Source organism: Lactuca virosa, chromosome 1 (genome assembly GCF_052849685.1).
Source record: "Lactuca virosa cultivar CGN04683 chromosome 1, Lactuca_virosa_CGN04683_v6, whole genome shotgun sequence".
Classification (NCBI taxonomy): domain Eukaryota; kingdom Viridiplantae; phylum Streptophyta; class Magnoliopsida; order Asterales; family Asteraceae; genus Lactuca; species Lactuca virosa.
Window position 1 is genome coordinate 296,148,419 of NC_136426.1, and position 1,153,433 is coordinate 297,301,851.

At 39.7% G+C, this 1,153,433-nt stretch overlaps 7 protein-coding genes and 1 non-coding gene across 8 annotated transcripts; 2 read left to right on the forward strand and 6 right to left on the reverse strand.

Annotated features, from left to right (window-relative positions):
• The first annotated feature begins 164,418 nt into the window (after nucleotides 1-164,418).
• On the forward strand, nucleotides 164,419-174,086 carry TPS04 (terpene synthase 04). Its single transcript, XM_079046924.1, has 11 exons — nucleotides 164,419-164,794; nucleotides 165,115-165,307; nucleotides 165,385-165,608; nucleotides 165,688-165,811; nucleotides 165,907-166,022; nucleotides 170,000-170,232; nucleotides 171,193-171,407; nucleotides 171,630-171,845; nucleotides 172,906-173,035; nucleotides 173,127-173,372; nucleotides 173,478-174,086. Exons 1-11 carry the CDS (start codon nucleotides 164,470-164,472, stop codon nucleotides 173,982-173,984), a joined length of 2,529 nt encoding a protein of 842 aa, XP_078903050.1. The 5' UTR covers nucleotides 164,419-164,469; the 3' UTR covers nucleotides 173,985-174,086.
• A 196,992-nt stretch (nucleotides 174,087-371,078) lies between these two features.
• Nucleotides 371,079-377,877, reverse strand: LOC145167363 (proline-rich spliceosome-associated (PSP) family protein). Its single transcript, XM_079086553.1, has 18 exons — nucleotides 377,535-377,877; nucleotides 376,658-376,777; nucleotides 376,421-376,549; nucleotides 376,270-376,332; nucleotides 375,510-375,617; nucleotides 375,020-375,097; nucleotides 374,394-374,486; nucleotides 374,224-374,310; nucleotides 374,033-374,134; nucleotides 373,836-373,955; nucleotides 373,697-373,756; nucleotides 372,867-373,003; nucleotides 372,653-372,734; nucleotides 372,437-372,495; nucleotides 372,279-372,324; nucleotides 372,101-372,192; nucleotides 371,901-371,970; nucleotides 371,079-371,317 (listed from the first exon to the last, which is right to left on the reverse strand). Exons 1-18 carry the CDS (start codon nucleotides 377,781-377,783, stop codon nucleotides 371,246-371,248), a joined length of 1,767 nt encoding a protein of 588 aa, XP_078942679.1. The 5' UTR covers nucleotides 377,784-377,877; the 3' UTR covers nucleotides 371,079-371,245.
• Nucleotides 377,878-431,327: 53,450 nt separating this feature from the next.
• On the reverse strand, nucleotides 431,328-433,153 carry LOC145167372 (epoxide hydrolase 2-like). The gene is made up of 4 exons (XM_079086560.1): nucleotides 432,832-433,153; nucleotides 432,326-432,493; nucleotides 431,998-432,233; nucleotides 431,328-431,724 (listed from the first exon to the last, which is right to left on the reverse strand). The coding sequence occupies exons 1-4, from the start codon at nucleotides 433,117-433,119 to the stop codon at nucleotides 431,460-431,462; spliced, it is 957 nt and encodes a 318-aa protein (XP_078942686.1). The 5' UTR covers nucleotides 433,120-433,153; the 3' UTR covers nucleotides 431,328-431,459.
• A 105,920-nt stretch (nucleotides 433,154-539,073) lies between these two features.
• On the reverse strand, nucleotides 539,074-540,565 carry LOC145109767 (epoxide hydrolase 1-like). The gene is made up of 4 exons (XM_079046935.1): nucleotides 540,256-540,565; nucleotides 540,005-540,172; nucleotides 539,674-539,909; nucleotides 539,074-539,594 (listed from the first exon to the last, which is right to left on the reverse strand). Exons 1-4 carry the CDS (start codon nucleotides 540,541-540,543, stop codon nucleotides 539,327-539,329), a joined length of 960 nt encoding a protein of 319 aa, XP_078903061.1. The 5' UTR covers nucleotides 540,544-540,565; the 3' UTR covers nucleotides 539,074-539,326.
• Nucleotides 540,566-720,475: 179,910 nt separating this feature from the next.
• Nucleotides 720,476-720,916, reverse strand: LOC145130623 (secreted RxLR effector protein 161-like). The gene has a single exon (XM_079065400.1). It carries the CDS (start codon nucleotides 720,914-720,916, stop codon nucleotides 720,476-720,478), a length of 441 nt encoding a protein of 146 aa, XP_078921526.1.
• A 149,795-nt stretch (nucleotides 720,917-870,711) lies between these two features.
• LOC145167378 (epoxide hydrolase 3-like) lies at nucleotides 870,712-873,770 on the reverse strand. The gene is made up of 4 exons (XM_079086573.1): nucleotides 873,369-873,770; nucleotides 872,858-873,022; nucleotides 872,422-872,657; nucleotides 870,712-871,046 (listed from the first exon to the last, which is right to left on the reverse strand). Exons 1-4 carry the CDS (start codon nucleotides 873,747-873,749, stop codon nucleotides 870,782-870,784), a joined length of 1,047 nt encoding a protein of 348 aa, XP_078942699.1. The 5' UTR covers nucleotides 873,750-873,770; the 3' UTR covers nucleotides 870,712-870,781.
• Nucleotides 873,771-926,190: 52,420 nt separating this feature from the next.
• LOC145151575 (small nucleolar RNA R71) lies at nucleotides 926,191-926,297 on the reverse strand. Its single transcript, XR_013732141.1, has one exon. It is a non-coding gene; the product is annotated as a small nucleolar RNA R71 (small nucleolar RNA).
• A 152,413-nt stretch (nucleotides 926,298-1,078,710) lies between these two features.
• LOC145130631 (uncharacterized) lies at nucleotides 1,078,711-1,081,113 on the forward strand. Its single transcript, XM_079065404.1, has 4 exons — nucleotides 1,078,711-1,079,608; nucleotides 1,079,696-1,079,714; nucleotides 1,079,868-1,080,420; nucleotides 1,080,739-1,081,113. Exons 1-4 carry the CDS (start codon nucleotides 1,078,711-1,078,713, stop codon nucleotides 1,081,111-1,081,113), a joined length of 1,845 nt encoding a protein of 614 aa, XP_078921530.1.
• The last annotated feature ends 72,320 nt before the right edge of the window (nucleotides 1,081,114-1,153,433 follow it).

Here is a 1,153,433-nt window from a genome sequence, read left to right on the forward strand (position 1 = left end):
ATAACAACAGTTATCACGCCAGCATTGATTGACCTCCTTTTGAGATGCTCTATGTGAGGAAATGCAAGACCCCAATATGTTAGGGTGAGGTCAGTTAGCAAGTCATGGGGAGTAACGAAGTGGTACTCAAGACTACCGAGTTGATTCAGCAGGTTGGGAGTAGACTCCATACAGCTCAGAGTTGGCTGAAGAGCTATGTTGACAAGCGCCGATCAGATCTAGAGTTCCAAGCTGGGGATATGGTTCTCCTGAAGTTGTCACCATGGAAATGTGTCATCCGATTCAGGAAGAGGGGAAAATTGGGCCCCAGGTACATCATTCCTTTTAGAGTTTTGGCCCAGGTTGGTCGGGTTGCTTATCGCTTGGATCTTCCCGAGGAGCTTAGTCATATCCATATCATGTTCCATGTCTCTCAGTTGCGGAAATATCTAGTGGATGATTTTGCGGTGGTTCCATTGTAGGATATTCAGGTGGATGATCTCCTGAATTATATCGAGAGACCGATGGTGATTCTTGACCAGAAGACAAAAGCCTTGAGGAACAAGGTTGTTGAGTTGGTGAAAGTTCAATGGCAGCATTGCAAGGGTTCAGAATGGACGTGGGAGCCAGAGGACGAGATGAGGGAGCACTACCCAAAGTTTTTTTGGGTAGTGGACTTCGAAGACGAAGTCTGATGCAAGTAGGGGAGAATTGTAACATTCTTAATTTGGTAAGTTTTCTTTTAGCCCCTTATTGTAAAATGTCTATATTTTTGGTCCCTAGCTATTATGCAAGGCGTAGTCTATGAGTACGCTTAGCGTACTATCTCATGTCTGCACGCGGGATTCACCCACGTACGCTCGGCGTACGTGGGAGTATGTTGGGCGTACGCTAAGCAGGGGCAAACCTTAATTTTGAGGGTTTGTGCCCTATTTAAGAAACTTATGTTGTGTTGGTTGTATCCTTTGGTCAACCTCTAGTCCCTAATACCCTACGATAGAAACCTTAGTCTCCCTTAGTGTGTTTTTGAGATTTGGAAGTAATTTGGTGTTTTTTGGTGTGCATTAAAGAAGGTGGTGCTTGGTGACCAAGCTTTGGTTTGATTTGAAGTTGTAGATCAAGAATCTTCATCAAGTTTGCTAGCTCCAGATGGTATAAAGTTATTATCTTAGAACATTTTTGTGTTAGTTTTAGATTAGGGCTTGCTTTTGATTTGATTATGGTCTTTTGGTTCTCTTTGAGAGTTTAAGTCCCTCCATGGGCTAGGATGCTAGATCCTATCCCCTATGATGTTCCTTGTGTAAAAAGGTCCCATCGTGATGAAGCATATTTGGTTCATGCACGAGTTTGAGCCCTTATTATGGGTCTTAATGGACAAAATCGGGTTTTAGGGTTCCATTAAGTCTTGCAAGATGATAAAGTTGCCAACTTTATGCGTTGATGCCTTGAAAAGAAGTAGATCTGAGGTTTTGACGTTAAGAGCTTAAGTGGTTAAGACAAAGTTAGCTAAATGGGACTCTGGCCAGGACGTGGGGCGTAACCCATGGTACAGTGTGCGTACTGGGTTAGCTGCCTCATTCCGAGCCAACACTCGTACGCCGAGCGTACTCGGTGTGTAACAACGTAAATTTTCAAAAAACAATTTTTCATTTCAAAACATACTTTCAACCACATGAAAATCACAAATCATAATAAATCTTTGTATTATCACAAAAACATGTCCCAAGATCTCATATAAATAAATCCTCTCTTGTGTGTACGAATCATGCTGGCGCCTTCCCGCGATCCTCACTAGTACCTGAAACACATCACACAACAACTGTAAGCATAAAAGCTTAGTGAGTTCCCCAAAATACCACATGCCACACATACGCCACTCGAGGCTACAATACGACCCTCCGGTCCGATGTGTCTCAGCGGGATCCTCCAGTCCCGTAGCTCGTTGGACCCTCCGGTCCGATCATAGCTCGTTGGACCCTCCGGTCCGGTCTGTATCATTGGACCCTTCGGTCCGGTCTATATCGTTGGACCCTTCGGTCCGGTCTATATCGTTGGACCCTCTGGTCCGGTCTGTACAACACATAGCATACATATAACACAATGCACATAATCTCATACATACACATAGCATACAAGACCCTCTGGTCTACAAATAAATACCACTCTAGGTAATGTATAGTGAGACGGCTCACCTCGGGTATCTCGGATGATCTCGCACACGAATCTACTATTCTAGCCCCCGCCTAATCACATACAAAATATCCTCAATAAGTAATGGCTCTCAAAGGCTAGATTAAACCCCCTTCTATGATCCCTCAGAAGGGTAAAAGACCATTTTACCCCTCCTTGACTCAAAAGTCCAACTGATGACCGAAACCCTAAAAGTCAACGAAAGTCAACGATCACAGTTGACCCTACTCGCCGAGTGCACTAAGGTGACTCGACGAGTACACGCCTGACCTCTTCGCCCCTGGTCCTCTCTTGACTCACCGAGTCAACCCTATACTCCACGGGTCGTCACAGATCGCGAGTCACGGGGCAACCCGACTCAACTCGTCGAGTCCTCTCATGGACTGGGCGAGTACATTCCATGCTCACACTCAAACGACCTTCTGAGGTCAGATCTGTTCCTCTAATCCATAGATCTGGCCTTTCCAACCCCTATAATCACGTAAAGTCTCGATCTTGATGCATATGCAACATCCATATGACCATATATGATGATTTAGCCCCAAATACCTTATCCCAAAGCCATGACCTCTATTGTTCTTCATAAAGCTTGATGAATAAGGCTCTCTGGACCTCTATGGATCCAGATCCAAAGCCTTATCACCAGAAGGGGCTATTTGGACATCAAATCAATCTAGAAAAGGGCTCAAAAAACCCTAAATCCACATATTCTTCATCAAACAGAAGAAGGGCCGAAGTAATACCTCAAATGCAATGATCTTAGCTTCAAATCGTCAGAATAGCAACCTCCTTTGCTTTCTCTTGGCTAGGATCTCCTTCTTCTTGCTAAACAACACTTCAATGGTCAAGAATGGCTTCCTTTCTCTCTCAAAACGCTCCAGCACTCTAGGGTTTCTCTCTATGGACTGGTGACCTCAAACGACGGCCACAAGGGCCTTTAAATAGTCCCCAAACCCGAGAAATTAGGGTTTCATTAAACAGCGTGGACTCGCCGAGTCCACGTATGGACTCGCCGAGTCCGGTCATTAACCCGGATGGAAATTCGCGACTCTACTCGGCGAGTCTAAGCATCAACTCGCCAAGTCCCTCCAAAATCTCCAAAAATAAATGAATAAATAATATACCTGGAAATCCGGATGTTACAATTCTCCCCCACTAGAATCATACTTCGCCCTCGAAGTCTTTCTACACAAATAACTCTAGATACTGCTCGCGCATCTCTAACTCCGGCTCCCAGGTCATTTCAGAACCCTTCCGATGTTGCCACTAGACCTGAACCAATGGCACCTCCTTGTTTCTCAAAGTCTTGATCCTTCTATCCCGAATCGCGATCAGCCTCTCCACATAGTTCAGGCTCGCATCCACCTGAATGTCCTCTAATGGAACCACTGCCGACTCATCAGCGATACACTTCCTCAACTGAGACACGTGGAAGGTATCGTGAATCTGGCTCAACTCCGCAGGTAGCTCCAAACGATACGCTACCCTGCCTACCCTAACAGTCACCCTGAAAGGACCAATATATCGAGGCCCCAAGTTACCCCTCTTCCTGAATCGGATCACTCCTTTCCACGGAGACACTTTCAGGAGTACGAGGTCCCCCACCTGGAACTCTAGCTCAGATCGTCGTCGATCCGCATAACTCTTCTGACGACTCTGAGCCGTCAGGCGTCTCTGTTTAACCTGTTATATCTGCTCTGTCGTCTGCAGCACTATCTCAGTGCTACCCATCACACGCTGTCCTACCTCTCCCCAGCTAACGGGAGTCCGACACCTCCTCCCATACAACAGCTCAAAGGGTGGCATACCAATGCTCGGATGATGGTTGTTTTTATAGGAAAACTCAGCCAAGGGTAAATACGTGTCCCAACTGGAGATCGACTCAACCCCGACCTCTACCATCTAATGCTCATCGTTGGACCCTTCGGTCCGGTCTATATCGTTGGACCCTTCGGTCCGGTCTGTTCAACACACCACCAGGACTCAACTCAACTCAAGAGTTTGGTCCGACCCGTGGTTGGAATCGCTCGTTCCAATGACCCATTCAACTCATAGCTTGTGACCCGCAACCCATGCGTACTTCACTTATCCACTCCCTTCGGATTGGATGTCCGTACTTACTCAGAATATAATGATTCCCAATCATTGAGGAGACCCCGGTCTCACCCCTGATCCGACCACCAGGCTCCCAAAACTCATGCGTAGGGCTTTTCAAGCCTAAAACCCTCCTGTGTCATACTCTAATTAAGAAGGCTTCCTCATAACAACCTCTCGCTAACTAGTGCGTATTACGGCTCCCCATAACATCACCACAACCTCTCACTGGCTAGTGAGTACTACGGCTCCCCGTAGCAGCACAATGCCCTGCTCTGACTAGTGAGTACCACGGATCCCCGTAGCATCACGACACCCTCTCTCTGACTGGTGAGTACTACGGCTCCCCGTAGCATCACAACACCCTCTCTCTGACTGGTGAGTACTACGGCTCCCCGTAGCATCACAACACTCTCTCTCTGACTAGTGAGTACTACGGCTCCCCATAGCATCACAACAACCTCTGAGTACTATGGCTTCCTGTAGTATCACTACACTCTCTCTCTGACTGGTGAGTACTACGGCTCCCCGTAGCATCACAACACCCTCTCTCTGACTAGTGAGTACTACGGCTCCCCATAGCATCACAACAACCTCTGAGTACTACGGCTTCCCGTAGTATTACTACACACTCTCTCTGACTGGTGAGTACTACGGCTCCCCGTAGCATCACAACACCCTTTCCCAGCAGCTCCTGAAGCTGCGAGGATAACTACTACGTCTCTGGCGGAGCAAGGCGATAAGGAGCCTTGGTGATAGGCCCTGCCCCCGGAACCAACTCGATGCGAAACTCTACTTGCCTCTCGGGAGGCACACCCGGCAACTCCTCGGGAAAAACATCCGGGAACTCACGCACTATCAGAACGTCATCCATTGAACTTGGCCTCCCAACGGCCTCTCGAGTGCCCATCACATAGGCTACAAACCCGCTGCAGCCCTGCTGTAAACTCTGTCTCACTCTGGCGGCTGAACAAAACGCCGACCCACATCGGGTAGCTTTGCCGTACACCGTGAGTACTCCCCCACTGGGGTCTCGTATCGTCGCCAACTGTAGCTCGCAATCTATGACAGTCCCAAATTGGCTCAACCAATCCATGCCCCCCTCATAACAAATGCGTCCCCCATTGCTATCGGGACCAGATCTATCGGGAGCTCAACACCGAAGATCTCGTGTACACATCCCCGAATCACCTCCGTAGCATACTCCGCTCGCTCGTCAGCTATGGAAACTCGTAGAGGTCGACTCAACGCCTCTCGTCGGCTACTGATGTGTCGACCAAACGCTATTGACACAAATGATCGACTCGCTCCTGGGTCAAATATCACCAAAGCAGGTAAAGAACCCACAAAAAGTACCAGCCACAACATCGGGCGATGCGCGGAACTCCTCCGCTGTCAACTATAAAGCTTTCCTGCGAGCCTTCGGTGCCTCGACCTTCGCTGGCCGAACCTCGGTAACTCTAGCAGGAGGTGCGGATTCCTCAAATAAAATACTCGGTTCTTCCCCGCTTGGGGTTCCAACCATCACCAATTGGTGCACCAACACTCTATCCCCCAGGCTGTCTCCACCGGTAACATCGCACCTAATCCTGCAAGGTGCTACTCAACGCTCGATGATCTCTCTGACAAGGATCAAACAACTCCAGATACCAGAGTCTCGTATGCAACCTTCAGAACTTACCATCGTGACTGCCTCTACTCATTCAGGATCTCACACTATACCCTCACCGGACCTCCCAACTGTCCCGTGTTAACACTAACTCTAGATCTGGAAATAATGAACCATCATACTCCTCATCCTTGACTCCTTGCCCAACGTTCCAACATGCCCTTTATAATAAGAGCAGAAACCACATTTCCACCCCCTTATTCCTCTCAAAAACAATAGGAGTCACTGTCCTGATACACCCTTCTTGGTCGCCCAACACTGCAGCCAACACCTGCCCTATTATACTCAAATAGGGTGTATCCTGATCCTTGACCATTTCAGTCTCCACTGTCAACCTGCTCAAGCTATATCACTCCCTCACTACAGACCTGCTGCCGGATACTTTGATTGAAAATTCACCATCAGTGCGATCCCACAGGGCTCTCCCCAACTCAGAAACTGAAATCTCAATACCCCTTACGTCTCCCGCAAGAAAAGGAAATGGCACCACTCGGATCACAGAAAGTGACATATCTACTATCGGTCGGCTCTCCAGCTCAGACCGTACCCCTCCATATCGCACCGTCCCTACACATCTCTTAGTCTTGTGACTCCACTGGCATATCACCAACAATCCCTTAGAGTTAACTCGTTTTCCCTATCAAGGGATGCTCCACTAAACTAGTTCTCCCTAGCCTTCTGGGCCCATACTCTTTCACATCCGACCTTGGACTAGATAATTGCTGCGGAATAACCGGCAAAACCGGAAGCACTCACCGCCACATTTCATGGTACTCGAACCATGTCCTCTCTTCTCAACCTGCCTCAAACCATGGTATTCGAACCACGAAATCACCCCTCGATCTGCCACCAATCATGGTACTCGAACCATGACGTCACCTCTCGATCTGCCACCAGTCATGGTACTCGAACCATGACATCACCTCTCAATCCGCTACTTATCATGGCACTCAAACCATGACATCACTCCGCAATCCGCTATTTATCATGGTACTCGAACCATGACATCACTCCTCAATTCGCTACTCAAAATCCTCCGGATAGCCTTCCGGATCACTGCGGTCATTTCGTCATAATCATACTGCGAATCTCATCATCGCTAATACCGCTGCCCTCCGGCGTGTGTGGTGTACCAACCATGATGTCTCTGAAACACAACGTGAAGATACTAGAGACTCGATCGAGTATACTCGCACTCGATAACTCAACCCTACTTGTTCCTGAGTACCCAATGGATTCTTACTTAGGGTGCGCGCTGCTCCGATGTCTTCAGTAGTACGGGCCCTATACTACCATCCATACCGCATCAGCATTCACTCTAAGTCCTCCTCCTTGGATCCCAGATCACAAGTACACTATATCTCACTGGCATAGGCTACCCTTCGGTAGGCCTCTCAACAGCTCCTCCCTGCTACCTATTCGCTCTCAAGCATCACATAGCAGCAAAATCATTCCTAGGCTAAGGCATCATAAATCAGGCCACTCTCGTCCTAATATGATTACCTAGCCTACTCTAGCATGCATATCATATCACATCATATCTCATAACACATAATGTAAGGGTATTTTGGGAAATCACCGTTCGGGCGCTGGCTGATCGTACACACTGCTCTGCTCTGCTCTTTCAAAAACTTTTTACTCTTGTGAAAAATTTGCAACTTTTATTTTGAAAATCTCTCAAATCCTCAGTTTGAGTTCAGATACGCCCGAAGGTGCACCCGAATCCCTCAAACCAAGGCTCTGATACCAACTTGTAACAACGTAAATTTTCAAAAAACAATTTTTCATTTCAAAACATACTTTCAACCACATGAAAATCACAAATCATAATAAATCTCTGTATTATCACAAAAACTGATGGGTTTTGAGCATTCTAACACTCCTAAGTGTACATGCAACCCTAAATACCTTGGATCTATGTTTTCTCTATTATACATGCAAATATGAACATCCAAGGTATTATCCTAATCTAGCATACAAAACAATGAATATAACAAGATAGAATACATACCTCTTTGATGTAGAATGTCATCATGAAGCTTGAGTGCCTAGTGCCCCAAGTGTGACACCTCAAATGGTTCACACAACACCAAATACACATGGAATGACTTGAGAGAAACTTGAACACTTCTTGAAATCGTGTAGCCCTCATATTCACACATACTCGTGCACGATTTCTTGAGCCATGGGATTCTTTTATATGGTGGCTATTAGGGTTACACTATGTAACTCCTAACTTTACCTATTCCTTATGCTCCATGGATTTTAACCTCCATGGAGTATCCATGGGTTACCCCATGGACTTAGTCCAACATAAGGAATCTTGGATCACAAGCCCACATATATAAGAATGAGTGATTTACACAATCAACCCATATATTTAATTAGTCTTCTTTTGATCACTTAATTAATCCTAGATTAATTCTTGATCAATACTAATTAAATAATCTTATTAATATATTAGAACTTATAATATATTCACAAACCTTAAGTGTTATTTCTCTCATTGTAGTCTATCCAAATGCATGATGCCATGCAACCCAAATGGACCATGCCGGGTCGGGTCAAGTCTTACCAATTATAGTTATGGACTTAGACATTAATCCAACAGTCTCCCACTTGGATAAGTCTAAAACTATTATTGCAAGTATGACTTCAAGAACCGACTGGCAATCGTAGCTCTCAAAAGCTTCCGTCGAACTCTGACCTTGCCGATGAACTCTGACCTTTGTCAATGACTTGTCCATTAGATAAGGGATCATATATTCCTCCATTCTAGATATCATATGGACTGAGACATGGATTATAATCATTCTCTCTGTCCATTTGTTGTTTCCCGATTTCCGATTTATGACGACTGACTAATTGAACAAATCAAATCAGTCCAGGCCCGGCCGAGCACTTATATTTGTCATCACAAAATCATCGAGGGGCCCATAGATATCGCTTTTATCCCGAAGGTAAAAGGAATGGATAAACTTCGACTCATATGGCTTGTTCTACTACTTGTTGAATCATACACAAAGGCACGTTTTATAACATCGAGTTACCAATGCTTTTTCGTGCAATCAATGTATAACCAACTCATAGTAACAACTCATATCTCTAGGTTTGAAGAATATAAGATATTATCGTCTCATGATCACTCGTGATAAAATCCATGAAGTGATTCCAATGAGCGCGGGTTGAATCCAATACTCATAACTTATGAGCATTCATGAGTGTTGTAGCCCTTTGTCCAACATCTTAGACCTCTACAAGCCAACCCATGATAGTCTTGATTCATATCTACTTCCAACATATGACCGACTGTGGATGGTTTGAATAACTTAGTCCATCAGAACAATGACCTAGTTATTCTGGAAGTCAAAACATGCAAAGTGAAACACAATAATAATCGAATCCAATATGGTCTCAGAACTTATGAATATAAATAAAACACCTTTTATTTATCACCATATGATTACATATTATTCATTGTATACTGTTTCAGCTATCAACTTTATTCTTGAATTTAAAACAATAGTTGTCCCATGCTCCAAGCATGTACACTATGTTTTTCTAAACACCAGTCATGCCATACACCAAGTATGCATACTATGTTTGTCTATGATCTTTACTTTGTGAAATAGATCAATTGAACATAACTCCAACGATTCTCATTTCATATTCCCAATTCCTTACTGCAAATGCAAGAATTCCAAATTCATGCCATTTACTAAAATCTGTTAGATTCTAAACTTATATGCATTGATCCTTTTGTAATGATTATGCACAAAGTCAGAAAGATTTGACAACAAACATTATAGAGCATTCCAAAGGAGATCAACTCCTTGGAAACATCCTTCTTGCATTAAGTTTCCTAATCTTACACAGATTTATTGAACAATTTCTAACTTGGAAACATTTCCATATTCCATTTTGACTATCACTTCTGAACAAGAGTTGCCTCCTTACAGATTATGTCAATATGGTCCTTCCATAATTAACATTATACTTCCAACTGTCCTTGAGCAACCAATCTTTGGTAAACCTTAGATTGTCCTCGACAATTGCTTAATCATTTTAGTCATATCCAATTCTAGACCTTTTCCCTTCATAATGCCCCAGGCATTTGGAAAATTTTAGAAAGGATAAATATAGCACATCTAATCGATCCCATATCCGAAGCATATGGGACACGATTCATGATGTCTCACATAAAGACTAAACCAGTCTTTTGCTATAATATTTCCATTTCAATTTGCCAAGTTCTCAAAATTCAGATTATGAAAAGGGATGCCGTAATCATAATCGAATTTTAGAACGCAAATAATGGACCCATATATAGAATTTCCTTATGTTGAGCCATTCCAACATGAAATTCATATATATATATCCTTGATTAAATACGATTAAAATCTCAATCTAAGCTTTTAGAATTGAAATGAAGTATAATTTCCTCTCCCTTAATTATAGCAAAACAACTTTTTCAACCCCTACAACCTCACGAATTGAAACTTTTGTTTTCTATAATTAACATTGCTAACTTGCAACCTTTGTCATAATTATCATGCTCCCACTAACATGATGATTATTAGCATAACACTTATGCTCCCACTAGCTTTGACATGTACTCAGAAATCAGCTGACTTTCTTACCAAAGTTCAGATTTCTGATACTAGATTGTTTTGATAAAACTTTATCAAAATCATACACCTCTCTTAGATAGCTCACATGTGTGTCTAAACAATTTTAAAACAATGAAAAGGGATTCCGTAATCATAGTCTCAATTGTTTAGACCTTTGCCACTTCTCACAAGTCCATGTTAGTGTGCCGGTAAACCACACACGCTCCACTAACGACTTTGAGAATGCAAATATCACAATTGCTATCTAGCTAAAATCTACTTAGTGAAAGTGTTTCCTCACCATCATTTTCATGAATCGGAGAGAAACCTGATGACACTTAGATTTAATAGTGTATGTGTTCTTATCCATGTGAATTTGTCAAAACCATAATCACAAGACAAGGTTAGTGACAAATCCAAACTCATATTGATTAAACTTGTGCAATCTTAAATTCTTGCCATTTGGCAGCTCAGGTGCCTGCCATTGCTTCCAAGTAGTTGTGCAACCAATTGAGAACTCTCAGAACTCCTATGCAAAGCCAACTTGAATAGGCACAAAAATTTCAACACGATAGGTTATAAACCTCAAGTCGTGTGCTAGTGAAGGACTTTAGGTTTTATTCTTGATTAAGTCTTGAAACTTTCAAGAGCTTTAAGACTCCCACTGTCCTCTTGACATATAAGACTCCCTTGTCAAATATTCAAAAGATAGTGTGGATTCTTTATCAAGACTAACACTTTACACAATTGGCCTAAGTTGGTCTCTGTTTTATCCAAAACATCACAACTTACCAATTTCAAATGTACAAGAGTAGATAACCTTTTACTCTTACATTTGACTAGTGTTAACAAACCCTCTTTAAGATATGTCACTCAAGTTACAATCTTGGAGTATGACTCTAAGAATTGTTTTGGAACGAAGTATGACTCATCTTTTTGATTTAACCATTTCAACAATTCATGACTCCTCTTCTTAGTCATAAGAATGCACTAAGATGACTTTAGAGGACCAATTGTGATATGGTATCTTAATCATTAAGATGATCATAAACATGATACTAAAGTACTCTCCCATCTTTTCAGATTTGAGAAACTTTTATCTTTCTGCCATACTTTGATTCTTCTTATTCGTTCTGTCTCACATTGAAACTTCTCCAATGCTACAGACTTATACTTAAACTTATAAGTATAACCATATTTACTGAACTTAAGTAAATCATGACGAATAGTCTTCTTGATCTTTTGTGGTGGACTTGACCAGTGCACAAGAATGTGTACTCGATCCCTTAGTCCTTTCCTTATTCACATAAGGAATTAGTCTTAATTTTCCAAGCTGAAAGTTCTCATTCATCATACTATACAACTTGTATGATTCCAAGTTTCGGTCCAATTGAACCTTGGGTGATGAGAATCTTTCCTTATTTGGTAATATTAGACACTACCACAACCGAAAGAATCAAATCCAATTTTTTCCAATATTGCTATCAATGGAATCTTATAAGCAACAACTTTTCACAAATGCCATTGTAAGGATACTTAAAACAAATAAAATCAAAACCTTTTTCTTTTATTTTAAAACTTTGCGGAAAAACTTATCCTTACAATCCATATGAAAACCTTGTTGTTATCTATTCCTAAGCAATATAAATATCATAACTCTTAAGTAATAGCCCAAAATTCTGATCACCGAACCATGCGATTGAAATCCATCTTCGCGATCAGAATCAGCATGTACTTAATAGAGTTAGACAATGGACTTTACCTGAAGTAGAGCCAAACTTATTGACTTTAACATCCTTAGGTAAATTTGGCAGCTTCGCAACCAATGCCCCTTTCTTTGGCAATAGTTACCTATGGACGCTTGATAATGGGACTATCTCAGACTTCGCCTCTCTCTTTACCATTGGGTCAACCGAGTTGACTATGGCCGATCCCTTTCCATTGGGAAGAGAGAGCTTTACTGGATATCCAATGTCATCATTGTCAATGTCCATAGCGTTTTTAGGAAGTTGATCTTAGCAAATAGATAAGATCATTAAGGGTCTTGTCTTAGTCTGTTTCATAGGATTCCCAAAAGAACTCACTATGTGACTTAGAAAGTAGTTGAGCCACCAACTTTCTCAAGACTTTGACACCCAACTCTCCCGGCTTGTCAATATGTGACTGCATCTCCAAGATGTGATCACACCTAGAACTTGCCTTGCCAATAGGGCTTGAGTGACCTTAAACTTTTTAGGAACTTGTGGGTTAGGGAGAATAATTGGAGGAGATGAAAGAAGTATAATATCCATGGGACATCATCTTCATTTAGGAAAGCTTGTTTCAAGAGATTTGGGAAGATCATAAATGTCTAGACCAGACATCTTTTTGGGAGATATTCAAGATAGTTGATTTAAAGTCCTTAATATGACACCCAATTTGAAATATTAAGGCTAGGACCCAACAAACTATTTTATAACTTAGAAGAGGGATGCCGTAATCCAAGCTATAAAATATTTGAAGGTAGGTGAATGACGATTCACCAATTTCCACCATGAAAAACGAAATAATTTATTAGGTTTTAATTGGATTTGAAATTCCTAGATCTTTGAGATTCATTGAACTGTTCAAAGGCATGTTTCAATCTCGAGTGTGCCCTTCAGGTTTTGTGAATGGGATGCCGAGGATCACAAAACAAGGTGTGAATAACCATGCAAATATACTTGGTACCCTTAATATTTACCCCTTAATCTGTGTGCCGGTTAACCACACACGCTCCACCGATACTATGATAAATATTAAGTTACCCTTTGCCTACCTTGTTAAGTCCAGGTTAGTGTGCCGGTTAACCACACACGCTCCACTAACGACTTAAGCAAAGTGCAAAGTGTAATTTCATGGGTTAGCACCAAATTCACATTTTCCTAAGTAACTAAGATTGGGTATTAATAAGAGTTTAGTTACTTAGTATTTATCATTAATACTTTTAATGAATGGAGAATTATAGTCCTTGTCCTACCCGTTCGGCTAACGACCCTCCACCAGTCAAGGAAGCGGTGGGTGAGAGTGGACACCCATTAAACTGCCATTTTATAGGCAGTAACCATATACCCCCCTTATAGACCGGCTTCGTGAATGAGGCCTACTAACGGTAAGACTGACTTTACTCTTATACATATATATATAAATATTATTAACTTATAATATTATAAAGTATAAGGGTTGAATTTTAACTTTTAAAATTCTAAGGGCTAACTTGGAATTAAAGTATTCATAAGTGAAAACTTTTCAAATTCCAAAACTTGAGGGCAAGTTTTGAAACTATTCAAAACTAATTAATTGCATAACTTATGAATTTAAAGTAGTTTTAATTTAAAAAAAAAAACTCTTCAAGTTACATAACTTGAGGACAAGTTATGGAAGACTTTAAACTAATTAATAAAAAAAACTTTTTTTTTATTGTAACTTATGGAACTAATTAAGGTTACACCTTTTTTTTTAATTTAATGAAGAGACTCTTGAACCTCCATAACTTGAGGACAAGTTATGGAGTCATAAAACCATTTAATTAGAACTAGACTCTTCATTTTGTAACCTTTGCCAACTTTTATGAGTTTTATGATTCTTAAATGTGAATTTTCATATAACTTGAGGACAAGTTACAAAAACACACTTTGGAATCAACTCTTAGATTAAAATGGATTGAAAACAACTATCTCATAATTTTTCCTATTAATCTAAACAAACTCATAAACATGAACATCCATAATCAACATTTTTCAAGCATCATATAAACATGTATAAAACTTGAAACTTTGATTATTATCCTTTATTTGGATGAGGATAAACATTACCATAGTATCAAAAAACAAATTTTAACAAAAACACTTTGCGGTAATGATTCTAATCCAAAACAGGCCAAAAAATAAAAAATAAAAAATAATTCGATTTTTTCCAGTTTTTTTCCAGCAACTTGCATCAAGTATAATTGAAAAATAACCAGGCTCCGATACCACTGATGGGTTATGAGCATTCTAACACTCCTAAGTGTACATGCAACCCTAAATACATTGGATCTATGTTTTCTCTATTATACATGCAAATATGAACATCCAAGGTATTATCCTAATCTAGCATACAAAACAATGAATATAACAAGATAGAATACATACCTCTTTGATGTAGAATGTCATCATGAAGCTTGAGTGCCTAGTGCCCCAAGTGTGACACCTCAAATGGTTCACACAACACCAAATACACATGGAATGACTCGAGAGAAACTTGAACACTTCTTGAAATCGTGTAGCCCTCATATTCACACACACTCGTGCACGATTTCTTGAGCCATGGGATTCTTTTATATGGTGGCTATTAGGGTTACACTATGTAACTCCTAACTTTACCCATTCCTTATGCTCCATGGATTTGAACCTCCATGGAGTATCCATGGGTTACCCCATGGACTTAGTCCAACATAAGGAATCTTGGATCACAAGCCCATATATATAAGAATGAGTGATTTACACAATCAACCCATATATATAATTAGTCTTCTTTTGATCCCTTAATTAATCCTAGATTAATTCTTGATCAATACTAATTAAATAATCTTATTAATATATTAGAACTTATAATATATTCATAAACCTTAAGTGTTATTTCTCTCATTGTAGTCTATCCAAATGCATAATTCCATGCAACCCAAATGGACCATGCCGGGTCGGGTCAAGTCTTACCAATTATAGTTATGGACTTAGACATTAATCCAACAAAAACATGTCCCAATATATCATATAAATAAATCCTCTCTTGTGTGTACGAATCATGCTGGCGCCTTCCCGCGATCCTCACTAGTACCTGAAACATATCACACAACAACTGTAAGCATAAAAGCTTAGTGAGTTCCCCAAAATACCACATGCCACACATACGCCACTCGAGGTTACAATACGACCCTCCGGTCCGATGTGTCTCAGCGGGACCCTCCAGTCCCGTAGCTCGTTGGACCCTCCGGTCCGGTCATAGCTCGTTGGACCCTCCGGTCCGGTCTGTATCATTGGACCCTTCGGTCCGGTCTATATCGTTCGACCCTTCGGTCCGGTCTATATCGTTGGACCCTCTGGTCCGGTCTGTACAACACATAGCATATATATAACACAATGCACATAATCTCATACATACACATAGCATATAAGACCCTCTGGTCTACAAATAAATACCACTCTAGGTAATGTATAGTGAGACGACTCACCTCGGGTATCTCGGATGATCTCGCACACGAATCTACTTTTCTAGCCCCCGCCTAATCACATACAAAATATCCTCAATAAGTAATGGCTCTCAAAGGCTAGATTAAACCCCCTTCTATGATCCCTCAGAAGGGTAAAAGACCATTTTACCCCTCCTTGACTCAAAAGTGATGACCGAAACCCTAAAAGTCAACGAAAGTCAACGGTCACAGTTGACCCTACTCGCCAAGTGCACTAAGGTGACTCGGCGAGTACACGCCTGACCTCTTCGCCCCTGGTCCTCTCTTGACTCATTGAGTCAACCCTATACTCCACGGGTCGTCACAGATCGCGAGTCACAGGGCAACCCGACTCAACTCGTCGAGTCCTCTCATGGACTCGGCGAGTACATTCCATGCTCACACTCAAACGACCTTCTGAGGTCAGATCTGTTCCTCTAATCCATAGATCTGGCCTTTCCAACCCCTATAATCACGTAAAGTCTCGATCTTGATGCACATGCAACATCTATATGACCATATATGATGATTTAGCCCCAAATACCTTATCCCAAAGCCATGACCTCTATTGTTCTTCATAAAGCTTGATGAATAAGGCTCTCTGGACCTCTATGGATCCAGATCCAAAGCCTTATCACCAGAAGGGGCTATTTGGACATCAAATCAATCTAGAAAAGGGCTCAAGAAACCCTAAATCCACATATTCTTCATAAAACAGAAGAAGGGCCGAAGTAATACCTCAAATGCAATGATCTTAGCTTCAAATCCTCAGAATAGCAACCTCTTTTGCTTTCTCTTGGCTAGGATCTCCTTCTTCTTGTTAAACAACATTTCAATGGTCAAGAATGGCTTCCTTTCTCTCTCAAAACGCTCTAGCACTCTAGGGTTTCTCTCGACGGACTAGTGACCTTAAATGACGGCCATAAGGGCCTTTAAATAGTCCCCAAACCTGAGAAATTAGGGTTTCATTAAACAGCGTGGACTCGCCGAGTCCACGTATGGACTGGCCGAGTCCGGTCATTAACCCGGATGGAAATTCGCGACTCTACTCGGCGAGTCTAAGCATCAACTCGCCGAGTCCCTCCAAAATCTCCAAAAATAAATGAATAAATAATGTACCTGGAAATCCAAATGTTACAATTCTCCCCCACTAGAATCAGACTTCGCCCTCGAAGTTTTTCTCCACAAAAAACTCTGGATACTGCTCGCGCATCTATAACTCCGGCTCCCAAGTCATTTCAGAACCCTTCCGATGTTGCCACTGGACCTGAACCAATGGCACCTCCTTGTTTCTCAAAGTCTTGATCCTTCTATCCCAAATCGCGATCGGCCTCTCCACATAGTTCAGGCTCGCATCCACCTGAATATCCACTAATGGAACCACTGCCGACTCATCAGCGATACACTTCCTCAACTGAGACACGTGGAAGGTATCGTGAATCTGGCTTAACTTCGCATGTAGCTCCAAACGATACGCTACCCTGCCTACCCTAGCAGTCACCCTGAAAGGACCAATATACCGAGGCCCCAACTTAACCCTCTTCCTGAATCGGATCACTCCTTTCCAAGGAGATACTTTCAGGAGTACGAGGTCCCCCACCTGGAACTCTAGCTCGGATCGTCGTCGATCCGCATAACTCTTCTGACGACTCTGAGCCGTCAGTCGTCTCTGTTTAACCTGCTATATCTGCTTTGTCTTCTGCAGCACTATCTCAGTGCTACCCATCACACGCTGTCCTGCCTCTCCCCAGCTAACGGGAGTCCGACACCTCCTCCCAAACAACAGCTCAAAGGGTGGCATACCAATTCTCGGATGATGGTTGTTTTTATAGGAAAACTCAGCCAAGGGTAAATACGTGTCCCAACTGGAGATCGACTCAACCCCGACCTCTACCATCTAATGCTCATCGTTGGACCCTTCGGTCCGGTCTATATCGTTGGACCCTTCGGTCCGGTCTGTTCAACACACCACCAGGACTCAACTCAACTCAAGAGTTTGGTCCGAACCGTGGTTGGAATCGCTCGTTCCAATGACCCATTCAACTCATAGCTTGTGACCCGCAACCCATGCGTACTTCACTTATCCACTCCCTTCGGATTGGATGTCCACACTTACTCAGAATATAATAATTCCCAATCATTGAGGAGACCCCGGTCTCACCCCTGATCTGACCACCAGGCTCCCAAAACTCATGCATAGGGCTTTTCAAGCCTAAAACCCTCCTGTGTCATACTCTGATTAAGAAGGCTTCCTCATAACAACCTCTCGCTAACTAGTGCGTATTACGGCTCCCCATAACATCACCACAACCTCCCACTGGCTAGTGAGTACTACGGCTCCCCGTAGCAGCACAATGCCCTGCTCTGACTAGTGAGTACCACGGCTCCCTGTAGCATCATGACACCCTCTCTCTGACTGGTGAGTACTACGGCTCCCCGTAGCATCACAACACCCTCTCTCTGACTGGTGAGTACTACGGCTCCCCGTAGCATCACAACACTCTCTCTCTGACTAGTGAGTACTACGGCTCCCCCATAGCATCACAACAACCTCTGAGTACTACGGCTTCCCGTAGTATCACTACACTCTCTCTCTGACTGGTGAGTACTACGGCTCCCCGTAGCATCACAACACCCTCTCTCTGACTAGTGAGTACTACAGCTCCCCATAGCATCACAACAACCTCTGAGTACTACGGCTTCCCGTAGTATCACTACACTCTCTCTCTGACTGGTGAGTACTACGGCTCCCCGTAGCGTCACAACACCCTTCCCCAGCAGCTCCTGAAGCTGCAAGGATAACTACTACGTCTCTGGCGGCGCAAGGCGATAAGGCGCCTTGGCGATAGGCGCTGCCCCCGGAACCAACTCGATGCGAAACTCTACTTGCCTCTCGGGAGGCACACCCGCCAACTCCTCGAGAAAAACATCCGGGAACTCACGCACTATCAGAACGTCATCCATTGAACTTGGCTTCCCAACGGCCTCTCGAGTGCCCATCATATAGGCTACAAACCCGATGCAGCCCTGCTGTAAACTCTGTCTCACTCTGGCGGCTGAACAAAACGCCGACCCACATCGGGTACCTTTGCCGTACACCGTGAGTACTCCCCCACTGGGGTCTCGTATCGTCGCCAACTGTCGCTCGCAATCTATGACAGTCCCAAATTTGCTCAACCAATCCATGCCCCCCTCATAACACATGCGTCCCCCATCGCTATCGGGACCAGATCTATTGGGAACTCAACACCGAAGATCTCGAGTACACATCCCCGAATCACCTTCGTAGCATACTCCGCTCGCTCGTCAGCTATGGAAACTCGTAGAGGTCGACTCAACGCCTCTCGTCGGCTACTGATGTGTCGACCAAACGCTATTGACACAAATCATCGACTCGCTCCTGGGTCAAATATCACCAAAGCAGGTACAGAACCCACAAAAAGTACCAGCCACAACATTGGGCGATGCGCGGAACTCCTCCGCTGTCAACTGTAAAGCTTTCCCGCGAGCCTTCGGTGCCTCGACCTTTGGTGGCCGAACCTCGGTAACTCTAGCAGCCGGTGCAGATTCCTCAAATAAAATACTCTATTCTTCCCCGCTTGGGGTTCGAACCATCACCAATTGGTGCACCAACACTCTATCCCCCAGGCTGTCTCCACCGGTAACATCGCACCTAATCCCGCAAGCTGCTACGCAACGCTCGATGATCTCTCTGACAAGGATCAAACAACTCCAGATACCAGGGTCTCGTATGCAACCTTCAGAACTTACCATCGTGACTGACACTATACCCTCACCGGACCTCCCAACTGTCCCGTGTTAACACTAACTCTGGATCTGGAAATAATGAACCATCATACTCCTCATCCTTGACTCCTTGCCCAACGTTCCAACATGCCCCTTATCATAAGAGCAGAAACCAAATTTCCACGCCCTTATTCCTCTCAAAAACAATAGGAGTCACTGTCCTGATACACCCTTCTTGATCGCCCAACACTGCAGCTAACACCTGCCCTATTTCACTCAAATAGGGTGTATCCTGATCCTTGACCATTTCAGTCTCCACTGTCAACCTGCTCAAGCTATATCACTCCCTCGCGACAGACCTGCTGCCGGATACTCTCATTGAAAAGTCACCATCAGTGCGATCCCACAGGGCTCTCCCCAACTCAGAAACTGAAATCTCAATACCCCTTACGTCTCCCGCAAGAAAAGGAAATGGCACCACTCGGATCACGGAAAGTGACATATCTACTATCGGCCGGCTCTCCAGCTCAGACCGTACCCCTCCATATCGCACCGTCCCTACACATCTCTTAGTCTTGTGACTCCCCTGGCATATCACCAACAATCCCTTAAAGTTAACTCGTTTTCCCTATCAAGGGATGCTCCACTAAACTAGTTCCCCCTGGCCTTCTGGGCTCATACTCTTTCACATCCGACCTTGGACTAGATAAATGCTGCGGAATAACCGGCAAAACCGGAAGCACTCACCGTCACATTTCATGGTACTCGAACCATGTCCTCTCTTCTCAACCTTCCTCAAACCATGGTATTCGAACCACGAAATCACCCCTCGATCTGCCACCAATCATGGTACTCGAACCATGACGTCACCTCTCGATCTGCCACCAGTCATGGTACTCGAACTATGACATCACCTCTCAATCCGCTACTTATCATGGCACTCAAACCATGACATCACTCCGCAATCCGCTATTTATCATGGTACTCGAACCATGACATCACTCCTCAATCCGCTACTCATAATCCTCCGGATAGCCTTCCGGATCGCTGCGGTCATTTCATCATAATCATACTGCGAATCTCATCATCGCTAATACCGCTGCCCTCCGGCGTGTGTGGTGTACCAACCATGATGTCTCTGAAACACAACGTGAAGATACCAGAGACTCGATCGAGTATACTAGCACTCGATAACTCAACCCTACTTGTTCCTGAGTACCCAATGGATTCTTAGTTAGGGTGCGCGCTGCTCCGGTGTCTTCAGTAGTACGGGCCCTATACTACCGTCCATACCGCATCAGCATTCACTCTAAGTCCTCCTCCTTGGATCCCAGATCACAAGTACACTATATCTCACTGGCATAGGCTACCCTTCGGTAGGCCTCTCAACAGCTCCTCCCTGCTACCTATTCGCTCTCAAGCATCACATAGCAGCAAAATCATTCCTAGGCTAAGGCATCATAAATCAGGCCACTCTAGTCCTAATATGATTACCTAGCCTACTCTAGCATGCATATCATATCACATCATATCTCATAACACATAATGTAAGGGTATTTTGGGAAATCACCGTTCGGGCGCTGGCTGATCGTACACACTGCTCTGCTCTGCTCTTTCAAAAACTTTTTACTCTTGTGAAAAATTTGCAACTTTTATTTTGAAAATCTCTCAAATCCTCAGTTTGAGTTCAGATACGCCCGAAGGTGCACCCGAATCCCTCAAACCAAGGCTCTGATACCAACTTGTAACAACGTAAATTTTCAAAAAACAATTTTTCATTTCAAAACATACTTTCAACCACATGAAAATCACAAATCATAATAAATCTCTGTATTATCACAAAAACATGTCCCAAGATCTCATATAAATAAATCCTCTCTTGTGTGTACGAATCATGCTGGCGCCTTCCCGCGATCCTCACTAGTACCTGAAACACATCACACAACAACTGTAACCTTAAAAGCTTAGTGAGTTCCTCAAAATACCACATGCCACACATACGCCACTCGAGGCTACAATACGACCCTCCGGTCCGATGTGTCTCAGCGGAACCCTCCAGTCCCGTAACTCGTTGGACCCTCCAGTCCGGTCATAGCTCGTTGGACCCTCCGGTCCGGTCTGTATCATTGGACCCTTCGGTCCGGTCTATATCGTTCGACCCTTCGGTCCGGTCTATATCGTTGGACCCTCCGGTCCGGTCTGTACAACACATAGCATACATATAACACAATGCACATAATCTCATACATACACATAGCATACAAGACCCTCTGGTCTACAAATAAATACCACTCTAGGTAATGTATAGTGAGACGACTCACCTCGGGTATCTCGGATGATCTCGCACACGAATCTACTGTTCTAGCCCCTGCCTAATCACATACAAAATATCCTCAATAAGTAATGGCTCTCAAAGGCTAGATTAAACCCCCTTCTATGATCCCTCAGAAGGGCAAATGTCACACCCTCAAAACCAAATGAACGGCGGAAACGTTCTGGGGTCGAGGACGTCATGTACAGTATCATAACAATGCAAGTAGTAAACAAGCAACAACATCATCCATTGCATTAATAATATAATTCATACAAGTGTGTTCTGTTATATTTTAAAGACACCAAAACAATATACATCAAAAATATAAGATGAGTCTTGAATAAGCTCCATCTTCTCAAAACCTGGCTCCGGTACCTGTCTACTGGTGACCTGAGAATACAAGTTATTTTGAAAGAGTTTATCAGCTTTAGAGCTGGTGAGTTCATAAGTATATTAGTGTCTGTGTTTGTATGAAAGCATTTGTAAGATGTTTTGTAAGATGTACTGTGTGTGTTTGTAAAAGTTTTGTATTTGTTTGAACTATCCTAGAAAACCCTATGTTTCCTACTAAAAGTAGCCTTCTACCAAGGCATCTAGTGTCTGTGTGTGTATCTTTTGTAAAAGTGAGTATTTTCCCAAATCCGACTATCATTAACCAAAAATATAGTTTTTACATTATTGTTTATTGTGTGAAATCACAAAGTAAAATGTAAAAGGGAAAATGTTATAGTACTTTAATGTAGTATTATGAAACTACTGCTGTACTAACTACCTTAAGCCAATTGTATATTTTAAGGTAACATGTGATCGGCCTGTATCTTGCTACCGACTCAATAGTAAAGTGACAATGTAAGATGCCACAAAAATGACGTTTGGCACCCGTAGACTTGCAAGTCCCACTGTAGCGATCAGCAAGGTGTAGGATAGTCAATCCAGTATAGATCTATACACAAACTCATACGCTCCCCAATTAAGGAGATTCTGATACAAAAACAATCATGGCAGGTAGTGCCATGCCCTGTTTAATGGCTCAGATAAATGTATTAATGTAAATGTTATGTGAATTGTGTGGTAGCTGTATTGTATGTTCTTTCTCTGTCTAGCCTGTATGTTTGTTTCTCATCACTCTGTTTCATGTTTGTTTCTCATCACTCTGTTCTATGTTTGTTTCTCATCACTCTGTTCTATGTTTGTTTCTCATTATAGTATGAATTGACTCATGTATGAACTGACTCATTGTATGTTTCATCGTTCTAGTAATAGTATCTTCCTAAACTACCCCTATGGTAGCTTACTAGCAATGTATGAACATGTTTGTATACCCTTGCTACCCAAGGGCATGGACTTGAATGAAGGAAAACCTTTTTTTATATCTATATACATATACATAATATATAACTAGGATTCAAACGACCTTCGGACAACTAACCTTCATACCCTAAGACCACAATCAAACAAGAACAGGAAGCATGGTAGACTAGCAGTCCTAAGTCCTTTCAATCCTACTTATATAACTATATCTATATAGATACACATAATATAAGTTTAAAGAGTTTGATAAAAGTATTTGACAATTAAAAGAGTTTGATAAATGTATTTGACAATAAAAGAGTTTGTAAAACAGTTTGAGGTAAAACAGTTTGATAAATAGTTTGAAAAGTAAGAAAATCATTTGCTTGGTAGTTATTAATCACATGTGATTGATATAACAACTATAATTGTTCAACTTGTATTCCCCCCATAAAAGCATTTAAAAACATTTAAAAGGTTAATTAAGGGGTATGAACTCACCTGTAGTGAGTGGTTCGAATGAACTGAAGAGATAGGATTGCTAGGTGTCAAGTGAAGACTTGTACACACACAATGATCCTATTTAACATATAAATACAACATATATGTATCCAATTAGACTTTAAACAACTAATTAGCAATGTTAAGACATCCTAAGACAAGTTAAACACTTTATATAAGTGTTATAAGTCCCAAGGAATGCATCTAAGTGTTGTAGAACAAGGCTATAGGGTTAAGGGTTCAAAAGAAACCCTAACTTGAGTTTACGGTTTTGTGACCTCAACCCAATGGGTTTACGGTCGTAAACACTAGAGTTTACGGCCGTAAACTCCCCCTCTTATGACCATTTGTTGATTTGAAGGTTTCTAAGTCCATTGAAGTGTTTCCACTTGAAGTATAAGCCTAAGGAAGAAGCTAGGGCACCATTTCACTCCTTAAAAGGAGTTTACGGTCCAAAGACCACTTCCCTTTGGGTTTACGGTCGTAAACCCTCATGGATGATGGTATTTTGATGATTTCAAGTCCTTAACACATCAAGGTAAGGATCTAAGTTAGTTACCTAGGCTTAGGAAGGGACTAGGGACATTTTGGTCCCTTAAGATGGGTTTACGGTTCAAGAATGTTCTTGGACCGTAAACACCATTTTCTTGGTTTTTCTTGGATGTTTTCATGTTATAAAGAAGTATAGCAAGCTTAAACACACTCTAGGATAGAAGTACTTACTATATGGAAGCTTGGAATGAGCCAAAATGCCAAGAACACTAGTATGTGTTCTTGGTGTTCTTGGTGAAAATGGAAGAATCAACCTTTTGGAATGATTTCACGGTTAGAAGGGTGTTAAAACACTAGATTAAGTGATCTACTAACTTGAAATGGTTGAAAACACTTACTAGATCGAGATTTGGAATAAATCCCGGGATGATACTTGAGAGGATTTGCTTTTGTTCTTGAGAATTTGGAAAAATGACATAAAATGACTAAGTGTCATATATATACTCCAAATTTCTGGGTTTTTGGCTGAAAATATTTTATTCCGGCTGTAAACTCCAATTTCTTGGAGTTTAGGAATAACAGTGTTGCACTATAACCCTAGGGCATCCTCTCTCCTGGTATCTCCTAAAGTGTAAAATCCTAAAATACTCAAACTTATTCCAGAAAGTCTGAAAATTTAACAGTAACTGATTTGACTTCTATTGAATTGACATGTTGTACAGAATAGAAATTTCGGGTTGTCACATCATCCCCTACTTAGAAGGAATTTCGTCCCGAAATTAGAATTTAAGCAAATAAGTAGTTACAAAGAACTAAGTAAAAAGACGAGGATATTTCAGTTTCATATGATCCTCTCGCTCCCAAGTGAATTCAGGTCCTCGCTTGGCGTTCCAGCGAACCTTCACTATCGGGATGCGGCTTTGTTTCGTTTGCTTGACCTCCCGGTCCATGATCTCTACTGGTTCTTCCACGAAGTTGAGGCTCTCGTTGATCTCTATCTCGTCGAGTGGGATTACAAGAGTCTCGTCGGACAGACACTTTTTCAAGTTCGATACGTGGAATGTAGAATGTACGTTTCTGAGTTCGCTCGCTAAGTTAAGTTTGTAAGCTACTGGGCCGATTCTTGCGAGAATCTCGAAAGGCCCTATGTACCTTGGATTTAGCTTTCCACGCTTTCCAAAGCGTATCAAGCCCTTCCAGGGTGAGACCTTCAATAGAACACGGTCGCCCACCTGGAATTCCAACGGTTTCATTCGTTTATCAGCGTAGCTTTTCTGTCGGTCTCTGGAGGCTTTCAGTCGTTCACGGATCTGAACGATCTTCTCCGTCGTTTCCCGTATGATCTCCGGACCTGTGAGAGTGCTTTCAGGAACTCGTCCCTTAGCTAACTGGGTATCACCCACCTCAGCCCAGCACAGAGGGGATCTGCACTTTCGGCCATAGAGGGCCTCGAATGGAGCAGCCTTTATGCTTGTGTGATAACTGTTGTTGTAGGAAAATTCTACAAGGGGTAAATGAGTATCCCATGCTTTCCCAAAGTCGATCACACAGGCTCGCAACATATCTTCCAAGGTTTGAATAGTCCTCTCACTTTGCCCGTCTGTCTGTGGATGGTAGGCTGTACTCATGTCCAGCCTAGTTCCTAAGGAACCTTGTAGCGACTGCCAGAACCTAGAAGTGAACCTACTATCTCTGTCCGAGATAATGGATATAGGAACACCGTGCAATCGTACAATTTCCCTTATGTATGTTCTGGTAAGCTTCTCCATCTTGTCTGTTTCCTTGATCGGTAGGAAGTGCGCGGACTTGGTCAATTTGTCGACGATGACCCATATGGTATCAAGTCCACCCGTTGTCTTGGGCAACTTGGTTATGAAGTCCATAGTGATCCGCTCCCACTTCCATTCTGGGATCTCAGGCTGTTGAAGAAGACCTGAGGGTTTCTGGTATTCGACCTTGACCTTTGCGCAAGTAAGGCATTTACTTACGAAGGTAGCAATCTCTGCTTTCATGTTAGGCCACCAGTATAACCTTTTAAGATCCAGATACATCTTATCTGAACCTGGGTGAACAGAATAACGAGTGTTGTGCGCCTCGTTCATGACCAAATCTCTGAAACCACCAAGTTTTGGGGTCCAGATCCGGTTCATTAAATAATAAGCTCCGCCACCCTTGACTTCCAAGTTCTTATCCATCCCTCGCAGGGATTCACTGGTCATATTTTCAGGTTTCAAAGCGTCGAGCTGAGCCGCCTGTATTTGTGTGGATAAGTGTGAATGGATAGTCATAGTCAAAGACTTGACTCTACGACCAGAATATTCTTTCCGACTTAGGGCGTCAGCTACTACATTGGCCTTGCCGGGATGATAACGAATTTCACATTCGTAGTCACTGAGTAGCTCGACCCACCGTCGTTGTCTCATGTTGAGCTCCTTCTGATCGAATATGTGTTGTAGGCTCTTGTGGTCTGTAAAGATTGTGCTCTTTGTACCGTACAGGTAGTGTCTCCAGATCTTCAAAGCAAATACAACTGCTCCTAGTTCAAGATCGTGCGTCGTATAGTTGACCTCATGTGTTTTCAGCTGTCTCAAGGCATAGGCGATGACCTTACCTCGCTGCATCAGAACACATCCGAGGCCTTGGTTCGATGCATCGCAATAGACAACGAAGTCTTCTATCCTTTCGGGGAGGGATAGTATTGGTGCAGTGCACAAGGTTCGTTTGAGCGTTTGGAACGCTCTCTCCTGCTTTTCTTCCCAGTCAAAGGATACGCCCTTCTGGGTAAGTGTTGTAAGAGGCTTCGCAATACGGGAGAAGTTCTGAATAAACCTGCGATAGTAGCCAGCGAGGCTTAGAAATTGACGAATTTATGTAGGCGTCTTCGGTGTTGACCAGCTCTCAATGGCTTTGATTTTGGATGGGTCCACGTGTATTCCCTCTTCGCTAACCACGTGCCCTAAGAATTCGACTCGTCGGATCCAAAATTCGCATTTCGAGAACTTCGCATAAAGCTTCTCCGCGCGCAGGGTTTCTAAAACTTGACGCAGATTTTGACTATGTTCCTCTTTACTTCGCGAGTAGATCAGTATGTCGTCGATGAAGATGATGACGAACTGATCCAAGTAAGGACGACACACCCTATTCATCAAATCCATGAATACTGCGGGCGCGTTTGTTAATCCGAATGGCATCACTACGAATTCGTAGTGCCCATAACGAGTTCGGAAGGCTGTCTTTGGAACATCCTCACCTAGTACTCGTAGCTGGTGATATCCGGATCTTAAGTCGATTTTGGAAAAGAAATTCGCCCCTTGAAGTTGATCGAATAACTCGTCTATCCGAGGCAAAGGATAACGATTTTTGAAGGTCAATTTGTTGAGTTCCCTGTAGTCGATGCACATACGAAATGATCCGTCTTTCTTCTTGACGAACAAGATTGGAGCTCCCCAGGGTGAGAAGCTCGGTCTTATAAAGCCCTTGCTGAGCAGTTCGTTAAGTTGACATGATAGTTCTTGCATCTCTGCAGGTGCTAGACGATAAGGCGATTTGGCTACGGGGGTAGCCCCTGGAACTAAGTCGATTCGAAACTCGACTTGGCGTTGCGGAGGTAATCCTGGAAGTTCTTCTGGAAAAATGTCGTGAAAGTCGCGTACTACGAGGATGTTCTTGATGTCTTTCGCTTCTTGGCTCACATCGACCACATGAGCAAGGAATGCATGACATTCCTTTCGCAAGAATTTCTGAGCTTGAATGCTCGAGATTATACGAAGGTTCGTGCCGGGTTTGTCGTCATATACTACTAGGGTTTCGCCAGACGAAAGATTAAGACGGACAGCCTTTTCGTAACACATGATGTCGGCACGATGAAGACTCAACCAATCCATGCCAATGATGACGTCGAAACTTTTAATTGAGACTGACATGAGATCGATCGAGAATGAATGGCTATCTAAAGTTAAGGTACACCCTATGTATATGCAGCGAGTGCTCTCTGTCTTCCCATTAGCCATTTCTACTGTGAATGGTTCCTTGAGTGCTCGTGATTTTTGCTTAAGTAAATGAGCAAACTTTTGGTTCACGAAGCTCCTCTCCGCTCCACTATCAAATAGTATACAAGCATAAGAGTTGTCGAGGAGAAACGTACCAGTGACCACTGTGGGGTCGGCAACCGCCTCCTCATGGCCTATAGCCAGAACTCTTCCTACTCCGCCGGCATTCCCTGCCTTGGGGCAGTTCCTTTTGTAGTGGCCCACATCGCCACAGTTGTAGCAAGCTTGGCCCACTCCAGCGCCGGGGACTTGGGTGATTGGCCTCGCCGGAGATTTGCAGAAACGGGCTGTGTGCCCCTTCCTGTTGCAGTTTGCACACTGCATTTCCCGACAGGCTCCCACATGGTGGTAGTTGCACTTGTTGCAGAGCGACAAACTTCCTGAGTACTGCTTTATTGGAGCAGCAGCAGTGGCAGATGCTGTCGCACTACGAACCGCCACGATCTGCTGTTTCTTGGCAATCTTCTTCTTTTTCTTGTCATCCCAGAATTTCCGCTTGGACTCTGCGGTTCTGGCGGGTTCTGAGATGGCCAGGGTGGTTGTTGCAGCCGGGGTACGGACCCCGTGGTCAATTAGCTGCTGTGCCAATCGCTTGGCACTATCAAATGTAGTAGGGCGTGATGACAAAACATTTCCCTGGTATGGTGGCATTAGCCCCCATATATATCTCTCGATCTTCTTTCCCTCTGTATGAATCATGTTGGGACAGAGGGCCACCAGTTCACAGAACCTGGCGGTATATGCGACGATGTTGGAGCCCTTCATGGTCAGGCTCCATAGTTCTTCCTCCAGCTTTTGGATCTCGCCCCTCGGGCAGTCCTCCTCAATCATGAAGTCTTTCATGGTATCCCAGCCCATAGCATTAGCCACCACTAGAGATAGTGACTTAACATGGCTATTCCACCATGTTAGGGCTTTTGATTCGAAGGTACAAGCGGCAAACTTGGCCTTACTTCCCTCCGGGCACGAGCATATTTCAAAGACCGACTCTGTCTTCTCGAACCATTGTGAGAGGACGAGTACTCCGCCAGTCCCTTTGAAGGACAATGGCTTGCAGTTTGTGAAGTCTTTGTAGGAGCACTCTCTCGAGCGCACATGGGTTTCAACCTGAATAGTCGGAATAGGAGTCCCTCCTCCAGTGGAACTTGAGGAATGAGATTCAGCCATGGCTGTTGCCACAGCCACAGCTACAGCAGCATTGAGGGCTGTTGTATCAAATTGAGGAATAGGTGGTGGTGGAGGATTACATCTTGTTGATTTATGTGGAGGCATCTTTTAGCTGAAAGTTTAGAATGAATAAGATATTGATAAGAATTTGACATGAACATTGATGAGAATGACTCATGGACTAACTCTCCATAGCCCAACAGCATAATTAAATGGAATACTTGAATGAAGATGAAAGCATTTGGATAATAATTTCCATTAGATTTTTAGATCTGTCAAAGATATTGGAATTACAGATGTAATGAGTTTCGGGAAAAATGACCTAGATGTAGGTCTTACATCAACCAAGATGGAAAAATGTTGACAGTATACTACCTAATCAAAACCTAGCAGGTCTAAGACTTATAAGGATAGGAAATTAGACTTAAGTTTTTACATAACTAAGTTATATCCAAAAGAGAAGTCGGTAAGATTCTAACGACGACGAGAATTGCTTGAGTGAGTCCTTGAATCCGAAAGCAGACGTTCAACGTCTCTTACGCGCCTATCAGTCCTAGCTTGCTGAGCTCGAAGTTCCCTGACTTCAGCTCGGGTCTCAGCAAGCTCCCTCTGAAGCATTGCATTGCTAACTTGAGCCCTTTCATGAGCGGACTCTAGCTGGCGAATGCGGACAGTGTTTACACCAGAATTGGCATCAGCTTCTACTACCCGGTCGATAGCCGCTCACCCTGCTCGGTGTTCTGAGCAATCCTACGAACCATGATAGGTAGGACCCTATCAGCTGAACCTCCCTCAGTGAGGTTGTAGAAACTTATGTCTCCATTGTAAGGAAAAGGTTGACCTTGTTCCTGACTCCACCTATTCAAGTTTGTGGCCCACAGAGGTGTGGGTCCTTGAAATGCGGGACGAGGGTTTGTGTTTTGAACAGCTGGGGGTTGGTTGTTGACTTCTGGCTCCGAGTCGGAACCATCAGAAAAACCTTCAGCTTCATAATCATCTAAAGGAATTGGGTGATTATCTTCTGGTTCTTCTTCCAGCCATCCTGCGTTGTCGTGGTTTGGGAAGTACGGGTCTCCGGGAAGATGAAATCCAGTCATTAAATCTACGCGAGAAAATGGATATAAGAAATAACTAAATTAGACTAACTAACTAAATAAATAATTATAATATGATCTTTATCAGTTGCCTCAATACTTGTTTAAAGCATACCAGTTATATGTCACGCAGACGGGATAGACCTTTGAATAAGTGACCCTAACCCTAAGCCCACAACCAAACAAGGAACAGGAAGTAAGGCAAAGATCACAAATTCTAAGTCTATGACATCCTAGTACATATAACTTTAGTGTATCCACTAAACAACCATTGATATACTAATAAAGACCTTTAGTTCTCGAATAAGTAATTATTGTAACACAAAATACTCCTATAGTATTTTAAGTTTAATGTTCTGTTCTACTGTTCTTGTTGTAGAAGTGTTGGTAAGTTTTTAGACTTGTTGCAACCTCACAACCACACTTAGGAACATGCTAATCACTCCTCAGATAATGTAGTTGATCAGGCTACATCTTCCCAGGGTTGACCATATGTCTCTAAGTCTGCTTGTGCTGTCCAACAATCGTAATACTTTTGTTCTATCCTAGTGACACTGATTTTAGTATGAATGCAGGTATGTATACTTTATTAAATATTTTATTATTTAAAGTATAAACTCTTCATCGGAGTATTTTAAATCCCACTTGTGTTTATAGTTCGTATATCTTTTATGGGTTGATACACTCGATTCACTATAAACAATGCTCTGATACCAATCTGTCACACCCTCAAAACCAAATGAACGGCGGAAACGTTCTGGGGTCGAGGACGTCATGTACAGTATCATAACAATGCAAGTAGTAACCAAGCAACAACATCATCCATTGCATTAATAATATAATTTCATACAAGTGTGTTCTGTTAAATTTTAAAGACACCAAAACAATATACATCAAAAATATAAGATGAGTCTTGAATAAGCTCCATCTTCTCAAAACCTGGCTCCGGTACCTGTCTACTGGTGACCTGAGAATACAAGTTATTTTGAAAGAGTTTATCAGCTTTAGAGCTGGTGAGTTCATAAGTATATTAGTGTCTGTGTTTGTATGAAAGCATTTGTAAGATGTTTTGTAAGATGTACTGTGTGTGTTTGTAAAAGTTTTGTATTTGTTTGAACTATCCTAGAAAACCCTATGTTTCCTACTAAAAGTAGCCTTCTACCAAGGCATCTAGTGTCTGTGTGTGTATCTTTTGTAAAAGTGAGTATTTTCCCAAATCCGACTATCATTAACCAAAAATATAGTTTTTACATTATTGTTTATTGTGTGAAATCACAAAGTAAAATGTAAAACATCTCGAAGGGAGGACGGTCGATACTCGCGTGATAAATGCTATTGTAGGAAAACTCCGCCAATGGAAGGTAAGTATCCCTGTAATGCCCCGACTCTTAGGTGATAATTTTATGGCTTTGATTTTCATAAGTTTCAAGGTCTACTCGACGAGTTGAATGCCCTGACTCGTCGAGTAGGAGCAGTTTGGGTCACGTGTTTAAGTGACCTACTCGCCGAGTCCAAGATAGGACTCGACGAGTAGGAGCTGAAGGATGAAACCCTAATTTTCGGGGTTTTCACCCTATTTAAAGGATCATAAGCCTCCTTTAGCCCCCTTACGGGTCTCCGGGAAGATGAAATCCAGTCATTAAATCTACGCGAGAAAATGGATATAAGAAATAACTAAATTAGACTAACTAACTAAATAAATAATTATAATATGATCTTTATCAGTTGCCTCAATACTTGTTTAAAGCATACCAGTTATATGTCACGCAGACGGGATAGACCTTTGAATAAGTGACCCTAACCCTAAGCCCACAACCAAACAAGGAACAGGAAGTAAGGCAAAGATCACAAATTCTAAGTCTATGACATCCTAGTACATATAACTTTAGTGTATCCACTAAACAACCATTGATATACTAATAAAGACCTTTAGTTCTCGAATAAGTAATTATTGTAACACAAAATACTCCTATAGTATTTTAAGTTTAATGTTCTGTTCTACTGTTCTTGTTGTAGAAGTGTTGGTAAGTTTTTAGACTTGTTGCAACCTCACAACCACACTTAGGAACATGCTAATCACTCCTCAGATAATGTAGTTGATCAGGCTACATCTTCCCAGGGTTGACCATATGTCTCTAAGTCTGCTTGTGCTGTCCAACAATCGTAATACTTTTGTTCTATCCTAGTGACACTGATTTTAGTATGAATGCAGGTATGTATACTTTATTAAATATTTTATTATTTAAAGTATAAACTCTTCATCGGAGTATTTTAAATCCCGCTTGTGTTTATAGTTCGTATATCTTTTATGGGTTGATACACTCGATTCACTATAAACAATGCTCTGATACCAATCTGTCACACCCTCAAAACCAAATGAACGGCGGAAACGTTCTGGGGTCGAGGACGTCATGTACAGTATCATAACAATGCAAGTAGTAACCAAGCAACAACATCATCCATTGCATTAATAATATAATTTCATACAAGTGTGTTCTGTTAAATTTTAAAGACACCAAAACAATATACATCAAAAATATAAGATGAGTCTTGAATAAGCTCCATCTTCTCAAAACCTGGCTCCGGTACCTGTCTACTGGTGACCTGAGAATACAAGTTATTTTGAAAGAGTTTATCAGCTTTAGAGCTGGTGAGTTCATAAGTATATTAGTGTCTGTGTTTGTATGAAAGCATTTGTAAGATGTTTTGTAAGATGTACTGTGTGTGTTTGTAAAAGTTTTGTATTTGTTTGAACTATCCTAGAAAACCCTATGTTTCCTACTAAAAGTAGCCTTCTACCAAGGCATCTAGTGTCTGTGTGTGTATCTTTTGTAAAAGTGAGTATTTTCCCAAATCCGACTATCATTAACCAAAAATATAGTTTTTACATTATTGTTTATTGTGTGAAATCACAAAGTAAAATGTAAAAGGGAAAATGTTATAGTACTTTAATGTAGTATTATGAAACTACTGCTGTACTAACTACCTTAAGCCAATTGTATATTTTAAGGTAACATGTGATCGGCCTGTATCTTGCTACCGACTCAATAGTAAAGTGACAATGTAAGATGCCACAAAAATGACGTTTGGCACCCGTAGACTTGCAAGTCCCAGTGTAGCGATCAGCAAGGTGTAGGATAGTCAATCCAGTATAGATCTATACACAAACTCATACGCTCCCCAATTAAGGAGATTCTGATACAAAAACATTCATGGCAGGTAGTGCCATGCCCTGTTTACTGGCTCACATAAATGTATTAATGTAAATGTTATGTGAATTGTGTGCCAGCTGTATTGTATGTTCTTTCTATGTCTAGCCTGTATGTTTGTTTCTCATCACTCTGTTTCATGTTTGTTTCTCATCACTCTGTTCTATGTTTGTTTCTCATCACTCTGTTCTATGTTTGTTTCTCATTATAGTATGTATTGACTCATGTATGAACTGACTCATTGTATGTTTCATCGTTCTAGTAATAGTATCTTCCTAAACTACCCCTATGGTAGGTTACTAGCAATGTATGAACATGTTTGTATACCCTTGCTACCCAAGGGCATGGAATTTAATGAAGGAAAACCTTTTTTATATCTATATACATATACATAATGTATAACTAGGATTCAAACGACCTTCAGACAACTAACCTTGATACCCTAAGACCACAATCAAACAAGAACAGGAAGCAGGGTAGACTAGCAGTCCTAAGTCCTTTCAATCCTACTTATATAACTATATCTATATAGATACACATAATATAAGTTAAAAGAGTTTGATAAAAGTATTTGACAATTAAAAGAGTTTGATAAATGTATTTGACAATAAAAGAGTTTGTAAAACAGTTTGAGGTAAAACAGTCTGATAAACAGTTTGAAAAGTAAGAAAATCATTTGCTTAGTAGTTATTAATCACATGTGATTGATATAATAACTATAATTGTTCAACTTGTATTCCCCCCCATAAAAGCATTTAAAAACATTTAAAAGGTTAATTAAGGGGTATGAACTCACCTGTAGTGAGTGGTTCGGATGAACTGAAGAGATAGGATTGCTAGGTGTCAAGTGAAGACTTGTACACACACAATGATCCTATTTAACATATAAATACAACATATATGTATCCAATTAGACTTTAAACAACTAATTAGCAATGTTAAGACATCCTAAGACAAGTTAAACACTTTATATAAGTGTTATAAGTCCCAAGGAATGCATCTAAGTGTTGTAGAACAAGGCTATAGGGTTAAGGGTTCAAAAGAAACCCTAACTTGAGTTTACGGTTTTGTGACCTCAACCCAATGGGTTTACGGTCGTAAACACTAGATTTTACGGCCGTAAACTCCCCCTCTTATGAACATTTGTTGATTTGAAGGTTTCTAAGTCCATTGAAGTGTTTCCACTTGAAGTATAAGCCTAATGAAGAAGCTAGGGCACCATTTCACTCCTTAGAAGGAGTTTACGGTCCAAAGACCACTTCCCTTTGGGTTTACGGTCGTAAACCCTCATGGATGATGGTATTTTGATGATTTCAAGTCCTTAACACATCAAGGTAAGGATCTAAGTTAGTTACCTAGGCTTAGGAAGGGACTAGGGACATTTTGGTCCCTTAAGATGGGTTTACGGTTCAAGAATATTCTTGGACCGTAAACACCATTTTCTTGGTGTTTCTTGGATGTTTTCATGTTATAAAGAAGTATAGCAAGCTTAAACACACTCTAGGATAGAAGTACTTACTATATGGAAGCTTGGAATGAGCCAAAATGCCAAGAACACTAGTGTGTGTTCTTGGTGTTCTTGGTGAAAATGGAAGAATCAACCTTTTGGAATGATTTCACGGTTAGAAGGGTGTTAAAACACTAGATTAAGTGATCTACTAACTTGAAATGGTTGAAAACACTTACTAGATCGAGATTTGGAATAAATCCCGGGATGATACTTGAGAGGATTTGCTTTTGTTCTTGAGAATTTGGAAAAATGACATAAAATGACTAAGTGTCATATATATACTCCAAATTTCTGGGTTTTTGGCTGAAAATATTTTATTCCGGCTGTAAACTCCAATTTCTTGGAGTTTAGGAATAACAGTGTTGCACTATAACCCTAGGGCATCCTCTCTCCTGGTATTTCCTAAAGTGTAAAATCCTAAAATACTCAAACTTATTCCAAAAAGTCTGAAAATTTAACAGTAACTGATTTGACTTCTATTGAATTGACATGTTGTACAGAATAGAAATTTCGGGTTGTCACCGTAAAAGACCATTTTACCCCTCCTTGACTCAAAAGTGATGACCGAAACCCTAAAAGTCAACGGTCACAGTTGACCCCACTCGCCGAGTGCACTAAGGTGACTCGGCGAGTACACGCCTGACCTCTTCGCCCCTGGTCCTCTCTTGACTCACTGAGTCAACCCTATACTCCACGGGTCGTCACAGATCACGAGTCACGGGGCAACCCGACTCAACTCGTCGAGTCCTCTCATGGACTCGGCGAGTACATTCCATGCTCACACTCAAACGACCTTCTGAGGTCAGATCTGTTCCTCTAATCCATAGATCTGGCCTTTCCAACCCCTATAATCACATAAAGTCTCGATCTTGATACACATGCAACATCTATATGACCATATATGATGATTTAGCCCCAAATACCTTATCCCAAAGCCATGAACTCTATTGTTCTTCATAAAGCTTGATGAATAAGGCGCTCTGGACCTCTATGGATCCAGATCCAAAGCCTTATCACCAGAAGGGGCTATTTGGACATCAAATCAATCTAGAAAAGGGCTCAAGAAACCCTAAATCCACATATTCTTCATAAAACAGAAGAAGGGCGAAGTAATACCTCAAATACAATGATCTTAGCTTCAAATCCTCATAATAGCAACCTCCTTTGCTTTCTCTTGGCTAGGATCTCCTTCTTCTTGCTAAACAACACTTCAATGGTCAAGAATGGCTTCATTTCTCTCTCAAAACGCTCCAGCACTCTAGGGTTTCTCTCTATGGACTGGTGACCTCAAATGACGGCCATAAGGGCCTTTATTAGTCCCCAAACCCGAGAAATTAGGGTTTCATTAAACAGCGTGGACTCGCCGAGTCCACGTATGGACTCGCCGAGTCCAGTCATTAACCCGGATGGAAATTCGCAACTCTACTCGGCGAGTCTAAGCATCAACTCGCCGAGTCCCTCCAAAATCTCCAAAAATAAATGAATAAATAATGTACCTGGAAATCCGGATGTTACACGGTGCAGTGGGCTTCTCCATTTGGGCCTTTGGACTCAGGACTATTTTGGACTTTTAGGATGTGGGCCTTGTTGGGCCACTGGACTTCTGACTTTAGGCTATAGATGGATATTGGACCTTCCTTGGGAGTAGGTCCAAGATGATTTTTGGGCTCAATTTGGAATTTGGGCCTTTTGAGTAGTTGGGTTGGGCCTTCATTTTGGGCCAAGTAAGGAAAAGGGAAAAATGGTCTTTTACCCTGGAAATTAGTCAAGTAGCTTAGATTCTTGAATATGGGTCGATATCAAATTATTAATTAGATATTATTTGATGATGATAGCATGGGGACTTTCCGGACCAGCTAACCGAGATTTATTTGAGAGATTCAGCAGCTAAAGATGAGTTTCCTCACTGTGTTTAGTGGGTCGAAGGCACCAATGCCAGCCCATGGTTTGATATGTTAGGATGTTAGTTGTTTGTGTGACTCTTGCATGTGTTATGTGTTTATATGTTTACCGGGCGGGGTCCGATGTTAGGCGGGGTGCGAAGACTATCCTGTATGCTATTTATCCTTGTGATTGTTGCATGTGTTTATATGTTTATATTTATACCTTGAGGGGCCCGATGCCAAGCGGGGCTCGATGTCGGGCGGGGCCCGATACCAGACGAGGCCCATTATATGTTTTATATGTATGGTATGTGGTATTTTGGGGAACTCACTAAGTTTTGTGCTCACGGTTTTCAGTTTATGTTTTCATGTACTTCTAGTTCGAAGGGGAAGAGCCCGGGATGATGGCAGTGCACACACCACCTCATTCCACATTTTATATTACTATGATGTATTGGGTTGTTATTGATACACTTTTATTCACCATGATTTCTATGATGATGTTTTGGATAATAATTTTATTAATTTAAAAACAAAAATTTTTAGTCTTAATTTTTGGGATGTTACAGTTAGTGTCTCTAAAGCTCATCATTCATCATCAACGTCCAAGCCTCCCAGGAGGATCCAAAGAAATACAAAGGTTGTTATTTGTTCTTCTTCTTCTTTGGTTGTGTTTAAATATTTGTACACTTTGCAAGATGATCCTTGGTGGGTTTAATTTGTTTATGTTAATCAAAATATGACCAAGTCTTCCGTTGCCAAATATTATGTTTTTGAAACTAGTTTTTGTATAAAAACCCAACATGGTGCCTGATAAATAACAAGCTAAACCAATCTGTAACACGGGTGTTACAAAAATTCTTACACCTGTAAAGACGCTGATTAGGTTATATGATACTTTTCTCAATGTTTGGAAAAAGTTGAAACTGATGTTGCTGAAATTAGACTGAGGATGCCTTCAATGTCTACCTATGATCAATTTCAACAACCTTCAAATCCACCACCACTGCCACCTCTGCCTTCCAGCAATGAAGCTCCTTCCGTTCCTTCTCCATCACATGATGATCATCACTCATCTCCTAATTCTCTTGTTGCTACTTATACTCCTATTAGTCCTTCATCTTCTACTACTCCTCTAGTGGATGATGTTGTAAAAAAGGGGATAATTCACCTGCTGATTTGCTTAATGAAGAAGAGACTTTATATGAATCTTTTGAAAAAGAAAATATTAAAGGTTTCTTCAAGCTTGAATTTTTGAATGACTCAGTTCAGGCTCATGTTATGCCTTTTCCCATCGCTAAAATTTTCCCATCTGAATTTTAGCCTGAGCGGGAGTCACGACCTCATGGGGAGAAACAATATCAACATTGACATTAAATCTGATGATGACTAGCACCTTTCAAAGAAAAGAAAGTCTTTTGTATCCTAGTCTATCCATGTTTCATTGAAGTGTAAGAATGTCCCCATGGTTACAAAGTTATCTGACATTATTGATGAATATGGAGTTTCTATTGAAGAAGCCAGAGCCGTTGTTGCAGAGCAAAATGCAGCCACTCACAACAACATCATGTTTAGGCGAGATATTTCCAAAATTACTCCAAAATTGGCATCTGTTGAAGGCAGCATGGCTGAGCACAGGTCTGTTATTAAAGATTTTAATGATGAGGTTGAAATGAAAAAGAAAGTTGAAGAAATACTCATAAAGATTAATCGATCCAAATGTTGATGTTTTACAAAGAAGATTTTCCCCTGAACAAATTGTGAAAGTTAGGTGCACCAACCCTAAAGGAGAGATGATTCTCACTGTTCACTAAATAGAAAAGATTCTAAAGGTGAATATCCTAAAAAGATTCACGTATCTGATCTTGTCAAATACGGATATAGTGAGTGGTTAGAAATTCAAGGTGTCATTAAAAACCACAAGGGTATTCATTATCAATACCTGAAGCTTGTTATTATTATTCTGATGATTAACAAAGTGAGAAATCTTAATCTATTTGTAACGACTCAAAAATCACAACAAATTTAAATTTTTCAAAACAACCCAAAATAATGACATGTTTACAAAATCATTGCTTCCAATGTGTTTATCCATATCTGAATATCCCAGAATCATAAAGCCATTAAACAAGAGGATGTATACAGTCAAGCCTTCTCCTTCCCGCGTTCATCAGAAGTACCAGAAACAATAAACTAAAATCTTAAGCCAAAGCTTAGTGAGTTTCCCCCAAAGTACCACCATATAAACACAAAAAACAACGGAATGCATAAATGAGCCTTCAGCCTGAATGGCCTCCTCGTAGGACCTATTGCGTATCTGGACCGCTCCCGAGCCTTCAACATGACTTGACCGCCTGGCAGGGACTGATGAACCAAAGAATCGAGTAACGAATTAATCAGATTATGAATTCAAGTAAGAGTGCGAGATTTGAACACGGAATGTAAATATGATCTGTTATGCTTTATTACGCTTTCGAATTCTTTACAGAGTGCAAGAGACAAGTCTGTAAAAGTTCTTATCTAACTCTAGTAAATAACCTTATTTATAGGGAACTGAAAGCGTACAAAAAATATACTAAGGCATAGACACTAAAGCTTCGAATATAAGTGCCCTAGTAAAATACATTACAAAATATTCGAAGAGTCCAAAACATACTTCGACTAATTACAACAATTCGACCCTTACAATCTCCCCCTTTGTAATCATAGTCGAAGTCTTCAATTTGTAAGAAGTGTGATAGAATACAGCAACACTCTTCGAATCTCCGTGTACCAGGAGATAATCTTTTTCAGCTCTTTCTTGTCACCTTCATTATTCTTCTTGCAATGATTCATACGAACAATTAAGTTCGTATAATGTGACATTGAGTACCTCTCCACTTCACTTGCTTGGAATAAGAACCGTTTAGACTTTCCAGCTTTGTCTTTTCCTGCGAAGACCAAACCAAAAGGTTTCAGGAAAATTTCACCATCAGCATACTTCTTCAAATCCGCCTGAGTCTTCGTAGGAGCCATAGGAGCTTTTATTTCCATTCCCTTGGCAGTAGCTAACTCCACATCTGTTAGTTCCAAGCACTCGTAATAATTTTCGATAAAAATCTTGATGTGAGCAACTCCAAGCTTGAATTCATCCGGTTTAGTGTTTTGAAGGAATGAAAATGATTTGTTTTTTAAGAGCAAAGCAACTTGTATGAGATCATACAAGTTCATCAAAGGAAAAACAGCAATCGTAAATTCGTAAATCTTTCCATTTGCCCTGGCAACCATATACTTAACATTCTGGACTGTGTTTTCGAAAATCACATCCTTCTTTATATTGATCACTTTCTTGATTTTAATCAATGACCATACTTCCTCAGGGGCTTTTCCAAGAACAACATGAAAACAAATTTTCATGTGTGTAGCTTCATCTTTATTTTTAAAATCCCTTCTGCTTTGAACTGAGGCATGATAAACATCATTTCGTTTATAGGAAAATCCAGCTGGCTTGCATCAATGTTTGTGACCAAATAGCTCTGCTTTGGTTTCTTTTCGAATGTATACATGTGATTGAATGCAACCTTGGCCTCGATTGTTTCGTAATTATAATGTTTGGCTGGATCACCTTTATCCATTCCCTTCGGACCACTAGCTCGTTGAGTCATAATGCTTTGGATAATCCTCAGTTTTTCAATTTCAGCTTCTGCTTCAGCCTTCTTTTCTTCTTTCGATTTTTCCACAAGAATTGATTTCCCTTTATCTTTCAAGGCTGGATTATTAATTGTTTCTTTTGGATTTGAACCACTCTCACCAGTCTCCGAAGATTTACCAATCACAATTCCTTTCGAAATTGATCTTGCAATTGGTATTGTTGTTACGACTGTTGACATTACTTGTTCAGCAGAAATAGTTATTGGTTTTGTTGTAGGGATTTTCGAAGAAAAACCTTTTCCCACCACTTTCGCATCCTCACCACTAGCCTTCGACTCAGTAGTTTTTCTTTCTCCCCCTTGCACCCCTGTGAAAACAGGCGGGGCATTTGTTGTTGGAAGAAGGCTTGATATGTGAAAGAGAGGAGCAAGTTGTTTGTTGAGAATGGCTTCGAATTGTACAAACTTCTGAGATAAGAATTCAGGAGTAATCAATGAAGAAAACATTGGGCGATCAGAAATCTCCTTTAACTCCTTGAGCAACTTATGCACCTCCTCAAAGCTTGCATTTTTGAATGTTGAAATTTGAGTAATTTGAGGACTCAAATTTTCATACAACTTAACAAACCTAGTGACTGCATCACAAATGATATCAACTTTTTGATGCAATGATGCATAGTCATGTTGAACTGTTGCTATTTCTCTTTTCATATCTTCACGAAGTTCGTGAATTTGCAAGTTTACATCCTCTCGAACTTTCTTCACATCTTGAATAAAAAGAACGTGTCTTTCCTTTGCAACATTCTTCAACTCTCTCAGATCACCAGTAAATTTCGAATTTTGAGAATTGATCCGAAGTTCATTGTTTTGATCATTATGATCAATCTTCTCCAAGACTCGAGATTCAGAATCTTTAAGCATCCCCGATACTTGACTGATGATTCTGGATTCAAACACCTTCAGCAATGAATCAACTTCAAGACTTGAAACAGACGAACCAACCCATAGATCTTCTTGGGATTGAATGACATAATTCAACTTTTGATTTAAAATCTTGAACTGCTTCATGGTCATCAGCATGTGATCTGGAAACTGCTCTTCTTCTTCATGAAACTCCAAATCTTCAAACATTCCGCCAAACCCCTCATTATCAGTCTCTGTCTCCATGCCAACGGTTTCTTCAACAGGTGAAGTTGGTTTGGGTGGCTCAGTAGATTGAGAAGAAAAAATAGAAGTAAAGGGTTGATCAAGAATGTGTTCGAATGTTGGGGAATCTGTTGTTGAAGTAGGAGGAGCAGAAGTAGATGGACCTGTAGCTTCATTCTTCGAACCTCCTTCACCCATATTAACATTTGCATCCGTATCAGATATGTGTGAAGGGATGCCTGAAGTTCGAACCTCCTCAGGAACTGATTTGGCAATCGAAACTTCGGGTGGTATGACAACTGTCTTCTCAGGAGTAGAACTTTCTGTGATAAGATTAAACTCGGGAGTTTCTGGAATTCTTTCACCTTCATCTTCGGTTGACTCAGTAGAAATCACAAGTTTGCGAGTCTTCTTCTTCTTCTTCTTCGAAAAACGTTTTGCCATATCTTCAGCCCTTCGTTTCTTTGACACAGGAGAAACAGGTGCTGGCACTTCCCTAATTAAAACGCCTTGATGACTGATTTGAGGCTTTCGAATCATTTGTTGTGTCGGAGACTTGCGTTTATGGGAAGACTTCATTTTAATTCTTCGAAACATTCCAGTCTTCGAAGGAATGATAACATTTTCTTGTGTTTCCTCAAGAATGGACTCAACCACTTGAGTCTCAGCAACATATACTTCAACAGTTTCAGACTTCTTCTTGGGAGATTTCGAAGATTTTGACTCAGTTTCATTCTTCTTCGTCTTCTTGGATTTCGTATCTTCTCTATCCAATATTACACCAGTTTCAATTGTAGTATCGATAGTCTGTATATATGCCACCAAGACTGAATTCGAAGGAGCAACCCTTTTAAGCATTGCATCGGGAATACGAGCCACTGATTAAAAATTTTCAGCACTGTCGGTGACATCCTTCGGATAGTGGTATGGTTGAAACATTGCTCTTTCTTCATCATTGGGTACTAAAATACCTTCCTTATTGTAAAAATGTTGCAAGATCAAGCTCTAGTATCTTGCACACGAAATGCCATGAATAGCATTCGTATGTTCTACACCCTTTTGAAATTCTTTCCATAACTGAGTAGAATAGTCCACTTGAATATCATAATATATGCCAGCAACCATGGCATAAACTTCCATCCTTCCTTTATCAAGACCAGCGGATCGCCCAGTCAAACATCTTAGAAAAATTCCAGATTCTTGGAAGTCCAGATTTCTTAAAATCACTAATCTTGGACAATGGTGGCTGATATCCCATCTCATTGAACATATGAACGATTTGTGGAAAAGTACATGAAACATATGGAGGCGAATTCGGAATATCAAGAATTTGACAGAATAGTTTCTTGGTTAGCCTGACCTTTTTATCGTTCACCAGATGAAATGTAATCATATTAGATGCTTTGTTATATGTTGCAGTCGATCCTGCTTGAGAAAGCCAGGACAATGGAACAGAGAAAGAGTTGAACATCGCTTTAGCCAAAACCGAGTTCTTCAAAGCAACAATGAGCATCTTTAATTCTTCCGGATACTGAGAAACTTCACCCTCCAAGTAGTAGTTTGTTGCTTGAATCTTCATTATTGGTAATGAAGAGACATCTTCAGTTGTATGAGAATCAACATGAGCAGAAGTCGCCATTGTTAGGGATTGAAGAAGATGATGAACAGAGAATTTTGGGAAATTTGCTTTTTGATCGCGTAAACGGACAATGAACCCTTGAATCCCCTTTTATATGTAACCCTAAAGTTTGAATTTGAAGCGGGATGTGTATTTAATGAAATCCGACGTGGCACCTTGAAAGTCGGACCATTACTGCTGAAAAGTAGCCATGCGTCAAAAAGTAGTTGTCACATCACCTTGAAAACCGGACAGAATACCATACGTCATTTAAAAACAGCCTGTCTTGTGATCACCAAGAGTATTGTAACCGTTAGAACCCTTCGAATGGAAGCAAGGCTCTTTCACTGTTGTGATGAAAAGCGAAGTCATACGACAGATGTTCGAAATCCTCAGCCTAAGTTGGTATTACTCAGAACCTCAAGGATTTCGTGAGTGATGTGTTCCAAAGAATAGAGATGTGAAACAAATATAAGAAAAATATGGAATATTGTGATGTCAAACTATTGACATAAAAGCAGATTAAATCCCGGGCAAAGATTACTTCATTAATCATTAAGAGAAATGATCAATAGCTTGTGTGGGTTCCCGTGAATTACAATCGAATACTTGTTGATAAGTATCGAAGGGCTTCTTTTATAATGCTTCGTGGGTAGTTTAAAAAACAAATTGTTACATGTCATCCCAAACATAAGGTGAGAAAATATAATAGAAATTACTTGTTTGACCAGTGTAGTCAGTGACAAGTTGGCTTTGATAAAGTTTGAAATGACAAGGATTTTCGAATGAAACTCACACTGAAATCATATTCATGAAAAAAAAATTGTGTTCTGGATCTTGTTAGGTAACAAACATCGTGGGTTTCGACTGTTTGATCAAGACCACTCATACGAAATGAATATGATTTGGAGTATCGAATCTTGGTACAGAAACAAAAGTTTCGTGAAAATCTGAAACTTAGTTCCCCGTCAATTCCTTAAAAAAGATAATGAAAATTGGGTTTCATTTTCATCACGGTCTCATGATGTCAGATCATAAACACAGAGTTTTGATATATCTAAGTGTCGATGGGTTTGATCAGAGACCTCTCGCACATATGTCTTCGTGTGTGATCGTGAAAGAATTTTATGGATAAAAAATTTGATGTAAGACACGAAAAATACCTCTGTTATGTTTGGACCAAACAGTAAACTCTTAACTCATTTTGAGAAGAGTAAGGTAGCTCAGAGACTAATGTGAATATATGACTTATTGGGAAGAAATCTTCGTATGAATAATTTCATTAAGGCTTTCGTACACACACATTGAGTCGTGGAGGCTTTGGTCAACATGTAGTAGCATGCTTCTAGGGACACCTTAACTAGTGCGAATGATGAAAAATTTATCAATTCATACGAAAAATGTTCCTTACCCTAGTAGTACAATCATAATTCCCTCTGAATATGCATGATAATCTGCAAGAACATACTAAAAAGAAATAAGAATCAAAATATTTTTGTTGTTTTGATTTTTCGAAAATAAAGACAAAACAAATGAAAATCTTTTTGTATTTTTGAATTTTCGAAAATAAAAGGACAAAAATAAAAGAAAATCTTTTTGGATTTTTGAATTTTCAAAAATAAAATGACAAAAATAAAAGAAAATCTTTTTGTATTTTTGAATTGTCGAAAATAAAATGACAAGAATAAAAGAAAATCTTTTTGTATTTTTGATTTTTCGAAAATAAACAGTACTTGTTGTAAAGATGTGAAATTTTATCATCCCCTTATAAGTAACAAATGTACGAATTCGAAGAGGTCGAAGCGTTGACTATGAACAGTAACAGCTGAATCAACCCTTAAAATAAGTAACAAATGTGCGAATTCGAAGGGGTCGAAGCGTTGACTATGAACAGTAACATCTGAATGCTGAATGACTTCGCCTTGTCTTTTATTAAGCGCCTCTGATTCATTCCTTATCATGCATCATTCTTCTTTTTCGCATGGAACAGAATTTCCATCGATCATTCCAAGTCCCTCTATAATTCTTACAAAGGATTTTTCATCTAAAGGTTTCGTGAAAATATCAGCTAACTGATCAGTTGTTTTCACGAAATATACTTCAATATTCCCATCCTCCACATGATCCTTGATAAAATGATAACGAAGAGCTATATGTTTAGTCTTCGAATGCTGCACAGGATTATGACAAATTCTTATAGCACTTTGAGAATCACAATATAATGGAATCTTTTTCATATTTATTGCATAATCACGCAATTGACTTTGGATCCATATTATTTGTGAAGTGCAAGCAGCAGCAGCCACATATTCTGCTTCAGCTGTTGAGATTGATACGCATGTTTGCTTTTTCGACTGCCAGCTCACCAATTTGCCATCGAGAAATTGACACCCACCACTTGTGCTTTTTCGATCAAGATTACAACCACCCAAGTCTGCATCCGAATATGCTTGTACAAAGAACCCAGTGTTCGAAGGATACCACAATCCTAACGAAATTGTTCCTTTAAGATAACAAAATATATTCTTCACAGCAGTGAGATGTGGTTCTCGTGGATTTGACTGATACCTTGCACAATTACACACAGAAAACATGATATCAGGTCTACTTGCAGTAAGATAAAGTAATGAACCAATCATGCTTCTGTAAAGAGTTAGGTCAACTGCAGGTTTATCTAACGAAGGTGTTAATTTTATGCCAGTTGCCATTGGAACTCGTAACTTCGTGCTATTCGTCAATCCAAACTTTTCCAGCAGATTCTTCGTATATTTTTCTTGATTGATAAAAATTCCTTCTCTGTTTTGACGAATATTCAAACCAAGAAAATTATTGATTTTTCCCATCATGCTCATTTGGAACTTACTCTTCATCAAATCTTCGAATTCTCTAGACAAAGCAGGGTCAGTTGAGCCAAAAATAATATCATCAACATAAATTTGAACAAGCATTAGATGATTCCCTACTTTCTTTCGAAATAATGTGGGATCAACTGATCCTTGTTTAAATTTAGATTGTTTTAAAAATGAGGTTAAAGTTGCATACCATGCTCGTGGTGCTTGTTTCAAACCATAAACTGCCTTATCTAAAATATAAACATGATTTGGAAATTCTTCGTTAATTAAACCTGGGGGTTGTTCCACGTATATTGTCTCTTCAAGCTCTCCATTTAGAAATGCACACTTCACGTCCATTTGTTAAACATCAAAGTCCTTGTGAGCTGCATAAGCCAGAAATATACGAACCGCCTCGAGTCTTGCGACAGGGGCAAAAGTTTCTTCATAGTCGATTCCTTCTTGTTGTGAATATCCTTTGACAACAAGTGTGGCTTTGTTTCGAACAATATTTCCATCTTTGTCGTTTTTATTTTTGTAAATCCATTTTAACCCGACAATCGAAACATTTTCAGGTTTAGGAATTAATCTCCAAACCTTGTTTCGTTCGAATTCAGACAATTCAGATTGCATTGCAACAACCCAATCTGAGTGTTCCATTGCAATCTTAACTGTTTTTTGTTCAATTTTAGAGATGAAAACATTGAACATGCAAAATTCTTGATGAGTATTCAATACCTCATTCTTTGCACGAATTTGAGCTCTTGTTAAGGCTCCCTCTTGTGGATTCCCAATTACTTGATCCTTCGGATGATCTCTTGTCCATTTTTCCATTGGTGGATATGCTAGATCAAATTCTAATGGTGCATCTTCGTACATATCATCATTCTCTGAACCTGCAATCGAACAAGCATCATCTAAATCAGTATTATTTTCAATATTCTCTAAATGCTCCCCCTCAACATTAGGCTCCCCCTCAACATCAGAATTCAATCTTTCTTTCTCCCCCTCGAAAGAATGTTGTTCGTCATCTAATGTATTCGAATCTAAATGCTCCCCCTCTACTGGATTATTTTGCACACTTTCGCCTTTCTCTGAAGAAGTGGATGTTGAATCATCAATAAGCTTTGTTTGTTCAGAGAGATGATTGTCGTTTACATTTATTTCAGCGTCAACAGCATGATCTGAAATTCCAAAAATTAAATCATAATCAATATCGAATGTTTGTGAGGATTCAGATTCATCTTGTATATCTTTCAGAATAGGATGATTTTCAAACTGTGATGTTGATTGTTTAATGTAGTAATCATCAAATGTAAGATTAAAAGTTTCTTCAACTTTTCGTGTTCTTTTATTCAACACACGATATGCGACTGAATTATGCGAATATCCCAAAAAAATCCCTTCATCTGCTTTAGCTTGAAATTTCGTAAGATGATCCTTGAGATTCATAATGAAGCACCTGCATCCGAAAACATGAAAAAAGTTTACATTAGGTTTTCGATTGTTGAGAATTTCATATGGAGTAATGTTGAAACGACGATGAATAAACGATCTGTTTTGAGTGAAACATGCGGTTGATACAGCTTCAACCCAAAGATATTGTGGAAGATTCGCATATGCCAACATAGTCCTTGCCGCTTCGCATAGAGACCTATTTCTTCGTTCAACAACACCGTTTTGTTGTGGTGTGTATGGAGATGAAAAATTATGCGAAATTCCTTTGTCCACCAAAAACGAATCAAGAACATTGTTCTTAAATTCAGTTCCATGATCACTCTTAATTTTTCGAACAATTTTCTTCAATGTTGTCTCCATCTTTTTGATAAAATCGATCATGATTTGTGCAACTTCGGATTTAAGCCTGAGAAAATAAACCCACGTAAATCTGGAAAAATCATCAAGAATAACTAAAATGTACCGTTTCTTGTTGAGAGTTGAAACAGTCGAAGGTCCACACAAATCAATATGTAAAAGCTCCAGTGGTGCAACAATTTTCGAATCTATTGTAATTGGATGACCTTGTTTATGTTGCTTGCCAACTTCACAAGCTGCACATAAAGAATCATTGTCAAATTTAAGTACAGGTAAACCTCTTACCAGATCTTGTACCACAAGTTTATTGATGTTTCGGAAATTGAGATGAGAAAGTCTTCGATGCCAAAGCCAACTTAGGTCTGATGTTGCCTTCGAAAGAAGACATATAGCAGGTTTCCCTATTATCGGATTGATGTCCAAAGTGAACATGTCACCTTTCCTTTTGGATTTCAGTAAAACTTCTTTTGTGTTGACATTCGAAATAACACTCCCTTCTTTGTTAAAAAGAACTTGATTGCCAGTGCCCACAACAAGTTGAGAAACACTTATCAAGTTATGTTGAAGACCTTCAACATATGCAACACGATTCACTGTGAATTGTCCATTCGTGATCTTTCCATATCCTTTGACTTGGCATTTTTATTGTTCCCAAACTTCACTACTCCAGCATTTTTGAGACTTCGAAAATCTCATAAATTCTCCTTCTTCCCAGTCGTGTGACGAGAGCAACCACTATCGATGTACCATTTGTTATCATATTGCTCGTCACATAGTACCTACATTCAATTGAAAATTTTAGGTACCCAAGGCTTTTTGGGTCCTTGGAAATTAGATTTCAATTTCGAATGCAATGAAGAACTTTTAACCCAATCACAAACTTTGGTTTTGAGACTATCAATTAAGTTTACTTCTTCATTAAAAGGAACCGAAACATAAGTTTTTGATGATTTCGAATGTTCACTGACATTACCCTTCGAATTCTGAGTTTGTGAATGAACATTCTTTGCTTTTATTACTGGTTTCCAAGCTTTGACTGAAATGTTCGAATCCTTAGAAGATGAACTGCCATTTGATGAAGTATTCACATATTTTTCATATGCATCATGAATTTGCTCCTTTGAATATTGATTTGACTGATACATCTTTCCTTTGCCTTCAAGCCAATGATCAATGTTTTTCCTTGAAGTCATTCCTTTTTCCCGTGAACTTTTCATTGTTTCTTTCTTCGTATGATTAGGAAAATTTGGCATTTGAGGAACAAAATCAACTTTTGGATTTGACAAAAATCATTGAGCGTGTGATGAATCAATAGTTGATTTAAAATGTTGACGTTGAAAGAATTGTTGATTTGATTTAGATTTATTTGAAAATGCTCTTGATTTATTAGTAGCTTGAACTTTCGAAAACCTTGTGTGTTTATTCACTTCAGAGCTTGAATGATTTGTATGAGATGATTGTTGAGGTTTTGTTGAAAAAGAGGAATTTTTAGCTTTGAAAAAACTTTTGGTTGATTGTGATTCAGACATCTTTTGAGACTCAACATTTTGCCAAAACATTTTCTTTCTTGCTTGTCTTTTTGAAATGTTGTGTTCCTTTAAAAAAATTTCAATTTGATCTTTAAATTCCTTAGAATTGAGTTTGACAGCCTTTTCATTTTCCTTTTCAACTTGATTTGAAAACACTTTTTCTATTATTGATTTTTCAACCCATTGTCTTTTTGGTTTTTGAAGTTGGAATTCATACGAATTCTTAGTTAAGTTGTTTTCAGTTGTGCTTTGATTTGAGAAAAAACCTTCTTCAGTTGTTTTTGAATTATCCTCCTCAACTAACTTCTTTAATTCTGGTTTTATATTCTCAACATTTCCAGTAGTTACGAAAACTTGATTTGGAAAAATGACATCATCTGTACATTTGAAATTTGGATAAACCACTGTATTCGTTTCAAGATAGTGTTCTCCTTTTTCATTCATAACTTTTTCGAACTTTTGTGTATCACCATACACTTGATCAACCACCATTCGAGGAGTTTCTTCTTCTTTTGTAAATTTCTTTTCTTTCAAAATTTTCTCTTTATCATCATCATCACTATCATCAGTTTGGCTGTCTTTGAGATCCACGAAGTTTATATCACAAACTTTCGAAGTTGAGGGTATATCAGTTTCATTTTCAATCATCAAATCCTTAACTTTTTCTTTCCCTTTAGATGTTAAAGCAACATTAACAACAGACAACTGAAAACAATCAACATCTTCTAGTTCACTAATTTCACTAATATTGTCAGAATTATCTTCAATAACAGCAAAATTAGATTGAGAATCAGATGTTGAATTCTCAGTCTTTTTCAAAATTTGAATTTGTTCAGATTTAGTCAAAGTATCATTCACGATGTTAACTAATTCTTTCGCATCAAGACATTCATCAATTTTGACAATTCCATATTTATATCTATCATCAGGAACTTTGTCAAAATCAGCTATTATTTGCTCACAATCATACGAAATATTATCTACCTTAGCTATTTCGAATGCTAGAAAAGGTAGTAATTTTCTATGTTGCTCTTTACTTATGTCACTTGAATGATGTAAATCAGTTAATTTGCCATATAGCCTTTTCGCAGAATTACAATAAATGTTTCTTTGTGCTAGTAAAAGTTTAACTTCACTCGTTAAAGAATCTCTATCACACATAATGTTTGTTATTTGTAATTCCATACATTCAATTTTGCTTATTTTCGAATCTAATCTCTTTTTGGTCTCTAACAACTCCATGGACAATTTGTTGGCCTCATTACTAGCAGACACAACAATTGAATCAAAATAAGTAACCGTCTCATCAAAAGATATTAGTTCAGAATCATAAGCATGAGTAGGAATATTAAAAGATTCGAGAATTTTACGTACCTTTGTAGTCATTGGAGATTTGTTAGCAGCTTTGGATACGAAGCATCGTCCCCTCACTTCGAATTTCTCATCCTCTGAGTTTTCCTCCATTTTCGCATACAATGCTCCATGTGTCGGATTTCGCATTTCTTCATCATCTGATCCAGATGACCAGATTTGATATGTTCCTTCTTCATCCTCATGCTCACCCTATGCAATCAATGATAAATTCTTGGCTTTAGCACGAACCACCTCAAGCTTCTCTGCATAGTATGCCTCATCCTTGACTTTATTCTTCCTCTCATCCTTCTTTCGAAGCATACAGTCATTTGCAAGATGATTCGCACCGTTGCAATAATGACAATCTATTCTAGCATCACCTTTCAGCTTCTTCTCACCCTTTCCTTCAGCTATCTTCGAATCTTGCTTCTCAACTTTCTTTTTCTCCTCAACAACATTTTTACTACCAGAACTTCCTTTCATCTCAGCAAGCTTAGTCTTTGAATTGAACGACTTTTTGAAAAATTTCTTGATACGATTATTCGAGTAAAATGCTATTGCTTCATCATCCGAATTCATGATGAATCCTTCTTCTTCCTCAGAATCACCATTCTCAGCTTCTTTCTCCGAAATCTTTGACACAAGAGCTAATGGACCTCCCAAATTCAACTTTGATTCCTCAGCAATTTCATTTACTTCAACTTCGTGTGTTTTCAACTGATTGTACAAATCATTGAGAGTTGACGTATCAAAACTTTGTTGATTCTTCACCATCATACTCACACTTCTCCATTCTTTTCGAAGCCCCATTACAAAGATGAGATTGAATTCCATTGAAGTTCTGGTAATTCCATAGCGATTGCATCGATAGATTAGCTCATTCAGACGATCATAGTAAACTTCAATTGTTTCTCCTTCCTTTTGTTTGAAGTCTTTTAGCTCAACCAAACACTGTTTAACTGAATTGATTTTTGTCTTCTCACTTCCTTGAAATTTATCTTTCATATTGTTCCCGATTTCATTTGCAGTTGTACAACTCCTAACGTAATTGTACACAACTGGAGGTAAAGCACCTCGTAATTCCCTTATACACATTTTCTCCAATTTCTTCAGACGATCACCTTGATTATCAACATCAGAACTTGTGGAAGAAGATCTGATTGGTTGAACATTCACTGGAACATTGATACTTCTAGTGATACATGTCCATAATTCTTCATCAAGACCATTCAGATAATCCTGCATCCGATCAGCCCACTGATCATAGTATTCAGGGATTAGCATTGGAATTTTGGTTGCTGAACCTAGCAGATGAGAAAACGAGGTCATCGAATTGAGATTGAAACTCGCCATTGTTGTACGGAAGAAGATTTTGAGAAGTTTGAAAAGATTTGAGAATTTGAAAACAAACTAGATGAATCAAATCGAATTGATGAGAATAACACTTGATTCAACAATTCAAATGCAGAATCGAATCACAGACTAAGATCTAGACAAATTTTCACTTTCAAAAAGTGCGGAAACTTTTGAATCAAAAATTGATTCAAAAACTTTTTGAACAGCGTGAAAATCAGATCAAAGATATGATTCCTGCTCTGATACCAATTGATGAACCAAATAATCGAGTAACGAATTAATCAGAGTATGAATTCAAGTAACAGTGCGAGATTTGAACACGGAATGTAAATATGATCTGTTATGCTCTATTACGCTTTCGAATTCTTTACAGAGTGCAAGAGACAAGTCTGTAAAAGTTCTTATCTAACTCTAGTAAATAACCCTATTTATAGGGAACTGAAAGCGTACAAAAAATATACTAAGGCATAGACACTAAAGCTTTGAATATAAGTGCCCTAGTAAAATACATTACAAAATATTCGAAGAGTCCAAAACATACTTCGACTAATTACAACAATTCGACCCTTACAGGGACTACAGCCCATCCGAACCAATCGTTGGGCCTTCGGCCTGACTGGACTGCCTCGCAGAACCTATAGCCTATCCGGACCGCCCTGGGTATCTTGGCCTTCAACACATAGCAGGACCGCCTCAACCCAACCAACCATAGCATGTTCACATATACATAAATAATAAACATATAACCAGACAACGGACAACAGGAAGATATACAGATCACTACCGCATGCTAACATCCTCTATACTACAATATCGATCTAACAGACCTCTACAGCATAATCACATATTATCATATAACAGGATATCCAATCCAATGGGCCAGCCTTGGTGCCTTCGACCTGCAAGTACAATGAGGAAGACACGCCTCTCAAACTGAACAATATTTGATGAGGTCCCAACTTCGAATCCCAGCTCTAACGAACACATATCCATCCAAATGACCAATTATCAAACATAATCCAAAATACCCAAAATACCCCTAGGTCAAACTTTGTCAAAATCAGGTAAAAGTCAAAATTCCCAAAAACTCAATCGATTCAACCCAGCTGAGTACGCCCAGCGTACTCAGCTGTACGCCTAACATACACGATGATTGACCAGGCACAGTCGTGTTGACCACGTACGCGCAGCGTACTCAGCTGTACGCCTAACATACACGATGATTGACCAGGCACAGTCGTGTTGACCACGTACGCGCAACGTACGCCTTGTACACCCAGTGTACGCAATTAGCTGCCAACTCAACTCATTAAGAGCTTAATTCTTAAGCCCTTAAGTCTATTTTCTAGTTCCAAGTACAAAATGATGTCTTTGACCATAAATTTTCCAACGTTATGGTCTTGCATGGCTATTAAGTGCCCAACACCAAGGATCCTAACCTGTTAATCCATTAATGCCATGCATGAGAAGAAACTAGTGTCCAAGATTACTTTTTTATGACACAAGAGACTCAAAACCTCTGAACGGACAATTTCTTTGGTCAAGATCACGCCATGCTCAATAATTATCATTTTTGCGACAAAAAGTGTCTTAAAGGAGGAAATGACTAGATCTACAATATGGATTGGTCAAGATGCAAACTTTATACCTCTTGGAGGTCGCTAAAAAGAAGGAAATCTCAGATCCAAGATGCTTCCAAGCTCAAAGCTCTTCTCACACTCTCTTCTTCTTCAAGAACACTTCTAAACACTCATAAGGCTCCAAAATTCACTCTTTCGCCTAGGGTTTGCTTGGGGTCGGTTCTCACAGAGGGTGGCTAAAGAAGAAATAAAGTGTGAGGCTATAATGAGGTTTAAATATGAACCAAACCCTAAAAATTAGGGTTTGCATGATCCTTACGTACGCCCCGCGTACGAGGTGTATGTCCAGCATACTAGGCAGTGCCCTAGTACGCCTGCCATACACAAGGTACGGTCAGCGTACTACACAATGGGCAAAATTACTATATATCCACTCTGGGCCATTTTGCAATCCTTTTTCAATCCCAAAGGCCAAGATGCCATATTATTCAATCCCAAAGTCTACCATCTCGAACAACTCCGGATAAGGCTCCCGCATCTCTGCCTCTGTTTCCCAGGTCCACTCGGAGCCTCTCTGATGTTGCCACTGAACCTTCACCAAAGTTATCTCCTTGTTGTGCAGAACCTTTATCTTTCTCTCCAATATAGTCACCGGCCTCTCAACATAATTCAGGTGCTCATCGACCGGAATATCATCTAAGAAAACCACTGTCTCAACGTCCAACATGCACTTCCGCAACTGCGTAACATGGAAAGTGTTCTGGATCTGACTGAACTCACTCGACAAATCCAACCAGTAGGTCACCCTGCCTACCCTGGCAATCACACGAAAAGGTCCAATATACCAGGGACCCACTTTACCCCTCTTCCTGAAGCGTATCACACCCTTCCAGGGTGAGACCTTCAGTAATACCATATCGCCGACCTAAAATTCCATCTCCGTTTGGCATAACTCCTCTACCGACTCTGAGCTATCTGCAATCTCTGCCTGATTTGCTGGATAAGTTCTTTGGTCTGAAGGATCACTTCAGTCCTCCCCATGACCCTATGACCAACCTCTCCCCAACATACCGAAGTACAACATCTCGAACCATACAATAGCTCAAAAGGTGGGGCACCATTGTTGGTGTGATAGTTGTTGTAGGAAAACTCGACAAGAGGTAGATAGGAATCCCAAATCCCACCGAAATCTACGACACAAGCCCGCAACATATCCTCAAGGGTCTGGATGGTCCGCTCATTCTGATTGTCGGTCTGTAAATGATAAGCAGTGCTGAAATATAGCCTCGTGCACAGTTCCTCATAGAACTTTGCCAAAATCGAGAAGTGAACCGAACATATCGGTTTGAAAAAGTGGAGACCAGAACCCCATGACGAGCAACAATCTCTTGAAAATATACATCGGCCAACATTTCAGTCGGAGAGCTCTCCCGGATGGCCAAAAAGTGGGCACTCTTGGTTAATCGATCCACGATGACCCATATAGCATCAAGACCCTTGGCAGTCTTCTGTAATTAGGTGATGAAATCCATGGTGATATGTTCCCACTTCTACATGGGAACCTCCAAAGGCTGCAACTTGCCATGTGGCCTCTGATGCTCTGCCTTGACTATCCTAGAGGTGAAGCAACTCTCAACGTACCAGGCTATCTCCCTATTCATACACGACCACCAATAACTCAATCGCAAATCCCGATACATCTTGGTGACTCTAGGATGTATAGAAAAGCGAGACTTATGAGACTCCTCCAACACTCTCTTCCTAGCCCACCAGAAGCAAGAACCCATACCCGACCACACCGGGTCAATAATCCCCGACTGTCGGTGACAAACATGTTAATCTCGCCCCTAATCCTTTCGTGTTTCAAGTTCTCATTCCTAACTCCCTCTGCATGTGACTCTCTAATCAAAACTAAAAAGTGGAGAATCAACATATATCCTCATACACATCTCTTCCACTGAAGATCCATCCGACTTGTGGCTCAAGGCATCCACTACCACATTCGCTTTACCCAGGTAGTAAAGGATCTCGCAGTCATACTTCTTAGTCAGAGTGTTTTAGCCCCATTGTATTTATAGTTGTATATATTACATGGTTTGATATACTTACTTCAATATAAACAATTCTCTGATACCAATCTGGCACACCCCCTAACCAAAACGGTGGAAATGTCTGGGGGTGGATGACTTTCATGTACAGTATCATAACAATTGAATAGTAGCGATCAAAGCATTACAACCATTGTATTGAATATTTAATGAGTTTAACTTGTAATCAAAAACATTTTCTACTAGACATCAAATATGAATAGTAAAATGAAGAACGTTATGCGGTGACACCTCATCCTCCAAAAACTCTTTGATTACCTGTTTACTGATTTCCAGAGAATACAAGTGATTTTGAAGAGTGTCAACAATTAAGTTGGTGAGTTCATAAGCGTTTTGTATGAGAATGATTTGTAACTGTTTCTTGTAAAATGATAGTGTATACATCCAGAAAATCCAATATTTTCTTTAAAAACGAGTTGTAAGTCTTAAACCCAAGACTAAAAGTGTAAGTAATGATGTACTGGAAAATAGTGTTATGAAGTTTTATCTCTATATAAAACTACTTGAATGTACGTTAACCCGGTAAACCAAATGTTTTTTTAATACCCCATGTGAGTTATCATAACCATACTAATGACTAGTTGGCCTGCTACGACGTTCTTCAGGCGTCAGAACTGTTACGACATTTGTCACCCCAGACCTGTCGGTCTAACTGTAGCTAACAGTTTAGGTGTGGGCTTGTTAATCCTGTATAGATCTATACCCAAGTGTCACGTTCTCCCTACAAGAGATTCTGGTTATAATGCAAGACTTAATGTGTACTCTGGTAGGTACGGTGAAGCCAAATGTCTCACAAAATTGTATCAACTTGTTTACGTGAACTGAAAACCCCCCTTTTCTTGTAAATGAAATAATTATACCTTTAAATATTTATATGTTTCTTCAAAAATGATAATGTAGTGCTTGTGACTCCCAAACTATACCAATTATAGTTTATTATGTTTGGTTGTTGAGACAATTTATATAATCATTTATATAAATACATAGTAGTTATCTTGTCTAGTTTCAAAATGTATGGTTAAAACATCATATTTTTGGGTTTTAATCCACCAAATGGTGAAATAACTAGAGTGTAACCCCTTTTTGTTAGAAAACTATATTTTGGTAAAAAGCTTCAAAAACCTTGTAGTTTTGTAAATCATAATTTTTCTTATGATTATATAACATAATTTATGTCTTGTTTTTATTAGTTTTGCGTCTCAAAATTATTATATCACAAATAATTGTCCAAAAGCTAATGATAATCATATTTCATGCAAATAATGTTTTATTTTTAGCATCGAGATGAAACATGCAAGCATTTGGGTGGTAAACCAAGTTTTTACTTGTATTCCCCCCTAAAACATGAAAAACTCGAAAATGTGGGGGTATAAACTCACCTCGAGTGTGGTGGTGGTTTGTTGAAGAGGTGATTGTGAATATTTCCAAGCCTAGATAACTTGAAAAGGGTTGATGAACTCTTTGAAGATGATATTACCCTAAGAGTTTTAACACATTATAATGTGCGTAAGTGAGATGAAATTGGCATGAAAGTGTGTAAGTATACTAGATTATGAAGAAAACACTTACCAAATTGTCAAGAACCACTTGGAAAAAGTCTATCTAAGAAGAGCTTGGACTTGTTCTTTGAGAGTATATGGGGTAAACTTTGAGAAAAATGGAGATGGTGGGGGTTTGTGGATGTTTTCTGTCTTGCTTAAAGAGGAAAAGACGAGGTGATGTTTGCCTAGTTATTTGTTGGATAATAGCATTGATACATGCTGGGTGAAAATTTGTGTTGGAAAAGATGAAATATCATATCACGAAGTCAAACCTTATTTCCTTATTCTTCCCATCGAAAACCCCAAAGATACCACCGAGATCACAATGTGGTTTCAGTCCATATGCAAACGGAAATCCTATGGTGATTTCGGTCCTAATGTTAACGGAAATCACATGGTTTTGGGGTCCTAGGCCGAAAACACTAATCGCAAGGGTTAATTCACGATTTGATCTAACTTGTTGACTTTTGAAGGCTCATTACAACTATGATTTTGAAAGCATATGTATTTACTTATACAAATGAAGCCCCCTTTTTCGCTTTCAAGAACTTATTATAACAAGGTTACGATGTGGTTTCACTTATACATGATACTTTTTAGACTTTGTTTGACTTAAAATTTGCTGGTTGTCACATCATCCTCCCGTTAGAAGGAAATTTGTCCCGAAATTTGCATTCTAGACGGGTTCTTGTAAACTAGAGGATGTTGGATAAAGTGTCTAAGTCTATAACTATATTTGGTATGTACTTGACCCGACTTGGAATGGTCCATTTGGGTTGCATGGCATCACAACAATTGGATAGACAAAATGAGAGAAAAGGACACTTATGATTTATTAACATATTATAAGTTCTAATATATTAATATGAAATCATATTATTTACTTTGTATTGATCAAGAATTAATTTGGAATTAATTTTGTGATCAAAAATAGACTAATTAAATGTATGGGGATTGATTGTGTAAATCATTCATTCTTATATAGTGGGCTTATGATCCATGGTTCATAAGATTCGGATAAAACCCATAGGGTGCTCCATGAATGCTCCATGGAGGTTAAAATGTCACACCCCCAAACCAAGGATGGCAGAAACGTCCGGAGATGGAGGACTTCATGTATAGTATCATAACAACGAGTATAATAGTGATTTGTAGTCTTAAGACCCAAAGACTGAAATGTACAAGTATTTTCCGTACTCATGATAGTATATGAAATTTTAAATAAATAAAACCCTTATTAATATAAGAATCCCGTAAACTATATGTGTCGTTATTTCCCTATGTGAGTTATTATAACCATACTATGACATAGTAGACCTGTTACGACGTTTTTCAGGTGTCAGAATGTTATGACATTTGTCACCCCTGACCTGCCGGCCGAGCTGTTGCAAGCAGCTTGGATGTGGGTTGTTAATCCCAATATAGATCTATATACAAGTATCACGCTCTTCCTACAATAGACTCTGGTTATAACTACAGGATTTTTGACCCGTACTCTACGAGTACACTGAAGTAGTGCCTCACAACCTGATTTAACGAGTTTACGTGTAGTGTAATTGAAAATCCTTTTGTAGTAGGAATAGAACATTCCTTAGTGAGTTCATAGTGTTAATGTACCATAAACTATACCTATTATAGTTTTTCAAATATGTTTGTAGTGAGTGAAAACCCTTTTTGTAATGTAAATGGAACTTTTCGAAGTGAGTTTGTAGTGTAATGAACCGTAAACTATACCTATTATAGTTTATCATATATGTTTGTAATAAATGAAACCTTTATGATGAATGATTATTTCTGTTTCATTAAAGTAACTTAACAGAAAACACAATCAATATATAATTATTAATGTTATACACTTTGCTCAACATGCTACAAAGTGTTAATAAACTAGTAAACTGTTTTTACTAGTTTAACATTTCTGTCACTGCTTTTATAAGAATCACAGAAACATTATCGAAGGACGAAAACTGAATCCGTAAACTCTGACAGTTTATAAAATGTGTCTAGTTTATTCATAATTTTTATTATGATTTTTAGTTTTCTCTAACTAGTGTGAAAATGTCCTTTTTCACAGACTAGTACGAAATCATTTCTGAAATGATAGGCAGTTTTGTAAAACTCGCCATAAATTGTAGAAAAATCGTATAAACATGTGCAAGTAGTCATTTGAAAGGTATAAACCAGGAGTATTTGCATACTGAACAATTTTGAAAAATATTAAGTTTAAGATGGTCAAAACAGCTTGAGAATGGAACCTAACTTTTATGTTGAAAGTTATTGGTTGAGTTTAGAATATGTTATGGTTGTTGTAACTTGTATCCCCCCCCCTTAAAACTTGAAGAAAACATGAAAATGTAGGGGTATGAACACACCTTGAGTGGTTCTCTGAGATGAATGTTGGAGAAAAGAGGTTTCCAAATCAAGAACACTTGGAGAAAGCTTGAGGATTTGAAGATTCTAAGAACAAATATGACGATATTTGTATAAGAAATTCGAGATTTGAATGAAAGAGGGTAGAATATTCAAGGGTGATAATGATGAACTTACCAAGAGTGAAGTGAAAGTTGAGAACTTCTTGGAGATCTTCGAGTTTCAGAGAGAAAATGGGAGGGAGCAAAATTGTGCTTTTGGAGGATATGGGTGGGGTTTTATAGGTGTAGGTTGAAGATCAAATGAGTGCATTTAGGATAGGGAAATATGATACAGTGTTTGGGGAATTGATTTGACCAGGTACAATGGGAATAGTAACATAAAGTTGTCATAGAGTGGGTATGGGGGATGGCTTGTTGTCATAGCTTTTATGAAAGGTCAACCACTCTTAGATAATATCTTGTACAAAAAATAATATATGTAGTAAACATTTCCTCAAAATATGATTAAAATATGAATTTATTGAGTTTAATATGTTAAAATATGAGTTTGGGTGAAAAGGTCTCGTGAAAATCATCAAAAACGAGCTTAACAAGCGAAAGTGGCCGAAAACCGAGAAGGAGAAGCGAAGCTGCGAAGTTCCGAGGCCAAAAGCGAAGGTTCGGTCATGAGGCTTAGGGACGAAAGTAGTTGGGACCGAATGTGGTCTGAACCGAAGCGAAGTGAACCGAATGAAGCTCAACCGAAGAGCGGCTAAACTGAATACAGTGTCTTGGACCGAAGGGTCTCTCGGACTGAAGGTAGTCTCGGTACTAAGGCAGGTTCAGTCCTAGGGCAGTCTCGGTTCCAAGGTAGGTTCGGTCCTTAAGAGGTTTCGGTTCTAGGAGGGGCTTCGGCCCTACATGGCTGTTTTTCAAATATTCTTCCCGTTTCGAGTGGTTTTTGATCAAGTTAAGGGCCGGGATGCCCATAATGATTATAAAAAGTTAAAAGAAATTTTGAGAGAGATTTGGGAGAGATTTGGGAGAGAGAGGGAGATAGAGCGAGAGAGATTTAGAGAGACTTTGTTTGTGGCCTTCGTTAATGTTTATCCTTGTAATGCAAGGTTTGTAAACCTCATTATGCCTCGCTATGGGTGTTATACGCCCCCGAAGGGTATCTAATAGTATTTTATCGAGTCGTTACACCACTTACCCTGTTTAGGGTTTAGATTTCCTGAACATATGAAACCTTTAAATGATACTTTGTATTAATATCAAGAATTGTTCACTAGAATTTTTAAAGTAAGCCCTGACATACAAGAGCTAGTTGAGTGAACCGGTTTGACCCGTTGACTTTATTTGACTTTAACTTGACCAGAAGTTGGCGGTTGTCACATCATCCCCCCGTTAGAAGGAATTACGTCCCGAAATTAGCATTTCGAATGTGGCTTCAAGAATTGGGGAAAAGATGCGGGTATTTTTGTTTCATCTGATCTTCGCGTTCCCAGATGTACTCGGGTTCGCGTTTAGCGTTCCATCGGACCATCACAATGGGAATACGACTTTGTTTCGTTCTTTTGATCTCACGATCCATGATTTCTACCGGTTCTTCTACGAAGTGGAGGCTCTCGTTGATTTCAATCTCGTCAAGAGGGATGACAAGAGTCTCATCGGACAAGAACTTCTTTAGGTTGGACACATGAAAGGTAGGATGTACATTATTGAGCTCTTGTGGTAATCGAAGCTTGTATGCTACCGGCACAATCCTAGCGAGGATCTCGAACGGCCCGATATACCTTGGATTTAGTTTCCCACGTTTTCCAAAACGTATTAATCCCTTCCAAGGTGAGACCTTTAACAGCACCCGGTCTCCGACCTGGAATTCCAAGGGCTTCTGTCTGTTATCGGTGTAGCTCTTTTTTCTGTCTCTAGAAACTTTTAATCGTTCTCAAATTTGAACAATCTTCTCAGTTGTTTCTCTTATGATTTTCGGGCCAGTGAGAGTGTTTTTAGGGACTTGTCCCTTAGCTAGTTGTGTGTCACCCACTTCAGCCCAGCACAGCGGTGATCTGCACTTGGGTCCATAAAGGGATTCGAATGGTGCGACCTTGATGCAAGTGTGGTAGATGTTAATGTAACAGAACTCGATAACTGGTAAATGGATATCCCAAGCTTTACCAAAATCTATCACACACGCTATTAGCATGTCTTCTAGCGGTTGTATAGTTCTCTCACTCTGCCCATCGGTTTGTGGGTGGTAGGCTGTACTCATGTCCAACCTAGTTCCCAGAGATTTCTGTAAGGAATGCCAGAATCGTGAAGTGAATCTACTATCCCTGTTGGAGATAATGGATATTGGTACGCAATGTAATCACACGATTTCCTTAATATATTTTCTGGTCAGTTTTTCCATCTTGTCGGTTTCCTTGATTGGTAGGAAGTGTGCGGATTTGGTCAACCTGTCAACGACCACCCAAATGGTATCGAGACCACCTGCTGTCTTGGGTAACTTGGTTATGAAATCCATCATGATCTGTTCCCAATTCTACTCGGGTATATTTGGTTGTTGCAACAAACCCAAGGGCTTTTGGTATTCTACCTTGACTTTAGCGCAAGTCAGGCACTTGCTCACAAAGGTAGCAATTTCGGCTTTCATGTTCGGCCACAAATAAAGCTTCTTAAGGTCCAGATACATCTTCTTTGAACTGGGATGTACTGAGTATCGAGTTTCGTGTGCTTCATTCATGAAGATGTCCCTAAATCCACCGAACTTCGGTGTCCAGATCCGATTCATGAGATAACGAACTCTGTCGTTCCTGACTTCGAGGTTCTTATCCATTCCTCTTAACGCCTCTCCTGTCACATTTTTGTTGGGTTTTTGGTATAAAACAACATCCTATGGTGCACATACAACCCTAAATACCTTGGATCTATGTTTTCTCTACTATACATGCAAATATGAAGTTTCCAAGGTATTACCCTATACTAGCATACAAATATCATATAATACACAAGAATCTAGTTAATATAACATACCTTATGGTGGAGCTTGAAGTCTTGATGTATCTAGCCTTAAGAGCTTAGCCCCAATAGTGTGGAAGCCTCAAGTGGAATCACAACACACCATGGACAAAGGATGAACTTGAGAGAGAATCTCCATGCACCCAAAAATACCCATGAACTCTAAGAACTTCATGTGTAACCACGAAGTGGCGTTTTTAGGTCATGATGCATGTAATTATATGTGTGGTATTTCAAGAGTCATGGGTATAACCAAAATCCATACCCATGGGTTTTATGATCCATGGTTCATGTGGCCCAACTCTTTACGTATCCATACATAAACTTGGTCCAACATGGATCATAAGCCCAACACATATAAATATAACTAATTAACATAATTAGTCCCCATAGATTTAATTAGTCTATTTTAATCACTAAATTAATTCCAATCTAATTCTTGATCAATACTAACTAAAACATATGATTTCATATTAATATATTATAACTTATAATATATTAATAAACCATAAATAACCTTCTCTCAAAAGTCCATCCAAACAAATTGTCCTGATGATATGCAACCCAAATGGATCATGCTACTCTCGGGTCAAGTACATACCAATAATAGTTATGGACTTAGACATCTAATCCAACAGTCTCCCACTTGGATAAGTCTAAAACTATTATTACAAGTACGACTTCATAACCCGACTAGCAATCGTAGCTCTTAAAGTTGTTGTCGAACTCTGAACAAATCAAATGACACGTCCATTAGATAATGGATCATATATTCCTCCATTCTAGATATCATATGGACTGAGACATGGATTATAATCATTCTCTTTGTCCATTTGTTGTTTCCCGATTTCCGATTTATGACGACTGACTAATTGAACAAATCAAATCAGTCCAGGCTTGGCCAAGCACTTAGGGGTGTCATCACTAAATCATCGAGGGGCCCACAGATATCGCTTTTATCCCGAAGGTAAAAGGAATGGATAAACTTCGACTCATATGGCTTGTTCTACTACTTGTTGAATCATACACAAAGGCACGTTTTATAACATCGAGTTACCAATGTGTTTTCGTGCAATCAATGTATAACCAACTCATAGTAACAACTCATATCTCTAGGTTTGAAAAATATAAGATATTATCGTCTCATGATCACTCGTGATAAAATCCATGAAGTCATTCAAATGAGCGTGGGTTGATTCCAATACTCAGAACTTATGAGTACTCATGAGTGTTGTAGCAACTCTTGCTATGTCCAACATCTTAGACATCTACAAGCCAACTCATGACAATCTTGATTCATATCTACTTCCAACATATGACCGACCGTAGATGGTTTGAATAACTTAGTCATCCGGGAAGAATGACCTAGTTTATTCTGGAAGTCAAAACATGCAAAGTGAAACACAAGAATAATACTAATCCTATATGGCCCCAACACTTTGAGTGTAAATAAAAACACCTTTTATCTAAGCACCATATTGATTACTCATTATTTATGTTTTGATTAATCAACTTAATACTTGAATAAAAACAATAGCCATGCCATGCTCCAAGCATGCACACTATGTTTCTAAATAACAATAGACATTGCATACTCCAAGTATGCACACTATGTTTGTCTATGGTCCTTACTTTGTGAAATAGATCAATTGAACATGATTCCAATGATGCTCATATCACAATCACAATACTTATTGTAAATGTAAGAATGCCAAACTCTTGCCATTACACTATACTTCCAATTGTCCATGAGCAACCAATCTTTGGTAGACCTCAGATTGTCCTCGATAATTGCTTAATCATTTTAGTCATATGGGACACGGGTTATGCTACAAAATTTGTATTTGCTATGTTCTCACAATTCGAACTATGAAGAGGTATGCCGTAATCATAATCGAATTTTAAGGACGCAACATATATAGAATTTCCTTATGTTGAACCATTCCAACATAACATTCATATATATCCTTGACTAAAGTTGATTAAAATCTCAATCTAAGCTTTTAGAATTGAAATGAAGTATATCCTCTCCCTTAATTATAGCAAAACAACTTTTCAAAACGAATCGAAATTTTTGTTTTCTATAATTAATATTGCTAACTTGCAACACTTAGCATAATAATCATGCTCCCACTAGCACAATGATTATTATCTTACTACCATAACACTTATGCTCCCACTAGCTTTGACATGTACCCAGAAATCAACTGGACTTCTAGAAATCAATACTTTATTGACTTCCTTACCAAAGTTCAGATTTCTGATACGAGATTGCTTTGACAAGACTTTATAAAAAATCATACACCTTACCTTAGATAGCTCAATTGTGTGTCTAAACAATTTCAGAACTATGAAAAGGGATGTCGTAATCATAGTCTCAATTGCTTAGACCTTTTTCATTTCTCATAAGTCCATGTTAGTGTGCCGGTTAACCACGCACGCTCCACTAACGACTTTGAGAATGCAAAGATCACAATTGCTACCTACTTAAAATATACTTTGTGAAAATGTTTCCTCACCTTCATTTTCATGAATCGGAGAGAAACCTTATGACACTTATATTTTTATGGTGTATGTGTTCCTATCCATGTGAATTTGTCAAAACCATAATCATAAGACTAGGTTAGTGACAAATCCTAACTCATATGGACTGAACTTGTGCAATCTTAACTTCTTGCCACTTGGTAGCACAAGACCTACAATTGCTTCCAAGTAGTTATGCAAACAAATGAGAACATGTAGAACTCAAATGCATAGCCAACTTTAACTGGAATGGGCACAGAAATAAGAATATGTCAACACGATAGGTTATAAACCTCTAGTCATGTGCTAGTGATGAAATACATGTTTTATTCTTGATTAGTTCTTGAAACTATTTCAGGATCTTTTAGACTCCCACTATCCTCTTGACATATAAGACTCTATTACCAAATATTTTAGAGATAGTGTGGATTCTAATCAAGACAAACACTTCACACAATTGGCATTAGTTGGTCTTTGTTTTATCCAAAACAACACAACTTACCAATTCCAAATGTACAAGAGTAAGAAACATCTTACTCTACATTTGAAAAGTGTTATAAATCTTTCATAAAATAATGTCACTCAAGTTACAATCTTAGAGTATGACTCTAAGACTTGTTTTTTTTTTTGGAACGAAGTATGATTTATCTTTTGATTTAACCATTTGAACAATTCATGATTCCTCTCCTTAGCCAAACAAATGCACTAAGATGTCTTTAGAGGATCAATTGTGATATGGTTTTATAATCATTAAGATAATCATAAACCAAGATACTTAATGTAACCTCCCATCTTTTCAGATTTGAGAAACTTTTATCCTTCTGCCTAATTTGATTCTTCTTATTCGCTCTGTCAATAATTGAAACTTTTCCAATATTTCAGAATTACACTTAAACTTGTAAGCATAACCGTATTTAATAAACTTTAGTAAATCATGACGAATAGTCTTATTGATATTCTGTGGTGGACTTTCACTAGTGCACAAGAATGTGTACTTGATCCCTTAGTCCTTCACTTGAGTCACATATACATGTAAACAAGGACATAGTCTTAATTTCCCAAAGATGACAATTCTTATTCATCACACAATACAACTTGCATGATTCCAAGTTTCTATCCAACTGAAACTTAGGTGATGAGAATATTTCCTTATTTGGTAAATTATGACACTACCACAAATGAAAGAATCAAATCCATTTTCCAATATTGCTATCAATGGAAATATGTAAACAACAATTTTTCACAAATGTCATTGTAAGGATACTTAAAATAAATAAATCAAAACTGTTTTTTTTTATTTTAAAACTTGCGGAAAAATCTTATCCTTACAATGCAAATACATATGAAAACTATGTTGATATCTATTCCTAAGCAATCTATCGTAACTCTTAAGCAGTTGCTCAAAATTCTGATCACCAAACCAACTTCGCGATCAGAATCAGCATACTCTTTCTTTAAGCTTCCTTTGATTCTCTAAAACATCAAAATGTAATTGGATTACATTATGTATTAGGAATATCAAAAAGATACTTAATAGAGTTAGATAATGGACTTTACCTGAAGTAGAGCCAAACTTTTGACTTTACCATATCTTTCAGGTAAATCTGACAGCTTCACAACCAATGCCCCTTTCTTTTGGCATTTTGGAAATGGTACATGAGACTATCTCAGACTTATCCTTTCTCTTTACCATTAGGTCAAATGACTTGCCCATGGCCGATCCCTTTCCATTGGGAAGAGAAAGCTTTTCTGGACTTCTAATGTTACCATTGTCAATGCCCATGGAAGTTTGGGAAGTTGATTTTACAATCAAATTTTGCTTTACCAATGCCGCAAATCATTGCTGATTTAGCAGCATCAAGCAAATAGTTAAGATCATTAAGGGTCATGTATTGATCTGTCATCAGGGTGTGACTGAAGAACCAAGTCAACAGCCAGCTACCTCGAGACTTCGACACCCGACTCTCCCGGCTTGCCAATAGGGATTGAGTGACCTTGAACTTTTCATGTATGTGAACTTGTGGGATAGGGAGAATAATTGGAGGAGGTGGAGGAAGTGAAGCATGATTTCCAGTCCCATTAATACACAACAAAGGGATTAATCTTTCACCTTGATTGCCATGTGGGATATCATCTTCATCAGGAAAGCTTTTTCCTAAAGATTTGGGAAGACCATAGTTGTCTTAACTAGACATCTATAATGGGATAAATTCAAGTTTAGTTGATTTAAAGTCCTTAATATAACACTCAATATGAAATATTAAGGCTAGGACCCAACAACCTATTTATAACTGGAAGAGGGATGCCGTAATCCAAGTTATAAAATAGTTGAAGGTAGGTAAACGACGATTTACCAATTTCCACCATGAAAAACGAAATATAATTAAGTTTTAATTGGATTTGAAACTCCTAGATATTTTGAGATACATTGAACTTTCAATGGCATGTTTGAATCTTGATTGTGCCCTCTCAAGTTTGTGACTGGGATGCCGAGGATCACAAACAAGGTGTGAATAACCATGCAAATTAACTTCGTACCCTTAACTTTATCACCTAATTGATGTGCCGGTTAACCACACACGCTCCACCAATCTATTATAAACTTAAGTTACCCTTTGCCACACATTGTCAGTCCCATGTTAGTGTGCTGGTTAACCACACACGCTCCACTAACGACTTAACAAAGGTGCAAAGTGTAATTTCATGGGTTAGCACCATTTCACATTTTCCTAAGTAACTAAGATTGGGAATTTATAAGTGTTTAGTTACTTAGTATTTATCATTATACTTTTAATGCAGGGAGAATTATAGTCTTTATCCTACCCGTTCGGCTAACGACCCTCCACCAGTCAAGGAAGCGGTGGGTGAGAGTGGACACCCATTAAACTGCCATTTTATAGGCAGTAACCTTATACCCCCCTTATAGACCGGCTTCGTGAATGAGGCCTACTAATGGTAAAATTGACTTTATCTTATACATATCTATATAATTAAAATTATAATAATAGTATAAGGGTGTATTTTAAACACTTAAAATACTTGGTGGTTTAATCTATTAATTAAACTATACTATTAATTTAATTAAACTTAAACCATGTCTTTATGAAATTATTAACTATTTTAATTAAACACTTTAATTAATTTAATGAAGTCCATAAAGTTTGAATTTTAACCTTTTAAAATTCTAGGGTTTGGAATTAAAGTGTACATGGGGGTGACTTTACAAATTCCAAAACTTGAGGACAAGTATTGAAACTTTTCAAAACTTTTCAATTTCATAACATATGAGTTTAATGTTACTTTAATGGAGTGACTCTTGAAAATCCATAACTTGAGGACAAGTTATGGAAGTTATAAAAAACAATTTATGGAGAAAAGACTCTTCAAGTTTTCTAACCTATGACTTTAATAACACATTTAAAGTAAAAACTCTTGGTTTTCCATAACTTCAGGACAAGTTACGGAGTTCATAAAAACCATTAAGATCAAATATTCTAATTAACACAATAATCAAATAATTTTTCTATGATCTAGATTAAACTCATAAGTAAGATAATTCACATCAACAATTTTCAAGAAATTAGCTAATCATATAAACTAATACAAATCTTGAAACTTTGACAATTATCCTTTGAAGACTCTGGGAATTCATAACCTAAAGAGTTAATGAATGAGACATTTCACATCCATAACTTATGGAAGTTTCAAAACTCTTAAGATCATTACTTTTAAAAAAAACTTTTGAGCTCCAAAATTTTATGACAAAATTTGTAACTCCTTAAAAACATTTAGATCAAACTTTTAAAACAAATAAAATAATCACATCATTCTATCTTTTAATAAATTGATCTAATTCAACTCTTGTAGTAAAGTGACTCAAATTTTACAAATAATTAGTATTTCATAAAATCAAGTAATTATCTTAAATTTTGACAAACTTCATGTTTTTTTCCTTTTTTTTCAACTTTGAAAAAAAATACATTTGCATCAAATATAATAGAAAACAACCCATGGCTCTGATACCACTGTTGGGTTTTTGGTATAAAACAACATCCCATGGTGCACATACAACCCTAAATACCTTGGATCTATGTTTTCTCTATTATACATGCAAATATGAAGTTTCCAAGGTATTACCCTATACTAGCATACAAATATCATATACTACACAAGAATCTAGTTAAGATAACATACCTTATGGTGGAGCTTGAAGTCTTGATGTATCTTGCCTTAAGAGCTTAGCCCCAATAGTGTGGAAGCCTCAAGTGGAATCACAACACACCATGTACAAAGGATGAACTTGAGAGAGAATCTCCATGCACCCAAAAACACCCATGAACTCCAAGAACTTCATGTGTAACCACAAAGTGGCGTTTTTAGGTCATGATGCATGTATTTATATGTGTGGTATTTCAAGAGTCATGGGTATAACCCAAATCCATACCCATGGGTTTTATGATACATGGTTCATGTGGCCCAACTCTTTATGTATCCATACATAAACTTGGTCTAACATGGATCATAAGCCCAACACATATAAATATAACTAATTAATAATTAGTCCCCATATATTTAATTAGTCTCTTTTGATCACTAAATTAATTCCAAGCTAATTCTTGATCAATACTAATTAAAACATATGATTTCATATTAATATATTATAACTTATAATATATTAATAAACCATAAATAACCTTCTCTCAAAAGTCCATCCTAACAAATTGTCCTGATGATATGCAACCCAAATGGATCATGCTACTCTCGGGTCAAGTACATACCAATAATAGTTATGGACTTAGAGAACTAATCCAACAATTTTCTGGTTTCAAAGCTTCCAGCTGGGCCTCTTTGATTTGTGTGGACAGGTACGAATTGATTGTCACAGTTAAGGACTTTACTCGGTGACCCGAGTATTCCTTTCGACTTAAGGCGTTAGCTACTACGTTGGCCTTACCTGGGTGATAACGAATCTTACACTCATAATTATTCAATAGTTCTACCCACCCTCTCTGCCTCATGTTGATCTCTTTTTGATTGAGGATGTGCTGAAGGCTTTTGTGATCGGTAAAGATAGTACACTTTGTTTCGTAAAGGTAGTGCCTCTAGATCTTTAGGGCGAATACTACTGCTCCCAATTCGAGGTCATGTGTGGCGTAGTTGACCTCGGGCCTTTTTAATTGCCTCGATGCGTAGCCAATGACCTTTCATCGTTGCATTAACAAACATCCAAGACCCTAGTTTGACGCGTCGCAGTAGACCACAAAGTCTTCGGTTCCTTCTGGTTGGGATAAAATCGGGGCGCTGCACAGGGCCTGCTTTAGTATTTGGAAAGCGGCTTCTTGCTTTTCTCCCCAGTTGAAAGTTACACCCTTATGAGTCAGGGTGGTAAGTGGTTTGGCAATCTTGGAGAAGTTTTGGATGAACCTCTGGTAGTAACCAGCGAGGCCTAAGAATTGACAGATTTCTGTAGGCGTCCTTGGTGCTGACCAGTTCTCGATCGCCTTGATTTTGGAGGGATCCACGTGTATCCCTTTCTCGCTAACCATAGGACCGAGTAAGTCTACTTCTCGGATCCAAAATTCGCACTTTGAGAATTTTGCATATAATTTCTCTGCCCTTAATGTCTCCAATACCTGTCGTAGGTGTTGGTTGTGCTCTTCCTCCCTCCTTAAATAGACCATAATGTCGTCTATGAAGACAATCACAAACTTGTCTATGTAAGGCCGACACACCCGGTTCATTAGATCCATAAACACTACATGTGCGTTTGTTAATCCAAAGGGCATTACTACAAACTGGTAGTGACCGTACCGAAACCTGAACGTCGTTTTAGGAACATCCTCCTCCTAGACTCGTAGTTGATGGTATCCCGACCTCAGATCGATATTTAAGAAGTAAGATGCTCCTTGGATTTGGTCAAATAGGTCGTCGATTCAGGGTAGAGGGTATCAGTTTTTGATGGTGAGCTTATTCAGTTCGCGGTAGTCGATGTACATGCCGAACGATCCATCCTTCTTTTTCACAAACAGTACCGGTGCTTCCCAAGGTGAGAAGCTTGGTCTAATGAACCCTTTGCTTAGCAGTTCATTTAGTTGGTTGGATAGTTCTTGCATCTCGGCTGGCGCTAGGTGGTAGGGCGCTTTGGCTACGGTGGTAGCTCCAGGAATTAGGTCGATTCAGAATTCGACTTGTCGTGCGGGTGGAACTCCGGGAAGGTCTTCCGGGAATACGTCAGGGAAATTACTGTAACATCCGGATTTACAGGTACATTATTTATTCATTTATTTTTGGAGATTTTGGAGGGACTCGGCGAGTTGATGCTTAGACTCGCCGAGTAGAGTCGCGAATTTCCATCCGGGTTAATGACCGGACTCGGCGAGTCCATACGTGGACTCGGCGAGTCCACGTTGTTTAATGAAACCCTAATTTCTCGGGTTTGGGGACTATTTAAAGGCCCTTATGGCCGTCATTTGAGGTCACAAGTCCATAGAGAGAAACCCTAGAGTGCTGGAGCGTTTTGAGAGAGAAAGGAAGCCATTCTTGACCATTGAAGTGTTGTTTAGCAAGAAGAAGGAGATCCTAGCCAAGAGAAAGCAAAGGAGGTTGCTATTCTGAGGATTTGAAGCTAAGATCATTGCATTTAAGGTATTACTTCGGCCCTTCTTCTGTTTTATGAAGAATATGTGGATTTAGGGTTTCTTGAGCCCTTTTCTAGATTGATTTGATGTCCAAATAGCCCCTTCTGGTGATAAGGCTTTGGATCTGGATCCATAGAGGTCCAGAGAGCCTTATTCATCAAGCTTTATGAAGAACAATAGAGGTCATGGCTTTGGGATAAGGTATTTGGGGCTAAATCATCATATATGGTCATATAGATGTTGCATGTGCATCAAGATCGAGACTTTACGTGATTATAGGGGTTGGAAAGGCCAGATATATGGATTAGAGGAACAGATCTGACCTCAGAAGGTCGTTTGAGTGTGAGCATGGAATGTACTCGCCGAGTCCATGAGAGGACTCGACGAGTTGAGTCGGGTTGCCCCGTGACTCGCGATCTGTGACGACCCGTGGAGTATAGGGTTGACTCAGTGAGTCAAGAGAGGACCAGGGGCGAAGAGATCAGGCGTGTACTCGCCGAGTCACCTTAGTGCACTTTTAGGGTTTCGGTCATCAATTGGACTTTTGAGTCAAGGAGGGGTAAAATGGTCTTTTACCCTTCTGAGGGATCATAGAAGGGGGTTTAATCTAGCCTTTGAGAGCCATTACTTATTGAGGATATTTTGTATGTGATTAGGCGGGGGCTAGAACAGTAGATTCGTGTGCGAGATCATCCGAGATACCCGAGGTGAGTCTTCTCACTATACATTACCTAGATTGGTATTTATTTGTAGACCAGAGGGTCTTGTATGCTATGTGTATGTATGAGATTATGTGCATTGTGTTATATGTATGCTATCTGTTGTACAGACCGGACCGGAGGGTCCAACGATATAGACCGGACCGAAGGGTCCAACGATATAGACAGGACCAAAGGGTCCAATGATACAGACCGGACCGGAGGGTCCAACGAGCTATGACCGGACCGGAGGGTCCAACTAGCTACAGCACTGGAGAGTCCCGCTGAGATACATCGGACAGGAGGGTCGTACTGTAGCCTCGAGTGGCGTATGTGTGGCATGTGGTATTTTGGGGAACTCACTAAGCTTTTATGCTTACAGTTGTTGTGTGATGTGTTTCAGGTACTAGTGAGGATCGCGGGAAGGCGCCAGCATGATTCGTACACACAAGAGAGGATTTATTTATATGACATCTTGGGACATGTTTTTGTGATAATACAGAGATTTATTATGATTTGTGATTTTCAAGTGGTTGAAAGTATGTTTTGAAATGAAAAATTGTTTTTTGAAAATTTACGTTGTTACAAGTTGGTATCAGAGCCTTGGTTTGAGGGATTCGGGTGCACCTTCGGGCGTATCTAAACTCAAACTGAGGATTTGAAAGATTTTCAAAATAAAAGTTGCAAATTGTTCACAAGAGTAAAAAGTTTTGGAAAGAGCAGAGCAGAGCAGTGTGTACGATCAGCCAGCGCCCGAATGGTGATTTCCCAAAATACCCTTGAATTATGTGTTATGAGAAATGATGTGATATGGTATGCGTGCTAGAGTAGGCTAGGTAATCATATTAGGACTAGAGTGGCCTGATTTATGATGCCTTAGCCTAGGAATGATTTTGCTGCTATGTGATGCTTGAGAGCGAATAGGTAGCAGGGAGGAGCTGTTGAGAGGCCTACCGAAGGGTAGCCTATGCCAGTGAGATATAGTGTACTTGTGATATGGGATCCAAGGAGGAGGACTTAGAGTGAATGCTGATGCGGTATGGACGGTAGTATAAGGCCCGTACTACTGAAGACACCGGAGCAGCGCGCACCCTAAGTAAGAATCCATTGGGTACTCAGGAACAAGTAGGGTTGAGTTATCGAGTGCGAGTATACTCGATCGAGTCTCTGGTATCTTCACGTTGTGTTTCAGAGACATCATGGTTGGTACACCACACACGCCGGAGGGCATTGGTATTAGCGATGATGAGATTCGCAGTATGATTATGACGAAATGACCGCAGCAATCCGGAAGGCTATCCGGAGGATTTTGAGTAGTGGATTGAGGAGTGATGTCATGGTTCGAGTACCATGATAAATAGCGGATTGCGGATTGATGTCATGGTTTGAGTGCCATGATAAGTAGCGGATTGAGAGGTGATGTCATGGTTCGAGTACCATGACTGGTGGCAGATCGAGAGGTGACGTCATGGTTCGAGTACCATGATTGGTGGCAGATCGAGGGGTGATTTCATGGTTCGAATACCATGGTTTGAGGCGGGTTGAGAAGAGAGGACATAGTTCGAGTACCATGAAATGTGGCGGTGAGTGCTTCCGGTTTTGCCGGTTATTCCGCAGCAATTATCTAGTCCAAGGTCGGATGTGAAAGAGTATGGGCCCAGAAGGCCAGGGAGAACGAGTTTAGTGGAGCATCCCTTGATAGGGAAAACGAGTTAACTCTAAGGGATTGTTGGTGATATGCCAGTGGAGTCACAAGACTAAGAGATGTGTAGGGACGGTACGATATGGAGGGGTACGGTCTGAGCTGGAGAGCCGACCGATAGTAGATATGTCACTTTCCGTGATCCGAGTGGTGCCATTTCCTTTTCTTGCGGGAGACGTAAGGGGTATTGAGATTTCGGTTTCTGAGTTGGGGTGAGCCCTGTGGGATCGCACTGATGGTGACTTTTCAATCAGAGTATCCGGCAGCAGGTCTCTCGCGAGGGAGTGATATAGCTTGAGCAGGTTGACAGTGGAGACTGAAATGGTCAAGGATCAGGATACACCCTATTTGAGTATAATAGGGCAGTTGTTAGCTGCAGTGTTGGGCGATCAAGAAGGGTGTATCAGGACAGTGACTCTTATTGTTTTTTAGAGGAATAAGGGGGTGGAAATGTGGTTTCTGCTCTTATGATAAGGGGCATGTTGGAACGTTGGGCAAGGAGTCAAGGATGAGGAGTATGATGGTTCATTATTTCCAGATCCAGAGTTAGTGTTAACACGGGACAGTTGGGAGGTCCGGTGAGGGTATAGTGTGAGATCCTGAATGACTAGAGGCAGTCACGATGGTAAGTTCTGAAGGTTGCATATGAGACCTTGGTATCTGGAGTTGTTTGATCCTTGTCAGAGAGATCATCGAGCGTTGCGTAGCACCTTGCGGGATTAGGTGCGATGTTACCGGTGGAGACAGCCTGGGGGATAGAGTGTTGGTGCACCAATTGGTGATGGTTCGAACCCCAAGCGGGGAAGAACCGAGTATTTTATTTGAGGAATCTGCACCTGCTGCTAGAGTTACCGAGGTTCGGCCACCGAAGGTCGAGGCACCGAAGGCTCGCGGGAAAGCTTTACAGTTGACAGCGGAGGAGTTCCGCGCATCGCCCGATGTTGTAGCTGGTACTTTTTGTGGGTTCTGTACCTGCTTTGGTGATATTTGACCCAGGAGCGAGTTGATCATTTGTGTCAATAGCGTTTGGTCGACACATCAGTAGCCGACGAGAGGCGTTGAGTCGACCTCTACGAGTTTCCATAGCTGACGAGGGAGCGGAGTATGCTACGGAGGTGATTCGGGGATGTGTACTCGAGATCTTCGGTGTTGAGTTCCCGATAGATCTGGTCCCGATAGCGATGTGGGACGCATGTGTTATGAGGGGGGCATGGTATGGTTGAGCCAATTTGGGACTGTCATAGATTGCGAGCAACAGTTGGCGACGATACGAGACCCCAGTGGGGGATTACTCACGGTGTACGGCAAAGGTACCCGATGTGAGTCGGCGTTTTGTTCAGCCGCCAGAGTGAGAAAAAGTTTACAGCAGGGCTGCAGCGGGTTTGTAGCCTATGTGATGGGCACTCGAGAGGCTGTTGGGAGGCCAAGTTCAATGGATAACGTTCTGATAGTGCGTGAGTTCCCGGATGTTTTTCCCGAGGAGTTGTCGGGTGTGCCTCCCGAGAGGCAAGTAGAGTTTCGCATCGAGTTGGTTCTGGGGGGCAGCGCCTATCGCCAAGGCTCCTTATCGCCTTGCGCCGCCAGAGACATAGTAGTTATCCTCGCAGCTTCAGGAGCTGCTGGGGAAGGGTGTTGTGATGCTACGGGGAGCCGTAGTACTCACCAGTCAGAGAGAGAGTGTAGTGATACTACGGGAAGCCGTAGTACTCAGAGGTTGTTGTAATGCTATGGGGAGTCGTAGTACTCACTAGTCAGAGAGAGGGTGTTGTGATGCTACGGGGAGCCGTAGTACTCACCACTCAGAGAGAGAGTGTAGTGATACTACGGGAAGTCGTAGTACTCAGAGGTTGTTGTGATGCTATGGGGAGCCGTAGTACTCACTAGTCAGAGAGAGAGTGTTGTGATTCTACGGGGAGCCGTAGTACTCACCAGTGAGAGAGAGGGTGTTGTGATGCTACGGGGAGCCGTAGTACTCACCAGTCACAGAGAGGGTGTCGTGATGCTACGGGGAGCCGTGGTACTCAGTAGTCAGAGCAGGGCATTGTGATGCTACGGGGAGCCGTAGTACTCACTAGCCAGTGGGAGGTTGTGGTGATGTTATGGGGAGCCGTAATACGCACTAGTTAGCGAGAGGTTGTTATGAGGAAGCCTTCTTAATCAGAGTATGACACAGGAGGGTTTTAGGCTTGAAAAGCCCTACACATGAGTTTTGGGAGCCTGGTGGTCGGATCAGGGGTGAGACCGGGGTCTCCTCAATGATTGGGAATCATTATATTCTGAGTAAGTGTGGACATCCAATTCGAAGGGATTGGATAAGTGAAGTACGCATGAGTTGCGGGTCACAAGCTATGAGTTGAATGGGTCATTAGAACGAGCGATTCTAACCACGGGTCGGACCAAACTCTTGAGTTGAGTTGAGTCCTGGTGGTGTGTTGAACAGACCGGACCGAAGGGTCCAACGATATAGACCGGACCGGAGGGTCCAACGATGAGCATTAGATGATAGAGGCCGGGGTTGAGTCGATCTCCAGTTGGGACACGTATTTACCCTTGGCTGAGTTTTCCTATAACAGCAGCCATCATCCGAGCATTGGTATGCCACCCTTTGAGATGTTGTATGGAAGGAGGTGTCGGGCTCCCGTTAGCTGGGGAGAGGTAGGACAACATGTGATGGGTAGCACTGAGATAGTGTTGCAGAAGACAGAGCTGATATAGGAGGTTAAACAGAGACGACTGACGGCTCAGAGTCGTCAGAAGAGTTATGCGGATCGACGACGATCCGAGCTGGAGTTCCAGGTGGGGGACCTCGTACTCCTGAAAGTGTCTCCGTGGAAAGGAGTGATCCGATTCAGGAAGAGGGGTAGGTTGGGGCCTCGGTATATTGGTCCTTTCAGGGTGACTGCCAGGGTGGGCAGGGTAGCGTATCGTTTGGAGCTACCTGCGGAGATGAACCAGATTCACGATACCTTCCACGTGTCTCAGTTGAGGAAGTGTATCGCTGATGAGTCGGCAGTGGTTCCATTAGAGGACATTCAGGTGGATGCGAGCCTGAACTATGTGGAGAGGCCGATCACGATTCGGGATAGAAGGATCAAGACTTTGAGAAACAAGGAGGTGTCATTGGTTCAGGTCCAGTGGCAACATCGGAAGGGTTCTGAAATGACCTGGGAGCCGGAGTTAGAGATGCGCGAGCAGTATCCAGAGTTATTTGTGGAGAAAGACTTCGAGGGCGAAGTCTGATTCTAGTGGGGGAGAATTGTAACATCCGGATTTCCAGGTACATTATTTATTCATTTATTTTGGAGATTTTGGAGGGACTCGGCGAGTTGATGCTTAGACTCGCCGAGTAGAGTCGCGAATTTCCATCCGGGTTAATGACCGGACTCGGCGAGTCCATACGTGGACTTGACGAGTCCATGCCGTTTAATGAAACCCTAATTTCTCGGGTTTGGGGACTATTTAAAGGCCCTTATGGCCGTCATTTGAGGTCACCAGTCCATAGAGAGAAACCCTAGAGTGCTGGAGCGTTTTGAGAGAGAAAGGAAGCCATTCTTGACCATTGAAGTGTTGTTTAGCAAGAAGAAGGAGATTCTAGCCAAGAGAAAGCAAAGGAGGTTGTTATTCTGAGGATTTGAAGCTAAGATCATTGCATTTGAGGTATTACTTCGGCCCTTCTTCTGTTTTATGAAGAATATGTGGATTTAGGGTTTCTTGAGCCCTTTTCTAGATTGATTTGATGTCCAAATCGCCCCTTCTGGTGATAAGGCTTTGGATCTGGATCCATAGAGGTCCAGAGAGCCTTATTCATCAAGCTTTATGAAGAACAATAGAGGTCATGGCTTTGGGATAAGGTATTTGGGGCTAAATCATCATATATGGTCATATAGATGTTGCATGTGCATCAAGATCGAGACTTTACGTGATTATAGGGGTTGGAAAGGCCAGATCTAGGGATTAGAGGAACAGATCTGACCTCAGAAGGTCGTTTGAGTGTGAGCATGGAATGTACTCGCCGAGTCCATGAGAGGACTCGACGAGTTGAGTCGGGTTGCCCCGTGACTCGCGATCTGTGACGACCCGTGGAGTATAGGGTTAACTCAGTGAGTCAAGAGAGGACCAGGGGCGAAGAGGTCAGGAGTGTACTCGCCGAGTCACCTTAGTGCACTCGGCGAGTAGGGTCAACTGCGACCGTTGACTTTCGTTGACTTTTAGGGTTTCGGTCATCAGTTGGACTTTTGAGTCAAGGAGGGGTAAAATGGTCTTTTACCCTTCTGAGGGATCATAGAAGGGGGTTTAATCTAGCCTTTGAGAGCCATTACTTATTGAGGATATTTTGTATGTGATTAGGCGGGGGCTAGAACAGTAGATTCGTTTGCGAGATCATCCGAGATACCCGAGGTGAGTCTTCTCACTATACATTACCTAGAGTGATATTTATTTGTAGACCAGAGGGTCTTGTATGCTATGTGTATGTATGAGATTATGTGCATTGTGTTATATGTATGCTATGTGTTGTACAGACCGGACCGGAGGGTCCAACGATATAGACCGGACCGAAGGGTCCAACGATATAGACCGGACCGAAGGGTCCAATGATACAGACCGGACCGGAGGGTCCAACGAGCTATGACCGGACCGGAGGGTCCAACTAGCTACAGGACTGGAGAGTCCCGCTGAGATACATCGGACCGGAGGGTCGTACTGTAGCCTCGAGTGGCGTATGTGTGGCATGTGGTATTTTGAGGAACTCACTAAGCTTTTATGCTTACAGTTGTTGTGTGATGTGTTTCAGGTACTATTGAGGATCGCGGGAAGGCGCCAGCATGATTCGTACACACAAGAGAGGATTTATTTATATGACATCTTGGGACATTTTTTGTGATAATACAAAGATTTATTATGATTTGTGATTTTCATGTGGTTGAAAGTATGTTTTGAAATGAAAAATTGTTTTTTGAAAATTTACGTTGTTACAAGTTGGTATCAGAGCCTTGGTTTGAGGGATTCGGGTGCACCTTCGGGCGTATCTGAACTCAAACTGAGGATTTGAGAGATTTTTAAAATAAAAGTTGCAAATTTTTCACAAGAGTAAAAAGTTTTAGAAAGAGCAGAGTAGAGCAGTGTGTACGATCAGCCAGCGCCCGAATGGTGATTTCCCAAAATACCCTTGCATTATGTGTTATGAGATATGATGTGATATGATATGCGTGCTAGAGTAGGCTAGGTAAGCATATTAGGACTAGAGTGGCCTGATTTATGATGCCTTAGCCTAGGAATGATTTTGCTGCTATGTGATGCTTGAGAGCGAATAGGTAGCAGGGAGGAGCTGTTGAGAGGCCTACCGAAGGGTAGCCTATGCCAGTGAGATATAGTGTACTTGTGATATGGGATCCAAGGAGGAGGACTTAGACTGAATGCTGATGCGGTATGGACGGTAGTATAGGGACCGTACTACTGAAGACACCGGAGGAGCGCACACCCTAAGTAAGAATCCATTGGGTACTCAGAAACAAGTAGGGTTGAGTTATCGAGTGCGAGTATACTCGATCGAGTCTCTGGTATCTTCACGTTGTGTTTCAGAGACATCGTGGTTGGTACACCACACACGCCGAAGGGCAGCGGTATTAGCGATGATGAGATTTGCAGTATGATTATGACGTAATGACCGCAGCGATCCGGAAGGCTATCCGGAGGATTTTGAGTAGCGGATTGAGGAGTGATGTCATGGTTCGAGTACCATGATAAATAGCGGATTGCGGAGTGATGTCATGGTTTGAGTGCCATGATAAGTAGCGGATTGAGAGGTGATGTCATGGTTCGAGTACCATGACTGGTGGCAGATCGAGAGGTGACGTCATGGTTCGAGTACCATGATTGGTGGCAGATCGAGGGGTGATTTCATAGTTCGAATACCATGGTTTGAGGCGGGTTGAGAAGAGAGGACATGGTTCGAGTACCATGAAATGTGGCGGTGAGTGCTTCCGGTTTTGCCGGTTATTCCGCAGCAATTATCTAATCCAAGGTCGGATGTGAAAGAGTATGGGCCCAGAAGGCCAGGGAGAACGAGTTTAGTGGAGCATCCCTTGATAGGGAAAACGAGTTAACTCTAAGGGATTGTTGGTGATATGCCAGTGGAGTCACAAGACTAAGAGATATGTAGGGACGGTGCGATATGGAGGGGTACGGTCTGAGCTGGAGAGCCGACCGATAGTAGATATGTCACTTTCCGTGATCCGAGTGGTGCCATTTCCTTTTCTTGCGGGAGACGTAAGGGGTATTGAGATTTCGGTTTCTGAGTTGGGGTGAGCCCTGTGGGATCGCACTGATGGTGACTTTTGAATCAGAGTATCCGGCAGCAGGTCTGTCGCGAGGGAGTGATATAGCTTGAGCAGGTTGACAGTGGAGACTGAAATGGTCAAGGATCAGGATACACCCTATTTGAGTATAATAGGGCAGTTGTTAGCTGCAGTGTTGGGCGATCAAGAAGGGTGTATCAGGACAGTGACTCCTATTTTTTTTTAGAGGAATAAGGGGGTGGATATGTGGTTTCTGCTCTTATGATAAGGGGCATGTTGGAACGTTGGGCAAGGAGTCAAGGATGAGGAGTATAATGGTTCATTATTTCCAGATCCAGAGTTAGTGTTAACACGGGACAGTTGGGAGGTCCGATGAGGGTATAGTGTGAGATCCTGAATGACTAGAGGCAGTCACGATGGTAAGTTCTGAAGGTTGCATACGAGACCCTGGTATCTAGAGTTGTTTGATCCTTGTCAGAGAGATCATCGAGCGTTGTGTAGCACCTTGCGGGATTAGGTGCGATGTTACCGGTGGAGACAGCCTGGGGGATAGAGTGTTGGTGCACCAATTGGTGATGGTTCGAACCCCAAGCGGGGAAGAACCGAGTATTTTATTTGAGGAATCCGCACCTGCTGCTAGAGTTACCGAGGTTCGGCCAGCGAAGGTCGAGGCACCGAAGGCTCGCGGGAAAGCTTTACAGTTGACAGCGGAGGAGTTCCGCGCATCGCCCGATGTTGTAGCTGGTACTTTTTGTGGGTTCTGTACCTGCTTTGGTGATATTTGACCCAGGAGCGAGTTGATCATTTGTGTCAATAGCGTTTGGTCGACACATCAGTAGCCGACGAGAGGCGTTGAGTCGACCTCTACGAGTTTCCATAGCTTACGAGGGAGCGGAGTATGCTACGGAGGTGATTCGGGGATGTGTACTCGAGATCTTCGGTGTTAAGTTCCCGATAGATCTGGTCCCGATAGCGATGTGGGACGCATGTGTTATGAGGGGGGCATGGTATGGTTGAGCCAATTTGGGACTGTCATAGATTGCGAGCAACAGTTGGCGACGATACGAGATCCCAGTGGGGGAGTACTCACGGTGTACGGCAAAGGTACCCGATGTGGGTCGGCATTTTGTTCAGCCGCCAGAGTGAGACAAAGTTTACAGCAGGGCTGCAGCGGGTTTGTAGCCTATGTGATGGGCACTCGAGAGGCTGTTGGGAGGCCAAGTTCAATGGATAACGTTCTGATAGTGCGTGAGTTCCCGGATGTTTTTCCCGAGGAGTTGTCGGGTGTGCCTCCCGAGAGGCAAGTAGAGTTTCGCATCGAGTTGGTTCTGGGGGGCAGCGCCTATCGCCAAGGCTCCTTATCGCCTTGCGCCGCCAGAGACATAGTAGTTATCCTCGCAGCTTCAGGAGCTGCTGGGGAAGGGTGTTGTGATGCTACGGGGAGCCGTAGTACTCACCAGTCAGAGAGAGAGTGTAGTGATACTACGGGAAGCCGTAGTACTCAGAGGTTGTTGTGATGCTATGGGGAGTCGTAGTACTCACTAGTCAGAGAGAGGGTGTTGTGATGCTACGGGGAGCCGTAGTACTCACCACTCAGAGAGAGAGTGTAGTGATACTACGGGAAGTCGTAGTACTCAGAGGTTGTTGTGATGCTATGGGGAGCCGTAGTACTCACTAGTCAGAGAGAGAGTGTTGTGATTCTACGGGGAGCCGTAGTACTCACCAGTGAGAGAGAGGGTGTTGTGATGCTACGGGGAGCCGTAGTACTCACCAGTCAGAGAGAGGGTGTCGTGATGCTACGGGGAGCCGTGGTACTCACTAGTCAGAGCAGGGCATTGTGATTCTACGGGGAGCCGTAGTACTCACTAGCCAGTGGGAGGTTGTGGTGATGTTATGGGGAGCCGTAATACGCACTAGTTAGCGAGAGGTTGTTATGAGGAAGCCTTCTTAATCAGAGTATGACACAGGAGGGTTTTAGGCTTGAAAAGCCCTACGCATGAGTTTTGGGAGCCTGGTGGTCGGATCAGGGGTGAGACCGGGGTCTCCTCAATGATTGGGAATCATTATATTCTGAGTAAGTGTGGACATCCAATCCGAAGGGATTGGATAAGTGAAGTACGCATGGGTTGCGGGTCACAAGCTATGAGTTGAATGGGTCATTGGAACGAGCGATTCCAACCACGGGTCGGACCAAACTCTTGAGTTGAGTTGAGTCTTGGGGGTGTGTTGAACAGACCGGACCGAAGGGTCCAACGATATAGACCGGACCGGAGGGTCCAACGATGAGCATTAGATGATAGAGGTCGGGGTTGAGTCGATCTCCAGTTGGGACACGTATTTACCCTTGGCTGAGTTTTCCTATAACAACAGCCATCATCCGAGCATTGGTATGCCACCCTTTGAGATGTTGTATGGGAGGAGGTGTCTGTAACATCCCGAAAAATACCAGCTAAAAATTTCATTTTTAAATTAGGTTAATTCATAAAAACATCGTTACAAAACATTCATAATATTAATTTATGTCTGAGAACCGGTAACATCATAGTAAAATATTCAGAGTACATCCCAGAAAATCCATAGTGCGGAAAATATGAGAGTGTGTGATATGCCGCTACCGCGCCAGCTCCTTTCCCCTAGCTGAAGAGATACCTGAAAACAAAACTATAAAACGTAAGCACGAAGCTTAGTGAGTTCCCCCATAATGCCACATACCATGCAATCATATAATGAGTAACTAAGGGATACGGCCTCGCCCACACCCATAGAGATACGGGCCTCGCCCACACTCTGCTATCCATGGAGATACGGGCCTCGCCCACACTCCGCTACTAAACCATAACATACAAGTATCACACAGACAACAAGTATAAGCAATTCTATCATACTGGCATATAACACAATCAAACTCGGCTATGAGATACGGGCTCCGCCCACACTCTAATACTAACATATCGTCTATACGGGCCGGCCTTGGTGCCTTAGACCCGTCCCTACTGGAAGGAAACTCACCTCGAGAGTAGCTGCCGAAAACCTGCTCAGACTACGCCTGGCTGCCGCACCGGTAATCCCTCCGGCTATAAATTCGTAAACGTGGATTAGGTACTCATTAATACCCCTAAGGTCAAATGACTGGTCAAAGTCAACTCCTTGGTCCAAGTCAACCTTCTGATTGACTGGACTCGCCGAGTCCATATGGCGACTCGCCGAGTCCTTCTGTGTCTAGCCCGACTCTGACTCATCGGGTCCCTGTTCCCACTCACTGAGTCAGCCCGACTCGCTAGACGGGGACAACTAACAACCCGCGACTGGACTCGCCGAGTCCAAGGGGGTGACTCGCCGAGTTCGACGAACAGATCTCACAAATCGCTCCAATCTTCCATCAGAACATCAACCTTGGAGATTTGGAGATTCTGGGACTATAGCTACACGTTAAATTGCTAATTCCACGTGCGACTACGGAGGGTTGGACTTCTTACACTTAAACCCTTCTTATACTAGTGACTGATCATATGACTCGCCGAGTTGGAAGAACAACTTGTCGAGTTCAAGGCTATAATCAAGGGACTCGCCGAGTTTGAGGAACGACTCGCCGAGTACCAGACAATCTTCATAGGACTCGCCGAGTTGTTTATCCAACTCGCCGAGTCTAAGGCCATCTTCATGGAACTCGCCGAGTGCACTTTGGCACTCGCCGAGTACCCTTTGAGTCTTCACCCATTCTGGCCAAATTTGAGACATGCAATGGTTCCAAACCATAAATCTAAGCTCCTAGGGCATAAACACACGGAGTTTGGGAGGTTTAAGGGCTTGCATTCAACATATAAGGGACAAAAAGGGAATCTATTTTACTAAGAATCAAGAAGGAGCTTTCTTACCTGGTTAGGAGCTTCTCCCAGGGTAGATTTCGGATCTATCACACTTCCTTGCACCCTCCAACTTCCTCCTTCTTCTTCTAAGCTTCAAACTTCCATGAACCCGGTGTTACAAATCTCCCCCACTTATTTTAGACTTCGTCCTCGAAGTCTGCCGCTCCCTTTCAGAACAGCTCCGGATAATGCTCCATCATCTCATCCGCGGGCTCCCAAGTCCATTCCAAGCCCTTCCGATGTTGCCATTGCACCTTCACCAGCTCCACCCTTTTGTTCCTCAGTTCCTTCGACTTCCGGTCTAGGATAGCCACAGGCCGCTCGATATAATTCAGGCTGTCATCAATCTGGATGTCCTCCAAAGGTACCACTGCTGAATCGTCCACCATGCACTTCCGCAGCTGGGAGATGTGGAAAGTGCTATGGATCTGACTGATTTCGGCTGGCAGGTCCAGCTGATATGCCACCTTGCCCACTCGGGCTGCAACCCTAAACGGTCCAATATACTTGGGACCCAACTTGCCCCGTTTCCTGAATCGGATGACGCCCTTCCACGGCGACACTTTCAGGAGAACCATATCCCCGACCTGGAACTCCAGGTCTGATCGGCGCCTATCGGCATAACTCTTCTGCCGACTCTGAGCAGTCTGAAGCCTGCTCCGGACCTGCTGAATCTTCTCTGTCGTCTTGAGCACTACTTCGGTGCTCCCCATGACTCTTTGTCCAACCTCGCCCCAACATATCGGGGTCCTGCACTTCCTCCCGTACAACATCTCGAAGGGAGGACAGTCAATACTCGTGTGATAGCTGTTATTGTATGAAAACTCGGCTAAAGGAAGATAGGTATCCCAACTACCACCGAAGTCTAAAACACACGCCCGCAGCATATCCTCCAGAGTCTGGATGGTCCGCTCGCTCTGGCCATCCGTCTGCGGGTGAAAGGCTGTACTAAAATGCAGACGAGTGCCCAACTCGTCATGAAACTTCTTCCAGAACCTGGAAGTGAACCGCACATCCCTATCTGAAATCACTGAAACTGGCACCTCGTGCCGTGCCACCACCTTTCTGATGTAGATATCGGCCAATTTCTCGGCCGAGATGCTCTCCTGAATCGGGATAAAGTGGGCGCTCTTGGTCAATCGATCGACGATGACCCATATCGAATCCACTCCCCGCGCGGTCCTGGGAAGCTTGGTGATGAAATCCATCGTGATGTCTTCCCATTTCCACAGCGGGATATCCAACGGCTGCATCTTGCCGTGCGGTCTCTGGTGTTCGGCCTTGACCTTCCTGCAGGTCAGGCACCGCTCAACGTACCATGCTACATCCCGCTTCATGCAGGGCCACCAATAGTCCAGACGAAGATCCCTATACATCTTCGTTGCCCCTGGATGAATGGAGAATCGGGATTTGTGCGCCTCCTCCATTAGAACCTGGCGCACGCCTCCGAGGTATGGAACCCACACCCTGCGGTGTAATGTCAATAATCCTCTGTTGTCATAGTCGAAGGAGGAAACCTGTCCCACAATCCGCTCACTCTTCCGATGTTCCTCCTTCATAGCCTCCTGCTGAGCCTCCCGGATCCGCTCCAAAAGCGGAGTCACCACTGTCATCCGCATGCAAATATCCCTGATCGGCGCCGCCTTGCGGCTAAGCGCATCGGCCACCACGTTGGCCTTCCCCGGGTGATAAAGGATTTCACAATCATAATCCTTTACCACATCAAGGCACCGACGCTGCCTCATATTCAGATTTGGCTGGTCCATGAGGTACCTCAAACTCTTGTGGTCCGTGTAAATCGTACAGCGAACCCCATAGAGGTAATGACGCCAAATCTTGAGGGCGAACACAACAGCCCCCAACTCCAAATCATGCGTCGGGTAGTTCGCCTCGTGAGGCTTCAGCTGCCTCGACACGTAGGCGATGACATGCCCTCTCTGCATCAATACCGCGCCCAAACCTGAGTTGGACGCATCGCAGTATACAACAAAATCCTCCATGCCCTTTGGCAAGGCTAAGATTGGCGCCTCGCACAATCTCTGTCTCAGTGTCTCGAATGCTGCCTGCTGCTCAGGCCCCCAACGAAAGACCACAGCCTTCCTCGTTAACCTGGTCAGGGGTAATGCTATCTTGGAGAAATCCTGGATGAATCTCCGATAGTAGCCAGCTAATCCCAGGAAACTCCGAATCTCAGATGGAGATTTCGGAACCTCCCATCTCATCACGGCCTCCACCTTGGCCGGATCCACCGAAATCCCGTTCTGGTTGACAAGGTGCCCAAGAAACTGCACCTCGCGCAACCAGAACTCACACTTGGAGAACTTAGCATACAAGTTCTCCCTTCTCAAGGTCTCCAAAATCTCCTGCAAGTGCTCCTCATGCTGCTCTCGCGTCTTGGAGTAAACCAAGATATCATCAATAAATACTATCACCGACCGGTCTAACATCGGTCTACACACGCGGTTCATGAGGTCCATGAACACGGCAGGAGCATTGGTGAGCCCGAAAGGCATCACCACGAACTCATAGTGGCCATAACGTGTCCGAAATGCCGTCTTCTGCACATCCTCCTCTCTGACCCTCACCTGGTGATACCCTGAATGCAAGTCTATCTTGGAGAACCAAGATGCTCCCTGAAGCTAGTCAAAGAGGTCGTCAATCCTCGGGAGTGGGTAGCGGTTCTTCACCGTTACCTTATTCAGCTCCCTATAATCGATACACATCCGATGCGACCCATCCTTCTTCTTCACAAACAGGATCGGGGCTCCCCAGGGTGAACTGCTCGGTCTAATGAAACCCTTGTCTAACAGCTCCTGAAGTTGTGTAGACAACTCCTGCATCTCAGGAGGAGCCAACCGATACGGTGCCTTGGCTATCGGAGCCGCACCAGGGACTAGGTCGATCCTGAACTCCACCTATCGCTCTGGAGGTATCCCAGGCAGCTCCTCGGGGAATACATCCGCGAACTCTCGTACTACGGGCACATCGCCCACCGTCGCCTTACCCGCCTCCCGGGTGTCCATGACATATGCGACATATCCTGCGCAACCCTGCTGAAGGTAACGCCTTGCCCTCGCTGCCGAACAGAAGGCTGGCCCTCGCTGTGATCTCTCACCCTGAATTACAAACTCTCCCCCACTTGGGGCTCTGACTCGTACTAACTGTTGCGCGCAATCTATCCCTGCCCCATTGGGACTCAGCCAATCCATACCAATAATGACCTTGTTTCCCCGCAATGGAATGGGAACTAGGTCAACCAAATACCCCTCTTCGAACAACCTCAATACACAATCTCCGAAGACCTCTGATGCTCGCACCGACCGGTCGTCCGCAATCTCGACCTCTAAAGGGCAATCCAACATGCCCGAGGACTCAGGAAACTTCTTGCTAAGTGCAAGAGAAACAAAGGATCGGGTAGCCCCCGAATCAAGCAACACCTGGACTGGAATACCGTTCACATGGAACGATCCTAAACGCATATACACAGAGCACATATCAATATCATAAATCTCATAAAAATAGGTCAGAGGGAAAGAATCATACCCGTCACCACATCGGGTGCAGCGCGTGCATCCTCGGCTGTCAGCTGAAATGCCCGGCTTCTCACCACCGGAGCCTCTGCCTTGCCCTGCCGGCCAAATGTAATCCGCAGGGTCGCTGGAGCTGGCGCCTGTACTGGCGCTGCTGCTGTCAACTGGGGGCAGTTGGCCCTCTTGTGGCCCTTCTGGTTGCAGTGGAAACACAACAACTCAGATGTCTGAATAACCGGAGCAGGGGCAGTACAATCCCTGCTGAAGTGTCCCGTCTTGCCGCACCTGTAGCAGCCTGTCGATCCTAATCTACACGCTCCCTCGTGCGACCTGCCGCACTTCCTGCAGCGGCCCGGTCCTTAATGGCCTTTCGGCCTACCATCTGATCCCTTGGGCTTCTTTCCCGAAGCCCCTATCGTCTGTCCCTCTTCTGCCTTCCTCTTCCGAATGTGTTCCAGATCTATCTCCCTCTCCCTCGCCCTAGCAATCATAGAATCCAGGGTAGGGCAAGCTGAAAAACTGACATGCTCCCGAATGTCGGCTCGCAGCATGTCATGGTAGCGGGTCCTCCTCATATCCTCGTCACCTGCATACTGGGGCACCAGTAACGCCCTCTCCCGGAACTTGGCAGTGATCTCCGCCACTGTCTCTGTCGTCTGCCTCATATCCAAGAACTCCCGTGCCAACTGCTGGAGCTCCACCGCAGGCGCGAACTCCGCCCTGAATCGTGTCACAAAGTCCGGCCATGTCATAGCCTCAATGGCCGCGTCTCCCAAAGAGTCACAAACCGACTCCCACCAATCTCTAGCTCTGTCTCGTAGACACCCTGCTGCAAATCGTACCTTCGACCCCTCGGGGCAGAAGCTGATTAGCTGTGCAGACTCAAGGTCTGCAATCCATCGTCTGGCAGCAATGGGGTCCTTCGCCCCATGGAAATCTGATACACCACTGCCCCTGAAGTCCTTAAAGGACAGTGTGCGTGGTCCTGACTGGCTAGCCGCCATATCACTCCTGAATGCCCTGAGATGATCCTCTATCAACTCTACAATACCCTCCTTGATCGACCCGAAGATGATGGGAGTCGACTCAAGGATGCCCCTGGTAATCTCTGACGCAATGAACTCGCGTAGACCCTCATCAACTGGTTCGGACCCTGAACCTGAACCCGATCCTGATCCTGAGCCTCCCGCTCCCTGTCGTGTGGTCACCATACTGCAAAACATAGCATAACCACCATCATACCATATTCCACTAACGGGGCTCACATTCATATCACAAGTCTCGGGTCTCGTCTTGGCCCTTTTTGAATCGAGTACGGATCCTCCGCTTTCAGTAGTACGGGCCCATACTACCTTCCACGTCTATCCGTGCTTTCCTCAAGAATTGCCTCAACTCAACCAAGTCCTTTCTACTAATACTGCGGTTCTCGTGCTACTCTCGCCCTAGGCTTGCCCTAAGTAATCGCCATCCCACTCTCTGCCATCAGCTGCACAAGAAGTCCCTGCTTTCTTTCCCTAACTAGCTCGCGAATACTATTACATATTACTCAGACTAGATAATTCTTCGAATGAGAGGTCCTACCCTACAACGGTTGGACTCAAACAAGAGCTGCGAAATAGGGCTAGACCCAACCTTCTGAAATTATTTAATCCTTGCAATATGTAACTTAGCATATTCGTTCACTAGTTAGTGAAAGATGACTAGAACTCCTAATAGCACAAAGCAGCATCATTCGGGCATTGAGTACACATAATCAAGTATATACTACTCTGGCTATCATACCGACTGATCTGTACTAACACGCAATTCTCAAAAAGCCGAAACACATAAAGCAGGCACATAAGGCATCATTCCTAGATCCTTAGTCCTATTCTAGCATGTTGTTCTACTGAAACTGAAATTGATAATCATAACGTAAACTTGTATGGGTACTTTGGGGAAAACTTACTTGAGCTCGGCCGGTCGCGCACATCACACACCTTTTTCTTTTTAAAAACCCCTTTTACTTAGTCTTTAGAAAATCATTTCTTTATAAAAATCTTTTAATCCCTCGATTTGAGTCCAGACACCCCCGAAGGTGTGTCTGAATCCCTCAAACCAGGGCTCTGATACCAACTTGTAACATCCCGAAAAATACCAGCTAAAAATTTCATTTTTAAATTAGGTTAATTCATAAAAACATCGTTACAAAACATTCATAATATTAATTTATGTCTGAGAACCGGTAACATCATAGTAAAATATTCAGAGTACATCCCAGAAAATCCATAGTGCGGAAAACATGAGAGTGTGTGATATGCCGCTACCGCGCCAGCTCCTTTCCCCTAGCTGAAGAGATACCTGAAAACAAAACTATAAAACGTAAGCACGAAGCTTAGTGAGTTCCCCCATAATGCCACATACCATGCAATCATATAATGAGTAACTAAGGGATACGGCCTCGCCCACACCCATAGAGATACGGGCCTCGCCCACACTCTGCTATCCATGGAGATACGGGCCTCGCCCACACTCCGCTACTAAACCATAACATACAATTATCACACAGACAACAAGTATAAGCAATTCTATCATACTGGCATATAACACAATCAAACTCGGCTATGAGATACGGGCTCCGCCCACACTCTGATACTAACATATCGTCTATACGGGCCGGCCTTGGTGCCTTAGACTCGTCCCTACTGGAAGGAAACTCACCTCGAGAGTAGCTGCCGAAAACCTGCTCAGACTACGCCTGACTGCCGCACCGGTAATCCCTCCAGCTATAAATTAGTAAACGTGGATTAGGTACTCATTAATACCCCTAAGGTCAAATGACTGGTCAAAGTCAACTCCTTGGTCCAAGTCAACCTTCTGATTGACTGGACTCGCCGAGTCCATATGGCGACTCGTCGAGTCCTTCTGTGTCTAGCCCGACTCTGACTCATCGGGTCCCTGTTCCCACTCACTGAGTCAGCCCGACTCGCTAGACGGGGACAACTAACAACCCGCGACTGGACTCGCCGAGTCCAAGGGGGTGACTCGCCGAGTCCGACGAACAGATCTCACAAATCGCTCCAATCTTCCATCAGAACATCAACCTTGGAGATTTGGAGATTCTGGGACTATAGCTACACGTTAAATTGCTAATTCCACGTGCGACTACGGAGGGTTGGACTTCTTACACTTAAACCCTTCTTATCCTAGTGACTGATCATATGACTCGCCGAGTTGGAAGAACAACTCGTCGAGTTCAAGGCTATAATCAAGGGACTCGCCGAGTTTGAGGAACGACTCGCCGAGTACCAGACAATCTTCATAGGACTCGCCGAGTTGTTTATCCAACTCGCCGAGTCTAAGTCCATCTTCATGGAAGTCGTCGAGTGCACTTTGGCACTCGCCGAGTACCCTTCGAGTCTTCACCCATTATGGCCAAATTTGAGACATGCAATGGTTCCAAACCATAAATCTAAGCTCCTAGGGCATAAACACACGGAGTTTGGGAGGTTTTAGGGCTTGCATTCCACATATAAGGGACAAAAAGGGAATCTATTTTACTAAGGATCAACAAGGAGCTTTCTTACCTGGTTAGGAGCTTCTCCCAGGGTAGATTTCGGATCTATCACACTTCCTTGCACCCTCCAACTTCCTCCTTCTTCTTCTAAGCTTCAAACTTCCATGAACCCGGTGTTACAGTGTCGGACTATTTGTTGTTTCTTGGCTGAATCCTGGGTCGGCTGGCTCTTCTTGTTGTTCCAGAAATTTCTTTTTTTTGTTTCCCCCTTTAGCTTGATCAGGGGTGGCCGCCACAGTGTCATGGCTGGCTTTATGGTCAATGAGTTATTGTGCTAGCTCCTTGGCATTGTCAAAGGTAGTTGGTCTTGAGGCCAACATGCTCCCTTGAATGTGGGGGTTTAGTCCCCAAATGTATTTCTCCACCTTCTTACTTTCCAGGGTGACCAACCCGGGACATAGTATGGCTAGATCGTTGAATCTGATAGTGTAAGAAGTGATGTCAGAGCCAATCATCTTGAGGCCCCAGAGTTCCTGTTCTAGTTTCTGAATCTCGCCCCTCGGGCAGTGCTCGGTCAGCATTAGGGCCTTCAAATCCTCCCAACCCATTGCATTCGCCACTGGAAGAGTCAATGACTTTACGTGACCGTTCCACCAGGTAAGGGCTCGGTCAGTAAAACTACAAGCTGCGAATTTGACTTTTTTAGCTTCCAGACAGGCACAAATCTTGAAGACTGATTCAGTCTTCTCGAACCATTGCATCAGAGTGATGATACCCCCGCTTCCATCAGAGGATTTGGGTTTGCCCTTAGTAAAATCCTTGTAGGAACATTCTTTTACGCGTCCCTGACTGTCTCCCTGGTTAGAGTTTGTGGCTCCACTTCCTGAACCACCAGCGCCATTTGTACCAATGTGTGACATTGCAGCTGCCACGGCTGCTGCTACGGCAACTTGGAACATTGCGGGATCAAACTGTGGTGGTGGCGGAGGTGGTGGTTGTGTGTTGCTGGAACGCCTGGGATTTCTCCGTGGTGGCAAAATTCTGCCACAAGTTTTTAAAGACGCAGTGATGGTAAGCCTTTAATAGTAGTGATAAGTCGGTTGTTATTTGTGTTGGATTAGTGTCTAATTCCATAACTATATTTGGTATGTACTTGACCCGATTGGCATGGTCCATTTGGGTTGCATGGCATCATGCATTTGGATAGACTAAAATGAGAGAAATAACACTTAAGGTTTATTAATATATTATAAGTTCTAATATATTAATAAGATTATTTAATTAGTTTTTATCAAGATTTAATTTGGAATTAATTAAGTGATCAAAAGGAGACTAATAGAATATATGGGCTGCTTGTGTAAATCATCCATACTTGTATAGTGGGCTAATGCTCCATGGATTATCAAGTTGGGCTAAAACCCATAGGATGCTCCATGGTGTTTTTGTACCCATGGATCATGGAAATGAAAGGCCGTGACAATTAGGGTTTACATGGTGTAACCCTAATTGTAACACACTATATAAGCATCTTATTCTTCCCAAAAATCGGCGACTATGAAGGAATGGTGAGGGCTAGCCGATTTCATGAAGTGTCTCATTTCTCTCAAGTTATTCTAAGTGTATTTGATGTTGTGTGAACCATTTGAGGTGTCACACTCGAGGCACTAGGCTCTTAAGCTCCATGGAATCAAGCTACAATAAAGAGGTATGTAATTCTACTATAATTTATATTATATGTTCTTCATATTATGCTAGTTAGAACAATACCTTGGAAAACATTGATATTTGCATGTATAATATAGAAAAAATAGATCCATGGTATTTAGGGTTGCATGTACACCTTAGGAGTGTTAGAATGCTCAAAACCCTTCAATTTGTACTATATTATCTGTATTATATCCCAACTTGAAAGTATTTGCAAGCAATTCATAGTCAAAGTCTATGTAAAATAAACTTATGAATTTAGTAATACTGTTTCAAATGAATTCTTGTAACTTGATCCATACTAGGCCCTTACTACAATTGCTCGGTGTATACTTAGTTATACACAATTTAGATTTAATAGATCTTTGAATCTAAAGGATCTGCCCTAAACCCACAACCAAACAAGGAACAGTATCTAAGGCGAACACACCATTTCTAAATCGATAGACTCATAACTATACATAACTTTATTATATACACTAAACAATCATAGATTTCACCAAGTAACGATATACACTATTATAAATATAGGAGTAGTGCTCCTAATGAAATAATATGCATGCTCATTTCATTGATATGATTTAGTACATAGTTTTTGGAAAATTTGACCCTGAAGCAGGTCTACATCACATCAATGCAAATAAGATTTTGACAGCAAATAAATCTTTCGGCTAGTGTAATCACTTAATCGCATGATTGCACCTACACATAGAGAAGAGTAGCACCAATGCATACTCATAAACCTAATCTATAAAGATTTTTGGGTGGTATGAACCCTACTCATGGCAACCAGTCTCTTGCGGTCCCTGAGACGAAGTCGAGGCACCCTGTAGTTCAGCTAACTAACCCTCGGCTGCGATTACCCTCTACTCGAGAGTCGAGTGTCTTTCCTGATACTCCCTTAACTCCACGCGAGCAGTGGTAAGCACCTCAATGAGTTGATCAATGGGATACTAGTCTCTCTCCAGGTCTCGAGTACGCACATATGTGGCTTCCGCAGCAGCGCTCAGCTCCTGAACTCGGTTTGTTGTTTCCCTATTTTGATCTCCGAGGTTCGTAATTTGTTGGATCACGACTGGGAGGGCTTTGTCAGCCGGTCCTCCATGGTTGAGGTAATAGTAACCTCGTTGTTCGCCAAATGGTGAACGCTGTCATTGGTGACTGTGACATCCCCTAATTTCTCGGCCAGAAAAGACCGATTTAATTTATGCTTTTAAAACAAAGTCAGAGAAATCTTTTTAAAAGATGTTGCAGAATTGGTCCCCAAAACAAAACATGATAAAAGTTTATCAAAACCTTTCTTTAAGAACGTATATATTTTCCATATATATATCAAAACCTCGGGATGTCATGTTCCGATACAGATCAAAAGCATACACAAGACATTATAAGCCTTTCAACAATTATTTACAACTACTGGCCTATAATCCAAAAATCTCTCGTTATCGTCCGACTATGCTCGGGGTCCACTACCTGTAACATAAAAAGCTGAGTGGGTCAGGCTTGGGAGCCTGGTGAGCATATAGGGTTTTCAACCCACAATAATAATAAACTTATTAAGATCACCAATCAATAATAACCCTGATTACCCATTCCCGTTGTCCTCACTTTACGTCCCTAAACACCTATCACAAGGGACCTATCCTAAGGAATATCACCGGGATGGACAGTACTGCTAAGGGGACTCCTCGGCCATACATGTCCTAAAGGCAACCATGAGGGGGACTGGAGTACACCAATGAACATTTAGTTCATCAACACCTACAAGTTGCGAACTTGCTAGTGTACCACTGGACTGTCTAGAAAGGTCCGTGATCGTCATCTGTACTCCGCTAGACGACTACAACAACAACAACAACAACAACAACAACAACAACAACATTGAGGCCTCTCATCATTTTAACACCCATCGACTATTTCGTCTACCCATGTTCTACCCAACATATTTGTAGATAAAATGCCTATACAGTTTAAAACTTGTATAAAACATATGTTCAACAGTCACCTCAAATAAACAATTAACATATTTACACATAGCACGTATTTTAAGGTAAATACTTCATATTTATGTGTAAAGTGAAAGTAACTACACACTCACATGATTTGATGATAATCGGGCAGTAATTCGTTTCCTAAAACAATCGTTTCTAATAAAACCGGGAGTTTTATTGAGAAACCGGGCTTTGCGAAGGTCGGGCTTGGAAACCAAAAAGAAAAATTTTTCGGGCTTCTCGGGCACTTCGTGGCGTATTCCGGGGGTTATAATTGATACCGGGGCTTTGGGGGATGTTAGAATGAAAGAAATATGGGTTTAGGGGCTAAAAGTGACAAGTTTTCAAAATATCCTCGGGAGGTCTCGCACCCTCCTATTTAAAGGGTCGAGGCTGCTGATCTAAGGGCTGAGAAGCCTCCACGCGTCAGCAGATCCAAAGGCTCGCAGGTGGCTCGCACGTGGGTTGCGCATGCGAGTGGCTCGCTGTCATCTTCTAAGTGGACCGAGGTCTAGTCCGAGGAGGGGGGGTCCGTGGCACCATGCGAAGCTCGGATGCACGAGGAAAGGGGCACGCGTCGCATTTCTACTGGACCACTTCGGATGGCTCTCCGGTTCGGATGACTCAGCAATATTTCAGACACGTGGCATGTTCTAAGCGAGGGTGAGGCGGCCTATGCGAAATTCCTCGGTTTTGGCAATTTTTCTCGATTTTCGCGCCAAAACTTTTAAAATCCATAACTTTCGCATACGAGCTCCGTTTTTGACGTTCTTTATGAGCACGCGTAGGTAAAATTACGCTCTACAACTTTCGTTTAGACTTCGTCGGCTAATTTTGACTTTATCTTTTATATTATTATTTTTAACAGACCGGGACTGGAAATCCGTTAAAAATTCATAACTTCTTCATCCGATGTCCGTTTTTGTCTGTCTTTTTACCATTGTGCTACTATTGACGAGACCTTCGATTCTCGTTTAGGTCGTGTCGGCTAAAAATCACTCGATCTAAAATTCGAGTTTTTAGCTGTCTACTGCTAAGATGAAACATCGAAAATCATAACTTCTTCATACGAAGTCAGATTTGGGCGTTCTTTTTATACCAAAAAGTAGTTTATCAAAAACTCACTTTTTACGACATTCGGCACCGTGCCGGTTTTGTCGTGAAACTTCGACAGGTCATAACTTCTTCGTTATAACTCGGATTTTGGTATTCTTTATATATCTGTAATCCTTGTTACGACCACTACAACTTTCTTAATAGATATCGGCTTTATCTAATATTTATTTTCGACGCTCATTTTTATTCTTAATTAATTAACTCCTAGTAATTAAGCATAAAACACATAAAACACATAATATTCACATAATACCTTTTTCATTTCTTCAAAATGAGTTACAAAGGTTAACCTAGACTATCACATCAATATTAATGCCTAGCCTATAAACACGAGTGTTACAGTGACGACTCCGCCTCTCGATCTCTGTTGCCCAACGGGGCGCAGTTCCGTTGTAGCCAAAACGGTTTGCGGGAACTCTAGCCACATAAGGAGGGTTGATAACCTCCGACTCTTCTTCTGACTCTTCTTCGTCTTCGACTTCCTCCATTTCCTCTTCAATTTCATCTTCTTCGTGTCCTTCCTCTTCGGCTTCTTCGGGGTCTTCTTCTGGTTCCTCCTCGAACACCTCCTCGGGATCTTCTTTTAGTTCCTCTTCTATCCATCCTCTGTTTCCCTGGTTCGGAGAGTAAGGGTCTCCTGGTAAGTGGAATCCTGTCATGATGTATGTACGAGAATAGGGGTGTAAGAGGCATATAATGAATCTAGAAATATTGCGCTTAAGCAACATAAAATACTCCTATAGTATTTTAAAGGTTATGTTTGGTTCTTAGCGCGTTTCTTATGGTGATGTTAGGTTATTAGACTTGTTGTCGATTACGACTATCACCGAGTATATGCGAGTCACTTGTAACACCGTAATTTTTCAAACAGATTTTTCATTCTAAAATCGCATACTTTCCATAACATATTGTATAGAAATCTCGTTTATTCAAATTACAAGCACAACTCCATTAATTATCCATGATCCTCAAAATATAACTCTTTCTCTAGTGTGTACAATCAAGCCGGTGCCGTCCCGCGATCCTGAGAAAAACCTGAAACATATAACACATAACACGGTAAGCACAATGCTTAGTGAGTTCCCCAGAATACCACATATAACACATGTTAGCCACTCGAGGGTATAACTATGTGGGCCCACTGGCCCTAACTCTGTGGACCCTCTGGTCCTAACTCTGTGGACCTTCCGGTCCTAACTCTGTAAACTCTGGAATACACACAGCATAAATCATATAGAAATAATGCAGTGCAACACATCACATATATAGCATACAAGATACTCTGTCACATAACTCTACTTACCACTCAAGGTAAAGTATAGTGAGAAGACTCACCTCGCATGATGTCGGATACCCTCTCGTGCTCGATAACCCGACCTATCTTCCTCCTTTAAAAAAGATAACATCTCTAATAAAAATTCTCTCATGTTCTCATCCCTAATATTGGGTAGAATACCATTCTACCCCTCTCTGACCTCTCTTGAATCAGCTTGGCCAAAACCCCAAGGTCAACTGAAGTCAACTCTAGTCAACGGTCAAACTTTGACTAGACTCGTCGAGTGCACATGGGTGACTCGGCGAGTCCAAGCGTGTCCCTTGAATCCTCCTATGGCCTCTCTCGGCTCGTCGAGTTAACCCTTCACTCGACAGGTTACCACGGGTCACGAATCGCGGGGCAGCCCGACTCGACTCGTCAAGTCCCCTTATGGACTCGGCGATTTTCCTCCATGGCAACACTCAAAAGACCTTCTAAGGTCAGATCTGTTTCTCAAACCTATAGATCTGACTTCCCAATGCTCAGTAATCACGTAAAGGTCCAATCTTTACACTCATGCAACACACATAAGGCTTCTTTTGGTGAAATAGCTTCTAAAATGTCAACCTAGGCTCACATCTCAAAGGGAACAGCATAAAGTCGAATGATTGGGACTCTCTGGACCTCTTAATGTCCAGATCTAATACTTTCTCCTCATTGGGACCTCATATGCATCATATACTATCCAAGAAAGGGTAAAGAAAACCCTAGATTCAAGGATTTTACACAAAAACAGAAGGAAGGGGCGAAATACTACCACACCAAAATTACTTGATTTCATCACAAGAACTCTTCCTTGGCTCCAATGGCGATTTAGGGTTTGTCACAGGAGATATGAGGCGCACCCAAGGTCATAAGTTCCTTTAAATAGGCTCCAACCCCGGAACTTAGGGTTTTCTTTGCACAGTACCTACTCGGCGAGTCCATCCTTGGACTCGTCGAGTCTGCTCGTTAAATCCACGCGGCAATCTCGACTAGACTCGGCGAGTTGGTCCCTCAACTCGTCGAGTCCCTCCTCAAATCTCAAGATTAACATACACAATAATGTCCCTGTAAATCCGGTTGTTACAATTCTCCCCCACTTGAATTAGATTTCTCCCTCGAAATCGCTCCTCCACAACATATAGATCTAATCCAATAACCAAACAGCACCATCGAAAGGGTCTCATACCACACAACTATCTTCCTCTCTGGAAACCTGAATCCAAACAGGAACTCCTCCCTGGAAAAGGACAGACCCATCTGCCACCATGCTACCCCTTCTGACTCTCAAGAATCTGGAACTCTAGTAGCCTGACACACAGCCCGACCGCCCTCTCCAGATGTCACCACGTTATTCGCTCCTTGAATAACAAACCCCGATAGCTCACTGCCCCTCTGATTCTCTAGTGGGAACCGATAAAACAAGTCCATGCCCAAAATTGGCTACCGATCACTCGTCCCAGACATGATAAACAATCCAGATCATATACCAAGGAGTGGAAGGATCACATCACACCAGGGACTCATCCACTGCACTGCAATCACAACCCTTCTGAACAACGAACCCTCAACACCCTGTCCCCAGACACGAACAATGACCATGCTTGTTCAGAAGCGTCCCCCGACATCTGACAAACATAACCCTCAGCTCCCTTCTCAATATCCCTTTCAAGACTGAGCACCAGGTCATCTCCCGACCCAGCAATTGAACCTCAAAGGGTTACCCATTGCATATCTCAACATGTCTCACTGACTTCCTTCCTACACTAGGTATCTCGGCCCAGTGTGACACACAAGTCACAAAGTTCGCTTTTCCCTAAGCGAATATGGAATTTGTTTCACCCTTGACCTCTGTCGTCTATTACTCATTAGTTCCCTGTGTTTCGCGATTTTCTCATACCTACGAATTGACCCACTCATGTCTAAAACACCAGATGGAACCAATACCCCCTTCCAAAGGAAATTCATATCTGAATCCGTAATCTCATTTTGCCTACTCAATACACCACTAGGATCGAACTCCACTCGAGAGTCTGGTCCGGCACAGAGTTGGAACCACTCATCCCAACGATCCACTCAACTCATGACTCATGACCCGCAACCCAAGCGTTCCTCACTTATCCACTTCCCTTTGGTTGCGACAACCACTACTCATTTCAGAATATAACGACTCCCAACAAATATGGAGACCCAAGTCTCGCCCCTGGTTTGACCCCAGGCTTCCACACACTCAAATATAAGGGCTACCCAAGCCTAAAACTCTTCTGTGTCAAGCTCTGATCAGAGAGCACTTCATCACAACATTCTCTCGCTGACTAGTGGGTACTACGGCTCCCCGCAGTATCACAACGACCTCTCACTGAATAGTGAGTACTACGGCTCCCCGTAGCATCACCACATCCCTCACTGAATAGTGAGTACTACGGCTCCCCGTAGTATCACCACAACCTCTCACTGAATAGTGAGTACTACGGCTTCCCGTAGCATCACCACAACCTCTCACTGAATAGTGAGTACTACGGTTCCCCGTAGCATCACCACAACCTCTCACTGAATAGTGAGTACTACGGCTCCCCGTAGCATCACCACACTTCTCTGCACTGACTCATTGAAACTGCAGCTCCCCGCAGTCTTACCGCACTTACTCTTACCACTTCACAATCTCATCATCAAGATGACACCATACTGCGATCATTCACTCATGCTCTGCGGCCCAGCATAGATAGGTACACACACACCCATCCGGGTTAAGCATCACTACTTCGGACGACCACCGTCGTGACAAAACCTATTTTTCTCGCTGCAATTCACATTCCCAAATAAATCCATTTGATGTCAATTAGCTTAAGGGCCCCCACCGGAACCATAGACACTTGATACACCACTTGTCATCTCAAACTCAAACTCAAAATAATCCGAGATTTTAGGACATCAAACTAGGATACCCCGGAACACCATCACAACGCCTCGCAGTGTCTTGACTCTACCACTGATCTCATACTCATAGCATCATACTCAGATACCACATTGCTTCCTCGGAACCTCGCAACCGGTCTTTCTCTCGTGCCACTTGTAACCCTGGAATACTCCATCCCCCAATTTAAAACACTGAGAAATTGCCAACGACTCAGAACACGAAGTTGACAATCTGAAACTTCCTTCTCTATTGCTCAAAACTCATGCAAGAATACTCATAACGACCCTGAAGTTGGTTGCCCAATCAACTTCTTTCCTTCCCATACTGCATATAATAGCCCATACTTTGAACCAGAAATTCTCAACCGCCGAAACTAACCTCACTAGCCAACCACCTCGAATTCACCATTTTAACTTTGAAGGATTCCTAACCACCATAAGGTCTCCGACCAACGGCTACTTGTCGTGGAGACACTCATCCTTTCTTAAACACGTACCACATGCACTATCTCACTCTCCACCTCTCATTGACCACCAATAACCCTGGTCTCAGGAATCCGTACCGCAGGCCTCTCTATCCAGTTCTCTAACCGCTCTTGAACAAATCTCTTATCTCCTCAAAAAGTACTCGGTGCTCCTCCACTCAGGGTTCGAACCATCAGCAATTGGTTCGCCAACAATCTAACCCACAGACTGTTTTTACCAATCACCTTGCACCTACTCTTGGAAGGTGATACGCAATGCTCGACGATCTCCCCGATGGAGGTCAAGCAATTCCAAATACCCCGAATCTCCGATGAAATCCTCAGAAACTTCTCATCATGACTACCTCTAGTCCTTCATAATCTCGTACCATCCCACTACCGGGCATCTCAACTGTCCAGTCGTAGCCCTGACTCCCAGTCTGAAAATAACGAACTATCATATTTTTCATCCTATACTCTTCAACCAACGTTCCATCACGTGGTTTGTAATAAGAGTGGAGTCCTCATTACTAATGGGTTTTGAGCAATACATCAATCCTATGGTGTACATGCAAACCCTAATAGCTTTGGATCTAGTTTGTCTAATGAACATGCAATTGATTATCCAAAGCTATAAACCCTAGATCTAATAAACTACAACTAAAAGTAGGGTTTAGATCTTACCTTTGATTGATATATAGCAATAACAATCAATCCTTGGCTTCAGAAAGCTTAGTGCCTCAAGTGTTGCACCTCTAATGGACTCACAAACACCACTAAGCAACTTGGATGAAGAGGGAGGAGAGAGGAGGCACCAAAAACGGTTGGAAACCCTAAAGGATTAGTTGTCCACGTTTTTGGGGCTTAGAGGCTCCTTAAATAGGTAGGCAATTAGGGTTATATAACAAGGAAACCCTAATTTGACTGCTTAAGCTCTAAGCAGCCCATGGACCCTTTCTGGAACATGTCTTGGACGATTTCTAATGGGCTTCACATAGAATTCGTCCAACCTATTATTCCAAGGTGATCCATAGCCCAATTATGTAATTATCTTATAATTACACAATAAGTCCCTTAAGTTTAATTAATCTCTTTTAGTCACAAAATTAATTCTTAATTAATTCTTGACTAATATTAATTAAACAATATGACTTCTCCTTTAATATATTATTCTTATAATATATTAATAAATCATAATTAAACCTTTCTCTCCTTAATTCATCCTACATATTGCTATGGTGAAGGCAACCCAAAAGGACCATGCTCACAATCGGGTCAAGTACATACCAAAATAGTTATGGACTTAGACACTAATCCAACAGTCTCCCACTTGGATAAGTCTAATAACTATTTTGCATAACTTCAGAACTTGATCAGCAATCGTAGCTTTCAAAATCCGCTGTCAACTCTGATCTTATCAGATACGCGTGTCCTTTAGATAAGGGATTATATATTCCTCCATTCTATAAGATATCGTATAGACATGAGACATGGATTTAAATCATTCTCTCTGTCTATGTATTGTTTCCCGACATCTGATTTATGACGACTGACAACAGACTACAATTGAACAGATCAACTTAGTCCCGGCTTGGCCAAGCGCTTAGGGTGTCATCACTAAATCATCGAGGGGCCCACAGATATCACTTTTATCCCACTTTGGGTAAAAGGAATGGATAAACTTTGACTCAAATGCTTGCTTGCACCTACTAATCGAATCACACACAACAATAAGTTTTATAACACCAAGTTACTGGTGTGTTTACTTATCGTCAATGTGCAACCGACCAGCAAATAACAACTCACACGTCTCGGTATCAAGAATATACAATGTTATCGTCTCACTAATCACCCGTGATAAATCGATGAAGTGATTCAAGTGAGCGTGGGTTTAATCCAATACTTTAATCTTATTAAGGCACTCATGAACTCTGCAGCAAACTTGTGCTATGTCTAAACACTTTAGACAATCTACAGACAGATTCATGACAGTCTTGCTTCATACCTACTTCCAACGTATGACCGACTGTGGAGGTTTGAATAACCCAGTTATTCTGGAAGTCAAAACATGCAAAGTGAAACGCAATAATAATATTAATCCTATATGGTCCCAAAACTTTTGAGCGTAAATAAAACACTTTTATTTAAACACCATATTGATCACTCATTATTCATTGCTTACTGTTTCAGAAAATCTACTTTATTACTCGAATTATAACCACAATTGTCCCATGCTCCAAGCATGCACACTTTGGTTTCCTATGGTCCATACTTTGTAAAATTAGATCAATTGAAAAACCTTTTCAATGAAACTCATTTCACAATCCCTAATCCTTATCATTAGTGTAAGAATACAAGGTTCTTGCCACTATTAGAATATGTTAGATTCTAACATTTTATGCAACGATCCTTTCATAAAGTAATAGCACAAAAGTCACCAGGACTTGGCTAATGAAATTACTAAGTTCTCTATCAGAAATTGTTACAAAACAATTCTATAGATGTGATGTCTCTCACTCAAAGTACATTCCTTTGAACATCCTTTTGCATAAAAGTTTCTAATCTACATAGATTCTTAATTTTCAACTCCCATTTATGGAAACATTTCCATATTTGCTATATGACAACTCATTCTTAAAAGAATCTTATCTATTCATAATAATGTCAATATAGTCCATCCAATACTATACTTCCAACTACTTATAAGTGACCAATCCTTGGCGAACCTTAGATCATCCTTTGATAGTTGTTTAATTATTTTAGTCAAATCCAGTTCTAGTCCTTTTTCCCTCTTAATGCCCTAGGCATTTGGAAAATTTTAGAATGGTCAAATATTATAGCATATGCAATCGATCCTATACCCGAAGCGTATTGGACACGATGCATAATGTCTCACATAAAGACGTGATACTTTATCAGCCTTCTGCCATAATATTTTATGTGCCCTGTTCTCACAATTCGAACTATGAAGAGGGATGCCGTAATCATAATCGAATTTTGAGAATGCACTATGTACCCTTGACTAAATTTATTAACGTTTCTCGATCTAAGCTTTAGAATTTTGAAACGAAGTATAATATTCTCTCCCTTAATTATAGCAAAACAACTTTTCAACCCTTGCAACTTTGCAAAGTGAATCTTTGTTTTCTATAATTAATATTGCTAACTTGCAATACTTACCATAATAAACATGCTCCCACTATCACGATGATTATTAGAATACAAGCATAACACTTATGCTCCCACTAGCTTTGACATGTATTCAGAAAACAGCTGAACTTCTAGAAGACAATGCTTATTGAATTCCTTAAGTTCATATTTCTAACACTTGATGCTTTGATAAGCCTTTATCTAAGCTTTTTAAGCTCATACATCTTTGCCTTAGATAGCTATCATGTGTATCTAAACAATTCAGAATTTATGTTACTAAGTCCCAAATGTTCAGACCAATTGCCAAATCTCACAATTCGAACTATGAAAAGGGATGCCGTAATCATAATCGAATTTGAGAATACAATTTTCACAATTGCTATCTTATTAAAATCTCTCTTAGTGAAAGCATTTCCTCACAATCATTTTCATGAATGAGGGAAACCTTATGACACTTAGATTTTATGATGTATGTGTCCCTATCCATGTGAATTTGTCAAAACGAAGGTTTGCGACAAATCCAAAACCATATGGATTGAACTTGCTCAATCTTGATTTCTTGCCTCATGGTAACACGAATGCCCACCATGTCTTCCAAGCAACTCACCCCTACATATCAATGTACTTTCCATTGATCAAGGTGCTTTGTCTTTATGCATTCAAATGAGAACTCATAGAACTCACATGCACAATTAACTCAACTGGAATGGCACAGAAACAACATAATGTCAACACGATAGGTTATATACCTTAAGTCGTGTGCTAGTTATGATCAATTAGTTTTATTCTTGATTTGTTCTTGAAACTTTTCAAGACCATTAAGACTCCCACTGACCCCTTGACATATGAGGTTCTCTTGTCAAGAAATATTTCTCGACAAACAAATATTCAAGAGTAAGTGTAGCTTCTTATCAAGTTTTAACACTTCACACAATTGGTCCTAGTTGGTCTTTGTCTTATCCAAGACATCACAACTTACCAATTTCAAATGTACAAGAATAAGAAACTTTCTTATTCTACATTTGATAAGTGTTACAAACCTACTTAAGACTTGTCACTCAATTCACAATCCTGGAATATAACTCTAAGACTTGATATTGGAACGAAGTATGATTGACTTATTGATTTAGCTATTTCCATAATTCTCGATTCCTCTTCTTAGACATACAAATGCACTAAGACTCACTTAGAGGACCAACTGAGAAATAGTTCTTAATCATTAAGGCTTATCATAAAACACAATAAAAGGTATTCTCCCTTCTTCTTAGAATAGAGAAACTTTTATCTTTCTGCCTACTTGATTCTTCTTATTCATTCTGCTATTGATTGAAACTCTTTCAAATAACTCAGAATTATACTTAATCTTATAAGTATAACCATATTTACTAAAGTTTAGTAAATCATAACGAATATCTTTATCACTCTTGTGGGGAACTAGATCAACGCAATACCTAGTGTACTCGATCTCCTAGTCCTTCTTTTCACACTTTGTCAAAGAATTAGTCTAAATTTCCCAAATGTGAAAGTTTTTCATTCATCATACAATACATGTTGCATGATTTCAAGTTTCTTTCCAATTGAAACTTGGGCGATGAGAAACTCTCCCTATTTGGTAAACTCTCGACACTTCCCCAAATAACCTAATTAAGAATCAAATCCATCATTGCTAATAATGGAAACATTCAAACATCAATTTTTCATACATGCCATCGCAAGGATAAATAAATAAGACAAAATCAAAATTTATTTTATTGCGGAAAAAATTTGTCCTTACAATGCAATTCAACTGAAAAACTATGCTATTACATATTTCTTAGCAATCTACCCTAACTCTAAAGTAGCAGCTCAAAAATCCGATCTTTGAATCCATGCAATCGAAATCCATTTCTTCGTGATCAGATTCAGCATGCTTCTTCCTTAAGTTTCCTTTCTTTTCTTCGATCCTGCAAAACATCAAAAATGTAATCTTATCACATCATGTATTAAGAATCAAAAATAGGAACTTATAGAGTTAGTTAATGGATTTTACCTGAAGTAGAGCCATACGTCATGACTCTCCCATCTCTTAGATCTCTCAGGTAGCTAGGGCAGCTTCGTCTGCAATGCCCCTTCTCTTGGCAGTAAAAGCAAATGGACTCCTTTGGTACATAGCAAGGGACAATCTCAGTCTTTTCTGGACTTCCAATGTAGCCAGTGTCCAATGAAGTATGGGAGTTTGATCGACCAATCAAGTTTGCTTGACCAGTGCGCCAAATCATCGCTGATTCAGCAGCAATAAGCAAATAGGTCAAATCAATGAGGGTCACGTCGTGAACCATCGTATAGTACTCTCTTACGAACTCACTATACGAATCAGGAAGTGACTGAAGAACCCAGTCAACAGCCAACATCTCTGAGATATCGACACCCAACATCCATAACCTATCAATGCGTGACTTCATCTCTGAGACGTGTGCACACACAGGTTTCCCATCTTCGTGCTTAATTGCCAATAGGGATTGAGTGAGCTTGAACTTTTCAAGCCTTTGAACTTGTGGGTCAGGGGGAACAATTGGAGGAGGTGGAGGAAGTGAAGCATGACTCTCATTTCCTTGATTGTATCTTGGAACGCCATCTTCATTTGGAAGGCTTGTTCCCATGGATTTGGGAAGACCATTGTTAGATTCAGACATCTACAAAACGGGAGAAATTCAAGTCAAGTTGATTAGAATCCTTGATGTAACACCCAAACGAAACATCAAGGCTAGGATCCAACACAATACTCAACAACCTAGAAAAGGGATGCCGTAATCTAGTTGCAGAATATTTGAAGGTAGGTAAATGACGATTTACCAATTTCCACCATGAAAAACGAAAAAGAAATTTATGTTTTAAATGAATTGAAACTCCTATATCTTTTGAGATTCATTGAACTTTTCAATGGCGCGTTTAATCTCGATTATGCCCTTCAGGTTTGCGACTGGGATGTCGAGGATCGCAAACAAGGTGTGAATAACCGTGTGAATCACGTGGTGCACCCAATGCTACTATCATCTAATCAATGTGCCGGTTAGCCACACACGCTCCATTGATCTACGATAAACACCGAGCCACCCTTCGCCACCAATGTCAATCCCAAATTAGTGTGTCGGTTAACCACACACGCTCCACTAACGTTTGACAAGGGTACGAAGTGTAATTCCATGGATTAGCATACAATTTCACAATTTTTCCTAAAGTAACTAGAATTTGGGAATTTGTAAAAGCATGTAGTTACTTTGTACTTCATTATACCTATAATGGAAGGTTTCGTCCTATCCTACCCGTTCGGCTAACGACCCTCCACTAGTCAAGAGTGCGGTGGGTAAGAGTGGATACCCATTCAATCGCTATTTTATAGGCAATTTCCTTAAACACCCCTTATAGAGCAGCTTCGTGAATGAGGCCTACTAACGATAAGACTGACTGTTTACTTATACATATATAATATTAGACTTTTAATGACATATATACATAGTATAGGGTGTATTTTACACTTTTAAAATACTAGGTGGTCTAATTTAATTAATTATACTTTTAATTTAATTAAATGTAAACCAAAAACTTTATGGATTTATTAACGCTCTTTTAATTATACACTTTAATTAATTAACAAAACCATAAGGGTGTAATTTGAACTTTTTCAAAATACGAGAGTTTTAGAATTTAACATTTCAAAATTAAAATTTTAATCAACTTTTAAATTCCAAAACTTGAGGGCAAGTTCTGAACTTTTTCAAAACATTAGGGTTTAGAATTTAAATCTTTCAAAATTAAACATTTAATCAAAAATTTAAATTCCAAAACTTGAGGACAAGTTTTGAAACTTTTCAAAACATTAGGGTTTAACTATTTAAATTTCAAAAAACAAAACTTTTAAGTTCAAATTTAAACTATAAAACCTAAAGGGGAATATTGAAATTTTTTCACAAGATAATTCAAATCTAAATTACAAATAATCAATCTTTATCTAATAAAACAAAAGATTATCTAAATTTTGACAATTATCTTCTATTTTGGCAAGGATAATCTCCAAATATTGATAAAAATCGGATTTTATTAATATAAAACGTTTTAGGTAATTATCCACAGTCAAAACAGGCAAGAAAATCGCAAAACAGGCTGCCAGATCCATGGACTCGCCAAGTCAGGGACTGGACTCGCCGAGTTCATCCATTGACTCGCCGAGTCAGTAAGGCAGAGGGCAAAAAAACTTCATTTTTCATGCAAAAATCGATCAATCAAGCATCAAATTCACTAACAAACAGCCCTAGGCTCTGATACCACTAATGGGTTTTGAGCAATACATCAATCCTATGGTGTACATGCAAACCCTAATAGCTTTAGATCTAGTTTGTCTAATGAACATGCAATTGATTATCCAAAGCTATAAACCCTAGATCTAATAAACTACAACTAAAATTAGGGTTTAGATCTTACCTTTGATTGATATATAGCAATAACAATCAATCCTTGGCTTCAGAAAGCTTAGTGCCTCAAGTGTTGCACCTCTAATGGAGTCACAAACACCACTAAGCAACTTGGATGAAGAGGGAGGAGAGAGGAGGCACCAAAAACGGCTGGAAACCCTAAAGGATTAGTTGTCCACGTTTTTGGGGCTTAGAGGCTCCTTAAATAGGTAGGCAATTTGGGTTATATAACAAGGAAACCCTAATTTGACTGCTTAAGCTCTAAGCAGCCCATGGACCCTTTCTGGAACATGTCTTGGACGATTTCTAATGGGCTTCACATAGAATTCGTCCAACCTATTATTCCAAGGTGATCCATAGCCCAATTATGTAATTATCTTATAATTACACAATAAGTCCCTTAAGTTTAATTAATCTCTTTTAGTCACAAAATTAATTCTTAATTAATTCTTGACTAATATTAATTAAACAATATGACTTCTCCTTTAATATATTATTCTTATAATATATTAATAAATCATAATTAAACCTTTCTCTCCTTAATTCATCCTACATATTGCTATGGTGAAGGCAACCCAAAAGGACCATGCTCACAATCGGGTCAAGTACATACCAAAATAGTTATGGACTTAGACACTAATCCAACAATTACCACACTCGATACTCATCATAGACAATAAGAGCCACCTCCCCAATATCCTCTTCTTGATCGTCTGTCGCTGCAGCTAATACATGCCCTACTATGCTCAAATAGGGTGTATCCTTGTCCTTAATCATCTCAGTCCCCGCTGACAACCTGCTCATGCTCTAATCATTATCTCTCGGCAGACATACTGTCCAAATACTCTGATGAAAGATCGTAACCAAAGCTACCCACACGGCTCACCCCCAACCTTGGAAACCGAAAATCTCAATACCTCTCCTGTTTCCCACAGGCACAGAAATAACACCGCTCAGGTCACAGAAAATGACATCTCCACCATCGGCTGATTGCTCAACTCATGTTGTAATCCTCCATAACCGCCATCTCTACTAATTCTTGAGTCTTGCGACTCCAATTGGCATCTCACCAGTAATCCCTCGGAGCTAACTCGATTTCCCTTTTAAGGGATGCTTCACAAAAACTCGTTCATCATGGCCCTCTAACCCCATACTCTTTCACCTCTAATCTCGGTCTAACCAATCACCATGGAATAACTGGTAGAACCAATAACACTAACAGCCATGGGTCATGGTACTCGAACCATGTGGCCACCTCTCGATCTGCTATGAATCATGGTACCCGAACCATGTTATCTCTTCTCAATCCGCTACGAATCATGGTACTCGAACCATGACATCACCTCTCAATCTGCTACAAATCATGGTACTCGAACCATGGGATCGCCTCTCGATCTGCTGCAAATCATGGTACTCGAACCATGGAATCACCTCTCGATCTGCTACAAATCATGGTACACGAACCATGAAATCACCTCTCGATCTGGTGCAAATCATGGTACACGAACCACGAAATCACCTCTCGATCTGCTGCAAATCTTGGTACATGAACCATGAAATCACCTCTCGATCTGCTGCAAATCATGGTACACGAACCATGAAATCACCTCTCGATCTGCTGCAAATCATGGTACACGAACCATGAAATCACCTCTCGATCTGCTGCAAATCATGGTACACGAACCATGAAATCACCTCTCGATCTGCTACTTAAAACCTCCGGAATGTTCCCTGTATCGAGTATGGGTCCTCTGCTTTCAGTAGTACGGGCCCATACTACCTGCCACATCTACCCATACTTTCCACACGGACCATCCCCGAGTTCCTAAGTAGTTGCTCGACCTTCTCAATCACCAACCCCGTCATGCGTGTTCGCTCCTCTACGAAATATCCTACTCTGTCAGCATACTCATCTGACTAGGCTCACCCTTTCTTAGGCTCTTCCTAGGTTCTCACACTTCTCCGCCATTAGCTACTGAAGAACTCCTTATGATGCCAGCCATCCACCTCCTGAATATCGTCATATTCACTTAGTAGCTGACTCTCATCATCAAGAGTTCCACAAAGCACGAAGCAAGCAGCATTCAGGCATCGAATAATCTCTACCAACATGCGAAACCACTCTAGGTCATTACCCACTTGCTCTCCTCATACTCAAAGGATACCACCGAACCCAAGCAACTATACCCCACGCGGGCATCTGACTACTCCCTCGGTAGACTCCTCAAATGCTTATGTAGCTATCTCTCCTAGATTACTCCTCTACTCAAATCCCTCTCTAGGGAATTCCTGTTGGATACTCTTACTCAGCACATCACAGATAACAGTAATTCCTAGGCTAAGGCATCACAAATCAGGCCTCTCTAGTCCTAACATATGAAATACCTAGCCTATCTCTAGCATGCATAATATCTCATAGCATATCTCGTAAATATCTCATAATACAAACGTAAGGGTATTTTGGGAAATCACCGTTCGGGCTCTGGCTGATTATACACACTGTTCCAACGCGTATTCTTTTAGAAACTCTTGCTCGCTTTAGAAAATCATTTCTTTGAAAATCTTTCTCAAATCCTCAGTTTGAGTCCGGATTTACCCGAAGGCGCATCCGAATCCCTCAAACCAAGGCTCTGATACCAACTTGTAACACTGTAATTTTTCAAACAGATTTTTCATTTTAAAATCGCATACTTTTCATAACATATTGTATAGAAATCTCGTTTATTCAAATTACAAGCACAACTCCATTAATTATCCAGGATCCTCAAAATATAACTCTTTCTCTGGTGTGTTCAATCAAACCGGTGCCGTCCCGCGATCCTGAGAAAAACCTGAAACATATAACACATAACACGGTAAGCACAAAGCTTAGTGAGTTCCCCAGAATACCACATATAACACATATTAGCCACTCGAGGCTATAACTTTGTGGGCCCACTGGCCCTAACTCTGTGGACCCTCTGGTCCTAACTCTGTGGACCTTCCGGTCCTAACTTTGTAAACTCTGGAATACACACAACATAAATCACATAGAAATAATGCAGTGCAACACATCACATACATAGCATACAAGATACTCTGTCACATAACTCTACTTACCACTCAAGGTAAAGTATAGTGAGAAGACTCACCTCGCATGATGTCGGATACCCTCTCGTGCTCGATAACCCGACCTAGCTTCCTCCTATAAAAAAGATAACATCTCTAATAAAAATCCTCTAATGTTCTCATCCCTAATATTGGGTAGAAGACCATTATACCCCTCTCTGACCTCTCTTGAATCAGCTTGACCAAAACCCCAAGGTCAACTGAAGTCAACTCTAGTCAACGGTCAAACTTTGACCAGACTCGTCGAGTGCACATGGGTGACTCGGCGAGTCCAAGCGTGTCCCTTGAATCTTCCTATGGCCTCTCTCGGCTCGTCGAGTTAACCCTTCACTCGACAGGTTACCACGGGGTCACGAATCGCGGGGCAGCCCGACTCGACTCGTCGAGTCCCCTTATGGACTCGGCGAGTTTCCTCCATGGCAACACTCAAAAGACCTTCTGAGGTCATATCTGTTTCTCTAACCTATAGATCTGACTTCCCAATGCTCAGTAATCACGTAAAGGTCCAATCTTTACACTCATGCAACACACATAAGGCTTCTTTTGGTGAAATAGCTTCTAAAATGGCAACCTAGGCTCACATCTCAAAGGGAACAGCATAAATCTGAATGATTGGGACTCTCTGGACCTCTTAAGGTCCATATCTAAGACTTTCTCCTCATTGGGACCTCATATGCATCATATACTATCCAAGAAAGGGTAAATAAAACCCTAGATTCAAGGATTTTACACAAAAAAAGAAGGAAGGGGCAAAATACTACCTCAAAATGGAGATCCTTGCTTAGATGTCTCAGAATCACAGCCTCCTTTGGTCCTTCAAGCTGAATCCCTTCACTTCATTTAAAAAACCACACCAAAATTACTTAATTTCATCACAAGAACTCTTCCTTGGCTCCAATGGTGATTTAGGGTTTCTTACAGGAGATATGAGGCACACCCAAGGTCATAAGTTCCTTTAAATAGGCTCCAACCCCGGAACTTAGGGTTTTCTCTGCACAGTACCTACTCGGCGAGTCCATCCTTGGACTCGTTGAGTCCGCTCATTAAATCCACGCGGCAATCTCGACTCGACTCGGCGAGTTGGTCCCTCAACTCGTCGAGTCCCTCCTCAAATCTCAAGATTAACATACACAATAATTTCCCTGTAAATTCGGTTGTTACATCACTTCTCGGAAAGATATAGTTGATCAAGCTATATTCATCCCAGACTTGAGTACATATTCCAAGGCATACTCGTAGCGTACAACTCATCTTCTTTTACTCTGCATTTTTCCTAGTCACGACACTATACTAGCATGTATGCATGTTCTTATACTTTTAAATAAAAAAATATATTTTTTATTTCTAAAAGTATAGTTTTATGAAAATGTTTAAATCAAAGGGTCTTAGTCCCAGTCTGTTTATAGTTGGTATATCTTATGTGGTTCGATATACTTAGTTCACTACAAACAATGCTCTGATACCAATCTGTCACACCCCCAAACCAAGGATGGCGGAAACGTCCGGGGGTGGAGGACTTCATGTATAGTATCATAACAACGAGTATAATAGTGATCATAGTACATACAACCAATCATAAATGTAATAATAAAGGTTACATGGTTTTATGTGTTATATGATTCAAAATCGATTACAATATCATGTCAAAAATAGTTTGTAAAACGTCGTAGCGTTCCATCCTCAAAAGCTGGTAGTTACTTGATTTCATTGATTACCTGAGAATACAAGTAATTTTGAAAGAGTGTCAACAATTAAGTTGGTGAGTTCATAATCTTTTGTATGAAGAGTTGAAATCCGTTATTAGTAAATGTAGTGTTTGTTCAAGAAAAATCCAATATTTTCCATATAAAATGATTTGTAGTCTTCAGACCCAAAGACTGAAATGTACAAGTATTTTCCGTACTCATGATAGTATATGAAATTTTAAATAAATAAAACCCTTATTAATATAAGAATCCCGTAGACTATACGTGTCGTTATTTCCCTATGTGAGTTATTATAACCATACTATGACATAGTAGACCTGTTACGACGTTCTTTAGGTGTCAGAATGTTATGACATTTGTCACCCCTGACCTGCCGGCCGAGCTGTTGCAAGCAGCTTGGATGTTGGTTGTCAATCCCAATATAGATCTATATACAAGTATCACGCTCTTCCTACAATAGACTCTGGTTATAACTACAGGATTTTTGACTCGTACTCTACGAGTACAATGAAGTAGTGCCTCACAACCTGATTTAACGAGTTTACGTGTAGTGTAATTGAAAATCCTTTTGTAGTAGGAATAGAACATTTCGTAGTGATTTCATAGTGTTAATGTACCATAAACTATATCTATTATAGTTTGTCAAATATGTTTGTAGTGAATGAAAACCCTTTTTGTAATGTAAATGGAACTTTTCGAAGTGAGTTTGTAGTGTAATGAACCATAAACTATACCTATTATAGTTTATCATATATGTTTGTAATAAATGAAACCCTTATGATGAATGATTATTTCTGTTTCATGAAAGTAACTTAACAAAAAACACAATCAAAATATAATTATTAATGTTATACACTTTGCTCAACATGCTACAAAGTGTTAATAAACTTATAAACTGTTTTTACTACTTTAACATTTTTGTCACTGCTTTTATAAGAATCATAGAAAATTTATCGATGGTCAAAAACTAAATCCATAAACTCTGAGAGTTTAGAATATGTGTCTAGTTTATTCATAATTTTTATTATAATTTTTAGCGTTCTCTAACTAGTATGAAAATGTCCTTTTTCACAGACTAGTCCGAAATCATTTCTGAAATGATAGACAATTTTGTAAAATACGCCATATTTTGTTGAAAACTCGTATGAACATGTGCAAGTATTCATTTGAAAGGTATAAACCTGAAGTATTAGCATATTGAACAGTTTTGAAAATTATTAAGTTTAAGATGGTCAAAACAGTTTGAGAATGGACCCTAACTTTTACGTTCGAAGCTGTTGGTTGAGTTTAGTATATGTTATGGTTGTTGTAACTTGTATCCCCCCCCCCCCTTAAAACTTGAAGAAAACATGAAAATGTAGGGGTATGAACTCACCTTGAGTGGTTCCCTGGGATGAATGTTGGAGAAAAGAGGTTTCCAAGTCAAGAACACTTGGAGAAAGCTTGAGGATTTGAAGATTCTAAGAACAAATATGACGAAATTTGCATAAGAAATCCGAGATTTGAATGAAAGAGTCTAGAATATTCAAGGGTGATAATGATTAACATACCAAGAGTGAAGTGAAAGTTGAGAACTTCTTGGAGATCTTCGAGTTCCAGAGAGAAAATGGGAAGGAGCAAAAGTGTGCTTTTGGAGGATATGGGTGGGGTTTTATAGGTGAAGGTTGAAGATCAGATGAGTGGATTTAGGATAGGGAAAACTGATGAAGTGTTTGGGGAATTGATTTGACCAGGTACAATGGGAATAGTGACATAAAGTTGTCATAGAGTGGGTACGGGGGATAGCTTTTTGTCATAGCTTTTAGGAAAGGTCAACCACTCTTAGATAATATCTTGTACAAAAGATATTATCTATAGTAAAGATTTCCCCAAAATATGATTAAAATATGAATTTATGGAGTTTAATATGTTAAAATATGAGTTTCGGTGAAAAATTCCCGTCAAAATCATCAAAAACGAGCTTAACAGGCAAAAGTGGCCGAAAACCAAGAAGGAGAAGCGAAGCTGCGAAGTTCCGAGGCCAGAAGCGAAGGTTTGGTCGTGAGGCTTAGGGACCGAAAGTAGTTGGGACCGAATGTGGTCTGAACCAAAGCGAAGTGAATCGAATGAAGCTGAACCGAAGAGAGGATGAACCGAATGCAATGTCTCGGACCGAAGGTAGTCTCGGTACTAAGGCAGGTTCGGTCCTAGGGCAGTCTCGGTTCCAAGGTAGGTTCGGTCCTTAAGAGGTTTCGGTTCTAGGAGGGGCTTCGGCCCTATATAGTTGTTTTTCAAATATTCTTCCCGTTTCGAGTGGTTTTTGATTAAGTTAAGGGTCGGGATGCCCAGAGTGATTATAAAAAGTTAAAAGATATTTTGAAAGAGATTTGGGAGAGAGAGATAGAGATACAGAGAGATAGATAGAGCGAGAGAGATTTAGAGAGACTTTGTTCGTGACCTTCGTTAATGTTTAGCCTTGTAATGCAAGGTTTGTAAACCTCATTATGACTCGTTATGAGTGTTATACGCCCCCAAATGGTATGTAATAGTGTTTTATCGAGTCGTTACACCACTTACCCTGTTTAGGGTTTAGATTTCCTGAACATATGAAACCTCTAAATGATACTTTTTATTAACATCAAGAATTGTTCACTAGAATTTTTAATGTAAGCCCAAACATACAAGAGCTAGTTGAGTGAACCGGTTTAACCCGTTGACTTTATTTGACTTTGAGTTGACCAGAAATTGGCCGTTGTCACATAAAACCTATGGATCATGGAGTAAGTGAAAGGTCATGCACATTATGGTTTCCATGGTGTAACCCTATTTGCATGACACTATATAAGCAGCCTCATATGGAGAAAAATCGGCACTTAGCAAAAGGAGAGAGGGCTAGCCAAAATTTTCATACAAGTGTTCAATTCTCAAGTTATTCCAAGAGTTTTGGTGTTGTGTGAAACATTTGAGGCATCACACTTCGGGTGCTAGGCTCACAATGTCTTAAGGAATCAAGCAACAAGAAAAAGGTATGTCATTCTACTAGTTTTATATTACATATACCTCATTATATGCTAGATAGGATGAAGCCTTGGAAAATTCAATATTTACATGTATAATAGAGTAAACATAGATCCAAGGTTTCTAGGGTTGCATGTACACAAAAGGAGTGTTAGAATGCTGAAAACCCAACAGTGGTTTCAGAGCCTAGGCTTTTTTTCTGTTATATTGTTGTTTATATGTGATTTTGCAAAGTTGGAATGCTGTCTGACAGATCAACTCACCGAGTCCATGAACATACTCAATGAGTTGATGGTTTTATTCATGGACTCGATGAGTCTGATGAACAGACAACATGTTGTTCGAGTTTTTTGACTAGAATTGGGTTAGGATCATTACCTGTAACTGTTTTCAATCATTTAATTGTTTTTTATGATATGGTAATGATTATCCTAATCTAACTACAAGGTAATTGTCATAATTTCAAGGATTGGATTAATATGATTATGCTAATGTCTTGAACTTTGATGATATGAATTGTCTTGCTTCTATGACTTTGAATATAATCATCCTTTCTTCTTTGATTATTATGATTAATTAAATCCATGATGCATATGTTTTAATGGAGTCCATAACTTTTCCTCAAGTTATGGGTAACCAAAAGTCTTTTTCCTTTAAAGAGCCATTAAGTAAAACTTATAGGTTATAAAATGAAGAGTCTTCATTTTATGAGCCATTAAACTCATAATTTATAGAAATGAAAGGTTTTGAATAGTTTCAAAACTTGCCCTCAAGTTTTGCAATTTGTAAAGCCGCTTAGAAAACTTTAATTCCAAATCACTAGAATTTTAAAAGGTAAAAATTCAACCCTTATACTGTATAATATTATAAGTTAATAGTATATATATAATGAGGCCTACTAACGGTAAGACTGACTTGATCTTATACATATATATATATATATATATATATATATATATATATATATATATATATATATATATATATATATATATATATATATGTATAAGATCAAGTCAATCTTACCGTTAGTAGGCCTCATTCACGAAGTCGGTCTATAAGGGGGGTATAAGGTTGTTGCCTATAAAATGGCAGCTTAATGGGTGTCCACTCTCACCCACCGTTTCCTTGACTGGTGGAGGGTCGTTAGCCGAACGGGTAGGACAAAGACTATAATTCTCAATAAAAGTATAATGATGAATATAAAGTAACTAAACCTTTATTAATTCCCAATCTTAGTTACTTTAGGAAAATGTGAAATAGGTGCTAACCCATGAAATTACACTTTGCACCTTACTAAGTCGTTAGTGGAGCGTTTGTGGTTAACCGGCACACTAACTGGGACTTAACAAGGGTGGCTTAAGATTTATCATAGATCGGTGGAGCGTGTGTGGCTAACTGACACATCGATTAGGTGAAAAAATTAAGAGTAACAGGTTAATTTTCATGGTTATTCACACCTTGTTTGTGATCCTCGGCATCCCAGTCACAAACTTGAAGGGCACAATCGAGATTTAAACATGTCATTGAATCGTTCAATGAATCTCAAAAGATATTGGAGTTTCAATCCAGTTAAAACTTAATAATTTATTCTGTTTTTCATGGTAGAAATTAGTAAATCGTCATTTGCCTACCCTCAAATATTTTGTAGCTTGGATTACGGCATCCCTCTTCCAAGTTATAAGATATTGTTTTGGGTCCTAGCCTTATTTCATTTGGGTGACTTATTAAGGACTCTTTATCTAATCTAGACTTGTCTTTCTTTCTTTTCAGATGTCTTCCAACACTTCCACTGGCTCAAACCCTACAGGCTCCTTTTCCCTCATGAACTTGTGTGGGAAAGTCACTTTTGATGGAACAAATTTCAATGATTGGATTAGGAACATCAGGATGATTACTCGCTATGAGGGCAAGGAGCATGTCCTTGATAAGGAACTGAAGGTTATTGATGATTCGTCTGCTACTCCTGAGGAGATTGCTGGGTACACTACCCATGAGAAAGATACCACTAAGGTGTCTTGCATCATGTTGGCTACCATCTCAGCAGAACTCCAGAAATCCTATGAAGATTTCTACCCTTTTGAGATGCACCAAGACCTGATGGAAAGGTACCATCAGAGCGCTCGTCAAGAGAGGTATTAAATCATCTCTTCCATGATAAAAGCCAAGATGAAGGATGGTGAACCCATCACCGGCCACTTGCAGAAAATGCAAAGGTTCGTGGACCGGTTGCTAAAGCTAAATGTGGACTTTCCTTAGGAGATGGCTATTGATACCATTCTACACTCCTTACCTCCAAGTTATGATCAGTAAAGCATGACTTATCATATGAACAAGGAGGAGGTCACACTTAGCAAACTTCAAGGACTTTTGAGGAGCGCTGAAAGTGGTCTCAAAAGTAAATCGGTTGTTACTTCTACTCCTACTACCCCTGTTCTGGAAATCGGGCAAGGTAAGGGGAGGAAGAGGAAAACCCCTTAGAAGGGTACCAAGGGAAAGTCTCTTGATGGTTCCTCTTCAAGTGGAATCAAAGGTGGTTCCATCACTCCTTCTTCAAACCCAAAGGAAGCAGAATGCTTCTACTGTCAGGAAAAAGGGCACTGGACGCGAAGCTGCCCCAAAATAATTGAAGGATGTTAGGGATGGGAAAGTAAAACCCACCCATGCAGGTATTTACTCTATATTGTCTAATAACTCATTGCATAGTAATTCTTGGGTTCTTGATACAGGTTGTGGTATTCACATTTCTACTGATTTGTAGGGCCTAAGAAGAAGTGAAGAAGTGGAGCACGGGAAGATAAACTTAATCATGGGCAATAGGAAAGCATCACCAGTTACCAAGATTGGAGTTTATTCTTTATTGCTTAGTAATGGGTTAAAATTAGATTTGAATAAATGTTGTTACTCGTCTGAAATGGCGAGAAATATTATTTACTTTCATAGCTTGTACAAGCAAGGATTTACCTTTTCATTTGATAATAAAATTGGTGTTATTGATGCTTTTTATAATGGTGTATTTTATTTTAAAGCATTACCTTGTGATGGTGTATATGAAACTATGTCGATTCTAGACAACTTAGGAAATAATGTATTACATATTGATTCTTCCATTAGTTTGGATAAAGCATCCTTGTGGCATTGTCACCTTGGACATGTTAACAAGAAGCGCATAGGCCAACTCCAAAAGGCTGGAGTTTTGGAATCATTTGACCTAAAATCAGATGATAGTTGTGAATCTTGTTTACTTGCAAAAATGGCAAAGTCACCCTTCACTGGTACTTATGCTAGGGGTGAAGGTTTGTTGGGCCTCATACACACTGATGTGTGTGGACCCTTCAGAACCGCCACAAGGGATGCTAGTCGCTTCTATGTGACTTCTACTAACAATTACAGCAGATATGGTTATATCCACTTAATCATGCATAAGTGAGAAACCTTTGAAAATTTCAAAGAGTTTAAGCAGGAAGTGAAGAATCAGCTGGGCAGGAAGATCAAGGTGCTCTGATCCGATCGGGGTGGTGAGTATCTTAGCATCGAGTTCCTTGACTATCTTAAGGAATGTGGAATTGTTTCACAATTGACACCTCCTAGGACACCACAGCTGAATGGTGTGGCTGAGAGGCGCAATCGAACCTTGTTGGACATGGTTCATTCCATGATGAGTTTACGGCCAAGAGCATCTCCCTTGGCCGTAAACCCTTATTAAAGGTGCAAATGTGGTCACAACTCTTCCTAGGGCTTGGACATAGGGCTAGAACACTTCGTAGTGGTTTGTAAGACCTTAAAACACCTTTTGGGCGCAAATCATCATGAGTTTATGGTCGTAAACTCATGAGGCCGTGAACACATGCCCGTAAACTCTTGTGGCTGTGAACACATGGCCGTAAACACCATGGTGTGGCCTTAAACTCCTTAGATGCAATCCTTTGTGATTATAACACTTCTATATAAGTGTTTCCTAGTTCCTAAGGTGTTTCCCTTACGTGATTAGTTGTATAAACACTAATTATATACATATATGTGTCATTATATGCTTATTAGGATCTTTGTGTGTGCTCAAGTCTTCACTTGACACCTAGCATCCTATACCACTCTTTCATCCAAACTACTCACTACAGGTGAGTTCATACCCCTTAACTTATCTTTTAAATGATTTAAATCCTTTTATGGGGGGGAATACAAGTTGAACTATTATAGTTATTATATCAATCACATGTGATTAATAACTACCAAACAAGTGGATTTCATACATTTCAAACTGGGTTATCAATCAAACTGCTTCAAATCGTTTTATAAACTCTTTTACATGTTAAATACTTTCTATTAAACTCTTTTAAACTTATACTTTGTCAAATCATGTCTATATGAATATAGTTATATAAGTAGGATTGAAAGGACTTATGACTGATAATTCGCCTTATTTCCGGTTCCTTGTTTAGTTGTGGACCTAGGGTATCGGTTGTTTGTCCGAAGGTCGTTTAAATCTTAGTTATATATTATGTATATGTATATAGATATAAAAGTTCTTCATTCAGTTCAATACATTTGGGTAGCAAAGGTATACAAACATGTTCATACGTACAAACAACATTGCTAGTAAACCATAATATGTATAGTTTAGGAAGTCACTAATACTATTACTAGACCAATGAAACATACAAAGAGTCAGTTCATACATGAGTCAATGCTCACTATAAAGAGAAATAGATAGAGAGAACACTATAACGAGAAACAATAGTCACTATAAAGAGAAACAGATAGAGAGAACACTATAACGAGTAACAATACATACTACACACTATACACTAGAGAACATACTACATACTAGACAGAGAGAACATACACTACACTAGTACATACTATACAAATACAAGAATACTATAACATTAATGTCAGACACTACTTCATGGCTCGGCATATACTATTGTGTCACGTTTTGTACCCAGAGTCTCCTGGAGGGAGAGCGTGAATTTGTGTATAGATCTATACGGGACTGACCCTCCTACACCTTGCGGCTAGCTACAGTGGGACCTGTAGGTCTGCGGGTGACGAATGTCATATAATTTCGACGTCTCGAACGTCGTGTTTTACTGGTCAATCGAGTATGGTTACAATCATATCACATTTTACCTCAATTAACTAACAAGGTAAACGTAGTTAGTACATTAGTAGTTACCTAGATAAAACTACAATACATCTTTATTTTTCCCAATTCATTCACATCGTGATCTTCTCACATAAACGGTAATGAGAAACTATATTTTGGTAATGATAGTCATACTTTGGGAAAACTCATACTTTTACAAAAGAACAAACATAAAGAACAGTTGGGTCTTGGTAGAAGACTGCTTTAGTAGAAAATATAGGATTTTCTTGGAAGGTTTCAAACATTTACATCAAATACTTACAAACTTTTACACCAAACATTTACAATTACATTCTTCAAACTTATACAAACAATGACACTAAAATACTTATGAACTCACCAGCTTTAATGCTGATCTACGCTTTCAAAATAACTTGTATTCTCAGGTCGCCAGTAGACAGGTACCGATGACCAGGTTTTGAGAAGATGGAGCATATTCAAGACTCATCTTTTATTTTGATTATACATTTTGGTGTCTTATAAACTTCATAACACACTTGTATTAAAATTATTACTATTAATGCAATGGATGATGTTGTTGCTTGTTTACTATTATGCACTGTTGTGATACTGTACATGACGTCCTCCGCCCCCGAACGTTTCCGCCGTTCCGGTTTTGGGGTGTGATAGATTGGTATCAGAGCCTTGTTTATAGTGAATTGAGTATCTCAACCCATAAAATATATACAACTATAAACACATCAGGATTAAAATAGTCTCACCAAGAGTTTATACTTTTAAATAATAAAATATTTAACCTAAGTATACATACATGCATTCATATTAAAATCAGTGTCACTAGGACAGAACAAAAGTATTACGATTGTTGAACAACGCGAGTAGTCTTGGGGACATATAATCAGATCTGGGAGTGATATAGCCTGATCAACTATATCTTTCCGAGAAGTGATTAGTGTTAGTCCCCAATTAAGGATCCAAATCAGTAATCAATGAAAGCAAATATCAATCAAATAGAGTGTAGAAGGAGTAGAAGAGAAATAACATCAAGCATGCACACATCTATTGCTCATAAATGTCAGGTACACCTTGAAAGTACACACACTACATTGTTCAGCATCTAGTACCCTCTGACACAACATCAGCCCATTTAAATAGGTCCCTCACCAGCACATGAGTGTGCACTGTGTGCGGCCGCACACACATGTGTGGCAGCACACATACATTAAATACAAGCTACACACACTCCCACCCTACACAAAATTGATGCCTAGGTCAAACCACAATATTATGGACTTTCAATCTCCCCCTTGGTTTGAGGCTAGCATAGTCTTGATCTTCACTCTGTTGGCTTTTCATACAGCCTCATGTCAGATCTTCCCATGGAGCCCATCCACATCCTTCCATTAATGATTGTTGCCACCATCGCAGTATATTCTTTAGCAACAGCCTTTTTGTTGATCTCGGACCTTGTAACCATCACACCCGCGGAGCTCATTTCAGTGGTTAATGTGATAAACCTTTGCAATTGATTTTCCAATGTTTCTCCTAACACGTAGTTGAACATGTTGAATTTTTGTCGGAGCATGTGTTGTCGACTTTGCTTCATGTCTTCATTTCCTTCGTAGACTTTGATGAGTGCTTCCCATAATGCCTTTGCTGATGTGTATTCACGAAATCCTTGAGCAATCTCAGGAGACAATGCCATGGTGAGTGTAGCAAGCGCCTTTTCTTGTTCCTCAACTCTTTCAAAGTCATCATCAGTGTAGTTTTCGACCTGTTTGTCAGTTACAGTACCATCTTCTAGAGTTGTTGTAATCCGAATCGGACCTCTTAAAATACTTCTCCAAATTTTGAAATCTTTCATCTTGATATACTTCTCAATTCGATATTTCCATTCAGGAAATCCTTCAGCTGAAAGCAATCGTGGAATTCGAGTAGTAGTTCCCATAATTGCATCCAATTCTTGATGAGCAATCATGCTTTGAGGTTCCATTTTGTTACCAAATTACACTTAACCGTACACGCAAGTCCAACCGCACACTAAGTAGCACTCTCAACACTACTCGAATTTAATTCAGTAAATTCAACCGCCCACACAGTTCTTGACAGCAAACACAATCGCAACCGCACACACAGTTCTTGACAGCAAACACAGTTGCAACCGCACACACAGTTCTTGACAGCAAACACAATTGCAACCGCACACACAGTTCTTGACAGCAAACAATTTAACCGCACACGTAACCGCACACACTTCAATTCAACCACACGCCCTTAAATCTTTGACCGCACACAAACCTTAACCGCACACAGACTTTAACCGTACACAAACAAGAACTCAACCGCACACACTTTTAACCACAAACCTTCAAACAATTTCAACAGCAAACCTTCAACAGTTCACCAGCAAACCTTCAACAGTCACCAGCAAACCTTCAACAGTCACGAGAAGAAAATACCGTTTTTCACTCTTTTTGCTCAAAAACTTGATCGAAAACTCGTTTTTAGGAAAAATTTAAAGAAGACACCCCCTTTGATTTGCCTCGATCTATCCAAAAACACGAAAAACCTTTCAAAATAAAATCGAATAAGCTCCAGATCTGGAAAAAATGATTGATATCATCTTCAAATTGATACTGAATTTGGCTTTGATACCAATTGTTAGTCCCCAATTAAGGATCCAAATCAGTAATCAATGAAAGCAAATATCAATCAAATAGAGTGTAGAAGGAGTAGAAGAGAAATAACATCAAGCATGCACACATCTATTGCTCATAAATGTCAGGTACACCTTGAAAGTACACACACTACATTTTTCAGCATCTAGTACCCTCTGACACAACATCAGCCCATTTAAATAGGTCCCTCACCAACACATGAGTGTGCTGCCGCACACGCGTGTGCGGCCGCATACACATGTGTGGCAGCATACATACATTAAATACAAGCTACACACACTCCCACCCTACACAAAATTGATGCCTAGCTCAAACCACAATATTATGGACTTTCAATTAGCATGTGTCCGGGATTGTTTGTGATGTTGCAGCAATTCTAAAAATTTACCAACACTACTACAATGAAAACATCAGAACAGATCATAAACTTAAAATACTATAAGAGTATTTCGTGTTACTATAATTACTTATGTGTAAACTAAAAAGGTCTTTATTAGTATGTCAATACTTGCTGAGTGGATACGTTAAAGTTATATATGACTAGGGTGTTATAGGCTTAGAATTTGTGATCTTTGTTTTACTTCCTATTCCATGTTTGGTTGTGGGCTTAGAGTTAGGGTCGCTTATTCGAAGGTCTATCCTGTCTTGGTTACATATGACTGGTATGCACTACGCAAATGTTGGAGTCACTATTACGGATCATCTTATAATTATCTTAATTAGTACGTCTATGAATTATTTCTTTTACCCCGTTTCTTGCTTAGATAACATGGCTGGATTCCATCTCCCCGGAGATCCGTACTTTCCTAACCAAGGCGATGGAGGATAGCTTGATGTTGAGCCTGAAGAGGAACTTACAATTCCACTAGATGATAACCTTGATGAGAACTTCCTGGAGGATTCTGACTCCGAGCCAAAAGTTAACGATCAACCCCTGGTAGCTCTAAACCCAAATCCAAACCCACGTCTGGCTTTTCAAGGCCCGACGCCTCTATGGGTGGAAAGTTTGGACACCTGGAGTCAGGAACAGGGCCAACCTATCCCGTACAATGGAGACCGAAGTTTTTACAATGTGAGTGAAGGAGGCTCAGCGGAGAGGGTCCTGCCTATCCTGGTCCGCAGGGTTGCTCGTAACGAAATCCAGGGAAGGACAGCCCTCCAACGCATTGCGGAACTTGATGCCAATACAGGGATCAACACTATCCGCATTCGTCGGTTGGAAGATGCTCGTGAGAGAGCTGAAAGAGACCGTGAGTCTCTACTTCAAGGACTAGCTGAGACTAGGGCTGAAGTCATAGAGCATCGCGTACGCCAGCGAGTGTACGAGCGACGCCTTCTTGAAATGGGTCGTCTGATGGATGAGCTAAGGGTTCGCCCAAGGGGTTCCCGATGTCAATAGGGGATGCTCTGCTCATCCCTTCTCTTTTGGATTAAGGATTAGCCTTCTTATCTATGCTCTAAGTAGCACTTTTACCTGTAAATTCCTGTTAGTGTAAGACCTTGAACTTTAGGTCGATAGGTCTCTATTCTGTCAAAATTTTCTCATCTTGGTTTGATGTAAGACCTACTTTTAGGTCGTTTTTCCCGAACTAATTGCATATGTAATACCAGTATTATTGACAGATATTAATCTTGTGAAAAATTTTATCCAAATGCTTTCATTTTTCTAGTACTAGAGCTCTATCTAATCATACCTTCATCTATGTTGTTGTGCTATGGAGAGTTAGTCCATGAGTCACTCTCATCATACTCTCTATTAAATTCTTATCAATATCTTCACGCTTGTGATTTTATAGCTTCAAGATGCCTCCACGTCGATCAGCGAGACGCACTACTCCAATCACTCCAATTCCAACTCCTCCTCCTCAATACAACCCAGCAGCTATCCAAGCTGCTGTGAATGCGGCTGTTACGGCAGCTCTAGCACAATTCAACTCAACCGATACTAGCGGGAGTAGGACTAATGTGCCTCCCACCCCATTTGAAACTCCAGTGCGCTCTAGAGAGTGCTCGTAAAAAGACTTCACCAGCTGCAACCCAGGGCCTTCAATGGAACTGGCGGAATCATTGCCCTCTCGCAATGGTTCGAGAAGACGGAGTCGATCTTTGAGATCTCTCCTGTCTGGAAGGGAGCAAGGTAAAATTTGTCGCTTGCACATTCGCGGACCAAGCTCTGACATGGTGGAACAGCCATGTCAAGTCACTATCCCTTATAGTGGAAAATGCCATCGGCTGGGAAGCTCTTAAGGAGCTGATGATCGAGGAGTACTGCCAAAGGGGCGAAGTACAAAAGTTAGAGAAGGAGCTCTGGAGCCTAACCATGAAGGGCTCCGACATAGTTTCCTACACTGCCAGATTCAGCGATCTGGTAGCGCTATGTCCAGGAATGGTCCCTTCTGAGGCCAAGAAGGTGGAGAGGTACATATGGGGGCTGGTACCTCCATTTCAGGGGAACGTCCTAGCTTCCAACCCCACTACCTTCGATAGTGCCAAGCGATTGGCACAGAGGCTCATTGACCATGGGGTCTGAACCCCGTCAGAAACAACAACCCTAGCCATATCAGAACCCTCCAAAGGCGCCAACAACAAGCGGAAATTTTGGGATGACAAGAAGAAGAAGAAGGCTGCCAAAAAGCAGCAGGTCGTAGCTGTCCACACTGCGATAGCACCTGCCGCAGCTGCACCGGTAAGTCAATAAGCAGGAAGCTTGCCGAAGTGCAACAAATGCAGCTTCCACCACAATGGACCCTGCCGCAAGATGCAGTGCTCTAACTGCAACAGGAAGGGGCACACTGCCCGTTTCTGTAAGGCTCCAACAAAGCCAATTACCCAAGTCCCCGGCTGGGCCAGGCTTGCTACGGTTGTGGCGAGGTGGGCCACTACACGAAGAACTGCCCAAAGGCAGGAAATGCCGGCGAAGTGGGAAGAGTTTTGGCTATAGGCTACGAGGAAGCAGATGCCGACGCCACAGTGGTCACTGGTACGTTTCTCCTAGATAACTCTTATGCATGCATTCTGTTTGATAGCCGAGCGGAGAGGAGTTTCGTGAACTAGAAATTTGCTCACGTACTTAAGAATAAATCGCATGCACTGAAAGAACCTTTTACAGTAGAAATGGCTAATGGAAAGACAGAGAGTACTAACTGCATGTACATAGGTTGTTCACTAACACTAGATAGCCATTCATTTCCAATCGACCTCACGCCGGTCTCAATTAAAAGTTTCGACGTCATTATCGGCATGGATTGGTTGAGTGCTCATCGTGCCGACATTATGTGTTACGAAAAGGCTGTTCGCCTTAATCTGCCGTCTAGCGAAACCCTAGTAATCTACGGCGACAAACCCGGCACCAACCTTCGCCTCATCTCGAGCATTCAAGCCCAGAAATTCTTGTGAAAGGAATGTCGCGCATTCCTTGCTCATGTTATCGATGTGAGCCAAGAGAAAAAGGACCCAAAGAACATTCCAGTAGTACGCAATTTTCCCGACATCTTTCCAGAAGAACTCCCAGGATTACCTCCGCAACGTCAAGTCGAGTTCAGAATCGACTTAGTTCCAGGGGCTACCCCTGTAGCCAAATCGCCCTATCGTCTAGCACCAGCTAAGATGCAGGAGCTATCCGGTCAACTTAACGAATTGCTCAGCAAGGGCTTCATTAGGCCAAGCTTCTCACCCTAGGGAGCATGGTCTTGTTCGTCAAGAAAAAAGACAGATCATTATGTATGTGCATCGACTACAGAGAACTTAACAAACTAACCATAAAGAATCGTTACCCTCTGCCTCGCATTGACGATTTGCTTGACCAACTTCAAGGGGCGAACTTCTTTTCAAAAATAGACATGAGATCTGGGTATCACCAATTACGAGTGCTAGGGGAGGATGTTCTGAAGACAGCCTTCCGAACTCGTTATGGACACTACGAGTTTGTAGTGATGCCGTTCGGATTGACCAATGCGCCCGCAGTATTCATTGACTTAATGAATAGGGTGTATCGTCCTTACTTGGATCAGTTCGTCATTGTCTTCATCGATGACATACTTATCTACTCTCATAGTAAGTAGGAGCATAGTCAACATCTGCGGCGGGTCTTGGAAACACTACGATCGGAGAAGCTCTATGTGAAGTTCTCGAAATGCGAATTTTGGATCCGAAGAGTCGAATTCTTAGGGCACGTGGTTAGCGAAGAGGGAATACACGTGGACTCTTCCAAAATCAAAGCCATTGAGAACTGGTCAGCACCGAAGACACCTGCAGAAATTCGTTAATTTCTAGGCCTCGCTGGCTACTATCGCAGGTTCATTCAGAACTTCTCTCGAATTGCGAAACCACTTACAACATTTACCCAGAAGGGCATGGCCTTTGACTGGGAAGAGAAGCAAGATAAAGCATTCCAAACGCTAAAGTGAGCCTTATGCACCACACCGATACGGTCCCTCCCCGAAGGGATAGAAGACTTCGTGGTCTATTGCGATGCGTCCAATCAAGGGCTCGACTGTGTTCTGATGCAACGAGGTAAGGTCATCGCCTATGCCTCAAGGCAACTGAAGACACACGAGGTCAACTGCACCACACACGTTCTTGAGTTAGGAGCAGTGGTGTTTGCTCTGAAGATCTGGAGACACTACCTGTATGGTACAAAAAGCACTATCTTTACAGACCACAAAAGACTACAACACCTATTTGACCAGAAGGAGCTCAACATGAGACAACGATGGTGGGTCGAGCTACTCAGTGATTACGAATGCGAAATTTGTTATCATCCTGGCAAGTCCAACGTAGTAGCCAACGCCCTAAGTCGGAAAGAATACTCTGGTCATAGAGTCAAATCATTGACTATGACTATCCATTCACACTTGTCCACATAAATTAAGGAAGCTCAGCTCGAAGCCTTGAAACCTAAAAATGTGGTGAGTGAATCCCTGAGAGGGGTGGACAAGAACTTGGTAGTCCAGAGTGGCGGAGCCTTATATCTCATCGATCGGATCTGGATACCGAAATACGGTGGTTTTAGAGACTTGGTCATGACCGAAGCTCACAACACTCGATATTCCGTCCACCCAGGTTCGGATAAGATGTATCTGGATCTTAAAAAGTTATACTGGCGGCCTAACATGAAAGCAGAGATTGCTACATTCGTGCGTAAATGCCTTACTTGCGCCAAGGTTAAGGTCGAATACTAGAATCCATCAAGGTTACTTCAGCAACCGGAGATACTTGAATGGAAGTGGGAGCGGATCACGATGGACTTCATAACCAAATTGCCCAAGACAACGGGTGGTCTCGATACCATTTGGGTGATCATAGACAGATTAACAAAGTCCGCACACTTCCTACCGATCAAAGGAACTAACAAGATGGAGAAGCTAACCAGAACATACATCAGGGAGATCGTACAACTGCATGGTGTTCCCATATCCATCATCTCTGATAGAGATAGTAGATTCACTTCAAGGTTCTGGCAGTCGCTACAAAGTTCCCTAGGAACTAGGCTGGACATGAGTACAGCCTACCATCCATAAACTGATGGACAAAGTGAGAGGACTATTCAGACTTTGGAAGATATGTTGCGAGCCTGCGTGATAGACTTTGGGAAGGCATGGGATACTCATTTACCCCTTGTCGAATTCTCCTACAACATAAGTTATCACATGAGCATAAAGGTTGCCCCATTTGAAGCCCTCTATGGCCGAAAGTGCAGATCCCCTCTGTGCTGGGCTGAGGTGGGTGACACTCAGTTAGCTAAAGGACGAGTTCCTGACAGCACTCTCACAGGTCCGTAGATTATTTGGGAAACGACAGAGAAGATCGTTCAGATTCGCGAACGATTGAAATCCTCTAGACACCGACAGAAAAGTTACGCAGACAAAAGAAGGAAATCGTTGGAATTCCAGGTGGGCGACCGTGTTCTATTGAAGGTCTCACCCTGGAAGGGGTTAATACGCTTCGGAAAGCGTGGAAAGCTAAATCCAAGATATGTAGGGCCTTTCAAGATTCTCGCTAGAATCGGCCCTGTAGCTTACAAACTCAAACTACCTCGCGAACTCAGTAACGTATATTCTACTTTCCACGTCTCGAACTTGAAAAAGTGTATGTCCGACGAGACTCTTGTAATCCCACTCGACAAGATCGAGATCAACGAGAGCCTCAACTTCGTGGAAGAACCTGTAGAGATAATGGACCGAGAGGTCAAGCAAATGAAGCAAAGTCGTATCCCGATAGTGAAGAATCTTCCATTACCTTGTGATGGTGTATATGAAACTATGTCGATTCTAGACAACTTAGGAAATAATGTATTACATATTGATTCTTCCATTATTTTGGATAAAGCATCCTTGTCGCATTGTCGTCTTGGACATGTTAACAAGAAGCGCATAGGCCAACTCCAAAAGGCTGGAGTTTTGGAATCATTTGACCTAAAATCAGATGATAGTTGCGAATCTTGTTTACTTGCAAAAATGACAAAGTCACCCTTCACTAGTACTTGTGCTAGGGGTGAACGTTTGTTGGGCCTCATACACACTGATATGTGTGGACCCTTCAGAACCGCCACAAGGTATGCTAATCGCTTCTATGTGACTTCTACTGACAATTACAGCAGATATGGTTATATCCACTTAATCATGCATAAGTCAGAAACCTTTGAAAAATTCAAAGAGTGTAAGCAGGAAGTGAAGAATCAACTGGGCAGGAAGATCAAGATGCTCCGATCCGATCGGGGTGGTGAGTATCTTAGCATCGAGTTCCTTGACTATCTTAAGGAATGTGGAATTGTTTCACAATTGACACCTCCTAGGACACCACAGCTGAATGGTGTGGCTGAGAGGCGCAATCAAACCTTGTTGGACATGGTTCATTCCATGATGAGTCGAGTTTCGTTACCAATCTCATTATGGGGGTATGCCTTAGAGACAGCCGCCCATATCCTTAATCTAGTCCCTACTAAAAAGGTTGCCAAAACACCTCACGAGATGTGGACTGGGAAAGTTCCTACCTTGGACCACATCAAGATTTGGGGTTGCGAGGCTTTCGTGAGGCGCGAGTCTCACGACAAGCTCGAACCTCGAAGTGAGAGGTGTATTGTGACAACCCGAAATTTCTGTCTTGTACAACACTTAAACTCAATCAAATTCAGACTTGTTCTTGCTATCTTCTATCACTATTTAGGGTCTGTTTGAGCATTCTAAACCTAGTACATCCAAAGAATGAGTGATAGGAAGTGTTTTTTGAAGTTCAAAACCATCAAACAAGCCATAAACCCCTTTCATGAGGAGTTTACGGCCAAGACACATGAGTTTACGACCGTAAACTCATGGTGGCCGTAAACTCCTGGCTATATATGTGATACTTGGCCATTTTTCCATCACTTCTACCATTTCCAAACCAAGAAATCAGGTTTTGCTCTCAACTATCATCAATGATCTTCATTTTTCTTCCAAAAATGTAAGTGATTTATCCCTTGACTAGTTACTACATCTTCTTATCTAGCATAACCCATTGATTCCATCCATTAACATCATCTTTTGGGTTAGATCTTCAAGAACACCAAGAACACACTAGTGTTTTGGTCCAAAATCAACCTTTCTAGCTTCTATATCGTAAGTATTACTTCCCTATACTTGATATCTAGTAACAACTCATGCTTAGCACCTTGAAATCATCCAATATCCATGATCAAAGAGAGTTTACGGCCAAGAGCATCTCCCTTGGCCGTAAACCCTTATTAATGGTGCAAATGTGGTCATAACTCTTCCTAGGGCTTGGACTTAGGGCTAGAACACTTCCTAGTGGTTTGTAAGACCTTAAAACACCGTTTGGGCACAAATCATCATGAGTTTACAGTCGTAAACTCATGAGGCCGTGAACACATGGCCGTAAACTCTTGTGGCTGTGAACACATGGTCGTAAACACCATGGTGTGGCCTTAAACTCCTTAGATGCAAACCTTTGTGATTATAACACTTCTATATAAGTGTTTCCTAGTTCCTAAGGTGTTTCCCTTACATGATTAGTTGTATAAACACTAATTATATACATATATGTGTCATTATATGCTTATTAGGATCCATGTGTGTGCTCAAGTCTTCACTTGACACCTAGCATCCTATACCACTCTTTCATCCAAACTACTCACTACAGGTGAGTGCATACCTGTTAACTTATCTTTTAAATGATTTAAATGCTTTTATGGGGGGAATACAAGTTGAACTATTATAGTTATTATATCAATCACATGTGATTAATAACTACCAAACAAGTGGATTTCATACATTTCAAACTGGGTTATCAATCAAACTGCTTCAAATCGTTTTATAAACTCTTTTACATGTTAAATACTTTCTATTAAACTCTTTTAAACTTATACTTTGTCAAATCATGTCTATATGAATATAGTTATATAAGTAGGATTCAAAGGACTTAGGACTGATAACTCCCCTTATTTACTGTTCCTTGTTTAGTTGTCGACCTAGGGTATCGGTTGTTTGTCCGAAGGTCGTTTGAATCTTAGTTATATATTATGTATATGTATATAGATATAAAAGTTCTTCATTCAGTTCAATATCGTTGGGTAGCAAAGGTATACAAACATGTTCATACGTACAAACAACATTGATAGTAAACTATAATAGGTATAGTTTAGGAAGTCACTAATACTATTACTAGAACAACGAAACATATAAAGAGTCAGTTCATACATGAGTCAATACTCACTATAAAGAGAAACAGATAGAGAGAACACTATAACGAGAAACAATAATCACTATAAAGAGAAACGGATAGAGAGAACACTATAACGAGAAACAATACATACTACACACTATACACTAGATAACATACTACATACTAGACAGAGAGAACATACACTACACTAGTACATACTATACAAATACAAGAATACTATAACATTAATGTGAGATACTACTTCATGGCTCGGCATATACTGTTGTGTCATATTTTGTACCAAGAGTCTCCTGGAGGGAGAGCGTGAATTTGTGTATAGATCTACACGGGACTGAACCTCCTACACCTTGTTGCTAGCTACAGTGGGACCTGCAGGTCTGCGGGTGACGAGTGTCATATCATTTCGACGTCTCGAACGTCGTGTTTTACTGGTCAATCGAGTATGGTTACAATCATATCACATTTTACCTTAATTAACTAACAAGTTAAAGGTAGTTAGTATATTAGTAGTTACCTAGATAAAACTACATTACATCTTTATTTTTCCCAATCCATTCACATTGTGATCTTCTCACATAAACGGTAATGAGAAACTATATTTTGGTAATGATAGTCATACTTTGGGAAAACTCATACTTTTACAAAAGAAAAAACATAAAGAACAGTTGGGTCTTAGTAGAAGACTGCTTTAGTAGAAAATATTGGATTTTCTAGGAAGGTTTCAAACATTTACATCAAATACTTACACACTTTTACACCAAACATTTACAATTACATTCTTCAAACTTATACAAACAATGACACTAAAATACTTATGAACTCACCAGCTTTAAACTTCAGAACACATTTGTATTAGAATTATTACTATTAATGCAATGGATGATGTTGTTTCTTGGTTACTATTATGCATTGTTGTGATACTGTACATGACGTCCTCCGCCCCCGAACGTTTCCGCCATTCCGGTTTTGGGGTGTGACATGTATTTTCATCGGCTACCCAAAAAAATCCTTTGGTTACCTCTTCTACAGACCCAGTGATAATGTGGTCTTTATGGCAAGGAGAGGAGTCTTTCGTGAGAGAGAGTTCATAAGCCAAGGAAACAATGGGAGGCAAATTGACCTTGAAGAGCTTCAAGAGTCAAGTGGTGAAGGAACCTCCAACACTAGCAATCAACGTGAGGAGGAAACTCATGTTGAGCCAATTGACGAGTATGTACCTCCGAGACGTTCGGAACACACCTGATTTTTATTATGGTTATCATATCACTGTAGAAGGTGATACATTTATCAGTGATAGTACACCGGTAGATTTGCATGAACCTAATAATTACAGGGAAGCCATGGCAGGCCCCGAGTCTGCTAAATGGAAGGAGGCTATGGACAGCGAGATTCAGTCCATATATGACAATCAAGTTTGGAACTTGGTTGACAATGAACTGGGTTGTAAGACAGTCGGGTATAAATGGATCTTCAAGAAGAAGACCGACATAGATGGGAAGGTACACACCTACAAAGCACGACTGGTTGCGAAGGGCTTTACTCAAACTCTAGGAGTTGACTACGATGAAACCTTCTCACCAGTAGCAAAGATTAAGTCTATTAGGGTGGTGCTATCCATAGCTGCATTTCATGACTATGAGATATGGAAAATGGATGTCAAAACCGCTTTCCTTAATGGAAATCTGGCTGAGGATGTTTACATGAATCAGCCAGAGGTTTTTGTCGATTCCAAGTACCCTAATAGAATGTGTAAGCTTGAGAAGTCCATCTATGGATTGAAACAATCATCTCGCTGATGGAATCTTTGTTTCGATGAGAAAGTCAAAGAGTTTGGCTTTTCGAGAAGCGAAGATGAGTCTTGTGTATATGTCAAAGCTAGTGGGAGCATAGTTAGCTTCTTGGTATTGTATGTGGATGACATACTACTCATAGGAAATGACATCCCAACCTTGCAGGAGGTAAAGTCCTGGTTTGGGAAGTGTTTCCCTATGAAGGACCTTGGAGAAGCTACCTATATCTTAGGGATAAGGATATTGAGAAAGAGAAGTAAGAGACTAATTGGACTTAGTTAGAGTACCTACTTGGATAAGGTGCTGAAAAGGTTCAGCATGCAGGATTCCAAGAAAAGAGACTTACCGATCGAGAGTAACGCCAAACTGAATAAGACTCAGAGTCCGAGTACAAAGGCTGAGATAGCTGAGATGAGTCACATACCATATGCTTCCTCTGTGGGCTCAATCATGTATGATATGACTTGTACTCGCCCTAATGTGGCCTTTGCTTTGAGCATGGTCAGCAGATATCAAGGGAACCCTGACAAGGCTCACTGAACTGTAGTGAAGAACATTCTCAAGTACCTGCGGAGGAGTAAGGACCGGTTCCTTACACTCGGTGGGAGTGATGACTTGAGAATGGTGGGGTATAGCGACGCCAGATTTCAGACTAATAGGGATAATTTTTGCTCTCAGTCGGGCTGGGTCTTTACCATGAATGGAGGAGCAATTACTTGGAAAACTTCCAAGCAGGAGACAGTAGCTAATTCTACTTGCGAATCAGAGTACATAGCAGCAAGCGACGCAGAAAAGTAGGCGATATGGCTGAAGAACTTCATTGGAGACCTTGGAGTTGTACCAGTTATAAAGGAGCCCATGGAGATTTTCTGTGATAACGAGAGTGCAGTTGCCTTAGCCAAGGAACCAAGGGATCACGGTAGATCTAGGCACATCGACAGAAAATACCATTTCATTAGACATCGTATAGAAGAATGACTCCTCGTGGCAAAGAGGATATCATCAGATGAGAATCCAGCAGATCCCCTCATGAAGGGACTAAGTAGGGTTAAGCATATACAGCATGTGAGGCGCATCAGGTTGAAGGATGATATTAGTTTTAGTAGTTAGATAGCTTTTAAAACTTGTAATAGTTTAAATGTAATTGACATTTTATGTTTAAATAAAAGGTGTTTTTTATTTACTAGTATGGTATTGTCTTGTGTCAATCATTGACTATTGTTTCATTTTGCATGTTTTGACTTCCAGAATAACTTTATTATTCAAACTATCCACAGTCGATCATACTTTAGAAGTAGGGATTGAAACAAGACTGTCATGAATTGGGTTTGTAGATTTGTCTAAATTATATTAGACATAACAATGGTTGCTGCAACATTCATGAGTGCTCATAAGGTCTGAGTATTGGATTCAACCCACGCTCATTTGTATCACGTCATGGAATTCATCTCGAGTGATCGTGAGATGGTAATATCATATGAGTCTTCAAGCCAAGAGATATAAGTTGTTGAACTGTGAGTTATTTGTACATTGATAGTACGAAAACGTATCAATAACTTGATTCTATAAAACGTGTTTTTATGTACAATTTGATGAATAGTTACTACAAACATATGATTCGAAGCTTATATGTTCCTTCTAGTCCTTGGACGATTAGAAGCGATATATTGGGCCCCTCAATGATTTTGTTTTGACTTATGTGTCGGGCCCGGTCAGAACTAAATTGATGTGTTCGATTAAGTTCTATGTCAAACAAATTGGAAATCGGGAAAAAAACTGGTAGACAATAAGTACGACGGTGTTCCATGTATTTGTCCAGCTGATATCTTGAGAACAGAGGATTGTATGATCATTTATCTTAAATGGCGCATCATCCTAGTTCTGCGAGACTTTGAAAGAGGTACGATTGCTGGTCAGATCCTAAAGTCATACCTGTAACTATAGTTATTAGACTTATCCAAATGGGAGACTGTTGGATAAAGTGTCTAAGTCCATAACTATATTTGGTATGTACTTGACCCGACTTGGCGTGGTCCATTTGGGTTGCATGGCATCACAACAATTGGATAGACAAAATGAGAAAAAAGGACACTTATGATTTATTAACATTTTATAAGTTCTAATATATTAATATGAAATCATATTATTTAATTAGTATTGATCAAGAATTAATTTGGAATTAATTTTGTGATCAAAAAGTGACTAATTAAATGTATGGGGATTGATTGTGTAAATCATTCATTCTTATATAGTGGGCTTATGACCCATGGTTCATAAGATTGGGCTAAAACCCATAGGGTGCTCCATGGATGCTCCATGGTGGTTAAAACCCATGGATCATGGAGTAAGTGAAAGGTCATTCACATTAGGGTTTGCATGGTGTAACCCTAATTGCATGACACTATATAAGGAGCCTCATATGGAGCAAAATCGGCACTTACACAAAAGGAGAGAGGTCTAGCCGAAATTTGCATACAAGTGTTTAATTCTCAAGTTATTCCAAGAGTTTTGGTGTTGTGTGAAACATTTGAGGCATCACACTTGGGGTGCTAGGCTCACAAGGTCTTAAGGAATCAAGCAACAAGAAAAAGGTATGTCATTCTACTAGTTTTATATTACATATACCTCATGATATGCTAGATAGGATGAAGCCTTGTAAAAATGAATATTTGCATGTATAATAGAAAAAACATAGATCCAAGGTTTCTAGGATTGCATGTACACCATAGGAGTGTTAGAATGCTAAAAACCCAAAAGAGGAAAAGTTGTGGGTATTTCTGTTTCATTTGGTTTTCTCGTTCCCAAGTAAATTTGGGCCCTAGGTTGGCGTTCCAACGGACCTTTACTATGGGTATGTGGCTTTGTTTTGTCCTTTTGACTTCCATGTCCATTATTTCCACAGGCTCTTCGACGAAGTGGAGGTTCTCATTTACTTCAATCTCATCAAAAGGAATGACGAGAGTTTCGCCACGCAGACACTTTTCAAGTTGAACACGGGGAAGGTGGGGTGTACGTTACTGAGTTCTTGTGGTAGTCAAATTTTGTAAGCCACTTGGCCGATTTTGGCAAGAATCTCAAATGGCCTGATATACCTTGGGTTCATATTTCCACGTTTTCCAAATCATATCATTCCCTTCCAGGGTGAGACCTTCAACAGCACGCGGTCACCAACCTGGAATTCCAAGGGTTTTCGTCGTTCATCCGCATAGCTCTTTTGCCGATCCCGGGAAGCCTTTAATCGTTCAAGGATCTGAACGATATTTTTCGTAGTTTCTCGTATGATCTCCGGTCCGGTGATTGTGCTATTGGGTACTCGTCCCTTTGCTAGCTGCGTGTCACCTACCTCATCCCAATACATAGGTGATTTGCACTTGCGTCCGTAGAGGGCTTCGAATGGCTTGACCTTGATGCTAGTGTGATAGCTGTTATTCTAGGATAATTCGACGAGTGGTAAGTGGGTATCCCAGGATTTACCAAAGTCTATCACACATGCTCTCAATATTTCTTCCAGTGCCTGAATGGTTCTCTTGCTTTGCCCGTCAGTTTGAGGGTGATAAGTTGTACTCATGCCGAGTTTGGTCCCCAAGGACTTCTGCAGTGACTGCCAGAACCGTGAGGTGAATCTACTATCTCGGTCAGAGATGATGGAAATTGGCACCATATGTAGTCGCACGATTTCTTTAATGTACGTCCTTGTTAGCTTCTCCATCTTGTCGGTCTCTTTATTGGTAGGAAGTGTGCGGATTTGGTTAACCTGTCAATGATCACCCAGATGGTGTCAAGTCCACCCGTCGTCTTGGGAAACTTGGGTATGAAGTCCATGGTTATCTGCTCCCACTTCCACTCGGGTATATCCAGTCCGAGGGCTTTTGATATTCTACCTTGACCTTGGCACAAGTCAGGCACTTGCCCATATAGGTAGCGATCTCTGCTTTCATGTTTGGCCACCAATAAAGTTTCTTGAGGTCCAGATACATCTTGTCTGAACCGGGATGAATGGAGTATTTGGTTTTGTGAGCCTCGTTCATGACAACGTCTCTGTACCCGCCGAATCTCGGTGTCCAGATTCAATCCATGAAGTAACGTGCTTTGTCATCCTTGACTTCAAGGTTTTTATCCATTCCCCGCAAGGCCTCGCTTGCAATGTTTTCGGGTTTCAAGGCTTCTAGTTGCGCCTCCTTGATGTACGTGGAAAAGTGTAAATGGATGGTCATGGTTATTGATTTTACTCGGCGGCCCGAGTACGCCTTTCGACTTAGGGCATTTGCTACTACGTTAGCCTTGCCCGGATGATAACGAATTTTGCATTCGTAGTCGTTTAGAAGTTCTACCCATCGTCGTTGTCTCATGTTGAGCTCCTTTTGTTTGAGAATGTGTTGAAGACTCCTATGACCTATGAAGATGGTGCACTTTGTGCCGTAAAGGTAGTGTCTCCAGATCTTCAAGGCAAACACCACTACCCTAATTTGTGGTCGTGCGTGGTGTAGTTGACCTCATGAGTCTTGAGTTGCCTTGAGGCATAGGCGATGACCTTTCCTTGTTGTATGAGCACACATCCTAGGCCCTGCTTGGATGCATCAGTAGACCACAAAGTCTTCGGTCCTTTCTCGGAGAGACAAGATTGGAGCACTGCACAGGGCTTGTTTAAGCGTTTGGAAGGCAGATTTTTGCTTATTCTCCCAGCTGAAAGTCACTACCTTTTGAGTCAAGGTAGTGAGCGGGTTTGCGATCTTAGAGAAGATTTGTATGAATCTTCGATAGTATCCATCAAGGCCCAAAAGCTGGTGTATCTCTGTCGGTGTTCTTGGTGTTTCCTAGTTTTCAATCGCCTTGACTTTGGAAGGGTCCACATGTATCCATTCCTCACTGACTACGTTCCCCAAGAAATCTACTCTTCGAATCTAGAATTCGCATTTCGAGAACTTTGTGTATAGCTTTTCTGCTCTTAATTTCTCCAAGACCTACTGTAGGTGCTGACTATGTTCTTCCTTAGTTTATGAATATATTAGTATGTCTTCGATGAATACTATCATGAATTTATCCATGTAAGGTCGGCACACACGGTTCATTAAGTCCATGAACACTGCTGGCGCATTAGTCAAACCAAAGGGCATCACTACAAACTCGTAGTGTTCATAGCAAGTTCTGAATGCCTTCTTAGGGATATCTTCCTCCTGAATTTGCAACTGATGGTACCCCGACCTTAGATCTTTCTTTGAGAAGTAGCTCGATCCTTGCATTTGATCAAATAAGTCGTTGATTTGAGGTAGGGGATAACGGTTCTTGATAGTGAGCATGTTCAGTTCTCGATAGTCTATGCACATGCGGAAAGATCCGTCCTTCTTTTTCACAAACAAGACCGGTTCTCCCCAAGCTGAGAAGCTCGGTCTGATAAATCCTTTGCTCAGCAGCTCATTCAGTTGACTGGACAGTTCCTGCATTTCAGTCGGTGCTAAGCAGTATGGGGATTTGGCTACGGGGGTGGCTCCAGGAATCAATTCGATTCTGAACTCGACTTCGCGTACCGGTGGTATTCCCAGAAGGTCTTCTGGAAATACATTGGGAAAGTTACAGACCTCGGGAATATCCTTGATGTCTGTCACTTCTTGTTTCTTATCTACCATGTGGGCTAAGAAGGCGTGGTATTCCTTGCATAGATACTTTCGAGCCTTGATGCAAGAGATGATTTGTAGATTCATGTCCGGTTTGTCGCCATAAATGACGAGGGTTTCGCTATTTGGTAGCGTAAGGCGAATGGCCTTTTCGTAACACAAGATATCGACATGGTGAGGAATTAACCAATCCATGCCAATGATAACGTCAAAGCTACTTATTGTGACCAGCATTAGGTCGATTCGGAAAGAATGACTGTTTAGAGTTAGTGTGCATCCTACGAATATATATTTAGTGCTTTCTGTTTTTCCATTGGCCATTTCTACGGTGAACGTTTCATTTAGCGATTGGGGTTTCCGTTTGAGTAAGTGTTTAAACTGGTGGCTCACGAGCTTCCTCCTCGCACTCCTATTGTAATATTTGCATGCATATGAGTTATTTGTGGAGGAAAACATACCAGTAATCGCAGCGGGGTTCCTTATCGCTTCCTCATGCCCTGTTGTTGGAGATCCTCCGACGCCTCTAACATTTTTGTTTCTAGCCTTTGGGCACTTCCTTTCGAAATGCCCCGCCTCCCTACATCTGTAGCAGGTCTGACCTATCCTAGCATTTGCGGATTGGGCGGTTTGTTATGTTGGCGCCTTACAAAAATGGTCGGTATGCCCCTTTCTGTTGCAATTATTGCAGTGCAAATCTCGGCAGATCCCAAAGTGATGGAAGTTACATTTGCTGCACTTAGGCAGGTTCCCAGCATATGGTTTCGTACGCACTGAGGCAGTAGGGACAGCAGTGGTATGGGCTGTCACAGTTTGTTGTCGTTTGGCAGGCTCCTAAGTCGAATGGCCCCTTTTCTTGCTCCAGGACTTTCATTTCTTGGACAATACTCCTCCATTGTCGTGGAAGTCCTTAGGTTTGTAATTTGAGTGTCCTTGCAGGAACACACCCGCTGGTGTCCCTGGTTGTCACTGTGATTGGAACTGTTGGCACCGTTCATGTTTTCGTTTGCGTTGTTAGTACTAAGTTGTACCATGACAGCTGTCACGACGGCTGTTACAGCGGCTTGGAATGTAGCGGGGTACATTTGTAGAACTAGTGTTGCACTGGTATGCCGGTTGCTTCCGCGTGGGGGCATGATTCTGTTGTAAGGTATGAAGCGGGTTCATAAGTAGCTATGGTCGTTGCTAGTTGTACCTCGTCTATACTTACATTTATATCCACATAGATTATGGATTTTTTTGTGAAAGAATAGGAGACACATAAAGAGTCTAGGTGTATGGTTCTATAGTATTCTAAAATACTCTTATAGTATTTTAATCTTTATGTTTAATTCTAGAGTTTCTTGGTATATAGGGTTGGTAAGTTTTAGATTCGTTGCCCAACACGACCATTCCTAAACACATGTTCGTCATATCTCATATAAATATAGTTGATCAGACTATATTCATCCCAGATATGATTACATAACTGTCTAGGCTTAATCGTAGTGTTTAACTCCTCTAAATACTTTTTTTATGGTTCTTATTATGACACTGTTTCTAGTATGTATGCATGTACATATACTTTTTATAAAAATACTATTATAATTTAAGAGTATACTTTTTATTCAGAGTGTTTAGCCCCATTTTATTTATATTTGTATATCTTACATGGTTTGATATATTTAGTTCACTATAAACATTGCTATGATTCCAATCTGTCACACCCCCAAACCAGAACGGCGGAAAGGGCTGGGGGTGGATGACTTTCATGTACAGTATCATAAGAATTGAATAGTAGCGATCAAATCATTACAACCGTTTTATTGAATATGTAATAAGTTTACCTTGTACTCAATAACATTGTCTACTTGACATCAAATATCAATAGTAAAATGAAAGACGTGATACGGCGATGCCTCATCCTCCAAAAACTCTTTGATTACCTGTTTACTGATTTCCTGAGAATACAAGTGATTTTGAAAAGTGTCAACAATTAAGTTGGTGAGTTCATAAGCATTTTGTATGAGAATGATTTGTAAATGTTTCGTGTAAAATGATAGTGTATACTTCCAGAAAATCCAATATTTTTTTTAAAAACGAGCTGTAAGTCTTAAACCCAAGACTAAAAGTGTAAGTAATGTTGTACTGGAAAATAGTGTTATGAAGTTTTATCTTCGTATAAAACTACTTGAATGTATGTTAACCCCGTAAACCAAATGTTTTGTTAATACCCCATGTGAGTTATCATAACCATACATATGACTAGTTAGCCTGCTACGACGTTCTTCAGGCGTCGGAACTGTTACGACATTTGTCACCCCAAACTCCTGGAGTTGACTATGACGAGACCTTCTCACCAGTAGTGAAGATCAAGTATATAAGGGTTATGCTAGCCATAGTTGCGTTTCATGATTATGAAATATGGCAGATGGATGTCAAAACCGCTTTCCTTAATGGGAAGTCAGTCAGAGGGTTTTGTAGATGCAAAGTACCCTAATAGAGTGTGTAAGATTGAGAAATCCATTTATGGACTAAAGCAAGCATCTCACAAATGGAATCTTTGTTTCGATGAGAAAGTCAAAGAGTTCAGATTTTCGAGAAGCGAGGATGAGTCCTGCGTATATGTCAAGGCTAGTGGGAGTATAGTTAGCTTTCTCGTATTTTATGTGGATGACATACTACTCATAGGAGACGATGTTCCAACCTTGCAGGAAGTTAAGTCCTAGCTTGGGAAGTGTTTCGCTATGAAGGACCCCGGGGAAGCTGCTTACATTCTAGGGATAAGGATATTGAGAAATAGGAGTAAAAGACTAATAGGACTTAGTCAAAGTACCTACTTGGACAAGGTGTTGAAACGTTTCAACATGGAGAATTCCAAGAAAGGATAATTGCATATCCAGATCAATACCAAACATAGTAAGACTCAGAGTCCGAGTACCATATGCTTCTGTCGTTGGCTCGATCATGTTTGCTATGACATGTACTCGACTTGATATGGCTTTTGCTTTGAGCATGGTTAGTCGATATCAAGGGAATCCTGGTAGAACTCACTTGATAGCAGTAAAGAACATTCTTAAGTACCTGCAGAGGACTAAGGATTGGGTCCTTACCCTCGGTGGGAGTGATGACTTGAGAGTGACAGGGTATAGTGATGCCAGCTTTCAGACCGACAGAGATAATTTTCGCTCTCAGTCGGGCTGGGTATTTACCCTAAATAGAGGAGCAGTAACATGGAAAAGTTCCAAACAGGAGACTGTAGTTGATTCAATGTGCGAATCAGAGTACATAGCAGCAAGTGAAGCGTCGAAGGAGGAAATATGGCTAAAGAACTTCATCGGAGACCGTGGAGTTATACCAGCTGTAAAGGAGCCTATGGAGATTTTCTCTGACAACGAGGGTGCGGTCGCCTTAACCAAGGAACCGAGGGATCATGGCAGATCTAGGCACATCGATAGAGAATATCACTTCATAAGACATCGAGTAGAAGAGGGACTCCTAGTAGTGAAGAGGGTATCGTCAGAGGATAACCCAGCATATCCCCTTACGAAGGGACTGAGTAGGGTTAAGCATTTTCAGCATACTAGGAGCATTGGCCTGAGGGACGATATTAGTTTCAGTGATTAGATAAACAGTTAGAAACTTGTAATAAATAAATGTAATTGACATTTGATGATTAAGTAATAAGAGTTTTATTTATAAGTAAAGTTTACTGTCTTTTGTCAATTGGTTATTTTGTGTTTCACTTTTGCATGTTTTGACTTCCAGAATAATATGATTATTCAAACCATTCACAGTCAATCATACTTTGGAAGTAATCTAGGAGGTTAGACTGTCATGAATTAGCTTGTAGATTGTTTAAGGTGTTTAGACATAGCAAAGGTTTGCTGCAACGTTCATGAGTACTCTTGAAATAAGAATTTGAGTATTAGATTAAACCCACACTCAAATGAATCACTTCATGGAATTTATCACGAGTGATTGTGAGACGATAATATCGTATAGTCTTCAAACCAAGATATATGAGTTGTTGATTACGAGTTGGTTGTGCATTGATAGTACGAAAACGCATTAGTAACCTGATGTTATAAAACGTGTTATTGTGTATAATTTAACAAGTAATTAATACAAGCATATAAGTCGAAGTTTATCTGTTCCTTTTATCCTAAGAGGATTAAAAGCGATATCTTAGGCCCCTCGATGATTTTGTTTTGACTTATGTGTCGGTCCCGATCAGGACTCAATTGATGTGTTCAATTAAGTTCTATGTCAAAGAAATCAGAAATCGGGAAACAAACTATTGGACAATGAGTATGAATTTATTCCATGTCTTTGTCCACACGATATCTTGAAGAACAGCGGATTATATGATCCCCTATCTAAAGGACGAGTCATTGACTAGATCAGAGTTGGAAAGCGGCTATTGGATTAGGTGTCTAAGCCCATAACTATTGCTAATCGGATTTTGAAGTTGCATTGGCAGTTATAATTATTAGACTTATCAAAGTGGGAGACTATTGGATTAGGTGTCTAAGCCCATAACTATAATTGGTATGTACTTGACCCGATAGTAGCATGGTCCTTTTGGGTTGCCTTCACCGGAGCAATTTGATAGGATAGATTTTTGAGAAAGATGTTATTTGTGATTTATTAATATATTATATGAATAATATATTAATTGAGAAATCGTATTATTTAATTGGTATTGATCAAGAATTAATATGGAATTAATTTAGTGATCAAAAGAGACTGATTAAATTTACAGGGACTGGTTAGGTAAATCAGTAATACTTATAGTTTGCGCTAATGATCCGTGTTGATTAGGGATGGACTAAATCTATATGAGAGTCCATGAAGGTTTAGTCCAAAGGGCCTATCAAATGTGAAGAGTCATGATGAATTATGGTTTACAAGTTAAAACCCTAGGAATTCCACACTATAAAAGTAACCCATAGCACCCCTAAAATCGGCCAATCATTCCAAGGTGAAACCATAGCCGATTTTGGTGCTTCCTAACCTCTCTCTCATAATCCTCCTTTTGCTTATGGTGTTTGTGACTTATTAGAAGTATCACATTTGGGGTACTAAGCTCTTGAAAGGCCAAGAGCTACAAGCTACAACAAAGAGGTATTCATCTAACTAGTTCTTATGTTGTATATCTCCAATTGCATGCTAGCTAGGGTTTATGCTTTGGATAAAATGAAATTTCATGTATAACTTGAGAAAACTTAGAATCAATGCTTTTAGGGTTGTATGTACACCATAGGATTGTTATAGTGCTCAAAACCCATCAAGTACCACCATATAAACACAACAAACAACAACATGCATAAATGAGCCTTCAGCCTGACTGGACCGCGTCGCATGGCCTACATCCTATTTGGACTGCTCCCAAGCCTTCGGCATGACTGGACTGCCTTGCAGGGCCTATAGCCTAACCGGACCACTCGTCTGGCCTTCGGCCTGACTGGACCGCGTCGCAGGGCCTATAGCCTATGCGGACCGCCTGGGTATCTTGGCCTTCAGCACATAGCAGGACCACCTCAACCCAACCAACCACAACATGTCGACATATACATAAATGATAAACATATAACCAGTCAACAGACCACAGGCAGATATACAGATCACTACCGCATGTTAATAGCCTATATACCAGGATGTTGATCTAACAGATATCGATAGCATAATCACGTACTATCATGTAACAGGATATCCAATCCAATGGGTTGGCCTTGGTGCCTTCGACCTGTAAGTACAGTGAGAAAGACTCACATCTCAAACTGAACAATAGTTGATGAGGTCTCGATTCCGAATCTCATCACTAACCAACACCTATCCATCCAAATGACTAATTGTCAAACATAATCCAAAATACCCAAAATACCCCTAGGTCTAACTTGGTCAAAATCAGGTAAAAGTCAAAATTCCCAAAAATTCAACCAAGTCAACCCAGCTGAGTATTCCCAGTGTACTCGGCTGTACGCCTAGTGTACACGATGATTGACCAGGCACGAGCCTGTTGACCACGTACGCGCACCGTATGCCTTGTACGCCCAGCGTACGTAGCTGGCTGCCAACTCAACTCATTAAGAGCTTAATCCTTAAGCCCTTAAGTCCATTTTCTAGATCCAAGTACAAAATGATGTATTTGACCATAAATGTTTAAACTTTATTCTTTTGCATGGCTATTAAGTGCCCAACACCAAGGATCACCTCTTAATCCATTAATATCATGCATGAGAAGAAACTAGTGTCCAAGATTACATTTTATGACTCAAGAGGCTCCAAAACCTCTGAAAAGGACAACTTATTGGGTCAAGAACATGTCATGCTCAAGAATCACCATTTTTGGGACAAAAAGTGTCTTAAAGGAGGAAATGACTATATCTACAAGACAGATTGGTCAATATGCAAACTTTATACCTCCTGTAGGTTGCTAACAAGAAGGAAATCCCATATCCAAGATGCTTCCAAGCTCAAAGCTCTTCTCACACTCTATTCTTCTTCAAGAACACTTCTAAACACTCAAAAGGACTCCAAAATCCAGTCTTTCGCTCAAGGTTTGCTTGGGATCGTTTCTTACAGAGGGTGGCTGAAGAAGAAATGAAGTATGAGGCTATAATGAGGTTTAAATATGAAACAAACCCTAAAAATTAGGGTTTTCATGATCCTTACGTACGCCCTGCGTATGAGATGTACGCCCAGCATACTAGGGCATGCCCTAGTACACCTAGCTTACACAACGTACGCTCAGTGTACTACACAATGAGAAAAATTACTATATTGCCACTATGGGCCATTTTGCAATCCTTTTTCAATCCCAAGGGCCAATATGCAATATTATTCAAACATAGGGTCAAAACTGGAAGTACCTCGTCATTGGGATGTTACACTATTTATGCTTTCGGCAGCTGCTCCTTCATCAACTACTCAAGACTATTCAGGAGTTAGAAGAAAGTCCAAGCATTACACTATTTACCTTAAGGAACTGTCTATATCGACAATACTCTGTATAAGGGAGTTGTTTGTGTTCAACATCATTTCATCCAACAACTTGAACATTGGATTGTCTATGTTGATGATTATGACCATGTGCGTTTCAATGGTCTGTTGTGTTGAATTATTATATTCTTGTAATTAGAAGCAAAGTCCTTTTTGGGTTGCCCTCATACCTAGAACTTGATTAGAATGACAATTATAGAGAAAGGATGATTCCATAGATTATTATATGATTAATAAACTAATTTGAAATTATGAAGAAATGATTTGTTAATATATTATATGTTTAATATATTAATTGGAAATAGATAGTTGATCTATTAATTATTATGTGATTAATAAATTAAAATGAGACCATTTGATAAAGTAAATTGATTTGTTAATTTATATGGTTGATAAATTAATAAGAAATCATTTATAATTAATTAATTATTAATCAAAATCAATCTGGAATTTATTTGGGATTAATTGAATTAATTAAAAATGCAATGGGTGAATTGTAATTGTTTAATAGTTGAACAAAAGAAGCAATTCTAGAACCATCCAATGGGTGGACGGTTCCTTGGGGTTTCAATAAGCCTCTTGGATGCATATAAGGAAAGGATTTAGATGGGGATTAAATCTATTCAAATATTGTTTGGTCCCTAAGTTACCTAAACTATAAATAGGACCCATTATGACCTTATTTTCAATAATTCATTTCCTATAAGTCTTAGGAACGAAAATTATATCCCGCCTCCTATCTTCTAAAGTTTCTTCTAGTCTTAGAGTTTGGGTGTGAGCCATTAGAGGCATCATACTTTTGGTGTTAGCTTTCCACGCACTTCAAAGGAAGGATTGAAGTGATTTGTTTACTACAACAAATCAAACGTATGTTACCCTAATTCTTGTGTTTTTGTGTATACTAGACTTTCAATTAGGGTTCCTGTTAGTTTTTGTTGTTCATGGTATGTTGCATTCAAAGTGTATGACATAAATCCTTTAGGTTGCATGTGTCCTTAAGCGTTAAGTGAAATTCTGGAAGCACATAGTTCTTGTAACCTATAATACCCATCATGTTGATCTCCACAACTCTCCTACTAAACACTTATTTCATCTAATGCTAGAGTGCAAAGGAAGAGATGAAAAATTTTGTGATGACTATTAGTGGATCAAGCCAGAGATTATATTGATTCTGGTAAACTGTGTGTTGAAGATCTACAACTTGAATAGGTTTTCACATCATCATATTGGAGGATATTGTAAGGTCAAACCTTATAATCTAATGAGTCAAACTTATGTCATGCTGACTTATTCATCAACGCCATCAACTGCTGGCCAAGCCTCACTACAATGTGGCATGTTACTTTTGCATCAAGTTTCTGATCTTTTATCTTTGTGATAGGATTATCTTTTGTATAGTATATATCTTTTTATTATGGTAGTTATCTTTGCATTCAAATCCCTGATATGTTGGGATTTGATTATAGAATAGTCTTTGACCTAGTATATAAGTTACACTATTTTTAATGTAAACCACCGCTTTGTGCATTCTCTCTTTGTAAGAGATTCTTAATCAAAATTGGTTTTGATTATTGGTTATGTATGATATTATTGCTAGATATTCTTTGTTTATTTTCGAACCTTCAGATTATCTTATTTGTAGTCACTAAGCTGTCGAATTTTAGTAGAAAAACAAACATACTTTTATTGTTTTATATCGTAGGTTAAAGTTGCAAATGAGTATAAGACAATGTTAGAGGACATTGGTGATGATAAATCATTGTTCGGTCAATTAGAATGCTTGTGGCGTGCACTTGAAGAAAGAAGAGGTCATATTTGGGGTGTTGGTCGAAAAGTGAAAAATATAGCACCTTATGGGTCAGCTCCTTCCGCAAAAACTGTGGACTTAAAAGCCTTTTCTCTTTAGTTGACTCGGTTATTGAGTTAATGATTTAATCAATAAGTGCAACAAATGTTTGACTTAAAATCCAAACTTCCAACCTCCATCGTCGGTTGAATTCAATTTTGAACCCTCACAAGTACAACCTCCAAACAACCAGTTGATCAATGAAGATGATCAAAGTGATTATGATCAAAGTAATGATTGGCAAACTTCTAGTAAATCCGCTATATATTAGGTAGTATGTGTAATTTGTACCAAACTTTTGAAAATTTACAAATTAGGTGATATGTTTTGGTTAACTTGTATAAGACTTTTTAAGTGTTTTGAGATTAAATTTACTATTTAGTTATTTTGTAAATTTACAATTTTAGCTATTTTGTGATTGAGAAAACTATGAAAATAAACAGAAAAAAGAGTAAGTTGTATACATGTATGCATACCTATAGAGACGACATGTCATTTCTATAGGCGCATCTATAGGAACGACATATCGTCTCTATAGGTGCATCTACAACAACGATACGTTGTTGCAATAGGTAGTGATATGTTAACGACATGTCAAGTCTATAGATATATCTATTGAGACATGTCGTCTCTAAAGTTTTATCTATGGAGAGACATGCCGTCTCTTCATACTTTGATTTTTTTTTATTCAACCGGGGACATATAGCGACGAACAAACAGAAACGATATGTCGCCTCTAAAGGTAACCTATTGCGACGATATTTATAGCGACGACATAGGGTCTAAAGACGAATGTCGTATGGATGAATTTTCATCTCCGTCATCAATAGGGGCGACTATAGAGACGACAAATGTCATCCCTATAAGTCCCCCTTTCTTGTAGTGTCTCTACAATTGCTTCAATTTGTTTTTAAAATTTATGTGTTCGTTTATTCGTTATTTCAGTTCATAAGTTTATAATTGACGGTGGATAGATCTACATTAATCATCATCTTTAACCTCCATCTTCATCAAGACAAGGATATTTGTTACTCTTTTTTCCGGGAGGAGGGGGGGTGAAGCTTTGAACTTCATTCTTTTTGGGTTTATTTAGTATTTTTTTTTTAGGTGTGTTCACGGTGGCTTGGAGGAAGATACCATTTCCCTTTCTCACTTGTTACCGAGTGGGTGGAGAGATGATGATGAACAAGACGTTGTTTAGATGGAGATGAAACTATTATAAATGCATCTACAACTCATCTAGTTGGCAATAAGATTAATGGCATGGAGTCAAACATGTTGACTAGGCATGAGTTTAACGAATCATCATTCATATTTCTTAAAATGAATTTTGAACATGTAAACATGGAGTTTAAACCCTTAGACCCCCCCCCCCCCCCCCCCCAAAAAAAAAAAAAAAAAAAAAAAAAAAAAAAAAAAAAAAACTTTTAAATCCAAACGACAAAGTTTATGGGTTTCAATGACATTAACTTATTAATAATATATTAATTCTGTTAACTCATGTTTAAACACTGACTTGTATTCTAGTTCTAACTAAGTAATACAATAAATAATAATAATATATGTATTAAATAAATTATATAATGTGCCAGTCCGTTTTACATATTGAGTCGGTTTCAATTTTGTTGTTCGGTGTTAAAAGTCCAAACTAAACATAAACCAAATTTTTCGTCTTTAAAAAAATCCAAACATAAACAGACACTTATGATTTGTTTTTTTATTTTTTGTTTTTCTGTTTCGATTTTATCGGTTTTTGTCGGATATTCAGCTTTTGGTTTCGGATTTGCTCATCCTTGTTAAGGGTTGCAATAAGAAACTTTAAATATAAAAAAAATTATCCAAGTAAACCCATTTTAAATATTAAAAATTTGAGGAAAAAAATACAAAAACAAAAACGAATAACAAATAATTAAAGTAAACCCACGTTGATTTGATGTACTTGGAATACTAAATCTAATCGGATTTGTTCACCTGTGTGTGGACAAAGCTACATATTCCACGTTATTTTTGCAATGTAGGCCATTCTAAATTAATTTCTTCTTCTTTTTTTTTTATTGGCAAATTTTATTAAGGCCCCAATTAGAAAGTGATCAGAAGGGAAACTAACAAACAACAAATATGAATATTCTTTTCTGCTTGTGAACGAAATAAATTAATTTCTACATTAATTTATTCTTTTTTAGTTGTGAATGAAATAAATTCTTTCCGGTGTGGGACCCATAAACGAGAAACATTGTACGATGCCAACGTAGTACTCTAAGAAAAGTCAATCATGAATTATCTTAGAATATTTAGTAAAACTTCAAATTAGGTCCCTTTGGTTTGATAAATAATGTAGACACTGAAATTGAAAAAGTTTTCAAGGATTTGTATTCCAAAATCTAAAATGTCTTATAGTTTTATTCCTAAAAAACTTGATACGTTCCGGAAAAAACTTGTAATATTAGTTTTACTCAAAGTTTTAAAAAGTTCGTCATGACTTCATCATGACGCGTCATGGCTCCAAAGCTTGTGCATGTCGTCAAACTTTACAAAAATGTCGCCCTAACTCATATATGTGTATAAAAATAAATAATAGTTGAAAATACATATAAAAATATTAAGGGTTTAGGTCATTTTTGGTCACTTAACTTTTGGTTTTATACTCATTTGGTCATTTAACTCTTTTTAAGTTTTAAAAGGTCATCAAACTTTCAGTTTTGTGCTCATTTAGTCACTTAACTTTTGGTTTGGTCACATTTAGTCACCTAACTTTTAAAATTGTGCTCATTTAATCACTAAACTTTTAATTTTTTTCAAAAGTTTAGTGACTAAATGAGTACAATTTTAAAAGTTAGGTGACTAAATGAGCACAAATCTAAAAGTTAAGTGACCAAACCAAAAGTTAAGTGACTAAATGAGCACAAAGTCAAAAGTTTGATGACATTTTAAAACTTAAAAAGAGTTAAGTGGCCAAATGAGAATAAAACCAAAAGTTAAGTGACCAAAAATGACCTAAACTCAAATATTAATTATATAGAAAATTGTCGTCTTACAAAGGACGTGGCTTGCCAAGGCTTTGAAAAGCTTGAGGCTTGACATTGTCGTCAAGTCATGTTTTACGTTATTTAGAACATTGGTTTTGCTTCTTTAATGTATTTTTAACATTATTTTAATATTTTCTAAAATTTAAATAGTTTATAATAAGTAGTTCTCTTACAGTAAAACTGACTGAAAACCTCTCTTTTTCCAAAATTACAACAAGCTCAGACCAAAAGCAAGGAGTCAACTAAATGACCAAAGCATCGATTGCTCAGCTACCTCCCCAAAGATGATTAATCCATTCCTTACTCCATCCATCCAAATCCCATTTTTGGAGGATGTGTTCTCATTAAACGTTGCGCTAAACCGCTGAACACCTCATTACTAGTATGTGTGGGATGAAATCCTTAATAGCTCACGGTGAGGGTGTAGCACCTGGTTCTTGGTACGTATCCTTTCATTTAATCTTTTAATAATTTGCATTTTTGGCCTTGGACTCGGCGAGTCGAAGGACTAACTCGCCGAGTAGAAGCGAGAAGGATCGCGGATCTTAAGTGATGGACTCGCCGAGTCGGTTACCGGACTCGGCGAGTAGACCCTGTTTGGACAAAAACCCTAATCCAGGGGTGTGCACCCTATTTAAACACCTTAACTCGGCCTCCTTCGTCCCATTTACTCCCAGAAGACACCCATAGCAAACCCTAGCCGTTATTGAAGAGTTTTAAGGCATTTGGAGTGATCTTGGTGATTTTGTGGTTCAAGGAAGAAGGAAAAGCTTGAAGGATCAAGAGGAGGCTAGAGGGATTCAGTTGTGAGCATCATTTGCAGTCTTCAGAAGGTATAAAGTCTATACCTTGCTCTTTCATTTGTTAGATCCCTCTTTGGGAAGATTTAGGGCTTTTATGAGCCATTTTGGTAGCCAACCATGTTTGCAAACGTGGTAGGGGGTTTTAGCTTCTGAATCACATCATTCAAAGAGTCCCTAAGCAAATGTGAGTGGCTTTTGCACCCATAAAAGGTCTCATGCACCCTAGGAGCTTGTTTTATGTCCTTTTGAACTCAAAGTCCCATGCAAGCACGTAAAGGTTGTAACTTTACGTGCTAGATCGATTGTAGAAGCATAGATCTATCTTTTGATCAAGGGTTGTACATCAGAAATCGAAGATTTAGTGAAAGGTGGTGACCAACTCGGCGAGTCCATTCATGGGACTCGGCGAGTGCATGGTCCTGTCCATATCAGTTGAGGGTCAAAAGGACCCAGTTGAGTGTAGAAAGATTTCAGGAAGGTCACAGGGGGTGACCCAACGTTCTGGATTAAGCCATTGTGCTGGAAATTCATGGGACTCGGCGAGTGCATGAACGTACTCGGCGAGTCCAAGGCAATCTCCTTAGAACTCGGCGAGTTGTTCATCAACTCGGCGAGTTGAGGACAGAAGTTGTTCATCAGATGAAGGTGAACTCGACGAGTTGTTCATCAACTCGGCGAGTCGGATGAGTTTTCATATGGAGTTCGAATGGGAGAGGAACTCGTCGAGTTGACGGCCCAAATCGACGAGTAGGTGCACGAATGAGGACGAGTAGAGAGTAGGGGACTCGGCGAGTTGACGGCCCAACTCGGCGAGTCGTGTCAACTGGAAGTTGACTTTGACCTTGACCTTGACCTTGACTTTGACTTTGACTTGACTTGGTTGGGGGTAAAATGGTCATTTTACCCTAAGTATAGATCAGTTCTAACTGAGTATTGTGGGGTTGTAGCCGGAGGATTTCCGGAGCAGCAGCGGACGGAGGTTTCCCGCACAGATTATCAGCGACTACTTGTACGAGGTAAGTTTCCTTCCAGTAGGAACGGGTCTAAGGAACCAAGGTCGGCCCGTTTAGACGATATGTTAGTATCGGAGTGTGGGCAGAGCCCGTATCTCATAGTTGAGTTTGATTATGATATATGCTAGTATGATAGAACTGTTTATACTCGTTGTCTTTGTGATACGTGTATGTTAAGGTTTAGTAGCGGAGTGTGGGCGAGGCCCGTATCTCTCAGATAGCGGAGTGTGGGCGAGGCCCGTATCTCTCAGATAGCGGAGTGTGGGCGAGGCCCGTATCTCCCAGATAGCGGAGTGTGGGCGAGGCCCGTATCTCCCAGCTAGCGGAGTGTGGGCGAGGCCCGTATCTCCATGGGTGTGGGCGAGGCCCGTATCCCCTAACTCTTCATTATATGATTGTATAGTATGTGGCATTATGGGGGAACTCACTAAGCTTCGTGCTTACGGTTTTCAGTTTTGGTTTCAGGTACATCTTTGTCGAAGGGGAAGGAGCTGGCACGGTAGCGGCACATCATACACACACACATTGGTTTTTCCGCGTTATGAGATGTTCTGGGATTGTTCTCTGACATGACTATTATTTTCATGCTTTGGTTTCCAGACACGTGATATGTTTTATGAAATTATATGGTTGGATGATGTTTTACTACAAATGTTTTGCAAACCACTTAATTTTAAATGAAATTTTTGGACTCGAAATTTGGGATGTTACAAGTTGGTATCAGAGCCCTGGTTTGAGGGATTCGGACACACCTTCGGGGGTGTCTGGACTCAAATCGAGGGGTTAAAAGAATTTTTATAAAGAAATGATTTTCTGAAGGCTAAGAGTTTCAAGAAAGAACAAGGTGTGTGATGTGTGCGACCGGCCGAACTCAAGTAAGTTTTCCCCAAAGTACCCATACGAGTTTATGGTATGATTATCAGTTTTAGCTTCAGTAGAACAGCATGCTAGAATAGGACTAAGGATCTAGGAATGATGCCTTATGTACCTGCTTTATGTGTTTCAGCTTATTGAGAACTGCATGCTAGTATTGAGTAGACAGTAGTAGGATAGCCTGTTTAGGTTATGCCTGATAGTATGAGCTTAGCATTGTATGCTAGTACAGATCAGTCAGTATGATAGCCAGAGTAGTATATACTTGATTATGTGTACTCAATGCCCGAATGTTGCTTGCTATGTGCTTTTAGGAGTTCCAGTTGTCTTTCACTAACTAGTAAACGAATATGTTAAGTTACATATCGCAAGGACTAAATAATTTCAAAAGGTTGGGTCTAGCCCTACTTCGCAGCTCTTGTCTGAGTCCAACCGTTGTAGGGTAGGACCCCTCATTCGAAGAATTATCTAGTCTGAGTAATATGTAATAGTATTCGCGAGCTAGTTAGGGGAAGAAAGCAGGGACTTCTTATACAGCTGATGGCAGAGAGCGGGATGGCGATTACCTAGGGCAAGCCTAGGGCGAGGGTAGCATGAGATCAGCAGTAGTAGTAGAAGGGACTTGGTGGAGTCGAGGCAGTTCTTGAGGAAAGTACGGATAGATGTGGAAGGTAGTATGGGCCCGTACTACTGAAAGCAGAGGATCCGTACTTCAATCGAGGAAGGCTGAGGCGAGACCAGGAACCTTGCAGTAGATGTACTCCCTCTAGATGTATCAGTACCACTGACAGTTGTCATTATGTATTGCAGAATGGTGGTACTACGTTCGAGGCCAGCAGTTGGCAGTTCGGGAGAGGGATCGGGTTCGGGTTCAGGTTCCGAACCAGTGGATGAGAGGCTACGCGAGTTCATCGCGTCAGAGATTACCAGAGGCATCCTTGAGTCGACCCCCATCATTTTCGGGTCGATCAAGGAAGGGATAGTTGAGCTGATGGAGGACCGCCTCAGGGCGTTCAGGAGTGACATGGCATCTGGCCAGTCAGGATCTCGCACACTGTCCTTTAAGGACTTCAGGGGCAGTGGTGCGCCAGATTTCCATGGGGCGAAGGGCCCCATTGCTGCCAGACGATGGATTGCAGACATTGAGTCTGCACAGCTGACCAGCTTCTGCCCTGAGGGGTCGAAGGTACGATTTGCAGCAGGATGCCTGAGGGACCGGGCTAGGGATTGGTGGGAGTCGGTTGGTGACTCTCTGGGAGCCTCGGGTGTTGAGGCTAAGACATGGTCAGACTTTGTGACACGGTTCAGGGCGGAGTTCGCACCTGCAGTGGAGCTCCAGCAGTTAGCCAGGGAGTTCTTGGATATGAGGCAGACCACGAAGACTGTGGCAGAGATCACCGCCAAGTTCTGGGAGAGGGCGTTACTGGTGCCCCAGTATGCGGGCGACGAGGACATGAGGAGGACCCGCTAACATGACATGCTACGAGCTGACATTCGTGAGCATGTTAGCTTTTCAGCTTGTCCTACCCTGGATTATATGATTGCCAGGGCAAGGGAGAGGGAGATAGATCTGGAGCACATCCGGAAGAGGAAGGCAGAGGATGGACAGACGATAGGGGCTTCGGGGAAGAAGCCCAAGGGATCAGATGGTAGGCCGAAAGGCCAGTCAGGACCGGGCCGCTGCAGGAAGTGTGGCAGGTCGCACGAGGGAGTGTGTAGATTGGGATCGTCGGGCTGCTACAAGTGTGGCAAGACGGGACACTTTAGCAGGGATTGTACTGCCCCTGCTCCGGTTGTTCAGACATCTGAGTTGCTGTGTTTCCACTGCAACCATAGGGGCCACAAGAGGGCCAACTGCCCCCAGTTGACAGCAGCAGCGCCAGTGAAGGCGCCAGCTCCAGCGACCCTGCGGATTACAGATGGCCGGCAGGGCAAGGCAGAGGCTCCGGTGGTGAGGAGCCGGGCATTTCAGCTGACAGCCGAGGAGGCACGCGCTGCACCCGATGTAGTGACGGGATCGTTCCATGTGAACGGTATCCCAGTGCAAGTGTTGTTTGACTCGGGTGCCACCCGATCGTTTGTTTCTCTTGCGCTTAGCAAGAAGTTTTCTGAGTCTGCGGGCATGTTGGATTGCCCTTTAGAGGTCGAGATTGCGGACGACCGGTCAGTGCGAGCATCTGAGGTCTTCCGAGATTGTGTGTTGAGGTTATTTGAGGAGCGTTATTTGGTGGATTTAGTTCCTATACCTTTGCAAAGGAACAAGGTCATTATTGGCATGGATTGGTTGAGCCCCAATGGGGCAGTGATCGACTGCGCGCAGCAGTTGGTACGGATCAGGACCCCAAGTGGGGGAGAGCGGGTGATTCAGGGCGAGAGGCCACAGCGAGGACCAGCTTTATGTTCAGCAGCGAGAGCTAGGCGTTACCTTCAGTAGGGTTGCGCAGGTTATGTCGCTTATGTTATGGATACCCGGGAGGCGGGTAGGACTACGGTGGACGATGTGCCCGTGGTACGAGAGTTTGCGGACGTATTCCCCGAGGAGTTGCCTGGGATACCTCCGGAGCGACAGGTGGAGTTCAGGATCGACCTAGTCCCTGGTGCGGCTCCGATAGCCAAGGCACCGTATCGGTTGGCACCTCCTAAGATGCAGGAGTTGTCTACACAGCTTCAGGAGCTGTTAGACAAGGGTTTCATTCGACCGAGCAGTTCACCCTGGGGAGCCCCGATTCTTTTTGTGAGAAAGAAAGACGGGTCACATCGGATGTGTATAGATTATCGGGAGCTGAATAAGGTAACGGTGAAGAACCGCTACCCACTCCCGAGGATTGATGACCTCTTTGACCAGCTACAGGGAGCATCTTGGTTCTCCAAGATTGATTTGCGTTCAGGGTATCATCAGATGAGGGTCAGAAAGGAGGATGTGCAGAAGACTGCGTTTCGGACGCGTTATGGCCACTATGAGTTTGTGGTGATGCCTTTCGGGCTCACCAATGCTCCTACCGTGTTCATGGACCTCATGAACCGCGTGTGTAGACTGATGTTAGACAGGTCTGTGATAGTATTTATTTACGATATCTTGGTTTACTCCAAGACGCGAGAGCAGTATGAGGAGCATTTGCGGGAGGTTCTGGAGACTTTGAGGAGGGAGAGCTTGTATGCTAAGTTCTCCAAGTGTGAGTTCTGGTTGCACGAGGTGCAGTTTCTGGGGCACCTTGTCAACCAGAACGGGATTTCGGTAGATCCGGCCAAAGTGGAGGTCGTGATGAGTTGGGAGGTTACGAAGTCTCCATCTGAGATTCGGAGCTTTCTAGGATTGGCAGGCTACTATCGAAGATTCATTCAGGACTTCTCCAAGATAGTAGTTCCGCTCACCCGACTGACTAAGAAGTCGGTGGTGTATCGCTGGGGGCCTGAGCAGCAGGCCGCATTCGAGACGCTGAGACAGAGATTGTGCGAGGCGCCAATCTTGGCCCTGCCAGAGGGCATGGATCATTTTGTGGTGTACTGCGATGCATCCATCACAGGTTTGGGCGCGGTATTGATGCAGAGAGGGCATGTCATCGCCTATGCGTCGAGGCAGCTGAAGCCTCATGAGGCGAATTACCCGACGCATGATTTGGAGTTGGGGGCTGTAGTATTCGCCCTCAAGATTTGGCGTCATTACCTCTATGGGGTTCGTTGTATGATTTACACGGACCATAAGAGTTTGAGGTATCTCATGGACCAGCCAAACCTGAATATGAGGCAGCGTCGGTGGCTTGATGTGGTAAAGGATTGCGATTGTGAGATCCTCTACCATCCGGGGAAGGCCAATCTCGTGGCCGATGCGCTTAGCCGGAAGGCAGCGCCGATCAGGGATGTTTGTCTGAGGATGACAGTGGTGACTCCGCTTCTGGAGCGGATCCGGGAGGCTCAGCAGGAGGCTATGAAGGAGGAGCATCGGAAGAGTGAGCGGATTGTGGGACAGGTTTCCTCCTTCGATTATAATAGTCGAGGGTTGTTGACCCTTCACCGTAGGGTGTGGGTCCCTTATCATGGAGGCGTGCGCCAGGTCCTGATGGAGGAGGCGCACAAATCCCGGTTTTCCATCCATCCCGGAGCGACGAAGATGTACAGGGATCTTCGTCCCGATTATTGGTGGCCATGCATGAAGCGAGACGTAGCATGGTATGTGGAGCGGTGCTTGACCTGCAGGAAGGTCAAGGCCGAGCACCAGAGACCGCACGGCAAGATGCAGCTGTTGGATATCCCGCTGTGGAAATAGGAAGACATCACGATGGATTTCATCACCAAGCTTCCTAGGACCGCACGGGGAGTGGATTCGATTTGGGTCATAGTCGATCGATTGACCAAGAGCGCCCACTTTATCCCGATTCAGGAGAGCATCTCGGCCGAGAAATTGGCCGATATCTACATCAGAAAGGTGGTGGCGCGGCACGGAGTGCCAGTTTCGGTGATTTCGGATAGGGATGTGCGGTTCACTTCCAGGTTCTGGAAGAAGTTTCATGACGAGCTGGGTACTCGTCTGCATTTTAGTACCGCCTTTCACCCGCAGACGGATGGTCAGAGCGAGCGGACCATCCAGACTCTGGAGGACATGCTGCGGGCGTATGTTTTAGATTTCGGAGGTAGCTGGGATACCTACCTTCTGTTGGCGGAATTCTCGTATAATAAGAGCTATCATGCGAGTATCGACCGTCCTCCCTTCGAGATGTTGTATGGGAGGAAGTGCAGGACCCCGATATGTTGGGGCGAGGTTGGACAGAGAGTGATGGGGAGCACCGAAGTGGTGCTCAAGACGACCGAGAGGATTCAGCAGGTCCGGAGCAGGCTTCAGGCTGCTCAGAGTCGGCAGAAAAGTTATGCCGACAAGCGTCGATCAGACCTGGAGTTCCAGGTCGGGGATATGGTTCTCCTGAAGGTGTCGCCTTGGAAAGGTGTCATCCGATTCAGGAAGCGGGGGAAGTTAGGCCCCAGGTACATTGGACCGTTCAGGGTATTAGCCCGAGTGGGCAAGGTGGCGTATAGGTTGGAATTGCCAGCCGAGCTCAGTCAGATACACAACACTTTCCATGTTTCGCAACTGAGGAAGTGCCTGGTGGACGACACCGCAGTGGTGCCCTTGGAGGACACATCGAGCGGCCTGTAGCGATCCTCGACCGGAAGTCGAAGGATCTGAGGAACAAGAGAGTGGAACTCGTGAAGGTGCAATGGCAGCACCGGAAAGGGTCGGAGTGGACTTGGGAGCCGATGGATGAGATGATGGAGCATTACCCTGAGCTGTTTCAGGAGCAAGCAGCAGACTTCGAGGACGAAGTCTAAAATAAGTGGGGGAGATTTGTAGCACCTGGTTCTTGGTACGTATCCTTTCATTTAATCTTTTAATAATTTGCATTTTTGGCCTTGGACTCGGCGAGTCGAAGGACTAACTCGCCGAGTAGAAGCGAGAAGGATCGCGGATCTTAAGTGATGTACTCGCCGAGTCGGTTACCGGACTCGGCGAGTAGACCCTGTTTGGACAAAAACCCTAATCCAGGGGTGTGCACCCTATTTAAACACCTTAACTCGGCCTCCTTCGTCCCATTTACTCCCAGAAGACCCCCATAGCAAACCCTAGCCGTTATTGAAGAGTTTTAAGGCATTTGGAGTGATCTTGGTGATTTTGTGGTTCAAGGAAGAAGGAAAAGCTTGAAGGATCAAGAGGAGGCTAGAGGGATTCAGTTGTGAGCATCATTTGCAGTCTTCAGAAGGTATAAAGTCTATACCTTGGTCTTTCATTTGTTAGATCCCTCTTTGGGAAGATTTAGGGCTTTTATGAGCCATTTTGGTAGCCAACCATGTTTGCAAACGTGGTAGGGGGTTTGAGCTTCTGAATCACATCATTCAAAGAGTCCCTAAGCAGATGTGAGTGGCTTTTGCACCCACAAAAGGTCTCATGCACCCTAGGAGCTTGTTTTATGTCCTTTTGAACTCAAAGTCCCATGCAAGCACGTAAAGGTTGTAACTTTACGTGCTAGATCGATTGTAGAAGCATAGATCTATCTTTTGATCAAGGGTTGTACATCAGAAATCGAAGATTTAGTGAAAGGAGGTGACCAACTCGGCGAGTCCATTCATGGGACTCGGCGAGTGCATGGTCCTGTCCATATCAGTTGAGGGTCAAAAGGACCCAGTTGAGTGTAGAAGATTTCAGGAAGGTCACAGGGGGTGACCCAACGTTCTGGATTAAGCCATTGTGCTGGAAATTCATGGGACTCGGCGAGTGCATGAACGTACTCGGCGAGTCCAAGGCAATCTCCTTAGAACTCGACGAGTTGTTCATCAACTCGGCGAGTTGAGGACAGAAGTTGTTCATCAGATGAAGGTGAACTCGACGAGTTGTTCATCAACTCGGCGAGTCGGATGAGTTTTCATATGGAGTTCGAATGGGAGAGGAACTCGTCGAGTTGACGGCCCAAATCGACGAGTAGGTGCACGAATGAGGACGAGTAGAGAGTGGGGGACTCGGCGAGTTGACGGCCCAACTCGGCGAGTCGTGTCAACTGGAAGTTGACTTTGACCTTGACCTTGACTTTGACTTTGACTTGACTTGGTTGGGGGTAAAATGGTCATTTTACCCTAAGTATAGATCAGTTCTAACTGAGTGTTGTGGGGTTGTAGCCGGAGGATTTCCGGAGCAGCAGTGGACGGAGGTTTCCCGCACAGATTATCAGCGACTACTTGTACGAGGTGAGTTTCCTTCCAATAGGAACGGGTCTAAGGCACCAAGGCCGGCCCGTTTAGACGATATGTTAGTATCAGAGTGTGGGCAGAGCCCGTATCTCATAGTTGAGTTTGATTATGATATATGCTAGTATGATAGAACTGTTTATACTCGTTGTCTGTGTGATACGTGTATGTTAAGGTTTAGTAGCGGAGTGTGGGCGAGGCCCGTATCTCTCAGATAGCGGAGTGTGGGCGAGGCCCGTATCTCTCAGATAGCGGAGTGTGGGCGAGGCCCGTATCTCTCAGATAACGGAGTGTGGGCGAGGCCCGTATCTCTCAGATAGCGGAGTGTGGGCGAGGCCCGTATCTCCCAACTAGCGGTGTGTGGGCGAGGCCCGTATCTCCATGGGTGTGGGCGAGGCCCGTATCCCCTAGCTCTTCATTATATGATTGTATCGTATGTGGCATTATGGGGGAACTCACTAAGCTTCGTGCTTACGGTTTTCAGTTTTGGTTTCAGGTACATCTTTGTCGAAGGGGAAGGAGCTGACACGGTAGCGACACATCATACACACACATTGGTTTTTCCGCGTTATGAGATGTTCTGGGATTGTTCTCTGACATGACTATTATTTTCATGCTTTGGTTTCCAGACACGTGATATGTTTTATGAAATTATATGGTTGGATGATGTTTTACTACAAATGTTTTGCAAACCACTTAATTTTAAATGAAATTTTTGGACTCGAAATTTGGGATGTTACAGAGGGGCACGAAAATGTTGTGGATACTTTGACACGACACAAGAGTGTGTGGCCAACACATACCTAAAGCATCGATTCTCTAAGAGAGGATTTGTTCATAGTCATCGTCAATGATTTCATGGACGTCATACAACTATCTCAACCTGAGTCGTCAACTTATTTGTATCTCTCTTCTACATTAGGAATTGTCTTAACTAAATTCAATATGAAAGTGAGCTCTTCTTCTTCGATTTAAGCCTAAACCAGAACCACGTTCCTTTTGCGTACGGGATGAACCACTCTGGTACAACAAGCTAAAGTGACTTCTAAACTTCATCTTCGGTGCATACTTTTCTCTAACCAACTTATAACCAAACAAAAAATGATTTAACTAATGGCCATATTTCCATCTCCTCAATCATTAAAAAAAAGGAATGTCATTAACACGGGGCCAACGCACTACAAGAAATATGGGTATTAGTGACGATACCAATAGGGACGACGCAAGAATTAGTGGCGACACCTGGGACTGTCTTCATTAATGCCCTTGTCGCCCCTATGGGTGTTGTCACTAATGCCGACGAGAAAAGACCGCGATATTTTCCCCCCACATTTTTCATGTCGTCGCCTCTAATGCTTTTGTCGTCACTATTGCTCACGATCCGTGTGCTCTCTTTTGTGTAATCCAGGCCCTCCATCTCGTTGACAATCCAACGGTCCACCTTTGTCCTCGTGATCTGATAAGCTAATCCACCACCATACTCTCTCTCTCTCTCTCTCTTAAAAGTTAACTACAACCACCACCACCACCAAACTTGGTCACCATCCACCACCACTAGAACCACCTCACCTCATCATCTACCACTATTTTCCATAATCAAACACCAACATAAAAACTACAACCGCACCATCTTCCATCATCAGCCATCATCAAACTACATCTCCGCCATCAGCCACCTTCAAGCATCACCTTCACTTGGTTTTCAATGTAAGAAACAGGGAGATAGAAAGTTGTTGAGAAAGAGAATCTTAGAGAGTTAAAGAAATAGATTTTTCATTACATAGAAAGTTACAGAGAAAGAGAATGTTAGAGAGTTCAAGAAATAGATTTTTCTTTGTAATATTAAAGTTAATAACTTTTGTGGATTTTGTTAGATATAAAAAAAGATGTAAACTTTGTTAGATTAATGTGAATATTTTTCTTTTTACTTTGTGTTTGCTATGTCTTTTTTTCTTTTTTTTTAATCTTCAACCATTTTAAGGAATATATGTAGAACATGGATGAACTCCATTCACAATGAACATCATAATCATATAGTAATATTGCAATCAATAATTTTTTTATTAAAAAAAATTATTAGTAATAGGGGCGGCACCAATAGGGACGGCATACATCAATAGAGGCGGCGCCAATAGGGACGATAACAACATTAGTTACGACTATTGAGCAATAGCTACGCGGCAATAGTGACGATGTATTAGAGACGACGTATCGTCGCTAAAGGCTTTAGGGACGATTTTTAAGGGCTTTAGGGACGACAAATGTCACCCCTATTGCATTGATTCCTTGTTGTGACGATCGTATGTGTTCGCAACGGTGTGTTGTCACCTTCATCTAAAGGATAAACCTTCGATTAAGGCACCACAAAGTTCAGTCGTTATGAAAGTCAATATTTCAGAGAGATAAAGAGAAACTCGCAAGAGAGTAAAAAGATAGAAACTATGAATAATTAGGATTTTCTTTTATTTATTAAATATTTAAATATTAAGAACGTATTAAAAAGTCAAAAAAGAAATTAAAAAGGAAAATTAATCCTTTCAATTTTTTTGCATAACCACAAAAAGTTTTAAGCTTTTGAACATTTGATACAAGTTTGAAAGCTTTGGACCATATGTAGAGTTTTTAGCAAACCGTAGGTACCAATTTTGCACTTTTACTCTAAAATATTTTAAGAAACTTGCCTATATAAGTAGGTTTGATGATTCATATTCCAGACCATCAGTGGTCCAAAACGTAATCAACTTTTAAAAATTTGTATCTTTTTTGTCCCTTATAAAATTATAATGGGGTCTTCTTTGGTATCAATCAACCTTTTAGTGACAAAGTTGAAGGAAGAGATATTTTCGAACACCAAAAATCACCATCTTCAGTCATTTGTTTCACCATCTGCATATGACACTGCTTGGTTAGCTATGATTCCTCACACATTGGAACACAATAGCCCTATGTTTAAGGGTTGCCTTGAATGGTTACTCAAGAACCAAAACGAAGAAGGATATTGGGGAGAATCCATTAATGGTCTTCCCACCATTGATACTCTTCCTGCTACTCTTACTTCCATGGCTGTGCTCCGAAAATGGGGTACGGGAACTCATAACATAGAAAACGGTATGTGTCACATGACTAATTATATAATATAATGATAGAATATTGAAATTGCGACTTGTTTCAACATGCATCCATGCACATAAACAAAAAAAGTAGATATATGAGATCAATGACTAAAAATTTAGTTACTCCCCTCGTCTACCTGTTTTTATAAACATCATGCATTGTTTCTTATTATAATATGAAGTTCATCAAACACGCAATAGATTCTGGAACCATTACGTTTCTTGTTCATATGTCTTGTAGTTTAAAAAGGTTTGTAAATTATTAATTTTTTATTACACAACTAAATTGTTTCCCACCTGGTATTTAATTTGTAGGTTTGAAATTTATGCATGCAAACACTGAGAATATGCTTCATCATCACCATCATGATCTTCCTAGATGGTTCTTCATTGTGTTCCCCGCAACCATAGAACTTGCTGAATCATATGGTCTTGACCTTATGTTCTCTGATGACGCAAAATCAATCATTTCTCAGATATACCATGTCAGGAAACAAATTTTCGGCATGTAAGCATACATTCAATTCACCTAATTAATTTGCTAACTATAAGTGTAAGTGAAATACTGATGAATGAAATTTTCAGGGAAGAGATGGTTGATAAATGGCAATACCCTCCATTGATGGCATACTTAGAGACATTTCCAATGACAAAACATAATGTTGATGAAGAAACTATAATCAAGCATTTGAGTGAAGATGGGTCACTTTTTCAATCACCCTCGGCTACTGCACAGGCGTACCTTTCTACCGGAAACCAAAAGTGTCTTGACTATCTGATTTCACTTGTTCAAAAGTATCCCAACGGAGGTACGCACGTAACTACAGATTCACTTGTTTAAGTAAAAACTTTGGTAGGTTTATTTGTTTATTTTCTTTGTATACACAGTTCCTGAAAACTATCCAATGGATGAAGAGCTAGTTGAGCTCAGCATGGTTAATCAAGTGCAGAAGCTAGGCTTATCTGAGTATTTTACGGAGGAGATTGACAACATCCTGAGAAAAGTTTACAGGTGATCGATATATCTCTTTTACATGGGTTACATCCATGAGACGTTTTCGTTAATGTTAATTCGCTTAACTTCCTCATGTAAAATTTGTTGTTCAGGAGTTACACGGACCAAGAATCACCGCAAGATAACAAGATATTTATAGCAACAAAATTATATAAGGATTCCTTAGCTTTTCGACTTTTTCGAATGCATGGGTATAATATATCTCCAAGTAAGTATCTTTAGGTTATGGTTCATACCTTCTTTCCACCATTTTCAACATAAACCACCTTCACTGTGCTAAAATCTACCCTCATAATATACAAAGCTAATTAAAGAATTGTTATGCATGCTGTCGAATAGGGATATATATATATATATATATATATATATATATATATATATATATATGTGTGTGTGTTTGTGTGTGCGCCCGCATTTAATAATGTAAATATAAGTGGCTAGTCATATGGGAAATAAAATTGTTGTCGGGTATTATTAAGAGAAAGAGACTGATCCTATTCATGTCTTACGTTAGGACTTTAAGCCCACACATCTATCCAACTTATCAACAATAATTTTGAAAGTAAATAGCCAAGAGAAAAAATCTAAAGTATATTTGGATTTGATTTAATTCAATGTCATTCACTCATTTGTTTTAAAAATCTAAAGAGAATAACATGGGAGAAACATCATATAATTTCCTCATGCATATATTTTTTAAGTTAAAAAGCAGTACAATGTTGATTTGACATAAAGTTCAACATTTACTAAATTTGAAAATTGAAAAAAAAAAGTGAATTATTTATGCATCCAAATTATTAGTATACCGGGATTTGAGTTTTTTAGTTGTTTTGACTTTTCTTCGTTACTTTTTGATATTTTTATTAAATTATTATTATTATTATTATTATTATTAATAGTGGTCGTTTTATTATAAAACTAAATAATAGTATTAAAAATATTTTTTAAAGTAAATTACTAGATTTCCTTTTTTGTTAAAACAACAATTGAAATGATCTATATTGTATCGATAATTTATAATCGTTGATTTCTACAATATATATATATATATATATATATATATATATATATATATATATATATATATATATATATATATAATGTAACCGTGCGTAAACAAAAATCACAAACAAACAATAAAAATTTTTGTAGCCTAGTCGAATGGTTGAAGAGTAAAATTCTAGTCGAATGGTTGAAGAGTAAAATTCTACAAGGGATGACAATGGATCAAACTGTGACACACAGAAAACACCGCTGTAATGTTCCGAGACTAACCTCCCAGGTGGACCCCAGTCGGAAAAACAATACAAATATATAATAAAACTTTTTTTAAGTGGTACAAATATATTAAAAACGTTTTTTAAAACACAAAAAAAAGACATTTTTTTTAAAACAATGCAATATATATATATATATATATATATATATATATATATATATATATATATATATATATATATAATTTGGATCTTTAAAGGAATTAAAAAATGGTGAAGACTGTTAAAGACAATTATCCACAATTATCCACAACCCACTTCGTCATGAGCACATACGTCAACCCTAATATTTAAATGTGATGTTTTTACATGTGACACAGGTTTGTCTGTATAACGTAATACGACATGAGGATATAATCACGTGCGACGAAAAACGTCCAAGGCATGTGATTTAAGTGAGTTTTTTTTCTTTATTTTATATTTTTTAAATATATTTTAAATAAAAAAATAACATAAATTAGCTTGGTTTTTGGTTTTTTTTATTTCATTTTCCATTTCTTTTTATATTTCATTTCTTTTTTTATTACTTTTTTAATGTTTTAGTCTATCTTTGAATTTATTTGTATTTTTATTGTTTTTTGTTTTTCTAACTAAATCGGTTGGAGTTTTTTTTATGTTTAACAATTGTTGAACAATACATAAGAAACAGTTGTCAGTGAGAATATATATATATATATATATATATATATATATATATATATATATATATATATATATATATATATATATATATATATATCAAGGTTGCAGAAATCGCTCGACGGTAGCTCGGCAGTGGACTGAGGTCAAGGGATTAATCGGCTAGGCGAGGATTAATCGGGGACCATTAATTATTAAAAAATTAATAAATAAAACATTAATCCTAAGAATATAACATTATATCTATTTAAAAGTTACTAAAAATTAATAAATATAACATTATAACATGATACTATGATTACAAAAAACCTTTTGATCCCTAATACATCAGATCTAAATAACCAACAATTGCATTTGGATCCAAGTCTGCATAAAATGGGGAGAAAAAAGTGTTATGAACAATGGGTTCCAATAGCATCAGGAAGAGATGTGGACCTGCAACCTGTTGTCTACTACATTTGGAACTTTGTGAATGTTGAGAGAATTCAATAGCAGGAGGCTGTGGATATGTGGGAATTCCATGATCGATGATTCCATCCTGATTATTGCTATATAACACACAGGAGGCGACAACTTTTGTAGAAGCTTCAGAAGGCGAAGACTGGTTTAGCTTCGAGGATGACAACTGACGGACTGCGACGACGTGAATGGAAGAGAAAGACAGTGTCGGAGGAGGGACAGATGGCATCGAAGAAGAAGATGGCGTCGTTTTAGAAGCTTCAGTTCATACTTTCTTTCTTTCCTTCAGACTACAGAGATAATTTCAAAAAAGAAAAGAAATGAATGTGATGGAGTGAGAAGAACCCTAGCAGCAATTCTAACAATTTGACACTTTTGCCCTTAATTTTTTTTACCGATTAGGGCGCCTAGGCCCGCCTAGACCCGATAATCTCCGTCTTTGACCGATTTTGACCACGTCCGATAATAGGGTCCGATTAGCTATAAACGTCGACGGTGGAGGACCGCCAAGCGCCTAGGCGCCGATTAATCGGCCGCCTAGGCCGATATTTACAACACTGATATATATATATATATATATATATATATATATATATATATATATATATATATATATATATATATATATATATATATATATATATATATAACATTTACTAAAACACAAACAATATAAAATTAATAAAATGTAAATAGATAAAAACTATAATAATAATAATAATAATAATAATAATATTATTATTATTATTATTATTATTATTATTATTATTATTATTGTTATAAAAATAATAAACAAAAGACAAAAAAATCAAATTGAAAAAGGTTTATGAGCTAAATAAATATTTGAAACAAAAAAATGTTATATATAAAGATTTAGAAAAATAGAAAAGGTATGTTTAATATCATCCAAAATAAAACATATCCGTTATATTTGCCAACCACATGTTAGGGAATTGGTCTACATAGAATATACGGATTTGGATTTGGATTGAAATGAGAATGCGTATGTTATTATTATTATTTTTTTTTGTCTTTTTTCTTTTTCTAGCTAGGATGCCAAGTAGCTGGATCAAAGTACTAATTACATAGTCTTAGCTGGATCAAAGTACTAATTACATAGTCTAATGGAATGTGGACTTTGGATGTAGATAATTTATAATATTTTTTTAGGGGTGAACAAAACCGAACCCGAAAATTGAAAAACTGATAAAAACCAACAAAACAAAAACCAAAGAATCGAAATCAAAACATAAACCCACGGCTTGAGTTTAGAATTTTCAAAAACCGAAATTTTCGGTTTGGGTTCGGTTTTTGGGTTTGGTAAAACCAAAAGAAACCGAACTAAACCGAATTTCATATATTATATGTATTATGTGAGTTATATATGTATATATACGTTGTCCTTGGGGTATAAACAAAATCTGAACCATGATCTAGTGGTTAATGCGTTGGGCAATCGTAGGAAATGGCGCAAATTCGAAACTTGTTAGCCTCATTTTTCTCGATTTACTTTGACAGCGAGTTAAATATATCCAACATCATTCCATTACTGAGACTTAGCCATTATATAGTTTGTGTGTTGAGGTGGACTAAGAAATAAGTTTGAGATTTGGTTTGAATTATAAAACCGAAACCGAACCCATTGGTTTGGGTTTCGATTTGAGTTTAAATTTTCAGAAACCGATCTTTATGGTTTGGGTTCGGTTTTAGTTCAAAACCGACTCAAATACACCGATGCACAACCCTAATATTATTTCCTTTTGATCTCATACATGGGTTTCACCTGATTTGTACCTTAACTTTATTTCAGGGACTTTTTGTTGGTTCTTATATGATAATGAAATATTGGATCATTTGGAAAACTACAGTAGACAATTCACAAGCTTATTGTATAACGTTTACCAGGCCACAGATCTTATGTTCTTTGAAGAAAGTGAAGTAGATGAGGCCAGGTCATTTTCTAAAAAAGTGCTTCAAAGAATCTCGGCCACAAAAAACATAGTCAATGATACAGTTGTAATGCTTCCCAATATATCCAAAATGGTAATCTCTCTCTCTCTCTCTCTCTCTCTCTCTCTCTATATATATATATATATATATATATATATATATATATATTGATAATTTGCATAAAGAGTAAATTACTGAAATCGTCGCTATGGTTTGGTCAAAATTACACGTTTGGTCCCTAACTTTTTTTTGCATTCGGATCGTCCATGTGGTTTGATTTTGTTGCGTTTTTCGTCCCTTACATACATAAAGTTAGGGACCAAATGTGCAAAGTTGACCAAACAATAGGGACGAAAAGCGTAACAAAATCAAACCACAGGGACGATCTGAGTGCAAAAAAAAAGGTTAGGGATCAAACGTGCAATTTTAACCAAACCATAGGGACGATTTCAGTAATTTACTCTTTCATAAATAATTTGTGAGAGTTTTATTATTATTTTGGGTTGCTACATATTTTAGAGCAAAATGTAAAATAAGTGTTTCTAAAAATAACGATTTAGTTTTTGGTTATTGCCGATTCCTCTTGATAAATTTTAATCTAATAATTTTCGAACCTTTATAATTATAAATTTAAATTATTTATATTTTATAAGTTGACATTTCGATTATTTACTATATTTTAAAGTTAGGTTTTTAGTCTCGTACATAATTTTTTTTATAGTTTTCATTTTTGTTAATATTATTTTTTATTTAAACGTTATAAACATTTATGTTGTTTGTATCGAAACTTTATTTTGATATGTTTGTAGTCCACTTGATATGGTATAATCGTCATTGTGCTATGAACTCTTGACATTTGTAAATCGCATTCTATATACGAATTGCAAAGAAGTTGTCATGCGTATTAAAGTTACGTTTTTGGTCCTTCAAATAATCTTTTATAGTTTTCAGTTTAAGTAATTGAAAACAAGTTATCCGCCGCAACGCGCAGGCGTTGCGGCATGACTTGAATAGTAGTTTGTGTAAATTTTATAAGTTTTCATACTTTCGTAGATTGAAGAAGAGCTAAGTATACCATGGATTGCAAGACTTGATCATCTTGATCATAGGATGTGGATTGAACAAAACAATGAAGGGCCTCTATGGGTTGGAAAGGCCTCCTTTTATAGGTTGTCATGCATACATAATTTTCAGCTTATGCAATTGGCTGTCGAAAATTACGCATTCCGACAATTAATCTACCAAAATGAACTTGCCGAATTAAAAAGGTAAAACTATTAATTGCTTTTAGTATGTTTTATTAATGCCAAAAGTATAGCACATTGGATAAACATCAATAATTTGTACACGAATATTTCCCCTCATTTAGTTACTTATTTTTTATTCAAGTTTACTTCACTATACGTTAGTTCATGGTGAATATGGTACAAACTTTGACACCCACTAGTGTCTATAATTTTTGTTTTATCATAGTTTATTTATTTTTGTAGGTGGTCCAAGAAGTGGGGGCTTACTGAAATGGGATTTGGCCGGGAGAAAACGGTGTATTGCTATTTTTCTGTTGCAGCCAGTACTTGTTTACCTCATGATTCTATTATACGGCTGCTTGTTGCAAAAACTGCCATATTGATTACAGTTGCAGATGACTTTTTTGATATGATAGGCACCCTCGAAGAATTGCACATCTTGATTGATGCGATTCATAGGTAGCATATACTCTTACTTCCATATTTCTTAATTATTGTGCTTCCATTCTATTTCTTCTTAGAGGATTATTGTTGTCTTTTTCGTTGGTAAAAGTTATATATTTTTAAGGAAATCTCCAGAAAAAACCTAAAATTTTACCCTAATTTACGAAAAAGTCTCAAACTAAATTTTGTTTACGAAAAAACATGAAATACCGGTAAAAATGGCGATTTGACCCCTTTTTTCCGGTTTACCGGTTTTATTACTTACCTGTTTCACTAAAGTCCCATTATTTTACCATAATTTGCGAATAAGTCCCACAATAAAATTTACCGATGATTTGACAATTTTCTCTATGTAACATACATTTTACCGGTTTCATTGCTGACCCGGACGCCTAGTCATTAAATGAGATGATGAGATAAATATGTTGAGTTATATAATGCTATGTTTAGCATAAAACTTGATATCCTGATGTATTGTATATCTTTTTGGAACATAAAATGCATCCAACGAAGACTATAATAATTACATAAACTAACAACAACTGCGTTATAATTTACGTTTATAAGAAATATCAAATTGTCTATCTAATCTTATGTAACCCAATATATTCATCTCATCAGACATCAACTCTTTTTTTGCTCTTTTTTCTTGGAAACACGTTTCATTGTTGACGTAGATACATAGTCATAAATGAGCCGATGAGATGAGTATCACATTTTACAGTAAATGTGACATTATATAACCCATCGTATTCATCTTATCAGCTAATTTAATGACTAGGTGTCTAAGTCAGCAATAAAACCGATAAAATGTATGTTACATGAAGAAAATGGTCAAATCATCAGTAAATTTTATTTTGGGACTTATTCGCAAATTAGGGTAAAATAATGAGACTTTAGTGAAACATGTAAGTAATAAAACCGGTAAACCGGAAAAAATGGGTCAAATCGTTATTTTTACCGGTAATTCATGCTTTTTCGTAAACAAATTTTAGTTTGGGACTTTTTCGTAAATTAGGGTAAAATTTTAGGACTTTTCTGGAGATTTTCCTATATTTTTATGTTTAAATGATAGATGGGATGGTAAAGGCTTAAGTGGACCAAGCAAGGTTATTTTCGATGTGTTGGATGATCTTGTGAGAGATACTACCGAAACCTTGGTCCTTCATGGAAACATTGATGTAATTGAAGATTTTAGAGACCTAGTAAGTGTATTAAAAGTTGAAAATATAATTTTCCAATGATTATTATCCTTATATAAACACTCTAGTAAATTTTCCATTTATCTATTTGAAGTGGCGGGAGACATTCAATTCGTGGTTGACTGAAACTACATGGGGAAAGAACGGTTACATACCTTCAGTGAATGAATACCTGGAAACCGGCATGATCTCCATTGCTACACATATCTTGGTCCTAACTTCTTCATGTTTCTTAAATTCAAGCTTACCACTGTTCAAAGTCAAGCCTCAAAAGTATGAAAACATCACACTGTCACTTATGGCTACTACTCGGTTGCTCAATGACATTCAAAGCTACGAGGTCATCACTTAAAACCATTTACCTTAGTACTCATTTTGATATAAATGAAACAAGTTAACTACTTTCTTTCATAGTACATATTCATTGACATAAATTTTGAAGCAGAAGGAACAAGAAGAAGGAAAAATGAACCTTGTGTTGCTTCATTTGAAAGAAAACCCAGATGCAAGCATGGATGATTCAATTTCTCTTGTGAAAACGTTTCTCGAGGGGAAGCGGAAAGAGTTGCTTAAACATGTTTTTACAGAGGATAACAGTGATTTTCCAAAACAATGGAAATCCCTTCACTTATCATGCTTCAAGGCATTTCAAATGTTATTTAATTCTAGCAACCTATATGATTCAGATGCAGATCTACAATTAGACATAGAGAAAGCAATTTACGTTCCTCCAAAACATGAACTTCCCAAATATTTGAAGCCCCAAACAACCATGCATCCATTTCCACAAAAACGGAACTTAATGATCACCGGTGAATACTTTCAAACACCAGCTCGACGCTTTGTTCATGGTTTTGTGGGCATTAAGTGTCATCAGCTTCCCAAGAAGTCCATGAGAAATGTCATCTATGAAGTGTTAAGTCCGCCGATGTTTAGATCATGTTTCATTTAAAGAAAATACATGATCCATTATATCCCATACGCTAGACAAGATCGCAATATCAATGAACTAAAGGGAAGAATGCGATATTACTACGTACGATGGAGATGATAACCATATATGATAAATTATTTAAATTTAATTGATAATTCTACATGTAAAAGCTTGTTTGTGAGTCATTTTTCTACATGTAAAAGATTGTTTTATAGAACATGTATTTGGCTTTTTTTGTCTGTTATTGTTGTACAACTTATCTTGTCATCTTTCTTCAAAAAAATACTATTTTTTGGATAAATAAAGTGGATGTAAAAATATATATGATTCCATTTTCTAGTGGAAGGTTTGGCATTGATGTTTTTTGAGCATCAAAAACTAAACAAATTGATTCAAAACGCTAGTGAGAAGCTAATCAAGCTAGCTATAAGAAAATGGAGGGAAGGAATCACGGTAATCTAGCTAACGTAAGGCTACTCTCTTCTTATTTTACAACTTTCATGTGGATTGGAATAGAGCATGCTTATGGAAATGCATACGACGGTTGATATTTACATCGCAAGTGGTGACGTACCATTCTAGAGTGAATCATGAGTAACCTAACAACCAAATGTAGATGTACGAATGATAGCTATCCTAAGCTGAAAGAACCCCTCTCTAAAATTACATCATATTACTCCAAAACATGCTACATACATATTCATAAACAATATGTTACATTAATACTTTAATTACAAAAGACTGGATACAAACCGACTAAGTTTTTGTATATTACATAACTACCCAGGAAATTATAATTTTATACATACACGATCACTAAAAACAAAAGTAATATTATTAACTATTCTAAATCTTCCAACAGTATGTGTTTATACTGAATCCTTATTACCTGCAATAGTTAAACACTGAGAGGGGTAAGCGGTGACGCTTAGTGAGTTCAAAAATAGATATAATATAACGTTATGCCATATATATACCAATATGACAGAAGCAAAGAGGAACAATGAACAACAAAGGCATATGTGAATCATGTGACATGCTTTCCATATCAACAAATGATCTGATTCAAAGATTTACAATCAATGAGATACAACAATTTCAACTTGATATACATCAATAAGTGTAACGTCCCAAAATTTAAGCCCAAAAAAAAAATTCATTTTCGTTTAATTAACTCATAAAACATTCATTAGAAAATATTGTATAAACACGTCATCTCAAATCCAAGTATCATGTTCGAAACCCACAATCATAAACAAATGTCATATCAGAGTACAATCCCAGAAAACACCATGCGGAAAATCATATGTGTGTGTGATGCCATGCTACGCCGTCGGCTCCTTCCCCTTAGACGAAGAAGTACCTAAAACCAAAAACTAAAACCGTAAGCACAAAGCTTAGTGAGTTCCCCCATCATACCACATACCATACAATATCATCGGTATCTTTCAACCGGTAACCATTCATCGGTATCTTTCAACCGGTAACCATTCATCGGTATCTTTCAACCGGTAACTGGGGACTATTCCACCCCTACCACTAGCATACAATACAAGATATAAGCATACAGCCAGGCATATCCGGGTACTGACCTACCCCTCGGTCCTAAGGACCACTATCAGGGAAACTATCCCTATCATGCACGTAACATATCATACAGATATAATTCATAACCAAACACATAACCAGACCAAGATAATTATCACAAAGACCATCATCTTCTAAATACTCCTCATTGGTGGGCCGGCATTGTGGCAGGTAGACCCACCCCTACTGGAAGGTAACTCACCTCGAAAAGTAGCTGCTGAAAACCCGCTTGCTAGACGTCCGTCTGCTGCCCCGGAAATCCTCCGGCTATAAATCCATAAACATAGATTAGCCACTCATCAATACCCTTAGGCCAAATGACTGACCTACCCCTGGCCCAAGGTCAACTCCTTGGTCAAAGTCAACTTCCAGTTGACTGGACTCGCCGAGTCCTGGCACAGACTCGCCGAGTCCCTTTCCCACCATTCCAGTCCTACTCATCAAGTCCCTTTTCCCACTCACTGAGTCATCCTAACTCGCTACTTGGGACGATTAGACTGACTCGCGATCCGACTCGCCGAGTCCCTACGAGCAGATCTCCTACTCGCCTCCAAATCCTCACCAGAGCATCCATTTTGAGGATTTGGGTTTCTGGGACTATTGCTACACGTTAAATTGCTAATTCCGCGTGCAGCTACGGAGGGTTGGACATTTCTCACTTAAACCCCTCTTAACTCAGTAACAGTTCATATGAATCGCCGAGTTTGAAGAACAACTCGTCGAGTACCAGGAAATCTTCATCGGACTCGCCGAGTTGTTCATCCAACTCGTCGAGTCTAAGACCATCTTCATAGAACTCGTCGAGTGCACCTTGGCACTCGGCGAGTCCCTTCAACTCTCCACCCATTCAAACCAATTTTAAGACATGCAACGGTTCCAAACCATAGATCTAAGCTCCTAGGGCATGCTTATTACGTAAAGTTGCAAACTTTACGTGCATGCATGGCCTTATGAGCTCCAAAAGGCAATTCCAAGCTCTTTATGAGGTCAAACACTCAAGAGGGACCTCAATCACTTCAACCACAGAGACTTTACTCCACTAAGATGTCCATAAAGTCCAGATCTGAAGTCCTTTCAGAACATAGAGCATAAACAGATGGAGTTTGAGGTTTTAGGGCTTAAAACCCACAAATTAGGGACAAAAAGGGGATCTAATGAACTAGAGATCAAGGTAGGAACTTTTCTAACTGAATGGAAGCCTTTCACAAAGTAGATTTCGGATCTACTTCCCCTCCTTGCACCCTTCAACCTTCTCCTTCTTCTTCTAAGCTCCAAACTTCCTTCACAAAGCCAAAATCACTCACAAGAACAATATGGGGGATAGGGTTTCGCTCTACAGCTCTTCTGGAAGTGTTACGGACAAGGGAGGCCGAGTTAGATTGTGTAAATAGGGTGCACACTCCTGGATTAGGGTTTTTGTCCAAACAGCAGCTTACTCGCCGAGTCCGGGACCCGACTCGGCGAGTCCACAACTTAAACCCCGTGCCCCTTCCCGCTCCTACTCGGCGAGTCGATCCTTTGACTCGCCGAGTCCAAGGCCAAAATGCAAAATGCTCAAAGAATTAAATAAAAGAATACGTACCAAGAACCAGGTGTTACAATCTCCCCCACTTATTTTAGACTTCGTCCTTGAAGTCTGCCGCTCGATCCTGGAACAGCTCTGGATAATGCTCCATCATCTCATCCATCGGCTCCCATGTCCATTCCGAGCCCTTCCGGTGCTGCCATTGCACCTTTACCAGCTCAACCCTCTTGTTCCTTAGATCCTTCGACTTCCGGTCGAGGATCGCTACAGGCCGCTCGATGTAATTCAGGCTGTCATCAACCTGAATGTCCTCCAAAGGTACCACTGCTAGGTCGTCCACCAAGCACTTCCGCAACTGAGAGACGTGGAAGGTGCTGTGGATCTGACTGAGCTCGGCTGGCAGATCCAACCGGTACGCCACCTTGCCCACCCGGGCTACAACCCTAAACGGTCCAATATACCTGGGACCCAACTTGCCCCGCTTCCTGAATCGGATGACGCCCTTCCAAGGCGACACTTTTAGGAGAACCATATCCCCGACCTGGAACTCCAGGTCTGATCGACGCTTGTCGGCATAACTTTTCTGCCGACTCTGAGCAGTCTGAAGCCTGCTCCGGACCTGCTGAATCTTCTCTGTCGTCTTGAGCACTACTTCGGTGCTCCCCATGACTCTCTGGCCAACCTCACCCCAGCATATCGGGGTCCTGCACCTCCTCCCATACAACATCTCGAAGGGAGGACGGTCGATACTCGCATGATAGCTATTATTGTATGAGAACTCCGCCAACGGAAGGTAGGTATCCCAGCTACCTCCGAAGTCTAAAACACATGCCCGCAGCATATCCTCCAGAGTTTGGATGGTCCGCTTGCTCTGGCCATCCGTCTGCGGGTGAAAGGCGGTGCTAAAATGCAGACGAGTAGCCAGCTCGTCATGAAACTTCTTCCAGAACCTGGAAGTGAATCGCACATCCCTATCCGAAATCACCGAAACTGGCACTCCGTGCCGCGCCACCACCTCTCTGATGTAGATATCGGCCAATTTCTCGGCCAAGATACCCTCCTGAATCGGGATAAAGTGGGCGCTCTTGGTCAATCGATCGACGATGACCCAAATCGAATCCACTCCCCGCGCGGTCCTGGGAAGCTTGGTGATGAAATCCATCGTGATGTCTTCCCATTTCCACAGCGCGATATCCAACGGCTGCATCTTGCCGTGCGGTCTCTGGTGCTCGGCCTTGACCTTCCTGCAGGTCAAGCACCGCTCCACATACCATGCCAGGTCCCGCTTCATGCAGGGCAACCAGTAATCGGGACGAAGATCCCTATACATCTTCGTCGCTCCGGGATGGATGGAAAATCGGGATTGTGCGCCTCCTCCATCAGGACCTGGTGCACGCCTCCATGATAAGGGAACCACACCCTACAGTGAAGGGTCAATAACCCTCGGCTATCATAATCGAAGGAGGAAACCTGTCCCACAATCCGCTCACTCTTCCGATGTTCCTCCTTCATAGCCTCCTGCTAAGCCTCCCGGATCCGCTCCAGAAGCGAAGTCACCACTGTCATCCTCAGACAGATATCCCTGATCGGTGCTGCCTTGCGGCTAAGCGCATCAGCCACGACATTGGCCTTCCCTGGGTGGTAGAGGATCTCACAATCGTAATCCTTTACCACATCAAGCCACCGACGCTGCCTCATATTCAGATTTGGCTGGTCCATGAGATACCTCAAACTCTTGTGGTCCATGTAAATCGTACAGCGAACCCCATAGAGGTAATGACGCCAAATATTGAGGGCAAACACAACAGCCCCCAACTCCAAATCATGCGTCGGGTAGTTCGCCTCGTGAGGCTTCAGCTGCCTCGACGCGTAGGCGATCACATGCCCTCTCTGCGTCAATACCGCGCCCAAACCTGCGATGGATGCATCGCAGTATACCACAAAATCCTCCATGCCCTCTGGCAGGGCTAAAATTGGCGCCTCGCACAATCTCTGTCTCAGCGTCTCGAATGCGGCCTGCTGCTCAGGCCCCTAGCGATACACCACCGACTTCTTAGTCAGTCGGGTGAGCGGAACTGCTATCTTGGAGAAGTCCTGAATGAATCTCCGATAGTAGCCTGCCAATCCTAGAAAGCTCCGAATCTCAGATGGAGACTTCGGATCCTCCCAACTCATCACGGCCTCCACTTTGGCCGGATCTACCGAAATCCCGTTCTGGTTGACAAGGTGCCCCAGAAACTGCACCTCGTGCAACCAGAACTCACACTTGGAGAACTTAGCATACAAGCTCTCCCTCCTCAAAGTCTCCAGAACCTCCCGCAAATGCTCCTCATGCTGCTCTCGCGTCTTGGAGTAAACCAAGATATCATCAATAAATACTATCACCGACCGGTCTAACATCGGTCTACACACGTGGTTCAAGAGGTCCATGAACGCGGCAGGAGCATTGGTGAGCCCGAATGGCATCACCACAAACTCATAATGGCCATAACGCGTCCGAAAGGCAGTCTTCTGCACATCCTCCTCTCTGACCCTCATTTGATGATACCCCGAACACAAATCAATCTTGGAGAACCAAGATGCTCCCTGTAGCTGGTCAAAGAGGTCATCAATCCTCGGGAGTGGGTAGCGGTTCTTCACCGTTACCTTATTCAGCTCCCGATAATCTATACACATCCGATGCGACCCGTCCTTCTTCTTCACAAACAGAATCGGGGCTCCCCAGGGTGAACTACTTGGTCAAATGAAATCCTTGTCTAACAGGTCCTGAAGCTGTGTAGACAACTCCTGCATCTCAGGAGGAGCCAACCGATACAGTGCCTTGGCTATCGGAGCCGCACCAGGGACTAGGTCGATCCTGAACTCCACCTGTCGCTCCGAAGGTATCCCAGGCAACTCCTCGGGGAATACGTCCGCAAACTCTCGTACCACGGGCACATCGTCCACCGTAGTCCTACCCGCCTCCTGGGTATCCATAACATAGGCGACATAACCTGCGCAACCCTGCTGAAGGTAACGCCTAGCTCTCGCTGCTGAACATAACGCTGGTCCTCGCGGTGGCCTCTCGCCCTGAATCACCAGCTCTCCCCCACTTGGGGTCCTGATCCGTACCAACTGCTGCGCGCAGTCGATCACTGCCCCATTGGGGCTCAACCAATCCATGCCAATAATGACCTTGTTCCCCCGCAAAGGTATGGGAACCAGGTCCACCAGGTAGCGCTCCTTGAATAATCTTAGCACACAATCTCGGAACACCGTCGATGCTCGCACCGAACGGACGTCTGCAATCTCTACCTCTAGAGGGCAATCCAACATACCCGAAGACTCGGAAAACCTCTTGCTGAGCGCAAGAGAAACAAACGATCGGGTAGCGCTCGAATCAAACAACACCTGAACCGGGATGCCGTTCACATGGAACGATCATAAACAGAGCAAATATCAATAACATAAACAACATAAAAATAAATCAGAGGAAAAGAATCATACCCGTCACCACATCGGGTGCAGCGCGTGCCTCCTCGGCTGTCAGCTGAAACGCTCGGCTCTGCACCACTGGAGCCTCTGCCTTGACCTTCCGACCATCTGCAACCCGCGCCGTCTCTGAGACCGGCGCCGCTGCTGGCGCTGCTGTCAATCTCGGGCAGTTGGCCCTTTTGTGGCCTCTCTGATTGCAGTGGAAGCAAATCAGGTCTGTCGTCTGTACTGTGGGGGCGGGGCAGTACAATCCCTGCTAAAATGCCCAACCTTGCCGCACTTATAGCAGCCCGAACCCGGCCCAGTGCGACCAACCCCCTCGTGTGATCGACCGCATTTCCCACAACGGTCCCGTCCTGCCTGGCCTTTCGGCCTACCATCAGATCCCTTGGGCTTCTTCCCCGAAGCCCCAGTCGTCAGCCCATCTACCGCCTTCCTCTTCTGGATATGCTCCAGATCAATCTCCCTCTCCCTAGCCCTGGCAACCATGGAATCCAAGGTAGGGCAAGCCGAAAAACTAATATGCTCCCGAATGTCATCTCGTAGCATGTCGTGGTAGCGGGTCCTCCTCATATCCTCGTCTCCCGCATACTGGGGCACCAGCAATGCCCTCTCCCGGAACTTAGCGGTGATCTCCGCCACAGTCTCCGTAGTCTGTCTCATATCCAAGAACTCCCTGGCCAGCCGCTGAAGCTCCACAGCTGGCGCAAACTCCGCCCTGAATCTGGTCACAAAGTCCGACCAGGTCATAGCCTCAAACGCCGAGGCTCCCAATGAGTCACTAACAGACTCCCACCAATCTCGGGCCCTGTCTCGCAAGCAACCTGCTGCATACCTCACCTTCGACCCCTCCGGGCAGAAGCTCGTCAGCTGCGCAGACTCAATGTCTGCGATCCATCTCCGGGCAGCAATAGGGTCTTTCACCCCATGGAAATCTGACGTACCACTCCCACGAAAGTCCTTGAAGGACAGTGTGCGCGTGCCCACCTGGCTAGACGCCATATCACTCCTGAATGCTCGGAGGCGATCCTCCATCAGCTCAACAATCCCCTCCTTGATCGACCCGAAGATGATAGGGGTCGACTAAAGGATGCCTCTCGTGATCTCAGACGCGAAGAACTCGCGCAACCCGTCATCAACCTGCTCGGATCCTGCACCCGAGCCTGATCCCGATCCTAATCCTGATCCGGAACCTCCTGCTCCATGTCGTGTGGTCACCATGCAGAAAATACACGCATAAATGTCAGGATCATACATATACTCGAGAGATCTAACACCCTCTCCAAGGTCCCTGGTTCCATCTAGGCCCTCCTTGATTCGAGTACGGGTCCTCTGCTTTCAGTAGTACGGGCCCATACTACCTTCCACATCTACCTGTACTTTCCTCAAGGATTGCTTCGACTTCACCAAGTCCCTTTACCGATATCCTTTCTACTGACCTCATCCTAGGCTTCTCTAGGGCACTCTCCGACCTACCCTCCGCCATCAGCTGCACTAGGAGTCCCTACTACCTCCCCCTAACTAACTTGCAGATACTGCTACATATCCACTCCTTAGTTAGTTGGAAATATTCAGGACCCCCAAAGCACAAAGCAAGCATCATTCGTGCATCGAGTAACCAAATCAGGCATAACCTATATAGGCCATCCTACTGCTGACTAAACAGTCCTAACATACAGCTCATACAACAGGCATTTAAGGCATCCTTCTAGATCCTTAGCCCTAACTAGCATGCAATTATCAGAATCATATATGAGGCACACAAGGCATCTTCCTAGATCCTTAGTCCTATTCTAGCATGCAATTCTGAATCAAAGACATATAGCATAACATGTATGGGTATCTTGGGGAAAACTTACTTGAGCCCGGCCGCCGCATGCATCACACACCTTGTCTTTCTTAAAATCCTTCCGTTTAGAATTTTTAGAAAACCATTTCATTATAAAAATCTTTTAGCCCCTCAGTTTGAGTCCAGACACCCCCGAGGGTGTGTCCGAATCCCTCAAACTAGGGCTCTGATACCAACTTGTAACGTCCCAAAATTTAAGCCCAAAAAAAAATTCATTTTCGTTTAATTAACTCATAAAACATTCATTAGAAAATATTGTATAAACACGTCATCTCAAATCCAAGTATCATGTTCGAAACCCACAATCATAAACAAATGTCATATCAGAGTACAATCCCAGAAAACACCATGCGGAAAATCATATGTGTGTGTGATGCCATGCTACGCCGCCGGCTCCTTCCCCTTAGACGAAGAGGTACCTGAAACCAAAAACTGAAACCGTAAGCACAAAGCTTAGTGAGTTCCCCCATCATACCACATACCATACAATATCATCGGTATCTTTTAACCGGTAACCATTCATCGGTATCTTTCAACCGGTAACCATTCATCGGTGTCTTTCAACCGGTAACCATTCATCGATATCTTTCAACCGGTAACTGGGGACTATTCCACCCCTACCACTAGCATACAATACAAGATATAAGCATACAGTCAGACATATCCGGGTACTGACCTACCCCTCGGTCCTAAGGACCACTATCAGGGAAACTATCCCTATCATGCACGTAACATATCATACAGATATAATTCATAACCAAACACATAACCAGACCAAGATAATTATCACAAAGACCATCGTCTTCTAAATACTCCTCATTGGTGGGCCGGCATTGTGGCCGTAGACCCACCCCTACTGGAAGGTAACTCACCTCGAAAAGTAGCTGCTGAAAACCCGCTTGCTAGACGTCCGTCTGCTGCCCCGGAAATCCTCTGGCTATAAATCCATAAACATAGATTAGCCACTCATCAATACCCTTAGGCCAAATGACTGACCTACCCCTGGCCCAAGGTCAACTCCTTGGTCAAAGTCAACTTCCAATTGACTGGACTTGCCGAGTCCTGGCACAGACTCGCCGAGTCCCTTTCCCACCATTCCAGTCCTACTCATCAAGTCCCTTTTCCCACTCATTGAGTCATCCTAACTCACTACTTGGGACGATTAGACTGACTCGCGATCCGACTCGCCGAGTCCGAGAACGACTCGCCGAGTCCCTACGAGCAGATCTCCTACTCGCCTCCAAACACTCACCAGAGCATCTATTTTGAGGATTTGGGTTTCTGGGACTATTGCTACACGTTAAATTGCTAATTCCGCGTGCAGCTACGGAGGGTTGGACGTTTCTCACTTAAACCCCTCTTAACTCAGTAACAGTTCATATGACTCGCCGAGTTTGAAGAACAACTCGTCGAGTACCAGGCAATCTTCATCGGACTCGCCGAGTTGTTCATCCAACTCGTCGAGTCTAAGACCATCTTCATAGAACTCGCCGAGTGCACCTTGGCACTCGGCGAGTCCCTTCAACTCTCCACCCATTCAGACCAATTTTAAGACATGCAACGGTTCCAAACCATAGATCTAAGCTCCTAGGGCATGCTTATCACGTAAAGTTGCAAACTTTACGTGCATGCATGGCCTTATGAGCTCCAAAAGGCAATTCCAAGCTCTTTATGAGGTCAAACACTCAAGAGGGACCTCAATCACTTCAACCACAGAGACTTTACTCCACTAAGATGTCCATAAAGTCCAGATCTGAAGTCCTTTCAGAACATAGAGCATAAACACATGGAGTTTGAGGTTTTAGGGCTTAAAACCCACAAATTAGGGACAAAAAGGGGATCTAATGAACTAGAGATCAAGGTAGGAACTTTTCTACCTGAATGGAAGCCTTTCACAGAGTAGATTTCAGATCTACTTCCCCTCCTTGCACCCTTCAACCTTCTCCTTCTTCTTCTAAGCTCCAAACTTCCTTCACAAAGCCAAAATCACTCACAAGAACAATATGGGGGCTAGGGTTTCGCTCTACATCTCTTCTGGAAGTGTTAGGGACAAGGGAGGCCGAGTTAGAGTGTTTAAATAGGGTGCACACTCCTGGATTAGGGTTTTTGTCCAAACAATAGCTTACTCGCGGAGTCCGGGACCCGACTCGGCGAGTCCACAACTTAAACCCCGTGCCCTTCCCGCTCCTACTCGGCGAGTCGATCCTTTGACTCGCCGAGTCCAAGGCCAAAATGCAAAATGCTCAAAGAATTAAATAAAAGAATACGTACCAAGAACCAGGTGTTACAATAAGACTCCATCCCAAGTGGCACAAAAAATAAGCAATTTCTAAGTTAACATTTTGCTAGAATTTAAAGGCTTTCAGCCCTATCTAGCATTCTGCCAATGCCAAAGTGACGCTTACTCATTCACTTCATGGTCAAAGGCTATATACCAATACCCAAGTGATGCTTAATTATTCACTTCATGGTCAAAGGTATAGCTCATTACCATAATAACATGGGAAAGCATATTGCACATATAACACATAACATACAATTGTTTCTATAATTTTAACTCACCGTGAAATAACCGGAGGTTAAAATAGTAATTTGGGCAACACTTCGTTTCTATAATTAACTTTCTTTGATGAAAACTAGAAGCTTTATTGAAAACTAGGAGCTTTGCGAGGGTTGGGTTTCAAACCGAAACGATAAATTTCTCAGGGTCTTTGGGCACTTCGGGACGTTCTTCGGATGTTGGGTATGATCCCAGGGCTTCGGAGGAAGTTGGAATAGCTTAAAAATAAGTTTAGGGGGTAAAAGTGTGAAAATTGCTAAAATAAACCAGGCGGGTTCGCACCTCCCTTATATAGGGTGCGAAGGACCTCAGACCGAAGAAGATAAGGGACACGCGGCTCGGTTCGCAGGCGGACACGGGTCCGAACTCGGATGCGCCACAGCGCTGAACACGCCTCACATTCTCGGTGGGCCGCACTTCGGATGCGATGGGGTGTGACGCGCGTCGGATGACTCACCAGATCAGAACACGGGGCAGGCTCGCGAAGAGGGGCGACGTGGCCTATTCCGAGCCATGCATGCGAGATTTCTCGGAAATTGAGCCCAAATCTTTAAAAATTCATAACTTCTTCATCAGACGTCCGTTTTCGTCTGTCCTTTTATCGTTGTACTACTATTGACGAGACCTTCGATTCTCGTTTACGTTGCATCGGCTAAAAATCACTCGATCTTTATTTCGAGTTTTTATCTATATATTATTATACTAAAACTTAGAAAAATTATAATTTCCTCATACGAAGTCAGATTTTGACGTTCTTTTTATGAAAATTCTCGGTTTAACGAATACTACGAATTTCATTTGGATCACTAAGGCTAAAAAGTAGTTTATTGAAAACTCACTTTTTACGCTAAATAATGTTTTGCCGGTTATGTCTTGGATCTTCGATTGGTCATAACTTCTTTGTTATAACTCGGATTTCGATGAGGTTTTCGCCTAAATGTTTCTAACGAGATAATCTACAACTTTCAATAACATTATTTTTATTTATTTCCAACTTTATATTTTCGTTAATTTCAATAGTTGACTTTTGATCGGAATCTCATAAGACATCCAATACTTTCCAAATGATTCTAAACATAGTTTTACTTCAATTCTTCATAAAACTATCTTGTTAGAACTCAACACTCAAAATCATATATAAATAATATTCATTTTTAAACAAAACACGATAAATGAACGTGTTTGTTACAAATACCTCCTCCTTTTGAGGATTTCGTCCCCGAAATCACAACGATTAAAACAAATGGGGATATTTCGTTCTTATCTCGTTCTTATTTTGCCAAGTATAATTTGGGCCTCTATGGTGTTTCCACTTGACAAGCACCAACTCCACTTCTTTATTACGTAGATTAGTCGTTCTTTCGTTTACGATCTCTTCAGGCTCTTCTACATATGTTAACTTATTATCTAGTTTGACCTCGGATAACGGAACCGTTTCATCATATATGCTTAAACATTTATGCAGATAACTGACATGAAACACATCATGAATACCTGCCAAATCTTCAGGCAATTCCAAGCGGTATGCTTGTTTACCAATTCTCTGGATGATTTGGAAAGGACCAACAAATCTAGGACTTAGTTTTCCTTTCTTCCCAAATCACACAATTCCTTTCCATGGCGATACCTTCATGTAACACCGTAAATTTTCAAACAAAATTTTCATTTAAAATCATATAATTCCCATAATCGCAACTCCATAATTGTTTGATTAAATCCAGGATCCTCAAAACATAGCTCTTTCACTGGTGTGTACAATCAAACCGGTGCCTTCCCGTGATCCTGAGAAAAACCTGAAACACATAACACACAACACGGTAAGCACGAAGCTTATTGAGTTCCCCAAAATACCACACACAACTCTGTAGCCACTCGAGGCTATAACACAATAAGACCCTCCGGTCAATGTGTCTCTATGGGACCCTCCGGTCCCATAACTCTGATGGACCCTCCGGTCCTAACTATGTAAGCTCTGAGTAATACACAACATAAATCATAAATAAATAATGTAGGATATCACAATAAACAGTGTAAGCACATAAGACATCTCAATCACACAAAGATACCACTCATGGTAAGTATAGTGAGAAGACTCACCTTGCAAGCTAGCAAGTAACAGTCTTGAACTCGGAAATCTCGAACTAGCCTCCGCCTAACACATAGGATGACATATCTAATTAATACTCTATTCATACTCAAATACACCAAATGTTATTCTTTTTCTCTGTCTAACTCTTGAAGTGGATAAAAGACCATTTTACCCCTCCATGGTCTCCATTACTCATGATTGACCCAACCCTAAGGTCAACAGAAGTCAAATTCGAGTCAACAGTCCATGTTTGACACGACTAGCCGAGTTCACCCATGTGACTCGTCGAGTCTACTCATTTCCTCAGAAGTCTCACGAAGGTCCAACTCAGCTCATTGAGTTGACCCCCAACTCGCCGAGTTATCGCAGGATCAAGCTCATCGGGACAAACCCTCACCAACTCGTCAAGTCACATAATTCCTTTCCATGGTATGCTTGTTTACCAATTCTCTGGATGATTTTGAAAGGACCAACAAATCTAGGACTTAGTTTTCCTTTCTTCCCAAATCACATAATTCCTTTCCATGGCGATACCTTCATGTAACACCGTAAATTTTCAAACAAAATTTTCATTTAAAATCATATAATTTCCATAATCGCAACTCCATAATTGTTGATTAAATCCAGGATCCTCAAAACATAGCTCTTTCACTGGTGTGTACAATCAAGCCGGTGTCTTCCCGTGATCCTGAGAAAAACCTGAAACACATAACACACTACATGGTAAGCACGATGCTTATTGAGTTCCCCAAAATACCACACATAGCTCTGTAGCCACTCGAGGCTATAACACAATAAGACCCTCTGGTCAATGTGTCTCTGTGGGACCCTCCGGTCCCATAACTCTGATGGACCCTCCGGTCCTAACTCTGTAAGCTCTGAGTAATACACAACATAAATCACAAATAAATAATGCAGGATATCACAATAAACAGTGTAAGCACATAATACATCTCAATCACACAAAGATACCACTCATGGTAAGTATAGTGAGAAGACTCACCTCGCAAGCTAGCAAGTAACAGTCTCGAACTCGGAAATCTCGAACTAGCCTCCGCCTAACACATAGGATAACATCTCTAATTAATACTCTATTCATACTCAAATACACCAAAGGTTATTCTTTTTCTCTGTCTAAATCTTTAAGTGGATAAAAGACCATTTTACCCCTTCATGGTCTCCATTACTCATGATTGACCCAACCCTAAGGTCAACAAAAGTCAAACTCGAGTCAACAGTCCATGTTTGACCCGACTTGCCGAGTGCACCCATGTGACTCGTCGAGTCTACTCATTTCCTCAGAAGTCTCGCGAAGGTCCAACTCAGCTCATTGAGTTGACCCCCAACTCGCCGAGTTATCGCAGGATCAAGCTCATCGGGACAAACCCTCACCAACTCGTCGAGTCAGGCCATGGACTCGGCGAGTATCTTCGATCTAATTTCTCATTCAGACGATTTAAGGCAGATCTATCACTCCAAACACTAGATCTACCATCCTAAGGCTCGATTGACACGTAAAGCTGCGATCTATACACTCATCCATGGTGGTTTTGCTCCAACCTACCAATACATGTTCTCATAAGGTGCTAAGCACCATAATCCTCATGTGGATGAATAAAGTTGGGAACTTTGGACTCTAGGGACCTCACAAGGTCCAGATCTGAGGTTTAAATCCCAAGACAACTCTATATGAAGTCCCATAAAAAGGTGGAAGAAACCCTAATCTTCCATAGCAATGAGATCTAGGCAAATAAATGGGAAAGATGCAAGCTTTTACCTCCCACTGAAGCCCTTGCATGAAGATACACCAGATCCAACCGATTCTCTTGCTTCCTTGATGGATAATCTCCTCTTCTCCTTAAGAGATGCACTAGGTTACTCCAAGATAGCTTCTAAGACTCTCATAGCTCACTACACACGTTTAGGGTTTTACACAGGAAGGTTAGGCAGCTGGTGAGGCAGAAATGGGGACATAAGTTCCCTTATATATGCCCCAACCCCGGGAAGATAGGGTTTCTCTGCCCAACACCTACTTGGTGAGTCGGCTCTCTGACTCGTCGAGTCCATTAATTAATTCCACGCGGACAAGTCGACCCTACTCGACGAGTTGGACTCACAACTCGCCGAGTCACTCCATAGATCTCAAAACTAATCACACAATAATATACCTGAAAGTCCGAATGTTACAATTCTCCCGCACTTGAATTAGATTTCACCCTCGAAATCGATCCCCAACAACACATAGATCGAACCCAATAACCCAAAAAGCACTACCTAAAGGATCTCATACCACACATCTGTCTTCCTCCATGGACACCTGAATCCAAACAGGAACTCCCAATTCCAGAAAAAGGACAGACCCTTCTGCCGCTACGAAACTCCTTCTGACTCTCCAGAATCTGGAAAATCTATTGGCCTGTCTCACTACCAGACCGCCCTCTCAAGATATCACCATGTTATTCGCTCCTCGAATAACAGACCCCGATAACTCACTGCCCGGCTGATTCTCTCGCTGTGACTGATAGAAGCAAGTTAATGCCCAAAAAATTGGCTACCGATCACTCATACCAGGCATATTAAACAATCCAGATCATACTCAAAGGAATGAAAGGATCACATCACACCAGGGACCCATCCACTGTACTGCCATTAAAACCCAATCTGAACAATGAACTCCTAACACCCTGTCCTCAGACACAAAAAAAGATCATGCTTGCTCGGAAGTATCCTCTGACATCTAACAATAATAAACCACAACTCCCTTCTCAAATATCCCTTTCAACACTGAGCACCAGGTCATCTCCCGACCCAACAGTTGAACCTCCAAAGGTTACCCATTGCATACCCCAAAACGTCTCACTGACTTCCTTCTCACACTAACTATCTCGGCCAATGTGGCACACAAGTCGAAGTTCGCTTTACCCCAAGCGAATACTACAACCCCAACTGAAATTGTCCTACACTCGACCTCTGTCGTGTACTGCACATTAGCTCCCTACGTCTCACGGTCCTTCGCATACCAACAAACTAACCCACACAGGTCTAAGGCATCAGATGACACACAATGCTTCTCAAAATGGAACCCACCTCTAAACCCAGAATCTCATTTCGCCTACTCAATACACCACTAGAGCCAAAATCAAACTCAAGAGTCTGATCCGACGCGAAATTGGAAGCACTCGTCCCAATGAAGCACTCAACGCATGACCCATGACCCACAATCCATGCGTACATCACTTCTCCAATTCCTTCTGATTATGATAACCACACCTTAACTCAAACTATAACGATTCCCGACCAATATGGAAACCTCAGTCTCACCCCTGGTCCGACCACCAGGTTCCCGAAAACTGAATTAATAAGGCTACCCAAGCCTAAAAACTCTTCTGCGTCATGCTCTGACTAGCGAATAATTACGGCTCCCCGTAGTATCATAACATTCCCTCTCACTAACCCGTGAAGGCTACGGCTCCCCGCAGGCCTACGACACTCTCTCACTGACTCATGATTACTACGGCTCCACGCAGTATCATAACACTCTCTCGCTGAATGGTGAATACTACGGCTCCCCGCAGTATCACAACACTCTCTCGCTGACTGGTGAACACTACGGCTCCCTACAGTATCACAACACACTCTCTCTCACTAACTCGCCATGGGCTCACTCCATGGTTTTCCCCTGGTAATCCGAAGTGATTACTCCCATTCGGATCCACTCACCCTCTTATCACCCCATAATCTCCTCCTCGAGTCATCACCCCACTTAGTTCACTATCGAATACTCCACGACTCAACATAGATAGGTACACACACCCACCCAGATTAAGCATCACCATGCCTGACGACAACCGTCGTGATCAACACTTTGTTTCGCTGCAATTTACATTCTTGGATACTCCCGCTTGATGACAATTAGTTGAAGGGCTCCCGCTGGAACCGTATTCACTTGATACTCCACTTTTCATCTCATAACTCAAGTCTCAAAATAATCTGAAATTCAGGGCATCGTACTCGGATACCTCGGTACGCCATCACATAACCTCACGATGTCTTGCCTCAGCCACTGATCTCCTAATTACGGAATCATACTCAGATACCGCAATGCATTCTTTCAGAATCTCACAAATCGTAACTTTGGAATATCCCAACTCTCATTTGAAACACGGAGGAATCGCCAATGACTCGGAACACATTGATGACAATCCGAAACTCCCTCCTCTATTGCTCAAAACCTATGCAAGAATACTCATACCGACCCTGAAGTTAGTTGCCCAATCAACTTCTACCCTTCCCAAAGTGCATATAACAACCCATACATTGAACCAGAAATTCTCAACCCCCGAAACAATCCTTTTGAGCCAACCACCTCGAATTTACCATTACGACCTTGAAGAATTTCTAATCCCCACAAGGTCTCTGACCAATGGCCACCTGTCGTGGAGACACTCGTCCTTTCCTAAACACGTACATCATGCATTACCTCACTCTGCACCTCACCTCGACCACCAATAACCCTGGTCTCATGTATTTATACCGCATGTCTCTATATCCAATTCTCTAACCGCCCCTGAACAAATCTCTGATCCTTTCAATAAAATACACGGATCTCCCCCACTCAGGGTTCGAACCATCACCGCAGGCATACCAACAATCTACTCCATGGACTGTTTCACCAGGTATATCACACTTGACACTTGAAACGAATCACGCAATCATTCAAAGATCTTCCCGATGGAAACCAAGCAACTCCAATTATCCCGCATCTCAGACAAAACCTCAGAATCCTCCCAACGTTACTACCTCTAGTCATCTTGAATGTCTCAGACCGACACACCATCGGATACCCCGACTGTTCCGAAACAGTCCTGACTCTCAATCTGGAAATAATGCACTATCACACACCTCGTCTCAGATTCCTCAACCAGCCTCCCAACGTGTCATTCAAATCTCATACTGACACACTACAGGACATCTCAACTGTCCCGTAGTAGCCACGATTCTCAATCTGAAAATAATGAACTATCACACTCCCCATCTTTTACTCCCCAACCAACGTCCCGTCATGAGAGCAGAGACCTCACTCCCACACTCGATATCCATCATAGACAATGAGGGCCACCGCCCTGATATACTCCTCTTGATCGCCCGACACTGTTGCTAGCATATGCCCTACTATACTCAAATAGGGTATATCCGTGACCATCTCAGTCCCCACTGATGCCTCTCTCATGCTATAATATTACCTTGCGGCAGACATACTGCCCAGATACTCTGGTGAAAGATCGAAACAATTGCTACCCCACAAGGTTTACCTTCAAACTCAGAAACTGGAAACACAATATCTCTTTTGCTTCTCACAAGAACGGAAATAACACAACTCTGGTCACAAAAAGTGACATCTCCACTATCAGCCGATTGCTCAACTCAGACTGCAATCCTCCATATATCACCATCTCTACTCATCCCTGACTCTTGCGACTCCAACTGGCATCTCACCAATAAAATCTCTCGGAAACCGACTCGATTTCTCTTCTTATGGTATGCTCCATTGAAACTCATTTGACATGGCCCTCAGGCCCCACACTCTATCATATATGTTCTCAGTCTACTCAATCACAACGGGATAACTGGTGAACTCTTAAGCACAAACCGCCACGAACCATGGTACTCGAACCAAGATATCTCCTCTCAATCTGCCACAAATCATGGTGCTCGAACCCTGTTATCTCCTCTCAATCTGCCACAAATCATGGTACTCGAACCATGTTATATCTTCTCAATCTGCTACTCGAGTATGGGTCCTTTGCTTTCAGTAGTACGGGCCCATACTACCTGCCACATCTACCCATACTTTCCACACGGATCGTCCCAGATTTTCTAAGTAGTTGCTCAACCTCCTCAATCACCAATCCCATCACGCGTATTCGCTCCCCAGCGAAACACTCTCCTCTAATAGCGTACTCATCTGACTAAGTTCACTCCCTAGGCTCTTCCTAGGTTCTCACACTTCTCTGCCATCAGCTGCTGAAGAACTCCTCATGATGCCAGCGATCTACCTCCTGAATATCGTCATATTCACTTAGTAGCTGTCTCCCATCATCAAAACTTCCACAAAGCACAAAGCAAGCAACATTCGGGCATCGAATCACCTCCACCAACACATAAAACCACTTGGCACACAACTCCACTCGCTCGATGCGCAACTCTAAAAGGCATCCCCGAACTCAGGCAACCCTATCTCTCGTGGGTATCTCAGTACTCTCTCAGTAGATTTCTCAAATGCTCATCAAGGTATCTCTCCTAAATTATCTCTTAACTCAGAACTCCCTCACTGAGTAATTCCTGGTAGATATTATTATTCATCATATACTCAACGCACATAACAGATAGCAATAACTCCTAGCTAAGGCATCACAAATCAGGCAACTCTAGACCTAAAATATGAAATACCTAGCCTACCCCTAGCATGCATAAATAATATCTCATAAGACAAAAGTAAGGGTATTTTGGGAAATCACTGTTCGGGCTCTGGCTGATTGTACACACTACTCCAACTCATTTTCTCTTAAAACTCTTTCTCATTTTAGAAAAACCATTTCTTTTGAATTTTTTTCTCAAATCCTCAGTTTGAGTTCAGACACACCCGGAGGTGCATCCGAATCCCTCAAACCAAGGCTATGATACCAACTTGTAACACCGTAAATTTTCAAACAAAATTTTCATTTAAAATCATATAATTCCCATAACACATTTAATAAAAACCTCATTTATTAAATTTACAAATCTAACTCCATAATTGTTTGATTAAATCCAGGATCCTCAAAACATAGCTCATGATTGACCCAACCCTAAGGTCAACAGAAGTCAAACTCGAGTCAACAGTCCATGTTTGACCCGACTCTCTGAGTGCACCCATGTGACTCGTCGAGTCTACTCATTTCCTCAAAAGTCTCGCGAAGGTCCAGCTTAGCTCGTTGAGTTGACCCCCAACTCGCCGAGTTATCGCATGATCAAGCTCATCGGGACAAACCCTCACCGACTCGTCGAGTCAGGCCATGGACTCGGCGACTACCTTCGATCTGATTTCTCATTCAGACGATTTAAGGTAGATCTATCACTCCAAACACTAGATCTACCATCCTAAGGCTCGATTGACACGTAAAGCTTCGATCTTTACACTCATGAATGGTGGTTTTGCTCCAACCTACCAATACATGTTCTCATAAGGTGCTAAGCACCATAATCCTCATGTGGATGAATAAAGTTGGGAACTTTGGACTCGAGGGACCTCACAAGGTCTAGATCTGAGGTTTAAATCCCAAGACAACTCTATATGCTTGAAGTCCTATAAAAAGGTGGAAGAAACCCTAATTTTCCATAGCAATGAGATCTAGGAAAATAAATGGGAAAGGTGTAAGCTTTTACCTCCCACTAAAGCCCTTGCATGAAGATACACCAGATCCAACCAATTCTCTTGCTTCCTTGATGGATAATCTCCTCTTCTCCTTAAGAGATGCACTTGGTTACTCCAAGATAGCTTCTAAGACTCTCATAGCTCCCTATACATGTTTAGGGTTTTACACAGGAAGGTTACGCAGCTGGTGAGGCAGAAATGGGGACATAAATTCCATTGTATAGGCCCCAACATCGGAAAATTAGGGTTTCTCTACCCAACACCTACTCGACGAGTCGGCTCTCTGACTCGTCGAGTCCATTCATTAATTCCACACGGACAACTCGATCCTAATCGACGAGTTGGACTCACAACTCGTCGAGTCACTCCATAGATCTCAAAACTAATCACAAAATAATATACTTGAAAGTCCGGATGTTACACTTCAACATTACGAAATCACCCAACTGGAATTTTATGGGTCGCCTCCTCTTTTCTACATAGGACTTATGTCGATCCTGGGCCGCTTTCATTCTTTCTCGTACAATTTGAATACTGTCAGTGGTTTCTTGAATCATTTCACGGCCACTAAGGACTTTCTGTCCTACATCATGCCAACATAATGGAGTATGACATTTACGCCCATATAATGCTTCATATACCTTCAGTATATTTTCTGCTGTTTGGATTGTTCTCTTCTTCTGACCGTCTGTCTGGGGATGATAAGTTGTGATAAGAGTAACACAAGATCCCAATTCACATTGCATACATGTCCGAGAATGAGAAGCGAAGCTACTATCACGATCGGAAGTAATCTTTAGCGGCACACCATGTCTCGCAACAGTTTCATCCAAGTATACTTATGCGTATTTCTCTATTGGATCTATCCGGGGTAGTCTAGGAAAATCATCGGGGAAAGCGTCAGGATATTCAGGAATATCATGTATAGTTTTCTTCTCCTCTTCTGAGGTATCAACTGTATAGGCTAGATAAGTAGAATACTACTTCGATGTAAGTTTATGAGTTTTTAGGAAAGAGATTATTTTTAAGACTTTAAGTCTTTCTTTACCAATGACATAAAATATAATTCTCTCCTTCAATAGGAATGTGTAATATCTTTTCGTAACATAAGAGTTCTACGTGGTTCTTTAATAATCAATCCATGCCGAGAATAATATCAAAATTGGGCAAGGAGATAGAAACCAGGTTAGCAAGAAAACTATAACCTTCAAATTCTATGACACAATCTCTATAGACTTTATCAGCAAGTAATGATACACTTCCCGCGGTATCTCCATGAAATAATTGGGCGAATTTATAACAAGCAATTTGAAAAGAATGCGCAATTTCATGAGACACAAAAGAATCTGAGGCATCAGAATCAAATAAGATGTGAGCAGGTCTAGAGTTGACGAGAAATGAACCAGTCATAACATTCGAGTCCTTGCGTTCCTTTAACTAAATGACTGTCAAACTCTACAAACTTCTTAATTGATGGCAGTGCTCAAATCTCCACTCGCTCATCGTTCTCTATTGGGCTTGTGGTCCTAATCTCTGAGTTAAAACTCAATTCTCATTGAAAACTTTTGCTCCTTCTTAAATTCGATTTATAGACTCAATCCAGGATCAGGTCTTCACTTTTGTTACAATAACAACTCAAATGGTCATATTCTAATGACCTTTGATTTCATAACGCAACAGACGGACAATGAACTATACTCTTATTTCTATTAGTCAAACACTATCATAGAAGAAGCTTTCCTTCATGTTCTAATGTGATATAATATCTTTATAACTAGTAGCATTTCTAGCTAATAGTTTCTTAATCCTTTAATGAAGGCTGTTAAAATTTTATTGACTACCTCGACCACCTCCTTCTTCAATCTTCCGACTGAAGTTTCGTCGCTACACAAAACATGGTTCTCTGAACCAATCAACTCACTTCGTAGATTTATATTAACCGGACTCGATTTTTTTTATGACCACTAAGGTCTGAACAAAAATCATCTTCTTAGTCATCATTGAAACAAAGGTAATGATATACTCGAACAAAAACGAAAATAAATTTCTAGCTTCTTGGTAACCTTGTGACTTTCCATGATCCAAGTGTGAGTCATGTGCTTCTAGTAGTATAGGCCTCTACTACTATTCACACCTACTCCTACTCTTCCCAAGTATTGTCTCGCAGTTCCCAAGTCACCATACAAAAGTTTTCATAAGGCAACTTATCACACCTAAGTGTGTTCAAACAAGCTCATAAAAAAATTTCTCCTAGACTCAATTAGGGATTTCGTGTTTCTATCAAACGTATCTTGGATTTCTTAAATTCTCCTTCTAGAATTCTTTTATGCATAAGCTCGATCTAGCATATCCTAATATTTTTCCTAGATCGATAGGAATTTCACTTCCAAATTCTTCATATAAATTCTTTATCAGGTAGTGTCTACTTTACAAGATATACTATACCAGAATTTACTCTAGTAGTGTGGAGACAAACGGTCTCTAACTATCTGTATCATCTTCTAACTCATGCAAATCACTATTCACATTTATTCATTTCATTATCCTTTCATGACATCGTCATTCCTTTATATGGGAAAATTTTCCTCTCATCGGTGTATCTTTTAAGTCTACTTTATAGGAATCTATCCTAGGAAGTCTGCATTTTAACTGCATCTCAACATGTTCTACTAGCTTCGACTTGGTTCTCTATCACTCCTAACAGCAACATCTCTTCTCATACAACACTATAAGTGTATATCTTCTTCAACTATATACTCTACCTTACTCTGACTAGTAAGTCATTCAGCCTAACTAAATGACTCATTTCACCATCCTAATCAAGTATGTTAAAGTCAGCTTAACACACTATGGAACTTTCATAAAGATGGGATAGAAGTCAATTATCACTCGATATTATTAAATACTAAGTCTGAGCATCTTGCATAGGGTTACATATCAGCTCTTACCATACTACTCGAACTGCATACTACATCACAATGTTAGGCAAGGTCTTGGTCTATTGAGTCTGAAAACTTTGTTAGCCTTTCCTTTGATCTTCATTGAATTCTTCTAAATCTTGCACAACATCAGTCTCGATATCATTGAAGTATTTATCACAATCTTCAGTTCTTCTAACTCTATAATCAATCACTGCTTTAATTTGGTCAGCGGTGGAATAACTTCAGGGATTACACCAAAACATTCATCTCGTCCGAATATAATTTGAACACACAACATTCCTCCAAAGGTGTTATTATTTTATCAACCATAGTTTGAATGTACAATACCACTCTATAGGTATTAATACACTATTTGCGGTATCACTTGATAGATTTTATTTTACGATATCCTTTGACTGTTTATCGATGTCAACTATCGTAAGTCTCCTTAGTACCTTGAAAAGTTTCATGCCGATGGAGTAGAAGAAACAGAAACAGTTCTATCGACACGTGGATGCTTCGGAAGAGAAAGAGTGTCACAACTAGGAATTTTGGTGCCTTGTAACTACAACAATTATATCAATTATGAAGCAACAATATGAAAGCATGTATGATGCTTATTCAATAACAACAAAACTTCATCAAATACTCCATTCAAACACTACAAATAGTCAACAAAGAATTGGAAACCCTTGAAATCCCGGTTTAAGTCCATTTTGGACTAGGATTTCCTTATTGGGCCTAATGGACCAATAAGCTTCCAATTTAACTATTTTGAACATAGAACTCTCAAATGGGCCCTAATTGCACCCATATACATGAAACTTAATATTTTGGGCCTTATAAGCCTAAAATAAACTAAGTTAACTTTAATGAGCCTTATTGGTTCACAACAAAATTTAAACTAGCCCTAGTAGGTCATAAAAATCATACTTTTATTTATTTGGGCCAAACATCATCTAAATGAACCATAATATGGACTTAAGCATGCAAGGCCCAATTTTCTTCCCTTCTCCTCTCCATTCTCGGCCCAACAACCCAAGAGAGAAAGGGTTGACTTTAGTATTGCCACCTCACTTTTACCCATAGGACTTCCATGCTTATAACTCATATTTCCATGCAACCATCTCATCAAAGTCTCTCTTCTCTCCTCTCTCTTTTGCTCTCGGCCGAAACAAGACACAGACACACTCACAAAATTCATCTCCACTCTCTCCAAATCCTCTCAAGAACACTTGCACTTATTCATCAAATTTTCGAGAATTTGAAGATTTTCAAGGAAATTAACCCACAAAATTCATCATCTAAGGTAATTTGATGTTTAATCCATGATCTAGCTACTTCATTTCATCAAAAATCTCTTCTAAATCTAATCAAACTCGTGATCTTGCACCTTAGAAACATCTAAGTTCGAGATCCTCCAAGAAAGCTTGCTAGGATCGAATTTTCTTCATCTCCTCTTCAAAAACCGAACACACAACTCAAGGTGAGCTTCATACCCTCTCTTTTCGGTTTTTATGTGTTTTATGGGGGAGAATACAAGAAAAATGTGTAGATCTATGTGTATGTGTATGCTATGTGTGATTTTATGCATGCTATGTGTGATTTTATGCATGTATGTGTGTTTTTATGTAACTAAAAAGGGGTGATACTCGAGATCTATGACATGAGAAAGGAAACAAACATGATCTAAGTTATTTTACACTAAACAAGTCAAGAATAATAACTTATAAGATTATGATGAACATATTTCTAACATAAAACCCATTTTTGGGCTTAAATTGTCAAAAATACAAAACTTGGGTTAAAAATTGTCAAGTCACGGTTTCTTAAGGGCCAAAAAAGTCAAAACAGTTTCCATAATTGTTTTTCTGAATATTAACATTTTCAAAGGACTTGAAATGTAAATTTTTAGCTTAATGGGCTAATTTTGGGCTTTTTGGCCCAATAAGCCCAAGATTGCGAAAAATGACAACCAAAGGGGCTGAAATGAAACTTTATTCAAAACAGGGGATAAGAAGTGTAACAAAACTATTTCAAGAGTCAAAAATGCTTTTCATATCCAAAAAGGATAAAAAATGTAAAGTTTTTGGATTTTGGGCCAAAACTGTAAAAATTGCGAAAAATAGGGTTTTGAACCGAGAAATACCATTCTGGAAGGGCTGAATCTGTTAACAAAATAACTTTTGGGTTAAAACTATCATTTCAATAAATTTGTGATGCAAAAGTGTCAAGAAAATGTTTTAAGGACTAAAAATGAAATTCTTTTATTTAAAAGACTAAAATTGTTATTTTTATAAAAAGAAAGGTAGTGAAAAGGTCAAATCCCCACTTTTAAACAAACTATTTCATTAAGTCAAAATACAAAATCACGACTACCGACAAATCGAAAGACGAATACACGTTTAACTCCGAATATCGTGATAAACGAATCGATCGGTCTCGAATCGATACCAAACCAACAAACGTTAAATCAAACCCTTCAATAGTTACGCGATACCTAAGATGAGTAGATATACAAACTTTGGGCTTGAAAGTTTCAAATCATGCTTGTTGGATCTTGCAAGTCCATCAACATGATCTTTGGGCCCAAAAGGATAACGCTTATATGTTATTGGGCCTCCTATGGCTCAATTCCATATAAAAGGACCTTCAATGGCTTTTATGTGCTATTGGGCCCAAGTGGTCCATTAGTATGGCTAGTAAGGTCAGAGTAATCAAATGCGAGTTGGGCCAACGTGTCCTTCGCATCCATGACAACCTAAGGTACTTACGATAAGTAGCAGGACTTCGTACTCCTCTTCTCTTCGTTCGCTAAGGCTCATGAGTAATCAAAGTAGACGGAATTAGGACGTTATTCAACAGTAATCAAGGTGGTGTGGATTAAGTGAGTAACGACGGACGACACCTCTATGGGACGTTTGTAGTTGGTTGTTATAACATTTCTTCACCGGACATCGTTACGACGTCTCACTTGGTTTATCCGACACCATCCGAGTATTCAAGGATGAGTAATCAAAAGCCATTCGTTGTGGCGGTATAATAATTTGTAATCACGTATACCTTTCGACATCGGAAAACATCGGGTTTTCCGGGGAAATCAATACTACTCGCTCGGAATTTCTATACTATAATACAAAACACCCTTATATATATATATATATATATATATATATATATATATATATATATGTCTTGAAATCATTCATGCATCAACTTATGGATCTTCACACTTTGATAAACTATTGTCTTTTCAGAAAATATCGGATTTTTTGGGTTTTACAAACTATACAAATCATTTTATTCACAACCTTGCTTATGAACTCACCAACATTTCATATGTTGACGTTTTTCCAAAATAACTTGTATTCTCAAGTAACAGATAAGCGGAAGGGTAATACCAAGTATGTTAGAATGTTTTGTTTTGAAAACTCTGAAACAATTTGTGTTATGAATGTGTAATATTTGAAACAATGTACGGGATGTAAACAATATCAGTTGTAATGTATTGATGCATGGTGATGTTTATGTTATGATTCATGTATATTCATTGTGATGGTATTCAATTTAAGTCACGCGAGCCCCCGGACGTTTCCGCCGTCTGGTTTCGGGGGTGTGACAAAGTGTGACACTACATATCTCCAAGTCGTGTTCGCGCTTTCGGGTATTTTATTTATCTTTTAGCACATATTAGCATATAAGGCATCTCCCTTAAAGTATGCTAGTGTACACTATAGAAAGTGAGGTATTCAACCTAAAGTATACTAGGCACACATCGTACCATCATTACTTAGGAATTTAAGTTTAAGCCTAGAAATCCTTACCATTTCTAGTTTGCTTAAACTAATGCTCTAAAAATTTTGAAGTAGCTTAGTACTTTAAAATATTAAGATTTATCATTATCTAATACTCCCCTTAATTCTTTCCTACGCTTTGTATCCATATACTCCTAATGAATCCGTTCATATATTGAACTTCCGGCGGTTTAAGTCTAAATACCAATCCGTGGTATTTAGTTCACTTAAACTACTGCTCTGATACCATGACTGAAAGAACCCCTCTCTAAAATTACATCATATTACTCCAAAACATGCTACACGCATATTCATAAACAATATGTTACATTAATAGTTTAATTACAAAAGACTGGATACAAACCGACTAAGTTTTTGTATATTACATAACTACCCAGAAATTATAATTTTATACATACACAAACACTAAAAACAAAAGTAATATTATTAACTATTCTAAATATTCCAATAGTATGTGTCTATACTGGATCCTTATTACCCGCAATAGTTAAACACTGAGAGGGATAAGCGGTGACGCTTAATGAGTTCAAAAATAGATACAATATAAAGTTATGCCATATATATACCAATATGACAGAAGCAAAGAGGAACAATGAACAACAAAGGCATATGTGAATCATGTGACAAGCTTTCCATATCAACAAATGATCCGATTCAAAGATTTACAATCAATAAGATAGAACAATTTCAACTTGATATACATCAATAAGACTTCAGCCCAAGTGTCACAGAAAATAAGCGATTTCTGAGTTAACATTTTGCTAGAATTTACAGGCTTTCAACCCTATCTAGCATTCTGCCAATGCCAAAGTGATGCTTACTCATTCACTTCATGGTCAAAGGCTACATACCATTACCCAAGTGATGCTTAATTATTCACTTCGTGGTCAAAGGTATAGCTCATTATCATAATAACAAGGGAAAGTATATTGCACATATAACACATAACATACAATTGTTTCTATAATTTGAACTCACCGTGAAATAACCGGAGGTTAAAATAGTAATTTGGGAAGCAATTCGTTTCTATAATTAATTTTCTTTGATGAAAACTGGGAGCTTTATTGAAAACCGCGAGCTTTGCGAGGGTCGGGTTTCAAACCGAAAGGATAAATTTCTCGGGGTCTTTGGGCACTTCGCGACGTTCTTCGGATGTTGGGTATGATCTCGGGGCTTCGGGGGAAGTTGGAATAGCTTAAAAATAAGTTGAGGGGGTAAAGTGTGAAAATTGCTAAAATAAACCGGGAGGGTTCGCACCTCCCTTATATAAGGTGCGAAGAACCTCGGACCGAAGAAGATAAGGGACACACGGCTCGGTTCGCAGGCGGACACGGGTCCGAACTCAGATGCGCCACAACGCTGAGCACGCGTCGCATTCTTGGTGGGCCGCGCTTCGGATGCGAGGGGGGTGTGACGCGCGTCGGATGACACACCAGATCGGAACACGGGGCAGGCTCGCGAAGAGGGGCGACGTGGCCTATTCCGAGCCATACATGCAAGATTTCTCGGAATTTGAGCCCAAATCTTTAAAAATTCATAACTTCTACATCCGACGTCCGTTTTCGTCTGTATTTTTATCGTTGTACTGCTATTGACGAGACCTTCGATTCTCGTTTAGGTTGCATCGGCTAAAAATCACTCGATCTTTATTTCGAGGTTTTAGCTGTATACTGCTATAGTGAAACTTAGAAAAATCATAACTTCATCATACGAAGTCAGATTTTGACGTTCTTTTTATGAAAATTATCGGTTTAACGAATACTACGACTTTCATTTGGATCACTAAGGCTAAAAATTAGTTTATTGAAAACTCACTTTTTACGCTAAATAGTGTTTTGACGGTTTTGTCGCGGATCTTCGATTGGTCATAACTTCTTCGTTATAACTCGGATTTCGATGAGGTTTTCGCCCAAATGTTTCTAATGAGATAATATACAACTTTCAATAACATTATTTTTATTTATTTCCAACTTTATATTTTCGTTAATTTCAATAGTTGACTTTTGATCGGAATCTCAGAAGACTTCCAATACTTTCCAAATGATTCTAAACATAGTTTTACTTCAATTCTTCATAAAACTATCTTGTTAGAACTCAACACTCAAAATCATATAGAAATAATATTCATTTTTAAACAAAACATGATAACTGAACGTGTATGTTACATAAGCACTGTGGCATTACATGAAGTTGACATCCTGTAATCGCCAAAGTAGGATGTATTGTGTCATAGGTTTTTTGTAACATCTTCATTTCCAGGAAATTTCATTTTCACCCTTGGTATGAGAATTATTTGCAAATTGGTCCTAAAAGGCATTTTGTATTTTTAGAGTTGCTTGCGTACGCTAGGCGTACCCAAGCGTACGTGTCTTGGATATAAAATCCTAATATTTAGGGTTTGTGCACTATTTATTCATCCTTAACTCTCAAGGCTCCTTTCATGCATCAGCCTCCAGCCCCATTTCGACCCCTATGCAAACTCTAATCCATTTGAGAGCATTTTTGAGCCTTAAGTGTACATTTTGGTGTTCTTGAAGGAGGAAGAAGGAAGGGGGAACCATCCTAAAAGAGTTGAGCATTTTGGATCCATAATCACGTCATAATTTGGCATCATTTGAAGGTAACCGGTTGAGATGATATTCAGAGCAGTGTCTTATTTTGCTATCTTTTCAGACTGACATGTGAGTTTTCCTCACTATACCCGTGGGTCAAAGGCACCAATGCCAGCCCACTAGATTGTGTATTCTGGTATATAGGATGTTGTTATGATGTATCGATATGTTAGGTTTGTATCTTGGTATCTAGGATGTTGCTATGCGATAGTAATCCGTAGATCTGTCTGTTTGTCTGCTGACTGGTTATATAATTATCTATTATTGGATATATATGTTATTTGTAGTGTATATGTCGACATGGTATGGTGGGGTTGAAACTGTACTGCTTCGTGCTGTCAGTCAATAGACCTGGGCATTCCAACCGAAAGGTTGTAGACCAGGGGTAATCCAACCAAGAGGTTGTGGAACTGTTATGTATTGGGCAAGCCAATCAGAAGGTTGTGGGCCAGGGCATTCCAACCGAAAGGTTGTGGGCCGGGGTTAATCTTACCAGGAGGTTGTGGACCCATTATATATTAAGCAAGCCATCTGAAAGGTTGTGGGCCGAGGCATTCCAACCAAAAGGTTGTTAGCCATGGGTAATCCAACAAGAAGGTTGTGGACCTGTTATGTACTAGGCATGCCAACATAAAGATTTTGGGCCAGGACATTCCAACCGGAAGGTTGTGGCCAGGTGTAATCCAACCAAGAGGTTGTAGACCCATTATGTGTTTAATTATATGTTTGTGTAGTGGTTTTGGGGGATCTCACTAAGCTTCGTGCTTACGGTTTAAGTTTTATGTTTCAGGTGCTTCAGATGATCGTGATGAAGCAAATGCATGATCGTACACATCCTTAGATGATATATATTTTACGTATTTATGATGATATTGATTTGGGACACTCTGATATACGATTTCTGTTTTTGAGAACAACATTTTGTAAACAACTGGTTTTTATTTGGGTTTGTCAGAAAATAATGATTTCTCTTGATTTAAAAATGAAAAATTTTATCGTGGTTTTTGGGATGTTACAAGTTGGTACCAGAGCCTTGGTTTGAATGAATTGGATGAACATTCGTGTAAATTGTGACAACCGTCAAAATTTGAGACAGTTCTAGATTTGAATAAACTTAGTTGCACATATAGGCATGGCAGATAGTAGACTTTGTAACTAGGAGCTATGTTATAACCTACTAGAAACTTGGAAACAAGTAGAATCGAAGGATGGTGTACTTAGATTTCACATTGGTATGTGAATTCTACAACTTCTTAACTGTAATGACTATACATATCCGAGTCATTCTTTGACTTGAACATCTTTGCAAGAATCATGTAGACACATCATGCACTTGACCTAGTGGTATAAATTAGGTCTGATTCTCGTAGGAACTTAAGTCAAAGTTGAAAACTAGGACTAGTATACTTGATTCTTCACTTTCGCGTGAATCTCGAAACCACTACATAGAATGCCAATAAACCGATAAAAATAAATTACAAACATTATTTCTAACTTGAATAAGAGTTATGAAACTCTAAAATAGTTTGAATTCTCAAAGATTCAACTTCTTTTGATATCCAAAGATTTACAAAATTCCTTAAAAACCCTAAAAGTCATAAAAACTCAAATTTATGAGGTTTTATATTAAAATCTCATAAAAAATTATAAATACTATAATATCAAATTAATATATTTAAAATGTTGAAATATAATCAAGGAAATTAATTTAATTCATTAACATTAACTTTACATTTATAAGTTAAAAATCCAAGAGTTATGAAATTTTTTTATATAAAATACACATTTTATATAAATTGAAAGAAAATTTATAAAAATTAAGGAATTAATATAAAATAAATAAATAAAATAAAATAAAATCTCCTCTCTCCACTTAAAAATCGGCCTCATCCCTCCCAATACCACTCTTCCCCAAAACTCAATCAATTCAGTCACTTATTCACTCCACGACTCTACTTCTCTCTCTAAATTTCCCTCTTCCTTCTCTCTAAAGAAAATCGGATTGTAGAAGCAACTTATGTGGGAGATTTTTTTCCAGTTCATTATTCATATGTTAATACACATCTCTATATTTTTGTGACCCATTTGAGTGGAGAGAAATGCTAAAGAGATGACGAGAGAGATTGGGTATCCAGAGAGGTGAAATCCTTCTTTTCACTCTTTTCTTCTCTCTAAAACCCCCATTCTTTCCCTCTATGAATCAGCCCCAAAAGCCACGAATTTTACAAGTTTAAATGGTGTTTTTAAAGGCACAAATCATAGAAAAGGTAAAGCATATACATCTTTTGAAGATCCATACTAATTTTTTATAAGTTTTCTTGTTATACCTCTTTATTTTCGACATATTTTTAGTATTTTCTTCATCTTCATATTTCTTCATGATAAAATCTTATGCATGTTCATCTACCCTTAGGATTTGATGATGATGGTGGTAGATTTTCACCAAAAACATCTTGCATGTTACTAAATGGTGAAGATCCATGACCTAAACCTAAGTCAAAATCAAGGAAATGCACTTTTCTACATGTTTAGGTGGAAAAACACCACATGCACCCTAAGTTTTCTTTCAAAAATGACTTTTAAACATTTCAAACTCATGAATGGTCTTCAAACCAACATGCATGTGAAGATCTTCAAGCTTAGATGCTAGATGATCAGAGGACGAGTGATTGGCGGATGGATTGGAATGTCACCATATATGGCGGGGGTTATGTCCTTCCAATTTACCGATTTCGAAGGAAGGAGTAAGTAGGCATGCGACTTTCAGAGTTGGTGTGTAAACCCAGCACGGGGATAGTTGGCTGCGGTTTTTGGCGGCAGTATTGCAGCGTGGGGAGGCATAGGAGGATTGTTGTGGTATGGATGCCTTATGATGAGACCAAGTGTCTGCTTCTTTGGATATAGGCAGGTCATGTGCTATTTGAGGGTTTCAGGTGATCAGGGAAGTGAATCGAAAGCGACAACTTTTGTTGTCTATGATGTATCCCGATTATGAGAGTGATGCCTCTTATATATATATATATATATATATATATATATATATATATATATATATATATATATATATATATATGATTCTCGTGATGAATTGATGGTTGGGGATTTGTTGATGAGGTAATTGGTAATCCATTGTTTCTAGATAGAGAATCGGTGCCATGAGTGGACTGTCAGAATTATTGCTTGTGCATTTGCATGGGATTCGTGATATTAGATGCCGTTATGATTAGAAGTTCTTGAGTTCTCCATCTGAGATTTGGAATCTCTTTGGGTGTGCTTGGTCTTTATCTAAAGAATCATCTTGTTTTTTGTTGTATATCCCAAGGGTCAGGGATGCTATCCATCTGGGTGAGCTAGTTTGAGTTTTGGTTTGTTTAAATTGTCAGTTAGTGGTGGTTCGAACCCTAGGTAGGGGAGAATTGGGTATTCTGCTTGGAAGATCATCGATCTGTTAGAGTTTATGGTTTTAGAAGAATGGGTCACAAGTATTTGTGGTTCGGGTATGTGAGATTTTGGTTCAAGATTTGGTGAAAACGGCGTGCAGGGCGAGTTGCCATCAGATATATGTGTACGGGTTGTCTTCATTGCAGGAAGATGATAGACAAGGAGATTGTTGTAGCCAGTGGTTCCATTCGGGATGCTGATGAATAGATCAAGAGGCGTTTGGGTCGATCAGGTTGAGTGTCGATTGTCGAGGGATTTGTCAGCTTGTTGTATAGATTGCTATCTTTAATCTAGGTTGGATGGTTGTTCAGCGGTAAATTATCATTGGAGTTGGGTATGTTTAGTCCCACATGGGTTTTGTTCTGTAGTGTATTGAGTTATATTAGTTTTAAATGCATCCTCAATTGTTGGTCATTCGTTCATCATCAATAGTTGAGTTTATTCGAAAGCTTCAAACTGTATCAGTGGAAGTCAATGGATGTGAAAACCATCATCAAATTTGTACATTATACCTTTAATTTCTACGTATGGGTACCCTCAAATGTTGATTATGGAATTATTGTTCGTAACCAACCTGGGGTTTTAACATCATTTCTGGATAACTATGGAAGTTTTATCGAGTTAGTTACGAAATGGTAGGATCTGTTCAGTTTAATTAAGGTGTGGGATCTTTGTTTGGGCCATTCATGAATACATTTATGTTAGTGGGTGAAGTTCGTCATTTCGGTCAGATCTACTGGTACCTCACCCTTTCGATAAGGTTGTGAGGAATTAGGGTAGCATGAGAACAATTCGCATGAAATTATTGGTATGGTTCTCATTTGGTTAAAATAAATTTCTTTGAAGAAAGATTACAACCGCCCATCTCATTATCGGGTTGTGTGCAACCATGTTCTTTTCTTGTCTTGTGTTGATAGCAACATGTGCTGTGAAGGGATTTGTACGACATAGGAAGGTGAGACTCGGATTGTGTTGAGAGGGGTGTGGAATGGGTTCCTACAAGTCGGTGGGCTAATGGTTGAGTATCTTTAGGCCCCTATGGTGTTGGTCGTTATTCTTCAAGCCGGTGATGGACCGTGATCTTACCGTTTAATGGTTAGAAGTTGTCACGATGTATCTGTTGGGTTAGTGTCTAAGCCTGTAACCATCTTTGGTAAGTACTTGATCCGGTTGTGCATGGTCCTTTTGGGTTGCCTTCACCAAAGCAACTTGACTGGAGAAATAATAGAGAAAGAGGTTATTATGCTTTACTAATATATTATAAGAATAATATATTAAGAGAGAAATAATATTTGTTTAATTAACATTGGTCAAGAATTAATTTTGTGATCAAAAGAAGTTAATTGAACTAGAGGGACTGAACTGTAATTATGTGATAGTTACAAAGTTGGGCAAGGAAGCCCTATATGATAGGGTGGACGAATTCAATGGGATAAGGCCTTAAAATTCGTCCAAGATAAGGGTTCTAGAATTATCCTTTGGGCTGCTTGGTGGCTAAGCAACCATATAAGGATAAGGACTGAAACTCTAATTCCTACACCTATATAATGGACCCTTGGCATATGAAATTCGGCCACTTGCTCCCTAGAGTTCCTAGAGCCAAATTTTACCACTCCCCTCTCTCTCTCTTGCATCTTCAATTGCTCTTGGTGTTTTTGAGCCATTAGAGGTACTACACTTGTGGTACTTGCTTTCAAAGATAAGAAGATTCAAGAAACTAGTTGTCATTACAATATAACAACAAGAGGTATGTAATTCATTCTTCCTTATAATTTTCGAAATTACTAGGAGCATGCTAGGTTTCCTTTTGTGTTCATAATGTTGTATGACTAATAGTAAAACATAGATCCATATCTAGGGTTGCATGCACACATAGGATTGTTTGTATAAAATCCATTAGTGGTATCAGAGGTTTTAGTTTTGTTTTTCAAATAGTTTTATACAAAAGTATGAATTTTGACATATTAGGGTTTATAGCCAATAAACCCTAAAGGCATGATTTTCGAAATTAGGGTTCATAAACCCTAGATTTCGAAATTTGATAGGGTTTCCCAAACCCTTTCCTTAGCCTCCAAGATTTCGAATCTTAGGGTTATCCAACCCTAGGGTTTTCGAAATTGCCTCCTCCCCAAGATAAGATTCCTAAATTTAAGGGATTTGGATAATGCCTTATCTTGTAATTATCCCTTTAATTGTTTTATATGGTAATTAAAGATTTTTGAATTATCCCATCCCAAATTTTCGAATTTTAGGGGATTTAAGGGATTAGGTTAAATTAATTGTTAATTTAATAGATAACCTTTCAAGATTTGATAATTCAAAATAATTGTTTAATTTTGGGATAATTATTAAATCAAAGTTTTAAATATTTAAGATTTTAAAATTAAAAGGTCATAATTTTCGAAAATTTTAAATATGATTAAAACCCTAGTATTTTGAAATGTTTAAAATACACCCTTATACTATTATAATATTATAAGATTAATAATTATATATATGTATAAGATTAAGCTAGCCTTACCGTTAGTAGGCCTCATTCATAAAGCCAATCTATAAGGGGGGTATAAGGTTATGGCCTATAAAATGGTCGTTTAATGGGTGTCCACTCTCACCCACCGCTTCCTTGATTGGTGGAGGGTCGTTAGCCGAACGGATAGGATATGGCAAATCTTTCTCATTAATAAGTATAATGAATTATAAAAGTAACTAAATGTTTTTCAAACAATTCCCAATCTTAGTTACTTTAGGCAAAAGTGAATTGATGCAATTCCATAAAATTACACTTTGTACCCTTGCTAAGACGTTAGTGGAGCGTGTGTGTTTAACCGGCACACTAATTGGGCTCTAAGCAAAGGTGGCAAAGTGTGACTCAATGTTTGTCATAGTTCGATGGAGCGTGTGTGGCTAACCGGCACATCGAATAGGTGACTGTAACAATGAGGGTACCATGTACATTTGCATGGTTATTCACACCCGCGTTGTGATCCTCGGCATCCCAGTCACAAACTAGAGGGGCATATTGAGATTTAAACATGCCATTGAAAAGTTCAATGAATCTCAAAAGATCTAGGAGTTTTCAACACATTTAAAACTTAATCTCTTTTTCGTTTTTCATGGTGGAGAATTAGTGAATTGTCATTCACTTACCATCAAATTATTTACTTGTTAGATTACGGCATCCCTCTTCTAATTTGTAAATAATGTTGTTGGATCCTAGCCCTAATTTCTTATATGGGTGTTTAATCAAACTTTGGTCTTTGTTCTTTTCAGATGTCGAACGTCAACAACAACGCTTCTGGTTCAACTTCCTCTGGCTCGTTCTCACTCATGAACTTGTGTGGGAGAGTGATCTTTGACGGGACCAATTTCAATGATTGGATCGGCAACATTCGAATGGTCACTCGTTACGAGGACAAAGAGTATGTCCTCGATGAGAAGCTGAAGGAGATTGACATCAACACTGCCTCTGCTGAAGAGATCGCGGCCTTTGAGGCCCACGAGCATGATGCCACGAAGGTCCATTGCATCATGCTGGCGACTATGACTGTAGAACTCCAAAAGTCCTATGAGGACATGTACCCCTATGAGATGCATCAAGATCTGCTGGACCGGTACCAGCAGAGTGCTAGGCAAGAAAGGTACGAGATCATCACTTCGATGATCACTACCAAAATGGGTAATGGAGAGTCCCTTACCGCTCATCTGCAAAAGATGCAGAGATATGTCGATCGCCTGCTAAAGTTGAATGTGAACTTTGATGAAGAGCTGGCAATTGATATCATCCTTCATTCCTTGCCTCCCTGCTATAGCCAGTTCCGCATGACCTACCACATGAACAAGGAGGAGGTCTCTTTGAGCAAGCTTCGAGTTTGTTGAGGACTGCTGAGAGCAACCTCAAGGACAAATCTATTGCATCAACTCCAACTCCCGCTGCTGGCCCTGTCGTGGCAATAGGGCAAGGGAAGGGTAAGAAGAGGAAGGCTCCCTCAAAGAGCCACCATAAGGGAAAGTCCCAAGATGGTACCTCTTCTAGTGGAACCAAAGTTGGTTCTGCTAAACCCAACTCTAACCCTAAAGAGGCAGAGTGCCACCGCCGCCACAAGATAGGGCATTGGAAGAGAAGCTGCCCAGAATATCTGCAAGCCATCAAGGATGGGAAGATCAAGCCATCTTTCGCAGGTATTTACACAATTAAATCTAATGATTCATCGCATGCTACTTCTTGGGTTCTTGATACAGGATGTGGTTTTCACATATGTTCTGATTTGCAGAGACTAAGAAGAAATAGGGATGTGGAGCATGTAAGGATAAATCTGATCATGGGAAGCAGAAGATCGTCGTCTGTCACCAAGATTGGAGTATATTCCTTAGTGCTTAGTAATGGATTAGGTTTAAATTTAAACAATTGTTGCTATTTGCCACATATGGCAAGAAACATCATTTCATTTCATGGTTTATATAGACAAGGATTTAGATATTCATTTGATAATGAAAAGGGTTCTATTTATGCTTATCTTAATAGTGTTTTATATTTTGAAGCATTGCCTTGTAATGGAATATATGAAACTGTGATGGTTATAGATAACTTAGGAAATGATGTGTTGTGTGTCGATTCTTCCAATAGTATGGATAAAGCATGCTTGTGGCATTGTCGTCTTGGACATGTCAACAAGAAACGCATAGCCCAACTCTAAAAGGATGGAGTATTGGAGTCATTCGACCTTAGGGACGATGACGTGTGCGAGTCTTGTTTACTTGGAAAGATGACCAAGTCACCCTTCACTGGCACTTGTGCGAGGGGTGAGGGTTTATTGGATCTCATACATACAGATGTATGTGGACCTCATAGATCCACCACAAGGGACACGTGCCGCTTCTACGTGACTTTTACCGACGATTATAACAGATATGGCTATATCTACTTAATCAGGCATAAGTCAGAAACCTTTGAAAAGTTCAAAGAATTTAAACAAGAAGCGGAGAATCAATTGGGCAGGAAAATCAAGATGCTTCGTTCTGATTGAGGTGGAGAATACCTAAGTCTTGAATTCCACGACTACCTCAAGGAATGTGGAATTGTTTCGCAATTAACGCCACCGAGGACACCACAGTTGAATGGTGTGGCTGAGAGGCGTAATCGAACCCTGGTAGACATGGTTCGTTCCATGATGAGTCGTGCTTCGCAACCTATCTCATTTTGGGGGTATGCCTTTGAAACTGCCGCCCATAACCTTAACTTAGTCCCTACGAAGAAGGTTGCCAAAACAACTCACGAGATGTGGACAGGGAAGGCTCCCTCATTAGCATATGTCAAGGTTTGGGGTTGCGAGGCTTTCGTAAGACGAGAGACTGACGACAAGCTCGAACCTCATAGTGAGCGATGTGTTTTCATCGGCTGCCGGCAGAAATCCTTTGGATGTCTCTTCTATAGACCGAGTGACAATGTTGTCTTCGTTACGAGGAGAGGGGTTTTCTGAGAGCGAGAACTTATAAACCAAGGAGATAGTGGGAGGCAAATCGATCTTGAAGAGCTTTAAGAGTCGAGCGATGAAGGAACATCTAACACTGGCGCTCAACCCGAGGAGGAAACTCCGGTTGAACCGATTGAAAAGTCCTTACCTCTTAGACGTTCCGAAAGGGTTAGTGTTCCACCCCAGTTTTATGGTTTTCATTTTACTACAGAAGGGGATACATTGATTAGTGATAGTACACTAGTGAATCTGGATGAACCTAATGGCTATAAGGAAGCCATGGCAGGCCCGGAGTCTGCGAAATGGAAAGTGGCTATGGACAGCGAGATTCAGTCCATGTATGACAACCAAGTTTGGAACTTGGTTGATCATGTACCAGGTCGTAAGACGGTCGGGTGAAAATGGATCTTCAAGAAGAAGACCGACATGGATGGGAATGTACACACCTATAAGGCCCGATTGGTTGCGAAGGGTTTCACTCAAACTCCTGGAGTTGACTATGATGAAACCTTCTCACCAGTTGCGAATATAAAGTCTATCAGGGTGATGCTGGCCATTGTTGCATTTCATGATTATGAAATATGGAATATGGATGTCAAAACCGCTTTCCTTAATGGGAAGTTGGTTGAGGATGTTTACATGGCTCAGCCAGAGGGTTTTGTCAATGCGAAGCATCCCAATAGAGTGTGTAAGCTTGAGAAGTCCATTTATGGACTTAAGCAAGCGTCTCGCAGATGGAATCTTTGTTTTAATGAGAAGGTCAAAGAGTTTGGTTTTCTGCGAAGCAAGGATGAATCATGTGTATATATCAAAGCCAATGGGAGTATAGTAAGCTTCCTCGTATTGTATGTCAATGACATACTGCTCATTGGAAATGACATCCCGACGCTGCAGGAAGTTAAGTCCTCGCTTGGGAAGTGCTTCGCTATGAAGGACCTCGGAGAGGCTACCTATATTTTAGGAATAAGGATAGTGAGAAACAAGAGTAAGAGACTAATATGACTTAGTCAGAATACTTACTTGGACAAGGTACTAAAACGTTTTAGTATGTAGAATTCAAAGAAGAGGGAGTTATCGATCCAAAGTAATGCCAAGTTGGGTAAGACTCAAAGCCCGAGTACTGAAGTCGAGATATCAGAAATGAGCTGAGTACCATACGCTTCCGCAGTTGGCTCAATCATGTACGCTATGACTTGTACTCGCCCTGAAGTGGCCTTAGCTTTGAGCATGGTCAACAGATATCAAGGGAACCCTGGCAAAGCACATTGGACCGCAGTCAAGAATATTCTTAAGTACCTTCGGAGGACCAAGGAATGGTTTCTAGTCCTCGGTGGGAGTGATGACTTAAAAGTGTGAGGGTACATTGACGCCAGTTTTCAGACCAACAGGGACAACTAACGTTCACAGTCAGGCTGGGTCTTTACCCTTAATGGAGGAGCAGTGACTTGGAAAAGTTCCAAACAGGAGATCATAGATGATTCAACGTGCGAATCGGAGTATATAGCGGCGAGCGAAGCGTCAAAGGAGGCGATATGGTTGAAGAACTTCATCGGAGACCTTGGAGTTGTGCCGGCCATACAAGAGCCTATGGAAATTTTCTGTGATAATGAAGGAGCGGTTGCCTTGACCAAGGAACTGAGGGATCATGGTAGATCTCGGCATATCGACAGAAAATATCACTTTATTCGACATTGGGTAGAAGAAGGACTCCTCATAGTAAAGAGGGTATCGTCAGAAGATAACGCAGTAGATCCGCTTACGAATGGACTGAGTGGGGTTAAGCACTTGCAGCACGCTAGGAGCATCGGGCTGAATGACGATATTAGTTTAGATTAGATATTTTAGAAACGTGTAATAGATAAATTGTACTTAACATTCGATGATTAAATAAAAGAGTATTATTTATTAGTAAAGTTACTGTCTTATGCTAATTGTTTACCTATTGGTTCATTTTGCATGTTTTGACTTCCTGAATAATAAATTTATTCGAACGGTCCACAGTCGTTCATATGTTGGAAGTAGGTATGAATGAAGACTGTCATGAATTGGTGTGTAGATTGTCTAAAGTGTATTAGACATAGCAAAAGCTTGCTACAACGTTCATGAGTACTTAGGAACAAGTTTTGAGCATTGGAATAAACCCATGCTTGCTGGAATCACTTCATGGAATTTATCACGAGTGATCGTAAGACGATAGTATCATATGGTCTTAAAACCTAGATATATGGTTTTTGTTTGCTAATTGGTTGTGCATTGATAATGCGTAAACACATCAGTAACTTGATGTTATAAAATGCATGGTTGTGTATAATTTAATTAGTGAATAGTAAATGCATATAAGTCGAAGTTTATCTGTTCCTTTTATCCTAAGAGGGTAAAAGCGATATCAGGTCCCCTCGATGATTTAGTTTGACTTATGTGTCGGGCCCGGTCAGGACTAAATTGATGTGTTCAATTAAGTTCTATGTCAAACGAATGTGAGATCGAGAAACAAATTGTTGGGCAATAAGTATGACTATGTTCCATGTGATTGTCCACATGATATCTAGAATAGAGGATTATATGGTCCCTTATCTAAAGGACATGTTACTGATAAGATCAGAGTTCGACAGCATCTTTGAGAGCTACGTTTGCTAATCGGGTTCTACTTGCATTTATGGTTACTAAACTTATCCAAGTGGGAGACTGTTGGATTAGTGTCTAAGCCCGTAACCATATTTGGTAAGTACTTGACCCAGTTGTGCATGGTCCTTTTGGGTTGCCTTCACCAAAGCAACTTGACAGGATAAATAATAGAGAAAGAGGTTATTATGGTTTACTAATATATTATAAGAATAATATATTAAGAGAGAAATCATATTTGTTTAATTAACATTGGTCAAGAATTAATTTTGTGATCAAAAGAAGTTAATTGAACTAGAGGGACTGAACTGTAATTATGTGATAGTTACAAAGTTGGGCAAGGAAGCCCTATATGATAGGGTGGACGAATTGAAGGGGATAAGGCCTTAGAATTCGTCTAAGATAAGGGTTATAGAATTATCCTTTGGGCTGCTTGGTGGCTAAGCAACCAAATAAGGTTAAGGACTGAAACCCTTATTCCTACACCTATATAATGGACCCTTGGCATATGAAATTCGGCCACTTGATCCGTAGAGTTCCTAGAGCCAAATTTTAACTCTCCCCCCCCTCTCTCTCTCTTTCTTCTTCAATTGCTCTTGGTGTTTGTGAGCCATTAGAGGTACTACACTTGTGGTACTTGCTTTCAAAGATAAGAAGATTCAAGAAACTAGTTGTTATTACAATATAACAACAAGTGGTATGTAATTCATTCTTCCTTATAATTTTCGAAATTACTAGGAGCATGCTAGGTTTCCTTTTGTGTTCATAATGTTGTATGACTAATAGTAAAACATAGATCCATATCTAGGGTTGCATGCACACATAGGATTGTTTGTATAAAGTCCATCAGTATCGTCAACCAACGGCTGTATAATTCATGTGGGTGGAACCTGGTAGTCATTTGATCGAGACTCTTAGGTTTCCGATCATTAGTCTTATTGGCCGGTTAGGGTGTAGTGCGGTGAATGCGAGCCGGGTGACTCAGTGACCAGCCGGTTTGGATGCAACGTGAAATTTTTTGAATTTCCATCCTTATGCTCGTGAGGGTAGCAGGTTGGTGATGACTTGTCAGGAATTCAAGTGTATATTTTACGGATTTTGGGCATAATTTCTGGATTTAAGGATTTGTTGTAAATTCACGATCGGTGTCTTCTAAGTATTCTTTATACATGAGTCGGTGGTGTTCTGTGACATCACGTTTATAAAATAAATAAATGGATTAAAAATTAATAAACGAATAGTGGCCCTAAAATCCATAATATTTAGCGGGGTGCTAGTTTCGGAGAGCTAAATGATATAATTTGGGTTTTCGGGGGTTAAAGTGTAATTCCGGGATTTATTTTGTAAAGATTTTCAGAGGTTAGGGAGTGTTTGGTAAATATTGGACCTAAATTTAAAAATTTTAGAGGCTGAGGGGCTGAATGGTAACATGGACTTCAGTTGTAAATAATATGTAGAGGAGGGGCTGTTTGGTAAAATATTAGGCTTGTTATGAAAGGATATTTAGCGGCTGGGGCTAAAAGGTTAAATTATGGACTTGATTTGAAAGAAAAGAATAAGGAGGGACTGATTTCGTCACTATGGAAGGAAGTTTTATGGGAATCGGGTTATATAACCCGTCATCCCCGGTAACCCTAACCCTAAAGCAATACATCCACTACCACCACCCTTATGCCTCCCTTCACCACCGGCACCGCCACAGTTGTTGGAGTCGGAAAAACAACCTGTTTCGCTCACCTTCCGATCATCCATGGCCGCCAAACGACTGCTGATCCCAGCCAACGTTGCTGCCGTCAATGGGAGCCATCAACCATCCAGTCTCATCGTTCCTTCTGCCGCCGCGCCGTTCTGGTTGAAGATGGAGCCGCCGACGAACGACCACTGTTCTGTTGCTGTCGTTGTTGGGCTGTTCCAACGAGATCGTGTCAACTCCAATCACTTCTTCTTCTTCTTCGATGTCCGTTCAGACCTGTCGTCCGCCGCCGCCTGTGAAATTCTTTTATTGCTCCGGTCAACATCCGCCACCCCAAGGGAGGCTGTTGTGTGTGTTTCATCCCGTGTGTTGCAATTATGTATGAGTATTTTGGTGTTGCTGTACGTTAAGGATGTGCTCGTTGGCCAAAAAACCGAGAACGACCACCACGGTGGCTGTCGCCATTTCTATGCTTATGTCGCCACCAACCGCCGTGTTGGGTGGTTGTGTATATGAGTTATTACGTGTGTGTGTGCGTGTGTCATATTGTGTGTGTGTTTATTTTGGGATATTATGTTATATAATCGGATTTTTGGCCGGAATAATCAAGAAGATCGCCACCACCAGCTGCCGTGTTGGGTGGCGGTGTGCATTTGCATGTGATTGGATTGCTTTTGGGATGCTTGGACATGATTGGACTAGAATCATAACCACCACCACGAGGTGGTGGCCGCCGCCGTGAGCCGCCGTTGACCACCAGTACCCGAGGCAGTAGTGGGTGGTGCCCGACTTAATTAACAATTAATTAACCTAAAAGCATAACAAATGGACTACTGGGTCGTGATGGGGTTGGAATCCCTAATTAGGAGTTAGAAAACCCTGATTATAGATATGTTAATTTGGAATTGTTGGGACCCGCATGTGTTGGACCACTGGATTGGAATTTTGAATTAAGCCCGATCACGTTGTATGTTTTGCCTAGTGGATTGATGGACTTAATGTATTAAGTCCTTTATGGGTTAAGTAGGAACATTTAACCCTAATCGCCATTTTATGTGAAAACCCTAATTTTCTTTGGGCCTTGAGTTGGGCCTTTCTGTTGGGATTTGGTGATTGGGCTATCGATGGGCCATCCAAGAACAAGTATATGGACTAGAATATCTGGATGGGCTTTAGGATAAGGCCCATTGGAAAGGCTTGGGCCCAATTTGGAAAATTAGGCCATGGATTGGCCATAAATGGGCCCTGATGATTATTTGATGTTGGACCATTGGAATTTCCAAATGTTTGGACTAGAATAAATGGTTGAGCCTTAGGGTAAGACCATGTAAAGGTTTGGGCCCAATTTGGAAAATTAGAACATATGTTGGGCTTTGGCTCATTCTTTAACTTTTGTGCCTTTGGATTGGGCCTTGGGCTTGAATCAAGCTAAGTTGGGGGTAAAGTAGTCTTTTACTCCAAGCATGGACTTATGCTTATGTGTTGCTATTTTGATGTTGACAGTTCGAGAATCTGTCATCCAGCAGCTAGAGTTTGTGCGCGGGACTTCAGCAGTGTGAGGTGAGTCTCCTCACTGTTTGTATGGGTCAAAGGCACCAATGTCGGCCCATTTTTTATATGCATAGTAGGAAGACCCAGGGGTTAGCCCTAAGCATTATGTATGAAAGACCAGAAGACGGCTCCTGGCACACTCTATGTTATTATGTATGGTAGGAAGACTTGGGGGTTAGCCCTAGGCATTATGTATGAAAGACCAGGAGGTGGCTCTTGGCAAACTGTATGCTAATTGGCTAAGTAGAGTAGTATGTATACTAGTTGTCTTTGTGATGCTTGCATGGAAGACCAGGAGGTGACTCTTGGAACTTGTCTGTAAGACTGAGGGGGTGGCCCCCGGCTTGGCAAGAAAGACCATGTGGCGGCCCGTGGCATAATGGAAAGACTATGTTCGAGACATAGCATCTTTATTGATTATGATATATGTATGGCTCATGGTTATGTATGACAGTATGTGATTTATGTGCTCATATGCTAGACAGTATCCAGTTGAAAGAGACCGAAGGGGTAGGCCAGCACCCAAATATGCTAGGCAGTATGTTGATATGTATGGTATGTGGTATTTGGGGAACTCACTAAGTTTCGTGCTTACGGTTTTCAGTTTTGGTTTCAGGTAATTCTTCTGCAAAAGGAAAGGAGTCGGCATGATCGCAACGCATCACACTGTGATTTCCGCATTATGAGATCTTTGGGAGTTGTATTCTGATAATACTTTTCTATGACATGTTTTAGTGATTTGAAATACCGATATTGATTATGAAATGAGTTATCACTATGGAGGTTTTTATACTATTGGTTTTATAATAACTTAATTAAAAATGAAATTTTTGGTCCTGAATTTTGGGATGTTACAAGCTGGTATCAGAGCCATGGTGTGAGGGATTCTGACACACTCTCGGGTGTATCTGGACTCAAATATAGGGTTTGTAAGATTTTTACAAGAAAATAATTTTTCTAAAAATTAAAATAATGACTTTTGATAAAGAACAAGGAGTGTGATGCGTGCAATCAACCGAGCTCCAGTAAGTGGTTCCCGAAATACCAATACATGTTGTTATGTGATATGATATGATTATGTGATTCGCATGCTAGATTAGGGCTAAGGATCTAGGAAGGATGCCTTGTATGCCTACTATATGAGCTTGTAGACCTACATGCTAGTACCGATCAGTCAGTGATATGATGACCTGTTTAGGTTATGCCTGATTGTATGAGCCTTCGAATTGCATGCTGGTACAGATTCCTGATTAGAGTATAAAATGGTTTGATTGGAGTATGTTGGTTAGATTTTCCATTGTCTGAATGCATCTTTCTTTGTGCTTTGTGGGACTCTTAGCAATGTGAGCTAGTTGCTAAGTGAATATGCTAAGTCACATGTGGCACGGGCTGGAAAATCTCAGAGTGATGGATTTGACCCTATTCTGCAGATCTCGTCTGAGTCTAACCGTTCTGGGGATGAAGCTTTTACTCGAAGGATTATTTGATCCCTGGTATATGTGGCTATATTCATGAGGTAGCTAGTTGACATTGATGGGAATCCTTCAGCAACTGAGGATTGGGTGGCTTCGGGAATCTAGGAAAGCCTATGATATGCTTCAGTGGGTTAGTAGTGAGGTTTAGTGAGTCTTGGGTGCATTAGTTTGAGGAAGTGACTTGGAGGATTCGGGAGGATTGCTGAGGAAAGTATGGATAGGTGTGGAAGGTAGTATTGGGCCCGTACTACTGAAAGCACATGATCCATACTCGAATCAGTGAGAGTCTTGGAGAATCTAAGAAGCTTATGGGAAGGAGAATTCTTGGTTATGCTCTGATCATGGGGATATCTGCCTTGCCAGATAAGGATGAGTACACATGGAGGAAGGACCAGGGTTTGGTTGTGGCTCCGGTGGCGAGCCAGTTAGTGGAAGGACTTCCATGGATTTAAGTTCTCGTTGGATTAAGGAGATGGGAAGTGTTTTCCGCACTATTTCCTACCCCTTAGGATCTAGGGTTCGGTTCGCCTTGGATCTCTTGTATCGGGCGGCAAGGATTGATTGTGCAACCTATTGCGCTTATGGGATTAGAGACTATGTCTTGGGAGTAGTGTGTTGCCCGGCTTAGGGCAGAGGTTGCTTCAGCTACTGCAGTTCAGCCATGGGCAATGGGGCCGGTAAGTGTGTTAGGGTACGAGACCCTGAATGATATGATTTTTAGAGCCCGAGAGCAGGAGACTGAGTTGGAGTGCTTAAGAATGGGGTCCAGATTCTGGCTCCAGCTCAGGAGCAGGACCTGGGCCAATCGATGCGCGATCGCGGAAGTTCATCTCATCGGGGATTACTCACAGAGTTTTGGAATGGACTTCGGTGGTTTTTTCGTTCAGGGAAGGAAAGGATTTTGCGAGCTCTCGATAGTCATCTCGGGGCCTTTAGGGCCAGATTTGTCGCGGGGGAGTTAGGGGCTCATCTGAAGCCCAAAGCCTGTGAATCCTTAGAATCCTTTAGAAAGGAGGATCCTATTGTTAGTTCCTGTCATCGAGATCGGAAGGGTGTTTTGCACCATGTCCTCAGGATGATCGAAGTAACTCAGGAGGAGGTAGTCAGGATTTCTTCAGATGTTTGCGAGTGTGTTATCCTTTGCTACTTCAAGGTGGGCAATGGGAAATTGTAGCACTTTGGATTTTTGATTGAGTTTAACCGAGTCGGATCTCGGGTCGGTTCTCCGCTATTGTCTGGGTCATCAATAATTGTTATATGCCATTCTACATGCCGAAAATTCCTTTGATGAACCTACAAATGGACATATCATGCGGAGTGGGTTCCGCGTATACCGTTATCGTTCCGGGTCTTTGTCAGGATCCGTTCAGGAGTATTGATTAGGGGATCTTTGGTCAGGAATTAGCAAGATAGTACTCCAGTGAAGTCAGAGTTCAGTGGTTCTATCATTAGTTCGGGTATGGTTGGCATTTGTCTATGGAAGAACTTTGGAGCTCAAGGCACTACTGTTGCTAGGAAAGGATTGGTAGCATGAGGATGGTGGTGTCAGATGCTGGTGTTAGATGCATAGGTGTTTGGTCATTAGATGTTCAAGATAATTGGGTGTTCGCATGGGTTGTGTTCGGCTAGAGTTAAGTGGTACTGCAAGAATGGAGGTGGGAACGAGGATTCGTCAGTCATGGTAAAGATTAAAGCTTCCAATCGCCAGCATGGGAGGTGGATTGAGGTGTCAGACTGGACCAGATTTCAAGAGTACTCTTCAAGATTTCAGAGGATGGGAGATCTTAGGGTTTGAATGGTAATTGATCACTAGCATTGGTACTATTGTCTGGGTCATCAAGCATTGTTATATGCCATTCTACATGCCGAAAAGTCCATTGATGAACCTACAAATGGACGTATCTTGCGGAGTGGGTTCCGCGTATACCGTTATTTGTTCCGGGTCTTTGTCAGGATCCGTTCAGGAGTATTGACTAGGGGATCTTTGGTCAGGAATTAGCACGATAGTACTCCAGTGAAGTCAGAGTTCAGTGGTTCTATCATTAGTTCGGGTATGGTTGACATTTGTCCATGGAAGGACTTTGGAGCTCAAGGCACTACTATTGCTAGGAAAGGATTGGTAGCATGAGGATGGTGGTGTCAGATGCGGGTGTTAGATGCATAGGTGTTTGGTCATTGGATGTTCAAGAGAATTGGGTTTTCGCATGGGTTGTGTTCGGCTAGAGTTCAGTGGTACTGTGAGAATGGAGGTGGGAACGGGGATTCGTCAGTCATGGTAAAGATTAAGGCTTCCAATCGCCAGCATGGGAGGTGGATTGAGGTGTCATACTGGACCATATTTCAAGAGTACTCTTCAATATTTCAAAGGATGGGATATCTTAGGGTTTGAATGGTAATTGATCACTAGCATTGGTAAGCACATGTTGTCAACAATGGATTATTAGAAAGCAGGAAGGATTGGGAATCCTTCAATTCTCACGTGTCGGGAAGACTTAGCCGAATCTAAGTGGGGGAGAATCGATCAGGTATTTAGGAGCATAAATAGGTGTGAAACTAGGATGAGTTTTCGCATCCCCGTCAAGGAGGAGGGCGGCCCAAGTGGCTGCTTGGTTTGAGGATTGTGTGAGTTGGGATTTCGGAAGACGTTCCAACATTTGGTTCATGTTTTCGTGGCATCGAATAGCAGGTTTCAGGGACAAGGTTAGAGCTCCAGTCAGGACTCAAGTTCAGTTGAGTGTTAGGTCAAGTGCGTGCTCGACTCTGAGTGCATTTTGAATTGATAGATTAGGGGTAAGGCTTTGGGCTGCAATTGTGTTAGGGAGAAAGTTTTGTAAGACTGCGGGGGTAGTCGTAGCATTCACAATCAGTTAGATGGTATAGAAAGTGTTGTAAGACTGCGGGTGTAGCCGTAGCATTCACGAGGTTGGCAGATAGTGTTAGAGTGTTATAAGTCTACGGGTATTGCCGTAGCATTCACAAGGTTGGCAGATAGTGCTAGAGTGTTGTAAGTCTGTGGGTGTAGTCGTAGCGTTCACAAGGTTGGTAGATAGTGCTAGAGTGTTGTAAGACTGCGGGTGTAGCCGTAGCATTCACTACGTTGGTAGATAGCATGGGAGTGTTGTTAGATCGAGTAAGGAACAGTAGTACCCACCAATTCGGGTGCATCGGTGAGGGCGTAGCAAATCCCCGGATTGGTCTATGGATTTACCCCGATTAATTAGACCTGGTTAAGCCAGTGATAAGACTGTAGGAACACCACTACAGTTATGAGATCAAGGAATCAATGGACTGCTTAAGGTCGTTTGTTATATAAGGCTACTATTGGTCATGTAGCAATCGCTTTCAGCCTTGGATTTGGCGACGTCAGGATTTGACGCATGGACCCGATCGGTTGGATCAGGAGGTCGTTAGAGCCATAGTGGTAGGATAACTAATGGTAATTATTGACAGAAGAGGATTTCGTTCGAAAGTCATGTGGGGGCAACTATGTGGGAGTCCTTTAAGCTCAGCGACCGGGCTGGAACCCGGTATTTCAAGATGATTGGCGAACGAATTGAGACCAGGGAGGTTGTCACACCCCAAAACCGGAACGGCAGAAACGTTCGGGGGTGGAGGACGTCATGTACAGTATCACAACAACGCATAATAGTAAACAAGCAACAACATCATCCATTGCATTCATAGTAATAATTTTAATACAAGTGTGTTCTGAAGTTTATAAGACACCGAAATGAATAATCAAAATAAAAGATGAGTCTTGAATGTGCCCCATCTTCTCAAAACCTGGCCATCGGTACCTGTCTACTGGCGACCTGAGAATACATGTTATTTTGAAAGCGTAGATCAGAATTAAAGCTGGTGAGTTCATAAGTATTTTAGTGTCTTTGTTTGTATAAGTTTGAAGAGTGTATTTGTAAATGTTTGATGTAAAAGTTTGTAAGTGTTCGATGTAAATGTTTGTAAACTTCCTAGAAAATCCTATATTTTCTACTAGTGTAGCCTTCTACCAAGACTCAACTGTTCTCTATGTTTGTTCTTTTGTAAAAGTGTGCATTTTCCCAAAGTATGACTATCATTACCAAAATATAGTTTTTCATTACTGTTTATGTGAGAAGATCACAATTTGAATGAATGTGGGAAACTAATGATGTACTGTAGTTTTATCTAGGTAACTACTAATGTACTAACTACCTTTAACTGGTTAGTTAATTAAGGTAAAATGTGATATGATTGTACCATACTAACTGACTAATACACGACGATGAAAGACGTCGGAAGAAATGACATTTGGCACCCGTAGACTTGCAAGTCCCACTGTAGCGAGCAGTAAGGTGTAGGATAGTCAATCCAGTATAGATCTATACGCAAATTCACGCTCTCCCTCCAGGAGATTCTGGTCACAAAACGAGCCATAGCAGTTATGCTATGCCCCGAAGTAGTATCTCACATAAATGTTATAGTATTCTTGTATTTGTATAGTATGTACTAGTGTAGTGTATGTTCTCTCTGTCTAGTATGTAGTATGTTCTCTAGTGTATAATGTGTAGTAAGTATTGATTCTTATTATGGTGTTCTCTATCTGTTTCTCTTTATAGTGAGTATTGATTCTCGTTATAGCGTTCTCTATCTGTTTCTCTTTATAGTGAGTATTAATTCTCATAATAGTGTTCTCTATCTGTTTCTCTTTATAGTGAGTATTGATTCTCATAATAGTGTTCTCTATCTGTTTCTCTTTATAGTGAGTATTGATTCTCATAATAGTATGTATTGACTCATGTATGAACTGACTCTTAGTATGTTTCATTGTTCTAGTAATAGTATTAGTAACTTCTTAAACTATACCTATTATAGTTTACTAGCAATGTTGTTTGTATGAATGAATATGTTTGTATACCTTTGCTACCCAAAGGTATTGAACTGAATGAAGGAACTTTTATATCTATACACATATACATAATATATAATTAAGACTCAAACGACCTTCGGACAAACAACCGATACGCTAAGTCCACATCCAAACAAGGCATAGGAAGTAAGGCGATCTATCAGTCCTAAGTCCTTTCAATCCTACTTATATAACTATATCTATATAGATATGCATTTGACAAAAAATAAGTTTAAAAGAGTTTAATGAAGAGTTTTTATCATGTAAAAGAGTTTATAGAACGATTCGAAGTAGTTTGTTTGATAACACCGTTTGAAAAGTAAGAAATCCACTTGTTTGGTAGTTATTAATCACATGTGATTGATATAATAACTATAATAGTTCAACTTGTATTCCCCCCATAAAAGCATTTAAAATCATTTAAAAGGTTGATTAAGGGGTATGAACTCACCTGTAGTGAGTAACTCGAATGTAAGATCGATAAAGGATGCTAGGTGTCAAGTGAAGGCTTGAGCACACACGGATCCTATTTAGCATATAATGACACATATATGTTTATAATTAGTGTTTAAACAACTAATTATAAGGGATAACACCCTAATAAACTAGGAAACTCTTAGATTGAAGGGATACAATCACATATGATTGCATAACTAGGGTGTATGGCCACCCTAAAGAGTTTACGGTCCAAATGACATGACCAAGTGAGTTTACGGTCAAAATGGTATGACCATTGGAGTTCACGGTCCAAGTGTTCACGGTTCAAATGGGTTTACGGTCCCATGTGTTTACGGTCATATGACCTTACAGTCAAGGAGTTCACGATTCAAAGGAGATTCAACCGTAAACTCATCAAATCTTGCACAAATGATGGTTTTCAAGGGCTTCATTCAAAGGCATCGGATTCTAGGGACCATGCTTAGCCTTAGGAAGGGTTTAAGGCCTCTAATGCACCTTTCATTAGAGTTTACGGTCTAAGGAGATACACTTAGACCGTAAACACCTTGTTCTTGGCTAATAATGATGTTTTCAAGGTGATTAACTAGTGATTTAAGAATATATCAAGTTAAGGGTAGTGTACTTACTTATTAGAAGCTTGTAAGGGTGATTAGGATCCAAGAACACTAGTGTGTGTTCTTGGTGAAATGAAGAACACTTGAAGATCTATGAAAATGAAGAGATTTCATGGATGAAATCATGTATAATCACTAGATATTGAAGGATATCCACAAATCAAGAGAAGAAATACTTACAATCTTGAAGATCCAAGAGAAAAGTTGGATGATAATTGAGAGAGTTTTCGATATTTTTGGCTTGTAAAGGAGAGAAATGATCAAAATGATCATGTATTATACATATAGGGAGTTTACGGTCACCATGACCGTAAGCTCTAAGCTTCCTGACCGTAAACTCCTTTTGAGGAGGTTTACAGTTTGCTAGATGGTTTGGAACATTAACTGATACATCCAAACACTGATTCCTTTGATGCACTAGGCTCAGAATGCTCAAACAGACTCTAAACAATGCTAAAAGTTAGCAGAAACGACTCTGACTTTGATTGAAATGAATGGTTTGTAGAAGATAGAAATTTCGGGTTGTCACATCATCCCCTCGTTAGAGAGAATTTCGTCCCGAAATTAGAATTTAAGCAATTAAGTTACAAATAACTAAGCGAAAGGATGAGGGTATTTCAGTTTCATTTGATCCTCGCGCTCCCAAGTGAATTCAGGTCCTCGCTTGGCATTCCAGCGAACCTTCACTATCGTGATACGACTTTGCTTCGTTTGCTTGACCTCTCGGTCCATGATCTCTACAGGTTCTTCCACGAAGTTGAGGCTCTCGTTGATCTCGATCTCGTCGAGTGGGATTACAAGAGTCTCGTCAGATAGACACTTTTTCAAGTTCGAGACGTGGAAAGTAGGATGTACGTTACTGAGTTCACGAGGTAGGTTGAGTTTGTATGCTACAGGGCCGATTCTAGCGAGAATCTCGAAAGGCCCTACGTACCTTGGGTTTAGCTTTCCACGCTTTCCGAAGCGTATCAAGCCCTTCCAGGGTGAGACTTTCAAAAGAACGCGGTCTCCCACCTGAAATTCCAACGGTTTCCTTCGTTTGTCTGCGTAGCTTTTCTGTCGGTCTCTAGAGGCTTTCAATCGTTCACGAATCTGAACGATCTTCTCTGTCGTTTCCCGAATGATCTCCGGACCTGTGAGAGTGCTGTCAGGAATTCGTCCTTTAGCTAACTGGGTGTCACCCACCTCAGCCCAGCACGAAGGGGATCTGCACTTTCGGCCATAGAGGGCTTCAAATGGAGCAGCCTTTATGCTCGTGTGATAACTGTTGTTGTAGGAAAATTCGAAAAGGGGAAAATGAGTATCCCATGCCTTCCCAAAGTCGATCACACAGGCTCACAACATATCTTCCAAGGTTTGGATAGTCCTTTCACTTTGTCCGTCGGTTTGTGGATGGTAGGCTGTACTCATGTCCAGCCTCGTTCCAAGGGAACTTTGTAGCGACTGCCAGATGCTCGAAGTGAATCTACTATCTCTATCAGAGATAATGGATATGGGAACACCGTGTAGTCGTACAATCTCCCGAATGTATGTTCTTGTGAGCTTCTCCATCTTGTCAGTCTCTTTGATGGGCAGGAAGTGTGCGGACTTGGTTAACCTGTCTACGATCACCCAAATGGTATCGAGGCCACCCGTTGTCTTGGGCAACTTGGTTATGAAGTCCATTCTGATCCGCTCCCACTTCTATTCCGGTATCTCTGGCTGCTGTAGTAAACCTGAGGGTTTCGGGTATTCGACCTTAACCTTGGCGCAAGTAAGACATTTACTTACGAAGGTAGCAATCTCTGCTTTCATGTTAGGCCACTAGTATAACTTTTTAAGATCCAGATACATCTTATCTGAACATGGGTGGACGGAATATCGAGTTTTGTGCGCTTCGGTCATGACCAAGTCTCTGAAGCCACCGTGTTTCGGTGTCCAGATCTGATCCATGAAATATAAGGCTCCGCCACCCTTGACTTCCAAGTTCTTATCCATCCCTCTCAGGGATTCACTTGCCACATTTTCAGGTTTCAAAGCGTCGAGTTGAGCCTCCTTAATTTGTATGGACAAGTGTGAATGGATAGTCATAGTCAATGATTTGACTCTACGACCAGAGTATTCTTTCCGACTTAGGGCGTCAGCTACTACGTTCGCCTTGCCGGGATGATAACGAATTTCGCATTCGTAATCACTGAGTAGCTCGACCCACCTTCGTTATCTCATGTTGAGCTCCTTCTGGTCAAATATATGTTGTAGGATTTTGTGGTCTTTAAATATAGTGCTCTTCGTACCGTATAGGTAGTGTCTCCAGATCTTCAGAGCAAACAAAACTGCTCCTAACTCAAGATCATGCGTGGTGTAGTTGACCTCGTGTGTCTTCAGTTGTCTTGAGGCGTAGGCAATGACCTTACCTCGTTGCATTAGAACACAACCGAGCCCTTGATTGGATGCATCGCAGTAGACCACAAAGTCTTCTATTCCTTCTGGGAGGGATAGTATCGGTGCGGTGCATAAGGCTCGCTTCAGCGTTTGGAACGCTTTTTCTTGTTTCTCTTCCCAGTCAAAGGCCATGCCCTTCTGGGTCAAAGTCCTAAGAGGTTTCGCAATTCGAGAGAAGTTCTGAATGAACCTACGATAGTAGCCAAGGAGGCCTAGAAATTGGCAAATTTATGTAGGCGTCTTCGGTGCTGACCAGTTCTCAATGGCTTTGATTTTGGTAGGGTCCACATGAATTCCTTCATCACTAACGTGACCCAGAAATTCGACTCTTCGGATCCAAAACTCGCATTTAGAGAACTTTGTGTAGAGCTTCTCTGATCGTAATGTTTCCAAGATCTGACTTAGATGCTTCTTATGCTCTTCCTTACTATGAGAGTAGATGAGTATGTCATCGATGAAGACAATGACGAATTGATCCAAGTAAGGACGACATACCCTATTCATTAAGTCCATGAATACTGCGGGCGCATTAGTCAATCCGAATGGCATCACCACAAACTCGTAGTGTCCATAACGAGTTCGGAAGGCTGTCTTCGGGACATCCTCCTCAAGCACTCGTAACTGGTGATACCCGGATCTCAGATCTATCTTCGAAAAGTAACTCGCCCCTTGTAGTTAGTCGAACAAATCATCTATGCGAGGCAGAGGGTAATGATTCTTAACGGTAAGCTTGTTGAGCTCCATGTAGTCGATGCACATACGAAACGATCCGTCTTTCTTCTTGACGAACAAGACCGGAGCTCCATAGGGTGAGAAGCTTGGTCTTATAAATCCCTTGTTGAGCAGTTCGTTAAGTTGACCGGACAGTTCTTGCATCTCTGCAGGTGCTAGTCGATTGGGCGATTTGGCTACTGGGGTAGCCGCTGGAACTAAGTCGATTCTGAACTCGACTTGACGTTGTGGAGGTAATCCTGGGAGTTCTTCTGGAAAGATGTCGGGAAAATCGCGTACTACTTGGATGTTCTTAATGTCCTTCATCTCTTGGCTCACATCAACAACATGAGCAAGGAATGCGCGACATTCCTTTCGCAAGTACTTCTGGGCTTGAATACTCGAGATGATACGAAGGTTAGTGTCGGGTTTGTCGCCATAGACTACTAGAGTTTCGCCAAACGGCAGATTAAGGCAAACAGCCTTTACATAACACATAATGTCGGCGTGATGTAGACTCAACCAATCCATGCCGATAATGATGTCGAAACTTTTAATTGAGACCGGCATGACTTCGATTGAAAATGAATGGCTATCTAGAGTTAGGGTACATCCTATGTATATACTGCTAGTGCTCTCAGTCTTCCCATTAGCCATTTCTACAGTGAACGGTTCTTTAAGTGCTCGTGATTTTTGCTTAAGTAAGTGAGCAAACTTTTAGTTCACGAAACTCCTCTCCGCTCCACTATCAAACAGAATGCATGCATAAGAGTTATCGAGGAGAAACGTACCAGTGACCACTGTAGGGTCGGCAACTGCCTCCTCGTGGCCTATCGCCAAAACTCTTCCCACGCAGTCGGCATTCCCTGCCTTCGGGCAGTTCCTCTTGTAGTGGCCCGCCTCGCCACAACCGTAGCAAGCCTGGCCCACACCAGCGCCGGGGACTTGGGTTATTGGCTTTGCCAGAGCCTTACAGAAACGGGCAGTGTGCCCCTTCCCGTTGCAGTTAGAACACTGCATTTCCCTGCAGGGTCCATTGTGGTGGAAGCTGCATTTGTTGCACTTCGGCAGGTTCCCTGCATACTGCTTTACCGGTGCAGCAGCGGCAGGTGCTATCGCAGCGTGGACAGCTACGACCTGCTGCTTTTTGGCAGCCTTCTTCTTTTTCTTGTCATCCCAGAATTTCCGCTTGTTGTCGGCGGCTTTGGAGGGTTCTGAGATGGCTAGGGTTGTTGTTGCTGATGGGGTACGGACCCTATGGTCAATGAGCCGTTCTGCCAATCGCTTGGCACTATCGAAGGTAGTGGGGTTGGAAGCTAGAACGTTCCCTTGAAATGGAGGCACCAGCCCCCAAATGTACCTCTCCACCTTCTTGGCCTCAGAGGGGACCATTCCCGGACATAGCGCTACCAGATCGCTAAAATGGCAGTGTAGGAGACTATGTCGGAGCCCTTCATGGTCAGGCTCCAGAGCTCCTGCTCTAACTTTTGTACTTCGCCCCTCGGGCAGTACTCCTCGATAATTAGCTCCTTAAGAGCTTCCCCGCCGATGGCATTAGCCACTATAAGAGATAGTGACTTGACGTGGCTGTTCCACCATGTCAGAGCTCGGTCCGCGAAGGTGCAAGCGGCAAATTTTACCTTGCTCCCTTCCGGACAGGAGCAAATCTCGAAGATCGACTCCTTCTTCTCGAACCATTGCGAGAGGGAAATGATTCCGCCAGTACCATTGAAGGACCGGGGTTTGCAGCTGGTGAAATGCTTGTATGAGCACTCCCTAGAGCGCACTGGAGTTTCAACTGGGGTGGGAGGCACATTAGTCCCACTCCCGCTAGTGCCAGTGGAGGTGAATTGTGCTAGAGCTGTAGTAACAGCTGCATTCACAACAGCTTGGATAGCTGCTGGGTTGTATTGAGGAGGAGGAGGAGGTGGTGGTGTTTGATCACGAGTAGTGCGCCTCGTTACTCGGCGCGGAGGCATCTTTTAGCTATAAGATCACAAAGATGAAGATTTTGATAAGAATTTAATAGAGAGTATGATGAGAGTGACTCATGGACTAACTCTCCATAGCCCAACAACACAGATGAAAGCAGATTGAATACTTAATTTCTAATAGATTAGATATTTGTCAATAATACTGGTATTACAGATGCAATTAGTTCGGGAAAAAGGACCTAAGAGAAGGTCTTACATCAAACCCAGATGAGAAAATTTGATAGAATTAAGACCTAGCTATCGAAAGTTCAAGGTCTTATCACACACAAGAAAACTAAAACTAGAGCTTTTACATAGTCCTAATTTATATCCAAAAGAGAAAGTTGAGTAGGCTCTATCTGTGACGAGAACCACTAGAGTGAGTTCTTGATTCTGACAGACGACGCTCCATGTCCCTCATGCGCCTTTCAGACATAGCCTGCCGAGCTCGAAGTTCCCTGACTTTGGCTTGGGTTTCAGTAAGTTCTCTCTGCAGGGCCGCATTCTGGTTCTAAGTTCTTGCATGAGCAGACTCCAACTGGCGGATGCGTACGGTATTGACCCCCGTATCGGCATCAACCTCCATGATTCAGTTGATGGCCGCCCTACCCTGCTCATCATTTCTAGCAATCCTGTGCACCAGAATAGGCAGGACTATATCCGCTGAGCCTCCCTCGCTCAGGTTATAGAAACTTCGATCCCCATTGTAGGGCATGGGTTGACCCTGTTCCTGACTCCATCTGTTCAAGTTTGTTGCCCACAGAGGTGTGAGGCCTTGAAATGCTGGACGAGGGTTCGGGTTTGGGTTTGGAGCTACTGGAGGTAGGTTGTTGACTTCTGGTTCGGAGTCAGAACCATCCGAAAAGCCTTCTGCGAGGTGATCATCCAATGGTATTGGATGATCCTCTTCTGGCTCTGCTTCAAGCCATCCAACATTGCCGTTGTTGGGAAAGTATGGGTCTCCGAGAAGATGGAATCCAGCCATGTTATCTACGCGAGAAAAGGGGTATAAGAAATAATTAATAGACGTACTAATTAGATAATTATAAGATGATCTTTATCAGTTACTTCAATACTTGCATAGTGCATACCAGTTACATGTAATCAAAACAGGATAGGCCTTCGTATAAGTGACCCTAACTCTAAATCCACAACCAAACAAGGAACAGGAAGTAAAGCAAAGATCACAGATTCTAAGTCTATGACATCCTAGTCACATATAACCTTAGTGTATCCACTTAGTAATTATTGACCTACTAATAAAGACCTTTAGTTCTAAGATAAGGGTTTTAGTAACACAAAATACTCCTATAGTATCTTAGGTTTATGTTATGTTCTAATGTTTTCATTGTAGTATTGTTGGTAAGTTTTTAAACTTGTTGCCACATCACAACCATTCTTGGGCATATGCTAAACACTTCTCGGACCAACGTAGTTGATCAGGCTATGTCGTTCTCAGAACTGATCATACATCCCCAAGCTTACTTGTGATGTTCAACAATCGTAATACTTTTGTTCTGTCCTAGTGACACTGATTTTAGTATGAATGCAGGTATGTATACTTAGTTAAATATTTTATTATTTAAAAGTATAAACTCTTGGTCAGAGTATTTTAATCCCGTTGTGTTTATAGTTGTATATATTTTATGGGTTGATATACTCAATTTACTATAAACAATGCTCTGATACCAATCTGTCACACCCCAAAACCGGAACGGTGGAAACGGTGGGGGCGGAGGACGTCATGTACAGTATCACAACAACGCATAATAGTAAACAAGCAACAACATCATCCATTGCATTAATAGTAATAATTTTAATACAAGTGTGTTCTGAAGTTTATAAGACACCAAAATGAATAATCAAAAGAAAAGATAAGTCTTGAATGTGCTCCATCTTCTCAAAACCTGGCCATCGGTACATGTCTACTGGCGACCTGAGAATACAAGTTATTTTGAAAGCGTAGATCAGAATTAAAGCTGGTGAGTTCATAGGTATTTTAGTGTCTTTGTTTGTATAAGTTTGAAGAGTGTATTTGTAAATGTTTGATGTAAAAGTTTGTAAGTGTTCGATGTAAATGTTTGTAAACTTCCTAGAAAATCCTATATTTTCTACTAGTATAGCCTTCTACCAAGACTCAACTGTTCTCTATGTTTGTTCTTTTGTAAAAGTGTGCGTTTTCCCAAAGTATGACTATCATTACCAAAATATAGTTTTTCATTACCGTTTATGTGAGAAGATCACAATTTGATTGAATGTGGGAAACTAATGATGTACTGTAGTTTTATCTAGGTAACTACTAATGTACTAACTACCTTTAACTTGTTAGTTAATTAAGGTAAAATGTGATATGATTGTACCATACTAACTGACAAATACACGACAATGAAAGACGTCGGAAGAAATGACATTCGACACCCGTAGACTTGCAAGTCCCACTGTAGCGAGCAACAAGGTGTAGGATAGTCAATCCAGTATAGATCTATACGCAAATTCACGTTCTCCCTCCAGGAGATTCTGGTTACAAAACGAACCATATCAGTTATGCTATGCCCCGAAGTAGTATCTCACATTAATGTTAGAGTATTCTTGTATTTGTATAGTATGTACTAGTGTAGTGTATGTTCTCTAGTGTATAATGTGTAATTGATTCTCGTTATAGTGTTCTCTATCTGTTTGTCTTTATAGTGAGTATTGATTCTCGTTATAGTGTTCTCTATTTGTTTCTCTTTATAGTGAGTATTAATTCTCATAATAGTGTTCTCTATTTGTTTCTCTTTATAGTGAGTATTGATTCTCATAATAGTGTTCTCTATCTGTTTCTCTTTATAGTGAGTATTGATTCTCATAATAGTATGTATTGACTCATGTATGAACTAACTCTTAGTATGTTTCATTGTTCTAGTAATAGTATTAGTAACTTCCTAAACTATACCTATTATAGTTTACTAGCAATGTTGTTTGTATGAATGAATATGTTTGTATACCTTTGCTACCCAAAGGTATTGAACTGAATGAAGGAACTTTTATATCTATACACATATACATAATATATAATTAAGACTCAAACGACCTTCGGACAAACCACCGATACCCTAAGTCCACAACCAAACAAGGAACAGGAAGTAAGGCGAGCTATCAATCCTAAGTCCTTTCAATCCTACTTATATAACTATATCTATATAGATATGCATTTGACAAAATATAAGTTTAAAAGAGTTTAATAAAGAGTTTTTATCATGTAAAAGAGTTTAAAAAACGATTCGAAGTAGTTTGTTTGATAACACCGTTTGAAAAGTAAGAAATCCACTTGTTTGGTAGTTATTAATCACATGTGATTGATATAATAACTATAATAGTTCAACTTGTATTCCCCCCCCCCCCCATAAAAGCATCTAAAATCATTTAAAAGGTTGATTAAGGGGTATAAACTCACCTGTAGTGAGTAACTCGAATGTAAGATCGATAAAGGATGCTAGGTGTCAAGTGAAGGCTTGAGCACACACGGATCCTATTTAGCATATAATGACACATATATGTTTACAATTAGTGTTTAAACAACTAATTATAAGGGATAACACCCTAATAGACTAGGAAACTCTTAGATTGAAGGGATACAATCACATATGATTGCATTGTTGGATTAATGTCTAAGTCCATAACTATAATTGGTAAGACTTGACCCGACCCGGCATGGTCCATTTGGGTTGCATGGCATCATGCATTTGGATAGACTACAATGAGAGAAATAACACTTAAGGTTTGTGAATATATTATAAGTTCTAATATATTAATAAGATTATTTAATTAGTATTGATCAAGAATTAATCTAGAATTAATTAAGTGATCAAAAGAAGACTAATTAAATATATGGGTTGATTGTGTAAATCACTCATTCTTATATATATGGGCTTGTGATCCAAGATTCCTTGTGTTGGACTAAGTCCATGGGGTAACCCATGGATACTCCATGGAGGTTAAAATCCATGGAGCATAAGGAATGGGTAAAGTTAGGAGTTACATAGTGTAACCCTAATAGCCACCATATAAAAGAATCCCATGGCTCAAGAAATCGTGCACTAGTGTGTGTGAATATGAGGGCTACACGATTTCAAGAAGTGTTCAAGTTTCTCTCAAGTCATTCCATGTGTATTTGGTGTTGTGTGAACCATTTGAGGTGTTACACTTGGGGCACTAGGCACTCAAGCTTCATGATGACATTCTACATCAAAGAGGTATGTATTCTATCTTGTTATATTCATTGTTTTGTATGCTAGATTAGGATAATACCTTGGATGTTCATATTTGCATGTATAATAGAGAAAACATAGATCCAAGGTATTTAGGGTTGCATGTACACTTAGGAGTGTTAGAATGCTCATAACCCATCAGTGGTGTCAGAGCCTGGTTATTTTTCAATTATACTTGATGCAAGATGCTGGAAAAAAAACTGGAAAAATCGAATTATTATTATTTTTTTTTTTGGCCTGTTTTGGATTAGAATCATTACCGCAAAGTGTTTTTGTTCATAAAATTTGTTTTTTGATACTATGGTAATGTTTATTCTCATCCAAATAAAGGATAATAATCAAAGTTTCAAGTTTTATACATGTTTATATGATGCTTGAAAAATGTTGATTATGGATGTTCATGTTTATGAGTTTGTTTAGATTAATAGGAAAAAATATGAGATAGTTGTTTTCAATCCATTTTAATCTAAGAGTTGATTCTAAAGTGTGTTTTTGTAACTTGTCCTCAAGTTATATGAAAAGTCACATTTAAGAATCATAAAACTCATAAAAGTTGGCAAAGGTTACAAAATGAAGAGTCTAGTTCTAATTAAATGGTTTTATGACTCCATAACTTGTCCTCAAGTTATGGAGGTTCAAGAGTCTCTTCATTAAATTAAAAAAAAAAGGTGTAACCTTAATTAGTTTCATAAGTTACAATAAAAAAAAGTTTTTTTTTATTAATTAGTTTAAAGTCTTCCATAACTTGTCCTCAAGTTATGGAACTTGAAGAGTTTTTTTGTTTTTTTTTTAAATTAAAACTACTTTAAATTCATAAGTTATGGAATTAATTAGTTTTGAATAGTTTCAAAACTTGCTCTCAAGTTTTGGAATTTGAAAAGTTTTCACTTATGAATACTTTAATTCCAAGTTAGCCCTTAGAATTTTAAAAGTTAAAATTCAATCCTTATACTTTATAATATTATAAGTTAATAATATTTATATATATATATATATATATATATATATATATATATATATATATATATATATGTATAAGAGTAAAGTCAGTCTTACCGTTAGTAGGCCTCATTCACGAAGCCGGTCTATAAGGGGGGTATAAGGTTACTGCCTATAAAATGGCAGTTTAATGGGTGTCCACTCTCACCCACCGCTTCCTTGACTGGTGGAGGGTCATTAGCCGAACGGGTAGGACAAGGACTATAATTCTCCATTCATTAAAAGTATTAATGATAAATACTAAGTAACTAAACTCTTATTAATACCCAATCTTAGTTACTTAGGAAAATGTGAATTTGGTGCTAACCCATGAAATTACACTTTGCACTTTGCTTAAGTCATTAGTGGAGCGTGTGTGGTTAACCGGCACACTAACCTGGACTTAACAAGGTATGCAAAGGGTAACTTAGTATTTATCATAGTATCGGAGAAGCGTGTGTGGTTAACCGGCACACAGATTAAGGGGTAAATATTAAGGGTACCAAGTATATTTGCATGGTTATTCACACCTTGTTTTGTGATCCTCGGCATCCCAGTCACAAAACCTGAAGGGCACACTCGAGATTGAAACATGCCTTTGAACAGTTCAATGAATCTCAAAGATCTAGAAATTTCAAATCCAATTAAAACCTAATAAATTATTTCGTTTTTCATGGTGGAAATTGGTGAATCGTCATTCACCTACCTTCAAATATTTTATAGCTTGGATTACGGCATCCCTCTTCTAAGTTATAAAATAGTTTGTTGGGTCCTAGCCTTAATATTTCAAATTGGGTGTCATATTAAGGACTTTAAATCAACTATCTTGAATATCTCCCAAAAAGATGTCTGGTCTAGACATTTATGATCTTCCCAAATCTCTTGAAACAAGCTTTCCTAAATGAAGATGATGTCCCATGGATATTATTCTTCTTTCACCTCCTCCAATTATTCTCCCTAACCCACAAGTTCCTAAAAAGTTTAAGGTCACTCAAGCCCTATTAGCAAGGCAAGGTCTAGGTGTGATCACATCTTGGAGATGCAGTCACATATTGACAAGCCGGGAGAGTTGGGTGTCAAAGTCTTGAGAAAGTTGGTGGCTCAACTACTTTCTAAGTCACATAGTGAGTTCTTTTGGGAATCCTATGAAACAGACTAAGACAAGACCCTTAATGATCTTATCTATTTACTAAGATCAACTTCCTAAAAACGCTATGGACATTGACAATGATGACATTGGATATCCAGTAAAGCTCTCTCTTCCCAATGGAAAGGGATTGGCCATAGTCAACTCGGTTGACCCAATGGTAAAGAGAGAGGCGAAGTCTGAGATAGTCCCATTATCAAGGGTCCATAGGTAACTATTGCCAAAGGAAGGGGCATAGGTTGCGAAGCTGCCAAATTTACCAAAGGATGTTAAAGTCAATAAGTTTGGCTCAACTTCAGGTAAAGTCCATTGTCTAACTCTATTAAGTACATGCTGATTCTGATCGCGAAGATGGACTTCAATCGCATGGTTCGGTGATCAGAATTTTGGGCTATTACTTAAGAGTTATGATATTTATATTGCTTAGGAATAGATAACAACAAGGTTTTCATATGGATTGTAAGGATAAGTTTTTCCGCAAAGTTTTAAAATAAAAGAAAAAGGTTTTGATTTTATTTATTTTAAGTATCCTTACAATGGCATTTGTGAAAAGTTGTTGCTTATAAGATTCCATTGATAGCAATATTGGAAAAAAATTGATTTGATTCTTTCGGTTGTGGTAGTGTCTAATATTACCAAATAAGGAAAGATTCTCATCACCCAAGGTTCAATTGGACCGAAACTTGGAATCATACAAGTTGTATAGTATGATGAATGAGAACTTTCAGCTTGGAAAATTAAGACTAATTCCTTATGTGAATAAGGAAAGGACTAAGGGATCGAGTTTACATTCTTGTGCACTGGTCAAGTCCACCACAAAAGATCAAGAAGACTATTCGTCATGATTTACTTAAGTTCAGTAAATATGGTTATACTTATAAGTTTAAGTATAAGTCTGTAGCATTGGAGAAGTTTCAATGTGAGACAGAACGAATAAGAAGAATCAAAGTATGGCAGAAAGATAAAAGTTTCTCAAATCTAAAAAGATGGGAGAGTACTTTAGTATCATGTTTATGATCATCTTAATGATTAAGATACCATATCACAATTGGTCCTCTAAAGTCATCTTAGTGCATTCTTATGACTAAGAAGAGGAGTCATGAATTGTTGAAATGGTTAAATCAAAAAGATGAGTCATACTTCGTTCCAAAACAATTCTTAGAGTCATACTCCAAGATTGTAACTTGAGTGACATATCTTAAAGAGGGTTTGTTAACACTAGTCAAATGTAAGAGTAAAAGGTTATCTACTCTTGTACATTTGAAATTGGTAAGTTGTGATGTTTTGGATAAAAGAGAGACCAACTTAGGCCAATTGTGTAAAGTGTTAGTCTTGATAAAGAATCCACACTATCTCTTGAATATTTGACAAGGGAGTCTTATATGTCAAGAGGACAGTGGGAGTCTTAAAGCTCTTGAAAGTTTCAAGACTTAATCAAGAATAAAACCTAAAGTCCTTCACTAGCACACGACTTGAGGTTTATAACCTAACGTGTTGAAATTTTTGTGCCTATTCAAGTTGGCTTTGCATAGGAGTTCTGAGAGTTCTCAATTGGTTGCACAACTACTTGGAAGCAATGACAGGCACCTGAGCTGCCAAATGGCAAGAATTTAAGATTGCACAAGTTTAATCAATATGAGTTTGGATTTGTCCTTAACCTTGTCTTGTGATTATGGTTTTGACAAATTCACATGGATAAGAACACATACACTATTAAATCTAAGTGTCATAAGGTTTCTCTCCGATTCATGAAAATGATGGTGAGGAAACACTTTCACTAAGTAGATTTTAGCTAGATAGCAATTGTGATATTTGCATTCTCAAAGTCGTTAGTGGAGCGTGTGTGGTTTACCGGCACACTAACATGGACTTGTGAGAAGTGGCAAAGGTCTAAACAATTGAGACTATGATTACGGCATCCCTTTTCATAGTTTTAAAATTGTTTAGACACACATGTGAGCTATCTAAGAGAGGTGTATGATTTTAATAAAGTTTTATCAAAACAATCTAGTATCAGAAATCTGAACTTTGGTAAGAAAGTCAGCTGATTTCTGAGTACATGTCAAAGCTAGTGAGAGCATAAGTGTTATGCTAATAATCATCATGTTAGTGGGAGCATGATAATTATGACAAAGGTTGCAAGTTAGCAATGTTAATTATAGAAAACAAAAGTTTCAATTCATGAGGCTGCAGGGGTTAAAAAAGTTGTTTTGCTATAATTAAGAGAGAGGAAATTATACTTCATTTCAATTCTAAAAGCTTAGATTGAGATTTTAATCGTATTTAATCAAGGATATATATATGAATTTCATGTTGGAATGGCTCAACATAAGGAAATTCTATATATGGGTCCATTATTTGCGTTCTAAAATTCGATCATGATTACGGCATCCCTTTTCATAATCTGAATTTTGAGAACTTGGCAAATTGAAATGGAAATATTATAGCAAAAGACTGGTTTAGTCTTTATGTGAGACATCATGAATCGTGTCCCATATGCTTCGGATATAGGATCGATTACATGTGTTATATTTATCCTTTCTAAAATTTTCCAAATGCCTGGGGCATTATGAAAGGAAAAGGTCTAGAATTGGATATGACTAAAATGATTAAGCAATTGTCGAGGACAATCTAAGGTTTACCAAAGATTGGTTGCTCAAGGAAAGTTGGAAGTATAATGTTAATTCTGGAAGGACCATATTGACATAATCTGTAAGGAGGCAACTCTTGTTCAGAAGTGATAGTCAAAATGGAATATGGAAATGTTTCAAAGTTAGAAATTGTTTAATAAATCTGTGTAAGATTAGGAAACTTAATGCAAGAACGATGTTTCCAAGGAGTTGATCTCCTTTGGAATGCTCTGTAATGTTTGTTGTCAAATCTTTCTGACTTTGTGCATAATCATTACAAGAGGATCAATGCATATAAGTTTAGAATCTAACAGATTTTAGTAAATGGCATGAATTTGGAATTCTTGCATTTTTGCAGTAAGGAATTGGGAATATGAAATGAGAATCGTTGGAGTTATGTTCAATTGATCTATTTCACAAAGTAAAGATCATAGACAAACATAGTATGCATACTTGGTGTATGGCATGACTGGTGTTTAGAAAAACATACTGTACATGCTTGGAGCATGGGACAACTATTGTTTTAAATTCAAGAATAAAGTTGATAGCTGAAACAGTATACAATGAATAATGTGTAATCATATGGTGATAAATAAAAGGGGTTTTATTTATATTCATAAGTTCTGAGACCATATTGGATTCGATTATTATTGTGTTTCACTTTGCATGTTTTGACTTCCAGAATAACTAGGTCATTGTTCTGATGGACTAAGTTATTCAAACCATCCACAGTCGGTTATATGTTGGAAGTAGATATGAATCAAGACTGTCATGGGTTGGCTTGTAGAGGTCTAAGATGTTGGACAAAGGGCTACAACACTCATGAGTGCTCATAAGTTCTGAGTATTGGATTCAACCCGCGCTCATTGGAATCACTTCATGGATTTTATCACGAGTGATCATGAGACGATAATATCTTATATTCTTCAAACCTAGAGATATGAGTTGTTACTATGAGTTGGTTATACATTGATTGCACGAAAAAGCATTGGTAACTCGATGTTATAAAACGTACCTTTGTGTATGATTCAACAAGTAGTAGAACAAGCCATATGAGTCGAAGTTTATCCATTCCTTTTACCTTCGGGATAAAAGCGATATCTGTGGGCCCGTCGATGATTTGGTGATGACAAATGTAAGTGCTCGGCCGGGCCTGGACTAATTTGATTTGTTCAATTAGTCAGTCGTCATAAATCGGAAATCGGGAAACAACAAATGGACAGAGAGAATGATTATAATCCATGTCTCAGTCCATATGATATCTAGAATGGAGGAATATATGATCCCTTATTTAATGGACAAGTCATTAACAAAGGTCAGAGATCATCTGCAAGGTCAGAGTTCGACGAAAGCTTTTGAGAGCTACGATTGCCAGTCGGTTCTTGAAGTCATACTTGCAATAATAGTTTTAGACTTATCCAAGTGGGAGACTGTTGGATTAATGTCTAAGTCCATAACTATAATTGGTAAGACTTGACCCGACCCGGCATGGTCCATTTGGGTTGCATGGCATCATGCATTTGGATAGACTACAATGAGAGAAATAACACTTAAGGTTTGTGAATATATTATAAGTTCTAATATATTAATAAGATTATTTAATTAGTATTGATCAAGAATTAATCTAGGATTAATTAAGTGATCAAAAGAAGATTAATTAAATATATGGGTTGATTGTGTAAATCACTCATTCTTATATATGTGGGCTTGTGATCCAAGATTCCTTATGTTGGAATAAGTCCATGGGGTAACCCATGGATACTCCATGGAGGTTAAAATCCATGGAGCATAAGGAATGGGTAAAGTTAGGAGTTACATAGTGTAACCCTAATAGCCACTATATAAAAGAATCCAATGGCTCAAGAAATCGTGCACTAGTATGTGTGAATATGAGGGCTACACGATTTCAAGAAGTGTTCAAGTTTCTCTCAAGTCATTCCATGTGTATTTGGTGTTGTGTGAACCATTTGAGGTGTCACACTTGGGGCACTAGGCACTCAAGCTTCATGATGACATTCTACATCAAAAAGGTATGTATTCTATCTTGTTATATTCATTGTTTTGTATGCTAGATTAGGATAATACCTTGGATGTTCATATTTGCATGTATAATAGAGAAAACATAGATCCAAGGTATTTAGGGTTGCATGTACACTTAGGAGTGTTAGAATGCTCATAACCCATCATGCATAACTAGGGTGTATGGCCACCCTAAAGAGTTTACGGTCCAAATGACATGACCAAGTGAGTTTACGGTCAAAATGGTATGACCATTGGAGTTCACGCTCCAAGTGTTCACGGTTCAAATGGGTTTACGGTGCCATGTGTTTACGGTCATATGACCTTACGGTTAAGGAGTTCACAGTTCAAAGGAGATTCAACCGTAAACTCATCAAATCTTGCAGAAATGATGGTTTTCAAGGGCTTCATTCAAAGGCATCGGATTCTAGGGACCATGCTTAGCCTTAGGAAGGATTTAAGGCCTCTAATGCACCTTTCATTAGAGTTTACGGTCTAAGGAGATACACTTAGACCGTAAACACCTTGTTCTTGGCTAATAATAATGTTTTCAAGGTGATTAACTAGTGATATAAGCATATATCAAGCTAAGGGTAGTGTACTTACTTATTAGAAGCTTGTAAGGGTGATTAGGATCCAAGAACACTAGTGTGTGTTCTTGGTGTTCTTGGTGAAATGAAGAACACTTGAAGATCTATGAAAATGAAGAGATTTCATTGATGAAATCATGTATAATCACTAGATATTGAAGGATATCCACAAATCAAGAGAAGAAATACTTACAATCTTGAAGATCCAAGAGAAAATTTGGATGATACTTGAGAGAGTTTTCGAGATTTTTGGCTTGTAAAGGAGAGAAATGTTCAAAATGATCATGTATTATGCATATAGGGAGTTTACGGTCACCATGACCGTAAGCTCTAAGCTTCCTAACTGTAAACTCCTTTTGAGGAGGTTTACAGTTTGCTAGATGGTTTGGAACATTAACTGATACATCCAAACACTGATTCCTTTGATGCACTAGGCTCAGAATGCTCAAACAGACTCTAAATAGTGCTAAAAGTTAGCAGAAACGAGTCTGACTTTGATTGAAATTAATGGTTTGTACAAGATACAAATTTCGGGTTGTCACAGAGGTCTCGGTGGATTTTGGAGAGTAGCCAGGAAGCAGCATACTGTTTCGAACAGTTTCCGTGTTTAGGGCAGTATTAGCGATTTGGGGTTTCGTATGGATGGAGTATCTGATTGCTTGGGTAATGCTCATTCACTCACAACGGGGCTGAATAATCTCAGAGTAATTGATTTGACCCTGTTGCACAGCTCTCGTCTGAGTCTAACCGTTGCAGGGATAAGTCTCCTACTCGAAGGATTATCTGAGCCTACTGTCAAGTATAAGGGTTCTGCAGGGATTCAACAATAATGACTCTATATGGTCGGTCTGTCAGGGAGTCAGACCATCTCGAGAATCCAAATTTATGATTGAGTAAAGGCGATCATGTTACAAGGAATTCGTTTATCTTTGGGTTTTAGAACCCTGTGAGGGTTGGTTACAGTTACCGTAGGAATACTAGGGTGTGTCCGGGATTGTGGCCATGTCACTTGAGTGGTTTGGCGTGACAGGAATGGTAAAGAATGATTTTAAGGACGAAATCTAATTTAAGTGGGGGAGAGTTGTAACATCCCGTTTATTAAATAAATAAATGGATAAAAATTTCATAAATGAATAGTGGCCCTAAAATCCATAATATTTACCGAGGTGCTGGTTTCAGGGAGCCAAATGATATAATTTGGGTTTTCAGGGGTTAAAGTGTAATTCCAAGATTTATTTTGTAAAGATTTTCAGAGGTCAGGGAGTGTTTGGTATATATTGGACCTAAATTTAAAGATTTTGGAGGATGAGGGGTTGAATGGTAATATATGGACTTCAGTTGAAAACAATTTGTAGAGGCGGGGCTGTTTGGTAAAATATTGGGCTTGTTATGAAAGGATTTTTAGAGGCTGGGGCTAAAAGGGTAAATTATGGATTTGATTTGAAAGAAAACAAGGAGGGACTAATTTCATCATTATGGAAGGAAGTTTTATAGGAGTCGGGGTATATAACCCGTCATCTCCGGTAAACCTAACCCTAAAGCAATACAGCCGCCGCCACCACCCTCATGCCTCCCTTCACCACCGATGTCGCCACAGTTGTTGGAGTCTGTAAAACCAATTGTTTCTTTCACCTTCCGATCATCCATGGCCGCCAAACGACTGCCAATCCCAGCCAACATCGTTGCCATCAATGGCAACCATCAACCATCCAGTCCCGTCGTTCTTTCTACCGCTGTGCCGTTTCTTGTTGATGACGAAGCCGCCGACGAACGACCATCATTTTGTGGTTGTCGTTGCTAGGCTGTTCCGATGAGATCGTGTCAGCTCCAATCGCTTCTTCTTTCTCGGTGTTCGTTCAGTCCTGTCTTCCGCCGCCGCCGCCTGTGAAATTTTTTTGCTGCTCCGGTCAACATCCGCCACCCCGAGGGAGGCTGTTGTGTGTGTTTCAGCCCATGGGTTGGAAGTATGTATGAGTATTTCGGTGTTGCTGTACGTTGAGGATGTGCTCGTTGGCTAGAAAAACCGAGAAAGGCTAGCATGGCAGCCAACAATGGTGGCTATCGCCATTTCTACGCTTCTGCCGCCTCCTGCCGCCACCAACCACCGTGTTGGTTGGTTGTGCACATGAGTTACTATGTGTGTGCGTGTGTCATATTGTGTGTGTGTGTATATTTTGCGATATTATGTTGTATAATCAGATTTTTGGCCAGAATAATCACGGAGATCGCCACCACCATTACCGTGAGGTGGTGGCTGCCACCTTCTGCCGCCACCACCCACCGTGTTAGGTGGCGGTGTGCATTTGCAGGTGATTGGATTGCTTTTGGGATGCTTGGACATGATTGGACTCGAATCATAACCACCACCATGAGCTGGTGGCCGCCGCCGTGAGCCGTCGTTGACCACCACTACCTGAGGCGGTAGTGGGTGGTGCCCGACTTAATTAACAATTAATTAACCTAAAAGCTTAACAAATGGACTACTGGGCGTGATGGGGTTGGAAACCCTAATTAGGGTTTAGAAAACCCTAATTTTAGATATGTTAATTTGGAATTGTCGGGACCCGCATGTTTGGACCACTGGATTAGAATTTTGAATTAAGCCCGATCACGTTGTATGTTTTGCCTAGTGGATTGATGAACTTAATAGATTATGTCGTTAATGGGTTAAGTAGGAACACTTAACCCTAATCGTCATTTTATGTGAAAACCCTAATTTTCTTTGGGCCTTGACTTGGGCCTTTCTATTGGGCTATTGATGGGCCATCCAAGAACAAGTCTATGGACTAGAATATTTCAATGGGCTTTAGGATAAGGCCCATTAGAAAGGCTTGTGCCTAATTTGGAAAACTGGGCCATAGATGGGCCATAACTGGGCCTTGATGATTATGAGATGTTGGACCATTCGAATTGCCAAATGTTTGGACTAGAATAAATGGTTGGGCCTTAGGGTAAGACCATGTAAAGGTTTGTGCCCAATTTGGAAAATTGGGCCATATGTTGGGCTTTGGCTCATTGTTTGACTTTTGGGCCTTTGGATTAGGCCTTGGGGTTTAATCGAGCTAAGTTGGGGGTAAAGTAGTCTTTTACCCCAAGCATGGACTTATGGTTATGTGTCGGAACCCAATTATTAATTGGGTGTTATTTTGATGTTGACAGTTCGAGAATCTGTCGTACAACAACTAGAGTTTTTCCGTGGGACTTCAACAATGTGAGGTGAGTCTCCTCACTGTTTGCATAGGTCGAAGGCACCAATGTCGGCCCATTTTTTTGATGCATGGTAGGAAGACCTAGAGGTTATCCCTAGGCATTGTGTATCAAAGACCAGGAAGCGGCTCCTGGCACACTCTATGTTATTTTGTATGGTAGGAAGACTTGGGGGTTAGCCCTAGGCATTATCTATGAAAGACCAGGAGGTGGCTCCTGGCATACTATATGCTAATTGGCTAAGTAGAGTAGTATGTATACTAGTTGTCTTTTTGATGCTTGCATGGAAGACCAGGAGGTGGCTCTTGGAACTTGTCTGTAAGACCGAGGTGGTGGCCCCCGGCTTGGCAAGAAAGACCACATGGCGGCCAGTAGCATAATGGCAAGACTATGTTCGGCACATAGCATCTTTATTGATTATGATATATGTATGGCTCATGGTTATGTATGACAGTATGTGATTTATGTGCTCATATGCTAGACAATATCCGGTTGAAAGAGACCGAAGGGGTAGGCCGGCACCCATATATGCCAAGCAGTATGTTGATATGTTTGGTATGTGGTATTTGGGGAACTCACTAAGCTTCGTGCTTACGGTTTTCAGTTTTGGTTTCAGGTACTTATTTTGCAAAAGAAAAGGAGTCGGCATGATCGCAGCGCATCACACTATGATTTCCGCATTATAAGATCTTTGGGAGTTATACTCTGATAATACTTTTCTATGACATGTTTTAGTTATTTGAAATACCGGCTTCGATTATGAAATAAGTTAGCACTATGGATGTTTTTATACTATTGGTTTTATAATAAGTTAATTAAAAATGAAATTTTTGGTCCTGAATTTTGGGATGTTACATGTTCCTAGTCAGGGACTAAGGTAGGTACGATATATGGATGGTTTGATTTGTGGTCGTAGTTTTGAGAGTTCCCGGTATGAGTGGTTCTCTATTGATGTTGGGTCTTACAATTCTGGTTGTTGTTGAGCATTTTCAAGTTATTGGGTTGTTGGTTGGCAGCTGTGGGTTTCCGAGTGTTTTCTCGAATTTTTTTTATATAAGGCCTTGACTTTGAAGTGGTTAAAGGGACATGTGGAATATGTCGACGTTGTCTATGTGTGTGTGTGTATCTATTCAACGGATTTTTAGCAGAGACTCGTGTTGGGAGTCGCTTTGTTTTCAAGTGGAGGGTTTAACAGCAGTTAATAGTCAGTAAAGGCTTTGGATTTCTGGATTTCGGGCAGATTAGTAATGATTATTATTCAAGGGTTAAAGATAGCCGGTCAAGGATTCATTATTATCTAGGGTATGTAGTTCTTCTAAGACTGGGTTTTGATTATTGTATGGGAAGGCAGTCGCTTGTAGGAGTCAAATTCTTAGTTCAGATCAGGGTCGTGGAAGAATTCTACAAATTGTCGGGCATGATTGAAGAGTAATAAGGAGTGACTTCGAGGACGAAGTCCGATTTAAGTGGGGGAAATCGTAACATATCGATTTCCAGGAATTTTCCTTTCCACCCTTGGTATGAGAATTATTTGCAAATGGGTCCTAAATTGCATTTTTGTAATTTTTGGAGCTGCTTGTGTACATTGGATGTACCCAAGCGTACATGGGGTATACGTGGCCTAGATCTAAATACCTAATATTTATGGGTTTTGCATTATTTATTCATCCTTAACTCACAATGCCCCTTTCATCCATCACTCTCCAGCCATACTTTGACCCTATGCAAACCCTAATCCATTTGAGAGCATTTTTGAGCCTTGAGTGTATATTTTTGTGTTCTTAAAGAAGGAAGAAGGAAGGGAAAATCATACTAGAACAGTGGAGCAATTTGGATCCATAATCACATCACCATTTGGTATCATTTCAATGTAACCGGTTGAGCTGATATTCCGAGCAGTGTCCTATTCAACTATCTTTTCAGACTCACCGGAACAGTGGAGCCTTGAGTGTATATTTTTGTGTTCTTAAAGAAGGAAGAAGGAAGGGAAAATCATACTGGAACAGTGGAGCAATTTGGATCCATAATCACATCACCATTTGGTATCATTTCAATGTAACCGGTTGAGCTGAGTTTTCCTCACTGTACCCATGGGTCGAAGGCACCAATTTCGGCTCACTATATTGTGTATCCTGGTATATAGGATGTTGTTATGACGTATCGATCTGTTAGGTCTATATCCTGCTATCTAGGATGTTGCTATGTTGTAGTGATCTTTAGATCTATATTTTTGTCTGGTGACTGGTTATATGATTATCTGTTGTTGGATATATGTTATTTGTAATGTATATGTCGACATGGTATGGTGGGGTTGAGACTGTACTACTTCGTGTTGTCAGTTAACAGACTGACTCATTCCAACCGGAAGGTTGTGGGCCAAGGGTAATCCAACCAGGAGGTTGTGGACCCGTTATGTGTTGGGCAAGCCAACCGGAAGGTTGTGGGCCAGTGCATTCTAAACGAAAGGTTATGGGCCATGGGTAATCCAACCAGGAGGTTGTGGACCCGTTATGTGTTGGGCAAGCCAACCGAAAGGTTGTGGGCCAGGGTTAATCCAACCAGAAGGTTGTGGATCCATTATGTATTGTGCAAGCCAACTAAAAGTTTGTAGGCCAGAGGTAATCCAACCAGGAGGTTGTGGACCTGCTATATGTTGGGCAAGCCAACCGGAAGATTGTAGGCCTATGCATTCTAACCGAAAGGTTATAAGCCAGGGATAATCCAACCAGGAGGTTGTGGACCCGTTATGTATTGGGCAAGCCAACCAGAAGGTTGTGGGCCGGGGCATTCCAACCAAATGGTTGTGGGCAAGGGTTAATCAAACCAGAAGGTTGTGGACCTATTATGTATTGGGCAAGCCAACTAAAAGGTTTTGGGTCGGGGCATTCCAATCAGGAGGTTATACGCCAGAGGTAATCCAACCAAGAGGTTGTGGACCCGTTATCTATTTAGCAATATGTTTGTGTGGTGGTACCTTGGGGGAGCTCACTAAGCTTCGTGCTTACGGTTCAAGTTTTATATTTCAGGTACTTTAGATGATTGTGATGAAGCAAAGGCATGATCGTACACATCCTTCGACAATATATTTTAGGTATTTATGATGATACTAATTTAGGACACTCTGATATACAATTTCTTTTTTTGAGAATAATGTTTTGTAAACGACTAGTTTTGATTTGGGTTTGTCAAAATACAATGATTTCTCTTGATTTAAAAAAGAAAATTTTTATCATGGTTTTTGGGATGTTACATTTTTATTCAAAATTAGTTTCATAAACTTGATTTTAGGCAACGGAAGACTTAATACTTTGAATAACATAAAATAAGTTTAAACCCACCAAGGATCATCTTTCAAGTTGTAGAAAGATTAAAACCCAACAAAAAAAAAGGATGAAGAAATAACAACCTTGGTAGTTCTTTGGGTCCTCTTAGGAGGCTTGGAAGTTGATAAAAAATGATGAACTTAAGAAACACCAACAATGACTCAACTTGATGTAGAATGCTAGTTCTTTTGTATAAAACTCTTAAGCTTTAAACTAACCCCGAGTATGGTTTAACGAGAGCATAAGCAAGTGTCTAAACCTCTAATACTTTGCATGAAACAATGATGGATAACAAAAGGAAGAATGCTACAACTTTCTATGCGTGGAATAGGATCAAGAATGCAAGCCTTAAGTATTTATGCATTAAGCAAGGTTCTTAACCATAAGGTCTTAAGACATTTGACCAAACCAGGTCCCTATGTCATGAACATGTCCAAGCTTGCCTTCGTAGGCTTGATTTATTTTGAATAAAGTAACGAAGAAGCCATTCCCTTGTCTCCTAGATCACTTTCAGCCGTAATACAAAGGAAGAAGACAAAACCTTTATATTTTATAAACCAATTTTATAAAATATAAACTTTAACCTTTTGGTAAAAGACAGAAAGTCCTTATGGTCCAAAATGTTGTTCATGACTTAATAAATCACATCATATGATATATTATGTTACTTGCTATTGAAAATTAATACTTCCATGAAATAAATAATTTCCAATTAATTATAAGACTTTAATGAATATTTATTAAAACGAATTTCTAATAAATATTCAATTATATCAATTTGTTGTTAGTGTGACCCATTAGTATCATATGTTAATTAGCAATATACATTTTAATATGATTCTTGAGCATACTAGATCTTTCATTATGGATATCACGCATACCTTCCCATGCTAGCTTATTCTTCTAAGCTAGCTTAATAACATCATCAAAGATCCTTTGCAATGGAAAATATCTTGTGTGACTAAAAAGAGAAGATTGACCATGATCCCACTCCACTCCAACCTATTAATTACAGCCCAATAATTTTTGAACTGAATCCTCTAAAACTACCCATCTTATTTTTCAAATTGATAAATATCTTAATTGAATAATATAGGTTTATCTAAAATTGGATACATATATCCATTTTGTATCCGTTACACCATATATCCATATCCAACCAAATATTTGGCTGAATTCGATCTGGATATGTCTGAAATATGGTATGTGAATATGTAATCGAATTTTTGATTCATCACATACTCTTTTCAAAGACATTTCAGCTTTAGTATTATGTAATTGGTTATTTGTTTTGTTGTTACTTTTGATTTTATGTTTAGGTGTTTTGAACCTATCTTTTATTTTCTATCCGTATCCATTAGAAAGAACCTATATATTAGAGCCTTTGGTTGTAAGCGTGGAGAGTTAATCTTGTTATTTGTAAAATTACTTTCAAAGCAAATCTTAAACCCTTGGATCTTAGTCTTCTTTTCATGATCAAACCTTTGAAGAGAGTTTTCTTACTCGGTATTCTTCGAATCAACGAACAAAGGGTTAAGCTACGGTCGCGCTACACTAGTTTTGGTATCAAAGCAGGTGGCGTTGCTATGAGAGGTTTGTTGCATTAAGATGTCTAAGGTCCTAAATATTGAAGAATAAAAGTAAAGTCATTTTTGGGTTGCCGTCATAACCAATGAATGGATTGGATTGATTAGAAGAGAGAGATATATGATTTATTAATATATTATGTTATTGATATATTAATTAGAAATACTAATAATTAATTAAGGATTAATCAAAATTAATTTAGAATGAATTTTGGGTTAAGTTAAATTAATTAAGGGTACAAGGACCAAGCTGTAATTTTTCAATAGTTGAACAATAGAGAGGTTCTAAAACCTCCTTGTCATGTCCAGTTTTATAAGGCTATGGATAGGGTTTTGGAAGCCTCAAAAAGATAAATAAGGAATTAAGATAATAACATGAATTAAAATATTATTATTTTAATTTCAAATTCAGGGTTTCTAGGGTTTCCTAGCAACTATAAATAGGAACTTAACCCTTGGATTTTCGACTAACCTATTCCAAGGAAGCTATAACATCCCAATGATGAGGTACTTCTAAATTTGACTCTATGTTTAATTTAATAATGCATCTTGCCCAAGTGTAGTACGTTGAGCGTACGTTGTGTACGCTAGGCGTACTAGGCCGCGCCCTAGTACATGGGTATACACCTCGTACGTGGGACGTACGTAAGGATTATGCAGACCTTAATTTTTAGGGTTTGGTTTATATTTAAACCCCATTATAGCTTCATGTCTCATTTCTTCAGCAGCCTCCCTCTGTGAAAACGACCCCAAGCAAAACCTAAATAAGAAGAGTGTTTTTTTGAGTCCATTGGAGTGCTTTGGAAGAGTTCTTTAAGAAGAAGAAGGTGGTGAGAAGAGCTTGGATCTTGGAAGCATCTTGGATCTGGGATTTCCTTCTTGTTAGCAACCTCTAGGATGTACAAAGTTTGCAACTTGATCACTCCATCTTGTAGATCTAGAAATTTCTTCATTTAAGACACTTTTTGGTCCCAAAATGGTGATTCTTGAGCATGGCATGTTCTTGACCCAATAAGTCGTCCTTTTAGACCTTAGGAGGGGTATTAAGTGTCACACCCCCAAAGCAGACGTCGGAAACGTCCGGGGGTGGAGGACTTCATTTGTAGTATCACAACACATGCATTATAGTAATCAGAGTACAAACAACCACTGTATTTAAAAAGTATAAATATTTACATGGGTTTCATCATTGTATACTGAAACTAAATAGTTGTACAAAAGAAGAAGACAAAACATAACTAGCACCATCTTCTCAAAAGCTCGGGGTGTACCTGTCTACTAGTTCCCTGAGAATACAAGTAATTTGAAAATAGAGTATCAACATAAAGTTGAGTGAGTGCATAAGTATTTATGTTTGAAAGAATGTTTTCTGTTTCTTGAATATGTAAACAGTATCTTGTAAACTATTACTTTGAAAATGTACATAAGTTTAGTTAATTATACACTAACGTATTGTTAATATCTTTAATGAGTTATTATAACCATACTGACTAGATGGCCTAACCCAACACTATGAGTGCTCTGAAACATGTTGATAATAATTTGTCACTCATACGCGTGTATGCCTGACTGTAGCTAGCAGTCTGAGTGCGGGGTTGTCAATCCCAATATAGATCTATACACACATTGTTTCGATCCCCGGCAGGAGATTCTGGTTATAATGTCAGGACTTTACTATATTGTTTAAATAAATTAAACAACCTGTACTACTTGACTCATAAAAGCATATAAACATTGCATGTATAATAGTTATGAAAAATCCATTCATTCTGAAATAAATGATTGATAGTATGTTCTTGAACTAGTATTCTTAACATGTATCTGAAAGAATGTATACTCTTGAATAGTTTTGAATCAAACCCTTGTTCTAATAAAACAATGTATTCTAGTATGCTTGAATCGTGAATTAATGTTTTGTGAATCTTAAATTATACCTATTATAATTTGTATGTACTTTCTGATTTGATAATGAGTATTCATGAATGTAACCCCTTGCTCAACATGTTACAAAGGGTAATTGAAACTTAATGAATAAACTTTTATACTTGTATACATATACTAATATATATATAAGTAAAATTTAAATGACACTCGAACAAATAACTGATACTTGTAATCCCACATCCAAACAAGGAAAAGGAACCAAAGTGGGTTATCAGTCCTTAGCCTTTTAAATCTTATTTATATAAATATATGTATACTAGTATGATTTTTGGGGAAAAATATAAGTTTATAAAAATATTTAAAAGAAATTTGATATTTTGAAATCCATTTTGGTGACTTGATGTCATTTTGAAACTATCATTTAAAACCATTTGATTTGACAATAACTGAAATCCATTTTGATAAGATATTTGAAAATCACTTGTTTATAACACAAAAACTTTGTATTAGAGTTGTATTCCCCCCCCCCCCCCCCCCTTAAACAGTAAAAACTATGGAAATAAAGGGGTATGAACTCACATGTAGTAAGTTATTCAAATGTACGACCGGTGTAGGATGCTAAGTGTCAAGTAAAATCTTGAGCACAAACGAATCCTAATAGCATATAATCACACATATATGAATATAATTACTGTTTATACATCTAAATATGCTAAGAAACCATCCTAGGGACTAGGAATCACTTGGACTAAGTGTTATAATCAAATGTGATTCATCTAAGGGGTGTTTAGTGTCCAACCATGGAGTGTACGACCATGGGTGTACGGCTAGGGAGTGTACGGCCGTACACTCATGGTGAAATATGCACAATAGAGTGTTTATACCATGAGGAAGCTTGTGGGTCTATTGCTCATCAAAGATATGAACTAGTTTCTCAATTTGGAGGCCCTTTAGGGGTGTTTTAAGGTGTGTACGACCACACCAGGTGTGTACGGCCGTACACCCTTGATGATCTTGAGTCAGATGTCGTTTTAAGGCTTTGAATCCAGTGTTTAACATGTATTACTAAATGATAGAAGGAATACTCACACTTTTGAGGGCTTCAAAGGAGTTCAAGACTCAAGAACAAGTGTGTGTTCTTGGTGTTCTTGGTGAAATGGATGAAGATTTGAAGATCTAATAAAAAGAGAAGTTTTCATGGATGAAAACATGGATCTTTACTAGATAAAGCAATGTATCAACAATTAAATGGAAGGAATACTTACTTATTTGAAGATCAAGGTATAAATCTTTATGAACTTTGTGAGAGAATAGGAATTTCTTGAGGTGAAAGTGTGAAAAGTGTGAGGAAATGAAGGAAAAATCTATATATACGTTTTGGTTCACGACCACACTTGGGTGTACGGTTGTACACTCATGTGTACAGTTGTACACTCATGTGTACGGATGTACACAAGTGTACGGCCGTACACTCCTCTAGTTGGAGTGTTTGGCCCGAATGCTATACGATGACTTAAGTTATCTCGTTCCTAAACTCAAATCTTGAATGTATTAGACTTAGAACATTCAAGCCGACCCTGAACAATGCTAAAAGATAGCAGAAACGAGTCCGATTGTGATTGAATTTGAAAGACTGTACAAGAAAGAAATTTCGGGTTGTCACAATAAGTCATAAAATTGTGGTCTTGATGTTTAGTTATGCTCCATGCATGCTATAGAAGGTCTTAATGCATTAAGATGTTGAGTTTTGTGTTTTAAGCCCTTAATGGACATGAAAAGTCATAAAGTTGGAAACTTTATGACTCTTGAGGATATTTTAGCCTTGGATCTGTAAATAGAAGCATTAAGTCGAAGAAATAAGGACTGAATAGGTTAAGAAAAGGGCATCTGCATCCACTGGGTGTACCGTAGGGTACGCTGTGCGTACACAGATATGGCCCTGATGCCTCGGACACCTATACGTCCCGTGTACCTCAGGAGTATGCCCCATAAACGAGGCCTGAGTCAACTCGGCCGAGTTGACTCGGCTATGTTGACTTGTTGACTTTGACTTTGAGTTTAACCAACTTTGAATTAAGAGTATTTTGGGTATTTTGAAGAATAGTTGAGTCTTGGTCTCTATCTGTTTAATAGGTGACCTGTAGAGCCGGTATTTGGAGTAGTTTACCATTTAGCTTTTTGTCAGACCGTGAGGTGATTTTTCTTCACTGTACTTTCGGGTCGAAGGCACCAAGGCCGACCCATTAGATTGATATCCTAGTTTACCATATGTTACTATGTTGTAGTGATCTATTAGCTCTATATCCTAGTTTATAGGATGTTGCTATGTGGTAGTGATCTGTAGATCTGCTTGTTGACTGTTGACTGATTATATGTTTATCTGTTATGTATGTGTTGACATATTGTGTTGGGTTGAGCTTGTATTGCTTTGTACTGTAGCCAACAAACCTGAGAGCATTCCAGATATGAGTTAAGGGCCGATTGGCATGCCAAACTGATATTAAGGGCTCGGGAGCATTCCAAATACGAGCTGAGGGTCGGTTAGTATGCCAGACTCATACTGAGGCCCCGAGGATATTCCAGCCCAATGACTGAGTGGACCCGTTGTATATTGGCATTCCAATCTGATGACTAATTAGGCCAGGGATAATCCAGACTGAAGGCGAAGGCATGAATGTACACATCCTGATTTTATATTGTTGATCTTGGGAGACTCTGTTCCAAATAATATTTTGGAAAAAATGATTTTGTAAACACTTTTACTACTAAATGGGTTGATTTGAAAAGTTTAAATTTGTTATGTGTAACACCCGAAATCCAGAAGACCCAGAAAAGAAAGAAAAACCCTAAGTCTAAGGGGTCAACTTGTCGAGTCTAAGGAAGAACTCGACGAGTCGGAGCGTGTCCTGTGTCGCGGATTAAGTAACCGACTCGGCGAGTCGGCAAGTGGACTCGGCGACTCTGGTCTGGGTTTGGAAACCCTAATTCCGGGACTTGGTACCCTATTTAAGCATCTTATTCTCTTCCCTAGGGATCATTTGCGGCCCCTATTGTCCAGAACTCGAAACCCTAGCCACCCAACTCCATTGTTGAGCTAGTTCTTGCCTTGAGAGTGAATTAAAGCTTGGAGAAGGAAAAAGGACCTTGGTGGTGCAAGAAGAAGCTATAGATCCATAGTTGGGGTAGCATTTCAGACCATTTGGAGGTAAAAAGCTTATACCTTGACTGTTAATCATCTAGATCCCCTTTCTAGCATAGATTTTGTCACATTTGGACCATTTCCAAGGTCAATCCGAACATTGAGCCATTGAGGACAAAAAGGACTTAAGCTCTAAGCATTTCTGAGCTTTAGAAGCTATGAGGGGGCAGCTTTACCCATCCATGGCTTCATTTCATTATCTAGACCTTCATTTTAGTTTGGGTTAAGAGTTTTAGCTTCATAGCACCTTGCATGCACGTAAAGTTAGCAACTTTACGTGTAATGCTAGCATTATAAGTCTAGATCTATGGGTTGAAGGTGTTGGAATGGACTGTAATCGACAGAATAGGGATGTCACAAGGTGGACTCGACGAGTCAGCTCATGGACTTGGCGAGTCGGGTCGCAAACCCAAACCCTTTTGTTTATGTTCTGGATCAGTGGGTGGAGTTAGTAAAGGATTCAACTAGACTGGGTCCGTAATGGACATGAAGATCATAGTACTCGACGAGTTCGAAGAGGAACTCGGCGAGTCCAAGACAATCTTCTTAGATATGAAGATGAACTCGACGAGTTTCTCATACAACTCGGTGAGTCATGGCCTAGATATTCATACGATGATGATGAACTCGACGAGTTCAAGGATGAACTCGGCGACTCGGTTGAAGATAGTACCGAAGTGTTAGACGAAGGAGAACTCGTCGAGTTCTCGCTAGACTCGACGAGTGGAGTCGGGGTTGTTTTGGGAGTTGAGGAGCATGGACTCGGCGAGTTGGCAGAACAAATCGATGAGTCGAGCCAACTGGAAGGTTGACTTTGACCGGGACTTTGACCTTGAGAAGGACTTTGACCAGAGTTGAATTAGTTGACTTCTTCAGAACAGTTAGGCTAAGTGTTTCTATTATTTGGTATTGGTAGCTCAGGGAGCTAGAGGTGCAGCAGTTCGGAGAGTTGTTGGATAGCAGCCAGAGGACCTGGGGGTTAGCCCTAGGAACAGTATGCTAGTATGATATTCCAGACCATGTAGTGATGAGTAGGAGGACCTGGGGGTTAGCCCTAGGCACAGTATGCTAGTATGATATTCCGGACCAAGGTCCGATGTCGGGTGGTACCCAAGGCAGTAGTGGATGTGTAGTTATACTTGTTGTCTTTGTGATACTTGTATGTGCCTAGTAGGGAGGTGAGTCGGGCGAGGTCCCGTATCTCACCATTAGCAGAGTATGGACGGGGTTCCATATCTCATTAGTAGCAGAGCAGGGGCGAGGCCCGAGAAGTAGTTCAGTATGCTTGATGTCTTTGTGAATCAGGCATGTCTATGTGTTGTGAGTTCCGGACTGCGGTCCAATGCAGTATGCAGTATATGTGTTTATGTTATATGTTATGATTATGTTATACTATTTTCAGTTAGTTCCAGACTTCGGTTCGATGCAGTGGGCAAGGCCCTAGTCAGTTCCGGACTTCGGTCTGATGTAGTGGGCAAGGCCCTAGTCAGTTCCGGACTTTGGTCTGATGTAGTGGGCGAGGCCCTAGTCTGTTCCGGACTTTGGTCCGATGCAGTGGGCGAGGCCCTAGTCAGTTCCGGATTTCGGTCTGATGCAGTGGGCGAGACCCTAGTCAGTTCTGGACTTTGGTCCGATGCAGTGGGCAAGGCCCAATATGTGCTTTATATTTTATGTGTATGGTATGTGGTAGGTTCGGGAACTCACTAAGCTTCATGCATACAATTTTCAGTTTTGGTTTCAGGTACTTCCGGTAGCGGAGGGAAGAGCTCGGGATGATCGCATGGCACACACCATAGTTAGTCAGCCTGGGATGTTTTTCTCTGATAAAATGAACAAGAGTTTTGAAAAGATACTCTTATTTGTTATATAACTCTTTTAGTATGTTTGAAATGATTTGATACTATGATCTAGTAATGTTTTAAAAAGAAATTTTTGGTCGTGATTTTTGGGATGTTACAAGTTGGTATCATAGCCTTGGTTTGAGGGATTCGGGCGCACTCCCAAGTGTGTATGAACTCAAACTAAGGAAGTGGTATAAAGTTTTCAAAAGAAAAGAGTTTTAGAAAAGCAAAAAGAAATTTCTGAAAGAAAAGAACTTTGAAAAGAGAAAAAGGGTGTGGTGCATGCAATCAGTCGAGCTCAAGTAAGTTCTCCCAAATTACCCATACAAGTTTATGTTATAATATGAGTATTAGAACTGCATGCTAGAATTAGGACTAAGGATCTAGGAGGATGCCTTATGTGTCTGTTATATGTGTATGAGCTTTATGAATTGCATGCTAGTACAGATTCCTGAGTAGCGGATAGAACAGCTTGATTGTGTTATGTGGTTATCTTCCCCAATGCCCGAATGCTGCTAGCTTTGTGCTATTAGGAGTTCTAGTTATCTCTAATTAACTAGTAAACGAATATGTTAAGTTACATATTGCCAGGACTAAATAATTTCAGAAGGTTAGGTCTAGCCCTATTTCACAGCTCTTGTCTGAGTCTAACCGTTGTAGGGTAGGACCTCTCATTCGAAGAATTATCTAGTCTAAGCAATATGTAATGGTATTCGCGAGTTAGTTAAGGGGAGACAACAGGGACTTCTTATGCAGCTGATGGCAAATAGTGAGTTGGAGGTTACCCTAGGGCAAGCCTAGGATGAGAGTAGTGCTGGGAGCAGTGTTAGTAGCAGTGAAAGGGACTTGGTGTAGTCGAGGCAATTCTTGAGAGAAGTACGGATAGATGTGGAAGGTAGTAGGGACCCATACTACTAAAACCAGAGGATCTGTACTCGATCTAAGAAGGGCTGAGACGAAACCAGGGAACTTGTAGTGTGAGTGTGATCCCTCGGTAAAGATGTGTATGTTAATGATAGTTATGATATGTTGCAGAATGGTGACACTGCGGGGTAGACCAGTTGGCAGATCTGGCACCGGAGAGGGATCAGGCTCGGGTTCAGGGACCGAGCAGCTCGAGGAGCGGATGAGGGAGTTTGTATCAGCCGAGGTTATGTGCAGCATTCTAGATCAGACTCCTATGATCTTTGGCACGGTCAAGGAGGGCATATTGGAGATATTGGATGAGAGGCTGGGAGCCTTCCGCGCAGAGATGGTGGCCATGATGGGAGCGAGTACTTTGACATTCCGAAAGTTTGGAGCTTGTGGCGCACCAGATTACCATGGGGCTAGGGACCCCATCGCTAGCAGTAGGTGTTTGGCCGATGTTGCCAACGCCTTTCGTACGAGTCGATGTCCTGAGTGGGACAAGGTCCGTCTTGCCTCCTGTCTTCTGAAGGACAGAGCACGGGATTGGTGGGAGGAGGTTGGACACGCCATTGGAGATGATGCCGCGTTGGACGCAATGACATGGACTGATTTCTCGGCTAGGTTCCGGGTCGAGTTTGCACCAGTGATCGAGGTGCAACAGCTAGCATGAGAGTTTCAGGATTTGAAGCAGACGACTGAGACTGTGGCGGAGATCACCGCCAAGTTCAGAGAGAAAGCCCTTCTCGTGCCGCAATATGTGGCGGACGAGGAGATGAAGAAGGCTCGATATCACGAGATGCTGAGATGTGACATCAGGCAGTTTGTGAGCAGGTCTAGCTGCAAGACACTGGAGGATATGATTGCACGTGCCAGGGAGAGAGAGATTGATTTGGAGTTAGAGAGGAAGAGGAAACCGGATGAGATACAGGTAGGCACAGGTTCAGGCAAGAGACACAAGGGGTCAGACTCGAGATCGAGGGATTTCCAGAGCCGCAGCCGATGCAGGAAGTGTGGCAGGACACACGAGGGTGCGTGCAAGAGTGGCAATGGTGGGGATTCAGGTTGCTTCAAGTGCGGCCGGACAGACCATTTCAGCATGGATTGTACAGCTACCACCACTCAGGGATCAAACTTGATATGTTTTCATTGTTGTCAGAGGGGCCACAAGAACGCCCAGTGTCCGAGTTTACTTTCAGCAGGTCAGGTGATAGCACCTGCCCCTGCGACTTTGAGGGTCACGGACGGTCGGCAGGGCCGAGCAGAGGCGCCTACGGCACGGAGCAGGGCATACCAGTTGGTTTCAGATGATATACGAGTAGCCCCGGATGCGGCAGGTGCGTATCCTTTAGCTTCATGACAGTTTTATTTATGATTTAAATTGCTATGGTACTACATTGGTATTAGTGATTGTACTTTGAATTCTGTTTCCTGCTTATGATTGAGTTATATGTCATCTGCATACCTTGGGTTTAGAGTAGTAGTCCATAGTGGTACCCCCTTTTTTAGCAGGTTACTCAGGATGTAGTCGCTGTAGCAAGCGTGAAATTTGGGACTCAAGAAGTATTTCGCCAGCTTTCAAGAATGGTGGCGTCATGGTATTGGTTAGCTTTGGAGCACTGGCAGCGGTAAACCTCAGTTTTTAGCAGAACGATTATGGAATGATAAGAAGGATTGGGAATCCTTCCCAGACAGAAAACTACAAGGAGCTAGTGGAGTCAAAGTGGGGGAGAGCCCTCCAAGTATTCAGGATGAGATGTAAGTAAGGAGTTTGAACGAGTTCGCAACTCTATTGAGCAGGGTAATAGTCCGAGTGGCTGTTCGGATAAGAAACACGTGAGTTGGGAGTTTGGGAAACTTCCCAGTGTTGAGTGTGTGTAATAGCGATCAGTAGATGATGGGTTTGGGAAACCATGTTGAAGATTTTCTCGGCAGGACGTGATTTTAGCGAGGATGTAAGACTACGGGACAGCCGTAACATTCACCAGCAGGTAGACAGTACAGGAAGTATAGTGAGGCCACGGGATGACCATAGTAATCCCATTAGACGATAGCTGATTCGGAAAACCAGGTTGGAAGATCGCCGGTAGGACTCGAGTGAGTTAAGATGCAGAATGAGTGAATGTCCGGCATGGGATGGTTTTAGATTAGTAGTCAGCGTAGAGTCAGCATGGGGAGTGTGGTAAGACTGCAGGATAGCCGCAACATTTATTAGTAGCCAGTTAGAGGAGTGTGGGCGAAGGCTCGTATCTCCTAGATAGGGGAGTATGGGCGAGGCCCGTATCTCCTAGTTAGTATGATCAGGATCAGGTAGACATAGTTCGTTAAGGTTCAGTATGGAGGCAGGCCTTCATAGCCCTAGATAGGTGAGACCTGAGGGAGAGGCCACTCCAAGATACAGTTGGGTGAGACCCATGGGCGAGGCCCGTATATTAGCAGCAGTATAGGTGAAACTAGGGGGGAGACCGCTCTAGATCTAGTTTGGGTGAGACCCGTGGGCGAGGCCCGTGAGATTTTAGCAGCATAGGTGGAACCTGGTAGAGACTTTAGAGTCAAGATAGGGGATCGAGGATCCCAGGAATTAGAGAGCCAGAGTGGCAAGGTAGAGAGAGCATTTTTAGTTAGCCGAAGTTTTCTTCGGAAGTCGTTGAGAGCGACTGAGAGATGGAGTTTGAGTTCAGAAACCGGTAGGAGTCCGGTGGTCAAGATGAGGGCAGATTAGTTGGGACCGGGGTGGTCTCGGTTCGTCCGGAGAGCGGATCAGAGACAGCAGAATCTTCGGACAGGGACAGCAATAAGGGGACCCGTGAGTAGAAGTAGTTAGTTGACTGAGAGGCGCTAGGCGACTAACAGCAGGATTAAATAATCTCAGAGTGAGTGATTTGACTTTGTTGCGCAGCTCTCGTTTGAGTCTAACCGTTGCAGGGATGACTCTACTACTCGAAGGATTATCTGGTCCATTCGCTAGGAGAGGTATCCAGCTTCAGGATATAGTAAGAGGAAGCATTCAGTAGGTATCAGTGAAGTGACCCACACTGGGAGTGGCTGGAGATGTAGATACAGCAAAGGGTATGTCCTTCACAAAGATAGGAGAAAGGGTTGATTGTGTACTGCTGCCTTGGGAAGGCCGTAGCGGCACAGAGTTAAGGGGTGAGCCCCTAAGATGTCCAGCATAAGTACTCAAGGAGTACTGAAAGAATTTTCAGTTAGGAAAGAGTTGTGTTCTCAGAATTGTTGGTGAGCAGAGTGCCCTCGGGGTTCTTATCTTCAATGTTTCATTTTGGCTGAATGATTGCGCGGCAGGTCAATGAAGGTGATCCCTCGAGGATCGGACACAGTAGGAGAGGAATTCACGGAGCATAAATGTTGTGAGCAGATTGCAAGAATGTTGGCTATAACGGATTTCGAGGACGAAGTCTAGTTTAAGTGGGGGAGAGTTGTAACACCCAAAATCCAGAAGACCCAGAAAGGAAAGAAAAACCCTAAGTCTAAGGGGTCAACTCGTCGAGTCTAAGGAAGAACTCGACGAGTCGGAGCGTGTCCCGTGTCGCAGATTAAGTGACCGACTCGGCGAGTCGGAAAGTGGACTCGGCGAGTCTGGTCTGGGTTTGGAAACCCTAATTCCGGGACTTGGTACCCTATTTAAGCATCTTATTCTCTTCCTTAGGGATCATTTGCGGCCCCTATTGTCCAGAACTCGAAACCCTAGCCACCCAACTCCATTGTTGAGCTAGTTCTTGCCTTGAGATTGAATTGAAGCTTGGAGAAGGAAGAAGGACCTTGGTGGTGCAAGAAGAAGCTATAGATCCATAGTTGGGGTAGCATTTCAGACCATTCGGAGGTAAAAAGCTTATACCTTGACTGTTAATCATCTAGATCCCCTTTCTAGCATAGATTTTGTCACATTTGGACCATTTCCAAGGTCAATCCGAACATTGAGCCATTGAGGACAAAAAGGACTTAAGATCTAAGCATTTTTTAGCTTTAGAAGCTCTGAGGGGGCAGCTTTACCTAGCCATGGCTTCATTTCATGACCTAGACCTTCATTTTAGTTTGGGTTAAGAGTTTTAGCTTCATAGCACCTTGAATGCACGTAAAGTTAGAAACTTTACGTGTAATGCTAGCATTAAAAGTCCAGATCTATGGGTTGAAGGTGTTGGAATGGACTGTAATCGACAGAATAGGGATGTCACAAGGTGGACTCGGCGAGTCAGCTCATGGACTTAGTGAGTCGGGTCGCAAACCCAAACCCTTCTGCTTATGTTTCGGATCAGTGGGTGGAGTTAGTAAAGGATTCAACTAGACTGGGTCTGTAATGGACATGAAGATCATAGTACTCGACGAGTTCAAAGAGGAACTCGGCGAGTCCAAGGCAATCTTCTTAGATATGAAGATGAACTCGACGAGTTGCTCATACAACTCAGCGAGTCATGGCCTAGATATTAATACGATGATAATGAACTCGACGAGTTCAAGGATGAACTCGGCGACTCGGTTGAAGATAGTACCGAAGTGTTAGACGAAGGAGAACTCGTCGAGTTCTCTCTAGACTCGACGAGTGGAGTCGGGGTTGTTTTGGGAATTGAGGAGCATGGACTCGACGAGTTGGTAGAACAACTCGACGAGTCGATTCAACTGGAAGGTTGACTTTGACCGGGACTTTGACCTTGAGAAGGACTTTGACCAGAGTTGACTTAGTTGACTTCTTGAGGACAGTTAGGCTAAGTGTTTCTATTATTTGGTATTCGTAGCTCGGGGAGCTAGAGGATCAGCAGTTCGGAGAGTTGTTGGATAGCAGCCAGAGGGTTATCAGCAGTTTCAGCAGTACGAGGTGAGTTTCCCTTTGTGTGAATGGGTCTACGGCCACAATGCCGACCCATGTAGTGATGAGTAGGAGGACCTGGGGGTTAGCCCTAGGCACAGTATGCTAGTATGATATTCCGGACCAAGGTCCGATGCCGGGTGGTACCCAAGGCAGTAGTGGATGTGTAGTTATACTTGTTGTCTTTGTGATACTTGTATGTGCCTAGTAGGGAGGTGAGTCGGGCGAGGTCCCGTATCTCACCATTAGCAGAGTATTGACGGGGTTCCATATCTCATTAGTAGCAGAGCAGGGGCGAGGCCCGAGAAGTAGTTCAGTATGCTTGATGTCTTTGTGAATCAGGCATGTCTATGTGTTGTGAGTTCCGGACTGCGGTCTGATGCAGTATGCAGTATATGTGTTTATGTTATATGTTATGATTATGTTATACTATTTTCAGTTAGTTCCAGACTTCGGTTCGATGCAGTGGGCAAGGCCCTAGTCAGTTCCGGACTTCGGTCTGATGCAGTGGGCAAGGCCCTAGTCAGTTTCGGACTTCGGTCTGATGCAGTGGGCGAGGCCCCAGTTTGTTCCGGACTTTGGTCCGATGCAGTGGGCGAGGCCCTAGTCAGTTCCGGATTTCGGTCCGATGCAGTGGGCGAGACCCTAGTCAGTTCCGGACTTTGGTCCGATGTAGTGGGCAAGGCCCAATATGTGCTTTATATGTTATGTGTATGGTATGTGGTAGGTTGGGGAACTCACTAAGCTTCATGCTTACAGTTTTCAGTTTTGGTTTCAGGTACTTCCGGTAGCGAAGGGAAGAGCTCGGGATGATCGCATGGCACACACCATAGTTAGTCAGCCTGGGATGTTTTGCTCTGATAGAATGAACAAGTGTTTTGAAAAGATACTCTGATTTGTTATACAACTCTTTTAGTATGTTTGAAATGATTTGATACTATGATCTAGTAATGTTTTAAAAAGAAATTTTTGGTCATGATTTTTGGGATGTTACAAGTTGGTATCATAGCCTTGGTTTGAGGGATTCGGGTGCACTCCCAAGTGTGTCTGAACTCAAACTAAGGAAGTGGTATAAAGTTTTCAAAAGAAAAGAGTTTTAGAAAAGTAAAAAGAAATTTCTGAAAGAAAAGAACTTTGAAAAGAGAAAAAGGGTGTGGTGCATGCAATCAGTCGAGCTCAAGTAAGTTCTCCCAAATTACCCATACAAGTTTATGTTATAATATGAGTATTAGAACTGCATGCTAGAATTAGGACTAAGGATATAGGAGGATGCCTTATGTGTCTGTTATATGTGTATGAGCTTTATGAATTGCATGCTAGAACAGATTCCTGAGTAGAGGATAGAACAGCTTGATTGTGTTATGTGGTTATCTTCCCCAATGCCCGAATGCTGCTAGCTTTGTGCTATTAGGAGTTCTAGTTATCTGTAATTAACTAGTAAACGAATATGTTAAGTTACATATTGCCAGGACTAAATAATTTCAGAAGGTTAGGTCTAGCCCTATTTCACAGCTCTTGTCTGAGTCTAACCGTTGTAGGGTAGGACCTCTCATTCGAAGAATTATCTAGTCTAAGCAATATGTAATGGTATTCGCGAGTTAGTTAAGGGGAGACAACAGGGACTTCTTATGCAGCTGATGGCAAATAATGAGTTGGAGGTTACCCTAGGGCAAGCCTAGGATGAGAGTAGTGCTGGGAGCAGTGTTAGTAGCAGTGAAAGGGACTTGGTGTAGTCGAGGCAATTCTTGAGGGAAGTACGAATAGATGTGGAAGGTAGTAGGGGCCCATACTACTAAAAGCAGAGGATCTGTACTCGATCCAAGAAGGGCTGAGACGAAACCGGGGAACTTGTAGTGTGAGTGTGATCCCTCGGTAAAGATGTGTATGTTAATGATAGTTATGATATGTTGTAGAATGGTGACACTGCGGGGTAGACCAGTTGGCGGATCTGGCGCCAGAGAGGGATCAGGCTCGGGTTCAGGGACCGAGCAGCTCGAGGAGCGGATGAGGGAGTTTGTATCAGCCGAGGTTATGTGCAGCATTCTAGATCAGACTCCTATGATCTTTGGCACGGTCAAGGAGGGCATACTGGAGATATTGGACGAGAGGCTGGGAGCCTTCCGCGCAGAGATGGTGGCCATGATGGGAGCGAGTACTTTGACATTCCGAGAGTTTAGAGCTTGTGGCGCACCAGATTACCATGGGGCTAGGGACCCTATCGCTAGCAGTAGGTGGTTGGCCGATGTTGCCAACGCCTTTCGTACGAGTCGATGTCCTGAGTGGGACAAGGTCCGTCTTGCCTCCTGTCTTCTGAAGGACAGAGCACGGGATTGGTGGGAGGAGGTTGGACACGCCATTGGAGATGATGCCGCGTTGGACGCGATGACATGGACTGATTTCTCGGCTAGGTTCCGGGTCGAGTTTGCACCAGTGATCGAGGTGCAGCAGCTAGCATGAGAGTTTTAGGATTTGAAGCAGACGACTGAGACTGTGGCGGAGATCATTGCCAAGTTCAGAGAGAGAGCCCTTCTCGTGCCGCAATATGTGGCGGACGAGGAGATGAAGAAGGCTCGATATCACGAGATGATGAGATGTGACATCAGGCAGTTTGTGAGCAGGTCCAGCTGCAAGACACTGGAGGATATGATTGCACGTGCCAGGGAGAGAGAGATTGATTTGGAGTTAGAGAGGAAGAGGAAACCGGATGAGATACAGGTAGGCACAGGTTCAGGCAAGAGACCCAAGGGGTCAGACTCGAGATCGAGGGATTTCCAGAGCCGCAGCCGATGCGGGAAGTGTGGCAGGACACACGAGGGTGCGTGCAAGAGTGGCAGTGGTGGGGATTCAGGTTGCTTCAAGTGCGGCCGGACAGGCCATTTCAGCATGGATTGTACAGCTACCGCCACTCAGGGATCAGACTTGATAAGTTTTCATTGTAGTCAGAGGGGCCACAAGAACGCCCAGTGTCCGAGTTTACTTTCAGCAGGTCAGGTGATAGCACCTGCCCCTGCGACTTTGAGGGTCACCGACGGTCGGCAGGGTCGGGCAGAGGCGCCTACGGCATGGAGCAGGGCGTACCAGTTGGTTTCAGATGATATACGAGCAGCCCCGGATGTGGCAGGTGCGTATCCTTTAGCTTCGTGACAGTTTTATTTATGATTTAAATTGCTATGGTACTGCATTGGTATTAGTGATTGTACTTTGAATTCTGTTTCCTGCTTATGATTGAGTTATATGTCATCTGCATACCTTGGGTTTAGAGTAGTAGTCCGTAGTTGTACCCCCTTTTTTAGCAGGTTACTTAGGATGTAGCCGATGTAGCAAGCGTGAAATTTGGGACTCAAGAAGTATTTCGCCAGCTTTCAAGAATGATGGCGTCATGGTATTGGTTAGCTTTGGAGCACTGGCAGCGGTAAACCTCAGTTTTTAGCAGAATGATTATGGAATGATAAGAGGGATTGGGAATCCTTCCCAGACAGAAAACTACAAGGAGCTAGTGGAGTCAAAGTGGGGGAGAGCCCTCCAAGTATTCAGGATGAGAAGTAAATAAGGAGTTGGAACGAGTTCGCAACTCTATTGAGCAGGGTAATAGTCCGAGTGGCTGTTCGGATAAGAAACACGTGAGTTGGGAGTTTGGGAAACTTCCCAGTGTTGAGTGTGTGTAATAGCGATCAGTAGATGATGGGTTTGGGAAACCATGTTGAAGATTTTCTCGGCAGGACGTGACTTTAGCTAGGATGTAAGACTATGGGACAGCCGTAGCATTCACCAGCAGGTAGACAGTACAGGAAGTATAGTGAGGCCACGGGATGACCATAGTAATCCCGTTAGATGATAGCTGGTTCGGAAAACCAGGTTGGAGGATCGCCGGCAGGACTCGAGTGAGTTAAGATGCAGAATGAGTGAATGTCCGGCATGGGATGGTTTTAGATTAGTAGTCAGCGTAGAGTCAGCATGGGGAGTGTGGTAAGACTACAGGATAGCCGCAACATTTATTAGTAGCCAGTTAGAGGAGTGTGGGCGAAGGCTCGTATCTCCTAGATAGGGGAGTATGGGCGAGGCCCGTATCTCCTAGTTAGTATGATCAGGATCAGGTAGACATAGTTCGTTGAGGTTCAGTATGGAGGCAGGCCTGCATAGCCCTAGATAGGTGAGACCTGAGGGAGAGGCCACTCCAAGATACAGTTGGGTGAGACCCATGGGCGAGGCCCATATATTAGCAGCAGTATAGGTGAAACTAGGGGGAGACCGCTCTAGATCTAGTTTGGGTGAGACCCGTGGGCGAGGCCCGTGAGATTTTAGCAGCATAGGTGGAACCTGGTAGAGACTTTAGAGTCATGATAGGGGATCGAGGATCCCATGAATTAGAGAGCCAGAGTGGCAAGGTAGACATAGCATTTTTAGTTAGCCGAAGTTTTCTTCGGAAGTCGCTGAGAGCGACTGAGAGATGGAGTTTGAGTTCAGAAACCGGTAGGAGTCCGGTGGTCAAGATGAGGGCAGATTAGTTGGGACCGGGGTGGTCTCGGTTCGTCCGGAGAGCGGATCAGAGACAGCAGAATCTTCGGACAGGGACAGCAATAAGGGGACCCGTGAGTAGAAGTAGTTAGTTGACTGAGAGGCGCTAGGCGACTAACAGCAGGATTAAATAATCTCAGAGTGAGTGATTTGACTCTGTTGCGTAGCTCTCGTTTGAGTCTAACCGTTGCAGGGATGACTCTACTACTCGAAGGATTATCTGGTCCATTCGCTAGGAGAGGTATCCAGCTTCAGGATATAGTAAGAGGAAGCATTCAGTAGGTATCAGTGAAGTGACCCACACTGGGAGTGGCTGGAGATGTAGATACAGCAAAGGGTATGTCCTTCACAGGGATAGGAGAAAGGGTTGATTGTGTACTGCTGCCTTGGGAAGGCCGTAGCGGCACAGAGTTAAGGGGTGAGCCCCTAAGATGTCCAGCATAAGTACTCAAGGAGTACTGAAAGAATTTTCAGTTAGGAAAGAGTCGTGTTCTCAGAATTGTTGGTGAGCAGAGTGCCCTCGGGGTTCTTATCTTCAATGTTTCATTTTGGCTGAATGATTGGGCGGAAGGTCAATGAAGGTGATCCCTCGAGGATCGGACACAGTAGGAGAGGAATTCACGGAGCATAAATGTTGTGAGCAGATTGCAAGAATGTTGGCTATAACGGATTTCAAGGACGAAGTCTAGTTTAAGTGGGGGAGAGTTGTAACACCCGAAATCCAGAAGACCCAGAAAGGAAAGAAAAACCCTAAGTCTAAGGGGTCAACTCGTCGAGTCTAAGGAAGAACTCGACGAGTCGGAGCGTGTCCCGTGTCGCAGATTAAGTGACCGACTCGGCGAGTCGGAAAGTGGACTCGGCGAGTCTGGTCTGGGTTTGGAAACCCTAATTCCGGGACTTGGTACCCTATTTAAGCATCTTATTCTCTTCCCTAGGGATCATTTGCAGCCCCTATTGTCCAGAACTCGAAACCCTAGCCACCCAACTCCATTGTTGAGCTAGTTCTTGTCTTGAGATTGAATTGAAGCTTGGAGAAGAAAGAAGGACCTTGGTGGTGCAAGAAGAAGCTATAGATCCATAGTTAGGGTAGCATTTCAGACCATTCGGAGGTAAAAAGCTTATACCTTGACTGTTAATCATCTAGATCCCCTTTCTAGCATAGATTTTGTCACATTTGGACCATTTCCAAGGTCAATCCGAACATTGAGCCATTGAGGACAAAAAGGACTTAAGATCTAAGCATTTTTTAGCTTTAGAAGCTCTGAGGGGGCAGCTTCACCCAGCCATGGCTTCATTTCATGACCTAGACCTTCATTTTAGTTTGGGTTAAGATTTTTAGCTTCATAGCACCTTGAATGCATGTAAAGTTAGAAACTTTACGTGTAATGCTAGCATTAAAAGTCCAGATCTATGGGTTGAAGGTGTTGGAATGGACTGTAATCGACAGAATAGGGATGTCACAAGGTGGACTCGGCGAGTCAGCTCACGGACTTGGCGAGTCGGGTCGCAAACCCAAACCCTTCTGTTTATGTTTCGGATCAGTGGGTGGAGTTAGTAAAGGATTCAACTATACTGGGTCCGTAATGGACATGAAGTACTCGACGAGTTCGAAGAGGAACTCGGCGAGTCCAAGGCAATCTTCTTAGATATGAAGATGAACTCGACGAGTTGCTCATACAACTCGGCGAGTCATGGCCTAGATATTAATACGATGATAATGAACTCGACGAGTTCAAGGATGAACTCGGCGAGTCGGTTGAAGATAGTACCGAAGTGTTAGACGAAGGAGAACTCGTCGAGTTCTCTCTAGACTCGACGAGTGGAGTCGGGGTTGGTTTGGGAATTGAGGAGCATGGACTCGACGAGTTGGTAGAACAACTCGACGAGTCGAGTCAACTGGAAGGTTGACTTTGACCGGGACTTTGACCTTGAGAAGGACTTTGACCAGAGTTGACTTAGTTGACTTCTTGAGGACAGTTGGGCTAAGTGTTTCTATTATTTGGTATTGGTAGCTCGGGGAGCTAGAGGAGCAGCAGTTCGGAGAGTTGTTGGATAGCAGCCAGAGGGTTATCAGCTGTTTTTGCAGTACGAAGTGAGTTTCCCTTTGTGTGAATGGGTCTACGGCCACAATGTCGGCCCATGTAGTGATGAGTAGGAGGACCTGGGGGTTAGCCCTAGGCACAGTATGCTAGTATGATATTCCGGACCAAGGTCCGATGTCGGGTGGTACCCAAGGCAGTAGTGGATGTGTAGTTATACTTTGTTGTCTTTGTGATACTTGTATGTGCCTAGTAGGGAGGTGAGTCGGGCGAGGTCCCGTATCTCACCATTAGCAGAGTATGGACGGGGTTCCATATCTCATTAGTAGCAGAGCAGGGGCGAGGCCCGAGAAGTAGTTCAGTATGCTTTATGTCTTTGTTAATCAGGCATGTCTATATGTTGTGAGTTCCGGACTGCGGTCCGCTGTACCATGCAGTATATGTGTTTATGTTATATGTTATGATTATGTTATACTATTTTCAGTTAGTTCCGGACTTTGGTTCGATGCAGTGGGCAAGGCCCTAGTCAGTTACGGACTTCGGTCCGATGTAGTGGGCAAGGCCCTAGTCAGTTCCGGACTTTGGTCCGATGTAGTGGGCGAGGCCCTAGTCAGTTCCAGACTTCGGTCTGATGCAATGGGCGAGGCCCTAGTCAGTTCCGGACTTCGGTCCGATGCAGTGGGCGAGGCCCTAGTCAGTTCCGGACTTTGGTCCGATGCAGTGGGCAAGGCCCAGTATGTGCTTTATATGCTATGTGTATGGTATGTGGTAGGTTGGGGAACTCACTAAGCTTCGTGCTTATAGTTCTCAGTTTTGGTTTCAGGTACTTCCGGTAGCGGAGGGAAGAGCTCGGGATGATCGCATGGCACACACCATAGTTAGTCAGCCTGGGATGTTTTGCTCTGATAAAATGAACAATAGTTTTGAAAAGATACTCTGATTTGTTATATAACTCTTTTAGTATGTTTGAAATGATTTGATACTATGATCTAGTAATGTTTTAAAAAGAAATTTTTGGTCATGATTTTTGGGATGTTACATTATGATTTCTAAGTTGTTATAGAAGCAAATCCGAAAATCCCTTCTCTCCCCCATCATTCCTCTCAATCTTAGGGTTTCTTGTGTTGTGGGTGTGAAACGTTAGAGGCTCGCATACGATTGGAGCTAGGTTTTCCAAGGAGACAACAAGATTTGATTAGCTTGTTTGGAATCTACAAAAGGTATTCTTTTCTTAACCATAAACTTCGATTCATAGGGGTTAATTTGTGGTTTCCATAAGTATGTTGTTATTAGATGTGAAAAAGACGTAGATCCATTTTAGGTTGCATGTACCCTTAAGTGTTAAGAGAATTTTTGCATATACGTTTGTTTTGTAACCTGAAATCCCCATTAGTGGTATCAGAGCCTTGATTTTCACATTAACGGTACATAAAAGATGAAACCAGAAAACACAAAAAATTCAACAATCTTTTTTGCCACGACATTGCAAGTCTTCTATCACGATGTGAGATCTATCTTGTCTTATTCAAAAGATAGGATAATTATTAGTTAATCCTTGTTATTTTAAATGTCTAAAATCTAAATATGTTAACTAGATAATTAAGAATCCCAAATTGAAGATGAAAGGAAGATTAAATAAGATAATTATCTATTATAAGATAATATAATTATCCTAATAAGATTTAAGAAATTAATTAAAAGTATAATTAGAAGATAATTCTTAAATCCCAATTAGTTCAAATATTAATTATTAAATGCCAATTGAAATAATATGATTTAAACCTTGTATTTTTCAAAAGTGTTAAAATACACCTTGTACATATGTATAAATGTTGATTACTATATGTATCATTAAATTCAGTTGAATCTCTAGTACATTTCATTCACGAAGTCATACTATAGGAAAAGTATAAGGAAACGGCCTATAAAATGACTGTTAAATGGGTGTTCTTTTCACTCACTACTTCTTTGTATGGTGGAGGGTCGTTAACCGAATGGATTTGATAGGACATAATCACATTAAAAGTATAATGTATAAAGTACTAGAACCTTCTATAAAATCTCACTCTAGTTAGTTTAGGTAAAATGTGAAATTGTATGCTAATCCATGAAAACGCACATCATTTCTTTCTGAGTCGTTAGTGGAGCGTGTGTGGTTAACCGGCACACTAATGTGGCACTACAAAGATGAAATGTTGTCACATATTCGAATTTATGGTTGTAGATGGAGCATGTGTGGTTTACCTACATGTCAATGCGAGACTATAAATGACCTCGAGCATGTCACGCAGGTTTGCGAGGTTATTCACATCTTATTTGTGGTCCTCGGCATCCCAGAAACCAATTTAAGAGCATCATCGAGATTAAACATGACATTGAAAAGTTCAATGAATCTCAAATGATCTAGGAATTTCATATTAGATTGAAATTGGTAAAATGCTTTGCCTACCTAAAATAAATTCGCAATTAGATTACGGCATCCCTCTTCATAAATTCGAATTGTATTTATGGATCCTAGCCTTGAATATTAATTTTGGTTAAAATATTAAGGAATTAAATCAACTAAATAAAATCTTGGCATGGCGAACTTCCTCCTCTTCCTCCATCCACTCACAACTTCACTCTCTTGTCTATCCTCTCAAAAGACAAACTCACTGGTCCCAACTACATGGATTGGTTGCGAAATTTGAAGATGAAGTTGAGATACAAGAAGAAAGAATATATTCTCGAGAATCTTATACTATAAATTAAGAAAGAATCTGTTACTCCTGAAGAAATGGTTAAATATAACCAGCACGTTGATGATGCAACAAATATCCCTTGCATTATGATTACAAACATGGCACCTGAGCTCCATAAGACCTATGAGGACTACTGGCCTTATGGCATGACCTTGGCTCTTTCCAAGATGTTTCTCAAGAAAGATAGTCAAGATCGTTATGAAGTCATCAAAGCTCTAACGTCCTGCGAGTTGAAAGATGAGGAGTTTGTGTGCACTCATGTGCAGAAAATGAAGAGGCACATAGAAAGATTAGAAAAGCTCAATATAATCTTTAATAAGGATCTTACCATTGATATGATGCTAAACTGCTTGCTCAGTAGTTATGATTAGTTCATTTTAACTTATACTTTGAACAATACTAAGACCACGTGGATTGAGCTTCATAATCTATTGCAAACGGCTGAGGCAGGAATGAAGATGTTCCATTGTAACAGTGTTGTTGTTGACATAGTCATGGTCATCCAACAAGGAAAGGGTAAGAAGACAAAGGACTATTCCCAACCCAAGTGGAAAGGGAAAGCCCACATTAGAGAGTCCAGTGGGTCAAAGGGAAAGCCCAACTTTGATATTCCTCCTATTGCGGACCCAACAGATGTTGTGTGCTTTTATTGTGTCCAAAAGAGCCATTGGATAAGAAGCATCCCCAAGTACCTACAAGAAATGAAAGGATTTATGGGCAAGGTATCTGGCTCTTCTGGTATGTAGTCTATCCAAATCAATGACACTTGTATTTCAAATTCTTAGGTCCTTGATATGGATTGTAGTTTCCATATTTTTCTGATATGTGGGGAGGGGTTAAAGAAAAGTGAAGAGATCGAGCATGGGAAGCTGAACTTGATCATGGGGAATAGATGAAGGTCGGCTGTTACCAAGATTAGGACTTATGAGCTTGTTTTTTATAGTGTTAGGATTGATTTAAACAATTGTTGTTATTTGCCAAAAGCATAATTTCTTTACATGCTTTATTTAGACAAGGATTGTGTTATGGTTTTGATCATAATGATGGTATAATTAATGTTTATCGTAATGATGCATTTATTTTCAAAACTTATCATTATGATGAGTGTATGAAACTATTGTTTGTGTGAATGAATTTAGAAATAATGTTTACGACATTGATTCTTCAAATATTTTTGACAAATGATGCTTATGGCATTGTCGTCTTGGGCACATCAACAAGAAATGCATCGCCCAACTCCAAAAGGATGGAGTGTTAGAATCATTTGACCTTAAATCAGACATGAATGTGAGTCTTGCTTGTTGGGAAAGATGACTAAATCACCTTTCACTGGTACTTGTGAAAGAGGTGAAGATTTGTTGGCACTCATCCATATTGATGTATGTGGTCCTTTCAGAACTACCACAAGGGATGCTAATCACTACTACATGACATTTATTGATGATTATAGTAGGTATGGCTATGTCTTCTCAATCAAGCATAAATCAGAAACTTTTGAAAAGCTCAAAGAGTTTAAGCACGAGGTAGAGAATCAATTCAATAAGCAGGTAAAGATGCTTCGATTTGATAGAGGTAGAGAGTATCTTAGTATCCAGTTCAATAACTATCTAAACGAATATGGAATTGTTTCATAATTGACACCTCCTAGGACACCACTACTTAATGGTGTAGTTGAGAGGCCTAATTAAGCCTTGCTAGACATAGTTCGTTCTATGATGACTCTGGATTCACTCCATATATCGTTTTGGGGTTATGCTTTAGAAATAGCAATCCATATTCTAAATCTTGTTCCTACCATGAAGGTTGCCAAATCACCTCATGAGATGTGGATGGGGAAACCTCCCTTGCTCACACATGTCAAGGTTTAGGTTTGTGAGGTTCTCATTAAGCACGAGACCCAAGATAAACTTTAACCTAGAGCCGAGAGATGTATTTTCATTGGCTATCTACAAAATTCCTTTGGATACTTGTTCTACAGACCTAGTGACAACGTGGTATTTGTAGCTTGAAGGGGAGTCTCTCATGAGAGAGCATTCATTTCTAAAGAGGGCGGTGGGAGTATGATTTATCTTGAAGAAATTCAAGATTCATCTAAGGAAGGAACCTTCCATGACACTAGCTCTGAACCTGAGGTAGAACCTGCTGAGCATATTGACAATTCGTTACCTCTTTGTATATCCAGTAGAGTTAGTGCACCACCTAAGTTCTATGGGTTCCATATAGCGGTATATGGGGATACATTTATCAATGATAACACATTGGTAAATTTAATGAGCCGACTAACTATAAGAAAGTGATGGCAGGCCCTGAGGCTACTAAATGGTAAGAGGCAATGGAGAGCGAGATCCAGTCCATGTATGATAACCAAGTGTGGACCTTTTTTGATCCATCACATGGAAAGAAAGATTGTAGGTTTCAAATGGATCTTCAAAAAGAAGAAGGACATGGATGGTAATGTATATACCTTCAAGGAAAGGTTGGTTGCAAAGGGATTTACTCAAACCCAAGGGATTGACTATGATGAGACATTTTCACCAATTGCTAAGATTAATTTAATTAGGGTAATGCTTGCCATAGTTTCTCATTATGACTATGAAGTATGGAAAATTGATTTGAAAACTGCTTTCCCTAATGGGAAATTATGTAACGTTTATTTTCCATAATGGATTGGTTTAGGGCATTAAGGAGTCAAAAGTGTAACATCCAAATTTTCAAACCAAATTTTTTTCATTTTTAATTCCATATAAAAACATTTTTCACCAAACCATATCAAGAAAACCAAAATGTCAAATACAAATCAACATCAAAATATCAGAGTGTTCCAAAATATCCAATAACAAAACTCCTCAGGCGAATGTGTACAATCAAGCATTCTCTTTCCCGTGATCCTTAGAGGTACCTGAAACACATTTAATCAAAAAATGTAAGCACAAAGCTTAGTGAGTTCCCCAAAATACCACATACAACACATCATAAAATAAGTAACTATGGGTTATAAGCAACCTTGGAGACTACCCAAAGTCTCAATGGGCAAGCGGCATGCCCAATGGGTTATCAGCAACCCTGGAGACTACCCAATGTCTCAGCACACAAAATAACACATATCATAGTAAATAACACATAGACCTAGTTGGTCATCACATATATAAACACAATTTACCACACAGGTAACAATAGTGAGGAGACTCACCTCACACTAATGACTGATAGAACTCACACCAAACTATCGGAATTAGACTCCTCCTAATTAAATACACTGGTTAACCTTAATTAATAATTAAGGAATTTCCCACACATATTACTAAGCTCATGACAAGACTAGTCCATCCGTAGAGTAAAAGTCCGTTTTTCCCTAAAAAATTCCCTCACAGTCCTCCTAATACACAAGTGGTCAAAGTCAACGAAAGTAGATGGAAGTCAACGGTCAACCCATGACCAGTACGCTCGGAGTACCCACTCTACGTTGGACATAGAGCGCAAGGCCGGAGGGACAGGATCGAATCTTACTACACTAGGTGTAGCTAGTCGTATGCTCAGCGTATGTAAGCAGATCTCAAAACTTCCTTATTAATGTCTTAATCATTAAGACATTCATTCTGAACTCAGATTTGGCACCTATAGGACATCCCAACCTATAAAGTCTCTGACGTTAAGCCTTTGCATGCCTATAAGGAGCTAAAACCCAAAACCCTAACCTTTAATTCAAAAAAGACCCCATAACTCTTACATGGGAGAAACGAAATGGCCAAGCTAACATTTTTATGACTATAGACATCTCAAAAATGTCTAAAAGGACGACTTAATAGCTTTGGAGTACTCAATACTCATAAAGATCAAAGCTTTGGGACAAAAAGAACCAAAATGCAAGGCTAAGCAAGATCTAACTAAATAAGCTCCAAGGTTTGAACTTTATACCTTGAAAAGGTGCACAAGGAGATGAAGTTTATGGATCTACAAGCTAGAATGCACCACCACCTCTTGAATGATCTTCCTTCTAAAACAAAACACTCAAGAATCACTTTTCAAGCTTCAAATCTATCATACACAAGATAGGGTTTGGAGGATATGGAGGGTAGTCATAAGAAGGTCCAAGAGGGTTTATGATGCTTAAATCGTTGTCACAACCCAAAAGATTAGGGTTTGGAGAAAACATGAGTACGCCCGGCGTACATATATGTACACTCAACGTACTCAAGTCTTGACCTACCAATTTTTTATTGACATACACCCGGCGCACGCTTTGTACGCCCCGTGTAAGGGACTTTTTGCAAACTTTAAAACATAAAGAACTGAAAAGCAAAATTACCTGACAACGGGTGTTACAACTCTCCCCCACTAGAATCAGACTTTGCGCTTGAAGTCGGCTATTGTGAACAGATCCGGATAATTCTCCCGCATCTCATCCTCGGGCTCCTAAGTCCATTTAAAGCCTCTCTAATGCTGCCACTAAACTTTGACAAAGTTCACTTGTAACGACGTAAACTTTAAAACAATTTTTCATTTTTCAACATAATAAAACTCATATAATATTCTCAAAATCTCATGTATCAAAGTCATCACAATAAAATATATCCCAGAATCTCAACACATAATCTCCTGCCAGTGTGTACGAATTATGTTGGCGCCTTCCCGCGACCCCCGCCGGTACCTGAAACACAATCACGATAAGCATAAATGCTTAGTGAGTTCCCCAAAATACCACACACAGCACATAAGCCACTCGAGGCTATAACTCGGTATGACCCTCCGGTCAATGTGTCTCAGTGGGACCCTCCAGTCCCGTAGCTCGTTGGACCCTCTAGTCCGGTCTAGCTCGTTGGACCCTCTGGTCCGGTCTAAATCGTTGGACCCTCTGGTCCGGTCTAAATCATTTGACCCTCCGGTCCGGTCTATATATCACATAGCATACATATATCACAATGTACATAAACTCAAACATACACATAACACATAAGACCCTTCGTTCTGCATATATTTACCACTCTAGGTAATGTATAGTGAGAAGACTCACCTCGATGATGTCTAGTAAACTCTCGTGCTCGATATCCCCGATCTAGCCTCCGCCTATCAAAATGATAATATCTCTAATCAATACTCTCTTATATCCTCATCTCTAAAGAATGGGTAGAAGACCATTCTACCCCTCTATAGCCTCTCTTGAATCAGTTTGACCAAACCCTAAGGTCAACTGAAATAAACTGCAGTCAACGGTCTAACTTTGACCAGACTCACCGAGTGCACTCAGGTGACTCGGCGAGTCCATGCGTGTCCTCAGACTCCTCCTAAGGCCCCACTCGACTCATCGAGTTAACCTCTCACTCGACGGGTTTCCACTGATCACGAATCGCGGGGCAACACGATCCGACTCGTCGAGTCCTCTCATGGACTCGGCGAGTTTCCTCCATGGCAACACTCATTTGACCTTCTAAGGTCAGATCTATTTCTCTAACTTATAGATCTGGCCTTCTAGCACCCAAAAGTCACGTAAAGGTCTGATCTTGATGTCCCTGCATGGCATATTTCGCTCAATATGCCATTTAGACTCCATTAAAGCTTCCTAACCTCCAAACCCCATGGTTGCACAACAATGGCTTTCTACTTTCTGACTTTCTGGACCTTACAAGGTCCAGATCTATGCTACCAGCTCCTAAGAGGGGTTTGATGCAATCAAAACCCCACCAAGAAGATAATACAAGCCCTAATCCTCAAAAGGAAGATCTACACAATTAGGGAAGAAAAGGGGTCCGAATTGATACCTCCAACTGATGCTCCTAGGTTGTAAATCGCGTATCTACAACCTCCTCTGGCCCCTTTATCTTGAAACCTCCTTCTTTCTTGCAAACCATCCACCAAGAAGCTCAAAATGGCTCTCTCTCTCTCTTGCCCAAAACACTAAGGACTCGCTTAGGGTTCTCTCTTCTGAAAGGTAGCTGCAATAGGAGGCCTTAAGAGCCTTTAAATAGGCCCAGGCCCGAGAGAATTAGGGTTTCTGTTAACAGCGCTGACTCGGCGAGTCATCTCTCCGACTCGTCGAGTCCATTCATTAACCACGTCACCAAGTCGCTACCCTACTCGACGAGTTGAGGTGCCGACTCGTCAAGTCCTTCCAAAGTCCTAGAATTAAATACTCAAAACAATATACCTGGTAAACCGGATGTTACAGTTCTCCCCCACTTAAATTAGATTTCGCCCTCGAAATCGCTCCTCAACAACATATAGATCTAATCCAATAACCGAACAGCACCATCGAAAGGATCTCATACCACACAGCTATCTTCCTCTCTGGGCACCTGAATCCAAACATGAACTCCTCCCTGGAAAAGGACAGACCCACCGCCACTACGCTACCCCTCCTGACTCTCAAGAATCTGGAAACTCTAGTAGCCTGACACACAGCCAGACCGCTCTCTCCAGATGTCACCACGCGATTCGCTCCTCGAATAACAAACCCCGATAGCTCACTGCACCTCTGATTCTCTTGTGGGGACCGATAAAAACAAGTCCATGCCCAAAACTGGCTACCGATCACTCGTCCCAGACATGATAAACAACCCATTTCATATACCAAGTAATGAAAGGATCACATCACACCAGGGACTCATCCACTGTACTGCAATCACAACCCTTCTGAACACGAACCCCCAAGATCTTGACCTCAGGCACGAAAAAAAAGATCATGTTTGTTCAGAAGCGTCCTCCAACATCTGACAAACATAACCTCGGCTCCCTTCTCAATATCCCTTTCAAGACTGAGCACCAGGTAATCTCTCGACCCAGCAATTGAACCTCCAAAGGTTACCCATTGCATGAACCAAAACGTCTCACTGACTTCCTTATCAATACAACTATCTCAGCCCAGTGTGACACACAAGTCGTGAAGTTCGCTTTACCTCAAGTGAATACGGAATTCGACTCACTCTCGATCTTTTTCGTCTACTACTCATTAGTTTCATGCGTTTTGCGGTTTTCTCATACCAACGAATTGACCCACTCTGGTCTAAGACACCAGATGGAACAATACCCCCTTCCAAATGAAATGCATCTCTGAATCTGTAATCTCATTCTGTCTACTCAATACACCACTAGAATCAAACTCAACTCCAGAGTCTGATCCGGCACAGAATTGGAACCACTCATTCCAACGAACCACTCAACTCATGACTCATGACCTGCAACTCATGCGTTCCTCACTTATCCACTTCCCTTTGGTTGTGACAACCATTACTCAATTCAGAATATAACGACTTCCGACAAATATGGAGACCCTAGTCTCGCCCCTGGTTCGACCACCAGACTCCCACAAACTCAAATATTAGGGCTACCCAAGCCTAAAATTCTTCTGCGTCACGCTCTGATCAGAGAGTACTTCGTCACAACATTCTCTTGCTGACAAGTGGGTACTACGGCTCCCCGCAGTATCACAACGACCTCTCACTGAATAGTGAGTACTACGGCTCCCCGCAGCATCACAGCAACCTCTCACTAATTAGTGAGTACTACGGCTCCCCGTAGCATCACCACAACCCCTCACTGAATAGTGAGTACTACGGCTCCCCGTAGCATCACCACAACCCCTCACTGAATAGTGAGTACTACTGCTCCTCGTAGCATCACCACAACCTCTCATTGAATAGTGAGTACTACGGCTCCCCGTAGCATCACCACAACCTCTCACTGAATAGTGAGTACTACGGATCCCCGTAGCATCACCACAACCTCTCACTGAATAGTGAGTACTACGGCTCCCCGTAGCATCACCACAACCTGTCACTGAATAGTGAGTACTATGGCTCCCCGTAGCATCACCGCCCTTGCTCTTACCACTTCACAATCTCATCCTCAGGTCGACGCCACACTACGATCATTAACTCATGCCCTGCGACCAACCATAGGTGTACACACTTACCCAAATTATGCATTGCTATTTCTGACGACATCCGCCATAAAAAACACCTTTCCTTGCTGCAATCCACATTCTCGAATAATCCCGCTTGATGTCAATTAGCTGAAAGGGCTCCCACTCGAACTGTAGGCACCTGATACACCACTCGTCATCCCATAACTCAAGTCTCAAAATAATCTGAAATTTAGAACATCATACTCGGATACCTCGGTACACCATCACAGAACCTCATGATGTCCTGTCTCAACCACTGATCTCCTACTTACCGCATCGTATACAGATACAACAATGCGTTCCTTCAGGATTCACCACTAATCTTCATACCACACACGGTCTTCGACCGACAACCACCTGCTGTGGAGACACTCATCCTTTCCTTAACACGTACAACATGCATTATCTCGATCTGCCCTCGCCTTGACCACCAGTAACTCTGGTCTCATGAATCCATAGTGCATGTCTCTATCCAGTTCCCTAACCGCTCTTGAACAAATCTCTGATCCTCTCAATAAAATACCCGGTTCTCCCCCACTCGGGGTTCGAACCATCACCAATTGGCGCACCAATAATCTATTCCACAGACTGTTTCCACCAGGAATATCACACTTACTCTTGGAAGGTACTACGCAATGCTCGGTGGTCTCCCCGATAGAGACCCCGCAACTCCAAATACCCCGAATCTTAGATGAAATCCTCAGAAACTTCTCATCAAGATTGCCTCTAGTCATACAGAATCTCATACCATCCCATTACCGGACATCTCAACTGTCCAGTAGTAACTCTGATTCTTAATCTGAAAATAATGAACTATCATACTCCTCATTCTCGACTCCTCAACTACGTTCCATCACGTGGGTTGTAATAAGAGCGGAGACCTCATTACCACACTCGATACTCATCATAGACAATAAGAGCCACCGCCCCAATATCCTCTTCTTGATCGTCTGCCTCTGCAGCTAATACATGCCCTACTATGCTCATATAGGGTGTATCCTTGTCCTTAACCATCTCAGTCCCCACTGACAACCTGCTCATGCTCTAACATTACCTCTTGGCAGACATACTGCCCAAATACTCTATTGGAGGGTCGCCATCAATGCTAACCCTCAGGGTTCTACCCCCAAGCTCAGAAACCGAAATATCAACACCTCTTACGTTTCCCACAGGAAACGGAAATAATACCACCCAGGTCACAGAAGGTGACATCTCCGCTATCGGCTGATTGCTCAACTCATGCCGCAATCTTCCATAAATGCCATCTTTACTCATCCTTGAGCCTTGCGACTTCGTCTGACATCTCACCAAAATACCTTGGAATCATCTCGGCTTCCCTCACAAGGGATGCTTCGTTGGAACTCATTCAACATGGACCTCTGGCCCCATATTCTTTCACATATGATCTCAGTCTAACCAATCACAACAGATTAACTGGTAAACCACAAGCACTAACCGCCACGAGTCATGGTACTCGAACCATGTGGCCACCTCTCGATCTGCTATGAATCATGGTACCTGAAACACGTTATCTCTCCTCAATCCGCTACAATCATGGTACTCGAACCATGTTCTCTCTTCTCAATCCACTACGAATCATGATACTCCAACCATGACATCACCTCTCGATCTGCTGCAAATCATGGTACTCAAACCATGAAATCACCTCTCGATCTGCTACAAATCATGGTACTCAAACCATGAAATCACCTCTCGATCTGCTACAAATCATGGTACTCGAACCATGAAATCACCTCTCGATCTGCTATGAATCATGGTACCCGAACCACGTTATCTCTCCTCAATCCGCTACAATCCTGGTACTCGAACCATGTTCTCTCTTCTCAATCCACTACGAATCATGATACTCGAACCATGACATCACCTCTCGATCTGCTGCAAATCATGGTACTCGAACCATGAAATCACCTCTCGATCTGCTACAAATCATGGTACTCGAACCATGAAATCACCTCTCGATCTGCTACAAATCACGGTACTCAAACCATGAAATTACCTCTCGATCTGCTACTTTAAACCTCCGGAATGTTCCCTGTATCGAGTATGGGTCCTCTGATTTCAGTAGTATGGGCCCATACTACCTGCCACATCTACCCATACTTTCTACATGGACCATCCCCGAGTTCCTAAGTAGCTGCTCAACCTTCTCGATAACCAATTTCCGTCACGCGTGTTTGCTCCTCTGTGAAATGCTCTACTCTGTCAGCGTACTCATCTGACTAGGGTCACCCTTTCCTAGGCTCTTCCTAGGTTCTCACACTTCTCTGCCATCAGCTGCTGAAGAACTCCTTATGATGCCAGCCATCTACCTCCTGAATATCATCATATTCACTTAGTAGCTGACTCTCATCATCAAGAGTTCCACAAAGCACGAAGCAAGCAGCATGTCACACCCCCAAACCAAGGATGGCGGAAACGTCCGGGGGTGGAGGACTTCATGTATAGTATCACAACAACGAATATAATAGTGCTCAAAGTAAATACAACCATCATAAATATAATTAAAAAGGTTACACCATGAAATAAGTTTACATTTTTCAAAATCAATTACATTATGATGACAAAATGAAACGTTTGACGATTTATCGTCCCATCCTCAAAATGCAGTTGGTTTTCCTGTTTCACTGATTTCCTGAGAATACAAGTAGTTTTGAAAAAGTGTCAACAATTAAGTTGGTGAGTTCATAAGAATTTTGTTTGAGAAAGAAACCGTTTTCCTTGTAAAAGCGACAAAGTATGTTTCCAGAAAATCTCATATTTTCTTTATTAAGTGATATGAATGCTTCTATGTTATGTGATAATGAACCCTAGAGGGACCCATAGATTTCTTCTATAATCGCCCAGCGTATATAAGTTGTACAAAATTTAAGTTAAATAAACCATTGAATATAATAGGTCTGCCCTAGGTCCACAACCAAACAAGGAACAGGAGATGAGGCGGGCCCACCAATTCTAAGTCGATTGTGACTAAATTCTTATATAACTCTATCATATACACTTAGCAATTATAGCTGAAGTCTAACAATTCTAGATGAAATAGTTTTGATAGAAATATGATCCAAAGAAAATCCTATATTTTCCTTATAAAAGTTACGTAGTCCTAAACCCCAGGACCGGAAGTAAACAAGTATTTTCCATACTTAAAGATATAAAAGTGATTTTAGATCGGTATAAAACCCCTTTTTAAAGTTAGGTGGTCCTAAATCCCAGGACCGAAAACAAGTATATTTCCATACTTAAAGATATAAAAGTGATTTTAGATCGGTATAAAACCCCTTTTTAAAGTTAGGTGGTCCTAAATCCCAGGACCGAAAACAAGTATATTTCCATACTTAAAGATATTTCCTGTGAGTTAAATCGATATAACTCGTTATTTTAAACAGAACCCGTAAATCTTATAATTTATTAATACCACATGTGAGCTATTATAACCATGCTAATACTAGTTTTGATGGCCTCGTAACACGACGTTCTTCAGGCGTCGTACGTTAAATGACACTTGTCACCACAGACCTGTCGGTCTAGCTGTTGCATGCAGCTCAGGTGTGGGTTTGTCAAACCCAATATAGATCTATACACAACTATCACGCTCTCCCTCCAAGAGACTCTGGTTATAATTTACAGGACTTTTTGATTTATTACCATGAAGGTAACACGAAGTGAATGACTCACAAGTTTATTTATCAATAGATTTACGTGAACTTAACTGAAAACCTTTGGTAAATGAGTTTGAAATGTAAATGATACATAGACTATACCTATTATAGTTTATCCAAAATGTTTGTACTGAAAAAGAACTCTTTTATGAAAATACATTAGTGCTATGAATCCATAAACCATGCTTATTATAGCTTATTATATGTGTTCGAAATGAATGAAAAATCTTATCATGAATGACTAAATTTCAGTTTATGATGATAAACTAACAAGAAATTACATTCAATATTTAGAACGTATCGTTATACAGTTTGCTCAACATAATACAAAGTGTTATGAAAGTTATAAGCTATTAACTAGTTTTTAAGCTTTCTGCACTGTTTTAGAAAAATCATACGAAGTCAAAAACTGAATCCATAAATTCTGAGAGTTCATAAAATGTGTATGGTTTATTCATAATTTTTATTATGATTTTTGAAAGTCTTTAACTTGTGTGAAAATGTTCATATTCACAGACTGGTTCGGATTTGGTGATGTGCAAATAGTCATTTTAAAGGTATGAACCTGAATTATTTGCACCTAATACAGTTTTGAAAATGAAAATGTTTAAGTTTACCAAAACAGTCCGTGAATGGAGTTGAACTTTTCTGATGAAGGCTGTTAAATGAGTTTAGTTGTGTTCTTGGTGTTTTAACTTGTATCCCCCCCCCCCTTAAAACTTAAGAAAAACATGAAAAGATATGGGTATGAACTCACCTTGAGTGATTTCAGTAGATGGATGATGGAGAAAGGTAGTGTTCAACTCAAGAACACTTGGAAGATGCTTGAAGATTCGAAGATCTAACACAAATATAACGATATTTGTGTAAGCAATCTATGATTGGAGTAGAAGGAAGTGTAATAACCATATGGATGATGAAGATACTTACCAAAAGTAGAAGCAAGGCCTTGGAAAATTCCTTGGAAATCTCAAAACTGAGAGAGAAGAGTTGAGAGAAAAGTGTTTGATCTTTTGGTGGGAATGAGAGAAAATGAGTGAAGTGAGGAGAGAGGGTGGATGTTCCAGCTCTAAGAACATGGGAAATGGCTGGAAATGATGATAAAGTACATTGACATGACCTAGGTATGGTGGAAGTACAAGGGGTTGTACCATGGAGGTATGGGGAGGTTGCTTGTGTCATACACTAAGGCAAAGTCAACACTCCACCCATAATATCTCACCCACTAGATTTTATTCTTAAATAAAGATTTCCATAAAAATATGTTTAACTTATGATTATTTAGGGTCTTAAATGTTAAAATATGATTTTTGGAGAAAATCCCGCGTTAAAATCACGAAAACCGGGCTTAAAATGCAAAACTAGTCGAAAACCGGGAAGAAATGGCCTACCTGCGAGACCTCTCGGTTTTGGGTCGAGGTTCGGTTGCTGGAGAGGAATCCGAGAGAAGGGGAAGAGGAACCAAGAGCGCGAGGAGAAGACAGAAGGCGAGGCTCGGTCTTGGCTGCGCAGGCTCGCTCCTCGGACAGAAACTCAAGCTCCTCGGACCGAAGGTGAGAAGGGTAGAGCCGAAAGTCAGTCTCGGTTCGAAATTGTTAGAGGACCAAAATAGACAGAGCACTCGGTCCATTTTGGTTGAGAGGGTCTCGGTTCTCAGGAGGTTCGGCTCTAAGAGGAGTTTCGGCTCCTAAGAGGGGTTTCGGCTCCTTAAGAGGGGTTTCGGCTCCTTAAGTCCGTTTTTCGCGTAGACTTCCGTTTTTGGGCTGTTTTCGTCAATTTCGAGGGCCGGGATGCCCCGAGTGATTTTAAGAAGTTGAGAGAGATTTCGAGAGAGATTTGGGAGAGATTTGACATACTGGGAGAGATTTGGGAGAGATTTCACATACTTGGAGAGATTTCTCATACAGAGAGATTTGGGAGAGGTTTCACATTCTTGGAGAGATATCTGTTACTTAGAGAGTTTTGGGAGAGTTAGAGTGAAAGAGATTTGGAGAGACTTTTTTTGTGACCTTTTTGAGTGTTTGGCTTTGCAACGCAAGGTTCTTACACTCTGTTAAGCCTTGTTATGAATGTCATACGCTCTCGAGGGGTATGGAATAATGTTTTATTGAGTAGATTCATCACTTAACCTAATTAGGGTTTAGAATTTCCGAACACGTGAAAACTCTAAGTGATACTTTATTTTAAGATTGTGAGTAGTACAATAAGGATCATGATGGAAACCCTAATATACAAGGGTTAGATGAGTTGACCGGTTTGACTTGTTGACTTTGGTTGACTTTGACTTGGCCAAAAATTGACGGTTGTCACATCATCCCCCTGTTAGAAAGAATTTCGTCCCGAAATTAGTGTTTCGACTGGGACTTCAAGAATTTGGGGGAAAGATGGGGGAAGTTTTCGTAGTATAAGAAATTGATTATGGTGGGGAATAACCCGCCTGATGTTAAATGACGACCTTGGAATTTCTTATTGTAACTTGAGCTGAGTCGATTTAAAGGAGTTATTGTTTTGGAATGATAGTGTATTCAATGTGTGCCTTTACGCTCTCCGCTCTATACTTGGTATTACCACTATGAATATTTTATAATGTAGTTAGCGAGTTCCAGTATTACGAATGTTTCAACAAATTGTGACGAGATTTGCATTATAAGTCCTACTAGTTCTTTTATAATCGCTTGGTGTAAACTAGTCGTATATCATTAAGATTGCAAGGGCATTCGGATGGGTGACCCCGCCTTAAGCCCACAACCAAACAAGGAACAGGGAATGAGGCGGAATCACACATCCTAAGTCCATAGAATCTTAATGAGACATGACCATAATGTTTACACTAGCCATCATAGATTCACTTGTAAAAACCCTGAGTTTTTATATAGAAGATAAGACTTATTCGTGTTTTGTCGTGCTCTCGAGGTGCTTTCAGCCTTTTTCGAATTTGTACTAAGTCATAAGCGATAACTTCTCCTCGGAGCGCTGCATAGGGTCTGCTTTAGTGTTTCTCGTTTGATTAGATCGGTAGGGAATATATGGGTTCGGTTTTCACGACTAGACTTATTCGGATGATAGGACGTTCACTCGCCCTCCTGTGCAGCCTGGTCCCGAAGTTCCTGACAGGACTCGTACCTGGTCCATCTATCATCAACTTGCGCATATAGGTCGTATGTAATTAAGGTTGGTGAGACAGTTGGATGGGTGACTCTGCCCCAAGTCCACAACCAGACAAGGAACAGGAAATAGGGCGGAAGCACACATCCAATGTCCGTAGAATCTTAATTATACATTATCCTTGCGTATACACGTAGTAGTGGTAGACTAACCGTACTCGTCCCAAGCTTCTGTGCTTGAACCTTATCTGCTGCATGTGTGACATTCCCTAAGGGTTTTCTGGAAATACTTGTGGTAAGGTTTCGAAAGGTATAATACTTCTCTGGTGAGTGTTTTGGGGTTTCACAGAGAGGGATGACCCGGAAGTCTGTGTCGAATTTGTGTTTATGGGAGACGAAGGTTTCGATATTCGGTGTGTTAGGTGAAGGGTCCTTTTGTCGCCGTTAAATCGGGAAGATGAGAATTATACCAATCGAAATCGAACGACGACAACAATATCTTTTTAGGTAAAATATGTGTTAAGCTGTATTCGCACGAAATGTTCGTTGGAGTGATAGAATATCGTGTGCTTCTTTTCAGTGTGTTCCGTTTTAGTCGATGTTATTGTTACTGAAACTGCTTCGTATTGATGTTACTAGTACTGATGGTGAGTGTGTTCTGATAGTTAGTAATGATACTCTATATCATGATTTCCGACCAGTCACTCTATGATCGAGTGGTATATGCAAGTCACTTGAAATTTGGTATTGGTGAAATCGTCGAGTGGGTGGCCATGAGTTGTTGTCTTTTAGCGAATCTTTGAGATTGGTTGCGCTCCTTTTTGTTCCAAAACTTTCGCTTCTTGTTCGTAGGTTTGTGGCCTGAGGCGCCTTCATTGGCAGACACCCGCCGGTGTTCCTAATTGTTACAACAATTTGTATCGTCGGTATCGCATCCATCTCTGCTGGCGTTGTTAGCATTGAGTTGCGCCATGACGGCTGTCACGGCTGTCGTGACTGCAGCTTGAAAGGTCGGAGGATCTATATGTAGGATTGCTGCCTTGCTTGTCGGCTGGTTACCTTCTTGTGAATACATACTCTTTACTGAACTATTCCCGGTGTTTCTGCTAACGTCCCTAAGACGGAGTTATGGTAGTGGGTAGAAGTAGGTTTTGTACGGACGTTAATATTTACCCATTATGTTGCTCGTGCGAGAATAGGGGTAGAAGAGATAATTAATAGACGTCTAATCCTGTAATTACTTATAGGGGGTGATCCTTATCAGTCACGTCTATAATCACATAGTGCATACCAGTTATATATAATCTGAGATAGAATAGACCTTCGAATAAATGACTCTACTCTAAGTCCACAACCAAACGAGGAACAGGAAGTAGAGCAATACTCATAGATTCTGAGTCTTTAATATCTTTAATTATATATAACCTTAGCGTATGCACTTAGTCATTATAGACCTACAAATAGGGGTCTTTAGTTTTCACATAAGTTGGTTATAGTACCACAAAATACTCCTATAGTATTTTAATGTTATGTTTGGTTCTTAACGATTTTCTTGTATGGGCGTTGGTAAGTTGATAGACTTGTTGTCCACCATGACTATCCCCCGGCACGTGTTAGTCATTTCTCAGACGAATATAGTTGATCAGGCTATATCCCTCCCAGACTTGATTGCGTATCCCAGGGCATATTCACATTGCACAACTTCTCTATTTTTAACTTTTGTGTTTTCCTTAGACATGACACTAAACCGGTATGCATGTATGTACTTTTAACAAGAAATTATTTATTTCTAAAAGTATAGTTATTTGAAAATGTTACATCAGAGACCTTAGTCCCAATGCATTTATAGTTAGTATATCTTATGTGTTTCGATATACTTAGTTCACTATAAACAATGCTCTGATACCAATCTGTCACACTCCCAAACCAAGGATGGCGGAAACGTCCGGGGGTGGAGGACTTCATGTATAGTATCACAACAACGAATATAATAGTGCTCAAAGTAAAATACAACCATCATAAATATAATTAAAAAGGTTACACCATGAAATAAGTTTACATGTTTCAAAATCAATTACATTATGATGACAAAATGAAATGTTTGACGATTCATCGTCCCATCCTCAAAATGCAGTTGGTTTTCCTGTTTCACTGATTTCCTGAGAATACAAGTAGTTTTGAAAAAGTGTCAACAATTAAGTTGGTGAGTTCATAAGAATTTTGTTTGAGAAAGAAACCGTTTTCCTTGTAAAAGCGACAAAGTATGTTTCCAGAAAATCTCATATTTTCTTTATTAAGTGAAATGAATGCTTCTATGTTATGTGATAATGAACCCTAGAGGGACCCATAGATTTCTTCTATAATCGCCCAGCGTATATAAGTTGTACAAAATTTAAGTTAAATAAACCATTGAATATAATGGGTCTGCCCTAGGTCCACAACCAAACAAGGAACAGGAGATGAGGCGGGCCCACCAATTCTAAGTCGATTGTGACTAAATTCTTATATAACTCTATCATATACACTTAGCAATTATAGCTGAAGTCTAACAATTCTAGATGAAATAGTTTTGATAGAAATATGATCCAAAGAAAATCCTATATTTTCCTTATAAAAGTTACGTAGTCCTAAACCCCAGGACCGGAAGTAAACAAGTATTTTCCATACTTAAAGATATAAAAGTGATTTTAGATCGGTATAAAACCCCTTTTTAAAGTTAGGTGGTCCTAAATCCCAGGACCGAAAACAAGTATATTTTCATACTTAAAGATATAAAAGTGATTTTAGATCGGTATAAAACCCCTTTTTAAAGTTAGGTGGTCCTAAATCCCAGGACCGAAAACAAGTATATTTCCATACTTAAAGATATTTCATGTGAGTTAAATCGATATAACTCGTTATTTTAAACAGAACCCGTAAATCTTATAATTTATTAATACCACATGTGAGCTATTATAACCATGCTAATACTAGTTTTGATGGCCTCGTAACACGACGTTCTTCAGGCGTCGTACGTTAAATGACACTTGTCACCACAGACCTGCCGGCCTAGCTGTTGCATGCAGCTCAGGTGTGGGTTTGTCAAACCCAATATAGATCTATACACAACTATCCCGCTCTCCCTCCAAGAGACTCTGGTTATAATTTACAGGACTTTTTGATTTATTACCATGAAGGTAACATGAAGTGAATGACTCACAAGTTTATTTATCAATAGATTTACGTGAACTTAACTGAAAACATTTGGTAAATGAGTTTGAAATGTAAATGATACATAAACTATACCTATTATAGTTTATCCAAAACGTTTGTACTGAAAAAGAACTCTTTTATGAAAATATATTAGTGCTATGAATCCATAAACTATGCTTATTATAGCTTATTATATATGTTCGAAATGAATGAAAAATCATATCATGAATGACTAAATTTCAGTTTATGATGATAAACTAACAAGAAATTACATTCAATATTTAGAACGTATCGTTATACACTTTGCTCAACATAATACAAAGTGGTATGAAAGTTATAAGCTGTTAACTAGTTTTTAAGCTTTCTGCACTCTTTTAGAAAAATCATAGAAAAATCATACGAAGTCAAAAACTGAATCCGTAAATTCTGAGAGTTCATAAAATGTGTCTGGTTTATTCATAATTTTTATTATGATTTTTGAAAGTCTTTAACTTGTGTGAAAATGTTCATATTCACAGACTGGTCCGGATTTGTTTCTGAAATGATATATAGTTTTGTAAAAATCACCATAAATCATAGAAAAATCGTATGGTGATGTGCAAGTAGTCATTTTAAAGGTATGAACCTGAACTATTTGCACCTAATACAGTTTTGAAAACTAAAATGTTTAAGTTTACCAAAACAGTCTGTGAATGGAGTTGAACTTTTCTGATGAAGGCTGTTAAATGAGTTTAGTTGTGTTCTTGGTGTTTTAACTTGTATTCCCCCCCTTAAAACTTAAGAAAAACATGAAAAGATAGGGGTATGAACTCACCTTGAGTGATTTCAGTAGATGGATGATGGAGAAAGGTAGTGTTCAACTCAAGAGCACTTGGAAGATGCTTGAAGATTCGAAGATCTAACACAAATATGACGATATTTGTGTAAGCAATCTATGATTGAAGTAGAAGGAAGTGTAATAATCATAAGGATGATGAAGATACTTACCAAAAGTAGAATCAAGGCCTTGGAAAATGCCTTGGAAATCTTGAAATTGAGAGAGAAGAGTTGAGAGAAAAGTGTTTGATCTTTTGGTGGGAATGAGAGAAAATGAGTGAAGTAAGGAGAGAGGGTGGATGTTCCAGCTCTAAGAACGTGGGAAATGGCTGGAAATGATGATAAAGTACATTGACATGACCTAGGTATGGTGGAAGGACAAGGTTTGTACCATGGAGGTATGGGGAGATTGCTTGTGTCATACACTAACGCAAAGTCAACACTCCACCCATAATATCTCACCCACTAGATTTTATTCTTAAATAAAGATTTCCATAAAAATATGTTTAACGTATGATTATTTAGGGTCTTAAATGTTAAAATATGATTTTTGGAGAAAATCCCGCGTTAAAATCACGAAAAACGGGCTTAAAATGCAAAACTAGTCGAAAACCGGGAAGAAATGGCCTACCTGCGAGACCTCTCGGTTCTGGGTCGAGGTTCGGTTACTGGAGAGGAATCCGAGAGAAGGGGTAGAGGAACCGAGAGTGCGAGGAGAAGACAGAAGGTGAGGCTCGGTCTTGGCTGCGCAGGCTCGCTCCTCGGACAGAAACTCAAGCTCCTCGGAACGAAGGTGAGAAGGGTAGAGCCGAAAGTCAGTCTCGGTTCGAAATTGTTAGAGGACCGAAATAGACAGAGCACTCGGTCCATTTCGGTTGAGAGGGTCTCGGTTCTCAGGAGGTTCGGCTCTAAGAGGGGTTTCGGCTCCTAAGAGGGGTTTCGGCTCCGTAAGAGGGGTTTCAACTCCTAAGAGGGGTTTCGGCTCCTTAAGTCCGTTTTTCGCGTAGACTTCCGTTTTTGGGCTGTTTTCGTCAAATTCGAGGGCCGGGATGCCCCGAGTGATTTTAAGAAATTGAGAGAGATTTCGAGAGAGATTTGGGAGAGATTTGACATACTGGGAGAGATTTGGGAGAGATTTCACATACTTGGAGAGATTTCTCATACAGAGAGAGATTTGGGAGAGGTTTCACATTCTTGGAGAGATTTCTCTTACTTAGAGAGTTTTGGGAGAGTTAGAGTGAAAGAGATTTGGAGAGACTTCTTTTGTGACCTTTTTGAGTGTTTGGCTTCGCAACGCAAGGTTCTTACACTCTGTTAAGCCTTGTTATGAATGTCATACGCTCTCGAGGGGTATGGAATAATGTTTTATCGAGTAGATTCATCACTTACCCTAATTAGGGTTTAGAATTTCCGAACACGTGAAAACTCTAAGTGATACTTTATTTTAAGATTGCGAGTAGTACAATAAGGATCATGATGGAAACCCTAATATACAAGGGTTAGATGAGTTGACCGGTTTGACTTGTTGACTTTGGTTGACTTTGACTTGGCCAAAAATTGACGGTTGTCACACAGCATCCGGGCGTCGAATAATCTCTACCAACATGTAAAACCACTCTAGGTTATTACCCACTTGCTCTCCTCATACTCAAAGGATATCACCGAACTCAAGCAACTTTACCCCACGCGGGCATCTGACTACTCTCTCAGTAGACTCCTCAAATGCTCATCTAGGTATCTCTCCTAGATTACTCCTCTACTCAGATCCCTCTCTAAAAGGATTCCTGCTGGATACTCATACTCAGATAAAACTCGAAGGAACATCGCATATAACAGCAACTCCTACGCTAAGGCATCACATATCAGGCCACTCTAGTCCTCAAATATGAAATACCTAGCCTATCTCTAGCATGCATAGCATATCACATAATATCTCATAACACATAATGTAAGGGTATTTTGGGAAATCACTGTTCGGGAGCTAGCTGATCGTACACACTGCTCCATTCTGATTTTCTCAAAAATCTTTTACTCTTTTAGAAAAATTGTTTCTTTTATGAAAATTTCCTCAAATCCTCAGTTTGAGTTCAGATAAGCCCAAAGGTGCATCCGAATCCCTCAGACCAACGCTCTGATACCAACTTGTAACGACGTAAATTTTAAAACAATTTTTCATTTTTCAACATAATAAAACTCATATAATATTCTCAAAATCTCATGTATCAAAGTCATCACAATAAAACATATCCCAGAATCTCAACACATAATCTTCTGCCAGTGTGTATAAATCATGCCGGCGCCTTCCCGCGACCCTCGCTGGTACCTGAAACACATATCACATAACACGGTAAGCATAAATGCTTAGTAAGTTCCCCAAAATACCACACACAGCACATAAGCCACTCGAGGCTATAACTCGGTATGACCCTCCGGTCAATGTGTCTCAGTGGGACCCTCCAGTCCCGTAGCTCGTTGGACCCTCCAGTCCGGTCTAGCTCGTTGGACCCTCCGATCCGGTCTAAATCGTTGGACCCTCTGGTCCGTTCTAAATCGTTTGACCCTCCGGTCCGGTCTATATATCACATAGCATACATATATCACAATGTACATAAACTCAAACATACACATAACACATAAGACCCTCCGGTCTGCACATATTTACCACTCTAGGTAATGTATAGTGAGAAGACTCACCTCGATGATGTCTAGTAAACTCTCGTGCTCGATATCCCCGATCTAGCCTCCGCCTATCAAAATGATAATATTTCTAATCAATACTCTCTTATATCCTCATCTCTAAAGAATGGGTAGAAGACCATTCTACCCCTCCATAGCCTCTCTTGAATCAGTTTGACCAAACCCTAAGGTCAACTGAAATCAACTCCAGTCAACGGTCTAACTTTGACCAGACTCGCCGAGTGCACTCAGGTGACTCGGCGAGTCCATGTGTGTCCTCAGACTCCTCCTAAGGCCCCACTCGACTCATCGAGTTAACCTCTCACTCGACGGGTTTCCACTGATCACGAATCGTAGGGTAACATGATCCCACTTGTCGAGTCCTCTCATGGACTCGACGAGTTTCCTCCATGGCAACACTCATTTGACCTTCTGAGGTCAGATCTGTTTCTCTAACTTATAGATCTGGCCTTCTAGCACCCAAAAGTCACTTAAAGGTCCGATCTTGATGTCCATGCATGGCATATTTTGCTCAATATGCCATTTAGAATCCATTAAAGCTTCCTAACTTCCAAACCCCATGGTTGCACAACAATGGCTTTCTACTTTCTGACTTTCTGGACCTTACAAGGTCCAGATCTATGCTACCAGCTCCCAAGAGGGGATTGATGCAATTAAAACCCCACCAAGAAGATAATACAAGCCCTAATCCTCAAAAGGAAGATCTACACAATTAGGGAAGAAAAGGGGTCTGAATTGATACCTCCAACTGATGCTCCTAGGTTGTAAATCACGGATCTACAACCTCCTCTGGCCCCTTTAGCTTGAAACCTCCTTCTTTCTTGCAAACCATCCACCAAGAAACTTAAAATGGCTCTCTCTCTTGCCCAAAACACTAAGGACTCTCTTAGGGTTCTCTCTTCTGAAAGGTAACCACAATAGGAGGCCTTAAGAGCCTTTAAATAGGCCCAGGCCCGAGAGAATTAGGGTTTCTGTCAACAGCGCTGACTCGGCGAGTCATCTCTCCGACTCGCCGAGTCTATTCATTAACCACGTCACCAAGTCGCGACCCTACTCGACGAGTTGAGGCACCGACTCGTCGAGTCCCTCCAAAGTCCTAGAATTAAATACTCAAAACAATATACCTGGTAAGTTGGATGTTACATCACTACCTTGTTCCTCAAGGTTTTCACTTTCCGATCCAAAACTGCCACCGGCCTCTCGATGTAATTCAGGAGAACATCGACCTGAATATCCTCCAAGGGAATTATAGTTGTATCATCCTCTATACACTTCCTCAACTAGGAAACATGGAAAGTGTCATGAATCTGGCTCAACTCCTCAGGTAGCTCTAACCGGTATGCCACCTTGCCCACTCGGGTTGTCACTCTGAAAGCGCTAATAAACCTTAGGGCCCAATTTTCCCTACTTCCTGAACCTGATAACACCCTTCCATGGTGATACCTTGAGGAGTACCAAATTTCCAACCTGAAACTCCAACTCAGAGCATCGCCGATCCGCATAACTCTTCTTGCGGCTCTGGGTCGTTAGCAATCTCTATCTGACTTGTTGAATAAGCTCGGTCGTCTTGAGCACTATTTCAGTGCTCCCCATGACTCTTTTTCCGACTTCACCCCATAAATTAGGAGCCTAACACCTCCTCCCATACAGAAGCTCAAATGGAGGCATGTCAATGCTGGCATGATGGCTGTTGTTGTAAGAAAACTCAGCCAAAGGGAGGTAGGAGTCCCAGTTCCCCCAAAAATCAATGATGCAAGCTCATAACATATCCTCAAGCGTCTAGATATTCCACTCGCTCTACTTGTCAGTCTGCGGATGATAGGCGGTACAGAAATGCAATCGGGTGCCTAACTCTTCGTGAAACATGTTCCAAAATCCGGAAGTAAAGAGAACATCCCTATCCGACACAATGGAAGTCGGTACCCCATGCCGAGCCACCACTTCGTGAACATAAATCTCAGACAGCTTCTCGACAGAGGAGCTCTCACTTATGGCTAAGTAGTGAGCACTCCTTGTCAAACGGTTAACGATCACCCACACAGCATCAAATCCCTTTGCAGTATTTGGCAATTTTACAATGTAATTCATTGTTATCTTCTCCCACTTCCACATTGAACCTCCAAAGGCTGCAACTTGCCATGAGGGTTCTAGCGCTCGGCCTTGACCTTCCTACAGGTCAGGCACTGCTCTACAAACCAGACCACATCCCTCTTCATACACGGCCACCAATAACTATTCTTGAGGTCAAGATACAAATTGGTTGCCCCCGGATGATTGGAGAATCTCGACTTGTAGACTTCCTCCATCAACACCTGTCGAGCCCCACCCGTATACGGTACCCAAACCCATCCATAAAGAGTCAATAGCTCCCTGTTGTCGATATCAAAGGCTAAAACCTAACTGACCACCAAATCACTCTTCTGATTTTCTTCCTTTATGGCCTCTAACTATGATTCTTTGATTGTTTCCAAGACTGGGGTCATCACATTCATCCTCAAACACACATCCTGAATCATGGTACTGACCGTCCTCCAGCTCAACGTGTTGGCCACAACATTGGGCTTGCCTAGGCGATCCAGAATCTCACAATCATAATCTTTCACTACATCAAGACACCTCCTCTGCCTCATGTTCAGGTTAAGTTGATCCATAAGACATCGCAGACTATTATGGTCTGTGTAGATAGTACACTGAACCCCATAAAGATAAAGACGCCAAATATTAAGGGAAAAATCACCGCACCCAACTCCAAATCATGGGTGGGATACTTCGCCTCATGAGGCTTCAGCTGTCTTGAAGTGTATGTAATCACATGCCCTCTCAGCATCAACACAACACCCAACCCTGAAATGGATGCATCGCATAAGACCACAAAATACTCAACTCCCTCAGGGGGTGCAAGTACCGACGCCTCATAAAGTTTCTGACGAAAAGTCTCGAATGATGCCTGCTGCTCGAGCTCCCAACTGAACAAAACATCCTTCCTCATAAAATTAGTGAGAGGAATAGCAATCTTGGAGAAGTCTCGAATGAATCTCCGATAATACCCCGCCAAATCGAGGAAGCTTCAAATCTATGATGGAGACTTCGGCACCTCCCATCCCATAGTTGCCTCAATCTTGTCTGGGTCCACCAAGATACCATTCTGATTGAGGAGGTGTCCCAGAAACTGAACCTCGCGCAACCAAAACTCACACTTAGAGAACCTGGCGTATAGCCTCTCCATCCTCAAAACCCCAAGAATATTATGCAAATGTTCCTCATGCTACTCTCTAGTCTTCTAATAGACCAAGATGTCATCGATGAGAACAATCACTGACCGGTCCAACATGGTCCAACACACCCGGTTCATGAGATCCAGGAACGTTGTCGACGCATTGGTGAGCCCAAAAGGCATCACCACGAACTCGTAATGCCCATAACGAGTTCAGAAGGTCATCTTATGAATATCCTCGTCTTGCACCCTCATCTGATGGTAACCATACCTCAAATAAATCTTGGAAAACCAAGAAGCCCCTTGTAATTGATCGAAAAGTCATATATCTTGGGCAACGGGTAACAGTTCTTCACTGTAAGTTTGTTCCATTCGCATTAGTCAATACACATCTGATGCGAATCGTACTTCTTAATGAAAAACAGGATCGATGCTCCCTATGGTGAACTACTTGGCCAAATAAAATCCTTTCCTAACAGCTCCTGAAGCTGAGAGGATAACTCTTGCATCTCGGGTGGTGCAAGGTGATACGGTGCCTTGGAAATAGGCGTCACACTAGGGATTAGATCGATCCAAAACTCTACTTGCCTCTCCGGAGGCACACCTGGTAACTCCTCTGGAAAAACATTAGGGAAATCACGCACAACAGGAACATCTGAAATGGAAACTGGTCTCTAATCATCAACCCAAGTATCCACCAAATATGCCAGATATCCCATGCACCCATGTTGTAAACACTGCCTCGCCCTGGCGGTAGAACCGAAAGTTAATTCTGACCTAGTACCCTCGTTTTATATGGTAAGCACTCCCCTACTAGGATCTTGAATCATCACTAACTGTCACTCACAGTTAATCAGATCCCCAAACCGACTCAACTAATTCATTCCCACGATAACACATACATTTCACATCGTAATAGGGATAAGATCGATCAGATACCCAACACCAAAGATCTCCAGTACACAGCCCCGATAGATATCCATAGCGGAGAAGGCATGCTCGTCAGCTATAGAAATTCTCAATGGTCTACTCAAGGCCTCCCGTGAAACACTAAAGTCACGAAAAAGGATGAAGACACAAAAGACCGACTTGCACCCGAGTCAAACAGCATTAGGGTAGGTACAAAGTTCACAAAACAATGTACCAGCCACAACGTCTGGTGCTGCTCTGGGCTCCTCTGCTATCAACTGAAATGATCTCCCTCGGGCCCTCGGAGCCTCGGCCTTCCCCTACCGGCCATCAGTAATACGCAAGGTCGTAGGGGCCAGATTCTGAACCCTCCTGAATGCAAGTTGAGGATACTTAGACCTCAAATTGCCTATCCGATTGATATTTAAGCAAACCTGAAATCCCTTGGGGCCATCCTTCACCATATGCCCCTCCTTGCCACACATGTAGCAAATAGTCCCCAACCAACATGGTCCCTCATGACCCTTGCCGCACTTGCTGCAAGTGGACCTTCTGGCCTCCAGCTCTCGAGTTAGCAGGCTTGAACCGCTTATTCGTTGATTGTGACTGCACTGGTCTCCTATTTCTCCCCTAAATCTCCCTCTCATCTCTCACCTGGGTCTTCAGCTCAATCTCATTCCTCCTGGATTTGTTCTGCAGCTCAGCCAATGTCCGATACAAATTTTTTACCATTAAGTTATGAATATCCCTCCTCCGAATTCTCAGATACCGACTCACACGTGCCTGTTCTGTCGACACGTGCTCAGGGAAAAACTGGGCCCTCTCATGCAAAATCTTGATGATCTCAGTCACCATCTCTGTCTTCTGCTTAAGAGACAGGAACTCATAGGACAACCTCTCTTTCTCTCTCAACCATTGGTATGAACTCATCTCTGAACATCTCAGTAAATCTCTCCCATGTCACTGAACAACGCTTTGCAAGAGAATACTCAGCCGTCACAAATTTCCACCAATCCTTTGCTCCCAAGCGAAGTAGGTTCAACGCGAAACGAACCATAAAATTCTCTAGATTGGAGCAAGTGTAAAAATAACCCTTAACATCATAAATGCATTTTATTGCAGCAATCGGGTCCTGGGTCCCATCAAACTCTGGTGGCTTCGTTTTGTTGAACGCCTAGTACCATAACGAATCACCCCCATGCGGTCTCGCAACAACAACAACTGCAATGGCTGTGGAAGCAGCAGCCTCAGTGACGGTGGCATACCGCTCGTTGAAAGTCTTAATCAGCATGGTATTAATAGACCCAAACATCTCTAGTATATCCCCTCTGGTTTTCGCGGCCACCTCAGTGGCAACCATCCTACAGATCTCCTCAACACTGGCACTTGGCCTCTCGGGGTCACTAGAGCCTGAACCTCGGGTAACCACCATACTGAAACACACAAGACACCATCAAAAAGTAGGCTAAAGCGCATACACAAACACTTACACACTCCTGCAAGTTCCTTAGTTCCCTAAGATTTCTCCTTGAGCCGCATACAGATACGGTGCTTTCAGTAGTACATGCCCAATACTACCTTCCACACCAACCCGTATTTGTCTCAAGTCGTCCTTTCAAGACCCTAAGTCACAAGAACTCTATTCCTCAAGAGCATCTATACACCCACCTTGCCGGTTCCTCAGAACCACTACTAAACATCTAGGTACTCATTCTAGACTGCTCCCCAGTACTGCTCCACCTCACAAGATCTCTGATATCCTCGCCATTTGCTTCGTGCATGCCGATCGTACACAATACAGGACTTGGTAGACAGTCGAATAAATGATTCCACCTCAAGTCGACAACCAAATGAAGAACAAAAAGAAAGGCTAAATTAGGCATTCTAAGGCTATAAAACCCTAACTATGTACAATTATACAGCATACACTAAGCAAATAGCAATGATAGGTTTAATCTTATAAATCAACCTCCTAGGCTAAAGGCATCACAATTCAGGCAAACCTATCACACTTTTCCTATAGAATAAATAGAGATATTTTGGGAAACTATTGCTCGAGCTCTGGTTGATTGTACACACTACTTCACCGGGTTTTCTCCTTTGAAATTCTTCGTTTGCCTTTGAAAAGTTTTTATAACAATCCTCATATCCTTATTTTGAGTTTGGAATTCCCTTAGAGTTCATCCAGATCCCTCAAACCAGGGCTCTAATACCAAATTGTAACATCCAAATTTTCAAACGAAAATCCTTTTTCTTTTTTAATTCCATATAAAAACATTTTTCACCAAACCATCTCAAGAAAACCAAAATGTCAAATACAAATCAACATCAAAATATCAGAGTGCTCCAAAATATCCAGTAACAAAAATCCTCAGGCAAATGTGTAGAATCAAGCATTCGCTTTACTAGATCCTCAAAAGTACCTGAAACACATTTAATCAACAACTGTAAGCACAAAGCTTAAAGAGTTCCTCAAAATACCACATACAATACAGCACAAAATAAGCAGCTATGGGTTATCAACAACCCTGGAGACTACTCAAAGTCTCAATGGACAAGTAGCATGTCTAGTGTCTTATCAGCAACCCTAGAGACTACCCGAAGTCTCAGCACACACAGTAACGCATATCATAGTAAATAACATATAGACCCAGTTGGTCATCACATATATAAACACAGTTTACCACACATGTAAGAATAGTAAGGATACTCACCTCGCACTGATGATTGATAGAACTCACACCCGAACTAGACTCCACCTAATTAAATACACCAATTAACCTGAATTAATAATTAAGGAATTTCTCACACACATTACTAATCTCTTGACAAGACTAGTCCATACTTAGAGTAAAAGAGTGTTTTGCCCCTACAAAACCCATCACAATCCTCCTAAGACACAAGTGATCAAAGTCAAAAATAGTCAATGGAATCCAATGGACTACCCATCACTAGTACGCTCGGCGTACCCACTCTATGTTAGGCATAGAGCGCAAGGCAGGAGGGACGGGCCCGAATCTGGCTATGCTGGGCGTAGCCAGGAGTATGCTCAATGTAAGTAAGCAGATATCAAAACTTCCTTATTTATGTCTTAATCATTAAGAAATTCATTCCAAACTTAGATATGGCCCGTAAAGAACATCCTAATCCATAAAGTCTCTGACTTTAAGCCTTTTCAAGGCTACAAGGAGCTAAAACCCAAAACCCTAACTTTTACTTCATTAAAGGCCCCATAACTCTTGCATGGGGGAAACGAAATGGCCAAGCTAGAACTTTTATGACTCTAGACATCTTAAAATGTCTGAAAGGACGGATTAATAGATATTGAATATTCTATACTCACGAAGATCAAAGCTTTGGGACAAAAATAACTAAAATGCATTGCTAAGCAAGATCTAACTAAATAAGCTCCAAGGTTTGAACTTTATACCTTGAAAAGGTGCACAAGGAGATGAAGTTTCTGGATCTACAAACTAGAATGCACCACGAGATCTTGAATGATCTTCCTTCTAACACAAAACACTCAAGAATCAATTTTCAAGCTTCAAATCTCTCATACACAATCTAGGGTTCGATTTTAGGGTTTAGAGGATATAGAGGTTGGTCATAAGAAGGTCCAAGAGGGTTTATAATTCTTAAATAGTGTTCACAACCCAAAAGATTAGGGTTTGGAGAAAACACGAGTACACCCGGTGTATATATATACGCTCAGCGTACTCAAGTCTTGACCCGCCAAAGGTTTGTTGACTTATGTCTGGTGTATGCTTTGTATGCCCAACGTAAGGGTCCTTTTTTCAAACTTTAAAACATAAATGATTGAAAAGTAAAATTACCTAACAATTGATGTTTTAAAAATCATGGTTTTGAAGAAAAACCGAGTCTCACGACATGACCATAGGTTTTTCACGACGTGACAAGGAAAAGTGAAGAACGTGTATCTGAACTATGGTCATGACGTGAGGAAAGCTACATCCCAAGCCCATGATCTTTTAAGGTTTCCTTCGTACATAAACTCAGTTTAGTCGATTTTAGGGTTCATCTATCACCCTCAAACCTCTTAAACCCTAACCCTAGCCTCTCTTTGTGGTTCTTGGCTCATTTTGGTAGTGTTGATTGTCTTTAAAGGATGTAGAAGGAGATTTGGTGTAAGTATCAATCAAGAAACATCTTCTCTTCTTTGATATCACCATCTGGACCATTGGTAAGGATTCAAGCTTCTACCTTTATGGTTTAGTCTCTTAAATCTAAGTTATTCTAGTCCCTTTTGATTCATGGTTTTGATTTGAGTGAATAGATGGAGTAAATTTGGTAACTTTATGGTCCTCCTACGTCCCTAGAGCATCATAGTTTATGGATCCAAGTATTGGTTATGGATTATGAGACTTGCATGAGTTTGAGGTCGTTTTCATTGCTTTTGACCTAGGTTGGGTAGAGAGCGTGCATGGAGCATGCATGTCAATAAAGTTGTCATTTTTATGAACCTTTGGAATCCCTTAAAGCTTTCTGTAAAGTGAGAGTTAAAGACTTATTGGATTAAGGATTCAAATCATTAAGTGTTTGTCTCAAACTATGGTCACGAGGTGACATTGAGGATGTCACGAAGTGACGATCGAAGTTTCCATGATTATCTTGTCATGTTGTGCCCACGACGTGACCAAGGAAGGTTCACGTCGTGATGCTCTCTTGTTGGATTATTCGTGACCAAGTTGGCTGAGTTGGAGCGAGATGAGCTGGAATCGGGTTGAGTGTATTCTCACGATGTGACCAAGGTATGGTCATGACGTGTGTCTCAATGGTTGATATTTTTGGCTATTAACATTAGGTTTGACCATTGACTTGTTAAACTGTGTTGACTTTTGGTCAACGTGTGTAAACTAAGGTTTTACCTTGTATGTCTTGATAGGAGTGTTGTAGCATCTGTTGTGGGGCATTGAGTTGTGGTTTAGCTTATTTCGTGAGTCAGGTGACTCTTCTCACTATACTGTGTAGGATGTTAGCTATTTTTCTGACTCTTGCAATGTGCGTTCGGTTGTGCCCATTGATATGTTGGGTTGGTCATATTTACATGTTGGGTTGGGCCTATTGGTATGCACATTGGGTTAGTCCCATTTTCATGTTGGGATGGGCCCATGGATATGTTGGGTTGAGCTCATTTGTATGTCGGGTTGCGCCCATTGTATGGCATGTGGTATTGTGGGGAACTGACTAAGCTTTGTGCTTACGATTTTTGGTTTAAACATTTTTCAGGTACTTCTAGCTCCAAAGGGAAGCGCTCGGTTTGACTGCACGGCATCCCTGATGGCTTTTCTGCACTGATTGTTATTGTACTAATCTGATGTTAGAAAAATACATTTTACTCTGATTGGTTTTAAACAAATGATTGTATGGACTTTATGTTTTAAAAATGAAAATTTTATTTCTATTTTTTGGACATTAAAAGTTAGTATCATAGCCTTGGTTTGATGGATTCGGGTACACTCTTGGGTGTGTCTGAACTCAAACTAAGGAAGTGGTAATATTTTTGAAAGAAAATAAAATTTTCTAAAAAGACTTTTTCAAGGAAAGTGGTGTGATGCAAGCAATCATCCGAGCTCAAGTAATTGATTCCCATATGTTGCATGCTCCACAAATTATGAGTGATAGTTAAGTTATTTTATTCCCTTTTATTGTTTGTAAGGTACCTCTCTCTACAAATAGAGAGGGAGTGGTGATTTGTAAGAGTGCACTAAAAATATAGTCTCTTTGTCTACTTCGAGAGAATTGGAGAGTTATCTCTCCTAACCCATGGGTTTTTCATTGTAATATTTTCTCTCTTTCTAGTAACTAATTGGATTACTCGTCTTCTTATTTTCTTCATATCTTTTATTATCGTTTAATCTCAATATTTCTTATTCCGTACAAGCCGATCATTCAAAATGGGATCCTAAAATTGGTATCATAGCGAGACCTTGAAGATCTAACTGGTTATTTCAAGGGAACGACTCCTGATCAGTTACATCTATCTTGAGGTTTTTCGATTTTTCTAAAAAAAATTCTTCTTTCGCAACTTGAAATTTTTAAGATGAGTTTTTGATTTTTGAAGTGTTGATTCAAGCTATCCAAGATTTAAAAAAAAGGTTGTTGATGTTTGCTACAAATTTCTACAAAAATCTAGTTCATCAAAGTGTTTATTTGCTGCTGAAAAAGAACAAGATGATATTTTTTGCATATACACATTTGAAGAATTTAACTCCATGCATCTTGATGTTGTGGAAATAGACAAAAATATCTTGGGAGATGATTTATTTTTTGAAGAATTGTCATCCTATCTTTTGAGACCATACTGCTCAAAATGAAAAATATTTAAGCTTCACTACCATTGATTGCGACGCACGGCCCCAGGTAGCCTTTGACACATCAGCATCTGGTCCCAACTGCATTTAGGATGAGTTGTTTGCTTTTTCTGGAAGTTAAGAAGTGTCAGACGCATGTACATACTTGATCATTTATTCTCCAACACTCCGCCATTCTTTTGACAGCTCGTACACAGTCAGTCGCCTGTGATCCAATACCCACCCTCCTGCCAAATCTATCACACGCCTCCATCCAATCACCATACCCCTGTCCACTGATCATCCGACAACCCCTTACCACCTTTTCTTTTCTTTTATTATTTTTTTTGTGTTTTACCCATTTAAAACCAAAGACACTGCTTTTTTAGCCAATACCGTAAATCATATTACACACTTGCGGTCCCACCTCACTTATGTGCATAACACCACCCTTGCAAAGTTTTCACGTTAGACACCTCATCCCTATAGAGTTTTCATCTTAATACTGCAGACTTATAAATTCTCCCCTTCGCCGATTCGTCTTTCTCACAAAATCAGCCCACCGCGGTTACATTTCAACCCCTCGCCTTTCCCCACCTGCGGTACTTGGCCCTTGTACTTCGGTTAATACTGTAGATCCAACCCCCTTGTACTGGAGTTACCACTTCCACCCTCCAAACTCCAAACTATACCGCAAATTATCCCCATCATTCACCGAAGTTACCCTTTTCACTCCTAAAACTTTGGTCCCCACTACAATCAGTCCCCCTCCTTGCGAATTTTACCCCTTTAACCCCCAACTTCGCAATTTTTTGCACCTTTTACCACTGCAATCTATTGCTTTGTTTAAAATTCAGCCATTTTTAACACTATTTTTTTAACACCCATTATTTTTTTAATACTCTTTTATTTACCAATTATTTTTTCATTAATACCAATTATTTTTTAACATCCATTTTTATCACCACAAGCCATGATCGGAAGCATTTTTGCGAAGAATAATTTTTACAAGAATCGATTTATTGTCTTCACAAAAGTGATTATTATTGGAGATTTATTCAAGCTTTGATTGTCACGATGGATTACTTCTTGCTGATTATATTAGAAGAATTTTATAATTCTTCGCATGAAGATTGCCCTTTAATCAAGGTCCGTTGACCAGCATTCCTTGGATCAGCGTCTTAGGACCAGTTATCCTCCATACCGTAGTTGGATATCATATTTTTCTTCCTGATGATTGCACTGAAGTTGCGTTTAATCAACAAAGTTGCTTCGCAACCTTCGCTCTATAGAGACTTTTTATGATTTGTCACTCTTGATCTTCGGCTGACGAACCATGTGTCTTGAGCAAGTGGACTTTATTTATTGAATACCACTTCCGGAGTTCCAACACCATAGTTTGGATACATCAGCATTTTTTCAGCAAAGCAGAGATTTTTCATGGAGAGTTCTTATTGTTACTTTGGTACTGGTTCAGACAGTGTTCAACGAGAGAATCAACCGACTACAGATGATCGGAGAGTATTTATTTTACTCTCATTCTCATGTTTTATCGATACCATTCTCACATCTAGGGAGAGCATGCAAAGCTCTGGGTATCCAACACTCTCCATCCAAATTTATTTATTTATTTTTGATATTCAAGCATTGGTTATCAAAAATAGGGAGAGAATATTATGTTATCATCCGGATCAGATTTTATGATTATTTGAGCTTGGTTTTTCGAGACTTCTGAAGACAATGATTTATTTAGTGATGCGAGGTGGCACTAATTTTTGGTGATCTTGATCAAATTTTTTGCTTCACTTGATGTTTCCCATATCCAGATCATTTATTATTCAGACTCTACTTCAGGTTGTTTAATATTTTTAGCAAGTTATTCCTTTGAAGAATTTTAGATGTATTATCATTCGATAACTAGAGATGTTTCAGACTTTTGAAGTTGAAGTATGACTTGATTACGGGATGTTCAGTTCAAGAGTTATCGATACACTTTTGAAGAAGATCAGCATGGTTCACTGATCACATATGTAAACTGGAATCTCACTCTTCAACATTGGAGATGAATGACTTCGTTGCTTATAAGGCTTTGACTATAGAGATTTCATCACCCGGTTTCAGAAATCACAGACGTTTCAGAGCATTTTAGCATTTGGTTCTCATTATTTGTCATTTTTATCGCCGCACTTGCTAGTTGGTTACTATGTATTTTATCATTTTATCATTGTATTTGTATCCCTCATCATTTGTGAGCATTTAGGGAGAGATTGTTGGAGCATGGAAATGCTCCACAACTTATAAGTAATAGTTATGTTATTTTATTCCCTTTTATTATTTGTAAGGTACCTCTCTCTATAAATAGAGAGGGGGTGGTCATTTGTAAGAGTGCACCATAAATATAGTCTCTTTGTCTACTTAGAGAGAATGGGAGAGTTGTCTCTCCCAACCCATGTGTTCTTCATTGTAATATTTTCTCTCTTTCTAGTAAAACATCGGATTACTCATCTTCTTATGTTCTTCATATCTTTTATTATCGTTTACTCTCAATATTTCTTATTCCGCACAAGCCGATCATTCAAAATAGGATCCTACACCAGAATACACATACATGTTGATAGGTTATATGCTATGGAATGGTTGCAAGCTAGGATAGGCTAAGGATACCTTCAAGAACTGCGTCATATAATGGCATGATTCGTGATACCTTGTAGCCTAGGAGGAATTGGATGATATGTCTTATTTGGAATCTATATTGTTGAATTTATTGCTAAGTGTATGTTTTAAAATTATATACGGTTGGGATCATATAGCCATAGAATGACTGGTTTATCCTTATTTCATGTTCCTCATTTGGTTGTGGGCTTAGGGTATAATCATTTATTAAACTGTCTATTTGATAATGTATTGTGTATAATTTACATGCATAAGGCAACCAGAATATTGGTAGAAGTTCCTAGCACCGCAGAAGCAAGTGAGTTGGAGGATACCCTTTTTATGTTTTGTGGCATATAGAGTGTTGTTGCTTGTTTAGTGCTTTATGGGACTCATATTGATGTGAGCTAACTATTAAATGAGTATGTTAAGTTACATGCTATGAAGGTTAAATAATATTAGAGTGATTGATTTTGGCCTATTACACAGCTCTCGTTTGAGTCTAACCGTTGTAGGGTTGAATCTTTTAGTCAAAGGATTATTTTAGTTTTCATGAATGCAATTATATTCATGAAGTAGTTACCTGACATTAGTAGGAGTTTTTCAGCAGCTGGTGGAAGGTGAGGTGGGAATCCTAGGAGATCCTATTAAGTGCTTTAGTGCGAGTGGTGTGTTGTTTTGCGGGTAAGGGAAGTAACAGTATGAGAATGTAACACTCCAAAAAAATTATAAAACTTTTAAAAATCACCATAAACCATAATTGTTTTAAAAAGGAACCATTGATTCAAAAGTATTATTCAAAATCAGAGTTTCCCAAGACCCAATAACACAAAATAGGAAGATGTGCACGATCAGGCCTTTGCTTTCCCACGATCATTAGAAGTACCTGAAACAATAAACTAAAATTGTAAGCCAAAGATTATTGAGTTCTCCCAAAGTACCATCACACAACATAACAAACAAAGCATGCAAATATGAGCCTTCAGCCTGACTGGACCGCCTCACAGGGCCTACAGCCTATCTGGACCGCTCTACGGGCCTTCAGCCTAACTGGACTACCTTGCAGGGCCTACAGCCTATTCGGACCGCCCCGGGTGTCTTGGCCTTTAGCACAAAGCAGGACTGCCTCAACCCAACCACAATATGTCTACATATGTAACAGATAAACATAAACACAAAACTAGTAAATACAGATAATCATACAGATCCACTAATCAGTTATATACTAGCATGGTACTATCCTATAACCAGGATACATAAACTAGTAGGCTTGCATTGGTGCCTTTGACCCACAGTACAGTGAGTAAAACTTACCTTTCAGTCTGAAAAGATCTTTGGCAGAACACAACTCCAAATGACAGCTCGACCGGTCACCTAAACACCAAATAATGACCAATCTCAAATACCACTTAAATTACCTAAAATACCCTAGGATTGAACGTGGTCAAACCTTGGTTAAAGTCAAAATCAATCCATACTCAAATGTCCCATATGGGCCCAAAGTCCGAAAAACTAGTGTCCCAAAAAGTCCCTAAAGCCCAAACATCGTGTCTCACGTCGTGACCAAGTCCATGGTCACGTCATGAGAGTCACTCGTTTCGATTCCAAAGACTCACTCTAGACTCAGACAACTCAGCAAGGGATGGGTTTTGTTTTCTCACGTCGTGAGACCTCATATCTCACATTGTAAGAACAATATGAAACCCAAACCAATGATTCAACATTCTTAATCCGTTCAGCCTTCAATTTCAACTCTTACAGAAGCCTAAGGGGACCCTAATGGTTCATAAAAATGCTTGCATTATGGACATGCATGCACCATGCATGTCCCTACACCATTTTAGGTCAAAAGTAGAAATATGGCCTCAAGTTTACATGCAAGCTTCTAATACTCTACCAACTTCCATATCTGAATGATATAAGACTCAAAAGACCAATTGAATCCATAAAATTTCTAACTTTATGGATCTTCTTCACTCCCACAAGCTATAACATAAGGAAATGGGACCAAAAATCTCAATCTAGCCATGAAATGAAATAAAGCTTGAGTCTCGATACCTACAATGGTCCAAACAAGAGAAGAGCTTATGAAAATGATACTTCCTTGCAACTCCCTACACAATGGTGCTTCTTCTCTTTCTTTCTTCTCCTTCAAACAAGAAAAACACTAAAGATCTCAAAGAGGGTCGAATTTAGGATTTTTAGAGGGCTTAGAGAGTGAAAGATGTTAAGGATGTGCAACCCTAGACTCTTATTCCTTTAAATACCCGAAATGTTAGGGCTTTGAGTCATCAGGTCGTCCTCACTTCATGAGACTTATGGCTCACGTCATGACACTCAAAAATGCAGTCAACTGGTCAACTAATACTCACGATGTGACCATCATATCACACGTCGTGACCCCCTCCAAAAGCTATAAATTCAAGGAATTATGTACCTCAAGGAGTTGGATGTTACAGAGAAGGTGACTAAGAGGATTTGGGATGATTATTGAGGAAAGTATGGGTAGGTGTGGAAGGTAGTATTGGGCTTGTACTACTGAAAGCACATGATCCATACTTGAATCAATGAAAGTCATGAGGATTCTAAGAAGGTTGCAGAATGAGGTTTCTTTGGGTATGTTCTGATCATTTTTATGGTTGCTTTTTAGTATGGTGATGAGCACTTGTGGAGGAGGTTCTGGTTCAGGTTCAGGCTCTGGTTCTAAGCCGGTTGATGAGAGGATTTGAGAGTTTGTTTTATCTGAGATTACTTTTGGTATTTTGGATGTGATTACTGTGATGTTTGGTACCATCAAGGAGGGGATCATGGAGCTACTGTATGAGTGGCTTGGGGAGTTTTTTCATAGATTATGTCTTGTCACATTGGGGCACAAACCCTTTCTTTTTTGGAGTTCAAGGCTTACGGAACCCCGGAGTTCTTCAGGAAGAAGGACCTTATTGCTAGTAGGTGGTGGATTGGTGACATAGAGAATGCTTAACAGACTATTTTCTACCTTGAGGGATCAAAGGTGGGATTTGTGTCTTGCCTTTGGAGGTATGGAGCTCGTGACCAGTGGGAGGAGGTCGGTCACTCTTTGGGAGATGAGGTTGTGGCGGTCATGTCTTGGTCAGAGTTCATGTCGAGATTCAGGGCAAAGTTTACACTAGTTATTAAGGTGCAGTAGTTGGCGAAGGATTTTCAGGGCCTTCGCCGCACGACTGAGACTATGGCAAAGATCACCACCATGTTCAAGGAGAGGACCTTGTTGGTTCCGCATTATGATGCAGATGAGGAGATGCATAAGACAAGGTACCATGATATGATGTGGGATGATATTCTGGACTTTGTGATCCTATCGAGCTGTAAGACTTTGGATGATATGATTTCTAGAGCCCGGGAGCGGGAGATTGAGTTGCATCTTTGGTAGAAGCATGGGTAGGAGTAGGTTCAAACTGTAGTGGGCCAGGAAAAGAGGACCAAGACTCAAGATTCACCATCGGGAGGCCATCAGGGCTAGGGCTATTGTTCCAAGTGTGGGAGGACTCACGATGGAAGCTATCATGAGAAATGAAGGGGCTACTTCAGTTGCGACTAGGCTGGTCATTTTAGCAGGGATTGTCCTCGAGGTTCGAGTCCGATTTGTTTTCACTATAACCAGGTGTACCACATGAAGGTCGAATGTCTGAGGTTGATGAGTGGAGTGGTGAGGGCACCTGCTCCAGCTACACTGAGGATTACTGATAGCCACGAGGGCAATATGGAGGCTCTAGTGGTAAGGATTTGAGAATTTGAGTTGCAGGTCGAGGAGACCCAAGTTCCATCAGATGTATTTGTAGGTATGTATCATATTCGCTTCCTTCATTAATTTACTTTTTATGCTTATGATCATGTGATTGTGTGTGTGAGACGTTATGTTCAGTTTAGTTAAGTCTCCACTTAAGAACCGAAGGTTCTTTATGACGGTTTAGTTATTTTTATTTAGGAGTTTGTCATATGCTATTTTGCATGTCGAGAATCATGTTTGAAGGGTATCCGGTTGAACCAGTTGTAAGCGTCGGCACAGGAGGTGACGATCATTGTTAACATAAGCCCTAGGTAGGAGTAAACTAAGTGTTCTTCTTAGAGTATCAGCAACTGGGTTGATTTTTCATGGTTTCAACACAATGGGTCAGAGGAAGTTGTAGTGTAAGTTCATTGGATTTTTCGAATTCAAGATGGTTGAGATTTTTCGTGGTTGACGAGTGCAGAGTGAGTTGCTATCAGATTCATGCTTTCAGGGATATACGTATAGTTCTCGGATCGAAAGCTTTTAGACAAAGATCTTGTGGTTGCCAATTGTCCCTTCTGGTACAATGAAGATAGAGTGCAGAAGTACTTGTGCCGCCCAGGTTGGAAGTCAGCTGAGGGGTTGGTTAGCTCGTTGAACTGTCTCCATCGTTAGTAAGGTAAGATTTACTGTTGGTTTATCAACTTAGGGCGTGGTTGATACATGATCACACGGGTTTTGACTTGTAGCTAGTGGGTCGTTGTGTAGGCTATCTATCAGTTCCGATAATGGGTTTATTCATTCTTTGTGATCAGTTGAGGTTGTTCAAGGATTTGAAATTGTATCAGGGGAAGGTGCTTTGGATATGACATTTTTTTGGCAAGAGTAGCAAAGTGTTTAATCTGGTTTTGGGGGTGTGTGTACCGTAGATTGTTTTGTCATGGAATCTTAAGTCTTGTAAGCTCGGGATGGTGGTGGTGGAGTAGTGGGATTGTGAGATAACTCGGGAACCCAATGATTATGAGGTTGACAGAGTGTATTTGAATCCAAGTAGCAAAGAATTGATGGGAATGGTTCTAAGTGTAAATAAATGTTGAATTCCATACCCTAAGACAAGTAGAGAACCAGTTCTTGATGCGGTATGAGTTGAGGTTTATGCAAGGAATAAGGATCTTTGGTCAGTTGTAATCAGGGAGGAAAATGTTGAGGGTGTTGAATCTACATGCCCAAGAATCATTATTGAGTGACATTGCTAATAATATATGATCCTATAGGGTCACACCTTTATCAATTTGGCACATTTTGTATATTTATTATTAACATGATTATTAATAAATAATATCAATTCTTGTATTTTAATTAGGGAATAATTATTGTTTTGTGAAAATAACAATTATAAGAGAGTATAACTAGTTATTATTTCATACGGTATGAACTAATAAGTCATGTACAACCTTTTGGACTAGTTGAATTCTTTTGTCTTTTACCAAAAGACGGTTTATATTTTATAAACTTAGAGTTTATAAAAATTAAATAATCCTCCTCTTTTCAAAAGGCATGGCCGAATCTATTAAACAAATATGAAGGTTGCTTGTCAACCTCCATGATTTGTCTCCCCATGCTTCTAAAGGCTAGTATTACTTGAGAGTATTTTAATGTAAAGACCTTACCTTTGCGTGGGTATATAAGAGAGTGTTTTGCAAGAGTTTTTGGATAGTTTTGCTAGTGAAATATCTTCTTTTCTCTCTATGGCTGAATCCTCTCTACTCTTCCTCTTCCTCTTGTCCTTTGAAGATTGTTGCAAGATTAGAAGCTCTCTTGCTTTGTCTCCTTTAGTTCTTATTTGAGTTAAGCACTTAAAGGCTTAAGACACTCAAGAATACAAGAAGGAACTAGCATTCCAAGTGTCTTACTCTTGATGGTGGATACACATAGAGAAATCATATTCTTTGATTTTTGCTATCTTCATCAATACCCCAAAACCAAGTGGGCTCAAAGGCTATCATTCTAAAAATTGTTTCGTTGCTTTTGTTTCATTCTAACCTCTATAAACGGATCCTTGATGGTTTGGTTTTTTTATAAACTAAAAAATAAATTTGTTATTTTTGACGCTTCCGTTGACTGGTTTTTATGAAAAACTAAGTTATATTTTGTATCAAACCCCATCAGAGGATTCAGGTTATCTCATCTGGGAACATGAATCATCGGTAGTGGTGCATTATGGATTTATGGCTAGGTTCAAGCGGAGGGTTGTGTTAGAACCTCTCTGCATGTTCTTGTCTGATGAATGATTTGAGGTTCGAAACATGACCCAAACGCTTTTTTGAAGTTCAGCAGGTTGGGGTTTCGGCCCATGTTGTTTTTGGCTCAGTTTTGTTAATAGTTGGAAATACCATGGGTTGGACCCATGGCTATAGTGGACGTATGGCAAGACTACAGGCTGACCCGTAGTCTTCGCTAGGATGTGTTTGGTCGTTGCAACAATGATTGTAAGACTATGATAGGATCACAACCTTCGTTCGGGTTGATTCGGATTTGTTGTGGTTATTTAGCTGCTCCGGTTGAGGGTGAGGCCCTCTTGGCCGTACTAGCTTGGTGAGACCTGTGGGCGAGGCCCGTTTGGTTATGCTAGCTTGGGTTAGACCTGTAGGTGAGGCCCATTTGGTTATCATATCTTGGGTGAACGTACCATTCAGAAGTTTGAGGTTATGCTCAGGATAGGTAGTATTTGTGGTGAGTCCCCAGGCCAGTAATGGAATGTTGGCAAGATGAGTGTGTGATGTGATCTTAGTGTTCAAGTGGATTAAATGGTGTCATGGTGTATCGTTAACCATCTAAACTTGTTAAAAATATAAATTTAAAAATAAAGTCAGAATTAGCCGACGAAGTCTAAAGGAAAGTTGTAGATCTCGTCAAGAGCTTTCCAAGGATATAAAAACGTCGAAAATGGAGTTCGTATGAAGGAGATACGAATTTTTAAAGATTTGGAAATTCACATGTGCACACAAGAGGCGCGACGCACACACCTTCTAGAAGGACCACACATCCCTAGCCAATGATCGACACGTGTCATGCTCTGATGGGAGGAGTGCCAACCAAGCCTGTACATGGCGTGCACTTCTACTATAAATAGAAGTTTGGGTGCTCATTTCCTTCTCACTCCTCCATCAATATCTCGCAGCTATCCCTCCTGTAAACCCCCTTTTTCTTTCATTTCTAGCCTGCGGAGAAGCCCTGCGACACCCCGGAGTACGCGTTCGAGTAGTAGCCTTCGAGTAGGAGACCCTGATTCAGAGTTCTTCCCACTTGGACCCTGTTTCTCATTCATAATAATCTGTAAGTGAGCTACACTTACACTACGCTCAGGTAATTTATAATTATAGTCATATTCGTTGTTATGAACCTATAATTAAGATTTATTAGTAACTCCAAGTTATGTACTGATTGATCTACTTATGGTAGAGGTGTCTAAAATGGTCGCTTCGGTTTGGTTGTTGGATTTCAGAAAGACTATATGTCGAAATGATCCTGCCTCCCGACTATCCTGTCTGGCTTATCCTTATTTGATAGAACTACCAGTATTCACTAAAATGATTGATAGGTCTAGATTCTCTCTAGTTGCATAGAATATTTGTCTAAGACTTAGTGATAATGATATTAGGTCACATCAAAGGAAATGTCAGTTACTAGAAGCGAAGCTCTGCCCGAATTTTGAGTCAACACTTTAACAAATGAGTGTATAGTTACTTTCAAGTTTATACATAGATACAAGTATTCTAAATGCTTAACTGCTATGTGCGCTATCTTTGTTGTGTTTAATGTAATTATACAAATATGATTATTACATGATCTATTGGTATGTTTAGCATACTTAATAATATGATTGGGTAGTGAGGGGCTGTGCAAAACAATAAATGAGGGGTTGTGATAGGGTTGTGTGAAATAGTGGTTGCGACAGGTTAGAGAAAGAGTCGTGTGAGATAATAAGTTGTGTATGGTGTATCTATCTCAAGTACATTTGTATATCCATGCTAAAGCCAAGTACTTTTGTATTGTCGTGCTAAACCCAAGTACTTTTGTACTGTCGTGCTAAATCCAAGTACTTCGTACTATTGTGCTAAACCCAAGTACTTTTGTATTTCCGTACTAAATCCAAGTACTTTGTACTGCCCTGCTAAACTCAAGTACTTTTGTACTGCCGTTCTAAATCCAAGTACTTTGTACAGTCGTGCTAAACCCAAGTACTCTTGTATTGACGTGCCTGCCGTGATTATCCAGAAGGTACTAATGTACTATCGTGTTGTCATGAGTATTACCATACCTTTGTGCCTAATCATCTAGGAATTATAGTTGTCTGTTGATAAATATCCTTTAGGAAAGATCCCTCAAGATCATCATAATAGGATTAGTAAGTTATAGTTATGGGAAATAGGGCAATTGAGTTAATTGTTTGGTGTGAATTATAAAAGAGGTAAATTATATTATTGTGGGGTGAAAATCCTATGTACTCACTAGGTTTCCCAACCTAACCCACTCATTTGATTGAATCACATGTAATTACATATATAATGATATATGTATCTGATAATAGATTCAAGGACATGTAGACCATTAGTATAAAGAGATGTTGTAAGTCTTCGTTTATGCTTATGTTTCTTGTATCGACGATGACATCCTGAGTTTTTAATAAATCAATGAAAAACATTCATTCGGGAATATTTTATGGGAAACATTCTGCATTTGTAAATTAAAACTCTGATTTTAAAATCATCATAAACTGGTCTTTTCTGGCCGTGAAAATGGAGATGTTGCAGTTAGTATCAGAGCATTTGTAACACCCTGTTTCGAATCGTTCCCATTGCAGAATGGTGAGCAAGGAGTGGGTATTAGCTGAGTTAGAACCTTCTAAGAATCGAGTTTGGGCATCATTTGGAGGTGGATGATTTAGTTTGGATGACCCAATTATCAGGTTTGTGTTTTGGAGCCCAAGAGTATCGGTAAAGGCGTTGGTCCGGGCCTTTTATGAATTTTGGATTTTTGTTTGGTTGAATTTCAGGATAAATAAAGTTGATAGAAGCGTAGGGCATCCCGACACCTTTTCGTGGATATAAAGTTCGTCGGAAACGGACTTAAAACGAAGAGGTTATAGCACTTTGGAGTTATTGGCAATATTGGTCCCTAGTGGAGAAAAGTGGCAAGAAGGTACCATGCATGCAAGGTGATAGGCGCAAAAGTACACCCAGTGTAAGTTGGGGTACGCCCAACATAAAGGAGTAAAATGGACGCGGGTGGTTTGTGAGTACGACGGGCGTACATAGAGGTACGCGGGGCGTACTCCATTTAGACTAAAACCCTAAATTTTAGGGTATGCCACTATAAAAGGAATAATTTCTGGATTAGGTGTCTAAGCGCATAACTATAATTGGTATGTACTTGACCCGATAGTAGCATGGTCCTTTTGGGTTGCATTCACCAGAGCAATTTGATAGGACGGCTATTTGAGAAAGAGCTTATTTATGATTTATTGATATATTATAAGAATAATATATTAATTGAGAAATCATATTATTTAATTAGTATTGATCAAGAATTAATTTGGAATTAATTTAGTGATCAAAAGAGACCTATTAAATTTGCAGGGACTGATTAGGTAAATCAGTAATACTTATAGTTACGGCTAATGATCCATATTGATTATGGATGGGCTAAATCTCTGTGAGATTCCATGAAGAGTTAGTCCAAAGGGCCTATCATATGGATCATTGTAATACCTAAAGGTTTAAGTAAATTAGGGTTTCATATATGAAACTCTAGGAACTCCACACTATAAAAGAAACCCTTGCACTCCCAAAACCGGAACTAGCATTCCAAGGTGAAACCCTAGCTGATTTTGGTGCCTCCTAACCTCTCTCTAATAAGCCTCCTCTTGCTTTTGGTGTTTTGTGAAACATTAGAGGTATTACACTTGAGGTACCAAGCTCTTAAAAGGCCAAGAACTACAAGCTTCAACAAAGAGGTATTCATCTAACTAGTTTTTATGTTGTATATCTCCAATTGCATGCTAGCTAGGGTATATGATTTGGATAAAATGAAATTGCATGTATAACTTGAGAAAACTTAGATCCAAAGCATTAGGGTTGTATGTGCACCATAGGATTGTTATAGTGCTCAAAACCCAACAGTGGTATCAGAGCCTCGGGTGTTTTCTGTTATACTGATGCAATGGTATTGTTTTCAAAGTTGGAAAATTTTCATTTTTGGTCTCTGACTGCTGGACTCGACGAGTCCCATGAAAGAACTCGACGAGTTGATCCCGAGTTGAGCCAACTCGACTAGTCCATTGCCTGGCTCGACGAGTTGGATCATCTGTTTGCAGGTTTTGGCCAGAATTGGATTAGGATCATTACCCAAACTGTTTTGTATCATAAAATTTGTTTTTTCTGATATGGTAGTGATTATCCTCATCCAATTAATATACAATTGTCAAATTTTAAGATAATTATTTGACTATATGATAAGTTGATTATTTGTATTATTTGATTTGAATTGTTTTGCTATATGAGTTGAACTAGGTCAAACTAGTAAAAGATAAAATTATATGATTATTTTATTAGTTTAAAATTTTGATCTAAAAGATTTTGAAGAATTTCAAAATTTGCCCTCAAGTTTTGGAATTTGAAAAGTCTTAATTATGAAATATTAAATTCTAAAACACTAGTAATTTGAAAAGGTTCAAAAGGGCATCTTTTGGTTTTGTAACTTAAAATTTAATTAAATAGCCTTAATTTTGAAATCTTAATTTTAGAACCTTGACTTTTTGAATAGTTCAAATCACACCCTTATGGAGTTTATTAAATTAATTAAGTGTTTAATTAAAAGAGAGAATTAATAAATCCATAATTATATGGTTTAAAATTTAATTAAATTAAAAGTCTAATTTATTAATAGATTAAACCACTTAGTATTTTAAAAGCGTAAAATAGACCCTTATACTATATAAAATTAAAAGTTTAATATATTATATATGTAAAAGTAAAAATTTCAGTCTTACCGTTAGTAGGTCTCATTCACGAAGCTGGTCTATAAGTGGTGTTTAAGGAAATTGTCTATAAAATGGCGATTGAATGGATGTCCACTCTCACCCACCGCACTTTTGACCAGTGGAGGGTCGTTAGCCGAACGGGTAGGATAGGACACAAACTTTAATTAATAATTATAATGAAATACAAGTAACTAAATCTTTTATAAATTCTCAATCTTACTTACTTAGGAAAAATGTGAATTTGGTGCTAATCCATGAAATTGCATATTGCACTTTATTGGTCGTTAGTGAAGCGTGTGTGGTTAACCGGCACACGAATATGGGACTAATAAAGGTTGGCAGTGGGTAGCTTGTAGGTTATCATAGATCAATGGAGTGTGTGTGGTTAACTGACACATTGATTAGGTGATAAATGACTTCGAGGGTACCAAGCTAATTTGCAGGGTTATTCGTAACATACACGTTCAGTTATCGTGTTTTGTTTAAAAATAAATATTATTTATATATGATTTTGAGTGTTGAGTTCTAACAAGATAGTTTTATGAAGAATTGAAGTAAAACTATGTTTAGAATCATTTGGAAAGTATTGGAAGTCTTCTGAGATTCCGATCAAAAGTCAACTATTGAAATTAATGAAAATATAAAGTTGGAAATAAATAAAAATAATGTTATTGAAAGTTGTAGATTATCTCGTTAGAAACATTTAGACGAAAACCTCATCGAAATCCGAGTTATAACGAAGAAGTTATGACCAATCGAAGATCCGCGACAAAACCGGCAAAATACTATTTAGCGTAAAAAATGAGTTTTCAATAAACTACTTTTTAGCCTTAGTGGTCCAAATGAAAGTCGTAGTATTCGTTAAACCGAGAATTTTCATAAAAAGAACGTCAAAATCTGACTTCGTATGAGGAAGTTATGATTTTTCTAAGTTTCAGTATAGCAGTATACAGCTAAAAACTCGAAATAAAGATCCAATGATTTTTAGCCTATGCAACCTAAACGAGAATCGAAGGTCTCGTGAATATTACTACACCGATAAAAAGACAGACGAAAACGAACGTCGGATGAAGAAGTTATGAATTTTTAAAGAATTGGGCTCAAATTCCGAGAAATCTCGCATGCATGGCTTGGAATAGGCCACGTCGCCCCTCTTCGCGAGTCTTCCCCGTGTTCCGATCTGGTGAGTCATCCGACGCGCGTCACACCCCCCTCGCATCCGAAGCGCGGCCCACCGAGAATGCGACGCGTGTTCAGCGTTGTGGCGCATCCGAGTTCGGACCCGTGTCCGCCTGCGAACCGAGTCGCGTGTCCCTTATCTTCTTCGGTCCGAGGTCCTTCGCACCCTATATAAGGGAGGTGCGAACCCCCCCCCCCGGTTTATTTTAGCAATTTTCACACTTTTACCCCCCTAAACTTATTTTTAAGCTATTCCAACTTCCCCCGAAACCCCGGGATCATACCCAACATCCGAAGAACGTCCCGAAGTGCCCAAACACCCCGAGATATTTATCCTTTCGGTTTGAAACCCGACCCTCGCAAAGCTCCCGGTTTTCAATAAAGCTCTCGGTTTTCATCAAAGAAAGTTAATTATAGAAACGAAGTGCTACCCAAATTACTATTTTAACCTCCAGTTATTTCACGGTGAGTTCAAATTATAGAAACAATTGTATGTTATGTGTTATATGTGCAATATGCTTTCCCGTGTTATTATGATAATGAGCTATACCTTTGACCACGAAGTGAATAATTAAGCGTCACTAGGGTATTGGTATGTAGCCTTTGACCATAAAGTTAATGAGTAAGCATCTCTTTGGCATTGGCAGAATGCTAGATAGGACTGAAAGCCTGTAAATTCTAGAAAAATGTTAACTCAGAAATCGCTTATTTTCTGTGCCACTTGGGCTGAAGTCTTATTGATGTATATCAAGTTGAAATTGTTGTATCTCATTGATTGTAAATCTTTGAATCAGATCATTTGTTGATATGGAAAGCTTGTCACATGATTCACATATGCCTTTGTTGTTCATTGTTCCTCTTTGCTTCTGTCATATTGGTATATATATGGCATAACGTTATATTGTATCTATTTTTGAACTCACTAAGCGTCACTGCTTATCCCTCTCAGTGTTTAACTATTGCAGGTAATAAGGATCCAGTATAGACACATATTGTTGGAAGATTTAGAATAGTTAATAATATTACTTTTGTTTTTAGTGATCGTGTATATATAAAATTATAATTTCCTGGGTAGTTATGTAATATACAAAAACTTAGTCAGTTTGTATCCAGTCTTTTGTAATTAAACTATTAATGTAACATATTGTTTATGAATATGCATGTAGCATGTTTTGGATTAATATGATGTAATTTTAGAGAGGGGTTCTTTCATTATTCACACCTTTTTTGTGATCCTCAGTATCCCAGTCACAAACTTGAAGGGCATAATCGAGATTAAACATGTCATTGAAAAGTTCAATGAGTCTCAAAAGATCTAGGAATTTCATTTAAAACCTAATGCGTTTAAAATTTTGTTTTCATGGTGGAATTGGTAAATCGTCATTTACCTACCTTCAAATAATTTACAATTGGATTATGGCATCCCTCTTCCGAATTGTGAATTATTGTGTTGGGTCCTAGCCTTCATATTTCGTTTGGGTGTTATATTAAGGACTAAATCAACTAACTTGAATTTCTCCTCCTTAGAGATGGCTAGCTTTGACAACTATGGTCTTCTCGAATCTTTTCGAAAAAGCTTTCCTCATGAAGATGATGTTTCACGTTTTGATCAAGGAATTGGAAATCATACATCACTTCCTCCACCTTCTCCAATTATTCTCCCTAACCCACGTGTTCGTCGACTTGAAAAGTTAAAGGTCACTCAAGCCCTATTGGCAAGCAAACACGAAGATGGAAAATTTGTATGTGCTCACATCTTGGAGATGAAGTTGCATATTGACAGGTTGGGAATGTTGGGTGTCATTTTCCCCAGGAAGTTAGCTGTTGACTTGGTTCTTCAATCACTTCCTGAGTCATATGGTCAGTTTGTTAAAGACTACTATATGACAGATCACGATGTGACCCTTATCGATCTTACATATTTGCTAATTGTTGTTGAATCAGCAATGATTTAGCACACTGGTCAAGCAAATTTGAATGAAAGATCTGCATCCCAAATTTCCATGGACCCTAAAAATAGCAAAGGTGATAGTCCAGAAATGGTTTCTTCTCCTAAGGAAGAGAAATCGGCCATGGTCGAAAAGTTTGATCATAAAAGAAAGGTCGAGTCTGAGATAATCCCATGCGTCATTCCAAAAGAGTCTATTTGTTTCTATTGTCAAGAGAAGGGGAATTGGATGCGAAGCTGCCATATCTACCTGAAGGATCGCAAGGATGATAAAGTCAAAATATATGACTTTGCTTCAAGTAAGTCCAGTATCTAACTCTATTAACTTCCTATTTATAGATTGTTAATACATGATGTGACAAGATTGCATTTTGATGTTCTGTAGGATTGAAGAAAAGAAAGGAAGCTTAAAGGAAGAGTGAGTTGAGTCTGGTCGCGAAGAGATGGATTTCGATTGCATGGTTCGATGATCAAATTTTTGAGTTGTTGTTTAGGAGTTATGATAGATTGCTTATGAATATTTATAAATATAGTTTTCATATGTATTTGCATTGTAAAGACAAGTTTTCCGCATTTTATAAATAAATAAAGTTTTGATTTTATCTTATTTATGTTTCCTTGCAATGACATTTGTGAAAATTGTTGTTTGTATGTTTCTACTAATAGCAATGTTGAAAATGGTTTGATTCTTAGTTATATCGATTGTGGTAGTGTCGTAATTTTCTAAGTAAGGAAAGATTCTCATCACCCAAGTTTCAATTGGACAGAAACCTGGAATCATGTGATTTGAATTATATGATGTATGAAAATCTTGGTACATGGGAAAATTGGGACTAATTCTTTGTTCACATATGTATATGAGTCAACTGAAGGAATAAAGGATCTAGTACACATTGATGTGCACTGGTCAGATCCACCACAAAGGATGATAAAGTCTATTCGTCATGATTTACTGAAAGTCCAGTAAATATGGTTATGCTTACAAGATTAAGTGTAATTCTAAATCATTGAAAAAGTTTCAATGTATAGCAGTAGGAATAAGAAGAATCAATTAGGCAGAAAGATAAAAGTTTCTCCAATCTGAAAGGAAAGGAGAGTACTTGAGTATCGTGTTTTATGGTCATCCTTATGATTATGGAACCATGTCACAATTGATCCTATAAGGACATCTTAGTGCATTTGTATGGCTAATATGAGGAATCGTGAATTGTTGAAATGGTTAAATCAAGAAGGTGAGACATACTTCGTTCCAAAATCAAGTCTTAGAGTCATACTCCAAGATTGTGTCTTGAGTGACATGTCCTAAGTAGGTTAATAACACATCATGAAATATGGAGTAGAAAAGTTTTCTTACTCATGCACATTTGAGATTAGTAGTTGTGATGTTTTGGATAAAACAAAGACCAACTAAGATTGATTGTATGAAGTGTTTTTCTTGATAAGAATCCACACTAACGCTTGAATATTTGTTTGTCAAGGAATGTTTCTTGACAAGAGAATCTTATATGTCATGAGGTCAGTGGGAGTCTTAATGATCTTGAATAGTTTCAAGAACTAATCAATAATAAAACCTATTGTTTATCACTAGCACACGACTTGAGGTTTGTAACCTATCATGTTGACACATTCTTGTTTCTATGCCATTCCAGTTAAGTTGACTATGCATGTGAGTTATATGAGTTCTCATTTGATTGCATAAGTCAAAGCAACTTGATCAATGAAAGTACATTGACCCGTAAGAGTGATCTGCTCAGCAATGGTAGGCCATTGTGCTATCAAATGGCAAGAAACTAAGATAAGAAAGTTCAGTCCATATGAGTTCTGATTTTTCATAAACATTGTCTTATGATAATGGTTGGAAATGACGACTTCACATGGATGGGGACACATACACCATAAAATCTAAGTGGTAAAGGTTTCTCTCCGCTTCATGAAAATGATTGTGAGGAAACACTTTCACTAAGTAGTTTTTTAAAGGATTAGAGTTAGCAGTTGTGATAATTGCGTTCTCAAATTCGAGTATGATTACGATATCCCTTTTTATAGTTCGAATTGTGAGAAATGGAAAATAGATTGAACATTCGGGACTTATTGTTATAAGTTTCTAAAAAGTTTAAACTCACACTTGTGCTATTGAATCTGAAAAGTGTATGAGCTTGAGAAGTCTAGGCAAAGACTTATTGAAGCACCACGTAGTAGAAATCTGAACTTTGGTATGAAAGTCAATAAGTATTGATTTCTAGAAGTCCAGCTAATTTCTGAGTACATGTCAAAGCTAGTGGGAGCATAATTGTTAAGAACATGATTGTCATGCTAGTAGGAGCATGATTATTATGTTGAGTGTTGCAAGTTAGCAATGTTATATGTATAGGAAACAAAGTTTTGACTTGCAAAGTTGCAGAGTTGGAAAAGTTGTTTCGCTATAGTAGGATTTAAGGGAGAGGAACTTATACTTCATTTCAAATCTAAAAGCTTAGATTGAGATTTTAATAGAATCTAGTCATATATGAATGTCATGTTGAAATGTTTCAACATAGAAAAGTCTATATATGGGAATATTTTAGCAAAAGACTGGTCAAGTATCATGTCTTTATGTAAGACATTATGAATCGTATCCCATATGGTTCGGATATAGGATCGATTGAATATGATATAATATTCACTTGTTCTTATTTTCCAAATTCCTATGGCATTAATAGGGAAAAGGAATAGAACTTGATATGATAAAAATTATTAAATAACTGTCAAGGAAAATCTAAGGTTCGCCAAAGATTGGTTGCTTGTGAACAGTTGGAGGTATAGTAACGGATGGACCATATTGATATAATTCTGAATAGATGGGAATCTATTTAGAATGGATAGTCATATAGAAATTATGGAAATGTTTCCATAATGGGAGTTGGATATTAAGATTCTATGTGTGAGTTAGAAACTTTAATGCAAGAAGGATGTTCAAGGAATGTTCTTTAAATGTGAGACTTCAATTCCAGGGAATTGTCTTGTAACATTCTCAAATGGAATGTTTTGTAAAATCATTGTCCAAGTATCCGTGACTTTGGTGCATTGACTTTACAAAAGGATCATTGCATGATAGTTTAGAATCTAACACATTCGGTTTTCTTACACTTAAGGATTTGGAATTGTGAAATGAGCATCATTGGAAATGTGTTCAATTGATCTATTTCACAAAGTAAGGACCATAGATAAACATAGTGTGCATGCTCGGAGCATGGGATAACTGTTGTTTTAGTTCAAGTATTAAGTTGATTGTTCGAAACATTATACAATGAATAAGTTCTAATCAATATGGTGATTAAATATAAGTGTTTTATTTATATTAAACGTTTTGAGACCATATGTGATTGTTTTATTCTTGTGTTTCACTTCACATGTTTTACTTCCCGAATAATAAGATTATTAAAACATCCACAGTCGATCATACTTTGGAAATAAGTAATGAGGCAAGACTGTCATGAATCCGACTGTAGATGTCTAAGTGCTTAGACATAGCAAAAGTTTGTTTGCAGTGTTCATGAGTGCTCCTGAAATAAGATTTGAGTATTGGATTAAAATCACGCTCATTTGAATCACTTCATGGATTTTATCACGAGTGATTGTGAGACGATAATATCTTATATTCTTGAAACAGAGACATATGAGTTGTAGTTTACAAGTTGGTTGCACATTGAGGATACGTAAACACACCAGTAACTTGGTGTTATAAAACGTATTGTTGTGTGTGATTTGATGAGTAAATTGAGCAAGCATATGAGTCGAAGTTTATCTGTTCCTTTTACCCTAATAGGATAAAAGCGATATATGTGGCCCCTCGATGGTTTAGTGATAACACCTAAGCGCTTGGCCAAGCCTGGACTAAATTGATGTGTTCAATTATAGTCAGTCGTCATAAATCAAAAATCGGGAAACAACACATGGACAGAGAGAATGATTATAAATCCATGTCTCATGTCTATACGATATCTTGTAGAATGGAGGAATATTTTATCACTTATCTAAAGGACACGTTGTTGATTAGATAAGAGTTCGACAGCGGCTTTTGAGAGCTATGATTGCTAATCGGATTTTGAAGTCGCATTGGCAGTTATAGTTATTAGACTTATCCAAGTTGGAGACTGTTGGATTAGGTGTCTAAGCCCATAACTATAATTTGTATGTACTTGACTCGATAGTAGCATGGTCCTTTTGGGTTGCATTCACCAGAGCAATTTGATAGGATTGATATTTGAGAAAGAGGTTATTTATGATTTATTGATATATTATAAGAATAATATATTAATTTAGAAATCATAGTATTTAATTAGTATTGATCAAGAATTAATTTGGAATTAATTTAGTGATCAAAAGAAACCAATTAAATTTGTAGGGACTGATTAGGTAAATCAATAATACTTATAGTTTCGGCAAATGATCCATATTGATTAGGGATGGGCTAAATCTCTGTGAGAGTCCATGAAGAGTTAGTCCAAAGGGCCTATCATATGGATCATTGGAATACTTAAAGGTTTAAGTAAATTTGGGTTTCATGTATGAAACTCTAGGAATTCCACACTATAAAAGAAACCCTTGCACTCTAAAAATCAGAACTAGCATTCCAAGGTAAAACCCTAGCTGATTATGGTGCCTCCTAACCTCTCTTTAATAGCCTCCTCTTTCTTTTGGTGTTTTGTGAAACATTAGAGGTATCACACTTGAGGCACTAAGATCTTAAAAGGCCAAGAACTACAAGCTACAATAAAGAGGTATCCATCTAACTAGTTTTTATGTTGTATATCTCCAATTGCATGCTAGCTAGGGTATATGCTTTTGATAAAATGAAATTGCATGTATAACCTGAGAAAACATAGATCCAAAGCATTAGGGTTGTATATGCACCACAGGATTGTTATAGTGCTCAAAACCCAACAATAACATGCCTCAATGGTTAGCCTCTATTTCAACCTTAGACAGCCACCACGAAACCCTAATCCTTCTTTGAGTGTTCTTGGAGCTTAGAAGGCCATTAGAGAGGATTTTGGTGTCGTGAATCCATTTTCCAAGCAAGTGAAGAGAAAATCAAGGTGGTGGTTCAAAGGAAAAGTTGTAGATTTGAGGTTGTTGTTTCATTTTAGATCATATTGAGGTATAAAGTCTTAAACTTGCCTCTTGAATGCTTAGATCTATCATGTTGAGTTTTTTTGGACCTTTTTGGTCCCAAGAATGGAGCTTTGTGGTTCAAATCTGTTTCCTAGGTTTAGAGTTGCCACTCTCAGTGCTAAATGAGTCCCTAAGGCAGAAAGTTGCCATCTTGGATGTCTTAATGGATTCATGCATGAGTTAAGATCGCTTTCATGGAAATAGAATACCATTTTTGGAGTTTGGGCTTATTTGGGTCATGTAAAATCACCAAGTCAATGATTTTATGGACTAAGACGTTGAAGAGGACTTGGATCTGTGATTATAGCCTTTAGAATAGAGTATTAAGTGCTTGATGGGAAAAGTGACTTAACAGAGCGGTATGTTGGTCGTACATGCATGTACGCGCAGCGTACAAGCCATACAGCCTATACGCTTAGCGTACAGAGGAGTACGCCCGCGTACTCGTCAGATGTGGGTTTTACGTGTTTTGGGCCTTGGTTTGGGCCATACATTGGACTTTGTTTCCTTGGGCCTTAGTGGGCCATCAGAAGTCAGATATTTGGGCCAAGGATATTTTTGGGTCTTAGGGCAAGGCCCGTTAAAGGGGTTGGGCCCAATTTAGCAAATTGGGCCATTAGTGGGCCACTAGTGGGCATGGGAAGTCTACCTAGTATTGGGCCTTTCATATGATAGTTTCGGGCCTTAGATATGGACCAAGTTGGATTAGGGGTAAAATGGTCATTTTACCCTATGAAGGATTATTGGTTTTGGACTAAGTGTTATTTTGGCAATGCTAGCTCGGGAAGTCAAGAGATCAGCAGTTCGAGGATCTTCCAACTAGCAGCCAAGGGTTTATCCGTGGGATTTCTGCATTCAGCTTTGTGAGGTGAGTTTTCTCCTGTAGGAACGGGTCGATGGCACCAATGTCGGCCTGTTTATGTATGTTAGCATATGTCGGGGCAATCCGAGGAATGTTAGCTTATATGTTATGTGTTATAGGTTCCTGGTTTCGGTCCGATGTCGGGGCAAGCCCAAGGATGTCACAACTAGGAATTTTGGTGCCTTGTAACTACAACAATTATGTCATTTATGAACCAACAATGTGAAAGCATGTATGATGCTTATTCAATAACAACAAAACTTCATCAAACACTTCATTCAAGCACTACAAATAGTCAACAAAGAATTGGAAACCTTTGAAATCCCGGTTTAAGTCCATTTTGGACTAGGATTTCCTTATTGGGCCTAATGGACCAATAAGCTTCCAATTTATCTATCTTGAACCTAGAACTCTCAAATGGGCCCTAATTGGACCCATATACATGAAACTTAATATTTTTGGGCCTTATGAGCCCAAAATAAACTAGGTTAACTTTAATGGGCCTTAATGGATCACAACCAAATTAATTTAGCCCTAATAGGTCATAAAAATCATTCTTTGATTTTTATTGGGCCAAAAATCATCTAACTTAACCACAAAATGGGCTTAAGCATACAAGGCCCAAACTTTCTCTTTTCCTTCTCCATTTTCGGCCCAATCCACAAAAGAAAGAGGAGTTGACTTTCTCATTGCCACCTCACTAATATTTGGTGGGTTTCCATGCAAATCCCATGCTTCCAAGTAAATATCTCATCAACCTTCTCTCTTCCCCTCACTCTTTTGCTCTCGGCCGAACACAACACAAACACACCCACACCTCACAAAAATTCTCTCTAAACCACTCTCAAGATCATCTTCTTCTCCTTTGAAGATCTCGAAATTTTGGCTTGAACTCTAAGGATTTTCATCAAGTAGTTCACATCTTTGGTAAGTTATTTCTTTGATTCATAACATATCCTTTTCATTTTACCAATAATCTCCCTTATCTCATACAAAACTCATGATCTTGCACCTTAGAAACATCTAAATTCGAGCTCCTCCAAGAAAGCTTGCAAGGATCGAATCTTCTTCATTTCTTCCTTCAAAAACCGAAACCACAACTCAATGTGAGCTTCATACCCCTCTCTTTTTGGTTTTTATATGTTTTATGGGGGAGAATACAAGAAAAATGTGTAGATCTATGTGTATGTGTATGCTATGTGTGATTTTATGCATGTATGTGTGTTTTTATGTGTTTTTATGATGAACATGTAACTAAAAAGGGGTGATACTCGAGATCTATGACATGAGAAAGGAAACAAACATGAACTAAGTTGTTTTACACTAAACAAGTCAAGAATAATAACTTATAAGATTATGATGAACATATTTCCAACATAAAACCCATTTTTGGGCTTAAATTGTCAAAAATACAAAACTTGGGTTAAAAATGGTCAAGTCACGGTTTCTTAAGGGCCAAAAGAGTCAAAACAGTTTCCATAGTTGTTTTTCTGAATAATAAAATTTTCAAAGGACTTGAAATGTAAATTTTTAGCTTAATGGGCTAATTTTGGGCTTTTTGGCCCAATAAGCCCAATATTGCGAAAAATGACAACCAAAGGGGCTGAAATGAAACTTTCTTCAAAACAGGGGATAAAAAGTGTAACAAAACTATTTCAAGAGTCAAAAATGCTTTTCATTTCCAAAAAGGATCAAAAATGTAAAGTTTTTGGATTTTGGGCCAAAACTGTAAAAATTGCGAAAAAGAGGGTTTTAACCAAGAAATACCATTCTAGAAGGGCTGAATCTGTTAACAAAATAAAATTTTGGGTTAAACTATCATTTCAACAAATTTATGATGCAAAAGTGTCAAGAAAATGTTTTAAGGACTAAAAATGAAATTCTTTTATATAAAGGACAAAAATTGTTATTTTTATAAAAAGAAAGGTAGTAACAAGGTCAAACCCCTACTTAGACAAACTATTTTATTAAGTCAAAATACAAAACTACGACTACCGACAAATCAAAAGACGAATACACATTTAACTCCAAATATCGTGATACACGAAATCGATCGGTCTCGAATCGATACAATATAACAAACGCTAAATCAAACCTCCAAATGATACACGATACCTACGATGAGTAAACTTACAAACTTTGGGCTTATGAGTTTCAAATCATGCTTGTTGGATCTTGCAAGTCCACTAACGTGATCTTTGGGCCCAAAGGGATAACGCTTATATGTTATTGGGCCTCCTATGGCTCGATTCCATATAAAAGGACTTTCAATGGCTTTTATGTGCTATTGGGCCCTAGTGGTCCATTAATATGGCTAGTAAGGTCAGAGTAATCAAATGTGAGTTGGGCCAACGTGTCCTTCGCATCCACGACAGCCTAAGGTACTTACGATAAATAGCAAGACTTCGTACTCCTCTTCTCTTCGTTCGCTAAGGCTCATGAGTAATCAAAGTAGACGGAATTAGGACGTTATTAAACAGTAATCAAGGTGGTGTGGATTAAGTGGGTAACAACGGACGACACCTCTATGGGATGTTTGTAGTTGGCTGTTATAACATGTCTTCACCGGACATCGTTACGACGACTCACTTGGTTTATCCGACACCATCCGAGTATTCAAGGACGAGTAATCAAAAGCCATTCGTTGTGGTGGAATAACAATTTGTAATCACGTATATCTTTCGACATCGGAAAACATCGGGTTTTTCGGGGAAATCAATACTACACGCTCGGAATTTCTATGCTATAATACAAAACACCCTTATATATATATATATATATATATATATATATATATATATATATATATATATATATATATATATATATATATATATATATATATGTCTTGAAATCATTCATGCATCAACTTATGGATCTTCACACTTTGATAAACTATTGTCTTTTCAGAAAATATCGGATTTTCTGAGTTTTACAAACTATACAAATCATTATATTCACAACCTTGCTGATGAACTCACCAACATTTCATATGTTGACGTTTTTCCAAAATATCTTGTATTCTCAGGTAACAGATAAGCGGAAGGGTAATACCAAGTATGTTAGAATGTTTTGTTTTGAAAACTCTGAAACAATGTGTGATATGAATGTGTAATATTTGAAATAATGTACGGGATGTAAACAATATCAGTTGTAATGTATTGATGCATGGTGATGTTTATGTTATGATTCATGTATATTCATTGTGATGGTATTCAATTTAAGTCACGCGAGCCCCCGGACGTTTCCGCCGTCTGGTTTCGGGGGTGTGACGGGTTGGTATCAGAGCTCTATTTATAGTGAACTAGCATATCTAACCACACATTGATATGCAACTATAAACCAAAAGAGGGACTAACACAACTCTGAACAAAACAAATAAAACACAACGATAAAACATCCTTACTTGTGTGATATAGGAAAGAGAACATAATACATAAATCAAACAAAATAACACTGACATCTCGGTTAAGTCGGGACTGTTCATGGTTGTAGTAAGGGGTGAGTGTAGCCTGATCAACTACATTTTCTCCGAAGTGCAACTATCACAGGCTCCGAGAAAGCCTCGATGGTCAGTAAACTTAAAAACATACCCTTGATTTCCAAGAAGAGAACATTAACTCAAATTACATAGTAACTAAAACATCTTAGAAATAATGAATAGTACATTTATATACTCTCGCAGACAGTATGGCCGGCTTCCATCACCCCGGAGATCCGTATTTCCCCAATCAGGGAAATAACGGATGGCTGGAGGAGGAGGAACCCGAGGAAGACCCCGAGGAAGGGTCTGAGGAGGAACCTGAGGAGGAAGTCGAGGGCGGACCTGCCGAGCCAGTAGAGGTCCAGGAAGAAGAAGAAGCCGGAGAAGACTTCGAGGAAGAACCTAGCGATGATGATTCGGACACAGAGTTCGAAGTCATCAACCCCCCTTACCCGACTAGGGTGCCCGCTCACCGGATGGGCCCGACTGGCCCTACACCCCCCTGCGGTATCGACCTTTGGAGATGGAGCAGACAGCAGGGACAGCGACCTCCATTCGTCATGTCACGCGAGTTCTACGACTTGAGGGAGGGAGGACCAGCGGATCGCGCACTTCCGGTCATGGTGAGACGACTGCGGAACACTGGCGACCTGGCGCAGAGCACCGCTGATCAGATACACCAGATGCGGACTAGGGTTGAGCGTGCAGAGCAGGAGACACGAGAGGTTATTCGGGAGTTCCACATGAGGCAGGTGAGATGGGAGACTCGCCTCCGAGATGCGGAACGACAGGTGGCTCACCTTCAGGGAGCGTCCACTTCATCGGCACCACCCCCTGGCGCATCCCACCATGACTAGGATTAGTCATAACTATCTTTAGTATTAGGTTTATGTGATCTATGCTATGTACCATCGACCCTATGTTTAAGTGATTACACTACTCATAGAGCCGTTATGCTGCCGAACTTGCACCACTTATGTATGCTCTTCTGAGCAAAATTTTCATGTATCAAAAATGCGGATAATATTAATGAAAAACTTTATGTGTTCTATTGTGATGTTGTGATCTGCTATGTGTTATATATATACGATTATATGTTAAATTGTGAAACCACTTAAGTTCATACGAAACACCTAGTCTATAGGACCACAATCTCACAAAAACTATAGGCACTCAACATCTTTCCGTTCCATGACAGAAAGATGCCTCGACGACCAACTCGTGGAAACCCTGGACCAACCCCACCCGAAGTCAACTCCGCTGCATTCCAAGCAGCTGTATCTGCTGCAGTTACTGCAGCCATGGCACAGATACAGCAAGGAAACAATGGTGGAGTCAATGGACAAGGGGCTGGGAGTTCGAACAATGGAACAAATCATGGACCTACCAGCGCATGTTCCTACAAGGACTTCACCAACGCCAAGCCCCGAACCATTAATGGCACGGGTGGAGTGATAACCCTAAAGAGATGGGTGGAAAAGGTGGAATCGGTGTTTGAAATGTGTGAATGCCCCGAGCAAGTGAAAGTGAAGTTTGCCGCATGCACATTTGTCGATCAGGCTCTCACCTGGTGGAATGGACATGTAGAGGCCGTGACTCTCCCCGTAGCCAACACTATGCCATGGACGGAGCTGAAGGAAAAGCTGATGGCTGAGTACTGCCCACGTGGTGAAATTCAGAAGATGGAACAAGAGTTGTGGAATCTCACCGACCGAAACTCTGATATAGATGCATACATATCTAGGTTTAGCGAGCTGTCATTGTTGTGCCCTGGCATGATTACGTCAGAAGGAAAGAAGATCGAACGATTCATCTGGGGATTGACCTCCCCAATTCAAGGAAATGTGATTGCTGCAAATCCTGAAACCTTCGACAGTGACAAGAGGTTGGCCAAGAGACTGTACGACCACAACAACAAGAAGGGCGAGAAGCCAGCGGAAACTGAAGGAAAGAAAGAGAGTGCCAACAAGAAAGGAAAGAACAACAAGAGAAAAGGACGACAAGGCTCGGAATCAACAAAGAAACAACAAACAGTGACAGTCAATGCTGCAACCACCCAAGTACCCTTCGCACCACATGCTCCAGCCTCAGCTAATCCAAACACTCCCAAGCAGTATTCTGGGAATCTCCCGAAGTGCAACAAGTGCAATTACCATCATAATGGCGAATGCAAGGAAATGCAATGCACTAGTTGCAATCGGAAGGGTCACACGGCAAGGTATTGCAGGACCTATCCTCCCCAGAACCAACCACAAGGAAACAACAACAACAATAACTGCAAAAACAACAACAACAACAACAACACCAACAATAACGGCAATAACACAGGATCAAGCCCCACCTGCTATGGATGTGGAAAGACTGGGCATATCCGTCGCAACTGCCCCAACATCAACAACCCTGCGAACGGAGGAACAGGAAGGGTGCTAGCAATGGGTCAGGGAGAAGTGGTTCAGGATCCCGCTGTCGTTACTGGTACATTTCTCCTAAACCACACTTATGCATGCATCCTATTTGATACCGGGGCGAAGCGAAGTTTCGTGAGTAATAAATTCAAACACTTATTAAAACAACAACCCCAGGAGCTTAATGAAACCTTCACGGTGGAAATGGCCAATGGGAAGATAGAATCCACTGGGGAAATCTACATCGGATGTACCCTGACCTTAAATCAGCACGTCTTTCAAATAAACTTAATGCCTTTTTCCATTAGGAGTTTTGATGTGATTATCGGCATGGATTGGTTAAGCCCCCACCATGCTGAAATTATGTGTCACAAGAAGGCCGTTCGCCTTCTTCTCCCAAATCACGAAACCCTAGTTATTTACGGAGACAAACCCAGCACGAACCTTCGCCTTATTTCGTGCATTAAGGCACAAAAGTACCTACGAAAGAAGGACTTGACGTTCCTAGCTCATATCGTGGATAAGTCCAAGGAAGAGATTAATATTCGAAACATCCCTGTGGCTTGCAATTTCCAGGATGTCTTTCCGGAGGATCTTCCGGGGATACCCCCAGAAAGACAAGTCGAGTTCCGAATTGATCTAGTGTCAGGAGCTACTCCCATTGCCAAATCACCCTACAGATTGGCTCCCGCGGAGATGCAAGAGTTGTCCAGTCAACTCAGCGAGCTTTTGGACAAAGGATTCATCCGACCTAGTTTCTCACCTTGGGGAGCTCCGGTTCTCTTTGTCAAAAAGAAAGACGGTACCTTCAGGATGTGTATCGACTACAGGGAACTTAATAAGCTTACCATCAAAAACCGCTATCCACTTCCGCGAATTGACGATCTATTTGACCAGCTCCAAGGAGCTAGTTACTTTTCAAAGATAGATCTGCGATCTGGATACCACCAACTCAAAGTCCGGGAGGAGGATATTCCAAAAACCGCCTTCCGAACTCGTTACGGACATTATGAATTTGTTGTAATGCCCTTCGGTCTAACGAATGCTCCTGCCGCATTCATGGACCTAATGAATCGAATATGCCGACCATTCCTCGATAACTTTGTCATCGTTTTCATCGACGACATCCTCGTCTATTCTCGAAGCGAGGAAGAACACGGCCGACATCTCCGACAAATCCTGGAAACCCTGCGAACCGAGAAGTTATACGCAAAACTCTCTAAGTGCGAGTTTTGGCTCCGAAGTGTGAACTTTTTGGGACATGTTGTTAGTCAGGAAGGAATTCATGTGGATCCTTCTAAGATCCAAGCCATCGAAGGATGGGCAATTCCAACAACACCCACGGAAATTTGCCAATTTCTAGGCCTCGCAGGCTACTACAGGAGATTCATTCAAAACTTCTCCAAAATGGCAAAGCCACTCACCTCGCTTACACAAAAGGGTGTACCCTTCGTATGGACGGACAAGCAAGAAGCTGCATTTCGAACTCTGAAGCAAGCACTCTGCAGTGCATCGGTGCTATCACTACCGGAAGGAACAGAAGACTTTATAGTTTACTGCGATGCGTCAAATCTGGGTTTAGGTTGTGTACTCATGCAGCGTGGAAAGGTGATAGCTTACACGTCCCGGCAACTAAAGACGCACGAGGTAAATTACACCACTCATGATCTGGAACTGGGAGCAGTGGTCTTCGCCCTGATGATTTGGAGGCATTACCTTTACGGTACCAAGTGCACCATCTTCACCGACCATAAGAGTCTCCAACACATTTTGAATCAAAAGGAGTTGAACATGAGATAACGAAGATGGGTCGAACTGCTGAATGATTTCGAGTGCGAAATCAAGTACCACCCAGGCAAGGCTAACGTGGTAGCTGATGCCTTGAGTCGGAAAGAATATCTGAATCGTCGTTTGAAGAGTCTCTCCATAACCATTCGATCTTACCTAACCTCTCAAATCAGGGCAGTCCAGTTCGATGCCATGAAGACAGAAAACAAAACAAGCGAAGCGCTGCGTGGAATGGAGAAGAACTTTGAAGTGAGGGAAGACGGAACTAATTACTTCATGAACCGTATATGGGTCCCTAAACTTGGGGGATTTAGAGAGGTAGTCATGAACGAAGCCCACAAGACGCGATACTCCATCCATCCAGGTTCAGGCAAAATGTACTTGGATGTTAAGCAACATTATTGGTGGCCTAATATGAAGGCAGAGATTGCCACTTACGTTAGCAAGTGCCTCACTTGTGCTAAAGTAAAGGTGGAATATCAGAAGCCCTCCGGATTACTACAGCAACCAGTAATTCCCGAGTGGAAATGGGAAAGGATTACCATGGATTTTGTGACCAAACTACCCAAGTCGACGGATGGTTTGGACACCATCTGGGTAATAGTTGATACATTAACGAAATCCGCCCATTTCCTACCAATAAAAGAATCGTACAAGATGGAGCACCTGACAAGAATCTACATCAAAGAAATAGTGAGACTCCACGGACTGAGGTAGGAGACACCCAGCTAGCAAGAGGGCAAACGCCAAACAATGCCTTAACGGGACCGGAAATCATACGTGAGACGACCAAGAAGATAGTTCAGATCAGGGCCCGACTGCAATCATCACGAGACAGACAAAAGAGCTACGCCGATAAACGACGAAAGCCCTTGGAATTCAGAGTCGGAGATAAGGTGTTACTAAAAGTCTCTCCTTGGAAAGGCGTGATTCGTTTTGGAAAGCGGGGCAAACTAAACCCTCGATACATTGGATCCTTCGAGATCCTTGCCCGAATCGGTCCAGTGGCTTATAGACTGCAGCTACCCGCTGAGCTCAGCAGTGTACACCCTGTGTTCCACATTTCCAATTTGAAAAAGTGCTTATCCGACGAGACTCTCGTCATTCCATTGGAAGAAATCGAAATCAACGAGAATTTTCTGTTCATCGAGGAACCAGTCGAAATCATGGACAAAGAGGTGAAGCGTACTAAGCAGAGCCGCATTCCGATTGTGAAAGTTCGATGGAACGCAAGACGCGGACCAAAATTCACATGGGAACGCGAAGATCAAATGAAGCAGAAGTACCCTCATCTATTCTCACATTCTCAAATCTAGCTTTCAAAAGAATTTCGGGACGAAATTCCCTCTAACGGGGGATGATGTCACAACTAGGAATTTTGGTGCCTTGTAACTACAACAATTATGTCATTTATGAACCAACAATGTGAAAGCATGTATGATGCTTATTCAATAACAACAAAACTTCATCAAAAACTTCATTCAAGCACTACAAATAGTCAACAAAGAATTAGAAACCTTTGAAATCCCGGTTTAAGTCCATTTTGGACTAGGATTTCCTTATTGGGCCTAATGGGCCAATAAGCTTCCAATTTATCTATCTTGAACCTAGAACTCTCAAATGGTCCCTAATTGGACCCATATACATGAAACTTAATATTTTTGGGCCTTATGAGCCCAAAATAAACTAGGTTAACTTTAATGGGCCTTAATGGATCACAACCAAATTAATTTAGCCCTAATAGGTCATAAAAATCATTCTTTGATTTTTATTGGGCCAAAAATCATCTAACTTAACCACAAAATGGGCTTAAGCATACAAGGCCCAAACTTTCTCTTTTCTCTCTCCATTTTCGGCCCAACCCACAAAAGAAAGAGGAGTTGACTTTCTCATTGCCACCTCACTAATATTTGGTGGGTTTCCATCCAAATCCCATGCTTCCAAGTAAATATCTCATCAACCTTCTCTCTTCCCCTCACTCTTTTGCTCTCGGCCGAACACAACACAAACACACCCACACCTCACAAAAATTCTCTCTAAACCACTCTCAAGATCATCTTCTTCTCCTTTGAAGATCTCGAAATTTTGGCTTGAACTCTAAGGATTTTCATCAAGTAGTTCACATCTTTGGTAAGTTATTTCTTTGGTTCATAACATATCCTCTTCATTTTACCAATAATCTCCCTTATCTCATACAAAACTCATGATCTTGCACCTTAGAAACATCTAAGTTCGAGATCCTCCAAGAAAGCTTGCAAGGATCGAATCTTCTTCATTTCTTCCTTCAAAAACCGAAACCACAACTCAAGGTGAGCTTCATGCCCCTCTCTTTTCGGTTTTTATATGTTTTATGGGGGAGAATATAAGAAAATTTTGTAGATCTATGTGTATGTGTATGTTATGTGTGATTTTATGCATGTATGTGTGTTTTTATGTGTTTTTATGATGAACATGTAACTAAAAAGGGGTGATACTCGAGATGTATGACATGAGAAAGGAAAGAAACATGATCTAAGTTGTATTACACTAAACAAGTCAAGAATAATAACTTATAAGATTATGATGAACATATTTCCAACATAAAACCCATTTTTGGGCTTAAATTGTCAAAAATACAAAACTTGGGTTAAAAATGGTCAAGTCATAGTTTCTTAAGGGCCAAAAGAGTCAAAACAGTTTCCATAGTTGTTTTTCTGAATAATAAAATTTTCAAAGGACTTGAAATGTAAATTTTTAGCTTAATGGGCTAATTTTGGGCTTTTCGGCCCAATAAGCCCAATATTGCGAAAAATGACAACCAAAGGGGCTGAAATGAAACTTTCTTCAAAACAGGGGATAAAAAGTGTAACAAAACTATTTCAAGAGTCAAAAATGCTTTTCATTTCCAAAAAGGATAAAAAATGTAAAGTTTTTAGATTTTGGGCCAAAACTGTAAAAATTGCGAAAAAGAGGGTTTTAACCGAGAAATACCATTCTAGAAGGGCTGAATCTGTTAACAAAATAAAAATTTGGGTTAAAATATCATTTCAACAAATTTATGATGCAAAAGTGTCAAGAAAATGTTTTAAGGACTAAAAATGAAATTCTTTTATATAAAGGACAAAAATTGTTATTTTTATAAAAAGAAAGGTAGTAACAAGGTCAAACCCCTACTTAGACAAACTATTTTATTAAGTCAAAATACAAAACTACGACTACCGACAAATCAAAAGACGAATACACATTTAACTCCAAATATCGTGATACACGAAATCGATCGGTCTCGAATCGATACAATATAACAAACGCTAAATCAAACCTCCAAATGTTACGCGATACCTACGATGAGTAAACTTACAAACTTTGGGCTTATGAGTTTCAAATCATGCTTGTTGGATCTTGCAAGTCCACTAACGTGATCTTTGGGCCCAAAGGGATAACGCTTATATGTTATTGGGCCTCCTATGGCTCGATTCCATATAAAAGGACTTTCAATGGCTTTTATGTGCTATTGGGCCCTAGTGGTCCATTAGTATGGCTAGTAAGGTCAGAGTAATCAAATGGGAGTTGGGCCAACGTGTCCTTCGCATCCACGACAGCCTAAGGTACTTACGATAAGTAGCAGGACTTCGTACTCCTCTTCTCTTCGTTCGCTAAGGCTCATGAGTAATCAAAGTAGACGGAATTAGGACGTTATTCAATAGTAATCAAGGTGGTGTGGATTAAGTGAGTAACAACGAACGACACCTCTATGGGACGTTTGTATTTCGCTGTTATAACATGTCTTCACCGGACATCGTTACGACGACTCACTTGGTTTATCCGACACCATCCGAGTATTCAAGGACGAGTAATCAAAAGCCATTCGTTGTGGTGGAATAACAATTTGTAATCACGTATATCTTTCGACATCGGAAAACATCGGGTTTTTCGGGGAAATCAATACTACACGCTCGGAATTTCTATGCTATAATACAAAACACCCTTATATATATATATATATATATATATATATATATATATATATATATATATATATATATATATATATATATATATATATATGTCTTGAAATCATTCATGCATCAACTTATGGATCTTCACACTTTGATAAACTATTGTCTTTTCAGAAAATATCGGATTTTCTGAGTTTTACAAACTATACAAATCATTATATTCACAACCTTGCTGATGAACTCACCAACATTTCATATGTTGACGTTTTTCCAAAATATCTTGTATTCTCAGGTAACAGATAAGCGGAAGGGTAATACCAAGTACGTTAGAATGTTTTGTTTTGAAAACTCTGAAACAATGTGTGATATGAATGTGTAATATTTGAAACAATGTACGGGATGTAAACAATATCAGTTGTAATGTATTGATGCATGGTGATGTTTATATTATGATTCATGTATATTCATTGTGATGGTATTCAATTTAAGTCACGTGAGCCCCCGGACGTTTCCGCCGTCTGGTTTCGGGGGTGTGACAGGTTGGTATCAGAGCTCTGTTTATAGTGAACTAGCATATCTAACCACACATTGATATGCAACTATAAACCAAAAGAGGGACTAACACAACTCTGAACAAAACAAATAAAACACAACGATAAAACATCCTTACTTGTGTGATATAGGAAAGAGAACATAATACATAAATCAAACAAAATAACACTGACATCTCGGTTAATTCGGGACTGTTCATGGTTGTAGTAAGGGGTGAGTGTAGCCTGATCAACTACATTTTCTCCGAAGTGCAACTATCACAGGCTCCGAGAAAGCCTCGATGGTCAGTAAACTTAAAAACATACCCTTGATTTCCAAGAAGAGAACATTAACTCAAATTACATAGTAACTAAAACATCTTAGAAATAATGAATAGTACATTTATATACTCTCGCAGACAGTATGGTCGGCTTCCATCACCCCGGAGATCCGTATTTCCCCAATCAGGGAAATAACGGATGGCTGGAGGAGGAGGAACCCGAGGAAGACCCCGAGGAAGGGTCTGAGGAGGAACCTGAGGAGGAAGTCGAGGGCGGACCTGCCGAGCCAGTAGTGGTCCAGGAAGAAGAAGAAGCCGAAGAGGACTTCGAGGAAGAACCTAGCGATGATGATTCGGACACAGAGTCCGAAGTCATCAACCCCCCTTACCCGACTAGGGTGCCCGCTCACCGGATGGGCCCGACCGGCCCTACACCCCCCTGGGGTATCGACCTTTGGAGATGGAGCAGACAGCAGGGACAGCGACCTCCATTCGTCATGTCACGCGAGTTCTACGACTTGAGGGAGGGAGGACCAGCGGATCGCGCACTTCCGGTCATGGTGAGACGACTGCAGAACACTGGCGACCTGGCGTAGAGCACCGCTGATCAGATACACCAGATGCGGACTAGGGTTGAGCGTGCAGAGCAGGAGACACGAGAGGTTATTCGGGAGTTCCACATGAGGCAGGTGAGATGGGAGACTCGCCTCCGAGATGCGGAACGACAGGTGGCTCACCTTCAGGGAGCGTCCACTTCATCGGCACCACCCCCTGGCGCATCCCACCATGACTAGGATTAGTCATAACTACCTTTAGTATTAGGTTTATGTGATCTATGTTATGTACCATCGACCCTATGTTTAAGTGATTACACTACTCATAGAGCCGTTATGTTGCCGAACTTGCACCACTTATGTATGCTCTTCTGAGCAAAATTTTCATGTATCAAAAATGCGGATAATATTAATGAAAAACTTTATGTGTTCTATTGTGATGTTATGATCTGCTATGTGTTATATATATACGATTATATGCTAAATTGCGAAACCGCTTAAGTTCATGCGAAACACCTAGTCTATAGGACCACAATCTCATAAAAACTATAGGCACTCAACATCTTTCCGTTCCATGATAGAAAGATGCCTCGACGACCAACTCGTGGAAACCCTGGACCAACCCCACCCGAAGTCAACTCAGCTGCATTCCAAGCAGCTGTATCTGCTGCAGTTACTGCAGCCATGGCACAGATCCAGCAAGGAAACAACGGTGGAGTCAATGGACAAGGGGCTGGGAGTTCGAACAAGGGAACAAATCACGGACCTACCAGGGCATGTTCCTACAAGGACTTCACCAACGCCAAGCCCCGAACCTTTAATGGCACGGGTGGAGTGATAACCCTAAAGAGATGGGTGGAAAAGGTGGAATCGGTGTTTGAAATATGTGAATGCCCCGAGGAGGTGAAAGTGAAGTTTGCCGCATGCTCATTTGTCGATCAGGCTCTCACCTAGTGGAATGGACATGTAGAGGCCATGACTCTCCCCGTAGCCAACGCTATGCCATGGACGGAGCTGAAGGAAATGATGATGGCTGAGTACTGCCCACGTGGTGAAATTCAGAAGATGGAACAAGAGCTGTGGAATCTCACCGACCGAAACTCTGATATAGATGCATACATATCTAGGTTTAGCGAGCTGTCATTGTTGTGCCCTGGCATGATTACGTCAGAAGGAAAGAAGATCGAACGATTCATCTGGGGATTGACCTCCCCAATTCAAGGAAATGTGATTGCTGCAAATCCTGAAACCTTCGACAGTGCCAAGAGGTTGGCCAAGAGACTGTACGACCACAACAACAAGAAGGGCGAGAAGCCAGCGGAAACTGAAGGAAAGAAAGAGAGTGACAACAAGAAAGGAAAGAACAACAAGAGAAAAGGACGACAAGGCTCGGAATCAACAAAGAAACAACAAACAGTGACAGTCAATGCTGCAACCACCCGAGTACCCTTCGCACCACATGCTCCAGCCTCAGCTAATCCAAGCACTCCCAAGCAGTATTCTGGGAATCTCCCGAAGTGCAACAAGTGCAATTACCATCATAATGGCGAATGCAAGGAAATGCAATGCACTAGTTGCAATCGGAAGGGTCACACGGCAAGGTATTGTAGGACCTATCCTCCCCAGAACCAACCACAAGGAAACAACAACAACAATAACCGCAAAAACAACAACAACAACAACAACACCAACAATAGCGGCAATAACATAGGATCAAGCCCCGCCTGCTATGGATGTGGAAAGACTGGGCATATCCGTCGTAACTGCCCCAACACCAACAACCCTGGGAACGGAGGAACAGGAAGGGTGCTAGCAATGGGTCAGGGAGAAGCGGTTCAGGATCCCGCTGTCGTTACTGGTACGTTTCTCCTAAACCACACTTATGCATGCATCCTATTTGATACCGGGGCGGAGCGAAGTTTCGTGAGTAATAAATTCAAACACTTATTAAAACAACAACCCCAGAAGCTTAATGAAACCTTCACGGTGGAAATGGCCAATGGGAAGACAGAATCCACTGGGGAAATCTACATCGGATGTACCCTGACCTTAAATCAGCACGTCTTTCAAATAAACTTAATGCCTGTTTCCATTAGGAGTTTTGATGTGATTATCGGCATGGATTGGTTAAGCCCCCACCATGCTGAAATTATGTGTCACGAGAAGGCCGTTCGCCTTCATCTCCCAAATCACGAAACCCTAGTTATTTACGGAGACAAACCCAACACGAACCTTCGCCTTATTTCGTGCTTTAAGGCACAAAAGTACCTACGAAAGAAGGACTTGACGTTCCTAGCTCATATCGTGGATAAGTCCAAGGAAGATATCAATATTCGAAACATCCCTGTGGCTTGCGATTTCCCGGATGTCTTTCCGGAGGATCTTCCGGGGATACCCCCAGAAAGACAAGTCGAGTTCCGAATTGATCTAGTGCCAGGAGCTACTCCCATTGCCAAATCACCCTACAGATTGGCTCCCGCGGAGATGCAAGAGTTGTCCAGTCAACTCAGCGAGCTTTTAGACAAAGGATTCATCCGACCCAGTTTCTCGTTCAAGACTCATCTTTTATTTTGATTTACCTTTTTGGTGTCTATTAAACTTCACAAAACACACTTGTATTAAATTATATTATTAATGCAATGGATGATGTTGTTGCTTTTTTACTACTATGCTTTGTTGTGATAGTGTACATGACGTCCTCCGCCCCCGAACGTTTCCGCCGTTCCGGTTTTGGGGTGTGACAGATTGGTATCATAGCATTGTTTATAGTGAATCGGGTATATCAACCCATAAAAGATATACAAACTATAAACACAATGGGATTGAAATACTCTGACTAAGAGTTTATACTTTTAAATAATAAAATATTTAACCAAGTATACATACCTGCATTCATGCTAAAATCAGTGTCACTAGGACAGAACAAAATTATTTCGACTGTTGGACAATACAATTAGACTTAGAGACATATAGTCAACCCTGGGAATGATATAGCCTGATCAACTATATTTTCCGAGGAGTGACTAGCATGTGCCTAAGAGTGGTTGTGAGGTTGCAACAAGTCTAAAAACTTACCAACACTACTACAATGACAACATTAGAACAGAACATAAACTTAAAATACTATAGGAGTATTTTGTGTTACTATAATTACTTATCTGAGAACTAAAAAGGTCTTTATTAGTATGTCAATAGTTGCAGAGTGGATACGCTAAGGCTATATGTAACTAGGATGTCATAGACTTAGAATCTGTGATCTTTGTTTTACTTCCTGTTCCTTGTTTGGTTGTGGGCTTAGAGTTAGGGTCACTTATTCGAAGGTCTATCCTGTCTTGGTTACATGTGACTGGTATGCACTATGCAAATGTTGAAGTAACTGATAAAGATCATCTTATAATTATCTAATTAGTATGACTATTAATTATTTCTTTACCCCTTTTCTCGCGTAGATAACATGGCTGGATTCCATCCCCACGGCGACCCGTACTTCCTTAACCAAGATAATGGAGGAGGGTTCGAAGCAAAGCCAGAAAATGATCACCCAATCCCTTTGGATGATCACCAGGCTGATGGCTTTTCTGATGGTTCGGACTCCGAGTCTGAGGTCAATAACCTACCCCCAGTGGCTCCTGTCCCAAATCCAAACCCTCGTCCGGCTTTTCAAGGCCCGACGCCTCCATGGGTGGAAAGCTTGGAGACATGGAGCCAAGAGCAGGATCAGCCCATGCTATTCAATGGGAACCGAAGCTTTTATGACCTGAGCGAAGGAGGCTCAACAGACAGAGTCTTGCCGATTCTGATCCGCAGAGTTGCTCGAAATGAAATTCAGGGCAGGACAGCTCTCCATCGAATCATGGAAGTTGACGCCAATGCGAGAATGTATACCATCCGTACCATTCATCTGGAAGATGCTCGTGAGAGATCTAGGGGAGACCACGAGGCCCTGCAACAAGAGCTAGCTGAAACTCGAGCTGAAGTCATAAAGCTCTGAGTATGCCAAAGGGTGTACGAAAGGCACCTGCTCGAGGTGGAGCGTCAGCTGGCTGAACTAAGGGCTCACCCGAGGGATAACCGTCACCAGTAGGAGATATTCTACCTTTCTTTCCTTGGTTGAAAGAATAGTCTTCCTATCTATGCTCCAAGTAGCACTTTTCTATCTAACCATCCCTGTACTTTAAGCACTTTCTAGTTAGGCCATATGCTGTTAAAACTTTTCTACTTCGGATATGATGTAAGACCTACTCCAAGGTCATTTTGTCCAAACTTATTACATCTTAAATATCAAGGATATTGACAGTCGGCTAATTTTTGTGCCAATCCTTGTTCAAATACTTTCATTCTACTATCATTAGAATTCTATCTAAACCTCACTTTCGTCAAATTATTGAGTTGTGGTAAATTAGCTCAAGGATCACTTCCAATTCTTGTCGAAGGTTGGATCATGTTATCCACCAACCAATGATAGCCTAGTTCAAAATAGCAATCGTCTAGTAACCATTCTACGAACTTACTTCAACTCTTTACCAGTACTGCATCATAGGGATGTAGGTCAAACCATCGAGAACAGTTTAACAAAACGAAAACTTTATCTTTACATGAATGAGTAGAATACATCTAGGACCGACCATAACCACTCACGAACTCCTTTTCTTGTCATAAAAGAGAATCATGTCGTCATCTAGAAATGGTCAGCCGAACGACAAAACCCCGATCCTTCGTATAGACGTTGCCACCTTCCAAGCAGCTGTCCTTGCACACTTCAACGCTGGTAACGCAACCATGGCTGTAAAAGGTGTTGACAGTTCAAATTGTTGTAACCATCCGGGAAATCAACAAAGGATAACTGTTACAAACACCCAAAGCCACAAATCTGAGGGTAAGAAACGAAGGCGTCAAGCCCAAAAGGAGCGCAAGCGATCTCAAAAATTTGCCACGCAACAGCAACAAGTGGCGACCCCTGCCACTTCAACACCGTTCAGACCGTATGAGGGAACACTCTCGAAGTGTAAAAAGTGTACTTTTCATCATAACGGAGTTTTCCGTGATTCGCAATGCATGAATTGCAAACGAATGGGGCACACTACTTGTGTCTGTATGGCGCCGGCACGAACCGCCTTCCAAGCCACTAGCATCGGGGTCAGCCCGGCTTGCTATGGTTGTGGTGAAATCGGACACTATAAAAGGAATTGTCCAAAAGAGAGGAACAACGAAAGCACTCACGTCCACATAACTCCGACCCGACACTTCCCTTCCACCACCGATGCTGGTGCAAGCCAGATTTCCCATTTATGCGGTGAGATAGGACATCTTAAGAAGGATTGTCCAATAACAAAGAACTCTGGCGCAGACGGGAAGATACTAAGGATCACTGCTGAAGGAGAGACTACTCCAGACCCACGTTGAAATTCTAGGGCGTTTCGTTATAATAGACTTATAAACTGTTAAAAACTAGTGCAACTCAAGTCATATCTTTTGCGAGATCCCGTCAGTCAAGGGACTCTCGTGCTGCGTGTACTTGCTTTTGTAGTATACCTTGTTCGCAGCAGCAGTCTTGTAAGATAAAACTAAAGTACTGAAACTCTGTCAAGTGCACCATTATGTTTTGTAACACCTTTATGATCTAGTCTAACGCCTTTTATTCCGAGTAGTCCGACATTATCATGTAACATGAGTCAATTCGATCCTCACAATGCCAGTCTCGTGCGAAAATCCTTTTCCCCGTAGTCGCCTTTCTAGCGAAGCCGTCATTCCAGAACTCCGAGATACTCATGCGAAGAGTATCTTATGTTTCGTATCCTTCCCGAAGAAACCTCCCCGGAATACTACTCGTACGGACGAAGACTGCTCAAGAATACGAGTGATCGCACTACTATGCGAATAAACTTAGGAACCAATCAAATGCCTTTCCCGCCGATCGAGACAAGAGATTCAGATAGAACAGAAGTACCTATCCTTTTTCCTTACTTTATGAGTAATCATAATTTCTTTTGGATCTTTCCGACATCTTTCCAGAAGAACTTTCAGGATTACCTCCATAACGTCAAGTCGAGTTCGGAATCGACTTAGTTCCAGGGGCTACCCCAGTAGCCAAATCGCCCTATCGTCTAGCACCTGTAGAGATGAAAGAACTGTCCGGTCAACTTAACGAACTGCTCAGCAAGGGCTTTATAAGACCAAGCTTTTCACCCTGGGGAGCTCCGGTCTTGTTCGTCAAGAAGAAAGACGGATCGTTTCGTATGTGCATCGACCACAGGGAGCTCAACAAGCTGACCGTCAAAAATCGTTACCCTCTGCCTCATATAGACAATTTGTTTGACCAACCTCAAGGGGCGAACTTCTTTTCAAAAATTGACCTAAGATTCGGGTATCACCAGTTACGGGTGTTAGGGGAGGATGTTCCGAAGATAGCCTTCCGAACTCGTTATGGACACTACGAATTCGTAGTGATGCCGTTCGGATTAACCAACGCGCCCGCAGTGTTCATAGATTTAATGAATAGGGTGTGTCGTCCTTACTTGGATCAGTTCGTCATCGTCTTCATCGATGACATACTTATCTACTCTCGTAGTAAGGAGGAGCATAGACAACATCTTCAACAAGTCTTGGAAACATTACGATCGGAGAAGCTCTATGCGAAGTTCTCGAAATGCGAATTTTGGATCCGAAGAGTCGAATTCCTAGGACACGTGGTTAGCGAAGAAGGAATACACGTGGACCCTTCCAAAATCAAAGCCATTGAGAGCTGGTCAGCACCGAAGACGCCTACAGAAATTCGTCAATTTCTAGGCCTCGCTGGCTACTATCGCAGGTTGATTCAGAACTTATCGCGGATTGCGAAACCTCTTACGACTTTGACCCAGAAGGGCGTGGCCTTTGACTGGAAAGAGAAGCAAAAGAAAGTGTTCCAAACGCGGAAACAAGCCTTATGCACCGCACCGATACTATCCCTCCCAGAAGGAATAGATGATTTTGTGGTCTATTGCGATGCATCCAAATAAAGGGCTCGGTTGCATTTTGATGCAACGAGGTAAGGTCATTGCCTATGCCTTCCGTCAACATAATACACTCGAACCCAACTATGTAACACACGATCTGGAGTTAGATATAGTGCAAATTGCTCCAAAGGTCCGGAGATCATTCGAGAAACGACAGAGAACATCGTTCAGATTCGTGAACGATTGAAAGCTACTAGAGATCGACAGAAACGCTACGCAGACAAACGAAGGAAACCGTTGGAATTCCAGGTGGGCGACCATGTTCTATTGAAGGTCTCACCCTGGAAGGGCTTGATACGCTTCGGGAAAGCGTGGAAAGCTAAATCCAAAGATACGTAGGGCCTTTCGAGATTCTCGCTAGAATCGGCCATGTAGCTTACAAACTCAACTTACCTCGCGAACTCAGTAGCATACATTCTACTTTCCACGTCTCAAACTTGAAAAAGTGTCTGTCCGACGAGACTCTTGTAATCCCACTCGACGAGATCGAGATCAACGAGAGCCTCAACTTCGTGGAAGAACCTGTAGGGATCATGGACCGAGAGGTCAAGCAAACGAATCAAAGTCGTACCCGATAGTGAAGGTTTGTTGGAACGACAAGCGAGGACCTGAATTCACTTGGGAGCGCGAGGATCAAATGAAATTGAAATATCCTCATCTTTTTACTTAGTTATTTGTAACTACTTATTTGCTTAAACTCTAATTTCGAGACGAAATTCTCTCTAACGGGGGGATGATGTGACATCCCGAAATTTCTATCTTGTACAGTCAATCAATTCAACCAAAGTCAGACTTGTTTGTGCTATCATTTAGCACTGTTTAGAGTCTATTTGAGTGTTCTAAGCCTAGTATATTCAAGAATCGGGTGTTAGGAAGTATCTGCTTGAATCCATTGTACCTAAATCAAGCTTAAACCCCATTATGAGGTGTTTATGGCCAAACCTTATGAGTTTGGGCCGTAAACTCATCCATGGCCATGAACTCATGCTTTAAGCATGATTTTACATCATTTTTCATCATTTCCTTCATTTCAAAGTCAAAGAACTCCCATTCTCTCTCAACTATCATCAAGATCTTCATCTTAATCTTCCAAAAATGTAAGAATTTCTTCCTTTGATTTGTTATTACAACACTTTATCTAGCACAACCCTTTGATTTCATCCATGAAATCATTCCATTTTGATAGATCTTCAAGTGTTCTTCATTTCACCAAGAACACACACTAGTGTTCTTGGACCTTAAACACCCTTACAAGCTTCTATATTGTAAGTACTCTTGCCTTATCTTGTTATATGCTTGAATCACTTAGTTTACACCTAGAAAACATCAAGAAAACAAGATCAAAAGGTGTTTACGGCCAAGGCAATCTCCTTGGGCCGTAAACCCTAATTAAGGGGGCAATATGAGCCCTAAACCCTTCCAAAGCCTTGGAACCAAGTCTAGAATACTTCCAAGAAAAGTATAGGACCTTAAACATCAAAAGAACCAAGAACAAATGGTGTTTACGGCCAAGGCAATCACCTTGAGCCGTAAACACTAGTTAGTGGTGCATATGTGCCACCATTCCTTCCTAAGGCTTAGACTTGAACATAGAACACTTCATTGTGATTTATAAGACCTTATACCAAAACTTGGTGCAAAATACCATGAGTTTACGGCCGTAAACTCATGAGTATTTACCCCTGGGCCGTAAACTCATGTGATGCCTCCATGTTGGCCATAAACTCTAAAGAGAGGTCATACTCCCCTTAGGTGCAACCCTTTAGTACTTATAGCATTTGAATTAAAGTTTTTTCCATGTCCTAGGGTGTCTTCACTTGCTTAATTAGTTGTTAATTGACTAATTAGATACATATATATGTCATTATATGTTAAATAGGATCCGTGTGTGTGCTCAAGTCTTCACTTGACACTTAGCATCCTATACCATCTGTTCATCCAAACCACTAACTACAGGTGAGTTCATACCCCTTAATCTATCTTTTAAATGATTTTAAATGCTTTTATGGGGGAATACAAGTTGAAACATTATAGTTATTATATCAATCACATGTGATTAATAACTATCAAACAAAGGATTTGCTATTCAATTAGCTGTTTTATCAAACAAAACTACTTCAAAATGTTTTTATCAAAGACTTTTACATGTTAAATACTTTCTATTCAAACTCTTTTAAACTTATATTTTGTCAAATGCATGTCTATATATATACAGTTATATAAGTAGGATTGAAAGGACTTAGGACTGATAGCTCGCCTTGCTTCCTGTTCCTTGTTTGGTTGTGGACTTAGGGTATCGGTTATTTGTCCAAAGGTTGTTTGAATCTTAGTTATATATTATGTGTATGTGTATAGATATAAAAGTTCCTTCATTCAGTTCGGTGCCTTTGAGTAGCAAAGATACACCAACATGTTCATATATACAACCAACATTACTAGTAAACTATAATAGGTATAGTTTAGGAAGTTACTAATACTATTACTAGAACAATGAAAAATACAATGAGTCAGTTCATACATGAGTCAATACATACTATAACGAGAAACAGATAGAGAATACTATGATGAGAAACAAACATAACATACTATGATGAGAAACAAACATAACATACTATGATGAGAAACAAACATAACATACTATGATGAGAAACAAACATAACATACTATAATGAGAAACAAACGTAACATACTATGATGAGAAACAAACAGAACATACTAGACATAGAGAACATACATTACACTAGTACATACAATACATATACAAGAACATTACAACATAAATGTGAGCCACGTAACGGGGCATGGCATCACCTGTCATGGCTCGTTTTGTATCCAGAGTCTCCTAGAAGGAGAGCGTTGAATTTGTGTATAGATCTATACTGGATTGACTATCCTACACCTTGCTACTCGCTACAGTGGGACTTGCAAGTCTATGGGTGCCAAAGTGCCAAATGTCATTTCTTCCGACGTCTTTCATCGTCGTGTTTTCAGTTGGTAGTATGGTACAGGCATATCACATGTTACTTTAAATAACAATTGGTTTAACGTAATTAGTACAGCAGTAGTTACTATAATACAACACTACAGTACTTTATTATTTCCCCATTGCATTCACATTATGATCTTTTCACATAAAAGGTAATGTAAAACTATATTTTTGGTTAATGATAGTCATACTTGGGAAAATACACTCTTTCACAAGAAACAATCATACAGGACATTTGATGCCTTGGTAGAAGGCTACGTTTAGTAGAAAATATAGGATTTTCTAGGAGATACAAACATTTACAAACTTATACATCAAACACTTATGATGAAACAAAGAATCGAGTATTGAATTAATCAGAGTATGAATTCAATTATGAATATGAAATTGAACACCAGATGTAAATATGATCTTGTTTCAGCTCAATTACGCTTTCGTATGTTTACAGAGTACAATAGACAAGTCTGTAAAAACTCTTATCTAACTCTAGTAAATATCCTTATTTATAGGGAACAGAAAGCGTACGAAAAATATACTAAGGCCTAGACACTTAAGCTTCGAATAAAAGTGCCCTAGTAAAATACATTACAAAACATTCGAAGAGTTCAAAATACATTTCGACTAATTACAACAATTCGACCCTTACAATCTCCCCCTTTGTAATCATAGTCGAAGTACTCAATTAGTAAGAAGCTGGATGGAATACAGCATCACTCTTCGAATCTCCGTGTACCAGGAGATAATCTTCTTCAGTTCTTTCTTATCTCCTTCATTGTTCTTCTTGCAATGATTCATACGAACAATTAAGTTTGTATATTGAGATGTTGAATATCTCTCCACTTCGCATGCCTGGAATAAGAACCGTTTAGCTTTTCCAGCTTTGTCTTTTCCTGCGAATACCATTCCAAAAGGCTTCAAGCAGATTTCACCATCAGCATAATTTTTCAATTCTGCTTGAGTCTTCGTCGGAGCCATCGGAGCTTTTACTTCCATTCCTTTGGCAGTAGCTAATTCCACATCTGTTAGTGCCAAGCACTCATAATAGTTTTCGATAAAAATCTTGATGTGAGCAACCCCAAGCTTGAATTCATCAGGTTCTGTGTTTTGAAGGTATGAAAATGATTTGTCTTTTAAAAGCAATGCAACTTGTATAAGATCATACAAGTTCATTAATGGAAAATCTGCAACAGTAAACTCACAAATATTTCCATTTGCCCTGGCAACCACATACTTGAAATTTTGGACTGTGTTTTCGAATACCACATCCTTTTTCATACTGATCACTTTCTTGATTTTAACCAATGACCACACTTCCTCAGGGGCTTTTGAAAGAACATCATGAAAACGAATTTTCATTTGTGTACCTTCATCCTTTTGTTTAAAATTTCCTTCAGCTTTGAACTGAGGCATGATGAACATCATTTCGTTTATTGGAAAATCCAGCTGGCTTGAATCAGTATTCGTAACCAAATAACTTTGTTTTGGTTTCTTCTCAAACGAATACATGTGATTATACGCTACCATAGCCTCGATTGTTTCGTAATTGTAGTGTTTGGATGGATCACCTTTGTTTATTCCCTTCGGATCACCAGCACGCTGAGCCATAATGCTTTGAATCATCCTTAGTTTTTCAATTTCAGCTTATGTTGCAGCCTTCTTTTCTTCTTTTGACTTTTCCACTACAATCGATTTCCCTTTATCTTTCAAAGATGGATTGTCAATTGCCTCTTTTGGTTTCGAACCACTCTCTCCAGTCTCTGTAGATTTACCAATTACAATTCCTTTCGAAATAGGTCTTGTAATAGGTAGCGTTGTAACGACTGTTGAAGTAACCATCCCAGCAGAAACCATAACTGGTTTTGTTGTTGGGATCTTTAAAGAAAAAACTTTTCCTACAACTTTCGCATCTTCACCACTAGTCTTCGATTCACTAGTTTTTCTTTCTCCTCCTTGCACCCCTGTGAAAACAGGTGGGGCATTTGTTGTTGGAAGAAGGCTTGATATGCGAAAGAGAGGAGCAAGTTGTTTGTTGAGAATGGCTTCGAATTGGATAAACTTTTGTGATAAAAATCCAGGAGTAATCAGGGAAGAAGAAACTGGCCTGTCAGAAATTTCTTTTAACTCCTTTAACAAAGTGATCACTTCCTGAAAGTTGTCACTTTCGGATGTTGAAAGTTGAGTTAGTTGTGGACTCAAATTTTCATACAACTTTACAAATCTTGTGATTGCATCACAAATGATATCAACCTTTTGATTCAGAGAAGCATAATCTTGTTGAAAATTTCCAATTTCCTTTTGCATGTCTTCGCGGAGTTCACGAATTTGCAAATTAACATCCTCCCTAACTTTCTTCACTTCCTGAACAAAAAGAACATGCCATTCTTTTGTGACATTCTTCAACTCTTTCACATCACTAGTAAACTTTGAATTTTGAGAATTGATCTGAAGTTCATTATTTTGATCATTATGATCAACTTTCTCCAAAATTCTTGATTCAGAGTCAGTAAGCATTCCAGATACTTTGCTCATAACTCTGGCTTCGAACATCTTCAACATAGTATCAACCTCCAAACTTGAAATAGATGAACCACCACCCAGATCAGCTTGAGATTGAATTATCGAATTCAACTTCTGATTCAGAATTTTAAATTGCTTCATGGTCATCAGCATATGATCTGGAAACTGCTCTTCTTCTTCATGAAATTCCAATTCTTCAAACGTGCCTCCAAACCCCTCAGTATCAGTTTCTGTCTCCATAAAAATGGGTTCTTGAACATTCGAAGTCGGTTTGGGTGTGTCAGTGGATTGAGAAGAAAAAATTGAAGTGAATGGTTGATTGATAATGTGTTCGAATGTAGGAGAATCAGTGGTTGATGTAATGGGAAAAGTGGATTGTGATAAAGAAACAATGCTTTCGAAAGGAGCAGAAGTAGATTGACTTTGATCTTCATTCTTCGCATCTCCATCACTCATATTGACATTTGCATCCGTATCAGATACGTTTGCAGGGATGCCTGAAGTTCGTACCGCCTCAGTAACTAACTTGGCAACCGAATCTTCGGGTGGTATGATGACTGTCTGCTCAGGAGTTGAACTTCCTGCGTGAGGAGTAAACTCTGGGGTTTCTAGAATTCTTTCCTCATCATCTTCTGTTGACTCAGTAGAAATCACGAGTTTTCGAGTCTTCTTCTTCTTCTTCTTGGACAAATGTTTTGCCATATCCTCAGCCCTTCGTTTCGTGGACACCGGAGAAACAGGTACTGGTACTTCTCTAATTAAAACACCTTGATGAGTGATTTGAGGTTTTCGAACCACTTTATGTATAGGAGACTTGATTTTATGGGTTGACTTCATTTTGATTCTTTGAAACATACCAGTCTTCGAAGGAATAACTACATTCTCTTGTGTTTCTTCAATAATAGGCTCAATCACTTGAGTTTCAGCAACAGACACTTCAACTGTTTCAGACTTCTTCTTTGGAGATTTCGAAGATTTTAACTCGGTTTCAGTCTTCTTCGTCTTCTTGGATTTCTTATCATCTCTTCCCAAGAGTATACATGTTTCGATTGTAGAATCAATGGTCTTCAAATATGCCACCAAGACAGAATTCGAAGGATCAACTCTTTTAAGCATTGCATCAGGAATACGAGCAACTGATGGAAAAACTTCAGCACTATCTGTGACATCCTTCGGATAGTGGTACGATTGAAAAATGGCTCTTTCTTCATCATTGGGTACCAAAATCCCTTCCTTGTTGTAAAAGTATTGCAAAATCAAGCTCCAGTATCTGGCACACGAAATACCATGAATAGCATTCGTGTGTTCTACACCCTTTTGGAATTCCTTCCATAATTGTGTAGAATAATCCACTTGAAGATCATAATAGATTCCAGCAACCATTGCATAAACTTCCATTCTTCCTTTATCAAGACCAACTGTTCTCCCAGTTAAACATCTTAGAAAGATTCCAAATAAGAAATTCCATAGTCGTGGAAGACCAGATTTCTTAAAATCACTGATCTTGGACAATGGAGGCTGATATCCCATCTCATTAAACATGTTAACGATTTGAGGGAATGTGAAAGCAACATATGGAGGTGAATTCTGAATTTCAAGAATTTGACAGAAGAGTTTCTTGGATAGCCTGACCTTTTTATCGTTCACCAGATGAAAAGTAATCGTATCAGAAGCTTTGTTGTAAGTAGCAGTTGATCCTGCTTGAGAAAGCCATGACATTGGAACAGAGAATGAACAGAACATCGCCTTAGACAAAACAGAGTTCTTCAAAGCAACGATTAGCATCTTCAATTCTTCCAGGTATTGAGAAACATCACCCTCCAAGTGATAGTTTGTTGCTTGAATCTTCATTATTGGTAATGAAGAGGCATCTTCAGTGGTATGAGAATCAACATGAACAGAAGTCGCCATTGTTAGGGTTTGAAGATTTTGATGATCAGAGAATTTGGGAATTTTGCTTTTTGATCGCGTAAACTGATAATGAACCCTTGAATCCCCTTTTATATGTAACCCTGAAGTTTGAATTTGAATCGAGATAGGTATTTAATGATATCCGACGTGGCACCTTGAAAATCGGACCATTACTTTGTAAAAGTAGCCATGCGTCAAAAAGTAGCTGTCACATCGCCTTGAAAAACGGACAGAATACCATACGTCATTTATAAACAGCCTGTCTTGTTATCCCCAAGAATATTGTAACCATCAGAACCCTTCGAATGGAAGCAAGGCTCTTTCACTTTTAGGATGAAAAGCGAAGTCATATGCCAGATGTTTGAAATCATCAGCCTGAGTTGGTATTACTCAGAACCTCAAGGATTTCGTGAGTGCAGTGTTCCAAAGAATGTAGACGAGAAACAAAGATAAGAAAATTTTGGTATATTGTGATGTCAAACAATTGACACAAAAGCAGATGAAATCCCGGGCAAAGATTACTTCACTAATCATTAAGAGAAATGATCAATAGCTTGTGTGGTTTCCCATGAATTACAATCGAATACTTGTTGATAAGTATCGAAGGGCTTCTTTTATAATGCTTCTTGGGTAGGAAAAAATTTTCGTTACATATCATCCTAAACATAAGGTGAGAAATTGTAACATAAATTACTTGTTTAACCAGTGTAGTCATTGACAAGTGTGTTTTGAAAAAATTTAAGTGACATGGATTTTCGAATGAAACTCACACGGAAATCATATTCAAGAAAAAAATTTATGCTGGATCTTGTTGGGTAACAAACATCATGGTTTTCGAATGTTTGATCAAGACCACTCATTTGAAATGAATATGATTTGGAGTTTCGAATTTTGGTACTGAAACAAATGTTTCGTGAAAATCTGGAACATTGTTCCCCGTCAATTCCTTAAAAGTGTAGTGAAAATTGGGTTTCACTTTCATCACGGTCTCATGATGTCAGATCATAAACACAGATTTTTGATATGTCTAAGTCTCGATGGGTTTGATCAGAGACCTCTCAGACATATGTCTTCGTGTGTGATCGTGTAAGAACTTTATGGGTGAAAAAGATTGATGTAAGACACGAAAAGTACCTCTGTTATTTTTGGACAAATCAGTAAACTCTTAACTCATTTTGAGAAGAGTCGGGTAGCTCAGAGACTAATGTGAATATAAGCCTGATTGGGAAGAAATTTTCGTATGAAAAATTTCATTAAGGCTTTCGTACACACACATTGAGTCATTTGAGGCTTTTGGACAACATGCAGCAGCATGCTTCTAGGGACAACTTAACTAGTTCAACTGATGAAAAATTTATCGATTCATACGAAAAATATACCTGACCCTAGAACTGCAAGCATAATCCACTCTGTATCTTCAAGATTATCTGCAACAAAATACTAAAAAGAAATAAAAACCAAAATATTTTTGTTGTTTTGAGTTTTCGAAAATAAAGACAGAACAAACGAAAATCTTTTTGGATTTTTGAATTTTCGAAAATTAAATGACAAAACAAATGAAAATCTTTTTGGATTTTTATATTTTCGAAAATTAAATGACAAAACAAACGAAAATCTTTTTGGATTTTTGTATTTTCGAAAATTAAATGACAAAACAAAAGAAAATCTTTTTGGATTTTTGAATTTTCGAAAATTGAAAATAAACTGTACTTATTGCAAAAATGCGAAATTTTATCATCCCCTTATAAGTAACAAATGTACGAATTCGAAGGGGTCGAAGCGTTGACTATGAACAGTAACCTCTGAATCAACCCTTAAAATAAGTGACAAATTTACGAATTCAAAGGGGTCGAAGCGTTGACTATGAACAGTAACCTCTGAATGCTGACGGATATTGCTTTGTCTTTCATTCAACGCCTCTGAATCATTCCTGATCATTCATCATTCTCCTTTTTCGCATGGAACAAAATTTCCATCGATCATTCCAAGTCCTTCTATTATTCTCACAAGGGATTTTTCATCTAAAGGTTTCGTGAAACTATCAGCTAACTGATCAGTTGTTTTCACGAAATGTACTTCAATATTCTCATCCTCCACGTGATCCTTGATGAAATGATAACGAAGTGCTATATGTTTAGTCTTCGAATACTGCACAGGATTATGACAAATTCTTATTGCACTTTGAGAATCACAATATAATGGAATCTTTTTCATATTGATTGCATAATCACGCAATTGACTTTGAATCCATATAATTTGTGAAGTGCAAGCAGCAGCAGCCACATATTCTGCTTTAGCTGTTGAAATGGATACACATGTTTGCTTTTTCGATTGCCAGCTCACCAATTTGCCATCTAAAAATTGACATCCACCACTTGTGCTTTTTCGATCAAGATTACACCCACCCAAGTCTGCATCCGAATATGCTTGTACAAAGAACCCAGTTTTCGAAGGATACCACAATCCTAACAAAATTGTTCCTTTAAGATAACGAAATATATTCTTCACAGCAGTGAGATGTGGTTCTCGTGGATTTGACTGATACCTAGCACAATTACACACAGAAAACATGATATCAGGTCTACTTGCTGTAAGATAAAGTAATGAACCAATCATGCTCCTATAAAGAGTAATGTCAACTGCAGGTTTATCTAACGAAGGAGTCAACTTTATGCCAGTCGCCATTGGAACTCGTAACTTTGTGCTATTCGTCAATCCAAACTTTTCTAGCAGATTCTTCGTATATTTTTCTTGATTAATAAAAATTCCTTCTCTGATTTGACGAATATTCAAACCAAGAAAATTATTGATTTTTCCCATCATGCTCATTTCGAACTTACTTTTCATCAAATCTTCGAATTCTCTAGATAAAGCAGGGTCAGTTGAGCCAAAAATAATATCATCAACATAAATTTGAACAAGCATTAGATGATTCCCAACTTTCTTTCGAAATAATGTGGGATCAACAGATCCTTGTTTAAATTTAAATTGTGTCAAAAATGAAGTAAGAGTTGCATACCATGATCGTGGTGCCTGTTTCAAACCATAAACTGCCTTATCTAAAATATAAACATGATCAGGAAATTCCTCATTAATAAAACCTGGGGGTTGTACCACATAAACAGTTTCTTCAAGCTCTCCATTTAGTAATGCATACTTCACGTCCATTTGATAAACATCAAAATCTTTGTGAGCTGCATAAGCCAGAAATATACGAAGAGCCTCAAGTCTTGCGACAGGGGCAAAAGTTTCTTCATAGTCGATTCCTTCTTGTTGTGAATATCCTTTTACAACAAGCTGGCTTTGTTTCGAACAATGTTTCCATCTTTGTCGGTTTTATTTTTGAAAATCCATTTTAACCCGACAATCGAAACATTTTCAGGTTTAGGAATTAATCTCCAAACCTTGTTTCGTTCAAATTCAGACAATTCAGATTGCATTGCAACAACCCAATCTGAGTGTTCCATTGCAACCTTGACTGTTTTTGGTTCAATTTTAGAGATGAAAACATTGAACATGCAAAATTCTTGATGAGTATTCAATACCTCATTCTTTGCACGAATTTGAGCTCTTGTTAAAACACCCTCTTGTGGATTCCCAATCACTTGATTCTTCGGATGATCTCTTGTCCATTTTTCCATTGGCGGATATGCTGGATCAAATTCCAAATGTGCATCTTCGTATATATCATCATTCTCTGAACCTGCAATCGAACAAACATCATCAAAATCATTATTATTCTCAATGTTTTCTAAATGCTCCCCTCAACAGTATGCTCCCCCTCAACATCAGCATTCACTCTTTCTTTCTCCCCCTCGAAAGAATGCTCTTCCTCATCTAAAGTATTCGAATCCAAGTGCTCCCCCTCCACTGGATTGTTTTGCATACTTTCGCCTTTCTCTGGAGAAGTTGATGTTGAATCGTCAGTAAGCTTCGTTAGGTCAGAAATATGATTATCATTTGCATTTATTTCAGCATTAACAGCATGATCTGAAATTCCAAAAATTAAATCATAATCAATATCTAAGGTTTGTGAGGATGCAAATTCATCTTGTATGTTTTTAAGAATAGGATGATTTTCAAACTGCAATGTAGTTTGTTTAGTGTAGTAATCATCAAATGTAAGATTAAAAGTTTCTTCAACTTTTCGTGTTCTTTTGTTCAACACACGATATGCGACTGAATTATGCGAATATCCCAAGAAAATCCCTTCATCTGCTTTATCTTGAAATTTCGTAAGATTATCCTTGAGATTCATAATGAAGCATCTGCATCCGAAAACATGAAAAAATTTGACGTTAGGTTTTCGATTGTTGAGAATTTCATATGGAGTAATGTTAAAACGACGATGAATGAAAGATCTGTTTTAAGTGAAACATGCGGTGGATACTGCTTCAGCCTAAAGGTATTGTGGAAGATTCGCATATGCCAACATAGTCATTGCCGCTTCGCATAGTGACCTATTTCTTCGTTCAACAACACCATTTTGTTGTGGTGTGTATGGAGATGAAAAGTTATGCGAAATTCCTTTGTCCACCAAAAATGAATCAAGGACATTGTTCTTAAATTCAGTTCCATGATAACTCTTAATTTTTCGAACAATCTTCTTCAATGTTGTTTCCATCTTTTTGATAAAGTCAATCATGATTTGTGCAACTTCGGATTTAAGCCTGAGAAAATAAACCCACGTAAATCTGGAAAAGTCATCAACAATAAATAGAATGTACCTTTTCTTGTTGAGAGTTGAAACAGTTGAAGGACCACACAAATCAATATGTAAGAGCTCCAAAGGTGCGATGATTTTCGAATCAATCGTAATTAGATGACCTTGTTTATGTTGCTTGCCAACTTCACAAGCTGCACATAAGGAATCATTGTCAAATTTAAGTACAAGTAAACCTCTGACCAAATCTTGTATCACTAGTTTATTGATGTTTCGAAAATTAAGATGAGAGAGTCTTCGATGCCAAAGCCAACTTAAGTCTGTTGTTGCTTTCGAAATAAGACATATAGCAGGTTTCCCTACTATCGGATTGATGTCCAAAGTGAACATGTCACCTTTCCTTTTGGATTTCAGTAACACTTCTTTTGTGTTGACATTCGAAATAACACTTCCTTCTTCGTTAAAAAGAACTTGATTGCCAGTGCCCACAACAAGTTGGGAAACACTTATCAAGTTATGTTGAAGACCTTCAACATATGCAACACGATTCACTGTGAATTGTCCATTCGTGATCTTCCCATATCCTTTGACTTGACATTTTTGATTGTTCCCAAACTTCACTACTCCAGCATTTTTGAGACTTCGAAAATCACGTAAATTTTCCTTCTTCCCAGTCATGTGACAAGAGCAACCACTATCAATGTACCACTTGTTATCATATTGCTCGTCACATAGTACCTACAATCAATGGAAAAATTTAGGTACCCAAGGGTTTTTGGGTCCTTGGAAATTAGATTTCAATTTCGAATGAAATGAAGAACTTTTAACCCAATCACAAACTTTGGTTTTGAGACTATCAATTAAGTTTACATCTTCATTTAAAGGAACTGAAACATAAGTTTTTGATGGTTTCGAATGTTTACTGACTTTACCCTTCGAATTCTGAGTTTGTGAATGAACATTCTTTGCTTTTATTACTGGTTTCCAAGCTTTGACTGAAATGTTCGAATCCTTAGAAGATGAATTGCCGTTTGATGAAGTATTCACATACTTCTCATATGCTTCGTGAATTTGCTCCTTTGAAAATGTATTCGACTGATACATCTTTCCTTTGCCTTCAAGCCAATGATCAATGTTCTTCCTTGAAGTCATTCCTTTTTCTCGTGAAATTTTCATAGTTTCTTTATTCGTTTGATTTGGAAATTTTGGCTTTTTAGGAACAAAATCAACTTTTGGATTTGTTATAAAAGATTGAGCATATGATGTATCAACTGTTGATTTAAAATGTTGACGTTGAAAGAATTTTTGATTTTGATTTGATTTATTTGAAAATGTTCTTGAATTGTTAGTTTCTGAAACTTTCGAAAACCTTGGTTGTTTATTTACTTCAGACCTTGAATGATTTGATTGTGATGAACGTTGATTATTTGTTGAAAAAGATGAATTTTTAGCTTTGAAAACATTTTTGGTTGATTGTGATTCAGACATCTTTTGAGACTCAACATTTTGCCAAAATATTTTCTTTCTTGCTTGTCTTTTTGAAATGTTGTTTTCCTTCGAAAATTTGTCAATTTGATCTTTGAATTCCTTGGAGTTTAGTTTGACAGCTTTTTCACTTTCCTTTTCAACTTGTTTTGAATTCTCTTTTTCAATTTTTGATTTTTCAACCTATTTTCTTTGTGGTTTCTGACGTTGGAACACATACGAATTCTTTGTTAAGTTGTTTTCAACTGTGCTTTGATTTGCGAAAAAACCTTCATCAGTTGTTTTTGAATTATCCTCTTCAACTAACTTCTTTAATTCTTGTTTGATTTTCTCAACATTTCCAGTAGTTACGAAAACTTTATTTGGAAAAATGACATCATCTGTACACTTGAAATTTGGATAAACCACTGTATTCGTTTCAAGATAGTGTTCACCTTTTTCATTCATCACTTTTTCGAACTTTTGTGTATCACCATACACTTGATCAACCACTATTCGAGGAGTTTCTTCTTCCTTTGAAGATTTCTTTTCCTTCGAAATTTTCTCTTCATCTTCATCATCACTATCATCAGTTTGACTGTCTTTGAGATCTATGAAGTTCATATCACAAACTTTCGAAGTTGAGGGTATATCAGTTTTATTTTCAACCATCAAATCCTTAACTTTTTCTTTCCCTTTAGATGTTGATGCAACATTAACAACAGACAACTAAGAACAATCAACATCTTCAAGCTCACTAATTTCACTAATATTGTCAGAATTATCTTCAATATCAGCAAAATTAGATTGAGAATCAGATGTTGAATTCTCAGTCTTTTTCAAAATTTGAATTTGTTCAGATTTAGTCAAAGTATCATTCACGATGTTAACTAATTCATTTGCATCAAGACATTCATCAATTTTGACAATTCCATATTTATATCTATCATCAGGAACTTTGTCAAAATCAGCTATTATTTGCTCACAATCATACGAAATATTATCTACCTTAGCTCTTTCGAATGCTAGAAAAGGTAGTAATTTTCTATGTTGCTCTTTACTTATGTCACATGAATGATGTAAATCAGTTAATTTGCCATAAAGTCTTTTCGCAGAATTACAATAAATGTTTATTTGTGCTAGCAAAAGTTTGACTTCACTCGTTAAAGTATCCCTATCACACATAATATTTGTTATTTGTAATTCCAAACATTCAATTTTGCTTATTTTCATATCTAATCACTTTTTGGTCTCTAACAACTCCATTAACAACTTGTTGGCCTCATTACTAGCAGACACAACAATTGAATCAAAATAAGTAACCGTCTCATCAAAAGATATTAGTTCAGAATCATAAGCATGTGTAGGAATATTGAAAGATTCGAGAATTTTACGTACATTTGTTGTCATTGGAGATTTGTCTGCTGCTTTGGATACGAAGCATCGTCCTTTCACTTCGAATTCCTCATCATCTGAGTCCTCCTCCATTTTCGCATACATCGCTCCATGTGTTGGATTTCTCATTTCTTCATCGTCTGATCCGGATGACCAGATTTGATAAGTTCCATCTTCATCCTCATGTGCACCCTTTGCAACCAATGACAAATTCTTGGCTTTCGCACGAACCTCCTCAAGCCTCTCTGCATAATACGCCTCATCCTTGACTTTATTTTTCCTCTCATCCTTCTTTCGAAGCATACAGTCATTCGCAAGATGATTCGCACTGTTGCAATAATGACAATCTATTCCAGCATCACCTTTCAGCTTTTTCTCAATTTTTCCTTCAGACACTTTCGAATCTTTCTTCTCAACTTTCTTTTTCTCCTCATCAGCAGTTTTACTCACAGCACTTCCTTTTACCTCAGCAAGCTTAGTTTTCGGATTGAACGGTTTTTTGAAAAACTTCTTAACACGATTATTCGAGTAAAAAGCTATTGCCTCATCATCCGAATTCATGATGAATCCTTCTTCTTCCTCAGAATCATCATTTTCTGCTTCTTTCTCAGATATCTTTGATACAAGTGTCATTGGACCTCCCAAATTCAGCCTCGTCTCCTCAGCAATTTCATTTACCTCATTTTCGTGTGTCTTCAACTGATTGTACAAATCATTGAGAGTTGATGTATCAAAACTTTGTTGATTCTTCACCATCATACTTACGCTTCTCCATTCTTTTCGAAGACCCATCACAAAATGGAGATTGAATTCCATTGAAGTCCTGGTAATTCCATAGCGATTACAACGATAGATTAGCTCATTCAGTCGATCATAGTAGACTTCGATTGTTTCACCTTCTTTTTGTCTGAAATCTTTCAGCTCAACCAAACACTGTTTGACTGAATTGATTTTCGTCTTCTCACTTCCTTGAAACTTATCTTTCAGATTGTTCCAGACCTCCTTTGCAGTTGTACAACTCCTAACGTAATTGTACACAACTAGAGGTAAAGCACCTCGCAGTTCCCTCATACACCTTTTCTCCAGTTTCTTCAGACGATCAGATTGATTATCAACTCCAGAATTTGTAGAAGATGATCCAATTGGTTGAACATTCACTGGAACATTGACATTTCCAGTGATACATGACCATAATTCTTCATCAAGACCATTCAGATAATCCTGCATACGATCAGCCCACTGATCATAATATTCAGGGATTAGCATTGAAATTTTGGTTAATGAACCTAACAGATGAGAAAATGAGGTCATCGAATTGAGATTGAAACTCGCTATTGTTGTACGGAAGATGATTTTGAGAAGTTTGAAAAGATTTGAGAATTTGAAAACAAACTAGATGAATCAAATCGAAATGATGAGAATAACACTTGATTCAACAATTCAAATGCAGAATCGAATCACAGACTAAGATCTAGACAAATTTTTTCACTTTCAAAAAGTGCGGAAACTTTTGAATTAAAAAGCTGATTCAAAAACCTTTTGAACAGCGTGAAAATCATATCAGAGATATGATTCCTGCTCTGATACCAATTGATGAAACAAAGAATCGAGTATTGAACTAATCAGAGTATGAATTCAAGTATGAATATGAAATTGAACACAGGATGTAAATATGATCTTGTTTCAGCTCAATTACACTTTCGTATGTTTACAGAGTACAATAGACAAGTCTGTAAAAACTCTTATCTAACTTTAGTAAATATCCCTATTTATAGGGAACAGAAAGCGTACAAAAAATATACTAAGGCCTAGACACTTAAGCTTCGAATAAAAGCGCCCTAGTAAAATACATTACAAACATTCGAAGAGTTCAAAATACATTTCGACTAATTACAACAATTCGACCCTTACAACTTAAAAACATTTTCATACAAAGAATGACACTAAAATACTTATGATCCCACCAGCTTTAAAGCTGATAAACTCTTTCAAAATAACTTGTATTCTCAGGTCATCAGTAGACAGGTACCGATGCCAGGTTTTGAGAAGATGGAGCTCGTTCAAGACTCATCTTTTATTTTGATTTACCTTTTTGGTGTCTATTAAACTTCACAAAACACACTTGTATTAAATTATATTATTAATGCAATGGATGATGTTGTTGCTTGTTTACTACTATGCTTTGTTGTGATACTGTACATGACGTCCTCCGCCCCCGAACGTTTCCGCCGTTCCGGTTTTGGGGTGTGACATGAAATTAGCATGAGAACAGCAGTAGCAGTAGAAGGGACTTGGTGGAGTCAAGGCAGTTCTTGAGGAAAGTACGGATAGATGTGGAAGGTATTATGGGCTCGTACTATTGAAAGCAGAGGAGTCGTAACCGAATCAAGGAAGGCTGAGATGAAACCAGGAAACTTGTAGTTTGTGTGTGATCCCTCGATAGTGATGAGTATTTTGATGGTTGTTATGATATGTTGCAGCATGGTGACGTTACGTGGTAGACCAGTTGGCTATTCAAGTGTTGGTGAGGGATCAGGCTTGGGATCTAGAGTCGGGCATCTGGATGAGCAGATGAGAGAGTTTATTTCAGCTGAGATTACGCGTAGTATTTTAGACTAGGCTCCTATGATCTTTGGTACGGTCAAGGAGGGCATTTTGGAGATTTTGGATGAGAGGTTGGGTGCGTTCCGCACCGAGATGGTGGCCAAGATGGGGGGTGCACATTGACATTCAGGGAGTTCAGAGCCTGTGAAGCTCCAGACTATCACGGGGCTAAGGACCCCATTGCTAGTAGCTGGTGGTTGGCAGATGTCGCCAACGCCTTTCGTTCGAGACGGTGTCCCGAGGGGGACAAGGTCCGACTCGCCTCCTGTCTTCTGATGAACAGAGCACGTGATTGGTGGGAGGAGGTTGGACATGCTATTTGGGATGATGTCGCGTTGAACGCGATGACATGGCTGACTTCTCAGCCAGGTTCAGGGCCGAGTTTGCACCAGTTATTGAGATGTAGCACTTAGCACGGAGTTCCATGACCTCCAGCAGACTACAGAGACGGTGGCGGAGATCACCGCTAAGTTCAGGGAGAGGGCCCTTCTTGTTCCGCAGTATGTAGCAGACAAGGAGATGAAGAAGGACCGATATCACGAGATGCTGAGAAGCAACATCAGGCAGTTTGTGAGCCGGTCCAGCTGCAGGACACTGGAGGATATGATCGCTCGAGCTAGGGAGAAGGAGATCGACTTAGAGGCGGACAGGAAAAGGAAGCTGGACGAGGTTCAGACATCAGCGGGATCGGGCAAGAGGCCCAAGACGTCAGATTCTAGATCGAGAGGTCATCGGGACCGTAGCCGATGTGGCAAGTGCGGCAGGACACACTAGGGTGCGTGTAGGAGCGGTAGTGCTGGTGATTTTGGTTGCTTCAAGTGCGGTTGGATCGGTCACTATAGCAGGGATTGTACTGCTACCACCACCCAGGGATCAGACCTGATCTGCTTTCATTGCAGTCAGAGGGGCCACAAGAAGGCCCAATGTCTGAGTTTGGATGCAACGGGACAGGTGATGGCACCTGCCCCTGGGACATTGAGGATCACCGACGGCTGTCAGGGTCGGGCATAGGCGCCTGTAGCGAGGAGCAGGGCTTTCCAGTTTACTACAGAGGAGACACGAGCAGCTTCCAATGTTGCAGGTGCGTATCTTTTGCTTTCCTATCAGTTTTTATGTATGATTTTATTGCTATTGTCTCGCATCCATATGAGTAATTGTATCTTGGAGTTATACTTCTTGCTTAGGTTCGGGTTATATGTCATTTGCATACCATGAGTCTTAGAGTAGTAGTGTGAAGCCGTCTCCTTATATAGTGGGTTATCAGGATGCGGTAGCTGTAGCAAGTGTGATTGGAACCCAGGAAGTGTTCTGACAGTCTTCAAAAGTCTTACTGCTTTAGTGTTGGTTAGTTTTGGGAACACTAACAGTGGTAAGCGTTGGTTGTCAGCAATATTGATCACGGGATAATACGAAGGATTGGGAATCCTTCCAGCCTAGTGTGTTGTAAGATGTTAGTTGAATCAAAGTCGGGGACAATTCTCCAAGGTTTCAGGAACAGAAGGAAGTGTGAATTTAGGATGAGTTCGCATTCTCGTCGGGAAGGAGGGCGGCCCAAGTGGCTGATTGGTTTGAAAGGTATGTGAGTTGGGAGTTTGGGAAACTTCCCAACATAGGGTTCGAGTCTTTTTGGTGTTCGATATTTGGCTTTGGGGACCAGGTTGAGGAAATTCCCATCAGGACGGGAGTTCAGCCAGGATGTTAGGTCGTGTGCATGAACGACGTGGAAAGTGCTGTAAGACTATGGGATATATGTAGCATTCACCAGCAGCCAGACAGTATGGAAAGTGTTGTAAGACTGAGGGATAGTCGTAGCATTCACTAGCAGCTAGACAGCGTAGAAATGTTATAAGACTGCGGGATAGTCACAGCATTCATTAACGGCCAGATAGCGGAGTGTGGGCGGGGGCCCGTATCTCCTAGTTAGCGAGGGTGGGCGAGGCCCGTATCTCCTAGTCAGCATGATCAAAATTAGGAAAGGGTATGTAGATAGGATTCGAGGTGGATTTATATCTGCGTAGCCCTAGATAGGTGAGACCTGGGGGCAAGGCCACTCCGTAGTATGGTTTGGGTGAGACCCGTGGGCGAGGCCTGTGCGATCATAGCTAGTTGTGCGGTGCAGTAAAAATCCAGCCTATAAAAGGCAGCAACCCGTCATTCGACATTCACACCTTCCCAACATTTCTCTCTCGATTTTGGCCGAAAATTTCCTTAGTTTTTAAGATTCTAACTAAGCTCTGGGGTCCCTAAGTGCCCCGCATTAGTAGCTATCAGGCCAAAGTTCTGCCGGTGCAATTTCCAGACTTTTGTCTGGAAAATCTTTGTAAGTTAAACTACACTTATATCGCTTTCAGTGTAACTTATATTTATATTCATAGTCGTTATGAATTTATAAATAAGATTTATCAGTGATTCCAAGTCAAAATGTTTATTGATCTACATACGGGGATGATGTCTAGGTTGGATTTAGTGAGGTGTTTAAAATGGGATTTCCAAACAGTATACTCTGTATACCAAACAAACCCTACTTTCGATATGATCCTACCGGGTTGTTCCTTACTTGATAGATCTTGATGTAGAAATTGGGATTAGTGAGGAATATAGACTATCATTAGTCGCCGGGAATATAGGACTAAGACATAATGATATGAACCTAGGTCACATCAAAGGAAAAGCTAAGTGTTGAAGCGAAGCGCTGCCCACATTTCCAATCATTCACTTTAACAAGTGAGTGCATACTTACTTTCATCTTACACATAGATATAAAGTATTTAGATAATTGAATGTTATATGTGCTTATATGCAAAGATGTTCTGTTTTAGATGAAATGTTATAAAGATAGATTTTATATGATTTATACTAGGTATTTTCATGAATATAATACATTGGGTAATGAAGGGTAATGAGATATTAGAATGATAAGATGCCATAGTATGATGAAAGTTAAGATGTCATAGTATGAAGAGAGACGAAACTGATAAGATGTCATAGTATGATGAAAATGACAATAGGATGTCATGACTTTAATAACACTAGTGCACTAATGATGTAGAAATGGTACTAGTATACCAACGATGTAGGAATGGTACTAGTGTACCAATGATGTAGTCATCTAACATAGTATAGATGACGACCGCTAGACTATTCAAGACAATCTCGTGGAACACAGGCAGGTTTATAACATGTAGGTGATGGGCTTTGTGCCCATTTGATGTACTATACTTCCTACTGACACGTATTGCGGAGAAATTCCTGAAACAGTACTGTCGGCAATGATGATTAAGATGATCGTTAGCACAAATCCTTAGGAATGAAAATAGAAAGAATCATACTGACATGTATTGCGGAGAAATTTCTGAAACAATATTGTCAACAACCTAGTGATGGCCCTTAGGATAAATCCTTATGGATGAAATAAGAAGAAAACGGGGATGGGTAATTGGGTTAATTGTTTGATATGAAATAGATAATTAAACAAATTAACTATATTATTATGGGTTGAAAACCCTATGTACTCATAAGGTTTCCCAACCTGACTTACTTAGTTTCTTTGTATCACAGGAAGCAGTACAAAGATAATGATGTTCGGACCTGATGAGAGATTAAAGGAAATGTAGACCATTAGATATTGTAAGTCCAGTAGTAATTATGTTTATGCTTATGCTTCTTGTATCAGTTATAACATCCCAAAGTTTTTAATAATCAATGAAAAACATTTCTCCGGAAATACTTTTATGGGACAAATTTCGCATTTATCAATAAACTTTGTTTTTAAAATAAGCATATATAAAAATGTTATTTTCTGACCGGGAAATGGGGATGTCACATTTCGCGACAAGCAACATGGATTGTGTTTCTCAAACAATTTACTTTCACCATACGACATAAATAGGGGAAATCAAACGAAGTAGCAAATGCTCTTAGTCAGTGTCATTGCCTTGTCACTACTATGCATGTAAGTGTGTCAAGGTTTGCTTCTTTTGTAGAATTGTACTCCACAAACCCATTTTTCACTTAGGTCCTTTGTGATATAGAACACCTTTGTTATGTAAAACAGGGTGTGCGCTCGGATTTTACTATGCACGATGGGCTTCTCTTTAAGGGTGTGCAGCTTTTGTGTTCCTGATTGTAGTCTACGGCTTTGTCTCATTCAAGAATTACATTCAAAGGGTCATATGGAGTGTGATCGGACCCTTCATTTTTTTTTTGCACATTCGTATTTTTTGTCGTCCTTGCGCAAAGATGTTGAACGCTTTGTGGGGTGATGTCGTGCTTGTCAATTGGCTAAGTGTCATCCTTCCAACGTTGGGTTGTATCTTCCTCTTCCTCTTCCGACACAACCTTGGACAATATGAGTGTGGATTTTCTTTTGGGCTTGCCAATAACACAAACAGGCTTTGATTCGATATTTGTGGTGGTCGATCATTTCTCGAAAATGGCTCACTTTATTCCTTGTAAGCGGACAACAAATGTAGTTACAGTGGCTTAGTTATTCTTCAAGGAATTTTGCTGTCTTCACAGCTACTTCCATTGTGTCTAACAGATATACATACCCATTTCCTAGGCCATATTTGGCGATTGGTGTGGAAACTGTTGCACACTAATCTCGATATGAGCACGACATATCATCCACATCAGACTCAAGGTTACTAACAAAGCTTTGGATAATATATTAAGCGGTCTAGTTAAGGATAACATCAACACATGGGAAATGAAACTAGCAGAAGTTGAGTTGTTCACAATCATGCTACTAACCAGAGTTTGGGAATATGTTTGTTTCAAGTGCTATACATGCTCATTCAACTTTGCTAGATCAGACCCGTATACATGGAACTACCATTGATTTCGTCTTTGCATTTCAAAATGTTCATTCGAGCATCGACTCATCTTCAACAATCGTCCCTAGCCTATGAAGTACAGTTCATAAGCACTGCAAAGAGACAAGTCCAAATTCAAAGGCGGAGCTTCTCTTACCCAAGGAGACATGATGCTATGTATTTTCTTGTCAAAGACGTTTCCAGTTTTTTTCTTATCTAATTGGTTATTAGTTTTATTGTTACTCCAAGTTTATCTTTGGGTGTTTTGAACTCAGTGTTTTTTTTTTCTATCCTTATCACTGAGAAGTTAGAACCTATATATTCAATCCTTAAGGTTTCCAGTTTTTTTCTTATCTAATTGGTTATTAGTTTTATTGTTACTCCAAGTTTATCTTTGGGTGTTTTGAACTCGTGTTTTTTTTTTCTATCCTTATCACTGAGAAGTTAGAACCTATATATTCAATCCTTAAGTTGTAAAGGTCGATAGTTACTTTCATCAAGTCTTTTCAAAGCAACTCTTAAACCCTTGGCTCTCAATCTTCTCTTGACAAACAGACCTCTGTGGAGAGTTTTCTTGCTCTATATTCTTCGAATCAGCAAGCACCAGGTTTGGCTACAATTAGGGGTGTTCGTTTGGATGGATCGGTTTGATCCGATCCAATAAAGTGAATCCAAATTAATTTCGGTATTCAAAACATGCATCCGAATAGTCCAAACTAAATTCAAATCCGATCCGATCCGATCCAATTACAATTCGGTTGGATCGGTTTTTATAATTCGGTTTTCAAAAACCAAAAATTTTAAAATGACATATAATTATAATATTACCCAATTTTACACAAGAAATAAAAACAAATTATTTAGTTGTGATTTGAAATTTACAAACAACTATTAAGAATATATATTGTAGTTAATTATTTTATAGATAGAAAACTTTTAAGAGAAAATGCATATTAATGTTTTTTTATCGGGTGAAATGTTTTTTAACCTATTTGAAAAAATAAATTACATAATTAATAAATAACTATAGATATAATAAATAATAAATGTTTATTCGGTTTTTTTGAACTATTCGGTTCTTATTTTATAAACCAAAACCAATCCGAAATCCAAAATAATAATTCGGTTTCGTTGAAAACCAATCCAAAAATCCAAAAATCTGAACCAAATAGTCCAATCCAAATTACCCAATTGGACAATTCGGTTTTATCCAAATAGTGAACAGTCCTGGCTACAATTGTACAACACCAATCCGGTTTAGCATTTATTCCGACTTTAATTCACCTCCAAATTGATTACTAGTTTTTTGAGCAAACACCCCAACTACATGACTTTTCTACACATGAATTTTCCTTACAAATTCATTCTTTTGGAATAATGTTATTCTTCTTATTCTTTAAGGCTTTGATATATGTTTTGTTAAAACCTTAAAACTAACTAAAACCCTTTTTCCTCGTTTGTCTGTTGATTCATCATTCAAGTTAAATCCAATCCTGTCCAACTAAATGCAACAAAAACACAGCCTGCCTAAACAAGGATTCAGAATAAAAAGTAAAAACAAGGATGAGATCCAACCTCGTTAAAAGTAATCATTATCAAACAACAATTAACCTACGAGTGTACAACATTCATCATATCTTCTCGCCCACGAAACCTCATACATTATGCCCCAAGTAAAAAGACAGAAAGACCCCTGTAGGGAGAAAATAAAACTAGAATTTGAAATCCTTTTTCTTCGATTTGCTGTCCTTTTCTTGCATCTTTCGCTTCCTCTTCTTTTCATTCTGCAATTTATATATTCATCCAAGTCAGAACAAGAAAGATGAAAAAAAAAAAAATTATGTATCCATGAAGGCATGAATAAATTAGAGTTAAAACTACATAAATCGTGCATGTAAAGTAACGCTTAAAATGACTATTTTGCCTTTATATGATTTCTTTTTAATGTTCCTTTTTGTTCTTTATAGTTTCATTACATATTGACTAAAATGCTTATGCTTACCCAATATATACATGAAAGCATAAAGAAGTAAAACCTACATAAATCATCCATGTGGCTATCTAAATATTACAAATTTGTCCCCAAGTATTTGTAACCCTTCTTGTCCCTGGCTGACCTAAAATGACAATTTTACCCTTTCCTGATTTTTAATAAACTTTTTGCTTTTGATAATTTCATTAAAATGAATAATAAGGTTAGGCACAAAAAGAGTACAAACTACATAGATTGCCCCTGTAGTTATCCAAAAACTATGGATTTGGTACTCATCTTTGAAATGACTATTCTACCCATAAACTATTTTATTTTAATGTTAAATAATTTATTAAAATGAGTATATATATATATATATATATATGGTTACACACCTCTGCAACCATATCACTGAAGTCCTCCTTTTGACTACGAAGCTTCTCTTCCTCTCGGGCTTCCTCGTATCTGACAACCACAACAAAAGCATTTTTTACATAATGATTCTCAATTTTATATATCGTCTTGTGAAAATGACGTAAATACCCTCCTCAATTGAAAAAAAAAAAAGTTGAGGCCATGAATATTCAACACTTACTTGGCAGGCAAAACGTTATCCATGAGCTCCAACTCTTCGGGCTGTAAAGAGACATCAACCCTATCTGTTTTCTGACCTCTAAGCAAATCAACCTGTTTTAAAAAAGAATGATTTTTAATTAATAAAAAAAATCATGAGCACCACAAAAATATAAAAGTAGAAATTAAAGTACACATACCCTTTTACCAGATGGCTTATCTTGAGGTGCACCTCCTATAACATACCTGCAACCAAAATCAAAAAGATCTTATTCCAAAAATTACCTTTGAACATATAAATGCATTATATTGATTATTGAAGTAGGAAAAAAAAAAAAAAAAGAAGTAGATTGCATACGTATGTGTAGTTCCAAGCAAAGTTCCTGGGGCTATCTTCTCTTCTTTTTCCTCCAGCACCTTTACCAAATCAAACAACATAAATGATAAAAGTAAAACCACTGGATATATATTATTTAAATATATATAAAAACATTTATATTATATATATATATATATATATATATATATATATATATATATATATATATATATAAGCATGAAAAGAGAAAGCTACCTGATACAGAGGTTTCTCGGGTTCTTTCCTTTGCTGTTTTCGGAGATCAATAACATCTGGAGTTTCAACACCAGTTGGGGTACTGAGGAGAAATAAAAAAAAATAAAAAAAAATAAAAAAATGAATCAGTTTAATTACACATCAAATGTAATTATTATAAATATAATAATGATGATAATAAAAAGGTAGTTAGAAAAGAAAGAGAAAATAAGACCTTGAAAGGCTATCAACTGACTGAATGCCATCTTCCAAATCCTCTTCCTCATATTGCTCTTCCACTTCCTCTTCTTCCTCTTCCTCCTCTTCTTCCTCTAAATCACCCCAATGTTTTGTCTTATCCACTGGCTCTTCCTATAATAATTTTATGATAATATATTATATTAACTTAATTTATTACAAAATACAAAATATACAGAATAGATTGCACCTTTTTACCTATATTCAACTTGTTATTGATATTATTTTATAAGAAAAGGTAAAAATGTTTTTGTGAAACAGATTTAATCATACACAGAAAACAAAAATGGTAACCAAATATTATTTGCAAGTTTTTCTTTTCATTTTAGGGTTTTATGCAGAAAAGTCCCATTATTTTGGGAAAAATTTTAATAAAGTCCTAACTTTTTTTTGAACAGAAAAGTCCCGATTATTTAAACTTACGCGATAATCTGTCATTTCCTGTAAAAATAAAAATAAGGACTTTTTCGTGCAAAATATTAAATAATCGGGACTTTTATGTTAAAAAAAACACATTTAGGATTTTATCAAAATAATGACTTTTCTGCATACATTTTAATTAAGATTCTAGAAAAAAAAAACTTTAGATGAAATTTTTATTTTCAGATTTTTCATTATAAACATAGGTAAATAATTGCTTCCCTTGTAAATACTTGTCTTGTGTTTATGATTTAATATAAAAATATACAGGTTAGGTGGGAGTGAGAGTGGGACCCATTCATAGTATATGAGTAGTGTAGATAGGTTTATAAATTTTAAAGGTTGTTTATGTGTTGCTGATGTGGCATGAGATGTGAGTAGGAGTACCTCATAGTTGGGCAATTCTTCTTGTTGTCCAAAAACATCACCATAAACAGGGCGCCCAAACTTAAACCAATAAAAAAAAAAGTTATATATAAAAAAAGAAGCTAAGAAAATGAATAAATAAATAAATAAATAAACCTACCTCATCAACAGGTGGCTTACCCCAGCCTCCAGGATGATAACCAAAGCTGGCTCCAGGTGGAATAGGAGCATTCAAACCAGGAATTTTTAAATGTGGATAAGAAGGTGGAGGGCCATATCTCTGCATATTATAAATTATGAAAAAGAAAAATAATAAAAAAAGAAAAGGCAAAAGAGGTTTATTTATAATTTATTTACCTGCATGTTAATAAGCCATGGAGGAGGAGCACCTTCTGGCATGCCTAAAGCTTCTTTTAGTTCATGTGATAAGGTTCCTGGTTTCATCTCTCTAAGTTTTACCTGTATAATTAATTAAACATGTGAGAAAATCAAATGGATAAAAACATTTTTTATAACTCAAGATATTATATTATTAATAATTATATTACCTCAAACTCTTTTCCTTCATGATAAAGGTCACCATGTGATGTCAACTTTGGTTTAGTTTGGTATTTGAAGAAAGCATCATGAAGTACCTGCATATTGTATAATAATTAGCAAAAGGAATCATTGAGGAAATTATAATTTTTAGTAATAATAAAAATAAAAAAATGAAAACCTGATAATCAATGTCCATTTTTCCCATTTTGGGTTGCATTCGCTCACGTTGCTTCTGTTTAAGCTTCTTATTGTCTTCCTTTTCAATGTAAGCCTGTCAAAAGATTCAAAGAAAGCAGTTGAGAAAATTCAAAAATTAACTAAATGAATAAAAAACACAAAGTATACTTTTGGCTCTAATCTAGAGATTTATTAGAATAAATGAGCTTTTATAAAATTAAAAATTAAACAAAACGAAGATCATTAAAATTCAAATAAGGTTAGGTTATAATAAAGAACACATATTCTACTTATGCTTAAAAAATAATACTGAAATCTAATAAAACCAAGATGGAATTGTTCTTTTTGCAAGTATATATATGTAACTGAGTTTTGTTTTTATATATTACAACATATACATAACGAGGGTACTTCGGAAATTTACTAAAAAAGAAAAAATGGAACTGAATTCCTTCCGCCATTCCCACAAAGGGTAAAATCAATCAAACACAAAATTCAAAGGATTCTGTCAACACGCAATGGAATGGTATCCCAAATTCCAATTCCATTGAATTCCATCAAAATCCACAAACCAGAGGAAGAAAAGATGTTACTAGAGTTAAAAAAAATTAAATAAATAAATCTTACTTGTCTAATTTTCTCAATCCCAGTGGCTGCAATGAAGTCAGGAAGTTGAAAAGGCTGTTTCTCAATACCTCGTTTCCCCTGCCACACGATTCAAAACATGATGAGATCCACTAAAAATATAATAATAAAACCATAAATTACAACATTTATAAACATATTCATCATTAATTATTTATTCATCACTATATATAGTAAGTGCTTAAAAGAGAAACCATGAAATGGTTCCCTTTGTAAAACACATACATGTCCAGCCTCCATCATTCTCACATCCGTTTTTACCCTGCAACAACCACATATATCCAATATAAGACAAAACCTCATCAACTTATCTTTCATCAGTCACCCATCTCTCTTAAACCTCAATTAAGTATTTAAGTATTTTCTCTTATAAGAACCTAATTTTAATTTTTAAACTTTAAATACACCTATCAATGCAACTTATGCTGACAATAGTAAAAATTTCTTGGAGGGTATTATGGTAATTACACACCTGTAAAAACTTCCTCTTCTGACACCAATGTCTTGGAACAGGAACTGTGTTGCGATATGATTTGAGGAAAACCAGTAGTTTAGGGTCAGCTGATGTGGCATCCCATACCTGAAACTCATAACAAAGTATCATATGATGATGTCAGCACAGAGCAGAAGATAATACGAGTGGATAAATGCAAGAGAGTGTGTTTGGGATTTCATTTTGATCCTCAAAATGACTTTTAGAAAAAAGGACTTATTGACTTATGGTGGGAAAAAGTCAATAAGTCAATAAATTGTTTTTTTAAAAGTGTTTTTCTTAGCTTAAGGGTATTTTAAGGTAATATTGACTTTTACAACTCAAAAAGTCATAAGGAGTTTAGAAAAGTTACAAATTCTAACTTCTTAAAATCTCCTTTTTGAAGGGTTAATGAGAAGTTGTTTTAAAAGTCCTTTTCTTTTTGCCAAACACTTTCTTTGAGTTATTGACTTTTCAAAAAGCCAATAAGTTAATAAGTTGTTTTGAGATGAAATCCCAAACACCCTCTAATTATTCAAGTCATATAGCATCCTACATTACACCTTGAAAACAATCCCATTACAGCAGTGAAAATTGCTTTTATTTCAATAATATTGCTATAATTGGGTAGATTTTTTATCTATAATGTTTTAATATGAAGAAATGAAAGTAGGATGCTATAATAAGCAAATCAATAAAAGCATGCTGCTGTTTCTTGCATTTAACCATACTAATGCATTAGAGAAAACTCGATCCCCACCTCAACTACATCTGGTCTTGTGCTTATCTGCTTCAGTTCAGCAATCTTCATCCTTCTTTGAAGCTGGATAAGCATGTAATAAATTAGCACCAAGTTGAGAAATAACAACAAAAATCCAGCCAAAAACAATAAAGAAAGCACAATGTTTAACCTTTTTCTTTTTATTAGAGACGCCACTTTTGTCCTTCTGTTGAACATCTTGTTCTTCTTCCTCTGAATCAGAACTAGCTTTCTTGTTTGATGCTGCATTTGCAGCAGTCTCTTCATTTTTATCGTTTTCCTGAATGAGTTATATCAAGAAACAAGGGATGACATCAGAATAACATGAACACAGCAATTAAGGCATTAAGGATTTGAAATGTAAGTTAAACATAGAGATTGCTTCTACCTCAGAGGCAGCAGTTTCTTTGAAAGTGAATTTCTCAAAGATCTTCCTGAATTCATCATCGAAATAGCCATCTAGTTCTGCTTTTTCTGGGATATACTCAATCTCAACTTGCTCCAAAACCTTTTATGAAAGCAGACAATTCTTGTAATTATTGACAAGTTTCTTTGACCAAAAACATTATTATTGTTATTATTAGATTGACTAATCATTATCTTTGAAACAATTATAAAGACTTATATAACTTTTTTGTCCCATTACTTGTCAATCCATCCAAACAAACACAAACTAACACATTGATTAGAAGTGAACAAGCCCAGAAAGATGTACTAGATTTTATAAGGTTATGTCCATTGTCAAACAATTTACATATCTCCATCAAGAGTCAAATCTCCAACAAGAACTAAATGATAGATCTGCCTCTTACTAGAGAACTGCAAGTTGTTTGACAATGGGCATAATCTTATGAAATCTAGTAGCACTTTTGCCCGTGCATAGATAGCAGCATATGTAATTGTTTAAGTGCATTATAGTACTACGTTACAAAATGAATAGAACCCAAACCAAATCCAAACCAAGTATAGCATTTGAGGTTGATTCTCGACTAATTTGTAGAATAAAACTTGGAAAAAAGTAGTATCCAGATTCAAGATTACAACTTCTAATTCACAGGCATTTAGTGCACATTAGTAATATGTACAGTCATCTAAAAAGTGAAACCGATCAAGCTATTGAGTAACTGAAAGGATGCATTAGTTAATCTATCGCAACGATGAACTCAAAACCCTAATTCGTGGCAGGTTCAAACATCCAAGCATAAGAAAACAAAACAAATTTACAATTTACGAAACCCTAAGACGAAAATGTAATGAGGTAATACCTTCTGAGGATCGGAGTTCTCTTTTGCGTTATCATCGCCGGTAAGGGCACCATCGTCCTTAGCGGAAGCATCGTTGTTGGTTTCTTCACCTCCAACGGACTTGTTTTTTTTCTGTTTACGCCGCCTCCGACGGCGGTCAGTTTCTCGTGATTTCTTCGACGCCTGATTCGTATTCGTATTGTTGTTAACGTCGCCCTTAGGGTAAGAGGACAGGGTCGCCACAGCGCCGTTGGCCACTTCAGCTGTCATCGGGGAATCGATGAGGGTGACGATGTCGCCGGTGTGGTTACTGAAGGATGACGGGGGGATATGAAGGATCGTATATAATTTATATCCGCTTCGAGTTGGGTTTTTGGTCGGTTGATAATCTGCTACCGGCGCAAACCCCTTAATTTTAGAAAACTTTGATTTTTAACTTCTTGTTTTTTAAATCTAAAGATAAACTTAATAAAATTTAGTTAGATAAACCATATAAAAGTACTAACTTTTATAGGAAATTAAATATCCTCCTACATTTTACATGATATTTACATGATATTTTTTCATGATATTTTTTCATTTTTCATTTAAATCATTGTCTTTTCAATTTCTTATAATTAGGATCAATTAACCAGTTCGTCTGATTACCTTCTAGTAGCCCTTCTCTCCTTAGCCAATGATCGAATCTCATTAAAACCTTTTGCCAGATAAGCCTCATTCAATTCCCATGCCTCCAAGATGGAAACGACGAAGAACATTAGGATTTGTTTATTGCTTACGATAAATTCAAGAAATATTCAATCTTACGGTATATTAAAGATTCACTCTGTGGTGGTAATAGAGAAAGGAAGACCATGAAATGGAAGTCTCATATATGAAGCAACATTGTCAAATGAAAACTCCATGAATGGAATATATGTTTGTGATTATTTAACTCGTTTCAGAAATTGGTTATTGGTATGTTTATGTTGACTTAGTTCATTGTGTTTACAAGTATTTGATTTGGTTTATAGATGTAGGTATGATTCTAATTTTGTAGAGAGAGTCAGAAGAACAAACTTTGAGTGATGAAGATGATAAAGCATTTTGGTAGATGAGGAATTAGGTGACGATGATATTGGTGAAGAATCGGGTTCTCGACATTTTAAGGTTCCTATTATGTTTTTCTTTATAATTTTGTCATGTCCCTTTGAATAAAGAAAAACAAGATGTGGATGATGAAGCAATTAATGGTGTTGGCTTTTATGATTATGAAAGGGATATGGATTATGAAACTAGAGAAGGTGGTAGTCAATTTGGTTTACATGACTGATGTGTAAAATTCACTCTATCTAGTCTTAAATTTATAGGGTTGAAATTACCGATGCTAGAATTTACTACACGACTTAGGCAAGTGTATCTAATTGTAATTGTAATATAGCAATGGTAAGAACGGATGTCGAACACTTGGGGAAACGAGTATGATTTACGTTTAGACTATTTGTCGCTAATTAACTTAAAAGATAAGAAACTTGTGGGAATTTTTAGTAACGAGACAAATAATGAGAATTTTAACGATTAAAGTGTAAAAACAAATATAGAACAAGAATTGGTTTTTAAGAATCAAGAATGATAAGGATGCTTTCACTTAGATTTAATTCCACCTTTTAGTAATGAATGATTTATATTAAGTGCAATGGATATTATTAGTTATTTACCGATTTCTAAAATTGGTTAAAAATCATGATCTAATTTTTTACCGTTTTGATAATAAAAATAATTAAAAACAATGGTCATGCAATTAACAATTTTATTAACAATAATTAATTCGTATCATGCAAACATTTGATCAAACTATTAATTTTAGTGGTCGTAAAACTAATAAGAATCGTAAGTTGGTCATACGATACAAAATATACATGTTAAATTTTTAGTATTTTATTTTACCTAATCCTAGGATTTTGTCCATCACTAGTCATAAATATCAATGGTCATGAAAAATTTATGATTCAAGATAATATATTTAAATTGATCCTTTAAAAATATTAACTTAGTTATAGGAAATAATTACAAAAATTCAACGTATAAAAATAAATGATCAAATATGCATGATAAAATAAATAACAATTAATATCCGAATAATATAAATCAAATCATATTTTCAAGGTTTCATTATCCAAGTGAAAGCAAAGGGAATTTTAGCCCATAATTAAAGTTACAACATACATAGAAAACATATTGAGAATGTTAAACATTTCGATAAAACAAACCCGATGTAGTCCCTAATGCCACTGCAATCTTCAATTCCTTAGCTCTTTGACTCTTGAATCCCCAATTGTAGAAAATTGGTTCAAAGGTTGGAAGAAATTTGTGTATCAAAATGCATAATTGCAATGTCTTCTCTTTTCTTTTTTTATTCTCTTGTGGTGAAAAATGGTGGTATTTATAGTAAAAATTGGGAGAATTAAATACCAAAAAGAAATAAATTGAGATTGGATCTAAGATCCAATCTAAATCTTATGAAAAAGAATTCAAAAGAAATAAAAAGATGGGAATAAAAGGTTGGAAAGTTTAAAGGTGGTGAATTATTGAGTATTGGTTGGAAAGGAATGGGTTTAAAATAGGAAAAAGTGGAGAAAAAATGGTTAAAAATGGAATGGAATCGGAATTGGCAAATCTGGAGCATAAAACGACGTCGTTTAGAAGCTGAATAGTTCCGGATCGAATTTGGGTCGGAATCCGGGTCGAGGCGCGGATCTTCTGTGAGGGAAAACGAATCGGAGCTCGGGTAGGTCGGGTCGAAGTTTGTTCATGGATCGGATCGATGACGTCATAAATGACGTCACCAACGAAGAAACACGCGGATCCAAAGCGGGTCGGAGTTCTGGGTCGGGTCGGAAACCAGGTTAAGGCGCGGATCTTCTGTGAGACGAAATGGTTGCGGGTCGGTTTTCGGATTCGGTTCGGGTTCTTCCGGATCTGGGCTGCGAATCGAGACTTGGGCTCCGGGTTTGGGCTCCAGGTTTTGGGCTCCGAATTTTGTTTCTTTTCTATTATTCTTTTTTTTCTTTTTCCAATTTAAATTAAATTAAATTAATTTAATTAATATAAATTATTTAGAAATTAAATAATTAATTCCCAATAATTTATTTTAATTAAACCTCATTAATTAATTTAAATTCTTTTTTTTTATATATTTTTATTTTGTTTTCTCGTCTTTCCAACGCGGCTATTTTTGAATTCTTTGACTTTTTGATCTCGTTTTTCTTCGTGTAATTTCTTTCACTTCTTTTTGCGGATTTTTGCACATTTTCTTCTCCTTTTTCTTCAGAAATGAATTTTAGCTGTAAAATGGAATTTCAAACTTTATAAGTACCTTTTATCTTAAATCATACCAAAATATAGCTAAAAATACATAAATATCGCTCGAAATATATGTATAATTATTGCGATATCAAAATACCCCACACTTGAACTTTGCTTGTCCTCAAGCAAAACTGACTTTAGCATGTCATCATATCAAAACTTTCATCACCAACATCGCACAAGACAATCCGTCTTGAACCCAGCCATTACATCGAAACCTCAATGCATACATTTGTGTCTGATGATTCCTAAAACTTCCCCAATCCTAAATAATCTTTAAAAACACTTGCTCACTTATTTTGAACAACATTCATTTTATGCATCCCTCCGAATATATCCTCAGAAATCTTTCTTAACCTCAAGGTAATTTTTGACTAAGTCCCCAAGCATACATATGGAAAAACAACCTAGAAATAAAAATTACAATAATAACTTGGCAAATTGCCTTTATTCTTGAATCTTCATTGATTTTTGGAACTTTTCTTCATGATATTTCTTGATCTTCATAGCTTTGTAGACTCTTATTCTCAAACTTTGTAATATATATATATATATATATATATATATATATATATATATATATATATATAATTTTTTTTTTTCAAACTAAAAATCCTAAAAAAATAAAAACATATGCTTAAGCAAGGGAACTTAACTTCAACTCTTATTGGTTAGAGATATTAGTCTAGAGTGCAATGACTACATAAGCTCTCCTGGATATATTTCTGGTACACGATGCTAAACATATTATGGCCCTCAAACTAAGCAAGGTTGTGTTTTTGTTCCATGATTTCACTATGATAGGGAAGCCACAAATGTACTATAACATACTATTGGTTCAATTAAACATTTGAGTTCGCATTGAATCATCCCACACAACGTTAACAACTTAAGTTTCAACACAATAAAACTTTTTAATTTTTATCAAAAATGCTTGGTTTCCTTATTCGACCCCCTACCCCACACTTAAATCATACAATGTCCCCATTGTATGTAAAATTAAAGCACATAAAAGTAAAAAGGGAGATAAAGGAACAGACTCCCCTGGGGTATTGCAGTGGCGAGGTCGAAATCCTGATTTGCGTAGGACAAGTGTTGAGTGCACTTTTCTGTTTGTAATGTTGAAGTGCATGTAAATCTTTTCTTTTTGAACCAGCTGGAGATTTAGGCAAGTGTGGCATCTAAATCTTTTTCCGCATAATTTCTCTGAACAGGTGCATTTACGTGTCGCGTATAAGATTTGGACACGTTGCGTAATGCAATTATTGGGATTCTCTACGCGATTCTTGAATTTAACGCTTTGTATACTGGCCAAGTACACATTGCGTTATTAGATCAATTACTCCTTTTCGCTGAGTGAGTTGGATTTGACTTGTGTCGGCCGAACACTTGCTTCATCCTTCGAATAATGCTCTCCCGTTGGTCAGTATCAGCTTCAGTTCTCCATCTTGCTCTTTGTGGGGAATCACCCCACACTTATGTGATGCCATTGCTCCAATTGTAATTTGCACTTCAGAAATTTACTTTACACCATTCTGACCATCACCTGTTTCTAAGCTGAAAAGTAACTTTCACAGAAAAATAAAACCATTAAAAAGCACTTTTATTGAAAACAAAAACACAAACTAAAAAGAAAATTCACACCAAACATACAGAAAATAAACACACCAAATTCAAAAATCAAAACAAACATCGGGTTGCCTCCCGCAAGCGCTTCTTTTTGAATGAGTCATGAGCTAGACTCTACCCCTCACTTAATTGTTTTCAGTGAGTTGGAGGGGTATATCCTCTTTCTCTTTTTTTCTTCTAAAGGTGGAACGACAGTGAAATTTGAACTTCGGGTCATATATTAGGGAATTTCTATCTTAAAGTGAATTGATTATATTGCATAAATTATTTATTTAATTTTTGTGTAATACTTTGACTATCAAATAGAGAACAGACAGAGAGAGGCAGCCGGGAGGCATGATCATTTCGGTGTATATTATAAATATAACTTTTCTGAAATCCAGCAACCAAAACCAACGTACCAATTCCAAACTCTGTTCTGATAAGTAGAATTACTCGTATTGCACGCGAATTAAATAAGGTTATTCATGCAATATAAACATGGCTCTGATACCATTTTTTTATTTTTTTTATTTTTAAAATTTTTTTTAATATTTTTTTTTAAATATATATATATTAGTTTTTTTTATAATATTTTTAAATTTTTAATTTTTTTTTAGGTAAATTTAACAATCTATAATTAACTAAAAAAATTTAACAACCTATAATTAACTTAACTAAGGAAATTTATGCAATACTAAATTAAAAGAAAAAAAATATAATTTTTTTTTTTTAATTTTTTTAATTTTTTTTTTTAATTTTTAGTAAGTAAGCTTTAGTATTTTAAATAAATTTCGTTCTTTTTTTTATTAATTTGTTTTTAATATATATTTTTTTTTCTTAAATTTAAATTTTTTTTTTTTTACGTTAACTAACAAACAATAAGACTAAACCAAATAAAACCGTTTCCCCGGCAACGGCGCCAAAAACTTGATGTGTGAAATTTATCTATCTAGTCTTAAATTTATAGGGTTGAAATTACCGATGCTAGAATTTACTACACGACTTAGGCAAGTGTATCTAATTGTAATTGTAATATAGCAATGGTAAGAACGGATGTCGAACACTTGGGGAAACGAGTATGATTTACGTTTAGACTATTTGTCGCTAATTAACTTAAAAGATAAGAAACTTGTGGGAATTTTTAGTAACGAGACAAATAATGAGAATTTTAACGATTAAAGTGTAAAAACAAATATAGAACAAGAATTGGTTTTTAAGAATCAAGAATGATAAGGATGCTTTCACTTAGATTTAATTCCACCTTTTAGTAATGAATGATTTATATTAAGTGCAATGGATATTATTAGTTATTTACCGATTTCTAAAATTGGTTAAAAATCATGATCTAATTTTTTACCGTTTTGATAATAAAAATAATTAAAAACAATGGTCATGCAATTAACAATTTTATTAACAATAATTAATTCGTATCATGCAAACATTTGATCAAACTATTAATTTTAGTGGTCGTAAAACTAATAAGAATCGTAAGTTGGTCATACGATACAAAATATACATGTTAAATTTTTAGTATTTTATTTTACCTAATCCTAGGATTTTGTCCATCACTAGTCATAAATATCAATGGTCATGAAAAATTTATGATTCAAGATAATATATTTAAATTGATCCTTTAAAAATATTAACTTAGTTATAGGAAATAATTACAAAAATTCAACGTATAAAAATAAATGATCAAATATGCATGATAAAATAAATAACAATTAATATCCGAATAATATAAATCAAATCATATTTTCAAGGTTTCATTATCCAAGTGAAAGCAAAGGGAATTTTAGCCCATAATTAAAGTTACAACATACATAGAAAACATATTGAAAATGTTAAACATTTCGATAAAACAAACCCGATGTAGTCCCTAATGCCACTGCAATCTTCAATTCCTTAGCTCTTTGACTCTTGAATCCCCAATTGTAGAAAATTGGTTCAAAGGTTGGAAGAAATTTGTGTATCAAAATGCATAATTGCAATGTCTTCTCTTTTCTTTTTTTATTCTCTTGTGGTGAAAAATGGTGGTATTTATAGTAAAAATTGGGAGAATTAAATACCAAAAAGAAATAAATTGAGATTGGATCTAAGATCCAATCTAAATCTTATGAAAAAGAATTCAAAAGAAATAAAAAGATGGGAATAAAAGGTTGGAAAGTTTAAAGGTGGTGAATTATTGAGTATTGGTTGGAAAGGAATGGGTTTAAAATAGGAAAAAGTGGAGAAAAAATGGTTAAAAATGGAATGGAATCGGAATTGGCAAATCTGGAGCATAAAACGACGTCGTTTAGAAGCTGAATAGTTCCGGATCGAATTTGGGTCGGAATCCGGGTCGAGGCGCGGATCTTCTGTGAGGGAAAACGAATCGGAGCTCGGGTAGGTCGGGTCGAAGTTTGTTCATGGATCGGATCGATGACGTCATAAATGACGTCACCAACGAAGAAACACGCGGATCCAAAGCAGGTCGGAGTTCTGGGTCGGGTCGGAAACCAGGTTAAGGCGCGGATCTTCTGTGAGACGAAATGGTTGCGGGTCGGTTTTCGGATTCGGTTCGGGTTCTTCCGGATCTGGGCTGCGAATCGAGACTTGGGCTCCGGGTTTGGGCTCCAGGTTTTGGGCTCCGAATTTTGTTTCTTTTCTATTATTCTTTTTTTTCTTTTTCCAATTTAAATTAAATTAAATTAATTTAATTAATATAAATTATTTAGAAATTAAATAATTAATTCCCAATAATTTATTTTAATTAAACCTCATTAATTAATTTAAATTCTTTTTTTTTTTATATATTTTTATTTTGTTTTCTCGTCTTTCCAACGCGGCTATTTTTGAATTCTTTGACTTTTTGATCTCGTTTTTCTTCGTGTAATTTCTTTCACTTCTTTTTGCGGATTTTTGCACATTTTCTTCTCCTTTTTCTTCAGAAATGAATTTTAGCTGTAAAATGGAATTTCAAACTTTATAAGTACCTTTTATCTTAAATCATTCCAAAATATAGCTGAAAATACATAAATATCGCTCGAAATATATGTATAATTATTGCGATATCAATGACACTTATGTTTCATGGAAGGACATAAAACCATATCTTGGGGAAATGTATGTGTCACACCCCCGACCGGCGGCAGAAACGTCGGGTGTTGGTTTTATTCATGGATCACAGTTATTGGACATACATTGAAAGGTACAAAAATAGCATCATAAACAAAATACATAGTTATATTTATATCAAATAGAAATTACAAGGTCTTCGTTTATCGAGTATATCGTTACATAATATCAAAGTACGATACGCGCCTTAACAGATAGGCATTAAATACAAAAATAAGGAACTATGATTGATATATAAAAAAACCTCGTAAGAAACCATGTATGTGTAACTTTCATGCGTTTATGTCCCTAAGAATACATGGGTTTGAAAATATGTCAACATAAAGTTTGTGAGTTCACAGGTTTTGACTATGTGTATTTTTTATAACTAAAAGTAAGTATATATAGTTGCTTTATTAGTTTATATATAAAAGATATTTTTTATGACCCAAAAGTATATAAATATATATATATATATATATATATATATATATATATAAGTGTTTTATACTTATATAAAATATTACTTTTTTTTATCCCAAAAGGTATACATATAGAGTGTGAGTCTAGTCTCTACCTGCCTAACTGTACAAGTGTGTGTGTCGAGTATAATTGTTTACTTATAGTATAAGTTTTATACCGACAAAAATCCGTGAACTTCGGGTTTAAGTGTTTATGATACTTATATACAACATAAATACTTGAATAAATTACAAGTATATATGTGTTGGAGTGTATTTGGCACTACATGAAACCATAATTGTTGTTATGTGACGTTTAGACCTCTGTTGGGTTGGTACTACAAAGGGTGAACTATAACATCCTGAAATTGGGCCTAGGAGTTTTGCCATATTTTGCGAGAAAATAAAAGTTTGGAAATAAAAATATTCTAATTTAAATAAATAATAATAAATTCAAAATGTTACACTCTAAATTTTCAAACAAAATTTTCATTTTTAAAACCACAAAAATACAATCTCACATTTCTCAAAAACCCAAATGTATAAGCTGTTCAAAACACAAGACCACAAAATGTTTGATAATATCCCAAAATCCTCAAAAATATAATCTCTAGCTGGTGTGTACAATCAAGTCGGCGCCTTCCCGCGATCCTGAGAAGTACCTGAAACACATATCATACAACACGGTAAGCACGAAGCTTAGTGAGTTCCCAAAATACCACATACACAAATAATAAGCCTCGCATGGCTATAGCTCGGCATGAACCCTCCAGTCATGTGTCTCGGTGAGGACCCTCCGGTCTTACGGCTCGGTGTGGACCCTCCGGTCATGTGTCTCAGTGAAGAACCTCCGGTCTCACAACTCAGGTTGGACCCTCCAGTCCTGTATCTCAGTAAAGACCCTCCAATCTCACAGCTCGGGTTGGACCCTCCAGCCCTGTATATCGGTGAAGACCCTCCGGTCTCATAACTCGGGTTGGACCCTCCGGTCTTACTCAGTAAGGCACAGAATAATATTGCATATATCACAAAGAAAAAATGCATAATATCACATAACTCAGTATAAGCACATAGGACCCTCTGGTCGATAACTCAAATAAGACCCTCCAGTTACACAGTATTACCGCTCAGGTAAGTATAGTGAGAAGACTCACCTCGTAAGTAAAGCATATATGTCTTGTACTAAAACTGCAGGTCTAGACTCCACCTACATATATCACAATCACCTCTAATTATCAATTTATCCATAACTTTAAACTGCTAAGCTAACTCCTTTGCTAGATCTCCAAAAAGGGTGAAGGACCATTTTACCTCTAAAAGTCCACGGGAGTCAACACTCAAGTCAACCATCCGTGTTGACTCAACTCGTCGAGTGCATCTATGCGACTCGTCGAGTTTCCTCTGTTCTCAGGAAAAATCGGGAAAACTCGGGTCAACTCGCCGAGTTGCCTCGCCAACTCATCGAGTCAACACAGTGTCCAGAAGACCAGTAAAACCCCATCTACTCGTCGAGTTGTCCCAATAACTCGTCGAGATCACTCTAAATCCACAGAAGGGTAAAACCCTCTCAACTTGTCGAGTTGGATGCCGAACTCGTCGAGTTCTCTAGCCAATTCTCATTTCAGTCAATTACAGCGCTCCAAACTCCAGATCTAACCTCCTAGCATGGAGTTACCACGTAAAGTTGCTAACTTTACGATCATGCAAGGCCTCACAAGGCTAGAATACCCAAAATTATACTCAAGAAGGGGTTTAGGACATGAAGAAGGGTCAAAGCTTCATAAAGCTTGAGACTTTATGTACATGAGGGCTTAGAGGAGTCCAGATCTGTAACTACTCCCCCTGGACAAGCTCAACCCAAAAATGGCCCTCATGTTGCACCAAAATACCCATAAACTCACACAATAAGAGATCTAAGAAAAGCAATTGTTTATGGTGTGTCAACACGGTAAAAGAACTCTGCTTTACAGTCCAAGAACAATAAAAAAATGAAAATCTTTAAACATTGGTTTACCTCCCATATAGACTGTGGTTCAATAACTTTTGCTGAATTCAAATTAAGAAGGATTATGTCCCCTTCCCATCACCTTCAATTTCCATTACCAGTGATAGACTCCAACCAACAAACCTTTACTCTGGATCCTTATAACATATACCAAACCCAAAATTAGAAAATTTCAAAAGATATATACAAACTCAGATTAGTTGAGCTCATTCAAGAACAGTCAAAACCAACAAAAAGAAAAAACCCAAAAAAATGTAATCCTCTTAAATAACACTAAAATCATATATGTTGTTACTTTGATGGTCACTGCTTGACCATCTTTAGCTGTTGTCCCATGCACATTCACTGAAAACCCCAACACACTGTCTGTTAAATAATCAACAATCGCATATCCCTGAAGAAAAACGAACTAATAAGCCATTTCATCTAAGCATATGTCTTTTTTGTTATAAAGAATCAAAAACAATCATTTTGTCTTTTAGATCTACGAAGTCATGGCATGTTCAAACAAAAATTTGTATGGCCTTAATCTTTTGTGATGTGAACCCCCAGATTACTTACGCCGGTGAATTACTAAACTTAGCATAACTTATTCCCAATATATGGTACCAATATTGTTTCACTAAATTTTTTTGGCAATCATGGCAGTAGAAGTGTATTCTTTACCAATTCAGTTTAGTGAAGTTATGATTCCCATCAATGGCATGCTGCAAAGCCACCTGCACCGCCACAACCACTGGTGGCATTGCTATTCATTATCAACCATGGGGGACCAGTTTGCACGTAGAGTCCACAACCCATGCTCCACTACCCCCACTACGATCAAGTTATCGCAAAAAGACATGAATACATAAATATATTCAATAGTTTTTAGATGGTAACAAAATTGATATTTAATGAGTGGAAAAAACCTTTTTGATAATCCATGAGGCTTAACATGATCCAAAACGAAAATTTTTTGAACCATTACTTCCATTACAACAGAAACTGGTTCATGTTAAAAAGATCTTAAAAAAAAACCACACATTGACTATAAGAAAAACCATGAGCAAACTAATGTTGCACCATAACACAGTTACAATCTTTTATCAATTTATGCCCTAATTGGTTTATGCATTACTTAACCAAATTGGTAACATAAACTGGTCTAAAAGTTATTAAAAACTCTTGTTAGAATCTAAATGAGAAAAAGATGTTCAACTTACTATATCATGCGTTCCAAGGCCGATTTTGATGTTTCTTTATTTGGGGTTGATGACTTGTTTATATTATTATCAATGGGTTGGTAAAATTGCTCTTTAACACAATCAGCTGCACCAAAGTTAGTAAGAACATGCACCAAATAAAACAGTGAAAAAAGTGCTTCAGTCTTTTTGACTTAAAAGAGCGAAATTGTGTGAAGGAGGTGGTGAGCCGATCATCTGAAGTTACTCTCACCAGTAGAGTGATAACGGAAGAGAAGAAATGGATCCGATAATGGAATCAAACCTGGATTGCAGAGTAGGGCAGCAATTCAAAGGCATGTTCAAGATCCTCAAGGCGAATTCCAACAATATCAAACGCTTCCTGTTCAAATATTTGTTAAAAAAATCATTTCTCAATTCTCAATCAATAAACAGAATCAGCCCATGAAGCTTAAAAACCCTAAATTCTGAAGTTACCATTAACTTTTCAAAGTTATGGGCATCATCAAGACCATTGATTTTCAAACACTCACTCTGATTCAGAAACTTATACTCACTCGCCAATTTCAAATTTAGTCTATCTGTGGAAAGAACAAAAGTAAACAGTATGGTCATTTCCTGGGAATTACTGTGAGTACAAATGTTTGAACAACGAAAATTAGAAACTTGATGCCGACGATGAGAAATCGAGGACTTAGGCCCTCCATCGACGAAGGGTGCGAGTAAAAAACGAAAGCAGACGAAGTTAAATCCCTAATCAAATTGAGAAGAAGTAGCAGAATCGAGAAGATGGAGAGGTGAAACACCCTAAAAATCGAGACCAATTTTTTTTTTTGTTTTTAATTATAATACTTGTAAAACTGTTTGAGTAAAACATTGTTGATATCACTTCAAACCACAAAAACATAGTTATATGTTTTAACAAAACATCATGTCTAATAGTATAGTGTCAGAGTACAATCCCATGGTTCTCAAATGCGGAATCATGTGTGATGCGTTGCTACCCTGCCGGCTCCTTCCCCTTAGATGAAGAGGTACCTGAAACCAAAACTAAAACTGTAAGCATAAAGCTTAGTGAGTTCCCCCAACATACTGATACCAAATAATGCATAATCCTCGGTATCTTTCAACCGGTAACTGTCAGGCATAGCCAGGAGTTGGACTCCTCTTCGGTATCTTTCAACCGGTAACCGGAAACTAACCTCCCCTTCGGTATCTTTCAACCGGTAACTGGGAACTACCCTCCCCTTCGGTATCTTTCAACCGGTAACCGGGGACTACTTCACCCCTGACTACTGCTAGCACGTGTCAAGCACAGTAAACATATCAAGCACAAATAATCATATCAGGCACAATAATCATATCAGACACATTAATCATATCACATATCAACACTAGATAATTATCACAAAGACAATCATCTATCTAACACTCTTACTTGTGGGCCGGCATTGTGGCCTTAGACCCACTCCTACTAGGAGGAAACTCACATCAATGTCGTGTAATGCCTGCACTGTACTCGGTGTGAAAATTGACTCTCCTCAACTCCTCAATCCCTATACGACAACTTATCTAAGTTATCAATTCATACTCATAACCCTTACAAGGGTCACTCATGTCCAAGTCAAAGTCAAGGTCAAACCTTGGTCAAAGTCAACATCTGGTTGACTCGACTCGCCGAGTTGGTGTAACACCCAGAATCAGAAAGACCAAGAAAAGAAAGGAAAGGCTCTAAATCAAGAGTCAACTCGTCGAGTCCAGGGAGGAACTCGACGAGTCGGAGCGGGATCCGGGGCATAGAGTAAGTGACCGACTCGGCGAGTCGGCGAGTGGACTCGGCGAGTGGACTCGGCGAGTCGGCGAGTGGACTCGGCGAGTCTGGTCTGGGCGAGAAAAACCCTAATCCCGGGGGTTGTGCCCTATTTAAAGAACATTACATCCCTTCCCCAGCCTCTTTACTCCCCTTTTGAGATCCAGAAACCCTAAATCATGAGTGAGAGTCCTTGGGAGCAATTTGGGCTTAGATAAGTGGTTTTTGTGAAGAGATCTTGAAGATCAAGAAGCTTGGATCAAGGTGATTTACAGAGATTTGGATTATCCTTCAGTGGGAGGTCATTTTGGAGGTATTAAGCTGTTACCTTCACCCTTTTTCATCTAGATCTATTCTTGAATGAGATTTTGGGGCTATTTTGGTAAGATGAAGATCTATTTCGGGTTTGAGGCTTAGATCTGAGGTTGCTACTTCAGATCTAGGGTTGTGATGGTCCAGAATGTCTTAAAGCAGCATTCAATGAGTCATTGATGAAGCCCCTTTGCCTTAAACCCTAGCCCTAGAGTGTTTTGGGCCTATATCTCCATCGCTTCACATAAAGTTTGCAACTTTATGTGGGGGATAGACTGTAGAAGAGTAGATCTATGGATTGGAGCCCCTGCATGGCTTGAAAAGCCACTGTATGGATTGAGAATTGGAGAGACTCGGCGAGTCACATGGGTGCACTCGACGAGTTGTATGAATATGTGCATGAACTCGGCGAGTTGGAAGAGCAACTCGGCGAGTCTGTTGAAGATTGCCTTGGACTCGGCGAGTCTGTTCTTGGACTCGAAGAGTTAGGCCGCAGAACCCCCAACCTCTTGTGGTTAAGACGCATATCAGTGAGTCGAGTGGTGACTCAGTGAGTTGGACAGGATGGGACTCAGAGATCGTTGAACTCGACGAGTCCTGGGGTGACTCGGCGAGTTGGATCGTATTTCGAGAGCTTCTGAGTTTAAGGACTCGGCGAGTCTTCGGGTTGACTCGGCGAGTCGAGTCAACTGGAAGGTTGACTTTGACCAGGACTTTGACTTTAACTAGAGTTGACTTAGTTGACTTCTAGAGTTCAGTTTGGAACTAAGTGTTTTATTGATATTAGTAGCTCGGAGAGCTAGTGGAGCAGCGGTTCAGAAAGTGGTCAGACGGCAACCAGAGGGTTATCAGCAAAGTTCAGCAGTGCGAGGTGAGTCTCCTCACTGTTTGTATGGGTCTACGGCCACAATGCCGACCCATTTAGTTTATGTATAGTAGGAAGACACGGGAGTTAGCCCTAGGCATTATGCATGGAAGACCAGGAGGAGGCTCCTAGTACACAGTATGTTATTATGTACGACAGGAAGACCCGGGGGTTAGCCCTAGGCATTATGCATGAAAGACCAGGAGGAGGCTCCTGGCACACAGTATGTTATTATGTATGATAGGAAGACCCGGGGGTTAGCCCTAGGCAATATGTATGAAAGACCAGGAGGTGGCTCCTGGCGCACTATATGCTATTGTATGAAAGACCAGGGGGTGGCTCCTGGCACAATATATGCAGAGTAGCCTAATAGAGTAGTCTGTATAGTTGTCTTTGTGATGCTTGCATGGAAGGCCAGGGGGTGGCCCTTGGCACCTGTCTGTAAGACCCAGGGAGTGGCCCCAGGCTTGACCAGGAAGACCACGTGCGGCCCGTGGCATAACCGCAAGACTATGTTTGGCACGTAGCACCTTGGCAAGACTATGTTTGGCACATAGCACCTTACTTGATTATGGATATGTTGGTTATGTATGGCCCTTGGCTATGTATGGCATGTATGGATCAGTTGGATTGTATGATATGTGGTATCTGGGGAACTCACTAAGCTTCGTGCTTAAGGTTTTCAGTTTTGGTTTCAGGTACTTTGTTTTCAAGAAAGGAGCCGGCTCGATCGCATCGCATCACACTATGTTTTCCGCACATGAGATCTTTGGGATCACACTCTGATATGGTTTTATGATAATATGTTTTGATTACTGACACTTTGGCTTAACACGAGATATTATTATGAATGTTTTTATATTGATGGTTATGTAATAACTTATTTAAAAATGAAATTTTTGGCCTCGAAAATTGGGACGTTACAAGTTGGTATCAGAGCCCTGGTTTGAGGGATTCGGACACACCCTCGGGGGTGTCTGGACTCAAATTGATGGATTAAAAGCTTTTTACAAGAAAATGGTTTTCTAAAATATGAGTTAAAGGAGTTTTGAGAAAGAACGAAGTGTGTGATGTGCGCGACCGGCCGAGCTCAAGTAAGTTTACCCCAAGATACCCATACAAGTTTATATCATGGTTACCAATTTCAGTAGAACAACATGCTAGAATAGGACTAAGGATCTAGGAATGATGCCTTATGTGCCTACTTTATGTGCTTCAGCTTATGATAATTGCATGCTAGTATTGAGTAGACAGCAGTAGGGTAGCATGTTTAGGTTATACCTGATAGTATGAGCTTAGCATTGTATGCTGGTGCAGTTTCCTGTTATGAGGATAGGATTGCTTGAGATCGTTCCCTTTGTCTGAATGCTGCTTGCTTTATGCTTTGTGGGACTCTGAGTGATGGGAGTTAGCCATTAGGTGAATACGTCACGTCACATGTGATCATGATTGAATAATCTCAGAGTGCTGGATTTGGCCCTATTGCGCAGCTCTCGTTTGAGTCTAACCGTTGTAGGGACGAGTCTTTTACTCGAAGGATTATCTGAGCCTCGTCACATGTGATGGTATTCAGGTGATAACTAATTGGCATTACAAGGAGGCCTTCAGCAGCTGAGGACTGGTTTGGGTAGAGCCAGAGATTTATCTAGGGCAAGCCTAGGATGAGAGTAACAGAGATCAGTAGTAGTGAAAGGGACTTGGTGAAGTTGAAGCAACCCTTGAGGAAAGTACGGATAGACGTGGAAGGTAGTATGGGCCCGTACTACTGGAAGCAGAGGATCCTTACTCGAGTCAAGGAGGGCCGAGATGGAACCAGGAATCTTGGATAATGTGTGAGACCTCTCGGGGTATGTTTTGATCCATACATTTATGTGATTATCTCCAGTATGGTGACCATGCGACATGGAGCAGGAGGCTCAGGATCTGGATCAGGATCGGGCTCGGGCGCGGGATCCGAGCAAGTTGATGATGGATTACGCGAGTTCATCGCATCTGAGATTACGAAAGGCATCCTTGAGGCAACCCCGGTCATTTTTGGGTCGATCAAGGAGGGGATCATTGAGCTGATGGAGGATCGCCTCCGAGCTTTCAGGAGTGATTTGGCGTCTGGCCAGGCGAGTACGCGCACACTGTCCTTCAAGGACTTCAGAGGGAGTGGTGCACCAGACTTCCACGGGGTGAAGGACCCCATTGTTGCCAGAAGATGGATTGCAAACATTGAGTCTGCACAGTTGACGAGCTTCTGTCCTGAGGGGTCGAAGGTTCGATTTGCTGCAGGGTGCTTGAGGGACAAAGCTAGAGCCTGGTGGGAGTCAGTTGGTGATTCCTTGGGAGCCTCAGCCATTGAGGCTATGACCTGGTCTGACTTTGTGACCAGGTTTAGGGCGGAGTTTGCGCCGGTTGTGGAGCTTCAGCAGCTGGCCAGGGACATACTCATCTCTGAACATAGTGGTAAACCTCTCCCAGGTCACCGCTGAAATCTCTGCAAGAGTGAAACTCGCCGTCACGAACTTCAACCAATCCTTCGCTCCCAAGCGGAGCTGGTTCAACGTGAACCGTACCCTCAGATGCTCCGGACATGAACACGTGTAGAAGCATCCCTCGATATCAGCAATCCATCTCATCGCAGCGATCGGATCCTGCGTCCCATCAAACTCTGGTGGCTTCGTGTTGCTGAACTCTCGAAGCAACAACGAGTCACCTCCCTGAGGTCTGGCAGTAGCCACAGCTGCAGTAGCTGCAGCAGCAGCAGCCTCAGTCACCGCGGCGTACCGCTCGTCGAAAGTCTCAATCAGCGTGGTCTTGATAGACCCAAACATCTCCGGAATTTCGGCCCGAATCGCCGCCGCCACCTCATCGTGAATCATCTGACGAAGCTCCTCGTCACTCACGCCGCTCGCCTCAGGTCTGTGGCGTGTCCCAACCATGATGTCTCTGAAATATAACACAATAATATCAGAGACTCGCTCGAGTATACTCGCACTCGATAACTCAACCCTACTTGTTCCTTAGTACCCAATGGATTCTTACTTAGGGTGCGCACTACTCCGGTGTCTTCAGTAGTACGGGCCCTATACTACCGTCCACACCGCATCAACATTCACTCTAAGTCGTCCTCCTTGGATCCCAGATCACAAGTACTCTATATCTCACTGGCATAGGCTACCCTTCGGTAGGCCTCTCATCAGCTCCTCACTGCTACCTACTCGCTCTCAAGCATCACATAGCAGCAAAATCCTTCCTAGGCTAAGGCATCATAAAATCAGGCCACTCTAGTCCTAATATGAATACCTAGCCAACTCTAGCATGCATATCATATCATATCTCATAACACATAATGTAAGGGTATTTTGGGAAATCACCATTCGGGCGCTGGCTGATCGTACACACTGCTTCCTTCTGCCTTTTAGAAAAATTGTTTATTTTATGAAAAACTTTCTCAATTCCTCAGTTTGAGTTCAGATCCATCCGAAGATGCACCCGAATCCCTCAAACCAAGGCTCTGATACCAACTTGTAATAACGTGGATTTTCAAAACAATTTTTCATTTCCAAAACATACTTTCATTCATCAAAAACAATATCCCAACAAAATATATCAAATGTCATCGTCACATAACAAATCCCAGAATCTCAAAACATAAACTCCTGAGTGTGTACGAATCATGTCGGCGCCTTCCCGCGATCCTCACTAGTACCTGAAACACATCACACAACAACTGTAAGCATAGAAGCTTAGTGAGTTCCCCAAAATACCACATACAACACATACGCCACTCGAGGCTACAATATGACCCTCCGGTCCGGTGTGTCTCAGCGGGACCCTCCAGTCCCGTAGCTCGTTGGACCCTCTGGTCCGGTCATAGCTCGTTGGACCCTTCGGACCGGTCTGTATCGTTGGACCCTTCGGTCCGGTCTATATCGTTGGACCCTTCGGTCTGGTCTATATCGTTGGACCCTCCGGTCCGGTCTATACAACACATAGCATACATATATCACAATGCACATAATCTCATACATACACATAGCACACAAGACCCTCCGGTCTGCACATAGATACCACTCTAGGTAATGTATAGTGAGAAGACTCACCTCGGGTATCTCGGATGATCTCGCACACGAATCTACTGATCTAGCCCCCGCCTAATCACATACAAAATGTCCTCAATAAGTAATGGCTCTCAAGTGCTAGATTAAACCCCCTTCTACGATCCCTCAGAAGGGTAAAAGACCATTTTACCCCTCCTTGACTCAAAAGTCCAACTGTTGACCGAAACCCTAAAAGTCAACGAAAGTCAACGACCACAGTTGACCCTACTCGCCGAGTGCACTAGGGTGACTCGGCGAGTACACTCCTGCCCTCTTCGCCCCTGGTCCTCTCTTGACTCACTGAGTCAGCCCTATACTCCACGGGTCGTCACAGATCGCGAGTCGTGGGGCAACCCGACTCAACTCGTCGAGTCCGTTCATGGACTCGGCGAAATCATTCCATGCTCACACTCAAATGACCTTCTGAGGTCAGATCTGTTCCTCTAATCCATAGATCTGGCCTTCTCAACCACTATAATCACGTAAAGGTCCGACCTTTACACTCATGCAATGACCATAAGGCTTTTTTGGGTGAAATAACCCCTAAAATGGCAACCTAGGGCCATATCTCTAATGGAATAGCAAAAAGCAAGATGGATAGGACTCTCTGGACCTCTTAAGGTCCAGATCTAATAAGAACTCCACCTTGGGACCTCACATACTCCGAATCCAAGCCAAAGAAGGCACAAGAAAACCCTAGATTCAACTAGAACACGAAATACACGAGTTTGAGCACAGATTAGTACCTCTAGTAGCCTCCTCTGATGAAATGGGTGATAGATCTGAGCTCCTCAACCTTCCTTGTTTGTCCTCCTTCCTTCTTTCTTGCAAAATTACACTTAGAATGATGAAATAGCCCTCCTCTTGCACCACAAGCCTTCTCTCTGCTCTCTAGGGTTTCTCAGGGGTATGATAGCCGCAAATGGTGGCTATAAAGGTCCTTAAATAGGGCTCAGGCCCCGAGAATTAGGGTTTCATTAAACATCGTGCACTCTCCGAGTCCACGTATGGACTCGCCGAGTCCGTCACTAAATCAGTCCAACCATGTGCGATCCTACTCGGCGAGTCTGTGCGCCTACTCGCCGAGTCCCTCTCCAGAACTCAATATAAATACTTAAAATGAAATACCTGGGAATCCGAATGTTACATATCAGTTGGATTGTATGGTATGTGGTATCTGGGGAACTCAGTAAGCTTCGTGCTTACGGTTTTCAGTTTTGGTTTCAGGTACTTTGTTTTCAAGAAAGGAGCCGGCTCGATCGCAGCGCATCACACTATGTTTTCCGCACATGAGATCTTTGGGATCACACTCTGATATGGTTTTATGATAATATGTTTTGATTACTAACACTTTGGCTTAACACGAGATATCATTATGAATGTTTTTATACTAATGGTTATGTAATAACTTATTTAAAAATGAAATTTCTGGCCTCGAAAATTGGGACGTTACAGTTGGTCCACCAACTCGCCGAGTCCCCATGTCCACAAAATGCCATAATCACGTCCCTACTCGTCGAGTCTAGCAAGAGCTTGACGAGTTCGCCTTTAAAAACACATTGAGCTATCTTCAACCGACTCGCCAAGTTCGTCCTTGAACTCGTCGAGTCCATATTCATCCATATGAAGGTGTTCAGTGTATGACTCGCCGAGTTCATCCTTGAACTCGTCGAGTCCGTTCATGTGGTTGGGACATTGCCTTGAACTCGTGGAGTTCCTCCTTGAACTCGTCGAGTCCTTCAATCTTCAAGTCCATAATGAACCCCTAACAGGCTGAGTGTTCCCTCCACTCAACCAAAACCACTTACAGAAGACATTGGGGAAAAAAAGAGACCCGACTCGCCGAGTCACCTAAGAGACCCATCAAGTACCTCTATGACCAAAACTGTACTGTCGATTATAATGGGTCTTAATGCATCAAGACCATAGATCTGACCTCCTAAGGTCCATTTCATATGTAAAGCTACAAACTTGATGTCCATGCATGGGGCCTTTGGCTCAAAAATCCATAAAAAGGGGTTTATAAGTTGCATGGGTCTCCCAAGGCCATAAAGTTGGCACCTTTATGCCATGGGAACCCCCAATGGTTCTAGATCTGAAGTGCAACTCCAAATATGCATACAAATCCGAGTATAGCCTCTCAAAAGCTTAGAAAAGGTAGAAAATAGCCCCAAAACAAGATCTAAGAGATAGATGGTCAAGGTTCAAGATTTTTAACTTGAATGAACTGAGAATGAAGCAAACCCTCTGAATCTACTAGCTTCCACTTGAACTCCCAAGCTTTCTTCTTCTCTTCCAACTTCAAATGCACATAAAAGGTACCAACAAGCTCAAGAACACATAATAGAGGCTTAGGGTTTCGAGTTAGGGTTTCTCTGGGTAGGGAGGGACGATTGGGGTTGGGTTGAGGCAAAATAAGACGTTTAAATAGGGTGTAAACCCTAACATTAGGGTTTCATCCAGACAGCTCCTACTCATCGAGTCGGTCCCCCGACTCGTCGAGTAGGTCACTAAACCTCCGGGTCCAAATTCGAGTCTACTCGACGAGTTGAGCCTCCAACTCACCGAGTCCTAGGGCAAAACATGAAAAATACTTGAATTTAAATACGTACCATGGACTGGGTGTTACAAATATCCCCCACTTATTTTAGACTTCGTCCTCGAAGTCTGCTGCTGAATCTGGAAAAAGCTCGGGGTAGTGTTCCCTCATCTCGTCTTCCGGCTCCCAGGTCCATTCCGAGCCCTTGCGGTGCTGCCAATGCACCTTCACCAACACTACCCTCTTGTTCCCCACGTCCTTCGACTTCCTGTCGAGGATCGCCACTGGCCGCTCGATGTAGTTCAGGCTGTCATCCACCCGAATATCCTCCAAAGGCACCACTGCTGAGTCGTCCACCAGACACTTCCGCAACTGGGAGACGTGAAAAGTAATGTGAATCTGACTAAGTTCGGCTGGCAGATCCAGCCTATATGCCACCTTGCCCACCCGGGCTACAACCCTGAAAGGTCCAATGTACCTGGGGCCCAACTTGCCCCACTTTCTGAACCGAATAACACCTTTCCAAGGCGACACCTTCATCAGCACCATATCCCCGACCTGGAACTCCAGGTCCGAACGACGCCTATCGGCATAAATTTTCTGCCGACTCTGAGCAGTCTGAAGCCTGCTCCGCACCTGTTGGATCCTCTCTGTAGTCTTGAGTACCACTTCGGTACTCCCCATGACCCTCTGTCCAACCTCACCCCAGCATATCAGAGTCATGCACTTCCTCCCGTACTACATCTCGAAGGGGGGACGGTCGATACTCGCGTGATAGCTGCTATTATAGGAAAACTCTGCCAAAGGAAGGTAAGTATCCCAACTACCTCCAAAGTCTAGAACGCACGCCTGCAGCATATGCTCCAGAGTTTGGATGGTTCGCTCACTCTGACCATCCGTATGTGGGTGAAAAGCGGTGCTAAAGTGCAGACGAGTACCCAGCTCGTCGTGAAACTTCTTCCGGAATCTGGAAGTGAAGCGCACATCTCTGTCGGAAATCACCGAAATTGGCACCCATGCCGAGCCACTACCTCTCTGATATAGATGTCGGCCAACTTCCCGGCCAAAATGATCTTCTGAATCAGAATGAAATGGGCGCTCTTGGTCAACCGATCCACGATGACCCACATCGAATCCACTCCCCGCACGGTCCTGGGAAGCTTCGTGATGAAATCCATAGTGATATCTTCCCGTTTCCACAATGGAATATCCAACGGCTGGGTCTTGCCATGAGGCCTCTGGTGCTCAGCCTTGACCTTTCTGCAGGTCAGGCATCTCTCAACAAACCAAGTTACATCCCTCTTCATGCAGGACCACCAATAATCAAGATGAAGATCCCTGTACATCTTCGTCGCCCCGGGATGGATAGAAAATCGGGATTTATGTGCCTCCTCCATCAATACCTAGCGCACACCTCCATGATATGGGACCCACACTCTACGATGCAGAGTCAACAATCCACGGCTGTCATAATCGAAGGAGGAAACCTGACCCACAATACGCTCACTCTTGCGATGTTCCTCCTTCATAGCCTCCTGCTGGGCCTCTCGAATCTGCTCCAACAGCAGGGTCACCACCGTCATCATGAAACAAATATATTTGATCGGCTCTTCCTTACGGCTAAGCGTATCGGCCACGATATTGGCCTTTCCCGGGTGGTAGAGGATCTCGCAATCGTAATCCTTCACCACATCAAGCCACCGACGCTACCTCATGTTCAGATTCGGCTGATCCATAAGGTACCTCAAACTCTTATGGTCTGTGTAAATAGTACAGTGGACCCCATAAAGGTAGTGACGCCAAATCTTGAGGGCGAAAACAACTGCCCCCAACTCCAAGTCATGCGTCGGATAATTCGCCTCATGAGGCTTCAGCTGCCTCGAAGCGTAGGCGATAACATGCCCCCTCTGCATCAATACCGCGCCTAAACCCGAGATGGACTCATCGCAATACACCACAAAATCATCCACGCCCTTCGGCAGGGCTAAGATTGGCGCCTCGCACAATCTCTGTCTCAGCGTCTCAAATGCGGCTTGCTGCTCAGGCCCCCAGCAAAAGACCACAAATTTCCTTGTCAACTGGGTCAAAGGCACGACTGATGGGTTATGAGCATTCTAACACTCCTAAGTGTACATGCAACCCTAAATACCTTGGATCTATGTTTTCTCTATTATACATGCAAATATGAACATCCAAGGTATTATCCTAATCTAGCATACAAAACAATGAATATAACAAGATATAATACATACCTCTTTGATGTAGAATGTCATCATGAAGCTTGAGTGCCTAGTGCCCCAAGTGTGACACCTCAAATGGTTCACACAACACCAAATACACATGGAATGACTTGAGAGAAACTTGAACACTTCTTGAAATCGTGTAGCCCTCATATTCACACACACTAGTCCACGATTTCTTGAGCCATGGGATTCTTTTATATGGTGGCTATTAGGGTTACACTATGTAATTCCTAACTTTACCCATTCCTTATGCTCCATGGATTTTAACCTCCATGGAGTATCCATGGGTTACCCCATGGACTTAGTCCAACATAAGGAATCTTGGATCACAAGCCCACATATATAAGAATGAGTGATTTACACAATCAACCCATATATTTAATTAGTCTTCTTTTGATCACTTAATTAATCCTAGATTAATTCTTGATCAATACTAATTAAATAATCTTATTAATATATTAGAACTTAAAATATATTCACAAACCTTAAGTGTTATTTCTCTCATTGTAGTCTATCCAAATGCATGATGCCATGCAACCCAAATGGACCATGCCGGGTCGGGTCAAGTCTTACCAATTATAGTTATGGACTTAGACATTAATCCAACAGTCTCCCACTTGGAAAAGTCTAAAACTATTATTGCAAGTATGACTTCAAGAACCGACTAGCAATCGTAGCTCTCAAAAGCTTCCGTCGAACTCTGACCTTGCCGATGATCTCTGACCTTTGTCAATGACTTGTCCATTAAATAAGGGATCATATATTCCTCCATTCTAGATATCATATGGACTGAGACATGGATTATAATCATTCTCTCTGTCCATTTGTTGTTTCCCGATTTCCGATTTATGACGACTGACTAATTGAACAAATCAAATCAGTCCAGGCCCGACCGAGCACTTACATTTGTCATCACCAAATCATCGAGGGGCCCACAGATATCGCTTTTATCCCGAAGGTAAAAGGAATGGATAAACTTCGACTCATATGGCTTGTTCTACTACTTGTTGAATCATACACAAATGCACGTTTTATAACATCGAGTTACCAATGCTTTTTCGTGCAATCAATGTATAACCAACTCATAGTAACAACTCACATCTCTAGGTTTGAAGAATATAAGATATTATCATCTCATGATCACTCGTGATAAAATCCATGAAGTGATTCCAATGAGCGCGGGTTGAATCCAATACTCAGAACTTATGAGCACTCATGAGTGTTGTAGCCCTTTGTCCAACATCTTAGACCTCTAAAAGCCAACCCATGACAGTCTTGATTCATATCTACTTCCAACATATGACCGGCTGTGGATGGTTTGAATAACTTAATCCATCAGAACAATGACCTAGTTATTCTGGAAGTCAAAACATGCAAAGTGAAACACAATAATAATCGAATCCAATATGGTCTCAGAACTTATGAATATAAATGAAACACCTTTTATTTATCACCATATGATTACACATTATTCATTGTATACTATTTCAGCTATCAACTTTATTCTTGAATTTAAAACAATAGTTGTCCCATGCTCCAAGCATGTACACTATGTTTTTCTAAACACCAGTCATGCCATACACCAAGTATGCATACTTTGTTTGTCTATGATCTTTACTTTGTGAAATAGATCAATTGAACATAACTCCAACGATTCTCATTTCATATTCCCAATTCCTTACTGCAAATGCAAGAATTCCAAATTCATGCCATTTACTAAAATCTGTTAGATTCTAAACTTATATGCATTGATCCTCTTGTAATGATTATGCATAAAGTCAGAAAGATTTGACAACAAACATTACAGAGCATTCCAAAGGAGATCAACTCCTTGGAAACATCCTTCTTGCATTAAGTTTCCTAATCTTACACATATTTATTGAACAATTTCTAACTTTGAAACATTTCCATATTCCATTATGACTATCACTTCTGAACAAGAGTTGCCTCCTTACAGATTATGTCAATATGGTCCTTCCAGAATTAACATTATACTTCCAACTGTCCTTGAGCAACCAATCTTTGGTAAACCTTAGATTGTCCTCGACAATTGCTTAATCATTTTAGTCATATCCAATTCTAGACCTTTTCCCTTCATAATGCCCCAGGCATTTGGAAAATTTTAGAAAGGATAAATATAGCACATGTAATCGATCCTATATCCGAAGCATATGGGACACGATTCATGATGTCTCACATAAAGACTAAACCAGTCTTTTGCTATAATATTTCCATTTCAATTTGCCAAGTTCTCAAAATTCAGATTATGAAAAGGGATGCCGTAATCATAATCGAATTTTAGAACGCAAATAATGGACCCATATATAGAATTTCCTTATGTTGAGCCATTCCAACATGAAATTCATATATATATATATATATATATATATATATATATATCCTTGATTAAATACGATTAAAATCTCAATCTAAGCTTTTAGAATTGAAATGAAGTATAATTTCCTCTCCCTTAATTATAGCAAAACAACTTTTTCAACCCCTGCAGCCTCACGAATTGAAACTTTTGTTTTCTATAATTAACATTGCTAACTTGCAACCTTTGTCATAATTATCATGCTCCCACTAACATGATGATTATTAGCATAACACTTATGCTCCCACTAGCTTTGACATGTACTCAGAAATCAGCTGACTTTCTTACCAAAGTTCAGATTTCTGATACTAGATTGTTTTGATAAAACTTTATGAAAATCATACACCTCTCTTAGATAGCTCACATGTGTGTCTAAACAATTTTAAAACTATGAAAAGGGATGCCGTAATCATAGTCTCAATTGTTTAGACCTTTGCCACTTCTCACAAGTCCATGTTAGTGTGCCGGTAAACCACACACGCTCCACTAACGACTTTGAGAATGCAAATATCACAATTGCTATCTAGCTAAAATCTACTTAGTGAAAGTGTTTCCTCACCATCATTTTCATGAATCGGAGAGAAACCTTATGACACTTAGATTTAATAGTGTATGTGTTCTTATCCATGTGAATTTGTCAAAACCATAATCACAAGACAAGGTTAGTGACAAATCCAAACTCATATTGATTAAACTTGTGTAATCTTAAATTCTTGCCATTTGGCAGCTCAGGTGCCTGCCATTGCTTCCAAGTAGTTGTGCAACCAATTGAGAACTCTCAGAACTCCTATGCAAAGCCAACTTGAATAGGCACAAAAATTTCAACACGATAGGTTATAAACCTCAAGTCGTGTGCTAGTGAAGGACTTTAGGTTTTATTCTTGATTAAGTCTTGAAACTTTCAAGAGCTTTAAGACTCCCACTGTCCTCTTGATATATAAGACTCCCTTGTCAAATATTCAAGAGATAGTGTGGATTCTTTATCAAGACTAACACTTTACACAATTGGCCTAAGTTGGTCTCTGTTTTATCCAAAACATCACAACTTACCAATTTCAAATGTACAAGAGTAGATAACCTTTTACTCTTACATATGACTAGTGTTAACAAACCCTCTTTAAGATATGTCACTCAAGTTACAATCTTGGAGTATGACTCTAAGAATTGTTTTGGAACGAAGTATGACTCATCTTTTTGATTTAACCATTTCAACAATTCATGACTCCTCTTCTTAGTCATAAGAATGCACTAAGATGACTTTAGAGGACCAATTGTGATATGGTATCTTAATCATTAAGATGATCATAAACATGATACTAAAGTACTCTCCCATCTTTTCAGATTTGAGAAACTTTTATCTTTCTGCCATACTTTGATTCTTCTTATTCGTTCTGTCTCACATTGAAACTTCTCCAATGCTACAGACTTATACTTAAACTTATAAGTATAACCATATTTACTGAACTTAAGTAAATCATGATGAATAGTCTTCTTGATCTTTTGTGGTGGACTTGACCAGTGCACAAGAATGTGTACTCGATCCCTTAGTCCTTTCCTTATTCACATAAGGAATTAGTCTTAATTTTCCAAGCTCAAAGTTCTCATTCATCATACTATACAACTTGCATGATTCCAAGTTTCGGTCCAATTGAACCTTGGGTGATGAGAATCTTTCCTTATTTGGTAATATTAGACACTACCACAACCGAAAGAATCAAATCCATTTTTCCAATATTGCTATCAATGGAATCTTATAAGCAACAACTTTTCACAAATGCCATTGTAAGGATACTTAAAATAAATAAAATCAAAACCTTTTTCTTTTATTTTAAAACTTTGCGGAAAAACTTATCCTTACAATCCATATGAAAACCTTGTTGTTATCTATTCCTAAGCAATATAAATATCATAACTCTTAAGTAATAGCCCAAAATTCTGATCACCGAACCATGCGATTGAAATCCATCTTCGCGATCAGAATCATCATGTACTTAATAGAGTTAGACAATGGACTTTACCTGAAGTAGAGCCAAACTTATTGACTTTAACATCCTTAGGTAAATTTGGCAGCTTCGCAACCAATGCCCCTTCCTTTGGCAATAGTTACCTATGGACCCTTGATAATGGGACTATCTCAGACTTCGCCTCTCTCTTTACCATTGGGTCAACCGAGTTGACTATGGCCGATCCCTTTCCATTGGGAAGAGAAAGCTTTACTGGATATCCAATGTCATCATTGTCAATGTCCATAGCGTTTTTAGGAAGTTGATCTTAGCAAATAGATAAGATCATTAAGGGTCTTGTCTTAGTCTGTTTCATAGGATTCCCAAAAGAACTCACTATGTGACTTAGAAAGTAGTTGAGCCACCAACTTTCTCAAGACTTTGACACCCAACTCTCCCGGCTTGTCAATATGTTACTGCATCTCCAAGATGTGATCACACTTAGACCTTGCCTTGCCAATAGGGCTTGAGTGACCTTAAACTTTTTAGGAACTTGTGGGTTAGGGAGAATAATTGGGGGAGGTGAAAGAAGTATAATATCCATGGGACATCATCTTCATTTAGGAAAGCTTGTTTCAAGAGATTTGGGAAGATCATAAATGTCTAGACCAGACATCTTTTTGGGAGATATTCAAGATAGTTGATTTAAAGTCCAAAATATGACACCCAATTTGAAATATTAAGGCTAGGACCCAACAAACTATTTTATAACTTAGAAGAGGGATGCCGTAATCCAAGCTATAAAATATTTGAAGGTAGGTGAATGACGATTCACCAATTTCCACCATGAAAAACGAAATAATTTATTAGGTTTTAATTGGGTTAGCACCAAATTCACATTTTCCTAAGTAACTAAGATTGGGAATTTTAAGTGTTTAGTTACTTAGTATTTATCATTAATACTTTTAATGAATGGAGAATTATAGTCCTTGTCCTACCCGTTCGGCTAACGACCCTCCACCAGTCAAGGAAGCGGTGGGTGAGAGTGGACACCCATTAAACTGCCATTTTATAGGCAGTAACCTTATACCCCCCTTATAGACCGGCTTCGTGAATGAGGCCTACTAACGGTAAGACTGACTTTACTCTTATACATATATATATATATATATATATATATATATTATTAACTTATAATATTATAAAGTATAAGGGTTGAATTTTAACTTTTAAAATTCTAAGGGCTAACTTGGAATTAAAGTATTCATAAGTGAAAACTTTTCAAATTCCAAAACTTGAGGGCAAGTTTTGAAACTATTCAAAACTAATTAATTTCATAAGTTATGAATTTAAAGTAGTTTTAATTTAAAAAAAAAAAACTCTTCAAGTTCCATAACTTGAGGACAAGTTATGGAAGACTTTGAACTAACTAATAAAAAAAAAACTTTTTTTTATTGTAACTTATGGAACTAATTAAGGTTACACCTTTTTTTTTAATTTAATGAAGAGACTCTTGAACCTCCATAACTTGAGGACAAGTTATGGAGTCATAAAACCATTTAATTAGAACTAGACTCTTCATTTTGTAACCTTTGCCAACTTTTATGAGTTTTATGATTCTTAAATGTGACTTTTCATATAACTTGAGGACAAGTTACAAAAACACACTTTGGAATCAACTCTTAGATTAAAATGGATTGAAAACAACTATCTCATAATTTTTCCTATTAATCTAAACAAACTCATAAACATGAACATCCATAATCAACATTTTTCAAGCATCATATAAACATGTATAAAACTTGAAACTTTGATTATTATCCTTTATTTGGATGAGAATAAACATTACCATAGTATCAAAAAACAAATTTTATGAACAAAAACACTTTGCGGTAATGATTCTAATCCAAAACAGGCCAAAAGAAAAAAATAATTTGATTTTTTCCAGTTTTTTTCCAGCAACTTGCATCAAGTATAATTGAAAAATAACCTGGCTCTGATACCACTGATGGGTTATGAGCATTCTAACACTCCTAAGTGTACATGCAACCCTAAATACCTTGGATCTATGTTTTCTCTATTATACATGCAAATATGAACATCCAAGGTATTATCCTAATCTAGCATACAAAACAATGAATATAACAAGAGAGAATACATACCTCTTTGATGTAGAATGTCATCATGAAGCTTGAGTGCCTAGTGCCCCAAGTGTGACACCTCAAATGGTTCACACAACACCAAATACACATGGAATGACTTGAGAGAAACTTGAACACTTCTTGAAATCGTGTAGCCCTCATATTCACACACACTAGTGCACGATTTCTTGAGCCATGGGATTCTTTTATATGGTGGCTATTAGGGTTACACTATGTAACTCCTAACTTTACCCATTCCTTATGCTCCATGGATTTTAACCTCCATGGAGTATCCATGGGTTACCCCATGGACTTAGTCCAACATAAGGAATCTTGGATCACAAGCCCACATATATAAGAATGAGTGATTTACACAATCAACCCATATATTTAATTAGTCTTCTTTTGATCACTTAATTAATCCTAGATTAATTATTGATCAATACTAATTAAATAATCTTATTAATATATTAGAACTTATAATATATTCACAAACCTTAAGTGTTATTTCTCTCATTGTAGTCTATCCAAATGCATGATGCCATGCAACCCAAATGGACCATGCCGGGTCGGGTCAAGTCTTACCAATTATAGTTATGGACTTAGACATTAATCCAACAACGACTATCTTGGAGAAGTCTTGAATGAATCTCCGATAGTAACCTGCCAATCCCAGGAAGTTCTGAATCTCAGATGGAGACCTCGGAACCTCCCACCTCATCACGGCCTCCACTTTGGCCGGGTCGACTGAAATCCCGTTCTGGTTGACAAGGTGCCCAAGAAACTGCTCCTCGCGCAACCAGAACTCACACTTGGAGAACTTGGCATACAAGCTCTCCCTCCTAAGAGTATCCAATACCTCCCGCAAGTGCTCCTCATGCTGTTCCTGTGTCTTGGAATAGACCAAGATGTCGTCAATGAAAACTATCATAGAACGATCCAACATCGGTCTACACACGCGGTTCATGAGATCCATGAACGTAGCAGGAGCGTTGGTGAGCCCAAAAGGCATCACCACGAACTCATAGTGGCCATATCGCGTCCGAAAAGTAGTCTTCTGCACATCCTCCTCTATGACCCTCATCTGATGATATCCAGGGTAAACTGCTCGGTCTGATGAATCCCTTGTCTAACAGCTCCTGTAGTTGTGTAGACAACTCCTACATCTCAGGAGGAGCCAACCGATACCGTGCCTTGGCTATCGAAGCCGCACCAGGGACTAGGTCGATCCTGAACTCCACCTGCCTCTCGGGAGGTATCCCAGGCAGCTCCTCTGGAAATACATCCTCGTACTCTCGTACCACCGGCATATCACTCACCGTCGCATGACCCGCCTCCCGGGTATCCAAGACATAGGCGACATACCCTGCGCACCCCTGCTGGAGATAGCGCCTAGCTCTCGCTGCCGAACATAAAGCTGGTCCATGTTGTGGACTCTCGCCCTGAATCACCAGCTCTCCCCCACATAGGGTCCTGACCCTGACCAACTGCTACGCACAGTCGATCACTGCCCCATTGGGACTCAACCAATCCATGCCTATAGTAACCTTGTTCCCCCGCAATGGTATGGGAACCAAATCTACCAAGTAGCGCTCCTCGAACAACCTCAAACGTAATCCCTGAAAACTTCTGATGCTCACACTGACCGGTCGTTTGCAATCTCGACCTCTAAAGGGCAATCCAACATGCCCGAAGACTCAGAAAACCTCTTGCTAAGCGCAAGAGAGACAAATGATCGCGTAGCACCCGAATCAAACAATACCTGAACTGGAATACCGTTCACGTGGATCGATCCTAAACAAAACATATAACATGGCATATCAATATCACAAGTGACATAGAATAAGAGTTAAAGAGAAGAAATCATACCCGTCACCACATCGGGCGCGACGCGTGCCTCCTCGGCTGTCAACTGAAAAGCTCGGCTCCTCACCACCGAAGGCTCCAACTTGACCTTCCGGCCATCCATAGCTCGTGCAGTCGCTGGAGTTGGCGCTACCACTGGCGATACTGCTGCTGCTGCTATCAACCTGGGGCAGTTGGCCGTTTTATGGCCCCTCTGATTGCAATGAAAGCAAATCAGGTCTGATGTCTGAACAGTGGGAGTGGGGGCAGTACAATCCCTACAAAAATGCCCGGTCTTGCCGCACTTATAGCAGCCTGATCCTGATCCAGTGCGACAAACTCCCTCATGTGACCTACCGCATTTACCACAGCGGTCCCCGCCCTGCTGGCCCTTCGACCTTGCGTCGAATCCCTTGGGTTTCTTCCTGAAACCCCAGCAACCTGCCCTGTCTCCGCCTTCCTCTTCCTGAGGTTCTCTAAATCAATCTCCCTCTCCCTCGCCCTGGCGATCATGGAATCCAGGGTCGGGCAAGCGGAATAGCTGACATTCTTCCGAATGTGAGCCCTCAACATATCATGGTAGCGGGTCTTCCGCATCTCCTCATCCCCGGCATACTGAGGTACTAACAAGGCCCTCTCCCGGAACTTAGAGGTGATCTCCGCCACAGACTCAGTAGTCTGCCTCATATCAAGAAACTCCCTAGCCACCTGCTGAAGCTCCACAGCTGGCGCAAACTCGGCCCTGAACCTGGTCATAAAATCTGACCAAGTCATAGCCTCAATGGCTGGCCCCCCAGTGAATCACCCACTAACTCCAACCAATCTTTGGCCCAATCCCTCAAACAACCCGCAGCAAAGCGTACCTTCGACCCCTCCGGGTTGAAGCTCGTCAACTGTGCAGACTCGATGTCTACAATCCATCTCCTGGCCACAATGGGGTCATTCACTCATGAAAGTCTGGTGCACCACTCCCCCTGAAGTCCTTGAAGGACAGTGTGCGCGTCCCAGACTGACTAGACGCCGAGTCACTCCTGAATGTCCGTAGGCGATCCTCCATCAGCTCAATGATCCCTTGATCGACTCGAAAATGACCGGGGTCGCCTCAAGGATACCTCTCGTGATCTCAGACGCAATGAACTCGCGTAGCCCGTCATCAACCTTCTCGGATTCCGCCCCCGCCCCCGAGCCTGATCCTAATCCTGATCCAGACCCTGAACCTCCTGCTCCATGTCGCATAATCGCCATACTGAAATAAAACACATAAACGTCAGGGTCATCCATACTCTCGAGAGGTCTCACACACTATCCAAGTTTCCGGGTTCCATCTTAGCCCTCCTCGAATCGGGTACGGATCCTCTTCTTCCAGTAGTACGGGCCCATACTACCTTCCACATCTATTCGTACTTTCCTCAAGGATTGCTTCGACTTCACCAATTCCCTTCTACTAATACTGCTTTCCAAGCTAATCTCATCCTAGGCTTGTCCTAGGGTACTCTCCGACCTACTCTCCGCCATCAGCTGCACAAGGAGTCCCTGCCATCTTCCCCTAACTAGTTTGCGAATACTACTACATATTCGCTTACTAGTTAGTTTAAGCTAGTTGGAACCCCTATCAGCACAAAGCAAGCAACATTCTTGCATTGAGTAACCATTACCAAGCATAGCCTAATCAGGCTACCATACTGCTGAATAACCAGCCCTAGCATATAGCTCAATAAACTCATACAACAGGCATGTAAGGCATCCTTCCTAGATCATTAGCCCTAATCTAGCATGCAGTTCATATAACAGGTATACAAGGCATCCTCCCTAGATCCTTAGCCCTAGTCTAGCATGCAGTTCTCATAATCATATCATATAACATAACATAACATGTATGGGTATCTTGGGGAAAACTTACTTGAGCTCGGCCGGTCTCACGCATCACACACCTTGTTCTTTCTCAAAACTCCTTATTTTTAAATCTTAGAAAACTATTTTTCTTGTAAAAATCCTTCAAGCCCTCAGTTTGAATCCAGACACCCTCGAAGGTGTGCCCGAATCCCTCAAACTAAGGCTCTGATACCAACTTGAAACACCCCAAAAATCGAGACCAATATTTTTTTTTGTTTTTAATTATAATACTTGTAAAATTGTTGATGGGTTTAAAAGTGTTGCGCCATTGGGCTCTTTTGTATGGTCTAGTTTTATCACGGGTTTGGGCCTGTCCAACCATGTTTATCTTTCTAGTGTTTATCTTTCTAGGGTTTAGTATATAAGGTGCATGCATGCATCCTTTGCCATTAACGCTTCTAATTATTATCTCATTGATTGTATTGTAAACCCTAGCACACCTCTACAGAGGAAGTTCGTAATCGAGCTCTTCTGAGGTGTGACTATATTTTAATCATTCGACATACGTATTGATTCATTGAGTGTTCCGGTATTTATTATTCTTATTGTTTTAACTGTTAAAGATCTAATCGATCTAAAGAGTTCTCAACTCATCAATTGGTATCAGAGCAGGAGACTGTATAATCCGTACGCATCTCTTCTGTTGAAGAAGGTTTTAGGGTTTTCCGCTATTATCTTTTTCTGCTAGAACCATCATTCTTCATTGACGCAGTTCTTAGACTTCGATCATACCCTAACTTTGTTTACTAGTCTGATCTTGAATAGGTTTCAAAACAAAAATCATCATGTCTCTTGACGATTCACACTCCAACAGTATCGGATCAACCACCAGGATTCCTATCCTGTATACTCAAGACTATGAAGTTTGGACGCATCACTTTGAAGACTATGTGATTGGTTCAAAAGATAATGGATACTTAATCTAGGAAGCAATTACTATAGGTCCGTTTGTTCACTCTGGCACAAACAGAACAATCAAGACGTAACAGGAGTACAACCAACTCGTGGTTGATGTAAAGGATGTTCCTCAAGTCGAAAAGGATAAGCTTGTGAGCAACATTAAAGCACTAAGAATGATCATATTTGCCCTACAATCTGACACATTCCGGTTGGTCAGTTCATGCACGACGGCAAAAGAGATATGGGATAGATTGAAGGAGCTATATTCCACAGATGAGGATCTTGAGCACTCTATCCAAACTTTGCTGCTTTCAGAGTTTGGAGACTTCAAGCAAAAACCTGAAGAGAAGCTCATTCAAGCCTTTGATCATTTCAATCGTCTTCTCAGCAAAATGATAAAGCATGGCATAGAAAGGAAGGTAATTGAGTAAAAGGTCACATTCATGAATGACCTAAGAACCGAATGGATGGCGGTAGTGTCTACAGTAAAAGCTCATGAACAATTCAAATCTTACTCTTTGCCGAAGCTAGTGGGGATTCTAAAATCACATGAAAGTGCATTGACCAAAGAAACGAATGTGGTTTCAAGCATGGGATCTTTAGGTCTCATATCAAAAGGAAAGAACGTGGCTGAAGAAGAAGAAGATTTAGATCTGTCAGAATTTGATCTAACCAATGAAGAATATGCTTTGATGGTCTCAAATCCAAAGAAGTTCGTGCGTAGAAAGTTTCCTATCTCCAAGAACCGAAACTGGCAAGGAAGCTACAGTTCGGATAAAGCAAAGGAGGAACCGAAGAACTCTCCTCAGCATGAAGAACCGAAGAAGGACAGTAAGCTTGTTAGTGACTCTGGATTTGATTGTCACTTCTGCAAAGGCAAAAATCACTTTGCCAAAGATTGTGTCTTGAGAAAGATGTCAGAAAAGAATGAGAGTGAAGATGATGAAGCCTACTACATGCGAAAGCTAGAAGAAATAAAGAAGAAGAAAGTTGCTGCTAACAACACTATGAATGCTTTAATTGTGCATGAAAATCTCTTGGATGATGAGTTTGGTGGTGTGGAAGTCTGGTCTACAGACTCAGAGGACGAAGAAGTTCGTAAGCCCACACATGGCAGGGCTTTCGTGGCGAAAGAAGCTGAAACTGAAGGTGCAGGGAAATGCTTGATGGTGACCGTTGGAGTGTCACAGATGAGAGGCTATACTACCGATGGAAGTTGTGATGAAGCAAGGGAGCGAGAAGACAGATGCTTCGCTACCAAACCTGTTGGTGAGCAGATCAACGAATGCGACCAGTTGATCAAGAAGGTACAATCGATTCTCGAATCATTAAAAATCCCTGTCACAAACTATGAAAAAGAACTGAACGGATTAAAATCTAAATTTTCTAGTTTAAGTGGTAGTTTAATACAGAATCGCTTAACAAACGCTAATCTAACTGATCAACTCAGCAGGGTGTCTTCGAAGAGTGATGGAGAGACGGATCTGGACAGAGCAAAAGGAGATCGAGTTAGTTAGGATTAAGGATGAGACAATTTATTTGCAAAGGGATAATTTAAAGCTTTTAAAACATAGAAATGTTTTTTGTTTAATTGCTAAACGTTTATATTCAAATATTACTCAATTGCATCTGAATTGTGAAATAGGCAAGAAAATTCATCGTATGATTTTGCCCTTCCTTGAATTTAAGGAGGATGAAATTGATGCTGATGCATATAATTGTGAAGCTATTATATCTTCCGATGAAATTTCACAAGCATACAAAATTGGTCTTGACAAAGTCGAGTCCTTCATCAAGTCCAAAGACCATAAGGACATGCTTAAGAACCTCTTGGACGAAAATGACAAATTAAAAATTAAAACCGAAACCATGCAGAAGTTTGACTCGTTGAATGCCAAGTTAAGTTCGGAAAACAAAATTGATGTTGAAAATACTTATGAATTTAATGAGGATGATGATATGAGTGAAATATCCGTAGAGGATGTGGTGGACTGTTCTGAATTTGTCAAAAGCGAACCTGAACCTATCAAAAATCTCATTTCTGAAAATTCTATTGAGTTCGCTCGTTTATCCCAAAATAAGTCCAGAATTCTGAAAGAAAAGGTTGTGGTATATCAAAAGGTGCAAACCACACCAAATCAGGTTTATGCAGTTACAAGTGTCACACAGCAACAAACAGCCGAACTGACAACTATAGTAAACGAAGACAATGCTGATGGTTGTGAGGAGTACTTCTGGTCAGCTCCAATTGACAATGCTGATGAAACAGTTGGTCTGTCTGAGAAAACATCATGGAAGGTCAAAGGCAGATATGTGGCAGAACCACTCAACAAGCCTACACATTTTGATGTGCCAAGCACAAGTGGTACCAAAAAGATTCCAAGAGAACCAGTCAAGGCGACTAGCGAAACCTCTTCGCTAGAGAGCGAAACTCATGTTGAAAGACCGAAACCCAAGGTTAATGTTCATAAAACTCCTGAGCAATGGTCAGAGAAGAAACATCAACGTAATAGAAGATATAAGAAGAATCTCTCTGAAAGGAAGCAGTTTTGGAAATCCCAAAACCCTATCTATGTTAACTCAGACAAATCTTCACTCGTTTCAGAAGAAGCAAAATCAAACTGAAACTCTACCTCTTGTACTCAACACTATTCCTGCAGTCAAGCGAACCGAAAGAGTAGTTTCGGCTCCCACAATGGAAGCAAACGAAACCAAAAGAGTGGTTTCGGTTCCCCATCTTCAGACGGAAAAATACCAAAGCTTGGTTTCGCTCCTAAATCTCATTCCACTCACTCAAAGCAAAATCCAAAAGTGGATATAAAGGGAAAAGGGAAGCTTGTCGTGGAAGACAAAATGAAGACAAAGAAAATGTCAGCTAACCCTAGGGATCATAAGACTAACACACCAACTAAAAATAAACCATGTGAATCATCTCAACCAAAACAAGAGATCAACAAAATTAAAGTTTTTACCATAAAAAGAAAAGATGAAACCACCTTAATAAAAAGAACATATATGGTCGATCTTTCTGTTGTAATTCCCTATTCTGTAAAAGACTCACGTGGGCCCAAGAAACTTTGGGTTCCTAAATCTGCTTATTTTGCAGGTTATTCGTGACGATCAGTTCGATGATGAATGGTATATTGACAGTGGCTGCTCACGTTACATGACAGGGAGAAGGGAATAACAAAGGGAGTTTCGGTCCATTAAGGATGGTGGATGTGTCAAATACGGGAACAATTCATATGGCACAATCAAAGGGTATGGTATGATAACAAATGGTGAATTCTCAATATGGAAGGTAGCATACGTGGAGGGATTACAACACAACCTCATCAGTGTCTCTAAACTAGTTGTGGGAACCTGTTTGGAAGTTTCGTTTGATGATGAAGGCTCTGAGATAGTTGAAAAGCAAACGAAGAAAGTTCTGTTGAAATCTGAGCGCAAAGGGGAAATGTATCCTCTAAATCTCAATCCAATTCGAGGAAAGCCAACAATATGCCTGATGTCGAAGGCTAAATCAGATGAAAGTTGGTTGTGGCACCGAAGGCTCTCGCACCGAAGGCTCTCGCACCTTAACTTCAAAGATATTAACAAACTGGTGCTTGGTGATCACATGCGAGGACTTCCAGTTCTCAAATTTGATAAGGAGCATTTATGTGCTACATGCAAAATGGGAAAGCAAAGCCGAAAGAGTCACCCTACTCGCATTAATACAAAGATCATCGAACCCCTTGAGCTTCTGCACATCGACTTATGTGGCCCTTCGGCAATCGAAAGCTTCGGTGGTAGTAAGTTCATACTTGTTATTGTAGATGATTTTTCATGTTTCACCTGGGTTTTCTTTCTTAAACAGAAATCAGAAGCGACTCCTAAGCTAAAGATTTTCATCAAGCAAGTGGAACTGCAACTGTTAAAGGTGGTGAGGAACATAAGAAGTGATAACGGGCTAGAGTTCAAAAACAAAGACCTTGAAGAATTTCTAACTGACAAGGGGGTGTCTCACAACTTCTCTGCTCCCTATACTCCACAACAGAATAGGATTGTCGAAAGGCGAAACCGTTCATTGTGTGAAGCCGCCCGAACCATGTTGAGTTTCGCTTCTCTACCGCTATATTTCTGGGCTGATGCTATAGCCGCTGCATGCTATACCCAGAACCGAACCTTCATCAACAAGCGATTTTCCATCACTCGATACGAAATTTTGAATAATCGCAAACCCAATGTAAAGTTTTTTCATGTGTTCAGTTCAAGATGCTTCATTTTCAATTCCAAAGAGCACCGAAACAAGTTTGATGTTAAGGCAGATGAAGGGATTTTTCTTGGTTATTCGCTTACTTCAAAGGCATATAGGGTTCTGAATAAACGCTCAAGGAAAATTGAGGAAACCTACTATGTGACTTTTGATGATAACTACATGAAGAAAATTCGAACAAGCGAAGGTCCAACGGAGGAAATCTTTCCTGAATCAGGTCAAGTCTCTGTTCCCATATCCAATCTGTTTGAAGAATACATGATGTTTTTTGATGAACCAGAGAAAGCAATTCACTCAGAAGCAAAAGCAGCAGATAATAAAATCTACAACTTGAAGAAGGTTATTGACGAATCTGGTAAAGATATGGAAAACGAACCTCAAGAACCAACCGAGAGGCTGACACAAAGTGAACCACTCGAATCAAGCAATCCTCCAACTTCAACTCAAACTCCAAAAGAAAACTCTAAATTCCAGGGGGAGAGTTCGTCAACACCAAAATCAACTGATTTGCCTTTCCAGGGGGAGAATCCAACCGAGGGGGAGAATTCTGAACCTAACTTGGAATTCGCTTCGCCATTTGAGGGGGAGAATGAAAATACAAATGACGAAGACGATCTATCAGAACAGGAAGAAGAAATAAATGTTGAGCTAGATCCTGCCTATGATCCAAATTACCCTCCTCTCACGAAATGGACAAAAGATCATCCTAAAACTCAAATCATTGGTGAATCATCTGAGAGAGTTCTCACACGCTCTCAATTGAAGGCGAAGCAAACTGCTTTATTCTCTCAAGTAGAATTATTCATGTTTAATTCGTTTGTCTCCAAAATTGAACCGAAGACGGTAAATGCTGCCCTTGATCACTCCGATTGGGTGCAAGCTATGCAAGACGAACTCCATGAATTTGAACAAAATCGAGTTTGGAGACTAATTCCCACTCCAAACGATGCATCCATTGTTGGATTAAAATGGGTCTTCAGGAATAAGATGGATAAAGAGGGTAATGTTATTCGCAACAAAACGAGCCTGGTGGTGAAAGGGTACTGTCAGGAAGAAGGGATAGACTATGAAGAGACCTTCGCTCCTGTAGCAAGTTTGGAATCAGTAAGAATCTTTCTGGCGTATCCTGCACACAAAAACTTCGAAGTTTTCCAAATGGATGTCAAGTGTGCTTTCTTGAATGGAGAACTTGAAGAAATGGTGTACGTTGAGCAGCCACCTAGATTTGTGAACGAGAACTATCCGGATCATTGCTACATTCTGGATAAAGCAGTCTACGGTTTGAAACAAGCCCCGAGAGCATGGTATGAAACTCTAACACGCTTTCTTAAGTTGTCCAAATTCAAACAAGGTTCGGTTGATCCAACCTTCTTTCGCAAGAAAGAAGGCGAACACTTAATGATAGTTCAAATTTATGTCGATGACATCATCTTCGGCTCCACGAATCCTAGCTTAACATCTGAATTCAGGAAGTTGATGGAGACTAAATTTGAGATGAGCGCCATGGGTCCGATTAACTTTTTCCTTGGACTGAATATTAGACAGGGACCAGAAGACATTTTTATTAATCAGGAGGCTTACACGAACACTCTGCTAGCAAAGTTTGGTATGATGGGAGACTCTAAAGTAAAGATTCCAATGGCATTCGACACAAAGTTAACACCATCTCTGGAGAAACCGGCTGTTGATGTGACACTCTATCGTCAGATGATAGGGTCCCTTATGTATCTAACAGCTAGTAGACCGGATATTATGTTCTCTGTCTGTTACTGTGCCAGGTTTCAAGCAAACCCAAGAGAACCTCATATGGTTGCAGTGAAAAACATCTTCCAGTATTTGAAGCGAACTTCGTCTCTCGGTCTCTGGTATCCTGCTAAATCTGGCTTCTTTGTTCAAGCTTTCTTTGACGCTGACCTTGGTGGATGTGGACTGGACCGAAAGAGTACAACTGGCGGGTGCCAATTGCTTGATGGTAAACTCGTCAGTTGGCAATCAAAGAAACAAACTTGCGTGTCTCTTTCTACAGCCGAAGCTGAATACATCGCCGCAACATCATGTACTTCACAAATCATATGGATACAAAGCTAACTTAGGGATTATGGCCTTAGCATGAAGAAGATTCCCCTCTACTGTGACTCTGAAAGTGCAATTAGAATTTGTCACAATCCAGTGCAACATTCCAAGACGAAACACATTGCACTAAGATACCATTTCATCAAGGACCATGTTGAAGATGGTAATGTCGAAGTCCATTTCGTTAAATCTGCTGATCAACTGGCTGACATATTCACCAAGGCCTTATCTGAAGCAAGCTTTAATAAGATTCTCCAAGGCTTGGGAATGATGGAAGTTGAGTCAGTACCGAAACCTCTTTCTTCTCACTAAAACGGTACAAGCGAAATAGAGCGAACGCTCGGTCTATTTCGGTTCCGGAATTTTCGGGAACCGAAATGAACCGAACGCTCGGTCTATTTCGGTTCTGGAATTTTCGGGAACCGAAATGAACCGACCGCTCGGCCCATTTCGCTTCATCTTATCTAAGGATTGATTTCGATTGTATATTTTTGTAAAACTTGTTTATCCTTTCGCCTGATTTATTTTGGTATTTATTTTATTTTCTGTTTTTATTATTTTTCAGAAATTACAAAAGTCCAAAAATATTTTATTTTATGTTTTTATCATTTTTCAGAAATTACAAAAATCCAAAAATATTTTATTTTCTGTTTTTATCATTTTTCAGAAATTACAAAAATCCAAAAATATTTTATTTTCTGTTTTTATCATTTTTCAGAAATTACAAAAATCCAAAAATATTTTATTTTCTGTTTTTATAATTTTTCAGAAAAATCCAAAACTACAAAAATATTTCTATTTGTTTTTAGTTTTTCTCTCAATTCTTATCCTGATTTAAGTTCACAGATGCGACACAAAATGATGTTGGGGCAGATATAACTTTCTTATCTTTGTACTAGCTAGGTGTCCCTAGAAGCATGTTGCTGCATGTAGACCGAAGCCTCCAAGACTCTGAGTGAAGCCTTAATGATTCGATAAACACCAATTGTTTCTTCCCAATCAGGCTGCTAAAATCACTCAAGTAATGAGCTACCTTACTATTCTCATATTGAGTTAAGAGTTGTCTGCTTTGTCATTTTTGTATAGCAGAGGTACTTTCGGTTCTTTAACCATCTCCATACTTTTCTCCATCTATTTTCATTTCAGGATCGTAACCCTCGAGACTCTCAGAAATTACCACTGAGGTTTATGGTTACACAACATCTGTGTTAATGATCTTAGTTTCGTTCACCACGTGCTAAGTGAAACCCAATATTCAATACCTTAAATGAATTGACGGTGAACGATCTGATGTTCAAGCTATTACTTGTTACCTCAAGAAATCTCTTTTTATTTTTGCATGATCTTTATGAAATTGTCTAACATCAAGACGTTTCTTCCCATAGGATCCAGTTTTGTTTTTTTTTTTGTTTTTTTTTTTGAGATTTCCATTATTCATCAAGTCACTGAATATTTTATCAAACCTACTTGTTTAATAGGCTACATTGATCTAACAAGTACTTCATCCACTTTCGGTCTTATGTCAATAATCAAAGTACAGATTGAAGCTCAACCACCATCAATAGCCTTATAATAAAAAGATGCATTTCAATACTTCTTAACAAGTATTTGATCGTATTTTAACGGGGAACCACACAAGCTCTTTGAAGTCTCTCTTGAATTTGAAGGAAGAGATTCGTGCCCGGGATCCACTACTTCATTTCTTATTTGACATCACTTATATCCCACATATAATTTGTTTTATTTCTTTATCTTTCACACTGTCTTGCACGAAAATCTTCACGATTTTTCCAAACTCTTGTTCGGTTACTAATAAGCTATTTTCAGACATATAGCTTCGGTCCTTTATGGTGGAGTCGTTTCATTTAAAAGGGAAAGGATGAGTCAGCATGAATTTGAATCGTTTCAGAATTGGAAAAGGAGATAAGGATGGAAAGGCGCGTGAATTTGTAACGGTTCCTAAACCCACGCTTGATGACGTATATCTGGGGAAACCAAGCTGTCAAATCGCGCTTTTTCAGGCGTCGTTTCAGGAGACCGTGTAATCATCACAACAGATTCTTTCTATCTCATGGAAACGGTATAAAAGGGTTTCTCACACCTCCTGTAAATCCTTACCACATCTAAAACCTTACGAATACAACATGCGATTTTCAACTGTTCATATTCTTCCTCACTACAACAATGGCATAATCATCATATGTTCAAGAGCAAACTGCTTCTTCTTCTCTTCTGGTCATCAAACCAAATCAGAATCTTATCATCGAACTGAATAAGGATTCTATGATTCATACATGCTTCATGTGGTCGAATGTCTCAAGTACTCCGCGCTGGTGATTGCTCTCACGCAGGTTGAATATGTTCCCATGTCACTGCTCTCACAGGTCTATTCATCTACTAAATACGAAAAACGCAAGGAAAGGATCTTCTTTGACATCTTCAATCACAAGACCTCTGTTTCAAAGGCTCGCTTTTGTTCTCTGCTACATCTTCCTTCAGACGCCTCTGTCATCTCTCCTGATTTCATCACCACTACGCAGTTGTTCACTATGTTCTATGACATGGGGTACAATGAGGTTCTAACCACGGTGACAAAGTTCAAGAAGTCTTGCTTACCACCTCAATGGAATGGTCTTTTCACTCTTATCTTCAAGGGATTAGCTGAACGGGTTGTTGGGTCTGATGGTGCCAGCAAAGGCTTCATGACCATTCTTTATGGTCTCTATCATGGAATTAATCTGGATTATGGCTCTCTTATTTGGTCTCAACTGGTGCAAAGTCTCAATTCATTGACCAGATACTCTGAAATTTCATGTGCACGCTTCTGGACGCTGATTACTCGAAGGGCCATTGAGCATTTTCAGATTCCAATCATGGCAGATGCTATGATGTCTTCAATTGCCACTTTACATACAACCAAAATCATTGTCACCGATCCAACCAAGTTCATGTTCATCGGGTCAGTTCCGGAATCAATGTACCGAAGTATGACTACCGTAAGCAAGGTCATGGCTGAATACAGAAAACTTCCTCCTACAGGACCAAGGCAATTGACTCCAGAGATGCAGAGTGCTCTGGACACGGTTGAGAAACCAACAAAACGGGGGAAGAAACCGGCTTCCAAGAAGAAAGAGACCGAAGGTCCTTCATCTCCAGCTGCAACGCCGAAAAAGCGTAAAGTTGAAAAGGAAGCTCCTTTTGCTCCAAAGAAGAAAAAGGTTAAGAATATGGAAAAGAAACCGAATGCATCCTCGCCTAATGATTCAGATTATGTTCCTTCTGATGATGATCAACAGAAATCAGCCGAAGGTGAAGATGTTCATCAAGAAGGCTCAGCGAGGGGAAACACGCCTCAACGTTCTCCAACTCCAGAGGTACAACTTAATGACTCGGTTCCAACTCCTCCACTTTCTCCATCTCATACTACCGTACCTATTTCCATTGCACCACTTCCACCACCTGTTTCTTCTGTATCCACTTCAACTATACTTCTACCTCCACCCATCATTTCTCAAGCAACTTCAACAACAACAGCTAAAACCGAACCTCCGGTTTGTGTCAACGTATCTGATACGGGGGCACTTACCTCAGGAACCGAAACCACTGTTACAAACCCACCTCCATCTCCGTCACCCTCAACCGAATCTGGTCATACTCTTGGTGGAGCTGACATGGACTTTGACTCATGCTACTATAGTCTTTATCGTGTTCAAAGCGAAGAAGATGATGATGCTCCAATCACTCAGCGTCACTTAAAGGATCTCAATGCCAAGCTTGATCAATTGCTTGATTCTTCTGCTACTCCATCCACTTCAGCATATTCTGATGCTGCTATGGAGGCTCTAATTGAAACTTTGATCAAACAGCATGATCAATCCATACTCAAAGCTACTCAAGCTGTGGATGCCTCCACTCTCTCTTGCACCAATGCTATTAGTTAGGTCAAAACGCTTATTTCAGATACAAAGCTTTTCATGGAATCTTTTCAAACCACTGTCGACAACAATACCAACAAAGCAAATGAAGCAATTGCCTCTCTTTCTAAATCTCTCAAGGCTGAGAGGGAAAATTTTGAAGTGATTCGCCAAAGTCTAAAAGCTGACAAAACTCTTCTTCTTTCTTCTGTTAAAACAAGTCTCACCAATTTAAAAACTGATATTGCCTTGGATAACAAGGTCAGGGAAGATCTCGCTCTATCCCAAACCCGAGTTACAACACTTTCCTTGGAGCTTTCCAAAGCGAATAAGGAAATTGAATCCCTCCGGACCGAACGCACGGTCATCAAAAGCTGTGTGAACGATGTGCACTCTCTTCTTTCTAATCTTTTAGAGGCACATGATTCGGTTCTTACCATTTCTGTTAGACGTCATCTAACGGATAAACTTCGTCCAGCTCTGGAGATGTTAAGTCGGATTGGGGGTGTTACAGAGCCAATTGCTACTCCGCAACAAGGGGGAGAAGTTACTCAAGATCCTCCTATTCAATCTTCTGCAAAAGAGTCTGCTGGCAATATAGCAAATCAATCGAAAGTCACCACAAAACCGAAGGATAATGAAGCTTTGGGTTCTAGTGTGTTGGAAAAAGAAAAAGGTATAATGGGTCAAGGTGATGAGGAAGAAAGACTGAGGAAGAGTTATTAAAAAGAAAGAAGAGAAATAAAGAGCGTGATGAAACACTCAAAGTGGCAAGAGAAGAAGAAGAAAGAGAGAAAAGGGAAAAAGAGGCTCACGATACGTTGGAGTGCAGGAAAGCTCTATTTCCTTTATGGACTCTGGAGAAGATGATCAAAGAAGCGATTGAGTTTCCTAGCACTCATTGGCTGGAACCAGTTGCCTCTTTTGATTGTGATAATACCAAGGACTCACAATTTGATATGCCTATCACCCGAAAGGCGTTTGTGTTTCACTGTTTTGATGTGGTAGTGAATATGCCTTCTCTAGACCCGAAGGTTGATCGGGATCTTATTGAATTTTATCTTAAATATTCTCAACCACAGTACTTGACATGGAGTGCACAGAAGATTACATCCGTCAAAGTATTGAAGACAACTTCGGCAGGGCCATTTGTCAATGTTAGTTTCAGAGTGACCCGAGGGTCAGATGATTCGGTTCATGTGTTTTCTCTGGGTGATCTACCGAACCTGAATCCTCATGATTGGATTCTTCCGAACAACATTCTGCTTTCCGATCCACAGCAGTACGAGCCCATCATTGATCATATCAAGAGAATGCTAGCTTCCTACATTCATGAGGTCGCTAAGATGGATCAGGAAATTGCTCTTGTTTTGAGAAAAAGGCCAACTGTTAAACCCATTGGGACATCATGCGATGCTTCCAAAATGCAGATGGGAAAGATTGATTCTAAGTATCGTGCTGTTATGTTTACACGAGCAGAAGGTCAGAAGTTCGTGTACTATCTTGATGATAAACACTTGTTCTCCACGACTTGCCTGGAGCATATTTTAGACATAATCCATAGGTGTAAGCAAAACAAAGAAGCAGATAAGAAGAATTTCACAGATATGCTTCAGTGGTACATTGCTTTCCGTTATACTCTTCTAGCTATCGTACCGAAGTTATTCAAGACTGTGAAGAATACCATTGTTGCTCAAACGAAGTAGTCTCTCGCCTCAGTTGGCGCAAAGGGGGAGATTGTTGGGTTTAAAAGTGTTACGCCATTGGGCTCTTTTGTATGGTCTAGTTTTATCACGGGTTTGGGCCTGTCCAACCGTGTTTATCTTTCTAGTGTTTATCTTTCTAGGGTTTAGTATATAAGGTGCATGCATGCATCCTTTGTCATTAACGCTTTTAATTATTATCTCATTGATTGTACTGTAAACCCTAGCACACCTCTACAGAGGAAGTTCTTAATCGAGCTCTTCTGAGGTGTGACTATATTTTAATCATTCAACATATGGATTGATTCATTGAGTGTTTCAGTATTTATTATTCTTATTGTTTTACCTGCTAAAGATCTAATCGATCTAAAGAGTTCTCAACTCATCAACTGTTTTAGTAAAACATTGTTGATATCACTTCAAACCACAAAACCATAATTATATGTTTTAACAAAACATCATGTCTAATAGTATAGTGTAAAAGTACAATCCCAGGGTTCTCAAATGCGGAATCATGTGTGCATGTGTGATGCACTGCTACCCTGCCGGCTCCTTCCCCTTAGATGAAGAGGTACCTGAAACCAAAAATAAAATTGTAAGCACAAAGCTTAGTGAGTTCCCTCAACATACTGATACCAAATAATGCATAATCCTCGGTATCTTTCAACCGGTAACTGTCGGGCATAGCCAGAAGCTGGACTCCTATTCGGTATCTTTCAAACGGTAACCAGGAACTAACCTCCCCTTCAGTATCTTTCAATTGGTAACTGGGAACTACCCTCCCCTTCGGTATCTTTCAACCGGTAACCGGGGACTACTTCATCCCCTACTACTGCTAGCACGTGTTAAGCACAATAAACATATCAAGCACAAATAATCATATTAGACACAATAATCATATCAGACACATTAATCATATCACATATCAACACTAGATAATTATCACAAAGACAATCATCTATCCAACACTCTTACTCGTCGAGTCTAGCAAGTGCTCGATGCGTTCGCCTTCAAAAACACATCGAGTTATCTTCAACCGACTCGCCGAGTTCGTCCTTGAACTCGTCGAGTCCATCTTCATCCACTATGACTCGCCGAGTTCATCCTTGAACTCGTCGAGTTCGTCTTCATGTAGTTGGGACATTGCCTTGAAGTAGCCGAGTTCCTCCTTGAACTCGTCGAGTCCTTCGATCTTCAAGTCCATAACAAACCCCCTAACAGGTGAGTGTTCCCTCCACTCAACCAAAACCACTTCCAGAAGACATTGGGGAAAAAAGAGGCCCGACTCGCTGAGTCACCCACGAGACTCGTCGAGTACCTCTATGACCAAAACTATATAGTCGATTATAATAGGTCTTAATGCATCAAAACCATAGATCTGACCTCCTAAGGTCCATCTCATACGTAAAGCTACAAACTTGATGTCCATGCATGGGGCCGTTGGCTCAAAAAGCCATAAAAAGGTGTTTATAAGTTGCATGAGTCTCCCAAGGCCATAAAGTTGACACTATTATGCCATGGGAACCCCCAATGGTTCCAGATCTGAAGTGCAACTCCAAATATGCATACAAATCCGATTATAGCCTCTCAAAAGCTTAGAAAAGGTAGAAAATAGCCCCAAAAAAAGATCTAAGAGATAGATGGTCAAGGTTCAAGCTTTTTTACCTTGAATGAACTGAGAATGAAGCAAAACCTTTGGATCTACTTGTTGGGTTTTAGTATACTACAACATCCTATGGTGCACATACAACCCTAAATACCTTGGATCTATGTTTTCTCTATTATACATGCAAATATGAATTTCCAAGATATTACCCTATACTAGCATACAAATATCATATACTTGGGTAATAAAATAGATAGAATACATACCTTTTTTTTGATGTAACTTGTCTTCATGAAGCTTGAGTGCCTAGTGCCCCAAGTGTGACACCTCAAATGGTTCACACAACACCATGAACACTTGGAATAACCTTGAGAATAAGGATACTTTGGTTCTCTCTAGTGAAATCGGCCTTGCCCTTTTGTGTACACACACTAGTGCCAATTTCACCAACCAAGGACATCTTTATATAGTGTCGAGATTAGGGTTAAACCCTAATACCCATGACCTTTCATTTCATATGATCCATGGGTTAAACACTCCATGGACTATACATGAAAGCTTAACCCAACCTAAATGAACTTGGCCCACCACACACATATATCTTAGAGTCCATATTTAATTAGTTCATTTTGATCACTTAATTAATTATAAATTAATTCTTGATCAATACTAATTAAATAATATGATTATATATTAATATATTAGAACTTATAATATATTAATATAAATCACTAGTATCCTTTTTCCTCATCTTGTCTATCCAATTGTCCCGATGCCATGCAACCCAAATGGACCATGCCGGGTCGGGTCAAGTCTTACCAATTATAGTTATGGACTTAGACATTAATCCAACACTACTTGCTTCCACTTGACTCCCAAGCTTTCTTCCTCTCTTCCAACTTCAAATGCACATAAAAGGTACCAACAAGCTCAAGAACACACAATAGAGGCTTAAGGTTTCGAGTTATGGTTTCTCTGGGTAGGGAGGGACGATGGGGGCTGGGTTGAGGCAGAATAAGACGTTTAAATAGGTTGTAAACCCTAACATTAGAGTTTCATCCAAACAGCTCCTACTCGTCGAGTCGGTCCCCCGACTCGTCGAGTAGGTCACTAAACCTTCGGGTCCAAAGTCGAGTCTACTCGACGAGTTGAGCCTCCAACTCGCCGAGTCCCAGGGCAAAACATGAAAAATACTTGAATTTAAATACGTACCATGCACCTGGTGTTACAAGAGGCGTAGAGAAGAAGCCATAATTCAGCGGAGACGATGAAGTACGAAAGATAAGGAGGTGAGAAGCAATGAGAGGTTTGTGGAATAACACAAAAGGAGGATAAATAAGAATTTAAGGAAAAAAAAGAGTCAATCACAGCCAAGTACTGTTGCCTAAGGAGTTCAAAATTAGTATATTATATAATAATGATTCAATTTCAACCACACTTTATTTTCCATTATATTTTTACACCCAAAAAATATTCAAACTTTATTTTTTTCTCTAAATTTTTACATTTTCATTAATATGTCTTCAATTTAAAAGGTTTTACAAGTTGTCTATAATCTTCTTTTCTTAACTTTAAAATTTATATTTTTAAATAAATATAACCAAACAAATATATCACTTTAAATAGTTGTAACAAAATTTTCATTAATTATACTATTAAATACAAATACCAAATAAATAAACTCAAGGCAAGAACAAATGAAATAAACTACATATATATAAAATCAAACCCAAGGACCAAATATCACATGTGAAAGTTGAACTCTATTTATAAAGTTTATGAATAGTATAACTTCAAATTTGAAGATTAGTATTCATATTTCTATATTTGGTGTAAAGTATAGAGTAGGGTTAGAGAACATCAATTCTATATTTTACATAAATTAATAGCGCTATAAATGAACTGAACGTTCAACGAACTGTTTGTAAACCGTTCAGTAGAAGTGCTGCCCAAATTATTATTTTGACCCCCGGTTAATTCACGCTGAGTTTAATATGTAGAAACAATTGTATGTTATGTGTTATATGTGCTATGTGCTTTTCCATGTTATCATCTCGAGTTGTTGTATCCGCTATTTTTATAGCAAGACTGTACCTCTGACTTGAAGTGTATGACATAGGCATCACTTGGGTATTGGTATGAACCGTTGACCATGAAGTGTATGACATAGGCATCACTTTGGCTTTGGTAGAATGTTATTCCTGATTATTTTCCCATGTTATTTTTATTTTTGCTATTTATGATAGCAAAGCTATACCTTTGACCATGTGATCAGTTTAAGAACTCAGATTCACAGTGGTACTGGTATGTAGCCTCTGGCCATGTAGAGCATGTCCCCCAGTAAGTGAATGACTTTATTCTATGGCATTGGCATATGGTTAGACAGGGCGTGAAAACCTGAAATCTACCTTAATGTTAATCAGAAATTGTTTGTCTTCAGTGCCATTTGGGCCGAAGCGTTATTGATGTTTATCAAGTATGGAAATTGTTATGTCTCAATGATTGTATATCTTTGAATCAAATCAATAATTGTTAGGGAAAACTTATCACATTATGCCTTTGTTGTTCCTTGCTCCTATTTGCTTCTGCCATATTGGTATATATATATGGCATAACGTTATATTGTATCTATTATTGAACTCACTAAGTGTTATCGCTTACCCATCCCAATGTTTTAACATAATGCAGACAATAAGCACCCAGTATAGTTGGAAGACTTAGAATAGTTGTAATATTATTTTTTGTATTTTGGTTTAGGTTTGTATAGATTTACAATATCCTGGGTAGTCATGTAAAATCTCAAAACATAGTCGGTTTGTATCCAATATTTTGTAATGACTTTATCAATGTAAAAATATTCTTTTATGAATATGCATGTGGCATGTTTTGGAGTAACTATATTGTCAAGTATGAAAGTTTCGGTCTTTCAGAAATATGAAAGTATAGAAAGGGGTCCTTTCAGTTTATTCATTTAAGTTTCTTTTATGTCCATATATGTTCAATTTTGTTTGATTACATTAGTATATTTTATGTTTGTTTATGTTCATGTATGTTCAATTATCTTTGTTTATCTCTGTTCATTTATATTTGTTCTGTTCGTTTAGCATGTTCACGAACATAAACGAACAAACATGAACAATGTAATTTTTTAAACGAACAAACATGAATAAGAAAACTCATTTGTTTATTCGTTCGTGTTCGTTCATTTATTCGGCTAACTTAAACGAACGAACATGAACAACCCTCGTTCGTATTCGTTCAGTTCGTTTCGTTTACAGCCCTACAAAATACAGAGTAACTCTATAAATTTGAGTGAGGTTGGAGATGCTCTAAGCTAATAGATTATATTTGTTTAAAATGACCTGCCCCTAACTAAAATAACAATATATTGGCCAATCGGCAATGTATGCGCTCACACCCACACCCACATCGTCCCGAGGCAACCCCACACTTAAGCAGTGTGGGTTTTCACCCCCTTTATAGTACGAGTAGTTTTAAAAAACATATAAGTTTTTTCATAATTTGTACCAAAAGAAAGAAAAAAACCCACCCATTTAACTTGATTAAAAAAATCATAGACAAATAAACGATACAAATGTATTCGGTGTACCTACGAATAACAACAAACACTTGTAAGGGTTCTTTTGTAATTTCACTTATGAAAATGAGCTAAACTACCACACGATGCTTGTTGTTATCAAGGAAAGTGAGGATGCATTCGTTCACGTGGTTGGGGAATTGCTCGTGAACAAAATGAGATCCACCGGGCACATATATTGTTTCTTGATTTGGTACATACTTCTTCACCTTGAATGAACTGAGAATGAAGCAAAACCTCTGGATCTGCTTGCTTCCACTTGAACTCCCAAGCTTTCTTCTTCTCTTCCAACTTCAAATGCACATAAAAGGTACCAACAAGCTCAAGAACACACAATAGAGGCTTAAGGTTTCGAGTTATGGTTTCTCTGGGTAGGGAGGGACGATAGGGGATGGGTTGAGGCAGAATAAGACGTTTAAATAGGTTGTAAACCCTAACATTAGGGTTTCATCCAGACAGCTCCTACTCGTCGAGTCGGTCCCTCGACTCGTCGAGTAGGTCACTAAACCTCCGGGTCCAAAGTCTAGTCTACTCGACGAGTTGAGCTTCCAACTCGCCGAGTCCCAGGGCAAAACATGAAAAATACTTGAATTTAAATACGTACCATGGACCGAGTGTTACAAGAGGCGTAGAGAAGAAGCCATAATTCAGCGGAGGCGATGAAGTACGAAAGATAAGGAGGTGAGAAGCAATGGGAGGTTTGTGGAATAACACAAAAGGAGGATAAATAAGAATTTAAGGAAAAAAAGAGTTAATCACAGCCAAGTACTATTGCGTAAGGAGTTCAAAATTAACATATTATATAATAATGATTCAATTTCAACCACACTTTATTTTCCATTATATTTTTTCACCCAAAAAATATTCAAACTATATTTTTTTTCTCTAAATTTTTACATTTTCATTAATATCTCTTCAATTTAAAAGGTTTTACAAGTTGTCTAAAATCTTCTTTTCTTAACTTTAAAATTTATATTTTTAAATAAATATAACCAAACAAATATATCACTTTAAATAGTTGTAACAAAATTTTCATTAATTATACTATTAAATACAAATACCAAATAAATAAACTCAAGGCTAGAACAAATGATATAAACTAGATATATATATAAAATCAAACCCAAGGACCAGATATCACATGTGAAAGTTGAATTCTATTTATAAAGTTTATGAATAGTATAACTTCAAATTTGAAGATTAGTATTCATATTTCTATATTTGGTGTAAAGTATAGAGTAGGGTTAGAGCACATTAATTCTATATTTTACATAAATTAATAGCGACATAAATGAACTGAACGTTCAACGAACTGTTTGTAAACCGTTCAGTAGAAGTCCGTTTATTTAATAAATAACGAACACGAACATGCATTCTCGTTCGTTTAGTTAAATGAACGAACATGAAAAATGGTCTTGTGAACGTTGGTTTATGTTTATTCATTTAAGTTTCTTTTATGTTCATATATGTTCAATTATGTTTGATTACATTAGTATATTTTATGTTTGTTTATGTTCATATATGTTCAATTATCTTTGTTTATCTCTGTTCATTTATATTTGTTCTGTTCGTTTAGCATGTTCACGAATATAAACGAACAAACATGAACAATGTAATTTTTTAAACGAACAAACATGAATAAGAAAACTCATTTGTTTATTCGTTCGTGTTCGTTCATTTATTCGGCTAACTTAAACGAACGAACATGAACAACTCTCGTTCGTATTCGTTCGGTTCGTTTCGTTTACAGCCCTACAAAATACAGAGTAACTCTATAAATTTGAGTGAGGTTGGAAATGCTCTAAGCTAATAGATTATATTTGTTTAAAATGACCTGCCCCTAACTAAAATAACAATATATTGGCCAATGGGCAATGTATGCGCTCACACCCACACCCACATCGCCCCGAGGCAACCCCACACTTAAGCAGTGTGGGTTTTCACCCCCTTTATAGTACGAGTAGTTTTAAAAAAACATATAAGTTTTTTCATAATTTGTACCAAAAGAAAGAAAAAAACCCACCCATTTAACTTGATTAAAAAAACCATAGACAAATAAACGATACAAATGTATTCGGTGTACCTACGAATAACAACAAACACTTGTAAGGGTTCTTTTGTAATTTCACTTATGCAAATGAGCTAAACTACCACACGATGCTTGTTGTTATCAAGGAAAGCGAGTATGCATTCGTTCACGTGGTCGGGGAATTGCTCGTGAACAAAATGAGATCCACCGGGCACATATATTGTTTCTTGATTCGGTACATACTTCTTCACCTCCCCACTCTTTACGTATTCATCCAATCCAGGAATTTTAAACGCATAATCTTCCTCACCTATAATTAACAGTGTTTGAGCTTCTATTTTAGGATCTTGTAATGTGGATCCAACCATTTGCAATAATCTGCAACAACGATTAACAAGAAATGGAACTAGGATATCATTTTCGTGCATTTATCTGCTAAATGCAAGAAATAACAACATACCTTTGTTTTCTTGTGTATTACAATATTACAAAATTGTACTTTCAATTTTCTTTTTGTTTAGGAATTGTAGTTTGTAAAAATTATTTTAACAATGAAATTTAAACTTTATTATTATTATTATTATTATTATTATTAGGATATTATACGTAGCTATTAATTGCAGTCACCCGTGGGTAGATCCAGTTAATTACCTATAGGGAACTTGGAGAGCGGTTCGAAATCCAGACTTTTCATACAAATCCACATAAACCGAAAGATCCTCTTCGGTCAACCAAGAGGGTAGAGGAGTCAAGGGTTTGACCAAATCCATTATCTCCTCGTTTTCATTGGCTATTGGCATTTCACTTTGGGAAAACAAAATATAAATGTTTCTCACTACTGTTTTGATATCAAATCGACCAAAATCAGCTTCAGCTCTTCCGGGTTCCTAAATGAAAATTGCAAAAACAGGCTCAAAATTTAAGGGAAAAATGGAATTCATAGTTTGATAGATGTTAATATAAAGGGCATAATGTTTACCTGCCATCTTCGGACATATAAGCCTTCTGGGAGGACAAAATGATGCGTGAAGGCACCTGGAGGCATAAAGGGCAAGCCAAGTGCTATAATTCCTGCTACTTTGTGTGGGTGGAGAAGGGCGAATGGGTAGGCAACCATTGCTCCAAAATCTTTAGCAATTACGAATACCTAACAATGTTCAAACAATTATGATCAATGTAAGTCAGTGTCATGTGAATTCTGTGAAAGTCAATTCCTTGGTACGTTTTTTCAATCAATTGCACAAAATTTAATCATTTCAAATGTTTAATCTGGTTTCAGTTGTAACGAGTCAACGCAGACATATGAACTTATATACAATGTACTAACAAACAATTTGACCTAGCCCCTTAAATTAAATCATATCAAATTATCGAAGAAATTAAATGCATCTGTGATTCTTTTTGGAGTTTAACATAAGATTAGAGCCGAGATTTTCTATCGATCAACTGTGTGTAGGTAGAATCATGAAGTTTGCAACAGCATACCTTAGAAATGGCGAGAGAATCAAGGATAGAGGCAGTATCGTTGATCAAGTCGTCGAAGGAGGCTTTCTCGGGTTCTGCAGGCGAATCGGACAGTCCGTATCCTCTGAAGTCGGGTGCAATGGCTCTGAAACCGGCGTTTGCGACGGCAATCATCTGGTGGCGCCAAGTGTACCATATCTCCGGGAATCCGTGAAGGAATATCACCGCCGGCGAGGACTCGGAGCCGAGCTCAGCCACGTGAAGCTTTAGCCCGTTGACTTGTAGGAATTTGTGTGCAATTTGATCCATCTCCAGAGTGTTTGTGTGTGTTCCATGTGATACTTCTTTTTATGCATCCAACAAGGCGGGTTGTTTTTATTTATTTATTTATATTTTTTATATATATTTTTTTTGTTATAAAGTTGGGTTTCAAAATTCTAAAAAAATTGTTTGTAGAAAATTTGAGTTCATAGTTATGTTGAAGGGTACCGTGATGGTTTTGCCAATAATAAAACTGTGCAATATAGGCTTCAAATTAGTTTTTATATATTTTTTTTACAATTTTTACCTATGAACTATGGTGTGGTGATGGTTTTACTTATGATTTTTTTTTTTAATTTCAATAAAAAATAATAACTTTTTAAATAACATAAAATTAAGATCAACACCTTCACCGCTTTAACCGCTTCCTCCCGATCTTCGCAGTCAAGGTGCCTCAAATCTTGCATTAACAACAAATATTTTGTGAGTCAGACGGTTTCAGCTATATGCTTCCGTTCCGACCGACGAATTTGACGATGTCACTTTTCCTTTATCCCTACCCATGGGACAAGGAGGCAAGACATATTTCTTCTATGTCGCCATTATCATCATTAAGATCAACTCCTATGGGACCATCCGATGACATTTGTTGTGAGCTCGAATATGAAGATGTTCGACTTCTTTTTGGTAGATAAGCAATGTCTTGATGTGTTGCAGACTCCTTCCACCTAATGCTTCTATTGACAACTTCCCACACATGAATGAACTTACAAGGCTTTAACACGTCATCCTGGAATGTCGCATGTGTTTTTTTCAACAAACTCGATTCACTTTCTCCGCTAGCCCATTGCTTTTCAAAGTTTGTGTAAAATTCGTTCCAATGTGACACGATGTAACACCCTGTTTAAAAGTACTCGGTTGGGGTCTCGGAAACCAAAGGGTAGGGGCGATTCGGTTTTTTATGGGTCTCAGGTTTCATCCGGAAGGTTTTGGACTTGGAGGTGTCGATGGGAGCGTAGGGCTTCCCGCCACCTTTTCGTGGAAATAAAGTTCGTCGGAAACGGACTTAGAATGAAGGATTTATGACTCTTTGACGTTATTGGCGAAAATGGCCCCTAATGGAAATAAATGACAAGGAAGGACCATGTATGCAAAGTGGAAGGCGCGTGGGTACGCCCAGCGTAAGCTGGGTTACACCCAACGTATAAGAGGAAATGATCGCGGGTGTTTTTGGCGTACGCCCAACGTACAGGATGTACGCCCATCGTACGTCCAGTGTCCAGAAACCCTAATTTTAGGGCCAACCACTATATAAAAAACTTAATGGCTCAAACCCTAGCCTCCTTAACTGTCCCCCAACCTCAGAGATACCCTAGGACGCCTCATCCCCTTATTCTTGTGTTGTTTTAACCTTAAGAAGCTCATTTTGGTGGTGTAAGCTTGGAAGAGGAAACGAAGAAGTTGGCAAGGAAGAACTTGGGAAGTTGGAGCTCATAGATCTGGGATAGCATCATCCTTTGGGACTCTTTGGAGGTATAAAGTTCATAACTTTACCTAAGAATGCTTAGATCTAGTGTAGTTTGGTTTTGGAGTCATTTTTGTCCCAAGAATGGACCTTTATGGTGAAATCTCGTTTGTGAGCTTAGGTTTGCCACCCTTAGAGAAAAGGGTCCCATAAGCAGTAAAGTCTCCATCTTGAATGTCTTAATGGGTTCATGCAAGAGATCTAGCCCTTTTCATGAAAGTAGAACATCATTTTTGGAGTTTGGGCTTGTTTGAGCCAAGTAAAGTCACCAAGTCAGTGACTTTATGGATTAAGACGTGGAAAAGGACCAGGATCTGTGATTGTAGCTTCTGAAGTGAAGTATTAAGCACTCAATGAGAAATGGACTTAACAGGGGGTTTACGCTGAGCGTACGTGAAGGTACGCCCATCGTACGCACCACTTAGTCAGTACGCTTAGCGTACGTGGATGTACGCCCCGCGTACTCTGTCAGTTGGGCCTTGTGCTATTGGGCCACAGTTTGGACCGTGCTTTGGGTCTTTGGGCCTTAGTGGGCCATCAGAAGTCAGATAATTTAGGCCAAGAATATGTTTGGGCTTAGGGTAAGGCTCATTAGAGGGATTAGGCCCAATTGAGCAACTTGAGCCATTAGTGGGCCACTAGTGGGCTTGGAAAGCCTACCTAGTGTTGGGCTTTTGTTTTGGGATTGGGCCTAGGTTTGGATCGTACTAGGCCAGGGGTAGAATGGTCATTTTACCCCATGCATGGATTAAGGATTATCGTATGGGATCCAATTGCTAATTGGGTATATTGATTGGTACTGGCAGCTCGGGAAGCTGGCAGGGCAGCAACTAAGGAATTCATGCGGGAAGCTTCTGCAGTGCGAGGTGAGTCTCATCACCATACCAATGGGTCTAAGGCACCAAGGCCGACCCATTATGCATTATGTGATATGCTAGTTGATTTCGTGTTATGTAGCATGCTAGTTGATTATGTGGTATGTGATATGCTAGTTGTCTTTGTGATGCTTGCAGGCAAGACCTCGGGGGGTTCCCGAGGCACTAGGGTGTAAGACCTTGGAGGGTTTCCATGGCATCCTTAGTCAAGACCATGTTAAGGTTTCCATGACATTGGGCTAAGTACATGTGGGGATTCCCATGGCACCCAGAGTAAGACCCTGGAGGGTTTCCAAGGCATCCTTATATGTATGGTTGGTATGACAGTGGGCTAAGACCATGTGGGGGTTCCCATGGAACCCGGAGTAAGACCCTGGAGGGTTTACATGGCATCCTTATATGTTTGTATGCATGGATTGCGTGATTGATATGGTTTATGTAGCTTTTATAGCTAATATGGATTATGTGATTATGTGGATTGTGTGGGGTATGATTTGGGGAACTCACTAAGCTTCGTGCTTTCAGTTTTGTTTATTGGTTTCAGGTATCATCGTTTTGGAAAGGAAGGGCTCGGATTGATCGCAGTGCACGCACCTATGTTTTCCGCGTTGAATGATTTTGGGATGAAATCTGATAAATGTTTTTAATTAACGATGTTTTAGATGTTTGGAATAAATGATATCTATATTTTCACTATATTAAAAATAAAATTTTTACCCTTGATTTTTAAGTCGTTACAAGTTAGTATCAGAGCCTTGGTTTGAGCGATTCGGACATACTTTCGGGTGTATCTTAACTCAGACTGAGGATCTGTAAAGCTTTCAAAAGAAAAATGTTTTAAGTAAAGAATTTCTAAGACAAGAAAGGGCGTGGTGCATGTAATAAGTCGAGCTCGAGTAAGTTTCCCCAGAATACCCGCATTTGTTATCTGTTATGATTTGATTATGAATCTGTGAATCACATGCTAGTTAGGGCTAGGGGAGATGCCTGTATATGTTATATGAGCTGGTAGACTTGCATGTTAGTGCTGAGTAGTCAGCAATAGGTTAGCCTGATATGTGGTGCTTGTAGCCATGAGGATATTGGATGTCATGCTGGAATGAGAATGATAATTGGTATTTGTAACTGCAATGTGTATGTTTTGAAAATTGTATATGGTTAGGATCTTATAGCCTTAGAATAGCTGATTTGGCCTTATTTCCTGTGGTCTTAGGGTAGAGTCTATTATTCAACAGTCTATTAGATCCTGTTCTGTGTATAATTTGCATGCATAAGGCAGCCGACAACGAGGGTGGATGTGGACAGCATGGGTTGTGGTATATGTGGCGAATGTTCTATGATAGTTTGTGGGTCGGAGATTAACCTAGGGTAAGCCCAAGATGAGATTAGTGACATGAGTCACCTGATTGTGAATTGTATGTATAGGTAGAATTGTTTGTTTGGAATATGTTGGTTAGTTTTCCGTTGTACGAATGCTGCTTGCTTTGTGCTTTGTGGGACTTCTAGCAATGTAAGCTAGCTACTAAGTGAATATGCTAGGTCACATGTGGCACAGGTTGGATAATCTCAGAGTGATGGATTTGGCCCTATTGCGCAGCTCTCGTCTGAGTCTAACCGTTCTAGGATTGAGTCTTTTACTTGAAGGATTATCTGATCTCTGCTACATGTGGCTATATGCATAAGGTAGCTAGTTGACATTACTGGGAATCTTTCAGCAGCTGAGGACTGGGTAGGTTGGGAACCTAGGGGGAGCCTAGGAGGTGCTTCGGTGGATATTGTCCTGCTGTTTAGCAGACATTTGGTACATCATGGGAGTAGGTGACTTAGAGGATTCGGGATGATTCCGGAGGAAAGTATGGATAGGTGTGGAAGGTAGTATTGAGACCGTACTACTGAAAGCACAAGATCCATAATCGAATTGGGGAAAGTCTTGGATAATCTAAGAAGCCTGGGAAGGAGAATTCTTGGTTATGATTGGACCGTGGGGATAGCTGCTATGCAGAATGCGGATGAGCACGCAAGGGGAAGGACCAGGGTTTGGTCCTGGCTCCGGTGGAGAGCCAGTTAGCGGAAGGACCGCCAGGGATTTGAGTTCGCATTGGACTAAGGATATGGAAAGTGTTCTCGCGCTAGCTCCTACTCCTCAGGGGCTAAGGTTTGGTATGCCTTGGTTCTCTTGTATCAGGGGGCAAGGATTGATTGTGTGATCTATTGCGCTTTTGGGATTTGGGACAATGTCTTGGGAGTAATTAGTAGCTGGGTTTAGAACAGAGGTGGCTCCAGCTATTGCAGTTCAGTCGTTGACGAGTGACCTGGTGAGTGAGTCATTGTGCGAGACCCTGAATGATATGGGTCCCGGAGCCCGGGAGCGGGAGATCGAGTTGGAGTACCTCGAGCAGAGAGGTTCGGGTTAGGTGAACTAATTGGAGGGTCTCGGGCGGAGACCCAGGAGTTTAGACCAGCCTTTGAGAGGCCAGCAGGGTCGGATCCAGTGCAACGCTCGCAGAAACTGCGCGGCGGAGTTTCGTTCCAAGGGTTTGGATTGTCATTGGGATCAGAATGAGGTGTTTCATCATGTTCTCAGGGTGGTCGAGGTAACCCATGACGAGGTGGTCAGGGTTCCTCCAGATGTTCGCGGATATGATATCTTCGGCCATTTCCGGTGGGTATCGGGTATTAGTATAGCTTGGGAATTGTGATAAGTTAGATCTCGGGTCGGTTTTCTGCTATTTTTTGGGTTAGCAAGGGTTGTCAGATGCCATTCAGCATGTCGAGGAATCTTTGAGAGATCTTCAGATGGATGTATCTCGCGGAGTGGATTCCGCGTGTACCGTGATTGCCCCGAGTCGTTGTCGGAATCTGTTCGGTGATCTAGGTTGCTACAGGTGTAGCAGGTTTAGCCACGCCATCATGGATTGGCCATAGGGAGCAAGCCCGTTGCATTTTCGTTGTGTTCAGGTGTACGACAAGGGGGTCGATTGTCTGACGATCAGGGAGGAGCAGTGAGTGTACCCGCTCCAGTCATTTTCGGGGTTGGTTCAAGGGCTTGAATGAGGGAGATATGACTAGTTTTCAGTAGCCTTAGTATTTATGTTTGGAAGAGCCATCGGGATTGCCGAGGGAAGAGAGAGTTTTCGCTGAGATTTCGGTTAGACTATCCATTGGCTGGACTCCGAGATCTGAGCCTGATATCACTTTTAAGAGATTGAAGTCATTGATGTAGTTGGGATGCAAGAAGTGTTAGTTGGTTTTCAGGAGGTGTGTTGTTTGGACAGGGGTATTTTTGGTGTTCTAGCTTTGGTAAGCACTGGTCGTCAGCAAGGTGAGCATTGGAACGTAAAGAGGATTGGGAATCCTTCAGTTTTCGTGTGCTGAGCGAACTGAGTTGAATCTGAGTGGGGGAGAACCGTCCATGTATCCAGGACAGAAGCAAGGGTGGAAGTGATGTAAGACTACGGGGGAGCCGTAGCATTCACTAATGGTCAGTTAGGGTATAGTGTTGTAAGACTGCGGAGGAACCGTAGCATTCACTAGCAGTAGAGAGTGTTATAAGACTGCGGGGGTGCCGTAGCATTCACGAATTCTTTCAGGTGATTTGGACTAGGGTAAGCTAGTTCGTAGGGTTGTGGGGGGAGCCACAACTTAGTTAGGATCAGGACCAGAGGAGATTGACCGATCAGTTATCCGGGGGCGAGCCCGGGTGGTTATGGGAATTTAGGATGGAACCGGTAGAGACTGATGAGCCAAGGGTTGGATCTTGTGATGCAGGATCATGTGGATGAGTAGTGCATGTCTCAGTAGGGATACGACTGGGTAGCCCTGATATTGGTTCTCATAAGAACCCGTTGGTTGGACCGGGTGCGGGATTGGTAGTCTCAGGGAATCGGGTAAGGGTATTTACTAATCGGTCGAGTAAAGGATGACGGGAAGTTGTGGTGCATTATGCAAATGCCGATTCAAGGATCTCTGGATAGGAGCAGGGTAACAATTCATATTTGGATAGGAACCCAAATCGAAATTCGTGCATGATTTTGTTTCAGTGAGTCGGGATGTGGGGCATTTATATGCCAAGGGCGTCGAGGGCAGAATTCCAGGGTGATGAACGGGTTGGTATGATGGTAGTTTAAGCATTTGTGATGTGTATCGGGTGGATCTATCCGTAATAGAGCCACAACATGTCAGAATCAGGAAACGGTAGGTCAAAGGAGACCGGGTATGAGGTAAGACTACAACTATTCTGGTAGTATCCACCTTTTTTCGGATTCAGTGGTGGCAGGTTGTCAGCCTATCACGATCAGGTTGGATCAAATGGATCGAAGGAGATAGGGCGGTTATGGTTAGACGAGGTATCCTTCGAAGGACGTAGGGGACTGCTACGTGTGTTTTTGGCTCAACAATCGGGTAGGTGTCTAATGTTCCGGACAGTGGGCATATAGGTTGGGACCAGGGAGGTCCCTGGTTGTTCTTCAGGAAAGCATCCATGTGGCTGCAAGAGGAGTGGGGGCGACTTCAGTGATTTGGGGTCTGTGTGTGGAATTGCTGTTATTCGATAGTCGCAGTTGATCGATGATTTTGTTCTTTAGGAAGCTTCAAGGTATTACGAGTGGGAGTATTCTATCTAGGCAGGTCTCTGGTGGAATCAGTTCAAGGATGATTCGATGTGGGCAGTCTATCAGGGAGACAGACCATCTCGAGACTTTAGGTTTCAGATTGAGAGGATGTGATCAGGTTGCAAGGAAATCGTCATCTTCGGATTCTAGAACCCTGCGAGGGTTGGTTTTGATTGTCTTGGGAAGACTGGGGTATTCCCGGGTTTGTGACCGTGATGCCCATGTAGCCTCGTATGCCGGGGATAGTGATGCATGACTTCGAGGACGAAGTATAGTTTAAGTGGGGGAGAGTTGTAACACACAGTTTAAAAGTACTCGGTTGGGGTCTCGGAAACCAAAGGGTAGGGTCGATTCAGTCTTTTATGGGTCCCAGGTATCATCTGGAAGGTTTTGGACTTGGAGGTGTTAATGGGGGCGTAGGGCTTCCCGCCACCTTTTCGTGGATATAAAGTTCGTCGGAAACGGACTTAAAATGAAGGATTTATGACTCTTTGAAGTTATTGGCGAAAATGGCCCCTAATGGAAATAAATGACAAGGATGGACCATGTATGCAAAGTGGAAGGCGCGTGGGTACGCCCAGCGTAAGCTGGATTACGCCCAGTGTATAAGAGGAAATGATCGCGGGTGTTTTTGGCGTACGCCCAACGTACAGGATGTACGCCCAGTGTCAAGAAACCCTAAGTTTAGGGCCAACCACTATATAAAGAACTTAATGGCTCAAACCCTAGCCTCCTTATCTGTCCCCTAACCTCAGAGATAACCTAGGACGCCTCATCCCCTTATTCTTGTGTGGTTTTAACCTTAAGAAGCTCATTTTGGTGGTGTAAGCTTGGAAGAGGAAAAGAAGAAGTTGGCAAGGAAGAACTTGGGAAGTTGGAGCTCATAGATCTGGGATAGCATCATCCTTTGGGACTATTTGGAGGTATAAAGTTCATAACTTTACCTAAGAATGCTTAGATCTAGTGTAGTTTGGTTTTGGAGTCATTTTGGTCCCAAGAATGGACCTTTATGGTGAAATCTCGTTTGTGAGCTTAGGATTGCCACCTCAGAGCTAAAAGGGTCCCATAAGCAGTAAAGTCTCCATCTTGAATGTCTTAATGGGTTCATGCAAGAGATCTAGCCCTTTTCATGAAAGTAGAACATCATTTTTGGAGTTTGGGCTTGTTTGGGCCAAGTAAAGTCACCAAGTGAGTGACTTTATGGATTAAGATGTGGAAAAGGACCAGGATCTGTGTTTGTAGCTTCTGAAGTGAACTATTAAGCACTTAATGAGAAATGGACTTAACAGGGGGTTTACGCTGAGCGTATGTGAAGGTACGCCCAGCGTACGCACCACTTAGTCAGTACGCTTAGCGTACGTGGATGTACGCCCCACGTACTCTGTCAGTTGGGCCTTGTGCTATTGGGCCACAGTTTGGATCGTGCTTTGGGTCTTTGGGCCTTAGTAGGCCATCAGAAGTTAGATAATTTAGGCCAAGAATATGTTTGGGCTTAGGGTAAGGCCCATTAGAGGGATTGGGCCCAATTGAGCAAATTGGGCCATCAGTGGGCCACTAGTGGGCTTGGAAAGCCTACCTAGTGTTGGGTTTTTGTTTTGGGATTGGGCCTAGGTTTGGATCGTACTGGGCCAAGGGTAGAATGGTCATTTTACCCCATGCATGGATTAAGGAGTATGGTATGGGACCCAATTGCTAATTGGGTATATTGATTGGTAGTGGCAGCTCGGGAAGCTGGTAGGGCAGCAACTAAGGAATTCATGCGGGAAGCTTCTGCAGTGCGAGGTGAGTCTCCTCACCATACCAATGGGTCTAACGCACCAAGGCCGACCTATTATGCATTATGTGATATGCTAGTTGATTTCTGTTATGTGGCATGCTAGTTGATTATGTGGTATGTGATATTCTAGTTGTCTTTGTGATGCTTGCAGGCAAGACCTCGGGGGGTTCCCGAGGCACTAGGGTGTAAGACCTTGGAGGGTTTCCATGACATCCTTAGTCAAGACCATGTGATTATGTGGATTGTGTGGGGTATGCTCTGGGGAACTAACTAAGCTTCGTGCTTACAGTTTTGTTTATTGGTTTCAGGTATCATCGTTTTAGAAAGGAAGGGCTCGGATTGATCGCAGTGCACGCACCAATGTTTTCCGTGTTGAATGATTTTGGGATGAACTCTGACAAATGTTTTTAATTAACGATGTTTTAGATGTTTGGAATAAATGATATCAATATTTTGACTATATTAAAAATGAAATTTTTACCCTTGATTTTTGGGTCGTTACACACGAGTTTGTTAATATGTTCAATTATGAGTTACATTGGTCAGAAGTCCGGTAATCTGGATCTCGACCCATACGCAAACAAAACCATTGTGTAACATGTAACCAAAATTGATCACGCGATTGGCACTTTCCCGTGTTCCTATCTTCAGATATGTCGACCCATGCCTTTGCTAATTCCGTGTCTTCTTTTTAAAATTGTCTTCTCGGATCGGCCTTTCCTTTTTTGTTGAGGTTATTCTTCAGTCTCGGAATCAGAAAGATTTTCGGTTGCGGGTGTGAAATGCGGTTGGGATTGAAATTGGAATTGGGTTGCGTTTGGGTTTGGGATGTTGTTCGGGGTGGTGGGGATTGGAATTGGAATTTATAACACCCGTTTTCCAGAATGGTATGAAAGTTAGGGCACTAGTCGATGTGTTCGACAGGGACTTAGAACCCTATAATAGGGGGGGGGGGGTGAAGGTGGGTTGCACGTAATCCCACGTCGGCTTGGAAGGAGAACGAAGCATTTCCTTATAAAGGGTTGTGGATACCTTCCTTGTCACAACACATTTTAAACTCGTGAGGGCAGCAGATGATGGGTTTTGAGCATCCTAACAACCTTAAGGTGCATATACAACCCTAGATGCTTTGGAACTATGTTTTCTCTATTATACATGCAAAATTGATTTCCAAAGCATTGTCCTATCTAGCATGCAATTGTAGGTTCTTATACAAAAACACTAAATAGAAATACATACCTTTTCTTGTAGTTGATTGCTTGGAGCTTTAAGAGCCTAGCACCAATAATGTGAATGCCTCAAGTGGAATCATAAATCACCACAACAACTTGGAAGTTCTTGAGAGAGGATACTAAGCTCACAAAATCGGCTATGCTTCAAGTCTCACACACTAGTGCCGATTTCTAGAGCCTTGGACTTCTTTATATAGTATGGAGGATTAGGGTTACATCCATGTAAACCCAAATAACCATGACCTTTCATTTCCATTGGATCCACAGGTTAGAAGCTCCATAGGCCCATACTATTAGAATCCATATTTAACTAGCCTCTTTTGATCACCAAATTAATTCCAAATTAATTCTTGATCAACACTAATTAAATAATGTGATTTCATATTAATATATTATAACATATAATATATTAATAAATCACAAATATACTATTCTCAAAAGACTATCCATACAAATTGTTCCGGTGAAGTGCAACCCAAATGGACAATGCCGGGTCGGGTCAAGTACATACCAAATATTGTTATGGACTTAGACACCTTATCCAACAGTCTCCCACTTGGATAAGTCTGATAACTATAGTTGCAAGTATGACTTCAGGAATCGACCAACAATCGTAGCTCTTAAAACTTCGTCGAACTATGAAGTGCCATATTAGATAAGTGATCACATAATCCTCTATACAAGATATCAGCCGGACATATACATGGACCAACGTCGTACTTATTGTCCAGCAGTTTATTTCCCGATTTCCGATTTGTTTGACATAGAACTAAATTGAACACATCAATTAGGTTCTGACTGTTAGGGTACAAAGTTTTCCATGAATGACTTTGTAATGTTTGACTTTTGTAAAACCCACTTTCATGTGCTGCATTAGCCTTTTGACTCATGAGATAGAGAGTGAGAGAGAGACATGTAAACACCTCTATATAAGGTGGGTTTAGTCTACTTGTAGAGGTGTAAAAGTTGAGTGTGTAAGTGTGTTACTAGATCTATGTCCTTTTTTGTAACACAATACATAATCAATACATCTATTGAACACCAAAATCACCATGTTCATTGTGCAATCTTTAATTCCACATGCCAAACCATGTTCTATAATCATTACAATTGGTATCAGAGCGGGTCTTCAAGATCAACGTGATTTTTGAAGAACGATTCTCGGTTTGGCAACTTTTGTCACAATTGAGGCATTTTTGGTGAGTCTCTCTTTATGATCTCTCTTAATTTCATTGAATCGTGCGTTACGTTTTTGATTTTTGATCATTTTGACTCAATTGGACCGAATTTGTTTCAAACCCCATTGGTGATCCAATAAATTTTTGCTTAGATCAAGCCCAGCCAAAAACAAAATCAGTTCTACTATTTATCCATTTATTCTTTGAGCACAAAGTTTTAATCTATTAAAGATGAATTAGTAATCCAATTCGTAACCCAAGTCAAAGATATGATACTATTCATCTTCACTTTTTATCCCATAAGTCATTGGATTCGATATACTCACTGTGTTGAGCCCAATGATTCATTAAATCCATTCAATTAAAGCGTTGTTGTTCGTTGTTCGTCATATGCATATTCACTTGTATCCTATGCTTTTGACTCGATTTTTTTTGATGTTCTTGAGTTCTGGTCTTGTTTCAATGTTTCTGATTAATTGATTAGAGTTTGTTCTTGAATCTAGACTTGTGAATCGGTTGGATAAGAGTTGCTCAATTATAAATCGATGATAATCAAGTAATTGTCGATCAATTCTTTGATTTGGATGAAATTGATCAAGAACAATCAATTATTCTCTGTTTGATATGAATATCGAGGATAGATTCATGGATTTGGGTTTGTCGATTGATGAATTGAAGAGTCAAAACAAACAGTCAAAATTGGTGTTTTTGGTTCAACTTGTACGCATGCTTTACTGAGTTGTACAATTGGTTCATCATCGTTTTGTTCTTCAGTTCCGATTTCACTTCATTGTTCTTAATAATCAATGATAAATTGAAATCAAGTTTTGATGGTGTTGAATTCATGTTCGTTGTATGACTTTCAATTTTGACCGGTCTTAGTTTGAATCGATTGAAAGTCAAATTTATCATGGTCCACTGGAAATCGGTTGGAATCGATGTCAACTGTACCATTTGGAATCGAAATGTTGATGTTAGATTGGAGTCGTCTGTGTAATCGAAAAGTCGATGGCCATTGTCTGTAAAACGAAGCTAACAGACAGATTGATTTGAAGTTGATGATTGCAAACTTGATTTCGAAATATTTGGAGTCAAAGAACGATCATTTGGGTATCGATGATTGATAGCGAACAGATGAAGAGATTTGATTGTTGATTTCGAAAGATTGGAGTCTATGTTCGTTAATTTGGAATCGATCATGAGTTAGGTCAAGAATCTTTGATTTTGAGACTTGTTGCTGAGTAATGAAGAACGAAGGGTCAATGTTCGTTTGTTTATGGGTATTGATTGGGAACGAGACAAATTGACGAACAGTTGGGTTGAGTTACAAAAATCGCAGGCTGTTTGATGTTGAGTTGATGATTGAACGAACGAAAGTTTTTGGTTTGGGAAGAACTGTAAGAACGAATTTTTGGGATCGATGGACTGGTTATAACAAAAATTTTTGATTCAGTGATTGAATTGAATGATTAAGACTTGATTCAGAGGCTTCGAACGCCTTCGATTTCGTTAAAATGGTGTTGGAAAAATTTCGTTAAAATGGCACTGAGGATTTCGTATGAAGGGAAGGAGAAAAAGTTTCATTCAAATGGTGCTCTGTGAAATTTTCGTTACCATATTCACGAAGTGGGAAAGGAATTTGGGGAAGAAGAAAGCAAAGTTTCGTAAATGACCCTTAAAGTTTCGTTAGTTTGGCACTTTTTCGTAAGTTCAACAAAATTTCGTATGTTTTGAAGGGAAATAAAGAATTTTCGAAAACAGCCCCTGCAACTTTCGAAAGATTGGCAACTTTTACCCATATTCGACAATTGGGCTGATTTTTGACATTTGGGGATAAAAGCAGAAATTTTCGAATGTAGTCCCTGATATTTCGTAAGTTTGGCAGTTTTTGACCAATTTCGAAAAAGGACTGATTTTGCTAAGAAATTGAAGAAAATGCATTTCAAGCCCCTGCAGTTTATGCAAATTGACGCTTTCTACCCAGCTTTGGAAAAGGGGGAGAGTTTTGCATTTTTGGTTGTTTTGGGCGCACCGGGTCACTGCAGAATTTTGAAATTGACAATTTCTACCCATTTTTGAGAAATTTTGTCAAAGGCAGTCCGTGAACGAAGCTAAAAATTGAAGATTTTTTGGATATTCCGGATTGATGCTAAAAGTTTATGCCACATGTTAAGGGGGAGTTTTGACACGAAAAGTTCCGAATAGAGCACGTTCTCTTTCCTTGAAGGTTTTATAATCAAATTTCGATTATAAAAAGGGGGATAAATTTATATGGAAATTCGAACTTGAATTTTTCATATTACGCGGATTTGACGACCGAAGTGACCTTGAATTTTTGAAGCATACGAAATGATGCAATTGGAAGTTCGAAAATGATTTATTTTCAAAATGGGTTTGGTTTTATTGAAGATTTTTGGGGTGTGTTTTTATGCTCAACTTTTGGTGATCAATTTGTAGTTTGAGAAGCTCGTGATCATTCGTTGATGCTCGGTTTGTATGGTCTCACATCCTAGAGCCCAAATTGAAGAATCATGGAAGAATTGAAGATTGAAGTTCGTTTCGACATGTGTCACCCTTGAGGCTCAGATCGCATAGTTTCTCGATTTTGGAAGATTTGAAGTGGGTCATTCATTCCTAACTTTGAGGGGGAGAATGTTAGGGTACAAAGTTTTCCATGAATGACTTTGTAATGTTTGACTTTTGTAAAACCCACTTGCATGTGGTGCATTAGCCTTTTGACTCATGAGATAGAGAGTGAGAGAGAGACATGTAAACACCTCTATATAAGGTGGGTTTAGTCCACTTGTAGAGGTGTGCTTGAAAGGTGTAAAAGTTGAGTGTGTAAGTGTGTGTTATTTATGTAGACTAGATCTATGTCCTTTTTTGTAACACAATACATAATCAATACATCTCTTGAACACCCAAATCACCATGTTCATTGTGCAATCTTTAATTCCGCATGCCAAACCATGTTCTATAATCACTACACTGACCGGGCCTGGTACATAGGTCAAAATAAAATCATCGAGGGGCCCAAGATATCACTTTTAATCCTCCAAGGACTAAAAGGAAGAGATAAACTTCAACTCATATGCTTGTACTAACTACTTGTTGAATCATACACAAAAGCATGTTTTATAACATCAAGTTACTGATGCATTTTCGTACAATCAATGTACAACAAACTCATAGTCAACAACTCATATCTCTAGGTTTGAAGACTTATATGATATTACCGTCTCACGAGCACTTGAGATAAATTCCATGAAGTGATACAATTGAGCATGGGTTTAATCCAATACTCAGAACTTATGAGCACTCATGAATGTTGCAGCAAAATTTGCTATGTCTAAACACCTTAGACATCTATAAGCCCAATTCATGACAGTCTTGATTCATACCTACTTCCAAAGTATGATTGACTGTGGAGAGTTTGAATAAAGTAATTATTCTGGAAGTCAAAACATGCAAAGTTGAAACAATAGTAAACGATCGACACAAGACAGTAACACTTTACTCATAAACAACTAACAACTTTTATTTAATCATCTAATGTCAATGATATTTTACAAGTTTCAGAAATAGCTATCTAATTATTAAAACTAATATCGTCCTTCAGCCCGATGCTCCTTGCATGCTGCAAATGCTTAACCCTAGTCAGTCCCTTCGTTAGGGGATCTGCTGGGTTATCTTCTGACGATACCCTCTTTGCCACGAGGATTCCTTCTTCTATCTTGTGTCTTATGAAGTGATATTTTCTATCAATGTGTCTGGATCTGCCATGATCTCTTGGTTCCTTGGCCAAGGCAACCACACTATTGCTGTCACAGAAAATCTCCATAGGCTCCTTTATAACTGGTACAACTCCAAGGTCTCCAATTAAGTTCTTCAGCCATATCGCCTCCTTCACCGCTTCACTTGCTGCTATGTACTCTGATTCGTAAGTTGAATCAGCTACTGTCTCCTGCTTGGAACTTTTCCAAGTAATTGCTCCTCCATTTAGGGTAAAGACCCACCCCAACTGAGAGCATAAATTATCCCTATCAGTCTGGAAGCTGGCGTCACTGGACCCTATGACTCTCAAGTCATCACTCCCACCGAAGTTAAGGACCCAGTCCTTAGTCCTTCGCAGGTACTTGAGAATATTCTTTACCGCAATCCAGTGGGCTTTGCCAGGGTTCCCCTGATATATGCTGACCATGCTCAAAGCAAAGGCCACATCAGGGCGAGTACAAGTCATAGCATACATGATCGAGCCAACATCAGAAGCATATGGTAATCGACTCATCTCAGCTATCTCAGCCTCTGTACTCGGACTCTGAGTCTTACTCAGTCTGGAATTGTGCTGGATCGATAAATCACCTTTCTTGGAATTCTGCATGTTGAACCTTTTCAACACCTTGTCCAAGTAAATGCTTTGACTAAGTCCAATTAGTCTTTTACTACTCTCTCTCAATATCCTTATACCTAGGATATAGGCAGCTTCTCCAAGGTCCTTCATAGTGAAACACTTCCCAAGCCATGACTTAACCTCCTGCAAGGTTGGGATGTCATTTCCTATGAGCAGTATGTCATCCACATACAGTACCAAAAAGCTAATTATACTCCCAATAGCTCTGACATATATACAGGAATCATCCTCACTTCTCGAAAAACCAAACTCTTTGACTATCTCATTAAAACAAAGATTCTAGCTGCGAGATGCTTGTTTCAATCCGTAAATGGATTTCTCAAGCTTACACACTTTATCAGGGCACTTTGCATTGACAAAACCTTCTGGCTGACTCATGTAAACATCCTCACCCAACTTTCCATTACGGAAAGCAGTTTTCACATCCATTTGCCATATTTCATAATCATGAAACGCAGCAATGGATAGCATAACCCTAATAGACTTAATTTTCGCTACTGGCGAGAAGGTTTCATCATAGTCAACTCCCGGAGTTTGAGTGAAGCCCTTCGCGACCAGTCGCGCCTTGTAAGTGTGTACCTTCCCATCCATGTCGGTCTTCTTCTTGAAGATCCATTTGCACCCAACTGTCTTACGACCCGATACATTTTCAAACTTGATTGTCATACATGGATTGGATCTCGCTGTCCATAGCCTCTTTCCATTTAGCAGACTCGGGGCCTGCATGGCTTCCCTATAGTTGTTAGGTTCATCCAGATTTACCAGTGTACTATCACTGATAAATGTATCACCTTCCGCAGTAATATGGAAACCATAATAATGCTCAGGTGGATTCCTAACTCTAGTGGAACGTCTCAGAGGTATGGGCTCGTTAGTTGATTCAATAAGAGTTTCATCCTCAGGTTGATTGCTAGGGTTTGAGGTTCCTTTACCGCTTGACTCTTGAATCTCTTCAAGGTCAATTTTCCACCCACTATTTCCTTGGCTTATGAATTTTCTCTCACGAAAGACTCCTCTCCTTGCCACAAAGACCACATTCTCACTGGGTCTGTAAAAGAGGTAACCAAAGGATTTCTGTGGGTAGCCGATGAAAATACACCGCTCACTTCGAGGTTCGAGCTTATCGTGAGTTTCGCGCCTCACAAAAGCCTTGCAAACCCAAATCTTGATGTGGTCTAAGGTGGGTACTTTGCCAGTCCACATCTCGTGAGGTGTTTTGGAAACCTTCTTGGTAGGGACTAGATTAAGGATATGGGCGGCAGTCTCTAAGGCATACCCCCAAAATGAGATTGGTAACGAAGCTCGATTCATCATGGAACGAACCATGTCCGACAAGGTTCGATTGCGCCTCTCAGCCACACCATTCAGCTGTGGTGTCCTGGGAGGTGTCAATTGTGAAACAATTCCACATTCCTTAAGATAGTCAAGGAACTCGATACTAAGATACTCACCACCTCGATCGGATCGGAGCATCTTTATCTTCCTGCCCAACTGATTCTCCACTTCTTGTTTAAACTCTTTGAATTTCTCAAAGGTTTCTGACTTATGCTTGATTAAGTAGACATAGCCATATCTACTATAATCATCAGTAAAAGTCACATAGAAGCGGTTAGCATCCCTTGTGGCGGTTCTGAAGGGTCCACACACATCTGTGTGTATGAGATCTAACAAACCTTCACCCCTAGCATAAGTACCAGTGAAGGGTGATTTTGTCATTTTTCCAAGTAAACAAGACTCGCAACTATCATCTGACTTTAAGTCAAATGACTCCAAGACTCCAGCCTTCTGGAGTTGGCTTACGCGCTTCTTGTTGACATGTCCAAGACGACAATGCCATAAGGATGCCTTATCAAATTTAGTGGAAGAATCAATATGCAATACATTATTTACTAAGCTGTCTACAATCGACACAGTTTCATATACACCATTACAAGGTAATGCTTTAAAATAAAGAACACCATCATAAAAAGCATTAATACCACCACATTCATTATCAAATGAAAAAGTAAATCCTTGTTTGTACAAACCATGAAAAGAAATAATATTAATCGCCATTTCAGACGAGTAACAGCATTTATTCAAATCTAATACTAATCCACTCCTAAGCAATAAAGAATAAACTCCAATCTTGGTGACAGGTGAAACTTTCCTATTCCCCATGATCAAGTTTATCTTCCCGTGCTCCACATCCTCACTTCTTTTTAGGCCCTGCAAATCAGAACAAATGTGAATTCTACACCCTGTATCAAGGACCCAAGAATTAGTATGTGGTGAGTTATTAGACAATATAGTGTAAATACCTGCATGAGTGGGGTTCACTTTCCCATCCTTAAGATCCTGCAAGTACTTGGGGCATCTTCGCTTCTAGTGCCCTTTTCCCTGACAGTAGAAGCATTGTGCATCCTTCGGGTTGGAAGAGGGAGTGGCAGATCCACCTTTGGTTCCACTCGAAGAGGAGCCATCAAGAGACTTTCCCTTGGTACCCTTCGAAGGGGTCTTCCTATTTTTCCCTTTACCTTGCCCGATTTACAGAACAGGGGCGGTGGTAGGAGTAGGAGTGGGAACAACCGACTTACCTTTGAGACCACTTTCGGCGGTCTTCAAAAGTCCTTGAAGCTTGCTGAGTGTGACCTCCTCCTTGTTCATATGATAGGTCATTCAAAACTGATCATAACAAGTAGGTAAGGAGTGCAGTATGATGTCAATAGCCAGCTCCTCAGGGAAGTTCACATTCAACTTCAGTAAACGGTCCATAAACCTTTGCATTTTCTGTATGTGGCCCGTGATGGGTTCACCATCCTTCATTCGGGTTGTTATCATGGAAGAGATGATTTCATACCTCTCTTGACGAGCACTCTGATGGTATCTATCCATCAGGTCCATGTGCATCTCAAAAGGGTAAAAGTAATCATAGGACTTTTGGAGTTCAGCTGTCATTGTGGCCAACATGATACATGCCACCGTGGTGGTATCTCTGTCATGAGTCCTAAAGTCAGCGATCTCCTGTGGAGTAGCAGAAGACTGCTCAATTTTCATCAGCTCCTTGTCGAGGACATATTCCTTGTCCTCGTAACGTGTGACCATCCTGATGTTCTTGATCCAATCATTAAAGTTTGAACCATCAAAGATGACTCTCCCATAAAGATTCATGAGAGAGAAGGAGCCGGTAGGGTTTGAGCCAAAAGCATTGTTGGAAGACATCTGAAAAGAAGAAAGACAAAGTTTAAATTAGATAAAGAATCCTTAATAAGACACCCAAATGTAATATTAAGGCTAGGACCCAACACAATATTTTACAACATGGAAGAGGGATGCCGTAATCCAAGCTACAAAATATTTGAAGGTAGGTGAATGACGATTCACCAATTTCCACCATGAAAAACGAAATAAATTATTAAGTTTTTGTAACACCGGGTTCATGGTATGATTTTATTTAAGTTTTATTCTTATTTTTACCACGAACTCGGCGAGTCTACGTCCCGACTCGCCGAGTAGCAGCAGGGTGGACACGGGATTTGAGCGGTGAACTCGGCGAATCGATGCATGGACTCGGCGAGTCCACCCGTCTGAATGAAACTCTATTTCCAGACATTGCACCCTATTTTACCCATTCTAAAACACCCTTTCGTCCCATTTTCCTCCCAGAGAGCAGTAGAGAACAACCCTAGCTCCTTTAGTGTTCTTGATTGATTTTGATCTTCCAAAGAAGGTTTTGGAGCTTAGAAGAAGAAGGAGGAAGTTGGAGTGGTCCAGAAGTGAAGGTAGAACCGAAATCTTCTCTGGGGAAGGCATCAAATCAGGTAATAAAACCCTCACTTTGCTCATTAGCTCTTAGGTTCGTTTTTGTCCCCAATGGTTGATCTTCAAGCCTTAAAACCCCCAGATTTCATGTGTATATGTGATAACCAGACCCTAGGAACTGAGACCCATGAGTTGGATCAGTTGCATGTCTCAAAATTGGCCAGAATGGGTGAAGAGTCGAAGGGTACTCGGCGAGTGCCAAAGTGCACTCGGCGAGTTCCATGAAGATGGCCTTAGACTCGGCGAGTTGGATAAGAAACTCGGCGAGTCCTATGAAGATTGCCTGGTACTCGGCGAGTCGTTGCTCAAACTCGGCGTGTCCTTTGAATATAGCCTTGAACTCAACGAGTTGTTCTTCCAACTCGGCGAGTCATATGATCAGTCACTAGGATAAGAAGGGTTTAAGCGTAGGAGGTCCAACCCACCGTAGTCGCACGTGGAATTAGCAATTTAACGTGTAGCTATAGTCCCAGAATCTCCAAATCTCCAGGGTTGATGTTTCGATGGAAGATTGGAGCGGATTGTGAGATCTGTTCGTCGGACTCGGCGAGTCACCCCCTTGGACTCGGCGAGTCCAGTCGCGGGTTTGTTAGTTGACCCCGTCTAGCGAGTCAGGCTGACTCAGTGAGTGGGTACAGGGACCCGATGAGTCAGAGTCGGGCTAGATAAAGAAGGACTCGGCGAGTCGCCATATGGACTCGGCGAGTCCAGTCAATCAGAAGGTTGACTTTGACCAAGGAGTTGACTTTGACCAGTCATTTGACCTTAGGGGTATTTATGAGTACCTAATCCATGTTTACGGATTTATAGCCGGAGGGATTACCGGTGCGGCAGCCAGGCGTAGTCTGAGCAGGTTTTTCAGCAGCTACTCTCGAGGTGAGTTTTCCTTCCAGTAGGGACGGGTCTAAGGCACCAAGGCCGGCCCGTATAGACGATATGTTAGTATCGGAGTGTGGGCCGAGCCCGTATCTCATAGCTGAGTTTGATTGTGTTATATGCCAGTATGATAGAATTGCTTATACTTGTTGTCTGTGTGATACTTGTATGTTATGGTTTAGTAGCGGAGTGTGGGCGAGGCCCGTATCTCCATGGATAGCAGAGTGTGGGCGAGGCCCGTACCTCTCAGAAAGTAAAGTGTGGGCGAGGCCCGTACCTCTAGGGGTGTGGGCGAGGCCCGTATCCCTTAGTTACTCATTATATGATTGCATGGTATGTGGCATTATAGGGGAACTCACTAAGCTTCGTGCTTACGTTTTATAGTTTGTTTTCAGGTACCTCTTCAGCTAGGGGAAAGGAGCTGGCGCGGTAGCGGCATATCACACACTCTCATGTTTTCCGCACTATGGATTTCTTGGGATGTACTCTGAATATTTTACTATGATGTTACCGGTTCTCAGACATAAATTAATATTATGAATGTTTTGTAACGATGTTTTTATGAATTAACCTAATTTAAAAATGAAATTTTTAGCTGGTATTTTTCGGGACGTTACAAGTTGGTATCAGAGCCCTGGTTTGAGGGATTCGGACACACCTTCGGGGGTGTCTGGACTCAAATCGAGGGATTAAAAGATTTTTATAAAGAAATGATTTTCTAAAGACTAAGTAAAAGGGGTTTCTAAAAAGAAAAAGGTGTGTGATGTGTGCGACCGGCCGAGCTCAAGTAAGTTTTCCCCAAAGTGCCCATACAAGTTTACGTTATGATTATCAGTTCAGTTTCAGTAGAACAGCATGCTAGAATAGGACTAAGGATCTAGGAATGATGCCTTATGTGTCTGCTTTATGTGTTTCGGCTTTTTGAGAATTGCATGCTAGTACAGATCAGTCAGTATGATAGCCAGAGTAGTATATACTTGATTATGTGTACTCAATGCCCGAATGCTGCTTGCTTTGTGCTATTAGGAGTTCCAGTTGTCTTTCACTAACTAGTGAACGAATATGCTAAGTTACATATTGCAAGGATTAAATAATTTCAGAAGGTTGGGTCTAGCCCTATTTCGCAGCTCTTGTTTGAGTCCAACCGTTGTAGGGTAGGACCTCTCATTCGAATAATTATCTAGTCTGAGTAATATGTAATAGTATTCGCGAGCTAGTTAGGGAAAGAAAGCAGGGACCTCTTGTGCAGCTGATGGCAGAGAGTGGGATGGCGATTACTTAGGGCGAGAGTAGCATGAGATTTCTCGTTATGAGGATAGATTTGCTTGAGTAGTTTACTGTGTCTGAATGCTGCTTGCTTCGTACTTGTAGGGCTCGGAGTGATGGGAGTTAACCATTAGGTGAATACGTCACGTCACATGCGATCAGGGTTGAATAATCTAAGAGTGCTGGATTTGGACCTATTGCGCAGCTCTCGTTTGAGTCTAACCGTTATAGGGACGAGTCTCTTACTCGAAGGATTATCTGAGCCTCGTCACATGTGATGGTATTCAGGTGATGGCTAATTGGCATTACAAGGAGGCCTTCAGCAGCTGAGGACTGGTTTGGGTAGAGTCAGAGATTTCCCTAGGGCAAGCCTAGGGCGAGAGTAGCACGAGAACCGCAGTATTAGTAGAAAGGTCTTGGTTGAGTTGAGGCAATTCTTGAGGAAAGTACGGATAGACGTGGAAGGTAGTATGGGCCCGTACTACTGAAAGCGGAGGATCCGTACTCGATTCAAAAAGGGCCTAGACGAGACTGGGAACTTGTGATATGAATGTGAGCCTCGTTAGTGGAATATAGTATAATGGTGGTTATGTTATGTTTTGCAGCATGGTGACCACACGACAGGGAGCGGGAGGCTCAGGATCAGGATCGGGTTCGGGTTCAGGGTCCGAACCAGTTGATGAGGGTCTACACGAGTTCATTGCGTCAGAGATTACCAGGGGCATCCTTGAGTCGACTCCCATCATCTTCGGGTCGATCAAGGAGGGTATTGTAGAGTTGATGGAGGATCGTCTCAGGGCGTTCAGGAATGATATGGCGGCTAGCCAGTCAGGACCACGCACACTGTCCTTTAAGGACTTCAGGGGCAGTGGTGCACCAGATTTCCATGGGGCGAAGGACCCCATTGCTGCCAGACGATGGATTGCAGACCTTGAGTCTGCACAGCTGATCAGCTTCTGCCCCGAGGGGTCGAAGGTACGATTTGCAGCAGGGTGTCTACGTGACAGAGCTAGAGATTGGTGGGAGTCGGTTTGTGACTCTTTGGGAGCCGCGGCCATTGAGGTTATGACATGGCCGGACTTTGTGACACGATTCAGGGCGGAGTTCGCGCCTACGGTGGAACTCCAGCAGTTGGCACGGGAGTTCTTGGATATGAGGCAGATGACAGAGACAGTGGCGGAGATCACTGCCAAGTTCCGGGAGAGGGCGTTACTGGTGCCTCAGTATGCAGGTGATGAGGATATGAGGAGAACCCGCTACCATGACATGTTGCGAACCGACATTCGGGAGCATGTCAGTTTTTTAGCTTGCCCTACCTTGGATTCTATGATTGCTAGGGCGAGGGAGAGGGAGATAGATCTGGAGCACATTCGGAAGAGGAAGGCAGAGGAGGGACAGACGATAGGGGCTTCGGGAAAGAAGCCCAAGGGATCAGATGGTAGGCCGAAAGCCCATTCAGGACCGGGCCGCTGCAGTAAGTGCGGCAGGTCGCACGAGGGAGCGTGTAGATCAGGATCGACAGGCTGCTACAGGTGCGGCAAGACGGGACATTTCAGCAGGGATTGTACTGCCCCTGCTCCGGTTATTCAGACATATGAGTTGTTGTGTTTCCACTGCAACCAGAGGGGCCACAAGAGGGCAAACTGCCCCCAGTTGATAGCAGCAGCGTCAGTACAGGCGCCAGCTCCAGCGACCCTGCGGATTACAGATGGCCGACAGGGCAAGGCAGAGGCTCCGGTGGTGAGGAGCCGGGCATTTCAGCTGACAGCCGAGGAGGCACGCGCTGCACCCGATGTAGTGATGGGTATGATTCTTTCCCTCTGACCTATTTATATGAGATTTACGATATTGACATGTGCTCTGTGTATATACGTTTAGGATCGTTCCATGTGAACGGTATTCCAGTCCAGGTGTTGTTTGATTCGGGGGCTACCCGATCCTTTGTTTCTCTTGCACTTAGCAAGAAGTTTCCTGAGTCCTCGGGAATGTTGGAATACCCTTTGGAGGTCGAGATTGCGGACGACCGGTCGGTGCGAGCATCAGAGGTCTTCCGAGATTGTGTGTTAAGGTTGTTCGAAGAGCGGTATTTGGTTGATCTAGTTCCCATTCCATTGCGGGGAAATAAGGTCATTATTGGTATGGATTGGCTGAGTCCCAATGGGGCAGTGATAGATTGCGCGCAACAGTTAGTACGAGTCAGAGCCCCAAGTGGGGGAGAGTTGGTAATTCAGGGTGAGAGATCATAGCGAGGGCCAACCTTCTGTTCGGCAGCGAGGGCAAGGCGTTACCTTCAGCAGGGTTGCGCAGGATATGTCGCATATGTCATGGACACCCGGGAGGCGGGTAAGGCGACGGTGGGCGATGTGCCCGTAGTACGAGAGTTCGCGGATGTATTCCCCGAGGAGCTGCCTGGGATACCTCCAGAGCGACAGGTGGAGTTCAGGATCGACCTAGTCCCTGGTGCGGCTCCGATAGCCAAGGCACCGTATCGGTTGGCTCCTCTTGAGATGCAGGAGTTGTCTACACAGCTTCAGGAGCTGTTAGACAAGGGTTTCATTAGACCGAGCAGTTCACCCTGGGGAGCCCCGATTCTGTTTGTGAAGAAGAAGGACGGGTCGCATCGGATGTGTATCGATTATAGGGAGCTGAATAAGGTAACGGTGAAGAACCGCTACCCACTCCCGAGGATTGACGATCTCTTTGACCAGCTTCAGGGAGCATCTTGGTTCTCCAAGATAGATTTGCGTTCAGGGTATCACCAGGCGAGGGTCAGAGAGGAGGATGTGTAGAAGACGGCATTTCGGACACGTTATGGCCACTATGAGTTCGTGGTGATGCCTTTCGGGCTCACCAATGCTCCTGCCGCGTTCATGGACCTCATGAACCGCGTGTGTAGACCGATGTTAGACCGTTCGGTGATAGTATTTATCGATGATATCTTGGTTTACTCCAAGACGCGAGAGCAGCATGAGGAGCATTTGCGGGAGGTTTTGGAGACCTTGAGAAGGGAGAACTTGTATGCTAAGTTCTCCAAGTGTGAGTTCTGGTTGCGCGAGGTGCATTTTCTTGGGCACCTTGTCAACCAGAACGGGATTTCGGTGGATCCGGCCAAGGTGGAGGCCGTGATGAGATGGGAGGTTCCGAAATCTCCATCTGAGATTCGGAGTTTCCTGGGATTAGCTGGCTACTATCGGAGATTCATCAAGGATTTCTCCAAGATAGCATTACCCCTGACCAGGTTAACGAGGAAGGCTGTGGTCTTTCGTTGGGGGCCTGAGCAGCAGACAACATTCGAGACACTGAGACAGAGACTGTGCGAGGCGCCAATCTTAGCCTTGCTAGAGGGCATGGAGGATTTTGTTGTATACTGCGATGCGTCCATCTCAGGTTTGGGCGCGGTATTGATGCAGAGAGGGCATGTCATCGCCTACGCGTCGAGGCAGCTGAAGCCTCACGAGGCGAACTACCCGACACATGATTTGGAGTTGGGGGCTGTTGTGTTCGCCCTCAAGATTTGGCGTCATTACCTCTATGGGGTTCGCTGTACGATTTACACGGACCACAAGAGTCTGAGGTACCTCATGGACCAGCCAAATCTGAATATGAGGCAGCGTCGGTGGCTTGATGTGGTAAAGGATTATGATTGTGAAATCCTTTATCACCCGGGGAAGGCCAACGTGGTGGCCGATGCGCTTAGCCGCAAGGAGGCGCCGATCAGGGATATTTGCATGCGGATGACAGTGGTGACTCCGCTTTTGGAGCGAATCCGGGAGGCTCAGCAGGAGGCTATGAAGGAGGAACATCGGAAGAGTGAGCGGATTGTGGGACAGGTTTCCTCCTTCGACTATGACAGCAGAGGATTATTGACATTACACCGCAGGGTGTGGGTTCCATACCTCGGAGGCGTGCGCCAGGTTCTGATGGAGGAGGCGCACAAATCCCGATTTTCCATTCATCCAGGGGCAACGAAGATGTATAGGGATCTTCGTCTGGACTATTGGTGGCCCTGCATGAAGCGGGATGTAGCATGGTACGTTGAGCGGTGCCTGACCTGCAGGAAGGTCAAGGCCGAACACCAGAGACCGCACGGCAAGATGCAGCCGTTGGATATCTCGCTGTGGAAATGGGAAGACATCACGATGGATTTCATCACCAAGCTTCCCAGGACCGCGCGGGGAGTGGATTCGATATGGGTCATCGTCGATCGATTGACCAAGAGCGCCCACTTTATCCCGATTCAGGAGAGCATCTCGGCTGAGAAATTGGCCGATATCTACATCAGAGAGGTGGTGGCACGGCACGGGGTGCCAGTTTCAGTGATTTCGGATAGGGATGTGCGGTTCACTTCCAGGTTTTGGAAGAAGTTTCATGACGAGCTGGGTACTCATCTGCATTTTAGTACAGCCTTTCACCCGCAGACGGATGGCCAGAGCGAGCGGACCATCCAGACTCTGGAGGACATGTTGCGGGCGTGTGTTTTAGACTTCGGTGGTAGCTGGGATACCTATCTTCCTTTAGCCGAGTTTTCATATAACAACAACTATCACGCGAGTATTGACCGTTCTCCCTTCGAGATGTTATACGGGAGGAAGTGCAGGACCCCGATATGTTGGGGCGAGGTTGGACAGAGAGTCATGGGGAGCACCGAAGTAGTGCTCAAGACGACAGAGAAGATTCAGCAGGTCCGGAGCGGGCTTCAGACTGCTCAGAGTCGGCAGAAGAGTTATGCCGATAGGCGCCGATCAGACCTGGAGTTCCAGGTCGGGGATATGGTTCTCCTGAAAGTGTCGCCGTGGAAGGGCGTCATCCGATTCAGGAAACGGGGCAAGTTGGGTCCCAGGTATATTGGAAAGTTTAGGGTTGCAGCCCTAGTGGGCAAGGTGGCATATCGGCTGGATCTGCCAGCCGAACTCAGTCAGATCCACAGCACTTTCCACCTCTCCCAGCTGCGGAAGTGCCTGGTGGACGATTCAGTAGTGGTACCTTTGGAGGACATCCAGATTGATGACAGCCTGAAATATATCGAGCGGCCTGTGGCTATCCTAGACCGGAAGACGAAGGAACTGAGGAACAAAAGGGTGGAGCTGGTGAAGGTGCAACGACAGCATCGGAAGGGCTCGGAATGGACTTGGGAGCCCGCGGATGAGATGATGGAGCATTATCCGGAGCTGTTCTGAAAGGGAGCGGCAGACTTCAAGGACGAAGTCTAAAATAAGTGGGGGAGAATTGTAACACCGGGTTCATGGTATGATTTTATTTAAGTTTTATTCTTATTTTTGCCACGAACTCGGCGAGTCTACGTCCCGACTCGCCGAGTAGCAGCAGGGTGGACACGGGATTTGAGCGGTGAACTCGGCGAGTCGATGCATGGACTCGGCGAGTCCACCCGTCTGAATGAAACTCTATTTCCAGACATTGCACCCTATTTTACCCATTCTAAAACACCCTTTCGTCCCATTTTCCTCCCAGAGAGCAGTAGAGAACAACCCTAGCCCCTTTAGTGTTCTTGAGTGATTTTGATCTTCCAAAGAAGGTTTTGGAGCTTAGAAGAAGAAGGAGGAAGTTGGAGTGGTCCAGAAGTGAAGGTAGAACCGAAATCTTCTCTGGGGAAGGCATCAAATCAGGTAATAAAACCCTCACTTTGCTCATTATCTCTTAGGTTCGTTTTTGTCCCCAATGGTTGATCTTCAAGCCTTAAAACCCCCAGATTTCGTGTGTATATGTGATAACCAGACCCTAGGAACTGAGACCCATGAGTTGGATCAGTTGCATGTCTCAAAATTGGCCAGAATGGGTGAAGAGTCGAAGGGTACTCGGCGAGTGCCAAAGTGCACTCGGCGAGTTCCATGAAGATGGCCTTAGACTCGGCGAGTTGGATAAGAAACTCGGCTAGTCCTATGAAGATTGCCTGGTACTCGGCGAGTCGTTGCTCAAACTCGACGTGTCCTTTGAATATAGCCTTGAACTCGACGAGTTATTCTTCCAACTCGGCGAGTCATATGATCAGTCACTAGGATAAGAAGGGTTTAAGCGTAGGAGGTCCAACCCACCGTAGTCGCACGTGGAATTAGCAATTTAACGTGTAGCTATAGTCCCAGAATCTCCAAATCTCCAGGGTTGATGTTCCGATGGAAGATTGGAGCGGATTGTGAGATCTGTTCGTCGGACTCGGCGAGTCACCCCTTGGACTCGGCGAGTCCAGTCGCGGGTTTGTTAGTTGACCCCGTCTAGCGAGTCAGGCTGACTCAGTGAGTGGGAACAGGGACCCGATGAGTCAGAGTCGGGCTAGATAAAGAAGGACTCGGCGAGTCGCCATATGGACTCGGCGAGTCCAGTCAATCAGAAGGTTGACTTTGACCAAGGAGTTGACTTTGACCAGTCATTTGACCTTAGGGGTATTTATGAGTACCTAATCCATGTTTACGGATTTATAGCCGGAGGGATTACCGGTGCGGCAGCCAGGCGTAGTCTGAGCAGGTTTTTCAGCAGCTACTCTCGAGGTGAGTTTTCCTTCCAGTAGGGACGGGTCTAAGGCACCAAGGCCGGCCCGTATAGACGATATGTTAGTATCGGAGTGTGGGCCGAGCCCGTATCTCATAGCTGAGTTTGATTGTGTTATATGCCAGTATGATAGAATTGCTTATACTTGTTGTCTGTGTGATACTTGTATGTTATGGTTTAGTAGCGGAGTGTGGGCGAGGCCCGTATCTCCATGGATAGCAGAGTGTGGGCGAGGCCCGTACCTCTCAGAAAGTAAAGTGTGGGCGAGGCCCGTACCTCTATGGGTGTGGGCGAGGCCCGTATCCCTTAGTTACTCATTATATGATTGCATGGTATGTGGCATTATGGGGGAACTCACTAAGCTTCGTGCTTACGTTTTATAGTTTGTTTTCAGGTACCTCTTCAGCTAGGGGAAAGGAGCCGGTGCGGTAGCGGCATATCACACACTCTCATGTTTTCCGCACTATGGATTTCCTGGGATGTACTCTGAATATTTTACTATGATGTTACCGGTTCTCAGACATAAATTAATATTATGAATGTTTTGTAACGATGTTTTTATGAATTAACCTAACTTAAAAATGAAATTTTTAGCTGGTATTTTTCGGGACGTTACAGTTTTAATGAATTGAAATTCCTAGATTCTTTTGAGATTCATTGAACTTTTCAATGGCATGTTTAAATCTCGATTGTGCCCTTCAGGTTTGTGACTGGGATGCCGAGGATCACAAAACAAGGTGTGAATAAACATGCAAATTAACTTGGTACCCTTAATTTTATCACCTAATCGATGTGCCGGTTAACCACACGCGCTCCACCAATCTATGATAAACATTAAGTTACCTTTTTCCACTCTTACTAGTCCATGTTAGTGTGCCGGTTAACCACACACACTCCATTAACGACTTGGTAAGGTACAAAGTGCAATTTCATGGGTTAGCACCAAATTCACATTTTCCTAAGTAACTAAGACCGGGAATTTATAAAAGGTTTAGTTACTTTATATTTATCATTATACTTTTAATGAGAATTATAGTCCTTGTCCTACCCGTTCGGCTAACGACCCTCCACCAGTCAAGGAAGCGGTGGGTGAAAGTGGACACCCATTAAGCTGCCATTTTATAGGCAACAACCTTATACCCCCTTATAGACCGACTTCGTGAATGAGGCCTACTAACGGTAAGACTGACTTGATCTTATACATATATATATATATATATATATATATATATATATATATATATATATATATATATATTATTAACTTATAATATTATAAAGTATAAGGGTTGAGTTTTAAACTTTTAAAACTCTAGGGATTGGAATTAAAGTTAGTGTGTGAGACTTTACAAATTCCAAAACTTGAGGGCAAGTTTTGAAACTCTTCAAAACTTTTCAACTCCATAACTTATGAGTTTAATGGCCTATTAAAATGAAGACTCTTCATTTCTATAACCTATGAGTTTTTTTAATGGTTCTTTTAAAGAAAACTTTTGGTAATCCATAACTTGAGGACAAGTTATGGAGTCCATTAAAACATATTCATCATGGATTCAATTAATCAAATAAGCATGCATGATCATATTCAAACTCATAGAAACAAGATAATTCATATCATCAATATTCAAGACATTAGCATAAACATATTAATACAATTCTTGAAATTATGACAATGACCTTGTAATTAGATTAGGATATTAATTACCATATCATAAAAAATAGTTTAAATGATTCAAACTAGTTAAAGGTAATGATCCTAACCCAATTCTAGCCAAAAAACTCGAACAACATGCTGTCTGGGCATCAGATTCGCCGAGTGCAGGAACAGACTCGTCGAGTCCATGCCTAAAAGCATCAACTCATCGAGTCTGTTCATGGACTCTCCGAGTTGAGCAGTTAGACAGCAAAAACAGCGTTGCAAAATCACAAATAAGCAACAATATAATAGAAAACAAGCCTAGGCTCTGATACCACTGATGGGTTTTAAGCATCCTAACAACCTTAAGGTGCACATACAACCCTAGATGCTTTGGAACTATGTTTTCTCTATTATACATGCAAAATTAATTTCCAAAGCATTATCCTATCTAGCATGAAATTGGAGGTTCTTATACAACAAAACTAGATAGAAATACATACCTTTTCTTGTAGTTGATTGCTTGGAGCTTTAAGAGCCTAACACCAATAATGTGAATGCCTCAAGTGGAATCACAAATCACCACAACAACTTGGAAGTTCTTGATAGAGTATACTAAGCTCACAAAATCGGCTATGCTTCAAGTCTCACACACTAGTGCCGATTTCTAGAGCCTTGGACTTCTTTATATAGTATGGAGGATTAGGGTTACATCCATGTAAACCCTAATACCCATGACCTTTCATTTCCATTGGATCCATGGGTTAAAAGCTCCATGAACTATCCATGGAATTCCATGCATGCTTAGCCCATTCTAAATAATCCATTGGCCCATACTATTAGAATCCATATTTAACTAGCCTCTTATGATCACCAAATTAATTCCAAATTAATTCTTGACCAACACTAATTAAATAATGTGATTTCATATTAATATATTATAACATATAATATAATAATAAATCACAAATATACTATTTTCAAAAGACTATCAATACAAATTGTTCCGGTGAAGTGCAACCCAAATGGACCATGCCGGGTCGGGTAAAGTACATACCAAATATAGTTATGGACTTAGACACCTTATCCAACAGCAGATCCCATAAGAACTCTGCCATTAAGCATATTAGCTCGAGAACAATTCCAAGATGGGTGACCCCCTGGGAAGTTTTCGTGTTGGGAGCCCAAAGCGGACAATATTGTGATACATGCCAGAGGGTGATGTTATAAGTTGGTATCAGAGCCTTGGTTGGAGGGAATGTGGCACACTCTCGGGTGTGTGTGAACTCAAACTGAGGAATTGGTAAAATTTTTGAAAGAAAATAAGTTTTCTAAAAAAAAATTACAAAGGGGTGTGATGCATGCAATTAGCCGAACTCAAGTAAGTGATTCCCAAAATATCCATACATGTTGATAGTTATATGTGTTATGCTAGAATTTAGAATAAGAATCCGCTCAGGGTTTCTTGTTAGGATGCCTGCTTAGGATAAATGCCTTTCATGCCTGATAGTGAGTAGGCCGAGGACCTTTAGGAATTGCATGATATAATGGCCTGATTTGTGATGCCTTGTAGCCTATGAGGAACGGGATGTTATGCCTGATTTGGAATCTATGTTAGTGGAATTATTTGCTAAGTGTATGTTTAAAAATTATACACGGTTAGGATCATATATCCATAGAATGACTAATTTAGCCTTATTTCTTATTCCTCGTGTGGTTATGGACTTTTGGTCGAATCATTTATCCGACAGTCTACTGGATCCCATATTTTGTATAATTTTCATGCATAAGGCAACCAACAATGTTGGTAGAAGTTCCTAGCATCGCAAAAGCAATTTAGTTGGAGGATGCCTTTTATGTTCTGTGGACTAGAGAGTGTTACTGCCCGAATGCTGCTTGATTTGTGCTTTGTGGGACCCATATTGATGTGAGTTAACTATTAAATGAATATGTTAAGTTACATGATGCAATGGTTAGATAATTCTAGAATGATTGATTTGGTCCTATTGTGCGGCTCTCGTCTGAGTCTAACCATTGTAGGGTTGGGTCTTTTATTCGAAAGATTATTTGCGTTTTGTTGCATGTAATTGTTTTCATGAAGTAGTTAGCTGACATTAGTAGGAGTTCTTTAGCAACTGATGGCAGGGTGAGGTGGGTATCGTAAGAAGTGCTTTAGTGTGAGCAGTACGCTGTTTAGCGGGTATTGGGAGTACCAGTATGAGAAGGTTCCTTAGAGGATTCAAGATGGTTCTTGAGGAAAGTATGGATAGGTGTGGAAGGTAGTATTGGGCCCGTACTACTGAAAGCACAGGATCCATACTCAAATCAAGGAAAGTCTGGAGGATGAGGATTCTTTGGGTATGTTCTAATCATTGTATGGTTGCTTTTTAGTATGTTGATGAGCATTTGTGGAGGAGGTTCTAGTTCTGGTTCAGGTTCAGGATTTGGTGCTGAGCCGATTGATGAGGGGATGTATGAGTTCATCACGTCACCCGCCGACATAGCTACATATCATCCTTCTATTGTTTGTGGGAGGAATGTCAGGGTTCTGAGTTCATGTTGGATTGAGGATATGGAGGGTGTCTTTCGCACCAGTCCCTATCTGTAACACCCGGTTTCCAGAATGGATAATTGTAGGACCTTAAGGAGTAAAATGCATGGGTTTTGGGGAAAACCATGGGTCACAACATGACCATAAGGTGGTCACGACATGACGAGTGAGGAATAAAAACGCGTATCTGAAGCATTGGTCACGACGTGACACATAAATGGTCACACCATGAAAAGGGATGCAACCCAAGCCCATGATCTTTTAGGGGTTCCTTCTTATTTAAGCACCCTAAACTCAGATTTAGTGTTCATTTCTCAGCCTCCATCTCTCTCAAACTTTAGAAACCCTAACCCTAGCTCATCTTGGTGGTTTTGGCTCATTTTGGGTGGTTTTAGATCCTTGTTGAAGTAGAAATCCCTTTGGTGCATTGTTTCAGCAATCAAGCCTCCTCCTCACCATCTTGTGGAATTTCTGGACCATTGTAATTCTTCAAGGTCTTTCCTTTCTCATTTGAGCATGCTAGATCTAAGTTTTACTCACTTTTCTCCATGTATGGGTTGAGTAGGATGCATGGAATCCATAAAGTTGGCAACTTTATGGATCTTTTAGGTCATTTGAGAAGCATAAGTCTCAGATCTTAAGTTTGGTGGTAGATTGGGCTCCAAGCATGAGTCTTGGTCTCATTTTCCTTTGTTTTGACCTAGTTAGTGTGCAAGTCATGCATCGGACATGCATGACTAAAAAGTTGTGATTTTTATGGTCCTTTGGGTTGTGGAAAGCCCTCTGGAAATTTGGAGTTGAAGAATTAATGGATTAAGGACTCAAACCATTAGAATTATGCTTCAGATTGTGGTTATGTCGTGACCTGGAGAGTGTCACGACGTGAGGATGGTGAATTCCCCTATTATCTTGTCTTATTATGTTCATGTAACATTTGGATCCCGAGGTAATTCAATTTCAATATTTTAAGAATTTAAGGTTGCCACGACGTGGGGAAAGGTGCCACGACGTTGCGCTTTAAGAAATCTCACGACTCATTTAAGGTTGCCATGGTGTGGCAGCTGGCAAAGGCCAAACCCTAAATTTTGGCGTTTGTGCCCCTATTTAAGGGAATGTGATGGATAGGATTGCTCACTCGCAGCCTCCATCACACTCTCTTAGCCTCCAAGCAAACCCTAACCTCCATTTTTGCTCTCTAAGCTTTTGTGTTGATTTTTGAGGATTAAAAGAAGAGGAAGTTGACTTTTAGACTTGGACTCAGCAAGCAACACTTCTCATCATATTGTTGTGCATCTTTTGGACTCTTATAAGTCCCCAAGTTCCAAGATTTTTGGTTTATTATGCATGGATCTTGGTTTTTATGCCTTATTCTTCATGTTGGGACATATTAGAGTGTTGGGATTTCATAAAGTTGCCAACTTTATAAATCCCCAGAGTCCCTTTGTGGTTAGGAGTGTTGGATCTGGAGTTTTATAGAGTTTTGAACTCTTGCATTGGACATGCATGTCTGGAAAGTATGGATTTTTATGTGGCTAAAAGATACTAGAAACATTCTGGAAGGATCTAGTAAGTATTCAAGGAAAAGATCTTAATCGGTTAAGCCAAGTCATGTTTTTTCCCTATTTAGACCTAGAAGGGAGATCTCTATCTCTTAGAGGGTCTAAAGGGATAAATTTGGAAACATTATCCACTTGGACCTTAGAAAGGACTAGATCTGAGCTTTGGAGCTCTTGAAATTGGAAAGAAAAATGACTTAATGGTTTAAGCTGCCCAGAGTAGTCCCCACGACGTGGCGACTTGGTCGAGACCCATTTATCTTTTCATTTAGTGGCCACGACGTGACCCAGGATAGCCTCGACATGGCCAAGGATGGCCACGACGTGGTGACCTACTGTAGTTGACTTTTACTTTTGACTGTTGACTTTGACCTAGAGGCATTTTGGGTATTTTGAGCTGTAGTTGAGTTTAGGTCAATGTTTTTCGTATAGGCAACCTGTGGAGGTGGTAGTTGGTGCATCATTCTTTTCTACTATCTTTTTAGATTGTAAGGTGAGTCTTCTCACCACACTAGTGGGTCGAAGGGACCAATGCCGGCCCATTGATTTGTATGTATAGGATGTATGTAACAATGTGATTATTACTGATATGATTGTATGATATATGCATGGAGCCAATCTGGGATCAGAGTCATTGTGGGTGTGGGTTGATACGGCCCAGACACAACTACTTTCTGTTACATGGGGTTGATACGGACCCGACACAACCACATGCTGTTATATTTATGTGTATGTTGTATGTGTTATTTTTGGGGGAAGCTCACTAAGCATTGTGCTTACAGTTATGTTTATGGTTTTAGGTAATTTTGGTGCGAAAGGGAAGGGCCCGGCATGATGGCACATTATTCTTCCCCCCATCATGTTTCCGAAATCATGACTTCTTTTACTATGATGTTTTGGATATTTTATATATTGGATGTATTTGAAACATTTGATGTGTGGGATTGATGAATTTAAAATTGAAAAATTTTATCACTATTTTTGGGATGTTACATGTTGGTATCAGAGCCTTGGTTTGAGGGATTTAGACACACTTTTGGGTGTGTAAGAACTCAAACTAAGGAAGAGAAAATATTTTCAAGAGGAAAATAAATTTCTAAAAAGGTTTTTATAAAATAAAGAGGGTGTGCGATGCGTGCAATCAACCGAGCTTAAGTAAGTAATTCCTAAAATACCCAAACTTATATGTTATGATTAGCATATCCGATATTTGAATTATATGCTAACATAGGGATAAAGATACCCTTAAGAATCGTATGATAGAATTTCCTGATTTGTGTGATGCCTTATAGCCTAAGGGATTTGGATGTCATGTATCATTTAGAATTGATATCAGCTCAGTTAATTGCTAAGTGTATGCTTTTAAAGTTGTATACGATTAGGATCATATAGCCCTAGAATGATTGATTTAGCATCATTTCTTGTTCCTTGTTTGGTTGTGGACTTAAGGTAGAATCATCATTTGACAATCTATGTGATCCCATTTTATGTATAACTTGCATGCATAATGCAACCAGCAGGTTGATTGAGGTTCTTTGTATTGTAGGGACAGTCAACATGAGAATTCCTCTGGGAGCCTAGCTAATGCCATAATAGATTTGTATGCTGGATAGTATCTAATTGGTATATAGATTTAGTGTGGTGACTTAGAGGAATCAGGACGGCTCTTAAGGAGGGTACATATAGGTGTGGAAGGTTGTATTGGGCCCGTACAACAGGAAGCACATGATCTGTACTCGAGACAAGGGCGGACCTAGGGGTTCTGAGGAGGTGTGCATAGTGAGAGTTCCCTCGAGTTTTATGTTGACCGTTTATATGTTTTATTTCAGTTTGACTATGGTGTTGATCACTCGAGGAGGAGGTTCTGGCTCAGGTTCAGGTTCAGGTTCTGGCTTAGGCACATAACCACTTGATGAGAGGTTGCACAAGTTCATTGCGGCCGAGGTCACTCGTGGTATCATTGATACTACTCCTGTGATTTTGGTACCATCAAGGAGGGGAATATGGAGCTTATGGATGAACGACTCAGTGCCTTTCGAGCCGAGATTGCTGTGGGTCAGTTAGGAGCATGAACTCCCTTGTTTCGGGAGTTTAAGGTTTAAGGAGCTCCATAGTTTTTCTGGGCTAAGGACCCCATCGCTATCCGACGCTGGATCTCTGACATTGAGAATTATCAACATATCTGTTTTTTCCCAAAGGGGGAAAAGGTAGGGCTTACATCATGCCTATTGAGGGACCGAACACGTGACTGGTGGGGTGAGGTCGGCTGAGCTGAGGGTACTACGTCGGTGGCAGCTGAAAGGTCTAGTATGCTCAAGAATCATATTAAAGTGATATTACTAATTAACATATAATACTAATGGGTCACACTAACAACAACTTGATATAATTGATTATTTATTATAAATTGATTTTAATAAATATTCAATAAAACTCTTATAATTAAATTGGAAATTATTTTATTTCTAGGAAATAACTAATTTTCATTAGCAAGTAACATATTATTTCATAATGTATGAATTAATAAGTCATGTACAACACTTTGGACTAGATAAGCCTTTTGTCTTTTAGCAAAAGACAAAGTTTATATCTTATAAACTTTAAGTATATAAAATATAAAATCTTTCCTCTTTTTCTTCTCATTATGGATGAAATTAAGTGAGTCAAAAGGAGGGATGGCTTTCCAATTTGTTTATTCAAAAGAAATGAAGCATGGTGCATGCATGGGAGACATGTAAGCTTTAGGGACATGCTTATCTAAAGTGGACGGACCTAATGGTTAAAGACTTCACTTTAAGACAATATAAATATAAGGCTTCCACTCTTGAATTGGGAGCTTCCTTATTGCTTCCCAAAACCATAACCTCCTTAGAGGAGGTTACTCTCTCTTTTTTTTCATCATTTCTTGAAGTTACTTGCATCTTTATGCCCTCTTTAAGTTCATATTGGGCTTAAGGGTTTAAGAGTTTATGGACTAGCATCTACATCAAGTTGAGTCATCGTTGGTGTCTAAAAGGTTCCACATTCTTCATCAACTTCCAAGCCTCCCAAGAGGATCCAAAGAACAACAAAGGTTGTTATTTCTTCATCCTTTCTATGGTTGGTGTTTTAATCTTTCTATAACTTGAAAGGAGATCCTTGGTGGATATAAAATGTTATGTTTCTATGGTTGGTGTTTTAATCTTCCATTGCCATAATTTTCTAGTTTATGAAACAATTTTTGAACTAAAACCCAACAATTGGTATCGGAGCCACCTTGCAAGTTTGGTTAGATTTTTTGATTTTTGGAAATCTTAGTTTTTGGAGAATATGGATAACTTGTTTTTTATATAAAAAATAAGTTCATACATATTTTCTATGACACATTTATATTTGTTATTATGTGAAAAAAGTTTCATGCATCATTTGTCATTTAAAGTTGTCTTAGAAAAACAAAGGTTATTCGCAAGGTTGTGGGGGAGCCACAACTTAGTTAGGATCAGGACCAGAGGTGATTGATCGATCAGTTATCCGGGGGCGAGCCCGGATGGTTATGGGAATTTAGGATGGAACCGGTAGAGACTGCTGAGCCAAGGGTTGGATCTTGAGATACAGGATCATGTGGATGAGTAGTGCATGCCACAGAAGGGCTACAACTGGGTAGCCCGGATATTGGATCTCATAGGAACCTGGTGCTTACTGGTCGTCTCAGGGAATCGGCTGAGGGTATTTATTAATCGGTCGAGTAAAAGATGATGGGAAGTCGTGGTGCATTATGCAAATGCCGATTCGAGGATCTCTGGATAGGAGAGGAGTATCAATTCAGTTTTGGATAGGAACTCAAATTGGAATTCACGCATGTTTGGTGCAGGGTTTTGTTTTAGTGAGATGGGATGTGGGGCATCTATATGCCAAGGGCATCGAGGGCAGAATTCCAGGGTGATGAACGGGTTGGTTTGATGGTAGTTTAAGCCATTGTGATGTGTATTGGGTGGCTCTATCCGTAATAGAGCCACGCCATGTCGGAATCAGGACACGGTAGGTCGAAGGAGACCATGTATGATGTAAGACTATAGTTATTCTGGTAGCATTCACCTTTTTGCGCCGGATTCAGTGGCGACAGGTTGTCAGCCTATCACGATCGGACGAATCAAATGGATTGAAGGAGCCAGGAGTGGCGGTATAGATAGGGCAGTTATTCTTAGACGATGTATCATTCGTAGGTTGCAGGGGACTGCTGCATGTGTTATAGCTCAGTATTCGGGTAGGTGTCTGGTGTTCCGGATAGTTGGCAGACAGGTTGGGACCAGGGAGGTCCCCGGTTGTTCTTCAGGAAAGCAGCTATGTGGCTGCAAAAGGCGTTGGAGAGACTTCAGTGATTTGAGGTCCGTATGTTGAATTACATGTTATTCGGTAGCCGAAGTTGACCGGTAATTTTGTCCTTTCGGAAGCCTCAAGGTATTATGGGTGGAAAGTATTCGATTTAGGCTGGTTTTCTTGTGGAATCAATTCGATGATGACTCGATGTGGGAAATCTGTCAGGGAGACTGACCATCTCGAAACTTCAGATTTCAGATGGAACAGATGTGATCAGGTTGCAAGGAATTCGTTCATCTTCGGGTTCTAGAACCCTACGAGGGTTGGTTTCGGTTGCCTAGGAAAGGTTGTGGTATGCTCAGGGCTGTGGCCATATTGCCCAAGTTATTTGGTGTAAGGAATAGCAAGGAATGATTTCGAGGATGAAATCTAATTTAAGTGGGGGAGAGTTATAACAGCCGGTTTTGAAAGTGTTCGATTGTGTCTTCGGAGGCCAAGGGTATAAGTGTAATCTGACGATTCGGTCTTTCATGGGTCTCAGGTTTTATTCGAAAGGTTTTAAGGCTTGGGGTGTAGCTAGGAGCGTAGGGCTTCTTGCCACCTTTTCGTGGATATAAAGTTCGTCGGAAACGGACTTAGAACGAAGAAGTTATAATACATTGAAGTTGTTGGCAGAATTGGTCCCTGAATGGAAAAGTTTGCATTTCAGCCCATGCATGCAAGGTGGCAGCCAGGTGAGTACGCCCAACATAGTGCTGGATAATGAATCGCGGGTTCTAAAGACATATGCCCAGCGTACGGGGATTACGCCCAGCGTACATCCAAGATCTCCAAAACCCTAATTTTTAGGGTTAGCTCACTATTTAAAGCACCTTAAGTCCAAGGGGGGTGCGCCTCCCTTTCATTCTCAGAGCCTTAAACCCTAATTTTGAGTGGTAGCTTCATCCAAGAGTGTTGTGAGCTTTGTGGGTGCATTTTGGGTGGTTTTGGTGCATTTCAAGAAGATGGAACTTGTTGCAAAGATGGGAATCAAGGAGGAGCTTATTGATCTGGCTTTTGGGACTCATTCTCAGCTTGATGAAGGAATAAAGCTTTGAACTTGATCATTCATCTCTTAGATCTACCATTGTAAGTTTTAGTTCATTTTGGTCCCAAGGATGAAACTTTATGGTTAAAATTCGATTCTTAGGCTTAGAGTTGCCACTCTCAGTGTTAAATGAGTCCCTAAGGCAGAAAGTTGCCATCATGGAGGTCTTAATGGGTTCATGCATGAGTTAAGACCATTTTCATTGAAGTAGATTATCATTTTTGGAGTTTGAGCTTATGTGGGACATGGAAAGTCACAAAGTCTGTGACTTTATGGATTTTGACGTTAGGCATAACTCAGATCTGTGGTTTGGACTTATGGCTTAAGGAATTAAGTGCTTAATGGCAGAACTGAGACTAGAGGGTAGTATGATGGGCGTACAATCCATTATGCGAGTATGCGCATCGTACTTCTGGGTACGCCCTACGTACTCAGCCAAGTTGGATTTCAGACTTTGGGCTTCGGGTTGGGGCTATCTGTTTGGGCCTAGATTCTTGGGCCCTAATGAACCATCAGAGTGATTGTGTTCTGGACTAATTGAAGAATTGGATCTTAGGTTAAGGCCCAATAAGGAGCATGGCCCCAATTTGGAAAATTGGGCCATTTATGGGCCTTTATGAATTTTAGGGTATTGGACTATGTGTTTTGGGCCCTGTTGGGCCATAACGTTTTGGGGTTGATATTTATTTGTGGAGGCCCATTATGGTTTTGAGCCCAATTTGGAAATTGGGCCATTAAAGGACTTATGGACATTATAGTGTCGGGCTTTTGTTTTGGGATTGGGCCTTAGTTTTGGATCATACTGGGCCAGGGGTAGAATGGTCATTTTACCCCATGCATGGCTTAAGGATTTTGGTATGGGACCCAATTGCTAATTGGGTATATTGATTGGTAGTGGCAGCTCGGGAAGCTGACGGGGTAGTAGCTAAGGAATTCATGCGGGAAGCTTCTGCAGTGCGAGGTGAGTCTTCTCACCATACCAATGGGTCTAAGGCACCAAGGCTGGCCCATTTTATGTGATGTGGTACATTAGCTGCAGTAGAGATATGTGGTATGATAGTTAGCTTTATGCTAAGTGGTATGCTAATGATTATGTGATATTTGCATGGAAGACCCCGGGGGAGCCCGTGGCAGTTGGATATAAGACCATGTGGGGAAGCCCATGGCATTCCTAGGTAAAGACCATGTGGGGGAGCCCATGGCATGATGGTATAAGACCCTGGGGGGAGCCCACGACATCCTTATATGTTTATGTATGTGTTATGCAGTATGATAGATACTTCTGTGATATATGATCTGCTAGTTGGTTATGTATGTTATTGCATGGAAGACCCTGGGGGAGCCCGTGGCAGTCGGATATAAGACCATGTGAGGGAGCCCATGGCATTCCTAGGTAAAGACCATGCGGGGAGCCCATGGCATGAAGGTATAAGTCCCTGGGGGGAGCCCACGTCATCCTTATATGTTGGTATGCATGGATTTTGTGGTAGAGATAGCTTGTATAGCTAATATGATATGTGGTATGTGGTAGAGATAGCTTTTATAGCTAATATGATATGTGTTATGTGGATTGTGTGTGAGGTATGCTCTGGGGGACTCACTAAGCTTTGTGCTTACGGTTTACAGTTTTGGTTTCAGGTATCATCGATTTGGAAAAGAAGGGATCGAATTGATCGCAGTGCACACACATATGATTTCCGCAATGAATGATTTTGGGATAAACTCTGATAAATGTTTTACTTAATGATGATTTGAGATGTTTGTAATAGGTCGTATCAATGTTTTAGCTATATTAAAAATGAAATTTTTACCCCTGATTTTTGGGTCATTACAAGTTGGTATCAAAGCCTTGGTTTGAGGGATTCAGACATATATCCGGGTGTGTCTGAACTCAAACTCAGGATCTGTAAAGTTTTTAAAGGAAAAATGTTTTCAAGGAAAAGTTTTCTAAGAAAAGGAAGGGTGTAGTGCATGTAATCAACCGAGCTCAAGTAAGTTTCCCCATAATACCCACATTTGTTATCTGTTATGATTTGATTATGAATCTGTGTATCGCATGCTAGTTAGGGCTAGGAGATATGCCTTTATATGTTGTATGAGCTGGTAGACTTGCATGCTAGTGCTGAGTAGTCAGCGATAGATTGTCCTGATATGTGATTCTTGTAGCCTTGGAATACTGGATGCTATGCTAGAATGAGAATGATTTTTGGTATTGATAACTACTAAGTGTATGTTTTAAAAATTGTATACGGTTAGGATCTTATAGCCTTAGAATAAGAGGTTTGGCTCGTTTCCTGTTCTATGTATAATTTGCATGCATAAGGTAGTCGGCAACGAGGATGGATGGATGAGGACAGCATGAGTGGTGGTATGGGGGCCGAACGTTTTATGATAGTTCATGGGTCGGAGACTACCCTAGGGTAAGCCTAGGATGAGGTTACCGATAGGTGTTACCTGCTTGCGGATTGTATGTGTGGATAGACTGACTTGTCTAGTGTATGCTGGTTAGATTCACCAATTACCTGAATGCTGCTTGCTTTGTGCTTTGTGGGATTCTTAGTGATGTGGATCAACTACTAAGTGAATATGTTAAGTCACATACAGTACATGTTAAATAATCTAAGAGGGATGGATTTGACCCTATTGCGCAGCTCTCGTTTGAGTCCAACCGTTCTAGGGTTGAATCTTTTACTCGAAGGATTATCTGACCTCTGTTGTATGTGACTATATTCATGAGGTAATTGGTCGAGATTGGTGTTTCAGCAGCTGAGGGCAGGATGAGGATGGGAACCTAGGAAAGCCTAGGATATGCTCTAGTGAGCTTAGTAGGATGATTTGGTGAAGTTGGGAACCTAGGGGGGAGCCTAGGAGGTGCTACGGTAGAGATCGTCTTGTTGTTTAGCAAACATTTAGTATACCGGAGGAGTAAGTGACTTAGAGGATTCAGGAGGATTGCTGAGGAAAGTATGGATAGGTGTGGAAGGTAGTATTGGGCCCGTACTACTGAAAGCACATGATCCATACTCGAATCGGTGAGAGTCTCGGAGAATCTGAGAAGCTTGTGGGAAGGAGAATTCTTGGTTATGCCTTGATCGTGGGAATAGCTGCTTTGTAGAATGAGGATGAGCATGTATGGGAAGGACCAGGGTTTGGTCCCGACTCCGGTGGTGAGTCAGTTAGTGGAAGGACTGCCAGGGTTTTGAGTTCGCCTTGGATCTCCTGTATCAGGCGGCAAGGATTGATTGTGCGATCTATTGCACTTTCGGGACTGGAGACTATGTCTTGGGGGTAATATGTAGCCCGACTTAGAGCAGAGGTTGCGCCAGCTATTACAGTTCAGCTGTTGACGATTGACCTGGTAAGTGTGTCAAGTGCGAGACCCTGAATGTTATGGATCCTCGAGCCCGAGGGCGGAAGATCGATTTGGAGTACCTCGAGAAGAGAGGTTCAGGTCAGGTGCATGTAGTGGAGGGTCTCGGGAAGAGACCCAAGACTTCAGAGCAGTGTTTGAGAGGCCAGCATATCGGGTTTAGTGCAACACTTGTGGAAACTGCATGATGGAGGTTCATTCCAAGAGTTTGGATTATCGTTGGGACTGGAAGGAAGTGTTACACCATGTCCTAGGGTGGTCGAGGTAACACAGGAGGAGGAAGTCAGGATTCCTTCAGATGTTTGCGGAAATGCTATCTTCTGCCATTTCCAATGGATATCGGGAATTTGAATTGCTTTAGAATTCTGATAAGTTAGATCTCGGGTCGGATATCTGCTTTTGTATGAGTTGGCAAGAGTTGTCAGATGCCAGTCAGCATGCCGAGGAATCCATGAGGAATCTTCAGACGGACGTATCTCGCAGAACGGGTTCCGCGGGTACCATGATTGCTCCGAGTCGCTGTCGGAATATGTTCAGTGATCTGGGTTGCTACAGGTGTAGAAGGTTTAGCCACGTCATCGGGGATTTCCCATAGGGGGCAAGTCCGTTCTATTTTCGTTATGATCAGGTCGGCAACAAGGAGGTCGATTGCTAACAATTAGGGAGGAGCAGTGAGTTCACCTACTCCAGTCATTTTTGGGGTTGGTTCAAGGGCTTGTACGAGGGAATTATGGTTAGTTTTCAGTAACCTTAGTACTTGTGCTTGGGAGAGTAATCAGGAGTGCTGAGGGAAGAGATAGTTGTTGCTATGGTTTTGGGTTTGAGCATCCGACCTTTGGGCGTTGAGATCTGAGCGTGACATTATTTTTTTAAGCATATGGAGTCACTGTTGTTGTTGGGATTTAACAAGTGTTAGCTGGTTTCAGGAAGTTTATTGTTTGGACAGGGATACTTTTGGGTGCGCTAGCTTTGGTAAGCACCGGTCGTCAGCAAAGTGAACATTGGAACGTAAGGAGGATGGGGAATCCTTCAATTTTCATATGCCGACTTAGTTGAATTTAAGTGGGGGAGAACCGTCCAGGTATCCAGGATAAAAGCAAGGATGAAAGTGTTGTAAGACTACGGGGGAGCCGTAGCATTCACTAATGTTCAGATAAGGTGGAAGTGTTGTAAGACTACGGGGGAGCCGTAATATTCATGAATGTTCAACTGGGGTGAAAGTGTTGTAAGACTACGGGGGAGCCGTAGCATTCACTAATGGTCAGTTAGGGTGAAAGTGTTGTAAGACTGCAGGGGAGCCGTAGCATTCACTGATGGACAGTTAGGGCATAATGTTGTAAGACTGCGGGGGAGCCGTGTATCGACCCAAAAATCAGGGGTAAAAATTTCATTTTTAATATGGCTAGAACATTGATACCATTTATTTCAAACATTCCAAATCATCATTAAGTAAAATAATTATCAGAGTTCGTCCCAAAACCATTCATTGCGGAAATCATAGGTGTGCGCACTGCGATCAATCCGAGCCCTTCATTTCCAAATCGATGCAACCTGAAACCAAAATTGTAAACCGTAAGCGCAAAGCTTAGTGAGTCCCCCAGAGCATACCCCACACATGATCCATATAACACATATCGTATTAGCTGTAAAAAGCTATCTTTACCGTTATCACATACCAATCAGCTATAAAAGCTACTCTACCACGTATCACATATCAAATAGCTATAAAATATCTCTCTACCATTAGCACATATCAATTAGCTATAAAAGCTACTTATGCCACATATCACATATCAAATAACTATAAAAGCTATCTCTACCATTGGCACATATCAATTAGCTATACAAGTTATCTCTACTGTTAGCCACAAAGGCTATCTCTACCATTAGCCACAAGGCTATCTCTACCATCAGCCATAAAGGCTGTCTCTACCATTAGCCACAAGGCTATCTCTACCATCAGCCATAAAGGCTGTCTCTACCATTAGCCACAAAGGCTATCTCTACCGCATATCACGCATACATACATATCACACAGCTCTACATAGAAAGTATACCAATTATCGTAAAATGGGCCGACCTTGGTGCCTTAGACCCATTGGTATGGTGAGAAGAATCACCTGACACTGTTGAAGTCCCGTGAATAAAACTCCAGCTGCTGGTTGACAGATTCCCGAACTGTCAACATCAAACAATACCCAATTAATAACTGGATACCAAGCCCAAGGTCCAAATCACACTCTAAAGTACCAAAAGCCAAGTAATGGACCAAAGCCCAACATATGGCCCAATTTTCCAAATTGGGCCCAAACCTCTATATGGACTTATTTTAAGGCCCAACCAATTATTATAGCCCAAACAATTAGCATTCTGATGGCCTAATAGCTAATAATCCTCAAGGCCCAATCATGGCCCACTTATCGCCCAATTTTCCAAATTGGGCCGAAGCCTTTCTAATGGGTATTATCCTGAAGCTCAATAATTTCCCTTATCCCATAAATGGGTTCCCAATTGGCCCAAAAAGGCCCACCACAGCTTAGTCCAATAAGTGGCCCAACAAGCATCCAAACCCAATTAGGGTTAAGTGTTCCTACTTAACCCATTAAGGACTTATTCTATTAAGTCCAATATTGTCTTTAGGTTAATTTGCCAATTATTGTTAATTAATAAATTAAGTTTATTAAATAATTCCCGAGCGTGTCCCGATCAATCCCAAAATTAGGGTTTCATGACATTAGGGTTTTCCAAACCCTAATTAGGGTTTCCAACCCATCTTAGCCCAATAGGCCCAATAGCTAGGTCATTTGATCAATTAGGGTTCATTAGGCCCATTAGGGTTTAGTCCCTTGTCCAAACATCCCACACGAGTCTCAATACCAACGAGGCACACCGCCACCCGATATAGCGGCCGGTGGCGGTAGGAGGCGGAAACCACCACCTCACGGTGGTGGTTAGGGTTTCTTTCCATTATTCCAATGCCTAATTACATTTTACAATACAATCTCTCAATTAACACACATACCACTTGCTAAACACACACACACACACACAACCACCTTGCGGTGGCCGGTGATGGTAAGTGGTGGTAGCCACCACCTCCCGGTGGTGGTGATGCCTTTTCTGAGAATTCCAGCCATACACACACGAAACTCGTCTAACAACAACGACCAACACCCACCCCTGATGGCGAATCCCAGAACCAGTCGTCTCATCACGACGGCTTGCGGCGGCACACGACATGTCCAACCGTAAACGGAAATGGAAGGGTGTTTACGGTGGGGAAAGTGATGGCAGTCATGTTGGATTAGTGTCTAAGTCCATAACTATATTTGGTATGTACTTGACCCGACCAGGCATGATCCATTTTGGTTGCATGGCATCATGCACTTGGATAGACTAAATGAGAGAAATAAGACACTTATGGTTATTAATATATTATAAGTTCTAATATATTAATAATAAGAATAATAATATTTAATTAGTATTGATCAAGAATTAATTTAGAATTAATTATGTGATCAAAAGAAGACTAATTAAATATATAGGTTGATTGTGTAAATCATCGATAACTTATATAGTGGGCCAAAGCTCTATGGATAATCAAGTTGGGTTAAACCCATAGGTTGCTCCATGGATGCTCCATGGAGGTTACTTAACCCATGGGTCATGGAAATGAAAGGTCATGACAATTAGGGTTTACATGGTGTAACCCTAATTGTAACATACTATATAAGCATCATATTATTCACCAAAATCGGCCACTAGTGTGTGAAAAAGAAGGGCTAGCCAATTTCTTGAAGTGTGGATTTCTCTCTAAGTTATTTCAAGAGAATTTGATGTTGTGTGAGCCATTTGAGGTGTCACATTTGAGGCACTAGGCACTCAAGCCCCATGGAGTCCAACTACACTACAAAAGGTATGTATTCTATCTATATTATTACCCAAGTATCTGTGATTGTATGCTAGATAGGGTAATACCTTGGAATATTAGCATTTGCATGTATATTAGACAAAACATAGATCCAAGGTATTTAGGGTTGCATGTACACTTAGGAGTGTTAGAATGCTCAAAACCCAACAGTGGTATCAGAGCCTAGGGCTGTTTTCAATTATACTTGATGCAACTTACTTTTCAAGGCTGAGAATCTGTCCAGACAGAAAACTCGACGAGTTCTGGCCATAAACTCGACGAGTTCATGTGTTAAGGCATGAACTCGACGAGTTTCCTATAAGAACTCGACGAGTTTGTGTCCCAGACAGCATATCTTCGACGATTTTGGCTGGAATTGGACTAGGAACATTACCATAAGTTGTTTTTGAACTTATAAACTTGTTTTTGATGTGGTAATGTTCATGCTAATCCAATTTCAAAGATAATTGTCAATAGATTCATGTTTTGTATTAGTTTAAGTGTTATGCTAATTACATGAAAAGGTTTGATTCCAATTATCTTGTTCATATGAGTTGCTTAGATTAATAGAAAAGTTAATTGATTATGTGTTTTCAATCCATTTTAATCTAAGAGTTGATTCTAAAATGTGTTTTTGTAACTTGTCCTCAAGTTATATGAAAAATCACATTTAAGTTTCATAAAACTCATAAAAGTTGGCAATGGTTACAAAAATGAAGAGTCTTGTCCTCAAGTTATGGAGATTCAAGAGTCACTTCATTAAGTAATAAAATATGTAACCTTAATTAATTCCATAAGTTACAAAATAAAGAAAAGTTACATTCTTTTATTAGTTTAAAGTCTTCCATAACTTGTCCTCAAGTTATGGAACTTGAAGAGTCTTTTAATTAAAACTACTTTAAACACATAAGTTATGGAATTAATTAGTTTTGAATAGTTTCAAAACTTGCCCTCAAGTTTTGGAATTTGAAAAAGTTTTCACTTATGAATACTTTAATTCCAAGTTAGCCCTTAGAATTTTAAAAGTTAAATTCAACCCTTATACTTTATAATATTATAAGTTAATAATATTTATATATATGTATAAGAGTAAAGTCAGTCTTACCATTAGTAGGCGTCATTCACGAAACCGGTCTATAAGGGAGGTATAAGGTTACTGCCTATAAAATGGCAGTTTAATGGGTGTCCACTCTCACCCACCGCTTCCTTGACTGGTGGAGGGTCGTTAGCCGAACGGGTAGGACAAAGACTATAATTCTCCCTTCATTAAAAGTATTAATGATAAATACTAAGTAACTAAACACTTATAAATTCCCAATCTTAGTTACTTAGGAAAATGTAAATAAGGTGCTAATCCATGAAATTACACTTTGCACTTTGTTTAAGCCGTTAGTGGAGCGTGTGTGGTTAACCGACACACTAACCTGGACTTAACAAGGTAGGCAAAGGGTAACTTAATGTTTATCATAGTATCGAAGGAGCGTGTGTGGTTAACCGGCACATCGATTGAGGGGTAAACACTTAAGGGTACCAAGTAATTTGCATGGTTACTTCACACCTTATTTTGCGATCCTCGGCATCCCAGTCACAAAACCTGAAGGGCACACTCGAGATTGAAACATGCCATTGAAAAGTTCAATGAATCTCAAATGATCTAGGAGTTTCAAATCCAATTAAAACCTAATAATACATTTTGTTTATCTTGGTGGAAATTGGTGAATCGTCATTCACCTACCTTCAAATATTTATAGCTTGGATTACGGCATCCCTCTTCTAAGTTAGAAAATAGTTTGTTGGGTCCTAGCCTTAATATTTCATATTGGGTGTCATATTAAGGACTTTAGATCAACTATCTTGAATATCACCCAAAAGATGTCTAAGTTTAGACATCTATGATCTTCCCAAATCTCTTGGAACTTTACTTCTTTCACCTCCTCCACTTATTCTCCGTAACCCACAAGTTCTTGAAAAGTTTAAGGTCACTCAATCCCTATTGGCAAGCAAGGTCTATGTGTGATCACATCTTGGAGATGAAGTTAAGTATTCACAAGCCGGGAGAGTTGGGTGTCAAAGTCTTGAGAAAGTTGGTGGTTCAATCACTTTCTAAGTCACATAGTGAGTTCCTTTGGGACTCCTATGATACAGACTATGACAAGACCCTTAATGATCTTATCTATTTGCTTGGTACTGCTGAATCAGCAATGATTTGGAAGGCTAGTAAAGCAAATCTGATTAGTAGATCAACTTCCAAAACCTTCAATGGACATTGACAATGGTAACATTGGATACCCAGAAAAAGCATTCTCTTCCTAATGGAAAGGGATTGGCCATAGTTAACCCGGTTGACCAAATGGTAAAGAGAAAGGCTAAGTCTGAGATAGTCCCATTACCAAAGAGTCCATATGTTTATCTTTCCATAGGAAGGGGCATTGATTGCGAAGCTGCCTATTTACCTGAAAGATCATAAGGTTGATCAAGTCAAGAAGTTTGACTCTTCTTCAGGTAAAAGTCCACTATCTAACTCTGTTAAGTTTCAATTATGAGATTCTCATTACATGATCTTACTGGGTCACATGTTGATGCTTTAAGAATCAAAGAAAAGTGAAGAAACTTAAAGGAAGTACATGCTGATTCTGATCACGAAGATGGATTTCGATCGCATGGTTTGGCGATCAGAATTTTTGAAGATGTTACTAAGGAGTTATGATATATTGCTTAGGAATAGATAACAACAAGTTTTCATATGGATTGTAAGGATAAGTTTTTCCGCAAAGTTTTAAAATAAAAGAAAAAATGTTTAATTTTATTTATTTTAAATATTCTTACAGTGGCATTTGTGAAAAATGGTTGTTTATATGATTCCATTGATAGCAATATTGGAAAAATGGACTTAATTCTTCCGTTTGTGGTAGTGTAATAATTTACCAAATAAGGAAAGATTCTCATCACCCAAGGTTTTAGTTGGATAGAAACTTGGAAATCATGCAAGTTGTATAGTATGATGAATGAGAACTTTCAGCTTTGTAAAATTAAGACTAATTCCTTGTTCACATGTATATGTGAGTCAAGTAAAGGACTAAAGGGATCGAGTACACATTCTTGTGCACAGGTCATGTCCACCACAAAGCTCGTTAAGGCTATTCGTCATGATTTACTAAAGTTTAGTAAATATGGTTATACTTATAAGTTTAAGTATAATTCTGAAGCATTGGAAAAGTCTCGATGTATGGCAGAACGAATGAGAAGAATCAAATTTGGCAGAAAGATAAAAGTTTCTCAAATCTGAAAAGATGGGAGAGTACTTTAGTATCATGTTTATGATCATATTAATGATTAAGATACCATATCACAATTGATCCTCTAAGGTCATCTTAGTGCATGAATTGTTGAAATGGTTAAATCAAAAAGATGAGTCATACTTCGTTCCAAAACAATTCTTAGAGTCATACTCCAAGATTGTAACTTGAGCGACATATCTTAAAGAAGGTTTATTAACACTAGTCAAATGTAAGAGTAAAAGGTTATCTACTCTTGTACATTTGAAATTGGTAAGTTGTGATGTTTTGGATAAAACAGAGACCAACTTAGACCAATTGTGTGAAGTGGTTGTCTTGATAAAGAATCCACACTATCTCTTGTATATTTGGCAAGTGAGTCTTATATGTCAAGAGGACAGTGGGAGTCCTAAAGCTCTTGAAAGTTTCAAGACCTAATCAAGAATAAAACCTGGAATTCTTCACTAGCACACGACTTGAGGTGTATAACCTATCGTGTTGACATTTCTGTGCCTATTCAAGTTGACTATGCATAGTAGTTCTGAGAGTTCTCAATTGGTTGCACAGCTACTTGGAAGCTATGGCAGGCCCTTGTGCTGCCAAGTGGCAAGAACTTAAGATTGCACAAGTTCAATCTATATGAGTTTGGATTTGTCACTAACCTTGTCTTGTGACTATGGTTTTCACAAATTCATATGGGTAGGAACTCATACACCATAAAAATCTAAGTGTTATAAGGCTTCTCTCCAATTCATGAAAATGATGGTGAGGAAACACTTTCACTAAGTAGATTTTTAAGTAGATAGTAATCTTTGCATTCTCAAAGTCGTTAGTAGAGCACACTAACATGGACTTATGAGAAATAGCAAAGGTCTAACCAATTGAGACTATGATTACGGCAACCTTTTTCATAGTTCTTAAATTGTTTAGACACACCAGTGAGCTATTTACAATAAGGTGTATGATTTTGATAAAGTCTTATCAAAGCAATCTAGTATCAGAAATTTGAACTTTGGTAAGAAAGTCAATAAAGTATTGATTTCTAGAAGTCCACTAATTTCTGAATACATGTCAAAGCTAGTTGGAGCATAAGTATTATGATGATAATCATCATGTTAGTGGGAGCATGATAATTATGATAAGTATTGCAAGTTAGCAATGTTAATTATAGAAAACAAAAGTTCAACTCGTGAGGTTGAAAGGGTTGAAAAAGTTGTTTTGCTATAATTAAGGGAGAGGAAATTATACTTTATTTCAATTCTAAAAGTCTTAGATTGAGATTTTAATCATTTTAGTCAAGAATATATATATGAATTTCATGTTGGATTGGTTCAACTTAAGGAAATTCTATATATTGCGTTCTCAAAATTCGGTTATGATTACGACATCCCTCTTCATAGTCAAATTTTGAAAACATGGCAAACAAAAATTATTGTAGGAAAAGACTGGTCTAGAATCATGTCTTTATGTGAGACATCATGAATCGTGTCCCGTTTGCTTTGGGTACAAGATCGATTGCATGTGCTATAATATTTATCCTTTCTAAATTTTCCAAATGCCTTGGGGCATTAAGGGGAAAAAAAGGTCTAGAATTAGATATGACTAAAGTGATTAAGCAATTGTCGAGGACAATATAAGGTTTTACCAAAGATTGGTTACTCAAGGACAGTTGGAAGTATACTGTTAATATTGGAAGGACCATATTAACATATTTTGGAAAAGAGACAACTCTTGTTTAGAAGTAGTAGTCAAAATAGGAATATGGAGTTGTCTCCATAGGTTGAAGGTATATGTGTAAGATTAGAAAACTTAATGCAAGAAGGATATTCAAAGCAATGTGCTTTGAGACTTCGTCTCCATGGAAATGATCTCCATTGGAATAACCTGTAATGACTGATGACAAGTCTTTGTGACTTTGTACATATTCATTACAAGAGGGTCTGTGCATATAAGTTTAAAATCTAAACATATTTTGGTAAATGTTAGGAATTTGGAATTCTTACATTTTTCGATAAGGATTTGGGAGTGTGAAAAGAGAATCATTGAAAGTACGTTCAATCGATTTATTTCACAAAGTGAGGATCATAGACAAACATAGAGTGCATACTTGATGTATTGCAAAGCTATTGCTTAGAAAGCATAGTGTACATGCTTGGAGCATGGGACAACTAGTGTTTTCTAAATTCAAGTATAAAGTTGATAAAACCGAAACAATGAATAATGAGTAATCAGTATGGTGATAAATAAAAAGTGTTTTATTTATATTCATAGTTTGATACCATATTAGATTCATTTATTCTTGTGTTTCATCTTGCATGTTTTGACTTCCAGAATAAACTAGGTTATTCTTCTGAATGTCTAAGTTATTCAAACCATCCACAGTCGGTCATATGTTGGAAGTAAATATGAATCAAGACTGTCATGGGTTGGCTTGTAGAGGTCCAAGTTGGTGGACAAAGTGGTGCTACAACACTCATGAGTGCTCATAAATCTGAGTATTGAATTCAACCCGCGCTCATTTGAATCACTTCATGGATTTTATCACGAGTGATCATGAGACGATAATATCGTATATTCTTCAAACCTAGAGATATGAGTTGTTACTATGAGTTGATAGTACATTGATTGCACGAAAACACATTGGTAACTCGATGTTATAAAACGTGCCTTTGTGTATGATTCAACAAGTAGTAGAACAAGCCATATGAGTCGAAGTTTATCCATTCCTTTTACCTTCGGGATAAAAGCGATATCTGTGGGCCCGTCGATGATTTAGCGATGACACATGTGAGTGCTTGGCCAAGCCAGGACTGATTTGATTTGTTCAATCAGTCAGTCATCATGAATCGGAAATCGGGAAACAACAGATGGACAGAGAGAATGATTTATAATCCATGTCTCAGTCCATATGATATCTAGAATGGAGGAATATATGATCACTTATCTAATGGACAAGTCATTGACAAAGGTCAGAGATTATCGGCAAGGTCAGAGTTCGACGGAGGCTTTTGAGAGCTACGATTGCCAGTTGGTTCTTGAAGTCATACGCAATAATAGTTTTAGACTTATCCAAGTGGGAGACTGTTGGATTAGTGTCTAAGTCCATAACTATATTTGGTATGTACTTGACCCGACCAGGCATGGTCCATTTGGGTTGCATGACATCATGCACTTGGATAGACTAAATGAGAGAAATAAGACACTTATGGTTATTAATATATTATAAGTTCTAATATATTAATAATAAGAATAATAATATTTAATTAGTATTGATCAAGAATTAATTTAGAATTAATTATGTGATCAAAAGAAGACTAATTAAATATATGGGTTGATTGTGTAAATCATCCATAACTTATATAGTGGGCCAAAGCTCCATGGATAATCAAGTTGGGTTAAACCCATAGGTTGCTCCATGGATGCTCCATGGAGGTTACTTAACGCATGGGTCATGAAAATGAAAGGTCATGACAATTAGGGTTTACATGGTGTAACCCTAATTGTAACATACTATATAAGCATCATATTATTCACCAAAATCGGCCACTAGTGTGTGAAAAAGAAGGGCTAGCCGATTTCTTGAAGTGTGGATTTCTCTCTAAGTTATTCCAAGAGCATTTGATGTTGTGTGAGCCATTTGAGGTGTCACATTTGAGGCACTAGGCACTCAAGCCCCATGGAGTCCAGCTACACTCCAAAAGGTATGTATTCTATCTATATTATTACCCAAGTATCTATGATTGTACGCTAGATAGGGTAATACCTTGGAATATTAGCATTTGCATGTATATTAGAGAAAACATAGATCCAAGGTATTTAGGGTTGCATGTACACTTAGGAGTGTTAGAATGCTCAAAACCCAACAAGTCCACCCCCGGAAACCACAACCACCGTAGCAACATAAGAAGAGAAGGGCACAACGGTTTTGCTTGACATCGGCGACGTGAGTGGCGACGAACCACACGAACAGAAGGAGAGAGGAAGGCGTGTCCGGTCATGGCGGCGGTCTTCGATGTTCTCGGCTTCACCGGCGGCAGTAACCATAGCGGTGGCATCTCGTTGGTCTTCCGGCTTCAACTGGCAAAGAAGCGATGACCGGTGATGGGGGTCTTGAGGATTACGGCCGCAATCAGGGGAAACGAGGGCTGTGCGGCTGAGGCTCTCTTAGGTTTAGGGTTCCATATGCTTATATGCCAGGCACACAAACATATTGCCATAATGGCAGGTCTGGTCCCTCCAACCAGAAATCATTTCAAAAAAAGTCTACAAATTACCATATAAACCCTGCCCCTTAAAATCCTTTACAAAATAAGTCTGAATTCCACTAAACAGCCCCCATCTTCTAAAATCTTTACAAAACTAACCCCAAATTTACCTTTTTAACCCTGCCTCCATAAATCCTTACATATGAAGTCCCAATAATACCAAACACTCCCTTGACTTCTAAAATCCTTTGCGAGACAAGTCCTAAACTTACACTTTAACCCCCGAATAATCCGATTTCTAACATCCGGCTCCCAAAACCAATAATCCCCTAAATCATATGAATTTATTACGACTATTTGTTCATCAAATTTTATCTATTTATTTATTAATTAAACAGGATGTTACAACTCTCCCCCACTTAATTTAGATTTCGTCCTTGAAATCATCCCTTACCATCCCTTACACGTCCGACAACTTGGGCGACATGGTTACAATCCTGGGCACACCCTAACCTTCCCAGGGTAACCGTGACTAGCCTTTTCAAGGCAACCATAAACCACTCTAACAGGGTTCTACAACTTGAAGATGAACGAATTCCCTACAACAAGATCACATCTACTCCATCTGAAATCCGTTGTTTTGAGATAGTCTGATTCCCTGACAGACCACTCATACTGAATCATTGTCGATGGAACCAGCCTGCTTATCCCTCAACTGACTACTCAACTTCTGATAACTCGAGGTTCCCACTATAAAACAAGGTCACAGACTCAATTATCCTTACAGAGGACTTATACTTGGCCAAGGCTCAGATACTCCCACTGTGAGTGACTTGTCACTCCCCAAATCATCTAGCTATTATGTCCGTACTTGCAACCTAAAGCACAAATGCTAACACTGCCCAAACGCTGAAACCGCTTGAACACTGAACTACCTGAAGCAGTATGCTGTTACATAGCTGCTTTCCAAAATCTATCGAGTCCTTCCTAGTCCTAATTCATCCATCAGTCATCTGAATTACCGGGTTCCAACTCGGCTACGGAGCCACAAGACTCACACACATTCGCTCTACACGACTTCTGAACAAAATCCTTACCTGGAACTAGTTATCATGCCACTATGGCTCTAACAACCTCTTGATCCAACCAATCGGGTTCATGCGTCGAATCCTGACGTTACTGCATCCAAGGCTAAAGGTGATTGCTACCCCGACCAATGGTAGCCTAATATACCAAATGACCTTACCCAGTCCATTACTTCCCTGCTCTCATAACTGTAGGGACTATCCTACAGGCTTATTGTTGTCTCAACCAAATCTAATCCATCCTGGAAATTCTGAAACCCAATTCGTGGATTTCCATATCCTCCCTGCTACACCCGACTGCTGGGTACTACCGTTCCTTCCGCGTCCTAACAACGTACTCATGCTATCTATTAGCCTAGTGAATGTTGTGGCTACACCCACAAACTTTCATCACTCTAGCATTAACTGCTAACCTTGTGAATGCTACGGATACACCCGTAGACTTACAACACTTCCCATACTACTTGTTCACTAGTGAATGCTACGGCTCCCCCCGTAGTCTTACAACACTTCCATACCAACTGACCATTAGTGAATGCTACGGCTCCCCCATAGTCTTACAACACCCTCATCCTAACACAACCATAGTCCAATACCTTACTCCTAATCTATTGATTCAAACGCATACAGGGTCAAATACGCACTCGACCGAACACCCGAACTGAAATCAATTCATAACTGGAGTTCCGACCTGCTTCCCCAGATTCTGCTATCAAGCCCCCTTGAAGACGCGATTCACATGCTAGGGAGTTTTACCGAACTCCAAACTCGCATAACCGTTAACCCAATAGCCACTTGGGCCGCCTTTTTCCTCGAGAAGTCCATCTCGGTCTCGTACCTGTCCCTGTCCTGAATACCTGCGTGATTCTCCCCCACTTAGATTCGAATAAGTCTTCGCAGTACATGAGCTTTGAAGGATTCCCGATCCTTATTACTCGTTAATAACCAACTACTGACAACCTGCTTCTTGTCCTTGCGAGTGTTCTATTACGACCCAAACCTCCAAGGACCACGCAACTCCTAAAGATCAGGCAAACACTTCCCGAGTCCCAGCAAGGCTAATAATCTCAGACACCTTGAAATGATGCCCCACATATATCTTAAAGCCCAAATAACCGATGTCTAGGCCAAGGCCTCAACAGAAAACCACTTCCCCTGGCGCTTCCAAAAGCCGACTCGAGCATAATGGTTGAGTCACCAATCCTGTCTGTAGGCCTTCCGTATCATGTCCCTAAACCGGTCTCGTCCCTAGACCCAGATAACATTGAACGCTCCAAACCAGCAAAGTGGGAAACAACTTTTCACTAACCACCCCGTAACTCACGATATGCAAATGGCATATAACAAATGTTTAAATGTATAGTCCAAACACAAACAAAGCAACACACCCAGAGATACACTTACTAATACCCTCGAAGCGAAAACTCCCTCGTGCAGTTTCCTGCAAGTACCGCCTAAAACCGGCCTTGCTGGTCTGTCACAATTGACTCGAACCCTTGGGTCCCTTTCTGGGACCCTCCAATGTATGTACTGTTAGATTAATGTCTAAGTCCATAACTATATTTGGTATGTACTTGACCCGACCCGGCATGGTCCATTTGGGTTGCACTTCACCGGCACAATTTATATGGATAGTCTTTTGAGAATAGTATATTTATGATTTATATTAATATATTATAAGTTCTAATATATTAATATGGAATCATATTATTTAATTTGTATTGATCAAGAATTAATTTAGAATTAATTAAGTGATAAAAAAAGAACTAATTAAATATGGACTCTTATATATATGGAATGGGCCAAGTTCATTTAGGTTGGGCTAAGCTTTCATGGATGGTCCATGGAGCTATTAACCCATGGATCCTATGTAAATGAAAGGTCATGGGTATTAGGGCTTACATGGATGTAACCCTAATCCTCCATAATATATAAAGGGGTCCTTGGCTCACAAAATTGGCACAAGTGTGTGAAAATAAGAGTGGGCCAATTTTAGTGTGCATATTCTCTCAAGTTCTTCCAAGGTGTTTTGGTGATTTGTGATTCCATTTGAGGCTTCCACACTATTGGGGCTAAGCTCTTAAAGCTTGAAGACATCAAGCTACATCAAAAGGCATGTTATCTAACTAGAACTTTGTAGTATAGGTGCTTCATAATATGCTAATTAGGATGAAACCTTGGAATAGTTAATATTTGCATGTATAATAGAGAAAACATAGATCCAAGGTTTATAGGGTTGCATGTACACCATAAGAGTATTAGAATGCTCAAAACCCATCAGTGGTATCAGAGCCTGGTTGTTTTCTGTTATATTGATGCAAATGTTTTATTTTCAAAGTTGGAAAAAAAAGAAAAAAAACATGACGTTTGTCAAATTTTAAGATAATTACTTGTTTTTGTGAAAAACTAATTATTTGTAAAATTCGAATCATTTGCTATATGAGTTGAATTAGGTCAAATTTAGTAAAAGATAAAATGATATGATTATTTTATTAGTTTTAAAAGTTTGATCTAAAGAGTTTTTTGAAACCTCCATAAGTTATGGATATGAAAAGGTTTTTAAAAAAAAATTGATTCAAAGTTTTTTATGGAGTTACAAAACTTGGTCTTAATGTTTTAAAGAATTCCATAACTTGTTCTTAAGTTATGGAACATGAAAAGTTTCATCATAAAACAAGTATTTAACTCCATAAGTTATGGAATCCAAAAGTTTTCAAGAGTTACAAAACTTGCCCTCAAGTTTTGGAATTTGGAAAAAGTTTTTTTTGATGATAAAAAAAAATTGAATTATAAAACTCTTGGGTTCATAACTTAAACAATTAATTAAATGGTTTTAATTTTGAATTTATTAATTGGAATTATGATGTTTTTATTGAATAATTCAATTAACTCTTATGGACTTTATTAATAGATAATTAAAGTGTTTAATTAAAAGAGAATTAACAATTCCATAATGACATGGTTTAAATTTAATTAAATTAAGAGTATAGTTTAATTAATAGATTAAACCACCAAGTATTTTAAATGTCTAAAATACACCCTTATACTATTATAATATTAAAAGTTTAATATATTATATGTATAAGAGCAAGTCGTCTTACCATTAGCAGGCCTCATTCATGAAGACGGTCTATAAGGGGGGTATAAGGTTACTGCCTATAAAATGACAGTTTAATGGGTGTCCACTCTCACTCACCGCTTCCTTGACCGGTGGAGGGTCGTTAGCCGAACAGGTAGGACAAGGACTATAATTCTCCCTTCATTATAAGTATAATGATAAATACTAAGTAACTAAACACTTATAAATTCCCAATCTTAGTTACTTAGGAAAATGTGAATAAGGTGCTAATCCATGAAATTACACTTTGCACTTTGTTTAAGCTGTTAGTGGAGCGTGTGTGGTTAACCGGCACACTAACCTGGACTTAACAAGGTAGGCAAAGGGTAACTTAATGTTTATCATAGTATCGTTGGAGCGTGTGTGGTTAACCGGCACATCGATTGAGGGGTAAATATTAAGGGTACCAAGTGTATTTGCATGGTTACTTCACACCTTGTTTTGTGATCCTCGGCATCCCAGTCACAAAACCTGAAGGGCACACTCGAGATTGAAACATGCCATTGAAAAGTTCAATGAATCTCAAAAGAATCTAGGAGTTTCAAAAACCAATTAAAACCTAATAATACATTTCGTTTATCTTGGTGGAAATTGGTGAATCGTCATTCACCTACCTTCAAATATTTTATAGCTTGGATTACGGCATCCCTCTTCCAATTTATAAAATAGTTTGTTGGGTCCTAGCCTTAATATATCATATTGGGTGTTATAGTAAGGACTTAAATCAACTTTACGTGAATTTCTCCCATTGTTGATGTCTGGTTTAGACAACAATGATCTTCCCAAACCAAGTTTTCCTAATGAATATGACTTCCTGAGTTTGGCTCATGGAAGTCGTACTTCTCTTCCTCCACCTCCTCCAATTATTCTCCCTAACTCACAAGTTCAAGGTCACTCAAGCCCTAATGGCAAGTAAGGTCTATGTGCGATCACATCTTAGAGATGAAGTCACATATTGACAAGCTGGGAGAGTTGGGTGTCAAAGTCTTGAGAAAGTTGGATGTTCAATCACTTTCTAAGTCACATAGTGAGTTCCTTTGGGACTACTATGAAACAGACTATGACATGAACCTTAATGATCATATCTATTTGCTTGGTGCTGCTGAATCAGCAATGATTTGGAACGATAGTAAAGCAAATTTGATTAGAAGATCAACTTCCCAAAAACTTTATGGACAGTGACAATGGTGACACTGGAAATCCAGAAAAAGCATTCTCTTCCCAATGGAAAGGGATTGGCCATAGTCAACCCGGTTGACCAAATGGTAAAGAGAAAGGCTAAGTCTGAGATAGTCCCATTACCAAAGGGTCCATATGTTTATTTTGCGAAAGGAAGGGGCGTTGATTGCAAAGCTGCCAAATTTACCTAAGGATGTTAAAGTCAATAAGTTTGACTCTACACCAGGTAGAGCCCATTATCTAACTCTGTTAAGTTCTATTCTGAGATCCTCATTACATGATGTGACTGGGTGACATGTTGATGTTTTAAGAATCAAAGAATAGAGAGAAATCTTAAAGGAAGTATATCCTGATTCTGATCGCGAAGGTGGATTTCGATCGCATCAGAATTTTGAGCAGTTGCTTAAGAAGTTATGATATATTGCTAAGGAATAGACAACAACAATTTTCCATGTGGATTGTAAGGATAAGGTTTTCCACAAAGTTTTAAAATAAAAGAAAATTATTTAATTTTATTTATTTGAAGTATCCTTACAATGGCATTTGTGGAAAATTGTTGCTTATATGATTCCACTGAAAGCAATATTGGAAAATGGATTTGATTCTTTCATTTGTGGTAGTGTCTAAATTTACCAAATCAGGAAAGTTCCTCATCACCCAAGTTTCAATTAGACCGAAACTTGGAATCATGCAAGTTGAATAGTATGATGAATGAGAACTTTCAAGCATTGGAAAATCAAGACTAATTACTTGTTCACATGGATGTGTGAGTCAAGTGAAGGACTAAAGGGATCGAGTACATATTCTTGTGCACTGGTCATGTCCACCACAAAGCTCGTTAAGACTATTTGATTTACTAAAATTTAGTAAATATGGTTATACTTACAAGTTTAAGTATAATTCTGAAACATTGGAAAAGTCTCAATGTATGGCAGAACGAATCGGAAGAATCAAATTAGGCAGAAAGATAAAAGTTTCTCAAATCTGAAAAGATGGGAGAGTACTTTAGTATCATGTTTGTGATCATATTAATGATTTAGAAATCATATCACAATTAGTCCTCTAAAGGTCATCTTAGTGCATTCTTATGACTAAGAAGAGGAGTCATGAATTGTTGAAATGGTTAGATCAGGAAGACGAGTCATACTTCGCTCCAAAACAATTCTTAGAGTCATACTCCAAGATTGTAACTTGAGTGACATATCTTAAAGAAAGGTTTAAAACACTTGTCAAATGTAAGAGTAAAAGTGTCCTACTCTTGTACATTTGAAATTGGTAAGTTGTGATGTTTTGGATAAAACAAAGACCAACTAAGGCCAATTGTGTGAAGTGTTTGTCTTGATAAAGAATCCGCACTATCTCTTGAATATTTGGCAAGATAGTCTTATATGTCAAGAGGATAGTGGGAGTCTTAAAGATCCTAAAAAGAATTTCAAGAACTAATCAAGAATAAAACCTGAGGTTTTTCACTAGCACACGACTTGAGGTTTATAACCTATCGTGTTGACATATTCTGTGCCCCTTCCAGTTAAAGTTGGCTTTGCATAGGAGTTCTGAAAGTTCTCAATTGGTTGCATAACAACTTGGAAGCAATGGCAGGCCCTGTACTGCCAGGTGGCAAGAAGTTAAGATTACATAAGTTCAGTCCATATGAGTTTGGATTTGTCATTATCCTTGTCTTATGACTATGGTTTTGACGATTCACATGGAAAAGAACACATACACCATAAAATCTAAGGGTCATAAGGTTTCTCTCCGATTCATGAAAATGATGGTGAGGAAACACTTCCACCAAGTAGATTTGAAGCAGATGGCAAAAGGTCTAAACAATTGAGACTATGATTACGACATCCCTTTTCATAGTTCTGAAATTGTTTAGACACACATGCATGCTATCTAAGGAAAGGTGTATGATTTTGATAAAGTTTTATCAAAGCATCTCGTATTAGAAATCTGAACTTTGGTAAGAAAGTCAATAAAGTATTGATTTCTAGAAGACCAGCTGATTTCTGAGTACATGTCAAAGCTAGTGGGAGCATAAGTGTTATGCTAATAATCATCATGTTAGTGGGAGCATGATAATTATTGTTAGTGTTGCAAGTTAGCAATGTTAATTATAGAAAACAAAAGTTTCAATTCGTGAGGCTGCAGGGATTGATAAAGTTGTTTTTCTATAATTAAGGGAGAGGATATACTTCATTTCAGTTCTAAAGGCTTAGATTGAGACCTTAATCATCTTTAGTCAAGAATATATATATGAATTTCATGTTGGATTGGTTCAACTTAAGGAAATTCTATATATTGCGTTCTCAAAATTCGATTATGATTACGGCATCCCTCTTCATAGTCAAATTTTGAAAACTTGGCAAATAAAAATATTGTAGCAAAAGAGTGGTCTAGAATCATGTCTTTATGTGAGACATCATGAATTGTGTACCATTTGCTTTGGGTACAGGATCGATTACATGTGCTATAATATTTGTCATTTCTAAATTTTTCCAAATGCCCAGAGGCATTAAGAAGGGAAAAGGTCTAGAATTGGATATGACTAAAATGATTAAGCAATTGTCGAGGACAATCTGAGGTTTACCAAAGATTGGTTGCTCAGGGACAGTTGGAAGTATAGTGCTAATTTTGGAAGGACCATATTGACATATTCTGAAAAGAGCCATCTCTTATTCAGAAGTGATAGTCAAAATAAGAATATGGAGTTGTCTCCATAGGTGGAAGTTATCTGTGTAAGATTAGAAAACTTAATGCAAGAAGCATGTCCAAAGCAATGTACTTTGAATATGATACTTAGTTTCCATGGAGTTGATCCCCATTGGAATACCTTATAATGACTGTTGACAAGTCTTTGTGACTTGGTACATATTCATTACAGGAGGGTCAGTGCATATAAGTTTAAAATCTAAACAGATTTCGATAAATGATAGGAATTTGAAATTCTCACATTTTTCGATAAGGATTTGGGAATGTGAAATTAGAATCATTGAAATTATGTTCAATTGGTTTATTTCACAAAGTAAGGATCACAGACAAACATAGAGTGCATACTTGGTGTATGGCAAAGCTATTGTTTAAGAAAAACATAGTGTACATGCTTGGAGCATGGGACAACTAGTGTTTTTAATTCAAGTATAAAGTTGATAAAACCGAAACAATGAATAATGAGTAATCAGTATGGTGATAAATAAAAGTGTTTATTTATATTCACAGGGTTTGATACCATATTTGATTCATTTATTCTTCTATTTCACTTTGCATGTTTTGACTTCCAGAATAACTAAGTCGCTCTTCCTGAATGATTAAGTTATTCAAACCATCCACAGTCGGTCATATGTTGGAAGTAGATATGAATCAAGACTATCATGGGTTGGTTTGTAGAGGTCCAAGTTGGTGGACAAAGTGGTGCTACAACACTCATGAGTACTCATAAGTTCTGAGTATTGGATTCAACCCGCATTCATTTGAATCACTTCATGGATTTTATCACGAGTGATCATGAGACGATAATATTTTATATTCTTCAAACCTAAAGATATGAGTTGTTACTATGAGTTGGTTATACATTGATTGCACGAAAACGCATTTGGTAACTCGATGTTATAAAACGTGCCTTTGTGTATGATTCAACAAGTAGTAGAACAAGCCATATGAGTCGAAGTTTATCCATTCCTTTTACCTTCGGGATAAAAGCGATATCTGTGGGCCCCTCGATGATTTAGCGATGACACATGTGAGTGCTTGGCCAAGCCAGGACTAATTTGATTTGTTCAATTAGTCAGTCATCATAAATTGAAAATCGGGAAACAACAAATGGACAGAGTGAATGATTATAATCCATGTCTCAGTCCATATGATATCTAGAATGGAGGAATATATGATCCCTTATCTAATGGACAAGTCATTGACAAGGTCAGAGTTCGACAACGGCTTTAAGAGCTACGATTGCCAGTTAGGTTTTGAAGTCATACTCAATAATAGTTTTAGACTTATCCAAGTGGGAGACTGTTGGATTAATGTCTAAATTCATAACTATATTTGGTATGTACTTGACCCGACCCGACATGGTCCATTTGGATTGCACTTCACCGACACAATTTATATGGATAGTCTTTTGAGAATAGTATATTTATGATTTATATTAATATATTATAAGTTCTAATATATTAATATGGAATCATATTGTTTAATTAGTATTGATCAAGAATTAATTTAGAATTAATTAAGTGATAAAAAAAAGAACTAATTAAATATGGACTCTTATATATATGGAATGGGCCAAGTTCATTTAGGTTGGGCTAAGCTTTCATGGATGGTCCATGGAGCTTTTAACCCATGGATCCTATGTAAATGAAAGGTCATGGGTATTAGGGTTTACATGGATGTAACCCTAATCCTCCATAATATATAAAGGGGTGCTTGGCTCACAAAATTGGCACAAGTGTGTGAAAATAAGAGTAGGCCGATTTTAGTGTGCATATTCTCTCAAGTTCTACCAAGGTGTTTTGGTGATTTGTGATTCCATTTGAGGCTTCCAAACTATTGGGGCTAAGCTCTTAAAGCTTGAAGACATCAAGCTACATCAAAAGGTATGTCATCTAACTAGAACTTTGTAGTATATGTGCTTCATAATATGCTAGTTAGGATGAAACCTTGGAATAGTTAATATTTGCATGTATAATAAAGAAAACATAGATCCAAGGTTTATAGGGTTGCATGTACACCATAAGAGTGTTAGAATGCTCAAAAACCATCATGTACCTGATATGCTGCCCACTTCCCAGTGTGCTCCAATCAATCCCTGCTCTCGAGCTCAAGAAATCGTATCGTTCAGGGTCTCGCACCCTGGCACACTCACCAGCTCAATCGTCAATGGCTGAATTGCAATAGTTGGAGCAACCTCTGACCTATACCGAGCTACAAACCATCCCCAAGACATAGTCTCCAATCCCGAAAGTGCAATAGAACGCACAATCAATATGTGCCATCCGGTACGAGAGATCCACGACGATCTCAAAATCCTGAGAGTCCTTCCGCTATCTGGCTCACTGCCGGAGTCGGGACCAAACCCTGGTCCTCCCTCATGTGTGCTCATCATCATCTGGCAAAGTAGCTATCCCCACTATCAAACATAACCAAGAATTCCCCTTCCTATCGGCTTCTTAGATTCTCTAAGACTCTCACTGATTCGAGTATGGATCCTTTGCTTTCAATAGTACGGGCCCATACTACCTTCCACACCTATCCATACTTTCCTCAACAATCCTCCTGGATCCTCTAAGTCAACAATCCCACTGATGCACCAAATATCCGCCAAACTGCAACACAATATCCACCAAAGCACCTACTAGGCTCCCCCTAAGCTCCCAACCTCACTGAACCGCCCCACTAACTCACTGGAGGCCTGGAGCATTTCCTAGGCTTTCCTAGGTTCCCAACCTCGCCCTGCCATCAGCTCCCGAGGAACTCCCCATGATGCCAGTCATCTACCTCCTGGGTATCGTCACATCCACTTAGTAGCTGACTCCCATCACTTAAGAGTTCCACAAAGCACAAAGCAAGCAACATTCGTGCAGACGCACTCCGACCCAAAGAACTGCCATAGAACATTCCACTCACATATCGCAACTCGCGCTATCCACATCCATCCATCCTCACTGTCAGCTGCCTTATGCACGCAAATTATACACATAATAGGATCTAATAGGCTGTCGAATAATAGACTCTACCCTAGGACCACAACCAAACAAGGAACATGAAATAAAGCCAAATCTATTATTCTAAGGCTATAAGATCCTAACCATGTACAATTTAAAAGCATACACGTAGCCGTTACTACTACCAATAATCATTCTCATACTAGCATCGAATCAAATATTCCCAAGGCTACAAATATCACATATCAGGCCAATCTATTGCTGACTACTCAGCACTAGCATGCAAGTCTACCAGCTCATACAACATATAAAGGCATCTCCCCTAGCCCTAACTATCATGCGATTCTCAGATTCATAAATCAATTCATAACAGATAACATATATGGGTATTCTGGGGAAACTTACTTGAGCTCGGCTGATTGCATGCACCACACCCTTTCTTGTCTTAGAAATTCTTTACTTAAAAACATTTTTCTTTTGAAAACTTTATAGATCCTCAGTTTGAGTTCAGAATCACCCGAAAGTATGTCCGAATCCCTCAAACCAAGGCTCTGATACCAACTTGTAACGACCCAAAAATCAGGGGTAAAAATTTCCTTTTTAATATGGCTAGAACATTGATACCATTTATTTCAAACATTCCAAATCATCATTAAGTAAAATAATTATCAGAGTTCGTCCCAAAACCATTCATTGTGGAAATCATAGGTGTGTGCACTTCAATCAATCCGAACCCTTCATTTCCAAATTGATGCAACCTGAAACCAAAACTGTAAACCGTAAGTGCAAAGCTTAGTGACTCCCCCAAAGCTTACCCCACACACGATCCACATAACACATATCGTATTAGCTGTAAAAAGCTATCTTTACCGTTATCACATACCAATCAGCTATAAAAGCTACTATACCACGTATCACATATCAAATAGCTATAAAAGCTCTCTCTACCATTAGCACATATCAATTAGCTATAAAAGCTACTTTTGCCACATATCACATATCAAATAACTATAAAAGCTATCTCTACCATTGGCGAATATCAATTAGCTGTACAAGCTATCTCTACCGTTAGCCACAAAGGCTATCTCTACCATTAGCCACAAGGCTATCTCTACCATCAGCCATAAAGGCTGTCTCTACCCTTAGCCACAAGGCTATCTCTACCATCAGCCATAAAGGCTATCTCTACCATTAGCCACAAAGGCTATCTCTACCGCATATCACGCATACATACATATCATACACCTCTACATAGCAAGTATACCGATTATCATAAAATGGGCCGGCATTGGTGCCTTAGACCCATTGGTATGGTGAGAAGACTCACCTGACACTACTGAAGTCCCGCGAATAAAACTCCAGCTGCTGGTTGACAGATTCCCAAACTGTCAACATCAAACAATACCTAATTAATAACTGGATACCAAGCCCAAGGTCCAAATCACACTCTAAAGTACCAAAAGCCAAGTAATGGGCCAAAGCCCAACATATGGCCCAATTTTCCAAATTGGGCCCAAACCTCTATATGGACTTATTTTAAGGCCCAACCAATTATTCTAGCCCAAACAATTAGCATTTTGATGGTCTAATAGCTAATAATCCTCAAGGCCCAATCATGGCCCACTTATCGCCCAATTTTCCAAATTGGGCCGAAGCCTTTCTAATGGGTATTATCCTGAAGCCCAATAATTTCCCTTAGCCCGTAAATGGGTTCCCAATTGGCCCACAAAGGCCTACCGCACCTTAGTCGAATAAGTGGCCCAACAAGCATCCAAACCCAATTAAGGTTTCTCACATAAAATATAGAGTAGGGTTAAGTGTTCCTACTTAACCCATTAAGGACTTAATCTATTAAGTCCAATATTGTCTTTAGGTTAATTTGCCACTTATTGTTAATTAATATTTTAAGTTTATTAAATAATTCCCGAGTGTGTCCCGATCAATCCCAAAATTAGGGTTTCATGACATTAGGTTTTTCCAAACCCTAATTAGGGTTTCCAACCCATCTTAGCCCAATAGGCCCAATAGCTAGGTCATTTGATCAATTAGGGTTCATTAGGCCCATTAGGGTTTAGTCCCTTGTCCAAACATCCCACACGAGTCTCAATACCAACGAGGTACACCGCCACCCGACACGGCGGCCGGTGGCAGCAGGAGGCGGCAGCCACCACCTCACGGTGGTGGTTAGGGTTTCTTTCCATTATTCCAATGCCTAATTACATTTTACAATATAATTTCTCAATTAACACACACACCACTTGCTAAACACACACGCACATACAACCACATTGCGCTGACCGGTGATGGTAAGTGGTGGCAGCCACCACCTCGCGGTGGTGGTGATGCCTTTTCTGAGAATTCCAGCCATACACACACACGAAACTCGACTAACAACAACGACCAACACCCACCCCTGATGGAAAATCCCAGAACCAGTCGTCTCATCATGGCGGCTTGTGGCGGCACACGACATGTCCAACCGTAAACGGAAATGGAAGGGCATTTACGGTGGGGAAAGTGGTGGCAGTCCACCCTCGGAAACCACAACCACCGTAGCAACATAAGAAGAGAAGGGAACAATGGTTTTGCTTGACATCGGCGACGTGAGTGGCGACGATCCACACGAACAGAAGGAGGGAGGGAGGCGCGTCCAGTCATGGAGGCGGTCTTCGATGTTCTCGGCTTCACCGGCGGCAGTAACCACAGTGGTAGCATCTCGGTGGTCTTCCGACTTCTACATGCAAAGAAGCGATGACCGGTGATGGGGGTCTTGAGGATTACGGACGCAATCAGGGGAAACGAGGGCTGTACGGCTGAGGCTCTCTTAGGTTTAGGGTTCCATTTGCTTATATACCAGGGACACAAACATATTGCCATAGTGGCAGGTCTGCACCCTCCAACCAGAAATCATTTCAAAATATGTCTACAAATTACCATATAAACCCTGCCCCTTAAAATCCTTTACAAAATAAGTCTGAATTTCACTAAACAGCCCCCATCTTCTAAAATCTTTACAAAACTAATCCCAAATTTACCTTTTTAACCCTGCCTCCATAAATCCTTACATATGAAGTCCCAATAATACCAAACACTCTCTTGACTTCTAAAATCCTTTGCGAGACAAGTCCTGAACTTACACTTTAACCCCCGAATAATCCGATTTCTAACATCCGGCTCCCCAAAACCAATAATCCCCTAAATCATATGAAATTATTAAGACTATTCGGTCATCAAATTTTATCTATTTATTTATTAATTAAACATGATGTTACAAGCTGTATCATTCACTAGCAGTAGAAAGTGTAGTAAGACTGCGGGGGTGCCGTAGCGTTCACAGATTCTTTCAGGTGATTTGGACTAGGGTAGTCTAGTTCGCAAGGTTGTGGGGGAGCGACAGCTTAGTTAGGATCAGGACCAGAGGTGATTGACCGAGCAGTTATCCGGGGGCGAGCCCGGATGGTTATGGGAAATTAGGATGGAACCGGTAGAGATTGCTGAGCTAAGGTTTGGATCTTGAGATACAGGATCATGTGGATGAGTAGTGCATGCCACAGTAGGGCTACGACTGGGTAGCCCTGATATTGGATCTCATAGGAACCTGGTGGTTACTGGTCGTCTCAGGGAATCAGCTAAGGGTATTTATTAATCGGTCGAGTAAAGGATGATGGGAAGTCGTGGTGCATTATGCAAATGCTGATTCGAGGATCTCTAGATAGGAGAGGAGTATCAATTCGGTTTTGGATAGGAACTCAAATCGGAATTCGTGCATGTTTGGTGCAGGGTTTTGTTTCAGTGAGATGGGATGTGGGGCATCTATATGCCAAGGGCATCGAGGGCAGAATTCTAGGGTGATGAACGGGTTGGTTTGATGGTAGTTTAAGCCATTGTGATGTGTATTGGGTGGCTCTATCCGTAATAGAGCCACACCATGTTGGAATCAGGAAATGGTAGGTCGAAGGAGACTGGGTGTGATGTAAGACTACAGTTATTCTGATAGCATTCACCTTTTTGCGCCGGATTCAGTGGCAATAGGTTGTTAGCCTATCACGACCGGATGGATCAAATGGATTGAAGGAGCCACGAGTGGAGGTATAGCTCGGGCAGTTATTCTTAGACGATGTATCCTTCGGAGGTCGTAGGGGACTGCTGCGTGTGTTTTGGCTCAGTATTCGGGTAGGTGTCCGGTGTTCCGGACAGTTGGCAGACAGGTTGGGACCAGGGAGGTCCCCGATTGTTCTTCAGGAAAGCAGCTATGTGGCCGCAAAAGGCGTTGGAGAGACTTCAGTGATTTGAGGTCCGTATGTTGAATTGCATGTTATTCGGTAGCCGCAGGTGACCGGTGATTTTGTCCTTTCGGAAGCCTCAAGGTATTACGGGTGGAAAGTATTCGATTTAGGTTGGTTTTCTTGTGGAATCAATTCGATGATGACTCGATGTGGGCAATCTGTCAGGGAGAGAGACCATCTCGAAACTTCAGATTTCAGATGGAACAGATGTGATCAGGTTGCAAGGAATTCGCTCATCTTCGGGTTCTAGAACCCTACGAGGGTTGGTTTCGGTTGCCTAGGAAAGGTTGTGGTATGCTCGGGGCTGTGACCATATTACCCAAGTTATTTGGTGTAAGGAATGGCAACGAATGATTTCAAGGATGAAATCTAATTTAAGTGGGGGAGAGTTGTAACACCCGGTTTTGAAAGTGTTTGATTGTGTCTTCGGAGGCCAAGGGTATAAGTGTAATATGACGATTCGTTCTTTTATGGGTCTCAGGTTTTATTCGAAAGGTTTTAAGGCTTGGGGTGTAGCTAGGAGCGTAGGGCTTCTTGCCACCTTTTCGTGGATATAAAGTTCGTCGGAAACGGACTTAGAACGAAGAAGTTATAGTACTTTGAAGTTGTTGGCAGAATTGGTCCCTGAATGGAAAAGTTTGCATTTCAGCCCATGCACGCAAGGTGGCAGCCAGGTTAGTACGCCCAACGTAGTGCTGGATAATGAATCGCGGGTTCTAAAGACGTATGCCCAACGTACGGGGATTACGCCCAGCGTACACCCAGGATCTCCAAAACCCTACTTTTTAGGGTTGGCTAACTATTTAAAGCACCTTAAGTCCAAGGGGGTGCGCCTCCCTTTCATTCTCAGAGCCTTAAACCCTAATTTCGAGTGGTAGCTTCATCCAAGAGTGTTGTGAGCTTTGTGGGTGCATTTTGGGTGGTTTTGGTGAATTTCAAGAAGATGGAACTTGTTGCAAAGATGGGAATCAAGGAGGAGCTTATGGATCTGGCTTTTGGGACTCATTCTCATCTTGATGAAGGAATAAAGCTTTGAACTTGATCATTCATCTCTTAGATCTACCATTGTGAGTTTTAGTTCATTTTGGTCCTAAGGATGAAACTTTATGAGTAAAATTCGATTCTTAGGCTTAGAGTTGCCACTCTTAGTGTTAAATGAGTCCCTAAGGCAGAAAGTTGCCATCATGGTGGTCTTAATGGGTTCATGCATGAGTTAAGACCATTTTCATGGAAGTAGATTATCATTTTTGGAGTTTGAGCTTATGTGGGACATGGAAAGTCACCAAGTCTGTGACTTTATGGATTTTGACGTTAGGCGGAACTCAGATCTGTGGTTTGGACTTATGGCTTAAGGCATTAAGTGCTTAATGGCAGAAGTAAGACTAGAGGGTAGTATGATGGGCGTACAATCCATTATGCGAGTACGCGCATCGTACTGCTGGGTACGCCCTACGTACTCAGCCAAGTTGGATTTCGGACTTTGGGCTTCGGGTTGGGGCTATCTGTTTGGGCCTAGATTCTTGGGCCCTAATGAACCATCAGAGTGATTGTGTTCTGGACTAATTGAAGAATTGGATCTTAGGTTAAGGCCCAATAAGGAGCGTGGCCCCAATTTGGAAAATTCGGCCATTTATGGGCCTTTATGGATTTTAGGGTATTGGACTTTGTGTTTTGGGCCCTGTTGGGCCATAACGTTTTGGGGTTGATATTTATTTGTGGAGGCCCATTATGGTTTTGAGCCCAATTTGGAAATTGGGCCATTAAAGGACTTATGGACATTATAGTGTCGGGCTTTTGTTTTGGGATTGGGCCTTAGTTTTGGATCATACTGGGCCAGGGGTAGAATGGTCATTTTACCCCATGCATGGCGTAAGGATTTTGGTATGGGACCCAATTGCTAATTGGGTATATTGATTGGTAGTGGCAGCTCGGGAAGCTAACGGGGTAGTAGCTAAGGAATTCATGCGGGAAGCTTCTGCAGTGCGAGGTGAGTCTTCTCACCATACCAATGGGTCTAAAGCACCAAGGCTGGCCCATTTTATGTGATGTGGTACATTAGCTGCAGTAGAGATATGTGGTATGATAGTTAGCTTTTTGCTAAGTGGTATGCTAGTGATTATGTGATATTTGCATGGAAGACCCTGGGGGGAGCCCGTGGCAGTTGGATATAAGACCATGTGGGGAAGCCTATGTCATTCCTAGGTAAAGACCATGTGGGGGAGCCCATGGCATGATGGTATAAGACCCTGGGGGAAGCCCACGAGATCCTTATATGTTTATGTATGTGTTATGCAGTATGATAGATACTTCTGTGATATATGATCTGCTAGTTGGTTATGTATGTTATTGCATGGAAGACCCCGGGGGAGCCCGTGACAGTCGGATATAAGACCATGTCGGGGAGCCCATGGCATTCCTAGGTAAAGACCATGCGGGGAGCCCATGAAATGAAGGTATAAGTCCCTGGGGGGAGCCCACGTCATCCTTATATGTTGGTATGCATGGCTTTTGTGGTAGAGATAGCTTGTATAGCTAATATGATATGTGGTATGTGGTAGAGATAGCTTTTATAGCTGATATGATATGTGTTATGTGGATTGTGTGTGAGGTATGCTCTGGGGGACTCACTAAGCTTTGTGCTTACGGTTTACAGTTTTGGTTTCAGGTATCATCGATTTGGAAAAGAAGGGCTCGGATTGATCGCAGTGCACACACATTTGATTTCCGCAATGAATGATTTTGGGATAAACTCTGATAAATGTTTTACTTAATGATGATTTGAGATGTTTGTAATAGATGGTATCAATGTTTTAGCTATATTAAAAATGAAATTTTTACCCGTGATTTTTGGGTCGTTACAACGGCGATCATGATACTTCTATTTCTTGCTTCGATTATCTTTTACTTCAATCTTCTGGCTTAAGTCGAATGCTACATTGAACTTGGTTATTTGAACCACGTACAATGCTTATCTTAGCCGAAATTGATTTGATATAACCAGTAGGGTCAGAATAATAATCATCCTCTTAGTCATTACCAAAACGATGGTAACGACATACATGAACAAAACGAAATCAATTACTAGCGCCTTGGTAACCTTGTGACTTTCCATGATCCAAGTGTGAGTCCTGTGCTTCCGGTAGTATAGGCCTCTACTACCATTCACACCTACTCATACTCATCCCATGTATTGTCTTGCATTCCTCCAAGTCACCATAAAAAATTTCACTTAGTCATTTAACACATTAGATAACATAACCAAGGTTTATATTATTGCTTGAAACGACTACATAGACGTTTAAGTTCAGCCTATACTATGCCTATAATAGGCTACACCACATGATACTATTTGCATGGCTACTTCATATCTTGATATTCGGATATAAAATCCTTACTCCTGATTCCTTGCATTGTCACCTGCTTCGTCAAGGATCATTTGGAATGCTCTTGCCTTTGGCTTTGGTGGCATATTCGGTCTTGCTGCTTTATTTTTCTTCGGGCGGTCCCTTGAAATATGACCTTCTTCAGTACATCCGTAACACACCCTCTTGTTAAATGTTCACTCATTGGCGTAATGCCCGACCTTCCCACACTTGAAACAAGTCACCTCCTCGCCGCATTTTCCAGAGTGTTTCTTTTTGCACTTCTCGCACCATCTTGCTTCACTTCCTCTTCCTCCTCCAGACTTTAGGAATTTGCTCTCATTGTTGGACCTTGAAGATCCTTCAAACATCCTCTTCTCGCCAACTTCAACCTTGTTGGTGGTTCTGCCCTTGATCATTTCTTTGACAGACTTAGCAACCCAGATGGCTGCCTCAAGGGTAGGTGGCTGGCGTACTGGAACGGTATACTGCCATGGTAGTCCCTTTGCATACTTATTGATTTTCGTCAGCTCGTCAGGTACAATGCGCAAAGAAAACTCCATCTTGTCTGTGAAGGAATTAGTGTATTCATCAATGGACATACCGCCCGTTTTCAACGTCAGAAACTGGTTTTCTAGTTCCATCATGTTTTGGGTTGAGCAGAACTCGCGTTTAAAGTGTACCAAGAATTCTGCTCACGTCAGCTGTAGTGGCTCATTGGGGCTCATGATCTTTCCCAAAGTGTTCCACCAACGAACAACACCACCTCTAAACTGACGCACTGCATTAGTGGTTTGCAGCTTGCCCTTGCAACCACACGTTATGAAAGCTAGCTCCATTTTAGAGATCCAGTCCATAACTCCGATTGGATCTTCTTTCCCAGTAAAAGTTGATGGTTTTCAAGTCATGAATTCTTTGTACTTGGATTCGTTTCTTTCAATCCCTTCGTCTTGGTTATTTCTCCTAACCATTGACGGTTCATTTGGACCAACGGTTCTACTATAGTTTCCTTCTTCTAATTGACCTTCATTCAGTTCAGGCTGTTCAACGGGCATAGTAGGTTCATCCATGTTAAGCAACATTTGCCTCATCTCCTCCCTTTGTTCAGCCATCATAGCCCGAATCATTGCTTGGACTCCTGCCATCGTGATTGGCTCAGGTGCAACTGCTATCTCTGGTGCACGCTCAATCACAGGCCCCTGATTAGCATTTCTGAGTCCGCTTCGAGTTCTTACCATGTCGATCTATACACCAAATTAAACGTTCAGTGTGTAGTGACGAGAATTTAGATATGAAAGCTTTATTTACGATAGACGTATAAATCTCCTTATCACTCCGAAAAGTTATATGCCAGTTCTAATACCGTAATTAAACGTTTAGAAATCTGAACACATAAAATTTCCAGATCCGGTCAGCAACAGACTATAGATCCTATCAAACGATAGCATCATAAAGCATGACAAATCATTTAGCACATAAAAGCATTTTAGGCATCTTTCCTAAATAAGTTAGTCTATTCAGGTGTACTACCTATAATATATTAGACACACTCTCACAATTATCGCTTAGCATTCTAAGTTTAAGTCTAGAAATAAATCCTTATTCCTAGTTCGTTTAAACTAATGCTCTGATACCAACTGTGACATCCCCTAATTCATGGTCATTTTGAAAATTTTATTTATGCTTATTTGAAAATCAGAGTTTCCATTTTAAAGAAATATATTATGAAATTTGTTCCCAGAAAAACATGATAAATATATTATCAAAGTATTTCCAAAGAAATGTATTTTATTCATTTTAAATCATTGGGATGCCATCGTTAATACATAATAATAAACATAAACAGACCTTACATTCATTTACACTAGTGATTTACATCTCTTTTAATCTCTCAGTGTAATGTAGCTTCATATCGACACATGTGATAAAAATAAACTGAATGGGTCAGGTTGACAAACCTGGTGAGTACATAGGGTTTTCAACCCACAATAATAATTATTATGTTTAATCATCAAACAATTAACTCGAATTCCCATCCCCATTATCTTCCTTATTATTAATAATCTTCCTAAGAATCATCTATTATTCATTCATTCCTAAGGATTGTCCTAAGGAATAGGCACAAAGTCCATCGTTTCCAGGGTTTATCCAACAAGCACTAAGTCCATAGCTGCGAATGTTATCTGTTAGGAACAACTGTCTATACTATCTATTAGGTACTAAGTCCATAGATACTGATGTCCTCTTATAAGGCACTAAGTCCATAGCTGCCGGGGTTTTTAGTATACATCTCGTGAACACGTATTTCAAAAGTTAGGCACAGCTGCCAATATCATCCTTTAGGCGCAACTGCCAGGATTATGATTTTCTCTATTAGGCACAACTTCCAATATTATCCTTTAGGCGCAGCTGCTAGGATTTCTGGAGTACATCTGATGAACACGTAGTTCAAAAAAACCTACGGGTTGTGGCGCATCTGCAAATGTTCATCTACAGGGCACTAAGTCCATACTTGCCATTGTTCATCTATTACATCTTTCATCTCTCATTATTTATTTACCCATCTTTACCCAATATTTTTATAAGTATAAAATACACATACAATTTAAATCAAATAAAACATGTATATTTGGTTCATCCAGCATAGATATCAAGAACATAGGTAATATGCACACATAGCACGTAATTTATATTAAATACTTCATATCTATGTGTAAGATGAAAGTAACTATGCACTCACTTGTTAAAGTGGGGATTCCAACTTGGACAACGCTTCGCTTCTTAACAATATAATTTCCTTCGACGAAACCTAGTATTATTACCATTAGATTTTAGTCTAATATTTATCGCGACTAATTACAGGCGTTATTATTTTATAATTGTTAAACAATTTTTTTCAACCACTATGTACAGACGGGGGCCAGACATGAAACACCGGAGGGCAGGACCATTTTGGTATTATAGCACTTCTGAAATCCAACAACCCTATGCGACCCTTCAAACCAGATTCCCCGTACCGCGAGTAGTTAAAAAATATTATAATAACACTCTATATATATATATATATATATATATATATATATATATATATATATATATATATATATATATATATATATATATATATATATATATATATATATATATATATATATATATATATATATATTATTTATAAGTTCATAATAACGATACTAAATTTAAATATAAGCTATACTTAAAGTATAGTAAGCATAACTCACTTACCATGAGGTTTGGCTAGAAACCGGGCTCTGCTGGGGCAGAACTTCATCGCTGAATCTTTCTAAAAAAGATTCTTGCAGCGCTTCAGCGCTCACCTTACTATACTAAAACTACAGAAAGAGAATTCGAATCACGAGGGATCGAAATGTTCGGGGAATAAGAAGAGAAAGACTCTTGAATCAAGAGAATGATGCAAGAAATATGAGAGCCTAGAGGCTCTTATTTATAGTAATTGAATTTTCAAAAACTAAACTCTATAGTTAGATAATGACTTTATAGTTATTTAAACGACTAAACACTCTTTTATAATACTATTTTAAATAGATTTAACGATATTTGTACTAAAGTAATGTTGAAAGTACTCAACAGTAGTCTTATAACGACCGCATCGTCGATACATTGTAATGATATATACATATGTATATATATGTATACGTATATATGATTTATACTTTATTTTAATACGTAAATATGCTATTATAAATTATAACTCGTTCATACGAACTCCGTTTTTGACGTTCTTTATATCAACGCGTATCTATCGACGAGATTTACAACTTTCGTTTAGACTCCGTCGGCTAATTTTTGACTTTATTTTTCATCCATATTTTTATAAAATTAAATGATTTTGCTAAAATCACAACTCTCACATACGGACTCCATTTTTGACATTCTTTTTCTCAAAATTCCTATTTTAAGGAGTACTACGATTTTTGTCACAACTGGCATTTTGCTAGGAAATTCTATTCTCATGTAAACATCATCCATTGTGAAAGCTTGTACTCTAAGTGAATACTATACTCTATGCTCGTTCAAATACATCTCATATGTTCAAATAAGGATTGGAAACCCTAGAAATCCCGACTCAAGTTCATTATGGACTAGGATTCTCTTATTGGGCCTAATGGACCATTAAACTTTCAAATTGTTCATTTTGGGCCAATTAAACCTAATTGGGCCTAAATTAGACCCACATTCATGAAATTAGGGTATTTTGGGGCATATGGGCTAAGAATGATCCATCTTATTTCTATTGGGCCATGATGGGCCATAACTAGTTTCATAAGCCCTAATGGGCCGTAAACTAACTCCTTGAGCACCATTGGGACAAGAACTCTCATAAGGGCCCAATGGGCCGAAAAATATTTATTTGGGCCTCATAAACTCGAACAAAGACAAGGAAGGGCCCAAATCTTCTCTTTTCCTTTCCTCTTTCCCCTCTCTCGGCCCAACAAAAAAAAGAGAAAAGGATGGATAATTAGAGGAGTGACACCTCACAATTCACCACCAAACAATAATGTTATTACATAACATACTTCCATGCAAGCTAGCTTGTGACGATCATGCAAAAACCACCACCCTCTCTCTTTTTCTTCCCTATTCTCGGCCAATGAACACACACACACACACTCTCACCTTCAAACTCTCCAAAAACTCTCTCAAGCAATCCCCTCATCTTCTCAAAATTTCGAGATTTTGGTTTGGGTTTCAAGAGTCTTCATCAAGTTTTTCAACCTCTTGGTAAGTTGTTATTAGGCATAAACATCTACTTTCCATCTTAAAGCTAAGAACTCTTTCTTACATAGTTTATTTCATGATCTAACCCCCTAGAACCCTTTAAGTTCGAAAACATCCTCAAGGAGTTTGCTAGGGCCGAGATCTACTCATCTCCTCACCAAAAACCGAATCCAACACCCCAAGGTGAGTTCATACCCTTTATTTTAGATTTTTACTTGGTTTTGGGGGAGAATACAAGTTGCTTTGTGTAGATCTATGTGTATATGCATGAATATGTGTGTTTTTCATGACTTATTTGTTGATTATGTGCTATTTACTTCATAAATCTAAAAACATGTTAAGAATATTAAGTTTATCACTTGGATCTACATGAAAACCTTGAGAAAAGTATTTGTTATCACATATAATACAAATAAACTAGCAGATCTAGGATTTATACACTTAGAATAGAAAAAATGAGTGTTGTGTTCAAAGATCTATAAACTAAACTCATAAATCAGCCCTTGACAGAAAAGTTTTGGTCCAACCTCGAATTGTTTTGACCACCTAAATGATAATATTTTTCAAAACTGTTTCACATACAAGAAGTTTAGGTTTATACCTTTAAAATGACTACTCTCACGTTTTCATATGAGCTTTCTACAGTTTTTGGCGAATGTTACAAAACTGCCTATCAGATTTGAAATAATTTCAGACCAGCCTGTGAAGGTGAGCAATTTCACACTTGTTAGAAGCCATTAAAAATTATGAGAAAAATTGTAAACAAAGTAGACGAAATTTCCAAACTTCCAAAATTTACGGATCCAAATTTCGACTAACAATGATTTTTCTACAAATTTTCCAACAACTAGGTCAGAAAAGCTCAAAACCAGAAAAATGTGTGTTTTCACAAAAATCAAGCCAAAAATGATATTTCTGACAAAAATGGGTTTAAAATGTTATTTTTACCACAAACTAGTCATAAACACAAGTTTTGAACAAAATGGGGACTAAAGTGTTATTCTTACAAAAATTGGGCCTTAATTGTAAATTTTTGGCTTATTGGGCCAACAATGTCATTTTTACAAAAAGTGGGCTTTTATGCTATTTTAGTGAATACTTGAACCAAACCAACAATAAACTAACAAACGGATTAATTTTGATCATTTCTAGGTTATTGGGCCTTAGTAGCCCATTTATATGTTTGATAGGTTTTGTATACTATTTGCGTGCTATTTGGGCATATAAATACCTTACATGTGAAATGTGCCTTAGTTGTCCTTTTGCATATATTTTAGGCCCATGTTATATAATCTCATTCATATTAGGTTTTGAAATGACTCACATGTTTAGCGATGCCCTAGCGGCTCACTTACATGGTTTGTTGGGCCTGGAATGAGTTTTATACGTTTATCTTCGCGTAAATTCGATTAAGGATCTAGTGAGTTTTATCGGTTGACACCTATTAAGTGTTCGATCGTAGCCTGTAGTTATAATCAAAGTCTCTTTGAGGGAGAGCGGGGTTTTGTGTATAGATCTATACGGGGGTGACACTCCACACCTGATCTGTTCGCTACAGTTAGACTACATCAGTCTAGGGTGACTATAACCTTATTCTATTTTTCAGTCGGCGTTCATAAACGCCAAGATAGGTGAAATTGTCATTATTTAGTATGGTTATGACAACTCACTTAGAGGAATTAACGTTAGGAAGTTTGCGGAAGACTATTTTCTTTTATGTTGGATTACTAGGAAACTTACTCACACTGGTACCCCACCTCGGTGTTGGTACGGAAGCATTATCTATTTTCTTTTATGATTGGATTACTCGGTAACTTACTCACACTGGTACCCCACCTCGGTGTTGGTTCGACAACATTAATTATTCTTCTTTTACGGGCAACATTGGGTTGTCCGGGGACATTCTATATACATTCTCATCAATCACTTTTGACATTATATTAAACAATAAGACACATGCATTAATACAAGATCAGACATAAACATACCAAACTATATTAAGAAAATACAGGATTTTCTTGTGGTTACAAAGTTATATAAATCATTTTCTCAAATATACTTATGAACTCACCAACATTATATATGTTGACCTTTTCAAAATAACTTGTATTCTCAGGGACTCGTTAAGCAAAAGAATCAACAAGAATAAGGGATTTTGTTTTGTGTACTGTCCAACATCATACATTGAATGTTTTGGTCATGTTATTTAAAAGATTGTATTTGATGTAAACAATGGCAATTGTATTATATTATGCATGCTAATGATGATGTTATGTTTCATTTATATTCACTGTAATGGTATTTCAAGATGAAGTCACGCACAAGCCCCCAGACGTTTCCGCCGTTTAGTTCGGGGGTGTGACAGATTGGTATCAGAGCATTGTTTATAGTGAACTGGCATATCTAACCATACAAGATATGCAACTATAAATACAATGGGACTAAACTACTCTGAACATAATAATTAAAATACGTACCTGTGTGTGCATTTTAGGGTAATAACACAACAAGAACAGTAAAAGTCTTTGGAGGATTTGAGCATCGCTATTAAACCCGGGCAGTTATGTAGTCGTATTGAGGGTGAATGTAGCCTGATCAACTACATTCATTCAAAATATGACCAACATGTGTTCGAGAGCAATTGTGATGGACAATGAATCGAAAACTTACCATTTAATTATCCAAAGAGCTTATAGAACCAAACCTAAACAAAATTAAAATACTATAGGAGTATTTGATGTGCTAATTGTTTCTAGTATTTATACCTTTTCGTGCAATACACTATGGACGTGCATCATTAGCCAGGAGACCCCTATCTCCCTAGTAAGGGGAATGCAGGGTGGCTTGACCCGGAAGAAGACTCAAAGGAAGAACCAGAGGTGGAACATGAAGTAGAACTTACAGATGAACCCGCCGAGTCAGTGGCGGACCTCAAAGAGGAAGAGCTGGAGGGCGATGATGATGATGACTCGGATGGAAATTCCTATGTCATCAATCCTCCATACATGGCCAGGGTACCGACTTATCGTATGGGCCCCGGTGGCCCCAAGCCTCATGGGCACTCGATATCGGAGATGGAGTCACCAGTAGGGGATACGACCACACTACGGTAGGAACCGAGGTCTCTTCGATCTTAGTCATAGAGGACCAGCTGAACGGGCCCTCCCAGTCATGGTCCGGCATACCCGGGACGTTGGCAACCAAGCTCAGGACACCCCAAATCAAACTGACCAAATGCGGTTGCTGTTGAGACAGATGAGGGACAAACACAGGAAGTGAACGGAGACTCCCGAGCAAGACAGTTAGTTTGGGAGGTACGACTACGAGATACCGAGCGACAAGTAGCTCGTCTCCGAGGTGTATCTACTTCATCAGCACCACCACCAGACACTTTCCGCCACAATTAGGATCAGCCTTTTCTTTTCTCCCCCTACTATCCGATATGACTCTCTTTCGAGTACTAAGACGGTACTTACCAATGAAACAATTATGTGCTATCTTTATTTCATGTTATTGCATAAATTCAATTATATGCACAACCGAACGCTCGAGACCGCTAGATACTTAAGGATCTCGGAACCAAAAACAACTCATATACTCTAAGGATAGACAAAACGATCGTGCCACACCGTAAATACATCATAGGGATGTAAATGGAAACAATGAGAATCATACGAGAAGACGCGAAATTTATATAGTACAACCAGGAATGACTATCAGTACTTACTGTTGGATTAATGTCTAAGTCCATAACTATATTTGGTATGTACTTGACCCGACGCGGCATGGTCCATTTGGGTTGCACTTCACCGGCACAATTTATATGGATAGTCTTTTGAGAATAGTATATTTATGATTTATATTAATATATTATAAGTTCTAATATATTAATATGGAATCATATTATTTAATTAGTATTGATCAAGAATTAATTTAGAATTAATTAAGTGATCAAAAAGAACTAATTAAATATGGACTCTTATATATATGGAATGGGCCAAGTTCATTTAGATTGGGCTAAGCTTTCATGGATGGTCCATGGAGCTTTTAACCCATGGATCCTATGTAAATGAAAGGTCATGGGTATTAGGGTTTACATGGATGTAACCCTAATCCTCCATAATATATAAAGGGGTCCTTGGCTCACAAAATTGGCACAAGTGTGTGAAAATAAGAGTGGGCCGATTTTAGTGTGCATACATATTCTCTCAAGTTCTTCCAAGGTGTTTTGGTGATTTGTGATTCCATTTCAGGCTTCCACACTATTGGGGCTAAGCTCTTAAAGCTTGAAGACATCAAGCTACATCAAAAGATATGTCATCTAACTAGAACTTTGTAGTATAGGTGCTTCATAATATGCTAGTTAGGATGAAACCTTGGAATAGTTAATATTTGCAAGTATAATAGAGAAAACATAGATCCAAGGTTTATAGGGTTGCATGTACACCATAGGAGTGTTAGAATGCTTAAAACCCAACAGTGGTATCAGAGCCATGAGTTGTTTTCCGTTATACTGATGCAAATGTTTTTTTTTTTTTTTTTTTTTTTTGTGTTTCGTTGATTTATGAGTTAGTTTAGATTAATGAAAAAAATTTTGTGTTTTTGTAACTTGTCCTCAAGTTACATAGAAGGTCACATTTATGAATCTTAAAACTCATAAAAGTGTCATAGGTTACATAAAAAAAACTGAAGAGTCTTTTTCAATACATAGTATTATGACTCCATAACTTGTCCTCAAGTTATGGATGTTTAAGACTCACTTCTTTAAAAGTGTTATTAAAGAATAAGAGGTTACATAAAAAATGAAGAGTCTTCATTTTAATGAATCCTTAAACTCATAAGTTATGAAATGAAAATTTTTTAATAGTTTCAAAAACTTGCCCTCAAGTTTTGGAATTTGTAAAGTTTTCCCATGAATACTTTAATTCGAAGTTAAGCCCTTAGAGTTTTAAAAGTTAAAATTCAACCCTTATACTTTATAATATTATAAGTTAATAATATTTATATATATGTATAAGAGCAAGTCGTCTTACCATTAGTAGGCCTCATTCACGAAGCCGGTCTATAAGGGGGGTATAAGGTTACTGCCTATAAAATGGCAGTTTAATGAGTGTCCACTCTCACCCACCGCTTCCTTGACCAGTGTAGGGTCGTTAGCCGAACAGATAGGACAAGGACTATAATTCTCCCTTCATTATAAGTATAATGATAAATACTAAGTAACTAAACACTTATAAATTCCCAATCTTAGTTACTTAGGAAATTGTGAATAAGGTGCTAATCCATGAAATTACACTTTGCACTTTGTTTAAGCTGTTAGTGGAACGTGTGTGGTTAACCGGCACACTAACCTGGACTTAACAAGGTAGGCAAAGGGTAACTTAATGTTTATCATAGTATCGTTGGAGCGTGTGTGGTTAACCGACACATCGATTGAGGGGTAAATATTAAGGGTACCAAGTATATTTGCATGGTTACTTCACACCTTGTTTTGTGATCCTCGGCATCCCAGTCACAAAACCTGAAGGGCACACTCGAGATTGAAACATGCCATTGAAAAGTTCAATGAATCTCAAAAGAATCTAGGAGTTTCAAAACCAATTAAAACCTAATAATACATTTCGTTTATCTTGGTGGAAATTGGTGAATCGTCATTCACCTACCTTCAAATATTTTATAGCTTGGATTACGGCATCCCTCTTCCAAGTTATAAAATAGTTTGTTGGGTCCTAGCCTTAATATATCATATTGGGTGTTATATTAAGGACTTAAATCAACTTTACGTGAATTACTCCCATTGTTGATGTCTGGTTAACAATGATATTCCCAAACCAAGCTTTCCTAATGAATATGACTTCCCGAGTTTGGCTCATGGAAGTCGTATTTCTCTTCCTCCACCTCCTCCAATTATTCTCCCTAACCCACAAGTTCAAGGTCACTCAAGCCCTAATGGAAAGCAAGGTCTATGTGTGATCACATCTTAGAGATGAAGTCACATATTGACAAGCCGGGAGAGTTGGGTGTCAAAGTCTTGAGAAAGTTGGATGTTCAATCACTTTCTAAGTCACATAGTGAGTTCCTTTGGGACTACTATGAAACAGACTATGACATGAACCTTAATGATCATATCTATTTGCTTGGTGCTGCTGAATCCGCAGTGATTTGGAACGATAGTAAAGCAAATTTGATTAGAAGATCAACTTCCCAAAAACTTTATGGACAGTGACAATGGTGACACTGGAAATCCAGAAAAAGCATTCTCTTCCCAATGGAAAGGGATTGGCCATAGTCAACCCGGTTGACCAAATGGTAAAGAGAAAGGCTAAGTCTGAGATAGTCCTATTACCAAAGGGTCCATATGTTTATTTTGCCAAAGGAAGGGGCGTTGATTGCAAAGCTGCCAAATTTACCTAAGGATGTTAAAGTCAATAAGTTTGACTCTACATCAGGTAGAGCCCATTATCTAACTCTGTTAAGTTCTATTCTGAGATCCTCATTACATGATGTGACTGGGTCATATGTTGATGTTTTAAGAATCAAAGAATAGAGTGAAATCTTAAAAGAAGTATATGCTGATTCTGATCGCGAAGGTGGATTTCGATCGCATCTGAATTTTGAGCAGTTGCTTAAGAAGTTATGATATATTGCTAAGGAATAGATAACAACAATTTTTCCATGTGGATTGTAAGGATAAGTTTTTCCGCAAAGTTTTAAAATAAAAGAAAATTGTTTAATTTTATTTATTTGAAGTATCCTTACAATGGCATTTGTGGAAAATTGTTGCTTATATGATTCCACTAGCAGCAATATTGGAAAATATATTTGATTCTTTCATTTGTGGTAGTGTCTAAATTTACCAAATCAAGAAAGTTCCTCATCGCCCAAGTTTCAATTGGACCGAATTTTGGAATCATGCAAGTTGAATAGTATGATGAATGAGAACTTTCAAGCATTGGAAAATCAAGACTAATTACTTGTTCACATGGATGTGTGAGTCAAGTGAAGGACTAAAGGGATCGAGTACACATTCTTGTGCACTGGTCATGTCCACCACAAAGCTCGTTAAGACTATTTGATTTACTAAAGTTTAGTAAATATGGTTATACTTACAAGTTTAAGTACAATTCTGAAACATTGGAAAAGTCTCAATGTACGGCAGAACGAATGGGAAGAATCAAATTAGGCAGAAAGATAATAGTTTCTCAAATCTGAAAAGATGGGAGAGTACTTTAGTATCATGTTTGTGATCATCTTAATGATTTAGAAATCATATCACAATTAGTCCTCTAAAGGTCATCTTAGTGCATTCTTATGACTAAGAAGAGGAGTCATGAATTGTTGAAATGGTTAGATCAGGAAGATGAGTCATAATTCGTTCCAAAACAATTCTTAGAGTCATACTCCAAGATTGTAACTTGAGTGACATATCTTAAAGAAAAGTTTAAAACACTTGTCAAATGTAAGAGTAAAAGTGTCCTACTCTTGTACATTTGAAATTGGTAAGTTGTGATGTTTTGGATAAAACAAAGACCAACTAAGGCCAATTGTGTGAAGTGTTTGTCTTGATAAAGAATCCGCACTATCTCTTGAATATTTGGCAAGATAGTCTTATATGTCAAGAGGATAGTGGGAGTCTTAAAGATCCTAAAAAGAATTTCATGAATAAAACCTGAGGTTCTTTACTAGCACACGACTTGAGGTTTATAACCTATCGTGTTGACATATTCTGTGCCCATTCCAGTTAAAGTTGGCTTTGCATAGGAGTTCTGAAAGTTCTCAATTGGTTGCATAACAACTTGGAAGCAATGGCAGGCCCTGTATTGCCAGGTGGCAAGAAGTTAAGATTGCATAAGTTCAGTCCATATGAGTTTGGATTTGTCATTATCCTTGTCTTATGACTATGGTTTTGACTATTCACATGGATAAGAACACATACACCATAAAATCTAAGGGTCATAAGGTTTCTCTCCGATTCATGAAAATGATGGTGAGGAAACACTTCCACCAAGTAGATTTGAAGCAGATGGCAAAAGGTCTAAACAATTGAGACTATGATTACGGCGTCCCTTTTCATAGTTCTGAAATTGTTTAGACACACATGCATACTATCTAAGGAAAGGTGTATGATTTTGATAAAGTTTTATCAAAGCATCTCGTATAAAAAATCTGAACTTTGGTAAGAAAGTCAATAAAGTATTGATTTCTAGAAGTCCAGCTGATTTCTGAGTACATGTCAAAGCTAGTGGGAGCATAAGTGTTATGCTAATAATCATCATGTTAGTGGGAGCATGATAATTATTGTTAGTGTTGCAAGTTAGCGATGTTAATTATAGAAAACAAAAGTTTCAATTCGTGAGGCTGCAGGGATTGAAAAAGTTGTTTTGCTATAATTAAGGGAGAGGATATACTTCATTTCAGTTCTATAGGCTTAGATTAAGACCTTAATCATCTTTAGTCAAGAATATATATATGAATTTCATGTTGGATTGATTCAACTTAAGGAAATTCTATATATTGCGTTCTCAAAATTCTATTATGATTACGACATCCCTCTTCATAGTCAAATTTTGAAAACATGGCAAATAAAAATATTGTAGCAAAAGACTGGTCTAGAATCATGTCTTTATGTGAGACATCATGAATCGTGTACCATTTGCTTTGGGTACAAGATCGATTGCATGTGCTATAATATTTGTCATTTCTAAATTTTTCCAAATGCCCAGAGGCATTAAGAAGGGAAAAGGTCTAGAATTGGATATGACTAAAATGATTAAGCAATTGTCGAGGACAATCTGAGGTTTACCAAAGATTGGTTGCTCAGGGACAGTTGGAAGTATAGTGCTAATTTTGGAAGTACCATATTGACATATTCTGAAAAGAGGCATCTCTTATTCAGAAGTGATAGTCAAAATGAGAATATGGAGTTGTCTCCATAGGTGGAAGTTATCTGTGTAAGATTAGAAAACTTAATGCAAGAAGTATGTCCAAAGCAATGTACTTTGAATATGAGACTTAGTTTCCATGGAGTTGATCTCCATTGGAATACCTTATAATGACCGTTGACAAGTCTTTGTGACTTTCTACATATTCATTACAGGAGGGTCAGTGCATATAAGTTTAAAATCTAAACAAATTTCGATAAATGATAGGAATTTGAAATTCTAACATTTTTCGATAAGGATTTGGGAGTGTGAAATTAGAATCATTGAAATTATGTTCAATTGGTTTATTTCACAAAGTAAGGATCATAGACAAATATAAAGTGCATACTTGGTGTATGGAAAAGCTATTGTTTAAGAAAAACATAGTGTACATGCTTGGAGCATGGGACAACTAGTGTTTTTAATTCAAGTATAAAGTTGATAAAACCGAAACAATGAATAATGAGTAATCAGTATGGTGATAAATAAAAGTGTTTATTTATATTCATAGGGTTTGATACCATATTTGATTCATTTATTCTTGTGTTTCACTTTGCATGTTTTGACTTCCAGAATAACTAAGTCGCTCTTCCTGAATGATTAAGTTATTCAAACCATCCACAGTCGGTCATATGTTGGAAGTAGATATGAATCAAGACTGTCATGGGTTGGTTTGTAGAGGTCCAAGTTGGTGGACAAAGTGGTGCTACAACACTCATGAGTGCTCATAAGTTCTGAGTATTGGATTCAACCCGCGCTCATTTGAATCACTTCATGGATTTTATCACGAGTGATCATGAGACGATAATATCTTATATTCTTCAAACCTAGAGATATGAGTTGTTACTATGAGTTGGTTATATATTGATTGCACGAAAACGCATTTGGTAACTCGATGTTATAAAACGTGCCTTTGTGTATGATTCAACAAGTAGTAGAACAAGCCATATGAGTCGAAGTTTATCCATTCCTTTTACCTTTGGGATAAAAGCGATATCTGTGGGCCCCTCGATGATTTAGCGATGACACATGTGAGTGCTTGGCCAAGCCATGACTGATTTGATTTGTTCAATCAGTCAGTCATCATAAATCGAAAATCGGGAAACAACAAATGGACAGAGATAATGATTATAATCCATGTCTCAGTCCATATGATATCTAGAATGGAGGAATATATGATCCCTTATCTAATGGACAAGTCATTGACAAGGTCAGAGTTCGACAGCGGCTTTACGAGTTACGATTGCCAGTTAGGTTTTGAAATCATACTCAATAATAGTTTTAGACTTATCCAAGTGGGAGACTGTTGGATTAATGTCTAAGTCCATAACTATATTTGGTATGTACTTGACCCGACCCGGCATGGTCCATTTGGGTTGCACTTCACCGGCACAATTTATATGGATAGTCTTTTGAGAATAGTATATTTATGATTTATATTAATATATTATAAGTTCTAATATATTAATATGGAATCATATTATTTAATTAGTATTGATCAAGAATTAATTTAGAATTAATTAAGTGATCAAAAAGAACTAATTAAATATGGACTCTTATATATATGGAATGGGCCAAGTTCATTTAGGTTGGGCTAAGCTTTCATGGATGGTCCATGGAGCTTTTAACCCATGGATCCTATGTAAATGAAAGGTCATGGGTATTAGGGTTTACATGGATGTAACCCTAATCCTCCATAATATATAAAGGGGTCCTTGGCTCACAAAATTGGCACAAGTGTGTGAAAATAAGAGTGGGGCGATTTTAGTGTGCATACATATTCTCTCAAGTTCTTCCAAGGTGTTTTGGTGATTTGTGATTCCATTTGAGGCTTCCACACTATTGGGGCTAAGCTCTTAAAGCTTGAAGACATCAAGCTACATCAAAAGGTATGTCATCTAACTAGAACTTTGAAGTATAGGTGCTTCATAATATGCTAGTTAGGATGAAACCTTGGAATAGTTAATATTTGCATGTATAATAGAGAAAACATAGATCCAAGGTTTATAGGGTTGCATGTACACCATAGGAGTGTTAGAATGCTTACAACCCAACACTTACGATCTGGCTTATCATCATGCAGCAGGGAAATGTCATCCCAAAGAAATAACAAGCACACCCACGAGACACCGCTCCTACAGATGGACTCTGCTACATTCCAAGCTGCTGTAACAGCGGCAGTAACCGCTGCTATGGCACAAATCAACGCAAACAACACCAATAGAGGTGGAAATAGCATCGAAAACTACAGCCGTAGGAACAAGCACGAAAACCAACAAGTACAACTTATCAATGCACTCCAAACCCCAAGCTTAAGAACAGGAAGCGGAAGTCTGGAAGTAAGAGAAAGGGACAGCCCACCCAAGGGTTCTCGAAGAAGCAACATGTTGTTGTTGTCCATGCGACCATGACCCCTACTACATCAACACCAGCGAGAGCATATGCTGGAAGTCTTCCAAAATGCAACCAGTGCAATTTCCATCATAAGGGAGCCTGCCGGGAGCCGCATTGTAAGAAATGCAACCGAAAGAGTCACACCACCAAATACTGTAGAACTTATCCACGACAGAATCGTCAGCCAAACAAAAACAACAACAATCGCAACAACCTTAACAACAACACCAATAATGAGACCAGTCACACCTGCTATGGGTGTGGAGGAACCGGTCACTTCAGACGCAATTTTCCCAGAGCTAACAATCAAGGAGCAGAAGGATCAGGAAGGGTCCTGACCTTGGGTCAAGGCGAAGCAGTCCAAGACCCGACAATTGTTACTGGTACGTTCCCGCTTAACAACTCTTTTGCTTGCATCTTACTCGATAGTGGAGCTGAGCGAAGCTTCGTTAATAACAAATTCGAGCACTTAATAAAACAACAACCCCAGAAGCTAAACGAAGCCTTCACGGTGGATATGGCTAATGGGAAAAACCGAATTAACCTAGGATATTTATGTAGGGTATACCTTAACACTAAACAACCATTCATTTCAAATAAATTTAATGCCAGTAAATATTAGGAGTTTTGATGTGATAATCGGCATGGTTGGGTTAAGCCCCCACCGTGCTGATACTATGTGTCGCAAGAAGGCCGTTTGCCTTCACCTCCCCAATCACGAAACTCTAATAACCTATGGTGATAAACCTGGCGCCAATCGCCGTCTTAACTCATGCACTAAGGCACAGAAGTGTGTGCACAAGAAGAACTACGTTTTCCTCGCTCACGTTGTGGACAAGGCCAAGGAAGTAGTAAGCATACAAGGTATTCCAGTAGCATGCGATTTTCCGGATGTATGTCCCGAGGAACTTCTAGGAATACCCAAGAGAGACAGGTCGAATTTCGAATCGACCTCATACCGGGAACCACATAAATTGCCAATTCATCCTACATGGTAGCTCCCGCCGAAATTCAGGAGTTATCCAGCCCATTGAGAGAATTGTTGCTCAAAGGATTCATCGGGCCAAGCTTCTCACCTTGGGGAGCTCCGGTCTGGTTCGTCAAAAAGACGGATCCTTCAAAATGTGCATCGATTTTAGGGAATTGAATAAGCTCACTATCAAAAACCGATACCCACTCCCTCGGGTTGACGTCCTATTTGACCATCTTTAAGGAGCTAGTTATTTCTCCAAATAGATCTAAGATTCGGTTATCATCAGCTCCGAGTCCGAGAAGAGGACATTCCAAAAACTACCTTTCGAACTCGATACGACCATTTCAAATTCGTTGAATGCTCCCACCGTATTCAAGGACCCTACGAACCGAGTTTTCCCAACCATTCCTAGTCAGCCTTTTTATTATTTTCATCAATAACATACTCGTCTGCTCACGAAGCAAGAACAAAACACTGTCAACACCTACGACCGGCCTTGGAAAGCATCAAAGCCGGAGAATATCGCGAAGGAAGCACTGCGTGGATCGAGATAACAGAATTACTTCAAGATTTTGACAGTCACTTTGGAAGGCTATAGGAATACAGCTAGTCATGAGCATTCCTTACCATCCTCAAACCAATAGCCAAAGCGAACAGACTATTCAACCACTCGAAGTCATGCTACAAGTCTGGGTGTCTGAATTCAGCGAGTCATGGGATACCCGGTTGCCCTTGATTGAATTCCCACTCAATAACAACTATTGCATGAGCATCAAGGTTGCTCCTTTCGAGGCTCTTTATGGTCGAAAATGCAGATCACTCGCCAGTACTCTCACGGGACCAGGAACCACTCGCGAAACGACAGAGAAAATAATCCAAATCAGAACTCGGCTTCAAGCATCACGAGACAGACATAAGAGTTATGCTGACAAATGACAAAAACCGTTGGAATTCCAAGTCAGAGATCGGGTGCTACTAAAGTCTCCCCCTGGAAAGGGATGATCCGTTTTGGAAAAAAAGGGAAAACTAAACCCGCGCTACATCGGACCGTTCGAGATTCTTGCCCGAATTGGTCCAGTAGCTTATAAACTACAACTACCTTTGGAGCTCAGCAACGTACACCCCGTGTTCCACGCCCCGAATTTGAAGAAGTGCTTATCAGATGAAACTCTTGTCATTCCTTTAGAAGGGATCGAAATAAACAAGAATCTCCTGTTCGTCGAGGAACCGCTGGAGATAGTGGATAAAGAAGTGAAGCATACGAAGCAGAGCCGCATTCCAATTGTGAAGGTTCGATGGAACGCCAAGCGTGGATCGGAATTCACATGGGAACGCGAAGACCAGTTGAAGCAGAAGTACCCTCACCTATTCTCTCATTCATGAACCTATCTTTCGAAAGAATTTCGGGACAAAATTCCCTCTAACGGGGGGATGATGTCACAACTGGCATTTTGCTTGGAAATTCTATTCTCATGTAAACATCATCCATTGTAAAAGCTTGTACTCTAAGTGAATACTATACTCTATGCTCGTTCAAATACATCTCATATGTTCTAATAAGGATTGGAAACCCTAGAAATCCCGACTCAAGTTCATTATGGACTAGGATTCTCTTATTAAGCCTAATGGACCATTAAACTTTCAAATTGTTCATTTTGGGCCAAGTAAACCTAATTCGGCCTAAATTAGACCAACATTCATGAAATTAAGGTATTTTGGGGCATATGGGCTAAGAATGATCCATCTTATTTCTATTGGGCCATGATGGGCCATAACTAGTTTCATAAGCCCTAATGGGCCGTAAACTACCTCCTTGAGCACCATTGGGACAAGAACTCTCATAAGGGCCCAATGCGCCGAAAAATATTTATTTGGGCCTCATAAACTCGAACAAAGACAAGGAAGGGCCCAAATCTTCTCTTTTCCTTTCCTATTTCCCCTCTCTCGGCCGAACAATACAAAAATAAAGAGAAAAGGATGGATAATTAGAGGAGTGACACCTCACAATTCACCACCAAACAATAATGTTATTACATAACATACTTCCATGCAAGCTAGCTTGTGACGATCATGCAAAAACCACCACCCTCTCTCTTTTTCTTCTCTATTCTCGGCCAAAGAACACACACACACACATTCTCACCTTCAAACTCTCCAAAAACTCTCTCAAGCAATCCCCTCATCTCCTCAAAATTTCGAGATTTTGGTTTGGGTTTCAAGAGTCTTCATCAAGTTTTTCAACCTCTTGGTAAGTTGTTATTAGGCATAAACATCTACTTTCCATCTTAAAGCTAAGAACTCTTTCTTACATAGTTTATTTCATGATCTAACTCCCTAGAACCCTTTAAGTTCGAAAACATCTTCAAGGAGTTTGCTAGGGCCGAGATCTACTCATCTCCTCACCAAAAACCAAATCCAATACCCCAAGGTGAGTTCATACCCCCTATTTTCGATTTTTACTTGGTTTTGGGGGAGAATACAAGTTGCTTTGTGTAGATCTATGTGTATATGCATGAATATGTGTGTTGTTCATGACTTATTTGTTGATTATGTGCTATTTACTTCATCAATATAAAAACATGTTAAGAATATTAAGTTTATCACTTGGATCTACATGAAAACCTTGAGAAAAGTATTTTTTATCACATATAATACATGTAAACTAGTAGATCTGGGATTTATACACTTAGAATAGCAAAAATGTGTGTTGTGTTCAAAGATCTATAAACAAGTTCAGGTTTATACCTTTAAAATGACTACTCTCACGTTTTCATACGAGTTTTCTACAATTTTTGGCGAATTTTACAAAACTGCCTATCATATTTGTAATAATTTCGGACCAGCCTGTGAAGGTGAGCAATTTCACACTTGTTAGAAGCCATTAAAAATTATGAGAAAAATTCTGAACAAATTAGACAAAATTTCCAAACTTCCAAAATTTACGGATCCAAATTTCGACTAACGATGATGTTTCTACAAATTTTCCAACAACTAGGTCAGAAAAGCCCAAAACCAGAAAAATGTGTGTTTTCACAAAAATCAAGCCAAAAATGATATTTCTGACAAAAATGGGTTTAAAATGTTATTTTTACCACAAACTAGTCATAAACACAAGTTTTGAACAAAATGGGGACCAAAGTGTTATTCTTACAAAAATTGGGCCTTAATTGTAAATTTTTGGCTTATTGGGCCAAGAACGTCATTTTTACAAAAAGTGGGCTTTTATGCTATTTTAGTGAATACTTGAACCAAAACCAACAATAAACTAACAAACGGATTAATTTTGATCATTTCTAGGTTATTGGGCCTTAGTGGCCCATTTATATGTTTGATAGGTTTTGTATACTATTTGCGTGCTATTTGGGCCTATAAATACCTTACATGTGAAATGAGCCTTAGTTGTCATTTTGCATATATTTTAGGCCCATGTTATATAATGTCATTCATATTAGGTTTTGAAATGACTCACATGTTTAGCGACGCCCTAGTGGCTCACTTACATGGTTCGTTGGGCCTGGACTGAGTTTTATACGTTTATCTTCGCGTAAATTCGATTAAGGATCTAGTGAGTTTTATCGGTTGACATCTATTAAATGTTCGATCGTAGCCTGTAGTTATAATCAGAGTCTCTTTGAGGGAGAGCGGGTTTTTGTGTATAGATCTATACGGGGGTGACACTTCACACCTGAGCTGTTCCCTACAGTTAGACTACATCAGTCTAGGGTGACTATAACCTTATTCTATTTTTCAGTCGGCGTTCACAAACGCCAAGACAGGTGAAATTGTCATTATTTAGTATGGTTATGACGGCTCACTTAGAGTAATTAACGTTATGAAGGTTGCGGAAGACTATTTTCTTTTATGTTGGATTACTAGGAAACTTACTCACACTGGTACCCCACCTCGGTGTTGGTATGACAGCATTATCTATTTTCTTTTATGATTGGATTACTCGGTAACTTACTCACACTGGTACCCCACCTCGGTGTTGGTACGACATCATTAACTATTCTTATTTTACGGGAAACATCGGGTTGTCGGGGGACATTCTATATACATTCTCATCAATCACTTTTGACATTCTATTAAACAATAACACACATGCATTAATACAAGATCAGACATAAACATACCAAACTATTTTAAGAAAATATAGGATTTTCTTGTGATTACAAATTTATACAAATCATTTTCTCAAATATACTTATGAACTCACCGACATTATATATGTTGAACTTTTCAAAATAACTTGTATTCCCAGGGACTCGTTAAGAATAAGAATCAACAAGAATAGGGGATTTTGTTTTGTGTACTGTCCAACATCATACATTGAATGTTTTGGTCATGTTATTTAAAAGATTGTACTTGATGTAGACAACGGCAGTTGTATTATATTATGCATGGTAATGATGATGTTATGTTTCATTTATATTCACTGTAATGATATTTCAAGATGAAGTCACGCACAAGCTCTCGGACGTTTCCGCCGTCTGGTTCGGGGGTGTGACAGATTGGTATCAGAGCATTGTTTATAGTGAACTGGCATATCTAACCATACAAGATGTGCAACTATAAATACAATAGGACTAAACTACTCTGAATAATTAAACTACGTACCTATGTGTGCATTTTAGGGTAATAACACAACAAGAACAGTAAAAGTCTTTGGAGGATTTGAGCATCGCTATTAAACCCGGGCAGTTATGTAGTCGTATTGGGGGTGAATGTAGCCTGATCAACTACATTCATTCAAAATACGACCAACATGTGTTCGGGAGCAATTGTGATGGACAATGAATCAAAAACTTACCATTTAATTATCCAAAGAGCTTATAGATCCAAACCTAAACAAAATTAAAATACTATAGGAGTATTTGGTGTGCTAATTGTTTCTAGTATTTATACCCCTTCGTGCAATACACTATGGACGCGCATCATTAGCCAGGAGACCCCTATCTCCCTAGTAAGGGGAATGCAGGGTGGCTTGACCCAGAAGAAGACTCAAAGGATGAACCAGAGGTGGAACATGAAGTAGAACTTACAGATGAACCCGCCGAGTCAGTGGTGGACCTCGAAGAGGAAGAGCTGGAGGGTGATGATGATGATGAATCGGATGCAAAATCCGATGTCATCAATCCTCCATACATGACCAGGGTACCGACTTATCTTATGGGCCCCGGTGGCCCCAAGCCTCATGGGCACTCGATATCGGAGATGGAGTCACCAGCAGGGTATACGACCACACTACGGTAGGAACCGAGGTCTCTTTCATCTTAGTCATAGAGGACCAGCTGACCGGGCCCTCCCAGTCATGGTCCGACGCACCCGGGACGTTGGCAACCAAGCTCAGGACACCCCAAATCAAACTGACCAAATGCGGTTGCTGTTGAGAGAGATGAAGGACAAACACAGGAAGTGAACGGAGACTCCCGAGCAAGACAGTTAGTTTGGGAGGTACGACTACGAGATACCGAGCGACAAGTAGCTTGTCTCCGAGGTGCATCTACTTCATCAGCACCACCACCAGACACTTTCCGCCCACAATTAGGATCAACCTTTTCTTTTCTCCCCCCTACTATCCGATATGAATCTCTTTCGAGTACTAAGATGGTACTTACCAATGAAACAATTATGTGCTATCTTTATTTCATGTTATTGCATAAATTCAATTATATGCACAACCGAACCCTCGAGACCGCTAGATACTTAAGGATCCCGGAACCAAAAACAACTCATATACTCTAAGGATAGACGTAACGATCGTGCCAAATTTGCGATTGCCTACTACCGTAAATACATCATAGGGATGTAAATGGAAACAATGAGAATCATACGACAAGACGTGAAATTTATAGAGTACAACCAGGAATGACTATCACTACTTACGATCTGGCTTATCATCATGCAGCAGGGAAGTGTCATCCCACAGAAATAACAAGCACACCCACGAGACACCGCTCCTGCAGATGGACTCTGCTACATTCCAAGCTGCTGTAACAGCGGCAGTAACCGCTGCTATGGCATAAATCAACGCAAACAACACCAATATAGGTGGAAATAGCATCGAAAACTACAGCCGTAGGAACGAGCACGGAAACCAACAAGTACAAATTATCAAGGCACTCCAAACCCCAAGCTTAAGAACAGGAAGCGGAAGTCTGGAAGTAAGAGAAAGGGACAGCCCACCTAAGTGTTCTCGAAGAAGCAACATGTTGTTATTGTCCATGCGACCATGACCCCTACTACATCAACACCAGCGAGAACATATGCTGGAAGTCTTCCAAAATGCAACCAGTGCAATTTCCATCATAATGGAGCCTGCCGGGAGCCGCATTGTAAGAAATGCAACCGAAAGGATCACACCACCAAATACTATAGAACTTATCCACGACAGAATCGTCAGCCAAACAAAAACAACAACAATTGCAACAACCTTAACAACAACACCTATGATGAGATCAGTCACACCTGTTATGGGTGTGGGGGAACCGGTCACTTCAGGCGCAATTGCCCCAAGGCTAACAATCAAGGAGCAACCTTCACGGTGGAGATGGCTAATGGGAAAACCCGAATTAACCTAGGATATTTATGTAGGGTATACCTTAACACTAAACAACCATTCATTTCAAATAAATTTAATGCCAGTAAATATTAGGAGTTTTGATGTGATAATCGGCATGGTTGGGTTAAGCCCCCACCGTGCTGATACTATGTGTCGCGAGAAGGCCGTTTGCCTTCACCTCCCCAATCACGAAACTCTAATAACCTATGGTGATAAACCTGACGCTAATCCTCGTCTTAACTCATGTATTAAGGCACAAAAGTGTCTGCACAAGAAGAACTACGTTTTCCTCGCTCACGTTGTGGACAAGGCCAAGGAAGAAGTAAGTATACAAGGAATTCCAGTAGCATGCGATTTTCCGGATGTATGTCCCGAGGAACTTCTGGGAATACCCTAGAGAGACAAGTCGAATTTCAAATCGACCTCATACCGGGAACCACATAAATTGCCAATTCATCCTACATGGTAGCTCCCGCCGAAATTCAGGAGTTATCCAGCCCATTGAGAGAATTGTTGCGCAAAGGATTCCTCGGGCCAAGATTCTCACCTGGGGAGCTCCGGTCTGGTTCGTCAAGAAGATGGATCCTTCAGAATGTGCATCGATTTTAGGGAATTGAATAAGCTCACTATCAAAAACCGATACCCACTCCCTCGGATTAACGTCCTATTTGACCAGCTTTAAGGAGCTAGTTATTTCTCCAAATAGATCTAAGATTCAGTTATCATCAGCTCCGAGTCCGAGAAGAGGACATTCCGAAAACTACCTTTCGAACTCGATACGGCCATTTCAAATTCGTTGTGATACCCTTCGGTCTAACGAATGCTCCCACCGTTTTCAAGGACCCTACGAACCGAGTTTTCCCAACCATTCCTAGTCAGCCTTTTTATTGTTTTCATCAATAACATACTCGTATGCTCACGAAGCAAGAACAAAACACTGTCAACACCTACGACCGGCCTTGGAAAGCATCAAAGCCGGAGAATATCGCGAAGGATACACTGCGTGGATCGAGATAACGGAATTACTTCAAGATTTTGACAGTCACTTCAGAAGGCTATAGGAATACAGCTAGTCATGAGCATTGCTTACCACCCTCAAACCAATACCCAAAGTGAACGGACCTTTCAACCATTCGAAATCATGCTACAAGTCTAGGTGTTTGAATTCAGCGAGTCATGGGATACCCGGTTGCCCTTGATTGAATTCTCACGCAATAACAGTTATTGCACGAGCATCAAGGTTGCTCCTTTCGAGGCTCTTTATGGTCGAAAATGCAGATCACTCTCCAGTACTCTCTCGGGACCAGGAACCACTCGCGAAACGACAGAGAAAATAATCCAAATCAGAACTCGACTTCAAGCATCACGAGACAGACAGAAGAGTTATGCTGACAAATGAAAAAAACCGTTGGAATTCCAAGTCGGAGATCGGGTGCTACTAAAAGTCTCCCCCTGGAAAGGGATGATCCGTTTTGGGAAAAAAAGGGGAAAACTAAACCCGCGCTACATCGAACCGTTCGAGATTCTTGCCCGAACTGGTCCAGTAGCTTATAAACTACAACTACCTTTGGAGCTCAGCAACGTACACCCCGTGTTCCACGCCCTGAATTTGAAGAAGTGCTTATCAGATGAAACTCTTGTCATTCCTTTAGAAGAGATCGAAATAACCAAGAATCTCCTATTCGTCGAGGAACCGCTGGAGATAACGGACCCTCACCTATTCTCTCATTCATGAACCTATGTTTCGAAAGAATTTCGGGACGAAATTGCCTCTAACGGGGGGGTGATGTCACAACTGGCATTTTGCTAGGAAATTCTATTCTCATGTAAACATCATCCATTGTGAAAGCTTGTACTCTAAGTGAATACTATACTCTATGCTCGTTAAAATATATCTCATATGTTCAAATAAGGATTGGAAACCCTAGAAATCCCGACTCAAGTTCATTATGGACTAGGATTCTCTTATTGGGCCTAATGGACCATTAAACTTTCAAATTGTTAATTTTGGGCCAAGTAAACCTAATTGGGCCAAAATTAGACTCATATTCATGAAATTAGGGTATTTTGGGGCATATGGGCTAAGAATGATCCATCTTATTTCTATTGGGCCATGATGGGCCATAACTAGTTTCATAAGCCCTAATGGGCCATAAACTACCTCCTTGAGCACCATTGGGACAGGAACTCTCATAAGGGCCCAATGGGCCGAAAAATATTTATTTGGGCCTCATAAGCTCGAACAAAGACAAGGAAGGGCCCAAATCTTCTCTTTTCCTTTCCTCTTTCCCCTCTCTCGGCCCAATAACAAAAAAAGAGAGAAGGATGGATAATTAGAGGAGTGACACCTCACAATTCACCACCAAACAATAATGTTATTACATAACATACTTCCATGCAAGCTAGCTTGTGACGATCATGCAAAAACCACCACCCTCTCTCTTTTTCTTCCCTATTCTCGGCCAAAGAACACACACACACACATTCTCACCGACAAACTCTCCAAAAACTCTCTCAAGCAATCCCCTCATCTCTTCAAAATTTCGAGATTTTGGTTTGGGTTTCAAGAGTCTTCATCAAGTTTTTCAACCTCTTGGTAAGTTGTTATTAGGCATAAACATCTACTTTCCATATTAAAGCTAAGAACTCTTTCTTACATAGTTTATTTCATGATCTAACCCCCTAGAACCCTTTAAGTTCGAAAACATCCTCAAGGAGTTTGCTAGGGCCGAGATCTACTCATCTCCTCACCAAAAACCGAATCCAACACCCCAAGGTGAGTTCATACCCCCTATTTTCGATTTTTACTTGGTTTTGGGGGAGAATAGAAGTTGCTTTGTGTAGATCTATGTGTATATGCATGAATATGTGTGTTTTTCATGACTTATTTGTTGATTATGTGCTATTTACTTCATAAATCTAAAAACATGTTAAGAATATTAAGTTTATCACTTGGATCTACATGAAAACCTTGAGAAAAGTATGTGTTATCACATATAATACATGTAAACTAGTAGATCTGGGATTTATACACTTAGAATAGCAAAAATGAGTGTTGTGTTCAAAGATCTATAAACTAAACTCATAAATCAGCCATTGACAGAAACGTTTTGGTCCAATATCGAACTGTTTTGACCACCTAAATGATAATATTTTTCAAAACTGTTTTCCATGCAACAAGTTCAGGTTTATACCTTTAAAATGACTACTCTCACGTTTTCATACGATTTTTCTACAATTTTTGGCGAATTTTACAAAACTGCCTATCAGATTTGAAATAATTTCGGACTAGCCTGTGAAGGTGAGAAATTTCACACTTGTTAGAAGCCATTAAAAATTATGAGAAAAATTATGAACAATATAGACAAAATTTACAAACTTTCAAAATTTATGGATCCAAATTTCGACTAACGATAATTTTTCTAGAAATTTTCCAACAACTAGGTCAGAAAAGTCCAAAACCAGAAAAATGTGTGTTTTCACAAAAATCAAGCCAAAAATGATATTTTTGACAAAAATGGGTTTAAAATGTTATTTTTACCACAAACTAGTAATAAACACAAGTTTTCAACAAAATGGGGACTAAAGTGTTATTCTTACAAAAATTGGGTCTTAATTGTAAATTTTTGGCTTATTGGGCCAAGAACGTCATTTTTACAAAAAGTGGGCTTTTATGCTATTTTAGTGAATACTTGAACCAAAACCAACAATAAACTAACAAAAGGATTAATTTTGATCATTTCTTGGTTATTGGGCCTTAGTGACCCATTTATATGTTTGCGTGCTATTTGGGCATATAAATACCTTACATGTGAAATGTGCCTTAGTTGTCCTTTTCATATATTTTGGGCCCATGTTATATAATCTCATTGATATTAGGTTTTGAAATGACTCACATGTTTAGCGATGCCCTAGGGGCTCACTTACATGGTTCGTTGGGCATGGAGTGAGTTTTATACGTTTATCTTCGCGTAAATTCGATTGAGGATCTAGTGAGTTTTATCGGTTGACACCTATTAAGTGTTCGATCGTAGCCTGTAGTTATAATCAGAGTCTCTTTGAGGGAGAGCGGGGTTTTGTGTATAGATCTATACGGGGGTGACACTCCGCACCTGAGCTGTTCGCTACAGTTAGACTACGTCAGTCTAGGGTGACTATAACCTTATTCTATTTTTCAGTCGGCGTTCACAAACGCCAAGACAGGTGAAATTGTCATTATTTAGTATGGTTACGGCGGCTAACTTAGAGGAATTAATGTTATGAAGTTTACGAAAGACTATTTTCTTTTATGTTGGATTACTAGGAAACTTACTCACACTGGTACCCCACCTCGGTGTTGGTACGACAACATTATCTATTTTCTTTTATGATTGGATTACTCGGTAACTTACTCACACTGGTACCCCACCTCGGTGTTGGTACGACAACGTTAACTATTCTTCTTTTACGGGCAACATCGGGTTGTCCGGGGACATTCTATATACATTCTCATCAATCACTTTTGACATTCTATTAAACAATAACACACATGCATTAATACAAGATCAGACATAAACATACCAAACTATTTTAAGAAAATACAGGATTTTCTTGTGATTACAAAGTTATACAAATCATTTTCTCAAATATACTTATGAACTCACCAACATTACATATGTTGACCTTTTCAAAATAACTTGTATTCACAGGGACTCGTTAAGTAGAAGAATCAACAAGAATAGGGGATTTTGTTTTGTGTACTGTCCAACATCATACATTGAATGTTTTGGTCAAGTTATTTAAAAGATTGTTCTTGATGTAAACAATGGCAGTTGTATTATATTATGAATGGTAATGATGATGTTATGTTTCATTTATATTCACTGTAATGATATTTCAAGATGAAGTCACGCACAAGCCCCCGGACGTTTCCGCCGTTTGGTTCGGGGGTGTGACAATTTTCATTTTGGTGGCATTAGCTAATAGTCAACCATTCTCTTCGTAGCTTTTTACGTCATACATTCGTTGTGCGCAGCTTATTTTTATATCTTATAAAAATCATATCTAATTCATATGGAGTCAGATTTCTACGAAATTTATATTTTCGGGATCGGGAAGACGTTTACTTTCTAAATATATATATATATATATATATATATATATATATATATATATATATGTGTGTGTGTGTGTGTGTGTGTGTGTGTGTGTGTTTTGGCGCACTTATTTTTACGATTTACGGTCGATTCGGCTGATTTTTTCCAATTTTATTATATTATAATAATCATGAAACACATAATATTCATATAATTCTTCTTTCTTACATCAAATAGGTTATAATTGTCGACCCTAACTATTACTTTGGTTAAGATTATTTATCCTAGATAATTTTCTATTAAAAATTATTTTTAACGCTTATTATATTTTAGTTGACTAGCCCGACATCTGCAAATGAAGTATCATGATTTTTAAAGCATAAAAAAAGTTCTTTTAGGTTCTGAATATTATAGGATGTTATAGTATGTTGTATTCTTGTGAATAGGAGAGTTGGCAAATCAGCACTAGCGCTGAGGTTTTTGCTTGTATACATTGTATGTAAGATGGAATATGTGCTATATTGGGGAACCCAGTAAGCTTTATGCTTACAGTTGTGGATTAGATGTTTTACAGGTTGTTCGTGAGAAGAGCTCGGTAGGACTGTACCCTCGCATTGAAGATTTTGTTTCCATTGTTTTGTAATTCAACTCTATTAATGTTATTATATTCAAACAAATGAATGTTACTTAATGGTTTTAAGTAAAAAGTTTTAATTGGTTAACTCGTTTTAAATGAGAAATCTATTTTGAAATTTTGTGACCTTACATGAGAAACAAACTACTTTACAAGAAAAAGAATATTGTACTCGTTTAAATGCTTCAATTGATTGTGTTAGGTTCTTTCTCCGACCATGATTAGCATTTCGTGGTCATAACAACAGGGAAGAATCAGATAATGAAGGTAACTTTCTTGAAATATTATAATGGTTAGCCGATCGAGTTGATGTATTTAAGGAGGTGAATGATATGCAACCTCAAGATCTGAACCATCCCTTTAATGAATTAAACACGAATTTACTTCTTTGCATCACTTGTTTGTGCCCTAGTGAGTCTTTCAAAGCCTTTATTGCAATACTTGAAGGTGCTGGGTGAGGATTAGTCTTGTTATCTGTTCTAGTTCTTATGCTTTTATGTTATCGAAGGCTAGTCATGGACAAATCATCAAGGGAACCAATTCCAATGAATCGAAGTATCCAAAGTTGTTATGCTCATTACTTCCATCATAACGTTGCCATAATTATACACTCAAAGATGTGAATTTTTCTACTGATTAATTTAATGAGAATTATGTCATATGTAATGGAGGGTTTGGTAAACTTTATAAAGGGTATTTGGAGAATATTAGAAATACTATGGAAACCAAACGGCTCAACCAATCATCGAGTCAAGGTTTTCATGAACTCTAAACAAAAATATCGATGTTGTTAATACCCATCAAGAACACGTGACCCAAAGGACACATGATTTTGAAGTTGGTTACCATTATCAAGACCTAATTGGGGAAGCCTCATCAGTGGAAGAACCAACTATGCTATGGGGAAGCCTCGTAGGTAGAGACGCGGGTTTAGAAGACAGGTGATGGGGATGAAGATAGCGTTAATTGAAGAAGTAAGGTGTTAAGGTATGAAGGCATAGGGTTACATGGAAGCTCATGTGGTAATGGGTTTAAAAGAGGGAGTCAGACGTGTCATAGGGTTACTGGGACCGACAAAACTTGTTAAATGGTTAACATTGAAACAAATTAGATAATTCAATATCAACATTGTAAAAGTTATTAAACCTTAATGTTTAAATTGTAAAAAAATAATGGAGTATCAAAATCGATTGTTTTTTAAAAACATTTGTTTTTGTAGATATTACTCTCATATATAGAGTTAAAGTTTTTTTTCCGCCAAAAACTCGATTATATTCCAACTTCTAATCTATCACCGATTAATTTGGTATATACCTTTTCCACTCCCTCTCACTAGAATCAACTAAAATTTGTTTTCTTTTATACACAAACACCCATTCCATTCGAGTGGTAATACATAGAAAGGATTGAAATAATGATCGTAAGAGAAGGAAAAAAGAGAGAAAAGTGAGAGACCGATAAAGGGGAAGAAATCGGGAAGGGGTGTTATAGGGAGAGATAAATACACATAGGAGAGATCGAGATTATAGAAAACATAAAAAGAGACGAGTGAAAAGAAAACTATTACACCCTCTGCAATCTAAGAGATTTGTCCTCTGTACTTCGTATCTCAGTTTCTCATTCAACTCTCATGATTTATGTTTCCCTTACTTTAGGTCTGATTTTTTATGTTTGTTTTTATATTCTCCTTTTGTGCCCCTCTCAGGCATTTGTATGTGTTTTGTTCTATATGAGATCATGAGTTCGGATTACAGTTTTAGCAAAACTTACAATATATCTGGATTACTTAGAGGTTAGATTGCAAGGAAGTTTAGGCGGGGATGCCTATGGTTGTGGTAGCAGATTGTTGCAGGTATAAATGTTTATTTTTTATTTTATACCATTAAATATGATAAATCTTAAATCTCTAACTTGTTGCTAAAAGGGTCTGACTAAGAGACTATTGATTGTATACATGCAAATCCTCTTGTTATGCCATTTCTAACAAAGACACAAACACACAAATAAGTCTGTTACATTTTACATTAGGCATTTAGCAATGTACTTTCAATAATTCATTTGTTTACTAGTTTTAACACTTTTTTGTTTGTGCCCCGACCCAAAATAACCTAAAACCGACCCAATGACCAAATATTCAACATGTGTATAGGATGAAGTAGTGGTTGTTTATCTATCTAATATTGTTCTCTGTTCTTTGGATCTTTAGATTCTTTTGTTTCTGTTGTAGCCGGTTGTTTTGTTTGATTTGTATGCTTTGTTTCCATCTCCGCCCCTGGTGTTTGTTGATTATTAAAGTCTTAGCTGTTAAAAAAAACTTGTCAGTTACCTACCGCCCTCTTTCCAGTAATAAAGTCTTTGGCCTTAAAATTAAGAAGTTTGTTTTTTTACAAAAACTTCTTCAGACCACTTTTTGTTGTGCCGCTCTGCATACGCGCAACACTGGCCCTCTCGTAAAAGTTTGTTTTTTGGAATACTTCAGACTACAAAACATCTGCGCGCGTCTTCTGTCTGATGCAACACTTGACTTGCATTTTCAAACCTATTCAGCTTTCATTTTTTCCAAGTAATTTTTTTTAGAAATTTGGTATAACTTGATTTTTCTTAACTTTGATTTTTGTTAACTTTGATTTTTGTTTTAAACTTTGATTTTTTTTTGTTAATCTTTGATTTACGGATTTGATACAATTTTTTTAATAGTTTCCATAGTTTTTTATAACATGATTTTTTTTTAAAAAAACTTTGATTTTTTTTAATTTTTTTTACCATTTCTTTTAATAATATTTTCAGTTTCGATTGCATCTTTTTTAACATGTGTGATTCTTTTATAAATTTTGCAGACATTGTTTGCAATATTTTCATAAATTTTTTTTTTATAATTTTGTTATGTTCTTTAGAATTAGTTTTTTCTAGAAAAAACTGATAGCTTCTTTCATATTTTTTTAGTTTTTGTTTTTAAAAAAATATATTTATGTTTTTTTACATGTTCATTTTAATATTCTTTTTAATGTTTTAAGACTAGAATTATTAAAATTTCGGTGTTGGGAACTATTTTCAGTTTGTGAAATCAATTTATTTAAATTTCAGTTTATTACAGCAGCCTGCAGATGTTAAAAAGACAAACATACTTCTTATTACAGGCTGCAACAATTTGGTCCATATCTTCTGCTACAGAGGGTTGCAGAGGCGGTCTGTAGACCTCATGAATTTTCGCTTTAAAAAACAAAAACACCTAAAACTTATAAGCCAATGGTTAATTTCAAAGTGTGATGTTACAAGTTGCGTACTTTGTGTATGTTCAATGTTACATGTGCCAAGTTACAAGACTATCTTAGGAAGAATATTCAGTTGTTTTGGTGTGGATTTAATAATTTAGTCTTGGATTTGCTATTTTCTACATTGCGGCTATGAAGTGCTATTTGTATATTTAAGCTCACTCATTAACTAAGCTACATTTATATTTTGTAAAAGAAGTCAAACATCCGAGTTGTTTAAAAATGGGTAATATAGCTACTTGAACCTATCTTTTCCAGTAATAGTAATAGAACCCGGTTTTTCTAGATGCTGGGTCACATTCCGTTCTAGCTAAAAGTCCCGGTTCTTAAGTTGGGAACCCCCGTTACTTAAGTATAATATATACCCTGTTCTTTCGGTTAAACCGGGTCATATAGTTTTTTCCTTTATAAATCCCAGTTTTTTCATAATATATCCCAATTTTTCAAAAAATTGGGTCCTATTTGGCGAGTCCTATAACATGTTTTGTAGTAGGGCTAGTACTGTTAATAGATGTTAATATGTCGAAATTCATTGGAATTTAACATGAGAATTTCTTTATCTAGTTTAGTTAAATGAAAAATTAGCAATGTAACAAAGTATGTTGGTACATAGATTACAAAGTTAATAAATGAACATTAAAAGAATTAAAACTAGTGAGAGTACCTGAGTACCTCGTTGGCGGTTGCATAGTACAAAACCATGATGGTACTCAAATTATAAATGTAATAAAAGAGTTTTAAAAAAATTGAAAGCACTAAAAAGACCCGCTGCAGAACCCTAAATAAAAACCAGGCCATAACCTTACTCATATAAAAGAACCATGTTGTTTCAGTATGACCACATAAAGGCAGTCCTCTTTAACATGAAAGTACCCGGTTTTATTTATAGGAACCAGACTATATTAAATTGTTATGACCCGATTGGTGAACCGATTTTTATTAGGTTTTTCATATATAACCCACCCTGCATAACCTAGTTGCAAACCCGGAGTTATTTTAAGCATTTAACCGGGTCTTTTTCATGGAAATGAATTAAGCCACCAAGCGATGCTTGTTCTGATCAAGGAAAGTGATGATAAGTTGGTTGACCTTGTCGGGGAATTGCTCATTAACAAAATGAGATCCATGAGGCACATGTATAGTTTCTAGGTTGGGTACATATTTCTTCACCTCCCCACTCCTAATATATTCATCCAATCCAGGATATTTGATCACACAATCCTCCTCACCAATGATCAACATTGAAGGAGCTTCTACTAGCGGATCATTTTCATGGGATCCATTATTATCACCAGCTGACCTACAATGGTTAAAATGAAAATGAATATACTTAAGAATCTCATATTCAACAATTATATTATGTTAGTAAATGAAATCACCTATAGGGAACTTGGAGTGCTGTTTGAAAACCAGATTTCTTATACAAAACACCATAAGTGGCAAGATCCTCCTCCGTGAACCAAAAGGGTAGAGGAGTCAACGGTTTAACCAAATCCATTATCTCCTGGTCTTCATTGGCTATCAGTATTTCATTTTTAGAAAACATGATATAGAGGTTTTTCACCACAGTTTTAGCATCAAAACGACTAAAATCAGCTTCAGCTCTTCCTGGTTCCTAATAAAAATTACAATAATAATCTCATAAACATTAGGTACGTACGAAGTATATTTATATTTCAATACAATTTAGCTATAACATGTAAAGTCTACCATCCATCTTCGAGCATAAAAGCCCTCCGAGAGAGGCAAATGATGATTGATAGCACCTGGAGGCATAAATGGCAGGACAAGCGTTACAATTCCTCCTACTTTCTCTGGGTACATAAGAGCGAATGTGTAGTCCACCATTGCTCCAAAATCTTTACCAATCATAAACGCCTGACAATGTTCATATTCATACAAACATAACACATCAATATCTAGTTCTTTTGAATCTACGTTAATGTGATAAAGTAACATACCTTAGAAATGGCAAGAGAATCAAGGATAGAGGCAATATTTTTGAGAAAGTCAGTGAAGGATGCCTTTTCGGGTTGTGGAGGTGGATCCGAAAGACCATATCCTCTGAGATCAGGTGCAATGGCTATGAAACCGGCATTTGATACATCAACCATCTGATGACGCCAACTGTACCATGTCCCCGGGAAACCGTGAAGGAAAACCACTGTGGGTGAGGACTTAGAGCAGATTTCAGCTACATGGAGGTTTAGCGCGTTAACTGGTATGAAATTGTGTGAAATCTTCTCCATTTTTAGGGAGTGAGTGGGTATGTTTTGGATGTTTAATGGTTTCTTTTCTTTTATAACAATCGTTGTATTTTTTCTATTGTATAAGTTGGCATGTATCACACAGTTTTGTTTATGAATAATTACAACTGATATAATATATTGATTTTATCTTTTAAATTCAGTAAATAAGCTAACATAAGGAGTCCTTAATCATCATTTTAAATTAATCTAAACTTGTGTGTTCATGTAGATGATTTAAATTAAACTTTTACAAGTATGTTGAAATCCTATAAAATTTTTATCAAATCTAAACAAAATCTAAATTAAATCTTATAAAATCTGGTGTACCTAACCATTGTCCAAAAGAAGCTTCGTAGCGATTTCTTAGAGGACATTAATAATTAATTTGTGCGTTTTTGGAGAAACATTATGTATAAGTTTACCGAATCACAAAAAAAAGGGTGAACTTAGTTAGTATATACCATAAAAATTGAGACATTAAAGACACTTTAAAAATTATGGTACAGGATTTATAATCTCAACTTCTCTTAAAATACTAGGTGTAAGACACATGTATTATATGATTTAATTAAAAAAAATTAAATATAAATGTCTAAATATTTAAGAACGTTAGATTTATAAAAAAATAAGAAAAATAATGAATTATAAAACATGATTTTTTTATCTTATAAATTTAAATAAATAAACAAAATAAACTAATGAGCTTTAATTTGTGAATTTTGAAATAAGAAGGTAAGTCTATTAATAAAATTGATATTTATTTATTATTACATTTATTGTAATTATTATATTAAAGTATTATGTGAAATTTATTAAAATAAAAAAAGCCATAAAATGACATGTGGAAAAAAATTAATTCAAAATAACCACAAAATGACATTTGGCAAATGGAATGAGTGCGTGACATGTGCCAAAAAACCCTTCATTTATTAGAGTAGATTGTATGGGGAAAAAAGTTCTAATCTCACACTAAGTTCAAAAATTCAGATATACAATGATCTTGATCGGAGAGACACCAAACCAATATATAATGAATTAAGCAAGTAAGTAAAACATAGCCTCTTAGTTTGTGAGAATGGAGATGTCAGAGTTCGATCCTTGGTACTAAAAGGAATTGGAGTATTAACATTAATACCTAACCAGACAAGCTGTCGTTCAAAAAGAGTAAAAGATAAAAAGATGGATACTGTTATGAATTATTATTTAGTGAATAACTATTAGATTCCCCTTATTCCCCAGTAACTCTACATAATTAGTGAGCATTATAACATACATTATTATAAGTTTTATGAGTGTAGTTATGCACTACCATAATGAGCATTCATAACATACCTCACATTTCATGTTCTTTGTCTACTATAAATAGTGAGTATTATGTATTGCAACGTTTGGTTTCTTTTACCACAAGAGATGAAAAAAACTTCTTTACAATCTCATTTCCTACATTGTTCTTTAATTTAGTTTCATATTTTATAACACGTTATCAGCACGACTCTACCATAGAACTCTAACTCCTTATCGCTTTTGTCTTTTTCAGATATGTATTTTTTTTATAAGTTCACATATACAATGCTTACAACTTATTTTATGGAATTTCTTAACTAACAATTCTTAAACATACAAGCCTTAATTTTGATTAGTATTTTTACTATGAAAAACCATGCTAGAGAAAACTTTTTCTACTTTTCATGCCACCAACATGCTCCTATAACAACAATGTTGTGAGAAAGATTTAAAATATATATATATATATATATATATATATATATATATATATATATATATATATATATATATATATATATATACATGAATTAATCTCATGTCTTCTTGTGGCTAAACAAAACAATGAACTGTTGATAAAAAATCACCAATCACGCTCGACCGGTTCTAGTCCATTTCCTGAAGTGAATGCAACATCAGATAATCATATTAGACATGAGTTTAACCAAGGTCGTGAAGGTCGTAATAATTATCATAACAACAATAACAAGATTGCAAGTAACCACTAGAAGTTGGAATGACCTATCATTGGTCTCATACATGCCACACTCCAAATCATTTTGTTGATCTTTATCAAGCTTCTCTAGAGTCTAAAGAAAAGTAAAATCTCGAAACAAATTTTATTCAAAATGATTTTCATGAAGATCAACCAGAAATGACATATTTTGATGTTTCCGATTTTCTTGCCTACCAAAAAGGGATAAGTGGCATTATGTATAGTGATAAAAGAATAATATGTAGTTTTGTTTAATGTACTTTATTAGGTTTTTATGTCATATTTGTTTCATGATTAATGATGTCATCATAATCTTCTTAAAGTAATAAAATATGACTTTATTTCTCTAAGTCAAATGTTTCTTATGTTTTATTTATTTATTGAAGAGAAATATGATTATTCGCAAAAGAATTGAGAAAGATATATGTCTTGCACACAGTGCAACAACACATAGCATTTTTAAGAATGAATAGTATTTTGCTTACTTATCAATTAGAGAAGCAAATGTTAATAGAATAATGGGTAATGCAAAAATGATTTAAGGCTCCGGAAGAGAGAATATAGTATTACCACAAGGGACAATAATTACAATTGGTGATACATTATTTTCATCTAAATCACCAAGAAATTTATTAAGTTTTAAGGATATTTCGTCTAACGGATATCATGTTGAAACAACTAATGATGGTACTAAAGAGTATCTCAAAATTACTAAAATGATATCGGGTAAGAAAAGTCTTTTGGAAAAATTACTCGTATTATCCTTCGGATTGTATTATACAAATATTAGAATGATTTGTAACGCCCGCAGATTCGGGCTAGTTAATTTAGAGAAAATAAGTGTCAAAAATGACTTTTTTATGGAAGATTATTTAGAATAAACAATCTTAACTAAGTTATAGTATATGTCACAAGGTTTCCGTACATATAAAGAACGCTGAAATCCGAGTTATAACGAAAGTTTGATAAATTACTTTTTAGCTATAGCAATCTAAACGAAAGTTGTAGTAGATGTTAAACCAAGAACGTACATAAAAAGAACGTCCAAATCGGACTTCATATGAGGAAGTTATGATTTTTCTAAGATTTAACCTAGCAGTGCACAGCCTGGAAATCGAATTTTTGATCGATCGATTTTTAGCTGACACAACCTAAATGAGAATTAAAGATCTCATTAATATGAGTTCAACGATAAAAAGACAGTTGAAAATGGAGTCCGTATGTAGAAGTTATGAATTTTAAATGGTCATTAAACAATATAATCTTCTCATACTGTTAAATTTAAAATTGGTCGAGAATTAGCAGATTGACTCAAAAGTAGAGTTGTAGATCTTGTCAATACCTACGCGTGGATATAGAGAACGTCAAAAATGGAGCTCGTATGTGAAAGTTACGGAATTTAGAAGTCGGGATGGGCTGATGCGAAGTGGGTGGCATGGCGAGATCTGAGCCATTACTTCCTCCCACACCTTGCCACCAGATGGTGACACCTGGCACCCAACTCGACGAGTTGGAGGCTCAGAACTCGCCGAGTTGAACCATTTTTCAGACTATAAATACCATGCGAGGCTTACTCATTTTCCTCACACCTTAACCCTTCTCTCTCTTTCAATTACTTCTCTAAACCCGTCCCAGTCCCTAGTAACTCCCAAGTGCTAGAGAAAGTCCCGGAGCGCCAGAAGGCTCTGAGAAGACGAGCTTTCGGCTCGGAAGTTCTAACCCCGCAGAGCCCGGTTCCTAGCCAAACCTCCCAGTAAGTGAGTTATGCTTACCCTACTTTAAGTATAGCTTATGTTTAAGTTCAATATCGTTATTATGAACTTATAAACAATAAATATATTATAAAATATAGAACAAAAAGTGTTATTATAATATATTTTAACTACTCGCGGAACAGGGAATCTGTTTTGAACGACCGCATAGGGTTGTTGGATTTCAGAAGTGCTATAATGCCAAAATGGTCATGCCCTCCGATGTTTCATGATTGCCCCCTGTCTGTACATAGTGGTTGAAAAATATTGTTTAACACTTATAAAACAATATTGCTCGTAAATAGTCCTTATAAATATTAGACTAAAATCTAGCAGTAATGATACTAGGTTTCGCCGAAGGAAAATAGAATTGTTAGAAGCGAAGCGCTGCCCGAGTTTGGAGTCCTCACTTTAACAAGTGAGTGCATAATTTGTTTCATCTTACACATAGATATGAAGTATTTAATATAAATTACGTGCTATGTGTACATATTATTTGTGTTCTTGATATCTACAATGGATGAACCGAATATACATATTTTATTTGATTTAAACTATATATGTATTTCATACCTATACAAATATTGGGTAAAGATGGGTAGATGAATGATGAAGGATGAAAGACGATATAGAAGAACATTGGCAGCTATGAACTTAGTGCCCTATAGATAAACATTGGCAGCTGCACCACAACCTGTAGATATTTTTTAACTACGATGTACCCTAAACATCCTAGCAGCTACGCCTAAAGGATAATATCGGCAGCTGCGCCTAATAAAGAACATCATAATCCTGGAAGTTGCGCCTAAATGATAATATCGGCAGCTGCGCCTAATAGAGAACATCATAATCCTGACAGCTGCACCTAAATGATAATATCGGCAGCTGTGCCTAATAGAGAACATCATAATCCTGATAGCTGCGCCTAAATGATAATATCGGCAGCTGCGCCTAATAGAGAACGTCATTATCCTGCCAGTTGCGCATAAATGATAATATCGTCAGCTGCGCCTAATAAAGAACATCATAATCCTGGCAGCTGCGCCTAAATGATAATATCCGTAGCTGCGCCTAATAGAGAACGTCATAATTCTGTCAGCTGTGCCTAAATGATAATATTGGCAGTTATGCCTAATAGATAACATTGGCAGCTGTGGCATAGGGAACGATGGACTTCGTGCCTATTCCTTAGGAGAATCCTTAGGAATGAATGTGTGAATTATAGATGATTTTAGGGTAGATCCATAAGAAATAAAGAAGCTAATGGGGATGGGTATTTGGGTTAATTGTGTGATGATGAAACATAATAACTTTATTATTATCGGTTGAAAACCCTATGTACTCACCAGGTTTCCCAACTCGACCCACTTAGTTTATTTGCATCACAGGTGTCGATACGAAGCTACATTACACTGAGAGATTAAAGGAGATGTAGATCAGTAGTGTAAGTGAATGTAATGTCTGTTTATGCTTATGTTTATGTATTGACGATGCCATCCCAAAGTTTTAATATAAACAAAATACATTTCTTCGGAAACGATTTGATAATATATTTATCATGTTTTTCTAAGAACAAATTCCGCAATATTATTCTTTAAGATGAATACTATGATTTTCAAATAAGCATAAATAAATTTTTTGAAATGACCATGAAAATGGGGATGTCACGGTTGGCATCAGAGCATTAGTTTAAGAGAACTAGGAATAAGGATTTATTTCTAGACTTAAACTTAGAATGCTAAGCGGTGATCGTGAGGAGTGTATCTAATATATTTTAGGTAGTACACTTGAATAGACACAAGAACTAGTTTATTTAAGGAAGATGACTAAATTGCTTTTATGTGCTAAATGATTTGTGATGCTTTATGCTATCGTTTGATCGGATCTATGGTCTGTTGCCGACCGGATCTAGAAACTTTATGTGTTCAGATTTCTAAACGTTCAATTACGGTATTAGAACTGGAATATAACTTTTCGGAGTGATAAGGAGATTTATATGTCTATAAAGCTTTCCTAATTCTCGTCACTGCACGCCGAACGTCTGATTTGGTGTATAGATCGACATGGTAAGAACTCGAAGTGGATTTTGGAAACGCTAATGGAAATGCTAATGCTAATCAGCGGCTTGTGATTGAGCGTGCACCAGAGGTAGCAGCTGCACCCGAGCCAATCACGATGGTAGGAGTCCAAGCAATGATTTGGCCTATGATGGTCTAACAAAGGGAGGATATGAGGCAAATGTTGCTTAATAGGGATGAACCTACTGTGCCTATTGTGCATCCCGAACTAAATGAAGAACTGTTAGAGGAAGGAAATTACAGCCGTACTGTGAGTCAAGTTGGACCCCACGTGGTCAGGAGGAACGAACCGGACAGAAGGATTGACAGGGATGGGCACATGTATAAGAACTTCTTGGGTGGCAAACCACCAAGTATTTCTTGAAGCCCAAAGCCAGTGGGAATTATGGAATGGATCTCCGAGATGGAAATGGTATTTGAAAGCTGCAACTGCAGTGATAAGCAAAAGACCGTCTTTGCAGTCAGACAACTAAAGACTAGAGTTTTAAGTTGGTGGAAGTTGTTGGCAGATACAATGTCATGGGGACAAGCCATGCGAATGTCTTGGGAAGCATTCATGGAGCAGTTGAAAATGCAATACTGCTCAGAGATAGATCTGATAGACCTATACAACAAGTTTCAAAACCTGAAGAAAGGGAAGATGAGTGTTGATGAGTATGCCACCGCATTCACCGAGAGGATGAAGTCATTCCCCTACTTGGTGCCTACTGAACTCTCCAATATAGATAGGTTTGCTAACGGATTGCCAACGGACTTTGGCCCAACGGTCAAAATGGCAACTACTTTGAAGACAGCCGTTAGAGCAGCTAAGAATGTAGAGACCCAGATAAGAGAAAAGGGTCTAGAAAAAGATAAAATGGTAGAAAAGAGGAAGATGGAGGTATCCTCAAGATCTGATAAGAAAGGAAGATTGACGAAGTCCAACGTGGACGACCAAAAGTATGGAGGTAGTGGTGGAACCAAGTGGTGTGAGAAGTGCAAGAAGAAGAACTTCAGAAGATGCGATTGAGAAGTGACTTGCTATAAGTCTGGTAGGATCGGTCACTATTCCAGGGATTGTACGCATAATGATAGGGTATGCCACGGATATGGAGAAAAGGGGCATATGTCAAAAGATTTCCTGAAGAAAAACGAAGCAGCAAGACCGAATATGCCACCAAAGCCAAAGGCAATAGCATTCTGGATGATCATTGATGAAGTAGGCGACGATGCAAGGGATTAGGAGAAAGGATCTATAAAGTATCCATACAAATAGTATCATGTGATGTAGCCTAATATAAGAGCCATAGTCTAGGGTGAACTTGAACACCTATGTAATCGTTTCAAGATATAATAAAACCCTTGGTTATGTTATCTGATGTGTTAAATGACTATGTGAAATTCTTGAATGGTGACTTGGAAAACTGCGAGACAATACTTGGGACAAGTATGAGTAGGTGTGAAAGGTAGTAGAGGCCTATACTACCGGAAGCACATGACTCACACTTGTATCAGGGAAAGTGACAAGGTTACCAAGGCACTAGTAAATGGTTCCATTTTTGTTCATGTATGTCGTTACCACTGTTTCAGTAATGACAAAAAAATGATTATTATTCCAACCCTAGTGGTCATATCAAATTGAATCCGACTAAGACGAGTATGTTACGTGGTTCAGAGAACTAAGATCGATGTAGCATTTGACTTAAGCCAGAAGAACGAAATGAAAGATAATCGAAGCGATCAACAGAAGTATCGCGATCGTTGTTTAAGTAAGAAGCTTGTATCTAGAAGTGTTTCATGCTAGAATGTGATTATATCACATTAGAACATGAAGGAAGGTATATCCCATTATGGAATTTGACTTTAAGAGACCTGAGTCTAAGCGTTGCATCATACGATGAGATGTCATTAGAACATGACCCATCTGTCGGTTACGATAATCGAAGTAAAGTCTATTTAAGAAAGATTCTCTAATAAAGATCGAGTTTGTAACTCAAAAGTTATGACTGAAGTTCCAACATAGTACGAAAAGCAGGTGTAAGAATTGAGCACCGCCAACAGTCAAGAAGTCCAAGAGTTAGAAACTCGTTAGAAAAGTCATAAGAGTTACGGTTGTTACCTAGGATGAAAAGATAACGTATAAAGTCATTATACAAGCCCTGTTTCGTTGATGATTCCGGGAAATAATCATCCTAAGGGGCAGATAATTGTAACACCCGCAGATTCGACTAGTCAATTTAGAGACAATAAGCGTCAAAAACAACTTTTTAATAGAAGATTATTTAGAGTGAATAAATTTAACTAGGTTATAGTATATGTCGCAAGGGTTCCGTACATATAAAGAACGTTGAAATCCGAGTTATAACGAAGAAGTTATGACCTGTCGAAGTTCTATGGCTAAACCGCCAAGACACCGCGTAACGTAAAAAGTTATTTTTTGATAAATTACTTTTTAGCCTTAGAAATCTAAACGAAAGTCATAGTGGACGTTAAACCGAGAACTTACATAAAGAGAACGTAAAAATCTGACTTCGTATGAGGAAGTTATAATTTTTCTATGATTTAGCAAAGGAGTGCACAACCTGGAAATCAAATTTTAGATCGATCGATTTTTAGCCGATACAACCTAAATGAGAATTGAATATCTCATTAATAGGAGTTCAATGATAAAAAGACAGTCGAAAACGGAGTCCGTATGTAGAAGTTATGAATTTTACACGGTCGTTAAACAGTATAATATTCTCATATTGTTAATACGTACGCATGGATATAAAAAATGTTGAAAACGGAGTTCGTATGCAAAAGTTACGAAATTTTGAAGTCGGGCTGGGCTGATGCAAAGTGGGTGACGCGGCGCAATCTGAGCCATTGCTTCCTCCCCACGCCATGCCACCAGATGGTGACACCTGGCACCCAAATCGACGAGTGGAAGGCTCAGAACTTGCCGATTTGAGCCATTTTTCAGCCTATAAATAACATGCAAGGCTTACTCATTTTCGTCACCCCTTAACCCTTCTCTCTCTCAATTACTTCTCTAAATCACTCCCAATCCCTAGTAACTCCCAAATTCTAGAAGAAAGTCCCGGAGCACCAGAATGCTCCGAGAAAAAGAGTTTTCGGCTTAAAGTTCTTCCCCCGCAGACCCCGGTTCCTAGCCAAACCTCCCGGTAAGTGAGTTATGCTTACCCTACTTTAAGTATAGCTTATGTTTAAGTTCAATATCGTTATTATGAACTTATAAACAATAAATAAATTGCAAAATATAATACAAAAGTGTTATTATAATATATTTTAACTACTCGCGGTACGGGGAATCTGGTTTGAACGACCGCATATGGTTGTTGGATTTCAGAAGTGTTATAATGCAAAAATGGTCCTACCCTCCGGTGTTTCATTTTTGCCCCCTGTCTGTACATAGTGGTTGAAAAGTATTGTTTAACACTTATAAAACAATATCGCTCGTAAATAGTCGTTATAAATATTAGACTAAAATCTAGCGGTAATGATACTAGGTTTCGACGAGGGAAAATAGAATTGTTAGAATCGAAGTGCTGCCCAAGGTTTGAGTCATCACTTTAACAAGTGAGGGCATAATTACTTTCATCTTACACATAAACATGAAGTATTTAAAATAAATTACGTGCTATGTGTGCATATTATCCGTGTTCTTGATATCTATGCTGGATGAACCGAATATACTTGTTTTGTTTGATTTAAACTATATATGTATTTCACAACTATACCAATATTGGGTAAAGATGGGTAGATGAATGATGAGGGATAAAAGACGATATAGATGAACATTGGCAGCTATGAACTTGGTGCCCTATAGATAAACATTGGCAGCTGCGCCACAACCTGTAGATGTTTTTTTAACTACGATGTACTCTAAACATCCCAGCAGCTACGCCTAAAGGATAATATCGGCAGCTGCGCTTAATAAATAACATCATAATCCTGGCAGTTGCGCCTAAATGATAATATCGGCAGGTGCGCCTAATAGAGAACATCATAATCCTGACAGCTGCACCTATATGATAATATCGGCAGCTGCGCCTAATAGAGAACATCATACTCCTGACAGCTGCGCCTAAATGATAATATCGGCAGCTGCGCCAAATAGAGAACGTCATAATCCTGACAGCTGCGCCTAAATGATAATATCGGCAGTTGCGCCTAATAGAGAACGTCATAATCTTGGCAGCTGCGCATAAATGATAATATCGGCAGCTGTGCCTAATAGAGAACATCATAATCTTGGCAACTGCGCCTAAATGATAATATCCGTAGCTACTCCTAATAGAGAACATCATAATCCTGTTAGCTGCGCCTAAATGATAATATTGGCAGTTGTGCCTAATAGATAACATTGACAGCTGTTCCATAGGCAACGATGGACTTCGTGCCTACTCCTTATAGAATCCTTAGGAATGAATGAGTGAATTATTGATGATTCTTAGGGTAGATCCTTAAGAAATAAAGAAGATAATGGGGATGGGTAATTGGGTTAATTGTGTGATGATGAAACATAATAACTTTATTATTGTGCGTTGAAAACCCTATTTACTCACCAAGGTTCCCAACCCGACCCACTCAGTATATTTGTATCACATATGTCGATACGAAGCTACATTACACTGAGAGATTAAAGGAGATGTAGATCACTAGTGTAAATGAATGTAAGGTTTGTTTATGCTTATGTTTATGTATTGACGATGACATCCCAAAGTTTTAATATAAACAAAATATATTTCTTCGGAAATGATTTGATAATATATTTATCATGTTTTTCTGGGAAAAAATTCCGCAATATTATTCTTTAAAATGAATACTTTGATTTTCAAATAAGCATAAATAAAATTTTTAAAATGACCGTGGAAATGGGGATGTCACATGATTGAATCTCATGCTATTGAAAGTAAAAGGTATGATAACACCATTAAAGTCTGGCATGACCAGTTGGGCCATCCCGAATCAATTATGATGCGCAAAATAATTTAAACTTCAAGTGATCATTCTTTGAAAAACTAGAAGATTTTTCAAGCTAATGAATTTTCTTGTGATATATGCTCTCAAGGAAAATTAATTTCTCGTCCATCATTGAAGAAAGTTGGGTATGAAAGTCCTAGTTCCTTCGAAATAATTCTAGGGGATATATGTGGACCAATTTATCCATTATGTGGACCATTAAGATATTTTATGGTTTTAATTGATGCGTCAACTAGATGGTCACACATGTGATTGTTATCTAGTTGTAAACTCGCTTTTTCAAGACTACTTGCACAAATAATCTGCCTAAAGGAACATTTTCCCGATTGCCCATTGAAAAGAATTCGACTTGACAATGCTAAAGAATTTACATCACAAGATTTTAATGACTATTGCATGCCGATTGGGATAACTATTGAACATCCTGTTGCCTATGTTCATACACAAAATGGTTTAGTTGAGTCGTTAATCAAACGACTTCAATTAATTGCAAGCCCATTACTAATGCATTCTAAACTTCCTACATCCACATGGGGACATGCAATTTTACATGCAACATCACTTATACGCATCACACCAAGTAGTTATTATAAGTTCTTTCATATCCAACTAGTTTGCGGTTAGGAACCAAATATTTCCCATATAAGGACGTTTGGGTGTACAATTTATGTACTCATTTCTCCACCTCACCACACAAAAATGGCTCCTCAAAGAAGAATTTGAATTTATCTTAGATACGAATCTCCATCTATAGTAAACTATTTAGAACCATCAAATGGAGATTTGTTTACAGCTAGATTTAACAATTGTCATTTTGATATCTCTTGGAATGAATTTTTACTTTCCGTTTTTGATCCTCGTTCAAGTTAATGTGAAATTGAGGTGAAAAAGATAATTCATTTACAAAATATAACAAATCAATTTCCAGATGCATTTACTGACCTTAAGAGAGTAACAAATTATCATATACTAGCTGTAAATGATACAATTAAAATTGATGTCCTAGAAGGAAAAAGCCAATATAACTGCAAATGAATCTAAGTCACGCTTGAAGTATCGATGACTAGCATGTTCCAGAGATAAAAATCCTCGAAAACGAAAGGGAGAAAATATAATTGATGGTCTATAAAGAAAAAACACAATCTATTGAAAAGATTAGCAAAGCTCTAGAAGAGCCTAATGCATAACAAAAGAAACTAAGGTACCTGAAAAAAAATGAAAATGAAGAGATCTCAATAAATTATGTCATAACAAGAATAATAGAACCGAAATAAGACGAACGTCGATGATAATTTTTCATATCATGTTGCTTGCGAGATTATGTAACAAAATTAGGATCTTGAACCTAAATCTATAGAGGAATGTAGAAATAGAAAAGGATTGGCCAAAATAGAAAGAGGCAATCATTAAAGAGCTTAATTTTCTTACTCAATGAAAAGTTTTTGGAGCTATAGTCCATACACCAAACAGGGTAAGATCAGTGGGACACAAATGAGCATATGTGCTTAAAAGAAACGATAAAGATGAAGTTGTGAGGTATTAAACAAGACTCGTTGTACAAGGTTTTACCCAATCATGAAAAATTGATTATGAAGTGACGTACTCTCCTGTGGTTGACACAATTACATGCAATTATCTAATAAGTCTGGCAACACATGCAAAACTAGATATGCATCTAGTGGATGTAGCTACCGCATATTTATATGGTTCTCTTGACATTAATACTTATATGAAAATCGCAGATGGGTTTAAGGTGCCAGAAGCACAAATGCTCAACAAGTATATTTGGTAAATTAAATAAATATTTTTTATGGATTGAAACAATATGTTATTACATGGTTTAATTGTTTAAGTACATTTTTGTTGAAAGAGGGCCAACAAAATGATCCTAAACATTCGGATCAGAATTTGTTATAATTGTTGTTTACATAGTTGATTTGAACATAAATGGAACTTCTGGAGAAATGGGAAAAGCCACTTCCTGTTTGAAAGAAAAATTTGAAATGAAAGATCTTGGTAAAATGAAATTTTGTTTAGGTCTTCAAATTGAGCACACCAAAAACAATGTTTTTGTACATCAATCCAATTATCTGGTAAGGGTGCTTAAGAGGTTTTATATGGACAACTCACATCCATTGAGTAACTCGGTGGTGGTAGGGCACTTAAATGCCAAAAAGGACCAATTTCGACCTTGTAAAAAAACATGAATAACTTCTAGGTCATGCAGTACCATATCATAGTGCTATTGGTGCACCAATATATCTTCCTATTAATAAAAGACCTGGTATATCGTTTTTTGTAAACTTATTAGCAAGATATAGTTTTTGTCCAACAAGAAGACATTGGAATGGACTCAATCATATTCTTTGGTATCTTCAAGCTACAATAGATATGAGCTTTTACTAATCAAATTCATCAAGTGCAGAGTTAATTGGTTATGTAGATACTGGATATTTATCCAGATCCACACAAAGCTCAATCCCAAACATGTTTCACTTGTGGAGGTACTGTAATTTCTTGGCTTTCTGTTAAACAAACTTTAGATGATGCTTCTTCTAACCATGCAGAGATTCTAGCAATTCATGAGCAAGCCGTGTTTGTATTTGGTTAAGAAATTTAACTTATCATATTCGTGAGAATTGTTGTCTAACTTCTAACAGGGACATTCCAACCATAATATATGAAGATCATGCAGCTTATATAGCCCAATTTAAGGAAGGGTTTATCAAAGGAGACATAACGAAGCACACATCACCAATTTTTTTTCACTCATGGTCTTCAAAAAGAGCATGGCATCAACATCCAAAAAATTCAATCAAGTAACAACTTGACCGATTTGTTCACTAAAGTGCTTCCTACATCCAAATTTGAACAGATGGTACGAAACATTAGCATGCCGCACTTTAAGGAAATAAAGTGATGTGATGATTAGGGGGATTTGGAAACATATTGTACTATTTTCCTTAGCTATATTTTTCCCACTGGGTTTTCTTAGCACGGTTTTTAGCGAGGCAATTATTCCTAATATCTATTATTAATCATGTACTCTTATTTCTTAATAAAGGGTTTTTCCCTGGAGGTTTTACGTATTAAGGTTTTAACGAGGCATGATACAATCGTCATTCAAAGGGGAGTGTTATGAATTATTATTTAGTGAATGACTATTGGATTCCCCTTATCCCCCCATCACTCTCCATAATTAGTGAACATTATAAAAAACATTATTATGAGTTTTATGAGTGTAGTTATGCATCACTATAATGAGCATTCATAACATACCTCACCTTTCATCTTCTTTATCTAGTATAAATAGTGAGTATTATGTATTGTAATGTTTGGTTGCTTTTACTACAAGTGATGAAAAAACGTTCTTTACAATCTCATTTCCTACATGTTTCTTTAATTTACCTTCATATTTTATAACAAATATTTAGTTTTGTGAAATTATTCTATAAAGCCAACAAGACACGACCTTCCTACAAAAAAAAACAGGATAAAACCCCCCCAACTATAATACTATTTTCAAGGAAAAACATCCCGACACAACATAAACCCTTTGATATGAAAATGGTGAGTTGTGTGAGGCTATGATTAGAAAAACGGTAGAAAAGAGACAAACGATGGTGGTGGGCACTTGATTACACCAACCTTTGATATAAAAAATTAGTATCTAAAACACAATAACATAAGAGGAGATTAATTTTTACAGAATATAATGAAATTTTTATTGGATTAGTGTCTAAGTCCATAACTATAATTGGTATGTACTTGACCCGATTTGGCATGGTCCATTTGGGTTGCATGGCATCGGAACAATTTGGATAACGTTTGTGAGAAAAGGATATTTATGATTTGTTAATATATTATAAGTTCTAATATATTACTATGAAATCATATTATTTAATTAGTATTGATCAAGAATTAATTTGGAATTAATATTGTATTCAAAAGGAGACTAATTAAATATATGAGGATTGATTGTGTAAATCATTCATTCTTATATATGTGGGCTTGTGATCCATAGTTCTTCATGTTGGGCTAAACCCGTGGAGTAACCCATGGATACTCCATGGAGGTTTTAACCCATGGAGCATGAAGAATATGGAAAGACATGAGTTACATGTTGTAACCCTAATAGCCACCATATATAAGGACCCCATGGCTCAAGAAATTGGCACTAGTGTGTGTACACATGAGGGCTAGCCAATTTGAGCATATAAACCTTTTCTCTCAAGTTATTCCAAGATGTTTGTGATGTTGTGTGAACCATTTGAGGTGTCACACTTGAGGCACTTGGCTCTTAAGCTCAATGGAATCAAGCTACAACAAAGAGGTATGTAATTCTAGTAGAAGTTATATTATATGTTCTTCATAATATGCTAGTTACAACAATACCTTGGAAAATTGATATTTGCATGTATAATAGAGAAAACATAGATCCAAGGTATTTAGGGTTGCATGTACACCTTAGGAGTGTTAGAATGCTCAAAACCCTTCAGTGGTATCCGAGCCTAGGCTTGTTTTCAATTATACTTGATGCAAATTGCTGAAAAAGCTAAAAAAATCGATTTTTTGGCTGTCTGGGCAGTGGACTCGCCGAGTCCACTGATGAACTCGCCGAGTCCATGAAGAAATTCATCCTAGTCGTTGAGTAGGTTCATGCACTCGACGAGTAGGAGCCCATGACAACATATTTTCGAGTTTTTTGGCTGGAATTGGACTAAGAACATTACCCTAAGCTGTTTTTGAACTTGTAAACCTGATTTGATGTGGTAATGTTCATGCTAATCCAATTTCAAAGATAATTGTCAATAGATTCATGTTTTGTATTAGTTTAATGATTAGGCTAATTACATGAAAATTGTTTGATTTGAATTATCTTGTTCTTATGAGTTTGCTTAGATTAATAGAAAAATTATGTGATAAATGTGTTTTCAATCCAAATTGATCTAAGAGTTATTCATAAAATGTGTTTTTGTAACTTGTCCTCAAGTTATATGAAAAGTCACATTTATGATTATTAAAACTCATAAGATTTCCATAAGCTTTGAAAAATGGAGAGTCTCATTTTTAAATGTTTTAAAGTCTTCCATAACTTGTCCTCAAGTTATGGAACTTGAAGAGTTTTCATTAAAACTACTTTAAACACATAAGTTATGGAACTGAAAAGTTCTTGAATAGTTCAAAACTTGTCCTCAAGTTTTGGAATTTGTAAAGTTTCCCCTCATGAATACTTTAATTCCAAGTTAAGCCCGCTTTTTAAGGTGTCACACTTGAGGCACTAGGCTCTTAAGCTCAATGGAATCAAGCTACAACAAAGAGGTATGTAATTCTACTAGAAGTTATATTATATGTTCTTCATAATATGCTAGTTAGAACAATACCTTGGAAAATTGATATTTGCATGTATAATAGAGAAAACATAGATCCAAGGTATTTAGGGTTGCATGTACACCTTAGGAGTGTTAGAATCCTCAAAACCCTTCAATTTTTTGAAATACCTTGATTATCTCTAACACTTCTTTGAGGATGAACCCTTGATACTCCAAATAACATTTTCTTAGAAGAAATATCCATTTGTATTGCAACATCAAACCCAACAAAAGTAGCTTCTATTCTCTACTGTTAATTTAAATAACTATTTTATAATAAGTCCCTTCTCCCTTTATGGGATCTAATTAATACTTGATACAATTAGTTTAATTAAGTGATTATAGTTTTATAAATTTTAATATAAGTGTCATTTGCAACACTATGACCTAACTACTCCAAAATTACTTAAAGGGAGATTTTGTTATATTTAGTTGTACAGTAATTTCATGGATCTAAATAAATTTGTGGAGTTTAGGTATATAAAGAGTTGATGGTATATTATAAATATAAAACCAAATTTATCAGATTGTTGTGAAGGATTAAGAGATATTTTAATTCTCAAGAAGATCTAAAACATATTGCAAATACTCGTAATCAATCAATGCTAACAATATATGAAATGTTTCAAAATTCCTACTAATGCACATGAAAATCCAAGTTAATTGGTACCTACTAACTTGTAAGAGTCGAAATTCATAGAATTTGTGCTTCTTCATACTCAGTGAATCGGAAAATCCAACACCTCATGCAATGCTTCAAAACCAGCTTCAAATGGATCTCATGAATCTGAAAAAAAATAAGTCATTTATAAAAATCTATAGGAATATAATCAAATAAACTTACATGAGTCTGGGTAGCAACTTGAACAACATTGCTAGGGTCTGAAAATTCAGCCACAAGTTTATCTGCAATCTGGAAGTCAACATTTCAATTTCAGTTTTTTAGTAATCTGGAATGTAATCATTGCTTTGTTTAATTTCAATTTGAGTTCATGGTTAACAAAAAACAGAAGAAAGAAAGTAGAAGAAGAAATAACCGAATATACTAACCTTACTATATGTGGTTCTTCCTTTCCTTTCAACTTTCTTGCACAATATGCATATCAAAATCAAAGTAAACCTTAATCTAAATGAAGAACTTTATAGATATGGGAATTGTGCCTTTTAAGCTTAAATGGGTTGAGTTGTCTACATTTTTATCTCGTCTAGTTGTAGTTGTTACAGGTTGACATTGTTTCTGCTTCTTATAACCGTAAGAAATAGCCATCAGTGAATGTCAAACCACATAAAATAAACATGGAATTTTCAATCTAGAAAAAGTAAAAGTGAAGAAAAAAGAACATACATTGAACCAACGATTCAACAGACTGGTAGATACAATCTAAATAAGAACATACTTGTTAAGTATACCAAGGACTATTGGTATTACCTTTTCATCATCTATAGTCTCCACCATGAACAGATTTGATGTTGCCCAACCGCAAACCAAATATAGCCAGATGAAAATGATAAAATGTTTTCCCTCTACAAATAAGCAAAAAAAGTAGTCACAAGTTTACATTTTTGTGTTGCTTCTACGTTGCAAGCCTGATTAAGAGGCATATAATAGCTATTGAAGAGAGGTGTCACTTTCTTGCTCTGTAGATTCTCAACAAAGTGGCAGTCAGAAATTTTGTTGTAGTATGTTCATCACTACCTAATAAAGGAAAAAATGTAAGTGTAGATGAATATCGGTTAGGGTTACCAATTATTTCACTCAAACTTTGACCAGGACCTTCAATGGTTGGTTTTGTGCCCCCGCCCCTCGTTTTCAAAATATCAACCATAACTTGGGTCATTTGAACATAAATTCCTCATAATAATTATCCTATATCTGAAATAGCTGTAACACCCTGTTCGTGATCATGTTGTGATTCAGGATCGTGGGCCGGAAGTCGATTGCGAAAAGGCTTTGATGGTTATGAGACCTAAACCCTTGAATTGTGTTTTGAAGTCAAATGGTAAAACGGGAAAAGTCATAGGCTGGGTTCTTGCATGAAATATGGATTTTTATTCGAGAATTATTTAGTCCAATATATTTAGATAGTATTTTAGAGCTCTTCAATACCTTTCTTTGGATATAAAGATCATCGAAAACAGATTTGGAACGAAGAAGTTATGACCATTTGAAGTTAGGGCGATTTTGGGGTTGAGTTGCCTATGCTGGGCGTACTCAACGTGTACGTTGGGGGTACTAGGGCATCCATAGTACGATGGGCATAATTTGAATACACTGGGCATACACGATCAGTTCCTAAATCCTATTTTCGTGGTTTTAGCCCTATTTAAGCTCTTTAACACCCCCAAACCCATTCCATTTTCAGCCTCCACCTCTCTAACACCCTCTCTTGTAACCCTAACCCTAGATTGAGCCTTGTGTGTAAAAAGAAGGTGTTTTAAGTGCTTTGGAGTGGTCTTGATGCACCTTCGAAAAGAAGGAACTCATTAAAGAAGTGTTGGTTTCATTGGAGCTTTTAGATCCAGACTTTGTTCACATTGTTTTTTGTTCTAGAGGTATAAAGTTTGAATCTTGATGCTGAAATTGTTAGATCTAGCTAGTTTTGGGTGTTATGAGCTTTTGGTCACTTTAAGTGCATAAAGTTTAGATCTTGAAAGTTTGTGACCTTGTTATGGATAAAGTTGGAAACCATATCCATTTAAACATCATTTTGATTTAGATCTGAAGATTAGAGACTTGGACTTAATGGATTAAGCTGAAAAAGATACACTTTTGGGCCCCTTTGAGACTTAAAGACTAGATCTTATTTGCTGGTACCATTCTAATGGATAAAGTGGGAAACTATATCCATTATGGAGCTATTATGAACCATAAAAATGTAATCTTGGCCCTTCTATCCCATCCATATAAGAGTTGTGGTGTCTTATTGGGTTAATAACTTAGGGTTTTGGACATTATGCACTTTATAGCCATGTAAAGTCATAAAGTTGGAAGCTTAATGACTTAGGACATCATTTTGGGCTCGGATCTGAGTTTGAAAGTAAGGGATTAATGAAATAAACTCTTAATGGAGTTTTGGGACTGGCTGCGTACACTGGGCGTACCTGGTGGTACGCTGTACGTACGCGGTCAGCGCCCTGCTTTTTGTTAACATCAGAGTACGTTGATAGTACTCTCTTGGTTGACTTTGAATTTGACCATGGTTGACCAAGTTTGACCTAATGGTGTGTTAGGTAATTTGATTTATATTTTGAGATTTGGATTCTTGTTAATTGTATTGGTGACCGGTAGAGATAGCTTTTACAACAGTGATCGGTGCAACTATTCTTTTAGACTGTGAGGTGAGTCTCCTCACTAGATCCATGGGTCGAAAGCACCAATGCCAACCCATTACTTTGTTATGTAGAATGCTCGAATCTGTGATACTTCGGTAGATCTGGCCCCTAGCAATTGTATGAAAGACTAGGATCCGACCCCTGGATCTTTTATGTAAGACCGAGATTTGGCCCTCGACATTGCAAGGAAAGACGATGATTTGGCCCATGGAAGGAGATGATTTTAAGATTATGATTTGGCCCATAGCATTCACTTTCTTACGTATGTTATGTGGTATTTTAGGAAACTCTCTAAGCTTTGTGCCTATGGTTTCATATTTATGGTTTCAAGTACTTTCGTTTCGAGAGGTAAGGGCCCGACGTGACCGCACAACATCCCCTAGAGTTTTCTGCATTGGCAATTAATGATATTACTCTGATGTTTAAATGACATATTCACTTTGATCGGTTTTGGAACAACTCTTTTGTATATTGTTTTAAAAATAGAAAACAATTTACCATGGATTTTCTGGACGTTACAAGTTGGTATCAGAGCCTTGGTTTGAGGGATTCGGACACACACTTGGGTATGTATGAACTCAAACTGAGGAATTGGTAATCTTTTGAAAGAAAATAAGTTTCTAAAAAGATTTTTGTAAAGAAAATAAGTTTCTGAAAAGATTTTTTTAAAAGAAAAAGGGGGTGTGATGCGTGCAATCAGCCGAACTCAAGTAAGTGATTCCAATAATACCCATACATTTTGATACGGTATATGATATGGTTGTTGACATGGTAGGATAAGGCTAGGGATATTTTCAGGAATTGTATGATAGATCGGCCTGATATGTGATGCCTTGTAGCCTAGTAATCATTGGATGCTATTCTAACGCCCGTGTTTCTGGGCCAGGCATTAATGATGATGTGATAGTCTAGGTTGACCTTTGTAACCCATTTTGAAATAATAGAAGTGTATTATTTGAGTATTATGTGTTATGTGCTTAATTGCGTGTCTTAATTTAATTAAGAATAATAATAAGCGTCAAAATGAAATATTACATAAAGCCGATATCTATAGATAATGTTGTAGTAGTTGGAACGAGGTTTCCGAATATATAAAGAATGCCGAAATCCGAGTTATAACGAAGAAGTTATGACCTGTCGAAGTTTCGCGACAGAACCGACACGACGTTGAATGACATAAAATACGAAATTAAGATAGAGCGATATTTAGCCCTAGTAATCTAAACGAAAGTCCTAGAGTTCGCTAAAACCGAGAGCGTGCATGAAAAGAATGCCCAAATCTGACTTCGTATGAGGAAGTTATGATTTTCTGAAGTTTCGACTTAGCAGTGTGCAGCCCGAATACTCGATTTGAGATCAAGCGGTTTTTTAGCTGAAACAATCTAAACGAGAATCGAAGATCTCATCAATAGTAGTCCAACGGTGAAAAGACAGACGAAAACGGACTTCGGATGAAGGAGTTATGAATTTCGAACGGAGTTTTCCTGTCCCGGCCTACTAAAAATAATATATAAGTAATATATTTATAATATATTAAAAATAAAGTCAAAATTAGCCAACAGAGTCTAAACGAGAGTTGTAGATCATAATCTCACCTACGCGTCGATATAAAGAACGTCGAAAACGGAGTTCGTATGCGAAAGTTATGAATTTCTGAAGTTCGGGGCGCGAAACCCCAAAACTGTCAGATACCACGACGTGGCAAGCAGTGACACGACGTGGCAAGTCTTCTGACACGTCCGGGAGTCCCCCAGACGCAACTTGCGATGACGCATGCAGTGACGACCAAGCCCACGACGTGGAAAAGGGTGCCACGACGTGGCAAGGGCAAATTTTGCCCTATAAATAGATTTGAAGGGCCAGCCGATTATGGTTGCTCCATATCTTCTCTCTCACTCCCGATACTCTCTCTAAACCCTATTTTAACCCCCGAAGCCCCGGTGTTCATCCCGAGACCCGAAGCGAGTCCCGAAGCCTGAAGATCCCGAGAAGAAAAGAGTTTCCGAGCCGAAGCTCTGCCAGCGAGAAGCTCGGTGTGTGAAGATCTTTCAGATCTACCGAAGAATACTACTTCTACAAGCCGTAGTGCTGTCCGATCATCTTCTGATCAAGTGAGTGTGTAGTTACTTTCTTCTAACGCATAATTATGAAGTATTTTTTACGAAATACGTGTTATGTGTATATTTTGTTGTTATGTGTGTGAATGTATATTCACTTTCTTCTATCTCATAGATATGATTTATTCTCTATGAAATACGTGCTATGTGTGTGCCTCATCTGTTGTTTGGAATATGTATTGAATGAGAATGATATACAAGTTTTAAACTATGTATAAAAATATATATTTTTATCTACTAATTATGTTGGGTAGAACATGGGTAGATAGTTGATGTGTGATAAACAAGTGAGAGGCCTCGATGTTGTTGTTGTTGATCTAGTTATTCAGCGGAGTATGGATAACGACCACAGACTCTTTCTAGACAGTCCTGTGGAACGCTAGCAGGTTCATAACCTGTAGGTGTTGTGAACGATGTGTTCACCGGTGTACTCTATCCCCCTCATGGTTGCTTTAGGACATCTACTGTTGAGGAAACCCCTTAGCAGTAATGTCCGTCCCGATGAAATTCCTAGATTAGGTCCCTTGAGATAGATGTTGTTTTAGGGACGTAAAGTGAGGATAACGGGAATGGGTAATCGGGTTATTCTTGGATTGTTGGTGAAATTAAATAAAATTATTTATTGTGGGTTGAAAACCCTATATGCTCACCAGGCTCCCAAGCCTGACCCACTCAGTTTATTTGTATTACAGGTAGTGGCGCGAGGGCATAAGATGGATGAATCATCAAGTTATTTTGTTTATTAGACCAGTTGTTATATGTAACTGTTGTTTGGTCTATCTTTTGTTGTTTATGCTTTTGGTCTGTTTATCGGAACATGACATCCCGAATATTGCTATATAATGAAAACGCATCTCTTGATGAAATGCTTTGATAAACTTTATTTTATCATATTTTGTTTTGGGAACAAATTCCGCAACTCTTTTAATCAAAGGATTACTCTGATTTTATTTAAAAGCATAAATTAAACCGGTCTTTTCTGGCCGTGATTTTAGGGATGTCACAGTTGGTATTAGAGCATTAGTTTAAGCGAACTAGGAATTTGTCGGATTTCTGGACTTAAACTTAGAATGCTAAGTGGAGATTGTGAGATATGTGTCTGTTATATTATAGACACGAGCACTAGTATATTTTAGGAAGTTGCCTAAAATGCCTTTATGTGCTAAATGTTATATGTTGCCATATATGATATTATTTGTTCGGATCTATGGTCTGTTGCCGACCAGATCTGGAAACCTTATGTGTTTAGGATTTTAAGCGTATGATGACGGTATTAGAACTAGCACGTAAACGTTTGGGGTGATAAGGACGATTTGAATATCTATCGTGAATGAGGATCTAAAAATTCACCTTATTCGGTGTATATATCAAAAATGGTGAGAACGAGGAGTGGAGTCGAAAATGCTGATGAAAACAGGAATCAAATACCAGTGATTGAGCAGATACCTGTTGTAGCAGCAGCACCTGAGCCAATGACAATGGCTGGTGTACAATTGATGATTCAGACAATGTTGGATCGTCAGATAGAAGAAACTAGACGTCTGCTGCAGCAGAATCGTGAAGAACCTTCGATGCCGATTGTACAGCCCGAATTTAGTGAAGGGCATTCGGAAGGAGGAAACTTTAGTGGGACTGTTGGTCAAGCCAACCCATCGATTGTTAGGCAAATCAACCAGGATGGAGGAAATGATGGGCGTGGGTGTAAGTACAAGGATTTCATGGCATCCAAACCACCATGTCTATCCGGAAGCCCGACGCCGGTGCAAGTTATGGATTGGATCTCCGAAATGGAGACAATGTTTGAAAGTTGCGAATGCAGCAACAAACAGAAGACCGCTCTTGCGATCCCTCTGTTAAAGTCTGGCGTGTTGAGTTGGTGGAAGCTGTTAGCTGACTCGATGCCCAAGGGAGAAGCGAGCAAAATGTCTTGGGAAGACTTTGTGGTGCAACTCAAATTGCAATACTGCTCCGAGCAGGACCTTCTGGAAATCAATAATGAGTTTCAGAATTTGAAGAAGGGAAAATTGAGCGTTAATGAATACGCTACAAGTTTCACGAAAAAGATGAAGCTTATCCCATACCTAGTACCAACAGAACTCTCTAAGGTCAACAAGTTTGCCCTCGGACTACCAGCGGATTATGGTCCAATGGTTAAGCAAGCAACCACATTGAAAGCCGACATCTGGGCTGCTAGAAATGTTGAGACCCAGATCAGGAAGAAAGGTCTGGAGAGGTCAGAGGTTGGTGAGAAGAGGAAGTTCGACGAACCCTCAGGGTCCAGCAAAAAGGGTAAATTCTCGAAATCTAGTTCGAAAGGAGGAGGAGGCGAAGCTAAATGGTGTGAGAAATGCAAGAAGAAGCATCTTGGAAAATGTGGCGGGGAAACCACATGCTTCAAATGTGGAAAGCCAGGGCATTTTGCCAACGAATGCACTCTCACCAAGAAAGTTTGTTATGGGTGTGGTGAGGAGGGGCACATCTCGAGAGATTGTTCGAAAAAGAAGGAGGCAGCAAGACCCAACATTTCGCCAAAGCCGAAGGCGAGAGCCTTCTAGATGACATTGGAAGCTGCAAAAGATGAAGTTGATGTCGCTTCAGGTACCTTTCTCGTTAACGAATTACCTGCCCAAATTTTATTTGATTCTGGAGCCAACTACTCCTTTATTTCGCATGAATTTGGTAGAAAACTAGCTTTGCCTGTTGATAGATTAGATAATGCTTTATTAGTCGAAGTTGCTAGTGGCAAGTTTGTACCTATTAGCCATCGTATGAAAAACATCTTAATTGACTTGAATGGGAATAAGTTTCACGAGGAATTATTGCCTATCGAACTAAACGGTTTCGACATCGTGCTTGGAAAGGATTGGCTTAGCGCCAACGATGCCGAGATTTTATGCAAGAAGAAGATAGTAAAAGTAAACCCTCCAGGGAAAGAGTCATTTATGGTGTACGGGGACAAACGTAGGGTAAATTCTGGAATCATTTCGCTAATGAAAACCAGAAAGTGTTTGGCCAAAGGATGTACATCGTATCTAGCATTCGTGATCGATGCTAAGAAGGAGAAAAAGGAGATGCGGAGCATTCCTGTCGTGTGTGATTATCCGGAAGTATTTCCCGAAGATCTTCCCGGATTACCGCCTGATAGACAAGTGGAGTTCAGAATAGACTTGTTACCAGGGACGACGCCAATAGCAAAAGCACCTTATCGATTAGCACCGACAGAGATGAAGGAGCTGATGATGCAACTTCAGGAGTTACTGGACAAAGGTTTCATTAGACCTAGTTCATCACCCTGGGGAGCTCCGGTGTTATTCGTGAAGAAGAAATATGGAAGTATGAGAATGTGCATCGATTACAGAGAGCTGAACAAGGCAACAATAAAGAATAGATATCCGTTGCCAAGGATTGATGACCTGTTTGATCAATTGCAAGGTTCGAGCTATTTCTCGAAGATCGATCTTAGGTCAGGATATCATCAGCTGAAAATAAGAGAGCAAGATATAGAGAAGACTGCATTCAGAACACGATATGGACACTACGAGTTTTTGGTTATGTCGTTTGGACTAACCAATGCTCCAGCAGCATTCATGGATTTAATGAACAGGGTTTGTAATCCGTTCCAAGATAAATCTGTGATAGTGTTCATAGATGACATTCTGATTTACTCGAAAAGCCAAGAGGAGCATGGCAGACACTTGCGAGAAGTGTTAGAAGTCTTGAAGAAGGAGAAGCTGTATGCTAAGTTCTCCAAATGTGATTTTTGGATTCGAGAAGTCCAATTCTTGGGTCACGTGGTCAACCAAGAAGGGATAATGGTTGATCCAGCAAAGATCGAAGCTATGATGAAGTGGGAACAACCGAAAAGTCCCACGGAGATCCGAAGCTTTTTAGGATTAGCCGGATATTACCGAAGGTTTATCCAAGGATTTTCTTCGATCGCTAGTCCATTAACAGCTTTGACCCACAAAGGAGCTACTTATGCTTGGAGTGATAAGCATAAAGAAGCATTCGAGAAGCTAAAGAAGAAGATATGCGAGGCACCGATACTTTCTCTACCCGATGGAGTTGAAGACTTCGCTATTTATAGCGATGCGTCAGGTGTTGGGTTGGGTTGTGTTTTGACCCAAAGAGATAAGGTGATCGCGTATGCATATCGACAGTTGAAAGAGCATGAAAAGAACTACCCGACTCATGACTTGGAGTTGGCGGCGGTAGTTTTCGCTCTGAAAATATGGAGGCATTACCTCAATGGCACGAAGTGCAAACTTTTCACTGATCATAAGAGTCTCCAGTATCTCTTTAATCATAAAGAATTGAATATGAGGCAACGACGCTGGCTAGAATTACTCAAGGACTACGACTGTGAGATACTTTACCACCCCGGTAAAGCAAATGTTGTGGCTAATGCTCTCAGTCGGAAAGTCAGTCTTGAAAGGAAGAGGCCAAGAGCGTTGAGAATTGAAGTTGTCTCGACAATAGTGGAAAGTATAAGGAAAGCTCAAGAGGAAGCTTCTGAGAAGAATGACCGAACGGAAGAACGTTTGGGCAAAACGTTGGTGTTCGGAATAAACAGTCATCGACTGAAGGTGTTCCAAGATCGGATTTGGGTACCTAAGTCCGGAGGAATAAGAGATCTTCTGATGGAAGAAGCTCACAAAACCATGTACTCAATTCATCCCGGTAGCACTAAAATGTATAGGGACCTGAAACCCTACTACTGGTGGCCGACGATGAAGCTTGATGTTGCAAAGTATGTTGCCGAGTGTGTGACTTGTGCGAGAGTCAAGACACAACATCAGAAACCATACGGGAGTTTAGAACCTTTACCTGTGCCTATGGGTAAATGGGAAGACATTGCTATGGATTTTGTCACTAAACTACCCAGAACAAAGAATGGTCACGACATGATTTGGGTAGTCGTTGATCGCTTCACTAAGAGTGCGCATTTCATAGCAGCCAAGGAGAAATGGTATATGGATAAGCTTGTGAATTCTTATGTGAAGGAAATTGTGAGGCTTCACGGTGTTCCGTTAACGATTGTGTCAGATCGTGACAGCCGTTTCACCTCACGATTTTGGAGAAGTCTACAAGAGGAATTGGGTACCAAATTGTGTTTGAGTACAGCTTACCATCCACAGACTGATGGTCAGAGCGAAAGAACAATACAAACACTTGAAGATATGCTGAGAGCATGTACCCTGGAATTCCAAGGTAACTGGGATGAACATTTACCTTTGGTAGAATTCTCCTACAATAATAGTTTCCACTCGAGCATAAAGATGGCACCTTATCAAGCTTTGTATGGACAGAAGTGTCGTACGCCGTCTTGTTGGCTTGAGGCTGGGGAAAAGCAGTTTATGGGACCGGAGATAGTCCATCAAACTGCTGAAAAGTTGAAAATAATTAGGGAGAGAATGTTAGCAGCTCAGGATCGTCAAAAGAGCTATGCTGACAACAAGCGAAGACCGATGACTTTTGAAGTTGGAGATTCGGTTTTGCTTAAAGTCTCACCGTGGAAGGGACTTATAAGATTTGGTAAAAGGGGAAAATTAAGTCCAAGGTTTATTGGACCGTTTAAAGTTCTTCAGAAGATTGGGAACCAAGCTTACAAGCTCGAATTACCCGAAGAACTGAATGGAATTCATAACACTTTCCATGTGTGTTATTTGAGGAGGTTCACGGGAGAAGTTCCCGACATGATTCCACTTTCGGAGTTGAGAATCGATGAGAACAAAAGGTTGATTGAAGAACCAGAGGCAATCGTTGATCGAAAGACTAAGAAGTTACGACGCAAGATGGTCGAATTAGTGCTTGTCCGATGGAAACACACGAATGGGCCGAATCTCATCTGGGAGACGGAGAGTGACATGATGGGTCGCTATCCGCATTTGTTTGTTGGTGTGTGATTCCGGGGACGGAATCATTCTAAGGTGGAGAGAATTGTAATGCTCGTGTTTCTGGGCCAGGCATTAATGATGATGTGATAGTCTAGGTTGACCTTTGTAACCCATTTTGAAATAATAGAAGTGTATTATTTGAGTATTATGTGTTATGTGCTTAATTGTGTGTCTTAATTTAATTAAGAATAATAATAAGCGTCAAAATGAAATATTAGATAAAGCCGATATCTATGGATAATGTTGTAGTAGTTGGAACGAGGTTTCCGAATATATAAAGAATGCCTAAATCCGAGCTATAACGAAGAAGTTATGACCTGTCGAAGTTTCGCGACAGAACCGACACGACGTTGAATGATGTAAAATACGAAATTAAGATAGAGCGATATTTAGCCCTAGTAATCTAAACGAAAGTCGTAGAGTTCATTAAACCGAGAGCGTGCATGAAAAGAATGCCCAAATCTGACTTCGTATGAAGAAGTTATGATTTTCCGAAGTTTCGACATAGCAGTGTGCAGCCCGAATACTCGATTTGAGATCGAGCGGTTTTTTAGCCGAAACAATCTAAACGAGAATCGAAGATCTCGTCAATAGTAGTCCAACGGTGAAAAGACAGACGAAAACGGACTTCGGTTGAAGGAGTTATGAATTTCGAACGGAGTTTTCCTGTCCCGGCCTACTAAAAATAATATATAAGTAATATATTTATAATATATTAAAAATAAATTCAAAATTAGCCAATGGAGTCTAAACGAGAGTTGTAGATCATAATCTCTCCTACGCGTCGATATAAAGAACTTCAAAAACGGAGTTCGTATGCGAAAGTTATGAATTTCTGAAGTTCGGGGCGTGAAACCCGAAAACTGTCAGATACCACGACGTGGCAAGCAGTGCCATGACGTGGCAAGTCTTCTGACACCTCCGGGAGTCCCCCAGACGCAACTTGCGATGACGCATGCAGTGACGACCAAGCCCACGACGTGGAAAAGGGTGCCACGACGTGGCAAGGGCAAATTTTGCCCTATAAATAGATTTGAAGGGCCAGCCGATTATGGTTGCTCCATATCTTCTCTCTCACTCCCGATACTCTCTCTAAGCCCTATTTTAACCCCCGAAGCCCCGGTGTTCATCCCGAGACCCGAAGTGAGTCCCGAAGCCCGAAGATCCTGAGAAGAAAAGAGTTTCCGAGCCGAAGCTCTGCCTGCGAGAAGCCCGGTGTGTGAAGATCTTCCAGATCTACCGAAGAATACTACTTCTACAAGCCGTAGTGCTGTCTGATCATCTTCTGATCAAGTGAGTGTGTAGTTACTTTCTTCTAATGCATAATTATGAAGTATTTTATACGAAATACGTGTTATGTGTATATTTTGTTGTTATGTGTGTGAATGTATATTCACTTTCTTCTATCTCATAGATATGATTTATTCTCTATTAAATACGTGTTATGTGTGTGTGCCTCATCTGTTGTTTGGAATATGTATTGAATGAGAATGCTATATAAGTTTTAAACTATGTATAAAAATATATATTTTTATCTACTAATTATGTTGGGTAGAACATGGGTAGATAGTTGATGTGTGATAAACAGGTGAGAGGCCTCGATGTTGTTGTTGTTGATCTAGTTATTCAGCGGAGTATGGATAACGACCACAGACTCTTTCTAGACAGTCCTGTGGAACGCTAGCAGGTTCATAACCTGTAGGTGTTGTGAACGATGTGTTCTCCGGTGTACTCTATCCCCCTCATGGTTGCCTTAGGACATCTACTGTTGAGGAAACCCCTTAGCAGTAATGTCTGTCCCGATGAAATTCCTAGATTAGGTCCATTGAGATAGATGTTGTTTTAGGGACGTAAAGTGAGGATAACGGGAATGGGTAATCGGGTTATTGTTGGATTGTTGGTGAAATTAAATATAATTATTTATTGTGGGTTGAAAATCCTATATGCTCACCAGGCTCCCAAGCCTGACCCACTCAGTTTATTTGTATTACAGGTAGTGGCGCGAGGGCATAAGATGGATGAATCATCAAGTTATTTTGTTTATTAGACCAGTTGTTATATGTAACTGTTGTTTGGTCTATCTTTTGTTGTTTATGCTTTTGGTCTATTTATCGGAACATGACATCCCGAATATTGTTATATAATGAAAACGCATCTCTTGATGAAATGCTTTGATAAATTTTATTTTATCATATTTTGTTTTTGGAACAAATTCCGCAACTCTTTTAATCAAAGGATTACTCTGATTTTATTTAAATGCATAAATTAAACCGGTCTTTTCTGGCCGTGATTTTGGGGATGTCACAGCTATGATTGGTATTATGTATTGGTAACAGTAATTGCTAAGTGTATGCTTTAAATATTGTATACTGTTACGATCATATAGACCTAGAATGATTGATTTGTCCTTATTTCCTGTTCCTTTTCTGGTGATGGTCCTAGGGTAGAATCTTTTATTCAATTGTCTATTTGATCCTGGATTGTGTATAATTTGCATGAATAAGGCAACCGGAAGTGAGAATAGAAGTTCCTAGCATGGTAGTAGCAAGTGAGTAGGGGATGCCCTTTTTGTTTTATGGCTTGGAGTGTTACTGCTTGAATTCTGCTTGCTTTGTGATTTGTGGAACTCTTAATGATGTGAGTTAACTATTAAGTGAATATGCTAAGCCACATGTTGCAAAGGTTAAATAATCTCAGAGTAATGGATTTGACTCTATTGCGCAACTCTTGTCTGAGTCTAATCGTTGTAGGGTTGAGTCTTTTACTCAAAGGATTATCTAAGCTTTGTTGCATGTGATTGTATTCATGAAGTGGTTAGTTGACATTATTGAGAGTTTTTTAGCAGCTGATGGTAGGGTGAGGTCGGGAACCTAGGAGAGCCTAGGAAGTGCTTTAGTGGCTTAGGCTGCACTGTTTTGTAGGTACTTGGAGTACCGATTTGATAAGGTGACTTGGAGGATTCCGGATTACTCTTGAGGAAAGTATGGGTAGATGTGGAAGGTAATATTTGGCTTGTACGACTGAAAGCACATGATCTATACTCAAATCAAGGGGAGTCACGGAGAATCTAGGAAGCCTGTGGGATGATGATTCTTTGAGTATGTTCCAATTGTTGTATAGTTACTTTTTAGTATGGTGATGAGCACTCATGTAGGAGGTTCATGCTCCGGTTCAAGCTCAGGTGCTGGCATTGAATCGATGGATGAGAAGACGCGGGACTTCATCTCGTCGAAGATCAACTGTAACATTTTGAAGCAGACTCATGTGATCTTTGGTTTGGTCAAGGAAGGGATTACAGAGATTCAGATGAGCGCTTGGGCACGTTACGCATGGAGATTTTGGCTATTTTTGGGCCCACACACTTTCGTTCTGCAAGTTTCATGCTTGTGGATCTCCCAAGTTCTTTGGGGAGAAAGACCCCATTGCTAGTAGGAGGTGGTTAGAAGACATGATGAATGCTTTTCATTCAAGCTTCTACCCCGAGGGGTCGAAGGTCAGATTGCTTCTTCTCTTATGAAGACATACCCCGAGATTGGTGGGAGGAGGTGGACTTCACTTTGGGGGGCGATGCCATTGAGACGATGACTCGGGAGGAGTTTGTGAGCCAGTTTAGGGCAAAGTTTTCACCAGCTATCAAGGTGCAGAAGTTGGCGAGGGAGTTTCAGGACCTTTTCCAGATGACTGAGACTATGGTAGAGATCACTACCAAGTTTAGGGAAAGGGCTCTTTTGGTTTCGCAGTACGCCACAGACGATGATATGAAGAAGACAAGGTACCATGATATGCTGTGAGATGGTATAAGGGAGTTTGTCAGCTTTTCAGCTTGTCAGACTTTGGAGGACATGATATGTAGAGCCCGAGAGCAGGAGATTGATTTGGAGCACCTATCGAAGATGAAACCAAAGCAGGTGCAGATAGTTTGGGGTCCTGCGAAGAGACCCAAGACTTTTGATCAGTAAGTGAGAGGCCAGCAGGGCCGAGGTCAGTGTAGCACATGCTGGAAGCAGTACAGTGGAGTTTTTCGATTTAGGGGTTCGGGTTGCTATAAGTGTGGCAGGCTTGGTTAGGTTAGCAGAGGTTGTTCTTGGGGGATGAGTCTGTTATGTTTCCACTGCAACCAGGTAGGCCAAAAGAAGACCGACTGTCCGATGTTGTGGGGTGGAGTAGTATGTATACCTGCTCTAGTTACATTGAGGATCATTGATGGTCGCGAGGGAGGAATGGATGTTCCCATGGTGATGAGTCGAGCATTGCATTCACAGGCTGAGGAGATCCGATTTCCACCTGTTGATGTCGCATATATTTTATTTTGAGAATCTTCATATGCCATTTTGCATACCAAGAGTCGTGCTTAGAAATATTCGGGTGAGTCAGTTTTGGATATCTATGTAAGAGGCATTGAACACCGTCAGAGAAAGCTTTAAGTGAGAGAAGACCAACATTCGCTTTAATCTTTGGTGGTATCAACTAGGAAATCAAGGAATCCACATGGTAAGCTTGTTAGGTTTGAATGCAAGAATTGTAGGGGTCATTCAGGAATACGAGGCAATGAGGAATTGGATTGATATTGGGTGTAAGATCGGTAATTATCAAGTTCATACCTTCGAAGTGTGCTCAGTTTCAAGTTCGCATGGGAATTACTCTAGTTCAAGTAGGTCGTTGAATTAGTTGGGTACCCGTTTCGATAGTTGAGATTTTGTTCTTTGTCATCCAATGAGGGCTTATAGTGGATTCAGTGGAAAGTGCTCGGGAATATTGAGATCATTGAGATTTAGGGGAGTTCTCATTCAATTTTGGAAGTTGTATGTTCGCTAGGATTGGCTAGTAATAGAACGCTAATACTTGTGGGCTCAAGTTGTCGGCATCTTTGAGTAGTCAGGTTGTGAGATAGATTAGAAATCTTCCAATTTTGTGGTTAGAAGAGTGCAGTTGAATCCAAGTAGGGGAGAACCGCTTAGACTATGAGATTGCATAAGGAATGCGATTTCAGGTTACCTTGCGCATTAGTGGTGGCGCATGGAGGTTATGTGATTAGTTTTAGGTGAAGGGTTTATTTTAGAGCCTCTTTTCCTGTTCTTATCTGATGAAGGCATTGGGGTTCGAAGTATAACCCAAACACCTGATTGGGGTATATCCGAATGAGGTTTTGACTAATGATGACTATGGTTAGTTTGGTAGATGCACGGTAAGACCATGGGTTAGGCCCATGGCAGTGTGGAAGTGTTGTAAGACTGCAGGGTGGCCATAACATTCACTAGGTTGGCAGATAGTGTGGAAGTGTTGTAAGACTGCGGGGTGTCCGGATCATTCACTACGTTGGCAGGTAGTGATAGAAGTGTTGTAAGTGTAACATCCCAATTTTATCACATCAAAAATTTTGTTTTTAATTAAGTGACTTGTAAAACAATTTACTGAAAAACATCATTGATTCATATCAATTCATAAAACATAGTCACGTTTCTCAAACTATATCATCAAATAGTAAAAATATGTCAGAATACAATCCCATGGATCTCAAAATGCGGAAATTGTATGTGTGCGATCCGCTGCTACCGCGCCGGCTCCATCCCCTTCGCTGAAGAGGTACCTGAAACAAAACTGAAAACTGTAAGCATGAAGCTTAGTGAGTTCTGTCACACCCCCAAACCAGAACCGCGGAAACGTTCGGGGGCGGAGGACGTCATGTACAGTATCATAACAATTGAATAGTAAAGAAAGTACACACCACCATAATATAAATATATTTGAAAAGTTTACATGATTGTATGTGTTACATGTTTAAATATCAAATACAATATGGTGATCCAAAATATGTTACTAACGCCAGCGCGTTAGTCTTCACAAGTAGTTGCTACCTGATTTAGTGTTTTCCTGAGAATACAAGTTATTTCAAAGAAAAAGTGTCAACAACAAAGTTGGTGAGTTCGTAAGTAGTGTTTTGATAAAATGTATGCCATTCGAAAGTTCGTGTATGTTTTCCAGAAAATCCGATATTTTCTAACATATGTATGTAATAAGTATGAAAGATTGTTGTATAAACTGTGTGTATTTGTACCAGGAAAATCCTATATTTTCCTAAATGAGATGCAGTCTTAAATGTCCAAGACCGTAACCTGTAAGCAAATATGACATGCTCAAAAGATGATGTATAGTCTTATTATAAAACAAAACTATAAGAAGATTTGTATTTGAATGTGAAAAGAACTGTATTTGTTACATTTCCCCATTAAAACATAATACCATAATAATTGTCTATCCAGTGAGTTTTTATAACCGTACTATCATAGTTTGCCTGTAGCGACGTTCTTCAGGCGTCGAAATGAGATGACACTTGTCACCCCGGGGACTGTAGCTAGCAGTCAGGGCGCATGATCATTTGTCCCGTATAGATCTATACACACTTCTCACGTTCTCCGGACGGGAGATTCTGGTTATAAACAGGACTTCTAGTGGTACCTTAAAAGGTATATTGAAGATGAATGCCTCACGAATTCTCAATTAAGTCACGTATTAAAATGTATATGTTTGTTTCCGTGACGATTATCCTTTTTCATAATGATAATAAAGGCATAAAATGATTTGTATGTTCTTGTATGTATAGAGAGGTTATAACGAAAGTGGTTACCCTAAATATGATGTAAACGTATAAATAGAGCTTATGATATTTATACTCATATTCCATTCCGTGAGGGTAAAGTAAAGTAAGATGTTTTGTATGTTAGACATGATCCATATGATAGTTATTAAAAACAATCTGAAATGTATAACGAAATATAGATGTTTTCACACAGGATTAACCGTGTGTTTACTTGTATTCTCCCTCGTAAAGTGTTCAAAAGCATTTAAATTCAGTTAAAAGCGTAGAAATGGGGGTATGAACTCACCTGGTAGTTTGAAGAAAGTGAGACAAAAGTCGAGCAGAACTTCGACTGGAGAAAGCTGAATTCTCGGGATCCTCGGGAATTTCTGGAACGTAAAACATCCTTCAGGACTTTGAATATGATAACTGGGGCTTCGGGATGGCTTCGAGAGGTTAAACGCAGAGCATAAGCACGACAAAGGGAAGAAGTGAGCAACTAAACTCGGAAAACCCTTGAGATCTTTTTATAGGACAACTTTTGGGGTCTCACGTCGTGAGCATGGGCTTGCTCACGTCGTGAGTTTTGATCATATCCTCCTCCAAGCACTCGACGTCTGCTGATAGCTCTGGAACCCATCAATCACAGACTCACGTCGTGAATCTTCTGGTCCACGTCGTGAGCTGTCTGACAGCTTCGATTTTCGTGTCTCGAACTTCATAAATTCATATCTCTCGCATACGAGCTCCGATTTTTACATTCTTTATATGCACGTGTAGGCGAGATTATGCTCTACAACTCTCGTTTAGACTTCGTTGGCTAATTTCGAATTTATTTTTAATATTACATTTTTAACAGGCCGGGACAGGAAAAGTCCGTTAAAAATCCCTAACCTCTTCATTCGATGTCCGTTTTCGTCAGACTTTTTACCGTTGCAATACCATTGATGAGATCTTCGATTCTCGTTTAGGTCATGTTGGCAAAAAGTCACTCGATCTCTAATTCGAGTTTTTAGGTGTCTACTGCTATGTTCGAAACTTCGAAAAATCATAACTTCCTCGTACAAAGTCAGATTTGGGCGTTCTTTTTATGTATCTTTACGGTTTAATGATATCTACGACTTTCATTTAGATACCTTAGGCTAAAAAGTATTTTATCGGAATTTCGTATTTTACGCTTAACAGTGTTTTGTCGGTTTTGTTGCGGATCTTCAATTGGTCATAACTCCTTCGTTATAACTCGGATTTTAGTGTTCTTTATGTTTTTGGAAACCTTATTACGATATCTACCACTTAGTACACTCAAAGTGAGACTCTGGAACATTTAATTTTGATGTTATTTCAATTAATTCAAAAAGGGATTAACACATTTGACTTTTAGTCAATACATTGACCTGAAATATCGGGTTGTTACATCATCCCCCCGTTAGAGCGACTTTCATCCCAAAATTGATTACAAAGAAAAAGTTTATGAACTAGGGAAAAGATGCGGGTACTTTTGTTGCATCTGATCTTCTCGCTCCCAAGTGAATTCGGGTCCCTGCTTAGCATTCCAGCGAACCTTCACTATTGGTATGCGACTCTGCTTAGTTCGTTTGATTTCCCTATCCATGATTTCGACGGGTTCTTCCACATAGTTAAGATTTTCATTCATCTCGATTTCCTCGAGTGGAATTACAAGTGTTTCGTCGGATAGACACCTCTTCAAGTTAGACACGTGAAACACCGGATGTACTTTGTTAAGTTCGATTGGAAGTTGAAGTCTATAAGCTACTGGACCAATCCTTGCAGTAATTTCGAAGGGTCCAATGTACCTTGGGTTTATCTTTCCACATTTCCCGAAGTGTATCATGCCCTTCCAGGGTGAGACCTTCAGTAGAACGCGGTCACCAACCTGAAATTCCAAGGTTTTTCGCCTTTTGTCGGCATAGTTCTTTTGTCTATCTCGTGAGGCTTTCAGTCGCTCTCGAATTTGAACGATCTTTTCAGTCGTTTCCCTTATTATTTCCGGACCAGTGAGAGTATTATCAGGGACTAGACCTTTCGCCAACTGCATGTCGCCCACCCCCGCCCAGCACAGAGGTGATCTGCACTTGCGGCCGTAAAGGTGTAACACCCAAAAATTTCGAACAAATTTAAACTTCCAAACCATGTCAAGTTCATCAAAACATTACAACTTTGTTTTCAAAATACATTTTTATCAGAGTATTCCTAGAAACATAAACATAATAGGAGGAGCTGTACGATCATGCCTTCGCCTTGCCTCGATCCCCTGATGTACCTGAAACACTAAACTGAAACTGTAAGCCCTAGAGCTTAGTGAGTTACGCCCAAAATACCAACCACATAACCATGCCATAAAAACATATAACCGAACAGCAAGCATAATGAGCCTTCAGCCTGACTAGACCGCCTCATAGGCCTTCAGTCTATCTGGACCGCTCTCCGAGCCTTCGGAACGTCTGGACCGCCTCACGGGGCCTTCAGCCTATCCGGACCGCTCACTGGGCCTTCGGTCTGACTATCATACCCTCTTGGGTTTTGTAGTCTATCCGGACCGCCCTGGGTATGTTGGCCTTCAGCACAAAGCAGGACCGCCTCAACCCAACACCCAAGTCAAACAACATGTGCATGTACATTCATAAGCTATCATAATAACAGACAAACCGATCTAACAGATCAAATAGCATAGCAACGTCCTAAACCAGGACTCCGACCTACCCAGGTCATACTATAGCATAATCCTGCAACTAGGATATCGACAGAACCTGATCACTAAACATAAGTATATCGCCATCCTAACTAGCAAGATGCGAAAAGATGCATATATTATGTAATAATCCAAATACAAATCCATAAGGGCCGTCCTTGGTGCCTTAGACCCTGTTGATATAGTGAGGATAACTCACCTTGCAAATGTTGACCTGGAAGATAAACCCAACTCTCGAATCACTTGGCACAGGCTCCACCACCTAATACCATAACATAATATACTCATAAGTCCTTAACCTTATAAGGTACTCCATAACCCACTAGCCAACCCCTGGTCAAAGTCAAAGTCCTCAGTCAAGGTCAACAGTCCATGTTGACCCCAACTCCTCGAGTACCTTCGGCTACTCGCCGAGTTCCTCAAAGCACATTCCACTCGCCGAGTCATCGGGGTGACTTGTCGAGTTCCTTCGATTCCCGTTTGAACTCTAAGGCCACCCGTCGAGTTCCCTCCTTGCCACTCGACGGGTACACACACATACACATACCAGGGAAAACTCATCCGACTCGCCGAGTTGTTCTTCAACTCGTCGAGTCTTATGGTGATATTCATCGGACTCGCTGAGTTGTTCATCCAACTCGTCGAGTTCACGGCCATCTTCATGTGACTCGCCGAGTCCATTCAGTCCTTTTTCCATACAGACTTGTTTTGAGCCATGCAGCGGCTCCAAATCATAGATCCAAGCTTCTAGGGCATGCTTTTCACGTAAAGTTGCAAACTTTACGTGCATGCATGACTAATAAGGCTCTTAATGCCAAAACTAAGTTCTTAATGGGGCTTTATGCACAAGGAGGGCCTCATTCTCGACCAAAATCAGAGCTTTATGACTCTAGAACCCAAGAAGATTACAGATCTGAAGTTACAACTTCAGATCTAGCTCATATCCCACATTACCATCACAACCAAACCATAAAAACCCTAGATCTCAACCCAAAAGAGGTCTAGAAAGAAAAAAGAGAAAAGGTGACGACTTGATACCTCAAAATGATGCTATTTGAGGTAGATTTCTGATTTCCCACACTTCCTTGCTCCTAGCCTTTGTTCCCCAAGCTCCTCTCCTCAAAAGATCTCCTCTCCAAAGCTTTACATACACAAGAATGACATACCACACGAATTAGGGTTTTCTGAGCTCTCAAAGGACTGCAAAGAGGCCAAAGGAGGCCTATGCTTCCTTAAATAGGGTATAAAACACCGGGATTTAGGGTTTCATATGCCAGCTCCTACTCGCCGAGTCCCAATATGGACTCGTCGAGTAGGTCACGTAACATGCGATCCCACCCCGCTGCTACTCGACGAGTAGGTCAACCGACTCGTCGAGTAGAGCTTCATCCAATAACTCTTATTTAAATGATACCTGAGAATCGGGGCGTTACAACTCTCCCCCACTTGAACTAGACTTTGCCCTCGAAGTCCGTCGGGATAAACAATGTCGGGTAATGCTCGCGCATCTCCGCTTCCGGCTCCCATGTCTACTCGGATCCCCTCCGATGTTCCCACTGTACCTTTACTAAAGGTATTTCCTTGTTCCGCAGAATCTTCTTCTTCCTTTCCAAAATAGCCACAGGTCTCTCCACATAGTTCAGGCGCTCATCGATTTGAATATCATCCAGCGATACTACTGCCTCCTGGTCCATGATTCACTTTCGCAGCTGCGAAACGTGGAAAGTGCTGTGTATCCGACGAAGCTCCTCCGGCAGCTCTAGCCTGTAAGCCACCTTGCCAACCCTGGCAATGATCCTGAACAGCCTAATATATCGGGGACCCAATTTTCCCCTCTTCCTGAAGCGAATCACGCCTTTCCAGGACGAGACCTTCAGGTGTACCATGTCACCCACCTGAAATTCCAACTCAGATCGGCGTCTGTCGGCATAACTCTTCTGCCGACTCTGAGCGGTCTGTAAACGCTGTCTAACCTGCTGGATCTTTCCGGTAGTCTGCAAGACTACCTCCGTACTACCCATCACTCTGTGCCCAACCTCACCCCAACAGACCGGGGTGCGACATCTCCGCCCGTACAACAGCTCGAATGGCGGGGCGCCAAGGCTAGAATGATAGCTGTTGTTGTAGGCGAACTCCGCAAGCGGTAGGTGAGAATCCCAACTCCCACCGAAATCAATGACACACGCCCTCAACATGTCGGCGAGGGTATGAATAGTCTGTTCGCTCTGGCCGTCTGTCTGTGGGTGGAATGCTGTGCTGAAGTGCAACCACGTGCCCAGCTCCTCGTGAAACTTTTGCCAGAAGCGTGAGGTAAACCTGACATCCCGATTAGAGACAATGGAAACAGGAACCCCATGGCGAGACATGATCTCGCGGACGTACCAAGCGATCTCTCTTGTATAGCCAAGAAGTGGGCACTCTTGGTTAATCGATCCACGATGACCCATATAGCATCAAACCCCTTTGCCGTCCTCGGCAACTTGGTAATAAAATCCATCGTGATCTGTTCCCATTTCCACATGGGAATCTTTAGGGGCTACAGCTTTCCATGCGGCCTCTGATGCTCGGCCTTGACCATCCTACAGGTCAAGCACCTCTCGACGTACCAAGCGATCTCTCGCTTCATGCACGACCACCAATAGCTCAAACTCAAATCCCGGTACATCTTGGTGGCCCTCGGGTGGATAGAGAAATGAGACTTATGAGCCTCCTCCATAACCGTCTGCCTAACCCCACCAGACATCGGCACCCAAACCCAACCGCATCGGGTCAATAGTCCCCGACTATCCTGTATGAACCGGGTATTCTCACCCTTGATTCTCTCCAGCTTCCAATTCTCCGGTCGCATGCCCTCTAACTGGGCATCTCTGATCAAACTCACAAGCGGAGAATCCACCGCTATCCTCATACATACCGCGGGGGTGGAAGACCCAGCTGACTTGCGGCTCAAAGCATCCGCAACCACATTCGCTTTACCGGGGTGGTAAAGGATCTCACAATCGTAGTCCTTGACTACATCCAGCCACCTGCGCTGCCTCATGTTCAGTTTTGGCTGATCCATGATATGTCTCAAGCTCTTGTGATCAGTGTAAATGGTACAATGGACCCCATAGAGGTAATGTCTCCATATCTTGAGGGCGAACACCACCACCCCCAGCTCCAAGTCATGCGTAGGGTATCTCGTCTCATGCGGCTTCAGCTGCTGCGATGCGTAGGCTATCACTCGTCCTCTCTGCATGAGGACCGCCCCTAAACCTATGATGGATGCATCACAGAACACTACAAAATCCTCAACTCCCTCCGGGAGTGTCAATACTGGTGCCTCACACAACCGCTGACGGAGGGTCTCAAACGCCCTCTGCTGCTCGGGACCCCACCGGAAATCCACCCCCTTCCTCGTCAGACGAGTGAGGGGTACTGCAATCTTGGAGAAATCCTGTATGAACCTCCGGTAGTACCCTGCCAATCCCAGAAAGCTCCTAATATCTGAGGGAGATTTTGGAATCTCCCACTGCATAGCCGCCTCGATTTTGGCCAGATCGACCAAAATCCCCTCCTGGTTAACGAGATGTCCGAGGAACTAGACCTCTCGTAACCAAAACTCACACTTCGAGAACTTGGCGTACAACCGTTCCCGTCTCAGAACTCCCAACAGCTCTCGCAGATGCTCCTCATGCTGCTCTCGGATCTTGGAATACACCAAGATATCATCTATAAATACTATGACCGAGCGATCAAGCATCGGTCTACAGACCCGATTCATCAGGTCCATGAACACTGCTGGCGCGTTGGTGAGCCCAAACGGCATCACCACGAACTCGTAATGTCCATAACGAGTTCGGAACGCGGTCTTCTCCACGTCCTCCTCTCTGACCCTGACCTGATGATACCCAGACCTCAAGTCTATCTTGGAAAACCAAGATGCGCCCTGTAACTGATCGAAGAGATCGTCTATCCTCGGGAGTGGGTAACGGTTCTTCACCGTCAACTTATTCAACTCCCGGTAATCGATACACATCCGGTGCGAACCATCCTTCTTTCGGATGAAAAGTATCGGTGCTCCCCATGGAGAACTGCTAGGCCGAATGAACTGCTTGTCCAGCAGTTCCTGTAGCTGCGACGACAGCTCCTGCATCTCTGGTGGTGCCAATCGGTACGACGCCTTAGCGATAGGGGCCACACCTGGCACCAGGTCGATCCTGAACTCGACCTGCCTCTCCAGAGGTATCCCTGGCAACTCCTCCGGAAACACATCTGCAAACTCCCTGACCACCGATACATCGGAAACCGAAATCAGATCCCTGACTCGCGTATCTACCACATACGCCAGATAACCCGCACACCCGTGCTGAATCTACTATCGAGCCCTGGCAGCTGAACAAAACCCTGATCCCACTCTGGTGCCCTCGCCATATACAATCAGTTCTCCCCCACTTGGGGTTCGAACTACCACTCGCAGGCCCTCGCAATCAATCATAGCACCGAACCGACTGAGCCAATCCATGCCTATAATCACGCACACCTCCCCCATGGGGATCAGAATCAAATCTATCGGAAAGGACACCCCGAAAATCTCCAAGTCACACCCTCGATACACTAAAGAAGCAGAAACCCCGTGTTCGTTGGCGGTTGACACTCGCAACGGACACTCTAACTCGCCCATTAGCACACTGAACTCCCTACTAAATGACTGAGATACGAAGGATCGACTCGCCCCCGAGTCAAATAAGACCAAAGCAGGCAGAGAGTTTGTCACGCCCCGAAACCGATGGCGGAAACGTCCCGGGGCGGAGTGACGTCATGTAGAGTATCACAACCAATGTACATAGCAAGCATAGTAAACACAACCATTACATTACATGAGAAAGTTTTACATTTGTTTGAAAATAAAGTACTACAAGTTTTCTTAGATACATTCGTTAGAACAAAAGTAAAGACGAGTCTTCTATATGCTCCGTCTTCTCCAAAAGTAAGTGGGAGTACCTGTCTATGGATGCCCTGAGAATACAAGCAGTTTTAAAATATCAGCATAAAGCTGGTGAGTTCATAAGCGTATTTTGTTAAGGAAAAATCGTTTATTTAATCCAGTGTTAAATAATTCATTTCCTTTTGTAAAGGTTTACTGTAATAATGAAAAGCCATCGTTACTGAGTTATGAAATACATAGGCATGTTTTTCCCCAGAAAATCCCATATTTTCTAACATGTAAGTTTATTTGAATAAGATATGAAAACCATAAGTTATGACCCTGGAATTACCATCCAGTACGAAAGTAGGTAGTGTGAAAGTAGATAGTTTTAATACATAAAACTATTAGATTAGATCCCTGGAATACCATCCAGTGTGAAAGTAGGTAGTTTTAATCCATAAAACTATTAGATTAGATTAGATCCCTGGAATACCGTCCAGTGTGAAAGTAGGTAGTTTTAATACATAAAACTATATATTAGATCCCTGGAATACCATCCAGTGTGAAAGTAGACAGTTTTAATACATAAAACTATTAGATTAGATCCCTGGAATACCATCCAGTGTGAAAGTAGGTAGTTTTAATACATAAAACTATATACTAGATCCCTGGAATACCATCCAGTGTGAAAGTAGATAGTTTTAATACATAAAACTATTAGATTAGATCCCTGGAATACCATCCAGTGTGAAAGTAGGTAGTTTTAATACATAAAACTATAGTTGAAATAAAGTAAGAAAAATCCGTAACCAAGTTGGTTTGTTAAATACGTATTGTGAGCCGTATAACCATACTGATATGACCCGTGACCTCCTTGACGTTCTTCAGGCGTCGTTCGATTTACAAAATTTGTCACCCCAGGCGTGCCCGCCTAACTGTAGCTAACATTTTAGGTGTGGGATTGTCAGTCCCGAATAGATCTATCCACAAATTTCACGTTCTCCCTCCAGGAGACTCTGGTTATACTTTCGGTGAGGATTTATTGGTATCCCGAAGGATATAACGAAGATAAGTCTCACAAGCTAGTATTTACAGATTTTCGGATAATTCAATCGTTTCCGAGTTTCGAATTAGTTTGGAACATAGTAGAGTATAAATAATTAAATACAACATACTTATGTAGCATGATACTCTAGATTAGACATAGATAAACTAAATCAGACATAGTTTATATTTTTGACTTTGCATGAAATCGAAATTCGTATAACAAGTGGTAAAGATTCCCAAATTATTCCCATATTAATTTGCACAGTTCGATAAGTTTTTTTTTTCCGTTTAGATTGGAAAGGTTTGATAAGTTCCATACAGTTTTAGGAAAACCATGTAATTATATTTAGAAAATATCCCTTATGCTCTGCCTATTACAAGAGGGATAAAGTAACATAAGTTCATCGGAGAATCGTATAATTACATCAGTTTCTTTCAAGTTATGAAAACCTTTATGATTTTGCTTGTATTCCCCCCCTGAAAACATGAAAAACTTGGAAAAGGTGTAGGGGTATGAACTCACCTGACGAGAATGTGCTGAGTAGGATGCTAGAAGACAAGTTAGGACTTGATCACACGCAAAGGTCCTAAGTAATATGAGGTGATACCCAATTGTATCCAATTAGTTATTAAACTACTAATTAAACAAGTAGACACACTCAATGCAAGAAAACACTTGATTCCAAGTGTTAGGAATGATGTGGGTTGCATTTAAGGAGTGTAGGGCCTAGATAAGGTGTTTACTCTATAAGTGTAAACCCTTAGGGGCGTTTACGGTTTAACGACCATATCCCCCATGAGTTTACGGCCGTAAACTCATGGGTGTGGTGGTTTGAGTGATCCAAGGTCTCATCTTGCACATAGGAAGGATCTAGGGTTGATTCGAGGGCTTAGGAAGTGATCGGGACATGAAATGGCCTAGGAATTAGGGTTTACGGTCCTTGGACCACCCTTGGGGAGTTTACGGTCGTAAACTCATGGGTTTACGGTCCTTGGACCACCCTTGGGGAGTTTACGGTCGTAAACTCATGGGTTTACGGCCGTAAACCTACCCTTGTCCATGTTTGTCCATTTTCCATGTGTTTTGGTGGTTTGTAGGCCATTCATGCAAGTTCTAGACTCAAATACAAGCCATGCAAAGTGTTTGGAGCATTAAAACACCCTTGGAAGGTGTTTACGGTTTTGGGAGACGTTCCCAAACCGTAAACTCATGTTTACGCTCATTTGGACATGTTTTAGGGTTCTAAGATCATCCAAGCAAGTTTCAAGGCCATTAGACATGCATTGGAAGGGTTAAGGAGCATCAAAACCCCATGAAAGGGTGTTTACGGTTCTTGAACATTCGAGAACCGTAAACTCATGTTCATGGCCAAAAATTCATGATCTTGTGGTTCTAACTCCATGCATGCAAGGATCTAAGCATTAGAAGAGGTTTGGAAGGGTTTTGGGGCTTCAAAACCCCCATTGAAGGAGTTTACGGTTTTTGGGAGGCTCCCCAAACCGTAAACACGAGTTTTTGATGCATTTGAGAGTTTAAGACATGGATTTGCATGCATGTTAGGATAAACAACTAGTTAGGAAGGATCACTTACCAAATTGGAGCTTGAAAGTGAAGATTCTTGAGAGAGTTCGATTTCTAGAGAGAGAGTAGAGAGAGAAAGTTCAAGTGTGGGAAAAGCTCAAATGGTGGTCACTCCACCCTTTTATGTGCCTAGAGTTAGTGACCCGGTGGGAATACACCCAATACGGACATTAAACGGAGCTTAATATTTTACCCGGGTAAATAACCATTACCCGTATTAGTCGTAGTCTAGAAATTCTCAAAAGATTATTAAGAGTGTTTTCACTCAAATAAATATTTCGTTCTGACGCATACGAAATTATAATAATAATTCTAAATGAATTAATAAATTTGAAAGTTAACGGAAAAACCCAAAATAAAATAAATTTTTATTAACGGCATGGGTTAAGTTAACGGAATATCTTTCGGGTTGTCACATTATCCCCCCCGTTAGAGGAAATTTCGTCCAGAAATTTAGAATTTAGATACAAATCATGGAATTGGAAAGAGATGCGGGTATTTCGTTTTCATCGAGTCTTCGCGTTCCCAAGTGAATTCAGGTCCCCACTTGGCATTCCAGCGAACCTTCACTATCGGGATGCGGCTTTTTTTCGTTCGTTTGATCTCTCTATCCATGATTTCGATGGGCTCTTCCACAAAGTTCAGGTTTTCATTGATTTCAATCTCATCGAGAGGAATCACAAGGGTCTCATCAGAAAGACACGTTTTAAGGTTTGAGACGTGGAAGACAGGGTGAATATTGCTAAGTTCATGAGGCAAATGGAGTTTGTAAGCTACGGGACCAATCCTGGCTAGGATTTTGAAAGGTCCTATGTACCTTGGGTTAAGTTTTCCACGCTTTCCGAAGCGTATCATGCCCTTCCAGGGTGAGACTTTCAACAAGACACGGTCTCCAACCTGGAATTCCAAGGGTTTTCGTCGTTTATCGGCGTAGCTCTTTTGTCTATCTCGGGAGGCCTTAAGTCGTTCTCGGATTTGTACGATCTTTTCGGTGGTTTCGCGGATGATTTCTGGACCAGTGAGAGTGCTGTCAAGAACTTGTCCCTTGACCAGCTGCGTGTCACCCACCTCAGCCCAGCACAGAGGGGATCTGCACTTGCGGCCATAGAGGGCTTCGAACGGCGCAGCCTTGATGCTGGTATGGTAGCTGTTGTTATAAGAAAATTCAACCAAAGGAAGATGAGTATCCCATAACGCGCCGAAGTCGATGACGCAGGCTCTCAACATGTCTTCCAAGGTTTGGATGGTTCTCTCACTCTGTCCATCTGTTTGAGGATGGTAAGCTGTGCTCATATCCAGCTTAGTTCCAAGAGCCTTCTGTAGTGACTGCCAGAACCTAGAAGTGAACCTGCTATCCCGATCGGAAATGATGGACACAGGTACACCGTGCAGTCCGACCACCTCTTGGATGTAGATTCGCGTGAGTCTTTCCATTTTGAAGTTTTTCTTGATAGGAAGGAAGTGAGCATATTTGGTTAGTCGGTCGACAAATACCCAAATGGTGTCGTACCCACTCGGAGATTTGGGTAACTTGGTAATGAAATCCATAGTAATCATTTTCCATTTCCATTCAGGTATTTCGGGTTGTTGGATTAGGCCGGAGGGTTTTTGATATTCGACCTTCACTTTGGCGCAAGTCTGGCACTTGCCCACGAAGGTAGCGATTTCGGCCTTCATATTTGGCCACCAGTAGAGTTTCTTGAGATCCAAGTACATCTTATCCGAACCTGGGTGTACGGAGTATTTAGTATTATGAGCTTCGTTCATGACAACCTCTCTGAGGCCTCCAAAATTTGGGGTCCAGATCCGGTCCATGAAACAGTAGACTCCGTCGTTTCTGATCTCAAGCTTCTTATCCATTCCTCTCAGGGCTTCGCCTGACATGTTTTCTGGTCTTAAGGCTTCCATCTGAGTCTCTTTGATTTGCGCGGATAAGTGGGAATGGATAGTCATAGTCAGTGCCTTCACTTTACGACCTGAGTACTCCTTCCGGCTGAGGGCATCTGCCACCACATTGGCCTTGCCGGGATGGTAGCGGATTTCACACTCGTAGTCGTTGAGTAGTTCAACCCATCGCCGTTGTCTCATGTTCAGCTCCTTTTGGTCGAGGATGTGCTGTAAACTTTTATGGTCAGTAAAGATGGTGCACTTAGTTCCGTAGAGATAATGTCTCCAGATTTTTAATGCGAAGACCACTGCTCCCAATTCTAGGTCATGAGTCGTGTAGTTAACTTCGTGTACTTTCAGTTGTCTGGAGGCATAGGTGATGACCTTGCCTCATTGCATTAGAACACAATCGAGACCTTGATTGGACGCATCGCAGTAGACAACGAAGCCTTCCGTCCCATCGGGAAGGGACAGGATAGGTGCGCTGCACAAGGCTCGCTTCAGCGTTTGGAACGCAGTGTCTTGCTTTTCGCTCCAACAAAAGGGTACACCTTTCTGAGTTAGAGTGGTTAAGGGTTTGGCAATTTTGGAGAAATTTTGGATAAATCTGCGATAGTAGCCAGCGAGACCCAAGAATTGACGGATTTCGGTGGGTGTCTTTGGTGCTGACCAGTTTTCTATCGCTTTGATCTTTGAAGGATCCACGTGAATGCCCTCCTTGCTTACCACGTGACCAAGGAAAGTAACCTTCCGGATCCAGAATTCACATTTGGAAAATTTCGCGTATAGTTGCTCCGATCTAAGAGTTTCCAACAGTAGCCTCAAGTGTTGTTTATGATCCTCTTCGCTTTTGGAATAGACAAGTATGTCGTCGATGAATACGATCACAAACTTGTCCAGAAATGGACGACACACCCGGTTCATCAAATCCATGAACACTGCCGGTGCGTTGGTTAGACCGAAGGGCATAACTACGAATTCATAGTGACCATATCGAGTCCGAAAGGCTGTTTTGGGAACGTCACCCTCATGGACTCGCAGCTGATGATACCCTGATCTTAAATCGATTTTGGAAAAGTAGCTAGCTCCTTGAAGTTGATCGAAGAGGTCGTCTATCCGAGGAAGGGGATAACGGTTTTTGATTGTGAGCTTGCTCAGCTCTCGGTAATCGATACACATTCGAAAAGATCCATCTTTCTTTTTCACGAATAAGATCGGGGCTCCCCACGGCGAGGAACTCGGTCTGATGAATCCTTTACTGAGCAGCTCATTGAGCTGACTAGATAACTCCTGCATTTCTGCTGGAGCTAATTGATAAGGAGATTTGGCTACGGGGGTAGTTCCGGGGATTAAGTCGATACGAAACTCCACTTGGCGTTCAGGAGGGATTCCTGGGAGATCTTCTGGAAAGACATCGGGAAAGTTGCAGACTTCGGGGATGCTCTCGAGGTCTTTAACTTCCTGCTTTTCGTTAACGACATGAGCTAAGAATGCATGACACTTCTTCCGCAGAAGTTTCTGGGCTTTGATGCACGAAATGATGCGAAGGTTTGAACTGAGTTTATCCCCGTAGATTACAAGAGTTTCATCCGAAGGAAGATTGAGACGGATAGCTTTTTCGAAACAGAGGATGTCTGCACGATTGGGGCTCAACCAATCCATGCCAACGATGACATCAAAGCTTTTTATGGAGACTGGCATAAGGTCAATGAGAAATGAACGGTCGTTTAAGGATAGGGTACACCCTACGTATATCTCGTTAGTGCTCTCTTTCTCACCGTTAGCCATTTCGACGGTAAACTTTTCGGTTAATGGTTGGGATTTTTATTTAAGAAATTGTTTGAATGCATGACTAACAAAGCTCCTTTCAGCACCAGAATCGAAAAGAATGCATGCATAAGAGTTGTCGAGGAGGAACGTACCCATGACAACGGTGGGGTCAACGACTGCCTCCTCTTGTCCCATAGTTAGAACTCTCCCGGTGTTGTTGGTTGTTGCTGCTTTGGGGCAGTCCCTCTTGAAATGCCCGACCTCTCCACAGTTGTAGCAGGCTCGACCAACACCTGCTCCAGAGGTTTGAGTAGTTTGCTGAACTGGCTTTCTGCAGTCTCGAGCCAGATGGCCCTTTTTACCACATTTGTTGCAGTGCTTTTCACGACAGGGCCCGGAAGCACGATGGTGGTAACTGCACTTATCGCACCAGGGAAGAGTACCAGTGTATGCACTGTTAGGGGTTTGAGTTGCAGGAGAGGCGACAGGAGTTGTAGCAGCGTGGACTGCCACAGTTTGCTGTCTTTTCGAGGGTCCTTGCGAACCCTGACCCTTTCGCTTGTTCCAGAATTTCTTCTTATTTTCACTACTCCCTTTAGCCGGCTCAGGAGTGGCTATCACTTCGTCGGGCTCGTCGCTATGATCAATCAGGGTTTGCGCCAAACACTTAGCGCTGTCGAAGGTTTCTGGCTTTGCAGCCAAAACATTTCCCTTGGTTGGCTGGGTCAGCCCCCAAATGAATCGTTCGATCTTTTTGCTTTCCGGGGATATCATTCCCGGACAAAGGAGTGCTAGATCTTCAAACCTAGAAGTGTAGGAAGCAATGTCGGAACCCTTCATCTTCAGTGTCCAGAGTTCGTGTTCGAGTTTCTGCATCTCGCCCCGTGGGCAGTACTGGGCTATCATGAGTTCCTTCAGTTTGTCCCAACACATGGCATTTGCCACTGGCAGGGTTAAGGACTTGACCCGGCCATTCCACCAGGTTAATGCTTTGTTGAGGAAAGTGCAAGCGGCGTACTTCACTTTGTTGGCCTCGGAGACTGCGCAAATTTCGAATATGGACTCAATCTTTTCGAACCATTGAGTCAGAACAATAACACCTCCTTTGCCGTCGAAGGATGTGGGTTTTGCGTTCATGAAATCTTTATAAGAGCATTCTTTCTGGTGTCCCTGACCACCTTCCTGAATTTGAGGATGCATACCACCTCCCTGACCACCAGATCCACCGGGATTCATTTGTGACATCGCAGCAGCCACGGCAGCAGTAACAGCTGCCTGAAACATGACAGGATCAAATTGGGGAGGAGGCGGTGGTGGAGGAGTGTCGTTGTTTCTCCTGGTAGATCTCCTTCGGGGAGGCATCTCGATCTGAAATGACCAAGAAATGGGAGGATGGAATTTAGAGATATGAAACAAGGATATATCTCATAATAATTTTTAGAGTGTTCTACTAAGCGATAGGACAGGAAAATTACTTAAAGTAAGTAAACTATCGCTAAGGGAGGAATGAGTAGTAACACTCGGAACGGATTTCCATGAGGTATTTGGTTCGGACTAAAATACTCCCATAGTATTTTATGCTGAATACATATTAGGTAAGTTATAGGTCTGCTGTACACCGCAGTCACTCCCAAGCACATGTTGGCCGTGTCTCGAATGAATATAGTTGATCAGGCTATATTGACCCTAGACATGACTACATAACTGCCCAGGTTTAACCACAATGCACAACACCCAAATTACTTATGCTTTGTTCTCTTCGCGATACGGATTTCGGTACTCGGGAATTACTGGTATACTTTTATAAAAATACTTATATTTTAAAAGCATACTTTTAGTTTAGAGCTCTTAGGCCCCTTAGTGTTTATAGTTGTATACCATGTAAGGTTCGGTATACTTAGTTCACTATAAACAAGGGCTCTGATACCAATCTGTCACGCCCCGAAACCGATGGCGGAAACGTCCCGGGCCGGAGTGACGTCATGTAGAGTATCACAACCAATGTACATAGCAAGCATAGTAAACACAACCATTACATTACATGAGAAAGTTTTACATTTGTTTGAAAATAAAGTACTACAAGTTTTCTTAGATACATTCGTTAGAACAAAAGTAAAGACGAGTCTTCTATATGCTCCGTCTTCTCTAAAAGTTAGTGGGAGTACCTGTCTATGGATGCCCTGAGAATACAAGCAGTTTTAAAATATCAGCATAAAGCTGGTGAGTTCATAAGCGTATTTTGTTAAGGAAAAATCGTTTATTTAATCCAGTGTTAAATAATTCATTTCCTTTTGTAAAGGTTTACTGTAATAATGAAAAGCCATCGTTACTGAGTTATGAAATACATAGGCATGTTTTTCCCCAGAAAATCCCATATTTTCTAACATGTAAGTTTATTTGAATAAGATATGAAAACCATAAGTTATGACCCTGGAATTACCATCCAGTACGAAAGTAGGTAGTGTGAAAGTAGATAGTTTTAATACATAAAACTATTAGATTAGATCCCTGGAATACCATCCAGTGTGAAAGTAGGTAGTTTTAATCCATAAAACTATTAGATTAGATTAGATCCCTGGAATACCGTCCAGTGTGAAAGTAGGTAGTTTTAATACATAAAACTATATATTAGATCCCTGGAATACCATCCAGTGTGAAAGTAGATAGTTTTAATACATAAAACTATTAGATTAGATCCCTGGAATACCATCCAGTGTGAAAGTAGGTAGTTTTAATACATAAAACTATATATTAGATCCCTGGAATACCATCCAGTGTGAAAGTAGATAGTTTTAATACATAAAACTATTAGATTAGATCCATGGATTACCATCCAGTGTGAAAGTAGGTAGTTTTAATACATAAAACTATAGTTGAAATAAAGTAAGAAAAATCCGTAACCAAGTTGGTTTGTTAAATACGTATTGTGAGCCGTATAACCATACTGATATGACCCGTGACCTCCTTGACGTTCTTCAGGCATCGTTCGATTTACAAAATTTGTCACCCCAGGCGTGCCTGCCTAACTGTAGCTAACAGTTTAGGTGTGGGTTTGTCAGTCCCGAATAGATCTATCCACAAATTTCACGTTCTCCCTCCAGGAGACTCTGGTTATACTTTCGGTGGGGATTTATTGTTATCCCGAAGGATATAACGAAGATAAGTCTCACAAGCTAGTATTTACAGATTTTCGGATAATTCAATCGTTTCCGAGTTTCGAATTAGTTTGGAACAAAGTAGAGTATAAATAATTAAATACAACATACTTATTTAGCATGATACTCTAGATTAGACATAGATAAACTAAATCAGACATAGTTTATATTTTTGACTTTGCATGAAATCGAAATTCGTATAACAAGTGGTAAAGATTCCCAAATTATTCCCATAATAATTTGCACAGTTCGATAAGTTTTTTTTTCCGTTTAGATTGGAAAGGTTTGATAAGTTCCATACAGTTTTAGGAAAACTATGTAATTATATTTAGAAAATATCCCTTATGCTCTGCCTATTACAAGAGGGATAAAGTAACATAAGTTCATCGGAGAATCGTATAATTACATCAGTTTCTTTCAAGTTATGAAAACCTTTATGATTTTGCTTGTATTCCCCCCCTGAAAACATGAAAAACTTGGAAAAGGTGTAGGGGTATGAACTCACCTGACGAGAATGTGCTGAGTAGGATGCTAGAAGACAACTTAGGACTTGATCACACGCAAAGGTCCTAAGTAATATGAGGTGATACCCAATTGTATCCAATTAGTTAATAAACTACTAATTAAACAAGTAGACACACTCAATGCAAGAAAACACTTGATTCCAAGTGTTAGGAATGATGCGGGTTGCATTTAAGGAGTGTAGGGCCTAGATAAGGTGTTTACTCTTCAAGTGTAAACCCTTAGGGGAGTTTACGGTTTAACGACCATATCCCCCATGAGTTTACGGCCGTAAACTCATGGGTGTGGTGGTTTGAGTGATCCAAGGTCTCATCTTGCACATAGGAAGGATCTAGGGTTGATTCGAGGGCTTAGGAAGTGATCGGGACATGAAATGGCCTAGGAATTAGGGTTTACGGTCCTTGGACCACCCTTGGGGAGTTTACGGTCGTAAACTCATGGGTTTACGGTCCTTGGACCACCCTTGGGGAGTTTACGGTCGTAAACTCATGGGTTTACGGCCGTAAACCTACCCTTGTCCATGTTTGTCCATTTTCCATGTGTTTTGGTGGTTTGTAGGCCATTCATGCAAGTTCTAGACTCAAATACAAGCCATGCAAAGTGTTTGGAGCATTAAAACACCCTTGGAAGGTGTTTACGGTTTTGGGAGACGTTCCCAAACCGTAAACTCATGTTTACGCTCATTTGGACATGTTTTAGGGTTCTAAGATCATCCAAGCAAGTTTCAAGGCCATTAGACATGCATTGGAAGGGTTTAGGAGCATCAAAACCCCATGAAAGGGTGTTTACGGTTCTTGAACCTTCGAGAACCGTAAACTCATGTTCATGGCCAAAAATTCATGATCTTGTGGTTCTAACTCCATGCATGCAAGGATCTAAGCATTAGAAGAGGTTTGGAAGGGTTTTGGGGCTTCAAACCCCCCATTGAAGGAGTTTACGGTTTTTGGGAGGCTCCCCAAACCGTAAACACGAGTTTTTGATGCATTTGAGAGTTTAAGACATGGATTTGCATGCATGTTAGGATAAACAACTAGTTAGGAAGGATCACTTACCAAATTGGAGCTTGAAAGTGAAGATTCTTGAGAGAGTTCGATTTCTAGAGAGAGAGTAGAGAGAGAAAGTTCAAGTGTGGGAAAAGCTCAAATGGTGGTCACTCCACCCTTTTATGTGCCTAGAGTTAGTGACCCGGTGGGAATACACCCAATACGGACATTAAACGGAGCTTAATATTTTACCCGGGTAAATAACCATTACAGCGAAAGAGATGCAGGTATTTCGTTTTCATCGAGTCTTCGCGTTCCCAAGTGAATTCAGGTCCCCACTTGGCATTCCAGCGAACCTTCACTATCGGGATGCGGCTTTGTTTCGTTCGTTTGATCTCTCTATCCATGATTTTGATGGGCTCTTCCACAAAGTTCAGGTTTTCGTTGATTTCAATCTCATCGAGAGGAATCACAAGGGTCTCATCAGAAAGACACTTTTTAAGGTTTGAGACATGGAAGACAGGGTGAATATTGCTAAGTTCATGAGGCAAATGGAGTTTGTAAGCTACGGGACCAATCCTGGCTAGGATTTCGAAAGGTCCTATGTACCTTGGGTTAAGTTTTCCACGCTTTCCGAAGCGTATCATGCCCTTCCAGGGTGAGACTTTCAACAAGACACGGTCTCCAACCTGGAATTCCAAGGGTTTTCGTCGTTTATCGGCGTAGCTCTTTTGTCTATCTCGGGAGGCCTTAAGTCGTTCTCGGATTTGTACGATCTTTTCGGTGGTTTCGCGGATGATTTCTGGACCAGTGAGAGTGCTATCAGGGACTTGTCCCTTGACCAGCTGCGTGTCACCCACCTCAGCCCAGCACAGAGGGGATCTGCACTTGCGGCCATAGAGGGCTTCGAACGGCGCAGCCTTGATGCTGGTATGGTAGCTGTTGTTATAAGAAAATTCAACCAAAGGAAGATGAGTATCCCATGACGCGCCGAAGTCGATGACGCAGTCTCTCAACATGTCTTCCAAGGTTTGGATGGTTCTCTCACTCTGTCCATCTGTTTGAGGATGGTAAGCTGTGCTCATATCCAGCTTAGTTCCAAGAGCCTTCTGTAGTGACTGCCAGAACCTAGAAGTGAACCTGCTATCCCGATCGGAAATGATGGACACAGGTACACCGTGCAGTCGGACCACCTCTTGGATGTAGATTCGTGTGAGTCTTTCCATTTTGAGGTTTTCCTTGATAGGAAGGAAGTGAGCAGATTTGGTTAGTCGGTCGACAATTACCCAAATGGTGTCGTACCCACTCGGAGATTTGGGTAACTTGGTAATGAAATCCATAGTAATCATTTCCCATTTCCATTCAGGTATTTCGGGTTGTTGGAGTAGGCCGGAGGGTTTTTGATATTCGACCTTCACTTTGGCGCAAGTCTGGCACTTGCCCACGAAGGTAGCGATTTCGGCCTTCATATTTGGCCACCAGTACAGTTTCTTGAGATCCAAGTACATCTTATCCGAACCTGGGTGTACGGAGTATTTAGTATTATGAGCTTCGTTCATGACAACCTCTCTGAAACCTCCGAAATTTGGGGTCCAGATCCGGTCCATGAAACAGTAGACTCCGTCGTTTCTGATCTCAAGCTTCTTATCCATTCCTCTCAGCGCTTCGCCTGACATGTTTTCTGGTCTTAAGGCTTCCAGCTGAGTCTCTTTGATTTGCGCGGATAAGTGGGAATGGATAGTCATAGTCAGTGCCTTCACTTTACGACCTGAGTACTCCTTCCGGCTGAGGGCATCTGCCACCACATTGGCCTTGCCGGGATGGTAGCGGATTTCACACTCGTAGTCGTTGAGTAGTTCAACCCATCGCCGTTGTCTCATGTTCAGCTCCTTTTGGTCGAGGATGTGCTGTAAACTTTTATGGTCAGTAAAGATGGTGCACTTATTTCCGTAGAGATAATGTCTCCAGATTTTTAATGCGAAGACCACTGCTCCCAATTCTAGGTCATGAGTCGTGTAGTTAACTTCGTGTACTTTCAGTTGTCTGGAGGCATAGGCGATGACCTTGCCTCGTTGCATTAGAACACAATCGAGACCTTGATTGGACGCATCGCAGTAGACAACGAAGCCTTCCGTCCCATCGGGAAGGGACAGGATAGGTGCGCTGCACAAGGCTCGCTTCAGCGTTTGGAACGCAGTGTCTTGCTTTTCGCTCCAACAAAAGGGTACACCTTTCTGAGTTAGAGTGGGTAAGGGTTTGGCAATTTTGGAGAAATTTTGGATAAATCTGCGATAGTAGCCAGCGAGACCCAAGAATTGACGGATTTCGGTGGGTGTCTTTGGTGCTGACCAGTTTTCTATCGCTTTGATCTTTGAAGGATCCACGTGAATGCCCTCCTTGCTTACCACGTGACCAAGGAAAGTAACCTTCCGGATCTAGAATTCACATTTGGAGAATTTCGCGTACTGTTGCTCCGATCAAAGAGTTTCCAACACTAGCCTCAAGTGTTGTTTGTGATCCTCTTCGCTTTTGGAATAGACAAGTATGTCGTCGATGAATACGATCACAAACTTGTCCAGAAATGGACGACACACCCGGTTCATCAAATCCATGAACACTGCCGGTGCGTTGGTTAGACCGAAGGGCATAACTACGAATTCATAGTGACCATATCGAGTCCGAAAGGCTGTTTTGGGAACGTCACCCTCATGGACTCGCAACTGATGATACCCTGATCTTAAATCGATTTTGGAAAAGTAGCTAGCTCCTTGAAGTTGATCGAAGAGGTAGTCTATCCGAGGAATGGGATAATGGTTTTTGATTGTGAGCTTGTTCAGCTCTCGGTAATCGATACACATTCGAAAAGATCCATCTTTCTTTTTCACGAATAAGATCGGGGCTCCCCACGGCGAGGAACTCGGTCTGATGAATCCTTTACTGAGCAGCTCATTGAGCTGACTAGATAACTCCTGCATTTCTGCCGGAGCTAATCGATAAGGAGATTTGGCTACGGGGGTAGCTCCGGGGATTAAGTCGATACGAAACTCCACTTGGCGTTCAGGAGGGATTCCTGGGAGATCTTCTGGAAAGACATTGGGAAAGTTGCAGACTTCGGGGATGCTCTCGAGGTCTTTAACTTCCTGCTTTTCGTTAACGACATGAGCTAAGAATGCATGACACTCCTTCCGCAGAAGTTTCTGGGCTTTGATGCACGAAATGATGCGAAGGTTTGAACTGAGTTTATCCCCGTAGATTACAAGAGTTTCATCCGAAGGAAGATTGAGACGGATAGCTTTTTCGAAACAGAGGATGTCTGCACGATTGGGGCTCAACCAATCCATGCCAACGATGACATCAAAGCTTTTTATGGAGACTGGCATAAGGTCAATGAGAAATGAACGGTCGTTTAAGGATAGGGTACACCCTACGTATATCTCGTTAGTGCTCTCTTTCTCACCGTTAGCCATTTCGACGGTAAACTTTTCGGTTAATGGTTGGGATTTTTGTTTAAGAAATTGTTTGAATGCATGACTAACAAAGCTCCTTTCAGCACCAGAATCGAAAAGAATGCATGCATAAGAGTTGTCGAGGAGGAACGTACCCGTGACAACGGTGGGGTCAACGACTGCCTCCTCTTGTCCCATAGTTAGAACTCTCCCGGTGTTGTTGGTTGTTGCTGCTTTGGGGCAGTCCCTCTTGAAATGCCCGACTTCTCCACAGTTGTAGCAGGCTCGACCAACACCTGCTCCAGAGGTTTGAGTAGTTTGCTGAACTGGCTTTCTGCAGTCTCGAGCCAGATGGCCCTTTTTATCACATTTGTTGCAGTGCTTTTCACGACAGGGCCCGGAAGCACGATGGTGGTAACTGCACTTATCGCACCAGGGAAGAGTACCAGTGTATGCACTGTTAGGGGTTTGAGTTGCAGGAGAGGCGACAGGAGTTGTAGCAGCGTGGACTGCCACAGTTTGCTGTCTTTTCGAGGGTCCTTGCGAACCCTGACCCTTTCGCTTGTTCCAGAATTTCTTCTTATTTTCACTACTCCCTTTAGCCGGCTCAGGAGTGGCTATCACTTCGTCGGGCTCGTCGCTATGATCAATCAGGGTTTGCGCCAAACACTTAGCGCTGTCGAAGGTTTCTGGCTTTGCAGCCAAAACATTTCCCTTGGTTGGCTGGGTCAGCCCCCAAATGAATCGTTCGATCTTTTTGCTTTCCGGGGATATCATTCCCGGACAAAGGAGTGCTAGATCTTCAAACCTAGAAGTGTAGGAAGCAATGTCGGAACCCTTCATCTTCAGTGTCCAGAGTTCGTGTTCGAGTTTCTGCATCTCGCCCCGTGGGCAGTACTGGGCTATCATAATTTCCTTCAGTTTGTCCCAACCCATGGCATTTGCCACTGGCAGGGTTAAGGACTTGACCCGGCCATTCCACCAGGTTAATGCTTTGTTGAGGAAAGTGCAAGCGGCGTACTTCACTTTGTTGGCCTCGGAGACTGCGCAAATTTCGAATATGGACTCAATCTTTTCGAACCATTGAGTCAGAACAATAACACCTCCTTTTCCGTCGAAGGATGTGGGTTTTGCGTTCATGAAATCTTTATAAGAGCATTCTTTCTGGTGTCCCTGACCACCTTCCTGAATTTGAGGATGCATACCACCTCCCTGACCACCAGATCCACCGGGATTCATTTGTGACATCGCAGCAGCCACGGCAGCAGTAACAGCTGCCTGAAACATGACAGGATCAAATTGGGGAGGAGGCGGTGGTGGAGGAGTGTCGTTGTTTCTCCTGGTAGATCTCCTTCGGGGAGGCATCTCGATCTGAAATGACCAAGAAATGGGAGGATGGAATTTAGAGATATGAAACAAGGATATATCTCATAATAATTTTTAGAGTGTTCTACTAAGCGATAGGACAGGAAAATTACTTAAAGTAAGTAAACTATCGCTAAGGGAGGAATGAGTAGTAACACTCGGAACGGATTTCCATGAGGTATTTGGTTCGGACTAAAATACTCCCATAGTATTTTATGCTGAATAGATATTAGGTAAGTTATAGGTCTGCTGTACACCGCAGTCACTCCCAAGCACATGTTGGTCGTGTCTCGAATGAATATAGTTGATCAGGCTATATTGACCCTAGACATGACTACATAACTGCCCAGGTTTAACCACAGTGCACAACACCCAAATTACTTATGCTTTGTTCTCTTCGCGATACGGATTTCGGTACTCGGGAATTACTTGTATACTTTTATAAAAATACTTATATTTTAAAAGCATACTTTTAGTTTAGAGCTCTTAGGCCCCTTAGTGTTTATAGTTGTATACCATGTAAGGTTCGGTATACTTAGTTCACTATAAACAAGGGCTCTGATACCAATCTGTCACGCCCCGAAACCGATGGCGGAAACGTCCCGGGGCGGAGTGATGTCATGTAGAGTATCACAACCAATGTACATAGCAAGCATAGTAAACACAACCATTACATTACATGAGAAAGTTTTACATTTGTTTGAAAATAAAGTACTACAAGTTTTCTTAGATACATTCGTTAGAACAAAAGTAAAGACGAGTCTTCTATATGCTCCGTCTTCTCTAAAAGTTAGTGGGAGTACCTGTCTATGGATGCCCTGAGAATACAAGCAGTTTTAAAATATCAGCATAAAGCTGGTGAGTTCATAAGCGTATTTTGTTAAGGAAAAATCGTTTATTTAATCCAGTGTTAAATAATTCATTTCCTTTTGTAAAGGTTTACTGTAATAATGAAAAGCCATCGTTACTGAGTTATGAAATACATAGGCATGTTTTTCCCCAGAAAATCCCATATTTTCTAACATGTAAGTTTATTTGAATAAGATATGAAAACCATAAGTTATGACCCTGGAATTACCATCCAGTACGAAAGTAGGTAGTGTGAAAGTAGATAGTTTTAATACATAAAACTATTAGATTAGATCCCTGGAATACCATCCAGTGTGAAAGTAGGTAGTTTTAATCCATAAAACTATTAGATTAGATTAGATCCCTGGAATACCATCCAGTGTGAAAGTAGGTAGTTTTAATACATAAAACTATAGTTGAAATAAAGTAAGAAAAATCCGTAACCAAGTTGGTTTGTTAAATACGTATTGTGAGCCGTATAACCATACTGATATGACACGTGACCTCCTTGACGTTCTTCAGGCGTCGTTCGATTTACAAAATTTGTCACCCCAGGCGTGTCTGCCTAACTGTAGCTAACAGTTTAGGTGTGGGATTGTCAGTCCCGAATAGATCTATCCACAAATTTCACGTTCTCCCTCCAGGAGACTCTGGTTATACTTTCGGTGAGGATTTATTGGTATCCCGAAGGATATAACGAAGATAAGTCTCACAAGCTAGTATTTACAGATTTTCGGATAATTCAATCGTTTCCGAGTTTCGAATTAGTTTGGAACAAAGTAGAGTATAAATAATTAAATACAACATACTTATTTAGCATGATACTCTAGATTAGACATAGATAAACTAAATCAGACATAGTTTATATTTTTGACTTTGGATGAAATCGAAATTCGTATAACAAGTGGTAAAGATTCCCAAATTATTCCCATAATAATTTGCACAGTTCGATAAGTTTTTTTTTTTCCGTTTAGATTGGAAAGGTTTGATAAGTTCCATACAGTTTTAGGAAAACTATGTAATTATATTTAGAAAATATCCCTTATGCTCTGCCTATTACAAGAGGGATAAAGTAACATAAGTTCATCGGAGAATCGTATAATTACATCAGTTTCTTTCAAGTTATGAAAACCTTTATGATTTTGCTTGTATTCCCCCCCTGAAAACAAGAAAAACTTGGAAAAGGTGTAGGGGTATGAACTCACCTGACGAGAATGTGCTGAGTAGGATGCTAGAAGACAACTTAGGACTTGATCACACGCAAAGGTCCTAAGTAATATGAGGTGATACCCAATTGTATCCAATTAGTTATTAAACTACTAATTAAACAAGTAGACACACTCAATGCAAGAAAACACTTGATTCCAAGTGTTAGGAATGATGCGGGTTGCATTTAAGGAGTGTAGGGCCTAGATAAGGTGTTTACTCTTCAAGTGTAAACCCTTAGGGGAGTTTACGGTTTAACGACCATATCCCCCATGAGTTTACGGCCGTAAACTCATGGGTGTGGTGGTTTGAGTGATCCAAGGTCTCATCTTGCACATAGGAAGGATCTAGGGTTGATTCGAGGGCTTAGGAAGTGATCGGGACATGAAATGGCCTAGGAATTAGGGTTTACGGTCCTTGGACCACCCTTGGGGAGTTTACGGTCGTAAACTCATGGGTTTACGGTCCTTGGACCACCCTTGGGGAGTTTACGGTCGTAAACTCATGGGTTTACGGCCGTAAACCTACCCTTGTCCATGTTTGTCCATTTTCCATGTGTTTTGGTGGTTTGTAGGCCATTCATGCAAGTTCTAGACTCAAATACAAGCCATGCAAAGTGTTTGGAGCATTAAAACACCCTTGGAAGGTGTTTACGGTTTTGGGAGACGTTCCCAAACCGTAAACTCATGTTTACGCTCATTTGGACATGTTTTAGGGTTCTAAGATCATCCAAGCAAGTTTCAAGGCCATTAGACATGCATTGGAAGGGTTAAGGAGCATCAAAACCCCATGAAAGGGTGTTTACGGTTCTTGAACATTCGAGAACCGTAAACTCATGTTCATGGCCAAAAATTCATGATCTTGTGGTTCTAACTCCATGCATGCAAGGATCTAAGCATTAGAAGAGGTTTGGAAGGGTTTTGGGGCTTCAAAACCCCCATTGAAGGAGTTTACGGTTTTTGGGAGGCTCCCCAAACCGTAAACACGAGTTTTTGATGCATTTGAGAGTTTAAGACATGGATTTGCATGCATGTTAGGATAAACAACTAGTTAGGAAGGATCACTTACCAAATTGGAGCTTGAAACTGAAGATTCTTGAGAGAGTTCGATTTCTAGAGAGAGAGTAGAGAGAGAAAGTTCAAGTGTGGGAAAAGCTCAAATGGTGGTCACTCCACCCTTTTATGTGCCTAGAGTTAGTGACCCGGTGGGAATACACCCAATACGGACATTAAACGGAGCTTAATATTTTACCCGGGTAAATAACCATTACCCGTATTAGTCGTAGTCTAGAAATTCTCAAAAGATTATTAAGTGTGTTTTCACTCAAATAAATATTTCGTTCTGACGCATACGAAATTATAATAATAATTCTAAATGAATTAATAAATTTGAAAGTTAACGGAAAAACCCAAAATAAAATAAATTTTTATTAACGGCATGGGTTAAGTTAACGGAATATCTTTCGGGTTGTCACATTATCCCCCCCGTTAGAGGAAATTTCGTCCAGAAATTTAGAATTTAGATACAAATCATGGAATTGGAAAGAGATGCGGGTATTTCGTTTTCATCGAGTCTTCGCGTTCCCAAGTGAATTCAGGTCCCCACTTGGCATTCCAGCGAACCTTCACTATCGGGATGCGGCTTTGTTTCGTTCGTTTGATCTCTCTATCCATGATTTCGATGGGCTCTTCCACAAAGTTCAGGTTTTCGTTGATTTCAATCTCATCGAGAGGAATCACAAGGGTCTCATCAGAAAGACACTTTTTAAGGTTTGAGACGTGGAAGACAGGGTGAATATTGCTATGTTCATGAGGCAAATGGAGTTTGTAAGCTACGGGACCAATCCTGGCTAGGATTTCGAAAGGTCCTATGTACCTTGGGTTAAGTTTTCCACGCTTTCCGAAGCGTATCATGCCCTTCCAGGGTGAGACTTTCAACACGACACGGTCTCCAACCTGGAATTCCAAGGGTTTTCGTCGTTTATCGGCATAGCTCTTTTGTCTATCTCGGGAGGCCTTAAGTCGTTCTCGGATTTGTACGATCTTTTCGGTGGTTTCGCGGATGATTTCTGGACCAGTGAGAGTGCTGTCAGGGACTTGTCCCTTGACCAGCTGCGTGTCACCCACCTCAGCCCAGCACAGAGGGGATCTGCACTTGCGGCCATAGAGGGCTTCGAACGGCGCAGCCTTGATGCTGGTATGGTAGCTGTTGTTATAAGAAAATTCAACCAAAGGAAGATGAGTATCCCATGACGCGCCGAAGTCGATGACGCAGGCTCTCAACATGTCTTCCAAGGTTTGGATGGTTCTCTCACTCTGTCCATCTGTTTGAGGATGGTAAGCTGTGCTCATATCCAGCTTAGTTCCAAGAGCCTTCTGTAGTGACTGCCAGAACCTAGAAGTGAACCTGCTATCCCGATCGGAAATGATGGACACAGGTACACCGTGTAGTCGGACCACCTCTTGGATGTAGATTCGCGTGAGTCTTTCCATTTTGAAGTTTTCCTTGATAGGAAGGAAGTGAGCAGATTTGGTTAGTCGGTCGACAATTACCCAAATGGTGTCGTACCCACTCGGAGATTTGGGTAACTTGGTAATGAAATCCATAGTAATCATTTCCCATTTCCATTCAGGTATTTCAGGTTGTTGGAGTAGGCCGGAGGGTTTTTGATATTCGACCTTCACTTTGGCGCAAGTCTGGCACTCGCCCACGAAGGTAGCGCTTTCGGCCTTCATATTTGGCCACCAGTACAGTTTCTTGAGATCCAAGTACATCTTATCCGAACCTGGGTGTACGGAGTATTTAGTATTATGAGCTTCGTTCATGACAACCTCTCTGAAGCCTCCGAAATTTGGGGTCCAGATCCGGTCCATGAAACAGTAGACTCTGTCGTTTCTGATCTCAAGCTTCTTATCCATTCCTCTCAGGGCTTCGCCTGACATGTTTTCTGGTCTTAAGGCTTCCAGCTGAGTCTCTTTGATTTGCGCGGATAAGTGGGAATGGATAGTCATAGTCAGTGCCTTCACTTTACGACCTGAGTACTCCTTCCGGCTGAGGGCATCTGCCACCACATTGGCCTTGCCGGGATGGTAGCAGATTTCACACTCGTAGTCGTTGAGTAGTTCAACCCATCGCCGTTGTCTCATGTTCAGCTCCTTTTGGTCGAGGATGTGCTGTAAACTTTTATGGTCAGTAAAGATGGTGCACTTAGTTCCGTAGAGATAATGTCTCCAGATTTTTAATGCGAAGACCACTGCTCCCAATTCTAGGTCATGAGTCGTGTAGTTAACTTCGTGTACTTTCAGTTGTCTGGAGGCATAGGCGATGACCTTGCCTCGTTGCATTAGAACACAATCGAGACCTTGATTGGACGCATCGCAGTAGACAACGAAGCCTTCCGTCCCATCGGGAAGGGACAAGATAGGTGCGCTGCACAAGGCTCGCTTCAGCGTTTGGAACGCAGTGTCTTGCTTTTCGCTCCAACAAAAGGGTACACCTTTCTGAGTTAGAGTGGTTAAGGGTTTGGCAATTTTGGAGAAATTTTGGATAAATCTGCGATAGTAGCCAGCGAGACCCAAGAATTGACGGATTTCGGTGGGTGTCTTTGGTGCTGACCAGTTTTCTATCGCTTTGATCTTTGAAGGATCCACGTGAATGCCCTCCTTGCTTACCACGTGACCAAGGAAAGTAACCTTCCGGATCCAGAATTCACATTTGGAGAATTTCGCGTACAGTTGCTCCGATCTAAGAGTTTCCAACACTAGCCTCAAGTGTTGTTTGTGATCCTCTTCGCTTTTGGAATAGACAAGTATGTCGTCGATGAATACGATCACAAACTTGTCCAGAAATGGACGACACACCCGGTTCATCAAATCCATGAACACTGCCGGTGCGTTGGTTAGACCGAAGGGCATAACTACGAATTCATAGTGACCATATCGAGTCCGAAAGGCTGTTTTGGGAACGTCACCCTCATGGACTCGCAGCTGATGATACCCTGATCTTAAATCGATTTTGGAAAAGTAGCTAGCTCCTTGAAGTTGATCGAAGAGGTCGTCTATCCGAGGAAGGGGATAACGGTTTTTGATTGTGAGCTTGTTCAGCTCTCGGTAATCGATACACATTCGAAAAGATCCATCTTTCTTTTTCACGAATAAGATCGGGGCTCCCCACGGCGAGGAACTCGGTCTGATGAATCCTTTACTGAGCAGCTCATTGAGCTGACTAGATAACTCCTGCATTTCTGCCGGAGCTAATCGATAAGGAGATTTGGCTACGGGGGTAGCTCCGGGGATTAAGTCGATACGAAATTCCACTTGGCGTTCAGGAGGGATTCCTGGGAGATCTTCTGGAAAGACATCGGGAAAGTTGCAGACTTCGGGGATGCTCTCGAGGTCTTTAACTTCCTGCTTTTCGTTAACGACATGAGCTAAGAATGCATGACACTCCTTCCGCAGAAGTTTCTGGGCTTTGATGCACGAAATGATGCGAAGGTTTGAACTGTGTTTATCCCCGTAGATTACAAGAGTTTCATCCGAAGGAAGATTGAGACGGATAGCTTTTTCAAAACAGAGGATGTCTGCACGATTGGGGCTCAACCAATCCATGCCAACGATGACATCAAAGCTTTTTATGGAGACTGGCATAAGGTCAATGAGAAATGAACGGTCGTTTAAGGATAGGGTACACCCTACGTATATCTCGTTAGTGCTCTCTTTCTCACCGTTAGCCATTTTGACGGTAAACTTTTCGGTTAATGGTTGGGATTTTTGTTTAAGAAATTGTTTGAATGCATGACTAACAAAGCTCCTTTCAGCACCAGAATCGAAAAGAATGCATGCATAATAGTTGTCGAGGAGGAACGTACCCGTGACAACGGTGGGATCAACGACTGCCTCCTCTTGTCCCATAGTTAGAACTCTCCCGGTGTTGTTGGTTGTTGCTGCTTTGGGGCAGTCCCTCTTGAAATGCCCGACCTCTCCACAGTTGTAGCAGGCTCGACCAACACCTGCTCCAGAGGTTTGAGTAGTTTGCTGAACTGGCTTTCTGCAGTCTCGAGCCAGATGGCCCTTTTTACCACATTTGTTGCAGTGCTTTTCACGACAGGGCCCGGAAGCACGATGGTGGTAACTGCACTTATCGCACCAGGGAAGAGTACCAGTGTATGCACTGTTAGGGGTTTGAGTTGCAGGAGAGGCGACAGGAGTTGTAGCAGCGTGGACTGCCACAGTTTGCTGTCTTTTCGAGGGTCCTTGCGAACCCTGACCCTTTCGCTTGTTCCAGAATTTCTTCTTATTTTCACTACTCCCTTTAGCCGGATCAGGAGTGGCTATCACTTCGTCGGGCTCGTCGCTATGATCAATCAGGGTTTGCGCCAAACACTTAGCGTTGTCGAAGGTTTCTGGCTTTGCAGCCAAAACATTTCCCTTGGTTGGCTGGGTCAGCCCCCAAATGAATCGTTCGATCTTTTTGCTTTCCGGGGATATCATTCCCGGACAAAGGAGTGCTAGATCTTCAAACCTAGAAGTGTAGGAAGCAATGTCGGAACCCTTCATCTTCAGTGTCCAGAGTTCGTGTTCGAGTTTCTGCATCTCGCCCCGTGGGCAGTACTGGGCTATCATGAGTTCCTTCAGTTTGTCCCAACCCATGGTATTTGCCACGGGCAGGGTTAAGGACTTGACCCGGCCATTCCACCAAGTTAATGCTTTGTTGAGGAAAGTGCAAGCGGCGTACTTCACTTTGTTGGCCTCGGAGACTGCGCAAATTTCGAATATGGACTCAATCTTTTCGAACCATTGAGTCAGAACAATAACACCTCCTTTTCCGTCGAAGGATGTGGGTTTCGCGTTCATGAAATCTTTATAAGAGCATTCTTTCTGGTGTCCCTGACCACCTTCCTGAATTTGAGGATGCATACCACCTCCCTGACCACCAGATCCACCGGGATTCATTTGTAACATCGCAGCAGCCACGGCAGCAGTAACAGCTGCCTGAAACATGACAGGATCAAATTGGGGAGGAGGCGGTGGTGGAGGAGTGTCGTTGTTTCTCCTGGTAGATCTCCTTCGGGGAGGCATCTCGATCTGAAATGACCAAGAAATGGGAGGATGGAATTTAGAGATATGAAACAAGGATATATCTCATAATAATTTTTAGAGTGTTCTACTAAGCGATAGGACAGGAAAATTACTTAAAGTAAGTAAACTATCGCTAAGGGAGGAATGAGTAGTAACACTCGGAACGGATTTCCATGAGGTATTTGGTTCGGACTAAAATACTCCCATAGTATTTTATGCTGAATAGATATTAGGTAAGTTATAGGTCTGCTGTACACCGCAGTCACTCCCAAGCACATGTTGGCCGTGTCTCGAATGAATATAGTTGATCAGGCTATATTGACCCTAGACATGACTATATAACTGCCCAGGTTTAACCACAGTGCACAACACCCAAATTACTTATGCTTTGTTCTCTTCGCGATACGGATTTCGGTACTCAGGAATTACTTGTATACTTTTATAAAAATACTTATATTTTAAAAGCATACTTTTAGTTTAGAGCTCTTAGGCCCCTTAGTGTTTATAGTTGTATACCATGTAAGGTTCGGTATACTTAGTTCACTATAAACAAGGGCTCTGATACCAATCTGTCACGCCCCGAAACCGATGGCGGAAACGTCCCGGGGCGGAGTGACGTCATGTAGAGTATCACAACCAATGTACATAGCAAGCATAGTAAACACAACCATTACATTACATGAGAAAGTTTTACATTTGTTTGAAAATAAAGTACTACAAGTTTTCTTAGATACATTCGTTAGAACAAAAGTAAAGACGAGTCTTCTATATGCTCCGTCTTCTCTAAAAGTTAGTGGGAGTACCTGTCTATGGATGCCCTGAGAATACAAGCAGTTTTAAAATATCAGCATAAAGCTGGTGAGTTCATACGCGTATTTTGTTAAGGAAAAATCGTTTATTTAATCCAGTGTTAAATAATTCATTTCCTTTTGTAAAGGTTTACTGTAATAATGAAAAGCCATCGTTACTGAGTTATGAAATACATAGGCATGTTTTTCCCCAGAAAATCCCATATTTTCTAACATGTAAGTTTATTTGAATAAGATATGAAAACCATATGTTATGACCCTGGAATTACCATCCAGTACGAAAGTAGGTAGTGTGAAAGTAGATAGTTTTAATACATAAAACTATTAGATTAGATCCGTGGAATACCATCCAGTGTGAAAGTAGGTAGTTTTAATCCATAAAACTATTAGATTAGATTAGATCCCTGGAATACCGTCCAGTGTGAAAGTAGGTAGTTTTAATACATAAAACTATATATTAGATCCCTGGAATACCATCCAGTGTGAAAGTAGATAGTTTTAATACATAAAACTATTAGATTAGATCCCTGGAATACCATCCAGTGTGAAAGTAGGTAGTTTTAATACATAAAACTATATATTGGATCCCTGGAATACCATCCAGTGTGAAAGTAGATAGTTTTAATACATAAAACTATTAGATTAGATCCCTGGAATACCATCCAGTGTGAAAGTAGGTAGTTTTAATACATAAAACTATAGTTGAAATAAAGTAAGAAAAATTCGTAACCAAGTTGGTTTGTTAAATACGTATTGTGAGCCGTATAACCATACTGATATGACCCGTGACCTCCTTGACGTTCTTCAGGCGTCGTTCGATTTACAAAATTTGTCACCCCAGGCGTGCCTGCCTAACTGTAGCTAACAGTTTAGGTGTGGGATTGTCAGTCCCGAATAGATCTATCCACAAATTTCACGTTCTCCCTCCAGGAGACTCTGGTTATACTTTCGGTGAGGATTTATTGGTATCCCGAAGGATATAACGAAGATAAGTCTCACAAGCTAGTATTTACAGATTTTCGGATAATTCAATCATTTCCGAGTTTCGAATTAGTTTGCAACAAAGTAGAGTATAAATAATTAAATACAACATACTTATTTAGCATGATACTCTAGATTAGACATAGATAAACTAAATCAGACATAGTTTATATTTTTGACTTTGCATGAAATCGAAATTCGTATAACAAGTGGTAAAGATTCCCAAATTATTCCCATAATAATTTGCACAGTTCGATAAGTTTTTTTTTTCCGTTTAGATTGGAAAGGTTTGATAAGTTCCATACAGTTTTAGGAAAACTATGTAATTATATTTAGAAAATATCCCTTATGCTCTGCCTATTACAAGAGGGATAAAGTAACATAAGTTCATCGGAGAATCGTATAATTACATCAGTTTCTTTCAAGTTATGAAAACCTTTATGATTTTGCTTGTATTCCCCCCCTGAAAACATGAAAAACTTAGAAAAGGTGTAGGGGTATGAACTCACCTGACGAGAATGTGCTGAGTAGGATGCTAGAAGACAACTTAGGACTTGATCACACGCAAAGGTCCTAAGTAATATGAGGTGATACCCAATTGTATCCAATTAGTTATTAAACTACTAATTAAACAAGTAGACACACTCAATGCAAGAAAACACTTGATTCCAAGTGTTAGGAATGATGCGGGTTGCATTTAAGGAGTGTAGGGCCTAGATAAGGTGTTTACTCTTCAAGTGTAAACCCTTAGGGGAGTTTACGGTTTAAAGACCATATCCCCCATGAGTTTACGGCCGTAAACTCATGGGTGTGGTGGTTTGAGTGATCCAAGGTCTCATCTTGCACATAGGAAGGATCTAGGGTTGATTCGAGGGCTTAGGAAGTGATCGGGACATGAAATGGCCTAGGAATTAGGGTTTACGGTCCTTGGACCACCCTTGGGGAGTTTACGGTCGTAAACTCATGGGTTTACGGCCGTAAACCTACCCTTGTCCATGTTTGTCCATTTTCCATGTGTTTTGGTGGTTTGTAGGCCATTCATGCAAGTTCTAGACTCAAATACAAGCCATGCAAAGTGTTTGGAGCATTAAAACACCCTTGGAAGGTGTTTACGGTTTTGGGAGACGTTCCCAAACCGTAAACTCATGTTTACGCTCATTTGGACATGTTTTAGGGTTCTAAGATCATCCAAGCAAGTTTCAAGGCCATTAGACATGCATTGGAAGGGTTAAGGAGCATCAAAACCCCATGAAAGGGTGTTTACGGTTCTTGAACATTCGAGAAGCGTAAACTCATGTTCATGGCCAAAAATTCATGATCTTGTGGTTCTAACTCCATGCATGCAAGGATCTAAGCATTAGAAGAGGTTTGGAAGGGTTTTGGGGCTTCAAAACCCCCATTGAAGGAGTTTACGGTTTTTGGGAGGCTCCCCAAACCGTAAACACGAGTTTTTGATGCATTTGAGAGTTTAAGACATGGATTTGCATGCATGTTAGGATAAACAACTAGTTAGGAAGGATCACTTACCAAATTGGAGCTTGAAAGTGAAGATTCTTGAGAGAGTTCGATTTCTAGAGAGAGAGTAGAGAGAGAAAGTTCAAGTGTGGGAAAAGCTCAAATGGTGGTCACTCCACCCTTTTATGTGCCTAGAGTTAGTGACCCGGTGGGAATACACCCAATACGGACATTAAACGGAGCTTAATATTTTACCCGGGTAAATAACCATTACCCGTATTAGTCGTAGTCTAGAAATTCTCAAAAGATTATTAAGAGTGTTTTCACTCAAATAAATATTTCGTTCAGATGCATACGAAATTATAATAATAATTCTAAATGAATTAATAAATTTGAAAGTTAACGGAAAAACGCAAAATAAAATAAATTTTTATTAACGGCATGGGTTAAGTTAACGGAATATCTTTCGGGTTGTCACATTATCCCCCCCGTTAGAGGAAATTTCGTCCAGAAATTTAGAATTTAGATACAAATCATGGAATTGGAAAGAGATGCGGGTATTTCGTTTTCATCGAGTCTTCGCGTTCCCAAGTGAATTCAGGTCCCCACTTGGCATTCCAGCGAACCTTCACTATCGGGATGCGGCTTTGTTTCGTTCGTTTGATCTCTCTATCCATGATTTCGATGGGCTCTTCCACAAAGTTCAGGTTTTCGTTGATTTCAATCTCATCGAGAGGAATCACAAGGGTCTCATCAGAAAGACACTTTTTAAAGTTTGAGACGTGGAAGACAGGGTGAATATTGCTAAGTTCATGAGGCAAATGGAGTTTGTAAGCTACGGGATCAATCCTGGCTAGGATTTCGAAAGGTCCTATGTACCTTGGGTTAAGTTTTCCACGCTTTCCGAAGCGTATCATGCCCTTCCAGGGTGAGACTTTCAACAAGACACGGTCTCCAACCTGGAATTCCAAGGGTTTTCGTCGTTTATCGGCATAGCTCTTTTGTCTATCTCGGGAGGCCTTAAGTCGTTCTCGGATTTGTACGATCTTTTCGGTGGTTTCGCGGATGATTTCTGGACCAGTGAGAGTGCTGTCAGGGACTTGTCCCTTGACCAGCTGCGTGTCACCCACCTCAGCCCAGCACAGAGGGGATCTGCACTTGCGGCCATAGAGGGCTTCGAACGGCGCAGCCTTGATGCTGGTATGGTAGCTGTTGTTATAAGAAAATTCAACCAAAGGAAGATGAGTATCCCATGACGCGCCGAAGTCGATGACGCAGGCTCTCAACATGTCTTCCAAGGTTTGGATGGTTCTCTCACTCTGTCCATCTGTTTGAGGATGGTAAGCTGTGCTCATATCCAGCTTAGTTCCAAGACCCTTCTGTAGTGACTGCCAGAACCTAGAAGTGAACCTGCTATCCCGATCGGAAATGATGGACACAGGTACACCGTGCAGTCGGACCACCTCTTGGATGTAGATTCGCGTGAGTCTTTCCATTTTGAAGTTTTCCTTGATAGGAAGGAAGTGAGCAGATTTGATTAGTCGGTCGACAATTACCCAAATGGTGTCGTACCCACTCGGAGATTTGGGTAACTTGGTAATGAAATCCATAGTAATCATTTCCCATTTCCATTCAGGTATTTCGGGTTGTTGGAGTAGGCCGGAGGGTTTTTGATATTCGACCTTCACTTTGGCGCAAGTCTGGCACTTGCCCACGAAGGTAGCGATTTCGGCCTTCATATTTGGCCACCAGTACAGTTTCTTGAGATCCAAGTACATCTTATCCGAACCTGGGTGTACGGAGTATTTAGTATTATGAGCTTCGTTCATGACAACCTCTCTGAAGCCTCCGAAATTTGGGGTCCATATCCGGTCCATGAAACAGTAGACTCCGTCGTTTCTGATCTCAAGCTTCTTATCCATTCCTCTCAGGGCTTCGCCTGACATGTTTTCTGGTCTTAAGGCTTCCAGCTGAGTCTCTTTGATTTGCGCGGATAAGTGGGAATGGATAGTCATAGTCAGTGCCTTCACTTTACGACCTGAGTACTCCTTCCGGCTGAGGGCATCTGCCACCACATTGGCCTTGCCGGGATGGTAGCGGATTTCACACTCGTAGTCGTTGAGTAGTTCAACCCATCGCCGTTGTCTCATGTTCAGCTCCTTTTGGTCGAGGATGTGCTGTAAACTTTTATGGTCAGTAAAGATGGTGCACTTAGTTCCGTAGAGATAATGTCTCCAGATTTTTAATGCGAAGACCACTGCTCCAAATTCTAGGTCATGAGTCGTGTAGTTAACTTCGTGTACTTTCAGTTGTCTGGAGGCATAGGCGATGACCTTGCCTCGTTGCATTAGAACACAATCGAGACCTTGACTGGACGCATCGCAGTAGACAACGAAGCCTTCCGTCCCATCGGGAAGGGACGGGATAGGTGCGCTGCACAAGGCTTGCTTCAGCGTTTGGAACGCAGTGTCTTGCTTTTCGCTCCAACAAAAGGGTACACCTTTCTGAGTTAGAGTGGTTAAGGGTTTGGCAATTTTGGAGAAATTTTGGATAAATCTACGATAGTAGCCAGCGAGACCCAAGAATTGACGGATTTCGGTGGGTGTCTTTGGTACTGACCAGTTTTCTATCGCTTTGATCTTTGAAGGATCCACGTGAATGCCCTCCTTGCTTACCACGTGACCAAGGAAAGTAACCTTCCGGATCCAGAATTCACATTTGGAGAATTTCGCGTACAGTTGCTCCGATCTAAGAGTTTCCAACACTAGCCTCAAGTGTTGTTTGTGATCCTCTTCGCTTTTGGAATAGACAAGTATGTCGTCGATGAATACGATCACAAACTTGTCCAGAAATGGACGACACACCCGGTTCATCAAATCCATGAACACTGCCGGTGCGTTGGTTAGACCGAAGGGCATAACTACGAATTCATAGTGACCATATCGAGTCCGAAAGGCTGTTTTGGGAACGTCACCCTCATGGACTCGCAGCTGATGATACCCTGATCTTAAATCGATTTTGGAAAAGTAGCTAGCTCCTTGAAGTTGATCGAAGAGGTCGTCTATCCGAGGAAGGGGATAACGGTTTTTGATTGTGAGCTTGTTCAGCTCTCGGTAATCGATACACATTCGAAAAGATCAATCTTTCTTTTTCACGAATAAGATCGGGGCTCCCCACGGCGAGGAACTCGGTCTGATGAATCCTTTACTGAGCAGCTCATTGAGCTGACTAGATAACTCCTGCATTTCTGCTGGAGCTAATCGATAAGGAGATTTGGCTACGGGGGTAGCTCCGGGGATTAAGTCGATACGAAACTCCACTTGGCGTTCAGGAGGGATTCCTGGGAGATCTTCTGGAAAGACATCGGGAAAGTTGCAGACTTCGGGGATGCTCTCGAGGTCTTTAACTTCTTGCTTTTCGTTAACGACATGAGCTAAGAATGCATGACACTCCTTCCGCAGAAGTTTCTGGGCTTTAATGCACGAAATGATGCGAAGGTTTGAACTGAGTTTATCCCCGCAGATTACAAGAGTTTCATCCGAAGGAAGATTGAGACGGATATCTTTTTCGAAACAGAGGATGTCTGCACAATTGGGGCTCAACCAATCCATGCCAACGATGACATCAAAGCTTTTTATGGAGACTGGCATAAGGTCAATGAGAAATGAACGGTCGTTTAAGGATAGGGTACACCCTACGTATATCTCGTTAGTGCTCTCTTTCTCACCGTTAGCCATTTCGACGGTAAACTTTTCGGTTAATGGTTGGGATTTTTGTTTAAGAAATTGTTTGAATGCATGACTAACAAAGCTCCTTTCAGCACCAGAATCGAAAAGAATGCATGCATAAGAGTTGTCGAGGAGGAACGTACCCGTGACAACGGTGGGGTCAACGACTGCCTCCTCTTGTCCCATAGTTAGAACTCTCCCGGTGTTGTTGGTTGTTGCTGCTTTGGGGCAGTCCCTCTTGAAATGCCCGACCTCTCCACAGTTGTAGCAGGCTCGACCAACACCTGCTCCAGAGGTTTGAGTAGTTTGCTGAACTGGCTTTCTGCAGTCTCGAGGCAGATGGCCCTTTTTACCGCATTTGTTGTAGTGCTTTTCAGGACAGGGCCCGGAAGCACGATGGTGGTAACTGCACTTATCGCACCAGGGAAGAGTACCAGTGTATGCACTGTTAGGGGTTTGAGTTGCAGGAGAGGCGACAGGAGTTGTAGCAGCGTGGACTGCCACAGTTTGCTGTCTTTTCGAGGGTCCTTGCGAACCCTGACCCTTTCGCTTGTTCCAGAATTTCTTCTTATTTTCACTACTCCCTTTAGCCGGCTCAGGAGTGGCTATCACTTCGTCGGGCTCGTCGCTATGATCAATCAGGGTTTGCGCCAAACACTTAGCGCTGTCGAAGGTTTCTGGCTTTGCAGCCAAAACATTTCCCTTGGTTGGCTGGGTCAGCCCCCAAATGAATCGTTCGATCTTTTTGCTTTCCGGGGATATCATTCCCGGACAAAGGAGTGCTAGATCTTCAAACCTAGAAGTATAGGAAGCAATGTCGGAACCCTTCATCTTCAGTGTCCAGAGTTCGTGTTCGAGTTTCTGCATCTCGCCCCGTGGGCAGTACTGGGCTATCATGAGTTCCTTCAGTTTGTCCCAACCCATGGCATTTGCCACTGGCAGGGTTAAGGACTTGACCCGGCCATTCCACCAGGTTAATGCTTTGTTGAGGAAAGTGCAAGCGGCGTACTTCACTTTGTTGGCCTCGGAGACTGCGCAAATTTTGAATATGGACTCAATCTTTTCGAACCATTGAGTCAGAACAATAACACCTCCTTTGCCGTCGAAGGATGTGGGTTTTGCGTTCATGAAATCTTTATAAGAGCATTCTTTCTGGTGTCCCTGACCACCTTCCTGAATTTGAGGATGCATACCACCTCCCTGACCACCAGATCCACCGGGATTCATTTGTGACATCGCAGCAGCCACGGCAGCAGTAACAGCTGCCTGAAACATGACAGGATCAAATTGGGGAGGAGGCGGTGGTGGAGGAGTGTCGTTGTTTCTCCTGGTAGATCTCCTTCGGGGAGGCATCTCGATCTGAAATGACGAAGAAATGGGAGGATGGAATTTAGAGATATGAAACAAGGATATATCTCATAATAATTTTTAGAGTGTTCTACTAAGCGATAGGACAGGAAAATTACTTAAAGTAAGTAAACTATCGCTAAGGGAGGAATGAGTAGTAACACTCGGAACGGATTTCCATGAGGTATTTGGTTCGGACTAAAATACTCCCATAGTATTTTATGCTGAATAGATATTAGGTAAGTTATAGGTCTGCTGTATATCTTTCGGGTTGTCACAGAGTTCACTAAAAACGTACCTAATCACAGGTACAATAGATAAGCATACAACATATATAGAAAATGAGATAAAGGACATAAACATACTAGCAACCACGTCCGGTGCTGCCTTGGCCTCCTCGGCCGTAAGCTGAAAGGCACGCCCCTGAGCCTTCGGGGGCTCTGCCCTACACTGCCTTCCATCGGTAATCCTCAGTGTAGCTGGCGTTGGAGCCTGCGCCGGCTTGGCCGCCAGTTGTGGACAGTTGGTCTTCACGTGACCAACCTGATGACAATGATAGCATATCCTCATATCCAAGGCAGGGGCAGACTGACGGCAGTCCCTAGCAAAATGCCCCTCCTTGCCACACCTATGGCACCCGCTACTAGATCGACAAGCTCCAGTATGACCCTTGCCGCACTTTCCACAAGTACGGCCCTGCTGACCTCCGGTCCTAGAATCAGCGGTCTTAGACCGCTTCGGCGCCGGCTGCGACTACACCGGGGCCGGCCGCTGCTCCCTCAACTGCAGCTCGATCTCCAACTCACGCCACCTAGCGGCCTCCTATAACTCCAATAGAGTATCACATCGCTGTGTGGCAACAAACTGTCGAATATCAGTCTTGTGCATGCTTAGATAACGTGTCATCTAAGCCTGCTCAGACGCGAACTCAGGGCAGAACATCGCCCTCTCAGTGAACATACGGGTGATCTCCGTTACCGTCTACCCATCCTGTCTCAGACTCAAAAATTCTTGTGCCAAACGTTCCCACTCGACTCGTGGAATGTAACGGGCGTGGAACATGTCCCGGAACTGCTCCCAAGTAACCGCAACTCTCTGCTCATCCGTGTATGACCCTGTCGTCAGTCTCCACCAGTCCTTGGCCCCGAGCCTTAGCATGTTCAGGGCGCACCTGACCTTCTGGTCAGTAGGACATGAACACGTGAAGAAACAACCCTCCACGTCGGACAACCACCTCATGGCTCGAATAGGGTCCTGTGTACCGTCGAATGTCGGGGCTTCATGTTATCGAAGTCCCGGTACTGGAAACCCCTACTGACTCCTCCCCCTGCCGCTGATATAGCTGATGCAGCTGCTGCGGCGGCTGTCTCTGCAAGGGCTGCATAACTCTCATCAAAGTACTCCACCATGGCAGTCTTAATTAACCCAAACATCTCTGGTAACTGTGCCCGAAATACAGCAACAACCTCATCCTGTAGGATCTCTCGAATCCTAGCATCCAACTCCTCTGTACCCATCTGTACCACCGGCTCAGGTGCTGTTGGCCCCTCCTGGCCTCTGTCCCCTGATCCTGATCCCAAACCGGATCCAGCCACGAAGCGCCTCGTCATCACCATTCTGAAACATTCCACAAGATATCAGATAATCCATATAAATCACTGGGAACCAACTCCCTACTATCCCTAGGGATTGTGACTTACTTGACACGCATATGGGTCCTGTGCTTTCAGTAGTACGGGCCCATACTACCTTCCACACCTACCCATATTTGTCTCAAGCATCATCACAATGCCCCAGCTGAATTCACAACATGGCGAGCGGTCAACCCTCACCCTAGAGGAAGATAAACATCTCATAACTGGCCTCCCGATCTCTCTCAACCCTCCTATCCATGAAACTTCCACCAACCCTGCAACACTAATGTATGCTAGCCATATATAACGCTGGACCCTATAGACTTTTGAATATCCAATCCTACGCTAAGCTCCCAATCAAACAAGAACAGAACATAAGGCCAAGTGAAACATTCTCAGGCTATAAGATCTTAATTATGTACAACTGTGATGCATACATTAAACAACTACAGTAATGATCTCAATCTCATATAAAGGAAACCCTTGGCTAGCAGGCATCATGTAATCATGCAATTCTATCATGTAATTCCTGAAGATCCCTAGCCTAGCACTAACATGCTGTTCTATCATATCACATAATCAGATAACTTGTATGGTATTTTAGGGTCTACTTACTGGCTTCGGCTGATCGTACGCCCTGCATCCTCCTTTATTTATTTTGAAAACTTTTGAAAAATCATTTTGAAAATCCTTTCCTTGATTTGAGACTGGAGTTACACGAGTGTTTCTCCAATTCACTCAAACCAAGGCTCTGATACGAACTTGTAACACCCAAAAATTTCGAACAAATTTAAACTTCCAAAACATGTCAAGTTCATCAAAACATTACAACTTTGTTTTCAAAATACATTTTTATCAGAGTATTCCCAGAAACATAAACATAATAGGAGGAGTTGTACGATCATGCCTTCGCCTTGCCGCGATCCCCTGATGTACCTGAAACAATAAATTGAAACTGTAAGCCCGAGAGCTTAGTGAGTTACCCCCAAAATACCAACCACATAACCATGCCATAAAAACATATAACCGAACAGCAAGCATAATGAGCCTTCAGCCTGACTGGACCGCCTCGTAGGCCTTCAGTCTATCTGGACCGCTCTCCAAGCCTTCGGCACGTCTGGACCGCCTCACGGGGCCTTCAGCCTATCCGGACCGCTCACCGGGCCTTTGGTCTGACTATCATACCCTCTTGGGTTTTGTAGCCTATCCGGACCGCGCTGGGTATGTTGGCCTTCAGCACAAAGCAGGACCGCCTCAACCCAACACCCAAGTCCAACAACATGTGCATGTACATTCATAATCTATCATAATAACAGACAAACTGATCTAACAGATCAAATAGCATAGCAACGTCCTAAACCAGGACTCCGACCTACCCAGGTCATACCATATCATAATCCTGCAACTAGGATATCGACCGAACCCGATCACTAAACATAAGTATATCGCCATCCTAACTAGCAGGATGCGAAAAGATGCACATATTATGTAATAATCCAAATACAAATCCATAAGGGCCGGCCTTGGTGCCTTAGACCCTGTTCATATAGTGAGGATAACTCACCTTGCAAATGTCGACCTGGAAGATAAACCCAACTCTCGAATCACTTGGCACAGGCTCCACCACCTAATAGCATAATATAATATACTCATAAGTCCTTAACCTTATAAGGTACTCCATAACCCACTAGCTAACTCCTGGTCAAAGTCAAAGTCCTCAGTCAAGGTCAACAGTCCATGTTGACCCCAACTCCTCGAGTATCTTCGGCTACTCGCCGAGTTCCTCAAAGCACATTCCACTCGCCGAGTCATCGGGATGACTCGTCGAGTTCCTTCGATTCCCGTTTGAACTCTAAGGCCACCCGTCGAGTTCCCTCCTTGCCACTCGACGGGTACACACGCATATACATACCAGGGAAAACTCATCCGAGTCGCCGAGTTGTTCTTCAACTCTTCGAGTCTTATGGTGATATTCATCGGACTCGCCGAGTTGTTCATCCAACTCGTCGAGTTCACAGCCATCTTCATGTGACTCGTTGAGTCTATTCAGTCCTTTTTCCATACAGACTTGTTTTGAGCCATGCAACGGCTCCAAATCACAGATCCAAGATTCTAGGGCATGCTTTTCACGTAAAGTTGCAAACTTTACGTGCATGCATGACTAATAAGGCTCTTAATGCCAAAACGAAGTTCTTAATGGGGCTTTATGCACAAGGAGGGCCTCATTCTCGACCAAAATCAGAGCTTTATGACTCTAGAACCCAAGAAGGTTACAGATCTGAAGTTACAACTTCAGATCTAGCTCATATCCCACATTACCATCACAACCAAACCATAAAAACCCTAGATCTCAACCCAAAAGAGGTCTAGAAAGAAAAAGGAGAAAAGGTGACGACTTGATACCTCCAAATGATGCTATTTGAGGTAGATTTCTGATTTCCCACACTTCCTTGCTCCTAGACTTTGTTCCCCAAGCTCCTCTCCTCAAAAGATCTCCTCTCCAAAGCTTTACACACACAAGAATGACACACCACACGAATTAGGGTTTTCTGAGCTCTCAAAGGACTGCAAAGAGGCCAAAAGAGGCCTATGCTTCCTTAAATAGGGTATAAAACACCGGGATTTAGGGTTTCATATGCCAGCTCCTACTCGCCGAGTCCCAATATGGACTCGTCGAGTAGGTCACTTAACATGCGATCCCACCCCGCTGCTACTCGACGAGTAGGTCAACCGACTCGTCGAGTAGAGCTTCGTGTTGACAGGTGTGAATGGATCGTCATAGTTAATGACTTCACTCTTCGGCCAGAGTACTCCTTACGACTAAGGGCATCTGCCACCACATTGGCTTTTCCTGGATGATAACGAATTTCGCATTCGTAGTCGTTAAGTAGCTCAATCCAACGTCTTTGCCTCATGTTAAGTTCCTTCTGATCGAATATGTGTTGAAGGCTTTTGTGGTCTGTGAAGATGGTGTACTTCGTACCGTATAGGTAGTGCCTCTAAATCTTCAGAGCGAACACCACTGCTCCAAGTTCTAAGTCGTGAGTGGTGTAGTTAACCTCATGTGTTTTCAGTTTCCGTGAGGCGTACGCAATAACCTTTCCTCGCTGCATTAGCACACAACCCAGCCCTTGATTGGAAGCATCGCAAAATACTACGAAGTCTTCTGTCCCCTCTGGAAGGGACAAGATGGGTGCACTGCACAGGGCTTGCTTCAAGGTTTGGAATGCAGTATCTTGATTTTCCCCCCGGTTGTAGGTTACACCCTTCTGAGTCAGGGAGGTAAGAGGTTTTGCAATGCTAGAGAAGTTCTGTATGAACCTGCGATAATAGCCAGCAAGGCGTAGAAATTGGCGAATTTCGGTTGGCGTTGTTGGCGCAGACCAATTCTAGATAGCCTTGATCTTGGAAGGGTCCATGTGGATTCCCTCTTCACTGACCACGTGACCTAGGAAGTCCACCTTCCTAATCCAAAACTCACATTTTGAGAATTTCGCGTAAAGCTTCTCAGTTCTCAGCGTCTCTAAGACTTGTGTCATGGGCTGACCATGTTCCTCTTTACTTTTTGAATAAATGAATATGTCATCTATGCATACTATCACAAATTTGTCCAGGAACGAACGACATACCCGATTCATTAAGTCCATGAACACGGCGGGTGCGTTGGTTAGCCCGAACGACATCACTACGAATTCGTAGTGACCGTATCTGGTTCGGAATGCAGTCTTAGGAACATCGCTCTCTAGGACTCTCAGCTGGTGATATCCCGATCTCAGATCGATCTTGGAAAAGTAGTTTGCTCCTTGAAGTTGATCGAACAAATCATGTATTCGTGGTAGGGGGTACCAGTTCTTAATGGTAAGTTTGTTGAGTTCCCGGTAATCAATGCACATTCTGAATGATCCGTCTTTCTTTTTCACGAAAAGCACTGGTGCTCCCCAAGGTGAGAAGCTTGGTCGGATGAATCCTTTGCTGAGTAATTCATTCAGTTGACTGGATAGTTCTTGCATCTCTGCTGGGGCTAAGCGATACGACGCTTTGGCCACAGGGGTGGCTCCAGGAATTAAGTCGATTCTGAATTCGACTTGTCTCGCAGGCGGTACTCCTGGAAGATCCTCAGGAAAGATATTAGGAAAGTCACAGACGTCAGACACGCTCTTGAAGTCTTCTATTCCTCGATTCACATCCACAACATGTGCCAAGAACGCGTGGCACTCCTTGCGTAGATATTTTTGAGCCTTGATGCAAGAGATGATACGAAGAGGGGTGCTAGGTTTGTCGCCATAAATAACGAGGGCTTCGCCATTTGGCAGATTAAGGCGAACGGCCTTATCGTAACATAAAATGTCCGTACGATGAGAACTTAGCTAATCCATGCCTATGATGACGTCGGAACTTTTTATTGAGACTGGCATGAGGTTGATTGGAAAGGAATTATTGTTTAATGAGAGGTTACCGTTTAAGTATATTTCCTTAGCGCTTTCTGTTTTCCCATTAGCCATTTCTACTATAAAAGTTTCACTTAATGATTGAGGGATTTGTTTGAGTAGGTTTTTAAAACTATGGCTCACAAAACTCCTCTCTGCTCGATTATCAAATAACATATATGCATATGAGTTATTGAGGAGAAACGTACCCGTAACAATAGTGGGGTCGGCAACGGCTTCCTCCTGGCCCATTGCGACTACTCGGACACTTCCCCCAGTATTCCCATTGTTTGCTTTCCGGCAGTCCCTTCGAAAGTGTCCCGTTGCTCCACACTCGTAACAAGTATGACCTACTCCTACATTTGCGGTTGGAGCGGTTGGTTGGGTTGGTTCCTTGCAGAAGCGGACAGTGTGTCCCTTCCGGTTGCACTTGGTGCAATACATCTCACGGCAGGGTCCGTGGTGATGAAAGTTGCACCTATTGCACTTCGGCAGATTGCTGATGTACGGCTTTGTTGGTGCGGGGGTGGTAGGGACAGTAACAACGTGAGCTATCACTAACTGTTTCCTCTTGAGGTTCTCTTGCGGGGCTCGCCCCTTTCTTTTGTTCCAGGGTTTCCTTCGGTCATATACCTCCTTCGGAGGGTCAGCAGTAACTGTGATAGTTCCCTGTTTAACCCCGTGATCGATTAGTCGTTGAGCCAGGTGCTTCGCGCTGTTGAATGTGACTGGGTTGGAAGCCAAAACATGCCCTTGAATCTGGGGTGACAACCCCCAGATGCATCTTTCCACTTTCTTCTGCTCCGGGTTGACCATTCCCGGGTATAGGGCTGAAAAATCACTGAACCTGGCCGTATAGGCGGCTAGGTCGGAACCAACCATTTTTAAGTTCCATAGTTCCTGTTCCAGTTTTTGAATTTCGCCCCTCGGGGAGTATTCTTCTAACAGTATGACCTTCAAGTCCTCCCAGCTCATGGCGTTGGCGACTGGAAGAGATACGGATTTCACATGGCGTTTCCACCATGTGAGGGCTCGGTCTGTGAAGGTACAAGCGGCAAAATTGACCTTGCTTGTTTCTTGGCATGAACAGATTTCAAAGACCGTCTCGGTCTTTTCAAACCATTGCATAAGTGCAATGACTCCTCCTCTGACGTTGAACATTTTCGGTTTGGCGTTCGAGAATTCTTTGTAGGTGCATTCCCTAATGTGACCATGACCAGTGCCATGGTTCTGATGGTTGGTACTACTCCCGCTCCCTCCAGCTCCATTAGAGTTTATTTGGGATAGTGCAGCTGCTACTGCTGCGGTGATGGCAGCTTGTACCACAGCGGGATCGTAAGTCGGAGGTGGTGGTGGCGGTGTTGGTGTCGTATTTCGGCGTGCTGACCTACGAGGAGGCATCGTGCTGAAACAAAGTTAATGGAAGACAATAAGTCTCACATGTTTGAATGTCGTGTGTTAATGAGTTAACCATTTTCAACATTTCATTAATTGTGTTCGACATAAACAAGGTTCTCGATTTTGATTCATAATTAGAGTTTATAGATAAACTTATGAATTCGAGTGGTAGGCAAAGAATTAACACACAAAAGAGTACTTCCTTATATATTAAACATATATTGGGTTACATTTTGGGGTCAGGAAAATTTTCGACCTTTCTAACGGTCTCCAATTGCAAAAGTTAGAAAAAGTAAGACTTTTAGTCGAGATCCTATTCTATAACAAAATTTTGGGAGTCGGGCAAGCACTACTTGCGATGTGGTTTGCGCTTGGAGCTTGACTCCATGTCTGATTACTTGGCCCCCATGAGACGCATGTCGAAGGTGGCTTGCTGCTCCCTCATCTCCCTTATCTCAGAGAGGGCTGTGTTTAGTTGGTCTTGGAGTGTGTCGGTGTGGAGTTGGGCATCCCCTTGCAACCAATCCAGGTGACGGATATCGGCTGCGTTACCATGTACCTCTACGTCGGTTTCGCGAATTCGGTTCGCTTGAACTCCTGATTGGTAGGACTGGTTGGCTATTTTGCCCACCATGACTGGGAGAGCCCGGTCAGCTGAACTTCCACAACTGACGTCGTAGAAGTCCCGACACATGCCGTAGGGAGGGCGCAATCGTTGCTATTGACTCCAATGGTGAATGTGACTTCCCCAGACGGGAGTTGGTAAGTTTTAGACTTTTTGTCCACTGCAGCTACTCCCTGGCATACGTTATTCGGCTCTTGGACAAATATAGGTTATCAGGCTATATTCATCCCAATTCCAATTACATCTCTCAAGGCATAACTGTAGTGCACAACTCATCTACAATACTTCTATATTGTTTTCATCATGATACTGACCCTGCTAGATAATGTATGCATGTATACTTTATAAAAATTTCATTTTAAAAGTATAACTCTCACTCAGAGTGTTTTTGCCCAGTTGTGTTTATAGTTGTATATCAAAAATAAATGGTTTTGATATACTTAGTTCACTATAAACAATGCTCTGATACCAATCTGTCACACCCCCAAACCAGAACGGCGGAAACGTTCGGGGGGGGAGGACGTCATGTACAGTATCATAACAATTGAATAGTAAAGAAAGTACACACCACCATAATATAAATATATTTGAAAAGTTTACATGATTGTATGTGTTGCATGTTTAAATATCAAATACAATATGGTGATCCAAAATATGTTACTAACGCAAGCGCGTTAGTCTTCACAAGTAGTTGCTACCTGATTTAGTTTTTTCCTGAGAATACAAGTTCTTTCAAAGAAAAAGTGTCAACAACAAAGTTGGTGAGTTCATAAGTAGTGTTTTGATAAAATGTATGCCATTCGAAAGTTCGTGTATGTTTTCCAGAAAATCCGATATTTTCTAACATATGTATGTAAAGAGTATGAAAGATCGTTGTATAAACTGTGTGTATTTGTACCAGGAAAATTCTATATTTTCCTAAATGAGATGCAGTCTTAAATGTCCAAGACCGTAACCTGTAAGCAAATATGACATGCTCAAAAGATGATGTATAGTCTTATTATAAAACAAAACTATAAGAAGATTTGTATTTGAATGTGAAAAGAACTGTATTTGTTACATTTCCCCATTAAAACGTAATACCATAATAATTGTCTCTCCAGTGAGTTTTTATAACCGTACTATCATAGTTTTCCTGTAGCGACGTTCTTCAGGCGTCGAAATGAGATGACACTTGTCACCCCGGGGACTGTAGCTAGCAGTCAGGGCGCGGGATCATTAGTCCCGTATAGATCTATACACACTTGTCACGTTCTCCGGACGGGAGATTCTGGTTATAAACAGGACTTCTAGTGGTACCTTAAAAGGTATACTGAAGATGAATGCCTCACGAATTCTCAATTAAGTCACGTATTAAAATATATATGTTTGTTTCTGTAACGATTATCCTTTTTCATAATGATAATAAAGGCATAAAATGATTTGTATGTTCTTGTATGTATAAAGAGGTTATAACGAAAGTGGTTACCCTAAATATGATGTAAACGTATAAATAGAGCTTATGATATTTATACTCATATTCCATTCCGTGAGGGTAAAGTAAAGTAAGATGTTTTGTATGTTAGACATGATCCATATGATAGTTATTAAAAACAATCTGAAATGTATAACGAAAGATAGATGTTTTCACACAGGATTAACCGTGTGTTTACTTGTATTCTCCCCCGTAAAGTGTTCAAAAGCATTTAAAATCAGTTAAAAGCGTAGAAATGGGGGTATGAACTCACCTGGTAGTTTGAAGAAAGTGAGACAAAAGTCGTGCAGAACTTCGACTGGAGAAAGCTGAATTCTCAGGATCCTCGGGAATCTCGGGAACGTAAAACGTCCTTCAGGACTTTGAATATGATAACCGGGGTTTTGGGATGGCTTCGAGAGGTTAAACGCAGAGCATAAGCACGACAAAGGGAAGAACTGAGCAACTAAACTCGGAAAACCCTTGAGATCTATTTATAGGCCAACTTTTGGGGTCTCACGGCGTGAGCATGGGCTTGCTCATGTCATGAGTTTTGATCTTATCCTCCTCCAAGCACGCGACGTCTGCTGATAGCTCTGGAACCCATCAATCACAGACTCACGTCGTGAATATTCTGGTTCACGCCGGGAGCTGTCTGACAGCTTCGATTTTCGTGTCTCAAACTTCATAAATTCATATCTCTTGCATACGTGCTCCGATTTTTATGTTCTTTATATGCACACGTAGGCGAGATTAGGCTCTACAACTCTCGTTTAGACTTCGTTGGCTAATTTCGAATTTATTTTTAATATTACATTTTTTACAGGCCGGGACAGGAAAAGTCCCTTAAAAATCCATAACTTCTTCATTCGATGTCCGTTTTCGTCAGACTTTTTACCGTTGCAATACCATTGATGAGATCTTCGATTCTCGTTTACGTCATGTTGGCAAAAAGTTGCTCGATCTCTAATTCGAGTTTTTAGCTGTCTACTGCTATGTTCGAAACTTCGAAAAATCATAACTTCCTCGTACAAAGTCAGATTTGGGCATTCTTTTTATGTATGTTTACGGTTTAATGATATCTACGACTTTCATTTAGATACCTTAGGCTAAAAAGTATTTTATCAGAATTTCGTATTTTACGCTTAACAGTGTTTTGTCGGTTTTGTTGCGGATCTTCGATTGGTCATAACTCCTTCGTTATAACTCGGATTTTAATGATGTTAATGTTTTTGTAAACGTTGTTACGATATCAACCACTTAGTATACTCAAAGTGAGACTCTGGAACATTTCATTTTTGATGTTATTTCAATTAATTCAAAAAGGGATTACCACATTTGACTTTTAGTCAATACATTGACCTGAAATATCAGGTTGTTACAAGTTCCGCCATCATACCACATACCATACAACAAAGATACTTCCGGGCTATTCTGGGGTGCCCGACCTACCCTGACAGGCTTTTATGTAGTGCCCGACCTACCCATGTCAAGCAGTTCTGGGGTGCTTGACCTACCCTGTCAGGCAATTCTGGGGTGCCCAACCTGCCCTCGGGTCCTTACGACCATGTTATGGGGACTATTCCCCCTACTGCTACTATCACATATCATCATATCATGCTAACACATAAAACATATCAAGTAGTAGCAAACCTAGATAATTATCACAAAGACAGACATCTAGTCAAACAACTCCTACTAGTGGGACGGCATTGTGGCCGTAGACCCACTTCTACTGGAGGGTAACTCACCTCAATGTCGTGCAGTAAATGAATTGTCCTCGATGCCGGTATCAACTCCTCTCAATTCCTACACATAACAACCTTCCTTAGTTTACCATTGCACACTCTTAACCCTTACATGGGCTACTCAGGTCAAAGCTAAAGCCAAGGTCAACACCTTGGTCAAAGTCAACTCTGGGTCAAAGTCAACGTCTGGTTGACTCGACTCGCCGAGTTGACCCAGCAACTCGCCAAGTCCTGAAATCCTAAAACACTAAAACCTCAACCCTACTCGTCGAGCCGTGCACGCACTCGTCGAGTTCTCCTTCATACCAAGTCGGGACATTCTTCAACTGACCCGCCGAGTTCATCCTAGAACTCGTCGAGTCCTCCTTCATGCAAGAAGGAACATTTAGCCCTGGACTCGTCGAGTTCCTTATGAACTCGTCGAGTTCTTCTTCATGCACTTGGGGCTTGCCTTGAACTCGCTGAGTTCTGTTCTTGAATTCACCGAGTTCCATGATTTCTAGGTCCAGTTTCACATCTAACTGGTTGAGTCCTCTTCTAGACTCAGCCAATTCGATCAAAGCAGAAAAGGGTTGGGGAACCATATCCCGACTCGTCGAGTCCCATGAACGACTCACCGAGTCACCCAAAGTCCATCTCCATACAGTTGATTTCAGTCGGGTTTAACACATCCAAAACATAGATCTAGCCTTCTAGGGACCATAATACACGTAAAGTTACAAACTTGAGGTTCATGCATGGGGTATTTGTCACAAATGGCCCTAAAATGGAGTCTACAAGATGCATGGGGCTCTTATGGCAATAAAGTTGGCACCTTTATGCCATAGGAACCGTCAATGGTTCTAGATCTAAAGTCACACCCCTTTATAACCACAAAATCTCGAGTAGAGCACTTCTAAGGCTTATAAAAGGTAGAAATGAACCCTAACTAGAGATCTAAGAGATAGATGGTCAAGGTTTCAGCTTTATACCTCAAATAAGCTTGAAATGTGCCAAAACCTCTGGATCTTCTTGCTTCCTCTCCTTCTCAAAGTTTAAATACACACAAATGGCACCAAAAAGCTCAAGAACACTCAATAAATGATTAGGGTTTTGAGTTAGGGCTTTTCTGGACTAGGAGGGGCGATGGAGGCTGGGTTGAGACAAGATAAGGTGTTTAAATAGGGTGCAAACCCTAAATATTAGGGTTTCATCCAGACAGTCCTACTTGCCGAGTCGGGCTCTCCGACTCATCGAGCATGTTATTTAAAACGCGCGTCCAAGAGTCTAGTCTACTCGACGAGTTGGGCCTCCAACTCGCCGAGTCCAAACATAAAAACATACAATTAATTAAATTTAAATACGTACCGGGAACCGGGTGTTACAACTCTCCCCCACTTATTTCAGACTTCATCCTCGAAGTTGGCTGCTGCATCCGGAAAAAGCTCGGGGTAGTGCTCTCTCATCTCGTCCTACGACTCCCAAGTCCATTCCGAGACCTTGCGGTGCTGCCATTACACCTTTACCAAATCGACCCTCTTGTTCCTCAGATCCTTTGACTTCATGTCGAGGATAGCTACTGGTCGCTCAACGTAGTTCAGGCTGTCATCCACCTGAATTTCCTCTAGTGGTACCACCGCTGAGTCGTCTACCAGACAATTCCGTAACTGAGAGACGTGAAAGGTGCTATTAATCTGACTAAGTTCGGCTGGCAGGTCCAACCTATATGCCACCTTGCCCACCTGGGCTACAACTCTGAAAGGACCAATGTACCAGGGGCCCAACTTGCCCCGCTTCCTAAACTGGATGACACCTTTCCATGGTGACACCTTTAGGAGAACCATATCCCTGACCTGGAATTCCAGGTTCGAACGACGCTTGTCGGCATAACTTTTTTTCCGACTCTGAGCAGTGTGAAGCCTGCTCCTGACCTGCTGGATCCTCTCCTTCGTATTGAGTACCACTTCAGTACCCCCCACGACTCTTTTCCCAATCTCACCCCAACATATCGGGGTCCTACACTTCCTCTAGTACAACATCTCGAAGGTAGGACGATCGATACTCGCGTGGTAGTTGTTGTTTTAGGAGAACTCAAACAATGGAAGATAGGTATCCCAGCTACCACCGAAGTCTAATACACATGCTCGCAACATATCATCCAATGTATGGATGGTCCGCTCGCTCTGACCATCCGTCTGCGGGTGAAAAGTAGTGCTAAAGTAGAGACGAGTCTCCAGCTTGTCGTGAAATTTCTTCCAAAATATGGAAGTAAACCGCATGTCTCTGTTTAAAATCACGGAGACCGGCACTCCGTGTCATGCTACAACCTCCCGAATTTAGATATCAGCCAGCTTCTCGGCCGAGATGCTCTCCTGGATCGGTATGAAATGGGAACTCTTGGTTAACCGATCCACGATGATCCATATGGAATCCACTCCCCGCGCAGTCATGGGAAGCTTGGTGACGAAATCCATGGTAATATCTTCCCATTTCCACATGGGAATGTCCAACGGTTGCATCTTGTCGTGGGGCCTCTGGTGCTCGGCCTTGACCTTCCTGTAGGTCAGGAATCTCTCGACGTACTAGGCTACATCCCGTTTCACGCAGGGCCATAAGTAATCAGGATGAAGATCTCTATACCTCTTTGTCTCCCCGGGATGAATAGAAAACCTGGACTTGTGCGCCTCCTCCATCAGCACTTGGCGCACCCCTCCATGATACGGAACCCACACCCTACGGTGTAGTCTCAATAACCGACAACTATCATAGTCGAAGGAGGAAACCTGCCCCACAGTACGCTCGCTCTTCCGATGTTCCTCCTTCATAGCCTCCTGTTGGGCCTATCGAATCTGCTCCAACAGTGGAGTCACTACTGTCATCCTGAAGTATATATCTCTAATCGGGGCTACCTTGCGACGAAGCGCATTGGCCACAACGTTGGCCTTCCCCGGCTGGTAGAGGATCTCACAATCGTAATCCTTCACCACATCTAGCCACCGACGCTGCCTCATGTTCAGATTCGGCTGATCCATGAGGTACCTCAAACTCTTGTGGTCCGTGTAAATGGTACATCGGACCCCATAGAGGTAGTGTCGCCAAATATTGAGGGCGAAGACGACCCCCCCCCCCAACTCGAAATCGTGCGTCGGGTAGTTCGCCTCGTGAGGCTTCAGCTGCCTCGAATTATATGCGATAACATGCCCCCTCTGCATCAATACCGTGCCCAACCCTGAGATTGATGCATCGCAGTGTACCATAAAATGTTCCACGCCCTCTGGCAGGGCGAGGATCGGCACCTCGCATAGCCTCTGTCTCAAAGTCTCGAAGCTGCCTGCTGCTCAGGCCCCCAGCAAAAGACCAGGACTTTCTTTTGTCAACCGGGTCAAGGGTACGGCTATCTTGGAGAAACTCTGAATGAATCTCCGGTAATAACCTGCCAATCCCAGGAAACTCCGAATCTTGGATTGAGACTTCGGAACCTCCCATCTCATCACGACCTCTACTTTGGCCAGGTCGACCAAAATACCGTTCTGGTTGACAAGGTGCCCAAGAAACTCCACCTCGCGCAACCAGAACTCACACTTGGAGAAATTGGCATACAAGCTTTCCCTCCTTAGGGTATCCAACACCTCCCACAAGTGCTCTTCGTGCTGCTCCTGCGTCTTGGAGTAAACCAAGATATCATCGATGAAAAATATCACAGAACGATCCAACATCGGTCTGTATACACTGTTCATGAGGTCCATGAACGCGACGTGAGCATTGGTGAGCCCGAAGGGCATCACCACGAACTCGTAGTGGCCATTGCGAATCCGAAACACTGTCTTCTGTACATCCTCGTCTGTGACCCTCATCTGGTGGTAGCCTGAACGCAAATCTATCTTGGAAAACCAAGATGCCCACTGTAGCTGGTCGAAGAGATCATCAATCCTCGGGAGTGGGTAACGGTTCTTCACAGTTACCTTGTTCAGCTCCCGGTAGTCTATACACATCCGATCCGACCCGTCCTTCTTCTTCACGAACAGAATCGGGGCTCCCCATGGTGAACTGTTCAGTCTGATGAATCCCTTGTCTAACAGCTCCTGCAGCTGTGTAGACAGATCCTGCATCTCGGGAGGAGCCAACCGATAAGGTGCCCTGGCTATCGGAGCCGCACCAGGGACCAGGTCGATCCTAAACTCCACCTGACTCTCCGGAGGTACCCCAAGCAAATCCTCTGGCAATACATCCGGGTACTCCCACACCACTGTCACATCTCTCACGGTCGCCTTATGCTCCTCTTGGGTAACCATGATGTAGGCGACATATCCGACTCCTTCCCCTTCGCTGAAATCATATGTGTGCGATGGATCTCAAAATGTGGAAATCATATGTGTGCGATGCACTGCTACCGCGTCGGCTCCTTCTCCTTCGCTGAAGAGGTACCTGAAATAAAACTGAAAACTGTAAGCACGAAGCATAGTGAGTTCCGCCCATCATACCACATACCATACAACATACATACTGCGGGGCAATTCTGGGGTGCCCGAGCTACCCTGCCAGGCATTTCTGGGGTGCCCGACCTACCCATGTCAAGCAGTTCTGGGGTGCTTGACCTACCCTGTCAGGCAATTCTGGGGTCCCCGACCTGCCCTCGGGTCCTTATGACCGTGTCACGGGGACTGTTCCCCCTATTGCTACTATCACATATCATCATATCATTCTAACACATAAAACATATCAAGTAGTAGCAAACTTAGATAATTATCACAAAGACAATCATCTAATCAAACAACTCCTGCTAGTGGGCCGACATTATGGCTGTAGACCCACTTCTACTGAAGGGTAACTCACCTCAATGTCGTGCAGTAACTGAACTGTCCTCGATGCCGGGATCAACTCCTCTCAACTCCTACACATAACAACCTTCCTTAGTTTACCATTGCACACTCTTAACCCTTACACGGGCTACTCAGGCCAAAGCCAAAGCCAAGGTCAACACCTTTGTCAAAGTCAACTCTGGGTCAAAGTGGATGTCTGGTTGACTCGACTCACCAAGTTGACCCAACAACTCGCCGAGTCCCCAAATCCTCAAACACTAAAACCTCGACCCTACTCGTCGAGCCTTGCACACACTTGTCGAGTTTTCGTACCAAGTCGGAACATTCTTCACGTGACTCGCCGAGTTCATCCTTGAACTCGTCGAGTCCTCCTTCATGCAAGAAGGCACATTTAACCCTGCACTCAACGAGTTCCTTATGAACTCGTCGAGTTCGTCTTCATGGAGTTGGGGCTTGTCTTGAACTCGCCGAGTTTTGTTCTTGAATTCGCCGAGTTACATGATGTCCAGGACCAATTTCACATGTAACTTCTTGAGTCCTCTTCTAGACTCAACCAGTTCGATCAAAGCAGAAAAACCCGACTCATCGAGTCCCATGAACGACTTGTGAGAACAAGGATGATCCAATGCGCAAGGACAAGTTTTGAGAACTCAAACCTGGAATGAATGCTTAAGATCAATGTCTGCTTACTAAGAGGTATTCCAGTCAAGTCTGGCAAGACCAGTTAAGTCTGAGTTAAAGTATTCAACAAAGTGTTCAAGACATAAATGAAGAGAGAAGATAATGATCATGGTAAAGATAATAAATGAAGAACAAGAAGAATGTTTGAAAGAATAATTTGAAAGATGAAGTAACTAGAATATTGTTATATTTTAGTGAATGATCCGTCATTTGATTTAACCGTGAAAGCTCCTATAAATAAGAGAACAAGGTACATGGTACTAACTGATTACATACATAGGACTGGATAAAAGAGTTACATTTGACACTCTGAATATTCGTGTTTGACAAAAGAGACTAGTCCTATGACAAGTTAAATCAAGCTAAATGGCAAATACAATAAATGCACAAAGACAAAACATTGATTCGGATAGAAAAAAATTCCAGACACATAGTCCATTCCGGAATGCCTTCACTGATCTTCTCATCTGGAGCATCTCTTCAAGTCCGGATACAAAAACAATTCCGGAGCCCAGCTTCAATTCTGGACACCAACTAATCCATTTCGGAACTCTGACTGACTTCAGATTGGGATTGCTAGAGGTTCACTTTCAGGTTCCAACAATTTCCCCGTAAGTCAACTTAGGAATCAAGTTAGATTAGTTTGCTTCATCCTTGATGAACGTGGAAGCTCTAAACAACCAATTTCTAACATCAACATACCATTGTAGTTGAGTTACAAACTTTGCCTTGACCTGTTCAGGAGTTTCGGATTTGGATGCGTTGAGAGAAAAACTTTGAGACACACTTGAACAAACGTTAGAACAAGTATATTGCGGAATAGTTAATCTCGAAGGATCTAAAAGCTCAACAATAATATTTAAAGTTATATAGTTAGAGAGTTAGTTGCGGAAAAGTAAAGAAATGGAAATGACAACATTTGTTATATCAAGTATACACATAAGTTGATTCATAACAAGGAATGCATTCAAGCCAAGTTAATAAGTGCGATCAAACTTAGTGATTAAGTTAATAAGTGCGATCAAACTGACTTCAGATTGGGATTGCTAGAGGTTCACTTTCAGGTTCCAACAATTTCCCCGTAAGTAAACTTAGGAATGAAGTTAGATTAGTTTGCTTCATCCTTGATGAACGTGGAAGCTCTAAACAACCAATTTCTGACATCAACATACCATTGTAGTTGAGTTACAAACTTTGCCTTGACCTGTTCAGGAGTTTCGGATTTGGATGTGTTGAGAGAAAAACTTTGAGACACACTTGAACAAACGTTAGAACAAGTATATTGCGGAATAGTTAATCTCGAAGGATCTAAAAGCTCAACAATAATATTTAGAGTTATATAGTTAGAGAGTTAGTTGCGGAAAAGTAAAGAAATGGAAATGACAACAATTGTTATATCAAGTATACACACAAGTTGATTCATAACAAGGAATGCATTCAAGCCAAGTTAATAAGTGCGATCAAACTTAGTGATTAAGTCACAAAAGACTTGCTCCGAAGAGAGATTGTAATCAGTTATATTCTAGTAAGATTTGTGAGTAAGAAGGGATGAGTAATTAGATAGAGAGATAGAAAAGATAACTTCAGAGATGTTTATTCAGAATGATAGATTTGTAATGAATACAAGAGAATGAGCTCTATTTATAGAGACTCAAGGAGTTACATTAGATTCACTCTCTAAGAGTAGCCATACAAGGCATACTGGACAATAGAGAGGATTACAGTAAGACAAAATAAACTAAGTAACAAAGAGTGACTGCGGTTGGCTTTGATGACTTCGGATGCTGAAGAGGGAGCTTGACTGTGGTAGCTGAAGTTTAAGAGGGTCACTTTTCATGATTCAACAATTTCCCCCTAAGTGACTTCTTTAACTTTTTTTCAGCTATCAAGTCTAATAAACTTGATCAGGATCCACCAAAACTTCCTGACGTTTTCCAACCAAGTGATTCTCCTTAAAATCTCGAACTTGACTTCGGCAGTTGTATGCTTTGATCTTTCGACTGCGGTTCGGCAGATTTCAAGTTGTTTCCTGGTGAGACGATTCATGGCAGTCATAGGAATAAAGTATTTGACTTTATCGGTCTTCCTTTTGAAAATGACTCCGAGTTCAGGGAAGTTGGTTGCACCTAAGGATCTTTCTTCATAACCTTCGGTAGGCATTGGTGCAGGATCGAGTGGTGGTAGATCAAACTTCTTGGCAATGGTGGGGTAAATGTCTGCGTCGATTTTAGCAAAATTATAGACAGTCTCTTTCAAAAACATACTAGCTCTTTCAAGAGCTATCTTCATCTTCGGGTGTTTCTCCGACTTGTTCTGGAATACCTTTGCTATGAGAAAGACTTCATCAGGATTCATGCAGCGGAAGTCAGCTTGGGTGCGGACATAGTCGTGTTCCCTTCTAGTTAGAGTGTATTGGATGAAGTCAGCCTTTATGAACTTCCGAGGCTTGTAGTTTTTGACTGCGGATGGTCTGTCGTTAGAACATATTTTCTCAATAGGAAAGGAATGCTTAGCATAAAAATGGTTAAGCCTCTCAAATTCCATTGGCAGTCTTTTGTGGTCTGGAAGGCTGCGGTCAAATGGCTCAAACACTGTAAAGTATTTAGCATTGGGGGAGATTGGAACATCCCAGTAGCCATCCGAGGGAGGTTCAGCATATGTGAGGTATGGCTTCTAGTCATCATCCAGCAGTCTGCGGTGAGGATTGATCCAAGATTTTATCAAGGATTCATCCATGATAGTGTCAAAACCGCATTCTCTCCATATAAGCTCAGCAAGTTTAGCTGCTTTCCAATCTATTTTCCTTTGGGTAGTGGCAGGGGAGTCGTTTGAGCTTGGAGAGGACATATGCTCCACCAAAATTTTGAAGTGAGGGGGAGTCTCTGGTTTCTCAGGAGTGATCTCCTTTTGTGGTGGAGTATGATGAGATGGTTGCGGTGAGGGTTGTGGTGTAGAAATTTTTCCTGTAATGATGGGGGCAGTCTGATGAGATGGTGTTGGTGAGGGTTGCGGTGTAGGAATTTTTTCTGTAATGATGGGGGGACTTTGATGTTGTGAGATGGAGTGATTGGAGTTATGGACTTCTTCTTCACTTCCCCCTCTTGAGGAATGCAACCCAGGAGCTTCCTCAAGCCATTTTCGAAGGCCATCAACTTTGGCAAAAACTTCTTGAAATTGAGCTTTGAGGGCATCTGCCAGTTGTTGATTGTTGGGGATGGTGGAGTTGAAGAGCAGCCTGTGAATGTCCTTGGTGAGTTGAAGGATTTCAGGACCATGGAAGTTGGTTGACAAGGAGTGTTGCAGGCGGTTGATTGTAGCTTGAAGGATTAAGATAGTGGACTCATAGGCAGTGTGAGTCTCAGCTATCAGCTTTTGAGATTGGGTGGCTTGATCCGCAATGGCTGCTTGGAGATCTTTCTTGATTGTGGTCACCTCAGAGATGAGGCGTTCCGCAGCAGCCATGAAGTCCTTGTGATCTGCTTTTCGATTGTTGTCAAGGGGCCAGATTCCCATTTGTACTTTGAGGGAGATACGCTCAGCAGCCAATCTCTCACAAGTTTCCAAGCTCTCTATCCGTTCGATCAATGACTGCGGTCCGGGGGTGTCTTCTGGTTGCGGTTGAGTTGGCTTGACCGCAGCGAGAATTTGATCAACCTTTGCTTGCAGGCTCAAAAATTCCTTTCTTGTGACAGCATTCTTCTTCTTTTTCTTCTTCTCTTTGGGCTTAGAAGTGGAATGGTGAGAGCCACTGGATTCCTCTTCTTCATCGAACATCATCAGAGGGAGAGGGTTTGTTTACCTCTTGTATATCAACATCATCAAAACCGAAGGTGGGAGCAGAGCTGACTTCTACTACGGTTCCTTCGTCTTGTGATTCCTGGACAGTGGGAGTTGGAGGGACTTTGGAAGCATTTTGATCATCAGTTGCTTCTTGAGCCTTGCGGAGAGTTTCTGCCATCTCAGACATCCAGTCTTGAACTTTCAAAATGGTGGCTATGGTATTGGCATTGCTAATTGCATCTACCCAATACTTAGCCACAGCTTGGATTTCTTGTTCTTTTTGCTACTGTTGCTTGATTTGTTGATCTTTTCGTGCTTGGAATGCCCTACGGAAAGCGGCATACTTCTAGATGTCGGCTTCAGATACCGGAGTGTAGTTCAACCATGAGTCATTAGAGTTATCACCGTCAAATCCTTGGTATCGCACCGAACTGTACTTCGGGTCCACGGATCCTTGCACATTTGTGCTCACCGTGCCTAAACCACCTGTTACAGATGTGAGCATAGTAGGATTTCCTGAGCTTCCTTGGTCTCCTTGACCCGTAGTCAAGTTTGGCCCCGGCTCAGTTCCGGCAAGGGCGGAAGAAGTGCCCTGCGGTTGGGAAGGTGTTTGAAGTGTATGGGTGACTTTCAAGAGGATGGAGTTCAACTCCTCAGGGGAAAAGAAATCCAGTCGGGAAGCCCTGGAGACCTTAGGGCGAGAACCAGTGTTATCCTCTTGGGAATGAACCGGGGAGGAGTCTCCACGAGGTGATGAAACAGACTCACTTTCTGAGCTTGAGTGGTATTCGATGGTGGTGTTGAATGGGTCTGCAGCCACCCCAAGGACTACCAGAGCCTTTTGAGAGGCCGAGGTATCAGTCCGGTCACGCATATGGACAGTGGGATTGGTATTTCTTTTCTTAAGGATGGCAATTGGTTGCGCATCCTCATCAGAGTCACTGACATGTGTGGTTGCGGTAGGTTTAGTTTTGCGTTTCTTGGAGGGTGCGGTTTGTTTGGGAGCATCTTTCTGTGGGGTTCTTTGTTTCTTTGAGACATTGCGGGGGCCTTGATGAGTTGAGGCCAATTTCTTTCTTCTTTGAGAAATATTTGAGAGAGTAGTGGAGGAAGGGACTGCGGTACTTCCAGGGGTAATGATTGCGGATGGGGTTTGAAGAGGCGGGGTAGGAAGGTATGGGGCAATACCTTCCGTAGCCTCAATATGATCTGAGACATCAGCAGTCTCAAGACCAAGAGTGGTGAGAATGTGGGTTGGAAGTCTTCTAATCGATCCAAAGATAGATTGATCAGATGAGGGATTATACCTTTTGAGATCCTTGGTGACAAAGAAATTGATGTCGCTGCCCATGTTTATCCCCGCATCCGCATGGAGGTCTGAAATGCAGAGGGACCAGAACCTTGCAAAAGTGAGTTCGATGGGTTCTCCCTTGGGCTCTCCTTGGGAATGTATTGCAGAAAGTCATCCCATAGAATCTGACCGTAGTTCACGTCATGGCCTGTGAAGATACTCCACACCAGCTCTAGAAGTTTGAGTCCCATATTATCCGTGCCTCCGGTTCTGCCGGATAGACTGCGGATGACGAAATGGCAAATGAATTACCACACCGCAGGCTGTTGGTTTTTCTTGAATTCCCTAGTCCCTTTAATCTTCTTCTGATATCCCATTTGGTAAAGCTCAGAAGTGATTTCCGTCATGGATGGGGTGAAAATCTTGATAGAGGGATGAACAAGGAGGTTAATGGCAGAAAGAAACTTTTCTTTGGACAGAATGACCAAAGAATCGTTAACCAGGTTAAGATGTACTTCCTGTGGATTTTCGAGTGGTCGATAGGCTGAAAAGGCACATTTGAATAGGGTTGAGAGTGGGACAACGTCTGTGAAAGCATCGAAGGGGCCAAACAGTGGGTGATTTTTCAGAAACTTGATCATCAGCTTGATCGGAGCATTGTAGGATGAATGATCTTCGAACACGGCTCTAAAGTTGCTTGAAGCAATCGTAGGTGTGAGATGACGTGACGCAGAGTCTGAACCAGTAGGGTTCACTGATCCAGATGCCTTGGATTGTTTCTTGGATACACCGGATTTCACCATTGTAGTAGATTGAGAGAAAGTGTAGCCTGATTGGATACACCGGATTTCACCATTATAGTAGATTAAATAAAAACATTCCTTGAGAAACTGTCTCATTCTCTTCACTGATCTGTAGCCTCAATATGATCTGAGACATCAGCAGTCTCAAGACCAAGAGTGGTGAGAATATGGGTAGGAAGTCTTCTAATCGGTCCAAAGATAGATTGATCAGATGAGAGATTGTACCTTTTGAGATCCTTTGTGACAAAGAAATTGATGTCGCTGCCCATGTTGATCCCTGCATCCGCATGGAGGCCTGAAATGCAGAGGGACCAGAACCTTGCAGAAGTGAGTTCGGTTGGGTTCTCCCTTAGGCTCTCCTTGGGAATGTATTGCAGAAAGTCGTCCCATAGAATCTGACCGTAGTTCACGTCATGGCCTGTGAAGATACTCCACACCAGCTCTAGAATCTGAAGTTGCTTGAAGCAATCGTAGGGGTGAGATGACGTGACGCAGAGTCTGAACCAGTAGGGTTCACTGATCCAGATGCCTTGGATTGTTTCTTGGATACACCGGATTTCACCATTGTAGTAGATTGAGAGAAAGTGTAGAAAAACAGAGTATGATAAGGGAGAAAGGATTCAATGTTCAGAGAGCGTAAACTGTTCTTGGGGAAGAAGAAAGGTTTTTATAGGGGCTTATGGGAGCGGGAAACGTTTTTTTTTTATATTTACCCTAGGCGAAAAAGAAATAAGGTAAAAAATTGGGGGTTCTTATGATTTTGGGAGATGAAATCTCAGCCACACATTATGAAACGGTTTAAAATTTTTGGATTTTACCAAAAAAGGATTTGCATTAAATGAAAAGTCAGACGTACATCATCACGTCAGGTGATCGTGTGGTGAGGGGAAAAGAAGTTGTAACAGATGGGACGTGCTGGGTAAGAGGAAAAGATAGATTAAGGATGTGTTTATGGAAAAACGTTCTTTTTGTCATCATACCTAAAATAGGTCTGACACAAGGTTTATTCAAAAAGAGAATGAGACAGTTTCTCAAGGAATGTTTTTATTTAATGTTTTATTTAATGAAGGATCATTAAATAGCACACCATGATTCAAGGATTAATGAAACAGTTGAGAAATTATCAATGTGATTGCGGATGGAAACTTCATTGCGGATGGATCCTTTGCTATTGCGGATGGGTAGATGTGTGGTACATAGACTGCGGTAGAAGACCTGAGAAGAGAACTTGTATAAGAAGTTAGTAACAACAAACAATAAGGACCAGTGAAAGATAAATATGATATATGGTTGCGGTACATAGACTGCGGTACACAGTATATACCAAAACTATCTATCATAAGTAACTTAAGTTAGGACCGCAACAGAGACCAAGGATGGTCTGCGGTACCTATCAATTCAAGAAGAATTGTGGGTCCGGATTCATCATTCCTAACATTTGTAAGAAAGTGTTGAGCTTTGTAGAGTCAAGTGCCTTTGTGAACACATCAGCAATCTCTTCATGAGTATGGACAAAGATGAGTTCAATGTTACCTTTCAGGATGTGGTCTTTGATGAAGTGATACCGTACTTCAATATGCTTGGTCTTGGAGTGCTGAATAGGATTATGAGAAATTGCTATAGCACTTTCAGAGTCACAGTAAATTGGTATCCGCAACATTCTGTATCCGTAGTTCATAAGTTGTGTCTTCATCCATAGGACTTGTGAACAACAGCTGGCTGCGGCCACATATTCAGCTTCTGTGGTAGACAGAGATACACAACTTTGTTTCCTTGATGACCAGCTGACTAGTCTTCCACCCAGAAATTGACATCCACCTGAGGTGCTTTTTCGATCTAGTCTGCATCCGGCGTGATCTGCATCTGTGAATGCTTGAAGGCTGAAATCATTGCCTGCGGGATACCATAATCCAAGAGACTTTCTTCCTTTCAGGTATTGTAGTATCTGTTTGGCTACGGTCATATGTGACACTTTTGGGTCAGCCTGATACCTTGCGCATACACCTGTCGCAAAGACAATGTCTGGCCTGCTTGCGGTGAGGTACATCAAAGAGCCTATGATACCTCTATAAGTCTTGTGATCCACAGATTCGCCTGAGGGATCAGCAGAGATCTTATATCCGAAGGCCATGAGGACCTTAGCCAAAGAAAAGTTGTCCATAGAATATTTCTTTAACAGTTCAGCGGTGTATTTCTCCTAATGAATGAATATCCCTTGCGGAACTTGATTCACTTGAAGTCCCAGAAAGAAGTTAATCTCTCTATTCATGCTCATTTTGAACTTGTTGGTCATGAGCTTAGCAAATTCATCCACCATTCCTTGATCAGTCGATCCGAAGAAGATATCATCCACATATATTTATACAAGCATAAGGTGGTCACCATTTGCCTTTATAAATAAAGTGGGATCAATGACTCCTCTTTTGTATCCAGACGAGACAAGAAATTCAGAGAGAGTCTTGTACCACGCTCTTGGGGCTTGCTTCAGACCGTAGACTGCTTTTTCAAGTTTGTAGCAGTTGTCTGGGAATTCAATACTTTCAAAGCCTGGAGGTTGCTGAAGATAAACCTCTTCTTTTAATTCCCCATTGAGAAATGCACTCTTAACGTCCATTTGGTGTACCTTGACGTTCTTGTGGGATGCGTATGCTAATAAGATTCGGATGGCTTCCATTCGTGCCACCAGAGCGTATGTTTCATCATAGTAAACACCTTCAAGTTGACTGTAGCCCTTTGCAACTAACCTTGCCTTGTTTCTGACTACTGCACCAGATTCATCCAGCTTGTTTTTGAATACCCATCTAGTACCAATAATGGTGTGACCATGTGGCTTCGGGATGAGCTTCCACACTTTGTTCCTTTTGAATTCTTCTAGCTCTTCTTGCATTGCGAATATCCAATCAGGTTCTAGTAATGTTTCTTTGATCGTTCGGGGCTCGACTGAGGACATAAATGCTGCATAGTGACAATGATCAGATAAGTCCTTGGAAGATCGAGTCTGGATACCTGCGGATGGGTTGCCAATGATTTGACCTGGTTGGTGGTCCTTCGTCCATAAGTGTAGACGGGGTTGTAGATGATCAGCAGCTGCGGTAGAGGGAATATCTTCAATATCAGAAGATTCTGCTATTGGAGATGGTTGTTCCCCCTGGACTTGAGAACCTCCTGCGAAATCATCTTGGTTTGTTGGAACGAGAATGGAATTTTCTTGAGCAGTTGGAAGAGGTTCCCCCTGGATTGCTGATGGGAGTTCCTCTGGAACCTGAGAAGGTTCCCCCTGGACTGCGGATGGAAGAGTGATAATCCTAGAGTCTGTTCTTGTGTTGATGTTTTCTATGTTTTCATCATTCGAGTCGGAAGAAACGTTGGAGGGTAACGATTCTCTACGGATGGGAACTTGAGCTGTATCAAGTACTGGAACCTCGATGGTTGTTGCTTGATCCGGAGTAGAGCTTTCCCCCTCAACCGGCGAGGTGAAAGTATTGAGAGATGCTACTTCGGATAGTGAAGGACCAGATACATCAGCGTGCTGCTGTTGAGCTTTTTGAGACACAAGAACTTCGGATAACTTGGATGTTTCTACAGGGTCGAAGAGATCGTCATAATTGACTTCAACAAGATTTAATGGACCTGAAGAGGTAGGAATATCACTTTCCAGGATTACGGTGGTTTCAGTGGATGGAGGGGTGTTGCAGATGTGATAGTCATCAAATTTCACATCGAAGCTTTCAATGATCAACCGTGTGTGTCTAATGAGAATTCAATAGGAAACCTTGTTAATGGAGTAACCAAGGAAGATGCATTCATCAGACTTCGGTGCAAACTTGTTAAGCTGATCTTTGTTGTTGATCACGAAACATCTACACCCAAAGATATGAAAGAAGCAAACATTTGGCTTGTGGTTGTTAAGGCCCTCATATGGTGTTTTATTGAGGCGTTTGCACACAATGCTTCGGTTTTGCACAAAGCATGTGGTTGCTACAGCTTCAGCCCAGAAGTAGAGAGGAAGGTGTGCGAAGTTGAGCATGGATCTGGCTGCTTCTACTAGAGTGCGGTTCCATCTCTCTACTACCCCATTTTGTTGCGGTGTGTAGGGAGCTGAGAAGTTGTGAGTGATACCCTTGGACACCAAGAAACTGTTGAGGGGATGATTAGTAAACTTGCTTCCATTATCACTGCGGATGCATCGTACTGGCAGCTTTATCTAAAGTTCTATTTCCTTGATGAAATTGATGAGAATCTACTATAACCAGTATGTACTTCTTGTGATGGAGACTGGCTACGGTTGATGGACCGCAGAGATCAATGTGAAGGAGCTCTAGTGGTTCAGAAATTGAAGAGTCAATCACCATGGCGTGACTTGCTTTGGATTGCTTCCCACATTCACATGCAGGGCAGAGAGTATCATTACTGAACTTGAGAATAGGGAGTCCTCTGACTAGTTCTCCAGTGACCAAATTGTTGATGTATCTGAAGTTAAGATGAGCTAGCTTGCGGTGCCATAGCCAGCTGACTTCGGATACTGCTTTGGATAGGAAACATAACTGCGGTTTGCCTATGATCAGAGAGACATCCAGAGGATACATATTACCTTTGGATCGAGATTTTATCAAACATGTGCTCCTATCACTTGTCATTACATAACAAAATTGATCATCAAATTCAACCCGATGGCCTGCCTTACATAGTTGGCCAACACTGATGAGATTTGTGTTTAAGGCTTTCTACATAAGCAACCTTTTGAATAGAGAAGTTCCCCGTAGTGAGAACACCGTAACCTCGGATGATCCCATTGCATTGTTGCCGAATGTAACATTTCCACCATTGCAAATTGGCCTGAAATCCCGAAGGTATTCTAACCTTCCGGTCATGTTCAAGGAGCAGGCATTGTCGATTAACCATTCTTCTTCTTGTTCCTCCTTGCACAAAGCCTGAGAATTACATGGTTAGTTTAGGCATCCAAACTAGTTTGGAGCCTGGGACAACAGATGAGTTTCTGAATGATGCATGGACCGAGGTTGTAGGGACATGTTTCTTGTCAACTTTTAATCCTAGTCCTGGGTGTTTGTGTAGTTTTGGAGTGTTGTGTGTTTTTGAAAAGTTACGAGGTTTCTGACTCCAACTAGGTTTGACATAGGATGAATCTTTTTGGCAACTACACTGACATTTGCAGGTTGAGATTTTGTCTTTTGTTCTGACACCGCGTTTGGTCAACGGTGTAAAGGATGAGTTGGGCTTGTGACCGGTCCGAGGTTGAAAAGATCTGACATGAGTGTTGTTTGGTTTCTTAAAAGTTTGTTTTGAAAAAGGTTTAGCACGTGTAGATCTTTGTGTTCTTTTTGTTGGATTTGGTAAAATACCCTTCCACTTGTTAAAATTTTGATGTGACTTTAAAAGTGTTGGAGTGGGTAAAATACCTTTCCATTTCGGATCATCTGAGGAATAGATTTGAAAACCATTGTTTCGAAAAGACTTTACACCTTTTTGGGTTGTGTCAGGTGAAATAGGAATAACTGTTGAAACTGTACATTCCTTTTTGTATGTTTTCTTGATGGGAGAGTTTTTCAAAAATTAGTGTGAGAAAACAAATTTTTCTGGACTTTTGGACTTTGGAAATCTGACATGCTTCTTGTTTTTCGAAAAGATTTGTCTATTTGTGCCTCGGGAGCGAATTTCCTCTTTGAAAGCCTTTTTTGCTAAAGTTTTTGGAGAACCGCACTCCTTGATGTTCAACTGCGGTTTCCTGGAATTCTTAGAAAAATTTTGAAAACGTGGGCTTGAGTCATCCGAACTTGAAGATTCAGGGGTTTGAGAGCATTGACCTACTTCAAAATTTTCTATGGGTAATTCATGATGAATTGGCTGAAGAGTCATAGTTCCTTTTACTGATGACTGCGGTAGTGATGATTTGACTACTGCAGAGTAAGTCTGAGTTGGGACTTCAGTGGGAATTTTGTGGGAGTTTTGACTACAGTGTGAGACACTGCGGTCTGAGGACAGAGATGGAAAGTCTTTCGAGACTTCGGGGCCCTCAATGACAATTTCTTCATGAACTACGGATGAGGTTTGAGAATTTGGGTAAATGGTGCCACAGATAGGAATTTGATCACATGTGTGACCCGAAACCTCAGGCACAATTTCCTCAATGACACAATTATTGCTTAGATTATGCAGTCTACCTAAGTGAGTTTTGATGTCTTCGGGAACAGTCTTGTCATACAGTTTGTCTTTGTTGAACCGGGGTGAGGAATCCATTGCGGTAGGATATCCATTTGACCAACCCCAATTGTATGTATTGTCCACGGTTCCATTGTTTACAAAATTTTCAATAGCTTCAATTTCATTGAACAATTTTTCGATTAAGAGATTTAAGCGTACAATTTCACTCTGAGCTAAATCTCTCTGGTTCAAAGCTATCTCAAATTGTGTTTCACTCAACATTCTTGCATATTTTTCTAACTCTAAGTCCTTTTCTAACATAACCATTTTGAGTCTTCTGTTATCTAGTCGTCCTCTCACATGGAACATCTCTTAGGATGCAATGTTCTTCTCATCTAAGGCTTTGTTATAGTCTGTAAGGACGACAGCACAAGTGTCATTAAGATCATCTATGTAAGGTTGAGAGTCATGCATGCTATAGTTTAGAGTTTTGATCATGAGTTTTACCTGTTCAACGATGCTTAGAGTTCCATCCTTTGCCATGTAGCAGTAGTTCTTGTCCAGCTTTGTAGACCCATCATCATCCGCAGTTGCCAGCATGCATATTTTCCCTTTTCCTTTGACACTGCTGATGGCTTCATCTTCGTCTCCGGATGACCAAACTTGATGGTCTCTTTTGACATGGGCTACGTATGCCCTTGCCTTTTCCTTATCTTCCAACTCTTGAGCCATTCTAAGGTAGAATGCTCTGTCTTTTACTACATTGGCCTTACAATCTCTTGCAAAGTGATTCTCTTTGTTGCATTTGTGACAAATCACAACATCAGTCTTGTCTTCAGAGGTAGTACCGGAGTCAGTGGTTTGAGTAGACTGCGGTGCCTCCTTTGGTTGATTATTTTGAGATTGCGGTGGTGGATGATAACTTTTGGGATATCGAGGATGGTTATTCTGGGGACTGAAGTTACGGTTGAATGGAGGTTTGTTGAACTGTTGATTCTTGCGGAAGGAAGGGGGTGGTAGACAGTTTAACTGTTGGCTAACCAGGGCAATAGCCTTCTGAAATTCTTCTTCATCGTTATACTCTGAGTCAGCTTCGTATGACTGCGGTGGAGTGTCGTACGAGGGAGAGTAAGATTGATTATGTGGAGCTTGTGCTATGAGAGCAAGTGGTCCTTCGAAGTCAGCACAATCTTTGAGTACGGTGGATTCTTGTGCTTGCAGTTCTCCATAGAGCTTGTAGAGTGACAAGGAATGAATCTTTCTATCGCCTTGGACTATCATCTTAGCCGTAGTCCAATGTCTTCACAAACCATTATGAAACTGAAGATTTGTTTCATGGTTACTGCGGATGGTGCCCGCATTCGATAACTTGGTGACTATCAGGTTGAACCTTTTGAAGGAGTCTTCCAAGCTTTCGCCAGTATGAGCTTTGAAGTTGTTGAACTCATTGAGTGCGGTAGTAAGCTTCTTGTCTTGCGCTTGTTATGAGTCTTCGTATAAATTCTTGAGAACTTCCCAGATCTCTTTTGCTGATTTGCAATTTATGATAATATCGAAGTTGTCAGGAGCAACTCCACAGGAGATTTCATAAAAAGCAACATCATCATTTTCCATTTTATCGAGATCATCCTTGGTGGGACGGTTCATGACTGGTTGACCTCCTCCTAGTCTGGTTGTAGCGTCGTCAGTTTGGACTGGTGTAAGGACTGGGACATGTGGTCCTTCTTCTACGGATCACCATACATCTCTACCAAGTCTCCTTAAGTATCTTTCCATTCTTTGGGACCAATGATGATATTCATTTGCTACCAGTATTGGGGCTCGATTAGAACCACCAACACTGTTGGAAACATTCAGAGATAACGATTGTGCCATTTGTTTTTTTTTAAGTTTTTTTTTAAGAAATGAGCTTTAGTGGTATAGAAGGCCCTTTGAAAATCAGAGTTCCGTTTTAAAAAAGCAACCACTATGGCTCTGATACCAATTGTTGAGAGAAAAACTTTGAGACACACTTGAACAAACGTTAGAACAAGTATATTACGGAATAGTTAATCTCGAAGGATCTAAAAGCTCAACAATAATATTTAGAGTTATATAGTTAGAGAGTTAGTTGCGGAAAAGTAAAGAAATGGAAATGAAAACAATTGTTATATCAAGTATACACATAAGTTGATTCATAACAAGGAATGCATTCAAGCCAAGTTAATAAGTGAGATCAAACTTAGTAATTAATTCACAAAAGACTTGCTCCGAAGAGAGATTGTAATCTGTTATATTCTAGTAAGATTTGTGAGTAAGAAGGGATGAGTAATTAGATAGAGAGATAGAAAAGATAACTTCAGAGATGTGTATTCAGAATGATAGATCTGTAATGAATACAAGAGAATGAGCTCTATTTATAGAGACTCAAGGAGTTACATTAGATTCACTCTCTAAGAGTAGCCATGCAAGGCATACTGAACAATAGAGAGGATTACAGTAAGACAAAATGAACTAAGTAACAAAGAGTGACTGCAGTTGGCTTTGATGACTTCGGATGCTGAAGAGGGAGCTTTTCATGATTCAAGAGGGTCACTTTTCATGATTCAACAAGATACTCTACTGATGAACTTCTTGAGAGCTTTTGTTGGAACTAGGTGTTTGTCAAGGACTCGGAAAAAGTCCTTTTTGTTAACCTTCTTTGATTTGTAAACAAACCCTAGAACCGGATCATAAATGGGACCTTCAACTAGTAGTTCAGCTTCCAGAAGCACATACTCGATCTTGGCAACAAAGTCTTCAGTTCCGAACAAGTGAGCCAACTCATAGTTGCATCGACAAGATTCCATGACATAATCCTTGAGAAAGCCTAAGGCTGCATGGTAAGCACCCATGCTTATGTCATCACTTTGAAGACGCCGTAGATGAGCAACAATGGTAAGGACATCGCTTGGATTCATTGCAGGAAAGGCAGCATCAGTGATGGTTCGGTATGCAGGTTTGTTCCGGATGATGTGATATCGAAACATTGGGGAGTTGAGTTCATACTTCACCAAGATCTTTCTTCCGAACCCAGAGATCTTTGTTATCCTTTTCCGTGTCCACACTTCCTTTTGAGGTTGGGCGTTCTTGGAGTAGAAAGTTTTTAATCTTTCACGCTCTGTCTGGACGATTAATTCCGGATCATCATTTGGGTGGAGAGGAGCAAATTTGGTGTAGAATTTGTTGTATGGAGAGAGAGAGAGGCAGATCAAGTTGTTCCGAATCAAGTTGTACATGAAGGGTACTATGTCCGAATCATGAAGAATGCCTTCACGACATAGAGGAGAGATACCACGCATCGGATCAGGATTGTCTTTGAGAGCTTGGATCCGGATGCTGTCCTCTAAGGCTTTGTTGATTTCCTCCTGAGATCATCCAAATTTTTTCTTTGGTGGAGGTCCGGATTTCGTGATGGGCTTCTTGCCTTTGTCTTTTTCTTTGTTGAGAACCGAGATCACATGCATCATGTTCTCGTCAACAGTGAACTTTGGAGGAGATGATGGAAGAGGTTCTTCCAGAATGTCGTATGGAGTCCAGAGAGGAGAACCTTCATTGATTGGAGCAATTTTGGGAGCAAGAATTAGTGGCAGCATGGATGGAGTGGACCAGAAAGCATCAGTTGTTAGCTTGGTCTTAGCTTTGGCCATTTGAAGGCAGAGTGGATGGCCATGATACTGCGGACCAAATTCTTTGCTCTTCCTCCGTGAGCACTTTAGCAGGAAATTTTTTAGGAGCATGGATTCCAATGACAGCATGTCACACCCCAGACCAGAACGGCGGAAACGTCCGGAGGCGGTGACGTCATTGTGCAATATCATAAGAATTGAATATAAATGAAACATAGCAAACCCAAACATCATACATTAAGATAACAAACTTACATTGTTCTTATCATCATGTATTTGTTCTCAAATTACACAAAAGAGATATTAGTAAGTAAATTCCAAACTACATCAAAATAATCCTGAGTCCGCGTTCCATAAACCTGCTTATTGATTTCCTGAGAATACAAGTCGTTTGAAAAGCGTCAACATAAAATATGTTAGTGAGTTCATAAGTATTTTTGTATAAAAATTTGTGATAGTTTAGAAACCCAGAAAATTCAATATTTTCTTGTCAAAATAGTTGTAAGTCTTGTTCCCAATTGAGTATAGTTGCATGTGTGCTTTAGTTTATTATGTTTCGAATTTGTATAAAATCATTTCTCCAGAAAATCCTATATTTTCTGATGTACAAAGTAGTAGCCTTAAAACCTTAAGAATTGTGTGGTAAAATTTCGTTTGAGGTGTCCATACGATAGTTGATTATCACAAAAGGTGTAACTTGCGTAAATTTCTAAATAACAATGTGATATTCTAAGTGAGTCGTTATAACCATACTAATATGACGGAGTGCCTGTCTAGACGTTCTTCAGGCGTCGGTTTTGTTGAAGACATTTGTCACCCTAGACTGGTCTGTCTAGCTGTAGTGAACAGCGAAGGTGTGGGGTGTCAACGCCGTATAGAACTATACACAAATTCCCGCTCTCCCTCCAGGAGACTCTGGTTATAACTCTTACATGACTTTAAACGTACACTAGTATATAGGTACGGTGAAGATGCGTCTGACTAGAATACTAACCGATATTTACACAAATAGTTGAAATCCGTTATTTATTTAATAAATAACAATAGTTGTACTCGTTGACTAGATATTTCGTTTTTGTTTATTGAAAATAATTCACTTTGAATCATATTTATCAAAAATGACTCAATATTATCGATGTTGGCAAAAATGGCCCTTCTTTTTATAAGTTATCAGTTAAGACCCACATTTGTCAAAAGGTGTCATGAGTGATCCAAAACTACGAGAATTGTCGAAAATGGCCCATTTCTTCTAAAATGATCATTTTAGACTTATATTAACGAAAGTGTTCAAAATGGCCCTTATTTATCAAATAATTCCATTTTTGGTCCATTTAAATCGAAATGTTCAATAATTACTCAAATTTATCCCATGTTCCAAAATGACCCTTATATATATTTTTGGCTGAAAATGGTCCAAAATAATATTAATTTTTATAATTTTACATCTTCCAAAATTTTATGCCAACAACTTTGTCTAAGCAAATTTTGGAGTAAATCCTTATAGTTCTTGACATAACAATTTGTGACTTATTTTCCATAAACATACTAGTTCTTATTTCTACACATAATTTGTGAAATATGGTTCAAACTCTTGACACTTGCTCAAAATCTCGAGTTTTTGAACTAATTCATATAGAGTTTTATACCCTTAAACACATATAACATAGCATACATGCATGACAAGCAAATATGTCAAGATTTAAACAAGGCTTTGACTTGTATCCTCCCCCAAAACAATGAAAACTCAAAAGAGGGGTATGAAGCTCACCTTGGGTAGGAGAAAATGTGGTTGAGGAGATGAGGTGAGAAATTGGAGCCTAGAACACTTGAAGTCTTGGATGAATACCTTGGAGATTTTTATATCCTAATGTTGTTAGTACTTGAAGTTATGTGTGATTAAGAAGAGTTTTAACAACCAACATATAAAGTATCAAGATAGGCACAATTACTTACAAGGAATTAAGAGGAATGGTGAAGAAAGTAACTTCTGGAGTTCATGGTTGAATTCTTGAGAGTGTTTACGGAGTTCTTCAGAAGTGGAAATGAGTTTGTGAAATGGAAAATCGGGCTTACGCTCCTTCTTATGGGAATGAGAAGTTGATAGGATGTTTTCTTTGATTACTGATGGGTAATATCTATTACTAGAGGTTAATTCATAAGTTACTGGGATTTGCATTGGGAATTAGCCAATTACAGCTCGCAATCACCGTAAACACATTTGAATTGGAAAGAGGTTTATGGTCTAAATGGGCCTCAAACTAAGGTTTACGGTCTAAAGGAGATCCACCAAAGGCGGTTTACGGCCTAAAGGAGGTCCACTATGGAGTTTACGGCCTAAATGTTGCCTAGGATGGTGTTCATGGTCATGTTTCTGATAGGTTTTGAGCATTCTAACACTTCCTAAGTGTACATGCAACCTTAATAACCTTGGATCTATGTTTGTCTAATTATCATGCAAAGTTGAATTCCAAGGTTATATTCCTATCTAGAATACATGGGGAACAAATTTTAACTTGCATGAAAGAGAGAATAACTTACCTTGTTGTTGCTTATGATCCTTGAAACCTTGTGAGCCTAGCACCCCGAGTGTGATGCCTCAAATGCTTCACACAACACCAAATGCTTTTGGAGTAAACTTTTGAGAGAATATTACACTTGTAAAATTGGCTCTAGCCCTCTTGATTCTTGTGTGCAACCGATTTTGGTGGAGCATGGGTTCTTTATATAGTGTTGACACATCTAGGGTTACACCATGTAAACCCTAATGTGTCATGACTCTTCATTTCCATGACCCATGGGTTTGTAACTCCCATGGAGCATCCATGGAGCATCCTATGGGTTTAACCCAACTTGATAATCGATGGAGCCTCTTAGCCCACTATACAAGTTATGCATAATTTACATAATCAACCCATATATTTAATTAGTTATCTTTTGATCACTTAATTAATTCTAAATTAATTCTTGATCAAACTAATTAAATAATATTATCAATATATTAGAACTTATAATATATTAATAATCCACAAGTGTTATTTCTCTCATTTAGTCTATCGAATTGCATGGTGCCATGCAACCCAAATGGACCATGCCGGGTCGGGTCAAGTACATACCATAAATAGTTATGGACTTAGACACCTTATCCAACAGTCTCCCACTTGGATAAGTCTAATAACTATAACTGTAATACTTCAGGAACCGAACGGCAATCGTATCTCTTTCAAGGTCTCTCGGAACTGAGAAGATGATGATACGCCATTTAAGATAAGTGATCATATAATCCTCTGTTCGAGATATCAGCCGGACAAATACATGGAACAATGTCTTACTTATTGTCCAGCAGTTTGTTTCCCGATTTCCGATTTGTTTGACAAAGAACTTAATTGAACACATCAACTTAGTTCTGACCGGGCCCGGTACATAGGTCAAAACAAAATCATCGAGGGGCCTAGATATCAGCTTCTAATCCAAGAAGGAACAGATAAACTTCGACTCATATGTTTGTTCTACCACTCATTGAATTATACACAAGAGCACGTTTTATAACATCGAATTACCAATGCGTTTTCGTACAATCAATGCATAACCAGCTCATAAGTAACAAATCATATCTCTAGGTTTGAAGACTCATATGATATTACCGTCTCACGATCACTCGAGATAAATTCCATGAAGTGATTCCAGTGAGCGTGGGTTGAGTCCAATGCTCAGAACTTATGAGCACTCATGATTGTTGTAGCCATATCCAACACCTTAGACCTCTGCAATCAATCATGACAGTCTTGATTCATACCTACTTCCGACATATGACCGACTGTGGAGGTTCGAATAATATGATATACCAAACATAATTATTCTGGAAGTCAAAACATGCAAAAGAAATATAGTAAACGATCGACAAGAGATAGCAACACTTTACTCATAAATAAAACACCTTTTATTCATCATCTAATGTCAATTACACTTTACAAATTTCAAGGTTATCTAACTACTAAATCTAATATCATCCTTCAGCCCTATGCTCCGAGCATGCTGGAGATGCTTCACCCGAGTCAGTCCCTTCGTGAGGGCATCTGCTGGATTCTCATCCGATGATACCCTCTTTGCCACGAGGAGTCCTTATTCTATTCGATGTCTGATGAAATGGTATTTTCTTTCGATGTGTCTGGATCTCCCGTGATCCCTTGGTTCCTTGGCTAAGGCAACAGCACTTTCACTATCACAGAAAATTTCCATTGGCTCTTTAATAGCTGGTACAACTCCAAGGTCTCCAATGAAGTTCTTCAACTATATCGCCTCCTTTGCTGCCTCGCTAGCTGCTATATACTCTGATTCGCAAGTTGAATCATCCATTGTCTCTTGCTTGGAACTCTTCCAAGAAATTGCTCCTCCGTTTAGGGTAAAGACCCAGCCTGACTGAGAGCAGAAATTATCCCTATCAGTCTGGAAACTAGCATCACTATACCCTACAACTCTCAAGTCTTCACTCCCACCGAGGGTAAGGACCCAGTCCTTAGTCCTCCGTAGGTACTTGAGGATATTCTTTACCGCAGTCCAGTGTGCCTTGCCAGGGTTCCCCTGATACCTGCTAACCATGCTCAAAGCAAAGGCTACATCAGGTCGAGTACACGTCATAGCATACATGATCGATCCTATAGCCGAAGCATAAGGTATTCGACTCATTTCTGCTATATCAGCCTCAATACTAGGGCTTTGTGTCTTACTCAATCTGGCGTTACTCTGGATGGGTAACTCTCCTTTCTTGGAGTCCTGCATGCCGAATCTCTTCAGCACCTTATCCAAGTAGGTACTCTGACTAAGTCCAACTAGTCTTTTACTCCGGTCTCTCAAGATCCTTATCCCTAGAATATAGGCAGCTTCTCCTAGGTCCTTCATAGAGAAACACTTCCCAAGCCAGGACTTAACTTCCTGCAGAGTTGGGATGTCATTTCCTATGAGTAGGATGTCATCTACATACAATACCAAAAAGCTAACTATACTCCCACTAGCCTTGACATATACACAAGATTCATCTTCACTCCTAGAAAAGCCAAATTCCTTGACTTTCTCATCAAAGCAAAGATTCCATTTGCGAGGTGCTTGCTTTAAACCATAAATGGATTTCTCAAGCTTACACACTCTATTAGGGTACTCTGTATTGACAAAACCCTCTGGCTGACTCATGTAAACATCCTCAGCCAACTTTCCATTACGGAAAGCGGTTTTGACATCCATTTGCCATATTTCATAGTCATGAAATGCGGCTATGGCTAACAGAACCCTAATAGACTTAATCTTGGCCACTGGAGAAAATGTCTCATCATAATCAACTCCCGGAGTTTGTGAGAACCCCTTTGCAACCAGTCGTGCCTTATAAGTGTGTACCTTACCATCCATGTCGGTCTTCTTCTTGAAGATCCATTTGCACCCTACAGTCTTACGACCTGGTACATTCTCAACCAAGTTCCAAACTTGATTGTCATACATGGACTGTATCTCGCTGTCCATTGCCTCTTTCCACTTGGCTGACTCAGGGCCTGCCATGGCTTCCGCGTAACTGTTAGGTTCATCCAGACCTATCAGTGTCTCATCACTGATAAGTGTATCACCTTCCGCAGTAATATGGAATCCATAGTAATGCTCAGGTGCATTCCTAACCCTTGTGGAACGCCTTAGAGGTACAGACTTGTCAATTGGCTCAACAGGAGTTTCGTCCTCAAGTTGAGTGCTAGGGTTTGAAGTTCCTTCACCACTTGACTCTTGAATTTCTTCAAGGTCAACTTGCCTCCCACTGTCTCCTTGGCTTATGAACCCTCTCTCTCTCTCGAAAGACAGCCCTCCTAGCTACAAAGACCACATTTTCACTAGGTCTGTAGAAGAGGTAACCAAAGGATTGTTGTGGGTAGCCGATGAAAATGCACCTCTCGCTTCGAAGTTCGAGCTTATCATGAGTCTCGCGTCTCACGAAAGCCTCGCAACCCCAAATCTTGATGTGGTCTAGTTTGGGTACTTTACCAGTCCACATCTCATGAGGAGTTTTGGCAACTTTCTTTATAGGGACTAGATTAAGGATATGGGCGGCAGTCTCTAAGGCATACCCCCAAAATGAGATTGGTAGCGAAGCTCGACTCATCATGGAACGAACCATATCCAACAAGGTTCGATTACGCCTCTCAGCTACACCGTTCAACTGCGGTGTCCTGGGAGTTGTCAATTGTGAGACAATCCCACATTCCCTAAGATAGTCGAGGAACTCTGAACTAAGATACTCACCACCTCGATCAGATCGAAGCATCTTAATGTTCCTGCCCAATTGATTCTCGACTTCCTGTTTAAATTCTTTAAACATTTCAAAAGTCTCTGACTTATGCTTGATTAAGTAGACATATCTATATCTACTGTAATCATCAGTAAAAGTCAAATAATAACGATTAGCATCCCTTGTGGCATGTTTGAAGGGTCCACACACATCCGTGTGTATAAGATCCAACAAACCTTCACCCCTCTCACAAGAACCTGTGAAGGGTGACTTTGTTATTTTTCCAAGTAAGCATGATTCGCAGCTATCATCTGACTTTAGGTCAAATGACTCCAAGACTCCATCCTTTGGAGTTGGCCTATGTGTTTCTTGCTTATATGTCCAAGACGACAATGCCATAATGATGCTTTATCCAAGTTATTATTATTAACAGAATCAATACACAATACATTATTTCCTAAGTTATCAACCACAGATACAGTTTGATACACGCCATCACAAGGTAATGCTTTAAAATAAAGAACATTATTAAAGAAAGCATTAATCGAACCAACTTCATTATCAAATGAAAAGGTGAAACCTTGTTTATACAATTCATGAAAGGAAATAATGTTTCTTGCCATTTCTAGGCAAATAACAACACTTATTCAAATCTAAACTAAACCCACTACTTAGCGATAAAGTATAAACTCCAATCTTGGTGACAGGTAAAGCTTTCCTATTCCCCATGATTAAGTTTATTCTTCCATGCTCCACATTCTCACTGCTTCTTAGTCCCTACAAATCAGAACAGATATGAATACCATAACCGGTATCAAGGACCCAAGAGTTAGAATGGGGTGAGTTATTAGATAAGATAGTGTAAATACCTGCATGGTTGGGTTTAACTTTCCCATCCTTCACATCTTGCTGGTATTTTGGGCAGTTCCGCTTCCAATGTGACTTTTCATGGCAATAGAAGCATTCAGCCTCTTTTGGATCAGAAGAAGGAGTGACGAAACCTTTCTTGGTTCCACTTGAAGAAGAGCCATCAAGGGTCCTAGCCTTGGTACCCTTCGAAGAGCCCTTCCTCTTCTTCCCTCGACTTTTCCCGATTGCCCAAACCGGGGCGGAGTTTGGAGTAGGAGTGTTAACAACTGACTTACCCTTAAGAGCTGTTTCTGCAGTCTTGAAGAGTCCCTGAAGTTTGCTGAGTGTGACCTCTTCCTTATTCATGTGATATGTCATGCGGAATTGATCATAGCACGATGGTAAGGAGTGCAAAATGATATCTATTGCAAGCTCCTCAGGGAAGTTCACATTAAGCTTCAGCAACCGATCCACATACCTTTGCATTTTCTGCATGTGGCTCGTGACGGATTCCCCGTCCTTCATCATGGTTGTTATGATAGAGCATACGATTTCATACCTCTCTTGTCGTGCACTTTGATGGTATCTTTCCATCAGATCTTGGTGCATTTCAAAAGGGTAGAAGTCCTCATAGGACTTTTGGAGTTGAGCTGTTATGGTAGCCAACATGATGCATGACACTTTTGTAGCATCCTTTTCATGTGCCCGGAAGTCAGCGATCTCCTGGGGAGTTGCAGTGGTCTCATCAATCTCCTTAAGCTCCTTGTCAAGGACATATTCTTTGTCCTCGTAGCGGGTAATCATCCTGATGTTTCTGATCCATTCAGTGAAGTTGGATCCATCAAAAGTGACTTTCCCACACAAGTTCATAAGGGTAAAGGAGCCATTAGGATTAGAGCGAGAAGCAGCATTGTTTGAAGACATCTGTAAGAAGAGGACAAGATTAGTTTAGATATTAAGAGAGTCCTTAATAAAACACCCAAATGTAATATTAAGGCTAGGATCCAATCACAATATATTATAACTTAGAAGAGGTATGCCGTAATCCAAGCTATAACATATTTGAAAGGTAGGTGAATGACGATTTACTAATTTCCACCATGAAAAACGAAATATAAATATTAGGTTTTTAATTGGTTCTTAGAAATTCCTAGATTCTTTTGAGATTCAATGAACTTTTCCAAGGCATGTTTCAATCTCGAGTGTGCCCTCCAAGTTTTGTGACTGGGATACCGAGGATCACAAAACGAGGTGTGAAGTAACCATGCAAATCACTTGGTACCCTCAAAGTTTATCACTCAATCGATTTGCCGGTAAACCACACACGCTCCACCGATGCTATGGTAAACCTTAAGTCACCCTTTACCTACCTTCTTAAGTCCAAGTTAGTGTGCCGGTTAACCACACACGCTCCACCAACGACTTAAACAAAGTGTAAAGTGTAATTTCATGGATTAGCACCTTATTCACATTTTTCCTAAAGTAACTAAGATTGGGAATTTAATAAAAGCATTTAGTTACTTTATAATATTCATCATACTTTTAATGAGAATTTATAAGTCCTTGTCTTACCCGTTCGGCTAACGACCCTCCACCGATCAAGGAAGCGGTGGGTGAGAGTGGACACCCATTAAGTTGCCATTTTATAGGCAACAATCTTATACCCCCCTTATAGACCGGCTTCGTGAATGAGGCGTACTAGCGGTAAGACGACTTGATCTTATACATATATATATTATTAACTTATAATAGAAAGTATAAGGGTTGAATTTTAACTTTTAAAATTCTAAGGGTTGGAACTAAAGTTTTAATCAAGACTTTACTTGTTCCAAAACTTGAGGGCAAGTTTTCTAAACTTTCAAAACTTTTCATTTCTTATAACTTATGAGTTAATTGAGTAATAAAATGAAGACTCTTCATTTTTATAACTCTTGTGTTCTTTTAATGGCTTTAATAAAAGTGTGACTTTTGATTTTCCATAACTTGAGGACAAGTTATGGACTCCATTAAAACACATTATGATCAAGAATTAAACTACCAAGTAGGTTACAAATAATTCCTATGATCATCTAATCTTCATAAGTTCAAGAACATGAATATGAACATTTCAAGAATCAAAAATTACGCTTAAAACTTTGTAATTTTGATAATTGCCATTGCAAATGGATTAGCATAAACATTACACCATCTAAAACAAGTTTTAAAACACCAAAACAGTTTAGGGTAATGTTTCTAGTCCATTTCCAGCAACAAATGTCGAAATTATGAAAACTGCAGCCTCTACTCGTCGAGTGCAAGAACAGACTCGACGAGTAGCTTGCATTTGTTCATGGACTCGTCGAGTCCCCCGATGGGCTCGGCGAGTTCATACGAGCAGAAAACAGAAAAACAATTTTTTCAAGTAGTTTGCACAAAAAATCAACAAACAAGCCTAGGCTTTGATACCATTGATGGGTTTTGAGCATTCTAACACTTCCTAAGTGAACATGAAACCCTAATAACCTTGGATCTATGTTTGTCTAATTATCATGCAAAGTTGAATTCCAAGGTTATATTCCTACCAAGCATACATGGGGAACAAATTTTAACTTGCATGAAAGATAGAATAACTTACCTTGTTGTTGCTTATGATCCTTGAAACCTTGTGAGCCTAGCACCCCAAGTGTGATGCCTCAAATGCTTCACACAACACCAAATGCTTTTGGAGTAAACTTTTGAGAGAATATTACACTTGCAAAATTGGCTCTAGCCCTCTTGATTCTTGTGTGCAACCGATTTTGGTGGAGCATGGGTTCTTTATATAGTGTTGACACATCTAGGGTTACACCATGTAAACCCTAATGTGTCATGACTCTTCATTTCCATGACCCATGGGTTTGTAACTCCCATGGAGCATCCATGGAGCATCCTATGGGTTTAACCCAAGTTGATAATCCATGGAGCCTCTTAGCCCACTATACAAGTTATGCATAATTTACATAATCAACCCATATATTTAATTAGTTATCTTTTGATCACTTAATTAATTCTAAATTAATTCTTGATCAAACTAATTAAATAATATTATTAATATATTAGAACTTATAATATATTAATAATCCACAAGTGTTATTTCTCTCATTTAGTCTATCCAATTGCATGGTGCCATGCAACCCAAATGGACCATGCCGGGTCGGGTCAAGTACATACCAGAAATAGTTATGGACTTAGACACCTTATCCAACAGTTTCCTTCCTCAAATGGTGTTCACGGTCCACTCATGGTGGTTTGAAGTAGTTTACGGCCAAAGTGATCCACTAAGGGTAGTTTACGACCAACCATTTGTTGGATTAGTGTCTAAGCCCATAATTATATTTGGTAAGTACTTGACCCGGTTGTGCATGGTCCTTTTGGGTTGCCTTCACCACAGCAACTTGACAGGATGATTTATAAAGACAGAAGAGATATTATTATATGAATATATTATGAGAATAATATATTAAAGGAATAATAATATTATTTGATTAATATTAGTCATAAATTAATTAGGAATTAATTTGGTGACTAAAAGAGGTTAATTGAATAAACGGGTTTAAACTGTCAATTGTGTGATAGTTGTGTTTTTGGGCTATGAATCCTTATAGAACTAGGGGTGGCCAAAATTAAGGAGTATGGGATCCTTGAATTCGTCCAAGCATTACTCTAGAAGGATCCTTGGATTGCTTAAAGCCTAAGTTATTCAATTAGGGTTAAGGATGTAACCCTAGTAGCTCATAGTATAAATAGACCCTATGGGTTGGAGAAATCGACCACCTTGCTTCCTTGGGAACCCTAGAGCCGATTTCTACACCTCTCTCCTCTCTCCAAATCAACCTATTTCTAGTTGGTGTTTGTAAGACATTAGAGGAGTGACAATTGTGACTCTAAGCTCCAAGAACAAGAAGATTCAAGCAAGCAACTTAAGGTATTCATCTAGATCTGATTTCATGTGTTATGTTTCAATTGTATTCTCTAGATGTAGGATTGTAAGTCATGGATACATTGCATGTTCAATTAGAGAAACCTAGATCTAAGCATTAGGGTTTGCATGTGCACATAGGAAAGTTCTTATGGCTCAAACCCATCAGTGGTATCAGAGATTAGATTGATTTCTATTAAATTGATGCATTGTTTGATTGTTCTTGCCATGAAAAATCGTTTTTTGTGCTCCTGAATGACATACTCGGCGAGTTCCATTGTGGACTCGGCGAGTCCATGATGGTACTCGGCGAGCCGGAGCGTCTGTCAGAGTGATTTTCGGGATTTCTTGATGTTTTGCTTGAGGATACTTGCCTTAATCGTTTTGGGTCAATAGAATCCGAATTTTGTCATATATTTGACTATATCCTTGACAAAACAAATGACAAGTACCATTTAGTTAAATAATAATTTCCTTATGTGATAATAATTGATTATTTGAATTAATTGGTGGATTGTCTTGCAAGTAATATTGACTAGGTCAAATTTAGATAATCATTAAATTAATTAGTTGATTTATATTATTTGCTATTTGATCCTTTATCTTTTGAAAAGTTCAAAACTTGTCCTCAAGTTTTGAAATTTAAAGTTTTGTGATTAAAAGTTTAATTTGATTTATTTAAATTTCAAACCTTCGAATTTTACAAGTTTTAAAACTCAACCCTATACTTATAATATTATAAGATTAATATATATATATGTATAACTTAAATGCTAGTCTTACCATTAGTAGGCCTCATTCACGAAGCCTATCTATAAGGGGGGTATAAGGTTATGGCCTATAAAATGGCCGTTTAATGGGTGTCCATTCTCACCCACCGCTTTCTTGATTGGTGGAGGGTCGTTAGCCGAACGGGTAGGATCGGGCAAACCTTTCCTCATTAAAAAGTATATTGAATCTATATAAAGTAACTAAAACGTTTTTCGTAAAATTCCCAATCTTAGTTACTTTAGGCAAAAGTGAATTGATGCAATTCCATGAAATTACACTTTGTACCCTTGCTAAGACGTTAATAGAGCGCGTGTGGTTAACTGGCACATTAGTTTGGTTCTAAGCAATGGTAGCAAATGGTGACTCATTGTTTGTCATAGTTCGATGGAGCGTGCGTGGTTAACCAGCACATCGAATAGTTGACTGTAACAATAAGGGCACCATGTACATTTGCATGGTTATTCACACCCACTTTGGGATCCTCGGCATCCCAGTCACAAACTAGAGGGGCATATCGAGATTTAAACATGCCATTGAAAAGTTCAATGTATCTCAAAAGATATAGGAGTTTTTCAATACATTTAAAACCTAATTCTTTTTCATTTTTCATGGTGGAGAATTAGTGAATCGACATTCACTTTCCTTCAAATTATTTACTTGTTAGATTACGACATTCCTTTTCTAATTTGTAAATAATGTTGTTGGTTCCTAGCCCTAATTTCTCATTTGGGTGATTAATTCGGGAAATTCATTTCAAATCAACTTTGTTCTTTTTCCTTTTCAGATGTTGAACGCAAACAACAACGCTTCTGGGTCAAACTCCTCTGGTTCATTCTCACTCATGAACTTGTGTGGGAAAATGATCTTTGATGGGACCAATTTCAGTAATTGGATCCGCAACATTCGCATGGTCACTCGCTACGAGGACAAAGAATATGTCCTCGACGAGAAGCTAAAGGAGATTGATATTGAAACTGCTACTGCGGATAAGATCGCGGCCTACGAGGGCCACGAGCGTGATGCCACGAAAGTCCATTGCATCATGCTCGCGACTATGACTGCTGAACTCCAAAAGTCCTATGAGGACAAGTACCCCTATGAGATGCATCAGGATCTGCTAGAACGCTACCACCAGAGCGCTAGGCAAGAAAGGTATGAGATCATCACTTCGATGATCACTACCAAAATGGGTAATGGAGAGTACCTTACCGCCCATCTGCAAAAGATGCAGTGATATGTTGATCACCTGCTGAAGTTGAATGTGAACTTCGATGAAGAGCTAGCAATTGACATCATCCTTCACTCATTGCCTTCCTGCTATAGCCAGTTCCGCATGACCTGCCACATGAATAAGGAAGAGGTCTCCTTGATCAAGCTTCAGGGCTTGTTAAGGACTGCTGAGAGCAACCTCAAGGATAAATATGTTGCATCACCTCCAACTCCAGCTGCTACCCCTGTCTTGGCAATAGGGCAAGGGAAGGGTAAGAAGAGGAAGGCCTCCTCAAGGGGCCACCACAAGGGAAAGTCCCAAGATGGCACCTCTTCTAGTGGAACTAAAGTTGGTTCTACTAAACCCAACTCAAACCCCAAAGAGGCAGAGTGCCACTACTGCCACAAGATAGGGCATTGGAAGAGAAGCTACCCAGAATATCTGCAGGCCATCAAGGATAGAAAGATTAAGCCATCTTTCGCAGGTATTTACACAATTAAATCTAATAGTTTATTACATGCCACTTCTTGGGTTCTTGATACATGATGTGGTTTTCACATATGTTCTGATTTGTTGGGACTAAAAAGAAATAATGATGTGGAGCGTGGAAGGATGAATCTGATAATGGGAAACAGAAGATCGTCGCCTGTGACCAAGACTAGAGTTTATTCCCTAGTGCTTAGTAATGGTTTAGACTTAAATTTGAATAATTGTTGCTATTCGCCAGATATGGCTAGAAACATCATTTCATTTCATGGTTTGTATAAACAAGGTTTTAGATATTCATTTGATAATGAAAAGGGTTCTATTTATGCTTATTTTAATAATGTTTTATATTTTGAAGCATTGCCTTGTAATGGAATATATGAAACTGTGATGGTTGTAGACAACTTAGGAAATGATGTGTTGTGTGTGGATTCTTCCAATAGTGTGGATAAAGCATGCTTGTGGCATTGTCGTCTTGGACATGTCAACAAGAAACGCATAGACCAACTCCAAAAGGATGGAGTGTGGGAGTCATTCGACCTTAGGGACGATGACGTGTGTGAGTCTTGTTTACTTGGAAAGATGACCAAGTCACCCTTCACTGGCACTTGTGCGAGGGGTGAGGGTCTATTGGATCTCATACATACAGATGTATGTGGACCCTTTAGATCCACAACAAGGGACACAAATCGCTTCTATGTGACTTTCACAGACGATTATAGTAGATATGGGTATATCTACTTAATCAAGCACAAGTCAGAAACCTTTGAAAAGTTCAAAGAGTTTAAACAAGAAGTGGAGAATCAGTTAGGCAGGAAAATCAAGATGCTTCGATCTGATCGAGGTGGAGAGTACCTAAGTCTTGAGTTCCACGACTACCTCAAGGAATGTGGAATAGTTTCACAATTGACGCCACCTAGGACACCACAATTGAATGGTGTAGCTGAGAGGCGTAATCGAACCTTGCTAGACATGGTTCTGTTGGGTTTTGAGCAAACTAACACTCCTAAGGTGTTCATGCAACCCTATAAACCTTGGATCTATGCTTGTCTAAAATACATGCAAAATAATTTTCCAAAGTTCATAACCTATCTAGCATACATGGGGTACTTTTAAACATAAAAGATACTAGAAGAATTACATACCTTTGTTAGTGAGTTAATTCCTTGAGAGTTTGAGATCCAAGCACTAATAATGTGAATGCCTAAAATGGAAATCACAAATCACCACAAACTTGGAAAACTTATGAGAGAGCACTCTAATACTCTAGAAATTGGCCACACCTTATGCACACACATAGTGTGTTCTCATGCACCATAAGCCTCTTTATATAGTGTAGATGATTAGGGTTATGAACCATGCAAACCCTAATAACCCATGTCTTTTCCTATTCCAAGGATCCATGGGTTAAAAGCTCCATGGATCATCCATGGACTTCCATCCAAGCTTAGCCCATTTCCTTATGAGTGTTAGCCCACACTATATAAGTACAATAGCCCATTATTTAATTAGTCACCTTATGATCACTAAATTAATTCATAATTAATTTAAGATCAATACTAATCAAATAATACAATTTCATATTAATATATTATAACTTATAATATATTAGTAGGCCGCAAATATACTCTTCTCATAATGTTATCCATATAAATAGTTCGGGTGAAGTGCAACCCAAATGGACCATGCCGGGTCGGGTCAAGTATATACCAAATAAGTTATGGACTTAGACACCTTATCCAATAATCTCCCACTTGGATAAGTCTGATAACTGTATTTGCCTATATAGCTTCAGGAACCGACCGGCAATCGTAGCTCTCGAAAACTCTGTTGAACTATGAAGCGCCATTTTAGATAAGTGATCACATAATCCTCTGCTCTCATGATATCAGCCGAACAAATACATGGAACAATGTCTTACTTATTGTCCAGCAGTTTGTTTCCCGATTTCCGATTTGTTTGACAAAGAACTTAATCGAACACATCAATTTAGTTCTGACCGGGCCCGGTACATGGGTCAAAGCAAAATCATCGAGGGGCCCAGATATCGCTTCTATTTCTAGAAGGAACATATAAACTTCGACTCATATGCTTGTTCTACTATTTATTGAATTGCACGCAAAGGCACGTTTTATAACATCAAGTTACTGATGCATTTACGTGCAATCAATGCACAACCAACTCATAGGTAACAACTCATATCTCTAGGTTTGAAGACTTATATGATATTACCGTCTCACGATCACTCGAGATAAATTCCATGAAGTGATACAAGTGAGCGTGGGTTTATTCCAATACTCATAACTTATGAGTACTCATGAATGCTGTAGCAACCATTGCTATGGCTAAACACCTTTAGTCATCTACAATCCCAATTCATGACAGTCTTGATTCATACCTACTTCCGACATATGACCGACTGTGGAGAGTTTGAATAAACTTATTATTCTGGAAGTCAAAACGTGCAAAGCTGAAACAATAGTAAATAATTGACAATGATAGCAACACCTTACTCATAAATAAATCACAACTTTTATTCATCATCAAACGTCGATTACATTTTACAAGTTTCAGTAATAACTATCTAATCTGTAAAACTAATATCGTCCCTCAGCCCGATGCGTCTCGCATGCTGCAAATGCTTCACCCTCGTCAATCCCTTCGTAAGGGGATCCGCAGGGTTCTCATCTGACGATACCCTCTTTGCCACGAGGAGTCCCTCTTCTATCTTGTGTCTTATGAAGTGATATTTTCTGTCAATGTGTCGGGATCTGCCATGATCTCTTGGTTCCTTGGCTAAGGCAACCGCACTATTGCTGTCATAGAAAATCTCCATAGGCTCCTTAATAGCTGGTACAACTCCAAGGTCTCCGATGAAGTTCCTCAGCCATATCGCCTCCTTTGCCGCTTCACTCGCTGCTATGTACTCTGATTCACAAGTCGAATCAGCTATAGTCTCCTATTTGGAACTCTTCCAAGTGATTGCCCCTCCATTTAAGGTAAAGACCCAGCCTGACTGAGAGCGGAAGTTATCCCTATCAGTCTGAAAGCTAGCATCACTATACCCTACTACTCTCAAGTCATCACTCCCACCAAGGGTAAGGATCCAATCCTTAGTCCTCCGCAGGTACTTGAGAATATTCTTTACCGCAGTACAATGAGCCTTGCCAGGATTCCCCTGATATCTGCTGACCATGCTCAAAGCGAAGGCCACATCAGGACGGGTACAAGTCATAGCATACATGATCGAACCAACAGCGGAAGCATAAGGTAATCGACTCATCTCAGCTATCTCATCTTCTGTACTCGGGCTCTGATCCTTGCTCAGTTTGGCATTGCTTTGGATCGGTAATTCTCCTTTCCTGGAATTCTGCATGTTGAACCTTTTCAACACCTTATCCAAGTAGATACTCTGACTAAGTCCAATTAGTCTTTTACTCCTTTCTCTTAATATCCTTATCCCTAGGATATAGGTAGCTTCTGCAAGGTCCTTCATAGCAAAGCACTTCCCAAGCCAGGACTTAACCTCCTGCAAGGTTGGGATGTCATTTCCTATGAGTAGTATGACATCCACATACGGTACCAAAAAGCTAACTATACTCCCAATAGCTCTGACATATACGTAGGACTCATCTTCACTTCTTGAGAAACCAAACTCTTTGACCTTCTCATCGAAACAAAGATTCCAACTTCGAGATGCTTGTTTCAATCCATAAATGGATTTCTCAAGCTTGCACACTCTATTGGGGTACTCTGCACTGACAAAACCCTCTGGCTGATTCATGTAAACATCCTCAGCCAACTTTCTGTTAAGGAAAGCGGTTTTGACATCCATTTGCCATATTTCATAATCATGAAATGCAGCAATGGCTAGCATAACCCTAATAGACTTAATTTTTGCTACTGGTGAAAAGGTTTCATCATAATCAATACCTTGAGTTTGATTAAAACCCTTTGCAACCAGTCGAGCCTTATAAGTGTGCACCTTTCCATCCATGTCGGTCTTCTTCTTGAAGATCCATTTGCACCCGACTGTTTTACGGCCTGGTACATTGTCAACCAAGTTCCAAACTTGATTGTCATACATGGACTGTATCTCGCTGTCCATAGCCTCCTTCCATTTAGCAGACTCTAGGCCTGCTATGGCTTCCTTAACACTGTTAGGTTCATCCAGATTTACCAGTGTACTGTCACTGATAAATGTATCACCTTCCGTAGTAATATGAAATCCATAATAAAACTCAGGTGTGTTTCTAACCCTTGTGGAACGCCTCGGAAGTATAAACTCGTCAGCTGGATCAACAGGAATTTCCTTCTCAAGTTGATTGCTAGTGTCTGAGGTTCCTTCACCAATTGAGTCTTGAATTTCTTCAAGGTCAATTTGCCTCCCACTGTCTCCTTGGTTTATAAATTCTCTCTCTCGAAAGACCCCTCTCCTAGCCACAAAGACCACATTCTCACTGGGTCTGTAGAAGAGGTAACCAAAGGATTTTTGTGGGTAGCCGATGAAAATACATCTTTCACTTCGAGGTTTGAGCTTGTCATAAGTCTCGCGCCTCACGAAAGCCTCGCAACCCCAAATCTTGATATGGTCCAAATTGGGAACTTTCCCAGTCCACATTTCATGAGGTGTTTTGGCAACATTCTTTGTAGGGACTAGATTAAGGATGTGGGCGGTAGTCTCTAAGGCATACCCCCAAAAAGAGATTGGTAGCGAAGCTCGACTCATCATAGAGCGAACCATGTCTAACAAAGTTCGATTACGCCTCTCAGCTACACCATTCAGCTGTGGTGTCCTGGGAGGTGTCAATTGTGAGACAATCCCACACTCCTTAAGATAGTCGAGGAACTTAGTACTAAGATACTCACCACCTCGATCGGATCGAAGCATCTTAATGTTCCTGCCCAATTGATTTTCTTCTTCCTGTTTAAACTCTTTAAACCTTTCAAAAGTTTCTGACTTATGTTTGATTAAGTAGACATAACCATACCTACTATAGTCATCAATAAAAGTCACATAATAGCGATTAGCATCCCTTGTGGCGGTTTTGAATGGTCCACATACATCAGTATGTATAAGGTCCAACAAACCCTCACCCCTTGCACAAGTACCAGTGAAGGGTGATTTTGTCATTTTTCCAAGTAGACAAGACTCACAACCATCATCCGACTTGAGGTCGAACGACTCCAAGACTCCATCCTTTTGGAGTTGGCCTATGCGTTTCTTGCTTACATGTCCAAGACGACAATGCCACAAAGATGCTTTATCCAAGCTAGTAGAAGAATCAATACATAATACATTATTTCCTAAATTATCTACAACCGATACAGCTTCATACACACCATCACAAGGTAATGCTTTAAAATAAAGAACATTATTAAAGAAAGCATTAATACTACCACCTTCATTATCAAAAGAAAAGGTAAAACCTTGTTTGTACAAAGCATGAAAGGAAATAATATTCCTCGCCATTTCAGACGAGTACACATATTTATTTAAATCTAACTTTAACCCACTATCTAGCAACAAAGTATAAACTCCAATCTTGGTAACAGGTGCAACCTTCTTTTTCCCCATGATTAAGTTTATCTTTCCGTGCTCCACATCCTCACTTCTTCTTAGGCCCTGCATGTCACAACAGATGTGAATACCACAACCTGTATCAAGAACCCAAGAATTAGAATATGGTGAGTTATTAGACAATATAGTGTAAATACCTGCATGGGATGGTTTCACTTTCCCATCCTTGACATCCTGCAAGTACTTTGGGCAGTTTCGCTTCCAGTGCCCCTTATTTTGACAGTAGAAGCATTCAGCATCCTTAGGGATAGCAGAAGGAGTGATAGAACCACCCTTGGTTCCAGATGAGGAGCCTTCAAGGGACTTTCCCTTGGTACCCTTCGAAGGGTGCTTCCTCTTCTTCCCTTTGCCTTGCCCGATAGCCAAAACAGGGGTAGTAGTAGGAGTAGGAGTAGTAACCGACTTACTCTTAAGACCACTTTCGGCAGTCTTCAGAAGTCCTTGAAGCTTACTGAGTGTGACTTCCTCCTTGTTCATGTGGTATGTCATACGAAATTGATCATAACACGATGGCAAGGAGTGCAAAATGATATCAATTGCCAACTCCTCAGGGAAGTTCGCATTCAGTTTCATTAGACGGTCCACATACCTTTGCATTTTCTGCATGTGGCTCGTGATTGGTTCGATATCCTTCATACGGGTAGTGATCATGGAGGAGATTATTTCATACCACTCTTGATGAGCACTCTGATGGTACCTTTCCATCAGATCCTGATGCATCTCAAAAGGGTAATAGTCCTCATAGGACTTTTGGAGTTCAGCTGTCATGGTGGCCATCATGATGCATGCCACCTTGGTGGCATCTCTTTCATGTGCCTGATACTCAGCGACCTCCTCAGGAGTAGCAGTGGACTCATCAAGCTCCTTTAGCTCCTTATCGAGGACATATTCCTTGTCCTCGTAACGAGTGACCATCCTGATGTTCTGGATCCAATCCATGAAGTTGGAACCATCAAAGATGACCCTCCCAGAAAGGTTCATGGGGGAAAAGGAGCCAGTAGGGTTAGAGCCCGAAGCTTTGTTGTTGGAAGACATCTTAAAAGAAGAAAACAAGTTTAGATTAGATATATCGAATCCTTAATAATACACCCAAATGTAATATTAAGGCTAGGATCCAACACAATATATTATAACTTAGAAGAGGGATGTCGTAATCTAAGCTATAACATATTTGAAGGTAGGTGAATGACGATTCACCAATTTCCACATGAAAACGAAATGAATTATTAGGTTTAATTGGTTTTTAGAAGTTCCTAGATTCTTTTGAGATTCATTGAACTTTTCAATGGCATGTTTCAATCTCGATTGTGCCCTTCAAGTTTTGTGACTGGGATGCCGAGGATCACAAAACAAGGTGTGAATAACCATGCAAATTCACTTGGTACCCTTAATATTATCACCTAATCAATGTGCCGGTTAACCACACACGCTTCACCGATCTATGATAAACATTAAGTCACCCTTCGTGATCCTTACTAGTCCAAGTTAGTGTGCCGGTTAACCACACATGCTCCACCAACGGCTTGGTAAGGTACAGAGTGTGAATTTCATGGGTTAGCACCATATTCACATTTTCCTAAAGTAACTAAGATTGGGAATTTATTAAAGGTTTAGTTACTTTATAATATTCATTATACTTTTAATGAGAATTTAAAGTCATTGTCCCACCCGTTCGGCTAACGACCCTCCACCGATCAAGGAAGCGGTGGGTGAGAATGGACACCCATTAAGTTGCCATTTTATAGACAACAACCTTATACCCCCCTTATAGACCGGCTTTGTGAATGAGACCTACTAACGGTAAAACGACTTAATCTTATACATATATATAATAATTAACCATTAATGTTATAAATAGTATAAGGGTTGAATTTTAACTTTTTAAAACTCTAAGGCTTTGGAATTAAAGTATATTAAAGTGTGTGTAACTTTACAAATTCCAAAACTTGAGGACAAGTTTTGAAACTATTCAAAACTTTTCATTTCATAACTTATGAATTAAAGGTTCATAAAATGAAGACTCTTCATTTTCATGTAACTTATGTGTTTTAAGTGTGCATAAATGAAAGTGACCTTTGGAAATCCATAACTTGAGGACAAATTATGGACTCCATTAAAACATATAAATGATCAAGAATTATCAATAAACAATTTAGCAAATAATTCCTATGATCTAACAATAATTCATAAGAACATGAACATCATATCAAAAATTCCAAGAACATATGAACACATATCATCATGCAATTTTGATATAAGCCATTATAAATGGATTAGCATACACATTACACAATCTAAAACAGGTTTTATAACAGCAAAACAGTTTAAGGTAATGTTTCTAGTCCATTTCCAGCAGCAAAACTCGAAAATCTGCATTCTGAGGCTCCTACTCGTCGAGTGCACGAACCTACTCGGCGAGTAGGATGAATTTACTCATGGACTCGGCGAGTCTCCCCATGGACTCGGCGAGTTCATGCTGCAGAATGCAGAAAACTTGCGTTTTTCAACAAGTTTGCATCAAGTATCAAACAAACAAGCCTAGGCTCTGATACCACTGTTGGGTTTTGAGCAAACTAACACTCCTAAGGTGTTCATGCAACCCTAGAAACCTTGGATCTATGTTTGTCTAAAATACATGCAAAATAATTTTCCAAGGTTCATAACCTATCTAGCATACATGGGGTACTTTTAAACATAAAAGATACTAGAAGAATTACATACCTTTGTTAGTAAGTTGATTCCTTGAGAGTTTGAGAGCCAAGCACCAATTATGTGAATGCCTCAAATGGAAATCACAAATCACCACAAACTTGGAAAACTTATGAGAGAGCACTCTAATACTCTAGAAATCGGCCACACCTTATGCACACACACATAGTGTCTTCTCAAGCACCATAAGCCTCTTTATATAGTGTAGATGATTAGGGTTATGAACCATGCAAACCCTAATAACCCATGTCTTTTCCTATTCCAAGGATCCATGGGTTAAAAGCTCCATGGATCATCCATGGACTTCCATCCAAGCTTAGCCCATTTCCTTATGAGTGTTAGCCCACACTATATAAGTACAATAGCCCATTATTTAATTAGTCACCTTATGATCACTAAATTAATTCATAATTAATTTAAGATCAATACTAATCAAATAATACAATTTCATATTAATATATTATAACTTATAATATATTAGTAGGCCGCAAATATACTCTTCTCATAATGTTATCCATATAAATAGTTCGGGTGAAGTGCAACCCAAATGGACCATGCCGGGTGGGGTCAAGTATATACCAAATAAGTTATGGACTTAGACACCTTATCCAACAGGTTCGTTCCATGATGAGCCGTGCTTCACTACCTATCTCATTCTGGGGGTATGCCTTAGAGACTGCCGCCCATATCCTTAACTTAGTAGCTACGAAGAAGGTTGCCAAAACACCTCACGAGATGTGGACAGGGAAGGCTCCCTCGTTGGCACATATCAAGGTTTGGGGTTGCGAGGTTTTCGTAAGACGAGAAACTCACAACAAACTCGAACCTCGAAGTGAGCGATGTATTTTCATCGGCTACACACAGAAATTCTTTGGATATCTCTTCTACATACCAAGTGACAATGTTGTCTTCGTTGCGAGGAGAGGGGTTTTCTGAGAGCGAGAACTCATAAGCCAAGAAGACAGTGGGAGGAAAATCGATCTTGAAGAGCTTCAAGAGTCGAGCGATGAAGGAACCTCTAACACTGGCGCTCAAACCGAGGAGGAAACTCCGGTTGAACCGATTGACGAGTCCTTACCTCTTAGACGTTCCGAAACGGTTAGTGTTCCACCCCAGTTCTATGGTTTTCATATTACTGTGGAAGGGGATATGTTCATTAGTGATAGTACACTAGTTAATATGGATGAACCTAACAGCTATAAGGAAGCCATGGCAGGCCCAGAGTCTGCGAAATGGAAAGTGGCTATGGACAGCGAGATTCAATCCATGTATGATAACCAAGTTTGGAATTTGGTTGACAATGTACCAGGTCGTAAGACGGTCGGGTGCAAGTGGATCTTCAAGAAGAAGACTGACGTGGATGGTAATGTGCACACTTACAAGGCGCGATTGGTTGGGAAGGGTTTCACTCAAACTCCTGGAGTTGACTACGACGAAACCTTCTCACCAGTTGCGAAGATAAAGTCTATCAGGGTGATGCTGGCCATTGCTGCATTTCATGACTATGAAATATGGCAAATGGATGTCAAAACCGCTTTCCTTAATGGGAAGTTGGCTGAGGATGTTTACATGGCTCAGCCAGAGGGTTTTGTCAATGCGAAGCATCTTAACAGAGTGTGTAAGCTTGAGAAGTCCATTTATGGACTTAAGCAAGCGTCTCGCAGATGGAATCTTTGTTTTGACGAGAAGGTCAAAGAGTTTGGCTTTCTGCGAAGCGAAGATGAATCGTGTGTATATGTCAAAGCCAGTGAGAGTCTGGTAAGCTTTCTCGTATTGTATGTCGACGACATACTCCTCATAGGAAACGACATCCCGACACGGCATGAGGTTATGTCCTGGATCGGGAAGTGCTTCGCTATGAAGGACGTCGGAGAGGCTTCCTATATTCTGGGAATAAGGATAATGAGAGACAGAAGTAAGAGACTAATAGGACTTATTCAGAATACTTACTTGGACAAGGTACTAAAACGTTTTAGTATGGAGAATTCGAAGAAAGGGGAGTTACCAATCCAGAGTAATGCCAAGTTGAGTAAGACTCAGAGTCCGAGTACTGAAGTCGAGATAGCAGAGATGAACCGAGTACCTTACGCTTCCGCAGTCGGCTCGATCATATACGCTATGACTTGTACTCGCCCTGATGTGGCCTTCACTTTGAGCATGGTCAGCAGATATCAAGGGAACCCTGGCAGAGCGCATTAGATCGCTGTCAAGAATATTCTTAAGTACCTTCGGAGGACCAAGGAATGGTTTCTAGTCCTCGGTGGGAGTGATGACTTAAAGGTGCGAGGGTATAGTGACGCCAGTTTTCAGACCGACAGGGACAACTACCGTTCGCAGTCGGGCTGGGTCTTTACCCTCAATGGAGGAGCAGTGACTTGGAAAAGTTCCAAGCAGGAAACCGTAGCTGATTCAACGTGCGAATCAGAGTACATTGCGGCGAGCGAAGCATCAAAGGAGGTGATATGGCTGAAGAACTTCATTGGAGACCTTGGAGTTGTGCCAGCCATAAAGGAGCCTATGGAGATTTTCTGTGATAAGGAAGGAGCGGTTGCCTTGACCAAGGAACCAAGAGATCACGGTAGATCTCGACATATCGACAGAAAATATCACTTTATTCGACATCGGGTGGAAGAAGGACTCCTCGCAGTGAAGAGGGTATCGTCAGAGGATAACCCAGCAGATCCGCTTACGAAGGGACTGAGCAGGGTTAAACACTTGCATCATGCTAGGAGCATTGGGCTAAAAGACGATATTCGTTTAGATTAGATAGTTTGGAAACGTTTAATAGATAAGTTTTTATTAACATTTGATGATTAAATAAAGGAGTATTATTTATTAGTAATTTTACTGTCTTATGTTAATCTTTTACCTATTGTTTCAATTTTGCATGTTTTGACTTCCTGAATAATTGAGTTATTTGATAACAATCAAATTATTCGAACGGTCCACCGTCGTTCATATGTTGGAAGTAGATATGAATGAAGACTGTCGTGAATTGGTGTGTAGATTGTCTAAAGTGTATTAGACATAGCAAAAGTTTGCTACAACGTTCATGAGTGCTTATGAACTTGTTTTGAGCATTGGAATAAACCCACACTTGTTGGAATCAGTTCATGGAATTTATCACGAGTGATCGCAAGATGGTAATATCATATGGTCTTAAAACCTAGATATATGGTTTATTGTTTGCTAATTGGTTGTGCATTTATAATGCGTAAACGCATCAGTAACTTGATGTTATAAAACGCATTGTTGTGTATAATTTGATTAGTGGATAATAGATGCATATAAGTCGAAGTTTATCTATTCCTTTTATCCTAAGAGGGTAAAAGCGATATCACGGCCCCTCGATGATTTGATTTGACTTATGTGCCGGGCCCGGTCAGGACTGAATTGATGTGTTCAATTAAGTTCTATGTCAAATGAATCTGAGATCGAGAAACCAATTGATGGAAAATAAGTATGACAATGTTCCATGTAATTGTCTGCACGATATCTAGAACAGAGGATTATATGATCCCTTATCTGAAGGACATGTTACTGATAAGATCAGAGTTTGACAGCGTCTTTGAGAGCTACGATTGCTAATCGGATTAGGCTTGCATTTATAGTTACAAGACTTATCCAAGTGGGAGACTGTTGGATTAGTGTCTAAGCCCGTAACTATATTTGGTAAGTACTTGACCCGGTTGTGCATGGTCCTTTTGGGTTGCCTTCACCACAGCAACTTGACAGGATGATTTATAAAGAGAGAAGAGATATTATTATATTAATATATTATGAGAATAATATATTAAAGGAATAATAATATTATTTGATTAATATTAGTCATAAATTAATTAGGAATTAATTTGGTGATTAAAGAGGTTAATTGAATAAAGGGGCTTAAACTGTCAATTGTGTGATAGTTGTGTTTTTGGGCTATGAATCCTTATAGAACTAGGGGTGGACGAAATTAAGGAGTATGGGCTCCTTGAATTCGTCCACGCCTTACTCTAGAAGGATCCTTGGATTGCTTAAGGCCTAAGTTATTCAATTAGGGTTAAGGATGTAACCCTAGTAGCTCATAGTATAAATAGACCCTATGGGTTGGAGAAATCGACCACCTTGCTTACTTGGGAACCCTAGAGCTGATTTCTACACCTCTCTCCTCTCTCCAAATCAACCTCTTGCTAGTTGGTGTTTGTAAGCCTTTAGAGGAGTGACAATTATGACTCTAAGCTCCAAGAACAAGAAGATTCAAGCAAGAAACTTAAGGTATTCATCTAGATCTGATTTCATGTGTTATGTTTCAATTGTATTCTCTAGATCTAGGATTGTAAGCCTTGGATACATTGCATGTTGAATTAGAGAAACCTAGATCCAAGCATTAGGGTTTGCATGGGCACATAGGAAAGTTCTTATGGTTCAAACCCATCACCATTGTCCAAGGAGAAGGGTTTACAGTCTAAAGTTTGATTTTTTAAGGTGTTCACGTCCATGGAAGCTTCCTAGGGAAGTGTTCATAGTCTTAGTGTGTAGGAAACTCTAATGTGTTGGTTTATTGTTTGTGTGCTAAGTATGTTGACGTAAATCCAAGGTCATATTTGCTTGTATTTGTCATGAGAGTTTAGGATGGTATATTTCCCACAAATTACATTACACATATCATAATAGTATTATAGCTATAACTATTACATATAAGGGACTCCTTTGGTTTTGGGGCTTAACCAATCCATGCCAACAATCACATCAAAGCTCCTAATATTAACAGACATCAAATCGATTGGAAAGGAGTGATTATTTAATGTTAATGTGCACCCTACGTAGATATCGTTGGTTGATTCTGTTTTACCGTTAGCCATTTCGACCGTAAAAGTTTCATTCAAATTTTGGGGATTTTGATTGAGTAGGTGTTTGAATTTGTGACTTACGAAGCTCCGCTCAGCCCAACCATCAAATAAAATGCTCGCATAAGAGTTGTTGAGGGGAAACGTACCAGTCACTACAGTTGGATCCTGCACCGCCTCTCCTTGTCCCATGGCTAGGACCCTTCCTGCATTTTGATTGTTGTTTTTGGGGCAGTTGCGTTTAAAATGGCCAGTTTCTCCGTATCCGTAACATGCACGGCTGGCTCCGGTGTTGTTGTCAATTGGCTGCTTGCTTTGTTGTGGGGGCATCCTGCAATATCGGGCATTGTGCCATTTCCAATTGCAATTTGTGCATTGGAAGTCCTTTCATGCCCTGAGATGGTGGTAATTACACTTGTCACATTTGGGGTTGGAACCTGCGTATGACTTGGCAGGCACTGGTGTGGATGAGGCTGGAACGAGTGCAGCTCTGCGACTCGAGCGGTAGCAGAGTTGACTGCTACTGTCTGTGGTTTCTTGGACGACCCTGAAGTGTGTCGCCCTTTTCGCTTGTTCTCCCAGTTCTTCTTGTTACTTCCTTCTTGTTTGCCTTCTCCCTCGGTCGCCTTGGTACCTTTCTTGTCGCTATGATCATAAAGCTTCTTAGCTAGTCGTTTTGCACTGTCAAAGGTCTCGGGTTTCAAGGCAATCACATTTCCTTGGATGGGAGGCGTTAACCCCCAAATGAATCGTTCGATCTTTTTTCCTTCGGACGTAATCATACCAGCACACAAAAGCGGTAATTAACTTAATGTCGAGATGTATGCATCAATGTCTGAGTTTTGCACTGTAAGGTTCCATAGTTCTTGCTCGAGTTTTTGTACCTCCCCACGGGGACAGTACTCGGCCATTTTCATCTCCTTGAGTTCTTCCCATGACATGGAGTTTGCCACAGGGAGTGTCATAGCCTTAATGTAACCATTCCACCATGACAATGCATGGTCAATGAACATGCATGCTGCAAATTTCACTTTACTCCCTTCCGGACATTCGCATATTTCAAAAACCGACTCAACCTTTTCTATCCATCGTTTATGGGCTATGACTCCTCCAGTCCCATTGAAAGTGCAAGGCCTTGCATTAGAAAAGTCCTTGTAGGTACAGACCTTTACAGGCCCTTGATTCATCCCTTGGTGGGAGCTTCCTGTCCCTTGGCGATTCCCACTCACATTATTTCCAGTTTGAATATGGGCTAGAGCCACTTTCACTGTTGCTGAGACTGCTGCTTGAAAGGTTGCAGAGTTCATATCTGGTGGAGGCGGTAGTGGTGGTGTTGTGTTGTTGTTTCTGCGGACCGGTCTTCTAGGAATCTTTCTGTCATGGAACAGAAGGATGATGAGTATATAAAGATTTCAGATATCGATGATTGTTTAGAGGTCGTGGTGGTTCGCTTACGCAACATTAACTAACAATAGAAAACATTGCAGATACATTGCAAATAAAACACATAACTGCTCCATTAACGAAAATTTCTTAGTATACGCATGAAAATTCGCCTTCGAAAGGCGTTTGGTACATAGAGGAAACAAAATCTGCTAGCTTATAGATTCTACGAGAAGTGTGGTTACTTAGTTTTTAGAGTTAATCCTACTTTCAGAAGCAAAAGATAGTTTTGATGATAATGGCAGCAAGTAGGGCGGATCATACTTGTGGTGAAGAGCATCCGATGATGCAGATGATGATGAGGACGCACCCTGAAGTTCAGCTAATTGGCGCTCAGCGATACGTACTCTCTCCTCAAGAGCAGCGTGTCGCACCTGATACTCTCTTACCTCTGCTCGTGCAGCGGTAAGCTCCTCAATCAGGTGCGCAATTGGGACATAGCTCCGTTCGAGGTCCTGGATGCGAGCATTCGTTTGTTCTGAGGAAGCTCTCATTTGTACCATCTGATTGGCGGTCACTTGAGCCTGATCGCCAATATCTCCGATCCGTCGGACCATGACCGGAAGAGCGTGGTCAGTGAGTCATCCCTGATGAAGATCGTAAAATCTTTGCTCCATCCCATAAGGAGGTGGTTGTTGTTGATGCCTTCTCCATCTCTCGATGTCATAAGCCCATGGAGGTATAGCACCATTGGGGCCCAAACGATGTGCAGGTACCCTATTGACTTAAGGAGGGTCGATGACTTCGGACTCGACGTCCGACAGGTCATCATCTTCTTCTTGTTGTTCCTCCTCCTCATGATATCCTCTTCTTCAAGTTCTTCCATAGGATCTTGCTCTGGGTCTTCTTCGATCCACCCTCCATTTCACTGGTTAGGGCAATAGGGATCGCCTGGCAAATAAAATCCTGACATGTCGTCTCTACGAGAATAGAGGCGTAGGAAGAGTGTAGAAAATTTTACGAAGCGACAAAATACTCCTATAGTATTTTTTATAGTTTAGGTTTGGTTCTTAAAACTTTTGGATAATTAGTTGGTAAGTTTCAGATTAATTGTCCACCATGCTTACACCCAAGCACATGTTGGTCGTATTTCGAACAAGTATAGTTTATCAGGCTATATTTGTCCCCAATACGATGACATAACTGCTCGGGTTTAAACGCGATGTCCAACTCTTCTAGAGACTTTTATTTGTTCGATTGTTATGATGCTGGTTCTATCATGTACACGTGTTTGTGTTCTTTTAGTCAGAGTATTTTAGTCCCATTATATTTATAGTTGTATATCTTGTATGGCAAGATATACTAGTTCACTATAAACAATGCTCTGATACCAATGTGTCACACCCCGGACCAGAACGGCGGAAACGTCCGGAGGCGGTGACGTCATTGTGCAGTATCATAACAATTGAATATAAATGAAACATAGCAAATCCAAACATCATACATTAAGATAACAAACTTACATTGTTTTTATCATCATGTATTTGTTCTCAAATTACACAAAAGAGACATTAGTAAGTAAATTCCAAACTACAACTAAAAAATCCTGAATCCGCGTTCCATAAACCAGCTTATTGAATTCCTGAGAAGACAAGTCGTTTGAAAAGCGTCAACATAAAATATGTTGGTGAGTTCATAAGCATTTTTGTATAAAAATTTGTGATAGTTTAGAAAACCAGAAAATCCAATATTTTCTTGTCAAAATAGTTGTAAGTCTTGTTCCCAATCGAGTATAGTTGCATGTGTGCTTTAGTTTATTATGTTTCGAATTTGTATAAAATCGTTTCTCCAGAATATCCTATATTTTTTAATGTACAATGTAGTAGCCTTAAAACCTTAAGACTTGTGTGGTAAAATTTCGTTTGAGGTATCCATACGATAGTTGATTATAACAAAAGGTGTAACTTGCGTAAATTTCTAAATAATACTATTATATTCTAAGTGAGTCGTTATAACCATACTAATATGACGGAGTGCCTGTCTAGACGTTCTTCAGGCGTCGGTTTTGTTGAAGACATATGTCACCCTAGACTGGCCTGTCTAGTTGTAGCGAACAACGAAGGTGCGGGGTGTCAACCCCGTATAGATCTATACACAAATTCCCGCTCTCCCTCCAGGAGACTCTGGTTATAACTCTTACATGACTTTAAACGTACACTAGTATATAGGTACGGTGAAGATGCGTCTGACTAGAATACTAACCGATATTTACGCAAATAGTTGAAATCCGTTATTTATTTAATAAATAACAATAGTTGTACTCCTTGACTAGATATTTCGTTTTTTTTATTGAAATTAATTCACTTTGAATCATATTTGTCAAAAATGACTCAATATTATCGATGTTGGCAAAAATGGCCCTTCTTTTTGTAAGTTATCAGTTAAGACCCACATTTGTCAAAAAGTGTCATGAGTGATCCAAAACTATGAGAATTGTCGAAAATGGCCCATTTCTTTTAAAATGATCATTTTAGACTTATATTAACGAAAGTGTTCAAAATGGCCCTTATTTATCAAATAATTCCATTTTTGGTCCATTTTAAATCGAAATGTTCAATAATTACTCAAATTTATCCCATGTTCCAAAATGACCCTTATATATATTTTTGGCCGAAAATGGTCCAAAATAATATTAATTTTTATAATTTTACATCTTCCAAAATTTTATGCTAACAACTTTGTCTAAGCAAATTTTGAAGTAAATCCTTATAGTTCTTAACATAACAATTTGTGAATTATTTTCCATAAACATACTAGTTTTTGTTTCTACACATAATTTGTGAAATATGGTTCAAACTCTTGAGACTTGCTCAAAATCTCGAGTTCTTGAACTAATTCATATAGAGTTTTATACTCTTAAACACATATAACATAGCGTACATGCATGACAAGCAAATATATGAAGATTTAAACAAGGCTTTGACTTGTATCCTCCCCCAGAACAGTGAAAACTCAAAAGAGGGGTATGAAGCTCACCTTGGGTAAGAGAAAGTGTGGTTGAGGAGATGAGGTGAGAAATTGGAGCCTAGAACACTTGAAGTCTTGGATGAATCCCTTGGAGATTTTTATATCCTAATGTTGTTAATACATGAAGTTATGTGTGATTAAGAAGAGTTTTAACAACCAACATATGAAGTATCAAGATAGGCACAATTACTTACAAGTAATTAAGAGGAATGGTGAAGAAAGTAACTTCTGGAGTTCTTGGTTGAATTCTTGAGATTGTTTACGGAGTTCTTCAGAAGTGGAAATGAGTTTGTGAAATGGAAAATGGGGTTTACGCTCCTTCTTATGGGAATGAGAAGTTGATAGGATGTTTGCTTTGATTAATGATGGGTAATATCTATTACTAGAGGTTAATTCATAAGTTACTGGGATTTGCATTGGGAATTATCCAATTATAGCTCGCAATCACCATAAACACATTTGAATTGGAAAGGGGTTTATGGTCTAAATGGGCCTCAAACTAAGGTTTACGGTCTTAAGGAGATCCACCAAAGGTGTTTTACTGCCTAAAGGAGGTCCACTATGGAGTTTGCGGCCTAAAGGTTGCCTAGGATGGTGTTCATGGTCATGTTTCCTCCCTCAAATGGTGTTCACGGTCCACTCTTGGTGGTTTGAAGTAGTTTACAGCCAAAATGGTCCACTAAGGGTAGTTTACGGCCAACCATTGTCCAAGGAGAAGGGTTTACGGTCTAAAGCTTGATTCCTTAAGGTGTTCACGGCTATGGAAGCTTTCTAGGGAAGTGTTCATGGTCTTAGTGTATAGGAAACTCTAATGTGTTGGTTTTATTGTTTGTGTGCTAAGTATGTTGACGTAAATCCAAGGTCATATTTGCTTGTATTTCTCATGAGAGTTTAGGATGGTATAATTCCCAGAAATCACATTACACATATCATAATAGTAATATAGCTATAACTATTACATATACGAGACTCCTTTGGTTTGGTTTTTGGACTTGAAATTTCTAGTTGTGACACAACATTTCAGACAAGCTCCTCTTCCTCTTCATCACTTTCATGATCATCATCATTGTTTCCTAGAAGTCCGGAAAGAACTTGGACTTCATCATTGGAATTGTCATCTTCATCTCGGAGTTGGAAATCCGTGGTAGTCTTCCAAGGTTTACTTGGACCTTCTCCCCCTCTTGCACTGGTAGGCCTTGCAACCGGAGCAAGCATAAGTGACTCCTTCACTTCGGAAAAATTTTCAAACATCTTCTGAAAGCTGGTGTTGATTTGAAGGGTGAGGGTGTCATAAGCATCAGCAGTGGGGGCTTGATCTTTGAGATGGTTGAATAAGGAGGAGAGTATAGAGATCATCTCATCAAACTTTTGGTTCGGAACATCCATAATGTTCCAGCATGAATGAAGAAGCTTAATGATGACTTGTTGTATGATGAGATTCATCTCATCCTTCTTCCGGATCTCCTTTTCCAGTAGCTGGATTTGCTTATCATGATGAATATGTGTTTTCTTTATAAGTTCATTGGAAGCATTCAACATATCGTCATGAACCTTCAACATCTTCGTTATTGTGTCGTGGTAATGATCAACACCTTCATCATACTTCTTATCGACTTCCTCAACAGTAAGCTTGATCCTTAAGGAAATGACTTGATCCAAGTGAACTTCACGTTCAACCAAAGTAGGTCCGGAATTGTTGGCTTCGGACAGAGATTGAAGGAAGGCATCAAGCTTCGAATCCAGTCTCGAGACTTTCTCATCCAGCTTGGAGTTAAGCTTTGCTACGGAAGTTTCAATAGAGTCGACCTTCTTCATGGTGTTAGATACATTGGTTTGAATATCCAAAAGAGCAAACGGAATGGAGGAGGAGGATCCGAAATCAAAAGTACACTTAGATGAGGATGGCTTGGAGTGTAGTTGAACAGAAGAGAACATGTTTGTATCAACAACATGTGCATCATATTTGGTTAGCAGCACCTCTTCGGAAATTTCATCATCCGAAGCTGAAGGATTGGAAGCATGGGGTTGAGTCATGGGAGTTTCTCCAGAGGTGAACTCTAGATCAACTATTTCGTCTGAAGGAGAGACATAGGGCAAATTGCTTTGGATGGATCGCTTCTTCATTGCAATTAGAGTGGAATCCACTTGTGATATGGTAAGCTCTGGATGTCTAGAGTGTGCCCTGTTCACAAAGTCTTTCCACAAACGATAATTAACACCTGATCGTCCTGTACCTTTATCGGGTATCAGACTAGTTGAGGCACTTAGGGTTGGAGGGACAACTCCAGGCTCAGAATGCTTGGGGTCCGGAATAGGGGTTCTGGAGTTTGTGCGTGTAGAAGAAGTGGGGATAACAAATGTGACACGTGGGTTTGTTCCAATGGGGCAAGGAAATTTGTTCAACACCGACATCACCTTTTTGAGAAGCTGAGGGTGGATTATGTGCAGACTCCCCATGAGTGTATTCTTGTGTTTTTGAAATGTCGCGGAGTACCTCAGATGAGTGGGTTGGAGGGGTGTTCAGAAGGCCAGAGTCAACCTAAATGCCATGAGTTCCTTCCTGTTGAGAGGAGGAACTGACTTTGGCTCTTTTTTTAGGCTTGGACTTTGAAGGGGAAGTCTTCCTTTTGGCAGACTTTTTAATTTTTCCTCCGGACGTAGTTGGATGGGCCTCTTTTGGAATAGGCTCAACATAGACAGGGGCAGGTTGTGTTGGGTCGAACACAACCGAAGTCTCTAAGTGATGTTTTAAGTAACTTGAATCGGAAGGTATTAAGGCCAACATATGGTCCGGAAGACGTCTAACGGGACCAAAAGAAGATTGGTCCGGAACTCTATAGTGCTTAATAGTTTTGAAGGATAGATATACCTCTTTCGGAATTGTAGCAACTGGGATTGGTTCGGACCATTCCTTGTACAGTTCTTAAGTTGCCAGGGCCCAAAACCTAGGGCTTGAGATTTCATTTCTCTTCCTTTTGACAGTGAATTTTCGGAAATCCTGCCATATCACTTCCGGAAGATCGACTGCATTTTTGCACCCGGAGTAGATGCTGTATACTACATACGGCCAGTCCATGCTCAGGGTGTCCGTACCACCATGCTTTTCGGACAGCCCTTGAATGATAAAGTGCATCAACACGGTCTAAAGACCTGAAACTGCCGACTTCTTGAAGTCCTTGGCCCTGTAATCTTGATTGTACCCAATGTGATTCAGGAATTGTTGAAATTCTTCAGTGGTTTGTTCCTGAACCTTGAACCCTTCAGGGTTCTCATCAACACCGATAGCCTTGAGGAATGTAGATTTGTGGATGGGCACAATTCTATCGCCTGTGATTTTTGTTTCTAGAACACCATTATCGATCTTGATTCTAGTAAAAGCAGTGTGCAAGAGATTGAGTGGTAGAGGAGGATCGGGGATTTTGGTGAGTGGGATGGATATGGGATGATTTGCGATAAACTCACTCATTATTCAAATGGGTTCATCAAAATCCGGAGGGTTCATCGAGAAAAGCTGTGTTGTGTCTCTAAGAAAGGGCTCAGATGAATGTGATGATGATGATTCTTTGGAAGATTTCTTCTTGGTTACAGATTTCTTGGGTGTTGAGGCAGTTGCAGCAAGTTTTTGGGAAGAAGATTAGGATGCCATTGTTGGAAGATTATGATAGCTTGAAGAACACGATGAACATAGAGAATTTGGGAGTTTTGGAGAGTTTGAGCGCGTAAAGAGGTAAATGGGGGTTTAAGAAGGTTTATATAGGTGATGGAAACAGGTCGGATCGGAAAGGGTAATGATGAGGATCCAAAATGGAAATGGGTCACATTTGATATGTTGCCGTTTTGGGGGTGAGTTGACCAATGATTGTGAAAGGTTTCTATGGAATGAAGTGAAGAATAGAAACCGTCAAACGGCGATGGGATGTATGATTTAAAGGGCGTGCAAACATGGCACGGATTTCAAGGAGAACGAAAAGCATCTTTTAAAAGTATCCGTTTGAAAAAGCATCATCTTAAAAACCTTTGAACTTCCGAAGGATTGATTCCGGACATTTTGAGATCCTGAGGGTAAAGAGGTGAATTTCGGATCATGGTGATTTGAGAAAGTTGTCCGTAATTTAAACAATCCGGAATAAAACTTTGAGGTTCTGGAGTCAAACACATTTGAATTCCGGATTAGAATTGTTTAGAGAAATTCCGGAGTAAGTAATTTTCAATGATTTCTGAAAAGGTTTTGAGAAATGAGTCCGGAGAAAAAAAATGCGAAATTCCGAAAGGATTATTTTGGTGTTCCGGAGTGAAATTAAAAAATTCGGGAACAAGATTTTTGAAAAATTTCCGGAGCGGGATTTAGACAAATTCTGAAATATGAAATACAATACCTTTCCGGATTTGAATTCCGGGATGACCTTATGAAGTAGATTCTGAGATGAAAATTTAACCATAGACTATGTGAACTGTGGTCAACATATGATAAGGTGAACTGTACAACTTAAAAGTCAAGTGGTGGTTAGTGATAAAGACAGGTAAAATGATCCTATGTATTCCGAGAGATAAAAGTTCCGAGATAAAAGGAGTTTTGATTTCGGAACCAGTGTTCTAACTGATGTTACCACCAGAGAGAGCAAGACTCTTGAAAGAACTGAGGATCAAGAATCATCATACCCATCTTGTTAAGAAAGACATTAAATTCGGTTTCGTCTAATGCCTTAGTAAAGACATCAGAAATTTCATCTTCAGATGGAACAAAAATGAGTTCAATGTTGCCTTTTAAAACATGATCTTTTATGAAATGGTACCGTATGTCAATGTGATTCATCATGGAGTGCTGAATTGGGTTGTGCGAAATCGCAATGGCACTTTGAGAATCACAATAGATAGGAATGCGTTGAAAGCGGTAACCATAATTCAAAAGTTGAGATTTCATCCATAGAACTTGAGAGGTACAACTGGCAGCAGCAATGTAATCTGCTTCGGCTGTAGAGATTGCAATGAAGTTTTGTTTCTTGGGTGACCAACTAACCAATCGACCACCTAAAAATTGACAACCACATGATGTGCTTTTCCTATCCAATTATAGACCACCATAGCTTGAATCTGAATATGCTTGAAGTAGGAAGCTCTCATTTGCTTGGTACCAGATTCCGAGATTCTTTGTACCTTTAAGGTATCTGAAAATTTGCTTCACAGCCAAAAGATGAGACATCTTTGGGTTTACTTGAAATCTAGGACACAAACATGTAGAAAACATGATGTCCGGACGACTTGCTGTGAGATAGAGTAGGGATCCAATCATTCCTCTGTACTTCTTTTCATCAACTGCTACACCTGAAGGGTTGGCAAAGATCTCGTGTCTGAAACCCATTGGTAGCTTGGCTGAGGAACAGGTGTCCATTGAGTACTTTTTGAGGAGTTCCGAAATGTACTTCTCTTGGTGAATGAAAATTCCTCTGTTAGTCTGTTTGACTTGGAGACCAAGAGGGAAGCTTGATTCCCGATTCATGCTCATTTGAAATCTACTGACCATTAACTTAGCAAAGTCAGCAACCATTGAAGAATCAGTGGATCCAAAAATGATGTCGTCAACATAAATTTGGACCAGCATGAGATGCTTTCCATTTTACCTTCGGAACAGAGTGGGATCTAGAATTCTTTGTTGAAAACCTAAACACTTGAGAAAATCGGTGAGGGTCTCGTACTATGCGCGAGGAGCTTGCTTAAGGCCGTAGACAGCTTTCCAGAGTTTGCAACAGAAGTTCGGATATGAAAGATTAACAAAATCGGGAGGCTGTTGAAGATATACTTCAGTGTCATGTTCACCATTTAGAAAATCACTTTTGACATCCATCTGGTAAACTTTGAAGCCTTTGTGAGCATCATAAGCAAGAAAGATTCTGATAGATTCAAGACGTGCAACAGGAGCAAAGGTCTCATCATAATCAAGGCCTTCAATACGTGTAAATCCTTTAGCTACCATTCTTGATTTGTTTCGAATGATGACTCGTGCATCATCTAACTTGTTGTGAAACACCCATCTAGTACCGACAATGGGATGATTCTGAGGGGGAGGGACGAGAAACCAAACTTCATTTCTATCAAATCCTGCTAATTCTTCTTGCATGGCTGTGATCCAATCAGCATGTTCGAGGGCTTCTTTGATGGATTTAGGTTCAACCATTCATATAAATGCCGAGAAATGACATTCATTTTGAATACTTGTGGCAGAGCGTGTTTGTATACCAGCGTTTGGATTTCCGATGACTTGGTTTGGAGGATGATCCTTGGTCCAAACATGTAACCTTGGGAGTTCTTGTGCAGCTGATGATCCAATATCAACAATGGGGTTGAGTTGCTCCCCTTGAATATTTTTGAACATGTGGATGATCCTCCCCCTAAACTTCGGAACCGGAAAGGTTGATATCATCTTCAGGTTGGAGTTTAAAGAAGTTTGCATCATCATCAATGTTGATAGGATTGGAATCATCGAAATTAGCAGCTGCATCTTGAAATCCATCCACATTTGATTCAAGGGAAGAATGACCATTCTCCCCCTCAACTTGAGAAGGTTGAAACGGTTCGGAATCAAATGGATGAAGACTTGGTGTTGGATCGGACATGTTTTGAGAGATCGGGGCTTCGGACATAGTTGATCTTGTTCGAGATTCTGAATCAAGAGCCGTTTCTGAAGGTCTGAACAAGGTCTCAAAGTCAACTTCGAGGATTGTTTGCTGGTTCGGACAACCTGGCGCTAGAGCATCGAACTCCATGATGTGAGTTGTAACATGGGTTGGGCCAGAATTCCGAACGAAGTTGTCATCAAAGGTAACATCAAAGTGTTCTTCCAGAACACGAGTTCTCTGATTACGAACTCTGTAAGCCTTTGATTTAGAAGAGTATCCAAGGAAGATGGCTTCATCAGCTTTAGGTTGGAACTTGGTAAGCTGATCACGGTTGGTATTGATAAAGCATCGACATCCAATGACGTGAAGAAAGGAGATGTTCGGCTTTCGACCATTCATGGATTCATATGGTGTCATGTTGAGTCGATGATTGATGATGCTTCTATTCTGTATAAAGCATGTCGTAGAGACAGCTTCAGCCCAAAGATAGAGTGGAAGATTTACAAAATTGAGCGTAGATCGAGCAGCTTCAAAAAGCGTTCTCTTGCATCTTTCAACAACACCATTCTGTTGTGCAATGTATGGAGCAGAGAAGTTGTACTCAATTCCTTTCTCGGTGAGGAAATTCTCAATGGTTCCATTAGGGAATTCTGAACCATTATGACTTCTGATTCTTCGAACCAGATGTTTGATGAGGACTTCTATTCCTTTGATAAACTTGATGAGTTCAGTGGCTATTTCGGATTCTAGCCTAAGGAAGAAGGTCCAAGTGAACCTTGTAAAGTCATCAACAATCACAAGGATGTATTTCTTGTGATGAAGACTCTCTACGGTTGAAGGTCCACATAAGTCAATGTGAAGAAGTTCCAATGGTTCAGAGATTGATTTTTCAATGATGATAGGAGGACCCTTCTTGGACTACTTACCACACTCACATGCTGAACACAAATGATCATTTTCGAACTTGAGGAGCGGTAGTCCTCTCACCATTTCACCACACACAAGATCATTCATGTAGCGAAAGTTTAGATGAGCAAGTCTTCGGTGCCATAACCAGTTGACGTCAGGAACAGCTTTTGAAAGAAGACACAGTTGAGGTTTGCCAATGATCATGTTGATGTCGAGCGGGTACATGTTCTTGTTGCGATTGGACTTAATCAAGCATTCTTTTCTGTCTTCGGACATTATGTAGCTATGTTTCTTGCAAAATTTAACACGCCGATTTGATTCAGTGAGTTGAGCAACACTTGTAAGATTGTGCTTCAGGTCAGCTACGTAGGCTACATTTGAAATAGATAAGTTTCCATTGGTGAGGATTCCATAACCATGAATTTGAGAGTTGGAGTTGTTGCCATATGTCACGTAACTAGCATTTGGAGAAAGTTTGAGATCTCGCATAAAGTCTTTCTTCCCTGTCATGTGCATGGAGGAAGCACTATCAATATACCATATTGTCTCTTGCTCTGAAGCACATAGTGCCTGCAAAATCAGTGAGTGGTGGAGTTTTTAGGCTCCATGTTAGGTTTTTGGACAAGGGACCGAGTCTTGGGTTTTGTTAGTGACTTTTGAGCAACAAATTGTTTGGAAGATTTGTTTCGAGATTCCATAAGGAACAAGTAGAAGGACATGGTTCTTTCATCTATCCAATAGTCATAATCAATGACAGGAGAGTTCGGAACAACTTTCTTTAGACTTTTGACTTCCGGAGTAGTGAAAACTACCTTGGCTATTGGAGTTATTCTTTCATCAATACGAGTTTTAAATTTCCACACAAGGTTTTGTTTTGAGGATTTTGAAAGATTTGTTTTCTTAACACCTTTTTGGTGGCTTGATGACACGTTTAATTTTGAAAGACAAGGTTTGAAAATTGTGCCATCAGATTTTGCAATGAAAACAAATGAAACAGTCCGAGGAGAGATGTTTCGGATAGAAATGGTGCTTACACTTGATTTTTCTCGAGTGGGACTGACCACTTTCTTTTGTTCTACAGGACTTGAAGGATTTGAAGGTCTCTTAAGGATCTTAGTAGGAGTGAAGGATTTTTGACTATGGATTGATGAAAGTGAATTCTGAGATACACTAATTTTGCAGTTCTCAAGGAATCTGGAATTTTGTCTTGACAGAACTTCCTTTTTCAAAGCATTTTTGGCTTCTTGTTTAGGACTAATGACATATTTTCGGTTCAAGGAAGGTTTCTTTCTTTGGTCAGATGCTAACTTAGAAGTCTGACCATTCGAAGGATTGCCAAACTTGGGTTTGAAGGGTACCAAGGTTGTTTTGGAGATAACCAAGGAGTTTGATTCACAAGAATCAGAGGAGACATGACTTGTAGTTTCGCAGTTATCATCTAGGGATGCCAATTCAAACTCAGAAGTAACAGGTTTAGTTTTCACTGGAGGAATTTCTTCAACAACACAGTTGTTAGGAGGATTGCATTTTGCAACATAATCTACATAATTTGAAACACTATGGTAGAATTTCGTGGTCCGATTCAGGTCCAGGTTTATCAGAGGTGGAAGTATCGTATAATCAGGAAATTTGACATCTATGGGCTTAAACTCAGGAATTAAAGAAGCAAACTGTTCGGAAGTCTCAGGGAGGGGTGATAAAGGAGAAACAGGAGTATCCGAATGTTTACGATTTGGAACATCTCCCATAAAAGTAAGGTTTTGTAACTCCTTCAAAGGACTAACTATTGGTTTTGGAAACTCGCTTCCGAGACCATGAGCTTTAGACCAAGGATGACGAAAGTTATGTGTCTTCCTTTAATTTGCTTCGAGCAAGTCAATAGAATTATGCAAAGAATCAATTTTGGCATTAAGACGTTTATTATCAGAAATTAAAACATTTTTTTCTGAATAAGTGATTTCACATTTGTCTTTGAGAATGATACATTCATCTTGAGACATTACAAGTTCACGCTCTAAAGACTCTATTCTTAATTTCTTATCCTCGAAACGTAACCTAAGACGACTCAATTCACAGTCCTTCTTCTCGCTGGCTTCTATGGTGGATTCATAGGCTCTAAGGATGGTGTTCATATCTGTTTGGATCTGGGTCAGATAAGATTCACAAAGAGTCATATTAAAATTATTATCAGTAATCATAGATGTTACCTGTTGAACGATGCTTCGACCCGGTGGATCGTTGGTGGCCATGTAGCAGTAGTTTGGTTAAGCAACATTTTCTTCATCTTCATCCTCTCACCCTAATGACCAATAGCCTTCATCACACTTAATGGTTTGTCTAGCGATTAAACACATGTTTCTTCCAGCAATCATATCATCATCATCATCTCCGGATGACCAATATCCTTCCACATCTCTAGACACAGTTGTTACAAATGCCTTCTCACTTTCAGCCAATTCTTGTGCTTTTCGGGCATAGTAAGCCGAATCTTTGATTTTTGGTTTTTGCTGAATATCAGCCAGCCAATCTTTTGCAAAATGATTCGCATGTCCACACTTATGGCACATAATTTTGGATTTGTCCGTTTTCGGAATCTGCTGAGGTTCAGGAGTGGAATTGGATTTAGAGATGTTTGGTTTGTAGGCTGGTGGGTTTTCTGAGGTGATTTGTTGTTGCAGAGTAGAGTATGATTGAGGATTGTTTTGATGAGGAGCGTGAAAGCGATTGTGATATGGTTTATGAGAGGGATTAAATGGACGTTTGTGTTTCATAGAGAGTAATGCGAAATCCTGCTGAAAACGTATTTCGGAGTCCATGGCTTCGGAATCGACAGCACCATCATAGCCTTGAGTGGATAGAATAGGTAAGGAGGATTGAACAGATGGTACAATGGGTTTAAGAGGGTCCGAGATAGATGGGTTCGGAATAGATGGTTTTAAAGAACTGACCAGAGCAAGAGGACCTCCGGAGAGTTCTCTTAATGTTTGAGCAATGTTTGATTCATGACCATGCAGTTCATCAAATAGTTGGTAGAGCTTCAACTTCTTTAGACATCCATTGCTTTGAAGAAAAGACTTTGCACTTCCCCATCCTTTACCAAGGCTATTTATGAACTTGATATTATACTCCAAAGGAGTTCGGACAATCCCATGAGCAGTCATATTGTTGACTACAATTTGTTATCGGTTGGAGGCTGAGGCAACTGATTCACCAGGAGTTGTTGTAAAGGTGTCAAACTCGTTTACAACAGATGTCAGACGCTTGTCTTTCATGTTTTCAGAACCTTCGATCAAGTCTTGAAGAGTATCCCAAATCTCTTTGGCAGATTTACACAGCTTGATGTTTTCAAAGAGAGATGGTGGGACACCAAATACCATTTCAGAGAATGCCACTTGATCAGCATGTAGCTTCTCAATGTCGTCAGCAGTGAGAGGAGTTGGGCGTTGTTCATCTTGGCCCATGAGTTGAGCAGCAATATCTCTAACTGTTGTTCTAACTGGAACATGAGGACCTTCTTTTACGGATTTCCAGATAGCTTCACCTTTCTCTTTAGCCAGTAAAAATCTTTCCATTCTAACTTTCCAATGATCATATTCTTCAACAACTAGCAGTGGGGCATGAGTATGGGAACCCACGCTATTTGCTATTTGGCAACCCACGCTATTTGCTATTTGCATTAAATACATTTGTTGAGGATTAGAAGTAGCCATTGAAGTTAAGATATCTTTAACCAAAAGTGGTATATAGAAGAACTTTTATCCTGGACACATAAATGGTTGAAATACCAAGGTAATTTCAAACCAACTATAATCTGATCTTATGGATTCAATGGACAACCACTCAAGCTCTGATACCAATTGTTAGAACAAGGATGATCCCATGCGCAGGGATAAGGTTTGAGAACTCAAACCTTGAATGAATGCTTAAGATCAATGTCTGCTTACTAAGAGGTATTCCAGTCAAGTCTGGCAAGACCAGTCAAGTCTGAGTTGACGCATTCAACAAAGTGTTCAAGACATAAATGAAGAGAGAAGATAATGATCAAGCTATAGATAATAAATGAAGAATAAGAAGAATGTTTGAGAGAATAACTTGAAAGATGAAGTAACTATAATATTGTTATATTTTAGTGAATGATCCGTCATTTGATTTAACATTGAAAGCTCCTATAAATAGGAAAACAAGGTACATGGTACTAACTGATTACATACATAGGACTGGATAAAAGAGTTACATCTGACACTCTTTATATTTGTGTTTGACAAAAGAGACTAAGTCCTATGACAAGTTAAATCAAGCTAAATGACAAATACAATAAATGCACAAAGACAAAACATTGATTCAGATAGACAAACATTTCGGACACATAGTCCATTCCGGAATGCCTTCACTGATCTTTTCATCCAGAGCATCTCTTCAAGTCCGGATACAAAAACAATTCCGGAGCACAACTTCAATTCCGGACACCAACTAATCCATTTCGGAACTCTGACTCACTTCAGATTGGGATTTCTAGAGGTTCACTTTCTGGTTCCAACACGACTCGCCGAGTCCCCAAAGTCCATGTCCATACAATTGATTTCAGTCGGGTTTAACACATCCAAAACATAGATCTAGCCTTCTAGGGCCCATAATATACGTAAAGTTATAAACTTGACCTTTATGCATGGGGTATTTGGCACAAATGGCCCTTAAATGGAGTCTACAAGATGCATGGGGCTCTTATGACAATAAAGTTGGCACCTTTATGCCATTGGAAAGCCCAATGGTTCCAGATCTGAAGTCATACTCCTTTATAACCATAAAATCCCAAATATGGCACTTCTAAGGCTTAGAAAAGGTAGAAATGAACCCTAACTAGAGATCTAAGAGATAGATGGTGAAGGTTTCAGCTTTATACCTCAAATGAGCTTGATCTCTTGATCTCTCAAGCTTCCTTCTCCTTCTCAAACTTCAAATACACACAAATGGCACCAAAAAGCTCAAGAACACTCGATAAATGATTAGGGTTTCGAATTAGGGATTTTCTAGGACTGGGAGGGACGATGGAGGCTGGGTTGGGACATGATAAGGTGTTTAAATAAGGTGCAAACCCTAAATATTAGGATTCCATCCAGATAGTCCTACTCGCCGAGTCGGGCTCTCCGACTCGTCGAGTAGGTTACTTAAAACACGCGTCCAAGAGTCTAGTCTACTCGACGAGTTGGGCCTCCAACTCACCGACTCCAAACGTAAAAACATATAATTATTAAATTTAAATACGTACCGGGAACCGGGTGTTACAGTAAGACTGCAGGGTGGCCGTAGCATTCACTAGGTTGGCAAGTAGTGACAGAAGGGTTGTAAGACTACGGGATAGCTGTATATTTCACTAGGTTGGTAGGTAGTAATACAGGTGTTGTGAGACTGTGGGAAGGCCCCAACATTCGTGGGATCAAGGAAGGATGTCGGCCATATGAGTTCGGTCATGATGTAAGACTACAGTTGGATGTGTAGCATTCATTTAGAGAAAAGTAAGTTACATTGCATCAGGGTGATGGTTGGTTATGATATCCCTGGTTGGTACAGGAGGGCTGTTGAAGCCTTATATACAAGTAGGTTAGGGTAGCTTGGCGAGACAGACTCTTGGATAGAGTTTCGTGGTACAGTCATTTGAAAGGATATCAGTTTCAGCGATCGGTCGGGAATCCGACGCTTCAGATAATTGGTAGATTAGCTCTGAGCTCAAAAGATCTTGGATAGATCGAAAATGCGAATGTTGGTAAGCATGATATTTTAGGGTCGTAACGATTTTGTTCGGATTAGATTGTGAAGTGGAGCCATATTGGCTATGATTAAAATGGTTTTGTATTTTTGGAAGTCAGATAAGGTATTGGATTCCTGGTTTTGAGGTGAGTAGTGATGGTTGTCCTTTATCGGTTAAGGTTAGCGGAAGCAAGGATTCGTAAATCGTAAATATGTGATTTTCTGCATAGGATAGGTTCGATTATTGGAAGACCATCGTATGTTAGGTTTAACTTTTATCAGGGATCTGGTAGATAGTCGGGGTGTATATGTTTTTGGGTATCTATTAATTTGTTCAGACCGGATAGGTTTGTTCGGTTCAGGTTTTGAAGTTGAGACTTTGTGGGAACAGTTTTGATTGGTTTGTTTGTCTGAGAGTTCGACATTGTTCAGCATTTTCAATTTCAGCTATAGTGGTTGGATACTCGTTGGCTTAGGAGAAAATTTGAGGTTCATTCTTTGTTAGGGCTTGTTATATCTGCTACTTTGGGTTCGACAACAGTAAGGGTGGGCAGTCATTATAGTAAGGGGACTTCCCTAATCATTTTTGGGATTCAGGGAGTTCAGTCAGGATCGTTTAGTTGGTAATGGAGATACTAAGGAATGATTTTGAGGACAAAATCTAATTTAAGTAGGGCAGAGTTGTAACACCCTGTTCGGGATCATTCTATGATTCAAGGCCGTGGGCTGGAAGTAGATTGTGTAAAGGCTTTGGGCCTTAAGCAGGCGATGTTTAGACCTTTTGGAAGGAGGTAATGATGGTTATGAGATCTAAATCCTTGAATTGTGTTTTGGAGTCAAAGGGTAAAACGGAAAAAGTCAAAGGCGGGGTTCTTGCATGAAATATAGATTTTTTCTTCGATAATTTTTTAGAACAATATATTTAGATAATATTGTAGATCTCTTCAATACCTTTCTGTGGATATAAATATCGTTGAAAACGGAGTTGGAACGAAGAAGTTATCACAGTTTGAAATTAGGGTGGTTTTGGGGTTGAGCCGTGTACGCTGGGCGTACTCAATGTGTACGTTGGGCGTACCAGGGCATCCCTAGTACACTGGGCGTAATATGAGTATGCTAGGCATACATGATCAGTGCCCAAACACTATTTTCGTGGTTTAAGCCCTATTTAAGCTCCTTAACTCCACCAAACCCATTCTATTCTCAGCATCCACCTCTCCAACACACTCTCTTGTAAACCTAACCCTAGATTGAGCCCTAGTTATGTAACTTTTAGTTATCAATAAAGGTATGTATTTTCTTTAGTACTGTTCAATGTATGTTATATAACTGTGATACGATGAATGACGTTACACCACCCGGTGTTTCCGCCGATGGCTGGGGGTGTGACAGAAATTGGTATCAGAGCTATTAACTATAGTGAACTAGTACTTTCTTAGGAAAGCATGTCTATAGTTTAGGGCTTACTCTATTAGGTTTAGGTATATCCCTTAGCCTACAATAAAAAGTATTATTAATTATTCTATTGAAGGACTACTTACGGGAGCGGTGACAAGGATAGACATGTCGATTTGGGTTGCTGGATTCCAGAACAGCTATATGCTAAAATGATCCTGCCCTTTCGACTGTCTTGACTGGCCGGAGCCTTATCAGATAGACCTGAAGTAACAAACAATAATTAAAGCGTGAATACAATAAATAAGAATATAGAGTCATATATAAAGACTCAGACCCACGATAAGAATACACCTTAATACCCGGAATGTTTTTGATCTCAAGGATTTAGATCAAATATTCCAACTAAAGTTTATATGTGCATATATCCTATCACAACTAGGTGTAGGTGCGCAACTACATTTTATTATGATCATATCATATGAACTATTTAATTTGGGAGTAATATTTGATAGACTAAAACTCTTGGTGATCCAAAATGTATAGGAATTCGACATGGCACATTCACGGGAATCGATAATCATCGAGGATACGGATGAAGAAGAGGAAGTTTCATTCCCTATGATGGTAGGCGATCCTTACTACCCTATAAATCCAACCACCTTTCATCTAATACCTTCTGACGATGGAGCACCTTTACCCTCTAACGAATGGGAAGAGAGTGAACCAATGGAAGAGAGCGAACCAATGGAGGAGACAGAATCGGTGGCATCATCTTTACCACCACTGAACAGTCTTTACCGTAAAGTTCCACGAGGAGCAAAAATTAAACGCATGGCACGTAAATCCATACCGATATGGCAAAAGATTAAGAAGAATCAGAAGGCGACCTCTTCAGGAAGTCATAGAGTTCAAGATGAACCTGCACGGATCGCACAAACCATTGATAGGTGGTGGCGGAAGAAAGAGCTGCTAAGATGTATGAGACTGGTCAATTATCTCGATCACATCTCCCACATTCTTCTGAAGTTAACACTTTATCTCAATTGTTTGAGAAAACTGTGAAAATTGAAGATAAGATGGAAATTGTCGAAGGAAGGGCTACTCATCTTTCCGGAAGAGTACGAAGGCTAGAAGGACAAAGGACGCGAGATCAGGAATCGGTGATGGATGTCCATTATCGTATAAATTTTGCTTATAACGACATGATTACTCATGATGCAAGGATTGCAGAGTTAGAGCTCTACAATCAAACCTCAAGAAATGAAGAACGCACGGGAAGTCTTGACCAGAGAACTCAAGCACTTGAGGAGCAAGTGATTAATGTCATTAACGTGCTAGGTCATCACTTAGGTTTCTGGTAGATAAGCTAAAACTAGTGGTTGTGTAAATAGAGAAATCAGACTAGTTAAGGCGAAAAGAGGAAAGTTTATAGCAAGGATGTAGAAAACCTTGCAAATTTTGCAATGTTTGTAGAAACTTTTCTCTTATAAACCTAAATAAACTGATATAACCGCTGGTAATAATATGAAACATATATTACAGTAATCATTGTGTTGTCCATTATGTTTTACACTTTGAAGAATAATTAAAGTATTTAGTACTCGTGTATTAAATGATTAACAAAACTCATAAAATTCTTATTATTTATAATAGGAACTAAAACAAAATGCCTAGAAGAAGTAGTGCTCGGGTAAACCCTAACCGACCATCAGCACCACAACACCAACCACCAGAACCAAACCCCCCAATAGGTACAGCACAACTGGAAGAAATCATAGCTCAAAGAATTGTTGTGGCTCTATCTAATGTCACAAGAGATGGAGTTAGAAATGAAGGCCATGTAGGGACCGCTAGAACGTGTACCTACAGAGATTTTATGAATTGCAGGCCAAAAAGCTTTCATGGAAATGAAGGGGTAGTTAATTTGACGAGGTGGATAGAAAAGACAGAGTCCGTCTTTATAATAAGCTTCTGTCCAGATGATTGTAAAGTATGATTTGCAGCATGTACTTTCGCTGATGCAGCACTCACATGGTGGAACAGCCATGTGAATACAATGGGAATTGATACTGCAAATTCCATGAAATGGGAGGAGCTAAAAATGATGCTAGTGGAGGAGTATTGTCCTAGGGAGGAGATACATAAACTGGAACAAGAATTGTGGACCCTAACCATGAAGGGTTCAGAGATAAAAGCTTATACCGCTAGCTTTAATGATCTTGCAGTAATGTGTCCAGCACTTGTAACCCCTGAATATAAGAAAATTGAGCGATATATCTGGGGTTTAGCATCGCAAATTAAAGGCATGGTGATCGCATCAAAGCCTACGACCTATGACAGCACCAAAAGAATAGGTCATCAGCTAACCCTCACAGAGATCCAAGGAACAGAAGTGGTCTCAAAGGCTGAGTCTCCCAGATCTGGTACAAACAAGCGCAAGTTTAATACGAAGAATCCTAAACAATCATCTGAGAAAAGACAAGAAGTTTCAACCAATTATGCAGCCACGACAGCAGTACCTACGCAACCAAAATCCTCATGGTGCAATCAGTGCATCCGTCATCATCTAGGTGATTGTTTTGTCTGCACGAACTGCAAGAAGAAGGGACATACTGCTAGTCACTGCAGGAGCATAACACCTGCAACAGTGAATCAGGGAACAAATACTGGAGCAGGCCATGGTGAAGGAAGAAAGTGTTATGAGTGTGGAGAGGTTGGACATATCAAGAAAGAATGTCCAAAGTTAAGGAGTCAAGGAGGCATAGGATGTGGCATGGCGTTTGTGATTGGAAGCAGAGAGGCTATCCAGGACCTTTCGGTCGTATCTAGTATGTTTCTCATAGATAATTTATATGCTACTACACTCTTCGACTCTGGAGCAGATAGAAGTTTTATAACTCCAACGTTTAGAAAATGGTTAAGTCATAAATCTAGTAAATTAAAAGAAATCTATGAAGTAGAAATCGCTAATGGTCAAACCGAGAGAACACATGAAATCCTAGAAAACTGTCTGTTAACTCGTAATAACTACCTTTTTCACGTCAACCTCATGCCAATTCCTATCGGTAGTTTTGATGTCATAATTGGCATGGATTGGTTATCATCACACCGCACCGAAATTCTATGTCATGAGAAAGCCATACGACTACCCTTACCGAACGGCGAAGCCCTGATTATGTATGGTGATAAATCTGGGAAGAACCTCAAAGTCATCTCTTGTACTAAGACCCAGAAATATCTACATAAGAAATGTAGCGTATTCTTAGCCCACATTGTAGATAGGAAGAGACAGACAAAAGAAATCAAGGACATACCTCAAGTATGTGATTTCCCTGACGTGTTTACTGAAGATCTACCTGGAATACCACCCGTCCGACAAGTCGAGTTTCGAATCGACTTAATTCCAGGAGCAGCACCAATAGTGAAATCTCCTTATCGGTTGGCTCCATTCGAATTGCAAGAATTGTCTAGCCAACTACAAGAACTTCTTGACAAAGGCTTTATCCGACCAAGTTTTTCACCTTAGGGAGCACCAATCTTGTTTGTCAAGTAGAAGGACGAATCTTTTCGAATGTGTATTGATTATCGGGAGCTGAACAAGCTAACGATCAAGAATTGTTATCCGCTTCCAAGAACTGATGATCTATTCGATCAACTGCAAGGATCCAACTACTACTCAAAGATATATCTTAGATCAGGATACCTTCAACTTAGCATACAAGAAGACAACATTCCAAAAACAGCATTTAGAACTCGTTATGGTCATTATGAGTTCTTAGTTATGTCTTTTGGATTGACCAATGCCCCAGCAGTGTTTATGGATGTCATGAATCGTGTTTGCAAACCATAATTGGATAAATTCTTGATCGTATTTATCGATGATATATTGATATATTCACGAACCAAGGAAGAACATGGTCAACACCTGCAAATAATCTTGTAACTACTAAGAAAAGAAAACTTGTACGCCAAATTCTCCAAATGTGAATTTTGGATTAGAGAAGTACAATTTTTAGGTCATGTAGTTAGCAACGAAGGATTTCATGTTGACCCATCCAAAGTTTAAGCAATCAGGAATTGGGAAGCACCAAAGACGCCAGCAGAGGTGCGTCAATTCCTAGGACTTGCTGGCTATTACCGTAGATTCATATAGAATTTCTCCAAAATAGCCAAGCCGCTTACAACACTAACCCAGAAGGATACGAAGTTCAACTGGGAAGACAAACAAGAAGCTGCTTTTCAGAAACTGAAACAAATGTTGTGTAGTGCACCAATTCTATTCCTTCTAGATGGGACAGAAGATTTCATCGTATAATGCGACGCATCAAATCAAGGATTGGGATGTGTGTTGATACAAAGAGGAAAAGTTATCTCCTATGCATCACGACAACTTAAGGTGCATGAGAATAATTACACTACCCATGATCTTGAATTGGGAGCTGTAGTTTTTGCACTAAAAATTTGGAGACATTACTTATACGGTACTAAGTGTACTATTTTTTACCGACCACAAGAGTCTCCAGCACATCTTCAACCAAAAAGATCTTAATATGAGACAACGAAGATGAGTCGAATTGTTGAATGATTACGAATGTGAGATTCATTATCATCCCGGAAAGGCAAACGTGGTAGCATATGCCTTGAGTCGAAAAGAATATATTAAACCTTGTCGGGTACGAGCATTAACTATGACTATTCATTTTAACTTTACCGCACAAATAAGAGAAGCTCAACTTGAGGCTCTAAAATAAGAAAACATCAAGAACGAAGCTTTGCGAGGAATGGAAAAGCAACTTACACAAAAAGATGACAGAATACGACACTTTATGAACCGAATTTGGACGCCTAAGTTCGGTGGAGTCAGGGACTTGGTCTTAGAAGAAGCCCACAAGTCCAGATATTCCGTGCATCCAGGTTCTGACAAAATGTACTTAGATTTAAAAGTACATTATTGGTGGCCAAACATGAAGGCAGAAATTGCTACTTATGTGAGCAAATGTTTGACTTGTTCTAGAGTAAAGGCAGAACATCAAAAGCCTTCCGGTTTACTTCAACAACCGGAAATACCTGAATGGAAATGGGAGCAGATATCAATGGACTTCATCACTAAGTTACCTAAAACTCTTAGTGTGTTCGACACTATTTGGTTAATAGTCGATAGATTGACTAAGTCCGCCCATTTCTTACCAATTAAGGAGAACGACAAGATGGAGAACCTGACTAGAATTTATCTTAAGGAAATTGGCAGATTGCATGGAGTTCCAAATTCTATTATTTCTGACCTAGATAGTAGATTCACTTCACGATTTTGGCAATCTCTACAAAAATCCTTAGGAACACGTCTAGATATGAGTACAACTTACCATCCACAGGCTGATGGTCAGAGTGAGAGAACCATTCAGACTTTAGAAGATATGCTCCGAACCTGTGTAATAGACTTCGGAAATACGTGGGATACTCATTTACCATTAATTGAGTTTTCCTACAACAATAGTCATCACACCAGCATCAAGGCTGCACCGTTTGAGGCTCTTTATGGACGAAAATGTCATTCCCCAGTATGTTGGGCAGAAGTTGCAGAAGTTGGAGATACACAGATGGCTAGAGAACGTACAGGCGATACCTTACGTACGGGACCAGAAATAATCCACGAAACAACTGAAAAGATCGTGCAAATTAAGGATCGATTAAAGGTTGCATGTGATCGTCAAAAGAGCTATGTCAACGTAAGACGTAAGCCTTTAGAATTCCAAGTTGGAGATAAAGTAATGTTGAAAGTCTCTCCTTGTAAAGGAGTAATTCGATTCGGGAAACGAGGCAAACTAAACCCACAGTATATAGGACCTTTTGAAATTCTAGCAAGAATTCGTTCTGTCATATACCAACTTAAGTTGCCTCAAGAGCTAAGTAATGTGCACGATGTTTTTCACGTATCAAATCTCAAAAGATGTCTTTCCGATGACACTGTTGTTATACCTCTCAAAGAGATACAAGTCGATACGAAACTCAACTTTGTAGAAGAACCTGTTGAGATCATGGATCGAGAAGTCAAACGATTAAAGCAAAGTCGTATTCCCATAGTGAAAGTTCGATGGAACTCTTTACGAGGACCTGAATTTACTTGGGAACGTGAAGATCAGATGAAAGAAAAACACCCCCAACTGTTTTACAAAACCCAATCCATAAGATAAATTTCGGGACAAAATTATTCTAACGGGGGGAGAATGTAACACTAGTCAAAATAGGCCAATAGACAATCACATGTGATTATGCCAATCATGTAATGTGATTTTGTTAAACTAGTATTGTAATAAGAGTTCCATGTAGTTCATGATAAATTCTAATACAAATATGAACTTTCTTTATGATACAACTCAAAGTATATGTCCATACGATTCCAAAAATGTAGAGAATATCTGAATCTGGCTTCGTATGAAGAAGTTATGATAAACAGAACACTATAAATCTCTATAATAAGAGGAATTTAAAATATACATAGAATTAGCTATTGGAGTGTAAAATAGAGTTGTGGTACTTGTAAATACCTACGCGTGCATATAAAGAACGTCAAAAACGGAGTTCGTATGTGAAAGTTACGACCTTCCGAAGATTCAGCTGTCAGAAACAGTAATCTGACTGAGCTCACGACGTGAGGAGTCATTTTGCCACATCTCCGAATCTAGAAGGTGTGTGACGAGGCTGCAAGGGGATAAGATCCAAACTCATGACGTAACAAAGGATATCTCACGACGTGAAGAGTCACATGGCCACCTTCCGAAGCTAGGGACGCAAATGGCAAGTCTACGGGGATAAGATCCAAACTCACGACGTGGGCCTTATAAAACCCACGACGTGGGGGTCCAAAATCCTTACTATAAATAGCAGGTCCGAGTTCAGCCATTCTTACACCTAAACTTCTTTCTCCTCTCTCCTTTGCTGAAGCCATCTTGCATCCCGAGCCCCGACGACCTCGTACGCTGACCGTTTCTGCTTAGATTACATAAAATCACGCTACTAGGGTGAGTTTCACGGCCCCACTTTATAATATTTTAGGGGAAAACGCATGCTAAATATTGTATATACATTACTATTATGTCTATATGATAGTATATAGTTATAATAGCCGGGGTATAGTTGTTCTAAATATAATATTTTGAATATATACAACTATTATCAACTTGTCAGCATGTTATTATACTAATGTAGATCTTGAGTTATACTTAGGATTCTATATATATGTTGTGTGCGATATAGTTCCAAAGTTATATTCGGAAGTTCTATTTGTTAAGTTATAAAGTATGTAGCTATTACTGGTTTTATGTCAAGATAAAACTTGGTATGTTATATGTTGTTATTGATAGTTTTATGTCAAGATAAAACTAGGAACGTTATATGTTGTTATTATTGGTTTTATGTCAAGATAAAACCTGGTTTTACTTCAAGTTATAGCTGTTATACTGCCTAAATGTTATGAAGTTAGGAGTACTGTTTAAAAGCATAGTCTAGTAACTTAGGGTTTTAGACATGAAGAAGCTTTTGTTGTTAGAGCTATAGGAAGCCGTCAAAGTCTACATGAGTAATTGTATTCATCAACTAAGATTGGGGATCATAGCGGAAATCCTCTGAACTGTAACCTTTAATCCCGTGTGAGCGAGGAACTCGTGTATAATTAGTATACGGGTTGACCACCCCACTTGTGACTGTTAACTATAGTCAACCATAAGCAAGTTACAAGCTATACTTTTTACTTGTTATTGTTCCGGCGTCGATGAAGCGTACGATGTTGTCCTCATGGAAATCATGAGTGGGTTTTCCTCATGGAAATCATGAGTGGGTTGTCCTCATGGAAATCATGAGTGGGTTTTATCAGAGGTATTATGTCACAGCAGCGGTTACAGGCTCATGGTAGCAAATTGTTAGAAACATTATACTTTTTCCTATACAAGTATTAATGTTAAGTATAAGTTTCCCCCTACTTATACCTTAGGCTCAAGGAATGTTTAGGTATAACACTTAATTGATAAGTAAACTATTATACCTAATATACATACTAAATGTTGGAGAGTCAAAATGATACTTTCAAAACTATACTTTTGAACGTGGAAAATGTATTATTTTATGGAGTCAAAACCTGTGGACTCACCAACTTTATGTTGACGTATTTTAAAATGCACGTGTTTTCAGGAACTTGAAAAGCTGGTATGTATTCGAACAGAATAAGTTTTACTGTTACCTTTCTGTTCATTAAGAAGTATGCCATGGTCGGATATTATGTAATAGGTCCTAGAAAAACAGTTATGTAACTTTTAGTTATCAATAAAGGTATGTATTTTCTTTAGTACTGTTCAATGTATGTTATATAACTGTGATACGAAGAATGACGTTACACCACCCGGTGTTTCCGCCGATGGCTGGGGGTGTGACACTTTTGGGCCCCTTTGAGACTTAAACACTAGATCTTGTTTGTTGGGACCATTCTAATGGATAAAGATGGAATCTTTATCCATTATAGAGCTATTACGAACCATAAAAATGTGATCTTGGCCCTTCTATCCCTTCCATACAAGAGTTGTGGTGTCTTATTGGGTTAAGAACCTAGGGTTTTGGACATTAAGCATTTTATAGACATGCAAAGTCATAAACTTGGAAAGTTTATGACTTAGAACATCATTTTGGACTTGGATCTGAGTTTGGATGTAAGGGCTTAATGGAATAAGCTCTTAATGGAGTTTTAGGAGTAGGCTGCGTATGCTGGGCATTACTGGTGGTACGCTGCGCGTACGCGGTGAGTGCCCCACTTTTGGTTAACATCAAAGTACGTTGGGTGTACTCTCTTGGTACGCAGGGCGTACTCCACCTTGAAGAAATATTGACTTTTGGACCTTGACCGTTGACTTTGACTTTGAAAAGGGTTGCCCAAGTTTGATCTAATGGCATTTTGGGTAATTTGATTTATTGTTTGAGATTTGGATTCCTATTAATTGTATAGGTGACCGGTAGTGATAACTTTTAGAGTAGTGATCGATGCAACTATTCTTTCAGACTGTGAGGTGAACGCACCAATACCGGCCCATTACTTTTTTAAGTAGAATTCTAGTTGTCTCTGTGATAATTGCATGAAAGACCGGGATCTGGCCCCTAGCAATTGTATGAAAGACAAGGATCTGACCCCTGACAATTGTATGAAAGACCAAGATCTGGCCCTTAACAAGTTTATGTAAGGCCGAGATTTAGCCCTCTACATTGCAAGGAAAGAGGATGATTTCGCCCATGGCAGGAAATGATTGTAAGACTATGATTTGGCACATAGTATTCACTTTCTTATGTATGGTATGTGGTATTTTGGGGAACTCGATATGCTTTGTGCTTACGGTTTCATATTTATGGTTTCAGGTACTTTCGGTTCGAAAGGGAAAGGGCCGACGTGACTGCACAACATCCCTAGAGTTTTCCACATTGGTAATTAATGATATTACTCTAATGATTAAATGATATATTCACTTTGATAAGTTTTGGAACAACTCGTTTGTATGATTTATTGTTTTAAAAATGGAAAAAAATTACCTTGGATTTTCGGGATGTTACAATAGCCCTTCAGTTTTTAGAGATATTTAGATTTTGATGTCAGGAATAGATGAAGGGAAGGAGCAATCCCTTTTGCGATATACTATAATCTATTCAAATCATGTCCAACATCTAAGTCTCCATCGTCAACCAATGTCGAACTGGTCGGTCTGTTGAAATTAACCTTCATGGTTGTTGGCGACGTTGATTTAAAACCCTTAAAATCGAAAAACAGGATGAGAATGTGACAAGGAAGGTGGTGGAAGAACGTATGAAAAACGGGGTCAGATATTATTCAAAAAACGATGGAGGAGAATACAACAATTGAAAAAAGAAACGAGATATCGTGTTTGCCGATATTTGTCTAGATCGAAAAGTTGAAGACGAGGAATGTAACTGACTTGTAGGGGGTCAATCAAAGAGAAATTAATGAACAAAGCGGTGATGAATGCGTTTATTGAAACCAGTCCTATTCTTATTAGATTATAGAGTCGATGAAGAAGGTGGAAGGACTAAATATAGCCAGCTTCAATGCTTTGAATCATCCTAAAGCAACAGATTAACCCGTGAGCCATAAAAAAGGGACGAAACTTGTCAAACCACACAAAATATTAGATCAAATATGTCAAATTAGAAACTTTAGTGTTCATAAGGTTGGTTGTGATTATACATAATGGTTCCTAAAATTACAAATTACAAAGACGGTCCTTGTCTAATAAGAAAAATACATAATTGGTCCATTTGTTCCATAAAACTACAAAAACAATCCCTACCTAACATGAAATTTACAACTTTGATCCAAAATTTAGTTTCTTTTACAAATTTGATAAAATCATTTATATTATTTTCCACGAATGTTTTTTACATGTTTTAAACTATTTTCTTTCAAATGTTTTTTTACAAAAAGGTCCCAAAAATACTAAGTAAAATTTTTTCTTTTATTCAACCCAAAACATCCATTCATTCATTCCAAAAACCCAATCAAAGTATAAAATGTATCAGTTAGTCATCAGAGTACAAAAGAATCATAGAATGCGGAAAACTAGTGGATGTTATGCAATCATGTCAGACCCTTCCCTTTCAAACAAGAAGTACCTGAAAACATTAAACAAAAAAACCGGCTAGACCAAGAAAAATCCAAATCTGATATGGCATCCTTAGAACCTCCCACCACATCACTGCCTCAATCTTGTCCGGATCGTCCAATATGCCATTTTTGTTGATGATGTGCCCTAAAAATTGCACCTCGCGCAACTAGAACTCGCATTTGGAGAACTTGGCATAAAGCCTCTCTCTCCTCAGGGTCTCCAATACCTTCCGTAAATGTTGGTAATGCTGCTCCTTAGTCTTGGAGTAGACCATAATGTATTGAATAAACACAATCACTGACTGATCCATCATCGGTCGGCATACCCAATTCATGAGATCCATGAATGTTGCTGGTGCGTTGGTGAGCCCAAATGGCATCACCACGAACTCGTCCTCGTCTTTGACCCTCATCTAGTGGTAACCCGACCATAAATCAATCTTAGAGAACCAAGATGCACCCTGAAGCTACAAAAAAGTCATCGATCCACGGGAGCGGATAACGGCTCTTCACTGTTAACTTGTTTAACTCCCGATAGTCAATGCACATCCTTTGTGAACCTTCTTTCTTTTTCACAAACAGGATCAGAGCTCCCCATGGCAAACTACTCGACTTGATAAATCCCTTGTCTAATAGCTCCTGAAGCTATGTAGATAAATCCTATGTCTCCAAAGATGTCAATCGATATGGTACATTCACTATCGGAGATGCACCGGGAACTAATCAATCTGAAACTCAGTCTGCCTCTCGGGAGGCACTCTAGACAAATCCTTTAGAAGCACATTATTAAAATCTCAAATAATGGGCATATCACTCACGACCTTCGTGCTCCCACCTCTAGTATTTTAAACATAGGCCAAAAATGCACCCAGTTAAAGATATCTCCTAGCCCTCGCAACCAAACAAAAAGTCGGTCCACGCTGATCACCCTCACCCTAAATAACCAGTTCTACGCCACTAGGGGTTTAAATTCTCACTAAATAGCGATCCAATCAATCATAGCCCTACTGGGGCCCAACCAATCAATCCCCACAATAACATTCGGCCCTTGCAGAGGAATCATAACCAAATCAATATAATATCTCTTATTGAACATGTTCAGAACACATCCTCGATGAACCCTCAAAGCACTAACTGAACGATCATCCACAATCTCTACCTCCAATGGATAATCCAGAATCTCAGGTACATCATTGAACTTCTTGCTAAGCACAAGAGACACAATAGATCAGGTAGCTCCCGAATCAAACAGAACATGAGCAGTCATACCATTGACTAAGAAAGTCCTTATACACGATCAGATAAAACATAAGCATAAACAAAGAAAGAAGTAAAGGATAAGGTAAAGAGACATACTAGTAACCCCATCAGGTGTTACTCTCGCCTCCTCAGCTTTCAACTGGAATGCCCTACTATTCACCACAGGTGGCTTTGCCTTGCCTTGGCAGCCATTGATGATCCTCAAGGTGGCTAGTGCAGGCGTTGCCACTGCTCCTTCCACCATCCTCGGGAAAACATCCTCTTTTGGCTTGTGTAATTGCAATGGAAGTAAATTAGTGCTCCCTAAGGGAAATCTCTACTCATCTGACTAGTATTTCATCATCAAAAACAACTCGATCCTGCTAGTCGACATGCCCCATTGTGTAGCTCGCCACAAATGTCACAACGGCTTCGACCTTTCTGTCTTCTAAGTTGTGAATTAGTAGCCTTGGGCCATTTTTCCTGGCCCACTGTTGTCTGCCCCTGCTTTTCCTTCCTCTTCTTGAGGTTCTCCAAGTCAATCTCCTGCTCTCGGGCTTTGTCTACCATATTCTCCAATGTCCAACAAGTTGAAAAGCTAATAAATTCTTGAACATCTGAGCTCAACATATCATGGTATCAAGAATTCTTTATCTCCTCGTCTGTGGCATACTGTAGAACTAGTAAAGCTCTCTCCCAAAACTTGGCGACGATCTCCACCACAATCTAAGTCATCTGGTGCAGGTCCTAAAAATCCATTGCCAGTTGTTGCACCTTGACATCCTATGCAAACTTTTCTAGAAATATGGTCATAAAGTTAGGCCAGGTCATTGCCTCAATAGCTGGTGCTCCCTCATCAATACCAACCACCTCCCATCATTCACGAGCTCGTTCCCTCAAACACCCTACAGCGAACCTCACATTCGACCCTCAGGGAAGAAGCTCGTCATCTAGGCACACTCCATGTCAGCTATCCAACGCCTGGAGTTAATGGGGTCTTTCTCCCCGAAGAACTCAGGTGCCCTACTGTTGGGTTTTAGTATACTACAACATCCTATGGTGCACATACAACCCTAAATTCCTTGGATCTATGTTTTCTCTATTATACATGCAAATATGAAGTTTCCAAGATATTACCCTATACTAGCATACAAATATCATATACTTGGGTAATAAAATAGATAGAATACATACCTTTTTTTTATTTAACTTGTCTTCATGAAGCTTGAGTGCCTAGTGCCCCAAGTGTGACACCTCAAATGGTTCACACAACACCATGAACACTTGGAATAACCTTGATGATAAGGATACTTTGGTTTTCTCTAGTGAAATCGGCCTTGCCCTTTTGTGTACACACACTAGTGCCCATTTCACCAACCAAGGACATCTTTATATAGTGTGGAGATTAGGGTTAAACCCTAATACACATGACCTTTCATTTCATATGATCCATGGGTTAAACACTCCATGGACTATCCATGAAAGCTTAGCCCAACCTAAATGAACTTGGCCCATCACACACATATATCTTAGAGTCCATATTTAATTAGTTCCTTTTGATCACTTAATTAATTATAAATTAATTCTTGATCAATACTAATTAAATAATATGATTATATATTAATATATTAGAACTTATAATATATTAATATAAATCACTAGTATCCTCTTTTCCTCATCTTGTCTATCCAATTGTCCCGATGCCATGCAACCCAAATGGACCATGTCGGGTCGGGTCAAGTCTTACCAATTATAGTTATCGACTTAGACATTAATCCAACAGTCTCCCACTTGGATAAGTCTAAAACTATTATTGAGTATGACTTTAAACCCTGACTAGCAATCGTAGCTCTCAAAAGCTTCTGTCGAACTCTGACCTTGCCGATGAACTCTGACCTTTGTCAATGACTTGTCCATTAGATAAGGGATCATATATTCCTCCATTCTAGATATCATATGGACTGAGACATGGATTATAAATCATTCTCTCTGTCCATTTGTTGTTTCCCGATTTCCGATTCATGATGACTGACTGATTGAACAAATCAAATCAGTCCTGGCTTGGCCAAGCACTCACATGTCTCATCACTAAATCATCGAGGGGCCCACAGATATCGCTTTTATCTCGAAGGTAAAAGGAATTGATAAACTTCGACTCATATGGCTTGTTCTACTACTTGTTGAATCATACACAAAGGCACGTTTTATAACATCGAGTTACCAATGTGTTTTCATGCAATCAATGTATAACCAACTCATAGTAACAACTCATATCTCTAGGTTTGAATAATATAAGATATTATCGTCTCATGATCACTCGTGATAAAATCCATGAAGTGATTCAAATGAGCGTGGGTTGAATCCAATACTCAGAACTTATGAGCACTCATGAGTGTTGTAGCACCACTTTGTCCAACATCTTAGACCTCTACAAGCCAACCCATGACAATCTTGATTCATATCTACTTCCAACATATGACCGACTGTGTATGATTTTGAATAACTTAGTCATTCCGGAAGAATAACCTAGTTATTGTGGAAGTCAAAACATGCAACGTGAAACACAAGAATAAATGAATCTAATATGGTATCAAAACCTATGAATATAAATAAAACACTTTCTATTTATCACCATACTGATTACTCATTATTCATTGTTTCAGTTTTATCAACTTTATACCTGAATTGAAAACACTAGTTGTCCCATGCTCCAAGCATGTACACTATGTTTTCTAAACAATAGCTTTTCCATACACCAAGTATGAACTCTATGTTTGTCTATGATACTTTTCTTTGTGAACTAGATCAACTGAACATAATTTCAATGATTCTCTTTTCACACTCCCAAATCCTTGTCTTAAATGTAAGAATTCCAAATTCCTATCATTTATCGAAATCTGTTTAGATTTTAAACTTATATGCACTGACCCTCCTATAATGAATATGTACAAAGTCACAATGACTTGTCAACAGTCATTATAAGGTATTCCTATGGAGTTCAACTCCATGGAAACTAAGTCTCATATTCAAAGTACATTGCTGTGAACATGCTTATTGCATTATGTTTTCTGATCTTACACAGATAATTTGCACCTATGGAGACAACTCCATATTCTCATTTTGACTATCACTTCTGAACAAGAGATGCCTCTTTTCAGATTATGTCAATATGGTCCTTCCAAAATTAGCACTATACTTCCAAATGTCCCTGAGCAACCAATCTTTGGTAAACCTTAGATTGTCCTCGACAATTGCTTAATCATTTTAGTCATATCCAATTCTAAACCTTTTCCCTTCTTAATGCCTCTGGGCATTTCGAAAAATTTAGAAAGGACAAATATTATAGCACATGCAATCGATCCTGTACCCAAAGCAAATGGGACACGATTCATGATGTCTCACATAAAGACATGATTCTAGACCAGTCTTTTGCTACAATATTTTTATTTGCCATGTTTTCAAAATTTGACTATGAAGAGGGAAGCCGTAATCATAATCGAATTTTGAGAACGCAATATATGGAATTTCCTTAAGTTGAACCAATCCAACATGAAATTCATATATATATTCTTGACTAAAGATGATTAAGTTCTCAATCTAAGCCTTTAGAATTGAAATGAAGTATATCCTCTCCCTTAATTATAGCAAAACAACTCTTTCAACCCCTGCAGCCTCACGAATTGAGTCTTTTGTTTTCTATAATTAACATTGCTAACTTGCAACACTAACAATAATTATCATGCTCCCACTAACATGATGATTATTAGTATAACACTTATGCTCCCACTAGCTTTGACACGTAGTCAGAAATCAGCTGGACTTCTAGAAGTCAATACTTTACAGACTTTCTTACCAAAGTTCAGATTTTTGAGACGAGATTGCCTTGATAAGACTTTATCAAAATCATACACCTTTCGTTAGATAGCATGCATGCGTGTCTAAAAAATTTCAGAACTATGAAAAGGGATGTCATAATCATAGTCTCAATTGTTTAGACCTTTTGCCATCTGCTTCAAATCTACTTGGTGGAAGTGTTTCCTCACCATCATTTTCATGAATCGGAGAGAAACCTTATGACCCTTAGATTTTATGGTGTATGTGTTCTTATCCATGTGAATCTGTCAAAACCATAATCACAAGACAAGGTTAGTGACAAATCCAAACTCATACGGACTGAACTAAATCTTAATTTCTTGCCACCTGGCAGCACAAGGGCATGTCATTGCTTCCAAGTTGTTATGCAACCAATTGAAAACTCTAAGAACTCATATGCAAAACCAACTTTAACTGGAATGGGCAAAGAAATAGAAGTATGTCAACACGATAGGTTATAAACCTCAAGTCGTGTGCTAGTGAAGAACCTCAGGTTTTACTCTTGATTAGTTCTTGAGACTTTCAAGACCTTTAAGACTCCCACTGTCCTCTTGACATATAAGACTCTCTTGTCAAATATTCAAGGGATAGTGCGGATTCTTTATCAAGACAAACACTTCACACAATTGGCCTTAGTTGGTCTTTGTTTAATCCAAAACATCACAACTTACCAACTTCAAATGTACAAGAGTAGTACACTTTTACTCTTACATTTGACAAGTGTTATAAACCTTTCTTTAAGATATGTCACTCAACTTATAGTCTTGGAGTATGACTCTAAGACTTGTTTTGAAACAAAGTATGACTCATCTTCTTGATTTAACCATTTCAACAATTCATGACTCCTCTTCTTAGTCATAAGAATGCACTAAGATGTCCTTAGAAGACCAATTGTGATGTGGTTCTTAAATCATTAAGATGATCACAAAACATGATACTAAAGTACTCTCCCATATTTTCATATTTGAGAAACTTTTATCTTTCTGCCTAATTTGATTCTTCTCGTTCGTTCTGCCATACATCGAGACTTTTCCAATGCTTCAGAATTACACTTAAGCCTGTAAGTATAACCATATTTACTAAACTTTAGTAAATCATGACGAATAGTCTTATCGATCTTTGTGGTGGACTTGACCAGTGCACAAGAATGTGTACTCGATCCCTTTAGTCATTTACTTGACTCACATATACATGTGAACAAGGAATTAGTCTTAATTTTCGAAAGCTGAAAGTTCTCATTCATCATACTATACAACTTGCATGATTCCAAGTTTCGGTCCAATTGAAACTTGGGTGATGAGAAACTTTCCTTATTTGGTAAATTTAAACACTACCACAAATGAAAGAATCAAATCCATTTTCCAATACTGCTATCAATGGAAACATGTAAACGACAATTTTTCACAAATGCCATTGTAAGGATACTTAAAATAAATAAATCAAAACTGTTTTTTTTTTATTTTAAAACTTCCGGAAAAACTTATCCTTACAGTGCAAATGCATATGAAAAACTTGTTGTTATCTATTCCTAAGCAATATATCATAACTCCTAAGCAACAGCTCAAAATTCTGATCACCGAACCATGCGATCGAAAACCATCTTCGCGATCAGAATCAGCATATACTTCCTTTAAGTTTCTTCACTTTTCTTTGATTCTTAAAACATCAACATGTGACCAAGTCACATCATGTAATAAGAATCTCAGAATAGAAAATTAACAGAGTTAGATAGTGAACTTTACCTGAAGCAGAGTCAAACTTCTTGACTTGATCAACCTTATGATCTTTCAGGTAAATAGGCAGCTTCGCAATCAATGCCCCTTCCTTTGGCAAGAGACACATATGGACTCAATGGGAATGGTACTTGGGACTATCGTAGACTTAGCCTTTCTCTTTACCATTTGGTCAACCTAGTTGACTATGGTCAAACCCTTTCTTTGGGATGAGAAGGCTTTTCTAGATATCCAATGTTACCATTGTCAATGTCCATTGGGAAGTTGATCTCCTAATCAATTTGCTTTACTAGTCCTCAAATCATTGCTGACCAAGCAAATAGATAAGATCATTAAGGGTCATGTCATAGTCTGTTTCATAGTAGTCCCAAAGGAACTCACTAAGTGACTTAGAAAGTGATTAAACATCCAACCTTCTTAAGACTTTGACACCCAACTCTCCCGGCTTGTCAATATGTGACTTCATCTCCAAGATGCGATCACACATAGACCTTGCTTGCCAATAGGGATTGAGTGACCTTTGAACTTGTGGGTTAGGGAGAATAATTGGAGGAGGTGGAGGAAGTAAAGTTCCAAGAGATTTGGGAAGATCATAGATGTCTGCGCTAGACATCTTTTGGGAGATATTCAAGAGAGTTGATTTAAAGTCCTTAATATAACACCCAACGTGAAATATTAAGGCTAGGATCCAACAACCTATTTATAACTGGAAGAGGGATGTCGTAATCCGAGTTATAAAATAGTTGAAGGTAGATAAATGACGATTTACCAATTTCCACCATGAAAAATGAAATATAATTAAGTTTTAATTGGATTTGAAACTACTAGATCTTTTGAGATTCATTGAACTTTTCAATGGCATGTTTCAATCTCGAGTGTGCCCTTTAGGTTTTGTGACTGGGATGCCGAGGATCACAAAACAAGGTGTGAAGCAACCATGCAAATATACTTGGTACCCTTAATATTTACCCCTCAATCGATGTGCCGGTTAACCACATGAGCTCCACCGATACTATGATAAATATTAAGTTACCCTTTGCCTACCTTGTTAAATCCAGGTTAGTGTGCCGGTTAACCACACACGCTCCACAAACGGTTTAAGCAAAGTGCAAAGCGTAATTTCATGGATTAGCACCTTATTCACATTTTCCTAAGTAACTAAGATTGGGAATTTATAAGTGTTTAGTTACTTAGTATTTATCATTAATACTTTTAATGAAGGGAGAATTATAGTCCTTGTCCTACCTATTCGGCTAACGACCCTCCACCAGTCAAGGAAGCGGTGGGTGAGAGTGGACACCCATTAAGCTGCCATTTTATAGGCAACAACCTTATACCCCCCTTATATATATATATTATTAACTTATAATATTATAAAGTATAAGGGTTGAATTTTAACTTTTAAAATTCTAAGGGCTGAACTTGGAATTAAAGTATTCATTAGAGATAACTTTTCAAATTCCAAAACTTGAGGGCAAGTTTTGAAACTATTCAAAACTCTTGGATTTTCATAACTTATGAGTTTTAAGTAAAGCTTTAAAACCTTTAATGAAGAGACTCTTGGACATCCATAACTTAAGGACAAGTTATGGAGCCATAAAAACTATTTATAAGAAAAGACTCTTCATTTTTTTTGTAACCTAAGGCATATTTATGAGTTTTTAAGATTCATAAATGTGACTTTTCATATAACTTGAGGACAAGTTACAAAAAAAACACATTTTATGAACAACTTTTAGATTAATTAGGATTGAAAACAACTAAAACACAATTTTGTTTTCCATTAATCTAAACTAACTCATAAATCACGGAAACATAGAACTTTTGGTAATCCATAACTTATGGAGTTAAATGCTTGTTTTATGATAAAACTTTTCATGTACCATAACTTAAGAATAAGTTATGGAATTCTTTAAAACATTAACACCAAATTTTGTAACTCCATAAAAACTTTGAATCAATTTTTTTTAAAACCTTTTCATATCCATAACTTATGGAGGTTTCAATACTCTTAAGATCATAACTTTTAAAAAAAACTTTTGAGCTCCAAAATTTTATGACAAAATTTGTAACTCCATAAAAACATTTAGATCAAACTTTTAAAAAAAATAAAATAATCACATCATTCTATCTTTTAATAAATTGACCTAATTCAACTCTTGTAGTAAAGTGACTCAAATTTTACAAATAATTAGTTTTTCATAAAATCAAGTAATTATCTTAAAATTTGATAAACTTCATGTTTTTTTTTCCTTTTTTTTCAACTTTGAAAAAAAATACATTTGCATCAAATATAATAGAAAACAACCCATGGATCTGATACCACTGTTGGGTTTTAGTGTAACGACGTGAATTTTCAAAACAATTTTTCTCATTTTATAAAACACAATTCTATTCATCATTGTCATAAAACACTAGCGGTAATCATAAAAACGTAATGTATCTCTGTATCATAACAAAACATGTCCCAAGATCTCATATCAATAAATCCTTTGTGTGTGTCGCATCATGCCGGCGCCTTTCCACGGTCCTCGCTAGTACCTGAAACACATATCACAACAGCTGTAAGCATAAATGCTTAGTGAGTTCCCCAAACTACCACATACCACACATACGCCTTTCCAGGCCATATATCTATAGGATCTTCCGATCCCTGTGTCTCAGGGGACTTCCGTCCCAAATCCCGGTAGACCTTTCGGCCCTACCCGTATCGACCTTCCGGTCCCTAACCTCTTGACCTTCCGGTCCATATCATCTTGACCTTCCGGTCCATACCATCTTGACCTTCCGGTCCATATCATACATAACATACATAGCACATACATATCACATAAGTGCATATAGCACATACATATCATATATAGCACATGCATCTCATAGCATACAGGACCTTCCGGTCACACATAGGTACCCTTCCAGGTACATTATAGTGAGAAGACTCACCTCGTAAGATGTCTAGAACTCACGTGCTCGATATCTCTGACTCTCGAACAACAAACTAGCCCCGCCTAATCACATAAGGTAATTATTTCAAATCATTAACGGCTCGCAAGGATAGATTACATTCCTTCCTACAATCTCACAGAAGGGTAAAAGACCATTTTACCCCTCGTTGACCCAAAAGTCTACATGTTGACCAAAACCCTAAAAGTCAACAAAAGTCAACAGCAAGCAGTACGCGGGGCGTACCAACTCCTGTATGCGGGGCGTACTCTTGCACTCCAGAATCGGGGAAGGCGACCCCCTACGCGGCGCGTACTGGGATTACGCCCAGCGTAAATCCCAGTTTTCTTCTTTGTTCATTTTAGGTCTTAAACAGTTAAGACATAACTCCACATTTCATATCTGGCCATTCTAACACTTCTTAATCCATAAAGTCGAAACCTTTAAGCCTTTGAATGGCTGTAAAGGTCACTTTGTGCTCAAAACACCTTTCCTCTTTCTATAATGAGACTATAACTCATGCATGACACAAGATCCACGACCAAGAATGGATTTTTACGAATCCTCAACACAATATATACTAGAAAATACCAGATCTAAGCTCATGGAGACTCTTTGCACACAAAGTCTCCAACTTTGGACCAAAAACCCTAAAAATGGTCCCAAAAGTAAAACTTATGAAGAACAAGGAAAGCTTTGAGCTTTTTACCTCAAAAAGGATCTCCAACCACTGTAGAACTCGGATCTACACTTGTTCTTCAACTTCTAGCTCCAACAATGGCTCCTTCTTCTCCTTCTTCACCTTGAAATGGCACTTTGAAGCTTAAAACACTCACATACAAGTTAGGGACGAAGGGAATACTCTCTTAGGGTTTCTTTCTGTGAAATGGTGGCTGAGGGACAAGGCCATCACATTCCTTTTATAGCCCTCAAGTTATATTAGGGTTTTGTATCTGGGCAGGTTACGCCCGACGTAACCTTGGGTACGCCCAGCGTACCCGGATAAGTCCGCGTCCATTTTAAGCGTGCGAGTACGCGTAGCGTACTCCTCAGTACGCCCAGCGTACTCACAAGTCTAATACTTTTACATAAAGGGACCTAACTTGCCAACTTAGAAAAGAAGAAGGGTTAAATGTTTGTACCTGAATTTCGGGATGTTACATTTAGTATACTACAACATCCTATGGTGCACATACAACCCTAAATTCCTTGGATCTATGTTTTCTCTATTATACATGCAAATATGAAGTTTCCAAGATATTACCCTATACTAGCATCCAAATATCATATACTTGGGTAATAAAATAGATAGAATACATACCTTTTTTTTTATGTAACTTGTCTTCATGAAGCTTGAGTGCCTAGTGCCCCAAGTGTGACACCTCAAATGGTTCACACAACACCGTGAACACTTGGAATAACCTTGAGAATAAGGATACTTTGGTTCTCTCTAGTGAAATCGACCTTGCCCTTTTGTGTACACACACTAGTGCCCATTTCACCAACCAAGGACATCTTTATATAGTGTGGAGATTAGGGTTAAACCCTAATACCCATGACCTTTCATTTCATATGATCCATGGGTTAAACACTCCATGGACTATCGATGAAAGCTTAGCCCAACCTAAATGAACTTGGCCCATCACACACATATATCTTAGAGTCCATATTTAATTAGTTCCTTTTGATCACTTAATTAATTATAAACTAATTCTTGATCAATACTAATTAAATAATATGATTATATATTAATATATTACAACTTATAATATATTAATATAAATCACTAGTATCCTCTTTTCCTCATCTTGTCTATCCAATTGTCCCGATGCCATGCAACCCAAATGGACCATGTCGGGTCAGGTCAAGTCTTACCAATTATAGTTATGGACTTAGACATTAATCCAAGACCTACATCCTTGGAAATTCTTGAATTTGGGGGTACGGTCTCCAACTGCCTGACGGTCATCTCAGGTCGAAAGGTTTGAAAGCGCTCGTCCATTATCTCAACAATCCCTTCCTTGATCATCCTGAACATCACATGGGTGACATCAAGGATACCTCACGTAATCTTCGACATGATTAACTCACGTAAACCCTCATCAATTGGTTCGGTACCAAAGCCCGAACCGAAACCAAATCATGAACCTTCTTCGCCACCATGTTTCATCACCATACTGAAATACAACACACAAACAGTCAGAATACACACGAAGAAGCTCACACTCAATGAGTTTCTCAAATATATCATGACTTTCCTTAAGTTGGGTACACATCCTGTTCTTTTAGTAGTACATGCCCAGTACTACCTTCCACACCTATATATATTTTCCTCAAGAATTATCCTAAATTCTCTAAGCCACCTCCCTAATCACCCCCTGAAAACCCCACTTACTGCGCACACAACAAACTACTATATTTCCTAGACTCTCTTAGGAATTCTTAACTCACTTGCTCCCATACTACTAGGAACTTCTACCAACACTGTTGGTTGCCTTATGCATGAAAATTATACAAAAAATGGGATCACATAGACTATCAAATAAATGATTCTATCCTAAGCCCACTACTACACAAGGAACAAGAAATAAGGACAAACCAGTCATTCTAGGGCTATATGATCGTAACTGTATATAATTCAAATCCATACATTTAGCAGTTAACTGAGCTGATATAAATCATGAGTAATACATTGCATTCAATCTTCCTAGGCTAAAAGGCATCACACAAATCAGACAATTCTAGCATAAAATTCTTGAAAGTATCCTTATCACTACTCTAGCATGTAACCCACATATAAAGATAATAACACATATGGTATTTTGGTGAAACTTAATTGAGCTCGGGTGATTACACGCATCACACCTCTTTTTCTTTAAAAGGAAATATTTTACGAAAACTCATTTTTCTTTTGAAAAGATTATCAATTCCTCAGTTTGAGTCCTGACATACCTGAAAGTGTGTCCCAATCCCTCAAACTAAGGCTCGGATACAACATGTAACGTCCGAAAATACTAAGTAAAATATTTTCTTTTAGTCACCCCAAAACATCCATTCATTAATTCAAAAAATCCAATCAAAGTATAAAATGTATCAAATAGTCATCAGAGTACAAAAAAATCATAGAATGCAAAACATTGGTAGATGTTGTGTGATCATGTTAGGCCTTTCCCTTTCGAACCAGAAGTACTTGAGAACAATAAACCACAAAACCATAAGCACAAAGCATAGCGAGTTCTAAAACTACCGATGGAAAAACGGGGCAAAACTAGGTTATGTCATGCGTACTTCTGCTCTACATACTGTGAAGAGCATTCCAATGGAAAAACGGGGAAAAACTAGGTTATGCGCTGTGTCGCCAGGATTATGCCTTGCGTAATCATGCTGCTTGCCAATTTTTATATTAAGACCTTAATACCTTAAGACCAAACGTCCAACTCTCAGATCTGGACCTAAAGGATGTCTTAAATGATAAATTCACAAACTTTATGCCTTTGTAATCCTAAGTCAAATGCCTTAAGACAAAATCCCAAGTCTAAAAACCACTCAAAATCTCAAGAGTTCATGCATGGATGGATGGGAGTGCCTAAGCTCCAATTTTTATGAGCTAAAAACCTTAGAAACATCCAAATATGGCAACCCTAAGGTCTATAATAACTTATACTCACAAGAACCCAAAATCGTGGCACAATAAGCATGAAAACTAAGAAATCAACAGGATCTACTCAATGAATCATTAAGGTGAAGGCTTTATACCTTCTGGAGTTGGCAAATGGAATGAAGACTCTAGGTCCACAAGCTTGATTTTCACAAAGCTTCAAACATGAGCATCTCCTTCTTCAAAAAGTACCATAAAACACACAAGCGGCTCAAATTTATCTCATTAGGATTTGGGTTTCGAGTTGGGTGTCAAACAGGGTAGAGGTTGATGATAAGAAGAGCCTCAAGTGGTTATAGTCCTAAATAGGGCTTAAAACCCCAAAAATTAGGGTGGGTTTTCACCCTAAGTGGTTACGCCCTGCATAACATAGGTTACGCCTTGCGTAGGGAATAAAACCCCATTCTTGATTAATGAACTATGCCCTGCATAGTTAGCTATCTATGCCTTGCATAGGTCCTTGATTCCCAAAAAAAATAAACTTTTGGAACCCTAAAGAATGTACCTAAGGAGCGTGTGTTACAACTCTCCCCCACTAGAATAAGACTTTGTCCTTGAAGTCCGCTGCTAAAAATAATTTAGGGTAATGCTCTCTCATCTCCTCCTCGGGTTCCCATGTATATTCTGAATCCTTTCATTGTTTCCATTGCACCCTGACTAAGCCCAACACCTTGTTGCGCAAAGTCTTCATTTTCCTATCTAGGATCACGATCGGTCTCTCAACATAGTTAAGGCGTTCATCAACCTGAATATCATCCAATGGAACTATGATAGAATCATCAGCTAAGTACTTCTGTAACTGAGAGACGTGGTAAGTGTTGTGGATCTAGCTGAGCTCCTCAAGCCGGTCTAATTGGTATCCAACCTTGCCCACTCAGGAAATAATCCTAAAGGGACCAATATATCGGGGGTCCAACTTGCTCGGCTTTCGGAATCAGATGACACCTTTCCAAGGGGACACCTCAGAAGAATATAATCCCCCACCTACAACTTGAGGTCCGATCGTCGCCGGTTAGCATAAATCTTCTAACGAATCTGAACGGTATGCAGTCTGCTTTGCACCTGATGAATCAACTTAGTGGTCTTGAGTACTACCTCAGTAGCCCGTATAACCCGATGTCCGACCCCCCCCTACAAACTGGTGTCCGAGACCTCCTTCTGTATAACATCTCGAAAGGCGGTCGATCAATACTAGCTTGTAGCTATTTTTGTAGAAGAACTAGGACAGTGGAAGATAAGTATCCCAAATCCCGTCAATATCCAAACACACCTGCCATGAGCATATCCTCGAGTGTCGGAATACTCTTCTCACTATGTCCATTGGTCTGGGGTCGTACGATGTGCTGAAATGTAGCTGAGTACCCAACTCCTCCTAAAATTTTCTCCAAAACCTGGAGGTGAAGCGAATATCTTGATCCGAGACCACCAAAACTAGCACCCCATGCTAAACCACCACCACCCTTATATAGATGTCGTCCAACTTCTCAGCAGATATACTCTCAATGATAGGTTTGAAATGAGCCCTCTTGGTTAATCTATCAATGATGACCTAGATAGAATCAACCCTGCATGTCATCCTCAGCAACTTCGTGATGAAGTCCACGGAGATCTCATCCCATTTCCACTTGGGAATGGGTAACGAATGCATCTTTCCATGGGTTCTCTGATGTTCGGCCTTGACTTTCCAGCAATTCAAGCATCGCTCCACAAACCATGATACCTCCATCTTCATATAGGGCCACCAGTAACTCAACCTCAAATCCCTATACATCTTTGTGGCCCCTGGTTGGATCGAAAACTTCTATTTATGAGCTTCCTCTAGTAGTGTCTGCCTAACCCCACCAGTAACCGAGACCCAAATAATGCCACATTGAGTCAATAAACCCCAAGTATCCCTGAAAAATAGTGGAATCTTACCCTTGATTTTCTCTTCCTTCCAATTTTCCTTCTTCAGTCCCTCCACTTGAGCCTTCCTGATCATGTTATGGGTTTTACATGTAATAATGCGGAAAATACTTTAAACTCTTAAGGTTACATGAAACCTAATTTGTTCTATGTCATAACTCTATTGAAGCAACATACTATTTAAAATCAAAATTCTAACCCTAATTGAAATCGAAATTCACAAGCATAATAAGATACCTATGATTTATTATTGTAAACAAACCCTTTGATCTAACTAGGTCAATCCAATAGTCTCTTGAAAATTAGCTTCAAGTGTGTGCAAGCCTCTAATGGTTCACACCCACACATAAGAACCTTAGAAGATTTAAGAGAGAGGGGAGAGGTAGGCAATTTTCAGCTATGGTATGTCTGATTGTATGAGCCGAAAATTCCTATTCCAAGGCTCTATTTATAGCTGATTAGAAACACCTAGAAACCCTAATGTGAACATAAAATAATATTATTTCAAATAAGGTAATTATCTAGTTCATTGATTATCCATATCAAGGCTTCCAGAAGACACCAAGACGAGTCCTCTGAACCGCCAATCATAGTAGGGTTCTAGACCCTGTCCTCTCCTCAATTTTTGAGCAGTTACAACTATAGTCCTTCAACTTTTAATTAATTCTAGTTAACACATAATTTATTCCAAATTAATTCTGATTAATTCTAAATTAATTATAAGTATTTATATTTAATATATTAGTCATATAATATATTAATAAATCATTTATCTATCTCCTAAAATTAATCTATAAAATTTCTTGGTTATGAGGGTAACCTAAAAAGGACTTTACTTCTATTCATCAATATTATATCAATTTAGTTGGGACGTTAGACACGTTAATCCAATAGTCTCCCACTTGGATAAGTTGGTAAGTACAATTGGTCCTACAGCTCCGAACAACCATTAAGGAGTTTTTTCAAGAGATTATCAGACCTTGTTGGTCCTAATATAAGTGATCAACTATTCCTTCGTTCGTCACGATATCGTATGAATATTATAGATATTAATTTCGTCCTGGTTGGGACCAACACTATAATGTCAACATCAAAAAACCGAGGGGCCCAATGATATCAATTTTCTTATTAAGGCAAAAGGAATGAATAAAAATCAACTAGATAATCATACAACTTTACTCGTCGAGTCATACATGGAATTACACATTATAGCACCCAGTTACGAGATGCGTTGGAGTAAACCAATGCACAACGAACTCTTAAAATACGACTAACATATATTCGTTTTAAGAATAAAGGATATTATCATCTTATAATTACTCATGATTAAATCCATGAAGTAATCTCTAAGAACGGGTTTAACCAATACTTTAAATCCCTATTTCTAAGTACTTATGAATTTTGCAGCATTCTCAATGCAATGGACAATCTCTATGGACAATCTACAAACCAATCAAAGCAGTCTTAAATCAATACTTACTTCCATAGCATGACCGACTGTGGTGTTTCGAATAACTTAATATTCAGGATGTAAAACATGCAAAGTGAAACACAATAATAAATTAATTGACAAATTGCATCAAACACATTGAATATAAAGAAATCTCTATTTACTTAATCACTATTCAATTACAATTTTAATTTCTATATAGATTCAAAATAACATCAACACTAACATCTAAAATCCAATATCGTCTTTCAATCCAATGCTCCTAGCATGCTCAAAGTGCTTAATCTTGCCCTGACCCTTCATGAGGGGATCAACATGATTCACTTCTGATTATACACAATTCTCCATAAGTGCACCCTCTTTAACCTTATGTATAATATAGTGATATTTCCTCCCGATATGCCTATATCAACCATGATCTTTAGGTTCTTTTCTCAAAGCCACCACACCCTCATTGTTGCAGAAAATCTCCACCGGTTCTTGGATTGATGGAAAAACTCCAAGATCTCCAATAAAATTCTTTAACCACATAGCCTCATTTGCTGCCTCACTTGTTGTGATATACTCTGATTCACAAGTAAACTCAGCCACCTTTTGTTGTTTGGAACTTGTCGAAGTTACCTCTCCACCACTTAACAAGAAAACCCAACAGAATTGATAATTGTTATCTCGATCTGTTTGAAAACTAGCGTCACTATATCCACTTACCTTAAGTTCATCTTTTCCGCCAAAAACTAAGATCATATCTTTTGTTTTTTTCAAATACTTAAGAATATTCTTCACTATCGTCCAATGAGCTAAAGAAGTATTTGGTTGATATCTACTAATCATGCTCAAAGCATAAGCCATATCAGGTCAAGTACATGTTATAACATACATGATCAATCCTATATCCGAATCATACGAAATCCGACTCATGGTATCTATCTCCTTATCACTACTAGTACGTTGAGTCTTGCTCAACTTAACAGTATGATGCATGGGTAATTCTCCTTTCTTGAAATTTTCCATATTGAATCTTTTCAATATTTTATCCAAGTATGTACTATGAATCAATCCTAGTAACCGTTCCTTCCTGTTCCTATATATTCTTATACAAAAAATAAATGTAGCTTCTCGTAGATCATTCATAGTGAAGCATATCTCAAGCGAATACTTGACTTCCTGGAAGGTTAGAATACTGTTTCCTATTAGGAATATGTTATCCACATACAAAACTAGAAAATTTACTATGATCCCACTAGCTTTGACAAACACACAAGAGTCATATTTACTTCTAGAAAATCCAAACTCTTTAACCTTTTCATTGAAACAAAGATTCCATCTACGAGATGCTTGTTTCAGTCCATAGATGGAATCCTCAAGCTTGCAGACCTTATTAGGGAGTTGCATGTACAAAAACCTCTGGTTGAGCCATGTAAACACCCTCATCCATTTTCCCATTAAGGAAAGCAGTTTTGACATCCATTTGCCATACTTCATAGTCATAATTATCAGCTATGGAAAGCATTACCCTAATTGGCTTAATCTTGGAAATAGGTGAAAAGGTCTCATCATAGTTAATCCCTTGGGTTTGTGTAAATCCTTTTGCGAATAGCCTAGCTTTGTAAGTATGTACATTACCATCCATGTCAGTCTTCTTCTTGAAGATCCACTTACACCCCACTGTCCTTCGACCAGGTGCTTGATCAACAAAGGTCCACACTTGGTTATCATACATGGATTGGATCTCGTTATCCATTTCCTCTTTCCATTTAGCAGCTTCATGGCCTACCATCGCTTCCTTGTAGTTAGCAGGTTCATCCAAATTTACTAGTTTTTCAACACTAATAAATGTATCACCTTCTATAGTTATATGGAAAGCATATAACGAAGGTGGCATGCCAACCCTACTAGATAGACGAAGGGGAAACGAATTGTCAATGGGCTCAACAGTTTCATTCTCAGGTTGAAAGCTAGTATCTTCAAAATTTGCTTCATCGGATGACTCTTGAATCTCTTCAAGATCAATCGTGCTCCTATTTCTCTCTTTGGAAATGATCTGTCTCTTGTGAAAGACTCCTCTTCTAGCTATAAACACCACGTTGTCACTGGGTCTGTAAAAAAAGTATCTAAATGATTTATGTGGATAACCAATGAAAAATCACTTCTCCGCTACCGTTTCAAGTTTGTTTGAGGTTTCCCACCTAACGAGAACCTCACAAACCCAGACCTTGATATGTGCGAATGAGGAAGGTTTCCCTGTCCACATTTCATGAGTCATCTTGGGAACTTTCTTATTCGGAACAAGATTGAGGATGTGGGTGGTTGTTTCAAACACATACCCTTAGAATGATATTGGAAGAGAAGCTCGACTCATCACGAACCATATCAAGTAAGGTCCGATTACATCTCTCTGTTACACCATTCAGTTGTGGTGTCATATGAGGTGTTAATTGTGAAACAACTCCACATTCCTTAAGATAGTCATTAACCTCGATACTAAGATACTCACTGCCTCTATCAGATCGTAGCATCTTTATCTTTTTGCCTAATTGGTTATCCACTTCGTTCATAAACTCCTTGAACTTTTCAAAAGTTTCCGGTTTATGTTTGATCAACTAAATATAGCCATATCTACTATAATCGTCAGTAAATGTAGTAGTATCAATTGGCATCCTTTGTGGCAGATCTGAATGATCCACACACATCCATATGGATTAGGGACAACAAATCTTCACCTCTTTCACATGAGCCAGTGAAAGCTGATTTAGTCATCTTGCCCAACAAACAAGACCCACATTCATTGTCTGGTTTTAGGTCAAATGATTACACCAGTCCATGTTTTTGGAGTTGGGAGATGCATTTCTTGTTCATATGCCCAAGACCACAGTTCCATAGGCATGACTTGTCTAAACTATTAGAATAACCAATATTATACACATTGTTGCCTAATTCATTCACACAAACAATAGTTTCATACACACCATCACAATGATAAGCTTTGAAAATAAATGCACCATTAAAATAAAATAAAATAGTACCATCATTATTATCAAAACCATAACGATATCCATGTCTAAATAAAGCATGAAAAGAAATAATGTTTCGAGCCATTTTTGGTGAGTAGCAACAATTATCCAAATTAACCCTAATACTATCAAGCATAAGCCATAAGTCCCAATCTTGGTAACAGTCGATCTTCGTTTGTTCCCCATGATTAGGTTCAACTTCCCATGCTCGGCATCTTCACTTTCCTTTAGTCCTAGCATAGCAGAACAAATGTGGAAACCACATCCTATATCAAGAACCCAATAATTTGAAATATTAGTATTATAGACATGAATAGAATACGTACCAGAAGAAGATCCAACCACTTTAGCCATGGCATCTTTCACTCCTTCCAAGTACGTGGGGAAACTTCTTCTCAAATGTCCCTTTTGGCCATAATGAAAGCACACAGATTCCTTTGGATCAGAAACATAAGGAGTGTTGAAGTCAGGCTTTGCTTTTGTTCCACTGGACTCTCCGTGATGTACATTCCCTTTCCATTTGGATTGGGTAGGGCCTTTCTATTCTTTCCTTTGCTTTGTTGGATATCCATGACAGGGGAACTTGCAGAACTGTTGGAATGAGACTTCTTCATTCCTGCTTCAGCCGTTTGCGACAGGTTATGAAGCTCAATCAATGCGGTCTCTATATTGTTCAAATGACATGTTAATATGAACTTATCATATGTCACAACTAGCATTTTTGGGTAGGAAATTCCATTCTCATGTAAACATCAACCATTGTAAGACTTGTGCTAAAACGTTAAGGTTTACATTATGGTTCCTCATGAACCATGTATTGTTATAATGCATAGCATATATATCTCAAATCTCTCCCAAATCTCCCTATGTATCTCAAATCTCTCCCACATCTCTATATGTAACTCAAATCTCTCCCAAATCTCTCTATGTACCTCAAATCTCTCTCTAATCTCCCAATGTAGTTTCCTTAGTCAATACCAACTCAAAACAAAAGGAGAAAACTTGAAAGAGCAAGCCCAGTTCGGAACCCCCTTAAGTGACTCAGGAACCCTCTTAGTTCGGAACATTTCTCATTTCGGACCTCCTCAAGAACCGGGCAATCTCGCTTCGGAACTGTCTGGATTTGGAACCTCCTATTTTGCTTCGGAACCTTCTGTTGACCCCGGAATACCTCGCATACTCCAGAAGACTTCGCCCCGGACAATCTCGCATGTTCCGGACCAACCCTCTCGTAAGAACAGCCACTATGGAACCTCTTGAACCCACTCCGGAACTTGAGAAGAACTTCGGAACTCATGGCCTAGCTTCGCACCTTCGGTCCAGACCTGCTGACTTCGCACTTGACTCCAGAATCTGAGAAGAACTTCGGAACTTCTAATTTGACTCCGGAATTCGCCATTTGACTCCAGATTTTTGTCCATTTCGGACCTTTTCTTCATTTTAAGGCGTTTTGACGTCGGGAATCATACCAAACTCGTATTTTTCGTAACTTAGTCCCCTTAAGCACCTATTTTATGCCAAATTTGATCCTTTAAAATAATATTTAAGATTTCTAAAGATATTATTTTAAATCATAAGATGTGAATAATATAAGGATAACAGTGTTGAATTTGTTGATTAGACACTTTTCCCCACTTCCCCATGTATTTTAATATTCAACATGTATCCATGAAATTAACCAACGGATTCCCAAGTAAATATCACATCAAATTTTCTTACTCCCTATATTTGGATGATTTCCTTCCAAAAAGCTCCACCACCTCTTGTCATTTTACCTCCTCTCCATTCCCATTTTCTCTCAAGAGTAACTTCAAGCTTCAAAAGGAGTTAAAGTCTTCAAGCTCACTATAATCTTTGGATAAAATCAACTCTAAGGAAGTTCATCCTCTCATCCAAGAGATTAGGCTCGAGATCTTCACCCCCATCACTCCAACCAACTCATCAATCAACTCAAGGTGAGCTTCATACCCCTATCTTTTAAGTTTTCATTGTTTTCGGGGAGGATACAAGTCAAGGGTCTTGTGAAATCATTGTATATTTGCTTGTCTATAATTGTATGTTGTGATGTATGGGTTTAAAATCATAAAACTCCCTATAAAAAGTCCAAAATTCGAGAATCTGGTTAAGCCCCAAGAATTTGAACTATATTTCACTAAATTATTGTTGATTAGAAGTAAAAAATTGTATTTATATGAATTATCATTCATAAAACCTTATGCAGAAAATCACAATGATTGCTCAAAGAAACTGTTTAAACAAAAGGTTGGAACTAATATTTTGAAGATATTAATTTATGAAAATATTGATATCATGGGCTATTTTCAGCCATATAAATATATATAATTCATTTTTGGAACATGGAATAAATTTGAGGAATCATCGAACATCTAAATTTCTAAAGGACCAAAAAAATGGAATTTTCGGATAAACAAGGGCCTTTTTGAGTATTTCATAAAGATAAGTCTAAAATGAACATCTTAGAAGAAATGGGCCATTTTCAACAATTCACCTGGTTTTGAACCACTTATGACACCTTTTGACAAATATGGGTCTTATTTGATAAATCATAAAAAGAAGGGCCATTTTTGCCAATATCGATAAATTTGGGTCATTTGTGATAATTATTATTCTAAGTGGATTATTTTCAATAAACGAAAACGATAGATCTGGTCATCGAGTACAACTATTATTATTTATTTTATGAATAATGGATTTCAACGATTTGCTCAAAAATTTGTTAGTATTCTAGTCAGACGAATATTTACAGTACCTATATATATATATATATATATATATATATATATATATATATATATATATATATATATATATATATATATATATATATATATATATATATATATATATATATATAATATTGTATGATTAAAGTCTTGTAAGAGTTATAACCAGATTCTCCTGGAGGAGGAGCGGAAATTTGTGTATAGATCTATACGGGGTTGACACCCCACACCTTCGTTGTTCGCTACAGCTAGACCGGCCAGTCTAGGATGACAAATGTCTTAATCGAACCTGGCGCCTGAAGAACGCCTGGACAGGCACTCCCTCATATTAGTATGGTTATAACGACTCACTTAGAATATAACAGTATGATTTTAGAAATTTACTCAAGTTACACCTTGCGATTATAAACAACTATTGTTTTGGATACTATAAACGAAGCTTTTACCACACCAGTCTTAGGGTTCTTAAGACCTCCATTTTATATATCAGAAAATATAGGATTTTCTGGAGTAAACGATTTTATATGGTTTTGAAAACGATAAACTAAAGCACTCACCCAACTATACCTAATAGGAAAACGAAGCTTACAACTATATTCTTTTAAGAAAACATGGGATTTTCTGGAAACTACTTATTGCCACGACTCAAAGGAACTATTCTCAAATACAACTTGCCTTATAGATTTCAGGAGATTCTAAAAGTCACTCTTTTTAAAGACGAATAATAAGTAATGACATGCATGCATATATCCACGATTTCCAAACAAGACTCCAAACGATTTTATAGAAAATATATGATTTTCTGTAGGTACAACGAGAACAATTCTAAACAAGTGTACAACTATTTTTATACAAAAATGCTTATGAACTCACCAACTTTTTAGTTGACGCTTTTCAAAACGACTTGTATTCTCAGGGATCTAGTAAACAGGTAATCACCACGATCGAGGACTGATGTCGTTGCATTATGCTATTTCTACTTTTGTTATTTCGTATTTAACTTTTGAACAGAACAAGCATTGTAAACAATGTAAGTTTAATATTAATGTATGATGTTTGGATTTGCTATGTTTCATTTATATTCAATTGTTATGATACTTCACAATGAAGTCATCCGCCTCCGGACGTTTCCGTCGTCTGGTCCGGGGGTGTGATAGATTGGTATCAGAGCATTGTTTATAGTGAACTAGTATATCTAGCCATATAAGATATACAACTATAAATACAATGGGACTAAAACACTCTGACTAAAAATAAATTTTTCAAAAATTAGCATAAATATATACCTACATGCATACGTGCTAGGAGCTGTGTCATAATAAGTATGTTATAAAAGTAATGATGAGTTGAACACTACGGGTAGGCCCCGGGATATGTAATTAGACTTTGAATAAATGTAGCCTGATCAACTACATTTATCTGAGGTGTAAGTAGCATATGCTGGGAAATAGTCGTGGTGGACGGCAAGTCTGGTACATACCAAAGAAACTACATAATCAAACATAAACAATTAAAATGCTATAGGAGTATTTTAGGATCCCATAGAACCTCCCACACTTAAATCCCTCTACATAGCCCTCATGCCTCCATGATCCCACAGACAACACAATTGAAATTCCTCATCAAGACCTCTACTACCCTACTGCGATAACCGACGGGTGATTTGAGGGGAGCCTAGAAGTGAATCTTAAAGAACACCAAGAAATGAACTAATAAGGGAGAGGGTTCTGATAAAAGACCAGACAAGGATGAAGACGATGGAGAAATTCTCAGCGAGTCTTACCCTATCAAAGGTAGGCAAGAAACCCTTCACCCCTTCCTCCCAAGATACGTAAGCATATAATGTAAATACTCTTGGAATAGACATACCTAGCCCAGGCAAGTACAAGTTTCCTAACCAACGCCTACCAAATTTAATAATGCTTTACCATCAGGGGGCAACCCAACTTCACGTCTGATAACCAACAACCCACAATTGACATGCACTGTGCTCCGATCTCCAACACCTTCACAAATCAAGCATCACCTCTGTTTGGGCCACAAGTAACCCGATTTGACTCCCGGTTTCCGACTCTCTGTCATCGAGTAATGGAGACTGTAGGCAAAGCCCGATATACGACAATGTAAATCCGACCCCCCACAAGTAACAAAAACACCATTCCAAAGCCTTACAAAACCCACAAGTAGGACCAGAAAACTATGCGGACCATCTACACTCCTTGAAGGAAGAAGTGGTCATCTGGAGACCACAACTCATTATAATCAAGGCTAGGACAGGCTTAGCAGTGTAAGGAACAAAAAGGGCACTCATAACATAAGTGAAATGGTCAAGCACTTTGTGTGCCATATCGGCATAGGGGAATCACCGCACTACTTGCCTTAGGTTCATAATGTCGTTAATCGCAACTAGTAGTAGTAAACCAAGAGGAGTACGCCCCCCAAGAACCCATATAACCAAATCCGCTAACTATATTGCTAAATATGTGCTATTTTGATAGACTTAACGTCATATAGTATATGTTTCTACTCTCTACCATAACTACATCATGGGGATGTAGGTCGACGCAATTAGCATCATACACCAACACGTTATGATTATAAGAGTAAAACTCAATTAGAATTAACCACGATTACTTACAAGCTCACTTTTCGCGTGCAACAGAATCATGTCTTCTCATTGAGATAATCAGTACCCCAACGATACACCGGTCCTACGAATAGATTCTACCACTTTCCAAGCCACTGTAACAGCTATCATGGCAACTGTCACGGCACACTTCAATGCCAATAACACAAACAAAAATGGAAGCAGTGTTGGTAATTTCAACCGTAATAACAACCAAGGAAACCAACGAAGGACAACTCACCAATGCACTCTAAAACCTAAACCTAAGAACAAGAAACGAAAGCTGGGAACGAAGAAGGAGGCAGTTCGACTCAGAGGCTTACCAAAAGGAAACAAGCGGCAACAGTCCCTACCCCTACTAACCCTACTCCTCCCACACCGAGAAAATCATATCTTGGAAACTTTCCACACTGCAACAAGTGCGATTACCATCATCTCGGAGGCTGCAGGGAACTATATTACAATAGGTGCAACAAGAAGGGATACATCACCCGTTTCTGTAGGACCTCGGTCAAATACATCACTCCAACTCCCGAGGTAGGAATAAGTCCAGTATGTCACAAATGCGGTGCAGTAGGACACTTCAAGAGGGATTGTCCAACAGAGAAGCATAACGGAGAGCTGGAGGAATTTGGCAATTAAAATATGATGAAGCAACAGGAATTCCTACCGAGAAATTTTGGTACGTTTCAAAAAACAAAATTTAAGCATCAAATCGTTTTCACAAAAGGTGTTGTCAATTAAAACATAATAAAAATTTAATTTCTTATCCGAACAAATTACGACAATCACAGAGAACTTAGAAATCCTTCCGGGGGAACCAGGATGGTTCCGTGTAAAAGTTAGGGACATATATAATTAAGATTCTACGAACTAAAAGTGTGTGATTTCGCCTTATTTTCTGTCCCTGGTCCGATTTTGAGCCAGGGTAGAACCATGCAGTCGATTATCTTTTAAATCCTAATTATATGCGGTTAGGTCACTCCCATCTATAATAGAAAAACCTAGCAGAATTCAGATTACGAATTTCATCGCTTTATACCAGAGCTCTCGACTTACTAGAACACCCAACAAGTAGGAACAAAATAGACGCAATAGTAACAACAAAAACGAAAGCTGTAGTGATAAGAACATTAACGTAGAACACCCTATCATTCCTAACAACCATTCCTTCCCAATCGACGTAACATCTGTTATAATAAGGAGTCCAGCGTCATCAATTGGCACAGACTGGCTTGATTCCCACCTTACAAACTTCGAGCACTGCAAAGAGACTTTTTGCCTTACCCAATCGATTAACAAAACTCTTTCACCCTCTAACAACAAACTCCCAGCATCCAGGCATAAGAGTACTTAGGTAAGAAACATTACGCTCCTTCCTAACCCCCACAATAAAGAGGGAAACAAGAAAAAGAAGTCCTGCAAGAGAATCCCAGAGGTTTATAACCTCCCCAGATATTCCCTGAATTCCTTTGGAAACCTCAACCATGTGCTAAGCCGAGTTGGAATCAACTTGACTCTTGGAATCATCTCAATAACCAAACCCCCGATACCACAATAGCACGGTCACAAAAGCAGAGAGTGTCCGATCAGAAGAACAATATAATAGGTAAGGAAAACATGAGACCAGGCCTCTAACCACGGAAAGCACCAATCTGACTCATAAGAGGGAAAGGCGAATTTCCCATAGAACCACTGATTATTAATAAGTCAAACAAAACCCATCCCCAATTATCGATACTCCCTACCCCGAATCAGAGACTTGTTCGACCAACAGCAAAGAACTGGCAGAGGCCGACCTACCTTTAGCTCGGAAAACCATAGGAAGAAAACTCCCAAGATAACCTAAGACTCATAAGGTCAACTACACCACATGCAAACTCAACCTTGGTGACCATAGTGCCAACTCTTAATACCCAAAAACCCTACTTCTAGGACACCAGGATCCCGATCCCTAGAAGATCATTCAAAAATCCTCGCCAAGATAGGTCCAATAACCTATAGCCTCCGATTATCCTAAGAACTCAGCTTCGTACATTTCACATTCCATGTATTCAACGCTCATAAGTGTCGGACCACCGAAGCTCTAGAAATCCCACTTGACGAGATCGAGGTAAACAAGAACCTGCACCCCGAAGAGAAGCATGTGTAATAGACATTAAAAAAGCTTGGGATACCCACCTGTCTCTAATCAGGTACTCATATAACAACAGCCACCACGCGAGCATAAGAGTTGCACCCTTTGAGGCCATGTGTGGCCGAAAGTTCAGATCATCCTCTGTTGGGCTGAGGTGGGAGACACCCAACTGGTAAAAAGGAAAATGCCCAACAGCACACGCACTGGACCCGAGATTATTTGAGAGACAACAAAGATAATCCTAATCAGAGCATGACTCCAAGCATCGCGATCTAGAATTCCAAGAAGGAGATCGGGTATTATTAAAACTCTCCCCTTAGAAAGGGATTATACGATTTGGAAAGAGAGGTAAACTAAATCCCCAATACATCGGACCATTCGAGATCCTTGCCCGGATCGGTTCGTTAGCCTACAAACTCCAACTACCCTCAGAACTCAGTAATGTACACCTTGTATTCCATGCGTCGAACCAAAGGAAGTGTCTATTGAACAAAACCCTCCCAGTTCCACTAGACGAGATTGAAGTGAGCGAGAACCTTCTATTCGTTGAGCAGCCTATCGAGATTATGGATAGAGAAGTTAAGCACACGAAACAAAGCCGCGTCCCGATGGTGAAGGTTCGATGGAATGCTGAGCGTGGACCGGAATTCACTTGGGAACGCAAAGACCAGATGAAGTAGAGGTACCCTCACTTATTCTCGCATTCATGATCCTACCTTTCGGAATAATTTCGGGACGAAATTCCCTCTAACAGGGGGATGATGTCACAACTAGCATTTTTGGCTAGGAAATTCCGTCCTCATGTAAACATCAACCATTGTAAGACTTGTGCTAAAACGTTAAGGTTTACATTATGGTTCCTCATGAACCATGTATTGTTATAATGCATAGCATATATATCTCAAATCTCTCCCAAATCTCCCTATGTATCTCCAATCTCTCCCACATCTCTCTATGTAACTCAAATCTCTCCCAAATCTCTCTATGTACCTCAAATCTCTCTCTAATATCCCAATGTAGTTTACTTATTCAAAACCAACTCAAAACAAAAGGAGAAAACTTGAAAGAGCAAGCCCAGTTCGAAACCCCCTTAAGTGACTCAGGAACCCTCTTAGTTCGGAACATTTCTCATTTCAGACCTCCTCAAGAACCGGGCAATCTCGCTCCGGAACTGTCTGGATTCGGAACCTCCTATTTTGCTTCGGAACCTTCTGTTGACCCCAGAATGCCTCGCATACTCCGGAAGAGTTCGCCCCAGACAATCTCGTATGTTCCGGACCAACCCTCTCGGAAGACCAGCCACTCCGGAACCTCTTGAATCCACTCCGGAACTTGAGAAGAACTTCATAACTCATGGCCTAGCTTCGTACCTTCGGGCCGGACCTGTTGACTTCACACTTGACTTCGGAATCTGAAAAGAACTTCAGAACTTCTGATTTGACTCCGGAATTCACCATTTGACTCCGGATTTTTGTCCATTTCAGACCTTTTCTTCATTTTAAGGCGTTTTGACATCGGAAATCTCACCAAACTCATATTTTTCGTAACTTAGACCCCTTAAGCACTAATTTTATGCCAAATTTGATCCTTTAAAATAATATTTAATATTTCTAAAGATATTATTTTAAATAATAAGATGTGAATAAGATAAGGATAAGAGTGTTGACTTTGTTGATTAGACACTTTTCCCCACTTCCCCATGTATTTTAATATTCAACATGTATCCATGAAATTAACCAATGGATTCCCATGTAAATATCACATCAAAATTTCTTACTCCCTATATTTGGATGATTTCCTTCCAAAAAGCTCCACCACCTCTTGTCATTTTACCTCCTGTCCATTCCCATTTTCTCTCAAGAGTAACTTCAAGCCTCAAGATGAGTTAAAGTCTTCAAGCTCACTCTAATCTTTGGATAAAATCACCTCCAAGGAAGTTCATCCTCTCATCCAAGAGATTAGGCTGGAGATCTTCACCCCCATCACTCCAACCAACTCATCAACTAACTCAATGTGAGCTTCATACCCTTATCTTTTGAGTTTTCATTGTTTTCGGGGGAGGATAAAAGTCAAGGGTATTGTGAAATCATTGTATATTTGCTTGTCTATAATTGTATGTTGTGATGTATAGGTTTAAAATCATAAAACTCCCTATAAAAGTCCAAAATTTGAGATTTTGGTTAAGTCCCAAGAATTTGAACTATATTTCACTAAATTATTGTGATTAGAATTAAAAACTAGTATTTATATGAATTATCATTCATAAAACCTTATGCCAAAAATCACAAGGATTGCTCAAAGAAACAGATTAAACAAAAGGTTGGAACAAGTGTTTTGAAGATATTAAGTTACGAAAATACTGATATCATGGGCTATTTTTGACCAAACCACAGGGACGATCCGAGTACAAAAAAAAAGTTAGGGACCAAACGTGCAATTTTGACCAAACCACAGGGACGATTTCAGTAATTTACTCTAAATATATATAATTCATTTTTGGAACATGGAATAAATTTGAGGAATCATCGAACATCTAAATTTCTAAAGGACCAAAAGAATGGAATTTTCGGATAAACAAGGGCCTTTTGAGTATTTCATAAAGATAAGTCTAAAATGAACATCTTAGAAGAAATGGGTCATTTTCAACAATTCACCTGGTTTTGAACCACTAATGACACCTTTTGACAAATATGGGTCTTATTTGATAAATCATAAAAAGAAGGGCCATTTTTGCCAATATCGATAAATTTGGCTCATTTTTTATAATTGTGACTCAAAGTGCATTATTTTCAAAAAACGAAAATGATAGATCTAGTCATCGAGTACAACTATTATTATTTATTTAATAACTAATGGATTTCAACAATTTGCTCAAAAATCTGTTAATATTCTAGTCAGACGAATCTTCACAGTACACACACACACACACACACACACACACACACACACACACACACACATATATATATATATATATATATATATATATATATATATATATATATATATATATATATAATAGTGTACGCTTAAAGTCCTGTAAGAGTTATAACCAGAGTCTCGTGGAGGGGGAGCGAGAATTTGTGTATACATCTATACGGGGTTGACACCCCGCACCTTCGTTGTTCGCTACAGCTAGACCGGCCAGTCTAGGGTGACAAATGTCTTAATCGAATCCGGTGCCTGAAGAACGCCTGGATAGGCACTCCGTTATATTAGTATGGTTATAACGACTCAATTAGAATATAACAGTATGATTTTAGAAATTTACTCAAGTTACACCTTGCGATTATAAACAACTATTGTTTTCGATACTATAAACGAAGCTTTTACCACACCAGTCTTAGGGTTCTTAAGACCTCCATTTTATATATCAGAAAATATAGGATTTTATGGAGTAAACGATTTCATATGTTTTCGAAAATGATAAACTAAAGCACTCACCCAACTATACCTAATAAGAAAACGAAGCTTACAACTATATTCTTTTAAGAAAACATGGGATTTTCTGGAAACTACTTATTGTCACGACTCAAAGGAACTATTCTCAAATACAGCTTGCCTTATAGATTTCAGGACATTCCAAAAATCACTCTTTTTAAAGACGAATAAAAATTAATGACATGCATGCATATATCCACGATTTCCAAACAAGACTCCAAATGATTTTATAGAAAATATCGGATTTTCTGCAAGTACAACGAGAACAATTCTAAACAAGTGTAAAACTATTTTTATACAAAAATGCTTATGAACTCACCAACTTTTTAGTTGACACTTTTCAAAACGACTTGTATTCTCATGGATCTAGTAAGCAGGTAATCACCACGATCGAGGATTGTCGTCGCTGCATTATGCTATTTCTACTTTTGTTATTTCGTGTTTAACTTTTGAACAGAACAAGCATTGTAAAAAATGTAAGTTTAATATTATATATGATGTTTGGATTTGCTATGTTTCATTTATATTCAATTGTTATGATACTGCACAATGAAGTCATCCGCCTCCGGACGTTTCCGCGTTCTGGTCCGGGGGTGTGACATCATAACTACTGGGCAGAGAGTTGAGGACCATGTCAATGTCATGATCCTTATCAAAGTTCACATTAACCTTTTCCAATCTTTATACGTGCCTATTCATTTTCTACACATGATTGCACGCAGATTCCCCTTCTTTCATTTTGCATGCCATTACAGACTTTCCCACTTCATAACTCTATTGTCTTGCTTTCTTCTGGAAGATTTGAGATAAGGTCGTGGTAAGTTCATATGGCCAGTAATCCTCATAAGTCTTTTGGAGATTAGGTGCCATAGTTGCAATCACAATGCAAGAGACCTTTGTGGCATCATCCACATGTTGATCATAATCAACAATCTCCTCAGGATTGGCAATTTCTTTATTGATTTCTAGAATTGTAGTAGTGAGAACATACTCTTTGTTCTTGTAGGGAAGCATCATCTTCTCATTCCTCATCCAGTTCATGTAGTTTGGACGGACAAGCTTGTCCATACCAAGGAACGATAATAGAGTGAAGTTGTGGCTTGATGGAGGCGGTGGAGGAGGAGGAAGTTCACAAGTTGAATACATTTTTATTTCTGAATACAGAGACAAGATTTTAGTTAGTTGGTTCAATCCTTGATATTTTAACCCAAGTTAATATTCAATGCTAGGATCCAATAATGTAATTCGATGTAAGAAAAGGGATGTCGTAATCTATTCATGTATTCATTTAAGGTAGGTAATGCATCTTACCAATTTTAAACAATTTAAAATTCCTCGATCATTTGTGATTCATTGAATCTTATCAATATCATGTTTAATCTCGATTATGCTCTTCAATTTGTGACTGGGATGCTGAGGATCACAAACAAGATGTTAATAACCATGCAAACCCGCTTTCCAACCTCAATGTTTTTTATCATCTCAAATTAACGTGCCGGTAAATCACACAAACTCCATTAATTAATGATAATTTTTGAGTTTTGCCATCATTTCAACTTTATGGTCCCTAATTAGTGTGTTTGTTAACCACACACACTTCACTAACGACTCATAAAGATCGATGTGCGTTTTCATGAATTAGCATACACTTTCACATTTTTCCTGAAGTATCTTGAGTGGGAAATTTTTAAAAAGGTTCTATTATTTTAGAGAATTATACTTTTAATGAGGTTATGTCCTATTGAACCAGTTCGACTAACGAACCTCCACCATACAATGGAGTGGTGGGTGAGAATGGAAAGAAAACACTGAGTAGATGTATTTGCCGAAATGAAACTAATCGACGCGACTGAAATGAACAGTTCGTTGAAATGATGATATCCAATCACAATAGAGATGACCCATAATAGATCGAAAGCAAACTGTTCATCGTTCAAGAAAATTTAACTAATCTCCTGAATGGAACTATTTGCCGCCCGTTGCATCGCACGGGTACCCTACTAGTATATATATATATATATATATATATATATATATATATATATATATATATATATATATATATATATATATATGGAAGGGTTATTTGGAAAACTAAAAAACCCTAAAAAAACCCTAAAAATCATAAAAATGCATAAAAAAGTACTTAGAGATCACAAAACTTTTTTTTGAAATTTTTTATGAAAAAATCGTAACTTTTACCATATATATATATATATATATATATATATATATATATATATATATATATATATATATATATATATATATATATATATATATATATATATATATATATATATATAATTTTTGTTATGGGAAATCTCCAGAAATGTCCTAAAATTTTACCTTAATTTATGAAAAAGTCTCAAACTAAATTTTGTTTACGAAAAAGCATGAATTACCGGTAAAAATGGCAATTTGACCCCTTTTTTCGGTTTACCGGTTTCATTACTTATCTGTTTCATTAAAGTCCCATTATATTTAACATAATTTGCGAATAAGTCCCGAAATAAAATTTACTGATGATTTGGCCATTTTCTCTATGTAACATATATTTTACCGATTTTATTGTTGACCCAGACGCCTAGTCATTAAATGAGATGATGAGATGGATATGTTGAGTTATATAATGGTATGTTTAGAATAAAACTTGATATCCTGATGTATTGTATATCTTTTTGGAACATAAAATACATCCAACGAAGACTACAATAATTACATAAACTAACAACAACTGCGTTATTTTTTACGTTTATAAGAAATATCAATTTGTCTATCTAATCTTATGTAACCCAATATATCCATCTCACCAGACATCAACTCATTTTCTGCCATTTTTTAATGGAAACCCACATTTTATTGGTTTCATTACTGACGTAGATACATTGTCATAAATGAGTCGATGAGATGAGAATCAAATTTTTACAGTAAATGTGGCATTATATAACCCATCGTATTCATCTTATCACCTAATTTAATGAGTAGGTGTCTAAGTCAGCAATGAAACCGATAAAATGTATGTTACATGAAGAAAATGGCCAAATCATCAGAAAATTTTATTTTATGACTTATTCGCAAATTAGGGTAAAATAATGGAACTTTAGTGAAACATGTAAGTAATAAAACCGATAAACCGGAAAAAAAATGTGTCAAATCGCCATTTTTACCAGTAATTCATGCTTTTTCGTAAACAACTTTTAGTTTGAGTCTTTTCGTAAATTAGGGTAAAATTTTAGGACTTTTCTGGAGATTTCCCTTTTGTTATTTATAGATTTTATAATATTTTAATTTATTTTGATTCAAGTAAACGAAAAAAACTTCAATTTAAAATATTGTGACAACTTCTTTTTGTAGATTCCGACTCTTATTATTATTATTATTATTATTATTATTATTATTATTATTATTATTATTTATTTTAGTTTATTATTAAATTGAAAAATATTATCTTGAATTTATACTATTGATATCTCATATAGAAATTTGATTTAATTTGCAAGTTACATTTTAAAAATATTAGCTAGTTTTCCTATTTTAATAATTATAAATCGCAAATATCTTTGAAACATTAATTCTCATTAGACAAAACGTTTGATTTTTTTTTTAATTTCAATTTGTCGTAACATATATAAAATAACCACAAAAGAAGAAAAAAAATGTAAAGAAAAAAAGTGGACCGAAGTTACAAATATAAATATATCTTTTTTATTTACTTGAATCAAAATATAAACAGTTACAAAAACCATAAATAACCAAAAAAAAATTTAAAAAAATAGAAAAACAAATAAATTTCATTTTTGCCCTTACGAAACCAACAAGACCTACAAGCTTAAGGACTTTTATGTCAAAAACCCTCTAATATATTCATACATTTTACACTTTTTGGAAAGGGTAAAAAAATTTATCAATAAGATGAAAATTAAAACGAAACAACGCAAAAAAATTAGGAAAAAATTAAAAAATAATACGAAAAAAATTAAAACAAATAATACGAAAAAATTCAGAAAAAAAAATCGAAAAGAAAACCAAAAAAATGAAATGTGTAAAATATATTAATATATTAGAGTATATTACAATTTTGGTGTTTGAGTTTTTGTTTTTTGTTTTGCTATTTATTATTACTTGAATCAAACTAAATAAGAACAATAGAAGAATAATAAATAACTAAAATTATAAAAAAAATAAAAAACAAAATGTGAAAGAATGATAATGATAAATGCAAACATAAAGTTACTGACGATATTACCTATAGAGCATCCAAGTAAAAAAAATAAATCGTAACGACATAAAATAAAAATAAAAAAATAAAAAACATTAACGCTTCCATTCACAAATAAGATAAATTAAAGAAAAAACGGTTTCGACATGGTTTATCGAATTTAAGTTTATTTACTTAAATCAAAATAAGTAAAAACAATAAAAAACAATAAATAACCAAAATTATCAAGTTGTTGAAATTATATATATATATATATATATATATATATATATATATATATATATATATATTCCACAAACACACACACATATATATATATATATATATATATATATATATATATATATATATATATATATATATATATATATATATATATATATATATATATATATATATATATATATATATATATATATATATATATATATATATATATATATAATTTCAAATTTAGGAAGTTACACAAATGGTCATTGAGGTTTGTAGTATATTGCAAATTTGGTACAAGGGTGAAATAGTCTTTTTTTTTTAAAAAATCTAATAGCTGAAAAGTTAGATATAACGGCAAGATGACCATTAATGAAATTGTGCAAACCACATGAACAAATGGCCTGACATTTTCCATGAAAGTCCTCAAAGTGATATATTTTATAAACAACATGACTAATTATAAAAAATTGTCTAAAATTTATCACTGCTCGAATGTAGTAAATGATAACACAGGGAGGTAGGGTCGAATCCTCATGGACACAGTCTAAAAGTCAATGCCTCTTTCTGTAAGGCACATACTAGTCAAAAATAGAAAAATATAAAAAAGAAGGGGTTTTGTTGTAAATTATTGACCAAAATAGCAGTGAAAATAAAATAAAGTAAATCGAATCATAAAAAGTGAGTTCAGTTCTGCTGCGACTTTCCTAATTATGCAATCAACATTTACCTAGTTATTTAAGACGTGTTCTATCTAAGGTGATACTGAGAACAACTAACAAGCTCTAGCATATTCTCTTTTACCAAGTTAGTTAACCAAAACAAGCTCTTCAGTTAATCTTAACTTTTTACTAACTTAAATAAACGAACTCTTATTCAAATCAGAAAAGCAGCATTATAATATGTGTAAAATTCCTAGCAATATTAATACTTCTTACAAGCTCGAAAGCGTAAAAATATGAAATTTCAGTTTATAACAGAGTCAAATACCAACACGGAACTGATCTGTTACTTCTTACTTATTACCATTTTCTTAGAACAATTACAGATTACATTAACTGATTAACTAGATTGATTTAATCCTATATTAGACGATAAGGCTAAAAACAATCAAAATCTAACATTTATTAAGATCAAAACTGCAATAACTAAATAGAATCACAAATAAAAAAACTAGGTCTAATGATTAATTACATGAAAAGTATTAATCTATGCATAACTGAAATCTAGAGTTTAGCCACACATAGCTAAAAATGCGTCTAGAACAGTAAAAATGGACTTAAAACTACTGAATCTTACTAAACTAAATGATTGAGATGATCGACAATGTTTATATCTTCAGAACGTGATGAAAAAGTGAAGAAAATCGCCTTCAGAAGTCGTTTTTGTCGTCTGGGAACGTCTAGGGTCTAAACTGATTAGAGAGGGAGCATTTATATTTAAGCCAACGACTTCTGGAGTGAGAAAGTGAAAAATATGATCGCATTTTTGAAAATGTGATCACATTTTTGGTCAAAATTCTCATAATTTTGTTTAATGAAGTATGTTGCTATTTTCAAACTTTTTAAAACATCAAAGGAAAAATTCGATCCCATTTTTTGGAAAAATTCTTCAGACTGATTTTTGGTACAGCAAATCCTCGAAGCACAAATGTGATCGCATTTCGGTAAGAAGCACGATTGCATTTTTCATAAAATGTGTGTTTCGGATGCGAACTCTTCAGTTTCAAAAAATCCAACCTAGTTTCCAGCTTTCTCGTGTTTTTTTTAGCTCCATTAAGCTCCAAATATGCATCAAAAGCTGCTCCCAAATCCTCGCTCCACTCGAATTATCTTAAAATGATGTCAAAACATGAGCAGTACGGGAATTCTGACGATAAATATGAGCTGAACAATATTTAAACTAATGAACATGAAAAGGAAAAAAATATGATGCAAAATGCTAATAAAGACTACTATAAAAGATGCATATAACATACTATTACAAAGAAAGGGTGTGATGCATGCAATAAGCCGAACTCAAGTAAGTAATTCCCAAAATACTCATACATGAATGTTATGCTTTAGTATGTTATTTTATAAGTTGCATGTTAAAATAGGGCTAAGGATCTCTTCAAAAATTGCATGCTAGAACTGGTTGATATTTGTGATGCCTTATAGCGTAGGAAATTTTTTGTTCTATGTCACCCGGAGTCTAGATTGACAATGTTAATTGCTAAGTGTATGTTTAAAAAATTGTATACAGTTAGGATCATATAGCCTTATAATAATTGATTTAGCCTTATTTCATGTTCCTTTTTTGGTTGTGGGCTTAGGGTAGAATCATTTATTCTACAGTCTATTTGATCTTGTATTATGTATAATTTGCAAGCGTAAGGCAAGCGACCGTGTTTGTAGACATTCCTAATAGTGCAGAAGCAAGTGAGAGGAGGTTTCCTAGGATAGCCTAGGAAGTGCTATAGTAAGTTATGTATAATGTTAGCACATGGATCATGAGAGTCACCGTAGTGAAGTGACTTAGAGGATTCAGGATTATTCTTGAGGAAAGTGCGGATAAGTGTGGAAGCATAGGATCCATAGTCGAATCATATAGAGTCATAGAGACTCTAAGGAGCTTATAGCGTGAGGGATTTTTAGGTATGTTCTAATCTTTTGTATTGCCACCTTTCAGTATGGTGGTGATTACCAGAGGTTCTAGTTCTAGTTTCGGTTCAAGTGTTGATACTCAACCAATTGATGAGAGGATGCATGAGTTTATCATGTATGAGATCATGTGTGGTATCTTGGATGCGACTCATATGATGTTCAGTACTACAAAGGAGGGGATCATGGATATATTGGATGAGCACCTGGGTATCTTTCGTGCAGAGATTGCTGCTGGTCAGTTTAGGGCACAGACTCTCACCTTTTGGGAGTTCAAGGCTTGCGGAGCCCCACATTTCTTCGGGAAGAAAGACCATATCACCAGTAGACGGTGGATTGCAGATATGGATAGCGCTCAACGAATGATTTTCTTCCATGAGGGATAGAGGTTGAGGTTTGAATCTTGCCTTTTGAGGGATCGAGCTCGCGACTGGTGGGAGGAGCTTGGTCATGCCTTGGGAGTAGAGGTCGTGGAGCCCATGACCTAGCCTGATTTTGTTTTGAGATTCATAACGGATTTTGCACCTAGTTTTGAGGTGCAATAGTTGGCAAGGGAGTTTCAGGACCTTCACCAGACGATGGGGACTGAGGCGGAGATCACCGTCAAGTTCAGGAAGAGAGCTTCACTGGTTCTGCAGTATGTGGAAGATGAGGAGATGAAGAAGATGAGGTATCATGACATGTTGAGGGATGACATCAGGGATTTTGTTACCAATTTGGGATACAGGACGTTAGAGGATATGATTGACAGGGATCGGGTGAGGAAGATTAAACTAGAGCTTCGGGCGAAGTGGAAGCCAGCTAAGGTTCAGGCAGCTGAGGGCCCAACGAAGAGGCCCAAGACTTTTGATTCACGATATAGAGGCTAGCAGGGTTGGGGCCTTTGTGGTTAGTATGGTAAACTGCATGATGGAGTCTTCCGATTAGTGGGTTCAGGCTACTACAGTTGCAGCAAGACCGGTCATGTTAGACGGGATTGTCCTCAGGGATCGGGTCTGATTTGCTTTCATTGCAATCAGACAGGCCACAAGGATGACAAATTTCCTAAGTTATCATGAGGAGTGGTAGGGGCACCCAATCCAGCTACGTTGAGAATCACAGATGGCCGCCATGGTAAGGCAGAGGCTCAAGTGGTGAAGAGCCGGGTTTTCAGTTGACGGCCGAAGAGGCCCGAGCAGCACTGGATGTTGTCACTGGTATGTATCTGCTTATATTATGGATTTTCTTAGTCAATGGGGTGACTGCTCATGTTCTTTTCGATTCAGGGGCTATCTGGTCTTTTGTGTCTCTTGCGCTTAGCAAGAAGTTTGATGACGCTCCGAGAGCGTTGGATTACCATTTAGAGGTGGATATTGATGATGATCGTATTGTGAGTGATCAGAGGGTCCACCGGGAGTGCATTCTCGAGTTGGTCCGCGAGAAGTATTTGAATGATCTGATCCCTATTCCTATACGGGGGACAAATATTATTATGAGCATTGACTGGTTGAGACAAAATGGGGCTATGATTGATTTTGAGCATCATATGGTGAGAGTTCGAACCCCAAGTGAGGGAGAACTGGTCATTCATTGTGAGGTCACTTAGCGCGACCAACTATTTTCTCGGTTGTGAGGGCTAGGAGGTACCTTCAGCAGGGATGCTCTGGATTTTTGGCATATGTTATGGATACTCGGGTTGCAGTGAAGAAAACTACAGAAAGTGTACCTATGGTTCAGGAGTTCCCATATGTGTTTCCCGAGGACTTTCCGAGAATGCCTCATGAGAGGCGTGTGGAGTTTCAGATTGATTTGGTTATGGGTGTGACTCTGATAGCCAAGGCGTCATACCACCTACCACCGTTGGATATGTAGGACTTGTCCACACAGCTACATGAGCTGTTGGACAGGGGGTTTATCAGGTCTAGTAGTTCACCTTGGGGAACATCGATTTTGTATGTGAAGAAGAAGGAAGAGTCTCAGTGCATGTGTTATGATTATTAGCTGAAGAACCGTTATCCACTTCCGAGGGTCGATGAGTTATTTGATAAGCAGCAGGGTGCATCTTGGTTTTACAAGATTGATTTGAGGTCTGGATATCATCATATGAGAGTCAGGGATGAGGATGTGCATAAGACGGCCTTGAGGACTTGTGATAGTGATTACGAGTTTATGGTGATGTCCTTCGGGCTCAACAACGACCGACGGTTGTAACGCCCGTTGATCTAGGCTAGTCAATTTAGAGACAATAAGCATCAAAAATGAGTTTTTTATGGAAGATTATTTAGAAGTATTAATCTTAACCAAGTTATAGTATATGTTACAAAGGTTCCGTACATATAAAGAACGCCGAAATCCGAGTTATAACGAAGAAGTTATGGCTCGTTGAAGTTTTACGGCGAAACCTACACGACACCGCGTAACGTAAAAAGTGAATTTTTGATAAACTAATTTTTAGCCTTAGATATCTAAATGAAAGTTTTAATATACGTTAAACCAAGAGTGTGCATAAAAAGAACTTCAAAATCTGACTTCATATGAGGAATTTTTGATTTTTCTAAGATTTGGCATAGCAGTGCACAGCCCAAAATTTGAATTTTAGATCGATCGATTTTTGGCTAACGCAAGCTAAATGAGAATTGAAGATCTCATTAATAGTAGGGCAACGGTAAAAAGACGGACGAAAACGGACGTCGGATGAAGATGTTATGAATTTTTAACGGACTTTTCCTGTCCCGACCTGTTAAAAATATAACTTTAAAAATAAATTCAAAATTAGCCGACGGAGTCTAAATGAAAGCTGTAGAGTACGTCTCCAACTACGCGTGGATATAAATAGCGTCAAAAACGGAGTTCGTATGAACAAGTTACAAATTAGAATAGCATATTTACGTATTAAAATAAAGTATAAATCATATATACGTACACATATATATACATATGTATATATCATTAGAAAGGTATCGACGATGCGGTCATTATAAGACTAGTGTTGAGTACTTTCGACATTAGTTTAGTACAAATATTGTTAAATCTATTTAAAATAGTATTATAAAGGGGTGTTTAGTTGTTTATATAACTATAAGGTCATTAAGTAACTATGATGATAGTTTTTGAAAATTCAATTACTATAAATAAGAGCCTTGGGCTCTCATATTTCTTGCACCATTCTCTTGATTCAAGAGTCTTTCTCTTCTTATCCCCGAGCATTTCGGTCCCTCGTGATTCGACTTCTCTTTCTGTAGTTTTAGTATAGTAAGGTGAGCGCTGAAGCGCTGCACGAATCTTTCTTAGAAAGATTCAGCGACGAAGTTCTGCCCCTGTAGAGCCCGACTCCTACTAAAACCCCCTTGTAAGTAAGTTATGCTTACCCTATTTTAATATAGCTTATATTTAAAATTAGTATTGTTATTATGAACTTATAATAAATATTTGGGTTATTATTATGACTTATATAAGTGTCGTTATAATATCTTTTTAACTACTCGCGGTACGGAGAATCTGGTTTAAAGGGTTGCATAGGGTTGTTGGATTTCAGAAGTGATATATGCCAAAATGGTCATGCCCTCCGGTGTTTTATGTTTGGCCCCTGTCTGTACATAGTGGTTGGAAAATATTGTTTAAACGCTTATATAATAATAATAATAATAATAATAATAATAATAATAATAATAATAATAATAATAATAATCATAAGACTGATAATTAGTCACGGTAAATATTAGACTAAAATCTAGTGGTAATAATACTATGTTTTGTCGAAGGAAATTATTTTTAAGAAGCGAAGCCTTGTCTGAGTTAAGAATCACCACCTTAACAAGTGAGTGCATAGGCCCTTTCATGAACATGATTTTAATACAAGTATGGATTGAAGTATTAAATATATGTTTATGTGCGAATTATTTGATGTTGCCTGAGATACGCGTTAAATAACATACCTGATAATATATTATGATTTAGGATAAAGAGTAAACCTAAATTAATTATAAGGAATATTGGGTAGTATCTTCTTATGAGTACGAGTGAGATATACATGGAGAATAGAACTTTAAAATATCTCATTGATCTGGGAGCATGGATTAGACATAATCATTGTCCCTAGTCCAAGAGTATGGATTCAACATAGTCAATTGTCACTAATCCGGGAGTATGGATTAAGACATAGTCAGTTGTCCTTAATCCGGGAGTATGGATAGGACATAGTTATTTGTCATTAATCCAAGAGTATGGATTTAGACATAGACATTTTGTCACACCCCAAAACCGGAACGGCGGAAACGTTCGGGGGTGGAGGACGTCATGTTCAGTATCACAACAATGCAAAGTAGTAAACAAGCAACAACATCATCCATTGCATTAATAATATAATTTCATACAAGTGTGTTTTGTCAAGTTATATAGACACCAAAAACATACATCAAAATAAAAGATGAGTCTTGAACGAGCTCCATTTTCTCAAAACCTGGCTCCGGTACCTGTCGACTGGTGACCTGAGAATACAAGTTATTTTGAAAGAGTTTATCAGCTTTAAAGCTGGTGAGTTCATAAGTATATTACTGTCTGTATTTGTATGAAAGCATTTGTAAGATGTTTGTAAGATGTTTGTATAAGTTTGTAAAAGTTTAAATTCTCCTAGAAAACCCTATGTTTCCTACTAACGGTAGCCTTCTACCAAGGCATCTAGTGTCTGTGTGTGTGTCTCTTGTAAGAGTATGTATTTTCCCAAATCTGACTATCATTAACCAAAAATATAGTTCTTACACTATTGTTTATTGTGTGAATATCACAAAGTAAATGTAAAGGGAAAATCAAATAGTACTGTAGTGTTGTATTAGCTAACTACTGCTGTACTAATTACCTTAAACCAATTGTTATTTAAAGTACCATGTAATCGGCCTGTATCCTGCTACCGACTCTATAGAAAAACGACGATGTAAGACGTCGTAAGAAATGTCGTTTGGCACCCGTAGACTTGCAAGTCCCACTGTAGCGAGCAGCAAGGTGTAGGATAGTCAATCCAGTATAGATCTATACACAAACTCATATGCTCTCCACTTAAGGAGATCCTGGATACAAAACGGGTCATGACAGGTAGTGCCATGCCCCCGTTAAGTGGCTCACATAACTGTAAGTAATATATATGTATATGTATATGTATGTGCTAGATGTATTGTGTGTTCTTTCTCTGTCTAGCCTGTATGTTTTGTTTCTCATCACTGTGTATTATGTTTCTTCCTTATCACTGTGTATTATGTTTGTTTCTCATCACTATGTATTATGTTTGTTTCTCATCACTATGTATTATGTTTGTTTCTCATCACTATGTATTACTCATGAATGAACTAACTCATTGTATGTTTCATTGTTCTAGTAATAGTATCTTCCTAAACTATACCTATTATAGTTTACTGGTAATGTTGTTTGTGTATATGAACATGTTTGTATACCTTTGCTACCCAAATGCATTGAACTGAATGAAAGAAGTAACCTTTTATATCTATACAGATATACATGATATATAACTAGGATTCAAACGACCTTCGGACAAACAACCTTGATACCCTAAGTCCACAACCAAACAAGGAACAGGAAGTAAGGTAGGCCATCAGTCCTAAGTCCTTTCAATCCTACTTATATAACTATATCTACATAGATACATAGAATATAAGTTTAAAAGAGTTAAGTAACAGTAATTGACCTGTAAGGGAGTTTGATAAAAGCTTTTGGTATGAAAAGAGTTTGTAAAACAGTTTGAAGTAAAACAGTTTAGTAACACAGTTTGAAAAGTAAGAATCCGCTTGTTTGGTAGTTATTAATGACATGTGATTGATATAATAACGATAATAGTTCAACTTGTATTCCCCCCATAAAAGCATTTAAAAACATTTAAAAGGTTAATTAAGGGGTATGAACTCACCTGTAGTGAGTGGTTTGGATGAACGGAATGTATAGGATGCTAGGTGTCAAGTGAAGACTTGTACACACACAATGATCCTAGTTAACATATAATATGACATATATGTATCCAATTAGTCTTTAAACAGCTAATTAACAAAGTTAAGACATCCTAGGACATGTAAAACACTTTATTTAAGTGCTATAAGTCCTAAGGATTGCATCTAAGTGTTGTAGGACATTGCTATTGTGTTTAGGGTTCAAGGGGACCCTTTATTGGAGTTTACGGTTTTGTGACCATAACTCATTGAGTTTACGGTCGTAAACCCATGAGTTTACGGCCGTAAACTCATGGTACTTTTACCATGTTGAGTTTTGAAGCTTTACAAGTCCTAAGAAGCATTCCTACTTCATGTATAAGCCTTAGGAAGAGATTAGGGCACCATTTCACTCCTTTTGGGAGTTTACGCTCCTTGGACCATTTGTCTTTGGGTTTATGGCCGTAAACCCAAATGATTTATGGTCTTATGATTTTTTCGAGTACTAAGCTCATCAAGGAAGGGATCTATGCTAGTTTCCAAGGCTTAGAAGGGACTAGGGCACACTTTGGCACCCTTTTTAGGGTTTACGGTCCAAGAACATCTTGGACCGTAAACACCTTTGATCCTTGGTTTCTTGAGTGTTCTTGATGTTTAGAAGTGTAACAAGCTCTATAATACTCTAGGATATATGTACTTACTAGGTAGAAGCTTGAAAAGGTACTAAAAGTCCAAGAACACTGGTGTGTGTTCTTGGTGTTCTTGGTGAAACTTGAAGATCTACACTTTTGGAATGATTTCACGGATGGAATCATGTTAGATCACTAGATTAAGTAAGATATCAACTTTTTAGGGCTAGAAACACTTACAATGTTGAAGATCAAGAAGAAAAGTCGATGATACTTGAGAGAGAATTTGGTTTTGGATCTTGAAAATGTGAAAAGTGATAAATAATGACTAAGTGTCATATTTATACCATCTTTTATGGTTTACGGCCGTAAACACCTTTGTTTAGGCCGTAAACTCCGAACTCTTGGAGTTTTGGAAAATATTGTTGCACAATTAACCCTAGGGCATCCTCTCTCCTGTTATCTCCTGAAGTACTAATCTTAAAATACTCAAACTTATTCCAAAAAGCTTGAAAATTAGCAGAAACAGTTTTGACTCCTATTGAAGTGAATGGTTGTACAGAATAGATATTTCGGGTTGTCACATCATCCCCCCGTTAGAAGGAATTTCATCCCGAAATTAGAGTTTAAGAAAATAAGTAGTTACAAATAACTAAGTAAAAAGACGAGGATATTTCAGTTTCATCTGATCCTCTCATTCCCAAGTGAATTCTGTTCCTCGCTTGGCGTTCCAGCGAACCTTCACTATCGGGATGCGGCTTTGTTTCGTTTGCTTGACCTCCCAGTCCATGATCTCTATTGGTTCTTCCACGAAGTTGAGGCTCTTGTTGATCTCGATCTCGTCGAGTGGGATTACAAGAGTCTCGTCGGACAGACACTTTTTCAAGTTTGAGACGTGGAAAGTTAAGTTTGTAAGCTACAGTGCCGATTCTTGCGAGAATCTCGAAAGGCCCTATGTACCTTGGATTTAGCTTTCCACGCTTTCCAAAGCGTATCAAGCCCTTCCAGGGTGAGACATTCAATAGAACACGGTCGCCCACCTGGAATTCCAATGGTTTCCTTCGTTTATCAGCGTACCTTTTCTGTCGGTCTCTAGAGGCTTTCAATCGTTCACGAATCTGAACGATCTTCTCTGTCGTTTCCCGTATGATCTTCGGGCCCGTGAGAGTGCTTTTAGGAACTCGTCCTTTAGCTAACTGGGTATCACCCACCTCAGTCCAGCACAGAGGGGATCTGCACTTTCGGCCATAGAGGGCCTCGAATGGAGCAGCCTTTATGCTCGTGTGATAACTGTTGTTGTAGGAAAATTCTACAAGGGGTAAATGAGTATCCCATGCTTTCCCAAAGTCGATCACACAGGCTCGCAACATATCTTTCAAGGTTTGGATAGTCCTCTCACTTTGCCCGTTTGTCTGTGGATGGTAGGCTGTACTCATGTCCAGCCTAGTTCCTAGGGAACTTTGTAACGATTGCCAGAACCTCGAAGTGAATCTACTATCTCTGTCTGAGATAATGGATATGGGAACACCGTGCAGTCACACAATCTCCCTAATGTAAGTTCTTGTAAGCTTCACCATCTTGTCTGTTTCCTTGATAGGCAGGAAGTGTGCATACTTGGTCAATCTGTCGACGATGACCCATATGGTATCAAGTCCACCCGTTGCCTTGGGCAACTTGGTTATGAAATCCATAGTGATCCGCTCCCACTTCCATTCCGGTATCTCTGGCTGTTGTAGTAGACTGGAGGGTTTCTGGTATTTGACATTGACCTTGGCGCAAGTAAGGCATTTACTCATGAAGGTAGCAATCTCTGCTTTCATGTTAGGCCACCAGTATAACTTTTTAAGATCCAGGTACATCTTATCTGAACCTGGATGGACGGAATAACGAGTGTTGTGCGCCTCGTTCATGACCAAGTCTCTGAAACCACCACGTTTCGAGGTCCAGATCCGATCCATGAAATAATAAGCTCCGCCACCCTTGACCTCCAAGTTCTTATTCATTCCTCTCAGGGATTCACCCGCCACATTTTCAGGTTTCAAAGCGTCGAGTTGAGCCTCCTTAATTTGTGTGGACAAGTGTGAATGGATAGTCATAGTCAAAGATTTGACTCTACGACCAGAATATTCTTTCCGACTTAGGGCGTCAGCTACTACGTTGGCTTTACCCGGATGATAACGAATTTCGCATTCGTAATCACTGAGTAGATCGACCCACCGTCGTTGTCTCATGTTGAGATCTTTCTGGTTGAATATATGTTGTAGGCTTTTGTGGTCTGTAAAGATAGTGCTTTTTGTGCCGTACAGGTAGTGTCTCCAGATCGTTAGAGCAAACACAACTGCTCCTAGTTCAAGATCGTGGGTAGTGTAGTTGACCTCAGGTGTCTTCAGCTGTCTCGAGGCATAGGCGATGACCTTACCTCGCTGCATCAGAACACACCCAAGTCCTTGATTCGATGCATCGTAATAGACAACGAAGTCTTCTATCCCTTCGGGGAGGGATAGTATTGGTGCGGTGCACAAGGCTCTTTTGAGAGTTTGGAACGCTCTCTCCTGCTTCTCTTCCCAGTCAAAGGCCACGCCTTTCCGGGTCAGTATCGTAAGAGGCTTCGCAATGCGGGAGAAGTTCTGCATGAACCTGCGATAGTAGCCAGCGAGACCTAGAAATTGACGAATTTCTATAGGCGTCTTCGGTGCTGACCAGCTCTCAATGGCTTTGATTTTGGAAGGGTCCACGTGTATTCCCTCTTTGCTAACCATGTGCCCTAAGAATTCGACTCTTCAGATCCAAAATTCACATTTTGAGAACTTCGCATAGAGCTTCTCCGAACATAATGTTTCTAAGACCTGTCGCAGATGGTGACTATGTTCCTCCTTACTACGAGAATAGATAAGTATGTCATCGATGAAGACGATGACGAACTGATCCAAGTAAGGACGACACACCCTATTAATTAAATCCATGAATACTGCGGGCGCGTTTGTTAATCCGAACGGCATCACTACGAATTCGTAGTGCCCATAACGAGTTCGGAAGGCTGTCTTCGGAACATCCTCCCCTAGAACTCGTAGTTGGTGATATCCGAATCCTAAGTCGATTTTTGAAAAGAAGTTCGCCCCTTGAAGTTGATCGAATAAATCGTCTATACGAGGCAAAGGATAACGATTCTTGACGGTCAGTTTGTTGAGTTCCCTGTAGTCGATGCACATACGAAACGATCCGTCTTTCTTCTTGACGAACAAGACTGGAGCTCCCCAGGGTGAGAAGCTTGGTCTTATAAAGCCCTTGCTGAGCAGTTCGTTAAGTTGACAGGACAGTTCTTGCATCTCTGCAGGTGCTAGACGATAGGGCGATTTGGCTACGGGGGTAGCCCCTGGAACTAAGTCGATTCTGAACTCGACTTGACGTTGCGGAGGTAATCCTGGGAGTTCTTCTGGAAAGATGTCGGGAAAGTTGCGTACTACTGGAATGTTCTGAATGTCTTTTGTTTCTTGGCTCACATCGACCACATGAGCAAGGAATGTGCGACATTCCTTTCGCAAGAATTTCTGAGCTTGAATGCTCGAGATGATACGAAGGTTCGTGCCGGGTTTGTCGCCATAAACCGCTAGAGTTTCGCTAGACGGCAGATTAAGGCGTACAACCTTTTCGTAACACATGATGTCGGCACGATGAAGACTCAACCAATCCATGCCGATAATGACGTCGAAACTTTTAGTTGAGACCGGCATGAGATCGATCGAAAATGAATGGCTATCTAAAGTTAGGGTATACCCTATGAATATACTGCTAGAGCTCTCTGTCTTTCCATTAGCCATTTCTACAGTGAACGGTTCTTTAAGTGCTCGTGATTTTGGCTTAAGTAAATGAGCAAATTTTGATTCACGAAACTCCTCTCCGCTCCACTATCAAACAGAATGCAGGCATAAGAGTTATCGAGGAGAAACGTACCAGTGACCATTGTGGGGTCGGCAACTGCTTCCTCGTGGCCTATGGCCAGAACTCTTGCCACTCCACCGGCATTCCCTGTCTTCGGGTAGTTCCTTTTGTAGTGGCCTACCTCGCCACAACCGTAGCAAGCTTGGCCCACTCCTGTGCCGGGGACTTGGTTGATTGGCCTCGCCGGAGCTTTACAGAAACGGGCTGTGTGCCCCTTCCTGTTGCAGTTCATACACTGCATTTCCCGGCAGGCACCGACGTGGTGGAAGTTGCATTTGTTGCACTTAGGCAAACTTCCAGCGTACTGCTTTACCGGAGCAGCAGCGGCAGGTGCTATCGCAGCATAAACTGCCACGACCTGTTGCTTTTTGGCAGCCTTTGTCTTTCTCTTGTCATCCCAAAACTTCCGCTTGGAATCAGCGGTTTTGGCGGGTTCTGAGATGGCCAGGGTTGTTGTTGCGGCCGGGGTACGAACCCCATGGTCTATGAGCCGCTATGCCAATCGCTTGGCACTATCGAATGTAGTGGGGTTTGAAGCCAAAACATTTCCCTGGAATGGAGGCACCAGCCCCCATATGTATCTTTCAATCTTCTTCCCCTCTGTATGAACCATGTTGGGACAGAGGGCCACCACTTCACGGAACCTGGCGGTGTAGGAGACTATGTTGGAGCCCTTCATGGTTAGGCTCCACAGTACTTCCTCTAGCTTTTGGATTTCGCCCCTCGGGTAGTACTCCTCAACCATTAGCTCTCTCAGAGCTTCCCAACCCATAGCATTTGCCACTACAAGAGATAGTGACTTGACATGGCTATTCCACCATGTCAGGGCTTTTGACTCGAAGGTGCAAGCAGCAAACTTGACCTTGCTTCCCTCCGGGCATGAGCAGATCTCAAAGACCGACTCTGTCTTTTCGAACCATTGCGAGAGGGCAATGACTCCGCCAGTCCCCTTAAAGGACAATGGCTTGCAGTTTGTGAAGTCCTTGTAGGAGCACTCTCTGGAGTGCACAAGGGTTTCAACGGTAGTAGACTGAATAGGAGTTCCTCCTCTAGTAGAACCGGAAGAATGATATTGAGCCATGGCGTTTGCCACAGCCGCAGCTACCGCAACATTTAAAGCTGACGTATCGAATTGAGGAGCAGGTGGTGTCGGTGCGGGAGGATCGCGTCTTGTTGATTTACGAGGAGGCATCTTTCAACTATAAGTTTAGAAAGATGAAGACATTGATAAGAATTTAAAAGGAAATAGATAAGAATGACTCATGGACTAAGTCTTCATAGTCCAACAGCACAAATGAATAACACGATTGATTGTAAACGAAAGTATTTGGATATAATTTCCATGAGATTAGATATCTGTCAATAATACTGGAATTACAGATGTAATGAGTTCGGGAAAATGACCTAGAAGTAGGCCTTACATCAACCAGGATGGGAAAATTTTGACAGACCACAACCTAATCAAGACCTAACGGGTCTAATATTTACAAAGATAGGAAATTAGACTAGAGTTTTTACACTAACTAGGTTATATCCAAAAGAGAAGTCGATGAGACTCTAACGACGACGAGAACTACTAGAGTGAGTTCTTGATTCCGACAAAAGACATTCTATGTCCCTTATGCGCCTATCGGATCTTGCTTGCTGAGCTCGAAGTTCCCTAACTTCAGCTTGGATTTCAGCAAGTTCCCTCTGCAGAACTGCATTACGGACATGACTCCTTTCATGAGCAGACTCAAGTTGGCGAATGCGGACGGTGTTAATGCCAGAGTTGGCATCAATCTCCACAACTCGGTCGATAGCTGCTCTACCCTGCTCTGTGTTCCGGGAAATCCTACGAACCATGATGGGTAGGACCCTGTCAGCTGAACCTCCCTCAGTGAGGTTGTAGAAGCTTCTGTCTCCATTGTAGGGAATGGGTTGACCCTGTTCCTGACTCCATCTATTCAAGTTTGTGGCCCACAGAGGTGTGGGTCCTTGAAATGCTGGACGAGGATTCAGGTTTGGGTCTTGAGCAGCTGGGGGTAGGTTGTTGACTTCTGGCTCCGAGTCAGAACCATAAGAAAAACCTTCAGCTTCGTGATCATCCAAAGGGATTGGGTGATCATCTTCTGGCTCTTCTTCCAGCCATCCTGCATTGCCGTTGTTGGGGTAGTACGGGTCTCCGGGAAGATGGAATCCAGCCATTATATCTATGCGAGAAAAGGGATATAAGAAATAGCTAAATAGGCTAATTAATTAGATAATTATAAGATGATATTTATTAGTTACTTCAACATTTGCGTAGTGCATACCAGTCATATGTAACCAAGACAGGATAGACCTTCAAATAAGTGACCCTAACTCTAAGCCCACAACCAAACAAGGAACAGGAAGTAAAGCAAAGATCACAGATTCTAAGTCTATGATATCCTAGACACCTATAACCTTAGTGTATCCACTCAGCAACTATTGACATACTAATAAAGACCTTTAGTTCTCAGATAAGTAATTAATAGTAACACAAAATACTCCTATAGTATTTTAAGTTTATGTTCTGTTCTACTGTTCTCGTTGTAGTAGTGTTGGTAAGTTTTTAGACTTGTTGCAACCTCACAACCACACTTAGGCACATGCTAATCACTCCTTGGATAATGTAGTTGATCAGGCTACATCTTCCCAGGCTTGACCATATGTCTCTAAGTCTACTTGTGCTGCCCAACAATTGTAATACTTTTGTTCTGTCCTAGTGACACTGATTTTAGTATGAATGCAGGTATGTATACTTAATTAAATATTTTATTATTTAAAAGTATAAACTCTTTATCAGAGTATTTTAATCCCGCTGTGTTTATAGTTCGTATATCTTTTATGGGTTGATACACTCGATTCACTATAAACAATGCTCTGATACCAATCTGTCACACCCCAAAACCGGAACGGCGGAAACGTTTGGGGGTAGAGGACGTCATGTTCAGTATCACAACAATGCAAAGTAGTAAACACCAAAAACATACATCAAAATAAAAGATGAGTCTTGAACGAGCTCCATCTTCTCAAAACCTGGCTCCGGTACCTGTCTACTGGCGACCTGAGAATACAAGTTATTTTGAAAGAGTTTATCAGCTTTAAAGTTGGTGAGTTCATAAGTATATTAGTGTCTGTATTTGTATGAAAGGATTTGTAAGATGTTTGTATAAGTTTGTAAAAGTTTGAATTCTCCTAGAAAACCCTATGTTTCCTACTAACGGTAGCCTTCTACCAAGGCATCTAGTGTCTGTGTGTGTGTCTCTTGTAAGAGTATGTATTTTCCCAAATCTGACTATCATTAACCAAAAATATAGTTCTTACACTATTGTTTATTGTGTGAATATAACAAAGTAAATGTAAAGGGAAAATGAAATAGTACTGTAGTGTTGTATTAAGTAACTACTGCTGTACTAATTACCTTAAACCAATTGTTATTTAAAGTACCATGTGATCGGCCTGTATCCTGCTACCGACTCTATAGAAAAACGACGATGTAAGACGTCGTAAGAAATGACGTTTCGCACCCATAGACTTGCAATTCCCACTGTAGCAAGCAGCAAGGTGTAGGATAGTCAATCCAGTATAGATCTATACACAAACTCATACGCTCTCCACTTAAGGAGATTCTGGATACAAAACGGGTCATGACAGGTAGTGCCATGCCCCCGTTAAGTGGCTCACATAACTGTAAGTAATGTATATGTATATGTATATGTATGTGCTAGCCGTATTGTGTGTTCTTTCTCTGTCTAGCCTGTATGTTTTGTTTCTCATCACTGTGTATTATGTTTGTTTCTCATCACTGTGTATTATGTTTGTTTCTCATCACTATGTATTATGTTTGTTTCTCATCACTATGTATTATGTTTGTTTCTCATCACTATGCATTATGTTTGTTTCTCATCACTATGTATTACTCATGAATGAACTGACTCATTGTATGTTTCATTGTTCTAGTAACAGTATCTTCCTAAACTATACGTATTATAGTTTACTAGTAAAGTTGTTTGTGTATATGAACATGTTTGTATACCTTTGCTACCCAAAGGCATTGAACTGAATGAAAGAAGTAACCTTTTATATCTATACAGATATACATGATATATAACTAGGATTCAAATGACCTTCGGACAAACAACCTTGATACCCTAAGTCCACAACCAAACAAGGAACAGGAAGTAAGGTAGGCTATCAGTCCTAAGTCCTTTCAATCTTACTTATATAACTATATCTACGTAGATACATATAATATAAGTTTAAAAGAGTTAAGTAACAGTAATTGACCTGTAAGGGAGTTTGATAAAAGCATTTGGTATGAAAAGAGTTTGTAAAACAGTTTGAAGTAAAACAGTTTGGTAACACAGTTTGAAAAGTAAGAATCCGCTTGTTTGGTAGTTATTAATGATAATGTGATTGATATAATAACTATAATAGTTGAACTTGTATTCCTCCCCATAAAAGCATTTAAAAACTTTTAAAAGTTTAATTAAGGGGTATGAACTCACCTGTAGTGAGTGGTTTGGATGAACGGAATGTATAGGATGCTAGATGTCAAGTGAAGACTTGTGCACACATAATGATCCTAGTTAACATATAATATCACATATATGTATCCATTTAGTCTTTAAACAACTAATTAACAAATTTAAGACATCCTAGGACATGTAAAACACCTTATTTAAGTGCTATAAGTCCTAAGGATTGCGTCTAAGTGTTGTAGGACATTGCTATTGAGTTTAGGGTTCAAGGGGACCCTTTATTGGAGTTTACGGTTTTGTGACCATAACTCATTGAGTTTACGGTCGTAAACCCATGAGTTTACAGCCGTAAACTCATGCTACTTTTACCATGTTGAGTTTTGAAGCTTTACAAGTCCTAAGAAGCATTCCTCCTTCATGTATAAGCCTTAGGAAGAGATTAGGGCACCATTTCACTCCTTTTGGGAGTTTACGGTCCTTGGACCATTTGTCTTTGGGTTTACGGCCGTAAACCCAAATGATTTATGGTCTTATGATGTTTTCGAGTACTAAGATCATCAAGGAAGAGATCTATGCTCGTTTCCAAGGCTTAGAAGGGACTAGGGCACACTTTGGCACCCTTTTTAGGGTTTACGGTCCAAGAACATCTTGGACCGTAAACACCTTTGATCCTTGGTTTCTTGGGTGTTTTCTTGATGTTTAGAAGTGTAACAAGCTCTATAATACTCTAGGATAGAAGTACTTACTAGGTAGAAGCTTGAAAAGGCGCTAAAAGTCCAATAACACTAGTGTGTGTTCTTGGTGTTCTTGGTGAAACTTGAAGATCTACACTTTTGGAATGATTTCACGGATGGAATCATGTTAGATCACTAGATTAAGTAAGATATCAACTTTTTAGGGCTAGAAACACTTACAATGTTGAAGATCAAGAAGAAAAGTCGATGATACTTGAGAGAGAATTTGGTTTTGGAATTTGAAAATGTGAAAAGTGATAAATAATGACTAAGTGTCATATTTATACCCTCTTTTAGGGTTTACGGCCGTAACCACCTTTGTTTAGGCCGTAAACTCCAAACTCTTGGAGTTTTGGAAAAATATTGTTGCACAATAAACCCTAGGGCATCCTCTCTCCTGTTATCTCCTGAAGTACTAATCTTAAAATACTCAAACTTATTCCAAAAAGCTTGAAAATTAGCAGAAACAGTTTTGACTCCTATTGAAGTGAATGGTTGTACATAATAGAAATTTCGGGTTGTCACACATTTGTCCCTAGTCTGAGAGTATGGAATGGGCACAGTTATTGATCTAAGAGAATGGATTAGATCCGAGAGTATGGATTAAGTAAATAGTTAAAGTTTAAGGTCTGAGAGTATGGATAGTGTCGTTGGGAGGAACGACGGGGTGGGGGTAAGAGTTGCTTATATATATGGTGTATATTTTGTGAGTTCTAAATTATATATATGATATTGTTGGATATAGTGTCTAAGTCCATAACTTTATTTGGTATGTACTTGACCCGACCCGGCATGGTCCATTTGGGTTGCATGGCATTGCAATACTTGGATAGACTAAATGAGAGAATAAGGCACTTATCATTATTAATATATTATAAGTTCTAATATATTAATAATAGTATTATTTAATTAGTATTGATCAAGTATTAATCTAGTATTAATTTGGTGATCAAAGTGAGACTAACTAAATATATAGGGTTGATTATGACAATCATCAATTCTTTTATGGTGGATTAATGATCCATGGTTTATGGGTTATGGATGTAACCAAATGGAGCTCCATGGATAGTCCATGGGAGTTACAAATCCATGGGTCATGGGAAATCAAGAGTCATGACAATTAAGGGCATTCATGTGTAAACCCTAATTGTGACAACACTATAAAAGGAACCCTATGGCTAGCAAAATGGTGACCTAGTAGAGCTACTGGACCTAGTGTTACTAGAGAGGGCATAACCAATTTTGAGTGCTAGAAGTATTCTCTCAAGTTATTCCAAGTCTTGTGGTGTTGTGTGAAGCATTTGAGGCACAACATTTGGGGTGCTAGGCTCACAAAGTCTTGAAGGAATCCAAGCAACAAGGTATGTATTTCTACTAGTTTTATGTTTTATGTAATCCCCATGCCATGCTAGTTAGGAAATAACCTTGAAAAAGAAATTTGCATGTATATAGAGAACACATAGATTCAAGGTTATTAGGGTTGCATGTACACTTAGGAAGTGTTAGAATGCTCAAAACCCATCAGTGGTATCAGAGCCCATGTTGTTTTCTGTATACTTGATGCAAAACTGCTTAAAAATCGAAAATTCTGCATTCTGACGACTGGACTCGCCGAGTCCATGGGGAGGACTCGCCGAGTCCATGAACAAATTCATCCTACTCGGCGAGTAGAATAATGCACTCGGCGAGTAGGAGCGTGTTGGGCAGTTTTTTTGAGTTTTGTTGCTGGAAATGGATTAAGATCATTATCCCAATCTGTTTTGGACTTGTAAAACCTGTTTTTCAAAATGATAATGATTATGTTAACCCATTTTACATGACTTTTATCAATTTTCAAGTATTGTATATGTTTATATGATTTCTTGAAATTGCTTGACATGAATTTGTGTTCTTATGAGTTTTTAGAAGATCATAGGAATTATGTGTAACCACCATGTGTGTTTAATTCATGATCTTAATGGCTATGATGGTGTCCATAACTTGTCCTCAAGTTATGGATAACCAAAAGTCACTTCCTTTAATTGTGATTAAAGAACTAAAGAGGTTTCATAAAATGAAGAGTCTTCATTTTATGAACCATTAAAACTCATAAGTTACAAATTAAAGAGACTTGGAATAGTTTCAAATCTTGCCCTCAAGTTTTGGAATTTGAAAAGTCTTATACTTTAATACTTTAATTCCAAATTAAACCTTAGATTTTTAAAAAAGTTTAAAAATCAACACTTATACTATTATTATAATTTTATTATATAGATATGTATAAGAATATGTCATTCTTACCGTTAGTAGGCCTCATTCACGAAGCCGGTCTATAAGGGGGGGTATAAGGTTGTTGCCTATAAAATGGTGACTTAATGGGTGTCCACTCTCACCCACCGCTTCCTTGATCGGTGGAGGGTCGTTAGCCGAACGGGTAGGATACGACTTTAAATACTTGTTAAAAGTATAATGAATTATAAAGTAACTATACATTATAAAGTCCCAAACTTAGTTACTTTAGGAAAATGTGAAATTGGTGCTAGCCCATAAAATTACACTTTGTACCTTACCAAGTCGTTAGTGGAGCGTGTGTGGTTAACCGGCACACTAACATGGACTAGTAAGAGTGGCAAAGGGTAACTTGACTTTATTATAGATCGGTGGAGCGTGTGTGGTTAACCGGCACATCGATTAGGTAATATTGTTGAGGGTACCAAGTCAATTTGTATGGTTATTCACACCTTGTTTGTGATCCTCGGCATCCCAGTCACAAACTTGAGAGGGCACAATCGAGATTCAAACATGCCATTGAAAAGTTCAATGTATCTCAAAAGATCTAGGAGTTTCAAAACCAATAAAACCTAATAATAAAATATTTCGTTCTTATGGTGGAAATTGGTAAATCGTCATTTACCTACCTTCAATTATTTTATAGTATGGATTACGGCATCCCTCTTCCAACTATAAATAGTTTGTTGGATCCTAGCCTTAATATTTCATTTGGGTGAATTATTAAGGATTCCTAATCTAATTAAACTTGTCTTTCTTTCTTTCAGATGTCTTCCAACAATGCTTCTGGCTCAAACCCAACAGGCTCCTTTTCCCTTATGAACTTGTGTGGTAAGGTCATCTTTGATGAATCCAATTTCAATGAGTGGATCAGAAACATCAGAATGATTACCCGCTATGAGGACAAAGAATATGTCCTCGATAGGGAGCTTAAGGTTGTGAGTGAAGCCACTGCTACTCCTGAAGAGTTTGCGGAGTTTGTTGCACATGAAAAGGATGCTACTAAAGTAGCATGCATCATGATGGCCACCATGACTCCTGAACTTCAAAAATCCTATGAAGATTTCTACCCCTATGAGATGCACCTGGATCTGATGGAAAGGTACCATCAAAGCGCGCGTCAGGAGAGGTATGAAATCATCTCCTCCATGATAACCGCAAGGATGAAGGATGGTGAACCCATCACCGGTCACTTGCAGAAGATGCAAAGGTTCGTTGACCGGTTGCTGAAGCTAAATGTTGACTTTCCTGAGGAAACGGCGATTGACATCATTCTCCATTCCTTACCTCCAAGTTATGATCAGTTTCGTATGACTTATCATATGAACAAGGAGGAAGTCACACTTAGCAAACTTCAAGGACTCTTAAGGACAGCTGAAAATGGCCTTAAGGGTAAAGTGGTTGCTACTTCTACTCCTTCAACAGCCCCTGTTCTGGCTATTGGGCAGGGAAAGGGTAAGAAGAGGAAAAACCCTTCGAAGGGTACCAAGGGTAAGACTCTTGATGGTTCCTCTTCAAGTGGGACAAAGAAAGGTCCCATTACTCCTTCTTCAAACCCAAAGGATGCACAATGCTTCTATTGCCAGGATAAGGGACACTTCAAGCGAAGCTGCCCTAAATATCTGCAAGATCTAAAGGATGGGAAGGTTAAACCCACCCATGCAGGTATTTACACAATATTGTCTAACAACTCATCTAATGCTAATTCTTGGGTGCTTGACACAGGGTGTGGTATTCACATTTGTACTGATTTGCAGGCACTAAGAAGAAGTGAGCAAGTGGAGCACGGGAAGATAAACTTAGTCATGGGCAACAGGAAAGCATCACCTGTTACCAAGATAGGAGTTTATTCTTTATTGCTTAATAATGGGTTAATGTTAGATTTGAATAAGTGTTGTTACTCGCCCGAAATGGCGAGAAATATTATTTCCTTTCATGGCTTGTACAAACAAGGTTTTACATTTTCATTTGATAATAAAAATGGTGCTATTAATGTTTATTACAATGATGTATTTCACTTTAAAGCATTACCTTGTGATGGTGTATATGAAGCCGTGAATGTTGTAGACAATCTAGGAAATAATGTGTTGTATATTGATTCTTCAGATAGCTTGGATAAAGCATCCTTGTGGCATTGTCGTCTTGGACATGTTAACAAGAAGCACATAGGCCAACTCCAAAAGGCTGGAGTCTTGGAATCATTTGACCTCAAGTCAGATGATAGTTGCGAGTCTTGTTTACTTGGAAAAATGACAAAGTCACCCTTCACAGGTACTTGTGATAGGGGTGAAGGTTTGTTGGACCTTGTACACACGGATGTGTGTGGGCCCTTCAGAGTTGCTACGAGGGATGCTAATCGCTATTATGTGACTTTTACTGATGATTACAGTAGATATGGATATATTTACTTGATCAAGCATAAGTTAGAAACCTTTGAAAAGTTCAAAGAGTTTAAGCAGGAAGTTGAGAATCAATTGGGCAGGAACATCAAGATGCTCCGATCCGATCGAGGAGGAGAGTATCTTAGCATTGAGTTCCTTGACTATCTTAAGGAATGTGGGATTGTCTCACAATTGACACCTCCCAAGACACCACAGTTGAATGGTGTAGCTGAGAGGCGCAATCGAACCTTTTTGGATATGGTTCGTTCCATGATGAGTCGAGCTTCGTTACCAATCTCTTTCTGGGGGTATGCCTTAGAGACTGCCGCCCATATCCTTAATCTAGTCCCTACTAAAAAGGTTGCCAAAACACCTCACGAGATGTGGACTGGAAAGTTCCCAATTTGGACCACATCAAAATTTGGGGTTGTGAAGCTTTCGTGAGGCGTGAGACTCATGATAAGCTTGAACCTCGAAGTGAGAGGTGTATTTTCATCGGCTACCCACAGAGATCCTTTGGTTACCTCTTCTACAGACCCAGTGATAATATGGTTTTTGTAGCAAGAAGAGGAGTCTTTCGTGAGAGAGAATTCATAAGCCAAGGGGACAGTGGGAGGCAAATTGACCTTGAAGAGCTTCAAGAGTCAAGTGGTGAAGGAACCTCAAATGCTATCGACCAACCTGAGGAGGAAACTCCTGTTGATCCGATAGATGAGTCTGTACCTCCAAGACGTTCCACTAGGGTGAGGAACACACCTGATTTTTATTATGGTTATCACATCACCACTGAAGGTGATACGTTTATTAGTGATAGTACACTAATAGATTTGGATGAACCTAATAACTACAGGGAAGCCATGGCAGGCCCTGAGTCTGCTAAATGGAAGGAGGCTATGGACAGCGAGATTCAGTCCATGTATGACAATCAAGTTTGGAACTTGGTTGACAATGTACCAGGTCGTAAGACAGTTGGGTGCAAATGGATCTTCAAGAAGAAGACCGACATGGATGGGAAGGTACACACTTATAAAGCGCGATTGGTTGCGAAGGGCTTTAGTCAAACTCCGGGAGTTGACTATGATGAGACCTTCTCACCAGTAGCTAAGATTAAGTCTATTAGAGTATTGTTAGCCATAGCTGCATTTCATAATTATGAAATATGGCAAATGGATGTCAAAACCGCTTTCCTTAATGGAAAGTTGGGTGAGGATGTTTACATGGCTCCACCAGAGGGTTTTGTCGATACAAGATACCCTAATAGAGTGTGTAAGCTTGATAAATCCATTTATGGATTGAAACAAGCATCTCGCAGATGGAATCTTTGCTTTGATGAGAAAGTCAAAGAGTTTGGCTTTTCTAGGAGTGAGGATGAGTCTTGTGTGTATGTCAGGGCTAGTGGGAGCATAGTTAGCTTCTTGGTGTTGTATGTGGATGACATACTTCTCATAGGAAACGACGTCCCAACCTTGCAGGAGGTTAAGTCCTGGCTTGGGAAGTGTTTCGCTATGAAGGACCTTGGGGAAGCTGCCTATATCCTAGGGATAAGGATATTGAGAGATAGGAGTAAGAGACTAATTGGACTTAGTCAAAGTACTTATGTGGATAAGGTACTGAAGAGGTTCAGTATGGTACTGAAGAGGTTCAGTATGCAAGATTCCAAGAAAGGAGAATTACCAATCCAGAGTAATGCCAAGCTAAGTAAGACTCAGAGTCCGAGTACATAGGCTGAGATAGATGAAATGAGTCATATACCATATGCTTCCGCTGTGGGCTCGATCATGTATGCTATGACTTGTACTCGTCCTGATGTGGCCTTTGCTTTGAGCATGGTCAGTAGATATCAAGGGAACCCTGGCAAGGCACACTGGACAGCGGTAAAGAACATTCTCAAGTATCTGCGGAGGACTAAGGATTGGGTCCTTACCCTCGGAGGCAGTAATGACTTGAGGGTGGAAGGATATAGCGATGCTAGCTTCCAGACTGATAGGGATAATTTCCGCTCTCAGTCGGGCTGGGTCTTTATCCTAAATGGAGGGGCAATTACTTGGAAAAGTTCCAAGCAGGAGACAGTAGCTGATTCTACTTGTGAATCAGAGTACATAGCAGCAAGTGAAGCAGCTAAGGAGGCGATATGGCTAAAGAACTTCATCGGAGACCTTGGAGTTGTACCAGCTATAAAAGAGCCAATGGAAATTTTCTGTGACAATGAAAGTGCGGTTGCTTTGGCTAAGGAACCAAGAGATCACGGGAGATCTCGGCACATTGACAGAAAATACCATTTCATCGGACATCGAATAGAAGAAGGACTCCTCGTTGCTAAGAGGGTATCATCAGATGAGAACCCGGCAGATCCCCTCACGAAGGGACTGAGCAGGGTTAAGCATTTACAGCATGCGAGGCGCATTGGGCTGAGGGATGATATTAGTTTCAATAATTAGATTCCTAAAACTTGTAAAATGTAATTGACATTTGATGAAAAATAAAAGTTGTTATTTATTTATGAGTAAGGTGTTACTATCTTGTGTTGATTGTTTACTATGTTTCAATTTTGCATGTTTTTACTTCCAGAATAATTATGTTATTATTCAAACCATCCACAGTCAGTCAAACTTTGGAAGTAAGTATTGATTTAAGACTGTCATGAATTTGGCTTGTATGATTTGTCTAAAAGTGCTTTGGACAATGCAATGGTTGCTACAACATTCATGAGTACTCATAAGGGCTGAGTATTGGATCCAACCCACGCTCACTTGCATCACTTCATGGAATTTATCTCGAGTGATCGTGAGACGGTAATATCATATAAATCTTCAAACCTAGAGATATGAGTTGTTGACTATGAGTTGGTTATTCATTGATTGTACAAAAACGCATTGGTAACTCGATGTTATAAAACGTGCCTTTGTGTGTAATTCAACAAGTAGTTAATACAAGCATATCAGTCGAAGTTTATCTGTTCCTTCTAGAAATAGAAGCGATATCTGGGCCCCTCGATGATTTGGTTTTGACCGATGTACCGGGCCCGGTCAGAACCTAATTGATGTGTTCAATTTAGTTCTATGTCGAAACAAATCAGAGATCGAGAAACAAATGCTGGACAATAAGTAAGACCATGTTCCATGTGTTTGTCCTGCTGATATCATGAGAACAGAGGATTATATGATCACTTATCTTAAATGGCGTATCATCATCATCTCAGTTCTGAGAGACTTTGAAAGAGCTACGATTGCTAGTCGGATTTTGAAGTCATATTTGCAAATATAGTTATTAGACTTATCCAAGTGGGAGACTGTTGGATATAGTGTCTAAGTCCATAACTTTATTTGGTATGTACTTGACCCGACCCGGCATGGTCCATTTGGGTTGCATGGCATTGCAATACTTGGATAGACTAAATGAGAGAATAAGGCACTTATCATTATTAATATATTATAAGTTCTAATATATTAATAATAGTATTATTTAATTAGTATTGATCAAGTGTTAATCTAGTATTAATTTGGTGATCAAAGTGAGACTAATTAAATATATAGGGTTGATTATGACAATCATCAATTCTTTTATGGTGGATTAATGATCCATGGTTCATGGGTTATGGATGTAACCAAATGGAGCTCCATGGATAGTCCATGGGAGTTACAAATCCATGGGTCATGGGAAATCAAGAGTCATGACAATTAAGGGCATTCATGTGTAAACCCTAATTGTGACAACACTATAAAAGGAACCCTATGGCTAGCAAAATGGTGACCTAGTAGAGCTAGTGGACCTAGTGTTACTAGAGAGGGCATAACCAATTTTGAGTGCTAGAAGTATTCTCTCAAGTTATTCCAAGTCTTGTGGTGTTGTGTGAAGCATTTGAGGCACAACATTTGGGGTGCTAGGCTCACAAAGTCTTGAAGGAATCCAAGCAACAACAAGGTATGTATTTCTACTAGTTTTATGTTTTATGTAATCCCCATGCCATGCTAGTTAGGAAATAACCTTGAAAAAGAAATTTGCATGTATATAGAGAAAACATAGATTCAAGGTTATTAGGGTTGCATGTACACTTAGAAAGTGTTAGAATGCTCAAAACCCATCAGATATAACATTGAGGGATTGAAATCCCTATGTACTCACGAGGTTTCCCAACCTGACCCACTCAAGTTTATTTGTATCACATGTGTCGATATGAAGTTACATTACACTGAGAGATTAAGGAGATGTAAATCACTAGTGTTAATAAATGTAAGTTCTGTTTGTGCTTATGTTTCTATATTGACGATGACATCCCAACATTTTAAAATGAATAAAATACATTTCTTCGGAAATGCTTTGATAACGTATTTATCATGTTTTTCTGTGAACAAATTCCGCAACTCTTTTCTTTAAAAGGTTACTCTGATTTTCAAACAAAGCATAAACAAATCGGTCTTTTATGGCCGTAAAAATGGGGATGTCACAGTTGGTATCAGAGCATTAGTTTAAGCGAACTAGGAATAAGGATTTATTTTTAGACTTAAACTTAGAATGCTAAGCGATAATCGTGAGGAGTGTGTCTAATATATATTAGGTAGTACACCTGAATAGACACAAGCACTAGCTTATTTAGGGAAGATGCCTAACATGCTTTTATGTGCTAAATGATTTGTGATGCTTTATGATGCTATCGTTTGGTCGGATCTATGGTCTGTTGCCGACCGAATCTGGAAATTTTATGTTTTCAGATTTCTAAATGTTTAATTATGATATTAGAATTGGCATGTAACTTTTCGGAGTAATAAGGAGGAATATGCGTCAAAACCTTCCTCTATCTATATTCTCGTCCCGATATGTTGAACGCATGCTTCCATGAATCTAACGTCATGGTGACGGCTCGTAGCAAATTAAGTAAACGGAGGAAACGAGAAAGATTACAATAGTGAACGACACTTATCGGAAGATATCATAAGAGAGGTATCTTGCCTTTAGGAGGCATCTAATAAATAATATTCCTAGTATGGGAGAAGTATACTTTCAATTAGCAGAAAGAAAGAACTTTTTGTATAATCCAGGAAGTTATCCTATCGTCTAGAGTTTCCACCACTAACCGAGTTGAAGAAGAATTGATGATTGAAGATACGCATGGAAGGAGTCCTAGTAGAGTCTAGGGAAAATTATATGATTATTTGGACACATCTGTATGTGTTAAAATTGTTTTTGTGATAATATATGGAAAACTGTGATACAATACTTGGGACGAGTATGAGTAGGTGTGAATGGTAGTAGAGGCCTATACTACCGAATGCACATGACTCACACTTGGATCAGGGAAAGTCACAAGGTTACCAAGGCGCTAGTAATTGATTCCGTTTTGTTCATGTATGTCGTTACCATCATTTCGGTAATGACTAAAAATATGATTGTTGTTCCGACCCAAGTGGTTATACCAAATCGAGTCCGACTAAGATGAGTATGTTAAATGGTTCAGAGAACCGAGTTCGATGTCGCATCTGACTTAAGACAAAAGATTTAAATAAAGGATAAACGAAACGATCAGTAGAAGTACCGCGATTGTTGTTAAATTAAGAAGATGGTATCTAGAAGTGATATATGCTAGAATGTGATTATATCACATTAGAACAGGAAGGAAGGTATAGTCTGTTCTGGAATTTGACTTTAAAGGACCTAAGTCTAAGCATCGCATCATACGATGAAAGGTCCTTAGAACATAACCCATTGGTCCATGGTGGTAATCAAATAACTTATCTTAAGTTTGTTAAGAAGGAGTATCCAATAAGGAATCGAGGTTGTGATTCGAAGGTCATGATTGGAAGACTAACGTGAGATAAAGAGTGGGTGCACGATCGAGTACTGCTTGCAATCAATAAGTCTAAGAGATAGATATTGATTCGAAGGAATGTAGAAGTTACGATTATTACCTAGGATGAAGAGATAACGTATGGAGTAATTATACAAGCCATGTTTTGTTGATGATTCTGGGACGTAATCATCCTAAGGGGGAGATAATTATAACGCCCGCAGATCTGGGCTAGTCAATTTAGAGACAATGAGCATCAAAAATTAGCTTTTTATGGAAGATTATTTAGAATGATTAATCTTAACCAAGTTATAGTATATGTTACAAGGGTTCCGTACAAATAAAGAACGCCGAAATGCGAGTTATAACGAAGAAGTTATGACTCGTCGAAGTTTTACAGCGAAACCGACACGACACCTCGTAACGTAAAAAGTGAATTTTTGATAAACTAATTTTTAGCCTTAGATATCTAAATGAAAGTTGTAATATACGTTAAACCAAGAGTGTGCATAAAAAGAACGTCAAAATCTGACTTCGTATGAGGAAGTTATGATTTTTCTAAGATTTGGCACAGCAATGCACAACCCGAAATTTGAATTTTAGATCGATCGATTTTTGGCCAATGCAACCTAAATGAGAATTGAAGATCTCATTAATAGTAGCGCAATGGTAAAAAGACAGACGAAAACGGACGTCGGATGAAGAAGTTATGAATTTTTAACGGACTTTTCCTGTCCCGGTCTGTTAAATATATAACTTTAAAAATAAAATCAAAATTAGCCGATGGATTCTAAATGAAGTTGTAGAGTACATCTCCACCTACGCGTAGATATAAAGAGCGTCAAAAACGGAGTTCGTATGAACAAGTTACAAATTATAATAACATATTTACGTATTAAAATAAAGTATAAATCATATTTACGTACACATATATATACATATGTATATATCATTAGAAAGGTATCGACGATGCGGTCATTATAAGACTAGTGTTGAATACTTTTGATATTAGTTTAGTACAAATATCGTTAAATCTATTTAAAATAGTATTATAAAGGGGTGTTTATTTGTTTATATAACTAGAAGGTCATTAAGTACCTATGAGGGTAGTTTTTGAAAATTCAATTACTATAAATAAGAGCCTTGGGCTCTCATATTTCTTGCACCATTCTCTTGATTCAAGAGTTTTTCTCTTCTTATCCCCCGAGCATTTCGGTCCCTCGTGATTCGACTTCTCTTTCTGTAGTTTTAGTATAGTAAGGTGAGCGCTGAAGCGTTGCACGAATCTTTCTTAGAAACATTCGGCGACGAAGTTTTGCCCCTGTAGAGCCCGACTCCTAGCTAAAACCCCCTTGTAAGTAAGTTATGCTTACCCTATTTTAATATAGCTTATATTTAAAATTAGTATTTTTATTATGAACTTATAATAAATATTTGGGCTATTATTATGACTTATATAAGTGTTGTTATAATATCTTTTTAACTACTCGTGGTACGGGGAATCTGGTTTAAAAGGCCGTATATGGTTGTTGGATTTCAGAAGTGCTATATGCCAAAATGGTCCTGCCCTTCGGTGTTTTATGTCTGGCCCCTGTCTGTACATAGTGGTTGGAAAATATTGTTTAAACACTTATATAATAATAATAATAATAATAATAATAATAATAATAATAATAATAATAATAATAATAATAATTAGTCATGGTAAATTTTAGACTAAAATCTAGTGGTAATAATACTAGGTTTCGTCGAAGGAAATTATTTTTAAGAAGCGAAGCGCTGTCTGAGTTCGGAATCACCACCTTAACAAGTGAGTGCATAGTCCCTTTCATGAACATGATTTTAGTACAAGTATTGATTGAAGTATTAAATATATGTTTATGTCCGAATTATTTGATGTTGCCTGAGATACGCGTTAAAGAACATACCTGATAATATATTATGATTTAGGATAAAGAGTAAACCTAAATTAATTATAAGGAATATTGGGTAGTATGTTCTTATGAGTACGAGTGAGATAGAGCATGGATTAGACATAGTCATTGTCCCTAGTCCGAGAGTATGGATTGGACATAGTCAATTGTCACTAATCCGGGAGTATGGATTAAGACATAGTCAGTTGTCCTTAATTCGGGAGTATGGATAGGACATAGTTATTTTTCATTAATCCGAGAGTTTGGATTTAGACATAGACATTTGTCCCTAGTCTGAGAGTACGGAATGGGCACAATTATTGATCCGAGAGCATGGATTAGATCCGAGAGTATGGATTAAGTAAAGAGGTAAAGTTTAAGGTCTGAGAGTATGAATAGTGTCGTTGGGAGGAACGACGGGGTAGGGTAAGAGTTGCTTATATATATGGTGTATATTTTGTGAGTTCTAAATTATATATATGATATAACATTGTGGGATTGATATCCCTATGTACTCACCAGGTTTCCCAACCTGTCCCACTCAAGTTTATTTGTATCACAGGTGTCGATATGAAGTTACATTACACTGAGAGATTAAGGAGATGTAAATCACTAGTGTTAATGAATGTAAGTTCTGTTTATGCTTATGTTTCTATATTGACGATGACATCCGAACGTTTTAAAATGAATAAAATATATTTCTTCGGAAATGCTTTGATAATGTATTTATCATGTTTTTCTGGGAACAAATTCTGCAACACTTTTCTTTAAAAGGTTACTCTGATTTTCAAACAAAGCATTAACAAATCGGTCTTTTCTGGCCGTAAAAATGGGGATGTCAGAACGGTATTCATAGATATCATGAACAGGGTGTGCAGACTGATGCTAGGCCGCTTACTGATTGCATTTATTGATTTTACCTTTGTCAATTCTAGTTAGATTAAGGTGTCTAAGCCAATAACTAAATTAGTATATTCTTAAAATGAAAGCAAAGTTCTTTGTGGGTTGCCCTCAAAACTAGTAAATAAGAAGAATTGCATCTGGAGAATGAGGATAATTTGTTCGTCTAATATATGAATAATAAATTAATTGAAAAATAAAATAAATGGTTATTAATATATTATATGATTAATATATTAATTACAAGTAGTGATTATTAATTTAGAATTAATAAGAAATTAATTTTGGGATTAATTAAATTAATTCGAAGTGTAGGGACTAAAGATGACATTGTTCAAAAGTTGATCAATGAAGAGTACTAGAACCTCCCTCTTGGGGACGGTTTTGTAAAAGCTTCTAAGGCTTCTTGGAAGCCTTGGAGAGTAAGGAAAAGAGATTGGATACTTGCCTAATTTGAGATATTATTATTATATTAAAATCAGAGTTATCCAAGGATTCCACATTAACCTATAATAACCCCTTAATCCTTCATATTTTCGGCCAACTTTCTAAGAGTCATATAGTCGAAAATTCACTCCCCTCTCCTCTCTCCTCCTGTGTTCTTGTTGTTAGGGTTTGGGTACAAACCATTAGAGGCATCATCTATTTGGTGCTAGTCTTTCAAGGATTTACAACTACAAGGATTGGTTTGATTTGTTTGGAATAACAAATCAAAAGGTATGTAATCTTAACTTTACAAATTTTGAATTGCACTAGGCGTAAGATAGTTTAGTTGTTCATTGTATGTTGCTATCAAAGTGTATGACATAGATATTTCATAGGATGCATGTACCCTATTAATTGTTAATTGTTTTCCGAATTGTATAAATTTGTTTTCTATGAAACCCAACAGTGGTATCAGAGCTTTGGCTTGTCAAACATTAATTGCACATGAGTTGAGTCGAACTAAACCTGTTTTTTCGATATCTACTGATCTCACGACGTGACGATATGTCTGTCACGACGTGAGATCTGATTTTCCAGATTTTTGATAATTATCACCTTAATCATATTTTTGGTGTTATTTTTGGTAATTATCCTGTATTAATTCTATTAGATTCTGAATTTTGAATGTCTTATGTGATAATCCATAAAATCCTAAATAATAGGAGATATCCTTAATTGATATTTTTTAATTAGATAAATTAAATTGAATTATCTCTTATGAATTTAATAATTAATTTAATAGTAATGTAATTAAAAGATAGTTATAAATTCATAATATGTTTAAATTTATTAATTAATTATATGATAATTTAGATAATTAATATTTAAACGTTGTGTTTTCAAAGGATTTAAAATACACCCCATACTATATACTCCCTCCGCCCCATATTAATAGTCCATGTTTCCTTTTTGGTTGTCCCAAAATATTAGCCTACTTCTAAAAATAAATATCACTTTTACCAAAATACCCCTCAATTAATTAGTTAAACTACCATAGAATTAAATGCAACTATAATGGAATTAAATGCAATAAAGGGGTAAAACTGTCTTTTCATTTAATAAAGTTAGTTGTAATTAATGTTTTTCTTAATCTATGTGATTTTGGTATGTGGAAAATAATTTTGGGACGTAGAGAGTATGTGAATAAAAGGGTAATTCATTATATGTATAAGACGACTCACTCAAATCAATAGCATACCTCATTCACGAAGCCATACTCTAAGAGAGGTATATGAACGAGTGTCCACTCTCACCCACCACTCCCTTGTATAGTGGAGGGTTGTTATCCGAAGGGGTTTGATAGAACATAACCTCTAAAAGTATGATTATATAAAGTAACTAAACACTTTTATAAATCCTAACTCTAGTTACTTTAGGACAAAATGTGAAATGTATGCTAATCCATGAAAATGCACATCATTCTTTATAAGTTGTTAGTAAAGTGTGTGTGATTAACCAGAACACTAATTTGGTACTATAAAGTTGAGTGATGGACAAATCAAAAATTATCATTGTTAGTGGAGCGTGTGTGGTTAAACGACAAATTAACTTGAGATGATAAATGACATCGATGTTATCAAGCGGGTTTGCATAGTTATTCACATCTTATTTGTGATCATCGGTATCCCATTCACAAATTGAAGAGCATAATCTGAGATTAAACATGCCAATGATAAGATTCAATGAATCTCAAAAGATATAGGAATTTAATGATTGGAATTGGTAAATTTGTATTACCTACCTTAATAAATTCGTAATTAGATTACGGCATCCCTTTTCTTTGTTGTGAATTGTATTTAGGATCATAGCCTTGAATATTCATTTTGGGTTAAAATATTAAGGATTTATATCACTAATTAAAAACTATGTCTCTTTGTAGATGGCTGGAAATGGTGATCGCGTTACTACTCAATCCACCCCCTCAAACTCTAACTTCTCCATTCTCTCGATTTGGTCAAATGAAAAGTTGAGTGGTCCTAACTACATGGACTGGATGAGGAACTTGAAGATAACTCTTTGTTACGAGGAAAAAAAATATGTCCTCAAAAAGCCTTTTGTTGAAATCGATAATTCCACCGCTACTCTTAAGGAAATCTCTTCCTGAAACAAACATTCTGATGACGCCACAAAGGTTGCTTGCATCATGGTGGCTTCTATGGCACCTGAGTTGGCCAAGTTCTATGAGGAGTATTGGCCATATAAGATGAGTCTTGATCATGATGGAAAGTTCCACAAGAAGTCCAGACGACAACGCTATGAAGTGGTCAAGTCTCTTATGGCATGCAAGCTCATGGAAGGAGAATTGGTTTGTGCTCACGTACAGAAAATGCAAAGGTATGCCGAGCAACTCCAGAGGCTCAACGTATCATTCGGCGAGGAGTTGGCCTTTAAGATGGTCCTTAACTCCTTGCCTTCTAGTTATGATCAGTTCGTTTTGACTTATCATTTGAACAACACGGAGATGACATTGAACCAAATCCATAATTTGTTGCAAACTGCTGAGTCGGGGATGAAGAAAAATCATGCTCCTAACGCAACAAATGCTCCTGTCCTAGACATTGGATCTAGAAAAGGGAAAAAGTGGAAGGCTCCTTCCCAATCCAATAGGAAAGGGAAGGCCCATGTTGGAGGGTCTAGAAGTGTGTCGAAGACGAAGCCCAACGTCGATGTTCATGCAATCAGTGATCTAAAAGAGGCTACTTGCTTCTATTGTGGCGAAAAGGTTCATTGGAGAAGAAGCTCCCCTAAATACTTGCAGAACTTGAAGGATGGAAAAATCAAGGCGTCGTCGTCAGGTATATACACTATCCAAGTCAATAATACACAACTTCCTCATTCTTGGGTTCTTGATACAGGATGTGGCTTCCATATTTGATCTGACTTGTAGGGATTAAGAGAAAGTGAGGAAGTGGAGCATGGAAGAATAAACCTGATCATGAGGAATATGCGATCTTCACCTGTTACCAACATTGGGATGTATAAACTTATGATTAATAGTGATGTTAGGATTGACTTATTAAATTGGTTCTACTCATAAAAAATGACACGAAACATTACTTCTTTTCATGCATTGTTTAAACAAGGTTTTAAATACTCTTTTGATAATGGTATTTGTTCTATTTCTGCTTTTAAAAGTGGTGTTTTTATGTTCAAAGCTTTACCTTGTTGAGAGAAAAACTTTTGATAAACCCTTGAACAAACGTTATTACAAGATAATAGTTACGGAATAAGTTAATCTCAAGGATCAAGTTAGCTCAACAATTATAAGTTAGAAGTGTTAGATAGTTAATTGCGGAAATGTAAAGGAAATATAAATGACAACAAGTTATATCAAGTATACACCAAGCTAATTCATAACAAGGTTTGCATTCAAACACAAGTTAGTAAATGTGAACAACTTAAGGTGAAGAGGAACTCGGTTTATCAGAAGATAATAGATAGATAAGAATGATATTTGTATTGCAATGAAATTTCAGAAAGATCGTGAAGAGATGTGTAATATTACATGAAGTTGGAGACTCTATTTATAGAGTCTCAAAAGTTGCATATTGAGATAAAGAGTATTAAACAACTGACTTCAGTGACCACCAAGGGTTCACGGGATAATACAATGAGTGTATGCTAAGTCAGTAAAGACAAAAACAAATCTTCATGCAATCTTTAACTATGGCAGAAGATGCAGTTGCGGTAGTAGATGCGGCTGCAGTTCACTTGCGGTTCAACAAAAGCTTTCCTCTTGTGGTAGACTAAAACTCTTACTATGGTATCAATTCTCACTGCGGTATCAGCAACTTATCAAACTGCGGTTCCTTTAGCTAAAGAGGGTCACTTTTTTATCAACAATTTCCCCCAAAGTGACCTCTTCAACTTTCTTCTTCACTTGTTAAGCTCTAGGAACTTGATTAAGATCCACCAGAATTTCCTTGCTTCACATAGCCAAAGGATTCTTCTATTTATCTCAAACTTCACTTCATCTGTTGTATTCTTCGATCTTTGAACCGAGGCCAAGGTAGTATCTAGTTGCTTCTTGGTCAACCGATACATTGCGGTCACCGGTATAAAGTACTTGAGACCATTTTAAGCTTTCCTGTATACGACTCCTAACTCCGGAAAATTTGTTGCTCCGAGTGACATATCTTGAAAACCTTTAGTAAAGCTTGGTGCGGTCTCTAAGTCAGGAAAGTTGAACTTCTTGGCAAGAATCGGGTGAATTTCAGCATCATTTTTCCTGAAATCGCATACTAAAGTCTTAAGAATTTTCACAGGCTTTCCACACGCAATCTTCATCTTTGGGTGTTTGTGACAACCTGAAATTTCTATTCTTTACAACCATTCACTTCAATAGAAGTCAGAATTGTTTCTGCTAACTGTTAAGCTTTCTGGAGTCAGTTTAAGTGTTTAAATCTTAGTACTTCAGGAGATAACTGGAGAGAGGATACCCTAGGGTTTATTGTGTAGCAATAAAGTCTCAAAACTCCAAGAGTTTGGAGTTGACGGCCCAAACATGGTCTTTACGGCCGTAAACCCCAAGGGGTATAAATATGACACTTAGGATTGAAAGGACTTAGGACTTAGGACTTATATTCTGTTAATTGTGTATCTATATAGATATAGTTATATAAGTAGGATTGAAAGGACTTAGGACTGATAGCTCACTCTACCTCCTGTTCCTCGTTTGGTTGTGGACTTAGGGTATCGGTTATTTGTCCGAAGGTCGTTTCAATCCTAGTTATATATTATGTATATGTATATAGATATAAAAGTTCCTTCTTTCTATTCAATACCTTTGGGTAGCAAAGTTATACAAACATGTTCATACATACAAACATCATTACTAGTAAACTATTATCGGTATAGTTTAGGAAGTTACTAATACTATTACTAGAACAATGAAACATACAAGGAGTCAGTTCATACATACATGCTATACAGAGAGAGAACACACAATACAGCTAGTACACACTATACATTACAATACAGCTAGTACATACTATACATTATACAAGGGAACATACTATTGTGAAAATCAGAGAGAACATACATACATACTAGATAGAGAGAGAACATACAATACAGCTAGTACATACAATACATATATAAGTACATTACACAGTTATGTGACCCACGTAACGGGGCATGGCATCACCTGTCATGGCTCGTTTTGTATCCAGAATCTCCTTAAATGGAGAGCGTTCAGTTTGTGTATAGATCTATATTGGATTGACTATCCTACACCTTGTTGCTCGCTACAGTGGGACTTGCAAGTCTACGGGTGCCAAACGTCATTCCTTCCGACGTCTTACATCGTCGTGTTACTAGTCGGTAGTATGGTACAGGCCGATCACATAATACTTTAAATGACAAATGGTTTAAGGTAGTTAGTACAGCAGTAGTTACTTAATACAATACTACAGTACTATTTTATTTCCCCATTGCATTCACTTTGTGATCTTCACACAAAGAACAGTAATGCAAAAGCTATATTTTTGGTTAATGATCGTCAGATTTGGGAAAATACATACTCTTACAAGAGTCTTACATACAAACAGTTGATGCCTTGGTAGAAGGCTACTTTTAGTAGAAAAACATAGGGTTTTCTAGAAGATTCAAATATTTTACAAACATTCACAAACTTTTACAAACATACACAAACTTTTACAAACTTACACATCACATACTTACAAACACTTTCATACAAACACAGACACTAAAATACTTATGATCTCACCAGCTTTAAAGCTGATACTCTCTTTCAAAATAGCTTGTATTCTCATGTCACTAGTAGACAGGTACCGGTGCCAGGTTTTGAGAAGATGGAGCTCGTTCAAGACTCATCTTTTATTTTGATTCATATTTTTGGTGTCTATAAACTTGACAGAACACACTTGTATTAAAATTATATTATTAATGTAATGGATGATGTTGTTGCTTGTTTACTACTATTCATTGTTGTGATACTGTACATGACGTCCTCCACCCCGAACGATTACGCCGTTCCGGTTTTGGGGTGTGACAGATTGGTATCAGAGCATTGTTTATAGTGAATTGAGTATATCAACCCATAAAAGATATACAGTCTATAAATACAATGGGATTAAAATACTCTGACCAAGAGTTTATACTTTTAAATAATAAAATATTTAACTAAGTATACATGCCCGCATTCATACTAAAATCAGTGTCACTAGGACAGAACAAAAGTATTACGATTGTTGGGCAGCACAAGTAGACTTAGAGACATATAGTCAAAGCTGGGAAGATATAGCCTGATCAACTATATTATCTGAGGATTGACTAGCATGTGCCTAAGTGTGGTTGTGAGGTTGCAACAAGTCTAAAAACTTACCAACACTACTACAATGAAAACATTAGAACAGAACATAAACCGAAAATACTATAGGAGTATTTTGTGTTACTATAAATTACTTATATGCTTAGTTCTTATACCCCTTTTCTCGCGTGGATTTCATGGCCGGATTCCATATCCTCGGAGACCCGTACTATCCCAACCACGACAATGATGGATGGCTTGGAGAAGAACCAGAGGATGATCACCTAATCCCTTTGGATGATCACTATGCTGAAGGTTTTTCTGATGGTTCTGACTCAGAGCCAGAAGTCAACAACCTACCCCTAGCTGCTCAAGACCCAAATCCTTACCCTCATCCAGCATTTCAAGGACTCACACCTTTGTGGGCCACAAAATTGAACAGGTGGAGTCAGGAACAGGGTCAACCCATGCCCTGCAATGGAGACAGAAGCTTTTACAACATCACCGAGGGAGGTTCAGCTGATCGTGTCCTACCTATTATGGTCTGTAGGATTTCTCGGAACGTCGAGCAAGGTCGAGCAACTATCGACCGAGTCGTGGAGATTGACGCCAACTCTGGCGTTAATACAGTTCTCATTCTTCAGCTAGAGTCCACTCATGAAAGGACTCAAGTCCACAATGGAGCCCTGCAAAGAGAACTTTCTGAAACCCGAGCTGAAGTCAGGGAACTTCGAGCTCAGCAAGTAAGATCCGAAAGACGCATGAGAGACATAGAACGCCTTCTGTCAGAGTGAAGAACTCACTCTAGTAGTTCTCGTCGCCGATAGAGTCTCCTCGACTTCTCTATTGGATATAACCTAGTTATGTAAAAACTCTAGTCTAATTTCCTATTGTTGTAAATCTTAGACCTGTTAGGTCTTGATTAGGTCGTAGATCTGTCAAAATTTTCCCATCTTGGTATGATGTAAGACCTACTCCTAGGTCATTTTTCCCGAACTGGTCACATCTGTAAATACCAGTATTGTTGACAGATATCTAATCTCATGGAAATTATTATCCAAATGCTATCATCTGTTAGTACTAGATCTGCATTCAATTATGATATTCAATTGTGCTGTTGGACTATGGAGAGTTAGTCCATGAGGCATTCTCATCAAATTCTCCCTATTAAATTCTTATCAACATCTTCATCTTTGTAAACTTATAGTTGAAAGATGCCTCCATGTCGATCATCGAGACACGATCCTCCGATAACTGCAACACCACCTGCTCCTCAAATCGATACGGCAGCTCGGAAACGCCTGTTCATTCGACCCATGGTGAAGCTCCTGTGCGCTAGAGAGAGTGCTCCTACAAGGACTTCACCAGCTGCAAGCCACTGTCCTTTAAAGGGATTGGCGGAGTCATTACCCTCTCGTAATGGTTCGAAAAGACAGAGTCGATCTTCGAGATCTGCTCGTGCCCGGAGGGAAGCAAAGTCAAATTTGCTGCATGCACCTTCGAGACAAAAGCCCTGACATGGTGGAATAGCCATGTCAAGTCACTATCTCTAATAGTGGCAAATGTTATGGGCTGGGAAGCTCTAAAAGGGCTAATGATTGAGGAATACTGCCCGAGGGGCGAAATCCAAAAGCTGGAGCAGGAACTGTGGAGCCTAACCATGAAGGGCTCCGACATAGTCTCCTACAGCGCCAGGTTCTGTGAACTGGTGGCCCTCTATCCCAACATGGTTCATAAAGAGGGAAAGAAGATAGTGAGATACATATGGGGGTTGGTGCCTCTATTTCAGGGGAATGTGTTAGCTTGAAACCCCACCACATTCGATAGTGCCAAGCGGTTGGCACAAAGACTCATTGACCATGGGGTCCGAACCCCATCAGCAACAACAACAACCCTAGCCATCTCGGAACCCTCCAAAACCGTTGATTCCAAGTGGAAGTTCTGGGATGACAAGAAGAAGAAAAAGGCTGCCAAAAAGCAGCATGTCGTGGCAGTTCATGCTGCGATAGCACCTGCGGCTGCTGCTTCGGTAAGGCAGTATACTGGAAGTTTGCCTAAGTGCAACCAGTAAAACTTCCACCACATTGGACCCTGTCGTGAAATGCAGTGCTCTAACTGCAGCAGGACGGGGCACACAGCTCGCTTCTGCAAGGCTCCAGCAAAACCAATCACCCAAGTCCCCGGCGCTTGTGTGGGCCAAGCTTGCTATGGTTGTAACGAGGTGGGCCACTACAAGAGGAACTGCCCAAAGGAAGGGAATGCCGGCGGAGTGGGAAGGGTTCTGGCCATAGTCCACGAGGAGGCGGTTGCCGACCCCACAGTGGTCACTGGTACGTTTCTCCTCGATAACTCTTATGCATGTATACTGTTTGATAGTGGAGCGGAGAGAAGTTTCGTGAACCAAAAATTTGCTCATTTACTTAAGCAAAAATCACGAGCACTAAAAGAACCGTTCACTGTAGAAATGGCTAATGGAAAGACGGAGAGCACTAGCAGTATATTCATAGGGTGTACCCTAACGCTAGATAGCCATTCATTTTCGATCGACCTCATGCCGGTCTCAATTAAAAGTTTCGGCGTCATTATCGGCATGGACTGGTTGAGTCTACATCGTGCCGACATCATGTGTTATGAAAAGGCGGTTCGCCTTAATCTGCCGTCTGGCGAAACTCTGGTCGTTTATGGCGACAAACCCGGCACGAACCTTCGTATCATTTCGAGCATTCAAGCCCAGAAAATCTTGCGAAAGGAATTCCGTGCATTCCTTGCTCATGTGGTCGATGTGAGCCATGAAACGAAAGATATTCAGAACATTCCAGTAGTACGCGACTTTCCCGACATCTTTCCAAAAGAACTCCCAGGATTACCTCCGCAGCGTCAAGTTGAGTTCAGAATCGACTTAGTTCCAGGGGCTACCCCCGTAGCCAAATTGCCCTATCGTCTAGCACCTGCAGAGATGTAGGAACTGTCCTATCAACTTAACGAACTGCTCAGCAAGGGCTTTATAAGACCAAGCTTCTCACCCTGGGGAGCTCCAGTCTTGTTCGTCAAGAAGAAAGACGGATCGTTTCGTATGTGCATCGACTACAGGGAGCTCAACAAACTAACCGTAAAGAATCGTTATCCACTGCCTCGTATAGACGATTTATTTGATCAACTGCAAGGGGCGAACTTCTTTTCAAAAATCAATCTAAGATCCGGATATCACCAACTACGAGTGCTAGGGGAGGATGTTCCGAAGACAGCCTTCCGAACTCGTTATGGGCACTACGAATTCGTAGTGATGTCGTTCGGATTAACAAACGCGCCCGCATTATTCATGGATTTAATGAATAGGGTGTGTCGTCCTTACTTGGATTAGTTCGTCATCGTCTTCATCGATGACATACTTATCTACTCTCGTAGTAAGGAGGAGCATAGTCAACATCTGCGACAGGTCTATGCGAAGTTCTCGAAATGCGAATTTTGGATCCGAAGAGTCTAATTCTTAGGGCACGTGGTTAGCGAAGAGGGAATACACGTGGACCCTTCCAAAATCAAAGCTATCGAGAGCTAGTCAGCACCGAAGACGCCTACTGAAATTCATCAATTTCTAGGCCTCGCTGGCTACTATCGCAGGTTCATTCAGAACTTCTCCCGAATTGCGAAACCTCTTACTACACTGACACAGAAAGGCGTGGCCTTTGACTGGGAAGAGAAGCAGGAGAGAGCATTCCAAACGCTCAAGCAAGCCTTGTGCATCACACCAATACTATCCCTCCCCGAAGGGATAGAAGACTTCGATGTCTATTGCGATGCGTCAAATCAAGGGCTCGGCTGTGTTCTGATGCAACGAGGTAAGGTCATCGCCTATGCCTCGAGACAGCTGAAGACACACGAGGTCAACTACACCATTCACGATCTTGAGCTAGGAGCAGTTGTGTTTGCTGTGAAGATCTGGAGACACTACCTGTATGGTACAAAAAGCACTATCTTTACAGACCACAAAAGCCTACAACATATATTCGACTAGAAGGAGCTCAACATGAGACAACGACGGTGGGTCGAGCTACTCAGTGACTACGAATGCAAAATTCGTTATCATCCGGGTAAAGCCAATGTAGTAGCTGACGCCCTAAGTCGGAAAGAATACTCTGGTCGTAGAGTCAAATCATTGACTATGACTATCCATTCACACTTGTCTACACAAATTAAGGAGGCTCAGCGCGACGCTTCGAAACCTGAAAATGTGGCGGGTGAATCCCTGAGAGGGATGGATAAGAACTTGGAAGTCAAGGGTGGCAGAGCCTTATATCTCATGGATCGGATCTGGACACCGAAACACAGTGGTTTCAGAGACTTGGTCATGAACGAGGCGCACAACACTCGTTATTCCGTCCACTCAGGTTCAGATAAGATGTATTTGGATCTTAAAAAGCTATACTGGTGGCCTAACATGAAAGCAGAGATTGCTACCTTCGTGAGTAAATGCCTTACTTGCGCCAAGGTCAAGGTTGAATACCAGAAACCCTCAAGTCTACTACAACAGTCGGAGATACCAGAATGGAAGTGGGAGCGGATCACTATGGACTTCATAACCAAGTTGCCCAAGACAACGGGTGGACTTGATACCATATGGGTCATCGTCGACAGATTGACCAAGTCCGCACACTTCCTGCCTATCAAAGAAACAGACAAGATGGAGAAGCATACAAGAACCTACATTCGGGAGATTGTACGACTGCACGGTGTTCCTATATCTATTATCTCGGACAGAGATAGTAGATTCACTTCGAGGTTCTGGCAGTCGCTACAAAGTTCCCTAGGAACTAGGCTGGACATGAGTACAGCCTACCATCCACAGACCGACGGACAAAGTGAGAGGACTATCCAAACCTTAGAAGATATGTTGCGAGCCTGTGTGATCGACTTTGGGAAAGCATGGGATACTCATTTACCCCTTGTCGAATTTTCCTACAACAACAGTTATCACACGAGCATAAAGGCTGCTCCATTCGAGGCCCTCTATGGCCGAAAGTGCAGATCCCCTCTGTGCTGGGCTGAGGTGGGTGATACCCAGTTAGCTAAAGGATGAGTTTCTAACATCACTCTCACAGGTCCGGAGATCATACGGGAAACGACAGAGAAGATCGTTCAGATTCGTGAACGATTGAAAGCCTCTAGAGACCGACATAAAAGCTACGCAGATAAACGAAGGAAACCGTTAGAATTCCAGGTGGGCGACCGTGTTCTATTGAAGGTATCACCCTGGAAAGGCTTGATACGCTTCGGAAAGCGTGGAAAGCTAAATCCAAGATATATAGGGCCTTTCGAGATTCTCGCTAGAATAGGCCCTGTAGCTTACAAACTTAACTTACCCCACGAGCTCAGTAACATACATTCTACTTTCCACGTCTCGAACTTGAAAAAGTGTCTGTCCGACGAGACTCTTGTAATCCCACTCGACGAGTTTACAAAGCCGTATCCCGATAGTGAACGTTCGCTGGAACGCCAAGCGAGGACCTGAGTTCACTTGGGAGCGAGAGGATCAGATGATACTAAAATATCCTCGTCTTTTTACTTAGTTATTTGTGACTACTTATTTGCTTAAACTCTAAATTCGGGACAAAATTCCTTCTAACGGGGGGATGATGTGACAACCCGAAATTTCTATTCTGTACAACCATTCACTTCAATAGAAGTCAGAACTGTTTCTGCTAACTGTTAAGCTTTCTGGAGTCAGTTTAAGTGTTTAAAGCTTAGTACTTCAGGAGATAACTGGACAGAGGATACCCTAGGGTTTATTGTGCAGCAATAAAGTCTCAAAACTCTAAGAGTTTGGATTTTCCGGCCCAAACATAGTGTTTACGGCCGTAAACCCCAAGGGGTATAAATATGACACTTAGTCATATTTATCACTTTTTCACACTTTCAAGAACTAGAACTCGAAATCCTCTCAAGTATCATCCGATTTTCCTTCTTGATCTTCAACTTTGTAAGTGTTTCTTGCCCTAATTAGTTGATATCTTACTTAATCTAGTGATCTAACATGATTTCATCCATGAAATCATTCCATTTGTGTAGATCTTCAAGTGTTCTTCATTTCACGAAGAACATCAAGAACACACACTAGTGTTCTTGGACTTTTAACACCCTTTCAAGCTCCTTTATTGTAAGTACTCTTACCCTAGTGTATTATAAGGCTTGTTACACTTCTTATTCAACTAGAAAACACAAAGAAAATCAAGATCAAAGGTGTTTACGGTCAAGGCATGTCCTTGAACCGTAAACCCTAATGAAAGGGCCATTGTGTATCCTAGTCCCTTACCAAGCCTAGGATACTAGTCTAGATCACATCCTTGAAGTGCTTAGGACCTTAAACATCAAAAAGACCAAGAACCATTAGAGTTTACGGCCGTAAACTCATGGAGAAATGGTCCATGGGCCGTAAACTCCATAAAGGGGTGAAATGGTGCCATAATCACTTCCTAAGGCTTAGACTTGAAGTAAGGATGCTTCATTATGACTTTTAGGACTTCAAAACACAAACTGGTAGAAGTACCATGGGTTTACGACCGTAAACTCATGGGTTTACGACCGTAAACTCCAAGGGAGTTGGTCCCAAAACCGTAAACTCATAAAGAGTTTACCCTTGGACACTAAACTCAAAAGCCAAGCCCTACAACCCTTAGATGCAATCCTTGATATTTATAGCACTTGAATCAAGTGTTTTTCATGTCCTAGGATGTCTTAACTTGGTTAATTAGTTGTTTAATGACTAATTGAATACATATATGTGTTATTATATGTTAACTAGGATCCTTGTGTGTGCTCAAGTCTTCACTTGACACTTAGCATCCTATAACATCCGTTCATCCAAACCACTCACTACAGGTGAGTTCATACCCCTTAATTAACCTTTTAAATGTTTTTAAATGCTTTTATGGGGGGATACAAGTTTATCTATTTTAGTTATTATATCAATCACATGTGATTAATAATTACCAGACTAGTGGATTTCTTAGTTTTCAAACTGTGTTATCAAACAAACTACTTCAAACTGTTTTATAAAATCCTTTACATATCAAATGCTTTTATCAAACTCTTTTACATGTCAAATACTTTTATTAAAATCTTTTAAACTTATATTCTGTTAATTGTGTATCTATATAGATATAGTTATATAAGTAGGATTGAAAGGACTTAGGACTGATAGCTCACTCTACCTCCTGTTCCTCGTTTGGTTGTGGACATAGGGTATCGGTTATTTGTCCGAAGGTCGTTTCAATCCTAGTTATATATTATGTATATGTATATGTATATAGATATAAAAGTTCCTACTTTCTATTCAATACCTTTGGGTAGCAAAGTTATACAAACATGTTTATACATACAAACATCATTACTAGTAAACTATTATCGGTATAGTTTAGGAAGTTACTAATACTATTACTAGAACAATGAAACATACAAGGAGTCAGTTCATACATACATGCTAGACAGAGAGAGAACACACAATACAACTAGTACACACTATACATTACAATACAGCTAGTACATACTATACATTATACTAGGGAACATACTATTGTGAAAATCAGAGAGAACATACATATATACTAGACAGAGAGAGAACATACAATACAGCTAGTACATACAATACATATATAAGTACATTACATAGTTATGTGAGCCACGTAACGGCGCATGGCATCACCTGTCATTGCTCGTTTTGTATCCAGAATCTCCTTAAAAGGAGAGCGTTGAGTTTGTGTATAGATCTATACTAGATTGACTATCCTAAACCTTGATGCTTGCTACAGTGGGACTTGCAAGTCTACGGGTGCCAAACGTCATTCCTTCCGACGTCTTACATCGTCGTGTTACTAGTCGGTAGTATGGTACAGGCCGATCACATAATACTTTAAATGACAAATGGTTTAACGTAGTTAGTACAGCAGTAGTTACTTAATACAATAGTATAGTACTATTTTATATCCTCATTGCATTCACTTTGTGATCTTCACACAAAGAACAGTAATGCAAATGCTATATTTTTGGTTAATGATAGTCAGATTTGGGAAAATACATACTCTTACAAGAGTCTTACATATAAACAGTTGATGCCTTGGTAGAAGGCTACTTTTAGTAGAAAAACATAGGGTTTTCTAGAAGATTCAAACATTTTACAAACATTCACAAACTTTTACAAACATACACAAACTTTTACAAACTTACACATCACATACTTACAAACACTTTCATACAAACACAGACACTAAAATACTTATGATCTCACCAGCTTTAAAGCTGATACTCTCTTTCAAAATAACTTGTATTCTTAGGTCACTAGTAGACACGTACCAGTGCCAGGTTTTGAGAAGATGGAGCTTGTTCAAGACTCATCTTTTATTTTGATTCATATTTTTGGTGTCTATAAACTTGACAGAACACACTTGTATTAAAATTATAATATTAATGCAATGGATGATGTTGTTGCTTGTTTACTACTCTTCATTATTGTGATACTGTACATGACGTCCTCCACCCCCAAACGATTCCGTCGTTCCGGTTTTGGGGTGTGACAGTGTTTATCATCTTTGACTTGAAAAACCCCTGCAATCAGAAATATCTCCTCTGGGTTCATGCAGACGAAGTCAACCTGAGTTTTGATATAGTCATTCCCTCTTCTGGTCAGGGTATACTGAACAAAATTAGTCTTCATGAACTTCCTTACTATATAATTATTTACCCCTTCAGATCTATCAGTACACCAGATTTTTCCAAACTAAGAACCGTGCATGGCATGAAAGAGGCTCAAGCGTTCAAATTTCATTGGAAGTCTTCGAGCATCATGGAGATTGAGATCAAAGGGTTCAAAAATAGAGAAGTATTTTGAGTTGGGAGAGATGGGAATGTCCCAATAGCCATTAGAAGGCGGTTGAGCATAAGTAAGAGGGGGAACATAGTCTGCATCTAGAAGCCTGCAGGTTGTATTCCCCCAATAGTTTATCAATGTTTCATCAAAGGAGGTGTCAAACCCTTGCTCTTTCCATATTTCACCAGCAAACTTTGCAGCCCTCCAGTCAGGTTTTCTTTGGCGAGTGGCTGGGGAGTTATTGGAGTGATCAGAAGACATAAGTTATTCCTCTTCAATGGTTTTGGAGTGATGAGAAGTTGATTTTGATGGAGATTGCGGTGGAGATTGATGAGATTGAAGAGGAGACTTTTGTGGTGATTTTGGGGGAGAAGATCGTGGAGTAGGTGGTTTGTCGTGTTCTTTGGTAGGAGAAGATTGGATTCTTGGTGGTGTTTGATGTTGTTGAACAACAAAAGGGGTCTTTGAGTGTGACGGGCCATGGTCATGATGAAACTTTGGAGTGTCTTCACTTCCCCCTTTTGAGGAAGTAACTGATGGGTTTTGAGCATTCTAACACTTCCTAAGTGTACATGCAACCCTAATAACCTTGGATCTATGTTTGTCTAATTATCATGCAAAGTTGAATTCCAAGGTTATATTCCTATCTAGCATACATAGGGAACAAATTTTAACTTGCATGAAAGATAGAATAACTTACCTTGTTGTTGCTTATGATCCTTGAAACCTTGTGAGCCTAGCACCCCAAGTGTGATGCCTCAAATGCTTCACACAACACCAAATGCTTTTGGAGTAAACTTTTTAGAGAATATTACACTTGCAAAATTGGCTCTAGCCCTCTTGATTCTTGTGTGCAACCGATTTTGGTGGAGCATGGGTTCTTTATATAGTGTTGACACATCTAGGGTTACACCATGTAAACCCTAATGTGTCATGACTCTTCATTTCCATGACCCATGGGTTTGTAACTCCCATGGAGCATCCACGGAGCATCCTATGGGTTTAACCCAACTTGATAATCCATGGAGCCTCTTAGCCCACTATACAAGTTATGCATAATTTACATAATCAACCCATATATTTAATTAGTTATCTTTTGATCACTTAATTAATTCTAAATTAATTCTTGATCAAACTAATTAAATAATATTATTAATATATTAGAACTTATAATATATTAATAATCCACAAGTGTTATTTCTCTCATTTAGTCTATCCAATTGCATGGTGCCATGCAACCCAAATGGACCATGCCGGGTCGGGTCAAGTACATACCAGAAATAGTTATGGACTTAGACACCTTATCCAACAGTCTCCCACTTGGATAAGTCTAATAACTATAACTGTAATACTTTAGGAACCGAACGGCAATCGTAGCTCTTTCAAGGTCTCTCGGAACTGAGAAGATGATGATACGCCATTTAAGATAAGTGATCATATAATCCTCTATTCGAGATATCAGTCGGACAAATACATGGAACAATGTCTTACTTATTGTCCAACAGTTTGTTTCCCGATTTCTGATTTGTTTGACAAAGAACTTAATTGAACACATCAACTTAGTTCTGACCGGGCCCGGTACATAGGTCAAAACAAAATCATCGAGGGGCCCAGATATCAGCTTCTAATCCAAGAAGGAACAGATAAACTTCGACTAATATGTTTGTTCTACCACTCATTGAACTATACACAAGAGCACGTTTTATAACATCGAGTTACGAATGCATTTTCGTACAATCAATGCATAACCAACTCATAAGTAACAAATCATATCTCTAGGTTCGAATAATATGATATACCAAACATAATTATTCTGGAAGTCAAAACATGCAAAAGAAATATAGTAAACGATCGACAAGAGATAGCAACACTTTACTCATAAATAAAACACCTTTTATTCATCATCTAATGTCAATTACACTTTACAAATTTCAAGGTTATATAACTACTAAATCTAATATCATCCTTCATCCCTATGCTCCGAGCATGCTGGAGATGCTTAACCCGAGTCAGTCCCTTCGTGAGGGGATCTGCTGGATTCTCATCCGATGATACCCTCTTTGCCACGAGGAGTCCTTCTTCTATTCGATGTCTGATGAAATGGTATTTTTTGTCGATGTGTGTGGATCTCCTGTGATCCCTTGGTTCCTTGGCTAAGGCAACAACACTTTCACTATCACAGAAAATTTCCATTGGCTCTTTAATAGCTGGTACAACTCCAAGGTCTCCAATGAAGTTCTTCAACCATATCGCTTCCTTTGCTGCCTCGCTAGCTGCTATATACTCTGATTCGCAAGTTGAATCAGCCACTATCTCTTGCTTGGAGCTCTTCCAAGAAATTGCTCCTCCGTTTAGGGTAAAGACCCAGCCTGACTGAGAGCGGAAATTATCCCTATCAGTCTGGAAACTAGCATCACTATACCCTACAACTCTCAAGTCTTCACTCCCACCGAGGGTAAGGACCCAGTCCTTAGTCCTCCGTAGGTACTTGAGGATATTCTTTACCGCAGTCCAGTGTGCCTTGCCAGGGTTCCCCTGATACCTTCTAACCATGCTCAAAGCAAAGGCTACATTAGGTCAAGTACACGTCATAGCATACATGATCGATACTACAGCCGAAGCATAAGGTATTCGACTCATTTCTGTTATCTCAGCCTCAGTACTAGGGCTTTGTGTCTTACTCAATCTGGCGTTACTCTGGATGGGTAACTCTCCTTTCTTGGAGTCCTGCATGCCGAATCTCTTCAGCACCTTATCCAAGTAGGTACTCTGACTAAGTCCAACTAGTCTTTTACTCCGGTCTCTCAAGATCCTTATCCCTAGAATATAGGCAGCTTCTCCTAGGTCCTTCATAGAGAAACACTTCCCAAGCCAGGACTTAACTTCCTGCAGAGTTAGGATGTCATTTCCTATGAGTAGGATGTCATCTACATACAATACCAAAAAGCTAACTATACTCCCACTAGCCTTGACATATACACAAGATTCATCTTCACTCCTAGAAAAGCCAAATTCCTTGACTTTCTCATCAAAGCAAAGATTCCATCTACGAGGTGCTTGCTTTAACCCATAAATGGATTTCTCAAGCTTACACACTCTATTAGGGTACTCTGTATTGACAAAACTGTGACAACTGTGAATTCAGGTCATTCTCGGACTCATGCATCTTTATAATAACCATTCATGTACATCATGCCATGACCTAGTAGTATAAATTAGGTCAAAATCTTACATAAACTAGGATCCATCTAAGTCCTAGGACTAATATACTTGACACTTACGATTCTAGTAAGTTGCTTAACTACAATAGGAAATGCCAATGCTATAATTTGAATGAAACTTTCAAGCTTTGTTATAATTGAAAAAGGGTATAAAACCCTAAAAATAAATTAAAATATTCTAATTATACTTCATTATGATGATGAATATCAAACAATATTCCAAAAACCCTAAAGAGCCCAAAATCCAAATTTATAAATCTTAAAGCTTAAAAACTTTATAAAATTTGGCTATAAACTTCCTAATATCAAATTTTTATTAATCAAATTATGGATTATACCAATGAAATAGAAATATAATTTATCATGCATTAATCATAATTAATTAGTTAAAAACAAGACTTTTAAATAAATCAAATTGCTTAAAGAATCACTTTTATAAAAATTAGATTTTTATAAAAAAATGAAGAGGGATATTATTAATTTGAATTTTTGGAGAGAGAGGGCTCCTAACCCACTCAAAAACCGGCCATCTCCCCTCTCCCCATGCTCCCTCTTCCCAAAACTCAATCATTAGAACTTCTCCCTCACTCTACCTCTTCTCTCTTCACTCTCTCACACTCCACCCTCCTAACACACACAAACTCTCTTCCTCTCTCTCTCTAACTCACGAAATTCTCCCCATTCCTCTGCCAAATTTCGAGATTTAGAAGACCTTGAAGTATTCTTACTTCCCTCAAGATCAAAACCAAGGTAAACAACAACATCTTCTTCCATAGTTTCATGATTCTACTTCCTTTTCTTCTTAGTTTTCTCTTCTTTTCGGATTCTATGCCTTTCCATGGCTAGAAATCTTTATTTTCCCCTTGTGGTTTGTAGATTCTCACCATAACACAATGCATGTGTTTGAAATGGTGAAAATCCGGGATCAAACCCATGCAAGGAGTGAAAATGATGCACATATGTTCATGTGACTTAAAAAACAAGTATTACATCTTCTTCTCCATTTCTTTTGTGTTCTTGCATGGTCAAAAGCATTTAAACCATTTCTAGTACATCTTGGATGCTCATTCACTCCATGCATGTGCTAGAAATCGGACCTTATCAAAGGCATGCATGATGTTCTTGTCAAAATGTCCTAAGGATGCACTCAAAGCAAACATGCAATTTGCCAGATTACTTTGTTCAACGTTGAACGACCATAACTCGGTCATTTCTTAACCAAATCATGATATTCTTTTTGCATTGGATAGCTCCATGAGTTAACTTTCAAACCCAACTGGTCTTAATGTAAAATATTAAATATCCGATTTTTGGCAATTTTTACAAAATGGTTGCGCAAACAGCTCTTTTTCTATGATCACCATTTTTGCCTTGCATGATCAATGGCCTTAAACCCAACCATAAATCTGGGGAAAAATACTTTAGAAACTTAACATATCCAGTGAATGATGGCTGAAATTTTGTGGCTTAAAACCCCACAGAATGTGCTTCACAAATTCATGAACTTCAGCCACATTTACATCTCATGCACCATTGCATGCAACATTTCTTATCTTGTTTGGGTTCAATACCCCTATTTCCCTTCTGAATAAATTTCGAACATTTTTCCTTTTGAAAGCCCTCATATGCATGTGATAATCTATAAAATACCAAAAGCTTTTATTATTTCTTTGATTTATTAAAATTATTGCTAGAAACCAAGGGCATAAATCACATAAAATACTTCCAGAGGTCAATAAATCCGGAACAAATTCATGAATGACCCTTATGATGGATAATGACCCCTCACTAAATTTCATCAATTTTTGTTGGTGTTTGGTATGATTTTCAATTTTCTTTTTGTTAGGATATAATAAATCACAAAACCACTTTGGAGAGCGTGAAAATTTTATCTAACAACTTTCGCATACCTTACCTATGATGGATGACTCAGAAAAATAATTTCAACATTTTTCATCATGCCTTGCTATTTTTCCCAATTTTTGGTAATTATAATGGTTTAAAAATAGGAAAATATTTCTGATTATCCAAAATTAATGAAAATTTACCAGAACATCATGTTTTACAGTAGGAGGTTACATAAAAATTTTAAGGATTTTTCTCCACTGTAAACTATTTTTCTCTTAATTTCTAAAGTTAATTACACTTAAATACACATAAATACCCAAAACCGGATTATATAATATGAATACCACTTTTGATATTTTTCTCAGGTTATTTATACTGTAAGTGATGTTACAAAAAAATTTTGTAATTTATTTTAACTGTTTAATATTATTTCTTCAATTAAAGATTATTTAAAGGAATAAAACAAGGAAAAATAGAAATACCCAATGAAAAATATCTTTTATATTTTTCCCAGCCTATTTATGTATAATAACAGTTAAATAAAAAGTTTGGGTAATTTTGGAAACTGTTTTCTATTTATTTCAATTTTTATTGGAATAAATGCTCAAAAATCATAAAATATAATTAAACAGCTTGGAAATCCATTTTGATAATTTTTCTAGCTTAGTATTGTGTAATAACAGTGAAATAAAAAGTTTGAGAATTTTTATCCTTTGAATGCTATTTCCGTGAATTTATGTTGTAATAAGGACTTAAAAATTTGGAAAATTTATATTCCAATGTTGTAATTAATCGCACGATTTGTAGAATTTCATTATTTCAGAAAAAGTGTAAGCAATTAATATAAAATCAAATACTAAAACATAAATTGGCATTTCACTATATGTAGAATTTAGTATATTAGCATTAGATTTCGACATGGAAACTCACTAGTGTGTGTTTGATGTCGTAGGATCCCGGTAGTAAGACGTTGGTGCATTCCGAAGTACCACTTGTACCTACTCGAAACGTTGTGAGTATTCACGCACTCCCCTATTTTCAGTTTTTATGTTTTGGGGTGGAAAAGCATGTCCCAAAAAACTATTATTTGAATGTTGTATTTAAATTGATTTGTATCAAACATGATTGCTATTTTATTGCTATGTCTCTCTATGTATGTCTATGCAACACGGAACATGAGAACTTATCGTACTAAGGCCATTCCCTTATCTCTAACCATTAACTCTTTGAGCCAATGGTCATTATGGATAGCGCTATTAGGAATTGACAACTCCTCACTCGCCTTATTGCTGGAGTGCATGATACCATATTCATCTATGGAACGATAAGCATAGATCTTGATAGGGCTTCAGTCATAGGTTTGGTTGAGACTCATTGTTTGCTCATACACATACAAACTCGTTACACGTTATAGCAATAAACTTGTTATCTATTATGGCAATAAACTCGTTTATCAATTTTAGCAATCAACTTTGTTTCTCATTATAGCAATGAACTTTGTTCTCATTAAAGCAATGTACTTGTATTTATGAAAAGTCTTATACCAAATCTTGATTTTATAAACCTGTGAACTCACCAACTATTTTCATAGTTGACGCTCGTTTTACATGCTTTTTCAGGAAATAATTAGTAAGTGGATATAGAGATTCATCATCATAGAGCATGCTGCATCGTGTGGAAGTTATTTTATGAAGTTATATTTTGAACAATGTCATTTTGGAAAACTTGTACTTTGTTTTGTTTAAACTATGGGTTGTAAACTTTTAAATATTGCTATGGTGATGTATCTTTATCTTTTGCAATGAAACCTTTGTCGCTGTCATGCCTTGCGTTTCCGCTTTAGCGGGGTGTGACAGAAATGGTATCAGAGCTAAAGTTATAGAGAACATCGGTTTTTTTTTAAGAAAACACAACCTATAACTAAAACTTACAAAGAAATTCTTTTTACATCAAACATATTACTAGTATAATTAGGTCGGGAGTTGTATTATTGGACCTCGATTAAACATAGCCTGATCACCTATGTTTAATTAAGGAAAGATTTATACAAAACTTGAGCTAATTATAATGGGAATATGTTCAACAAAAATATTTGAGAAAACTTTATTTCAAAAATTCAAAAAGGTTAATTTTGGTGTGTGTAAGCATTGCATATTATAGGTATACATTGTTATTTATTTCATATCTCATTGAAATTATGTCTCAGTCCACTATGTCAACATCGTCATCTTCCCACGCTGCCGCCTCAGCCGATGAGTCCGGCTACATCACTATTATCCCTCGACGTAATCCCCCCGCCTCGGTAGAAGAAGACACATCAGAGGATACGGAAGATAAAGGGAACTCGGTGGAGATCAGCAATGACAACGCCCCGAGTCAACGACGCGAGGCATCACCTACATCAGTGTTGCCACAACCACCACTTTATGGGCTTCGTATTCGGAGGACAGCAAGGAAGAGTGTCCCTATCCCAGGAAGGATAGCAACCAGTACAGCAGGACTTGGCACGGCAGGAACCAGTCGGGTAGGACACAACATGGTAGGACCGAGAGCACCCCCACCTCAGCGAGTTATACGGATACCTGTCAGGCAGTCAGGTATGACCCCGGAGGAGTCCTGGAGGATGCATTCGATGGCAGCGGGCCTACATCACAGTCTTGCTGTGATAGCTGAGCATCGGGAAGTTTTGGATGAAGTGTTAACAAGGATGGAAATCATGTTTCAGCATTCGATGGAGACTGCTGACACTGCTAGTGCTGCTAGACGAGTGGCAGGTCATGCGATGACCGCATGTTATGTGTTTGGAGGGCTGTTACTGATTGTGGTGTGGATATTTCTTGTTGGGATAGCGATTCGTACTTGGTTCTGATTTTAGTATTTTATTGTGTCATGAAATGAAAACCCATGTTGGGTATCTTTGGGGAAAGACATTAAAACTTTATTTTGGGATTGATGTATTGTTTTGGTTTTAAGACTATTTCAAATGGTAATGAAGAAGTTTATTTTATGTTTGAAAACTTTTACTATGAGGTCAAACCCTAGAACTTATTTAGTCAATAGTTGAATAAAAAGATTTTTCTTTTCTTTCCTTTCTAAAATCTATATGCCTAGTATTAATGCAAACCATTAATTTGACAACACTTACGGTTTTCAAAATAGTAGTGAACTAAATATTATACATTATTTTATGTATTTATACGTATTTCTTCTCTTGTGTCTTAGAACCATGTCAGGAAGGCCTAATCGCGGGCGCCCACAGAACGAAACACCCGATGTTGCTCAAATTGTAGCACAACAACTCATGGAAGCAATCCCAAACATTGTTACTCAAGTAACTGCATGACTTAATGCTAACCAAGGAAGTAGTGGAGGAAATCGGGGAAACAATGAAAGAGAATGCAACTACAAGTCCTTTATGGCCTGTAAACCTAAGGAGTTCCATGGAAAGGAAGGTGCGGTCGGGTTGCTGAAATGGATTGACAGCATGGAGTCGATCCTTCACATTAGCAAATGCCTCGAGTGCAACAAAGTTGAGTATGCATCTTGCCTATTCCAAGATAGGGCATTAACCTGGTGGAATACTCTAGTGCAAACCCGAGGCCGTACAGCGGCATATCAGCTAACTTGGGAAGACCTAAAGAAGCTGCTGATAGAGGAGTATTGTCCCAAGGATGAACTTCAGAAGCTTGAATCTGAATTCTGGAACCATTCTATGGTTGGAACACAAATAGAGAAGTACACAGTCCGATTTCATGAACTAGCAAAACTGGTACCTCACATGGTTACTCCTGAGGAGAAACGGATAGATCGTTACATCTGGGGTCTGGCACCAGAGCTTCGGGGAATGGTTACCTCAGCAAACCCAACTACTATTCAAAGTGCAGTAAGCCTAGCAAATCGACTAACCAATGATGTGATAAGGATGGGAGCATCAACAAAGGAAAGCTCTAGTAGCAAGAGGAAGCCAGCAGATCAGGGAGAGAAGAAGTATGGAGGCAAGTCAGGGAGGAAGCAGAAAGTCTCAAGAAATTTATGGTAAGAGCCCAGGAGCAAGAATCAGTGAAAACTCAAGAACGGGAAGTGCAGGAACGAAAGCAGTACTCAGGGCCGCTTCCGAAGTGCAATAAGTGTAACTTCCATCACAAGGGAGCTTGCCCAGTGTGCCAAAACTGTAAGCAAACAGGCCACTACTCGAAGTATTGTAAGGTGAATAAGGAGGGAAAAAGGACATGTTACGAGTGCGGGAGTACTGATCATCTCCGTAGAGCATGTCCCAAACTGAACAATGGACCTGGTAACAATGGACAAGGCCAAGCTAGGCAAAATTTCCAAGGAAATCAAGGTGGGCGGCCAAGAGGTGTAGCCTTTGTGATTGGTGCAGAAGAAGCTCGTCAGAACCCTAAAGTGATAACAGGTACGTTTCTCCTGAACAATCATTTTGCATCAGTAATATTCGATGCGGGAGCAGATAGGAGTTTCGTTTCTTTAACATTTAGACCGGTACTCGACTTGAAATCAAGAAAGATGAGGAATACTCATACTATTGAACTTGCCGATGGGCATGAAATTAGGGCTGATGATATAATTCCTGGTTGTACTCTGAATTTAGCTGATAAACTCTTTAGCATTGACCTAATTCCTATAGAGCTAGGTAGTTTTGATGTGATAGTAGGGATGGATTGGTTATCCAAAAATAAAGCAGAAATTGGTTGTTACGAGAAAGTCATTAGAGTGCCTCTCCCTAATGGAGAAACCCTTATCATACACGGTGAGAAGCCAGGAAGGAGTTTAAACATAGTATCAAGCGTGAAGGTTCACAAGTACCTGAAAAAGAATTGTATTGCATTCATGGCCCACGTGCTAGAAAGAGAACCTGAAGCTAAGCAACTCAAGGAGATTCCAGTGGTTCAAAACTATCCCGAGGTGTTTCCGGAGGAATTGCCCGGTCTACCCCCCTATCTATCATTTCTGATAGAGATAGTCGTTTTACATCTCGATTTTGGTGGATGTTACAGAAGGCACTAGGAACCAAGATAGATTTGAGCACAGCTTACCACCCTCAGACAGATGGGCAAACAGAGAGAACAATACAAACATTGGAAGACATGCTACGGGCGTGTGTCATTGAGTTCAAAGGAAATTGGGATACTCATTTGCCTCTAATTGAGTTTTCCTACAATAACAGTTACCACACGAGTATCCAATGTGCTCCATATGAAGCATTGTATGGACGCAAGTGTCGTTCGCCCTTATGCTGGACAGAAATCGGAGACAGACAGTTGACTAAAGTCGAACTTATCCAGGAAACATCTGACAAGATTGCTATCATCAAGGATAGGCTTAAAGCTGCTAGAGATCGTCAAAAAAGTTATGCGGATAATCGTCGAAAAGCATTAGAATTCCATGTAGGAGACAAGGTACTTTTAAAAGTGTCGCCTTGGAAAGGGCTTGTGCGTTTTGGTAAGAAAGGAAAACTAAGCCCGAGATATGTTGGACCCTTTGAAGTCATTGAACGGATTGGTCCGGTAGCTTATAAACTCCAGTTGCCCCAAGAGTTAAGCGCCATTCACGACACATTCCACGTCTCCAATCTTAAGAAATCTCTAGCCGACGAAACATTGATAGTACCCCTGGAGGAAATTAAGATCAATGATAAGCTAAACTTCGTTGAGGAACCGATAGAAATCCTTGGCAGGGAGGTAAAACAACTTAAGCGGAGTAAGATCCCGATTGTGAAAGTTCGATGGAGCTCAAAACGCGGATCGGAGTACACCTGGGAGCGTGAGGACTTCATGAAGGAAAAGTATCCACAACTTTTCCCATACGATGACAAGCGATGACATAGAATGAATTTCGGGACAAAATTCTTTTTAAGTGGGGGATACTGTGACAACTGTGAATTCAGGTCATTCTCAGACTCATGCATCTTTATAATAACCATTCATGCACATCATGCCATGACCTAGTAGTATAAATTAGGTCAAAATCTTACATAAACTAGGATCCATCTAAGACCTAGGACTAATATACTTGACACTTACGATTCTAGTAAGTTGCTTAACTACAATAGGAAATGCCAATGCTATAATTTGAATGGAACTTTCAAGCTTTGTTATAATTGAAAAAGGGTATAAAACCCTAAAAATAAATTAAAATATTCTAATTATACTTCATTATGATGATGAATATCAAACAATATTCCGAAAACCCTAAAGAGCCCAAAATCCAAATTTATAAATCTTAAAGCTTAAAAACTTTATAAAATTTGGCTATAAACTTCCTAATATCAAATTTTTATTAATCAAATTATGGATTATACCAATGAAATAGAAATATAATTTATCATGCATTAATCATAATTAATTAGTTAAAAACAAGACTTTTAAATAAATCAAATTGCTTAAAGAATCACTTTTATAAAAATTAGATTTTTATAAAAAAATGAAGAGGGAAATTATTAATTTGAATTTTTGGAGAGAGAGGGCTCCTAACCCACTCAAAAATCGGCCATCTCCCCTCTCCCCATGCTCCCTCTTCCCAAAACTCAATCATTAGAACTTCTCCCTCACTCTACCTCTTCTCTCTTCACTCTCTCACACTCCACCCTCCTAACACACACAAACTCTCTTCCTCTCTCTCTCTAACTCACGAAATTCTCCCCATTCCTCTGCCAAATTTCGAGATTTAGAAGACCTTGAAGTATTCTTACTTCCCTCAAGATCAAAACCAAGGTAAACAACAACATCTTCTTCCATAGTTTCATGATTCTACTTCCTTTTCTTCTTAGTTTTCTCTTCTTTTCGGATTCTATGCCTTTCCATGGCTAGAAATCTTTATTTTCCCCTTGTGGTTTGTAGATTCTCACCATAACACAATGCATGTGTTTGAAATGGTGAAAATCCGGGATCAAACCCATGCAAGGAGTGAAAATGATGCACATATGTTCATGTGACTTAAAAAACAAGTATTACATCTTCTTCTCCATTTCTTTTGTGTTCTTGCATGGTCAAAAGCATTTAAACCATTTCTAGTACATCTTGGATGCTCATTCACTCCATGCATGTGCTAGAAATCAGACCTTATCAAAGGCATGCATGATGTTCTTGTCAAAATGTCCTAAGGATGCACTCAAAGCAAACATGCAATCTGCCAGATTACTTTGTTCAACTTTGAACGACCATAACTTGGTCATTTCTTAACCAAATCATGATATTCTTTTTGCATTGGATAGCTCCATGAGTTAACTTTCAAACCCAACTGGTCTTAATGTAAAATATTAAATATCCGATTTTTGGCAATTTTTACAAAATGGTTGCGCAAACAGCTCTTTTTCTATGATCACCATTTTTGCCTTGCATGATCAATGGCCTTAAACCCAACCATAAATCTGGGGAAAAATACTTTAGAAACTTAACATATCCAGTGAATGATGGCTGAAATTTCGTGGCTTAAAACCCCACAAAATGTGCTTCACAAATTCATGAACTTCAGCCACATTTACATCTCATGCACCATTGCATGCAACATTTCTTATCTTGTTTGGGTTCAATACCCCTATTTCCCTTCTGAATAAATTTCGAACATTTTTCCTTTTGAAAGCCCTCACATGCATGTGATAATATGTAAAATACCAAAAGCTTTTATTATTTCTTTGATTTATTAAAATTATTGCTAGAAACCAAGGGCATAAATCACATAAAATACTTCAGAGGTCAATAAATCCGGAACAAATTCATGAATGACCCTTATGATGGATAATGACCCCTCACTAAATTTCATCAATTTTTGTTGCTGTTTGGTTTGATTTCCAATTTTCTTTTTGTTAGGATATAATAAATCACAAAACCACTTTGGAGAGTGTGGAAATTTTATCTAACAACTTTCGCATACCTTACCTGTGATGGATGACTCAGAAAAATAATTTCAACATTTTTCATCATGCCTTGCTATTTTTCCCAATTTTTGGTAATTATAATGGTTTAAAAATAGGAAAATAGTTCTGATTATCCAAAATTAATGAAAATTTACCAGAACATCATGTTTTACAGTAGGAGGTTACATAAAAATGTTAAGGATTTTTCTCCACTGTAAACTATTTTTCTCTTAATTTCTAAAGTTAATTACACTTAAATACACATAAATACCCAAAACCGGATTATATAATATGAAGACCACTTTTGATATTTTTCTCAGGTTATTTATACTGTAAGTGATGTTACAAAAATTTTTGGTAATTTATTTTAACTGTTTAATATTATTTCTTCAATTAAAGATTATTTAAAGGAATAAAACAAGGAAAAATAGAAATACCCACTGAAAAATATCTTTTATATTTTTCCCAGCCTATTTATGTATAATAACAGTTAAATAAAAAGTTTGGGTAATTTTGGAAACTGTTTTCTATTTATTTCAATTTTTATTGGAATAAATGCTCAAAAATCATAAAATATAATTAAACAGCTTGGAAATCCATTTTTATAATTTTCCCAGCTTAGTATTGTGTAATAACAGTTAAATAAAAAGTTTGAGAATTTTTATCCTTTAAATGCTATTTCCGTGAATTTATGTTGTAATAAGGACTTAAAAATTTGGAAAATTTATATTCCAATGTTGTAATTAATCGCACGATTTGTAGAATTTCATTATTTCAGAAAAAGTGTAAGCAATTAATATAAAATCAAATACTAAAACATAAATTGGCATTTCACTATATGTAGAATTTAGTATATTAGCATTAGATTTCGACATGGAAACTCACTAGTGTGTGTTTGATGTCGTAGGATCCCGGTAGTAAGACGTTGGTGCATTCCGAAGTACCACTTGTACCTACTCGAAACGTTGTGAGTATTCACGCACTCCCCTATTTTCAGTTTTTATGTTTTGGGGTGGAAAAGCATGTCCCGAAAAACTATTATTTGAATGTTGTATTTAAATTGATTTGTATCAAACATGATTGCTATTTTATTGCTATGTCTCTCTATGTATGTCTATACAACACGGAACATGAGAACTTATCGTACTAAGGCCCTTCCCTTATCTCTAACCATTAACTCTTTGAGCCAATGGTCATTATGGATAGCGCTATTAGGAATTGACAACTCCTCACTCGCCCTATTGTTGGAGTGCATGATACCATATTCATCTATGGAACGATAAGCATAGATCTTGATAGGGCTTCAGTCATAGGTTTGGTTGAGACTCATTGTTTGCTCATACACATACAAACTCGTTACACATTATAGCAATAAACTTGTTATCTATTATGGCAATAAACTCGTTTATTAATTTTAGCAATCAACTTTGTTTCTCATTATAGCAATGAACTTTGTTGTCATTAAAGCAATGTACTTGTATTTATGAAAAGTCTTATACCAAATCTTGATTTTATAAACCTGTGAACTCACCAACTATTTTCATAGTTGACGCTCGTTTTACATGCTTTTTCAGGAAATAATTAGTAAGTGGATATAGAGATTCATCATCATAGAGCATGTTGCATCGTGTGGAAGTTATTTTATGAAGTTATATTTTGAACAATGTCATTTTGGAAAACTTGTATTTTCTTTTGTTTAAACTATGGGTTGTAAACTTTTAAATATTGCTATGGTGATGTATCTTTATCTTTTGCAATGAAACCTTTGTCGCTGTCATACCTTGCGTTTCCGCTTTAGCGGGGTGTGACAAAAACCCTCTGGCTGACTCATGTAAACATCCTCAGCCAACTTTCCATTAAGGAAAGCGGTTTTGACATCCATTTGCCATATTTCATAGTCATGAAATGCGGCTATGGCTAACAGAACCCTAATAGACTTAATCTTGGCCACTGGAGAAAAGGTCTCATCATAATCAACTCCCGGAGTTTGTGAGAACCCCTTTGCAACCAGTCGTGCCTTATAAGTGTGTACCTTACCATCCATGTCGGTCTTCTTCTTGAAGATCCATTTGCACCCTACAGTCTTAGGACCTGCTACATTCTCAACCAAGTTCCCAACTTGATTGTCATACATGGACTGTATCTCGCTGTCCATTGCCTCTTTCCACTTGGCTGACTCAGGGCCTGCCATGGATTCCGCGTAACTGTTAGGTTCATCCAGACCTATCAGTGTCTCATCACTGATAAGTGTATCACCTTCCGCAGTAATATGGAATCCATAGTAATGCTCAGGTGCATTCCTAACCCTTGTGGAACGTCTTAGAGGTACAGACTTGTCAATTGGCTCAACAGGAGTTTCCTCCTCAAGTTGAGTGCTAGGGTTTGAAGTTCCTTCACCACTTGACTCTTGAATTTATTCAAGGTAAACTTGCCTCCCACTGTCTCCTTGGCTTATGAACTCTCTCTCTCGAAAGACAGCCCTCCTAGCTACAAAGACCCCATTTTCACTAGGTCTGTAGAAGAGGTAACCAAAGGATTGTTGTGGGTAGCCGATGAAAATGCACCTCTCGCTTCGAGGTTCGAGCTTATCATGAGTCTCGCGTCTCACGAAAGCCTCGCAACCCTAAATCTTGATGTGGTCTAGTTTGGGTACTTTACCAGTCCACATCTCATGAGGAGTTTTGGCAACTTTCTTTGTAGGGACTAGATTAAGGATATGGGCGGCAGTCCCTAAGGCATACCCCCAAAATGAAATTGGTAGCGAAGCTCGACTCATCATGGAATGAATCATATCCAACAAGGTTCGATTACGCCTCTTAGCTATACCGTTCAACTGCGGTGTCCTGGGAGGTGTCAATTGTGAGACAATCTCACATTCCCTAAGATAGTCGAGGAACTCTGAACTAAGATATTCACCACCTCGATCGGATCGAAGCATCTTAATTTTCCTGCCCAATTGATTCTCGACTTCCTGTTTAAATGATGGGTTATGAGCATTCTAACACTCCTAAGTGTACATGCAACCCTAAATACCTTGGATCTATGTTTTCTCTATTATACATGCAAATATGAACATCCAAGGTATTATCCTAATCTAGCATAAAAAACAATGAATATAACAAGATAGAATACATACCTCTTTGATGTAGAATGTCATCATGAAGCTTGAGTGCCTAGTGCCCCAAGTGTGACACCTCAAATGGTTCACACAACACCAAATACACATGGAATGACTTGAGAGAAACTTGAACACTTCTTGAAATCGTGTAGCCATCATATTCACACACTAGTGCACGATTTCTTGAGCCATGGGATTCTTTTATATGGTGGCTATTAGGGTTACACTATGTAACTCCTAACTTTACCCATTCCTTATGCTCCATGGATTTTAACCTCCATGGAGTATCCATGGGTTACCCCATGGACTTAGTCCAACATAAGGAATCTTGGATCACAAGCCCACATATATAAGAATGAGTGATTTACACAATCAACCCATATATTTAATTAGTCTTCTTTTGATCACTTAATTAATCCTAGATTAATTCTTGATCAATACTAATTAAATAATCTTATTAATATATTAGAACTTATAATATGTTCACAAACCTTAAGTGTTATTTCTCTCATTGTAGTCTATCCAAATGCATGATGCCATGCAACCCAAATGGACCATGCCGGGTCGGGTCAAGTCTTACCAATTATAGTTATGGACTTAGACATTAATCCAACAGTCTCCCACTTGGATAAGTCTAAAACTATTATTGCAAGTATGACTTCAAGAACCGACTGGCAATCGTAGCTCTCAAAAGCTTCCGTCGAACTCTGACCTTGCCGATGATCTCTGACCTTTGTCAATGACTTGTCCATTAAATAAGGGATCATATATTCCTCCATTCTAGATATCATATGGACTGAGACATGGATTATAATCATTCTCTCTGTCCATTTGTTGTTTCCCGATTTCCGATGTATGACGACTGACTAATTGAACAAATCAAATCAGTCCAGGCCCGGCCGAGCACTTACATTTGTCATCACCAAATCATCGAGGGGCCCACAGATATCGCTTTTACTCCCGAAGGTAAAAGGAATGGATAAACTTCGACTCATATGGCTTGTTCTACTACTTGTTGAATCATACACAAAGGCACGTTTTATAACATCGAGTTACCAATGCTTTTTCGTGCAATCAATGTATAACCAACTGATAGTAACAACTCATATCTCTAGGTTTGAAGAATATAAGATATTATCGTCTCATGATCACTCGTGATAAAATCCATGAAGTGATTCCAATGAGCGCGGGTTGAATCCAATACTCAGAACTTATAAGCACTCATGAGTGTTGTAGCCCTTTGTCCAACATCTTAGACCTCTACAAGCCAACCCATGACAGTCTTGATTCATATCTACTTCCAACATATGACCGACTGTGGATGGTTTGAATAACTTAGTCCATCAGAACAATGACCTAGTTATTCTGGAAGTCAAAACATGCAAAGTGAAACACAATAATAATCGAATCCAATATGGTCTCAGAACTTATGAATATAAATGAAACACCTTTTATTTATCACCATATGATTACACATTATTCATTGTATACTGTTTCAGCTATCAACTTTATTCTTGAATTTAAAACAATAGTTGTCCCATGCTCCAAGCATGTACACTATGTTTTTCTAAACACCAGTCATGCCATACACCAAGTATGCATACTATGTTTGTCTATGATCTTTAATTTGTGAAATAGATCAATTGAACATAACTCCAACGATTCTCATTTCATATTCCCAATTCCTTACTGCAAATGAAAGAATTCCAAATTCATGCCATTTACTAAAATCTGTTAGATTCTAAACTTATATGCATTGATCCTCTTGTAATGATTATGCACAAAGTCAGAAAGATTTGACAACAAACATTACAGAGCACTCCAAAGGAGATCAACTCCTTGGAAACATCCTTCTTGCATTAAGTTTCCTAATCTTACACAGATTTATTGAACAATTTCTAACTTTGAAACATTTCCATATTCCATTTTGACTATCACTTCTGAACAAGAGTTGCCTCCTTACAGATTATGTCAATATGGTCCTTCCAGAATTAACATTATACTTCCAACTGTCCTTGAGCAACCAATCTTTGGTAAACCTTAGATTATCCTCGACAATTGCTTAATCATTTTAGTCATATCCAATTCTAGACCTTTTCCCTTCATAATGCCCCAGGCATTTGGAAAATTTTAGAAAGGATAAATATAGCACATGTAATCGATCCTATATCCGAAGCATATGGGACACGATTCATGATGTCTCACATAAAGACTAAACCAGTCTTTTGCTATAATATTTCCATTTCGATTTGCCAAGTTCTCAAAATTCAGATTATGAAAAGGGATGCCGTAATCATAATCGAATTTTAGAACGCAAATAATGGACCCATATATAGAATTTCCTTATGTTGAGCCATTCCAACATGAAATTCATATATATATATCCTTGATTAAATACGATTAAAATCTCAATCTAAGCTTTTAGAATTAAAATGAAGTATAATTTCCTCTCCCTTAATTATAGCAAAACAACTTCTTCAACCCCTGCAACGTCACGAATTGAAACTTTTGTTTTCTATAATTAACATTGCTAACTTGCAACCTTTGTCATAATTATCATGCTCCCACTAACATGATGATTATTAGCATAACACTTATGCTCCCACTAGCTTTGACATGTACTCAGAAATTAGCTGACTTTCTTACCAAAGTTCAGATTTCTGATACTAGATTGTTTTGATAAAACTTTATCAAAATCATACACCTCTCTTAGATAGCTCACATGTGTGTCTAAACAATTTTAAAACTATGAAAAAGGATGCCGTAATCATAGTCTCAGTTGTTTAGACCTTTTCCACTTCTCACAAGTCCATGTTAGTTTGCCGGTAAACCACACACGCTCCACTAACGACTTTGAGAATGCAAATATCACAATTGCTATCTAGCTAAAATCTACTTAGTGAAAGTGTTTCCTCACCATCATTTTCATGAATCGGAGAGAAACCTTATGACACTTAGATTTAATAGTGTATGTGTTCTTATCCATGTGAATTTGTCAAAACCATAATCACAAGACAAGGTTAGTGACAAATCCAAACTCATATTGATTAAACTTGTGCAATCTTAAATTCTTGCCATTTGGCAGCTCAGGTGCCTGCCATTGCTTCCAAGTAGTTGTGCAACCAATTGAGAACTCTCAGAACTCCTATGCAAAGCCAACTTGAATAGGCACAAAAATTTCAACACGATAGGTTATAAACCTCAAGTCGTGTGCTAGTGAAGGACTTTAGGTTTTATTCTTGATTAAGTCTTGAAACTTTCAAGAGCTTTAAGACTCCCACTGTCCTCTTGACATATAAGACTTTCTTGTCAGATATTCAAGAGATAGTGTGGATTCTAATCAAGACAAACACTTCACACAACTGGCCTTAGTTGGTCTTTGTTTTATCCAAAACATCACAACTTACCAATTTCAAATGTACAAGAGTAGAAAACTTTTACTCTTACATTTGACAAGTGTTTTAAACCTTCTTTAAGACATGTCACTCAAGTTACAATCTTAGAGTATAACTCTAAGAATTGTTTTTGGAACGAAGTATAAATCATCTTCTTGATTTAACCACTTCAACAATTCATAGCTCCTCTTCTTAGCTACCAGAATGCACTTAGAGGATGAATTGTGATAAGGTCTCTTAATCATTAAGATGATTATATAACATGATACTAAAGTACTCTCCCATCTTTTCAGATTTGAGAAACTTTTATCTTTCTGCCTAAGTTGATTCTTCTCATTCGTTCTGCCATACATCGAAAAATTTTCAATGCTACAGAATTATACTTAAACTTATAAGTATAACCATATTTACTAAACTTTAGTAAATCATGACGAATAGTCTTATCGATCTTTTGTGGTGGACTTGATCAGTGCACCAGAATGTGTACCCGATCCCTTAGTCCTTTACTTGACTCACACATCCATGTGAACAAGTAATTAGTCTTAATTTTCCAATGCTTAAAAGTTCTCATTCATCATACTATACACCTTGCATGATTCCAAGTTTCTATCCAACTGAAACTTGGGTGATGAGAATCTTTCCTTACTTGGTAAATTTAGACACTATCACAAATGAAAGAATCAAATTTATATTTCCACTCTTGCTCTTAATGGAATCTTATAAGCAACAAAATTTTTTCATAAATGCCATTGTAAGGGTATTTTAAAATAAATAAAATCAAAATTTTTCCTTTTATTTTAAAAATTTTGCGGAAAAACTATCCTTACAGTGAAAAATCACATGAAAACTTTGTTGTTATCTATTCCTAAGAAATATATCATAACTCCTAAGAAGTAGCTCAAGAATCCGATCTTCAAACTATGCGATAGAAATCCATCTACGCGATCAGATTCAGCATATTCTTTCTTTAAGTTTCTTCACTTTTCTTTGATTCTTAGAACATCAACATGTGACCCAGTCACATCACGCACCAAGAATCTCAGAATAGAAACTTAGCAGAGTTGGATAGTGGACTTTACCTGAAATAGAGTCAAACTTATTGACTTTAACATCCTTAGGTAAATTTGGCAGCTTCGTAATCAATGCCCCTTCCTTTGGCAATAGATACCTATGGACCCTTGATAATGGTACTATCTCAGACTTCGCCTCTCTCTTTACCATTGGGTCAACCGAGTTGACTATGGCCGATCCCTTTCCATTGGGAAGAGAGAGCTTTACTGGATATCCAATGTCATCATTGTCAATGTCCATAGCGTTTTTAGGAAGTTGATCTTAGCAAATAGATAAGATCATTAAGGGTCTTGTCTTAGTCTGTTTCATAGGATTCCCAAAAGAACTCACTATGTGACTTAGAAATTAGTTGAGCCACCAACTTTCTCAAGACTTTGACACCCAACTCTCCCGGCTTGTCAATATGTGACTGCATCTCCAAGATGTGATCACACCTAGACCTTGCCTTGCCAATAGGGCTTGAGTGACCTTAAACTTTTTAGGAACTTGTGGGTTAGGGAGAATAATTGGAGGATGTGAAAGAAGTATAATATCCATGGGACATCATCTTCATTTAGGAAAGCTTGTTTCAAGAGATTTGGGAAGATCATAAATGTCTAGACCAGACATCTTTTTGGGAGATATTCAAGATAGTTGATTTAAAGTCCATAATATGACACCCAATTTGAAATATTAAGGCTAGGACCCAACAAACTATTTTATAACTTAGAAGAGGGATGCCGTAATCCAAACTATAAAATATTTGAAGGTAGGTGAATGACGATTCACCAATTTCCACCATGAAAAACGAAATAATTTATTAGGTTTTAATTGGATTTGAAATTCCTAGATCTTTGAGATTCATTGAACTGTTCAAAGGCATGTTTCAATCTCGAGTGTGCCCTTCAGGTTTTGTGACTGGGATGCCGAGGATCACAAAACAAGGTGTGAATAACCATGCAAATATACTTGGTACCCTTAATATTTACCCCTTAATATGTGTGCCGGTTAACCACATACGCTCCACCGATACTATGATAAATATTAAGTTACCCTTTGCCTACCTTGTTAAGTCCAGGTTAGTGTGCCGGTTAACCACACACGCTCCACTAACGACTTAAGCAAAGTGCAAAGTGTAATTTCATGGGTTAGCACCAAATTCACATTTTCCTAAGTAACTAAGATTGGGTATTAATAAGAGTTTAGTTACTTAGTATTTATCATTAATACTTTTAATGAATGGAGAATTATAGTCCTTGTCCAACCCGTTCGGCAAACGACCCTCCACCAGTCAAGGAAGCGGTGGGTGAGAGTGGACACCCATTAAACTGCCATTTTATAGGCAGTAACCTTATACCCCCCTTATAGACCGGCTTCGTGAAGGAGGCCTACTAACGGTAAGACTGACTTTACTCTTATACATATATATAAATATTATTAACTTATAATATTATAAAGTATAAGGGTTGAATTTTAACTTTTAAAATTCTAAGGGCTAACTTGGAATTAAAGTATTCATAAGTGAAAACTTTTCAAATTCCAAAACTTGAGGGCAAGTTTTGAAACTATTCAAAACTAATTAATTCCATAACTTATGAATTTAAAGTAGTTTTAATTTTTAAAAAAAAAACTCTTCAAGTTCCATAACTTGAGGACAAGTTATGGAAGACTTTAAACAAATTAATAAAAAAAAACTTTTTTTTTATTGTAACTTATGGAACTAATTAAGGTTACACCTTTTTTTTTAATTTAATGAAGAGACTCTTGAACCTCCATAACTTGAGGACAAGTTATGGAGTCATAAAACCATTTAATTAGAACTAGACTCTTCATTTTGTAACATTTGCCAACTTTTATGAGTTTTATGATTCTTAAATGTGACTTTTCATCTAACTTGAGGACAAGTTACAAAAACACACTTTGGAATCAACTCTTAGATTAAAATGGATTGAAAACAACTATCTCATAATTTTTCCTATTAATCTAAACAAACTCATAAACATGAACATCCATAATCAACATTTTTCAAGCATCATATAAACATGTATAAAACTTGAAACTTTGATTATTATCCTTTATTTGGATGAGAATAAACATTACCATAGTATCAAAAAAACAAATTTTATGAACAAAAACACTTTGCGGTAATGATTCTAATCAAAAACAGGCCAAAAAAAATTCGATTTTTTCCAGTTTTTTTTCCAGCAACTTGCATCAAGTATAATTGAAAAATAACCAGGCTCTGACACCACTGATGGGTTATGAGCATTCTAACACTCCTAAGTGTACATGCAACCCTAAATACCTTGGATCTATGTTTTCTCTATTATACATGCAAATATGAACATCCAAGGTATTATCCTAATCTAGCATACAAAACAATGAATATAACAAGATAGAATACATACCTCTTTGATGTAGAATGTCATCATGAAGCTTGAGTGCCTAGTGCCCCAAGTGTGACACCTCAAATGGTTCACACAACACCAAATACACATGGAATGACTTGAGAGAAACTTGAACACTTCTTGAAATCGTGTAGCCCTCATATTCACACACTAGTGCACGATTTCTTGAGCCATGGGATTCTTTTATATGGTGGCTATTAAGGTTACACTATGTAACTCCTAACTTTACCCATTCCTTATGCTCCATGGATTTTCACCTCCATGGAGTATCCATGGGTTACCCCATGGACTTAGTCCAACATAAGGAATCTTGGATCACAAGCCCACATATATAAGAATGAGTGATTTACACAATCAACCCATATATTTAATTAGTCTTCTTTTGATCACTTAATTAATCCTAGATTAATTCTTGATCAATACTAATTAAATAATCTTATTAATATATTAGAACTTATAATATATTCACAAACCTTAAGTGTTATTTCTCTCATTGTAGTCTATCCAAATGCATGATGCCATGCAACCCAAATGGACCATGACGGGTCGGGTCAAGTCTTACCATTTATAGTTATGGACTTAGACATTAATCCAACATTAAATTCTTTAAACCTTTCAAAAGTCTCTGACTTATGCTTGATTAAGTAGACATATCCATATCTACTGTAATCATCAGTAAAAGTCAAATAATAACGATTTGCATCCCTTGTGGTATGTTTGAAGGGTCCACACACATCCGTGTGTATAAGATCCAACAAACCTTCACCCCTCTCACAAGAACCTGTGAAGGGTGACTTTGTCATTTTTCCAAGTAAGCATGATTCGCAACTATCATCTGACTTTAGGTCAAATGACTCCAAGACTCCATCCTTTTGGAGTTGGCGTATGCGTTTCTTGCTTATATGTCCAAGACGACAATGCCATAATGATGCTTTATCCAAGTTATTATTATTAAAAGAATCAATACACAATACATTATTTCCTAAGTTATCAACCACAGATACAGTTTCATACACGCCATCACAAGGTAATGCTTTAAAATAAAGAACATTATTAAAGAAAGCATTAATCGAACCAACTTCATTATCAAATGAAAAGGTGAAACCTTGTTTATACAATGCATGAAAGGAAATAATGTTTCTTGCCATTTCTGGCGAATAACAACACTTATTCAAATCTAAACTAAACCCACTACTTAGCGATAAAGTATAAACTCCAATCTTGGTGACAGGTAAAGCTTTCCTATTCCCCATGATTAAGTTTATTCTTCCATGCTCCACATTCTCACTGCTTCTTAGTCCCTGCAAATCAGAACAGATATGAATACCACAACCGGTATCAAGGACCCAAGAGTTAGAATGGGGTGAGTTATTAGATAAGATAGTGTAAATACCTGCATGGTTGGGTTTAACTTTCCCATCCTTCACATCTTGCTGGTATTTTGGGCAGTTCCGCTTCCAATGTGACTTTTCATGGCAATAGAAGCATTCAGCCTCTTTTGGGTCAGAAGAAGGAGTGACGAAACCTTTCTTGGTTCCACTTGAAGAAGAGCCATCAAGGGTCCTAGCCTTGGTACCCTTTGAAGAGCCCTTCCTCTTCTTCCCTCGACTTTTACCGATTGCCAAAACCGGGGCGGAGTTTGGAGTAGGAGTGTTAACAACTGACTTACCCTTAAGACCTGTTTCTGCTGTCTTGAGGAGTCCCTGAAGTTTGCTGAGTGTGACCTCTTCCTTATTCATGTGATATGTCATGCGGAATTGATCATAGCACGATGGTAAGGAGTGCAAAATGATATCTATTGCAATCTCCTCAGGGAAGTTCACATTAAGCTTCAGCAACCGATCCACATACCTTTGCATTTTCTGCATGTGGCTTGTGACGGATTCCCCGTCCTTCATCATGGTTGTTATGATAGAGCATATGATTTCATACCTCTCTTGTCGTGCACTTTGATGGTATCTTTCCATCAGATCTTGGTGCATTTCAAAAGGGTAGAAGTCCTCATAGGATTTTTGGAGTTTAGCTGTCATGGTGGCCAACATGATGCATGCCACTTTTGTAGCATCCCTTTCATATGCCCGGAAGTCAGCGATCTCCTGGGGAGTTGCAGTGGTCTCATCAATCTCCTTAAGCTCCTTGTCAAGGACATATTCTTTGTCCTCGTAGCGGGTAATCATCCTGATGTTTCTGATCCATTCAGTGAAGTTGGATCCATCAAAAGTGACTTTCCCACACAAGTTCATAAGGGTAAAGGAGCCATTAGGATTAGAGCCAGAAGCAGCATTGTTTGAAGACATCTGTAAGAAGAGGACAATATTAGTTTAGATATTAAGAGAGTCCTTAACAAAACACCCAAATGTAATATTAAGGCTAGGATCCAATCACAATATATTATAACTTATAAGAGGTATGCCGTAATCCAAGCTATAACATATTTGGAAGGTAGGTGAATGACGATTCACCAATTTCCACCATGAAAAACGAAATATAAATATTAGGTTTTTAATTGGTTCTTAGAAATTCCTAGATTCTTTTGAGATTCAATGAAATTTTCAAATGCATGTTTCAATCTCGAGTGTGCCCTCCAAGTTTTGTGACTGGGATACCGAGGATCACAAAACGAGGTGTGAAGTAACCATGCAAATCACTTGGTACCCTCAAAGTTTATCACTCAATCGATGTGCCGGTAAACCAAACACACTCCACCGATGCTATGGTAAACCTTAAGTCACCCTTTACCTACCTTGTTAAGTCCAAGTTAGTGTGCCAGTTAACCACACACGCTCCACCAACGACTTAAACAAAGTGTAAAGTGTAATTTCATTGATTAGCACCTTATTCACATTTTTCCTAAAGTAACTAAGATTGGGAATTTAATAAAAGCATTTAGTTATTTTATAATATTCATCATACTTTTTAATGAAAATCAAGACTTTACTTGTTCCAAAACTTGAGGGCAAGTTTTGTAAACTTTCAAAACTTTTCATTTCTTATAACTTATGAGTTAATTGAGTAATAAAATGAAGACTCTTCATTTTTATAACTCTTGTGTTCTTTTAATGGCTTTAATAAAAGTGTGACTTTTGATTTTCCATAACTTGAGGACAAGTTATGGACTCCATTAAAACACATTATGATCAAGAATTAAACTACCAAGTAGGTTACAAATAATTCATGTGATCATCTAATCTTCATAAGTTCAAGAACATGAATATGAACATTTCAAGAATCAAAAATTACACTTAAAACTTTGTAATTTTGATAATTGCCATTGCAAATGGATTAGCATAAACATTACACCATCTAAAACAAGTTTTAAAACACCAAAACAGTTTAGGGTAATGTTTCTAGTCCATTTCCAGCAACAAATGTCGAAATTCTGAAAACTGCAGCCTCTACTCGTCGAGTGCAAGAACAGACTCGACGAGTAGCTTGCATTTGTTCATGGACTCGTCGAGTCCCCCCATGGACTCGGCGAGTTCATACGAGCAGAAAACAGAAAAACAATTTTTTCAAGCAGTTTGCACAAAAAATCAACAAACAAGCCTAGGCTTTGATACCACTGATGGGTTTTGAGCATTCTAACACTTTCTAAGTGTACATGCAACCCTAATAACCTTGGATCTATGTTTATCTAATTATCATGCAAAGTTGAATTCCAAGGTTGTAATCCTATCTAGCATACATGGGGAACAAATTTTAACTTGCATGAAAGATAGAATAACTTACCTTGTTGTTGCTTATAATCCTTGAAACCTTGTGAGCCTAGCACCCCAAGTGTGATGCCTCAAATGCTTCACACAACACCAAATGCTTTTGGAGAAAACTTTTGAGAGAATATTACACTTGCAAAATTGGCTCTACCCCTCTTGATTCTTGTGTGCAACCGATTTTGGTGGAGCATGGGTTCTTTATATAGTGTTGAGACATCTAGGGTTACACCATGTAAACCCTAATGTGTCATGACTCTTCATTTCCATGACCCATGGGTTTGTAACTCCCATGGAGCATCCATGGAGCATCCTATGGGTTTAACCCAACTTGATAATCCATGGAGCCTCTTAGCCCACTATACAAGTTATGAATAATTTACATAATCAACCCATATATTTAATTAGTTATCTTTTGATCACTTAATTAATTCTAAATTAATTCTTGATCAAACTAATTAAATAATATTATTAATATATTAGAACTTATAATATATTAATAATCCACAAGTGTTATTTCTCTCATTTAGTCTATCCAATTGCATGGTGCCATGCAACCCAAATGGACCATGCCGGGTCGGGTCAAGTACATACTAGAAATAGTTATGGACTTAGACACCTTATCCAACAGTAACCACCTGTTGCTCCTCAAACTATTGCTTGAGACCATCAATTTTGGAAAAAGTGTCATTGAATTGAGACTTCATCTGCTCACAAATTTGAAGATTGTTAGGGATGTCTTTGTTGAAAATAAGTTGGTAGATTTCCTTGGTAAGCCGCTGAATTTCATCAATACTTGAGTTTGCGGTTAGGGATGGCCGTAAACCGTTGATGGCGGTTTAAAGAACTGCAAGACTGGATTCATAGGCATTATGAGTTTCTTCGACCAACTTGTTGGAGTGAGTGGCTTGTTTTTCAAGAGAGACTTTGAACTCATCTTTCAGTGCAGTTATCTCCTTGATGAGCTTTTCAATAGTGGAGATGAACTCTTTATGATCTGCGGTTCGGCGATTGTCCAAATCTCTGATTCCCATTTCAATATTGAGACTAACTCTTTGGGCAAGCAACCTTTCCTGGTCTCAGGAGTTTCGACACGTTCCACTAGAGATTGCGGTGTAGGGACTTCGGTATTTTGTTGTTCTTTGAAGGTGACTGCAGACAAGATCTAATCGACTTTGGCCTGGAGACTGAGAAATTCTTTTCGTGAGACCGCCATTTTCTTTTTCTTCTTCGCCTTGGGTTTGGAGGTGGAGTGTTGAGATCCGCTCGAGTTGTAATCATCAAAAACCATCATAAATTATGCGGAGTAGGGAGGCTGTTGAACATCTTCCAGATCAACGTTGTCGAATCCAAACATTGGGGCTGATCTTATTTCGATTGCGGTGTCGTCGTCGTTTGAATCGTGTACTTCTTCATTTTGAGGGGGCTTTGAAGGACCAGCACCACCTTCCATGACTTGGGATTGTTGTACAATTGCTTCCATCTTAGACATCCATTGCTGAATCTTTAAGATGTCATGAATTGTTTTGGCATTATTGAACGTTTCTGCCCAGTATTTTCCACAGATTAAAGGGCTTCATCCTTTTATTGTTATTGTTGTACCTGTTGTGCCCTCCTTGCTTTCATTTATCTTTGAAATGCTTCAAACTTCCTGATTCCGGACTCAGTACTTGGGCGGTATCGAGTCCAAGAATCTTCAGAACCGTATCCGTCATATCCTTGTTGCGCCGAGGTGTCCCTCGGGTTCGTGGTTCCTTGCACATTTGTGCTCCACACGCCTAGACCAGTTGATTGTAATGTTGGTGTGATAGGATTTCCTGAGCTTCCTTGGTCTCCTTGACCTAAATTCAAGTATGGCCTTGGCTTAGTTCCAGCAAGGGCTAAGAAAGAAGTGCCCTGCGGTGCAACTGGTGTATTGAGTGTTTTTGTGACACAAAGCAAGATGGAGTTCAACTCCTCAGGTTCCAAAAAGTGTAAGTATGATGCACTAGAGACCTTAGGGCGACGTGTTACAATTGGGTCCACTTGGGATCCAATTGGGGGTGTGTCTCCACGATGAGATGAAACATATACACTTACTATATCTGAGTGGTGAGATGGGTTGTGAGAGGGTGAGTCTGCGGTGACTTCAATGACTTTCGGAGTCTTTTGAGAGACCGCTGTATGATTTGTGGTTCGCGTATGGCTTTGACTGGGCGTGAGTTTGAGTTTCTTTCTCCTTAATACATCTTCATATCTTGAAGACTCATGAAGAGTGTCATCTAAAACATTTACTGGGGGATTTTGAGTCGTGGAAGGAGAATGATGAACCGCAGTAGAGGGTTCTGCGGCCTTGGCTTTTCGTTTCTTGGGAGTATCGGCTCCCTTTTTCACAATATTAGTTGGTGCTTTCTTTGAAGTGACAATGGACTTAACTCGTTTGGGTTTGGGCTGAGCTGCCTTGTCTGTGGTAGTAAGGGGGTCATGTGTTGCACTATGGGCTGCGGTAGACTCACTAGGTCTTAACGGGGAAGAGTGGTATGGGGAAATACCACTCGTAGCCACAATATGGTCAACTGCCTTAAGGTTTGTGAGTCTAATGGACTCTAAGATATACATTGGCAAACGTCAAACTAGTTTGATCTTTAGAGGCAGTGTACCTTTTCAGATCGCGGGTTCAGAACAAGTTTGTGTTGTTGCCCATATCGAGCTTGGCTTCCTTGTGAAGATCAAAGATGCAGAGTGACCAGAATCGAGAAAATGTAAGCTCTGTATCATCTTCTCTTGGAGCCTCCTTAGGGATGTACTGCAAGAAATCATCCCACAATATTTGTCCATAGTTCACAGCATTCCCCGTGTAGATACTCCAGACGATTTCTAGGAGCTTGATTCCCATGTTATCAGTACCACCAGTTCTACCTGAAAGACTCTTGATGATGAAGTGACATACAAATTGCCAAACGGCTGGAAGCTGGTTCTTCTTGAATTTGTCGATGCCCTTGAGCTTCTTCTGGTAACCCATTTAATACAGAGTAGTAACCACGTCGTTTGTGCTTGGGGAGTAGAATTTTGTCAATGGAAGAACCCTAAGATTGATTTCCCTCAGAAACTTGTCTTTCGTTTGAACCACCAGAGAATCATCCACAAGATTGAGATGAACTTCTTGTAAGTTGTGACTAGGGTGAAACGCCGAGAAGGAACATTTGAACATAACTGCCATTGGAACTGCTTCGGTGAAGGCATCAAAAACACCATAAAGTGAGTGTTTCGGGAGAAATTTGATCATCAGCTTTATCGCTTCGTTGTAAAAATGACGATCTTCGAAGATGGCTCTGAAGTTGCTTGAAGAAATGGATGGAGAGAGGTCCTTAATGATGGATTCAGACCTTGTAGGAAGAGCAGAGCCGGAAGCTTTGGATTGCTTCTTTGAGATTCCACATTTCACCATGATTGAAAAACAAATTAGAACTTGCAGAAAAATATTTGAGCCAGAATATGGAGAAGAGAGACTTCGTCGGAAAGAATCAGATAGCGTAAAAGCTATCTTGAGAAGAAGAAAGGGTTTTTATACCTCCGGATGTGAAAAGTTATTGAAATGGGTTTATTTACAGCTGTTAAAGCTAAAAAGCCTTGGTTTTTTACTTTTATCAATCGAAATAAGAAAAAGTTTAATTTAATTTGAAATCCAGAAAATATGGGCATTTAATGCATTATCGGCCCATGATTACCATATGGTTAAACGTGGGGTGAGACGTAAGTTATCCGTTGTAAAAATTGGGAAGTGGAATGGATTTTACCCTTTGGGTTCTTTGACATGACCAGTTAGTGCAAAAGATTTTCCAAAAGATTTTATTTATGGAAAATTGATTTAATTGTCTTTTATCCAAAAATGGGTTGACTGAGGAATATGTTTTGAAAAAAGTGATTGAAACATGTGTACAACAAAATGAATGTTTTTTAAAGAATGTTTCAACTTCATTTAGTAGCACACAACAGCATTAAAAGCGATTATGAAGTTATGACTGCAAGATCATTCATTGCAACTGCGGTTGGGTTTAGGTGACTGCGGTAGGATGCAGTGTGTCTGCGGTAGCATTAGCTGAAAGAACACTTGATCATGAAGATTAGAAATATAGGAAATAAAAGACCCAAAGAATATATTGATCATATGCGATTGCGGTATGCTAAGCATACCAAAAAAAATGAGGAATATATTATTCTAGAACCGTAGTGAAGAGAGTGCTTCAAGAGTTTTTTTTTAAGTTTGAAAAGAAAAGAAGAAATTCCTTCACTCTTGGAGACCAGATGTGGTTTGCGGTACTTATCAATTCAAAAAGAATTGTGGGTCTGGGTTCATCATTCCTAGCATTTCTAAGAATCCTTTTAGCTTTGTAGCATCGAGTGCCTTAGTAAAAACATCAACTATTTCTTCGTGAGTGGGCACAAAAATGAGTTTGATGTTACCTTTGAGGATATGGTCTTTAATGAAATGGTAGCGTAGTTCAATTTTCTTTGTCTTAGAGTGATGAATAGGATTATGAGAAATCACTATAGCACTCTCTAAATCATAGTAAATTGGCACCCGCAACATCCTATAACTGTAGTCCATAAATTGAGTCTTCATCCAAAGGACTTGGGAACAACAGCTGGCTGCAGCCACATTTTCAGCCTCTACGGTAGACAAAGAAACACAAACAACACTTCCTTGAAGACCAGCTAACTAGTCTTCCTCCTAAGAATTTGCATCCACCTGAAGTACTTTTACAATCCAATCTGCATCCTGTGTGATCCGCATCTGTGAACGCTTGAAGGCTGAAGTCAATTCCCGCAGGGTACCAGAGGCCTAAAACTTTACTTCCCTTTAGATATCTGAGGATTTGCTTGACTGCGGTCAAGTAAGATACTTTAGGGTCATCTTGGTACCGAGCACATACGCATGTTGCAAAGACAATATCCGATCGGCTGGTAGTGAGGTACATCAACGAACCAATCATTCCTTGGTAGATTTTGTGGTCAACTGACTCTCCGGTAGGGTCAGCTGAAATCTTGTATCGAAAGGCCATCAGGACCTTGGCTGAGGAGCAATTGCCCTTAGAAAATTTCTTCAGCAACTCAGTGGTATACTTTTCTTGATGAATGAATATCCCTTGAGGGACTTTTTTCACTTGAAGTCCTAGAAAGAAGTTAATCTATCTATTCATGCTCATTTGAAATTTACTTGTCATGAGCTTTGTAAAGTAGTCACCATACCCTGATCTATTGATCCAAAAATGATATCATCCACATATATTTGGACGAGCATCAAGTGATTACCATTTGCCCTTCTAAATAATGTGGGATCAATCACACCTCTTTTATATCCCGACGTGACAAGAAACTCAGAGAGAGTCTCATACCACGCCCTTGGTGCTTGCTTCAGACCGTATACTGCTTTTTCTAGCTTGTAGAAATGGTTTGGAAATTCTAGACTCTCAAAGCCTAGATGTTGTTGTAGGTAAACTTCTTCCTTCATTTCTCCATTCAGAAAGGCACTTTTTACATCAATTTGATGCACTTTGATGTTCTTATGTGCCGCATACGCTAAGAAAATGTATATTGCTTTCATTCTAGCTACGGGGGCATATGTTGTATCGTAGTCAACGCCTTCAAGTTTACTGTACCCCTTAGCAACTAGCCGGTCTTTGTTTCTCACCACCGCACCAGACTCATCTAGCTTATTTTTATATACCCATATTGTACCGACGATTGTGTGGCCATTTGGCTTCGGTACCAGTTTCCACACTTTATTCCTCTCAAACTCAACTAACTCCTCTTGCATTGCGGTGATCCAGTAGGGCTCCATGAGTGCTTCTTTTATGGTTCGAGGCTCGACTAAGGACATGAAAGATGCATAATGAAAATGGTCAGTTAAATCATTAGAGGATCGAGTTTGGATACCTGCGGATGGGTTTCCGATGATTTGATCCAGTGGGTGATCATTCGTCCAAATGTGAAGACGAGTTTGTTGGTGATCTGCAGCTGCGGTTGAGGGAATATCTTCAACATCATAGGACTCTGCGGTTGGAGAAGGTAGTTCCCCCTCGACATGGGAGCAACCCGCAGATATATCTTGGACTGTAGGAATTAGAACTGCAGTTGTTGAAGAAGGTTCCCCCTGAATTGAAGATGGGAGTTCCCCCTGAACCGAAGACGGTTCCCCTTGAACCAATGACATCGGTTCCACATGGATTGATGAATGAGTGATAACCCTTAAATCTGATCTTGTGTTAATGTTCTCAACTTCTTCATCCTCAGAGTCTGAAGAAACATTTGATTGGATAGTGACTCTGCGGGTAAAAACCGAAGCTGTATCTTCTAGTACTGGAACCTCTATGGTTCTCACTGGAACTGGAGTTAAACTTTCCCCCTCAACCGACGATGTGGAAGTATTAAGTGACAAGTCTTCAGAGAAGGTTGGGCCAGATACCTCAGCATGTCGTTGTTGTGCTACCGGAGCCACCAGGATTTCAGAGAGATGAGCTGTGTCTGCAGGGTCAAAAAGATCATCATAGTTTATTTCAACTATGTTCAGTGGACTCGAAGAGGCTGTTATATCACTTGCCATGATAGTTTTTGTTTCCTTTGAAGGAGCAGTGTTGCGGATATATAATAGTCATCAAATTTGACATCGAAGCTTTCGACTATCAGTCTTGTACGTCTAATGAGAACCCTGTAAGCCACTTTTGTCACACCCCAAAACCGGAACGGTGGAAACGTTTGGGGGTGGAGGACGTCATGTACAGTATCACAACAATGCAAAGTAGTAAACAAACAACAACATCATCCATTGCATTAATAATATAATTTAATACAAGTGTGTTCTGTCAAGTTATATAGACACCAAAAATATAAATCAAAATAAAAGATGAGTCTTGTATGAGCTCCATTTTCTCTAAACCTGGCACCGGTACCTGTCTACTGGTGACCTGAGAATACAAGTTATTTTGAAAGAGTTTATCAGCTTTAAAGCTGGTGAGTTCATAAGTATTTTAGTGTCTGTATTTGTATGAAAGTGTTTGTAAGTCTGTAATGTATAAGTTTGTAAAAGTTTGTAAAAGTTTGTAATTGTTTGAATTCCCCTAGAAAACCCTATGTTTCCTACTAAAAGTAGTCTTCTACCAAGGCATCTAGTATCTGTATGTGTATCTCTTGTAAGATTATGTATTTTCCCAAATCTGACTATCATTTATCAAAAATATAGTTTTTACATTACTGTTTACTGTGTGAATATCACAAATTGAATGCAAATGGGAAAATGAAATAGTATTGTAGTGTTGTATTAAGTAACTACTGTTGTACTAACTACCTTAAACCAATTGTTATTTAAAGTACCATGTGATTGGCCTGTATCCTGCTACCGACTATAAACACGACGATGTAAGAAGTCGGAAGAAATGACGTTTGGCACCCGTAGACTTGCAAGTCCCACTGTAGCGAGCAATAAGGTGTAGGATAGTCAATCCAGTATAGATCTATACACAAACTCATACGCTCCCCCCTTAAGGAGATTCTGGATACAAAACGGTCATGACAGGTAATGACATGCCCCGTTACGTGGCTCACATAACTGTAGTAATGTTCTAGTATATGTATGTGCTAGCTGTATTGTGTGTTCTCTCCCTGTCTAGCATGTATGTATGTTCTCTCTGTATGGTATTGTATGTTCTCTCTGTATGGTATTGTTTCGTGTATGTACTGACTCTTTGTATGTTTCATTGTTCTAGTAATAGTATTAGTATATCCCTAAACTATACCTATTATAGCTTACTAGTAATGTTGTTTGAATGTATGAACATGTGTGTATACCTCTGCTACCTAAAGGTATTGAACTGAATGAAAGAAGGAACTTTTATATCTATATACATATACATAATATATAACTAGGATTCAAATGACCTTCGGACAAATAACCTGAATACCCTAAGTCCACAACCAAACAAGGAACAGGAAGTAAGGTGAGCTATCAGTCCTAAGTCCTTTAAATCCTACTTATATAACTATATCTATATAGATACACATTTAACAGAATATAAGTTTGAAAGATTTTAATAAAAGTATTTAATATGTAAAAGAGTTTGTAAAACAGTTTGAAGTAAAACAGTTTGATAACATAGTTTGAAAAGTAAGAAAATCCACTTGTTTGGTAGTTATTAATCACATGTGATTGATATAATAACTATAATAGTTGAACTTGTACCCCCCCCCCATAAAAGTATTTAAAATCATTTAAAATGTTGATTAAGGGGTATGAACTCACCTGTAGTGAGTGGTTTGGATGAACGGATTGTTATAGGATGCTAAGTGTCAAGTGAAGACTTGAACACACACAAGTATCCTAGTTAACTTATAATAACACATATATGTATCCAATTAGTCATTACACAACTAATTTACCAAGTTAAGACATCCTAAGACATGTAAAACACTTTATTTAAGTGATATAAGTACTAAGGATTGCATCTAAGGGTTGTAGGACTTGGCTATTGAGTTTGGGGTCCAAGGGTAAACTCTTTATGAGTTTACGGTTTTGGGACCAAATCCATTGGAGTTTACGGTCGTAAACCCATGAGTTTACAGCCGTAAACTCATGGTACTTTTACCATTTTGTGTTTTGAAGCTTATAAGTCCTAAAGAAGCATTCCTACTTCAAGTCTAAGCCTTTGGAAGTGATTAAGGCACCATTTCACCCCTTTGTGGAGTTTACGGTCCATGGACCATTTCTCCTTGGGTTTACGGCCGTAAACCCTAATGGTTTATGGCCTTTTTGATGTTTAAGGTCCTAAGCACTTTAAGGATATGTTGTAGACTAGTATCCAAGGCTTGGTAAGGGACTAGGGCACACTTTGGCCCCTTTATTAGGGTTTACGGTCCGAAGAACATCTTGGACCGTAAACACCTTTGATCTTGTGTTTCCTTATGTTTTCTAGATGATTAAGAAGTGTACTAAGCCTTATAACAAGCCAAGGTAAGAGTACTTACTATGTAGAAGCTTGAAAGGGTGTTAGAAGTCCAAGAACACTAGTGTGTGTTCTTGGTGTTCTTGGTGAAACTAAGAACACTTGAAGATCTACACAAATGGAATGATTTCACGGATGAAATCATGTAAGATCACTAGATTAAGGAAGATATCGACTAAAAAAGGCAAGAAACACTTACTTTCTTGAAGATCTTGAGGAAAATTCGGATGATACTTGAGAGAGAAATGAGTTCTAGTTCTTGAAAATGTGAAAAAGTGAAGAAAATGGCTAAGTGCCATGTTTATACCCCTTGGGGTTTACGACCGTAAACACCTTGTTTAGGCCGTAAACTCCAAACTCTTGGAGTTTTGGGACTTTATTGGTGCACAATAAACCCTAGGGTATCCTCTTTCCTGTTATCTCTTAAAGTACTAACTTTAAAACACTCAGACTGACTCGAAAATGCTTAACAGTTAGCAGAAACAGTTTTGACTTCCATTGAAGTGAATGGTTGTACAGAATAGAAATTTCAGGTTGTCACGACTTTGTTGGTAGAGTAGCCAAGAAAAATGCCTTCATCTTATTTCGGTGCAAATTTGTTAAGGTGATCCTTGTTGTTAATCAAAAACATCTGCAACAAAAAATGTTGAAGAATCGGACATTGGGTTTGCGGTTGTTGATACCCTCATAAGGAGTCTTGTTAAGACGTTTGCAAATGATACTTCGGTTTTGAACAAAGCACGCAGTTGCCACAGCTTCTGCACAGAAGTAAAGAGGAAGGTTTGCAAAGTTCAACATCGATCTAGTTGCTTCGACCAATGTGTGATTTCTTCGCTCTACTACTCCATTTTGTTGTGGTGTGTAGGGTGTTGAGAAGTTGTGACTGGTGCCTTTGGAAACCAAAAAACTGCTCAAGAGTTGATTAGTGAATTTGGTTCCGTTGTCACTTCTTATCCTTCTGACTGGTAGCTTGATTTGGAGGTCTATTTATTTTATGAAGTTGATCATGATCTGTGGTGTGTCAGATTTGAGTCTCAAGAAGAAAACACAAGTGAAGCGAGTAAAGTCATCAACTATAACCAGAATGTATTTCTTGTGATTAAGATTGGCTACGGTAGATGGACCGCATAGATTAATGTGAAGTACCTCTAAAGGTTCAACAATTGAAGAATCGACAATTAGAGGATGACTTCCCTTGGTTTGCTTTCCACACTCACAAGTTGGGAACAACGTATCATTACTATACTTTAAGATTGGGAGACTACGAACAAGTTCTCCAGTGACCAGTTTGTTGATGTATCTGAAGTTGAGATGAGCTAGTTTGCGGTGCCATAACCTGCTTACATCGGATACTACTTTTGATAGGAAACATAACTGTGGTTTGTCAATGATCAGTGAGACATTCAAAGTATACATCGTCCCTTCGGATTTGGATTTGATCAAGCAGGTGTTTCTATCATTTGTCATTATGTAGAAATATTCACTATCAAATTCAACCCGATGACCAGCTTTGCATAGTTGGCCTACGCTAATCAAATTATGCTTAAGACCTTCTACAGAAGCAACTCTGTGTATGGAGAAACTTCCCGTGGTCAACACAACGTAACCCCTGATGATTCCGTTTGCATTGTTTCCAAACGTGACGTGTCCACCATTACAGATTGGCCTGAAGTCGCGAAGGTATTCTAACCTTCCGGTTATGTGTAAGGAGCAGGCACTATCAATTAACCACTCAACTTCTTGTTCCTCCTTGCACATCGCTTGAAAATTAATTGCATAGTTTGGGCACCCAAACAAGTTTGGAGCCCGGGCTCACATGAAAAATTTTCTTAATGGATGAATGCACGTGTGACTTAGGAACATATTGCTTTTCAGTTTTTAAACCTAGTCCAAGGTGTTTCACAACTTTTGGGGTTTTACGAGGTTGGGTTGGACGTGACATTTTTAGTGGGTAAAAACTAAATGAGAGGTTTTTCTCATTTATCCAGACACCGTACTTTGTCAACGGCCTGGAGGTTGTGGTTGGAGACTTGTGACCGGTCCTTGGGTGATGTTTGGCTGCAGTGCCCTTCGGACTCGAAAAAGTTTTGTCACGTGAACTACTCCTAGGTTTTGACCTGATGACAGACTAATGTGATTTTGAAGGTTCTGGAGTTGGCAAAAGACCTTTCCACTTTGGATCGTTTAAGGAATATTGTTGAAAAGATGTGACATGCTTTTGGAATTTTGCAAGAGTGTTTAAAAAAGATTTTGTCACAATACATTCCCTTTTGTTTGATCCTATGACTGCTGTAATTTTTGAAATTTTTTTGGCAGCAGTGGGTTTTTCGAAATTCTTTTGATTCGAAAACTTGGCTTGTTTGAAAGTTTTGTTTTTGAGATCAGTATCCCACTTTTTACCTCGGGATCAGAGTTCCTCTTTGAAAGCCAATTTTGCTTGAGTTTTTGGAGAAACTCAATCAGAAACATTTAACTGCGGTTTCATGAAATCCTTTGAATGAGTTGAAAATTGAGGACTTGAGTCATCCGAACTAGAAAGTTCAGGACTCTGAGAACATTGGCCAAATTCAAAATTTTCAATTGGTAATTCATGAAGAATGGTCTGAATAGTCATTATGCTTCTAACTGGGCTCTGCGGTCCAGATAACTGTATAACCGCAGAGTATGTCAAGGATGGTTTTTTGTTGGGACAGTTTATGGAAGGTAAGGATTGGCAATTTTCAACTAATTCTAGTCCTTCCACAATGATATCTTCATCTACATCTGAAGTAGACTGAGAATTGGGACAATTTGTGCCAATGATGGGTATTTGATCATTTCGATTACCCAAGGATTCGGGAAAAATTTCCTCAATGACATAGTTGTTACTTAGTTTGTGAAGTCTACCGAAGTGACATTTTATGTCTTCGGGAAATGTTTTATCATTGACTGGGAAATGAAATTCACGATCCGGTGGGACATATGGACGATCAACATTGAACCGAGGAGTAGAGTTTTCTTTGGTTGAGTAACCATTGGACCATCCCCAATTATACGTGTTGTGTACGGTCCGATTGTTAACCAAATTTTCAATTGCTTCAGTTTCATTAAAAAGCTTTTCTATTAATTGATTCAAACATATAATTTCTCTCCGGGCAAGATCCCGTTGATTTAAAGCAATATCTAACTGGGTTTCATTCAACATTCTAGCATCCTTTTCTAGTAACAAATCCTTTTTTAACATGGAAACCTTAAGTATCTTATACTCAAGTCTTCCTCTCACATGATATAGCTCTTGGGAAGCTATATTATTTTCGTCAAGGGCCTTGTTGTAGTCTGAAAGGATGGCAGCACATGTGTCATTAAGTCTTTCTAAGTGTGGTTCACAATCATGCATGTTGTAATTATTAGAATGGATCATGATTTTTACCTGTTCGACGATGCTGAGGGTGCCGTCTTTGGCCATGTAGCAGTAATTCCTCTGCAAATTCATCGATCCATCCTCTTCAGCAGTTGCAACCATGCAGATCTTCCCTTTTCTCTTGTTGTTGTCAAACTCTTCATCTTCATCTTTGGATGACCACACTTGATGATCCCTCTTCACTTGAGCAACACATGCTCTTGCTTTTTCTTTCTCTTCCATCTCTTGAGCCAATCTAAGGTAGAATGCCTTTTCCTTAACCACATTTTCTTTGCAGTCTTTGGCAAAGTAATTCTCTTTGTCATGTTTGTGACAGATAATAAATTCATTTTTCTCTTCAGTTGAGGTACCGGAGTCTGATGGTTTCTTGGACTGCGGTGCCTCTTTGGAATGATGTGCATTATGTGGTTGCGGTGGATGGTGGGGATTTTGGGGATATATTGAGTCGTTATAATGTGGGTTGAAGTTACGGTTAAAAGGTGGTTTTGTAAACTGCTGATTTTTACGAAATGATGGTGGTGGTAGCCTGTCCAATTGTTGGCTAACCAAGGAAATGGCATTTGGAAATTCTTCTTCGTCATCCATTTCAGCATCAACTTCATATGACTGCGGTGGGTTGTCATATGATATTGGGTAGGATGACTCTGTGGGATATGAATACTGTGGAGTTTTGACTTGTGGGGTTTGAGCTATCAGGGCAAGTGGTCCATCAAGGTCTGCACAATCTTTTAGCACAGTTGATTCTTGTGCTTGAAGTTCTCCATATAACTTGAACAAGGACAGAGTATGAATCTTCCTATCTCCTTGCACAATCATCTTTACAGTTTACCAATGTCTTCCCAAACCATTCAGAAACTGCAGGTTTGTTTCATGATTGCTACAAATTGTACCATCATTTGATAACTTCGTGATGATGAGCGTGAATCGTTTGAACGAATCGTCAAGACTTTCACCAGGAAGAGCATTAAAGTTGTTAAACTCATTTAGAGTTGTGGTGAGTTTCTTATCCTCAGCTTGTTCCGACCCTTGATAGAGATTCTTGAGCACATCCCATACCTCCTTAGCAGATTTGCAGTTGATGATGGTGTCAAAACTATCTAGAGCCACACCGCATGAGATTTCATAAAAGGCTATGGCATCATTCTCCATTTTTTTAAGATCATGTTTGGTTGGTCGATTCATTGCGGCTGGACCTCCACCTAGTCGTGCTTGAGCACCATCTACTTGAACAGGAGTAAGAACAGGGACATGGGGTTCTTCTTCCACAGACCTCCATACATCTCTACTGATCCTCTTGATATACATTTCCATTCTTTGGGACCAATGGTGGTAGTCATTTGCAACGAGTATTAGAGCTTTGTTCGAACCTCCAACATTGTTGGAAACGTTCAATGATAAATCTGGTGCCATATTTCCTTTGTTTTGATTTTTGTTTTTTTTTATTTTCAAGAATGAGCTTTAGTGGTATAGAAGGATTTTCAAAATTAGAGTCTTGTTTAAAAATCTACCACTTTGGCTCTGATACCAATTGTTGAGAGAAAAACTTTTTAGAAACACTTGAACAAACATTAGTACAAGATAACAGTTTTGGAATAAGTTAATCTCAAGGATCAAGTTAGCTCAACAATAATAAGTTAGAAGTGTTAGATAGTTAATTGTGGAAATGTAAAGGAAATATAAATGACAACAAGTTATATCAATTATACACCAAGCTGATTCATAACAAGGTTTGCATTCAAACACAAGTTAGGAAATGTGAACAGCCTAAGGTGCAGAGGAACTCGGTTTATCAGAAGATAATATATAGAGAAGAATGATCATTGTATAGCAATGAAAGTTCAGAAAGATCGTGAAGAGATGTGTAATATTAGATGAAGTTGGAGACTCTATTTATACAGTCTCAAAAGTTATATATCGAGATAAAGACTATTAAACAACTGACTTTAGTGATCACCAAGGGTTCACTGGATAATACAACGACTGTATGCTAGGTCAGTAAAAGACAAAAACAAATCTTCATGCAATCTTCAACTGCGGTAGAATATGCAGTTGTGGTAGTAGATGCGGTTGCGGTTCACTTGCAGTTCAACAAAATCTTTCCAATTGCGGTAGACTAAAACTCTTACTGCGGTATCAATTCTCACTGCAGTATGAACAACTTATCAGACTGTGGTTCCTTTAGCTAAAGAGGGTCACTGTTTGTATCAACATACCCTGTAATGGAGTGTATGAAACTGTGATTTGTGTTGATAACTTAGACAATAATGTGTTTCACATTGATTCATCCAATGATGTGGAGAAGGAATGTTTGTGTCATTATCATCTTTGTCACATAAACAGGAAACACATCGCCCAACTCTAGAAGTATAGAGTGTTGGAATCATTTGATCTTAGGACAGATGATGAATGTAAGTCTTGCCTCTTGGGTAATATGAAAAAATCACCTTTCATTGGAACATGTGAAATAGGTGAAGGGTTATTAGACCTCATCCATACAAATATGTGTAGCCCATTCAGATCAACCACGAGAGATACTAATCGATATTACGTGACATTTACAGATGATTATAGCAGATATGGTTATATCTACTTAATCAAACATAAATCAAAAACCTTTGAAAGGTTCAAAGAGTTTCAGCACGGAGTCGAGAATCAATTGGTCAGGAAGATAAAGATGATCAGATCTGACAGAGGTGGTGAGTATGTTAGTATCGGGTTCCATGAATATCACAAGGAATGTGGAACTGTTTCACAATTGACTCCTCCCAGTACATCACAACTTAATGGTGTGGCTGAGAGGCATAATCGAACCTTACTATATATGGTTTGTTCCATGATGAGTAAAGATTTTCTTCCTATTCATTTATAGGGGTATGCCTTAGTGACAGCCGCCTATATCGTGAATCTTGTTCCAACAAAGAAGGTTGCCAAAACACCTCATGAGATGTAGACAAGGAAATCTCCCTCGCTCGCACATATGAAGGTATGGGGTTGTAAATCACTCATAAGATGATAGACTCAAGACAAACTTGAACCCAGAGCCGAGAAGTTTTATTTCATTGGCTACCCACAAAAGTCCTTTGGATACTTGTTCTACGGACCTAGTGAGAACGTGGTTTTGTCGCTCTAAGAGGAGTTTTTCACGAGATAGATCTCACATTCAAGGAGGCAGTAGGAGTGCTATTGGTCTTGAAGAAATTAAAGAGTCATCCAATGAAGGAACCTCTGACAACACTAGAACTCAACCTGAAGGAGAAATTCCAGTTGACAACTCATTACCCCTTCTTCTTTCCAGTAGATTTAGCATTCCACCTGAGTTCTATGGTTTCCATATAACTACATAGGGTGATACGTTTGTCGGTGATCATACATTGGTAAATTTGGATGAGCGAACTAACTACAAGCAATGGCAAGACCTGAAGCTGCTAAATGAAAGGAGGGAATGGAGAGTGAGATTTAGTCCATGTATGATAACCAAGTATGGAACTTGGTTGATCATGTACCTGGTCGAAAGATAGTTGGGTGTTAATGGATCTTCAAGAAGAAGACCGACATGGATGGGAATGTACACACTTTAAAGCTAGGTTTGTTGCAAATGGATTTACTCAAACCCAAGGGAATGACTATGATGAGACCTTTTCACCAGTAGCTAAGATTCAAATATGTCAGGATCATGCTTGCTATAACTGTATTTCATGATAATGAAATTTGGCAGATGGAAGTTAAAACCGCCTTCCTTAATGGGAAGTTATCTAAGGACGTGTACATGAGTCAGCCAGAGGCTTTTGTACATGTCAAGTTTCCTGATAGGATGTGTAAGCTTGATAAATCCATTTATGGATTGAAACAAGCATCTCGCAGCTAGAAGCTTGGTTTTCATGTGAAAGTCAAAGAGTTTGGGGGTTCTCTAGAAGCGAAGATGATTCATGTGTATATGTCAAAGGTAGTAGGAGTATAGTAACTTTCCTAGTGTTGTATGTTGATGAAATACTCCTTATAGGAAACAACATTCCAACTTTGCAAGAAGTTAAGTCTTGGCTTGGAAAGTGTTTCACTGTGAAGGATCTAGGGAAATCAGCCTATATTATGGGAATAAGGATTCATCGATTTGGTGAGTAAAGCCAGAGTACATGTTTGGATAAAATACTAAAGCGTTTCAGTATGGAGATTTCAAAGAATTGAGAATTACTTATTCGTAGTGCTATCAAGTTGAGTAAGTATCAAAGTCCTAGTACTGATGAAGAGATAGCTGACATGAGTCGAGTCGCATATGCTACGATTGTAGGATCGATCATGTATGAAATGACATGTACTCTCCCTGATGTGTCTTATTCTTTAAGCATGGTTAGTCGATTTCAAGGAAAACCTTGCATAGCCCATTGGATTTTGGTGAATAATATTCTTAAGTAGTTGCGAAGAACAAAAGATGTGTTCCTAGTTCTTGGCGATAGTGATATGTTAAGAGTAACTGGTTACAGTGACGCCAACTTTCATATAGACCGAGACAACTTGTGTTTGCAGTCTGGATGGATGTTCTTATTAAATAGCAGAGAGATTACTTGGAATAGTTCCAAGCAAGACATAGTTGTTGATTCCACCTGTGAGTCAGAGTACATTGTAGCGAGTGAAGCATCGAAGGAAGCGACTTGGCTGAAGAACTTTATCAGAGATATTGGAGTCGTTCCAACTATTCAAGAACTAATGGAACTTTTCTGTGATAATGAAGGTGTGGTTTCTTTGATAAAAGAACCAAAGGATCATGAAAGATTTAAGCATATCGACAGAAAGTACCATTATATTCGACATCGGGTAGAAAGAGGACACCTTCTGGTGAAGAGAGTGTCATCAGAGGAAAATGTTGAAGATCCTTTCACAAAGGCTCTAAGTAGAGTCAAACATTACCAGCAGTCTAGGAGCATACGTTTAATAGACGATATTAATTTTAGTAGTTAGGTGATATTTGAAACGTATAACAAAATAAATTTAATTGTTTTGGTGAATGAATAATCAAGAATTATTTATGAGTATCGTACTGCCTTATTTAATTATTTATTCTTGTGTTTCTTTTCGCATGTTTATACTTCCTGGGTAATTTTAAATTATTCAAACCTCCACGTTCGATCATACTTTTGGAAGTAAGTAGTGAATCAAGACTGTTATGAGTTGATCGTAGATTGTCGACTGAGGTTAATACATTGCAATTGGAATTGCTACAATATTCACGAGTACATTGAAAATAGGGATTTTAAGTATTGGCTAAACCCACTCTTAGAGATTACTTCATGGATCTTGTCACGAGTAACTCTAAGACAATAATATATACTATTCTTCAAACAGAGATACATAAGTTGTAATTTATGAATCGGTTGTATATTGGTATTATTTAAACGCATTAGTAACTTGACGTTATAAAACATAGTATCATATATGATTTGGTGAGTAAAGGTTACAATTATATAGTCAAAGTTTATTCGTTCCTTTTTCCCTAACAGGAAAAGCGATATCTTTGGGCGCCTCGACGATTTGATGTTGACTATATATAGTGTTGGGCACAATCAGGACTAATTGATCTGTTCAATTGAAGTCTTATAAAGTCTTTACAAATCGGGAGATTGAGAAACAGAATCTTGAATAATGAGATTGATTCTGATCCATGTCTCGTGTCCATACGATATCTTGAGAACAAAGGAATATTTGATCACTTATCTGAGGGCCGACGGCTGATTTGAATTAGAGTTTGGTAGTGGCTTTGGAAAGCACACTTTGTTGTTTACTTCAAGGTTTATACTTGCAAATGTAGTTGCAGACTTATACAAGTTGGAAACTATTGGATTAAGGTGTGTAAGCCAATAACTAAATTGGTATATTCTTAAAATGAAGTCCATTTTGGGTTGCCTCGGAACTAGTAAATGAGAAGAATTGCATTTGGAGAATGAGGGTAACTTGTTAGTTTATTATATGAATAATAAATTAATTGGCAATTAAAATAAATGGTTTATTAATATATTATATGATTAATATATTAACTAGAAATAGTAATTATTAATTTAGAATTAATCAGAAATTAATTGGAATTAATTTTAGGATTAATTAAATTAATTAGAAGTGTAGGGTCTAAAGGTGACATTGTTCAAAAGTTGAGCAATGAAGAGTTATATAACCTCCCGTATGGGGATGGTTTTGTAGAGGCTTCTAAGGCTTCTTGGAATACATGGAGGGTAAGGAAAAGGGATTGGATACATGCCTAATTTGAGATATTATTATTATATTCAAATTAAATTTATCCATAGATTCTTTATTAACCTATAAAAAGCCCCTTAAGCCTACATATTTTTGGCCAGCTTTTATAAGAGTCATATAGCCGAAAATTCACTCCCCTCTCCTATTTCCTCTTGTTTTCTTCTTGGTAGGGTTTGGGTACAAACCATTAGAGGCATCATCTCTTTGGTACTAGTATTTCCAAGCTTTACAACTACAAGGATTGGTTCTATTTGTTTACAATAACAAATCAACAGGTATGTAAGCTTAAATTTTCAATTTTCGAATTACACTAGGGTTAAGATAGTTTAGTTTTTCATTGTATGTTGTTATCAAAGTGCATGACATAGATCTTTCATAGGATGCATGTACCCTATTAATTGTTAATTGTTTTCCACATTGTACAAATTTGTTTTCTATGAAACCCAACAATTCTAAGAGCAAGGAGTAGCATGAGGAGCACCTGAGAGAGGTTCTCGATACTTTGAGAATGGAGAGACTTTTTGCAAAGTGCTCCAAATGTGAGTTCTGGTTATGCGAGATTTAGTTCTTGGGTTACCTCGTTAATTAGAATGGTATCTTGGTCGACCCGGCCAAGATTCAAGTAGTGATGTAGTGGGAGGTTATGAGGTCTCTATCTGAGATTCGGAGTTTCCTTCGTTTAGCAGGTATTATCTAAGATTTATTTAGGATTTCTCCAAGATTGTGGTTCCTTTGACGAGGATGACGAAGAAGAATGTCATTTTTTGGTGGAGGCCCGAGCAGTAGGTGACATTTGAGACTCTAAAACAAAAGTTGTGTGAGTCTCCGATTCTAACACTTCCCGAGGGTATGGATGAGTTTGTGGTCAATTGTGATGCATCATTATGGGGTTCGGTGTAGTGCTTATGCAGAGAGGTCGTATGATTGCATATGCTTCGAGGCAGCTGAAGCCTCATGAGACGAATTATCCTACTCATTACCTGGAGTTGTGGGTGGTGGGTTTTGCCCTCAAGATTTGGCGACATTATTTATATGGGGTTCGGTTTACTATCTACACAGATCACAAGATTCTAAGATATTTGATGGACCAGCCTAACCTGATTATGAGGCTGCGTAGATGTTTAGATGTGCTGAAAGATTTTGACTGTGAGATCTTGTATCATCTTGGGAAGGCCAATATAATGGTCGATGCTTTGAGTCGCAAGGAGACTAGTTTTCTGATTCGAGACCTATGTTTGAGGATGACTATCACTTCACCTTTGTTAGATTTGATCAAAGAGGCACATGTTGAGGGGTTAAAGAGGGAGAATTGGAAGAATTGTAATATTAGGGGTTAAATTCCTTTGTTAATCAAAGATATTTGGGGTTTATTGACTCAATATGGCAGGGTATGGGTTCTTGTTTCTGGTGGGGTTAGGCAGACTTTGTTGGAGGAAGCACACATCTCGAATTTTCGATCCATACAGGCTCCAGGAAGATATAAAGAGACATGATTTGAGCTATTCATGCCCCTGTATGAAGAGGGAGATAACAAGGTACGTATAGCGGTTTTTGACTTCCCGGAAAGTCAAGGATGAACATCAGAGACCCCATGACAAGATGCAACCATTACCCATTCCCATGTGGAAATGGGAGGACGTTACAATGGATTTCATCACGAAGTTGCTAGGGACTAGGCGTAGGGTTGATTCTATCTGGGTTATTGTCGACAGGTTTACCAAGAGTGTTCACTTCATCACGATTCAGGAGAGTTCCTCAGCAGAGAAGTTAGCCAATATCTACATAAAGGAGGTGGTTGCACGGCCTGGAGTGTCGGTTTCAATTGTTTCCGATCACGATGTTTGTTTTACCTCCAGGTTCTGGAGGAAGTTCCACGAGGAGTTGGGTAATCAATTACTTTTCAGTGCCGTTTACTACCCGCACACTGATGGATAGAGTGAGCGGACTATTCAGACCCTTGAGGATATGTTACGTGCATGCATGTTGGATTTTGATTAGAGTCGAGATACCTCCCTTCTTTTGGTTGAGTTCTCCTACAAAAAATACTAACCATGACAGCATTGGTATGCCCTCCTTTAAGCTGCTTTATGGAAGGAGATGTCGAACTCTAATTTTCTAGGGTGAGGTTGGTCAGCGAGTGATAGGGAGCACCGAAGTGGTGCTCAAGACCACTGAGTTGATTCAATAGGTGCGGGACAGAATGCATACCACCTAGAGCAGGCAGAAGAGTTATGCTGACCGACACCACTCTGAACTTGAGTTTCAAGTGGGAGATCTTGTGCTTCTAAAGTTTTCACCTTGGAAAGGTGTCATCCGGTTTCAGAAGCAAGGAAAGTTAGGCCCCAGATTTATTGGTCCATTCAGAGTTATCGCCCGGTTGGGCAAGGTTGCATATTAATTGGATTTACCCACAGAGCTTAGTATGATTCACAACATGTTCCATGTCTCTAAGTTACGGAAGTGCCTGGCCGATAACTTTCCATTGGTTCTTTTGGATGACATTCAGGTTGATGAGCGCCTAAATTATGTGGAGAGATCAGTTCTGATTCTTGACAGGAAGAGGAAGACCTTGCGCAACAAGGTGGTTGGTCTAGTGAAGGTGCAATGGTAGCATCAGAAGGGTTTCGAGTGGACTTGGGAGCTTGAGGAGGAGACGAGGGAGCATTACCCTATGTTGTTAGTAGTAGCAGACTTCAAGGAAGAAATCTGATTCAAGTGGGGGGAGAGTTGTAATATTCGTATTTTTAGGTATAAATCTTAATATAAGTTTTTAGATGGCCACGACGTGGTGGTGGAGTCACCATGGCATGGCAAGCTCCCAGGAAACGTGTATCTCATCTAGCCTCCACGACGTGGAAATGTATTGGCCACGACGTGGTGACTGATTATGGGCAAACCCTAAATTTTCAGGCTTAAGGCCCAATTTAAAGGAAGTGATGGCTAGAGTTTCCTCTACCATCAGCCTTCATCACTTCCAAGAGCCTTGAAGCAAACTCTGATTCCCTTTCTTCCATGCTTGAGCTTATTTTGGTGTTTTGGTGCATTTGGAAGGAAGAAGAAGAAGATTGTAGTGCAAGAATCAAGCAAGCAATTCTTCCTCACCTCTAAGATCACTTTCTGGACCTTTGTAAGTCCGCTTTTTTGGAACTTTTTGGATAACACTCTTTAGATATAAGTTTTATAGGCTTTTCTTCATGTTCATGGTGTTTGGAGTGGTTGGATTCAATAAAGATTGCAACTTAATTGATCCATGTAGTCCAAAGAGGGTTAGATGTTCTAGATCTGAAAAGTTATGCTACCTTGAGCTCATGCATGGATCTTGACTCCTATTTATGTCACTTTTGACCTAGTTAAGAAAATGATATGTATTCGACATGATGTCATCCAAGCAAGTATTTTTATGGACCATTAGTTTCCCACAAAGCTTTCTGTATAATATGAGCTTAGGGCTTAAAAGATTGAGACCTTAATCCATTAAGTTGTCCACTGTGCAGTTGCCATGACGTGGTGGCATGATTACCACGACGTATCGATTTCAATGGCCGCGACTGTTTTGTCGAGAAGGTGCCACGATGTAGAGATCAACTGAAGTTGACTTTGACCATTGACTTTTCACCAGGCTTGACTTTTGGTAAAAATGCTAGTTTTAGAAGGTAGACTAAGGGGTTTACCTTATGTGGTTTGGTAGGTTATGTGTAGCACCCATTTCTTGGATGTGTGATCTGGTTAGCTGTAGACTACATTGTGAAGTGAGTTCTCTCACTATATTATGTGGGATGCTGGTTTTCTTTGTGATAATTGCATGGAAGACTAACATTTGGCCCTCGATATTTGTACGAAAGACCAGGATTTGGCGCCATGGCATTTGCATGTTAGACTAGGGTATGGCCCCTAGCAATTACATGGAAGACCAGGATCTAGCCCCTGGTACTTGTACAAGTAAAGACCATGATTTGGCCCATGGCAGGGAGTAAGACTACGAGTTGGGCCATAGCATCTTCTTGGGGTTGAAATAGACCTGTTATGTTGTGTATGGTATATGGTATTTTGGGGAACTCGCTAAGCTTTGTACTTACGGTTTTATGTTTAAATATCTCAAGTACTTCTGGTTCCAAGGGGAAGAGTCCACGATGATTGCATCGTATCCACATGAGATTTCATATTTATGATTTTGTTAATACTCTGATGTTATTGGAAACACTTTTGATACTATCACTATCTAAGTAATGAATGAATGTTTAAAAACAAAAATTTTATCTAGTATTTTTGGGATGTTACATTGATTTGAGTCGATAAGGACGGAAAATGACAAAAAGACGAGAAACATGAAGACTGTTGGGTTTAATGGATTGTTTCAATTGTGTTTTTATGTATAAGTCCATTTTGTGTAACGGGTTAGGCCTGTCCACCTTGTGTCTTTAATGATTAGGTTTAGCTATTTATAGTGCATGCATGCACCGTGTTTTGGTAATGATCTTGTAACCCTACTCTGCCTTTACAGTAGCAGTTCTTAATCGAGCTCTTCTAAGGCAATTCTTTTAATCATTCAACACAACTTTGTTCTCCATTCTTGGTGTTTGATTTCTTTACCTGTTTGAATCTATCGATCATACTGTTTTAATTCTTATCAATTGGTATGAGAGCAGGAGACTATGTAATCTATATGCATCTCTTCTGTTAAAGAGCTATTAGGGTTTCCACTTTTATTGGATCTATTCTCTGTCGTCTTCATCATTTTTAACGACTGTTGACGTTGAATCTAGATTTTGATTCTACCGTCAACTCGATTTTAGTTTACAAATCTGGTTCATTACAGGTTTTTATTGAATCAAAATCATGCATTCAGAAGATTCTAAATCTCTTTCATTCAACCTATCTAGCAGTATTGGTTCTACAACAAGAATCCCGATTCTTTTTCCACATGAATATGAGGTGTGGGCGCTACACTTCGAGGATTACGTTCAAGGAATTGAAGATCATGGTTACCTGATATGGGAATCCATGACTATTCAGGCATTTGTTCATTATGGTACAAGAAGAGTTATTAAAACTCAAGGCAATTATAACAAAATTCTTCTCGAAGTAAAAGATGTCCCACATGACAAAAAAGAGAAGCTGATCAGCAATGTAAAGGCGATGAGGATAATCAAATTCACTTTGCCTCTAGACACCTTTCGTCTGGTGAGTGCCTGTGAGACAGCAAAAGAGATTTGGGACAGGATAAAAGAACTCTATTCTAGTGATGCTGATCTTGAGCATTCCATTCAGACGCTGCTACTCTCGGAGTTCGGAGCCTTTGTCCAGAAGCCTGAGGATAATCGCGATCAAACGTTCAACCGGTACAATCATCTTTTAAGTAGGATGGTGAAAACGAAGATTGGACGTGAACTGATTGAACAAAAGGTCACATTCATGAACGTTTTGAAGCCAGAATGGAAAGTTGTGGTGTCAACGGTTAAAGAGCATGAGCAGTTTAAGTCCTACTCTTTAGTGAAGCTTGTGGGAATACTTAGGTCTCACGAGGACCAAGTTACAAAAGAAGCGAAGATTGTTTCTGAGATGGGTTCTTTGGCATTAGTCACAAATAACAAGCAGGTTGTATAATAAGATGGTTCAGAGACGGAGCTCTCAGATTGTGAACTCTCAAAGGAGGATTATGCACTGATGGTGTCAAACCATAGGAATTTCGCCAAAAAGAACTTTGGATGCAACAAAAACAGAAACTGGCAAGGAGGTTACAGCTCCGAGAAGACAAAGGGTGAGAGTGTCAACAACTTTCAAAAGGAAGAAGTGAAGAAAGATAGCAAGCTGGTGGGAGATTTTGGATATGATTATAATTACTGTCATGGAAAGAATCATTTGGTAAAAGAGTGTATGTTGAAAAAGCTCAATGAGAAGAACGATGAAGGAGAAGAAAAAGATGAAGCCTACTATCTTCAGAAGATAGAGGAGCTCAAGAAAAGATAGAATGCTGATAACGCTAAACCTGCTTTGATTGTGCAGGAAAATGACGACGAGTTTGGAAGAGTTGAAGTGTGGTCAACTGACTCGGAGGATGACGAGGTTCGCAGACCGACACATGGAAAGTGCTTCGTTGCGAAGGCTGGTGTTTCGGAGTACGAGGGAAAATGCTTCATGGTCAACAATGATGTTTTGGAGCAAAGGGGATATACTTCTGACAGTTGCTTCGCTGCGAAACATGTCACAAGGCAGATCAGTGAATGTGAGAAAATGATAAGCAAGGTAAGTTCTATTATCAGATATTTAAATATTCCTGTCTCAAGTAATACTAACTTAACAGGTCAAATCAGCAGGATAACATCAAAAAGTGAGGAAAGGCGGATGTGGATTGAGAAGTTAGAGTTGGAGTTATCTAGGTCTAGTGATGATTTAATTTATTCGCAACAAGACAATCTAGGGCGTTTAAAACAACGGAATATTTTTTGTTTGATTGCTAAACGGTTTTATTCTAATATCACTCAGCTACACATTGATTGTGAAATAGGGAAGAAATTCCATAAAATGATTTTGCCTTTTCTAGAAATGAAAGAGGACGAAATCGATGCAGACTGTTTCAAATGAGAATCCATCGTGTCATCTGACGAAGTTTCTGATGCTTATAAAATCGTACTGGACAAAATTGAATCTTATATACAGTCCAAAGAGCATAAGAACATGCTAAAACAGATTTCAAGCGAAAAAGATAAAGAGCAAATTAAATTTGATACTATACAAAAATTTGACTCTTTATGCACTAAATTGAGTTCAGATAATACACTTGATATTGAAAATGTATCTGAATTTGATGATGATGATAGTAACATGAGTGAGATCTATGTGGAAGATGAGGTTGATTGTTCAGAATTTGTTAAAAGCGAACCTGAACCTGGGAAAAAATAATTTCTGAAAATTCGGTTGAGTACGTTCGCATTTTTGAAAATGGTTCAAAAATTCTAAAAGAAAAGGCAACTGTTTTCCCAAAGGTTCAAACTGTTCCAAACCAGGTCTTTGCAACTTCATGACTTAACAAAAATCAGACCAAATAACTATCGTCCCTTGTAGAAGAAGACAACACTGATGGGTGCAATGAATTTTTCTAGTCTGCCCTATTGATAATGCAGCTGAAACCAAAGGTCTTTAAGAAATGACCTTTTCAAGGACGAAGGGAAGATATGTGGCAGAACCTTTAAACAAGGTCAATTCTAGCTACGAAACAGGAAGTGCGAGTGGAACCAAAGATGTTCCAACTGATGTGTCATCTGAAAAGTCTGAAATCCTTGTTAGAAAGCCAAAACCTAGGGTTAATCTTCATAAGTCTGATGAGAAGTTCACTGCTCAGAAACGTCATAGAAATACTAGATATAATAAAAATCTGAAAGAAAGAAAGCATTTCTGGCAATCCAAAAATCCTAACTTTGTTCATCAATAAAAATCAGCAATTCTGAGTGTGAAAGTATCTTCAAATCCGAATCCTAAAAGTGTTTCAAATCTCATTCATCTTCTCCTCCGATTTCAAAATCAAAAGTTTCTCAAAAACCTGCCAAGATATCGAAAGATACAAAGGGCAAAGGAAAGATTGGTTCGAAGTCAAAAATTCATTCCAAAAACTCCGAATCAAACTTGAAATAGGAAAAGATGGTTGGGAAAAGGATTGTCAAGCAATGAATTAAAGTTAATAAAAGAAAAACCTCTTTTCAAAATAATCCTAAAGATGAAAAGATCGTTGTTTTTAAAATCACTAAGAAAGATAATTTCACTCTGATTAAACGATCTTACTTGGTTGATAAAGCAATAACATTTCCTGTGTCTGTGAAATCCTCACGTGGACCCAAAAAACTCTAGGTTCCTAAATCTCTTTGATTTTTGTAGGTGATTGTAACATCCCGAAATTCAGGTGCAACTATTTAACCCTTCTTCTTTTCCAAGTTGTCAAGTTTAGCCCTTAAAAGGAAAGTTATGGAAAATGAGTATGCTGGGCGTACTGAAGAGTACGCTGCGCGTACTCATGCGCTTGAATTGGACGCGGACCCTTAAAGGTACGCTGGGCGCACCAAGGTTATGCCGGGCGTAACCGGGCCAGATGCAAAAACCCTAATATGACTTGAGCACTATAAAAGGAATGTTATGGCCTTGACCTCGGCCTCCATTTCAGAGAGTGAAACCCTAAAAGAGAGTCCTCCTTCGTTTCTAGCTGGTGTGTTGGTGTTCTAAGCTTCTAAGTGTCATTTCAAGGTGGTGGAAGAGAAGAAGAGGCCATTTTGGAAGTTAGAAGTTTGTGGGAAAGAGTAGATCCGAGCTCTTCAGAGGTTGGAGCTTCTTCCTAAGGTAAAAAGCTCAAAACTTGCCTTGTCATTTGTGTTGTGTGCTTCTTGGACCAATTTCTAGGGTTTTTGGTCCCAAGATGGAGACTTTATGAGCAAATGGTCTCCGTTGGCCTAGATCTATCATATTTCAGGACTATATGAGTTGTATGTTCATAAAAATGCAATCTTTGACGTAAATATTGAGCCATGCATTAGATCTAGACCTTTGGAGGAGAAAGGAAAGGTGTTAGAGGGTGTAGGGACCTTTACAGCCATGCAAAGGCTTAAAGGTTCCGACTTTATGGGATAAGAGGCTTAAGGAGAGTCAAATCTGGAAGTTGAAGAAGTGTCTTAACCGTTTAAGACCAAAATCCATGGAATGGCTGAAACTGAGACTTACGCTGGGCGTAACTCTCAGTACGCGCAGCGTAAGGGTCCGAGACCACGATTCTGGATCGCTGGAGTACGCCCCGCGTACTGCTTGCTGTTGACTTTCGTTGACTTTTAGGGTTTTGGTCAACATGTGGACTTTCGGGGTAGGGAAGGGTAAAATGGTCTTTTACCCTTCTGTGGGATTGTAGAAAGGGATTTAGTCTAGCCTTGAGAGCCGTTAATGATTTGAAATAATTACTTTATGTGATTAGGCGGGGCTAGGTCCTCACTTCGAGATTCAGGATTTTCGAGCACGTGAGTTACTAGACATCATACGAGGTGAGTCTTCTCACTATACATTACCTAGAGTGGTATCTATGTGTACACCAGAGGGTCTTGTGTGCTATGTGTATGTATGAGATTATGTGCATTGTGATATATGTATGCTATGTGTTGTATAGACCGGACCGGAGGGTCCAACAATATAGACCGGACCGAAGGGTCCAACGATATAGACTGGACCGAAGGGTCTAACGATACAGACCGGACCGAAGGGTCCAACGAGCTATGACTGGACCAGAGGGTCCAACGAGCTACGGGACTGGGGGGTCCTGCTGAGACACATCGACCGAAGGTCGTATTATAGCCTCGAGTGGCGTATGTGTAGTATCTGGTATTTGGGGAACTCACTAAGCATTTATGCTTACAGTTGTGGTGATATGTGTTTCAGGTACTAGCGAGGACCGTGGGAAGGCGCCGGCATGATTTGTACACATTGAGAGGATTTATGTATTTGGAGATCTTGGGATTTGTATTATGATAACATGTGATACATTGGATTACTCTGCTATTTTATGAATGAAAGCATGTTTTAAAAATGAAAAATTGTTTTGAAAATTTACGTCGTTACAAGTTGGTATCAGAGCCTTGGTTTGAGGGATTCGGGTGCATCTTCGGATGAATTTGAACTCAAACTGAGGAATTGAGAAAGTTTTCCTAAAGTAAACAATTTTTCTAAAAGAGTAAAAGATTTTGAGAAGAGCAGAAGGAAGCAGTGTATACGAACAGCCAACGCCCGAACGGTGATTTCCCAAAATACCCTTACATTATGTGTTATGAGATATGTTATGATATGATATGCATGCTAGAGTAGGCTAGGTATTCATATTAGGACTAGAGTGGCCTGATTTTTGATGCCTTAGCCTAGGAAGGATTTTGCTGTTATGTGATGCTTGAGAGCAAGTAGGTAGCAGTGAGGAGCTGATGAGAGGTCTACCGAAGGGTAGCCTATGCCGCGAGATATAGAGCACTTGTGATCTGGGATCCAAGGAGGAGGACTTAGGGTGAATACTGATGCAGTGTGGACGGTAGTATAGGGCCCGTACTATTAAAGACACCGAAGCAGTGCGCACTCTAAGTAAGAATCCTTAGGGTACTAAAGAGCAACTAGGGTTGAGTATCGAGTGCGAGTATACTCGACCGAGTCTCTGATTTCTTTTGTGTTGTATTTCAGAGACATCATGGTTGGGACGCGCCACCACCCAGGAGGCAGTGGTACCAGTGGTACCAGTGATGAGGAGATCCGTAGGTTGATTCATGAGGAGGTGGCTCCGGCCATTCGAGCTGAGATACCAGAGATGTTCGGGTCTATCAAGACCACGTTGATCGAGACTTTTGATGAGCGGTACGCCGCTCTTACTGAGGCTGTTGTTGCTGCGGCCACTGCAGCTATTGCTGCTGCCAGGCCGTAGGGAGGTGACTCGTTACTGTACCGAGAGTTCAGTAACACGAAGCCACCAGAGTTTGATGGGACGCAGGACCCGATTGCTGCGATGAGGTGGATTTCTGATATCGATGGATGCTTCTACACCTGCTTGTGTCCAGAGCATCTGAGGGTTCGGTTCGCGCTGAACCAGCTTCGCTTGGGAGCGAAGGACTGGTGGAAGTTTGTGACGGCAGACTTCACTACGGCAGAGCCGACTGCGGTGACCTGGGAGAGGTTTGCCACGATGTTCCGAGATGAGTATGTTCCCCCTGTGGAGAGGGAACGTCTAGCCCAGGAGTTCTTGTCCCTCAAGCAGGGAACTGAGTCGGTGACAGTGATTACGAGGATATTTCATGAGAGGGCGTTGTTTTGCCCTGAGCACGTGTCGACTGAGCAGGCACATATGAGCCGGTACTTGAGCATACTGAGGAGGGATATCCGTGAGTTCGTGGCGAACTCGTCGTACCGGACATTTGTCGAGCTCCAGGCAAATGCCCGGAAGAGAGAGATCGAGCTGGAGACTCAGGTCAGGGAGGAGGCCGAGTCTCAGAGGAGGGACAGGCGACCGACACAGGCACAACCGGCAGCCAAGCGGGCAAAGCCCGCTGATTCGAGATCTGGGGGTCCGAAGGGCCGCACTTGCGGGAAGTGCGGCAAGAGCCACGAGGGAGTGTGCAGAGCTGGGGTATGTTACAAATACGGGAAGGAGGGGCACTATGCGAGGGATTGCCCCAAGGGGTTCACGGTTTGCTTTCATTGCAACCAGACCAGCCATCGGAAGGCCAAGTTCCCACAGCTACTGCAGCGATCAGCGCAGGGATCTGCGCCAGCTGCTCGAGCTACTGAAACTCGGCCAGTGAAGGCCGAGGCACCGAGGGCTCGTGGGAGAGCTTTCCAGTTGACAGCGGAGGAGGTCCGCGCAGCACCCGATGTCGTGGCTGGTATGTATTCTTTCATTTATTTATGCTGAGTTTGAGATATTGTGCTTATATTATGATATGCGTAGGTACTTTTCTTATGAGTTCTGTACCTGCCTTGGTGTTATTTGACTCGGGTGCGAGTCGGTCTTCTGTGTTGATAGCGTTTAGTCAGCACATCAGTATCTAGCGAGAGGCGTTGAGTCGACCTCTACGAGTTTCCATAGCTGACGAGCGAGCGGTATATGCTACAGAGGTGATTCGGAGATGTGTACTCGAGATCTTCGGGGTTGAGTTTCCGATTCATCTGGTCCCGATTGCGATGGGGGATGTATGTGTTATAGTGGGTATGGATTGGTTGAGCCGTTTTGGGGCAGTTATAGACTGCGAGCGACAGTTGATGACGATACGAGACCCTAGTGGGGGAGTTCTTACGGTGTACGGCGAGGGTACCCGTTCAGGGTCAGCATTCTGTTCGGCTGCTAGAGCGAGGCAGAGTCTACAGCAGGGCTATAGTGTGTTTGTGGCCTATGTGATGGATACACGAGTAGCAGCGGAGAGACCTAGTTCTATTGATGATGTGCCGATAGTGTGTGAGTTCCCGGACGTTTTCCCCGAGGAGTTGTCGGGTGTGCCTCCCGAGAGGCAGGTGGAGTTTCACATAAATTTGGTTCCGAGAGCGGCGCCTATCGCCAAGGCGCCCTATCGCCTTGCGCCACCAGAGATGCAGGAGTTATCCTCACAGCTTCAGGAGCTGTTGGGGAAGGGATTTATCAGACCGAGTAGCTCGCCTTGGGGAGCGCCGATCCTTTTTGTCAAGAAAAAGGATGGTTCACACCGGATGTGCATTGATTACCGGGAGTTGAACAAGTTGACGGTCAAGAACCGTTACCCCTTACCAAGGATCGATGATCTGTTCGATCAGTTGCAGGGAGCATCTTGGTTCTCCAAGATTGATTTGAGATCGGGATGTCATCAGATGAGAGTGCGAGATGAGGATATCCAGAAGACGGCGTTCAGGACTCGTTATGGGCATTACGAGTTCATGGTGATGCCTTTCGGGCTCACCAATCCACCGGCGGCGTTCATGGATCTCATGAACAGGGTGTGCAGGCCGATGTTGGATCGTTCAGTGATCGTGTTCATCGATAACATTTTGGTGTATTCGATATCCAGAGAGCAGCATGAGGAGCATTTGAGGGAGATCCTCAGAGTTTTGAGATCAGAGAGGCTGTACGCCAAATTCTCCAAGTGTGATTTCTGGTTGCGAGAGGTCCAGTTCTTGGGGCATCTCGTCAACCAGGATGGGATTTTGGTCGATCCGGCCAAAATTGAGGCGGTTATGAGTTGGGAGGTGCTCAGATCTCCCACCAAGATCAGGAGTTTTCTAGGATTGGCCGGCTATTATCGGAGATTTATCAGGGATTTCTCCAAGATTGTCGTGCCTCTCACCAGATTGACCCGGAAGGGTGTTGCTTTTTCATGGGGTCCGGAGCAGCAGACCTCATTTGAGGCACTTCGCCAGAGATTATGCGAAGCCCCGGTGTTAGCCCTCCCGGAAGGGATGGATGATTTTGTGGTGTATTGTGACGCGTCGATATCAGGGTTGGGTGCGGTGCTGATGCAGAGAGGGCATGTGATAGCATACGCATCGAGGCAGCTGAAGCCTCATGAGACGAGATATCCCACCCACGATCTGGAGTTGGGGGCAGTGGTGTTCGCCCTCAAGATCTGGCGTCACTATTTGTATGGGGTTCGGTGTACCATATACACGGACCACAAGATCCTGAAGTATTTGATGGATCAACCCAATCTGAATATGCGTCAGAGGAGATGGTTGGACGTGGTAAAGGATTACGATTGTGAGATCCTGTACCACCCGGGCAAGGCTAATGTGGTAGCTGATGTTCTGAGCCATAGGGCGGAGAGCGCCCCGATGCGAGATGTTTGCTTGAGACTGACAGTGATGACTCCGGTGTTAGACACCATTCGGGAGGCCCAGGCAGAGGCTGTGCTACCGGAGAACCGCAAGAGGGAGCGGGTGATCGGGCAGGTGTCCGAGTTCGTTACCGATAGTCGAGGGCTGATGACCTTTCAAGGTCGGATTTGGGTGCCGTATGCAGGAGGGGCACGTACCATTCTGATGGAGGAGGCGCATAGATCGAGGTTCTCGATCCATCCCGGGGCCACTAAGATGTATTTGGACCTGAAAAGAGACTATTGGTGGCCCTGTATGAAGAGGGATGTCGCGTGGTTTGTCGAGAGGTGCTTGACCTGTCGCAAGGTTAAGGCCGAGCACCAGCGTCCGCATGGCAAGTTGCAGCCGCTTGAGGTTCCCCAGTGGAAGTGGGAACAGATTTCCATGGATTTCATCACCAAATTGCCGAGGACCGCGAGGGGTGTCGATGCAATTTGGGTGATCGTCGACCGGCTGATGAAGAGCGCGCATTTTCTTCCTATCAGTGAGAGCTCTTCTACGGAGAGGCTGGTAGAGTTGTATGTGAGGGAGGTGGTATCACGGCATGGGGTGCCGATCTCGATTGTGTCAGATCGAGTGAGCGGACGATTCAGAGGCTCGAGGACATGCTTCGAGCATGTGTGTTGGACTTCGGAGGAAGTTGGGACACGTACTTACCATTGGCTGAGTTTTCCTACAACAACAGCCACCATTCTAGTATTGGTATGCCTCCCTTCGAGTTGTTGTACGGGAGGAGGTGTCGGACTCCCATTTTCTGGGGAGAGGTAGGGCAGCGTGTGATGGGTAGCACTGAAATAGTGCTTCAGACGACAGAGCAGATTCAGCAGGTTAGACAGAGATTACTGACGGCTCAGAGTCGTCAGAAGAGTTATGCGGATAGACGACGGTCCGAGCTTGAGTTCCAGGTAGGAGACTTCGTACTCCTGAAAGTATCTCCATGGAAAGGAGTGATCCGATTCAGGAAGAGGGGCAAGCTGGGGCCCCAATACATCGGTCCGTTCAGGGTAACCGCAAGGGTGGGCAAGGTAGCATATCGGTTGGAGCTACCTGAGGAGCTGAACCAGATTCATGATACCGTCCACGTGTCTTAGTTGAGGAAGTTTATAGCCGACGAGTCGGTGGTGGTACCACTGGAGGATATTCAGGTGGATGCGAGTCTGAATTATGCTGAGAGGCCAATGGCGATTGTGGATCGAAAGATCAAGGTTCTGAGGAACAAGGAGGTGCCCCTGGTTCAGGTTCAGTGGCAACATCGGAGAGGGTCGGAGCTAACTTGGGAGACAGAGTCAGAGATGCGGGAGCAGCATCCGGAGTTGTTTTCAGCATGAGACTTCGAGGGCGAAGTCTAGTTCTAGTGGGGGAGAATTGTAACATCCCGAAATTCAGGTACAACTATTTAACCCTTCTTCTTTTCCAAGTTGTCAAGTTTGGACCTTAAAAGGAAAGTTATGGCAAATGAGTACGCTGGGCGTACTGAAGAGTACGATGTGCGTACTCATGCGCTTGAATTGGACGCGTACCCTTAAAGGTACGCCGGGCGTACCAAGGTTACGCCGGGCGTAACCGGTCCAGATGCAAAAACCCTAATATGACTTGAGCACTATAAAAGGAATGCTATGGCCTTGACCTCAGCCTCCATTTCAGAGAGTGAAACCCTAAAAGAGAGTCCTCCTTCGTTTCTAGCTGGTGTGTTGGTGTTCTAAGCTTCTAAGTGTCATTTCAAGGTGGTGGAAGAGAAGAAGAGGCCATTTTGGAAGTTAGAAGTTTGTGGGAAAGAGTAGATCCGAGCTCTTCAGAGGTTGGAGCTTCTTCCTGAGGTAAAAAGCTCAAAACTTGCCTTGTCATTTGTGTTGTGTGCTTCTTGGACCAATTTCTAGGGTTTTTGGTCCCAAGATGGAGACTTTATGAGCAAATGGTCTCCATTGGCCTAGATCTATCATATTTCAGGACTATATGAGTTGTATGTTCATAAAAATGCAATCTTGGACGTAAATACTGAGCAATGCATTAGATCTAGACCTTTGGAGGAGAAAGGAAAGGTGTTAGAGGGTGTAGGGACCTTTACAGCCATGCAAAGGCTTAAAGGTTCCAACTTTATGGGATAAGAGGCTTAAGGAGAGTCAGATCTGGAAGTTGAAGAAGTGTCTTAACCGTTAAGACCAAAATCCATGGTTTTGGTCAACATGTGGTCAACATGGGATAAGAGGCTTAAGGAGAGTCAGATCTGCTTGCTGTTGACTTTCGTTGACTTTTAGGGTTTTGGTCAACATGTGGACTTTCGGGGCAGGGAAGGGTAAAATGGTCTTTTACCCTTCTGTGGGATTGTAGAAAGGGATTTACTCTAGCCTTGAGAGTCGTTAATGATTTGAAATAATTACTTTATGTGATTAGGCGGGGGTAGGTCGTTACTTCGAGATTCAGGATTTTCGAGCACGTGAGTTACTAGACATCATACGAGGTGAGTCTTCTCACTATACATTAACTAGAGTGGTATCTATGTGTAGACCGGAGGGTCTTGTGTGCTATGTGTATGTATGAGATTATGTGCATTGTGATATATGTATGCGATGTGTTGTATAGACCGGACCGGAGGGTCCAACGATATAGACCGGACCGAAGGGTCCAACGATATAGACCAGACCGAAGGGTCCAACGATACAGACCGGACCAAAGGGTCCAACGAGCTATGACTGGACCAGAGGGTCCAACAAGCTACGGGACTGGGGGGTCCTGCTGAGACACATCGACCGAAGGTCGTATTATAGCCTCGAGTGGCGTATGTGTAGTATGTGGTATTTGGGGAACTCACTAAGCATTTATGCTTACAATTGTGGTGATATGTGTTTCAGGTACTACCGAGGACCGTGGGAAGGCGCCGGCATGATTCGTACACATTGAGAGGATTTATGTATTTGGAGATCTTGGGATTTGTATTATGATAACATGTGATACATTGGATTACTCTGATATTTTATGAATGAAAGCATGTTTTAAAAATGAAAAATTGTTTTCAAAATTTATGTCGTTACAGTGATGCATGACGAGCAGTTTGACTCCAAATGGTACGTTGATAGTGGTTGCTTGCGTCACATGACAGGAAGGAAGGAAGAGTTGAGAGAGTTCAGACCACTGAAGGATGGTGGGAGAGTCAAATACGGAAATAACTCTCTTGGGGAAATTAAAGGCTATGGAATGATCACGAATGGAGAATTATCTATTCGAAAGGTAGCCTATGTGGAAGGCCTAAAACACAATCTAATCAGTGTATCACAATTGGTTGTAGGTACAAGTTTGAAAGTGTCATTTGATGATGAGGGATCTGAGATAATCGAGAAGAAATCCAAAACAGTGCTGTTGAAGTCCAAACGCAAAGGCAAGATGTATCCACTTAATTTGAATCCCATTAAAGGAAAGCCAGCCATATGCCTTCTTACGAAAGTACATTTGGATGATAGTTGACTTTGGCACCGAAGGCTCTCACATCTCAACTTCAAAGACATCAATAAACTCGTACTTGGTGATCATGTGCAAGGGCTACCATTGTTGAAGTTTGAGAAGGATCATCTCTATGCAGCCTGCGAACTTGGGAAGGAAAGCAGGAAGAGTCATCCAACAATCATAAACACCAAAGTGATTGAGCTACTTGAGCTTTTACATGTTGATCTCTGTGGCCCATCTGCCATCGAGAGCATTGGTGGTAACAAGTACATTTTAGTTATTGTTGACGATTTTTAAAGATTTACGTGGGTGTATTTTCATAAGCAGAAATCAGAAGCCAAGCCTAAGCTCAAGGATTTTATAAAGTAGATCGAGCTTCAACTACGAAAGCTGGTTCGTAAAATTCGCAGTGAAAATGGTTCGGAGTTATAAAACCATGCATTTGAAGAGTTGCTAACTGGAAAAGGAGTAGCTCACAACTTTTCAGCTCCTTACACTCCTAAACAGAACGAGGTCGTTGAAAGGCGAAACTGATCTCTATGTGAAGCTGTGAGAACTATGTTGTCGTTTGCAAACCTGCCACTCTATTTTTGGGCAGAAGCTATCGGCACAGCCTGTTTCACACAAAACCGGTCTTTCTTGGATAAAATATTTTCCATAACCCCTTATGAAATTCTTAATAATAGAAAGCATAATGATAAGTTTTTTCATGTCTTTGGTTCCAGGTGCTTCATCTTTAATTCTAAGGAACAAAGGAACAAATTTGATGAGAAAGCTGACGAAGGAATTTTCTTGGGGTATTCTTTAACGTCGAAGGGATTTCCGGTATCAACAAGAGATCAAGAAGAATCGAAGAGACCTGCTATGTCTCCTTTGATGACACTTATCTTAAGAAATATCAGAAGATTGATTCTCAGTCAAAGGAGATTTTTCCCATGAAAAATCCGATGACAATTCCTCTTTCTAGCCTTTATGAGGAATACATGAACCTCTTTGACGAACCAGACAAAGCAATCTCCTCAGAATCAAAAGCAACAGATTACAAGGAAGATGAGTTGAAAAAGATTATTGACGACGTTGCGAAAGACATTGAACAAGATCCACCCACTAGGAAAGACTCTAACATTCCGTCTCGACCACAAGTTGAAAATGCTCCACCGCAGGGGAAGGGTTTCACTCCAACCTCTTGATCTTATACACCTGTTCAGGGGAGAATGAAGCCCCTGAAATCAGCTTAGAACCACCATTCCAGGGGGAGGATTTAACTCCGAATGAAGAGCCAAATCCATCATTCGAGGGGGAGAATGAGAACACGAATGATGATTCAAATGCACAATCTGAATTTGAAGAAATAAATGTGGAACTGGATCCATCTTATGATCCAAACTATCATCCTCTAACCAAATGGAGCAGGGATCATCCCAAAACACAAATAATCGGATAAGCCTCTGCGGGAGTTCTTACGAGAGCACAACAAAAGGCGAATCGGACTTCATTATTATCCAAAATGGAATTTTGCATGTTTAATTCATTTATTTCCAAAATTGAGCCCAGAAACGTTAAGATTGCTCTTGATCATTCTGATTGGGTGCAAGGAATGCAGGAAGAGCTCAATGAGTTTGAACGAAACAAGGTTTGGAGACTAATTCCTACTCTGAAGGATGCTTCCGTCGTTGGTCTTAAATGGGTGTTCAGAAAAAAGCTTGACAAAGAGGGCAATGTGATCTGAAGCAAGGCGCGGTTAGTCGTAAAAGGGTATCGCCAATAAGAAGGGATTGACTACAAGGAAACCTTCGCACCAGTAGCAAGGTTGGATTCAGTTCGTATCTTTTTGGCATATGCAGCACACAACAACTTTGAATTCTATCAAATGGACGTTAAGTGTGCCTTTCTGAACGGGGAATTAGAAGAAACAGTGTATGTGGAACAACCACCTGGATTCGTAAAGAACAATATCCAAACCACTGTTACATTCTTGACAAAGCAGTCTATCGTCTGAAGCAAGCTCCACAAGCCTGGTATGAAACTCTTACTAGATTTCTAAAACAATCTAAATTTAAACAAGGCTCGGTCGACCCAACCTTCTTTCGCAAGAAAGATGGTGACCATTTGATGATCGTCCAAAATCTATGTTTATGACATCATTTTCGGATCTACTACTCCTATATTAACTGCTGAGTTCCGAAAGTTGATGGAAACTAAGTTTAAGATGGCTCAATGGGTCCGATTAACTTTTTCCTTGGTTTGAATATAAGACAGAGTCAGGATGGAATCTTTATCAACCAGGAGGCTTATAAGAAGACCTTACTTACGAAGTTTGGAATGGTGGTAGATTCGAAGGTGAAGGTTCCAATGGCATTCAGAACAAAGCTAACATCGTATTTGGACAAACGAGCTGCGGATGTGACACTCTATCGTCAAATGATAGGTTCATTGATGTATCTAACTGTTAGTCCTCTAGAAATTATGTTCTTGGTTTGCTATTATGCTAGGTTTCAAGCAAATCCTCGCGAACCCCACATGATCGTTGTGAAGAACATCTTCAGATATCTAAAACGAACAACCTCGCTCGGAATTTTGTATCCATCTAGTTCAGGGTTCTTTGTGAAAGCATTCTTTGATGTTGATCTCGGAGGTCGCGGTCTTGATCGTAAAAGTACAGTTGGAGGATGTCAATTTCTTGACGGAAAACTCGTCAGTTGGAAATCATAGAAATAGACCTGTGTCTCCCTATCAACTGTTGCAACTGAATATATTGCAGTTGCATCCTGTACCTCGCAGGTGATATGGATTCAAAGTCAGTTAAGGGACTATGGCATAAACATGAAAAGAATACCCTTATAATGCGATTCTGAAAGCGCCATTCACAGATGTCACAACCCAGTGTAGCACTCCAAGACCAAACACGTCGCACTGAGGTATCACTTTATTAAAGATCACGTGGAAGACGAAAATTTCGAGATTCATTTTATTAGATCCGCTGATCAACTGGCCAAAATCTTTACCAAAGCTTTACCAGAAAAAAAACCTTTAATCGCATTCTTCAAGGCTTAGGAATGATTGAAGCTAAATCAGTTCCGAAACCACCTTCGCTCTAGGAAAGTATTGATTGAACTGTGAATGGGTGTGAACGCTCATAGTAGTTCGCAGTCAACTGTTCATCAGCGAAAGTTCGTAGTGATTTGTAGTCTACTGTTCATCCGCGAATGCTCGTAGTGATTTGTAGTCTACTGTTCATCCATGAAAGCTCGCAGTGATTCGTAGTGTACTGTTCCTACGCGAATGCTTGTAGTGGATCGCAGTCCACTGTTAATTCGGAGATTCGGAACTTCTTGTATACTTTTGTATATTTCATTTGTTTCTACATATTTGTTTTTTTTTCTTTTTCAGAAAATTGAAAATCCAAAAATATTTTATTTTATTTTATTTCTTTTTCAGAAAATTCAAAAAAATTCCAAAAATATTTTCTATTTTTATTTTTTTATTTTTATTTTCTTTTATATATAACATCAAAATTAATAGATAATTGAGCAGGACTGTCAAAACATATCATGATACTCTCAATTACGAAAGACGGGGCAGGTATTGAATTTCTAATCCTTACACTAGTTAAGTGTCCCTAGAAGCATGTTGTTGCATGTAGTCCGAAGCCTCTGAGACTCTATGTTTGAAGCCTTAATGAATTGATAATACCAATCATTTCGTCCCAATCTGGCTGATATTCACATAAGTAATTGAGCTACCTTACTCTTCTCACATTGAGTTAAGAGGTGACTGCTTGGTCACTTTCGTATAGCAGAGGTACATTTCTCTTTGGAACCATCTCCAATTTTTCTCTATCACATTCGTTTCCACACTTGTAACCCTTGAGACTCTCAGAAATTACCACTGAGGTTTACGGTTGCACAACTTTTGTGTTTATGATCTTAAATTCGTTATCACCACAAACTGAGTGAAACCCAAAATTCAACACATATATACGATTTGACGGTGAACAATTTGAATGTTCTAGATTAATCACCATGCAATTGAAGAAACTCCGCTTTTGTGGTTCGTACCTTGAAATCTCTTTTTATTTTTGCGAGATCTTAATGAAATGTTCTAGACCTAAGTCGTTTCTCCCCATAAGATCCAGTTTTTATTTTTCTTGAGATTTCTAAATTATCCAACCACTCAATATTTTTCCAAAGCATACTTGTTCTTATGGCTACACTGGTCAGACAAGTATTTTATACACACTTTCATACTTATATTGAGTTTCGGGCTTAGTTGAAGAGGAAGCCACTCATTTTGTCTTATTAAAATAAGCCTTTCACTGTTTCTCCACAAACAGATGATCGTAATTCAACGGGACACCACACAAGCACTTCAAAGTCTGTAACATCGCGATTCCCAGGTATAATATTTAATTATTTACATTCTTTATTTTAGAGGAACTCGGTGAGTTGGATGCCCCAACTCGCCGAGTAGAGGAGTTAATAGCCGCGTGATTTCTAAAGTCTACTCGACAAGTTGGAGGACCCCAACTCGACGAGTAGGTGCTGAGTGAGAAACCCTAACTTTTAGGGTTTATGTCCTATTTAAAGGACCTTAAGCCTTCATATCCGCCTCCCTTATCACTTTAGAGCTTTGTGAGAAACCCTAGACCAGTTCCACTCGTTGTGTGTGTGTGTGAGAGAGAGAGAGAGAGAGAGAGAGAGAGAAAGAGATTAATTTGAGTGTTCTTGTGCATTTTTGGAAGGCGATTTGGAGAGCAACACGGATTGGATCGAGGAGGGACTTTTGGATCCAGTGTTCTTCAGTGATTAGCTTCTGTTTGGACGTAAAAAGCTACCATCTCGACCATTTCTTTTGTTAAATCTCATTTTAGGGAGTTTTAGGGTTTTCTCCCATCCATCTTTTGGTTATTGAGTCACTTGAGCATGTTATGAGATTGAAACCTCAAATCTGGACTGTAGGAGGTCCTTTGAGCCCAAAGATCCAAGCTTTATCAAGCTAGAGGCAACCCTTTATGCATTAAACCCTATACTAGAGCTTGTTTTGGCATTTCGAGGCCTAGATGCCATGCATGGACGTAAAGCTTGCTGCTTTACATGGTATTTCAGCCTTGGGAGGTTAGATCTAGAGTTTGGGACAGTATTTCTACTTAGAATCGACTAAATGAGTATTTGTCAAGAGGGACTCATTGAGTGCATGAGCCAACTCGACGAGTCGGTTAGGGTTTTCCCCGATTGGTTGGATGCGCTACAACTCGGAGAGTTGACGGGACAACTCAATGAGTTAAGTTGGAGTTTTCCCGAGTCTTTTGAGGACAGGAGGAACTCAACGAGTCACATAGTTGCACTCACCAAGTTGGGTCAACAGGGACTGTTGACTCGAGTGTTGACTTCCGTTGACTTTTAGGGTTTGGTCAATTGTGGACTTTCGAGACCATAGAGGGCTAAATATGTCTTTTCACCCTTTAGAGACCTAGTAGAAGTTTTAGATTGGTGGTTATTGCAAATTATTGATTGGAGATAATTATATTATGTTGGCGGAGTCTAGACTGTTCGTAGGGTACTAGATCTACTTGCTTACTTATGAGGTGAGTCTTCTCACTATACTTACCTGAGTGGTAACACTGAGTGACCAGAGGGTCTTATTTGAGTTATCGACCAAAGGGTCCTATGTGCTTATATTGAGTTATGTGATATTATGCATTTTGGCTTTGTGATATATGCTATATTATTTTGTGCTTTACTGAGTTAGGACCGGAGGGTCCAAACCGAGTTGTGAGACGGAAGGGTCTTCACTGAGATATAGGACTGGAGGGTCCAACGCGAGTTGTGAGACCGGAGGGTCCTCACTGAGACACGTGATCGGAGGGTCCACACCGAGCCGTGAGACCGGAAGGTCCTCACCGAGACGCATGAGACCGGAGGGTCCATGCCGAGTTATAGCCATGAGAGGCTTATTATTTGTGTATGTGGTTTTTTGTGGGAACTCACTAAGCTTTGTGCTTACCATGTTATGTGATATGTGTTTCAGGTACTTCTCAGGATCGCGGGAAGGCGCCGGCTTGATTATACACACGAGACGAAGTTTACATTTTGAGGATCCTGGATTTTATCAAACAATTTATGAATTTGTGTTTTTGACATTTTGACAATTGGGGTTTTGAGATATGATATGGAGAATTATGTGATTTTGAAAATGAAAATTTTGTTTGAAAATTTAAAGTGTTACAAAGTCTCTCTTGACTGCGAAGGAAGAGATCGTTGCCCGGGATCCATCTGTTTTATGTCTTCATTAAAATCACTAGAATCCCTTATAAAACTTGTTTTTTTTCTTTATCTTTGGCACACTCTCGCACGAAGATCCTTGTGATTTTCAAAAATCTGGTTCGTTGTCCTAATGGTTACTTTCAGGTTCGAAGTACATGTAAATGTTGATCAATTGCGATAGAGAGTAACTGAGAAAGTTGGCAACTGAAACGACGTTATTAAAGGGATAAGATTTGAATTTAGGCGCGTGAAGTTTGAAACTGACGCCTGATGTCACACCGCTTGACACACGCCACCTAACGTCACAGCTCTCACTCACGTCTTTTTAGGCGACTTTTCAGTGATTTGGTATAATCAACCGCCAAATTTCTCTCACTTATCAAATGGTATAAAAAGATTTCGGTGCTTCATTATTCTTTACCACTTTCAAAAGCACTCGAAATTCTCCTGAAGACTTCTCTCTCTACTGTTCAACTTCTTCTTCACCAAGCACCAATGGCAGCCTCATCTAAAACCCCTTCAATCGCTGAACAAATAGCACAATCAACATTTCTCAACATCAAGGCTAACCACAATCTCATCCTAGACCTTGAGCTATCCAAGTACGACGCCTTTCTCCAACCACTCATTGAATGCCTATGTTATTCTCCATTGCTTATCGCTCTGACAAAGACTGAGTACGTACCCTTGGTTCATCTGTCCAAGGCGTATTCGACTGCTAGCTACCAACCGGGGGAAGAGAAGATTACCTTTGAAATCAATAACCAGAAAACCCACATCACTAAGTCCATGTTCTGTAGCCTGCTGGGGCTTCCTCAAGGCCGTAACTTAGTTGATCCAGAATCCATCTCCAATTCTGCAATTTTGGAGATGTTCTACAATATGGGATATCGTGAATACCTTGCCTCTATCTCCAAATTCAAGAAGCCTAACCTACCGCCAGTGTGGAATGGGTTATTTACCCTTATTTACAAAAGCTTTTCTGAAAGGGTAACTGGATCCGACTGTGCTAGTAAGTTGTTCATGACAATAATGTATGGTGTTTACTCCGGAGTTAATCTCAACTACGGGACGATGCTTTGGGCTCAACTTATCCAGAGTAAACTTTATTCAACACGGCACAATGATATCTCATGTGCACGGTTTTGGACAATCGTTGTTCTGAAGGCTATCGATCGCCTCCGCATTCTAGTGATAGAGGGTTCGAGTATGGCTAACATTCAGGTTTTCCACACCACAAACATTATTTTGTCAAATACTTCACGATTTACCTTCATCAGATCTATCGCAGAGATGATGTTGTTGGATTAGTGTCTAAGTCCATAACTATATTTGGTATGTACTTGACCCGGTTGTGCATGGTCCTTTTGGGTTGCCTTCACCAAATCAACTTGACTGGAGGAATAATATAGAAAGAGGTGATTATGGTTTATTAATATATTATAAGAATAATATATTAAAAGAGAAATCATATTTGTTTAATTAATATTGGTCGATAATTAATTAAGAATTAGTTTTGTGATCAAAAGAAGTTAATTGAACTTAAGGGGTTGAACTGTATTTATGTGATAGTTACAAAGTAGGGCAAGGAAACCCTAATAGATAGGGTGGACGAATTCTAGGGATAAAGCCTAAAGAATTCGTCCATAGGGATTCTAGAATTATCCTTGGGCTGCTTGGTAGCTAAGTAATCAGATAAGGATAACCATTGAAACCCTAATTCCTACACCTATATAAAGGACCCCTAGGCATGGGAATTTCGGCCACTTGAACCCTAGAAGTCTTAGAGCCGAAATTCTCCTCTCCCCTCTCTCTCTTGTTTCCTCCAATTACTATTGGTGTTTGTGATTCATTAGAGGCACAACACTTGAGGTGCTAAAGTTCTCAAGGCTTCAAGATCTTCAATCAACAACAAGGTAAAAATCTAGATCTGATTTGTGATGTTAATTTCGATTCTATACACTAGATCTAGGGTTAAAAAGTCTTGGATGAATTGCGTGTACAATAGAGAAACCTAGATCCAAGCATTAGGGTTTGCATGAGCACATAGGATGTTCTTTTGGCTCAAACCCATCAGTTGTATCAAAGCCTTGTTTGGTTTCTATTGTATTGATGCCTTGTATGTTCATTCATGCTTTAAAATCGTTTTTTGGGCTTTCTGTCTGATGAACTCGACGAGTTCCAATCAGAACTCGACGAGTTGGATGAACTCGACGACTTCCAATGTGAACTCGACGAGTTTAGCTGTCAGACAGAGAGATTTTCGGGATTTCTTGCAGTTTTGCTTAAGGATAATTACCTAAATCGTTTTTTACTAATAAAATCCGAATTTTATTACTGTTTTATGATTATCCTTACCAAATCAAAAGATAATTACCAATTGTTTGAATAATAAATTCCTTATTTGATAATATTTGATTATTTAAATTAATTGTTGAATTATCTTGTAAATAAAATTGATTAGGTCAAATTTAGATAATTATTAAATTAATTGTTCAATTTAAATTATTTGTTATTTGATCCTTTGTGTTTTGAAAAGTTCAAAACTTGCCCTCAAGTTTTGAAATTTAAATTTTTGATTAAAAGTTTAATTTGAACTATTTAAATTTCAAACCCTAGAATTTTACAAGTTTAAAATTCAACCTCATACTCTATAATATTATAAGATTAGTATATATATATATATATATATATATATATATATATATATATATATATATATATATATATATATATATATATATATATATATATATATATATATATATATATATATATATATATATATATGTGTGTGTGTGTGTATGTGTGTGTGTGTATAACTTAAATGCTAGTCTTACTGTTAGTAGGCCTCATTCACGAAGCCGATCTATAAGGGAGGTATAAGGTTATGGCCTATAAAATGGCCGTTTAATGGGTGTCCACTCTCACCCACCGCTTCCTTGATTGGTGGAGGGTCGTTAGCCGAACGGGTAGGATAGGGCAACCCGTTCATCATTAATAAGTATAATGAATTATAAAAGTAACTAAATGTTTTTCCAAAATTCCCAATCTTAGTTACTTTAGGCAAAAGTGAATTGATGCAATTCCATGAAATTACACTTTGTACCCTTGCTGAGACGTTAGTGGAGCGTGTGTGGTTAACCAGCACACTAATTGGGTTCTAAGCAAAGGTGGCAAAGGGTGACTCATTATTTGTCATAGTTCAATGGAGTGTGTGTGGTTAACCGGCACATCGAATAGGTGACTGTAAAAATGAGGGCACCATGTATATTTGCATGGTTATTCACACCCGCTTTGTGATCCTCGTCATCCCAGTTACAAAATAGAGGGGCATATCGAGATTTAAACATGACATTGAAAAGTTCAGTGAATCTCAAAAGATCTAGGAGTTTTCAATACATTTAAAACTTAATCTCTTTTTCGTTTTTATGGTGGAGAATTAGTGAATCGTCATTCACTTACCTTCAAATTATTTACTTGTTAGATTACGGCATCCCTTTTCTAATTTGTAAATAATGTTGTTGGATCCTAGCCCTAATTTCTCATTTGGGTGTTTAATTGGGGATTCATTTCTAATCAAACTTTGCTCTTTTTCCTTTTCAGATGTCGAACGTCAACAAAAACGCTTCTGGTTCAACTTCCTCTGGCTCGTTCTCACTCATGAACTTGTGTGGGAGAGTGATCTTTGACAGGTCCAATTTCAATGATTGGATCCACAATATTCGAATGGTCACTCGCTACGAGGACAAAAAGTATGTCCTCGACGAGAAGCTAAAGGAAATCAACATCAACACTGCCTCTACTGAAGAGATTGCGGCCTTTGAGGCCCATGAGCGTGATGCCACGAAAGTCCATTGCATCATGCTAGCGACTATGACTGCAGAACTCCAGAAGTCCTATGAGGACATGTACCCCTATGAGATGCATCAGCATCTGATGGACCGGTACCCCCAAAGCGCTTGGCAAGAAAGGTACGAGATCATCACTTCGATGATCACTACCAAAATGGGTAATAGAGAGTCCCTTACTGCTCATCTGCAAAAGATGCAGATATGTCGATCGCCTGCTAAAGTTGAATGTGAACTTTGATGATGAGCTGGAAATTGACATCATCCTTCATTCCTTGCCTCCCTGCTATAGCCAGTTCTGCATGACCTACCACATGAACAAAGAAGAGGTCACTTTAACCAAGCTTCAAGGCTTGCTAAGGACTGCTGAGAGCAATCTCAAAGATAAGTATGTTGCATCAACTCCAACTCCTGCTGCTGCCCCAGTCTTGGCAATAGGGCAAGGGAAGGGTAAGAAGAGGAAGGCTCCCTCAAAGAGCCACCACAAGGGAAAGTCCCAAGATGGTACCTCTTCTAGTGGAACCAAAGTTGGTTCTGCTAAACCCAACTCAAACCCAAAGGAGGCAGAGTGCCATCACTGCCACAAGATAGGGCATTGGAAAAGAAGCTGCCCAGAATATCTGCAAGCTATCAAGGATGGGAAGATCAAGCCGTCCTTCGCAGGTATTTACACTATTAAATCTAATGATTCATCGCATGCTATTTCTTGGGTTCTTGATACAGGATGTGGTTTTCACATATGTTCTGATTTACAGGGACTAAGAAGAAATAGGGATGTGGAGCGTGGAAGGATAAACCTAATCATGGGAAACAGAAGATTGTCGCCTGTCACCAAGATTGGAGTATATTCCTTAGTGCTTAGTAATGGATTAGGTTTAGATTTAAATAATTGTTGCTATTCGCCAGATATGGCAAGAAACATCATTTCATTTCATGGTATCTATAGACAAGGATTTAGATATTCATTTGATAATGAAAAGGGTTCTATTTATGCTTATCTTAATAGTGTCTTATATTTTGAAGCATTGCCTTGTAATGGAATATACGAAACTGTGATGGTTGTAGAAAAACTAGGAAATGATGTGTTGTTTATTGGTTCTTCCAATGATTTGGATAAAACATGCTTGTGGCATTGTCGTCTTGGACATGTCAACATGAAGCGTATAGCCCAACTCCAAAAGGATGGAGTGTTGGAGTCATTCGACCTTAGGGACGATGACGTGTGCAAATCTTGTTTACTTGGAAAGATGACCAAGTCACCCTTCACTGGCACTTGTGCAAGGGGTGAGGGTTTATCGGACCTCATACATACAGATGTATGTGGACCATTTAGATCCACCACAAAGGATGCATGCCGCTTCTACGTGACTTTTACCGATGATAATAGCAGATATGGTTATATCTACTTAATCAGTCATAAGTCAAAAACCTTTGAAAAGTTCAAAGAGTTGAAGCAAGAAGTGGAGAATCAGTTGGGCGGGAAAATCAAGATGCTTCGATCTGATCGAGGTGGAGAATACCTAAGTCTTGAATTCCACGACTACCTCAAGGAATGCGGAATTTTTTCACAATTGACGCCACCTAGGACACCACAGTTGAATGGTGTGGCTGAGAGGCATAATCGAACCTTGCTAGACATGGTTCGTTCCATGATGAGTCGTGCTTTGCTACCTATCTCATTCTGGGGGTATGCCTTAGATACTGTCACCCATATCCTTAACTTAGTCCCTACGAAGAACGTTGCCAAAACACCTCACAAGATGTGGACAGGGAAAGCTCCCTCGTTGGCACATATCAAGGTTTGGGGTTGCGAGGCTTTTGTAAGACGAGAGACTCACGACAAGCTCGGACCTCGTAGTGAGCGATGTATTTTCATCGGCTACCCACAGAAGTCCTTTGGATATCTCTTCTATAGACCGAGTGACAATGTTGTCTTTGTTGCGAGGAGAGGGGTTTTCCGAGAGCGAGAACTCATAAGCCAAGGGGACAGTGCGAGGCAAATAGATCTTGAAGAGCTTCAAGAGTCGAGCGATGAGGAAACCTCTAACACTGGCGCTCAACCCGAGGAGGAAACTCCAGTTGAACCGATTGACGAGTCATTACCTCTTAGACGTTCTGAAAGAGTTAGGTTTCAACCCCAGTTATATGGTTTTCATATTACTACAGAAGGGGATACGTATATTAGTGATAGTACACTAATAAATTTGGAAGAACCTAACAGCTATAAGGAAGTCATGGCAGGCCCAGAGTCTGCGAAGTGGAAAGAGGTGATGGACAGCGAGATTCAGTCCATGTATGACAATCAAGTTTGGAATTTGGCTGATAATGTACCAGGTCGTAATATGGTCGGGTGCAAGTGGATCTTCAAGAAGAAGACCGACATGGATGGGAATGTACACACCTATAAGGCGCGATTGGTTGCGAAGGGTTTCACTCAAACTCCCGGAGTTGACTATGATGAAACCCTCTCACCAGTTGCGAAGATAAAGTCTATCAGGGTGATGCTAGCCATTGCCGCATTTCATGATTATGAAATATGGCAGATGGATGTCAAAACCGTTTTCCTTAATGGGAAGTTGGCTGAGGATGCTTAGAGTGTGTAAGCTTGATAAAGTCTATCAGGGTTTTGTCAATGCGAATCATCCCAATAGAGTGTGTAAGCTTGAGAAGTCCATTTATGGACTAAAACAAGCATCTCGTAGATGGAATCTTTGTTTCGATGAGAAGCTCAAAGAGTTTGGTTTTCTGAGAAGCGAGGATGAATCATGTGTTTATGTTAAACCCAGTGGGAGTATAGTAAGCTTCCTTGTATTGTATGTCGATGACATACTACTCATAGGAAACGACATCCCGACGCTGCAGGAAGTAAAATCCTGGTTTGGGAAGTGCTTCGCTATGAAGGACCTCGGAGAGGCTGCCTATATGTTTGGAATAAGGATAGTGAGAAACAGAACTAAGAGACTGATAGGACTTAGTCAGAATACTTACTTGGACAAGGTACTAAAACGTTTTAGTATGGAGAATTCAAAGAAGGGGGAGTTACCAATCCAAAGTAATGCCAAATTGAGTAAGACTCAAAGTCCGAGTACCGAAGTCGAGATAGCAGAAATGAGTCGAGTACCTTACGCTTCCGCAGTTGGCTCAATCGTGTACACTATGACTTGTACTCGTCCTGATGTGGCCTTCGCTTTGAGCATGGTCAGCAGATTTCAAGGGAACCCTGGCAAAGCACATTAGACCGCAGTCAAGAATATTATTAAGTACATTCGGAGGACTAAGGAATGGTTTCTAGTCCTCGGTGGGAGTGACGACTTAAAGGTGCGAGCGTACAGTGACGTCAGCTTTCAGACCGACAGGGACAACTATCGTTCGCAGTCGGGCTGGGTCTTTACCCTTAATGGAGGAGCAGTGACTTCGAAAAGTTCCAAGAAGGAGACCGTAGCTGATTCAACGTGCGAATCAGAGTACATTGCAGCGAGCGAAGCGTCAAATGAGGCAATATGGTTGAAGAACTTCATTGGAGACCTTGGAGTTGTGCCAGCCATAAAGGAGCCCATGGAAATTTTCTGTGATAATGAAGGAGCGGTTGTCTTGACCAAGGAACCAAGGGATCATAGCAGATCTCGACATATCGACATCAAATATCACTTTATTCGACATCAAGTGGAAGAAGGACTCCTCATAATGAAGAGGGTATCGTCAGAGGATAACCCAGCAGATCCGCTTACGAAGGGACTGAGCAGGGTTAAGCACTTGCAGCACGCTAGGAGCATTGGGTTGAAGGACGATATTAGTTTAGATTAGATTGTTTAGAAACTTGTAATAGATAAATTGTAATTCACATTCGATGATTAAATAAAAGAGTATTATTTATTAGTAATGTTACTGTCTTATGTTAATTGTTTACCTGTTGTTTCATTTTGCATTTTTTGCTTCCTGAATAACAAGATTATTCGAACGGTCCACAGTCGTTCATATGTTGGAAGTAGGTATGAATGAAGACTGTCATGAATTGATGTGTAGATTGTATGAAGAGTATTAGACATAGTAAAAGTTTGCTACAATGTTCATGAGTGCTTATGAGTTTGATTTGAGCATTGGATTAGACTCGCGCTTGCTGGAATCACTTCATGGAATTTATCACGAGTGATCGCAAGACGATAATATCATATGGTCTTAAAACCTAGATATATGGTTTGTTGTTTGCTAATTGGTTGTGCATTGATAATGCGTAAACGCATCAGTAACTTGATGTTATAAAACGCATTGTTGTGTATGATTTGATTAGTGGATAGTAAATGCATATAAGTCAAAGTTTATCTGTGCTAGTAAGTTGTTCATGACAATAATGTATGGTGTTTACTCCGTAGTTAATCTCAACTACGGGACAATGCTTTGGGCTCAACTTGTCCAGAGTACACTTTATTCAACACGGCACAATGAGATCTCATGTGCACGGTTTTGGACAATCGTTGTTCTGAGGGCTATCGATCGCCTCCGCATTCTGGTGATAGAGGGTTCGAGTATGGCTAAGATTCAGGTTTTCCACACCACAAACATTATTTTGTCAGATACTTCACGATTTACCTTCATCGGATCTATCCCAGAGATGATGTTGTTGGATTAGTTTCTAAGTCCATAACTATATTTGGTATGTACTTGACCTGGTTGTGCATGGTCCTTTTGGGTTGCCTTCACCAAAGCAACTTGACTGGAGGAATAATATAGAAAGAGGTGATTATGGTTTATTAATATATTATAAGAATAATATATTAAAAGAGAAATCATATTTGTTTAATTAATATTGGTCGATAATTAATTAAGAATTAGTTTTGTGATCAAAAGAAGTTAATTGAACTTAAGGGGCTGAACTGTATTTATGTGATAGTTACAAAGTAGGGCAAGGAAACCCTAATAGATAGGGTGGACGGATTCTAGGGATAAAGCCTAAAGAATTCGTCCATAGGGATTCTAGAATTATCCTTGGGCTGCTTGGTGGCTAAGTAATCAGATAAGGATAACCATTGAAACCCTAATTCCTACACCTATATAAAGGACCCCTAGGCATGGGAATTTCGGCCACTTGAACCCTAGAAGTCTTAGAGCCGAAATTCTCCTCTCCCCTCTCTCTCTTGTTTCCTCCAATTGCTATTGGCGTTTGTGATTCATTAGAGGCACAACACTTGAGGTGCTAAAGTTCTCAAGGCTTCAAGATCTTCAATCAACAACAAGGTAAACATCTAGATCTGATTTGCGATGTTATTTCGATTATATACACTAGATCTAGGGTTAAAAAGTTTTGGATGAATTGCATGTACAATAGAGAAACCTAGATCCAAGCATTAGGGTTTGCATGAACACATAGGATGTTCTTTTGGCTCAAACCCATCAGATGCTTCGTAACATCCCACCTGTGAGTGAAGTTATTTGATCCTATCGCAGTCTACCGGATTCTGGTCCACGTCCCATGACCTCTGAAGTGCGAAAGGTTCTTGAGGAGGCTGATAAGCCAAATAAGGGAGGTAAAAGAAAACCAAAGGCTGGACCCTCCAAACCTGCCCAGACCCCAAAGAAGAAAGTGAAGCGAGCTGCTCTAAGACCATGAACGCCCTCACCAAGCGATGAGGAGGATTCACATGCCAACACCATCTCGGACATTCGCAATCCAGAGTGAGTCCAGCATGAACACAATGATACAGTTGCAACTTCGCATCCTATTGTTTCGGAGGCTACAACTATGAATCCTGAGGTAACCTTCACTATGCCAACTTCAGTTCCTATTTCCGATGATTTCTTTCAAGATTTTACTCCGCCATCACCCACTGCTATAACAACACCAATCATCATCGCTCCTTGCCCACCTGTATCTGTTGGAGTCTCGCAACCACAGATTACCACTACCGTCACTGCTCCACTGTTCACGGACTCCACAGCAACCACAACAACAACCACAAGTACGCCACCAGTCACTACCAACGTATCTGATACGGGGGTAAGGGCTTCTGGTATTTCCATTGGCACAGAGTCTACTCCCATCTCACCACTACGTCAAGATGATCCAGATACCGTATTTGGTGATGACGGTGACGCTTTTGAGTTTTTTCACTTTAGTTCTTTTAACATCCAACCAGCGAGTGATGAAGATGATGCTGCCATGACAGCAAAGCAGTTCAAGGAACTGAATTCGAATTTGGATCTTTAATAGAGTCTTCCAAAGATTCTTCTACTACAGAATACTCTCAGGCCTCTGTCAAAGCCTTACTGGAAACACTTACAAAGGAACATGCTTCCAACCTTGCTCTCACCAACAAAGCTATTGCTGATTCTGCACAAACTTGCAAGGAAACGACCGAAAAAGTCGCAAAACTAAGTTTTGATGCTCAAGCCTTTATGGGTACTTTTTAGACGTCCTTTGAGTCAAACACTGTAAAAGTGAATCAGGAGATTTCCAATATTGGAACTTCTCTTCACACAGAAAATGACGCTCTTGAGAAGGTTCGCACAGCCATACGATCAGATAATGCAGAGTTTCACACTTCCATCTCTTCAAAAATTGACAAACTTCAGGTTGATCAGGCTCATGAAAACAAGATCATGGATGATCTTGCCGTGAAAATTGAGTGTGTGAAGGTTCGTTCAGTGAAGTTAACAAATGCCAACAACCAGATTGGTGATCTCAAGTCAGAGAATGTTGTCATTCGCAGCTGTGTTGCTGAAGCGAATGCCTAGTTGCACAATCTGATAGAGACTCGCAAGTCTCTCTTCACTGTTACTGTTCGTCAACATCTCGCAGAGAAATTACAACCTATATTTTCTATGTTGGACTGGATTCAAGGTGTTTCAAAATCTTCCATTCCAAAACAAGGGGAGAAGCAACGAAAGAGGCAAAGAAAGTAACAACTGAAGGTGTCAAGAAATTAGCTGGTGGTGATGATCATCAAGAAAAAAAGCCCAAAATAAACGAACCAAAGGTTAAATGTTGCTTCGGGTTCGAGAGGCAAAGAGAAAATTATTGATGACAGTGAATAGGAAGAAACTGATGAAAATGATTTGAAACGAAGGAAGGTCCGTGAAGTTGAAATTGATGAAAATAATCGGATAGTCAGAGAAGCTGAAGAGAAAGCAAGGCTTGCTCGTGAAGCAGAGGAAACATTGAAAGCTCAGAAAACTATCTTTCCTCTGTGGACACTTGAGCAAATTCTGAAAGAAGCCATCGAAAATCCGAACAAATAGTGGCTAGAGCCTGTTGGGTTATTCGACATGGAGAATTCCTCGGACCTAAAGCTTGATATGCCTATTACTCTGAAGGCTTTTCTCTTTCGTAGCTTTGACCTAATTACAAACGCTTCTCTGGCTGACAAAGGTGTTGATCAAGCTCTATGTTCGTTTTATCTAAAGCGCATGAGGCCACAATACGAAACGTGGAGCTCAAAGAAGATCATTGCTGCTAAGCTGTTCGGACCAATTGAAACTGATAGCTTCATCAATGCTCGTTTCAAGGTTGATCATTGGGCTGTGAGTTCAACTCATGAATTTACTCTTGCAGATATGCCTTGCCTCAACCCATTAGATTGGATTTCTTTGTTAAATCTGTTATTGAAGGATCAACAGAAATTCGAGCCTATCATTGGACATCTAAAATGAATGTCGGTCTGCTACATCCAAGAGATTGCGAAGATGGATGTGGAGATTGCCACTGTTCTGCACAAGAAACCCGTTGTTCTCCCCAAGGAGCCTCCAAAGGACCTTGATACGATGAAGTTGGGGAGGATACGAAAGAATGATTGGAGTGTCGCATTTCAGATAAAAGAGAAACCAGATGCGAACTTTCACAAATCCTGCTTCTATTTTCCAGACAAGCATCTGTACTCCACCTCCTGTCTCGAATACATCGTGAATTTCGTAAGTCCGAATAAAGCGAACAGTGTTGCGGACAAGAAATGTTTTTCGGAGATGATCAATTGGTATGTCCTGGTTCGCAAGTCCTTTCTCGGAATAGGTCGAAGTTGTTCAAAGTTCAAAAGCGACAACAACAATGAAGAGTCTCCTTCCTCAATTGACACAAATTGGTAGATTGTTGGGTTTAATGGATTGCATCAATTGTGTATTTTGTGTATAAGTCCATTTTATGTAACGGGTTGGGCCTGTCCACCCGGTGTCTTTAAGGATTAGGGTTTAGCTATTTATAGTGCATGCATGAACCGTGTTTTGGTAATGATCTTGTAACCCTACTCTGCCTTTACAGTAGCAGTTCTTAATCGAGCTCTTCTAAGGCAGTGCTTTTGATCATTCGACACAACTTTGTTCGCCATTCTTGGTGTTTGATTTCTTTACCTGTTTAAATCTATCGATCATACTGTTTTAATTCTTATCAAAGATGCATCGTGCCTTTCTACAGGAAGTGTCACTCCCTTGTTGAGTTCAACTACATTACACATTCTTGCTTCCGCGACGCGACAATGACCCGATAGCGAAGCAGTTTCACTGTAATCTATAAATATCCAAGATTCTCAACCCTAATTTGGTGTGCAACCAAGAGGCGGCCTTAGAACTTTCCCCAATGCATGAAAAGGTGCTCCTAACATCCAAAAACACTTTTGGGTTGATTTTGAAGTTGGAAAAGCAATTTAGAGCAAAGATTTGATGAATCGAAAGCTATTAGCGTTAGGACTACGAATCGGTTTTGCTTAATGATTGTGTTTAGTAAATCCTTTTTGATGTTTTTTCTATTTTTACCAACTGATTATGGGGTAAAACACTTATGTTTTCACTAGATTAGATGTAACCTAATAACTTGGTGTGATTCCACTATTCGAATATTTAGTTTTATTTAATATATTATGTTTGTTTGATCAAAAATATTATGTGTTAATGTTTCAATTTTTATTATGTTAATCTAATTTAGACGATCAATCTGATTTTATTAGCTCGAATCATAGTTTTCTAACACTATTTGGCAATTATGATTAGTGATTGAGCATGTAACACCCAAAAATTCAAGCCAATTTAAACATTTTAACCCATTAAAAAACCATTAAATTATTACAACTCGTTTTCAAAATAGTTTAAACATCAGAGTCTCCCCAGAACCAAATCGCAAAATCATGAAATATGAGGAGCGGTACGATCACCTGATGTACCTGAAACAATAAAATGAAAACCGTAAGCTCGAAAGCTTAGTGAGTTCCCCCAAAATACCCGCACACACACACAACCATACACATACAACAATGAACAGCATACTATGGGTCCAATCAACCATCAGGTTGGAATACCCCAGGCCCTCAACCGTCGGGTTGGAATGCCAACATACTACGAGTCTAATCATCCTCGGGATGGAATACTCTCGGACCACAACCATCGGGTTGGAATGCCCACACACCTATACATACAATAACTACTATGGGTCCAATCATCCCTCGGGATGGAATACCCCAGGCCCTCAACCATCAGGTTGGAATTCCCACCCACTATGAGTCCAATCATCCTACCGGGATGGAATACTCCTAGCCCTCAACCATCGGGTTGGAATGCCCACCTACTATACATACACTAACTACTATGGGTCCAATCATCCCTCGGGATGGAATACCCTAGGCCCTCAACCATCAGGTTGGAATGCCCACCTACTATGAGTCCAATCATCCTACCGGGATGGAATACTCCTGGCCCTCAACCATCGGGTTTGAATGCCCACATACTAGCAACCATGTACACCTATCAAATAACCATATAACAGTCTACAAGACAACATACTAGGTCCCTATCATCCTACCGGGATGGAATACCCTCTACTACTGCTCAACACGTGCACATATAACAGGTAATCTCCTACCAGCATACAGACAGTCAGACCAACTACAGGTCACTAAGCATAGCCTCATCCAATCTACCAGAATACCGATCTATCAGAGCATACCATCATATAGCCATCCTATCTACCAGGATGCCAACTAACAGAACATACCATCATAAAGTCATCCTATCTACCAGGATGCCAACTAACATATCACAGCAGTAACTAACTCAAATAACAAATCAAAGGGCCGGCCTTGGTGCCTTAGACCCTTGGGTATAGTGAGGATAACTCACCTTGCAACTGCCGAGCCAAACCACAAAAGCATAATCCCGGAGCACTGCCCCAAACTCCAACACCTATAGCCATCAATGATCTATTAACATAAAATATCCGAATTACCATAATACCCTTGAAGGTCAAACTGGTCAAAGTCAAAGTCCTGGCCAAAGTCAACCTTCCTGATTGACCCTACTCGCCTAGTCAACCCGCTGGCTCGCCGAGTTCCTAACTCAGAAAACTCTCATATCACGACTCGACTCGTCGAGTCACCCCATGACTCGTCGAGTTCAACAATCTTTGAGTCCTATCATGTCCAACTCACTGAGTCACCACTCAACTCGTTGATCTGAGTCTTAACCAGAAGAGGTTGGGGTTTTGCGTTCTGACTCGCCGAGTCCAATAACAGACTCGCTGAGTCCACGGCAATCTTCAACAGACTCGCCGAGTTGTTCCTCCAACTCGTCGAGTTCATGCCTATCTTCAACAGACTCGCCGAGTCCAAGAACAGACTCGTCGAGTCCCTTCAGTCCTTTATTCATACAGAGGCTTTTCGAGTCATGCAGGGGCTCCACACTGTAGATCCACTCTTCTAGGGCATGAATCTCACGTAAAGTTGCAAACTTTACGTGGAAACAAGGAGCTATAAGCCCAAATCACTCTAGGGCTAAGGTTTAAGACAAGGATGCTTCACCAACAAACCAAGGGCTGATACTTTGTGAGTTTCTGGACCAAGACAAGTCTAGATCTGAAGTAGAAACCTCAGATCTAGATCCCTAACCCGAAATAGATCCTTAACATGCCAAAATGGCCCCAAATCTTATTCTTGAATAGATATAAATGCAATAGAGTCAAGGTAACAGCTTGTTACTTCCAAAATGTGCCCAAACTGCAGTAGATTCTGGATCTACACCACTCTCTTGATGCAAGCCCTTTTGATCTTCAAGTTTCTTCCACTAGAAACACTTCCAAAGCTTCAATCTCCCTCCAAAAGGCCTCACACACACGAGCTTAGGGTTTTCTGGTTCTCAAGGGCAATAAGGAGGCTGAGAGAAGGACATAAAGTCCTTTAAATAGGGTGCAACCATCGAGATTAGGGTTTTTCTCATTCCAGCACCAACTCGTCGAGTCCAGCTTCCGACTCGGCGAGTTGGTCACTTAATTCGCGACCCAAGACGCGCTCCGACTCGGCGAGCAAGCATACCTACTCGTCAAGTCCCTTCTTCAAAATTACACTTTAAACTCTTAAATCATACTTCTGAAATTTGGGGTGTTACAGAGCAAATCCTAGGTTGAGATAATATAATCTTAAACTTAAATGTGTAAGATAACCATTTATGCTTGTAATTGACTTCTATGGCCAACCTCAACTTGATGTCCGTGATTCCAGAGGATTTACATTTTGAAAGCTTTAAATGTGATGATATAAATGTTTCTTTTACAAATGATTTTTATAACTAAGACTTAAAAGTTGTGGTTTTAAATATATTCTTTTCGAAGGTATTTGATTATATTAATGTTTTTTCCATATTAATTGTTTTAAAAGAAAATTTTAATTAGGGTGTTACACTCATCCCCATGATGATCAACCTCAACCGAAAGTCCATTGATTCTAGAGGAATCAATTTCGCAGGAACCTCGGGGGTGTTTGAAGATCTTTTATTATGGTCAATGAATAGTGTACGGAAACGCTAACCAATCTCATTTATTATAGAAGTCCATAGGTTTAGAGATTAGTTCATGCTCTTTCATCCCCTCGAGTCGGAGATGGCTTGACAGCAAGCATAATGATGGTGATTATGTTGAATGTTTACAAATACTACAAAAATAAAATAATAATTAATTAAAGGGCATCAAGTCTACTGGCTAATAAAAGAAATGATCATAGGAAGATTCAAAGGTTAACACCTTCCTATTTTATATTGAGAGTTATCTTTATACCTTTGTAAAGTCTCAATCAACGTCGTTGTGTTTGGAGGATTGTTGAAAAAATTGATTTTGTGCTACTTTATACATGAAAAGTTGAATTCTAGTTATAATTTGTAAATGGTTTATGGGTTTATGTGCGCTTACTTAATAGGTTCGTTACGATATAAGTATCATACACGCCAAATGGAGTTCAAATGAATTAGATAATAATCGTCAAAGTGGTGTGTGTGTGAAATAGATATTGAGAAAGTTTAAGACTTGTCCCATACAAGAGTATGAAAGTTTGAATCACTTTATATGTTGCGGAAATAGAGCAAGGTTTGAATAGAATAAACCTACTCACAATCTCTAGCATTGTACATCAATGTCACAAAATCAATGGAAAACAAATTTCTGTTATTTTTGTTTTGGACTTGTGTTTTCCAAATTCCTATGTCTAGAGTCTTTTTATTATGTGGATTTATGTCCATTGTATCATTTTGGTTCGGTTTACATTGACCGGTAATACATTTTCTAACACGTAATGCCTAAATTTTAATATATATTTGCATTCAGATCATTGTATTGTTTGCTATACGCGTCTAAAGAAGTTACATGTGATGGATATGTAAAATCAAACGTTTTTACAGTTTCAACTGATTTCACAAACGTTGAACATTTTACAACATATGAATATTTGTTTTTGCAATGCCTGAATTTTTGTATGTATTTGGATATTAATCATTATTATGATCAACATAAGTGCTATAACATGGTACATATGGTTAGATAAGTTAAAACAAATGTATTGTTTATTTCACAATCTATAAATATCTTGTTTATTTGTTATTACAACATTCTAACCATTATATATATATATATATATATATATATATATATATATATATATATATATATATATATATATATATATATATATATATATCAACCATTAACTAAGCAATACACTAAACCCAAAGAGCTAGACAAAGATATTTTTGTCCCGATGCGAATAAGCTAAACTTTTGAGAGATGCTTGTTAGCATCGAGGAAAGTGAGGATTAATTGATTGACTTCATCGGGGAATTGCTCGTGAACAAAATGACATCCACGTGGCACGTATCTTGTTTCTATATTCGGGATATATTTTTTCACTTCCCCACTTTTTACGTATTCAAGCATTCCAGGAACTTTGAGTGCGTAATCTTCTTCACCCAATATTAACATCATTGGAGCTTCCACTTTAGGAACTTCGTCTGTGTATCCAAGGCTCATGTAAGACCTATAAAAATTAAATAAATTTTTTGAAAGCAGGGACAAAATAGTCATTTTACATGGCTTAAGGAACTTATGCTCTTGGCGTCAAAGTTAGAGACCGAACCAGAATGCCTAAAGTAAGAACCATTCATTAAAAAAAAAAAAAAAAAATACCTCTTTTGGAGTGTAACATAAATATATAAAAAACATGGACCATTTCGCATTTTAGTGATTTTTCTCAAACTTTTATAGTGAGTTTTCTATAATTTGCGTCATAGAAATATATTCAATCCTACGTGGCATTATGTTGGCAACTTATTTTCCATGTTATGTCCACGTGTCACTGACACATTTGATGTTTACACAACATACAATTAATAGCTTGTGGACATTTATTGACATTGTTGCTGTTTATTAAGTTTCATAGTCATTAAACTATTATACAATTAATAGCTTGTGGAGTATATTTTATTTATTTGGTTTAGAAAAGGGCAAAATACTGAAAAATACAATACAAAAAAAAAACAAAACCCTAAATCCTTTATAAACAATAGTTGAGTGGCTAAATTAATAAAATTAAGGAACTTATCCTCTTGGCGTCAAAGTTAGAGACCGAACCAGAAAATGCCTAAAGTAAGGACCATTCATACAAAAAAAAATCCCTCTTTTGTTGTGTAACATAAATAAAAAACACGTGGACAATTTTCCATTTTAGTGATTTTACTCAAACTTTTATAAAGAGTTTTTCTATAAATTACGTCATAGAAATATATTCAATCCTACGTGGCATTATATTGGCAACTTATTTTCCATGTTATGTCCACGTGTCACTGACATTGTGTCCCTAAATGAAACTAAAAAAAATATAAGTGGACGCGTAATATAGAAAATTTGATAATAGGGTTATTAGTCAAAACACATTAGATGCTTTTTAATGACATTTTTGTTGTTTATTAAGTTTCAGTCATTAAACTATTATATTTTTTTGACAGATTAAAAAACTATATTTTATTTATTTGGTTTAGAAAAAGGGCAAAAATACTAAAAAACACAATACAAAAAAAAAAAAAAAAAAAAAAAAAAAAAAAAAACCCTAAATCGATTAAAAACAATAACTGAGTGGCTAAATGGATAAAATTATACAAATAAGTTTTGTTTTGTTTTTGTTTTTTGTTTTTTTTTTTTTTTTTTTGTATTTTGCTATAATATCAAAAGTCAAAACCCCGAAAAAGTGGTTATTGTAAACGGTAAAACATGTTTAATGGTTTAATCAATATACAAAATAGATAAGTTGCTAAATCAATAAAATGGTGAAATAACAACTTTTTTTTTTCTTTTCTATTTTGCCAATTTGGAAGTGTCGAAATATGTAACGATTTAGCTAAGATTTATCAAACTACCTATATGGAATTTGGAGTGCAGTTCGAAATCCAGACTTTTCATACAAATCCCCATAAATTGCAAGATCCTCCTCAGTCAACCAAGAGGGCAGAGAAGTCAACGGTTTGACCAAGTCCATTATTTCTTCATTTTCATTTGCTATTGGGATTTCACTTTGAGAAAACAAAATATAAATGTTTCTCACCACAGTTTTAACATCAAAGCGACTGAAATCTGCCTCAGCTCTTCCTGGTTCCTAAAAACCCAAGAAATAGCAAAATGTACTTTCGTGTAATTTTTTCAAATTATAATGTGTAGATTTTTAACTCTTTAAATATATATATATATATATATATATATATATATATATATATATATATATATATATATATATATATATTATTCATATTCATTCCTATGTATATGTGAATATAGAGGAAATGGTATTTAATTTACCCGCCATCTTGTAACATAGAAGCCTTCTGGAAGCGGATGACTCTTGAAGGCAGCTGGAGGCATAAATGCCATGTTAAGTGTAATAATTCCAGCAATTTTCTGTGGGTAGCGAAGGACAAATGGGTAGGCAACCATTGTTCCAAAATCTTTAGCAATCACAAATACCTAACAATCTTCAAACAATTAGATGCACAACATTCACTCTATCTTGTTACTGTTTTGCGTATCATAGATTAATCTACTTTCAATCGAGAAGAATCAAGGCAGCCTTATGAAGTCCTAAACTATAATCATATCAAATTTGAAATCGAAGTATAAAACGAATCTGCGATTTTGAGCACCAATTGCATCACTTGTTACCTATTAGTCAATTTTGGCACATAAATTTCTTGTGTTCTTTGGAATCTATGTTGAACTACCATTAGAATCGAAATTTTTGAAGGATTAACTGTGCGTCTGTCTCAACAACATGAACATCACAGTTGATGAGCTGAAATTGGGATGAACATACCTTCGAAATGGAGAGAGAATCAACGATAGAGGCAATATCGTTGACAAAGTCATCGAAGGAGGCCTTCTCGGGTTCTGCAGGTGGATCGGATAGCCCGTATCCTCTGAAATCGGGGGCAATGGCTCTGAAACCAGCGTTTGCGACGGCAATCATCTGGTGGCGCCAAGTGTACCATATCTCCGGGAATCCGTGAAGGAAAATCACCGCCGGCGAAGATTCGGAGCCGATCTCAGCTATGTGAAGCTTTTGCCCGTTGATATGTAGGAATTTGTGTGCAATTTTATCCATTTTCTTAAGTGCGAGCGTGTGTGTGTTTCTTTGTTTTACAGCTTTCAAGAGATTTTGGCGTTTGGAGTCTACAATGGTGGCGACCCTTAACATTCCACGGTTGTGTAAAATTGACTAAGGTGGATCAAAGGCGACTGGTTGTTTTTTTAATATTGCATTTTTACTAAAATAAATTAAAACCTAAATAAAACTTTTAAAACATGAATGTGATTTTTTAAATATTTTTATGATTTTGTTATAAATAATAAACAAATCTAGAACAACTTTTACGTATTATTGTATAAAAAATAAAAATAAAATAGTATGAATTACCGTATATATTTGATAAAAACCAACAATTTTGGTCGTAAATTTATACTTAAACATTGTAAGTAAAAATCACAGAATTTGATACATAAATGGATGGAAATAAAATTCGATTTTTTTAATTAAATCAATTAAAAGCGTAATATAAATATTTTCCCAAGAAATTAACGATACTGTATTAAATAATGTTTTATAAAATTTGGTACAAATAATATAACAATATATTATTATTATTTTTTTCATATTTATATAAACAACTTCAACGGTAAAAAGACAGACGAAAACGGACGTCGGATGAAGAAGTTAAGAACTTTTAACGGACTTTTCCTGTCCCGGCCTGTTAAAAATATAACTTTAAAAATAAATTCAAAATTAGCCAACGGAGTCTAAATGAAAGTTGTAGAGTATAATCCCACCTACGCGTGGATATAAAGAACGTAAAAAACGGAGCTCGTATGCAAAATATACGAATTTTTGAAATTTTAAATATAAAATTCGAGGTTTATTCGAATCCGTACGCCCAGCGTACTCCAAACTAGGTCAGGAGTCGGCCATGTCAGCTCTTCTCTGGACGAAGGACACGTTCCATGCGGATTTGACACGTCGGAGGCCCAAGAACCGAACACTTGACACGTAGCTAGTACGCCCATCGTATCGAAATTACGCCCTGCGTAATGCTAGGGTTCAGCCAACTATAAATAGAATGCGAAGGTCTCCGGGTTTAAGTTACAATTTCTCATATCCTTCACTCTCTAAACTCTCTCAAACTATCCTAACATCCCCCGAAGCCTAGGGAACCTCCCTAACACCCGAACCAAGTTCCGAAGCCCCGAAGTCCCCGAGAAAATAAATTTTTCGAGTCAAAACTCTGCCCGCGCAGAGCCCAGTTTTTGAGAAAACATCCCGGTTTCAACACATATAAAATGCATACACATAAGTGGCCTTCAGCTTATAATTAGTCTTCCCTTGGCCTTTAGCATATAGCTGGTTTGCCCTATATAGCCTTCAGCACGCAGTTGGACCGCTCTCTTATCGCCTTTAGCATAAATCTAGTCAGCCCGAGTCTATTGACCTTCAGCATAGGGCTGGTCCGCCCACAACTCCACACACATATGAACATACATATAGCAACATTCGATATAACAGCAAACTAACTATCCTAGAGTATTTTCCTAAGTGCATACTCCAGGGAACCTATATCTTAGCATATAGATGATACATACTGGAGTATACAATATAATGAGAAGAACTCACTTGGATAGTTACTTCGAAGATCGACAGCTAACCGGATGATCCTACTAACAGGTAACGAGTCTATTGAGTAGTAACCTATAATACTATAACTTATTATATTCCAAGGGAGTCTGATAAAGAAGGATATATCTATCACTAATCCCAATGAATACTGATAGTTCTATCAGATGTGGTCAGCTAGAAAGGATAGTTGGGATGCATGATCATTTCGACATATAGCTTTTCAGAAATCCAACAACCATGCCAACGTGACCATTCTAGACACCTCTCCCATAACTAGATTAATCAACATTTTGACTTGGAATTACTGATTGATCTTATTTATAGGTGCAGAAAAATGACATACGACTATGTAACATCCCAAAAATACAGTCTGAAAATTTCGTTTTAAATCAGTAATAAACCATAGTTATCATACGTCATAGAAAAATCACAACAATGTATCTCAGAATAATATAACAATTGTCATGTATATCAGAGTATAAACATCTCAGGCTGAATAAATGGTGTGTGCACTGCAATCGTCCCGAGCTCCTCTTTTGAACACTGAGTACCTGAAACCAAAACTGAAAACTGTAAGCACGAAGCTTAGTGAGTCTCCCCGAACTACCACATACCATACAATAACATATAAACATATATTGAGCCTTGCCCACTGCCTTGGACCGGAGTCCGGAAACTGCATCGGACCGAAGTCTGGAACTAACCAGGGTCTTGCCCTCTGCATCGGACCGAAGTCCGGAACTAACCAGGGCCTTGCCCTCAGCATCAGACCGAAGTCCGGAAACTGCATCGAACCGAAGTCCGGAACTAACCAGGGCCTTGCCCTCTGCATCAGACCGAAGTCCGGAAACTGCATCGGACCGAAGTCCGGAACTAACCAGGGCCTTGCCCTCTGCATCGGACCGAAGTCCGGAAACTGACTGAACATAGCATAACATAATCATAACTACTAGCATAAACACATATACTGCATACTGCATCAGATCGAAGTCCGGAACACATAACAGAAAGACATGCTTGAATCACAAAGACGTCAAGCACACTTAACTACTGCATCGGACCGAAGTCCGGAACTACTGCTAACTAAACGGGCCGGCATTATGGCCGTAGACCCGTTCCTACTGGAAGGAAACTCACCTCACACTGCTGAAGTCCCGTACACATAATCCCATACTGCTGAAGTCCCGCAGACCCAACCCCAGCTGTTGGATGACAGATTCCCGAACTGTCAAAACCAAAATAACACCCAATTAATAATTGGGTTCTAACACATAACTATAAATACATACTTTGGATAATTACTACATTACCCCTAGCTTGGCTTACCCAAGCCCAAGGCCCAATCCATAGGCCCAAAGTCAACTAGGGATCAAAACCCAACATATGGCCCAACTTTCCAAATTGGGCTCAAACCTCTACATGGACTTCCCTTAAGGCCCAATTGATCAGTCCAGTCCAACATGTCTCATTCTAGGGGCCCAATGTCATACAACCATCTAGGCCCCAACTATGGCCCAATTTTCCAAATTGGGCCCAATCCTTCATATGGGCCTTATCCTAAAGCCCAACTAATTACTCTAGTCCATTTAATTATTCTTGGATGGCCCATTAATAAACCAATTACCAAAACCCAATCGAAAGGCCCAACTCAAGGCCCAAGTGAAACTAGGGTTTCACATAAAATGACGATTAGGGTTAAGTGTTTCTTACTTAACCTATTAAGGACTTAATCCATTAAGTCCTTTACTCTACTAGATAAATGATATGGTAAAATTAGGCTTAATACACAATTCAATCTCAATGGCCCAAAAGTGGGTCCAAATAAGTCTAAGGCCCAATTACTCATAATTAGGGATTTCTAAACCCTAATTAGGGTTTTCACCCAAACATGGCCCAATAGGCCCAAAACTAATCCTTAAGCCCATTAGGGTTTTGCTAGGTCAATTAGGGTTTGCTTGTGGGGCACCACCCACTACCACCTCGGGTAGTGGCGGCCCCTGGCGGCTCACGGCGGCGGCCACCACCTTATGGTGGTGGTTATCATTATTTTTATTATTAACCAAAGCTAATTACAATTACAATGTTTAATCCAAACATAAACACAAACACACTAACTAACACATACACACTCAGCCACACCATGGTGGCCGGCGGTGGTGCTTGGCGGCAGCCACCACCTCACGGTGTTGGTGGCGGCTAATCTTGATTATCCGGATTGACAAAAACAATCAAACAAAATAATTACATCCACACACACTACACCCTTTGCCCGGAATAGCAACACAGCCACCCACCTGTGGCGTTTGGCGGCGGCAGAACCCTCGGAGAGGCGGCAGTGGTGGTGGTTCGCGATGACAGCCGGTGGTTCTCTTGATTCCCAATCAAGCAAACATACGTGCACACTCAAAAACAAGATTTGAAGACCGAGACATCTCCAACTCAGCCGCTACGGGTGGCAGGCGACGACTGGAACCCTAGAGACGGCGACCAACAGCGGCGGCGGCCCAAAACGGTAACCCACGACAGCCGGCGGTCGATCCGTTCCTTTCACCGCTTCGCTGGAGGCTTGAAATAACACGATGGCAGCGGCTGAGTCGTCCGACGACTGATGTGTGACGGCGTCTGTGAGCAAGGAATACACGCAGTGCCACGTCTCGTCGCCATCCACGGTTGGTAGTGGTGGCTCGCGTCCGGGACTTACATTTATCAATTTATTTAAGTAAACGGGCGTTACAATTCTCCCCCACTTAAATTAGATTTTGTCCTCGAAATCATTTCTTACCATTCCTTATGCGCCCAACTACTCAAGTATCATGACCACAATCCTGGGCACACCCTAGCTTTCCCAGGGCAACCAAAACTATCCCCCGCAGGGTTCTAGAACCCGGAGATAAGCGAATTTCTTGCATTATGATCACATTACTCACTTAGAAATCTGTAATCTCATGATGATCTGACGCTCTAACAGACCGCCCACACTGAATCATTACTGCTGAATCCAATCCACTTGTCTCTCAGCTGCCTACTCATCTTCTGATAACTCAAGGCTCCCACTAGAAGAACAGAATCACAGATCCACTTATCCATGTGATTTACTCATACTTGGCCAAAGCCCAGCTATTTCCACTGTGAGTGACTTGTCACTATCCATTTCAACCAGCTATTCTATCCGTACTTGCAACCTATACACAATTACTAAACACTGCCAAACACTGAAACTTTCTGAACACTGAACTGCCCGAAACATTGAACTGTCTGAACACTGAACTACCTGAACACTGAACTGCCCGAAACACTGAACTGTCTGAACATTGAACTGCCCGAAACACTGAACTGTCTGAACGCTAAACTACCTGAACACTGAACTGCCCGAAACACTCAATTGTCTGAACACTGAACTGCCTGACACACTGAACTGCCTGAAACTGTATGCCGCCACATGGCTGCTTCCCAACATCTACCGGGACCTACCTGGTCTCAATTTTCCGCCAATCATCTGAAATATCGGGTTCCAGTCCAACTTTGGAGCCAAAGGACTCCCTGCTTAGTCGCCTCACATGACTTCTGAACAAATTCCTTCTCTAGAACTAGCTGCCACTAGTTACCATGCCACTGAGGCTCTAATAACGTTCTGATCTAACTGATCGAGTCCCTACGTCGAATCCTGACGTCACCAAACCCAAGGCTAAAGTGATTGCTACACGACCATTGGTAGACTCATGTCATAAATGACCTTAAGCAGTCCACTGCTTCCTTGCTCTCATCTCTGTAGTGGCGCTTCTACAATCTTATCACTGGCTTAACCAGGTCTAATCCGTCTGGGAAACTCCGAAATCCAATCTGTTGATTTCCATATCCTCACTGCTATACCCGAACTGGTGGGTACTACTGTCCTTCCCGCGTCCTAACGACGCACTCACGCTATCTAATAACCTAGTGAATGCTATGACTACACCCGTAGACTTACAACACTTTATCACTATCTACTGCTAGTAAATGCTACGGCTACTCCCGCAGACTTACAACATTCTAACTCTATCTGACTGCTAGTGAATGCTACGGCTATGCCCGCAGACTTACAACAATCTAACACTATCTGGCTGCTAGTGAATGCTACGGCTACACCCGCAGACTTACAACACTCTAACACTATCTGACTGCTAGTGAATGCTACGGCTACACCCGCAGACTTACAACACTCTAACACTATCTGGCTGCTAGTGAATGCTACGGCTACACCCGCAGACTTACAACACTCTAACACTATCTGACTGCTAGTGAATGCTACGGCTACACCCGCAGACTTACAACACTCTAACTCTATCTATACTGGATCGAATACGCGCTTGACCCGCACTCAGCTGAACTCATGTCCTGACTGGAATCCCCAACCGGATTCCCTAAGGCTTGCTAGTAAACATTCCGAGAACGCGATATCATCATTGGCAAGTTTTTCTGAACTTCCATATCACATTCTCCTCGAACCATACAACCACATGGGCTGTCATCCTTTCAGACAAGGATGAAAAACTTATCCTAGTCTCAAAACTGCTTCCGCTTCTGAATCCTTGGGCGATTCTCCCCCACTTTGATTCAGCTAATGCCTTACAGCACACAAAACTGGAAGAATTCCCAATCCTTCTCACCACCCATGACCAATCTGCTAGAAACCACGCTTACCATTGCTAGTGTTTTCAACACCAACTAATCCAAAAGATCACACAACTTCTAAAAATCCGAATAAATCTCCGGTAATAACCCGCTAGACCCAGGAAGCTCCGAATCTCAATTGGAGACCTCGGAATCTCCCACTGCATTACGACTTCTATCTTGACCGGATCGACTAGAATACCCATCTGATTGACAAGGTGCCCAAGAAATTGCACCCCGCGCAACCAGAACTCACAATTGGAGAACCTTGCGAAGATTCTCTCCCTCCTCAAAGTCTCTAGCACCTCCCTCAGGTGCTTCTCGTGCTGCTCCTCAGTCTTGGAATAAACCAAGATGACGCTGTACTCTCCCAATCCTGCAATTTGGGAAATGCTCTATCACTACTCGCTAATACTTCTCGGTATGCAATTGGCATATGCCATTTCTTGGAAGTATAATTCAAACACAACGAAGGATAACCCAGAGTCACACTTACTCAACCCCTGGAACGAAAAACTCTATCGTGCCGTTTCCCGCATGTGCTGTACTGAATCTAACCCTGCTAATCTCTCAAAAGCTGATCCAAAATCTAGGGTCTCCTCCCGAGACCCCTCAATATAAGCAACTGATATGATTCCCTCTTACCAATGTGCTCCAAGTCCATTTCTCGTTCTCAAGCTCTAGAAGTCATATCATTAAGGGTCTTGCACCCCGAGATACTCCCGATCTACTTGCTATCATTCTGTAGTATGTCATGATGTCTTACCTTACTCATTTCCTCTTCTGCTGCATATTGCGTACCATATAAGCTCTTCCCGAGACTTGGCAGTGATCTCTGCCACAATCTCAGTCTTCTGGTGGAGATCTAACAACTCTTGCGCCAACTGCTGCGCCTCAATTGCCTGGGCACACTCTGCCCAGAATATGGTCTAAAAGTTATCCCATGACATAGCATTAACCGCATCATCACTCAAGTCACTACCAACTTCTTCGTATCAATCTCGTGCTCTATCCCTCAGGGGACAGGAAGTAAGTCAGATCTTGTCTCCTTTCGAGACAACGTCTGGTACGAAAAGTGTTGGTGACATCTGCCAACCATCTGCTGCTACCAATGGGGTCCCTAACCCCCATGACAATCTGAAGCCTCATAAACTCTGAATTCCCGAAACATCAACGTACGGGTCTCTATCATGACTGTTATCTCAGTGCAGAATGCACTCGGTCTCTCATCACAAATCTCTATAATGCCCTCCTTGATCGCACTGAGGATCACAGGAGTCTGGTCAATGATACTGCACGTAATTCTCGGATGGAATGAACTCCCTCATCTGATCATCAATCTGCCCGGCTCCAGAGTCCGAGCCTGATCCCTCGTCGACACCAAAACTACCATCTGGTCTACCACATAGCGCCACTATACTCGGCAACATACGATCACTAACATCACAATACTCATCCAAACTCGAGGAATCTCACACTCTACAAGTTCCCTGGTCTTATATCAGCCTTCCTTGATTCGAGTATGGATCCTCTGCTTTCAGTAGTACGGGCCCATACTACCTTCCACATCTATCCGTACTTTCCTCAAGTACTGCCTCGACTCCACCGAGTCACTCCTACTACTACTGATCTCTGCTACTCTCATCCTAGGCTTGCCCTAGGGAAATCTTTGACTCTACCCAATCCAGTCCTCAGCTGCTGAAGGCCTCCTTGTAATGCCAATTAGCCATCACCCGAATACCATCACATCTGACGAGGCTCAGATAATCCTTCGAGTAAAAGACTCGTCCCTACAACGGTTAGACTCAAATGAGAGCTGCGCAATAGGGCCAAATCCAGCACTCTGATATTATTCAACCCTGATCACATGTGACGTGACGTATTCACCTAATGGCTAACTCCCATCACTCCGAGTCCTACAAAGCACGAAGCAAGCAACATTATGACACATGAAACTACTCAAACAAATCTATCCTCATAACGAGAAACTATACTAGCATACAATGCTAAGCTCATACTATCAGGCATAACCTAAACAGGCTATCCTACTGCTGTCTACTCAATACTAGCATGCAATTCTCATAAAGTTGAAACACATACAACAGGCACATAAGGCATCCTCCTAGATCCTTAGTCCTATTCTAGCATGCTGTTCTACTGAAACCGGAACTGATAATTATAACAAAAACTTGTATGGGTAATTTGGGAGTACTTACTTGAGCTCGGCTGATTGCATGCACCACACCCTTTCTCTCTTTTCAAAGTTCTTTTCTTTCAAAAAATTCTTTTTGCTTTTCTAAAACTCTTTTTTTTTAAGTTTCTGTTTACTTTTCTAAAACTCTTTTCTTTTGAAACTTTATACCACTTCCTTAGTTTGAGTTCAGACACACTCGGGAGTGCGCCGGAATCCCTCAAACCAAGGCTCTGATACCAACTTGTAACCTCCCAAAAATACAGTCTGAAAATTTCGTTTTAAATTAGTAATAAACCATAGTTATCATACGTCATAGAAAAATCACAACAATGTATCTCAGAATAATATAACAACTGTCATGTATATCAGAGTATAAACATCCCAGGCTGAACAAATGGTGTGTGCACTGCAATCGTCCCGAGCTCCTATTTTGAAAACTGAGTACCTGAAACCAAAACTGAAAACTGTAAGCACGAAGCTTAGTGAGTCTCCCCGAACTACCACATACCATACAATAACATATAAACATATATTGAGCCTTGCCTACTGCCTCGGACCGGAGTCCGGAAACTGCATCGGACCGAAGTCCAGAACTAACCAGGGCCTTGCCCTCTGCATCAGACCGAAGTCCGGAAACTGCATTGGACCGAAGTCCGGAACTAACCAGGGCCTTGCCCTCTGCATCAGACCGAAGTCCAGAAACTGCATCGGACCGAAGTCCAGAACTAACCAGGGCCTTGCCCTCTGCATCGGACCGAAGTCCGGAAACTGCATCGGACCGAAGTCCGGAACTAACCAGGGCCTTGCCCTCTGCATCGGACCGAAGTCCGGAAACTGACTGAACATAGCATAACATAATCATAACTACTAGCATAAACACATATACTGCATACTGCATTGGACCGAAGTCCGGAACACATAACACAAAGACATGCTTGAATCACAAATACATCAAGCACACTTAACTACTGCATCGGACCGAAGTCCGGAACTACTGCTAACTAAACGGGCCGGCATTATGGCCGTAGACCCGTTCCTACTGGAAGGAAACTCACCTCACACTGCTGAAGTCCCGTACACACAATCCCATACTGCTGAAGTCCTGCAGACCCAACCCCAGCTGTTGGATGACAGATTCCCGAACTGTCAACACGACAATAACACCCAATTAATAATTGGGTTCTAACACATAACTATAAATACATACTTTAGATAATGACTACATTACCCCTAGCTTGGCTTACCCAAGCCCAAGGCCCAATCCATAGGCCCAAAGTCAACTAGGGATCAAAACCCAACATATGGCCCAACTTTCCAAATTGGGCCCAAACCTCTACATGGACTTCCCTTAAGGCCCAATTGATCAGTCCGGTCCAACATGTCTCATTCTAGCGGCCCAATGTCATACAACCATCTAGGCCCCAACTATGGCCCAATTTTCCAAATTGGGCCCAATCCTTCATATGGGCCTTATCCTAAAGCCCAACTAATTACTCTAGTCCATTTAATTATTCTTGGATGGCCCATTAATAAACCAATTACCAAAACCCAATCGAAAGGCCCAACTCAAGGCCCAAGTGAAACTAGGGTTTCACATAAAATGACGATTAGGGTTAAGTATTTCTTACTTAACCCATTAAGGACTTAATCCATTAAGTCCTTTACTCTACTAGATAAATGATATGGTAAAATTGGGCTTAATACACAATTCAATCTCAATGGCCCAAAAGTGGGTCCAAATAAGTCTAAGGCCCAATTACTCACAATTAGGGTTTTCTAAACCCTAATTAGGGTTTTCACCCAAACATGGCCCAATAGGCCCAAAACTAATCCTTAAGCCCATTAGGGTTTTGCTAGGTCAATTAGGGTTTGCTTGTGGGGCACCACCCACTACCACCTCGGGTAGTGGCGGTCCATGGCGGCTCACGGCGGCGGCCACCACCTTACGGTGGTGGTTATCATTATTTTTATTATTAACCAAAGCTAATTACAATTATAATGTTTAATCCAAACATAAACACACACACACACTAACTAACACATACACAATCAGCCACACCATGGTGGCCGGCGGCGGTGCTTGGCGGCAGCCACCACCTCACGGTGGTGGTGGTGGCTAATCTTGATTTTCCGGCTTGACAAAAACACTCAAACAAAATAATTACATCCACACACACCACACCCTTTGCCCGGAATAGCAACACAGCCACCCACCTGTGGCGTTTGGCGGCGGCAGAACCCTCGGAGAGGCGGCAGTGGTGGTGGTTCGCGATGACAGCCGGCGGTTCTCTTGATTCCCAATCAAGTAAACATACGTGCACACTCAAAAACATGATCTGAAGACCGAGACATCTCCAACTCAGCCGCTACGGGTGGCAGGCGACGACTGGAACCCAAGAGACGGCGACCAACAGCGGCGGCGGCCCAAAACGACAACCAACGACAGCCGGCGGTCGATCTGTTCCTTTCACCGCTTCGCTGGAGGCTTGAAATAACATGATGTCAGCGACTGCGTCGTCCGACGACTGATGTGTGAAGGCGTCTGTGAGCAAGGAATACACGCAGTGCCACGTCTCGCCGGCATCCACGGTTGGTACTGGTGGCTCGCGTCTTCAACAGAAAGGCACAACGTTTTCTGTCTTCACGGTGGCTGTGCGGTGGCCGATGAAAGGATGGGGCACAAGGTGACGTCGCCGGAGGGAGTGGGAGGTGAAGGTGACGACTGGGGGGGGGGGGGGGTCCTGCCTTACGGTTAGGGTTTACATGGTTTAAATACCCGGTTCCTTCAAAGATATTTCCATAATAACAATTATGGTCCCTCCCTTCTAAAATCATTTCCAATTCACCCCAATATTTACCCTTTTAACCCCATCTTCTGAAATCCCCTTACAATTAAAGTCCGAAATTTACTAATCAACCCCTCTTCTACAAATTGTTCTCAAATGAAGTCCATATATTACCAACCAACCCCTAAGCTTACAAAATCTCTTCAAAAGAAGTCCAAATTTTACTCCTTTAGACCCCGATTCCTTAAATTCATTTCGTTTTAATCCAAAACTTACCTTTTTAAACCCTCAACTTCTAAAATTCTTCACAAATTAGTCTGGGACTTACATTTATCAATTTATTTAAGTAAATGGGCGTTACAACTACAAATATAAGTTACACTGAAAATGGGAGAGTGTAGCTTAACTTACCGAGATTTAAGCGAAAACTGGGAGATTAAGCGGACCTAACTCTAAGACCGAAAGTTCTACTTTCCAAACACCTCGAACCCTCAAAACTTTACTAAACACTCTCAAGAAAAGCCCAAAAATCGAAATCAGTGAAGGCCAGAGAGAGATTGGATGAATGGGTGAGTAAATGAAATGAATAAGAGGGATATATATACTGCAGTAGGAGGTGCGCCGTGCACCAAGGCTATGCTGGCTCCTGCGCTTTCATGCCACGTGTCGCTCAACGGTTTGCCCTCCACACACCCTTCTAGAAGGTAACACGTGTCACATTCTCGTGGTGCAACATGTCATGCCCGTATTGTCCACATCATCGTACCTCTTGGCGGAAAGGAAGAGTCGGATTGCCACGTGGCGCCCTCTGGTGCCACCACGTCATTACTGCGCATCATGCATTGCTCGCGCCCGATTTTCGAGATTTTTAAAATTGTGTAACTTCTTCATACGAGCTATGTTTTCTACATTCTTTATATTGTCGAAAAGCTCTTGACGAGATCTACAACTTTCCTTTGGACCTCAACAGCTAAATCTCAGTCTATCAAAATATTATTTTTTTGATAGGCTTTGCCTGTTAGAGAACACTGCAGAAACCATAACTCTTATATACAGACTCCGTTTTCGATGTTCTTTACATCAACGGACTCATATGAACGAGATCTTCGATTCTTGTTTAGATTATTTTGACTAATAATCTACCTTTCTAAAATTTGATATCTATGTGCACACTATTGTGCTGAAACTTAGAAAATCATAACTTCCTTTCTTTAAGTCATAGAAGTTCTATATACGCATGGATTCGCTTTAACGAGAACTATGACTTTTGTTTATATTAATAAGGCTAACGAGTTATATATCTAAAATGCGAATTTCTATTAATCGTGAATATTTACAGAAACGATAAAAAGGGGTGTTACATGAAGCTATATATCTAAAGCATGGCCAATGATATGAAAGAAGTAGAAGAATATGTAACGCCTGGTTCCTGGTATGTATTTAAACTTATAATTTATTCAATTTTATGGAGCAACTCGACAAGTTGGTAGCCCCTAACTCGTTGTGTTCAAATGTTATGGACCACGGATTTTAAGAAACCAACTCGACAAGTTGGGAGGTCTCAACTCGACGAGTTGGCAGGAGGAAATGAAACCCTAATTCTGGGGTTTTGCGCCCTATTTAAACAACTTAAGCCCCATAAGTTGGCCTCATTTCCAACCTCCACTATTCTAAACCCAAACCTCGAAACCCTAAGTGTAACGTCAGTGTTTCTGGGCTAAAGCATTAATGATGATATAATAGTCTAGGTCAACCATTGGAACTCATTTTGAAGTAATAAGAATAAATTATGTGCTTTAAACTTAATTATTATGATTAAGGATAAAATTAAGCGTCGAAAATAAATATTAGATAAAGCCGATATAAATGAAGAAAGTTGTAGTGGTTGAAACAAGGATTCCGGAGATATAAAGAATACCGAAATCCGAGTTATGACGAAGAAGTTATGACCTGTCGAAGTTTCGCGACAGAACCAACACGACGCTGTGTGACGTAAAAAGTGAATTTACGATAAAGTGCTTTTTAGCCTTAGTGATCTAAATGAAAGTTGTAGTATATGTTAAACCAAGAGTGTGCATAAAAAGAATGTCCAAATTTGACTTCGTATGAGGAAGTTATGATTTTTATAAGATTTGGTATAGCAGTATGCAGCCCGAAGTTCGAATATGAGATTGATCGATTTTTAGCTGAAACAACCTGAACGAGAATTGAAGATCTTGTTGATAGTAGTTCAACGGTAAAAAGACAGACGAAAACGGACGTCGGATGAAGAAATTATGAACTTTTAACGGACTTTTCCTGTCCCGGTCTGTTAAAAATATAACTTTAAAAATAAATTCAAAATTAGCCGACAGAGTCTAAATGAAAGTTGTAGAGTATAATCCCACCTACGCGTGGATATAAAGAACGTTAAAAACGGATCCCGTATGCAAAAGATATGGATTTTTCAAATTTTAAATATAAAATTCGAGGTTTATCCGAAGCCGTACGCCCAGTGTACGAGTTTACGCCCCGCGTACTCCAAACTAGGTCAGGAGCCGGCCATGTCAGCTCTTCTCTGGACGAAGGACACGTTCCATGCAGATTTGACACGTCGAAGGCCCAAGAACCAAACACTTGACACGTAGCTAGTACGCCCAGCGTAATGCGAGGGTTCAGCCAACTATAAATAGAATGCGAAGGTCTCCGGGTTTAAGTTACAATTTCTCATATCCTTCACTCTCTAAACTCTCTCAAACTATCCTAACATCCCCCGAAGCCTAGGGAACCTCGCTAACAACCGAACCAAGTTCCGAAGCCCCGAAGTCCCCGAGAAAATAATTTTTTCGAGTCGAAACTCTGCCCGCGCAGAGCCCAGTTTTTGAGAAAACATCCCGGTAGGGGTGTGTATGGGGCAGTTTGGTTCGGTTATTGGTCATAACCAAACCATAACCATTATGATTGGTTAATGCATTTTGGTAGCCATTGGGTATGGTTAATATTGTTTATGGTTAATGGTTTTTGTCGGTTAACGATTTTGGTTAATGATTAATATTGGTTAACCATAATGTTCAAAATAATATAAATGGTGAAAGTATATTGGAATAAAAATTGAAAAGAGAATACAAAAAAGTCACCGCGCCAATGTTTGTAACCTAGCTTATAGTAATAGAATAAAATGTGTACCTTCGATACTAAGGGTAAGATAACACGTATCCACATTCAAAATCAAAAACATTCAATAAAATAAAACATTAAACAAAATTGACACTAATAATTTCATATATTGATAATTGATATTAACATTAAAATAAAGTTAAACATTCATACACGTTCAATGCGATTAAATCAAAAACTATAAAATAAAATAGGCAAACATTCATATTATGTGTTATCTGGATAAAAAATCCAAGCACTCATATATATTCAACGTGATTAAGTCAAAAACAGTAAATAAAAAAAATCCAAAAAAATACATTCTTAATATATCGCATAGTCAAGAAGAACCATAAACTTAACTTACCTAGAAGTCTTGATTATAAAGTCAAAAAATCCTTCGAACATGACTATAAAGTCAAAATAATCTTCGATTAGGATTAACGGTGTGAGAAGCCTCCGATTAGGATTATGAGTGTGAAGATTAAACTAATTGTGAATAATGTCTACAAATTGTGGAATTAACCAATTATGAATTACAACATTAATCAATATTCTAACTCAATGCATGATTGGAAGATTGTGTGTGCCTGCGTGATCAACCTTTGATGGTTTGATTGCTCGTTTGTCTCCTGATAAGTGAGGATTAATGAATTATATTTTGAAAACTTAATGGGTCTTAAATAAGTTTGACTATATTATTTTATATAATCTATAATTTTTATATATTAAAATAAAAAGTTAGCGGTTCGGTTAATAATGATTCGGTTAACCTATAAAACCATAACCGAACCGTTAGTTATCGGTTAACAAAAATTAGAAACCGAACCAACGGTTTTTAAAATGGTTCGGTTATTATGGTTCAGTTATATCGGTTAATTTGGTTTTGGTTCGGTTTTTTGGTTATTATGCTCACCCCTACATCCCGGTTTAATCGAAGAATATTGTTTTTACGGACGAAGTGCTGTCCAACCGCCGTCTTATCAAGTGAGTGTATAGTCACTTTCATCTTACACATAGATATGAAGTATTTTATATAAAATACGTGCTATGTGAATATATTTTGTTTGTTTATTTGGAATGGATGTTGAAAGAATGATTTATACAAGTTTTAAATGAATTAAACGGTATATGTATTTTATATCTACAAAAATGTTGGGTAAAACATGTTGAGTTTTGGGCATTCTAACACTCCTAAGGTGTACATGCAACCCTAAATACCTTGGATCTATGTTTTCTCTATTATACATGCAAATATGAACTTTCCAAGGTATTACCCTAACTAGCATACAATCTTTGATACTTGGGTAATATAAACAAGTTAGAAAACATACCTTTTCATGTAGCTTGATTCCATGGAGCTTAAGAGCCTAGTGCCCCAAGTGTGATACCTCAAATGGTTCACACAACATCAAAACAACTTGGAATAACCATGAGAAGAGATACTTCACTCTAGAAATCGGCTTGCCCTCTTGTGTATGCACTAGTGCCGATTTCACCAACTAATGAGGTCTTTATATAGTGTGCACATTAGGGTTACACCATGTAACCCATGACTTTACCCATTCCTTATTGTTGAAAAATGTTTTTGTATGTGACCATCACTGAAATAAGACGAATTGTTTTTTTTTATATTATCTAACAAATATTATCAGTTATTTCAGGTTGCATAAATTCGTCATCAAACGGAAAATATGAAAACACGCGAATGACAAAAACGCATAGACGATAAAATTAGTTGTGCGACTAAACAGTTTCAACGATATATATATATATATATATATATATATATATATATATATATATATATATATATATATATATATATATATATATATATATATATGTATATATATTGTGTTGAAAAGTCAAAGAAAGAAGCATACCACTTGCACACACTAGCCATTACTTTAAAAATACTCAAGTGAAGAAGATATTTGTTTCATGTACGTATACTTGTATGTATGTATGTAAAGTGTATGTATATGTAAGTTAGTATATAAGAGAGTTGTGTGCTCTTTCATTCATAACCTCTTATAAACTTTGAAAAACCTCTCCATACACCAAAACCTCTCAACCAAGAACATCTCCTGCATCTTCAAGAAGTTCTTCAACATCATCTTCATCTTCATCCTTAAAGCAAGAACACCAAGAACACCAAGAACACCAAGAACATCAATAACACCAAGAACACCAAGAACATCAAGAACACCAAGAACACCAAGAACACCAAGAACAACCTACAAATACCCTCCAAACATCCTACAAATACCTTCCAAACATCCTCCAAATACCCTCCTTAAACCTCCTCCAAACATCCTTTAAACCACCACAAAATCTCCACCTTGCTGTTTTTTCGACATCAGAATTTCGAAGTTAAGAAAAAAATCACCGAGCACAACTCAACAAGATAATACGGGAGAGATTTTTACCACAAATTATTCAGAACCTTACCTACATCTAGGAAGTTTTCTGGACGATTTTGACCAAGGGAAACCCCAGAGAGACGATATACAAAATCAGGTATCCAGATAGATTTCTGTTGACCAGATCAGAATCTTCAAGTCCAAAACAAACGTAACTGGGTATAATACATCCAACAAACCGTGGAGAGATTTTTACCACAAATTATTCAGAACCTTACCTACATCTAGGAAGTTTTCTGGACGATTTTGACCAAGGGAAACCCCAGAGAGACGATATACAAAATCGGGTATCCAGATAGATTTCGGTTCACCAGATCAGAATCTTCAAGTCAGAAACAAAGCTAACTGGGTACAATACATCCAACAAACCCTGGAGAGATTTTTACCACAAATTATTCAGAACCTTACCTACATCTAGGAAGTTTTCTGGACGATTTTGACCAACGGAAACCCCAGAGAGACGATATACAAAATTGGGAATCCAGATAGATTTCGGTTCACCAGATCAGAATCTTCAAGTCTGAAACAAAGCTAACTGGGTACAATACATCCAACAAACCCTGGAGAGATTTTTACCACAAATTATTCAGAACCTTACCTACATCTAGGAAGTTTCGTGGTCGATTTTGACCAAGGGAAACTCCAGAGAGACGCCAGAGAAAATCGGGTATCCAGAGAAATATATCCAAAAATTAAGAAAACCTTCAAACCCTTATGTAACCAAATTGTTTTACATAAAATTTGAAACAAAAAGAATTTTGTGTTACTTATCATATTCCGGATTGAACTATTGAACAAATAGTGACAAAGTCTTTTAGGTTACCAGTCCAACCCTAAGCCTGTTCAGTCAATTTATTGGCGAACTTACTTGAAAGACCAGTCGCTTCATCCGTCCAGTTCTAAACCCGTTATATATATTTATACATATTATTTAACTTCTAACATTTATATACAGTCATTTATATTATTTACAGCTTAACGTTATTTAAATACAGTTATTTACTTTATTTATAGCTTTTAGTCATTTACTGTTTTCTAGTGGTGACTAATAATCCCATATTTATTTCCGCAACTATTATTGTTTATATTCCGCATTTTATATCTAATTAATATAAATATCTGTCACACAGTAACTGTATCCGAGCCGTTATTCGTGGTGATTAGATCTTATATTATAATTTCTAACAATTGGTATCAGAGCTCGTGTGATTCATTCTGAAATTTTTGTCGAAAACTTTTGGTTAGCGTTTATATAAACCTTCCATAAGATTTTCTTTAAAAGTTTCATTTTAATATCACTTGTTCAAATCCTTAATCAAAAAATTTAAAAAAAATTATTTTATGTCTTCAACAAATTACTCAAACATGAATTCTGTTTCTATTGCTAACAGTTTGGGTTCAGGTTCACGGGCACCCATACTTATACCTGAAGAGTATAATTCGTGGGTTGGCCGTATGAACCTTCATCTAAATACTTTAGGTGGAAATGTCTGGAAATGCGTGGAAGGAACGTATACTGGAATCTCTACAGAAGATATGGCCACTCTTGCTACAAATCAAATCACAATAGCCGAAAACAACAGAAAGCTTGAACTCCAAGCTAAAAAGGAACTAGTTTCTGGAATCCCACACAGTATTCTAAGTCAAATGGATGACATTATACTGTTAACCGCAAATCAAATTTGGGAAAGTTTAAAAAATTGTTTTTGTGGAAACGAAAGAATAATCGGAAACAAGAAAACATCCATTTTGAATGAATTTGACAATTTCAAAATGTTTTCATCAGAAACCATTCATGATGCTCACGACAAGTTCAATTTTATTGTTATTAAAATGAACAATTTGGGTATCAAAAAGTCACAACATGAAATAAATCTCAAATTTTTGAATAATCTTTTTGAAAGCTGGAAAATGGTAAAACTTATTATTCAGGGAAATCCAGCAATTCATACTGAATCTTTATACAATTTGTATGGAGAACTTCAATCGTATGAATCCTCTATTGAATCACCAACCACTACAACTTTTGGTGGACCATTAGCTCTTTTGTCCACATCTTCTCAACACCAAACACCCTTTTTCGATCAAAATCAAAACCAAGCATTTTTGGGAAATTGTTATAATTCTTTTGATTCAAATGATGAAGCGGATTATCAACAACTATGCGCCTTGGTAGCAAACACAAACCTACAAAGATTTTTGCCAAATTCTGGTCAATCAAATTTCAGACCAAATTATCAAAACAGGCCATCTTTTGGACCAAACAATTCAGGTTTTCAACCAAGACCATACTTTGGACAAAACAATCCAGGTTTTCAACAAAGACCATCTTTTGGACAAAGTTCTCAAAGACTATCTTTCCAAAACTACCCAAACCAAGGTTTCCAAAACCGGGGATTTCAAAACAATCCCAATCCAATTTTTAATAACAACTCAAATCAAGGTTCTAACAACAATCAAAATTTTGGATTTCAGCAATCTCAACAAAAGAACCAAGCCCAGGCACCTGAAAGACCACCAATTCAAAGTCAAAAGGCTGACAGTGATAATGATGATGTGATCATTTGTCACAATTGTAAAGGAACAAATCACTATGCTCGAGAATGTCGTGCTAAAAGCAAATCCAAAGTCAAGGACTCAGCATACTACGTTCAAAAAGCTGAAGAACTGAAGAAACAAGAAAAGAAAGATAATGCTTTAATGGCAATCCACGAACCCAACGTCGAATACTGGCCAACTTCAGATGATGAAGCAGACTCTGAACCAGCACAGTCAAATTTCTGCTTCATGGCTGGTGAAGAAATACCTTCAAGGGCTCCAAACGTCATTGAACAGGTATGGAACATGGTTGTAGAACTTGGTTATTCTAAAACAATTTTTGAATCCCATATAACCAAGATTGAGAATAGCCTGCAAGTTGATCTCAATACATATCATAACAACATGGTTAAAATGGACATTGTCAAGTCTGAATCACAAACGATGCAATTCAAACTCGGAGAAAATACAAGAACGATTTTGAAATTGGAAAGAGACGTTGAACGAAAATCTGAAGATAATGCTCACGTCTTGGAACAATTAAATCAAGCCCTAATTCAAAAGAGGGATTTGGAATTGAAAAACCAGTCAGTTATTTCTTCTGAAATTAAAGATATTTTAGAAATGGAAATCATTAAGTTGAAACAAAAATTTCAATCTTCAACTGATGAAAATTATGTTTTAACTCAAAAACTGACTGATTTTTCAAACAAAATCATATTTCTTGAATCCGAAAACAAAAGACTGCAAGGAAAATTGGATTCTATTAATATTGCTAGAAAATTAAGTGATGATATTTTCACTAAGGCAAAAACCTTAGGATCTGGCACAGTTAATACAAGTTATAAACCAGGAATTGGTAGAGAAGCATTTGAAAAGGAACAAATTGAAAACATGACAATTTGTGAAAACTCTGAATCCACTCTACCAGATCTTTTCACATATGCCAACGAGGAAGATTCAGATGACGAAACAGTTATCAAATGTAGCCCAGATGATACTGATTTATTTATTTCCAAAAAGTCATACAAAAGAGTTGTGAATTCTGAATCAGACTCTGTTAGTTCAATAACTCATCAATTGAGATCTAATGAACTAACAAAGAATGATGGCACAATCAAACCTGAGATTTTCCTAAATGGACAAAAATCTACTCATGAGCATGGAAATACTTCTGCTCCAAATGTCTTCCCTTCTTTGAATTCTACCATAGTTGGAAAGAACAGTTTGGGACAAAAGTATTCAAAGATACAACAAAAGAAATTCATCAAACAAAGTACCTAAGTTAACAACTGACAAACCAGGACCCATTCAGATTTGGGTACCTAAACCTTCTGTCTAATTACAGGTACTTAATGCTGGAGAGCCCAAGGATGATACATGGTATATCGATAGCGGCTGCTCTAAGCATATGACAGGAAAGAGGAATTTCTTACGTGACTTCAAACCAACCGACACCAATCAAGATGTTACCTTTGGCAACAACATGACAGCAAAAATCATGGGTTATGGAAACATAACAAATGGTAACTTTACCATCAAGAAAGTTGCTTATGTTGATGACCTGAAACACAACCTCATCAGTGTTTCTCAGTTGTGTGACAACAATCTTGAAGTTATGTTCACAAAACAACGAAGCTTGATCATGGACGCCAAAACCAAAGATGTTATTGTTGACTCTGACCGTGTCGGAAATATGTATCCACTTGACATGGATCTTATTTATGGTAAACCCGATATTTGTCTGCTATCCAAAGCCCCAACAGATATTAGTTGGTTATGGCACCGCCGCCTTTCCCATCTAAACTTTGGGTACATCAACAAACTCATAGGCGATGATCTTGTTCGAGGGCTACCACTTCTAAAACTTGACAACGAAACTCTTTGTGCTGCTTGTGAAGGAGGAAAACTTTCCAAATCAACTCACAAAAGCATCCCAAATTCAAGTGTATCTGAACCACTAGAATTGTTGCACATAGACCTTTGTGGCCCTGCCAAAACCCAAACCATACAAGGGAAGAAGTACATTCTCGTTGTCGTTGATGGATTCTCACGCTTTACATGGGTCTTTTTCTTAAGACTAAAATCAGAAGCACCTGAAGAGATGATCAACTTCATCAAACAGATCGAACTGAAGCTCAAACGACTTGTTCGAAGAATCCGAAGTGATAATGGTTTAGAGTTCAAAAACAAGACTCTAGATTCATTTCTCAAAGACAAAGGAATTGAACACAACTTCTCAGCCCCATACACTCCACAACAAAACGGAGTTGTCGAAAGAAGGAACCGAACACTGTGTGAAGCTGCAAGATCAATGCTTATCTTCGCTGATCTGCCACAATACTTCTGGGCAGAAGCAATAGCCACAGCTTGCTACACTCAAAATCGTTCCTTAATCCATAAACATCTTCATAAAACACCATATGAAGTCATTAACAACCGAAAACCAAACATCAAATTTTTCCATATTTTTGGTTGTCGATGCTTCATAAAGAACAATAAAGACCACCTCTCAAAATTTGAATCAAGGTCGGATGAAGGAATTTTCCTTGGTTACTCATTTTCTTCAGCTGCTTATCGAGTACTGAACAAACGTACCAGAGTAATTGAAGAAAGTACCAATGTTCATTTCGATGAATTTTATGTCAGGAAATTGGATCGTGAACATTTTGGTTAAAAAATGATCGATAATATTTTTCAAAATCCAATTCAACAAACACCTTCTCCTGACAGAGATATTGAAATCGATCTTGATTTACTTTTTGAACAACCCAAAACCGCTTACAATTCTGAACTTCTAACTACTTCTATTGATTCTACAGGAACAACCACTGAAGGAACTCCACAAACAAACCAAAATGATGTAGATCAATTCGAGGGGGAACCACCTACACATACTTCTTCATTGGAACAAACACCAAATCCTCCTTTAAATACCCCATCCCCAAATATCCAAAACAATACCGATGCATCATTTATGGGGGAACCTTCAAACCTATTCCAAGATGAAACTCCCGGAGAAGAACAATGGGATACTGAAATTCCAATTATTATAGCGGAAGAGAATCGCTTAATAAAATGGACCAGAAACCACCCAACTGACCAAATCATCGGAGATCCAAACTCAGGCATCCAAACTAGACCCGCAACTTCTAATGATTGTTTATTTGGAGCCTTCTTATCCATGACTGAACCCAAAACCATACATTCTGCTCTCAAAGATCCAGACTGGGTAAAAGCTATGCAAGAAGAGCTAGAAGAATTTGAAAGAAATGACGTATGGAATCTTGTCCCTACCCCACCCGATGTTTCTGTTATAGGTTCAAGATGGGTATTCAGAAACAAAACTGACGATCAAGGAATCGTTTGTCGAAACAAGGCACGTCTCGTAGTCAAAGGATATTCACAACAAGAAGGAATCGACTACGATGAAACATATGCTCCAGTTGCCAGAATTGAAGCAATTCATATCTTTCTTGCATATGCTGCACATAAGAACTTCAAAGTATTCCAAATGGATGTTAAATGTGCATTCCTACATGGAGAGTTAGATCGCGATGTATACATCCAACAACCACCAGGTTTCGAAGATCCCAAATTTCCTGATCACAGCTTCAAATTACAGAAAGCTGTCTACGGCTTGAAACAAGCACCCCGAGCCTGGTATGCCACATTGACAACCTTTCTCGAAGAATCAGGTTTTAAAAGAGGTTCAATCGATCAAACCCTCTTTCGTAAAATCTATAATAAACATCTTTTAATCGTACAAATATATGTTGATGACATTATTTTCGGTTCTACTGATGAATCTTTGAGTATTAAGTTTGCAGATCTAATGAAGAGCAAATTTGAAATGAGCATGATTGGGGAGATGACTACTTTTCTCGGACTTCAAATCAAACAGTCAACTGATGGCATTTTCATCAACCAAGAGAATTATGTCAAAAACCTACTCACTCGCTTTTCAATGGACAAATCCAATACCGCAAAAACCCCAATGGCTTTTGGATACAAAATCGATGCAGACTTAAATGGCAAACCTGTTGATCAGAAAAGATATCGTGGAATGATCGGATCACTCTTATACCTCACTGCCAGCAGACCTGACATCATGTTTTCTACATGTGTCTGTGCCAGATACCAAGCAAATCCTATGCAATCCCATGTAGTTGCTGTGAAACGCATCTTCAAATACCTAAAAGGCACTCCCAAACTTGGCCTTTGGTATCCAGCTAAATCCGATTTTCAGCTGAACGCTTTCACCGACTCAGACTATGGAGGATGCAAGTTAGATAGAAAGAGTACATCTGGTAGCTGTCAATTCCTAGGAGGTAGACTAGTGAGTTGGACTTCAAAGAAACAGACTTGTGTATCCACATCAACAGCAGAAGCTGAATACGTCGCTGCCGCCAGCTGTTGTTCGCAAGTCATATGGATGCAAACTCTACTGCGAGACTATGGCTTCAAAATTTCACAAATTCCCATATTTTGTGACTCAACCAGTGCAATTGCCATTTCTCATAATCCCGTTCACCATTCCATGACAAAGCACATCGATATTCGATATCATTTCATCAAAGACAACATTCAAAAGGGTCATATCGAATTGCACTTCATCAACACCGAAGATCAAATTGCCGATGTCTTCACTAAGGCTCTCGATGAAACAAAGTTTCAATACTTCCTAGGCCGTCTAGGAATGTTAAATCCAGATAACATCTATCCTTAAACTTTTACTTTTTGTTTGTACAAAAGTGTGTTTACTTTCATTCAAAAGGAAAATTCAAAAACAATTGAAAATTGCTTTCCTTTTAAAAATTACCAAAAACATTCAAATAACCAATATTTCCAAAAACATTCAGAAAAACAAATCTTCAAAAAAATTAATAAAAGACTTGCCATAATAAGCTTTTATAAAACCTTGTGATTAATCTTCTCTTGACTTAATTTTCAGATGCTTATGCTCGATGAAGATTTTAAGTCATATTGATTCTTAATTGGAGTGAAGGTTCAAATATCCTACTTTTCATAATGTATATAACTTTATTTCCTTCGATTTTATTTCATTATTGACGATTTTAAACAATCAAGGGACATAAGGTTAGGAGGTTCAGATGAAAACAAAAACCCATGTGAGAATTTGTGCCTCGTCGATCTAAATCATTGTGGAAATCATTTCTTGTGAGCTTAGGTGTGTCACAATTGCTTATAAGGTATACCCAATTATACCTTGTCACGGTCTCATTTTTGCTTAGATATCAAAATGACCAGGGACGATACATTCATTTCTTACATACTAGACAAACTGTCTTTTATGCCACCTATCCCTACCTAGATAAAAGCCAACCAAAAATGAAGACTTGCGATCCCATGATCCATCAAGCAAACAACGACATATCCTTACAAGAAAACCAAAGGAGAAACAAATATATATCAACATCTAATCCTCAAAGACAAATTAACAAGAAAACAAATGGATTCAATAAAGATATACCAAACAAAACAAAAAGAAAATTATTCTATATGTGGTATTTTCAAACAAACTTTCAACCAAATGGTTATTTCAAAACAAAAATCATAAAATCCCGCGATTTGTTTTAACCATTTTTCACAAAAGAAGATATCTCAATCACTCAAGTCAAATACTCTTAAAAAGGTCTCAAATGTAGCAAATTCTCAATGCTAAAACAAAATATCTTTTTACAATAAATCGATATTGATCAACAAACAGGATACTATCAAAGAAGAAGCTGCAACAACAATGGATTTCCCGGGATACTGTAGCCTTCATCACTGAAGAATCTTAGTTGCAAACTGCACTATGAAAATTGCTAAACCCCTCTACATGTATTTCCCGATGGAGAGAGAGTGAACTTTAATGGCATGAATGAAGAAACCCGCTGAGTAATGCCGAAACCAGTCTTACGTGATTGATTATCTAATAATGAGAATAAGTGACCTTTCAGGAAAAGCATAGCTGAACACCTCCAATATGAGTGTGAGTCGTCAGAGAGAGATATCACTCATTTTTAGTGATCATTAACTTGTTCTGCTGCCAGAACAACCAAACACCCAAGTGAAGTGTGAGCTATACCTATGAGCGTTCATCTGAATCGACCTGTTAGACCACTTGTCGTTGTTAATAATGCTATAAAATCTTAGGAAATTTCTTTAGATACATATATAGCTACCCTTTGATAACCGAACCCGAGACTTTGATTCGGAAACAAATTTCTGAAAATCTTTTACATAAGATATGTTAAACAAAGTCACAAACTTTCAAAACAATCACTATGTTTTATATATCTTATCTATTGACAAATCTTTTATCTCGAATCTTCAAAAGTTCAAAACTGTTAATATGATTAAATCATAACTGTCCTTATTCCAGCAATGATCACATAGGGGGAAATTGTTGAAAAATGTTTTTGTATGTGACCATCACTGAAATAAGACGAATTGTTTTTTTTATATTATCTAACAAATATTATCAGTTATTTCAGGTTGCATAAATTCGTCATCAAACGGAAAATATGAAAACACGCGAATGACAAAAACGCATAGACGATAAAATTAGTTGTGCGACTAAACAGTTTCAACGATATATATATATATATATATATATATATATATATATATATATATATATATATATATATATATATATATATATATATATATGTATATATATTGTGTTGAAAAGTCAAAGAAAGAAGCATACCACTTGCACACACTAGCCATTACTTTAAAAATACTCAAGTGAAGAAGATATTTGTTTCATGTATGTATACTTGTATGTATGTATGTAAAGTGTATGTATATGTAAGTTAGTATATAAGAGAGTTGTGTGCTCTTTCATTCATAACCTCTTATAAACTTTGAAAAACCTCTCCATACACCAAAACCTCTCAACCAAGAACATCTCCTGCATCTTCAAGAAGTTCTTCAACATCATCTTCATCTTCATCCTTGAAGCAAGAACACCAAGAACACCAAGAACACCAAGAACACCAAGAACATCAAGAACACCAAGAACACCAAGAACACCAAGAACACCAAGAACACCAAGAACAACTCCAAATAACCTACAAATTACCCTCCAAACATCCTACAAATACCTTCCAAACATCCTCCAAATACCCTCCTTAAACCTCCTCCAAACATCCTTTAAACCACCACAAAATCTCCACCTTGCTGTTTTTTCGACATCAGAATTTCGAAGTTAAGAAAAAAATCACCGAGCACAACTCAACAAGATAATACGGGAGAGATTTTTACCACAAATTATTCAGAACCTTACCTACATCTAGGAAGTTTTCTGGACGATTTTGACCAAGGGAAACCCCAGAGAGACGATATACAAAATCAGGTATCCACATAGATTTTTGTTGACCAGATCAGAATCTTCAAGTCCAAAACAAACATAACTGGGTATAATACATCCAACAAACCCTGGAGAGATTTTTACCACAAATTATGCAGAACCTTACCTACATCTAGGAAGTTTTCTGGACGATTTTGACCAAGGGAAACCCCAGAGAGACGATATACAAAATCGGGTATCCAGATAGATTTCAGTTCACCAGATCAGAATCTTCAAGTCAGAAACAAAGCTAACTGGGTACAATACATCCAACAAACCCTGGAGAGATTTTTACCACAAATTATTCAGAACCTTACCTACATCTAGGAAGTTTTCTGGACGATTTTGACCAACGGAAACCCCAGAGAGACGATATACAAAATTGGGTATCCAGATAGATTTCGGTTCACCAGATCAGAATCTTCAAGTCAGAAACAAAGCTAACTGGGTACAATACATCCAACAAACCCTGGAGACATTTTTACCACAAATTATTCAGAACCTTACCTACATCTAGGAAGTTTCGTGGTCGATTTTGACCAAGGGAAAATCCAGAGAGACGCCAGAGAAAATCGGGTATCCAGAGAAATATATCCAAAAATTAAGAAAACCTTCAAACCCTTATGTAAACAAATTGTTTTACATAAAATTTGAAACAAAAAGAATTTTGTGTTACTTATCATATTCCGGATTGAACTATTGAACAAATAGTGACAAAGTCTTTTAGGTTACCAGTCCAACCCTAAGCCTGTTCAGTCAATTTATTGGCGAACTTACTTGAAAGACCAGTCGCTTCATCCGTCCAGTTCTAAACCCGTTATATATATTTATACATATTATTTAACTTCTAACATTTATATACAGTCATTTATATTATTTACAGCTTAACGTTATTTAAATACAGTTATTTACTTTATTTATAGCTTTCAGTCATTTACTGTTTTCTAGTGGTGACTAATAATCCCATATTTATTTCCGCAACTATTATTGTTTATATTCCGCATTTTATATCTAATTAATATAAATATCTGTCACACAGTAACTGTATCCGAGCTGTTATTCGTGGTGATTAGATCTTATATTATAATTTCTAACACTTATGCTCCATGGATTTTAACCTCCATGGAGTATCCATGGGTCACAACATGGGTTAAACCCAACATAAGGAATCATGGATCATAAGCCCACATATATAAGAATGAATGATTTACACAATCAATCCCCATATATATTTAATTAGTGTCTTTTGATCATTAAATTAATTCCAAATTAATTCTTGATCAATACTAATTAAATAATATGGTTTCTTATTAATATATTAGAACTTATAATATATTAATATGTCACAAATATCCTCTTCTCACACAAGGTCTATCCAAATGTTCCGATGCCATGCAACCCAAATTGACCATGCCGGGTCGGGTCAAGTATATACCAATTATAGTTATGGGCTTAGACACTAATCCAACAGTCTCCCACTTGGATAATTCTAATAACTATTATTGCAAGTATGACTCCAACCTGACCAGCAATCGTAGCTCTTAAAAGCTGATGTCGAACTCTGAACAAATCACTGACGCATCCATTAGATAAGTGATCATATATTCCTCCATTCTAGATATCATATGGACTGAGACATGGATTATAATCATTATCTCTGTCCATTTATTGTTTCCCGATTTCTGATTTATGACGGCCGACTAACTGAACAAATCAAATCAGTCAAGGCTTGGCCAAGCACTTAGGGTGTCATCACTAAATCATCGAGGGGCCCACATATATCGCTTTTATCCCTTTAAGGGTAAAAGGAATGGATAAAGTTTGACTCATATTCTTGTACTAACTACTTGTTGAATCATACACAAAGGCACATTTTATAACATCGAGTTACCAATGCGTTTTCGTGCAATCAATGTATAACCAACTCATAGTGAACAACTCATATCTCTAGGTTTGAAGAATATAAGATAGTATTATCTCATGATTGACTCGTGATAAAAATCCATGAGGTGAGTCAAATGAGTGTGGGTTTAATTCAATACTCAGAACTTATGAGCACTCATGAATGTTGCAACAACTCTTGCTATGTCAACTACCTCGGACATTTACAAACCAGCTTCATGACAGTCTTGATTCATATCTACTTCCAACATATGACCGACTGTGGATGGTTTGAATAACTTAGTCATTCGGGAAGAATGACCTAGTTATTCTGGAAGTCAAAACATGCAAAGTGAAACACAAGAATAATACTAATCCTATATAGCCCCAACACTTTGAGTGTAAATAAAACACCTTTTATCTAAGCACCATATTGATTACTCATTATTCTTTGTATAATGTTTCGATTTATCAACTTGGTACTTGAATAAAACAATAGTCATGCCATGCTCCAAGCATGCACACTATGTTTGTCCAAACAATAGCTATGCCATATTCCAAGTATGCACACTATGTTTGTCTATGGTCCTTACTTTGTGAAATAGATCAACTGAACATGATTCCAATGATTCTCATTTCACAATCCCAATCCTTATTGTAAATGTAAGAATACCAAACTCTTACCATTTATCGAATTCTGTTAGATTTTAAACTTATATGCACTGATCCTCTTGTAATGACTATGCCCAAGTCACAAAGACTTGGAAACAAACATTACAAAGTATTCCAATGGAGAGCAACTCCATGGAAACGAAGTCTCATATTCAAAGTACATTCCTTTGAACATCCTTCTTGCATTAAGTTTTCTAACCTTACACAGATTCAAAGAATAACTTCCACCTATGGAAACATTTCCATATGCCCATTTTGACTATCAATTGTGAACAAGAGTTGTCTCTTTTCAAAGTATGTCAATATGGTCCTATCTCTATACGTCCAACTGTCCATGAGCAACCAATCTTTGGTAAACCTCAGATTGTCCTCAACAATTGCTTAATCATTTTAGTCACATCGAATACTAGACCTTTTCTCCTCTTAATGCCCCTAGGAATTTGGAAAATTTAGAAAGGATAAATATTATAGCACATGCAATCGATCCTATACCGGAAGCATATGGGACACGATTCATGCTATAAATTATTTTATTTTCCATGTTCTCACAATTCGAACTATGAAGAGGGATGTCGTAATCATAATTGAATTTTGAGAATGCAACATATATAGAATTTCCTTATGTTGAACCATTCCAACATAACATTCATATATATCCTTGACTAAAGTTAATTAAAATCTCAATCTAAGCTTGTAGAATTAGAATGAAGTATAGAATCCTCTCCCTTAATTATAGCAAAACAAATTTTCGAAGCGAATTGAAACTTTTGTTTTCTATAATTAACATTGCTAACTTGCAACACTTAACATAATAATCATGCTCCCACTAACATTATAATTATAATCTAACTAGCATAACACTTTATGCTCCCACTAACTTTGACATGTACCCAGAAATCAGCTGGACTTCTAGAAATCAATACTTTATTGACTTTCTTTCCAAAGTTCAGATTTCTGATACGAGATGCTTTGATAAGATTTTACCAAAATCATACACCTTTCCTTAGATAGCTCACATGTGTGTCTAAAAAATTATGAAGAGGGATGTCGTAATCATAATGTTTAGACCCTTTGCCATTCTCACAAGTCCATGTTAGTGTGTCGGTCAACCACTCGTGCTCCACTAATGACTTTGAGAATGCAAATATCACAATTGCTATCTACTTAAAATCTACTCAGTGAAAGCGTTTCCTCATCACCATTTTCATGAATCGGAGAGAAACCTTATGACACTTAGATTTTTATGGTGCATTTGTTCCTATCCATATGAATTTGTCAAAACCATAATCACACGACAAGGTTAGTGACAAATCCAAACTCATATGGACTGAACTTGTTCAATCTTAATTTCTTGCCTTACGGCAGGACAAGGGCCTACCATTGCTTCTAGGTTGTTATGCAACCAATTGAGAACTCATGGAACTCATATGCAAAGTCAACCTTTAACTGGAATAGACACAGAAATAAGAATATGTCAACACGATAGGTTACAAACCTCAAGTCGTGGGCTAGTGATTAACAATACTCTTGATAAGTTCTTGAAACTATCTCAATATCTTTTAAGACTCCCACTGACCTCTTGACATATAAGATTCCCTTTGTCAAGAATCATTTCTTTGACAAACAAATATTTAAGAGTTAGTGCAGGTTCTTATCAAGTTAAACACTTCATACAATTGGTCTTAGTTGGTCTTTGTTTTATCTAAAACATCACAACTTACCAATTTCAAATGTGCAAGAGTAAGAAACATGTTACTCTACATCTGATAAGTGTTATAAACCTTCTAAAGATTATGTCACTCAAGTTACAATCTTAGAGTATGATTCTAAGACTTGATTTTTTTGGAACGAAGTATGATTTATCTTTTGATTTAACCATTTCAACAATTCATGATTCCTCTCCTTAGCCAAACAAATGCACTAAGGTGTCTTTAGAGGATCAATTGTGATATGGTTTTATAATCACTAATATAATCATAAAACAAGATACTCAAGTACTCTCCCATCTCTTCAGATTGGAGAAACTTTTATCTTTCTGCCTAATTTGATTCTTCTTATCCGTCCTGCCATACATTGAAACTTTTCCAATGTTTCAGAATTACACTTAAACTTGTAAGCATAACCATATTTACTAAACTTTAGTAAATCATGACGAATAATCGTATTGACCTTTGTGGTGAACCTGATCAGCGCACAACCAAGTGTACCCAATCCTTTAGTCCTTCACTCGACTCACACATACATGTGAACAAGGTCTTAGTCTTAATTTCCCAAAGATGAAAATTCTCATTCATCACACAATACAACATGCATGATTCCAAGTTTCTACCCAACTGAAACTTGGGTGATGAGAATCTTACCTTATTTGGTAAATTATGACACTACCATAAATAAAAGAATCAACTCCATTTTCCGATATTGCTTATCACTGGAAACATATAAACAGCCATTTCTTTTTCACAAATGCCATTGTAAGGATACTTAAAATAAATAAAATCAAAACCTTTTCTTTTATTTTAAAACTTGTGGAAAAAACTTATCCTTACAATGCAAATACATATGAAATACATGTTGTTATCTATTCCTAAGCAACATATCATAACTCTTAAGCAACAGCTCAAAATTCTGATCATCGAACCATGCGATCGAAATCCATCTTCGCGATCAGAATCAGCACACTCTTTCTTTAAGCTTCCTTTGATTCTTCCAAAACATCAAAATGTAATTACATTACATCATGTATTAAGAATCTCCAAACGAGAATTCATAGAGTTAGATAAAGGACTTTAACCTGAAGCAAAGTCAAACCTTTTTGACTTTTACTATCCTTATGAACTTTCAGGCAGCTTCGCAACCAATGCCCCTTCTTTTGGCAACAGAAACATATGGACTCTTTGGAAATGGTACACTTGATTGTCTCAGACTTAGCCTTTCTCTTTACCATCAGTTAAATGACTTGACCATGGCCAATCCCTTTCCATTGGAAGAGAAAGCTTTTCTGGACTTCCAATGTCACCATTGTCAATGTCCAAATGGATTTGGGAAGTAGATCTTCCAGTCTAATTTGCTTTACCAATGCTCCAAATCATTGTTGATTTTGCAGCAACAAGCAAATAGGTAAGATCGATAAGGGTCATATCATGATCTGTCATCAGGGAGTGACTGTAGAACCAAGTCAACAACCAGCTACCTCGAGACTTTGACACCCGACTCTCCCGGCTTGCCAATAGGGATTGATCAGTGACTTTGAACTTTTCAAGTATTTGAACTTGTGGGATAGGGAGAATAATTGGAGGAGGTGTAGGAAGTGAAGCATGATTTCCAGTCCCATTAATGCACAACAAAGGGATTAATCTTTCACCTTGATTTCCATGTGGGATATCATCTTCAATAGGAAAGCTTGTTCCTAAAGATTTGGGAAGACCGTAGTTGTCTTAACTAGACATCTATAATGAGAGAAATTCAAGTTTAGTTGATTTAAAGTCCTTAATATATCACCCAATATGAAATATTAAGGCTAGGATCCAACAACCTATTTATAACCGGAAGAGGGATGCCGTAATCCAAGCTATAAAATAGTTGAAGGTAGGTAAATGACGATTTACTAATTTCCATCATGAAAACGAAATATAATTAAGTTTTAATTGGATTTGAAACTCCTAGATCTTTTCAGTGGCATGTTTGAATCTCGATTGTGCCCTCTCAAGTTTGTGACTGGGATGCCGAGGATCACAAACAAGGTGTGAATAACCATGCAAATTGACTTGGTACCCTCAACTTTATCACCTAATTGATGTGTCGATTAACCACACACGCTCCACCAATCTAAGATAAACTTAAGTTACCCTTCGCCACACATTGTCAGTCCCATGTTAGTGTGCCGGTTAACCACACACGCTCCACTAACGACTTAACAAAGGTGCAAAGTGTAATTTCATGTGTTAGCACCATTTCACATTTTCCTAAGTAACTAAGATTGAGAATTTATAAGTGTTTAGTTACTTAATATTTATCATTATACTTTTAATGAAGGGATAATTATAGTATTTATCCTACCCGTTCGACTAACGACCCTCCACCAATCAAGGAAGCGGTGGGTGAGAGTGGACACCCATTAAACTGCCATTTTATAGGCAGTAACCTTATACCCCCCTTAGAGACTGGCTTCGTGAATGAGGCCTACTAACGGTAAGAATGACTTTATCTTATACATATCTATATAATTAAAATTATAATAATAGTATAAGGGTTGAATTTTAAACTTTTAAAATTCTAAGGTTTAATTTGGAATTAAAGCATTCATAAGCAAAACTTTACAAATTCCAAAACTTGAGGGCAAGTATTGAAACTTTTCAAAACTCTTGGATTTTCATAACTTATGAGTTTAATTAAAGTTTTAGAGACTTAAATGAAGAGACTCTTGAACATCCATAACTTGAGGACAAGTTATGGAGTTCATAAAAACTATTTATGAGAAAAAGACTCTTCATTTTGTAACCTATGGCATTATTTATGAGTTTTAGGAATCATAAATGTGTCTTTTCATATAACTTGAGGACAAGTTACAAAAACACATTTTATGAACAATTTGTAGATTAATTTGGATTGAAAACAACTGTCACACCCCCAAACCAGAATGGCGGAAACATTCGGGGGTGGATGACTTCATGTAGTATCATAAAAGTTGAATATTTGTAAAGAAAGTAAACACAAACATCATAAATATAATTTAAAAGTTACATTGTTGAATACAATACATGTCTCAAAATAAATTACAATATGATGATTTAATAAGTTTTAAGACTGACGTCTTAGCGTCCCTTCTCCAAAAGCTGATGATTTACCTGTATTACTGAATCCCTGAGAAATACAAGTAGTTTTGAAAAAGTGTCAACAATTAAGTTGGTGAGTTCATAAGCGTTTTTGTATAAGAATAATATCTTTTAAGTTTAAAATAACTGAGTTTGTTTCTAGAAAATCCAATATTTTCTATAAGAGAGTGGTGTTTTTAGAAGTTCCAAAAGACTGAATGTATAAGTGTTTTCCATACTTGAAATAGTATAAGTAGATTTATATAAGTATATATAATCACTAAGGCATTTAACAGCCCCGTAAACCAAGATGTATTGATGTTCCATGTGAGTTTTTATAACCGTGCTATTGACCCAGACTGCCTGTAACAACGTTCTTCAGGCTTTGGAATGATATGACGTTTGTCACCCCAGACCTGCCGGTCTAACTATAGCTAACAGTTTAGGTGCGGGACTGTCAGTCCCATATAGATCTATACACAAATATCACGCTCTCCCTACAAGAGATTATGGCTTATAAAACAGGACTTAATCTACGAATTGAACGGTTCGATGAATTCAGATATCTCACAAAATTTGGTATCAACAGGTTTACGTATGAAAAGTCCATTTTCCTTGTGAATATAAGTATTTCCTCGTTTGTTTATAGTATGTAAAAATATCATGAACACATCGTAACTATACCTATTATAGTTTTAAAAAGGGTGTTCTGTTAAGATGGAAAACATTGGTGTATTACCAACCTTGCATGAAAAGTAGTCTTTAACTTTAGTAGTTACGTTATTTTATGTATTTAACATTTATACATAAGATGTAGGTAAAACATTTGAACTTATAAGTATTTTAACGTAATTTTTTCTTGTGTTTCACTTGTATTCCCCCCCCCCCACCCTAAAACATAGAAAAGACGTGAAAATATAGGGGTATGAACTCACTTGATAAGTGGTGAATCGGGCAGTGTGTCGTTTCTAGGAATGATCTTTCTTGACGTAACGGCGGGTTTCTGTTGAAGAAACGAGCTTCACGCGGGCAGCACTTCGACTTGAAAGAATGTTTTTCTCAGGAACTTCGGGGCGTCGGGACTCGCGTCGTCTTTTAGGGGTGTTACCGGGGCTTCGGGGGTACTTTAAGAGGGCTAGATAGGGTATCGAGAGTGAGCGAGTGAAGGAATTAGCAGCTAAACCCGACTGCCTTCGATTTCTATTTATAGGGCTGATTTCTTGAAATTCACGTCGTGAACAGTACTCCCACGTCGTGGGCTTGATCGTTACTGTATGCGTCATCGCAAGTTGGGTCTGGCAGACTCCAGGAGGCGTCAGAAGACATTTGACGTCGTGAACACTGATTTCACGTCGTGGTCTCTGACAATTTTGGGGTTTCGTGCCCCGAACTTTAGAAATTCATAACTTTCGCATACGAACTTCGTATTCGACGTTCTTTATATCCACGCGTAGGTGAGATTATGCTCTACAACTCTCGTTTAGACTCCGTTGGCTAATTTTGAACCTAATTTTTATTATATTATTTTTAGTAGGCCGGGACAGAAAAACTCCGTTATAAACTCATAACTTCTTCATCCGACGTCCGTTTTCGTCTGTCTTTTTACCGTTGAACTACTATCGTCGAGATCTTCGATTCTCATTTAGATTGTTTCGGCTAGAAATCCCTCGATCTCATATTCGAACTTCGGGCTGCATACTGCTAAGCTGAAACTTAGAAAATTCATAACTTCCTCATACGAAGTCAGATTTGGACGTTCTTTTTATGTATGTTTACGGTTTAATGAGATCTAAGACTTTCATTTAGATACCTAAGGCCAAAAAGTATTTTATTGAGATTTCGATTTTTACGCTTAACAGTGTTTTACCGATTTTGACGCGGATCTTTGATTGGTCATAACTTCTTCGTTATAACTCGGATTTGAGTATTCTTTATATTTCTGAAAACCTTGACACGATATCTATCATTTTATGCAACCCAATTGAGACTTTTGAACATTTCATTTTTGACGCTATATTTATTATATCAAAAATTGATTACCATACTTGACTTTAGGTCATTATATTGACTTGAAATATCGGGTTGTCACAACAACTAACACAAAGTTTTTTCATTAATCTAAATTAACTCATAAAACAAGGTAACACAAAAAAGCTTTTGATAATCCATAACTTGAGGACAAGTTATGGAGTCCATACAATATCATTAAGATCAAAAATTACACTAACAAACAATATTTTCTAGGTTATTTTTCCATATGTATGATTGGAGGTTTAACAAAAATACCTTAAGGTTAAGAAAGTTTTCTGGGGACCGATTCGGAGAGATTCTTAAAATGAGCGTTGTTCAAAAGAAGTAGGCAAGTGTTTATGAAGATTGTAAGTATTTAGGATTGGGAAGGTTCTTAGGAAATTTAGACACAAATAATTGAATTGCGGTCTTAGAGTACCGGAGAGGCTTAAAATGGATTGTCTTGTGCGATGTTGGTAGCTAAAGTCTTGACATGATAATAATAAAGTCAATTTTACTTGAAGAAAAGCAAAAGACTAGTGTGGGGTAGTTTGATAATGTCTATTTTATGCATATATTTATACTATGTTTTTATGTTATTCAGAACTAAAAGATACTTAATACACTTTGAAATGTTTAATTACAGTTAAAATGGAAGCTGGAATGTAAAAGGAGGAGAGGAGCTAAAAAGAAGCAAAAAGGATGTTGTTGGACAACTTGACCCCTCGTCAGTGTTTTGGCGATATATCATGAGTTATAACTCCGATTGACGAGATTCAAAATGATCTAAAAACTAGACAAAATTTCGTACGACTTTTGTGCTCTAAGAAAATGTTGATTCCCAATTACCACGACGTGGTAAATCGAAACTTCACGATCGTTGAGACTGACTTGGAGAATACAAGATATACATGAGGACCACGACGTGGTGCCATTACCACATTGTGGTGATCCGATTTTCGGGAATATATATATTTCGAGCATCTAGACGATTTTTAGGGGGGATTTACAACTTTATTGATCCTAGGTCGACAAGAAACTTCAAGGAAGCTGTTTTGAAGGTCTAGAAGGCGGCCGGAAGGCCGTTAAGCTGACAAGAGCGAAAATTTGAGGGTTTGTAGAGTGGATTCATGTTGGTGATCATGTGGTTTGTTATGGTGACCATGATTATCATTATATAGTGATCCCATTATATGTTTACTTTCTGATTTAGGTGTTAAGAGCGTTTACTTTGTGTTTATGATTGAATGAATCTTTGAATTTATGGTATAATTTCTATTTGCATTGTTTATTCTTATTTAATTTATTTTGTCAAGTTTGATTGAAGATCCATATGTGTTAAAGATTGTTGCTTTGTTCTCTGTTGCTGAATTGATAGAGTTTATATGACCATCTGACTGTGTTAATTTGAATCATAGTTTTCCAGTGACCATTGGTGATTATGACTAGTGTTTTGACCAAAACCTAGGGTTAGGAAATAAAGTTGTGAACTTTAATGTGTGTGCATGAGTAGGATGACCATTCTAAGCATGATTTAACTCCTATTACCATTAGAGTTAAATAAGATCAAATCTTGCTTACTACGAATTGAATACTGAGTTGCATGATTGTTTGTTCACTTGATCAATGAATTAATAATTGTGTTGAAATCAAAGGATTGGTAGCATGACCATGATGCTAGTCATATTAAAAATCGATGAATAATGAATAAATATCCATTGTATTAGTAGTTCGTCATTATTTTGAGATGTAATTTATCTAAATCAAAGTACCTAAAGAGATTTTTCATCGGTCGGTTTATCGGGATTTGCAGTTTAATTGGATATTTGAGATTTTAAGTTAATAAAACCCTTCTTAATGCTTTTATATTTTGTGTAACCTATAATCAAACATTCTAAAACTACCACCGTTCCCCATGAGTTCAACACCTTGTCTTACCACAACTATACTATTGCACGATTAGGTGCACTGCCTGGTGTGTTTATTAGTACGTTTGAGATAAAATCAGTTTTATAAATTTAAAACTTGAGTAATTAAAATATATATAAAAACACACATAAACTTTTTGGCGCCGTTGCCTGGGAACGGTTTTCAATTAATTTAGTTTTTTTGATTATTTGTTACTTGTTTTTAATTTTTAGTTTTATTTTATTTTTATTTTTATTTTCGTTGATATCATGTCACTTGTCGGGAAGGTGTTTGTTGTTTTGTGCAGGAAATCGTGATCATACGCATCGCTTGGTTGTACTTTTTGCATGGGTTTCGAGATTACAAGCGATTAGGGAATTCTTGAATTGTTTAGTCTACTACTTTGGTAATTTGTCCAACTCAATCAACGAGGCGTAGTATAGAAAGGCGTATCGAGGTGGTTAAGTGCAAGATAGAACTCTTGCTACTCTTGACTAGTTGGGTCTACTCTTATTATCCTTATTAGTTAATGGTGCAAAGAAAACAGAGGAAATAGTCTGACAGGTCCCGAAAGTTTTTGTTTTCACAAACCATCTATTGCATGCAAGGGATTTAATCAACAATTGTAGCTTGATTTCGAGGAAGACGAGTGACCGTGATATCCTTTTTAGTTATTTTTTTTATAATATTTTTGTTATTTTAGTGAGTTTTTATTTTTTTATTTTTAGTTTATTTAAATTTTGTTTTCCATGTTCATGCTCTTGATATTTTTGATATTTGCAGAATGTTTGCTCTTCAGGTGCTTCTAAAAATTTCAACAATTAGGGTCGAATGCTGATTTGTCATGAGAGAAAAAGTCGCACGGTTTTTGAAGATTAAAATAGAAGTCCATTTATTTAAATAGGTGTGGGGTTCCTTACTTGATGTAGAGAATAGTTTTGAAGGAATTCTACAGAAAGAAGAGTTCGGGAATGGTCCTAATCCCTCAAGAAGAAAAGATGCATTATGTTGGATCTTAAAGACATTCTGAGAAGTCACCACGACATGGAACCATTAGACCACGTCGTGATGTTCTTATTTTTCATAATCATTACGACTTCGCACTCGACACCACGACGTGGCTTTGCTTTCCCACGTCGTGGATGAGGACCAACACACTTTTTGAAGATGGTTGTTTAGTTTATTTTGATACGACACATTTGCATTCATGCGAGAACAATCCAAAAGTACTATTTCCAACCATTATACAAGATGTCCAAGTCTTCCAGCGCATTTAGAAGCAACATTCTAGTTTCTAGTCTTCCAACAATTTTTGGAGCAATTTTTAGCAGTCCCATTTGATCTTGTCAATACTACCCCAAGGGAGTCTGTTCCAAATCTCTCTCTTTAATTTTATCTTCTTTAATTGTTTTAGCATGCAATGGGGAAATTGCATCAAATAAGTGTGGGGTAGGGGTCGAATATAGGAATAAAAGCTTATTGTAAAATATAATTCTGAAAAATGACTAGGATTTAAAAATTATTAGAAAGATTTCAAACAATAATCTAAATTGAATCTAGTGAAAAAATTGTTATGTTGAGATCTAGGTTGCTAGCGTTGTGTGGGACGATCCGATGTGAGTTTAAATGTTTATTTAAGCCAACATATGTTATAATGTATTTGTGGCTTCCCTATCCTAGTGAAATCATGGAACAAAAACATGACCTTTCTTAGTTTGAGCACAACAATATGTGTAGCATCGTATACTAGAAATGCATCCAGGAGAACTTATATAGTCACTACACATTAAACTAATATCTCTAACTAACAAGGGTTGAAGTTAAGTTCCCTTGCTTAAGCATATGTTTTTTTTAGGATTTTTAGTTTTTGAGTGAAAATAAGGTGAGAAAAGAAAAAAAAAAGAGTAAAAAAAAAAGAAAAAAATTTGAAAAGAAAAAAAAAGATGTAAAGTTTGAAAGAGTCTACAAAGCTATGAAGATCAAGAAATATCAAGAAGAAAAGCTCCAAATTATCAAAGACTCAAGAATAAGGAGGAATGTGCCAAGTTATTTATTTTATTTTTTAGGTTATTTTTCCATATGTATGCTTGGGGGTTTAACAAAAATACCTTGAGGTTAAGAAAGTTTTCTAGGGATCGATTCGGAGGGATTCCTAAAATGAGCGTTGTTCAAAAGAAGTAGGGAAGTGTTTATGAAGATTGTAAGTATTTCGGATTGGGGAGCTTCTTAGGAAATTTAGACACAATTACATGTATTCCGGTCGTGGAGTAATGGAGAGGCTCAAAATGGATTGTCTTGTGCGATGTTGGTAGCTAAAGTCTTGATACGACAATAATAAAGTCAATTTTGCTTGAGGGAAAGAAATATACTAGTGTGGGGTAGTTTGATAACGTTTATTTTACGCATTTATTTATACTATGTTTTTATGTTATTCAGAACTAAAAGATACTTAATACATTTTGAAATGTTCAATTACAGTTAAAATGGGAGCTGGAATGCAAAAGGAGGAGAAGAGCTAAAACCCTTCGTCAGTTTTTTGGCCATATATCATGACTCGTAACTCTGATTGATGAGATTCAAAATGATCTGAAAAGTAGACAAAATGTCGTACGCCTTTTGTGCTCTTAGAAAATGTTGATTCCCAATTACAATGACGTGGTAAATCGAAACTTCACAATCGTTGAGTCTGACTTGGAGAATACGGGATATACACGAGAACCACGGCGTGGTGCGATTACTATGTCGTGGTGATCCGATTTTCGGGAATCAATATATTTCGAGCATCTAGATGATTTTTAGGGGGGATTTACAACTTTTATTGATCGTAGGTCGACAAGAAACCTCAGGGAAGCTATTTTGAGGGTCTAGAAGGCGGCCGGAAGGCCGCTAAGATGACAGGAGCAAAGATTTGAGGGTTTGTAGAGCAGATTCATGTTGATGATCATGTGGTTTGCTATTGTGACCATGATTAGCATTCTATATTGATTCCATTATGTGTTTACTTTCTGATTTAGGTGTTAAGATCTTTTACTTTGTGATTATGATTGAATGAATCTTTGAATTTATGGTATAATTGCTATTTGGATTGTTTATTCTTTTTTTAATTTATTTTCTCAAGTTTGACTGAAGATACATATGTGTTAAAGAATGTTACTTTGTACCCTACTGTTGGATTGATAGAATTTAGATGACCATCTGACTGTGTTAATTTGAATTATAGTTGTCCAGTGACCATCAGTGATTATGACTAGTGTTTTGACCACGACCTAGGGTTAGGAAATAAAGTTGTGAACTTTAATGTGTGTGCATGAGTAGGATGACCCTTCTATGCATGATTTAACTCCTATTACCAATAAAGTTAAATAATATCAAATCTTGCTTAATATGAACTGAATATTGATTTACATGATTGTTTGTTAACCTGATCAATGAATTGATAATTGTATTGAAATCAAAGGATTGGTAGCATGACCATGATGCGAGTCATATTAGGAATCAATGAATAATGAAGAAATATCCATTTTATTAGTAGTTCGCCATTATGTTGAGATGTAATTTATCTAAATCAAAGTACCTAAAGAGATTTGTGTTCGGTCAGTTTATCGAGATTTGTAGTTTAATAGGATATTTGAGATTTTAATTTAATAAAACCCTTCTTAATGCTTTTATATTTTGTGTAACCTAAAATCAAACATTCTAAAACCAATTCACCACCGTTCCCCGTGTGTTCGACACCTGGTCTTTCCACAACTATACTATTGCACGATTAGGTACACTGCCTAGTGTGTTTATTAGTCCGGTTGAGATAAAATCAGTTTTATAAATTTAAAACTTGAGTAATTAAAATATATGTATATATATATATATATATATATATATACTATATATATATATATATATATATATATATATATATATATATATATATATATCTCCCACTACTTTTCTTGTAAACCGATATGCGTTTATATATATATATATATATATATATATATATATATATATATATATATATATATATATATATATATATATATATATATATATATATAAACGCATATCGGTTTACAAGAAAAGTAGTGGGAGCATGTTGAAATTCCTAATCATGTATGTATGTAACATACTTTATCATGAGATATAACATTCCGATTATGCAAGATGTTTCGTATTGAATCCGAAAGTTTTCAGAAATAAGAGATTTAGGAAAGTCAATCCATATTCTTTAAATAAGGGCCTATTAAGATATATTAAGGCTAATGAAAGGTTAAGTATTAATGCATATGTAGATAAAATCTTAAAAGAGATCAAGATGCATGACTCCTAGAGAGGATTCTTGCCAATGTCACATGTTATCATTTTGAGCTCGTCCCAAAAGGCCTAGCACAATAGTTGAGCTCGATAAGATGAATGGTATTCTATTTTCTTCTAAAAATGAATCCATCATATATATCATGCTATACATAAGACCATATGTATGATAATGCTTTGAGCATGAGAATAAGATACAAATAGGATACATGGGAAGGTCATAGGATGAATACAAAGGACATTCTAAAGTACTTATGAAAAACTAAGGAATGTTCCTAGGTTACTTAGTTTAGAAGGCGATCTTGATGTAAGTTGTTACACAAGAGGATGACATCAAAACAAATAAAGATAATTATGAATTATAATCGGGTTATGAATTCATTATTAGTGAATAAAAGTATTATGTTGGAACGAGCTCCAAGTAAAACTTAATTACATAATCTACTATAGAATAAGAATATATTGTTGCTTTTGAAACTGAAATTTAATATAATTAAATGAAAAAGTTCATTGAAAAACTATGATGAGTTCTTCCATTCAAGGACCACCTAGAAATTTTTGTGACATCAAAAGTGCAGTTGCTCTAGCTAAGGACTCTAAGTCACATCAGAAAATCAATCATAATCTCAACAAATTTAACTATATTTGGAATAAAATAAAATAAGGAGATTATTGTATTCGAAGAATTCTCACAAATCAAAATTAAGTTGGGTACAATCACGAAGCCCTTCCATGAGCTAAGCACGAAACGTCATGCTTGAGATACATGACTTCATTATTCTAGTAATGTGATTTGATTTGGATATAGTATTTGGATATTAGAACATTATGAAGACAACTATTGTGTTGTTTTGATATATTGGGATATGATATTTTTTTTACATTTGTTGTGTTCACTACAGAAAACAACCGTTTAATGACACACGAACTATGACACACACTATTTTATGGTACGCAAAACTGTGTGCCCTAATGTAATGTCTTCTCTCCCGAAATTTGAAGGATTTAGGACGCTCATTTTTGTGTTCCCTAAAATTAGTGTCACAACAACAAAAATAAAATCACGGAGGGAACCAATCATAAAAAGCGTGTCCTGAAATCTTGTCGTTTTATATTTTTTTAATGAGGCGCATGTATCCTCATCTTTAGTAGTGTAACATTCCGTTTGAAATTTAATTAAATAAGTAAATAAATAATAAACTCTTAGCCCCGAAACGTAAATCATATTATTTTATTGTAACATTTCGCGGGGTGTTGGTTTCGAGGAGTTAAATGATATAATTTGGATTTTTGGGGGTTAAAAATGCAAGTTCCGGATTGGTATTGTAAAGATTTTCAGAATTCAGGGGGTGCTTGGTATTATTTGGACTTATAATGAATAGATTTTGGAGGCTATGGGGCTGAATGGTAATTTATGGACGCTATTTGAAAAGAATGAGAGGAGGAGGGGCTAAAAATGTTAATATGGCCGAAGTTTGGATTTTTGGACGGGAGCATATAACCCATCACCCCCATGTTCGTAACCCTAAACCTAATCTTTTCCTTCAGCCACCACCTTCACCACCTTTGTCTCTCCAGCTGTCGTCCCCTCCTTAACCACCGACGTGAACCACCGTTAACCACCAATACTCTTGCCGGCAAGTTGAGCGGTCAACCAGCTAGCCGTCACTCCCATCGCCATTCGGCTGCCGACGAAGACGAAGATTCGCCGTTCGTGCTGAACACGGAGTCGCCGACGAACGACCACCGTTCTGTTGTTTCCGCTGCTGGACAGTTCCGACGAGATCGTGGCAGCTCTAATCGCTTCTTCTTCTAAGTTGTTTCAGCTCTTGCCGATGTCCGTCTACCGCCGCTACCGCCGGCTGTCAACGTCGTTGTTGCTGACTGTTCGTTGCACGCCACAGATGCATGTGTGTGCTGGTGTAAGTGTTGCATGACCAGAAATCAAAAGAGAACCACCACCACCACCACCTGGAGGTGGTGGCTGTCACCCTCTACCACCGCCTGTCTCCATAAGGGTAGCTGAGTGTGTGTGTGTAGTTTATTGTATGTTTATTTTGGTTATTTTGTTGTATATATGTCGTTATTTTGGCCGGAAAACCCCGTCACCACCACCGTGAGGTGGTGGCTGTCACCTCACGCCGCCACCTTGTGTGGTTGTGTGCACTTGGGTGTGATTTGGACTGTTATTTGGGATATTTGATGTGTTTTGGTCTAGAATCAAAACCACCACTGACGCGAGGTGGTGGTTGCCGCCGCGAACCGCCATTGACCACCACCACCCGAGGTGGTAGTGGGTGGTGCCCGACTTAATTAACATTAATTTACCTAAAAACTTACCAAATAGACTAATTGGAATGAGATTGGGTTGGAAACCCTAATTAGGGTTTAGAAAACCCTAATTTTGGATATGTTAATTTGGAATTGTCGGGACCCGCATGTTTGGACCATTGGATTGGAATTATGAATTAATCCTGACCACATTGTATGGTTGACCTAGTAGAGTGATGGACTTAATGGATTAAGTCCTTAATGGGTTAAGCGAGAACACTTAACACTAATCATCATTTCATTTGAAAAACCCTAATTAGGTTCGGGTTCTTGTTAGGCCATTTCTTGGACTTAGTTGTTGTGGGCCTTCGTGGGCTAATTGAGAAGAAGTTTATGGACTAAGGAAATTATTGGGCTTTAGGATAACACCCATTGGAAAGGCTAGGGCCCAATTTAGAAAATTGGGCCATAACTGGGCCTTGATGATTATGAGATATTGGACCATTGGAATGCCAAGTGTTTGGACTAGAAGAAATGGTTAGGCCTTAAGGTAAAACCATGTGAGGGTTTGGGCCCAATTTGGACAATTGGGCCATATGTTGGGCTTAGGTTCATTGTTTGACTTTTGGGCCTTTGGAGTGTGAGTTTGGGCCTTAAGCTAGAATCAAGCTAGGTTGGGGGGTAAAGTAGTCTTTTTACCCCGAGCTTGGACTTATGGTTATGTATTTGAACCCAATTATTAATTGGGTGTTGTTTTGTTGTTGACAGTTCGGGAATCTTTCATCCAACAGCTAGAGTTTATCAGCTGGACTTCAGCAGTGCGAGGTGAGTTACCTTCCCGGTAGGAGTGGTTCTAAGGCACCAAGGCCGACCCACTAGTAGGAGTTTGTAGTTAGATGATTGTATGTGTGATAATTGTTTGGTATGCCACTATATGTTATGTTTTATTTGCTAGTATGATATGATATTGTGTGGTAGTGGTAGGGGTTAAATAAACCCCGTATCCAGTTGGTAGGACTGAAGGGGAGGCCAGCACCCAGATATGCTGGGCAGTATCTGGTCGGTAGGACCGAAGGGGAGGCCAGCATCCAGATATGTTGGGCAGTATCCGGTCGGTAGGACCGAAGGAGAGGCCAGCACCCAGATATGCTCAGCAGTATCCAGTCGGTAGGACCGAAAGGGAGGCCAACACCCAGATATGCTCGGCAGTATCCGGTCGATAGGACCGAAGGGGAGGCCAGCACCCAGATATGCTCGGCAGTATCCGGTCGGACAGACTGAAGGGGTAGGTCGGGCACCCAGATATGCCTGGCAGTATGTGGTTATGTGGTATGATGGGTGTAGTGACTAAAGAACATGGTTTGGCATGCTGAATTAAAGATTGCACAATGAACATGGTGATTTGGGTGTTCAAGAGATGTATTGATTATGTATTGTGTTACAAAAAGGGATCTAGATCTAGTCTACATAAATAACACACACTTACACACTCAAATTTTACACCTCTCAAGCACACCTCTACAAGTGGAATAAACCCACCTTATATAGAGGTGTTTACATGTCTCTCTCTCACTCTCTATCTCTCATGTGTCATAAGGCTAATACATCACATGCAAGTGGGTCTACAAAAGTCAAACATTTACAAAGTCAATCATGAATAACTTTGTACCCCAACATTCTCCCCCTAAAAGTTAGGAATGAGTGACCCACTTCAATTCTTCCAAAATCGAGCAACTACGCGATCCGAGCCTCAAAGGTGACACATGTCGAAACGATCTTCAATCTTCAATTCTTCCATGATTCTTCAATTTGGGCTCTAGGATGTGAGACCATACAAACCGAGCATTAACAAATGATCACGAGCTTCTCAAACTCCAAATTGATCACCAAAAGTTGAGCACAAAAGCACACCCCAAAAATCTTCAATAAAACCAAACCCATTTTGAATACATCACTTCTGAATCTCCAATTTCATCATTTCGAAAGCTTCAAAAATTCAAGGTCACTTCGGTCTTCAAATTCGCGTAATATGAAAAATTCAAGTTCGAATTTCCATATAAATTTCTCCCCCTTTTTATAATCGAAATTTGATTATAAAACCTTCAAGGAAAGAGAACGTGTTCTATTCGGAATTTTTCGTGTCAAAACTCCCCCTTAACATGTGGCATAAACTTTGTGCTTCAATCCGGAAAATCCAAAAAATCTTCAATTTTTAGCTTCGTTCACGGATTGCCTTTGACAAAATTTCTCAAAAATGGGTAGAAATTGTCAACTTCAAAATTTTGCAGTGACCCGGTGCGCCCAAAACAGCCAAAAATGCAAAACTCTCCCCCTTTTCCGAAGCTGGGTAGAAAGTGTCAATTTGCATAAACTGTAGGGGCCTGAAATGTATTTTCTTCAATTTTCAGCAAAAATAGTCCTTTTTCGAATTTGGGTATGAACTGCCAAACATTCGAAGCCTCAGGGACTATTTTCGAAAATTCTGCCCTTTGTGCACCAAACATACGAAGAGTTGTCCCAAACATACGAAGCTTCAGACAATTTTCAAAGTTGGGTGAAAAGTGTCAAAAATTCGAAACTTCAGTCAATTGTCAAGGTTGCCAAATATTCGAAGGTTCAGGGGCTGAATTCGAAATTTTTTGCTTTTTGATCAAATCATACAAAACTTTGATCATTCATACGAAGGGTTTGGAAAAAGTGTCAAATTATCGAAATTTCAGGGACTATATTTGAAACTTTAATGACACCCTTCGTATGAATCATTCACTAACCCTGTGTACGAATTCTTATTCTTTCCCAAACAACTTTCGTATGAAATCCAACTGCCCATTTTCTCTCTCCTCTTCGTATGAAACTTTATCTTCCCATTTTCTCTCTCCTCTTCGTATGAAACTTCATCTGCCCAATCATACGAAAAATTCTCAGCATACGAAGCATACAAAGCCTGATCCGGTGAACAGTAACCTCTTAATCATCCAACCTCTGAATCGACTGTAGAATACCAACATTAACAATCGACCCTTCGTATCTTCAAAATCCAAACACAGGGACCCTTCGTATATTAACCCATCAACTACCCTTCGTATGAAACTCAACAATCCCTTCGTTAGATTCAATCGGCACCAAACTAACGAAAATTTCTCACAGCCGTTTTAACAAATGCTTGTCATTCTTCTTTAATTTTGATCAAGTGACCCTTCGACTGATTCATACGCACCAAAAATTCTTCGTTTCTTAATCCTTCGTATCTCAATCATCAATTATACCCTTCGTTCCTTAATCATGTAAAGCCTTGAACATCAAAATAACCAAATCCAACCCATCGATCAAATAACCAAGACTTCCTTCGTTTAAGTTCCAGTTCATCAACACCAGTCAATCGTATACTGATTCCAACACATCAATTTTCTTCGATTCCAAATTTGAGTTCTGTTCATCCCCAAAACATCGAACAACCATTGAACAATTGACTAACCCCAAAATCGAAAATCAACATCACAAAGACCATTATCAATTCGATCTTTTGCAAAAACCAAAATTGACCTATCATGATTGGTATCTTCTTCCCGACTCAACATCAGACACGAACAATCAACACCATATGAAACAAATTCGATTTCAATACTTCCTTCCTTGTGGATTCGAACATATATCTACCATTCAAGTTGAATTGTAACACTCAATTGAATCAGATGTATCAATCAATAGCCAAAATTCGAGGTTGACTTTTCGATCTTAAAAGTCAACAAACACAAAGATCAGAATTCTCACATAGATTTTCAAATCAAAACTTGATTATCCAAATGTTCTTTATCTCCTTCAAGTATTCTCGATTTGTTTCATAGAAATCAAAGAGATCAATTTCATGTTTTTTTAACTCACTTGATCATGATCAATTTGTGTGATTAAACACAATATATAAAATCGATTCACAAGTTAGACTCAGCAATCAAAGTCAATCGAATTCAAGATCTAAAGAAATGAAAACGAATGTAGAATCAAATGCAAACGATTAAGAATCAAGAAATGATCTGTGTGAGTTCGATGGTACAACTATTTGATGCGTGCGACTAGATCTGGAACAAGACTAATTGATCATATGATGTAAACAAATTTTGGGCTCACAAACGGATTATTAACAGTAACATCTCAACTGTTGGGCTCAAATAAATCGGATAATGATTTTGGGCTACTATCACAAATGATGAACAGTAACAAACTCGAGTAATGGACTGGATCTTTGAATAAACGAAATGGATTTACTTTTGAATTTGTCTTTGGGCTTGAAATTCAATCTGATGAACAGTAAAATTGATTTTGTTTTTGGTTGACTTGATATAAACAAAAAATTATTGGATCACACAATGGGGTTTTTCAAGAAAAATTTGATCCAACGAGTCAAACGATCATGAATAAAAAATGGAACGCATGAATTCAATGAAATTAAGAGAGATGATAGAGAGAGACTCACCAAACTTGCTTCAATTGTGACAAAAGTTGCCAAACCGAGAATCGTTCTTCAAAAATCACGTTGATCTTGAAGACCCGCTCTGATACCAATTGTAGTGACTAAACAACATGGTTTGGCATGCGGAATTAAAGATTGCACAATGAACATGGTGATTTGGGTGTTTAAGAGATGTATTCATTATGTATTGGTCTACATAAATAACACACACTTACACACTCAACTTTTACACCTCTCAAGCACACCTCTACAAGTGGAATAAACCCACCTTATATAGTGGTGTTTACATGTCTCTCTCTCACTCTCTATCTCTCATGTGTCATAAGGCTAATACACCACATGCAAGTGGTTCTACAAAAGTCAAACATTTACAAAGTCAATCATGAATAACTTTGTACCCCAACAATGGGGGAACTAACTAAGCTTCGTGCTTACTGTTTTTAGGTTTGATTTTAGGTACTTCTTGAAAAGGAAAGGAGCCGGCATGATCGCAGCGCATCACACTATGATTTTCCGCACATGAGATCTTTCAGATTATACTCTGATATTGTTTTATGATGACATATTTTGATTATTGACACACTGGTTTTGACATGGGATGATATTATGAATGTTTTTAAACTATTGGTTTTATAACAACTTATTTAAAAATGAAATTTTTGGTCTTAAATTTTGGGATGTTACAAGTTGGTATCAAAACCCTGGTTTGAGGGATTCGGACACACTCTCGGGTGTTTCTGGACTCAGATCTAGTGTTTGAAAGATTTTTACAAGAAAAATATTTTTTCTAAAATTAAAAACTAAGGGTTTTAATAAATAACAAGGTGTGTGATGCGTGCAATCGGCCGAGCTCAAGTAAGTTTTCCCCAAGATACCCATGCATGTTATGTTATGATATGAATTGTGAATATGTGAACTGCATGCTAGATTAGGGCTAACAATCTAGGAAGGATGGCTTGTACGCCTACTGTATGAGCTTGTAGACCTGCATGCTAGTACTGCTCAGTCAGTGATAGGATGGCATGTTTAGGTTATGCCTGATTGTTTGAGCTATTGGAATTGCCTGTTACAATGGTTCAGATAGTTGAATAGATAGGTTTGATTGGAGTATGTTGGTTAGTTTTTCCATTGTCCGAATGCTTCTTTCTTTGTGCTTTGTATGACTCTTAGCAATGTGAGCTAGCAACTAAGTGAATATGCTGAGTCACATGTGGCATAGGCTGGATAATCTCAAAGTGATAAATTTGACCATTGATATTGCCATATTTATACATATTTTTAGGCAATATTTAAGTACATTTTTATATATATTTTGGTCATTTGCATAGAATAATGGTACTTATAAGGTTAAATTATATTTTGCAGCAAAAAAGAAGACATTTTGAAGAAAAGGGACTAAAAGCGTTAAAGGATGGAACTTTGGAGGTTGAAGGCTTGAAAGACAAGAAAAACACCCAAAAAAAGACGTACTCACGACGTGAACACTTTATGGTTCACGACGTGAGTGGAAAGAGTTAGAAGATAAGCGTCCGAGTGAAGGAATCCTTGACGATCACGATTACCTCGAGTTCACGACGTGAATTCTAAATTCTCACGACGTGAACGGTGATTTTCCAGAAAATATATATATCCTTCTCCATTACGATTGGGGGAAACTTTTGGCTGAAGGAAGAGGTTCCAGGAGGCGATTTACAGTAGAAACAAGGTCTTGGAAAAGGGTTTTCAACACCAAAAAGAGTAAAAGTTCATAATTCGTTTACTTGTTTGATGCTTATAGACATGTTTTCTTATTTGAGTTGTGTTTATATGTTAGTTGCTACTATGAGCAGCTGAATCTAGCTACTCTTATCTAGCTAGATGAAGCTTCAAACATATGAATAACATAATTTTATATGGATTTATTTAGTTGGTGAATTGCTCGTGTTTGCTTTATTGTTACCTAGCATGCTTATGTTGTTGCTTTAAGTTGCTTAAATTCGTGTTATGTGTAGCTTAGTGACCATTAACTGCATGAACTTGATAAACTAGTAATTTAGTGAACATTCAATTGCTAGAGCTAGGATCGACCAAAATCTTAGTTAGTAATTGAAGTAATTAACTTTGCTGTGCTAGAGAACATAGATTATGATCATAATTGTGTTTACATGATAAATCTTACATAGCATATTCATAACATAATTGATTATGTGTTTAATTGTGTGTGACCATACATAGCTTTACATGAATTAATTAACTATTGGTAAATTTAGACCTAAATTACTAATATAATAACAACCAACTTAATCATCCATAATCATTAGCTAGCCATAAGGATGAAGTGGATTCGAACTAGATAAGAGTGTCTTTTAATTATTGATTGAATTTGAGTTAAGTTAGTCTGATCTTGAAAAATCAGATAAAAAACCCTTTTTAGCTTGTTAATAAATAGATTAATTTAGTAGTGAATAGATTAATTAATCACACCGTTCCCTGTGATCGACACCCGACTTACCTAAGCTATACTATAATCTGACTAGGTACACTGCCTATAAGTGCATAGTTAGTCTAAGTTTGTTAGGTTACAAATATTAAAATTAGTGGGTATTTCCGTGCACATCAAGTTTTTGGCGCCGTTGCTGGGGATACGGCTTAGTTTATTATTTATTTGCTTTGGGTTAATCGATCCTTTTTTTGTGGGATAAAACCTGCAAAAAGTTAATTTTCCAGCAAAGTTTGATTTTTTTTATATGTTACAGGACTCACGACGTGAATCTTACAGATTCACGACGTGAGAACTGTAAATTTTTGTTTTCTTTAGTTTTTAGTTTATTTTTCTATTTTAGTTCGTTTTTACGTTGTTATTTTGTTTAGTTTGCAGGAGTTCATGACCAGAGGCTCTAACACGCCTTTGGTGCCACCACTTGAAGATCCGGAGTCAGCCCTTCACAAGAATAAGAACAAGAACGCGAAGGAAGATCAAACACCAAAGAAGACACCCTTGCAAGAACTAAAATCAGCATTTTCAAGGAAGACAGGAAAAAAGGCAGGAGAGTCAAGTTCAACCCCAAAGGACAAATGCAAAGTTGAAGAACTTGGTCCAGTTTCTAATCCACACGAATCAGAATACGAGTCAGACGCAGAATTTGGAATATTTGCGAGTGAGCCCGAAGACAAACAAGAGGACGAAATGGCAAACATTGAGGAGATGTCCATGGGAGCTTATAAGAAGCGAATCCAAGAGGATGTGGGTCCCGGTTTAGTCCAACCCGCAATGCCTGCCACTGCCACATTCGAACTGAAGGGACACATCTTGACTGCACTGAAGGATATCCCATTTTATGGGAATGATCATGAGGATGCTTTTAAGCATCTCGATGAAGTCAATGACATTGCGGATTACTTCAATGTCCCAAATGTAAATAGAAACACCGTTTTGCTCAGGATGCTTCCCATTACTTTTAAGGGAGTTGCTAAAGAGTGGTTAAAATCACTTCCACCGGGTACGATCACCACTTGGGCTCAAATGCGTGAGCAGTTTCTTGACCAATTTTGCCCACCATCCAAGATAGCTAAACTCAAGAAGGCAATAGACAACTTTAAACAACAACCGGGGGAGTCATTATACGAAGCATGGGAGCGTTACAAAGGCTTGATCAGAAATTGCCCTCAACATGATCTTAATGTTCAACAAGATATGTCAATCTTCTATGATGGGGTCAATGTTATGACAAGACAACTCCTTGACTCTCAAGGACCTTTGACAAAGAAAAATCCAAGGGAGGTCAAGGAGCTGATTGAAGAATTCGCGAAGCACTCTCGTGAGTACCACAACCCTAGGCAAGATGGAATCAAGGGCAGTGGCGGTGCACAAACTGAAGAAATAGCAGCTATGATGGCTATGTTGAATAATATGGACCGGAGGTTAACACAAATGGACCAATCAATTCATGCTATAAGAGTTGGGTGCGAACGGTGTAATGGTCCACACTTGACCAAGGACTGCAACATAGATGAGTATGGGAATAAAAAGGCTCAAGTATGCTACTCGAGTGGGGACAAGTACGATGAAGACTGGAGGAAACCGAAGAAAGAGTGGCTGCCATATGAAGAATACAAGAAGCAAAAGGAAGAGAAGTATAGGAAAACAAGCCGAGGCTTCTACCAAAAGGAGCAGCCACCAGCTGAAAAAAACCCGATTTAGAGACCATGTTAGTTAAGTTTATGGAAGCTTCAGAAAAGAGACACGAGGCTACTGATTCTGCTATTGATAAACAAAGAACTTTGATGAAGAATCATCACGCACTGATGGTAGAACAACAGGCTTTAATAAAAAATCAACAAGCCTCCATCAATAATCTTGAAGTGCAACTTGGTCAACTAACCACTTTGGTTCACGAGAAGATGTTCCCGAAAAATCCTGAAAAGAAGACCCAATCTCACGTAATGGCCATAGATATTGAAGAAAAGGCCATCTCTGAGTTCCTAGAAGCATTAGAAGTGGAGCCACAACAGCCCGATCCAAAGCCAAAGAAGCCAAAGCTCGAAAATGAAAAAGCTGCTGGAACACGAAGTTCACGACGTGAGCCCGCTATGCTCACGTCGTGGGCTCAGTCTGAACAGGAAAATTCCATATTTGTTCCAGTTTATGAACCACCTTTGCCATTCCCATCTAGAGCTAGTCTCAGTCTATTAGAGAAAGAACATTTTGAGTTTATCAAACAATTAAAGGGTATTCCTATTAATACTCCTTTTATTGATTCACTTGCGAAGATTCCAGATTTTGCTAAGCTCTTACAAGATTTATTAGACACTCGTCACCAATTAAAGGAGAATTCTAAAGTGATCCTAAGTGAGCAAAGCTCAAAAGCAGTGTTGGGGGACATACCTAAGAAGATGGGGGATCCTGGACGCCTCACTCTTCCATGTGAGTTTGGGAACACCATGAAGGTTTATGCTTTAGCCGATTCTGGGGATAGCATAAATTTGATGCCTTATTCATTTTATCAGAAGTTAGATATTCAGAAGTTGAAGACTACAAGGATGACTATTCACATGGCAAACCGTTCAGTGACACAGCCCCGGGGCATTGTGGAAGATATTTTAGTAAAAATTGGGAAATTCGTTTTTCCAATAGACTTTGTGGTATTGGACATGAAAGAAGATCCCAAGGTACCGATTATTCTTGGTCGCCCGCTACTAAACACTGCTGGAGCTCTTGTTGATATTCGGGAGTCTAAGCTCACCTTGAGGGTTGGTAATGAAAAGGAAATTTTTGGGATAAAAGATGGCTCTCAAAGGAATCATGCTCAAGAAGAGGTTTTCAACATTGATGAAGACATTGAACTTGAACAATTAGAGAAGCTCATGAAAAAGAAATAACAACAATTCACCAAGTTAAAAGAACAAAACCAAGAGCATCTGTTCCATATTTAGTTGAAGTCATTACCTACACAAGTCCAACTTCTTGGGTGAGCAAGGAAGATGATGAGATGACGAGTGATGAAGAGGAGGTTACTTCTAAAGTAACAATTCTAGTGGTGGAAAAAGAGAAGAATGTTATGGAGATCAAGAATGAAGAAAACTTGGGCACTAAAGGGACCAAACGCAATCTTGATGAAGACAAGGTCAAAGCTAAAAAGGAAAATTTGAAAAAGGCGTATAAAAGACGAGTTCAAGCTTACAAGAGGCGTTTCAAGGAACAAAAGATCCTAGTGGTGGATTCTTCGGATGACTCGACGTTGGAGGCAAGGAGTCCAGCTAATGACTCCAAGAAAAAGAAACGCTTCTCGGGAGGCAACCCGAGTTTGGTTTACAATTTCTTTTCTCTTTTCTTTTTAGTTTTTTCATTCTAGTTTGGAAACATAGATCATATCATCCAAATCGCTTTATTCATAATTAAACACTAAGTGTGAGATCCCTACAAATGAAGTAGTAATAATTAAGAATTTGGTTAATAGACAAAATAAAAATAATTTTCATACAGGATTCACGACGTGAACCGTTGGGGACTCACGACGTGAATTCTGAATAAACCGAATAATTTACCACTCATGCGTATCAGCCCATTTTCTATTAAACTAATTGGCCCAAGACTAATCCAATTTTGATGAGGGATGCATGGCCCAATTTTAAGCCCAGACAGGACTCACGACGTGAATCCTTAAGGACTCACGACGTGAGTTTTGAAAAACACGGGACCACAGATTAAAGGGTAAAGAACCAGTTTGACCCTTTTGTTTATTCCTCACGAAGTGAAACAACAAATCTGGTCCCCCCCTTTTTGTTCCGATTTGGCCGACAACTCTCGATTTTCGTTTTTGCTTACCTACTACTTCCATATAAGAAATGGCTCCCAGAAGAAAGATTCCAACTGGAGTAGCGGGCTTACATCCATTTTACCACTTTCCAACAACTACGCCCCGGGATATCTATACGCGATGGAACAATCGGTTGGGCTGGCTTTACAACCGGGAATTTGCTATTACCCCCACTATTCAGTGGGCACGGTTGAGGGAGGTTGGGCTGGTGGATCAGATGTCTCAATACCTTACTAAGATATTTTTGGGGGATGGGTTTTCCTTCACGTGCAAGGGGTAGTACAACTTGTTTGCCATCCAAGAGCAGGTCTATAAAGAGCTATGTGTGGAATTCTTTTCAACGGTAACATTCCATGAGAATGTTCAAGATCCTACTTTCCCGCAAGCTTTGGTCTTTCGTCTAGGAGGGGAATATCGGGAGTGCAGTTTGGTGGAGTTTTCACGCAGAATGGGGTTATACAAGGCTCATGAGACCATGACTCATGAGTTTGTTTTATTTTTGAGGGACGCCACACGTTGTTATGCGGATGGGGTTTCAGGACCGGAGTTTTGGAGCAATATCGCGACCGGTGTGTTCAATTCCGGTGTATCCCCTAAAAGTAGCATCAAATCACCGATACATCGCCTTATCCATTGCCTTATCACATTTTCTATTCACCATAAACGTCATGGTGATAAGGTTACTAAGGCCAACTTGTTCTTTTTGTGGTGCATTTTACAGCCCGGCGTGTGCTGTAACATCCCGTATTTCTTGGCCCGATACTTGGCAGAGTATGCTACGAGTGCCCGTCCCGGGAGCCCCATTTGTGGAGGGCATTTTGTTACGCGCTTGGCCCGATATTATGGCCTCCTTGTTCTCGGCATCACTCGTTCTTTGACATGCATGGAGGGGCACGAGTTTAGTATGGGGTATTTAGAGACAATGAAGGTGGTCAAGAATTATGGGACACATTGGGGAATTCTTGAAGATAATGATGATGGTGATGAGCAGCCAACCAACCAACCTGCACCACAACCGAGGCCGAGGCGCAGGAACGTAAGAGGAAGGGGAGAAAGAGGGAAACCAATGCATCCACCCGCATCCATGGTTGGGGCACCTTTTGGGGGTGATATGGCTGGTTATTTTGACCAATTATCTTTGAGTGTCAACTGGATTGGGGGCACCATGGAGAACGTCGTCCGACACTTTGGGGTGGAGCAGCCGCAACATTTGGGGTATCACTACCCAATTTGCCCGAGGTGGACGGAGTATAGAGGACATGGAGGTGACGGAGCGGGCACTAGCGGGGTGAATGAGGATGACGAGGATGATTGATCATTTCTTTTAGTTTTATTATTAGTTTTATTTTTGTTTTTAAATTTGTTTGGATTGTAAAACTATTAAGATATTATGTTACTTTTCTCTTCTTTGGTTGTTAACTTTCAGTTTGCTCAGGAGTTTTGGGGAAGGAGTAAGGTCGAGTCATGAGTCGTGGTCGTTTAGGCAACTGTCGTTCAAGTTTAAAAGTTGGACGTCGAAACCCACAGTTGGAAATAAGTGTGGGGTGAGTCGAGAGAGAGGTTATAGTTAGAAGAGTCGTCAAAATACATTGCATTTAGAAGGGTCTTAATTCGTTCAGATGTCGAGTGGAGCAGATCTATTTATAAGGAAGAAGCCAGTTTTAATTCTGGTTAACCTAGGATTCACGTCGTGACCCAATATTTCTCACGTCGTGACCAAGGTTTCAAGGAAAATCAGAATGCACGCTTTAGCGATTTCACGTCGTGAACCATCAACTGTTCACGTCGTGAGTTGTGAATTTCCACCATATTCATTTCATTCCGTTCTTCTTCATTACACGGAATTACTACCATTCCTTATGCCACTTTTTGTAACGATTCAATTGGCACTTTTCTCTAATATACAATGTGGCGTATGCTTTCCCACATTGTCTACATGATTTGGAGGCTTGCACCATTCTTTTTGAAGATTGAACTTTTTATTGATGGCTGGTTTCGCAAATTCAAGTCCAAGTTTCTATTTCTCAAGGTCTGTATTCAAGATGCACATTCCATCCGCACTTTTGGAGATGATCGCGCCACTATCCCAGGGGAGTCTGTTCCTTTTTCTCCCTTCTCTTAATTTTTATATTATTTTAAGCATACAATGAGGGCATTGTATGAAATAAGTGTGGGGTAGGGGGTAGAAAAAGTAAATTGCTAGAGAAAAATTTAAAATTTAAAATTTTAGGCGTAGGTTTGAAATAATAATCTAATAATTGAATCTAGTAATAATAATTTAAACTTAAGTTGCTAGGGTTGCATTGGGATGATCCGATAAGAGCTCAAATGTTTAGTTGAGCCAATACACGTTATAGTGCATTTGTGGCCTCCCTTATTTTAGTGAAATCATGGAACAAAAACATAACCTCGCTTAGTTTGAGGGATGCAATATGTTTAGCAGCCTAAACCTGAAATGTATCCAGGAAAGCTATGTCTTAGCCAATCAAGGTTGAAGTTAAGCGCCTTTGGTTAAGCATGTAGGTTTTTGAGGGATATAAAAAAAAGTGAGTTATACATGTAAAAAAAAAGAGTGAAATTACCAAAAAAGTGAAAAATTAAAGAATTTCTGGAGCATAAAAGTATCAAAGCAAGAAGATCAAAGATCGAAAAATCTGAAGTTTCAAAAGTTGAAGATATCAAAATTACACAAAGATGGTGAATTCAAAGAAAGTAAGAGATCACACATTAAAGAAAAGGAAAATTCAGGAGCTCCAAGTTGTGGTATCTTCTAAAAAGTTGTAATTCTCTAGTTTATGTATGCTTGGGTAGCTTTACAAAAATACCTTGAGGCTAGTAAGAATTCTAGGGATGGATTCGGAGGGTTGCATAAAATGAGCATTGTTCGAAAGAAGTGGGCGAGTGTTTATGAAGATTGTGAGTATTTAAAGTATGGGGGGTTACTTAGGAAAAATTTTAGACACAAATGCATGCGTTGAGGTCTTGGCATAATGGCTGAGTTGGAATTGGATTGTTCTATGTGATGTTAGTGATAAAAGTTTGAGTTTAAATAAGTAGAATTGCTTGAGGGCAAGCAAAGCCTAAGTGTGGGGTATTTTGATATTGCCATATTTATACATATTTTTAGGCAATATTTAAGTACATTTTTATATATATTTTGGTCATTTGCATAGAATAATGGTACTTATAAGGTTAAATTATATTTTGCAGCCAAAAAGAAGACATTTTGAAGAAAAGGGACTAAAAGCGTTAAAGGATGGAACTTTGGAGGTTGAAGGCTTGAAAGACAAGAAAAACACCCAAAAAAAGACGTACTCACGACGTGAACACTTTATGGTTCACGACGTGAGTGGAAAGAGTTAGAAGATAAGCGTCCGGGTGAAGGAATCCTTGACGATCACGATTACCTCGAGTTCACGACGTGAATTCTAAATTATCACGACGTGAACGGTGATTTTCCAGAAAGTATATATATCCTTCTCCATTACGATTGGGGGAAACTTTTGGCTGAAGGAAGAGGTTCCAGGAGGCGATTTACAGCAGAAGCAAGTTCTTGGAAAAGGGTTTTCAACACCAAATAGAGTAAAAGTTCATAATTCGTTTACTTGTTTGATGCTTATAGACATGTTTTCTTATTTGAGTTGTGTTTATATGTTAGTTGCTACTATGAGCAGCTGAATCTAGCTACTCTTATCTAGCTAGATGAAGCTTCAAACTTATGAATAGCATAATTTTATATGGATTTATTTAGTTGGTGAATTGCTCGTGTTTGCTTTATTGTTACCTAGCATGCTTATGTTGTTGCTTTAAGTTGCTTAAATTCGTGTTATGTGTAGCTTAGTGACCATTAACTGCATGAACTTGATAAACTAGTAATTTAGTGAACATTGAATTGCTAGAGCTAGGATCGACCAAAATCTTAGTTAGTAATTGAAGTAATTAACTTTGCTGTGCTAGAGAACATAGATTATGATCATAATTGTGTTTACATGATAAATCTTACATAGCATATTCATAACATAATTGATTCTGTGTTTAATTGTGTGTGACCATACATAGCTTTACACGAATTAATTAACTATTGGTAAATTTAGACCTAAATTACTAATATAATAACAACCAACTTAATCATCCATAATCATTAGCTAGCCATAAGGACGAAGTGGATTCGAACTAGATAAGAGTGTCTTTTAATTATTGATTGAATTTGAGTTAAGTTAGTCTGATCTTGCAAAATCAGATAAAAAACCCTTTTTAGCTTGTTAATAAATAGATTAATTTAGTAGTGAATAGATTAATTAATAACACCGTTCCCTGTGATCGACACCCGACTTACCTAAGCTATACTGTAATCTGACTAGGTACACTGTCTATAAGTGCATAGTTAGTCTAAGTTTGTTAGGTTATAAATATTAATATTAGTGGGTACTTCCATGCACATCAACCATATTGCGCAGATCTTGTTTGAGTCCAACCGTTCTAGGGTTGAGTCTTTTACTCGAAGGATTATCTGATCTCTGTTGCATGTGGCTATATTCATAAGGTAGCTAGTTTACATTAATGAGAATCCTTCAGCAGCTGAGGACTGGGTGGGTTCGGGAACCTAGGAAAGCCTAGGATATACTGAAGTGGGTTAGTAGTATGGTTTAGTGAGTACTGGCATAATGGTTTGAAGAAGTCACTTAGAGGATTCAGGAGGATTGCTGAGGAAAGTATGGATGGGTGTGGAAGGTAGTATTGGGACCGTACTACTGAAAGCACATGATCCATACTCGAATCAGTGAGAGTCTTGGGAAATCTAAGAAGCTTATGGGAAGGAGAATTCTTATTTCTGCTCTAATCGTGGGGATAGCTGCCTTGCCAGATGAAGATAAGCACACATGGGGAAGGACCAGAGTTTGGTCCCGACTCCGGTGGTGAGCCAGTTAGTGGAAGGACTGCCAATGATTTAAGTTCATGTAACATTCCGTTTAAATTAATTAAAATAAATAATAAACCCGGAGCCCCAAGATGTAAATTTATCAGTTCTATTATTTTATAACGGCCCTAAAACCAATAATATTTAGCGGAGAGTGGTTTCGGGGAGCCGAATGATACATTTTAGACTTTTGGGGGTCAAATTGTAATTTAAGGACGTATTTTGTAAAGATTTTGGAAGCTAGGGGCCTTTTGGCAACATAAGGACTTCATTTGATAATAATTTATAGAGGGAGGGGTTGTTGGGTAAATTTAGGATTTAATTTGTAATGAATTTTAAGGCTGAGGGCTGAAAGGGTAAAATATGGGATCTGATCCGAAATGATTTTCACATAGAGGGACCATTTATGCGATTATAGGGTAAAGTTCATTGGAGGGTGACGGGATATATAACTCGTCCATAAGCCTAACCCTAGCCTCGTTATTCAGCCGCCACTATCCCCGGATCTTCTACTTCCGTTCGTCAACCTCCAGCCGCACCACCTTCCTTCTCGTTTCCGATCAAGCAAGAGTGCCAAACGCCACTGTTCTAGGCCGCTGCCTTTGCCGTCGAGGTTGGATGTCGCTCACCGCCGCCATCGGTTGAAGCCTGCAACCTTGCTCCACTGTTACATCGACCATCGCTGCTCCTGCCGCCGACGACAACAAGGACCACCGGGAAGAGAAGCTTTGTGGGTTTCTGCCGCCGTACTCTCCTTCCTTTGTTCCGTTGTCTCACGTCGCCGTCGTTCCAAGCGGCGGACCATTTTATTCTGGCTAGCGTATGCCACCGAGAGTGAGTTGTTGCGTGATGTATGATTCTTGTAGGTGTGTGTAGCGGCTGCAAGCTCTCTATCTTTCTCTTCTACATGCTTTTAGTAGGCCACAGTTCCGATCGCTACCATCTGCCACCAATGGTTGTCGCCATTTTGACGCGCCTGCCGCCATTCCTTCAACTTTCCGACGTCGCTTCCGTGTCTTAACATCACCGGCCACCGTGGAGGTGGCTGTGATTTTGTGTGGGTGTGTGATTCCTCTTGTAATGTGTCACTTTGTATAGTGTGTGTGTTAGTCCGTGTATCGGGTGTCTTGTTTTGCCGGAGTTCACAGAAGAGCCACCGCCACCACTCGCTACCGCCGGTCACTACAAGGAGGCTATGTGTGATTTTTATTTTTGATGTGTTATTTTGGGTTAAGCATTGTAAAATGTAATTAGATATTGGAATAATGAACAGAAACTCAAAAACCACCACTGTGAGGTGTGGCTGCCGCCTCCTGCCGCCACCGGCTGCCGTGTCGGGTGGCGGTGTGCCTCGTTTGTATTGTGACTCGTTTGGGATGTTTGGACAAAGGGACTAAAACCCTAATGGGCCTAATAAACCCTAGTTGGCTCAATGAAACACTAATGGACCCAATGAAGCCCTAGTTGCCCTAAAATCCCAAACATGTGACTAATGGGCCTAGTGAAACCCTAATGGGCCTAATGAACCTTAATTGATCAAAAGACCTAGCTATTGGGCCAATTGGGCTAAGATGGGGTTGGAAACCCTAACTAGGGTTTAGAAAACCCTAATATTGGACTTATGGGCTTTGAACTTATCGGGACCCATATTTGGGCCTTTGGAATTAGACAATGTATTAAGCCTAATTACACCATAGGATTTATCTAGTAGAGAGGTGGACTTAATGGATTAAGTCCTTAATGGGTTAAGTGAGAAACACTTAACCCTAATTATCATTTTACGTGAAACCCTAATTTCACTTGGGCTGTGAGTTGGGCCTTTCTATTAGGCTTTGGTGATTGGGATATTGATGCGCCATCCAAGAACAATTATATGGACTATAATAGTTTAATGGGCTTTAGAGTAAGGCCAATGTGAAGGTTTGGGCTCAATTTGGAAAATTGGGCCATAGATGGGCCATAATTGGGCCTTTATGATTATGAGATATTGTGCCATTAAGAATGCCAAATCCTTCGACTGGACTAAATGGTTGGGCCTTTGAATGAGACCATGTAAAGTTTTGGGCCCAATTTGGAAAATTGGGCCATATGTTGGGCTTTGGCCTATTACTTGGCTTTTGGGCCTTTGGAGTGTGATTTGGACCTTGGGCTTGGTACCCAATTATTAATTGGGTATTATTTGATGTTGACAGTTCGGGAATCTGTCGACCAGCATCTGGAGTTTTATTCGCGGGACTTCAGCAGTGTCAGGTGAGTCTTCTCACCATACCAATGGGTCTAAGGCAACAAGGCCGACCCATTTTGTAGAGATGTGTGGTAGACTTATCGTGTAGAGTTATGTGGTACACTAGTTGATGTAGTGATATGTGGTATGCTAGTCGATTATATGCTATATGATATGATATGCTATTTGTTATGTGATATTTGCATGAAAGACCATAGGGGAGCCCATGACACTTAGATGTAAGACCATGTGAGGGAGCCCATGGCTGTCCGGTAGGGAAAGACCATGGGGGAGCCCATGGCCCTTTGATGTAAGACCATGTGAGGGGAGCGCATGGTTATCCGGCAGGGAAAAACCATGGGGGAGCCCATGACAATTAGGTGTAAGACCATGTGGGGGAGCCCATGGCATCCTTATGCAGGGATACGTGGTAGAGATAGATTTTGTAGCTAATACGTTATGTGGTAGAGATAGCTTTTGTAGCTAACATGATATGTGGTAGAGATAGCTTTTGTTGCTAATGTGTTATGTGGTAGAGATAGCTTTTATAGCTAATATGATATGTGGTATGCGGTAGAGATAGCTTTTAAAGCTAGTATGTTATGTGTTATGTGGATTGTGTGTGGGGTACGCTTTGGGGGACTCACTAAGCTTTGTGCTTACAGTTTACAGTTTTGGTTTCAGGTTTCATCGATTTGGAAATGAAGGGCTCGGATTGATCGCAGTGCACACACCTATGATTTCCGCAATGATTGATTTTGGGATGAACTCAGATATATGTTTTACTTAATGACGACTTGAGGCGTTTGAAATAAATGGTATCAATGTTTTAGCTATATTAAAAAAAATTACCTTTGATTTTTGGGTCGTTACAAGTTGGTATCAAAGCCTTGGTTTGAGGGATTCAGACATGCTTTCGGGTGTGTCTGAACTGAAACTGAGGATCTGTAAAGTTTTCAAAGGAAAAATGTTTTAAGTAAAGAATTTATAAGACAAGAAAGGGTGTGGTGCATGCAATCAGCCGAGCTCAAGTAAGTTTCCCCAGAACACCCACATATGTTATCTGTTATGACTTGGTTTATGAATCTGTGAATCACATGCTAGCTAGGGCTAGGGGAGATGCCTGTATATGTTTTATGAGCTGGTAGACTTACATGTTAGTGTTGAGTAGTCCACAATAGATTAGCCTGATATGTGATGCTTGTAGCCTTGGGAATATTTGATGCCATGCTAGAATGAGAATGATTATTGGTATTAGTAACTGCTATGTGTATGCTTATAAAATTATATACGGTTAGGATCTTATAGCCTTAGAATCATTGATTTGGCCTTATTTCCTGTTCCTTGTTTGGTTGTGGTCCTAGGGTAGAGTCGATTATTCAACAGTCTATTAGATCCTGTTTTGTGTATAATTTGCATGCATAAGGCAACCGACAGTGAGGATGGATGGATGTGGATAGCGCGAGTTGTGATATGTGGGCGGAATGTTCTATGGCAGTTCTTTGGATCAGAGTGCTACTGCACGAATGCTGCTTGCTTTGTGCTTTGTGGAACTCTTGAGTGATGGGAGTCAGCCACGAAGTGGATATGACGATATCCATGAGGTGGATGGCTGGCATCTTGGGGAGTTCTTCAGCAGCTGATGACAGGGTGAGGTTGGGGACCTAGGAAAGCCTAGGATATGCTCCAGTGAGTTAGTGGGGCCGTTAAGTGAGGTTGGGAGCCTAGGGGAGCCTACTAGGTGCTTTGGTGGATATTGTGTTGCTGTTTGGCGGATATTTCGTGCATCAGTGGGATAGGTGACTTTGAGGATTTGGGAGGATTGTTGAGGAAAGTATGGATAGGTGTGGAAGTTAGTATGAGCCCGTACTACTGAAAGCACAGGATCCATACTCGAACCAGTGAGAGTCTTGGAGAATCGAAGAAGCTGATAGGAAGGGGAAATCTTGGTTATGTTTGATAGTGGGGATAACTGCTTTGCCAGATGAGGATGAGCACACATGAGGGAGGACCAGGGTTTGGTCCCGGCTCCGGTGGTGAGCCAGATAGCAGAAGGATTGTCAGGATTTTGAGATCGTAGTGGATCTCTCGTATCGGACAGCACAGATTGATTGTGCGTTCTATTGTACTTTCGGGATTGGAGACTATGTCTTGGGGATGGTTAGTAGCCCGGTATAAAGCAGAGGTTGCTCCAACTATTGCAGTTCAGTCGTTGACGATGGAGCTGGTGAGTGTGCCAGGGTGCTAGACCCTGAATGATATAATTTCTAGAGCTCGAGAGCAGAGATTGATTTGGAGCACACTGGGAAGAGTGGATCAGATCAGGTACATACATTGGACGGTCCCGGAAAGGGACCCAAGGGTTCGAGTCAGTTGTGAGAGGCCAGCAGGGCCAGGTTTAGTGTGGTACTTGCAGGAAACTGCACGAGGGAGTTTTTGTTTCGAGGGTTTTAGTAAGTGTATCTCTGGGTGTGTTGCCCTGTTTGTGTTGGACTATACATTCAAACATTTTTCATATGCCATTTGCATACCGTGAGTTACGGGGTGGTTAGTGAAAAGTTGTTTCCCTCTTTGCTGGTTTGGAGCGTTCAATGTTATCTGGGTCTAGGGTCGAGATCGGTTCAGGGACATGATGCGGAAGGCCTACGGATAGGATTGGTGACTCGGCCATTATGCTCGAGTCGGCTTTTGGAAGCGCCAGGGGAAGTGGTTTACTGTTGAGGCTTTGGTCTAGACATTGGTTATTCGAACTTCAAAACATAGGTGGGGTATCATTTTAAGGCGTCTGAGATTATGAGTCTCGCTGGGATTCGGGAAGTGTTTGTCTGATCTTTTGGAGATGTGTGGTCCTTGGGGATTTAGGCCCGCAATAGAGCACTCGCACGGACAAGAAACAGGTTGTCAGCAGTTGGTTATTAAAGAGTAAGAAGGATCGGGAATCCTTCAAATCTCATGTATGGCGAAGACTTAGTCGAATCTAAGTGGGGGAGAACCGCGCAAGTATTCAGGACATGGACATGTATGAGACCGGGATGGGCTTCTCGTCCCCATCGAGGGAAAATGGCAACCCAAGTGGTTATCTGGTTTGAGGGTTGTGCGAGTTTGGGGTTCGGTAAGACTCCCTAGCATGTGAATCACGTTTTCTTGGGCCTTAATAGCAGAATCTGGGGAGGCCGGTTGGGACTCCAGTTATGAATTGAATTCCGTTCGGGTGTTCGGTCGAGTGTGTGATCAACTCTGTATGTGTTTCAAATTGATAGATTAGGGGTAAGGTATTGGGCTACAGTTGTGTTAGGATGAAAGTTTCGTAAGACTACGGGGGAGCCGTAGCATTCAATAATGGTCAGTTGGTATGGAAGTGTTGTAAGACTACGGAGGAGCCGTAGCATTCACTAATGGTTAGTCAGGACGAAAGTGTTGTAAGACTACAGGGGAGCCGTAGCATTCACTGATGGTCAGTTGGTATGGAAGTGTTGTAAGACTACGAGGGAGCCGTAACATTCACTCAAGGTTAGCAGGGTGAAAGTGTTGTGAGACTACAGGGGATCCGTAGCATTCACTAGTAGTCAGATAGTGTGGAAAGTGTTGTAAGACTACGGGGGGAGCCGTAGCATTCACAACGGACAGATAGTGTAGGAGATACAGACAGACTGCAGGGTAGCTGTGACATTCACGAATTCGTTCGGATGACTTAGGCCAGGGTGGGCCAGTTTGCAAGGTTGTGAGTAGGTCACAACATAATTGGAATCATGAAACGGTAGGTTGAAGGAGACTGAGTATGATGTAAGACTACAGGTATTCTGGTAGCATTCACCTTTTCGCGTCGGATTCAGTGGCGACAGGTTGTCAGCCTATCTTGATCGAATGGATCAAATGGATTGAAGGAGCCATGAGTGGCTGTATAGACAATGCAATTATTGTCGTACGAGGTATCCTTCAAAGGCCGCATGGGACTGCTGAGTGTGTTTTGGCTCAACAATCGGTTAGATGTCCGTTCTTTCGAGGGATTATCTGAGCTTCGGTTAGATATAAGTATACTGCAGGGAAATTTTGTGTGTGACTCTATTTTCTAGTGGGAACCTCAGGTTATCAGAAGTTGTGTAGCCATTTGGGAGATAAGTGCAATGAATTCAACAATGATTCAGTGCGGGCGATCTGTCAGGCAGAGAGACCCTCTCGAGACTGCGGAATTTGGACGGAATAGATGTGATCTTGTTGTAGTAAATTCGTTCATCTAAGGATTCTAGAACCTTGCGAAGGTTGCTTACAGTTACCCTGGGAAGGCTAGGGTGTGCCAAGGATTGGGACCATGTCGCCCAAGTTGTCGGGCGTGTAAGGGATGGTAAGGAATAATTTCGAGGAAGAAATCTAATTTAAGTGGGGGAGAGTTGTAATATTCCGTTTAAATTAATTAAAATAAATACTAAACCCGGAGCCCCAAGATGTAAATTTATAAGTTATATTATTTTATAACGGCCCTAAAACCAATAATATTTAGCGGAGAGTGGTTTCGGGGAGCCGAATGATACATTTTAGACTTTCGGGGGTCAAAGTGTAATTTAAGGACGTATTTTGTAAAGATTTTGGAAGCTAGGGGCCTTTTGGCAACATAAGGACTTCATTTGATAATAATTTATAGAGGGAGGGGTTGTTGGGTAAATTTAGGATTTAATTTGTAATGAATTTTAAGGCGGAGAGCTGAAAGGGTAAAATATGGGATCTGATCTGAAATGATTTTCACATAGAGGGACCATTTATTCGATTATGGGGTAAAGTTCATTGGAGGGTGACAGGAAATATAACCCGTCCATAACCCTGACCCTAGCCTCGTTATTCAGCCGCCACTATCCCCGGATCTTCTACTGCCGTTCGTCAACCTCTAGCCGCACCACCTTCCTTCTCGTTTCCGATCAAGCAAGACCGCCAAACGCCACTGTTCTAGGCTGCTGCCTTTGCTGTCGAGGTTGGATGTCGCTCAGCGCCGACATCGGTTGAAGCCTGCAACCTTGCTCCACTGTTACATCGACCACCGCTACTCCTGCTGCCGACGACAACAAGGACCACCGGGAAGCGAAGCTTTGTGGGTTGCTGCCGCTGTACTCTCCTTACTCTGTTCCGTTGTCTCGCGTCGCCGCCGTTCCAAGTGGCAGACCATTTTATTCCAGATAGTGTATGCCACCGAGAGTGAGTGGCTGCGTGATGTATGCTTCTTGTGGGTGTGTGTAGCAGCTGCAAGCTCTCTCTCTCTCTTTCTCTTCTTCATGCTTTCTGGAGGTCACAGTTCCGATCGCTACCATCTGCCACCGTTGGATGTCTCAATTTCGACGTGCCTTCCGCCATTCCTTCAAATTTCCGACGTCGCTACCGTGTCTTGACACCACCGGCCACATTGGAGGTGGCTGTGAGTTTGTGTGGGTGTGTGATTCCGCTTGTAATGTGTGACTTCGTATAGTGTGTGTGTGTGTGTTAGTCCGTGTATCGGATGTCTTGTTTTGCCGGAGTTCACAGAAGAGCCACCGCCACTTGCCACCGCCGGTCACCTCAAGGTGGCTGTGTGTGCTTTTTATTTTTTATGTGTTATTTTGGGTTAAGCATTGTAAAATGCAATTAGATATTGGAATAATGAAAAGAAACATAAAAACCACCACCGTGAGGTGGTGGCTGCCGCCTCCTGCCGCCACCGGCCGCCGTGTCGGGTGGCGGTGTGCCTCGTTTGTATTGTGACTCGTTTGGGATGTTTGGACAAAGGGACTAAAACCCTAATGGGCCTAATAAACCCTAGTTGGCTCAATGAAACACTAATGGACCCAATGAAGCCCTAGTTGCCCTAAAATCCCAAACATGTGACTAATGGGCCTAGTGAAACCCTAATGGGCCTAATGAACCTTAATTGATCAAAAGACCTAGCTATTGGGCCAATTGGGCTAAGATGGGGTTGGAAACCCTAACTAGGGTTTAGAAAAACCTAATATTGGATTTATGGGCTTTGGACTTATCGGGACCCACATTTAGGCCTTTGGAATTGGACTATGTATTAAGCCCAATCACACCATAGGATTTATCTAGTAGAGAGGTGGACTTAATGGATTAAGTCGTTAATGGGTTAAGTAAGAAACAGTTAACCCTAATTGTCATTTTATGTGAAACCCTAATTTCACTTGGGCTGTGAGTTGGGCCTTTCTATTGGGCTTTGGTGATTGGGATATTGATGGGCCATCCAAGAACAAGTATATGGACTATAATAGTTTAATGGGCTTTAGGGTAAGGCCCATGTGAAGGTTTGGGCCCAATTTGGAAAATTGGGCCATAATTGGGCCTTTATGATTATGAGATATTGGGCCATTATGAAAGCCAAATCTTTGGACTGGACTAAATGGTTGTGCCTTTGAATGAGACCATGTAAAGGTTTGGGCCCAATTTGGAAAATTGGGTCATATGTTGGGCTTTGGCCCATTACTTGGCTTTTGGGCCTTTGGAGTGTGATTTGGACCTTGGGCTTGGTACCCAATTATTAATTGGGTATTATTTGATGTTGACAGTTCGGGAATCTGTCGACCAGCAGCTGGAGTTTTATTCGCGGGACTTCAGCAGTGTCAAGTGAGTCTTCTCACCATACCAATGGGTCTAAGGCACCAAGGCCGGCCCATTTTGTAGAGATGCGTGGTATTCTTATTGTGTAGAGTTATGTGGTACACTAGTTGATGTAGTGATATGTGGTATGCTAGTCGATTAGATGCTATATGTTATGCTATGCAATTTGTTATGTGATATTTAAATGAAAGACCATGGGGGGAGCCCATGACACTTAGATGTAAGACCATGTGGGGGAGCCCATGGCTGTCCGGCAGGGAAAGACCATGGGGGAGCCCACGACACTTAGGTGTAAGACCATGTGGGGGAGCCCATGGCATCCTTATGCAGGGATACATGGTAGAGATAGCTTTTGTAGCTAATATGTTATGCGGTAGAGATAGCTTTTGTAGCTAACATGATATGTGGTACATATAGCTTTTGTAGCTAATGTGTTATGTGGTACAGATAGCTTTTACAGCTAATATGATATGTGGTATGCGGTAGAGATAGCTTTTAAAGCTAATATGTTATGTGTTATGTGGATTATGTGTGGGGTATGCTCTGGGGGACGCACTAAGCTTTGTGCTTACAGTTTACAGTTTTGGTTTCAGGTTTCATCGATTTGGAAATGAAGGGCTCGGGTTGATCGCAGTGCACACACCTATGATTTCCGCAATGATTGATTTTGGGATGAACTCTGATATATGTTTTACTTAATGATGACTTGAGGTGTTTGAAATAAATGGTATCAATGTTTTAGCTATATTAAAAAAAATTACCCTTGATTTTTGGGTCGTTACAGTTCGTGTTGGATTAAGGAGATGGAAAGTGTTTTCCACACTAGTCCTAGTGGAAGGACTGCCAAGGATTTAAGTTCGTGTTGGATTAAGGAGATGGAAAGTGTTTTCCGCACTAGTACCTACCCCTTACGAGCTGAGGTTCGGTTCGCCTTGGATCTCTTGTACGGGCGGCAAGAATTGATTGTGCGATCTAATATGCTTTCGGGATTGGAGACTATGTATTAGGGGTAGTTTGTAGCTCGGTTTAGGGCAGAGGTTGCTTCAGCTACTGCAGTTCAGCCGTAGACGATTAAGCTAGTGAGTGTGTCAGGTTGCGAGACCCTGAATGATATGATTTCTAGAGCACGAGAGCGGGAGACTGATTTGGAGCACTCAGGAATAGGATCCAGATTCTAGCTCCGAATCAGGAGCAGGACATGTGCCAATCGATGTGCGATCGCGGAAGTTCATCTCATCGGAGATTACTCGCAGAGTTTTGGAATGGACCTCGTTGGTCTTTCGTCTAGCCAAGGAAGGGATTTTGGGAGCTCTCGATAGTCGTCGCAGGTCCTTTCGGTCCAGAATTGTCGTGGGGCAGTTAGGGGCTCATCTGGAGCCCAAAGCCTGTGGATCCCTAGAATCCTTCAGGAAGGAATATCCTACGGTTAGTTCCTGTCATCAAGAATCAAAATGGAGTTTTGCACCATGTCCTCAGGATGGTCGAGGTATCTCAGGAGGAGGTGGTAAAGATTCCTTCAGATGTTTGCAGGTGTGTTATCTTCTGCTACTTCAAGGTGGATGTTGGGAAATGGTATCACTTTGGAATGTTGATTGGGTTTGACTAAGTAAGATGTCAGTTCGGTTCTCTGTTATTGCCTGGGTTATCAAGGACTGTTATATGCCATTTTGCATGCCGAGGAGTCTCTGATGAATTTTCAAATGGATGTATCTTGTGGAATGGGTTCCGTATGTACCGTTATCATTCCGGATCTTTGTCGGGATCCGTTCAGGAGTATTATTTCAGTACTAGAAAAACAGCCTTTTACGACGCGCAATGTGTGTCGTAAAACGCTCAGACTACGCGCAAATGCGTGTCAAGGAAGGCCCTGTCGTAACGAGAGACGACACGCTTTTGCGCGTCATCTATAGACGACGCGCCTTTATGACGCACATTTATAACAGGCATTTACGAAGCACATTTACGACGCACAATGCGTATCAAGGAAGCCCCTGTCATAAAGGAAGACGACACACATTTGCGTGTCTTAACCTTACGACCCCCGTTTAGGACACACATTGCATATCATTAAAGCCCCTGTCATAAATGAATATGACATGCACTTGCGTGTCATAAACTTCAGCAACCATTTACGATATACATTTACGAAGCGTCTTTACGATACTTATTTACGCACAATACAAAAATATGGAAACAAATATATACCAAAACAATCAATTTCATACAATAACATCATGTCAAAAAATTGCAATACATTAGTATTAAGGGGATCTAATTATACATTGTTATTAAGAGGTTTTCCCTAACTATATAACCTAATACTACATTGCTGTTAAGGAACACCTTGTTTCTACTTCTTATTGTTATGCTTCTGTTTCGACATGATACCTGTTTTCATCATCAACACATTTGTATTCAGAAAGGCTTGAAGTAAAAGGGTAAAATGGTAAACACAAAGATAAAACTTACCATCTAAGATGGCTGGTAGCACTTGCTGTAAGTAGTTTTGGAACTGAACACCCAATGATCTTGGCAGATACAAAGAAATAAGTTGAAGAAACAGCTCACCTTGAAAAGGGTCAAATAAGCATCACGTACAGGTGCCCTTTGATGTGCGCAGTTGCGTATGATGTCAGGAAGAAAGATTAACTGTGTATCAATCTTGAGTAATTAACAAGATAGAAAAGCAATAACATATATGCAAGTCATTCAAGTAAACATCTTCATTTATTCAAACAAATATATGATTAGTTGATTACTAATTACGAGAAACCTACAAAGATTAAATGTGTATCAATCTTGATTAATTAACAAGATAGAAAAGCAATAACATATATGCAAGTCATTCCAGTAAAGAAAATAAAACCTCACCGTTCGGTTGATAATGTTCCTTGAAGCTCATCAAATATAGATCCCCCTTATGCAGATTCTTCAGCTAATAGCTAAAAAGAAAAAAATATATACATACACATACTCAAATTAAGTAATAATAAACAAAAACAAGTTTTAATTAAATTATAGTTTGTTAACTTACTTCTTCAACAGAACGAGCATTTAAAGAAGCCATGGCCGAAATATCTTCTAAACTTCCATTAGAACTTGCCTTATGTAACCTTACAATGTTTTCCAAGGTTTCAATATGAGATATATACAAATTCTTTGATGCATAAACTTTTTTCTTTAGCTCGGCCATGGCCTAAATCATAAAATCATATAAACAATCAAAAAGATAAACAAAACAAAAAACAAGTAACTTAATTTGATGAAAGTTGACCCTGATCATTAATGCTGATGAAAGTGTGATAGAATTTTTCAATGCATTGAAGTTGTTCATTTTGTTGAGATACAGAAGCAACCACCATGTTGGAAAGAGAACCAACGTCTTGTGCCAACTTACACTCAAATTTATTTATAACTGATCTATTACCCGCATTTAGTTTATCTTCTCTTGCTACATAAATTTGAGTAGATAGTTATAAATTGAAATAAACTAGGGAAGGATCCCGCGTTGCGGGAGTTAGAGTTAGAAATTGTTTCCAGAAATACATAATAGTTAAAAAAAATAAACATGTAGCTTTAATCTATCTACCTGATCACAAAATCAGATGAAATTTGAACTCTAATACATTAATGCCAACATATTTATTAGCTTGAGAGCAAAAGAGTGTTCATATTTCATACACTCTTCAACACTTCAGATATATCCGTTTGGAAGAATGATTTATAACACAATAGAACAAACCAACCAAATTTATTGCAAAATACATAAAATAATAAGATATGCCTCCTTTAAACCAAAAGAAAACATACTTAAAAGAATTTAAAAGTTACGGTTTACTTCAGAAAACTATTGACCGGTTTCATGTTGACTTTTTATCCTCGGTTAAAATGGAATTACCTAGTGAAACTCGATAAAGAGTGTATTGTTCACAGAATATCTCTAAATTGATAGAGCATCTATTCATTCTGATCCAACTGCAGTTACTACTTGTCTCCATATTTGTGTTGAAGTGCACTGAATATTCAAATTATCAACATCTCTGAAACATTCGGCAGAATAAACCTGTTAAACAAACATTCAGGGCTTTGAATCTTAAATAGATTGATTCTAAATAGTAAATACCAACGAACATTCATCTTATTTTTGTATCACAATATTCCTTTTTTATTCCTTTCATCTTATTTTTGTATTATAGCATTGTACTTTTCCTTTTTTTTTTCTTCCTATAACATTCCTAACGATCTCCTTCATGATCTCTCTCCAACTCCTAGAAACAATAGCATAACCAACAACATTGTTCCAGGAAGAGAAAAGTTTCTTTTGTATAATACAAAAGGAAAAGTACAATGCTATAATACAAAAGGAAAAGTACAATGCAAGTTATTTTCATTTCTTTGTATATATGGATTACATTGTTATATTAAAATTAAACTTCAAAAGTACAATGCTAGAACCAAATGGCAATGTATTTGTTTAATTAGCAAAGTGCAAGAAATAGCAACATACTTTTAATTATTTCTTTATTAAAACATCATACTTTAATTTCTTTCTATGATATTATTGTATTCCGAAAAATTCTACCCAATTATATGAAAAATCATAAATTCAATTTTTTTTCTTCTTAAAGCAAAATAACTTTGAATTATTTATTTGATTCTAGCATTGTACTTTTCAAGTTTAATTTTAATACAACAATGTAGTCCATATATACAAAGAAATGAAAATAACTTGCTATAATCACATCTAGAAACAAACAAAATTTTTATAATTCAATAAAGCAGAAATTACAACTTACATGCAGGAGCAACAACTATTGATGGCTACACGAAATCCATCAATGATTCCTTCTTTTTTTGCTACTATTTTTGATGTGTGAAGAAGATGCCCTAATATGTCTTCATGTCGTGCTTCAACCTTGATGATAGGAAAAAGAAAATTAATAAAATGGCTATCTTCCCCTTACTTTTACATTTATTATCGATTTTATTATTCTTGTTGATTCCATTTTTTTATTATTGTAATGTAAGCAAATGGAAAGTTTTAATCACAAAGTACCCGTATTTTTTTATATTTTGTAAGCAAAAGGTTTCAGTTGCTTACATTATCATACTGATTTTCTTAAAACAATTGTATTTTGTAAAAGAACAAATAATTAGTTATCAATTTATGACATTATAGAAACATATATATGGGGTTAACAGTTTAAAATTCAAAGCAAACATCTCATGACCTAAAAGCATGACAAAAAAGACTTTTTAGGGATGAGAAAGGTTTTTAAATTCAGGAACCAGAACCTTAAGTGTACAATCAGCAAAACACAGGGGAAAAAAGTGTAATTTACCTTTCCAATCTCTGTTAAACCATCTCTGATTTGTCATTGATAGAGCCAAATGGGTTCAAAGCAGTTGAATTGTTATGGGTAAAACTGATTCTTTTGGTATACTTGGAAACTGGAATGACTAAACATTAGGGTATAAATATTTTTTCTGCAATCAAACATAGAGCATGGATCGAAGGAACCCACCCTAATGCTTTTCATTCCTATCAAATTCTATATGCTGGAAACCATCTTCAAGTACTAATTTTCGTAATTTAATCTTACATACAAAAAATTTACCATATTAACCCCCGTTTAATTTGTACATTGTAGGAGCTACCTGTTGCTTTTGTTACATTTAGGTCACGTTGGGATGCTGCCCTTGCTTCCCAAACACAACAACATCCAAATCCATGAACATGGGAGGGAATGTTCATCCATAACTAAATAGATGGAAATCCATGGATAGCAGCCTAATATATAAATGGTAACAAAAACACATTAAAATTAAAATAGTATAATTCCTTCCAGCAATTTCTCATTGTAAAGATAGATAGCAGAATAATAGAACAAAAAATGACAAATTTACCCTTTATAAAATTAAATATCACTTATACATCAATTGCAAGAGAACCTAGGTAAAAAAATGTTATCTGCCAATAGTATAAGTGAAAATACATTGCTGTAAAGGAAATAAACCATAGCATCATGCTATAATTTATTGATTTATCAAAATAAAATGAAAAGTATACCTTGACAAATAACACAACAGCCTCATCATATGAATTTTTTCATTATTTTCTTCTAAGCTAGTGGTCTCATTTACCCCCCTGTAAAAAAAATTCAAACATAAATAAAGTAAAGTGGTATTTCTTTAACATAAACACCACAGTTTATTAAATCACTGACCAGTAATCCCAAAAAAGGAACTATTAAGATATGCCATAAGGACATTTTGCACTTAATTATCAAACGGCTTAAACTCTCCTTATTCATTATCTGTGTTGCAATCCAACGGATGATGTAACATCCCGTTTATTGAGTAAATGAGTAGAAAAAGATTTATAAATGAATAATAATCCTAGAATAAATAATATTTAGCTGGGTGTTGGTGTTGGGGAGCTAATTGATATAATTTTTGGAGTTTAGGGTTAAAAGAGTAAGTTATGGATTTAAATTGAGAAGGGTTTCAGAAGTCAGGGTGTGTATGGTAAGTTTTGGACCTGATTTGAAAGGAGTCTATAGAATCAGGGGTTAAAGGGTAACTTTTGGAATTGCATAGAAAATAAATTAGTGGGGAGGGACCAAAAGTGTTTAATTTGCATCATACTTTGGGAGGAACACGAGTTAATCCCGTATACTTGTTTTCCTTTTGTTCGGATGGGATTAGGAACCCTAGCGCTACACTATTGCATATCGGCCGCCACCATGCCTTTGAAGCACCTTCAGCCGTCGCTAGTGAGTCCTTAGCCGCCACCCATCGCCTCCATCGCTATTCCAATTAGGCGATGTGCCGCCTGCTGCCACCATTGTGCGCCGCCTCATACTGCTGCCGAGAACGGGACATGAAGCCGGAGGGAAACCGCTGAGGGTCGTGATGCACGACGTGTACATCGTGCGTGAGCCGGGAGCCATCGTAATTGCTCAGTAAGTCCAACCGCAATCTGTTTCCTCTTCCTTTCACCATTTGTTGCGTATATGGCGTTTTGACCGCCGACGGTGGTCGCTGGTGGCCAAGGGTCGCCGCTGCTATGCCATTAATTGTTGTCTGCCACCTGTGACATGGATTTGGTTATGTCTGTGTGCTCAAATCGCATCTGTGAGCGTGTTTATGGGTTTGCACAGTTAAAAATCAAAGAGACCGCCACCACCACCACTTCAAGGTGGTGACTGCCACTCATTTCGTTTTTCTGCCACCATTGGCCGCCACCAGTCACCGTGGGTGGTGGCTGTGGGTGTGTGTATTCTATATGGGAGGTCATTTATGCACTTTTTGGACAGGAACCATCAACACCACCATTAGAAATGGTGGCTGCCACCAGCCTGCCGCCATGAGCCACCATGACCACCACTACCCGGGGTGGTAATGGGTGGTGCTTGGCATAGTGAACCCTAATTGGCCCAAATGCTTGATCTGGGCTTGATGGATGGCTATTGGGCTAAAAACCCTAATTTTTGGGCTTGTTGGATTGGGCCTATTGGGACCCGCATTTGGACCAGTGACTGAAGATATAACTCATGACAATTCTACTATATGATGTCTTAGTGGAATGATGGGCTTAATGGGCTAAGTCCTTAATGGGTTAAGTGAGAAACACTTAACCCTAATCGTCATTTTATGTGAAAACCCTAATTTTTCTTGGGCCTTGTGTTGGGCTTTCCTAATGGGGTTATTTGTGGGTTTGACTTAGTGATAGAAGCCAGAGTGTAGCAACAGCATGTATAGGATCTGTTCGCCATTCGAGGTGAGTCTTCTCACTATACTTATCTGTGTTGTAATTTGTGTGTGACCGGAGAGTCTTATTCTTGTTGATGAACAGAGGGTCTTATTTGCACTATCGACCGGAGGGTCTTAGTATATTATTGACCAGAGGGTCTCAGTACATATAGACCGGAGGGTCTTAGTACACTATCGACCGGAGGGTCTTATTTGTTTATTATGTGTTATGTGTTATCGTGCATATTGTCTTTGTGACTTATGCTGTTATGGTAATATGTGTATATATTGATCTTATGTGTTTATTTGAGTACTGCGATGTCCTGCATTATGTCTATGTGAATTATGTTGTGTATTTATTATGAGCTTATAGAGTTGGGACCGGAGGGTCCACAGAGTTAGGACCGGAGGGTCCACAGAGTTAGGACCGGAGGGTCCATTAGAGTTGTGGGACTGGAGGGTCCCACTGAGGCACATTGACCGGAGGGTCTTACAGAGTTATAGCCTCGAGTGGCTAATGTGTATTTGTGGTATTTTGGGGAACTCACTAAGCTTTGTGCTTACCGTGTTATGTGTTATGTGTTTCAGGTACTTCTCAGGATCACGGGAAGGCGCCGGCTTGATTGTACACACGAGATAAAGAGTTACTTTTTTAGGATCCTGGATTATTAATTAAACAATTATGGAACCGTGTTTTGTTCAATTGATAATTGGGATTTTTGTGAACTGAATTATGAGAATTTTTGTAATTTAAAAATGAAAAAATTTGTTCAAAAATTTACGGTGTTACAAGTTGGTATCAGAGCCTTGGTTTGAGGGATTCGGGTACACCTTCGGGTATATCTGGACTCACACTGAGGATTTGAGAAAAATTTTCAAAAGAAATGATTTTTCTAAATCGAGCAAGAGTTTCTAATAGAAAAACGAGAAGAGCAGTGTGTACAATCAGCCAGAGCCCGAACTGTGATTTCCTAAAATATCCTTACTTATTGTGTTATGAGCTATTATTGAGATATTATTGATGCATGCCAGAGATAGGCTAGGTATTTCATATTTTAGGACTAGAGTGCCTGATTTGTGATGCCTTAGCCTAGGAGTTGTTGCTATTTGTGATTTGCTTTTGAGTATGTACAGAGTAAGAGTAACCAGCGGGAATCCTTTTTAGAGAAGGATTTGAGTAGGGGAGTAATCTAGGAGAGATACTTAGATTAGCATTTGAGGAGTCTACTGGGAGGGTGGACAGATGCCGCATGGGGCGAAGTTGATGGAGTTCGGTGATGTCCTTCGAGTATGAGCAGAGAAAGTGGGATAATAACCTAGAGTGGTTTTACATGCTAGTAGAGATTATTTGATGCCCGAATGCTGCTTGCTTTGTGCTTTGTGGGACTCTCGATGATGGGAGTCAGTTACTAAGTGAATATGACGATATCCAGGAGGTAAATGACTGGCATCATTAGGAGTTCTTCAGCAGCTGATGGCGGAGAAGTGTGAGGACTTAGGAAGAGCCTAGGGAGTGATCATGGTCAGATTAGTGCGCTGACAGGGTAGAACATTTCCCTGGGGAGCGAGCACGCGTATCGAGATTGGTGATCGAGAAGGTTGAGTAGCTACTTAGGAACTTTGGGATGGTTCGTGTGGAAGTATGGGTAGATGTGGCAGGTAGTATGGACCCGTACTACTGAAAGCATGGAACCCATACTAGATGCAGGGAGCATTCCGGAGGTTCTAAGTAGCAGATTGAGAGGTGATCACATGGTTCGAGTACCATGATTCAGAGCAGATTGAGAGGTGATCACATGGTTCGAGTACCATGATTTAGAGCAGATTGAGAGGTGATCACATGGTTCGAGTACCATGATTCAGAGCAGATTGAGAGGTGATCACATGGTTCGAGTACCATGATTCGTGGCAGTTAGTGTTTATGGTTTTACCAGTTATCCCGTTGTGTTTGAGTAGTCTGAGATCAGATATGGGAGGTTGTGGGGCCAGAGGGCCATACCGACTGATTATAATGGGGTATGCTCGGGGTGGGCAAATCTGAGTTTAGATCTCGAGGGTTTTAACTGGTGAGGTGCCAGTTGGAGTCACAAGACTCAAATAAGGGTGGAGATGATGCACCGTGGAGGGTTGCAGTTTGAGTTGAGTGGTCGGGCGATATCCTGTATTGCCAAGTTTCTATTTGAGGATTATTTATCCCTTTTTCCCATTTTGAGAGGATGGGTGCGTGAGTTTCTGATGTCGGAGAATAAAAGAAGACCCTGTGAGGTACCAGAGAGTTGCGATATCGACACTAAGAGTAATTTTGTTGTAAGTGAGCATTGGGTTACATTCTTATGACGGGAAGAAGTTATCAGTGGGGAATGTGACAACGAGGGTTCGAGTATGCCTTGTTTGAGTTTGGTACTTCATATATCAACAATTGTTTCAGGGAAACGAGAGGAGTATATCGAGTTGTCGACCTTCGTGGCTATGCAATAGATCGACTGTGGGAGTGAGGTCTCCCGTGCTATGTCGAATCTTGTAGTGGGGTGATGATTGAGGATTCTGAGAATGAAGTATGTGATAGTCCAGTATCTCCAGGGAAGGAGATCGTTCTATTCTAGGACCGTCGGATTAAGTGTATGTGCAACCAGACGAGGTTTTGGGTGACTAGAGGCAGTCACATGGGGAGGAATCCGGAAAGTCGTCGAGTGTTGTGTGGTACGTTCCCTGGGTTGGGAATGATACATCTAGAGAGCCAGTCTACAGTGAAGTTGATTGGGTGTGACATTAGACGATAGCTCGAACCCTAAGTGGGGGAGAATGGGGTATTTTGTTGGGCGAATCATCAATTTGTTCAATTTGTGAGTAGAGTATTTCGAGGATATGAGTTGTGTGAGAAGAAGATCAATGGTCGTAGCAAGACATTATGAGATTCTATGATGATGTATCGAGGCATCCGAGTATGATGTCGTGAATGGAAGATCAGAGGTTGAGACAAGCGAGCGTGAGATTTGACGATGGCGTATCGGGGTATCCGAGTCTGATGCCCTAAGTTGTTGGGTTACTTTGATACTCGAGTTTATGATATGATAAGTGGAGTATCGGATAGCTATTGTTCCAGTGGGAACCCATCAACTATTTGTCATCGGACGGGGATTGTCAAAGAATGTGAATTGTATCGAGAGAAAGTGCGTTGTTGCTTCAATGGGCGTCAGGAGTAGTGATGCTCAGTCTGGGTGGGTGAGTGCACCTGTCCATGATGGATCGCGGAGCATGAGTTCAATGAGCGCAATATGGTGATGGCTTAATAATGAGATTATGTGGTGGTAAGAGAGTGGAATAATCTAGGTGGGAGTAATCACTTTGTTATATCAGGGAAAAACCATGGGGAGAGCCCATGGCGAGTGAGTGAGTGATGTAAGCCTGCGGGGAGCCGTAGCATTCACGAGTGAACGAGTAAGTGATGTAAGCCTGCGGGGATCCGTAGCATTCACGAGTGAGTGAGTAAGTGATGTAAGCCTACGGGGAGCCGTAGCATTCACAAGTAAGTGAGTAAGTGATGTAAGCCTGCGAGGAGTTCTAGCATTCACGAGTCAGTGTGAGAGTATTGTAAGACTACGGGAACCCGTAGTATTCCCTGGTTAGAGCATGACACAGAGGAGTTCTTAGGCTTAAGTAGCCTTGACGACAGAGTCTTGGGGGACTTGGTGGCTGGACCAGGAGCGAGACTGGGGTCTCCATGATGGTCGGGATCCGTTATATCTTGAATTGGAGGGAGTTTATCACGAATCGAAGGGAAGTGGAGAAGTAATGTACGCGTAGATTCGTGGATCACGGGGTATGAGTCGAGTATCAGATTGGATATCGGTGGTTCCAATGTTGCTGTTGAACCAGACTCTTGAGTTTAACTGGGCCCTAGTTGTGTAAAGGATAGACGAGTTGAGATTTTAGATTCCTGATGGATTTCATGTTGAGTGGTTGTGGTTGGCATCTGATGTTGTGGACCTGGGAGGGTCAGTTCGTCTGGGTTGAGTAGGACCGCAACACGCATCGAGTTAGTGAGTGTTAGACGACAGAGGTCAGGAATGTCATGTGACTTCAGAGCGGTTGTAATAGTTGCTTGGAGTTAAGCGAACTTAGTAGTTGCACGTGCCATATGGTTGGTTGAGAAAACTCTGTTGGATTGAATGACTGGGGTTATGCTCGAGCTTGGGGCTAGGTCATTCAAGTTGTAAGGCATGTAGGGGATGATGAGGAAAGATTTCGAGGGCCAACTCTAATTTAAGTGGGGGAGAGTTGTAACATCCCGTTTATTGAGTAAATGAGTAGAAAAAGATTTATAAATGAATAATAATCCTAGAATAAATAATATTTACCAGGGTGTTGGTGTTGGGGAGCTAATTGATATAATTTTTGGAGTTTAGGGTTAAAAGAGTAAGTTATGGATTTAAATTGAGAAGGGTTTCAGAAGTCAGGGTGTGTATGGTAAGTTTTGGACCTGATTTGAAAGGAGTCTATAGAATCAGGGGTTAAAGGGTAACTTTTGGAATTGCATTGAAAATAAATTAGTGGGGAGGGACCAAAAGTGTTTAATTTGCATCATAGTTTGGGAGGAACACGGGTTAATCCTGTATACTTGTTTTCCTTTTGTTCGGATGGGATTAGGAACCCTAGCGCTACACTATTGCATATCGGCCGCCACCATGCCTTTGAAGCACCTTCAGCCGTCGCTAGTGAGTCCTTAGCCGCCTCCCATCGCCTCCATCGCTATTCCAATCAGGCGATGTGCCGCCTGCTGCCACCATTGTGCGCCGCCTGATATTGCTGCCGAGAATGGGACGTGAAGCCGGAGGGAAACCGCTGAGGGCCGTGATGCACGACGTGTACATCGTGCGTGAGCCGGGAGCCATCCTAATTGCTCAGTAAGTCCAACCGCAATCTGTTTCCTCTTCCTTTCACCATTTGTTGCGTATATGGCGTTTTGACCGCCGATGGTGGTCGCTGGTGGCCAAGGGTCGCCGCTGCTATGCCATTAATTGTCGTCTTCCACCTGTGAGGCGGATTTGGTTATGTTTGTGTGCTCAAATCGCATCTGTGAGCGTGTTTATGGGTTTGCACAGTTAAAAATCAAAGAGACCGCCACCACCACCACTTCAAGGTGGTGGCTGCCACCCATTTCGTTTTTCTGCCACCATTGGCCGCCACCAGTCACCGTGGGTGGTGGCTGTGAGTGTGTGTATTCTATATGGGAGGTCATTTATGCACTTTTTGGACAGGAACCATCACCACCACCATTAGAAATGGTGGCTGCCGCCAGCCCACCGCCATGAGCCGCCATGACCACCACTACCCGGGGTGGTAATGGGTGGTGCTTGGCATAGTGAACCCTAATTGGCCCAAATGCTTGATCTGGGCTTGATGGATGGCTATTGGGCTAAAAACCCGAATTTTTGGGCTTGTTGGATTGGGCCTTTTGGGACCCGCATTTGGACCAGTGACTGAAGATATAACTCATAACAATTCTACTATATGATGTCTTAGTGGAATGATGGGCTTAGTGGGTTAAGTCCTTAATGGGCTAAGTCCTTAATGGGTTAAGTGAGAAACACTTAACCCTAATCGTCATTTTATGTGAAAACCCTAATTTTTCTTGGGCCTTGTGTTGGGCTTTCCTAATGGGGTTATTTGTGGGTTTGACTTAGTGATAGAAGCCAGAGCGTAGCAGCTGTATGTATAGGATCTGTTCGCCATTCGAGGTGAGTATTCTCACTATACTTATATGTGTTGTAATTTGTGTGTGACCGGAGAGTCTTATTCTTGTTGATGAACAGAGGGTCTTATTTGCACTATCGACCGGAGGGTCTTAGTATATTATTGACCAGAGGGTCTCAGTACATATAGACCGGAGGGTCTTAGTACACTATCGACAGGAGGGTCTTATTTGTTTATTATGTGTTATGTGTTATCGTGGATACTATCTCTGTGACTTATACTGTTATGGTAATATGTGTATATATTGATCTTATGTGTTTATTTGAGTACTGCGATGTCCTGCATTATGTCTATGTGAATTATGTTGTGTATTTATTATGAGCTTATAGAGTTAGGACCGGAGGGTCCACAGAGTTAAGACCGGAGGGTCCATTAGAGTTGTGGGACTGGAGGGTCCCACTGAGACACATTGACCGGAGGGTCATACAGAGTTATAGCCTCGAGTGGCTAATGTGTATTTGTGGTATTTTGGGGAACACACTAAGCTTTGTGCTTACCGTGTTATGTGTTATGTGTTTCAGGTACTTCTCAGGATCACGGGTAGGCGCCGGCTTGATTGTACACACGAGATAAAGAGTTATTTTTTTTAGGATCCTGGATTATTAATCAAACAATTATGGAACCGTGTTTTGTTAAATTGATAATTGGGATTTTTGTGAACTGCATTATGAGAATTTTTGTAATTTAAAAATGAAAAAATTTGTTCAAAAATTTACAGTGTTACAGATGACATTCACTTTTACCACACCCGACCCACAGAAAACAGCGAGAATCTGTGATCAAGAAAAACAAAGCTGAAAGTTTCAAACTTTCAGTCTGAAAATGTAAACAGATAACATGTATACTGAATTGCTTGGTGGGTTTCATTTCTACTGAAGAACAACATAACCAGCCTTTTTTGGTCGAAGCCCTAATTTCACATTTCAATTGACACAGATTTTGTTACAAATGGAGCACATTGATTGTCGTTTCAGCAAGCATTTGTTATCTTCTTCGATATTGATTTAAATTCAATGCAAAAAGAAGACATGCATCAATTTCCTACTCAAGAATACACCTTGTGTTTGTGTATGTTCGTGTTTGTCTTGTGAGGAAAGAATGAAATTTGTGAAGATTTTCCTTTCATTTTCGAAGCAATAATCAAACATCAAAGTCCTAAAATCCATGCAATCGGTTCTAAGATCGTAGAATAAATCAATTCGATTTCCCTAATTCGACTGGTGAGATGAATGTATCAGAAAAGGCAATTGATTTCCACGGAATAAAAAAAACGAAAGCGAATTTCCAAAATCACAAACAATTTTTACAAAATCAAGAATCAGACCCCCAAAATAGAGAAAGATTATCTTCTGATTGTCAAAGAACAAACCCATTTTAGATTTCAAAAAAAGATTCGAAAAGAATTAGGGAAAAGGTTTGAGGGAGTACTCAGAGACCTTATTATCGGGTTCAGATGATGGGTTTGAGCCATAAGAACTTTCCTATGTGCACATGCAAACCCTAATGCTTGGATCTAGGTTTCTCTAATTGAACATGCAATGTTTCCAAGGCTTATAATGCAAGATCTAGTGTAAACAATTGAATCATAACATATGAAATCAGATCTAGAATAATACCTTAAGTTGCTTGCTTGAATCTTCTTGTTCTTAGAGCTTAGAGTCATAATTGTCACTCCACTAATGGCTTACAAACACCAACTAGCAAGAGGATGATTTGGAGAGAGAGAGAGGAAGTGTGGAAATCGGGTCTAGGGTTCCCAAGGAAGCAAGGCTGGCCAATTTCCTCAACCCAAAGGGTCTATTATGAGCTACTAGGGTTACATCCTTAACCCTAATTGAATAACTTAGGCTCTAAGCAATCCAAGGATCCTTCTAGATTAAGGCTTGGACGATTTCAAGGAGCCCATACTCCTTAATTTCGGCCACCCTAGATCTATAAGGATTCATAGCCCAAAACTTAACTATCACACATTTGACAGTTTAAGCCCCTTTATTCAATTAACCTCTTTTAGTCACCAAATTAATTCTTAATTAATCTATGACTAATATTAATCAAATAATATTATTATTCCTTTAATATATTATTCTCATAATATATTAATATAACAATATCTCTTCTCTCTTCATAAATCATCCTGTCAAGTTGCTATGGTGAAGGCAACCCAAAAGGACCATGCACAACCGGGTCAAGTACTTACCAAATATGGTTATGGGCTTAGACACTAATCCAACAGTCTCCCACTTGGATAAGTCTAGTAACTATAAATGCAAACACAATCCGATTAGCAATCGTAGCTCTCAAAGACGCTGTCAAACTCTGATCTTATCAGTAACCTGTCCTTTAGATAAGGGATCGTATAATCCTCTATTCTAGATATCGTGCGGATAATTACATGGAACATTGTCATACTTATTGTCCAGTATTCGGTTTCTCGATCTCATATTCATTTGACATGGAACTTAATCGAACACATCAATTCGGTCCTGACCGGGCCCGACACATAAGTCAAATCAAATCATCGAGGGGCCCTGATATCGCTTTTACCCTCTTAGGATAAAAGGAACAGATAAACTTCGACTTATATGCATTTATTATCCACTAATCAAATCATACACAACAATGAGTTTTATAACATCAAGTTACTGATGCGTTACGCATTATCAATGCACAACCAACTAGCAAACAATAAACCATATATCTAGGTTTTAAGACCATATGATATTACCATCTTGCGATCACTCGTGATAAATTCCATGAAGTGATTCCAGCAAGTGTGGGTTTATTCCAATGCTCAAATCAAGTTCATAAGCACTCATGAACGTTGTAGCAAACCTTTGCTATGTACAAAACTCTTTATACAATCTACACACCAATTCATGACAGTCTTCATTCATATCTACTTCCAACATATGAATGACTTGGCCCGTTCGAATAACTCGATTATTATCAAATAACTTAATTATTCAGGAAGTCAAAACATGCAAAATGAAACAATAGGTAAAAGATTAACATAAGACAGTAACACTACTAATAAATAATACTCCTTTATTTAATCATCAAATGTTAATAACAACTTATCTATTACACGTTTCCAAACTATCTAATCTAAACTAATATCGTCCTCCAGCCCAATGCTCCTAGCGTGCTGCAAATGCTTAATCCTGCTCAGTCCCTTTGTAAGCGGATCTGCTGGGTTATCCTCTGACGATACCCTCTTCACTACGAGGAGTCCTTCCTCCACCCGATGTCGAATAAAATGATATTTTCTGTCGATATGTCGAGATCTACCGTGATCTCTTGTTCCCTTGGTCAAGGCAACCACTCCTTCATTATCGCAGAAAATCTCCATGGGCTCCTTTATGGCTGGCACTACTCCAAGGTCTCCAATGAAGTTCTTCAACCATATCGCCTCCTTTAACGCTTCGCTCGCCGCAATGTACTCTGATTCGCACGTTGAATCAGCTACGGTTTCCTGTTTGGAACTTTTCCAAGTCACTGCTCCTCCATTGAGGGTAAAGACCCAGCCCGACTGCGAACGATAGTTGTCCCTGTCAGTCTGAAAACTGGCGTCACTATACCCTCGCACCTTTAAGTCATCACTCCCACCGAGGACTAGAAACCATTCCTTGGTCCTCCGAAGGTACTTAAGAATGTTCTTGACCGTGATCCAATGCGCTCTGCCAGGGTTCCCTTGATATCTGCTGACCATGCTCAAAGAGAATGACACATCAGGGCGAGTACAAGTCATATCATACATGATTGAGCCAACTGCGGAAGCGTATGGTACTCGGCTCATCTCTGCTATCTCCACTTCAGTACTCGGACTCTGAGTCTTACTCAGCTTGGCATTACTCTGGATTGGTAACTCCCCTTTCTTTGAATTCCCCATACTAAAACATTTTAGTTCCTTGTCCAAGTAAGTATTCTGAATAAGTCCTATTAGTCTCTTACTTCTGTCTCTCACTATCCTTATTCCCAGAATATAGGAAGCCTCTCCGAGGTCCTTCATAGCGAAGCACTTCCCGAGCCAGGACTTAACCTCCTACAGTGTCGGGATGTCGTTTCCTATGAGTAGTATGTCGTCGACATATAATACAAGAAAGCTTACTACACTCCCACTGGATTTGACATATACACATGATTCATCTTCGCTTCGCAGAAAACCTAACTCTTTGAACTTCTCGTCAAAACAAAGATTCCATCAGCGAGATGCTTGCTTAAGTCCATAAATGGACTTCTCAAGCTTACACACTCTATTGGGATGCTTCGCATTGACAAAACCCTCTAGCTGAGCCATGTAAACATCCTCAACCAACTTCCCATTAAGGAAAGCGGTTTTGACATCCATCTGCCATATTTCATAGTCATGAAATGCAGCAATGTCCAGCATCACCCTGATAGACTTTATCTTCGCAACTGGTGAGAAGGTTTCGTCGTAGTCAACTCCAGGAGTTTGAGTGAAACCCTTCGCAACTAATCGCGCTTTATAAGTGTTCATGTTTCCATCCACGTCAGTCTTCTTCTTGAAGATCCACTTGCACCCGACCGTCTTACGACCTGGTACATTGTCAACCAAGTTCCAAACTTGGTTGTCATACATGGATTGGATCTCTCTATCCATAGCCTCTTTCCACTTTGCAGACTCTGGGCCTGCCATGGCTTCCTTATAGCTGTTAGGTTCGTCCATATTCACTAGTGTACTATCACTAATGAACGTATCCCCTTCCATAGTGATATGAAAACCATAAAACTGGGGTGGAACACTAACTCTTTCGGAACGTCTAAGAGGTAAGGACTCGTCAATTGGTTCAACCGGAGTTTCCTCCTTAGGTTGAGCGCCAGTGCTAGAGGTTCCTTCATCGCTCGACTATTGAAGCTCTTCAAGATCGATATGCCTCCCACTGTCTCCTTAGCTTATGAGTTCTCTCTCTAGGAAAACCCCTCTCCTCGCAACGAAGACAACATTGTCACTTAGTCTGTAGAAGAGATATCCAAAGGATTTTTGTGGGTAGCCGATGAAAATACATCGCTCACTACGAGGTTCGAGCTTGTCATGAGTATCTCGTCTTACGAAAGCCTCGCAACCCCAAACCTTGATATGTGCTAACGAAGGAGCCTTCCCTGTCCACATCTCATGAGGTGTTTTGGCAACCTTCTTCGTAGGTACTAAGTTAAGGATATGGACGGTAGTCTCTAAGGCATACCCCCAGAATGAGATAGGTAGTGAAGCACGACTCATCATGGAACGAACCATGTCTAGCAAGGTTCGATTACGCCTCTCAGCTACACCATTCAATTGTGGTGTCCTAGGTGGCATCAATTGTGAAAGTATTCCACATTCCTTGAGGTAGTCGTAGAACTCAAGACTTAGGTACTCTCCACCTCGATCAGATTGAAGCATCTTGATTTTCCTGCCCAACTGATTCTCCACTTCTTGTTTAAACTCTTTGAACTTTTCAAAGGTTTCTGACTTGTGCTTGATCAAGTAGATATACCCATATCTGCTATAATCATCTGTAAAAGTCACATAAAAGCGATTCGCGTCCCTTGTGGTGGATCTAAAGGGTCCACATACATCTGTATGTATGAGATCCAATAAACCCTCACCCCTCGCACAAGTGCCAGTGAAGGGTGACTTGGTCATCTTTCCAAGTAAACAAGATTCGCATACGTCATCGTCCCTAAGGTCGAATGAGTCCAACACTCCATCCTTTTGGAGTTGGGCTATGCGTTTCTTGTTGACATGTGCAAGACGACAATGCCACAAGCATGCTTTATCCATACTATTGGAAGAATCCACACACAACACATCATTTCCTAAGTTGTCTACAACCATCACAGTTTCATATATTCCATTACAAGACAATGCTTCAAAATATAAAACATTATTAAAATAAGCATAAATAGAACCCTTTTCATTATCAAATGAATATCTAAAACCTTGTTTATATAAACCATGAAATGAAATGATGTTTCTAGCCATATCCGACGAATAGCAACAATTATTCAAATTCAAATCTAAACCATTACTAAGCACTAAGGAATATACTCCAATCTTGGTCACAAGCGACGATCTTCTGTTTCCCATGATCAGATTCATCCTTCCAGGCTCCACATCCCTATTTATTTTTAGTCCCTGAAAATCAGAACATATGTGATAACCACATCCTGTATCAAGAACCCAAGAAGTAGCATGTGATAAACTATTAGATTTAATTGTGTAAATACCTACGAAAGATGGCTTGATCTTCCCATCCTTGATGGCTTGCTGATACTCTGGGTAGCTTCTCTTCCAATGTCCTATCTTGTGGCAGTGGTGGCATTCTGCCTCCTTAGGGTTAGAGTTGGGTTTAGCAGAACCAACTTTGGTTCCACTAGAAGAGGCGCCATCTTTTGGACTTTCCCTTGTGGTGGCCTCTTGAAGAGGCCTTCGTTTTCTTACCCTTTCCTTGCCCTATTGCCAAGACAGGGGCAGCAGCTGGAGTGGGAGGTGATGCAACAGATATATCCTTGAGGTTGCTCTCAGCAGTCCTCAACAAGCCCTAAAGCTTGTTCAAGGAGACCTCTTCCTTGTTCATGTGGTAGGTCATGCGGAACTGGCTATAGCAGGAAGGCAATGAGTGAAGGATGATGTCAATTGCTAGCTCTTCATCGAAGTTCACATTCAACTTCAGCAAGCGATCAACATATCTCTGCATCTTTTGCTGAAGGACCCTGGAAATGGTTTGGTCTAGGCTTTCACTGTTTTTGTGTTCAGAATGAGTCTGTTATAGTGTATACGGGTTGTTTGCTGTCTGTTGAACATTTTGTCTGTTTACGACCGTAAACTGGGTTTACGGCCATAAACACGTTTACGACCGTAAACTGTGTTTACGGCCGTAAACACAATTTACGACCGTAAACTCAGTTTACGGTCGCAAACCCAGTTTGCGGTTGTGTCTTGATCGTGTCTTGTATATATAGAGGAGGTGTTAGTCTTTTAGGGTGGTTGATGCCAAAGAAGTCCTATCGAGTTGTACCAGATGATTTTCTCAATATAATCGTGTGCAAGCTTGATTTCTTTTATCTTATTCTTATTTTGTGATTGATTGTTGTGCAACTACTGGTAAAGATCCTTATTTGGACCTTACAATTGGTATCAGAGCGAGAACCGGTGTTAAATCTTCTTTCAATCGATTTTTGGGCTATTTCAACCGATATTTTTGAAGTTCGGACCTGCTGTTAGTGTTTACGAAGTGAAGGGAATCGTTTCTACTGAAAAATCGTATTCATAAAGGTTTTCTGGGAGTTTGCTGTCAACCGTAAACTCTATTTACGGTTTTTGAATCTTCATAAACCGTAAACCAAGCTTCAAGAACCGTAAACACATAAACCGTAAACACATAAACCGTAAACACATAAACCGTAAACTGTTAAACCGTAAACTGTTCAAACCGTAAACTGTTCAACCGTAAACACAGTTTACGGTCGTAAGCTCAGAACCGTAAAATCAGAACCGTAAACTCCGTTTACGGTCAAAATCATCTGGACCGTAAACTCGGTTTACGGTCGTAAACCCTTTCAATTGTAAACTTAAATTTTGAGCTTAATTTGCTTAATTTCAAATGGATTCTCAAGGTCAAAATCATTTCCATGAACTTGATGCTGTTATGGGCACCACCACACGAATTCCAAGATTAATGTCTGTGGATGGTTTTCCCGAATGGAAGTATAGAATTGAAAAGTACATCAAAATGAAGGACTTTAAGGTATGGAGAAGCATACTTAGAGGCCCTATTAGAATCACTACGACAGTTGCAGGTCAAGTGATTGACAAGGCGGTTGAAAACTACACTGATGAGGAGTTTGAGAAAATAGAAGAGCAAGAAAGAGCTTTAGCCACTTTAACTATGGCATTATCTCCTGATATTGCTCAAGGTTTTCGTGAGTACACTTCAGCTAAAGATCTATGGGAAGCCTTAATTGAAGTTTATGAGGACAATGAGGATATGAAAGAGAGTCGCCAGGACATTTTGTGACAAAAGTTCAACATGTTCAACTACATTCCAGGAGAGACCCTTGAGGCTCAATTGCAGAGGTTCACAACTCTCACAACGGATATGAACATATCTGGGATTTACTTGACCAAGTCAGAAATCAACAAAAAACTTCTCAATGCTCTTCCCAGATCATGGGATATGAATGTTGCTGTGATCAAGAAGACTAAGGATCTAAACCGCCTCACTCTTGCTGAAACCATGGCAATCATCAAATCTTGTGATATCGATGACAAACAGAGAGAGATCAATCACATGAGCTCATATTCTACTGCAAATCTTGGGATCTCATCCAACAATGCTCTTTCCTCGATCATGTCCTCTTCAGGTCAAGGATTTACTGCTAAACCACCTCAAATTCAGACCCTCGATGCTGTATCACCTAATCTTCATCCTCATAATCAATCATTTATCTCCCCACAAGTTGTTCCTTCCCCAAATGTACCTACTGTAGCCACTTCCTCAAATCCTAAGGATACTGATGAAAATCTGGCTCTAGCTACTGGGCTTGTTAACTGCTATAATGCTTTTGTGGCTGGAGAACTTCCACTTCAGCTGTCATTTGCTGACCTGGACCAGATTCATCCTGAAGACGTAGAAGAGATGGACATTACATGGCAGATTGCTATGGCTGTTTTCAGGGCCAACCAGTTTGCTAAGAAGACTGGGAAGAGCAATTAGGGCATGAATGCTGACAAGAAGGTGGGATTCAACAAGAGCACGCTGAGATGCTTCAACTGCCACGAGCCGGGTCACTTTGCTCGTGAATGTCCTAAACCAGATCGCAGGGTCAACAACAACAGAACGATGGTTGCAGTGGGAAACAACCGTGCAGGTGCTGCAGCTAATGGTGAGACCGCAATGGTTGCTCAGTCTTTTGACTGGGAGGATCAGATTCAGGCTTTGAACATTTCAGGGCCAGAAAATGCTCACCTTGCTCAGATTAATGATGCAACATTAAAGACTGATGAAGCTGATCCCGAGGCAGAAATGATGGAGCTGCAGTTTGCTTTCATGGCGTCTACTTCTTCTGAGTCCAAGATAAGCGAGGTAACCCTACCATCCTGTTCTTATGCATGTAAAGAATATGTTAAAGTTCTTCGTGATGAAATCCAATTATTGCGTAGAGAAGTAGAGGACCTTAGATATGAGGGCTACCAACTTAGGAAAGGACAAAAGCCTCTTAAAGCTCAATTAGAAGCTAAGATAAACGATTTTAGAAGAATCCAGGCAGAGTACAGTGAGAAATGTGAACTGTACAATTATGTTAAAAGACAAAATGATGAGCTAACTGCCGAGCTTGATACATTGAAGGAAAGGTTTAATTCTGCAAACTTTGCTTTTAAAAAATTTGATGGATCAAGTGAGGCAGTTGCCACCATGATTGATCATTGCATGGATTTTAAACGAAATCAGTCTAAGGGTTTAGGATATGATAGCGTGCCTCCTCCATATAATCATACCTATCAGTATCAACCCTTGTCTAAAGATGAGATTGCCAATGAATCTTTTATGGTTTATGGCAATCCATCTGGCTTCGTTTCAGGAGGATTTATAAATGTTGAAAGTACTGACGCTTCTTCTTCCTCTGCAGATCATCCTTTAGATCAGGCAAAGCATGGATTTGGTGTTTCTATTTCTGCTCCTATTTCTAATGTTTCTATTCCTATTTGTGATTCTGATGTTAAGACTGATAGTATTTTGTGTGACGTTCCTATTTCTGATTCTATTGAATTCAATTTCTTTGATATGTTTGATGAACTTTTTGGTAATTCTGATGATGGTCATTCTCATGAAAATTCATCAATTCCTCATGTCATACATTCTGAGGCACCCTCACTTGTATCACAATCTGTCTCTCATGTATGCTCCTCTGAGAAAAGTAAGAGTGTCCTTCAAGAAAATAAATCTGATAAATGTAACACAAGTTCAAACAATAAACAGATTTGTTTTAATTGTGGCATTGGTGGTCACATAGCTAGGAATTGCCATAACAGGATCTTTGTAAACTATCTGTCACCAAAAGGAGAGAACGAATCTCGAGGAAGATCTTTAATTAGAAAATCTTCAAGAAATTGTTCTCGAATTGATGATTGGAAAGATGACCGAACCAGAAAAAGAACTGTTTTTCAAAAGAATAAAAAGGTTTTTATCAACAAATCTCAAGAGAGTTTGCCAAAAACGAACAAGGCTCTGCCAAGATCGTTTTCGTCAAAAGGCAATTCTAGATCTTCAACCACTTCTGGTCGAACATCCAGAAGCTTTGTGCAAACTTCTAAGAAATCTATTTCAAAACCACAGGAGAATGTTGTAAAACCTAAACTTCAATGGCAGCCTAAATCACTTTCTAATCCATCTTTGCCACCCTCTGAAGTAATTAGGAATGAGGATCCTCGTTTGAAATCTTTAAATATTAATTCAGAGAAAGTAAAAAGGAAACCCAGGACTGTAATGACCTGGGTTCCTAAATCTAAATGATTCCGCTCATTTTGCAGGGACAGTTGTGGAGGAATGTCGTTCGTCCCTGGTACGTCGACAGTGGCTGCTCCCGGCATATGGCTGGAGACATATCCCAATTGAGCGAAATTCAATCCTTTAACGAGGGGTATGTTTCCTTTGCGGGAGGAGATGGAGGAAAGATCACGCAAAGAGGAACTGTTACAAATGGAGTGTTAAGCTTTGAGAATGTCAACTTCGCTCCCGAGTTAAAGTACAGCTTGTTGAGTGTTTCCCAAATTTGTGACAAAGGCTACTCCACCCACTTTACTGACAAGGAATGTATGATCTTAAAGCCAGGCATTGTCATCCCGGAAGAATGGATCCTCGTCAAATCTAAGCGGGATGGGAATGCTTACATTATTTACATGAACACAATTCTCCCTGAACAAGTCACTTGCCTATTCTCAAAAGTCGCCGGACAAAATGCAATGCTGTGGCACCGAAGGCTAGGTCATGCTAACGCAAAAAACTTGAATCGTCTTGCCAAGAATGAGATGGTTCGAGGCCTACCCATCAGAGACTTTATTACATTTGAAAAGAGTGTTTCCTGTGCTCAAGGCAAACACCATCGGAAACCACACTTGCCCAAACATGTCAACTCAATAAGTCAAGTGCTCTAATTGTTACACATGGACTTATTTGGTCCGGTCAACGTTCTGAGCATCAACAGAAGCTCATACTGCCTCGTTGTGATCGATGATTTCTCTCGGTTTACGTGGGTTTTCTTCTTATCCAACAAAGCAGAGGTTGCTGACCTGATAAAGAAGTTCATAGTGATGATTGAGAACCAGACCAACAATCAAGTGAAAGCGCTTCGTACCGACAATGGAACTGAGTTAAAAAATTCGGTTCTTGACCATTTTTGCGCGGAAAAAGGGATAGTGCGTCAATATAGTTCAGCTCACACACCTCAACAGAACGGTGTTGCTGAAAGGAGAAATAGAACATTGAAAGACGCCGCAAGGACGATGCTTTGTGATTCCAAGCTTCCTGTTTTCTTCTGGGCCGAGGCGATTAATACTGCTTGCTACGTGCAGAATCGTGTTCTAATCAACAAAGCACAGATGAAGACACCATATGAAATTCTCTATGGACACAAGCCCTCTGTCAGCCATTTCCGTGTATTTGGCTGTCCTTGCACCCTTCTTCATTTGGAATCCAACCCTAAATTCCACGCCAAAGCCGATGATTGTTACTTTGTAGGGTATGCTGCGCGCACTGCGTATAGGGTGTACAAGAAGAAGACTAAGCAGATAGTCGAATCCTATGACGTACGCTGGCTGGAGGAGAATGAAACAGACGCTCGAGTGGGTCCTGACTGGTTATTTGATTACACATCGCTTTTCAAATCTTTAAATGTGTCTTCAAATAGCTCAAGTGGATCCTCTTCTAGTTCGAAGATCGTGTATGAAGACGAAGACGAAGAAGTTGTCTACAGACCTCCAACGGTTGAGGGGGAGTCCTTCGCTCCATCTGGGGAGGAGTCCTCTGTTCCACCGGAAGGGGGGCCATCTGATCAACCTAATAGTCCAAAGTTTAAAGTTCAAGATGGAACTCCTAATACTGATGCTACACCTCTTACACATGTTGAAAGAGAGTTCATGTCCAGAGATGCTTCCGCTGTCAATCCAACGTTTATGGAACTTCTCTTTCCCGAAGAAATCGCAAATGAGTTTGTAGCAGATTCATCTAATGTGAATCAATCAGTAAATGATGGAAGTTTCAATATTCACACTCTTCCTGTTTCTATCAATGATATCAGCCAAGACATTCCCTCACGTATTCAACGCGATCATCCGATCGATAACATCATTGGCCAGCTGGGAGATGGAGTTAAAACCAGAAGTCAAAGTGGAGATGTTAATGCATGTCTTTACTCTTGCTTTATATCTCAAATAGAGCCGAAGAATGTTGACATGGCTTTGAATGATCCCAGCTGGGTGGATGCAATGCATGAAGAACTGAATCAGTTTGAAAAACTCGGGGTTTGGAAGTTGGTTGACTTACCGAAGGGCAAAAGGGCTCTTGACACACGTTTGGTCTATCGAAATAAGCAAGATGATTCGGGTGTAATCGTGCGAAATAAAGCAAGGCTGGTGGTTCGCGGGTTTCGACAAATTGAGGGTCTTGACTACACTGAGGTATTTGCTCCCGTAGCTCGGTTGGAGGCTATTCGCATCTTTCTTGCATATGCTTCCTACATGAATTTCACGGTCTACCAAATGGATGTCAAGACTGCCTTCTTGTATGGCAAGGTGAAGGACGAAATTTATGTTGATCAATCCCCTGGGTTTGTTGACTCAAAGTTCCCTAATCGTGTCTACAAGTTGGACAAAGCATTGTATGGGTTACATCAAGCTCCTCGAGCTTGGTATGCGACTCTAACAAAGCATTTGCTCGAGCATGGATATTCTCGCGGCACCATTGATCAAACCTTGTTTATCAAGCATGTGGGTAATGCTCGGATACTAGTTCAAATCTATGTTGACGACATTATCTTCGGGTCAACCTGTCCCCAGCTTTGCAAGGAATTTGAAGGTGTGATGAAGAAAAGGTTTGAGATGAGTTCTCTTGGGGAAATGACCATGTTTCTGGGGCTTTAGGTCAAACAATCTTCTACCGGAATCCTAATTCACCAAGCGAAGTATGTGGATGATATGCTGGAGAAGTTCGGGTTCCAAGACGCGAAAACTGCTCTTACACCCATGGCGGAGAGACCTTTACTGACTCCTGATCTTGAAGGCGAATCCGTAGATCAGACGTATTATCGATCAATGATCGGATCGCTTATGTATATGACTGCCAGTCGCCCAGACATAATGTTTGCGGTCTGTCAATGCGCACGCTACCAGGCCAATCCTAAACTCTCTCATCTAATTGCTGTTAAACGAATTTTTCGGTATCTCAAAGGTTGCCCAAAACTGGGACTTTGGTATCCGAAAAATCCCGAATTTGACCTTTATGCTTTTGCAGACAGCAACTATGGCGGGTGTGAGCTAGATAGAAAATCGACTTCAGGAGGATGCCAGTTTCTTGGAGATAGACTGGTCTCATGGCAGTGCAAAAAGCAACATACGGTCTCAACCTCAACAACAGAAGCGGAATATGTAGCTGCGTCTGCTTGTTGTTCTCAAGTCATATGGATCCAACATCAGCTGTTGGACTACGGTTTGAATTATCTAGAAACCCCCATCTTTTGTGATAATGAGGCTGCTATTCAAATTGCTAAAAATCCTGTCCAACATTCCAAAACCAAGCACATTGACATCAAAATTCATTTTATTAGAGATTGCTATGAGCGTTCGCTCATTAGGCTAGAACATGTTCACACTGATAATAATGTTGCGGACTTGTTCACAAAGCCTTTTCACAAAGCTCGATTCGATGTGCTTGTGGGATTTTTAAAAATGATTCGTTTTGAGGATTGATTTTTAGGTTTTCTTAGTTTAAATTTGAGCATTTCAGTCATCTCATTCTCTTCCATGCACAAATTTAGGGGGAGAAATAAACCAACAAAAGTCTAAAATCATTTAAAAATTTAAAAATCCAAAAATATTTTGTTTCTGTTTTTTTTTTTTTTTTTTTTTCAGAAAAACATTAAAAATCCAAAAACATTAGAAAATCAGAAAATTAAAAAAAATTGTCTCTTATAGTTATGCTTGTTGATATATGTACTGGGAAGTGATATTATCAAGTGATAACAGGCAATCTGAGGCTGCGTAAAGTACCCAAAATTAAAGGGTCTTTACTCTGGGCTGATGCGTCGGTAGGCACGAAAGATCTTAAATGGACTTGACTAGGCAAAGTTGAACTTAAGAAATTCTTAGTCTTGACAAATCTTGACCTAGTTAGATCCGTTTAGCCTGACAGTACGACGCTCGGATAGGTTGAGCAGGGAGATATATATGGGAATCTACTCGTCACATTAAATGAACCCGTACTTGGAACCGTGGATTAACTTTTCCTCGATGTGCGGATTTTGTCCTTAATTCCGGTATTGATGGGGCGACTGGTAAATTCCGATGAGTTAGGTCTGTAGAAAATTGTTTTCTTTCTTATCTTATCTGTCAGTCATATGTTGCCTCCTTTACGTGATTGGAAGAGATCCGACCTGGACTGCAACATATGCAAATCTATTTCTCTGCAAATTATATCTATGAAATTCCTCCTATCTGTTAGCCATATGCTGTCTCCTTTGCGTGACTCATAATCCGACCTGGTACACAGCATATGCAACCTTCTACTTCTCAATCCCTCTAAAATTATAATTAACAATAATCTGAATCTATCTTCTCTCTTAATGATTGTCTGCTCACCCGATGTAAGGAGTACTCTGGAAGTTCTTGATTACTGGGGCATATCAGGAAACGGGAAACATGTTCCAGTACAATTAAAATTGAACACTCAAAGATTGTCTATAGATCTCGCTGCTCAATTTAGGTGGACAGCAATATCCCTGGTCGTCGTCAGCTGAATGGTCCTTAAGATGTAATATCTAGGAACTTAGGATCAGATATAGTATCTAGGAACTTAGGGTCACCTTGCCTTATAACAAATAGTATGTCCTAAATCTGTCATAATTTTTCGTGTTTAAGTGGACAACAATACCGGCGATCAACCAGATAAAGATGTGAAGATGAAAGGTACCAACAAGCAGATTAAGGATGTCTAACAACTTTGATCCCAGTGTCACAAGATTTTGTTAGTAGTGTTGAAGTAAATTTTGTCTTTTCAAAATTTAATTTTCCTTTTAATTTTATTTTATTTTTATTTTATTTTATTTTTATTTTTATTTTAATTTTATAATTGTCAAAAATTTACTTTTTAGCTTTTATATTTTAGAAATTAGTTTATTTTATTTTAGTTTAATTTTATTTTTATTTTTATTTTTACTTTTATTTTTATTTTTACTTTTATTTTAATTTTAAAATCCTCAAATGTTTTATTTTTAGAAATTTTATCGGGATAAAAGACTGTGTTTTTAACTGAGTGGGAGACTGGTAAAAGTTTAAGGAGTATAAAAGGGAAGGGCTTACTACCGTAAACCCTTTCCACTCCCTCTTCTCCCCTTTACAGCCGCAATCTCTTACTCTCTCTCTACACTCTCTCTCATCGAATTTTTCTGTGAAGTTTTGAGAAATCGACCCTGTTCACATCGAAGGTATGATGAATCCGACCAAGGATCTGTTTTCTATTCGCCATTCCGATCATAAACGAAGGAGTAATCGAAGTTTGAAGTTTCGTCGGCGTTACTGTTCATCGGGAGTTTACGGTTTCAGATCATTCAACAACCGTAAACCCAAAGTGGTCTTACGGCCGTAAACTCAGGTTTTGGTCTTGCGACCGTAAACCCAAGTTTTGGTCTTACGACCGTAAACTCAGGTTTTGGTCTTACGACCGTAAACCCAAGTTTTGGTCTTACGACCGTAAACTCAGTTTACGGTCAGTTGACCAACTTTGACCGTAAACCCTTGGTTGACTTTCTTTGACCGTAAACTCTTCAGTTTGACTATTTTGACCGTAAACTCAAAATTTTTGTTGTCAAATTAAGAAAATTAATGTTTTGAATTATTATATTCTATGTTTTCTTACTTGGCTTGTTTAGTGCTGAAAAAAATGGCAAATCTAAAGTTCGCGAATATGCACAATTTGGCGATTGTATTGGATGATCCTCCTGTTGCCCATGCGGAGTTCAAGTCAATGATATACAGGCTAAGGGAGTGCTGCCTATCCTATACCATCACAGTAAACCCTGTCATTCATCAAAACATCATCCGGGAATTTTGGGAGACAGCAAAAATGGAGAAAGTCAACGGAGAGATAACAATTGATGCTGTTGTTAAGGGTTGCAAGATCATGATCACAGAGCAATACATAAGAGATACCTTGCTGATCAACGATGAATCCACTTTCCCCACTGAGATTGGAATAGATGATGTGCAAGGAGTTCTTGAGAGAATGGGATACGAGGGTGTCTACCCTCCCACAGTGAAGAAGCTCCTGCCTCCGTACTGGCGATTCTTGGCACACGTGTTCGTGAGCTGCATTTCAGGAAGGAGATCAGGAGCCGATGAGATCTCCCTCAGGAACACCGGGGCAATTGTTTCCTTGGCTGCTGGCATAAAGTTTAATTTCTCAAAGTTCATCCTTGATGAGTTCTTGGTGAACATTAACGCCATTACCCGGGGGACCAGAGACGCATTCCTACTTTATCCAAGATTTATCCAAGTATTCATTGACGATCAATTTCCAGAAATGGTGAAGGATGGTGACAAGTTGGATATTAAATCTTTGGGCCCTCACACAGTTGGTCTCATCAAGCAGAATAGAAAGGGAAAGGTCATTTTTGAAGGAAAATATCCTCTGGTGAAATTTGGTAAATTTGCTGAGATTGACGAGTCCTCTGAGTCACATGGAACGTCAGAGAAAATGTCATCTGAGCCAACTTCCTCCGAGAGGGTTGTTTCAGAAAATGTCATCACTGTCTCAGATCATGAAGAAGAAGAAGATCCAGCTGTTAATGCTGATGTTGCTTCAGAACATGAAATGACATCTGTTCGGGTTCAAGATGAATCTCACAGGGGGTCGGGGTCAGAAACTGACTTGTATGAAGACCTGGATCTCACAGGTTTTGACAATGATGAAATTCCTATTAATTTTGGGAGTAACGAGGATTTCTTCACAGAGGAAAACCTCAATGAGCTACTCGACACTGTCGATGAAGTTGTTAAACCAGCAACTGAGACAAGGGAAGAAGAAGATGTTCTTGAAGTTACACCTCCTTCAACCAAAACATCGGCGGAAATAGCAATTCCTATGGTAGTGACGTCAGGGATTCCTCCCCTTGATGTTATCTTACCTACATCTGCGCCGATAGAAAGTGATCCTCCAGTCACCCTATCTACACCCCCTTCTAGCAAAAGACGAAGACGTGACCCAAGATTGGTAACTCAAAGTGCTTCAGCTCCACCAACAACAACCCCAGTCATAGTCTCAACCGTGCCAAATAGTGAAGGTCCCAGTACCGTTTATGAAGCCGGTGGCTCGTCCTTCCAAACGAACCTCTCTCCTCCGAGGCCAGAGCACAACGCTACCTCTGTCAAGTTAGCAACGCTCTTGGCCAGAGAACCATTTTCAACATCACCCTTGCGTGGCAAAGGAATTCATATAGGGGGTGATAACACAGGAGAAGAAGGTCTTACACTAGTTGGTCTTCAGAAGCAGATCGATACTCTGAATCAGAAAAATGTAGAGTTGGATCAGAGGAATATTGAGCTTGACATTAAAGTCATAAGCCTTCAAGCTGAAAACACACAGCTCAGTATTCAAATGGCAGAACTTAATGAAGAAAATGCTGCTAAGACCAAACAAATTACAGATCTCCAGACTCATTTTGGCCTTCTAACAGCCAGTTACTATGATTTGAAGAAGAAGCTGGAAGATAAGTTTGGGGGCGAATTCAAGTCATCTGTTGAAGAGCCACATATTTATCTTCCTAATCAAGATGCTCCCATTGCCCCTTCAACTATCAGAACCACCACCGTCGTAGACCGCTTTGAAAAGGAACCAGAGCAAGCTCCTCGTGGAAAGACCTTAAAACGCAAGAAGTCGACCCAGGAATCTGAAAAGGGTCAACTTCTATTTAAACGAAGTGCAGATCATAAGGCGCCCTGGGATAAACAACAGGTTACTGTTACGGATCTGGGCGAAAATCGCTTCAGAGACATTTATGGTGACAGGTCTGGAATCATCTCATGGGGATTCCATGACACGATGAACATGTTCATGGTAAGGAGAAAGGGCGGCAAAAATGAACTATACAAAGATGCTCACGACTTTGACTCTTTTACCAAGGTTGATCTTATTGAGCTGTCTAAGGCTCCTTTCTCCAATCCTTCAAATAATCCCAGGGCGAACCAGTTTAAATCGTTTTTGGAATATCAAGTTGCTAAAGGATTTCCTTCGATGAAGACCGCTCAGTCAATCGTCAAGGTTCATCCCAATGTGCTTGATCCCAAAACTGATCAGCCTCTTAAACAAGTGATGTGGCCAGCCACTGCTCAAGTGAAACAAGTCCCTGTTCTTCAAAACTACTCTGATGGTTCTCTTGCATCCATGCTGTATTGGGTATATGATGAATTAACAGATGCCGCTGTCATCAAGCTTAAAGATGATTGCATCCGTCTTTACGAGAAAAGGGACTTGCTTCAATTTCACCAATGGGACATTCATCATCTTGCTACTCAGCAGATTATGGTGGCTGAACCAATATTCGAGCCCGCGGCGAAAGAATACACGGCAATGGTGGCTGAGATCATTGAGAAGAAAATGTGGAATGGTGCAATGGGAAAGTCGGATGTTCTGGTGGTCGACAAGGATTGAGTCTAGGCTAGATCCAAACCAAGGGGGAGATTGAAGGACCCTGGAAATGGTTTGGTCTAGGCTTTCACTGTTTTTGTGTTCAGAATGAGTCTGTTATAGTGTATACGGGTTGTTTGCTGTCTGTTGAACATTTTGTCTGTTTACGACCGTAAACTGGGTTTACGGCCGTAAACACGTTTACGACCGTAAACTGTGTTTACGGCCGTAAACACAGTTTACGACCGTAAACTCAGTTTACGGTCGCAAACCCGGTTTGTGGTTGTGTCTTGATCGTGTCTTGTATATATAGAGGAGGTGTTAGTCTTTTAGGGTGGTTGATGCCAAAGAAGTCCTATCGAGTTGTACCAGACGATTTTCTCAATATAATCGTGTGTAAGCTTGATTTCTTTTATCTTATTCTTATTTTGTGATTGATTGTTGTGCAACTACTGGTAAAGATCCTTATTTGGACCTTACAATTGCAGATGGGTAGTAAGGGACTCTCCATTACCCATTTTGGTAGTGATCATCGAAGTGATGATCTCATACCTCTCTTGCCTGGCGCTCTGGTTATAGCGTTCCAGCAGATCCTGATGCATCTCATAGGGGTACTTGTCCTCATAGGACTTTTGGAGTTCAACAGTCATAGTCGCGAGCATGATGTAATGGACTTTCGTGGCATCACGCTCGTGGGCCTCGTAGGCCGCGATCTTATCGGCAGTAGCAGTTTCGATATCAATCTTCTTTAGCTTCTCGTCGAGGACATATTCTTTGTCCTCGTAGCGAGTGACCATGCGGATGTTGCGGATCCAATTACTGAAATTGGTCCCATCGAAGATCACTTTCCCACACAAGTTCATGTCTGAGAATGAACCAAAGGAGTTTGACCCAAAAGCGTTGTTGTTTGTGTTCGACATCGAAAAAGAAAAAAAAAGAACAAAGTTGATTAGAAATGAATTTCACCAATTAATCACCCAAATGAAAAATTAGGGCTAGGAACCAACAACATTATTCACAAATTAGAAGAGGGATGCCGTAATCTAATAAGTAAATAATTTGAAGGCAAGTGAATGTCGATTCACTAATTCTCCACCATGAAAAACGAAAAGGAAATTAGGTTTTAAATGTATTGAAAAATTCCTAGATCTTTTGAGAAACATTGAACTTTTCAATCGCATGTTTAAATCTCGATATGCCCCTCTCATTTGTGACTGGGATGCCGAGGATCACAAAGTGGGTGTGAATAACCATGCAAATGTACATGGTGCCCTCATTGTTACAGTTACATATTCGATGTGCTGGTTAACCACACACGCTCCATCGAACTATAACAAACATTGAGTCACCCTTTGCTACCTTTGCTTAGAACCCAATTAATGTGCCGGTTAACCACACGCGCTCCATTAATGTCTTAGCAAGGGTACAAAGTGTAATTTCATGGGATTGCATCAATTCACTTTTTCCTAAAGTAACTTAGATTGGGAATTTTTGTAAAACCGTTTAGTTACTTTATATAGATTCATTATACTTTTAATGAGGAAAGGTTTGCCCGATCCTACCCGTTCGGCTAACGACCCTCCAACAATCAAGGAAGCGGTGGGTGAGAATGGACACCCATTAAACGGCCATTTTATAGGCCATAACCTTATACCCCCCTTATAGATTGACTTCGTGAATGAGGCCTACTAACGGTAAGACTAGCATTTAAGTTATAAATATATATATTAATTTTATAATATTATAAGTATAGGGTTGAATTTTAAAACTTGTAAAATTCTAGGGTTTGAAATTTAAATAATTCAAATTAAACTTTTAGTCACAAAACTTAAATTTCAAAACTTGAGGACAAGTTTTGATCTTTTCAAAACATAAAGGATCAAATAGCAAATAATATAAATCAACTAGTTAATTTAATGATTATCTAAATTTGACCTAGTCAATATTACCCGCAAGACAATTTACCAATTAATTCAAATAATCAATTATTATCATATAAGGAAATTATTATTCAATCAAATGGTAATTATCTTTTGTTTGGTCAAAGATATACTCAAATATATGATAAAATTCGGATTTTAATGACCTAAGACAATTAAGGCAAGTATCCTCAAGCAAAACAGCAAGAAATCCCGAAATCTGCTCTAACTGACGCTCGGACTCGCCGAGTCCCATTATGGACTCGCCGATTTCATCCTACTCGCCGAGTCCACAATGGGACTCGCCGAGTTCATCAGTCAGGGGCACAAAAAAAAACGATTTTTTATGTAAAAAACAATCAATCAAAGCATCAATTCAATAGAAATGAATCTAAGCTTTGATACCACTGATGGGTTTGAGCCATAAGAACTTTCCTATGTGCACATGCAAACCCTAATGCTTGAATCTAGATTTCTCTAATTGAACATGCAATGTTTCTAAGGCTTATAATGCAAGATCTAGTGTAAACAATTGAATCATAACATATGAAATCAGATCTAGAATAATACCTTAAGTTGCTTGCTTGAATCTTCTTGTTCTTGGAGCTTAGAGTCACAATTGTCACTCCTCTAATGGCTTACAAACACCAACTAGCAAGAGGATGATTTGGAGAGAGAGAGGAAGTGTGGAAATCGGCTCTAGGGTTCCCAAGGAAGCAAGGCTGGCCGATTTCCTCAACCCATAGGGTCTATTTATAATATGAGCTACTAGGATTACATCCTTAACCCTAATTGAATAACTTAGGCTCTAAGCAATCCAAGGATCCTTCTAGATTAAGGCTTGGACGATTTCAAGGAGCCCATACTCCTTAATTTCGGCCACCCTAGATCTATAAGGATTCATCGCCAAAACTTAACTATCACATATTTGACAGTTTAAGCCCCTTTATTCAATTAACCTCTTTTAGTCACCAAATTAATTGTTAATTAATCTATGACTAATATTAATCAAATAATATTATTATTCCTTTAATATATTATTCTCATAATATACTAATATAACAATATCTCTTCTCTCTTCATAACCTGTCAAGTTGCTATGGTGAAGGCAACCCAAAAGGACCATGCACAACCGGGTCAAGTACTTACCAAATATAGTTACGAGCTTAGACACTAATCCAACATCAGAAACATGAGAAGCGCTGATACGAAGACGGTGAACGTCGACAGCTTGACCATGGAGATCCCGAAACTACCTTCGTCAACAAAGCTGCTCAAACACCTCCCAGCTAAGGGCGTAGAGGGGTGGTGATCTTGTGGTATGTTGTGTCGGTGGTATAATGGGGCTTTATTGGTGGCGGTGGTGAACCAGAGAGAAGACAAAGGGTGGTGGGTGGTTGTCGAGCAGTAGGGGGTAGAGAGAGAGAAAATCAGGAGAAGTTGAAGCTTAAAATAAAATAAAACCCTAGCACGTCCTGGATAGAAGGAATATGGCGATGGCTTAGGGTTTGCACAGAGAATGGAGGGAGAGAATGGAAGGAGATCAATAGGATAGAGTGGAGAAGCGGGCACTTAAATTTTTTTAGAATTTTAGAGATTTCACTTTCCACCCTTAAAAACGCGCGTCTAATTAAAAAATTATAAAGCGACATTTCTAGATGACACACATTTAACATAAGCGCCCTCCGTGTTTGTAATTTTTTCTGTTTGACATTAATTTTAGGTCACGCACAAATGCGTGTCCTCTATCCTTTAAATTTTGGAAAGCTGACAATATTTTTAGGACACACAAAAAATGCGTATCGTAAATCAGTGTGTGTCATTGTTTGCGTGTCATTAAAGGGCTGTTTTCTAGTAGTGTTTGGAGAATCTTTTGTCAGGAATTGGCGGGGTAGTTCTCTAGTGAAACCAGGGTTTAGTGGTTCTATCATCTGTTCGGGAATGATTGACATCTGCCTATGGAAGAACTTTCGAGTCAAAGGAGCTATCGTTGCTAGGAAAGGAATGGTAGCATGAAGATGGTGGTGTCAGTTGTGCGAGTTGTTTGATCATTGGATGTGTCGAGGGAATCGCACCTTCGCGTGGACTAAAGTCAGCTAGAGTTTAATGATTCCTTGAGGATAGAAATTAGAGTAGAGATTCGTCAGTACATGGAAAGAGTTATGGTTCTTAGTCATCGGCATAAGAATGCAAGGAATTGGTATGGAAAGTGTTGTAAGACTGCGGGGGTAGCCATAGCATTCATTAGCGGCCTGATAGTATGGAAAGTGTTGTAAGACTGCGGGGGTAGCCGTAGCATTCACTAACAGCCAGATAGTATGGAAAGTGTTGTAAGACTGCGGGGGTAGCCGTAACATTCACTAGCGGCCACATAGAGTGGGAAGTGTCGTAAGACTGCGGGGTATCCGTAGCATTCAGTAGCGGTCAGATAGTGTGGGAAGTGTTGTGAGACTGTAGGATGACCAGTAGAATTCACGGATTCTTTCAGATGATTAGGCCAGGGTGGGCCAGTTCGTAAGATTGTGGGTAGACCACCACATGATTGGAATTAGGAAATGGTAGGTCGTTGGAGACTGTCACACCCCCGAACCAGACGACAGAAACGTCCGGGGGCTTGGGTGACTTCATCTTGTAATATCATCACAATGTATATAATTGAACCAAGAAAACACCATCATCATACATAACAAAATACAATCATCATCGTTTACATCAAGTACAGTATCATAAATTACATGCCAAAATATTCAATGTATGATGGAAACAAAATATGACAAATTCCACATGTTCTTGTTGACCTTTCCGCTTAACGTTTCCCTGAGAATACAAGTTATTTTGTAAATGTCAACATATATAATGTTGGTGAGTTTATAAGCATGTTTTAATGAAAAGTTTTGTATTGTTCGTAAAACGCCAGAAAATCCGATATTTTCTGAAAAATTGTTTGAAAGTGGTGTGTCAAAATCAAGTACAAATGCATGTGTGTTTTCTGTTTTTGGAATGTATATAAAAAATTTAATCCGGAAAAGATCCTTCATTTTCTGTTGTAAGTAGAAGGTATTGTTTAACTGTATGTTTCCCCCGAAAATCCGAAACTGTTTATAAAAGTGTCGTGGTCTCAAATCCTAAGAATGAATATCATTGTATGTATGTTTTTGTGTCAACAAGATTTTATATGTATTCCGTAAAATTATGATGAAGTTAATCTCTATGTGAGTCGTTACAACCATACTTGATAATGACTAATTCGCCTGTCATGGCGTTTTCAGGCGCCAGCTTGTTGAAGGTAAAGTTTGTCACCCTAGACTGTCCTAGTCTAACTGTAGCAAACAACTCAGGTGTGGGGTGTCACCTCGTATAGATCTATACACAAACTATCGCTCTCCCTCCAGGAGACTCTGGTTATAACTACAGGCTACGATTGTACACACGAGAGGTGTCAACCGACATGTCTCACTAGATCCTTAACTGAGTTTAAGCGAATATTGTATTACATTGTGAATAATGTTTTCGTGTACGTTTAATGTTTGCAAAGCCCAACAAATATGTATGTGAATGTACGAGGCCCAAAAAGACATGTAAAAGGACCTACTAAGGCCCACTAAACATGTAAGTTATTTCCAGGCCCAATAAGCTTGTAAATGGACCACTAAGGCCCAATAAACATGAAATGTAAGTATTAGGCCCAATAAACATGCAATCGATGTATTAAGTTCGTTTCTTATTACATTGCTTGTTTTAGATTGATTGTTTTCCAAAATTACATAAAAAGCCCACTTTTTGTAGTGATGACATTTTTGGCCCATTAAGTCGAAAATTTACAAATTAGGCATATTTTTGGTAAATTTGACACTTTAGGTCCATTAAGACCAAAAGTTTACATTTATGGGCTTATTTCCAATAAAATGACATTTTTAGCCCACTTTTGTTAAATATAACATTTTCAGCCCAATATCATGAAAATTGACATTTTCGGCCCAATCTAAAAAAAGTTTACATTTTCGGCCCAATTTAATAAAATTAGCATTTTCAACCGTTTTTAACCGAAAAACAACATCTTTGGCTTAAATTTGTTTAAAATGACAATTTAATCCACAAAAGTCATAAATTTTCCAATTTTGGCCCATAAAACCGTGACACCCAATTTAAGCCCATTTTGTGAAAAATTTACTCTTTTAGCCCTTTTTAAAACCATGAATGTCACAAAGACCCATTTTTACATAAAAATGCCTCTTTTGTCCTTGAAAAAAAAACCGTACGTATCATAAAAGCTTCATATTTTTGTTTATTTGTCAAAAATGGTCCCTTTTCAAGATTTTGTTTAGATTTTCAACATTCTTAACATGTTTAACACTTTCATCCTTATGGTAAGTTGCATAAAGTATTTTAGTTACAAATATTGTCAAGTTTTGATAGAGTTTTTCGAGATTTATGAAGTTTCTTCACATAATCACAACATATAACTTACACATAAACATGCACAAATACATAGATCTATCACATAAGCAACTTGTATTCTCCCCCAAAACATAGTAAAACCGAAAACAAGGGGGTATGAACTCACTTTGGGATTTGGATTCGGTTTTGATGAAGAAATGAGAGGACATGATGTTGTTTTTGGCCTAGTCTACACCCTTGATGAGTTATTCGAGTTCTAAGAGCTTCATGGTGCATAGATCACGGTTTGAAAAGCAAATGAGTAACAAGTTTTAACATAATCATGAAGTTAAACTTCTTGAGTAAGAGTAGCTTACCAAAATGGATGAATTCTTGATGAGGTTCTCTTGAAACACACACACAAACTCACGAAAATTTGAGGAGGAAAGGGGAGTTCTTGAGAGGATATTTGAGAGAGTTTGAAAGAAAAGTGAAGGTGGTGAGGGGTGGGTTCGGCCGAAGATCAAGAAGAAGAGAGTGGAGAAAGATTAATAGCTATTACATGGTGGTTAACAACTTTGGACCTAGAAACTAGGGGGTTAATGTGCATAGATTACCATTATACAATAATGATGTGTTAAGTTATTAATAATCTCATTTTTTTTATAAAAACCAAGAATGGAAGGGAGGGAAAAAGAAAATAGATCTTGGGCTTGAATTTGGTTCATGACCTAGAATTTGAAGCCCAACAGTAAATTTTCCGGCCCATTAGGGCCCAATAGGAGCTTACGATCCAAAAGAGGCCCATGAATATAGTTTACGACCCATTAGGGTTTATGAAACCATCTATAGCCGATCATGGCCCATTAGAGATAAAATGAATCATTCTAGGCCCATATGGCCCAAAATACTTTAGTTTCATGGCTTGGGTCCAATTAGAGCCCAAAAAAGTCAAATTGAAAGTTTATTGGTCCATTAGGACCAATAAGAGAATCCTAGCCCATAATAATCTTGAACCAGGATTTTTAGGGTTTTCAGTCCATAGTTGAACATATGAGATGTATTGTATTAGGTTTTGAACTTCAATCAAGAGTTTGGATTCAAATGGATGGTTTCATTTAGCATATAGTATGATATTCACTTAGAGTACAAATCTTATAGTAGTTGTGACAAAAGGGATGATGTCACAACTAGCATTTTAGGTAGGAAATTTTGTTTTCATGTAAACATCAACTATTGTAAGACTTGTACTCTAAGTGAATATTATACTATATTCTAAATAAAACCATCCATTTGAATCTAAACTCTTGACTGAAGTTAAAAACCTAATACAATACATCTCATATGTTCAACTATGGATTGAAAACCCTAAAACTCCCGATTCAAGATTATTATGGGCTAGGATTCTATTATTGGGCCTAATGGACCAATAAACTTTCAATTTGACTATTTTGGGCTCTAATTAGACCCAAGCCATGAAACTAAAGTATTTTGGGCCATATGGGCCTAGAATGATTCATTTTATCTCTAATGGGCCATGATGGGCCATAGATGGTTTCATAAACCCTAATGGGCCGTAAACTATATTCATGGGCCTCTTTTGGACTGTAAGCTCCTATTCGGCCCTAATGGGCCGGAAAATTTATTGTTGGGCTTCAAATTCTCGGTCATGAACCAAATTCAAGCCCAAGAACCATTTTTTTCCCTCCCTTCCATTCTCGGTTTTATATAAATTTTTTTTGAGATTATTAATAACTTGACACATCATTATTGTATAATGGTAATCTATGCACATTAACCCCCATGTTTCTAGGTCCAAGGTTGTTAACCACCATGTAATAGCCACTAATCTTTCTCCCCTCTCTTCTTCTTGATCTTCGGTCGAACCCACCCCTCACCACCTTCACTTTTCTTTCAAACTCTCTCAAATATCCTCTCAAGAACTCCCCTTTCCTCCTCAAAATTTTGTGAGTTTGTGTGTGTGTTTCAAGAGAACCTCATCAAGGATTCATCCATTTTGGTAAGCTACTCTTACTCAAGAAGTTTAACTTCATGATTTTGTTAAAACTTATTACTCAGTTGCTCTTCAAACCGTGATCTATGCACCATGAAGCTCTTAGAACTCGAAGAACTCATCAAAGGTGTAGAATAGGCCGAAAACAACATCATATCCTCTCATCTCTTCATCAAAACCAAATCCAAAACCCAAAGTGAGTTCATACCCCTTGTTTTCGGTTTTACTATGTATTGGGGGAGAATACAAGTTGCTTATGTGACAGATCTATGTATTTGTGCATGTTTATGTGTGCTTTCTAAGTTATATGTTGTGATTATGTGAAGAAACTTCATAAATCTCGAAAACTCTATCAAAACTTGACAATATTTGTAACTAAAATACTTTATGCAACTTACCATAAGGATGAAAGTGTTAAACATGTTAAGAATGTTGAAAAACTAAACAAAATCTTGAAAAGGGACCATTTTTGACAAATAAACAAAAATATGAAGCTTTTATGATACTTACGGTTTTTTTTCAAGGACCAAAGAGGCATTTTTATGTAAAAATGGGTCTTTGTGACATTCATGGTTTTGAAAAGGGCTAAAAGAGTAATTTTTTCACAAAATGGGCTTAAATTGTGCGTCATGGTTTTATGGGCCAAAATTGGAAAATTTATGACTTTTGTGGATTAAATTGTCATTTTAAACAAATTTAAGCCAAAGATGTTGTTTTTCGGTTAAAAACGGTTGAAAATGCTAATTTTATTAAATTGGGCCGAAAATGTAAACTTTTATTAGATTGGACCGAAAATGTCAATTTTCATGATATTGGGCCGAAAATGTTATATTTAATAAAAGCGGGCTAAAAATGTCATTATCTTGGAAATAAGCCCATAAATGTAAACTTTTGGTCTTAAGGGAGCTAAAGTGACAACTTTACCAAAAATGTGCCTAATTTGTAAATTTTCAACTTAAAGGGCCAAAAATGTCATCATTACAAAAAGTGGGCGTTTTTATGTAATTTTGGAAAACAATCGAGCTAAAACAAACAATGTAATAACAAACGAACTTAATACATCGATTACATGTTTATTGGGCCTAATACTTACATTTCATGTTTATTGGACCTTAGTGGTCTATTTACATGCTTATTGGGCCTGTAAATAACTTACATCTTTAGTAGGCCTTAGTAGGTCCTTTTACATGTCTTTTTGGGCCTCGTACATTCACATACATATTTGTTGTGGTTTACAAACATTAAACGTACACGGAAACATTATTCACAACGTAATACAATATTCGCGTAAACTCAGTTAAGGATCTAGTGAGACATGCCGGTTGACACCTCTCTAGTGTACAATCGTAGCCTGTAGTTATAACCAGAGTCTCCTAGAGGGAGAGCGAGAGTTTGTGTATAGATCTATACGGGGTGACACCCCACACCTGAGCTGTTCGCTACAGTTAGACTAGGCCAGTCTAGGGTGACAAACCTTACCTTTAACAAGCCGGCGCCTGAAAACGCCATGACAGGCGAATTAGTCATTAGCAAGTATGGTTGTAACGACTCACATAGAGATTAACTCCATCATAATTTTACGGAATACATATAAAATCTTGTTGATACGAAAACATACATATATTGATATTCAGTCTTAGGGTTTGAGACCACGACACTTTTATAAACAGAAAATATTGGATTTTCTGGGGAAACATACAGTTAAACAATACCTTCTACTTACAACAGAAAATGCAGGATCTTTTCCGGATTACATTTTTTATATACATTCCAAAAACAGAAAACACCCATGCATTAGTACTTGAGTTTGACACACCACTTTCAAACCATTTTTCAGAAAATATCGGATTTTCTGGCGTTTTACGAACAATACAAAACTTTTCATTCAAACATGTTTATGAACTCACCAACATTATATATGTTGACATTTTCAAAATAACTTGTATTCTCAGGGAATCGTTAAGCGGAAAAGTCAACAAGAACATGTGGAATTTGTCATATTTTGTTTCCATCATACATTGAATATTTTGGCATGTAATTTATGATACTGTACTTGATGTAAACAATGATGGTTGTATTTTGTTATGTATGATGATGGTGTCATCTTGTTTCAATTATATACATTGTGATGATATTACAAGATGAAGTCACCCAAGCCACCGGGCGTTTTCACCGTCTGGTTTGGCGGTGTGACAGAGACCAGACGTGATGTAAGACTACAGTGGTTTTGGTAGCCTTCACTTTTCGTATTAGATTCGACGGCGACAGGTAATCGGACCGTCATGATCAGGAAGATCAGAATAAATAATGGAGCCAAGAGTGGCAATATGGTTACGACAGATTTCGATAGCCGAAGTCCTCTTCGGAAGTCGTGTGGGGCGACTGTGAGGTTACTCTTGGTTCAGCAACCGGACAAGAATCCAGTATTCCAGATAAGTTGGGGACCAGGGTGTAACATCCGGATTTCAAGGTATCATAAATTGAGCATTTATTTTTGAGTCAAGGAGAGGGACTCGACGAGTTGACGCCTAGACTCGTCGAGTAGGATCGCGACTGATGACTCAGATTAATGAATGGACTCCATAAGTCCGCGTTGCGGACAGAAACCCTAAATCCTCGGGCCTGTGCCCTATTTAAAGGATCTTATGGCTCTCATTTGCGGCCACCTTCACCCTTGAGAGCACCAGAGAACCTGAGAGCATTGTGAGTGAGAAAAGAAGCCATTTACATCATTTCTTGTGTGATTTTGCAAGAAAAAGGAAGGAGGGCAAGCTAGGCAGATTGAGGAGCTCAGATCTACTACCATTTGATCAAAGGATGCTACTTGAGGTATAAATCTATACCCATTCTCGTGTTTATTGCGATCTACTTGAGTTTAGGGTTTTCTTATGCCTTCTTTAGCTTGGATTCGAAGCATATGAGGTCCCAAGGTGGGATTCTTCTTAGATCTGGACCTTAAGAGGTCCAGAGAGTCCTATCTATCATGCTTTATGCTGTTCCTTTGGAGATATGAACCTAGGTTGCCATTTTAGAAGCTATTTCATCAAATAGAACCCTAGGTGTGTTGCATGAGCATAAAGTTTGGACCTTTACGTAACTTTCGAGTGTTAGAAGGCCAGATCTATGGATTAGAAGAACAAATCTCACCTCAGAAGGTCATTTGAGCATTCTCATGGAAGAAACTCGCCGAGTCCATGAGCGGACTCGACGAGTCGGATCGTGTTGCACCACGATTCGTGGTCGGTGGTAACCCAACGAGTGATGGGTTAACTCGAGGAGTCGAGTAAGGCCTTAGGAGGATTCAGGGGACACACATGGACTCACCGAGTCACCCGAGTGCACTCGACGAGTCTAGTCAAAGTTGAACCGTTGAATGGGGTTGACTTTTAGGGATTGGTTAACTGTTGGACATTGGACCATTGGAGGGGAAAATGGTCTTTTCCCCTTCTATGAGAATATAGGGAGGGACTAGTCTAGCCTTTGAGAGCCGTATTAATTAGAGATACTTACTTTACGTGATTAGGCGGAGCTAGATCAGATATTCGAGTTCGAGACTTTCGAGATTACCCGAGGTGAGTCTTCTCACTATACATTACATAGAGTGATATCTATGTGCAGACCGGAGGGTCTTATGTGTTATGTGTATGTTTGAGTTTACGTGCATTGTGATATATGTATGCTATGTGTTATATAGACCGGACCAGAGGGTCCAACGAGCTATGAGACTGGAGGGTCATACCGAGTTATAGCCTCGAGTGGCCTGTGTGTTGTATGTGGTATTTTGGGGAACTCACTAAGCATTTATGCTTATCGTGTTGTGTGATATGTGTTTCAAGTACCAACAAGGATCGCGGGAAGGCGCCGGCATGATCTGTACACACTGATAGAGTACTATGTATTTGAGGTTCTGGGATATGTTTACTGAGATAACATTTGATACATTCGAGTTTGAGATTTCTTTATGAGATATGTTATGTTGAAAAATGAAAAATTTGTTTTGAAAATTTACGTCGTTACAAGTTGGTATCAGAGCCTTGGTTTGAGGGATTCGGATGCACCTTCGGGCGTATCTGAACTCAAACTGAGGATTTGAGAAATTTTTTCATAAAAGGAACCATTTTTCTAAAAAGAGTAAAAGATTTTGAGAAAAGCAGAAAGGAGCAGCGTGTACGATCAGTCAGCGCCCGAACGGTGATTTCCAAAAAAACCCTTACAGTATCTGTTATGAGATATTATGTGATATAATATACATGCTAGAGTAGGCTAGGTATTCATAGTTAGGAATAGAGTGGGCCTGATTTGTGATGCCTTAGCCTAGGAGTTACTGCTACTATGAGATACTTAGAGAGTGAGTAGGTAGCAGCGAGGAGCTTATGAGTGGTCTACTGGAGGGTAGCCTGAGTTAGTTAGAAATAGAGTACTTGTGATCTGGGATCCTAGGAGGAGGACTTGGGATGAATACTAATGCGGTGTGGAAGGTAGTATAGGGCCCGTACTAATGGAAACACCGGATCGGTGAGCACTCCAAGTAAGAATCCTTAGGGTACTAAAGAACAAGTTGGGTTGAGTATCGAGTGCAAGTATACTCGAGCGAGTCTCAGATTTCTTTTGTGTTATATTTCAGAGACATCATGGTTGGGACGCGCCACCACCCAGGAGGCAGTGGTACCAGTCATGAGGAGATCCGTAGGTTGATTCACGAGGAGGTGGCCGTAGCCATAGGAGCGGAGATTCCTGAGATGTTTGGGTCTATCAAGACCACATGGATTGAGACGTTTGACGAGCGGTATGCTTCTCTTACCGAGGTTGCTATTGCTGCAGCCACCGCAGCCGTCGCCGCTGCCAGGCCACAGGGGGGTGACTCGTTGCTGTACAGAGAGTTCAGCAACACGAATCCACTAGAGTTTGATGGGACTCAGGATCTGATAGCCGCGATGAGATGGATCTCTGACATTGAGGGACGCTTCTAAACCTTTTCTTGTCTGGAGCATCTGAGAGTACGGTTCGCGTTGAACCAGCTTCGCTTGGGAGCGAAGGATTGGTGGAAGTTTGTTATGACAGACTTCACTCCTGCAGAGATTACTGCGGTGACCTGGGAGAGGTTCACCACCATGTTCCGAGATGAGTATGTTCCCCCAGTGGAGAGGGAACGATTGGCGCAAGAGTTCTTGTCCCTCAAGCAGGGGACGGAGTCCGTGACTGTGATTACACGGATGTTTCATGAGAGGGCATTGTTTTGCCCTGAACACGTGTCTACCGAGCAGGCACGTATGAGCCGATACCTGAGCATACTGAGGAGGGACAATCATGAGTTTGTGGCGAACTCGACCTACCAGACATTTGCCGAGCTCCACGCGAATGCCCGGAAGAGGGAGATTGAGCTAGAGACTCAGGCCAGGGAGGAGGCCGAGTCTCAGAGGAGAGATAGGCGGCCGGTACAGTCACAGCCGACAGCCAAGCGGGCAAAGGCCGCCGATTCGAGATCTGGGGGTCCGAAGGGCCGCACTTGCGGGAACTGCGGCAAGAGCCATGATGGGACGTGCAAAGCGAGTGTGTGCTACAAGTATGGGAAGGAGGGGCATATCGCGAGAGATTGCCCCAAGGGATTTTCGGTTTGCTTTCACTGCAACCAGACATGCCATCGGAAGGCCGAGTATCCGCAGCTACTTCAGGGATCAGCACATGGATCTGCACCTGCTGCTAGAGCTACCGAGGCCCGGCCAGCGAAGGCCGAGGCACCGAAGGCTCACATGAGAGCCTTTCAGTTGACAGCGGAGGAGGTCCTCGCAGCGCCCGATGTCGTGGCTGGTACTTTTCTTGTGAGTTCTGTACCTGCCTTGGTGTTATTTGACTCGGGTGCGAGTCGATCTTTTGTGTCGTTAGCGTTTAGCCAACACATCAGTACCCGACGAGAGGCGTTGAGTCGACCTCTACGAGTTTCCATAGCTGACGAGCGGGCGGTTTATGCTACTGATGTGATTCGAGGATGTGTACTCGAGATTTTCGGTGTTGAGTTCCCGATAGATCTGGTACCGATTGCGATGGGAGATGTCTGTGTCATCGTGGGCATGGACTGGTTGAGCTGATTCGGAGCCGTGATAGACTGCGAGCGACAGTTGGTTACCATACGAGACCCTAGTGGGGGAGTACTTACGGTGTATGGCGAGGGTACCCGATCTGGGTCAGCATTTTGTTCGGCTGCTAGAGCGAGGCAGAGTCTACAGCAGGGTTGTAGAGGGTTTGTAGCCTACGTGATGGATACACGAGTTGCGGCAGAAAGGCCGAGTTCTGTCGGTGAGGTACCAATAGTGCGAGAGTTTCCGGATGTTTTTCCCGAGGAGTTGCTGGGAGTGCCTCCCAAGAGGCAGGTGGAGTTCCGCATCGATATGGTTCCTGGGGCAGTGCCTATTGCCAAGGCACCCTATCGCCTTGTGCCACAGGAGATGCAGGAGTTATCCTCGCAGCTTCAGGAGCTGTTGGGGAAAGGATTCATCCGACCGAGTAGCTCGCCGTGGGGAGCGCCGATCCTTTTTGTAAAGAAAAAGGATGGTTCACACCGGATGTGCATCGATTACCGGGAGTTGAACAAGTTGACGGTCAAGAACCGTTACCCATTACCGAGGATCGACGATCTATTCGATCACTTGTAGGGAGCGTCTTGGTTTTCCAAGATAGACTGGAGATCTGGATATCACCAGATGAGGGTGCGTGATGAGGATATCCAGAAGACAGCGTTCAGGACTTGTTATGGGCATTACGAGTTCGTGGTGATGCCTTTTGGGCTCACCAATGCACCAGCGGCGTTCATGGACCTCATGAACCGAGTATGCAGGCTGATGTTGGATCGATCGGTGATTGTGTTCATCGACGACATCCTAGTGTATTCGAGGACCAGAGAGCAGCATGAGGAACACCTGAGAGAGATCCTTGGAGTATTGAGATCGGAGAGGCTTTATGCCAAATTATCCAAGTGTGATTTCTGGTTACGAGAAGTCCAGTTCTTGGGACATCTCGTTAATTAGAATGGAATATTGGTCGATCCGGCCAAGATTGAGGCTGTCATGAGTTGGGAGGTGCCAAGATCCCCCACCGATATTAGGAGTTTCCTGGGGTTGGCCAGCTATTATCGGAGATTTATCAGAGATTTCTCCAAGATTGTCGTTCCCCTCACCCGATTGACCCGGAAGGGCATTGCTTTTGCTTGGGGTCCAGAGCAGCAGACCTCATTTGAGACTCTTCGCCGAAGATTGTGCGAAGCCCCGGTGTTAGCCCTTCCGGAGGGAATGGAGGATTTCGTGGTGTATTGTGATGCGTCGATATCAGGGTTGGGTGCGGTGCTTATACAGAGAGGGCACGTGATAGCATACGCATCGAGGCAGCTGAAGCCTCACGAGACGAGGTACCCCAACCATGATTTAGATTTGGGGGCAGTGGTGTTTGCCCTCAAGATATGGCGCCATTATTTGTATGGGGTTCGGTGTACCATATACACGGACCACAAGAGTTTGAAGTATCTGATGGATCAGCCCAACCTGAATATGCGCCAGAGGAGATGGTTGGATGTGGTAAAGGATTACGATTATGAGATCCTATACCACCCGGGCAAGGGTAATGTGGTAGCCGATGCTCTGAGCCGCAGGGCGGAGAGTGCCCCGATTCGAGGTATATGCATGAGGATGACGGTGATGACTTCGGTGTTGGATACCATTCGAGAAGCCCAGGCAGAGATTGTGAGGCCAGAGAACCGCAAGAGGGAGCGGGTGATTGGACAGGTGTCCGAGTTTGTGAGAGATAGCCGTGGGCTTATGACCTTTCGTGGTCAGATTTGGGTGCCGTATGCGGGTGGGGCGCGTAGCATCCTGATGGAGGAGGCGCATAGATCGAGATTCTCGATCCATCTCGGGGCCACTAAGATGTATTTGGACCTGAAGAGAGACTACTGGTGGCCCTGTATGAAGAGGGATGTTGCGTGGGTAATAGAGAGGTGCTTGACCTGTTGCCGGGTTAAGGCCGAGCACCAACGTCCGCATGGCAAGTTGCAGCCATTAGAGGTTCCCCAGTGGAAGTGGGAGCAGATTTCTATGGATTTTATCACCAAATTGCCGAGGACCGCGAGGGGTATTGATGCAATTTGGGTGATTGTGGACCGGCTGACGAAGAGCGCTCACTTCCTTGCTGTTAGTGAGAGCTCTACTGCAGAGAGACTGGCAGAGATGTATGTGAGAGAGGTGGTGTCGCGGCATGGAGTGCCGATATCGATTGTGTCAGACTGAGATGTACGTTTCACTTCCCGGTTCTGGAAGAAGTTTCATGAGGAGTTGGGCATGAGATTGCACTTCAGTACTGCTTATCACCCACAGACGGACGGGCAGAGTGAGCGGACAATACAGACACTCGAGGACATGCTGCGGGCATGTGTTATGGACTTCGGAGGAAGTTGGGACACATACCTTCCTTTGGATGAGTTTTCTTACAATAACAACCACCATTCGAGCATTGGTATGCCTCCCTTTGAGCTTTTATATAGGAGGAGGTGTCAGACTCCCATCTGTTGGGGAGAGGTGGGACAGCGAGTGATGGGTAGCACTGAGATAGTGCTTAAGACGACTGAGCAGATACAACAGGTCAGACAGAGGCTACTGACAGCCCAGAGCCATCAAAAGAGTTATGCGGATAAACGGAGCTCTGAGCTCGAGTTCCAGGTGGGAGATTTCGTACTCCTGAAGGTATCTCCTTGGAAAGGAGTGATTCGATTCAGGAAGAGGGGCAAGCTGGGGCCCCGATACATAGGTCCGTTAAGGGTGACCGCGAGGGTGGGTAAGGTATCATATCGTCTAGAGCTACCCGAGGAGTTGAGTCAAATCCATGATACCTTCCACGTATCCCAGTTGGGGAAGTGTATAGCCGATGAGGCGGCGGTTGTGCCGCTAGAGGATATTCAGGTGGACGCGAGCCTGAATTACACTGAGAGGCCGATCGCGATCTTGAATCGGAAGATCAAGGTTCTGAGTAACAAGGAGGTGCCTCTGGTTCAGGTCCAATGGCAACATCGGAGAGGGTCCGAGCTGACTTGGGAGCCGGAGACAGAGATGCGGGAGCAGCATCCAGAGTTCTTTGCAGACCGAGACTTCGGGGTTGAAGTCTGATTCTAGTGGGGGAGAATTGTAACATCCGGATTTCAAGGTATCATAAATTTAGCATTTATTTTTGAGTCAAGGAGAGGGACTCGACGAGTTGACGCCTAGACTCGTCGAATAGGATCGCGACTGATGACTGAGATTAATGAATGTACTCGACGAGTCCGCACTGCGGACAGAAACCCTAAATCCTCGGGCTTGTGCCCTATTTAAAGGATCTTATGGCCCTCATTTGCGGCCACCTTCACCCTTGAGAGCACCAGAGAACCTGAGAGCATTGTGAGTGAGAAAAGAAGCCATTTCCATCATTTTTAGTGTGATTTTGCAAGAAAGAAGGAAGGAGGGCAAGCTAGGCAGATTGAGGAGCTCAGATCTACTACCATTTGATCAGAGGAGGTTGCTTGAGGTATAAATCTATGCCCATTCTCATCTTTATTGCGATCTACTTGAGTTTAGGGTTTTCTTATGCCTTCTTTAGCTTGGATTCGAAGCATATGAGGTCCCAAGGTGGGATTCTTCTTAGATCTGGACCTTAAGAGGTCCAGAGAGTCCTATCTATCCTGCTTTATGCTGTTCCTTTGGAGATATGAACCTAGGTTGCCATTTTAGAAGCTATTTCATCAAATAGAACCCTAGGTGTGTTGCATGAGCATAAAGTTTGGACCTTTACGTAACTTTCGAGTGTTAGAAGGCCAGATTTATGGATTAGAAGAACAGATCTGACCTCAGAAGGTCATTTGAGCATTCTCATGGAAGAAACTCGCCGAGTCCATGAGCGGACTCGACGAGTCGGATCGTGTTGCATCACGATTCGTGGTCAGAGGTAACCCAACGAGTAAGGGGTTAACTCGACGAGTCGAGTAAGGCCTTAGGAGGATTCAGAGGACACACATGGACTCGCCGAGTCACCCGGGTGCACTCGACGAGTCTGGTAAAAGTTGTACCGTTGACTGGGGTTGACTTTTAGGGATTGGTTAACTGTTGGACATTGGACCATTGGAGGGGTAAAATGGTCTTTTCCCCTTCTAAGAGAATATAGGGAGGGACTAGTCTAGCCTTTGAGAGCAGTATTAATTAGAGATACTTACTTTATGTGATTAGGCAGAGGCTAGATCAGATATTCGAGTTCGAGACTTCCGAGATTACCCGAGGTGAGTCTTCTCACTATACATTACCTAGAGTGGTATCTATGTGCAGACCGGAGGATCTAATGTGTTATGTGTATGTTTAAGTTTACGTGCATTGTGATATATGTATGCTATGTGTTATGTAGACCGGACCAGAGGGTCCAACGATTTAGACCGGATCGGAGGGTCCAACGAGCTAGACCGGACTGGAGGGTCCAATGAGCTACGGGACTGAAGGGTCCCGCTAAGACACATTGACCGGAGGGTCATACCGAGTTATAGCCTCGAGTGGCTTGTGTGTTGTATGTGGTATTTTGGGGAACTCACTAAGCATTTATGCTTACCGTGTTGTGTGATATGTGTTTCAGGTACCATCGAGGATCGCGGGAAGGCGCCGGCATGATCTGTACATACTGATAGAGTACTATGTATTTGAGGTTCTGGGATATGTTTACTGAGATAACATTTGATACATTCGAGTTTGAGATTTCTTTATGAGATATGTTATGTTGAAAAATGAAAAATTTGTTTTGAAAATTTACGTCGTTACACAGGGAGGTCTTGGGTGCCTTTGGAAAGCAGATAAGAGGCAGTGTGATGCTTCACACAGTAGTAGTGAGTTGGGGATTCATGTGTGTAGAGTAGCTTGATGATCGAAAGTGCTAAGTCACTTGCATTGGGATTTAATAATCTCAGAGTAATTGATTTGACCCTGTTGCACAACTCTCGTCTGAGTCTAACCATTGCAGGGATGAATCTTATACTTGAAGGAATATCTGAGCCTTCTGTCAAGTACAAGTGTTCTACAGGGACATTTGGTCTGTGACATTGTTTTCTAGTGGGAACCACGACTCAGCAGAATTCGAGTTGCCAGTTGGGAGATAATTGGATTGGATTCAACAATAATGATTCAATATGGGCGTTCTGTAAGGGATTCAGTGTTGGATTAATGTCTAAGTCCATAACTATAATTGGTATGTACTTGACCCGATTTGGCATGGTCCATTTGGGTTGCATGGCATCGGAACAATTGGATAGACAAAATAAGAAAAATGATACTAGTGATTTATATTAATATATTATAAGTTCTAATATATTAATATGAAATCATATTATTTAATTAGTATTGATCAAGAATTAATTTAGAATTAATTTAGTGATAAAAAAGGAACTAATTAAATTGGACTCTTTTATATATATGGTGGGCCAAGTTCATTTAAGTTGGGCTAAGCTTTCATGGATAGTCCATGGAGTGTTTAACCCATGGATCCTATGGAAATGAAAGGTCATGGGCATTAGGGTTTACATGAATGTAACCCTAATCCTCCAAACTATATAAAGAGGTCCATGGTTTATGAAATGGGGACTAGTGTATAGTACACAAGAGGGCAAATCTGATTTCATAAGAGTGAACTTATGTATCCTTATTCTCAAGTTATTCCAAGGGTTCGTGGTGTTGTGTGAACCATTTGAGGTTCAACACTTGGGGCACTAAGCTCTTAAAGGTTCAAGACTTCAAGCTCCATCAAAAGGTATGTCATTCTACTATATTATTGTATTGTATATACTTCATAGTATGCTAGTTAGGATGAAACCTTGGAATATTGAATATTTGCATGTATAATAGAGAAAACATAGATCCAAGGTTTAGAGGGTTGCATGTACACCATAGGAGTGTTAGAATGATCAAAACCCATCAGTGGTATCAGAGCCTAGGCTTGTTTTCAATTATACTTGCCGAAAATCGAAGTTTTTATGCTGTCTGGATAGCTGACTTGACGAGTCCAGGGAGGGACTCGACGAGTCCATGCCTAAATTCATCCAACTCGTCGAGTTGGTTCATGCACTCGGCGAGTTGGACCCCCTGACATCATATCTTCGAGTTTTAAGGCTGTAATTGGTCTAGAATCATTACCTTAAACGGTTTTGGTCTTATAAAACTTGTTTTTGATTTGGTAATGATTTTGGTAAACCAATTTCAAAGTTATTATCAAAATTTCAAGTTTTATATGTGTTTATATGATTCTTGAAATTTTTGATATGATTGTTCATACACTTATGAGTTTTAGTAGATCATAGGAATTATTTTCATATTGTTGTTAGTTAATTCTTGATCTAAATGTGTTTTAATGGAGTCCATAATTTGTCCTCAAGTTATTGATTACCAAAAGTCATTTCTATTAAAGATCCATTAAAAAGCCATAGGTTACATAATTGAAGAGTGTTTTCTCATAAATAGTTTTATGGACTCCATAACTTGTCCTTAAGTTATGGATGTTCAAAAGTCTCTTCATTAAAGTTTTTAAAACCTTAATTAAACTCATAAGTTATGAAAATCCAAAAGTTTTTGAATAGTTCAAAACATGCCCTCAAGTTTTGGAATTTGTAAAGTTTCCTCTTATGAATACTTTAATTCCAAGTTAAAACCTTAGAATTTTAAAAGTTAAAATTCAACCCTTATACTATTATATTATTAATAGTTAATAGTTATATATATGTATAAGAACAAAGTCAGTCTTACCGTTAGTAGGCCTCATTCACGAAGCCGGTCTATAAGGGGGGGTATAAGGTTACTGCCTATAAAATGGTAGTTTAATGGGTGTCCACTCTCACCCACCGCTTCCTTGACTGGTGGAAGGTCATTAGCCGAACGGGTTTGACAGCACTCTAATTCTTCTTTCATTATAAGTATAATGATAAATATAAAGTAACTAAACCTTTTATAAATTCCCAATCTTAGTTACTCTAGGAAAATGTGAATTTGGTGCTAACCCATGAAATTACACTTTTCACTTTGCTTAAGTCGTTAGTGGAGCACGTGTGGTTAACCGGCACACTAACTGGATTTAACAAGGTTCGCAAAGGGTGGCTTAAGGTTTATCATAAGATCGGTGGAGCGCGTGTGGTTAACCGGTGTAACAACGTAAATTTCCAAAACAATTTTTCATTTTGAAAACATACTTTTATTCATAAGGTAATATCAAAACATAATGTATCCAATGTTATCATAACAAAACATATCCCAGAATCTCAAGACATAAACTCCATGAGTGTGTACGGATCATGCCGGCGCCTTCCCGCGATCCTCGCTAGTACCTGAAACACATAACACAACAACTGTAAGCATAAATGCTTAGTGAGTTCCCCAAAATACCACATACGCACATACGCCACTCAAGGCTATAAGACCTTCCGGTCACTGTGTCTTAGAGGACTTTCGTCCCACAACCCTGGTAGACCTTCTGGTCCTACCCGTAATGACCTTCCGGTCCATATCATCATGACCTTCCGGTCCACATCATAATGACCTTCCGGTCCTTCATAGGTACCATCCTAGGTACAGTATAGTGAGAAGACTCACCTCGTACGAAGTCGGATAAACTCTCGTGCTTGACATCCCAACCTAGCCTCCTCCTAGCATCCGAATAACATTCCTGATCAATACCCTCTCATAGTCTCATCTCTAAAGAATGGGTAGAAGGCCATTCTACCACTCCTTGAACTCTCCTGAATCAGCTTGACCAAAACCCTAAGGTCAAATGAAGTCAACGGTCAAACTTTGACCCGACTCGTCGAGTGCACATGGGCGACTCGGAGAGTCCGTGCGGGTCCTCTGAATCCTTCTAGACTCACTTGGAACGTCGAGTCATCCCTTCACTCGACGGGTTACTCCTGTCACGAATCGCGGGGCAACCCCGACTCGACTCGTCGAGTCCACTTATGAACTCGGCGAGTAGCGTCCATGGCAACATTCAAATGACCTTTTGAGGTCAGATATGCTTCTCTAACCTATAGATCTGACCTTTCCACACTCACTAATCATGTAAAGGTGAAACCTTTACACTCATGCAACACATATATGGTCCCTTTTGAAGAAATAGCCGCAAAAATGGCAACCTAAGTTCATTCCTTTCGTAACACTTTATAAAGAAAGATGGATAATGCTCTCTGGACCTCTATGGGTCCAGATCTGAACTCTAACACATAAAGGGACCATAAACTCATCAATTCATGCCATAAAAAGGGTATAGAAAACCTTAGATTCATAGATCTTAACCAAAACAGAAGGACAGTTCGATTTGCTACCTCAATACTGCAGATCCAAGCTTGAAAACCACGGATTAGCAATCCTCTTGACCTCCTCTAGCTGGAAACACCTTCTTCTTTGCAAAACAACACCAAAAAGGATTAAAATGGCTTGCTCTCACACACAACTCGCCCAAGCTCTCTAGGGTTTCTCTCTCTGGACTGGTAGCTGCAAATGAGGGCTATAAGGACCCTTAAATAGGGCACATGCCCAAAGATTTAGGGTTTCTGCCGCCAGCACGGACTCGTCGAGTCACCCTGCCGACTCGTCGAGTCCATTCATTAATCCAGTCAGCAAAACGCGATCCTACTCGACGAGTCTAGGCGTCGAATCGTCGAGTCCTTCTCTCAAACTCAAAAATAAATGAATAACATAGAATACCTGGGAATCCGGATGTTACAATTCTCCCCCACTAGAATCAGACTTCGTCCTTGAAGTCTTGCTCTGCAAATGACTCTGGATGCCGCTCCCGCATCTCCAGCTCCGACTCCGAAGTCAGCTCGGACCCTCTCTGATGTTGCTACTGGACCTGAACCAGGGGTACCTACTTGTTCCTCAGAAACTTGATCTTACGATCCACAATCGCGACTGGCCTCTCAATGTAATTCAGGCTCGCATCCACCTGAATATCCTGTAGTGGTACCACCGCCGACTCGTCGACTATACACTTTCTCAACTAAGACACGTGGAAGGTATCATGAATCTGGCTCAACTCCGCATGTAGCTCCAAACGATACGCTACCCTGCCCACCCTCGCAGTCACCCTGAACGAACCAATGTACCGGGGCCCCAGCTTGCCCTTCTTCCTGAATCGGATCACTCCCTTCCAAGGAGACACCTTCAGGAGTACGAAGTCTCCCACCTGAAACTCAAGCTCGGATCGTCGCCTATCCGCATAACTCTTCTGGCGACTCTGAGCTGTCCACAACCTCTGCCTGACCTGCTGTATCTGCTCCGTCGTCTGAAGCACTATTTCAGTGCTACCCATCATGTGCTGCCCTACCTCTCCCCAGCAAATGGGAGTCTGACATCTCATCCCATACAACAACTCGAAGGGAGGCATACCAATACTCGAATGGTGGCTGTTAATATAGGAAAACTCAGCCAACGGCAAGTACGTGTCCCAACTTCCTCCGAAGTCTAACACACATGCTCGAAGCATGTCCTCGAGTGTCTGAATCGTCCGCTCACTTTGTCCGTCCGTCTGTGGGTGGTAGGTGGTACTGAAATGCAACCTCGTACCCAACTCCTCATGGAACTTCTTCCAGAACCTGGAAGTGAAACGTACATCTCGATCTGACACAATCGAGATTGGTACTCCATGACGTGATACCACCTCTCTCACATACAACTCGGCCAGCCTTTCTGCGGAAGAGCTCTTACTGATGGCAAGGAAGTGAGGGCTCTTCGTCAGCCGGTCAACGATCACCCAAATTGCATCGACGCCCCTCGTGGTCCTCGGCAATTCGGTGATAAAATCCATAGAAATATGTTCCCACTTCCACAGGGGAACCTCAAGTGGCTGCAACTTGCTATGTGGACGCTGGTGCTCGGCCTTAACCCGACGACAGGTCAAGCACCTCTCAATAAACCACGCAACATCCCTCTTCATACAGGGCCACCAATAGTCTCTCTTCAGAGCCAAATACATCTTAGTGGCCCCAGGATGGATCGAGAACCTCGATCTGTGCGCCTCCTCCATCAGAATGGTACGTGCCCCACCTGCATACGGCACCCAAATCCGACCTTGAAAGGTCATCAGCCCTCGGCTATCGGTAACGAACTCAGACACCTGCCCGATCACCCGCTCCCTCTTGCGGTTCTCTGGTATCACGGCCTCATCCTGGGCCTCCCAAATGGTGTCCAACACCGGAGTCATCACCGTCAATCGCATACAAGTGTCTCGAATCGGGGCACTCTCTGCCCTACGGCTCTGAGCATCAGCTACAACATTAGCTTTTCCCGGGTGGTACAGGATCTCACAATCGTAATCCTTTACCACATCCAACCATCTCCTTTGGCGCATATTCAGGTTGGGCTGATCCATCAAATACTTCAAAATCTTGTGGTCCGTGTATATGGTACACAGAACCCCATACAGATAGTAATGCCAGATCTTGAGGGCGAACACCACTGCCCCGAACTCCAGATCGTGGGTGGTATACCTCGTCTCATGAGGCTTCTGCTGCCTCGATGCATACGCTATCACATGACCTCTCTGCATAAGCACCACACCCAACCCCGATATCGATGTGTCGCAGTACACCAGAAAATCCTCCATTCCCTCTGGAAGGGATAACACCGGGGCTTCGCACAACCTATGGCGAAGAGTCTCAAACGAGGTCTGCTGCTCCGGGCCCCACGAAAAAGCAACGCCCTTCCAGGTCAACTTGGTGAGAGGCACGACAATCTTGGAGAAATCCTTGATAAATCTCTGATAGTAGCTGGCCAACCCTAGAAAAATCCTGATCTCGGTGGCTGATCTCGGCACCTCCCAACTCATCACAGCCTCAATTTTGGTCGGATCGACCAATATCCCATTCTTGTTAACGAGATGCCCCAAGAACTGGACCTCCCGTAACCAGAACTCGCACTTGGAAAATTTGGCATAGAGCCTCTCCGATCTCAAAACTCTGAGAATCTCTCTCAAATGCTCCTCATGCTGCTCTCTAGAACTCGAATACACCAGAATATCGTCGATAAATACAATTACCGACCTGTCCAACATCTGTCTGCATACCCTGTTCATGAGATCTATGAACGCTGCTGGTGCATTGGTGAGCCCAAAAGGCATCACCACAAACTCGTAGTGCCCATAACGAGTCCTAAATGCCGTCTTCTGGATATCCTCATCTCGCATCCTCATCTGGTGATATCCAGACCTCAAATCTATCTTGGAGAACCAAGATGCGCCCTGCAACTGATCGAACATATCATCAATCCTCGGTAGTGGATAACGGTTCTTGACCGTCAACTTGTTCAACTCCCGGTAATCAATGCACATCCGGTGTGAACCATCCTTTTTCTTGACAAAAAGGATCGGCGCTCCCCAAGGTGACCTACTCGGCCTGATAAATCCTTTCCCTAACAGCTCCTGAAGCTGTGAGGATAACTCCTGCATCTCTGGTGGCGCAAGGCGATAGGGCGCCTTGGCGATAGGCGCCGCTCCCGGAACCAAATCGATGCGAAACTCCACTTGCCTCACGGGAGGCACACCCGGCAACTCCTCGGGGAAAACATCCAGGAACTCACGCACTATCGGCACATCACTAACCGAGCCCGGCCCCTATGCGACCACCCGTGAATCCATCACATAAGCCACAAACCCGCTACAACCCTGCTGTATGCTCCGCCTCGCTCTAGCAGCCGAACAAAATGCTGACCCAGAATGGGTACCCTCGCCGTACACCATAAGTACTCCCCCACTAGGGTCTCGTATTGTCACCAACTGTCGCTCGCAGTCTATAACAGCCCCAAATCGGCTCAACCAATCCATGCCCACTATGACACACACGTCCCCCATCGCAATCGGGACCAGATCTATCGGGAACTCAACACCGAAGATCTCGAGTACACATCCTCGAATCACATCCGTAGCGTACACCACTCGCTCGTCAGCTATGGAAACTCGTAGAGGTCGACTCAACGCCTCCCGCTGGATACTACTGTGCTGACTAAACGCTAAAGACACAAATGACCGACTCGCACCCGAGTCAAATAACACCAAAGCAGGTACAGAACTCACAGGAAAAGTACCTACGCATATCATAATATAAGCACAATATCTCAAACTCAGCATAAACAAATGAAAGAATACATACCAGCCACGACATCGGGCGCTGCGCGGACCTCCTCCGCTGTCAACTCGAAGGCTCTCCCGTGAGCCTTTGGTGCCTCGGCCTTCACCGTCCGAACTTCAGTCGCGCTCACTACAGCAGGGGCAGATCCCTGCGGTGCTCCCTGTGCTGTCCCCCGCAGTTGCGGACACTCGGCCTTCCGGTGTCCGGTTTGGTTGTAATGAAAACAAACCATGAACCCCTTGGGGCAATCCTTGGCTATGTGCCCCTCTTTGCCACATTTGTAGCAAGCACCTGATCGAAAAACCCCATCATGTCCCTTGCCGCACTTCCCACAAGTGTGGCCCTTCTGGCCTTCAGATCTCGAACCGGCAGGCTTTGCCCGCTTAGCTGTCGGCTGAGACTGTGCCGGCCGCCGATCCTTCCCCTGAGACTCGGCCTCCTCCCGGGCCTGAGTCTCTAGCTCGATCTCCCTCTTCCGGGCATTTGCCTGGAGCTCAAAAAATGTCTGGTATGATGAGTTCTCCACGAACTCCCTGATATCCCTCCTCAAAATGCTCAAGTACCGACTCATGCGTGCCTGCTCAGACGACACGTGCTCAGGGAAAAACAACGCCCTCTAATGGAACATCCGTGCGATCACAGTCAGTGACTCCGTCCTCTGCTTGAGGGACAAAAGCTCATGTGCCAACCGTTCCCTCTCCACCGGGGGAACGTACTCATCTCTGAACATTATGGTGAACCTCTCCCAGGTCACCTCCGAAATCTCTACAAGAGTGAAGTTTGTCGTCACAAACTTCCACCAGTCCTTCGCTCCCAAGCGAAGCTAGTTCAGTGCAAACCGAACACTCAAATGCTCCGGACACGAACAGGTGTAGAAGCATCCCTCGATATCAGAAATCTATCTCATCGTAGCAATCGGATCCTGCGTCCCATCAAACTCCGGTGGCTTCGTGTTGCTGAACTCCCAGAACAACATCGAGTCACCCCCCTGAGGTCTAGCAGCAGCAACAGCTGCAGTAGCCGCAGCAGCCGCAGCCTCAGTAACCACTGCGTACCGCTCATCAAAGGTCTCAATCAATGTGGTGTTGATAGACCCAAACATCTCCGAAATCTCGCTCGGATCGCCGCAGCCACCTCATCATGGATCATCTGACGAAGCTCCTCGTCACTCATGCCGCTCGTCTCAGGTCTGTGGCGTGTCCCAACCATGATGTCTCTGAAATATAACATAAAATATTAGAGACTCGCTCGAGTATACTCGCACTTGATCACTCAACCCTACTTGTTCCCTAGTACCCTAAGGATACTTACTTGGACTGCGCACTGATCCGGTGTCTTCAGTAGTACGGGCCCTATACTACCGTCCACACCACATCAGTATTCACCCCAAGTCCTCCTCCTAGGATCCCAGATCACAAGTACTCTACATCTCGCTAGCATAGGCTACCCTTCGGTAGACCTCTCATAAGCTCCTCACTGCTACATACTCATTCTCAAGCATCACATAACATCAGAAATTTTCCTAGGCTAAGGCATCACAAATCAGGCCACTCTAGTCCTAATATGAAAACCTAGCCTACTCTAGCATGCATAACATATCATAACATATCTCATAACATGTAACGTAAGGGTAATTTGGGAAATCACCGTTCGGGCGCTGGCTGATCGTAAATTTCCAAAACAAATTTTCATTTTGAAAACATACTTTTATTCATAAGGTAATATCAAAACATAATGTATCCAATGTTATCATAACAAAACATATCCCAGAATCTCAAGAAATAAACTCCATGAGTGTGTACAGATCATGCCGGCACCATCCCGCGATCCTCGCTAGTACCTGAAACACATAACACAACAACTGTAAGCATAAATGCTTAGTGAGTTCCCCAAAATACCACATACGCACATACGCCACTCAATGCTATAAGACCTTCCGGTCACTGTGTCTCCGAGGACTTTCGTCCCACAACCCTGGCAGACCTTCCGGTCCTACCCGTAATGACCTTCCGGTCCATATCATCATGACCTTCCGGTCCACATCGTAATGACCTTCCGGTCCTTCTCATTCATAACATACATAACACCTACATATCATATAACAGCATACAACATGTACATCTTATAGCATATAAGACCTTCTGGTCACACATAGGTACCATCCTAGGTACAGTATAGTGAGAAGACTTACCTCGTACGAAGTCGGATAAATTCTCGTGCTTGACGTTCCGTCCTAGCCTCCTCCTATCATCCGAATAACATTCCTGATCAATACCCTCTCATAGTCTCATCTCTAAAGATTGGGTAGAAGGCCATTCTACCCCTCCCTGAACTCTCCTAAATCAGCTTGACCAAAACCCTAAGGTCAACTGAAGTCAACGGTCAAACTTTGACCCGACTCGTCGAGTGCACATGGGCGAATCGGCGAGTCCATACGGATCCTCTGAATCCTTCTAGCATCACTTGGCACGTCGAGTCATCCCTTCACTCGACGGGTTACTCCTGTTACGAATCGCGGGGCAACCCCGAATCGACTCGTCGAGTCCACTTATGAACTCGGCGAGTAGCGTCCATGGCAACACTCAAATGACCTTTTGAGGTCAGATCTGCTTCTCTAACCTATAGATCTGACCTTTCCACACTCACTAATCATGTAAAGGTGAAACCTTTACACTCATGCAACACATATATGGTCCCTTTTGAAGAAATAGCCTCAAAAATGGCAACCTAAGTTCATTCCTTTCATAACACTTCATAAAGCAAGATGGATAATGCTCTCTGGACCTCTATGGGTCCAGATCTGAAGTCTAACACATAAAAGGACCATAAACTCATCAATTCATGCCATAAAAAGGGTATAGAAAACCCTAGATTCATAGATCTTAACCAAAACAGAAGGATAGTTCGATTTGCTACCTCAATACTGCAGATCCAAGCTTGAAAACCACGGATTAACAATCCTCTTGACCTCCTCTAGCTGGAAACACCTTCTTCTTTGCAAAACAACACCAAAAAGGATTAAAATCGCTTGCTCTCACACACAACTCGCCCAAGCTCTCTAGGGTTTCTCTCTTTGGACTGGTAGCCGCAAATGAGGGCTATAAGGACCCTTAAATAGGGCACATGCCCAAAGATTTAGGGTTTCTGCCGCCAGCACGGACTCGTCGAGTCACCCTGCCGACTCGTCGAGTCTATTCATTAATCCAGTCAGCAAAACGCGATCCTACTCGACGAGTCTAGGCGTCGACTCGTCGAGTCCTTCTCTCAAACTCAAAAATAAATGAATAACATAGAATACCTGGATATCCGGATGTTACAACCGGCACATCTATTAGGTGATAAAAATTAAGAGTATCAAGTATATTTGGGTGGTTATTCACACCTTGTTTTGTGATCCTCGGCATCCCAATTACAAAACATGAGAGGGCACAATCGAGATTGAAACATGCCATTGAAAAGTTCAATGAATCTCAAAAGATCTAGGAGTTTCAAATCCAAATTAAAAACTAATAAATTATTTCGTTTTTCATGGTGGAAATTGGTGAATTGTCATTCGCCTACCTTCAAATATTTTATAGCTTGGATTACGGCATCCCTCTTCCAAGTTATAAAATATTGTGTTGGGTCCTAGCCTTAATATTTCATATTGGGTGTTATATTAAGGACTTAAATCAACTAACTTGAATATCTCCCATTTTAGATGTCTGGTTCAGACAACTATGATCTTCCCAAATCCCTGAAACAAGCTTTCTCCATCTCCTCAAATTATTCTCCCTAACCCACAAGTTCTTGAATAGTTCAAGGTCACTCAAGCCCTATTGGCAAGCGAAGTCTATGTGTGCTCACATCTTGGAGATGAAGTCACACATTGACAAGCCGAGAGAGTTGAGTGTCAAAGTCATGAGGAAATTGGTTGTTGACTAGGTTCTTCAATCACTTTCTAAGTCACATAATGAGTTCCATAGGACTACTATATGACAGACCATGACATGACCCTTATTGATCTTACCTATTTGCTTGTTGCTGCTGAATCAGAAATGTTTTGGCGTACTGGAAAAGTAAATTTGGGTGGAAGGTCTATTTCTCAAACTTCCATGGACATTGACAATGGTAACATTGGAAATCCAGAAAATATTTCTCTTCCCAATGGAAAGGGATCGGCCATAGTCAACTCTGTTGACCAAAAAGTAAAGGGAAAGGCTAAGTCTGTGATAGTCCTGATGGGATTTATACAAAAGAACATCCTATGACCTCATGCAAACCCTAATGCTTGGATCTAGGTTTCTCTATTGTACATGCAATTCATCCAAGACTTTATAACCCTAGATCTCTTGTATATAATCGAAATTAACATAACAAAGCAGATCTAGATGTTTACCTTTACAATAATGGTTTGAATCTTCTTGTCTTGAAGCTTAGAGTCACAAATGTCACTCCTCTAATGGCTTACAAACACCACAAGCAAGGGAATGACTTATGAGAAGGAGGAAGAGGCACCAAAAACGTCTAGGGTTCTCTTAGAAGTGATAGCCATGTTTTTGGATGCCCTAGGGGTCATTATATAGTAAGGCTATTAGGGTTTTGAACTAGAAAACCCTAATTTGACTGCTTAGGCCTTAATCAGCCCATGGACTCCCTTTAGAACACCCCTTCGACGAATTCCTTATGGGCTTCCCATAGAATTCGTCCAACCTATGTTCCAAGGTGATCCATAGCCCAATTACAATTATCTTATAATTACAATTCCAGTCCCCTAAGTTTAATTAATCTCTTTTAGGCACAAAATCCATTATTAATTAATTCTTGACCAATATTAATTAAACAATATGATTTCTCTTTTAATATATTATTCTTAATCATAATTAATCCTCTTTCTTCATAAATCATCCTATCAGGTTTCTTTGGTGAAGGCAACCCAAAAGGACCATGCACAACCGGGTCAAGTACATACCAAATATATTTACAGGCTTAGATACTAATCCAACAGTCTCGCACTTGGATAAGTCTAGTAACTATAGTGCATGTACAACCCGATTAGCAATCGTAGCTCTCATAGACGCTGTCGAACTCTGATCTTATCAGTAACCTGTCCTTTAGATAAGGAATCATATATTCTTCCATTCTTGATATCGTATAGACTGAGACATGGATTGAAATCATTCTCTTTGTCTATGTGTTGTTTCCCGATTTCCGATTTACAATGACTGACAACAGACTACAATTGAACACATCAACTTAGTCCCGGCTTGGCCAAGCGCTTAGGTGTCATTACTAAATTATTGAGGGGCCCACAGATATCGCTTTTATCCCACTTTGGGTAAAAGGAACGGATAAACTTCGACTCAATGCTCGCTTGTACTCACTCACCGAATCACACACAGCAATACGTTTTATAACACCGAGTTACTGGTGCGTTTACATATTGCCAATGTGTAACCGAATCGCAACATACAACTCACACATCTCAGTTTCAAGAATATAAGATATTATCGTCTCACCAATCACTCGTGATAAAATCCATGAAGCGATCCAAGTGAGCCTGGGTTTAATCCAATACTCTATTCTTATAGCAGCACTCATGATCTCTGCAGCAAACTTGTGCTATGTCTAAACACTTTAGACAATCTACAGATGGATTCATGACAATCTTCTTTCATACCTACTTCCAAAGTATGAGCGACTGTGGAACGTTCGAATAATCTTATTATTCAGGAAGTCAAAACATGCAAAGTGAAACACAAGAATAATACTAATCCTATATGGCCCCAAACTTTTGAGTATAAATAAAACACTTTTATTTAATCACCATATTGATTACTCATTATTTGTTGTTTCGGGTAATCAACTTATTACTAGAATCATAACAACAGTTGTCCCATGCACCAAGCATGCACACTATGTTTACCTATGGTCCTTACTTTGTGAAATAGATCAATTGAGAACATTTCCAACAAAACTTATTTCACAATTCCCATTCCTTATCGATAGTGTAAGAATACAAAATTCTCGCCACTACTAGAATATGTTAGATTTTAACATTTTATGCAACGATCCTTTCGTAATGTCATAGCACAAAGTCACTAAGACTCGGCCAATGAAATCACAAAGTACTCTTTTGGAGATTGTTACAAGACAATTCCATAGATGCGATGTATCACATTCAAAGTACATTCCTTTGAACATTCTTCTTGCATAAAAGTTTCTAATCTAGACATAAATTCTTAACGGCCAACTCCCAATATGGAAACATTTCCATATACGAAAACTCATTATTAATAAAATCTTATCTATTGATAATAATGTCAACCTCGGTTCATTTATTATTACTATACTTCCAACTGCCCACAAGCGACCAATCCTCAGCAAACCTTGGATTGTTCTTGACAGTTGTTTAACTGTTTTAGTCAATTCTGGTTCTAGTCCGTTTTCCCTCTTAATGCCCTAGGCATTTGGAAAATTTTAGAACGGTCAAATATTACAGTAAATGCAATCGATCCTATACCCGAAGCGTATGGGACACGATTCACAAAGAAAAACATGATACTTTACCAGTTTCTTGCTATAATATTGCTATATATAAAATTCCCTTATGTTGAATCTTTTCAACAAAACATTTATATATATTTATTATGACTGAAGTCGATTAAAATTTCTCGATCTAAGCTTTTAGATTTCGAAATGAAGTATAATATTCTCTCCCTTAATTATAGCAAAACAACCTTTCAACCCTTACGACTTTGCAAAGTGAAACTCTTGTTTTTCTGTAATTAATATTGCTAACTTGCAACACATAAAATAATTATCATGCTCCCACTAACATGATGATTATATCCATACCAACATAACATTTATGCTCCCACTAGCTTTGACACGTATTCAGAAATCAGCTGAACTTCTAGAAAAACAATGCTTATTGAATTTAATAAGTTCATATTTCTAATACTAGATGCTTCGATAAGCCTTTACCTAAGCTTCTTAAACTCATACACCTTTCTTTAGATAACCCATGTGTGTGTCTAAACGATTCTAGAACGTATAGCCATAAGTCTCGAATGTTCAAACTAATTTGCCAAATCTCACAATTCGAACTATGAAGAGGGATGCCGTAATCATAATCAAATTTGAGAAATGAAAATTACACAATGCTATCTTCAAAATCTTTCTTAGTGAAAGCGTTTCCTCACAATCATTTTCATGAAGGATAGAAACCTTATGACACTTAGATTTTATGGTTTATGTGTTCCTATCCATGTGAATTGGTCATAACCATAATCATAAGATAAGGTTTGTGACAAATCCAACTCATATGGACTAAACTTAGTTGATCTCGATTTCTTGCCATCAAGGCAGCACGGGTGCTCACCATTGCTTCCAGGTTATCAATTAGCTTACCCCCATAAATCAATGTACTTTCCATTGATTAAGGTGCTTCATTTTTATGCATTCGAATGAGAACTCATAGAACTCACATGCATAGTTGAATTAAAACTGGAATGGCACAGAAACAAAAATATGTCAACACGATAGGTTGTAAACCTTAAGTCGTGTGCTAGTGATTATCGATTAGGTTTGTTCTTGATTTGTTCTTGAAGCTTTTCAAGATCATTTAGACTCCCACTAACCTCTTCACATATATGATTCTTTTGTCAAGAAACATTTCTTGAAAAAACAAATATTCAAGAGTTAGTGCGAAATCCTATCAAGATTAACACTTCACTTAATTGGTTCTGGTTAGTCTTTGTCTTCTCAAGACATCACAACTTTACCAATTTCAAATGTGCAGAAATAAGAAAACTATATCTATTCCACATTTGATAAGTGTTACAAACCTACTTAAGACGTGTTACTCAATGTCACAGTCTTGATTCCTGGGAACGAAGTATGATCAGACTTTTGATTTAAACCATTTCAACAATTTCCGATTCCTCTTCTTAGTCATACTAGTGCACTAAGATGTCCTTAAAGGATCAATTGTGATAAGGTTTTCATAATCAACAAGACGATCATAAACACGATACAAAAGTACTCTCCCTTCTTCTTAGATTGGAGAAACTTTTTATCTTTCTGCCTTCATTGATTCTACTTATTCGTTCTGCCATTCATTGAAACTTTTCAATGATTCAGAATTACACTTAATCTTGTAAGTATAACCACATTTACTAGACTTTTAGTAAATCATGATGAATAATGTTATTTTTATCTATGGTGAACTTGACCAGTGCACAACATTGTGAACTCGATCTCCTAGTCCTTCACTTAACTCTTTGTCAATGAATTAGCCTTAAATTTTCCAAGTATCAAGATTTCCATACATCATATGACTCAAATCATATGATTCCAAGCTTCTGTCTAATTGAAACTTGGGTGATGGGAATCTTTCCTTACTTAGAAAAATTTTACACTCCCATAAATAACATAACTAATCATATCCATAGAAATACACAAACATCAATTTTTCACATCAATTTCATTGCAAGGATATATATATTTATAAATATGACAAAAAAACCAAAATTTATTTTATTCATAAAAGCAGCGGAAAACATGTCCTTACAATGCATAATCAACTGAAAAACTATGTTATCAAATATTCCTAACATATCTATCATAACTCTCTAAGTGGTAGCTCAAAATCTGATCTTCGAATCCATGTGATCGTAATCCATTTCTTCGTGATCAGACTCATCTTGCTCTTCTGTCAAGCTTCCTTTCTTTTCTCCGATTCTGCAAAAACATTCAAATGTAATCTTATCACATCATGTATTAAGAATCAATGAATAGGAACTTAACAGAGTTAGATAGTGGATTTTACCTGAAGTAGAGTCATACGTCTTGACTCTCCCATCTCTTAGATTTCTCATGTAGACAGGGCAGCTTCGTCTCCAATGCCCCTTATCTTACCAGTAAAAACAAATGGACTTCTTTGTCACAACACATGGGACAATATCAGACTTATTCATTTCTGGACTTCCAACGTTGCCATCATCAATGTCCATAGAAGCATGGGAGGTTGATTTACCAGACAAATTACCATTGCGCCAAATAATTTCTGATTCAGCAGCAATAAGCATGTAAGTCATGTCAATGAGGGTCGCGTCAAGTTCCATCATATAATACTCTCTTACGAACTTATTATATGATTCAGGAAGTGACTGAAGAACCCAGTCCACAACCAACTTCTTTGGGAAGGTTGCACCCAACATCCTCAACCTGTCGATGTGTGATTTCATCCCTAGGATGTGAGCACACACGAGCTTTCCATCTTCATGTGGAATGCTTGTTCCAAGTGATTTGGGAAGACCATAGTTGTCATACTTTGACATCTACAAAAAGGGAGAAAATTCAAGTTAGTTGATTTATTGAGTCCTTAATAAAACACCCGAATGAGATATTAAGGCTAGGACTCAAAACAATATTCTACAACTTGGAAGAGGGATGCCGTAATCCAAATTGCAGAACATTTGAAGGTAAGTGAATGACGATTCACTAATTTTCCACCATGAAAAACGAAAAAGAGATTAAGTTTTAAATGTATGGAAAACTCCTAGACCCTTTGAGATTCATTGAACTTTTCAATGGCATGTTTAAATCTCGATATGCCCCTCGATTTGTGACTGGGATGCTGAGGATCACAAAACAGGGTGTGAATAACCATGCAAATATACATGGTGCCCCCAATGTTATAGTCACCTATTCGATGTGCCGGTTAACCACACACGCTCCATCGAACTATAAAAAACATCGAGTCACCCTTTGCTACCTTTACTTAGAACTTAATTAGTGTGCCGGTTAACCACACACGCTCCATTAACGTCTTAGCAAGGGTACAAAGTGTAATTTCATGCAATTGCATCAATTCACTTTTGCCTAAAGTAACTAAGATTGAGAATTTTGTAAAACATTTAGTTACTTTAATGTTCATTATACTTTTAATGAGGAGAGGGTTTGCCCTGTCCTACCCATTCGGCTAACGACCCTCCACCAATCAAGGAAGCGGTGGGTGAGAGTGGACACCCATTAAACGACCATTTTATAGGTCATAACCATATACCCCCCTTATAGATCGACTTCGTGAATGAGGCCTACTAACGGTAAGACAAGCAGTTTAAGTTATACATATATAATATTAGACTTTTAATGTTATATATAGTATAAGGGTGTATTTTACACTTTTAAAATACTAGGTGGCTTAATTTTATAAATTTACACCTTTTAATTTGAATTTTTTTCAAAACTAGGGTTTTAGAATTTTAAATTTCAAAAATTAAACTTTTAATCAAAAATTTAAATTCCAAAACTTGAGGGCAAGTTTTGAAACATTTCAAAAACATTGGGGTTTGGAATTTAAACATTTCAAAATCAAACTTTTAATCAAAAATTTAAATTCCAAAACTTGAGGACGAGTTTTAAAACTTTTCAAAACTATCTATATCAAATTACAAATAATTTAATTAATCAAATAATTGGTAATTATCTAAATTTTACCTAATTCAATTTCATGGCAAGATAATCCAATCAAATAATTCAAAAAAATCAAGTTTATCATATAAGGCAATGATTATCTAATTAATTGACAATTATCTTCTATTTTGGCAAGGATAATCATCCAATATTAATAAAATTTGTATTTTATCAATTAAAAATGATTTGGCAATTATCCCACAGCAAAATAGGCATGAAATCCCGAGAATCCCTCTGTCTGACAGCCTGACTCGCCGAGTTCCCATAGGGACTCGCCGAGTACATTCTACTCAACAAGTCCAGTTTGTGACTCGACGAGTTTGTCAGTCAGAGGAGCAAAAAATCGATTTTCTAAGCATGAATGAAACACAAAGCATCAATGCAAAGGAAACCAATCAAGGCTATGATACCACTGATGGGTTTTAGACAAAAGAACATCCTATGTGCTCATGCAAACCCTAATGCTTGGATCTAGGTTTCTCTATTGTACATTAAATTCATCCAAGACTTTCTAACCCTAGATCTTTTGTATATAGTCGAAATTAACATAACAAAGCAGATCTAGATGTTTACCTTTACAAGAATGGCTTGAATCTTCTTGTCTTGGAGCCTAGAGTCACAAATGTCACTCCTCTAATGGCTTACAAACACCACAAGGAAGAGAATGACTTATGAGAAGGAGGAAGAGGCACCAAAAACATCTAGCGTTCTCTTAGAAGTGATAGCCACGTTTTTGGATGCCCTAGGGGTCATTATATAGTGAGGCTATTAGGGTTTTGAACTAGAAAACCCTAATTTGAGTGCTTAGGCCCTAAGCAACCCATGGACTCCCTTTAGAACACCCCTTGGACAAATTCCTTATGGGCTTCCCATAGAATTCGTCCAACCTATGTTCCAAGGTGATCCGTAGCCCAATTGAAATTATCTTATAATTACAATTCCAGTCCCCTGAGTTTAATTAATCTCTTTTAGCCACAAAATCAATTACTAATTAATTATTGACTAATATTAATTAAACAATATGATTTCTCTTTTAATATATTATTCTTAATCATAATTAATCCTCTTTCTTCATAAATTATCCTCTCAAGTTGCTTTGGTGAAGGCAACCCAAAAGGACCATGCACAACCGGGTCAAGTACATACCAAATATAGTTACGGGCTTAGACACTAATCCAACAAGTCCCATGTATCATTCCCAAGAGTCCATATTGCCAAAGGAAGGAGCATTGGTTTCGAAGCTGCCCTATTTACCTGAAAGATCATAAGGTTGGTCAAGTCAAAAAGTTTGACTCTACTTCTGGTAAGTCCACTATCTAACTCTATTAAGTTCCTTTTTGGAGATTCTTATTACATGATGTGACTTCGACACATGTTGATGTTTTAACAATCATAGAAAAGAGGAAGCTTAAAGGAAGAATATGATAATTCTGATCGCGAAGATGGATTTCGATCGCATGGTTCGGTGATCAGAAAAATTGTTAGTTTTATTTATTTTAAAATAAAAAAAAATTTTGCATTGTAACGATAAGTTTTTTTTCCACAAGTTTTAAAATAAAAGAAAATTTTTTAGTTTTATTTATTTTAAATATCCTTACAGTGGCATTTGTGAAAAAAAATTGTTGTTTATATGATTCCATTGATAGCAATAATGGAAATATGAATTTGATTCTTTCTTTTGTGGTAGTGTCTAAATTTACCAAATAAGGAAAGATTCTCATCATCCAAGTTTCAATTGGATTGAAACTTGGAATCATGCAGTTTGTATTGTATGATGAATGAGAATTTTCATTTTTGGAAAATTAAGACTAATTCCTTGTTCACATGTAAATATGAGTCAAGTGAAGGAGAAAGGAATCGGGTACACTTGGTTGTGCGCTGGTCAGGTCCACCACAAAGACTATTCGTCATGATTTACTAAAGTTTAGTAAATATGGTTATACTTACAAGTTTAAGTATAATTCTAAAACATTGGAAAAGTTTCAATGTATGGCAGAACGAAGGAGAAGAATCAAATTAGGCAGAAAGACAAAAGTTTCTCAAATCTGGAAAGATGGGAGAGTACTTTAGTATCATGTTTATGATCATCTCAATGATTATGAAACCATATCACAATTGGTCCTCTAAGGACATCTTAGTGCATTCCTATGACTAAGGAGAGGAATCATGAATTGTTGAAGTGGTTAAATCAAGAAGATGAGTCATACTTCGTTCCAAAACAATTCTTAGAGTCATACTCCAAGATTGTAACTTGAGTCACACATCTTAAAGAAGGTTTATAACACTTGTCAATTATAAGAGTAAAATTTGTTCTAATCTTGTACATTTGAAATTGGTAAGTTGTGATGTTTTCGATAAAACAAAGACCAACTAAGGCCAACTGTTTGAAGTGTTTGTCTTGATAAGAATCCGCACTATCTCTTGAATATTTGTTTTGTCAAGGGATGGTTCTTGGCAAGAGAGTCTTATATGTCAAGAGGACAGTGGGAGTCTAAAAGATCCTGAAAGAGTTTCAAGAACTAATCAAGAATAAAAACCTGTAATTTATCACTAGCACACGACTTAAGGTTTGTAACCTATCGTGTTGATATATTCCTATTTCTGTGCCCATTCCAGTTAAAGTTGGCTCTGCATATCAGTTCTGAAAAGTTCTCAATTGGTTGCATAACTACTTGGAAGCAATGGCAGGCCCTTGTGCTTCTAGGTGGCAAGAATTTAAGATTGCACAAGGTCGGTCCATATGAGTTTGGATTTGTCACTAACCTTGTCTTGTGATTTTGGTTTTGACAGATTCACAAGGATAGGAACACATACACCATAAAATCTACGTGTCATAAGGTTTCTCTCTGATTCATGAAAATGATGGTGAGGAAACGCTTTCACTGAGTAGATTTTAAGTAGATAGCAATTATGATATTTGCATTCTAAAAGTAGTTAGTGGAGCGTGTGTGTATAACCGGCACACTAACATGGACTTGTGATAAGTGCCAAAGGTCTAAACAATTGAGACTATGATTACGGCATCCCTTTTCATAGTTCTGAAATTGTTTAGACACACATGCATGCTATCTAAGGAAAGGTGTATGATTTTGATAAAGTTTTATCAAAGCATCTCGTATCAGAAATCTGAACTTTGGTAAGAAAGTCAATAAAGGATTGATTTCTAGAAGTCCAGCTGATTTCTGAGTACATGTCAAAGCTAGTGGGAGCATAAGTGTTATGCTAATAATCATCATGTTAGTGGGAGCATGATAATTATGATAAGAGTTGCAAGTTAGAAATGTTAATTATAGAAAATAAAAGTTTCAATTGGGAAAAAAAAGTTGTTTTGGTATAATTAAGGGAGAGGAAATATACTTCATTTCAATTCTAAAAGCTTAGATTGAGATTTTAATCATCTTTAGTCAAGGATATATATATATATATATATATATATATATATATATATATATATATATATATATATATATATATATGATGTTTATGTTGGAATGGTTCAACTTAAGGAAATTCTATATATATTGCGTTCTCAAATTTGATTATGATTACGACATCCCTCTTCATAGTCGAATTATGAAAACATGGAAAATAAAAAATATTATAGCCAAAGACTGATCTTGGATCATGTCTTTATGTGAGACATCATGAATCGTGTCCCATATGCTTCAGATATAGGATCGATTACATGTGCTATAATATTCATCCTTTCTAAATTTTCCAAATGTCCAGGGCATCAAGAGGGGAAAAGGTCTAGAATTGGATATGACTAAAATGATTAAGCAATTGTCAAAGGACAATCTGAGGTTTACCAAAGATTGGTTGCTCATGGACAGTTGGAAGTATGGTGTAAATTTTTGGAAATGATCATATTGACATATTCTGAAAAGAGGCAACTCTTGCTAAGAAGTGATAGTCAAAATGGGAAAATGGAGATGTCTCCATAGGTGGTAGTTATTCGGTCTGTGTAAGATTAGTAAAACTTAATGCAAGAAGGATGTTCAAAGCAATGTACTTTGAATATGAGACTTCGTTTCCATGGAATTGATCTCCATTGGAATACTATGTAATGTCTGTTGACAAGTCTTTGTGACTTTGTGCATAGTCATTATAAGAGGATCAATGCATATGAAGTTTAGAATCTAACAGATTTCGGTAAATGGTAGGAATTTGGAATTATTACATTTAAAATAAGGATTTGGGATTGTGAAATAAGAATCATTGGAATTATATTCAATTGATCTATTCCACAAAGTAAGGATCATAGACAAACATAGTGTATATACTTGGTGTATGGCATAACTATAGTTTGGATAAACATAGCATGCATGCTTAGGGCATGGCATGACTATTGTTTTGATTCAAGTATAAAGTTGATTATTTGAAACATTATACAGTGAATAATGAGTAATAAATATGGTGTTTAAATAAAAGGTGTTCTATTTACTCTCAAAGGTGCTTGGGGCAATATTGGATTAGTATTATACTTGTGTTTCACTTTCCATGTTTGGACTTCCAGAATAGCTAGGTTATTCTTTCCAAATGACTAAGTTATTTAAATTCTCCACAGTCGGTCATATGTTGGAAGTAGATATGAATCAAGACTGTCATGAAGTTGGCTTGTAGATGTCTAAGGTGTTGGACATAGTAAGAGTTGCTACAACATTCATGAGTGCTCATAAGTTCTGAGTATTGGATTAAACCCACGCTCATTTGAATCACTTCATGGATTTTATCACGATTGATCATGAGACAATAATATCTTATATTCTTCAAACCTATAGATAAGAGTTGTTGACTATGAGTTGGTTATACATTGATTGTACGAAAACGCATTGGTAACTCGATGTTATAAAACGTGCCTTTGTGTATGATTCAACGAGTAGTAGAACAAGCATATGAGTCGAAGTTTATCCATTCCTTTTACCCTTGGAGAGATAAAAGCGATATCTGTGGGCCCCTCGATGATTTAGCAATGACACCCCTAAGTGCTTGGCCAAGCCTGAACAGATTTGATTTGTTCAATTAGTCAGTCGTCATAAATCGGAAATCGGGAAACAACAAATGGACAGAGAGAATGATTATAATCCATGTCTCAGTCCATACGATATCTAGAATGGAGGAATATATGATCCCTTATCTAATGGACAAGTCATTGAATAGGTCAAAGTTCGACAGCGACTTTAAGAGCTACGATTACAAGCCGGGTTTTGGAGTCATACGCAATAATAGTTTTAGACTTATCCAAGTGGGATACTGTTGGATTATTATCTAAGTCCATAACTATAATTGGTATGTACTTGACCCGATTTGGCATGGTCCATTTGGGTTGCATGGCATTGGAATAATTGGATAGACAAAATGAGAAAAAAGGATATTAGTGATTTATATTAATATATTATAAGTTCTAATATATTAATATGAAATCATATTATTTAATTAGTATTGATCAAGAATTAATTTAGTGATAAAAAAGGAACTCATTAAATATTGAATCTTTTATATATATGGTGGGCCAAGTTCATTTAGGTTGGGCTAAGCTTTCATGGATAGTCCATGGAGTGTTTAACCCATGGATCCTATGGAAATGAAAGGTTATGGGCATTAGGGTTTACATGAATGTAACCCTAATCCTCCAAACTATATAAAGAGGTCCATGGTTCATGAAATGGGGACTAGTGTATAGTACACAAGAGGGAAAATCTGATTTCATAAGAGTGAACTTAAGTATCCTTATTATCAAGTTATTCCAAGGGTTCTTGGTGTTGTGTGAACCATTTGAGGTGCAACACTTGGGGCACTAAGCTCTTAAAGGTTCAAGACTTCAAGCTCCATCAAAAGGTATGTCATTCTACTAGATTATTGTATTGTATATACTTCATAGTATGCTAGTTAGGATGAAACCTTGGAATATTGAAAGATTGCATGTATAATAGAGAAAACATAGATACAAGGTTTATATGGTTGCATGTACACCATAATAGTGTTGGAATGCTCAAAACCCATCAGTCAGACCTTCTCGAGATTCCAGATTTCAGGATTGAGCAGTTGGGTTTTATATACTTCAGCTGCCACCTTCACCACCTTTGTCTCTCCACCCGTCGTCCCCTCCCTAACCGCCGACGTGAACCACCACTAACCATCAATAGTCTTGCCAGCAATGTGAGCCATCAACCAGCTAGTCGTCACTCCCGTCGTCCTTCGGATGCCGACGAATACGAAGAGCCGCTATTCCTGCTGAAGTCGGAGCCGACGATGAACGACCACCGTTCTGTTGTTGCCGCTGATAGACTGTTCCGACGAGATCTGATCAACTCCAATCACTTCTTCTTTTATGCTGTTTCAGCTCTTGCCGATGTCCGTCTGCCGCCGCTACCGCCGGCTGCCAACGTCGTTGTTGCTGACCGTTCGTTGTACGCCACATGTGGGTGGTTACATCCAGATCTCGTGCAAGGATGCGTGTGTGTGCTGGTATAGGTGTTGCATGACCAGATATCAAAAGAGAACCACCACCACCACCACCGTGAGGTGGTAGCTGTCACCCTCTACCACCGCCTGCCGCCACAAGGGTGGCTGAGTGTGTGTGTATTTTATTGTGTATTTATTTTGGATATTTTGTTGTATGTATGTCGTTATTTTGGCTGGAAAAATCCGTCACCACCACCATGAGGTGGTGGCTGCCACCTCACGCCGCCATTCTACCGCCACCAGTCGCCACCGTGGTTGGTTGTGTGCGCTTGGATGTGAATTGGACTGTTATTTGGGATACTTGATGTGTTTTGGTATAGAATCAAAACCGCCACCACCACGAGGTGGTGGTTGCCATGCGAACCGCCATTGACCACCACCACCCTAGGTGGTAGTGGGTGGTGCCCGACTTAACTAACATTAGATAATCTAAAAACATAACAAATGGACTAATTGGAACGCGATTGGGTTAGAAGCCCTAATTTGTGTTTAGAAAACCCTAATTTTGGATATGTTAATTTGGAATTGCCGGGACCCGCATGTTTGGACCATTGGATTGGAATTATGAATTAACCTGCACCACATTGTATGGTTGACCTACTAGAGTGATGGACTTAATGGATTACGTCCGTAATGGGTTAAGCGAGAAAACTTAACCCTAATCATCATTTATTGTGAAAAACCGTAATTAGGTTTGGGTTCTTGTTGGGCCATTTCTTGGACTAAGTTCTTGTGGGCCTTTGTGGGCCAATTGGGAAGAAGTTTATGGACTAAGGAAACTATTGTACTTTAGGATAAGGCCCATAGGAAAGGCTAGGGCCCAATTTGGAAAATTGAGCCATAGATGGGCCATAACTGGGCCTTCATGATTATGAGATATTGGACCATTGGAATGTCAAGTGTTTGGACTAGAAGAAATGGTTGGGCCTTAAGGTAAGACCATGTGAGGGGTTTGGGCCCAATTTGGAAAATTTGGTCATATGTTGGGCTTAGGTTCATTTTTTGACTTTTGGGCCTTTGGAGTGTGAGTTTGGGCATTGGGCTTGAATCATGCTAGGTTGGAGGTAAAGTAGTCTTTTTACGCCAAGCTTGGACTTAGAGTTATGTATTAGAACCCAATTATTAATTGGGTGTCGTTTTGATGTTGACAGTTTGGGAATCTGTCATCCAGCAACTAGAGTTTAAACGTGGGACTTCAGCAGCGTGAGTTGAGTTACCTTCTCAATAACAGTGGGTATAAGGCACCAAGGCCGGCCCACTAGTAGGATAATTGTATGGTATGCCACTATCTGTTATGTTTTATGTTCTAGTATGTTATGATATTGTGTGGTAGTGGTAGGGGTGAAATAGACCCCGTATCCGGTCGGTAGGACCGAAGGGGAGGCCAACACCCAGATATGCTCGGCATTATTCGGTCAGTAGGACTGAATGTTAGGTCAGCACCCAGATATGCTCGGCAGTATCCGGTCGGTAGGACCGAAGGGGAAGCCATCACCCAGATATGCTCGACAGTATCCGGTCGGTAGGATCGAAGGGGAGGCCAACACCTAGATATGCTCGGCAGTATCCGGTCGGTAGAAACGAAGGGGAGGCCAACACCCATATATGCTCGGTAGTATCCGGTCGGACAGACCGAAGGGTAGGTCGGGCACCCAGATATGCCTGGCAGTATGTGGTTACGTGGTATGTTGGGGGAACTCACTAAGCTTCGTGCTTACGGTTTTCAGTTTTGGTTTCAGGTACTTCTTCAAAAGGAAAGGAGTCGGCATGATCGCAGCGCATCACACTATGATTTTCCGCACATGAGATCTTTGCGATTATACTCTGATATTGTTTTATGATGACATTTTTTGATTATTGACACACTGGTTTTGACATGGGATGATATTATGAATGTTTTTATACTAGTGGTTTTATAACAACTTATTTAAATATCATGAGTGCATAAAAGATGGTACTAAAGTATGAACATGTGTTACTCACTTAATTCTCATGATGTTTTTCATGTGTATCCTTATGGCATTGTGTTTTGTTGTCAGATTATGAAAGAAATGGAGTTCCAGATTCCGTTCCATAATGTGTTTGGTTTCCAGATGGACTGGAAAACTATTTTCAAACATAATAGACTGTATATATATATATATATATATATATATATATATATATATATATATATATATATATATATATATATATATATATATATATTACACCCAACCTACCGAGTCAAGTATAGCCGCTATTCAAATCATATGTGTCTTTTTTACAAACATAATAGACTATATATAGTACATACATGGTCAAGGTGAAACATCCCAAAAATACGATCCAAAAATTTCGTTTTAAATCATTAATAAAACCCATGAATATCAATCAACATATATAAACCATAAGTCGTGTCACTCAAAATAACATAATATCTGTCAATGTATCAAAATCATCTATCAAATATCAGAGTGAATCATCCCAGGGAAAAAGTTGTGGTTTGTGCCATGTAGTCATCCTGAGCCCTACCCCTTGCTAGTGAAAGTACCTGAAAACAAAATTGAAAATTACAAGCACGAAGCTTAGTGACTTCTACCCGACTACCACATACCATACACATATCACATAACATATCTTGGGCCCCGCCCCTGCTTCAACGAGTCAGGCTCGACATTGACTTTCCTGGCATCGGGCCTTGCCCGACATCGAATCCTATTCGGCATCGGGCCCCGCTCGACATCGAGCAGATCTTAGCATACATTTGAGCATATCAACTAACACATAACATAAGCATATAACCCTAACATGTAAACCTTCCTCGGACCCCGCCTGACATCGGACTGAAATCCGGAAGCATGCTAACATTCATCGGGAGTCGCCCCGGCACAGGACCGAACTCCGAAAATATACTAACATTCCTTGGGAACCGCCCCGACATCAGACCGAAGTCCGGACAAATATTAACATTCCTCGGAAACCGCCCTGACATCGGACCAAACTCCGGAAACATACAAATACAAACACATGAAAGAATCACAACGACGTCAAGCATACAAGCATTCCTCGGGACCGCCCCGACAAAGGATCGGAATTTGGAAAAGCATATAAACCTACATCGGGCCCTGCCCGACATCGAACTGTAGTCCGGAACTACTGCTATCTAAACGAGTCGGCCTTGGTGCCTTAGACCCGTTCCTACAAGATAAAACTCACCTCGTAAGTTGACTGTGAAATCTCGTGTGAGGAATCTCTGACTGCTGCTCCAACGACACCCCGGCTATAATTTCACATTAACACTTAATCAGAATACGATAATCCTTCTTATGGTACAAATGACTATTTTACCCCTGGTCCAGGTCAACGTTCTGGTCAAAGTCAAAGTCAAGGTCAATCCCCCAGTTGACTCGACTCGTCGAGTTATCTCCTGACTCGTCGAGTTCATATGCTACTTAGACTCGTGGCAAATCGAGTCAACTCATCGAGTCATCCTCAGACTCGTCGAGTTCTACCTTGTACAGAACCGGGACAACTCGACTCAACTCGTCGGGTTCTTCCACCGACTCGTCGAGTTCCTTCAGAACTCGAAAACCGTGCAAAAAACTAGTCAACTCGCTGAGTTGCCAAGCAACTCGTCGTGTACATGCAGTGTCCATGGTCAGGAAAAACCCTAACCACTCGTCGAGTTCATGCAGAAACCAAAAACGGGAAAACCCTCTTCAACTCGTCGATTTCCTTCAGTCCATTTCTCTTTCAGTCATTTCTAAGCTGAACTACGGTTCCCAAATGTAGATCCAACCTCCTAGAGCATGCTTTCCACGTAGAGTTGCAAACTTTACGTGCATGTAGATCCCAAATGCCAAAAATAGGCTAAAAGAAGAGTTAGACTATGGAGAAGGGCTCAAGCTTCACAATGCATGAGGCTTTATGAGATCAAGGGCTTAAGTGAGTCTAGATCTGAAGTTGCAACTTCAGATCCTGGTCCATACAAGAAATGACCCATAAAGTTGCTAGAAATAGATTTAAACTCTTAGATAAGGAGATCTAACACTAGCATGATCAAGGTAACGACTTGTTACCTTCCAAATGATGCCAAGCTGAAGTAGATATCGGATCTTCACACTCCTCCTCGTTCCTTGCTTCCAATCCTTCAAGATACGCACCAACAATACACCTTTAGCTTCACAATGCTAAAAAATGGGGGTTAGACGGCTAGGGTTTTGCTTATGGTCATGAGAGGGCAGTAAGGAAGCTGGGAGGGAGGCTTAATGTCCATTAAATAGGGTGAAAATCCTAAAAATTAGGGTTTCATTTTCTAGCTCCTACTCATCGAGTTGTGTCCTCCAACTCGTCGAGTAGAGAACTCCCTTCACGTCGAGCTGAGGCCATCAACTCGACGAGTTCCAAGTCAAAAGGTCCATTTTTTGATAAAATTCTTATACATGGGAGTTGAGGTGTTACAAATCTCCCCCACTTATCTTGGACTTTGTCCTCGAAGTTTGCTGAACCTGGAAATAGCTCAGGGTAGTGCTCCCTCATCTCGTCCTCCGATTCCCATGTCCACTTTGAGCCTTTGCGGTGCTGCCACTGCACCTCCACCAGTTCTACCCTCTTGTCCCTCAGCTCCTTGGTCTTCCTGTCAAGGATGGCTACCGGTCTCTCGATGTAGTTCAGGCTGCCAATAACCTGAATATCCTCTATAGGTATAACTGCGGAGTCATCCGCTAAACAATTCCGCAGCTGAGAGACATGGAAAGTGTTGTGGATCTGGCTAAGCTCAGCTAGAAGATGCAAACGGTAAGCAACCCGACCCACCTGAGCCAACACCCTGAACGCACCAATGTACCAGGCTCCCAGCTTGCCCCGCTTCCTGAACCGAATGACACCTTTCCAAGGTGACACCTTCAGGAGAACCATGTCGCCCACCTGGAACTCTAAGTCTGAACGCCGCTTGTCGGCGTAGCTCTACTACCGATTCTGAGCAGTCTGTAGCCTGCTTCGCACCTACTAGATCCTCTCAGTGGTCTTGAGTACTACATCAGTACTCCCCATGAATCTCTAGGAGACCTCCCCCGAACAGATTGGGGTCCTACATTTCCTCCCATAGAGCATCTCGAAGGGAGGTCGGTCTGTGCTGACATGGTAACTGTTGTTATACGAAAATTCCGCTAACGTAAGATACGTATCCCAACTGCCACCGAAATCTAAGAAACATGCGCGTAGCATGTCCTCAAGAGTCTGAATCTTCCTCTCACTCTGTCCGTCTGTCTGAGGGTGGAAGGCGGTGCTTAAATGAAGACGAGTACCCATCTCATCATGAAACCGCTTCCAAAATCTGGAAGTAAAACGGACATCTCGGTCTGACACAACCGACACTGGCACTCCATGACGTGATACCACATATCGCACATAGATCTCGGCTAACTTGTCAGCTGATATGCTCTCCTGGATCGGAATAAAATGGGCACTCTTGGTTAATCGATCCACGACGACCCATATCAAATCTACTCCACGTGCGGTCCTGGGAAGCTTAGAAATGAAATCTGTAGTGATATCTTCCCATTTCCACACGGGAATGTCCAACGGGTGCATTTTGTCGTGTGGGTGCTGGTGCTCAGCCTTGACCTTTCTGCAGGTCAAGCACCACTCTACATACCATGCTACGTCCTGATTCATGCAGGGCCACCAATAAGCAGGGCGAAGATCCTGATACATCTTCGTCGCCCCTGGATGGATAGAGAACCTCGAATTATGGGACTCATCCATCAGAACCTGTCGTACTTTCCCCAGTACGGAACCCAGACCCTCCCATGCAGGGTCAGCAGCCCCCGACTATCATAATCGAATGAGGCCACCTGGCCTACGATCTGCTCATTCTTATGGCACTCTTCCTTCATACCCTCGACCTGCGCCGCTCGGATCTTCTCTAACAATGGTGTGATCACTGTCATCCTCAGACAGATGTCCCGAATCAGGGCCGCTACTACTTTGCGGCTCAGGGTATCGGCCACCATATTGGCCTTTCCCGGGTGGTAAAGGATCTCACAGTCATAATCCTTAACCACATCCAACCACTGACACTACCTCATGTTTAGATTTGGCTGATCCATGAGGTACCTCAAGCTCTTGTGGTCCGTGTAAATGGTACAATGAATCATGTAGAGGTAATGCCACCAAATCTTGAGGGAGAAAACCACAGCCCCCAACTCTAAATCATGCGTCGGATAGTTAGCCTCGTGAGGCTTCAACTGCCTCGAAGTGTAAGCTATGATGTGACCTCGCTGCATCAAGACTACACCCATGCTTATGATCGAAGTGTCACAGTAAACTACGAAGTAGTCGACTCCCTCTGGCAAGGTCAGAATTGATGCCTCGCATAACCGCTGTCTGAGAGTCTCGAAGGCCGCCTGCTGCTCAGGCCCCCAGCGGAATGTCACCGACTTCTTGGTGAGTCGGGTCAGCAGAACAACGATATTGGATAAATCCTGGATGAATCTCCGATAATAACCCGCTAACCCTAGGAAACTCTGTATCTCAGTTGGAAATCTCGGAATCTCCCACTGCATCACGGCCTCAATTTTGGCCGAATCGACTAGAATACCCTTTTGGTTCATAAGGTGCCCCAGAAATTGCACCTCGCGCAACCAGAACTCACACTTGGAGAACTTTGCAAAAGGACTCTCCCTCCTCAGTGTCTCCAGCACCACCCTCAGGTGCTCCTCATGTTGCTCCTGAGTCTTAGAGTAAACCAAGATGTCATCGATGAAAACTATCATAGACCGATCCAGCATCGGTCTGCACACGCGGTTGATGAGATCCATGAATGCAGTTGGAGTATTGGTGAACCCAAACGGCATCACCACGAACTCGTAATGACCATAGCGAGTCCAGAAAGATGTCTTCTGTGCATCCTCATCCCTGACTCGTATTTGGTGATAACCCGATTGAAGATCAATCTTGGAGAACCAAGATGTGCCCCGTAGCTGGTCAAACAAATCATCAATACTCGGGAGGGGGTAACAGTTCTTTACCATTACCTTATTCACCTCCCGGTAGTCTATGCACATGCGATGTGACCCGTCCTTCTTCTTTACAAACAGGATCGGGGCTCCCCAACGCGAACTGCTCAGTCTGATAAATTCCTTGTCTAACAGCTCCTATAACTGTGTAGACAACTCCTACATCTCGGGAGTAGCCAACCGATATGGTGCCTTGGCTATCGGAGCCGCACCAGGAACTAGGTCAATCCTGAACTCTACCTGCCTCTTCGGAGGCACCCCAGGCAAATCCTCTAGGAACACATATAGGTACTCTCGCACAAATGGTACGTCCTACACCGTCGCCTTACCCTTATCTCGGGTATCCATAACATAGGTGATATAACCTACGAAACCCTGCTGAAGGTAGCTCCTAGCCCTCACTACTGAACATAGAGTAAATCCATGTTGCGGCCTTTCGCCCTGAATCACTAACCCTCCCCCAATGGGAGTCCGAACTCTCATTAGCTGCTACTCGCAGTCAATCACTGCCCGTTAGGGCTCAACCAGTATATAGCTACAATAACCTTATTCCCTCGTAGAGGAAGAGGGACTAGGTCTACCGAAAACTGCTCATCGAACAACTGAAGCGTACATCCGCAGTAAACCCTCGCAGCCCGTACCGTCCTATGATCTGGTGTCTCTACGTCCAATGGAAAATCTAGCTCCCCCAGAGCTCCAATGAATCGCTTTCTAAGCATGAGCGGCACAAAAGATCGGGTAGCCCCCGAATCAAACAGTACCAAGGCAGATATACCGTTCACTAAGAACGATCCTATAACAAAACATATAAACATGAGCGACAATAAAGATAAATAAAGAGATATGGAGAGGATACATACCAGTCACAACATCGGGAGCTGCACGTGCCTCCTCTACAGTCAGCTGAAAAGCCCTGCTCCTCGCTGTGGGCGCCTTCGCTTGGCCCTGGCGGCCATCTGTAATCCTCAAGGTGGTAGGAGCAGGTGCTGCCACCTGTCCTGCTGAAGCTAAACTCGGGCACTGGGACCGCTTGTGTCCCTTCTAATTACACTAGAACCAAATCAGATTCGATCCTGCAGAAGTGGTGGTAGTAGCAGTATAATCGTTACTCATATGACCAGTCCAGCCGCACTTGAAGCAGCCCGAACTTCCCTCCTTGCACTCCCCCTCATGTATCTTTTCGCATTTTCCACATCGGTTGCGGCCTTGCTGGCTCCTCGATCAGTGATCTGATACCTTGGGCTTCTTGCCCACACTCGCTGGCTGAACTCCCTCGGTTTTCCTCTTCCTCTCCATCTCCAAATCTAGCTCCCTTTCCCGAGCTCTCGCTATCATGTTTTCCAGCGTCTTGCAGCTGGAACAGCTCACAAACTGTTGTACGTCACTCCTCAGTATCTCATGATATCGGGCCTTTTTCATCTCCTCGTGTGCTAGGTACTGCGGAACAAGAAGGGCCCTCTCCTTGAACTTGGCGGTGATCTCAGTCATCGTCTCAGTGGTCTGCTGTAAATCCTGGAACTCTCTAGCTAGCTGGTGCACCTCTATCACAGGTGCAAACTCGGCACTGAACCTAGCTAAGAAATCAGTCCAAGTCATAGCATCAAGAGTAGTGTCACCCACAACATACCCAATCTCTTCCCACCAATCGCATGCTCTGTCCTTCAGGATACATGACGCCAATCGAACCTTGTCCCTCTCAGGATACCTGCTCGTACGAAAGTGTTGGCGACATCAGCCAACCATCTGGTCCTAGCAATGGGCTTCATAACCGCATGGTAGTCATGAGCTCCACAAGCTCTGAACTCCCTGAATGTCACCGTGCGAGCCCCTAGCATGGTCGTCATCTCAGTGCGGAAAGGACTCCACCTCTCGCCAAGAATCTCTAGGATACCCTCCTTGACCATACCAAAGATCACAGGAGTCTGGTCTAGCATATTGCGCGTGATCTCAGATGAGATGAACTCCCTCATCTGCTCGTCTAGCTGCTCGGCTCCAGATCCTAAGTTTGATCCCTCACCGGCACCGGAATTGCCGACTCGTGTTGAGAGAAAAAATTTGAGACACACTTGAACAAACGTTAGAACAAGTATATTGCAGAATAGTTAATATCGAAGGATCTAAAAGCTCAACAATAATATTAATAAGTTAGACTTAGATAGTTAGAGAGTTAGTTGCGGAAAAGTAAAGAAATGGAAATGACAACAATTGTTATATCAAGTATACACATAAGTTGATTCATAACGAGGAATGCATTCAAGCCAAGTTAATAAGTGAGATCAAACTTAGTGATTAAGTCACAAGAGACTTGCTCCGAAGAGAGATTATAATCAGTAATATTCTAATAAGGTTTGAGAGTAAGAAGAGATGAGTAATTAGATAGTGAGATAGAAAAGATAACTTCAGATATGTGTATTTAGATTGATAGATGCGTGAAGTGTTCTCTTTAAGAAAGAGAGAATGAGCTCTATTTATAGAGACTCAAGAAATACATTTGATTCACTCTCTAAGAGTAGCCATGCAAGGCATACTGGACAATAGAGAGTATTACAGAAAGACAAATAAACTAAGTAAAGTAAGAGTGACTGCGGTTGGCTTTGATGACTTCGGATGATATTGCTGAAGAGGGAGCTTGACTGCGGTAGCTTGTTGGCTACGGTAGCTGAAGTTCAAGAGGGTCACTTTTCATGATTCAACAATTTCCCCCTAAGTGACCTCTTTAACTTTTTGTTCAGCTATAAAGTTTAAGAAACTTGATCAGGATCCATCAAAACTTCCTGATGTTTTCCGACCAAATGATCCTTCTTAAAATCTCGAACTTGACTTCGGCAGTTGTATGCTTTGATCTTTCGACTGCGGTTCGACAGATTTCAAGTTGCTTCCTGGTGAGACGATGCATGGACGTCATAGGAATGAAGTATTTGACGTTATCGGTTTTCCTTTTGAAAATGACTCCGAGTTCAGGGAAGTTGGTTGCACCTAAGGATCTTTCTTGATAACCTTCGGTAGGCATCGGTGCAGGATCGTGTGGTGGCAGATCGAATTTTCTTGCAATGGTGGGGTAGATGTCTGCGTCGATTTTAACAAAATCACACACAATTTCTTTCAAAAACGTACTAGCCCTTTCAAGAGCTATCTTCATCTTCGGGTGCTTCTCCAACTTGTTCTGGAACACCTTTGCTATGAGAAAGACTTCTTCAGGATTCATGCAGGGGAAGTCAGCTTGGGTGCGGATATAGTCGTGTTCCCTTCTTGTGAGAGTGTATTGGATGAAGTCAGCCTTCATGAACTTCCGAGGCTTGTAGTTTTTCACTGCGGATGGTCTATCGTTAGACCAGATTTTCTCAATGGGAGAGGAATGCTTGGCATAGAAATGGTTAAGTCTCTCGAATTCCATTGGTAGTCTTTTGTGGTCTGGAAGGCTGCGGTCAAACTGCTCAAAGACTGTGAAGTATTTGGCATTTGGGGAGATTGGGACATCCCAGTAGCCATCCGAGGGGGGTTCAGCATATGTGAGGTATGGTTTGTAGTCGTTATCCAGCAGTCTGCGGTGGGGATTTATCCAAGAATTTATCAAGGATTCATCCATAATAGTGTCAAAACCGCATTCTCTCCATATGAGTAGTGGCAGGGGAGTCATTTGAGCTTGGAGAGGACATGTGATCCACCCGATTTTTGAAGTGAGGGGGAGTCTCTAGTTTCTCAGGAGTGATTTCTTTTTGTGGTGGAGTATGATGGGATGGTTGCGATGAAGGTTGCGGTGTAGGAATTATTTTTGTAATGATGGGGGGGCTTTGATGGTGGGAGATGCTTTTGGAATGGTTGGAGTGATGGACTTCTTCCTCACTTCCCCCTCTTGAGGAATGCAACCCTGGAGCTTCCTCAAGCCATTGTCTTAGTCCATCAACTTTGGTATAGACTTCTTGAAATTGGGCTTTAAGTGCGTCTGCCAGTTGTTGATTGTTGGGGATGGTGGAGTTGAAGAGCAGCCGGTGAATTTCCTTAGTGAGTTGAAGGATTTCAGGGCCATGGAAGTTGGTTGACAAAGATCGTTGTAGGCGGTTGATAGTAGCTTGAAGAACTGAGATAGTGGACTCATAAGCAATATGAGTCTCAGCTATCAGCTTTTGAGATTGGGTGGCTTGATCCGCAATGGCTGCTTGTAGATCTTTCTTGATTGCGGTCACCTCATAGATGAGGCATTCCGCAATAGCCATGAAGTCCTTATGATCAGCTTGATGATTGTTATCAAGGGACCGGATTCTCATTTCCACCTTGAGAGAAATTCTCTCAGCAGCCATGCGCTCACGAGTTTCCAAGCGCTCTATCCTTTCAATCAAAGACTGCGGTCCGGGCATGTCTTCTGGTTGCGGTTGAGTTGGCTTGACCGCAGCTAGAATTTGATCAACCTTTGCTTGCAGGCTCAAACATTCTTTTCTTGTTATAGCATTCTTCTTCTTTTTCTTCTTGTCTTTGGGCTTAGAAGTTGAATGGTGAGAGCCACTGGATTCTTCGTCTTCATCAAACATCATAAGATCATGATCAGAGCGAGAGGGTTTATTTACCTCCTGGAGATCAACATCATCGAAACCGAAGGTGGGAGCAGAACTGACTTCTATTGCGTTTCCTTCGTCTTGTGATGCTTGAACAATGGGAGTTGGAGGAACTTTGGAAGCATTTTGATCAGTAGTTGCTTTTTGAGCCTTGCGGAGAGTTTCTGCCATCTCAGACATCCAGTCTTGAACTTTCAGTATGGTGGCTACGGTATTGGCATTACTGATTGCGTTTGCCCAATACTTAGCCACATATTGGATTTCTTGTTCCTTCTGTTGCTGTTGCTTGATTTGTTGATCTTTACGTGCTTGGAATGCCCTACGGAAAGCGGCATATTTCTGGATGTCGGCCTCGGACACGGGAGTGTAGCGTAACCATGAGTCGTTTGATTCGTCACCGTTAAATCCTTGGAATCGCACCGAAGTGTCCTTCGGGTCCACAGATCCTTGCACATTTGTGCTCACCGTGCCTAAACCACCTGTTACTGATGTAACCAGAGTAGGATTTCCTAAGCTTCCTCGGTCTCCTTGACCCATAGTCAAGTTTGGCCTCGACTCAGTTCCGGCAAGGGCGGAAGAAGTTCCCCGCGGTTGGGAAGGTGTTTGTAGTGTTTGGGTTACATTCAAGAGGATGGAGTTCAACTCCTCAGGAGAAAAGAAATGCAGTCGGGAAGCCCTGGAGACCTTAAGGCGTGAACCAGTGTTATCCTCTTGGGATAGAACTGGGGGGGGGGGGAGTCTCCACGATGAGATGAAACAGACTCACGTTCTGAGTCTGAGTGGTGTTCGATTGTGGTGTTGAATGGGTATGCGGCCACCCCAAGGACTACCGGAGCCTTTTGAGAGGCTGAGGTATGAGTCCGGTCACGCATTTGGCTAGTGGGATTGGTTTTCTTTTTCTTAAGGATGGCTATAGGTTGCTCATCCCCATCAGAGTCACTGTCATTTGTGGGCGCGGTTGGGGTGATCTTGCGTTTCTTTGAGGGTGCGGTTGGTTTGGGAGCATCTTTCTTAGGGGTTCTTTGTTTCTTGGAGACATTGCGGGGGCCTTGATGTGTTGAGGCCAATTTCTTTCTTCTTTAAGAAAGATTGGAAAGAGTAGTGGATGAAGGGACTGCGGTACCTCCCGAGGTAATGATTGCAGATGATGTTTGAAGAGGCGGGGTAGAAAGGTATGGTGCAATATCTTCCGTAGCCTCAATATGATCTGATACATCGGCAGTCTCAAGACCAAGAGTGGAGAGAATGTGGGTTGGAAGTCTTCGAATTGGTCCAAAAACAGATTGATCAGATGAGGGATTGTACCTTTTAAGATCCTTGGTGACAGAGAAGTTGATGTCATTGCCCATGCTGATTCCTGCGTCTGCATGAAGGTCTGAAATGCAGAGGGACCAGAACCTTGCAAATGTAAGTTCAGTGGGGTTCTCCCTTGGAGTCTCCTTGGGAGTGTATTGCAGAAAATCGTCCCATAGAATCTGACCGTAGTTCACGTCATGGCCAGTGACGATACTCCATACAAACTCTAGGAGTTTGAGTCCCACGTTGTTTGTGCCTCCGGTTCTGTCGGATAAACTGCGGATGACAAAGTGGCAAACGAATTGCCAGACCGTAGGCAGTTGGTTTTTCTTCAATTCTCCAATGCCTTTGATCTTCTTCTGATATCCCATTTGGTAAAGTGCAGAGGTGATGTCCGCCATTGATGGAGTAAAAATCTTGATTGAGGGATGAACAAGCAGGTTAATGGCAGAAAGAAACTTTTCTTTGGACAAAATGACCAAAGAATCGTTAATTAGGTTAAGATGAACTTCCTGTGGGTTCTCGAGTGGTCGATAGGATGAAAAAGCACATTTGAATAGGGTTGGGAGAGGAACAACGTCTGTGAATGAATCGAAAGGGCAAAACAGGGGGTGATTGTTGAAGAACTTGATCATCAGCTTGATGGGGGCATTGTAAGAAGAATGGTCTTCGAATACAGCTCTAAAATTGCTTGATGCAATCGTAGGAGTGGGATGTCTTGAAGCAGAGTCTGAACCAGTAGGGTTCACTGATCCAGAAGCTTTTGATTGTTTCTTGGATACACCGGATTTCACCATTGTAGGAGTTTGAGAGAAAGTGGAGAGAAAGTGAAGAAAAACAGAGTGCGAAAATGGAGAAAGAGTTCAAAGTTCAGAGAGCGTAAACCGTTCTTGGGGAAGAAGAAAGGTTTTTATAGTGATGGAGTTGAACGGTAAATGATTTTACCCTAGGTGAAAGAGGATAAGGTAAAAGTAAAGGTTTGGGGGTTCTTTTGATTTTGGGAGGTGAAATCTCAGCCACAAGATATGAAACGGTTTTTTTTTTTTTTTTGAGATTTTACCAAAAAGGGTTTTCATTAATGAAAAGTCAGACGTACAACATCACGTCTGGTGATTGTGTGGTGAGGGTTTGTTTGATCCTTTGTGCAAAAAGAAGTTGAAACGGATTGGACGTGTTGGGTAAGAGGAAAAGACAGATTAAGGATTTGTTTATGGAAAAACGTTCTTTTTGTCATCATACCTAAAATTGGTCTGACACAAGGTTTATTCAAAAAGGAGAGAGGACAGTTTCTCAAGGAATGTTTTTATTAAATGTTTTCTTATTTAATGAAGGATCATTAAATAGCACACCATGATTCAAAGATTAATGAAATAGTTGAGAAACTATCAATGTGGTTGCGGATGGAAACTTCATTGCGGTTGGATCCTTTGCCGTTGCGGATGGATTATTTCATGGCGGTTCGATAGATGTATGACTGTAGTAGAAGAACTGAGGAGAGCACTTGTACAAGAAGTTAGTAATAACAAACAATAAGGACCAGTGAAAGATAAATATGATATATGGTTGCGGTACATAGACTGCGGTACACATGATATACCAAAAGCATCTATCATAAGTAACTTCAGTTAGGACCGCAACAAAGAAAGTGTTGAGCTTTGTAGAGTCAAGTGCCTTTGTGAACACATAAGCAATCTCTTGATGAGTATGGACAAAGATGAGTTCAATGTTACCTTTGAGGATGTGGTCTTTGATGAAGTGATATCGTAGTTCCATATGCTTGGTCTTGGAGTGCTGAATAGGATTGTGAGAAATCGCTATAGCACTTTCAGAGTCACAGTAAATTGGTATCCGCAACATTCTGTATCCGTAGTCCATAAGTTGTGTCTTCATCCATAGAACTTGTGAACAACAGCTGGCTGCGGCCACATATTCAGCTTCTGCGGTAGACAGAGATACACAACTTTGTTTTCTTGACGACCAGCTGACGAGTCTTCCACCCAGAAATTGACATCCACCTGAGGTGCTTTTTCGATCTAGTCTGCAACCGGCGTGATCCGCATCTGTGAATGCTTGAAGACTGAAGTCATTGCCTGCAGGGTACCATAATCCAAGAGACTTGATTCCTTTCAGGTACCGGAGTATTTGTTTGGCTGCGGTCATATGTGACATTTTTGGGTCAGCCTGATACCTTGCGCATACACCTGTTGCAAAGACAATGTTTGGCCGGCTTGCGGTGAGGTACATCAAAGAGCCTATGATATCTCTATAAGTCTTGTGATCCACAGATTCACCTGAGGGATCAGCATATATCTTATATCCGAAGGCCATGGGGACCTTAGCCGAAGAACAATTGTCCATAGAATATTTCTTTAACAGTTCAGTGGTGTATTTCTCCTGATGAATGAATATCCCTTGTGGAACCTGTTTCACTTGAAGTCCTAGAAAGAAGTTAATCTCTCTATTCATGCTCATTTTGAACTTGTTGGTCATGAGCTTAGCAAATTCATTCACCATTCCTTGATTAGTTGATCCGAAGATGATATCATCCACATATATTTGTACAAGCATAAGTTGATCACCATTTTCTTTTCTAAATAAAGTGGGATCAATCACTCCTCTTTTGTATCCGGACGAGACAAGAAATTCAGAGAGAGTCTCGTACCACGCTCTTGGGGCTTGCTTCAGACCGTAGACTGCTTTTTCGAGTTTGTAGCAGTAGTCTGGGAATTCAATACTTTCAAAGCCTGGAGGTTGCTTAAGATAAACCTCTTCTTTTAATTCCCCATTGAGAAATGCACTCTTTACGTCCATTTGGTGTACCTTGATGTTTTTGTGAGCTGCGTATGCTAAGAAGATTCTGATGGCTTCCATTCGTGCCACGGGAGCATACGTTTCATCATAGTCAATACCTTCAAGTTGACTATAGCCCTTTGCAACTAATCTTGCCTTGTTTCTGACTACCGCACCAGATTCATCCAGCTTGTTTTTGAATACCCATCTAGTACCAACAATGGTGTGACCATGTGGCTTCGGAACGAGTTGCCACACCTTGTTTCTTTTGAATTCTTCTAGCTCTTCTTGCATTGCGGATATCCAATCAGGTTCTAGTAATGCTTCTTTGATCGTTCGGGGCTCGACCGAGGACATAAATCCTGCGTAATGACAATGATCAGACAAGTCCTTGGAAGATCGAGTCTGGATACCTGCGGATGGATTGCCAATGATTTGACCTGGTGGGTGGTCCTTCGTCCGTACGTGTAGACGGGGTTGTAGATGATCAGCAGTTGCGGTAGAGGGAATGTCTTCGATATCAGAAGACTCTGCGGTTGGAGATGGTAGTTCCCCCTGGATTTGAGAACATCTTGCGGAATCATCTTGGATTGTTGGAGCGAGACTAGAATTTTCTTGAGCAGTTGGCAGAGGTTCCCCCTGGATTGCTGATGGGAGATCCTCTGGAACCTGAGAAGGTTCCCCCTGGACTGCGGATGGAAGAGTGATAATCCTTGAATCCGTTCTTGTGTCAATGTTCTCTATGTCTTCATCATCCGATTCTAAAGAGACGTTTGATGGTAATGATTCTCTGTGGATGGGAACTTGAGCTATATCAATTACTGGAACCTCGACGGTTGTTGCTTGATCCGGAGTAAAGCTTTCCCCCTCAACCGGCGAGGTGGAAGTATTGAGAGATGCTACTTCGGATAGTGATGGACCAGATACATCTGCGTGCTATTGTTGACCTTCTTGAGACACAAGAACTTCAGATAATTTGGCTGTTTCTACAGGGTCGAAGAGATCGTCATAGTTGACTTCAACTAGGTTTAATGGACCCGAAGAGGCAGGAATATAACTTTCCAGGATTGCTGTGGTTGCGGTGGATGGAGGGGTGTTGCGGATGTGATAGTCATCAAATTTCACATCGAAGCTTTCAATGATTAGCATTTTGCGTCTAATGAGAAATCGATAGGCAACCATGTTAGTGGAATAGCCAAGGAAGATGCCTTCATCAGACTTCGGTGCAAACTTGTTAAGATGATCACGGTTGTTGATCATAAAACATCTACACCCAAAGATATGAAAGAAGCGAACATTTGGCTTGCAGTTGCTAAGGCCCTCATAAGGTGTTTTGTTGAGACGTTTGCACAGAATGCTTCGGTTCTGTACAAAGCATGCAGTGGCCACTACTTCAGCCCAGAAGTAGAGAGGAAGGTGTGCGAAGTTGAGCATGGATCTGGCTGATTCTACTAGAGTGTGGTTCCTTCTCTCTACTACTCCATTTTTCTGCGGTCTGTAAGGAGCTAAGAAGTTGTGAGTGATGCTCTTGGAAACCAAGAAACTGTTTAGAAGATGATTAGTAAACTCGGTTCCATTATCACTGCGGATACGTCGTACTGGCAGCTTGATCTGAAGTTCTATTTCTTTGATAAAATTGATGAGAATCTGCGGTTTTTCTTATTTGAGTCGAAGAAAGAAGACCCATGTGAAGCGTGTGAAGTCATCTACTATAACCAGTATGTACTTCTTGTGATGGAGACTGGCTACGGTGGATGGACCGCAGAGATTAATGTGCAAAAGCTCTAGTGGTTCAGAAAGTGACGAGTCAATCACCATGGGGTGACTTGCTTTGGATTGCTTTCCACAATCACATGCAGGACAGAGAGTATCATTGTTGAACTTGAGAATAGGGAGTCCTCTGACTAGTTCTCCAGTGACCAAATTGTTGATGTATTAGAAGTTGAGATGAGATAGCTTGCGGTGCCATAGCCAGCTGACTTTGGATAAGACTTTGGATAGGAAGCATAATTGCGGTTTGCCTATGATCAGAGAGACATCCAGAGGATACATAGTACCTTCGGATCGAGACTTAATCAAACATGTGTTCCTATCACTTGTCATTACATAGCAAAATTGATCATCAAATTTAACTCGATGGCCTGCCTTACATAGTTGGCCAACACTGATGAGATTGTGTTTAAGGCGTTCTACATAAGCAACCTTTTGAGTAGAGAAGTTCCCCGTAGTGAGAACACCATAACCTCGGATGATCCCATTCGCATTGTTGTCGAATGTGACATTTCCACCGTTGCAAATTGGCCTGAAATCCCGAAGGTATTCTAACCTTCCGGTCATGTGCAAGGAGCAGGCACCGTAAATTAACCACTCTTCTTCTTGTTCCTCCTTGCACAAAGCCTGAGAATTACACGGTTAGTTTAGGCATCCAAACTAGTTTGGAGCCTGGGACAAGAGATGAGTTTCTGAATGATGCATGGACCGAGGTTGCAGGGACGGGTTTCATGTCAACTTTTAATCCTAGTCCTGGATTTTTGTGAGATTTTGGAGTGTTGTGAGTTTTTGAAAAATTACGAGGTTTCTGATTCCAACTAGATTTGACATAGGATGAATCTTTTTGGCAACTACACTGACATTTACAAGTTGATATTTTGTCTTTTGTTCTGACACCATGTTTGGTCAGCGGTCTAAAGGATCAGTTGTTGGGCTTGTGACCGGTCCGAGGTCTGTAATGTCTGACATTGGTGCTTTTGGACTTCTGAAAAGTTTGTTTTTGAAAAGGTTTAGCATGTGTAGATCTTTGAGTCCTTTTTGTTGGATTTGGTAGAATACCCTTCCACTTGTTAAAATGTTGATGTAACTTTAAAAGTGTTGGAGTGGGTAATATACCCTTCCATTTTGGATCATCTGAGGAATAGATTTGAAAACCATTGTTTCGAAAAGACTTTACACTCTTTTGGGTTGTGTCAGATGATTTCGGAATGTCTATTGAAACTGTACATTCCTTTTTGTATGTTTTCTTGATGGGAGAGTTTTTCGAAAAATAGTGTGAGAAAACAATTTTTTCTCGACTTTTGGACTTTGGAAATCTGACATGCTTCTTGTTTTAAGAAAATGTTTGTCTATTTCTGCCTCGGGATCGAATTTCCTCTTTGAAAGCCTTTTTTGCTAAAGTTTTTGGGGAACCGCAGTCTTTGATGTTTAACTGCGGTTTCCTGCAATCCTTTGAAAATTTATGAAAACGAGGGCTTGAGTCATCCGAACTTGAAGATTCAAGGGTTTGATGACTCACAGTTCCTTTTACTGAGGACTGCGGTAGTGAAGATTTGACTACCGCAGAGTAAGTCTGAGTTGGGAATTCAGTGGGACTTTTGTGGGACTGCTGACTACAGTGTGAGACACTGCGGTCTGAGGTCAGAGATGGGAAGTCTTTCGAGACTTCGGGGTCCTCAATGACAATTTCTTCATCAACTACGGATGAGGTTTGAGAATTTGGGTAAATGGTGCCACAGATAGGAGTTTGATCACATGTGTGACCCGAAACCTCAGGCATACTTTCCTCAATGACACAATTATTGCTTAGATTATGAAGTCTAACGAAGTGTGTTTTGATGTCTTCAGGAAAGGTCTTGTCATTGACTGGGAAATGAAATTCTCGGTCTGAAGGGACATACAGTCTGTCTTTGTTGAACCGGGGTGAGGAATCCATTGCGGTAGGATATCTATTTGACCAACCCCAATTGTATGTATTGTCCACGGTTCCATTATTTACCAAATTTTCAATAGCTTCACTTTCGTTGAACAATTTTTCGATTAAAAGATTTAAGCGTACAATTTCACTCTGAGCTAAATCTCTCTGGTTCAAAGCTATCTCTAATTGTGTTTCACTCAACATTCTTGCATCTTTTCCTAACTCTAAGTCCTTTTCTAACATAACCATTTTTAGTCTTTTGTTATCCAATCGTCCTCTCACATGGAACATCTCTTGGGATGCAATGTTCTTCTCATCTAAGGCTTTGTTATAGTCTGTAAGGACGGCAGCACAAGTGTCATTAAGATCATCTATGTAAGGTTGACAGTCATGCATGCTATAGTTTAGAGTTTGGATCATGAGTTTTACATGTTCGACGATGCTTAGAGTTCCATCCTTAGCCATGTAGCAGTAATTCTTTTCCAGCTTCGTAGACCCATCATCATCCGCAGTTGCCAGCATGCAGATTTTCCCTTTTCCTTTGACACTGCTGATGGTTTCATCTTCATCTCCGGATGACCATACTTGATGGTCTCTTTTGACATGGGCTACGTATGCCCTTGCCTTTTCCTTATCTTCCAACTCGTGAGCCAGTCTAAGGTAGAATGCTCTGTCTTTTACTACATTGGCCTTACAATCTCTTGCAAAGTGATTCTCTTTGTTGCATTTGTGACAAATCACAACATCAGTCTTGTCTTCAGAGGGAGTACCGGAGTCAGTGGTTTGAGTAGACTGCGGTGCCTCCTTTGGTCGAGTATTTTGAGATTGCGGTGGTGGATGAGACCTTTTGGGATATCGAGGATGGTTATTCTGTGGTTTGAAGCTACGGTTGAATGGAGGTTTGTTGAACTGTTGATTCTTGCGAAAAGAGGGAGGTGGTAGACGGTTGAACTGTTGGCTAACCAGAGCAATAGCCTTTTGAAATTCTTCTTCATCATCATACTCTGAATCAGCTTCGTATGACTGCGGTGGAGTGTCATACGAGGGAGAGTAAGATTGATTATGTGGAGCTTGTACTATGAGAGCAAGTGGTCCTCCGAAGTCAGTACGGTCTTTGAGTACGGTGGATTCTTGTGCTTGCAACTCTCCATAGAGCTTGTAGAGAGACAAAGAGTGAATCTTTCTATCGCCTTGGACTATCATATTAGCCGTAGTCCAGTGTCTTCCCAAACCATTAAGAAACTGAAGATTTGTTTCATGGTTACTGCGGATGGTGCCCGCATTGGATAACTTGGTGACTATCAGGTTGAACCTTTTGAAGGAGTCTTCCAAACTTTCGCCAGTATGAGCTTTGAAGTTGTTGAACTCATTGAGTGCGGTTGTAAGCTTCTTGTCTTGTGCTTGTTCTGAGCCTTCGTACAAATTCTTGAGAACTTCCCAGATCTCTTTTGCTGATTTGCAATTTATGATAACATCGAAGTTGTCAGGAGCAACTTCACAGGAGATTTCATAAAAAGCAACAACATCATTTTCCATTTTATCGAGATCATCCTTGGTGGGACGGTTCATGACTAGTTGACCTCCTCCTAGTCTGGTTGTAGCGCCGTCAGTTTGGACTGGTGTAAGAACTGGGACATGTGGTCCTTCTTCTACGGATCGCCATACATCTCTACCAAGTCTCCTTAAGTATCTTTCCATTCTCTGAGACCAATGATGATATTCATTTGCAACTAGTATTGGGGCTCGATTAGAACCACCAACATTGTTGGAAACATTCAGAGATAACGATTGTGCCATTTTCCTTGTTTTTTTTTTTTTGAAGTTTTTTTTGTTTAAGAAATGAGCTTCAGTGGTATAAAAGGCCCTTTGAAAATCAGAGTTCCGTTTTTCAAAAAGCAACCACTATGGCTCTGATACCAATTGTTGAGAGAAAAACTTTGAGACACACTTGAACAAACGTTAGAACAAGTATATTGCGGAATAGTTAATCTCGAAGGATCTAAAAGATCAATAATAATATTAATAAGTTAGAGTTAGATAGTTAGAGAGTTAGTTGCGGAAAAGTAAAGAAATGGAAATGACAACAATTGTTATATCAATTATACACATAAGTTGATTCATAACGAGGAATGCATTCAAGCCAAGTTAATAAGTGAGATCAAACTTAGTGATTAAGTCACAAGAGACTTGCTCCGAAGAGAGATTATAATCAGTAATATTCTAATAAGGTTTTAGAGTAAGAAGAGATGAGTAATTAGATAGAGAGACAGAAAAGATAACTTTAGAGATGTGTATTTAGATTGATAGATGCGTGAAGTGTTCTCTTTAAGAAAGAGAGAATGAGCAATATTTATAGAGACTCAAGAAATACATTTGATTCACTCTCTAAGAGTAGCCATGCAAGGCATACCGGACAATAGAGAGTATTACAGAAAGACAAATAAACTAAGTAAAGTAAGAGTGATTGTGGTTGGCTTTGATGACTTCGGATGATATTGCTGAAGAGGGAGCTTGACTGCGGTAGCTTGTTGGCTGCAGTAGCTGAAGTTCAAGAGGGTCACTTTTCATGATTCAACAACTGGCCTAGGGCGTAATACTGCCATACTGAAAAAACATACCATAACAAACATCAGTATACACATCATATCTCGAGGGATCTCACACACTACAAGTTCTCTGGGTTCATCTCAGCCTTCCTTGATTCGAGTACGGATCCTCTGCTTCCAGTAGTATGGGCCCATAATACCTTCCACATCTATACGTACCTTCCTTAAGAATTGGCTTGACTCCACCAAGTCCCTTTTACTGCTACTACTGTTCTCGTACTAATCTCATCCTAGGCTTGCCCTAGGGTAACCACCAAACCACTCTCTGCCATCAGCTGCATAAGAAGTCCCTGATATCTCCCCCTAACTAGCTCGCGAATACCATTTCATATCACTAAGACTAGATAATTCTTCGAATGAGAGATCCTACCCTACAATGGTTGGACTCAAACAAGAGCTGCGAAATAGAGCTAGACCTAACCTTCTAAATTATTTAGTCCTCGCAATATGTAACTTAACATATTCATTTACTAGTTAGTAAAAGACAACTAGAACTCCTAAAAGCACAAAGCAAGCAGAATTCGAGCATTGAGTAAACATAATCAAGCATATACTAATCAGGCCATCATAATGACCAATTTGTACTAGCATGCAGTTCATAAAGTTGATACACATAAAACAGGCACATAAGGCATCCTTCCTAGATCCTTAGTCCTAATATACCATGCACTTCTCATAAACATATCAAAACATAAACTTTTATGGGTAAATTGGGAGTACTTACTTGAGCTCGGCTGATTACATGCACCACACCCTTTTCTCTTTTTTAAAGTTCTTTTCACTTTTCTAAAATTCTTTTCTTTTTCTCAAAGTCATTTTTATAAAAATGATTTTCTTTTGAAAAATTCTATACCAATTCCTTACTTTGAGTTCAGACACACCCGAGAGTGTACCCGAATCCCTCAAACCAAGGCTCTGATACCAACTTTTAACATCCCAAAAATATGGTCCAAAAATATTGTTTTAAATCATTAATAAAACCCATGGGTATCAATCATCATATAAACACCATTAGTCGTGTAACTCAAAAATAACATAATATCTGTCAATGTATCAAAATCATATTTCAAATATCAAAGTGATGTTGGATAAGGTGTCTAAGTCCATAACTTTATTTGGTATATAGTTGACCCGACCCGACATGGTCTATTTGGGTTGCACTTCACCCGAACTATTTGTATGGATAATCTTTTGAGAATTGTATCTTTATGATTTATTAATATATTAAAAGTGATAATATATTAATATGAAATCATATTATTTAATTAGTATTGATCATAAATTAATTTAGAATTAATTTGGTGATCAAAAAGGTGACAGTGACATCCCCATTTTCACGGCCAGAAAAGACCGGTTTTGTTTATGCTTTATAAAAATCAAAGTACCTCTTTTAATGAAAATGTTGCGGAATTTGTTCCCAGTTAAAAACATGATAAATACGTTATCAAAGCATTTCCGAAGAGAAGTATTTTTATTCATTTTAAAACATATGGGATGTCATCGTCAATACAGAAACATAAGCGTAAATAGAACTTACATTCATTATCACTAGTGATTTATATCTCCTTAATCTCTCAGTGTAATGTGACTTCATATCAACACATGTGATATAAATAAAATGAGTGGGTCAGGTTGGGAAACCTGGTGAGTACATAGGGTTTTCAACCCACAATAATATAATTATTATGTTTAAACATCAAAAAATCAACCCAATTACCCATCCCCATTATCTTCTTAAGGATTTACCCTAAGAATCAGCTACTCCTCGTTCATTCATTCCTGAGGATCATCCTAAGGAAACAGCACGACGTCCATCGTTGCCAATGACACAGTTGTCAAGAACAACTGCTAATATTATCACTTAGGTGCAGCTGCCAGAATTGTGACATTCTCTATGAGGCGCTTCTGCCGGTATTGTCCTTTAAACGCTACTGTCATGGTTATAATGTTCTCTATTAGGAGCAGCTGCCGATACTATCCTTAGAGCGCAGCTGCTAGGATCTTTACCACGCATCAACAACATCTACAGGTTGTGGCACAGCTGCCAATGCTCGTCTATAGGGTACTAGGTCCATTGCTGCCAATGTTCACCTATAGGGCACTATGTCCATACTGCCAATTTTCCTCTATATCAGCTTTCATCCCTCATCATTCATCCACCCATGTTTTACCCAACATATTTTGTGGAAATAAAATACATATACAGTTTAAATCATTTAAAACATGTATAAAATCGTTCATCCAGCATAGATAACAAGTATACAGATAATATGCACACATAGCACATAATTTATATAAAATACTTCATATTTATGTGTAAGATGAAAGTAATTATGCACTCACTTGTTAAGGTGGTGATTCCGAACTTGGACAGCACTTCGTTACTCTTAAAACAATTTCCTTCAACAAAACCTAGTATCATTACCACTAGAGTTTAGTATGATATTCATTGCGACTAATTATTAGTCTAGACTCATCATTAACTCAGAGTCTACTTCATGATCTATCAAGTAAGGAACAACCAGGTAGGATCATATCAGAGGTAGGGTCCGTTTGGTATACGAAGTATACTGTTTGGAAATCCCACTTTAAACACCTCACTAAATCACAGCCTAGACATCATTCCCTCTAAGTAGATCAATCAGTATAATGACTTTGAATCACTGATAAATATTGTTTATAAGTTCATAATAACGATAATGAACTTAAACATAAGTTATACTAAAGATAGGGTAGGCGTAGCTCAGTTACAACGGGTTTTTCTCAAAACTGGGCTCCGCCGAAGCAGAGTTTCTGAGCCGAAGGCTCTTCTTTTCGGAGCCGTCGGGCGCTCCGGGGCTTCCGCCTCGTGCTAGGGAGGTTCCCTAGGCTTTTGGGGGGGTTTGGGGGGCTTAGAGAGAGATTCTAGAGAGAGAAAAAAGGGGTGAAGGTGTGAGGAATGAAGGGAACCCAACACCTCTATTTATAGACTTCCTGGAGCGTCACCACGTCGTGGTGTTGCGTAGGCTCCAAGGTTTTGGCTGGCGCTGACACGTGGCATCGCACACACGGTGGAAATCAGCCGATATTCAAAAATTCATAACTTTCGCATACGAGCTCTATTTTCAAAGTTCTTTATATCCACGCATAGGTAAAAATAAGATCTACAACTTTCATTTTGACTCCATCGGCTAATTCTCGACCGATCTTAAATTTAACAGTACGAGGAGATTATACTGTTAAATGTCCGCGTAAAATTCATAACTTCTACATACGGACTCTTTTTTTGTCTGTCTTTTTAACGTTGAGTTCTTATTAATGAGATCTTCAATTCTCATTTAGGTGGCGTAGGCCAAAAATCGCTCGATCTAAAATTCGAATTTCGGGCCGTGCACTGCTAAAATAAATCTTAGAAAAATCATAACTTCCTCATACGAAGTCAAATTTGGGCGTTATTTTTATGGACGCTCTTGGTTTAACGTATACTACAACTTTTGTTTATATTTCTAAGGCTAAAAAGTCGTCCATCATAAATTCACTATTTACGTCTCCCGGTGTCGTGCCGGTTTTGCCGAAAAACATCGACAGATCATAACTTCTTCGTTATAACTCGGATTTTGGCGTTATTTATATGTACGGAACCCTTGTAACATATACTACCACTTGGAAAATATTAATCCTTCTAAATAATCTTCCATCAAAAACTCATTTTTGATGCTTATTGTCTCTAAATTGACTAGCCCGGATCTACGGGCGTTACAATTATCTCCCCTTTAGGATGATTACGTCCCGGAATCGTCAACGAGACATGACTTGTATAATGGCTCCATACATTATCTCTTCATCCTAGGTAATAACCGTAACTTCTATGTTTCTTTGAACGAGTATCTAACTCTTAGACTTCTTGACTGCAGGCGGTGCTCGATCTTGCACCCGCTCTTTACCTCATGTTAGAATTTCAATCATGACCTTCATGTCACATTCTCGATCCTTACTGGAGACTCCTTCTTCTTCTTCTTAATGCACTTAAGATAAGTCCTTTGATTTCCACAATCGACCGATGGGTCATGTTCTAACGACCTCTCATCGTATGTTGTAACGCTTAGACTCAGGTCTTTTAGAGTCAAATTCCTGAACAAACTACACCTTCCTTCATGTTCTAATGTGATACAATCACATTTCAACATGTAGCATTTCTAGCTACCAACTTCTTTAACAACGAGTGCGATCCTTCTATTAATCGCTTTGATTCACTTCAATCTTCTGGCTTAAGTCAGACGCTACATCGAACTTGGTTCTCTGAACCACTTAACATACTCATCGGAGTCGGATTCAATTTGATATGACCACTAGGGTCGGATTAACAATCATCTTCTTAGTCATTACCGAAACGATGGTAACGACATACTTGAATAAAACGAAATCGATTACTAATTTCTTGGTAACCTTGTGACTTTCCCTGATCCAAGCGTGAGTCTTGTGCTTCTGGTAGTATAGGCCTCTACTTCTATTCACACCTACTCATACTCATCCCAAGTATTGTCTCGCAGTTTTCCAAGTCACCATACAAGAAGATCACATAACAATTTAACGCACCAGATAACAAAATGAAGGTTTTATATTACTCCTTGAAATGATTACAAAGGTGTTCAGGTTCACCCTACACTATATCTCTAATAGGCTACGTCATACGATACTATCCCCTTGGCTACTTCATAACCCGATCTTTGGATATCAAGCCTTCACTCCTGAATCCTTGCATTTTCATCTGCTTCGTCAAGGATCATTTGAAATGCTCTCGCCTTTGGCTTTGGCGGCACATTTGGCTTTGTAGCCCCTTCTCTCTTTGGGCAGTCTTGCTTGAAGTGCCCTTCCTCTTTACATCCGTAACACACCCTTTTGTTAAATGTACACTCATTGGCATAATGCCCATGCTTCCCACACTTGAAACAAGTCACCTCCTCACCGCATTTTCCAGAGTGTTTCTTTTTGCACTTCTCGCACCATCTTTCTTCACTTCCTCCTCCGCTAAACTTCCTTATATTGGACTTTTTCTTCTCATTGGGCCTTGCCGATCCTTCGAATTTCCTCTTTTCGCCAACCTCAATCTTGTTGGCGGCTCTTCCCTTGATTATCTCCTCAACAGACTTGGCAGCCCAAATAGCTGCCTCCAAAGTAGGTGCCTGACGTACTGGCACTACATACTCCCATGGAAGTCCCTTGGCATACTTGTCGATTTTAGTCAGCTCATCTGGGACAAGAGGCAAGGAAAACTCCATCTTCTCTGTGAAGTTGTTGGTATATTGATCAATCGACATGCTTCCTTTCTTCAAAGTCAGAAATTGATTCTCTAGCTCGAGCACGTTTTGGGCTGAGCAGTACTTACGTTTGAACTACACCAAAAACTCTGCCCGTGTGAATTGCAGGGGCTCATTGGGGCTTAGAGTCTTCCCCAGGGTGTTCCACCAATGAACAGCACCTCCTCGGAACTGGCGCACTGCGAATGTGGTATATAGTTTACCTCTGCAACCACACATCATGAAAGCCAACTCCATCTCCGAGATCCAATCCATAACTCCGATCGGATCTTCCTTCCCAGTGAAGGTTGATGGCTTGCAAGTCAGAAAATCCTTGTACTTGCATCCATTCCTCTCGACTCCGTCGTCTTGATTGTTTCTCCTAATCACCGGTGGATCAGCTTGACCAACGGTCCTGCTGTCGCTCCCTTCCTCAGACTGCCCGTCATTCAGCTCGGGCTGTTCAATAGGTACTGTAAGTTCCTCTCGATTTTGTTGAAGTAAACGCCTTGTTTCCTCTATTTGACGATCCAACATCATTGGATCAACGCTTGCACTCCGGCCATCGTGATTGGCTCAGGAGCGGCTACTACAACAGGTATTTGCTCAATCACTGGTGGTTGATTCCTGTTTCCATTCGTGTTCCCGGCTCCACTGCGGGTTCTTGCCATTTCGATCTATTCAACAATTTAAACGTTCGGTGTGTAGCGACGAGAATTTAGATAAGAAAGATTTTATTTACGATCGACATGTAAATCTCCTTATCACTCCGAAAAGTTACATGCTAGTTCTAATACCGTAATTCAAACGTTTAGAAATCTGAGCAGATAAAATTTCCAGATTCGGTCGGCAAAAAGACCATATATCCGATCACATAATGCATATCACTAATCATTCAGCACATAAAAGCATGTTAGACATTTTCCCTAAAATAAGCTAGTGCTTGTGTCTATTCAGGTGTATTACATAAATTTATTAGACACATTCCTCACAATCATCGCCTAGCATTCTAAGTTTAAGTCTAGAAATAAATCCATATTCCTAGTTTGCTTAAACTAATGCTCTGACACCAATTGTGACATCCCCATTTTCACGGCTAGAAAACACCGGTTTTGTTTATGCTTTATAAAAATCAGAGTACCTCTTTTAATAAAAATGTTGCGGAATTTGTTCCCAGTAAAACATGATAAATACGTTATCAAAGCATTTCTGAAGCGAAGTATTTTTATTTATTTTAAAACATTTGGGATGTCATCGTCAATATAGAAACATAAGCATAAACAGAACTTACATTCATTATCATTATTGATTTATATCTCCTTAATCTTTTAGTGTAATGTGACTTCATATCAACACATGTGATATAAATAAACTGAGTGGGTGAGGTTGGGAAACTGGTGAGTACATAGGGTTCTCAACCCACAATAATATAATTATTATGTTTAAACATCAAACAATCAACCCAATTACCCATCCCCATTATCTTCTTAAGGATTTACCCTAGGAATCAGCTACTCCTCGTTCATTCATTCCTAAGGATCATCCTAAGGAAACAGCACGAAGTCCATCATTGCCAATGCAACAGTAGTCAAGCACAGCTGCTAATATTATCACTTAGGCGCAGCTGCCAGAATTGTGACATTCTCTATGAAGCGTTTCTGTCGGTATTGTGCTTTAAATGCTACTGTCATGGTTATAATGTTCTCTATTAGGCGCAACTGCCGATACTATCCTTAGGGCGCAGCTGCTAGGATGTTTACCGTGGATCAACAACATCTACAGGTTGTGGCGCAGCTGCCAATGCTCATCTATAGGGTACTAGGTCCATTGCTGCCAATGTTCACCTACAGGGCACTATGTCCATACTGCCAATGTTCCTCTATATCAGCTTTCATCCGTCATCATTCATCTACTCATGTTTTACCCAACATATTTTGTAGATATAAAATACATATACGGTTTAAATCATTTAAAACATGTATAAAATCGTTCATCCAGCATAGATAACAAGTATACAGATAATATGCACACATAGCACGTAATTTATATAAAATACTTCATATCTATGTGTAAGATGAAAGTAACTATGCACTCACTTGTTAAGGTGGTGATTCCGAACTTGGACAATACTTCGTTACTCTTAAAACAATTTCCTTCGACAATACCTAGTATCATTACCACTAGATTTTAGTCTAATATTCATTGCGACTAATTATTAGTCTAGACTCATCATTAACTCAGAGTCTACTTCATGATCTATCAAGTAAGGAACAACCAGGTATGATTATATCGGAGGTAGGGTTCGTTTGGTATACGAAGTATACTCTTTGGAAATCCCCCTTTAAACACCTCACTAAATCACAGCCTAGACATCATTCCCGTAAGTAGATCAATCAGTATAATGACTTTGAATCACTGATAAATCTTGTTTATAAGTTCATAATAACGATAATGAACATAAACATAAGTTATACTAAAGATAGGGTAGGCGTAGCTCACTTACAGCTGGTTTTTCTCAAAATCGGGCTCTACAGAAGCAGAGTTTCTGAGCCGTCGGGCGCTCCGGGGCTTCCGCCTCGTGCTAGGGAGGTTCCCTAGGCTTTTTGGGGGGTTTGGGGGGCTTAGAGAGAGATTCTAGAGAGAGAAAAAAGGGGTGAAGGTGTGAGGAATGAAGGGAACCCGACACCTCTATTTATAGGCTTCCTGGAGCATCACCACGTCATGGTGCCTCTCACCACGTCGTGGTGTTGCGTAGGCTCGAATGGCGCTGACACGTGGCATCGCACAAAGGGTGGAAATCAACCGATTTTCAAAAATTCATAACTTTCGTATACGAGCTCCGTTTTCGACGTTCTTTATAGCCACGCGTAGGTAAAAATAAGATCTACAACTTTCGTTTTGACTCCGTCGGCTAATTCTCGACCGATCTTAAATTTAACAATACGAGGTGATTATACTGTTAAATGTTCGCATAAAACTCATAGCTCTTACATACGGACTCCGTTTTCGTCTGTCTTTTTACCGTTGAGTTTCTATTAATGAGATCTTCAATTTTCATTTAGGTCGCGTCAGCCAAGTATCACTCGATCTAAAATTCGAGTTTCGGGTCGTGCACTGCTAAGCTAAATCTTAGAAAAATCATAACTTCCTCATACGAAGTCAGATTTGGGCGTTCTTTTTATGGACGTTCTCGGTTTAACGTATACTACAACTTTTTTTTAGATTTCTAAGGCTAAAAAGTCATCCATCGTAAATTCACTATTTACGTCTCCCGGTGCCGTGCCGGTTTTGCCGAAAAATTTCGACAGGTCATAACTTCTTCGTTATAACTCATATTTCGGCGTTCTTTATATGTACGGAACCATTGTTACATATAATACCACTTGGAAAATATTAATCCTTCTGAATAATCTTCCATCAAAAACTCATGTTTGATGCTTATTGTCTTTAAATTGACTAGCCCGGATCTACGGGCGTTACAGTGACTAATTAAATACGGGCTCTTGTATTTATATAATGTGGGCTAATAGTCATTTGGAATGGGCTAGAGTCTTTGGCACTTGATTTGGCACTAGTTGTGTGTGAGAAAAGGTGGTGACCGATTTCTAAGAGTGCACATACATTCTTATAGTTTTCTCAGTTTGTCGTGATTTGTGACTTCCATTTGAGGCATCCACATTATTGGTGCTAGGCTCTCAAACTCCAAGGAATCAACCACTACAAAAGGTATGTAATTCTTCTAGCATTTTATGATTCATGTTCCCCGTGCCATGCTAGTTAGGATGTAAACCTTAGAAATTTATTATTTTCATGTATCTTAGAGAAAACATAGATCCAAGGTTTCTAGGGTTGCATGTACACCTTAGTAGTGTTAGAATGCTCAAAACCCTTCAGTGGTATCTGAGCCTAGGCTTATTTTCTTGATACTTGATGCAAACTTGTTCAAAAAAGTCGAAAATCTATCCACTGGGGGGACTCGACGACTCTAAGTATATCTTCATCCTACTCGTCGAGTAGGTTCATGCACTCGACGAGTAGGAGGCCCTGTGTGCAGATTTTCGAGTTTTGCTGCTGGAAATGGACTAGAATCATTACACTAAACTGTTTTGGACTTATAAAACCTGTTTTTGATGTTGTAATGATTATGGTAATCCATTTTCAATGGTTATTATCAAAATTTCAAGTTTTGTATATGTTTATATGATTCTTGAAATGGTTGATATGAATGTTCATATACTTATGAGTTTAGAAGATCATAGGAATTATTTGCAAATAGTTTGTTAGTTTAATTCTTGATCATTATGTGTTTTAATGGAATCCATAATTTGTCCTCAAGTTATGGATTACCAAAAGTCACTTCTTTTAAAGTCCATTTAAGAACACATAGGTTACATAAAATGAAGAGTCTTCATTTTTATGAACCATTAACTCATGAGTTATGAAATAAAGAGTCTTGAATAGTTTCAAAACTTGCCCTCAAGTCTTGGAATTTGTAAAGTCTCACACACACTTTAATTCCAAACCCTTAGAGTTTTAAAAGTTAAAATTCAACCCTTATACTATTATAAGATTAATGGTTAATATTTATATATATGTATAAGATCAAGTCGTTTTACCGTTAGTAGGCCTCATTCACGAAGTCGGTCTGTAAGGGGGGTATAAGGTTGTTGCCTATAAAATGGCAGCTTAATGGGTGTCCACTCTCACCCACCGCTTCCTTGATCGGTGGAGGGTCGTTACCCGAATGGGTAGGTCAATGACTTTAATTCTCACTAAAAGTATAATGATAGTTATAAAGTAACTAAATGTTTTTATAAATACTCAATATTAGTTACTTTAGGAAAATGTGAATTTAGTGCTAACCCATGAAATTTACACTTTGTACCTTACCAAGTCGTTGGTGGAGCGTGTGTGGTTAACCGGCACACTAACTTGGACTAGTAACGATGGCAAAGGGTGACTTAATGTTTATCATAGATCGGTGGAATGCGTGTGGTCAACCGACACATTGATTAGGTGATAATATTAAGGGTACCAAGTGAATTTGCATGGTTATTCACACCTTGTTTTGTGATCCTCGGCATCTCAGTCACAAAACTTGAAGGGCATAATCGAGATTGAAACATGAAATTGAAAAGTTCAATGAATCTCAAAAGAATCTAGGAGTTTCAAACCCAATCAAAACCTAATAATTTATTTCGTTTTTCATGCTGGAAATTGGTAAATCGTCATTCAACTACCTTCAAATATGTTATAGCTTAGATTACGACATCCCTCTTCTAAGTTATAATATATTGTGTTGGGTCCTAGCCTTAATATTACATTTGGGTGTCTTATTAAGGATTCTATATCTAATCTTAACTTGTCATTCTTCTTTTCACATGTCTTCCAATAATGCTCCGAGCTCTAACCCTACCGGCTCCTTCTCTCTCATGAACCTTTGTGGGAGAGTCATCTTCGATGGATCCAACTTTATGGATTGGATCAGGAACATCTGGATGGTCACTCGGTATGATAACAAAGAATATGTCCTCGACAAGGAGCTTAACGAAATTGATGAGTCTTCTGCTACTCCACAGGAGATCGCTGACTTTAGGGCACATGAGAGAGATGCCACCAAGGTGGCATGTATCATGATGGCCACGATGACAGCCGAGCTCCAAAAGTCCTATGAGGACTTTTACCCTTTTGAGATGCACCAGGACTTGATGGCAAGGTACCATCAGAGTGCTCGTGAAGAGGGGTATGAAATAATCTCCTCCATGATAACAACCCGAATGAAGGATGGTGAATCCATCATGGGCCACATGCAGAAAAGGCAAAGGTTTGTGGACCGTTTGCTGAAATTGAATGTGAACTTCCCCGACGAGTTGGCAATTGACATCATTTTGCACTCCTTACCTCCTTGTTATGACCAATTCCGAATGACCTACCACATGAACAAGGAGGAGCTCACACTCAGCAAGCTTCAGGGACTTTTGAAGACCACCGAAAGTGGTCTTAAAAGTAAGTCGGTTGTTGCCACTCCTACTCCTACAACAACCCTATTTTGGCTATCGGGCAAGGCAAAGGGAAGAAGAGGAAGACCCCTTCGAAGGGTACCAAGGGAAAGTCTCTTGATGGCTCCTCATCAAGTGGAACCAAAGGTGGTTCTATTACTCCTTCTGCCATCCCTAAGCATGTTGATTTCTTCTATTGCCAGAATAAGGGGCACTAAAAGTGAAACTGCCCAAAGTACTTGCAGGATGTCAAGGATGGGAAAGTGAAACCATCCCATGCAGGTATTTACACTATATTGTCTAATAAATCACCATATTCTAACTCTTGGGTCCTTGATGCAGGTTGTGGTATTCACATATGTTCTGATTTGCAGGGCCTAAGAAGAAGTGAGGATGTGGAGCACAGAAAGATAAACCTAATCATGGGGAATAGGAAGGCTTCACTTGTTACCAAGATTGGAGTTTATACTTTGTTGCTAAGTAGTGGGTTAAAGTTAGATTTGAATAAATGTTGTTACTCATCTGAAATGGCGAGGAATATTACTTCCTTTCATGGTGTGTACAAACAAGGGTTTACCTTTTCTTTTGATAATGAATGTGGTGGTATTAATGCTTTCTATAATAATGTTCTTTATTTTAAAGCATTACCTTGTGATGGTGTGTATGAAACTGTATCGGTTGTAGATAACCTAGGAAATAATGTGTTGTGTATTGATTCTTCTACTAGCTTGGATAAAGCATCATTGTGGCATTTTCGTCTTGGATATGTAAATAAGAAACACATATGCCAACTCCAAAAAGATGGAGTCTTGGAGTCATTTCACCTAAAGTCAGATGATTGTTGTAAATTTTGTTTGCTTGGGAAAAGGACAAAATCACCCTTCACTGGTACTTGTGCTAGGGGTGAGGGTTTGTTGGACCTTATACATACTGATGTATGTGCACCCTTCAAAACCGCTACAAGGGATGCTAATCGCTATTATGTGACTTTTACTGACGATTATAGTAGATATGGTTATGTCTACTTAATCGAGCATAAGTCAGAAACTTTTGAAAGGTTCAAGGAGTTTAAACAGAAAGTGGAGAATCAGTTGGGCAGGAACATTAAGATGCTTAGATCCGATCGAGGTGGTGAGTATCTTAGTACAGAGTTCCTTGACTATCTTAAGGAATGTGGGATTGTCTCGCAATTGACACCTCCCAGGACACCACAGTTGAATGGTGTAGCTGAGAGGCGTAATTGGACCTTGTTGGACATGGTTCGTTCCATGATGAGTCGAACTTCGGTACCAATCTATTTTTGGGGGTATGCCTTAGAGACTGCCGCCAATATCCTTAATCTAGTCCCTATAAAGAAGGTTGCCAAAACAACTCATGAGATGTGGACTGGGAAGGTTCCCAATTTGGACCACATCAAGATTTGGGGTTGCGAGGCTTTCGTGAGGCGCGAGACTCATGATAAGCTCGAACCTCGAAGTGAGCGGTGTATTTTCATCGGCTACCCACAGAAATCCTTTGGTTATGTCTTCTACAGACCCAGTGAGAATGTGGTCTTTGTGGCAAGGAGAGGGGTCTTTCACGAGAGAGAATTTATAAGCCAAGGAAACAGTGGGAGGTAAATTGACCTTGAAGAGCTTCAAGAGTCAAGTGGTGAAGGAACCTCAGACACTAGCAATCAACCTGAGGAGGAAACTTCTGTTGAGCCAGCTGACAAGTCTGTACCTCCGAGGCGTTCCACTAGAGTTAGGAACACACTTGAGTCTTATTATGGATTCCATATTACTACGGAAGGTGATACATTTATCAGTGATAGTACACTGTTAATTTTGGATGAACCTAACAATTATAGGGAAGCCATGGAAGGCCTAGAGTCTGCTAAATGGAAGGAGGCTATGGACAACAAGATACAGTCCATGTATGACAATCAAGTTTGGAACTTGGTTGACAATGTACCGGGCCGTAAGACAGTCGGGTGTAAATGGATCTTCAAGAAGAAGACCGACATGGATGGAAAGGTGCACACTTATAAGGCGCGACTGGTTGCGAAGGGTTTCACTCAAACTCAGGGTATTGATTATGATGAAACTTTGTCACCAGTAGCGAAGATTAAGTCTATTAGGGTTATGCTAGCCATTGTTGCATTTCATGATTATAAAATATGGAAAATGGATGTCAAAACTGCTTTCCTTAATGGAATGTTGGCTGAGGATGTTTACATGAGTCAACCAGAGGGTTTTGTCAGTGCAGAGTACCCTAATAGAGTGTGCAAGCTTGAGAAATCCATTTATGGATTGAAATAAGCATCTCGCAGCTAGAATCTTTGTTTCGATGAGAAAGTCAAACAGTTTGGTTTTTCGAGAAGCGAAGATGAGTCCTGCGTGTATGTCAGAGCTAGTGGGAGTATAGTTAGCTTCTTGGAGCTGTTTGTGGATGACATATTGCTCATAGGAAATGACATGCCAACCTTACAGGAGGTTAAGTCCTGGCTTGGGAAGTGTTTTTCTATGAAGGACCTTGGAGAGGCTACCTATATCCTAGGGATAAGGATATTAAGAGACAGGAGTAAAAGACTAATTGGAATTAGTCAGAGTAACTACTTGGACAAGGTGTTGAAAAGGTTCAACATGCAGAATTCCAAGAAAGGAGAATTACCGATCCAAAGAAATGTCAAACTGAGCAAGGCTCAGAGCCCGAGTACAGAAGTTGAGATAGCTGAGATGAGTCGATTACCATATGCTTCCGCTGTTGGCTCGATCATGTATGCTATGACTTGTACCCGCCCTGATGTGGCCTTTGCTTTGAGCATGGTCAGCAGATATCAGGGGAACCCTGGCAAAGCTCACTGGACTGTGGTAAAGAATATTCTCAAGTACCTGCAGAGGACTAAGGATTGGATCCTTACCCTTGGTGGGAGTGATGACTTGAGAGTAGTAGGGTATAGTGATGCTAGCTTTCAGACTGATAGGGATAACTTCCTCTCTCAGTCGGGCTGGGTCATTACCCTAAATAGAGGGGCAATCACTTGGAAGAGTTCCAAGCATGATACAGTAGCTGATTCGACCTGTGAATCGGAGTACATAACAGCGAGTGAAGCGGCGAAGGAGGCGATATGGCTGATGAACTTCATCGTAGACCTTGCAGTTGTACCAGCTATTAAGGAGCCTATGGAGATTTTCTGTGACAGCAATAGTGCGGTTGCCTTAGCCAAGGAACCGAGAGATCATGGCAGATCTAGACACATTGACAGAAAATATCACTTCATAAGACACAAGATAGAAGAAGGACTCCTCGTGGCAAAGAGGGTATCATCAGAAGAGAATCCTGCAGATCCCCTCACGAAGGGACTGACGAGGGTTAGGCATTTATAGCATGCGAGGCGCATCGAGCTGAAGGATGATATTAGTTTTACAAATTAGATAGCTATTTCTGAAACTTGTAAAATGTAATCGACATTTGATGATGAATAAAAGTTGTTGTTTATTTATGAGTAAGGTGTTACTGTCTTTTGTCAATTATTTACTATTGTTTCATCTTTGCATGTTTTGACTTCCAGAATAAATTATTTTATTCAAACTTTCCACAGTCGGTCATACGTCGGAAGTAGGTATGAATTAAGACTGTCATGAATTGGGCTTGTAGAGGACTAAAGGTGTTTAGGCATAGCAATGGTTGCTACAACATTCATGAGTGCTCAGAAGTTCTGAGTATTGGAATAAACCCACGCTCACTTGTATCACTTCATGGAATTTATCTCGAGTGATCGTGAGACGGTAATATCATATAAGTCTTCAAACCTAGAGATATGAGTTGTTAGCTATGCGTTGTTTGTGCATTGATTGCACAAAAACGCATCAGTAACTTGATGTTATAAAACATGCCTTTGTGTATAATTCAACAGGTAATAGAACAAGCATATGAGTCAAAGTTTATCTGTTCCTTCTAGTCCTTGGAGGATTAGAAGCGCTATCTGGGCCCCTCGATGATTTTGTTTTAACCTATGTACCGGGCCCGGTCAGAACCTAATTGATGTGTTCAATTTAATTCTATGTCAAACAAATCGGAAATCGGGAAACAAACTGCTAGACAATAAGTACGACGTTGTTCCATGTATTTGTCCGGCGGATATCTTGTGAACAGAGGATTATATGATCACTTATCTAAAATGGCGCTTCATAGTTAAACAGAGTTTTAAGAGCTACGATTGCCAGTTGGTTCCTGAAGTCATATAGGCAAATATAGTTATTAGACTTATCCAAGTGGGAGACTGTTGGATAAGGTGTCTAAGTCCATAACTTTATTTGGTATATACTTGACCCGACCCGACATGGTCCATTTGGGTTGCACTTCACCCGAACTATTTGTATGGATAATCTTTTGAGAATTGTATGTTTATGATTTATTAATATATTATAAGTAATAATATATTAATATGAAATCATATTATTTAATTAGTATTGATCATAAATTAATTTAGAATTAATTTGGTGATCAAAACGGTGACTAATTAAATATGGGCTCTAGTATTTATATAATGTGGGAAAATACTCATTTGGAATGGACTAGGCTTGCATGGGAGTCCATAGATAGTCCATGGAGCTTTTAACCCATGGATCCTTGGAAAGGAAGAGTCATGGGTATTAGGGTTTACATGGATGTAACCCTAATCCTCCACACTATATAAAGGAGTCTTTGGCACTTGATTTGGCACTAGTTGTGTGTGAGAAAAGATGGTGGCCGATTTCTAAGAGTGCACATACATTCTCATAGTTTTCCAAGATTGTGGTGATTTGTGACTTCCATTTGAGGCATCCACATTATTGGTGCTAGGCTCTCAAACTCCAAGGAATCAACCACTACAAAAGGTATGTAATTCTTCTAGCATTTTATGATTCATGTTCCCCATGCCATGCTAGTTAGGATGTTAACCTTGGAAATTTATTATTTGCATGTATCTTAGGGAAAACATAGATCCAAGGTTTCTAAGGTTGCATGTACACCTTAGGAGTGTTAGAATGCTCAAAACACTTCAAGTGAATCATACGAGGCTAAAAGTTGTGGTGTGTGTCATGCAGTCATCCCGAACCCTACTCCTTGCTAGTGGAAGTACCTGAAACCAAAACTGAAAACTGTAAGCACGAAGCTTAGTGAGTTCTCCCTGACTACCACATACAACACACATATCACATAACATATCTTGGGCCCCACCCCTGCTTCATCGAGTCAGGCTCGACATCGAACTCTATTCGGCATCGGGCCCCGCCCGGCATCGAGCAGATCTCGACATACATATGAGCATATCAACTAACACATAACGTAAGCATATAACTGATGGGTTTTGAGCACTATAACATCCCTATGGTGCACATACAACCCTAATTCTTTGGATCTAAGTTTTCACTAGTTATACATGCAATAAAATTATCCAAAGCATGAAACCTATTACTAGCATACAACTTTGATATTTGAAACATAAAAAACTAATTAGATGAATACCTCTTTGTTGTAGCTTGTAGAATTTGGCATTTCAAGAGCTTAGCACCTCAAATGTGATGCCTCAAATGTGTCACAAACACCACAAACAAATGGAGGATAATGAGAGTGAGGCCATTTTGGTGGTGCTAGGGGTTACATTTATAGTGTGGAATTCCTAGGGTTTCACTTGTAAACCCTAATTCACTTCCTTGGGCCTTTAATCCAATAATTCTAAATGATAAGCCCCTTGGACTAACTGTTCATGGACTACCACATAGAATTAGTCCATCCTAATCAACATGTATCATTAGCCCAAACTATATGTATTACTGATTTACCTAATCAGTCCCCGTTCATTTAATCAGTCTCTTTTGATCATAAAATTAATTCCAAATTAATTCGCGATCAATACCAATTAAATGATATGATTCCTCAATTAATATATTATACTGATAATATATTAATAAATCACAAATAACCTCTTTCTCAAATATCCATCCTATCAAATTGCTCTAGTGAAGGCAACCCAAAAGGACCATGCTACTATCGGGTCAAGTACATACCAATTATATTTATGGGCTTAGGCACCTAATCCAATAGTCTCCCACTTGGGTAAGTCTAACAACTATTATTGCAAGTACGACTCCAGAATCCGATTAGCAATCGTAGCTCTCAAAAGCCGCTATTGAACTCTGGTCTTATCAGTAACGCATCCTTTAGATAAGGGATCATATTTTCCTCCATTCTACAAGATATCATATGGACATGAGACATGGATTATAATCATTCTCTCTGTCCATGTGTTGTTTCCCGACTTCCGATTTATGACGAATGATAACAGACTACAATTGAACACATCAACTTAGTCCAGGCTTGGCCAAGCGCTTAGGTTGTCATCATTAAATCATCGAGGGGTCCGCATATATCGCTTTATCCCTCTTACAGTAAAAGGAACGGATAAACTTTGACTCATATGCTTGCTCAATTCACTCATCAAATCACACACAATAATATTATTTATAACCCCAAGTTACTGGTGAGTTTACATATCATCAATGTGCAACCGACTTGTAAACTACAACTCATATGTCTCTGTTTCAAGAATATAAGATATTATCGTCTCACAATCACTCGTGATGAAATCCATGAAGTGATTCACGTGAGCGTGATTTTAATCCAATACTCTAATCTTATTATAGAAGTACTCATGAACACTGCAACAAACTTTGTTATGTCTAAACACTTAGACAATCTACAGTCGGATTCATGACAATCTTACCACATTACTTACTTCCAAAGTATGATTGATATTGGATGTTTGAATAATCTTATTATTCGGGAAGTCAAAACATGCGAAGTGAAACATAAGAATAATTCTAATCCTATATGGTTTCAAAACTTTTGAATATAAATAAAACACTTATTATTTAATCACCATATTGATTACACATTATTCATTGTATAATGTTTCGACCAATCAACTTAATACTTAAATTAAAACAATAGTTATCCCATGCACCAAGCATGCACACTATGTTTACCTATGGTCCTTACTTTGTGAAATAGATCAATTGAACATATTTCCAATGAAACTCATTTCACAATTCCAAATCTTTATCACAAGTGTAAGAATGCCAAATTCTTGCCAATATTAGAATGTGTTAGATTCTAAACTATCATGCAATGGTTCGTTTTGTAATGTCTAGGTACCAAAGTAACTAATACTTTGCCAATAATATTACAAAACCTTCCACTGGAGATTGATAACAAACCAATTCCAAGGAAGCGAAGTCTCAAATTCAAAGTACATTTCTTTGAACATCCTTCTTGCATAAAAGTTTCTAACTTTCACATAGATTCTTAATATCCATCTCCCATTATGGAAACATTTCCATATTTACCATATGACAACTCATTATTAATAAAATCATATCTATTCATCATAATTTCAATATGGTCCATTCATTACTATACTTCCAACTGCCTATAAGCGACCAATCCTTGGCGAAGCTTAGATCGTCCTTGACAGTTTTTTAACCACTTTAGTCATATCTGGTTCTAGTCCTTTTTCCCTCTTAATGTCATGGGCATTTGGAAAATAAGAACACGTGAATATTATAGCATATGCAATCGATCCTATACCCGAAGCATATGGGATACCATTCATAATGTCTTACATAAAGACATGATTCTTGACCAGTCTCTTGCTATAATATTTTCATATACAAAATTTCCAATGTTGAAAGATTTCAACCTGATATTCATATATGCTCATGACTAAGCTTGATTAATACTTAAATCTAAACTTTTAGATTCTAAATAAAGTATAAGTATCCTCTCCTTTACTATAGCGAAACAATTTTTCAAATTATGCAACTTTGCAAAATTCTTAACCTTTGTTTCCTATAACCAGTATTGCTAACTTGCAACACTTCACATAATAATAATCATGCTCCCACTATCATAATAATTATATTCTTACCAGCAGAACACTTATGCTCCCACTAGCTTTCACATGTACCCAGAATTCAGCTAGACTTCTAGCAGTCAATACTTATTGACTTCCTTACCAAAGTTCAGATTTCCGATATGAGGTGCTTCGATAAGCCTTTATGTAAGCTCGTACGCCTTTTATAAGAAAGCTCATTTGCATGTATAAACAATTTCAGAACTTACAGCAATAAGTTCCGAATGTTCAGACTATTTTCCATTTCTCACAATTCGAACTATGAAAAGGGATGTCGTAATCATAATCGAATTTGAGAACGCAATTACCACAACTGCTATCTCCTCAAAATCTTCTTAGTGAAAGCGTTTTCTCACAATCATTTTCATGAAATGGAGAGAAACCTTGTGTCACTTAGAGTTTGTGGTGTATTTGTTCCTACCCATGTGAATTTCTTATTTTCAACCATTATTATAGGATAAGGTCTATGACAAATTCAAACTCATATTGAATGAACCTGTTCAATCTTAATTTCTTGCCACTTGCCAGCACAAGGGCCTACCATGCCTTCCAAGTTGTTGAGCAGATCACCCTTATTGATCAATGAACTTTCACTGATCAAGGTGCTTTGCCTTATGCAAACAATTGAGAACTCATAGAACTTACATGCATAGTCAAATTTAGCTGGAATGGGCATAGAAACAAGAATATGTCAACACGATAGGTAACAAACCTCAAGTCGTGTGCTAACGATAATCAACAGGTTTATTCTAGATCACTCCTCGGAACTTATCAAGATCTTTAAGACTCCCACTAACCTCTTGACATATAAGATTATCTTGTCAAGAAACATTCCTTGACTAACAAATATTCAAGATTTAGTGCGGATTCTTATCAAGAATGACACTTCATTTAATTGGTCTTAGTTGATCTTTCTATTATCCAAGACATCACAACTACCAATTACAAATGTCCAAGAGCAAGAAACATTTCTGCTCAATATTCTACGAGGTGCTATAAACCTGCTTAAGATATCTCACTCAAGTCACAATGTTGGAGTATGACTCTAAGACTCGTTTTTGGAACGAAGTATGACTCACCTTCATTTGATTTAACCATTTCAACAATTCTTGATTCCTCTTCTTAGCCATACAAGTGCACAAAGATGTCCTTAGAGGATCAAAATGTGATATGGTTTCATAAACATTAAGATGATCAGAAAACATGATACTAAAGTATTCTCTTTTCCTTTCAGATCAGGGAAACTTTTGTCTTTCTGCCTAACTGATTCTTCTTATTCGTTCTGCTATACATTGAAACCTTTTCAATGATTCAGAGTTACACTTAATCTTGTAAGCATAAACACATTTACTAAACCTTTAGTAATCATAACGAATAGTCTTATTGTTCTTTGTGGTGGACCTGACTAGTGCACAACAATGTGTACTAGATCCTTTAGTCCTTCACTTGACTCACATAAATATGTGAACAAGGAATTAGTCTTAATTTTCCAAATATGAAGGTTCTCATTTTGTAACATCCTAAAATTCAGGACCAAAAATTTTGTTTTTAATATAAGAAAACCTCTAATAACTTTGTTCCGGACATTGAAAACATTTCAATTTAAACAATTATCAGAGTCTAATACCAAAGATCACATAATGCGGAATAACATGGGTGAATGCCCTGCGATTGTCCCGAGCTCCTTTTTCTTGAAAACTGAAGATACCTGAAACCAAAACTGTAAACTGTAAGCATGAAGCTTAGTGAGTTCCCCAGATACCACATATCATACCTATCAACTGATCCATACATAACTGTGAGCCATACATATCTGCCATATATCAAATAAGTTGCTATGTGCAGCACATAGTCTGGCCGTTATGCCACGGGCCGCCACGTGGTCTTTCTTGCCAAGCCGAGGACCACCCCCCGGGTCTTACAGACAAGTGACAAGGGCCACCCCCTGGTCTTCCATGCAAGCATCACAAAGAAAACTAGCATACATACTACTCTACTAGGCTAATCAACATATAGTGTGCCCGGAGCCATCTCCTGGTCTTTCATACATAATAGCATACAGGGTGCCACGAGCCACCTCCTGGACTTTCATACATAATAGCATATAGGGTGCCAGGAGCCACCTCCTGGTCTTTCATACATAATAGCATACAGGGTGCCAGGAGCCTCCTCCTGGTATTTCATGCATAACGCCTAGGGCTAACCCTCGGGTCCTTCTACCATTCATAATAACATACTGTGTGCCACGAGCCTCCTCCTAGTCTTTCATGCATAATGCCTAGGGCTAACCCCCGGGTCTTCCTACCATACATAAACTAATTGGGTCGACATTATGGCTGTAGACCCATACACACAGTGAGAAGACTTACCTCACAAGCTGGCTGTAGAACCCTGCGAATAAACCACTCGCTGCTAGCTGGCGGATCCCCGAACTACTGATCTCTCGACTCCCCGAGCTACCATTACCCAAAATGACAATTAGTCCAAATCAAAAATCCTCCTTAGGGTAAAATGACAATTTTACGCTTAGTCTAACTTGGTCCATATCTAAGGCCCAAAGTCGTAATACAAGAAGGCCCAACACTAGGTAGGCTTTCCAAGTCCACTAGTGGCCCACTAATGGCCCATTTTTCTAAATTGGGCCCAATCCCTCTAATGGGCCTTACACAAACCCCACACATATTCTTGGCCCAAAACATCTGACTTCTGATGGACCACTAAGGCCCAAAGACCCATAGTCCACTGCTTGGCCCAACCCGAGGCCCAAAACACACTGAGCCCATAACTGATGAGTACGTGGGGGCATACTCCTCTATACGCTAAGTGTACTGGCTGAATGTGGTGTACGTTGCGCATACTTGCATGTACGCCTAGCGTACTCTTCTGTTAAGCTACTTTTCCCATTAAGTGCTTAATACTCTTTTCCAAAAGCTATAATTATAGATCCATGTCCTCCTCAATGTCTTAATCCAGAAAGCTGATTACTTGGCGGCTTGCAACCCACCAAATTGAAGGGTTTTGAGCATTGTAACACTCCTAAGGTGTACATGCAACCCTAAATACCTTGGATCTATGTTTTCTCTATTACATGCAAATATCAATTTTTCCAAGGTATTGTTATAACTAGCATAATATGAAGAACATATAATATAAATTCTAGTAGAATTACATACCTCTTTGTTGTAGCTTGATTCCATGGAGCTTAAGAGCCTAGTGCCTCAAGTGGGACACCTCAAATGGTTCACACAACATCACCAACATCTTGGAATAACTTGAGTGAAAAGGTTCCTATGCTCAAATTGGCTAGCCCTCATGTGTACACACACTAGTCCAATTTCTTGAGCCATGGGGTCCTTATATATGGTGGCTATTAGGGTTACACCATGTAACTCATGTCTTTCTATATTGTTCATGCTCCATGGGTTAAAACCTCTATGGAGTATCCATGGGTTACTCCATGGGTTTAGCCCAACATGAAGAACTATGGATCATAAGCCCATATATATAAGAATGAATGATTTACACAATCAATCCCCATATATTTAATTAGTCTCCTTTTGATCACATAATTAATTCCAAATTAATTCTTGATCAATATTAATTAAATAATATGATTTCATATTAATATATTAGAACTTATAATATATTAACAAATCATACATATCCTTTTCTCACAAAAGTCTATCCAAATTGTTCCGATGCCATGCAACCCAAATGGACCATGCCAATCGGGTTAAGTACATACCAATTTTAGTTATGGACACTAATCTAATAGTCTCCCACTTAGATAAGTCTAAAACTATTATTGCGTATGACTTCAAAACCCCGACTAGCAATCGTAGCTCTTAAAAGCTGTTGTCGAACTCTGAACAAATCAATGACGCGTCCATTAGATAAGGGATCATATATTCCTCCATTATAGATATCATATGGACTGAGACATGATTATAATCATTCTATCTGTCCATTTGTTGTTTCCCAATTTTCGATTTATGACGATCGACTAATTGAACAAATCACATTAGTCCTGGCTTGGCCAAGCACTTCGGGGTGTCATCACTGAATTATCGAGGGACCCACATATATCGCTTTTATACCTTCAAGGGTAAAAGGAATGGATAAACTTCGACTCATATGCTTGTTCTACTACTTGTTGAATCATACACAAAGGCACGTTTTATAACATCGAGTTACCAATGCGTTTTCGTACAATCAATGCATAACCAACTCATAGGTAACAAGTCATATCTCTAGGTTTGAAGAATATAAGATATTATTGTCTCATGATCACTCGTGATAAAATCCATGAAGTGATTCAAATGAGCGTGGGTTTAATCCAATACTCAGAATTTATGAGCACTCATGAATGTTGCAGCAACTCTTGCTATGTCCACTACCTTGGACATCTACAAACCAACTTCATGACAGTCTTGATTCATATCTACTTCCAACATATGACCGATTGTGGATGGTTTAAATAACTTAGTCATTCAGGAAGACCTATTTATTCTGGAAGTCAAAACATGCAAAGTGAAACACAAGAATAATCGAATCCAATATGGTCTCAGAATTTATGAATATAAATAAAACACCTTTTGTTTATCACCATATTTATTACCCATCATTCATTGCATACTGTTTCAAACTATCAACTTTATACTTGAATTAAAACAATAGCTGTCCCATGCTCCGAGCATGTACACTATGTTTTCTAACCACTAGTCTTGTCATACACCAAGTATGCACACTATGTTTTTCCAAACATTAGTTATGCCATATACCAAGTATGCACACTAAGTTTGTCTATCATCTTTACTTTGTGAAATAGATCGATTGAACATAATTCCAATGATTCTCATTTCACAATCCCAAATCCTTACGGCAAATGTAAGACTTCCAAATTCCTGCCATTTACTTAAATCTGTTAGATTCTAAACTTATATGCATTCATCCTCTTGTAACGATTATGAACAGAGTCACCAAGACTTGTCAACAGACATTAAAGAGTATTCCAATGGAGATCAACTCCATGGAAACGAAGTCTCATATTCTAAGTACATTGCTTTGAACATCCTTCTTTCATTAAGTTTCCTAATCTTACACAGATTTAATGAATAACTTCCACCTATGGGAACATTTCCATATTCCCGTTTTGACTATCACTTCTAAACAAGAGTTGCCACTTTTCAGAATATGTCAATATGGTCCTTCCAAAATTTAACACTATACTTCAAACTATCCCTGGGCAACCAATCTTTGGTAAACCTTAGATTGTCCTCGACAATTGCTTAATCAAATTAGTCATATCCAGTTCTAGTACTTTTTCCCTCTTAATGCTCTAGGCATTTGGAAAAATTTAGAACAGATGAATATTATAGCACATGCAGTCGACCCTATATCTGAAGCGTATGGGACACGATTCATGATGTCTCACATAAAGATGTGATAATAGACCAGTCTTTTGCTATAATATTTCTATTTCTATTTGCCATGTTCTCATAATTCAGATTATGAAAAGGGATGACGTAATCATAATCGAATTTTAGAACGCAAATAATGTTCCCATATATAGAATTTCCTTATGTTGAACCATTCCAACATAACATTCATATATATATCCTTGACTAAAGATGATTAAAACCTCAATCTAAGCTTTTAGAATTGAAATGAAGTATAATTTCCTCTCCCTTAATTATAGCAAAACAACTTTTTCCTATTGAACTTTTGTTTTTCTATAATTAACATTGCTAACTTGCAACACTTAACATAATTATCATGCTCCCACTAACAAGATGATTATTAGAATAACACTTATGCTCCCACTAGCTTTGACATGTACTCAGAAATCAGTTGGACTTCGAGAAATCAATACTTTATTGACTTGCCGTAATCATAGTCTGAATTTTTTAGACCTTTGCCATTCCTCACAAGTCCATCTTAGTGTGTCGGTTAACCACACACGCTCCACTAATGACTTTGAGAATGCAAATATCACAATTTCTAGCTACATAAAGTCACTTAGTGAAAGAGTTTCCTCACCATCATTTTCATGAATCGGAGAGAAACCTTATGACACTTCGATTTTATGGTGTATGTGTTCCTATCCATGTGTATTTGTCAAAACCACAATCTCAAGACAAGGTTAGTGACAAATCCAAACTCATATGGATTGAACTTTTGCAGTCTTAACTTCTTGCCACCTGGCAGCACAAGGGCCAACCATTGCTTCCAAGTTGTTATGCAACCAATTGAGAACTCTCAGAACTCATATGCAAAGCCAACTTTGACTGGAATGGGCACAAAAATAGGAATATGTCAACACGATAGGTTATAAACCTCACGTCGTGTGCTAGTGATAAACTATAGGTTTTTATTCTTGATTAGATCTTGAAGCTTTTTCAAGATCTTTAAGACTCCCACTGTCCTCTTGACATATAAGACTCGCTTGCCAAGAGATAGTGCGGATTCTTTATCAAGACAAACACTTCACACAATTGGCCTTAGTTGGTCTTTGTTTTATCCAAAACATCACAACTTACCAATTTCAAATGTACAAGAGTAGGACACTTTTACTCTTACATTTGACAAGTGTTATAAACCTTTCTTTAAGATATGCCACTCAACTTACAGTCTTGGAGTATGACTCTAAGACTTGTTTTGGAACGAAATATGACTCATCTTCTTGATTTAACCATTCCAACAATTCAAGATTCATCTTCTTAGTCATAAGAATGCACTAAGATGTCCTTAGAGGACTAATTGTGACATGATTTCTAAATCATTAAGATGATCACAAAACATGATACTAAAGTACTCTCCCATCTCTTCAGATTTGAGAAACTTTTATCCTTCTGCCTAATTTGATTATTCTCATTCGTTCTGCCATGCATCGAAAATTTTCCAATGTTTCAGAATTATACTTAAACTTGTAAGTATAACCATATTTACTAGGCTTTAGTAAATCATGAAGAATAGTCTTATCGATCTTTTGTGGTGGACTTGATCAGTGCACCAGAATGTGTACTCGATCCCTTAGTCCTTCACTTGACTCACATATACATGTGAACAAGGAATTAATCTTAATTTTCCAAAGATGAAAATTCTCATTCATCATACTATACAACTTGCATGGTTTCCAAGTTTCTATCCAACTGAAACGTTGAGTGATGAGAATCTTTCCTTATTTGGTAGATTTAGACACTACCACAAATGAAAGAATCAAATTCATATTTACATTATTGTTAGAAATATACAAACATCAATTTTCCATAAGTGCCATTGCAAGGACATATAACATAAAACAAAATTTTATTTATTTATCAAATGCGGAAAAACTTTCCTTACAATGCAACTTTAAATGGAAACTATGTTATTACATATTTCCTAGTAATCTATCATAACTCTCTAACTAGTAGCTCAAGAATCCGATCTTCGAACCATGCGATTGAAATCCATCTTCGCGATCAGATTCAGCATACTCTTTTTCTAAGTTCCCTTCCCTTTGCTTGATCCTGCCATACATTAAAAATGTATTAAGAATCTTCAAATAGGAACTTAAGAGAGTTAGATAGTGGACTTACCTGAAGCAGAGTCAAGCTTTTTGACTAGACCTTCTCTCAGATCTTTCAGGTAGTTAAGGCAGCTTCGCAACCAATGCCCCTTCCTTTGGCAACAGAAACATATGGACCCTTTAGGAATGGTGCACTGGACTATCTCAGACTTGCCTTTCTCTTTACCATTTGGTTAACCAAGTTCACTATGGCCAATCCCTTTCCATTGGGAAGAGAAAGCTTTTATGGATATCCAATGTTACCATTTTCAAAGTCCATGGAAGTTTGGGAAGTTGATCTTCTAATCAAATTTTCTCTACCAGTGCTCCAAATCATTGCTGATTCAGCAGCACAAAGCAAATAGATAAGATCATTAAGGGTCATGTCATAGTCTTTTACATAGTAGTCCATAAAGAACTCACTATGTGTCTTAGGAAGTGATTAGTCAACATCCAACTTCCTCAAGACTTTGACACCCAACTCTCCCGGCTTGTCAATATGTGACTTCATCTCCAAGATGTAAGCACACATAGACCGTGCTTGCCAATAGGGCTTGAGTGACCTTGAACTTGTGGGTTAGGGAGAACAATTGGAGGAGGTGGAGGGAGTGAAGAATGATTTACGGGACATCATCTTTATTAGGAAAACGTGTTCCAAGAGTTTTTGGGAAGATCAAAGATGTCTGAACCAGACATCTTTTGGGAGATATTCAAGATAGTTGATTTAAAGTCCTAAATATAACACCCAATATGAAATATTAAGGCTAGGACCCAACACAATATTTTATAACTTGGAAGAGGGATGTCGTAATCCAAGCTATAGAATATTTGAAGGTAGGCGAATGACGATTCACCAATTTCCACCATGAAAAACGAAATAATTTATTAGGTTTTAATTGGATTTGAAACTCCTATATCTTTTGAGATTCATTGAACTTTTCAATGGCATGTTTCAATCTCGATTGTGCCCACTCAGGTTTTGTGACTGGGATGCCGAGGATCACAAAACAAGGTGTGAATAACCACGCAAATATACTTGGTACCCTTAATATTTACTCTCAATCGATGTGCCGGTTAACCACATGCGCTCCACCGATACTATGATAAACATTAAGGTACCCTTTGCCTACCTTGTTAAATCAAGCTAGTGTGCCGGTTAACCACACGCGCTCCACTAACCGACTTAAGCAAAGTGCAAAGTGTAATTTCATGGGTTAACACCAAATTCACATTTTCCTAAAGTAACTAAGATTGGGAATTTATTAAAGGTTTAGTTACTTTATATTTATCATTAATACTTTTGATGAAGGGAGAATTCTAGTCCTTGTCGTACCCGTTCGGCTAACGACCCTCCACCAGTCAAGGAAGCGGTGGGTGAGAGTGGAGGCAGTAACCTTATACCCCCCTTATAGACCGACTTCGTGAATGAGGCCTACTAACGGTAAGACTGACTTGCTCTTATATATATATATATATATATATATATATATATATATATATATATATATATATATATATATATATATATATATATATATATATATATATATATATATATATATATATATTAACTTATAATACTATAAAGTATAAGGGTTGAATTTTATCTTTTAAAATTCTAAGGGCTTAACTTGGAATTAAAGTATTCATGAGGGAAAGTTTACAAATTCCAAAACTTGAGGGCAAGTTTTGAATAATTCAATAACTTTTCTATTCCATAACTTATATGTTTAAAGTAGTTTTTAATAAAAAAACTCTTCAAGTTCCATAACTTGAGGACAAGTTATGGAAGACTTTAAAGCATTTACAAAATGAGACACTTCATTTTTTTTATAACTTATGGAAATCTTATGAGTTTTAATAATCATAAATGTGACTTTTCATATAACTTGAGGACAAGTTACAAAAACACATATTATGAACAACTTTTAAATAAATTTGCATTGAAAACATATTATCACATAACTTTTCTATTAGTCTAAAACAACTCATAAGAACAAGATAATTCATATCAACAATTTTCAAGAACTTAGCTAATCACATAAACAAAAAAAAATTCTTGAAACTTTGACAATTATCATTTATTTGGATGAGAATAAACATTACCATAACATCAAAATCAAGTTTTATGAACAAAAACACTTTGTGGTAATGATTCTAATCTAAAACAGGCCAAAAAAACTGAATTTTTTTTCACTGAAAAGTCACCACCTCGTGGTAAATTTTACCACCTCGTGGTGAACCGACAGATTCCAAAAAAAAAACGATTTTTCTTGCAAATAGCGTCAAGTATAATTGAAAAAAAGCCTAGGCTCTGATACCACTGAAGGGTTTTGATCATTCTAACACTCCTAAGGTGTACATGTAATCCAAAATACCTTGGATCTATGTTTTCTCTATTATACATGCAAATATCAATATTTCCAAGGTATTGTTGTAACTAGCATAATTACATACCTCTTTGTTGTAGCTTGATTCCATGGAGCTTAAGAGCCTAGTGCCTCAAGTGTGACACCTCAAATGGTTCACACAACATCAACAACATCTTGGAATAACTTGAGAGAAAAGGTTCATATGCTCAAATTGGCTAGCACTCATGTGTATACACCAGTCCAATTTCTTGAGCCATGGGGTCCTTATATATGGTGGCTATTAGGGTTACACCATGTAACTCATGTCTTTCCATATTCTTCATGCTCCATGGGTTAAAACCTCCATGGAGTATCCATGGGTTACTCCATGGGTTTAGCCAAACATGAAGAACTATAGATCATAAGCCCACATATATAATAATGAATGATTTACACAATCAATCCCCATATATTTAATTAGTCTCCTTTTGATCACATAATTAATTCCAAATTAATTCTTGATCAATACTAATTAAATAGTATGATTTCATATTAATATATTAGAACTTATAATATATTAACAAATCATAAATATCCTTTTCTCACAAAAGTCTATCCAAATTGTTCCGATGCCATGCAACCCAAATGGATCATGCCAATCGGGTCAAGTACATACCAATTATAGTGATGGACTTAGACACTAATCCAACACAAATGAGCCCAAACTTGAAATGTGACAATAAACTTCCATGAAAAGAGCTAGATCTCATGTATGGTTACAAATGAGCCCTAAAGATTGAAACTTTGCTGCTTATGGGACTCATATGACACCAAGGGTGGCAACCCTAGACCTAGAAAACGAGTTGAGTCAAAAAGGTCCATTCTTGGGACCAAAAGAGTCCATAAACTCATCCTAAGAGAGATCTAAGAGATTAATCATCAAGCTCATGACTTTATACCTTGAAGAGGTCTGTAGAGAAGCAACAATCCCAGATCTGAACCTTCTCTTTTGCACCAACACCTTGCCTTGACCTTTGCTTCCTTGAAGAATGGATCCAAAAAACCAAAATGCTCTCACAAAGCCTTCTAAGCTCCAGGCACACTCAAACAATATTAGGGTTTCGTGAAAACTGTCTAAGGGTGAGAAGCAGGCTGATCCTTGAGCGTATAATGTTCTTTATATAGTGACACACCCTAAAAATTAGGGTTTAGGGACTCTGAGCGTACGCTGGGCGTACTTCTCGTTTGTTGGGCGTACGCCTCTCCGCACCTGCGACCATATGACATTATACGTTAGGTGTAACCCAGCTTACGTTGGGCATACCCAGCTAAACACACGCATGCATTCCTTGCATGCATGGGGATGCCTTGTCACAAAATTCCAATAAGGGCTAAAATTGACAATAACTTCAAAGTGCCATAACTCCTTCAACCTAAATCCGTTTCCGACGAACTTTATATCCATGAAAATGTGGCGGGAAGCCCTACGCTCATATCTACACCCCCAAGCCTAAAACGTTCTGGATAAAATTTGGGACCCATAAAAGTCTGAATCGACAGATTATGCTTATACCCTTGCCCTCCAAAGTCGAAACCGATCACTTTCTAAACCGGGTGTTACAACTCTCCCCCACTTAAATTAGACTTCATCCTCTAAGTCCTCTACAATCCACCATCTCCGAAACACCTCATGCACTCAACCCGCAGCTTAACTCCTACCTATTCGGAACCATCATATGAATTCCACGGAAGCAACACCCGTGATCCTGATCATACAACTGTCACCCATACGTTATGCGGCTTTCCCAAGGTAACTGAAACCAACTACTAAGACCTTCCAAACCGACGAGAATCATTCCTTACTGCCATGTCGAGAACTACTTCTAATCTACCAAGATCTGAATTCCATAATGGTATGTCTTCCAGACAGTCTGCCTATGCTCACTAACTACCGTGCCAACACCTCATCAGCAACTGACTACATGCACACTCCCCGATACTGATTATCTCAATGTTATTATCAAAACAAATTCCTTATCCATAACTAGCTGTAACATACTGACTTTACAGAAGGCTCAGATAATCCTTCGAGTAGCATATTCATCCCTGAAACGGTTAGACTCCTACGAGAGTTGCGCAACAGGGTCTAACCCATTACTATGAGATTGTTCAATCCGTTTGTAAGTGACTTAGTACCTTCGTTCGGTGAGCTAACCCTCACATGAGATTCCTCACATTACTCCCTTCTATCCGAACATCCATCTGTCTCTTAACCACTTTCCGGATAAACTGAGACTACCTTACTCCCAACTGATATGTCATTACTTGGAATACCAGACTCCCACCGGTTACTGAACCCAAGAACAATCTCTCAGTCCCTTCCAGCGGCTTCCAAAGAAACTCCAGCTATCGAAACCATTCGATCCACACCGTCACTCACGGCTCCAGCATTCCTGTTGATCCTCTCGATCGTATTGTCTGACTGCTCATTGCCAGCGAATCTACTACAAAAGGTGAATGCTACCAGAACCGCGGTAGTCTTACATCACTCCTGGTCTCCAACGACCTATCGCCTTCCAAATCCAATCATATTGTCGCCTACAAATGAGTCACGTATCTGATACATTCTCACTGTCGACTAAAGACCGACGAATGCTACGGGCCACCCCGCAGTCTTACTATACCAATATGTTAATGGCTAACTGACGAATGCTACGGACCACCCCGCAGTCTTACAACGTTTCTACTCTATCTTCCAATTAGTGAATGCTATAGGCCACCCCATAGTCTTACAACACTTATACACTGTCTGCTAACTAGTGAATGCTACGGGCCACCCCGTAGTCTGACAACACTTCTATACTGTCTGCTGACTAGTGCTACGGGCCACCCTGCAGCTTTTCCACATTTCCATGTCATCTAACTGCTGACGAATGCTATGGCTATCCCGTAGCCTGACAACACCTTCCATGATATCTGACTGCAGGTGATTGCTATGGCTATCCCGTAGTCTTACATCACTTCCCATACTGATCTCATATCTGACTGGAAATTCCAATCGGATCCCCTAAAACCTGATATCAAACATTCTGAGGACGCAATCTCCTCATTGGCAAGTTTCCCGAACTTCTAACTCATACTGGACCCAATCCATACAGCCATTGGGGCCGTCTTTTCCCTTGACAAGGATGCAAACCTATCCTAATTTCACAGCCACTTTTGGTTCTGATTCCCTGGGCGATTCTCCCCCACTTAGATTCCACTAAGTCTCCACAGTACTCAACAACTGAATGATTCCCTTCATTCGCTTTTCTTTCATGACCGACATGGTGATGATCAACGATCAACCCTGCTAGTGGTCCATTACTAGCCCACTCCCATGGCTGCTTCATTCCTAAAGACTAGATGAATGCTTCCCGAATCTCACTATTGATGATCCCATACGCTCAACCTGAGGTTCCACCCAAATCCTCAAAGTCTAACTATCTGATGCTTAGAGCATCCTCCTTGGTGACAGAGCACTTCCCTTGACGCTTCCAAAAGCCATCCCAAACACCAAGTCTGAAACCACTGAATCCTGACGATGATGGATAACCACTCTATGGACCCTGACCACAGACCGTCACTTAATGCTCCTAAACCGATTTAGGCCGCAACCGAGATAATACTGGACACTTCGAACCAGAAATAAGAAATGACCTTACAGTAGCTACTAATAATTTCCGGTATCCAATTGGCATATGACATTTTTCGAAAATACAATATGAATACAAGCAGGAAGATAACTCATACATACTCTTACCCGAGACCGAGGCAAGAACAACCATAATTCAGATAGAATCGAAAAGAGCAATTGATACGTACCTACAACATTGCCTGCTGCAATCCGGATCTCTCCTGCATGTCACTACAAAGTCTGACTTCTCTCTGTTGGGGCTCCTGTCCTACCCTCTCGTCCATCAGTAATCCTCAAAATATCCGGAGCAGCCGTGCTTACTCCCCTCCTCTCATCGTCGGACAGTCGGCCTTCTTGTGGCCCACCTGATCGCAGTGAAAACATAATGGGCTTGCCCCATGTGGGTAGTCCCTGCTGACGTGACCATCCTTGCACACTTGTAGCAGCCTGAACCCCTGGAACGAAAAAATCCCTCGTGTAGTTTCCCGCACATGCTGCACTGACTTCGGCCCTGCCGGCCTACCAATCACTGATCTGAAGTGTTGGGCCTCTTCCCGGGGCCCTCCAAAGTATACACCTGATCTGACCTCCTCTTCTCAATGTGTTCCAAATCAATTTCCCACTCTCGGGATCTAGAGATCATATCATTCAGGGTCTCACACCCTAAAATACTCACAAACTTCCTGATATCATCCCGCACCATGTCATGATACCTCACTTTCTTCATCCCCTCATCTGCTACATACTGCGGTACCAGAAACGCCCTCCCTTGAAACTTAGCAGTGATCTCTGCCACAGTCTCCGTAGTCTGGCGGAGATCCAAGAACTCTCGCACCAACTGCTTGTTGGGTTTTGAGCATTCTAACACTCCTAAGTGTACATGCAACCCTAAATACCTTGGATCTATGTTTTCTCTATTATACATGCAAATATGGCATACAAAACATTGATACTTAGGTAATAAACTAGATAGAAATACATACCTTGTTGATGTAGATTGACTCCATGTAGCTCGAGAACCTAGTGCCCTAACTGGCATACAAAACATTGAATATCCAAGGTATTACCCTAACTGGCATACAAAACATTGATACTTAGGTAATAAAATAGATAGAAATACATACCTTGTTGATGTAGCTTGACTCCATGTAGCTTGAGAACCTAGTGCCCCAAGTGTGACACCTCAAATGTTCGCACAACATCACCAACACATGGAATAACCATGAGAAGAAGACACTCATGCTCAAAATCGGCTAGCCCTCATATATGTCTCACTAGTGCCAATTGCTTGAGCTAAAGGGGTCCTTATTCTCCATGGGTTTTAACCTCCATGGATCACCACATGGGTTAAACCTAACATAAGGAATCATGGATCATAACTCCACATATATAAGATGAATGATTTACACAATTAATCCCCATATATTTAATTAGTCTCTTTTTGATCACTAAATTAAATCCAAATTAATTATTGATCAATACTAATTAAATAACATGATTTCATATTAAAATATTAGAACTTATAATATATTAATATGTCACAAATGTCTTCTCCTCATAAACGGTCTATCCAAATGTTCCGATGCCATGCAACCCAAATGGACCATGCCGAGTCGGGTCAAGTACATACCAATTATAGTTATGGACTTAGACACTAATCCAACAGTCTCCCACTTGGATAAGTCTAAAACTATTATTGCATGTGACTTCAAAAACCAACTGGCAATCGTAGCTCTCAAAAGCTGCTATCGAACTCTGACCTTGTCGATGAACTCTGACCTTTGTCAATGACTTGTCCATTAGATAAAGGATCATATATTCCTCCATTCTGGATATCATATGGACTGAGACATGGATTATAAATCATTCTCTCTATCCATTTCTTGTTTCCCGATTTCCAATTTATGACGACTGACTAATTGAACAAATCAAATCAGTCCAGGCTCGGCCGAGCACTTACATTTGTCATCATTAAATCATCGAGGGGACCACAGATATCGCTTTTATCCCGAAGGTAAAAGGAATGGATAAACTTCGAATCATATGGCTTGTTCTACTACTTGTTGAATCATACACAAAGGCACGTTTTATAACATCGAGTTACCAATGCGTTTTCGTGCAATCAATGTATAACCAACTCATAGTAAAAACTCATATCTCTAGGTTTGAAGAATATAAGATATTATCGTCTCATGATCACTCGTGACAAAATCCATGAAGTGAGTCAAATGAGCGTGGGTTGAATCCAATACTCAGAACTTATGAGCACTCATGCGTGTTGTAGCACCGCTTTGTCCAACATCTTAGACCTCTACAAGCCAACCCATGACAGTCTTGATTCATATCTACTTTCAACATATGACCGACTGTGGATGGTTTGAATAACTTAGTTATTCAGGAAGAATGACCTAGTTATTCTGGAAGTCAAAACATGCAAAGTGAAACACAAGAATAATCGAATCCAATATGGTCTCAGAACTTATGAATATAAATAGAATACCTTTTATTTATCACCATATTGATCACACATCATTCATTGCATACTGTTTCAAACTATCAACTTTATACTTGAATTAAAACAATAGTTGTCCCATGCTCCAAGCATGTAGACTATGTTTTTCTAAACAATAGTTTTGCCATACACAAAGTAAGCACTCTATGTTTTTCTATGATCTTTACTTTGTGAACTAGATCGATTGAGCATAATTTCAATAATTCTCTTTTCACACTCCCAAATCCTTACCGCAGACACAAGAATTCCAAATTCCTGCCATTTACCTAAATCTTGTTAGATTCTAAACTTATATGCATTGATCCTCTTGTAATGAGTATGCATAAAGTCACAAAGACTTGTCAATAGACATTACTGAGTATTCGAATGGAGATCATTCCATGGAACCGAAGTCTCAAATTCAAAGTACATCGCTTTGAACATCCTTCTTGCATTAAGTTTCCTAATCTTACACAAATTTAATGAACAATTGCCACCTATGGGAATATTTCCATATTCTCATTTTGACTATCACTTCTGAACAAGAGTTGTCTCTTTTCAGAATATGTCAAAATGGTCCTTCCAAAATTAACATTATACTTCCAACTGTCCCTGAGCAACCAATCTTTGGTAAACCTTAGGTTGTCCTTGACAATTGCTTAATCAGTTTAGTCTTACCCAATTCTAGACTTTTCCCCACTTAATTCCCTGAGCAATTGGAAAATTTAGAAAGGATGAATATTATAGCACATGAAATCAATCCTATATCCGAAACATATGGGACACGATTCATGATGTCTCACATAAAGACATGATACTAGACCAGTCCTTTTTGCTATAATATTTATATTTGCCAAGTTCTCATAATTCAGATTATGAAAAGGGATGCCGTAATCATAATCGAATTTTAGAACGCAAATAATGGAATCATATATAGAATTTCCGTATGTTGAGCCATTCCAACACAAAATTCATATATATATCCTTGACTAAAGATGATTAAAACCTCAATCTAAGCTTTTAGAATTGAAATGAAGTACAATTTCCTCTCACTTAATTATAGCAAAACAACTTTTTCCCAATTGACACTTTTATTTTCTATAATTAACATTGCTAACTTGCAACACTTATCATAATTATCATGCTCCCGCTATCATGAAAATTATTAGCATAACACTTATGCTCCCACTAGCTTTGACATGTACTCAGAAATCAGTTGAAGTTCTAGAAATCAGTACTTTATTGACTTTCTTACCAAAGTTCAAATTTCTGATACAAGATGCTTTGATAAAACTTTATCAAAATCACACACCTTCCCTTAGATAGCTCACATGTGTGTCTAAACAATTTTTAGAACTATGAAAAGGGATGCCGTAATCATAGTCTCAATTGTTTAGACCTTTGCCATTTCTCATAAGTCCATGTTAGTGTGTCGGTTAACCACACATGCTCCACTAACGACTTTGAGAATGCAAATATCACAATTGCTATCTACCTAAAATCTACTTAGTGAAAGCGTTTCCTCACCATCATTTTCATGAATCGGAGAGAAACCTTATGGCACTTAGATTTTATGGTGTATGTGTTCCTATCCAAGTGAATTTGTCAAAACCATAATCAGAAGCAGTGTTGCAAAAATCGGACTACTCGGCCGAGTACTCGGAATCGGGCCTCTACTGAGGGGAGTAGTGTCAACTCTGGGAAAAAAATCGGACTAAGTCAAAATCGGTCAAAACTCGGTCAACCTCGGTCAAAACTCGGTCAACCTCGCTCCAACTCGGTCTTACTCGGGCTACTCGGTCAACAAGTCAAAATCGGTGAACAAATTAAAATTCGCTCAACGAGGGCAAAAATTGACAAAATCATAAAACTTATTTTTGACTTTAAAAAAATTACCCTAAAACCTAAAAAACAACAGGCGACATTCCCAAATTTGGTTCCCCCTCTTTTCTACGAGAATTCGATCTCCTGTGCTCTCTCTCGTCTTTCTCTTCTACTGGCGAATCGTGATACTACCAGCGGCAGCGATCGAGGTTCTATTCTACAGTTCGACTAGCAATAATGTGTTCCTGTCTTCCTGAGTCGTGATACTACTAGCGACAGCGATCGATTGTAGACTGACGAGATCCTTAGTAGCGATCAAGGTTTTTTCTCTTCACTCTTACCGTATCTCTCTATGTCGATTTTGGATTTCTTCTTCAAGAACTTGTTTTTTTTATTTGATTTGGTATAACCATATGTATTTCACATTTGAGTTTTTTACAATGGAAAATGATCTATATCTGTACTGTTAGTCTGTTACTCTATCTCACTGTCGATTTTGGATTGATTCATCAAGAATTCAAGAGCTCGTTTTTTTTATTTAAGAACTCCCACAATGTCCTACTGTTACTCCCACTATGTATTTCATCAAGAATTTTGTCCCTGTTCCTCATTTTTCCCTTAAGATTGTTGGTTTTTGACTTGGTGTGTATCAGTGTATCTATTTCGTGATTTATTTACAGGACACAGGTGTATCAGTGATTCAATGTATGTATTTAGTGTATTTGATTTTTTTACTAGAGTAGAGACCGAGGTAACTACAAACAAGAGGCATTGGATATGTATTTGATTGTCCCTGTTTCAGAATTCAGATTTCACAGTTTGTAACTTTGTATGTATTTTTTTCCTGTTTTCAGTGTAATAGACTAATAGTATGTATGCTATTCTGTCTTATCACTTTACGTGACTTTGTATATTTGAATGTATTTCAGAATTCAGATTTGCAATATTAGTTTCACAGTTTCTATGGATTTTTTTTCTGTTTTTCTTGTTTTCTATTTTCTGAAACAATGTGTGTGTTTTAGACTCACTAACTCACTTTCTGTTAGATAGATTTCTAACTGAAGTAATGACATCAACCACAACAACCCTGTCTACTGGATCAACTGCAGCTCAAGAGAATGTTAAACGCAAATCAAATGATCCTGGATGGGAATATGCAGTGTGTGTGAATCCTAAGAAATTCTAGCGAGTGAAATGCATTTTATGTAATAAAGAGATGGGCGGGGGAATCAATAGACTAAAACAACATATTGCACAAATTAAGGGAAATGTTTCTTCATGCCCAAAGGTCACAAAACATGACCAAATAAAATGTAGAGATGCTCTTCTTGATAACCAAAATAAAAAAAAGGGGAAGGTAGATGAAAATGAGTCTTTAAGAGCACAAGTGAATATTAGAAGTAGTAAGAGCGAAACCATTACCATCGATGATGATTTGATAGAAGATTCATTTGGCTCTAAGAAGGCTAAACGTTCTTTTGGGCCTATGGATCGGTTTCCAAACACAATCAACCTCCAAGATGTTTCAAACATGGGAAAGAGCAAACAAGAAAATATGTCAAATGTTATTCGTAAGGAACACATGATTCGTGTGAAAGAATATATATGTAGATGGGCCTATGAATGTGCCATTCCTTTTCATGCCTTTGAAAAGGATAGCTTCAAAATTATGTTGGAGGCGGTTGGCCAATTTCGACGTGGGGCACCACCTCCAACTAGATATGAGATGGGAAAAACATATTTAAAGAAAGAAGTAAAAAGAACAATAAATTTGTTGACACCATACAAAGACGAATTGAAATCTAATGGATGCTCGATTATGACGGACGCATGGTCCGATAGAAAGAGAAGGAGCATCATGAACTTATGTGTTAATTCAAAGATGGGGACCGTTTTTTTGTCATCTAAAGAATTATCGGATGAAGCTCACACAAGTGAACACATACATGAGTATGTTGAAAGTTTCATCAAAGAAGTTGGCCCCGAGAATGTTGTTCAAATTGTGACCGACAATGCATCAAATAATATGGGAGCGGCCAAGTTGTTAAAGGGAAAAAGACCAACTATTTTTTGGACATCTTGTGCAACACATACCCTCAATCTTATGCTTGAAGGTATTCATTTTAATTGTGCTAAGTTTATAATTTAGTGTTCTTTCTTAATTTTTAATAATATTATTAACGTTTTATTTATTTTAAAAGGTATTGGCGGGCTACCTAGGTATAAGAAAATTCTCAACCATGCAAAAACACTCACGGTGTTTATTTATGCTCATCATAAAACTTTGGCCATGATGAGACACTTTACCAAGAAAATAGATATTGTGTGATCGGGAGTCACGAGATTTGCTTCTGTATTTCTTACTTTGCAAAGTTTGGCCGATAAAAAGGCCCAACTAAAACAAATGTTTACAAGCGATGAATGGGAATCATGTAGACTTAGCAACACCGTTAAAGGGAAAGCCGCATATGACACGGTGGTAAATGCCACATTTTGGACCGGTGTAGCATTATGTTTAAAGGTTTTTGCCCCTTTGGTCAAAGTTCTTTGGATGGTTGATGCGGATCGAAAGCCATCAATGGGTTTTGTATATGGTGAGATTGAAAATGCGAAACAAGAAATTATTAATGCTTTGGGCAACAACAAAAAAGCGTATGAGCCTATTATGGATATCATTTCGAAAAAGATGAAAGGTAGACTTGATACAACCCTACATTTGACGGCTTACCTTTTAAATCCATATTATCTTTATAAGAATCCGGAGATCCAAAATGATATTGATGTGACCTATGCGATTGTTGATTTTGTTGATACAATATATTCGGGAGATCATTCTTTGCAAAACCATATTGTGATGGTTGAGTTGCCGGTTTACATGGGTAAACAAGAAAAATTTAGTCGAGAAATTGCAATTAAAGGATGTGAGGTGAACAACGACAAATTTGATCAGGGTAATATATTTTTAAATTGTATTTATTTTATACAATTCCAAAATAATAAATTTAACAAGGTTTTTTTTCAACTTGTAGCGAATTGGTGGGTAGCTTATGGTGCCTCAACTCCACAATTGAGAAAGATTGCTACAAGGATACTTTCTTTAACAACTAGTTCTTCGGGGTGTGAAAGAAATTGAAGCACTTTTGAAGGGGTTGGTAGTTTACTAAATTTAATTATAATTTTTAAGTAGTTTATTCAAAACTTGTATATTTATCAAACTTTTTCTTTTGCTTATTTAAATTTGTAGGTACATACAAAGAAGAGAAATAGATTAGAGACGTCAAAATTGAACAATCTTGTTTTTGTTCAATTTAATGCAAATTTGATGGAAAGTAACAAGAAAAGAAAGACTAAGGATATGGAAGTACTTTTAGCAAAAGATGCAAGTGAGGCTCAAGAATGGATTGTCGAAAATGATGTATTGTTGGATGAAGTTGAGCCCGATGAAGCTATGGGTGACGAGGAGTTTTTACAAAATCGTAGAAGTTCTAGATTAAGAGAACTTGATGAGGAAGAATTTGTGTCGGAGGATGAAGAAGAACTAAATGAAGATGTTGAATATGAATCGGATGGAGTTAACATCAACGAACAAATTGGAGCTACATTGGAAGAGGAAGATTAAATGATAAATCTAAATAAGTAATATTAAAGAATGGTGTCTATTTTTGAAACAATTTAACATTTCAAAATGTATCTTTTGTTGATATTTCACCTAATTTTGTAATGAATTTCAATCAACTAATATTTTAAATTATGATATTTGACATGTATAATTTCCTTTAAAATATTTTTTTACATGATTTACCATATCCGAGTACTCCCCGAGTCATCCGAGTACTCGCTACTCCCCCCTCGGCCGAGCAGGTGCCGAGTAGCAGTCTTAACTTCTTGCCACCTGGCAGCATAAGGGTCTGCCATTGCTTCCAGGTTGTTATGCAACCTATTGAGAACTCTCAGAACTCACATACAAAGCCAACTTTCACTGGAATGGGCACATAAATAGAAATATGTCAACACGATAGGTTATAAACCTCGCGCCGTGTGCTAGTGATAAAATACATGTTTTACTCTTGATTAGATCTTGAAATACTTTCAGAATCTTTTAGACTCCCACTGTTCTCTTGACATATAAAACTATCTTGCCAAATATTCAAGAGATAGTGCGGATTCTTTATCAAGACAAACACTTCACACAATTGGCCTTAGTTGGTCTTTGTTTTATCCAAAACATCACAACTTACCAATTTCAAATGTACAAGAGTAGGACACTTTTACTTTTACATTTGACAAGTGTTTTAAACCTTTCTTTAAGATATGTCACTCAACTTATAGTCTTGGAGTATGACTCTAAGACTTGTTTTTTTTTAACGAAGTATGACTCATCTTCTTGATTTAACCATTCCAACAATTCAAGATTCCTCTTCTTAGTCATAAGAATGCACTAAGACTTCCTTAGAGGACTAATTGTGATATGATTTCTAAATCATTAAGATGATCACAAAACCTGATACTAAAAGTACTCTCCCATCTTTTCAGATTTGAGAAACTTTTATCTTTCTGTCTTATTTGATTCTTCTCATTCGTTCTGTCATACATCGAAACTTTTCCAATGTTTCAGAATTATACGTAAACTTGTAAGTATAATCATATTTACTAATGTTTAGTAAATCATGACGAATAGTCTTATCGATCTTTTGTGGCGGACTTGACCAGTGCACCAGAATGTGTACTCGATCCCTTAGTCCTTCACTTGAATCACATATGCATGTGAACAAGGAATTAATCTTAATTTTCCAAAGATGGAAATTCTCATTCATCATATTATACAACTTGCATGATTTCCAAGGTTCTATCCAACTGAAACCTTGGGTGATGAGAATCTTTCCTTATTTGGTAAATTAGACATTACCACAAATGAAAGAAACAAATCCATTTTTCCAATATTGCTATCAATGGAATCATATAAGCAACAATTTTTCACAAATGCCATTGTAAGGATACTTAGAATAAATGAAATAGAAAAAATTCCTTTTATTTTAAAAAACTTTGCGGAAAACCTTATCCTTACAGTGCAAAAGCATATGAAAAACTTTGTTGTTATCTATTCCTAAGCAATATATCATAACTCCTAAGTAACAGCTCAAAATTCTGATCACCGAACCATGCGACCGAAATCCATCTTTGCGATCAGAATCAACATATACTTCCTTTAAGTTTCTTTACTTTTCTTTGATTCTTAAAACATCAATATGTGACCCAGTCACATCATGTAATGAGAATCTCAGAATAGAAACTTAACAGAGTTAGATAGTGAACTTTTACCTGAAGTAGAGTCAAACTTCTTGACTTGATCAACCTTATGATCTTTCAGGTAAATAGGCAGCTTCACAATCAATTCCCCTTCCTTTGGCAAGAGAAACATATGGACTCTTTGGAAATGGTGCACTGGACTATTACAGACTTGCCATTCTCTTTACCATTTGGTCAACCGAGTTGACTATGGCTAATCCCTTTCCATTGGGAAGAGAAAGCTTTTCTAGATATCCAATGTTCCATTGTCAATGTCCATTGAAGGTTTGGGAAGTTGATCTTCTAATCAAATTTGCTTTACTAGTCCTTAAATAATTTCTGATTCAGCAGCACCAAGCAAATAGATAAGATCATTAAGGGTCATGTCATAGTCCGTTTCATAGTGGTCCCAAAGGAACTCTCTATGTGACTTAGAAAGTGATTAAACATCCAACTTCCTCAAGACTTTGACACCCAACTCTCCCGGCTTGTCAATATGTGACTTTATCTCCAAGATGTGAGCACACATAGACCTTGCTTGCCAATAAGGCTTGAGTGACCTTGAACTTGTGGGTTAGGGAGAATAATTGGATGAGGTGGAGGAAGTGAAGTTCCAAAAGATTTGGGAAGATCATAGATGTCTAAACTAGACATCTTTTGGGAGATATTTCAAGATAGTTGATTTAAAGTCCTTTGTTGGGTATTTTATGTTGCGTCATGGGCTTAGTTTTGTATATCCGGATTGGGCCTGTCCATCCGTGATTATTGATTATGGTTAAGCTATAAATAGTGCATGCATGTATGCCTTAGATACGGTCGTGAATATAATTATTATTGCTTTTGTAACCCAAAACACCTCTACAGTCGAAGTTCTTAATCGAGCTCTTCTGAGGTGTTAAAGCTTAATCATTCGACATCAGTTAAACCATTCCTGTGTTCTTCATTATGTCATTTATTGTTTTTATGCTTAGAATCTATCGATCCTACTAGAACTTTGTTCTAACAATTGGTATCAGAGCGGGAGACTGTGTGATCAATACACATTCCTTCTGTGTGAAGAATTCTTTAGAGTTTCCGCTTTTATCGAATATAAAGAAGTCGTCTTCTTCCTGTCGACGGTAACTCTTGTGTTTGATAAAACCCTAATCTCAAGTTTACAGGTCTGATTCTAGCAGTTCTAAGGAAAGGCTCACCATGTCTCACGAAGATTCTCAAACTAATCCCATCAACATCTCCAACAGCATTGGATCCACTACAAGGGTTCCCATTCTTTACACTCAAGACTATGAAGTGTAGGTGCATCACTTTGAAGATTACGTAGTTGGATCTGAAGATAATGGTTATCTCATCTGGGAAGCTATCACGCTTGGGCCATTTGTTCACTCTGGAACGAACAGGACAGTGAAGACTCAAAAAGAATATAATCATCTTGTGGCGGATGTAGATAAGATGCCACAGGATGAAAAGGACAAGGTGGTATGTAATGTGAAAGCCATGAGAATGATCAGATTCGCACTGCAATCTGACACTTTTCGGTTAGTTGGTTCATGCACGACGGCTAAAGAAATCTGGGATAGGTTAAAAGAACTCTACTTAACCGATGAGGATCTAGAACACTCAATCCAAACCTTGTTGCTCTCAGAATTTGGAGTTTTCGAACAGAAACCTGAAGAGAAACTGATACAAACCTTTGATCGCTTCAATCATCTCCTTAGCAAGATGATCAAGCATAGTATTGAAAGAAAATTGATAGAGCAAAAGGTAACCTTCATGAATGGTTTAAGACCAGAATGGATGGCAGTGGTTTCAACAGTGAAAGCTCACGAACAATTTAAATCATACTCGCTAGCGAAACTGATGGGTATACTTAAATCCCATGAGAGTGTGGTAACCAAGGAGGCGAAAATAGTTTCGGGTGTGGGATCGATGGCCCTTGTCTCAAAAGGCAAAAGTGTTGCAGAAGAAGATGAGGATTCAGATATGTCTGAGTGTGACCTTAGGGGCGAAGAATATGCAATGATGGTCACCAACCCAAAGAAGTTTGCACGAAAGAAGTTCCCTGTCAATAAAAACAGAAACTGGCAAGGAAGTTACAGTTATGAGAAGGTGAAAGAAGAAATGAAGAATACCTCTCAAAAGGATGACGACAAGAAGGAAAGCAAGCTTGCAGGAGACTCTGGATTTGACTTCAATTACTGTCATGGCAAGAACCACTTTGCCAAAGATTGCATGCTGAGGAAGATGGCTGAGAAAAGGGACGGTGAAGATGGTGAGGCGTATTACATGCGAAAGTTGGAAGAAATAAAGAAAAAGAAGGCAACTAACAGTTCAATTAATGCCTTGATTGTGCAGGAAAATGTGGATGAAGATGAGTTCGGTGGCGTTGAAGTCTGGTCAACCGATTCTGAGGATGAAGAAGTGAGAAAACCCACACATGGACGAGCTTATGTGGCGAAAGATACTGGTTCGGCTGGAAAATGTTTGATGGTTACAGCTGGAAGACCAACCGAAGGTGAGCTTAAGGAGCCGAACCTGACTGAGGACAAGTGCTTTGCAGCCAAGCCCGTGAGTGAGAAGATCAACGACTGTGATCGACTGATCAAAAAGGTACAATCCATACTTAAGTGGTAGTCTCATGCAAACTCGCTTAGCGAACTCTAACCTAACTGACCAACTCAGCAGGGTGTCTTCGAAGAGTGAGGAGAGAAGGATGTGGATTGAGCTGAAGGAGACAGAGTTAAATAGGGCTAGGGATGAGATTATTTATTTGCAACGAGACAATTTAAAATTTTTAAAACAACGCAATGTTTTTTGCTTGATTGCTAAACGCTTATATACGAATATTGCGCAGCTGCACTTAAATTGTGAAATAGGGAAAAAGATTCATAAGATGATCTTACCCTTCCTTTAATTTAAGGAGGATGAGGTCATCGCTGAGTGTGAATCCATAATGTCCTCAGAAGAGACATCCATCACTTATAAAATCGGACTAGACAAGATAGAGACCTTTATTGACTCCAAGGAACATAAGTGTATGCTCAAAAATCTTTTAGATGAAAATGATAGATTCAAAATTAAGTCCGAGACCATTCAATCATTTGACTCGTCTAACGCCAAATTAATTTCAGAACATAAAATGAATATAGAAAACACGTCTGAATTTGATGAGGAAAGTGAGATGAGCGAAATCTCGGTGGAAGATGTGGTTGATTGCTCTGAATTTATGAAGAGCGAAACCGAGAATGAAAAACCCCTCATATCTGAGAACTCGGTTGATTATGCTCGCCTGTCAAAGGACAAGCCGCAGAAACTCAAAGAGCAAGCAATTGTTTATCAGAAAGTTCAAATTGTGCCAAATCAGGTATATGCTGTTACAGGGGTCACTGAAAAACAAACAGCAGAATTGAAAATATTGGTCAACACAGACAATGCTGAAGGGTGCGACGATTATTTCTGGTCAGCCCCTATTGATAATGCAGACGAAACCATCCGCTTATCGGAGAGAACCTCGTGGAGGGTAAGAGGTAGATACGTTGCTGAACCCATCAACAAACCCTCAAGTTTTGATAAACCAAGCACGAGTGGAACAAAAGAGATACCAGAAGAACCAAAGAAAGCATCAAATGTTCCTTCCAATACAACCGAAACTCAAAAGGAGAAGCCAAAATCAAGCTTCAATATTCATAAATCTCAAAAGCAGTTGGCTGAACAGAAACGCCAAAGAAATCAGAGATACATGAAGAATCAGAATGAAAGAAAAGGATTTTGGCAGTCTCAAAACCCTAACTACGTTCCTTCCAAGAAAGAGTCTAACGTCAAAGAAAAAGGCAAGCCAAACGAAAAGGAAAATTTTAGTCCAAGCTCCTATTATTCCAAAGCTCAGAACCGAACATCTAGTTTCGGTTCCAACACCATAGCTCAGAACCGAACGTCAAGTTTCGGTCACAACGTCAAGGCTAACAACCGAAAGTCTAGTTTCGGTCCTTCCTACTACCAAAGAAAACCGAATTCAGTGAAAGACATCAAAGGAAAGGGAAAGCTTGATTCAGATTCTGATATCAATATTAAGAAAAAGTCAACTAACCCTAGGATTCAAAAATATATTCCAAAACCATCTAACAACACACCATCTAATACACCACAATTTAAACAAGATAAAAACAAAATCAAGGTGTATACCATCAAAAGAAAAGACAAAACCACTCTAATAAAAAGAACTTCTTTGGTTGATATTTCTGCTGCTATTCCTTTTTCTGTAAAAGACTCACCAGGGCCCAAGAGACTTTGGGTTCCTAAATCTGCCTGAATTTGCAGGTTATAAGTGACGAGCCGATTGATGACGAATGGTACATAGACAGTGGTTGCTCGCGTCACATGACAGGAAGGAGGGAAGAGCTGAGGGAGTTTCGGTCCCTTAAGGATGGTGGATGTGTGAAGTATGGAAATAACTCATTTGGCATAATCAAAGGATATGGAATGATAACCAACAGAGACTTCACGATTCGAAAAGTGGCTTATGTGGAAGGGTTGCAGCACAACCTCATCAGTGTATCTCAATTGGTTGTGGGAACGGGTTTGAAGGTTTCATTGGATGATGAGGGATCAGAAATCATTGAGAAGCAATCCAAAAGAGTTCTGTTGAAGTCTGAACGCAAGGGAGAGATGTATCCTTTAAATCTCATCCCAATTCGAGGAAAACCAGCAATATGCCTGCTGTCAAAGGCGAACTCTGATGAAAGATGGTTATGGCATCGACGCCTATCACACCTAAACTTCAAAGACATTAATAAGTTGGTGCTTGGTGATCATGTTCGATGTCTTCCTCTTCTCAAGTTTGATAAGGAACACCTATGTGAAACATGTGAGATGGGCATACAAAGCAGAAAGAGCCATCCTACACGTATCAATACAAAGATTGTTGAAGCTCTTGAACTTTTGCATATTGACTTATGTGGACCTTCGGCTATCGAAAGCTTCGGTGGTAGTAAGTTCATTCTTGTCATAGTAGATGATTTTTCACGCTTCACCTGGGTTTTCTTTCTTAAACAGAAATCAGACACGACTCCCAAGTTGAAGACGTTTATCAAGCAAGTGAAACTGCAGCTGCGAAAGCTGGTGAGGAATATTAGAAGCGACAATGGGCTTGAATTCAAGAATAAAGATTTTGAGGATTTTCTGGCTGAAAAGGGGATATCTCACAACTTCTCGGCCCCCTATACACCACAACAGAATGGAATTGTTGAAAGACGAAACAATTCTTTATGTGAGGCAGCCCGAACCTTGCTAAGCTTCGCTTCTCTTCCGCTATACTTCTGGTCCGATGCGGCTGCAACCGCGTGCTATACTCAGAACCGATCCTTACTTAACAAACGATTCTCCATCACTCCCTATGAGATTCTGAACAATCGAAAGCCCAACGTTAAGTTTTTCCTCGTGTTCGGTTCAAGGTGCTTCATTTTCAACTGCAAAGAGAACCGAAACAAGTTTGACGTCAAAGCCGATGAGGGCATTTTTCTTGGTTATTCACTCACTTCAAAGGCATACAGAGTTTTGAATAAACGCTCCAAACGTATTAAAGAAACATACTATGTAACCTTTGATGACAATTACATGAAGAAAGTTCAAAGAAGCGAAAGTTCCTTGGGGAAATATTTCCTGAATCAGGACAAGTCTCGGTTCCCATTTCCAACTTGTTTGAAGAGTACATAAGGCTATTTGATGAACCAGAAAAGGTTGTACACTCAGAGGCGAAAGCAGCAGACAACAAAATTGACAATCTGAAAAAGATCATCGATGAAGCTGCAAAAGAAATGGAAAATGAACCTCCTAAACCAACTGGTGGTCAATCCTCAACTGACCCTCCAAACAACAGATCAACGTTCAAGGGGGAGGGTTTATCTGTACCAAAAACAACCGATACTCCAGTCGAGGGGGAGAATTCAACTCCAATCCCAACCAATGATAGTCTAATCGAGGGGGAGAATCCAACTCCAACAGAGGAGGAGAATCTTGAACCTGACAAGGGATACGCTTCGCCATTTGAGTGGGAGAATGAGAATACAAATGACGAAGGTGATCAATCAGAATATGAAGAAGAGGTAAGTGTAGAGTTGGATCCTGCCTATGACCCTAATTACCCTCCTCTAACGAAATAGACTAAGGATCATCCCAAAGCACAAATGATTGGTGAATCATCTGAGCGAGTTCTCACACGTTCTCAATTGAAAGCGAAACAAACTGCATTATTCTCTCATGTTGAATTTTGTATGTTTAATTCGTTTATCTCCAAATCGAACCGAAGACGGTTAATGTTGCACTTGATCATGCTGATTGGGTACAAGCTATGCAAGATGAACTCCATGAGTTTGAACGTAATCGAGTTTGGAGGCTAATTCCCACTCCAAAGGATGCTTCAGTGGTCAGCTTAAAATGGGTCTTCAAGAACAAGTTGGATAAAGAGGGCAACGTCATACGCAATAAGGCTCGGTTAGTGGTAAAGGGATATTGCCAAGAAGAAGGGATAGACTATGAGGAGACCTTCGCTCCTGTAGCAAGGTTGGAATCAGTAAGAATCTTTCTGGCATATGTTGCTCATAAAAACATCGAAGTTTTCCAAATGGATGTGAAATGTGCTTTCTTAAATGGGGAACTACAAGAAACGGTGTATGTTGAGCAACCACCTGGCTTCGTGAACGAGAAATACCCTGATCACTGCTATGTGTTGGATAAAGCTGTATATGGTCTGAAGCAAGCACTAAGGGCCTGGTATGAAACTTTAACTCGCTTTCTTAAAATGTCAAAATTCAAGCCAGGTTCGGTTGACCCGACCTTCTTCCGAAAGAATGAAGGCGAACATCTAATGATAGTTCAGATTTATGTCGATGACATCATCTTCGGCTCCACGAATCCTAGCTTAACGGCTGAATTTAGGAAGTTGATGGAGACCAAATTTGAAATGAGTGCAATGGGTCCAATTAACTTTTTCCTTGGATTGAATATAAGACAGGACCAGAAGGCATTTTTATCAACCAGGAGGCCTACACGAAGAACTTGCTGGCGAAATTCGGTATGATGGGAGATTCGAAGGTGAAGGTTCCCATGGCGTTTGGCACAAAGTTAACACCATCTCTGGAAAAACCTGTTGTTGACGTAACACTCTATCGTCAAATGATAGGGTCTCTTATGTATCTAACAGCTAGTAGACCAGACATTATGTTCTCTGTTTGTTGTTGTGCCAGGTTTCAAGCAAATCCAAGAGAACCTCATATGGTGGCAGTGAAAAATATTTTCTGTTATCTGAAGCGAACCTTGTGACAACCGTCAAAATTCGAGTTAGTTCTAGATTTGATAAACTTAGTTGCACATATAGGCACAACACATATTAGACTTAGTAATTAGAAGCTAAGTTATAACCTACTAGAAACTTGGAAACAGATAGAAACAATGGATGGTGTACTTAGATTTCACCTTGATATGTGAATTCTACATCTACTAAGCTGTAGTGACTATCCATATTTGGATCACTATTTGACTCGAACAACATTTCATGAATCATGTACACACATCATGCACTTGACCTAGAAGTAGAAGTTAATTCAAAGTCTCATAGAAACTTAAGTCAAATTTGAAGACTATGACTAGTATACTTGATTCCTCAATTTCGCTTGAATCTCGAAATCACTACATAGAATGCCAATAAACCGATAAAAATAAATTACAAACATTATTTATAACTATAAAAGAGTTATAATACCATAAGATAATTTAAAGTCTCAAATATTCTATTTATTTTGATATTCAAAGTTTATTAAACTCCAAAACCCTAAAAGCCCTAAAAACTCATATTTATAAACTTTAACCTTAAAAATCCTATAAAAACAATTATGAACCTTATAATATTATCTTATCATAATAATTATTATGAAATAAAATTCAATGAAAAATAAAGATTTAGTTATTAACATTTACCCTTGATTTATAAGTCAAAAATCAAGAGTTTTATGCATAAAAACTAGGTTAAGGTGCACATTTTATAAAAAGTTAGATATTTTTATAAAAGATTTGAATTTTTATAAAAGAAACAAGAGAGAGAGAGCCTCTCCTCACCTAAAATTGGATCCCTCTCTCCCCATATCTCTCTCACACTCTCATTCTCCAACACACACACATCTCTCTTCTTTCTCTCTCTAGAAAACTCTCTCTACCTTCTCTCTACTTTTTCTCTCCAAACACCACTCCATTCTCTCTTCCTCCCTCTAAGAACCAAGAAATTTTCCAGAAAACAAACCCAAGAACACTCCTCAAACTCGAAATCTTCATCATCTTGTGGTATTCTTGAAGGTAAAATCGATTTCTACTTCACTTTTCCTTCAAGTTTTGCTCTTTTTCTTACACTTTCTCCTTCTTCATCTTCTTCAAACTTTTTTTCTTTTTGTTAAAATGGTTTTTACAAAATGATGGATGTGTTTAAACACCATGCATGTATGATAAACAAGGTTGCATGTTCATGATCTTAGTGCAAAAATCGATTTTAAGGAGTAAAACATCAAACTCAAGTTAAGAGTTTTTGAGAAACAAAATTTTGTTCATAAATGCATGTATACATTTTGATAAGTTTTAATCTTTTAATCTTTGGAAACATGACTAAAATATGAGTTTATCATGATATATTTAAAATACTTGAAAAGATTTACTCAAGGAAATGATGAAAACCCACTTTTCTAACCAATCATCATGCATGCAATCTGCCAGATTTCTTTACCTGACTTTAAACTGTCATATCTTACTCATTGCTTAGCCAAAATTCGTGATTCTTTTTCTGAAATATAATATCTTGAGTTAGCTTTCAAACCCATCTGACCTCACTGGAAAATTCCAATATTTCGATTTTTACCAATTTTTACAAAACTGTTGCTCAAACAGCACTTTCCTTATGAACATTTGTTTTGTGTTGCATGTTCAAAGGACTTATTCATCACTACAAATCATTCAAAAATTATTTTAAACTCTTAATATCATGTATTAATAGGAACAAAAAGATCTTGATTCAAAAGTCTTTGTAACATGTTGCAAAAATTGTCAAAGTAACATCAATAATCTTTACATAAATCACAAGAACCAAGTTTTCTCTACACATTTTATTGAGTCTTTAGGCATGGTTTTCAATATAAAAAATAAGAAAACAATTTTTCATTGTTGTTAAATTGTATGAAGATGCATTCTGGAAATTTTCAGCTCAATATATGTTTTCTTTATTTTTATATGAAAATAATAAGAAAATAGAGTGTTAAATCATATAAAATACTTACACTAGTAAATAAATTCTAGAAAAAATTCTTGGATGATTCTTTAAGTTAATAAACATCTCCCATGAAGTTTCAATGACTTTTGTTACTGTTTAATATGGTTTTGAATTTTCTTTTTGTTTAACCCCAATAAATCATAAAACCACTTTAGACAATTGGAAAATGCTGTATAAAAATTTTCGCAGCTTCTACCAGAGGTATAAGACTTAGAAAAATATTTTCAGAATTTTTAATAATGCATTCCTATTTTTCCCTGATTTTTGTATTTATAATGGCCTAAAAATAGAAAAAATAGTTCTGCTCACCCAAAATTCATGAAAATTTACCAGGACAGTTTTTACTACATTAGGAGGCTACATTAACATTTTAATGATTTTTCTCTTCTGTATACTATTTTTCTCCTATTTTCTAAGATTAAATACACTTAAATACACAAAATCAGATTTCAGTATATAAAAACCACATTTGGTATTTTTCCCAGATTATTTACTCTGTAAATGAAGTGTACAAAAATTTTGGTAATTTACTTTAACTGTTTAATAATTATTCTCCAATTAATGATTATTTAAAAGGATAAAACAAAGAAAAATAGAAAGACTAATTGAAAAATATATTTTATATTTTTCACAGCTTCTACATGTATAATACAAGTGTTACAAAAAGTTTGGGTAATTTTGGAAACTGTTTTCTATTTATCCCCATTTTTATTAAAATAAATGCATAAAAATCATAAAATTGTGTTAAACAGTTTAGAAACCCCTTTTTATATTTTTCCCAGCTTAAGTATGTGTAATCACATTGTTATAAAAAGTTTGGGGTATTTTCATAACTGATTTCTATTTTTCATGAATTTGTATCTATTTAGAGAATTAAATATGTGAAAAAGGGTTATACATATTCATAATCCATGAAAATTTATCTAGAAGTCTTTTAGTACATTTAGAACCGAAATCTGAAGTTTGGTAATTTTTATTAACTGTTTAGTATTTTTCATGATTTTATGGTTATTCAAGAAACTAAAATCGTGAAAAATAGTCAGACAAATCAAAAATTCAAGAAAATTTATCTTAAGGTGTTTGACATCAATTAAAACTGAAATGCAAAGTTTGGGAAAGTTTAGAACTAAATTGATTTAGTTTTGAATATTTAATCATTGGAACACCTCTAAAATGTTAAATATTAACATTTCAATAATGGAAATTTTCCACTTAAATTGTTATATAACAATTGATTCTTTGAAACTTAATTTCCACAGAAAAATGATTGTAACTTATCAATATTAAATTTTGACACATTATTGGCATAATTCTATTGTAGTAGTAAGTATACTAGTGTTAGATTTCGATTAGAGACTCACTAGCGAATACCATTATTGTAGGAATCAGTAGTGGTACACGTGGAACGTAGTTCAAGGCATCATTTGCATCATCTCAATGCATAGTGAGTATTCACTCACTCCCCTATTTTCAGTTTTTATGTTTTGGGGTGGAAAAGCATGTCTCGAAAAACTATTATTTGAATGTTGTATTTAAATTGATTTGTATCAAACATGATTGCTATTTTATTGCTATATCTCTCTATGTAAGTCTATGCAACACGGAACATGAGAACTTATCGTATTAAGGCCCTTCCCTTATCTCTAACCACTAACTCTTTGAGCCAATGGTCATTATGGATAGCGCTATTAGGAATTGACAACTCCTCACTCGCCCTATTGTTGGAGTGCATGATACCATATTAATCTATGGAACGATAAGCATAGATCTTGATAGGGATTCAGTCATAGGTTTGGTTGAGAACTCATTGTTTGCTCATACACATACAAACTTGTTATTTATTATGGCAATAAACTCGTTTATCAATTATAGCAATCAACTTTGTTTCTCATTACAACAACGAACTTTTATTACTGAAAACTTATATACATGTTTTAGCAATGAAATTGTTTGCTCCTTGTAGCAATGAAATTGATTGCTCATTTTAGCAATGAAACTTGTTTACTCGTTTGAGTAACGAACTTTATCTTCCATGAGAATATGAATGTTGCATCTTATTTGGGCAAAATACCTTATCTCTCATGATGACAAAGAACTTTGTTTTTACAAACTTATTTACTCATCTTAACAATATACTTTTATTATTGGAAACTTTTATCAAAACTTTGATTTCAATTCATGGAACAAGTATTATTTTGTTTATCTGTGAGTACTCACCAACTATTTTTATAGTTGACGCTCGTTTTACATGCTTTTTCAGGAATCATCGAGTAAGTGGCACTTAGGGACACATCATTGTTAGGAGCATTCGCATGTGTTGTATTTCAATTTACATTGTTATTTCTTTTAAAATTTTTTCAAACCATTGTAAATTTGTAAAGATTTTTAATACTATGGTTGGTGTTGTCTTCTAACTTTTGCTATGAAACCCTTTATACTGCCATGCCTCGTGCTTCCGCTTTAGCGGGGTGTGACATAAAATGGTATCAGAGCCGAAGGTTATAGAGAATACCGGTTCTCCTTTGGAGAACCACAACTATAGCCAAAAAATTTCTAAGCGTTTTTAAAGTACTGAACATACTACTGGTATAACTAATTCGAGTACGCATTATCAGACTTTAATTTAGTATAGCCTGGCCAACTACGCTTAATTAAGGAAACTTAATGTGAGGCTTGAAACGGTTCTAGTAGAATTATGTTCAAAACGATTTTCAGTTTGAACTCTTGAAAAACAAAGTTTTTCGGTGTGCGTACGAGCATTGCATATTATAGGCATTCATCTAAGTACACTTAGAAACTAAGTTCACTTTTACCACAATGTCTTTATTTAGAAATATTCTTGTCCCTTATCAAGTGCTAGGTTAACCACTTAGGTTATATCACTAGCCACTCTAGGAGCAATGCACTTAGTACTGAGAATGAGTATTCCTTTGGTAGCTATTGACTTTAGATGTAAGGTTAGTAGCTAGATATACACTAGCAATAATCATAAGTCGAAACCTATACGAATTATTCCTCAATACCTCTTCATCGTATTCGTACTAGAGTTACAACTATGAAAAAGTGTTTCGATATCGACACGAATGATAATTGGAGCATCGCGTAAGGAGGTAGATGAGTCGCCACTAAGTAATCATTTGGATACCACTGGTGGGCATTCCGGATTCGACTCACTAGGAGACACAGAGGTTTAACCCATACGTGAGACCTTATTACTACGCTACGATTTAGCTCTAGGTTGTTTCCACCATGAGCTTAAAACTTAACATTGGATATCCATTTGACCTCTATAAAAGGTCGTAAACTGTATTGAGACCATAAAACGTTTTTCAAACAATTTTTCTTGTCCTTTATCTTGGGGGAAAAGACATCGGCACTCGCCTTAGACTCGCATTAGTATTTAGGTACGATCAGCTACACTAACATACTTATTCCTTACTTCTTAATCTTCCATCGAAAAATTATTTCGCTTCATCGTTTTTATTTATCATCGATAAAATATATTATAACCACTTCATTCAACTTAGTATACATTTCCTAACAATTTAAGCCATACTCTCGCTAAAACTCTTTTGACAACTTGCTTTAACTTAACGCTTTTCTTCAAAACTCAATTTAACCAATATTGGTTTTTAACATTGCTATTTCAATTTCAATTCAAATCCATTTCAATGGATAGATATGCTTTTAAGGGCATATAAACCATTTTAAACCTTGCTTACCATTTTGACACGTTTTCGAAAAACTTAGAAACATTTTGTCACACCCCCAAACCAAGGATGGCGGAAATGTCCGGGGGTGGAGGACTTCATGTATAGTATCATAACAACAATTGTAATAGTAATTCAAGCAAACCCAACCAACATATATATAATTGAAAAAGTTACATCATTGTATGAATTACATGTTTACGAATCAATTACATTATGTTGACAAAATATGAAATAGTAGACGCCTTAGCGTCCCATCCTCAAATGCACTTGGTTACCTGTTTAATGATTTCCTGAGAATACAAGTTGTTTGAAAAAGTGTCAACACAAAGGTTGGTGAGTTCATAAGCTTTTGTTTGGTATTATTAAAAGCCTTTCGTTTATAAAAGTATTACTTGTTTTAGAAAATCCAATATTTTCCTTAAAATGTATATGTAGTCTTAAATCCAAAGACCGAAATGTATAAGTAACTTTTCTTACTTATAATAAATAATGTAAGTTTAAATCGACATAAACTCGTTTAATTTTAATGAAGTTCCCGTAAATTCCAATATTCATTAATACTTTATGTGAGTTTATTAAAGCCTTTTCTTGTAAAAGTAGTGTTCGTTCCAGAAAATCCAATATTTTCCTTAATGTGTAAATGTAGTCTTAAAACCCAAAGACCGAAATGTACAAGTAGTGTTCGTTCCTTATAGTAAAACAATGCAAGTTTAAATCGACATAAACTCGTTTGATTTTAGTGAAATCCCCGTAAATTCTATGTTTGTTAATACCACATGTGAGTTATTATATAAATTGAATCGAATGTCTCACAGAAGTCATTAACGAATTTACGTGTAGTGTAATGAAAACTTGGTACCGTATGGCCGTACCTTGCTTAATGAAAATATCCTTTGTATAAATGTACCCTTTTTAAATGTATGTGTTATGTAATGTTTCATAAAGTCATTAACGGAATTACGTGTTATGAAAACTTGGTACCGTATGGCCGTACCTTGCTTAATGAAAATATCCTTTGTATAAATGTACCCTTTTTAAATGTATGTATTATGTAATGTATCATAAACTATACCTATTATAGTTTATCAACCAAGGGTAGTACGTAGTAATGTATGCAAACTATATTCAAAATAGTTTATTAAATGTTTGAATGTATCGGTTGTACTTTGATTATAATCACTTGTTATTCTTTATATTTTATATGTCCAAATCCATTTGTAAACTGATGTGTGTCTAAATATTAAGATAAAATGTTATATATTGCAATAACATATAATCACATAAAGATATACACCTTGCTCAACATGTTACAAGGTGAAATGAAATTGACAGCAACTTTTTGTTGTATACAGTTTCTGTTACTGTTCTTAGAAAATTTATAGAAAAATCATCAAAGCTCTAAATCCAAATCTGCAAATTCTGAGAGTTTGGAATATGAGTCTAGTTTGTTCGTAAATTTTATCATGATTTTTAGTGATCTCTAACAGAGGTGAAAATGTTCAAAATCACAGACTGGTCCGGGTTTGCCTCTGAAATGATAGGCAGTGTTGTAAAAATCACCATAAATTGTAGAAAAACCATATGGAGATGTGCAAGTAGCCATTTTAAAGCTAAGAGTTTGAACTACTTGCAGCTTGAACAGTTTTGAAAACTAAAATATTTAAGTTGACCAAAATAGTCCGTGATCGAAGTTCATCTTTTCTGATGTAATCTGATAGAAAAAGTTTAATTGTGTTCTTGATTATTTTACTTGTATTCCCCCCTTAAAACTTAAGAAAAACATGCAAATGTAGGGGTATGAACTCACCCTATGTGGTTTCAGTAGATGAAAGTAAGAGAGAGGAAGTGTTCAACCCAAGAACACTAAGAAGATGTCTTGATGATTCGAGAATCTAACACCGAATAAGATGGAATTTGTGTAAGATATCAATGATTTGAGTAGAATGGAGTGTAATAATTATATGAATGATGAAGATACTTACTAATTAAAGAAAGAAATCCCTGGAGAAAGCCTTGAAGTTCTTGAAGTTGAGAGAAAAGATGAGAGAATTTTGGAGAGTGTTCTTTGGTTGCTAAGTGTAGAATGAAAGAAGTTAATGAGAATGAGAAGAGATGACCAATTCTCCAGCTCTTAGAACGTGGGAAGAGCTGGAGATTGGGTGTAAAGGTCCACCAAGGTGACAAGGGGTAGTGGGAAAGAGTGGCTGATCATAGAGTGAGGTGGTGGTGGTTTGCTTTTGTCATAAAATAAGGAAAAGCAAATATTCCCTCAATAATTAGTCCAACCACTAATTCTTTTAATATATTTTTATAAAAACCCTGGGGATTTATATATTTTGGGGCCTTAGTTTATAAAATAAAGTTTTGGGTGAAAATCCCACGTTAAAATAATGAAAAACGGAGTTAAAACGAAGTCGTAGTTGAAAAACCGGTAAAAATAGGCTGTCTGCGAGACCTCTCGGATGGGGGCCGAGACTTCGGATTCGGACAAGGACTTCGGTCCTGGGGCTTCGGCCTGAGAGCTTCGGATCCTGCGAGCTTCGGATCCTGATCCCTTCGGATGAGAGGCTTCGGTCATGAAGTTTCCGTTTTGGGTCCTTAAGGCTATTTTACCCGTTTTTACCCCGTTTCAAGTGGTTTTTGACCCGGTTAAGGGTCGGGATGACCCAATGATTCCAAAAAGTTATGGGAACTTTTGAGAGAGATTTGGGAGAGATTTCAAATAGAAAGAGATAGAGTGAAAACGATTTAGAGAGGTTTTGTTTGTGATTAATTTGAGTGTCCGGCTTCATAACGCAAGGTTCGTAAACCCCGTTAAACCGTGTTTTAGTGTCGTACACACTCCCGATGAGTGTGCAATAATGTTTTATCGTTTTGGTTCGTTGTTTAGCACTGTTAAGGCTAAGGAAAATCAAACACATGAACTTTCCAAATGATGATTTCTCATTAAAATAGCGAATTGTATAGTGATTACATAACGTAAACCCTAACATACAAGGGTTATTGGAGTTGACCGGTTTGACTTGTTGACTTTGTTTGACTTTGACTTGACCGAAATTTGACGGTTGTCACATCATCCCCCCGTTAGAAGGAATTTCGTCCCGAAATTTTCATTTTGACTGGGATTTCAAGAGTTTGGGAAGAGATGTGGATACTTTTGTTTCATCTGATCCTCGCGTTCCCAGATGAATTCGGTTCCTCGTTTAGCATTCCAGCGGACCTTCACAATGGGAATACGACTTTGCTTTGTTCTTTTGATCTCTCGATCCATGATTTCTACCGGTTCTTCCACGAAGTGGAGACTCTCCTTGATTTCAATTTCGTCAAGAGGTATCACGAGGGTCTCGTCGGATAGATTTTGTCAATCATATTTTCGGGGTTAAAAAAATAAAATTTTATTAGTTACCTATAGCGACGACTTGTCGTCACCACAGGTTTAATCTATTACGATGACTTGTTGTCGCTATAGGTTTTTAACAAGAGCCAACGACATACCTATAGCGACACACAAGTCATAATTTGCATGTGTGAAGACTTGGAGTACTTTCTAACTGGTTCATGTGTGAAGACTTGGAGTACTTTCTAATGAAAACTGTGCTACTGGAGAAATTGGAAACTGGTACGTAGCTTCAAAGTCAAGAATATGCAGTAGGCATGTGATGCATTAAATGCATGAGGCACACAAGTCATAATTTGCAGCAACATATACGTATATGTGTGTGAATTGAAGAAGAAGGTTACGGATCAAAGAATATATATATATTCATTTTCTCTTCATTTGTTAGATACACAATAACCATAACATCATAGACTATATATATTCAAAATCATTTGTAATTTTCACTAGTTTATATTCCGCGAGTGTTACCGAAATCATTTATCAATTTTTCAGAAGTGCTTAATTTGTTTTGTTGCATTCCCAACAATTTGCTATTAATTACTTCTCCCACTTTACTTATATAAATCATCACATTCTTACCGCGACTTTTAACTTCTCCCTCACAAATGGATCCACCTGCAGATCATCAAAACCCCATAGATGACCTCGATTGGTTTCAGTACTTTGATCATCAAGATCTTTTCAGGTATATATAAACGTCACTCATTACACCATCTTACGCACAGAAAATGATTTTGTCGACATTGATCAAAACATGGTTTGGATTTGTAGTGATCAAAAAGAGTCTTTCATCGTGTTGGATTTGATTATCTTGAGTTTTTTTTTGGATTTTTGCAGTGGTGACATGCTCAACCATCATGATTACGAGTTGTCTGAAAAATTGCATGAAGTGCTCGATCAGAACGTTTCCACAGTACTTAACAAAGATCAAAACATGGTTTCTAGAAATGAGTTTCACGATTTTGATCCCCTTGAAGATATAAGCTTATGGGATTGTTGGGAGGATGGTAATTTACCATTGGTTAGTTTCAGTGAAGACTGTAAATCCGGTGGTGAGGCTACATGTAGTTCTAGTGCTGCCACCACTGATCACGGTGGCCGGAAGGTGGCAAAGAGATTGAGACCATTGGAGTTTGAAGAGATAGAGAAGTACTTTGAGATGCCGATAATCATGGCAGCAAAGGAACTAGGGATAAGTTTAACAGTGTTGAAGAAAAGATGCAGAGAGCTAAACATAAACAGATGGCCTCATAAAAAACTTAAGAGCCTTCAATCCCTCATTGAAAATGCCAAGGTAAATTATGATAATAATCTTCTATACATTACTCATGCACTTGGTAGCCAAAGTAGTTTTGGTTTTTTTTTCTAAAATTTTAATTGTTAGTTTCTTTATAACTAAACATAGGTCCTAGGCATATGCCACATCAAATCAATTGATTTACTACGATCTCCTGATTTATATTTATATAAACTTAACTCATTGTAAATTTTGTGAACTCACATGAAAAATATATTGCATCTACCTTTTAAAAAAAATTAGGAGTTGGGATTAAAGGAGGAGATAGAGACGTTAGAAGGGCACAAGAAGATGATGGAGAAATTGTCAGGTATGGAATTGACAGAAAGAACAAAGAAGCTTAGGCAAGCTTGCTTCAAAGCTATTTATAAGAAGAGAGGACTTAACAATCCTTAGCCATTTTGTTATAATTAGTGGATTTTAATCTACATTGTATGTGTTTTTCTCTTGATAGTTCGATACCCTTTTTAGTTTCATTTTATGTATTTGTCTATTGATTTTTAATGCAGAAAATTTTGTATAATTTGGGTATTATAGTTTGTATTATGTATTTAGCCATATTCTAGATTGCCGACACGACTACGCTGGCGACTCTATACCAGAGGTCTATATAAATAGACTTATGAATTTAGTAGGAATAACTTGATTATAATCTTGTGATTTGTTCCATGTCTGATCCACTCCTAAGATTCACTTGACATGCCCCCAGTTATGTGAAATTAAAATTTTATTAGACTGTTGATCCTAATGAGTCTACCCTAAGTCCACAACCAAACAAGGAACAGGTCCTAAGGCGGACTCACCATTTCTAGGTCAATCATTTCTTAATTACACATAACTTCGAGGTACACCTAAAGAATCTTAGAGTTACCAGTTGTAAATTGTTTGTAATACCAAGTAGTAAGATTCAATGAAATAAAATGCATGCCTATTTCATTGATAAACCTTTTAGTAAATATCCTTACCATTTATATACACATGTATAATTTCGCACTTTAGTGAACTATTCTTGGTGTTTCTGTTAACGTCTTGGAGACGGAGTTATGGTAGTGGGTAGAAGTAGGTTTTGTACGGGCGTTAAAATTTACACATCATGTTGCTCGTGCGAGAATAGGGGTAAAAGAGATAATTAATAGACACCTAATCCTATAATTACTTATAGGGGTGATCCTTATTAGTTACGTCTATAATCACGTAGTGCATATCAGTTATACATAATTTGAGATAGAATAGACTTTCGAATAAATGACTCTACTCTAAGTCCACAACCAAACAAGGAACAAGAAGTAGAGCAATAGTCATAGATTCTGAGTCTATAATATCTTTAATTATGTATAACCTTGGCGTATGCACTCAGTTATCATAGGCCTACTAATAGAGGTCTTTAGTTTTCACATAAGTTGGTTATAGTATCACCAAATACTCCTATAGTATTTTTAGCTGTTTAGATTCAATTCTTAAAGTATTCCATGTAGGGTGTAGTTAGGTTGTTAGATTTGTTGCCCATTATGACTATCCCCCAGTATATGCAAGTCACTCCTCGGACAGATATAGTTGATCAGGCTATATCCTTCCCAGACTTGATTTACATATACCAAGGCATACCCATAATGTACAACTCCTCTTCTTTTACTTTATGTTCTTCTAGTTATGACACTATATGAGCATGTATTCATGTATTTATAATTTTATCAAGAAAATCATTTATTTTCTAAAAGTATATTTATTTGAAAAATGCACAAATCAGAGACTATTAGTCCCAATTGTGTTTATAGTTTGTATATCTTATGTGGTTTGATATACTTAATTCACTATAAATTGTGCTCTGATACCAATCTGTCACACCCCCAAACCAAGGATGGCGGAAATGTCCGGGGGTGGAGGACTTCATGTATAGTATCATAACAACAATTGTAATAGTAATTCAAGCAAACCCAACCAACATATATATAATTGAAAAAGTTACATCATTGTATGAATTACATGTTTACGAATCAATTACATTATGTTGACAAAATATGAAATAGTAGACGCCTTAGCGTCCCATCCTCAAATGCACTTGGTTACCTGTTTAATGATTTCCTGAGAATACAAGTTGTTTGAAAAAGTGTCAACACAAAGGTTGGTGAGTTCATAAGCTTTTGTTTGGTATTATTAAAAGCCTTTCGTTTATAAAAGTATTACTTGTTTTAGAAAATCCAATATTTTCCTTAAAATGTATATGTAGTCTTAAATCCAAAGACCGAAATGTATAAGTAACTTTTCTTACTTATAATAAATAATGTAAGTTTAAATCGACATAAACTCGTTTAATTTTAATGAAGTTCCCGTAAATTCCAATATTCATTAATACTTTATGTGAGTTTATTAAAGCCTTTTCTTGTAAAAGTAGTGTTCGTTCCAGAAAATCCAATATTTTCCTTAATGTGTAAATGTAGTCTTAAAACCCAAAGACCGAAATGTACAAGTAGTGTTCGTTCCTTATAGTAAAACAATGCAAGTTTAAATCGACATAAACTCGTTTGATTTTAGTGAAATCCCCGTAAATTCTATGTTTGTTAATACCACATGTGAGTTATTATATAAATTGAATCGAATGTCTCACAGAAGTCATTAACGAATTTACGTGTAGTGTAATGAAAACTTGGTACCGTATGGCCGTACCTTGCTTAATGAAAATATCCTTTGTATAAATGTACCCTTTTTAAATGTATGTGTTATGTAATGTTTCATAAAGTCATTAACGGAATTACGTGTTATGAAAACTTGGTACCGTATGGCCGTACCTTGCTTAATGAAAATATCCTTTGTATAAATGTACCCTTTTTAAATGTATGTATTATGTAATGTATCATAAACTATACCTATTATAGTTTATCAACCAAGGGTAGTACGTAGTAATGTATGCAAACTATATTCAAAATAGTTTATTAAATGTTTGAATGTATCGGTTGTACTTTGATTATAATCACTTGTTATTCTTTATATTTTATATGTCCAAATCCATTTGTAAACTGATGTGTGTCTAAATATTAAGATAAAATGTTATATATTGCAATAACATATAATCACATAAAGATATACACCTTGCTCAACATGTTACAAGGTGAAATGAAATTGACAGCAACTTTTTGTTGTATACAGTTTCTGTTACTGTTCTTAGAAAATTTATAGAAAAATCATCAAAGCTCTAAATCCAAATCTGCAAATTCTGAGAGTTTGGAATATGAGTCTAGTTTGTTCGTAAATTTTATCATGATTTTTAGTGATCTCTAACAGAGGTGAAAATGTTCAAAATCACAGACTGGTCCGGGTTTGCCTCTGAAATGATAGGCAGTGTTGTAAAAATCACCATAAATTGTAGAAAAACCATATGGAGATGTGCAAGTAGCCATTTTAAAGCTAAGAGTTTGAACTACTTGCAGCTTGAACAGTTTTGAAAACTAAAATATTTAAGTTGACCAAAATAGTCCGTGATCGAAGTTCATCTTTTCTGATGTAATCTGATAGAAAAAGTTTAATTGTGTTCTTGATTATTTTACTTGTATTCCCCCCTTAAAACTTAAGAAAAACATGCAAATGTAGGGGTATGAACTCACCCTATGTGGTTTCAGTAGATGAAAGTAAGAGAGAGGAAGTGTTCAACCCAAGAACACTAAGAAGATGTCTTGATGATTCGAGAATCTAACACCGAATAAGATGGAATTTGTGTAAGATATCAATGATTTGAGTAGAATGGAGTGTAATAATTATATGAATGATGAAGATACTTACTAATTGAAGAAAGAAATCCCTAGAGAAAGCCTTGAAGTTCTTGAAGTTGAGAGAAAAGATGAGAGAATTTTGGAGAGTGTTCTTTGGTTGCTAAGTGTAGAATGAAAGAAGTTAATGAGAATGAGAAGAGATGACCAATTCTCCAGCTCTTAGAACGTGGGAAGAGCTGGAGATTGGGTGTAAAGGTCCACCAAGGTGACAAGGGGTAGTGGGAAAGAGTGGCTGATCATAGAGTGAGGTGGTGGTGGTTTGCTTTTGTCATAAAATAAGGAAAAGCAAATATTCCCTCAATAATTAGTCCAACCACTAATTCTTTTAATATATTTTTATAAAAACCCTGGGGATTTATATATTTTGGGGCCTTAGTTTATAAAATAAAGTTTTGGGTGAAAATCCCACGTTAAAATAATGAAAAACGGAGTTAAAACGAAGTCGTAGTTGAAAAACCGGTAAAAATAGGCTGTCTGCGAGACCTCTCGGATGGGGGCCGAGACTTCGGATTCGGACAAGGACTTCGGTCCTGGGGCTTCGGCCTGAGAGCTTCGGATCCTGCGAGCTTCGGATCCTGATCCCTTCGGATGAGAGGCTTCGGTCATGAAGTTTCCGTTTTGGGTCCTTAAGGCTATTTTACCCGTTTTTACCCCGTTTCAAGTGGTTTTTGACCCGGTTAAGGGTCGGGATGACCCAATGATTCCAAAAAGTTATGGGAACTTTTGAGAGAGATTTGGGAGAGATTTCAAATAGAAAGAGATAGAGTGAAAACGATTTAGAGAGGTTTCGTTTGTGATTAATTTGAGTGTCCGGCTTCATAACGCAAGGTTCGTAAACCCCGTTAAACCGTGTTTTAGTGTCGTACACACTCCCGATGAGTGTGCAATAATGTTTTATCGTTTTGGTTCGTTGTTTAGCACTGTTAAGGCTAAGGAAAATCAAACACATGAACTTTCCAAATGATGATTTCTCATTAAAATAGCGAATTGTATAGTGATTACATAACGTAAACCCTAACATACAAGGGTTATTGGAGTTGACCGGTTTGACTTGTTGACTTTGTTTGACTTTGACTTGACCGAAATTTGACGGTTGTCACACATTTTCTTTTATAAAAGTGTTTAAACTCTATGCTATAAAACTTAAACATATGACATTGAAGTTCATATTATGTAAAAAAGTTTCATCGAATCTTCAAAACACTTTTATTTGACTTTTTAACAACTTTCTCATTTAGACATTGTAATTTACTTTAATGTGTTTTCTCGAAACCCAACATGATATTTATGAAAATTTCTACTTCAAACATGTTTATAAGACATCTCTAATGCTTGTATTTCAAAACATAGCTTATTTGTGTACTTTGCTTCAATATGGTTTTATAATCTATAACGTTTTTCAAATTTATAGCATTTGAAAACTTAGTGCTCACTTTTAAAATTCCAGTGACGCACTTTCGACAATGCACAATTATTCATCTAAATATGTAAGTTTTTACCTTATCCGTTTTAACCATTGTTGGACCCCAGTCAAAAAAAAGTCAAAATTGTCAGATTTTCAATTGCCATTTGTAGGGCTTCTTTTTTTTCACAAATGGAGTTTAACTTAATATGTAACTTATGAATTTTTAGCAATCCTTAGCAAACACTTTAGAACTCCCACATGTCTATTTAATCATCAATATACATCAAATATTGAAGTTTGAAATATATCTCAACTTGGTTTTTAATCTACCTATAGGTATTGTTCTTATAATTTTAACAATAACAATCATTGCCGCCGCTACCTTCCTTTTTCTTTCCCCCGCACTTGATTTCTTGCTCTCCTTATGATTTTAGATCTCGCACGCCCATAATAGTAACATAATACATTGTCTAATTTTGTTTCTTTCTATTTTGCTTCTCCTAGTATCATGTTCGTACACATACAGACTAGAAGTCTACCCTTTTCGTTTTGAGCGATTTATACGTGTATAGTCGTGAGACATAATTTTTCTTTAGTCAACTTTGATATATTCAATTACGCCTTTTATCATATACATCTCGTTTTTATTTTGAAATCTACAATAAACAAGTATTCCTTATTTACATTTGCCCTTTCGTTCTAAATTCGGAAACTTGATTTAAAATGCAAGTTTCATTGTATTTTTCCTTATAAGTAATACAAAGATGAATACCCTTATGCTTATAATTTTTCTATATCTGAAAAATATATGTGAAGAATATATTTCCTTATGTTTCTTCTTTTCTGTAAATACATCAAAAGTTTTGAATTTTACGATTATCTATTCTCTAAATGATTGTTTTTGTAGAAACACTAAACTATGAATGCACTATTTTCAAAGATTGACATTTTTACACCTTTCTTAAAATAGTATTTTACTTTGCAATTTTCAGTGAGTTCCTAAACTCTCAACTTTGTTTTCATAAATAGTCTGACCCGTAAGCTTGAATTTGTCCTGACTTAGACAATTGGACAATTTCTCAAAAGTTTAATACAAATATTTCTATACAAATTCATTTAATGACGACTTAAACCTTTAACCTTAATTAATCTTTATATTATTTTACTACTTTGTTGGATCGCCACACATGCATCTTCATTATCTTGGAATTACACATTTTGATAATAGTGAGATTAATTATCATTTTTAAACACACAATTTGATAATAGTGAGATTTTTATCACTTCTAAACACTTAAAATGCTATCTACACAATGTGATTTAACTTATCATAAACTTTCATCGCTTCCATTTGCAACAATGACTCTCTAAATATATTTATTCTTCGAATAAGGTTTTATTATTGTAAGAGTAACCGTAGTAGTAATTATAGCATCGGAGATGCTCAATCATTTCGTAATTTATTTTGTCGACGACACTTAATTAGCCTTTACATTTGAGATGTACCAAAACTTCGTTGCCTACCCTTACTACGTATTTTTAGGAACTTACCCTCGACCGCTTCTCTTTCATTCGTGGTACCCTTCTTATTTTGGAATATATCTTTTCCAGATTTAGTAGCCAACCCGAAAGTGAACAAATTGTTCCTAATCTCTTCTTTTATTTTTAAGCGGCGAAGTTACACTTAGTGTTAATTTAGAATGAGACTTAAGCATCAATGCGGATTTAACGCTCAGTGCAGTTGGTGCTTCAGCAAAACTTATAACGTTCTTTTAAGTTAGATAATATCTAACTATATAATCTTTTTCAACTAGGTCGCCATGGTTGGATCATGATTTCCATGATCCTAATTTCTCGCAATCTAGACTGTAGAACTCGAATTAGGGAAACATTAATTTGATTATAGCTAAAGAGTTAGGCTGTTCCCTTGAGGAATTAACCCAAAATAATCAAAGAGCTCTTCAAGTCATCATCTCTCCAATTATACAATTGTATTCGGCTGAGTTCTAATAGAATGTGTCACGAATTGAATTTTGGGACGAAATTCTTTCAACCGGGGAGACTGTGACAACCGTCAAAATTCGAGTTAGTTCTAGATTTGATAAACTTAGTTGCACATATAGGCACAACACATATTAGACTTAGTAATTAGAAGCTAAGTTATAACCTACTAGAAACTTGGAAACAGATAGAAACAATAGATGGTGTACTTAGATTTCACCTTGATATGTGAATTCTACATCTACTAAGCTGTAGTGACTATCCATATTTGGATCACTCTTTGACTCGAACAACATTTCATGAATCATGTACACACATCATGCACTTGACCTAGAAGTAGAAGTTAGTTCAAAGTCTCATAGAAACTTAAGTCAAATTTGAAGACTAGGACTAGTATACTTGATTCCTCAATTTCGCTTGAATCTCGGAATCACTACATAGAATGCCAATAAACCGATAAAAATAAATTACAAACATTATTTATAACTATAAAAGAGTTATAATACCATAAGATAATTTAAAGTCTCAAATATTCTATTTATTTTGATATTCAAAGTTTATTAAACTCCAAAACCCTAAAAGCCCTAAAAACTCATATTTATAAACTTTAACCTTAAAAATCCTATAAAAACAATTATGAACCTTATAATATTATCTTATCATAATAATTATTATGAAATAAAATTCAATGAAAAATAAAGATTTAGTTATTAACATTTACCCTTGATTTATAAGTCAAAAATCAAGAGTTTTATGCATAAAAACTAGGTTAAGGTGCACATTTTATAAAAAGTTGGATATTTTTATAAAAGATTTGAATTTTTATAAAAGAAACAAGAGAGATAGAGAGCCTCTCCTCACCTAAAATCGGATCCCTCTCTCCCCATATCTCTCTCACACTCTCATTCTCCAACACACACACATCTCTCTTCTTTCTCTCTCTAGAAAACTCTCTCTACCTTCTCTCTACTTTTTCTCTGCAAACACCACTCCATTCTCTCTTCCTCCCTCTAAGAACCAAGAAATTTTCCAGAAAACAAACCCAAGAACACTCCTCAAACTCGAAATCTTCATCATCTTGTGGTATTCTTGAAGGTAAAATCGATTTCTACTTCACTTTTCCTTCAAGTTTTGCTCTTTTTCTTACACTTTCTCCTTCTTCATCTTCTTCAAACTTTTTTTCTTTTTGTTAAAATGGTTTTTACAACATGATGGATGTGTTTTAACACCATGCATGTATGATAAACAAGGTTGCATGTTCATGATCTTAGTGCAAAAATCGATTTTAAGGAGTAAAACATCAAACTCAAGTTAAGAGTTTTTGAGAAACAAAATTTTGTTCATAAATGCATGTATACATTTTGATAAGTTTTAATCTTTTGATCTCTGGAAACATGACTAAAATATGAGTTTATCATGATATATTTAAAATACTTGAAAAGATTTACTCAAGGAAATGATGAAAACCCACTTTTCTAACCAATCATCATGCATGCAATCTACCAGATTTCTTTACCTGACTTTAAACTGTCATATCTCACTCATTTCTTAGCCAAAATTCGTGATTCTTTTTCTGAAATATAATATTTTGAGTTAGCTTTCAAACCCATCTGACCTCACTGGAAAATTCCAATATTTCGATTTTTACCAATTTTTACAAAACTGTTGCTCAAACAGCACTTTCCTTATGAACATTTGTTTTGTGTTGCATGTTCAAAGGACTTATTCATCACTACAAATCATTCAAAAATTATTTTAAACTCTTAATATCATGTATTAATAGGAACAAAAAGATCTTGATTCAAAAGTCTTTGTAACATGTTGCAAAAATTGTCAAAGTAACATCAATAATCTTTACATAAATCACAAGAACCAAGTTTTCTCTATACATTTTATTGAATGTTTAGGCATGGTTTTCAACATCACAAATAAGAAAACAATTTTTCATTGTTGTTAAATTGTATGAAGATGCATTCTGGAAATTTTCAGCTAAATATATATTTTCTTTATTGTTATATGAAAATAATAAGAAAATAGAGTGTTAAATCATATAAAATACTTACACTAGTAAATAAATTCTGGAAAAAATTGTTGGATGATTCTTTAGGTTAATAAACATCTCCCACGAAGTTTCAATGACTTTTGTTACTGTTTATTATGGTTTTGAATTTTCTTTTTGTTTAGCCCCAATAAATCATAAAACCACTTTAGACAATTGGAAAAGGCTGTATAACAATTTTCGCAGCTTCTACCAGAGGTATAAGACTTAGAAAAATATTTTCAGAATTTTTCATAATGCATTCCTATTTTTCCCCGATTTTTGTATTTATAATGGCCTAAAAATAGAAAAAATAGTTCTGCTCACCCAAAATTCATGAAAATTTACCAGAACAGTTTTTAGTACATTAGAAGGCTACATTAACATTTTAATGATTTTTCACTTCTGTATACTATTTTTCTCCTATTTTCTAAGATTAAATACACTTAAATACACAAAATCGGATTTCAGTATATAAAAACCACATTTGGTATTTTTCCCAGATTATTTACTCAGATTATTTACTCTGTAAATGAAGTGTACAAAAATTTTGGTAATTTACTTTAACTGTTTAATAATTATTCTCCAATTAATGATTATTTAAGAGGATAAAACAAAGAAAAATAGAAAGACTAATTGAAAAATATATTTTATATTTTTCACAGCTTCTACATGTATAATAAAAGTGTTACAAAAAGTTTGGGTAATTTTGGAAACTGTTTTCTATTTATCCCCATTTTTATTAGAATAAATGCATAAAAATCATAAAATTGGGTTAAACAGTTTAGAAACCCCTTTTTATATTTTTCCCAGCTTAAGTATGTGTAATGACATTGTTATAAAAAGTTTGGGGTATTTTCATAACTGATTTCTATTTTTCATGAATTTGTATCTATTTAGAGAATTAAATATGTGAAAAATGGTTATACATATTCATAATCCATGAAAATTTATCTAGAAGTCTTTTAGTACATTTAGAACCAAAATCTGAAGTTTGGTAATTTTTATTAACTGTTTAGTATTTTTCATGATTTTATGGTTATTCAAGAAACTAAAATCGTGAAAAATAGTCAGACAAATCAAAAATTCAAGAAAATTTATCTTAAGGTGTTTGACATCAATTAAAACTCAAATGCAAAGTTTGGGAAAGTTTAGAACTAAATTGATTTAGTTTTGAATATTTAATCATTGGAACACCTCTAAAATGTTAAATATTAACATTTCAATAATGGAAATTTTCCACTTAAATTGTTATATAACAATTGATTCTTTGAAATTTAATTTTCACAGAAAAATGTTTGTAACTTATCAATATTAAATTTTGACATAATATTGGCATAATTCTATTGTAGTAGTAAGTATACTAGTGTTAGATTTCGATTAGAAGTCTTTTAGTACATTTAGAACCAAAATCTGAAGTTTGATAATTTTTATTAACTGTTTAGTATTTTTCATGATTTTATGGTTATTCAAGAAACTAAAATCGTGAAAAATAGTCAGACAAATCAAAATTTCAAGAAAATTTATCTTAAGGTGTTTGACATCAATTAAAACTCAAATGCAAAGTTTGGGAAAGTTTAGAACTAAATTGATTTAGTTTTGAATATTTAATCATTGGAACACCTCTAAAATGTTAAATATTAACATTTCAATAATGGAAATTTTCCACTTAAATTGTTATATAACAATTGATTCTTTGAAATTTAATTTTCACAGAAAAATGTTTGTAACTTATCAATATTAAATTTTGACACAATATTGGCATAATTCTATTGTAGTAGTAAGTATACTAGTGTTAGATTTCGATTAGAAGTCTTTTAGTACATTTAGAACCAAAATCTGAAGTTTGATAATTTTTATTAACTGTTTAGTATTTTTCATGATTTTATGGTTATTCAAGAAACTAAAATCGTGAAAAATAGTCAGACAAATCAAAAATTCAAGAAAATTTATCTTAAGGTGTTTGACATCAATTAAAACTCAAATGCAAAGTTTGGGAAAGTTTAGAACTAAATTGATTTAGTTTTGAATATTTAATCATTGGAACACCTCTAAAATGTTAAATATTAACATTTCAATAATGGAAATTTTCCACTTAAATTGTTATATAACAATTGATTCTTTGAAATTTAATTTTCACAGAAAAATGTTTGTAACTTATCAATATTAAATTTTGACACAATATTGGCATAATTCTATTGTAGTAGTAAGTATACTAGTGTTAGATTTCGATTAGAGACTCACTAGCGAATACCATTATTGTAGGAATCGGTAGTGGTACACGTGGAACGTAGTTCAAGGCATCATTTGCATCATCTCAATGCATTGTGAGTATTCACGCACTCCCCTATTTTCAGTTTTTATGTTTTGGGGTGGAAAAGCATGTCCCGAAAAACTATTATTTGAATGTTGTATTTAAATTGATTTGTATCAAACACGATTGCTATTTTATTGCTATATCTCTCTATGTATGTCTATGCAACACGGAACATGAGAACTTATCGTATTAAGGCCCTTCCCTTATCTCTAACCATTAACTCTTTGAGCCAATGGTCATTATGGATAGCACTATTAGGAATTGACAACTCCTCACTCGCCCTATTGCTGGAGTGCATGATACCATATTCATCTATGGAACGATAAGCATAGATCTTGATAGGGCTTCAGTCATAGGTTTGGTTGAGACTCATTGTTTGCTCATACACATACAAACTCGTTTCTCGTTATAGCAATAAACATGTTTATTAATTATAGCAATGAACTTTGTTTCTCATTACAACAACGAACTGTTATTACTGAAAACTTATATACATGTTTTAGCAATGAAATTGTTTGCTCTTTGTAGCAACGAAATTGATTGCTCATTTTAGCAATGAAACTTGTTTACTCGTTTGATTAACGAACTTTATCTTCCATGAGAATATGAATGTTGCATCTTATTTGGGCAACATACCTTATCTCTCATGATGACAAAGAACTTTGTTTTTACAAACTTATTTACTCATCTTAACAATATACTTTTATTATTGGAAACTTTTATCAAAACTTTGATTTCAATTCATGGAACCAGTATTATTTTGTTTATCTGTGAGTACTCACCAACTATTTTTATAGTTGACGCTCGTTTTACATGCTTTTTCAGGAATCATCGAGTAAGTGGCACTTAGGGACACATCATTATTAGGAGCATTCGCATGTGTTGTATTTCAATTTACATTGTTATTTCTTTTAAAATTTGTTCAAACCATTGTAAATTTGTAAAGATTTTTAATACTATGGTTGGTGTTGTCTTCTAACCTTTGCTATGAAACCCTTTATACTGTCATGCCTCGTGTTTCCGCTTTAGCGGGGTGTGACAAACCTCTTCTCTCAGTCTTTGGTACCCTGCTAGATCCGGATTCTTTGTTCAATCCTTTTCTGACGCCGATCTTGGAGGATGCGGTCTGGACCGAAAGAGCACAACTGGAGAATGCCAATTCCTTGACGATAAACTTGTTAGCTGGCAGTCCAAGAAGCAAACATGTGTGTCTCTTTCAACAGCCGAAGTTGAGTACATAGCTGCAGCATCCTGTACCTCACAAGTGATATGGATACAAAGCCAACTAAGAGACTACGGACTAAGTATGAAGAAAATACCTCTCTATTGTGACTCTGAAAGCGCGATAATAATATGTCACAATCCAGTGCAACACTCAAAGACAAAGCATATTGCACTGAGATACCATTTCATCAAGGACCATGTAGAAGATGGGAACGTGGAAGTACATTTCGTTCGGTCCTCTGATCAACTGGCTGACATCTTAACTAAAGCCTTACCAGAAGCAAGCTTTAATAAAATTTTACAAGGTTTGGGAATGATGGAAGCAGAGTCGGTACCGAACCCACAAACCTCTCTCTAAAAATTAGACAAGCGAAATAGAGTGAACGCTCGGTCTATTTCGGTTCCGGATTTTTCGGGAACCGAAATGAACCGAACGCTCGGTCTATTTCGCCTCCATAATTTTCGGGAACCGAAATGAACCGAACGCTCGGTCTATTTCGGCTCTGGAATTTTAGGGAACCGAAATGAACCGAACGCTCGGCTTATTTCGCTTCATTCCTTTTAAGGTTTGGTTTCGGCTGTATACTTTGTAAACTCTCTTTTAAATCTTTTTATTGCTCTATTTTCTCTTTCAATTTTATTTTAAGTGTGTTTAGTATTAATTTCATTTTGTTTATTTTTCTGTTTTTATTATTTTTCAGAAACTTCAAAAATCCAAAAATATTTTTCTGTTTTTATTATTTTTCAGAAACTTCAAAAATCCAAAAATATTTTTCCAAAAGATTCTATTTTTTTCTCTTAATTATTTTTTTTTTGTTTGTTTTGTTTGTGTGGTTTGTTTGTTTGCTTATTCTCTTTACTAGGTACCAAGTACATCATTGCTACATAAATTGGAGCTAAGGCAGGTATGATTATTTTAATGGGAACTAGTGAAGTGTCCCTAGAAGCATGCTGCTGCATGTAGACCGAAGCCTCTAAGACTAGGAGCAAGGCCTTAATGATTCGATCTATACCTATCGTTTCTTCCCAATCAGGCTGATAAATCCACTCAAGTCATGAGCTACCTTACTCTTCTCATATGAGTTAAGAGTTTTCTGCTTTGTCACGTTTAAATAGCAGAGGTACTTTCGGTTCCTAAACCACCTCCTTTACGTTCTCCATCAACTTTCGTTTCATCAAGGTAACCCTTGAGACTCTCAGATATTACCACTGAGGTTTATGGTAACACAAAATCTTTGTTTATGATCTTAGATGCGTACACCACGTGCTAAGTGAGACCCAAAATCCAATAGCAATAATGAAATGACGGTGAATATTAATATTCATGATCTCACTTGTTACCTAACGAAATCTCATTTTATTTTTGGGTGGTCTTTTATGAAATTGTCTAACACCAAGGCATTTCTTCCCAAAAAGATCCAGTTTGTTTTTTGTTTTTGAGATTTTTATAACATCATTAGTCACAACAAATTGTATCCAACCTACTTGTTCAACAGACCACATCGGTCTCACAAGTACTTCATCCAACGTTCGGTCTTATGTTAAGAATCGATGTTCGGTTGAAGATAAGCCAGCCTTTAGACTATTATTTAAAAGAAGCCTTTCGGTGTTTCTTTACAGACACTCGATCGTATTCTCTCGGGGAACCACGCAAGCACTTCAAGTCTTTCTTGACTTTGAAGGAAGAGATTCTTGCCCGGAATCATCTGCTTTATGTCTTATTAAAGACATCACTCACATCCTATACACATTTTTCTTTATTTCTTTATTTTTGGCACACTCTTACACGAAAATTCTGTGATTTTCCAAAATTCTGGTTGATGATCTTTATGGCCTGTTTAAAGTATTTTTTGAAGCAAAAGTGGTTATTTTGACATCTGGAGCGAAAGTGAATTTGAAAAGACGATATGTGGATAAGATTTTGGGCGCGTGAATTTGTACGGTTCCTAAACCCACGCTTGATGACGTCTATCTGGGGTAACCAACCTGTCACATCGCGCTTTTTCAGGCGATGTTTCATTGATCGTATCATCATCACGTAGATTCTTTCACTCTCCTGGCAACGGTATATAAAGGGTTTCTCGCACCAATTGTACCTTCTTACGTTCTTCAACCTCTCTCAAATACACCAGGCGTTCTGCAACTGTTCATCTTCTTCCTTACATCAACAATGGCGGAATCATCATCTGTTCAAGATCAAACTGCTTCCTCGTCATTACTTGTGATCAAACCCAATCAGAACATGATCATTCAACTGAACCCATTTTTGTATGATTCGTACATGCTACAAGTTGTCGAATGTCTCAAGTACTCTCCTCTGGTTATCGCTCTCACGCAGGTGGAATCTGTTCCAATGTCTCTACTATCCCAAGTCTATTCTACGGCGTCCTATGACAAGAACAAGGAGAGGATCTATTTTCAAATCTTTACTCACAAGGCATCAATTTCAAAAGGGCGATTATGTTCCCTGTTGAAGCTTGCTGTCGATGCTTCTGTTATCTCTCCTGATTTCATCATCACAACCCAACTGTTTACGATGCTTTATGAGATGGGGTACACTGATGTTCTTACCACAGTGACGAAGTTTAAGAAATCGTGTTTGCCGCCGCAATGGAATGGGTTACTTACTCTTATCAACAAGGGTTTGGCGTAAAGGGTTGCTGGGTCAGATGGTACAACTAAAGGTTTTCTGACCATTCTCTATGGTCTCTACAATGACATTTACCTCGATTATGGGTCGATTATTTGGTCGCAATTGGTGCACATTCTCAACACCTCGACGAGACATTTATAGATTTCTTGTGGTCGTTTCTGGACCATCGTCACCCGAAGGGCTATTGACACTTTACAGATTCCAGTCATGAAAGATGCATTGGTTTCCTCTGTGGCTACTTTTCATAAAAAAAAGATCATCTTCTCAGATGCCACCAAGTTCTCTCACAATGGTTCAATACCTGAAACGATGTACAGGTGTGTGTCAAGCAAAAGTAAGGTAATGGTTGACTACCGAAAGCTTACTCCAAAAGGACCAAGAGAACTGACTCCTGAGCAACAAGTTGCTTTAGATGTTGTGGAGAAGCCAGCCAAGCGAGGAAAAAGGGCAGATACCAAGAAAGTGGAAACCGAAGGTCCTTCGTCTAAGCCTGTCAAGTCTAAAAGCGAAAGGCTGAAAAGGCTGATTCTTCGGCTCCAAAGAAAGTTAAGAAGATGGCAAGGAAATCAAAGTGTCTTTCTCCTTCAAGTTCAGATCATGCTGAGGGGAAATCGGCTGATGAGGAAGAAGAGGTTCAACATCATGGTTCACCGAGAGGTAATACACCTCCTCGTTCTCCAACTCCTACTGAACAACTTCATGACAAGATTCCTACTCCTCCTCCATCTCCACCGAAAACTATTGTTCCAGTTTCGGTTGCTCCCATTCCACCACCTCTTACATCTCAAACCACCACTTTTGTGCCACCACCACCGCTAGTTACTACCGTACCAATCTCTACAACTCCTTTACCACCTCCCATCTTTTCACAAGCCACTACCACAACTACTCCTACCACCACAACAACCGAACCTCCAGTAAACGTCAACGTATCTGATACGGGGGCCAATACTGAAACCGAACCTCCAGTTACATCCAAACTTGTTTCACCCTCACCATCCACTGATTTTGGTTATACTCTCAGTGGTGACAATCTTGAGTTTGATTCAAACTATTACAGTCCTTATCGACTTCCCACTGATGAAGATGAAGAGGCTCCCGTCACCAGACAGCAAGTGCAGAGTCTTGATGAAAAGCTTGATCAATTGCTTGCCTCTACTAAGACGTATAACGATGTTGTGCTCAAGGATTTTCTGGACACCTCTTTTGAGCAATATACAGGGGCGATTGACGAATCAACGAAGGTGGTTGAAGCATCAACATCTTCTTGCTAGAAGGCTACAACTGAAGTTGCAGAACTTATTCACAGTTCCAAGATTTTTCTTGAATCCCTCAAGGGTCATGCTGATTCGCATGCAGCTAAAGTGAACGCTTCAGTTGACTCTTTATCAAAGTCACTTCAAGAGGAGCAAGCCAAATTCGAGAATGTTCGTTCTTCAATTCAAGCTGAGAACACTTATCTTCTTAGCTCAGTGAATTCTCGCCTTGACACACTCCATGCTGATTTAGCAAAGGAGAGCGCATTAAGGGAGGATCTTGCACGTCAAACCTCTACCATTGAAGTTTAGAAGGTTCAATTGGCTCAAGCAGAAAGGGAGATTTCATTGTTGAAGACTGAGCGTGCTGTTTTCCGGAGTTGTGTTGGTGATGTTTAGAATATGCTAAACAATGTTCTTAGTGCTCATGATCCGATTCTTACACTAACCATCCGGAATCACCTGACTTCCAAGCTTCTTCCTGCCCTTGCACTTTTACATGAAATGAAGGGTGTTTCGGAGCGATTCGTTCCTCCAAAACAAGGGGGAGAAGGTGCTCAGAAAATTCAACCGAAGGTCACTGTCAAAACAGAACCGAAGGGTGATGAAGCTTCGGGTTCTGGGAATCAAGAAAAGAAGAAAGGACTTTCTGATGATAGTGATGAAGAAGAAACAATTGTCGATGCCGTGAAACGGAAGAAAGGGGATAAGGAGTTGGATGAAACCCTTCGGGTTGCAAAGGAAGCAGAAGAGAGGGAGCGAAAGAACAAGGAAGAGCAAGATGCCTTAATTTGCAAAAAGGCCTTGTTTCCTCCTTGGACTAGGGAAACGCTCATCAAAGAAGCGATAGAGTTTCCAAGCGTGTACTGGCTGGAACCTGTAGCTTCGTTTGATTGTGAGAATTCGAGGGACTCACAGTTTGATATGCCTATAACACGAAAGGCATTTACTTTTCACTGCTTTGATTCAACTGTTTAAGTTCCCTCACCTCACCCTCAAGTTGATCTTGAACTTATCGATTTTTATCTCAAGTTCGGTCAGCCTCGGTACCTGACTTGGAGTGCACAGAAGATTACAACAGTCAAGGTGTTGAAACCTTCGCCTGCAGAGAAGTTTGTCAATGTCAATTTCAAAATAACACGAGGTTCATCAAACTCGGTTTCTGTTATTTCCCTGGCAGATCTTCCTAACTTGAATCCTCATGATTGGATCTTGTTGTTCAACATATTGCTCACTAATGCGAAGGAGTATGAGCCGGTCCTAGATCATCTGAAGAGGATGTTGGCTTCCTATATCCATGAAGTTGCTGCAATGGATCAGGAGATTGCTAAAGTTTTGAAGAAGAAACCAACTTTAAAGCCAACTGCAAAACCTGGAGATGTGAATAAGATGAAGGTGGGTCAAATTGATTCTACACATCTCACAGTGATGTTCACAAGAGGCAAAGCTAACAGATTTCTTTTCGCTCTTGTTGATAAGCATCTGTTCTCAACGGATTGCTTGGAGCACATAATTAATATCATCCATCGATGCAAGCAGAACACTGAGGCAGACAAGAAGAACTTCAAGGACATGCTTCGGTGGTATATCACTGTTCGTCATACTCTACTGGCCATTATACCGAAGGTGTTCAAGACTGTCAAGAAGTCTTCTATAGCTCAACCGAACTGAGCTCTCGGCTCCATTGACGCAAAGGGGGAGATTGTTGGGTATTTTATGTTGCGTCATGGGCTTAGTTTTGTATATCCGGATTGGGCCTATCCATCCGTGATTAGGGATTAGGGTTAAGCTATAAATAGTGAATGCATGTATGCCTTAGATACGGTCGTGAATATAATTATTATTGCTTTTGTAACCCAAAACACCTCTACAGTCGAAGTTCTTAATCGAGCTCTTCTGAGGTGTTAAAGCTTAATCATTCGACATCAGTTAAACCATTCATGTGTTCTTCATTACGTCATTTATTTTTTTTATGCTTAGAATCCATCGATCCTACTAGAACTTTGTTCTAACATCCTTAATATAACACCCAATATGAAATATTAAGGCTAGGACCCAACACAATATTTTATAACTTGGAAGAGGGAGGTCGTAATCCAAGCTATAAAATATTTGAAGGTAGGTGAATGACGATTCACCAATTTCCACCATGAAAAACGAAATAATTTATTAGGTTTTAATTGGATTTGAAACTCCTAGATCTTTTGAGATTCATTGAACTTTTTAATGGAATGTTTCAATCTCGATTGTGCCCTCTTGGGTTTTGTGACTGGGATGCCGAGGATCACAAAACAAGGTGTGAATAACCATGCAAATATACTTGGTACCCTTAATATTTACCCCTTAATCGATGTGCCGGTTAACCACACGCGCTCCATCGATACTATGATAAACATTAAGTTAACCTTTGCCTACCTTGTTAAATCACGCTAGTGTGCCGGTTAACCACACGCGCACCACTAACCGACTTAAGCAAAGTACAAAGTGTAATTTCATGGGTTAGCACCAAATTCACATTTTCCTAAGTAACTAAGATTGGGTATTAATAAGAGTTTAGTTACTTAGTATTTATCATTAATACTTTTAATGAAGGGAGAATTATAGTTTTTGTCCTACCCGTTCGGCTAACGACCCTCCACCAGTCAAGGAAGCGGTGGGTGAGAGTGGACACCCATTAAACTGCCATTTTATAGGCAGTAACTGTTGGATAAGGTGTCTAAGTCCATAACTATTTCTGGTATGTACTTGACCCGACCCGGCATGGTCCATTTGGGTTGCATGGCACCATGCAATTGGATAAACTAAAATAAGAGATGTAACACTTATGGTTTATTAATATATTATAAGTTCTAATATATTAATAATATTATTTAATTAGTTTGATCAAGAATTAATTTAGAATTAATTAAGTGATCAAAAGATAACCAATTAAATATATGGGTAGATTATGTAAATCTTCCATATATTATATAGTGGGCTAAGAGGCTCCATGGATTATCAAGTTGGGTTCCACCCATAGGATGCTCCATGGATGCTCCATGGGAGTTACAAACCCATGGGTCATGGAAATGAAGAGTCATGACACATTAGGGTTTACATGGTGTAACCCTACATGTGTCAACACTATATAAGAAACTCATTCTCCACCAAAATAGGCTACACATAAGAAACAAGAGGGCTAGAGCCGATTTTGCAAGTGTAAGATTCTCTCAAAGTTTACTCCTTTGCATTTGGTGTTGTGTGAAGCATTTGAGGCATCACACTTGGCGTGCTAGGCTCACAAGGTTTCAAGGATCATAATCAACAACAAGGTAAGTTATTCTATCTTTCATTCAAGTTAAAAATGTTCCCCATGTATGCTAGATAGGAATATAACCTTGGAATTCAACTTTGCATGATTATTAGACAAACATAGATCCAAGGTTATTAGGGTTGCATGTACACTTAGGAAGTGTTAGAATGCTCAAAACCCATCAATGCTATCAGAGCCTAGGTTTGTTTGTTGTTTTTTTTTGTGTGCAAACAGCTTGAAAAAAAATCGTTTTTCTGTTTTCTGCTCGTATGAAAGTTTGCACATTTGTTGCTAGAAATGGACTAGAAACATTACCCTAAACTGTTTTGATGTTTTAAAGCTTGTTTTAGATGGCGTAATGTTTATGCTAATCCATTTACAATGGCAATTATTAAAATTACAAGTTTTTTTTTAAGTGTAATTTTTGATTCTTGAAAGTGTTCATATTCATGTTCTTGAACTTATGAAGATTAGATGATCATAGGAATTGTTTGTAACCTTCATGGTAGTTTAATTCATGATCATAATGTGTTTTAATGGAGTCCATAACTTGTCCTCAAGTTATGGAAAACCAAAAGTCTCACTTTTATTAAAGCCATTAAAAGAACACAAGAGTTATAAAAATGAAGAGTCTTCATTTTTATTACTCAACTAATTCATAAGTTATAAGAAATGAAAAGTTTTGGAAGTTTACAAAACTTGCCCTCAAGTTTTGGAACATGTAAAGTCTTGATTAAAACTTTAGTTCCAACCCTTAGAATTTTAAAAGTTAAAATTCAACCCTTATACTTTATAATATTATAAGTTACTAATATATATATGTATAACGTCAAGTCGTCTTACCGCTAGTATGCCTCATTCACGAAGCCGGTCTATAAGGGGGGTATAAGGTTGTTGCCTATAAAATGGCAACTTAATGGGTGTCCACTCTCACCCACCGCTTCCTTGATCGGTGGAGGGTCGTTAGCCGAACGGGTAAGACAAGGACTTATAAATTCTCATTAAAAATATGATGAATATTATAAAGTAACTAAATGCTTTTATTAAATTCCCAATCTTAGTTACTTTAGGAAAATGTGAATAAGGTGTTAATCCATGAAATTACACTTTACACTTTGTTTAAGTCGTTGGTGGAGCGTGTGTGGTTAACCGGCACACTAACTTGGACTTAACAAGGTAGGTAAAGGGTGACTTAAGGTTTACCATAGCATCGGTGGAGCGTGTGTGGTTTACCGACACATCGATTGAGTGATAAACCTTGAGGGTACCAAGTGATTTGCATGGTTACTTCACACCTCGTTTTGTGATCCTCGGTATCCCAGTCACAAAACTTGGAGGGCACACTCGAGATTGAAACATGCCTTTGAAAAGTTCATTGAATCTCAAAAGAATCTAGGAATTTCTAAGAACCAATTAAAAACCTAATATTTATATTTCGTTTTTCATGGTGGAAATTGGTGAATCGTCATTCACCTACCTTTCAAATATGTTATAGCTTGGATTACGGCATACCTCTTCTAAGTTATAATATATTGTGATTGGATCCTAGCCTTAATATTATATTTGGGTGTTTTATTAAGGACTCTCTTAATATCTAAACTAATCTTGTTCTCTTCTTTCAGATGTCTTCAAACTAATCTTGTTCTAATTCTAATGGCTCCTTTACCCTTATGAACTTGTGTGGGAAAGTCACTTTTGATGGATCCAACTTCAATGAATGGATCAGAAACATCAGGATGATTACCCGCTACGAGGACAAAGAATATGTCCTTGACATGGAGCTCAAGGAGATTGATGAGACCACTGCAACTCCCCATGAGATCGCTGACTTCCGGGCACATGAAAGGGATGCTACAAAAGTGGCATGCATTATGTTGGCCACCATGACAGCGGAACTCCAAAAGTCCTATGAGGACTTCTACCCTTTTGAAATGCACCAAGATCTCATGGAAAGATACCATCAAAGTGCACGACAAGAGAGGTATGAAATCATATGCTCTATCATAACAACCATGATGAAGGACGGGGAATCCGTCACGAGCCACATGCAAAAAATGCAAAGGTATGTGGATCGGTTGCTGAAGCTTAATGTGAACTTCCCTGAGGAGCTTGCAATAGATATCATTTTGCACTCCTTACCATCGTGCTATGATCAATTCCGCATGACATATCACATGAATAAGGAAGAGGTCACACTCAGCAAACTTCAGGGACTCCTCAAGACAGCAGAAATAGGTCTTAAGGGTAAGTCGGTTGTTAACACTCCTACTCCGAACTCCGCCCCAGTTTTGGCAATCGGGAAAGGTAGAGGGAAGAAGAGGAAGAGCTCTTCGAAGGGTACCAAGGCTAGGACCCTTGATGGCTCTTCTTCAAGTGGAACCAAGAAAGGTTTTGTCACTCCTTCTTCTGACCCTAAAGAGGCTGAATGCTTCTATTGCCATGAAAAGTCACATTGGAAGCGGAACTGCCCAAAGTACCAGCAAGATGTGAAGGATGGGAAAGTTAAACCCAACCATGCAGGTATTTACACTATCTTATCTAATAACTCACCCCATTCTAACTCTTGGGTCCTTGATACCGGTTGTGGTATTCATATATGTTCTGATTTGCAGGGACTAAGAAGAAGTGAGAATGTGGAGCATGGAAGAATAAACTTAATCATGGGGAATAGGAAAGCTTTACCTGTCACCAAGATTGGAGTTTATACTTTATCGCTAAGTAGTGGGTTTAGTTTAGATTTGAATAAATGTTGTTATTCGCCAGAAATGGCAAGAAATATTATTTCCTTTCATGCATTGTATAAACAAGGTTTCACCTTTTCATTTGATAATGAAGTTGGTTCGATTAATGCTTTCTTTAATAATGTTCTTTATGTTAAAGCATTACCTTGTGATGGTGTGTATGAAACTGTATCTGTGGTTGATAACTTAGGAAATAATGTATTGTGTATTGATTCTGTTAATGATAATAACTTGGATAAAGCATCATTATGGCATTGTCGTCTTGGACATATAAGCAAGAAACGCATAGGCCAACTCCAAAAGGATGGCATATTGGAGTCATTTGACCTAAAGTCAGATGATAGTTGCGAATCATGCTTACTTGGAAAAATGACAAAGTCACCCTTCACAGGTTCTTGTGAGAGGGGTGAAGGTTTGTTGGATCTTATACACACGGATGTGTGTGGGCCCTTCAAACATGCCACAAGGGATGCTAATCGTTATTATTTGACTTTTACTGATGATTACAGTAGATATGGATATGTCTACTTAATCAAGCATAAGTCAGAGACTTTTGTGAGGTTTAAAGAGTTTAAACAGGAAGTCGAGAATCAATTGGGCAGGAACATTAAGATGCTTCGATCCGATCGAGGTGGTGAGTATCTTAGTTTAGAGTTCCTCGACTATCTTAGGGAATGTGGGATTGTCTCACAATTGACACCTCCCAGGACACCGCAGTTGAATGGTGTAGCTGAGAGGCGTAATCGAACCTTGTTGGATATGGTTCGTTCCATGATGAGTCGAGCTTCGCTACCAATCTCATTTTGGGGGTATGCCTTAGAGACTGCCGCCCATATCCTTAATCTAGTTCCCACAAAGAAAGTTGCCAAAACTCCTCATGAGATGTGGACTGGTAAAGTACCTAAACAAGACCACATTAAGATTTGGGGTTGCGAGGCTTTCGTGAGACGCGGGACTCATGATAAGCTCGAACCTCGAAGTGAGAGGTGTATTTTCATCGGTACCCACAGAAATCCTTTGGTTACCTCTTCTACAGACCTAGTGAGAATGTGGTCTTTGTAGATAGGAGGGCGTTCTTTCGAGAGAGAGAGTTCATAAGCCAAGGAGACAGTGGGAGGCAAGTTGACCTTGAAGAAATTCAAGAGTCAAGTGGTGAAGGAACTTCAAACCCTAGCACTCAACTTGAGGAGGAAACTTTTGTTGAGCCAATTGACAAGTCTGTACCTCTGAGGCGTTCCACAAGGGTTAGGAATGCACCTGAGAATTACTATGGATTCCATATTACTGCGTAAGGTGATACACTTATCAGTGATGAGACGCTGATAGGTCTGGATGAACCTAACAGTTACGCGGAAGCCATGGCAGGCCCTGAGTCAGCCAAGTGGAAAGAAGCAATGGACAGCGAGATACAGTCCATGTATGACAATCAAGTTTGGAACTTGGTTGAGAATGTACCAGGTCGTAAGACTGTAGGGTGAAAATGGATCTTCAAGAAGAAGACCGACATGGATGGTAATTTACACACTTATAAGGCACGACTGGTTGCAAAGGGTTTCTCACAAACTCCGGGAGTTGATTATGATGAGACCTTTTCTCCAGTGGCCAAGATTAAGTCTATTAGGGTTCTGTTAGCCATAGTCGCATTTCATGACTATGAAATATGGCAAATGGATGTCAAAACCGCTTTCCTTAATGGAAAGTTGGCTGAGGATGTTTACATGAGTCAGCCAGAGGGTTTTGTCAACACAGAGTACCCTAATAGAGTGTGTAAGCTTGAGAAATCCATTTATGGGTTAAAGCAAGCACATTGCAGATGGAATCTTTGCTTTGATGAGAAAGTCAAGGAATTTGGCTTTTCTAGGAGTGAAGATGAATCTTGTGTATATGTCAAGGCTAGTGGGAGTATAGTTAGCTTTTTGGTATTGTATGTGGATGACATACTACTCATAGGAAATGACATCCCAACTCTGCAGGAAGTTAAGTCCTGGCTTGGGAAGTGTTTCTCTACGAAGGACCTAGGAGAAGTTGCCTATATTCTAGGGATTAGGATCTTGACCGGAGTAAAAGACTAATTGGACTTAGTCAGAGTACTTAGTTGGATAAGGTGTTGAAGAGATTCGGCATGCAGGACTCCAAGAAAGGAGAGTTACCCATCCAGAGTAACGCCAGATTGAGTAAGACACAAAGCCCTAGTACTGAGGCTGAGATAGCAGAAATGAGTCGAATACCTTATGCTTCGGCTGTAGGATCGATCATGTATGCCATGACGTGTACTCGACCTGATGTAGCCTTTTCTTTGAGCATGGTTAGCAGGTATCAGGGGAACCCTGGCAAGGCACACTGGGCTGCGGTAAAGAATATCCTCAAGTACCTACGGAGGACTAAGGACTGGGTCCTTACCCTCGGTGGGAGTGAAGACTTGAGAGTTGTAGGGTATAGTGATGCTAGCTTTCAGACTGATAGGGATAATTTCCGCTCTCAGTTAGGCTGGGTCTTTACCTTAAATGGAGGAGCAATTTCTTGGAAGAGTTCCAAGCAAGAGACAGTGGCTGATTCAACTTGTGAATCAGAGTATATAGCAGCTAGCGAGGCAGCAAAGGAGGCGATATGGCTGAAGAACTTCATTGGAGACCTTGGAGTTGTACCAGCTATTAAAGAGCCAATGGAAATTTTCTGTGATAGTGAAAGTGCAGTTGCCTTAGCCAAGGAACCAAGGGATAACGGGAGATCCAGACACATCAACAGAAAATACCATTTCATCAGACATCGAATAGAAGAAGGACTCCTCGTGGCAAAGAGGGTATCATTGGATGAGAATCCAGCAGATCCCCTCACGAAGGGACTGACTCGGGTTAAGCATCTCCAGCATGCTCGGAGCATAGGGCTAAAGGATAATATTAGATTTAGTAGTTAGATAACCTTGAAATTTGTAAAGTGTAATTGACATTAGATGATGAATAAAAGGTGTTTTATTTATGAGTAAAGTGTTGCTATCTCTTGTCGATCGTTTACTATATTTCTTTTGCATGTTTTGACTTCCAGAATAATTATGTTTGGTATATCATATTATTCAAACCTCCACAGTCGGTCATATGTCGGAAGTAGGTATGAATCAAGACTGTCATGATTGGTTGAAGAGGTCTAAGTTGTTGGACATGGCTACAACACTCATGAGTGCTCATAAGTTCTGAGCATTGGACTCAACCCACGCTCACTGGAATCACTTCATGGAATTTATCTCGAGTGATCGTGAGACGGTAATATCATATAAGTCTTCAAACCTAGAGATATGATTTGTTACTTATGAGTTGGTTATGCATTGATTGTACGTTAACGCATTGGTAACTCGATGTCATAAAACGTGCTTTTGTGTATAATTCAATGAGTGGTAGAACAAACATATGAGTCGAAGTTTATATGTTCCTTCTTGGATTAGAAGCTGATATCTGGGCCCCTCGATGATTTTGTTTTGACCTATGTATCGGGCCCGGTCAGAACTAAGTTGATGTGTTCAATTGAGTTCTATGTCAAACAAATCAGAAATTGGGAAACAAACTGCTGGACACAAAGTAAGACACTGTTCCATGTATTTGTCCGGCTGATATCTAGAACAGAGGATTATATGATCACTTATCTTAAATGGCGTATCATCATCTTCTCAGTTCCGAGAGACCTTGAAAGAGCTACGATTGCCGATCGGTTCCTGAAGTATTGCAGTTATAGTTACTAGACTTATCCAAGTGGGAGACTGTTGGATAAGGTGTCTAAGTCCATAACTATTTCTGGTATGTACTTGACCCGACCCGGCATGGTCCATTTGGGTTGCATGGCACCATGCAATTGGATAAACTAAAATGAGAGAAATAACACTTATGGTTTATTAATATATTATAAGTTCTAATATATTAATAATATTATTTAATTAGTTTGATCAAGAATTAATTTAGAATTAATTAAGTGATCAAAAGATAACTAATTAAATATATGGGTAGATTATGTAAATCTTCCATATATTATATAGTGGGCTAAGAGGCTCCATGGATTATCAAGTTGGGTTCCACCCATAGGATGCTCCATGGATGCTCCATGGGAGTTACAAACCCATGGGTCATGGAAATGAAGAGTCATGACACATTAGGGTTTACATGGTGTAACCCTACATGTGTCAACACTATATAAGAAACTCATTCTCCACCAAAATAGGCTACACATAAGAAACAAGAGGGCTAGAGCCGATTTTGCAAGTGTAAGATTCTCTCAAAGTTTACTCCTTTGCATTTGGTGTTGTGTGAAGCATTTGAGGCATCACACTTGGGGTGCTAGGCTCACAAGGTTTCAAGGATCATAATCAACAACAAGGTAAGTTATTCTATCTTTCATTCAAGTTAAAAATGTTCCCCATGTATGCTAGATAGGAATATAACCTTGGAATTCAACTTTGCATGATTATTAGACAAACATGGATCCAAGGTTATTAGGGTTGCATGTACACTTAGGAAGTGTTAGAATGCTCAAAACCCATCAGTAACCTTATACCCCCTTATAGACCGGCTTCGTGAATGAGGCCTACTAACGGTAAGACTGACTTGCTCTTATACATATATATATATATATATATATATATATATATATATATATATATATATATATATATATATATATATATATATATATATTATTAACTTATAATATTATAAAGTATAAGGGTTGAATTTTAACTTTTAAAATCCTAAGGGCTTAATTTGGAATTAAAGTATTCATGAAAGAAAACTTTTCAAATTCCAAAACTTGAGGGCAAGTTTTGAACTATTAAAAACTTTTCAATTCCATAACTTATGTGTTTAAAATAGTTTTAATTCAAAAAACTCTTCAAGTTCCATAACTTGAGGACAAGTTATGGAAGACTTTAAACTAATAAAAGAATGTGACTTTTCCTTATCCATAACCTATGGAAATATTTATGAGTTTTATGAATGTTAAATGTGACTTTTCATATAACTTGAGGACAAGTTACAAAAACACATTTTAGAATCAACTCTTAGATTAATTTGGATTGAAAACAATAATTTCACATAACTTTACTATTAATCTAAGCAACTCATAAGAACAAGATAATTCAATCAAACTTTTTCATGTAATTAGCCTAACCATTAAACTAATACAAAACATGAATCTATTGACAATTATCTTTGAAATTGGATTAGCATGAACATTACCACATCAAAAACAGGTTTGTAATTTGAAAAACAGCTTAAAGTAATGTTCCTAGTCCAATTCCAGCCAAAACAGTCGAAGATATGCTGTCTGGGGGTCCAACTCGTCGAGTGCATGAACCAACTCGTAGAGTTGGATGAGTTTTGCCTTGGACTGGTCGAGTCCCTTCATGGACTCGGCGAGTTTGCTGTCCAGACAGCATAAAAATTCGATTTTCAGCCAATTTTGCAAGTATAACAAGAAAACAAGCCTAGGCTCTGATACCACTGTTGGGTTTTGAGCATTCTAACACTCCTAAGTGTACATGCAACCCTAAATACCTTGGATCTATGTTTTCTCTATTATACATGCAAATATGAATATCCAAGGTATTACCCTAACTAGCATATAAAACATTGATGTAGCTTGACTCCATGTAGCTCGAGAGCCTAGTGCCCCAAGTGTCACACCTCAAATGGTTCACACAACATCACCAACACATGGAATAACCATGAGAAGAAGACACTCATGCCCAAAGTCAGCTAGCCCTCATATATGTCTCACTAGTGCCAATTTCTTGAGCTAAAAGGGTCCTTATATAGTGTGCACATTAGGGTTACACCATGTAACCCATGACTTTACCCATTCCTTATGCTCCATGGGTTTTAACCTCCATGGAGTATCCATGGATCACCACATGGGTTAAACCCAACATAAGGAATCATGGATCATAAACCCACATATATAAGAATGAATGATTTACACAATCAATCCCCATAAATTTAATTAGTCTCTTTTTGATCACTAAATTAAGTCCAAATTAATTCTTGATCAATACTAATTAAATAACATGATTTCATATTAATATATTAGAACTTATAATATATTAATATGTCACAAATGTCCTCTCCTCATAAACGGTCTATCCAAGTGTTCTAATGCCATGCAACCCAAATGGACCATTCCGAGTCGGGTCAAGTCCATACGAATTATAGTTATGGACTTAGACACTAATCCAACACTGCTACACCTCAATCGCTAGTGCAAACTGAGCTCGGAATCTGGTCGAGAAGTCATCCCATGACATGACATCGACTGAATCATCACCCAACTCACTGCCGATCTCTTCCCACCAATCACGTGCTCGATCCTTCAACAGGCAGGAAGCATATCTAACCTTAGTCTCCTCGGGGCAGAACTTGTCCTGAATGCGTTAGCCATATCTGCTAACCACCTCCTACTAACAATGGGGTCCCTCTCCCCATGAAACGCAGGAGCTCCACTGTAACGCCCATGTTTCTAGGCTAGGCATTAATATTGATGTGATAGTCTAGGTTAACCTTTGTAACTCTTTTTGAAGAAATGAAAAGGAATTATGTGAATATTATGTGAATTATGTGTTTTATGCTTAATTACTAGGATTTAATTAATTAAGAATAAAAATGAGCGTCAAAAATAAATATTAGATAAAGCCGATATCTATTAAGAAAGTTGTAGTGGTCATGACAAGGATTACGGATATATAAAGAATACCGAAATCCGAGTTATAACGAAGAAGTTATGACCTGTCGAAGTTTCGCGACAAAACCGGCACGCTGTCGAATGTCGTAAAAAGTGAGTTTTTGATAAACTACTTTTTAGCCTTAGTGGTCTAAACGAAAGTTGTAGTGTTCGTTAAACCTAGAGTATGTATAAAAAGAACGTCCAAATCTGACTTCGTATGAGGAAGTTATGATTTTTCTAAGTTTCAGCTTAGAATTAGACAGCTAAAAACTCGAATTTTAGATTGAGTGATTTTAGCCGACACAACCTAAACGAGAATCGAAGGTCTTGTCAATAGTAGTACAACGGTAAAAAGACATACGAAAACGGACGTCGGATGAAGAAGTTATGAATTTTTAACGGATTTCATGTCCCGGTCTGTTAAAAATAATAATATAAAAATTAAATTCAAAGTTATCCGACGAAGTCTAAACGAAAGTTGTGAAGCGTAATTTTACCTACGCGTGCATATAAAGAACGTCAAAAACGGAGTTCATATGCGAAAGTTATGAATTTTAGAAGTTTTGCACAAAAATCGAGAAAAAATGTCAAATCCGAGAAATTTCGCATAGGTGGACTTCGGCCACATCACGCTCGCTCAAAACGTACCACGTGTCCGAAATTTGATGAGTCACCGAAGCCACCTGGCGAGGCGTGTCGCCTGCCCTCGCATCCGATGTTCGCAGGTGTGCCACGAACCCCCTCCTCGGACCCTAGACTTCGGTCCAATCAAAAGTCTCCAGCAGGACCCTCCCACGTGCGAGCCATATGCTTGGTCTTTGCATCTGCTGCCGCTTGGATTCCTCCTAGCCGTCCGATCAGGAGCCTCGCACCTATAAATAGAAGGGTGCGAGGCCTCCCGGGTATATTTTGGAAAAGTGACATTTTACACCCCTAAACCCATATTTCTTTCATTCCAACTTCCCCTAAAGCCCCGGTATCAATTATAGCACCCGGAACATGCCCCGAAGTGCCCGAAGACCCAGAAAATTTTATCTTTTCGGTTTTGAAGCCCAACCTTCGCAGAGCTCGGTTTCTCAATAAAACTCTTAGTTTTATTAGAAACGATCGTTTTAGGAAACGAAGTGCTGCCCGATTATCATCAAATCATGTGAGTGTGTAGTCACTTTCATCTTACACCTAGATATGAAGTATTTTCTATAAAATACGTGCTATGTGTAATTATATTAAGTGCTTATTTGAGGTGACTGTTGAACAGATGTTTTATACAAGTTTTAAACTGTATATGTATTTTATCTACAAATATGTTGGGTAGAACATGGTTAGACGAAATATTCGATATGTGATAAAATGGTGAGAGGCCTCGATGTTGTTGTTGTTGTTGTTGTTGTTGTTGTCGTCTAGCGGAGTATAGATGACGACCAGTAACCTTTCTAGACAGTCCAGTGACACACTAGCAGGTTCACAACTTGTAGGTGTTGATGAACTAAATGTTCATTGGCTTACTCCATCCCCCTCATGGTTGCCTTTAGTACATGTATGGCTGAGGAGTCCCCTTAGCAGTAGTATCCATCCCGATGATATTCCTGAGGCTAGGTCCCTTGTGATAGGTGTTTAGGGACGTAAAGTGAGGATAACGGGAATGGGTAATCAGGGTTATTGTTGATTGGTGAACTTAATAAGTTTATTATTATTGTGGGTTGAAAACCCTATATGCTTACTAGGATCCCAAGCCTGACCCACTCAGCTTTTATGTTACATGTAGTGGACCCCGAGCATAGTCGGAGGATGATGAGAGATTTTTGAATTATAGGCCAGTAGTTGTAAATAACTGTTGTAAGGCTTATAATGTCTTGTTTATGCTTTTGATCTGTATCGGAACATGAAATCTCGAGGTTTTGATATGAATTGAAATTATATATTTCTTAAAGAAAGGTTTTGATAAACTTTTATCATGTTTTGTTTTGGGGACCAATTCCGCAACATCTTTTAAAAGGATTTCTCTGATTTTATTTTAAAAAGCATAAATTAAATCGGTCTTTTCTGGTAGAGAAATTAGGGGATGTCACAATTGGTATCAGAGCATTAGTTTAAGCGAACTAAGAAATTTGTAGAATTTCTAGACTTAAACTTAGAATGCTAAGTGATGATTGTGAGACGAGTGTCTACCATAATTTAGACACAAGCACTAGTTTATCTTAGGAAAGGTGCCTAAAATGATTTTATGTGCTAAATGCTATATGTTTTCCATATATGCCATTATTTGTTCGGATCAATGGTCTGTTGCCGACCGGATCTGGAAACCTTATGTGTGTAGGATTCTAAGCGTATGATTACGTGATTAGAACTGACATGTAAACGTTTCAGAGTGATAACGGAATTGAAATATCTATCAAGGATAAATACCTAAATTCGCCTTATTCAGTATATAGATTGTAATGGCAAGAACTCGAACTGGAGCGGGAAATGCAAACAGAAACCAACAACCTCAACCTCAAGTGGTGGAACAGGTGCCTATAGTAGGAGCTGCACCAGAACCCATCACCATGGCTGGAGTACGAACTATGATTCAGACCATGATGGTTGAACAAAGGGATGAATTGAGGCAAATGTTGCTGAACAACAGGGATGAACCTTCAGTTCCTGTTGAACAACGTGAATTAAATGACGATCGATCTGAAGAAGGAAACAACAATAGATCTGTTGGTCATAGTGAACCGCTTGTGGTTGGGAGGAATAACCACGAGGATAGAGTGGAGAGAAATGGGTGCAATTATAAGGACTTTATGACTTGCAAGCCATCGACCTTCACTGGAAAAGAAGTTCCCGTCGGAGTGATGGATTGGATCTCGGAAATGGAATTGGCTTTCATGACTTGTGGTTGCCAAGGCAAGTTACAAACCACATTTGCAGTACGTCAGTTCAGGGGTAGTGCTGCTCATCGGTGGAACACTTTGGGGAAAACCCTAAGCCCTAATGAGCCACTGCAACTGACTTGGGCGGAGTTCTTGGTGCACTTCAAGCGCAAGTACTGTTCGGCCCAAAACGTGCTTGGGTTAGAAAACCAATTTCTAACGTTGAAGAAGGGGAGTATGACCATTGATGAATACACAAATAACTTCACAGACAAAATGGAGTTTGCTTTGCGTATTGTCCCAGATGAGCTGGCAAAAATTGACAGATACGCAAAGGGACTTCCATGAGAGTACGCGGTGTCAGTACATCAGGCACTTACATTGGAGGTAGCTGTCTGGGCTGCCAAGTCTGTTGAAGATATTATTAAGGGGAGAGCCGCCAGCAAGGTTGATGTTGGCGAAAAGAGAAAGTTTGAAGGAACTTCAGGTTCCAATAAAAAGAACAAATTCTCGAAAACTAGTTCGAGAAAATTCGGAGGAGGAGCCGAAGCCAAGTGGTGTGACAAGTGCAAGAAGAAACATGTTGGGAAATGCAGCGTGGAACTCACTTGTTACAAATATGGAAAGCCCGGACATTATGCCAATGAATGCACCTTCACTAATAACGTCTGTTTTGGGTGCCATGAAGAAGGGCATATTTTGAGGGATTGCCCGAACAAGAAGGACGCAGCAAAACCCAATCTTCCACCAAATCCGAAGGCGAGAGCCTTTCAGATGACACTCGAAGCTGTGAAAGAAGAAGCCGATGTCTCTTCAGGTACCTTTCTCATAAACGAATTGCCTGCCCAAATTTTGTTTGATTCTGGAGCCAATTACTCCTTTATTTCGCATGAATGTGGTAGAAAACTAGCTTTGCCTGTAGATAGACTAGTTAATGCTTTATTAGTCGAGATTGCTAGTGGCAAGTTTGTACCTGTTAGCCATCGTATGAAAAACATCTTCATTGACTTGAATGGGAATAAGTTCCACGAGGAATTATTGCCTATCGAGTTAAATGGATTCGACATAGTTTTAGGAATGGATTGGCTTAGCGCCAATGATGCCGAAATATTGTGTAGGAAGAAAATAGTAAAAGTAAACCCGCCAGGGAAAGAGTCATTTATGGTGTATGGAGACAAACGCAGAGTAAACTCTGGAATCATTTCCCTAATGAAAGCCAGAATGTGTTTGGCCAAGGGATGTACATCATACCTAGCGTTCGTGATCGATGCTAAGAAGGAAAAGAAGGAGGTGTAGAATATTTCGGTGGTGTGTGACTATCCGGAAGTCTTTCCCGAAGATCTTCCTGGATTGCCCCCTGATCGACAAGTAGAATTTCGTATCGAATTGTTACCAGGAACGATACCGATAGCAAAAGCACCGTATCGATTAACACCAACAGAGATGAAAGAACTTATGACACAATTTCAGGAGTTATTGGACAAAGGTTTCATTCGACCTATTTCATCACCCTGGGGAGCCCCGGTGTTATTTGTAAAGAAGAAAGACGGGAGCATGAGAATGTGCATCGATTACAGAGAGCTGAATAAAGCAACAATAAAGAACAAGTACCTGTTGCCGAGGATCGATGACCTGTTTGATCAGTTGCAAGGTTCGAGCTATATTTTGAAGATTGATCTTAGGTCAGGATACCATCAACTAGAGGTGAGAGAGCAGGATATCGAAAAGACTGCGTTCAGAACAAGATATGGACACTATGAATTTTTGGTTATGTCGTTCGGACTAACCAATGCCCCAGCAGCTTTCATGGATTTGATGAACAGGGTTTGTAAATCATACCATGATGAATCCGTGATAGTATTCATAGATGATATCTTGATTTATTCGAAAAGCAAGCAGGAGCATGACAAGCATCTGCGTGAAGTGCTAGAAGTTCTGAAAAAGGAGAAACTGTATGCAAAGTTCTCCAAATGTGAATTTTGGATTCAAGAAGTCCAATTTTTAGGTCATGTGGTTAACCAAGAAGGAATAATGGTTGACCCAGCAAAGATTTAAGCTGTAATGTAGTGGGAGCAACCAAAAAGTCCTACGGAGATTCGAAGCTTTTTAGGATTAGCCGGATATTATCGCCGATTTATCTAAGGCTTTTCTTCGATCGCTACTCCATTAACAACATTGACCCACAAAGGAGCTACTTATACTTGGGATGATAAGCATAAGGAAGCCTTTGAGAAGTTAAAGAAGAGGTTGTGTGAAGCACCGATTCTTTCGTTACCTGAAGGAGTTGATGACTTCACAGTTTATAGTGATGCCTCTGGAGTTGGGTTAGGTTGTGTTCAGACCCAAAGGGATAAAGTGATAGCGTATGCATCGAGGCAATTGAAAGAGCATGAAAAGAACTACCCCACTCATGATCTGGAGTTGGCAGCGGTAGTATTCGCCTTAAAGATATGGAGGCACTATCTTTATGGTACTAAATGCAAACTTTTCACTGATCATAAGAGTCTTCATTATCTCTTTAATCAGAAGGAATTGAACATGAGGCAGCGGCACTGGCTAGAATTACTCAAGGACTACGACTGTGAGATACTTTACCACCCTGGTAAAGCAAATGTTGTTGCTGATGCTCTCAGTCGGAAGGTAAATCTTGAAAAAAAAAGGCCAAGAGCGTTGAGGATTGAAGTTGTCTCTACAATTGTGGAAAGTATAAAGAAAGCTCAAGAGGAAGCTTTAGAGAAAAATGACCGAAAGGAGGAACGTTTGGGTAAAACGTTGGTGTTTGATACAAACGGTCAAGGACTGAAGGTATTCAAAGATAGGATTTGGGTACCTAAGACGGGAGGAGTAAGAGATCTTCTGATGGAAGAAGCTCACAAGACCATGTACTCGATTCATCCCGGCAGTACAAAAATGTATAGGGATCTAAAACCCTATTACTGGTGGCCGACGATAAAGCTCGATGTTGCTAAGTATGTGGCCGAGTGTGTAACTTGTGCTAAGGTTAAGGCACAACATCAGAAACCGTATGGGAGTTTAGAACCTTTACCTGTACCCATGGGTAAATGTGAAGACATCACCATGGATTTTGTGACTAAACTTCCCAGAACAAGGAACGGTCACGACATGATTTGGGTGGTCGTTGATCGCTTCACTAAGAGTGCGCATTTCATAGCAGCCAACGAGAAATGGTCTATGGATAAACTTGCGAATTCTTACATGAAGGAAATTATGAGGCTTCACGGTGTTCCGTTAACGATTGTATCTGATCGTGACAGCCGTTTTACCTGAAGGTTTTGGAGGAGTCTACAAGAGGAAGTGGGTACCAAGTTGTGTTTGAGTACAACTTACCATCCGCAAACCGGTGGTCAGAGCGAGCGAACAATTCAAACATTGGAGGATATGCTGAGAGTATGTACCCTACAATTCCAAGGTAACTGGGATGGACACTTACCTCTAGTATAATTTTCCTATAATAATAGTTTCCACTCAAGCATCAAGATGGCACCTTATCACGCTTTGTACGGAGAAAAGTGTCGAACGCCGTCATGTTGGCTGGAAGCTGGGGAAAAGCAGTTTATGGGACCTGAAATAGTCCATCAGACTGCTGAAAAGTTGAAAGTGATTAGGGAAATGATGTTGGCAGCTCAAGATCGCCAAAAGAGTTATGCTGACAAGAAAAGACAACTGATATCATTCGAAGTTGGAGATTCGGTTTTACTTAAAGTCTCGCCGTGGAAGGGACTTATAAGATTTGGTAAAAGGGGAAAATTGAGTCCAAGGTTTATTGGACCATTTAAACTTCTTCAGAGGACCGGGAATCAAGCTTACAAGCTAGAATTACCGGAAGAACTGGATGGTATTCATAAAACCTTTCATGTGTGTTATTTGAGAAAGTTCACAGGAGATGTGCCCGACATAATTCCCATTTCTGAATTAAGAGTGGATGAAAACAAGAGGTTGATTGAAGAACCTGAGGCAATCCTTGACCGTAAGACTAAGAACTTGCGACGCAAGATGGTCGATTTAGTGCTTGTGCGTTGGAAACATACTAATGGGCCAAATCCCACCTGGGAAACGGAGAGTAACATGATGAGTCGCTACCCGCAGTTGTTTGCTGATGTGTGATTCCGGGGACGGAATCATCCTAAGGGGGAGAGAATTGTAACGCCTGTGTTTCTAGGCTAGGCATTAATATTGATGTGATAGTCTAGGTTAACCTTTGTAACTCATTTTGAAGAAATGAAAAAGAATTATGTGAATATTATGTGAATTATGTGTTTTATGCTTAATTACTAGGATTTAATTAATTAAGAATAAAAATGAGCTTCAAAAATAAATATTAGATAAAGCCGATATCTATTAAGAAAGTTGTAGTGGTCGTGACAAAGATTACGGATATATAAAGAATACCGAAATCCGAGTTATAACGAAGAAGTTATGACCTGTCGAAGTTTCGCCACAAAACCGGCACGGTGCCGAATGTCGTAAAAAGTGAGTTTTTGATAAACTACTTTTTATCCTTAGTGATCTCAACGAAAGTTTTAGTGTTCGTTAAACCAAGAGTATGTATAAAAAGAATGTCCAAATCTGACTTCGTATGAGGAAGTTATGATTTTTCTAAGTTTCAGCTTAGCAGTATACAGCTAAAAACTCGAATTTTAGATCGAGTGATTTTTAGCCGACACAACCTAAAGGAGAATCGAAGGTCTCGTCAATAGTAGTAAAACGTTAAAAAGACATACGAAAACAGACGTCGGATGAAGAAGTTATGAATTTTTAACGGATTTCCTGTCCCGGTCTCTTAAAAATAATAATATAAAAATTAAATCAAAATTAGCCGACGAAGTCTAAACGAAAGTTGTAGAGCGTAATTTTACCTACGCGTGCATATAAAGAACGTCAAAAACGGAGCTCGTATGCGAAAGTTATGGATTTTTGAAATTTTTGCACAAAAATCGAGAAAAAATGTCAAATCCGAGAAATTTCGCATAGGTGGACTTCGGCCACGTCACCCTCGCTCAAAACGTGCCACATGTTCGAAATTTGATGAGTCACCGAAGCCACCTGGCGAGGCGTGTCGCCTGCCCTCGCATCCGAAGTTCGGTCCAATGGGAGTGCGACGCGTACCCTCTCCTGACGTGTCCGAGCCTCGCAGGTGTGCCACGAACCCCCCTCCTCGGACCCTAGACTTGGGTAGAACATGGGTAGACGAAATTGTCGATGTGTGATAAAATGGTGAGAGGCCTCGATCTTGTTGTTTTTGTTGTTGTTGTTGTTGTCTAGCGGAGTATAGATGACGACCACATACCTTTCTAGACAATCCAGTGGCACACTAGCAGGCTCGCAACTTGTAAGTGTTGATGAAGTAAATGTTCATTGGCGTAGTCTATCCCCCTCATGGTTGCCTTTAGGACATGTATGGCTGAGGAGTCCCCTTAGCAGTAGTGTCCATCCCGATGATATTCCTTAGGCTAGGTCCCTTGTGATAGGTGTTTAGGGACGTAAAGTGAGGATAACGGGAATGGGTAATCAGGGTTATTGTTGATTGGTGAACTTAATAAGTTTATTATTATTGTGGGCAGAAAACCCTATATGCTCACCAGGCTCCGAAGCCTGACCCACTCAACTTTTATGTTATAGGTAGTGGACCCCGAGCATAGTCGGAGGATGATGAGAGATTTTTGGATTATAGGCCGGTAGTTGTAAATAACTGTTGTAAGGCTTATAATGTCTTGTTTATGATTTTGATCTGTATCGGAACATGACATCCCGAGGTTTTGATATGAAATGAAATTATATATTTCTTAAAGAAAGGTTTTGATAAACTTTTATCATGTTTTGTTTTGGGGACCAATTCCGAAACATCTTTTAAAAGGATTTCTCTGATTTTATTTTAAAAAGCATAAATTAAATCGGTCTTTTCTGGCCGAGAAATTAGGGGATGTCACATCCACAGGCACGGAACTCCCAGAAAGTCAGTGTGCGGGCTCCAATAATAGCCATAACCTCTACACGAAATGCGGCCAAGTGCTCATCCACTATCTCTGATACACAGCGAGAAACCTCTGATGAAATAAACTCTCGCAACTGCTCGCTAATCGGCTCAGCATCCGCACCTGAGCCAGAACCCGAACCTGTACCATCTCCTTGAGAGCTCATCTCTAATTTGAAATACAACATTTCAACAGTCCTTATAACCAAGGTCCTTTCCCCATAAGATTCTTAGATTCTCCAAAACTCTCACCGATTCGAGTATGGATCCCGTGCTTTCAGTAGTACGGGCCCAATACTACCTTCCACACCTATCCATACTTTCCTCAGCTATCATCCCGAATCCTCCAAGTCACTTTCTCAAACCATTATTCTAGTACCCACGGAACCATACTAATGAATTTCTGAAGCATGTTCTAGGCTTTCCTAGGTTCCCGAACCCACCCCGTCCTCAGCTGCTGAAAGACTCTTCCTGATGCCAATTAACTACTACATGAATACCATCACATGTGACGAGGCTCGGATAATCCTTCGAGTAAAGGACTCATCCCTACAATGGTTAGACTCAGACGAGAGCTGCGCAATAGGGTCAAATCCAGCACTCTGAGATTATTCAACCCTGATCACATGTGACTTAACGTATTCATCTAGTAGCTAACTCCCATCACTTGAAGTACCACAAAGCACAAAGCAAGCAGCATTCAGACAAATGGAAAAATCTAACCAAACAAACCATTCTATCCTCTTATCAGAAATCTTATACTAGTATGTAATTCAAAGGCTCATACAATCAGGCATAACCTAAACAGGCCATCCTACTACTGGCTGATCAGTTCTAGCATGCAATTCTACAAATTCACATAAGCATACAAAGGCATCACTCCTAGATCCTCAACCATAATCTAGCATGCGAATCACATAATCATCATATCACATATCAAACATGTATTGGTATTTTAGGAACCACTTACTTGAGCTCGGCCGATTGCACGCATCACACCCCTTTCCTTTCAAAGTTCCTTTTCTCTTTTCAAATTCCTTTCAAAATTCTTTTGTAAAAAAATGATTTTTCTTTTGAAAATTTTCATACCAAGTCCTCAGTTTGAGTCCAGACACACCCGAGAGTGTGCCCGAATCCCTCAAACCAAGGCTCTGATACCAACTTCTAACATCCCAAAATTCAAGACCAAAAATTTCGTTTTTAATATAAGAAAACCTCTAATAACTTTGTTCCGGACATTGAAAACATTTCAATTAAAACAATTATCAGAGTCTAATCCCAAAGATCACATAATGCGGAATAACATGGGTGAATGCGTTGTGATCATCCCGAGCTCCTTTTTCTTGAAAACTGAAGATACCTGAAACCAAAACTGTAAACCGTAAGCACGAAGCTTAGTGAGTTCCCCAGATACCACATACCATACCTATCAACGGATACATACATAACTGTGATCCATACATATCTGCCATATATCAAATAAGTTGCTATGTGCAGTACATAGTCTTGCCGTTATGCCACGGGCCGCCACGTGGTCTTTCTTGCCAAGCCGGGGGCCACCCCCCGGGTCTTACAGACAAGTGCCAAGGGTCACCCCCTGGTCTTTCATGCAAGCATCACAAAGACAACTAACATACATACTACTCTACTAGGCTAATCAACATATAGTGTGTCAGGAGCCATCTCCTGGTCTTTCATACATAATAGCATACAAGGTGCCAGGAGCCACCTCCTGGTCTTTCATACATAATAGCATATAGGCTGCCAGGAGCCACATCCTGGTCTTTCATACATAATAGAATACAGGGTGCCAGGAGCCTCCTCCTGGTCTTTCATGCATAATGCCTAGGGCTAACCCCCGGGTCTTCCTACCATTCATAATAACAAACTGTGTGCCAGGAGCCTCCTCCTGGTCTTTCATGCATAATGCCTAGGGCTAACCCGTGGGTCTTCCTACCATACATAAACTAAATGGGGCGACATTGTGGCTGTAGACCCATACACACAGTGAGGAGACTCACCTCACAAGCTGGATGTAGAACCCTGCGAATAAACCTCTCGCTGCTAGTTGGCGGATCCCCGAAGTGCTGATCTCTCGACTCCCCGAACTACGATTACCCAAAATGACAATTTGTCCAAATCAACAATTCTCCTTAGGGTAAAATGACCATTTTACCCTTAGTCTAACTTGGTCCATATCTAAGGCCCAAAGTCATAATATAAGAATGCCCAACACTAGGTAGGCTTTCCAGGCCCACTAGTGGCCCACTAATGGCCCAATTTGCTAAATTGGGCCAGATCCCTCTAATGGGCCTTACCCTAATCCGACACATATTCTTAGCCCAAAACATCTGACTTCTGATGTCCCACTAAGTCCCAAAGACCCATAGTCCACTACTTGGCCCAACCCGAGGCCCAAAACACACCGAGCCCATAACTGATGAGTACGTGGGGCATATTCCTCTGTACGCTAAGCGTACTGGCTGAATGTTGTTTACGATGTGCATACCTGCATGTACGCCCATCGTACTCCTCTGTTAAGCTACCTTTCCCATTAAGTGCTTAATACTCCGTTCAACAAGCTATAATTACAGATCCAAGTCCTCCTCAACGTCTTAATACATAAAGTTGATTACTTGGCGGCTTGAACCCACCAAATGAGCCCAAACTTGAAATATGACAAAAAACTTCCATGAAAAGAGCTAGATCTCATGCATGGTCACAAATGAGCCCTAAAGATTGAAACTTTACTACTTATGGGACTCATATGACACTAAGGGTGGCAACCCTGGACCTACAAAACGAGTTGAGTCATAATGGTCCATTCTTGGGACCAAAAGAGTCCACAAACTCATCCTAAGAGAGATCTAAGAGATTAATCATCAAGCTCATGACTTTATACCTTGAAAAGATCTGGAGTGAAGCAACAATCCCAGATCTGAACCTTCTCTTTTGCACCGACACCTTGCCTTGACCTTTTCTTCCTTGAAGAATGGATCCAAAACACCAAAATGCTCTCACAAATCCTTCTAAGCTCCAAGAACACTCAAAGAAGATTAGGGTTTTTTTGAAAATTGTCTAAGGGTGAGAAGGAGGCTGATCCTTGAGGGTATAATGTTCTTTATATAGTGACACACCCGAAAAATTAGGGTTTAGGGACTCTGAGCGTACGCTGGGCGTACGCCTCTCCGCACCCGCGACCATATGACATTATACGTTGGGTGTACCCAGCTAAACATACGCATGCATTCCTTGCATGCATGGGGCTGCCTTGTCAAAAAATTCCATTAGGGGCTAAATTTGACAATAACTTCAAAGTGGCATAACTCCTTCATCCTAAGTCCGTTTCCGACGAACTTTATATCCATGACAAGGTGGGAGGAAGCCCTACGCTCATATCCACACGCCCAAGTCTAAAACCTTCCGGATGAAACCTGGGACCCATAAAAGGCCGAATCGATAGATTATGCTTATACCCTTGGCCTCCAAGGTCGAAACCGAGCACTTTCTAAACCGGGTGTTACACATTTATTACACAATACAAGTCGCGTGATTCCAAGTTTCTATCCAATTGAAACTTGGGTGATGGGAGTCTTTCCTTATTTGGTAAACCTCTGACACTACCATAAATAACTAATAATCACATCCATTTTCAATATTGTTTAACAATAGAAATATACAAACATCAATTTTCACAAAAGCCATTGCAAGGAAATATAAAATAAGATAAAATCAAAATTTTTCTTTACTTATAAAAAGTAGAAAATCTTGTCCTTACAATGCAAATACAAATGAAAACTATGTTACTTAATATTCCTAAGCAATCTATCATAAGTCCTAAGTAGCAGCTCAAAAATCCAATCATCGAACCATGCGATCGAAATCCATTTCTTCACGATCAGACTCAACATGATTTTGCTTTTAGCTTCCTTTCTCTTCTTCGATCCTACAAAACATCAAAATGCAATCTGATCACATCATGTATTAAAAATCTACAAAAAGGAACTTAATAGAGTAAGATAGTGCATTTACCTGAACCTGAGTCATACACTTTAACTTTACCAGCCTTGTGATCCTTCAGGTAGATACGCCAGTTTCGCATCCAATGCTCCTTCTCTTAGCAGAAGAAACAAATTGACTCTTTCGGAATGGCACACGGGACAATCTCAGACTTAGCATTTCTCTTTACCATTTGGTCAAACGGTTTGACCATGGCTGATCCCTTTCCATTGGGAAGAGAAGACTTTTCTGGACTTCCAATGTTTCCATTTTCAATGTCCATGGAAGTTTGGGAAGTAGATCTTCCAATCAAATTTGATTTAACAGTGCGCCAAATCATTTATGATTCAGCAACAATCAGCAAATATGCAAGATCGATAAGGGTCACGTCGTGGTTTGTCATATTGTAATCTTTAATGAACTCACTCTATCACTCAAGAAGTGATTGAAGAACCAAGTCAACAGCCAGCTTCCTCGAGACAACGACTCCTAACATTCCCAGCCTGTCAATGTGTGACTTCATCTCCAAGACGTGTGTGCACACAAACCTTCCATCTTCATGTTTTCTTGCCAATAGGGCTTGAGTGACCTTGAACTTTTCAAGTCTTCGAACATGTGGGTCAGGGAGAACTATTGGAGGAGGTGGAGGAAGTGAAGTATGATTTCTGGGAACATCATCTTCATGAGGAAATCTTTTTCCAAAAGATTCGGGAAGACCATAGTTGTCAGAACTAGAAATCTACAAGGGAGAAATTCAAGTTAGTTTATTTAAGTCCTTAATATAACATCCAAATGATATATTAAGTCTAGGACCCAACACAATATTCAACAATTCGGAAGAGGGATTCCGTAATCCAATTACAAAATATTTGAAGGTAGGTAAATGACGATTTACCAATTTCTACCATGAAAAACGAAAATGAACATTAGGTTTTAAATGAATTGAAATTCCTAGATCCTTTGAGATTCATTGAACTCTTGGTTGGAAAATGTGTCTAAGCCCCTAACTTTAATTGGTATGTACGTGACCCGATATTAGAATGGTCCATTTGGGTTGCATTCATCAAAGCAATATGTTAGAAAGGATATATGAGTGAGAGGTCAATTATGATTTATTAATATATTATAATTATAATATATTAATTGAGGAATCATATTATTTAATTAGTATTGATCAAGAATTAATTTAGTGATCAAAAGAGACTAATTAAACTGATACATATGAGTTGGGCTAATAATCCATGGTTTGGTTTGTGATTGGCTTATGGGTTAATCTATGGAGCATTTATCCAAATCAAATAGATGGGTCATGGGCCAATATGCATGGATTAGGATTACACATGACCATTGACATGCTACACACACATACACACACACACACACACACATATATATATATATATATATATATATATATATATATATATATATATATATATATATATATATATATATATGTATGTATCTATAGGTCCAAAATTGGCTACCACCTTGTACTTGAAGTGTAAGAACCGAATTTGAGTCTCCATATTCTCTCCATATTCATTCTAAGTTGCTCTTGGCGTTTTTTGATTCCATTTGAGGCATCACACTTGGGGTGCTAAGCTTTCTTAAGGCCAAGTCATTCAAGCTACTACACAAGGTAATATTCTAACTAGTTTTTATGATTCAAATATCACCTTGCATGCTAGTTTAGGCTTCATGCTTTGGAAAATGTTTAATGCATGTAAAATTAGAGAAAACTTAGATCCAAAGCATTAAGGTTGTATGTGCACCATAGGAGTGTTAGAGTACATAAAACCCAACAGTGGTATCAGAGCCATGGGTGTTTTTTATTGTATTGATGCAATTATGTGATTTTCCAAGATGAAAAAACGACTTTTCTTCCCACTGTCTGATGAACTCGCCGAGTCCATAGATGGACTCGCCGAGTTGCTTGAAGATTGCCTTGAACTTGACGAGTCCAAAGCCTGACTCGACGAGTTGGATCTTTAGATGGTAGGATTTCTGACTTTTTGGCCTGTTTTCGATTAGGAACATTACCACAAACTGTTTTGGTTCATAAAAATTCGTTTTTAATGATATGGTAATGTTAATCCCCATCCAATATATGTTGTTTGTCAAATTTTAAGATAACTACTTGATTTTTTTGTAATACTAGTTATTTCTATAATTTGATGCTATCATGTAATATGAATCAAATTAGGTCAAATTGGTAAATAGTCATCATATGATAATTAGATTAGTTAATTTGATCTATAAGTGTTTCTTGAAGAGTTCCATAACTTGTCTTCAAGTTATGGAATGTAAAAAGTCACATCATTCATGAAACATTAATTTTTCATAAGTTATGAAATACCAAAAGCCATGTAAAGTTCATAACTTGTCCTCAAGTTATGGAAGTGGAAAATTTTCATTTATGGAACTTTAAAATCCATAAGTTATGAATTTCAAAAGTTTTGACAAGTTACAAAACTTGCCCTAAAGTTTTGGAACTTGAAAAGTTACAGTAATGAAACTTTAATTCCAAACCCTAGAATTTTAAAAGTTTAAAATTCAACCCTTCTACGATTATATTATTAAAGTTTAATACTTATATATATGTATAAGACAAGTCAGTCTTACCATAAGTAGGCCTCATTTCACGAAGCCGGTCTATAAGGGGGTATAAGGTTACTACCTATAAAATGGTAGTTTAATGGGTGTCCACTCCCACCCACCGCTTCCTTGACTGGTGGAGGGTCGTGTCACACCCCCAAACCAAGGATGGCGGAAACGTCCGGGGGTGGAGGACTTCATGTATAGTATCATAACCGCAATTGTAATAGTAATTCAAGCAAACACAACCAACATATATATAATTGAAAAAATTACATCATTGTATGAATTACATGTTTACGAATCAATTACAATATGTTGATAAAATATGAAATAGTAGACGCCTTAGCGTCCCATCCTCAAAAGCACTTGATTACCTGTTTAATGATTTCCTGAGAATACAAGTTGTTTGAAAAAGTGTCAACACAAAGGTTGGTGAGTTCATAAGCTTTTGTTTGGTATTATTAAAAGCCTTTCGTTTGTAAAAGTAGTATTTGTGTTAGAAAAATCCAATATTTTCCTTAATGTGTAAATGTAGTCTTAAAACCCAAAGACCGAAATGTACAAGTAATTTGTCATATTTATAATAAAACAATGCAAGTTTAAATCGACATAAACTCGTTAAATTTTAATGAAGTTCCCGTAAATTCCAATGTTTGTTAATACTTTATGTGAGTTTATTATAACCATACTATGACCAAGGTTGCCTAAAACGACGTTCTTCAAGCGTCGGAAATGTTATGACATTTGTCACCCCAGACCTATCGGTCTAACTGTTGCATGCAGTTTAGGTGTGGGTTTGTCAAACCCAATATAGATCTATACACAAGTATCACGCTCTCCCTCAAGGAGACTCTGGTTACAATACAGGACTTAATGGTAATTTGAAGTAAATGTCTCACAAAGTCATTAACGGAATTACATGTTATGAAAACTTGGTACCGTATGGCCGTACCTTGCTTAATGAAAATATCCTTTGTATAAATGTACCCTTTTTAAATGTATGTGTTATGTAATGTATCATAAACTATACCTATTATAGTTTATCAACAAAGGGTAGTACGTAGTAATGTATGCAAACTATATTCAAAATAGTTTATTAAATGTTTGAATGTATCGGTTGTACTTTGATTATAATCACTTGTTATTCTTTATATTTTATATGTCCAAATCCATTTGTAAACTGATGTGTGTCTAAATATTAAGATAAAATGTCATATATTGCAATAACATATAATCACATAAAGATATACACCTTGCTCAACATGTTACAAGGTGAAATGAAATTAACAGCAACTTTTCGTTGAAAACAGTTTATGTTACTGTTATTAGAAAATTTATAGAAAAATCATCAAAGCTCTAAATCCAAATCCGCAAATTTTGAGAGTTTGGAATATGAGTCTAGTTTGTTCGTAAATTTTATCATGATTTTTAGTGATCTCTAATAGAGGTGAAAATGTTCATAATCACAGACTGGTACGGGTTTGCCTCTGAAATGACAGGCAGTTTTGTAAAAATCACCATAAATTGTAGAAAAATCATATGGAGATGTGCAAGTAGCCATTTTAAAGCTATGAGTTTGAACTGCTTGCACCTGGAACAGTTTTGAAAACTAAAATATTTAAGTTGACCAAAACAGTCCGTGATTAACGTCCATCTTTTCTGATGTAATCTGTTAGAAAAAGTTTAATTGTATTCTTGATGATTTTACTTGTATTCCCCCCTTAAAACTTAAGAAAAACATGTAAATGTATGGGTATGAACTCACCTTATGTGGTTTCAGTAGATGAAAGTGAGAGAGAGGAAGTGTTCAACCCAAGAACACTAAGAAGATGTCTTGATGATTCGAGAATCTAACACCGAATAAGATGGAACTTGTGTAAGATATCAATGATTTGAGTAGAATGGAGTTTAATAATTATGTGAATGATGAAGATACTTACTAATTGAAGAAAGAAATCCCTGGAGAAAGCCTTGAAGTTCTTGAAGTTGAGAGAAAAGATGAGAGAATTTTGGAGAGTGTTCTTGGTTGCTAAGTGTAGAATGAAAGAGTTTTATGGAGAATGAGGAGAGAGGATCAATCCTCCAGCTCTTAGAACGTGGGAAGAGCTGGAGATTGGCTGTAAAGGTCCACTAAGGAGACAAGGGGTAGTGGGAAAGAGTGGCTAATCATAGAGTGAGGTGGTGGTGGTTTGCTTTTGCCATAAATTAAGGAAAAGCAAATATTCCCTCAATAATTAGTTCAATCACTAATTCTTTTAATATATTTTATAAAAACCCTGGAGATTTATATATTTTGGGGCCTTAGTTATAAAATAAAGTTTTGGGTGAAAATCCCACGTTAAAATAATGAAAACGGAGTTAAAACGAAGTCGTAGTCGAAAAACCGGTAAAAAGGGGCTGTCTGCGAGACCTCTCGGATGCGAGGCTTCGGATGCGAGGCTTCGGATGCGAGGCTTCGGTCCTGAAGCTTCGGTTTCGGATCCTTAAAGCTATTTTACTCGTTTTTACCCCGTTTCAAGCGATTTTTGACCCGGTTAAGGGTCGAGATGACCCAAATGATTACAAAAAGTTAAAGTAACTTTTGAGAGAGATTTGGGAGAGATTTGGGAGAGATTTCAAATAGAAAGAGATAGAGTGAAAACGATTTAGAGAGGTTTCGTTTGTGATTAATTTGAGTGTCCGGCTTCACAACGCAAGGTTCGTAAACCCCGTTAAACCGTGTTTTAGTGTCGTACACAATCCCGATGATTGTGCAATAGTGTTTTATCGCTTTGGTTCGTTGTTTAGCACTGTTAAGGCTAAGGAAAATCAAACACATGAACTTTCCAAATGATGATTTCTCATTAAAAATAGCGAATTGTATAGTGATTACATAACGTAAACCCTAACATACAAGAGTTATTGGAGTTGACCGGTTTGACTTGTTGACTTTGTTTGACTTTGAATTGACCGAAATTTGACGGTTGTCACATCATCCCCCCGTTAGAAGGAATTTCGTCCCGAAATTTTCATTTTGACTGGGATTTCAAGAGTTTGGGAAGAGATGTGGATACTTTTGTTTCATCTGATCCTCGCGTTCCCAGGTGAATTCGGGTCCTCGTTTAGCGTTCCAACGGACCTTCACGATGGGAATACGACTTTGTTTCGTTCGTTTGATTTCCCGATCCATGATTTCGACTGGTTCCTCCACGAAGTGGAGATTTTCGTTAACTTCGATTTCGTCGAGTGGTATTACGAGTGTCTCATCAGACAAACACTTCTTTAGGTTCGATACGTGAAATGTGGGATGTACTTTGTCGAGTTCCTGAGGTAATCGAAGTTTGTATGCTACTGGCCCAATCCTAGCAAGGATTTCGAATGGCCCGATGTACCTTGGATTTAGTTTCCCGCGTTTGCCGAATCGTATCATTCCTTTCCAAGGGGAGACTTTTAGTAGTACTCTATCACCCACCTGGAATTCCAAGGGTTTGCGTCGTTTGTCTGCGTAACTCTTTTGCCGATCGCGAGACGCTTTCAGTCTCTCTCGAATTTGAACGATCTTTTCTGTGGTTTCCCTTATGATTTCAGGGCCAGTGAGGGTGCTATTAGAGACTTGCCCTCTAGCTAGCTGAGTATCCCCCACCTCAGCCCAACACAGGGGTGATCTGCATTTGCCACCGTAAAGAGCTTCGAATGGAGCGACTTTGATGCTAGTATGATAGCTGTTATTGTAGGAGAATTCGATAAGCGGCAGATGGGTATCCCATGCTTTACCGAAGTCTATCACACAAGCTCTTAACATGTCTTCCAACGTTTGAATGGTTCGTTCGCTCTGTCCGTCGGTTTGTGGGTGGTAGGCCGTACTCATGTCAAGCCTAGTTCCCAATGATTTTTGTAGAGACTGCCAAAACCGCGAGGTAAATCTACTATCTCTATCGGAGATAATGGATTTCGGCACACCATGGAGTCGTACAATCTCTCTGATGTACGTTCTAGTCAGCTTCTCCATCTTGTCGGTTTCTTTTATTGGTAGGAAGTGTGCTGATTTGGTCAATCTGTCTACGATTACCCATATTGTGTCAAGCCCGCCCGATGTCTTAGGCAGCTTGGTTATGAAGTCCATGGTTATTCATTCCCACTTCCACTCAGGTATATCCGGCTGTTATAATAGCCCGGATGGTTTCTGGTATTCGATTTTGACCTTAGCGCAAGTCAGGCACTTGCTCACATAGGTAGCAATCTCAGCTTTCATGTTCGGCCACCAGTATAATTTCTTGAGGTCCAGATACATCTTATCCGACCCGGGATGGATGGATTATCGAGTCTTGTGTGCTTCATTCATGACGACATCTCGTAGTCCACCGAACTTCGGTGTCCAAATCCGGTTCATGATATAACGTGCTCCATCATCCTTGACTTCTAAGTTTTTATCCATTCCCCTTAATGTCTCTCCTGCCACCTTTTCTGGTTTCAAAGCTTCCAGTTGAGCTTCCTTGATTTGTATGGTCAGGTGGGAATGGATTGTCATTGTTAAGGATTTTACTCGGCGGCCCGAGTACTCCTTCCTGCTTAGAGCATCGGCCACTACATTGGCCTTGCCCGGATGATAACGAATTTCGCACTCGTAGTCATTCAGCAACTCTACCCATCTCCTCTGTCGCATGTTGAGCTCTTTCTGATTGAGGATATGCTGAAGACTTTTGTGATCAGTGAAGATAGTGAATTTCGTGCCGTAGAGGTAGTGTCTCTAGATCTTCAAAGCGAATACCACTGCTCCTAATTCCAGGTCGTGCGTAGTATAATTAACCTCGTGCGTCTTAAGCTGTCTTGATGCATACGCGATAACCTTCCCTCTCTGCATGAGCACACATCCGAGGCCTTGATTCGAAGCATCACAGTACACTACGAAGTCCTCGGTTCCCTCTGGGAGAGACAAGATCGGTGCGCTGCATAGGGCTTGTTTTATCGTTTGGAAAGCAATTTCTTGTTTATTTTCCCACTTGAATATCACACCTTTCTGCGTCTAGGTAGTGAGTGGTTTCGCAATCTTGGAGAAGTTTTGTATAAATCTTCGGTAGTAGCCAGCAAGCCCAAGGAATTGTCGAATTTCGGTTGGCGTCTTGGGTGCTGACCAATTCTCGATTGCCTTGATCTTGGAGGGATCCACATGTATGCCTTTCTCACTTACCACATGTCCAAGGAAATCCACTTCTCTAATCCAGAATTCACACTTAGAGAACTTAGCATAAAGCTTCTCCGCTCTTAGTGTCTCTAGCACTTGGCGTAGATGTAGGCGATGCTCTTCTTCGCTTCGCGAGTAGATCAAGATATCGTCGATGAATACGATTACAAACTTGTCTAGGTAGGGTCGACACACTCTATTCATTAGGTCCATGAATACCGCAGGTGCGTTTGTTAAACCGAAGGACATCACCACAAACTCGTAGTGCCCATAGCGAGTTCTGAATGCAGTTTTGGGAATATCTTCTTCTTGAACTCGTAGCTGATGGTAACCTGACCTTAGGTCGATCTTTGAGAAGAAATTTGCTCCTTGGAGTTGGTCGAAGAGGTCGTCGATTCGGGGTAGAGGATATCGGTTTTTGATGGTGAGTTTGTTTAGTTCCCGATAGTCGATGCACATGCGAAAGGATCCGTCCTTCTTCTTTACAAAAAGGACTGGTGCTCCCCAAGGTGAGAAGCTTGGTCTGATGAACCCTTTGCTCAAAAGCTCGTTCAACTGACTGGACAACTCTTGCATTTCTGATGGTGCGAGGCGGTATGGAGCTCTGGCTACGGGGGTAGCTCCGGGTATTAAGTCAATTCTGAAATCGACTTGTCGTGCAAGTGGTACACCAGGAAGATCCTCTGGGAACACATCCGGGAAGTTACACACTTCGGGGATGTCTTTGATGTCTTTCACGTCTTGTTTCTTGTCTACTACATGGGCTAAGAAGGCATGGTACTCCTTCCGGAGATACTTTTGGGCTTTGATGCATGAGATGATTTGTAAATTCGCACTAGGTTTGTCACCATAGATGAGAAGGGTTTCGTCATTTGGTAGATTGAGGCGAACGGCCCTTTCGTAACATAGAATGTCGGCACGGTGAGGAACTAACCAATCCATCCCGATGATTACGTCGAAGCTTTTTATGGTGACTGGCATCAGGTCAATTTTAAATGTATGGTTGTCTAGAGTGAGAGTACATTCTGAGTATATATCGCTAGTGCGTTCTACTTTCCCATTTGCCATTTCTACTACATAAGTATCCTTTAGTGATTGGGGATTTTGTTCAAGTAAATGTTTATATTGGTGGCTCACGAAACTCCTCTCCGCTCCACTATCGAATAGTACGCATGCATAAGAGTTATTGAGGAGAAACGTACCGGTAACCACCGTGGGATCCTCGACTGCTTCCCCATGTCCTATTGCCAGGACTCTTCCTACTCCACCAGCATTAGGGGCTTGTGCTTTGGGGCAGTCTCTTTTGAAGTGACCTGCGTCTCCACAGTTGTAGCAGGTTCGGGTTGCCCCCGTACTGGCGACTTGGTTGATTGGTCGAGCCGGCGCTTTACAGAAACGAGCAGTGTGCCCCTTCCTGTCGCAGTTGTTACAGTGCATCTCCCTACAAGCACCATTGTGGTGAAAGTTGCACTTGTTGCACTTAGGTAGGGTTCTCGCATATGGCTTCGGTGGTGCTGGAATGGTAGCAGTAGTGGCAGCATTAGTGGCAGCATGGACAGCAACAATTTGTTGCTTCTTAGCGGGGTCCTGTGCTGGTTGGCTCTTCTTTTCGTTCCAGAACTTCCTTTTGTTGTTTCCTCCTTTTGATTTATCAGTGGTGGTGGTTGTAGTATTATGACCGGCTCGGTGGTCAACAAGTTGTTGTGCCAGCTCCCTGGCACTGTCAAAAGTAGTTGGCCTTGAAGCCAGGACACTACTTTGCACGTGGAGAGACAGTCCCCAAAGGTATCGCTCCACCTTTTTCTCCTCCGGAGTAACCATTGTTGGGCAGAGGAGAGCCAATTCATTGAATCGGGTGGTGTAGGTTTCAAGGTCAGAGCCCGTCATCCTGAGGTTCCAAAGTTCTTGTTCCAGCTTTTGAATTTCACCTCTCGGGCAGTACTCCTTCATCATCAACGTTTTTAGTTCTGCCCAGGTTATGGAGCTAGCCACTTCGAGAGTAAGTGACTTAATCCGGCAGTTCCACCAAGTAAGGGCCCGGCCGGTGAAGGTGAAGGCTGCGAACTTAACTTTGCTCGCTTCGGGGCAAGAGCACACCTGAAAGACTACTTCGGTCTTTTCAAACCATTGCATCAAAGTGATGACTCCCCCGCTTCCATTGAAGTTGTCGGGTTTGCCATTGGTGAAGTCTTTGTATGAACACTCTCTTGCACGCCACGTACTGTCTCCGTGGTTAGAGTGTGTAGCTCCCGATCCCGAACCACCAGCTCCGTTTGTCCCTATCTGCGACATTGCGGCCGCTACGGCTGCTGTTACTGCAGCCTGGAACATCGCGGGATCAAACTGTGGAGGCGGCGGCGGAGGAGGTGTTGCTGTGTTGTTGGAAGGTCTTGGTCTTCTCCTTGGCGGCATGGTTCTGTCATAAGTCGTAAACCAATGTACTTTTAGTAAAAGTGTATTTATAGGAAGAGAAATCTTTTATACATAAAGTATATTATTACGTTGTTTTCCGGTATGTTTACGATACATACGATTTTATACTTTTAATTGACCCAATACATTGGGTTATGAGGTAAAATGAAAGTATAAAATATTTTATTTGAGTTTCCTTGTTTCCAAGTATATGACTGTTTGTAGAAGTTTCACATATACTAATTTAGTCGGGACATAATTAATATATTATATTTTAAAATGATCTTTATCGGTTACTTAATTAGTTGCAAAGTGCATACCAGTCATATGTGATTAAGATATAATAGTCCTTCGAATAGATGACCCTAACTCCAAGACCACAACCAAACAAGGACAGGAAGTGAAACAAAGATACATAAATTCTAAGTCTATAGTATCTTAGTTACATATGACCTTAGCGCATACACTTAGCAGCTATTGATCTATAAATAAAGACCTATTTAATTCTCAGATAATTTATTATAGTAACACAAAA

Bases quoted from the DNA above. Each gene is read 5' to 3' on its own strand.
- LOC145167372 (XM_079086560.1), bottom strand. From the start codon at position 433,119: ATGGATCAAATTGCACACAAATTCCTACAAGTCAACGGGCTAAAGCTT. The intron at 432,494-432,831 runs GTATGCTGTTGC...GAACATTGTTAG, and splicing joins ATTCTCTCGCCATTTCTAAG to GTATTCGTAATTGCTAAAGA. The intron at 431,725-431,997 runs GTAATTAACTGG...TCGTTGTTGCAG, and splicing joins GCTCTCCAAGTTCCCTATAG to ATTATTGCAAATGGTTGGAT.
- LOC145167378 (XM_079086573.1), bottom strand. From the start codon at position 873,749: ATGTTAAGGGTCGCCACCATTGTAGACTCCAAACGCCAAAATCTCTTG. The intron at 873,023-873,368 runs GTATGTTCATCC...GAAGATTGTTAG, and splicing joins ATTCTCTCTCCATTTCGAAG to GTATTTGTGATTGCTAAAGA. The intron at 871,047-872,421 runs GTAGTTTGATAA...TAATTTTTATAG, and splicing joins GCACTCCAAATTCCATATAG to GTCTTACATGAGCCTTGGAT.
- LOC145130623 (XM_079065400.1), bottom strand. From the start codon at position 720,916: ATGGCTTATGCTTTGAGCATGATTAGTAGATATCAACCAAATACTTCT.
- LOC145130631 (XM_079065404.1), top strand. From the start codon at position 1,078,711: ATGGGCGGGGGAATCAATAGACTAAAACAACATATTGCACAAATTAAG. The intron at 1,080,421-1,080,738 runs GTGAACAACGAC...TTAAATTTGTAG, and splicing joins TTGCAATTAAAGGATGTGAG to GTACATACAAAGAAGAGAAA.
- TPS04 (XM_079046924.1), top strand. From the start codon at position 164,470: ATGGGGTCTTCTTTGGTATCAATCAACCTTTTAGTGACAAAGTTGAAG. The intron at 165,812-165,906 runs GTGATCGATATA...TTTGTTGTTCAG, and splicing joins ATCCTGAGAAAAGTTTACAG to GAGTTACACGGACCAAGAAT. The intron at 171,408-171,629 runs GTAAAACTATTA...TTATTTTTGTAG, and splicing joins GAACTTGCCGAATTAAAAAG to GTGGTCCAAGAAGTGGGGGC.
- LOC145109767 (XM_079046935.1), bottom strand. From the start codon at position 540,543: ATGGAGAAGATTTCACACAATTTCATACCAGTTAACGCGCTAAACCTC. The intron at 540,173-540,255 runs GTATGTTACTTT...GAACATTGTCAG, and splicing joins ATTCTCTTGCCATTTCTAAG to GCGTTTATGATTGGTAAAGA. The intron at 539,595-539,673 runs GTGATTTCATTT...TAACCATTGTAG, and splicing joins GCACTCCAAGTTCCCTATAG to GTCAGCTGGTGATAATAATG.
- LOC145167363 (XM_079086553.1), bottom strand. From the start codon at position 377,783: ATGACAGCTGAAGTGGCCAACGGCGCTGTGGCGACCCTGTCCTCTTAC. The intron at 373,956-374,032 runs GTAAATAAATTA...TATAATATGCAG, and splicing joins CATGGCTTATTAACATGCAG to AGATATGGCCCTCCACCTTC. The intron at 373,757-373,835 runs GTAGGTTTATTT...TATTGGTTTAAG, and splicing joins GTAAGCCACCTGTTGATGAG to TTTGGGCGCCCTGTTTATGG.